The sequence below is a fragment of the Macaca mulatta genome, chromosome 9 (assembly GCF_049350105.2).
Source record: "Macaca mulatta isolate MMU2019108-1 chromosome 9, T2T-MMU8v2.0, whole genome shotgun sequence".
NCBI lineage: Eukaryota > Metazoa > Chordata > Mammalia > Primates > Cercopithecidae > Macaca > Macaca mulatta.
Window position 1 is genome coordinate 25,135,615 of NC_133414.1, and position 1,141,357 is coordinate 26,276,971.

The window sequence follows — 1,141,357 nt, forward strand, 5'->3', positions numbered from 1 at the left end:
GAAAATATGTTTTCCTTGGAGTTGATATTTGCTTCATTTTTATTTATAAGTATTAATGTTTCCATCACAAATTTATCTCAAATGTGTCAACTATAAAACCTGTGTTATTATTTTTGGTACCATTTTCCACATGGTAAAACATAGCAGGTAATCTATTATTTCCAGTTTGATTCCCCATGGAGACATATTTGTTTTATCTTCCTATCTTCCTCTTCCAATCTGGATGCTTTGATATGGCCTATTGCAGAGATGGCATACTGAGAATCCCTTTAGTTTCACTCCTGTGTGAGGAGCTCTATGTCTTAGATTTACTGTTGGTGTTTTTCTTGACTCTTATTTTTCTACATCACTTTATTTAGTAACTTCCTGAGAAACAGTGCATGGAGATTGTCAAGTAATACTTTTGAGACTTTGAATGTCTAAAAATGTCATCTTTAATCACTTTTGTACTTTAGGTAGGTTAGCTGGATATGAATCCATATCCATGAATACATGAAGATATTGCTCCATTGTCTTCTGGCTTGCAATGTCTTAGATAAGAAGTATAATGCCATTCTGATTTTTCATTCTTTAAATACAACCAGGCTTTCCTCTCTGCAGACTTTTTGGATCTTATTTATTTTTAAATTTAACTATTTTTGTATTTTAAAAATTCATTCTGACACACTTCAGTTAGGTCCTTTCTTATTCATTTTGCTGGATTCATAATTTCAGTTACAGAAATTCTTTGTATTTTGTATTGGCTAAATCTTTTCTCCTCTGTTTTCTTCTCTTTTTCTGTTTTACATATTATTTGAATGCAGGATTTTGAATTAATCATGTAACTTTCCAAAATTTTTCTTTCCTGTTTTTTATCTTTTTCTTCAGTTCCACTTTCTAGGAGATATTCTGTAATTTCCTTTCCAGCCTTTCTGATAATTTTTATTTTTTCTACCCTGTGTGTAACAGGATTTCTTAATTGCTATGTCTTTTTTATTGCGAACATATTCTCTTACCTCTTCAATAATATTAAATACAGGTTTTTAAATTTTTTCAACTTTGTTCATCATCTCATTTTCACTGAATGTTATTCCCTTTTGGGTTTGTATTGGTTTTTATTTTTCATGTCAAAAACTTTCCTCAAATGCCTATGACTTATAGGATGCCACGTTACAATAAGACACTATTTGAAATATGTGTGTACAGGCAGGACATATCTACCGGGACTTCATGTGAGTTTCATAGTAGTGGCCCAGCTGTTTCAGGAGAATTTTCTCAAATGTCAGTATATGCAAATCTTGCCCTCATCCTCCACTCAGTCTTTTTATATCTCAAGAGAAGAATTTTCCAGTCTCCAGCCTTGGGGAATATGCCTAGTTGCCTGCATTCTTGGAACTGAGTCATGCAAAAGTGGTGGGTGTTTCAATATTCAGTATATGGATTTTTAAATTCAATTTTTAAATTTATATACAATAGGGTCCCTCTTTTTGGTTTATAGTTTTGTGAGTTTTGGCAAATGTAGAGTCACAAACCATCATCACAGTCAAGAAACAAAATAGTGTCATCATTGCCTCAAATACCCTCATGTTTACAACTTCTTCTCTAAGCCCTAATCACTGTCAACAAATACTTTTTTGTGTCTGGTTACTTTCACTTGGCATAATGCATTTGAGATGCATCCATTCTATTGCATATATCAACAGTTTGTCGTCATTGTTGTCATTGAGTAGTATTCCATTACCTGAAGGTTGTTCATCTGTTTACCTGTTGAAGAACATACGGATTGGTTCCAGGTTTTGGTGATTATGAATACAGCTACCATAAATGTTAGCATATGGATATCAGTATAAAAGTAAGTTTTCATTTTAATCCCATCCCCAAGAATGAAATTGCTAGGTCATACGGTAAATGCATATTTATTTGAATTTGTAAGAAACAGACAAACTGGTTTTCAAAGTGGCTGTATAATTTTGCATTTCACCAGCAGTAAATGAGAGTTCCAGTTGCTTGGCAACCTCACCAGGATTGTCATTGTTAGGGTTTGTTTGTCCAATTTTGTTCTGTTTGTTCAAAGTTCTTATGGTTCTTCTCTTTGCCTTTTGTGTAAATTGTAGAATCACCTTGTTGATATCTACCGAAATTTATTTGGGATTTTGATTAGGACTGCCACATGTGAGACTAGGCCTCTGGTAGAGAAGTACGGATAGTGGTGGAGGACACATGCGAGACATCTTTTAGATATTCCTGGAAATAGTCAAAAGAACTTTGCAAAGGTGTCTTAAGTTAGCATGCACTATCTAATAGACTTCAACTTGAGACTTCTGCTTCCTGTCAAGATGGAATTAGAGGCACTGTATTTTCCTGACAGAACCAACTAAACCATTTGAAATAATATATCAAACAATGGTTTTTAAGACATTGGATATAAGCAGCCAATAAAGAATAGTTTTCCTTGAGAAATGGGAAACAAATGAGGTGAGTGTTATGTTTGCCTCAGTTTATTGCTTATGGTGCATTTTCAAGTTTTAGTCAGGGAAGAAAAACCCAGGGGGAGCCCAGAAGTCTTCCTGAATTGAAGCGATGCAGCTAGGAATCTGGGGATGCAAAGTCTGCTAAAGTTTGAAGAACAGAGGAGAATGCTGCATGAGAGAGAATGCCAGAGATCTCCAGGCAGTACTTTTCAAATGTTCTGAAGAGTACTGATCAACACATTGCATGTGAGAAAACTCCCTGTGTTAGGAGAAAGAACCTCTTGAAAAGATTAGCATAAACAGTAGCTGGTGTTTGCACAGAGTCTGAAAAAGTGCCTGGGGCCACCAGCTGAAATGGTAACTGATAAATTCTGAAGGCATTGGGTTGAATACTCAAAGGATCTTGCCTAAGAAATGGAAAACAGGCTTAAACTTGGCATTACTCTGGACCTGCCTAACAGAAAAGCCAGATCCAAACAAATCAAGTGGTTTCACAATAACTTAATTGCATCCAAGAACAAAGCACAAGAAGACTTAGAGAAATACAATAATATCCAGTACCTAACAAGATAAAATTCTTAATGTCTGGCATCCAATAAAAAATTACCAGGTATGCAAAAAAGCAGGAAAATATGACTCATACGAGGCTAAAAGCTCAGTCAATCAAAATGGACCCAGAACTTAAACAGATGTTAGAATTAGAAGACAAAGTCATAAAGGCAGTTATTTTAACTGCATGCCAGATGTTCCAAAAGCTAGAGGAAAGATCAAGTTAAGTAGCGATATGATATAAACAAGAAATCCAAATCATATTTCTAGAGATGATAGCTATACTTGGAGATTTTTAAAAAATTCACTAAATAGAATTATTGGCAGATTAGACATTGCAGAAGATATAACTAGTAAACTGTGCAATGAAAAACAGAAACAAAAAAATGTAGAAAAGGGAATCACTGAGATATGGAATAATTTCTATTGAAATCTACAAAAGAAATAAAGGATAAGACAAAAATATGTGAAGAAATAATGGCTGAATTTTATCAAATTTTATAAAAACAAAAACTTTACGGATCCAAGACAGTTAATGAGCTCCAAACACAAAAGACGTGAAGACAACTACACCAAAACACATCATGATCAAATTCTCTAAACTGTAATAAAGAGGCTATCTCAACAGGAGCCAGAGAATAAAAGACATGTTACATAGAGAGTAGTACGGAAAGAATTACAGCGTATTTTTCAAGGGAAACAACACAAGTTAGAAGATAGTGAAACAATGTTTCTCAAATACTCAAAAAATGCCATCAAGAAAAACTGAAATCAGCCCGGCGCAGTGTCTCACGCCTGTAATCCTAGCACTTCCGGAGGCCAAGGTGGGTGGATCACAAGGCCAGGAGATTGAGATCATCCTGGCTAACATGATGAAACCCTGTCTCTACTAAAAAAAAATACAAAAAATTAGCCAGTTGTGGTGGCGGGCACCTGTAGTGCCAGCTACTCGGGAGGCTGAGGCAGTAGAATGGCGTGAACCTGGGAGGAAGAGCTTGCAGTGACCCAGTATCGCGCCACTGCACTACAGCCTGGGGGAAAGCGCGAGACTCTGTCTAAAAAAAAAAAGAAAAAACCCTGAAATTAAGAATTTTATACTCAGCGAAAACAATTTTTAAATAGAAACTTGAAATAAATAACATTTTTAGACATACAAAAGCTGAAAGAATTCATCACCACTAGAGACACACTATGAGAAATGCTAAAGGAGACCTTCAGACATAATAAAAATACAAATGGAATGCACATAAAGAATAAAAAGTACTGAAGGCTGGGCACCAGTACGGAAGTGGATCACACCTATAATCCCAGCACTTTGGGAAGCCAAGGCAGGAAGACTGCTTAAGCCCAGAAGTTTGAGACCAGCCTGGGCAATATAGTAAGACCTCATCTCTCTTAAAAAAAAAAAAAATTAAAAGAAAATTAACCAGGCATGATGGCACACACCTATAGTCCTAGCAGCTACTTGGAAGGCTGAAATGAGAGGATCTCCTGAGCCCACGCGGCAGAGGTTGTACTTCTAGGTGACAGAGTGAGACCCTGTCTCCATGGAAAAAAAAAAAAAAAGGTACTGCAAATAGTAATTATGTGTGTAAGGATAAAAGTTCTTTTTCTTTCCTGTTTATTTAAATCTCTGTAAACGATAATTGACTATTTACAGAAAAAACAATAATATATTGTGGAGTTTAAAACAAGCAGAAATAAAATGTATGTCCATGATAGCACAAAAGACAGGAAGGCAGAAATGAAAGTATACTGTTGTAAGTTTCTCTTACAATATGTGTTATGGGATAACGTCACTTGAAGTTTAAGTATACTAAAGATAAGTTAAAAATGTACACTCCAGTAAGTTAAATAAGAATATTAAATATCCCCAAGCAATTGCTAAACCAACAAAAATCATATCTAATAAACCAATAGGGAAGATAAAATGGAGCCATAAAATATTCAATTAATTGAAAGAATGCAGAAAAAAAGGAGAGAAAGGACTGATGAAACAAACAGCAAGAGGTAGATTTAAATCTAACCATGTAATTAATCACATAAAATTAAAGGGTTTTAATATCCGAATTAAAAGACAGCTTTCAGTTTGGCCGAAAATGCAAGACTCACCTATAAGTTGCCTACAAGCAACACATTTCATTCATTTTTTATAATTTCAACTTTTATTTTAGATTCGGGGGTACAAGGACAGGTGTATTGCATGATGCTGAGGTTTGGGATATGAATGATCCCATCACCCAGATAGTAAGCATAGTACCCAATAATTAGTTTTTCAACAGTTGCCCCCGTCCCTTCCTCTCCTCTCTGTCAGTCCTTGGTATCTATTTTTGCTATCTTTATGTCCACGAGTACCCAATATTTAGCTCCCACTTATAAGTGAGAACATACAGCATTTGGATTTTTGTTCCCATGTTAATTTGCTTAGGATAATGGCCTCTAGTTGCATCCATAGTGCTGCAAAGGACATGATTTCATCCTTATTTATAGCTGCAAAGTATTCCATGGTGTCTATGTACCACATTAAGAAACACATTTTAAATATATAGACAAATAGGTTAAAAGTAAAAGGATAAAAAGCTGTGTACCATGCTAGTGCTATTCTAAAGAAAACTGGAGTGAATATGTTAATATTAGACAAAGAAGTCTTTAGAGAAAAGTATATTATGTTGAAAATACAAGATTATTCTATAATATAGAATAATCTTATATAATATTCTATAATTATTCTATAATGATAACACCTCAAATCATCAGAAGGACATAAAAATTCAATTTCTGTGTACTTAATAAAAGGGCTACAAAATACATTAAGGAAAAACTGATAGAACTGCAAAAAGAAATCGAGAAATCCACAAATGTAGTGATAGAATTGAATGTAACTGACAGAACAAGTAGATTATCAGCAAGGATGTATACAATTTGAACAACACCATAAAGTAACTTACCTCATTGATATTTACATGATACTGCATTCAAGAACAGCAGAATATATATTCCTTTCAAATCCTCATGAAACATTCATCAAAATAGATCATGTTTTGGACCACAGTAAAATCTCAAGTTATCTGACCACAATAAAATTAAATTAGAAATTAATAACAGGGGCTGGGCGCAGTGGCTCACGCCTGTAATCCCAGCACTTTGGGAGGCTGAGGTGGGCGGATCAGGAGGTCAGGACATCAAGACCATCTTGGCTAACACGGTGAAACCCCTTCTCTACTAAAAAATACAAAAAAATTAGTCAGACGTGGTGGCGGGCACCTGTAGTTCCAAGCTACTCAGGAGGCTGAGGCAGGAGAATAGCATGAACCTGGGAGGCGGAGCTTGCAGTGAGCTGAGATCCAGCCTGGGCCACAGAGCCAGACTCCGTCTCAAAAAAAAAAAAAAAAAAAAAAAAAACAGGAAGTTTTCTAAAAAATTCCTGAATATTTGGAAAGTATACAACACAGTTGAACTCATGGGTTTTTTATGAGATCAAAAAGAAATTAGAAGATATCTTGTACTAAATTGAAATGAGAACACATAATATAAAAATTTGTGGGATACTATTAAAGCAGTAATTAGAGGAATATTTATAGCACTAAATGTCTATATTATTTGACAAGAAAGATCTTAAATCATAGACCTCAAGTTCCACCTTAAGAAAGTAGAAAAAGAAGAGTAAACTCAAAATAAGCAGAAAATAGGGCAAATATGGGAGTGGGAACAAAATAATAGATAAATTAAACCGAAAGCTGATTCTTTGAAAAGATTGATGAATTTGATAAACATATATCCATACTTATCAGGAATAAAGACACAAATTACCAATATCAAAAATAAGAGTTAACGTAACTACAGATTCTACAGATATTAAATGGATAATGAAACCATATTATAAAGAACTTTATGCCAATAAAGTTGACAACTTCAAGGAAATGAATAAATCCCTTGGAAGACACAAACCACTAAAGCTCTCTAAGAAGAAATAAATGACCTGAATCGCCATATATTTATCAAAGTAATTGAATACATAGTAAAAACTCCAGGCCTTCTTGATTTCATTGGTAAATTTTACCAAACATTTAAGGAAGAAGTAATACCAATTCTGCACAAACTCTTCCAGAAAGCAGAAGCATGGAGCATTCTTCCCAGGTCATTCTATGTAGACAGCATTACTCTTATGCCCAAACCCAACAAATATATTACAAAAATAGAAAACTAGAGAGCAATATCCCTCATGAACATAAATGCAAACTTCTTAACCAAACTTTGGCAAGTCAAATTCAACAATGTATATTTTAGAAACATGTTATGACCAAGACATGTTTATTCTAGGCAGGGTTGGTTTACCATTTAGAAATTCATCAACGCAATTTATAATAACAAACTAAAAAAATCATATAACCCTCAGTATACCCCCAAAAAGTATTTGACCAAATTCAATATTCATTCCTGATTAATTTTTTTCCTCAATTTGATAAATGGCATATAGGAAGTGTCTATGGCTGACTTCACACTTAATCATGAAGGACTAAATGCATTCCCCCTAAGATAAAAAATAAGGCAAGAATGCCTACTCTTATCATGTCTATTCATCATCAAATAGAGTTTCCAGCCAGTGCAACGAGGCAAGGATAAAAAATAAAAGACATTAAGATCAGAAAGGAAGAAGTAAAGGTGATTTTTATTCACAGATAACCTGATTACCTATGGGGAAAATCTGATGGAAGTATACAAAAAAATTACTAGAACTAATAAGTGAGTTTAGAAAATGCACAGAATACAAAAATCAAAAGACAAAAGTCAATGTGTTTCTATTGCCAGCAATGAGCTATGAAAAATTGAAATAAAAATCATATTCACAACAGGACCAAAAATATTTGGGATAAATATGACAAACAATGCACAAGACATGTACTTTGAAAATAATAAACCATGCAGAGATAAATTTTAACAGATTTAAATAGAAGGAGAGATATATTGTATTCTTGAGTTACAACTTGACTTCAACCACTCCTGCTGCCAGCACTGATTTTCCTTGTAAAGACTTTTTCCTTGCCATTACTGCTTGTCCTAAAAGGAAAACCCTTCTAGGTTGGACAAACCTCTACATGTACCCCCTGAATCTAAAATAAAAGTTGAAATTATAACAAATGAAATATGTTTCTTGTAGGCAGCTTATAGTTGAGTCTGGCATTTTCAGCCAATCTGAAAGCTCTTTTAATTAGGATATTTAAACTCGTTAATTTTATATGATTAATTACATGGTTAGATTTAAATATACCATCTTGTTATTTGTTTCATCTGTCCTTTGTTTTCCTTTACTTTTTCCTGCATTCTTTCAATTAATTGAATATTTTTACAGTTCCATTTTATCTTCTCTATTGGCTTATTAAATATGATTTTTTGTTACTTCAGCAATTGCTTGGGGATACCTAATATTCCTATTTAACTTACTACAGTGTACATCTTTAACTTATCTTTAGTATACCTGTTTAACTTTAACTTCAAGTGATGTTATACCATGACACATATTGTAAGAGAACCTTCTATTTCTGCCTTCCTGTCTTCCAGTCGCCTGTGGATGAAGCAGACTACTGGCACCAAGTTACCTGCATATGCTCTACTGAAAAAGAGGTTGAGCAAGTGAGACTTTTAAAAATGTTGACAAGGTAGAACTTATCCAAAATTAAAAGAGTGTTCAAAAATATTGAGTGGCCAGGAACATGATGCACTTCCCATATAGGCCAAATACTAGCACAAAACATAAAATTACAGGACATGATCTGTATTTTAAAATAAACTTTCTATCTTGGAAGTATAGGAATCCTTTTGTTAGTTCTCAAGACTAGGAAAGCCTGTGTTTTAATTCAGAAAGTATGCCCATTTCCATTTCCCTCAGATTCACTGGAAAAAGGTTTCCAAAAACGTGTGCATAGGTCATCGTCAGGAAGACAAAATACAAAAACAGAAAAATAACCAAAGGGATGACTTCATAAAAAGCCTAAGAAGAAATAACCTATTTCTCTTTCCCCAGTCTGCACTGGTTCCCAGGGAGTCATAAAGAAAATGGAGAAAAACAGACTACCTGTGATTATCATATGGGCAGACATGAACCACCTTGTTGGAAGTCTTTCAAGAAGAGTTAGAGCTTGGTTCTCAGGGATTTTCCCTTACCTGGTTTCCTGGGTTAGTTATTGTTTTCCTTTTTAAATATTTCAGAAGTCCCAGGAAAAAATTTCAGACATTACACTCATTGTTAACATTGCTGTTATAATTTAAGGCATTACTGGCAGTTGTGTGGAGCAGATAAGCCAGCAAGCTTTGAAGAAAAAGTACATTTCTTTATAGGTGTCTTGAATTTCTAAAAGAATTCTTTTTAATATAGCTTTATGTGGGTATAGTCTAAAAAATATACAATCTGTTTCTCTAGGCCACCACAAGAACAAGAACAGTGATTGAATAGGAATACACATACACACACACACAAACATACACCATACACATATGTACAGATGCTCCTTGACTTATGATGCAGTTACATTTGGGAAAATCCATCATAAGTTGAAAATCTCATAAGTTGAAAATACATTTAATATACCTAACCTGCCAAAAATTGTAGCTTAGCCCAGCCTACCTTAAGCATGTTCAGAAAACTTAGCCTACAGTTGCATGAAATCATCTAACACAAAGCCTATTTTGTGATAAAGTGTTGAATATCTCATGTAATTGAATACTGAAAGTGAAAAACAGAATGGTTGTATGGGTACTCAAAGTACAGTTTCTACTGAATGTGTATTTTTTTTGCATCATAGCAAAGTCAAAATATCTAAAGTTGAATCGTAAATTGGGGACCATTGGTACACAGTATAGTGTTTATATAATTCTGTGCCACACTCCATTATAGGGCTTTAATCCTTCATCCAAAGAGCATTTATCTTAGTCTGTCCCTGCTGCTGTAGCAAAATACTGTAGTCTGGATAATTTATAAAGAACTGAAATTTACTTCTTACAGTTCTGGAGGCTGGGAAGTCCAAGATCAAGGAGATCTAGGCACCAGCAGGTTCAGCATCTGGTGAAGCCTTGTTCTCTTCTTCAAAGATAGTGCCTTGTTGCTGTCTCCTTTTTTTCTCCTCATGAAAGAGGGCAAAAAAGTGTCAAATAGACTCCTTCAATCTCTTTCATCATGGGCATTAGGTCAGAGCCTCCATGACTTAATGACCTCTTAAAAGCCCTGCTTCTTAACACTATTGTACGGGGGATTACGTTTCAACACGAATTTTGGAGGGACACAAACATTCAAATCATAACAGTACCCTTTGCCTCCCCTTGAGGAGTCCGGCTCCAGGCCAAAATCACCTGCATGATCTTTCAGGTCTGACTGTAGACATTTGCAAAGGTTTTGCCTGGCAGGCCTCAGGGAGGGAAGCTGCCCTTCCCTTCCCAGACCTGGAGCACAGCCAGTGCATTTCAGTTTTCTGAAGGCAGTTGCAGTGAAAGACTCATGGCCCTTGGGTCTACCATGCTCATTTGCATATCTGCAAGTCTAGCCCAGGCACCTCCATTCAGAGACCTCCTTATGGGAGGGGAGGGGTTGACTCAGGCACTTTTCTCCACTCATCCCTTCCTGACCTCCTTCCTTCCCACCCATACTTTTTCATAAAAAGGAGTCTTTTGTTCAGGACTCCTCAGTGAGATGATTTTCCCCAGTATGCACAGATCCTCCTGATGCTTACACAGAGTCCTTCTGCGGGGCATTTTTTGCCTTTTGCCTGCACTGCTGCAGTAGGTGAAAAAAGCCTTGATTGTCACTCTCAGTTTGGCTTGTTGTCCTAATTGGCCACCATCATACCTGGCTGTTCAGCAACCCCCTCCTCAGCTATACCCCAATTACTTGTGAACCTCTGCAGAGGTTCCCTCATGTAAGGTTCTCTCAGCTGCCTTGTGCAGCTCGTGGCTTCCTCTTCTCTGGTTCTGTCTGGCCCTGGGGGCTGAAAACTGGGAAGTTCCCTCCTAAATGGAGTTGCTGCTGGCACTGGTGCCATCTCCTAGGGACTGTGCTCCTCTGCTTAGCTGGTTTGCTCTATCAGATCCACCCTGTGGACAACAGGAGTATTGCTCGTGCTGCCTCTTTTCAATGGTTTCCTAGTATGCTCTGTCTGCTGAGTTTTCTTAGGAGGAAGATTCTCTGCCCCATGAATCTACACACCATTATTGAGACTCACAGCACCGTTGCTTTGTTTGCTTAGTGACTAGGGGTTTTATGCAATAAGTCTCAGTTATACTAGCATAGTATTTTTCTCTCTCAAGGACCCTGACACAAAGCAACTGGAGTAAGAGAATCATCTGAGTGATAGACCTTTATTGTTCTCAGAGCGATTCCTTCCCTGCTACAGCCCGGCATCATTAAACTCCTCCTTTCTGGGAATGGGGTGAATGCTGGCATAAGATCTTTCTTGGCCACTAGTGGTTGCTGCTGTTCATTGACTTCCTTGATCTCCATTCCATTCCCCTAACAGGAGAAGTTGGAATAGCTCAAACTCCATTTCCCAAGGCTCCTTTATCTAAGGTTCTAGATTCCATGCAAGGCTCACCAGCCAGACACATGAATTGGATGGCAGAAGTGAGGCAAGACCCATCTTCCTGCCAGTTTTGGCTGATTGTGCTGGCAAGGAAGACTGCATGAATTATAGTTGCTCTGCACTGGCAATCTCCTGCCTTCTGGAGGTCCAGGAGCACCTGCAGCAGCTCAGCAAAGGTGTAGCACGATCAGAGGTGTAGCATGATCAGAGCTCCAGTGGCAGCCTTGAAAGCTGTGGCTGGCCTACGAGTTGAGCTCTGTATTTTTGGCATGTCATTTCTGGAGACTCAGGTCAGAACATTTTCCTCTAGATCCTGCAATGATTTTGTGAGCACCCAATTCCTGACAGTATATTACTGCTTTCATAAAATACCTAGAGTCATTTTTGTTTGTTGTATGGATTTTGACGGATACATTGCTCTTATCAATAGACCTCTGGGATGCAAGTTTAAACTCAAGCTAGAACATACCTTGTCTCACCTTAACTCACCCATACCACATGTCTAACGATTTCTCCTTTGAAATATATTTTTTTTCCTGTCCAGCCATGAATAGTACATGTCTTCTGATGGTTCTTTAAGAAGAAGATAAATCGTTTAAAAGTTCAGAAATAGTTGCTGGAGAACAGTTGCAGTTACTGTACAATTCTCCTTTCATCATTTTAATGGGAACTTCCTGGAGGGCATTTTGCCTTGCATTTCTCATTTGCTGTGGTCTTTTACACACAAATCTGAGGATTAATTCAAGATGGCTTTTTTTAAAAGCAATTGCAAGTGAAGACATACATACCTAATGATTATGTTGGTGGATTGGATAATGTTTCAAGTGATAACTTCCTCCAAGGTAAACTCCATGTGCTGTAAAAATCGATGGATTTTGTTCTGCCGGAGAGAAGCAGGGGAGTCAGGATTGCCGAGTGCAGACTCAGCGCCTCTGCCAACATTTTGGCTCTGTGGCAGTTCTTTCTGAGAACTCTGCCTTAGGTATTTCTGAAGCAGTGTCAGAGGCATTTTTACTATATGGTGCTATATTCAATTAATTCAGAAGAATAAATATACAGCTTAAGACACCGGCATTTTTTTGACTGCCGAAGTCTCTGGCCAAGGTTTCTATTCTGGCACATTAAAATAACATGACTGCATCAGAAGCAAAACCCCAGGCAAAAAGCAGGGAAGCCAGGGAGCTCCCTCTTTTTAGGTAGTGAAATGGTGTGAGATTTTCAATTTTATGTAGTGTTGCTCTTTCCACACTATATATTTTCAGATGGCTTGGGTGTTTTGGGTATGTAACCTGTCTGCTCAATGATTTCAGCTGCAGTACTAACTTAATTACTTCAACCTGGCACCTTTGTTGCAGGAAGAGATCAGTAGCGCTGCTTAGCACAAACCAGGAGTTTTTGGTTTTTTTTTTTTTCTCTTCTGCATTTTCAGGAATGCCTTTGCTCTTTTCTCAGTTTGAAAGTGAGAGGCAGTTCACTGTTTTTCTAGCAAAGTCAAGGCTACTCTTCTGATTGCTGTTTAATCAGACAATGGAAACTCAGCCAGCTTACAACAGTGGCCATTGGTAGTTACCACTGGTTAAAGTTTACATAAGTGCCCCTAGACCCTGCGTTTCATGTGATGAATCTGTGATCATCCACAAAGTGGTTGGTTATCTAAATGTTGCAGTCTATAATCTGCAAGCTATCCTTTATGTGGGGGCAAATTATACATTCCCATTTTCTTGTTCAAGTTATTCCTCGTGGACAAAGATATCTTAACCATAGTGAATGCTGGCTGGGTTTTTGGATGAAAAAAGCTGCAAAGATTACTTTGAACAGTTTGCAACATGAATACAACTTAAGTATCATCCTGCCATTTCTGTATCTTAGAGGTAGGTGGGGAGAAACTGCAGGTGCATCTCTTTGCCAGAATATATAGTAACGTATTTTGGGAAGATTGTATAATGTAGCGCCCATTTTTACCATTGGTTTCATGAGATAATTATAAAGCACTAAAGCAAATCAGCATACTAGACTGGTTGAATATGCTAACATTCTAATTTTGTATGGAGGGTGATTACTGTTATTATTATTTATAGAGTGCCGTAAGTGTACATAATGCTTTATAAACACATAGGCAGACAAGGTGCCCAGAGGTGCCTAAATTCTAATTGCCTGAATTAGACATTCTAAATGAAAAAAAAAGCTACTCTGCAAAAGTGGAAAGAGACTAGGCATAAAATTGTGTTAAATAAGTGTTTATGAAGGACTGAAGGATAAAAGCAAGTGTTCTTTTAGATTTAGGTTGAAGTTGCTCCATAGAAGTCAAGAAGAACCAAAGTACTGTAACTAAACCCATCTAAAAATTATTTCTGAAACCTTAAGAGAAATTGCAACTGGTTCCCATAAATTAAGTTCTCCCCTACTTGCCTACGTCTAGGTCTGCATTCCAAGTTCCCAGAGCACAACTCATAGGGAGTTCACAAAAAAGGGGGGAAAAGAGGATTGTGGGCTCTTTGAGTGGAGAGACCAAGTCTGACAGGTGTACAGACTTTCTAAATCCATTCTCTTGACTAGGACTTTTCTTGACCCAGTAATGGGAAAAATGAAAACTTTGCAAGTAGCAGCAGTGTTTTTACAGATTAGCAAATCTACATATTAGAGGTACCCCTTATAAAAACACGTAACGATCTACCCTTTAAGGAAGCCCTTCTTAAAACCTGAACTGGAAACAACAATGAATTGTCCTTTTACTATTGTTCATTAGGTTTGATAATGTCACAAAGATGTTCTTTGATGTCGGTGTAGTCCACTTAGGAAGAGTGTTGCATATATCACAATAGATTCAAGGAATGGTCTATTGTAAGCTCCATATGAAAATCTATGATGAAGTACAGTTACCACATATAAACATACGTGTAAGTAAATATTTTTAAATATAGTTGAGTCCAACTTTCATCACAAAATTATTACCTGTCATCCACAAAATAGTTGGTTATCTAAATGCTTCTTCATCAACATTTTCGTATGAAATTTAACTTGGTACTACCTTGGGAGTACTATTTATAAACGTATAAGGTCAACTACTTGTCTTGGTTATGGTATTTTTGAAATTTGAATTTATTGAGCTTATCAGTCTAGGCCTTCTTATCAGTTTAGGACTCCTTAAAAAGAAATTGGCCACTTAGATTTTTGTCTTCAGGGTTAACTCTATCAGATTAGAGGGCACTACACAAGCAGTTCAAACACAAAACTATTAATATATCATGAAGCATAAAATATTAAGAATCAACCCAAGTCCTGAGAGAAGTTATAGGCAAATGCCAGTGTTTTATCCCAAATTTGCTATGCTCTGAAACAAGCATTTAAAATGTTTTGATCATGTTTTCTTTATGATGAACTATTTTAGCCCTCTTCTAAATGTCACTCTAGAAACATATGTACGTAATTGAATAGATTTATTAAAATCATTTTGGCAATATTTTATAAGTGGTGTATATATATGTGTGTATCTCTATATATGCATATATGTATGGCTACTATACAAATACGTATACATAGGTATGCTATAAGTATGTACAAGATCGGTGGTAACTGGTTTTTAGGGGCATATAGGAAGGTAAGTTCTATGAGAAAAAATTAATTTTTATTCTTATTCTTGTCTTTTTAAAATTTGCTTTTGTGTTACAGAAAATGAGAAGCTGCCTTCAGAATAGGGGGAGCTTCTTTTGCTGTGGAGATAGCTTCTAGAAGGACAGAAATTATGATTCTCCATAGTTTTGCCAACATGTATTTACAAGAGGGTTTGGCTTAGAAACTTTAACGGCTATGGAGTATGTGATGAAAATCCACTGCAATATTAAAATAGTTACCTTCCCACTCCAACACCCTACTCTTTGACTCCCAACAGAGCTATTCCTTCCTTGTAAACATGATGTTCTGGCTTCATAGCTATGGATTAACATACGTGTGTGTGTGTGTGTGTGTCTTATTTTCCACCTGATCCCTTTATTGTGCTTGATAATTGAACCACCTGGCCATAGGCGGCCTATGTTTGAGAGCACAGTCACAAACATTGGCCTGTGGCCGGTTGGGCTATAATTGCAGTGGCTGGACTCTGACTCTCTTCTCACTGATTGGGGCACAGTCTGGGGCACGTTGAGCTAACAGTGTTTCTGAACTCATCACCAACGCGTATGCCCAACTTAAATGATGTGTTGCTTCCTAAGCAATGGGAAATATTTGTAATGCACTTTGAACAGTGCTTCTGAGGTCTAAACCCCAAAATTTTAAAACATGTACATGTAGACCAATGTGAAAGAAATCTCACAGGTTAAGGGCAGCAAGTGATGTTTCTATGGACAGTTCATATCCTCACTCAGACTGAGTCACTGTTTAGCCATTGGTAGTTATTGTTTTCAGAGTTTATTTTTTTCCTCTCCTTTTCTTTCCTTTCTTTTTTCTCTTCTCCTTTCCATCTTTTCAATTTCATACATATATACATATGCATGTGTATATATACACATACATGTGTGCGTGTGTATATATGTGCACGTGTATATATATGTGGACATATGTATATGTATATACACATATTTGTTTCACATATATGCTATAGGGTTCAGCTTAAAACAGATTTTAAAATGTTATTTTATACTCTTTAAAAAACAATTCAGTCAACATATATTTATTAATATATGTTGTTATACCTGTTTATACCAGGCATTGCACTGGGTCGTTAGAAAAGAAAAACAAAATTCCTGGCCTGGAGGAGTTTATAAGTGGAGAAGGAAGGCAGACATGCAAACAACCAATCACATCAGAAAGTAAAATAGTTGTTGTAGAGTTGTGAACAGAAGGCAGTGGGAAATAGGGAAGAAGTGCTTAGACTTGCCACATCAAATAAGCATTACTTACTGCGCCGTGTCAGCCAGGCTGCTACCTGCTAATATGGCATCATTTACTTGCTGCATTGAACACTTGGAAGGAAAACTGTGACCCAACAAAGCAGGTTCATGTGTACCAGCATAGCTGCCTCTTGACAATTTTGTTTTCAAATCATGCCTTTAATTTGTCAATGACTTGCCTGTTCCCACACTATTAATCTGAATTAGCATTTTTAAGAACAGTGATTCCTACTGAAAAATTGCTGCTTTTGAAAGACGCAGAACTAGGAACTAGTTATGTAATTCCTTCGTGATGTCAGGGTGCTTTCACATTTGCACGTTAAAAAATAGGACGGTTACAGTTCCAAGAAGCCCTTGGGGCGATGAATCTACACCCTTCTCTAATACTCCTTTGTTCTAATTAGGAACATGCTGGGCTGTACTTTACTTATTTTAATTATTCTATTTATTCGTGAAATCTAATGCATGGTTAAGGATATCCATAATTTTGTCTAATTAGCTAGAATTTGAATTTTCAAATGCGGGAATGTTTAAGATTATTAAACCTAAGACAGTAGACTAGGATCTCAGGCTTGCTTCCATTTTGTTAAGCTTCCATTTGAGAACCAAGAGTGTAATGAAACTTTCTGCTGCTTCATCCAGATCTGACTCTACTTCAGTAACTTTAAAAAGGTTGAAAAACAGTGTATGTGGATGGAGAGTATTTTTGCCTCTTTTACTTTCCACTCTCTACCCTTTCCATTAAAAATATTTTAATAAATAAAAAGTCATCTTGGCGATTAAACAGTGTCTGGATTCAGGAAGCAAGACGTTTGCAGTTAAAAACCGTTGCCACTTGACGGGGGCAAAATTGCTGGCTGCACTGGAGATCACTGCAGAGCGCGCCTGATGCCTCCATGCTGACAGCGAATCTGGCGCGGGCTGGGGCGCATTGCACATTCTGCTCCAGCTGGGAGGCGGCAGGTGGGCAGCTCCGGACTGGGCACTTGGCAGCGGGGAGGGGTGCTCAGAAGGTGCAGGGAACCAGTCACTCAGCCTCAAGGATGTCTGGGTCTCTGCTAAGGGACAAACGCTCCAGGAACAACCTCTAGCCATCCCAGCACCACCTAACGAACCTTCCTTTGGCGCTTTTGCAGAAAATCTCTTCTATTTTTGGCCCCCAGGACAATTTCAGAGAACCAGTAAAGTTGGATGACAACGTGGATCGCTTTCTAGTGTAAGGTCCCGGGGAATGGCAAAAGCTCACTGATGAGCTCAAGGAACTCTGCTTGGAGTTGTCACCCCTACAACTGACCTAAGACCCAGGACCCAAGGGAGGGGTCTTTTGCATCTCAAATCCAGCCTCAGCCTTGACCCCTTTCACTTGCTCGGAGTGCCTTCGCCCAGCTTCTGGCGGACGTTCACGCAGGGAGGGGACTCAGGTGGAAAAGGTTGGCCCATTTGATCTCTTTGCAGGAACTTAGTAGACAGGGGCCCCGGGCTGGAGATGTGCTCCGAGTAGACTAGAGGCGCCTTTGGCGCCCGAAGCTGGCTGTCTTGCGGGAACCTGCTGCGAAGGTTGGAGGTTGAGAGGACTCTGCGCTCTTCTTCCCCAAGCCGAACTCCCTCCTACAGGAGCGTGAAAACCAACTCTTACACACCGTCTACCCCACTCTTCCCTCTAAACCTCTAGCGCAGCTTTTTAAAGGCATCCTGGGCAGCCTCCAACTTTGGGGAAAGAGAATGCCCAACTCCCGCTCTCCCACTACCCGTACCGCCTTCTTCCTTGTCCTGTGGTCGCCTCCAAACTCTGCTTCCCTAGTGTCCCCGCCCCGACCTGGAAGCGAGCGCCCCCGGCTGTTCGCGGCAGCCCCTCGGCGCCCGTTTGCAGGGAGCTCTGTCTGGCTCCTCACAGGATCCAGCTGCGGTTCCCATTCGTCCCCAGCCCTGCAGGGCACACGCGCGCGTGCACACGCACGAGCTTACACTCCAGCTCACACTCGCGCGTCCTCACTCCCTGCACCCCACCCTCCGCGCCGCTCCTCCGCGGGGTGGGGGGTGGTGGGGGTGACGTCAGGACTGCAGTCCAGAGGAGAGCGGCTGGAGAGGGCTGCGCGCTCCTCTCCCAGCAAGCGGGAGGCGCGCTCGGGTCGCCGCCGCTCCCGCGCTCCTCCCTCTCCTCTGCACCCACTGTCACGCTACCCGCCCGCGGGGGAGCCTCGAGAGCCTCCAGGTGAATTGAAAGTCGTTTCCGGGGGAGGACGGAGAGGGTGCTGCAGTCCTGGCATGCCCTGAAACTGCAAGTCGGGCAGAAACGACCCGGTGGAGGAGCAGGGCGCCCAGCGCCCTGCGCAGCATCCCCGGGCTGCTGGAAGAGGCCACCACTGGCTGGTAGTCGGGAGCGGCAGCCGGACCTCGACCCCAGACTCGGGCCCCCGGCACGCTTGCCCGGGAGACACCCCTTCCCCCTCTTGCGCATTTCGCAGTTGCGCTGGTGTGGGGCATGAGAGCGCGGTGGCTCCAGGTCTCCGTGGAGCAGCTGCCAGTGGGAGAGCGAGGAGAGGCGAGGGGGCGGCAGCCTCGGCCCGAAGTAAGTGCAGCAGAAGTTTGCGTCGGTTGCCCCGCCGCTCCCCCAGCGCGAGTGGGAGGCAAATCTTCTCCCCTCCTTGAATAAGGAAACTGAGGGGAGACTTACAAGGGAGCCTTGCGCGGGAGAGCAAGTGAGCGTTTCGAGAGAGGGCAAGGACCCCCCAGGAGGGCCAGGCCAGGAGGGGTCCCCGTGCGGTGATGGCATGCCAAAAGCAGAAGACCCCAACTGGGAGGAGGGACTGAAGAGGAACCGGACCCCGGGGATCTCAGAAAGGGAGGGATGTGGGGAGAGTGAAGGTGGAGGCAGTCACACCTATCCTGGTGACCTTGGCGTGCCCCCCTGGAGTGGCGAGCCAGGGGCTTATATAGGCGTGACTAGGATGTTGCCTCGTTTCTCACTCGGGGCTACGAAGAAGGTATCGTTCTTCCTGAGAGCTGGAAGACAGGGGCAAGAGGAGAGAGAACCGGCCCAGAGACGGGCTGGAGGGTGGGGACACCGGGGAGTTTGGAGCTGGGGGTTCAGGAGTGGAGGTTTGGGTCTTCTAAGATGCTCCAGCTTCTACATAGGCGACAGAGGTCGAGGGAGGAGGCGAATGTGAAGCTTCGGGTCGCTACAGTTGATGTTGGGTTTCTTTGGAACCTGGTCATTAATTCTTGTCATTGGGAGGCTTCGCGTAGGGCGAGAGCACCTGGGAGCAGGGTGACCCCCGCAGCGGCCGGCCTTCCAGCTGGCTGCCCTCCCCGCCAGCCGCTCTCCCCGCACCGCTGCCGGTCCTCCGAGACCCCGGACTGTCCTGAGCTGCTTCGAGGGCAGGCGAGACCCCGTCTGTTCAAAAGAGACCCTCGACATTCTGCTCACTTCTTTTCGGGTCACGTTCAGCTCTTTTGGGCTCTCTCTTTCCTAGTGGGATTCTCACAAGGAGGTTTTCTTCTTTAACTGACCCTACTTCTAATAGGGGAAAAAAGTTCCTGGAATCTGCGCTCATCTTAGGGTCAGAGCCCTGCAGAGGGCAGGCGAGGACGGCGCGGGCCAGCTCGCCTGCCCTGTTCTCACCTGGGGAGGGTTCTCAGAAATTTGACATTAAATTTGATGAAGCGATCCTAGGAAAGTGGCGAAGGCACCTTCTACAAGAGTAGGAGTTTCTGTGCTTAGGAAATGGAAATCCCACTTAGATTCTGATACCAAGGCTATACTTTTGAGAGAGAGGGAGGTAGTTAATTAAAAACTGATGCCATTGAGTTGGAGACAAAAGTCATTTGTAATGCATCTTGGTCACTCAATTTCACTCCGTCCCCACAAAACACTTTATGGGGCCCGACTATGTACGTGCCAGACATTGTGCTAGTTGCTCCTGCAAGAGAGATGATTCATGTGTGGTCTCAGTGCTTTGGGAGCTTACAGTCTGTGCTAGAAGTGGTTTGGAAAGAAGGTGAAGAAAATGCTTGCTCTACAGGGAAGGGCAGGTGCCCATTTTTTTTAACCACATCTGGTTTTAACCACAATGACTCATACTCCCAGCTTATTAAGTGTGTGGACCAATATTTGCAAGACGGTATCCTCCTTGAAGGCGGTATACTGTCATTCATCTTTGATTCCCAGAGACCACCACTGCACATGCACATAGTAAGTCATCAGCAAGTACTGTTTAAATGAATAAATGGATGGATGAATTATGGATAGTTAAAAGTATCCTAACGAAAGCTATCATGCTAGGGGAACATGTAAAGAAGAGATGAAATAAAGGGAATTGGAGAAGGCAAGAGGGAAGAGAAAATAAGGTTCATGAACATTCGAAAGTATATATCCTTAAAGAAATGTTTGTTTGTTTTCCATTTTTATGCATTGGAAATTACCAGCACCCAACTCCATTCTCTATGAAATACATGCATCTCTGAACACGTAGATTGTAAATGCCATTTTTAAAGCAGAGTCTCTGTTAACTTACCATGCAGAGATCACAATGCCCTTCTCATGTGGCTGTATTGACAATATGATGATTGGAATATGTCTAGGTAGTGAGGCAGATGGGTGAAAAATACTTTAGGATTATAAGAATTCCTTCACATATCTAATATTTTGCTACTAATGTATGAATCTGTACCCTTGTGCTTTAAATATACTTAATTTAAACCTGATTGAAATATGCATATATTGACTTTACTAGTGAAGATTAAAAACATATATGAAAGACTTTCCTTCATTTTATTAATTGAGCCCAAGTTACTGTTGCACTAAGGTGGCAGGTGATAAATTCCAAGGTGAGTGATAAGGATTCCCCCCAACTCCCTGCCAAATTTAGTTTCATTATTTCAGAAAACTAAGGCTTCATATTTTTTTAAAAGTGTGCAACAAGGTCGGGCACAGTGGCTTACTGCTGTAATCCTAGCACTGTGGGATGCCGAGGTGGGCAGATCGCTTGCGCTCCAGAGTCTAAGACCAGCTTAGGCAACATGGCGAAATTCGTCTCTACTGAAAATACAGAAAAAAAAAAAAAAAAATGGCTGGCGTGGTAGTGTGCGCCTGTGGTCCCAGCTACTTGGCAGGCTGAGGTGGGAAGATCCCTTGAGTCCAGGAGGTTGAGGCTGCAGTGAGCTGAGATCGTGCCAGTACACTCCAGCCTGGTTGACAAAATCAGACCCTGTCTCAAGAAAAAAAAGTGTACAACAAAACTACTTACTTTTGCACTGCTTTTTCAGTGTTTATCAATGATAATTATAATTCACTAATTTGACTCAAGAGTTTATAGTCAATAATACTGGTTTTAGTTTTTGGAAACTTTTCAGTGCTATGTGATTTGGGGCCATTTGTAGAATATTTGTAAATTTTATTTTATCTACTTACAAAATGAGATTATTGTACTTACATGATTTAATTAGGCACTGAAAATCAAAATATGTTGATGTAGAGCATTGCTTTGTTTGGGGCTTTGTATTCTGTAGTTAATGTCATTAATTTAGTATATCAACACTGAGAAGAAATTTGTAATTAGTGAATAGGAAAAAAAAATAGTGTATTTTCCATTATTGAGTATCTTGCAGATATTTTAAGATGTCAGAGCTCTAGGAAGAGTATTGTGATTGTGGATCATTTATGGTGGTTTAAAATTTATATTGTAGAAGTAAACGTAAAGAAATATTAAAAATGGTAGCTAAACATTGGAATTCTTTAACCAAACATTGAGATGTTTCTTCTGTGGTAGATATTTGATTTGGATTATCTCCAGAACTGCACTGTTAGATCAAATGACTATTTGAGTGAGTCTTACAAATTTGGCAAGAAGCACACTCTAGGAGGCAGAAGTTTATTTTGGAAATTTAGTTAAGGGACAGAAATGCTGAGGTTATAGGAGTGTGGGGTCATAGATTACTGAGTTTAGAAAATATCTGGCCTCATTTTGCAGATGACAAAACTGGAGCCAAAATAGCCAAGGGTCTACATTTCCCAGGACCACAGTCAAATGCATGAGTCCCTTATGTTGCCCACTGTAGGCTTGAGAGAAAATCACACACTCAGGATACCTAAACCCAGGGGCAGTCTAATGGATCTGCTATTCTTTTTTTCTTTTTTTTTTTCTTTTTGAGACAGGGTCTTGCTCTATCATCCAGACTAGAGTGCAGTGGCGTGATCTCTGCTTACTGTAGCCTTGACCTTCTGGGCTCAAGCAGTCCTCCGATCTCAGCCTCCTAGGTAGCTAGGACTGCAAGTGTGCACCACCATGCCTGGCTACTTTTTGTAGACACAGCCTCCTGCCTCAGATTCCCAAAGTGCTGGGCTTACAGGCATGAGCCACTGCACCTCGCCGGATCTGCTATCCTTGAATTTGTCTTTACTTTCATTCTCTCCGGCTCACACCCTCCGGTGGCCCCCATCTCTGAGAGCAGTCTCCCATGCCAACCCCCTACTTTCACTGCTCTGCTGCCTGATCAGGTCCTTCTGAGGACAGGGCAGCAAAGGACATGGTTGGGGTCCCGTGGCTCCCAGCCTCAGACACAGGCCTGGTCCTAGGCAGAGCTGTGAAGTCAGTGATGCTTGGACTGGGTGTTCCCCACATCTTCTTTCCTGCATGTGGATACCAATGTACATCAAAGAATCACAGTTTCAGAGCCAGAAGGGAGGGCAGAGGCCATCTGGTTCATTTTAGAGATGAGGGAACTTGAGCCCAGAATAGGTTCTGTAGTATTCATGTCACAGCCATGGTCAGGATCTCCTGGGTGGTGTTGGTGCTCCTTTTGACTGCCTGTGCTCTCTTCTCCATTGGATGGTGCTCGCATCTGATCACTCCATAAAGTGAGCATGTGGGCTCTGGAAGGAGGCACCTGTGTCAAGTTCCAACCCCATCTCTCCCCACCTGTGCAACTATGGGCAAGTTACTGAAGTTGTCCAATACTTTCCTTTCTTTTTCTTTTTCTTTTTTTTCAGAGACTGGGTTTCCCTTTGTCACCCAGGCTGGAGTGCAGTGGTGCAATCATAGCTCACTGCAGCCTCGAACACTTGGACTCAAGTGATCCTCACACCTTGGCCTCCCAAAGTGCTGGGATTACAGGCATGAGCCGCTGTGCCCAGCCGTCCCTTTCTTTATTAATAATTTTTTATTTGTTTTGTTTTATAGCTTAATATAATTACTTTTCCTCCAAATCATACATTTTAAGAAAGGAAGGAACCAAGTATTTCTTGCTCACTACCTGTCTAAGACCTGTTTGGCACACAATGGACACTTGATGAAAATTTGTTGAATAAAGGAATGAATGAATAAAAGAATGATTGAATGAAGTACACATCACTTAGATAGAACTGGGAATCTTAATCATGAGAGCCACAGCCTTCTAAAGATTCTAACTCTGAAGAGTACTGTTAATGTTTCCTTTGCTAACATTACTTTCTGGATAGATGTGACCCTAATATGCCTGCTCCCTGCTTCTCTCACTTACTCCTTCTCTCAGTAAGTGGCAGCCCCATTTTTGTGATTACTTGGGCCAAAAACCTTGGAGTCATCCTCTGACAGAAAGCATTCAACCCATTAGCCAATCCTGCAGCTAGGCCTTCATTATATAATCCAAATCTGACCAGTTATCATCACATCCCTTCCTGGCAGCCGAGACCAAGCTGCCATCATTTCCCTGAATTATTGCAGTGACTTCCCAACCTCTCTCTGCTTCCATCGTTGTACCACCCCCGAAGTCTAGATTCCATACACAGCCAGAACAATACTACTAGCACATAAGGCAAATAATTTGACTCCTCTGCTTAAATTTTTAATATTTTCCAATGTCTCTCATGGTAAAAAGAAAAAAAAAAAAAAAAAAAAAAAGCCCTTACAATTAACTACAAGATTCTATACTATCTAGCTGCTCTGACCTTCTGATTTCTCTCAAGCTTCCCTCTTTAATCATCATGCTTCCACCACATTGCCATCTTCCTGTTCCAATAACACACCACACTTGCTGTCATCTAAGTAACTTTGAACTTATCTTTGAACTTCTCCAGATAACTTGCTTGACTCCTCCACTTCCTTCAAATGTTTTTCTCAAATTCATCTTTTCAATAAGGTCTCTCTTGGCTACCCTATTTTAAATTACATCCCTCTAACTTTGTATCCTTTTTTGCATAAATTTCCCTTCTAGCTCTTGTGGCTATAAGAAATTCCATACATTTGATTGACTTCCATCTTTTGTTTCTCTCCCCTACTAGAAGGTAAACTCCGTAAAGGAAGAGATATTTTTTCTGTTTTGCTCATTTCTGAATCCCTAGTGGCTAGAACAATTCCTGCCACACAGAAGGTAGTCTGTAAATATTTGTTGAATAAATAAGTGAGAATAAAGTAGTACCTATATCACAGGGTCTTGTTATGATTAAATAAAACCATGCACATTGAGTGTTTAGCACAGTGTCTGGCACTTGGCACATGTTTATTTAGTATAAGACATTATGGTGTCATCTCAGTTCTCCTGGCCTTTTAGTCCCTCTTTTGGCCAGAATTGTGGTCAGAGGCAGAACTCTTCTAGAATCCTTAATACTATTTTTGGAAATGACTTTGAAGAAGTCCCAATGGCTGTTTACATCTGCTGCTGAAGATAAGTAGGAAATAAATGCAGTTATCTCTCTAAGATATGGTGTAATCCTTTCCGTGAAATACTTTCTGTCTTGGGGATGCTGGAAGGTTGCGGTTGTACATTTCATCCTCAGGGTGAGACATCCACATTCTCTCATGATATCCATGCAAGTCCTCCTCGAATGGGTTGCCAGCTGTGTTGGTTTTTCACAACTTTCCTATCTCTCACTTTTGGGTTTGCCTTTTGCTGGTCTTAACATAACTGTTCTCACTGATGGCCTCCTGAACCAACAAAGTTTAGTTGGAGGAATTATGAGGTCATATCAGTTAACCAATGAAGCATTACATGAAAAAATAAAAAATAAAATGACCCCTGTAAAGCCCTCCCTAGGGCTAGGAATAGCCTATCTAAATAGCCTAAATAAATACTTCTTAATTGCTTAATAACAGCCTGTAGCTGTTTAAATGCTCTGTTGGCTGGGTTGATAGGATATTTTCACAGCTTGACCAGGACATTGGGAGCAGATATTGTGTGTATGTGTTAAAGTTTAGTACCTTATTACATTTATGTATAAATTAGCATGCTATACAGATCGTAGTTCTTACTAGCTCAAAGCAGTCAAATTTTAGAAGTCGACTCCACAAATAGTACCTTCAGTCCTGAGTGTTTACAATGGTTTTGCTTTACTAGGTAAAAACGTCATGTTGTACCCATTTTCCACGCTAGAAATAGAAAGAGAGCCTTGGGTTTAGTATTTGTAGGTTACCAGGTCTTTTCTTAGCATGCTCCATGACCTTGTCCAATTTCCATTAGATTACAATGGCTTTTCTGGAGCCAGAAAAAGTTACCACAGCAGCAAAAATGGGGCCAATAACCTTGAAGTGCAGCATATCTATGAGAAATTCATTTTCTTGTAACTGTAAAAGAGATGCAGACAGAACAACTCTTTAGCGAAGAGGGAGAGAAGCAAAGAGAACAGAGAGCTTGGGGTGGGTGGGAGGAATATGGACTCCAGATATAATCATACAATGAAACAATGAAATGAAAGAGGGAGTGACTGTCTAAACAACTGGGGTACACATTTTTTTTCTTTTGCCTAGTTCATAAACACATTTTGTTCTGAACATTCTTCATAAGTAGGTTGTTGGGAAATATTTTCTAATAGAAGCAACATTATATGTGGAATGTAGGTTTCCAGCTGCCTTGGGGGAAACCTATTTAATTTATGGCTGAGCATTCAAAAATAATACCATAGTTTGCTTTTTCATATGGGAAAATGAGTCTTAATTTACAATTAACAAAATCTTAATTGCCATCATGTTACACCATGAAGATTCAGGTTGGCATTTTTGTAAGTAATCTCTTCCTTGACTCCTTGCTAGTTTACTTAACAGGAGAATACACACATACACACAAATATATTGTATTTTGTATGTGTATAGTACATATATAAAACATAGTCTATATAATCACTCTACTGACTAGACAATATTGAATCCACTTTATTTGCCACTTAAAAAAATTAACTTATAAGTAATATTAAGTTAATGTAGCCTCCTGAGTACCTGGGACTACAGGTGCATGCCACCTCGCCCGGTAATTTGTATTTTTAGTAGAGACAGGGTTTCACCGCGTTAGCCAGGATGTTCTGGATCCCCTGACCTCGTATTCCGCCCTCCTCGGCCTCCCAAAGTGCTTCTGGTTGCCTTTCTTTGCCGTCTGCATTCTGGTCCCTCCGACTCCTTGATGCAAAGTGTGACCAGCCCTCCCCCTAGTGGTGATTAGAAAATCTTCCCTCCATGCCCTGGTTAATGCCAGTAACTTGTTTTCACCTGCTACAGTCCTCGCACGTGGGCTGGGCGCTGCTGCTTCTCAGCAGTCTCCAGAGATCAGGAGTGGAGACCCTGCTGGCGGTCACCCATATGTATAGAGCAGATGTCCCAGCAAAGAAGGTACAGTGTGGGAGTGGTGGAGGGAGGATCAGAGAGAGTCACTGTGAGAGTCTGAGGTTTCTTTTCTTCGCAAGACCGAGACATTGCCCTATGTACTTGCTGATCTGCCCCTAGCTTTATACCATGGCGTCCCATCTGCAAATTCCCTGTGGACTAAAAATCTGATTGTAAGTTTCTTTCCAGCTCTCTGATTTCTGAAAAGTACAAAGACGACAAGATTTTCGGGAAGTTTTTATTTAGAGATACGCTGGCTCTCTGCAGGGGGAAAAAAGCCCTAGTTTGAACTGTTTGCCAATTTCTGTATTGCAAATATTTCTGCCGTGGCCAATTACAACATGACAGCAACTGGCTTACAACACTCTTAAAAATTTAAGAATTGACTCTGAATATGTACAAACTGGCGCCCATACTGCACTGTTTCCATCGCTACCAGTGATGTAAAAGAAAGGGTATGTTTTTCTCTTGATCTTTCTTCTCCTCCTCCCTTTTTCTTCTTGGTAAATGTAGAGAAAATAAAAGGTATAGATCAGGGGGTCAGCAGACTTGTTCTACAAAGGCCCAGAGAGCAAACTTATTTTAGACTTTGCATTCCACACTGATTTTTGTCACATATTCTTTTTTATTTTTTAAGAAAGTCCTTTGAAAATGTAAAAACTACATTTTTGTTTTTGTATTGCCACTACATTTTTGTTTTTGTATTGCCAGAGAGCAATACACATACACATAAATGCGTGTGTGTGTGTGTGTATATATATATATATATGGTGAACTCAATGGTGAATAAGGAGAAATATGACCTCAGGGTTTCTTTTTTGTTTCCTTCTTTCTGTTTTATAAAACAGCTTTATTGAGATATAATTCATATGGTATAGAATTCATCCATTTAAAGAGTATAGTTCCATTTTTAAAAACAAATTTATGAAGTCATGCAACTACCACCACTATCTAATTTTGGAACATTTTCATCTCCCCTAAAAGAAACTCCCCTACCCATTAGTTGTGATTCCCTTCTTATCTTCCAGCCTGTCAGCCCCTGAAAACTGCTCATCTACTTTCTGTTTCTATGGATTTGCTGATTTTGGACATTTCATATATATGGAATCATAACAGTATTTATGCATTTGTGATTGGCTTCTTTCACTCCGCATAATGTTTTAACTGTTCATCTGTGTTGTAGCATGTGTCAATAATTCCTTTCTTTTTATTGCCAAATAATAGTTCATTGTATGGATATACCACATTTTGTTGTTCATTTATCAGTTTGTGAACATCTAGGTTGCTTCCAGTTTTTGGCTATTATGAATAATGCTGCTATAAAGACTAAAATACAAGTCTTTGTATGGGTATATGTCTGTATTTCTCCTGGATAGACACCTAGTAGTGGAGTTATTGAGTGATATGATAACTATATTTAGCATTTTAAGGAACTGTCAAACCGGTTTCCAGAGCAGCTGCATCATCTTACATTCTTGTCAGCAATATGAGGGTTCCGTTTTCCTCACATCTTTGCCAATACTTAACTCTTTTTTTTTTGAGTATAGTCATCTTTCTGGATTTGAAGTGGTATCTTGTGGTTTTGATTTGCATTTCCCTAATGACTAATGAGGTTGGGTATCTTTTCATGTGCTTCTTGGACATTTGCATATCTTCTTTGGAGAAATGTCTGTTCAAGTTCATTGTCAACTTTTAAATTGTTTGTCTTTTTATTATTGAGTGAGTTGTAAGTGTTCTTTATTTTAGGTACAAGTTTCCTGCAAATATTTTCTTTCTTCCTGTAGGTGTTCTTTCCAGTTTCCTGATGGCTTATTTTGCAACACAAAAGTTTTAATATTTTCATGAAGTACAATTATCTGTTTTTTTTTCTTTTGTTGCTTGTGCAACAAATGCAGATTCATTAAGATTTATTCCTGTGTTTTGTTCTAAGAGTTTTGTAATTTTAGCTCTCTCTTAATTTGTCTGCATTTTATTTTAAGTAAAGATTTTTGTATATGGTGTGAGGAAGGGATTCAACTTTAGTTTTATGCATGTGGATATTCAATTGTCCCAGCAACATTTATGAAAAGTAATCAGATTTTCTTGATACCCTTGTTGAAATCAATTGACCATAAATGTGAGGGTTTATTTATAGAGTTTTAATGTTATTTTATTGGTCCGTATGTTCATTTTTATGCCAGTACCACATTGTCTTGGATACTGTAGCTTTGAAATAAGTTTATAAATTGGAAATTATGAGTTATTCAGCTTTGTTCTTATTTTTTAAGATTGTTTTGGCTATCTCAGTACTTGAATTTCCACATACATTTTGGGGCATGCTTATCAATTACTGCGAAAAAAAGAAAAAAAAAAAAAAAGAGAGAGAGAGTGCCAGCTGGGGTTTTGGTAGGAATGGTGTTGAGTCTATAGATCAATTTGGGGAGTAATGTCATCTTAACAATATCAATTCACTTGATACATGAGCATGGGATGGCTTTCCATTTATTAAGGTCTTAATTTTTTTCAACATTTTTGCATAGTTTTAAGAGTATACATTTTTACATCTATTTGTTAAATTGATTTTTAAGTATTTTATTTTAAATGCTGTTGTAAATGGAATTGTTTGTTTAATTTGATTTTTGAATTGTTCATTGCTAGTATATGAAAACACAATTGCTCTTTTTTTAATATTGGTCTTGTGCTCTGCAACCTTGCTAAACAAGTTTATTTGTTTTAATAGCTTTTTGGTAGATTTTTAAAGGATTTTCTGTATACATGTTCATCCTTCTGTGAATAGAAAGTTTTATTTATTTCTTTCTAATCTAGATGCGTTTTTCTACCTCCCTCCCTTCTTTACTTCCTTGCCTAATTGTCCTGGCCAGATCCTGTAATACAGTGTTAAACAGAAGTAGCACAGGTGGACATCCTTGTGTTGTTCTGGATCTTAGAAGTAAAAGCACCCAGTCTTTCACCATTAAGTATAATGTTAGCTATAGGTTTTTCACAGATACACTTTATCAGGTTGAAAAAGTTCTCTTTCTCTTCCTACTTTGTTGAGTGTTTTTATCATGAAATGGTATTGGATTTTTTGAAATGTTTTTTCTGTATCCATTAAGATGATCATTTGATTTTTATTCTTTATTCTATTAATATTACATATTAATTTTTGATAGTAAACCAACCTTGCATTCTTGGGATAAATTCCACTTGGTTATGTTGTACAATCCTTTTCATATGTTGCTGGACTGAGTTAGTTGAGAATTTTTGTCTATGTTCATAAAAGATATTGGTCTGTAATTTTCTTGTGATATTTTTGTCTGGTTTGAGTGTCAGGATAAAAGTGACTTCTCTCCTTCTATTTTTCATTTTTAACACTGCTGTTCCAGGCATTCTGGGGACATGTAAGGTGAAGGGAAGAGAAAGCAGTCTGGGGCTGATAGTGAGTTCCAGTCAGCAGTATGGAAGAGGGGAGGAAAACCCTAAATAGATTCTATAGAGGGCCGAAGATTCTTGGCTGCCACATGGACACCAGGTTGGGACCTGTTATTGGGTATATCCTATGTAAAGAATGTGTCCTATTCTGTTCTTTTTATACACATCTTCATTCAGAATATTTATTGATCACCTCCTATCTAATAAGAAGTAAACTTATTACCGATAAGTTTAAATAAACCTGACTCCTGTCCTATGACAACATATAGGTTAAAGCGGTAGGAAGACACAATAGAATAATTACCAACTAAATGTAAAATTACAGCTATGATTCGTATGATGAAGGAAAGATTCTTAGTACTGTGAAAGCATATAATGTAGGGGTTTGGTCTGGTGTTCTGGCGGTGGGAATAACATACCTCAAGGCTCTGCTTTAGGAAGAAGTGATGGAAGGCCAGTGCCGGGGGAGCACAGAGAGCAGGAGGAAGGGAAATAATGGGAAGGAGAAAGTGAAAAGAACCAGGCTACCTGCGGCCTGTAAGTCTGGTGATAGGCCCATGTCATTATCCTCACAGCCGTATGTTTTCACTTTTAAAGTGTCTGCTTCTGAAGAACTGGAGGCCATTGCCTAAACGAAATAACCTAGAAACAAAGTCAAATATTACACTTATGAGTGGGAGCTAAACAATGACCACATACAGCGTGGAATAGTAGACACTGGAAACTCCAAAAGGTGAGAGAGTGGGAGGGCGTGAGGGTTGAAAAATTACCTGTTAGGTACAATGTTCACTACTTGGGGGATGTGTCCACTAAAAGTCCAGACTTTACCACTACACAATATATCCTTGTAAGAAAACTGTACTTGTACCTCCTAAATCTCTAAAATAAATAATTTTTAAAGGCAAAAATTAAAACGCCCTTGTCTGGATTCACCAGTCTTATTTTGGTTTCAGGTTTTCCTTAAGGAAGGAAGTGTCATTCACTATATCTGCTCTTTCCATTCCAGTATTTTATATTTTTGAGACTCAAAGTGGAGGCAAGAGAGAAATGGAATTGAATGAAGGATTAAAAAAATGCTTTCAAGACCATCCTGGCTGACACGGTGAAACCCCGTCTCTACTAAAAAATACAAAAACTTAGCCGGGCGAGGTGGCGGGCGCCTGTAGTCCCAGCTACTCGGGAGGCTGAGGCAGGAGAATGGCGTAAACCCGGGAGGCGGAGCTTGCAGTGAGCTGAGATCTGGCCACTACACTCCAGCCTGGGCGACAGAGCGAGACTCCGTCTCAAAAAAAAAAAAAAAAAAAAAAAAAAAATGCTTTCAAAAGACTGGTCATAGAGGGAAGGAAGGGAGAAAAGCAGGGTGTATTAGTCCGTTTTCATGCTGCTGATGAAGACATACCTGAGACTGGGTAATTTATAAAGAAAAAGAGGTTTAATGCACTCACAGTTCAGTGTGGTTGGGGAGGCCTCACAATCATGGCAGAAGACAAAAGGCACCTCTTACATGGCAGCAGACAAGAGAGAATGAGAGCCAAGCAAAAGGGGCTTCCCCTATAAAACCGTCAGATCTCGTGAGACTTACTTATTCACTACCACAAGAACAGTATGGGGGAAACCATCTCCATGATTCATTTATCTCCTACCAGGTCCCTCCCACAACATGTGGGAATTATGGGAGCTACAATTCAAGATGAGATTTGGGTGGGCTCATAGCCAAAACCCTATTACAGGGTTAGGTTTATTGAACAGCAGCAGAAGAAGGAGGGTACACACATCTGTCTGATTCAATCCCCTAATTTTACAGATGGATGCCCTGAGGCTCAGAAGCACTGGGTGACATCCTGGCTCACAGAGCTTGAGGTGGCAGAGCCAGAGAGGGAGCCCCAGCCTCCTGGCTTCCTTTTGAGTGCTCTTTCCTGTGACCCTCACTCTTCCCCAAGCTGAGCTCTGAAGGACAGGAAGAGCAAGGGGAAGATGCCAAGTAGAGGAGGCCTGATATGTACAGGCCTTGAGGCAGTCCTTGCGGAAGGCCACTCTGGTTGGAGCACCGTGAGTGACCAGAAGACGGTGAGAAATGCAGTGGAAGAGTTAGGCAGGGCCTTAACTCCTCAAAGAGGAGTGCAGATTTATTCTAAGGATGGTATGAGAAGTTTTAAAGGGGGACTAATGCAAAAAACGTTTATGGATTAAGAAGATGACCCTTGCTAATTCGTGGAGAATGGATTAAATGGGGTCAGAGCAGAGGTGGAGAGTTGAGGTAGGAGTCTGTGGAAGGTGAAGTGGTGAGAAGTGGACAGACTAGAGCTTTGTTTTGGAGTGCAAATTGGCAGGTCTTCCATATCTCCTTTAAGGCATTCGTAAGAATTCCAAGAGGAAGGTGGCTATGCCTAGACTAGAGAAAAAGGGCAGTGTGGATCCTCCTCTAGGCAGTTGGGTTATTCTAGAAGCAGATGTGTTGGCTCTTTCTGAAACTCTGGAAAAGTGTAAAGTTTTCTGTTGAGGTGTTCATGGCTTACCCTCCAGATGTTTTGACCGGCTGTTGCCCCACCAGCATGTGGCCACGTGACACTTTGGATATCTCCTCTCAGGTATTCAGCTATAGCAGTAGTGAAGGAAAATTCTCCAAGAAATAAAAACTTTCAGCTGGGTGCAGTGGCTCACAATTGTAATCCCAGTACTTTGGAAGGCCGAGGTGGGCAGACCACTTGAGTTCAGGCATTCAAGACCAGCCTGGGCAACATAGAAAGACCCTGTCTTTACAAAATATTTTTTAAAAAATTAGCCAGGCATGGTGGTGCACACCTGTGGTCCCAAGTACTCAGGAAGCTAAGGTGGGAGGATTCCTTGAGCCCAGGAGGATGAGGCTGCAGTGTGCAGAGAGCATGCCACTGCCCTTCAGTGTGGGTGAAAAAGCAATACCCTGTCTCAAAAAAAAAAAAAAAAAGTAAAGAAGTAGAAACTTCCTTTTATCCAAATGCCCCTCCTTCTTTCCTAATGGAAAAATGGTTACCTATTCTTCAAAGCCTTCCTCAGATATTAAGCTTTACTATGAAACTATAAAGACATGTGTTTATACACGATTATATGGCATTAATTATGCTCATCAAACCCTTTTTACTATGCCTGTATAGTCCTTATTACACCTAAATTGTTATCACTTTTTCTGTTTAACTCAGAGATACAAAGCCTAGAGAGATGAAGTAACTCACCCAAGGTCAGAGGCAGTCGGGACACACAGTCTGAAAGCTTAGCCATTGTGCTGTGTTGTCACTAGCTGGGAGCTCTCTGGGCAGCATTACTGACTTTCTCTTGTTTTCAGCACAACTCTGTTATGTCACACTTTCCCTATTAAGTGAAGAGTTAAGTATTTGATTTTCTTCTCTGGTTGAGAATGAGCAAATTGAAGGTAGGAACTGTGTGTTATTTATTTTCATATTTCAGTGTTGGATGGATAACAGATGTGAAGTGAGTGAATGAATGACTAAAGAACATGAATGAATGAATGACTGGCTGAGAGAATAACTTAGAAAATAGAGTGGCAGGTGTGGGATGGGCCTTGAGGCAGTCCTTGCAGAAGGCCACTCTGGTTGGAGCACCGTGAGTGACCAGAAGACGGTGAGAAATGCAGTGGAAGAGTTATCTTATGCAGACTGCACTTTTTCTAGGACAAGGAGTCCCTGAGCTGCATTACAATTCAGGCCAGTGTAATTTCTAGATTTACCATCACATAATTTAAAATTTTCCATTAATCTTTTGGTGTGTTCTAATCAAATAATGCTGTTCTCAGTTAAACAGTTGAGGAAGCTCCCACTCTGGCAGGTATTATACTCTTTAACACAGTTGCTCTGTTGTCACCAAGGACACTTCTGCGTCTGATATTGACTTAAATCTTCAGTTATGAATGTCTTGAAGATGACTTTGTAGATAATGAAGATTGTATTGGCTCAAGAAACTGTAACAATGGAAAGGATATAGTATGTACTTGTTCATCCAATCCGAGAAACAGAGTAGCCTCATTGATAAGCAATTTACAAAGTATTTTGTTCTATGCTGATACAAAGTTGAAAAATAGTGGGTGTTCTCTTTGGTGTTAAGTGTTGAAAGTATTTTTGGAAAATTCATTATATTTTGCAGACAGTTCAAGTTATGTTGAACTTTTACTCAAATAAAGATTTATATAGCTGTGCCTTGATTTTGAAAAATTTGTTTTACCAAAATCTGAACTGCAGAATAGATACATTAGAAACAAATGCCAGTACAAAGGAATCTCCAGGTAATTCATCAAATACCTATGGAATGGGTACAATGAGTATAGGGAACTGGGTCACCATCTATCCCTCTTATTCTCTAGGATCTGATCAATAAAGCAAACCAATGAAGCAAGATTGCTAGCTGGATAGAAAATGTAAAGAGTGATTTTGCTTTGTCGAATCCTCCATGCACATCCTTGTAAAATCTACATTAAAATATTTGCTTTAAGCTTCATCAAAAGTGAGACCATTGACTCCTACTCTTTATCTAGATGTGAGCACCAGAAGCTCAGGTGTGCTTACAGAGGGAGTGAGCCTCCAGATCTTCTGGGCCAACCCCAATACCATGCACTTGAATATGGATGAGGCTGGCATGTCCAGAAAGAAGACATGGTAGGTGGAATGATGTTCCCTTAACACCAGAAGATGTCCACATCCTAATTCCTAAAAGCTGTGACTATTTTACCTCCCAAAGCAAAAGAGACTTTGCAGATGGGATTATATTAAGAATCTTCAGATGGGGATGATCAATGCCTTTGATTATCTAGGTGAGCCAATATAATCACATGGGTCCTTACAAGAGGGAGGCAAGAGGGTCACAGAAGATGTGATGATGTAAGCAGTGGTCAAAGTGATCCACAGGCCAAGGAATTTGAGCAGCCTCCAGGAGATGGAATAGGCAAGAAACTAGAGTCTCTTGGCAGACAGCGTGGTTTTGGTCCATTGAAATTTCTGACCTATAGAACTCTAACATAGTAATTTTGTGTTGTTTTGAGCTATTAAGTGTGTGATTTCTTACAGCAGCAATAGGAAATTACTGTAGAAGGTCTGGGGACCTGCATAGATGTGCTTATTACAAGGGAACAAGAAACAAAGGAGAACCTTCTGGGTGTCATCACAGAAAGTGAAGGACAAAGTAACCCTGTTCAGTAGGAAAGCATGGTCCAGTTAATGTCAGACTTCAACAGATCAAATCAACCACATTCCTCTCCTGGGGAAGACAAGTGAGAGAAACAGAAGCTAATTAAGGTGTCTCAGTGGAGAGAAGTTTAACTCCGGGAATTAGAGACTCCCACAACCCTTGAAGGTTGGGACACTAAACCTGGTGTGATCGCTTTCAGGAAATCTGAAGTGTGGGAATCGCAGAGAAATGTGCTCCCTAAGTGAGTCACAGGAGGATGCCAAGTCTATACTCCAAACTCCACTTCTGTTGCCTGTCTACAGGCGTTGTCAGATAATGACTTTCACCTTCCAAATCTCATGTGAGACATTCTTAATGGTGGACTCTTCCAGTGACCCCACAGGCAAGGAAGAAATGTAGTTGCTAGGCCTCACCCCTTTTTAAGTCAAGGGCCGAACTGTACAGGGTGTCAAAATACCTGGCACAGAGGTGAAGAGAAAATTAAGGTAGAAGTTTGCTTCTCTGTAGTTTGAGGGTGGAAGGTGGAAAGAGGGACATAGGCATCTCTCCTTACATCCCTGGCTCTATGCTCCCCTCACCTGCATTCCCCTCACCAATAACTTAGAATTTGCCAAGACTGGGAGATGGTCTTAGAAATGGCGAAATAGCTCAGTATGATAGTCAGCAGCAAGCCAAGATGTTCATTGACTTGGCTACCATTATAAGCCAAGTCAATGAACATTTTGGCAGACTCTGAGTTATCGCAGAGCAGTGCAGTCAACTCAGTACAGAAAAGAGGAGACAGATGATGTGAAACTGAATATTTGTGGATACATTTTAGATGATGGTGCTGTGATTTCACTATAACTTACCAGGTATCTATTCTGAACCTACTTTATTTCAAGGGCAATTTTTTTGAAGCTTTTGACAAATAATTTAAGCCAAATTAATATTCATTGCAAATGTCAGGAGCAGTTGAGTTTTCTTTTCATAGAGCCTTTGAACCTCTTTGTTTATGGGAAAGATCAAGTGTTATCATGCCATTAGTTCTAATTTTTAATACAGGATAAAGTTGTACATGTCACTGTTATCTAATTACTAATAACTATAAATACCAGTTAATTAAATAATGCAGGAATAGAATAAATTTACTATGCCATGTTTCTTATTGCTCTCAATCAAGTATTTTTAGAAGATTTTCATATTACCTCTTTTCAGTTTTAATTGCGTCTTAAGAGGACAGAATTGCTTCTGGTATACCCGAAGCAGCCAAGGGGGGTGGAGTTTTGTTTCGTTTTGTTTTGTTTTTATTGTACTTTAAGTTCTAGGGTACATGTGCACAACATGCAGGTTTGTTACATATGTATACATGTGCCGTGTTTGTGTGCTGCACCCATTAACTCATCATTTACATTAGGTATATCTCCTAATGCTATCCCTCCCGCCTCCCCCCTCCCCACAACAGACCCTGGTGTGTGATGTTCCCTTTCCTGTGTCCAAGTGTTCTCATTGTTCAGTTCCCACCCATGAGTGAGAACATGCGGTGTTTGGTTCTCTGTTCTTGTGATAGTTTGCTGAGAATGATGGTTTCCAGCTGCATCCATGTCCCTACAAAGGACATGAACTCATCCTTTTTTATGCTGCATAGTATTCCATGGTGTATATGTGCCACATTTTCTTAATTTGGCTTAATACTAATTTAAGCCAAATTAGTATTCATTGCAAATGTCAGGAGCAGTTGAGTTTTCTTTTCATAGAGCCTTTGAACCTCTTTGTTTATGGGAAAGATCAAGTGTTATCATGCCATTAGTTCTAATTTTTAATACAGGATAAAGTTGTACGTGTCACTGTTATCTAATTACTAATAACTATAAATACCAGTTAATTAAATAATGCAGGAATAGAATAAATTTACTATGCCATGTTTCTTATTGCTCTCAATCAAGTATTTTTAGAAGATTTTCATATTACCTCTTTTCACTTTTAATTGCCTCTTAAGAGGACAGAATTGCTTCTGGTATACCTGAAGCAGCCAAGGGGATGGAGTTGTTAATGTGTAATGCAACTTGCAGGCATTTGGTTCAGTGTGGAGTCTTGGTGGGTGAAGGTATAGAATGCCAGATCAAGGTTTCAAGCCATGAACTAAGTGTTTGGAAAAGAGCTGGGGAGGAGTATGTTGTGGATGAATCGAGGTATTATAAATAGGAGTGCAGGTTGCAGATTACTAGGAAACCACTGAATAGGACTGTTTGAAGCTATCGTACCTACTCAGTAGCCAGGACAGCTTTTTCACGCCCATTCAGAGTAGGTTTCGGGCTGGTAATACTGTTTTCACTTGACTTTTTGATGCTGACTATCATACTGAGTTATTTCTCCATTTCTAAGATCATAAGGCCAATATCAAGAGCTATTGCTTTCAGCTCCTAGTCACTAATCACTTCAGTTTTATCATCAGAGATTTTGTTTCTATACTTCCCATGGATTAGTTCAGTTTCTACCTAGGCAGACTATCATGGACCAAAATGTAGGTCCAAATACTGTTCTTCTCTAAGAATACATGTTAGGAAACATTCTCATGGTCCTTTTGGTGTTCACCAGCTCCTTTGGAATAATAATTTAAATTGTGTTGATCACTCTACACATCATGTTTTCAGTTAATATAGAAGTTATGCTCTAAAATAGTCAGTTTCTAAGGTTTGGTTTAATTTCTTTGTGTCTTAAGAGCCTAGGTTGATTTGAATGGTAATATTATCCTTATTAGCTATCCTTACATAAGACCACCCAATAAAATTTTTGGTATCTATAATAAAGTTTGACTTTAATTTTTGCCAAAATATGTGACATAATTCTGGAGTTGAAGACATCCTAAAAAAGAGTCTCAACTTAGATTACTCTATGCCCCAACAAAATTAATGCTTCATGATCATCTATTTCCACCTCTAGACAATTTCATTTATAACCTTGACTTCAAACCTACTTCAAATCTGTTTAGCTCAGAACTTTCTTCTGAATTCAAACTTGCATATACACTTTTTATTTTAACTACCCCACCCAGCAGTTTAATTAGCACCTCACCTTTAATATGTGCAAATCTGAAATTATTAGTCTTTTTTCACTTCACCAGAACTTCTTTGCCTTCTATATTTCCTGGCAAAGGGATTGATGCCAGCTAGTTGTCCAAGTTCAATATCTGAACATATCCTAGACTTCTACCTCTTCTCCATATCCAATCAGTTGCTAAGACCAACCTCCTAAATACATATTTCCCCTTCTTCGCTATCCTTTTTTTGCTGAAGCATTCATGATGTTTCAGCTGGAACTACTGCAATAACTTGCTTACTAACCATTGTCTTAGGGCAGCTTCCACAGAAATCAAACCCTAAGAGGAATTTTTGTGCACAAGTGATTTATGAAGAAATTGCTCCCAGGAGACACTTCTGGGGAGTGGGAGAAAGTAGGATGGGGGAGGAAGAGAAGTCAAGCAAGGATGAGAACTTGGGTAAATTTCTGCAGAGGGTGGCTTCCGTCTTATCCTGCAGGCAGGGCGACATGATGACTTTGGTAGAGTCCTTCCTCAGTCAGTCAGTTGCAACTTGGAGTTTCCTGAATACGCTATGCTGCCTTAAGACTCCTGCCTTTGCACCTGCTGGTCCCGTGGCCTGAAATCTTCTTCTGTTCTCTCCTCACTTGACCTCTGGACTAAAGATGACTACAAAGTTTTTCTCCTCTCCCTTTGTGACTGTGCCAAGAAGTCTTGAGGTCGTTCTTCTGTTTTGTGAAAACGCCATATATGCAAAGTGAACCCCCAATACAAAAGGAGCTGAGAAACCAAAGAGTAGGGCAAATAAATCCAGTTTGTCAATAGAGGGTGGTTTATTGGGGAACTCCTGGGCAGAAGCATGGTCTTGGGCAGCCATAAAACAGGTAGATCTCCGTACCACTACCCATGTACCCAGAAAAAGGGTGTATGTGCTTTAGCTCTAGAGGGAATGTGCAGGACAATTAATGTTGTCATGAAAAGACAAGAACGCTTTGTGCATCATAGCCTGTAATTTGCCAAAGGGCAGGATTTATGGTAAGTATGTGTTTATGACGATAACATTGAGATTGTCCTGGTTTACAAAAGGAACAGTAAATAAAGCAGAAATATTAGAGGCACTTGTGGGATTGGGGTTAATCTGAAGATGGCAGATTAGCATCCAAGATGGAGTTACTTTAGCCTCCTCTTACCCCATGGTGAGCTTCTCCTGGGCTGCCACAGTTCTGTGTATTGGCTTGGTTATTTTATTTCATTGCAACTGTTATTTGCATGATTACCTTTCCCTCGTGGGGGATGGAAGAGACAAAATCTTTTCATTTTTATCCCTTTAATGTTTAGCCCAACCCTTATTAAGCCAATGAAGGAAGTAAAGAAGTGAAAAAAATTGATGAAAAGACTGTGACTCCAGTTATATGTATTAGATCATAAATAATTTAGTTTCTGAGGAGCTTGAGACTCCATTAGAATATGTGATGTAAATAAAACTTATTTTGGATTATTACCTTTTTACTATTGAGTATGATGAGACCTCATGGTAAAAGTTGTACCAATTTTAGAGTCTTTTTGATGTAGCTATAAGATTTTACATTTCTTTTATGACTCACCATGTAAAGTTTCAAATATGTACTAGAGAGATTTAAAATGAGCATGAAGTGATGACTAACATGTAAATTTGAGCATTTCAGTGTTAAAATGATAGATTTGTTTTCTCACCTACAAATATTATATTCATAAATATTAGGTAGATCTGATTCTAAAGGAAGTAATCACATTAGCCATATTTTAAAAATTAAACTTGCCCATGAAAGAAAAGCAAAGCTTACATGACACTTTAACATTTACAACATTTTATTTAAAAGATAAATGTCATTACTCAGTTCACTAAAATGACCTTTAAAAGCCATGATTTTTAAAAAAGAAATGGTTTTCTTTTAAAGGGAAACACATTGCACCAATTTGCAAGTTAATGGTTGTATTTTTGCTTTAACAGTGAACAGAAAGCAGACATTGAGGCACAAATGATACAAATAGCATGTTTCAATCTTGAAAGGCAATATTATTCTTTTTATTCCTTAAAAAAGCTTTTACAGAAGCATTCTGACTGATGCTGTATGCAAGAGATTTATGTACATACTTCCATTATATGAGGATATGTCATTAAAATATATGAACATAATAGATGTTGTGCACACAGAATGAAACAAAACTATGCTTAGGGCATCTGGAAAATTTCTCCTTATGAAATAAATGAACAATAGCTTTATTTAAATCTATCTAAAACCAAGTTCTGATTTACAATATAGGGCTTAATTTGGATCATTGAATTTCCTTTGCATTGGTTTCTTATGCATGCATTTTGTAGTAATTCTAAATATACACACACAGTTTGTGTGTATGTGTGTGTCTGTATTCTAGGGATCCTTTAGGCTAAATAAATGCAATATGTAAAAGTTTTAGATCACCAATTATTGAATAAGACATAAATTTCCTATATACAGTCATACCTACCTGCATTTACAGTGAACCTGCTTTGTCTTTCCTTGAATAAAATTAAAGTTATTGGATCTTTCCAAGTATCATATTTACAACCAACTTCTCCCTCTGGAGGCTCCCTCCCTTCCCCACCTCCACCTGGATTGAACATACAGAAGACGGGGTGTGGTTTTATGATAGAAATCAATGGAAAGGCTGGTCCACCTCACTGGGAGCAGCTTTTTAGATCAGCCTCTTTTGTGCATATTAAAGTATATTTATGTGCACGTAACAACAAAGAAACGTTTATGTGGCTTTACTTATTAAATATTTATTTCTAGACAAAAAGATTTTGAATTATTGCTTTATAAAGTAGATCCCAATTTACTACATCACGTTTTTTCTTTGTCATCATCTATTGTTCTTTTGGATCCTAATTTTTCATTTTTCTCATGTTTTAAACTTCTCATGTACAAGGCTTATTTATACTTGTCACTCTCCCATGCCTGTCATAGTCTATATTTATATTTCACTTATTTTAAGAAAATGCACAGAAATCCATGTTAAACAACTAACCACACAAAAACTACATTCTCCTTCAAGATTAAACCCCTGCCTTACTTTGCCCCTTCTCTTCCCAGCCTGTCTTTTTGAAAGAGTTACCTGCTTTACTATCTTTACTTCTTCACCTTTTTGTCACTTCTAGGTTTCCGTGAACTTAAAATGCGTCTTGGTGTTAAGAACTACTTGGTTGTCCCCTGTGCTCATGTGTTTTTAAATGAAATAGGTTGAATTCTGCTTTTAGATTTTTTTTTGCTCTGAATGAAGCTCATGGGGGGCTTATTAAAATGCAGTTGCTAATAATTATTGAGCACGTACTATAGTCCAGACAGCATGCTAAACTCTACTGGGATTGTCTAATTTATGCATCACAATCACACTGTGAGGTAGGAGTTTTGCCCACCACCATACTCTGCAGAATAATAATATAGGTCACCCTAAAGTCACCCCAACATTGAATAACTATACATTGCTGAAAATACATCCCCTAAGGTTGGAGTTCTGAAATCAAAAGTCCAGTAGCAGGTGGCGTGGTTCAGGAGATTGATTTCTGAATGTTCTTATATTATTCCTAATAGAATTTAGGTCTAGGCAATAAAGATATATTCAATGACAGTAGAAATGGGGATAAGAAAAACGATAAATCTGAGATGAAATTAGTATATAAAATGTATGCTAGAAATCCTCTACCCTTGGCAACAGGAGCCTAAAACTTGAACTCTGAGTCAAAACGAAGACGAAAACACCATCAGTGACATCATTAACTTTTTCTAAAATCAGAAAACAAACCACTTGTTCAGGAAAAGTTCAGTTCATCTAACAATGAGATTCAGGTCCTCATAGCAATGATCATAAAACATTATACATACATCCCTTTAAAATAGATGTGTCTTTCCAAAATACATTTTTAGATCAATTACATAATTTTCTTGACTCATATTTTAGTGTAAAAATGAGCAGCCTTTTCTATTGGTTCACCTAAATCCTCCTTCCATTTTAGTTTACTTAGCTTATGATTCAGTAGGTGTAGAATCTATTAAGTTGGTGCAAAAGTTATTGCGGTTTTTGCCAATTACAAAACCAATGGCAAAAACTGCAGTTACTTTTGCACCAACCTAATATGTGAATTTCCTCTCTTTTTACCTTGCATGTCATCAATAGAAAGTGGCTCCACAGTAGTTAAAATAAGCGACTGCTTCTGAAGTGGTCCTTCATCTATTAAATATCTCAGTACTTATAAGAACACTTTCATTTCTCCTTGTTTCTTTTTGGAAATATTTAAATGTGGTTTATAGAATAGCAGAAATATCCCAAAGATCCATTTGTTTATTAAGCAAATTTTGTGTCAGAGGGAAATATTGTATAATGAAAGATGTGTCCCAAGTTTGGTTTTTTCCATCTTTAAATCTTTTTGCTTGCTTTGTTATTCCTCACAAGCTTAAAACAGTTTTAAAATTGCGTTATGTTTTAGTTGCTGATAAATCCTTTATTGGGGAGAAGATGATGTGGGTGGATAAAAATTAAGACTATTGTGATATGGAATAAATTTGCAGAGCTGGAAAGCAAGGAAAAACTAAAAAAGAAAACACTTTTACGGAGATCTGTTTAGTGAAAAAACGTAAGTGATAGAACTTCTCTTTGTTAAAAAGGACGATATTCTTTACATTATTTTCTTATACAAATCTCAAGTTTTATTTGGATGAAATAACTATTTAATACATGGCTTTGGAACATCTACAGAAGTGTATTTGGGACCATACAACTTGGAGAGAGGGAGGAAGGCAGGGAGGGAGGGAGGGGGAGAGAGAGAGAGAAAGATAGAGAGAGAGAGAGAGGAGAAAGTGAAAAATGCAGACATAATTAAAGACAAAGACTTTCTTTCAAGAAGTATCATTCAGTTAGATGAAATGTGCACAATAAACCTGTGTTTGTGTTTGACGATTCCTCAGAAAGCATCCTTAAACATGGTATTACCATATGACCCTGCAATTCTACTTCTAGGTATATACCCCAAGTAATTGAAAACAGATATTCAGACAAATACATGTATACACTACATGTTCATAGCAGCTCTATTCACAATGATCAAAAGGTGGAAACAGTCCAAATGTCCATCAGTGGATGAATGGATAAACAAATGTGGTATATGCAAACAATGGAGTATCGTTCAGTCATAGAAATGAAGCACTGATACATGCTACAGTATGATGAAGCCCCAAAACGTCGTAATTGAAAGAAGCCTAGGCCAGGCACTGTGGCTCATGCCTGTAATCCCAACACTTTGAGAGGCCAAGAAGGGGTGGATCACCTGAGGCCAGGCATTCAAGACCAGCCTGGGCAACATAGCGAGACGCTGTCTCTACAAAAAATACAAAAATTAGCTAGGCGTGGTGGCACACACCTATAGTCCCAGCTACTCAGGAGGTTGAGATGGGAGGATCGTTTGAGACCAGGAGGTCAAGGCTGCAGTAAGCCAGGATTATGCCACTGCACTCCAGCCTGGGTGACAAAGTGAAACCCCCTTCTCAAAAATAAATAAAAAAGAAAAAAGAAGAAAAACTCGACGTAAAATACTATATCTATATGTATCATGCCTGTAATCCCAGCACTTTGGGAGGCCAAGGCAGGCAGATCACAAGGTTAAGAGATCGAGACCATCCTGGCCAACATGGTGAAACCCCATCTCCTCTAAAAATACAAAAAAAATTAGCTGGGAGTAGTGTTGCATGCCTGTAGTTCCAGCTACTCAGGAGGCTGAGGAGGATTGCTTGAACCTGGGAGGTGGAGGTTGCAGTGAGCCGAGATCACGCCACTGCACTCCAGCCTGGCGACAGAGTGAGACTCTACCCCAAATAAACAAAAAGGCTATATAGTGTATGATTACATTTATATGAAATGTTCAGAATAGTTTAATCCTAGAGACCAAATGAAGATTGGTGATTGCCAGGGCCTGGGAAGAAGCAGGGGGAATAATTGCTTAATAGGTAGGGGATTTGAATTTAGTATGATGGAAATATTTTGCAACTAGATAGAGATAGTGGTTGCACAACATTGTGAACGTACTAAATGCCACTGAATTGTATAATTAAAAATGGTTAATTTTATGTGATGTGGTTTCCACCGCAATAAATTATTTTTAAATGAAATAGGTTGTTTCATTTAAAATGAAATAGGTTGTAAGTGTTTGCCTCCAGGACTGAAGAATGGGCAGTTGGAGAGAGGGGTGGGGAATTGTCATAATATTTTGGTTTTAAACTTTGCAATAACGTCTAAATTGTAAAACTATGTGTGCCACTTGATAAAATTCATTTAAAATTTTTACTAACTGTTGAGTAAATAACAATGAAATGTCTAAGTTCAGATAGTATTGAGGGTTTTTTTAAAAAATCATTTTGTGGATATTAGTTTTGAGCTGGACTTTTGGGCTAAGCTGAATAGATTGATAGAATGAATGAGGGTTTGGGAGTGAGTGGCAGAAGAGGCGGGATATGAAGGGGACTGGGAGGTACTAAAAGGACTTTCCCAAAGACGAAAGTAGAGGTCATGGGAATCCAACAATTGGTTACTTCCTCTCCATCTTGTTTATTACATGCATCAAACACTTTGCCTCTCTCTGCTTTCAATTTATAATTAAACAAAAAAGACATTGGAATCCCTATATCATGGAACTACTGTTAAGAATAGTCTGTCCTGGTATAGGAAAAAAATTCTCCTAAATTTTATCGATAAAAATTCAATGTAAGTATATTAACTACTTTAAGCCTAGAATTATTCCACTAATGTTCACAAAGAAGTGGCTCTTTTTCCCTAAGGGATGAAAAATCTGAGTCTTGATTTTGCTTAGAAAGTTGACATGAAAAGGTATGAATTCCACTGACACCTTTGTAACTTAACAAAAACCTTAAGGATCTTTTTAAATTCACGGCATTCGTAATAGCTTCTACTTACCCAATCCTGTAGAGGCATTAGTAGTCTTCAAGTCCTGTTTCTTAAAGCCTATTAAAAAACCATTTTCAGAATATGACATGTGAGAACTTCATAAAACATTAGGGAAATTAGCCAGTTTCCCTGAACGTGTGGCCTTGAAAAATCAGATGTAACTTCCAAAGTGACTCTAGGAATTTCAAATTGCCCCTCACAGTGAGAACCCACTCCTTCATCCCATCCTGACATTTCTGCCCAAGAAGAGCAACTGCTGGGCATATTTCGGAAAGTGATTTAGGGCTTCTTGCTCCCAGTATTATTTTAATTTAGTGTATTGGAGCTGTCAACTTTCACCTGACTCTGATGGACCCCATGCATTGCACAATGTTAGGGTAAAATAATAGGTAAGACATAATTTATTGAAGTCAAGGTTAAATACTAATAACTACTAATAAATATTAATAACATTTTTTCCTTTTTTAAAAAAATCATAAACTTCTACAGTTGCTTTCACTGCTGGTGGTATTCCTTTTCAGTGCTTATCAAAGTGTAAGTAAACAAATAACCCATGTTCTTGGTGACATAAACCAACCTAAACTAATAAAGAAAATTAAAGATAGTCTCTGAGTATGGTTACCTTGAATATAAATAAATTGTTAAAAATTTCCAGAAAGTTTTTCTAAGAAAATTTCCCTCATTTAGGAATCATATGTTTTGTCTTCTAAGACAATGAAATAAATTAACATAAGCACACTGGTTCTGAGTTTAAAAGAAATCAACCCAAATGCCTAAAGCACAGAAAGTGAGTACTTCTAATAAAATGTTTGTAATTTCACTGTTCCAGGTACACAGAGTTTTTGTATTTTATCATTTCCTTGTTCCTATCTAGATTTCCTATCTTTCTTGCTTTTACAAATATTTCCTTATTGCAATCCAAGTGTCCCACTGACAGATGCATGGATAAACAAAATGTGATGTAGACATACAATGGAATATTATTCAGCCCTAAAAAGGAAGGATATACTGACACATACTACAACATGAGTGAACCTCATAAAACTTATGCAAAGTAAAATAAGCCAGGCACAGAAAGACAAATACTGTATGAATCCAATTATATGAGTTACTTAGAATAGTCAAAATCAAAAAGAAAGTAGAATGGTGGTTCCCTGAGGCTGGGGGAAGGGGAAACATGGAGTTATTGTTTAATGTGTTTAATATGTATAATAAGTTTCAGTTTTGCAATTCAGTTGTGCAAGATGAAGAGTTCCGTGAATGGGTGGGGGTGATGGGAGCATGACAATAAGAATGTATTTGAAGCAATTGAACTGTACGGTTAAAAATGGTTAAGATGGTGAGTTTTATGTGTATTTACTATAATTTTTAAAATTAAAAACTTAAAAATAGATATGAAAAGAATGGTTTTAGTAGTTTTCCATTAAGTCCATCATCAGCTCTTCGATTATGATAAACACTCAGTGTCTTGTTAAATAAAAAAACCTTGCCTTTATTTTTATTTGTAAACTCAAATGATGTTGGTTACAAATATTTTCCATATATTTTTAGCTTCTTAAATATAGTCTGTTTTCACTCTTGGTTTTGAGGATGTGCCATCCTTTGAAGTAACAGAGAAAATGGGATATAATATACTTTATATCTGTTATTTCATTAAATCCCCACAATTACCATGAGGAAACTCTTACCAATGAGGAAACTGATGCTCAAAGAAGTACTTTGCTCCAGGTCATCTAGTGCTAAGTCAGGATTTGGGCTTAGTCTGTGCAATAAGAAGCTTTGGACTGCATGTAACAGAAATCCCACTTCAGACTGGCTTCAGCGAGGAGATAATACAGTTCTCATATTCCAGTTCCTGAGGAGTAGGCTTCAGGTCTGGAACCCTGGGTCCAGCTGTTCCTCTGTTCCTCCCTTGATTCTGCCGTATCCTGAGTGTTGGCCTCACTCTCAGACTGGTGGCAAAATGTAGCCAAAGCCATTCGTGAGTGTCATCAGACAGCCCTTTAATAAGTTTCATCACGTACCTCATTGGCCAGGCTTGGTCACATCCATTCTTTGACCAGTCACTGGCCAGCAGAAAGTGATGAACTAAAATTAGAATTTGGGGCCACATGGATATTGAGAAGCTCATTGCCGTGACCACTTCAGCCTGCTTGACTCTCCTATAGTATGCCCCTTCCTTATGGGTATTGATGCTTTTCGTCTCTTTCTGCACTGACTGGCCCTATACTCCTGTGCTTTTGGGATGATTGTATCTGGCTTGTTACAGTTTCTCTAACTCTCTTTATCACTATGAGTTGCTTCTTCTGGTTTCTATTAGTGCACTTATTCCCAGCAATATTCCCATTCCTTCTCTGATTGCTTATTGTCTGTTGCTTAGCTGCTGTGCCCTGGGAAAAGGAAAAAAACATCACCTTATTAGAGATTTTTTATAAAAATTTAAAAATAGACTAATAATAATGGCATAGTGGTCTCTTCTAAGAAAAAAACAAGCGAGTCTTAGTGCATGCATCTTGGAGCACCATTTTTTGCTGTTCAGATTCATTTTTGCACATCTACTGCTTCAGCTCTAGTTTCCTAATAGTTAAAACTGGTTCATAAGTCATTTCTAATTGTGAGTATTTCATGTTACATAAAAGACTATATAACTCTTTTATGCTTTTCAAAGCTATTATGAAATTAGCAGAATGAGAATTTTTATCATTTTTAAAGAGATCTTTGCTAAGAAAGCCTTGTAGTTGCATGTACTAGGTTTGCTGTTTGCTGATTTTTAAAAAAATGTTAAAATTCATATGTGACAATAAATGCATTGTGTATTAGGGCTTTGTCACATTGCTATACAAATATCTGAGACTGGTCATTTATAAAGAAAAGAGGTTTAATTGGCTCATGGCTCTGCAGCCTGTACAGGAAGTATAGTGGCTTCTGCTTTTGGGGAAGCCCCAGGAAGTTTCTAATCATGGCGGAAGATAAAAGGGGAGCAGGCATCTTACATGGCAGGAGCAGGGACAAGGGAAAGCAAGCGGGGAGATGCTGCACACTTTAAAATGATCACTTCTCCTGAGAACTCACTCACTATCATGAGAATGGCACCAACGGGATGGTGCTGAACCATTCATGAGAAATTTACCCCCATGATACAATCACCTCCCACCAGGCCCCACCTGCAACACTGAGGGTTATAATTAGACATGAGATTTGGACAGGGACACAGATCCAAACTATATCACCTTGATAAGCCTAAACTTTGCTTCTTATATATATATTTTTAGAAGATTTAATCATTCCTATGTGCTCTCTCTTTCCAAAATGGTAAAAAGTTCTATCATCTAAATGTTTAACTTTGCATGTTATTTCTGTATATATTTTTCATTGTGTTATTAATTTTAATTTTTCCTTCTGTGAATTTTACACTCTAATTAACAATTTTCTATATTTCTTATGCTTAACTTTTAAATCATGCATTGCCTATCTTTTATCTTTTTTAATAGATATTATCCAAGGTGTTTTTTACAATGGTATTAGATTTATCAATAGTGGGAGACAATCTTAAAAGATGGCCAAGATTTTGATGGGCAGACTGGATAACTTAGCAGATTCTCTCAAATTTTATCCCGAAATATCCCTAAAGCCAAAAGAGAATGAAGGCTTAATTCTATAATTTGGGTGGCTAGCCCTAAATGGTTCCAGAAAGTCCACCAAAATCTCTTTGAGCTGTTCTGTTTGAACTGAAAACTTCATGTACATTTTTTATTTCCCTCTATAAACGGCGTGTAATTATTTTAATGTGAGTTATGCTTTGTCATTGAGTCAACTGATATACCAGGAAGACATGCCATGTGTATTTCTGGACTTTGCCTTCATACTGTCCCATTTGCAGGAGGACTTGTATATCTGGTCTGTAACTCTGGCTTTCTCTTAAGCCCTCCCAATCCCAGTCTGTCAGCTGCTTGAAGTCATTGGTTCTATGTCAGTTCTACACAGAGGGAGCCTCCCTATATCCAAAACTTTATGAGTGTTTCATACAAGGTGCCCGCCTTCTGGCCTGCCTATGTCATGGGTTCTTTTTCCGTCTTATGTCTTCAACTACACCACTTCTCTCTTTTTAGCAGTTTTCTTCCCTTCTAAACCACATTTGGACTCTTGCCATCCTGCCTCCAGCACCCTGGTATAGTTGGCTCAGCTCATTCTGTGGAGCAGGACCTGAAAACTGAAGATTTTAATAAAATAGTGTGACTGATTCAGAGTCTTAATGGAAGTTTGCTCCAAGGGTGGTCTGTGAGAAAAGTTTAAGTGGGAACTACAGAGACAAGGCTACCAGTTAGAATGCACATAGAAGGCGGTTTCAGCAGGAAGACTGGCATGATTTGATGTTATTGTTTAAGGAATACACAGAAACCATGACCTAGGTCTTAAATTATACTTCCCCCGCCCTTTACAGGCTGTGATATGGGTGAATGCTGATTCATGTGAAATTTCAGTTATTTTCCTAAGGGTAACATTATGATTGCATTCGTGTATCAGATCTATGAGAATATGACATAATTAAATATAACACAGAAAATGAGCTACTTGCCCCCTTCCTTCCAAGTAGAGTAAAATACAGAACGCTGTAGTTAATGGAATAATTAATGTCCACTGCTGATGAGAGTGAATTCTTTTTTTTTTTTTTTTTTTTTTTTTGAGGCGGAGTCTCGCTCTGCCGCCCAGGCTGGAGTGCAGTGGCCGGATCTCAGCTCGCTGCAAGCTCCACCTCCCGGGTTCACGCCATTCTCCTGCCTCAGCCTCCCGAGTAGTTGGGACTACAGGCCACCTCGCCCAGCTAGTTTTTTGTATTTATTTATTTATTTATTTATTTATTTATTTATTTATTTATTTTGAGACGGAGTCTCGCTCTGTCGCCCAGGCTGGAGTGCAGTGGCCGGATCTCAGCTCACTGCAAGCTCCGCCTCCCGGGTTCACGCCATTCTCCTGCCTCAGCCTCCCGAGTAGCTGGGAGTACAGGCGCCCGCCACCTCGCCCGGCTAGTTTTTTGTATTTTTTAGTAGAGACGGGGTTTCACCGTGTTAGCCAGGAAGGTCTCGATCTCCTGACCTCGTGATCCGCCCGTCTCGGCCTCCCAAAGTGCTGGGATTACAGGCTTGAGCCACCGCGCCCGGCCGAGAGTGAATTCTTTGGCTCAGAAAAACACATGTCATTTTGCTTACGTGCATGGCTTGTTTATTCCTTGAACTTTTGACTTACGGAAACTAGCATTTTACTGTAATAAACACTTGCTTACATCTGTTATAAATTGAGCACAATTGGTTTTTCCAAGAATAGTAGCGTTCCAATTCTAGACCAAAATCATAAGCAGCTGTCTGCTAATAGATATGTATACCACCGTCCACCTTTGTGCCCTCTTGTTTAAAAATGTTGTCTATACCTTAAAAATCAAGTTAAACTTGATGTAATTTCTTAATTTGAAAACTATGCTTTATGATTTTGTGTTTTCCTTTCCTCACTCAAAAAAGGAACCATTCTGTGTGGAAAGAGAATAGTGTTTTATGGTGCTTGCAACTTTTTTCTTCCCATTATCCATTTATATGATTTTAAGGAAGTATTTCTCTTAATTTTTTCTACCATTCGACTTAAATTTAACTTTCAGTCTTTCTAAGTTCTCATGGGCTTTTAAATTCATCTTTTTACAGTTTTCTTAGTGCTTGCTTTTCTGTAGTATTAACCTGTATAAAGTTTCTAGGATTTGGGGGAGAGTAAAACTAATTTGTAAAACGCCTAGTATTTGAGCATGAGTTTTGCATTTTCTGACTAACTCTCTTAAATTACTAAGGAAATGTAATTCACATATGAAAATCTTGGCATATATAGAAAAGTAAAGAATTTATTGTAAGCTTACCAAAATCTCAAAACTACTATGATAATTTTAGGGTATTTAATTCCATGCCACTTGTATAGGCCTGTTTTTGTTTTTGTTTTTGTTTTGAAGCAGAGTCTTGCTCTGTTGCCCAGGCTGGAGTGCAGTGGCGTGATCTTGGCTCACTGCAACCTCTGCCTCCCGGGTTCACGCCATTCTCCTGCCTCAGCCTCCCAAATAGCTGGGACCACAGGTGCCTGCCACCAAGCCTGGCTATTTTTTGTGTGTGTGTTTTTTAGTAGAGACAGCGTTTCACCATGTTAGTCAGGATGATCTCGATCTCCTAACCTTGCAATCCACCCTCCTCAGCCTCCCAGTCCTCTTTTAAAAAATAAAATTGTTAAACCAGGCATGGTGGCTCACACCTGTAATCCCAGCACTTTGGGAGGCCGAGGTGGGTGGATCACCTGAGGTCAGTAGTTCAAGAGCAGCCTGGTCAACATGGTGAAACCCTGCCTCTACCAAAAATACAAAAATTAGCTGCGTGTGGTGGTGCATACCTATAATCCCAGCTCCTTGGGAGGCTGTGACAGGAGAATCACTTGAACCTGGGAGGCGGAGGTTGTAGTGAGCCGAGATCACACCACTGCACTCCAGCCTAGGTGACAGAATGAGACTCGGTCTCAACAAATTAAAAAAAAAATTGTTATGATGCATATACATAGTTATTTTTTTGTTTAATATTTATTAACATTGCTTTTCAAAAATAGACATTTTAAAATTACACTTTAAGTTCTGGAGATACATGTGCAGAACGTGCAGGTTTGCTACATAGGTATACATGTGCCATGGTGGTTTGCTGCACTCATCAACCTGTCATCTATATTAGGTATTTCTCCTAATGCCATCCCTCCTCTAGGCCCCTACCTCCCAATGGGCCCTGGTGTGTGATGTTCCCCTGTCTGTGTCCATGTGTTCTCATTGTTGAACTCCCACTTATGAGTGAGAACATGCAGTGTTTGGTTTTCTGATCCTGTGTTAGTTTGCGGATAATGATGGTTTCCAGCTTCATCCATGTCCCTGCAAAGGATGTGAACTCATCCTTTTTTATGGCTGCATAGCACTCCATGTTGTATATGTACCACATTTTCTTTATCCAGTCTATCATTGATGGGCATTTGGGTTGGTTCCAAGTCTTTGCTATTGTAAATAGTGCTGCAATAAACGTATGTGTGCATGTATCTTTATAGTAGAATGTCTTTATAGCAGATGATATTATAATCCTTTGGGTATATACCCAGTAATGGGATTGCTAGCTCAAATGGCATTTTTAGTTCTAGATCCTTGAGGAATTGCCACACTGTCTTCCAAAATGGTTGAACTAATTTACACTCCCACCAAAAGTGTAAAAGTCTTCCTATTTCTCCACATCCTCTCCAGCATCTGTTGTTTACTGACTTTTTAATGATCGCTATTCTAACTGGCATGAGATGGTATCTCACTATGGTTCTGATTTGCATTTCTCTAATGACCAGTGATGATGAGCTTTTTTCCATATGTTTGTGGGCCACATAAGTGTCTTTTTTTGAGAAATGTCTGTTCATATTGTTCACCCACTTTTTAATGGGGTTGCTTTTTTCTTGTAAATTTGTTTAAGTTCCTTGTAGATTCTGGATATTAGCCCTTTGTCAGATGGATAGATTGCAAAAGTTTTCTCCCATTCTGTAGGTTGCCTGTTCACTCTTGTGATAGTTTCTTTTGCTATGCAGAAGCTCTTTAGTTTAATTTCTCATTTCCCATTTCTCAATACCATTCAGGACATAGGCATGGGCAAAGACTTCATGACTAAAACACCAAAAGCAATGGCAAAATTAGATTTTTTTTAGAGCAGTTTTCAGCTCACAGCAAAACTGAATGGAATTATACAAAGATTTCCCATATCCTCCCTGCCCTAAGACGAGCATAGCCTCCGCGGTTATCAATATCCCACCAAATGTATAATGACATGTATCCACCATTTGTGGTACCACATAGAACAGCTTCGCTGCCCTAAAAAATCCTGTGTGCTACGTTTATTCATCCCTTCCCCAACTCTCAACCCAATTGACCTTTTTACTGTCTCTGTAGTTTTGCTTTCTTTTCAGAATGTCATACAGTTTGAATCCAACAGTACATAGCCTCTTCAGATTGTCTTCTTTTATCTACTCACATGCGGTTAAGGTTTCTCCATGTCTTTTCATGGCTTCATAGCTCATTTGTTTTTAGTGGTGAATAATATTCCATTCTCTGGATGTACCACAGTTTCTTTATTCATCCACCTACTGAAGGACATCTAGTTGTTTCCAAGGCTTGGCAATTACGTATAAAGCTGCTATAAACATCTGGATGGAGGTTTTTGTGTGAATGTAAGTTTTCATTTCCATTTGATAAATACTAAGGGGCATGATTGCTGGATCATATAGTTAGAATATGTTTTGTTTTATATGAAACTGCCAAACTGTCTTCCAAAATGACTATACCACTTTGCATTCCCACCAACAATGAATGAGAATTCCTGTTACTCCACATCCTTGCTAGCATTTGGTGTTGTCAGAGTTCTAGATTTTGGCCATTTTAATAGGTGTATACTAGTATCTCATTTTTGTTTTAATTTGCATTTATCTGAGGACATATGATGTAGAAAATCTTTTCATATATCTATATTACTTGTTTAGTAGGGTGTCTGTTAAGGTCTTTGGTCCATTTTTGAATTGGATTATTTGCTTTCTTATTGTGGAGTTTTACGAGTTTTTGTATATTTTGGATAAGCTGCCTTATCAGATGTGTCTTTTGCAAGTATTTTCTTTTAGTCTGTGGCTTGTCTTTTAAATTTCTTGACAGTGTCTTTCAAAGAAGAGAAAGTTTTAATTTTAATGAAATCCAGTTTATTCTTTCTTTCATGGATCATTCCTTTGGCATTGTATCTAAAAACTAATTGCCAAACCCAAATCCCAAAGTCATCTAGATTTTCTTCTGTTATTTTCTGTGAATTTTTCTTCTGTTATTTTCTGTGAATTTTAAAGTTTTGCTTTTTATGTCTGTGTCTAGATTCTTTTTTTTCTTGCATGTGGATGTTGTTTCAGCACCAGTTGTTTCAGTATCCAGTTGTTTCAGCACCATTTGTTGAAAATACTCTTTTCTTTATTTTATTTCCTTTTCTTATTTGTCAAAGATCAGGTGATACTAGTCTGTTATATTAATCTATTTGTCTACTGTTTGGCCAGTACCATACTGCCTTGATTACTGTAACATTCTAGTAAGTCTTGAAGTTGAGCAATGTCAGTTCTTCAATGTTATTTTCTTTCTGAGTATTTTGCCTTTCCACATAAACTTTAGAATCAGTTTGTTAATGTCCACAAAATAATTTGCTAGGATTTTTATTTTGATGGCATTTAATTTATAGATCTACTTGGGAAGAACCAATGACTTGACAATATTGAGTCTTCCTAGTCATGAACATGGAATATTTTTCCATTTTGTAATGTCTTCTTTTATTTTATTCATCATAATTTTGTAGTTTTTCTTACATAGATCTTGTATATATTTTGTTACATTTATACCTAAGTATTTTATTTTTGAGGAGATGCTAATATAAATGATAATGTGTTTTAATCTCAAATTCTATTTGTTTATTGTTGGTATATAGGAAAGCAATGGACTTTTGTATATTAATCTTGTATTCTGAAACTTTGCTATAATTGCTTATTAGTTTCAGGAGGCTTTTTGTTCAGTTCTTTCAGATTTTCTTCATAGACTAACATATCATCTGCGAACAAAGGCAGTTTTATTTTTTCTTTCCAATCTGTTTACCTTTTAATTCATTTTCTTGTCTGATTGCATTAGCTAGCACTTTCAGTTCAATGTTGAAAGGGGGTGATAAGAGGGAACATGTCTTTTATTTCACTTTATTTTATGCTTTAATTTGGGAAGGAGAGCTTTATTTTTCATAAGGGTTTACAGTCTGCAGGATGGCCATCCTGACAGGCCAGGAATCATAGCCTCTGGCCAGAAGCCAGAAATAGATACTTTGAGGGAGGGGAAGGTAGAACAGAAATTTATGCTGAGTGGGATGGCTAAATATACATATTCAATAAGCCATAGGAAAGTTCATGAATATTTATAAAAGAAATATGCACATGCACAGTTGAGCTTTATGCCCATTCCTGGGCCCCCTGTACAAAAAAATGGTGATGTTAGCATAATCTGAGGGTGGACTTTTCAGTCCTCTGATGTCAGAAGATGGACTAGAAGACACAAATACCTGTACTGCTCATTCTCTGTGTACTGACCAGGAGCATTTCATGGTCAGTGGTCTCTTATCAAGTGAAAAAGGAGGCACAGTGTCAGTTGCTTGGTCCATGTCAGTGCTGGAGTCTTGAAAAGGCTGGTTTCTGTTAAGCCCTTAGGGAAGAAAGCCTAAGCCTGGTTAGCGAGGGAGGGGGTACAACCAGGTGTGTATGAACCCCCATCCCATCATTTTTGAGAACTCAGTTTTCATCCTTGCCTTGTTTTTGATCTTGGTAGGAAAGCTTTGAGTTTCTCACCATTAAGTATAAGGTTAGCTGTAGGGGATTGTTTTTTTAATAAATATTCTTTATCAAGTCAAGGGAGTACTCCTCTATTTCTAGTTTTCTGAGATTTTTATTTTTTAAATCATGAGTGAGTGTTAGATTTTGTCCTGCTTTTTCTGCATCTATTAATATTATGATGCGATTTTTCTTTTTTAGCTTGTAGGTGTAATGGATTTTGTTAATTGATTTTTAAATACCGACCCAGCCTTGCACACCTGGGATAAATCTCACTTGGTTATGGTGTATAACTCTTTTTATACATTGTTGGATTTTATTTTGTTGAGCAGTTTTACATATAGGTTTATGCACAGTATTAGCCTATAGTTTTGTTGTAATATATTTTTCTGGTTTTGGTATTAGGATAATATTGGTCTCATAGCATGAGTTAGAAAGTATTCCTTCTGTTTGTATTTTCTTAAAGATATTGTAAAGAACTCATATAATTTCTTCTTTAAATGTTTGACAGCATTCACCAGTGACCCATTTAGGCCTGATGCTTTTGGTTTTGGAAGATTAATAATTATTGATTCAATCTCCTTAAACTTTAATAGGTATATATTTGGCCCTTCATATCTACAGTTTCCACATCCATGGATTCAACCAACCATTGATCAAAAATGTTCAAAAAAACCCAAAACAACGAAAACAGAAATAAAAAATAGAAATTTAAAAATCAATGCAGTATAACAACTATTTACATAGCATTTACATTGCATTAGGTATAAGTAATCTAGTGATGATTTATAGTATACAGGAGGATGTGTGCTATTAGTAATTTGTGTTCTCTCTCTTTTTTTCTTAGTCTGCCTACAGGCTTATCAATTTTATTGATCTTCACAAGGAATCTGCTTTTGGTTTCATTGATTTTCTCTATTGATCTCCTGTTTCCAATTTCATTGATTTCTCTCCTAAGTTTTATTTTTTTCCTCAACTTTCATTTGATTTAATTTGCTCTTTTTCTAGTTTCCTAAGGTGAATAGCTAATTGGTTTTTAATCTTTCTTTTTTCCTAATATATGTATTCAGTGTTATAAATTTTTCTCTAAGCATTACTTTTGCTGTATCTCACATATGAGATGCAAGTTTTTTACATGCCAGACTGGAAACAAGAACTTTAACATTGCTCTTTTTTTCCTTATATAATCTTTAAAATGACCAGCTTTAAGGCCTTTATGTCATACTTTGGAGAGATACATGATGATTTACCTAATGTATTTTATATTAAACATTTATATTACTTCTCTGTATTCCAAATAAACATACAATATATGTTTTTGTTGTTGTTTTTGAACCAGAGTCTCACTCTGTTGCCCAGGCTGAAGTGTAGTGGCATGATCTCAGTTCACTGCACTATTCACCTCCCAGGTTCAAGTAATTCTCATGCCTCAGCTTCCTGAGTAGCTGGGACTACAGGCACCTGCTGCCACGCCCGGCTAATTTTAGTAGAGACCGGGTTTTACCGTGTTAGCCAGGATGGTCTCGATCTCCTGACCTCGTGATCTGCCCACCTCGGCCTCCCAAAGTGCTGGGATTACAGGCGTGAGCCACCGCGCCTGGCCCCTCCTGTTTATTTTAAATCATCTTTGGATTACTTATAATACCTAATACAATGTAAATGCTATGTAAATAGTTGTTATACTGTGTTGGTTTTAAAACTTGTATTATTTGTATTGTTATGCTGTTTTTTTCTGAGTGTTTTCTGTCTGTGGTTGGTTGAATCTGCGGATGCAGAAACCGTGGATAGAGAACCAGCCAGACACAGAGGGCCACTTGAATTCCAGTATATGGCACCTATAGGATTTTAAGTGCTTGCACTTAACTGTATAATAACTGACACTAGATTATTAAAAATGTGTTAATTTGCAGTAACTTACTGCTTCAATTATCATTTTTTGGTTGTTAGAAAGACTGGATCTTTGTCCTTGTATATTTTCCAGTTGTATTTTGTCTTTTATAAATTGTTCTTTGTTACTTGGCAGTTTACTGCATTTTAAATATTTTTCAGTATATCTATATATTCCTGATTGCTCCATATCACGATAAGGAAAAACACATTTTTTCTTTCATGTATTTTCATCATGTAACATTTAATATAAAACATTGATGTAGACATGTAAATTATAAAAATAATTCTTTATTATTATAACGCCAGCTTCACTGGAACCTCCCAACTTAGTAGGAACCCAACTTAACAAGAACACCAGCACCTAACTTAATAGACTCTTAACTGGACCAGTCGCTGCACTTATGTTTTCTTCCCTCCCCTCCCCTTGTATTCCCTTCATTGGAAAGCACTATTCTTACTGTAGAAGTTATCATTGCCTTTGAGTTTAGATTTAAACTTTTTTTTTTTTTTTTTTTAAATAAGACAGAGTCTTGCTCTGTGGCCCTGGCTGGAGTGCAGTGGCAGTGACGTGATCTTGGCTCGCTGCAACTTCCGCCTCCCAGGTTCAAACAATTCTCCTGCCTCAGCCTCCTAGGTAGCTGGTATTACAGGTGAAAGCCACAATGCCCAGCTAATTTTTTGTACTTTTAGTAGAGACAGGATTTCACCATGTTGGCCAGGCTTGTCTCAAACCCCCGACCTCAGGTGATCCACCTGCCTTGGCCTCTGAGAATGCTGGGATTACAGGCATGAGCCGCTGCGCCTGGCCAAGTTTTAAACTTTTTATCATACACTTAATTTCTAAACAATACTTTGTTTGATTTTATTATTTTTTGGATTTTTAAAAAAATAGTCTTACTCTATGTGATCTCTGCAACTGGCAACTTCTGCAACTTTGTTTCTGTGAGTCATCCATGTTGTTGCATTTAGACATGGCTTATTCATTTTTATCATGACACATTTTCTGTTGAGAGATCATGTCACATTTATTTAGCTTCATTTTAAGTTCAGGGGTATATGTGCAGGCTTGTTATATAGGTAAACTTGTGTCATGGGGGTTTGTTGTACAGATTATTTCATCACCCATGTATTAAGTCTAGTACCTAGTAGTTATTTTCCTGATTCTCTTCCTCCTCCCACCCGCCACCCTTTCCTTCAATAAGCCCCAGTATGTATTTTTCCCCTCTAAAGAACATATCACAATTTATTTATTTATTGTTGATAAGCATTTGAATTTTAAAAAATTATTATTATTTTAAATAATGCTGTTATGAATATTGCTATAGGTGTCTATGTCTACAAATGTACACATCCAAGGATTTCTCTAAAACATGTTCCTGGGAGTAGAATTACTAGGGTAATTATAGAGTATACAGAGCTTCAATTTAAAAGTATAAAGGTGTATTAATTTTTTTTTGAGACAGAATCTCACTCTGTCTCCCAGGATAGAGTGCAGTGGCACGATCTCAGCTCACTGCAACCTCGATCTCCCGGGTTCAAGCCATTCTCTGCCTCAGCCTCCCGAGTAGCTGCGATTACAGAGTAGCATACCATTTTAATTTTCTCAAGCAGTGTATAAGAATTTCTTTGGATCTGCATCCTTGCCTATACTTTATATAGTTAGACTTAAATTTTTATAAATCTATGGAAGTAAAATGGTATAGTATTTTAATTTTAAAATTATATATTTTCTAATTATTAATAAGAGTGTGGCATCTTCTTGTATGTTTATTTGCCAATTTTTGGTCCCTCATCTGTGAAATGCCTGTTTGTGTCTTTTGCTCATTTTTTAATTAGGTTATTTCTTTTATTCTTATTGGGCTCAATGAGATCTTTATATATTATGATTACTATTTCTTTGATGGTTATATGTGTTACAGATATCTTTCAGTTTTTGGCTTATCTTTTTACTTTATTTGTGATATCTTATTTAAACACCTTTATTGAGTTATAATTGACATACAATAAATGACACATATTTAAAATGTATAATTAATCGTATTTTGACATATAGACATATGAAACAATCAACCATCAATATAATCAAGATTGTGAATTTACCCAGCACTTCCAGAAGTTTTCTCATGAACATATGTTTCATTCTCTCTTGATTAAATACCTAGGAGTGGAATGGCTGTGTATATGATAGGCATACATTTACATTTTGTAATAAGAAATTGCCCAACCCTTTTCCAAAGTGGTTGCACTACTTCACATGCCAGCTAGCAGTGTATGAGAGTTTCATCATGATATATTTTTATGAACACGCATTCTTAATTTTAAGGTGGTCAAATGCACTAATCATTTATTTCTTTGCTTCTTTGCACATGTTAAGAAATTCTCCCCTATCTGAGACTATAATGACATTCTTCTGTACGTTTGAGTTTTTTAGGTTTTGACCTTTTGCTCAAATCTTTGATCCTTTGTTGTGGTATGTGTAGTATGGTGAGTGTGGTATGACATGCAGATTTAATTTTATTTTTTGTATATGGACAACCAGCTGTGTCAGCACCACCTGTTGAGTAGTCCCTCTCTTTTCATGTGATCTCCAGTGCCACCTTTGCCAAACATCAAGTTTTCCCACGTGAGAGACTCAGTGTGTACATCTGTATTCTGTTTCAGTTGTCTATCCTAAGCGAATTTCCTGTATGAGAGACTCAGTGTGTACATCTGTGTTCTGTTTCAGTTGTCTATCCTAAGTGAATTTGACACTATGGTAATTAATCACTACACCTTTGTGATAAGTTGTTGTTTTTCAGGGATTTTAGAGATAGGGTCTCGCTTTGTCACCCAGGCTGGGGTGCAGTGATGTGAACATAGCTCACTGCAGCCTCAAACTCCTGGGCACAAATGATTCTCCCACCTCAGCTTCCCAAGTAGCCGGGACCACAGGCACACACCACCATGCCTGGCTAATTTTAAAAAAAAAAATTTGTAGAGATGGGGTCTAGCTGTGTTGCCCGGGCTGGTCTTGAACTCCTGGCCTCAAGCAATCCTTCTGCCTCAGCCTCCCAAAGTGCTGAGATTACAGGCATGGTCCACTGCGCCCAGCCTATAATAAGTTTTAAGAGCTGGTGGTGCAACTGCCCCTAGCTTATTTTTCTTCAGCAGTTTCTGGGCTGTTCTTGGCCTTTGTTCTTCCATATATATTTCAGAATCAGCTTGCCAAGCTCCATAAAAAACACTTCTGAGATTTTGGGTGAATTCTATTTAATTCAAAGATCAATTTGAAAAAAATTAAAATCTTTACAAGATTGAGTGTTCTGACCCATGAACATGGCATTTCTTTCCCTTTATTTGAATCTTTAATGTCCTTCAAAAGACTCCTATAATTTTATTATGCATGTTTTGCGTATCATTTGATATATTTATTACCAGACTTTATGTATGGAAGGCAAATAGTGTGTTTTTAAATTCTACCAGACTTAACATTCACATCTTTCTTTTTTGAGATGGAGTCTCGCTCTATCACTAGGCTGGAGCACAGTGTACGATCTTGGCTCACTGCAACCTCTGTCTCCCGGGTTCAAGCGATTCTCCTGCTGGGACTACAGGTGTGCGCCACCACACCTAGCTAATTTTTGTATTTTTGTTTTTAGTAGAGACGGGGTTTTATCATGTTGGCCAGGATGGTCTCCATCTCTTGACCTAGTGATCCACTCTCCTCAGCCTCCCAAAGTGCTGGGATTACAGGTGTGAGCCACCACGCGCGGCCACATTAACGTTTTAATAGTTTAGTCCTTTGCTTTTCTAAATTTTCTCCCATTGCCCCTCTCTTCATTGCCCCCAAAGATTACCACTTTTCTATCAGTTTAATATGGAACTTTACACAAACAATTATTTTCATTCTAAAACAGAATGAAAAACAGTACATGTATTAAAAAAGATGAAATTTTGCTTTCTTTTTTTCTTTCTGTTACTGTATTGTAATAAATAAAATTATTTAAATTTGTGAGAATACATTATTTTTCTCATAATGATTAATGAATTTATTTAAGTACTTTTAAGTAGCAAACTGATTTCAGTGCCCATTGACAGTTATTGTCTACTAAAATGTCTCCATTTTTTGGATTCACAGTTTTATTAATCTCTTGGTGGTCTGGATGATATTGTTAGCCAATTTTTGTAGAAAACTTACTGTGTGGCAAATTGATAAGACTTTTTCATCTTGTAGCTGATTTTTTAAATAATATTATTCATTGCAGGGATGATCATTAAACATAAGTAATTCTAACACATAAATAGCACATAGATATTTATAAAATCCTTGAATCATAAACTTCTCCCTCCACGCATAATACTCTGCCTTGTTTTTAGTGTTTATTATCGTAGAGGAGATATGGAAAAGAAAAGTATAGTTGATTTTCACCCCAACTTTGGTTAATGTTGGGACTCATTGAAAACATTCTTTAAGTTTAAAATTTTTATGAGACTATATTTTAATATTTATTTCTGCTCATTAAGTTTCTCTGGAAGATGTTAAATCATCAATTTCTAACGTCAAGTTTGCTTTTTAAGGTCTGGAATGTTTTATTCTCTCATATCTCTGATTATTGCCTCTCACTGATTCATTTGTTCTTGCATTGGGCAGTTTTCTTTCTAAGGTTTGGCATTTAAGTATGTCGTTGCCTTATGCATATTTTTCACAATGTCATCTATTTGGCCTTTACTCTGAAAGTGCTTCTCAAGTTTATTCTCTACAATTATGAATTGATTTTCTGCATGCCTGCTGATTTTATTTGTTGCTACAGATTTCATTTTCTTACATCTTTTTCAACCAGTTCTTGTTTAACACATTATTTTTTCATATTGGGTTCAAAAATTAGATATCTTTAGAAATTTTTTTTAATATTTCTTTAAATCCAAGAGGGAAAATGGTGAGGAGTGAGGAGGCAGATGATATTCCTTTAAGCCATTATTCTTTGCTTTTCTTGGGCAGAAAGAAGTGATGGATAGATAATTGAGTAATTAATTCAGCACATGTTTATCAAGCACCTACTGTGTGCCAGGCACTGTTTCAGGCCCTGAGGATATAGTAGTGAACAAAACAGGCAAAAAAAAGTCCCTACTTTCATGGAGGTTATATTTTACTGAGGGGAATAGGAAATACACATACAAATAAATAAAACATTTGTACATCAGATAGAGGGATGTGCCCTAGAAAAAAACAAAGTAGGGAAAGGAGAGAAGAATTGTTGGATCAGGTGCATGGGTTGCTTTTAAAGTAAGAAGGTAAAGAATGTTGGACAAAGAAAATATGATACATATGCACAATGAAATACTAATCAGCTATAAAAAGGAATTAAGTCATGTCTTTTGCAGCAACATGGATGGAACTGGAGGTCATTATTTTAAGTGAAACAATTCGGAAATATAAAGTCAAATGCTGCATGTTCTCACTTATAAGTGGGAGCTAAACAATGCATACACATGGACATAGAGTGTGGAATGACAGACATTGGAGACTCGAAAGGGGCAGGTGATGAGAAATGACTTAATAGGTACAGTGCATGTTATTTGGGTGATCAATACACTAAAAGTCAAGATTTGACCACTATGCAATATGAGCATGTAACAAAATTGCACTTGCACCCTTAAATTTACACAATTTTGTTTTTTAAAAAAGAAGATAAAGATATAGGAAAGAGAGCATTCCAGGTGGAAGAAACTGTGTTGCAAAAAACCTCTGGTGGGTGCATGTCAGTTGTGTATGTGTAATAACGAGGGTGTCAGTGTGGCTTGAGCAGAACAAGTGAGGGAGGGTGAGAAGTGATGTCAGAGAGGGACAAGGGATGAGGTCCAGGGAAAAAGTCCGGCAGGGCTTTCTGGCTTTTGTTTTTTTGTACATGAGATGGGAATGCGTGGAGGAGGTAGGAGCAGAGGCATGGTGTAATCTTACATTTGTTGTTACAAGATTACTCTGGCTGCTGGATTAGGAATTGACTGTAGAGGCCAGAGTAGAGGCAGGGAGACCCGGTAGGAGGTTCCTGAGCGATCCTGCAGATCTCATCTTGTGATTCCAGTGAGACTTGCTGGCAGTTACACCAGTTGGGAGCAGCAGCGGAGAAGTGCTGAGAATTCAGCTCTAGATATATTCTGAAGCAGAGCCAACATGACTGGCTGAAACATTAGATGCCAAGTGAAAGAAAGAAGAGTTATGGATAAGTTCAAGGATATTTGCCTGGGAACCAAAATTGAGTTGCCACCTTCTGAGCAGGAGAAGACTGAGGGGAGATGAGATTTGGTGAAGTTGGGGGCGTACCATTTTATACATCTTAAATTTGAGATGCCTCTTGAGCATGTAAGTGGAGCTGACATGTAGGAAATTGGATACCCAATCTGAAGCTCAGGGGAGAGGTCAGGCTGGAGAAATGATATGAGATTCATCAGTGGATAAATGGCATTTAAAATCATAATTCTAGATGACAACAAAGGAGGAAGTGCTGATAGAGAAATAGATATGTTGACATTTTCATTTGTATAATTCACTTCTGACTTTGATTTGTTCATTCTTACTTATTTTACACAGTAGTCTCATGTGATTGGTTTTAGGGCTCCATTGGTGTAGGTTATGTGCATGCGAGCACATGTTAGATTGTTTTAGTTTTTGAGACAGGGCGTTGTGTTGCCTAGGCTGGAGTGCAGTGATGCAGTCATGGCTCATTGCAGCCTCAACCTCCCAGGCTTAAGTGATCCTCTAGCCTCAGCCTCACAAGTACCTGGGACTACAAGTGTGTACCACCATATCCAGTTAATTTTTAAAAATTTTTGCAAAGATGGGGTCCTGCTGTATTGCCCAGGGTGGTCTCGAACTGCTAGGCTCAAACAATCCTCCCATCTTGGCCCCCCAAATTGCTGGGATTACAGGCATGAGCCATTACACCTGGCCTTTTTTTGATTTTTGAATGTAAAATTTCCACCCAGGTCTGTCTCAGAGGACCCCATCTCATCCTTGTTGCCATCCAAAAGTTTCCTTCTAGACCAAAAGATTGTATGTAGGCTGAGATTAAAAAAAAAAAAAAAAAAAAAAAAAAAAAAAAAAAAAAAATTGGGCACATGCCTGTAATCCCAGCTACTCGGGAGGCTGAAGCAGGAGAATTGCTTGAACCAGGGAGTCGGAGGTTGCAATGAGCCAAAATCGTGCCACTGCACTCCAGCCTGGGGGACAGAGAAAGACTCTATCTCAAAAACAACACCAGCACCAAAAAATCTTATTTTATGCTTGGGATAAAGCAGATATCCATCAAATGTTAGCTTGCTCTTTTAGGTATGGGTTTCCTACCCTTTCTGTAGTTTAGCTGTCCAGTAATTGGTCCAGTAGTACACATAGCCACAATCTGTGTCTTCCTGGGATGAATTTAAAGTTGCTAGGAGAAAGAAGCCTCTTTCTGCTGAATTAACTAATTAATGTAATTCTGGATTGGCAAAAGTTATTCCCTTGCTATATGGAGGAAGCATATCTATAGGAAGAGAGAACACAGTCTTCATAAAGAGGAAAAAGTGAGGTGAGGGGTGAGAGAGAATACACATTCTGACAACGTTCTTTAAAGATCCTGAATCCAGCCATGCCTCAAGTCACTGTAGGATGACTTCTTCCTCCTTCCCTGCCTCTCTTCCTGCTTTTCTTCTCTCTTTTCCTGTTTTTCTTTCTGCTTGTGCCTTTTGGAATTGGCTATTTGCAATTGGAATGATTCTGACTAATTTCATGCCTGTTCAGTCCTTCAGGCCAAGGCAAAGGAAATAAAGAGACTACAAGTAGTTCATTGAACAAAGAAAGCACATTCAGGTGCTTATTTCACTAACCCCCTTTTCAGCATCTCAGAGATAACATCAGTAGGTTGCTTCAGGAGACATTGGTCTGTAAGCACATGGGCTGTACATGCAGAGCCTGCTCTAGGTGGCCTGAGCTGCCAGCCACTCCCAGGATGGGGGTCAGTGGTATACGAGTTGGTGAAAGTTCATGCCTCCCTTTGCTTAAATTTAGTGGAAGAACCAAACATCAAACAAATTCATATATAAACTAGGTGATAAAGCAGAATAGGGGGCCAGGGATGTAGGCACAGGGATTAGAGCTCTGTTGTGGATAGGAAGAGCAACTCTAAGAGGTGACCTTGAAATGGTACAAGAATGAAACAAGTGATGGAATGAAGCCATCTGGGGATACGGAGTCCCGGCACAGGAAATCAGGAGTCTTTGGGTGATTTATGAACAGGTGAGTGATGTAAGTTGATTTATTCTTTAAAACCATCACTAACCCTCTAGAGAACTGACCTTAGGGGCAGGCAGGCCAATTAGCGGCTAATGTGGTGGTGGCGCAAGTAAGAGGCAATGGGACTTGGACTGAGTGATAGTGCCAGGAAGTCATCGTAGAGCTGGAGATCAAGCTGATGGAAATTGCTGGTGGAGTCACTGTGGGGTTTGAGTACATGATAAACATCAAAAAATGCATGCAACATTTTTGCCTGAGTCAGTAAGTCCTTGTGCCATCTATTGATAGGAAGAAGTGTGAGGGGTAGATGTCTGGAGGGGCCTGCCACTGAGCAGGATGCTAGAAGAGTGTGACATCTTGGAAATCATAGGCATGATTGTTTTCAGGAGAGGAGGGTTGTGTTAGGCTGTTCTTGCATTGCTATAAAGAATTACGTGGGACTGGGTAATTTATAAAGAAAAGAGGTTTAATTGACTCACCGTTCTTCAGGCTGTGTAGAAAGCATAGTGCTGGTATCCGCTCAACTTCTGGGGAAGTCTCAGGGAGCTTCCAATCACGGCAGAAGGCAAAGCAGAAGCAGGCACATCACATGGTGAAAGCAGAAGTGAGAGAGAGAGTGGAGGGGGAGGTGCCACACACTTTTTAAGCAATCATATCCTGTGTGAACTCAGAGCAAGAGCTCACTTATCACCAAGGGGATGGCCCAAGTCATTCATGAGGAATCCGCCCTCATGACACAAACACCTCCCACCAAGCCCCACCTCCAACATTACGAATTACAATTCAGCATGAGATGTGGGCGAGGACAAATATCCAAACTATATCAGGGGTTGACTCTATCAAACACTGATCAACAGCCAGGTACAATGAGGACTGAGAACTTCCCATTGGGTTGGCCGTGGTCATCATATAACAAGAAGGTTTGGGAGTGTGGAGGTCCAGGGGGAGATCTGATTCTTGACCATATGTACAAGGGGCTGTCCCTTTGCTGTGCCAACTGCTAGAGGAGAGCAGAATGTGCAGAAGCTGCCCAAACCTGTTCCTGCCTCTGCAGAAGGGTTGAAAGTGATGGGTTGGATTGCCTGGGATCAAAGCCAAAACGAGCACCACTGAAGCAGTATGGGGCAGGGGGAAAGAAACACAGATTGCTGGGAATTTCTGCAAGAAGATTTTGGCATCATCTTTATGGTATGTTTGAATGTGGCCTGCATAGGAAACCAGAAAGTTGAACTTAATACAAAATTGAAACTTGCCTCCTGATGGGCCCCAGGTGACAGATGAACTTTGAAAAAAAAAAAAATCAGTGTTTATGGTAGTTCTTACCACAGTATGATCGGTAATTCCATCCAACACGTATTTCCATGATTAGTCTGGTTTTCTTATTTCTTTTGCAATTCACCTCTAAGCCAAGCATGTGATATATACTACAATCAACCTGAGGAGAAAAAATTCTCTGGCATTTAAATGGATTTCATATGTGCTACTTCTAAAAATTTCCAGCAAGAGGGGACATTTCTATTAAGACATTCCACTGGAATGAATTGATGGCTGCTTGAATTGTACAGTTACATTTGCTCTAAGGGATGAAGGATCTAAAGAATAGAGGAAATGAGGGTAGTTAGAATAAACAATTATAATCATGGAGCTCACACGCTGCTATGTTGAGAGAAATGACCAGCAGCCACTTCACTGATACCGTGCAAGATTTTATGTTTTGGAGTTCTTAAATTTGAGGGTTATTACCCTGAGTTACCCAGTGTTATAAACTTTTATTTGCAAATTGCATTTATAAAGACTGGCTATAGAAGGCAGGATAAAATATAGCCAGTAAAATTTGCACTCTGTCATAGTTTTACTAGTTTTCCAAAACAACTTTCACTGGGCTGACATTTGAATGTTTGGTTAATAGGACCATGTTTTTGCGTGTTGTTTTAATTTACAGGAAAAAAAAAAAAAAAAAGAAAGACATGTCTCTGAGAACCCAGGAGAGGGAGTAGTTAATGTTCCTGACAGGGGTCGGGAAAGACTTCAGAAAAATGCTAACATTTGGCAGGGCTGGAAGGAGAGATAGTTTTCTAGTAGAAAAGTGGAAGAACACATCCCATGCAGAGGGGAAGCATCCGTAAAGATGAGACCACGTAGAACGGCTAGATGTGCCTGGATCAGGGCCAAATCCAACAGGAAGATGGCAACCTTGGAATTATGGGCTTTAAAGATAGGGGACGGCCTTAGTGGTGTCTGTAGCCCCCAGCTAGCAAGCATGTGAGCTACTAGGTAGCCTGTTGTCCCTGGGACAGAACGAAATGCCATTTCCTCTTGGGTACTTTCCTGCTGCTTTTAACATTTGCATGATCCCAGAAGAGGATCCAAATCTGTGTTTTTCAGGTCTAAAGGTCAATTTTTGCTTCTAGAAAGATGTGTAGGTTACCTCTAGAGGCAGCTGAACTGCCTAATTCCTCAGAGAACACACTAGGGGAAAGGAAATTGGGGAGGTGTCAGTGGAAGGTGAAAAAGCTGGGGCTTCCAAAGGGCACACTTTCATTGACCACTGTTAAGCCAGACGGGGTCGCATCCCAAATGTATCATAAAGGGTGTTTTGGGAGAGGTAGGCATAACCAGTCTCTCCAGAGGCAGCCCTGGGAAGTACGTGGAAAAGGCATGATAGAAATGATTATGGAAGGGTACGCTGGGACTGGGTAATTTTCCATCAGTCTCAGTTAATAAAAGCATTTATCCCATGTTAGTCAGGGTTTTGCAGAGAAACAAAACCAATAGGATGTACTTGTATGTCGAGAAATTTATTTTATATAATTGGCTCATATGATTATGGCGGCTCGAAAGTCCATATTCCTGTGATTTTGGACCTGTAAGTTGGAGATAAAGGGAAGAACCAATGTTGTAGTTCAGGTTGAAGGCCAGCTGTCTGCTGGCAGAATTCTTGCTTGAGGGAGGTCAGACTTGGGTCTATTAAGGCCTTTAACTGATTGGATGAGGCCCAGCTACATTATGGAGAGCAATCTGCTGTATTCAAAGGCCACTGATTTAAATATTAGGATCACCCAAAAAAAATCCTTCACAGAAACTTCCAGAATAATGTTTGATGATATATCTGGGGACCATGGGCCAGTCATATTGGCATATAAAAAGTTAACCATCACAGCCTCCAAAGACTGAGGCAGGAGGGGATCCCCCTTTAGTACGCAATGTCTCTTTATTGCCTTTTCTTGCAAACAAAACTTGAATTTTAAAATTATTTTTTCCATGTTGATGTATCTATCCCTAGTGCCTATAATATTAATTGGCACGTGGTAGGTGCTCAATAAATATTTTATGAATAAACAAATGATAGGATAAATGCTTGAGTTCAATTATTTGAAAGCACATTATATGACACTCTAGGTTATTTCCATTCTGGACAGAATGTACTAATGTAATAAGAACACATCGAGTTGCTCAGTTTATCTGGCGTGTGTTCCTATACTTCCTAGGCATAAATTGGGCATCTTTAGAAATTGGTCATAACTTTTTCATATTACTGATTATCATGGAGAAATTGGCAATAGACTTCAATACACGGTGGTTCTGAATGTCCTGCTGAGAAGCTCTCGCCCAAGTGAGAAAGCTAATGAACCGTCTGAGGAGTTTTAGCTGTATATATATTATAGTACATTGAAAGGGAAAGAGAAATGATATATTTTCTTTACCAGCAAAGCTTGTGAAGGCTATTTGTAACTGTACTTGGCCCACTGATAATTTGTAGCCTTGGAAAACGTGACGGACAGGTATGGAAGTACTCATGGAGCCCACGGTAGAGTGAATGATAAATCACAGCCTCGTAGATGGATGGGAGACAGGACTGGCAAGAAGTTCATCAGCAGTGGGTGCAAATACAGTGGGCAATGGATAAAATAATAGGCATCTGATTTTGTCTGCAAGCAAATAAAGAGAAGACTAACCCATACTTACCTTCTTTTCATGGTTTGGACTTTCCTGATATTGTATGCCCTTTACAAACACCACTTTTTGAAGGACTGCACTGAAGGTCTTTCACCATGTTCCCTGCCCTCCAGTAACTTATTGCTGTCATTTGTTTGTCCCCTACAAATCTCATGTTGAAATCTGATCTCCAGTGTTGGAGGTGGAGCCTAGGAGGAGATGTTTGGGTCATGGGGGCAGATTCCTCATGAATGGCTTGGTGCCATCCAAGCAGTAATGAGTGAGTTCTTGCTCTATTAGTTCCAGTGAGAACTGCCTGTTTAAAAGAATCTGGCACCTCCATCCCCTCTCACTTGCATCCTCTTCCACCATGTGATCTTTGCACACACTGGCTCTCCTTATCTTTCAGCCATGAGTGGAAGCAGCTGAAGCCTTCCTCAAAAGCAGATGCTGGTGCCTTGCTTCTTAAACAACCTGAAGAACCATAAGCCATGAGCCAAATTAACCCCTTTTCTTTATAGATTACGCAGCCTCAGATATTTCTTTTCTTTTCTCTTTTTTTTTGAGATGGAGTCTCACTCTATCACCCAGGCTGGAGTGCAGTGGCGCGATCTTGGCTCACTGCAAGCTCCTCCTCCTGGGTTCACGCCATTCTCCTGCCTCAGCCTCTCGAGTAGCTGGGATTACAGGTGCCCACCACTACGCCTGGCTAATTTTTTTGTATTTTTAGTAGAGACAGGGTTTCACTGTGTTAGCCAGGATGGTCTTGATCTCCTGACCTCGTGATCCGCCCACCTCGGCCTCCCAAAGTGCTGGGATTACAGGCTTGAGCCACCACGCCTGGCAGATATTCTTTTCTAGCAACGTGAATGGACTTAGAGACATTCTAGATAGAAGTTTGGGTCAGAGGTGTGTATGTACCTTTCCTATCTGGTGGGACAAAATGATTTGTTTCAGCTACAATTTGAGTAGCTGAAAACTTAACAGAAGACAGGGGCCAAGGTAAGGGGCTAATGGGAATAATTCTCTGCCAGCTGCTGTAGGGAAGGAGAGATACAGATGGCAATGGAAGGATTAAGCAAAGTGTGCCAAGGGAATATCTGTTTGATTATAGTGAAGGAAGTAAAAGACTATAGGAGGTAAAGAAGAAACTAGAAAAACTGGCAGAAATGCTTGAAACCACCAGGAAGGAAGCTAAGACTACGCAGGGCCCAGGGGACCATCTCATTTGAAAAAGCACTTTCTAGTATGCATGGCACTCGTCTCAGAGGAATGTAATCTGATTTGGCAAGGAAAAATACGTCTTTGAATCTCTGGAGAGGAAACTAGCTAGAAACAAGAAGGCTGCTGGGGCAATGACAGTAGCCAGAGGAGTCTTGAGGAATAAAAAATAAATGAAGGTAATGAAGATGTCCTGGGAACTATTGGCATTTATTTATTCCAGACTTTGGATGAAGATGGAGATGCATCTTTTGTTTCCTGGGCTTCGGATCCTGGGGCACTGGGGTCTCTCAGAGGTTTTATGAAGATGTGGGTTTCAGGAGAGAGAGAAAGACTGTGTCTTTGGTGTAAGTCTAGGCAACAGAACAGTTCAAGGAAATATCCTCCCACACGACCACACATGAGCCTTCTGAGTAGGGCCAGGACATGTCAAGAAGGGAATGACTATCTGGACCAAGATAGTTGAGACAATTAAGGAAGGACATTCCTCATTAGCAAGGGATTGAGAATAGATCCCAGAGGATCTAAATACTGGGGGGAATAATGAAAATGAAGATTTAAAGAAAATACAAAGGTTAGAAAGATACAGAGAAGTAAGGTCAGAAGTGGGTTCCTTCAGAAACCCAATCTAGAACTGGCTGGCCTCTTTTCAAAAGGCCCAGCTTCTTGCTGAGCTCCGGGGATTGTTTCTGTGACTGATAGGTGATGAATCCATCTCCATGACTCCTGCTGCTGCCCTACACTTAAATTTCCCCAAGAATATAAGCTAACTAGACCTGGGCTGGTTTTGCAATGAGAGCCAGTTTCTCTCCTCCCTTATCCCCCGGAGTGACTGTTGTGCCCTACACTTGGATTCCCTGGGGGAGCTCGGTGAATTTGAAACTGCAGGTGTGGAATCAATTCCATTGGAAACCCCAAGGCCAGTTGGCCAGTTCCTCCAGGCTGCACACCTCTGACATTCTCAGGTGCTTCTCAAAATGGAAGCCCCTCCAAGATAGGTTGTCTGTTCTCTGCAGCCCAACCTGCTCTGTGTGTCTTCCCTTTGGCCCAGCCTCCCTCACTTCCTCTCTTCAAAACCTATGCACCACACCTTGTGGAGTGCTTGTTTTCTAGTGAACAAAAGTCCTTTCCTTCATCCTCCTCTTCAATAGAAGCTCTTTATCCCTGAGTCTTAACTGATACCTTCCTCCAGCTCAAGAATTTTACTTTTCTATCAGCCTTCCAATTGGAGATTCTATGAGAGCAGGAACCCCGTGTGATTTGTTTACCAAGAATCTTCTTAGCATCTAGCACAGTCCCAGCACTAGCAGACACCCAAGGAATGCTTCTGGAAGGAAAGGAAGGAAGGAAAGAAGGGAGGGAAGGAGGGAGGGAGGGAGAGAGGGAAGGGGAGAGGGGATGGGAAGGAGGAAGGGGAGGGGAGGGAGGATGGGAGGGAGGATTTGCTTATTTGCCTACAACCTGTGTTCTCAGAGTTAGGAGTTGGGGTTGAGACCCCTCTATTTTCCCTGCGCCTTTTACAGATAACGTTTCTTCTTCCTCTTATCCATGTTCCTGTGAGGTTCATGCTGCCTGGTTATAAAACCCACTACCCCATCACTGTCAGCACTGCCTTCCTACTTCTGTTCTTCATATAGTAAAGACTTTGCTCTCTGGCTCCTGTCTCTCCTTTGCCCCAAGTCTAGGGTAATGTCAGTGTCTGAAAAAATGATCCACTTTTTGGTCTCTTGAGTTCCTCAATACTAGTGAACTTTACCATCACTTCTCTGCCACCATCCACCCCTGGCTTCATCCTAGAGCTTGTCATCACCTGCTGTTTACCACATCTAACATTTTTGTTTTTATTGGTGTGTATTTCCAGAAGTGGAAAAATAGTGTTCATAAAAATGTTCTCTACACCTCTGACTCCAATTCCTCACCACGTAGGCACATCCTGATTCAATCCAATCAAGCATTTATGCTACCAAGATCCCCAACTCATTTGCCATCTGCCTCATTTTTATTAAATCCACTGTGGTTTTCTACCTATATTTCAATTGACAACTTGGCAGCATGTACCAATTTTAACCACTGCTGCCTTCTTGAAATGTTTGTCCTTGGCTTCCTTCACACTTACTCTCTTAGATTCCCCTATGTCTCTTTCTCCAAATCCCTTTGTTCTCTGCCACCTTTACTCATTTCTAAATGTTGGTGTCCCTTAATGTTTAGTCTTTTGCTTTTTTTTTTTTTTTGATATGGAGTTTCTATTACCAGGCTGGAGTGTAGTGGCATCATCTTTGCTCACTGCAACCTCTGCCTCCTCGGTTCAAGTGATTCTCCTGCCTCAGCCTCCCAAGTAGCTGGGACCACAGGCATGTGCCACTATGCCCAGCTAATTTTTGTATTTTTAGTAGAGACGACATTTCACCATGTTGGCCAGGATGGTCTTGATATCTTGACCTTGAGATTTGCCCACCTTGGCCTCCCAAAGTGCTGGGATTATAGGCGTGAGACCCCTCGCCCAGCATTTTGCTCTTTTTTCTTTGAATTCTACACTTTCTACCTGTGCTTTCTGTTGCTCCTTTGGTTTAAGTAATAATTTGCATACAGATGTTTTCCAAATTTAGAGACACCTCAGCCTCGCTTGTGAGGTCTGGACAGTTATCTCACTGCTATGTGCTGATTGTACATAAGGGACTAATAATTGACTTCAAACTCAACCTGTTATAAACTAAACACAACATACCAACTATCTCCACAAATTTGCTTTGTCTCCTGTGTTTTCTTTCTTTCCTTTTCCTTTCTCTTCTTCTCTTCTCCTTTCCGTTCCTTTCTTTTCTTGACCTTCCTCACATATCTTGATTCTGTTTTGTTCTCTCCAACTCCATTCCCACAGCTTCTGACCATCATGATCTACTGCCTAGGCCATTGCAATCCTTTCTTAAACTGTTTTCAAGATATCTATTCTTAATTCCATCCAATTTAATATCCAAACTGTCAGCTTTCTAAAATGAAAATCTGATCATGTCATTCTCCTGCTTAATACCCTTCCATTTCTCTGCATTGCCCTTAATAAAAGTCTAAATGTTATGGAATATGCAACCCTTCAAAATGTAACCCAAGCTTACGTCTTCTGCTTCAACTCTTGCTGTCCTTCTCTCTACTAAATCCTAACTAATAGTCCTGCAGTTCTAAGAGTTCAAGAATCTGCCATTCTTTCTGATGCATCTGTTTCAACTGCCTAGAAACAGCCTTTTTCTTATGTCCCTTTAACCTTCTCCTCACAGTTTGGCTTTTGTGATGTCCTCTAGGTTGGGCTTGGTGGCTCTCCTTTGTGTTCTCACATCCACAGTCCTTTCTTTCACTGTATTATTATTGCATGTTGTATTTGCCCCTTTATGCCTCTGTCTCCATCACTAGACGGAATGAATGCCTTTGATGGAAGGCACTCAAATCATATTCTCTGTTAACTCCCCAGGACCCAGGACCCTGGCTCGATATACACTTGTTCGATTAATGAATGACTAATTGAAGAGCTTGAATAAGGGGCTGTGACTGCGTAATGGTGGCACAAATGCAGGAGGCTTCTAATAGCAATATCTTGGCAGAATGAAGTGTTGGTCCTGTTTTACACGATCATTAATATGGTCAAGTACTTTCCAGCTGGGAAAAATATAAATTTTAGTGGTTCATCACCAGGCATGCGCTTTGAATTTTCTACTCATGATGTGCTGACCATGAGAGAATTCCCTTCCCTTCCCTTCCCTCCTTCCCTTCCCTTTTTTTTTTTTTTTTTTTTTTTTTGAGATAGAACCTTGCTCTCTAACCCAGGATGGAAGGCAGTGGCATGATCTGGTTGGCTCACTGCAAGATTCAAGCCACCTTCACCTCCCAGATTCAAGCAATTCTTGTGCTTCAGCCTCCTGAGTAGCTGGGATTACAAGTGCACGCCACCTCGTCGGGTTATTTTTTTTTATTATTATTTTTAGTAGAGATGGGGTTTCTCCATGTTGCCCAGGTTGGTTTTGAACTCCTGAGCTCAAGTTATCTGCCTGCCTCGGCCTTCCAAAGTGCTGGGATCACAGGCGTGAGCCACCGTGCCTGGTGAGAATTTTCTGTAGTACCATGTGAGGTGTCCCATGTGCCAGGACAAATGTGTTGTCTAGAAAGTTTATTCACTCACATATTTTAATAATTTAAATCAGTGAGGAGCATATGTGCTGAAGCATTTTTAAAAGTATGCAGAAAATGAGTCTTCTAGTTTTCACTTCCCTACATTATGTGTCATGAGGTCGTTACAGGAGCTAAAATGTCTTTTTTTTAAGATGCCATTTCTCCAACTCTTCCCTAGTCCCCTTGAACTTACTTTCAGTATTAAAGAAAAGAAATTTCTTCTCATTTTACTGTGATTGACCAAACTTATTTGTGACTGTGGCTAGTGGTCTTGAAAATTAAAATAATTTCCTTCATTTAGCAAATCTGGTTGAAGAAAACTGTGAATAAAAGGTTTTTTCTTCCTGGTTTTCTTTACTATATTTTAAGCCATCTCCAGGGGCTTCTTGTGAGATTATCTGTCTTGGAGATATTTGTGACTAATTACAAGCAGTGTAAGCTGGGAGAGAAGCTGTTCAGGCTGAGGTTTTGAAAACAAGATGAGAGAAAATTAGCAGACATCTTTTATTATGTCTACTGTCTTTAAAAGTCAACTCTCTGGAAAATTATTTTTATAGGCAAAAAGCAGGTGGGTGTGCAGTATGATGATTTGTTTTGCTTTTGAGGGCAGATTCTGTACCTCACACCATGAGCAGTCCACCCTCAGGTTAGAGGGAAGATGGAGTCGTTTCTGGGTATTTGTGAACTCTTGGTAAGCCAATTGAATGTCAGTTTCTATTATTCTGTGGTGCATGATAACCCAAGTAATTTTCATAAAGAAACACGTTGCATTTCACTGTGAACATTTTCACCAATTCCTAGAATCTTGGAATTTTGCTAATTAACGAGTTGGGAGTATTGTATTATGTGAGAGGAGCGATTTAATGAATTAAAACACTATTAACTTTGTCTCTCTTTGTTTTGGTTCCTAAGACATTTACATTTTATTGACTCCTTAGATATGGGCTTAAGCAAGTCTCTTTTTAAGAGTAGAAGTCATCAAACAAATTATTTATGAACTCCAAGAGTAGGCTGATTTTATTTCTTCAAATTGTGTGTGTGGGGAAACGTACTTTGATCCAGACGTTAATTGGATGCTGAAGAATTGTTTCAGAAAATTTGACTATTTTTAAACATCTTGATATGGCCTCCAATTAAAATAACCACATATGACATTCATTTTTATTTTCATTAACTCAGAATTAATAACTGTGTTATAATTTTCCAATTCATGCAATATTGCACTTTCTCCATTTCCCTCAGGTATCATTTTTGACTATGTTTATTTTGAAATGATGCTTTTTACTCTTGTATCAAAAGCATTAGTTGTGACATGTTACTAATGAATGTAAGCATAAATGAATGATATTATCACTAAATCCTACGCATTATGTTTTATTCAGTGTCTTTAGATTGCTGGTTTAAAAAAATTCCATCAGGAACCACAGTGAATAGGTATTACCTAGCACCTTCCACAGGGCAGCCCTGTGCTAAGCTACACATAATACGATTTATCACATTTAAGCTCTGCAAGAACCTTGTGAAGAATTATCACCCCCAGTTTACCCAGAACGAGCTGAGGCACAAAGAAGCTAAATGCCTACCCCAAATTCACACAAATAGCAGTTGGTGGATTTGAGATTACAGGTTTTTTGAATTAGTGATAGATGCTCTGCACACTGGTTCTTCAGTTTCATGCTTCTTATTTTTTATGGGAACTCAAATCATTGTACAGTAAACATTCTGCGCCTAGTTGCCAAAAGATTTCAGATTTGACAAATAGTGGTGCCAAAAATGGAGCTGGTAAACACAAATAGAGGGAAAACTGGCTAAGACCAGTGGCACTGGTTATAAGCAGAATATTCACCATCATCGCTTAAAGCTTTATAAAAAGAAAAGATGACATCCTCAGTACAAGGATTAGGAGACCATTTATATCTCAAGAAGCATGACTATTAAGCTTCTAGCTGTTAATGGAAATAATCTGAGAGCTTTGCACTATACGAAGCTGTATCTGTTTGATTGCTTCATCTGTACATTTGCTTGTGAATATAATCAGTCAAAAATCAAATAGCTACCTACCTGTTTCTTAGTTGAAGTTGTAACTGTAATAGTTTTATAAGATTTAGGATGCAAGCTAGGAAATGAATTTGGAGCTTTACAGACTGTGTGCAATTGGGTTGACTCAACTTTCTATAATACATTTTCAAAACATTTGGGAATAGGAATCTCACTGATTGAAGTAAGAGTTATCTAGACTTCTAGTTTCTAGACGAATGCTGGAGAACAAAATGGGGATCTATTTGATAAAAGGAAATTAATCTGTTTTAATAATTAAAAATAACATATGTCTAAAACCCAAACTAATCTTAACAGTTTATCAATGAAAAGTAACTAAGAACTTTTGAAGAACCAACACATCTTCTATGATTTTTAAACACTTATTTTTACAACTTGAAGAAAATCACAGATGTTAAAACTTTGATTCTCACTTTCAACTTTGCCTTAAGATCTTGATTATTCCAACCCTCCTAGTCCTCCTGAGAAATTCCTACTTTCTTGCAAGACCCAGCTCAAAAATGCCCTCACTTACGGATTCTACCTTAACTACATGCCCAATGTTCCCTCCTCCCTGTTCCCACTGGAGTTAACCCTTCCCTGATTCCCCCTGCATGCTATTTAATGACTGACCTTTCTGGGTATCTGCCAGGCTGAGCTGTGAGCACCTGGGTAGCAGCCAGTTCTTTTGTCTCAGAATATGGTACAGTGCCTGGCATTTAAGAGACAATATTTGTTAAACATTCATACATTATTAAACAAATGTATGAATAACACAGGGAAGGCAATGCATGGGTGCATCAGAGATAATCATGTCAAAAAAGAGAGGAAAGGAAGGGGACATTTCCCAGAACTTTAACGACTGAAGGATCTCATCAATGACTCATCTCTGTCCTCAGATAAATCAGGATGACTGTTCAGTGCCCCTCCTGGCACCATGTGACCCACATAAGGAGTGTCTTTAGACTGAAGCTTTACTAGAACTCCAAGTTTTACAGGCTGTGCCCAAGAGCGTCTCTGGCATTTTCCCACATAGTCTAACAGGCAGAAAATCCCTCCTTTCTTTTTGTGATATTTGACGAATATTGTCGGATCTTCTGATGCTGACAGCCTTTAGCGGTGCTCCATTCAGGTCCAGGGCAGCAGACGTCTAGGCTGCTGCCTCCATAGCTTCTCCCACTCTCTCTATCCCTTTCTTCTTTAATGTCCTGCGTCTTGAGGATAAAGTGTCTGCCTCCTGCTTCTGCTGTCCACCTTTTCTCTGGGGCCCTCGAATCCTGACACTTAGCTGCTTAGATTCCTAAATGCTCCTTTTCTGCCCTACACCGTGCTTCCTTAATCTCTGGGCATCGCCTGAGAGAAGGAGCCGATAGAGCCACTGTACTATTTCCTACAACTTTTTTTTTTTTTTTCTCAATGAGCCTTGCTAGTTTATTTTCCATGTATGAGCTTCAATAAGTGGTATTTAATTGCTACATTAAGAGGAAGAATAAAATCAAAGGAAAAGGAATTTAAAAAATTGGCAACTGATTTAAAACCACCAAATTATCAAAACAATAATTAGATACAAACCGAATTTCATCTTCATTATACAAATACACAGACAAATCACAGACTGTGTAGTTGTCAGGACTGACACTCACGATCCAGGGATCTATAGCTGTGGCACCCCCGGTGGATGCTTCCAAGCCCAGCTGCCTCCAGCTGTGGCCCAGATCTTTCCTGAGCTGGAAAGCAAATGGAACAAAAAAGTTTGGAAGAGAAGATAACTTAGATCTTTGGAGCTTATTAAGAGAAATTGAAATCCTAGAGGAATCCTACGAACATGAATCTGTAGGAAGAGGAAAAATATTTCTAATATATAGGACAGTTCTTAACCATAGATCTTTGGCCATATCCAGGGAATTAAGAGACCTGGTTTAGTGTCAACTCAGTCTCCACGCAGACATAATAATCTTGTCCAAGTCTGTTAACCTCTGTTATCTTCAGTGATCATAAAAGCCCCTAATATTGCTAAAATTCAATATTTCTGTTATATAGTCCTATTGGTAAGAGTATATAGAATGTGCAATGTGGAGATGAATGTAAATGATCTTTTCTCCCCAGTGGCCTCGAGTGAGGAGCAAAATACTTATAACTCTGTGAATGCAAAGCAAAAACAAATGAGGAAAAGAGAAGAGAAACAGAACACAAGCCTAGAGGGAAAAGACTTAATAGGTTATTGTGGAAGTAGAAGGAAAAAATAGAAATGTCAGTAGTCAAAATAAGAAGTTTGACTGTGCTGTGTATCACTGAGAGCCTGCTGAATGGGTTGAAAGCTAATAATAACAAGAATCCAGTTAACCTCAAGTAAGCATCTACGCCTCATGTTCATGATTGTGAACCAGTATTTTATTTCACTGATACTTTATTTTACTTTCTAATTTTTCACATATATTTATGTGCGATATCACATAATAACCAATGACTTTGGTTATTATGTGATTCTGAGCCCTACATTATTTTTTGAGTTTTTAAATTTTATGGAGACAGGGGTTTCACTCTGTCATCCAGGCTGGAATGCAGCAGTGTGATCATGGCTCACTGCAGCCTCAAACTCCCAGGATCAAGGGATCCTCCCACTTCAGCCTCCCAAGTGTCTGGGACCACTGATATGCACCACCACACCCAGCTAATTTTTATTTTTTATTTTAGTAGAGCTGAGGTCTCACTATGTTGCCCAGGCTGGTCTCAAACTCCTTAGCTCCAGTGATCCTCCCACTTCACCCTTCCAAAGTGCTGGGATTACAGGCGTGAGCCACCACACCCAGCCTGAGTCCTATTTTAAAGAAGTAGAAGGTTTATAAAAACAAAAGGAAAACCTGTAAAAACATAGGAATTAATGTAATTAATATTTTAAAAAACAAATTGGGGCTACCAAAGGTGAGTTTCATGCCCAAATGAAATAGCCTTTTCAAAAACAAAATAACCACATGATGTTATTTTTATTTCTATTAACTCAGAATTAAGAATCATGTTATAATTTTCCAATTCATGCAATATTGCACTTTCTCCATTTCTCCAAACATAGGTACAATGTTTGACTATGTTTATTTTGAAATGATGTTCTTTACTCTTGCATCAAAAACTTATGGCATGTTACTAATGAATGTGAGCATAAAGGAATGACAGTTTTATTAAATCTTAGGGTGTTCGAGCCATTAGGATTTAGTAATTTTAAAATACATAACAGTGCTTTCAAAAATAGCTATTTTAAAATTATTAGTGTTTAATTTTTAATCTATTTTTTCCAATGATTGTAAAATATGTATAACGTATTTGCAATATTTGCAAATATTTCAGTCTGTGGGTTGTCTTTTTGCTCATTTGACAGTGCATTTTGATGCATAAAATTTTTAAATTTTGATGGAATCCAATTTGTCTATTTTTTCATGACTGTCCCTTTGAGTTATTATATACAAGAAATTACTGCCAAGCAAATGTTGTGAAGCTTTTGCCTCATGTTTTCTTCCGAGAGTTTTGTAGTTATGGCTGTTACATTTAGGTCTTTGATTCATTTTAAGTCAATTTTTGTATATAGTGTTAGATAATGGTCCAATTTCATTCTTTTGCATGTGAATATCAAAATTTCCCAGCACCATTTGTTTTAAAAAATTTTATTTTCCCCACTGAATAGTCTTGGCACCCTTATTGGAAATCATTTGACCATATATGCAAGGGTTGATTTCTGGACTCTGTTGTATTCCATTGGTGTGTGTGTCTATTCCAGCACCACGCTGTTTCAATTTACTGTACCTTCATAGACAGTTTTGAAATCAGCAAGTGTAAGTCCTCCAGCTTTGTTATTTTTTAGAATTGTTTCAGCTAATTGGGGTTCCTTGAGATTCCACATGAATTTTGGGGCAGATTTTTCTTTCTTCTTTTCTTGAGTTTTCCTTCCTTCTTTCCTTCCTTCCTTCCTTTTTTTTTTTTTTGTTTGTTTTGTTTTTCTTTTTCTTTTAGAGTTTTGCTCTTGTCACCCAGGCTGGAGTGCAATGGCGTGATCTCGGCTCACTGCAACTCAGTCTCCCAGGTTCAAGTGATTCTTCTACCTCAGCCTACCAAGTAGCTGGGATTACAGGTGCCCACCACCATGCCTGGCTAATTTTTGTATTATTAGAGACGGGATTTCACCATGTTGGCCAGGCTGGTCTCAAGCTTCTGACCTCACGTGATCCCACTGGGGTGAGATTTTCTATTTACAAAAAAAAAAAAAAAAAAAAAGTCATTGGGATTTGGGATTGTATAATAGGGATTGCATTAAATCTGTAGATTGCTTTGGGTAGTATTGACATCTTAATAGGTTTTGCAATCCATGAACATGGGAAATCTTTCCACTTATTTATTTATTCTTAGTTTGTTTCAGAAATGTTTTATAGTTTCTATTGTATGTCTTTTACCTCCTTGGTTGTATTAATTCCTAAGTATTTTATTCTTTTTGATGCTATTATAATGGAGTTGTTTTCTTATTTCTTTTACAGATTGCTAATTTTTAGTATATAAAAATGCAAGTGTTTTTTGTGACTTTGTATGCTGCTACTTAGTTGAATTCATTTCTTAGTTCTAACATTTTGTGATGCAATAATTAGGGTTTTTTACATATAAGAACATGTCATAAGTGAACAGAGATAATTCTACTTCTTCCTTTCCAATTTGGATACCTTTGAGTTCTTTTTCTTACCTATCTGCTCTGGCTAGGACTTCCAGTACTATGTTGAATACAACTGGAAAAGTGGGCATCCTTGCCTTGTTCCTAATCTTAGAGGGAAAGCTTGCAGCCTTTCACCATTGAGTATGATGATTACTGCAGGTTTTTCATATATGGCTCTTTTACATTGAGGTACATTAGTATTTAATTTAAATCAGTTTCTCTGAGTGTCTGATTTCAGGGTAAGTAGCTTTATTTTGTAGAAGGCAAAAATAGGAACAACAGAAACACTCTTAATAATTAGATAATGGTGTAGTGAGATGAGACTGATGTCTGACAGACTTTGAGCTGATTCACAAGACTTCTGTTTTCTGGCTATCAGACTTTGAACAAAGTGCTTAACTTCTGTGAGCCTCCAGTCCCCATGTGTGGAATTGCCCTCCAAAAGTTGTACCTATGCATGCTTTAGAAGTTTCAGTTTGCTTCTATATCCACACCTACATCATGAGTATGAAGAATGCATTATTTTATCCTGTTACTTGCAGTAAGGGAGGAAGAATAATTTCCTTTGACTTGACACCATAATCCCAATTAGTTCATTTTTTCTATTTACCTAATGTTGTACATATACCGTAGGTAGAGGACTAGCTAATTTTATTTTATTTTTGGATTTTCCTCCATTCTCAGATTTAGGGAAGTTTTAACTCAATGCCTAGACCCTCACACATAGTTGGTACATGCAGGTTGCTGGGCATACACAAATCAAATCAAAAGTGTAAAGAGCTGAAAGTGCATTGTACTTGCTAGCATGTACTTGCTAAGAGCTCTGTTTGCTCCTCATGGATCAATCTCCCTTTCACACTAGGCATGAAGGGTATGAGGATGAGAGTGCTGGCTGGGATGACTACTACAGTGCATGCATGAGGCAGATGGAAGTTCCTATTTTCACTTCAATGCTTATTGAATCAGGCTTTTCCCTTATGCTTTCACACCATCTTAATGGGACTGATAGTTAAGTTAGTTGAGTTTGTGACAGCCTAAGGCTGCATCAGTGTGCATTGAGATAGAAAGTTTCAGGAATAAACAAAGCAGGAAGGACTGGAGTGGACAGTGTGCAGAAGTTGAATTCTAGCAGTCACAGTAGCACATCTGTTTCAGTGTTCAAAGTGTTATTTTGCCAATAATAGGAAGAATAGCAGTAGGATAAAAAATGGATAACAATATAGGGGAACGATTTTTAAAATGAATCAAAAGGTTAATAGTAAGAACAAGTCAGGTGTGGTGGCTCATGCCTGTAATCTCAGCACTTTGGGAGGCCCAGGTGGGAAGAACGCTTGAGCTCAGGAGTTTGAGACCAGCCTGAGCAACATAGCGAGACCCTGTCTCTGCAAAAAATTTTAAGAGATAAGAAAAGAACAAGTATCAGCATACATTTATGTTGAGATGGTTTACAGTAGGTGAAAAAAAGAAAAGTTCAGACAGTTTAACAAGTATCCACTTTCCAGGGCGATCTAGTCCCAAATTCAGTCATTAAATCTTAAATGGTGATGTTTTAGAAATGTAAATGTAACTGGGCAATAGCTGGGCATGGCAGTGCAGGCCTGTAGTTCCAGCTACAGGAAGGATGAGGTGGGAGGATCACGTGAGGCCAGGAGTTTGAGACTGGGCTGGGCAACATCGTGAGATCTCATCTCTGCCAAAAAAAAAACCATTAAAATGAAAACTAAAAAAGTTAGCTGGGCATGATAGTGCATGCCTGTAGTCCAGTTACTCAGGAGGCTGAAGTGGGAAGATCACTTGAGACCAGGAGTTCAAGTCCAACCTAGAGTGACCTCCATCTCTTAAAAAAACAAACAAACAAACAAACAAACTACAACCCTGATCTGTTATTTCTTGTTGTCTGCTAGCTTTTGGATTAGTTTGCTCTTGCCTCTCTAGCTCTTTTAAGTGTGATGTTAGGATGTCGATTTGAGATCTTTCTAGCTTTTTGATGTGGGCATTTAGTGCTGTAAACTTCCCTCTTAACAGTGCTTTAGCTGTGTCCTAGAAATTCTGGTACATTGTCTCTTTGTTCTCCTTGGTTTCAAAGAACTTCGTGATTTCTACCTTAATTTCATTATTTACCCAGGAGTCATTCAGGAGCAGGTTGTTCAATTTCCATGCAATTGTATGGTTTTGAGTGAGTTTCTTAATCCTGAGTTCTAATTTGATTGCACTGTGATCTTAGAGAGACTGTTATGATTTCATTTCTTTTGCATTTGCTGAGGAGTGTTTTACTTCCAACTATATGGTCGATTTTAGAATAATTGCCATGTGGCACTGAAAAGAATGTATAATCTGTTGATTTGGGGTAGAGAGTTCTGCAGACATCTACTAGGTCCACTTGATCCAGAGCTGAGTTCAAGTCCTGAATATCCTTGTTAATTAGTTGGTTTTTGTTTTTGTTTTTGTTTTTGTTTTTGAAAAAATTAACAAAATAGATAGATTGCTCGCTAGACTAATAATCAAATAGACACAACAAAAAATGATAAAGAGGGTATCACCACTGACCCCACAGAAATACAAACTATCATCAGAGGATACTATAAACACCTCTATGCACATAAACTAGAAAATCTAGAAGAAATGGATAAATTCCTGGACACATACAGCCTCCCAGGACTAAACCAGGAAGAAGTCATATCCCTGAGTAGACCAATAACAAGTTCTGAAATTGAGGTAGTAATTAATAGCCTACCAACAACAACAACAAAAGGCCCAGGACCAGACAGATTTACAGCTGAATTCTACCAGAAATACAAAGGGGAGCTGGTACTGTTCCTTCTGAAATTATTCCAAACAATTGAAAAAGAGGGACTCCTCCCTAACTCATTTTATGAAGCCAACAATATCCTGATACCAAAACCTGGAAGAGACACAACAAAAAAAGAAAACTTCAGGCCAGTATCCCAGATGAACATCAATGCGAAATCCTCAATAAAATCCTCAATAAAACTGAATCCAGCAGCACATCAAAAAACTTATCTACCATGATCAAGTTGGCTTCATCCCTGGGATGCAAAGCTGGTTCAACATACACAAATCAATAAATGTAATCCATCACACAAACAGAACCAAAGACAAAAGACATATGATTACCTCAAAAGATGCAGAAAAGGCCTTTGATAAAATTCAACATCTCTTCATGTTAAAAACTTTCAATAAAATAGGTATAGATGGAATATATCTCAAAATAATAAGAGCTATTTATGACAAACCCACAGCCAACATCATACTGAATGGGCAAAAGCTGGAAGCATTCCCTTTGAAAACTGGCACAAGACAAGAATACTGTCTCTCACCAGTCCTATTCAACATAGTATTGGAAGTTCTGGCCAGGACAATCAGGCAAGAGAAAGAAAGAAGGGCATTCAAATAGGAAGAGAGGAAGCCAAATTATCTCTTTGCAGATGACATGATTTTATCTTTAGAAAACCCCATCATCTCAGCCCAAAAACTCCTTAAACTGATAAGCAACTTCAGCAATGTCTCAGGATATAAAATCAATGTGCAAAAATCACAAGCATTCCTATACACCAACAATAGACAAGCAGAGAACAAAATCATGAATGAACCCCCATTCACAATTGCTACAAAGAGAATAAAATACCTAGGAATACAGCTAACAAGGGATGTGAATGACCTCGTCAAGGAGAACTAGAAACCACTGCTCAAGGAAATAAGAGAGGACACAAGCAAATGGAAAAACACCCCATCCTCATGGATGGGAAGAATCAATATTGTGAAAATAGCCATACTGCCCAAAGTAATTTATAGATTCAATGCTATTCCCATCAAACTACCATTGACATTCTTCACAGAATTAGAAAAAAACTATTTTAAATTTCATTTGGAATCAAAGAAAATCGTGTATAGACAAGACAATCCTAAGCAAAAAGAACAAACCAGGAGGTATCACGCTACCTGACTTCAAACTATACTACAAGGCTACTGTAACCAAAACAGCATGGTACTGGTACCAAGACAGGCATATAGACCAATGGATCAGTATAGAGACCCCAGAAATAACACCACACATTTACAACCATCTGATCTTCGATAAACCTGGCAAAAACAAGCAATGGGGAAAGGATCTCCTATTCAGTAAATGGTACTGAGAAAACTAGCTAGCTATATGCAGAAAACTGAAATTGGTCCCCTTCCTTACAGCTTATAGAAAAATTAACTGAAGATGGATTAAAGACTTAAATGTAAAACCCAAAACCATAAAAACCCTAGAAGAAAATCTGGGCAATACCATTCAGGACACAAGCATGGGCAAAGACTTCATGACAAAAAAGCCAAAAGGTTCATAACAAACCTGCACGCTCTGCACACACACAAAGAAGTCATATAATATCAACATTCTGCTCTGTATTAGTCTGTTTCATGTTGCCATAAAGGAATTCCTGAGACTGGGGAATTGATAAATAGAAGAGTTTTATTTGGCTTCCAAAAAATCCCACTAAAATAAGTAAAGTTTTAAAAATGTAGTTGGGAAAGTCATTTTAAAAAGCCAAAAACAATTGCAGTAAAAGCCAAAATTGACAAATGGGATCTAATTAAATTAAAGAGCTTCTGCACAGCAAAAGAAACTATCATCAGAGTGAACAGGCAACCTATAGAATGAGAGAATTTTTTTAGAATCTACCCATCTGACAAAGGTCTAATATCCAGAATTTACAAGGAATTTAAATATATTTATAAGAAAAAAGACAACCCCATAAAAAAGTGGACAAAGAATATGAACAGACACTTCTCAGAAGATGACATTTCACAGCCAACTAACATATGAAAAAAAGCTGAACATCACTGCTCACCAAAGACATGGAAATAAAAACCACAATGAGATACCCTCTCATGCCAGTCAGAATGGCAATTATTAAAAAGTCAGGAAACAATAGATGCTGGTGAGGCTCTGGAGAAATAGGAACACTTTCACACTGTTGGTGGGAGTGGAAATTAGTTCAACCATTGTGGAAGACAGTGTGGCAATTCCTCAAGTATCTAGAACCAGAAATACCATTTGACCCAGCAATCCCATTACTGGTTATGTACTCAAAGGACTACAAATCATTCTATTATAAAGACACATAGTGCATATGTTTACTACAGCACTATTTACAATGGCAAAGACATGGAACCAACCGAAATGCCCATCAATGATAGACTGGATGAAGAAAATGTGGTACATATATACCACGGAATACTATGCAGCCATAAAAAAGAAAGAGATCATGTCTTTTGCAGGGACGTGGATGAAGCTGGAAGCCATCATCCTCAGCAAACTAAAACAGGAATAGAAAACCAAACACCACATGTACTCACTAAGAAGTGGGAGTTGAACAGTGAGAACACATGGACACAGGGAGGGGAACATCACACACCCACACCAGGGCCTGTTGAGGGGTGGGGGCTGAGGGGTGGGAACTTGGAGGATGGGTCAATAGGTGCAACAAACCACCGTGGCACACATATACCTATGTAGCAAACCTGCACGTTGTGCACACACACAAGTAATATAATATCAACATTCTGGTCTGTAATAGTCTGTTTCATGTAGCTATAAAAGAATACCTGAGACTGGGTAATTGATAAATAAAAGAATTTTATTTGGCTTCCCAAAAAAAGTCACTAAAATAAGTAAAGTTTTAAAAATGTAGTTGGGAAAGTCATTTAAGTTACACTTTCTTGTTAATAAACTATAATATTATAATAGTTATGATAAACACCATGGGACTCTTGACTGTTGGTTAGAAAATTTTTTCTTTTGTTTTCCCTTTTTCATTCTCTTCTTTATCACCCCTTTGCCATCCCAAAAGTATGCATTGACATAGTTTGGCTCTGCGTCCCAACCCAAATCTCATCTTGAATTGTAATCCCCACATGTGGAGGGAGGGATATGGTGGGCTGTGATTCAATCATGGGGGTAGTTTCTGCCATGCTGTTCTCACGACCTTGAGTGAGTTCTCACAAGATCTGATGGTTTAAAAGTGTTTGGCAGATCCCCCGACCCGCTCTCTCCTGCTGTCATATAATACATGCCTTGCTTCCCTTTTGCCTTCTGCCATGATTGTAAGTTTCCTGAGTCTTCCCCAGGCATACAGAACTGTGAGTCTGTTCAATCTCTTTTCTTTACAAATTACCTAGTCTCAGGTAGTTCTTTATAGCAGTGTGAAAATAGACTAATACATCCATTAAACATCAGAATAAAAGTACAGAATATTAACTTGCTGTGCTGCCTAATGTTTGCTACTTTCAAATTTCCGAGTCTTATCAGCGTTACTCAGTAATTTTAAATGTTTTGAATTATCACAGTAAGGCAGAACTTGAAGGTGATTTGCGGGCAAAACTGTGGCTAATACTAATAACAAGGTAGAGAGTAGCTGAATCTCTTAATTAGCAATGATTTCAATATTCTTCTCTAGAAGGTTTGCGTCAGATGACAAATGGAAACTCATATGTTGTAAAAGAAAGCTCAGTACTTCCCCCAGGAGATTTTTATCACTTCTAAGTCAAGTGTGGTTTTATGCCCTGCAGCTGTCACTAGTGGCATGGTAGAGTGGATACAGCAAAAATTGATTTTTGTTTTTGTAATATTTAAAGAATAGCTTTTATTTATGGCAGTCATCTCAATATCAACACATACAGTTAATAGTGTCCTCAAGTTTGTCGTTATATGATTTCACTCTGGGCACCACTTAACAGCAAAGAACAATAATTTATTTTTCAGTCCTAATGTTAACTGGATGTTCATTTAACAAATATTTAGGTTTACAAATGTCATTTGACTCCAGAGCTGTTGGTATCACTATGTGCTCAAGTTAGTTGATTCTCTGGGAACAAGAACATGTCATTCTTTCTTTTTTCTTTGTCTTTTTTTTTTTTTTTTTTTGAGACCGAGTCTCACTCTGCCACTCAGGCTGAAGTGCAATGGCATGATCTCAGCTCACTGCAATCTCTGCCTCCCTGGTTCAAGCGATTCTTGTGCCTCAGCCTCCTGAGTAGCTGGGATTACAGGCGTGTGCCATCATACCCAGCTAATTTTTGTGTTTTTAGTGGAGACGGGGTTTCACCATGTTGGCCAGGCTGGTCATCTCGAACTCATGACCTCAAGTGATCCGCCTGCCTTGGCATCCCAAAATGCCGGGATTATAGTCATGAGCTACCATGCCCGGCTGGAACATGACATTCTTATTCTCACCTCTATTGAGTCATTCGTTTAGCAAACATTCCATCTACCACCTGTCCTGTGCTGAATAAAAGGGATTCAGAGACAGGCACAGAGTCCTACCTCCGAAGGACCTTTTGGATTAGCTGGGTTATGCAGGAGCATTCAGAGTGTTATGGGGACACAGAGAAACAGTGAATTATTAGAATGAATGGTGGGAGAGAGTGGTCAGAAATGATGTTCAAAAAGAAATAGACAAAGAAGGCTGTGAATGCAATGGCCAAGAGCTAAGAATATGTATAAAGCACATCCTGAGAATTATAGCTGATGGTGGGAGGAAGCAAGACCCATGAGGACTAAGCTGGGCTTTGTTCTGAAAGCTCTGGGGTAACAGAAGGATTCCTCAAAGGAGAATGATGTGATCAGCTTTGCATGTAGACATCAATGTGGAGAAAGAATTGGAGGTGGCTGATCTGGAGGAATGGTGCTGAGGCTCTAGCTTGCAATATTCCAGATGAGAAATCCTAGAGCCCCAGCTAAAGACAAAGAAATAAGAAGGACACATTTAGTAGGTCAGGTTCAGTGGCTCATGCCTGTAATCCCAGGGCTATGGGAGGCTGAGGTAGGAGAATTGCTTGAGCCTAGGAGTTTGAGACAAGCCTGGGCAACATAGTGAGAACCCATCTCAGTTTTTAAAAAATAAAAGAAAAAGTAAAAGAACATATTTGAATTCTACTAGGAAAGAATTTGAGGGGCGAGGTAATTGACTGTTGATATGGGAGAAGGAAGAGGCTGTGAACCCTCAAGCTGGGCTATATGGAGGTGATGCATTTGCATGGGGGCAGGATTTTCGTGCCTTTCTCCCCTCCATGATTTCCTAATACAGATGTGTATGCAGAAGGAAAAACTCAAATAAGACATAAAGCTCTACTTTAGGAATAATCAAGTAAGCATCCTATGCCCCCGTGCAAGCCCAGAGCAAAGGGTATAAGCCTGCGAATCCAAGCAGGTATTTCTTCTTTCCCCCTCAGTTTGAAATGACTGAATCTGGGCAGCACATGCTGGGTCTTCTACTTCAAGAGACCAGAAGAAGGGGGCTGGCTGATTGCCCTCAGGGACAGGCCCTGCCCAAGCGTATCTGGAAGAGCAAGACCTGGGAGAAGTTACCTCCCAGTTAGAAAGTGGGTAGAGTCCCATTCTGTCTCCAATGAACAGTAATCCCACCCATTCTTAAAATGTAGCCCAGTGAATGCTGCAAGAGCTGGCCAATACGATTTTCAACTTTTCCCTTGGGGAAGTAACAATGAAGAGGTGGAAAAGTGGAGCAGGAGCATGATCTCTTTTATGGTCGGAGGTGGGATAGGAATGATGACAGTTGCATATTCACCCCCAATGCTGGCTGACACAGTGACTTTGGAAACTCTGAAACAACTGGGAGGAAACATGAGCAGGGATTCTTGCTGCGGAGAGAGAAAATGATTGGAGAACCATCAGAATGTTGGTTGGAATGAGAAGGGGATCCTGTCTGGCTTTGCTCGTTTTTGTGCTCCTGGCCCTTGGCATGGTGCCAGGTATATATTAAATGCTTAATACATATTTGTTAAATCCATCAGTGAAATTTCTTGGAACACTCTTGTCTACTAAGAGATACCTAACTCTTAATTTTGCCATTCAGGAACAAAGGTATATTTGTGAACGCTTCAATGAGGAAAGTAGAAGTTGCCATTTTAAAGACATAGGGGAGAAAATGGGTTTGATGTTTTAAAGGAGCAATTGGGCTTCACTGTGATCAGTATCACAAGAGATGAGGGGTTGAGAAAATACCTGGACTTGTCTCTTTACCATGTAGCACAGCCCAGAGATGGGTTCAGGGATTATTGACTTGCCTGCAGGCACTCGGGCTGAACTTGCCTCATGGGAATGCTTGGAGCCATGAATGATGTAGGTTTGTCTGGGTCTTCTGGAGCTGCCCAGGTTCACAGGGAACAACCTCCCAGAACCAGGCCAGAAAGTGTAATAAGCATTGATTTCTATGCTCTGCTGTCCATACTGCTAAGGACTGGGAGTCCTGCACTGAACAATGGTGTAACTGCCCAACAGGTTCACCTTGCCTGCTGCCTAGACAGAGACAATTTATTAAGACAGGGGAATTTCAATAAAGAGTAATCCACACAGAGCTGGCTGTGTGAGAGACCAGGGTTTTATTGTTACTCAAATCAGGCTCTCTGAGCATTCTGGGTTTAGCATTTTAAGGACAGTTTGATGGGTAGGGGGCAGCCAGTGAGTCAGGAGTGCTGGTTGGTTGGGTGGGAGGTGAAATCATAGAGAGTCGAAGCTGTCTTGCAATGAGGCAGTTCTTGGGTGGGGGCCGTAGGGTCGGATGAGCCAGTTTATCAGTCTGACTGGTGCCAGCTGATCCATTATGTGCAGGGTATGCAAAATATCTCAAGCACTGATCTTAGGCTTTACAGTAGTGATGTTATCCCCAGGAGCAACTGGGGGATGGGGGAACAGTCAGAATCTTGTAGCCTCTGGTTGCATGACTCCTAAACCATAATTTCTAACCTTTTGGCTAATTTGTTAGTCCTGCAGTGGGTTTGTTTTGGGAAAGGGCTGTTATCCTCTTTGTTCTAAATTATAAACTATAAACTAAGTTCCTCCTCAAAGTTAGTTCAGCCTATGTCCAGGAATGAACAAGGACAGCTTACAGGTTAGAAACAAGATGGTGTTGGTTAGGTCAGATCTCTTTCACTGTCTCAGTTATAATTTTGCAGTGGCAGTTTAAATGGAACTGTACATTCAACCTCACAGAATTTCAAGTCTAGTGAGGACTTAGGGTAATGGAGACCAAATAGGTGAGACAGAAAATGTGTTTTATCAAAGGAGTAGGATTGACTGCTACTACATCATTCTTTCATTCCAACTTTCTCATAGATTTTACCTTAATGACCTAAGAGGCCAAGAGGCTCTATTCAGAACCCTAGACCACATTTGGCTTCGACATAGGCAATCAGTGCATGCCATGGGGACTCAGTTCCCTTTTAACTCAGAATTAATTATAGGCATTTACATCTTCAGGGACCAAAGTGGGTAATTAGACCTAATTAACTGGTAATCAATCGATGTTTCACTTTCTGTCCTCCTCCATGTACAATGGGGCAAGTACATAAAGATAGTCTTGATTCTAGGAAGACTAGAAGCCCTTTGGAGGCTGGGAGAACCATTCTAACATCATGCATGAAGAAACTGATGTGTGGCTTCCAGTTTTGTTAATGATGTTTGGGGAACACATGGCCTTCTTTCTCACTGCTCCAAACTTTCCCCTACTCGGTGGTTACCATGTCTTCTACACCAGACACTGTCCTAAAATGTGCAAGCCCCATTCCTCAAGTGGTTGCACATTGGATAAATCTTCATGCTTGCTATCTCTGTTGTTTAGGCTTTAGTGTCGTTTCATTTAGTTCCATTACATGTTGTCTATGATTGTTTAAAATATCCCTTCAGGCTAAGCTCAATTTCTACCTACTACTCACTGATAGGTAAAGTTCAATGAGTTCATTTGTGGTGTTGGAACGGGAAAAGACAAGAGTTGGTGACGCACAACTTCAAAACCAATATCACAACATTGCTACATTGGCCCCTGAGGATAGAGAAAACCCTGGAAGAGTGATCATATTGTAGCATCAGTCTAAAAAGTTAGTGTCCAGTGGTTTTTCTGAGCGAATGATCATCATTTTCCTCTTATTCACCACTGAGTCGATGTAGGTTTTCTGGCATCTCTATGATGCACAGATCTTCCTAATTTCCCCCAAAGCAATGGAACACGGGAGTAGCTTCTGTGCATGGATTGACCTTTGATCTCCAGTGACTCTCCAGGCTTCATCTGTTTTTCCAATGTTATGGAACTCAATGAAGTGGGGGAGTCTGATGGAATTAAGGATTATGTTTATGGCTTCCAGTATTAGTGCTGTACATCCAAGGTACTGCCCTCCAGGTTTGAGGCACTCCCTTAATATGACAACATAAATTAGCATGTTATCAACCCAACATTACTCTTTCTTTCTGTGATCAGCCCTTTTCTCCTTTCATCACCTTGACAGAAGTCCTCAAGAGCTTGGAAGCTGTAAAGAAGTGTACTTTGTAAGAGCTGAAATATTATTGCAATGATGCCACCAAGAATGATCATGACATGGTTCATGTGCCATTGTTAGACCTGCTTCAGGGATGGTTTCCAAAGACGTGGCTTTGCCTCCTACATAGTTCAGATTGAATAAAGCTCTCTTCTAATACAAATTACCCAATTTGTAGAGTCTCTGCGGTGAATGTTAGAACCTGCTTGTTTTTCTTCCTTATATAGGGTGCTTTTAAACCATTTCCTCTTATGTTCATGCCTTTGAGCCAAAAGCCATAGGTTTGGATTTAGGAAAAGCCAGCAAAATTTTAATATTAGCATGAGTAAGATAGACTTGGGAAAACGTATGTTTTTGCTGCTCAAAATATTATTTTGCTCTCTCAAAACATTGTTTCAATCTAAGCCATTCATTTGAATATCAAGCATAGTGGTAAGTCTTGATGCTATTTTGCGATGTTTATATTATATATAGTAACCCTGGCCACTGTACAACAGATAAACTTTTAAATGTTAAGGCACAGTAGAAGTTTATTGGTCAGGTACATAATGTGTTCTTCTGATTAGTGGGCGGTGCCCCTCCAAGCAATGGTTTGGAGATCCAGCTTTCTTTCATCGTGTGGCTTTGCCGTTTTTGATACAACACTTCCACCATTACCTCAGAAGGGGAGAGAACATGAGGGATTGCATGTGTTTAAGGGTCAGGCTTGGAAGTGGCACATATCACTTTTGACTCAGCTAGAAATCGATCATATGCAAAGAAGCCGAGACCAGAGCCCAGTGGTGTACCCAGGGGGACAAGGATACTGCTGTGGTCAACAGCTGGCCCACCTCTGCTGCAGTTGTCTTCTGTATTCCTCTATATCCTCTCCCTTTCTTTGCAATTTGTCTTTTTAACTTCTATAATGTAAAGCTTGGCAGTGCAGCTTAAGTGTTGAACATTTAAGAAAGAATCTAAAAATACACGAGCCCGTCATATTTTATGCATTTTAAATTGTGTGAATTTTTAAAGTGTGATTTAAATGTTAGTAAATATTAGCAGAATCTCATTTGATGTGTGAAATTTAAGAAAAGTAAAATATACCAAACTTAAAAATAATCTAAATTGTGTAATTTCAAAGCTGGCTGGCAAAGCAAATAGTAAGGTGTTTATGCTCTTGACACTTGGAGCCTCTGCCTCAGCGGACAGCAGAAATACGCAACGTCCTCGGTAAGTACAACATGAATTATAAAAATTTTTATGCATTGGACTCTCTGGTTGTAGTTTTCAATGACCTGGTGTGCTATCCTCTTAACATTCATGGTTATTCTACTTTAAATCATGAAGTAGTGGGCAATGTTAAAAATGTACCTGAAAATCAATGCCATTGAAATGGAAAGGTAAAAATAATAATAAAGAAATGGAGAAGGATGAAAAGAAAGAACAATAACAACAAAAAAAGATCAGCTGATACTGAGGAGCACCAGGCATTGTTCTAAGCTTTTGGCTGGTATTGACTTCTGAGTTTGGTAGGAAGGTACTGTAATCACTCACTCCCAGTCTATAAATTCAGAAATGTGATACTCTGCATGGAAGGCCAGACGTCTCTGTATTATGCGATGCCACGCTGTTCATTTAGGAATGAACACTCTGCAAACTATTAGGGATATTGCTGAGACAATTAAAAGGAAAATGCCAGCAATTTTTTCACTCTGCCCCATCCTAGAATTAATCCTATGGGATAATTAAGAAGTATGTGTTGTGACAATATAATTGTTCAGGTACACATCCCTGGCATACAAGCAGCTGCCTCAAACTTTATGCACAAACAGGGATAGCTTCTCAGCCTTTTGGCTACGATCAAGTGTAGTACACACAAACAAGGAGACACATCCTTGTCATTTCCTCATATTTTGAATCAAGGCCCTAATTTTGTTTCTGGTTTCTCTTCCTTCCATGCGCTCCTGTAAACAGCCTGTTGCATTCTTGCATATGGAGTGGGATTTTATTTTATTTTTTCTTTTTGGAACCCCTGATGGATTTAGAAATTCAATAATAAGAATGGACATTGAGGAAGAGGAAAACAGGGATGGGCTGGAGAGAGGGATATGATTGATTCATTAATGATTATCTTCTTTCATCATCAAACTGTTATCAAGAGTATTGTGTACCAAGCATTATTGTACACTCAGGAGATTCAAAGGTGAGGAGAAAACCATCAAAGTCCACTAGGGAAGAAAGATGTGTGATTTGAAAAGGAAATGAACAAAGTAGACAACAAAGATGTGTCTCACTTTCCGTGTGAAAACACTTCATATACAGTTTGTCCAGACAAGAAGAGGAGAAACGACTGGTGAAAGAGGTGAAGGGACCATCAGGTGTTCTGTGTGGCTGTTGTGTGGGCTATGCTGGAGACAGTCCTTGAGAGACAGGTACCCCTGTCCTGGGTCCTGTACTTTAGAGGGTGTCACTGTGGCCAGAGGTCTATGGGGCCAAAGAGACCTGAAAACCTAGAATCCCTTATGATCCAGGGGCTTGGTGCCCTGGAATGCCCTGCAGGATGACCTTCGGCCCACTGTCCAGGTCTGTGCAGACCTCCTCTACTGGCGGTTCTCTTGAGGGTGGAAATGTATGGTAGATATGAGCATCTCCAGGCTTGAATTGGGCCAAGGGGTGGCTGTTCACAGGGAGGTGCAGTTCAGCTCTAACATCAGACAAGGGTGCCCCCAGGCTGTCCACAAGACTATTCATGGAAGCAAACCAGGGGTGGAAGAAAAAGGTGTAGGCTGGGGCCCGGGACCTGCTCTTGTTTGGCTGCTGTTTCCCATGTGGGACTCTGAGGGGTCCAAGAATTCTAAAGTCACCCTTGATCTCTAAGTTCTTTAAGCAGTTATATTTGTTAAGATAGAAAGCTTGAACATTTTTTTAACAATGGTATAAGCTTGCTTTATAAGTTTTGATCATCATTCATAGGCTATTTGGGTTGCCATTTCTATTCTTGCCTACACCCCATGAATGTAAAGGGTGAGCTTCATGGAGAAGATGAAGCTGATGAGATTGGTTGGGTCAAATGATGAAGATCTTGGTGCATCATGCCAAGTAGCAATGGAGAGTTAACAGACATGTTTAAGGATAAGGTACGCACGATCAGATGCATTTTCATAAAGACAGCCTCAGGCAGTGAGTCCATTAAAAGCTGCTACCCTTAGCTCACAGATAACCAGGAACTGGCCTAACCCTGTGGAAGAGACAGTGAGAGTGGAAGGGAGATGAGGAGGTTCAGATTTGAGGGACATTTATGAGTAGTATCAATGGGGTTTCTTGATAGATTAATAGGTTGGCTAATATGCAGAATGATGGAATGAGAAATGGGAGGTCAGAACAGCCGGACTCATAGGAGGAATGGAGATGGGCATATTTTGTTGTTGTCTGGGAAGCTAAGGATAGCGATGCTATTGATTGACATTAGAAGGCCGGTTTTGGGGGAGAGACAGTGCATTCAGTTTCAGGTACCCTAAGTTGGAGGTGTCTCCTAAGTCACCCAGGTGCCAGTGTGCACCTCGCACTGAGAAATGAGGTCAGAGCTGTGCCTGAACCTCTGTCACTCCTTTGTCCCCAAGCCACACATGTCTGTTATAGCATGTGAGAGTTGATTAAAATTTCATACAAAATTATTGGGCAATTATTATCCCTTTGGTTAAATTGATTAAATAATTGAGTTAATTCAAGATATGAAACTTCACTTATGATGGACTATACATTTTAGGTCATACTAATACTTCACATACATGGGGCTTCTGGGTAATTAACTTCATTGTCCAGAGTATGGCATTAAAATGGGACAAGTCTGGATTTTCTTCCTTTGATGTAACTGATTTGTACTGCAAGACATTTCCATCACAGACTTTCTTCCCACTGGTCAGTGCCTTTTTTCTATTTTATACATTCTTAATTTAAGCTATTTTATGTGTAGCTGTGTTAACTTCTATAACTTCTATAACCATAAAATATAATTATCCCATAGACATATCAGATAATGTTATGAAAGTTACATTGAATTAAAATGACTTTCACAGAGTCACATAAAGAACTCTAATAATTTCTTTTAAAATTATAGGGCAGGTCATGTTCAGAAAAAGAATCAAACATTAAGTAGAGGAATTACATTGGATCAGTGCCCAGATTCTTAAGAGAGACCATTGAAGATGATCACCTGGTTTCCTCTGAACTTGAATGTTTCCTTGTTATAGTGGCCCCTGACAGTAAGCCAAAGGATGAGTGTGATCCCTCAAGATTCTTCCCCAAAGGATACTGGTAACAGTGTAGTTTATAACTTAATTCCTTTTAAAGTAATTTAATCAATGTTAAATAGATGAACTTTGGAGAACTATTGGAGATATATATATATATTTACAATTTTTCATCTATGATGATTAAGATAATGATATTCCTATGCCTAATTCATTATTGCTTTATTCAGCCATTTAGCTCATATATTTAATCATAATATTCTCCTATGTCAAGCTATGCTTTCAGGTGACAGTTGTATATACCATAAGGTGTGTATTTGGCTGTAGATATTATCTAAGGCTAGAATCTGAATAAAATAATATAAATATTAGTGAAATCTAAAATTAATAAAATCTATTATTTTTAAACATATAGATAAAATTACTAGAAAAAATACATTGGAATTACTATTATGTGTACTGAGTGTTATTGACTGTGGGTACTTTTTTTTTAAGACAGAGTCTCGCTCTGTCACCCAGACTGGAGTGCAGTCGTGTGATCTCGGCTCACTGCACCCTCTGCCTCTTGGGTTCAACAATTCTTGTGCCTCAACTTCCTGAGTAGCTGGGATTACGGGAGTGCACCACCACACCCGGCTAATTTTTGTATATTCTAATAGAGATGGGGTTTTGTCCTGTTGGCCAGGCTGGTCTTGAACTGCTGGCCTCAAGTGATCTACCTGTCTTGGCCTCCCAAAGTGCTGGGATTACAGGCATGAGCCACAGGGCCTGGCTGACTGTGAGTACTTTTACTTTCTTTAAGCATAGCCTGTATTTTCCAAAATTTCTCTCATGAACATATCATTCTTATTGTCAGGTCAGCCTGAAATAATCAAAAGGATTAGAATCTAGTTTTAAGAGATTATTTCAGTGAAAAGCTGGGACTAGCCATCTGGGAAACACGAACTCCAGAGAGATGAGATCAGTGCTCTGAAGTTAAAAGTTAAGGTCTTGCTTGTATAAGACAGAAAACAAAGAAACTTAGTAGGATTACAACATTTTCCATGCAAGCCTGGTTTATGTGTTACAACAATTTAATTAGTTACCATTTGTTTTCCATACAGCTTTTCTTTTCCTTTCCAATTTAAAAGAGTATATTTAACATTCCATCTTAGATAATGTAATAGTCATGAAGTCTTTGTGTGTTAGAGTTAAGAGGGAAGTTAATCTGTAATGAAGTTCAGCAGTTAAGAGGGAAGGGGTCTTCCCTGGAACCCTTTAGTCATTCACAACATTTTACAAGACAGTGTAAGAAAGGGAAAAGGCTGATCCGTAATCAAAGAAACAAAGGTTAGAGCTGCCTAGGTCACAGTTCTCTGCCTATGTGACTTAGTTTTCCATAATCACGTTCCCTTATAGCTCAATATGTTTTAAAGGTCCAACAGCTTAGAGTTTGAATTACATATTTTCGTATTATATTTAGAAAAAGCCAATCTGTCATTAAAAAAAATAAAGATGCATGAGAGTTGAGGAAGAGTGCTGGTAAGATCACAGGGAGTCATATGTAGGCTCATGTGTTCACACTCACATATTCACTATAAGGAAAGAATAAAGCCAAGAAAGAAAGAAAAAACTCAATTTCGTGTCATCCTTGTGGGGGTGGAAAGGAAGTCAGGTCATGGAAAATGCTTTCTGTTTACCTCTTTAAAAAGTGGTAACTACCAGTCTTAACTACAGAACCTTTTTTTTTTTTTTTTTTGAGATAAGAGTCTCACTCTGTCACCCAGGCTGGAGTGCAGTGTTGTGATCTCGGTTCACTGTAACCTCCGCCTCCTGGGTTCAAGTGATTCTCCTGACTCAGCCTCCCGAGTAGCTGGGATTACAGGTGTGCACCACCAAGCTTGGCTAGTTTTTGTATTTTTAGTAGAGATGAGTTTCACCACGTTGGTCAGGCTGGTCTCAAACTCGTGACCTTGTGATCCACCCACCTCGGCCTCCCAAAGTGCTGGGATTACAGGTGTGAGCCAACATGCTTGGCCAACTACAGATATTTTGGTGGCAGGTAGATGCACCAGTTGCTGGATAAAAACCATTTTTATTTCGTAATTTGAACAGTTACCATTTCTTTTTAGTATCATTAAAGATTTAAGCACGTAGGAAAACATAGAGAAAAATATAATAGCCATATGCCCATGATCCAGCTTTGCCAAAATTTTGCGTTTCTGCTAAATTTACTTCAGATATTGCATTGCTGTTGTCAAGTTAAACATTACAGCTTTATGGTGGATAAGAGGAAAGACATCGGGTAGCCCCTGATTGGAGGCCATTGGTGTGGGAAATCTGGAGTCAGGGTAACTAGAAGTGGGACATCGTATGTGATTGGTTAGGGGTACATATTTGGCTTTCTCCAGTGATAAGTTGGAAGCAGGGACAAAAATTAAAGAAGCTGTTAGTAATCAAGTCCTGGTTATTTTGGGCCAATTGCTATAGAAGTCATTGTTTAGCTTTCTGAATTGTCACTAGAGATAGCAATGTGGCTTCCTGCAAGTCTGACATGAAGTAGGCCGGCTTCTGGATTGTTCATGGCAATAAAGGGATTGATTTCCTGGATAGGTTGCTGCAGGTCATGAGTCAATGTGCCATTTTTTTTTTTTTTTTTTTTTTTTTTTTTTGAGACGGAGTCTTGCTCTGTGCCCCAGGCTGGAGTGCAGTGGCACGATCTCGGCTCACTGCAAGCTCCGCCTCCCGGATTCACGCCATTCTCCTGCCTCAGCCTCCCAAGTAGCAGGGACTACAGGTGCCCGCCGCCACGCCCAGCTAATTTTTTGCATTTGTAGTAGAGACGGGGTTTCACTGTGTTAGCCAGGATGGTCTCGATCTCCTGACCTCGTGATCCGCCCGCCTCGGCCTCCCAAACTGCTGGGATTACAGGCGTGAACCACCGCGCCCGGCCCAATGTGCCATTTTTATATATGGTCTGGCCACAGTCTGTAGATTCGGTTTCCCCTATATGTGAGGCTCAAATTTATTCATTTAGTTGTTGAATGGTATTTCATTATATGACTATACAACTATTTATTCATTCTCCAGTTGATAAGCTTGGATCTCAGCTTTTCAACATTCTGAACAGTGCTGCCATTAATATTCATGTCTGCTTGTAGAAGACATTTTCATTCAATGTTTTTATAAGATAAGTTTCCTGCTATATGGCTGCTTTCTGGTTTTGGACCAGAAAGATATGATGAGTTTCTGTAACTCTTGTCTTTCCCTTTGGTCAGAGCTAATGTACTGTAACCATAATAGTGGACTCAAAGATGGCTAGAATTAGTGAACAGTACCCAGGACTCCTAGAGCTTACAGAGGCAGGTCAGAAAATCACATTCACCTAGTTTGTAAATTCTTATGATAAAATGTCATTATTTCTCTTCCTTCTGCAAAAATGCAAGCTCCTCCTTTTCTTTCTCCATCTCCTCTCTTTGTCTGGAGTTAGGATGGCAACGTCGCCACTCCAGCAGAAAGGAAACCTCTTTAAGCTAGCTATTATAAATAGCCTCCAGTGTTGCTTATTCAGACATTATCACAGAAAGCTCACTCAGTGTGAATGTTTTCGGTCAAGGCCAGGTGACTAATAGATACTTAACTGGAAGTTAAATTGACCACAAGTTCTATGATGAACCCTTGGTATTGAGTAATTGTCAGCACTGTTATTTTATGTTTACCCTGTCCTTTAAATGTTCTACTGTGTATTGAATATTAATACAGTAATACATCCTTTTATACATACATGCTTTCTAGGATTTTCAATAGCTTTTCCCCTTCACTCCAGATATTCACTTAATGTACATTGATGTGAATAGTAACTATTTACTTCAAAGAAATAGTAAACACACACACACACACACAATAATGTTTCAGTCAACCATGAACTGGATATATGACAGTGTTCCCATGAGATTGTAATACTGTATTTTTACTGTATCTTTTCTATGTTTAGATGCACAAATACTCACCATTGTGTTACAGTTGCCCACAATATTTAGTACAGTAACAGGCAGTACAGGTTTGCAGTCTAGGAGCAATAGGCCATGCCATATAGCCTAGGTGTGTAGTAGGCTCTACCATCTAGAATTATGTAAATACACCCTACGATGTTCATAGGACACAGTCACTTAATGACGCATTTCTCACACTGTATCCCCGGCATTAAGGAACATGTCCTAGGAAAACTATAAAGTTGTGATCCTCACTTGTGTAACCAAGTTTTTTGTTTTGTTTGTATTGTATATATTTAAGGTAGACAACATGATGTTTTGATATACTTGTACATAGTGAAATGGTTAGTACAGTCGCACAAGTTAACACATCCATTGTCTCTCATAGTTATACCTTTTTTGTGTGTGTTAAGGCACCTAAAATCTACTCTCTCAGCAAATTTCCAGTATGCATGACAATATTATTAACTATAGGCTTCCTACTGTACATGACAGATCTTTAGACTTGTTTATCCTATATAACTGAAACTTTATACTCTTTGACCCACATATCCCATATCCTGTTTAGTTACTTTTTGTTTGTTTTGTTTTTCTTTGTTTTTAGATTTTGTATATAAGTGAGATCACTTCTCCCTATGTCTGACTTATTTCATTTAGGCTGATATCCTCCACTTGCACATTGTTGCAAATGGCATGTTGCAACATGCATGTTGTTGCTGTTGCAAAAGGCAAGATCTCCTTTCTTAAAGTTGCAATTAGCATGATCTCCTTTCTTAAGGTTAAATAATATTCCGTCCTATAGATATACTAGATTTTCTTTTTTGGGGGATGGGAGGGAATGGAGTTTTGCTCTTGTTGCCCAGGCTGGAGTGCAATAGTGTTATCTTGGCTCACTGCAACCTCCACCTCCCAGGTTCAAGCGATTCTCGTGCCTCAGCCTCCTGAGAGCTGGGATTACAGGTGCCCACCACTATGCCCAGGTGGCTGGTCTTGAACTCCTGACCTCAGGTGAGCCACCTACCTCAGCCTCCCAAAGTGCTGGGATTACAGGCGTGAGCCACCACTCCTGGACACCGGATATTCTTAACCACTCATTTATAGACAGACACTTAGGTTGTTTCCATATCTTGGCTGTTATTGAGTAATGTTGCAATGAACATGGGAGTGCAGATATCTTTACGAGGTGCTGATTTCATTTCCTTTGGGCATATACTCAGAAAAGGGATTGTTGGATCATGTAGTAGTTCCATTTTTAATTTTTTGAGGAACCTCTAAACTGTTTTCCATAATAGCTGCACCAATTTACATTCCTATTCCTACAAACAATGTACAAGGTTTCCCTTTTCTCCACACCCTTGCCAACATTTGTTATCTCTTGTTTTTTTTTTTTTTTTTTGATAATAGCCATCCTAACAAGTGTGGGGTGATATCTCATTGTGGTTTTGATTTGCATTTCTCTGATAGTTAGTGATGTTGAGCACCTTTTCACATCCCTGTTGGCCATTTCTATGTCTTCTTTGGGAAAATATCTATCCAGGTCCTTTGGCTGTTTTAAGATTGTGAGTTCCTTATGTATTTTGGATATTTACCCCTTATTGATACATGGTTCTAAAATATTTTCTACCAATCTGTAGGCGGCCTTTTCAATTTGTTGTTTGTCCCCTTTGCTGTGCAGAAGCTTTTTAGTTTGAAGTAGTCCTACTTGTTTGCTTTTGCTTTTGTTGCCACATCCAAAACAATCATTTCTGAGGCCAATGTTAACGAGCTTTTCCCCTGTGTTTTCTTCTGAGAGTTCTATGGCTTCAGATTGTACAATAGGTCTTTGATTCATTTTGAGTTGATTTTTGTGTATAGTGTAAGATGAGATCCAATGTTATTCTTTTGAATATAGATATTCAGTTTCCCCAGCACCATTTATTGAAGCAAACTGTCTTTTTCCCATTGTGTCTTCTTGATGCTCTTGTCAAAAATTTGTTGACTATTATATATGGATGGGTTTATGTCTAGGATCTGTATTCTGTTCCACTGGTCTATGTCTGTTTTTATGCCAGTACCACACTGTTTCAATTACTATAGCTTTATGATAATTTTAAATCAAGAAGTGCAATACTCCAAACTTTGTTTTCCTTTTTCAAGATCGCTGTTTTGGGTTTTTGTAGTTCTATATGCATTAAAAAAAATTTTTTTTCTATTTTCATGAAGAATGCCTTTGGCATTTTGACAGTGATTGCATTGAGTCTGTATATTGCTAAGGGTAGTATGTACATTTTAATAATATTCTTTCAACAATTCATGAATATGAAATATCTTTCCATTTATGTGTATCTTCATTTTCTTTCATTAGTCATTTAATAGTTTTCATTATATAGATCTTTTATCTCCTTGGTTAAATTTATTCCTAAGTATTTTATTGATTTTGATGCTATTATAAATGGGATAGTTTTCTGTATTTCTTTTTCAGGTGGGTTGTTACTGGTCTAAAAAGTACAACTAATTTTTGTATGTTGATTTTGCATGCTGCAACTTTATTAAGTTAATTAAGTTATTATTATTTATTTATTTTGAGACAGAGTCTAGTTCTATCACGCAGGCTAGAGGTGCAGTGGTGTGATCTCAGCTCACTGCAGCCTCTGCCTCCCAGTCTCAAGTGATTCTCCTGCTTCAGTCTCCCAAGTAGCTGGGACTACATGCGTGAGCTACCACACCTGGCTAATTTTTATAATTTTAGTAGAGACAGGTTTCCCCATGTTGACCAGACTGATCTGGAACTCCTGACCGCATATGAGCTGCCTGCCTGGTCCTCCCAAAGTGCATTATGTTTATTAGACCTAACAATTATTTTTTGTGTGTGGAGCCTTTAGGGTTTTCCACATATAGGATTATGTCATATGCAAGTAAAAATAGTTTTACTTTTTCCTTTCCAGTTTGGGTGCCTTTAATTACTTGTTATTATCTGATTACTTTTGACAGTACTTATACTATTATGTTGAATACAAGTATTAAGAATGGTTATCCATGCCTTGTACTGGATTTTAGAGGAAAAGATTACAGTTTCCCCCCATTAATTATTATGGTAGCTGGGGGCCTTTCGTAAATGGCCTTTATTGTGTTGAAATTCTTTTCTATACCTAAATTGTTTTGAGTTTTTAATCAAGGAAGAATGTGAAATTTTGTCAAATGCCTTTTCTCCTTCTGTTTAGATCAGGGGTTTCTAATCTTTTGGCTTCCCTGGGCCACATTGGAAGAAGGAGAATTGCCTTGGGTCACACATAAAATACATTAACACTAATGATAGTTCATGAGCTTTAAAAAAATTACAAAAAAATCTCATATTGTTTTAAGAAAGTTTACAGTTTTGCATTGGGCCACATTTAAAGCTATCTTGGCCTGCATGTGTCCCATGGGACACAGGTTGGACAAGCTTGATTTAGATGATTATGCTTTTTATTTCTCATCCTGTTAATGTCATATATTACGTTGATTTATTTGTCTATTTAAACCAATCTTGCATCCTAGGGATGAACCCTGCTGACTCATGATGTATAATATTTTTGATGTGTAGTTGATTTCAATTTGCTGGTATCTTATTGAGGATTTTTGCATCAATATTTATAAGAGATATTGACTTAGAGTTTTCTTTTTGTTTTAGGTGTTTTTATCTAGTTTTGGTATCAGAGTAATGCTGGTCTCATAAAATAAGTTTGGAAGTATTCCATCTTTTGTTTTTTGAAGTGGTTTAGATGGATTGGTATTCATTTTTCTTTGAGTGTTTGGTAGAATCCAGCCATGAAGTTCTCTGGTCATGGTTTTGTGGCTGTTTTTGTTGGGAGCTTTTTAATTACTTTAATCTCTTTCTGTGTTATTGATTTGTTCAGACTTTTTGTTTCTTCCTGATTCAATCCTAGTAGGTTGTGTGTTCCTAATAATTTATCTATTTCTTCTAAGTTATCCATTTTCTTGACAGGTAATTGTTTATAACAGTTCCTTAGGATTCTTCTTATTTTAAAAGCATTCATTGTAATGTGTCTCCCCTTCATTTGTGATTTTATTTATTTGAATCATCTCTCTTTTTTCTTAGGCTGACTAAGGGTTTGTCGATTTTATCTATTTATTTTAAAAAACCTCTCTGTTTTATTGTTTTTTTTTTCCTGTATTTTTTATGCTCTAATGAAGTATTGAAGTCTCCTACTATTATTGTATTGCTGTCTATTTCTCCCTTGAGTTCTGATAATATTTAGGTGCTCTGGGGTTGGATTCATGTATGTTTACAGTTGTTAAATCCTTTCTTAATGAATTGAACCCTTTATCATTTAATAGTGACCTTCTTTGTTTCTTGTGACAACTTTTTGACTTAAAGTGTATTTTGTCTATTATAAATACAGCCACCAATATTCTCTTTACATGGAATGTTTTTTGTTTGGAATATTTTTTTAATACCTTCACTTTCAACCGGTGTGTCCTTAAAGCTAACGTGGGTCTCTTATAGTCAGCATATAGTTGGATCATGTTTATTTATCCACTCAGTCACTCTATGTCTTTTGACTGGAGAATCTAAACCATTTCTGCTTAAGGTAATTGCTGATAGGTGAAGACTTACTGCTGCTATTTTGTTCATTGTTTTCTGTGGGATTTTTTGTCGTTGTTTTGTAGATCCTTTGTTCTTTACTTCCTGTCTTGCTGTCTTCCTTTGTGATTGGATGATTTTCTAAGTAGAATGCTTTGATTTCTTTGTTTTTATCTTTTGTGCATTTAGTATATGTTTTGCTTTGTAGTTACCTTTGTAGTTACCATGAAGTTACATAGCTAGTCTTATAGTTATAACTGTCTATTTCAAGTTGATAATGTCTTAATTTTCATAACATATAAAAACTCTACACTTTTATTCTACCCTCACATTTTAATTTTACAATGTCACAATTTTCATTTTTTAATCTTATATATTCCTTTACAAATGAATGCAGCTGTAGTTATTTTTTGTCTAGCACCACACTTTTAAAACCTAGTTTCTTAACTCACAAACATTTTCCCTTATGTGAATCCCACTGCCTCCATTATTTCTTGCCTGAACTATTTTTTTTGAGGAAAACCCAAACATGAAATACACTTTTGAACAATTTTGCTATCTCTGGGCTTACTTCCTTTCAAGCTACTCTTCCAACTGCTACCAAAGTGATATTTCTAACATGAAAATCTAATTAGTTTCCTTCTTAAAATCCACTGGGGCTTCTTATCATCTTTAAAATAAAGTAACAACTGGCTAGTGTGATATGAAAGGCCCTTTGTGACTTGAATGCCACCTCTCCAGGTTCCTCTTCTGTCACTCTCCAGCATAATCACGTGCCAAGCAGCCCTAACCTCCAGCTATACCCAGAAGTCCCCAGATGTGCCATAGGGCCCCAGACCCTTTGCTTGGAGTATTCCTCCTTCCTTTATTTATCTAACTCATCCTTGAGGAGTCAACTCCAGAGTAACCTGCTCTGTGAGGCTGTTCCAGAGCCTGTTCCCTCACCTGCAGAATCAGGTACCCCCTACTCCTGTGCCTCAGCATCTATACATTTCTGTTATGGGACTTGACAAAGAGTTTTATAATTAGGAACATGCTTCAGTCTCCCATTAGACTTTGGGCACTTTGTGGAGAAGGACTGTCTTGAAGTGTTCATCTGTTTTATTTTTTATCACTTTGGATTTAAACTAAAACCATGTAAATATGCACATATATACATGCACACATACATACCTACAACTACCTTGCTTTTAACTCCCCTCTATAACTTGCTTTCTGAACATGGACATGTTATTTAACCATAAGACCTTAGCTTCCTCATGAAAAGGTTGGGCTTTGATAGATTTTAGGAGCTTAGAAGAGTCATTAAAAATTGTAACCAAGGATTCATCAAGAATAAGGTCATTTTTTCTATCCTTAGCACTCACAAATATATGTAGTAATTTGTTGAATAAATCAAAGGAAGTAAGGAAGGGAAAGGGGCTGGAGTAAAAGAGATGAGGAGAAAAGAGTAAAGGAGAAAGAAAAAAAGGAACATGAAACCATATGGGGAACTTATTGAGATATACATGGGTGAGTGGGATACATAAACAACATCAAAATTCTGTTGGAAATAAAGAAAAAGGAGGAAACCAATGCTGGGCAGACAAGTAAAGTATTCACACTAAAAGTAAATCAGACATAAAAGTTGCCCTCAAAAAACTTTCTCTCTGGTAAAAGAGATTAAAACCAGTATCTACATAAAATTACAAGGCAAGTAGTGAGAATTGTCTGGGGCAATTTGGTGTTCTGTAAAAGTCCATTGTATTAACAAATAATTGAGCAACAGAGGTACAGGGGAGGTTCTTACGGGACTTCAGAGGAGAAGAAAATTCCATCTAGCTGGAAGAGTCTAGGAAGGGATAAATAAGACTTGACTTAGGCCTTGAGGACAGGGAGGATTTGGATAATATGGATAAGGCACAGAGTTTGGGGTGATGGGAGGAGGGGAGGAGAACATTCCAGGCAGCATGAGGAAAGGAGAGTGAGTGGGACTTGAGATTAAATCAGTTTGGCCAAATGATTCCATTTTAATGGCTCACAGTCTCTATGACTACAAATTCTGACAGTTTAGACATGCATTATTTTATTGTCCTGACTTTTCCAGCTATCGTGGTAACCCCAAATACCATTTCTACCTCTACTAAAACTTTAAAGTCTCTTCAGGAGTAGCCAGGAAAAACAAAAACAAAAACAAAAAAAAACGTTAGTTACAATAGTGACATGTAACTATTCTAACTCCAACTTTGGTACATGCTGCAAAGATGGAGACTAGGAAGTGAGCTCCTGTAATCATTAAGCGTAGGCCATGGCAGTTTTCATAGCCTTGCTTCTTAATGCAGGATTGAAAATTATTTAGCCAGAGTAAAGCAGAGGCTAAAAGAGGAGCTAAACTCAGCAGGCTCAGGGAACCCAGATGGCACACAGGAATGATACCACACCTGACCACAGAGAATTACACTTTCTGCTTGTGCTGCTCAGAAGTCTGAACTCCTCTAGTAAAAGTGTTTTCCAATCATCAAAGCTTAACCTTTACCGATCGTGACAGCTATCTTTGTGTCCTGCTCACAGGTCTTTTGTAGAGGAGGCTGAGTATGACAATGAGAAATGGAAATCATGTTTTCTGTTTTATGGACATTTTAAAAAATGTTAAAGTTTAATAACACATTTTTCTTCCAAGCAACATTTAAAATTTAAAGTCTATCTTTGAGTCATTTTTTGCATTATAAGGAATTTCACAAGGTAGTAAAAGTGCAAGTTTAATACATTTTTTAAATATTGTGGAATAAAACAGTTTCCTCCTCTTTATAAATTAGCTCATATTTCCAAATGTTCACCAATCACATTGATCCTCTGGGGTGATTTAAATATGGAGTGTGATAATTGCAAAAATCCTCTTGTTAAAAAATAGAATTAGAATATATGAGATTCTAAGAGATTTATGTCATCTGACTTTCAATAAATACTGGTTACCTGCTACGGCTGGTACAAGGCTGGGTACTGGGGATATAACAGTACAGAAGCATTCCTGACAATATCGTCCGTGATCCAGGAGGAGGAACCAGGTTCTTACAATTCTACAGGTACAGATATTGTTAAACCCAGGGTTCTTCAGGAGCTTGCCAAATCCAGGCTCTAGGGACAAGAAGTGATCCTAGAAAACGGACCATTAAGGTACAATAGGTGCTAAATTGGAAGGAGGGGTTAGAGGTAATGTTCAGGATAAAAGTTACAGCCTACTTAGAGACTATGGGATGAAAGGAAGCATGCCACTGGAGGAGTACTGCTGGGAACTGTGAAGAGACAAACAAAACACACATCTGCCACACTGCCCAAATTTCTAAGTCACTGTGCTATATGCATATTGTATGAGAAACAGCCTTTCTTGTGTGATATTTCTTTTCTAAACCAATTGGTGAAACAAATAATTGTAAAAATGTTAACCTACTGCAATTCCTTTTGGAATATTTTTTAGGACAGAAATTTGTGAAAATGTTGTTATCTTGTGTTTAGTGTTTTCTTTATTGGTAAGTCCTCCGTTAAACATAATTAATTATGGGGCTGGGCATGGTGGCTCATGCCTGTAATCCCAGGATTTTAAGAGATTCAGTTGGGAGGATCAGTTGAGGCCAGGAGTTCAGTCCAGCTTGGGCAACAAAGCAACACCCTATCTCTACAAAACAAAAATGAAAAAATTAGCCAGGCACAGTGGCACACACCTGTAGTCCCAATTACTTGGAAGGCCGAGTTGGGAGAATTGCTTGTGCCTGGGAGTTTGAGGCTGCAGTGAACTATGACTACACCAGTGTATTCCATCCTGAGCAACAGGGCAAGACCCTGTTTCTGGAAAGGAAAGAAGAAAAAAACCTGATAATTGGTTATTTGAGAAAAATTAAGATTCTCTTCATTGCAATTTGTTGATAGCCTAATGGGAGAAACATGGAATTTCTGTGCTGGAGAAGCCTAATGGAATTCACAGGACTTTGTTCAGCAAGGACTTCTCAATGGAGGAAGTTGCCCAAGGTCACTCAGCCTCTTGGGGCTTAAGTTAGAGCTAGAGCTCAGGGTTTTAAATTCCCATCCAGTGCCATTCTCCAGATGCCCAGAGTTCAGACATAAGGTTTCCAACAAAGGCTTGGTAGGGATCCCCTAGTTCTGCTGTGAAGTGCCCACTGTGACATTATCCTTTGTTTCCACCTACCTCTGCCCCTATGTGGGGTTTTAATTAATTAATGGAAGGTCAGATGGTAAATGATTTGCTTTCTGATGGGATTTTGATATGCATTGTTGAGAGTGATTACATATGCACATTTTGGAGACAGCAGCTTCCTGACAGTACTCATTTACATGGCTAATTACCATGGGCAGCACTTGTCAGGCAGTTCTATCTGTAGGGGTAGGATAGGCACACGGGGAGAAGCCAACAAGGACGTAACACAAAACACCCACGTTATGCTCTTTCATGATTGAAATGCTCAATGGCACATTTTAGATGAAGCCCATTGACTTGTTATTACTATTATCAAGGTCCTTTTACTTGAGTCTTCGGATGACCATAGAACTCGGTGACCTTAAAGAGATGAGCTCAGGTCAAAAGGGACAATTTTTGATATATTTCTTTTCAGTGCGAGAGGGTCAATGAACTGGCATTTGCTGATAAAAGGTAAAGCTCTTTTTGCATCTCTATAATTCTTAATACAACTTGAGACCAAATGAGAAAACTTTGCCTTTTCTATTTCCCTTTCTCTGATTGTGAAATAAATTAACAAGTGAAAAGAGGAATAGCTTCTATTTTATTAAGGTTTTTTTTTGTAGTTTGATTGCAATAGACGTAGTTAAGGCATCAGTATTAGAGGCTTGTGATTCTTATCAGTGTTGGTGACTTTTATTTTTAATCTTTGGTGATTCAACTCTTGCATTTTGATTTCTGAAAAAGACTACTGTGTGAGTAATCTACGATTGTACAGTACACTGATGATCTGAAAACAAAAAACTGCCATTTGTAAGCATTTCCTTTTTCTCTAGACATCGTGCAGAATCTGCCATGAATGCAGGCTCTAGAATCAAATATTCTTAGGCTCTTATCCTAGTTTAGCCTTATACCACCTGAAAGATGCCGAGTAAATTGACGTAATCTTTTTGAGACTCAGAATTTTCTTCTGCACAATGGGATGATGATGGAACCCATGTCACAGGGTATTAATGAGGATTAAGTGAGGTGAAGTGAGTGAAGCCTTGGCAAGATACATAGCCCATTCCCACAACTCAGTAAATGTTATAAAATATAACATGACTGGTAATGTAGAGCTTTATTCAGCTTTTCAGACTGTACCTAATATTTTAAACCCTCATAATTGCGCTGACCCTGAGTTCATCACTGAGAAATGGCCAACTTCGGTTATAAGTATGGAAGCTGTTATAAGTACTATTTCTCCAACACTTACTAAGCTGTCAGTGCATGGTCATAGGTGGTATTTGTAGTAAATACCATGTAGAAATTTCATTTCATGAAAATAGCTCCATATTTTATATATATATATATATATACACACACACACACACACACACAAACACATATGTGTAAAATCTGAGACAGAGTCTCCCTCTGTCACCCAGCAGGCTGGAGTTCAGTGGCATGATCTTGACTCACTGCAACATCGACCTCCTGGACTCAAGCCATTCTCCTGCCTCGGCACCCCCCAGTAGCTGCGACTACAGGGATGTGCCACCAGGCCCAGCTAATTTATATATATTTTTGTAGAGTCAGGGTTTTGCCATGTTGCCAAGAGTGATCTCAAACTCCTGGCCTCAAGCGAGCCTCCTGCCTTGTCACCCCAAAGTGCTGAGATTATAGGCATAAGCCACCATACCAGGCCAAATAGCTCACTTTTAAAGAATAAGTGGTTTTCCCCGTTGTATTACCAAGTAAAATGAGAGAAAAAAGACTCTTTTGACATCTATAAATAGCTGTCTTTTAAGAATTCTGTTAATTTGGTTTATTGCTATAGACATTCTTAATAATCATATGATTTCTGGTCATAATAATTGCTGAATCTTTGAATACTGTTTTAAAAAACTTTGTGTAATGAAAAATGTCAAACCTATACAAAAATAGAGAGAAGAGTATAATAAGCCTGTATGTACACCTCACCCAACCTCAACAATTAACAATATATGGCCAGTCTTATTTCATCTAACTTCCCACTCACTTCCCTCTTGCCTCATCACAGTGAGTTATTTGAGAAAAATTAAGATTCTCTTCATTGCAATTTGTTGATAGCCTAATGGGAGAAACATGGAATTTCTGTGCTGGAAAAGCCTAATGGAATTCACAGGACTTTGTTCAGCAAGGACTTCTCAATGGAGGAAGTTGCCCAAGGTCACTCAGCCTCTTGGGGCTTAAGTTAGAGCTAGAGCTCAGGGTTTTAAATTCCCATCCAGTGCCATTCTCCAGATGCACTTTTGAAAAACAGAAAGCCAGACATTATGTTATTTTATTCCTAAATACTTAGAAATATATCACTAGAGGATAAGGACCCTCTGATGTTAATAAAACCACAGTACCCATATTATACCTTTAAAATTAAATTCCTTAACATCATCAAATATCCAGTCAGTTCTCTAATTTCTTCAATTATTTTGTGAGCGTTGCTTTATAGTTTAAGTACCACTTTTGTGTAGAAGAAAATGAAAGAAAAATTAAAAAGTAATTTTACTGTGCATTTGTGTTTGTGTGGTGTATACTGTAGTAATTTCTGTCAGTTGTCTCCCAGGAAGTAACATATTGAAAAATATCTTTTTAGTAGTTGCATTTTACAAGGCAACTGCTAGATGTATCTTGATCCCAAAGGTGAGAATTTTACTGGGAGTTAGAAATACCACAGCCTACATCAGTATTACTGTTTTATATTTCCACCAAATAAGAACTGATTTTTTTTCTCTGTTATCTAGACACTGTCAATGAAGACTAATCCAGAACAATTTATACTGCCAATTTTATATTTAGGAAACCCATTACAAGAGTTTCCTTTGATTTGCAATTTGAGCTACATGCATACCATATTCTGTCTTGGAAAAATACTGATATCTATGGAAAGTTTCATGACTTTCTTCTGTAAAAGCTATGCCCTAGAAATCAATTAAATAGAAAGTCTCTCATTAGGTGATCATTTTATGATATGTTTTATCTTTGCAAGCCAGGACACTGGAGGACAAAACAAACATTTAACCCTGCCAGCGGGGTCAGGAAAAGGCCAAGCTTTTTCACTTTCTGCCACAGCTATTCCAGAATGCTCACATGTAAATCATGCTTTCAGAGCCAAGTTATGCTTTAGATGTCTACAGAAGCCTGCTATTTAAGGAAAACTACAGTGAATCCTTTTGCAAAGTGAGGAGTACATTGTTTTGAGCCATGAACAGATATGATTAATTTAGTTCTCTTATAGTAAACTTTCCATATATTAGTCTTTTTGAATGGGACCTAACTTGAATGTCATTACTGTTAAAATATTACCCTCTTCTTACTCTTTTTATTTTAAAGTAAGAATGAATGTGAATTAAAAACTCTAAGTTTCTACAGCCTTATAACTGCTCCATTCTATAGAATTGCATTTCTCTGAGATTTGTTTGCTTTTCTTCTCTGAGCCAGTGTTATGTTTAAATGGAACCAGTGGGCCTTCGTTAGCCATTTTTCACAGTGCCTTACAGTTTGTCACACCAGTGGGTTGAGTGATTGTCCAGGAAATATCATCACCTCCCATATGGGAGAAGGGATGACAAGGGATGTGGGAGAAGGCAAGGTCTTTTCTGCTCCAGACCATGTCACAGAAGAAACAAGTGAAGTTGTGTGCATGGTTCTCCTCTATTGATTAGGAATGTATACACTTCATTCCCATTCCTGTGCACGTTCTTCCATCAGGATGAGACTTCTAACTGCTCAGTTGTCTCACTGTGGTCACAAGGAGAACCTCACAAGTGAGTGGGGAGGACCCAGAGAACCCATTTCCACTCATGGCACAGCAGCCCACAAGATGAGATCCCTATGCCACTCCCAGATAGCACATCCCCAATGCGTTCTGTGCTTTTTGCCTTAGGCATGATTATTCCATGTCACTGATGGCTTCCTGGCTAAAGGTTAAATGTCTGTGTGGACCAATAAGGCACATTCCTGTTCATGCCTGTCTTTACTTTTCCCTCTTTATCTTCCAGTTCCGGTCCTGTTTGCTTCCTGGACAGTTTGCAGTACTTCCAGGGAAAGTCCAGCCATTCAGTGAAAATGTAGTACAATTCAACATACTTCTACTGAGCACATTTTTGGCATGAAAAATAATGCCTTGGCTGTAAGTCCGCTGGCTGAAACACACTGATAGTTGCTAACCATGCACATTTTTGCATATAAAATGTCCACGCAGAAGCTCGCCTGCTGTCTGGACCTGGGTTCTTGCTCCTCTGCTGCTGTAACTGCTGCTACAGCCGCCTCATGACCTATCACACAGGCCAGCCACAGGCAAGCACAAAGCACATCCCTAGCTGTGGGCTCAAAGCTGACAGAGATAATTTGGGCTTCTGTCAGTAAGAGCTCTTAAAAGCAAAGGAGATAATTTCATTTTGACCTTTTCTCCCTACGGTTCAAATGAGGTGAAATTAATTTTAATAGTCATTAATCAAAGGCATTTTGACCATTAATGTAAAATCATTGCTTTTAAAAGCACCCAGATGCTTGTTAAGAAGAAACTATTGCACTTCCAAATAGTCTTCATTTTAAAAAATATCCTTTGACATCGTAAGATCATAGAATTTTGAGACCTGCTTAAACTTTGCTTTCCAACTTGCCTTTAAGCCATTCCTTTCTAGACCAAAGTGGGGTAAGAAATGTGTCATGTCTTCCCACTGGTTGATGAGTTGCTTGTTTAAGTGGGTGCTAGTCCATGTCCAGTTCTGAGATGCTTACCCTTTGCTGATTTCACTGATACCACTAATCATAAAGTCTTTGCATGTTTTGGAGAATATTCTAACACGAAATGGACATCAGGGTGGGGGGTAAAAATCTTGCATGTAATAACTTGGCTTGTGAGATAAGTTGATTCGTAAGGAAATTGACCCATCTTGTTCTTCTCTCTACCTATTTCCAATTGTAGCGGACTAAGCAAAGCTTAAGTTTTCACTAAAGAACGACACATTTTTCCCTAAGGCTTTTGCCTACAAAAGCAGAGAAAGATGTTGTTAATGTTTTCATTTAGCTGACAAAATTGCAGTTATCTGTTTTAGGGAGGTTTTGATATTTGTTAACAACTGTGAATCATTTCATAGATAATTCAAGCCTTGGCTTTCTTTCTGTCAGATTTCAGAACAAAATTTTAGAATTCCTGAAATAAATGTGGAATGCATGCTTTGCTCAAGGTAGAATAAACCTAACCTATATGAAGTCAATTAAATGAATGTGTAATGGATCATCTTAACCTGCGAGTCTGGAATCTCTCAAAGTGTCTGATGATTTTGATGTGTGTATGTGTGTTTCCTTTGATGATAAATATATAAAGATATGTCTTTTATCTGATTGTCAAAAGGCACTTGGCTTTCACTTGATTTTACTACTTGTAACAGACATGTCAGGTGAGCTACTTACTCTTTGAATAGCTTATTATATTTGGCCTGACTCAGTTTCCAGCTTGTGATGCCCCAAAGTCCTTTGTAGGAGAGCTGGGAAGCCCCAGAGTTTTCTTCCTCATGAGACCCTCAGCCTGTGTGTGTGTGTGTGACAGTTTCAGTCTGCCTCAGCCTGGCCACAGAATACCACCTCTTTCTCAACCAGTGCCTGTAAGAACAGCCCCATTAATAACATTTTCTGATTTTAGTAACCTTTACTGACAGTTTAGGAGCTACGGAGAGAGATCACTCAAGAAAGGACTTCCCTTTGATGTCTCCTTATCTCTACTTCATTTTCTCGTGGTCCCCCTTCCTCCCTTACTGAAGAAACAAATTCCCTCTCTTATGCCTCACTAGTTCTCCCAGACGTCTCAGCTTCCACCCCTGGTGCTTATCTTGTTACCAAATTGAACTTGGGTCCACTTGCCCAGTACACAGAAAAAACCACGTGGACATCAGGATTTGCAGCAAGAGAAAATGAGGCATGATTTCAGGGCACAAAGCAAAGAGAATGGGCTGCAAACACTTAAGACCTGAACTTCTCAATGGTTTATAAGCAAGGGCTTTTAAAGGCGGGGTTACGTTTTAGGAAGCAGAAGTTATAGGCTAAATCATAAATCATTGTATGGTGGTTATAAATTTAGCCTATAACGTTATAGGCTAAATCATAAATCATTATATGGTGGTTCCATCCAAAAGGCTGGATATCTTGAAGCAAGGACTTATAGGTCATAGGTAGATTCAGAGATTCTTTGCTAAAAACTTGGGGTCAGCAGAAAGAAGTGTTCAGGTTTGGCCTATAGGCATGACTCTCTTCAGACCCATCAGGAAGAAATTCAGAACAAAGAGTGGTAGTCAGAGTTCAGTCCACAGATCCCCCTTTTCTGAGGTCTATATGACAGCAATTGGCATTTTCCATCTTCTGGGGGTCCAGACTGCTATAAAACAACTCAAGCAAATATGTTAAGATGTTATCTTTTAGTTTCTACAGGGACCCAAAACACCTGGTGACTCTGACTTGCTTGGGAGACTATTATTACTATCTTGTTTGCTTTATCAGATTGTTCATTTACTTTTCAAGGCTAAATGCCTGGAATTTCCCTTGAAAGAACTCAAAATTTTTCCTTTATTTCCATGATTGGGGAGCCCTGGCAGGCTCCTAAGGCAAGTCCCTGCTCCATCTCAATCCTTGTAGTTTCCCAAAGAAATCTGGAGTATAAAATGATCATCTTCTTACATGCCATTCAAAGATTTTAGCTTTGGTTCCCAAGGGACAGAGAGGTGTGTTAGGAAAGAATGCCTAGAAAGCCAGGATGTCTGGGTTCTGAGAGTCCTGCCCTTGCCCCTCTAAATGACCTTGTCTCAGTCACTTCACCTCCCTAAACCTCAGTTTCCGCATTTGTAAAGTGGAGATAATAACATAAGCCTTGCCTTCCTGAGAGGCTGCTTATTTATTTATTTATTTATTTATTTATTTATTTATTTTTAATTGAGAAGAAGTCTCACTCTGCCACCCAGGCTGGAGTGCAATGGCATGATCTCAGCTCACTGCAACCTCTGCCTCCCGGGTTCAAGCAATTCTCCTGCCTCAACCTCCCTAGTAGCTGGGATTACAGGTGTGCACCACCACGCCTGGTTAATTTTTGTGTTTTTAGTAGAGCTGAGGTTTCATCATGTTGGCCAGAATGGTCTTAAATTCGCGACCTCAGGTGATCTGTCCATCTTGGCCTCCCAAAGTGCTGGGATTACAGGCGTGAGTCACTTCGCCCAGCTGCTTTGTTTGTCTCTTATGTTCTTTAATATCCTGGAGGGTAGAGCAGCTCCAGGGTCTGGACCTTCAAATTCTTATGGGAGAACAAAGCAGCTCTGCCCACTAGGACCTTACACAGGAACCCTTCATTGAAGGAACAGTATACTTTAGGTACATGACGTTAGTGCTTTTTAAGATATATGTATGTATATATACATATATACATAAATATTTGGAGACAGGGTCTCACTTTGCCACCCGGGCTGGAGTGCAGTGGTATAATCATAGCTCACTGCAGACTCAATTTCCTGGGCTCGAGTGATCCTATCACCTCAGCCAACCCAAGCAGCTGTAACTAAAGGCTGTACTACCACATCTGGCTAATTATTTCTTAATTTTTTGTAAAGACAGGCTCTTACTATGTTGCTGAAGCTAGTCTCAAACTTCTGGCCTTGAGCAATCCCCCTGCTTTGGCCTCTCAGAGCTCTAAAATGTATATTTTAACACAAATATTGTCCATAGTGTCATGTGGGTCTGGAATATTCCAGCTAGATCACCTTTCCTGATGAAGGGTCTGAGTGGACATGAGAGTGTTTTCAGGCCTGAACGGTGATAGGAATGTGCTTATTGAACACTCATATGCCTCATGACACTGGGGTCAGCAGTAGTTTACTACTCACAACTACCATGAAGATAAGACATCTTTAATCTCTATTTCAGAAAGAAGGAGACTGAATTTGTGAGAGATTAAACAACTTGCTCAAGGCCACACAGTCACTATGTCCAGTTTCAAAGTACACAGTACTCGAAAACTCATGGACTCCAAAACTCATGGTTCTATATATTAGTCTGTTCTCACACGGTTATAAAGAACTACCTGAGACTGGGTAATTTATGAAGCAAAGAAGTTTGACTGACTCACAGTTCCACAGGCTGTACAGGAAACGTGGCTGGGGAGGCCTCAGGAAACTTACCATCATGGCAGAAGGTGAAGAGGGAGCAAGCACGTCTTCACAGCGCAACAGGAGAGAGAGAGCAAAAGGGGAAGTGCCACACACATTTAAACCACCAACTGTTGTGAGAACTCACTCACTATCATGAAACCAACAAGGGGGAAATCTGCCCCCACGATCCAATCACCTTCCACCAGGTCCCTCCCCCAACATTGGGATTTACAATTCTACATGAGATTTGGGTGGGGACACAGAGTCAAACCATATTATTCCATTATACCAATTTATAGTACAGGTTGTCATTCATGCAGAACATCTGAACTTTCTACAGCCACCAGTTCTCATGAATCCTAGAAGGAGATTTAAACTTGGAGGAACAATAGATTGGAAGATCTTTAGGGTCACTGCCACCTATAGCATTCCAAGAGGTTATTAATTCTTTTTTTAGTCACAAGTTCAATGGGGTGCTCATAAAAGAAATTCTTTATTCCTTGTTTTGCCTCTTCCATTCAAACAGTGGTTTCTGGAGTGTGATGTGCAAGACAGTCCATCAGGCTGTAGAGGGAAAATACTAGGCAGGAAGAGGAAGTTGCCAGTCCCTCAGGGCCTGACCTATGAACCAGCATTTTGCATTCTATGGGTGAGATTGTCATAGCATCGATCCAAGCTCAAGAGGAAGACACAGAGCTTACCCTTGAAGGAAGAAATATCACAGAATTTCTGTCCATTTTAAATCTTCTTCAAGCTGCATTATTTTTGTAAAAATGATCCCAGCAAACCTGTCCTCATGGAAGCAGAAAGGACCATGTATAGGTGTCACATTCTGCATCCTCCTCCATCACCACTTCTACCCATCATTTTCAGCATTGGCTTGGGGTTGGACAATTGACCCTCTGAGTTCTTTATGCTACTTCAGGTTAATTTTTAAAGAAGATGTATCCCAAATTGTCGAAGATAAAGATGTAGACTACCTCTTGAGTATAGTAGTGTTTTTGTTTGTTTGTTTTGTTTTGCTATGAATCAATCAGGAAACTTAATGGTGGACTGAGTGCAGGGCTCTATGGAGTTTGTTGTATGTCTCCTAAAACTAGAAAAGAAAGGAAAGATTTTGTCCCCTAAAATATTCTGAAATGTGCAGTGATCCCTAACAGACAAGGCGCTGTACTTCTAGTGCTTAACATCCTAGTAGCATCTAGCAGATTCTTTGCGGACAGTCTCCTGTCTAGCATGTTCAGTTTGGCTCTAGTGTAGAGTCCATTGGAAGGAAGAATGAGAGATGGTGCCAGAGAGAAAAGAGCAGATTGCGAAGAGCCTTTGGGCTGCATGACAAAGTACCACAAACGGAGAGGCTTAAACAACAACAAAACATATATTGTCTCACATTTCTGGAGGCTAGAAATTCAAGATTGAGATGTCAGCAGGGCCGATTCCCTCTGAGGACTGTGAGCGATAATCTGTGCCATGCCTCTTTCCCAGCTTCTGGTGGTCGCTGGCCAATTTTTGGTGTTCCTTGGCTTGTAGACGCCTCACCCTGGTCTCTGCCTTCATCTCCTCATGGTGTTCTCCCTGTGTGTGGCTGTCTCCATGTTTTCTTTCTTGCTTGCTTGCTTTTTTTTTTTTTTTTTTTTTTCCACAAAGGCATCAGTCATACTGTATTGAGGCCTAACGCTAATAACTTCTGTAAAGACCCTCTCTCCAAAGGAGGTCACATTCTGAGGTCCTGGGGATTAGGATTTCAACATATAAATTTTGAAGGGAAAACTATTCAACTCCTAACAACCTTGTAAACCAGTAAAGGATTGTAGACTTAGAAATCAGAGTTTTTATTAGGATAATGTTAGATAATGTTTATGAAAGCACTTCACAAACTGTGAAGCACAACACAGATGTGAGTTGCTGCTACTATAATTGCTAGACATGTTACAATTATTCAGTCTATTTCTTTCCATTTTCCTCTGATTTTTGGACATCGCAGAGCAGGCTGTCACTCTGCAGAAAGTGTGAAGATGGCAAAATGCTTCTACCCACACGGGATTTGGATGTGAGAAAAAACAGCTACCCTTTGCATATTCTTCTAAGGAATTAGGACCTACTAATTAATTTCTGATGTTTTGAGGAAATCCAATAAACTGCCTCTATAATTTGTATTAGACCTACCAAGACTCACTCATGTACACAAGCCCACTGGGCTTATGTATGAAATAGAAATTCTGTTCTGTTCTATTAAGGGAAACCTAGCAGCTGCCATTCTCTTCTGAAATGGAAAACCCCAAGGACCACCATCTTTGGAATGTCAAATTTAAAGTATAAAAAAGAGCTTATGTTCAAAAAGGCAGCAAGGAGGGGATGGTTCTATTGGACTGAGAATTGAGAATATATTAGCCCTTCAAAAATTGCCTTTCTAGGATATAAACAAGATTAATTTTAAAGTGATTTCTTTTTCCTTGCCTGTATAATATTTTTCTGGTTTGCTTTGAAACTGTCACCACTGGGTATCTTAGAAATCTCTTGATTGCCTTTTCATTTGCTCACAGCCCACCAATCTTGCACCCTGGACTCTCATATTTTCACAACAATGGAAGACAAAAATTCAGTTAAACAGGAGTGAGAACTGTCATAAAACAGCAAATAGCATAATAGGAAATAAGAAACTAATCCGTACTGTATGAATTAGTTTCTCTGTGTATGTATATGATGACTTTTTTCCTCAATGAATTTGAGGGGGTTCATAAAACCATGTAAATTACAATAGGATTAAGTAAACAACTGAGGGAACAAAAACCAAGGAGCAAACATGGGTGACAAAATAAGGAAACTAGAGGTGAGCTTAACACCATGAAATATATATCCTGTGGACCTGGGCTTTCTCTGGAGCTGGACCTGAGATGGTGCCCAGCTTCTCAGTAATCACACCATTCATCTCCACATGTCTGGGCTCTTCAAGATAATCATAGTAATGAGCCCTGTGCCTGAGTAGCTGCTCTGTGTCCTTGCAGAGAAATTTCTTCCAGGGGCCCTCATGAAAGGACACTGTGTGATGATGGGCAGAGTCTTCAGCCCCCTTTTGTTGTAGATACAGAAGTGGACATCATGTGATTGGGCTCTTGTATCTTCCCTTGATGAAGGTCAATGGCATAATGGTGTGGCGTAATTAAAAAAACAAACATATGAAAACAACTTATTATTGTTGGTTATTAGATAAATGCAAATCAAAACTACAATGAGATACCATCGCACGGCAGTTAGAATGGCGATCACTAAAAAGTCAGGAAACAACAGATGTTGGGGGGGGATGTGGAGAAACAAGAATGTTTTTACACTGTCGGTGGGAGTGTAAATTAGTTCAACCACTGCAGAAGACAGCATGGCAATTTCTCAAGGATCTGGAACCAGAAATACCATTTGACCCAGCAATCTCATTACTGGGTATATACCCAAAGGATTATAAATCATCCTACTATAAAGACACATGTACATGTATGTTTATTGCAGCACTGTTCACAATAGCAAAGACTTGGAACCAACCCAAATGCCCATCCATGATAGACTGGATAAAGAAAATGTGGCCCATATACACCATGGAATACTAAGCAGCCATAAAAAAGGATGGGTTCATGTCCTTTGCAGGGACCTGGATGAAGCTGGAAACCATCATTCTCAGCAAACTAACACAGGAACAGAAAACCAAACACCACATGTTCTCACTCATAATGGGAGTTGAACAATGAGAACACATGGGCACAGGGAGGGACACATCACACAATGGGGCCTGTCGTGGTGGTGGGAGACTAGGGGAGGGATAGCATTAGGATTAATACCTAATGTAGATGACGGGTTGACGGGTGCAGCAAACCACCATGGCACATGTATACCTATGTAACAAACCTGCACGTTCTGCACATGTATCCCAGAACTTAAAGTATAATAAAACAAACAAAAAACATGGTCCAAATCAAAACTCCCTGATGGTCTGATAGTCTGACTCTATCCAAGAGTTTAATTGAGAATATCCACAGCAGCGTTTCTGAACATTTTTGGAGTAGGGACTCCTTTAATAAGAATAATAATGACGAGTTTCTGCCGAGAGATCTGCTGTTAGTCTGATGGGCTTCCCTTTGTGGGTAACCCGACGTTTCTCTCTGGCTGCCATTGACATTTTTTCCTTCATTTCAACTTTGGTGAATCTGATAATTGTGTATCTTGGAATTGCTCTTCTCAAGGAGTGTCTTTGTGATGTTCTTTGTATTTCCTGAATTTGAATGTTGGCCTGCCTTACTAGGTTGGGGAAGTTCTCCTGGATGATAAACTGAAGAGTGTTTTCCAATGTGGTTCCATTTTCCCCCTCACTTTCAGGCACACCAATCGGACATAGATTTGGTCTTTTCACATAATCCCATATTTCTTGGAGGCTTTGTTCATTTCTTTTTCCTTTTTTTTTCTCTAGACTTCTCTTCTCACTTCATTTCATTCATTTGCTCTTCAATCATTGATACTCTTTCTTCCAGTTGATTGAGTCGATTACTGAAGCTTGTGCATTTGTCATGTATTTCTCGTGTCATGGTTTTTATCTCTGTCGGTTCGTTTATGGCCTTCTCTGCATTGATTATTCTAGTTATCCATTCTTCCATTCTTTTTTCAAGATTTTTAGTTTCTTTGTGCTGGGTACGTAGTTCCTCCTTTAGCTCTGAGAAGTTTGATCGACTGAAGCCTTCTCCTCTCAACTCGTCAAAGTCATTCTCCGTCTAGCTTTGATCCGTTGCTGGCGAAGAGCTGCGTTCCTTTGGAGGGGGAGATGCGCTCCGATTTTTTGAATTTCCAGCTTTTCTGCTCTGCTTTTTCCCTATCTTTGTGGTTTTATCTGCCTTTGGTCTTTGATGCTGGTGACGTACTGATGGGGTTTTGGTGTGGGTGTCCTTTCTGTTTGTTAGTTTTCCTTCTAACAGTCAGGACCCTCAGCTGTAGATCTATTGGCGATTGCTTGAGGTCCACTCCAGACCCTGTTTGCCTGGGTATCAGCAGCAGAGGCTGCAGAAGATAGAATATTGCTGAACAGTGAGTGTTACTGTCTGATTCTTGCTCTGGAAGCTTCGTCTCAGGGTTGTACCCAGCCGTGTGAGGTGTGAGGTGTCGGTCTGCACCTAGTGGGGGATGTCTCCCAGTTAGGCTAATCAGGGGTCAGGGACCCACTTGAGCAGGCAGTCTGTCCATTTTCAGATCTCAACCTCCATGCTGGGAGATCCACTGCTCTCTTCAAAGCTGTCAGACAGGGTCATTAACTTCTGCAGAGGTTTCTGGTGCTTTTTGTTAACTATGTCCCCAGAGTTGGTGGGATTGTAAACTGGTTCAACCATTGTGGAAAACAGTATGGCGATTCCTCAAGGATCTAGAACTAGAAATACCATATGACCCAGCCATCCCATTACTGGGTATATACCCAAAGGATTATAAATCATGCTGCTATAGAGACACGTGCACACGTATGTTTATTGCAGCACTATTCACAATAGCAAAGACTTGGAATCAGCCCAAATGTCCATCAGTGACAGACTGGATTAAGAAAATGTGGCATATATACACCATGGAATACTATGCAGCCATAAAAAAGGATGAGTTTGTGTCCTTTGTAGGGACATGGATGCAGCTGGAAACCATCATTCTCAGCAAACTATTGCAAGAACAGAAAACTAAACACCGCATGTTCTCACTCATAGGTGGGAATTGAACAATGAGATCACTTGGACCCTGGAAGGGGAACATCACACACTGGGGCCTATTATGGGGAGGGGGTTGGGTGGAGGGATGGCACTGGGAGTTATACCTGATGTAAATGACGAGTTGATGGGTGCTGACGAGTTGATGGGTGCAGCACACCAACATGGCACAAGTATACATATGTAACAAACCTGCACATTATGCACATGTACCTAGAACTTAAAGTATAATAAAAAATAAAAAAAGAATAATAATGACAAATGTAATCTGAGAACTGAATATACCCAGATATCTGAGATTGTCTTGTTTACTCTGCCCAGACACCCCAGGTGTAGATACTGTTATCCCCTTATTAAAGATTAGGAACTCAAGACCTCCCAAAGTAAGTAACTTGCCCAAGGTCACACAGATAATAGTGATAGAACCAGATATAAACTCAGGCATGGGTTCAGCCTGGTGTTATCCATCACACAGAACGGGTCAAGACAAAACTTTTTGACATCCTGATTAAAACCATTAAGCTGTCTCTCCAGAAGAATATGCGTATGGACATAAATACAGAAATCTAGATTTCTTCTTTATACCTTTCATATATTCCCTAAACCCCTTCTTCTAAATAGATCAAGAACCCCAAGTTGTAAAGAGCAAATGATCCAATGTCATTCAGGACCTTCTTGGAAATAGTTTTCTTATCAGGACTTGAGAGACTGCAGATTGGAGAGTTGAGGGCCCTAGCTGATGGCAGAATCTGGGGCATAGATGTGCTAGGTTTCAGATGAAGGGCAGATCCATGAGCTTGTACAGTCAGGTAAGATATGGGACAGACTGGGTCCCTTTCATGAAAGCTGAGGGCAATGGTTAAGTGAGTGGTCACTCTCGCCGCACATGCAGAAGTTGGCCAGGGAACACCTACAGTGTCTGTTCCAACACATGAAGAAAGAGTGATTGAGGGCCCAAAATATTTTTACCTACATAATCATTTTAGTTAGGAAATATTGTTCTGGTAGTACATTGCCACATGAACATTCCAATAAAGCAGCCATAGTTTATCTACCTTTACATGGAGCTGTTTCCTGGTAATCTATCTAATCTATTGACCTGTCTGCAAATTGTATACCCAGGTGTCTGATTGACTTGACCTATGGCATAGAATCAATGCATATGAGTGATTAAAGGTTGGAGGACATCTGACACCTATCAGGGTTTTGATTTTAGAATAGTTGACCTAAAGCTATCCTTTCTGCGCTTCTCAATAGAAATGCCAGTTATCTTTTGAAGCCATATCTACTGATCAAGTACAGAGAAGAAACTTTATTTTTTAAATCACTGACATAAAAGTCAATGAAAGGTAGTGTGAAGTCATTGGGTTATCACTTAAAAAGAGGTGGGACATCACTGGAACCTAAAGTGTTGGGAACCTGGGCTGGCTCCTGACTCTACCCCTTGAAGGGTTTTGTGGAGCACATTCTGAATAAGCATAGTAACCATGAAGCCGTATTGAGCTCACAGAGTTTCCCAAAAATAATAATGCTGGTAATAGCTAACTGTGTGACAGGCACTCTTCGAAGACCTTTGCATGGATAATTTAATTTATTCTGCACACCCCATGAGGTAGGTGCTATTATTATCATCCCTGTGTTATAGATAAAGGAACTGGAGCCCACTCTCTTTCCACAAAATGTGCAAACTTTCTATTTCTGTCAGATTACAAGGTGATCAAAGGCACTTTTCCATGTGGAAACCTGGACTACAGTTAACTCACTGTCCTAAGAAGTCAGATAGAAGACTGGATTTATAATTTGGGATAATAAGTAGTAGCCCTTCTCAAAAAAACAAGATGGATTCATGAATCTCTTGTTGTGACACTCTGGTGCCCGGCTCACTCCCCCTTTAGTCCTGAGGACTGTATTTCCCCAGCTGCTGGGAATGCCCCCCTGATGGCTCATGACTGAGTCCATCCCTGAGCATTTCCCTCCCAGAAGGGGTTATGCCCCACACCAGGGGCAGCCCACGTCCTGTGACTGCTAAAGGCAGGGTGCCAGGGCCCAGCCCCCATGCCTCAATCTGGAACATCTCTGAAAGGGCATCTCAGCCCCATCGCTTCTTATGAGGTTGGTTGAGGTTCCTTTTGAAACTAAATCACAGTCAATTTCTCCCTTTGCCCTATCCTGCTGTCCTCATGCCCCATAGGAGTCCTGCTCCCAAGGCACTCCCCAGTGAACATCGTGCAGATGCATTTTGATCTCAGAATCTGTTTCTTGGGGGGACCTTCACTATGACATCTGTCTTTGTTTATGATGTAGTTTTCTCAATTTTAAATCAGTGAAATATTACTTTCTCATTGTATGTAGGATGTATATTAAGTAACCTATTAGTGCCTAGGTCTTTTTTGTTGCATCTCATTGCTGTGTGGAAGAAACACATCTCAAATTGCATCTTGATGAAACAACCATGAGAATGCTTTGATTTTACCTGGTGGGTTTGTGTTTACATGCTCGCACACATACACACACACACAATGACAAAGACATTGATGCAGATTCATATAGATATATATGTATTTATAAAAATCAAAATAATTTTATATAGCTTCATAGATATATGATATAAATGTGGAAAAATATAGACCTAAAATAATATTTTATATACATCATCATATAGATGTAAATACAGACAAAATGTAGGCATATGGACAAACAATGGCCATAGCCATTGACATGGATTTTTGTTGTTGTTGTTCTGTTAGGCCTCCATATGGATCACATTTTCAACCAGCACTTTTTTCCTCGTTGTTGGTTCTTCACCTTTGTTAGGAGGACAGGTAGAGTGAAACTATTCAAATATGACTTAAATAAACTGCCAGGATACCTCAGGAAAGGTTGTAATTATATGCTGCTGATGTGCTACCAAAAGCTGCCAAGTCATGAGTGCATCTTTCTTTCTGAGCCCCTTGTCACTTAGCTTCCTTTGTGTAGAGGTGAGTGTGATAGGAAGCTGGGTGACAGCTTTCAAATGTTTTGAATTTCTCCTCTTTGTATGAGTACGGTCTAGGAGCCGCTCACTCAGATGTTTTGCATTAAGATAACACCTAACAACCAGAGGTTTGGGGACATGTGAATAAATGTTGGACTTTCACTTGGGTAAATTGTTTCATTTTTTAAAACAGAGAATGTGTACACAGCCAATATGAACATAGGTCTTGTCCTTGGTGCTTCTATAGTCTAGACCTTTTGTCTGAATTACTTTTTCAGTGTCATGCTGGAGATATACAGATCTAGATACACACCATTGCCATTGTCTGAAGTATATATGCTTTATACAGCATATGATAGAGAGATCATATTTATGGCATATGTAAATGAGATAGCCAGCTTGAATGAAAGTGTATAGTCTGAGACAATAGATCAACCTATATTGCTCCTATTAGTCTGCTAGTTAACTGGCCCAATCCTCATGTATTTAATGACACCTCAATTCGAGCTCAATACCAGGTCCCTGGGAGAGGACAGTATAAGGCAAATATTTTTAGTTAAGATCTCTGATCTTAGAGAAATGCAAATCAAAACCATAATGAGATCTAACACAAGTCCGAGTGGCTAATATTAGAAAGTGAAAGAATAACAGATGCTGATGAGGCTGTGAAAATAAAGGAATGCTTATACATTGTTGGTGGGAGTATAAATTAGTTAAAGTATTATGGAAGACAGTGTTTAAAAATCACTTAAAAAGAGGTGAAATACTAAAGACAGAAATACCATTCAACCTAGCAATCTCATTAATGGGTATATAGCCAAAGGAATATAAAAATTATTCTATTATAGAGACACATACATGCCTGTGTTCATTGCAGCACTACTCACAGTAGCAAAGACATAGAATTGACCTAAATGCCCATCAGTGATAGGTTGGATAAAGAACATTTGGTACAAATACAACACATGTATTATGGAATACTATATAGCCATAAAAAGAATATGCTCATTTCCTTTGCAGGGACATGGATGGAGCTGGAGGCCATTATCCTTAGCAAACTAACATGGGAATGGAAAACCAAATACCATACTTTCTCACTTATAAGCGGAAGCTAAATGATGAGAAAACATGGACATATAGAGGGGAACAACAGACTAGGGCCTACTAGAAGGTAGAAGGTGGGAGGAGGGAGAGGATCAGGGAAAATAACAAATGGATACTAGGCTTAATACCTGGTGATAACGTAATTTGTACAACAAACCCCCATGACACAAGTTTGCCTATGTAACAAACCTTAATATGTACCCTTGAACTTAAAAGTTAAAAATAAAATTTCTCAGGACATAGAAAGCACTAACTATAAAAGAAAAATAGGGCCAAGTCGGTGGTTCACGCCTGTAATCCCAGCACTTTGGGAGGCCGAGGGGGGTGAATCCCCTGAGGTCAGGAGTTCGAGACCAGCCTGGCCAACATAGTGAAACCCCATCTCTACTAAAAATACAAAAAATTGGCTGGGTGTGCTAGTGGGTGCCTGTAATCCCAGCTACTCAAGAGGCTGAGTGAGAAGGATCACTTGATACTGGGAGGCAGAGGTTGCAGTGACTCGAGCCTGGACAACAAGAGCAAAGCTCCATCTCAGAAAAATAAAAAATAAATAAATAAATAAAAAGAAAGAAAGAAACAGAAAAAAAAGAGAAAAATATGTATGAATTTGATGTCAGCAAATGATAAAATTTCTGTCTATTAAAAAAAAAAAGATATCATCTAATCAGATGATACTCCTATCTTGGGGATTCCTTAGATATTCACTCCAGAGATTGAGGGACATGTGTGTATACACACGCACTTGCACCTGTGTGCACGTGAGAAGGGAAAGATTTATTGAGAAGAATGTTCTGCCGTTGCTAAGTTTATTCCACTATTGTATGATAATATTCTCATAGGTTAAAAGGATGCATATTTAAGACCAAATTAAAAGTGGTGGATTAACAAATCTAAACTGAAAAATAAGAAACAAATGATAAGATGTGAATGATTTTTTTTTTTACATTAAATTGGCTTTGCTTTTAGATAATAGCATAAAACTAGAGATTGAGGAAGTCATTTTTCATTTCTTCAGGTGGTGCCCCAATGACTACACCTCCCTTTACCTTGGTGATGATCTTCCATTTTTACATTCATCTGTCTTGCTAAGGATACCATTTTGCATTCTCATGAATTATGCTGTGAAAAGAAAATTCTCAAAACAAACATCTGGGTGGTTTCTTTTTTTGTATTCACATTTCGTATTCTATTACTTTCCTCTGTCATCTCTTCTAGGAATAATGATTTTTTGCTAGCCTAGTGGAATCTTCTTAGGTTTGAACCAACTGTCTTGACTCTTTTGAATGAGTTTAATTTGCACTCCTACTTTTTCTTTTTGCCGATTCTTTGAAGATTGCAATCAACTCCTTTTTGCCTTCACTGTACATTTTCAAGTTATTGATTCACTTGCTATGTGGTATAAAATGAAGCTTACAAATGCAGTTTTCTTGGTTCCTAAGGTGCTTCCCACCCCCTCTTCAGTTCTTTGTTGTCCCAGCAATCCTAACTCTGCATTCACAATATATTGGCCCATTAGCAGCCAGGATTTGTTTGGGCAGAGCGAACTATATTTCCTTGCTCTAATGAAGCACACAAACTATAACAGCTATCTCCTCAGCAGGCTGCTCCTGCGAAAGAGGGCAGAGCAAATGTTGCCTTAGAGCAGGGAGCTAAGCTCTGAGGATTTAATGAACTTCAAGATACTGTCTACACAGGACTGTGGCATTGATATGAAGCTCAACGAATCTTTTCAGCTTGGTCAGCTGCTTCTGTCTGCACAGGGCCTTTCTGGCCTTTTGAATGGATGTTTTTACTCTCCTATGTGGCTTTTGTTGAGTGGATTAGTGACCTGGATTATGTAGTTGACTGTGCTGCCTTCATTTTGCACTCTCTGAAATGGAAAACTCACAGATCTTAGATGAAGGTCACAGAACATCATTATAAATAGAAATAGGACCTAGAAGCTACCCCTAAATGAAGTTTCTTGAAACAAAGATGTGGGGTTGTGATGTTACACAGAATGTTCAGGAATGAGGCCTGCGCCATTATGGCTGTAGTTAAGGGTGTGGCTACAAGTCAAGTTTAGAAGCCAGAATCCTACCTGGATGTGAAGTTTATAAAATAGCTAGAGAGAGAAATCAACTTTATTCTTCAAGCAAATGGGAACCCATTGAAGGCAATGTGATCCTATTTGTGTTGAGAAGGATAGGATGAATATGGCTGAGTGAGCTGATGTGAAACAACTTCCCAGCCTTTCACTTCAGCATACAGCCATGTCAAAAAAGTATAAAAATGTAAATACCTACTTCAGGTTCAAAATCAAGAAATGGAAGGCCTCAGCTGTCAGAAATGAGGAGGAAACTCAGAGGCAGGGCAGTGAGCAGGAACTGGCATTTAAATGGACCATGAGAGAAAGCAGTAAAGATGCAGGCTCTGACTGCTGGCAATTGGAGTTTTAAGCTCATGGGAAGGCAGTTCAGGCCATACTCTTAGATCTGAGCTACATGCACCAAGCCAGGAGTTAGAAAGGGCTGCCTCATTAATTCAAAAGGAAACAGCAACTGCGCACTGGCTCAGAGGATTGATGACAAACTTGCCATATCTCTGGTGCCATTGGAAAAAGATCACCAAAGAGAAGTTAGAACTCCAGGCTATTGCCACTGCAGATGTAAGATCTGGGTTTACACTATCTATGTGGTAGGGAACCCAGCATTGCGAAATTAACATGAAAAATGTCTTGGAACAGGAGAAATGAGTAGGCCTCTGGCAGAGACATCTGCAATCATCACATTGGTACTCCTCCTAAAAGAACTTGAATAGAAAATAATCCCCACTGAAGGTGAAGTCACACTAAAAAAGTACAAGGCCTGTGAGTAATGAAGTAACGCAGAGAGAATTAGGCCCAACAAATGGTAGAATGTAGGTTCCAAAAATTAGAAATAATAGAATAATCAGAAACATCAATTCAAGGATATTTAGGATGTTCAAAGAACCAAAGAAAGAAGAAAACCCATAGGATTGTTGTATAACATGTTTTTATAAGAGTATTTGTCAAGTGCTCTTATAAAACTGTGTAAGAGCATTTGAAAATAACGAGAGGCTTTCTAAAATTAGAACTGCAGTCATTTAAAGAAAAAAGCAAATGGTTTGAGCAATAGATCAAACAGAAAAAAGGGTGAACTGGAATATTAGTGTGAGAAAATGATGGAGAATTCAGTACAGAAAGGTAGAGATGAAAAATTTAAGAGAAGAAAAAATGGAGGCTACATTAAAACACCTCAACTTATGTCTAATAAAACTGTCAGAAGAGAAAATAAAAGATGAGAAAGAAGCAATATTCAAAGTGAAAATGGTGAGAATATTACAGAACTCAAGTGGTTCCACACTGGTCCCTGAATATGATAAGTAGATAATAAAATAAAAATATAAACTCACCCAAGACCTACAACTGTGAAAATGCATAACATTAACAGCATAAAGAAAATTTTATAAGCTTCCAGAGAGGAAGGCAAATCCCTAACAAGGAAGGGCTGTTAGATAATACACTTGGCATCTGCAACAGGACATGACATAAGACAGTGAAATATCTTCAAGGCACAGAGGAAAATAATTGTCAGTGTAGAATTATACCCAGGATAAAATAAAAGAATAAACAATGGCAAACTTTGACTTAAAAAGAATAACAGTATTTACAACTCTGACTTCACAGTTCAAACGTGTCCTTGAGAAAGAAGGAAATTAAATACAGAAAAGAATGATGAATAAAGAACATCATAAAAACAAATGCAAGTAAAAGTAATATTAAAAACATTTAACAATGGATATTTAAGAAAAAAGATGCAAAACAGTGATAACAAGGGACATAGGTTGGGAGAAGGAGACAGTTGAATCCTTGGGTTACTTGGAAAAATATTAAAGATACTAATTAAATCTAGACTTACTAAAATTAAGATTCCATGTGAAACTTTAAGGGTATTATGAGAAAAGAAGTGGAATGTATAATTTGGGAGAAAAATAAAATATAGCAGAGAAAATAAAAAGGAATAAAGAAAATGATTAATTCAACAAAAGTGAGGTAAGAAGACAGGAAAAGCAAGGTAAATTCAATACACAAAATAAAATGACAGTAATAAATCTAAACAGGTAAGTAATCACAGTAACTAAATGCTTTAAACATACCTTGTAAAAGAAAAAACCTTTCACAAATAATCTATAAATTAGTAAGAATTTAACAATGTTGCTAAATGAAGTTCAATATACAAAAACTAACCGTGTTTATATAATATGTAATGGCAACAATTAAAAATAAATTTTAAAGAACAGTATCATTTAAAATAGTATCAAATAATTTAATACCAAGGAATAACTCTCATTACAATATGCTGGATAGCAACACATATATCTTCATATGCAGATATATCTGACTTAACAATGGTTTGACTTATGACTTTTCAACTTTACAGTGGTGCGAAAGCAGTATACATTCAGTAGAAACCGCACTTCAAGTACCCATACAACCATTCTGTTTTTGACTTTCAGTACAGCATTGAATAAATTACATGAGATATTCAACACTTTATTATAAAATCAGCTTTATGTTAGATGATTTTCCCAACTGTAGGCCAATGTAAGTGTTCTTTTAAGTTAGGCTAGGCTAAGCTATGATGTTCCATAGGTTAGGTGTGTAAAATGCATTTTTGACTTATGATATTTTCAACTTGGGATAGGTTTATCAACATAACTCCATTGTAAGTCAAGCATTTATCCATCCATTCATCTATCTGTCTCTCTATCTACCTACCTACCTATGTACCTACCCTCTCTCTGACTACCTGTCTATCTGTATATATATGAACAGCTATATAGTATATATATGTGGATATTTATAAATACACACACTATATATACTATATATACATAGTATACTATATATACTATATAGTATATATGTAGATATCTATATATACACACTATATACTATATATAGATTATACATAGTATACTATATGTACCATATAGTATATATGTACATATCTATATATACACACACTATATATACACTATATAGTGTATATGTAGATATCTATATACACACACTATATATACTACATATAGATTATACATAGTGTATATTCTAGTCCATATACTATATATACTCTATATAGATTATACACTATATATACTATATATAGATTATACACCTAGTAAGTGTCTGTTTAATTATGTCTATGTATATATAGATTATACATAGTATATATAGTGTGTGTATATATATTATATATAGAGAGAGTATATATATAGTATATGGACTACAATTATGCATCCAAATTTTGGGGGGCAAGAAAGAAGGGAGTGAGACTGGAGAGGGAAAAAAGGGGAACTCAGTTTTGGCCAAAATGCCCCATTTCTAAATAGAAAATAAAATTACGGTAAAAGTTACATTATATTAAGGTATGTTCATTCTTAGTTAGAGGATTTTCTGTAGTCAAGTGTATTTTAGACTGTTTAAAAAATGCAATTTAAAAAAGGGAGGAAAGCTAACCCTTACTGCAATGTGAGGATGAGAAAGGGAAGGGGAAGCTGGAATTAGACGTACAACTTGGGAAATGGATGTACTGTTCCATGCGGGAGATGGTGAAGGCATGAACCAGGGCTATGGCAGTGGGAGACTGGAACATGAATGCTAGAGACACTCAAGAGGTGGAATTATAAGACCCTGCTGATGGCCTGAATCTAGACACAGGGAGGTGAGCAGACTCAGGGGATTCTGAGTTTCTAAACCTGCTTTCTAAGAGGATGCTGTGCCATACGCTTTCTGAGATGTGGAAATAAAAGAAGTGTGGATTTGGTATAGCAATAATGGGGAGGAATGGAGGATGAAAACATTGTTTAACACTTAAGCTTGACGGGGTAGTGCATGCCTACAGTCCCAGCTGCTTGGGGGGCTGAGGTGAGGGGATCGCTTGAACCCAGGAAGTGGAGGCTGCAGTGAGCTCTGTTTGTGCCACTGCACTCCAGCCTGAGTGACAAAGCAAGACCCTGTCTCAAAACAAAAACAAACAAACAAAAAACCCACTTAAATTTGAGATACTATGGGAAACCCAGATGGATGTTTCCATAAGACAATTGGAAATACAGATCTGATTTAGTAGATACTTACATTAAGTGATGAAGTTACACAAGATTGCTTAATAAAAGACAATGAAGTAAGAAATGATAATACACATTCCATGCTTTTGCTAGTGTTATGACAGAATATATGTATAATCTATAACTAGTTGTATATACACAGTCACATTATTACCTCTAGCATGAGTGAGAGTTAATTCATGTGAATGCCTTAAAAACAAAAGATTTACTTTATATGGTATCTTTCATTGTATTTGGCACAGGCCATAGTAGAAGCTTGGAATAGGGTTAATAGATGAAATAATGAAACTAATTATTCTTGTTTCCTTGGTATTTTTTTAAATTTAAAAAAGCTAGCTCTGTTGAAATAGTATAAAATTCACATTACATACAAGTCACTCATTTAAAGTGCACAGTTCAGTAGTTTTTGGTGTATTCCCAGAGTTGTGCAATCATCACCACCATCAATCTTAAAACATTTTCATCACCCCAAAGAGAAACCCTGTGCCCACTGGCTGTGACGCCCAACACTGCCTCCCATCAATCTTCCACTCTAGCACTAGTTAACCATTCACTTATTTTCTTTCACTGTAGATTTGTCTATTCTAGATAATTCTATAGATGAAACCACGCAGTATGTGGTTTCTGTGTGTGTGTGTGTGATTGTTTTTTTTTTCACTTAGCTTAACATTTTCAATGTTTCTTCATGAGTTGTTTCCACTTTTTGGCTATTATGAGTAATGCTGTTATGAACATTCATGTGCAACTTTTTGTGTGGACCTGTGTTTTTCTCTCTTGGGTGTAAACGTAGGAAAGGAATTGCTGGGTCTATGGTAACTCTATGTTTAACCATTGAGGACTGCCTGACTGTTTTCCAAAGAGGCTACACCATGTTACATGTGCACCAGCAGCATAGAAGGTTTCAAAATCTCTGCATTCTCTGTAGTACTTGTTATTGTCTGATTTTTTGATGATAGCATCCTAGTGAGTGTTAAGTGCTATCTCCTTGTGGTTTGGGTTTGTTTTTCCCTGATGGCTCATCATGTTGAACATCTTGAGCCTATTGGCCATTTGTGTGTCTTCTTTGGACAACTCTCAGCTCCTTTGCCCATTTTTAAAAACTGGGTTATTTGTCTTTATATCGTTGTAATAATTCTCTATGTATTATATATACAATTCTCTTATAAGATACCTGATTTGCAAAATAAATAATTCCTTTGCTATTTTTTTTTGTTTCACTATAGCCCTTCTTTTTATGCACATAAACCTTGTCCTGTCCTATCCTTTTCCTCCTCTCTGTAATTATCTATCTTTAAATAAGATCTTTATGTATATAATGGTTTGATCCTGTTTCTCTCACTTAAAATTTTGTGGTGAAATTTTTCCTATATTGTTCAAAATATTTGGAAAATATTTATAAAATGGTTATAAATCCTACTATGTAATTTATGTATCATAATGTATTTAATTATTTTTATATTCTTGCACACTTATAAAGTACTTTCAATATTGTGGTATTATTATTAAGGGCTAATAAACACATGTATAAATACATGTTGGTCCAGATACCTAAGTCTATCCCTAGAATGGGTTCTAGTTAAGAAGTAGAGTAACTGGGTCCAAGACCATAAACATCTTTCTAGACTGCATGCAAATTGTTTTCCAGAAAGTTGTGTCAGTTCACACTCTCCCAGTAAGTGCCTGTTTCATTATGTCCTTATCAGCGCTGTGTTATTTTTAATCAAGTAGTAACTGTGTGAACATTTCTCCTTGATGCCCAGATCCTGCATTTACTTAATGCTGAGCCCGCAGCTGTCAATTCAGAATGATGCAGTTCTCCCAGGAAGCATAAATTCTGACAAAGCTTTCGCAGTTTTTGACTTTTTAGTGATTTCAAAATTCACTTAAAAAGACCTAAAACAATTAGCAGATCATTAGCAGGCACTTTTTAAAAGGAGCCCCCCCAAAAAAAAATTATCTCTGAGAGAGATGGCTTCTGAGCTGATGTTTTATTTTGCATATAGGAATAGTTGACAGAAATGAACAATTTAAAGGCAAGCAGTAGAGTTATGGGAGGAATGAGTGGATCATTCTACTCCCATATCTGGGTAATCTTCTCGAGGGCAGGGACTCCAGCTTACTCCTCCAATGTGGGACCCTTCACAGAACAGACTCCAGATGGGCGGATCAATGTTGGAATCCAGGTGCTCCTGTTTCCTGGCTGAGTGACCTTGGGTCTGTCTTAATTGTACATGAAGCACTTAGCACAGCGAAGAGCATGCTGGCTTCTCAATATATGTTAGCTATTTCCCGTGACTGTTCACTCTGTATCCCTAACCGGACAGCAAGCACTGGGGATGACCCAAACAGGTACTCAATGTAACTACTGCATGAATAAGTTATGGGAAAACTTTTTGAAATTTGCTTGGAAGAAACGTTCCAGTTTTCCATAGGATGAGCCACTCATAAACCTCCATTTCAAAATTAATCCTTCTCATATTTGAAATTGTCCTGTGCTCTTATCCAATTAGGTTTCCTCAGTAAGATTTTACTCTGAAATAAACCATTATGTGTAGCCTGACATTTTTCTGTTCTTGCAGGGATATGCATTGTTCTTTAGTTCTGTTATTTTAAATCATTTAGTAGATAACCAAAAAAAAAAAAAATCACTTAGAGTCTGATTTAATCAAGAAGTAGAGGATGAAGTGTGAAACATCCAGTGTTTTTCTGATCCTCGGTTTTGTTGAAGGCTGCAAAATGGTATCAATTAAGTGACCTTTCCAGGTCAGGATTTTATGGCTCTGATAAATTCCCCAGGCTTAGCACTTGTCAGGGAAAACACGCAAGTGAAAATATGAAGATTCTTTCTCTCTAACTACATCTTTCCAATAAGTAGATGAGATCATGGATTTGAAAGTGCCTCAAGAAAAGCTTTATAAATCTAAAACATTATTATTATTATTATTATTATTATCTTGTTGTGATAACAGCACAAAAAATGAAGAACTTAAAATTGAGGCTAAGTTTTTTTTTTATCATTTCATAACATCTTACAGCTAGAAAGATTGTTAGAGATTTTTGTGGTCCTAAGCTCTTTCTTCTACATAAAAAAGCATAAAATTGCTTAAGATTACATCATTTAAAACTGAAGTCTTGTTACTCTACATAAAGACAGTGGATGGTAAAATTTAATAATTTAAAATATTCTTGGATGACTACATTATTTATCCCCACAATGCAAAGAAAATATAAACTTATATTCATGTATTTCGTGTATAATGAGTTTGAGTGCATTTTAAATGTTATTGTCCCAAGGTAAATTTTAGAAATCTGAAATAAGAAATTTCATTTATGAAGTCTTTGATGGAATTGATCATTTTGGTGTTTGGAAAATGTTTTTGCTGCATAAGCAGGGCAAAGTTGAAATTCTCCAGGCTCACTGCAATTTACCAAATAGCCCTTTCCTTCAGAGAACTGCTTACAGGAAGGTACTGTCTTCCCTGGAAGTTAAGTTACGTTGAAATTAATAAAAGTGAATGAAGTCTTCTAGGAACTCCCCTTCTTTCCTGTGGGGTGCCATATTTAAAGTTAAACTACACCCCTTAAGCAAAACTTTAAGGCAGTTGTTTCCTGGTAAACCAGCATTTGCATTACCTTGAGCTGTAAAGATCCCCTCAGCAAGGTATTGAGTGACATTTTGAATAGACACAAAACAGTACTAGGCTACAGTTTTTTCTTTTTTGCAGATATTACTTTGATCCTTAGGAGAAGCAGTTTCCCATGCTCACATTTCCTGTTGTTGTTGTTTGTCTGTTTGTTTGTTTGTTTGAGATGGAGTCTCCTCTGTTGCCTAGGCTGGAGTGCAGTAGTGCTATCTCGGCTCACTGCAACCTCCACCTCCTGGGTTCAAGCAATTCACCTGCCTCACCCTCCCAAGTAGCTGGGATTACAGGCACCTGCCACCATACCTGGCTAATTTTTGTATTTTTAGTACAGATGGGGTTTTGCCATGTTGGCCAGTCTGATCTCGAACTGGCCGGGTGTGGTGGCTTATACCTATAATCCCAGCACTTTGGGAGGCCTAGGCAGGTGGATCACTTGAGGTCAGGAGTTCACTTGTTGACAATACTGTATTTAAAACACAATTCTTCTTTGTCCAACTCTATGTGGAAGAACTGAGTGATGGTGTGAGAAGTCTAAATCACTATAGGGAGCTCTAGAATACACTATATCTTATCATTATAATTGGAAAGGCAATTGGACAAATGGTTGGAGACTGGCATTTCTGCATTGTTTATCACTAACTGGAGAGGCATAGTCAGAAGGAGAATAGTGGAAATCGGCCATTGGGCACTGTTCTTTATGCAATAGAGCAGGGCACATAGAGATTCTGGGAAACAAGCAAGGAAAAGAGAGGCAAGTGGAAGAAAGGATGAGTCTGCTGTTCTCAGGTTGCAGCATATACTGCTATCCCTGCTGCCAAGAACTTGAAAGAACAATGAGCAGTGAAGAATATGTATTGCAGAAGTACTTCACATCAGATAGTCCTGCATAGTTGGAAAGTAGGATGATTCCTTTCCCCTTGCAAAAAGACAAAGTGCTAGTTCTTCCAAAAGCCATACTCTAAGAGTATTATGTAACAGTCATTTTAAATGATTTGAAATAATTTTAATTGGTACTTACCTGGGAGGCTATATCACTTTTCATTTCACCAACTCTCCCAAAATGGCATAGTGAATTGCCTTTCATCGGCAGCTGCGAAAGTATGATAAGACAGGATGATGTATACAAATGATTTCTTCTTCAGAAGAATCCATCCAGAAGAATTGTCAAATTATTTTTAAATGGCTGTAGTTCTTATTGAAACATTGCAAGAGAAGTTTAAAGTCTTCACTTGCGTTGTGTGACATTGTTATTTGGCAATTCTATCATAAAATCGTGGAATGTTTGAGCTGGGATATACTTGAGGCACTGTCTTTTCAAAACACTCAATTTTCCAGATGAGATAAGACAGATCCAGAGAGGATAGGTAACTTGAGGAATAAAGAGTAAACTCAAGGATAAAAGGAGTTGTCAGAAATCCAAAAGATCACAGTTTTTATAACTGTGAAGAAGACAGAAGGGTATTTAAGATCTCTTCAATATCAACAGATGGGACATTGGAGGTGAGAATAATGGAAAGAAGGAAACAGGTTTTTGAGAGAAGAATCATTTCAATGACTTTGGTTACAGTGTTGAAATAGTACTAGTCTCATTTTGAGGTGGTTGACAAGGGTTTTTGGATGACAGTAATGCAGTTTTTGTATATGAAATATGGGGCCAGATGTGGTGGTTCATACTTGTAATCCCAACATTTTGGCAGGTTGAGGCAGGAGGATTGCTTGAGGCCAGGGGTTCAAGAACAGCCTGGACAACATAGCTAGACTCTGTCCCTACAAAAAATTTAAAAATTATAGCTGGATGTGGTGGCATGATTCTATAATCCCAGCTACTTAGAAGGCCGAGACAGGAGGATCACTTGAGCCCAGGCGCTCAGGCATTCCAGTGTTCAAGTGAACCATATATGTATATACATATATATACACACACAAGTAGATATACATACATACACACACGCACACACACACATAAAGTTTCAAACCATCGAGACAAATTGCCGTGTACAATGGCATCAATAAAGGTATTAGTTAAGACATACTTTTTTTGTGTCTACAGGCAAAACTTTATTTATATGTAATAAATAATATATATTTTATATGTTATATGTTATATAAAATATTGTTATATATTTATATATCATATAAAAATAATATATAGTATAATATATGAATAATATATATTATATAATATATAAATAATATATAAAATATAAATAATGTATATTTATATAATATATATAACCTATTGTAAATATTAAAATATATATATATAGAGAGAGAGAGAGAGAGAGAGAGAGCGCACCAGGCTCCCATTCTGAATAACTAACTGGGAAGGGCTAAAAGGGACTAATTAGACGCAAAGTGAAAAATATTTTGCATTTGTTTAAACCCTAGATTTTGAGTAACTCATATTTTCCAGATTCCCTATTGGTAGTAGCCCCAGCAAGAGGAAGGAATATAAAGGAAGAGTCAGCAATCTTCGCCTCTGTGATTTGGATACGGAAACCAGGACTCCAGGCATTCAGTGACAGAAACCAAAACCCACTTCCATCTGCCCCAGAGCACCCTCTTGCTCCTTAGTGCTTGCTTGATCACAGTACAGGCGACCGTAATCAGCAGGGGAGCATGAAGGGCCTTGGTTGCCTTGGCAATAATTTGTCCTTTGGCAGGGCTTAAGGAAGTGGGAAGGGTCGGGGGAAAGGGCTGGCCACACTCTTGAAGAAATCACAGCTCTGTAAGCTCTCTTGACAAATGTCATGACCTGGTGACTATTTCCTTGCCCTGTGAGGAATTTTCTGATAGCCCTGGGATTATTTTGCAGCTCTCAGTCTCAACCAAAGATGTGAGCTCATAATGATCACGTCTTAATAAAATCTCCCTTATGTACATAATGCGTTTAAAATGATTCTCATTATACTGGTTTGTATTACTTTATTCATAGAAATTATAGTGTTCCATTTTAAAGTGTGGATTATTTGCATGATATTAAAGCAATCTTTAAATTGATTAAGAAAGCAATTGAGGAATTGTTGAGCAGGCTTTCTGTGGAAAAGGATGCTGGCGGCACATCATATCCACTCGCTCCTTCTTTCTTGGGAACAGAATCTCTATTTTAGCAGGGAGCATGGCCACCCTGATAAAAGACTGCATTGTCCAGGCTCCTTGCAGTCAGATAGGGACACATGACTAGGTTCTAGCTAAGGCAATGTAAGCAGAACTTTGGTTTGGGACCTCCAGGAGGTCTTCTTGAAAGAGAGGAGTGTGCCCTTTCTCTACCTCTTCTGAATTCAGGGGAGAAAGATGGAGCTCCAGGATCAACCTTGAACCCGAATGTAATAGGGAAAGATGTGTAGCAGTGAGAGATGACGTGGACCGCTGACACCAGTGAGCTCCACACCAGCCTTGGCCCCCCTGCTGCTGGACGTCTTTAGGTGACAGAAAAATAAGTGTTATGCTCGTTAACTTGGAGATCACTAGATATATTCAGCTGAATGCAATCCTAAATAATACAGATCTTAAAATAGTCTGCAAATACTTAGCTCCTGTAGGAAAATCATCAAGCAAAACGTTTTGCCCATAGACACAAAAAAATATGTCTGTCTTAATACTTTTGTGATGCCATCGTACATGACAATTTGTCTTGGTGATTTGAAACATTTTGTGTCATAACATTGAATTTTTGAAACAGATTGCCCTTTATATGCTATATGGAGCCTTGGGAGAAATACCAGACCAGTAGTTCAGGAGCCTGAATTCAGTGCCACCTGAGTTATTTTTTTTTAGTGCTATGCTCTTGAATAAATCATCCTGATCTCAGTTTCTCTCCATGTAAAATAAAACTTCTGGACTAAAGAATTCTCTAAGCTCTGAAGATCTATAAATTTAGGATAGTGCCTATTTCTTTTTAAAACCACTAAAACTGATTCCGGGCCATAGTCATACATGTAAATATATGTTCACAAGTACTTACAGAGTGTCTGGTACATGTACAGAATTATCCAACTTTTTATTATGTGGGCTATGTGTGTTTTGCGGGGAGAACCACAAAGCTCATCGTCAAAGAGTCTACATTTTAATTATGTAGAAAATGAGGCAAACATTGGAGCATAAAATTCTGAGTAAATCCTGTTTCCTGACTCCAAGTTCAACACTCTCTCTTCTATTTCATATCCCTTATCTCACAGAGCTTCACATATTAAACTGACAGAGGCCTACTGGCTCTGTGGTTTACAGAACTCTTTTAAAATTCCAACAATTTTGTTTAATGCCATGAAAAATACAGTTCTACTCTATGATTACCCATCTAAGACTAATCCACTTGCTATGATAACAGTCATTCAACCTCTCTCTAATTAACATTAACCGTGCTTCATCTCACTTTTAAAGCTATATATCCATGAGGGCAAAATATTCTATTGTTCACTGAATACCCACGTATTAAAACAGTTAATAGAACAATTAAACCAGAAAACGTTTTTGTGGAGGAAGTGAGTTTTGATCCAGAGTTTTAGGGAGGTGATAAATGTGGGTTGTCAGAGAAGTGAGGAGGTTGCCTTAAAGGGCGTGAATGTTGTTTGCAAAAGCATCAAGCTGTTGATGATCAGTAGCACAGGGCAGATGGTACAGGGTGGGGCTAAAGAGAGTGGGATCTCAGAGCTTTCCTGCTGTTCCTTTGCTGCCTTGGCTTTCTTATTAGCATGAAATACTCCCTTTATGCCCAGTGTTTGTTTGGAGTTGGATGGCACTCATGTAGAAGAGAGATGGATAAGAATACGATGCTGGTGGAAGTAATTTTAAAGATGCAGAGCTAAGAACAGCAAAATCATCACTGTGAGAATGTGTCCCCTTTGTACAAGAGATATTCCATTTGCATATTTAGGTTTCATGCTTCACTGTGTGCTTATGTGGTGTGGGTGAGATAAAGTTGCAGAAGGAACTTAGCATTGCCCAACTTGTGAAAATTAAGTCAACCGTGACTTTCAACTAATAATGTATCTTCCTGGGCTTAATTTTCTTGCAGGTGTGTGTGTGTGTGTGTGTGTGTGTGTGTGTGTGTGATATTAAGTGAAGAGAAAGTAAATAGGCAGCCTATTTATTGCAAGCAATGTGTTTACCTGTGTGTATCATCACTGAAATTATCAGTTATTAGAAGTGGAAAGTCATGTGTTTTAAGTGTCAGTTCCAGTCAACTTCTTTTGCAGCACAAACCTGCCCAACAGGGTCATGATGGTTCCTAAGCACTGATTTGGACATGGTCACAGGAATACAGCACAAGAATAAAGCCCCATGTTCATATGGCACAGTCTACAGCAAACTAGACTGGTCAACTCAAAAGAATGCATGCAAACCACAAATCAGAGTGAGCACTGGTTTGTGTTTTCTAAGAGAGGCATGGGAGCAACTCTTCTTCCTGGGCCATCTTCCAAGGGTCAAACACGAATGATGGAGAAAACCTTGAGAAGCAGAAGGAAGCAGGGACTTTTCCATTTGGCCCTCCTTTTAATAACCAGTTTCTTGGATTCCTTTCCTCCATGCTCGTCCATCTACCCATTCACACATACACATATGGTTGGCATGAATTTGCTCCACAACAAATACAAAAACATTGCATTGCTTTACATTTCTATATGTAATAAAAATCTGTTTTCTCCTGTTAGTTAGGTTTTACCTCTGACACCCAACATCAGTCATAATGGGAGGCCTGTTCACCTGAGGGTAGCTTAAGAGTCTCATGGTGTTCTGCAGTTCAAAAAATTAGGAAGGGGCCTCCAACTCTTTAGGCCATCAGGATCACCCCTGAGATGCGTGTTGTCCAAACCCTTGGGGCCTAAGCCACTGAAGGAGGTACTTCTCCCACTGCTTGGAATGTGGCCATCATCTTCCAGGTCTCCTGAAGCCCCTGCTTCTTATGTTCAGGCCACAGCTTCTCAGACCATCCCATCAGATCTTCTAGACAATAAGTAAGAGCAGGTGCAGGCACCACGGCTCCACACATTCACCACTCATCTCCTTATTCAGTCCCCACTTATTTTCACTGCCTAAACTCAAAACCATAGTCTCCATCCCTTTCCTATCAGGGACGACCCACCTTAACTCATCTCTTTAGTTTGTAACAGACTCCAAACCTTGCATAGGGCTTTTTTCAGGTTTCTGGCAATTTCTGGTTTCAACTCATGAACTCAAAACTTCTGGAAGCCCTAAACTCAGAACTCATGGGGCTGCGCTACCTAGAAAAAGAACTAATAATTTTGCCATATATACATATAGATATAATATATATTTATATATAATCTATATATAATCTAATATGTATTAATATATAATTTATATATAATATATAATCTATATATAATCTAATATATATATATTAGATCTGATTGCAGTAGTAGAAACAAGGCATAAACTTTATTTTAATAGATTATCTTGAACACACACATATCAGAGTGTGTAGGAATTTGTGCCAACAGGGAGCAGACAAACAGGAATTGTTTGACTCATGGAAAATTTGCAAAATTTATATTTGTCTTTATTGTTGTTGCTGATGTTGTTTTGTGTTAGAAGGAATGAGATTTTTCTTAAGGTCAATTTGACTGATAAATCAAGTCAATAGCCAGAATCAACAGGTTTTTTCTGCATCACAGACCTATCAACCTTTTGTTGCATTTATCAGGTTGGGGTAATTGTACTTCCATTCTGATGGTGTGGTAGAGAACAATATGCCCCTTGATTGCTTAAAGAAACAAAATACTTAGATTAAGTCTGCCACAAGGATGGAGAGGTATTTAGCAAAAGCCAAATAAAGGCTTTGTTTTTCTCACAGAGTTTTGTGAGAATGAGAGTGAAACAAGTATTTACAATAATGATATATGTCTTGAGAATGAGCCCCTCTAGATTACTAAGTTTATCCTTTGATCTGAAAACAAGGATGATTGAAAAATCAATTAGCACATATACCATATGTCTAAATTTAGCCTAAATTAAAGATGAAGGAAGCACTTTTTTATTAGGAGTTATTAACCTATGAGTCCCCAAGTTAAGCAGAATGTAATATAATTTATACTTGCATCCATTTTCTATTGTTATAGTAACAAATTGCCTGTGAGACAATAGATAAATGTCTTAAGCATGCTTCACCTGGGTCTTCTGTTTAGATTCATGCTTCACCTGGATCCTCTGCTTAGAGTCTTACAAGGCCCAAGTCAAGGTGTTGGCAGGGCTGTGTTCCATTCTGGAGGCTTTGGGGTAGATCCACTTCTAAGCACATTCAGGTTGTTGGGAGAATTCCGTTCCTTACGGTTGTAGGACTGAGGTCCTGCTTCCTTGCCTGCTCTCAGGACAGCTAGGGACCACCCTTAGCTCCCAGAGGCTCCCTCTGGTCCTTGCACATGGGCTGCTCCATCATGTGATTTCCTCCATCTCAGAACCAGCAAAAGTTTGAGTCCTTAGGCTTAGAATCTCTGATTTCCTCTTTTGCTGCATCTCTTCTGCCCCTAGAAGAGATGGCAGAGAAAGGTCTTCACCTGTAAGGGCTCATATGAGTGGAATGGGCTCCGTTAGGCAATCCAGGATAACTCCCTCAAAATCTATAACTTTAATGACATCTGCAAAGTCCCTCTTGCCGTGTAATTAAACATATTCATAGGTTCCAGGGGTTAGGGCATGGGTATGTTTGTCAGGGGGTTCGGCCTACCAAGATACCTTTTGGTAGAAAAATAAATATAAAACATTAAACCCACCTACTTTTAAGTTAGAAAATAAAGAATATAAAAGTATTCAATAAAAGTGACTAAAATATCAAAACTTTGTTTTAGCTCCGGGTAATGGCAACCTGGGATGGGCTTGATAGAATGGAGCAATATGAAATCTAGAAGAAAGATTTTTGTTTTGAAAAGGGGTAGAAGGGAAGGAGAAAGCTGCATAGATGGAGAAGAAAAGAGCCATAGAAAGAGAAAGAGGGAGGAAGAAGAGAGGCGGGGAAAGGAAAGGAAGGAACTGAAAAGAAAGGCAGAGGGCTGATGAAAGAGGAGGGACAGGCCAGGCATGGTGGCTTACACCTGTAATCCCAGCACTTTGGGAGGCCGAGGCAGGTGGATAGCTTGAGCCCAGGAGTTCAACACCAGCCTGGGAAATACAGTGAAACCCCATCTCTACAAAAGATACAAAAAATTAGCCCAGAATGTTGGTGCACATCTGTGGTCCCAGCTACTTGGGAGGCTGAAGTGGGAGGATCACTTGATCTGGGGATGGTAGAGGTTGCACTGAGCTGAGATCATGCCACTGTACTCCAGACTGAGTGACAGGAGTAAGACCCTGTCTCAAAAAATATATGAATAAATAAAAAGAGGAAGGACATTGTATAAAGGTTAAGAAAGATACATAGAGATATGTAGGCTGGGCGCGGTGGCTCACGCCTGTAATCCCAGCACTTTGGGAGGCCGAGGCGGGCTGATGATGAGGTCAGGAGTTCGAGACCAGCCTGACCAACATGGTGAAACCCCGTCTCTGCTAAAAATACAAAAATTAGCTGGGCATGATGGTAAGCACCTGTAATACCAGCTACTCAGGAGACTGAGGCAGGAGAATCACTCGAACATGGGAGAAAGAGGTTGCAGTGAGCTGAGATGGTGCCATTGCACGGGCAACAAGAGTGAAACTCTGCCTCAAAAAAAAAAAATATATATATATTTTATATATATATACATACATATATACATATATATGGAAGATATGTAAAGGAGAAAACAGGTACAAAACAGGTACAAAAAGGCATGTGAAGAAGAAGAAAGTGTAGAGGGCTGTAAAGTGAAGGTTAACTGTGCTGTGTAGGGCATTTATCATCTATTGGGGTGACATATTATCTAATTTTCCTAAGACAGCTCCAGATAATGCTAATTGTCCTGGCATATTTACTAGTGGCATCTTTTTCACTCTCATAAATGTCCTGATTTGGACAAGGTATTACATAGTAATCCTTCCTTAATAGGGCTTCATTTGGAAGGTACATTATCTGTTTACCATTTTTTGCAGTGTTTAAGATGTTATCGGGAACATCTGCTCCACGTGAGTTGGTCTCAGAATTCAGCAAAATGCATGAAATTTATCAGTGACTGACTTAGGTCCTTGAATCAAGTTTCCAATTCCTGCATGCACCTTTTGTTTCTATTTGTCTCTGACATTTACAGTCTGCAAACCCTATTAGTGGTATTAGAAAATGTCTGCATCTTTTCTTTTAAGCTAATTTTCTTTCTCCACTCGTAATATATCCTTACATAACACATAGTTTAAAGTGTAATCGCATGCTTTTTGGTGGGAGAAAAATGAACGCTCACTATCTCTTAGATGTTAACTCAGATCATACTTTCTTGTATTTTAGTTTTTTTACATTAAAATGTCAGCTTTTCCTTATCTTTGCATCCCCTTTAAATGGTTTAAACTCTTAGAAGTTAATTCTTGTTTGCATGCTAGTTAATCTATATTGATGAACACACATGTAAATAATAGTGATAAATAAAAGAACATCTGACCAATAGAAAAGCTAACTGGCTTTAATGAGTCTGTATTTCAGATTGATTTTGGTTATTAAACCACATACAATGCTCTTGCCTTCCACTAATTACACTAAGCAGAACTGGTTATTTGATGATGAGATAGTTTCCATTTTGGTTTAAATAAAATTGATTTCCATGAACTACAGTTTAGTTCTGAATAATATATGCATTTTTCTGGATTGCTAAGCATTTAGGAAATAGTAGATAAGATAAATATTCAATTTGCCACAGATGAAAATAGCAGGGTGGTAAAACGCAGATTTTTGAGTCATGCAGACTGAGATCCAATGCTGACTTCGTTCCTTAGGAACTGGATGACCTCGCACAAGTCACTCATTCTTTCTGACACTCAGTGTTTTTATGGACAAAATGGGGTTAGCGGTATCAACCTGGGGTGGCTAGTATGCTAGTATGTTAACCTCAGCCTCTGCATCTAACTGTAACCTGAACCCTAATTTTGTGATGTAAGAGTGAGTTGAGTCTATCTCGATTTAACGTTCTTCTATATTGCACTAGTTATATTTGAATTTTTTTTTTCAGTTTCACCCTCCAGGTCTACTAAAAAATGTGTAAGTAGTTCATATGATTATTTTCTAAAGCAATAATAAAAATGCTTTTTAAAAAGATTAGAAATTTGAAATTTTATAACAGGTATAGAAAACAATAGCATTCTATTATTTACATTAGATTTGACATGTCAATAGCAAATGAGCCTTTATTGTAGTTCAAAGGTCTTGCCACTGAGAACTTGATAGTTATTCTTCTCAAAAGTAAGCTGGGTGTGGTAGCATGTGCCTGCAGTCGTAGCTACTCGGGAGGCTGAGAGGACAGAATTGCTTGAACCCAGCTAGGAGTTCAATAAAAGAAAACAGCCTTGACTGGTGATTTGAAAGCACGGTCAGAACTCCCTGCCTTTCCTTTTTGTGCCTGGTTTATGACTTCTCCTCCGAGATGCTCTTGTCCATGGTGCTGACCTCCAGATTCAAGCTGTGGATGGAGTTCGAGCAGTGGACGGGCAGGGTGTCCCTTCCATGCTGGGAACATAAGGAGCGTCCTGTGGTGTGTAGTTGCTGTTCTTCTGTGTTCAGTCTGTTGTAACTTTAAAGCTCTTCTTCGACTTCTCAAATGCTCCAAGGACTATCATATTCTCGGTTACTGTTCTATAAAGTTTCCATATACAATGTTCTGTTTCATGCTGTGGGACAGAGCTTTGTGAACTGTTTCTCTGGTCCAACTCACTCATGGTTGTTAAGAGCCAAGTGTCCTATAGTGTCCTTCACTCATTCATTCCATAAAATTTTACTGCCCTTTTATATAGACTCTTGTCATGGGCACTGTGGACAAATAAAAGGTGAATATGACTTAGTCCCTGACTTTGAGATACTTAGAATCTGGTGAGAGGTGAAGAGGGAGATAAGCCCACAAATTCAGGAAAGTGAGACAGAATTAAGTAACTTTATAGGACAGGTGCAGTGTGAACCTACGGTGATTCTCAACCCTGACTACACATCGGAATCACCTGTAGGGCTTTTAAACCTCCTGCCACACATGCTTCATCCCAAGCAAATTCAGAAGTTCTGGGAATGAGAAGTGAAGGCATCAGTGTTTTTAAAGCTGATTCCAGTGATTCAATATGAAGACAAAGTTGAGAACCACTGGCTAGGAAGAGCCTGAAAAACTCTCACTGGCTCTGTGGCAGGTTGATAGTAAAATCTTAAGTACCTTTGTTTCCATTGATTTGTTGCACCTGTCCTCATATTATTATTGGACTTTGATGTCCCTTTCTTTCATGTTGATAGGGAATTTGTGTAATTAGTATATACTCAATAAACATTTGTTTGTGGATAGATGATACCCATTTTTAATGCTTCTTTTTAACAGCAAACATTTATTGAGCATCTACTATGCCTCGGGCACTGTACTGAGTAGTGGGAACAGAGCAGTAAGGATGATTGTGTCTCTGCCTGGATGCCTTGTGTTTCTCACATTGCAGCTTCCCCTCCAGCAGAACCATCTGGGGAGCTTGTTAACAGAGCAGGCTCTTGAATTCCTCCTCAGCCTATTGACTAAGTCTTTGAGGGTCAACTTCAGTAATCTCTGCTCACAAGCTGCCGGGATGATTCCTGTGTGCACGAAAGCCTGAAATTGCTGAGTAATGGCACATGCAAAGCCATGACAACAGGACAAAGACAAGTGAAGAGGGCTGTGGGTGTCACATCAGAAAGGGTAACTTCCCCTGGGGGAAGGTGGCCTCTAGGCGATCTTAAAGGATGACTGTTTGCCCAGGAGAGAATGGGAAGGAAAGTACTTAAGGCCAAAGGAAGATGACCTGTGAAGTCACAAAGACACAATAAATACAGCATGTTGTGGAGAACGGAGCCAGCTTGTGAAGAGCCTTTTGCAATTTTAAGCTAATTAACCTTTATTGATTTTCTGCAATGTTTTAAGCCCTGTGCACAAAGACAGTAATAAGCTGCTCAAGGAACAGGGTGTTCCCGGGTCTGGCTCCGAGCCCTTGTTTAGTTCGGAGCTATGCCAGACTCTGAAAATCTCCCCAAAACACAGAAGCCTTCTTGATTCCTGGTGTTATAAAACTATACCTAAGTGTGTCAGAGTTTTAGCTTAGGTAGCCTAAAGGCACAGAGTTCTAGCTTGGGTAGCCAGGAACACATCCTCTGATACAGCAATAGCAGGTGGAGTAGGGACTCCCTGCTCTCCAAACTTCTGGAGGCTCTAGAAGGAGGCAGAGTCTGGTTTGAGAGGGTGGGCATGGGAGTTGTTTAAGACACTCTAGGAAGTCATGGCTGGTGATCCTGTTAAATTGATAGTTTGGTTTTATAACACTGTGAATGTCGGGCTATCAACATGATGAGTAAAATTGGCTTTGATAGCCTAACCTGGAGTTCTAACCACTTGTAACTTTTTGTCTAAAAGTGGAAGCTGTGTTCCAAAAGCTAAATACTTTTGATTAACAATAGTTATGTATGGGTTGCTTAAAAGCAGCTGTCCTCCAGTGCTCTGAGCTTTACATTTACTTCTTGTTACTACTTATTTGCTTTTCTTACCAACCCTCTAAGATATGCTGTATGATTACATCTGTTTCTACAGATTGTGCGACTTGGGAGTGACAGAGTTGGAATTTCAACCTAGGTGCATGTAATTATTAGAAATGGAGTGAATAGCAACTATGCCAGGCCACTCTTGGAATGAAGCTTTTTCTTAAACTGGTGTATTTTCTCTGCCTTTTTGTTAAATACTTTACATATACATCTCACAGTTTCTATAGGGGTTTAGTTCAGTAATTAAGGTAAGGCAAATTGAAGGTAAATAAAATGCCCCAGATTAAACAGGAAAAAAGACATTACCCTCTTCCTTCTGTCCTGTGACATACATTGATATATGCAAAATCCTTTTTCCTGAGTGCTTTTGCTTAAGGATGCCAGATAAATGGGGTAAGGAAATATAACACTATTCAATTTGGCAGGAATCACAGCTAAGGTTGAATATCACATTACTGTGCTGCAAGGAGCATTTTCAGATACATTGGCTGTAGGGAGATTCTGATTCTGCAAAACAAAATGTGGAAGATTAGGATGAATTTGATTGAGTTATGAAAACAATTATTACATCTATTCACTTATCACCTAATTTCCCATTACCTGAATAATTACTGGAGACTTGAATCACAGTCTACACACCTAACCAATTGATGGCACACAGAACCTAGAGGAAGGCAAACTCTCAGCTCTGTTATTCCTCTTCTCCACAGGAAAAATACTGACACTGCTTTGGTGAAAACTTACAGTTCAAATAAACAAAAGGAGAAAACTGCAGAAACAAAATCCCTTCACAGTGATCTGGAATTTCAGTAAAATACAGACAGGATATATTTGCTCCTTTTTATTAGAAATATTTAGTTATTTGCAAATTTACAATTTTTTGCATGACTTACTATTTAATCCAAGTGTTTTATATTTATTCACTGGGTAGTCTAAACAAACATGTTCTCTCTTTCTAAACTATTATCAGTCATCACATTCATTTGATATGATTCAATTATATCCTTTTACTTAAACAACCCTCTACTGACTGCCTTCTGTGTACTCAGTATTACATATGTAATCTTTTTGTACGTGTGGTAATTTTGGAAAGCAAGGGGTTAACAACGCCTTGCATAGTTGTTAAACATTTCAAAATATTTATGGTGAAGATATGAATGTACGTGACCTCTTAGTAAATAGAAATTAATTGAGCTCATGCTGTGAAAATAAATCAGTGGGAAGAAAAATGGTAGGGTTTACTAGCGGAAGTAATTAGATCAAAGAATTCTCTGTTGTACTAAGTTGCCTCTGTTTGTTTCTGAATGGCTGCTAATGTTTAAATCTCTGGGCTGCCAAATTTGAACTATTTTGCCAACAACATTTTCTCTACTCCAAGTGTTACTGGAAAGCTAATCAGATGCAGTAATTGATTTAATGACAGAATGATTCAATAGTTGCAATCTTCCGTAAAATATCCCCCCTTATTTTTTTGGTAAGGTAAATTATCAATTTATAGATCTTCTCAGAAAAGCAGTTCTTTTTGCTCCCTTAAAAAGAAGAGTTCTTTGCAGTCAAATTTGTTTGGGGATAGAATGTTTCACCTATTTAGTGCTGGAGCATAAAGAGAGTCCTTCATTGACAGTGAAGTCACTCTTGAGTCGGTTGTCCTGCATAATAATTACATGGCTCCTTAAAATGGCATGTAATCAAATGACTCAACCTTGATAAAAGATGACCATGTCCAGGGCTCTCTGGGAAGAATTTATAGTAGAATTTGTGTGTTTGGCCATTGCTGTGATAAATGGTCTAGGGTTTTGCTTTTAAGAGCCTTCTGTCTCTCTCTCACCTGCCTTTCTCAGCTCCTATCTTCAGTCATTGATGAACAACACAGTTTTCTCCCTTGCAGGTATGTGTGGCATGAAAGAAGGAGAGAGAGGAAGGGAGACAGTGATGATAGGGAGATAGATGATGATTGATAGAGAATGAGAAATAGGTAGGTAGGTAGGTAGATAGATAGATAGATAGATAGATAGAGAAATAGATGATTGCTGGAATTGGGAATAATAGACAATAAATAAAAGAGGATAGAGAGGTGATAGAGATAAAGATATATGTGTACACACACACACACAAACACACACGCACACTCTCACTCACATATACATGCTTAATGACCAGAAAAAGTTCAAAACAGATGTGAAACTGCAGATTTCATGTTAAGGCTAGAAGTCTCTCCAAATGCCCACAGGTATTGAGTATGACACAGCATTTGCAGTAAAGGAAAGGATTTGGATGGGCAGGAGGCACCATCCTGCAGAGCCCTGAACTGAGCTGACCCCCACTTCAAGAATTTGTCTTCTCTACTAACTCTGGAATAATTACCAGCTTCCCCACCCCAGCCTTGCCAAGCAGCAGCAATTAGACCCTTATCTCATGCTACATACAAAAATCGACTCAAAATGAGTTAAAGTGTTCAAATAAGACCTGAAGTGCAAAAACCACTGGAAGAAAACATAGGGGAAATTGATATGGACAATGATTTTGTGGATATGAACCCAAAAGTATAGGCAACACAAGAAAACATAGATAAATGGGATTACATCAAACTAAAAAGCTTTTACACAGAAAAAAAAAGGAAAACCATAACACAAACAAACAAACATAGTGAAGAGATAGCCTATGGATTGGGAGAAAATATTGGCAAACAAACCATACATCCGAAAAGGAGTTAGTATCCAAATTACCTAAGGAGTTCAAACAACTCAATAGCCCATTAAAAAAAATGGGCAAATAACTTGAATAGACATTTTTCAAAAGAAGACATGCACATGGGATACAACATACAACAGGGATTTCCTTGGTGGTTGCGTGCCAACAGTGTTGCTCAGTTGTCCCACAGCTTCCAACTTCTACGTTTAAATAATTTTATTAGGAATATAATATGTATATTAATAATAAAATTTGAATAGTACGAAGACGCTACTACATAAAATAGATATCTCCTCCCCTAACCATATCTTGATCTCCCATTTCTGGTTTTAGTTCTTCTGGTTATATTTGTAATAATACCCAGGTGATGTGTATAAATGCCTACCTTTTGAGCTATCAACCTTAAACAGCATACATTGATGCCCTGATATGAAAGATGTGGAATTTAGCATACTTGTATTATTTCTTCCACTTATAAAGAAGGTTTTGTTCTTACTAATGATTGATTTTTCTATTGAGAGATAGGAAAAAGCGAAATGTTTTTTTCTACCTTCATGTACCACTCAACACAGAACACTTCTGTGACCTGATATGCGGAGATTTTTCCCAGTGGACAATTCTCTAGTGGACACCGACTGGGTATCCTACAATTCCATTCAACACTGGTGCTATCTACCTGGAGATAGTGTCAGATCTCGCAGGTCGAGAGACCATTCCCACAAGACTCTCCACCACTTCAGATACCAATAGCAAATAGCAGATTGTCACTTATACTTCTGACTAACAAGCAACAAAGCAGGTTCCCATGACACTTCCTTGGGTTTGATTAATTTCTGGGATGTCTCACAGAACTCAGGGATGCATAATTACTAGTTTATTATAAAGATTATAAAAGATACAGATCAGATGAAGAGGTGCATAGGGCAAGGTATGGGGGAAGGGTACAGAGATCTCATGCCCTCCCTGGGCACACCACACTCCCAGAACTTCTATGTTTTCACCAGTCGGAAAGCTCTCTGAGCCCTGTCCTTTCTGGTTTTTATGGAGACTTCATTGTGTAAGAATGTTTGATTACGTCATTGGCCATTGGTGATCATTCAACACTGTCCTCTCTCCTGAAGCGCAGGAGTAGGGCTGAAAGTTCCAACCCTCTAATAACATGGTTGGTTCCCCTGGCAACCACCTCCCCCTCCTAGGGGCTCCCAGTTATCAGTTGTCTTGTTATTATGCAAAAGAAGACTCATTATTCCACAGATTAAAAGAGTTTTAGGAGCTGTATCCCAGGGACCAGGGGCAGAGATCAAATATATATTTCTTATTTTATCACAATATCACAATTCTAGTAATATACTTGTATTAGTCCATTTTCATGCTGCTGATAAAGACATACTTGAGATTGGGCAATTTACAAAAGAAGGAAGTTTAATGGACTTATAGTTCCATGTGACTGGGAAGGCCTCAGAATCATGGTGGAGGGTGAAAGGCAGATAAAAGAAGAGAGCTTGTGCAGGAAAACTCCCTTTTTGAATAACATCTGATCTCATGAGACTTATTCACTATCATAAGAACAGCAGGGAAAGACCTGCCCCCATGATTCAATTACCTCCCACCAGGTCCCTCCCACAAGACATGGGAATTCAAGATGAGATTTGGGTGGGGACACAGTCAAACCATATCAATACTTAAATCTATTTTTCTTAATACATCAGCCTTAGGCTTTATATCTAGACTCCAGTATATCTGTAAAATGGGGATAGTAACTACGCCTATTTTATAAAGCTGTTATGATAATTAAATGAGAGAATCCATTTAAAGTACCTAGCAAGAGCCTGGCTCACAGTGAGTTCTCAATTAATTTAGCTATTCTTCATTGAGGACAGTTAACTAACTGCCTCTAACTTCATCCCCTCACCACTTTCACGATCAACCACAGCCTCAGTCAGCAGAGTGTTGCTGGGGTCGCCTGTAATCACAGCTACTCAGGAGGCTGAGGCAGCAGAATTGCTTGAACCCAGGACATGGAGGTTGCAGCGAGCCGAGATCATGCCAATGCACTCTAGACTGGATGACAGAGTGAGACTCCGTCAAAAAAAAAAAAAAAAATCTAAGTAAACTGTTATCTTTCTTTACCTTTTTGATATGTTACTCTACTATTTCCTGATTGCTGTAGTTGCTGATGAAAAACTACAGTCTAACATCACACTTCACATCTTAATAGTCTCTCTTTTTTCTTCGTTTTCTTGTTTACAATTTCAATACTGCTGTCTCTAGTTTTGTATTTATTTTTATTGAACTTTTTTGGTACTTAGGGTCTATTTTCCTTCAATATCTTTCTCTAATTCTTGGAATTTCTTACCTACTATTCTTCGAATGTTGCCTTAGTAACCTTTCCCTAGATCCTGGAATTTCTATTAGATAAGTGATATAACCTCTCAGCCTGTGCCTTTTTATTTTTAAATATATATTTTTTATTTCTAATACATCAAAACAGATCTTTAAAAAAATCTGCTTTTCTTGTTTTATTGCCATCAGTTTTGTTTCATAGTTTATTGGTAATGGGTGGTTTATAAACATAGTTTATATGGATTTCATGTCTTCATTTGTCTCTCTTTAAAGTCTGTTTTGACTGTTTCATAAAATAAATTAAATTCCAAGTCTGGAGAATTCATGTTCCTATTGTTGATGTTTTTTGGCTATCTTTGTTAAGATTAGTCTTATATTTGTGTTTTGAAATTCAGATTCGAGGGCTCATTTTGAGTGGGAAAATCTTGCTTTTTATTTTGTTTTATCTTTTCTATCTGCTCACCCCTGGGCTCCTAGTTCAGAACCAGATCTTATCATTATGTTTTGAGCTTTCTGATCTGCAGTAACTTAGGAATGTTGCCATTCCACTTTGGCTCAATTCCTAGACACAAAGCTTTCCCTCTATGTATGCATGCGTGCTTACTTTCTTATCAGCCAACTATTTCAAATAAAGGTGCAGCACCAAACATCAGGTTTATTCATTAATTTTATAATATTTATTGAGCTATCAGTATATTCTAGGCATTATTCCAAGTCCTGGAGGCTTAACTGTAAACAAAACGAAGTCTCTTCCCTCATGAGCTGACATTCTAGTGGAAGAGAGAGATGATAAAAAATAAACATATCATATGTAAGAAGATGGTTCAGTGCTATGGAGAAAAAAGAAAGAAAAATGAGGAATTTGGGGTCAGTGTTATCTCATAAAAGTGATGAGAGAAGTCTTCATTAAAAAGGCAAGGGGGCAGTGTGGCTGGAATGAAGAAAGGAACAGGTAGAAGCAACGGAGATGATGAGAAGGAGTTTGAAGATAAAACTAAATGGATTGCATGTGGGATGTGATAGAAGAATCAAGGACAACTCCAATAATTGTATTCTGCAGGACTGGTTGCCATTTACTAAGATGGTGAGGACTACAGGGGGAGATTTTTTCCATGGAGGGGTGGCAAGTGGGGGGACAGAGCAAGAATTCAGCATTCAGATGTATTCATAAAATAAATTTGAATAAACTTTCAAATCACTATTTTGTAAGTAGTCACTTGAAATGACTACGAAATATCCAAGTGGAGAAGTGGAGTAGGAAGTTGAACATATGCTCTGGCATTCGGGAAAGATGTCTAGGCTGGGAGTTGGGATATGTGGTAATTGGTCCATGGGACTGAATGAAGTCATGGAGGGAGAGAACATCATAGGAGAAGAAAATAAACAGTTCTGAGGGCCAGCTTCTGAGTTATGCCTAGATTTAGAGGTGGGAGATATGAAGAGGATCTAAGAGAGATGGAGAAGTCAGTGAACTAGAGGAGAACTAGGAAGGAGTGTCATTCAGGAAGCCAAGTGAAGAAAGACTTTCCAGAGGAAAAAGAAAGAAACCAGACCAGATGCTCATAGTAGAAAACAGAACATGAAGGCTGAAAAGTACAATGAAACTCATTGGTAAACTTCTCAAAGATGGAGCATTTTTTTTTCTTTTAGCTTTTCTGAGAAGGGGGAACCCTCCTCAATCCTTGGGGCATTTTTGTTCCCAGGAGATAACCCGTGTACAACCTGCTAGCATCTGCATTAGCACCTGGCAGGGCTGTGACCTGAGGTGATGTTTCTGCTCTTTTCCTTAGCCAAGGTGATATTTATTTCTGTGAAAGTCTGGCTATGTTGTTTTTATTTGATCTTTTTCTATTTGGTCACATTGGTATGTGTTTGGAGCAGTGAGAGTATGAAAAAGTATGAATTTACTATACCATTTTGACTGAAATTTCTTTCTGCCACACCTTTAATGTCTTTAGTAAATGTTCCTTTTATTTTCTAACCTCACTAGCCTCACCCAGGTCACCATTAAGAGTATGATTTTTTTTTTCTATCCCATTTCACATATAGCCAAGTTGGAAGTGAAATTGATGTCCCATCACACCACACTGCCATGAGAAGTCATTTCTCTTTCCTTTATGAGTATTTCATTTGCTATATCTTCCTCTCTTCCTCTTAGTTTTTGTTGTTTATTAAGCTCCTCCTGGCAACTCCTCTTATGGGACGGATTGTGTCCACCCAAAATTTATATGGTAAAGTAACGCTCAGTGCCCTACGAATGTGACTGTAGTTGGATATAGGGTCTTTAAAGAAGTTACTAAGTTAAAATGGGGTCATTAGGGTCTACTTTCATTCGATATTATTTCTGTTATTCTTGGAAATTCTTACGTACTGTTCTTCAAACGTTGCTTTAGTAGTCTTTCCCTAAATTCTGGAATTTCTATTAGGTAAGTGATATAACCTATCAGTCTGTGCCTTTTTATTTTTAAATGTATATATTTTTACTTCTAATATGTCAAAGCAGATCTTTTAAAAACCTACTTTTCTTGTTTTATTGCCATGTTTTGTTTCATAGTTTATTGTTGTGGGCAGTTTATAAACATAGTTTATATGGATTTTATGTCTTCATTTATCTCCCTGGGCCCTACTCCAATAAGACTGATATCCTTGTAACAAGAGGAAGTGAGAACACACACACACAGAGGGAGGACCATGTGAAGACACAGGGAGCAGACAGCCATGCAGGAGCCAAGGAGGGAGGCCTCAGAAGAAACCTCCTCTACCAATACCTTGGTATTTGACTTCTAGCCTCCAGAACCGGTGTTTTTTTTTTTTTTTTTTTTTTTTTTTTTTAATTTGTATAAATGTAAGAGGTACAAGTGCAATTTCCTTACATGTATATATTGCATAGCAGTGAGGTCTTGGTTTTTAATGTATCCATCATTAGAATAATGCACATTTTAGACCAGACTCAGTCACTCATGCCTGTAATCCCAGCACTTTGGGAAGCCGAGACAGGAGGATTGCTTGAACACAGAAAGTTCAAGACCAGCCTGGGCAACATAATGAGACCCCCATCTCCACAAAAACAAACAAACAACAACAACAACAACAACAACAAACAACTTAGCCAAGTATGGTAGCACACACGTGTGGTCCCAGCTACTCAGGAGCCCGAGATGAGCAGGATTGCTTGAGCCTGGGAGGTCAATGAGCTGTGACCGTGTTACTGCACTCCAGCCTGGGTGACAGAGTGAGACCCTGTGGAAGGAAGGAAGGAAGGAAGGAAGGAAGGAAGGAAGGAAGGAAGGAAGGAAGGGGAAGGGGAAGGGGAAGGGGAAGGGGAAGGGGAAGGGGAAGGGGAAGGGGAAGGGGAAGGGGAAGGGGAAGGGGAAGGGGAAGGGGAAGGGGAAGGGGAAGGGGAAGGGGAAGGGGAAGGGGAAGGGGAAGGGAGGGGAGGGGAGGGGAGGGGAGGGGAGGGGAGGGGAGGGGAGGGGAGGGAAGGGAAGGGAAGGGAGGAAGGGAAAGGAAAGGAAAGGAAAGGAAGGAAGGAAAGGGAGGGAGGGAGGGAATAATGTACATCGTACCCATGCAGTAATTTCTCTTTCCCCACCTTTCATCTGCCCTGCAACCCCTCCAAATCTCAGGTGTCTATAATTCCACACTGTGTTCATGTGTGTACATTATTTAGCTCCTCCCTATAAGCGAGAGCATGCGGTGTTTGACTTTCTGTTTCTGAGTTGTTTTGCTTAATATAATGGCTTCCAGTTCCTTCCATGTTGCTACAAATGACAAAATTTCATACTTTTTTTTATGGCAGCCTCCAGGACTGTGAGATACATTTCTGTTGTTCAGGCCACCCATTCTGTGGCACTTTGTTGTGGTGAACCTAGCAAAGTAATATACCCGCTTCATTCACAGATTTGGCACCTGGTTCTCAGATTTTCTTTCCACCCAATATCCTGCCTTCTTCCTGGATGACTTCAATGTCCAGAGAAATGGTTCATTCAAGACCTTAGTAATTTAATAATCTCCAAGGTTCTTCTTCACTCTTCCAGAGCCGTGCTCCCCAAGGACATTCTCTAGTTTTCACTCAGAACTGTTTCACCATTGAAATGACACATTCACTTTCTAGCAATCTCGTTCAAATTTTTTTTTTGAGATGGATTCTTGCTCTGTCACCCAGGCTGGAATGCAGTGGCACAATCATGGCTCGCTGCAGCCTCAACCTCCTGGGCTAAATCAGTCCTCCTATCTCAGCCTCTCTAGTAGCTAGAACTATAGGCATGTGCCACCATGCTTGGCTAATTTTTGTTGTTGTTGTTTTTTTTTTTTTTTTTTTTTTTTTTTTTTTTTTAGAGATGGGGTCTCACTATGTTGCCTAGGCTGGTCTTGAACTTCTGGGCTCAAGTGATCCACCTCGGCTTCCCAAAATGTTGGGATTGTAGGCATGAGCCACCACGTATGGCCAATCATTTTTAATGTACTGGTTCTTTAGCCACTTCATCATACAGGCTGTTATCTTCTAGATGTTCTCCCTATATATAGGGCAACTATTTTCGTGAATTTCTCCCACCTTACTTAACCTCCACGACCCATTCCTCCAACTAAACTCTGCAGGCAGGCCTAACTCTCTTGTCCTATTGTCTTTCTGCTGCATCTTCTCAGCAAACCTAAGACCTGGATAAATCCAAATGCCTCTTTTCCATGTCTGCAACTAGGACACGTTATAATTTGTTTAATGATTATTGGGCACGTGGAGATTGTTTCTCTTTTTACTACTAAGACTGTGGCTAATATCATTATACATGTATCTTTTGTGTGTTTCTCTGCCTACTTAAGCTAAATTCCTAGAAGTGTAGTTACAGGATTAAAAGGCTTAAGACTTTAGAAAAATGACATCAGGTTGCCTTTAAGTACGTTTGTAATGATTTCCCATTACTGTTATATGAGAATACAGTATATCTTTTGTTGCAAAATCCCAAAGTAGAGAAAAATGAGTTTAAAATTTTAAATCAACATAAAAGATAAAAAATGACACCCTTGAAGATATTTTCTTCATGGCTAGGGAGATAGCAGATTTATATGTTTATTGACAGCTTGTTTTCCTGGTTTTTTTTTTTTTTTCATTCTAATTCGGTGCTTAAGTTTGTTTTTTTTTTTTAGACAGAGTCTCATTCTGTCACCCAGGCTGGAGTGCAATGGCACAATGTCTGCTCACTGCAACCTCCACCTCCGAGGCTCAAGCAATTCTCCTGCCTCAGCCTCCCAAGTAGCTGGGAATACAGGTGTCCACCACCATGCCCAGCTAATTTTTGCATTTTTAGTGGAGATGAGGTTTCACCAATTTGGTCAGGCTAGTTTCGAACTCCTGACCTCAAATGATCCACCTGCCTCAGCCTCCCAAAGTGCTGAGATTACAGGTGTGAACCACCACACCCAGCCGGTTAAGATTCTTTTTAATGGAGTTTGTAAGAGATCTTTTTTTTTCCTCATACATGATTATCAGATATATTGTTGACTTAGGACTTTCTTAAATTCACAAGTATTCTATCGTATGAGTTTGATTGTTGTTTCAATAATCTATTATCTGCTGGTCTTGCATCTGCAGGGCTACCAATTATACATAAATACAGGATTTTTTCCCTCTCATATTTGTCATGTTCTTTATTTCTGTGTTCAGCTCTATTCTTTTCCTCCATATTCTTGAAAATCATATAAATATTTTCTCAACATTCTATTGATTTTTCTGCATTTTCAATACTTTTTCTTTTAGAATTTTATATGCAGATTTTAAATTCTCCAGTACATGCCTAGTTTTCTTTCCTATCTTCTTATTTAACCAGTTGCCTTTTCTTCTCTTCCTGTGTCTCAGACAGCTTCTGAATAATTTCTTGCTATCTTTCTTTTCTTGTTTCACAGCCTGATTAAATGTTGAGATGAGAAAACTGATACTCCTGACAATCTTCTTGTGAATCTTGTGGTAGAACTTTTTTGAGGCATGTAGTCTTCGTCTTGAACATGACATTTCTCTTTTTTGGGTGGCAGAATTTTTTCTACTGGATTCATTTTTTTCCTATTTCTCTTCTTTAGTGAGAAGGTCATTCTTCAGATCCACTTTTGCTGATATACAGGGCAAGCAAAATCTTAGTGTCTCTAACTCTTCGCCTGGTCACTGTTAAGAATTTTTCTCTCATGCAGCAGCCTGGGTTATTTTATACAGATCCTTTTCTATTTCCTGAGGATGGTGGTCATTTATATAGAGCATGGCTGTGCTGCACTGAGGATCTTCTGCCTCTCCTGTCATCTCTCTGTGTGAAGAGGAATTTATTTTAGATTCTCTGAAGCATCCTACAGATCATCCCTTTCCAGAAGTGGTGCAAGAAAAACTATCGCCTCTCCATCTCTGATGGCTCCCACAACTCTTTCTTCCCTTGCTCATCTGACAATAGATTTTGTATCCCAGGATTGATGTCTCACCACAAATCTGTCTTTGTAGCACAGAAATAATGCTCCATCACAAATCCCCCACCCCAATCAGATAGTTTCATTGAAAATGTATATGTCCAAATGAGTACAGAAAAGAAGGGCATACTTTTAATTGGTGGAAATAGGTGGTAAAGGGGCCCCAGCTGCTGCAGAACACAGCTCCTATATTAGGTTGATGGCTTTTCTCATTTTGACCAGAGAAAGAGTTCTTAAACTTTCCCTGCTCCCTGGGCGGTGGTAGAAATCACCTAATGTCCTCTCCTTGAGTCCTGTCCATGTTTGGTTGGTATATCTGGTGTGCTATGAGCCAGTATTTCTTCTTTCCAGTGCTCTTGTAGTCATGCTTTTTTTTTTTTTTTCTTTGAGAGGAAGTTTTGCTTTTGTTGCCCAGGCTGGAATGCAATGGTACAAACTTGGCTCACTGCAACCTCTACCTCCCAGGTTCAAGCAATTCTTCTGCGTCAGCCTCCTGAGTAGCTGGGATTACAGATGCCTGCCACCAAACCCAGCTAATTTTTGTATTTTAGTAGAGATGGGGTTTCACCATGTTGGCCAGGCTGGTCTCGAACTCCCGACCTCAGGTGATCCACCCACCTTGGCCTCCCAAAGTGTTGGGATTATAGGCGTGAGCCACTGCGCCTGGCCAATTATATCTTTCTTTCAGTGTTATTGTGAGTATATCAATGAGAAGGTAGAAGAGGGTAACTATAACACCACACCATCCTTCAACTTAATATGGAAGTCTATATTTTTCTTATAGAATGTGGTTTAATGAAGAATTAGTGATCCTTTTACATGAGCTTCAAATATGTAAGAAAAAAACATGATTGCATTTCTACGAATGAAAGCTTTCACCTACTTATTACATTTTCAATATGTTTTAATTGATATAGGTGTGTTTATTGTAAGTTACAGTACGTTCTCCCTAATTCCTAAGTCTTTACAGGTCATCTTCACTCTATAAAGAAACGTGTGGAAATGGTCATAATCAGAGTTCGACAGAACTGATAATGATCAACTTTCTTCATATTACCGTGCTTGTACTTGCATTTTTCCCATCTTCTGTTTCAAGAGGAGCCATAGAATAGTGGTCAAGAATATGAATTTTGAAGCCAGACCACCCAAATTCAAATTTCAGGCCAACAACTTCTAGCTACAGGTTCTTGGGCAATTTTGCTTAACCTGCCTAAATTTTCATTTCCTCAGGTATAATGTTGGATTGGCAATGATATGTACTTCATAAAGTTAATATGAAGATTAAATAAGTACATGGTTGTAGAATTTTAAAGCAGTAATCAGCATATGATAAGCACTATATGCGTGACTTTTATTACTGTTAGTGTTTTGCGATAAATTTAGGACTGTTTGGCAAGTTCTACGAAAAAGCGATGTTTTCATAAGGTTGTGTGTAAACCTGAATAGTCACAGAAGCCTGCGATGTAAAAGCTGGAGGGAGGACCATTCCACAAAGAAAAAAACAACAACAAGGCCGGGCGCGGTGGCTCAAGCCTGTAATCCCAGCACTTTGGGAGGCCGAGACGGGCGGATCACGAGGTCAGGAGATCGAGATCATCCTGGCTAACACGGTGAAACCCCGTCTCTACTAAAAAGTACAAAAAACTAGCCGGGCGCGGTGGCGGGTGCCTGTAGTCCCAGCTACTCGGGAGGCTGAGGCAGGAGAATGGCGTAAACCCGGGAGGCGGAGCTTGCAGTGAGCCGAGATAGCGCCACTGCACTCCAGCCTGGGCGACAGAGCGGGACTCCGTCTCAAAAAAAAAAAAAAAAAAAAGAAAGAAAGAAAGAAAATAAAACAACTGTAAAGGCCCTGAGATAGGAATGAATTTGTCCTGTTGAGGAAACAGCAAGACCTGAGTAACTGTCATTGCTGGGTGGCAGTGAAATGGTACACAGTCCTTGATGCACATAAATACTATTTATTTAATGTGTCAACAAAATTAATGCATGCTGTAAAGCACCCAAAATACATTTATGCAAAAGACATTATATATGGGAATGGTCTGACTGATGTTTACCTTTTTATGTATGCTATTCATGGCGAAGACAGATCTAACACTCTATTCCTATTAATTCTTTTTTTTTTTCATTTTCTTCTAGAAATTTTTAAAAGAAAACCCAACATCTCGTTCAAAAATAATAGCTTCTGTTCATTTTGTCCCAATAAGTAGTATAATTCTTGGATGCAAAAAGAGAAAACCAGCTTAAACTGATGAAAACTTAATGGATAATTTATTATTATAATATTGAGGTGTCTCTCAGAATACAAGGATAGAATACAAAGGGTAACTTAGGTACCCTAAGGGGACTCCCACACCATTGGGACTTTTATTTTATTTTGTTTTATTTTATTTTGAGATGGAGTCTCACTCTGTTGCCTAGGCTGGAGTGCAGTGGCACCATCTCAGCTCACTGCAACCGCTGCCTCCCAGGTTCAAGCTATTCTCTGGCCTCAACCTCCCAAGTACCTGGGATCACAGGTATATGCAACCACCCCTGGCTAATTTTTGTATTTTTAGTAGAGATGGGGTTTTACCATGTTGGCCAAGCTGGTCTCAAACTCCTGACTTCAGATGATCTGCCTCCTTTGGCCTCCCAAAGTGCTGGGATTACAGGCGTGAACCACCGTGCCCATTGTAGGGCTTGCTTTCTTTATATCTGCATATGTGCCTTATTCCCTCTTACTGCAGACCAGTTTTCTGTTTTCTACAGGATAGGGGAATAAATGGTTCTGCCAAAAACTCCTAAGTTCAAATATTCTCAGTTCAAGAAGATCACTAGACGGCTCTCCAAATTTCCAGAAACAACAATAATTGGCTGAGCGTGAGTTGGATTTTCACCTTTGGGCCAACCACAGTCATTATACAGATAAGTCAAAAAAAGGCAGTCCTCAAAACAGGTAGTGGTGATATGGAGCGAGTGCTGGGTAGACAAGATAACCATTCTGCTACACGCATATTCTCGGATTAATCCTTCATCACAGACTTCAGAGGCTGAGAAATAATTTGTCCTTCATCACTCATTTTATCAGTAAATAAGGATGAGATTTAAATCCTGAACTGAACTACTTCAAAACTCATGTTCTTAAGTACCACACTATGTAACCAACTTTTAATTATATGGTGGTGAATGAAATGTTAGTGCCTTAACATGATGATATAAGTGGGTTTTGGGCTCAAGAAGGAATTAAACATTAAGTCATCTCTGTTGAGACTGTTTTAGGATAAAATCATCTATTATCCAAGCAGAAGAGTTTCCAAAATGGACTTTAAAAAATACAATGATTAGAATCTTCAGATCTACTGCAGGCAAGCATGCACCTGTCACAACAATTCTAAGTTTGAACACTGATGTGAAAGGAATTAAGCGGTAGGCACTTGGAAAATTTCAAGAAATGTTTATTTCTGACAAAGAACCAGCTAAAAAAAATTATCTTGGTTTTAAGAGTATTTCTAAAAGCAAACATCACTGGGCGGAAGTTGAGGAAGACTTCCAGTATGTGAAACCACTTACGGTTAGTGGTGAAGTGGAATCAACTCTCAAGTATTATCAGTGTGAATGTTTCCACTTTACTGGTCACAGAAACAAAGTTTGAAATTTGAATGATTTTGATTTAGTCTATTTTACTATGCAAACTTTTTTTTTTTTTTTTTTTGAGAGGAAGTCTAGCTCTGTCGCCCAGGCTGGAGTGCCGCGGCACGATCTCGCCTCACTGCAAGCTCCGCCTCCCAGGTTCTTGCCATTCTCCTGCCTCAGCCTCCCAAGTAGCTGGGAGGCTAATTTTTTGTATTTTTAGTAGAGACAGGGTTTCACCATGTTAGCCAGGATGGTCTCGATCTCTGACCTCGTGATTCGCCCGCCTCAGCCTCCCAAAGTGCTGGGATTATAGGCGTGAGCCACCGAGCCCGGCCCGTAAACTTTTTATTATATGTGGTAGAATTATGCTATGACCATTAAGATATTCTTTGTTTTCCATTACTGGGTATATACCCAAAGGATTATAAATCATGCTGCTATAAAGACACATGCACGTGTATGTTCACTGGGGCACTATTCACAATAGCAAAGACTTGGAATCAACCCAAATGTCCATCAGCGACAGACTGGATTAAGAAAATGTGGCACATATACACCATGGAATACTATGCAGCCATAAAAAGGGATGAGTTCGTGCCCTTTGTAGGGACATGGATGCAGCTGGAAACCATCATTCTCAGCAAACTATGGCAAGAACAGAAAACCAAACACCGCATGTTCTCACTCATAGGTGGGAACTGAGCAATGAGATCACTTGGACAGGGGAAGGGGAACATCACACACCGGGGCCTATTATGGGAAGGGGGGAGGGGGGAGGGGGAGGGATTGCATTCTGAGTTTTACCTGATGTAAATGACGAGTTGATGGGTGCTGACGAGTTGATGGGTGCAGCACACCAACATGGCACAAGTATACATATGTAACAAACCTGCACGTTATGCACATGTACCCTAGAACTTAAAGTATAATAATAAAAATAAATAAATAAATAAATACATAAATAAATAAATAAAATAAATAAATAAATAAATAAATAAAATTATAGGCCGGGCGCGGTGGCTCACGCATGTAATCCCAGCACTTTGGAAGGCCTAGGCGGGTGGATCATGAGGTCAGGAGATCGAGACCATCCTGGCTAACACAGTGAAACCCCATCTCTACTAAAAAATACAAAAAAGTAGCCAGGTGAGGTGGCCGGCACCTGTAGTCCCAGCTACTCGGGAGGCTGAGGCAGGAGAATGGCGTAAACCCGGGAGGCGGCGCTTGCAGTGAGCAGAGACTGCGACACTGCACTGCAGCCTGGGCAACAGAGTGAGACTCCATCTCAAAAAAAAAAAAAAAAAAAAAAAGCAAGCAAATCAAGCAAAACAGTAATATCTTAAGTAATTTAGTAGATCAACTCAAAATACTCCTATCCCCAAAGTGGGTTCTACAAACAAGACAGTTATTTCTTTCTAATATCTAAGCCTTTTTCCAACTCCCAGTGCTAACAGATGATTTTTATCCTAAAATAGTCTCAACAGAAATGACTTAAAAATCAATCCCTATTCCTCCCTGCCTTCCTGTCTGAGCCTGTTCTCCCAAGTGTTTTCAGCCAGCTTCCAGAAGTGCACGTCTACTACTTGGCCCTCTTTAAGATCTTACCCTTTGAGGAGGACCTATTCCATTGGTCCCTCCAGATCCACTCTGTCCTTCCTCGTTCTGCTCTCTACCTGGAAAGGCTAATTTCAGCTGGGTTTGGCCAATGGTGATACCCAGCAAGAGATCAGAGAGAAGGAGGCACTGGGATAAGATCTTTGTTGACTGTGTTCTTCTGTGTAGGCAGGGTGATAATGGTTGACCTGTTCCCTTGGCAAAAACCTATGTAAGTTTCTTTGGGTCTTTTTTCTTGGACTGGTCAAATTTCCAAAAGAAAATTCAACCAATCTCTTCCTAACCAGGAAAACTTGGTTAAAATACAATATACATCAAGGAAGAGGGCTTGAGAGTCTTAACATTCCATAAATAATCTTTGATTTAATTCTCCATTATTAAACATGGTACCTTATCTTTAGTGGTGTCTGGGGTCTACCAGTCTAGAGATTCTCTGCTTTAACCTTTCTCAAGAATTAATATACCATTATATGTTGGCATGGGGAAGGGCAGCTATATGGATAAATGAAGATTTTACTGCTTTTTAAATATTTTTAGCCAATCTTTTTATGTTTAGCAACCCCCTCACTTCCACTTATAAAAGAACCCAGTGTTACAATTTCTTGAGCCTTCTGGTGTGTTCTGAGATGTCACTGTGTTGCCACTTTGTTTTTCCTACCAAATTAGAATCCAGCTTTCTACATTTGTCAATGGTTTCTATCTTCCCTTTTATTCTCTTTGTGAGTTTATGCCTTTTAAAACATTCCTTTATTTTCATTTTTGTGGGGTTTGAGAAGTGAGTAGAATAAAAGTCTATTTTCAATCTACTATCTTTAAATCTCCTTAACTCTTACTCTCCTTCAGCCTACTGAAGATATAGCTTCTCTCCCCTACAACACTCAAATACTCCTTGCTGAGTTACTCATGACCTGTGTTGTCATATTCAAAATACAAGCCCAGTTTTCATTTTACTTGACACTTCAGCAGCATTTGATTATGTTCACCACTTATCTTTGTAAGAATTTAGCTTCTGAATTTCAAGATACCGTATTCTCCTGGTTTTTTCTATCTCTTTTGTTCCTTCCTTGTCGATATCCTCTGTAAGTTATGCACATCAGTCTTGGAGTCTCTCAAGCCTTGGTTCTAGGTCCTCTTTTTTTTTTCACTTTGTGGCTAATGTTTAAATTTTATTATTATTATTCTACTTTAAGTTCTGGGGTACATGTGCAGAACATGCAGTTTTGTATACACGTGACATGGTGGTTTGCTGCACCCATCAACCCATCACTTACATTAGTTATTACTCCTCATGCTATCCCTCCCCTAGCCCCCCACCTCTCAACAGGCCCTGGTGTGTGATGTTCCACTCTGTGTGTCCATGTGTTAACCTTGTTCAACTCCCACTTATGAGTGAGAACATGCGGTGTTTGGTTTTCTGTTGTTGTGATAGTTTGCTGAGAATGATAGTTTCCAGCTTCATCCATGTCTCTGCAAAGAACATGAACTCAGGCTTTGTTATGGCTGTGTGGTATTCCATGGTGTATATGTGCCACATTTTCTTTATCCAGTCTATCACTGATGGACATTTGGGTTGGTTCCAAGTCTTTGCTATTGTGAACAGTGCCGCAATAAACATACATGTGCATGGTCTTTATAGTAGAATGATTTATAATCCTTTGGGTATGTGGCCAGTAATGAGATTGCTGGGTCAAATAGTATTTCTGGTTCTAGATCCTTGAGGAATCACCACATGTCTTCCACAATGGTTGAACTAATTTACAGTCCTACCAATGGTGTAAAAGTATTCCTATTTCTCCACATCCTCTCTAGCATCTGTTGTTTTCTGACTTGTTAATGATCTGCATTCTAACTGGCATGAGATGGTATCTCATTGTGGTTTTGATTTGCATTTCTCTAATGACCAGTGATGATGAGCATTTTTTCATAAGTTTGTTGGCTGCATAAGTGTCTTCTTTTGAGATGTGTCTGTTCATATCCTTTGCCCACTTTTTGATGTTTTTCTTTTTCTTGCAAATTTGTTTAAGTTCTTTGTAGATTCTGGATATTAGCCCTTTGTCAGATGGAGAGATTGCAAAAAATTTCTCCCATTCTGTATGTTGCCTGTTCACTCTGGTGATAGTTTCTTTTGCTGTGCAGAAGCAAGCTCTTTAGTTTAATTAGATCTCATTTGTCAATTTTGGCTTTTGTTGCCATTGCTTTTGGTGTTTTGGACATGAAATCTTTGTCCATGCCTATGTCCTGAATTTTATTGCCTAGATTTTCTTCTAGGATTTTTATGATTTTAGGTCTTACTCTTAAGTCTTTAATCCACCTTGAGTTATTTTTTGTATAAAGTGTAAAGAAGGGGTCCAGTTTCAGTTTTCTGCATATGGCTAGCCAGTTTTTCCAATACTGTTTATTGAATAGGGAATCCTTTCCCCATTGCTTGGTTGTGTCAGGTTTGTCAAAGATCAGATGATTGTAGATGTGTGGTGTTTTTTCTGAGGCCCCTGTTCTGTTCCATTGTTCTATATATCTGTTTCAGTACCAGTACCACGATGTTTTTGTTACTGTGGCCTTGTAGGATAGTTTGAAGTCAGGTAGAGTGATGCCTCCAGCTTTGTTCTTTTCGCTCAAGATTGTCTTGTTTATGCGGGCTCTTTTTGAGTTGCATATGAAGTTTAAGGTAGTGTTTTCCAATTCTGTGAAGGAAGTCAATGGTAGCTTGATGGGGGTAGCGTTTAATCTATAAATTACTTTGAGCAGTATGGCCATTTTCACAATATTGATTCTTCCTATCCATGAGCATGGAATGTTTATCCATTTGTTTGTGTCCTCTCTTATTTCTTTGAGCAGTGGTTTGTAGTTCTCCTTGAAGAGGTCCTTCACCTCCCTTGTGAGTTGTATTCCTGGGTATTTTATTCTCTTTGTAGCAATTGTGAATGGGAGTTCTCTCATGATTTGGCTCTCTGTTTGTCTGTTCTTGGTGTATAGGAATGCTTGTGATTTTTGCACATTGATGTTGTATCCTGAGACTTTGCTGAAGTTGCTTATTAGTTTCAGGAGATTTTGGGCTGAGATGATGGGGTTTTCTAAATGTATAATCATGTCATCTGCAAACAGAGACAATTTGACTTCCTCTCTTCATATTTGAATACTATTTATTTCTTTCTCTTTCCTGATTGCCGTGGCCAGAACTTCCAGTGCTGTGCTGAATAGGAGTGGTGAAAGAGGTCTTCCTTGTCTTGTGCCAGTTTTCAAGGGGAATGCTTCCAGTTTTTGCCCATTCAATATGATATTGGCTGTTGGTTTCTCATAAATAGCTCCTATTATTTTGAGATATGTTCCATCGATACCTAGTTTATTGAGAGTTTTTAGCATGAAGGGGTGTTGAATTTTGTCGAAGGCCTTTTCTGCCTCTATTGAGATAATCACATGGTTTTTGTCATTGGTTCTATTTACGTGATGGATTACATTTATTAATTTGCATATGTTGAACCACCCTTGCATCCCAGATATGAAGCCAACTTGATTGTGGTAGATAAGCTTTTTGATGTGCTACTGGATTCAGTTTGCCAGTAGTTTATTGAGGATTTTCACATAGATGTTCATCAGGGATATTGGCCTGAATTTTCTTTTTTTTTTGTTGTGTCTCTGCCAGGTTTTGGTAACAGGATGATGCTGGCCTCATAAAATGAGTTAGGGAGGATTCCCTCTTTTTCTATTGTTTTGAATAGTTTCTGAAGAAATGGTACCAGCTCCTCTTTGTACCTCTGGCAGAATTCAGCTGTGAATCTGTCTGGTCCTAGACTTTTTAGGCTATTAATTACTGCCTCAATTTCAGAACTTGTTATTGGTCTATTCAAGGATTCGATTTCTTCCTGGTTTAAACTTGGGAGGGTGTATGTGTCCAGGAATTCATCCATTTCTTCTAGATTTTCTAGTTTATTTGCATAGAGGTGTTTATAATATTCTCTGATGGTAGTATGTATTTCTGTGGGATCAGTGGTGATATCCCCTTTATCATTTTTTGTTGCATCTGTTTTATTCTTCTCTCTTTTCTTCTTTATTATTCTGGCTATTGGTCTATCAATTTGGTTGATTTTAAAAAAAAACAGCTCCTGCATTCATTGATTTTTTGAAGGGTTGTTCATGTCTCTATCTCCTTCAGTTCTGCTCTGATCTTAGTTATTTCTTGTCTTCTGCCAGCTTTTGAATTTGTTTGCTCTTGCTTCTCTAGTTCTTTTAATTGTGATGTCAATTTTAGATCTTTCCTGCTTTCTCTTGTGGGCATTTAGTGCTAAAAATTTCCCTTTATACACTGCTTTAAATGTGTCCCCGAGATTCTGGTGCATTGTGTCTTTGTTCTCGTTTGTTTCAAAGAACAGCTTTATTTCTGCCTTCATTTCGTTATTTACCCAGTAGTTATTTGGGAGCAAGTTGTTCAGTTTCTATGTAGTTGTGTGGTTTTGAGTGAGTTTCTTAATCCTGAGTTCTAATTTGATTGCACTTGGTCTGAGAGACTGTTTTGATTTCCATTCTTTCGCATTTGCTGAGGAGTGTTTTACTTCCAGTTATGTAGACAGTTTTAGAATAAGTGTGATGAGGTGCTGAGAAGAATGTATATTCTGTTAATTTTTGGTGGACAGTTCTGTAGATGTCTGTTTGGTCCACTTGGTCCAGAGCCGAGTTCAAGTCCTGAATATCCTTATTAATTTTCTGTCTCATTGATTTGTCTAATATTGACAGTGGGGGGTGTTAAAATCCCCACTATTTTTGTGTGGGAGTCTAAGTCTCTTTGTAAGCCTGTAAGAATTGGCTTTATGAATGTTCATAACATTCATGAAGTGTTCACGGAACCCTTTACCATTATAGAATACTCTTCTTTATCTCTTCTCAACCCCAAATGCCCGCTCAGCGTCTCTATTTGCTTGTCAAAACCTTTAAAGGAATCTTGAAATTGGTATGTCTGAAACTGAACTCAGGAATCTCCTGCAACACACGTAAAACACATACTATCTGCCCCAATTCATGGGTCTCTTCTGGCATTTGATATTTTTGTGAATGGCACCATCATCCATGCGGGTAAACCCATCAGGGGTCTTTCTCAACACCTCTCTCTCTCTCTCTCTCTCTTTCATCCCACTTATCCAAACATCTCCAACTTCTCTTACTTTTACCTCTCATGTATCTATTGAATTATCACTTGGAGGACAGTTACTGTCTGCCCTGGAGAGTCACATGTCTCCACAGTGGACTCTTTGTGAACAATAAATATACCTTTGTTGTTACAAGAAATAAAATATTGAGATTGTGGCTGAAGCACTATTTACCTCATCCTCACTAATACAATATATGTCATGGTTTGTAATTACACATTGCTTTGAGTTATTAACTTAATGTATTCCTCTTTCACTAAATTATTAGCTCTAGTAGTGCAGAAATTGTGTCTATTTTCTATATCCCCAGAACCTGGCACAGTCCCAGCACGAAGAAAGTGCTCAGAAAGTATGTTAGATGAGAGAATGGGGAAATAAGACAATATGGAGTTAAATATTGTTGTTGATACAATTCTTCATTATCAGCTTGCCCTAAGTATTGGTAGAACAACTGAATAAATGAAGTCGATTTTGCTATTATTTATAACATCAATGGAAGCCTTAAAATATAAAAATCTCCAATCTAAAAACAGGGACTAATGTTGGAAATGTGCTAGAAGCTTGGGCTTTTTTTTTTTTTTTTTTTTGCGAGGGGAACCAGTTTTTACTTACATACGCAATCATCATCCATCCACATTTGGATGTAGCAGAGCTGCAATAGCTGCCAGTTCTTGTGAAAAGTTCTTTGCTCATTCTCTCCTTGGGGCAAGGACCCTAGATCTGTGTTGAAATAAGGGAATGTGAGGCAGTGGCTCTAAAAAAATCACCCAGAGTGGCACTTGCTTGATAGAGTGTTGCTCCATCAGTCCCTCCTAAGGAATATTCTCAAAGTTGGTATCAGGATAACATCCTCCTAAATGCAGCCGAGCTTTGCATCTCACTCTCTGTGAGTTAATGGGTGCAGCAAACCAACACAGCACATGTATACATATGTAACAAGCCTGTACATTGTGCACATGTACCCTAGTACTTACACTATAATTTTAAAAAAGAAAAATACATTAAAAAATAAAGAAGAGTTGCTCTCAGTGGGTTTCCTGAACCTTTCAGCTCTCTGTCTACTTTCCCTCTCCTTCCCTAGAACTGATCACAAGACTTTCTTTTCTAACTCAGTCTCGGCTTTGATGGCCCACGTTCTCCCAATGTGACCATCTTTAATTGGCCTTCCTCTCTCCTCCTAAGAGTTTTCTGCCAATTTCCAGATACTTATAAACATTCATGCATACAACAGACACATTGCAATCTTGCTTACTTTTTAACCTGAATAGCCTATAAATCCATCCTTCAGAGACTGCCATGGATTTTTTATTGTGTGTTCAAACCAGGAGGCTATTTTTAAACACAATTTACAAATTAGACTTTGGAAAATGAGGTGGACCAAATTCTATCCTTTACAACAAATGCCTGAGAGCCCATCCCATTAAAGAGTTTTTAATTAAAAAGAACAACCCACAGGTGCCTTATTGTTCTAGCATACAGGATCATTCAGCAGCCTCTGAAAGAAACAGAATAGTTCACTCCGTGGTTAACGTCTTCTAGATAAAATTAACCCTAGCTAAGAGCTGGGCTGGCCATTAGAGGCTAAGGTAATTTTGTCTGAAGGGCTACCAGATCCTCACTTTCATTTTTAAGTCTCCCAGAATAGCACAGAGAAGAGTAATCATGGCCTCAGTTCTTTTATTTCCTCCCAACACTATTTTAATGAGAATTTCAGAGAATGCCAGCTGACAATTTCCACTGTAGGGAAAAAACCAGATGCAGAAATGCAAACAGGGAGAGGATGATTCTCCTCTGCACTACTCAACGGTGATCTTCATAAAGAGGCAAAGATTGACACACCTTTGTGGGCCCACTACCAGCTAGAGTATATCAAACATAGTAGCCTTTCAACAAATGTTCATTGAATAAAATTTATATAAGATTTTGTAGTGCTTTCAATTAAGAAATAAACAAATCTCAGAAAGAGAAACTCCCTGTATTAGTCTGTTCTTGCATTGCTATAAAGAACTACCTGAGACTGAGTAATTTATGAATAAAGGAGGTTTCATTGACTCACAGTTCTGCAAGCTGTACAGGAAGCATGGCTGGGGAGGCTTCGGGAAACTCACAATCGTGGTAGAAGGCGAAGGGGAGGCAGGCACATCTTAAATTGACAGAAAAGGAAGAAGATAGTGAAGGGGAATGTGCTACACACTTTTAAACAACGAAGTCTCATGAGAACTCACTATCATGAGAACAGAAAGGGGGAACCCACCCCCATGATCCAGTCACTGCCCACCAGGCCCCTCCTCTAATATTGGGGATTACAATTTTATATGAAATTTGGGTAGGGATGTGAATCCAAACCATATCACTCCCCATGCAATAATAACTTACAATAGACTTCAGAGGTCAGTACATCTTATTCCTCAGCCTGTGAGGGACTTCTTTGTCACTTCTTCTGAGTATCTTTGCAAATAGTGCTGGTAAGTTCACTTTGTTTTTTAGAGAGAAAAAGGACAGGACTACATAGGAGACCATAAATAGGAAGGAATGAGAATAAAATGGTCAATTAAGGAAAGCGTTTTCTGAAAGCAGGCTCTGTCATTAATAATGATGATCTCTAGCTGTAATTAAAACACCTTTGTAAATGTATCCATGCCCTTGTGCCTCAAAGGTGAGGTCTTCAAGCCTGTCTCTATATCACAATCATCTGGGGAAGGACAGGTCCACCTTAAAGGTATTAAATCAGAAGGTGTAGGGCTGGAGCCCAGGAATTTGCATTTTATAATAAACAGTTCGCATGCTTTTGATGCATAGCTAGTTAGGAAACCACATTGCCTCTAAGAATTTCTATGAGTGGAGTGACACCTCTCAACCTTCAGAGGAGTGGGGAATCTTTTCTTGAGAACTTTACAAAGAATCAGCTATAATATATTAGAAGAAAACAGCAACTTAGATTTATTGTATGTATGTATGTTCATATATACGTATGTATTTATAGAGGAAACTATAGATATGGTTAAAATTCCTTCTGATTTAATAGTTAAAAACAGTGAAAATACCATTTTATTAAGTTATATGTCAAAAACATTGAAATATTTAAATCTGGTTAAAAAAATAAAATAAAAAAGGAGGAGTGGGCCAGAGACTTCAAGTAGGAGATGGCAGCTGGGAGACAGGCCAAGAGGATCAGATATGGAAGCGGGGGAAGAATGAAGCTGGGCTGCTTGGTAATTTCTTTAGAATACAGCAGGAAAGAGGACCAGGAAAGGACAACTGTGACCACTCAAGGAACAGGAGCCAAGACCAGATCTTCTTTCCTTGGCTGTTCTCTGGGCTCTGACTTAATCCTGCCAGGTCTCAGTTTCTTCTGAAAAATGAGCTGGATGGGGAAGAGCAATGATTTTCCATTTAGCATGAGAATGTGCTTTGCTGTGTCATCATTTCAGCATCGTCATGAGGAACCCAGCATGATGACGGTTGTAATTTTAGTGTTCATTGATTTAAAAATTGATAATACCTAAAGAACTATAAGCTTACAACTTTTTAAAATTATATTTCCTTTGATTCACCACAACAGCATATATATATGCTATATATATATGTATATACACACACATATATATGGCATATATATAGCATGTATATGTGAGTGTATATACATATATATACATCTTTAGAGTAGTTGTATATACATGCCTATAGTAGATATCAGTATCATGGCTTGAATTCATGCTTTTTGAAAAAAAATACTTGAATCTGACTCTCAATATCATAAAAATGATTCTGTTAGTATAATAAGAAGTCTAATTTCAGTCATTATCGGGGCTTCCCATCAGTCCTAGGATTCCTCCCGTCTTCAGCCCTCACTGATTGCCACTGAAATACTCATTGTCCCCAAACACTTGGTCCTTTAACAGTTGCCTCATCTGTTGGTTCTCTGGGCATGGTACCCTTCCAAGTCTAAAAGACCTGGTTGTAGGTGTCACCTGCCAAGACTTAAAAGACATACTAGAAAACTCTCCATCTTATGATTCTATTGCCCTTCCAGTCTACTGTACAATATCAAAATCATCCTTGCTTAGATATAAAGCTTCTTCTTCTCTTTCCTCCCTCATAACTTAATTTCTCCAAGGGGTTTAGAGTTTCAGAAAATAAAATCCAGGAAGAAATTTAAACTTATTCTATGCCAGTAGAGCACAAAGACCCTGACTACCATCTTGGAAAGGAGAAACACAAATGATTTCAATATATTATAATTTCAATCATAATGTGTATGTGTGAATCCATATATGTATATGTCTTTGTATATGTGTGTGTATACATATGTATATGTATAACATATGAAACTTGTTGCATTTATAGATTGGTGGTTTCTTTGTTATGGATCTAAAGCCTGTGAATTGGGAACCTCTGTACTGCACAATCTCTAAGATCCTTTCCAGCCTTAATGTTAAGAGCTTCTGGAATCTCTTTGCCCTTTGGCATTGACTTTGATTGAGAATTGCTGCAACCTACAACTTCCAACAATAGGCACTAAACTTTCTTTATGTAATGATAATGGTAACGTGGATGGAATTGTCATTGTTGATTGGTTGATTTATTTTCTAATCTAGGGTGAAATAAAAATATATTTAGTGTCATATTTTGCAAAATAATGGCACAACCTTCTACTAATCACATATCTTGAAGCATCCTCGCTCTAGGGGCACCCAAGGGATTACCACTGTCTACAAGAGTCAGACTATGGCTGTAGTGACATACGGGATTCGTCCACATGGAAACAGTTGTTCTTCAGTATTTCACATTTAAATATGAACTTTCTTACTTTTGACCATGGCATGTTGTAAAGGTTTATACAAAGAATAAATCAATGTGTACTTTAGAAAAGGTCACATGCTTTTAGCAAAATTTCTAAGTATACAAACGTACAACATTTCTAGAGATGAGTTTATTAGCCTCATAAAAGTATCACTGTGTTTAGACTCAAGTATCTAAAATGACTTTGCTGTGATTCCTTTTTTTTTTTTCTTGGCAGCCAATACAAAAACAATTACTCAGAGTCACAGACCTATAAGACTTGCCTTTTGATATTAGAATATCATGTAGACTTCCAAAGGCATATGCACTCATTGTCATATGCTCATTTGAGTAATGGCATTTGCAGCACCAGTGCTGACATAGTCACTTGTCTATATATAGGAGGGCTGAGACTGAGCAGGAATATTGATGTGCCAAGCAACCCTGCCCCTCCTATGTGCTGACTTCCATGGCCTCCTCTTCAGAGCAGGGGGCAGCTATAAGATTGGGCCTCACAGCTCTGGGCAGGGCTCTCCTTGCCTTCTTGTGCTGTTCTTTGTGACTTTCTCTTCCTTGATGCAGCTGAGGTAAATGCACATTTTTTTTTATCTTGAAGCTAAACTCTAGCTGACCTTAATGGCAAAATCTTTACAAATTTTATACCTCTGGTTTCCTAGGTGATAATTTAACATCATTACTCCTTGCTTCTAACCTACTTGGAAACTATTCCATTTCACTTTGGTCTTCTGTGTAGTATGATTTCCATTATGTAACTCCCATCAAAGCTGACAAGATTCCCTTGCCACCTGTAAAAGGTGTATCATTTAATGACAATATTACTCATTGTAATGAAATGTTTACATCTCAGAACATAGTTTAAAATAAATAGGTTACAAAACAGATTTTGGAGTTAGGAATTGTTATTCAAACTCATTTCTTTCTTCCTTTATGTGTAAACAATTCAGATATACAGTTTTAAAAAAGCAAATACATTACTACTACATTAATAATAAAGGAAATGTTGTAGAGATAATCATAAAGGTGATGTTAACTATTATTAAGGTTTGCTTTTAACCTGCTATGGGCAACATAAAAGTCATGAAACATTAAATTTTAAAAAATGTTCTTGTGTATTTTATTTTCTGGGAAAGGGCTCTCCATCCCTGTGTTATACAGGGATCCTGACTATTTTTCCTTTTTTTTTTTGCTTTTACTTTCTCATCTTTTTTCCTCTCTTTTTCTTTCTTTTCTTTTTTCTTTCTCTCTCTCTGTCTCTCTCCTTCCTTCCTCCTTCCCTCCCCTCCACTGCACTCCACTTCCCTCCCTCCCTCCCTCCTTTCTTTCTTTTCTTTTCTTTTCTTTCTTTCTTTCTTTCTTTCTTTCTTTCTTTCTTTCTTTCTTTCTTTCTTTCTTTCTTCCTTCCTTCCTTCCTTCCTTCCCTCCCTCCCTCCCTCCCTCCCTCCCTCCCTCCTTCCTTCCTTCCTTCCTTCCTTCCTTCCTTCCTTCCTTCCTTCTTTCCTTCCTTCCTTCCTTCCTTCCTTTCTTTCTTTCTCCTTCCCTCCTTCCTTTTTCTTTTTCTTTATCTTTTTCTTTTTCTTTTCTTTCTAATGGAGTCTTGCTCTGTCACCCAGGCTGGAGTGCAGTGGAGGATCATAATTCACTGCAACCTCCACCTCCCGAGCTCCAGCGATCCTCACACGTCAGCCTCCTGAGTAATTGGAACTACAAGCACACACACCATGACTGGCTAATTTTTGTATTTTTTGTAGAGGGGTTTCACCGTGTTGCCCAGGCTGGTCTCGAACTCCTGGGTTCAAGCAATCTGCCCACCCTGGCCTCCCAAAATGCTGGGATTACAGGTGTGAGCCACTGTGTCTGGCCAGATCCTGACTCTTGAGAGTTCCTGCTAGCTTGTATACTCTTTAGTAACACAGGCAGGAGATCTGCATCAAGAAAGGCAGATTTTGTAAAATTTCAAGTTAACTTGGATTGAGTGATGAAATGCACAGACACAGTGGCTTTATAGTAGTGGTTTTCTGAGTTATAAGCAGTGAGATAGGCAGAATGAACTCCAAAGATGTGCATGCCCTGATTCCTGGGAGCTGTGACTATGTTACATTACATGGTAGAAAGGGCTTTGCAGATGGAATTCAGGTCACATGCTTTAAAATGGAGGAATTATCCTGGATTATCTGTGTGGGCCCAATGTAATCCCATGAATTTTTGAAAGTAGAGAACTTTTTCCAGCTTGGGTTAGAGAGATGTGACAGAAAAGGAAGTCAGAGAAATTCAAAGCTTCAGACATACTTGACTCAATGTTGCTGGCTCCATGATGGAGAGGCCGATAAGACGAGGATGCAGGTGGCTTTAAGAGTCTGAGAGAAGCTCCCAACTGGCCATCAGCAAGGAATTTGGACCTCAGACCTGCAACTACATGAAACAATTTTTTTTTTCAACAGCAGAAATGAACCTGCAAATGGATTCTTCCCCCAGAGCCTCCAGGCCAACTGACACATGGATTTCCTCCTTATGAGCCTCAAAGCAGAGAAATCAACTGAACCACCAGGACTTCTGACCTACAGAACTATGAGATAACCAATTGTGTTTTTTAGAGCTGCTAAATTTGTGGCAATTTATTATGGCAGCAATAGAAAACTAATGTAAGTAGGAAGCTGGGACCAGAGTCATAGACTTTAGTTCTGAACTGGTCAAAATTGTGAAGATGAAACCTCTGCATTGATTATGAATAGGATTAACCTGTTAGACTACAGGTCTGGGTCTGGGTACTGAGATGCATTTAGGTGAGTTCATAGCAGTCTAGTATGTTCAGTGGTTCCCAAAAAGTTGGCTGGCATTTTACACCTAGTTTATCTTTGCCTAGCTGCCTTTAATCCATAATAAGCTGTGCTTTTGCCCAGGTATTAAAGAAAAATATGAATAAACATGAACCTCCATTTCAGTGGAATTTTAATGTGTAGATTATAGATATGCTTATTGTGAATTTCTAAGTTAAATTTTAAAATAAAGAATTGGAGGTCAAAAATTAGGCAGAGAGAGATCAATGAAACTTGTCCATACAGAGATACTTGAATATTCAAGATGATTCACAAATATCCATAACTCATGTTGACCAAACACATGTTGTTCTTGACCAACCAGAGCTTTTATCTCTCTCTTTGGAGCCACATGTCTCTCAGGAGTTATATTTTCAGATTATAGTTTAAGATATAGGGGAATTTTGTAATTACTCATACTTTTATCCAGATAGATTGGAAACAGTAATAGAAATTAGTAGACAAGTAGTTCAGGTTGCGAAGATCCAATGTTAAATTATTGGAGAACAAAACTCCCAATGAGGAGAGTGGCAGACAATGAAATCAAACTGGTAGGTGGGGGCAGATCACAGAGGACCTTGTAGGCCAAGGTAAGGATTTTATTTTGTTCTGAGGGAAGTAATAAAGTTTTGGAGAGGTTCTAGCAGAGGCAAGATATTCTAACTGCTTTTCTGTTTTTCTTCTTGCCTTGAATGCTACATTCCTTGAAAAAAGTTAGTATTTACCATTTTTTCTTCTGTATTCTTTGCTCTTAAAGACATTGAAGTCAGACCTTAACAAGGAGGAGGTTGCCTCCAAATTACCAAATTCAACATCTCTTTTCAGTATTATGTTTCTAGATTCTTAGGGACCCTTAATACCTTTGATATTAGCTTCCATTCTGAAATTTTCTTCATCTGTTTATAATCTACTTCCAGTCATTCTGGCCCTATTAGCGCTGTGACCATGAACATACTGATTCATGTCACTGTTCTTCAGTTTCCTCATCTGTGAAATGGGGAAGTAATTGTAACAACTTCATAGGGTCATTTTGAGAGTAATAAGAGATAAGCACTCCATGCATATTAACGATTGTTACATCCCAAACCAAACTTCCAATCTTAAATCCTCTCCCAGAATTGCTCTTCCTCCATTAGTGGCATCACTACCTGCTATGGTTTGAATGTGTCTCCTCCAAAATTCAGTGTTTCCATTGTATTAGTATTAAGACACGGGACTTTTAAGAGCTGATGAGGCTATGTGGGCTTTTCCGTATTTAATGAGATTAAGACCCTTTCAAGAGAGGCTTCACTCAGCGTTTAGGCTGGCTTGATCTTTTGCTCTTCTGCTATGTGAGGATACAGTTCATCTTCTCTTGCCTTTCCATCCCTTCCTCCATGTGAGGAGGCAGCAAGAAGGCCCTCACCAGACACCAGGTGCTGACACCTTGATTTGGACTTGCCAGCCTCCAGAACTGAGATAAATAAATTTCTGTTCCTAATAAATTACCTAGTCTATGGTATTAGGTTGCAGCATTACAAATGGACTTAGACACTATCTAAACCAGAAACTTCAGAGCCACCCTTGATTTTGAAGTAATCTTGTAGATTTTACCTCTGAGATTTTCCCCTTTATTTATTTCTACTGCCATGGCCTCTTCCTTCTAAGCACATGTACACATACACACACAGCTTTCCTTATATTACACTCTGGCCGTACTGAACTACTATGAAACCTACTTAACTGCTCTGCACATTTTGTTTTGACTCTCAGTAGTCTTTAGTAAGCTCACTGCCTATTGTCTGTAATAATGATGAAATGACAGTAGGAATAAATGCAATCGTTTACCTTGTGCCTGCATACAGTATATTAAGTGCTTTCCATACATGATTATTGAGTACTCACAACAACCTTGTAAAGTAGGTATTATTTTTATTATTCCTACTTTACAGATAAGGCAACTGAAACTTAAAGGAATTATATAAAAGGTCACACTCAAATAAGTGATAGAGCTGGGATTTGAGCCCAGAGACACCTGATGTCAAAGCCCAGGCTTCGAAACACTGTGCTCTTATTGTGCCCTGAAATGAGCTTATCTTGACAAATTCTCTTAAAATTGTTCTTACTTGTGTATCTTATGTGTGTGATAACTGTCCATTTTGCACATGACAAGTTAGTGTTCCTTAGCCTGGTATGAAAGACCCTTCAGTATCTTCTCTCAATTGGTCCCTTTAAAATTTAGTTTATTTATGTCTTTATTTTTATTTAATTTTTAAATACTTGCAGTTTTATTGTACTTTATATTTCTAATTTATTTCTAATTTTCTCTAGATGTTTTTCCATCCTCCTCTTCCTCAATACACACACACACACACACACACACACACACACACACATACACGAACACCTACAGTATTTTCAGCTTGAAACAAATTCTTCCTGCATTTTTCCCATATTTGTACAGACCTCTTCAAATATAAATACATATGAATAGGGCTTTTGTTTGTCTGTAGCACTGGAAATATTACATGCATGTATCAGGGTTCTCCAGAAAAACAGAACCAATAGACTGTACATAGATATATAGAGAGAGAACATGATTTATTTTAAGAAATTGACTGGCATGACTATGGGGGCTGACAAATCCAAACTGTGCAGAGTAGGATGGCAGGCTGGAGGCCAAGGGAAAAGCTGAAGTCATGAATCTGAAGGCAGTCTGGAGGTAGAATTCCTTCTGTTTCTGGGGAATCTCAGCTTTTTTCCCTTAAGAACGTAAACTGATTGGATGAGGCCCACCCACATTATGAAGAATAATTTGCTTTATTAAAAATCTACTTATTTAAAAGTGAATCACATCTAAAAATACTTTCACAGCAACATTGAGACTGATGTTTGAACAAATATCTGGAAACCACAGGCTAGCAAAGTTGACCCGTAAAATTAACCACCACAGTGTATTTCTTTATAACTTGCTTTTTTCTCACCAGCAAGGTAGCATTGACATCCCTTGATATCAATAACTACAATATTCACCTTTCCATCAGCCGTACGTGAGAGAACTTTTTCCTTTGTCCTGGTAAGCACAGGGCATTAGAATTATTCGTAATTAATGCCGATCAAATGAATGAAACATGGCATCTCAGTATACATTTAATATTAATTTCCCAGACTATTTGTGGGAAGTAGAGCATCTTTTTATTTATTGATCATTTAGCCTCTCTTCTGTGAATTGTGTTTTGAGAATTAAATCATATTCCTTGCCCATTTTTCCATTTATTTCTATTGTTTTTTCTTATCAATTTATGTATTCTAGAATTTAATTCTCAATATTTCATGTGGTTTGCAAATTTTTTTCCTGTTTGTCATTTGTCTTTTGACATTATTTGCGAAATCATTTAACATTCTAAATGTTTTCCTTAAACTTCCTTTTATAATCCAAACTGCCTTTTGTTTTTATAGCTTTAGAGGTTCTTAAGTTCTTTTGCTTAAAACTCTGTTTTGTTTTTTAATTTTTAACATTTAAATCGTAATTTAGCTAGAATTTATTTTTGTATTCTATATAGGATGAAGTCCAATTTCCTTCCCTTGAGATGGCTTGTCAATGGTGACAGTACAATTTTTTAAGGTTATTAAATTTTAATTAGATAAATTTCAACAATGGGAGAAGGGACTAAATAAGCCATCCTTTCTCCTATAAATTAAAATATCATTTTTGTCACATGTCAGTTTTTCATAGATACTCATGTCTTTGTTTGGATTCTCTATTGATTTGTTTGCTCCTGCGCTGGTCTGATTAAGGAAATTTTATAATAAAGTTTTATAACTGGCAAAGCAAATCAACAACCTCCTCGGCTTCAAACATACACACGCTGTATTCTTTTTTCTCATAATTTTATATTCTTGGAGATTCATTCTTCCATACAAACATCAAATTATTTTACACACTTCCAAAAATAAAATAAAGTAAGCTCTACTGTAGCAAAACAAAAACACAACTCTACAGGATTCTACTGGTGGCTGCATTGTATGATATGTGATGTTGGGGAGAGATATTGCTGTGCTTGCGATGTTAAAACTTCTCATTTCAATGAAAGTTGCTTATCTGTTGAACTGGTACCATCATAGTCGCTTCAGGTTGACCAAGTCTCAGGGAGAACTCCTCTGTTAGGTCTAGATGATTCTACTCTACTGATTCAAAAGCATTCTAATAAAAGTGGGTGAAAATTTAGTAAAATAAAATTTTATATTTTATCAAATTTCTCTGTTTTCTAAAGACATGATGTTTCCTGTTAGCACACCCACACTTTATTATATGAAAGAGCAAGAAATCCCCTCCCTTATGGCAGCCAAGGTGGTCAAGAGATGTGCTTAATCTTGCTGATTTCTGGAGGGTGGCTACACCCTTTCCCAGGCTTATCTCCCCGTCTGGGAAAGGACCCATCCCACCATGCACCCTACCCCTGCTTGGGAGGAGAAGTGCCATCAGAGCTCCTCTGATGCCTCTCTCTCTTGCCCGCTTATTCACCTGCTACTCTCCCAGCTTGACAGCACTGTTTTCAGACCTTTGCATTCTGTAGACCCAGAAGCCCTCATGCCATGGCAGAGACAACACAAGTTGGCCTGACATTATAGAGCTCTTCTGTTTGGTGCGATCTCAGGACACATTTCTACATGGTTCTTCATTTCCTGATGGTTCGGCCGTGTTTGTTTTTGTGTTGCTTTTTACCCCTTCTCAACCCATAAAGTAACTCCTGAACACATGGTTTTCTTTGCTGCCGGGAAAGCAGCCCAGATGTACGGTTGCTCAGTTAAGCCAGGCCTGGCATGAAGGATTCAAAGGCAGACTAGCAAATAGGCTGAGCAGAGCCGGGGCAAAGATTGTCCTGACCCAAGGGCACAGTGACACTCAATTCACTGCTTGCATTGTGCCTGGGGCTGTGAGAAAGACAGGCAAAGAGATTTGCCAGAATCTGTCCTTGTCTGTAGAGCTTTTTGTGTGGAGATGTTTTTTTTTCGTCCATCTGTTACCAAATCATGACTCTCCTGGCAGTCAGCCTGGGTCAAGATACAGTGGTTAGCTCCTTGTTTTTTCTGAAGGATGACATTTTCCAACATCTGCAGCCTGCATATCGAGCAAATAAATGGCTGTCAGTTCACTCAGGGAGAAGATTCTTCATTTGTCCTGTGACCCACCTCTAGGACACATGGCAGGGCCTGAGAGCCGTCTATCCTTCTTGTTAGCAGAGCCTCCTGGCTCTCAGGCCTGCTGTGTTCTCAGGATGTTTGCAAAATCCCTTTATTGGATATAGTAGCTAATAAAATGTTATCACTTGATATCACAAGTTGAGGCTATACTTTCCGTGCATATTTTTGAATATTTGGAAAAGTATCTTGTCTTTGGAAAAACTAGAATGTCTTTTATAAAAATAGGCCTGTTCTGATGTCAATTTTCTGCCTGAATAAAAGTGAATGAATATTAAACATTGCTGCAGGCAGTCTTGTCATTGGAATTAAAGATTCTCTGCTATAATAAATAATTTTGTAAAAACACAAATTTTGTCTAAGCAATGCTAAGCACGATTTTTTTTTAAATAAATGTGTTTTCGGTCCAGGGTACACACAGTTGTGGTGCAACATGTGATCATGAAATGTAGTTTTTTTGCATAAGTAGCATATATTTTGAAGTAACAGTGTTGCTATCTACCTGTTAAAAAGTGGTCTAGCAGCTGTATGGAAGATAGATGACTCTTCCCAGTGGGAAGATGGTGTACATCTTGGAGGAAGAGCGAGCCACATCCAGCACTACTAGATTGTTATTCACTTGAATAACATATTAGGTCTCTGCTGAAATAAATGTGATGTGTTCTGTAAAAGGAACACTGGATTCAAATCAACAGACTCGTTTCAAGAGGGTGGCAATGCTGCTGCTTGCTAGCTGTGTGACCTCGTATAATTTATTTATGCTGTCTGAGCATCTCTTTTATTGACTACAAGTGGAAAGGATCAGACCAGATGGGACTTCTAAACCGCATCATTTATACATGGGCATGTCTCAATCGGTCGTGAGATAGGTAATTTATTGCTACTAGAAATAAAGTCCTGACGTTTGCAAACAACTTATGGTTGTAACGCAGATAAGTTTAGCCCCATGATGTCACTCTCACCATCTCACCTTCTGAAGTGGTTTCTTGAGCGGGAGAGAAGAAAGAGTGTGCGTTATGGTTGCCACACGGGTAAGACAAGTACCATGGCTGCCAAGAATTCACATGATCGATTTCGTTATTTGTGAGCCTATCAAATGCTTTCATGGACACTATTCCCAGTAAGTTCCTGGGTATTTGTCTTTCTTCTAAACAAATATTTTTAGTCAATATTTAGTCAATATCTTGTTGACATCTGAGTGCACCCTGAGAAAGGAATTCTCCCTTAAATACTGCCAGCATATGTAAACTGTAATAAATAATTTTGTAAAAACACAAATGTTGTTGTAGCAATGCTAAGCCCAGTTTTTCATAAATGTGTTTTTGGTTCAGGGTACATACATTCACAGGGTAATACATGAACATGAAATGTAGCTTTTTGCATAAGTAGAGTATATTTTAAAGTAACAGTGTAGCTATCTACCCGTTAAAGAGTAGGTAAAATCCAGCTGGGCTGGATTGTCCCTAGCATTCCTTCTGATTAACCACTCTCTATGCAGTAACATGTGAGGATTCTCACACATCCAGAGTGAAGCCACTGAGGGAATAGATGCTGACTACATCCAGAGGTAGAAATGTATCTGGAAGCAGACACATCTCTGCTTTTCCTGCGCACTGCTTGGCCATAAAGACTGTGATTTCCTGGGATTTGAAGTACTTTGAGTTTCAAATTCCATATTTTCATATTCTAGATCTTCTTAGCCTCTGGGCATCTTAACAAAGGCCATATTGAGTCAAGCCATAATCAGTCCCCACCCTCTACTTTTACCAAACAAACACACTTCAAAAAGCACCGGGAAATTGATAAGGCAGCAATAAGGAATGGTGACATCAGCCAGGGTCGTGGGGACTTAGCGCATCTCTGGCCAGGGCTCACTTAGCTTATTTACTGTTTATTCTGTGCTAGGCAGGGAGGTAAGTTTTATATACATTAAATCATCTAATTCTCATAACAATGCGGTGAGGTAGGTAATATTAATATCTGCATTTCATAAATGGGAATCCTGAATCACAGATAAATCAAGGAACTTTCCCAACTGGTAGCAATAGGCGGAGATTCATCCTTAGGGGGTCTGGCTACAAAATCAAGGCTCTCCACCAGTCTTCCCTGTCATGTCATCAGCACCCTAGGTCAATTGAGTTTATGCCTGTTACCTTTATATGACTATCCTCTGAAGTAGTTCCTATTATCTCTATGGTATATTTCAGGAAGCCAAGGATAAGTGAAATTAAATATGTGAAATATGTGACTAAGGTCACATGGCTACAAATATTAATAGGCAGTGAAAGAGCTGGAATTCGAAACTAGGTTGTTTTTGTTGTTTTTTTTTTTCTTTTTCTTTTTCTTTTCTTTTTTTCCCACAAAGCTGTGTACTTTCCTCTGTCCTTTCTCATATTGTTTTCTGTATCTTAGAGGAAACTCATGGGAATGAATGTGAAACACTCCCAGCATTGTTTTTCTGGAAAGATTATTTGTCTTAACTGGTTGGAGTTTTCATCTATAGTGCGGCATCCTTTTCTAGTCACTTGATTACTGTCATTGTAGTTTTGCCAAGCTCTAGGCTTTGAATATTTGCTGAAGAGTCATTTGCTGTACAGCTTGGGATTTACATTGCAAATAAAAGAGATGGAGAGCCTCTAGTTTCCTCTACCCCATTTTTAGGTACTGACCACCAACCGGTAGTCTGCAGACAAACCGCATGTGCAGTTTGGGGTCTTGCTTTTCTAAGGCAGCTCCATTAAACTGCGGCATCCTTTCTGGCCCCCACATATGACCCACCACAAGAGGGAAGTGCGGTCCTCATTCTTGATTTTTGTTCATGTTCTTTGATGGAACTGGGATCTTGCTCTTCATCTTTGACCACTACAGAGCCATCAGCACAGTCCAGCTCCCCTCCTCTGAATGCCGACTCTGTCACTTCTCCTAAATCATTGGCTAGGATTGACCCAAACATCTCCCCCTTCTACCCCTGTCACCCCCAAAATTGATCAATTACAATCCACCATGACTTTCTAAGTATGGGGGTTTGAACAAAACATTGATTCCCACTCCTTCAGTACTGACGTCTTTTCAAGAATCTAACCCTAACCTCAGATTGTTACAGATTCAAGAACTGCTATGAAAACTCAGTGGCAATCAAAAACCATTTGTTCATAGCCTCAAGAGTAATAATAACAGCATTACCAATGTGTTATTTCAGATTTCCCATTAAAAACAACATGTATTGAGGGTCACCCACATGCCAGGACCAGGGATTGATGATAATGAGTCCTGAATCATGTATCCAAGCACTTGCAAATTCCTTTCTGCCAGCAGAGGCCCATTCTTCTGCACTTTTATTCAGCTTTTCTGAGATCAAGTGACCTCTGTGTTTATGAATCTTTGTATGATGCATTTGTCCATTTGGGGAAAAAACACTCAGCTCCCCACATTTGATTCAGAAGAGGTATTGCAAATATTTATGGTCAGAAATTGTTAGAGCAGCAGAGTGAGACAAGGGGGTCTGGGAAAGGTAAGACAAGTATAGAAAAGTGAACATCATCACCTTGGCAAAGGCAAAGGTGTCATGGGAAGAGATGAAAGGAAGAAAGCTCTTGTAGAATGAACCTGGGTAAGACCAATAGATTTTAAAAGACTTAGGAGAATAGAATGTGAAAGAAGTTTAACCATTACTGCTGAGTGTCATTCTCAACTTTTAGGAGAACAAGTTCACTCACAGCTTCTAGAAAGCAAAAACAAAACAAAACACAACCGAGGGGCTAACCATGCTGTGTTTGCATCTTGGGGACCCCTGCCTCTGCCTGCTGCAAGACTGCATCACACAAGCCTTGCCAAGACTGCAGACAGCTTCATTAACCACCACAAATGTATCTCCACTAGCTGGCGTTCACATTAAGGAAAACAATTAGCAAGTTACTTAATTGTGTTTTTTTCCTTCTGCGTCTTTATTTGCAAAGCTGCTTTGCCTTGATCGGTAACCTAAGCACTTGTATGAGCTCTCCGAGCTTATTTCTAGGGTTTGGAATGCAAGGTTTGTGAAAATATAACATTTTGGAAAAGCAAGCTAATTAAAGTGAGGGTTTGATTTCTAACGAGAGTAACTCAGTGAACAGTTTCTATACATTTATATACACTTAATTTTTAGAATAGGAATGGAAACAGTTTCAATTGTTTTTCCCAGAGTTTTTCCTTTATTGACATTCAGTATTCACCATGGGAAGCATGTAACACTGGCAGCTCACCCATTTAGAGGTCAGGTTTCCCGTATTTTCTGAATGAAACAAGCCCAGAATAAGCAAACAGCCTGAAATGAAAGAAATGACAAAAGTCTGTTAAAAGGCCCATGCATTTCATTCAATTAGAAATATAGAATCTCTCACTGGCCAGAAGTTATGTAAAAAGCATGAACCAAGTTAGAAGCAGGATATTCCGATACCAGAAATAGCAATCAAATCAACACAGTGTAAGGATAATAATCTGGGAATCATTAAACCTAGGGATAAATAACCTTCCGTACCTTAATATTTTTTCAGAGCATCATAACTCTTAAATAAGCACATTGCTATTCATTCTCTTAATCCTATGTTCTCAAGAACAAAATCAAATTATGTTTGGTATATCCTTTAAAAAGGATATTATCATTAATATTCTTTACCGATAATTTAATTAGAATATTTTTCTGAAAGATGACTCTTAAAGAAATGTGATTTATCTTAAGAATGAATTTATGTGGACTACCTCTTCCATGAAGATGCTAGATGAAGCATTACTGTGTGCCATTGAACATACTGCATCCTGCCTTACTCATAAGTTAGGTAGTTTACTTACAATTTTAAGATGGATAAATAAGTTATCATTAGGTGAATGGATGTAAGCAGTGTTTGAGTTTACCAGGGCCAAGACAAGACATCATCAGCTCTTCTGTTACTGATTTCATCCTCCACAATTTTGGTTGAAGGAGAAACAAGGAGAGGCCCACTGCTGTTGTCTTTCTGACCCTACAAATTGTCTATCTCTCTCCGCCCCCCACCCCCAGAAATGAAGAAAGTACTCTTCACTTTAAGTAAGTGCAGAGTACAAAATTTCAATGTTTCACCATTGTAAGTCTGGAAAATATCAGTACACATGTAGCACGACAGCAAGGCATTGAGATTTATGGACCAGCAAAGCCCAATTCAGATGGATTCTGCCTTGTGGCATCAGTGAAATGAAGTGGCATGTGTCGTGAACTGAGCATTTAGTCTATGCCAAGCACATGATAAGAATGTATCTAACGTATCCTTTGCTTACATAGGAAGCAAATGTATCTAATGTTTCCTTTGCTTACATAGAAAGAATATATGCAATATTTTATGATATCATTTCTATAGTTCACCCAAACCTGGATTCTGTTTGATATTAGCCAAGTCACGTTTTGTTTTTATCCTGACTTTCACCCCTCATGGTTAGCTATCACACCTCCAGCCCACAGCTCCTACTAATCTGCTGTGAGTCACCACGGATTTGTCTAATAATCCCTCCGTGAATGGTGGTATGGTGTTCACCTCTTGAATACCATATGTTTTATATTTTCTGAGCAAAGCTGTCACTTTATTTCATTTCTTTTCTAAATTATTTTCCTCTCTTTCAGATGTCATGGGATAACTCTTTACTATGTAGTTTGTTCACAAGGTCAAGTGACCAGAATGCTGGCTCTGCCACTAGCTAGTGCTGAGACCTTATTGACTTAACATCTCTAGGCGTCAGTTTCTCACTGCTATAGCAAATTATAGCCCCTAAACTCTCAAATTTAACTTCTACCTATAATATGATTATAGCATTGTTCTAGATTAAGGAGATTTTGTAATTCACTTCACACCCTTCATGATTCCATAATCTTTGCTCACATGTCCTTAATCTAGAACAATGCTATAATCATATATATAATCATCTGGAGATCTTTTCTGAACCACCTGATGCTGGGACCCTACCCCAGACCAGTTAATCTAGGAGTGAAGTCCAAATATCATATTTTTGAAAATTCTCCAGTTGATTCTAATGTTCAGCCAGAATTAAGAACAACTAATCTTCACTAAAGCATCCTGATTTTATCTTTGGCATCTCTACCAGTCACTATTACAAACAATCAGACAGAAAGGGTATTTGTCTGATCTGTGTTGCTATAAAGGAATACCTGAGGCTGAGTAGTTTATAAGGAAAAGAGGTTTATTTTGGTCACAGTTTATCAGGCTGTGCAACCATGATGCCAGTATCTGCTCAGCTTCTGGTGAGGTCACAGGAAACTTCCAATCATGATGGAAGGCAAAGGAGGAACTGCCATATCACATGGCAAGAGCAGTAGCAAGAGAAAGATGAAAAATGTGCCACACTCTTTTTAAAGAAGCAGATCTCATGTGAACTCAGAGCAAGAACTCACTCATTACTGCAAGGAGGGCACCAAGCCATTTATGGGAATGAGCTTCCATGACCCAAATACCTCCCACCAGGCTCAAGTTTCAACACTGGAGATCACATTTTAACATGAGATTTGGAGGGGAAAAATATTTAAACCATATCAGAAGGAAAGAGGAAGCTGTTCTAAGATCCCTCTTTATAGAAACAGGGGAGCAAGGGACCAGGAGTCTGATAGGAGGCAGGTAACTAATAACAGAAAAGATAATGCATTGGGAAAATATAATTTTATAGGTACAGAATATAACCCTTGACAAGCTTGGCTGGTTGGGTTCCAGGATACCCAAGAAAAGAGTGGTTGGCTTCTATTTTTAACCACTATTTCAACTTGTTCTCAAAAGTTTTCCCCATGAAAATGCACCTCCAGTTTTATATGATACAGTAGTGGATATAAAGCATGCTTTATGAGGCTTTATAAGGATCTAGAACTAGAAATACCATTTGACCCAGCAATCCCATTACTGGGCATATACCAAAATGATTATAAATCATTCTACTATAAAGACACATGCACACGTACGTTTATTGTGGCACTATTCACAATAGCAAAGACTTGGAACTAACCCAAATGTCAATCAGTGATAGACTGGATTAAAAAAATGTGGCATATATACACCATGGAATACTATGTAGCCATAAAAAAGATGAGTTCATGTCCTCTTCAGGGACATGGATGAAGCTGGAAACCATCATTCTAAGCAAACTATCACAAGGACAGAAAACCAAACACTGCATGTCCTCACTCATAGGTAGGAGTTGAGCAGTGAGAACACATGGACACAGGGAGGGGAACATCACACACTAGGGCCTGTCAGGGAGTGGGGGACTGTGTGAGGGATAGCATTAGGAGAAATACTAATGTAAATGATGAGTTGATGGGTGCAGCAAACCAACATGGCATATGTATAACTATGTAACAAACTTGCACGTTGCGCACATGTACTCCAGAACTTAAAATATAATTTAAAAGAAAATTTGGGACATATACACCATGGAATACCATGCAACCATAAAAAGAGCAAAATCAAGTTCTTTGCAGCAACATGAATGCAGCTGGAGGCCATTATTCTGAGTGAATTAACACAGAAACAGAAATCCAAATGCTGCAAGTTCTCACCTGTAAGTGGGAGCTCCACATTGGGTACTCATGGACATAAAGAGTACTGTTCCCAGTAGACTCTGTAGACTTCATAAGGAGGGTGGAAGGGATGGGAAAAGGGCTGAAAATCTTTCTGCTGGGTATTCGGTTCACTCTCTGGGTGATGGGATCATTTATACGCCACACCTCAGCATCAAGTAATATACCCACGTAACAAAGCAGCACATGTACCCACTGAATTGAAAATAAAAATTGGAAAACAAAAAATAAAAAAAAGAAAATGCACCTCCAGTTTTCCATGGTACAGTAGTGGATATAAAGCATGATTTATGATTATGCTTCAGGGTCAATTTTGCTGGGATGGCGCTCTTCCACAAACATGGGGCATACACACATCTGTTACGATTCTAGCCCAGTGTCCCACGTTGCTTGCCTTTCTTTCTCATAAATTCTTCTTCCTTGAAAAGCCATCTTGCAGCAGGTGAATTGGAATCTATAATTCACTGCTTTTTTTTTTTTTTCTTGACCGTGAAAGTTTTACATTTCTTCCAGTAGAAAAGAAATGGTTAGATTTAAAGCCATATATGCTTAGGGCTGAGACTGTCAAGAAATTGTACAACTATATTTGATGGCAACAATAAGGGGTGAGTTATGAAAGTTAGGTTTAGGGTGAAAGGCATCGTAGTGTAGCAGAGAGGACATTGACTTATGTGTCCCTCAAACTGGAAGTTAGACTTACTCTGCCAGGAAGTGGCTTGATGCCGCCAACTTCTTTTTAACCTTTGAAAGTTCTCCGTTCTAAAAACTGTGGTATTAGTGTGGCAGGATTATCTCTGGGGTCCCTTTCAGCACATAGGTTCTGTGGTTTCAAACTCATGTGTCACCAGCTGCGTTTTCTTTGGCTAACGAATGGATTGCTTGTCCAGTTGTTCTTTTTAAGTGATACTGAGGTTTCTAAGACTTTAATGAGATGTACTCACCTGTCAGGCCAAGAGCCCATTGGCTGTCTTCTCACAGGCATTAGACCGAAGGACCTTAGAAGCACAGCAATGGAATAAAATCCTGTTTGTCCATTTTATTTCATACAGGGTTTCATATCTGCAGGAAAAATTTGATTTTTTTATTTGTCCTAATATGTTAAAGTCCATTTATTATTTTTAACCTTTCTAGGACTGTTTCCTTGGGCCCTCAGTCTAATGCTGTCCACCACCCATGAGCAAAACTCTTTCTACGGCAAGAAACATCGAATATCTGTAGTGGGTGAGTGAGACAACTTTACAATCGGCATGTTTGTATTAACAGTATTTCTGCCTTTGTTAATATATTTTTGCCTTAAGTAATTCCAGTTTCCCTAGGAGAATATTTATAGGTTTCCATGGGTCATATAAATTTTGCCTGTCAGATATGCACAACATGTGTCTTTAAAAATCAGGAAGCCAGTTCTTTTTGATAGCTTCTGAATAAATGTTCACTCTCAAAAGCTTTAACATTAGCTACCAATTGACACTTGAATATAAAATAGGCTTTTAAAATCTCTCTTCTTAGTTGGCTAGCATCTGTTTTGTCATATACCAAATAAACACAGGTACATAAAAGATTCATATTGTGATGCCAATGTTCGTGACGGAGGGTTTCGTGGACACAGCAAAAATGTTAATTTGCACCACATCCAGGCATTGGTTTTCCATTCTTTCTTGTCAAGCTCCCACAGAGGAACCACAGAAGCAGGATTGCCCGGGGCGCACAGTTCAGCTGAACTGACAGCCAGTACGTAGAAGTTACCAGGTAACACAGATGCATATTGTCACAATAAAGAGGCACAAATGCCCTCTGCTTTTTTTTCCTGGCAGGGAGGCTTTAAAACAAGAAGACCAACTTATGAGACAGTTTGGCTCTGAGCAGTGCGAGACATTGAGTCAGATCATGGCAAGAAAAAATCCAGACATGGTTTATATTGAAATAACATGCTTCTCACATAGAGCACATTCTTTGGGGAGGCATACTTATGCACCAGAATGGATTTTTTAAAAAATTTGTGCTGTCAAGCCAGCGGACAGTATCAAAAAGTGGCATTCTGACAGCAATTTGGGTCAGCTGTTCTGTCTTGCTTAAAATGATCATATTATTTCCTCTTGATGCATTTAAATGATTTGTTTCCAGAAGGATTTATTTGCTAGGATATAGAAGATTCAACCATTCATTCAGTAAATATTTACTGAACATCTACACTGCTCACATTTGAGGTTCTATTTTAGATGGGAAGCCCTCTTGAGCCTGTATTTTAAGAGAGAAGCAGAATAAATACAGAAATAAGAGAAAGATGTAGTATGTCAGATTGTGATAAATGCATTGGAATAAAATAAAGCCAGGCATGAGGATAAGGCATGCAGTGATGAGAGGGTGCTATTTTAAATAGCGTAGTCAGAGAAAGCCTCGCTGAGTGGATAATATATGGGTGATGAATTGAAGAAGTAAGGAGCAGGAGGTGCATCTGTCTAGAGAAAAGTGGTGGGGTTTGGAGTAGGATGGCCTTAGCAGAGGTGTTGAGCAGTGACAGGTTCTCAAACTATTTTTGAGGTAGAAATGACAGAATTGTCTTCCAGACTAGATTTGGGGTATGAGAGAAAAATGATCAGGTTGACTTCAACGTTTTTGGCTCGAGCAACTGAAGGGTGGAGTTGTCATTTATTGGCATGGAGGAGACTGCAAAAATAAGTTTAGAACATGTAGAATTGGGATATGTGTTTTAGGATTGTGAAGTTTGAAGTATTTATTGGACATCCACATGTAGAAATCAAGTGGGCAGTTGGATATGCAAGTCTGGGCAAGATCTGTGGTGAAGACATACATTTGAGGCTATCAGTTCTTAGATGGTGTTCAAAGCTACAAGGCTGGATGAGATCATTTAAGGTAGTGATTCTCAACTGAGACCCACCTTCACCCATATAAATTCTTCTGTAATTGGTCTGTGATGGATCTCAGACTTTGGCATTTTTAAAACTTCCCAGATGATTCTTATCTCTGTTTTAACCTGTAACGTAGGTTAAGCACCTCTGACTTAGAGATTGAGTGTTGCTAGAGATGAGAAATACTCTTAAGATAGAGTTTAAGGCATCCTAGCATTTGAAGGTTAAGGATATAAGGAAGAATCAGAAAAGAGAATGAGCTACTGTGAGACAGGAGGAGAATAAGCAGAGTGAGGGATTCTGAAAGCCAAGTGTAGCATATTAAAGAAGAAGGGGTGATTAAATTTATCAAACGTTGCAGACACGTCAAACCAATGAAGACTGAGAATTGACCATTGGATTTACAAGTTGGGCCTTTGGTGGCTTTGACAAAAGCTGTATCAGTAGTCCAACGGGGTGATGACTTGGCTGGAGTGGATTCAAGAGAGAATGGGAGAAGACAGAATGGAACTAGTCCTTCTAAAACCATTCTTTCTATGAATTTCTGTATAAAAGAGAGTAGAGGATCAGGGAGTTAGCTGAAATAGGAGGTGGGGGAAGGAAAGTTTTATTTTTTTCAGATGGAAAAAATAGTTTCATATTCATATGCTCTTGGATATGATCCAATAATAGAGGAAAATCATAATATAGGAGAAGGAAGGAAGAATTGATGGAACAGTCCCCTTAGGCGAGGAAGAAAGGGATGTGTGTGCAGTGGATGCTTTAATTTGGGTGACAGCATGGCCAGTTGCTCCACATAACAGGAAGGAAGGTTTGAGTACATGGGCCATTTCTAGGTAGGCAAACGCTTCTGGTGGTGGGTGCTGGAGGACATTCTCTTCAGACTGCTTCTGTTTTCTCAGGGAAATAAGAAGCAGGGACTTTAGTTGAGAGATGGCATGGGAAGGAGAGGTTAGAGGCCTGAGAAGTGAGCAGAGTATGACATACACATAAGGAAAAATGCATGAGTTTATTGCAGCACTATTCACAATAGCCAAGATTTGGAAGCAACCTATGTGTCCATCAACAGGCAAATGGATAAAGAAAATGTGGTACATATACACAGTGAAGTATAATTTAGTCATAAAAAGAATGAGATGCTGTCATTGGCAACAACGTGGATGGAACTGGAGGTCTTTGTGTTAAGTGAAATGAGCCAGGCACAGAAAGACAAACATCACCTGTTCTCACTTATCTGTGGGAGCTAAAAATTAAAACAATTGAACCCATGGAGATAGAGTAGAAGGATGGTTACCAGAGGCTGGGAAGGTTAGTTAGGAGAGGAAGGGAAGGGGGGCGTGGCTAATGGGTACAAAAATATATTTAGAAAGAATGAGTAAGACCTAGTATTTGCTAGCATAACAGGGTGACTATAGTAAAAAATAATTTAATTGTTCATTGAAAAATAACTAAAAGAGTATAACTGGATTGTTGGAAATGCAAAGGATAAATGCTCAAGGGGATGGCACTCTATTTACCCTGATGTGATTATTATGCATGGCATGCTTGTATCAAAATAGCTCTTGTAATCCATAAATATATGCTCTTACCATGCACCAACGAAATTAAAAATTAAAACAAGAAAACAACAACCACAACAACAAAAATGAATGAGTAAATGGATGGGGAAACAGAATTGATGGACAGTTCAAGGTCACAGGTTTAGTTTGAGACCAGCAGCCATATGTGTGCTTTTCGGCCACATTCGGCTGCTTGCCTGGTGCAGAGAACTCGGAGAGTCGGACTTAACCATGGTGGAGTTCTCAACAGGTGAATACAATGTAGGAAAAGCGAGTCGCAGAGTTGAGGCTATATGCAATGGTGTGATTATAATGATGAACCCTGTGATGTATACTAGCCTGGGGGAAAGTGAGGATATCAGAGGAGTGGAACACTGGAGGTCTGGACTGGATCAAAAAAAAAATTGCTGAAGCCACGGTTCTAGTAGTTCACTATGGTGTGAAAAAAGTGTCCGTTTTGATGAAAGGTAAACACATTTGTTACTGAAGCCACTTTTACTTTGAATCTGCTTAATTAAGTTTTTAACCATTGAAATTAGTTAAGTTATGCACAAAGAGCCATAGCTTTGAACATTAATATGCATTCTTTCACTTACAATTATGAAATGAATATATTAATGGATAATCTAAAAACAACTAGTGGTTGCTAGAGTACATCTCAGTCGTCTGTCTCTTGTAAATTAATAAATTATCAATGACAGAATTAAGCAATCCTGAGCACTTTTTAAATATTTATGCTTCTTTGCAACCTCAGTAGTTTGGGGAAATGATGACAAGCAGCAAAATGTATGTCTCCACCTATTTTGTAAATCACTTTAGTTTTGCTAAATTGCTGAAAAGGGATTCGCTGTAATCAACAAACACTTTTCAAAAACCTAACTGATAAAATTGCATTATATAAGACTAATGCCAGAGCTATGAAATGCTTGACTTTGATAAGATTTTGTCCGTTACATTCAGAATTGCTATAGGTGAGTGGGGGATTATCTACTTTGTAACCTAATCAAATCGTTTGACCCTTTGAATGAAGAGGGCAGCTTGGATGTGTTGCTCCATGCCTACCTCCTGATTGGATGAGGAGTAGCAACTTCCTGTAGCATTAGAACCTGGCATGGTAGGTCCAAGTGCAGCTGCCCCGTCCCCCATACACCCTTAAGACCAGGTCACTTCCCATCAACTCCATCTTGCCTGGTCCTGGCTTATGTTCTGATATCTGATGCCAGAGTCCACCTAGCCATCAAAATCACATCACAGGTGTGAGGACATCATGAACTTGTGCTGCTTACCTCTTTCATTATGGTAAAAATATGGTTCACAATTCTGCAAAATAGAGTGTCTCTTTCTTGTCTTAAAGGAGTCATAGCTATTGACATCATCAAAGTTAAAGTTTTGAATACATTCAAAAAACCATAAAAACACATACAAACCTATCACAATTTTGAGGTTTTATTTCTATAAAATAATCTATACCAAATAACTATCACATTCATATTCTCATATATACCTCACTGCACAGATGTGGGTGGCAATGTCACAAACCTGAGTCAGTGTACAGCAGACATTGCCATTGTGTGAAGACACCCTCAGTATCGAAGTGTGGCAGTTTAGATGATCAATGTTAATCAATAGTTGCATGAAAACAAGACATCACCACGTAGAAGGGAGTGCATAGATGCTTTCTAAAGCAGATCCCATCAACAAGAGAGGGGAAAGAGTCGAAGGGGAACTAGACAGAGAGGCTGATATGTGTACAGAATGGTGGTTGGGAAACGCGGTTTTACACTCCCTCATGTTTGAATTACGTTTGTTTTATTTTGTTTGAAGTAGCACCTGGGAATAATCTGTATCCATTGTATTGATTTATTTGTATCTATTGATTGATGGATTGATTTGCAATTAGGAAGCAAATCACCACAATGCTTAAAAAGAAAGAAAACCTGAACTTCAATCTATGTTCATCACTCAAGGTAGCGAATGGTCCATCTTCTGGGAGTTACTCTCAGCAATGTTTCTCATGCTAAATATTAAGTACAGGAATGTCTCCTGCTTTAGCTAGGGTTCGAGTGTGTTTATAATCCCTGCTTTTTGTGAGGTGTCATGGAGATTGAAAATATTTACGTGATTCCTCATGAAAATGGGTTAAAAATGGAAACTGTGGCTAATGCTACAATTAAATTAATTAGAAAATAGTTCATAAAAACTTGGGGACAGATGAGGGGACCGAGCAACTATTCATTGTGGTGGGAGAGTTTACATCTTTAGGATGGATTTCACTAGAGGGATAAGTTATATCTCTCTTAAGTGATAGCTATTTTAGCTTCATGCACCATTTGTTAAAAACAATACAAAGGATCAAAGGTAGGGATAGATATATTCCTTAAGTTGTTATGGTCATTTCAAGAGTCAGCCAAATGCTTTACTATGCTTTACTGAAATTGCATCTTTGAACCAAGTGAAATTGTGATAATACACTGGCCTGAAACTTAAGAATTGTGTTCTAGATCTAATGTCCTAACTCACTCTTTACCTAGGGGAAATAACATAAAGGAAAGGCATGAGACTAGATAATCTCTCAGATTCTAGCTTTCAACATTTAAATGTGTAGAATAAAAGGTGGGATGCAAGTGAGCTATTTTTTGCCTCTTGCTTTAAAAAAAGAAATGTAAAAAAATCTTCACACCTCAGAGTTGGTTGCTGTGGACAAAAGAAAATGTCAGTACACGTTTTTTAAAAGCAGACTACTTTTTAAAGCAGCTTTAGGTTCACAGCAAAACTGAGTAGAAGGTACAGAGCCTTCACATATACCCCTGTCCTGACACCTGCATAGCCTCTCCCATTAGCAACGTTCTCCACCAAAGCGACACCTTGATTAAAATCAACGAACCTACATTGACACATCATTCTCACCCAGAGTTTATCTTAGGCTTCAACCTCGGTTGTTGTACATTCTGTTGATTGGAATAAATGTATAATGACATGTAGCCACTATTATAGCATCATACAGAATAGCCTCACGGCTGTAAAAATCCTTTTTGCTTCATCTATTCCTCCATCTCTCCCCACTAACTCCTGACAACAACTGATCTTTTTACTGTCTCCATAGTTCTGCCTTTCCCAGAATGTCATATAGTTGGAGTCGTACTGTATAACTCTGGTTGCCTTCTTTCACTTAGCGATGCACATTTAAGTTTCCTCCGTGTATTTTCATGATGTGCTAACTTACTTATTTTGAGTACCGGGTAATATCCTATTGTCTGGATGTACCATACTTGATCCGTTCGCCTACTGAAAGACATCTTGGTTGTTTCCGAGTTTTGGCAATTATAAAGAAAGCTATTATACCCATCTGTGTACAGGTTTTTGTGTGGCCATTAAGTTTTCAACTCCTTTGGGTAAATGCCAAGGAATGTAATCGCGGGATTGTATAGCAAGGGTATGTTTAGTTCGGTAAGAAACCACCCAACTCTCTTCCAAAGTGGCTGATCCATTTTGCATTCCCCCCCAGCAATGAATGAGAGTTCCTATGACTCCACATCCCCACCAGCATTTGTTGTTGTTGTTGATTTGGATTTTGGCCATACTAATAGGAATATGGTGACATCCCATTGTTGTTTTAATTTGCATTTCCCTGATGACAAATGATGTGGGTGGCAACTTTTCTTACCCATTCTTGATTACTCTAAAGCTTGAAAATATGTTGCGGATGTCCAGAGAAATCTAACCACTGAAAATGCCATCAACAGGCAAGGGAAGTATACTGTCAGTCTAACGACTGCTGACATGTCCCTTCTCAGAGCAGCAATCAGGCAAGTCAGAGCCTTATTTCATGTCATCTTCATCTCTTAAGCTAATTTAGCCTGTAATGCACTATGGGTTCAATATTCTCAGGAGTGAAATTATTTTCCAAGGTAGGGAGGCCTCTCTCTCGGCCAGACCATTATCCAGGGAAGAATGAAATTCAGGCACTATAATATGTAATCTCTTGCTTTTCCAGTTGCCTCTCTAATTATCCTACCATGAGCACTGACACGTGGTCAAATTAGAGGAATTATTCCTGCAGATTTGCCCTTCACTGCAGGCTTCAGGTTTGTCTCCAGCAACTTGCTTACTAGTTTCCTTTTCTTGGGAACAGTAGAGGGTCACATACCTGCTAATTCCCAGTTGCCAATAATCAGTGGTCTCTACAGTTACTCATTAACTCCAGCACACCATTCTCAACTCACTAGAAGTTTAACTTAAATATAATTGTTTGGGGTGGATCTGCTACCTTTCCTCTTCTCCCATTTCTCCAGTCTTGCCACACTCTTCTCTCACGATAGTTTAAATTGCTATTTTGGGAGGGAACTATTTCTGGTTCCAGAAGCCAAAGAAACAGAATAAACAGAATGTTCTTTGTGTTTTGTAGTTCACAGTGTACTATTAAAAAATTAATTTGTAAATAAAAATGGTATTTATTTAAGATGAACAATGTGATGTTTTGATATATACATGGTGAAATGATTATCACACTCAATCTAGTTAACACACTCATCTCCTCGTATAGTTACTGTGTGTGTGGTGTGAACACTTCAGATCTACTCTCTTAGCATATTTAAAGTATACAATACAGTATTATTAAGTATCGTCCTCATGCTGTACCTTAGAACACTAGGACTTATATATCCTATAGGACTGAAACTTTGTGCTCTTTGACCAACATCTCCCCACTGAAGCCCTAAAGTTGGAATCTCTAAATGGGGACACTGATAGAGAGTGGATTTGAAGATGAAGGACTTCGCCTGGGAGAGTCTTGGAAGAAATCCACATAGGGAGTAAGTTAGAATGACAAATGTTCTTCTCTCTTTATAGACTTGATCTCCTTAAGTCCATTGATGACCTCCATAAGTCCAGGAAAAGTCTCTCATTCATCTTTATATATTTAGCATGTAGCTCTGTGCTCAGCATTTAGGAAGTGCTTGATAAATATTTGTGGAACTGATCAGAACAGAGCCACACACAGCTGAGCCAGGGACACATGGCAGTCAACTAGCGACCGAGGCCAGTTGGTGACAGAGCAATGGGAAAAGGATGGAAATAAACTTCTCACCCCTGCTTATATTCACAAAGATCTTTGTGCTGCATTTTTGTGTGAAGCTGTGTGCCTAGATAACCCATGAATGCAATCAATTCCAAATTGAGCTGTCTTTCAAATCATTGAAACAGGAACAATTGTTGTAACCTTGTTTAGTGGGTTATTTGTGGTGCCAAAGATGCCCAAGTGAAAGAGTTACTTCCCATCATCACTCCACAGTCTTGAAGTGGTGTTGGCTCTGTGAAATGTACTTACACATATTTCCTGTTCAGCTCTGGGCGTGATTGTGTGGGTGATGCCTTTAGTGCCGAGGGTGGCTGTAGGGTCTGCAGCTGTTAATAGATAAATCATTATTCTGATGTTGGCTCCTGTCCTTCACAAATCATTTTGGGAAAAAAGCTGACCCTGTAGTGACCTTTTCTAATTTCCAGCAGCCAAGTGTTCCTCTTATTGCGAACTCTGTGGATGTTAACATGGGTGTCTTCACATTTGGATCAGAAAACAATAGTATTCTGAAACACTTTCCTTTGCATGTCTGGTGTCTCATGTTCATTCAAAAGGATTGTCTCCAGTGTCCACGTATCGCTGACTCTATTAGTCAGTTGCTTTTTAGTCAAAACACTTTCTGAAAGACAAAAGTTCTGTGTTAAGCATGCTCAGGAAAAGTGATTGCAGAAATAGTCATATCATTCAGAGGCCAGAATGCTCTTTCAGATTAGGGTATCAGACAGAGGAACCTACTGGGCTTTGGTCAGTGTATTTCATTTTTTTTTTTTTTCTTTTTTTTTGAGACGGAGTCTCGCTCTGTCACGCAGGCTGGAGTGCAGTGGCCGGATCTCAGCTCACTACAAGCTCCGCCTCCCGGGTTCACGCCATTCTCCTGCCTCAGCCTCCCGAGTAGCTGGGACTACAGGTGCCCGCCACCTCGCCCGGCTAGTTTTTTGTATTTTTTAGTAGAGACGGGGTTTCACCGTGTTAGCCAGGATGGTCTCGATCTCCTGACCTCGTGATCCGCTCGTCTCAGCCTCCCAAAGTGCTGGGACTACAGGCTTGAGCCACCGCGCCCAGCCAGTGTATTTCATTTTTAACATGCTCGTTAGAGCGCAGCAGAGAGAGACACTGGGCGTGTTCTCTGAGGCTGAGGATTCAACCACCGAAAACCCAGCAACTGACTTAGTGACAGTTGAACAGGAGAAACACAAACTTCAGGTTGAGGTTGATTTTTGCATGTGTATGTTCTCTTAAAAGACACGTCTTCTGTTATTAGCATAGCCTCTTTTAGACTGGGTAGTTATGGCTTTTTTATATTTTAGAAGTATTTATTTTCCCTATAAATATCATTTGATAACAAATTAACAGTCATTAAGGTAGTAGGAGCTACGGCCCTTGTTGACTTTTTTTTTTTTTTTTTTTTTAACTTTTGAAGGAATTTACAGATAAAATGTTAGTCACTTTGAATTTTGGAATCAAATTCTCCAACTGCTGTAACCAGTAGAGAATACATTTTCCTGTACCTTATCTTGTAAGCCTATCAAATAATGTAATTTTGAAGGGATTTAAGACCCCACTTAATTTAATCTTTACCATTAAAATATTTCTGGCTCTACTTAATAGGGAAACAGAGTAAGAGTCAGGAATCCTAGATTTTAGACTTGCCATTACCATCTTCTGGCTTTCTTATCTTTGGAACATCATTTAGTTCCTCTGAACCTCAGTTTCCCAAATTATAAGAAGTAAAAGGTAATAGTAGCTAACAATATTGATGATCATATCCAATAATGTGTGCCACAGTCTTTTTTAAAAATTTAAAGCGTTATATAAGTGTTTTATGTTTAAGACAAGATATGTATGCAAAAAAATAGATTGTGTCAAGGCTAGGGCACAGTGAGTTGTTAGTTTTTAATCTGTAAATCACAGCTTTTGAAATGTTTCCATTGTTAATGTTCTTATAACAAAGAGCTGTGAAGGAAGGAAGGAAGGAAGGGAAAGGAGAGGAGAGGAAAGGAGGAGAGGAGGAGGAGGAAAGAAGGAAAGAAGGAAACAAACAAACACAGCTATAGGCGACCATTAGGCTAAGTTAGAATCTGTCTAATGTGAATGTAAGGCTCTTCACATGTCTGTCCTGAGGTGTCAATACTCACAGTAACATAAGAAAAACAAAATTATATTTGTGAACTCACAGTAGCCTTGAGTTTTTTTATACTGATTACAATAAAGCTATAAAATGCTCATTTTATACCATACATTCTTGGTTTCTTTTAAATAAAAATCTAACTTGTTGGGCTTTCGTGACAATCCAGATGTGATTACCCTTTGAAATAACCTGGAATTTTATTTTTAGTTTTTACTTATTTCTTCATTTATTTTTAAGACAGGTTCTTACTCTGTCACCCAGGCTGGATTGCAGTGGCATGATCTCAGCTCAGTGCAACCTCCACCCCCAGAGAACCTGAAATTTTAAAACAACTGGAAAGTTTTACCCATGACTGAGATTTTGTTTCCTTTTGAAAAACCCCAAATAAATATTATCCAGCTACTGGCCAGTGCTTATCTCTTACAAAATAGTTATCTTTGTGATTTTTTGTAAGTCTCATAAATGTTGGTACTTTATTTAGGATTTATTTCATTGGCAAGATTGTTCTCTGTAAATAGAGAACAATGCACAACCTCTGTAATATTTTTAGCAGGTTTTACATTTGCAAAACAGAATACAGTCAAGTTTGCAATTGTTTTTGTGTAGCTTTCCAAACATTTCCACCTGTCTTGACATAGGATGTCCAAGTCATGTGCAGAGAACAGCTTACTAAACTACGTCTGTGACTCATTTTACCAGGCTTACACCTGTCTGACATTAAACCTCAGGACTAGATTTAAGAACTTGAGCATAACACCAATCTGACCTCACTCAGCAACAATCAAAAAGGATATCAAGACTGACATCGGGATAGACATTGGCTCAAATTGCTTTTTCCTTCTCTCTGTTTAATCAGCATCACTCTATTTTTGTCTCTAGGGAGGAGTGAGATAGACTACTGAATAGATATGCACATCTATAATGCATCTGAAATCAACTATCTTGATTTTGAAATTTAGGGACAATATTTTGTATGTTGTTTCACATTTAACATCCTATCAACCTTTTTCTTAGGATTTGGTTATAGAAAATCCAGGTAATGTGCAAAGGGACAGATGAAATTGAGGGGACTGCTTAGTATTTTTTAAAGTAGAATAAATGGTTTTAAGTGACTTGTGTGTAAAAGTAGGGTTTTCACTTTTGGCACAAAGATAATTCTGCTAATTGTAAATTAGTCTGTTCTTAGAAAATTTTTAATGAACTTTTTAATGTATAATTTGCCTAAATTAAATGTACCCATTTCAAATGTAGAATTTAATGAGTTTCACCAAATATGTAGGCCCATGTGACCAACACCCAAATCAAGACACACTATTTCCTTCATCCAGAAAGTCCTCTCTTGCAAGCTGTCAGCTAATTGCTACCACTTCCCACCCGTAGCAACCAAATGATCTGACATTTAGCACTAGTGATTAGCTTTCCCTGTTTTAGAGCATTATACAATTGGAATCATTCGAGACATATTGGTGTGCCTGCCTTCTTTTGCTCTGCATTATGTTTTTGAGAGCCATCCATTTGTGACAAGTGTCAATCATTTGTTCCTTTTCATTGCTAAGTAGTATTCAAAGAATATAGCATAGTTTTATGAACATCTGAGTAGTTTGTAGGTTGAAGCTATTGTAATTAAAGCTACTCTATTTTCAGCGTATGTTTTAGTGTTCATAGATGTTTTCGTTGCTCTTAGATGAATAGTTTTGGCTCATAGCATGTATAACTTTACCAAAAAATTGCCAAATTGTTTTATAACATGATGGGATCATTTTACACTCCTACCTGAAATGTATGAGAGTTTCAGTTGCTCTTCATCAATGGCTGGGATTGTCATTTATTTTTATTATGGACATTTTAATGCATATTGGCACCTCATTGTGGTTTTAACTTGGATTTCCTGATCAGTAATGATGCTGAGCACCTTTGATAGGTTATTATCCATTTACATACCTTCTTGTGTCTAACGTCCATTCTCATCTTTTCCCCATTTATCAGATTGTCTTTATATTACAGATTTGTAAGAGTTCTTTAACCATTCTAGATGTGAACTCTTTGTCAGTTACGTGTTTTGCTAATATCCCAATTTGCTTAGAGAAATATTTGTATCCTCAAATGATTCAAATCAAAAAATGGTTTGCATTGTATTTTCCCAAAGTTGTATTTGAAGAGCAAAAAAATGCTTTTAATTTTACTGAAGTCTATTTTATCAAGTTTCCTTTTATGGCTAGTGTCATCATTTTGTATTGTTTTTTTCTCCTAGGAATCAATGACCTACCATAGAGTTGAAAAGATTTTTCCATCTATGGTTTGTTCAGAAATACAATTAATTTTTGTGCATTGATTTTTTGCATTATTCAACATTACTAAATTCTATTATTAATTTTTATAAATATTAGTATATTTCTTAGGATTTTCTTAATAGATAGTCTTCTTCTCTGTAAACAGAAAACAATGTCATATCTTTAGCAAGTTTTAGGTTAATGCAGGCCTCAGAAAATGAGTGTAGGAGCATTTTATCCTCTAATTCCTGAGGTTATAGAAGAATGATATTAATTTTTTCTTAAATATTTGATAGAATTCACCAGTGGGATCATCTGGAAAACTTTAATTTTCTTAGTGGGAAGATTTTTGATTATAGATTCAAACTCTTTTCTATTTCCGTAATTAGTCTTAGTAGGAGATTATTGTTTTTAACAATCTTTTAAAAAAATAAATTTCTTATTTGTTAATTCTCTATTTTCATTTATCTCTGCTCTTTGTTATTTTCTTATTTCTGTTCACTTTGGGATTAATTCAGTCTTCCTTTTCTAGATTCTTAAAATAGACACTTGATAACAGATTTTTAATTTTTCTCTTTCTTTAATTTTGTCATTTAAAGTTATAAATTTTCTTCTAAGCAATGCTTTAGCTGCCTTTTGCATATTTTGATATGTAATTATTTTGATATGTAAAATTATTTATTTTGAAAGGCTTTCTCATTTGTCTTTGACTCCTTTTTTAATCTATGAATTATTTAAAAGTGTGTTGGTGAATTTTGAAACATTTGGGATTTTTAAAGATATCTTAGTGTTATCAATTTCGAATTTAACCTTACTATGATAAGCTCACATACTCTGCCAGTTTTCAAGCTTTTGAAATTTTTTGAATGCATTATACACTTTGGCATACAGTGTATATTGATGAGCAGTTGATGTGCCATTGAAACAAATATGTATTATGAGGTTATTGAAAAAAGTAGTCTGTAAATGTCAATTAGGTTAAGTTGGTGAATAGTCTTTCTCAGATCTTCTGTATCCTTACTGATTTTTTTGCCTGCTTGATCTACTAACTACTAACAGAGCAATAATAAAAAACTCCAAATTTGTTATCTGTTTTTTTATTTAATTTTGTCAGTTTTAGCTTACATATTTTGGAGTTCTGTTATTAGTGCATATGCATTTAGAATTGCTATGTCTTTCCGATAAATCTCTTTTTTACCACTATGCAATGTCTTCCTTTAACTCAACTAGTATCTTTTGCCTTGAAGACCATTTTGCTATTTTAATAGCCTCATCAACTTTCTTATCCTGACTGTTCACGTGGAAATCTTCCCAACACTTTTACTTTCAGTACATTTGCAGATTAAATTAAAATGTATCTTTCTAGTTTATACAGTACATTACATAATTGGTCTTACTTTTAAATGCAGTCTGATAATCTCTGCCTTTTAACTAAATTGTTCAATCTGTTTACATTTAATGTGTCAATTGATGTTGTTATGTTTAAGATACATCTTGCTATTTTTTCCCCTTTATACTTTTAATGTTTATTTACTGTCTTCTTATTTTCTTTGTTGAGAGACAGGATCTCACCCTGTTGCCCAGTCTGGAATTCAGTGGTATAATCTCAGCTCACTGCAGCCTTGACCTCCCAGGCTGAAGCAATCCTCCCACCTCAGCTTCCCAAGTAGCTAGGACCACAGGTGTGCACTACCATGCCCAGCTCATTTTTAAAATGTTTTTTGTAGAAATGAAGTCTCACTATGTCCCAGGCTAGTCTCGCACTCTTGGACTCAAGTGATCATCCTGCCTTGGCCTCCCAAAGTGCTAGGATTACAGACATGAGCTACGACACCTGGTCTGCCTGTCTTTTTTAAAGTTAATTGAAAAACTTTTACTTTTCTAGGGTTTTTGTTTTGTTTTGTGTTTGTTTTGTTTTGTTTTGTTTTGTTTTAGATGGAGTCTCGCTCTGTCACCCAGGCTGGAGTGCAATGGCATGATCTTGGTTCACTGCACCCTCCGCCTCCCGGGTTCAAGCAATTCTCTGCCTCAGACTCCTGAGTAGCTGGGCTGACAGGTGGCAGCCACCATGTCTGGCAAATTTTTTTTTTTTTTTTTTGTATATTTAGTAGAGACGAGGTTTCACCATCTTGGCCAGGCTGGTTTTGAACTCCTGACCTCGTGATCCACTCAACTCAGCCTCCCAAAGTGCTGGGATGACAGGCATGAGTCACCACGCCTGGCCCTTTTTTCTTGGTTTTTAGATTATTTGTTGTATTATTTTTAGTGGTTGCTTGAGAACACACAATATTGAGCTTTAATTTATCCTTGTTTCCCTAGTTTCATTATTGTACCACTTCACATTTTCTCCCACTTCCCTCTTTCTACTCACACTTATATTTTCTATTTTCATAATTAGTCTTACTAGAAGTTTATTATTTTTAACAATCTTTTTAAAGAAGAAACTTTGGATTTGTTAATTCTCTATTTTCATTGATCTCTGGTCTTTATTATTTTCTTATTTCTGTTCACTCTTTTCACTTCACAAATTTAATTGTCATTTCAGTGTCTTCACTTCACAAATTTAATTGTCTTACATCAGTACAATTCCATGTAACTACCCCTCTCAGTACTTTGAACTATTGTTTCATTTATTTTACTTCTATATACATTATTAATTTTACCTTACAATTGTATTATTTTACTTTAAACAGGCAGTTTTCTTCTGAAGAAATTATACCATAAAAAAACTTTTACACTTACCAATTTTTTATTTTTATTGTTATGCATTCGTCCAGGATGGAAATGAGTTGCCATCATTTTATACAAGCTCTGAGTTTTTGTCTAGGATGATTTTCCTTTGGCCTAAAGTAATTTCTTCAGTCTGCTGTAAATACATTCTGACAGATTTTACTTATCTTAAAATGTATACATTTTACCCTTGTTTTGAAGTTTGTTTTTAGTATATATAGAACTCTGGGTTGACAAGTTTTTTGGTTTTGTTTGTTTGTTTGTTTTTGCCCACACTCATTGTTCTGTGGCCTCTCTTTTTTCTGTTAAGAAGTCTACCATAATTTGTATGATTATTCTCCTTTATGTCTTTTTCTCTGGTTATTTTCAAGATCTTGTCTTTCTCTTTGATTTTTGCTATTCTGTACCTAAGTGTGGTTTTCTTTGTATTTCTCTTGCTGGGGGTATGCCGAGCTCTTTGGATTTGTTTGTCAGTGTTTTTAAATCATATGTGGAAAATATTGGGCTCTGCTCCTCTCCTCTCCTTTCCTCTCACCTTTTTTCTTTCTTTTTGGGATAGGGGGTCTCACTCTGTCACCCAGGCTGGAGTGCAGTGACTTGATCTCGGCTCACTGCAACCTCCGCCTCCCAGGTTCAAGCTATTGTTGTGCATCAGCCTCCCGAGTAGGTGGGATTACAGGCACCTGCCACTATACTCAGCTAATTTTTGTATTTTTTGGTAGAGATGGGGTTTCATCATGTTGGCCAGGTTGGTCTTGAACTCCTGACCTCAAGTGATCCACCCAACTTGGCCTCCCAAAGTACTGGGATTACAGACATGAGCCACTCACTGCATCTGACCTGTTATTTCTTAAAAAAATTTTTTTTTGCCCTTCCTCATTCTCTTCTCCCTCTGTTATTCTAATTACACCTAGCTTAGACTATATGATATTGTTCCCCAGGTCCCTGAAAGTCAGTTCATGTTTTACTTCAGTCTTTTTGTACTTTGTTCTTCCAACTGAGTAATTTCTACTAGTATCTCTTCAAATTCATTAACCTGTTTTTTTCTTCCATCTTTAATAGGTTGTGAACTTTTCATATAGTAAACTTTTTATTTGGTCAATGAACTATTCAGTTACAGAGCTTTCACACGTATACATACAATTTCCATTTATCTTCTGATAATGCTCCACTATTGACTTATTACGACCACCTTTTCCTTATGTTCTTGAATATATTTATAAAAACTGCTGTAAAGTCTTTGCTCATTCCAACATACATGTGGTTTGACGGTCTGTTTCTATTGACTATTATTTCTCTTGACTATGGTTATGTTTCTTCACACGCACAGTAAATTCTGAATGTTTATTGGAAATTGTAGATGATGTGTTATATATAAACTGTATTTTCTTTTCTTTCTTTAAGGGATATTGATTTTATAGTAAGTTTCCTTTCTCAAGGATCACACTGAACCTGTATTAAGTTTTTTACAATTTGTTATATCAGAATTGTTGGAAGCCCAAGGTATTTCCTCCTAAGCTCTTCAAATTGACAAATCTCCAAACTCTGTCTCTCCTGTGGATCTTGATGAATTGTGCTATTTGAACTTGTAAAGACGGGCATAGTAGAAACCTCCCTTTATGTTATGGTCCTTTCTCCTAAGGCATAGCCTTTCTGGTGTCTCAGCAGTGTCAATATTGTATAATGGGGTATTATCGAGGCCTTTCCAATCTGATTGAGCCAGAACTCCAAAGTCTTCCAGCACTGTTTGATCTCAGTATCTCTGCCTAGCTCTCAATACAGCAGCAGCAGCAGCAGCAGCCTCTTGGGTGGCCTTATGTATCCCTCTGCACATGCACAGATCAACCCTGAGCAACGGACTTGTGGACCACACAGGTTTAAACCTTTGAACCTGTTTTCCCCACACTCTGGCAGCTCTCTTGCCTTCAGAACCCAGCCATTCAGGTTTCAGCAGCTTCAGCAACCTCATACCCTGATCTTTGCCTCCTCAGATCAGCAGAACTGCTGTGTTTTGTTTGTGCTGCAATTGGGAAATTGTCCCCAGGCAGAATTCTAAGGTAATCATGGGCCTTGCCCCATGAGTCTCTCTACTCTCAATTACAGCATTGTACTTTTTGTTGTCCACTGCTTAGAAATTATTGATTTTTTCTCCCTAACCCCCTAGTGTTAATTTTCTCTGATTCATTACTTTTTTAGTGTTCTGGTTTCAGGACTGTTTATTTTTTGTACTTCTTAGTTTAAAAATTTATTTCTCTCTGAATTTCTGTTTGGTTTTAAAAATGAAAAACCATAGAAATAGCCAAAGTAAAATATATGCTTCTGTACTTCATGAAGATAAATAATTTGTGGTGTTTATAAGTCCACTAGGTACATTGAGTATCAACTACTCATATTTTTTTGACTTATAAATCTCTGAAGGTTATTAGTATGAAGTGTTTTCAAAGTTTTATCTAAGTACATGTCAGTTTTTCTCTAAAATTTATAACTAATACTCTTGTACATATATATTCATGAATATATATGAATGGTGATAAAAATAAAAATAACAGACACTATATATTTCATATGTTATAATAGGTATTTTTATGCCTTTCTTATTGAATGTTTGGAAAGTAAATGTCTTACATTTCAACAAACCATTAATCAAAATTTAAAGAAGGGAAAATCATTATTAAATGTCTTAATATCTGTTCAATTTGAAAATTCCCTTTTAAATATTATATGTCAGATAATAATATGTGAAGAGATTCCTTTTATGAGAACAGAGGTAACATTTTAAACAGATTCCTTTTGTGAGGTTTTCCTTTCATCTGGTTTCTTTAAATTTAGGGAAATAAAATTATCAGTACAGTAAACTGGAAGGCTGTTTCTTGTCCCTGATGGCATTCTCTGGAAGCCTTGTTTAGATTTGTGGTACATCTGGTATAGCCAGTGAGTCATCTTTCATAATATGCTCAATGTCTGTTTGCCTCAGGACTAGGACTCTGCTGGCAAACTCTGGCCTCTTAAGTCATAGAAATCAGCCTTTGAATTAAAAGTTATTAATGGCATGCATTAAGTATCAGCTGTCATTTCCTCCAGGGAGGAGAAATCTCATGGAAAATTTGCCCAGTGTAGCTCATTTATTAATTTGCCCAGTGTAGCTCATTTTTGAGCAAACTTCAAAAATTTAAAAATATAACTGATAATGGAAAACATCTCAAGTTTAAAGACGTTTTTGCAAAGAAAGCAAGTGTCATCCAAGTTTGGCTTCTCAAGACTTCTTAAGAGATTAACCCATCCTTTGGGATGCCTCCTTCAAAATAACTGGGTGCAGTGGTGAAATGGGAGGTTTTTTTTTTTTTAATGATTATTCCGTCTATATCATCACATATTAACCAACTGTATGGCAGGCCAAAGATACTAAGAGGTCAAAATCAAATCAGATATGATCTGCCAAAGAGTGAAACAGCACTGCACTGTGGTGATCACCAGAAAGGTCTATATCAATCACCTGAAGCTAAGACATTATAATCAGATGATGACTTCACCGCATTAAATGTCTTTTAATGATAGCTTATTTTTTAATTTTTTTAAGATTCACAAATTTGAGAGGTCATTTGTTTTATACTATAAACAAAAGGAAAGATACTTCAGTTAAGAATTTTGATAGAACTGGGAAAAAAAAAATAAATCCACAACTTAAAATAAGTAATGCCATCATCAACAAACCACGACCTGGTTGTAAAGGAAATGGGGTCCCCATTCTTCCTTTAAAGTGCAGAAACATAACATGGCATCGAAGTCTCTTCGAAAAGTAGAAAAATAATCAAAGGCAAATTGCTCCATAGTTTCTTACTCCATTTTCTAATTTATCTTTTGTCATTTTTGTTAATTGTTTAATCCACACAATTAAATTTATATTGAATGCATCTTTAGGTTTTGTTTCAGCAAGTAAAAAGCACTTCTGCATGAATTTGTTACACATTTATTGGCATTCACCCTCCACACACTGTCAAGAGTTCTTGCTTTATTTGTAGTCTTTTCCTTCTTCCACCCTCCATTCACCCCTATGAGGTCATCACCTGATTATAATGTCTTAGCTTCAGGTGATTGATAGAGATCTTCCGGTGATCACCACAGTGCAGTGCTATTTCACTCTTTGGCAGGTCATATCTGATTTGATTTTGACCTCTTAGTATCTTTGGCCTACAATACAGTTGGGTAATATGTGATGATATAGACTGAATGATCATTTTAAAAAAAAAAACCCTCATGTTTCACCACTGCAGCCAGTTATTTTGAAGGAGGCATCCTAAAGGTTGGGTTAATCTCAAAAGAAGTCTTGAGCAGCCAAACTTGGATGACACTTGCTTTCTTTGCAAAAACATCTTTAAACTTGAGATGTTTTCCATCATCAGTTATATTTTTAAATTTTTGAGGTTTGCTAAGAGCTGGCTTCTTTTTTACAAAGTTGAGGCAAGTGAAAATAGACTTCTTAAAATGAACCTTTGATTAAGGGTGGGTGGTGGTTCACAAGTTCTAGAGGTTAGAAACTCTAAGTGGACACTTAAGGATTTTGCTTCTTTGAGGTGTTGGCTGGCTTCTCTACTTTAATGAAAACACTTGTGGTAAATTTAATACTATAAAGAGACATTCCTGCATTTTGTTAATAACACTTTTTTGGAAGCAAGTGATAAATTTTTGGAAGGCAAATATATGAAGCTCTACAAGCGTTCATATAGTTAAACTTGTTTATCAAGATATATTTTAAGCACTTCTTTGGTAGAAATAAAATTCTGATGTAAGCAATACTGCTGTCTATTCACAGATACCACAGATGGGAAATGCCCTTGTCAGCTCACCAAGTTGGGCTTATGATCTTGGGGTCCTCATCAACTTCCTTCATTCTCATTTTATTTATATATCAAAATAAAATCTATTTGTAGCTTCATCTGCAGCAGCAACCCAAGTTGTCTGGCATCGTTGGAATTGTCTCAATTCCACCTCTTGGTTTGACTTTTCCCTTTGCATGTCCTTTGCCCTGTCTCTCTGCTCTTGGCTTTGGTCTGAACTATTCCCTGCCTTTGTTGGTGCTCACTGGTATCAGAGAAACAATGGATTTTGAGCTTCAGCTGATGAATTTCCCTGATGGTGGCCAGGGCTGAGACTGGGAGCTGCCAACATCCACGGATTTGATCTGCTATGGAGCCAGGGTACGTGGGGGGAATCACAATCCTTTCTGTACTGAATGTGCTCTTATATAGGCCCCTGGGAGCGACATGGAAGCAAGGGGTGTAAAACCAACTGGTGGTTAGGAGCCCTTACCTTCTCTTCAACCTTCATTGAACACTGAATGATATCAGGGGAATCATTTATTTTTCCTGTTTTCTTCACTGTTTCATATGGAACCAAAACATAAAAAAGGATTAAATATAAAAAAAGGTTTTATATATAATATAAATCTTCCTAAATATAAAAAAGGATTTAAATGTCTATAGTACATTATAAAACAATAATAATTTCTTAAAATAATCTGATATGGCATTACATTTTATTTGATAGTAAACAATTTTTAAATTTTTTTTTAAAAAAGCTCTCTCCTGAATCCTCAATTTCCCTTTTCTTACAAGTAGAATTCTATTTTGGTTTAGGCTAATAGTGTTAGGAGAGAAAGTGCCAGAGCATCTGTGATATGGCTGTTTTCCCTGGTGCTGGTGCTTAGCTGTTGCTAAGGGAGTCTAAGAAAACAGTGGCTACTCATATTTTATTGAACGAGCTGCAAATAAATTCTGATTCTAACCAGGATACCGGGTACTTTATTGTGAACAGAGTGACTTTCTAACTTGGAACTCAGTTCTGTATACTCCATCATATTGATCTCGATTCTGATATTTAGACCACAAAATTTTGGCTTTAAGAAAGTTTCTATATTTATAAGACTATATATTTATTTATTTATTTATTTATTTATACACATACACACATATATATGTAATATATTTATATTTTACATGTACAACCATGAAACCATACTAATACCCAATTGAAAGGTTAGAACACAACTATCAACATTGAAGACCTCATGTACCATTTTCCATTTCACAAAATCACCTTACTTTTATTATAACTTCACCATAAATAATTATATCTCTAAAAATTACCTAAATTCGAAGATGTTTGAGACTTTTTAAAAATCTCATTATACTTTATGTATTCTGCAACTTTCTTCTTAAAATTTTTTAAGTGTTTTATTGCATCAAAATGCACTTAAAATTTACCATCTTGACCATTTTTAAGTGTACGGTTCCATATTGTTAAATATATTCACATTGTTGTGCAACCAATCTCTACAACTTTTTTGCTGTACAAAACTGAAACTTAAACAAGTCCCAATTTTCCCCTCCACCCCGACTCCTGACAACCGTCATTCTACTTTCTGTCTCTATGAATTTGACTACTCTATATACATTTAAGTGGAATCGTACAGTATTTGTCTTTTTGTCCCTAACTTACTTCATTTAGGATAATGTCCTCTGGATTCATCTATGTTATATCATGTCAGAATTTCCTTCCTTTTAAAGGCAAAATGTTAAATCGTGAAGTCAGCATTACACCCGTGGGCTAAACCATGTTGATGTGTATAGCTATTGTTGATTACTTTCCACTGCTGTTATTCTATTATACAACTATTTCATACCTTATTTATCCATTCTGTATTTTTTCTGGACTTAGAGCTGTTTCCAGGGTTGGCTGATTGGTTTGCTTCCTCTATGATTTAATGCCCGTGGAGCAGTCTTCTTCATGTCATCGTATTCGTATTGTATGCACCTGTGCAAGAGTTTTTCTAACGCATAGACCTGCTGAACGACAGGGCACATGCTAATTTTACTGGATGATGCCAAATTGATGTCCAACATGTTTATACTGATCTATATTCCTGCATGAGAGTTCTTGTTGTCTCACATGATTGTCAGTACTTGATATTGTCAGAATTTGTAATGTCTGCCAATCTGGTGGGTGTGAAATAGTATCTCATTGTGGTTTTAATTTGCATGTTTCTGATTGCTAATGAAGTTGGAGCATCTTTTTGTGTGTCTGACTTGAATCTTCAAATCTATTTCTGGGTTAGAAGAGAAGAAATATAAGTTGAGGGAGAGAGAGAGAGAGAAAGTATTCTATATCCAGACCTTAACTCTGTGACTGCAACTTTTTAATTGACCGTAACTCTGTCAGCTGTTTTCCCCAGTGGAGCAGTTTAAATATGTAAAATGAGCACTGCCCTTAAATCCTCTGGTCAACAACTTATCTCCTGATGCTGCACAGAGTCTTTGAATGAAAGCTAGCATGTTATAGCCAGAGCACTAGAAAGCTCAGAGGACCACAGTCTCATGTTTCTGACTGAGAGACATATGTGAATGTGTATGTGTGTGTTTGCGTGTGTAAAACAAATGCCACACATGATAAAGTCTCATAAAACAATTCTTACACCCACTAGGTAAAATACAGTTTGATATTTTTACTTTGATTTAGTCCAGTCTTCTTTCTTTGTTTTACTTCTTTCTTTCCCTCTTTCTTTTCTTCCCTCCTTCCCTCCTTTCATATCTCTCATTCTCTCCCCATCTCTCTCTTCCTTCCTCTCTCCCTCCCTCCCTTTCTTCTTTCTTTCTATTTCTTTCTTTCCTTTCTTTTCTGTCTCCCTCCCTCCCTTTCTTCTTTCTTTCTTTTTCTTTCCTTCCTTCCTTCCTTCCTTCCTTCCTTCCTTCCTTCCTCTTTCTTTCTTTCTTTCTTTCTTTCTTTCTTTCTCTCTCTCTCTCTCTCTCTCTCTCTCTCTCTCTCTCTCTCTCTCTCTCTCTTTCTTTCTGTCTTTCTTTCCTTCCTTCCTTCCTTCCTTCTTGACAGAGGAGTCTCACTTTGTTACCCAGACTGGAGTGCAGTGGCATGATCTTGGCTCACTGCAACCTCCCCTAATGAGTTCAAGTGATTCTCCTGCCTCAGCTTCCTGAGTAGCTGGGATTGCAGACCCCCACCACCATGCCTGGCTAATTTTTGTATTTTTAGTAGAGACGGGTTTTCACCATGTTGGCCAGGCTGGTCTTGAACTCCTGACCTAAGATGATCCACCCACCTCAGCCTCTCAAAGTGCTGGGATTACAAGTATGAGCCACCATGCCCGGCCCCTTCCTTTCTTTCTGATTACCACCAACTAAGTTGATTTTACAATCCACAGCTACAGTGGTTCCCAATGGGGACGTTGCTGCTTCCAGGGCATGTTTTGGATATTTTTGAGGGATTTCCTGGCATTTATCAACCAAGGACCATAGATATGATACATGAGACATTCTCAAACAATAAAAATTGTTCCTATATCATAAAACATTCAATATTGACATAGATGATCATTGGATATTTGTTAAAGAACTTCCTTTCGCAAAAAGTATATTATTCATAGTTTTTATATACAATATGCACTCATATTATAGGACTTATATTAGTCTGTGTTGTAAAATTGTGGTCTATTACCCTTGGAAGTGGAAGCTCCTTGAAGACAGGAGAGGTGTCGTATTCATCCAGGTTACCTCTAAGGTACCATCAAAGGACTTTGTATATAGGAGGTAAGAAGGCAGTTTAGTGGAGGGTGAGACATAGGCTCCAGTTAAAGAAAGACTTGATTTAAATTCCAACCATATCATGTCCAGCTGTCATGGACTAGGGTAAGCTATAAAACTTTTCTATCCATCCATTACTCACCTGCAAAATGAATTAATAATAACACATATAGCTTCAGTGGAGATTAGATAAAATAAGTTTGTAAAAGTGCATATAGGAGGTGCTCAAATTATCAAAACTATTATGGCTGTTAATAATTATTTTTATTTAATAAACATTTGTTCACTTGCTTTTGACTCATCTTGTTCTAATGTTTTTATTTAACCATAATAATAAGCACTAACATGTTTGAATGCTTAGTTTATGTCAGACATAAAAACTTTACATGGATTAATTTCCTTAAGTGAATATTTGCTACAAACCTGTAAAGTAATTATAATTATTGTTTGGCTGAGAAAATGTAGGTTAACAGAGGTTAGGTAACTTGCTCAAGATCTCCCTTTTAGTAAAGAAGGAAGCCAGGGTTTGACCAACGAAGTTCAATGTCAGCATCTGTGTCTTAACCATTTTTGTGTTATTTCTTGATATAGAAAATTTTTAAAAATTCCATAGTAACACAGTCTTGTACTTTAACTGGCTTCAAGTTTGACAAGTCTTAGATATTGTTCCTCAGAAAATAAAATATACTGATATAAAGCAAGAAAAAATGCCTGTGGCCAAGAACACAACCATAAAAAAATGTGTAAAATACGGCAAAACTAACTTATGTTGGAAATCAAACATCTAATTCCAAAATTTAATTTGTGACTTAGGACTGAATGTATCATGGAATCTTGTTTTTCTAATTGTACCGTATCATTAATCAGCTAAGAACCGAAATATTTGGCCAGGCATGGCGGCTCATTCTTGTAATTCCAGCACTTTGGGAGGCTGAGGCGGGTGGATCACTTGAGGTCAGGAGTTTGAGACCAACTGGCCAACATGGTGAAACCCGTCTTTACTAAAAATACAAAAGAAAATTAGTTTGGTGTGATGGCACATGCCTGTAGTCCCAGCTACTCAGGAGCCTGAACCAGGAGAATAGTTTTAACCTGGGAGGTGGAGATTGGAGTCAGCTGAGATTGTACCACTACACTCTAGCCTAGGTGACAGAGTGAGACTCTATCTCAAAAAAAAAAAAAAGAAAGAAAGAAAGAGAAAGAAAGGAAGGAAGGAAGGAAGCAAGGAAGGAAGGAGGGAAGGAAGGGAAATATTTAAAACCTAGCATAATTGGATATGAATCCAGATTACAAAATTGTGTATGAAAGTAGAACTTAAGGCAAATAATACAGAGCCTTTACAACAGGCTTGGAGGGAACGTGCAGTATTTGGTTCCCATGCTGATGGGTCTAGCAGTTCTTATCTCACTTCTCTGGGTGATGGTCAACAGCCCTCTGACATGTGATCTTTAAAATAATTGTATTTTTACTATGGAATACTATGCAGTCATAAAAAGGAACAAGATTATGTCCTTTGCAGGATAATGGTGCTAGAGGCCATTATCCTTAGCAAACTAAGGCAGGAACAGAAAACCAAATACCACACGTTCTCACTTATAAGTGGGAGCTAAGTGATAAGAACACATGGGCACATCGAGGGAAACAGCACACTAAACCTCAGCTAAGTAGCAATGCAAGCCTCTAATCTCAGGGACATGGAGCAAGAAGTCTGGTTGGATGGGCCACGAACTCGTCCCCACTCCTGGGAACACCATTCAAAGTATCTCGCCCTCCTGGGGGCTCAGGCAAAGCTTCTTGTTTCGGATGCATTCTTTGTACGTGGTGAATTTTTGCATAAGCAAGGAGTAGATGCCATGCTGAACTCCAGAACCAATTCATAGCAGTACTTTAGTCACAGCATCAGACGGCAGGCAAGGTCGTACATTAAAAGAGCTTATACTAGTCAGTCCAATAATATTGCACAAGTGTCCACACAATTTAATTTTTATGGGAATGACTTGTGATAGGGTGTGTGCAATCAAGTTAAGCCAGGAGAAAAGAAACGTGCAGCAGAGCTGGAGTCAATATGGTGGCTGAACTGCCCCATTGATTTGACAAAAGGATCTGTGAGTGCAGTTCATCTTAAGGTCCACGTGGCCCATAGATGGGAGGATATTGGAAGGAGAATGTTAGCAGAACAGCTGAGGCAAAGACTAAAGTCGTGTCAGAAAGAGAAAGGCTTGAGGGGAGGGAAGGGGGATTCTTAATGATAGGCAGGATCCTAAGGCAGGGTGCAGTGTTGGAAATGGGAGCCAATTTCAGTGAACACCTTTTAGCTCCTTTGCACTCTTTTAAACAAATCTATGTGTGTAGGAAAATTAGGTCCCCCAGTTTCTTACTATAAAGCGACTATTGTCATTAGCCCACACAATACTAGAAAGGAGAATGAAGATAAGGAAATCCCTCCTCCATCCCTTTAGGTTTTTTTGATTTATGTTAATTTATAAAATAAAATCAATTCCATGTTTAGTATTTCTTTAAAACTTACCCACAGTGAACTTAGTAGTTTCTGTCAAATATTGGTGATTCTGTAATAGATATTTTTAAAGCTTCTAAAAAGTCTTTTGTAAGGGACAAAGAGTGTGGGGAAAAGAAAGAGAGATCAGCCTGTTACTGTGTCTATATAGAAAGGAATAGACATTAGAGACTCCATTTTGTTCTGTATTTGAGATGCTGTTAATCTGTGACCCTACCCCCAACCTTGTCCTTGCAAGAGACATGTGCTGTGGTGACTCAAGGTTTAAAGGATTTTGGGCTGTGCAGGGTGTGCTTTGTTAAACAACTGCCTGAAGGCAGCTGCTGGTTAAAAGTCATCACCATTCTCTTAATCTCAAGTACCCAGAGACACATACACTGCCAAAGGTCGCAGGGACCTTTGCCAAAGGTCACAGGGACTTCTGCCTAGAAAAGCTAGGTATTGTCCAAGGTTTCTCCCCATGTGATAGTCTGAAATATGGCCTCGTGGGAAGGGAAAGACCTGATCGTCCCCCAGCCTGACACCCGTGAAGGGTCTGTGCTGAGGAGGACTAGTTCAAGAGGAAAGAAGGCCTCTTGGCGGTTGTTGGCAGTTGAGATAGAGAAAAGCATCTGTCTCCTGCCCACCCCTGGGCAATGGAACATCTTGGTGTAAAACCGGATTGTATGTTCTGTTTACTGAGAAAGGAGAAAACCGCCTTAGGACGAAAGGTGGGACTTGCTAGGGCAATGCTGCTCTTTATGCACTAAAAAGGTTTATGAAGATGTTTACATATGCATATCAAGGCACAGCACTTTTCCTTAAACTTATGTCACAGAGATCTTTATTCATATGTCTTTTCTGCTGACCTTCTCCCTACGATGATCCTATTATCCTGCCACTTCCCTTTTTTCTAAGATGGTAAAGATAATTATCAATATATACTAAGGGAAGTCAGAGACTGGTGCCGGCGTGGGTCCTCGTCCTCTGTATGCTGAGCGCTGGTCCCCTGGGCCCACTTTTTCTTTCTCTATACTTTGTCTCTGTGTCTCATTTCTTTTCTCAAGTCTCTCGTTCCACCTAACGAGAAAAGCCCGCAGGAGTGGAGGGGCAGGCCACCCCTTCAAAAGAGTAATATTTTTTCTCACCTATCTCAAAGTTTATGGCTGAAACCCCTATAACAAAGACACATTAACAACAGAAAGGCATGTCACGCTAATTTAACCAAAGTCTTTCGTGACACAGGAGCCTTCAGAAATGAAGACCCAAAGAATTAGGAAAAACTGTATTGTTATGCCTAGATTTGATGAAGAGTGGACAGTCATGGAGAAGGATGATTGGACAAAAAGGGGTAAGATCTAATAGTCATAAACTGAGGGTGGTTAGCAAGGCCTGTTTGTTCAGAGTTTCCTGAGTGTATCTGTATCCTCATTCCTTTCCTCCAGGTATAGGACAGGGCACCTGTCACAGGAGGATCTTATGACCTATTTTCAGGGGAAGTAGGTCAGAGAATTCTTTCATGGTTGTCTCTCACACAGCAAGGTGGGAGAAGGAGAGTGATTTTCTTGCTTCTTCAGCTTCCTCAATTTCCATGACACCATATTTTGGGGTAGTATTTCCTGCACCTCATCACTTTCTAGCCCTGGCACGTGGGAACTGGGATAGCTTCCCTTATATTAAATGAAGAAGTAATTTTGTACAATGTCAGCCATATATCTTCAGATTATCAAGAACTGGCAAACGAATTTGCTCAAAGTTTGGAATTTCTGTGCTAGCATATACTAATTCATTACCATGTAGTTCTTGAAGTAGAATGTTTCTGGATATTCTGAAATATTTTTGTACAGCTCTTCTCTATCCCTGGCAAACAGTAACCTAGAGTAGTTCTACAAACAGAATGACTTTTTTTTTATATAAGTCTACAGTTTGATCATGAGCCATTATTATGTTTTCAAAGGGCATGCCAGATGTAAAGGCAATTGGCATTTAAGATGTTTTCACATCAAAAAGAAAGTATTGCATATGCATTGCCTGAAATAATATCAGAAATACAGTGAATGCTCCGTACACATTGATGATGGCAATGAAATGACAAGACTGAGCTGCCTTAGCTGTAGTCTTCTGTTATGTATGTGTAACATGATTTTAACAGATACCCACAGAGCAATAATTAACACTTACAGAACATGTTATATCTGACAAAGCTTTGCTAACATATATTTGTCAGGATAGGCTACGTTTTACTATACTTACAAAAATCTCCTAAATATTTTTGGTTTAATACAACAAAGGTTTAGGTTGTATTCATGCAAGGCCAGCTGCAAATTTTAGAACATCAGTTGGGGCCACTTTTGCTTCAGACACTTCCACATCAAGGTGAGCTATCAGTCACAGCAGCAGGGGAAACAGAGCGGGAAAACCATGCATTGTTTCTTGAATATTTCCACCTGGAAGTGACACAAGCCCCTTCTGCTTAAATTTCTCCTCTACCACAGGCTTCCAAGAGCAAATAAAAGGTAGGGAGATGGATTATAGTTTGCACCCATAGCTGGAAAGAGCCCATTCTTTAATGGAAAAAGAGAGGAGTTAAGGACTATCTCATTCACTAAACAGCAGTATCATTACCACCACCACTCCCCGCCCCCCACAATGATTTTAAATCATTGAACAACAAATGTCAACCATTCTCCCAAAAGTCCAAGACTGAGATGGCTTTGGAAGGGAAGTGTGTGCACACAAGCACTGTCTTAGTCCATTTGTGCTGTTATAAGAAAATACCTGAGTAATAGCCTGAAACAAGGTAGTTTATAAAGAACAGAAATGTATTTTCTCACAGTTATGGAGGCTTGGAAGTCCAAGATCAAGGTGTTGGTAGGTTGAGTGACTGGTGAGGGCCCCTGTCTTTGATTCCAAGATGGCCATCTTGTTGCTGGTTCCTCTCATGTTGGAGGATGGAAAAGCAAAAGGGCCCAGCTGATTCTCTCTAGCCCCTTAATAAAGGATTAATCATATCCATGAGGGCAGAGCCTTATGGGCTAATCACCTTTTAAAGGTGATTAAGAGTTGCATCACTTAATATTGTTGCACTGGGGATTCAGTTTTAATGTAAATTTTGGAAATCACGTGAGCATTCAGACCATAGGAAGCACACACACACACATGCACACACACACAAAAATACACATATATGCAAACACACACACACCCCAAACACATACTCAAGGCTTTTCTCATAATCTCATGTTCCTAATCTCTTCATTACTCACTGCTTTCTTGGAATAACCAAATGTGAAATGGAATGTACTTAAAAAGCAAATGAGAAGTAGAGAAAGAATTTTATTTTGTAGATGGTTAGGATTTTTTATTGTTATGTGTGATTTTAGTTTTTTATTTGAGGTAAAACTAAAATTATGATAAATTTTTATTTCTATTTGTGCAAAGTAGTTTAGTTACCAAAAATATTTCACAAACTCCCCAATTTGCAATTTCTTGTAGAACTGTGTCTAGGAAAATAGTTCTGGATAAACTACTTAAGAAAGTTGAATGTCTCCAAGACTAAATCCCCAACGTGCATTTGGTTTTATGATTGGTGTGGGATAAGGAGCCTGAGTGTATGAGAGCAGTTTGTAGGGCAAGACAAGCAAAACTGCAGTTATTACTGCTGGAGCTCTCATAGGTATGTGCACTTAATGGAGAAGGAAAGTCTTCCTGTAGGGCTGATGTAAAATCCCCCCATCCTAGCTAAATTTCTTTGTAATTAATGTTCATACAGACCGGTGCCACCATGACTGGGTTCCCTTACATTCTATACATACCTTTTTTGAGAATGCATGCAATTCAATGGGCTAAATTTTATTATAGAGGGAATATTTATAAGCAGCAAAACTACCTTTCTCAGTGACTGAAATATTTATACACTGAGGGCTTGAGGGCGCCAGTGTATTTGAAGCTGTCTGAGGCAGCATACAGTCATTTATGGATTTCTATATATAAATAATTGACATGAAAACTGCACACCATTCCCCCATGTGAATTAAAGCAAATGGCCCAAAGACCTTTATTGGACTGCTGCTTTGCTTGGGTTATTCAACAAATAAGCTGCATCTTTTCTCCCTCCTTTCTTTTATCTTTACCTCTTTCCTTCTTTTCTTTCTTCAACATATATTTTTTGAGGGCTGTATTAGTCAGAGTTCTACAGAGAAACAGAACCAATATGATTTTTATATGTGTGTGTGTGTGTGTGTGTGTGTGTGTGTGTGTGTGTGTGTGTGTTTGCGATATATGGAGAGAGAGAGAAAGAAGAGGGGAAAAGAGGGTGAGAAACAGCAAGAGAGAGAGATCTAGTATGGGATGTGGTTCATAAAATTATAGAGGTGGAGAAGTCCTATGATATGCCATCTGCATGCTAGAGAACCAAGAAAGCCGGTGGTATAATTCAGTCTAAGTCAGAAGGACTGAGAACCAGGAGAGACAATGGTCCTGGTCTGGGTCCCATAGCCCAAGTTTCCAGAGTGCTGATGTCTGAGGACAAGAGAAGATGGATGTTCCAGCTGACACAGAGAGAGCAATGTGCCATTTCTCGGCCTTTTTGTTCTAGTTGGGCTCTCCATGGGTTGGATGATGTCCACATTGGTGAGGGTGATCTTTGCTCAGCCTACTGACTCGGACATCAGTGTCTTCTGAAACACCTTCATAGACATATTCAGAAATGTTTATTTCTGAATAAACATCAGAACAAGGAAAAACTCTCTTCTCATGGAGTTAACATTCAAGAATAAAGGGAAAGCACAGCAAAACAGATGTGAAGGAGAAGAAAATTCTGTGTTTGAGACAGTGGCTTGGTAGTGAAGCCATATTAGATAATCAGATAATGAATCTCTGAAATTTGCATTTGTAATACAAGCAAATGACCATAAGAAGACCTGGGGAGAGAGAATTCTAGGCAAAGGAAAGAGCCAAGGTGAAGGCAGATGGCAGGGAGGCAAGTTTAATTACAAGAGCCCATGCAGCTAGAGCTAAGGCAGTGGCAATGACACAAGCAACCTGAGGGGAAGGTGATCAGGACTGGGTCACTTGGGGGTGTCTGATGCTAAGGAATTTGGATGGAAGAGTCTATGGATGTATTGTTTTGTTTCAAATATTTTCCATAATTTGGATTTCATCTTCTTAACTATGCATCCTCCAATTTCCAAGCTAATAATTTTCCCTTCAGAACTGGTGCTCTCAACCCCTGGTGGACGATGGCATCACCCTCTCCTCATGTTCTTCCCACCACTTGGACTGCTCTTTCTCTGCTTTTTCACTGGCTCCTCTTCCTTGGCTCACCCCTTAGGTATTCACACGCCCAGATACAACCCTCAACTGTCTTCTTTCTCTTGGTACCCTCTCTGGATGACTGCCTTTGAGTCATGGTTTCTTCTCTAATAGTTCTCCAACCCAGCCCTGAGGTCTCAGCTGAACTCACAGTCCAGCAGGACGTCTCCCTTGAGTGACATCTAGTCTCTTCAGTGTCAACATTTTCAATGTCTCCCTATCCACAATGCAATATCACCTTACTCCTGCAAGAATGGCCATAATCAAATAATCAAAAATAATAGATGTCGGCATGGATGTGGTGAACAGGAAATACTTCTACACTGCTGGTAAAACCACTATGGAAAACAGTGTGCAGAGTCCTTAAAGAACTAGAAGTGGAGTAGAACTACCATTTGAGGAAAATAAGTCATTATGCACATTATAAGTCGTTATACACAAAAGATACTTGCACACACATGTTTATAGCAGCACAATTCGCAATTGCAAAAATGTGGAACCAACCCAAATGCCCATCAAGCAACTAGTGGATACAGAAACTCATATATATATATATATATACACACACACACACACACACACACACACACACACACACAATGGAATGCTACTCAGCCATAAAAAGGAATAAATTAATGGCATTCGCAGCAACCTGGATGACATTGGAGGCTATTATATTATTCTAAACAAAGTAACTCAGGAATGGAAAACCAAACATCATATGTTCTCACTTGTACGTTGAAGCAAAGCTATGAGGATGCAAAGGCATAAGAATTACACAATGGACTTTGGACACTTGCGGAAATGACAGGAAGAGGGTGAGGGATAAAAGACTACAAATTGGGTGCAGTGTATAGTGCTCAGGTAATGGGTACACCAAAATCTCACAAAACACCACTAAATAGCTTACTCATGTAACCAAACACCACCTGTTCCCCAATAACCTATGGAAATAAAAATTTAAAAAATAATAAAAATAAATGAAAAGAAAAATGAACTGTTGGGTACTATGCTCACTATCTGTGTGATGAGATCACTCATATTCCAAGCCTTGGCATCATGCAATATACTCATGTAATAAACCTAAATGCATACCTCCTGAATCTAAAACAAAAGTTGAAATTATAAAAAAAGAAAATGAAAGTCATATAGAAAAGAAAATAAGGGAATGATGGTTTCCAGCTTCATCCACGTCCCTACAAAGGACATGAACTCATCTTTTTTATGGCTGCATAGTATTCCGTGGTGTATATGTGCCACATTTTCTTTATCCAGTCTATCATTGATGGGCATTTGGGCGGGTTCCAAGTCTTTGCTATTGTGAACAGTGTGGCAATAAACATACATGTGCATGTGTCTTTATAGTAGAATGATTTATAATCCTTGGGTATATACCCAGTAATGGGATTGCTGGGTCAAATGTTATTTCTAGTTCTAGATCGTTGAGGAATTGCCACACTGTCGCCCACAATGGTTGAAAACTAATTTACACTCCCACCAACAGTGTAAAAGCGTTCCTATTTCTCCACATCCTCTCCAGCATCTGTTGTTTCCTGACTTTTTAATGATCGCCATTCTAACTGGTGTGAGATGGTATCTCATTGTGGTTTTAATTTGCATTTCTCTAATGACCAGTGACAGAAAACCAAACACTGCATGTTCTCACTCATAGGTGGAAGTTGAACAATGAGAACACATGGATGTGGTGGGGCGGGCGTCACACACTGGGGCCTGTTGGGGGGTGGGGGGGGCTGGAGGAAGGATAGCTTTAGGAGAAATATGTAATATAGATGACAGGTTGATGGGTGCAGCCAACCACCATGGCATGTGTATACTTATGTAACAAACCTGCACATTCTGCACATGTACCCTAGAACTTAAAGTATAATTTTAAGAAGGAAAATAAAATAAAAGAAAACTAAGGGAAAAAGTAGAAAAGTTATTTCAAAATCTCACATAAAATGGCCTTCTGAAGAAGCAGGAAAAGTGGGAATTTCTCAATAGGAAGAGAAGGACAAGAGGACTCCCAGGGAAACCTCTGCATGGCCCTGACTAGATTGTGTACAATGGGTCCAGCTGCATCCCCGGCTGCAGCTGCCACTGTTTGTCAGGCAAAGGCAAGTGATTCTCCCTAACCTAGGAGAGACCTCCCTTAAGAACAGGATTCTCAGTTAAGTGAAAAGAAATAAAATACTCTGCACCAGAAAATTAAATCCTGGATAAGGAAAGTCAAGTTGCGACAAATGTCAAGGAAGATGGAGACAGCCTGGAGCTGTTTTCTTTTAGTAGGACATTAAGTGTAAGCCAGTTCATCCATACCACTGTTGTGAACAGCCGCAGGTCTGAGGACTGATTTCTGATGGGGATGTCTGGCCCTGTAACACATAAACTAGCTGGCCAGGAGGGAAATCAAACCCCAAGTTCCACTCTTAGCAGCAGAATGCTCAAATCTGATGGATCCACTTGATGGGTTTGAAAATGATGGGCTTCAAGGCTCCTCCAAGGATCTACTGATCTGTACCCATTCAGGAGTAGAGTCAGCGATGGCCATACCCTGGAATTGCAGGGATATGTATGACTGGATATCTCCTGTCTCTAACTCAGTTTGGATGCCACCGACATTTAATGTCTACAATGTGCCAGATGTCAAGTCAAGTTCTTGCATGTATTATTTCATTTAATCTGTATAAGTATTCTAGGATGTAGGTATCACTATCCCAATTTTAAAGGCTAAAATATTAAAGTTAGAAGAAGTAACTGGACCCAGACCATGTCTCTGCTAAGTGTAAAGCCAGGATTCAAATCACTGGGCTCCAAATTTGGCAATATATATTTCCAAAGCCATGCCACTGTCTACAAGGCACTAGGACTGGCCTTATTTTCTGTCTGCCTCCAGACTCTTTATCCCTTTGAGATACTAGGATGCCACCGAAAACAACCTGAGTTCTCCACGCATACCCGGTAGGGGCTTCGCATTAGAAATATTTTCATCATTGACACCTTCAAGCCTTCTATCTTTGAAATGCAAGCAATTCACCCTTTTCACTTTACCATCACATATGAGAATAAATGCTATACGAAGGACATGTTTTTTATGTGTGTGTGTGTGTGCACACGTGCATTTGTGTGTTGATAGCATTTTTGTTTCTCTGCCAAACCGTTCTCTTTCCTTACCCAATCCCCAAATTAAAAATACATAAATGAAGTTTGAAGAAGGAAAATGTATTTATTATGCATGTGGCAAAACTGAACTGGCATCACCCAATGGTTTAGCAAAGCATTTGGTACAGCTGGCCTTGCCTTTATTCAAGGTTGAGTGTCTAGGCATGTCATTTATTATTGTTCCATTAAGATGGCTGAGGATGTGTGATGCCTTCAACTCTTCCTTCTGTATGGAGCGGTGCTTTGCAATCAGTAGGCAGGTGAGATGGGAGCTCCTTGTCAAGAATCCCATGGCTCTGTGCTGGTATGAGTTGAGTTGTGATAGCATTGATTATTTCAGGTAATGATGAACAATAGGCAGGATGAGTACAAATCATACCCTCCACTACAGGCCTCTGGCATCAGCATAGGAGACAGAGACTTAGCTTACTAGGAGGTGTAGTTCGTTGACATGCACCCCTTCTCTTCCTCCTCTTCTATTTAGTGGTTCCTGGATGCTGTCATCTAATAACAAAAATAAAGTCTCCTGGCTCCCCAGGTTTGAGGAGAACTTTAAGTGCAATTGCCCTTGAGGGAAGTAACACATTGACCTAAATTGACATTGAGGCGAAGGTTTCCAGTAGATTAGACCTCCAATTCTGAGTCTTCTAGAGCTGTTGTCTACCCAGATTTAAATGAGCATTTAACATTGTCCATTAAAAGTCTGGAAGCAGCAAAGAGAACAGTTGGGAGGCTCAAAGGTAAATGTTGTTATCTTGGGCTCCATTTGTTTATTTTTTTAAAAACATTTATATATATATTTTTGGGGGGGTAGTTTGGGGTTATATGTGCATGTTTGTTATGTAATTGTGTACTGGTAAAGTCTGGGCTTTTGGTGTACCCATCACCTGAATAGTGAACATTGTACCCAAGAGGTACTTTTTCAACCCTCAACCGTCTCCTACTTTTTCCCCTTTATAGTCCCCAGTGTCTGTGTTACTTTTTGTCCGTGTGTACACATTGTTTAGCTCTCCCCTTACAAGTAAGCACACACAGTATTTGATTTTCTGTTTCTCAGTAATTCACTTAAAATAATGGCCTCAAGCTCCATCTACATTGCTGCAAAAGACATGATTTCGCTCTTTTTTATGGCTGCATAGTATTCCATGGTGTTGTGTTTCTGTGTGTGTTTCAAAGGTAAAATTTTAAGACAGTGTGAATTAAAATAATCATTTGCCTTTCAATGAGATTGAAAGAATCAAACACACATTCCTGTAAAAAGAATTTGAGAACCAGAGTAAGAGTGGGAGAAAATGGAGAGCAAGCATTTAGGCACTGGCTGCAGGAGGGGACCACAACGCTAACTATCTTAGCTTCACTTCACTGTCCTTTGTAAGTGCAGTGCCACAGGCTAGGCTTGCTTCGGCTAGTCTGTCACTAAAGTTTTTCTCAGACTGTCAGTTTCTCTTCTGAGTTGTCTGTGTAGCACCCAACACAGCATCTCTAGCAGGAGAAAAACCATGTTATTTTCCTTCATTTATCCTTAAGAACAAAGGTCACCCTGCTGGTAACTGTCCTTTACTAAGACAGCCTGTGAGTTTACAGCGACGCATGACAGCCAGCCAAAAGTCTTAATGGAGACCTTGCTTTGCCTGAGCAGAATTCCCCCAGGGGCTGCATTAGCCTCCCAGACTGCAGGGCACGGGCAGTTCTGGGGATTCTCTGGGTCAGCGATAAAGAAGTTGTCATTACTGAATCAATCCCAGAGCACAGACCGCCGATGAAGTACCTGAGTTTATATTGGCAACAAAGGCTCTCATAGTTCGCCGCGTTTTTTTTCTTTTTGTTTATTTCTGTTTCTGTTTTTTACTAAGTGCTTTTCTGTTCCAAAAAAAAAAAAAAGTAAAAGATGCTCTCCTTTTTCATCTTACCTCCACACCCCACAACTTGCCTTATTAATGTGCATGGGGGCCTGTGGGTTGTTTGGGGATGAAAGCAAGGGGGAGTGACAAGTGTATAATAAGAATGATAGAATTAGAGGACCGGGGCTAGAATGGAGGGGTAAGTGAGGGATTCCCAAAGGCTATAGAATATCCTGGGTTGTTGGGGCACCAGGCAGGCTGCTGGGGAAATGTCTGCTTCTAAAACAGCACTGTCCCTCTTGATTGGCATGTACTCTAAGAGAGAAAAATCATCAGCCCGATTCTCCAAATAGACTAATTAAAAACATGACTGTTCTCTCCCTTTTCTCATTCTGTTTTTACACACTGGGAAGGTGGACAGTCCCACAGGGGAGTCTCTTTGGAGGCTGGGGGAGAGCAGGGCCTGTTGTCCTCACACAGGCAAGGCGTGGCTGGCTGATCTTATTCATTCAGCCCTTCATCTACGTAACCAGCATGTCCCTGGACCCTCCCTGGATCCAGGTGGCTCCTAGGTGCCAGGGGTGTTGCAGAAACACAGAGGCATGCCCTGCCCTTCGGAGAAGGGGACCCAGCCTTACCATGCTGTTCTAAGTGAGAGGAGAGGAAACTCAACCTAGGCTGGCTGCCAAGTAACACTGTCCAAGACAGGGGATACAGAAGCCAAGATTGGAAGGATGAGTGGGCCTTGGTCATTCTTCCAGGCAGAGGAAGACTCTTCCATGTGGAGGAAACTCACCTTTAGAGGGAGAGTGCAGCTTACAGAGAGGGCTACACGGGGGTGCGATAGGCCACATCTGAGGTCAGTCGTCAACATGCATGCTTCCACCTTTTTCCTTGACATTGGTTTAGAATACTTTTTAAAAGATGGGATCTCATTCTGTTTCCCAGACTGGAGTGTAGTAGCACAGTCATAGCTCACTGCAGCCTCCAATTCCTGGGCTCGAGCAATCCTCCCACCTCAGCCTCCTGAGTAGCTGGGATTACAGGTGCACATTGCTACACTGGCTAATTGTTTTAATTTTTGTAGAGATGGGGATCTTGTTGTGTTGTGCAGGCTGGTCTCAAACTCCTGGCCTCAAGTGATCCTCCCACTTTGGCCTCCCAAAGCACTGTGATTACAGCTGTGAGCCACCATGGTGAGCTGGTTCAAAATTTTAACATCAGCTCTAAGGCAGCCCCCATGGCTCTATGCACATAACAGGGTGCTGCAGAGTACTGATCCTCCCTCCCCTCTGTCACCCCAGCCCAGGTTTAAGAGCAGTGTAAATACCAGTGCAACCCCCAGTGCTTAGGTCCATGGTGATTCTCCTTTTCAGTTATGTTCATCCCCCAAAGAAGGAAATCACCGCTGGGCAAGCTGCCAGTCTTGATGTACAACATTCACTTCCAGCTCTCTGTGGAACAGGGCTGTGGGCATTTGTAGATTCTGGGATGCTCAAGGGAGATTTTGGGTGGGTAGATGTAGGTTTGAGAGTAATTTGATTTATTGATTAATTGAAGAAATAAGATCTACCTGCAAGAATGCTTAGAGTGAGAAGAGAAGAAATTATAGAACCAACCTGTGGCTGAAGAAAAAGAACCCCACAAGAAATGAGAAAAGAAAAGGGAAGAAGGAGGCCGGGCGCGGTGGCTCAAGCCTGTAATCCCAGCACTTTGGGAGGCCGAGACGGGCGGATCACGAGGTCAGGAGATCGAGACCATCCTGGCTAACACGGTGAAACCCCGTCTCTACTAAAAAATACAAAAAACTAGCCGGGCGAGGTGGCGGGCGCCTGTAGTCCCAGCTACTCGGGAGGCTGAGGCAGGAGAATGGTGGGAACCCGGGAGGCGGAGCTTGCAGTGAGCTGAGATCCGGCCACAGCACTCCAGCCTGGGCGACAGAGCGAGACTCCGTCTCAAAAAAAAAAAAAAAAAAAAAGAAAAGAAAAGGGAAGAAGGGAGAAAAGAAAGAAAGGAGGAAAGAAAGGAAGGAAGAAAGGGGTGAGGAAGAGAGAAAAAGATCAAGGGGAGGTTGAAAGTGACAAACATGAAATTGCTCAGAAACAGACCAAGCAGTCAATGCTACAGAGAGGTCATGAAGCTAAGAAAAAAGAAGAGGTCCTTGGATTTAGACATAATTGGATCGTTAGCAACCTTGGCAAAGGGAGTTGTAGCAGTTGCCATGAGCTGAGATGTAGAAGGGGAAACAAGAGTTTATCAGTGAGGGAGATGTGGGGGGGTAGAGAAGTCGTGGATGTTTCATACAAGCTTTTTGTTATTGTAATTGTTTTAATATTGTAGAGATTTGGATATGGTAAAATGCTATCAGGAAGAGAAAAAGCAGGGAAAGAATGCCTAGGGCAATGCAGAAGAATGCCTGAATGGCAAGGATGGGCTTTTAGGCACTTTCTTGGCTGCCAGTTATCAATATTCTATCTGTCACTTTAAAATATTCAGCCTCCAGGTGCATATGCCACAGTCTAGGTTAATACTGTCAGATTGTCTACTTGCTCTATTCCAAGGAAAAATTAAACTGAAAACAGCCTTCTAGATTGACTGATGTCCAATGAGGGTGAGCTGAACTTTCAGTTGTCTAGATTTATAGTAACAGACACAGATGCATCTGTAAAATTCTCTAACCTCATTTCAACTATGGCTTTGAGAAGGTAAGTTAAGGCCACATTTGAATTTGTACTCTTTATTGTTCATGCTTTGCCTCTCTCACTCTGGCTCTGAGCAAATCTTCCTCATCCTTCACAGCCAGGCTCAGTTTGTTCCTTTTCTGCAATCCCACCTCGGGCAATGTGTCTCTTCCTTCCTGGTGCATTCACAACACTTTATATCTTCTTCAACTAGAGGTAGTGCGGATCTCACTGAATTGCAGTTGCTTGCTTGTTTATTTAATGATCTGGGAGGGCTAGATTAGAATAAATACATAGTACCTTTCAAGCGCTAAATGTGAAAGCATTTCCTTGTAAAGGTTAGTGGAAGTGGTGATTGGAGAGTTTCTTACTCATGTAGCCTGCATATACTGGCACCCAGATAAATTTTATTAAAAATGTTTGGCTGGCAGGGCACAGTGACTTGTGCCTATAATCCCAGCACTTAGGGAGGCCGAGGCATGTGGATCACAAGGTTAAGAGATCAAGACCACCCTGGCTAATATGGTGAAACCCTGTTTTTACTACAAATACAAAAATTAGCTGGGTATGGTGGCGTGTGCCTATAATCCCAGCTACTCAGGAGGCTGAGGCAGGAGAATCACTTGAAACAGGTAGTTGGAGGTTGCAGTGAGCTGAGATCACACCATTGTACTCCAGCCTGGTGACAGAGTGAGACTCTGTCTCAAAAAAACACAAAAAACAAAAAGGTTTGGCTTAGTTTTCTTTCTTTCTCTCCTTCCTCCCTCCCTCCCTCCCTCCCTCCTTCCCTCCCTCCCTCCCTCCCTCCCTCCTTCCCTTCCTCCTTCACTCCGTCTTCCCTTCCCTTTCCTTTCCCTGCTTTTTTCTTCTTATAGAATATAATATATGTATATCAGTTGGACTACACCAACATTTTAATGTTTTAACATTTTCTTATTATGCTCCCACTTCATTTTGGTGTGCTAATGACACTCTGGTAGCTATTATGAACAAATTCAACAAGAAATGGTAGAGGAAAACTCAGATAAAGACAACATTGCACACAGCCTTTCCCTGAGTCCATATTCAGAATGGAAGTCTTGCTGAATTGCAGTTTCCAAAACCACAGTTCCTCACTCAAAAGTAACCACTCTCATTTCAGTCCAGAGAACTTCTAGGGCAGTAGGGCATCTGAGACAAGGGAATACTTAGGTTCTTATTTCTCACTCTGAAATTCTCAGATTGCTTGTTCTGTGAATACTTGGCAGCAAGCCTTGCGTCTTGTGAAAAGAGGGCAGTGGAAGAAGGAAGTGGAGATTCTGGACTGATGTGGGGGCAGTGGCCACAGAGGAGGAGGTGGTGAGATGCAATAACAGATCGGAGATCTGGAGAAAGAACTCTGACTGTACAAGTGAAAAATGACTAGAGTTTTAGTTTGGAGATGTCATTTCCCAGAGCTAGTGTGCTGCAGGCAATATGAAAGGTCAATGCAAAAGAGCCAGCCGGAGAGTTCCAAGGAGGTAACACGGGGCTCTCCCCAGCTGTCCACACAGCTGTCACTGACAAATGATGTCTGGTTCTCGCTCCCACAGCACATCCTATGTGCTAAGTATGACCAGCGAGGGAAGATGAGGAAGCAATCTCAATGCCTAAAGCTGTGAAGGGCCTGTGACCCTCTGTCTTCCCTTTAGAGAGGTTTGATCACTTGAGTACTTTGCTTAAGGGTTTCTGGGATGTATTATGTATGTTCGTATGGAGAGATGCATGTAATGAACAAGACCAGTTTTAGCTTAGATGCATTTAAATAGAATTCATGCTTATAATTGAAAGATAAGACATTTTTTATCCCATTATTTTATTTTATTTTATTTTTTAAGAGACAGGATCTTTCTCTGTCACCCAGGCTGAAGTGCAGTGGTGCGATTATGGCTCACTGCAACCTCAAAGTCCTGGCTCAATCGATCCTCCCCTGTCAGCATCCAGAGTAGCTAGGACCTTTTTTTTTTTTTTTTTTTTTTTTTTTAAAGAGATAGGGTCTTGCTTCATTCCCCAGGTTGGTCTCAAACTCCTGACCTCAATCAAGTGATCTTCCTGTCTTAGCCTCCCAAAGTGCTGGGATAACAGGCATGAGCCACTGTGCCCTACCCTTATCCCACAATTCTTAGAGAAAACAAAGCAAAACAAACAAAACAAGAGGCTAATGAGAAATTGGCTCATCTCCATGTGAAAAATAAACGTTGAAACCACTAGTCACAAGTGGATCTTGTTCTGAGAATGAGGCATAACTGATGCTTGACCTGCCCTTTCGGGAAGCTGTTTTTAGCCGTGATAACCTTTGCATGCTGTCTGCACCAGTGCTGGGTCACAGCTGAGACCCCTTGGGAATGTCACCGTTCCCACGGTAGCTCCAGTAGGAAGGCTACTGTGAACCTTGCGCTGTCATAGACCTCCTGTCAGCATCAGGCTGTTGCCAGCTCCTGCTAAGACAAATACAGCCAAGTCCAGCATGTACGCAGCACTGGATGGACCATGAATAATTTCATACCCATAGATAGTGGCAATAGTGTGATCTTTAAGAATTAACATATATAGAGAGTAAGTGACAATAACAGCCCCCCTTTTTCCTCCCCAGTAAGTCATTCAGAGAGCGAGTCTGCTGAGAGCAGATGCCAAGACAGTTGTCTTTGCTCCTCCAGGGCTGCCACAGAGTCAGAGCCGAGTCCCTAAGCCTAATTAGATGTCTCCCCATACAAGGCTTAAACAAGCACATGGGGAAGCCAGGTCTCTGATGAGGAAAGAAAGATAACACAGGCTGTATCAGGGTCATGTGGACAGGCATTGGTCGCAGGTACAGATGACTCATTGTTAGTCTGAGATGCTGAAAGAAATGGAAATGATTCCCCCACTTCCCAACCTCCAGTCCTACATTCAGTGTCTGTTGTCATTGGTTTGGGTCTGTCTGATGGCTTATCTCATCAGAGAGGAATCTGAGAGTCTCTAATAAGGAAGGTGGCAAATGTCAAGTGTTAGGCGTGCATGTTTGAAGCTAGGGTCATTGTTTTTTTTAAGTTATTTATTTCTCTTGGCTGCAACCAACCCCCACCCCACTAAATCTCTATTCCTCCTCTAAACCCCTAATCATCGACTGGGTGCGGTGGCTCACACCTGTAATCCCAGCACTTTGGGAGGCCGAGGCGAATGGATCACCTGAGGTCAGGAGTTCAAGACCAGCCTGGGCAACATGGTAAAACCCCATCTCTACTAAACACAAAAATTAGCTAGGTGCAGTGGCGTGTGTCTGTAATCCCAGCTATTCGGGAGGCTGTGGAAGGAGAATTGCTTGAGCCTGTGAGGCAGAGATTGCAGTGAGTCGATATTGTGCCACTGCACTCCAGCCTGGGTGACAAAGCGAGACTCTGCCTCAAAAAAAAAAAAAAAAAAAAAAAAAAAAAAAAAAAAAAAAATTGCTATGCAGATTCATTTACTGATTCATTCATTCATTCAACAATAGTCATTCATACATGCGAAGTGTGCAGGCACTGACTTATGCTCTGGGAGCAGATGACAATGTTCATTAACACAAGGCTTTGGTTCCAAACCCTATTCTTTCGGTGCTACCCAAAGAGAGCTGACCTGAATCTAGAGAATTCTGCCCCATGCCAACTTTCTCCTTGACCACCTAGTTCCTTCCTTCCTGGCCTGCTCCAGGACAGAGCACTTGCTCGAGCTTGTTGACATCTCAGACACAATTTTTACAGGGCACAATCCAGAAAGAGAGGGCTTCCAAGAAACACCAATCCTAGGGTTGGTCCTCCAAGAGAAGATTCCAGAATGGGTGACTTAAAGAGGCTTTGTCATGTGGACTCTGAGGTCATTGATCCAGTGCTCCACACCGAGTTACTCAAGGACAAAAGGTCCTCAGCTTTTACCTGGCTTCAGCAACACAGTGACTCTTAGTTTTTTGCTTTGTTTTGTTTTGTTTTGTTTTTCTGCCCAGCACACCTTAAGGAAGACTTAGGTGAAAGGAGAAGGACTAGATGCCCTTTTGTAGGGTTTCATTTGGGACCATGGAGATCCAGCTTCAGAGGTAGATATTGGACATTTTTGTTTTAGTCTCTGGTCATCCACTTTTAGCTTTATCTGTCCTTTCTTTTGGGAAGGTCCCTGACTGGCTAGATTGATTAAAGTGTATTCTGCTTCTAGAATGATAAAATTTTGTGTTGAAGGCAACCTGAGCATTTTGGGTGGACACAGAATTCGCTGGTCTCCTTGAGGTCTTTCAGGTTAATGTCTTGAGGTGAGTCATCAGATCACATTAGACTTGGCCTTAGAATGATTAAATACCGGCCGGGCGCGGTGGCTCAAGCCTGTAATCCCAGCACTTTGGGAGGCCGAGACGGGCGGATCACGAGGTCAGGAGATCGAGACCATCCTGGCTAACACAATGAAACCCCGTCTCTACTAAAAATACAAAAAAATTAGCCGGGCGAGGTGGCGGGCGCCTGTAGTCCCAGCTACTCGGGAGGCTGAGGCAGGAGAATGGCATAAACCCGGGAGGCGGAGCTTGCAGTGAGCCGAGATAGCGCCACTGCACTCCAGCCTGGGCGACAGAGCGAGACTCCGTCTCAAAAAAAAAAAAAAAAGAATGATTAAATACCAAGCTTATAAGACTCTTTGAAGACGTTAAGGCTAATTCTCTCTTTCATCTCTCTATTTATAACATAAATCCCCTCTGCCACACTCTGAGATGTAGTTGTCTGACCTCCTATTGAAGAGTCAGTGACAGGAACTTTTCTATCTCAAGATGGCCCAGTCAGTCCACTGATAGTTCTAATGGACAGAGTTCTCCTATGACGGGAACTTAGTTTCAGCTGATATGGCCTGCCTCTGTCCCCACCCAAATCTCATCTTGAACTGTAGTTCTCATAATCCTCATGTATTGTGGAAGGGACTTAGTGAGAGGTAACTGAATAATGGGGGAGGGTTTTACATATGCTGTTCTTGTGATAGTGAATAAGTCTCATGGTTTTATAAAAAGCAGTTGCCCTGCGCATGCTCTCTTGCCTGCCACCATGTAAGACATGCCTTTGTTCCTCCTTTGCCTTCTGCCATGATTGTGAGGCCTCCTGAGCCATGTGGAACTGTCAGTCCATTAAACCTCTTTTTCTTTATAAATTACCCGGTCTCAGGTGTTTCTTCATAGCCGTGTGAAAATGGACTAATACACAGCTTATATTAAACTTTTGTCCGTTTTAAAGTCAAAACATCACTCTCTTTATATAGAACCATTTCAACAACCGGAAAATTTGTCACTGGTGGAGTGCATATGTTGAGATTTCTATACCCAATAGAAAAAGAATGATTTATCTTAGGGATTGGGTCAGGGACACAGAACACTTCTTTCCTGCAGCTGGAGCTCAGAACAGACAACTGTGGGCTCCTTGAAGTCCTATTTTCCGATCCAGTGAGCAGATTCCATCAGAGAGAGCACTTGTGTTTTCCTGACTCCATCTGCTTGAATAATTTAGCTTAAGATTCAAGCACATTGTTGTCACTTCCTTCTCTCATGCTGTAGTATTGCCTATCCGCTCTTGTACTGATATTTTAGGGCCAATGCAAGGCCATATTTCTTAAGCTTTATCAAATGTTTCTTAAGCTTTCCCAGGAAAATGAGAATGCAATCAGTAGAAGGCTCAAATAGCCTCTGTTCAAAATGTGTGATACTTTGAGATAGAGGCTGAGCATACTGCTCTTTGTGCAGGCCTGTGAACTTCTTCTGGGAGGGTGTTCAGTGATGAGCACGTGCACCCCCCTGGCTATTTGGTTGCAGGTAGGCGCCCATTGTCTTTTCAGAAGCCCCATGAACTTGGTTCATAGTTAACCACTCCTAACATTATTAGCAAAACAGTGCTGTTTGCCAGGTTGTGACTGTGTGGACTTGTGACATAATAAGAAATATATATTTGTTCTTTATCTCTTGTTCCTGACACAAGAGCTTGTAAGACCCTTGGAATCCTAATAGTGATAAATGTCTCTTTTTGTGTGCTAATGGATGATTGGTGGCTGGGGCTCCTAGATAGCTTCAGGATGGGAGTTGGGGTTGCCAGAGGAACCAGCCATGTGATGAGAGTGTTAGAAATTTCACCCCCCCACCCCCCACCACCAGCCTCCTGGGAGCAGAGAGTGACTGGAGATGGAGTTCTACACCAATGGCCCATAATTTAGTCAATCATGCCTGCATAATGGAACCTCTGTAGAAACCCTAAAAGAAGGGGTTCAGAGAGCTTCCAGGTTGGTGAACAAGTGGAAGTACCAGAAAGGTGGCATCCCCAGAAAGGGCATAAAATCTCTGCACCAGCTCTCATACCTGGACCTCCATACCTCCTCATCTGACCGTTCATTTGTATCCTTTACAATATCTTTTCTAATAAACCAGTAAATGTAAGTAAAGAGTTTCCCTGAGTTCTGAGAGCTGTTATAGCAAATTATCTAACCTGAGAAGAGGGTTATGGGAATTCTCATTTGGTAGTGAAAATGATTAAGTCAGACCTAAGTCTGGGTGACCTAGGGACCCTCTCCTTGGAATTGGCATCTGAAGTGGGAACAGTCTTGGGGGACTGAGCACTTAACCTGTGGGGTCTGCGCTAACTCAGGTAGTTATTGTTAGAATGAAACTAAATTGTAGGTCACCCAGTTGGTGTCTACAGAGAATGGGAGAACTCCTGGGTGTGGAAAATCCACACGTTTGGTGTCAGAAGTGTAGTGAGCATAGAAAAACAATTTTCTTTTCAATGTCCTTGACTCAAGAGTAGAGAACATCAGAATTCAGCAGATCTTGAAGATTATAAGGGGGATGATTTTAATGACAGAAAATGTTGCTAAGGAACATGGCAGCCTGAAATAAGGTAAAGGAAAACCTATCCAGAACTAGGCACACTAGCTAGAAACAAAGGAAAGGGTGACATAATACTTAAACCGAAACAAAACCTAGTTTTGATGCATATTGTAAGGTAAACCAAGAAAGACTTTTATTTTATTTTAATAGTGGGAACAGATGGTGTTTGGTTACGTCGATAAGTTCTTTAGTGGTGATTTCTGAGATTTTGGTGCACCTGTCACCCAAGCGGTGTATGCTGTACCCAATGTGTAGTCTTTTATCCTTCACCCCACTCCCAGCCTTCCCCCCGAGTCCCCAAAGTCCATTGTATCATTCTTATGCCTTTGCATCCTCATAGCTTAGTTCCCACATGTCAGTGAGAACGTGCAATGTTTGGTTTTCCATTCCTGAGTTACTTCACTTAGAATAATGGTCTCCAGTTCCATCCAGGTTGGTGTGAGTGCCATTGTTTCATTCCTTTTTATGACTGAGTAGTATTCCATGAAGTATATATACCACATTTTCTTTATCCACTCATTGATTGATGGGCATTTAGGCTGGTTCCATATTTTTGCAGTTGCAGATTGTGCTGCTATAAACATGTGTGTACAAGTGCCCCAGGAAAGACTTTTAAAAATGAGAACTCTGTGCTCCAAATGGTGAGAGAGTCCCACTGTGGTAGGCTGGATAATGGCCCCCAAAAGACGTCTACATCCTTATATGGCAAAGGGAACTTTGCAGCTGTGTTTAAATGAGGGGTTTTGAGATGGGGAGATGGTCCTGGATTATCTGAGTGGGCCCTAAAGTGATCATAGGCATCTTTGTAAGAGGAGGCAGAAGGAGATTTGACTACATACAGGATAGGGTGATGGAGTGACAGACGCAGAGATGGAGAGATGTGTTGGAAGAAGGAAGAAGGGGTTGCAAGTCACAAAATACAGGTGACCACTAAAAGCTAAAACATGCAAGGAAACGGTTTCTGCCCCTGGAGCTCCCGGGCGTAACCAGCCTTGCTGACACCTTGACTCTAACCCAGTGAAACTGATTTCAGGTGTCGGACCTCCAGAACTGTAAGAGAACAAATCTGTGTGGTTTTAACCCACTGAGTTTGGGGTAATTTGTGGTGGCAGCAATGGGAAACCAAGATACCTGTCTTTACTTTTTAAAGTAATTAGAGGAAAGTTGATGAAAATCTTGGAGACTGAACAAAGGAAACTACAGTTTAACTACCAGAATGACCAAAGAACAAATGAAAAAGTCTGATTATGAAAATGAGGTGTGGAAGTGAGTGTTGAGTCTTCTCTATAAGAAGAAAATGCAGGATTTAAAAATGCCTTTATAGTGTAAGAGGAAGATGTAAAGATGATACTGATTTTGTGACAAAATGAGAGTAGTAGAATCAGACTATTTAGAAGTAGTGACCTTAAGGTCACCTTATTTGTCCTGAGCAAAATCAGACATAGAGAACTCAAGGAAATGTTCAAAGTCAGACAGGAGGACCATAGTGAGCTGGGACCACACCTTGCTTCTTGCCTCCAAATCGCATGTCTCCCGCGCTTTTTCTCCTACTCTAAGATTATAAAAGTTTGCAAATAATCTGTATGGAAAAGAAAAGTGGTGCAGATGATTCAATTGCACCTCAGTAACAGGCCTATGTCCAGTCTCCTTTATGACACTGTTTGTAAGTCGGAACAAGGGAGCATGAAGACATTACTGAAATTTGCAAATGCTATTAAACTAGAATGTGACATTAGCTGTTATGGAAAAAATAAAGAATTTATAAATATTCTTAAATTTTAGAAATTTTTAAAAGTAGATTTACTTAGAGAAAACTAAAAAAATCCAGTAGCCAAAACAGCATTATTTTGAGAGATCTGGAAACGTGGCCTGTTTTTTCCATGGTACAGAACAGAAAATATTTTTGAGGTGAAATATCCCAAATTTGTAGTCCTAAAAGTATTCATATTACTTAGAAATGTGGAAGAAGAAGTGGAGAAGGAGGACAGGAAGCGAGACAGAAGGAAGATGGATAGGGAAAGAAGGAGAAGGAGGAGGAAGAGGAGGAGGAGGAAAAACAGCAGCAATGTCAGTAGAAGAAGAAGGAAACAGATAAGGAAACAACTTAGAAAGGCTGGCAATTTTTTGCTTTCCTTCTTCTCTTTCAGCATACATAGGCATGCACCTGATCAAAACATATTTACTAAGTCAGTGCCAGGCCCTGGGTTAGGCATAGAGAGGCATCTGTAAATAAAACTCCCGGAGCTTCATTCTAATGGAGAGATATGAAAGAAATGATAGATATATTAAGGGCTGATACATACAAAGTTCTGCCTTCCTCCCTCAACCCACCTCCTGTCTGCATTCTGCAAGGATCAGTCTCTTTTGACTGTCTCTGGACTTTTCCAACTTGTTTAATACATTTTCAAGCTTTTGAAAGACTTTCCTGAGTGATTTGCAGCTTAACGAAGTTCACTGTTAGGCTGTGCTCTATGTTCCAAAGGCAGAGGCATCAGTTTCCCCTAAGCTCTTAATCATCCTTCAGAACTTGCCATCTCAGGATGAGGTGCTGCTCTTCTGTAATGATGGAGGGAAGAAGTGGAATACACCGTGAGTGAGTGTAGACAGACTGGATTCGTTTATTGTTCCTGTCTCTTTCCAGCTCTGTGGCCTTAAGCAAGTAAATGAATTTCTACAAGTTTAGGGTCTGGGATCCAAACAGACCCAATAAAATAATACTCCTCTTTTCTGCAGGACATTTGATCAGCTGAGATTTGAGGCAAAGTACTAAAGCAAATGGGTGTCAAAACAGCACCTATATTCTCAGTCAAAGAGAATTTGGCTTCTATATGAAGGCCAATAAACTTTCTCATACTGGGTTTCAGAACGTGTGTACTTACCTACACCCCATCACTGTGGTCCTAGATCTAGGCAGACCTCCCCGTACTGAGGCAGACACTGCACCTGGCAAAGCAGCTGTGAAAATCAGCTCAGGTGCATTGGTCCTCAGGAAAAAGAAGGAAGAAGAGGCATCGACACAGGCTCAGTATCTCCTCTCTGTTCCTCAATTAGATTCAGTCAGTTCTCCCACCCAGGAGCGAGATGGGTGGAGGGGGCTGGGAAAAAAAATACAGGGGCAGAAGGGTAGCCACTTAATTTCTCTGCATACAAAAGGAGGCAACAGAAGTCAAGAAAAGTCTAATACTTGAGTTTCTTGTCTTTGAAACAGGATTAATACACATCTCTTATGAAAATGATGACCATGCTAAGAATGATAGAGAATGCTGTCTATATTTCCATATGAAATGTGCATTAATCCGGTTTCAAAGATAGGCCCGGAGCAGTGGCTCATGCCTGTAATTCCAGCACTTTGGGAGGGCGAGGCGAGTGGATCACCTGAGGTCAGGAGTTCAAGACCAGCCTGACCAATATGGTGAAGCTCCATCTCTACTAAAAATATAAAAATTAGCGGGGCGTGGTAGCAAGCACCTGTACTCCCAGCTACTCAGGAGGCTGAGGCAGGAGAATTGCTTGAACCTGGGAGGTGGAGGTTGCAGTGAGTCAAGATAGCGCCATTGCACTCCAGCCTGGGTGACAGAGCAAGATTCTGTCTCAAAAATAAATAAATAAATAAAGTGTCTGGAAAATTATTACCTGCTTGCCTCCCTTCCTCCCTCTTTTCTTCCTCCCTCTTTTCCTTCCTTCAATCTTTATCTTTCTTCCTCTCTGTTTAGAGAAAGTTATTTGAGACAGCAGTCTATCCTATTTATTTATTTATCTGTTTATTTATTTATCATTTTTTTGAGACAAGGTTTCACTTTGTTGCCCAACCTGGAGTGCAGTCACGTGATCTTGGCTCACTGCAGCCTCGACTTCCCAGGCTCAAGCAATCCTCCCACCTCAGCCTCCTGAGTACCTGGATCCACAGACATGTGCCACCATGCCCGGCTAATTTTTGTATTTTTTGTAGAGAGAGTTTTGCCATGTTGTCCAGGCTGGTCTTGAACTTCTGATCTGAGGTGATCTTCCCACGTCAGCCTCCCAAAGTGTGGGAATCCTATTTATAAATTGCTATGCTGGGATCCCAACGTGCCTGGTCTATCCTATTTATTTTAACTGCCTAAAAATTTTTACTATAAGTTCTGTTTATTCTGTTCTAGTAGTAGTTCCATTTTCTCTCACATGGCTCACCCTAGCAAGTCACAGGATATATGTGTGTGTGTGTGTAGCCAAATGTTTTCTATACATTAAGGTTCTCCTCTTGCATTACCATTGATCGTTATTCTATTTATTTAAACTGTAATGTGAAAATATTATGAAAATTAGTGCCACACAAAGCTAGTAGTAAATCAGAGGCAGATTTTGAAGGATCAAAATCAAATTTTATTTTCCTGTGAGAAAAGAATGACATGCTGTGAGATGCTCATATGTGATTGAAAGTGATTATGTGAGTTCATGAAAGTAGAATCTTAAAGAAGATAAAATGGTGATGCACTAGGCTTTTGGTTATATATTTTCAGGATGAGATTTATAAACCCTCTGTCCTTTCCCAGAATAAATGCTTCTGAATGTTTTCCTGCTTTGAGCTCCCTGAATGTCACCTGGTTTCCGTGTTGGGGGTTCTGCAGCAGATTCACATATAAACAGATGTGCTATTCAGGCCTCCGGAGACAGTAAGATTCTTTTTCAGGCTTACTTCTGAAACTAGTGTGCGATAAACCAAATGTCACATTGAACATAAGACTTGGGAGGAAATACACATATAAAACAGCTAATTAAATGGCAAAAATGGTTAATCATAAGCTTGCCTAATTCAGTCACTGAAGGACTTGTGCTGTTAAACTTTAGGCCAGATGTAGTAACTCGCCCACCCAGCAAACCAGCATCATGGGCTGCTGGCAGGGTATCTTGCTATCTGTTAAAAAGCATAGCTTAAAAGAAACAATGACTAAGCTGTCCACCTCTGTAGGCTTGGCTGGCTTTTGCCTAATCATTAAGCATTTCAGTCCCTCTTTGAGACATTGTGCTTGTGTATTTCACAAGCAAGCCACATCTGGTAGCTCCTTCAAGCAGCACAGGGTCCCCTGAGAGCAGTTTAGGCTTGGCAGGGCCATGTTCCAGATCAACTGGTGGAGGAAACCTTGTTTCTAGCTCTTTCTTTGAAAGCAAATCGCATATTCTAGTGGAAAATATTGCTTTTCAAACAGTTACCTGAGAAAGCAGCTTCCTAGAAGTTGCAGTGAATTTTAGTTTTCAGTGTCATAATAGATCTTTCTCTTTGCTAATTGATGATGAATTGTTCACTGTGCAATTAGAAAATGATGGTTTGTTCATTTATTTATTTATATAAGCGCATGTGGTCATTCATTTAATAAGTAGTTATTGAGCACCTACTGTATGCAAGACATTACTCTAGGACCTGCGGATGGCGTATTGAACAGGGCATGCCAAGATCCTTGTTCTCTTATAACTTAAAGTCTTTGAAGATGGAAAACAGTCAATGAGCAAGGAATTACTCATACACTCACGTACTTACTATGTGTCATGCTCCCAACAACCTCATGAGGTAGATACCATTATTATCTGCATTTTACGGATAAGGAAACTGAGACACTTGTAGCTCAAGGGTTCACATAAGTAGTAAAGACCTTGAACACAGGCAATATGGCTCCAGATTTTGTTTTCTTCCCTTCCACATTGAACATTTAAAAAGGGATTGCTAGGTCAAATGGTAATTCTGTTTTAAGTTCTTTGGGAAATCTCTGAGCTGATTTCCACAGGGGCTGAACTAATTAATATTCCCACTAATAGGGTATAAGCATTCTCCTCTTTCTACAACTTTGCCAGCATCTGTTATTTTTTGACTTTTTGCTAATAGCCATTCTGTCTGGTGTAAGATGATATCTCATTGTGGTTTTAATTTGCATTGTTCTGATGATGACTGATGTTGAACATTTTTTTCATATCTTTCTTGGTCACTAGTTTGTCTTCTTTTGAGAATTGTTTGTTCATATCCTTCGCCCACTTTTAAATGGGGTTATTTGGTGTTTTTCTTATTGAGTTATTTATGTTCCTGATGAGGGATTTAAAAATCACCCCCAGGATCTTTAAATATATATACAGAAAAATGTCAACCTTCTATAACGTCTGTTTCTATGTCATCTTGTATAGTTATTGTCTAAATATGCAAAAGCTAAAAAATTGTCAGCAGTCCTCGTGAAGGGTGGTGGCACTTTGCAAGAGCTGTGTCCACATTTGTTCTACATCCGGCATTATTTGCTCTCAACTCAACAGCAGACATTTTTTCAAGTTCGAATGTTTCTAAAACTGGTTTGCATCTTCCAATCAAGATGCACACAAATATACTAGCAAGATAATTGGCAGGGCCTTTCAGAAATTGCAATTTCTACATCTTGCTTGGAAAGGGCAATATGAGAATTGAGTTATTTACAATTTGCACAGAAATCAGAGCAAGTGAAATAGGTTTTTCCAGTGTATCTGTGATTCATCAGGAAAAAGTTAGACATTGGAGGACATTCTCTTTTCCTTCGTTGCACTCCAGCTCTGTCTGATTCACATAAGTTGACTCAGTGGGAACATGGACTCCTGAGGGTGAGGCCTGGATTTCCTGCCCTCAACAGTCATGTGACCTTGTTGTATGTTTTACTTTCTTAGATGGCCCCTTGGTATTGAGCCTGTCCTTCCTCACATGTGCCTTCCCTTAGTCTCCTGAAGATCCACCTAAATATATAGGAGTTCTAGTTCATTGTCTTTTTTGCAATTAAAGAATACACGCACATCTTAAGTCTGGTGGAAGTATCATCATCATATTGAATGTAGCAACAGAATATTTTATTAAATGCTTTTCTATAATTTTCTGTAGTTCCTACTTCTGGGCTGCAAGCTAACTCACCCCACCTGCTTCTACCATGTCTTACTTATAACAACAACTAGCATGTATTGAGTTCTTCCTAGGGGTCAAACATTATGTTAAATTCATTACATGGATGTTTTTGTGTAATTCCTATAATAATTCTGAGAGATAGGTATCAGCATTAGCATGTCCATTTCATGAATAAACAAACTGAGCCCCAGAGGGAAAGAATGCCTTGTCCTTGGTCACATAACCAGGAAACAGCAAAGCCAAAATTTGAATCTAGAATATAGGGACTTTGGTGTGTCCTCCACTCACCTATGCCCCTGCCCTTCACCCCTGTACCTAAATTGACCTGGAGAAATAAGAGTCACTGTCAAGGCCATCCCATCTGACATTTACCTACACCCTGTCTTGCACTGATTATAGTGTGAGCTTTATCCACCAACTAGACTGGAAACTCCTTGAAACAGGAATTATGTCTAATAATCTTCCTACACCCTCCCAGTGCCTGACACAAAACCTCCACATGATCATGAGAGGGGGATGGATTATCCCTGGTCAGCTATAGGAAACCTCATCAGATTGACCTGAAAGTGTCAGGTCACCTATCACAAACGAGCCCCACTTTCTTTTCTCATGGGTGGGGTTAGTTTCATCTTCTTGTATTTTACTTCAATATATGGCAGATATGCAGTTTCTTAAAACTTTTGTGTACCAGTAAGAGTCCTGGCAGGAAACAGATGGTTTACTCAAGCTGAGAAATTAAGGAGCATTTACTAAAAGGACTGTTTGCAAAGGCTTGGACAGTAAAGGATAATGCAGTTCCCCAGGACTGGAGGATACAAGAGCTGTCACTACCCCTCATTCTAAAGGGACAAAAAAGGGACCAGTTACCAGGCTCCAGAAAAGACCAGCTGGCAAGAGCTGTGGCAGATGGTAAATGAAATAACCACAGCAGCCCAGCAGGGAGAGAGCAGAAAAATGCACACCTGGGCTTCTCCCTCCTCCAACTTCCATCTCTGCTGGTGCCTCCTCTTGGCTGAAGGTAAACAGAAGCTGAGGGGCAAGTGAGTCCTTGGTGGAGTCCTGAAGTTGACCTCCTGGGACAGAGGTGAAGTGGAGAAGGGCAAAGGAGGCATCTGGTGGAGAAAGGGAATGATATTCATCACAGCTTGTGAGAAAAGCCAGGACTGTCGCCTGCAAGGTCCAAAAATGTAATTGATGAAAATAGCTTAGCTCTCGCTTATTTAATACAATTTTCATTCATTCATCAACTATTTGTTGATGGTCCCATATGTGCCCAGCAAAATGTACAAATTGAACCAGAATCTTCTAGTCTTAAAAAAAAAAAAGTACAACTTTAGAGATTTGCGAAAACATTCACTGCTCAAAGCCACTTGAGCGATACAATGTATCATCAGCTCTGGGCCTAATACACAACTTTGAAGAAATGTGTATGTGGGAGTGTTGAATAACTGGTAAAAATTTAACATATAAACTCTCCCAGAGGCTGTTAAATCCTAATCTCATGGAGAATTTTCTTTATGATTTTTAGATAGTCGTATTTTAGCATCATCTTACCCCATACTATTGACATTTAATATTTGTTTTTACATTAAAAAACATGAGTTCTGAAGTCCTGAGGTGTTATCTCTTTTCAAAGTAGCCAAGTAGATTTTATTAATCATTACTTTCTGGTTGGCAGATATAAAAGACCTGGTTGCACAACTATGTGAGTTTCTTTAAAGTGTCCTGGCCTTAAATTCATACTTGGGATAATAATGAAGCAAAATAAATAAGAATAAAGTTGTTTAGAAGAATTGATATATACAAAATGGGAGCCATATGTAAGGACTACCCTTGTTTTTAGGTTGTTGCTATGACAGGTAAATTAAATACCGTAAGAACCTGGTATGAACAATTAGTTGATTAGCTGGAACTATGGGCAGTTTGTGATAGCATAAGAGCTTTAGAGGCTTTGCCTTAGCATTGCAACAGTGCTGCTGATTGCTATTATTTTGGCAGTTTTACTTCTCATATAATAAAATCAACTTATTATCTGCTAGGCATTGTGCAGCGAGGGTCTGTTCACATGCATCCCAGCTTTACGTCTTCTCTACAAGCTGTGTAATCACATTCTGCAGGGAGAGTTGAAGAGAGAAATGAATAGAGTTTCACACTAAACAATATTTTTTGAAAAGCTTCAGAGGACAATGCCATCTTTACCGGAAGGGTGAATTAGTTTCTGAGATGACTGTTCTGCTTTGGAGTAGGGTTCCGGAGACCCAGGACGTGCTCCTGGCTAGGTGACCAGCCACTGTTCCTAGAGCAGGGCTCCTACCTTTCCAAGGCTTTATTTCTTCTATTGTAAAATCATTGCAATTACTTTTAATGGTCACTAAGTTTTTTTCCAGTTCTAAAATTCCGTGATTTCCTGTTAATTGCAACAAAAGCCAAAATTAACAAATGGGATCTAATTAAACTAAGGAGCTTCTGCACAGCAAAAGAAACTATCATCTAAGTGAACAGGCACACTACAGAATGGGAGAAAAGCTTTGCAATCTACCCATCTGACAAAGGGCTAATATCCAGAATTTACAAGGAACTTAAACATACTTAAAAGAAAAAAAAACAAGCAATCCCATCAAAAAGTGGGCAAAGGATATGAACAGACACTTCTCAAAAAAAGACATTTACACAACCAACAAACATATGAAAAAAAGCTCAGCATCACTGATCATCAGAGATATGCAAATCAAAACCACAATGAGATACCATCTGACACCAGTCAGAATGGCGATTATTAAAGAGTCAGGAAACAATAGATGCTGGTGAGGCTGTGGAGATAAAGAAGCACTTTTACACTGTTGGTAGGAATATAAATTAGTTCAACCATTGTTGAAGACAGTATAGCGATTCCTCAAGGATCTAGAACCAGAAATACCATTTGACCCAGCAATCCCATTTCTGGATATGCACTCAAAGGACTACAAATCATTCTACTGTAAAGATGCATGCTGCATATGTTTACTACAGCACCGTTTACAATAGCAAAGGCATGGAACCAACCCAAATGCCCATCAGTGATAGACTGGATAAATAAAATGTGGTACACATACACCATGGAATACTATGCAGCCATCAAAAGGAATGAGATCATGTCCTTTGCAGGGACGTGGATGAAGCTGGAATCCATCATCCTCAGCAAACTAACACAGGAACAGAAAACCAAACACCACATGTTCTCACTCATATGTGGGAATTGAACGTAGAAAACACACGGACACAGAGAGGGGAACATCACACACTAGGGCCTGTTGGGGGGTGAGGGGTGAGGGGAGGGAACTTAGAGAATGGGCCAATGGGTGCAGTAAACCACCATGGCACACATATACCTGTGTAACAAATCTGCACGTTCTGCACATGTATCTCGTTTTTTTTTTTCTTTTCTTTTTTTAGAAAAAGAAAAATATATTAACTGGTCTTTTAAGTATATTTTTTAAAGTTCTGTAGCATAAAACATTAAAAACAAATGCAAATAAATTCATCTAGCCTCCATGTATAAAATCTATCATGGATACTGACCAGAGGGATGGGATTGATGACTCCAAAAACCCATGAGCTGTTCATATTTACCTCCACTACATTGGGTGCATTTCTATTTAAGATAAGTACAGTCTGTGTTCTATAAAGAAATGAGTGAAAAGCATAGGAAAGTGATAGCACCTCCCTTGTGTGGAATTCCTGGCCAGTCTGAAAGCTGAGAAAGCCAAAATATGGATAAGGAAGCACTTACAGACTATGGGCTTATTTGTAATTATTAAACTGACTTCAAGTCAATAAAAATGGGCATGTTTATTCAAATATCAGACTTCTGCCCACCTCAGATCACTGGGAGAAAAACACATCTAAGCATTTAGAAGAGCTTCTAGCAAACATCTTCTTTAAAGAAATGTATTTTGTCTGTACTCACTCAACATTTATCGGCTCTGATTTCACCTGAAATTCTCAATTTAATATGCAGTGTAACCAAAAATCCTGTAAACCAGATGATTGTATCTCTCAGACCAAAGTATATTAGTAATAAACTAGGAGTCAGGTTAAAAACAAAAACAAAAACATAAAACATTTGGAAGTACATATAATAGCAAGGGAAGTAAGATTTCAGAGCCAGTATCTGAAGTATTGATAAAACAAATAAAAGGTAGACAGAAAATAATATAATTAATATGTATAATAAAGTTCCTATATAGTTAATTTTATACTATTTCACCTGCATACATTTAAGAAGCAGTGTATAGTAATATCTATAAAGGTTTTCATTAAAATAATTGCTTTTCCTTTTACACTTGGTGCTATGAGATGAGTTTCAAGCACTTTTTAAAATCACTTTTCTAGAAGAACTGAAGCCCACCTGATGGTGGATAAATATCAGGGCCCCAACAGAAAGCAGATGGCACACACACACATTATGATAATTCTAGATGGTTTACTAATAAAGGTCCTGATAACAAAAAGAGACTGCAAGATAGATTGCAGGACCTAATGGGAGCCATGCTGTATCCCCAATCCTTGTGCAAAGGGCAAGAAGAAGAATTTTCTAGAACCAGGAAACAGAGTAAAAATACAGCAGGCAGCCCGAGGACCTTCTGTTATGGCTCACAGCAACACTAGGAGTCACCTCACAGGAGGGAAGCAGGTCAATAAATTATCTGATTTCAGTCTTCTCAGTTATTCCAGTCAGCTCCTGGGGTCCTCATTCACTAAACACAACTAGAAGCCAGAGGTCATGGGGGCCCATGATGTCACCCATAAAAGTCAGCCTCCAGGGACTGAGAGAATGGTAGAGAAAGGTGGAGTGTAGAATTGAGGGTAAAGGAAAGATATTTGGCATACTACCTGTAGTGGGTTATATTATGTACCCCCCTCCACCAAGAAATATGTCTAGGTTCCAGCCCACTTGTGGATGTGACCTCATCTGGGGTCTTGCAAATGTAATCATGTTGTGATGAAGTCATATTGGATTAGGGTGGGCTCTAGGTTCAATCACTGGTGTTTCTATAAAAGGAAGCAAAGGGAGATTCAGACACAAAGACGCAGGATACACACAGAGAAGAAGACTGTGTGATGCTAGAGGCTGAGACTGGAGTGACACTTGTAAAGCCAAGGAACGCCAGGGATTTCCAGCAACCGCCAGCGCCTGGGAAGAAGCAAGGAAGGATTCTTCCCTGGAGCTTTCAGTGGCAGCGTGGTCCTGCTGACACCCGGATTTCAGACTTCAGGCCTCCAGAACTGTGAGAGAATACATTTCTGTTGTTTCAGGCAACACAGTTTGTGATAATTTGTTATGGCAGCCCTAAAAAACTAATATACACAGAAAGCACTCATGTTGTTTAGTGCCATTATAATACAAATACAGTTGAAGTCTCTTTTCATTCTTTTTTTTTTTTTTTTTTTGAGACAGTGTCTCTGTCACCCAGACTAGAGTGCAGTGGTGTCATCTCAGCTTACTGCAACCTCCACCTCCTGGGTTCAAGCGATTCTCCTTCCTCAGTCACCTGAGTAGCTAGAACCACAGGCACCTGCCACCATGCCTAATTTTTGTATTTTTAGTAGAGACAGGTTTTTGCCATGTTAGCCAGGCTGGTCTCGGATTCCTAATCTCAAGTGATCTGCACGCCTCGGCCTCCCAAAGTGCTGGGATTACAGGCATGAGCCACCGCGCCTAGCCTGATTCTTTCTTTCAAGTGGTCTTATGTGAGCTAGGTTACATATGATGTAATTATAGGGACGGAGTTGTTTAGAAGTGAGGGAGGAGCATACCTACTATGACTAGAAAATAGTGTTCAAAACCCCCTGGGTTGGAGAGTAGAATGCGGACACAAACAAATGCTCGCATAGCTGGCTGCTTGGTGGCACATTGACCACTCAGCCTTCTGGTGTACCTGAAACTCATTCCTAGAACCAAGCCTCCAAATTCCCTGTGGTTGGCCCAGTTTTTACTTGTCTTTCTTCCAGATTCTGTCCTCTGTCATGATATACATCCGGCAGTACTGCCCCAATTCTGTTTACCAGAATCTGTACCTTACCTAGCCCCACTATCCCATGTTTTATATGTTACTTACAAACTAAAAAACGAAAAAGAAGCCAGGTTATGAAAGGTGGCTGAGAAGAGACTCCATAGAACAGCCCATTAGTCTACTTATTTTTTTTCCCATAGCACCTTGCTTAATTTGGCATCATTATAAGTATATGGGAACTTCTGCGTCAGGCCAAATTGGAGTAACAGGGCCCAGGTTTACCTTCCCAATAAAAACAACTGATAACCTGGTGAAAATATAAGAAAGAATGATTTTCAGACATTGGGCAGCAAGCAATGTAGGACAGGGATGCCTGAGAGAGGGGAAACAAGTGAGATGAACTCTGGGATTGTCCCAGTTTATTTCCTGGAATGCGTTTCCTGACTTTAGCACAGGGAGAGGGAACCCAGTCAAAACTGAGAGGTTTATTGCTGAGCTAAGAAGATGAAATTGAGAGTTCAGGGCAGGCCAAGTGTCAAAAGTTCACAGGACATGGTATTAGTAAAGAAAGAGGTGCGTACCAAAAGAGCACTGGAGATCCAGAGAAGGTCCCTCCCATCTTCTGCTTAGTATAACCAGCACCTATATGTTGGGAAGCTTCTTAAGGTTGGAGAATGAACCACTCAAAAGATCAAGCAGAACTTTCCCTCAGAGCTCATGCAAGACTTGGAATAGTCAGTGTTCCCACCAGGCAAAATAGGAATATGTCATAATATACAGGGAATCAGACAGAGTGCTTTGATGGATATCGAGCCAGGAAAAGTCAGAAAAAACAACCAGCTCTAGAATAAAGTCTGCTCCACTCCAGTTAACTAATCTTAAATGCAAGCCTTGATATAATCAAACTGTTTCCAAGTGACTAAATATGTCCCAGAACAAAGCTCGTACATACATAAGTATGTATATACAGTGAGACCTCTATGTCTGTGGGTTCTGTGTCCGTGGTTTCAACCAAGTACAGACCACAAATATTGAAAATTTTAAAATAAAAGCAGTACAACAATAAAACGATATAAATTTTAAAATTTTATTATTTTTATATAATACAGCATACAACTATTTATATACAATGTAGCATAACAACTATTTACACGACATTTACGTTGTATTAGGTTTTATAAGTCATCTAGAGATGATTTAGAGTAAAAAAAAAAAAGAATGTGCATCGATTATGTGCAAATACTACACTATTTTATATAAGAGACTTGAGCATCCTCAGATTTTGGTATCCATGGGAGAGTTCTGGAACCAATCCCCCTTGGATACCAAGAGATGACCGTATATGCATACATATATGCAGTATTCAACAAGGTAAACTTCACAAGGTATGACATTCAATAAAAATTAACAGTTGTGGAAGAAAGCAGGGAAATATGACCTGTAATGAGAAAAAATACATTTAAAACGATCCAAAAATAACACAGAAGATAGAATTAGTATATTAGGACATTAAAACAGCTTTTATAACTATATCCCATATAGTCAAGAAAGTAAAGAAAAGCATACATGTATTAAGAAAGACACGGAAGATAGGTTTTACTAAGTTAAATACTATAAGCCCTAACACCACCACTTAAAAATAAATACAGCTAATAAGCCAACAAATACATATAATGTAATAACAAAATAAAAATCCAAAAGATGTCAGAAAGTAAAAAAGGGGCAAAAAGCAAGTGGAACAAATAGAAAAAAATAGCAAGAGGATAGATTTAAACCCAACAATATATTTTTAAAATCACATTAAGTGCAAACAGTTTAGACATCCCAGTTAAAAAGCAGAGAGTGTTAGAATCAATAATCTCTATATGGGAAGGCATGCATGTGTATGGTGCATACTTTAAATTTAAAGATACAAACATATTACAAGTAAAAATATAGAGAAAGATCTACCATGCTAACACTATTCAGAAGAAAACTGTATAGCTATATTAAATATCAAATGCAGTAGATTTTAGGAGAAAGGATATCACCAAGGATAAGTATAAAAATATATTTTTATATTTTTTATATTAGATTTTATTAATATACATAAAATACAATTTATTTTTAATGATAAATGGATCAGTCATCAGGAGGATATCACAATCCTACATGTTTATATGAACCTAACAACAGAGCTTCAAAATACGCGAGGCAGAAACTTACAATTAGAAATTTCAGCAGTTGTTACTCAATTATTGATAAAACAAGTAGACAGAGAATCATCAAGTATATAGAAGACTTAAACAAGACTTCAACTAAATTGACCTAAGGAACATATATAAAACATTCGTCCCCAAAACAGAATATACATTCTTTGTAAGTGCATACGGAACTGGAACTTTTACTAAGAAAGGCCATATTTTGGACAAGTAGCTATATTAAATATAAACTATTAAATATTAATATTTACTGTTTAGTAAACATGAAATATATTAAATATATATTATATAATATAAACTATATTAAATATAAACTGTATAGCTATTTTAAATATCAGATGCAGTAGATTTTAGGAGAAAGAATATCACTAAGTATAAGAGGTTTATTTTTTAATGATAAATGGATCAATCATCAAGAGGATATTAACAATCTGCATGTTTATATGCACCTAATAACAGAGCTTCAAAATACATGAAGCAGAAATTCATGATTATAATTACAAATTTCAGCAGTTGGCCAGGTGCAGTGGCTCGTGCCTGTAATCCCAGCACTTTGGGAGGCCAAGGCAGGTGGATCACCTGACATCAGGAGTTCGAGACCAGCCTGGCCAAAATGGCGAAACCCCGTCTCTACTAAAAGTACAAAAATAGCCAGGCATGGTGGCAGGTGCCTGTAATCCCAGCTACTCAAGAGGCTGAAGCAGGAGAATCATTTGAACCCGGGAGGCAGAGGTTACAGTGAGCCGAGATTGTGCCACTGAACTCCAGCCTGGGCGACAAGAGCAAGACTGTTACACATAAACACACACACACACACACACACACACACACACACACACACACACACACAAAGAAATTTCAGCAGTTGTTACTTAGTTATTGATAAAACAAATAGAGAATCATCAAGTATGTAAGACTTAAACAAGACTTCAATTAAATTGACCCAAGGAACATATATAAAACATTCTTCCCCAAAACAGAATATGCATTATTTATAAGTGCATATGGAACTGGAACTTTTACTAAGATAGGCCGTATTTTGGACAAGATAGAACAAGTCTCAGCAAATTTAAAAGGATTCCATCATACAATGTATATTCTGTGACAAGGGAATTATTGATTTAACAATCAATTTCAGAAACATCTTTGAAACTTCACTCAACTAGTTGGAAATTAAACAACACAATTCTGAATAACCCATCATCAAAGGAGAAATCATTAATGTGTAAATATCTATTTTATAAACTCTTTCTGACTACTGTCATAACATTTCGATTTCTTATTTCTATTTCTGTTTATGACTGTGTCAAACTAAATGAAACAAATCAAAACCTAATGCTTCTGAACCTTCTTCCAGGTTTCTTGATAGAGCACAGAAAAATGGTTCAGGTGCCTACAGCCTTGCTGGAGGTAAATCATAGGACATTACATCACTTACTTTGGCATGGGCAAAGGTTTGGAGACAGAGACTTCAAATATTTAACTATGGTTATTCAGGTAGTCAAATTATGGGTAATTTTTGTTTTTCATACTATATTTGAAATTTTTAAAATATTATCCTACAGAGTTGATAATATATTTATAAACAGGGGCGAAACATCGTTTTTATTACAAATATGGAAGACTTCTGGGTTCACGAATGGTGAAGTAGATTGGATTGAACAAATCCTGTAATATAATAACAAGTATAACTCTTAGCAGAATATAAACAACAACTATTCAAAGTTACTACAGAACAACCAAAAGCAGACAGAAACTGGAGGAGGTTTGACCCTGGATAATGGGACCACATTGAATCAGACTAACATTTATTCTGCTTTTTCCATAAGGTTACCCCCTTGTCTGGGTAGCACTGGATGACCAGAACTTATAAATATATTTACGTTCATACTGGTTTGACATGTCACAGTGACTGAGCACGAACATCTCGGGGAGGTGACCACAGAATGTAGAGTGCACATATTTACATATAAAAACCCCTGAAAATTTTAGCTGACCCCTGAACATATGTGGAGAACCCAAGGAGCCCAGCAAAAAGTGACAGGTGAATGATTTAAAAAGCTTAGTAGTTCAAGTACTGCATGGCACGTAGAAGAGAGTTTGGAACTTAAATTTAGTCATATTAGAGGTCAATAGAAATAAAAATTTCTATTGAAACTTAAAAAGCCAAACCTTAGGAATCAATTCTATATCCCAAGACTAAACATTCATCCTAAAAATAAATGTAAAAGTGAAAGAGACTTGCCCTAACCAAAGGAAAAAACAATCTTCCACAATGTCAGGACGGTCAACCAAGAATTCAACTGCCTGCTACAGCAAAGATCTCAAGAATCAAGATTAAAAAAACTGAATAGAAACAGTCAGTGAGATGCCATGGATTTGGAGAATAGCAGACAAAGAACTTTAAACAGCTTCTATAAATATATTTAAGAATATAATGGAAAAGGTGGTAATAATGAGTGAACAATGAGAAATACCAGAATAAAAATGAAGACTTTCCAGAAAACCTAATAGGAATTCTAAAAGTGAAAACTATAATAACAGAAATTATAAAATCCTCTGGCTGGGCTTAACAGATTGAAACAGAAGACAAGACCTATCAATCTGATTTCAGATCATCAGAAATTATACATTCTGAAAAGTAGAGATAATAAACAACTTCAGTGGGACAAAAAGTGGAGCAGAAAAAGTATTTGAAGAAATAGTAGCCCCCCAAATCTCTAAATGTATGAAAAACATAAACTTACCCATCAACAAATATTAAGACAACCAATTCTGATAAATACACACTCTCTCTCAAGCACATCATAGTAAGATTGCTAGATGTCAAACACAAAATTCTGAAAGCAGCCAAAGGAAATGATACATTATATACAAGGTAACAAGGATAGGCAAGGGTGCATACTCTCCTGACTTCTATTCAACACAGTATTGAAAATCCTAGCCCATGCAACATGTCAAGAAAAAGAAACAGGCTGGGCACAGTGGCTCATGCCTGTAGTGCCAACATTTTGCAAGGCCAAGGTGAGAACATCACTTGAGGCCAGGAGTTCAAGATCAGCCTGGAAAACATAGCGATATCCTATCTGTACAAAAAAAAAAAATTAAAAAAATTAACTGGGCGTGGTGGTACACACACCTGTAACCCCCAGCTACTCAAGAGGCTGAGGTAGGAGAATTGCTTGAGTCCAGGACTTCAAGGTTGAAGTGAGCTATGATCATGCCACTGCAATTTAGCCTGTTGTCAGACTGAGACACTGTCTCAAAATTTTAAAAAAAGAAAATTTACATTTATTTTATTTATGTGGAAATATAAGGAGCAATAAGAGAAGGGAAAATAAAAAGTAAAAGCTGTTTATATTTGCAGATGAGATGGTTGTTTATTTAGAAAATCCTAAGCAATGTACAAAACAACTACTAGAACAAATAAATTTAGCAAGGTCTCGGGATTCAAGAGCAGCATATAATGATCAATTGTATATTTATTCAGTAGCAGCAAATAATTATAACATGAACTATTTTAAATAAAAAATAGCTGAGAATAAATTTAACAAAATATGTAAATACATGTACACTGAAAACTATAAAATATTTCTGAGAGGATTAATAGATGATCTAATAAATGAAGAGATATACCGTGCTCCTGGATTAGAAAGTCAATATTCTTAAGATGTCATTTCTCCCAAAATTTATCCATAGATTTGGTGCAATTTTGATTGACACTGCAACAGACATTTTTGTCAATAGGCAATAAATTGACAAATTTATTCTAAAGCTTATTTTGAAAATCAAAGGTCCTAAAATAGTTTAAAACATCTTGAAGAACAAAATTGGAAGATCCATACTACCTGATATCAAGACTTCTATGAAGCCAAAATAATCAGGACAGTATGGCAGTATGGTAAGGATAGACAGAGAATGGATACATAAAAGGTCAATTTTTTTTTTACCAAGGTGCCAAGGCAATTCAATAAGGAAAGAAAGTCCTACCTACATGTGATGTGGGAACAACTGGATACACAATGAAAAACTAAACTTTGCCACCTACTTCATCCCTCACATACAAATTACTATTAGGTGGACCTAAAAATAAAAGTAAAACGATAAAACGTCTAGAAGCAAATATAGGTCAGTCTCCTTACTAAACTGGCTAAGCAAAGATTTTCTTTAAGAAAAGATAGCAAAAGCTCTAAATGTAAAAGAAAAAAATTGACAAATTGGACTTTACCAAAATTGAGAACTTCTCATCAAAAGATAATGGGCATTAAGAAAGTAGGCCAGGCACGGTGGCTCATGCCTGCAATCCTGGCACTTAGGGAGTTGGAGGTGGGCAGATTGCTTGAGCTCAGGAGTTGAAGACCTGCCCGGGCAACGTGGGGAAACCCCATATCTACTAAAAATACAAAAATTTCCTGGGTGTAATGGCACACACCTATAATCCCAGCTACTTGGGTGGCTGAGGCAGGAGAATCACTTGAGCCTCAGAGGCAGAGGCTGCAGTGAGCTGAGATGGTACCACTGCACTCCAACCTGGGCAAAAGAGTGAGACCCTGTCTCAAAAAAAGAAATGAATAAGTATATCAGAATATGTAATAAGCTCTAAAAAAAATACACAAAACATCTAATTAAACAGTTGAAAAAATACTTGAGCACATACTTCACCAAAGATACACAAATAACGATAAACATGTATAAAAGTGGTCAATATCATTGGATATTAGGGAAATGCTAAATAAGTCCACAATATGTCATCACTTCACACTAACTAGAATGGCTAAAATTAAAAAGATTAACAACACCAACTATGGATGAGAATATTAAGAAACTAGAACCGTCACACATTGGTGGTAGAGATATACATGGAAAAAGGGCTTGGCAGTTTCTTATAAAGTTAAACAAGCCAGGTGCAGTGGCTCACACCTGTAATCCCAGCACTTTGGAAGGCCAAGGTGGGTGGATCACCTGAGGTCAGGAGTTCAAGATCAGCCTGGTCAATGTGGTGAAACCCTGTCTCTACTAATAATACAAAAATTAGCCGGACATGGTGGCATGTGCCTGTAATCCCAGCTGCTCTGGAGGCTGAGACAGGAGAATTGCTGGAACCTGGGAGGCAGAGGTTGCAGTGAGTGGAGATCACACCATTGCACTCCAGCCTGGGCAACAGAGCAAGACTCCATCTCAAAGAAAAAAAAAAAAAAAGGTTTAACATACATCTCCTCTATCACCCAGTAAATCCACTTCTAAATATTTGACAATACCACACACACATTCACACAGACACACAGACACCCAGACACACAGAAAACACCTTTACAAGAATGCTCGTAGTAGCTTTATTCATAATATCAAAGTGGAAATAATGAAATTTTCATCAGCGGGACAGTGGATAAACAAACCGTGGTATGTTCATAAAATGGAAGACAACACGGCAATAAAAGAGGTAAATACTGATCCCTGCAACCACGTGGATGAATCCAAAATCATTAAGCAAAAGAAGGCAGACACATACTAAATACTGTATTTTTCCATTGATATGAAGTTCGAAAAGAGAGAAAACTAATTTATGGTGATAGAGACCAGAGCAATGGCTGCTTATGGAAGGAGGTGGAAATTGATTGCACAGGGACGTAAGGGAATTTTCAGGAATGCTGGAACTGTTCTGTTTCAATTGTAGCGGTGGTTACAGGAGTGTATACATTTATCAAAACTCAACACATTTTACATTTAAGATCTGTGCAATGTAAATTTTACTTCAAAAAACTCATCTCAGGGAACTTAAAGGGGCTATTAAAATTCTTTTATTATGCAGGGGAGATTTTTAAAATCAAACGTTGTTTAATATAAAATAAGTGGTGCATTTGCTGGAACTTGGAAATGATTCTCCTGTACTTCATTTCTAATAGTAGTAATAGTTATTATTTTAAAGCAAGATTCCATACATACAAAAATATGACAGGGGTGTGACGGGGCTATTCACAGGAAAGAAGTAAAGAGTCTAATCTGGCATATGAAGGCTAATCACAACTGTGTGAGGGCTCTATATATTCTTCTACCTGTTTTCAGCTCTTACGTCACTTTAAAGCCTGGATTTTACATCCTGGGACTATTTGACTGTAGAACTTACTCTAGTGGTTACTAAAGTTCCATGTCAATAGTATTGGTGAAAAAGTTGTTAGGGTTTTTGCCATTAATAGTTATGGCAGAAACCACAATTACTTTTTCAACAACCTAATAGGTATAAACCACAAAGAATGCATTTTTGCCATACGCAGTTTATGAACCGTGGCTCACCCTTCTTCTGGGCAGTTTCCTAGACTTCTCTACAGGCTTCTGCCCAAAGAAAATCCATGCAGGCTGTGTGCCTCCAATGTCTCTTCTGTTTAAACAAAAAAAAAGTAAAGGAAATATTTGGCATATAGGGAAAAAAAAAGATTGTGTAGAAAACAACCTGACTGAGTCTCTTTAGGGCTTCCTGATTTATTTCAGGGGTCCAGATATGTGTAAGTGTTTAATTATATATGTATTCATTTTTAATTCATATTTTACCCATATACACAGCCATTGTAGAGTTTAAATTCCCTTACTCATAACAAGATATTTTCAAGCAAATTTAATTCATGGTTTTACCTTCCAGAGAAATTTAAAAGCAGTATGGCCCTGTGTCAAAATGATCACTGCTAAGTGTTGTTTTTATCTTTTAAAAAATATCATTATGATTATTTTTGTTATGCTTACCTGCAGGACAACATTATCGTCACATAACAGCCTACATAAAGACTCTTCAAGAGCCCATAACAACACATCTTTCTGATAGGTAAAACATTTTGTTAATATTCTAGTTTGAAGAAATGGTGTTAGGAAGAACTTTGGAGAGACCATTTTTATTTTTTTTTAGTAAGAATTCAAATATTCTATGACATGGTTTGGCTGTGTCCCCACCCAAATCTCATCTTGAATTGTAGTTCCTGGAATCCCCATGTGTCATGGAAGGGACCCAGTGAGAGGTAATTGAATCACGGGGGTGGTTACCCCCATGCTGCTATTCTCATGATAGTGAGTGAGTTCTCATAAGATCTGATGGTTTTATAAGGGGCTTTTCCCCATTTTGCTCGACGCTTCTCGTTGCTGCCACCATGTGAAGAAGGATGTGTTTGCTTCCCCTTCTGCCATGATTGTAAGTTTCCTGAGGCTTCCCCAACCATGCTGAACCGTGAGTCAGTTAAACTTTTTTCCTTTATAAATTACCGAGTCTCAAGCATGTCTTTATTAGCAGCATGAGAACAGACTAATGCACTATATAAGGACTGAATGTTTATAACATGAGAATGAATTCATTCATCTCTAATAAAACATATTTATGACTAGAAGAAAAGATGTAGTTAAATAAAAAGCTTCCAAAGAACCTGGCCAAAACCACGATTATGAGTTTCAGCGCTAAGTATTGATCTCATTAGCTATTTTCCCATTTCTATGACTTGCAATTGGAGTAATCACATTATGTGCAATCCATAGATAAATATGCCAGGCTTTTCTTTTAGCCAGTCCTATCCATTTCATCTCATACCAAAGCTTTCAGCTAATTACTCAAAGCAGCAAAAGTACATTTATTTTGTTTGCATTTCACAATCTTTCCTCTCCTCTTTTTTTTTTATTTCACCAAGAGATATTAGTAGGTGGTGACATCATGGGAGCAAACTGCAGTAGTGTTAAAATTACAAAATTGCCATTAAATTATTCCATTCAATAAGTATTGACTGATTGCCTTACTATGTGTCAGGCACTGCTCTTGGCATTGAGAAACAGATGGAAACCCAATGGACAAAAAATTTGCCTGCCTAGAACTTATATTCTAGTACAGGGATGCAGACAGTAAGCAAGATAAGTAAATATAGGACCTCATAAATGGTGACAATTAGAACAATTATAAAGAAACATCTTAATGAAGGGAAATTACTGGCTCCCATCATCTGCCAGCCCTGATGGAGAAGAGGATCCTTTTCCTTAACTGATAAACTCAGGTCCTTCCAATGTTGGTCAGTTACTTAATTGCAACATGGGCTCAGTGTCTTCCACCTAATCTGGTAGGTTATCTGAGTTCTTACACACTTCATATATACAAAATTATATTAGATATTGTCAATTCGTTTGCTTTCAAGAGGTTGTTTGGACTGAGTGTTTATTGCTGGCACCAGTGGGAACCTGGTAAGAGCATAGATTCTGGTTCAAATCCCAGCTCTCGCCAGCTGTGTGACCATAGGCAAAATACTGAACTTCTCTGTGCTTCAGTCTCTTTAGCTACAGAGAGGGGATATTATAGTACCTACCACATAGGGTTGTTGTAATAATGTGTATTCAAAGCAGTTAGAGCAGTACCTGACGAAAAGTTGATTAAATAAAACAATACAAAGAAGATTACTTTGAGCATCTGCTTACCAGGGTTTCAAATTTAGGTTAGGTTGAAGGTCATGTTCAATGCCTCACCCACACCTAAAATATTGCCAGTAACTGCCGCTTTGTTAACTACATACCTTGGAATGATGCTAGATTTAGTGAGGTTTTTTGTCAAACTTTAAAGAGATGATGGATGTGTTTCCTAGTTACAATGTGATTTTGAGGGGGAAAAAAGCGTTTCTGTATCAAAAAGACTTATCTGCTGTATATTCATTATTGCCATTTTCCCTCCACAAGAAGGTAAGCTCCATGAAGGCAAGGTTTTTAGTTTTGTTTGGTTTTGGTTTTTGCTTTGTTTCTGTTGTTTACAAATGTATCCCACATGCCTAAAATAGTATATATGGCACATGGTAGGCATTCAATGCATTTGTTCAATAAATGAATAAAATAATAGATACATAAGTGAATGAATAAATGAAAAAAGCAACATTTAAAACCTGGTTATTAAACCAGGTTTAATTTCAGCTTAGTCACTACCCCCAGTAGGGCTCCATGACTTACCTATCTATAGAATATACTCACTTCTGTCACTTTTTTGAAAGCTAATGTATACAAGGTAATCTGCTAAACTGTGAGCCCTCAAAAAACTCACAATTTGGTAGCACAGATATGAAACGTACCTAAATAAATAATGCAATGTACTGCAAGAAGAGAAAGAAAAGGAAAGCGAGAGAGATAACTGGAGGAATCAGAGAAGATTCCTTACTGACCTTTCACCTTTTAGGGGTATTTGGACTGATTCATATGATCCTCCCATGAAGTCTTCTTAAATACATCTTTTGAAAATTAAGATATTTGTCAATTTCACAGACCGTGTGAAACCCTGACAAAAAATACCTGAGAAATTCTAGCAAAATAAGATACCCTCGTGTACAAAAGCAACTAAGCCATGAAAGAGGACAGCTGTTTTCTGGGAAACTCTGGTGAGATTTTGTAAGCCTGATGATTTTTTAGTTGATTTATATGTATTTACAGTTTCAGTTGTTTGTTACTTCTCAGAGTTATTTATGTTATTTAATTTGTAGAAATACACACGATTGTGTGACATATGCATGGTGAGAATTTGTTTCCCTGACAATGATTACTTATATTTGTACAGAATAACATTACAAATGCATTAAATCCCGATACCCAGAAGAAATTGCAGCCATAAATTTTATTTGCTAGAAAAAAAATAGACAGGAACTTTTTTTTCTTTTTTTACCTTTTTTTAAGATTTAATTTTTATGATATTAAAGAAAAGACTGCCTGGTGTATTTAAAAGCAAGTATACTAAAAGTCATTTATGATCATGATAATGCAAGTACTGTGAATGAAATTTTTTATTTTAAAAAGTTGAACAGTGTTCCATTTTGTACATAAAAAGTGAAAAATATTGAGGTGAGAATATTAGAACTTCTTTGTAATTAAATTCTCTAGTTTGTTTGCTGAACCATCGTCAGATGTATTATGAAGTGAATACAGTGAACTGGCATTAAACTCTGGAATCACAATAATAGCACCTAACACTGAGCATTTCCTTTACGTCAGGAATTCTTCTAAGGCCTTTATATTTACTAACTCATTGCACACTTATAAGACTCCTGTGACGTAGATGATTTCATCATCTCAAGCGTAGATTAATAAATCAAATGAGAAGCATTGGGAAATTGCAATCGTTCAGGGCCAGTAAGTGATAGAGGAGAAATCTGAACCAAGACCCTTCTAATTCCACAACCCTGAATGACCCTACACCACCATGTTGACCCACCATGACAGGAGTGGTGATGTTGTAGTTGTAATCATGGCAGTGATCCAGCCTCTGCCTATAAAGTTTGGGGATTTCTTCCCCATAAGATTACTAGCATTTCTTTGGTAACCATTACACTGAAGTGCTATAGAATTCTGTGAATAATGTATAAAAAGCAGCTTACAAAAAAAGTTCAAATGCTAAATCTTGGCAAATTTCAAACATATTTTCTATGTGTTTTCATGGTGTTAGCTTTCAATCACATCATTTATTTTTAATTTTTTTCCCTTGGAATGTAATCTCATCATTTCTAATCCACTGAGGTTTTAAAAACATAAACAAGACTCAATCACAGACAGGGATACGGGAGGAAAAAAACACAGATTGAGCACTAATTGGGCCAGGCCTGGTCTAGGGCTTTACTGGCTTTATCTCAAATAATAGACAAAATATTTATATTGTTCATGCACACACGCATTCATGCATTGATGAATTTCAAGTTGGAGATGTATAGGTGAAAATGGGATAGGGTTAGAAGCTGGGAGGGGACTGACCCTGGGCTCAAAACTATGGAAAGGGATGGGGTGGGGATAGCTTTGGGATGACATTAGAGACAGTTGATCACCATCTGAAAAACTATATATTTGACTTACTTGTTTATTGTCTGTTTCTCTCTAGTAGAACATAACCTGCATGAGGGCTCAGATTGTTTTTTGTTTTCTTTACTGTTGTATTTTCAGGGTCTACTCTGGAACAAGGCCTAGCATACCGTAGGCATAAATACTTTTTGAGTGAATGAATAAAAGAATGAATCATTTTATAAATATTTATTGTGTGGTGCCAGTCACTCCACTGGTGCTGGGGTGTTCATGATGAGAGACACTGCCCTTCTCTTCATAGAATTGTGGTCTAGTATAAGAGACGAACAAACAATAGGATATTATCGTTTGGTATGAAAGGTAGTACTATGAGAACAGGAATTCCAAAAGCTCTGGTGTGATTCTGCAGACCTAATCCCATTCTGGGGAGGCAGTGGCTTTCTTAGATGAGGCAAGAGCATCTAAGCTGAGACCTAGGCAATGGGGGAGTAGCCAGACAAGTAGGCAAAAGGAAATTAGAGGAACAAGGCTGAAGGGTAGGAGGAACCACTGCTCATCCTAGGAACTCCAAGGTTGCTAGTAATGTTCTCATTTTAGTTTTGAGAAAATTAAAGCTCAGAAAAGTAAAGTGATTGGCCCAAGACCACATGGAATCAAGGTTTCAGCTCAGGGGCTCATGCCTGTAATCCCAGCACTTTAGGAGGCTGAGGTGGGCAGATTGCTTGAGCCCAGGAGTTTGAGACCAGCCTGGGCAACATGACAAAACACTTTCTCTATAAAAAATACAAAAATTATTCCAGCATGGTGGTACACACCTGTAGTTCCAGCTATGTGGGAGGCTGAAGTGGGAGAAACACTTGAGCCTGGAAGGTAGAGGCTACGGTAAGCCATGATTATGCCACTGCACTCCAGCCTGCAAGCAAGCAAGCAAGCAAGAGAACGATTCCAGTTCAGTTCTGTCTGCATCCAAATGTCATGATGTTTTTAGTCCGCCGTGTGCAAGACCCACAGACCAGAGTCTCCTGTGTGTCAAATCCCCTCCATGTGTGGCAATAGCATTCCAAATGGAAAATGGTGACTGTTCTGATTCCTGCCTAGTATCATTCATCTCATCTCTTACTATTTAAAATATTCCTCAGAGAACCACAAAGCTAACTTTTCATTTTTTTCTATGTGATGTAGGCTGGGACCAAGGTAAACATACAAGAAGTTGTGTTCACTTTCTTAGGACTCCAGAGATCCATTATGTGGGCTAAGATGTACATTTAATCAGCGTAGCTTAAAGGATTGGAAGAATTCAGGCGCCTTCCCGAAAGGCTGATGTTTCCCCTGGGGAACGGCTTGCATATGGGGATTATTATTGAGAATCATTACTTAACAATTTGCTCTACCAAATTCTGCAATAACCAGAGACTAACTCTAATGGAAGATTGGGAGTGTTTTAAGATAATACCATCTGCGATTGCAGCCTTTATTCTACATGATGTCTTTGCCTTCTTTGGGGTACTTCATTTGTCCTGGACCACAGAACCACACATTTTCTGAGTTGGAAGTGTTTCTGTCCTTTTATTTTGCATTTCTGTGATAACCATTGCCTCCTGTGCTCTGGATTTTCCTGTCTTCTTCCCTTCACCTATGTGTGTTCAGCGGGTGTCTCACAAAGGTAGGAATCTGTAAAAGGCAGCCGGATTTAATCTGTCTTTGAAACCATGGGGGGCTATAATAAGGTTCACTGCTGAGAGAAATTACTCTGAGTGCTTCAAACAGGCAATTCTAAGTACCTGAACGGTTTTTCTATCACAGCATTATTAACAAGACCCTTCAATACTCTTCTTGGCCATTTTCTCCATTTAGGGACAAGATTGGGAAAATCTGAGTCTCAGCTTTAGCTCTGCCATCTAGAATTATTTCACCTTCTTGAGCCTCAGCGTCCTAACCTGTAAAATGGGAATAGTAACAGTGGACTTGCCTATTTCAGTGTTGTTACAAGGAACTAATAAGATATATGTCAACATACTTGTAAACCATATTCTGTAGATGTAAGCTGTTAATATTGCTATGACTACCCATGGATTGAGATACAAGTAGTTGTTTTCCTTTCAGCTCTCTTCTTATGACAAGTGGTCATTTCAAGCATGAGGACTTGGCTCAGATGGTGTAGAAACATGCTGCTGAATGTCAGTAACACCTCTGGACTTCATTCATTCACAAAAGTGAAGAAGAACAACACCAAATTCAGGAACTTTGCATGAGGAGTTCTATTAATGTCATGTCTTGTCTACTTCCTGAGAGAAGACAGTTGAGAACTTCTAGAATTCTAATCAGTGATATCTTACCTATTTTTAAAGGACTAACTTTAGAACTGAGGACTTTGTAAATAAGAAGTAAATTATCCAAAAGGTAAAACGTAACAGTTAAGAGTTTGGGCTTTGGGCCGGGCGCGGTGGCTCAAGCCTGTAATCCCAGCACTTTGGGAGGCCGAGGCGGGCGGATCACAAGGTCAGGAGATCGAGACCACAGTGAAACCCCGTCTCTACTAAAAATACAAAAAAAAAAAAATTAGCCGGGCGCGGTGGCGGGCGCCTGTAGTCCTAGCTACTCAGGAGGCTGAGGCAGGAGAATGGCGTGAACCCAGGAGGCGGAGCTTGCAGTGAGCCGAGATCGCGCCACTGCACTCCAGCCTGGGCAACAGCGTGAGACTCTGTCTCAAAAAAAAAAAAAAAAAAAAAAAAAAAAAAGAGTTTGGGCTTTGGAGTCAGCCCAGTGTTCTAACAGTGTTTTAGTTGGGATTGTATTGGCTTATGCTTCATGAAAAAATTAATCTTGAAATATCAGTGGTTTAGCATATTGTAACTTGTTCTTTTGTAAAAACTGGTGCAAGTCAATAATGATTCTCCTTCATTCAGTGTCTCAGGAATCCAGGGTCCTTTCAGCTTAAGACATGATCTCAATATATGGCTCTCAACATACCAAGGAAAGGGGAAAATTTCGTATAAAATAGATACATTAGCTGTTGAATGCCTAGAGGTATCAGCTATCATTTCCATCTATGTTTCATTACCAAGAAAAGTTACATGGCTTTGCCCAACTACCAAGATATGGGTAGTATAGTCTTCCCATGTTGCCAGGAAGGAAATATCCATTAAGGGGAAACATTAGGCATTTTTTTCTATACCCGACTCAACTAGCCAAGTGAGTTTTGGCAACTTAGATGTTTTCATACATAAAATAAAAGTAATAGGCTGGGCATGATGGTTCACGCCTGTAATTCCAGCACTTTGGAAGGCCAAGGAGAGTGGGTCATGAGGTCAGGAGATCCAGACCATCTTGGTTAACATGGTGAAAACCCGTCTCTACTAAAAATACAAAAAATTAGCTGGGCATGGCGGCGGGTGCCTGTAGTCCCAGCTACTCGGGAGGTTGAGGCAGGGGAATGGCAGTAACCCGAGAGGCAGAGCTTTCAGTGAGCTGAGATCGTGCCACTGCACTCCAGCCTGGGCGGCAGAGTGAGGCTCTGTCTCAAAAAATAAATAAATTAATTAAATAAAAGTAATAGTAGTTTCTACTTTATGTGGCTATTGTGCACATAACATGAGATAATGTACATCCAACATGTAGCATACCTGGCACAGAATAAGTGCATAATAAATGTTAGACAATATTATTGTTGTACTGATTAATGGATTAATTGACCCATAGTCAGTTATATCAAGTGTTAATAAAGAAACTCCATGGCTGACCTCTGAATCACTTGGAGATTTGTCAGCACCAGAATCAGCTTTATTTTCAGGAGGCTTTCCCTTTTTTCCCCACAATTATTAAAATGTTATACATCTTACAATTTCTAGAGTATCAAGAGTTTCTCAGTGAAACTCTTCTCTTGCTGTGAAACCAACATTCACTTAATTTAAATCTGTTTTATCCAAAGGCCAGATAAAAATACATTTGTGTGATAAGATGTCAACTCTTGAAGGGTTTGTTATTTTCCATATCCATTGAGCAAGATCACGGTGGGCCATTTCCAGGTGGCTGCTTTGTTTGTATTTAAAACCATCTGAGTTTTATTCTTCTAGTAAGTCAACAGATGGAAAGATTAAAGCAGATGCATCCAGCAGGCAGAAAAATTATGAGTTCTGGCCATCGATGCTAGAGCCTCAATGAAAGGGTAAGGGGGCCGGGCATGGTGGCTCATGCCTATAATCTCAGCACTTTGGGAGGCCAACCTGGGTGGACGTCTTGAGCCCAGAAGTTCAAGACCAGCCTGGACAACATAGCAACATACCATCTCTACAAAAAAATACAAAACTTACCAGGTGTGGTAGTACACATCTGTGGTCCCAGCTACTCAGGAGGCTAAGGTGGGAGGATTGTTTGAGCCTAGTAGGCTGACGCTGCAGTGAGCCATGATGATGCCACTGCACTTCAGCCTGGACACCAGAAAGAGATCCTGTCTCACAAAAAGAAAGGAAGGAAAGGAGGAAAGGGAAGGAAGGAAAGCAGTCAGGAAAGAAGGAAGGAGGGAAGGAGGGAGAGAGGAAGGAAAGAAGGAAGAAAAAAAAGGAAAATGAAACTAACATGTGGATTATCTGGTCTATGCTGGGAACTTGACATATCACTTTAATCCTCCGGGCAAACTTACAAGGTCAGTTTTATTCCTCAGTTTGTAGATAAGAAAACTGAGTCTCAGAAGGGCCGAGTAACTGACCCATGGTCTCAAGGTTAGTAAATGGCATGGCTTGGATTTGAACCATGTTTTAAGGGAGAGGAAAAATAATAGAAAGAACATACACAGTGAACCAAGAAAGAGCTGAGTTTGAATCTTGGCTTTGCTACTTATTAACATGGTATCTAGATTAAGTTACTTAGTCCAGTTTATCCATCTGTAAAGGGAAAATAACAATTTTTATGACAATAATAACAAGTTATGTAGGACTTACTGTGCCCAGTTTTTTATGTGCCTTATGTATATTACTCTACTTAATCCACACAACTACCTGATTGAAGTAGGGGACATTATTATCCCTCTTTTACAGAACACAAAAGTTCACAGAGTGGGTAAGCAGCAGAGCGTGAATTCAAACCCAAGTGACCGGCTCCAGAGTCCAAGTCCTTAGCTGATAGCTGCCCTCCATATTCACAAGAATAATAGTATCCAGAACAAATGAGAGAACACATAAAGTGCAGTGCATGCCTATTTTAGGGCTTCAGCAAATACATGTCATTATCACTTTTCTACTCTACAGTACTGGTATGTTATTTCCAAGGGGATAGCTTCCCTCCAGGAAGAAGCAATCTAACTTGGGAACCGTGGAGCACTGGCCGAGCTATGAATGATGCTTCACTCCTTTTATCCATCAAAAAGTTTCCATCTCACCCTTATATTGTCTTGGATTCTATTCTACTATGGAACAGATATTTGCAATTTCTCCCAGTGTTAAGGAAATCGAATACAGGATGGCACTGTGCTGTCTCCGTTAGTCTGTAGCTGGTAGGTCGTCTGCCCAATGGGAAGGCTGTGGGTGATGATGTGGCAGGAGATTAAGGCATTTGAGAGACCATCCATCAAATGGTAAGTTAGCTGGATAGTATAATTGCTTGGAGATTTTATCATATATTTGGCTTTTTTGCTAAAGGAGAGCTTAACTATAATCCTCTTAAATTGATTAGCCGTTATTTCTGTTGTTGAGCCAAGTTGTTAAGAATCCGCATTTCCTTATTCCCTTTTGGTTCATTTTATCACAGAAATCTGAAAGACGAAGGCAAGTTCTACTTTCAGATGCGCAGTTAAACGGACAGAAACAATCAGAGGCCTGCAATCTTTGGATTCAATATGGTATCTAATGAATTGGGAGGAAACTGTGAAAGAGAGCAACCTTTTCTAGCTGAACAGAGAGATGATTAACTACGTTGACTACAAAGAGCAGTCATTGTAAGTTACTGTGGAAATATTTTCCAAACCTCTAGGCAAAAGCATAGGCTCAGTGAAGACAAATAGCTCTCAGAGTCCTTTTTTTAGGTGAGTCCATAAGGGAGCTGCAACTTAGGAGCACTCTAATGGCCTTCTTTTAATCTTCCTTTACGACACTGAATTTAAAAAGTAAAAGTCAGGGTTAAGAGAAAAAGCAGTCTTTTAGGATAGCTTTGTGTTCTTACATCTCACCCCAAATTTAAGACCTGGAAAACAAAGAGTACACACACGTTCACACACACATACACACACACTTACTTTAGCATTGTATATCATAGGAGTTGCTGGCTGTCCTTGGTGACTTATAGGAACATTAGAGTAGTTTAATTCAGCTGACATAATTGAAGACATATCCTGTTCAAGGCAGTGGACTAATTACCTCGCTGCATTTCAAAAAAAAAAGTCTACAGCAGTCACCTTGATACTGCCTTCTAACCCCCTTCTAATCAGTTACCAAATCCTGTTGACTCTACTGCAAAGACATTCCCTGTATTCGTCTGTTTTTGCATTGCTGTGAAGGGAGACCTGAGGCTAGGTAATTTGTAGAGAAAAGAGATGTACTTGTCCATGGTTCTGCAGGCTGTATGAGAAGCACGGTGCCAGCATCGGCTTCTGGTGAGGACCTCAGGAAGATTCCAGCCATGGCAGAAGGCAAAGGGAGCCAGTGCCTCTCGTGACAAGAGTGGGAGCAAGAGAGTGGTTGGGGGAGGTGCATGGCTTTTTAAACAACCAGCTCTCCATGAACTCAGAGAACTTACTCATTACCACAAAGACAGCATCAAAACATTCATGAAGGATCCACCCCCATCCCCAAATACCTCCCACCAGGCTCCACCTCCAACACTGGGGACTACATTTCACCATGAAATTTGGAGGGGACACACATCCAAACTTTATCATCCCCCTTCACTTCCTTCCAGTTGCCACACGTGGCTCAGGCCTGCACCACCCCACTGGCTTCTCACCAGGCTCCCCAGGCCATTCCCCTTCCTTTGAACATCAGTCTGTCCTTTCAAATGCAAATTTAATTCTGCGGCCATCCCATTGAGAACTCTTCAGTGATCCCCAGCTGCTCCAAGCAGAACAATGGAATCCACCTCATGTTTTCCAGAGTCCTTTGCGTGCTGGCCCTCGTGTGCCTGGCCAGTGTCCCCACGTGCCCCCTTCTGGCTGCCCTGCTCTCCGGTGTCACTTGCTGTCAGTCATCTCCTCCAACAAGCCCTGTCCTTCCCTGCCTCATAGTCTTTATGTACCTGTGTCTTCTGCCTGCACAACTTTTCACCCTGACTTCACCTAGCTAACTCCTAGTCATCCTTTAGGTTCTTACCTTAAATGTCATTTTCTCAAAAGAGAAATAAATAAGCCTGGGTATAGTGACTCACACCTGTAATCCCAGGACTTTGGGACGCCAAGGCTGGCAGATCACCTGAGGTCAAGAGTTCGAGACCAGCCCGACCACCATGGTGAAACCCCGTCTCTACTAAAAATGCAAAAATTAGCCGGGGGTGGTGGTATGTGCCTGTAGTCTCAGCTACTTGGAAGACTGAGGCAGGAGAATCACCTGAACCTGGAAGGTGGAGGTTGCTGTGAGTTGAGATCGGGCCACTGCACTCCAGTCTGGGTAACAGACTGAGACTCCATCTCGGAAATAAAGAAATAAATAAATCCCAACCCACTTTTCCTTTCTCCTCCCTCCTCCCCATCCAGGCATACGCCTTTGAACACCTTTTGCTCTTCTCATCTATTTCTCTGTCATCATTGTTTAAGTTACATTCTTAGTTGCATAATTAATTTGCAACCCCCATAAAAAACAAACCAACAAATCTTCAGGAGAAGGTGACTGACTCCTATGTCCTCAGCATCCCACATATGAGAGATGGTAAATATTTCCTGTTCGACAAATAAATGAAATTACATTCCATTCCCTGAGAGAATGAGAATATTTGCAGTTAACCTTACATAAAGAAGCAGAAACAGAAATACTTTGGCAGTATAGGTAAGAGAGCCATTAATTCCCTGTAGTGGGACTGAGGAAATCTCCATAGAATTAAAGTGGACTTTTAAGGACAAGGAGAATTAAGAGATGAAAAATAGAGGGAAGGTCCTGCCTATTCCAAGATAAGCGCTTGACCAAAGCAGGCAAGCACGTGTCACTTTTGAAGAATGGTGAGAAGTGAAATCCAGTTCAAACATAAGGTGCTGTAGTAGGCTGGGGGCAGGTGGCCGGGAGGAAGAGTGGGTTGAAAGATGGCTTTGAATGCCACACCAAAAAACTGGGACAAGCACATAGATAAGAGGCAGGCTTCAATGTCCTTGTGAGGGAGTGCACAGGATTTTAGCAGTGTTTTATAGGTGGGTAAGAATGAGCCATGTGAAAAATAGTGAAAAGCCTGGACTAGGCTCATAGTAAGTCCAGTGAAAGCAGGGAACAAATTTAAGAGACAGTGCAAAAAGCAAGGTTTCTTTGTATACTGAAATCAAATGCACATTTAACATGAGTTTGTTGAGAAAAACGTGACTTTTCCCCTGTGAACAATTCATGCTTTTAAAACAACAGTTTCTAAATTTTCTGAGAAATGAGAGAAAAAGAGAGAGAGGGTGTGAGAGATTGTTTGGTTGATTGTTTCTGTTGCAAGATGAAAAACTTAACCCGAGTGAGTTTAGGCAAAATGGGGAATTGACAGGCTCTCATACCATGGGAAAGCTGATTTGCTGAAGCTCTTTTTATTTCTTGGTGTCTTTCATCTCTGCTGTACTTTGGGCATCAGTTTTACTCTCGCAGACAGGTTCTTCCTGAGCTGTTTCATACACAGGTTGTCACCACACTTCTTTTAGGTGCTGGTAGAATACTAGAGGAAGGTTCTCAGTGACCTAGTAGGGTGTCTCATCCACTACCGGGGCCTGAAGATGCGCTCTTGCCAGCCACTCTCTCGAACCGTGGGCCTGACATGGTCTGCTGGACTGGATCTCTAAATAAAGAGACATTTCATTTTGGAAAGAAGGAAAAGATCTGGTGAGGCAAAGCAGTAGATATTGGCTCCCTAGACTGTGATCTATGTGCTGAATAGGTCATATTTGGCAGCTGTAGATCAACACAGTGTACGGGAGGAAAAGATTCCCTTTCTTAGCCATTCCCTGGTTCATGGCTGAGGCCTCTAAATAAAAGACAGATAGGCCGGGCACAGTGGCTCATGCCTGCAATCCCAGCACTTTGGGAGACTGAGGCAGGAGGATTATTTGAGACTAGGAGTTTGAGACCAGCCTGGGCAACATAGCAAGGAACTATCTCAGTTTAAAAATTAGCCAGGCGCAGTGGTGCATGCCCTTAGTCCCAGCTATGCTGGAGGCTGAGGCAGGAGGATTGTTTGAGCCCAGGAGTTCAAGGTTGCAATGAGTGCTGCTACTTCATTGGGTAGCAGAGTGAGACCCTATCTCTCGAAAAATAAATAAATGCATAAATTTATAAATGACAGATAAACAAGAGAAAACCACACACATTTATTTACTTAATGTAAGTTTTACATGACATAGGAGCCTTCCAAAATGAAGACCCAAAGAAACAGGAAAACTTGTATATTTTTATGCTAAATTTGATGAAGAGTGGACAGTCCATAGGGAGGTATGATCGGACAAAGTGGGTAAGATGTATTGGTAGTCAACTCGGGGGAGCTTAGCAAGCCCTGTTTGTTCAAATTCTTCTTGGCATCTCCATGTCTTTGAGAATAAGGAAGTGTCTTTCCTCTGGGTTATAGGCAGAATATCTCTGGAATGAAGGTCTTTTGACCTACTTCAGAGAGGAAGGTAATAGAATTCTTTTTTTTTTTTTTTTTTTTTTTTTTGAGATGGAGTCTCGCTCTGTCGCCCAGGCTGGAGTGCAGTGGCCCGATCTCAGCTCACTGCAAGCTCCACCTGCAAGCTCCACCTCCCGGGTTCACGCCATTGTCCTGCCTCAACCTCCCAAGTAGCTGGGACTACAGGCGCCCGCCACCACACTTGGCTAATTTTTTGTATTTTTAGTAGGGATGGGGTTTCACCGTGTTAGCCAGGATGGTTTCGATCTCCTGACCTTGTGATCCACCCCCCTCAGCCTCCCAAAGTACTGGGATTACAGGCGTGAGCCACCGCGCCCGGCCAGAATTCTTTTATAGCTTGCTGCAGAGGAGAAGGGTAGGAGGCAAGTCAGAAACACCTTCTTACTTCTGCTGTTTTCTCAAATGTCAAGGTTTTCTTCTTGCTTCTGCTGTTTTCTCAAAATGCCATATTTTGGGGTATGGTGCCCTGGACCCCATCAAACTTACGTGTCTCTTCCTGGTATTCATTCACACCTTATCATAATCTAAAATATCTTCTTTCGCATGCCTTGCTTGCAATTTGAAGAAAATAGAAAGCCTTTCCCCTCCCCACCTCTTATGGAACTTGGGTTTGGTTAACTGAAAGATTTCCTTCCTTCCTCCTTTCCTTTCCTTTCCTTTCCTTTCCTTTCCTTTCCTTTCCTTTCCTTTCCTCTCCTTTCCTCTCCTCTCCTCTCCTCTCCTCTCCTCTCCTCTCCTCTCCTCTCCTCTCCTCTCCTCTCCTCTCCTCTCCTCTCCTCTCCTCTCCTCTCCTTTCCTCTCCTTCCTCCCTCCCTTCCTTCTTTCTGGCAGACTTTCGCTCTTGTTGCCCAGGCTGGAGTGCAATGGTGAGATCTCAGCTTACCACAACCTCCACCTCCTAGGTTCAAGCGATTCTCCTGCCTCAGCCTCCCGAGTAGCTGGGATTACAGGCGTTTGCTACGGTCTTTTTAGTAAAGATGGGGTTTCTCCATGTTGATCAGTCTGGTCTCGAACTCCCAACCTCAGGTGATCCAACTGCTTTGGCCTTCCAAAGTGCTGGGATTACAGGCGTGAGCCACCATACCCAGCTACATTTTCTTTCAACAAAGTTGGAGATCACTCATTTCATTCCAGAAATAGAAGAATATTTGTGTAGTAAAGGAAATAGATGAATGCAATATTTCTGCTTCTTCTGATCCTGCTGTGCTTCATAATTAAACAACGTCCTAGATAGCCAGGGCCAACAAATAAATGTAGTCGATATTTTACTTAACAAAAACAAAAACACGCGAATATGGCTAGCTGTTTAATAGTTCATCTCATATTTCATGTAATCATTCATACATTGTTTATTTTACAGTAACAAAATGGGAGCTGACAGCTGTGGATTTGAACTACTATATCTTAAGGGCAGATAGTTTAAAACATAAATACTTAAAAGAGATATCTTGCTAGCCTTCAGATATCAAAGTCACTAAAATATGAAATTACACTGCATTGGGAATGTTCAAATTGTATTTTTATGGATTATAAATTATAAGATTTTTATAAAGCCTCCAGGGAATTTTAGAATTTGTATTGGAAGCCATTCTGTGGAATTCCATAAAACACTTTAAAGGTAGGAATTTTCATAGGTCACTAAGGACTTCTGTAGGGCACCATAAAAATACAATTTCCATAAAATATCATGTTAATACATTTCCACTTTATTTATCTTCTTGCCTTTCCTCCAGCTGTAACCTAACAATCATCCTGTCTTTTAGTTTTTCCGTTGCTTTCTTGCAGTTGCACCGAGATGTAAATGAGTACACTCATTATATTTCATATGCCCTTTTGAGGACCTTATTATCCAAAAATAATATTTGAAATGGCACCACGAAACATTTTGAAAAGCCGTTGGCCAACAGTGCCATGCGTGGGGAGCAGGTTGAAGCAGAGACCTAAAAACATTTCTAAATAAAATGATTAGAGAGCCATGAATTTAATGACAGCCTCTATAGTTGTCGAAAAATTATTTTGCAAGCCCTGCATTCAGCGTTGTCTCTGGTGCTCTCTGCGTGTGTGCCGTAGGTTGGCTGGCGAAAGCACATTTTCCCACGTGTTCTTATAAACTATCTTTAAAATAATGCTTAAGCTTTTTTGTAATGTGATAAATAAAATTAAATAGATCCAATTAAGCTTAGGAAAACTGTTCTTTTTGGTAGCAACTGAGCTAAGATGGCGTCTGAGTTTCATAACATTGCCGTAACAAACCACTGCAGCGTGAGTGGCTTAAACAGAAATGTATCGTCTCACAGTTCTAGCAGCTGGAGTACAAAATCAGGTGTGGGTTGGGTTGAATCCTTCTGAGGGCTGTGAAGGATCCATTCCAGGACTCTCTCCTTGGTTTGCAGGTGCTTGTCATCTCCCTCTGTCTCTTCACTTTGTCTTCCCTCTTTGTACCTGTTTCTGTGTCTAAATTTCCCCTTCTTATAAAGATACCAGTTGTATTAGATTATAGTTCACCCCAATGATCTCATTTTATCTGGATTACCTCTGTAAAGACCCTTTCTCCAAATACAGTCATATTCTGAGATACTGGAAGTTAGGCCTTAAACGTAAGAATTTTGGGGGCACTCAATTTAACCCATTACCAATGTGTTGCCCTGTCCGTGCAGGCTGACTCTGACCAATGGAATTACTAGGCATTATTCTCATGTAGAGTAGTGAAGAATGTAGGCCCTAGAGTTGAAAAGCCTGGATTAGAATATTACTTTGGCCCTTCTTACCTGTCTGACCAAGGACATAACCTCACATAGCCTTAGTTTCTACATCTATAAAATAGGGGTATACAAAGTACCTACTTCATTGAACATTCTGAGGCTTAAATGAAAGTACGTAATCACTAGAACAGATAACACTCAAACGTGGCACCCTCTCGTTATTTTCATCATCCCCAAGATGTCTGTTGTTATTATTGCCCTTCTTTGTTGGAAATTTTCCATAATAACACATTTTATATGCATGTTAACAACAACAAAAGGGAATTCTCTTGGTCTATTTCAGTATTTATAGCTCTGATGAACTTCAAGAAACTTTGAATGAAAGATACTTATATATTGTGTCTCAAATCTGATTATACTTAGAAAACTAGTGACAGATTGGATGACCCTACCCCCTATCCCACCCAATGAGTACATATAAAATACTCTGATTCCATCTATGCCTTAAAAATGACTTTGCCCACACAGGACTGGATGGGGAGTTAGCTGGATTGGAAATTCTAGTTCAGATTCTACTACTTGAGGTCTGTGTCTGTTTCCTCTTCTGTATAGAAAAAGATAACTGACTTGAAGCTAAAATTTTATATTTTTTGGAATGGAACATGATCAGCTCTCCTTCAACTAGTTCCCTGTCATCAGGCAGAGCATACAGGGAGGTGGAGACCTGGTCAGATCTTGTGTCATTTGTATTGGATATTTTACATGTAGAATGTTATTAGAATAGAAAATCTCTAAAGGAAAAAAGAAAAGATTTTCAGGTACCAGGTTGTGATCTTTTTAATTCAAGTATTAGTTTGAACCATAGTGAAACATACAATATTTGACCTTTTTTTGACCTACAAAATAATGGTTTCATATAGTTCAGCTTAAGAGTTGAATTTTTTCTTTTTTTTAACCTTATGTTTTGGGATACATGTGCAGAACGTGCAGGTTTGTTATATAGGTATACACATCACATGGTGGTTTCCTGCACCCATCAACCCATCATCTACATTAGGTATTTCTTCTAATGCTATCCCTTCCCTAGCCCCCCACCCATTGGGAGGCCCTGGAGTGTGATGTTCCCCTCCCTGTGTCTATGTGTTTTCATTGTTCAACTCCCACTTATGAGTGAGAACATGCAGTGTTTGGTTTTCTGTTCCTGTGTTAGTTTGCTGAGAATGATGGTTTCCAGCTTTATCCATGTCCCTGCAAAGGACATGAACTCATCCTTTTTTATGTCTGCGTAGTATTCCGTGGTATATATGTGCCACATTTTCTTTATGCAGTCTATCATTAATGGACATATGGGTTGCTTCCAAGTCTTTGCTACTGTGAACAGTGCCACAATAAACATACGTGTGCCTGTGTCTTTATAGTAGAATGATTTATAATCCTTTGGGTTTATACCCAGTAATGGGATTGCTTGGTCAAATGGTATTTCTGATTCTAGATCCTTGAGGAATTGCCACACTGTCTTCCACAATGGCTGAACTAATTTATAGTCCCCCCAACAGTGTAAAAGCATTCCTGTTTCTCCACATCCTCCCCAGCATCTGTTGTTTCCTGAATTTTAATCATAGCCATTCTAACTGGCATGAGATGGTATCTCATTGTGGTTTTGATTTGCATTTGCATTTCTCTAATGACCAGTGATGATGAGTTATTTTTTTCTTTTCTTTTCTTTTCTTTTTTTTTTTTTAAGACAGAGTCTCGCTCTCTGTCACCAGGTTGCTGGAGTGCAGTAGTGCGATCTCAGCTCACTGCAACCTCTGTCTCCCAGGTTCAAGCAATCCTCCTGCCTCAACCTCCTGCATAACTGGGACTGCAGGCGTGCGCCACCATGCCCAGCTAATTTTTTTTTTTTTTTTTTTTTTTTGTATCTTTAGTAGAGACGAGGTTTCACCATGTTGACTAGGATGGTCCCAATCTCTTGACCTCATGATCCATCTACCTCAGCCTCCCAAAGTGCTAGGATTACAGGCGTGGGCCACTGCGCCTGGCTGATGAGCTGTTTTTCATATGTTTGTTGGCTGCATAAATGTCTTCTTTTGAGAATGTCTGTTCATATCTTTCACCCACTTTTTGATGGGGTTATTTTTTTCTTGTAAATTTGTTTAAGTTCCTTGTAGATTCTGGATATTAGCCCTTTGTCAGATGGATAGATTGCGAAAATTTTCTCCCATTCTGTAGGTTGCCTTTTCACTCTGCTGATAGTTTCTTTTGCTGCGCAGAAGTTCTTTAGTTTAATTAGATCCCATTTGTAAATTTTGACTTTTATTGCAATTGCTTTTGGTGTTTTAGTCATGAAGTCTTTGCCTCTGCCTATGTCCTGAATGGTATTGCCTAGATTTTCTTCTAGGGATTTTATGGTAGAATACTATGTAACAGTTGAATTTTTTTTTTTTTTTTCTTGAGGCGGAGTCTCGCTCTGTTGCCAGGCTGGAGTACAGTGGCACCATCTCGGCTCACTGCAACCTTCACCTCGCAGGTTCAAGCAATTCTCCTGCCTCAGCCTCCTGTGTAGCTGGGACTACAGGTGCGAGCCACCACGCCCGGCTAATTTTTGTATTTTTTAGTAGAGATGGGGTTTCACCGTTTTGACCAGGATGGTCTCAATCTCTTGACTTCGTGATCTGTCCACCTCAGCCTCCTGAAGTGCTGGGACTACAGGCCTGAGCCACTGCACCTGGCCAACAGTTGAATTCTTAATCCAGTGCCTTAGACCACTTGGCCATGCAACCACCCATAATAGTTGAATTCTAACAGACAGAAAGAATATGATCTTTATCTTGATGTTGGTTACAGTGGGATGACTTCTTTTACAGGTAAAGGAACAGAAAATGACCTTACCCCTTCCCTGGCTGCACATTAAAGGTGAAAATGTAGTCACACAAACTATCACTGTGGTGTTGCAGCGTTTTAAAAGTTATAAAATGCACTTGTGTGATTAGGACCCACTGGAGAACAAGTGCAGCCTGAATTAGCAAAAATAAAAATACACAAACACACACACATGTGTAATTTTAGAATGTCCTTTCCAAAAGAGTTTAAAGCTGTGCCTGGCAGTTTGGACAAACATCATGCTGCCTCCGGAGGGCCTCTGCCTGTGTCCTCTGGGAAAGCGTAACCTGCAGATCCTAAGGGCTCATAACCAACTGTATGTTTCATAACTAACTGAGTGCGGTCTCACTGGCAAACGTCCTATAAGGCCTCTTGTTCCTAGGCAGTCAACAGCAGCAGAATAGAAGCAGTTTAGTCACTGTGGATAGACAGCCTTGTACTTTGGGTGCCTTTTTGTTTCCAGCTAGTTTCCACCTTAGAGCCTGGACCTGGACATCACTCTACAGCTGCGTGTGGAAGAAGCTAGAGATCACATCAGGTGTTTTAAGTAACTGGAATTCTACTACATTTGAAAACATTTGCATCAGAAACAAAACACTGCCATCTCAAGGTGCTTATCTTGAGGTCTACAAGGATGCAAGAAGTGAAGGAAAAGAGCAAAGGCATAGCAGTAAATAGGTTTTTAAAATAACCCACAGTTACATATCTTCAGCACAGAGGGAGTGCGAATGCTGCCTTTCAGGGTGACCTGGAGTTATATAGGGTCCAGTTTCCAGTGCTTGAGGCTAAGGATACTGGGGAAAGAAGCACCGTACTCTGTGCCCACAGGGTCTCTGCCATTCTGTTACCCTAACATCTTTAAAAGATGCCCACTCACTTTCAGCAAGAGTGGCTAAAACAGTGTCCGTATAAGAGACACTCATTTAATGGCTTGACCTTGACAGCCGTGATTCTTTCTAACCATGACACCATGGCATGTCTTAGACCATATTGCCAACATTGCTCCTAGGACACTGGTTGTCAGTGGAGCTGCTGAGCACATCCCTGCTGGCAGACCTGACTTCATGAGTGTGTGAGCTGTGCAGTCTCACTGAGCCCTGTGCTTAGAAGGTCCTTGTGCCTTGTTTAATGATCTGTTGTCTCCATCTGGAGATTCTTATTTTTTGAATAAGAGCCCCACATTATCATTTTCCCCTGAGATCCACACTGACTGACAGACAACAAGCCTCCATGGGCATTACCTTTGGGGAGGATCTGCCAAGAGACTGATCAAAGGCTGTAAGCATTGTTCGTGGAATTGAAATGAACCTAAAAGATGGGCATGTGGGGTAATGGGACTCTGAAGTCTGTAAGAGAGCAGTGTTTGGACAAAGTCTCATAGAAGAGCACATGGGAAAATGAAGGGCTGAGTCTACATACCAACCCACCAGGGTGGGCTGCCGCCAGTATGACCCACGTGTGCTCTCTTAAGCAGTAGCCATCAAACTACCTGATTGCCATCAGTTGACAGCAGGTACGCTTCTGCTGCACTGACCTGCTGTTTGTAGGCTTCATTCTTGCTATGAGGCAGATGCTTGAAGCATGAGAATAAAAACGATGCACTCATCCCCGCTGGAATACAGTAAGTGCTTGTTTTCCCAACCTCCATTCCTCCCTAGACCTTCTTTAGTCTTCCAGAGAAAGAGGAAGAAGACTGGAGATTATGGTTTTATGATCTAGACTGGTGAAGGCCTCTGTAGCCATTCATCCCGAAGAAAGTAATCGTGTAGTAAGAAACTATGAAGTGACTAGGTGGCGATGTAATTAATCATCTTTGGGCAGGGATTCAAATGAATAGTATTAAACCATCACAGGTGGTTTCGTTTTTAATCTCTGCAGTATGTAGGCCATGTGCTGCTTCAAACAGTGTGGAGTCTTTGGTTCGACAGGTGACCCTTTTATTTTAAAAGTAAATACATATTGGAAAAGTGGCTAATCTGGTGTTATCATAAAATTTTGATTTGATGGAATCAGTATTAATAAAGAATTATTACGTTTTAAAAGAAAAACCACTTGGAAATATAGAAGACCTCCCCCTTTTAAACAACTCCTCAAAGAAAAAATGAAAACAAATGGCAAAATTGGTAGAAAATAATAATCATAAAACATGACATATGACTAAACATATCAACTTTAATGCTTTACCCATCAAAATTAAATGAAGGAGAATAAGGGAACTAAGAATACAGTTCAATAAGTAGAAAAGCAACTATAAACAAACCTAAGAAAATAGGAAGAGTGCAGAAATGAATAAGAAGACGGTATAAGATTTTAGAAAATTACATGGCAAGTTATATTATAATAAAAACAAATAACAGAAGGAGACATATTTGCAATACATGTGTCAAGAAAAGCATGAATTTCTTCAGGTTTATTTTTAATAGAAAAATCAGTAGAAGTGCAAGAAGTCCACAGAAAAAGAAATACAAATGGCCAATACATAAATGCAATGATAATTGACTTCATAAAGAAATTGTATTTAAAGCGGAAGTATATTCAATATCACTTATTAGAATTCTAGGTAGTATTGCCACAGACTTGGGGAAATAGGCATCCTTCTACAGTGCTGGTAGACGTGTAAATACAAACAGTTTTGGGGGACAATTTGGCACTATTTTTTTTTTGGAAAGACATAATGCATTTATTTAATTTTTAACTTTTTTCATTAGCAGAAAATTTCTGAATTACAAAAGACAAATTTAAGCTGCTTATTGATACTGCTTAGAGGTGAATGTTTACATTTTATTTGATAATATATAATTCGATCCTCTAATTGCTTAGGCGCTTAGACATTAGGTAAGTTCTAGTGTCTCGAGCAACTCACATGATAATATATTAAATTTGTGTGTGTGTGTGTGTACATGTGTAGAGCATGCCTTTTTTTATTTTACTTTAAGTTTTTGGATACATGTGCGGAACTTGCAGGTTTGTTACATAGGTATACGTGTGCCATGGTGGTTTGCTGCAACTATCAACCCGAATTTGACTCTATTAATTCTCCTGCAAGTAACCTATCCCATGTATGTGCTCACAAAGTGATAATCCCAACAGAATACCAAAGTATGTATATATATATGTGCATGTTTGTGTGTATATTTATAAATTCATATGTATGTGCATATATAAATATAAGTATATTGCATCAAATGCAAGACTTAAAACATTCTAAGTGTACATGTTGAGGAACATGGTTTAATATGATGCATTTATAGAAAAGAATAGCAAGAAACTGTTTAACAATGAATGAAGTTGATGGGTATATGCTTGATAGGGAAGGTTCTGCAAGAGTTATAGCTCATTTCTTTTTATTTCTTGGCTATGTAGACTGGTTTTATGTAAGCTGACTTTTGGAAAGCACCCAGCACTGTCTTCTTTTTTGCTGTTGTTTTTGACAGCTTTATTGAGGCATAATTCACATAGCATACTATTCACCCATTTAAAGTGTGCAATGCGGTGGTATTTAGTCTATTCACAGAGTTGTGCAACCAACACCAGAATTAATTTTTGTCCCCCTCATAAGAAATCCTGCATCCATTAGCAGTTACTTCCCATTACCACCCAACCCCTGGCCCTAGACAATGATTAATCTACTTTTTATCTCTGTATATTTGCCTTTTTTGGATATTTCATACAAAGAGAACTAAACAACAGGTGGTCTTTTATGATTGACTCCTTTAATTTAGCATCATGTTTTCGGATTTATACATCATGTAGCAAGTATCAATACTTAATTCCTTTTTATTGCCAAATAATATTTCATTGGTAAAGATATACTAAATTTTATTTATTCATTGTTTGATGGAGATTTAAATTACTTCTCTTATTTGACCATCATGAATCATAATGTTGTGAATATTTGTATACAAGTTTTTGTGTGGGTCTTTTATCTCTCTTGAGTATATACCTAGAAGTGGAATTTCTGGGACACATAGAAACTCTATGGGTTTTTGTTGTTGTTGTTGTTTTGTTTTGTTTTGTTTTGAGATGGAGTTTTACTCTTGTTGCCCAAGCTGGAGTGCAATGGCGCAATTTCGGCTCACTGCAACCTCCACCTCCCGGGTTCAAGTGATTCTTCTGCCTCAGCCTCCCAAGTAGCTGGGATTACAAGCACGTGCCACTATGCCCAGCTAATTTTTTTGTATTTTTAGTAGAGATGGTGTTTCACCATGTTGGCAAGGCTGGTCTCAAAATCCCATCCTTAGGTCATCCCCCTGCCTGGCCTCCCAAAGTGCTGGGATTACAGGCATGAGCCACCCCAACCAGCCTGAAACTCTGTTTAACATTTTGAGGAGCTGCCAAACTGTTTTCCAAATTGGCTACCATCTTACAGTCCCATCACAATGCATGAGGGTTCTAATTTCTCTACAACCTCACCAAAATTTGTTATTATCTGTATTATATTACAGTCATCCTAGTGTATATGAAGTGATATTGTGATTTTGATTTCCATTTCCATAATGCATTTTGAGCATCTTTTCATGTGCTTATTGGCTATTTTTATATTTTCTTTGGAGAAACATTTATTCAGATCTTATGCTCATTTTTTAATTGGTTATTTATGTCTTTATTATTTGACTATAAGCGTTCTTTATATATTCTGAGTAAAAGTCCCTTTATCAAATATATGGTTTTCAGATATTCACTCTTATTCTAGGGGTTGTCTTTTCATTTTCTTAATAAAATCACTTGCAGCACAAAAGTTGTTAATTTCTGTTGAAATTCAATTGTATTAGCCTATTTTCATGCTTCTGATAAAGACAAACCTGAGACTGGGTGGTTTAATGGACTCACAGTTCCACGTGCCTGGGGAGGCCTCACAATCACGGCAGAAGGCAAAGGGCACATCTTACATGGCAGCAGGCAAGAGAGAGCATGAAAGCCAAGCAAAAGGGGTTTGCCCTTATAAAACCATCAGATCTCATGAGATTTACTCACTACCATGAGAACAGTATGGGGGAAACTGCCCCTGTGATTCAATTATCTCCCATCAGGTCTCTCCCACATCACATGGGAATTATGAGAGGTACAGTTTAAGATGAGATTTGGGTGGGGACACAGCCAAACCATATCACCGATTAATTGATTTTTTTTCTTTTATCATGTGTGCTTTTGGTCTTGTACTAGAGGTCAAATGCAAGATCCCAAAGGTTTACTCCCAAGTTTTCTTCTTAGAGATTTATAGTTTTAGCTCTTATATTTAGTTCTATGTTCTATAATCAAATATGATTCAACTTTTAGAAAGAGGAAAATTTTGTCATTTGCTATCTGGAGGAACCTGGGCAACATTAGGCTGATGGAAGTAAGTCAGGCACAGAAAGACAAATATCACATGATCTCATTTATATGTGGAATCTAAAACGTCAAACTTACAGAAATAGAGAATAGAGCAGTGGTTACCAGGGGCTGGGCGAGGTGTTACTTGGAAGGGGTAAATATTGGTCAAAGGGTATAAAGTTTCAGTTAAACAGAAAGAATATGTTTTTTGAAATCTATTGCACAGCATGATGACTATAGTTAATAGTAATGTATTGTCTACTTGAAAAGTACTAAGAGAGTAAATCTTAAATGTTCTTTCCACACACACAAAAATGATAACTGTGTGAAATGATGAATGTGAATGTAAACTCAAAATAAAATTCTAAGGCCACCAACCAACTGAATAGACCCCTCCTCTCTGGCAAGGGCGTTCTACAGTAAACTTAAAACACTAGTTCGGGCCATGATGGGCATGGGTGGCTGGACATACCTCATGTCGTCAGCAAGGTAAATCTGTACAGGTCTGCAACAACCTCAGTTTTTGCCTTCTTAGAAGAAATAATTTGACTGAGGTGGGGGATAAGGCAGAGTGAGAGACCCAGACAAGTTTTGGAGAAGGAGTGAAAGTGTATTAAAAAGCTTGAAAGCAGGAACAAAAGGAAATAAGGTGCACTTGGAAGAGGGCCAAGCGGGTGACTTCAGAGATCAAGTGAATGATTTGACCTTTGACTTAGAGTCTTACATGTTGGCATATTCCAGGGTTGAATTACTTCTCCCCTGAGTCTTCCCTTGAGGTTGTTTGCCTGTGTGCACAGTGGCCTGCCCGCGCTTGGGAGGGCCACGTGCTCAGTGTGTTTATAGATTTGTACACATGCTCCCTTGAGGCGCTCTTCCCTTACCTGTTGAATATTCCTAGAAAGTCATTTGCCAGTTAAACTCCACCATTTTGCCTCTTAGTGCACATGCTTGAACCCACTCACCCAGTTCCTGAGATCTTATTGGGAAGCTGCCGATCACCAGCTTCAGGTGTTTCTATCTATTGGGAGACAGCCTTTCCCTGGCACCCATGGCAACCAATTATTACTTTAGAGAGACAGCTAAAAAATGCCCGACCATCACCTGATTGGTTGTGGGAGAACCTCTTCTGCCCTGTTCATATCTGCCTCACTACCTACAGTAACAACTATACCTTCTTTCCCTTGGAATTCAGGCATGGCTGACCAGTATTAACATTAAAACAGAGACCTTAAGAATGACAAAACAGGCTCTACAGCAAATGGATACCAACATGACAGATTGCAAACCCTGAAAGAAATCAAAGTATTTTACCCCAAAGTATATTTTTTTTGACACAATTTGAAATGGCCGTGCAAAGCTGTCTCTTGTGGGGAAAATCTGCTTTATGTAGAGAATCCCCTTCCCCTCCCAGGTCTTTTTCTTGATCCAGGAGAAAATTAAGAGGCTGGCACCTTTTTAAGTCTGATAAGAAACATTTACCACCTATTCTCTCTGAAAACTGCTACCTGGAGGTTTCATCTGCATAATGAAAACCTTGGTTTCCACAACCCATTTTCTTAACGCAGACACCTGTTGTATTGATTCCAGGTCTTTAATCAGAAAATTCTTGAATCCACCTGTGACCCGGAAGTCCCCACTTCAAGTTGTCCCACCTTTCTGAACTGAACCAATGTACATCTAACATTTATTGATTGATGTCTTACGTCTCCCCAAATGTATAAAACCAAGCTGTAGCCCAACCACTTTGGATACATGTTCTCAGGATCTCCTGTGGCTGTGTCATGGGCTATTGGTCACTCATATTTAACTCATAATTAATCTCTTCATGCCAACCATTGTGGAAGACAATATGGCAATCAATACCTCAAGGATCTAGAACCAGAAATACCATTTATCCCAGCAATCCCATTACTGGGTATATACCAAAAGGAATATAAATCATTCTACTATAAAGACACATGCACATGTATGTTTATTGTGGCACTATTTACAATAGCAAAGACATGGAATCAACCCAAATGCCCATCAATGATAGACTGGATAAAGAATATGTGGTACATATGTACCATGGAATACTATGCAGCTGTAAAAAGGAATGAGACCATGTCCTTTCCAGGGACATGGATAAAGCTGGAAGCCACCATCCACAGCAAACTAATACAGGAACAGAAAAACAAACACTACATGTTCTCACTCACTATAAATAATAAATAAATAAATAAATAAATAAATTTTGTTATACCTCAATAACCTGGAAAAAAGATTCTGCTTGAATTGAAAAGGTTCCATTTGAACCAACCCAAAGACACATGCACACATATGTTTATTGCAGCACTATTTACAATAGCAAAGACATGGAACCAACCCAAATGCCCATCAATGATAGACTGCATAAAGAAAATGTGGCACATACACACTATGGAATACTTTGTGGCTGTAAAAACGAATGAGATCATATCCTCAGTGGGGACATAGATGAAGCTGGAAGGCATCATCCTCAGCAAACTAACACAGGAACAGAAAACCAAACACCACATGTTCTCACTCATAAGCGGGAGTTGAACAATGAGAACACATGGACACAGGGAGTAGAACAACACACACCGGGGCCTGTTGGGGGATGGGGGCGAGGGGAGGGAATTTAGATGACAGGTCAATAGGTGCAGCAAACCACCATGGCACATGTATACCTATGTAACAAACCTGGAACTTAAAGTAAAATTTTAAAAAATTTAAGAAAAGGTTCCATTTGAAAGGCTGTCTTTGATTTTCTTCTTTTTCACTTCAAAATTGTGATATCACTTTGTCAACTAATACTGATGAATTTAATGTTTTTTTCTGCATCCTTGTTATTTAGATACAGAGAATTAAGTGTAGGAGTGGAAAAAAAGCTCTAAAGAGGGAAGAGAGAATTATTGAAGAATTTTAGCCTGATCGTTATAATCGTAGCTACCATTTGTTGTGCACTTATTCTGCCTTGCATCTATTTTTGTATTTAATTTTAAAAACAGCCTGTTTCACAGATTAGGAAACTGAGACTAGAAAGATTAAGTAGTGTCCCCAAAATCATACTATTTGTAAATGGTAGAGCTGGGATTCACAATCAGATCTACCTGAATCTAAAATACAAAGATAGATTACCACCATTCCTGAAATGGTTCCCAACCTCCTAGAGGGACTGTGCAGAAATTCTATAAAATAGCATCATACATTAGGGAACAAATGCATGGATTTGTGCAGATAAAAGACATTATTCGCCCACATCAAGGAAGACCAGTTAGCAAATTCATATCTCGTTGAATATACTTCAAAAAGCACCGTGTTCACGTCTGCAAAGGTTATTCCTTATCACCGGAAATCAGAGGTAATGATGAGAAACTGTGGTTCATGTTGAATGCCTATTTGCTTCTCTCAAGTCAGATCTCACATGTCTGTCAGCAAATTTTTTTTCCTGTAGGGCCACTTCTGGTCAAGGAAAAAAAAAATATATATATGACTTGAAAAAAACACCCTCTCATTTCACCTCTAGATGGAAATGAAGCAACCTTCCCACCAGTCTTGCGTGTTCAACTCTCTGGGACAATCCTAGAATCAGATGTTAACCAAATAGTCCCCAAATACATGAACAATGTTTAAAATGTTGAAAATGGAAAAGGATGTGACTGCTTTGGAATACAGTTTGGGTTTATTCGTTGACCAAAAGAAAGACGCATTTGTGTTGACTGTGCATCTACCCCAGACTGAAAAACACAGATGTAGAGGACTAGTTCTTAGCTGTAAGGCACCTCATTAGGTATAAGGTACCTCATCAAGCATGCTGCGTGATGGAGATTTTACTATTGGGCAGAGGAGTGAAAGCGTGTGTTGTGAGAAAGTGGGTTTGAAGTCTATGCTCAACAACTCCTAAGATGCTAACCTTGGAGAAAGTACAAAATTCTTTAAATTTCAGTTTGTCTATAGAATGAGGATGCTAAAATACACAGCCTCAAGAGACCAGGGACCTGGGCTTTATATTAGTTCATTTCTGGGTTTAATCCTGGTTTCTTCCTTTATTTCAACTGTGTGATATTGGGCAAATAGCTAGCCCCTCTGAACCTCAGTTGTTTTCTTCTACAAATGCAGTTATTAATTTAAAAGGGTTTATAAGGATGAAGTAAGATAATATGCACATCAAATTAAGGCTGGGCCCAGCACAGTGGCTCACACCTGCAATCCCAGCATTTTGGGAGGCAGAGATGGGAGGATCACTTGTGCCCAGGAACTTGAGACCAGCCTGGGCAATATAGTGACACCTCGCCTCTGCAAAAAATAAAAAAATTAATTGAGCCTGCCCAACTCATATTATATGCTGAAAAATGTGTGCAACATTTGTTGTTTATTGTCATCATTATGACCACTGCTACTGCTGCTACTATTATGTGAAACACCGAGTACAATGCCAGCCATGAAGTAGGAACTCAGTATAAGCTATTTCTTTCTCCCTACTTTATAATTTGAAAGAATGCTCATAAGGATTATCCTTCCCTCCCATAGATAGGCATCTGCTCTTTGACCATAATGCAAACGTGGAATATTTTTGGCTCTTTTTCATGAGCCCTGGGTGTAGCTGTGCTATTTCTTTCTCTTTAGCATTTAATTTCAGAGTTTTGGTTTAATTACTCAATGCACATTGCAGACAGCATGCCTTTCCTGGGTCAGTGATTTATACAGCTGATACACACATAAGGAAAAGAGCTAAGGAGATGGTATGTCAGTGTCCCTACTTTTTACATGGGAAATGTACATTTACAATTTAGAAACACCATGGAAGTCACTGGCCCCAGAGGCAGATACTATTTTTATCAAGAGAAGTTGGCCCCTCAAACTTTGTTTGCTAGCTGATTTTACTGCTCCATGGCTCTCTTGTCTGGCTCCCTGCACTCCTTTCTGACTGGAAGTGAGATCTTGTTTCAGGGAAACACTTGGCTGGGGGCAGGCAGGACACACTGTATAAAAAGCTAGTATCTGAAATTAAGATTTCAACCTGCTGTCCCAGCAGGAGCTTCTTCCAAATTTTACTTCCTAACCTTCAAACTAAATTAGAAACACTAAATTTTCTTTGAAAATAAAAGGTAAATAATGAAACATTTCCTTGGTTCTGATTAAAATGCACGGGCCAATGCTTCCTTAACTTCCTTGTATGAGTGAGTCCAAGGATCTCAAAAAGAGGAGCTCAAATCACTTTCAAAGCACTTACCAGGGTAGAAGGGACTTCCCATGTCACATGCTGTTGATGGGAGAAAATGTGAAGGTCAAGTATTCCATGCTAACTTTGAGATACCATTGATTATACTCAGAGCCTCACGGGTGCCTACTACCACAGAACAACACACCTCCTCCAGATTATATTTGTGTTCCTGGAGTAAGGGATGTCTATTCCTTTTGCTTTCCTTCTACTTGAAAATGTTACAATGGACCCCATGTGACATGAATTATTTATCTAGAAAGAGAGAGAGTTCCACGGCGATTGTTACAATTCCATGCCCAATTCTCTTTTTGATCCATTGCACCCATTTTCTTGATGACTTGTCAGGGCTACCATTCAACTCTAGGAGCTCACTAGTCTATGTAGGGACTGCTCTTGTTAGCACTCCTTGCCTATCTTTCGACCCATCATCCACAGATCCAGAATGAATTCAGAGACTCCCAGCTCAATGTCAAAATGAAATAGGACCCCACAGAGCAACAGATTTCATCCTCTCACTTTTTGATGAAGAATTGCTCAATGTCAGAACTAAATAGGACCCCACAGATCAGTGGATTTTATCCTCTCACTTTTTGATGAAGAATTGAGTTGCATCTTAAGGAGATAAAGCAATTTATCCAGTTACCCAAGCAGCTTGTTGCCAAACTGGGACTAGAAAATCTCTCTTCATCATTCCAGAATGCCCTTCTTCCTATTCCTAAGCTATGGGAATTTACTGAGCAGAAGCTTACTTGGACATATTCTTCCTCTACAAGATTATAAATGGTCTATTCTCAAATAAACTGCAACTGTTAACTTGTTCATAGCAACTTAAGCATATTAAAATATGATAATGTGTACCCACAGGCACATCTTCTATTTATAGGCAGATGACACATACACACCTGTGCCAAAACTCTCCCTCTTGACTCAGGCTCACATAATGTTTTGTATACAGACGATATTCCTCAATACTCAACCAGTACAGATTTAATATGTACCTCCTATGTTCTCTGCAGTCTTCCAGGTACAGCAGAGACTGCAGGGAAAAGAATTATTAGGCCAGATTTAGAAAAATGGAGATGTGGAGGAAATTTGGAAGGAAGAAGTCTAAAGGCTTTGGTCTTCAAAGACATTCTGTATTCTCAAATGCCAGTATCTGCTGATAGGCAGGTGGGAGGAAAGGCACACAGGTTTTGTATAAAGTCCTACTGAAGACAATGCCATCTCACATTGACCAAGTCGAGGGAAAACTCTTGATGCTTTAAGATGAAATATACTTTACTTTGCTTAAATAAGGACTCTGCGTGTGCATTTAACTTGCTCTGAAGGAGCAGAAGAGCAAAGTCATTTGCAGTTGGAGAGCTAATAAAACCCCATACGACACCACTTTCTTTCTCAGCAGAATAATAGCGAAAAGTTAAAGATGATTATGACTTTTAGTCTGTGAGCCTTTCTGCTGACGGAGATCTTTTTCATGTATGTTTTACATTTAAATGGAATGATGAGTATCCTTAAAAAAAAATGTTGTCTCTAGAATTAGATCCTTCTTGGTTCCATAAGGATGATTTCTGACCCAAAATTTGAAAAGAATTTTGATTTGGTTTTAAGAAGGAAAGCATATCTTGAAGTTATTTCAAACTTTATCAAACTTCTTTAATGAATTAAGTGCCATCTTTCATGCTTAGTTTCTTAGAATGTCATAAATTTATAACCTGAAGTTTCTAAAACACTTTCATTTTCCTGTTTAGAGAGGAAGGGAGGGCAAATATCATTACCTTCATGTTATAGATGAAGAAACTAAACTTCAGAGAGGTTAGGTGACTTGCCTGAGGTTATACAGCTAGTGACACAGTTAGATGAGAGTGAAGTCTTTGCTGATTTCATCTGATATTCTTTCTGTCACACTTTCATACTTGAAAGCTAGGAAGAAGAAAGGGGGAAGTAATGAGAAAAAAGAAGGAATGGTACTAATGGATTCTTAGTAGGGTATCCCAGCTTTCCAAAAAGTAAAACAGTTGGAAAGAAAATCTACTCTGTCATTATGTTTTAAAGCCCTCACCAGTGTTATATAAAATGAAAAATTAATGAGCACCGGTAAAAGATTTCATTGCCCAGCTCTCTGAGGCCACAATTTAAAGTTAATGTTATTTTCTATATTAATAGCTGCTCCCAATGATGTTTCCCTTTTAAATTAATGCAGATGCCAGATAATTTGGAAGAGACCAAATAGACCAGGAGGAGCAGCTCAGATTGCTCACTCAGCAGCCCTCTAATTTGAAAAGAGAGCTTCAGGAGCAGTTACTACCTTTGGGACCTTGTCTGGGATTATTAGATGTACACAGGCTACTCCTTAAGAATAACAGCCCCTATTTCTTATCCTTCAGAAAAATTTGCAGCTCCTAGTAATTGTAGAATAGAATTCTGTTATCACAGTACTCCCACTGAGTTTCTCTTCCACTCTCCATTTTTAAAACATTTTCTTGAAAGTAACTGTTTGTTCCAGCACTGATAAGGGAGTCGGTTGACACATTTTGCTCATAAAATGGCGATGATCATCATCGTGGTGATTTCGGATGAGGAATGGTCACTTCCTCAGCCTGAGACCCACACTTAATATTCAGAGACTTCCTCAAGATTCTGCAAGCTCTCCATGTTCTGTCTTTATGCTGGAAGAGCTGAAGCTTCAACCCACCCTTCCTGAATCTTCAACCTGACCTCCTCGAGGAAGGAAGACCCTCCTAAAAGTTCCCAAGTTTATTGGTGATTTTTTCTTTCTTCTGATCAGAGGCATAATTATTTTCTGTGACTAGGAAACAGGGAAAATGCATGGGTGTCTTTTCTGATACTGGCTTGAAGTTGTTCTGATAAATTAGCCTAAATTAGAGTGGAATTCCTCAAGTACAGTGAATATTTTATGTTGAATTCATGCCACACTTTCATTTGACCCTGCCCCTTTCCTGTCAGTTTCTGGGTTTGCTTTCAAAGCACAACATTATGGGAAGTTAATGGACTGGTTGTAGAATTAATAGACTCTGAATGTTACCAATAATATTTAAACCATATATGTGTATATATATAATGCCCTATACACAAACCTTATATATATAATGTACATAAACTACACTACAAATATGTACTAGTATGTGACATGCATTTTAAAACATACAAAGTACAAACTAAAGACAAATTAACTATAAATAGAAGTTGTATTTTCCTTGTACTTCAATAAGTCATTTAATTTTTTCCTTACCAGAAGTTTTAAAGCTCTCCTATGAGGCCACTGGGCTAACCAACGTGTTCCACCTGCCATGCTTTCTCTGGTGGCTCTGTTGGTTATGGAAAAGAGAGTGGCCTTAATGTACTTTCTTTGAATTATTTCTACTTGCATGTCACCTGGGAAGCAAAGTAAGCTGGGTACATGGGTGGTGAATGAGCCTCATGTTCCCAGGTACCTGGATCATCAGGTAAGGAACACTGCAACTGAGACTCACCTGCATCTTCCTCTCAAAGACAAGTCTCAGATGAATGACAAAAGGTCTTGATTAAATTGCTATTATATCAAATCACTTTGAGCCACTGAAAATAGAAGAAGAGGAATTAAAATGCCTTCTTCCCAACATTCCTTAGACTTAAAGACTCAGGATTTAAGTGGAACCATAGAAGTCACATTGCAGGTGCAACCACAGTGTGCCAAAGAGGTGACTTGACCTGCCCAAGTTGACATAGCCAGTCCCATTGAGTGGATGATCTAATGCTCAAATCCTGCTATGCTCCTTCCTGCTCTAGGAGAGTTTATATTTTAAGGTGGAGAAGTGTTGGATTCCCCAAGCACAAACCCCATTTTTCATATCTCCTTCATTTCTTCCTCTTCATGCCTTTCTTAAGGGAAATATATGTTGTAATAAAGTTTTGTTTGTGCCATTCTTTTTTTCTGACTTAGGATACTTTAAAAAAACCATTTTATTATAAAATAAAACATAGATACAGAAAATCACACAAAACAAATTCTGCTGTTGTTGTTTTCCCAAGAGGGACTTGGAGCCCTCTTACCTGTCCCTTCACAGGTGAGGTGTGCTTGTCCCTCTCTGCCCCACCTCTCTCACAGGCTTCTCCTGCCTTCTGCCCATTGATACTGTAGTGTGGAAGCCAAATTGCAAGATTACTGTCTCCCCTCACTCCCTTCTGAATCCATGAATTCACCTATTTGTAGATGCAAAGCTCTCAAACTGGGACCTTCCTTTGTTGATTTCAACTGATTTTCTTTTCGTTTTCTTTTTTTTTTTTTCTAATTTTTGTTCCTTATTTCTCATATATTTTGCTCTGCTTTCTGGAAGATTTTTAAAACTTTATCATCCAGCTTGATGATGGGCTATTTTAATTTTGTTTTTCAAAAAGTATTTATCACTGATTGTTTCTCTTTTACAGCATCCTTTGTTCATTTCATGAATACCATATATTTTCCTCTTCCTCTCTGATGGCAGGAATGTATCTATTTCAAGTGTTCCTTGGTCCTTTGCAGTTTCTCATTTTCCTGTGTGATCCTTTCCTCCTGGGGTTTGTTTTGCTTTGTCCCTTTTAGGCAGGAGACTTTGCTCCGTGTCTAATGACCTTGCCTGTCTGTCCCGAGAATGGGGCACTCTCGAACATGCTTGACTGAGCTCACGGTGGGAGGGGTTGAGTGTGCTGACAGGTTTCAACGTCAGGAGATAGGGTGACTGATCAAACAAATGGCAGATGTCATTATCTGGAGACTGTTTTTCTGAGGTCTCAAGTTTCCTCAGAGCAAAAACGTCCAACTTAACTTGCTGCCAGCATTCCGGAAGCAGGACTAAGGAAGGTGTCTGAGGAGTCCAGCCTTCGACATGTAGGGCTTCGCTCATCCCCTGCATCAGCCCAACTCTAACTGACGATCATGGTGTCTGGTGTCTTGAGACCTTGGATCACCCGGAGAGTGTCCCTCGGGTTGTGTGTGGAAAGGGTATCTTGAGCCGGGTGAATGAGAGAAGGAGGAAGACAGCCATGTTGCAAGGCATCAGAAAAACCAGTTACTCTTTCTGCCAGCCCCCTGCTTTGGCCTCATTTGCCTTGCAAACCCCTCACATTCCTGATACCTGCTGTTTCTGAGAGCTTTGTGTTCATTGATTCTACGGGCGAGTCTGCTGCTCCTTGATGGCACGTTATGACTTGGGTCACAATTCCACTCAGCTCAATCTGTTATCATCTCTACTTCCTTTTCCCATGTCTAATATCTGTTAAAACTTCTCACCTGTAGCTATGTCCTCCAATTCTCCTCTTCCTATGGTTAATACCTTTTGGGTCTTGAAACAGAGAGGTCTGTGGGTGTGGTTACCTTTGCTATTTTTACTCTGAAATCTATGGAGTTCATTTGTCTTCTCAACATTAGGCAATATGTCCATCAAGTAACTTTAGATGTGTGGTCAATTGTTCACCGTTGCTTAAAGTTTAAAAGTAAAACCGTTTTTATGCCAAAGTAGAGATAAACTTTAGTTAAGGTGTCAATGGAGCCTTTACAAAGACAGAACATTTCTGCATACTCAGGTAGCAATGATTTGAAACTGTTGAAGATATTTATCAACAATATCTATATACAATTTATTTTGATACTGTATGAAATTGTAAGGAAATTTTGTTTAATTTAGGTATTCATTTGAAATTATAGTACTTTAGATAAATCTTCATTTTAAAAGATATTTTCCTGAAATAGCTGCTTTGAAATTTTAACAACTTCATCTCTGAGTTACAACCATAGTTTTCCTCTTTAGAAAGCATCCACTAGATTTAGTCAACCAAAATGTTATCTCACAGTCTTTGTTCAACATAGGCAGATTGGGAAGTTTCTGTATTTTTAACATAAAGAAGCTACCGTTGACCTTTAATTCAGAGGTTAATTTTGACTCTGCAAGCCTTTGTCATATCTATAAGCAGGTGAGGGTTATTTTCAGAGCAGGTAATAACTTAATAGGCTAAAAAATGCATTTCTTTTATTTTCTGTAAGGATTACAACATTAATTTTTTATGGTCAGAACAAAGGAGCTTGTTATTCAGCCTGGAGTCAGCTCTATTTTCCCCCTGGAAATATATAACTTCCTTGACACACGTCAAGACCAGCCCTGTTTGTGGACAATCTGTACTCTGATGAGACTTTTATTGGCCTCCTAACACAGAAGAGAACTGTGCTTGGGCCTCCACTTTTCACTATTAGTCATTTCTTGGGTTTGCTCATGAAAGTTCCAGTTAAAATGCAAATATATCAGTAACATTTTCAGCTTCTTCTGTCTCGGGAAAATTAGTACAGCTGAATTCACCAGGGCCTTAGGAGACCAGGACAGATAAAATTTTAATGGGACCAAACCAAAGAAAATGATGGTACATTAAACACTGCCTAGCACTGAAGAGATGAGAGATAGAGAGGAAAAGGAACCTCCCAAAAGCTGAGAATGGAACTGGCTTCTCTCATAGTGGTGAGCCATGTGCCTGGAATAATTCAAGCAGAAGCTGCAGGAAGTCTTGTAGTGACTCTGTAATAATAATAGTGCCCCTAGTGACATAGTGCAGTACTATTTGCAAATTGTTTTCAAATCCATTATTTCATTTCCTTTACTTTCCATAATCCTGTGAATCTTCTGAAGAGAACAAGTTACAACTGATAAAGAAAGCAACTGAGTATCACGGAATCTATGCAGTGGTCTCAAAGTCATACAACTAATGATCAGTAGTGGAACCAGCATTAGCACCCTGTTTGCCTAACTGTAGTCTGGGGCTCTTCACTAAATACTGTGTTTTTTCAGTGAGTCCCTGGACAGCAGTGGAAGTGACTGGTGGCCTCTAAAGTCAGAAGGTATAGTCTCAAGAGACCCAAAGCCAGTGTGAGATTCCCTTAAAGTCTTGTGTTTTATCTTTAAAAATAGTGGAAACTTTGTATTTCACTCTGTATTTCCCTGTTTTCTCTCTCTGTCTCTTTTTTTATTTTTATTTTTTTGAGGCTGGAGTTTGGCTTTTGTTGCCCAGGCTAGAGTGCAATGGCGCAGTCTTGGCTCACTGTAACCTCCACCTCCTGGGTTCAAAGGATTCTCCTGCCTTAGTCTCCCAAGTAGCTGGGATTACAGGCACCTGCCACCACACCCAGCTAATTTTTGTGTTTTTAGTAGAGACAGGGTTTGACCATTTTGGCTAGGCTGGTCTCAAACTCCTGATCTCAGGTGATCTACCCCTGTTGGCTTCCCTAAGTGCTGGGATTACAGATGTGAGCCACCGCACCTAGCCTCTGTTTTTTCTGTGTAGCAAACAACCTCAAAGATCTCAGGGCTTATGATATCCTGTTTATTTTTCTCACTCATGGGTCTGTGGGTTGACCATAGTTGTGTGGACTTGGCTGGGATTGCCTAGCCTTGATCTCGGCTGGGTTTGGTTCAGGTTTGCTACATGAGAATGAAGGTCTTATTCTCCCAAGACCAGCAGTGATCCAGGGCATGTTCTATGCATGGCAGATCAGAGGCGTGCAAGAAGAACAAGCAGAAACAGGCAGTCCTCTTAAGGCAGCTGTCACCTCTACCCTCCTTCTGTTGGCTGAAGTACATCATACAGCTAAACCCAAATTCAGTGGGATGGGATGCATATTCAGCTTGCTTTACTATACTGCAAAGTCTTATAGCAGAGGAAGTGAAAAACTGAGACAAGTAATTCAATTGTATTAGTTCCTTCTCATACTGTTACAAGGGAATACCTTAGACTTGAAACTGGGTAATTTATCAAGAAAAGAGGTTTAATTGGCTCATGATTCTGCAGGCTCTGCAGGAACCGTAGTGGCTTCTGCTTCTGGGGAAGCCTCAAGAAACTTACAACCATGGTAGTAAGCAAAGGAGAAGCAGGCACGTCTTACATGGCTGGAGCAGGAGGAAGAGAGAGAGGGAAGGTGCTACACACTTTTAAATAACCAGATCTCATGAGAACTCACTCATTATACAGTACCAAGGGTGCTAAGCCATTCATGAGAATTCCACCCCCGTGACCCAGTCATCTCCCACCAGGCCCCTCCTCCAACATTGGGGATTACAATTCAGTGAGATTTAGGCAGGGACACAGATCCAAACCAGATCACTAGTGAACAGTGACCTTCCCTTTTGACTGCAATCATTCACCCTATGACCCACATGCAGAATACATTCACCTCTATGCTAAGACTTCAAAAAATTTCATCTTATCCCAAGAACAGGATCCAAGTCCTGAATCTCATGATTGACATCAGGTCCAGATGCTGCTCTTCTTAATATGGAGGCTTTCAAACTAAAAAGACAAGTTACCTGCTTATGCCCAATGCCCACACACCCATCACAGTGTACCTAATACGTAATACTAGAAGAGGCAGAGATTAAATTTTTTAAAAACCCATAACACTCCCATTTGAAAAAGTTAAGACTGGGAGGTACGTAGCAGTCACTAGTCCACTGCAGCTCCAAAATCCATTAGGCAAAAGTTGCCAGGGCATAGGTAAGAGAATATTCCTTGATTACACCTAGTTCTGATCCCTAGAAAGCAGCTCCTGCTACACTGTTCTCCATGGCTCTTCACTCCACCCTGCAGGAGAAGCTTCCTTTTCCATCCTCTTTCATGGCTGCATCTTAAGAGGGCACTGGTGAATATGTCCGTCCTAGTGACTGAGAAGCTATCTCTGTCTATTCCTGCCTTTATACTGTTGGTTTCCTTTAGGTATTTTTACAGCCAGTCAGTCTCTTTCATTTAAAGCTGGCAGTACCTTGCCAATGTAACTATCTCAAAAACTTTGATTTATAATCCTTTTTGTATATACCCATTAATGGGATTGCTGGGTCAAATGGTATCAAGACACATGCATAAGTATGTTTATTGCAGCACTATTTACAATAGCAAAAACTTGGAACCACCCCAAATGCCCATTCATGATAGACTGGATAAAGAAAATGTGGCACATATACACCATGGAATACTATGCAGCCATGAAAAAAAGGATGAGTTCATGTCCTTTGCAGGGACATGATGAAGCTGGAAACCATCAATCTCAGCAAACTAACACAAGAACAGAAAACCAAATGCCACACGTTGTCACTCATAGGTGGGAGCTGAACAATGAGAACACATGGACACAGGGAGGGGAACATCACACACTGGGGCCTGTCAGAGGATGGGGGGCCAGGGGAGGGAGAACATTAGGACAAGTACCTAATGCAAGTGGGGCTTAAAACCTAGATGACAGGTTGATGGGTGCAGCAAACCACCACAGCACATCTGTACCTATGTAAAAAACCTGCACGTTCAGCACATGTCTCCTAGAACTTAAAGTATAATTTAAAAAAAAAAAAAAAGAGCTTTGAATGTTTTCCATGTATTTGATTCCAGTCAGTTCCATGTGCCTAAGCCACAACCACCATTCTTCTGGGAAATGGCTCTCTATAGACTAAAAGAAGTCCTTTGAGCTGAACAGGCTTCTGGGAGACCATACCCTCAATCTGTATAGAGGTACTTTCCAGCTAAAACCTTCTCTTAGAGCCACTTTAATTCTTTCAGCCATCTTAAAAAGGGTATTAATACCAACGTCTTGGTTTCGTGTTTGTCCTGAGGTTGTATGTTAATGATAGTGTCCTTTAGTAGATCTTTTCCTGACACAGTGTCTTTGTGGCTACATCTTTGATTTAATAAGAAATACTTTCATTTGTCAACTCTACATGCTCTAGAATTTCTGGACGCTCATCTATCTGCACACTGGTCTTTTTGGAGTTCATCTGACTCTTGTAGCACTTTGCCAGAGGAACTAACTCATTTTGTCAACCTTTTGCCTCAAAAGCTTCTCACCTGACACAAGTTATTATGAATATTTTTCCATGTTCTGAGTTACCACAGAGGACAGACTTACCAAGTGGCTTGACAATTATGTAACATAGGTCCCTATTTTTTCCATTCTCCTGTAATGGTTTCCTTAGTTCCTGTCAACTGCATAGTAGCTGCATAGTAGAAGCACTACAGAGGCACTCCACTTCTAGGTACTGATTTCTGTATTAGCCAATATTGGATGCATAACGAGCAAAGTCAAAATCTCAATGGCTAAAACAAGTATATGGTTTTCTTGGTGCTTTGGGTTTCCTTGGCTCCAGGTTGAGGTTGGATTCAAGTCTGCTGCATGTTCCCTTATTCTCCTTGGTCCAGTGGCTTCCTTTCTTCTCATAAGGCCTTAGAAGAGAAGGTGGTCACTGTCACTCCTGCCCCGCTTCTATTGTCCAAAGCATATCACATGGCTAAACTCCAAATCAATGGATGCAGAAATTATGCTCTGACTATTCTACTGCCTTGCAAGTCCCATGGCAGAAAGAGGAGAAGAATTGAGACAAATAACACAATTTATAATGCATTTCAGTATGTATCTTTGTTCTAATATAATTGTTTAATGTATTGTTATCCCCAAAGCCTTCAAGTAAAGTTGATATCACAGGATCATTCCATGGCTTTGAATATTCCACACTCTACCAAGAGTCCCTCAGGAGTACATTTTGTCCAGTTTGAAAAAAATGAGGGATTCATAAAACTGTACCTCAAGCATATTAGAGGGACAGGGACCTTTCAGATCCCTCTTAGTAAGAATTATCTGACTCTATGACCGTGAATTGGAGACAATGAACGCAAACTTTACCCAATTTGCAATTTTATGTTAGGCTGGCCTGAATCAAATTACAATTGTCCCTCAGTTGCAGTGGGGGATTGGTTCCAGGACCCCCCAGTGAATACCAAAATCCACAGATGCTCAGGTCTCTGATATAAAATGGTGTAGTATTTGCATATAACCTATGCGTGTCCTCTTGTATACTTTTAATTACCTCTGGATTACTTATAATATTTAATGCAATATAAATGCTATGTAAATAGTTATTAAACTGTAGTGGTTTAGTTGTATTATTTTTTTATGACTGTACTGCTATTTTTTGTTGTTTCTTTTTATGAATATTTTTTGATCCACAGTTGGTTGAGTCCACAGATGTGGAACCTGTGGATACAGAAGGCCAACTCTATGTCACATCACAAATGCGGCTTCCTGTGCTAATCCCTGTCTTTCTGCAACAAAATTATGAGGACTGAGAATGAATGTGAGAGAAAGTCTTCCTTTGAAAATATCTACAGACTGCTGCCTACACGCATTGTGCAGTGTACAATACATGAATGTAGTGTCCTTTTACTCCTTAATTCATTCAACAAATATCTTCTGTGATTCTGTCATGCACCAGATTCAATGCTAGTGACTAGGTATGTATGAATAGAGTCTTTAACAGAGGTGGTCTAGGGACCCTGAGTGCCCCTGAGAAATTTTCAGGATGTCTTTACAGATCAAACTATTTCCACAATAATACTTAAAAGTTCTTTGCATTGCCCATTCTTTCATGATCACAGAGTGAATCCATCATCTGTTATGCCAGATGTTAAAAAGGTTTCCAAAAACGTAAAAAAGGGCCAGGCACAGTGGCTCCCACGTGTAATCCAAGCACTTTGGGAGACCGAGGCGGGTGGATCATGAGGTCAGGAGATTGAGACCGTCCTGGCTAACACGGTGAAACCCCGTCTCTACTAAAATTACAAAAAATTAGCCAGGCGTGCTGGCAGATGCCTGTAATCCCAGCTACTCGGGAGGCTGAGGCAGGAGAATGGTGTGAACCTGGGAGGTGGAGATTGCAGTGATACAAGATTGCGCCATTGCACGTGCTCCAGCCTGGGCGACAGAGCGAGACTCCGTCCCCCGGCCCGCCCCCCAAAAAAAGTCACCCTTCTTACTCGTTTTTGTTTTTTAAAGAAATACCATCGTTTTTATTTAAAAATATGGTACTTATGTTCATATGTAATAATTTTGTTATTTATTCACTTTAATTAACAAAACTTATACATATTTATCATGTACAACTTGTTTTGAAAAAAGTATACATCACGAAATGGCTAAATCAAATTAATGTATGCATTACCTCACATCTTGTTTGTGTGTGTGTGTGTGTGTGTGTGTGTGTGTGTGTGGTAAGAATCCTTAAAATCTACTCTCTTAGCAATTTTTAAGAATTCAATATATTGTTATTAACTACAGTCACTACATTATGCAATAGATCACTTGAATGTATTCCTACCTAGCTGCAAGTCTGTATCCTTTGATCAACATCTTCCCAACTCTTCTCATCTTGTTGTTTTTTAAGTGAATTAATTAGTAAATAAACACTTTTAACTGTTCACAAAACCTCTTATTGTTATCTTGAAAATATTTTAAAGGTGGTTTGCAAACTTTTAAGTCGTAGGAAACTTTACACTCTTAAAATGTTTTGAGGATACCAAGGAGAGCTTTTGTTTATGTGGGTTCGCTCTATCAATATTTACCACAATGGAAATTTAAACTGTGAATATTTAAATATTTAAGTGTTTCTTTTTTTTTTTTTTTTTTTTTAAAGCAGCATGGATCCTTCCCATTCAGAACTTTCAACAAATTATCTGTAGGCTGTCCAGCAGTACCCACTCCTTTGCCATCTGTCGTGGGGGCTAGAAACTTGAGAACTCCATTTTCTAGAATGCTCTGCCAGGAGGGCTCCAGATTCGTTTCTCCCAATAAGAAGCATTCTCACAAAGTTTGGAAGACAGGCAGAAGCCAGATTGTTGTTCCATGGGCAGGCGTCTGGGATTTAGCAGATGTGGAATTTTTTTAGCACTTTAAGGCGTTCCTATAATGACTGGTTTCAGAGATTCATAAAACTATAATTATAACCAATAGTTTCCTGGGGTCTCTGAAATTTCCTGACCCTCTTAAAGCTAGTAGCAAATTTACATTTTTTCTCCTCCCACCCTTTCAACATTTCTTTAATCATTGAATTCTATGATTTATATCTCTTTCTGCTTAGAATAACTAGAGAGTTTATGTATTTCTGAACCATCTTACTTTGTAGTTGGAGCATCAGAGAAAGACCAAACAAACAAATAAATACGCAAAATACATACAAACCATATGATGTACAAGAGAAATAAAAATGAGTGTCATAATATAGGCTTCATTTTAGGTTTTAAGATGTATTAAAACACACCCTAAGTATATGAGAACTATACAGTGTCAGCCCGTTTACTTACATTAATAATTATGTATCTGTTTTTGATATTCTAAGAAAGCATGTGGTTTGTTTTTCAAGATGCAAGACACCATAAAATAAAATCAGAAAATGATATTGGGAAAATGACATTGACTTTTAAGAAATTAACACCAGTGTTCCTTGTCACAATGATTTGTGAATGTGTTATAAAATTTTACAGACTCTTACCATATGGAAATGTTTTACACAGAAATTCTTGGCAACATGATTTAGAATCTCATTACGTAATACTTTGATATAAAACACCGATTTGCTGATGTGATTAATTAAAAAGCACAATTTTCATTAATTTTTATTTTAATTTCTGAACATTTTTCTATTTCATTGACTCTTCTGGAAAAATTAGCATAATCTAAGTTATATGAAGCATAACTTCCAACAGTTGGAACAGAAACTTCAGATTGCAACAACAAAACATATTGTACCTCAGCTTTGCAGAAATAAGCAACATTCACCATTGTGGAGGAGGAGAAATGTCTTCACTCATCCTAGGTACATGGAGGAGGCTTCTATAACAGAAGACAAATGAATAAAAGAAAAAGCACACAAATGTATTTAATGTAAGTTTTATGTGATGCAGGATATTTCATAAAGAAATGGAGACCCCAACATGTGTAAAACTATGTATTTTTTATGCTAGCTTTGGTAAAGAAGTGGATAGTCATGGAGAAGTATGATTGGACAAAGGGGTATGATCTAATGGTGATAAACTGGGGGAACTTAGCAAGGCCTGTGTGTTCAGATTCTTCTTGGCCTCTCTGTAGCATTCCTTCCCTCTGAATATAGAGAGGGTCACCTGTCACATGAGAGTCTTTAAGACGGAAGATCTGAGAGACTTTTCTGCTTCTGTGGTTTTCTTAATGTCCTTCGGATTAAAATACTCAATATTCCAAGGTGTCATGTTTTGGGGTAGCAGTTCCTGTACCCCCATTACTTTTAATTTGGGATTTTAATTTAGAAAGACTATGTGATATCATAGAAAGAAATTTGATGTCAGAACTACCTTCAAATAACTAAGTTATTTAACAAGTAATTTACATCCCCTTTGTTCTATAGACCTAAGAAACCAAGAGTTTATGTTCATGGGAGGCTAATTCTACTGCACACACAAGTAACTGCACATTGTTTCACCTTTTTGAGCCTCTTTTCTAGTCAGAAAAAAAAAAGGAGTGACCATTCTTACCTGCTAAGACTTTAGCAAGGATTAAACCAAGAAATGAATGGCAAGTGCCTTGGTCAGATCTAGCACAAAGTAGACACGTAAAAACAGTAATTTTCTCACGCATCCCACTTGAAGGACATGGGTGCAGGCTGTGGGAGAGAGTTGATCCTGTGTCCCCGTTTTTATGGCATCATATTTGATGAAGCTTATGAAAGCTAAGGAGTTGGGTGTGTTGCAAAAGTATCTTCATTGAGATTAGTTCATTGGTTATAAACAAGGCAGAGAGAGGAAGAGAACTATTTGATTAAATGTATTCTCTTCTAACCTCCAAGGTAAGTCATGCAACATGTATCCTAACCAAGCAAGGGCTAGAAAAAGCCTCACACAAGTTAAGGGATTGGATTTTCAATTTTCATCTTGCTATTTGTCAGTTCTGCTTAAATCTTTCCCTTTTCTATTTCTTTTCATGAAGGCCTTAAAAATCATTTTTATCTCTTTCAGCAAAATAATATCCTTCACCATTAAATTATTAATGTTAATAATCTTTTCAAAATGAGGTGGATTTTTATTCACGTTCAATGAAAAAATTCCACACCCTTCTCCTAATTCAGTTTCTGTGGGTGCTCCTCCACTCTTCTAATGATTAGTCATATCTTTGGGTGCTGGGAGAGAAAAAGAGATTTCCTAAAATATATTTTAGGAAAGCATGCACTTTGTTTTTTTCTGATTTTTTTCAAAGTTGGCATATCTGTTTAAAGTATCGCTAGCTTTGCAAAAATGTTAAATTACCATAGGAAGAGGAGAGTCATGAGCAAATAAAAACTTAAGGAACTGTGCTTTAATATTTTTAAATTGCTGGTCTGTGACATCTTTACAAAGAGTCCTAATTAAAAAATAAATTGACTGACTGTCTTAGGGGTTGACAGCCAGAGAGGGAGGAAAGGGCTATAGAGGAAGAAAGTGGGTTATAAGAGTATAGAATTCTAGAGGTAGAAAGAACCTTGGAGAACAACCTAATATCCCAAATCCTTCATTTTATGAGTGAGGGAATTGCAGGCAAGTGAGATAAAGAGACAGTATAACTTGGAACCTGCCCTTAGAAATTACAGAGTTACAATTGGCTTTGTCTACACATGCAAAGCCAAGTGTGAAATGGTGCCCTTCTGCTTAAATGACATTTAGAGCCAGGATTGTCAACTTCTGCATCCATGTTGATTGGGTTATCAAACTAGTCGGGTATTTTCCTAATCTCTGCTAAAAGTCATGCTTTGCAAACCCAGTCTGTGAGTCTGCAGCAAAATGCAGCTCAGGCCCTGCTCCCATGCAGCCACTTGAACAGTGTTTAGCGTTGTACGCATGATTGTTCAGTTTTGTGCTGAGACACTGTTTTCCTGCCATCCTGTTTCCGTTGGCTTCTCTGTTCTTTTATCATGAAGCCCGTCATCTACTGGCTAAGCACTCAGGTATGCATAGCCCTGAGTTAAGTGGTTAGTGGGAATACAAAAGTACAAGCCAAGGTCCTGAAGGAGCTTGTTCTCTAATTAAGAAATAAATGGATGGATGAAGAAGTGAGATCATGCATCCTGTACTTGCAAGTGTAATATATTCAGTGCTGTGATTCAGAAAAGGGAGTAAACTCTATACACCACCCTGGATTTGAACTGGACTATAAAATGGGATAGGTTGTAGATATATGTTCACATATTCAGATATCTACATAGATTTTATATCTAGATATTCATATATCTAGAACTTATCTATCTGCATTTCACGTATATATCAGTATATCACAACCATGACATATGATATAGTTATATGAAGCAGACAGGGAATGGCATTCTAGAGAAGGTGATAGCATGCACACATACTTTAAGTTGGTAATAAACACCACATATCCCAGTGTCAGATAGGACAATAATCTGTTGGGGGCAGGGGGATTCATGATAGGAAGTAGCTGGTTGGGTATGTTTTAGGAGAACTTGACTTGGCCGAGTAGTTTATCCCATTAAATATATCCCATTAAATATAGCAAGCCTGCTCATTATAAGGCTATGAGTAAGTCAACTTTTCATAGTGGAGAGTAGAGAACATAAATTGTCTTGCAATCCATTAATATTATGACATGATTACCTGGTTGCCCCCCAAAACCCATCATTTTGTGGGCTCTCCTCTGATAAAATTACTTTTCCGACTCTGCGACACCATAAAAGAATACTCCCCAAACCACAAAACTGAAACAACTAGCGTGCTTTGGGTTTTGCTACCCATCTAGATTTACAAGTCTTCTTTTTATTGGTAATTCATTGCGGAAATTACTTTGGCAAATATGTATTCAGAAGTCCATTCAAAAAGGAAAAACTCACTAAGTGAAGAAACTGAAAAGTTAATGCAGCTCACAGAGTAGCCAAGAAATGGAAATGGTGAGGCTTGAACTTCAAGCAAAGGTATGTGTTTCATGTGATGGATCCAGAAGGAGATGCAATCCTTGCCTACCCCATTGCCATCTTTTCAAAGCCAAGAACAAGACCCAAGAGTATCAGGAGAGGGATGGAGTCTGACAAAGGCAAAGCAGCAGAAAGGAACTATTTAGAATATGCTCATGTCCTGATTTGAGGTTGAAGACTCCCCAGGATAAGAAACGTTTTACACGATATATGTTTATCTGGCAACCAAGAAAGGCCAAAACAGGGCCATCTTTTTTATTTTTTTTATTTTTTATTTTTTTTGGAAGCCCTCATGGTGGGATAAGAAGGAACACATCCCAGCCAATGGTCTAAAAGGAACCTTCGAGGTCAGGCCCTGATTTGACACAGGGCCCCTAACACTGTCAAGCTGGTATCCCTGTTGGCCCCTACAAATGTACCAGGAGAGTTTCTGGGTTGTGACAGAGTCACACTATTTATCCTCCTCCACTGAGCTTGCAACTCTAGGAGGGACACAAACGGAGTGTGAGGGTGGCAGGAGGAAGAAGGACCAAACTCCCCCAACCAGCCGGATCAACTGAACCAACACTGTGGGACAATGGAATAAGTGATACCACCGCCAGCTTTACTTCATTCTTCTTTGCTTATATGTCATTTATGAGCCACTTGCAGTCACTTCTCCCCATGAATAAAGGTACTCTGATAGCTTCCTTTTTTTTTTTTTTTTCTTGAGATGGAGTCTTACTCTGTTGCCCAGGCTTGAGTGCAGTGGTGTGATCTCAGCTCATTGCAACCTCTGCCTCCTGGATTCAAGCAATTCTCCTGCCTCAGCCTCCCAAGTACATGGGATTACAGCGTCTGCCACCACGCCCGGCTAATTTTTGTATTTTTAGTAGAGATGGGGTTTCACCATGTTTACCAGGTCTCAAACTCCTGACCTCAAGTGATCCCCCCGACTTGGCCTTCCAAAGTGCTTGGACTACAGGCGTGAGCCACTGCGCCCGGCCTGATAGCTTCCTTTTTATCCCCACTGGTATAAGTTGACTAAATAGCAAATCTCGTGGACTTTCATGGTCTTCTCTCCTCTCTTGTTCTAGGCTATTGCTTAGTCCCCTCATCCTAACCAGGAGCAGTCAATACCTTCAGAAGCTCCAGGGAAGATATCTAGGAGACTAGCCAACTCTTTCAGATTTCCCAGAGTCCAAGAGTTTGGCGCTCTGTAGTCCACACTTTTTGTTTTTGTTTTTGTTTTCGTGTTTTCTGTTTTTGTTGTTGTTGTTGTTGTTTGAAACAGAGTCTCACTCTGTCCCCTAGGCTGGAGTTTAGTGACACAATCTCAGCTCACTGTAACCTTTGCCTCCTGGGTTCAAGGGATTCTCCTACTTCAGCCTCCCAAGTAGCTGGGATTACAAGTGCATGCCACGACGTCCGGCCAATTTTTGTACTTTCATCAAAAATACATTTGTATTTTTAGTGGAGACAGGGTTTCACCATGTTGGCCAGGCTGGTCTTGAACTCCCGACCTCAAGTAATCCACGTGCCTCAGCCTCCCAAAGTGCTGGGATTACAGGCATGAGCAACTACGCCTAGCCTATAGTCCACCTTTTGTAAGAGATGCTGAATTGGTATGAGTCTTCTAAGTGTGTCTAAGTCTCAGTTCAGGCTCCTAAACATTAGGGAGAACAGAGAAACGGTCCTGAGGTTGCAGGCCTTCCCACCTCTCCTGATGCAATGGATGGGAGCGAGTGCCAAGGCCTAGTGGCTACTCTAGCTCATGAGCAGATCTGGGGATCCCTAGAGGGAAAGAGGAGAATCTGAGTTATATAGAGTCATCTTTGGTCTAACCTGGTCATGACTGTGGTGTGTTCCTGACCTGGTTTAGAAACACCCTCACATTGACAAGCCTTTCTTGGTTTCTAAGCCACAAGTTGATGACTATCGAAGCTGAAAATGACCTCAATAATCTTTCAGTTGGCATTTTACACTTGGGTTGGGGTGTGGATGTGTGGGAGTTTGAGGGTTGGGGGTTAGGTAGCTGAGGACCAGGGACATCTGATGTAGAGGAAATCTCCTTGGTGCTGATTTTAGGTCCCAGGACAGTCCCGCAGCCCGACACCACTTTATCCATGGGACTATCGAGGTTGTTGGGTTCTCTGGATGGAATCCTAACATCCCCCTTTTAAGCAGTTTACCTTTCTTTCTACCACCCAGGTCAAGCTTTGGAGAAATGGGACAGAAAGTCAAGGAGAATTTTAACTTTAAACTCAGCAGCCTTTCTTGAAGGTGTCACTGTGGAAGCCAAGATCATGTTTGAGATTGACCCTAAGGTTGATGGAACGTTTCTGAGCATAGTTCAGCATCACCCCACCAGGGGGCAGTAGGAAGCTGTGTGCACAAACCATTTCATCTTGACCAAAGTCAAATCCGAACCGTACAACCTTTTCTGTCCTTGAATCGGAGCTTCATTAAAACCCTTAGGCAACATTTCAAACTTTAAAACTGTAGAAACTTTTAGTGAATCTGGAAGCATTGTTAAGCGTAGGTTGGATTTTCTCTTCATAACCAATACAGGATTCAATTTTGCTGGGAGCATGTCATCATTTATTTTACTGTCTGAAATGGCTGTTTTTCACTGGTTTCAAGATCTGAAATATGAATGCATTATTTACAATTATGTAATACCCTTATCCTGAGCTGTAAAATAAAAGAAAAACTTGCTTTTCCGTGTCTTTTAAAGTGTTGCCTCCAATCCATGTTATTAAAATTTAAAAGAAGCCAAGAGCAGCATGGTAATAGCAGAGAACAGATTCACACTCAGATTCATTTTCATTTAGCGCTTGCCGTGTGCCAAGCATTGCCCTGGGAACTAGGGGTGCAGGGGTGGCTCCGGCCCTCGGGGAGATCATGGTCTCCTGGAAGATCCTACAAAATAACAGAAGAGCAAGTCCCTTATGCTCTGGAGTACTTAGACTGCTGCTCTTAGCTTTTAGGAAAACAGCTAATCAAATTGGTAAATGGGAAAAAGAAACACAATAGAATCTTTTCTGAAAAAATCACTGCTCAGGAAACCTGGCATGTTCATAATTGTAGAATTTGGGGTAAAAACCCCTCAAGCAAATTTCCTACTTTATCAATTCCATTACAGCCGATTATGGTGTGTGTGCATGTGTGTGTGTGTGTGTGTCTGTGTATGTGTGTGTTGTGTCTATATATAACAAAATTAGGTTAAATTAGGGTAAATAGCTTCCTTATTATTAAGAGAGCATTTTTTCCTTCCTAGTGGAGTTTTCATTATTTCCTAAGTAATATTTTCTCAGGTCAATTTTGCAAATGTAAGATACCTGGGAATAGATACAGGTGGAAGTGGCAATCCAAGGACAGTCTCATAAAAGCATTGAGAAGTTTGGAAGCACATTAAGTTTTTAGATTGAAACAGCAATAAAATAATGTCACTGTGTTATGAACCAGGTGCTGCCTGGCTGCCTGATGTGTCTTGATTCTAATTAGTTAAACAGTAAAAATGGAGCCCTTATTTTTTGGCAAGGTTAAGCGTATGTTTGAACATGCTCAGCACAAGACAGGGATTTACAAACTCTGAATCCTGGTCCCCAGTCTATTATTGACTTCGGGAAAGCCAGTTCACCTCTTGTTTCTTATTTCTCTTGAGTAAAATGCAAGCCATGAAACGGTCCCTCTCACTGGGGTACCGTGATGAATGTCACAGATGATGGAAATATGCTTTGCAAATTCAAACTGGGATTGAAATACTGGTGCGAGCCCACAGCAAAGACGTATGTGTCTTGTTTCATAGAGAAGCTACCCCCCGCCTCCCTTTTTTGCCCACTTCTAGCCTCTGCTTATGCCTAGAAGCACCAAGACCATTATTCAGCCATTTTTGCCCTTAAACAAAGCAAATGCAGTCATTTCAAAGATATTCAGAAAGCATCTTGCCTTTATGCTGTTCAGGAAGCAGGAACCATGAAAATCAAGTTATTGTAGTTGTGCTTATGCCCCTTCTTGCCTCGCATTGACAGGGAAGGTATAGCATTTGGGAACCATAAGGGCAAAATGGATTTTTGATATAAAAAGGAGACAATTTCTCCATGCAGAAAGGGAAGCATTGGGCTGATAATTCCTTGTGGTGGGTTTTTCTTCCCTAGACAGCAAACACAACAGCAGACAGCAGGCTGTTGTTTTATTTTTTAATGTGTATCCAACACCTGTCACAGTGCCTGGCTCACCTTAGCCCTACAGTAAATGTTTGCTGAAAGAATGGTGAGAGAAAAAAATCCACTGGTTCACTTGAAACTGCTAACTGCCATACCAAAGTACTTGAAAACTGCATTTTCCATGAAGATCGTAAGTCATAAAACAACCATGAAATATTCGGAACTAATGCTAATCCATTCATATCTGAATTTGTGTACAAAATTATGAAATTTTAATATATGTTTAAAGGCTTTTGTAAATATGAACTTTAACTTTGATCTTTATTGTTTTTAGTAGATTTTTCTATAAGCCTGAGTTCCCACAGTTCGAAAGAATGAAGAGAGATGCTAGTTTACCCTTGTATTGTGGAATTTCCAACAATACTTAACTGGCTCACAGGGGAAAATGTGATTTCAGTCACATGGTTTTTATTCTTATTTACTCCTGAGCATCCCCAGTATTTTAAAATGTAGAGGCATAAAGAGGAGATACAAATACCTTCAAAACTCACTGTTACTTCTTAGAAGCCCAGGATGACTTGAGAATTGAAAAACGGTACAGTTTCCTGATCTAACCTGTTTCAAAGGTGATTCCCAAGTCTCTTCTATGAAGGATTTATACTGGGATTTCAACAGTTTGTGCTTCTTGTGTTCTTTAAGGAAGAAGCAGCCACATTTCATGATTCCTACGGACTTGCAGAAAGTTCTACCGTGAAAGAAGGATAAAAGAACTTAGTATTATTTTCAGGAGAAGAGTTACAACCTCCCACATTATCACATGTCCCCCCCAAAAAAGTATCATTGAAGGGAAAATTGATGCCCACTTAAAAGAAAATAGAGTTTAAGGCCACTATGAAAAGAAATGCTTTAGTTTTTTAATTGCTTGGGTCCATATTCAATAAAGAGCTTTGCTAATCATTTTTCCTAATTACTTTGGCTAACTCATATTTGATGGGAAAAATATGTATTGTGAAAACTGCAGTGAAATGTAAGTTATTCTCCCATGTAATTAGTTTGTTCTGGGAGCTTATTTTTATTACAAAAATAATTTGTTGTAGGTAGCTACAGGAAGAAGCTCAAGCTGGAAGGTTTCAGGATAAAATTTTCTATGTGAAACCTTCTCTACCATGACAAGTCATTTTATTCCTTGGTATTCAAACATATACTTTACATCTAATTCTAGATAGACCTGGGTCTTTGATTGTCTGAAAGCATTTTGGTGGCCTTCTATCCATTGAGGGAATTAAAGGCTTGAGGTGTCAGGGCCCTGTATATTCTTTCAAAGAACCTATTTCTGGGGCCCCGTTTCCCTTTCTTACTTGGGTCTCCCTCTCAGTGCCAATTCAGTTATATGGGAGGTGTAGGGAATGGTGGAGGTTGCAAGAAGGGCAGAGCCATGCCCATACCTGAAGTGATTTCTCCAGGGGACGTTGGTTTTGTTCATGGCTCCCTGAAGCCAGGAGGTGTGGAAAAGGGGGCTTCCTTTTTTTTTTTTTTTTTTTTCCAAAACCAATCTATCTGCCTGTTCTCCGAATCCCATTTATACCAACTCCCCAGGAACATCCTCTCAACTATTTTCAATTTTACCCTCCGTTTGGCTCTTTCTCCTTTGCTTTCAAACATTAGTAAATTCATTTATATTTTTAAAAAGAAGAAGAAGGAAAAAAAAAGGCTTAACCTTAGCAAAGTCTTCAAACAAATATCCTTTCCTTGGTGCGTTTATTTCTTTGTGATCTCCTTCCTGACTCATGTACTTTGCAGTCTGGCCCCATCCTAAAATATCTTTATTGTTAAGATTTTAACTCAATAAAATCAAACCTCAATGCAGAAAAAAACCCCAAGAGATTATCTGGTCTGCATCCAAATCTTCAGTCATCAGTGGCCATGCACTCCCTGCAGAGAACAAATTTCCAGGACCCCGTTTCTCATTCCTGCCTCTCCCTTGCTCTCAATGCTAATTTGAATACATGGGAGGCCAAAGGAGAGCGAGCAGTGCCCGACCTGGGGTGATTCCTCAATTTGCAGACAAGGCACAAGGGCCAACAGCCAGAGGACACTGTGTACCTGGATAAATCTTTTGGTGTTTTCTCATGCTCACCAATCTTTTCACCATGTTTGATACAGTTAAAAAGGCCAGTTCAATTTCCATGACACTATATTCTGAATTTCATTCTGAACAACAGGGGAGAATTAGTTGGGGAAACTGGGCACTTACAAAAGGTCTCGCTGATTCTATGGCTCAATGGAGAATTCTCATAACCAGAAGACCTTGGCATTGCGTTGGAAATACTTTGATTCTGTGAGCAAAAACGCAAGCGTGATTGGTATTGAACACGGTTACTGATTTAAAAACAATTCAAAGCTGAGTGTACATTCCAGATTTAATGTTTGACTATGGTTCTTCATTTAGAAATATTTCAAGAGTGCTGGGCGCGGTGGCTCACGCCTGTAATCCCAGCACTTTGGGAGGCCGAGGCGGGCGGATCACAAGGTCAGGAGATCGAGACCACGGTGAAACCCCGTCTCTACTAAAAATACAAAAAATTAGCCGGGCGCGGTTGTGGGCGCCTGTAGTCCCAGCTACTCGGGAGGCTGAGGCAGGAGAATGGCGTGAACCCGGGAGGCGGAGCTTGCAGTGAGCCAAGATCGCGCCACTGCACTCCAGCCTGGGCGACAGAGCGAGACTCCGTCTCAAAAAAAAAAAAAGAAATATTTCAAGAGAGAAAGAAGGCATTGTAAAAGTTACAGCACAACAGACAGTATATTTAGATACATATTCAAATATTCAGACTAGATCTCTATCATTGGGATAGCTTTATATTAATATTTCTGAAAATAACTATCACTAAAAATAGCCATATATAGTTTTTTTTCTGCTTTTCTTCTGGGCACTGTTACATAATTTATAAGAAAACAACTGCCTTTTAAAACGAGAATACAAATAAAGTGGGTTGCATGGTTGTATGTATATTTGGTGGTGGTTGCTTTATTTAGTCTGTCGGTTGATTTGAATTAGAAAGATTCAAAAGAACAGGGTGAAACCTGTGTGTTTGCCCCAGGGAGGGTGCCTCATTGCAAGAATCAGGACCTGGAATAGGAGACAGAGAACTCACTGACTCTTGAGTAGCTGGAGGCAGTGTTAGACCCTGGCAGCCCCAAGTAGGCACTGGCAATTAAGGAGCAGGAGCAATGTGGCCAGGGCACCACCACTGTCATCTCTTGCCACAAGCCACTCCCACACTGCTGCCATGGCTACTTCTACCCTTCTCATCATCCTGAGTCCTTCCCTCAGGGTTTAGAGTACAGCCCACATTACCCACCTGGACACTGGTGGCCAGGGATGGTGCAGAGACGGGGAAGGCAGAGGGAAACATCTGAGAAGGGTCTTACCCTTTCCACTTAGATTAAGGGATAAGGGGATAGATTCTCTGACATAGCAGAGAATTTCCCAATAATGCAAAGGAGTTTTGAATGGTGGACTCTCCCCGCAATATTCAGTATAGAGGGGGAAATGTATTAGAACACTCTAACTAATAAAAACTTCATGTGCCCTCTATTGATTTATTAAGATTACTGTAGTGATCCCTCCCAAGTGATCCCAGCACTTTGGGAGGCCAAGGCGAGAGGATCACTTGAATCCAGGAATTTGAGACCAGACTAGACAACACAGCAAGGCCCCGTCTCTACTAAAAATTAAAAAAAAAAAAAAAAAACTGGGCATGTTGGCACAAGCCTGTAGTCTCGACCACTCAGGAGGCTGAGTGGGAGGATCACTTGAGCCCAGGAGTTTGAGCTTGCGGTGAGCTGTGGTTGCACCACTGCAGTCCAGCCTGGGTGATAGAGTAAGACCCTATCTAACAAACAAAAAAAGATTACTGTAAATCTCGTAAAACTGTTGGAAGCATGGTTCATATATTATCATACTTTCTGGCATTGTATACTATTAAAATCCAACTCAGTAAAAGTATACCTTTATATAACTAGCGATATGGTTTGGTTGTGTCCCCACCCAAATCTCATCTTGAATTATAGTTCTCATAATCCCCACATGTCGTAGGAGGGAGCAGTGGGAGGTAATTGAATCATGGGGGGGCAGTTACCCTCATGCTGTTCTAGTAATAGTGAGTGATTTTTCACAAGATCTGATGTTTTTTTAAGGAGTTTTTTCCCATTTTGCTCGGCACTTCTTCTTGTTGCCACCATGTGAAGAAGGAAGGGCTTGCTTCCCCTTCTACCATGATTGTAAGTTTCCTGAGGCTTCTCCAGCCCTGCGTAACTGTGAGTCAATTAGATCTCTTTCCTTTATAAATTATCGAGTCTCGAGTATGTCTTTATAGCAGTATGAGAACAGACTAATGCAATTAACATCAAACATTGAGGAACACAATGTGTATCTTGTAGGTCTGATGTCATTTCTGTGCCATGCAGTATCCTGGGGCACAAATGGTGATTTGAACAGTTGTGGAAATCCAACTGGCTTTTTAACTGTACCAAACACGGTGGAAAGATTGATGAGCATGAGAAAGCACCATCAGATTTATTCAAGTACGCAGCTTCCTCTGGCTGTTGGATGCCATTTCTTGTTTACAAATTGGGGATTCACCCCAGCTTGAGCACTGCTCGCCCTCCATGGGCCTCCTGTGTGTTCAAATGGGCACTAAGGGCAAGTGAGAGGCAGCAAAGAGAAACAGCATTCTGGAAATTGGTTGTCTGGGGAAAAATGTGTGGCCTCTGAGGCCTGAACTTTTTAATGAAGACCAGATAATCTCTTGGAGTTCTTCAGTACCTTGAGGTTTGATTTTGTTGAATTAAAACTTTAACAATAAAGATATTGTAGAATGGGGCCAGACTGCAAAGTAAACACACACACACACACACACACACACACACACACACACACACACACACGCAGAGCTGCTTTTATTGCCAATGTGGGTATATTTTAATTGAAATGTTGCTCTACTTATAATTTTAACTAATAAGGCTCATCTTACATAATATAAACACTGTCTTTATGTAATAATTGGAGTTACTTATATACTATTTTCCTGACCCCATTCATTCATACATCTGCCATGCTTTGTATTCTTAATGTCTGTCACAGATCAGCCATTCGGTGAGTTCTTATTAAATAAATGATCAAACTGAACTATGCGACAAATATTATTTCTGGTGTGAGGAACACAAAATGAGTAAGGCACAGGTCTTCCCCAAAAGAGTTCAGATTCTAGTGCAGAAGATAGAAAGTAAACAAGTATTTCAGTGACGTAAGATATGCTATAATAAGAGATACATGAAAATATTCTTAGCATTTATTGAGCCTTTACTGTGTACGAGGGAGGTTACTGTATGGTTCACAGATATTTATTTTATTAAGACAACTAAATGGCATATGTGTATTTTTATTACCATCGTTGTCATTTCCATTTTATACATGAGGAAACAGTCTTTGAGAGGTGAACTGATCTAGAAAGTGGTGATTTGAATAGGAAGGTTAGAAAGAATAGGATGGAGGCTCTGTTTGCACCAAAGTGCTTGATTGTAAGAAACAGAAGTTCGCCTGAGCGAGGGGAATGTCTAAACTCAAACCCTGACCCTCTCATCTGGAGTGCACACTCTTGGCCACTACCTCATGCCATACTTTAGCAAGGAGGAGTTTGCTATGGTTTTTACAGAAGAAACAGTGCTGCCCTGGCATCTTGCAGGCAGTGTAGGTGATTTTTCAGGCAGATACTGGACATTTCAGACAGAGGGTGTCACAAACCACACAACTGGAGTCATGAGAGAACATAGTTGAATAAGCAACTGCCAGTAGTTCAGCCATGAGTTGGGCATTGGATCCCCATGGGGGCTGTGATAGGAGATGAGGCTGGGAAAAGAAACCAAGAGGCAAGCAGCTGATGCAGACTGTGGTGAACAGTCTCGTGGGGCTCTCAGGGCTGTGGATATTATTCTCAGGAAAGTAAAGAGCCACAGAAGGAGGTGAGATGAGCAGATTTGTGGCGATTGCCCTCAATGCTCTTACCGCCTAGTTCTCCTTACTGCTGATAACTAGCAACTTCTAGTCAGGGCCACAGTCACTTGTGGTTCTTTCCAATTCATTCTCAGTCTCCTCTCTACACAGGCATAGGTTGTCCAGGGCTGGGCCTGGGTCAGTTCCAAGTCTCAGGTCACACGTTTTACTCAGATTGCCCCCTCCTCTAACCGCAGAGGCACTTTTAGAATAATCCAGAGACCTTGCCTCTCTCCTTCCTTGCCAGAATTGCTCCTGCTGTTCCAGGTCTCCTCAGACTCCCGGTGGGCCCACCAGAGGCTCTGACAGGGACCTCTGCTCCATCCAACTTCAGATGTTACCCTTGCTTCACGTTAAACCAGCAATAACTAGAAATTAAATGCATTATTTAATAAGGACAAAATTAACCCAAACCCCTCTCTTTTATACCCTTCAAATAGTATTTTATTTTATTTTATTTTATTTTGGTAGTTTTGAGGGTACCGGTGGTTTTTGGTTACATGGATAAGTTTGTTAGTGGTGATTTCTGAGATTTTGGTGCACCTGTCACTCAAGCAGTGAACACTGTACCCAGTGTGTAGTCTTTCATCCCTCACCCCCGTCACACCCTTCCTCTTGAGTCCCCAAAGTTCATTATATCATTCTTATGCCTTTGCATCCTCATTGCTTAGCTCCCAAGTTGTAAGTGAGAACATATGCTATTTGGTTTTCCATTCCTGAGTTACTTCACTTGGAATAATGGTCTCCAACTCCAACCAGGTTGCTGCAAATGCCATTATTTTGTTCTTATTTATGGCTGATTAGTATTCCATGGTGTATATATTCCACATTTTCTTAATCCACTCACTAGTTGATGGGCACTTCTGGTGGTTCCATATCTCTGCAATTGTGAATTGTGCTGCTATAAACATGTGCATGCAAGTTTTTTTGTTTTTGTTTTTGTTTTTTTGTTTTGTTTTGTTTTTCATTTTGGGTAGATGCCTAGTAGTAGGATTGCTGGATTGATTGGTAGATCTACTTTTAGTTCTTTAGGGAATCTACACGCTGTTTTCCATAGTAGTTGTACTAGTTTACTTTCCCACTAGCAGCATAAAAGTGTTTCCTTTTTACCACATTCACGCCAACATCTATTATTTGTTGATTTTTTAATTATAGCCTAGCCATTCTTGCAGGAGTAAGGTGGTATCTCATTGTGGTTTTAGTTTGCATTTCCCTGATAATTAGTGATGTTGAGCATTTCTTTTACATTTTTTTGGCCTTTTGTCTCTCTTCTTTTGGGAATTATCTGTTCATATCCTTCAAATAGTATTTATTAGACTCTGAATATCATCAACTGTTTCACAGTTGATGAAATTGCACGTTACTTTCTTGCATTTCTATCTATTGTATGCAGCCAGGTTGAATTTCTCAAATGAGAAAATCTGACTGGTTGCCAGGGGACCAGTAGGAGAAAGTCTGTTGCAAAAAGGGGTGGGTTTCATAATCGCTTTACTCACAAATACTGTGCTGTCACAGGATAACTCTGATGATTTAATGTGTCACTTTGAATCACAGAACTTTTTCTATAATTCTGCTACTGTAGTAATTTGCAGTAGTCAAACAGGAAAATTGTGTTCATTCAGACTCAGTGGTTTTCATATTCCTATTATTTCCAAAGTATTTTAATCTTTAAATAATTTGGAATTCAACTGATTTGAAGTTCATGTTTACGAAGTAAGCCCTCTCTTCCAAAATCTTACAAACTGGGTAGCAACATCCAAACTATTTCAGAGACCTTTTTATTTTTTATTTTAATTTTTATTTATTTATTTTTTGAATAGGAGTCTCACTCTATTGCCCAGGCTGGAGTGCAATGGCACGATCTCAGCTCACTGCAAACTCGGCCTGCCGGGTTCAAGCAATTCTCCTGCCTCAGCCTCCTAAGTAGCTGTGATAACAGGCACACACCACCATGTCCGGCTAATTTTTGTATTTTAATAGAGACGGGGTTTCACTATATTGGTCAGGCTGGTCTCGAAATCCTGATCTCATGATCCGCCCACCTCAGTCTCCCAAAGTGCTGGGATTACAGGCGTGAACCACAGCACCCGGCTGAGGGCTTTTTATTTTATTCAAAGACAAGATTTTTCAGGTTAAGCCAAGTGGTCTTGATATACTCATCTTTTTTTTTTTTTTTTTTTTTTTTTTTAACAACCACAGACTGATTGCAAATATTCTTATTCATTCATTATAACAAAATTCATTAAGAATTACTCTATTTGTGTAAAAATAATAAAACTATATTTAGAACTATATTCTAATATACTTTTCAGTTACCTCCCCCAATTAGTCTGAATTCTCCAGATTTTAAAGAATTTTGCTTACTACAAAGAGATCCAAGCAATGAATTATTATTGCTAATTACTTCTTAACAAGATCCAGTGACCGGCAAATAACTCAAGATGTATTTTCATGTCCTGTTGCATGGTGCAACAGACAACTGTGCATGCACAAATTGTCTGCCTTCTCATATATAACTTTCTCAGAGTGCTCTTTTCTTCTCTCTCACATGCAAAAAGGGGAAAGGAGAGCAAAACTATAGCGATTGAGGCAAAGATTTGGGGGAAGAAGAGCAGAAAAGATGAATACAAACGTTTGGAACAGGGATAGAATTGGGCCAATCTAGTAGGAAGGAAGGGCTGTGAACTGTGGAACCAGGGGTGACCAGAAGCCTTGTTTGGTGTCCTGGAGGACCAAAGTGGGAAGGTTGGACAACGGGACTCAAGGAAAAGAGAGGGATGGTGGGAGCAGCTTAGAACTTTTTGTCCCAAACAGTAAACTTATTCACATAGAATTGCAAACTATTACATGTACAGAAAGAGAGTAGCCGTGGAGAGAATGGGCTACAGAGTTAGGCTGACTGGGATTTGGGATCAGGCTTCTGCCACTTACAAAGTGATTTTGGAGGCCGGGCGCGGTGGCTCAAGCCTGTAATCCCAGCACTTTGGGAGGCCGAGACGGGCGGATCACGAGGTCAGGAAATCGAGACCATCCTGGCTAACACGGTGAAACCCCGTCTCTACTAAAAAATACAAAAACCTAGCCGGGCGAGGTGGCGGGCGCCTGTAGTCCCAGCTACTCGGGAGGCTGAGGCAGGAGAATGGCGTGAACCCGGAAGGCGGAGCGTGCAGTGAGCTGCGATCCGGCCACTGCACTCCAGTCTGGGCGACAAAGCAAGACTCTGTCTCAACAACAACAACAACAAAAAACAAAAAAACAAAGTGATTTTGGACAATGTATGTAACCTTTAAAAGCATTGGCTTATTCATTTGCAAGATTGGGCTAACAATGCCTAGCTGGTAGGACTGTCCTGAGGATAACATGAGATAATGTATGGGGAACAATGCTTGGCACTCAATGTAAGCTAGTTATTGTCTGTATTATTTATACACATTTTTCAATTACCTCCCCTAATTAGTTCAAATTCGCCAGATTTGACCCTAGAAGTTTTCACTACAGAGACAGTCAGACAATTGATTACTATTACAATTTTTCTAATAATAATTTGAAGCAATCAAAGCTATGTTTATGTCATTGGGCAAAATAATCACTCCTTGACCTGGTTACTGGTTTATGTAAATGGAAGGATCCCAGACTTCGAAGTCAGACTGACTTGGGTTCAAGTCCTGAGACTGCTACTCACCAGGAAAATCATCTCAAATCTGGAAACTGGCTTTCCTTTATAGTAATGTGTGAGATCACTTCTACCTTTCTAGAGAATTGTTATTATTAAAAGTAGTCACAATGGATTTAGTGTGGTGCCTTGTTAAAGTGCCAGGTAGTTGGCATATTATAGTGATATTCAATTTTCAATATTTCACAGTGTTGATGTCATTCAGTGGCCACTTAGCGTGGTGAGTGAAGAAAATGTTGTCCTAAGTATTAAACAAAAGAAGAATTCAGAATAGGTAAGAATGTGTGCAAAGTTTTACGATGAAGTGGTCACAGAATCAACACTAGCACCTCGAATATAGATTAGCAGAGCTGGGACACTATTCTCTACTCATCAAGAACTCATACCTTCATTTTGTTGGTAAAGAAACAGCCCAGAGATCGAATGGTTTCCCCAGGAACCTAGACTTCACCTGACATCAAGGCCACTCACCTCTCCTGGGTTATACGGTTTCAGTGGACCACTTTGATGCCCAAAAGAGCTTGAAAATAAAACTTTAAGTATGATAATATTCATAACTAATTGAACTCAGCACAAGAAATAATTTAAATTGTATGGACATAGCGAATATTTTAAAAGTAAAATAGCATGAGTATTTCAGGGTGAAAACAAAATGTTTGCGATATATTTCAATTGAGGCATAGTTCACATTTTAATAGCCTGCCTAGTAAATGATGGTCAAAACTCAATAGTGTGTTTGTGACATATTTTAAGTGTGTTCAATTACCTTTTTCCATACTTTTATCCATCATTTTCCTTCTCCTTAAAATATGTTTCTCAGGATCCTAAGAGGAGTTTATAGAAATAAATTTCTGTTGGGAAAAACACTGTTCAAACCAGTTGCCTTATTCTGTGAGCACCCAGTTGTCTGGCATCAAGTAAATCACTGCAGTTCCCACAGCATAGAAATCTACCAAGCGCAAGGGAAGGTTTCCACGTCAAGTTCATTTTTCTGGGTCTCCTCAACAATCCCAAAACCCTCCTCCACAGAAGAGGTGCCTCGCAGACTCGTCCATAATTTTGAAATCTTTAGGCTTCAGAAATTCCATTTAGACAGAAACCTTTATGTTGGGCTATTCATATTCACCAGTGGTCCAGCCTCTCCTACCTTTCCTTACTCCCATGACCATGACCATGTCTTGTTTGGCATGGCTGGGGGAACTGGGCATCTCTGAGCAGCAGGCTCTCGGAGTGACATAGCCATGGCCGCGGCACGTCACTCCCTAGCAAAGGGGTAAGAGAGGCGAGTCCGCGATGGTTCAGCTTTTCATTCACCCTCTCTGATTCTCAACTGGCCTCTCTTCATTTCCTTCCGCCCCCAACTACCTACACCAACTCTTATTTTCATGATTGACTTAGTCGAATGTGTTTACTTTCCTTTATAGCATCCGACTAATGTATTGGGGAAAATACTGGAAAACTGAAGTTAATTTGAACTCTAACTTTGGATAACTGTAAAGCCCTGTGTGTAATTACAAAGCATCCTGAACCGGGCTGTATATCATAGAGGTATTTTATTCTTCGCTTTTGCCTGCGCTTTTTTATTTTTATTTTTTAATCCATTTGAGTTTTTAATTACTCAGTTAGCAGTTCTGCAGTGGGAACAATTCCATTTTGACTTGTATTTTACAGATGGAGATCCTGGGGTCCTAAATTTGTGGCCGATTGCACTGTGTCCTGGAGACAGAGCGGAACCACAGCCCGGAGCCCCTGGGAATTGCCCCTGAAAGGCTGCATTACTTCTCTGTGCAGTCTTCCTCCTCCTGATTATTTTCTTTTTAGGTAAGGTCTATCTTTTTATTAAATCATAAAATGAGCATCCATCATCTTGACAGTGAATGAATTATGAGCTAAAGGCCTATCTATAAAACTTGGCTTCTGTTCATTCCCTCTCTGAGCTCAGTGGAACAAAATGTCCAAATTGAACCTTGCGATCTTCCCACAGGTATTTGTTCTGATATGCAGCTGCTTTATTTTTTTAGTCATTCTTCCTTTGGTCTTGCGCACAGGATTAGTGGCATATGTGTTATTTTTCAGACCACGTATTAGATCCATTTATATGCCTGTCTTTGTGTTCAGACTCTGGCTCAAAGCCATGATAATGACTAAAGATATGGAAAATGCTCAGAGAACATGAACTTTTTGGCAAAGGATATAGAGAACCGTGTAGATACCTGATGACTGCCTATGTCTATGGAGGGAATAGAATGAATCAGAAATAAGAGTCCCTTTTGGGTCTGTCCAATTATATGATCTTGATCAAAGTTAGGATCCCACAAAAGGAGCACAATTAATTTTCCAGTTTCATTGAGATCCCTTTGCTTTCCCCAAATCAGCCTACATGAGTGGCCTTGAGTGTCTGGAAGGGTGAGATGACCCAATTCATCCCCAACTTTAGCGTATTCATTCAGCCTAAATTCTGTTCATAAATCCACCAGTTCAATATTTTATGCTAATAAAAGCTATTAGCATTTTGCATTTTCTCCCATTACAAAAGTTTTCATGCAGCCCTCATCATTCTGACGGCAAGATGTAAAATTTTGATATTTAATCCAAAGGAAGTTAGGAAATTAGATAGATAGATAGATAGATAGATAGATAGATAGATAGATAGATAGATAGATTTATCTTGTCTCAATACCATCTTCATTCAGTTTGGTGTTTGGTTCAGTGAGCTGTATAAATCAGCATTCAACCACATCACAGAGGGATAGAAGGGCCTTAGACATCATGGTCAGAGAATCATTGTCAGGAAGCATTAAACTTAGCTTCCTCAATGTCAGAATGTTTGCACCAACTCTGACACAGAAAGTTCGCTGAGTGATGGCAAAAGTTCCCTGAGTGATGGTAGAAAGCTTGCAAAATAGTTTCTGAATTCAAGCAACCAAAGAGGCTGTATCCCCTCCTTCTGTAAAGTGACACTGTTGGTAGAAAACCATCACATGAAGGAGGGCATGCGGGTGCTGGATTTTGTGCAGCTAGAAAGCTGGTAGGTAGGTCCTGTTTAGTCTGTGCCAGAAGTCAAATAGGCTTCAGAAAAGGAGTTCAGGAGTCCTCTGAGCTCCCGGTGATTTACCCTGACTTCCCTTTGTAAGCATATGGATTCTATTTTCTGCTGTCTCTATAAATACTGTTGTGACTGTCTCTGCCAAACCAGCTACCTTTCTCACCCCAGGGAGAAGCCAGGGATCAGACATTCCTACGCTACCGCCCCATTAGACACTGCCGTAACACGAGGGAGCAGACCTGGCAGTCAATATGATGTGTGTATTTGGATCTTTAAAGAGCTAGGCTAAACTTAGAGTCAGCGGACTACCATAAATAACCTGTGTTCCTCTCTCTTTGTGTGGTTTGCCCTGGAATGCCTTGTGCTTTAGTGTTGTACAAGCAGCAAGAGATCAAAGAGTCAACATTTTATGGATGCATAGTTCATTACAAAGTCATCCGTGGGAGGAGACCCTGGCAAAAGCACTAATCGTTCTCTCTTGTGACTGTTTTGTTGCCTGCATTGGGATTGGAGGGCACTAAAAGAACTTGCAACCACTTTAAATAATTTTAAAGAATAAAATAAAGATGGAAATTCACTTTTAAAGGAGGGCTAAAACTTAACTGGCATCTTTTTCGGGTATAGAATGTGGTAGGAGGAAAGAGGAAATAAAGGAATTGGCCCATTACCACATGGAATGTGGTTGGAGAAGAATAAAAGAAGGCAGAACGGAATCCTGTGTAATTTACTTACCCTTGGGTAAGCATTAGAGAGAGCCTTTGATAAGCAGAGCATAACATCGACAGGGATTTTTTTTTTTAAAGCCCAAACTAGATAATGTATCTGAAAAACAGGCTTTGAACTAGTTTGCTAGAATATAAAGAATAAATGTGTTTCAAATTATAGCATTAATGATGTTGCAAACCCAGGATTGTAGATAATCACAATGACACAAAACAATAGCTACTATTTATTTGATATCTGATATCTGCTGCATGCCACATGCTGTGCGGCATATGTGATATCTTTTTATCTCACAACCACGCATGGGGATGACCTGTTGGTATCCCCACTTACACGCAGGGAAACAGGACTCTGCAAAGTTGAAATGCTTAGCTCAAGGTCACACAGTCACTAAGTGGTAAGCCCAGGATTTGAACCAAGCTCTGGAAGGAAGTGGAAGTGACTACCTCTTAGCCTGTAGTTAATATTTCTGGCTCTTGACACTTTTTCTAGTCTCTGTGGCAGGAGTTGTTGGAACTCTTGCTTTCTGAGTTTGGGAGATTTGCTCTCAAAGACTTCTTCTTATTAAGACTTACTCTGTCTGAGCTGAATGTGTGTAGCTCTTTCTGGGGGCTCTGTCCTTGTGGTTGTCCATAGGCAGTCAGAATTAATCACTCATAAAACATATTGCATAGATAAGATTTTTGATCCAGCATTTTGGAAGTTAGGGGCTGGATATCTTACAAAAGAATGTCTGTTGCATACTTGATCAATTACAGTGATAGCTAAAGAAACATTTTCTCAAATGTATTATTTTAACAGGAATCATGTTCTAGTTTCCCATCCTTTAGCTTACTTTAAGTTTAAGAAAATCTGAGCTGTATGAACTTAAAAAAAAAAAAAAAATGACAGGATAGGCCAGAAGCGGTGGCTCACGCCTGTAATCCCAGCACTTTGGGAGGCCCAGGTGGGCAGATCGCAAGGTCAGGAGATCGAGACCATCCTGGCTAACACGGTGAAACTCCATCTCTACTAAAAAATAGAAAAAATTAGCCAGGTGTGGTGGCGGGCGCCTGTAGTCCCAGCTACTTGGGAGGCTGAGGCAGGAGAATGGCATGAGCCCGGGAGGCGGAGCTTGCAGTGAACTGAGATCACGCCAGGGCACTCCAGCCTGGGCAGCAGAGCGAGACTCTGTCTCAAAAAAAAAAAAAAAAAAAAAAAGTAGAGAATAAAATGACACGGTAAAATGCACACACACACACAAAAAGTCAATTATTACAGTCAATAAAGTCTCAATGGTCTGTATCCATGAGATCTTTTGTTCTTGTCACAGATAAAACCTGCATCACAGCAATGCCACAGGATCAAATGATTAAGATGGAAAACTACAATGCTCTACAAATGTTACCTTCTTTCTGTTCTTCTCGGTGATAGTACCTTTTGTTCAACCCGTCTCTTCCTGCTCTTTTAAAATAAAAAGTTTTTTAAAAGTCAGAAATAGAAGCAAATAACTGATCGATCCTTTTTTTTTTTTTTTACCAATTTCATAGCAATTGAAAACATCATCCAAGATACTGTAGATCTTCCCCCCCTTCAAGTTTTCTTGAAAGATTTCACACGTGCAGTGTAAGAAATTGTGAGTCAGCCTTCTCCAATCCTGACTTTAAGAGTTGCAAAAATCATCTGCCAGGGATCACATATGTTCTCGGTTCCATGAGAGGAAGAAAACACATTTGCTGAAAAAAAAAAAAAAAAAAGGAAACTTTAAAACCAGTGGAGTTAGAATAAATACACTTGCATTCTGCTAACTTCTTTTCCTTTCCAGGGCCTGAAGGCTTTTCTGGCCCTGGACAGGAAGCAAGGCATCTGTCACCCCAAATACTCCCTCTCTGGGATGGGGGTTCCAGCTGGTCATGGAAGGGAAGTAAAGGAAGTGCAGAATGACCAAAAGATGGGATTAGGATGCAGAAATAATAAATCTACAGCAACTACTTTTTGAAGTCAAGACATCCAACGGCTATAAGTCCAATCTGTCTTTAAGACCTTGCAACACTCCAATATGATTGGTAATAAACTTCAGTCTGCAGTTGAGACATGACCTTTATCAGACTAGGGCACTTGGCTAAAGTCACACAGCTAGTGAGCCAGGTAGAGAATACCAGAGCCTGTGAGTGTAGTATTTCATGCGTAGCATTACCTATGGAACCTCCAGAACATTGGATAGGTATTTCCATCTAAGAAATTGTCTTCAGCCTGGTGCAGTAGCTCACACCTATAATCCTAACATTTTGGGAGGCCTAGGCAGGAGGATCTCTTAAGGCCAGGAGTTTGAGACCTGCCTGGACAATATAGCAAGACCCCATCTGTACAAAAAAATTAAAAAATTTACCAGACATTGTGATGCCTGCCTGTAGTCCCAGCTATTCAGGAGGCTGAGGTAGGAGGATCACTTGAGCCCAGGAATTCGAGGCTGCAGTGAGCTGTGATCATGCCACTGCATTCCAGCCTGGGTGACAGAGTGAAATCTTGCCTTAAAATTAAATAAATAAAATTATCTTTAACAAAGCAAAGAAGGAGTCTCCTAACATCCTAAAGCGGCAGATTACTGGCAAGTACTAGTGCCTCCATGTTAACATTGCAGAAACCAGATTCAAACAAGTTGTGAGTTTCTCTAGAAACAAAAGAAATCAATTACAAGGAAAATGAAACTCTCAACTTAGCGCTCGACTTAAGAAATTTAAAACTTGTTTCATGATGCTTTGCCCTTCTTCACCTCTCACTGAAGCAGTTCTGTTCTTCAGTAATTGATGTTGGGTTGTTCTCGTGGGTTGACAGTCAGCATGTTTTTATTTATTAAATGGTGTAAGTAAAAATTGATGTGATGGAACAACCATGGCCGCCCCTGCCACAGAACAAAGGCTTTTCTAAACCAGCATTTCTCCCACAACATCTGGGTAGATGTTTCATGTGGATTTTCCTTCCCCAATATCCAATGGCATGATTTCATGTTCAGACGGAAATGACAGTGACATTTCATTTGACCAAGGAAAAATAAAAAGAAAGAAAGAGACATTTCTACATTTAACAGAACCCAAAGGCAACTTGAAAAACACTTTGAAAGCTTATTTCCATTTTACGATCTAAAGCAGACCTAAGGTATATCTGTAGACAGGTGGTGCTGGTTGCAGTTCTGCTGTGAGCCTTTATGAAAAGGATTATGTTGACTTTCTGAGAATATTTCAGGATTCAGCACCTCAAAGGACTCCAAAAGCGGTGGTTTTAAACTCCCATTGAAATGGGTCACTATATAAATCCTAAAGAGAAAACCAAGCCAGGTAAACCTAGGATCTTGGCTCCACATCAAACCTCACAATTTGAAGCCCAGGTTATTCTTACAACTCTCTAAGACCTCTAAGCCCATCCTCACTAGCCACAGCCTGGGGCTTCCTTGATCCTGCTAAAACTGAGCCAAGAAGCAAAAGTTCAGTGAGTGTCATTTTGCATAGAACTACTAAGCAGGATAAAGAGAGGCCGTAGGAAAGAAATTCCCCAGTCACAGAAAACCGGGGTGTCTGATTATAAGATAGTAGTCTCTTCCTTCAAGGCTAGTGGGTAAAATTCTCCCTTGTGCCTTTGAATGAGGGATTTCCCCTAAACACAATAGTGAAGTCTGTATTTAGTTGCTGGAGCTCTGGAGACTGGGGACTTTTTTAACAGGCAGAACTTTCAGAGGAAGCTGGAATATAATGCCTATTATAGTGAACTGTAACTTAGAAGTACCCTGTATTGACAAGAGAAGTCAAGGTTGTTTCTTAACACAGCTTTAACAAAAATTTAAACTTTGGTTGGATTAAGCTATTCCTGATCTCATGCTTCTGTTGGTAGAAAATACACCTTTATACAAATTGAACTATTTTGGGGGGAATCATAAATCACATCCTAACTTATAACATTTTTTGTGATTTAAATATAGTTGGTCCTTATTACATGTGGATTCTGTATCTGCAAATTCTAAACTCACTAAAATGTATTTGTAATCTTCAAATCAGTACTCATGGTGCTTTTTCAGATAAGCACAGAGTGACAATAAATTTGAGTCACTCAAAGTACATTGTAAACAAGTGTCCCTTTCACGGTCTATTTGGTGCCATATTTTTTGCATTTTTATGCCTTTTGCATGTTCAGTGGTGATTTCACTGCTTAAAAATGGCCCCCCTAAGCAATGTACTGAAGTACCATCCAGTGTATCTAAGCACAAGAAGGCTGAGATGTGCCTTACAGAGAAAAAAATATACTTGTTAGATAAGCTTTGTTTGGGCATGAGTTAAGCGTTTTTGGTCGTGATACAATGTTAATAACTCAAAATATATATATTGAATATTTATGTTATTTCAATATACATCTACATATCAATTATGTATTAAATAAGGTACCTTTAAGCAGAAACACACATAAAACAAAGTTATGTATTAATCAGTGGACAAAAGTCAAAGGCTTATAGGAACCAAGCCCTGTATTTCCTCTAGGAGCAATGATTCAGTATTTGCTAATTCAACGTCCATGTCTATGTTATAGATCATAATTAGTGTGAATAACAGAATCAACTGCATTTGATTGAATGCTCTGTGCCATCTGGTTACTTGAGTGGCTCTATTGTGTGCAGACACAGTCTCCAACTATCTTTAATGTGACTCAGAAATGTCCTGCTATGTTCGGGATCAGGTTTCAGATAAGTTAGGAGTTACATAGACTGGATGAGAATCCAAATAAAATATCACACCTGAGTCAAAGAATGGGAAGCTGATTCTGGAGTGTAGTGAGAGAAGGGAAACTTGGCCATGGGCTACGGGGAGTGCCGCCATGAGGGGAGGGAAGTAGAGGTATGGAAGAAACTGAAGAGAGGAAACCAAAAGTAGAGGGAAAGATGTGTGTGCTCACAGTGACGCCAAGAGCCAGCACCTTAGACAATGTTCTTATTCGTGGGATGTGTCACTGTCTGGGAATATTCAACATTTCTCCTTCCACCAAAGTATGGAAAATTAATGTGTATACAATGTCATTTGTTATACTTTCTTGACAGGCAGTAGGTGAGATACCAACACATCCTGCAGAGCTTAATGACATCATTTTAATGTGAATTGAGTCTGTTTATTCGTTTTTCCTGTTTCATATAAGGTTATTACTCTGTCTCCTAGCTACCCAGAAAAGACCATTTTGATTTTGGATAAATAGTATCTGTAGAAATGTGTTTTTAAATAAAGGGTGCTTGCATGCACTTAAGTGAATGGACTTTAATAATCTATTTAATATGCTTTGGCAAGAAAGATGTTTTTACTAGCTACCATGGAGAAACTATGTGTTCTCATATTCAGGCATAAGGTAATTTGTTTTATAGGCAGAAAATAGAGTTTACAATTTGAAATAAACAAATCACTGCTCTAAACAGTGTAGGAGAGAGTACACTACTTCAAAAATAATTGCTTGTTTACATGCATTTGCTTGTTGGAAACAAAAGACTGAAATGAGAGCTCCTCTATCATTAGTCTGTTATATGAAAAAACGAGAAAGTGCATACAAGGACCCAAAGCAGTAGAGAGAATTTCCCATAATGCCATGTGGACGTGATAAATTGTACCATTTTGCCAGTTAATGATATATTAGATCAATACAGCATCTAACTCATGAGCTTCGGCTAGAAATCTCAAGTCTGGTGGAAAACTATTTTTTAGTATCTTAAGAAAGATTCTCAAAACTTTGGAAAAAATTAGTGTTTTTGAAATATGGCCAAGTTATATCTTCACACATGAAAAATGTACTATATTTTTCTAGGAGTTTGAAAATCATTTTGAGAACTGTGAGTTTTTCTAAGCTGTGTTAAACCACATTGAATTGCTGTTAAAGGGTAATAGTCATACCTTTTCATATTGTTTTGAGGATTAAACAGAATAAAGCACATGGAACAAAAATTAATACAATATCTTCGATCAAAAATATTATAATAATATTCTTGGTACAGTAAATATTGGCCCTAAAAAAGCATGTAGTTCTCAAAATTGTCCCAAATAAAATATCATTTTCTGTTGGCTGTCATTGCTACGACCATGCCACTCTTGGAAACTGATAGAACTAACAAAGTAAACGGCAAAAAGAAATGTTGAGGACTACAATAATGCTTTCCTGATTCCTCCAAATCATTTCCTATAAAGGGCTGTACAATAAGATTGCTTAGTCTACATGCCTATCTGTTCCATTCATTGATAATTAAAATTAACTGCTATAACAAGGAGCGTCAAAATATCAGTAGCTTAAAACAATAAAGATTTACTGTTGATGTGATCCTTCCATAAGAATCAGGCGGCTCTTCTTGGGGTCCCTCTTAAATCATTTCTTCTATGTTGCAGCCTCCACAGTCTTAGTAGAAGAGAAAGACTTTATCTGATTGTGAGGGAGGTTTATGGCCAGGTCTAGAAATAGCAACATAAGGCCAGGCATGGTGGCTTGCACCCATAATCCCAGCACTTTGGGAGGCCAAGGCAGGTGGATCACCTGAGGTCAGGAGTTCAAGACCAGCCTGGCCAACATGGTAAAACCCCGTCTCTACTGTAAATACAAAACTTAGCAAGGCATGGTGGCAGGTGCCTGCAGTCCCAGCTACTCGGGAGGCTGAGCCAGGAGAATGTTTGAACCTGGGAGGCAGAGGTTGCAGTGAGCCGAGATTGTGCCACTGCACTCCGGCCTGGGCCACAGAGTGAGACTCTTACTCAAAAAGAAAGAGAGAGAGAGAGAGAGAGAGAGAGAGAGAGAGAGAGAGGAAGGAAGGAAGGAAGGAAGGAAGGAAGGAAGGAAGGAAGGAAGGAAGGGAAGAAAGAAAGAAAGAAAGAAAGAAAGAAAGAAAGAAAGAAAGAAAGAAAGAAAGAAAGAAAGAAGGAAGGAAGGAAGGAAGGAAGGAAGGAAGGAAGGAAGGAAGGAAGGAAGGAAGGAAGGAAGGAAGGGAAGAAAGAAAGAAAGAAAGAAAGAAAGAAAGAAAGAAAGAAAGAAAGAAAGAAAGAAAGAAAGAAAGAAGGAAGGAAGGAAGGAAGGAAGGAAGGAAGGAAGGAAGGAAGGAAGGAAGGAAGGAAGGAAAAGAAAGAAAGAAAGAAAGAAAGAAAGAAAGAAAGAAAGAAAGAAAGAGACAGAAAGAAAGAAAGAAAGAAAGAAAGAAAAAGAAAGAAAGAAAGAAAGAAAGAAAGAGAGAGAGAAAGAAAGAAAGAGAAACATAAAATGCACTTGCATTTTTAAGACCAGAACCTAGTCCTAAGGCCGCAAAGTAACTTCAAAGTGTAATGGGAAGTGCCTCTTCCTGTTTGCGTGGGGTAAAAAAATAAAACAGGATATGCTTTCTTGATTCTTAAAGCAAATAAAGGTTTAAACTTCCCAGTATGTTCAGTGTAGTTCTTAGCATGCCATTAAATGAGCTAAACAACGTACTGGAAGAGGAAAGTAAGGTACCATTTGACACCTTAATTTATGTATCTCAGTATGCATAGTTGAGGTTGGTGTTAAGCACAAAGTTCCAAGTCTCCTCTGAAGCTTCCCTGGTGATCCAACCGGACCTTCTGGTGATGTTCTCCTTTAGGCTGCTGTAGTAACATTGATCAAATACGTCTCTGTAGTCTTTCTTTCTATGTATTGTGTCTGTTATCCTCCTGTTTAAAGAATTCAGTTCTCCTCTGCTTTGTGTAGCTACTTATTTCTTTGTTCAGTTCTTGTATTCTTATATTTATATTTTCAGCCTGGTTTCCTAGGGGTCATCCCTGTGTTTTCTCAACTCGGTGGTCAACCAATGATTGGGCAGAGATTATATTCAAACACCTTTCCTACAAAGTATACAAAGAAGCAGGAAAGTCTACCCTGCAGCCTATACTCAGAAAAAAATAGTGTTCAATGAAACTGACTTACAGAGTCAGCCAGGATGTTAGATTTAGCAAAGACGTCAACACAACTATTAAAATTATGTTTAAAGAATTCAAGCTAAGCTTCTTGTGTTTAATAATATTATACAGTGTAGTATATTGTAGTATAGTATAATATTGTAACTATAGTAAGTAAGGACATGTGTTCTGAAGTCAGACTGCAAGAGTTTGGATCTTGGGTTCATTACTTACTTGCTGTTTACCTTACCTAGTTATTTAACCTCTTTCTGCCTCAGTTTCCTCATGTAAAAATTAGCATAGTAACTAAAGTACCTACCTCATACATTTATTTATTTTAAGGATTGAACATGATAAAATATATACAGCACTAAAATTGGCAAGTATTTTTAAAAAACGTGCAGTGAGCCCTCAAGAGATGCTAAATATAATTATTAATACAATATAGAACTATGACTTTATTTGCTTGAATCTTCTTTTTTTTTTTTTTTTTTTTTTTTTTTTTTTGAGACGGAGTCTAGCTCTGTCACCCAGACTGGAGTGCAGTGGCGCGATCTCGGCTCACTGCAAGCTCCGCCTCCCGGGTTCACGCCATTCTCCTGCCTCAGCCTCCGGAGTAGCTGGGACTACAGGCGCCCGCCACCATGCCCGGCTAATTTCTTTTTGTATTTTTAGTAGAGACGGGGTTTCACCGTGTTAGTCAGGATGGTCTCGATCTCCTGACCTCGTGATCCGCCCGCCTCGGCCTCCCAAAGTGCTGGGATTACAGGCTTGAGCCACCGCACCCGGCCCTGCTTGAATCTTCTATTGCAGGTAGCATTATAGGCCTACTCATAGTAGGTCTCAATAAATGTTTGCTGAATGAAATCGTGAATTTTGTTTTGGTTGGTTAGTTTTTGTTTTGGTTTGGTTTGGTTTTGGTTTTTTGTTTTGAAACAAGGTCTCACTCTATCACCCAGGCTGGAGTGCAGTGGCACAGCCACAGGTCACTACAACCTTGAACTCTGGGGCTCAAGTGATCCTCCCACCTTAGCCTCTCAAGTAGCTGGGACTACAGGCATGTGCCACCACACCTGGCTAACTTTAACATTTTATATTTTTTGTAGAGACAGGATCTTGTTATGTTTCCCAGGCTGGTCTGGAACTCCTGACCTCTAGCAATCCTCCTGCCTTGGCTTCCCAAAGTGCTGGGATTGCAGGCATGAGCCACTGTGCCCAGCAAGAAATCATATTTTTAAAGCATGAAGTAGAGAGACTTTCACTTCAATGTAAGCAGACTATAAAAAAATCCTTCCCCAATGTATTTCGTCTAGTTCCACACAGATGCCAACCTTAATTAAGATGTAATATTTTTATTCAGAATTAGGAATCAATGTTAAATGCAAATAAACCTGAAAAAGTAACATACTGGCTTAAATTCACACTATAATTTTCCATTTAAACAATACAGTACACTCAACTTTAAGTGAAACACCTCCTGATACAAGATACTAAAAAGCTGGATAAAATTTAAAATTTTAATTTTATATGTATAACTGCACTGTTGTAAAAGTAGAACTCCTGCAAAGGTCAGAAATTATATGAAAATGCAGTTCCACAGATGCACAGCCACTTACCCTGGGGAGTTTACCTTTTGCCTGTGACCCAGACCTGGGTTCCAAAGGTCTCACCCGTGGGATAAAAAACCAAGCCTAAAGACATAGCAAGGTGGAACAACATACATTAAAAGCAAAAAAAAAAAAAATTAGTGTAAGGACAAGTGCACATCTCATTGAGAGTTCATGGAGATAATTGCTTGCCTCACTGTTTAGGAAGAGCACAAAAAAGAAAATGTATTCCTTCAAAATGTCCAACCCCAGCACTACCAGGTTACCTTTGAACCCCCCCAAAAAGTAAGATCTGAGTTTAAAGTGGCCTCAGGTTGGTAGTATCCCAGCTTCTTTCTGCTTTACAGAAGAAATACAAATTCTTTCCAAAAGAATGTACCTTAAACCCAAGCTTCATATTAAAAAAAATTATAAAGAATATGTGCTCCCAAACAAAAAGTCACCAAACACAAAAAAGTGAGAACCGATTAGCAAAAGCCAAGAGAAACCACAAAGTGGAGAATTTTAGACATTGGAGTTACCAGACCTAGATTATGTAAGTTTGATCTGTAATATGCTCAAGGAGGTAAAAGCATATAGCAAGTATAGTAGAGTTACATAACATTAAACAATGAAATAATAATTGAAAGTAGGAACTGCATTAATCATTGGATTAGACTTAGCTGAAGAGAGGATTTGTGAACTGAAAGGGCTTTTAATAATTTAAAATGCCACTTAAAAAGACAAAGCGGAGGTAATTGTGAAAGAAGCATTTGAGGAAAAAGAAAATACAGTGGGGAAGACAACACATTTCAGATTGAAGATTTGGGGTAGGGGAGGGCGGACTTCTTCTGTGAAAGATCAGATGGCAAATGTTTTAGGCTTAGGGGCCACAGAGTCTTGGAAATACTCAACTATGACATTGCAGTGCAAAAGCAGCCATAAGTAATAATGTAAACAAATGAGCCCGGCTACATGCTAAGAAGACTTTATTTCTACAATGGTTGCACACTAAATTTGGCCCTTGGATGACAGTTCGTTAACTCCTAGACTAGAAAATCATAGAAAATCAGAGCAGAATAAAATTTGAGAAGAGAATGGATTATACCTATATCAAGATAATCTAAAAAATAAAACAACTCTAAAAAGAAAAAAAGAAGAAGTACAATAATGGCTGAGACTTTTCCAGGAATAAGAAAACAAAACAATTCTCAGATTCAAGGACCCCCAAAATCCAAAGTGAGATAAAACAAAAATGAATCCACATCAAGATGCATTACTGTGAAAATGCATAAAAAGAATGACAAAGAGAAGATCTTAAAAGTAGCCACAAAAGTCAGTAAATTCTTACCCCCAAAATTATGTAGACACCAGACAAAATTGTCAAAAATAACCATATATGGTTCCAGAAATCAACCAAAGGCAAACAAAAATTATGAAGCATTTATTTATGAAAAACTTCTAGAGCATTGGGTGAGAACAGTAGTCCATGACTTTCATTCCTGGGGCTTATCCCCATCACCTAGCCACCAGCAGATGCATGGTTGATGCTGTAGTTTTACAAGAGGGAAGTTGGCTGTGAAAATCAGCAATGTAATTGTCAGAGGGGACCGATTTGATTTGGAATGAAAGGTAAAAACCACACTAGCATTGTCATTAAAAGTAGTAAACTTAATAAGAAATGAATGAGTAAAATCTGCTGCCCTGAAGCTTGAGGTTGTGGTCTCATTTGGGTGAGCGATGGACAAGCAAGAAACTTAACAAGGAGATCTTGGAAGAAAGGGCTATATAAGCTTCCCACAGCCATGGCTGGTTGGGAAGCACGGATGCCCTCAAGAGAGACCAGAAGTAGACCAGAGAAAAGTAGAAGTCAAAGCAGAGGTGAAAATGCTCAAAGTTTGAACATGTTCCCCAAAACGCATATACACACACACAGAAAGTGGAAGCCTTATCGCTTGAGGTGTTTGAGTACTAGCTCTGCCCAATCATTGGTTGATCACCGAGCTGAGAAGACACAGGGATGACCCCTAGGAAGCCAGCCTGAAAAATATAAAATATAAGAATATAAGGACTGAGCAAAGAAATAAGTAGCTACACAAAGCAGACTCCATAGATGTAATTCCTAGCAAGTTTCTAAAAAAGAAAAAAAAAAAAAAAAAAAAAGAACCCTTGGAAGAAGTAGAAATGCTGTATTTTATGATCTAGCATGTTATTTTTCCACAAAATGGTACAAAGTATACAAAGAAACAGGCAGGAAAGTCTACCTGCAACCTATACTCAGAAAAAATAGTAGTCAATGAAGCTAACTTATAGAGTCAGCTGGGATGTTAAATTTAGCAAAGATGTCAACACAACTACTGAAATTATGTTTAAAGAATTCAAGGGAAAAAAATGTATAAAGAATTAAAGGAACATATGACTAGTAATGGCACAAGAGATACAACATCTCAATAGAGAAATAGAAATTATTTTTAAATAATCAATTATGTATGTAGAAAATCCCAAATAAACAACAATGACAAAAAATACTGGAATTAATAAGCAACTATAGCAAGATTGTAGGATACGAGGTTAATATACAAAAGCCAATTGTTTTTCTATATACCAGCAATCAACAATTGAAACTTGTAAGTAAAAACACAATACCATTTACATTAGCACCAACAAAATCAATGCTTTAGGTATAAATCTAACTAAATATACACATGATCTTTATATGAAAAACTATAAACTCAAAAAGAAATCAAAGAAGATATAAATAAATGAAGAGAGATACATACTCATGGATGGGAAGACTCCATATTGTCCAGATGTCAGTTATTCCCAATTTGATCTACAGATTCAATGTAATCCCAATGCAAATCCCTGCAAATTATTTTGTGGATATTGACAAACTGATCTAAAGTTTACATGAAAGGCAAAAGACACAAATAGTCAACACAATATGGAAGGAGAAGAATAAAGCTAGAGGACTGATACTATCCAACTTCAGGACTTACTATACTTACTATAAAGCTATAGTAATCAAGACAGGGTGGTATTTGTAAAAGAATAGATAAATAGACAGTGGAACAGAATGAACAGCCCAGAAATTGGCTGATACAAATATAGTCAACTGATCTTTGACAAAAGAACAAGACAATTCAATGAAGAAAGATTAGCCTTTTCAACATCTGGACATCAATATACAAAAAAAAAAAAAAAAAGAATCTAGACACAGATTCTGACAAAATTAACAGATCCTACACCTAAGTGTAAAACTCAAAACTATAAAATTTCTGAAAGGTAACATAGGAGAAGATCTTTTAATCATTTAAGATTTAATCTTAAAAGATTAAAATTATAAAATATACAACATAAAAGCAAGAACTCTGAAAGAAAAAAACTGACAAACTGGACTTTATTAAGATTAAAACTCCTGCTCTGTGAAAGACACTGTCAATAGAATGAAAAGACAAGCCATACACTGGAAGAAATATTTGCAAAACACATATCTGATTAAAAAAAAAAAAAACTTGCATGCAAAACATACAAAGAACACTTAAAACTCAACAATTTAAAAAACCACACAACTCAATTTAAAAGTAAACAAAAGACCTGAACAGATGCCTCTCCAAAGAAGATATACATATGGGAAATGTGCATATGAAATGATTCACAATATTATATGTCATTAGGAAATTACTATAGAGAATTTTTACTTACAAGTTTCAATTGTTGATTGCTGGTATGTAGAAAAACAATTGGCTTTTGTGTATTAACCTCATATCCTACAGTCGTGCTATAGTTGCTTATTAATTCCACTATTTTTTGTTATTGTTGCTTCTTTGGGATTTTCTACATACATAATTGATTATTTAAAAATAATTTCTACTTCTCTATTGAGATTTTCTACTTCTCTATTGAGATAGTAAAACAAGAAGATACTATTACCCACCTATTAGAATACCTAAAATCAAAAAAGAAAAAAGAAAAAAAAAAGCTGACAAAACAGATGCTAACAAGGATGTGGAGTAAGAGGAACTCTCATTGGTTGCTGGAGATAACACAAAATGGTCCAGCCACATTTGAAGGCAGTTTGACAATTCCTTACCAAGTTAAACATCGACTTACTATATGATCCAGCAATCCCATTCCCAGGTATTTATCCAAGTAAGTTAAAAACTTATATCTACACAAACACGCACAAATAAATGTTTACGGCAGGTTTTTTTTTTTTTTTTTTCACGATTGTCAAAATTTGGAAGGAGCCAAGATGTCTTTCAATAAATGAATAAATAAACTGTAGTGCCTTCCTAAATGGGAATATTATTTAGTGATAAAAATCAAGCTATCAAGCCATGGAAAGACATGTAGGAAATTATGACTATCCCAAAAGATTCAAAAATAAAACAAAAGTATATGATAAAAGTCAACGATTATTCATGGTCAAAACTTTTAACAGTCAGGAACTTAAGGAAAAAAATCTGAAAAAAAAGATATCTATAAAAATTTACAGCAAATACTATAGCCAGTGGTGAAATATTGAAGGAATTCTGTTTATAGTCAAGAACAAGACCCAACTGCTAACACCATTTCCTTTCAGCATTCTACTAGTGAGCCTAGCCATCACAGTGAGACAAGAAAGAGAAGCATAAAGATTGGAAAGAAACAAAACTGCCATTATATAGTACTTTTCTCTGAAAAATTCAAATGAGTCCATATATTATTAGAATTGGCAATTTAGTAAAATTTTTTCATGTAAGATCAAGCTGCTGAAAGTTCACTTTTAATACCAAACGTGAAGAAACTGGAATTCTCACACTTTGATGAGGGAAGAGTAAAATTTTATAACCATTCTGGCAAACTGTTTGCCAGTATCTATTGAGCTAAATCTATAATATATATAACCTATAACCAGCCGTTTTCCATCTATGTATACACAGTTGACTTTTGAACAATACAGGTTTGAATTGCACAGGTCCACTTGTAAGTGGGCTTTTTTCAACCAAACATGGGTAGAAAATACAGTATTCACTGGGTACAAAAGCTGTGTACTGGAAAGACCAATTGGAGGACCAACTTTCCATATATATACAATTTCTGTAGGGCTAACAGTGGGACTTAAGTATGTGCGGATTTTGGTATGTGTGGAAGTCCTGGAACCAATTTCCTGCATATACTGAGAGACAACTGTAATCAATGAAAATAAGTTTTTATGTCCATCAAAAGATATGAAATAACGTTCATAGTAACTTTAGTCATAATACAAAAAAAGAAAACAAAATCAAATCAAATCATGTTGTTACATAAATAGATACCACAAAGCAATGAAAAAACACAAATGTGTATAACAACATGGATGAGTCCTGCAGACTCAATATTGAACAAAGAAGGCAGAAATCAAAAAGTTCATACCATGTGATCCTATTTATATGAAGTAGAAAAAAGGAAAAATTAATCTCTGTTGATAGAGATCAGATGAGAGGTTCCAAGGTGAAGGGAAGCAGTATCGACTCAGAAGGTAAATGCTAGAGCCTTCTGAGAGGCTGGACATAATCTATATTTTGGTCTGGGTGACGGTTACACAGCTGTATACATGCGTAAAAATCAACCGCATTTTTTTGTTTTTAAAAATTTAGATAGTTAAAATCTCCTAAGTTTCATTTTAATCAGCTTTATTGAACTACAATTTATAAATATTAATAATTCACAAATATTTAATATACAATTTTGTAGGTTTCAATAAATACACGCAGTTTCGTAACCACCAACATAATGATGATATAAAGCATCCCTAACACACCAAAACTTTCCATTGTGCTCTTCTGCAGTCACTCTCCTTCATCCATCCTGGTCCTAAATAAATGGAATCATAAAGTGGGTAGTCTTTTGTGTTTGATTTGTTTCACTTGTAACAATACTTCATCCAAGTTGTTTTGTTGATCAGAGTTTTATTTATTTTTATTTCTGAATAGTATTATATGGGCATTATTTTTATCCACACAGTAGTTGATAGATATTTGGGTTGCTTTCGTTTTAAGGCTTTATAGATATACGTATGATGAGTAGTTGAGTAATTCTACATGTGGACATAAGTTTTAATTTTTCTTGAATAAAAACCTAGGAGTGGAATTGCTGGGTCATAAATAAATACATATCAAATTGTATAAGAAACTGCTAACCTGTTTAAAAGGTGGTTGTATCATTTTGCATTTCTACCAGCAATGTATGAGAATTTCATTTGTTCCACATTCTCACCCTAATTTGGTATTTTTAATTTCAGTCATTCTAATAATGTTTTAATTTGCATATCCTTCATAAGCAATGATGTTGAGCATCTTTTCATGTGCTTATTTGAAATGTGTAAATCTTCTTTGGTGAATTGACTTTTCAAATATTTTACTCATTTCTAATCAATTTGTCTTCTTATGATTGAGTTTTAAGAATTCTTTATATATTGTAGATGCAAGTCTGTTATCAGAATATATTTTGGAAAATATGTCTCAATCTATTTCTTACCTATGCATTTCCTTACCTTTAACTTTTTAATTGTGTAATATAATACTTTCTTATTTTATGGTTCACACTTTTTGTGTTCTAAGAAATCTCAGTGTAACCTAAAGTCACAAAATATTCTCGTATGTTTTTTTCTAAAAGTTTGAATCTTTTTAGGGCTTACATTTAGGTCTATAATCAATTTGAATTAGATGCTTGTGTTTGGTCTGAGATAAGCATTGAGGCTCATGTTTTGCCTATGAATATGCAACTATTCTAGTGTGATTTATTTTAAAGTTTATTTTCCTCATAAAATTCCTTGGTACCTTCTTCAAAAATCAATTGACCACATATGTGTGGGTCTATATCTGGAATTTCTATTGTGAACCATTGATCTTATTCTAAACATACTTTCTTGCCAGTTGTAGCTGTATAAGATTTGAAATTATGAAGAATTAGATCTTCCACTTTTGTTCTTTCTTTTCAGAATTCTTTTGGCTATTTGAAGTCTTTACATGTTTATATAAATTTTAACATCAGTTGCTATTTTCTACATAAAATCTAGCTAAAATCTTAATTGGGATTACAATGAATCTACAGATCAATTGGGGGACAATTAAAAGCAAAACAATAAGTAGTTTTCCAATTCATGAACATGGTATGTCTCTCCATTTATCTGTGTCTTTCTTAATTTCCCTCAGCAAAGTTTTGACGTTTCTAGTGTACAACTCTTGCACATATCTTGTTAAACTTATCTCTAAGTATTTCACTTTTTTGTTACTATTCTAAATGTTAATTTTGAATTTTAATTCCCAATTATTCTTTACTAAAATATAGAAATACAATTAGTCTTATATATTTACCTCATCTTCTGTGACCTTACTAAACTTACTTACTGGTCCTAGTAGCTTTATGGTAGATTATTTTGGATTTTTCTACATAGACAATCACGTTATTTATAAGTGACAATAGTTGTATCTTTCTCTTTCTAATTGGAATGCATTTTATTTCATTTTCTTGTGTTATCATACCAGCTAAAGCTATCAGTAAAATGCTGAATAGAAATGGTAAGGGGAAATATAGTATCTTTTTTCAAATGTTAGAGCAACTTTACATTTCTAGGATATATTCTACTTGGTCTACTTGTATTATCCTTTTTATATAGTGCCAGTTTCAAGTTGCTAATATTTTCTTAGAGACTTTTACATGTATGTTCATGATAACTTTTAATCTGTAGTTTTATTTTCTTATAATGTCATTTTCTGGTCTTGGTATCATGATAATTCTTGCCTTAGATTGAGTTAGAAAGTATTCCCTCTGCTTTTATTTTCTGAGACAGTATAAATAAAATTTGTGTTATATTATTCTTAAATGTTTGGTAGAATTTACCAATAAAGACATCTCAGCCTGGAGCTTTCATCTTGGTTAGATTTTTAATCACCTATTCAATTTCTTTTGTAGATATACGACTATTACTTATATCTTCTTGAATGAATTCTGGTAGCTTCTATCTTTAAAACAACTTGTAAATTTCATCTATGTTGTCAAATTTATTGGTATAAAGCTATTCATAATCATTTATTTATATGATTATATACTCTCTTTCATTCCTGATATTCATAATCTGTGTGATTCTTCTTTTTTTCTCAGTTAGGCTGGCTTGAGTCTTATACATTTTATTGATTCTTTCCTGGAACTAGATTTTGGTTACATTCATTTTTTTTTCCATTGCTTTCTATTATTTATTTCATATATATATATATATATATATGTATATTTGCTCTCTATTACTTTTGTCCTTCTGCTTATTTTAGATTTTTTTTTCAAGATGGATGCTTAGATCATTAACTTGAGACTTTTCTTATTTTCTAGCATAAATACTTACAGTAAAAGCTATATAATATCATATAATGCTATAAACTTACCTTGAAAGCATGCTTTAGTAACATCACTCACATTTTTATGTCATTCGAATTTTCATTCAGTTCAAAATATTTTATAATTTTTCTTTTATCATCTTTAACCCATAGGTTTTTTATATGTTTCTTGTTTAACTTCCAAATATTTGGGGCTTTAAAAAATATCTTTCTGTTACTTATTTTTAATTTAATTCTGTTGTTATCAGAGAAAATATTCTACATATCTTCATAGCTCTGTGCAGCACCTCCTCTGACTGAAAATTATGCCTTTGCCTCTCTGAACTAGGAACTCTTGTTTCCTCAACTCAGGGAAACTGCTGAGCTCTGTTTGGGTGTCCCCTCCCTGCACTATGACCTGGAAACTCTTCAGACGATGACCTGGGGCATTCACTGGGCTTACCACATTTGTTTTTATTCTCTTAGCAATCACTGTCCTGTGCTATATATTGCGCAATATTTGAAAACTATTGTTTCATATATTTTGTCTGTTTTCCTGGCAGTTTAAAGAGGAGGGGTAAATTTGGGTTCCTTTTGCTCTAGCATTGCCAGAAACAAGTCAAAAACTATTTAAAGTCATATTATGTTTCATCATATACCAACAAATAGAAAATGCAACTTTAAAATGATGCCATTTACAGTTGCTGAAACAATATATCTAGGAATGTATTTAACAAAAGATATACAATTTGTAGAATATTATAAAACATGATAAAAACACATTATTTAATACCTAAACAAATGGAAGAAAAATACCATGTTAATAGATAGAAAAACTCAATAGTGTAAATTTATTTACAGACAATAAAATATCAATGAAAATTTTAATAGGTTTTGTTTCACAGATGTTTATAACATTTGTATATAAGAGCAAAGGACTAAGAATTCCCAGGAAACTCCTAAATAAAATAAGACCTATCCGCCCAATCAGAAATCATGATTTATAATGAGTCAGATTTGCACACTGTCTAATAGCACAATCTAGGTGAATAGATTGCCTGAGTTTCAAATCTTGCTTAGGTACCCACAATCCATTTCTTTGAGCTCAATTTCTTCATCCATATAATAACAGTGCCCACTTTGCAAGGTAATGATGAGGATTAAATTAGTTAACATGTGAAAACTGCTTGGGACAGTGGCTGGCATATCATAAATATAAACATATATTCACTATTTTTTATTATTATTATCTAGCTCCAAATCATTAAGACAGCGAAGCATAGAGATAGATAAGTAGACAAACAAAACATATTAGGAAAACCAGAAAAAGAGTCCTACAAAAATGGAATTTTGGCAAAGCTGAGATTTCAGATCTGTGGGAAAAGGTGGGTTATGGTGTGGGATGACTGATCAATTGATTATCCATGAAGAAAAAAATGAACACTGAAAACAAATGAAATGTTCATCAGCTGTAGAATGTAATATATTCATTCATTATAATATATTCGTGCCATGCACCACCACAAAAAGTGAAAATGAATGAATTACAGCATGTCAGATACATACATACATAAATCTCAAAAAAAGTAATGTCGAGCCTAAAAAAAGTCACAGAAGAATAAATACAACTTACTTAGTGACATTTATGTCCACTTTTTCAAAAACAAAACTTAACAATATATTAATTAGCGGTATCTGCACATTTGTAAAACTATGAAAGAAAATAAGAGAATCATTAAAATTAAATCCAGGAAAAGCTGTCACATCAGGGTCCAAGGAGCATATGACCAATTGGAGGCACTTAGAAGATTTCAGCAACTTCAAAGGGAAATGTATTATTGGTAAAGCTTGGCAATGGGTACTTGTATATTCTTTGTATTGTTTTTATGTTTACATTTTAGCACATACAGTTTTTATGTCTGCTGTATTTTAAATGTTTTATTTCAAAATCATCTGAGGAGTGCTGAAAAAATCTAAACGACTATTATTTGTGCTATACCAATAGTTTCATGCTTCTGTAAATAAGTGTTATGTTGAATATTTTAAAATGTATCACTGTGAAATGAACCTAAAACAATTCTGAGTTATAAATATCCCTGGACAATTCTTTCCAGAAAGCAGGCTTTCAATGGGTTAGAATTAGGGGTCTCCTGAGGACATAAAAGAGATGTCCAGTAAGTGGGAAGAAATACAGGGAGCCCAGGGCTGTGCGATAACATTAGAACATAATAAAACAAACTTATACTTCACAGTTTTCCTAGCTGCGTGGACAATTTTTTTTGTCTATGATTTTTTTAGGGAGAAAAATAATGTAATCATCCAAATAATCCTACCTTAGATTATAGAGGCACGATATCTCAAAAACAGACCTTAAGGACCTCATCTGGTTTTGTAAATTAAAACTGTCTAAAAGGAGGAGGAACATCAAACCTTTCTTTACAATAGACACTGCTCTATTTTTCTACGTAAATATCTGCATTGCCTTGTTTTGTGAACATGAGCCTGCAGAGATATAAGAGGTGTAGACTGTTCTCACACATCGTGCCATAAATTCTTCCTTTCATCTACCCCAAGGAGTATTCAGGGACTGGTGTGAGCTGCTTTTTGCTTATAAAAACAAGTGCAAGGTGCTCAGTGGATCTTTATTTACTCATTTAGAACATATAGAACACTCTAGTTCAGGACCCTCTGTAATATAATTCTGGGCAAATTTTGGAAAGGCCAGAGGATTTACTAGCAAGGATTCTGAAGCCAACTGGGGGAAATTTCTCCCCCTTTATAAGAAGGATTTACTGCACCTCTCAAGAAAGAAGTAATCTCCAAGAAAAATACAAAGCCAGGGCCAGAGAACCAAGGAGCCAGAAGACAAGTTCTGAAAAGATCTTCTTCGAATCTTTATGAGACCATTTGATCTCTAGCCTTGCCCATGATGCGTAGAGTGGCCATTTGCATTTGTCTTCGTTAAAGTGTGGAGACAGAGAAGTTTTAAGTTCTCTTACGTGGGCATGTAGTATCATCTCTGTGTTGCAATGTGGCTGTGTGACAATGCAAGGGAACACGGTGGATCTGCTGGGCAGTCATGGTTAGGCCTCAGAGAGAAAGCCACATCCTTCCTCTGGTCACAGAGTAACTCTGGCCATCTTAAACCTACCTTGTGAAAACACAGCTTGCATCTAGGCATTGCTCAGGCTACAGAATGCTAGAGAGAGAGTGGACCATTATCTAACCCTCATTTTATAAGAAGTTCAAGCATCAACTACATGAAAATATGAATTCAAAGAATTTATCATTGTGATCAAATAGGCATAACATAAAATTCACCATTTTAAGCAGTTGTAAGTGTGCGGTTCTGTGGCATTATGTGTATTCACGTTGTCGTTGACATGGTTTCGCTCTGTGTCCTCACCCAAATCTCATCTCGAATTTTAATCCCTAAGTGTCGAGGGAGGGTCCTGATGGGAGGCGACTGGATCGTAGGAGTGGTTTCCCGCTTGCTGTTCTCATGAGAATGAGGGAGTTCTCATGACATCTAATGGTTTAAAAGCGGCGCTTCCCCCTTCGCTCCCTCTCTTCTGCCACCGCCTAAGAAGGGCCTGGCTTCCTCTTTGCCTTCCACCATGATTGCAAGTTTCCCAAGGCCTCTTCAGCCATGTGCAACTGTGAGTCAATTAAACCTCTTTCCTTTATAAATTACTCAGTTTTGGTCAGTTCTTTGTAGTGGTGTGAAAACTAACTAATACAGTTGTGCAACTATAATCACCATCTGTCTCCGGAACTTTTTCATCTTCCTCAACCTAAACTCTGTACCCATTAAGCATGAACTCCCCATTTTCCCTTCCCCAGTGCCAGACAGCCACCATCCTACTTTCTGTCTGTATGAATTTGACAACTCTAGGAACCTCACATAAGTAGGATCATACAGTATTTGTCCGTTGGTGACTGGCTTTTTTCACATAGTGTAATGTCCTCAAGGTTCATCCATATTGTAGCACATGTCTGAAGTTCCTGCCTTTTCAAGGCGAAAGAATATTCCATTGTATGTATGTACCACACTTTGTTTATCCATCTATCATTGTGTCTTCATTTAGCCATAGACATTAAGGCTGTTTCTACCTTTTGGATCTTGTTAATAATACCATTATGAACATGGCTGTACAAATATCTGATTGAATCTTTGCTTTCATATCTTGGGGGATATATCCCGACAAATAGAATTACTGGATTTTATGGTAATTCTAAGTTTAATTATTTGAGGAACTACCATTCCATTTTCCACAGCGACTATCCCATTTTATATTCCCACCCACAGTACACAAGGGTTCTAACTTTTTCACATCCCCACCAACACTTCCTTTTATTGTTTCTGTTTTTTGTTTTTTCATGATATCCACTCTCATGAATGTGGAGCCTCATTGTGCTTTTGAATTGCATTTATCTAATGATTAGTGATGCTGAGCATTCATTCATTCATTTACTTAGAGACAGGGTCTTACTCTGTCTCCCAGGCTGGAGTGCAGTGGCACGATTACTGCTCACCTCAGCCTTGACCTCCCAGGCTAACTAAAGTGATCTTTCCACCTCAGCCTCCCAAGTAGCTGGAACCGCAGCACACGCCACCACTTCCAGCTAATTTTGATATTTTTCCTAGAGACAGGGTTTCACCATGTTGCCCAGGCTGATCTCAAACTCCTGGACTCAAATGATCCACCCACCTTGGCCTCCCAAAGTGCTGGAATTACAGGCTCACACCACTATGCCCAGCCACTGAGCATCTTTTTATGAGCTTATTGGCCTTCAATAATTTTTAAAGCTGTGCAATTTCACATTCAAAAAGCCATTTCCTAATTTCACTATTTGTGTATGTGTCATTTCTTTATCATTTATGTGTAAAATGTATGCGGTTTGAGTAAAGAGGGAAAATGGAAATGGAATCTTTAAATACATTTAAAAACATTTGTGTTTACTTTGTTGATGGACACGTGATTTTCAAAATGTTTAATGGACTCACTTTCTCCTTACTCAACCTTCATCAAAAGTTAATTAAATACGTAGAATTTTCCTAGAAGCTAAGCACATTCTTAGGTTTATTCAGTTTTGCTCATGATTTTGCATACTTCCCACTGCCATTAAATCAGAGCATTGGAAACTACAAAGGATTTCTATAGGTAGCTCAGAAAAACAGCAAATGTGCATTGAACTACATGTCATACTATGTTTTCACAAGTGCCTATGATTTATGAAATAACCTCTTCTTTTTATGATATTTGGCTTTCAGTAACCAGAAAAATCCAATATGTTGGATGCTTTATAATAACCAAGAAGTTGAGGAAGAAAACTTGAAATTATACAAATGAAACCCCATCACCCTTGTAAGTTACAGTCAAAGACTTAATAAGCTCATCTGATTGCCTAAGTATTCATAGTTTTGTTTTGTTTTGTTTTTGAGATGGAGTCTCGTTCTGTCATCCAGACTGGAGTGCAGTGGTGCAGTCATGGCCCACTGCAACCTCGGCCTCCTAGATTCAAGCATTCTTCCCACCTCAGCCTCCCAAGTAGCCTGGACTACTGCTCAGGAGTAAGTTTTGTATTTCTTGTAGAGATGGGATCTCACTGTGTTCCTCAGGCTGTTCTCCAACTCCTATGCCCAAGTGATCCTCCTCTTAAAGTGCTGGCATTACAGGCATGAGCCACTGTGCCTGGCCTCTTCATGAGTTTTAACTTTTCGTTTTCCTCCTCAGAATGATGTAAGTCTCATTAGAGTCCTTTAAAGAGAGAGAGGGGACTCCATCATTGGCTCACTTGCATTTTAAAGTAAGAGATCATGCCCACTAGAGTCACAAGTATTTAAAACCTCAGGGATAAATCTGAATACATATTCCTATTATTACTGATAAGTCATAAGAATAACTTTTAAGTCACCCCATGTTTTGGGGTTGTTGTGCTTTCATGCTTGAAATTATACTTTCAATAATGTCATGGGAGACCACCCTAATAAGAAATAGCTTATTTTTACTTCAGGATTCTACTCTCAAATATAAAATTTTAACTTGCACTGAGAGCCAAGATAATTCTTAAAATGGCACATGGAAAAACTGTGACTACAAAACTCCAGCCTCCATCACAACCTGGCTGTCTAACACATTTTTGTACAACTTTTCGAACTGCTTCTAAATCCACTGTTGGTTCAGATAAGTCGTTCAGCCTTCTATGTAAGGGAGTGTTTTGCAATAAAAAACCAAAAAAGTTCCTCTTGGCACTGAATTTTATAACATAATGAAGCATGTCCTAAATAATTTTAAGATTCTTTTACAATATAGAAGCACAGATGGGTGACATCATGGTATAAAGCAACTTTTACTGAAATCATAAAAAAAAAAATGCTTTTTAAAGGGTTCTTAGAAATTAGAGTTGTTAAATCAAGAAATCTTTCTGTAGCATTCAACTAGAAAATTGAGGAATCTAAACTTACAAGCCTTTGTCCTGAATCTAGGAAGCATGAAAATTTTACAGGATAAATGCAGACCACAAATTCAGTTATTCAAGCACTCAAACCATGCCTCTCTACATATGGCCACCTATATAAAGTAACTATCAGTGTAAAGTGGCAAAGCATGACATAATCCAAATAGCTAAAGAGGTGGACCTTGCTCCTGTTCCCACTATGTTTTATAATTAAGTTAGAATCAATATTGGCTGTTCTTGGAGACCATCATGACACTTACCACAAGTCCCTCAATGTGATATAATGTCCAAATAGTAGAGTGAGACAAATTTAAGAAATTGTTCACATATAGGTTTGGAGCCAGAACGGAGTTCACCCATCTAGACACAAAGGGAGGCAAAATATCCATATAGCAGGTATTGATCAAGGAGACAGGAATCAGAATATTATTCATACATGGTTGTAATTGGCTGCTACTGAACAGGTGTCAACAAAGTACTACCAAATCTGTCCAGCCACCTGTTTTTACAAATGAAGTTTTATGGGAACACAGCCTTACCCATGCATTGGCATTTTGTCTATGGCTATTTTTACTCTCCAGTGGTGAAGATGGATAGTTGATCACAGGCCATACAGTTCAAAAAGCTGAAAATATTTACTGTTTGGCCCGTTACAGGAAAAAGTTTGCTAAGGAACATTCTGCTAAGATATCAAGCCAATCATAAGGCAGGACCAAGTAAAAAAACTGGATTAAGCCAGGATTAAGTAGGACATTGGTATTTTATAACCATTAAAATTATTACCTTTAATTCATATGCATTCTTACGATTGTCAAAGTGCTTTCTTATTCATTATCCCACTTGACTGTTGGAAGAACCCTGTAATATAACAGGGTAGTTGCCACAACACCTTTTCCAAGGTGATTTGGCCCTGAGAGGTGAAGTGTTTTCTCCTGGATTACATAACAAGTGGGGGGTCTTCTAGCACAGTGAGCTTAGGAGTCAAACAAAGCTGGCCAGGTGTGGTGGCTTACACCTGTAATCCCAGAACTTTTGGAGGCCAAGGTGGCGCGGATCGCTTGAGCCCAGGAGTTCAACACCAGCCTGGGCAACATGGCAAAACCCCTACTGTACAAAAAGTACAAAAAAAAAAAATTAGCTAGGGATGGTGGCACATGCCTATGGTCCCAGCTATTCAAGAGGCTGAGGTGGGAGGATCACCTGAGCATGGGAGGTTGAGGCTGCGGTGAGCCACGAGCACACCACTGCACTCCAGCCTGGGCAATAAAGTGAGACCCTGTCTCAAAATAAATAAATAAATAAATAAATAAATAAATAAATAAATAAATAAGACAAGTAGAAGTCAGAAAGTCAGACAAAGCTTACCAAGTTACCAAGTTGTTTGTCTTGACATCTGGTCAGAAAGCAAGATCAGGAGGCAGGGCAAAGGTGAAAGTTCAAGAAGCCCAGCAGACACTGTGCTGAGGCACCTTACACCTCAGGAGAAGATGCAGACATCCTGGAGCACGCTTCCCCACTGACCTTTGCAGAGACTTGCTGACTGCACACAGGAAGCTGCTCTGCTCACATCCTCCAGGCTGCTGCCTTCCCATCTGCTCTTCCACACAGGATGTTGTTCTCCCAGATCAGAGCTGCTGTATTCCCATGACACGAAGCTCATGCACGCATCCTATCTGGGGATGCTTGTAGCCACCCAAGTGCAGTGCATTTTGGGGTCTGGCACACAGCATCCAAGATGACAGAGGCACTCTTCCCAGGTCACCGCTGTGACTGAACAGTCAGTCTATGTTCACACTCAGTGTGTGTGTGGATTGCAGCCAGACTTTTTGCTTTGTCGAGAAGAGGGCAGATTCCAGGGCCAGACTGACTGAGTTCATTTCCCACTCCTGTACTTAGTATCTGTGAGATCTTGGGCACATTTCTGGGCCTCTGAGAGTTTCAATTTGCTCATCTGTGAACTGGAGCTAATAATGGTATCTACCTTGTCGGGTCACCATGAAGGATAAATGACTTAGGATAGTGTTGGGCACACAGTAAGTGTACAATAAATGCTAGCAATTGTTCTTAATGATCATTACTGTCTCAAGGAGAGCCAGGGCCCTACCACAGCCTGTAGTATTTTCTTCTTGGGAGGCAATTTTTCTCTTGGGGTACCTGATGCCTTTACACCCTTAGTTAGATGTAAATTGTCACCAAGATGTTTGCTCACATCTTGCAGATGGGAAAGCAGATAGAACTTTGGAAAAAACAGTCCATATCTAAAACACCAACGTGCTGATATACCGGGAAGAGACTAATCACTCTAGCTTCTGAGGCAGAGTGTAGCTTCAGGGCCAATTAGTATCACCAGCTCATGATGCAAACCCCAGTTAGATGCTGCACAGAACTCTTGTCACATGAGGTTCTTCTTAGGGACTATCAAGAAATGAAGGAGGGTATTCCCTTATAGATGATCTCTATTTCCATGTTCAAAACTGCAAGAAAAAGTTTGTTTAAAGCCCATAGGAGGAATGTAGGTTAGCTACAAGAAAGAACTAGTAAGCATGGAGATTTCCTGTGCTGCCAACAAAGCAAAGTTGGCTATGCCTTTGGGATTTGGAAAGCAGAATAGAGTCAGAGAGGTGTGAGGCAGCTCAAAGCTAGGTGTTGTTGAACCAGGAGAGCACAAGAGATCCTCAAAGCCAGCCTCTAGCTATGGATGGAAGAAGGAGTCATGCATGAGCAACCATTGGTGTCAAATCCTACCAGAAAACAGAAGTGCACATCACCATGTAGAGCTGCTCATCAGAGCCAAGGTGAAGTCCAGCCGAGCACAGGGTTACTGCAGGCGGTGGCCTCGAACCAGCCCCAGGGAGGAGAGCCCCCAGCAACCACCTCCTTCACTGGGGTAGCCAAAGATCATCCCTAAACCAGGACAGCTCAGGCAGTTACAAAAGCAGAATCAGGGAGCTTTAGCAAAGGCTGAGAAACCAGGAAGAGAGTTCATGGGAAGGGCTAGCCCCATATTTGGAATACTGTAATGTTCTTTCTCTTTGGTGAGGATTTATGTCAACAGAAAGGGCTTCCAGACAGGTGTGGAGGCATCCAGTCACGAAACTAAATAGAGATCTATGTGGGGATGGGGTCAGGGAGGCCCAAAAGTACAATGAATAATTCAATAGTGATATCACTGAAGATGGTTCAGGAAGATGTTCTCATGCTAAAAAAAGTGATGGCAACTGGATTTGGAATAGACAGGTTTATTTGTCCATTTGCATTGCTATAAAGGAATACTTGAAACTGGGTAATTTATAAAGAAAAGACGTTTATTTGACTCATGGTTCTGCAGGCTGTACATGAAGCATAGTGCTGGCATCTGCTCCTGGTGAGGCCTGCAATCATGGCAGAAGGTGAAGGGGAACCAGCAAGTGTCATGGCAAGAGAGAGAGCAGGAGAGAGAGGGGAGGGCACCGACTCTTTTTAAACAACCAGATCTCACGTAGACTAATAAAGTGAACTAATAGAGTGAGAACGCACTCATTACCACGAGGATCGCAACAAGCCATTTAGGAAGGATCCACCCCCATGACCCAAACACCTCCGCTAGGCCCACCATCAACACTGGAGGCTGAGACTTGGACGGGACACACATCCAAACCAAGTCAACAGGGTGAGCACTTGGAATTTTTAAGTAGGAAGAAAACTTCCAGTCCCATCCTTTCTGAACAGGCCAAAGGATGATCAGCCCAATTCCAGAGGTGCTGACAGTGAAATCATGAGACTCAGGGAGAAGATCCGTAAGGCCCTGGAGAGCAGAGGCCATCACCAGCACATGCAGGAGGCTTGTTACAAAGTCTTAAGGAAAAAAGAAATGTCAAGGTTCAGTGTGTTGAATCCTGCCTGGATTAGGTCATTGTGGGGAGATACTAGACCAGAAGGGACCACACATAGGAGTAAAACCCAGTCCAGGCACAGTGGCTCATGCCTATAATCCTAGCACTTTGGGAGGTTGAGGCAGGAGGATCACCTGAGGTCAGAGTTCAAGACTAGCCTGGCCAACTTGGTGAAACCACATCTCTCCAAAAAAAAAAAAAAAACTAGCCAGGCATGGTGGCAGGTGCCTGTAATCCCAGCTACTCAGGAGGATGAGGCATGAGAATTACTTGAACCCAGGAAGCAGAGGTTACAGTGAGTCAAGATCGTGCCACTGCACTGTCTCCAAAAAAAAAAAAAAAAAAAAAAAAAAGTAATATAACCTATGAATTCAAAGTAAAACTCAGAGCAAACCTGATCAACTGGTGAATGATCTCAGTCTGGAAGTCTTAGGCTCTGGAGTAGATGGGCAAGCTGCCTGTTGATCACAGGAGACAGATTGTCTATTTCAGATTAAAGCAGTATTCTTGGTATAAGCTGTATAGGTGTGTACTGTTCCCAGAGTGAGACAGGGTTTGTTCTCTAGAAACTGGTCTTTTACCCTGAGATCACTCACAGTTCAAACAATGTCTTAGTGATATAATGGCTACTTTCTTATTTTTGGACTCAAACTAACGATAAAAATAACATAGATTCTACAAACTCTTCTCTTTCCTTTTTTGCTTTGGTGCTAGGAAGCTCACAGCCAAATTTCTTTTCCTCCAGACTCTATGATTATTCATTTCTTATTTTAATGTCACACAAATTTTATCTTAGTAGTGTATGTATTTTGCAAGCCAACTCACATCCTTTGTTAGGAATGAGGTAAGGATAGAAACAAATTAACAAAACCTCTCTTCTTTATTTCTGCCTTTATTTTTTAAAGGGTTTTTTTGTTGGGCAGGCTTGAAACTGCATGACCAAGCAAATGTTTCTGTGTCATCTTTCTATTCTTTCCTCGGTTTAAAATAAAAATATACCATGCATTGTTGACCATGGCCCTTGTGTTCAGCCTTTAGATTGGCCTGATGGTTTGATATACACTAAAATGACAAAGCATTTCAGGAAACCTCCATTGAGTGGAGAAGAAAAATAATAAATCACGTGGTACTCTTCAATGCACTTTAAAGTATTGACCTTGTGGATGAACCAGCTTTATTTAAACAGATGCATGAGTTTTGGTACAGACATGTGAAGTCTGTTTCTTGAGTGACAGGGGATACCTTTACCCCAAGTGTTACAGCTCAAACCAAGCATGGTCACTGAAACTCTGATTAGGTGACAAGTGAAATGAGCTTGAAGTTCTCAGGCAGGTTCCCCAGTGTTCCCATAAAGGGACATAACCTGTTTATGGCTGGTAGTCCCTACAAAATGGAAGTAGCAAAAATGAGCAAGCAGCTCTGCAAGTGACCTATCCCCCTAAGGTGCAGTAGCACCTCGGAGGGCAGCCGAGGAAGGTTGGATCCAGTAGTTGCTAGCACGGCCACAGTGAAATGAGACAGCCTTCAGTGACCCAGACAAGCAGCTGATTCCAAAGCCCATTAGGCATGACAATCACCTGAGAATTGCTTTTTTTTTTTTGACAGGGTCTCACTCTGTCACACAGGCTGCAGTACAGTAGCATGATCTCAGCTCACTGCAACCTCTGCCTCCCGGGCTCAGGTGATCCTCCTGCCTCAGCCTCCTAGGACTATAGGTGTGTGCCACAATGCCTGGCTATGTTTTGTATTTTTCATAGAAACAAGATTTCACCAAGTTGGCCAGGCTGGTCTCCAACTCCTAACCTCAAGTGATTCACCCACCTCGCCCTTCCGAAGTGCTGGGATGGCAGATGTGAACCACCACGCCCAGCTGAAAATTGCTTTTGTAAATTTCTGGGACCCTATCTTGGGCTCTTTCCAGAAATTCTAATTCACTGGGCCTGAGATGGAACCCAGAAATGTTGATTTATTTTTTAGAGGTTCTCCAGCTGATTCTCTAGTCTCTCAGGTCTGGAAAAACCACCATGGTCTAAAGACAGCTGCCCTAGCCACCCTCCAGTCCACCCCACCCCCACCCCAGCAGTGCAGACATCTATGTTGTACATATGTATATATTCTGTTGATGTACACACAGTCCCCGACATATGATAGTTCAACTTAGGATTTTTTGACTTTACAATGGGGGGAACAATATGCATTCAGTGGAAACCATACTTTGAATTTTGAATTGTGGTCTATTCCCAGGCTTGTGACATACAATGCAATACTCCCTCGATATGCTGGGCAGCAGCAGCGAACCACACCCCCTGGTCAGCCACAAAATTGAGAGTGTAAATGACAGACACTCTACAGTGTTTTGTGTGGCCAGACGGTTGGCCCAACTGTAGGCTGCTGTAAGTGTTCTGGACAGGTTTAAGGCAGGCTTGGCCAAGCTATGATGGTTGTCGGTAAGCTATCAACTTACCCTATTTTTTTTTTTACTTATCCTATTTTCAACTTTCAGTGGGTTTATCAGGACCTACTCCCGCTGTATGTCAAGGGACATTTGTATATACATATGTATGCATATGAATGAATATATATATCTTCTTGACCCTATATATAATATGTATTATATATTATATATAGTATATTATATATAATAAAACATATATAATAAAATAATATAATATAATATATAAATAAAATAAAATATATTTTATATATATAATAAAATAAAATATATATTATATATTATATTATTTTATTAAAATAAAATATATATTATATATTATATTTTGTGTGTGTGTGTGTGTATATATATGTGTGTGTGTATATATATATATATACACACACACCCCATTGGCTCTGTTTTTTTGGAGAACCCTGACTAATACAATTCCCAACTCTACAAGTGGCCTATAGCATAACCATCTTGATTTTTTCCCCTCCCCTTTGTAAAATTAGTCTCATTACACTGGCTCTCCCAGAGAAGGAAAGTGTGCTATAATGAGACGTCATTCTATTCCTCTGAAATGCTTCTATCCACACTGCATGGGATAAAACCACCTGTTTTAAATGGTGTCAAGATGCAGTCACACTTCTTTCCTGGCACTGATCCTTCCAGCCAGCTTCCCAGGCCAAAGTCCTTTGCCAGGTGCCGCAGTCCTGGAAGTCATGTGATTTGTGTCCGCCAGGGTCCAAGCTATGTCGCTGTCCGTCATTATTCTGAGGCATGAGTCTAAAATGTGAGCCTGGTCTCTGGAGTAGCCTCTTGGCTAGTGGGTGGAGAATCCTGACTGGTTCCTCTCTCCTCCATCCCTGCACAACTGGAATGCTGTTCATTTGACAGCCTATAAAGTAGCCGAGGTTAGTTTCTTTGTGAAATCTATTCCTGAAAAGAAAGGTGACCGCTAATATGATGAGGGAACTGAGGAAACCTGAAGAAGCCTGAGAAAGCAATGGTACTTGGGCAGAAATAAAAGATAATTTGGAGAAATGAAAGCATGGAGTTTCTTATTTGGACAGAATTATTAAGAGTAAAGGGCTTGCTTAAATTTTGTAGTTATGCTTTACTAAATTTAATGGAGTGGATTTTATGATACAACAGTATTTGCAAATGTGGTGGTTCATTACATTTGCAGGACACTTCTCATAATATTAAGGGTTTACTCTCACATTTTTTCCTCCCAGTTTATAGGGCTGAGGTTATGAGTGTGATCCTACTACAGACTCTGTGGTCTGAGTGAAGATTTGATCTTGTAACTGACATTTTTTATAAGGCTGTGCTAGACCTGTTAGGAATCATTAAAACTGAAGTTTTGAAAAGACGGGCTAAGGAAAGTATTTATTGAGTGCGACCATGTGCCTGACCAGGTGCAGAGTTGTCATTTCAGTTGATCTATGTAGTAATTCTCTGTGGCAAAAATTACTAACCCAATTTTAATAACGAAAAGCCGGGGAAGGTAACTTGCCCGGGGCTGGGCCCACATTTAGAAGTTAGAGGTAACTCCTGTTCCCATTGATTCCAAAATTTATACTCTCTCCAGCACATAACTACGTCTGATAAAGTGCTAAGTAGCTTCACATTTATCAACTGTAAATGGGGAATAGCACGGTATTTACACTTGGAGTGGAGTTATATGACCACATCTTCCGAGAACCTTTTTATAGTTCATAGAGAGTTTGTGTAGACTCTCCCCAAGGGAATACAGAATAATCGAGGTTGGAAACAGCTTAACCTCAAGTCATAAAAATCACTGACATGGGAAACTAAGAGGGAAAATGGTTATCCTTAGTGGAGAGGTTGTATGCCTCCGGTATGGGCTACATGTTCAATTGGTGGAAGCAATGTTTTCAGCCCTGAAAAATGTGACCCCTTGAACACATTTGATTTTTACATCATGACTATTGTTTTTTGTAAAGCACGCTAAGTACAAATATTTGTTAGAATAAACTCCAAGCTCTTTAAAAGGTAAAATAATTTCTATCTCTTTCCCCAGCTATCTCTCTCTGACACACACACATATGCACGTACACACATACACACACATCCCACAACACATCACACAGACACACAATTGCCCTTTTTATAGATTAGTTGGTACCCTGTGGCAGCCCGAAGAGGTTGGAAATTACATTCTTCTGTTTTCTTACTTTGTCATGGTTCTGTGCCTGTTCTGTAAACAGCAGGAGAAGTAATTATGTAAGGTGGGTATTCGTTTCACGGTCACCTCTTGGAATATACTATAGGAAGGTGCTAAAGCAAGGAAATATTTGCTTGAACTAATGCCTGGAAACTGAACGTGGTATGCACTTCATAATAATATAAACCACACATCTGGCTCATTTTTATGTATTGTACCTGAGTGGGTGGGGTAATATTTATATTATTTTTCCACTTCTAGGCTGTCTGGTGTGTAGTCTGTGCATGCAAGGGAGTATCGTGTGTGTGTGTGTGTGTGTGTGTGTGTGTGTGTGCGCGCGTGTTTCGTATTCCCTATTGCAGCATCTGCCGTTTGCTCTGAATTGGAGCATTTACCATTGCAAAACTGTCACCGGCATCTTAGAAACACAGATTTACATTCCACAGGTCCCGTAAATGGGCTACGGGGCTGTATGATGCCTTGTGTTTAAAAGAGATCCAAGTGGCAGCCCAGCACTTTCCGTCCCGCTGCACTTCATACTGTAACTGTGTCCGTTGAAAAGTGAAGCTCAAAGGATTTTTTAGAATCTGCTGCCCCAGCAGGTAACACTCTGGAGTTTTTTTTTTTTTCTTGTTGTTTTTTCTGCCATTTAAAATGTCCAAACCCTCTCGCTTGGCTAGACCTTTCTTCTCTAACGCAGCTTCTAAGCTGCCATCAGCTAGGCGAGATGATTTGAACAGCAAACAGAAAAAAAACAGCTTAGGTGAGAAGATTTTGAGAACTGGGAGTGAAGGAAATTTGGTCAAACAGCAGCAGGTGCAAACGGCGGCAACTTCTGCCCAGCGGAAGGCTACAACACACAAAGGTAATGTTTGAAATCCACTGCTTTTGTGAGCGTTTGCTTAGAAACCTCCTGCTTAACAATACTGACCAGTAACTTCAATGAATGAGACTTTTCATGGCTTCAAAACTTATCCATTTGATTGAATGTGAAATTTTCTAAAATCCTGGAGTGTGTTGCTAAAAATAACCAATAATTATTAGGAAGATGGAGGTGACAGAACTTTCTGTCATTAATTAATGAATAAGAAATGCTGATTGTTTTCACTTGTCTTCCAGAATAACAGATTTTATTATTGGTCGTGTTTTGTAGTCTTTTATAATCCAATCATATCCAAAGTTTCTTACCATTTACCTATAAGAATAGAAACTAAAAAAAGAAAGAAATTGTTCTAAAACCTTATCATTAACCAGCAATGGAATTGTTGCATGCTGAATTGTTTACACTCTCTTTTAAAAATGAATTGTATCTGAAATACTAGTCTAATGTATGGTTCCTTGAAAAGCATGATAAAAATTTCTGCTAGTGTTCTTACCTGGTGCATTTAAATTAGCCTTCTCGGGTGAATGTTGGACTGTTTCACCTAGCAAGAGTATTGGTGGATATTTGCCCAGGAATTGAGAAATGTGATAACTAAAGCTATCTGTTACTTCAGCGTATATAATCACAGAAGGCAATGAAATCATAGCTAAAAATATAATAGTAATTTCCCCCATTGTACAAAGAACTACATATTAAATCACTAAGCAGCATTTATAATACTTATTTTAATAGAGTTTGAGTTATCTACTACAAACATAATATTTGGCCCTGTGATTTTATAGTAAGACAAAAAATTGTTTTAATATTCTTATTCTTATAACTGGGAGTTTTTATTTTCTAAAAAGTCTATTTTATAATTTTAAACCTGACCTCTTCTCCATTAAAAACTATGACAAACAAATATGCAATGATACACTTTTGTGCCCTGTACTATTTCGAAGAGGTAAGTATCTATCTGGAAAATTTTAATTTTTCCCTTAGTTGTATTATTATTGTTTCATCCACTGTGATCAATGACATGCTTGTATAAAAAACTGAGACCAAAATGCTTCATAAAAGGCACATGCAATCAACACTAGAAGACATTAGAAGTGTTGACAGAAGTGGCTGAATAGAATGAATTTTGGCTGCATAAAAGGAAAACTTTCTTTTCTGTTAGACTATGTATAAAAATCTGAAAAATTCTTAGAAAAAGGAATGTCAACTACCTCAACCTAAAGAGTGTCCAAACATTTATACAGAATATATCCTTTTTTAAACAAACAATCTGAGGCTCGGTGCTTATTCCAAAGATTTATTCAAAATGCTGACCTTTTCATGGCAAACTATGAACAGTTTTGAATAGACTTAGTGGGTGAAAATAATTTTCTTTGATAACAGGTTTGGGTTGGGATTAGTTCAAAGTCATTTAAAACCAAGAGTGAGTATTAAAGTCCAAGATCAATATAAATACGACACACTTTTGTAAAAAATAAACTGGGGGTAAATTATAAAATAATAAGGTGGGTTTTTTTGTGTGTGTTTCTCTGAGAGGAAAAGGAAGTATTCTACCGCAAGACGTTTTGATACTGACAGAAGGACTGGATTATTTTTGAAAGACATCATCATCACGTATATTTGTTTTTCTTCTTTAATCAGTATTTTTTTAATCCAACACACTGTACCATATAGTACCAATAGAAACCTTTAATAGTTGGCAAGTCGGACTATGAGTCTCTTTCTAAGATAGCTCTCTTGCATTAGGCTTTCACAGGACATGGTTGTCGTAAGATCAAGAAATCCAATAATAGCCACACCATCTGAGATTTATGTTGAATTGATGTGGTGTTTTCTTGCCCTCCTCACTAAGATTTTAGTGTCAGTTCTTTAGAATGTTTATTTCATTTGGTGCAAAAGGTTTAGCTTAATCTTGACGCAGCTTATCGTGTGTCAGATTTATTTCTCCCTTGTGTAATTTGTCAAATGAGGGTACCCTGGTACGTTTCTGACTTTTTTTTTAAGTGTGTCTCCCATTTAACTGTATTTCTTAGATTAGTGTAGTGACCCTTCCTTTCACCTCTTTTCCATGCTCCCCTCTCCACTTCTTAAATTTTCTCTTCTGTACTTTTATTTGGGTATTAAAATATTGATAATAGTTATGTTTGGTTATCATAATTAGTTTTTCATCATTCATCTATAGGCTAATTCTAAAAGTTGAAAATCAGTAAAGTGTGTAACTAATATGACCTCATAAATCTTTTTATTACTAAGCTGAAAAGTGTGCTAAATCATTTTCTCTTACAGTTTTAAAGTCTTTAGTCCTCTGTCCTCAGCATCTCTATTCTCCAAAGGACTGTATGGTCACGGTTATACTCATAGAACGTCCCGTTTTTTCTAGATGCTTTTCTCTGCATCCCTCAGTTCTTCTGCCCTGCTATTTCCTGCCTGATTTCTAGAACTCCTAAATAGGTATCTCTTACTTTCCTTTATTATTTTGCGAAAGTACATTCCCAAGAAGCTTAAGGAAAACTAAATGACAGGTAAACTTTCTAAATGTTTGCATGTCCAAAAAACATCTTTATTTTGTTTTCACATTTCAATGATACTTTGGACAGGCATAGATTTTTAGACCAAAAATCACTTTTTCCTCGTAATGTTAAAGGCCTTTCTCCATTGTCTTTTGAGATCTAGAAGTGTTGATGAGAAGTCCTGTGTTGTTCAAAGAGTCACAGTTTCCTTTGTAGATGATTTCTTTTCTCTCTCTCTTGAAGCTTTAAGGATCTCCTTTATCCTTGATGTTCTGCAATTTCACTGAAGTATTTAAAAGTATAGGGGTTTTATTCATTCATTTGGCTTGATGAGCTCTTTCAATTTGAAGAATAATGGCCTTCAGTTCTGGGTGTTCTTTCCTATCAATTCTTTGATAATTTCTTTCTCTGTATTTGCTCTAGTTCTCTCTTTATGGGCCTCCTAGGAGTTGGCTCTTGAATCTACTACATCAATTTTTCTGATCTCATCTTTCCGTTATGTTTTTAAGCTTTCATTTCTTGAGTTTTTCTAGGAGATTTGCTTAATCTTATATTCCAACTCTTCTGCTGTCTAGTTTTGATCATCATCATATTTTTAATTTCCAAGAAGCTTTATAAATTCTGATCATTTGGGGACCAACACACATGGTGTTATTTTCTGTATATAAGCAATATACTCATGTGCTTCATTTACCTAATGTACTTATCATTACCTGTTCCAATCTGATGGTACCATATACCCATGTTTCATGATGAAGGTAACCATATCAGTGTGATACTAGTATGTTTTTATTCCGAACCAATGGTCTGAATTGACTCCTAGAACAGAAGAGCCTGGCAATCAATAATCCTTAGGACAACAGCCTTGAAACTCATGTTCACCAATGGAGAATTTTTTCATGATACAAACCCACCAAATAGAAAATGAATGTTGAAGTGTATGTGTTGATATATGTCAACAGTTTTATTCAGGATGAGGATATGAGCCAATATCTGAGAATGTGGCATTTCTTCCTGGGTTTTCTGGTTCTTCTGACCCTAAACTGTATTGTCCGGATCTTATTTACTTATTTATTTATGTTTACCTTTTAATTGTTTTAAAGAACAACATTCTTTAGAAAAGGACATAAATACTGACTTCAAACTTGGTTTGAAAAAATAGCTTCTATCTCTTATATATTTGTGATGATGATGATGATGTTGATGACGTTGATGATTATACCTAACCTCTACTGGGCTCTTCCTATGTGGCCAGCACACTTCTAAGCACATTATAAATACATTGACTTATATAGTCCTCACAACAATTCTGTGACGTAGTCCTATTGCTATTCCTATTTTGCTGATGAGGAAACAGACAGAGAGTGTATTAGTCCATTCTTGCACTGCTATAAAGAACTACCTGAGACTGGGTAATTTATAAAGAAAAGAGATTTGATTGACTCAGTTCTGCAGGACTGAGGAGGCCTCAGGAAACTTACAATCATGCCAGAAGATGAAGGCGAAGCAAGCACATCTTACCATGGTGAAGCAGGAGAAAAAAGAGAGTGAAGGAGGAAGTGCCACACTTTTAAACCATCAAATCTCATGAGAATTCACTCACTATCAGGAGAAAAACAAGGGGGAAATCCACCCCCATGATTCAGTCACCTCCCACCAGGCACTTCCCCTAACACATGGGGATTACAATCTGACAAAAAATTTGGTTGAGAACATAGAGCCAAACCATATCACAGAGTTTTGAGTTATTTTCCCAAGATCATGCAGACAATAAGAAGTGGAGCCAGAATTCTGATTCCAGCGGTTTTTGAGCCTTGTACTTGCACATTTCACCATGATGCTAGAGCACCTTTCTACACAGAAAAGAAAAAGAAATTCACTCATCAAAGAAGTTAATAAAATGAGTTAACACTTTGTGACTGGTTAGCTAGTTCCTGAAAACTTTTTTCTGGTGACACTCTGTAATTCAGAATAAGCTCTTCTGTTTTCAGCATTTTTATTTGTTGCTCAGGATTACCGTATCTTAAACAAAACAAGCAAATGGAAAAGGATGAGAACAAATTTCAGAGTTAATAAATGTATCACAAAACTGTAAATGTTATACTAATATTGAAATTAAAGGATACATTGTCTATAGGGCCTTGATGTCCTAATATGTATACTTATCCCTGCAGACATGAGTGTATACACACACACAAACACACACTCACACACACACTGCATACAATCCAAGAAAGGCTCTTCCATCACACATGACCTGGTGGTCCTAGTACAAGCCTGCAGGCCAAAAATCACTCAAGTCTAATTCTCTTCTGACACAGGCTCCCTCTGTGGCCTTGAGCAAGGCAATTATCCTTCTGGATTGAATTTCGTCAACCATTAAAGAATAAAAATATGTGGTTTATGGGGAGAAGTAGTGGTGAGGATTAATGACTTAGTTAATGTATGTCCAGTGTTCTCAAGAGCTCATATCCTGCATGAATACTCTTAAGTCAAGCACAATGGGGTCTCTATTTACATACCTACAATTGCTGTACAGAATAAAATCTTACTCTGTTGCAAATACTATCCATGTACTCATACCAGAAAAACTCCATTATCAGCCCCTGATTGATTGCATACCTTGCCTTATTCTTTATGTTTAAGGAGTAAACTTACATACATCTTCTTTTCTGTAGCACATGTTGATTGAGATCGCCTTTAGATACCTGGAGCTCAATATTGTCCACCTCTATATTAATAACTGGAGAACAAAAAGTGTGTCCCCTTGCTAGTGGCACTCAAATTTATTCTGGACCCTGCAGATGACTGCAGTGATCTTAGACCAGTGCACAGTGAAGTAGCCTGAAGGCAGTCATGGCTGTGGATAGGCAATGTCCTGAAAAGGTACACTTAGTGCATGGCTTTTTCCTAATAATAAGGAGCAAGCTGATAATACCAGTCAATGGGTATCGTCCATTGATAGGACTTATACTTTTTCTAGTATTTTCCAGAAGCAGCAATGGATTTATATTGATTATGTGCCTTTCTTTATCTGACTGCATTTAGGACCAATTCCACTCATTTGTTGAGAAGCTCAGAGGTTAAGGGTACAGTATGTATTCAACAGAGCACTGGCAACTTATGCTCACAGTTATTAAATTCATAGTTTTGGCTCATTACTGAGATGTGTTAGTCTAGATCCATGCATTACATATCTATATGGGTCATTACGTTTCTCCCCATCCTTTTGCTACAATTTGCATAGCTTACTCTGAACAGACACTGTACAAATGAAAAGTAAACATATTTAATTTGCTTAAGAGTATTTAATGGCAATTTTCCTCCAATTAAATATAGTATGAGCTATAACTGTGTGGATATGAAAACTTACACTTACTTCTAGAGTTTTCCATTTTTTTGACTATTCTTATTTAAAATTTTCTCCCAGGCTGGGCATGGTGGCTCACACATGTAATCTCAGCACTTTGGGAGGCCAAGCCGGGCAGATCACTTGAGGTCAGGAGTTTGAGATCAGCTTGACCAAAATGGTAAACACTGCCTCTACTAAAAATACAAAAATTAGCTGGGTATGGTGACAGACACCTGTAATCCCAGCTACCTGGGAGGCTATGGCAGGAAAATTGTTTGAACCTGGGAGGCAGAGGTTGCAGTGAGCTGAGATCACACCCCTGCACCCCAGCCTGGGTGACAGAGCAAGACTCTCTCAAAAAATAAAAAATTATCCTATCTAGTAATGAATGAGAAAATAAATATAAGTAATTCTTCCTACCACACTTTATTTTCTTCCTAGATTCTGTTGAAATTCAGTATGTTGGGAAAGTAGTATAGAGTCACCTCTTAAAGTTAATCTGGGGTTTTCTCTGAGCTGATCTGTAGTTTTGGTTACCCTGGCATAGCCCACTTAGGGTAGAGAGATCAATAACTCAAAAGTATGATCAAAAACTAAATGCACTTGCATTACAGAAGCATGAATCACTGTGGAAAAAAGAATTAACAGTCTCTGAATTTGATAGTGGCATAGAAACCTAAAGATAATCTAAATTATCTCTTTTTTTAACTTTATTTATTTATTTATTTTTATTGTTATACTTTAAGTTCTGGGGTACATGTGCAGAACATGCAGTTTTGTTACATAGGCATAGACATGCCGTGGTGGTTTGCTGCACCCATTAACCCGTCACCTACATTAAGTATTTCTACATTAGGATAACATGTGGTGTTTGGTTTTCTGTTCTTGTGATAGTCTGCTGAGAATGATGGTTTCCAGCTTGATTCATGTCCCTGCAAAGGACATGAACTCATCCTTTTTTATGGCTTCATAGTATTCCATGGTGGATATGTGCCACATTTTCTTTATCCAGTCTGTCACTGACAGACAGTTGGGTTGGTTCCAAGTCTTTGCTATTGTAAACAGTGCCGCAATAAACATACGTGTGCATGTACCTTTATAGTAGAATGATTTACAATCGTTTGGGTTTATACCCGGTAATGGGATTGCTGGGTCAAATGGTATTTTTAGTTCTAGAACCTTGAGAAATTGCCACACTGTCTTCCAAAGTGGTTGAACTAATTTACACACCCACCAACAGTGTAAAAGCATTCCTATTTCTCCACATCCTCTGTAGCATGTGTTGTTTCCTGACTTTATTATTATTATTTTTTTAATTTATTTATTATTATTATACTTTAAGTTGTAGGGTACATGTGCATAACGTGCAGGTTTGTTACATATGTATACTTGTGCCATGTTGCTGTGCTGCACCCATCAACTCGTCATTTACATCAGGTATAACTACCAATGCAATCCTTCCCCCCTCCCCCCTCCCCATGATAGGCCCCGGTGTGTGATGTTCCCCTTCCTGAGTCCAAGTGATCTCATTGTTCAGTTCCCACCTATGAGTGAGAACATGCGGTGTTTGGTTTTCTGTTCTTGTGATAGTTTGCTAAGAATGATGGTTTCCAGCTGCATCCATGTCCCTACAAAGGACGCAAACTCATCCTTTTTTATGGCTGCATAGTATTCCATGGTGTATATGTGCCACATTTTCTTAATCCAATCTGTCACTGATGGACATTTGGGTTGATTCCAAGTCTTTGCTATTGTGAATAGTGCTGCAATAAACATAATAGTGTGCATGTGTCTTTATAGCAGCATGATTTATAATCCTTTGGGTATATACCCAGTAATGGGATGGCTGGGTCATATGGTACATCTAGTTCTAGATCCTTGAGGAATCGCCATACTGTTTTCCATAATGGTTGAACTAGTTTACAATCCCACCAACAGTGTAAAAGTGTTCCTATTTCTCCACATCCTCTCCAGCACCTGTTGTTTCCTGACTTTTTAATGATCGCCATTCTAACTGGTGTGAGATGGTATCTCATTGTGGTTTTGATTTGCATTTCTCTGATGGCCAGTGATGATGAGCATTTTTTCATGTGTCTGTTGGCTGTATGAATGTCTTCTTTTGCACCTGTTGTTTCCTGACTTTATAATGATCGCCATTCTAACTGGCATGAGATGGTATCTCATTGTGGTTTTGATTTGCATTTCTCTAATGACCAGTGATGATGAGCATTTTTTCATATGTTTGTTGGCTGCATAAATGTCTTCTTTTGAGAAGTGTCTGTTGATACCCTTCACCCACTTTTTGATGGGGTTGTTTGTTTTTTTCTTGTAAATTTGTTTAAGTTCTTTGTAGATGCTGGATATTAGCCCTTTGTCAGATGGATAGATTGCAAAAATTTTCTCCCATTCTGTAGGTTACCTGTTCACTCTGATGATAGTTTCTTTTGCTGTGCAGAAGCTCTTTAGTTTAATTTGATCCCATTTGTCAATTTTGGCTTTTGTTGCCATTGCTTTTGGTGTTTTAGATGTGAAGTCTTTGTCCATGCCTATGTCCTGAATGGTATTGCCTAGATTTTCTTCTAGGATTTTTATGGTTTTAGGTCTTAAATTTAAGCCTTTAATCCATCTTGAGTTGACTTTTTATAAAGTGTAAGGAAGGGGTCCAGTTTCAGTTTTCTGCTTATGACTAGCCAGTTTTCCCAACATCATTTATTAAATAGGAAATATTTTTCCCATTGCTTGTTTGTGTCAGGTCTGTCAAAGATCAGATGGTTGTAGCTGTGTGGTGTTATTTCTTAGGCCTCTGTTCTGTTCCATTGGTGTATATATCTGTTTTGGTACCAGTACTATGCTGTTTTGGTTACTGTAGCCTTGTAGTATAGTTTGAAGTAAATTATCTCTCCTGAAATATATAAGGAAAAAGCCAGAGTTACTTGTTTTGATCAAGACTAGAGGTACACTAGTTTGAATCAATGTCTTCTAACTCAATGCTTTTTTTGCTTCTATATATCCTAAGCAGAAAAAGCAAAAACTGCTAGAACACCTCCAGGTTCCCTTCAAACATCCGCTTCTTAACATAGCTTCTTTTTTTTCATTTCACTAAATTTGGGGAAACAGTTAGTGTTTGGTTGCTGGAAAAGTTCTTTAGTGGTGATTTCTGAGATTTTGGTACACCGATCACTTGAGCAATGTACACTGTACCCAATCCATAGTCTTTTATTCCCCACCCAACTCATACCCTTCCCCCTGAGTTCCCAAAGTCCATTATATCATTCTTATGCCTTTGCATCCTCATAGCTTATCTCCTGCTTATAAGTGAGAGCATATGATGTTTCATTTTCCATTTCTGAGTTACTTCACTTAAAATAATGGTCTCCAACTCCATCCAGCTTGCTGCGAATGACATTATTTCGTTCCTTTTTATGATTGAGTAGTATTCCACATTTTCTTTATCCACTCATTGGTTGATGGGCATTTAGGCTGGTTCCATATTTTTGCAATTGTGAATTGTGCTGCTATAAACATCCATGTGCAAGTGTCTTTTTCATATAATGACTTATTTTGCTCTGTGTAGATACCCAGTAATAGGATTGCTAGATCAAACGGTAGTTCTTCTTTTAGTTACTTAAGGAATTTCCATGTTTTGCATAGAGATTCCACTATAAACATATTTCCTTATTTAAGGAATCTCTGTGTTTTCCACAGTGGTTGTGCTAGTTTACATTCCCACTAGCAGTGTCAAAGTTTTCCCTTTTAACCACATCAACGCCAACATCTGTTATTTCTTTATTTTTAAATTATGATCATTCTTACAGGAGTAAGGTGGTATCTCATTGTGGTTTCGATTTGCATTTCCCTGATAGTGATGTTGAACATTTTTCGTATGTTTGTTGGCTATTTGTATATCTTCTTTTGAGAACTGTCTATTCATGTCCTTTGCCCACTTTTTGATGGGATTATTTGTTTTGTTATTGCTGATTTGTTTGAGTTCCTTGTAGATTCTGGATATGAGTCCTTTTTCAAATGCATAGTTTGCACAAATTTTCTCCTACTCTGTGTGTTGTCTGTTCGCTCTGCTGATTATTTCTTTTGCTGTGCATAAGCTTTTTAGTTTAATTAGGTCCCATTTATTTATCTTTGTTTTTGTTGCACTTGCTGTTGGATTCTTGGTCATGAACTCTTTACCTAAGCCAATTGGCATGGCTTCTTATTAACCTCTGATATATTGTGTCTCTCGTGCTCTGTTACCTGCAGTCCTATTTTCTGTTGCTACTTGCGTATCCAAGTTTAAGAAGAGTGTGCATTGAGCAGGCAATGGTTGTGCCGATTCTTTATTGGATTTTATCTGTGTAACTAAGCTATAATCAGGGCTCCTTTAATGCTGATAACATGTAAGCAGTGTCTCTTATTATGTTTATAAGACACAGGTTTGTTTTTGGTGGCTTATCTCTAATGGATCTGATAAAGAAACTTTCCTTATCTCAGTAACATTAAAAAATCACAAAATGATTTTCTGTTTCTGCTTTAACTAGAGTAGAAACTAAAGTAACAAGCTCTATTTTTATAAATGTTTTCCTAAAATCTGTACTAGTCAGTACCTTCCAAACTTTAGATCAATGTCCCAGTGAAATATTTTCTTTGTAAAGAAATTAAGAGATTGTATAGCATCACAAATTATAGTTTTAGCCAACTCCAGTAGAATATTTTGCTATCTAAACTACTTTTCCATTTAATTTCCTTGTACTCAGTTCTTGGTGCATATATTGCTTCCAACTTTCAGTTGTCAAGTCTAAGGAGTCCCTTTACATTTAAAATACTTATATTATATTACATTCATTTAAGCAATCAGAACTTGGCCATTTGAAAAATAACCAGAATTAGTATAGATGAAAGAGTATGTGATTACCTTGTTATTTGGGGCTATATCTCCCAAGCAAATAAATCATTTTCTTATATTATTATATGCTATATATGTTGTTAAGAGTAGTTTTATCAATTTTGGCTGTTTAGGAGCAAACTGTCATGAGCCTCTCTACCTATCTATCTGCCTTTCAGAGTACCCATCTCTTCTATAATCACGTAATACCAACCTTCCTAGCTCATGGCCCCATATGGGTAGGTGAGGCATCTGAGAATTTGAAAATTTAGACAAAAGAAGAACCTTCTTCCTAATGACAGTGCTATAGCAGGTTAACTATTATGGTTTCTTAAGTTAATAATCTTTAGAGTTTTAAGGCAGATCACAAAGTCAGCCTGCATGGTTTTCTCCCCTTGTTTTCTAACAGGAAAAAATTCAATTAAATTCAGTGTAATTTTGTTCTCTATGTTTCCAAAATATACCATTCCATTACTAAAATAACCTAGAGAAACCATAACTAAGTAAAGAATACCTTCTTATATACCATAAACATTGGTTAAATATATCTCTCAGGAACACAGATAACTTTGGTTGTATTTTGTATTTCTTGGTAATTCATATTTATAAACATGATACACAAGTTAGACTTTAACAGATGTTCATGGTTTAAACAGAATTATTTAGACTATAGAATTTTATGGTTGTATCTGACAGTTTATCGTATGCATTATAAATATAAATATATATATATATATGACATTATGCTGGTATATTACATTTTTAACATACTCCTTAGTTTGGAATTAATAAAACTTAAGTAGTTCCATTTTCAATATATGTAGGATATACATTAGTTAGAGTTCTTGAGCCAGTGTTTTAATATTTTACCCTGGCGATCAGATTGTTTTCTGAAAATATAATTCCTACGATGCATTTTCCCACTCCAAAAAAAGAAGAAAGAAACCTATTTAACCATCTACTATGTGTCTGGCATTGTGCTAAATACTGGAAAGTTAAAAATAAGTAAAACATTGTTCTTGCCCTGAGGAGTATTATACAATGATAGAAATAACCAGGTTATCTGGATATCTAAATGGATTTTTCTGAATAGATTTATATACAAAATGGCATGAATGCCCAGAACAGGCCATTTCCCCCAGGTAATATGAGTTCACCAGGCAGAATGAGAAAGGAAGCATCATAATAGACCATGCTGGTTGCATTTAGGAAATAGCAATGTAGACCTGTGTGGCTGGTGAGGGAAACATGGAGAGAGGAAGAGACTGAAATAATTTCAAGAGAAAAAAAAAGTTTGTTCATTTTTTTCTTCCATCAGTGAACATTTACTAGGCTAAGTGTCAGGCATTATTCTAGGATCTAACCAAGATGAATCCATGAGAGATGAAGGTTGTGCTTCCACAGGGTTTCACTGTGGGCTCTATGACAAAAATTAAGGCAAAGTGATGGAGAGTAATGAGAAGCAGGGAAGGAGCAGGTTTTGGGAATTGAGAAAATCAAGTTTTCTTTGTGATGTTGATGTGGTACAGCTATAAGCATTCAAGAGGAGATGCCAGATAGGAAGTTGAATACGTGGATCTAGAGATCAGGGCAGGACAGAAGCTACAGATAGAAATAAATGAAACACCAGTATATGAGTGCTATTTAAAGCCATGGGATTGGTTGAACACCTAGGGAGATGGAGGGGGATAGAAAAGAGAATGTGGCCCATCTCTGAGGAGAGAAAGTAGCCCAGGACCCTGGGATATTCCAAGATTCAAGCTTCAAAGCAGGAGCAAAGATAGGACGAAAGTATTAAGGCTTATGTGCACTAACTCGAGAACTTTCTTTTAAAACTCCAGGCCAGGGTATTCTAAATATTTCCTCCCAAAAGAAACAAATTCATGCCTGCCCCTTCTGCAGTTGCAAACAAATACAGTCATACATTACTCAATTACAAGGATATGTTATGAGAAACATGTCATTAGGCAATTTCATCATTGTGCAAACATCATAGAGTGTACTTACATAAACCTAGGTGGCATAGCCTACTACACACGTAGGCTATATGGTATATCCTACTGCTCATGGGCTATACACCTGTACAGTAGATTACTGTACTGAATACTACAGACAGTTGTAACACAATGGTAAGTATCTGTGCATCTAAACATAGAAAAGGTACAGGAAAAAAATATAGTATTATAATCTAATGGGACTCCTGTTGTATCTGTGAATTGTCCTTAACCAAAATTTTGTTACATGGCATATGACTATACTCCAAATAAGAATTTTCTTAAAGTCTGGGCACAGTGACTCATGCCTGTAATCCTAGCATTTTGGGAAGCCGCGGCATGCAGATTCCTTAAGCTCAGGGGTTGGAGACCATCCACGGAACATGGCAAAACTCTGTCTCTACAAAAAAGAAAAACAAAATGCCAGGCGTGGTGGCATGCACCTGTACTCTCAACTACTCCAAAAGCTGAGGTGGGAGGATCGCTTGATCCCAGGAAGTCGAGGCTGCAGTGAGCTGAGAGGGTACCACTGCACTTCAGCCTGGGCAACAGAGTGAGACCCTGTCTCGAAAAATAAAAAGAAAAAGAATTTTCTTAGAAATGTTTTCTATTTAAAATGATGGAAGTCTTATCATCTAGCCTATAACATCTTGTTTAATTTAATATTAGTCTATGTTTAACTAAATTACCACCAGAATTAAAATGTTTCCTACCATGTTTAATTTATAGCTTCAAGTATCCACAAATATCTCTCACACATTGCTAAGGGGACCCCTACTCCACCTTAAGAAGAAAGACTCAGCCATGGGTAGCCATTTAGAGGCATTCAGCATCCTTCTATTCTTACTTGTAATTTCAGATTTGCATCACATAATTATTTTATATAGTTTGTTAGTATTTGTATGGCTGTCCTTCCTCTCTCCTTGAGAATGGAGTTTTCTGGTTTTGATGATGAGCTTCTTTCTAACAAGGTGAGGGCTTATTTGCTACTTCAATTTCTGGCACAATGTAAAGCCATTTTTTTTCTGATAAAACTTCTATTTACATTCTTAGAGATTTGTGAAGAAGCATCTTCAATATTTAAATACACCACACTAGGAAAATCTCAAATCTATTCTATTTGTGCCCTACTTATTAAAGTTATTTCACAACATTTTTGGAATAGCTATAAATAGAAGAATCATCAACAAATAATAACAGGAGCTGTATGTAATAGATGTTCAGAGAATGCCAGTGCAGAAGGCTAAAGCTAAAAACACGAAATTTAAAAAAAAATACCCCAAATGTCTTTTATAATGCCTAGTTGCTCTGGCAGAAAGTAAAGAAATTCCTCTGAGGCAAAAGCAAACAAAAAAGCCTCAATGCAAAGGACTAAGTGAAAGCTGGAGCCATCATTTGCTTTAGTGGCCTCTCTCAATCTCTTGTTGCCTAGAGGAGTTTAAGAAACACATTCACTGACAATAAGGAAATCCTGAGTCTGAAGAATAGTGGTAACACAGTTATTTGTGTGCTGTGGCACGTGCATGTAGTCCCAGCTACTTGGGAGTCTGAGATGGGAGGATCGCTTGAGCTGGGGAGATGGAGGTTACAGTGAGCCAAGATCACACCACTCCACTTCAGCCTGGGTGACAGAGGGAGGCCCCATCTCAAAAAGACAAACAAAGAAACAAACAAAACCAACAGTGACACCATCAGGAGATGAAGAAAAAGTGTTCCTGCCTTGCAGAGGGAGACCTTGGAGAAAACTCTTGGCTCACCCTCTGGTCTGGGTGGAGAAGAAAAAAAGAAAGGACTATACTGAGAATGTCTAACCTCAGGTCTAACGTTCTATTATCATACGACAGGAAAAAAAAAATCCAAAAGCCAAAGATGCTATTTAATGGTTCCAGGTTGACCATGTAGCCAGCCACCTGGAGGCAGAAAATGAAAATCCTATTGGAAAGAAGGCACTTTATATTCAGGCATCTAAGAATTCCAACAGATGAAGATCCACAAACATGAGTTCCCAATAAAAATTTCACTGAACACATAAGGAAACAAATGACCATGAGGAAGAGGCAGGAAGGGGAAAGAACCCCACTGAATCTGATCTACATAAACTCCCAATATTATAACTATCAGATACAGAATATAAAATAAATGTATTATATTTTGAAATAACAGATTCTAGAAACATTGAACTGTGGTTATTTAAAAAACAGATCTTCTAGAAATGAAAAATGTAATAATCAAAGGTAGAACTCAATGGATTTTTAAAAAGTCAGAGTAAATACAATGAAGAGAAAACTGATAAAATAGAAGGCATACTTTAAAAAACAATTTTGGCTGGGCATAGTGGCTCACACCTGTAATCCTAACAGAATACCAGCCTGGGCAACATAGGAAGACCCCATCTCTATGAAAAAAAAAAAAATTAAAAATTAGGTAAGCATCATGGCACACACCTGTAGTCCCAGCTACTTAGGAGCCTGAAGTGAGAGGATTGCTTGAGTCCAGGATATGAAGGCGGCACTGAGCTGTGATCTTGCTACTGCACTCCAGCCTGGGTGACAGAGCAAGATCCTGTGTCAAAAAAATAAATAAATAAAATTTATTATGGCAATATAACATGTGATCTAGCTTCTTAACACATTTTTAAGTGTACAATACAATATTATTAACTATAGATACAACATGTACAGCAGATCTCTAAAATTAATTCATCTTGCATAACTGAAATGTTATACTCATTAGATAGTAACTTGCCATTTGTCTCTCTCCTCAATCCCAAGCAACCAGAATTCTACTCTGTGTTTTTATGAGTTTGACTATTTTAGATATCTCATGCAAGTGGAATCATATGGTATTCTTCCTTCTGTGACTGCCTTATTTCACTTAGCATAATGTCCTCAAGGTTCATCCATGTCGTGGCACATGACAGGTGATATCTCATTGTGGTTTTCATTGGAATGTCCCTGATGATTAGTGATGCTGACCATCTTTTAATATTTTAATATACCTACTGAGTATTTGTATGTCTCCTCTGGAGTAATGTCTATTCAAATTCTTGGCCCATTTTTAATCAGATGATTAGGTTTTTTTGCTATTAAACTGTAGGAGTTCCTTACATGTTTTGGAAATTATTCCCTTCCTAGCTATATGGGGTTCACACATATTTTCTCCCATTCCACAGGTTGCCTTTTCACTCCATTAATAGCCTCCTTTTCTGTGCAGAAGCCTTTTAGTTTGATGTGGTCCCACTTGTCTATTTTTGTTTTCGTTACCTGTATTTTTGTTGTCATTTCCATGAAATCATTGCTGAAGCCAATGTCATGAATCTTTCCCCCTGTTTTCTTCTAGGAAATTTATAGTTTCAGGTCTTATGTTTAAATTCTTAATTCATTTTGAGTTGATATTTTTGTACAGTTAAGTTAAGGGTCCAATTTCATTCTTTTGCATGTGGCTTTCTAATTTTGCCAACACCGTTTGTTAAAGAGATGGTCACTTCCCCATTGTTTATCTTAGTACTTTTGTTGAAGATCAGCTGATTGTGTATGCATGGGTTCATTTTTGGGCTCTCAGTTCTGTACCATTGGTCTATATGTCTGTCTTTATGCCAGTGCCATTCTGTTTTAATTACTGTAGATTTATAATATATTTTGAAATCAGGAAGTATGATGCCTCCAGCTTTGTTCTTTTTTTCTGAAAATATTTTGGTGATTTAGGATCCTTTATGATTCCATGTGAATTATAGAGTTGTATCTTCTACTTCTGTAAAAAATTTCATTGGAATTTTGATGAGGATTGCATTGAATCTGTAGATTACTCAGTAGTATGAATATTTTAACAAAATTAAGTCTTCCTATTCGTTAACATGGAATATATTTTCCATTCATTTGTGTCTTCTTTAATTTCTTTCATTAATGTTTCACAATTTTCAATGTGCAAGTCCTTCACCTCTTAAGTTTATTCCTAGGTAATTTATTCTTTTGGATGCTATTGTAAATGGGATAAATTTTCTAATTTCCTGTTGCAGTAGTTTGTTCGTGTATCGAAACACAACTTCTTTTTTTATGTTGATTTTATATCCTGCAGGTTTACTAAATTCACTTATCAGTTTACCTTTTTTTCTTAGAATTTTTAGGATTTTCTAAGGGTGTATAAGGTAATGTCATCTGCAGATGAGGATAACTTTACTTTTTCCTTTATGATTTAGATGTCTTTTTTCTTGCCTAATTACTCTGACTAGAACTTCCATTACTTTATTGAATATAAATAAAAAGAGTGATCATTATTATCTTCTTCCTGATCTTAGAAGAAAAGTTTTCATGTTTTCACCATTGAGTGTGATGTTAGCCATGAGCTTGTCATATATGGCCTTTATTATGTTGAGGTAATTTTCCTCTATTTCTAGTTTGCTGAGAGTTTTTATCATAAAGGTTTGAATTTTATGATTACATTTTCTGCATCTATTGAGATGAGCATGTGATTTTTAGCCTTCATTCTGCTGATGTGGTGTATCACATTAATTTATATTTATATGCTCCATATAAAAATATGTGTGTGATCTTTATATGTGTGATCCTTTTAGTGTCATGTTGAATTCAGTTTGCTAGTATTTTGTTGGGGGTTGTTTTATCTATGTTCATCAGTAACATGGGCCCGCAATTTTCTTTCCCTGTAATGTTCTTGTCTGGCTTTGGTATGAAGATAATACTGATCTCATAAAAAGAGTTTGGAAATGTTCTCACTTCTTCAGTTTTTTGGAAGGGTTTGAGGGGGTTAGAATTAATTCTTTTTTAAATGTTTGGTTGAATTCACCAGTGAACCATCTGGTCCTGAGCTTTTGTTAAGAGATTTTTGATTACTAACTCAATTTCCTTACTAGTTATGTCTATGCCAGTTTTCTATTTCTTCATGACCCAGTCTTGGTAAGCTGTATGTTTCTAGGAATGTATCCATTTCATCTAGGTTATCCAATTTGTTGGCATACAGTAGTCTCTTACAATCTGTTCATAGTAGTCTCTTATGATCCTTTTTTCCTGTGGCAGCAGGTGTAAGTAATGTCTCCTTTTTTATTTCTTATTGTCTTTATTTGAGTCTTCTCTCTTTTTTTCCTAGTCTAGCTAAAGGTGTGTCAATTTTGGTTTTTGCTTTGAAAAGCTAACTCTTAATCTCACTGATTTTTTTCCTATTGTTTTGCTATTCTCTATTCTATTTATTTCTGTTCTAATCTTTATTTCCTTCTTTCTGCTAACTTTAGACTTAGTTTCTTCTTTCTTATTGTAGGCATTTATCCCTATAAACTTCTCTCTTAGCATTGTTTTTGCTCATTCCATAGTTTTGGTGTATTGTACTTTCATTTTTGTTGGTTGCAAGATATTTTCTGATTTCCCTTCTGGTTTTTTCTTTTACTCACTGGTTGTTCAAAAACATGTAGTTTAATTTCTACATATTTATGAATTTTCAATTTTTTCTTCTGCTATTGATTTCTAGTTTCATTTCATTATGGTTGGAAAAGACACTTGACATTATTTCAGTCTTCCTAATTTCATTAAGCCTTGGCCAAACACAGTGGATCATACCTGCAATCCTACTACTTTGGGAGGCCAAGGTGGAAGGATAACTTGAGGCCAGTAGTTTAATACTAGCCTAGGCAACATAACAAGACCCTGTTTCTACAAAAAAAAAATTTTAATGAGATGTGCATGGTGACACAAGCCTGTAGTCCTAGCTACTTGGAAGGCTGAGGCAGGAGGTATTTGAGCCCTGGAGTTCAAGTTTATAGTGAGCTATGATGGCACTCCACATCTTTGGTGTCACAAGGATGTCACAGCCTTGCCACAGCTTTGGTTACAGAGTGAAATCCTGTTTAAAAAAACAAATATACTGACCTTTGTTTTGTGACCTAACATGTGATCTCTCCTGAAGAATATTTTATTTGTACTGGAGAAGAATGTGTATTCTGCTGCTATTGTTCTGTGTAAGTGTTTGGTTCATTTGTTGTATAATGTTGCTCAAATTCACTGTATCTTTGTAGATTTTCTGTCTGGTTGTTCTATTACTATTGCCATTTTGATGATCATTTTCTGTATGTCTTATGGTTCCTTTGTCCCGCTTTTCCTCTCTTACTGTCTTTCTTGTGTTTTGTTGATTTTTTAAAAATTAATATATTTTGATTCCTTTCTATTTTTCTCGTATTTTTTTCTGTAGGCATTTTCTTTGTGGTTACCATGAGGTTTGCATAAAATACTTAAAATTGTAACAGTCTGTTTTAAGCTGATAGCAACCTTACTTCAATCACACATAAGACCTCTACACTTCTACTTCTTCTCCCCTCACAATTTATGTTATTGATGTCACAATTTATATCTATTTATATTGTATATCCATTAACATATTTTTAGTTGTAAAATTTTAATACTTTTGTATTTTAACTTTTATACTTCAAATACAATGATTTAACCACCAATGTTACAGTAATACAGTATTGTGTATTTGACTATATATTTACCTTTACCAGTCATTTTTATACTTTCTTATGATAATGTGTTGCTGTTTAGTGTCCTTTGTTATAAGTTGAAGAACTCTTTAGTATTTCTTATAAGGCAGGTAAGCGGTGATAAACTCTCTCAGCTCTGCATGTCCTGAAAAGTCTTTATCTCTTCTACATTTTCAAAGAACAGTTTTGCCTAGCATAATCTTCTTAGTTGGCAGCATTTTTTCTTTCAGCACTTTGAATATATCATCCCACTCCCTTCTGAATTGCAAGTATTCTGCTGAAAAACCCATTGAAAATCTTCTCAAAGCTCCCTTGTATGTGACAAGTTTCTTTTTTCTTCCTGCTTTCAAAATTCTTTTTCTCTGACTTTTGACCATTTGATTATAATGTGCCTTTGGGTATATTTATTTGGGTTTATCTTATTGAGAGTCCTTTGGATTTCCTGGATCTGGATGTCATTTACTTCCTCACATTCGAGAAGCTTTCAACCATTATTCATTTGAATAAGCTTTCTGGTTCTTTCTCCTTCATCTTTATCTGGAACCTCTATAATGCACATAGTGTGTACTTGACTGGATAATTTCAGATGACTTGGCTTTTAGTTTACTGATTCTTCTGCTTGGTCTTATCTGCTGTGAAACACCAACCTAATTAATTTTTTAGTTCAGTTATTGTATTCTTCAGCTCCAAGATTTGTTTGGTTTCTTTCCTTAATTTTTTATATTTTTATTGAAATTCTCACTTTCTTCACGCACTGTTCTACTGAGCTCACTGAGCATTTTGGTGACAGTTATTTTGAATTCCCTGTCAGGTAATTCATATATCTCTGTTTTGTTAGGATTGGTTTCTGGAATGTTTGTTTCTTAGTTTGGATCATGTTTCTGTTTCTTCATTTTCCTTGACTCTGTTGATATCTATAAAGTAAAAAAAACTACCACTTTTCCCAGTCTTCATGGACAAGATTGTTACCGGAAAAGACTCTAGCATGACATCAACCCAGCTAAAACTTCTGTTGGCCTCTCAAACCTTTGTGCTACTCCAAGCTGCCGTCTTTGTTCTTAGTGGCCCACAGGTGTCCAGAGTATATCAGATCTCATTAGTGCTTTGAGACAGGTGACAGATAAGACAGTCCCTCAGCACCCAGAGAGGTCAGAAGTTGACTATGCACCCCAACTCTTTTCCTCCTCAGGGAGGTGGGAGCTAGGATTTTTTCTGCAGATTCTGTGCTGGGCTAAGAGAAGAAGCTGTGGGAAGTTTGTGCATACTAGTTTCAACCATCTCCTTTGTTCTCAGTAGCCCTCAGGCATATAGAATATACCTGGGTCCCATCAGCATTCTGAGACAAATAAGAGAGAAGCCAGTTCCTTAGGCAACCCTTAGAAAAGTGGAACATTTGACACACAATCCAATTGTTTCCCACCACAGGGAAAACCTGGGAGCTGGTTTTCTGCCCACCTGCTCTGCATTGAGCCGGGGAAGGAGCTACGGCAGGTGTTCATGGGCTAGTTCAAACCACTGCCTTTTTTCTCTGGAGTCCCCCAAGGCTGAGCATTTGCTGGACCCCAACAGCACTGCAATACAGGTGAGACAAAAGCCAGTCCTTTAGGTAGCACTGTAGAGGTTGTAATGTTCAATATATGGTTCAACTCTTTTCTCTCCAGGGAAAAGCCGAAAGTGGGTTTTTGTTTTTGTTTTATCTGCTTACTCTATGCTGGACCAGGCAGAGGAGTTTTAATGAGTGCCTGCTTGCTGGTTCAAACTGCCACCTTTGTTCTCTGTAGCTCCAGGTGTCTGGCATAAGGCAGGTCCCATCAGCACTCTGAGACAAGCAAAATAGAAGCCTTTCCTTTGGCCAGCACCCAGAAAAGTTGAAATATTCAATGTGTGGTTCAAATCTTCCCCTCCTCCTGAAGAAGCTGGGAGCTAGAAAACACCTCTCAATCAGATAGTGCCGTGCTGGGGGTAGGGGTTATAGAAGAGTGGTGCCTCCAATTTTCCCACCAGTTTTAATTTGGCTGGTTTTACACTTCCAAAGGGTGCAGGAGCCTCTAAACTAGTTCCTGGAATTTTACAAAGGGAATTAATTCATTTATTGCTGTTGAATCAGTGTATCCATGAAGCTAAGAAAAGTCCATCGCTTCCTATACTGTCATCTTACTGATATCACTCCAAGATAAACTTTTAAATTTTTCTTTCTTTCTCTTTTTTTTTCTTTTCTCTTTTTGTAAGACAGAGTCTCAGTCTCTTTCCCAGGTTGGAGTGCAGTGGTGCAATCATAGCTCACTGCAGCTTTCAACTCCTGAGCTCAAGAAATCCTGCTTCAGCCTCCTGAGTAGCTAGGACTACAGGCACGTGCCACCACAAATGGCTAAGTTTTAAATTTTTTGTAGAGATAGTGTCTCACTATGTTGCCCAGACTTGTCTCAAACTCCTGGCCTCAAGCCATCCTTCCACCTTGGCCTCCCATTTAAAATTTCTTATAATGTAGCATTTGGAGACAAAGTAATCAGAAGTATAAAAGAGGGGTTAAAGGAAATAAGCAATAGAGTGAGAGATCCAACAGAGGTCTAACTAGATGGCCGGAAGGAGACCATACAGAAACTAAGAAAGAGGCATTATGTGAAAGATAATGGCTGAGACTATATCAGAATTGATATAAAAAAAGATATTAATATCCAAAACCAAGAACTCCATCAATTCCCAAACAAAATACATTGAAAAAAAAATGAATAAAACAATAAAACCCTACTTAGACATAAAATAGGAAAAACTAATGATTTAATTTTATATCTATATGGAGGTTTATGATCAAACAGCAGGTAATAGATTGGTATACAATAGTAATACAAATAATCAATTTTAATCTTTGGATAATTCATTAATATATAATCAGTTTCCAACTCTATTATAATTAAGCCAAATACACTTGAGAGAAGTGTGTTTTGTAACCACATCTTGCTTCTTGAAGAAACCCAAAAGTTAAAAGTCTCAAGGTCAAATCTGATAGTGATAACCTATTTTCCTACTGTGAGGGGGAGAAGGAAGAAATATTAGTGCTAATTTGTTCAGTTTTTGCTAAAAGTGTTTTCAACTCAGTTTCATTTGCACATTATCAGTCAAAGGAAAGGTTGCAAAAAGGGTAAAAACTATTTAGAGAACACTATGCAAATGGAGAGTAGAAAATAGAATTCTAGATGATAATTGTTTTATATTCAGAACATGTATATGGATCACTGAAAGCTTGTCTCTGTGGGATGCAATGAGTATTCAGGTTGGTTGGGTGACTTTGTAGCCTTGTTAATATTTTTAAGGATATTTCTACAATTATCATTTTTTGAATATTCACAAAAGTGGATAGTATATCTACTAAACAAATCACTCTATCTGTTAGCATACCTAATGAGACCAATTAAAAGGAACATTGTGGCATCATCAGGGGAATCAGAACTTCCCTTGATAGATAATTCCCAATTACTGAAGATAATATGAAGCTTGCTTCTTTTTGAATTATCCAGCTAAACAGCTAGAAATTCTAAAAACTGTGCAGATAATTACGTAATCCTCTTCTCTGTGAGTACTTTAGAAGTAAACAAAACATTGCAAGTTTTGTTTGTTTGTGAAACCTTCATTGGGAAAAAATATGGTTGGAAAGTACCATTGTACTTAGTGGGTCATTTATACATTTACAGCTTTATTCAGCTGAAGTTAATGCACTTAACATTGGATATCCTAATGTTAGCTTTCCTCTTTCTCTTTGTTCTTAAGTAATCTCAGCATTTCTCCAGATATCAGCCTTAATTGCTTATTGAAATCAAAAAAGAGGAGAATAGGATTAATTTAAAAAAAACTCTTTCTTTACAACTTAATATCTGATTAAATAGACACTATGCTTAATGACTTCTCATTTTGAAGTACATCATTTGGGAAGTCACATTTCTGCTTCAGTGGTCTGTGATGCCAAATGGTGAGTGAAAGGTTAAGTCCAGCCCAGTATGGATTCACTCAGATGAAGAGTATATTTGCACCATGTTGAATGCTTAACTAAATGCCATCAGTTACAAGATGACAGAGAAACATGAACTGTGACTGCAGCAATGACCCTGAAGAGGAATTATTGCCCATCATTAGAAAGTAGAAGAAAAATAAAGTGAGTGTTGAAGATAAAATGGGGAACTATAACACAGAGGGACAGATAGTAGAGAGATGAAAAATATATATTTGGAAAATGACAAAAATAATAGAATTTTTTTTTGTATTATTTTACCATCTTTTAACTTAGCATACAGAATCCCTGGTTAGGAAGTACTTCCCCAGATTTTTTTTAATCACAGTTAGAGAAAAACAAAATAGGAAAGTGTTACTCTATTTCACTTATTTTTTTTTAGAGATGAGGTTCTACTCCATTGCCCAGGCTGGAGTACAGTGGTGTGACCATAGCTTACTGCAGTCTTGAACTCCTGGGCTCAAGCAATTCTCCTACATCAGCCTCCCAAGGAGCTAAGACTAAAGGCATATACCGCTACATCTGGCTAATTATTTTTATTTTTTGTAGAGATGGAGGTCTCCCTATGTTGCCCAGGCTAGCGCCAAACTCCTAGCCTCAAGCAATGCTCCCACATCAGCCTCCTACAAGTGCTAGAATTACAGGCATGAACCACCACACCCAGTTATCCTATTTTAATAATAAAAGCCAAGTTCCAGAGGACAGATAACTAGAGAAGCACTAATTTAATGTGGATATTCTAAATTTAAGATTGGTCAAATAATTAGAGAAGAAGGAATAAATAAGTTCTTATTGCATGTATTAAGTAAACATAAATAATAATAAACATGATTATTTTCAGGCTGTTGTTTAGATGTTTACACTAAGGTTCTCAATAATTTGTTACCTTTGTGGGATCCATGGAAGGGCAGTGTGTGTTGCGTAACAAATGTTGTTGAGTAGCTTCAAGGATAATTAAGTCCTTCAAAGCTCAAATGATAAGGGCCATTCTTGGGCAGCCACCTGCACAGATGCCTAGGCTATGCTTAGAACACTGATACTCTAGCAAACCTTTGAAGAATGTTGAGAAAAGGGAATGACATGATGAAATTTACACTATCAAGGTAACTCTGGGAGCAGTTTGAAAGATTGGGGGTGGAGATGAAGAATACAAGCAGAGAGGAGGTATCCCTAATAAAGCCTGTCAGAAAGAAGGACTGTAGCCTGGGCAATCTGGTGAAACCCCATCTCTACAGAAATACAAAAATTAACTGGGCATTGTGGTGCATGCCTGTCATCCCAGCTACTCAGGAGGCTGTGGTGGGAGGATCACTTGAGCCTGGGATGTCAAGGCTGTAGTGAGCCCAAGACTGTAGTGAGTGTAGTGAGTACTCCAGCCTGGAAAACAGAATGAGACCTTGTCTCGAAAAAAAAAAGAAGCACTAGCTTTTCAAACATATTAGCAGCCATTGAGAAAGCAGAACCAAATATACTCACTTTATAAACTCAGCTCAGGCCTGAATCGGGGAGCAAGCTGTGGGGCTAAAGAAGAGAAACAAGAAGGAAACAGAGCTGACGTCTTTAGAGAACAGTGGGTTGTGGGAGGTGAACAAGGAGAAGGGGTCTAGATTTCCTGGGCGACTGCGGCAGGCATGTGAGTAGCGAGTCGTTCACAGAGCTATGGAAGAGGAGGTGCCTGTTTGGAGGAAGGCACTAGAAATAGTCAAGGGCATATTGAGCTTGAGGAATCTGAAGAACACTCACATAGATGTCCCGGAACCAGCTAGATATAGATGGAGCTGAAGTGCAAGGGTTCTTGGCTGCATATATAAATTTGGAAGTTATCAGCTTATTTGAGTTTTGCATAAGGATAAAATCATCCAAAAAAACATGTCAAGGGCTTAGGTCTCGCACTTGGCATTTGAGATGGTCTTACTCTAGCTGCTACATGTTGGAAGAGGCAGCGATGCACTGAAGCAACTTATGATACAGGAATTGGCTAGAAGGAGGGAACAGAGAGATGAAATCTATTCCAATAGGAGTGTGCTGTGTGGAGGCTTTGACTCCTCTGAACTTCCAGAGCAGAGCTGAGATCAACTAGGGTAAGTTCATGGAGAACTTCGAGCTTAGTATACAGGAGACCAAATGAATGACTAGAATGCCACGGCACACAGACATTGCCCTAGGAAGTAGATAGTTTCCCGGCAGGAGGCCACAGGGAAGTGGAGATTAAAACAGGGTTTCTGTAGTAGGTGGGGAGCATAATTGGGTGGATTTCACTGCTTCTTTCAACTCTCAGATCTGAGGATACATTGTGTACTGCAGTAGAACAAAATGCAGCAAAATTCCAGGATAACAGAAAATAATTGGACTGTTTCTATAAAGATGTTTAAAAAAAAAAAAAAAAAAAACTCTTTAGGCCAGGCATGGTGGCTTACATCTGTAAGGCCAAGGCAGGTGGATCACTGGAGGTCAGGAGTTCGACACCAGCTTGACTTGATCAACATGGTGAAACACCATCTCTACTAAAAATACAAATATTAGCCAGGTGTTGTGACACATGCTTGTAATCCCAGTTACTCAGGAGGCTGAGGCAGGAGAATCGCTTGAACCCAGGAGGTGAATGTTGCAGTGAGCCAAGATCCCGCCACTGCACTCCAGCCTGGGCAACAGAGTGAGTGAGACGCCATCTCAAAAAACAAAAACTAACAAAAACAAACCTAACTTTAGGCCAGGTGCGGTGGCTCACGCCTGTAATCCCAGCACTTTGGGAGGCCGAGACGGGCGGATCACGAAGTCAGGAGATGGAGACCATCCTGGCTAACACAGTGAAACCCCGTCTCTACTAAAAATACAAAACTTAGCCGGGCGTAGTGGCAGGAGCCTGTAGTCCCAGCTACTCGGGAGGCTGAGGCAGGAGAATGGCGGGAACCCGGTGGGACGGAGCTTGCAGTGAGCCGAGACCGCGCCACTGCACTCCAGCCTGGGCGACAGAGCGAGACTCTATCTCAAAAAAAAAAAAAAAAAAAAAAAAAACCCTAACTTTAAAACATGTTTTTGGTGTTGCAGACATTTTCATTTTCTGTCCATATTAACCTCTATTACCCCCTTCCTCTCTGATTCTTTCCCTTCTCTTCATATGGTTCTCCTTAAGAATGTGTCAGTAACAAACTGTTTTTTGTCACATAAAAAATGTCAAAGAAACCAAACATAAAAGAGCAGAGAAAGGAGAGGCAGGGCCTATGACATTTCCTTGAGGTTTGATGTGTTCTTGTTTCTTTTTTTGCTTTCTGTTTGTATTTCCTGAAATAATAATAATAATAATAATAATAATAATAATTCTTCTTCTTCTTCTTCTTCTTCTTCTTCTTTTCTTCTTCTTCTTCCCTTCTCCTCCTCCTCCTCCTCCTCCTCCTCCTTCTTCTTCTTTCTTTCTTTTTTTTTTTCTTGAGATAGAGTCTTGCTTTGTCACCCAGGTTCGAGTGCAGTGGCCAGCACACTCAGTGTAGCCTTTACCTCCCGGGCTCAAGTGATTCCCCACCTCAGCCCACTAAGTAGCTGACACTACAGGTTGCATCAACATGCCTGGCTAATTTTTGTATTTCTTGTAAAGATGGGTTTTGCCATGTTGTCCAGATTGGTCTTGAACTCCTGAGCTCAGGCGATCCTCCTGCCTTGGTCTCCAAAAGTGCTGAGATTATAGACATGAGTCACCATGCCCCAACTGGAATTCTTATTTCATCACCTCTAATACCTAGCACCCTCCATACCTTCCTCTGTGCTCTACGTGATAGAACCTCCTGCAGGATCAAGAAAGCTGAGAAAGTCCTTCTGCTCCTCCTAAATACACACACACACACACACACACACACACACACACACACACACACACACCCTTTCCCCACATGCTCAGTACAGCCTCAAGTTCCAAAATGGGCAATTCATTCCCTAAATGAAGGCAGTCCTCCCTGCAAAAACACAAACCATCCTGAAAGACGTATCATTCCAAATTATTATTGGTTTTCTATACCTTGTATGAATGAATTTTACAACTCTTTAAGGGCTATTTTTGGGTTTTCTGTCTCCCAGGCTGGAGTGCAGTGGCACCATCATAACTATTTTTACTACATATTTTGAGTTTATTCTTTCCAGTTTTCTTTTTCCTTTCCTTAATTGCCACAGCAGTGATGCATTTCAGTGAGTGATATGTTATCGATGTTTACTGAGCAATGTAGATCCCCAGTCTGATCATTTTATGTTTATATTGTCCCTTCCATGGCTTCCCAAGTAACCTGAAAATGCTAGTTCTGTCCCCAAATCTAAAAGCATTTTATCTTTTTTTTATTTGGAGATGGAGTCTTGCTCTGTTGGCCAGGCTGGAGTGCAGTGGTGGGATCTCAGCTCACTGCAACCTCTGCCTCCTGGCTTCAAGTGATTCTCCTGCCTCAGCCTCCCAAGTAGCTGGGATTACAGGTGCCTGTCACCATGCCCGGCTAATTTTTGTATTTTTAGTAGAGACAGGGTTTCACCATGTTGGTCAGGCTGGTCTTGAACTCCTGACCTCAAGCAATCAGCCTACCTCGACCTCCCAAAGTGCTAGGATTACAGGCGTGAATCACCACACCCAGCCTTAATCTATTTTTATTGTGCTTATCAATGAACCTTAATTTTTTTTTTTTTTCCAAATTCTGAGAGGTCATTACTGAAGATAGTCTAACCTGTAACAGAAGCCTGGGAATTTTTCTGTTATTCCAGGCATCTGGAGCCATTTTGCAAGAGGAATCACTTGTGGGGAGTAGGGCCTCTGAGGGCCTAATGAACAACCGATGGGACCTCATCCGTGTATTGGTTTCATTGAGACCCAAGGCAGATACTGGGCTGCCTTTGGTCACTTCCAAACTGGCATGGCCAAGCCATGAGTCACACCAGGCCATGGGGTTATTTTCCTGCTGGCTAATCTAAAGATTGATACAGAGCCTTTATGCCATGTTTAATACTGAATGCTCAGTGTCCACTGCTTGGAGAACTTACTGATATCATACAGAGTGGAGAGAGGCACAGGGCCCCATAGCCTGGCAGTGTGGCTTTTTTGGGACATAAACAGACATCTTTGCATTGTGGCCATGAAGAAAAGACATTTATCCTTGCCATTTGTGGTCTGTGCCACTCTCTGGAGCACAGCTATCTAATCCTTTTGTTTCTGGCATGTAGAGTCTGAGAATCTCAGGATGGTGGTAAGTGAATCCTCTCTTTTGCTCTCATGAGGAACAGGAAGACGCCCTGCTCCTGCATCTCTATGACACTAGGAATCACATTCACTTCCATGCACACAGATTCTCTCTTTCAATTGCACAACAACCCCATTTACGATGAGGAAGCCACAGCTTGGAAAAGATGAGTGCCTTACTTCAGGCTCTCAAAAATGCCAGAGTTGCAACCCATAGTCAGGATTCTCTGTCTCCAAAGTCCATGATCTGCTCTGTCCTAACCGATAAAATAAAGATAAAAAGGCTGTTCTCTTTTTTATGCTAAGAGAATTCTAGAAAAAGAGGTACAGAGGCATACATTCTTATGAGTTCAGAGATTTTTTAAAAGAAAGAGGTGCTGTTATACTTTCAGATCTAAGAGTTAAAACTACTAATTTTTTATTTCCAATTTTTCTTTTTTTTTTTTTTTTTTTTTTTTTTTTTGAGATGGAGCCTCACTCTATTGCCCAGACTAGAGTGCAATGGTACAATCTTGGCTCACTGCAACTTCCACCTCCCAGGTTCAAGCAATTCTCCTGCCTCGGCCTCCCAAGTAGTAGGGATTACAGGCACGTACCACCGTGACTGGCTAATTTTTGTATTTTTAGTAGAGATAGGGTTTTACCATGTTGGTCAGGCTGGTCTTAAACCCCTAACTTCAGGTGATCCATTCACCTCAGCCTCCCAGATTGCTGGGATTAAAGATGTGAGCCACTGTGCCCAGCCTATTTCCAACTTTTATTTTAAGTTCAGGGTTACATGTGCAGAATGTGCAGATTTGTTACCTAGGTAAAGGTGTGCCGTGGTGATTAGCCGCACAGATCATCCCATCACCCAGGTACTAAGCCCTGCATACATTAGCTATTCTTACTGATGCTCTTCCTCCTCCCACTCCCCACTCTCTAACAGGTCCCAGTGTGTGTTGTTACTACCATGTATTCTCATCATTCAGCTCCCACTTATAAATGAGAACATGTGGTAGTTTACTTTTTGTTCCTGTGTTAGTTTGCTGAGGATGGTGGCTTCCAGCTGCATCTATGTCCCTGCAAAGGACATGATCTCATTCCCTTTTGAGATCAGCATGGTGTTCCATGGTGTATACATACCACATTTTCTTTATCCAGTCTATCATTGGTGGGCATTTGGGTTGATTCCATGTCTTTGCTATTATGAATAGTGCTGCAGTGAACACACAAGTGCATGTATCTTTGTGATAGAATGATTCATATTCCTCTGGATATATAACTAGTAATAGGATTGCTGGATCAAATAGTATTTCTGCCTCTTATTGCTTTGAGGAATTGCCATACCATCTTCCAAAATGGTTGAGCTAATTTATATTCCCATCAACAGTAGTAAAAGTGTTCCTTTTTCTCCACAACCTCACCAGCATCTCTTGTTTTTTTTTTTACTTCTTTATAGTAGCCATTCTGATTGGTGTGGGATGGACTCTCACTGTGGTTTTGATTTGCATTTCTCTAATGACCAGTGATGTTGAGCTTTTTTTTTCATATCTTTGTTGGCTGCATCAGTGTCTTCTTTTGAGAAATGTCTGTTCCTGTCCTTTGCCCACATTTTAATGGGGTTGTTTGTTTTTTCTTGTAAATTTATTTAAGTTCCTTATAGATGCTGGATATTAGACCTCCGTCAGATGGGTAGATTGCAAACATTTTCTCTCATTCTGTAGGTTGTCTGTAAAACTACTCTTTTAAAACTAGTAACAAAAACATTTTAAAGGAGATTCAGGTGTAAAGTACCATAGAAGTTAAGAGAAGAATCATTGTTCAGGGAAGGATTTCACCCAACGATTTGAACTGGGCCTTGGGGTTTGGAGGACTGGCCACAAGTGCAGAGGGCAAAGCCTCAGTGGAGCAGAGCCCTGGGAACCCTGAGAAGTCAGGTACCTGGAGAAGGAACGTGCAGCTGAGAGGGGAGTTGTTTCCCCTTCGTGTCCCTAATATAGATGGGCAGCTTTCCAGGATTTCCTCCCAGCAAAAACCAAATCCATTAGCTTTCTATAGCACTCCTTTCTCTTGAGTGAGAATTATTATCCCATTGTGCATTCACCAGCAATGCTGATGTGTGGGCAAATACTTGGGCTTAATCTTGGCATTCCCTCCAAGCAGCTGTGTGACCATTCATCTTTCTGAACTTATGTCTTCTCTTATACAATGAAGGGGCACTGATGTCTAAATTTCTTTTGGCAGCATTCTTATGCCATGCGATAGTGATCAGTGCTGAGGCATTTCAGGTTCTTCTTGCATATGGAGATATGCAAGAGTAAAATACTAAAATAGAGACACACAGAGAGCGACAGATCAGAGAGACAGAGACGAATGAAAAGGCTGAATCCAGGCCTTCTGTGGCCCTTCTGTTCTTCCTACCTGTGTCCTATGCTCAATGCCTCCACATCCGTTCTTACAACCAAAGGATCCCTTGTTAAAACACCCTGATTTCCAAGACCTTTTTTTCCTTTCTCATTTCTGTTTAAGGTTTCTCGTGGGTGTGTTGGATCTGGTAACATCTTAACATGGCGAGGGATGAAATCAGGTCCCTTCCGTGGAAGATGGCTGCTGACTGAGCAGGACCTTTCAAACCTGATGATACAGGAGACTTGTGTTAACGCACTTCACCCCTCCATTACTGGATTGATTCACAAAAGGATTCATCAAGTATCCACAATGTGCAGGGATTATGGGAAAATACAACTATGAAAGATGAATGAGCAAAGAAAACAAATACTGGAATAGAGACAAGCAGAGATATTCTGTGATGTGTAACTGAGGTTTACAGTAGAGCCTCAGTATCAGGGCAATAGGAGAACAGTGGTCACCTTTGCGCCCATGGAGGGCCATTTGAAGCTACTATAGGGCCATGAGGCAATTCTGAGCACCAGAGTTAGGGTTAGGTACTTTCTGTCCACGCTCTCCTGGTACACTGTCTCTCTATAGCCAGAATGAAAGTCTCCATTTCCCTTAGAAAATAAATGGGATAATGCCATCTACCCATTAGTGGTTTTGTATTGCCATAAAAAGGAAATATGATCAGCCAGTTTAAATACAAGTAAGGTATCTGATTAGTCCCATTCCTTTAAAATTCTGAAACATGCTTCCTGTGAAAGCTCTATGGTCGATCTTGCATAAGACATTACCCATTCCATAATGCAACATTTTCTGTACCCAGAAAATGGCTCATTTGCAAAGGGGGGAGGGCGACCCCTGATGATGGTTGTGATAACTTTTGGGATGATGGCAAAGCACACGTCTGCATCCCCGTCACTCACAGTCATGGCACTGTAGCAAAATTTGCATCCCCAAGGTCACGCACAACTGAATTGAAACACTGGTGTAACAGTTTCCTCTGAAAATTTGGAATTGGATCTGAGAGACACTGGGAGTTGTGGTTGGTCATTAAACCACAACATCCTGGCACATCCAAGACTGGCCCAGTGCACAGTCAGAGAAGGATGGCTTACAGGGAAAAATAAAATAAAGAGACACACAGAGAGAGACAGATGAGATGGATGGAGACAAATGAAAAGGCTGAATCCAGGCCTTCTGTGGCCCTTCTGTTCTTCCTACAGGTGTCCTATGCTCAATGCCCCCACATCCGTTCTTACAACCAAAGGATCCCTTGTTAAAACACCCTGATTTCCAAGACCTTCTTTTCCTTTCTCATTTCTGTTTAAGGTTTCTCGTATGTGTATTGGATCTGGTGATATCTTAGCATGGTGAGGGATGAAATCAGGTCCCTTCTGTTGGAGATGACTGCTGGCTGAGCAGGACCTTTCAGAGCTTGACGATACCGGCTGTAAGCTGTTTGGTTGTTTCTACGGCATTCCTGGGTCAGTGTTTGTCCTTGGTTTTATTTAAGAGGATGGAGCAAGAAGAAGGGACACTCTGTCCTTGGCGTGCCTAGTATTGTTCAATGGCACATCTGTTTTCCTAAGTCATTAATGGATCCTTCCGGAAACAGCCAATCTTTCCTCAAGCATTAGGTCAGCAATCCTGATTAGAATCGGCATCAACCACTCATGAAACTAGAAACTTCCCTTGTGATTTATTATTACAATAAAACCTCACTAATTAACCATAATTAGGAAGAAAAGCCTGTCTCCATTTTAAGATTCTAAAAGAAGCAACATTTTAATTTCTTCCAACTTTGCACAGTGATTTAAATTATGCTAATAAGTATATTTGACTTAATGTGTAAATAAAAATTATTTCTAAATAGCACATCAACTTAATATATGTATTCTGGCGTGTAAAGTGTCTTTAAAAAACAGCTTGTTCTTTCAAACGTTCTACTTATACTCTTACAATATTAATAGTTTAGTGTTTTTTTGGACTGAAAACACAATGAGTAACTGAATCTTAACATTTGTCAGAATTATTTTTAAACAAGTAGGGCCAGAATTACTGAGATTATTGTATTTTTGAATCAATATGACAATGTTTAGGGAAATGAATCATATGAGTTAATGTGTCACGCAAACCTGTTCTGAAGCTTTCTACATCTTTCTGAGGGTTTTACGTTGCACTGAAAATGAAGCTGATTTATTTAAGAGTCAGATGGAATGATTGTGTTGTAGATGAACTGAAAATCTTTTCTCCTGCATGTTTGATAATGCTGTGATTTTTACACCATGGTTCCAATTTACAAAGAGACAAAGGTAAAAACAAATAAGCCTGCAATAAAATGTTTGGTGCCCCAAATCATTTCCTCTGATGTTTACTTGCTGTTTATAAAGCCTGAAGAAAATGTGCCAGGAAGCCGAGATTGGTTTTATGAATAGAGATGTCTTAAATGGATACGCTAATGTCAAGCCTACAGGAATGTCTCATCAGGACACTCGATGTGAGCTGCATTGGGCTACCAAGGCAGAGTTTCTGTCTGTGTTCTGTAGGGGAAATGGATGCATGCTGGGATGAGAGGGGTGGGCACAGCATTTGACCTGACCCTCGGATGGCACCTGCTGAGGATCCCAAGAGAGCCTGACTCATGCTGGCCATTCATCTGCTGATGAAGCGTCTTCCTCCTGGTTCCTTCCTCTTCCTGTTAAGTTGGCTGCTTTCAGCTTCTTGCCTTGCTTTTCACCTGGGCCCCTAAAATGGTCTGCACAGTCTAAAGCAGAGGTGTCTGATCTTTTGGCTTCCCTGGGCCACATTGGAAAAAGAAGAATTGTCTTGGGCCACATATAAAATACATTAACACTAGTGATAGCTGATGGGGGAAGAAAAAAAAGAGAATCTCATCATGTGTGAAGAAAATTTATGAATTAGTGTTGAGCTGCATTCATAGCCGTCCTGGGCCACATGCAGCCTGCGGACCGGGGGTTAGACAAGCTTGGTCTAAAAGGACAGAGCAAGAAAACTAAGGCAGGTTTTCAGAATGAGTTGGAAGCTACTTACATTCTAGTGTCCCTTGTTGTAGAAGCTGCTCCCTTGCCCACCTGGGCCCAGAAGTGCTTCTTTGACCTCACAGGTTCAAGTCTACTAGAAGCACAATATTGACAAATCTGCTAGCCAGTTAAGATGGGACTCAATCTGGCATCCAGGTCGTTGGAAATTATAAAGGAAGATGAAAATATGCTTTCTGTTGCTGAAGGCAATAGTGCTTAGTCCCCTCTTGTAATTCAGCCTCTGGTTAGGAATGACTGATGGCTGCAGGCAGCTTCACCCCAGAGGAATTCACTGTGCCTCTTCCCCAGGATGCCAGCGGGGCCTTTGTTCTCATTGTTTTTGGACATCATTTTTTTTTCTGTATTCTTATTTTTACTTTTTTTATATTCTGGAGTACATGTGCAGGATGTGCAGGTTTGTTACATAGGTAAATGTGTGCCATGGTGGTTTGCTGCACCTATCAACCCATCACCTAGGTATTAAGCCCAGCATGCATTAGCTATTTTCCCTAATGCTCTCCCCCAACCCACCACACCTGACAGGCCCTGGTGTATGTTGTTCCCCTCCCTGTATTCATGTGTTCTCATGTTCAGCTCCCACTTATAAGTGAGAATATGCAGTGTTTGGTTTTCTGTTTCTGTGTGGGTTTCCTGAGGATAATGGCTTCCAGCTTCATCCATGTCCATGCAAAGGGCATGCTCTTGTTCCTTTTTTAGCTGCATAGTATTCCATGGTGTATATGTACCACAGTTTCTTTATCTAGTCTATCATTGATTAGCATTTGGGTTGATTCCACATCTTTGCTCTTGTGAATAGTGCTGCAATGAGCATACATGTGTATGTATCTTTATAATAAGATGATTTATATTTCTTTGGGTATATACCCAGTAATGGGATTGCTGGGTCAAATGATATTTCCAGTTCTAAATCTTGGGGGAATTGCCACACTGTCTTCCACAATGGTTGAACTAATTTACATTCCTACCAACAGTGTAAAAGCGTTCCTATCTATGCAACCTCACCAGCATCTGTTGTTTCTTGACTTTTTAATAATGGCTATTCTGACTGGCATGAGATGGTATCTCATTGTGGTTTTGATTTGCATTTCTATAATGATCAGTGATGTTGAACATTTTTTCATATGTTTGTTGGCACATGTATGTCTTTTTTTTGATAAGTGGCTGTTCATATCCTTTGGGTATCAACATTTTTAATGTGTTTGCTATTTGACATCTTTGCTGCCTTTTTGTAATTTTTCATCTTTTATGAAATTAAAGCACATGTGAGATACTGAAATCAAGTTTTTTTAGAGGAGAAGGATGAGAAACAGGAGCTAAGGGGTCTTCTCAGGGACACTCTGCTGCTGCTGTCTTTTGTGCTACAGATGACTATTATGGTGCCTCATTCCAATCGTGGGCTCTTGGTCAATGTGGGCACCATGGCCCAGAGGACATTGCTGGTGCATGGGTGTCACCAAGTTCAAATCCAGACCCTACTGTTCACTATTTGCATAGCCTGCAGCAATTTATTTCATCTCTTGGTGAAGGTATTGGTGTTATGAAAAAGTACAATTAAACAAAATAAGAGGAAGTGCTCAGTAATTACCTTACCAGTAGCCTTAGCCTTACGGCTTAGCCTTGTGGCTTAAGGCTTAGGGTAATCTGTGGGTCTTCATATATACACATATATGTGGGTGGGTCAGATTAGGGTAATCTGTGGGTCTTCATATATATACATACATATGTGCTGGCAAAGAATTAATCTCTACATTCTTATCTAGCACTTCTTTGCAATGGAGAAATAGCACTTTACATTTTGGAGTACTTTGATACACATCTCTAAATATGTTTTCCGTTGAATGTTAATTAGATTATGGTGACCTAATAGGTGAAGGGATTGAGTGAAATTGAAAGTAAAATAAAATTATAAAATTATTACGTTAAAAACATGCAGTTAACTAGATAGAGGGGAGAGAGATTGGGAGAATTGAGGCTGCCTACTGGATTTCTGCCTTGTATAATGGGTGCATGATGATGCAATTGACCAAGCCAAGGACCGCCAGGGAATAGCAGGTCAAGCAGGTGAATGATCAGTTCCTTTGAAGGCTTGTTGCATTTCAGGCATCCTTGGAACATCTGAAGATGTCTCATGAGGAGCTAGACTTCAGTAGAGAAATCTGAAGAGCTAATAAAATATTATAGAGAGTTGTTGAGGTCTTTGCACTTGCTCTCCCTCTGGTCTGGAACACTGTTTCTCCAGGTATCTGCACATTTCACTCTCCATATCCTTCAAGGTCTTTGCTCAAAACGTCATCTTTGCAGTAAGACTCTCGTGGTTACCCAATTATAAATGGAAAATGCTTCCTACTCAAGCTCTTCCTCTCTACCTTCTCTGTGCTATATTTTGACATAGTAAACATAGCATTATCTAACCTACTATATATTTTACTTACTTTAACTTATTTTGTTCACGATGTTCCACCTATTAGAATGTAAGCCCCACGTGGGCAAGGATTTTTGTGTATTTCGTTTACATCTCTAACCTCAGTAGCCAGAATGGTACATATAAACACTCAAGAAATACACATTGAATTAGAGAATGTGCCCTTCCTATGTGCCTGACACAAAGTGCTTTGTGTGTGTCATCTCATTTAATCCAAATAAGCAATGGGTTTATAGATAGTAAAGAGAGCCATGAAAATGAATGAGATTTGCCAGGAGAGTATTTAACGAAAAAGAGAAGAAGACTGAGAGCAGAGACCGAAAGAATACTATTATTTTAGAGACTGACGAGGGAAATGGACCATGCATAGGAAGCCACAAAAACCCATGTAGAGAGAAGGAGGAAAACCGGGCTACTGTGGTGCTATGGCAATGAACTGAGGGAACATTTCCAAAGGGAGGAAGTGATCCAAGGTGTCAGACTAGGTAAAGAGCAAAAAGTAATTGAGAGAGAAGTACAAGCAAAGCTCCTCTGCCTTCTCTGCTGTTTCTGACTCAGATTCACTGCTGACAAGCCTCTCACCAAAATAGGTAGGACTATTTTTATTACTATCTCCTCTGACAGAGTATATTGCAAAGCTATAAATGGCAGAGTTTAGTTTTAAGCAAGACATAGATGATGATAGATAGTTCAGTGGTTCGCAAACTTTGGAATTTCATGAACTGATAACATTTGAGGGGACAAAAGGGGGTCACTGAAACAACAGACCAACTCGCCAGTCCTCTGAATCATTCCACTCAATTCATTAAGGACGACCTGACCAGAGGAAACAAATGAACTGAGAATTGTTCGGGAGATGTGAAACCCAGTCAAGACCATTTGTCTTGCCTTCTGGTCTTCAGTGCAAGTCAAAAGTCCTATTGGAAAGGGTAAGACTTCTAGCCCACGGCCACCAACAATGGGCCCCATTGTGGGCACTGTGTCTGCCCTACTGCTCTGTTCATCATGGTGCCCAGAAGTACCCTGGAAAGTCTTTAGCACCCTTGACCATGAATCTTCATCAGCCTCTTCACCCCAAACCACTGATAAATATATACAATTTCAGTTAAAAAAAAAAAAAAGTGTTGCAGATGGGAGGCATGGTAGCTTACGCCTATAGTCCCAGCACTTTGGGAGGCCGAGGCAGGCAGATCACTTGAGTCCAGGAGTTTGAGACCAGCCTAGGCAATATGGCAAAATCACGTCTCTACCAAAAACAGAAAAATTAAGTGGGCATAATTGCATGTGCCTGTTGTCTCAGCTACTTGGGAAGCTGAGGTGGGAGGATCACTTAAGTCCAGGAGGTTGAGGCTGTGGTGGGCCAAGATTATGCCACTGCACTCCAGCCTGAGCAACAGAGTGAGACCCTATCTCAAAAACAAAAAAGAAGTGTTTATTGAGTCACTTTAAGGCAAATTCCCTGACTGATTCTCCCTGGCCCACTACACACCCCTGCCACACAGACACACCCCTGGTTGATGCCCCTCAGCCTCCTATTTAGAAATTGGAGCACCACACCTGAGCAGGTGAGATTCTACATGACATGGTGCCTAGTCTTGATTGTTAATAGAGGAAGGCTTTAAAAGGAGATTACTAAAAACAGGGTGGAAGTGACTCTGAAAAGGAGCCTCAACAAAAGGACTTTTATCTAGGGTCAGCTCTGCCTTCGGCAGTTGAGCAAATGAAACATTCCTTTTGCTTTTGACAGTATTTCAAACTGGAGTAGCCGCCCTCACGTTTTGAGAGTACAGACACTCATTCATTATCAGGTTGACATTAGCCAGAATATTTTAATGTCAACAAAGACATGAGAATGATTGTTGTCCTAATTATTGCTTATATCCCCTTTGGAAGTTTCCATGAGTATCAGATTTTAAATAAGGAATACTTCCAGGTTGATTTTGTTGTTGTTGTTACTGTAAGAATTCTGAATCTTATCAAGGATGCAGTCTAAATGAACTTGGAAGAAAGCTTTCATTTCATATTTTCTGGCTAATGTTCCATAAATGTCATAACTTGGCTGTTTAATGGAGAGTATGTTTTTTTAATGTGATAGATTTGCCAAACATTAATGAAGGGAAGAAGAGAGAAAAATGGAGAAATGCCATCTCCATTCATTTGAAAACATCAAAATTAGCAATAAAAATAGAAGTTTCTTATCATCAGAAGTGGGAGGAAGATCATTATAGGCATTTAAATAGACGGAGTCTGCTCTTTGCTCCTGGTTTCCTATGAGGGACTCAGTGGGTAACCTTGACCTAACAGTTCCACTGCTTCATGCCTGTTTCCTCCATTTGTTCCATGGGAACTGTGATATTCATTTGATTAAGTAATATTTAGATTTCCAGCTGGTACAGGGAAGTTGTAACAGTCCTGCGGATGACATGGCCTTAGGTCATCTCCATGCCCCCATTGTCCAGCAAGGCTCTGGGCAGAAGACTCATGTGTGATATTTATAGTATCCAAATTCAGTAAGTCTACTAATCCTTAAATGGAAGCTGCTTTGTAGGAAAATCTCTAACACCAACTATGACTTAGAATGGGAGAAAAAAAATCAGTATGATTTAGTTGGACTCAGAAAAAAATTTAATACAGCAGTTTTATTACTTGGAAAGATTCATGTTAACTAGGATCAAGTTAAATCCTGGTCTAATGGCAATTTTTTTTTCAGAAACTATTTCGACACATCTTTAAGAATGGTCTGTTTTTAATGTATTGTCTTTGTGTTCTTCTGAAGGTGTTTCTAAAGTAAGAGTTCATGAAAACTGCCTTACATAATTTAAGCTTTCTTCTGCAACTATATGTATGGTGTCACTGGCTTACTAAGAAATGATTTTAATGTTAAATTTTATGTACTTTTTAAAATTCTTAACTGGAGGGGCCCAAATACATGAGGTTTTATTATTGTGTTTCTTTTATCTTTTGTCCCAGGTTTTCTCTGCTCACATAGTGCTTGGCAAACATAATAAATGCTTGAGTTAATGAATGGCAAAAGGCCATAGATTCAACCCTCATAGTTAGCCTTACTTTATTCTATGTGTGGAGACAGAATCCCTGATCCTGAACATCCATTCAATGCCATTTGTGAAGGCCATTTGCACAGTCTAGGCCATGAAGAAAAGCATATGACTGCAATGTGATGTGGGCTTTATTCCATCATGGCAGTCTTCTTGCTCACGGTGACAGACTTCAGGACTCTTTTCACATTTACACATTCCAATCAAAGAGTTAGGGAATGTGTATACTTCCTGCCTGCAGCGGTGTTAGAAAGAGTGTCTCATGGATTTTCTCTTTATGCCAGATCAGAGCTGTGTTGGCCTCCCAGGGCTTCCCACGATGAAAAGTAAATACAGCAGGGCATCTACCAGCTTCCCAAACCAAGTTAGTGGGCATCCATTGCAGATAAGGTAGCCCAAATGAAGTAGTCCTTTCTCTCAGCTTGCTGCGCCATTCCCATTCCACATCTCATACTGGTCCTACAACTATATTGCATACAGTAAACTCTAAGGGTTACGTAGATAATGATTTTTTTTTCATGCAGAAGAAGCTAATGACTTTGAGAAGTCAGAGAGGCCTGGAGGTACATGGATCTCCTTTGCCCAGGTTCAAGGAACTTCCCAAACGGGTGTCCTCCCAGGCTCTGTGTTTTAATGCATCTTGACCACTCTGATTGTCTTGCTCTCCTCTGCTGTCTAAAGTGGGGGGATCTTGCTCAATTGCTGGGATTTAGTAGTCACAGAAGCTTTCTTTCTTTTTTTTCTTTTTTTTTTTTTTTTTTGAGACAGGGTCTTGCTCTGTTGCCCAGGCTGGAGTGCAGTGGCATGATCATGGCTCACTGCAGCCTTGAACTCCTAGTTTCACACAATCCTTCCTCCTTAGCCTCCCAAGTAGCTTGGACTATAGGCAAGCACCCCCATATCCTGCTCATTTTTTATTTTTTGTTTTGTTGAAGAGACAGGGTCTTGCTGTGTTACTCAGGCTGGTCTCAAACTCCTGGCCTCAAGCCCACCTCAAGTCCTCCCACCTCAGACTCCCAAAGTCCTAGGATTACAGGCATGAGCCACTGCACCCAGTCAAAGCTTTCTTAAACACATCTTCTCTAAACTTTCCAAACAGAGCCAATCTTTCCTTTCTGTGCTCCCAAGGGCACAAATCACAGTGGATTATAGTCTCTGCTTTCCAGTTTTTCTCAAAGAGCATTTGTGGGGAGCGACTGTGAGCATTTTGAAGAGGAGAAATGATATTTAATCCACAGTGGATCCCCATTCCCCAGCATAGACCAACTTCTCTCTAAAAGTCTGCAAATGAGTCAAAATCAAGCAACAGCTTCACAATCACAGAACTACTTCCTAGCATTCTTAACTCTGGTATCAATGGTGCTAAGTATTCTAGAAGAAATTTCTCAAAAGGACAGCAATCTTATTTATAATGTGGCAGCCTTCTAATAAATAACATGGCACTGAGAAAAGGAAAACAATAGCCAAATGTCATTGAAACACTAGTTACCTATGTAGATTATGTCTGGATTCACAGCCCAACTCACCATCTGCAAAACTCTTCCCTGAATTTATTACACTTATGATGGTCTCAAAGCCTTTTCCAAAAAGGAGAAAGTATATTTTCTGACTTAAAACTTGTAGCATTTTCAGATCTATTAAGATGAGATTACCACAGTAAGTACTTTTGTATAGAACCATTCCACAAAACATTTATTGGTTCTTACGAGTTTTTAAGGTGTTAAATCTGATACCCAACAACTGACTGTGTTATCATCAGTCCTGCATCACAAATTGCTCTGCTACATAACAACATGAGGTTTTCCAGATCAGAATGTTCAGCTGGGGTCGTTTCAGGTATTTCCCTGAAGGTCTTAAAAATGGCAACTTCTTTTTTTTTTAAATTATTATTATACTTTAAGTTCTAGGGTACAAGTGCACAATGTGCAGGTTTGTTACATATGTATACATGTGCCGTGTTGGTGTGCTGCACCCATCAACTCGTCAGCACCCATCAACTTGTCATTTACATCAGGTATAACTCCCAATGCCATCCCTCCCCCCTCCCTGCTCCCCATAATAGGCCCTGGTGTGTGATGTTCCCCTTCCCGTGTCCAAGCGATCTCATTGTTCAATTCCCACCTATGAGTGAGAACATGCGGCGTTTGGTTCTGTTCTTGCGATAGTTTGCTGAGAATGATGGTTTCCAGCTGCATCCATGTCCCTACAAAGGACACGAACTCATCCCTTTTTATGGCTGCATAGAATTCCATGGTGTATATGTGCCACATTTTCTTAATCCAGTCTGTCACTGATGGACATTTGGGTTGATTCCAAGTCTTTGCTATTGTGAATAGTGCCGCAATAAACATACGTGTGCATGTGTCTTTATAGCAGCATGATTTATAATCCTCTGGGTATATACCCAGTAATGGGATGGCTGGGTCATATGGTATTTCTAGTTCTAGATCCTTGAGGAATCGCCATACTGTTTTCCACAATGGTTGAACTAGTTTACAATCCCACCAACAGTGTAAAAGTGTTTCTATTTCTCCACATCCTCTCCAGCACCTGTTGTTTCCTGACTTTTTGATGATTGCCATTCTAACTGGTGTGAGATGGTATCTCATTGTGGTTTTGATTTGCAAAAATGGCAACTTCTTAAACAATGCACCCAGCAACTGGCATCCTCATCATTTTGGCTAATGCAACTGTTATTTTTCTTATTCTGCCATTATGGTAGATACCATTTTCTTTTTAAGAGAAGGAATATAGGGAGAAAAATTCTAGCCTGTTTTACTCATTAATGAGTCAGAGGAAAAGTCCCCACTGCTTCTAATTATCAGGGGTCAATGTCAAGATCTCTAGCAAGAAAATGTGTTTATGTTATCAAGAAAGTTAACAAATTGCCAAACTGTACACAGTGAGGGAACTTTCATGAACGTGCTGCTTGTCCCCAAGTCTTGCACCTACCCAGGTCCTGGTGATCTGAGTGGTAACTGTGATACTGGGATCCCATTGTGAACATCATAAGAGTTTTTTGGAGAAACTAGGGTAAAACATACCTCTAAGGATAAATAGTAACAATCTGCTGAACTTGCAACTTTGCTTCTTTTCCTTAGCAAATTCTTCACCACTGCCAGGCAAGCAAAGGTGCTCTACTGACACCCCCAAAACCCCAAATATCCACTGGCTTTTAAACAACAGCGTGAACGTGGTGTCATCATGAGACAGTCTGGTTGGGGCCAAGAGTTTTTGCAGGCGTGTAGTTTGAAAGGGCTGTACTTGTCTTTTGCCATCCCCTAAGAGATCACGTGAAGGTCAGACTAGGGCTTGGAAAGGCTCACTGCATTTATGCCTTCTCATTAACATGTAAGAGCTACCTTTTTATCAAAAGCCAGTCCCTCCCATCCTACCAGAAACCTCACTATCTCCTTCCTCCCTGACATCCTTCTCTTTCTCTTATCTTCATCCTGTCTGTCTGCTTCCTCCTTCCCATCATCATTAAACATGCTCAAGTATCTTTTATCTCTGACAACCCTTCCCTCCCTAAACCTCATGCCACCTCCAACCACATCCCTGCTTCCCTGTGTCAGCTGAAATTCTCCATGTCCGCTGAAATTAAAGCATTGCTTTCACTCACTATATCCACCTCCTCACTTCCCTCTTTCTTGTTAACCCTCTCCACTCCTGTTTTGACCCTACCACCTCACCAAACTACTATCATTATCAAGATACTAAGGTTTATAAAGCTAAACATAGCCGTGCCATATAACCCAGCAATCCCACTCCCAAGAGAAATAACCTAATGTTCAGACAAAACCTGTATGCAAATGTTTTTAATAGCTCTATTTTTAATCAACGAAAACTGAAAATAACTAACCTGTCCCTCAACCTATGAATGGGTACACAAATTGCAGTCTGTTTACACCATGGAACACTACTCAACAATAGAAAGGACTGAACTTTTGACTCATGCAATAGCTTGAATGATTCTTAAATATATTTCACTAAGTGAAAGAAACCTGGCTAAAAACATTATATTCCATGTGATTTCATTGATAATGTTGTGAAACAAAAAAAAAACCTAGGAATGGAAAGCAAATAGTTGGTTTCCAGGAGTGAGGACAGAAGACTGAAGTACTATGGGATAGCATGGTAAAATGTGGGGGTGATGGAACTGTTTTGTATCATGACTGTGATGGTAGACAGCCAACTCTTTGTATTTGTCAGAATCCATAGAACTGTATAGGACAAAGTGAATTTTACTGTGTGTATGTATATTTGTGTGTGTGTGTGTGTGTGTGTGTGTGTGTATGAAAGACAGAGAGAGAGAGAGAAAATTAATCAGGATGTAGAGGCACCCCAAAATGAAATATGAACTGAGACTTTTTTTTTAGACAATGTCTCACTCTGTTGCCCAGGCTGCAATGCAGTAGCATGATCTCGACTCACTGCAGCCTCGACTTCTCAGGCTCAAGTAATCCTCCCACCTCAGCCTCCCAAGTAGCTGGAACCACAAGCACGTGTCACCATGCCCAGTTATTTATTTTTATTTATTTATTTTTTGAGACAGAATTTCGCTCTTGTTGCCTAAGCTGGAGTGCAATGGTGCCATCTCGGCTCACTGCAGCCTCCACCTCCCAGGTTCCAGTGATTCTCCTGCCTCAGCCTCCCTTGTAGCTGGGATTACAGGTGCCTGCCTCCATGCCAAGCTAATTTTTTATATTTTTAGTAGAGACAGGGTTTCATTATGTTGGCCAGGTTAGTCTCAAACTCCTGATCTCAGGTGATCCACCCGCCTCAGCCTCTCAAAGTGCTGGGATTACAGGTGTGAGCCACCACACTTGGCTCTGTCCTTTTTTTAATAGAGATAAGGTCTCACTATGTTGCCCAGGCTGGTCTCAAACTCCTAGACTGCTACCATCCTCTCACCTCGGCCTCCCAAAGTGCTGGGATTACAGGTGTGAGCCACTGCACTTGGCACTGAACTAAGAATGTTTTAATGTTATTAATGGCCTCTATACCTTCATGAGGACTTAATAGTCCATAGCTTACTGCATTCAGTACTGTGACACCCCACCCACTGAACACACCTTCTTCTCCTAATTTCCAGAAACCATCCTCTTCAGCCTTCCTCCCACTGCATTGGCTTCATTTTCTCAGACTCAAGTTCTTTCTTCTCTACTCAACCTTTCCGTGATTCTGTTCTTTGATTCTCAGGCCCAGGCCACTCTCTCTTCGCTCTATACAAGTTCTCCCTAGACAAACTCTAAGGCTCCTATGGTCTCAACTACCAAATATGCCATTTCTCTCAATTTACCTCTCACACTGGCCCCACTTCTGAACTCCAGACTGACCTATGTTTCTATTATACCTTTTAGATACCTCTTAGAGGTATCCAATTTGGACTAGATTATCCAAAACTAATCCTGCACCTGGCCTGGTGGTTCATGCGAATAATCCCAGCACTTTGGGAGGCCAAGACGGTAGGATTGCTTGAGGTCAGGAGTTTGAGGCCAGCCTGAAAAACATAATGAGACCCTGTCTCTAAAAAAAAAAAAAAAAGTTTTCATTAGCTAGGCATGGTGGTGTGCACCTGTAGTCCCAGCTACTTGAGAGGCTGAGGTAGAAAGATCACTTGAGACCAGTAGTTCAAGGCTTCAGTGAGCTGTGATTGCACCACTGTACTCCAGCCTGGGTGACAGAGTGAGATCCTGTCTTGAAAACAAAAATGAAACTAAGCTATTCTAAACTCAGCATCAACCTCCACACCCATGCCTGCTTCTTTTTCTGGGTTCCTAACTCCTTAAAGAGGACCGTGGTCGTCTGTTGTTTGTGCTAAAAGCTTAGACATTATCCTTAATCTCCCTCTTCATCACTTCCCTCCAGTGCTGATCCCCACGGCTGATCGCTCACGTTCTCTCTTGAATCCATATATTTTCTCCTTTTCTGCTAGCTTCAGTGGCTCTACCCTGGTCCAGGGTGCCACCACCTCTTATCTGCACGCCGCCTCCTATTTAGTCACCCAGGAGGCTCTTGTGCACACCTCCTTCACACTGCAGCTGGGGTAATCTTTTTGAAACACCATAAATTGTTGCATTCCTCTGCTTTAGACCTGCTGTGATTTCCCATTGCTTTTATAATAAAGTCAAATTCCTGAGTACATCCTACCAGGCTCTGCAGGGTCCGGCCCCTGGTGACCTCCCCACCTTTATCCCCTGTGTACTTCCCCATCTCCCTCTGTCTCCTTCCAGACCTGCAGCAAACTTTTTTATTTTTACCACAGGCCCTTTGCATGTGCTGTGTCCCTCACCTGCCCTTCAGTAATTCATCATTATTCACCCTCAGGCCTCCGCTGAAGTGTCACTTCTGCCTGCTGTGACTCCAGAGCCTAGACTGGCTTCCCTCATTACATGCTTTCATAGTTTCTGTTTCTGAGCATTTATTTTTCCTATCAACCCCTCTTCTCTAAAAGGCAAGAAAGAAATGGGTCAGGCTTATTCATTGCTTTCTAGAGCCAAGGATGATGTATGTACTCAATAAATGTCTGCAGGTGTTCAATAAATATCTATTGCACAGAAATAAAAATTAAGGTAATCAGCTGATTAACACGCAGTACAATACATTTTATATAGGTAACGGTGGGCCATTGAAGGCATTTGTGCATGGAAAGATAGTGGGGATTGTGTTAAAAGCATTAACATGGCAATCATGTGCAAGAAAGATTGGGGAAACAAACAACACTATTAAAATGTAATAGGCCAGGCATGGAGTAATATAGCCTAGATTAGAATGGTGACAATAGGAGGAGGAAAAATTTATAGGATCTGATGACTAGTTGTATTTCAAAAGGATAAGGGAAAAAGTAGATTCAGAGATTAGCATCTGGCTGGACTCAGTGGTTCATGCCTATAATCCCAGTTACTCAGCAGGCTGAGGCAGGAAGATCCCTTGAGGTTGGGAGTTTAAGACGAGCCTGAACAACATAGCAAGATCCTGTCTCTGAAAACACAAAAACCATTAGCCAATTGTGATGGCTTATGCCTGTACTCCAAACTACTCAGGAGGCTGAGGAGGGAGGATCGCTTGAGCCTAGGAGGTCGAGGCTGTAGTCACACCACTGCACTCCAGCCTGGGCAACAGGATGAGACCCCATCTCTAGAAAGAAAAAGAGAGAGAGAGAGGAGGGGGAAAAGAAAAGAAGAGTCTGGAAATTTTTTAAATAGTAAGAAATTAAGAAGAAAAGAACTGGGTTTCAGAGGCAGCTAATGATTCCAGGCCAATAAATTGTCACGGTGATGGAGAGACTGGTGAAGAATTCCAAGTGGCCTAAAAAATAGAAGTCATATTTCAAAGACTGTCTGCATACCTCTTCCAAATCAGGACCATCTGCAAGGAGAGCTGAAGTGAAATCGTTATTTATGCAGATAATTTTCTCGGCAGGTGGTCCCCTTTTCTTCAGGCAGAATCCTGCCAAGGCCAGGCCACATTTCATAGGCGGGAACAGCCACAGCACCACTGGGGAGGTACCTGCATTCCTCTGGGGAAACTGCCTGGAACTACAGGCCGCCGATCTCTGTATTCCAGGGGCAACATGCCTCCTCTTCTGCTTGCATGCTCTGGAGCTGCCACTGATCTTTGGCAGAGGTGACCCAGAAAGAAGACCAGTTAACCCACAGAACATAAAGCAGTGCTTGTGAGCATGTGGGTTATGGACCTGGTGACCTTTGGTTTTCTGAGGCAAAGGAGGAAGAGCAGCTGTCAGTAAAGCGTGTGGGATCTTATGGAAACAGAGAAGCTGCAAGGGCCCTGGGAGGTGTGGGACACGAGGAGAAATTCCGGAGACCTGCTGCTACTTACACAGTTAGGTGTGAGCTGAGATTTGCACCTGACTGTGGAGGGGACACAACTGTTTTGCCCATCCTACACTTAGAGGAAAAATAAAGAGTGGCTTTAGACTACAAAGTATAGAGAAAGCAGAGTGTCTGAAATATGGAACTGAAGTTTGCAAAACCCCAAATAGAAAAGAAACCAGGACTTTGGGGACACTAAAAGCCTGCTGAGGCTCTAGATGGATTGCTCTGTTCTGTGAGTGGAGAAGGGTCTACCCAGCTAGGTCTAGTGACCAGAGGCCAAAAGCTATGGCCTCGATACACTCTGTGGGGCAGGGTCCATGCAAGCCACTTTCTGGCAGCTCAGGGACTAGAAGAATTTCTCTGAGCTCTGCGGGGAGATGGGGAATGGATTTAAGGTAAATTTCATAGGCGCTTCATCTGCTCAGACCCCAGACTGACTGTCTCAAAGAAAGCAGCCTGTAACCCTCCCCTCTGAGCGTGCGTGCGCGTGTGTGTGTGTGTTAGAGAGGGAGAGACAGACACACAGAGAAAGAATGCCTCTTGGAAGACTTAAATTTGCCTGTGTCCATCTTCGAAGGGTTCAAGTTCAAGACCAGACTGCACCCACTTCAGTCCACTCAGCCAACCTCTGTAGAAAAAACAACAACAGCAAGAAAAGCCATCAAGCTCCCTCTCTAATCTTGCCCAGGAGTCCCACCCTTGTTTGGGCAAACCCATTTCCCGGCTCCCGGGAGAAAGATGGGAAGGCCCTTTTCATATACACCACAGGGGTAGATAGGTTTCTAGTTCTGCCATTGCAGAGATGATTCCCACCTCCAATGCTGCCTCATTTCACCTGCCTTGAAAGGGAGACTTGATTTGATTTCCTCGTCTTTTATTTGCCTGCCAATAATATTCCACCTGATAAGAAGTGGCTGCAGTTGCATTACTGGGACAGCCCTTTTCTTTATTTGTCCTCCTCCTCCCCTCCCTCTCCTGTCTTCACTATAGTAAAATAAGTCTTTGTGTCTCATTTCGTTGGTCTTCAATCTCTTTAGGGTTTTTTTGTTTTTGTTTTTGTTTTTTTAATCACTCCACCAAGAAACAAGAGTCTGAGGCTGCAGTTATGTTAGTTAGGTTGGTAACAAGCTTGAAGTTGTTACTCTGCTTGGTCAATAAAGTCTGAGCCCAGCAGGTTGCACATCTGTTTCATTAAGAATAAAAGGTTTCTGTGCAGAGAGCGACCCGTTGGGTGTACGCAGCTCCCAGAGAGGACACTCTGTGACTCGGTGTGAAGCCCAGGAGACAGCAATAGTGCACTTGTAATACACATTCAAATACATTCATTACTTTGGACATGAAAATTATCACAGAAGAGTGACAGTAAAATCAACATAACTAACCATCACCCTTTCACAACATGCCCTTTTGCAAGTCTGTCTGTCGATCCGCAAGGCTGACTGTAAATAGGGTGCTTTCTCACTCTGTGTCTTATGTAAGACAAGCACTTAATACATAAAGTGAATATTGCTTTTAGCAAGGCTGTCATTTACTTTGTGTCCTGGCCCAGTTTAGACAGTTGCCTTCAAGGCAAGAAATATTATTAACTTTTCCCTTTTCAAACTATTTTGCAAGGAAATCAATTCTCATACTATAGAATAAATTTCTAGTATGACTGCGGTTTTTATTATTCAGATCTTAATTATCTCAGGTATTTTGCTTCTCTGTTTTCTTTTCATGTCAGCTTTAGAGAAATTGGATTTTGTTTGTTTGTTTTATATTTTCCTCACAAAATGAACTAGGAAAATAAAAGTTCAGCAATATACCCCTATTATTAAATGCCCTAAAAATATATAGAAAAAATATGCCCAAGGGACCTGGGATAAATATTTTGTATCAGAAATTTTGTGGCCACTTCGTGGCCCTGCTAACAAACATCCTTTAAGCTGCTTTTTATGGTGTTTCTTTTTCTCAAACAAACCAACAAACAAAAAACGGAATTCCACATGTTACTATTGCTAAAAAGAACTAAAAAAAACAAACTACAATTTTTGCAGTCAAATCACAAAAAGAGTCAAGGTCAAAATATAGCCACAGCTTGATGAAAAAAGCACCACCGTGTTAACAGCATATATTATTGCAGAAACCCAGCTGATGGGACATCTGAGAAGATCATTAGCAGTGGGCACACGGTATTGGCACAAGTTCCGTTTTTATCTCTAATGCTTATTAGTGGAGTTTTATGATTCTAAATTATTCATAAAATTATCTAAGACATTTAAATAATGTAAAAAAAGTTTTAAAATTTTGTTTTTAAGTATTTAGATTCCCTTTCTGTGCATGCTTAGGAACCAGCAAGGACATCCATTCCTGTGAAGGTATGACAGCTCTGGTGGACGCTTAAATCGAGGATTTGAAAATGATTTTTTAATGTTTGCAATTTTCATTTATTCATATTTTGTTTGCACATTATTATTGCTATACTTGGGAGTCAATAATGAATTACATTGAAAGCTATACTCATCAAGGTATTCTGAAGAAATTCAATGATTTCAATATACTGATACAAATATTAAATTGGACTATATGAAATTGACATCATTGAGTCATTTTTGCCTGTAAAAATGATAATTTCATAATGTTTAGCCTAGTATTTTTCATTTGGAAATGAGTCATCTTATGCTTTTCATTATGTTTTGGGTCTGGTTTTGCTTTTCTTTTTGTACTTTTAAATTGTATAACAGTAGTTTATTTATCTTGGATGTTGGATTTTTGGTGTAAAATGTGACATATCCAGTGAGTGGGGGGAGGGGGGTGAAAAATAATTACTGGGTATGGGATTTCTTTGGGAGATTATGAAAATAGTCCAGAATTAGATAGTAGTGATAGTTGTACAATCTTGTGACTATACTAAAAGCCACTAAATTGTACAGTTTTAGAGGCTCAGCTTTATGGTACATGAATTATATCTCAATTTTTAAAAATCCAAAGGTGTAAAAATTGGGAAGGAAGAAATAAAACTGTCTTTGGTCACAGATGACATGATTATCTATGGAGAAAATCTGAAAGAACCAAAAAAAAAAATCCTGAAATGAAGAAGCAATTATAGCAAGGTTGTAGGATAAAATGTTAATATACAAAAGTCAGTTGCTTTCCTATATACCAGCAATAGACAATTGAGACTTGAAATTAAAAACACAATGCCATTTACATTAGCACCAAAAATTGAAATGTTTAAGTATAAAACTAACAAAATATGTATAAGATCTATATGAAGAAAACTCAAAACTCTGATCAAAGAAATCAAAGAACTACTAAATAAATGGAAATATATTACATGTTTGTGGATAGAAAGATTGAAAATTGTTAAGATGTCAGTTTTTCCCAACTTGATCTATAGATTCAATGAAATCCTAATCAAAATCCCTGAAAGTTATTTCATGAATATCAATAAACTGATTCTAACATTTATATGAAGAGGCAAATGACCCAGAATGCCAACACCATTTTGAAGGAGAAGAACAAAGTCGGAGGACTGACATTCCCCAACTTCAAGACTTACTTTAAGGCAACAGTAATCAAGATAATGTGGTATTAGTAAATGAATAGATAAATAGTTCAGCCAAAAAAATAAATTCCCTTCGCCCCCAAAAAATAGACCAACACAAACATATTCAACTGATCTTTGAGGAAGGAGCAAAAGCAATACAATGGGTGATATGTTTGGCTGTGTCCCTATACAAGTCTCATCTTGAATTGTAGCTCCCATAATCCCCATGTGTTTTGGGACGGTCCTGGTGGGAGGTAATTGAATCATGAGAACAGGTTTTTCCCATACTGTGCTCGGGGCAGTGATTAAGTCTCATAAGATCCAATGGTTTTATAAATGGGAGATCCCCTGCACAAGCTCTCTTGCCTGCTGCCATGTGACATGTGACTTTAGTCCTCATTCACCTTCCACCATGATTGTGAGGTCTCCCTAGTCATGTGGAACTGTGAATGAATTAAGCCTCTTTCCTTTTTAAATTACCCAGTCTTGAGTATGTCTTTATTAGCAGTATGAAAATAGACTCATACAATGCAGAAGATAGTCTTTTCAAAATAGGGTACTGGAACAACTAGACAACACATACAATTTAAAAAAAGAAAATAATCCAGACACAGACTCACACCCTTCACAAAAACTAATTCAAAATGGATATAAATGCAAAACAATAAAGCTCCCAAAAGATGACACAGACGAAAACCTAGATGACCTTAGATATGGTAATGACTTATTAGATACAATGAAAAAGCCACAATCCATGAAAGAAATAATTGATAAGCCAGCCTACATCAAAACTTTCTGCTCTCTGAAAGACAATGTCAAGAGAATGAGAAGGCAAGCCAATAAGTGGGAGAAAATATTTGTAAAAGACACATCTGTAAAAGAACTATTATACAAAATATGCAAAGAACTCTTAAAACTCAATAATAATAAGACAACCCAGTTTAAAAGTGGGCCAAAGAACTTAGCAGATATGTCCCCAAAGAATATATACAGATAGCAAAAAAGCGTATGAAAAGATGTTCTACATTTCATTAGAGAAATGCAAATTAAAATGATGAGATACCACTACACACCTATTAGAATGAACAAAATCCAGAACAGTGATGACACCAAATGCTGACAAGGATATGGAATAGCCAACACCATATTGAAGAAGAACAAAGTCAAAGGACTGACATTCACCAACTTCAAGACTTACTTTAAAGCAACAGTAATCAGGATAACATGGTATTGGTGAATGAACAGATAAATAGATCAGCCAAAAGAATAAATTCTCTGCCCCCCAAAAATAGACCAACACAAACATATTCAACTGATCTTTGAAGAAGAAGCAAAGCCAGTACAATGGGTGATATGTTCGGCTGTGTCCCCACCCACATCTCTTCTTGAATTGTAGTTCCCATAATCCCCACATATTGTGGGGATTCATTCATTGCTGGTGAGAATGCAAAATGGTATAGCCACTTTGGAAGGCAGCTTGGCAGCTTCTTACAAAACTAAGCATACTTTCACCATGTGATCCAACAATCATGCTCCTTGGTATTTAACCAAAGAAGGTGAAAACTTCTGTCCACATAAAACCTGTACCCAGTTGTTTCTAGAAGTTTTATTCATGATTGTCAAAACTTGGGAGCAACAATGCTGTCCTCCAGTAAATGAATGGATAAATAAACCATGGTATATCCAGACAATGAACCATCACTCAGCACTAAAAAGAAATGAGCTATCAAGCCTTGAAAAGATAGGAAAGAATCTTAAATGCATACTACTAAGAGAAAGAAGCCACCAGTTTGATTCCAAATATATGACATATGTCTCTATATGACATTCTTGAAAAGGCAACTAGGGAGATAGTAAAAAAAAAAAAAAAAAAAAAAAGATCAGTGGTTGTCAGGTGCTGGGAGGAAGGAGGGATGAATAGGTGGAGCACAGAGAATTTTCAGGGCAGTGAAAATACTTTGCATGATACTATAATGGTGAGTACAGGTAATCATACATTTGTCAAAACCTACAGCATGTACAATGCCAAGAGAGCACCCTATGGACTTTGGGTGAAATTGATGTGCCAATGTGGACTCGTTGATTGTAATAAATGCACCACTATGATTCAGATATTGAGAGTAGAGGAGGCTGTGCACATGTAGGGACCAAAAGTAGATGGTGACTTTCTGGATTTTCTGCTCAATTTTGCTCTGAACCTTAAACTACTCTGAAAAAGTAAAGTGTGATTTAAAAATTCTGTCTATACTTAGAAAAACGATGAGGGATGTTTTCTAAAGTTGGCAAAGCCGCATTTTATTGAGGAGGCTCTTCATCTGGTTTTACCTGGAATAAGCAAGGTGGTTTCCCTCAAACACATTCCTGTCTGTTTAGATTCTGTGTAATTTTCTACTTGGAATTTGGTGAAGATACCAAAGAAAATGTTCAAAATGATGAAACTTTCTACTGCAAGATGATGATGATGATGATGATGATGCATATTTAATAGTTATATAACTGTAGAGATGCATGCCAACTAACTAGAATATAATTATGAAGTCCTAGGTTTGGGTCCAGGTTGAAATTCTGGTGACTCATAGAGGCAAAAACGTAAGGAGCAAGAGAAAACTCAAGCGTCCCAGAAAAACTGACTCAGGAAACACCTGAATAGCACAAAGCATCAAGTTGCAAAAATCTCAAGTCTGGTAGACAGCAAAAATATAAAGACTCAGCCATCAGGTTCAGCCAGACGGAGTGGGTACAGGAGAGGAAAGGGCAGGTGGAGGCCAGGATGTACTGGGAGATATTCACGTACCAAAGGTAGCAGATTTTTAAAGTCCCGCATTCAGCCCATCTCATAGGCGAGGTTGAAATGCCCCTAACAGCAGTGAGCTGGGCCAGGCATAAATAAGCTTCTAGTTCTTCTTGCCCAAGAAACCAGTGGTATCTGTTCTCATCTAGAACTGAGATTCTTTTTATTCCTGGTTCACTGATCGTCATGGCCTACAGGGGCTACACTTCTGCTGTCTCCCTTGGAGCTTAGTGGGTTCTCTGTGAGGTTGCATTGCTTCTGAGCAGAATAGTTGCATTCATTTCTCAGCAAATCTTGTTCCAGGCAAGATTTGTTCCAGGCATTCTTCTAAGATGTAATAGTGAAGAAACAAATGAAAAGACCAGGTTCCTGCCTTCAGGGGGCTTTCAGTCTAGAATGGAAGCCATGGCGACCATCAATCCACGAGGCATGCATGTATGTGGAAACTTCCCCTGAGTGGAGCCTTTGGGGAGAAAAGGTACTTGGGCTATGCATTGTGGAAAGAGGGCCTTGATTGAAGCAGGGAAGGCCTTCCCAGAGAGTGGGGAGGCAGTGAGGCCTAAAAGAAGAGTGGAAGTTAATAGGAAGTTGGAGACCAATTCTAAACATCGGGAACCTTGTGATGGAATGGGACCTTGTGCTGCTGTTTTGACAATATCCCACCACATATCAGATGGTGGCAGTGTATGTGGTATGCTCTGTGTGACCACTTCCAGGACACAAGGGTGGCAGAGGCAGTTAGTTGTCTACCATTGCCAGTGCTCATCACTGCGCCCGGCTAATTTTTTGTTTTTTTAGTAGAGATGGGGTTTCACTGTGTTAGCCAGGGTGGTCTCGATCTCCTGACCTCGTGATCTGTCTGCCTTGGCCTCCCAAAGTGCTGGGATTACAGGCGTGAGTCACCGCGCCCGGCCTGTACTGCGTTTCTTTATCCAGTTCACTGTTGATGGGCATCTAGATTGATTCCACGTCTTCGCTGTTGTGAATAGTGCTGTGATGAACATAGGTGTGCATGTGTCTTTATGGTAGAATGATTTATACTCCTTTGAGTATATACCCAGTAATGGGGTTGCTGGGTCAAATGGTAGATCTGTTTTGAATTCTTTGAGAAATCTGAAAACTGCTTTCCTCAGCGGCTTAACTCATTTACACTCCCACCAGCAGTGTTTAAGCATTTCCTTTTCTCTGCAATCTCACCAGCATCTGTTGCTTTTTGACTTTCTAATCACAGCCATTCTGACTGGTGTGAGATGGTATCTCATTGTGGTTTTGATTCGCATTTCTCTAATGATTAGTGATTTTGAGCATTTTTTCATATGCTTGTTGGCCACACATATGTCTTCTTTTGAGAACATCACCAAGTCTTAAATTATCCATCTTGGAAGTGAATGTCTGGCTAAATCAAATCTTCTAACAATTTTTAACAACACTATCAGAATCTTTTAACAGACCCTTGTACTCACACAAGGGATGAAAGTGTTGCTTAGTGCTACAAAGGGGAAGAACAGTACTAACAAAATACTGTTTGGGTTATCACCTTTAAGTCACTTTTGTAGTTATAGAACTAGGAAGTGAAGCAGAAAAAAAATGAAATATTAATGGTTTGATTACATTACTCTGTGACATAGTAGGTGGTAGGATGGGGTTGCCCAGGTAAAGGTAAGTCTAGTGGTTCATCTGGAAGAGTCTACAAGCACACAACAGGCATCAGAGGTCAAAGTAAGGAAGAGGGAAGAAGTAGCCAAGAAGGTTCCAGAAGGCTGCACTTGTTAGATTTGACTTCTCATCCTAAGGAAGGCTATTTTATTTTATATGCTAGGTGTGAGCAACTGTGTAACCATAGGAATTATTTATAATGGAAGGATATCACACATCTTCAGAAAAATGCTAACTTCCACTGAGGCAGAGACAGAAACTAGGATTACTTCACAGCCAAAAATGTATCGGTAGCAAAAACAGACAAGAATGCCTGGTGATCATATTATTAACTAGAATTCAATGACTGGGGGTTTCTTAAGATTGAAAAGATATATGAGGTTGGATAGTAAATAAGAGCTGGAGGGAAAATTTTTAAATGTGGTACTTGCAGTTTTAAAACATATTCACAAAATACATCTTGGAATTTACTGCCCGGAAAGTGTGGCTTGAGTCCTTTGTAAAAGTTAAATGGATAGCAATGGAAAAGAAACCTTGAAGTCAACTAAAGATTAGAAAAATGAGGATCAGGAGTCATCTTTTACTAACTCAATGGCTTTTTTATGGAATGGTAAAATTAATGAATGAGGAGAATGCAATCGATGTAATATATCTGAACTTTCAAGAAGCAGCTATTATTGTCATGTCACCGAATGATACTTGATAAGTCTGTTCAAACATGCCAAGATCTAAATATGTCCCCTCAGTTGGAAAGTAGATGGGAATCTAGGCAACATAATAAATAATGAATGATGGGGGAGACAAGAGGAATCAACATGTTCTCAAAACTGTGCTTTATTTTGTTTTGTTTTGTTTTGAGGCTATGTCTCACTCTGTTGCCCAGGCTGGAGTGCAATGGCTCAATATCAGCTCACTGCAACCTCCGCCTCCCAGGATCGAGTGATTCCCCTGTGTCAGCCTTCCAAGTAGCTGGGATTACAGGCATGTGGCACCACACCCAGCTATTTTTTGTATTTTCAGTAGAGACAGGGTTTCCCCACGTTGGCCAGGCTGGTCTGGAACTCCTGACCTCAAGTGATCCAATGCCTCAGCCTCCCAAAGTGTTGGGATTACAGGCGTGAGCTACCGTGCCCAGCCAAAACTGGGTATATTTGAATTTCACTTTATTTGCCACTCCTTTCCCTAATGATCAGAGAGATGGATCAACACCATGAGTAACAACAAAACAAACAAACGATGGCAGCATTACGGGTGCTTACGTTATTTAATGTCGCAGATGGAAAGACACTAACTCTTTTGTCTGTGTTCCCAGTTGCCTTTTTTCAAATTGGGATAACTATCTTGTTTTATATAGTTAATTGAGTTTATTAACTTTTCGGTTGAACTGTGGTCTCTTTTTTTTGATTAACATGTTTGCGAGATAGATTACTGAGCAGTGTTTACATTGAGCTACAGCTTTATGATCTTTGTATGGCTCCTACCTTCTGTCAATAATTCTCTATGTGGATTAACTGCACTGGAGAAAACCAGGGGGAAAATGAACAGATGGAAACTGGAGGGTGGGGTAGGAAGTAAGTTCATGGGGATCTGAAATCAACAGAAATCCAGATGGACATTCAAGGGAAATTGAAGAGTGTTGAAAAAGAGGAAAAGAAAATGCTTGAAAGTGAAAGGAAGAATGGTGAAAGGAAAGATAAGTCCAGGAATAAATGTAAAAAGGACCAGGAATAAGAAGTCAATGTTTGGGGGATATAAAAAATATAGGAAGAATTCACTAGCTGTCAACATGACAGTCATAAAGGATTTGATTTGAGATGGGTTTGGAATCGATCAAAATGGAAATAAAAATTCTATTAGATTGTTGTTGATGTCATGGTTTGTTTGTTGTTGTTTGAGACAACGTCTCACTCTGTTGCCCAGGCAGGAGTGTAGTGGCATGATCACTGCCCACTGCAGCCTTGACCTCCTGGGTGCAAGGGATTCTCCCCCCTCAGCCTCCCGAGTAGTTGGGACTATAGCCACACCACTACGCCTAGCTGATGTTGTTTTTGGTTAATAATTGTTTACGAATCTGTCGAGTTATACCAGTGGCTCTGGTATAACTATAGATGAGAATGGACTTTGAAACAGTCTTAATTACTTGAGTTTGTGTAAGAAAATTGTGGTTCCTAGTTCACTTCCCATGTTGGTAAATTAGTTCATCTCTGTCTTCATCTGAAGACAAACTAGTTGTATATTTGTATCAATTATAGCAAAGTAAAGTAGCAACACAGATCTTCAGAGTTCTGTCATCCATATGAGAGAAGTATTATTAAAATTAGTCTATTCTGTCACTTTATTCAGTGCTCGTGGGGAAGCAAAAATGGTTTTAAAAAATGCAGATTCATTTTTCAAAGGAGCCTGTGTGCACTATTATGTGCTCTGTTAATGATTGTTATGATTAAACAATAAAAACATACAAATTTAAAGTATTTGGCATCCCTTGAGTGGTGAAATGAAATGTTGCAGTTATGTGGCTACAGAAGAAAAATATATTTAGATTAAGGCACATTTATGCAAAATCCTGCCCAATAATTTCTTTCCTGTCTTACTGGCTTTGATTCCTTCTGTGGGCCTTAAAAAAAAAAAAAAAAAAAACTCAAAATATATTTGTCTTAACTTCTCTACCTAAATCAAATGGATTAGAAACCTTTGTTGAACAGCCCTATGAGAAATAACTCATTAATAAATGTGAAATATTGCCCAATGGCAAAACGGCGTAAGGTTTAAGTGCTCATTATGCCAATAAATGTTTCTGCATTGTAAATTTGGATTTTAAGTTATATGGAGAAAAAATACTCAGGTTAGAGCAGAGCAGGTTTTGGTTTCCTCAAAGTGCATATTAAAACTGAGATAATTTGATAGCCAACCACCAAAATCTATTTTTAAGTTATTTTTTTTCAGATATGACATATTTTTAGTAATTTTTTTCTTTATGCATTCTTATAACTTAAATATTCAGATTTTAGCTACAGTGGACATTGTATTAATATTTTCAGTGACACATTAATATATGCCAAGAATGATCGCATTGTGTGGTTTGTTTATACCAGTAGTTATATTTGATGTTAGCTATTTGGTGCAAAATACAATTCTTACACGTTATGGGAACATAAACTTTATTGCTGTCTCATTACCATGCAGAAGCCAAATATGAGCAAAAGAATAATATCCTGTATTAATCTTCCAAAGGTTGGCTGTGGGTAACCCAACTGATTGTGTTATAGTTTAATTAATGGAATAAAAAAAATAAATAGCTTCAATGCTGCCTAATAAAGGTAATTCTCCCATGGCAAGATATGTACACTGAAACATGATAAAAGAATTCTGATGGAATGGTTTTTTGTCTAGTTGAATAATGCAATATTCTCTTCTGTGCCCATAAAAAAAGATAGCTCTTTTTTCTTTTAGGATGCTAAGGCTATATTTTGTAGTGTCATTTTAGGTATTCATTTTGGGGGAAAAAAATCCTTGCTTATTCTGCTTTAAGGAATTAGATCTCATTGAACTAGAAAAAAACCTATCTAAAATAGCTCAAGTTGTTTTTTGATTTGTGAAATATAAAAAGTCCTCACTGTGGATAAGTGAAGCCACATTCACTCGAACAACTTCACCGACCTTTTTCTCCTCTGCATAAACGCTTGTCCTTTGCTGATGGTTCTATGGAAATGTCTGCAGGCAGAAAAAAAAACCAGAGGGGTGTATTTTTGCAGCAAACATTTCAAATGAAGGGGTTTGTATTTTTAGATGGCTTCGTTTTTTTGAGTTTTGTTGTTTTGCGACAGGGTCTTGCCTGTCGTTCAGGCTGGAATGCAATGGTGTGAACACAGTTCACTGCAGCCTCGACCTCCTGGACTTAAGAGATCATCCTTCTTCAGCCTCTCATATAGCTGGCACCACAGGCACACACCACCATACTCAGTTAATGTGTTGTTGTTGTTTGTTTTGGTTTTTGGTTTTGGATTTTTGTAGAGACAAGGTCTCACTATGTTGCCCGGGCCTGTTTCAAACTCCTGGGTTCACGCGATCCTCCTGCCTTGGACTCCCAAAGTACTGAGATTACAGATGTGAGCCACTGCACCCCATCAAGATACTTGATTTAATTACAGACATCTTCCTGTAATTTTAAGATTTCCTGCAAACAAAAGCATTGGAAGAAAGTAAAACATCACTACATATGTTGAGGTATCCTGAATAGTAGGGCATGTTTAAAGATAAAAGAAAATGCAACTAGCTTTACTTTCTTTCACAAAATTAAGGTTATCTCTAAGTCTTTCTAACTTCACACATCTGTAGCCGGTTGGTTCAACCAGCCAGGAACAGACAGTCATGAGGCCAAGATGTTTTATTTCTATGTGAACCGGATGGGTTTGTTTTATTCAATAGGCTCCAGTGTATAGCCTGATGTCATGGATTGAATAGTGTTCTGAAAAATTTATGTCCACCCAGGACTTCAGAATGTGACCTTATTTGGAAATTGAGCCTTGCAGATGTAATTTGGTTAAAAAGAGATCATATTAAATTAGGGTTGGCCCTGACTTCAATGACTGGTGTTCTTTTTTTTTTTTTTTTTTTTTTTTTTTTTGGAGACGGCGTCTCGCTCTGTCACCCAGGCTGGAGTGCAGTGGCATGATCTTGGTTCACTGCAAGCTCCATCTCCTGGGTCATGCCATTCTCCTGCCTCAGCCTCCTGAGTAGCTGGGACTACAGGCACTTGCCACCACACCCGGCCAATTTTTTTGTATTTTTTTAGTAGAGACAGGGTTTCACCGTGTTAGCCAGGATGGTCTCGATCTCCTGACCTCGTGATCCACCCACCTTGGCCTCCCAAAGTGCTGGGATTACAGGTGTGAGCCACCGCGCCTGGCCATGACTGGTATTCTTATAAGAAGAGGGATCACACAGAGACTCAGGAGAATGCCATGTGAAAACAGAGGAGGCAGGAATTGAGTGAGAAAAACCAAGGCCTGCTGGTAACCACCAGAAGCAAGAGAGGAGCGCACAACAGATTCTCTCTCCAGCCTCCAGGAGGAACCCACCCGGATTCCAGGGTGAGAGACACACCCGGATTCCAGGGTGAGAGAGTTAATTCTTACTGTTTGAAGCTACTCAGTTTGTGACAACCTGTTACAGTAGCCAGGGATAACCCCTAGACCTGGACAGACAGCTTGATCATATTCTACCTCTCACACAGGCATTCAACGGAGACTGCAGACATCTAGGTCCACCAGTGGGAAATAATAGCCATTTTCTAAAAAAATGCCTATTTTTAGAAAAGCATCTTCACAATTTAAGGTTGTAGCTAACATGCCCAAGTCCATCCCTGGTAAGCAACAGCTCAGGCTCTTTACTTAACGAGGAGCATGTCTAGAATATGGAATCTCAAAAGTGCTACTAAATTCTACCATCTCAACACCAAATCTGATGACAAAGCAGTGGAAAAGCTTTTTAAGGAAGCCAGTTTGTTCCTGCAAGAGTGTCTTTAATTAGGGATGAGTATTGTAGAAGATGACAGCATCCACTCTATTTTAAACAGAAAAGGAATTTTGCTCACAAAATCACTGGAAAGGCTAGAAGATCAGGATCTAGGCTGAGATTCCAAAAGTGGCTTCCTAAAATGACACCACTGAGCAGAGCTGGCTGCTGGGGAACTATGCCCTCTGTCGTGACCAGGAAGACAAGGACCAGGAAGCTGCTGTCCCAGCTGTCGACTCTTGTATCTCACCATCTGATGCATTATCTAGGGAACCGGAAGCTACTGCCATGCCTCCTAGCTTTTGGGAACACATTACTTCACTGTCTCCGGAATGAAAAAGCTGGTACAAGAACTGTTAGCAGGACCAGCTACATATTCATGTGGCCAGTGCAAAATGAAAATGCAGACCCCCATGTTCACAATTATTAAGACCCAAGACAGCAGCAACAGAGCATTAAGCCAAGCTTGGGGCCCTTCTAATCATGGAGTCCTGTGTGACTGCTCTGGTCACCTCCCATAAAGCTGGCCCCAGCTGTTGGCTTCAGAGCCATGGCGGCCTGATAATCTACACCCGCAAAAGGGATCAACATGGGTGCATCCTGTCCTATCACTCTTCCTCACTTGAGTCAGCAGAAAGTTTTAAGTCTGTGAGATTCTTGAAGACTGGAAGGTAGGTCCCTGGCTGCAAGGGAGTCTGAGGAATGTCCTTGTTAGTTGTCCAGGCTCTATGGTGAAGGAAGCACTCCAGAAGGAGCTGCAAAAAATGCTGACTAAGTCTATCTACTGTATCCACCCAAGTGATAACTTTTTGCAGAGCAATTGGTTCTCTTCTCCCTTACAGACCCACCCTGCTGCAGCCTACTGAGTGCTTTCTGTACACAGCACTCAACAGACAGCTGGCAGAATCATGTGTGTGTCTTCTCAGCACCAGGTGTGTGCTAGAAGATCAGAATACAGTGCTGACCCAGGAAGACAGGGTCCCTGCCCTCTGATTTCCCTCAAGTGAACACACACAAGAAATTAACAAGTGAACATTCTCACTCATTCCCACTCTTTCTTTCCTCCAATCCATTCTCAACAGCACATCTGGAGAAATCCTTTGAAAAACACAAATCAGTTCACACGCATTCCCCTGCTTAGATTATTTCCATAGTTTTGCCTTGCCCTTGGAAAAATTCCAGACTTCCTCATCAATCCTGACAAGAGCCTCACACCATCTGGTGTCTGGCCTAGCTCTCATGCTTCCCTACTTGCTCACTACGCCACACCAGTGTCCTCTCTGCTTTTTGGAACATACCAAGTTCCATCCTGTCTCTATCTTTGATTTTGAGCTTTCCTAGCTCACTGCTCAACTGGTTCCTTCTCAGCTTCCAGCATGTGGCTAACATGCTACCTTTTCAGGAAGGTTCTGTCTAATCCTAAGATAGAATCCTCACCTCAGCCCAGTTTTTCTACAACATATCGCTTTGCTTATTAATCCCCACTTATCACAGTCTAAAGTTAGCCTGTGCATACATTTGTGTGTTTCTCTTTCCTGTCCATGAGACCAGAAGCCTTGCCTCCCTGGCTCAGTGCTTTACCCCAAGCTCAGCACAGCACCTGCGTATAGCAGGAGCTCAAGAAATATTTCTTGATGAGCTGTTACTGACAGATTGGTGCATTTTTAAAAAAAATAGCTACATTCATGGAAAGTCAGGTTTGCATTCATTATTTAGATGAAAGAAATTGAACCTAAAAATGAAGCATTATTTGGGATGGCTATGGAGTTTGGGAAAATTAAAGCAGAGAGTTCAAGGCAACTGGCAGTCATCAAATCACACAGGTCAGCTATTCTGGAAAAAAATGTGGACTGGCGTTGGGGTAAAAAGGCCAGGCCAAAAACTCTCCAGTAATACACATGATCTCACACTTGTTTACAGGTTATTTTGAGGCTGTTCTCTTCCTGTTCCCAGCGAATGATCTTCCTGCTCACAGTGAGATGACTTACTCACCGAGAGCAGAGACCTCTGTCTTTCTGCAGTGGCCCCCAGTGCCCCAGTAGCTCTAAGAGCAGCTTCCTGCTCCTTGTTTAAGTTCTCTAGGGATGGAAGATGCTAAGCACTGGGAAAGCTTGACTTTCATGCTTCTTGCATGGCGCCACCAGGTAGGATGGCCAACCATCTGGATTCCTTGGACCTGGGGAGGTTCCTGGATACAGGGCCTTCAGTTTTAAAACTGGAACAGTCCAGGGAACACAGCAGGGTACAGTCAGCTTTCCACGGGGCCACTAGAAAGAAGGTGGCCTCATTCTTATTTTTGCTCACGGTCTTAGTCCTACCAGCTTGCTTCAGCCCATGTCATACTCCATTTACTCACTTGTAACTAATCTCTATTATTTTGCCCTCCCCTTATGGCTTCATTGTGCTTCCCAGTCCTCACTCTCAGACCTGCTTTCTCTGACTTCCCTGGTTGACAGTGTCTGGATTCTTTCTCTGATTGTGTCATCCTACAACACTGTTACATCATCTGATCCATCTTGCCCCCCTGGGATCTTGGGGGTTCTACCCATACCCCAGGCCTCCAGGAAGCCCCCTTGTCACACTTGCCCCAGGAGTAGTGGGAGGGCATTGAGTGATAGGAATTATCTATGAATATAATTATGGTGATACATCTCTGACTGCACAGCTCAGAAAGAAAAGGCCAAAAATTTCGGCAGTTATCTGGTGACCCTCTCCCATACACAGGAGGAGTCTGAAAACTTTCTCTGTAAAGGGACAGATGGCAAATATTTTGGGCTCTGCAGACCAAGCGGTCTGTGTCATAAGTGTGCAGCTCTGCTGTTGTGGCAGGAAAGCAGCTATAGACAATATGGCAACTGAGACTACATGGTCTGCAAAGCCTAAAATATTCGCTGTCTGTTCCTTTACAGAGGAATTTCTCAATTTTTTTGTGTTCCAGTAAAACTTTATTTACAAATATAGGCAATGGGCCTAATTTGGCCTATGGGCCATAGTTTGTGGATCCCTGATGTAGAACATCCTTCTAGATGACTTTTAAATTTTTTATTGAGTCTATAGAAGTTTTTTTGTCCTCACCACTCATATGGATCAGCCATAGCTCTGCACACACAATTTACACTCTTCTTCCTAATAAACCTCTTTACCTCTCTTAATTTTTCACTGTCACTCACCTGCGCTTGTGGAAACTTTTACTCCACAAAAATTAATTCTTGCTCCAAGACACATGGAAAGAAAGATTGTGTGGTACTTATTTCTAGAAGGATGTTTAACACAAGTTTGTAATATGAAAGATAGTTATGGAGTTAAGAATGAACTGTTAGGATAACTGAAATTAATACATGGTTACTGCTTTGTTAGATTAATCGGGCTCTGATGGGCAGGAGTATTCTTACTCTTGGTGATAAGAAAGGAAATAACTCCAAATAGTGCTTTTCTTTTTTTTTTTTTTTTTGAGATGGAGTTTTGTTCTTGTCGCCCAGGCTGGAGTGCAGTGACGCGATCTCGGCTCACCGCAACCTCCACCTCCCGGGTTCAAGCAGTTCTCCTGCCTCAGCCTCCCTAGTAGCTGGGATTACAGGCATGCGCCACCACGCCTGGCTAATTTTGTAGTTTTAGTGGAGACAGGGTTTCTACATGTTGGTCAGTTTGATCTCGAACTTCTGACCTCAGGTGATCCGCCTGTGTTGGCTTCCCAAAGTGCTGGGATTACAGCACCGCACCCGGCCCCAATAGTGCTTTTAAAGGTGAGTTTTGGGGCTGAGCATGGTGGCTCATGCCTGTAATCCCAGCACTTTGGAGAGCCAGTGTGGGAGGATTGCTTGAGCCCAGGAGGTCGAGACCAGCCTCGGCAACATGGTGATGCATCATCTCTACAAAAATTAGCTGGGTTTGGTGGAGTGTGTCTGTGGTCCCAGCTACTCGGGAGTTTGAGGTGAGGTGGGAAGATCACTTGAGCCCAGGAGGTTGAGGCTGCAGTGAGCTGAGATCATGCCACTGCACTCCAGGCTGGGCAAGAGAGTGAGACCTTGTCTCAAAAATAAAAATTAAAAAGAGAGCTTTGGGCTATTCACTATTTCTGGTTTTGTTTTTGTTTTTAAACTAAAGGTGGCAGGAGAAAGAAAATGCTGATAACATTTTAAATTAATCTTTAGGAATGCACTCACAAAATGCGTGGAGCTGGAAACTGCTTATATCAGATAAGAAACCTGGAAAATGAATGGGAAAAGCCAAGAAAGGGGAGGAGGGTGGGAGAAACAAGAGGAAGGAAAAATGACCCTCAGGTACTTTGCTTAGTACCTGGGGTGACAAAATAATCTGTGTACCAAACACTGACATGAATTTACCTCTATAACAAATCTGCACATGTACCCCCGAGCCTCAAATAACAGTTAAAAAAAAAAAAAAAAAGAATGAAAGTCATGGAAAAGAAGACTGCATCTAGCAAAACGTCCTTACGTGCATTTTTCTGGTCCTGAGGTAAGATGTGGTTGAAATAGGGATAATGACAAACAGGGCCCTAAAACGTTCAGCCGCCTCCTCCACTTGCTGTTGGTGGAGTTACCGCAGGATGACAGAGTTCTCTGTAGCGCAGAGGCAGCACGTGTGGGTTCATTGCTGAGCTGATTCTGCTGAGCCTAGAAAACTGAGCGCCTTAACAAGTCAATTCCACACCCCCTCGAATTTGTGCCTCGGTAGGGAGTCCTCAGCAGGAAATCCTCCATCTGTTTTCCTTTACTACAAGGGACTTCAGAGAATGAGTTCATTTCTCTTCAAACATCCTCACGTTGCTGTAAAACAGCACTGGGCTGAGTGATGAGAAATGTCACCAGGAATACAAGAGGACGCCTTCAAACGGAGATAGCAGAGACGGTTACACTCTGAATTCGAGTGTAGACTTGGAGAGGATTTCTTTTTCTTTTGTTACTTACATCCTAGATTTGCTTTTTTTTTTTTTTTTAAGGGCAGCTTTGTTTTTTACTACTTCTAGTAAAGCATGGATATTTGAAGAAATAAATATAAAAGGAAGATTTCTCAAAGATTTGTCCTGTTGAGTAATGAAGCATACCCTGAGGACCCAGGGATTAGAAGTAGATGAGTCTTTCTTTTTGAGCAAAAAAGCCTAATTTGAAATTCAGGATTACTTTTAAAATATCACTGAAAGTAAGTACTTTGTCTTTGTTTTTTTTTTTCTCTTTTCTTTCTTCCTAATCCCCTACTCAGCCTTTCTCGCATATTATAATGTCAATGAAGTTATCAGTTATACTATAAATGTGAGTAAAATGATTTGCCAACTCCTAAATTACTTACAAGATGAGATACTGAGTTTTCTGCTCTGAACACTGTTCGGTACTAGCAGGTAGCAGGCAATATTTATAGTAATGTTTATGTTTTGATGTCGAGACTCATTTGATTTCATTAACATTTCACGTGAATATCTTTTGCCTCATTTCCTCCAGTAATATAAACGATATTTTAAATAGGAAAATGAGCAAGCAAAAGTCTCTTCTGAAAAGAGCATTGTTGCCCTAGCAAGCAAACCAATAGATTTCAACTTTCGTCGAATTCTCTGGAATATTTAGGTACATTTGCAGAAGGATCTGTAAATCTAGAGAGGAAACTTAGCTAAAACAATAACTCTTGTGAACTCCTTTTGAAATTGCCATGAAATCATATTGCAAATGTGTAAAAAAATTTTAAAACAAACAACTCTTTAGCAAAAGGGCATTGAAACATAAAAATATGTCAAACTGCTAATATCTTGGGTCGCACTAGTAAGCTGAGCTACGGCTGTGTGTGTCTTGAAGCCTCCTCAGAACTCCGGGATTCCAGAGCTGTGAGGCTGATCTAGCTATATGTGGTTGAAGGGTACACAGGAAATCAGAGAGATTATTTAGAAGGGCCCAGAGTGTCCTGTTCCCTTAGGGGCTCCTAACATCTACCACCCATCCCTTTACCCTCTCATCCTTATGTAGTAGCTGTAAATCCTTAAAGTTTGCTATTGGAGGGGTCATGCTACCTCTCCCAGCAGTCATTTTGGGAAAGAGATGACTGCTTCAATGTGCTATCTGGCCAATGGCTGTGCAAGAATTAACATAAAAATGATCTGTTCTTCCTACACGTCCCAGGTCCCCTAAGTCACAAAAGTCATCACCTGTGCGAAGGCTCTCTACAGGCCAGCATGTCTGTAGGAGAAAGACAATGGGTGAAACCCACTTCCGTGGAAGTACGGTGCTGCATTCTTCTTCCAGCTTCCCCTATTCTATAGATGCTGTCTGCCTTGACCTCCAAGAAACATGATTCCTATGCATCATCCGTTGCCATAGCCAAGTGCTCCCAGAACCGGCCTTGTTACTGTTTAGCCCTTCAGTTAAAGATCATTATCTGCCAGGCCATCTGTCATTTTCACTTAGGAGAGTGTGTTATTTCAGATCTATAGATGCCCTTTAAATTTCCCCTACATGTTGGTGTAGTAACTAGATGTAGTCCAAGGGTAAAGTCCCACTGTGAACAATGGGAATCAGAGTTCCACTTTTGAGAGCATTTGTGGCAATAGTATAATCTTGGATGGCCACAAACCCACCCTTGGGAGAGGGGGATGGGAATCTAAGAACAGTGAAAAATTAAATAAAATGAGAGTCTCGTTCTTGCCATACAGAACAGTGGTTGCTTTCAGAGGGATTGCTTGCTTTCTGGGGTAGCTATGTTTAAGAAGTCGCGCTTCTTGCTATGGGACATAATGTTGCCCCTATAGCCTCTTTTATGATTGCTGGCTAGCTACCCATCAGCTATGGTGATCTTGGCACGCCACCTTTACAAAAGGGAGCCATGAAGACTAGGAGTTGTCCTACCTGGCACATTCCTCCTTAACCAGTTAAGAAAATGCTCAGTAGACTTTGCTTTCTTTAACTGGCCTGTTTTCTGCCTGCTAAATGAGAATGTGCCGTATGACCTCTTTTCCTCCAATAGAAATTATACTGCTAAATTTCAAAAGGCATCAGCTCATCTCTGGAACCCTGGGGCAGCTGTCATTTGTAAAGAGAATGGTTTGCATTGAGTGGCTTGTTTATAAACCGATATTCCAGTCATATCTGAACTGCCACATCCTGTGGTACAAGGAGATGATCATGAGGAAGATGATGATGACATCTAACAAGTATTGACTGCCATCCTTTGCTAGGTGTGATACTAAATATTCTGTGACACTTATCACATTAAATCCTCCTTACTTTACCTGTGTAATGCAGGTAATAGAGGCAGCTCATTCACATATTTCAATGGATAGGGGACAAAAAAGATCCAAGAATGATCCTATCCACTGGCATCCTGTATTCTTTTTGTTTGTTGTTGTTGTTTCTTTCATTCAACTGTCTAGCTCCCAAGGCTGTGGGTTGTCCAGGCTCCCTTCTCTATTACCTTCACTCATGGGTAGTATTTCTAGGAGAAAACAGGTAGCCTAGCATAGGTAGCAGCCTAGGGTGGGGGTAAAGTGGAAACAGACATTGGGACTTCAGCAGTGAGTTTGTGCTACAGGTGTTGGAAATTGATTTCAGTTGTCTCTCCTCTGTGTTAACCTCTATGTAAAGTATAACTTCACCCATACCATGCTTTTCTGGGCTTCAGTTTCTGCAGGGTTATGGGAATAATTAAGCCCTTTTACTTTAAAGCATTGACATTCTTGGGAGAAAATAGCATGTTAGTGAACAAATGTGTTTTAGCTGTTTGTGTTGAACTAGATTTTCACTGGGAGCAAATAAGACACTTAGAAGATAGAATGAAGTCTTTCAAATTGCCAGAAAGGAGGGAGATGTCAAATTTTTTGCTGTCATAAAACAAGTTTTAAGTAAAATTTACTGTAACATCTACTGTCATGAAAATTGTATTAGTATACGACAAATAGAGGTTGGCTGATTTGTAGATGATTTTTCAGCACAAAAGGCATATTAAATAATCAGTGAACATGTGAATGAAGAAATAAGTTTGTAAATATGGGAAGGGAAGTCACTGGGGGTTAGTAATACTTTCCTTTGTTTTTCTATTGTTTCTAACCTTGGTTATTGGGTGCATTTTTAGGTTAACTTGCCACCTTTATTACATATTCAATGATTATTTACTGAATATCTCTTGGGGCATCACTAAGGGGTATGGGGGTGGGTGTGTTAGATACAGACATACATGTAACTACATAATGTGTGGCTATCTTGATGTTTTGTGTTCAATTTTTAAAATTATTTTTTAATTTCAATTTTTATTTTAGATTGAGAGGGTACATGTGCAGGTTTGTTACATAGGTATATTATGTAATACTGAGGTTTAGGCTTCTACTGATCCCATCACCCAGGTGTGAACATAGTACCTAATAGGAAGTTTTCAGCCCTTCCCCCCGCCCTTTAGGAGTCCTTAGTGTCTCTTATTCCTGTTTTTATGTCCATGTGTACCCAAGATTCAGCTCCCGCTTACAAGTGAGAACATGTGATATTTGGTTTTCTGTTTCTGCATTAATTCACTTAGGGTAATGGCCTCCAGCTGCATCCAGGTTGCTGCAAAGGACATGCTTTCATTCTTTTTTATGGCTGCATAGTATTCCAGGGTGTATACGTACCACATTTTCCTTATCCAATCCACCATTAATGGGCACCTAGGTTGATTCCATGTCCTTGCTACTGTGAATAGTGCTGTGATATGATCAAATATTAAACATATCAGAATAGTCCATGATTACATTGGAGAACAAATGTACTGCGACCAGGTGATTATATGATTTGAAGATGGTATCTAACGAGACAGAAAAACCAAATTCAGAAATACTATGCTCTCACAATTTTAGATTCACACACGTTGAAACTAGAATGGATTTGGGATCATCTTATCTGACTCCTCTTTACGAATAAGAAAACCAAAGCCAGCATAACAAAATGGTTTATGAAACTTCACTAATTAGCCGCAGAGCTAGAATGAGAATTCTAGCCTCTGGCCTCCAAATCTAATGCTTTTTTTTGTTTGTTTACTTTTTAGTTTTTATGTTTTAAAAATATTATATTTTTACAATAATTAAACAATAATGAAGCATTCCCCCCATGGTCATGCCAATTGCATTGTTCTTTTAAATATTTTAATATAAAAATAATACAAAACATAATACAAAAATAATATAATAGTCATCTGCAAACCCGCCACCAAAAATGTATGTTATTTTGTATATATTAGTTCAGAAAACTTGTAAAATAAAATGAATCCCATTATAAATACAGCAAAAGTACTATTCTTTTCTCTTCCCCCTCCTTTCCAAGGTAATTATTGTCCTAAAATTGCTGCATAACTTTTCCATGTGTATTTTAGTATCTTGGCATTTTTACTGTGTGTGTGTGTGTGTGTGGGTGTGGGTGTGTGGTGTGTGTGTGTTATAACAGGCATATTCATGTCTGTTTGTTGTATCTATTTGTGGTTATACTACAGTTTGTTTTTAAATTTTAAAATACATAAAGTATCGTCCACATTCTTTTGTTATTTTGTTTACATTCAACATTATTTTGGGCATGTATTTATATTGCTACCTATATATAGGTCCATTTATTGTAATTGCAGGATAGTATCATGTTGCATAAATAATCCAAGGTTGATTTATCCATTTTTCTACTGAGGGAAGTGTGGGTTGTCCCTGCAGTTCGGCCATTACAACCATGCTGCAGTGTTCCTTGTACATGTCTTTCATGCTATGTGCTAGAATTTCTTGAGGGAAATTTCCTAGAAGTTGTTTACAGGGGGACACATATCTTTGCTTTACTAGATGTTGTTAAATGGCTCTACAAACTGTACTGGTTTATTTGATTATTGAGCAGAAGTTCTGAACTCTAGCCGCCAATGACAGTCACCTAAGGAGCTTTTAAAAATTACTAGTGTTTAAGTCCCACCCCAGACCAATTAAGTCAGAATCTCTGGAGACTCGAAGATGGTATTTGTGTAAAGCTCCCCAGGTGACTGTAACATACAATTAGGGTTAAGATCCACTGGTTATGTATTTGTTTCTCCATATCTTCTCCAACACTTGGAATTATCAGACATTCTTCTTTGCTAATCTCTTAGGTGTAAGGACTTTCTGATTACTGGTGAAGTTGAGTATATTTATATAATGTTACTGAGCCTTCCCTTGAGAACTATGTTATATATTAGTATTCTGGGCAGTAATTTTGAAGGGGGTAATATATGAATTGCAAATGTCCACCCCCAGTTAATGACTTTTTCCTCACTTTATTTAGGCTTTTATCATATAGAAGTTAGAAGTTTTAATACAATTAAATGTCAATATTTTATTTTATGGATAAAAAATACTTTGTGCTTTGGAGAATCTTAAGAAACATTTCTCCACATAGTTTAATAAAGTTCTTTTTCTATGCTTTCTTTTAAGTGTTTTGCTTTTTCTAAATGAGATCTTTATCTAGGATTTGTATTTCTATATGATGGCATGTATTATCCTGATTTTTATCTCTTTTGGTATGAATAAGCAATTGCCCCAGTACAATTTATTAGTTTATTGTGTTTCCAACCATGTTGGACAGCTTACTTGTTTTAGAAGTTTGTAAATTATTTTCTATTTTTAAATTAATCATTATATATGCAAATAATGGCAATTCTGTTCATTCTTTAGTAATATTTATATATTTTTATTATTTCTTTTTCTCTTGTTGATATCATGATTAGAAACTCTTGTCCAATGTTGAATAGAAATGTTGATAACAGGCATCCTATCTTTTTCTAGATTTAATATGAGATGCCTCTGACTTTAACCATTAAGGATGGTATTCCCTTGGAATTTTAGCACACAATGTATTTTATCGGGTTAATAAAAAGCTTACCTCTATTCCTTGCTTGCTCAACGTTCTTATTAAGAAACTGTTTTTCATGTTATCAAATATTTTCTGTATTTATTGAGATGAACTTGTTTTTTCTCTTTTAATGCATTAATTGGTAAATTATACTAATAAATTTTCTAAAATTAAATAATTCTACTATTCTGGGAAAAACTCTACTTGATCCCAGTTTTTTAAAATATCCATTCTAAATTTAGTTTTCTAACATTTCTTAGAATTTTTATATTCATAAATGAGACTTACTCATTTTATGTTAACTTTATCCTGCCTCATAAAATGAGTCAGGAAAGATTATCTGGTTTATTCTATTCTGTGGGACTGTTTTTACAACGTTAGATTTACCTCTCCTTAGAAAGTTGGTAAAGATTTGTTGGCTGGGTATGGTGGCTCATGTTTGTAACCCCAGCACTTTGGGAGGCTGAGGTGGGCGGATCACCTGAGGTCAGGAATTTGAGACAAGCCTGGCCAATATGGTGAAACCCCATCTCCACTAAAAATACAAAAAGTAGCCGATGTGGTGGCACACACCTGTAGTCCCAGTTACTTGGGAGGCTAAGGAAGGAGAATTGCTTGAACCCAGGAGACAGAGGTTGCAGTGAGCTGAGATCGTGCCACTGCACTCCAGCCTGGGCGACAGAGCGAGACTGTGTCAAGAAAGAAAGAGAGAGAGAGAGAGAGAGAGAGAGAGAGAGAGAGAGAGAGAGAGAGAGAGAGAGAGAGAGAGAGAGAGGAAAAAAAAAAAAGAAAGAGAAAGAAAGAAAGAAAGAGAAAGAAAGAAAGAAAAAGAAAGAAAGAAAAGAAAGAAAGAAAGAAAAGAAAGAAAGAAAGAAAGAAAGAAAGAAAGAAAGAAAGAAAGAAAGAAAGAAAGAAAGAAAGGAGAAGAAAAAAAGGAAAAGAAAAGGAAAGAAAGTTGGTAAAGATTCGTCTGAAAGAATCCTATGCCTTGTGGGTGTGTGTGTGTGTGTGTGTGTGTGTGTATGTGTGTGTGTGTGAATAGACTTTAACTATCAATTCACCTCCTCTATTATTGCTTAATTAAGAATTTGTATTGCTTCTCATGTAATTGTAAGCTACATTTATAATGAATTGACTATTTTGGTTAGATCTTCAAATGTACTGATATAAAGTTGTTTTTGATATTTTCTTTTAAAAACTCTACTTTTTCTGTGGTCATGTCACTTTTTCATACTAATACAAATAGTCATTTCTGATTTCCCGTTCTCTCTATTTTCAAATTAGTCTAGTGAGAATTTAGTCCTTTAGGCTTATTTTTTCCAAAGAAACAGTTTTCAGTTTTGAAGGATATGAATTTAAAAATACCCCCCCATAGTCAGACATTAATTTAGTTGGATATATTCTTCTAGATTGGCAGTTATTTTCCTTCATCCTTTTGGAAACATTTTGCTGATTACTGTCGTTTATTTTTGCTTTTGCAGAGTCTACTATTGCCTACTTGTTACCTCTTGGTAGCTAACTTGTGTTTTCTCTCTGCCTGCTTTTAAGGTCTCTTTTGTCTTTGTTGTTCTGCAGTTTCTGCCACAATGTAGCTCATTGTGGATCTGTACTAATCTTCATTTCTCCTTATCTCAAAGTAATCACATATTTAATGAATTCTGGGAAATGTATAGGCATATGTCATTGAATATTGCCAATTTATAATTCTATTCTCTTTCAGAAATTTATATTAAACATGTTGAATTTTTTGTTTTATGCTGTTTCTTAACTTTATAGTTATCCTCTTATAAAATTGCATTCTAAATTGTTTCCTTAAACCTGTCTTTCAGATCATTGATTATGTCTTTAACTTTGTCTGAACAGCTGTTTCACCTATCCATTGAGTTTTTCATTCAGTTGCTATAGTTTTTATTTCTAGATTATGTATTGTTTTAATACCATTTATTTTTGTTTTCATATAGTATAAATGCCTTTAGTCTTAGTCACTTAAAACACGTTAGATAATCTGTTCTTTTGTTCATTTATCCAAACTTCTTAGGATCCAAAGTCCCATATTTATTGTTTCTGGTGATGCAGTTCTTCTCATGGCAGATTGTTTCTTCATGTAATTTGTAATTTGGGATTATGAGCTCATCTTCAGTAGGGAATACTGTATACAGATATGTAGCCAGAGTAGATATAGCTAGCCCTTCAGAGACATTTTGCATTTGTTTTTAATTCATGTCCTAAGTGAATCCTTAGGCTAATTTCTTAATTCAGTTATTCCTGAACTATCCACATAGCCCTGGTTATAAATTCTGAGTGATACTGTCTCTTCCCTTCTCTTGGCATCTATATAGAAACAGATAGGCATCATTATGGTGCCCATTTATTTGGACACTTTCACTATTCTCTTATGTCGACTACATAAGAATCTAAATCTAAGCTTCTAGGTCACTGAGACCCATTAAGTCCCCTTAATGCAGATCAGTATCAGTTTGTATTGTATTGCTCTTAGATCTCTGTGCCTTACACCTGGGTCTCTCTTTTTGTTTGCTCTCTCTCTCTCTCTCCTTTTGCAAGTCCAATAAAACACTTGAAAAAATATCTTTTTGTTCAGTTATTTCTAAGTGTTTATAGTAGGAAAGTTCTCAGGTTTTTTAAGAAAAAGAAAAAGCAGAACAAAAAGTTCTACTTTGACCTTTTGACCTAAAACAAATCATATTCGCCATACAAAAAAACTTTCCTGCTAGCTTCTGTCCAAATGTAGACTGTCCAAAAACCAGCTTGAAAAGTATTAAACTAATGTAACCCTAAGTGCCTTACTATATAACCTTTGGAGAGTTGTGTTCCTTTGAAGTTTTAAAATAAATGCAGCCACAGTCTGGTGTGTTGAGAAAAGATAGGGTGGGGTTGGGGAGGGTTTATATCCTACCTTGAAAAAATTTTCAGGGAGTCTATTCCAGAGAAACACAGAATATTTTCTGAAATCATGCAAACGTCTTTTGCTTTTCCTTATTGAGAGACTAGAGACTTTTTAAAAGTTATAATAAAAATCCAAAGCCCTTTCTATCCCTGGAATCCTATGATTTTTCTACTGCCTTGAGACATGTTCCTGACAAATCTTTTTACAGCCTGAGTACAGCTTTGTAATCAAATCCTGGGTATCAAAGTAGTCCAAGATTTTCACAGTGCACTCCAGTTCTTTCTTTCTGCTACTCACCATAGGACCCCAGCAGCTTTACAGATATGAGGGGGACTCTGTTCTCTGCTGTAAATATTTCTCAGATCTCATTGTCCACATAATTGTTATGACGTGTCAAAGAGTACATTCGCAAACGAAATAATTAGTTGATTAAAAATAACGTAAGTTGTCGAATATTGTATAACATGACATATTTAACAATACCCACTGTTGGAAACTTTTATTACTTCCTTTGAACATCCTGTAATTTTGAAATATTTTGCCCTAAAATTCTCTTTGGAAGCAACAAGTTAGTAATAAGTCAGCAATAAGACACAGTTGGAATAAAAACAAAGAATTCACACACGTACAAAAAGAACAATATTGCAAATATTCTTTTCACACTCAGTACCCAAAGTTATTTCTGAAGCCTCACCAAATTATTTTAGATTAAGTATCTAAAACAAATTATTTTTTTAAATCCATCCTTTGCTGAATTTTATTCTGTGTTTGGATTGAGGTGGAGTCTGTCGTTAGCTGCATGATGAGAACGGAAATGCTGAATCTTTTTATTTTCTTAATTAAGAATTACCATCTCAGGTCCTGGTCAGTGGTTTACAATGGCAATAATCTCTTCCAAAACAGTTGTTAGTCTGGATCCTAAGGGGTTTGCCAGAACATTAACCTCAACTTGACCCCTCATGGTTGCAGGAGGAGGATGCAAGGGTCAATAATCATTTTTACAAAATTATCAAGCCTGGGTTGCACCCTAGATTATGTAACTTGCTTTAAAAATAATGATAATGTGTTTGTCATTTTAAATGACTGGGATCAGCAAAGCTAATGAAAATGTTTAAATCCTTATCAGTTGGAATGAATAGGGCTGGCTCCAGAAAGTGCTGACTTCAACATTTTTGCTCTGCTTTTGTTGATCCTGTCTGCTGATGCACACAACCTATTGATGTGCAGCTTCGCATGCCATGGGGACTCATTCATCCATGTTAGAAGTGAAAGGGGCTTCCGGGCCTCTACATGTGCTGCGGCACATTCCTCTGGTTCTCTAACAAAGCTTTTAATTGGCGTCTGTGACTAATGAGCATGAAGTCCCAGGAGAAATGGAGCACAGTCTTCTACCACCCATTAAGACGAGCTGCAAGTTCAGAGTTTATCAAGCTTGAACTGGGAGCAGGCAGGGCCAAAGACTTGCGATAAATAAGAATGAATAGTTTCATTTTCTACTTTCATAAACTGGCATTAATAATTCTTAACTAAAGTACATTGCACTTTTAGTGTTATTACCTAAGCTCTCATAGCCAAGGCCCTCAGTGGCCCTGTTAAAGGCCGCATACCTCTTTTCAAGAGAATCGGAATTAACCCTGCTTCAGCTAAAGTTTAGTCGGAATGCATTCTCTAACAAAGAAATATTTTCCCTCTTTGTATAGGGTAGTAATCCTTTCTCACCTGAAGTCATATGAGATGAAGTAAACGCTGGAGGTGGGCCATATCGAGCTAGGGAGAAAGGTACTAACCACCTTCTATGTACAGAAAATGCTGATGCAGATAGTTCCACCCGAAGGTTTTTGTTATCTTTGTCTTTTAATTTATACTTTCAATTATGTGCCTTAGTGCAGTGTAACAGAGTCATTATGTGGATTAGAGGAGAGCCAGGATGAAAAACTTACAGTCATTACCTGTTATTTATTGTATCTACTCAAGGGCATCAAATAAATAACATCATTAGAATTAGTACATTGCTGAAATCAGGGGTAGGAGTTATACTTACTCCCTGAGATCTTAACATTAATGTTTGAAAGGACACTTGTAGGTCTCATTTGGTCATTGGTATATTATAGACTTCATACTTCTAAGTGGCATAAGTGAGTATAAATACATATTCAATAAATACTTCAAATATCTTTAAAGTATATAATCATTAATTTTTTAACTCTAAAACGGTTATACTTCATAACCAATAGGACTCCTGCCACTCTCATGGTTAATCTTGATTTTAAACAGCCTATCGTATGACTCTGCTACTGTATGACACCTCCCTACCATGTGACAATGTTATCTCTTGTCCTATATCTCTGTATCTGATCATTTCAACTAATCTATTTCAGTTACTTTATAATTTCCTCTTACCCATCCCTAGAACTTGATTTGAATTTCCTTTCCTCCTGTCCAGATGGACCATCCAGTTCTCAGTTTTTCACAGAGCTCTTTTTTCTTTACTCTTTTTATACTGTTCCACTGGCTTATTATTATTTTGATTAAGATTCATGATCTTAGGCCTCATGTGTCTCTCATGATCAAGGGCCAGATTCATGATCATAGGCTGCATGTGTCTCTGCCCACATCCCCCATCCCACATTACCTTTGACTTCCTGTGTCCCCTTCCTCCTTTCCTAATAAGACCTTTATCCTTAGTATCTGCAGATTCTTCAGAAACTTGTTGATCATGCGCTTCTGCCATCTCTCACAGGGGAAACCTTTTTACTCACATCCCTTCCTCCTTCAGTGTACAAGTTATAACTCAACCTTTCAATGAAAACTTCCTAGATTGGGCTATTGGGTTATTACTATTATTATTAACTTAGAGACAGAGTCTCATTCTGTCTTCCAGGCTGGAGTGCAGTGGTACAATCATAGTTCACTGCAACCTTAAGCTCCTGGGCTATGGGGTTATTTGAAGTGCTACTAACTTCAAAGGTATTATAATAACTTGAGCATCACTGATTTCCTACATAAAAACATGTGTGATTGGCATGCGTTGAGCATGCCATGTTTTATTATTTTCCCGGAACCAGATTATAGGCTATTTTAAGGCAGTTATGAAGTTTCATGTCCTGTAGCATCTTGTTGCATCAATGAATCCCTACTTTGCAAAATCCATATCAAAGCAGTTAATGATGATGGTAGTATCCAATTCCATGTGTAAAATGAACTTCTAGCAAATGTATGCCTGGAATACAGAGTTGATAGGGTACTATGGAGTTCCTGCATTCTTCTTTAAGAATTGAAAAATGTCAAGAAATAAATATCCAGGAATTATCCCAAACAGATGTATTATTCAGCTGCTCATAAAAATCAGAATAATGCCAACTGGAATTACCTTTTCATGCACCTCATGACTCCCATATACTAAGTTCTCAGTAACTATTAAATTTACTGCGATTGGAATTGTGTTCAGTACCATATAATTCATCACCATCGTTAACTTTTCCAGCAACTTCTCTATAAAATCTCTGGCTACCTTATGGTTACCTCTAGATTTCAAAGGCCAATTGGTAGACATGACTTTAAACTGATGCCTTTTAATCTATGGGCCCAAGCCTCTATCTTTCCTTGGTATACTTAAAAGATAAAAATTTAAAGTTTGTCAAGTTTGGTGAGATAGTGACTACAGTTCTTCCTCAAGGAAGAATAAAAATACGTATCTTTAGATTATTGCATAAATGATTTAGTTAAAACAAAGAATTATTACAGCTCAGTGTTATTGAATATTGAAACATACTTGTTGAAGATATGAAATCGCTTTCCTTATATTTTATTAAAAATAGCATTAACATACTGAGATCCAAGGTGGATTTTAAGATTATTTTAAACTCTTCAGACCTAGAATTTTACATTCATCCATAATAGCTCTGCTGTTCTTCGATTACGTAGTGTTTCTTTCAGGGTATTTTTAACCTGGGAACACTGAAGCAAAGATGTTCAAATTCAACCTTGGAGCTTCATCTCTTTCACCAACAACATTTACCCATCCTGTGTTATTTAAAGGCCAAATGGAACCGTTATGGTGAAAATCTGAAAAGAATGTCGGAATGAACACAATATGGAGAATACATTTTCACAAAAATAGTGATTCCAAGTCTTGTAATTTAATATGCATGGTTGAATGAACTTATCTTTCTCCTACTCCAAAAATACAGCCTACCACATCCTGAACTGAAGCCCTTTGGAAAAGAGACAAGTCTGTAAGTTAGCGTCCCATAATTATGCCCACTGTACATCTTTATACCCCATAACAATTTTCTAATTAAAAATGAATTATTTGCCTACAGGCCCGAGAAAATGATAAAAAGAAGGAAATAATTGTTCTATGTTTCTTTGAACTAAAAATGAAATCATTTAATTCAAAAAGAATGATGAAATGCATGTTAGCGGGGGCATGGAAACTATCATAGAAAGGAATAGATTGTGTACCTGGAAGTTGAGGAAATATACTTTTAGCATGTTCTCTGGGAGTTAATAAAAAGTTCCTCGAAGAATTTCCTTAGCTTGATTTCAGAAGTATATTATTAGAATCTAGCCCTCTGTGTTAGTAGACATAACCACAATAAACAATCTCCACATTTCAGTGGCTTCTCACTATAAAAGTGTAGTTATTACTCACAGCATAGTTCAATGATGGGCAGATGAATACAGCATGAGGCTCTGCTCCATGCACTCATTCAGGGACCCAAGCTACTTATAACATGTGGCTTTGCTATTTTGAGGGCCCCCATCTTCTCTGCCTGCAGTCCACCCATGATAGAAAATCACAAAGGACTGCCTAGGAGATCTTCTGGGTCCAGACCTGACAGTGATGTAACTCACTTCTGCCTTCATCCCATTGGCTAGAACTCAGTCAGACAGTCCCACCTAACTGCAAGGGAGGCTGGAAAATGTAACCCAGCTGGCTGAAAGACAAAAAGAAAATAGGATTTGATGAACACAGAGCAGTCTGTCACATCGTCAGTAATTTTGACTTGGAGTTAATAAGGTGTATGAAAAAATAGCCCTGTGGTTGGTCCTGAATGCTAGTTGCTATAAGAAAATACAAGACCAAGTGTTTCCATTTCAGAGAGCTATAGCTACATATTGCCTATGAGGGAACATGCTCAATTTTAGATGAATTGGACATTGACTCTGCCCTCAGGCAGTACCCAGTCTTCTAAAGGACCAGGTTCTCTGTAAACTGTTTTCTAGCTGTGCACCGAGATGTTAAACTGGAAATTTCTGCTGAGGCCTCCAGTTCTTTCCAAAGTGAGGTATCAGATCAAGGTGCCAATTTCCAACAGAATATCAAGAATGGGTTCTACACGTGAAACATTTCTCAGCATAAAGAGATGTGTGGCCCCCAAGAGTGAAGGTTAAGAGAGGATTTCATGAGGATAATTTCTATTTTTAAAAAGACACCGGATGAGGCTGGGGGGCTGTCTGCCGCCTCACCTAAATGCTAGGAAGACTGACTTCAACAGTACCATTTTGAGAACTTGACACATACCTCCTGGAGCTGGAAGAGGGTAGATGTGGATTGATGACTCAAACCTGAGAAATCTGGAGGAAGTTACACCCTAACTGGCTAGTAATTCAGATGGCAAGAGCAAAGGAAAGTTGTTGCTGGGTTGAAATCAGCCAGCAGGAGCTTGTTTCTTAGAAGAACGAGAATGCATCTAATACGGCCACTGAGAGAAAAAAAAAAAAAATGGAACCTCAGGAGAGAAAACCTTCAAGTGGAGCCTGGATCCCTACGGGCTAAGAAAGAAGCAACCAGCTGAATTCAGACTACTTGCTTAACAAGAATGAAAAGAATAGGAGAATCTCTGAGGAACCCACAAAAAGTAGTCTTAGAGAAAGGATCAATGTTAAATATTGGTTAAGCCGTCATGATTCTATTAGTCAAAAAAGGTCTTGGCCAGGCACGGTGGCTCACGCTATAATCCCAGCATCTTTGGAGGCTGAGATGGGTGAATTACTTGAGGTCAAGAGTTCAAGACCAACCTGGACAACATGGTGAAACCCTGTCTCTATTAAAAATACAAAAATTAGTCAAGCATGGTTGAGTGCACCTGCAATCCCAGCTACTAAGGAGGGTGAGGCAGGAGAATCATTTGAGCCCAGGAGGCAGAGGTTGCAGTGAACCAAGATTGCACTACTACACTCCAGCCTGGTCAACAGAGCGAGACGCTGTCTCAAAAAAAAAAAAAAAAAAAAAAAAAAAAAAAAAAAAAAAAAGTCTTGCCTCTTCCTCTTATCTCTCTTTTTTACTTCAACCCTGGGGATGGAGGCTGATCAGAACAGCAGCTAGTGAGTGAAGGAGAATGGACATGAGACAGATAAAGGCAGCCAAACATATTCTTCGTATTGAAGACACCCATTTGCTTGTGAGCAGCCATGGCTGTAAAATGATGAAATGTTAGCTTTCAGTGATGATTCAGGTACTAATGAATATTGGGCTGGACATCCATCCTAATTTCTGAATTCAGACTGCATTTTGTAACCTACTGTGGAAATAGCACTTTTTCTTAACTACGAGTGGTCAGAAAATAGTGGTTTTCATCAGGGGCAGGAGAAAGAGCTAACCAACCCCTTGGATCAGGTTTAGAGGAACAATGACAGGCAAAAACAACATTCTTTTATGACTCTTGCTGACACAGCCGATTTGTACAATATGGTGTTTGCCTTTGAATTCTAGGGAAGTGCCCCAGGAGAAGTACAAATAAAGTACTCTGGGAGGTGAAATAGACATCACTTGCTTCTAGCTGGAGTACGAGTGTGTTTAAGGAAGGGCTTCATGGAGATGAAGGTATATGCAACAGACCTTAAAGATAAAGGGAGTTAGATGTGCAGAGATTTGGGATGGGATGGGTGAGGAGAGGTGGCTGATGGTGCCTTGTTAAGGGCACTTTAGCAGAGCAAACCTAAAAAGGCAAGGAGACAGAAAAACATAGCAGATGCAGGTAGAAGAGCAATTAGTTCCATTTGGCTGAAACCAAGCATGGGGCAATAATTAAAATTAAGGTAGAATGTGTTGGCTTCCAGCTTGAGCAAAAGCATAAGATACGCTTGAAACCTCAACAGGTTGTCTGCACAAAAGGCAAGGTATCTGGGACTAGGTAAGGAGGGCAAAAGGAGAACCTTGTAGTTGGGCTGACCTTCACAGTAGGTAGTCAGATGTCTAGTTTACAGTATCCATGGTGTCCGTGGAGGTATTGGGCATTAATTAATTTATTTTTAGAGGCAAAATCTCACTCTGTTGTCCAAGCTGGAATGCAGTAGCATGATCAGAGTTCACTGCAGCCTCGAACCCCTGGGCTCAAGTAATCCTCCTATCTTAGCCTCCCAAGTAGCTGGGATTATAGGCACAAACCACCACACCTAGCTAATCTTTTTATATATATTTAGTAGAGACAGGGTCTCACTGTGTTGCCCAAGCTGATCTTGAACTCCTAACCCCAAGCAATCCTCTGGCTTCAGCCTCCCAAAGCACTAGGATTACAGGTGTGAGCCACCATGCCCAGCTGAGGCATTAATTTTTACCTAGACCAAGTCGATATCCAAGCGGACTAATGTGATAGGTTAGGTGTGAAAACAAGGAAGTGTAAGCAGTGGGATGATAAATTCAGTAGGTTGTGCTTGAAGGTTGTACCCTCAGCTTGGAGTAAGTTTGGGAGTCAAATTTCTATAGATAGGAGAAGTTTCCTTTCTGACAGGCAGCTCCTATGTTCTGTGACCTCCAACATGTAATTTGACTTCTCTAAACCCCTGTCTCGTCATCTGTAAAGTGGTAATCATAACATATAATAAAACAATCCACACACTCCTTTCTCTTTCCTCCAAGAGGAGAAGGAGGATGGAGATTCCAAGCAGCAGGTTGCCACACAAGTGATGATCCCCGTCTCAGCAAGGGATCTGGAGGAAAAATCAGGAAGATGAGACAGATGTTCTGTTTCATGAACAGAATGAGTGGAAGTTGGAGGAAGACTTTAAGTCAGTGAGTTTTAGCTCCTGTAAATACCAAGCTTACAGCCAGAAGCACCCACCCTCTGCCAGTTCCATCTCTGCTTGCCTTGGCTGGGATCGGCGTGGGGACTGGGCGGGGCTGAGTTTGCAGGTTCCAAGTCCTCTGTGTCTAAAGTGCTCAGGGAGGCAGAAATAAAATGAATAATGGGGAGGAGACATGCCAGCCAAAAGGGTCTGAATGTTATTCCAGTGTGACCACAGGATTTTAAGGAGGACAGAGCTAGAGGAGGGGAGAGAGCTGACACCTGACATATCGGTCCATGCAGCATGGAGAGGAGATGGCAAGGTGAGCAAGGGGCGGGACATTCAAGATAGAGGAAACAGAGCAGACCTAGGCCTGAAGGCAGAGAGGATTGGCAAGATGCAGGAGACAGAGACTGTAGTCCCAGCTCTGCTGCAAAGCTTTCTGAGCTGTGGTTTCTCCGTGTATCAAATAGGTTCTAAGTGATACCTCACGTACTTAGAGGGTACAGTTTGAAATCTCATCTATCCAAAATGCAGACAGACGTGAAAGTAAGTAAAAACTGTCTCTGGGCATTCTATGTAAGTATTATTACAACTTTCACGCTGAAAACAGAAGACAAAACTTCTCTCCAGCTTCTTCTTCAATAACTACATACCTAGTTTGGAGACAATTTTAACATATTTGACATTCTAATTACTCTTCCCAGAGAAGTGAAGATTTTGCAAATAAAGAGGGGTATGAGAGTATGAGATTCAGGCATGTGAGCAGGAACAAGCCAGACTGAAGGGCCCACTCTAAGGAGGAGATAAAAGGAAGCACACAAATTATTTTCAAAATAGCAGTATGGATCCATTCAGCATAGGGACAAAGAAGATCCACATCTCTGTATGCTATGGAGGTCTATGCATATTTATGCTATAGTTTCTGGAATCTTCAAACATAATGAGTAATTGATGCTTGCAAAGATACTTCTGAGGCATCAAAAAATGGATAAATTTTATCCAGAAGTCTAGATTTCTAAAGAGGAAGGGGAGGGGAGTGGAATTTTTTAAGTTCTAGCTGAGATTATAAAAGTTTTAAAACTAGGGATTTTTGAGAGGATAAATTTTCATTAAGTGAACATTTATTTATTCAATGCTTATCTTTCATAAGTAATGTTATTCTTACTATGATAATGGGACTATAAAATATGAAGACTGCTTTTTTTTTAAAAAAAAAAAAAGAGAGAGAGAGATATCAGAACACGGTCAAATGACTAGTCATCTTCGAGGGTAGAAACTTACACTGTTGATCCCACCTTTGCTGAAAATATTTTTATGATTTGTATTCATTGTCTATGTAATCTTTTTCATGAGTTTATAGTCATGCAAAGCAACAGCCTCCTTACTTCAGAATCTCACCTGGATATTTACAAGGAAAACCTCCATCTCCAATAACAACATGTTTTGAGTCTGGTTCTTTGAGGAAACACTGACTGAGCATTTAACTAGCCCTTTGCAGTAAGAGGGAGGTTCTGCACGGTCCTTGAAATTCACTCAGAGTGTAGCTGAATTGTCCACGTTATTCACAAGGCTTGTTCTTTTTAGCTGTTTGCAAAAGCATTAAGCCTGCCCTAAAGGTCAAGATGTTGCTAACATTGAGAAGATTTTTGTTTAATATACGATATACTCTGTCATCAGGGTCCAAAGTAGAGAATCAAAGGTGGCTTGAAAGATGACAGTGTCATTAAAATAAGGTAACTCCTTTGAAGGGGCAGTACTCATTTAATATGTAAATTCTGACATATTCATGTAAAAACATGCATCATGTGGAATCACATGTGAGAGGACATTGGCAACTATTAATCCCCGTACGAAAGTAAAAGAATTGTTGACATCATCATCATACTGGAGGCTACCTACATGTCAGAAGGCTGCAGAAAGGCAGGTTTGCCTTCACTGCTGTTGGCAAGATCCGTAGTTCTCCCCGCCTCAGGCAGCCACGTGTGGTGATGACTGAATCCTGAAGAAATCCAGTGACTGCAAGTAGGCGTGCTCTCACCTGCTTCGAGCCAAATGCCAGGTTTGCAGCAGGGCATCCCTAGGCCCCCCGGAGAGTGCTCTCTTTGTGGTGATCAGAGCAGAGATTGACACTTTGCAGGCATTTTCTGTTGCTGCAGCAGCACTCTTTGGAAGTTCTCACATTTGAGCAAAACTGCTATTCTTGAGATGTCTAGCACCACTAATGTGGGCCAAGAATCAAAACGTTTGCCCAGACTTTGTTTTAAATTGTTGACCTGAGTTCAATTTTTAAGCATGGAGTTTTAAAAAGAGTCGAATCATATTATTACATAAAATATGACATGCCATTTATAACTCTACCAGGGTATACCAAGCCTGAACTTGAAAACAATAAAGACGCTGTGTTTTATTTGGAAGGTTTTATTATCAAAAATATCCTATTCCTTTGAAAAAGTATGACATGCTAATGCTTAGGTTCTGTTTATTCCCTTATTAAGCTGATGTCATGACATCTTAGTAAAAACACTTCTTTTCTATGCATGCTCTTAAAAAACAAGGGTTTAGGTGGACATGTCAGTTCGTATTTAGTTCTTCCAAATGCACAAAAGAATCTTGTTGGGATATTTTCTGTTGCAAAGGATGATTGTTTTTCTTTAAATAACTTATTTTAAAACATAAGAATAATGTATTTTTAATGTAAATTTGAAAAATGTAGAAAAATAGAAATTAAGAAAAATGAAAGATAAACATTATGAACGTATAGTAGCATAAGGTTCTTTCCAACCTTAGTATTATGTGTAGTTTTCTTCCGGACTTTTGGTTTACGGTATTTGGTTGAATTTGGGAGGTTTTTGCTTCTTGGTTTTGTTTTAGAGACAGAGTCTTTCGCTGTCACCCAGGCTGGAGTGGTATAATCATGGCTCACTGCAACCTCAAACTGCCAGGCTCAAGAGATCCCCCTTAGCTCAGCCTCCCAAGTAACTGGGACTAGGTGCACACCACTATACCTGGGTAACTTTTTATTTATTTATTTTTTAGAGATGGAGTCTGACTATGTTTCCCAGTCTGGTCTTGAACTCTTGGACTCAGCAATCCTCCTGTTTCAGCCTCCCACAGTGCTGTGATTACAGGCATGAGCCACTGGACTGGCCTATATATATTTTTTCACATACTTGCAATTATTATGCAAGTACTTTTAGACTTTTTTCATTAGATTATATGTTTTTATGTTATTATAAGCTATTTGTAGACACAGTTTTATTGATGATACAGTTTTCTATAAAACGGATATTACATAATCGACTTAGCTAATTTCCTGTGGTTTTAAATTTAGATTTCTTCCATTTATTAACCAAAAAAAAAAAAAACAAAAAACTCTCCAATGAACATTTATATATCACCACTTCCCCATATCTGGAATTAATTTTTTGACATACAGTCTTAGAAATGTTACTGATCAAAATTGTAATTACATTTTTAAGAATCGTCACACACATCCTGAACCCAGTGTCTAAAACATTTTTTTAATTTGTAAGCATTTTACAGTTTTATATCAAAGACTTCAGTGTCATGAGATTTTATCACTTTTTAAAGCTCATGTGACATCATGGTGTAGATTCAATGTGCTTTTTATTTTTTTATTTTTTTAATTTAATTTTATTTTATTTTATTTTTGTTGAGACAGAGTCTCGCTTTGTCACCCAGACTGGAGTGCAGTGGCCGGATCTCAGCTCACTGCAAGCTCCGCCTCCCGGGTTCACGCCATTCTCCTGCCTCAGCCTCCCGAGTAGCTGGGACTACAGGCGCCCGCCACCTCGCCCAGCTAGGTTTTTGTATTTTTTAGTAGAGACGGGGTTTCACCGTGTTAGCCAGGATGGTCTCGATCTCCTGACCTTGTGATCCGCCCGTCTCGGCCTCCCAAAGTGCTAGGATTACAGGCTTGAGCCACCGCGCCCGGCCTCAATGTGCTTTTTAAAATGTTGAAGTTTTGTGTCTAATTTTTTAATAAGGAAAGAAGTATATGTATGTCCTTTACGTAGGGTCTGAATATTTTCTTAAAATTAATGTGATCACTGTATTAATAATAGTAAACTTTGTCATATTTGTGTGAACATTTTTCCCAAAAGATTTTGGCTTTTTCATTTTATTTTAGTTGTCTGTATAATTATTTGTATTTTTTAAACAACAAAATATATTGATTGCTGTTACCACTTTTAAGCTTAGGAAATCCTTTATTTAATATTTACTTCTACTTGTCTAGTTTATTGAATGTTCCCATTTTTAATATATATATTTAGAATATAGTTTAGGTATATGCTATAACATATAATTATACCTACTCTAACTAGCTAAATAATTATTCCAAAACAATTTACTTTTGTCCATATTGGTGTGTGGTACTTTTTTGAGTATATATTGATTTCTCATGTATTATAGATTCTGTTTTGAAATTATCTGTGTTGTCTCGATCATCTATATGTCTTTCTGTATCAGTGCCAAAATATTCTAATTATTATACCTTTCTATTATATCTCAATATTTGTTAGGGTTTGCCTGCTTCATTCTTATTCTTTTCAATCATGTTTTCAATTGATCCTCTTTGAGTAAGGGCACAAGTTTGACAGTCTACCCAGTCTAATATACTAGGTCTTCCACAAATCGACTATGTGATATTGAACAACTTACATAATTTATTTTGGCCTTAATTTTCCTATCTGTAAAATGGAGATGGTCATAATAATATCCATTTTATAGGTTTATTATGAAGATCATCTGATTTAATGTATTCAGTAGTCCCCACTTATCCATGGGGAATACATTCCGAGACCCCCAGTGAATGCCTGAAACCACAGATAGTACCAAGCCCTATATATACTATATTTTTTCCTATGTTATGTTTTTATGCCTATGATAAAGTTTAAGTTTTAAATTTGGCACAGTAAGTGATTAATAACAATAACTAGTAGTAAAATCAAGCAAATATAACAATATACTGTTCACAATTTTATGAATAGATTTGTTCTTCTCATAGATCTTGGCAACCTCAGCATACTTTTTTTTTCGTTATCAAATTGAGAACTTTCACCTTTTCACCTAAAGAAATCACTTTATGGCTTCTTTTTGGCATATCCAAATTGTCGGCAACATTTTTCTTGCCCTTTGGGGCTAGTATGAAGTAAAATAAGCTGGAACCCAAGCACTATGATACCTATACCATGACAGTCGATCTGATAACCCAGACAGCTCCTAAGTGACTGTGGGTGGGTAGCATAGACAGGGTAGATCCTCTGGACAAAGGGATGATTCTTGTCTTGTGTGGAGTGAAACAGGACTGCATGAGATTTCATCACACACTCAGAATGGCATGTACTTTAAAACTTAGGAATTGTTTATTTCTGGAATTTTCCATTTAATATTTTTGAACTGAGGTTAATTGAAGTGTCAGAAAGCAAAATTGCAGATAAGGAGGGGCTGCTGTATGTAAATTACCCAAAGGCCGTGCTTAACATACCTTTAGTAGTTGCTGAACGCTACCTCTTACCAGAATTTGCAAATAGTGATCCTGTTGTCTCCTTTCCAATCATTATATCTCATTTCTGTGTCATGTCTTACTGCATTGTCAACAATGTCTAAAACAATATTAAATAATAATTATGGTACAAGTCCTGTTCTGGATAAGAGTAAAGTCACCATGTCTCTCCCATTGAATGCAACTGAAAAACCTGGATAGAATGTATGAAACAACTTTTCGAAGACTGAAAAGTCTTTTGGGGTAGAAGACTAGAACTCAAACTACCATCAAAATGGCAAAGAGTTTACTTTCTTTCCTCCAGCATTTCCCAGACTCAGCTCAAAAGGACATTGGTGCCAACAGAGACATCCTAAGGAGAATCCCCTTATTTCTGACTCAAAGAGCAAAAAGGAGTCTCTTAATGCTCAGAGAAAGAATAAAACCCACCATTTCTCTCTTTTTTCCTTTTCTCTGTTCTTTGAAGAAGGAGAACGTTCCCCTCCAATCCTTCAATCAAAGGAACTGTGCTTCTAAGAACCTGGGGCAAGTACCTGATGGTTTCATTTTCTTTCTCTCTCTCCATTTTCCTACCACTTGGACACAGACACAGTGTAATCACAAGAAATATGCCATAGCAGCAGAATAAATAAGGTCTCCGATTATTTGAAAGCCTCAGGGAACGAAAAAGGACTATGTTGCAGAGATATTGCAGAAAAGGAGGAGCATAGGAAGGCAATCACTTAAAGTTGTGTATGAACTCCTGGGCCCACCCCCAAATTGTGTGTGCATAGTTCTGACCCTAAGCATCATTCATGCATCAGTCCTTGAGAACTGAACTATGAGAACGGCCACTGGATGAAGATCACACTGGACACAGGAAGGTGCAAACACAAGACAGATGTAAACAGCACTCCAAAAGCTTTGAAATCGTAAACAATTAAATTCATATTGGAATCACAACCCATAGATAAGGCTGGTCAGAACCAGCAGCCTAAACCCAACCAGGTCATATGTAAACACCTGCGGGCACCTTGATCTTGGACTTCCCAGCCTCCAGAACTGTGAGACATAAATTTCATTGTTTTTTTTTTTAGTGTTTTTAATTTGTTTTGTGTTTTAAATTTATTTTTCAGTCTCAATATATTACCACATTGTAAATTTTTGTTGTTTATAAGCTACCCAGTCTATGGAATTTGGTTATAGCAGCCCAAACAGGGAAAGACACCAATATATCCAAAATATTAGTTCAGCATATAATCAATATTTTTAAATGTTAATGAGATTTTTTTGTTTTTTTTTTTCTTTCTATTAAGTCTTCAAAATCCAGTGTGCATTTTATACTTACAGCACAGTTCAATTCAGGCATTAGATTTTCATCACAAATACCTGATATATATTTAGATTTCATAAAATTTACAATTGAAAAAAGTGGTTTCACATACTCAAGTTGTTCCAAACATACCTACAAGTTTTCCAGTCAGTGAATCAAGTATCAATTTAAGTTCATAAATTGAGGGGCCTAGGTGATGTGTTCCTGGTCTAATCGTTTGTGGCTCTACTTTTTGTTAAATTATATGATTCATTGTTCTTAAGCATTATCTTCCTATAGGTAAGATAGTGTGAAGGCAGTGTCTTGGTGTAGATAAGATGGTTTCCTTGTGTCTACAAAGATGAGAAGAGAACCCAATGGGATGCAGAATAGCTGGAGAAAGAAGGAAGATGGACCTATTGGGTCCAATCCACACTATTCGAGTGATGAGTGCACTAAAATCCAAGACCTCACCACTATGCAATACATCCACGTAACAAAGCTGTACTTATACCCCTTGAATCTATTAAAAAAAAAAACTTTTAATTTAAAAAAGGATAAAGATAGAAGATGCTAAGAACTGTTTTTAGAAAGACAGATAAGAGGAAAGAGAGTTGCTGTCAACCTTGAACACTGTCGAGAATTTGAGAAGGATAAACCAGCCTGGCCTCCCTCGGTGTCATGTGACCAAGAACTGTTACTGAGAAACATCACTGTTGTCCCTGTAGGTTTAATATAAAAAGTGACTGAAAGACCAGATAGTACAGTTCTTGATACTGAAAGACAGGCAGATATATCAGGAAGAGGAAAGGAATTTATTACCAGTGTCAAAGACCAAGACTGCAATAATCCACAGCAGGGGGAAAAACATTAATCCATACCATGCTGAAATTGTTTTCTTATACCCTTAAAAAGCAGAAGGGCAGAGCGGACAAATAGCAGTGAGCAATTTACTGGTTGTCTCAGGTAGATTCTTTAAGGTTACAAGGAGCAGAGAGATGTGTGGTTTACCTTCGTTGAAGAAAGTTTAAAGTTAAATAGAGAAAAGAGGAGGGACATGTCCCCATTTCTGCATAGAAATCTCATGGAACAGGAAAGCCATTGAGGATGCAGCTGTAATTCCAGAGGCCCTCTGGACACACAGGTGCAGTCATCCACTCAAGTCGTTATCCACTCATCAAGCTGTATACATTTCTTATTCTATTTTTTTTTTTTTTGATACAGAGTCTTGCTCCATTGTCCAGGCTAGAGTGGCAAGATCTCGGCTCACTGTAACCTCTGCCTCCCAGGTTCAAGCGATTCTTCTGCCTCAGCCTCCTGAGTAGCTAGGATTACAGGCATGTGCCACCACTCCCCGCTAATTTTTGTGTTTTTAGTAAAGACGGGGTTTCACCATGTTGGCCAGGCTGGTCTTGAACTCCTGACCTCAGGTGATCTGCCCACCTCGGCTTCCCAAAGTGCTGAGATTACAGGCATGAGCCACAAGGCCTGGCCTAGTATCCATTTTTTCTAAACCTGTGCCCCACCATTTTGGGGCTAAGCTACATTCTGCTTCTGCTTCTACTTATTTGTGCTACTATAACTTACTATCTAGCTAATCTGCCCAGTGTATCCCATATTCAGTCTCACTAAAAACCAGGGTGTGATTGGTTTTACTGGTCACCACTGAGACAGGGCAGCCTTACTGACATATCTGGCCTCCCCCTCTGTTAGCAGCAAACCTTTTGATTGGGAGCTCATTCCTGATAAAAAAATGAAACAAAACGAAACAACAGTTCTGACCAGGACAGCAGGATCATATGGTGCCAGGCATCTGACCTAGAGATTCATCAGTTTTATCAGAAGGGAGTTGTGGGCATGGCAGACACTCAATGAATCATGGACTTCTCAGCTGATTTAGGGTCAAGTCTGTAACTCAATTCTGTAAAAATGAATGTGCATATTTATTATCTACAGTATTAGACTGGACTTAAATCTACCTAATCTAGATAGAAAAGTGAGAGGAAAAAAAACCCAGTAATAAATAGGATAAATAGAATTAAGTTGATCAAAAAGTTTTCTTACAAGAAGGATTTTGTGTTTATTCATACATTCATTCCAATCTTAAAAGCATTTTTCAATATTCAATGAGGGGCTACCTTTTCAATGTTTGATTCTCATTTTAAATTATCTAAAACACATTAGCAATTGAGAAGCTTTTCATTGATTAACATTTGGAAACTGAGCAAAAGAATATTTAGATATTATCTTGTAGAGCAAAGGGCAGAGGGAAATAGAAGAGCAGATACTGAGCAAAAATTAATGTAGAGTGAACTCTGCTAAGGGAAGAAGGGATGCACGTTTTAAAATGTGTTTATAAGGCACACACATCTGCTTTGCCCTCATGCTTTCATGGTTGATTGCAAAGACAAGAGGGGTAACTATTATTGACTTAATTTCGTGATTCCTGCAAATTCCCAAAGGGAAAGCAATCTAACATAACTAATTTGTTAAAGAAATTAGAGAATCCTGCTATAAGGACCACCGACTTGAAGCAGGATACGCAATCAGTACCTTTGCTGAACAGATAGGAAGGAGATGATACATTTTTAAAACATGCCTTTTTATAGATCTAAACTTGAAATGGCAGGATCTGGAGTACAATGGCAGATCAAATATCTTTGGGACAATTTCCTACGCTCCTGCTATTTTTAGGCGTTTTACCCTGGCTTCTTCCTTAAGTCCCCCTAGCCTGCCTTTTATTGTTCTCCAAGTTACTCAGTATCTCTGCTTTTCTCCTGTTAGCCCCGCCTCTCTCCCTCCCCTCACATTCTTGATAAGTTGTATATCCTGCTTCTCTGTCCAGTTTTCCAATCCTAGACAAAGAGTTATTTACAACTGCCAAATGGTCACAATGGTTTTGTAAACAGGGCATTTATTTGAGTTAATGATTATCATCTTATTTGGGTTTTCATTATAGATCAAAGAACACTTTGGAATTTGATTTATGATGAGATTGAAATTCTTAGAGGTCCTGTTTTGGGGTTGCATAGAGAGGAGAATGCAAACAAAATCTTCCTCGACAGGGGCCGGCTCTTATAAGACACCTCCTCTGTGGTTCATACTTGTTATACCTCTGACCTGTTTCCCGCGGTCACACAAATAGGTCTTGAATTGCTCGAAAATCGGGATAACAATTTTAAGCAATCTGGTCAAGGACAAGTTGTTCTTTTCCTTCTTGTCTGTTTCGCTCTGACTTGGAGACGCTGCTCACAAACACATCCAGGTGTTGATTATTGGAGATTAGTCAGAAGCTTAAATTATAACTAAGCATTGTATGCACCTGTGCATTTGGACCTCTTACAAGAGCTAGTCTGGTAGTTAATTGTTATCAAAGAATCATATAAATCAAACTTCAAGAAAGTCAAAGCCAGAAAATGAGTGTTTACTGAGCGTATCAGTCAGGGTTCTCTAAAGGGACAGAACTAATAGGATAGATGTATATCTGAAGGGAAGTTTGTTACGGAGTATTGATGCACAGGATCACAAGGTGAAGTCCCACAACAGGCCATCTCCAAGCTGAGGAGCAGAGAAGCCAGTCTGAGTCCCAAAACCTGAAAAGTAGAGAAGCTGACAGTGCAGCTTTCAGTCTGTGGCTGAAGGCCCAAGAGCCCCTGGGAAACCACTGGTGTTAAGTCCAAGAGTCCAAAAGCTGAAAAATTTGGAGTCTGATGTTTGAGGGCAGGAAGCATCGAGCACGGAAGAAAGACGAAGGCCAGAAGACTCAACAGTTCTATGCTCTTCTGCCTGCTTTATTCTAGCCATGCTGCTAGCTGATTAGATGGTGCCCATCCAGGTTGAGGGTGGGTCTGCCTCTCCCAAGTCCACTGACTCAAATGTTAATCTCCTTTGGCAACACCCTCACAGACACACCCAGGAACAATACTTTGCATCCTTCAATCCAGTCAAGTTGACACTCAATATTAACCGTCACACTGAGCAACCAGCCAACTAATTTCATTTTGGCTTTGTAAGAAACTTCACATGTACCTGATAAAAGGGAAAAAAGAAGCTACTTGTAGTAAGGATCAACTGCTTCATATTGAATTAATCACATTTGCTCAGAAAGATACAAAAGGGTTACATAAATAATCTCCTTGCATGCTTTTCTTTGTATTTTTTTAGTTTCCCTCAAAGCATTTGGTCACCTGAAGAACCTTCAGAAGTTGCCCATTCTAAGTTTTTAAGTCATATGAAGAAATATTCTCTTGATAAAGTTATTTTTATTATTTAATATCTGGAAGAGAATCCAGGCACCAGAGCCATCAAGTTGATCTGTAGAGAAACTGAGTCCTTAATTGGACACAATTTAATTATCATCAAGCATTCGTTAAGACCCTGATTGAAATGTCCAACAAGCCAGCCTGGGCAACATTGGTGAAACCCTAGCTCTACAAAAAATACCAAAGTTAGCCAGGTATAGTGGAACGCACCTGTAGTCCCAGCTCAGGAGAGGGAGGTGGGAGGTTCACTTGAGCCCAGAAGGTCAAGGCTGCAGTGAGCAGTGATCACACCACTGCACACGAGCCGAAACGACAGAGAGAGACCTTGTCTTGAAAAGAAAAAAGAAATGTCCAAGGAGAATGCAATAGGCTCACCCGTTGTCTGCTGTACTGATGGAAGGAGACAGGCTAGGACAATCCAGCTTTCCACCTCCCAAATGTCCCTCTACCCCATCTCCCAAAAATGGAGAGACAAAGCAGTCACAAAACCAAAGAGAAAAGGAAAGTCAAACAGAAAGTCAAAGAGAAAGTGTCTGGGAAAATATTTGGTGCTTCCAGAGGGATTTGAGCGTTGCTCCTATCTTCAACATCATGCTCTGTTACTCGCACATTTCAGTGTTCCTAAGAATCACTTAGGGAACATGTTTTTGTTTTTGTTTTTGTTAAAAAAGAAAAAAAAAAAAGTGGCCGGGCGCGGTGGCTCACGCCTGTAATCCCAGTGCTTTGGGAGGCCAAGGCAGGCGGATCACGAGGTCAGGAGATCGAGACCATCCTGGGGAACACGGTGAAACCCCGTCTCTACTGAAAATATAAAAAAATTAGCCGGGCGTGGTGACCGGCACCTGTAGTCCCAGCTTCTAGGGAGGCTGAGGCAGGAGAATAGCGTTAACCCGGGAGGCGGCGGAGCTTGCAGTGGGCGGAGCTTGCAGTGAGTGGAGATTGTGCCACTGCACTCCAGCCTGGGCGACAGAGACTCCGTCTCAAAAAAAAAAAAAAAAAAAAAGTTCCCAGAGATTCTGATTCCAATTCAAAATTCAAATGATTTGGTGAGGCCCCAGGATTTGCAGTTTTAATTACCCTTTCTCTGTGAATCTGGAATGCTGTGGGTAATAGCGTCTGCTGGTTGATAAATACAGAACACGTTGCTCTTTTCTACCATGTTTTCATTGCAGACATCAAAGAAGTCCTCTTATTTTCTTTTGACAGTTTGAAAATGTAATATTTTTATTTTTGCAGTTCAGTGGGGACAAGGGAGAGTGAAGAGTAGATTCTCTTTATTTCCCTAAACACATTTTGTTTCATAGGAAAAGAAAAACTCTTTAACGTGATCTATATTGTCAATGCTTAGAGAGCCTCTCCTAACCTTGAAAGCACCACTTTGAGAATTCTTTGAAGAAGCCAGTTAATATATCTGAGTTTTAGAGAGTAGATTGTCCAACAGATGTGCTATGTCTAAATTGTGTTAAAATAGCCACAATGTCAGAAATGTGTGCTGAGTAAAATCATTTAGTAATTTGAAAAATAAACTTTTGGCCAGGCACGGTGGCTCATGCCTGTAATCCCAACACTTTGGGAGGCTGAGGCGGGCGAATCATCTGAGGTCAGGAGTTTGAGACCAGCCTGGTCAACATGACGAAACCCCATCTCCACTAAATATACAAAATTTAGCCAGGCATGATGGCATGTGCTTGTAATCCCAGCTACTCAGGAGGCTGAGGCAGGAGAATCCCTTGAACCTGGGAGGCAGATGTTGCAGTGAGCCAAGATCATTCCACTGCACTCCAGCCTGGACAACAAAGTGATATTCTATCTCAAAAAAAAAGAAAAGAAAAGAAAAAGAAAAGAAAAGAAAAATGAACTTTCTACTCTGTACCTAGATTCACATTTTCAATTATGTACTTTAGAAAATTCAAAATAAAAGCTATTATACTTAGTGCATGTATTACCAGACCACTGCTTTTTAAAATATAAGGTTAGAATTTTGTTTTAAGTATGGTCACTTTTGAGCATCCAAGTCCAAAAGAGGCAAAAGGCTTTTTTCTCCTGTTTTCTAAAAATAAGTTGCCTTTGAATAAAAGCCATATATGGATATTTATCCCTAAAGGAGACTTTTTTTTTCTTGGTTTTAAATTACTGAAACTATTTTGCATTCTTAAGTACTGCATTCATTACTATGAATAGATTTAAAATTTTTCTTGCACAAATTGAACTGAGTTTTATAGAACACTTATGTAGTATTATGTAGAAGAATTGCTACTTCTGATGCTCATCTTTTACATGTAAATAGAAAGATACAGTTTTGTAAAGCTAAAAAAAAAAAAAAAAACAAAAAACCAAAAAAAAAAAAACCTAAAGTTAAGCTTAGTGGTTTTTTTCCATTTACTTATTATTGATATGGTTTGAATGTTTGTTCCCTCCAAATCTCATATTGAAATGTAGCCCCCAGTGTTGGAGGTGGGGCCTGGTGTTTGGGTCATGAGGGTGGATCCCTCATGAATGGTTTGGCGCTATTTCCGTGGTAATGATTGATTGAGTTCTCACTGTAAGTTCCTGCAAGAGTTGGTTGTTCAAGGGAGCTTGACACTGCCCCCTCCCTCTCTTCTTGCTCCCTCTGTCGTCATGTGATATGCCGGCTTCCCCTGTGCCTTCCACCTTGATTGTAAGCTTCCTGAGGCCTCACAAGAAGCTGGACAGATACTGGTGCCATGCTTGTACAGCTTGCAGAACCATGACCCAAATAAGCCCTCTGTTTTTTTTACAAATTACCCAGTCTCAAGTATTCCTTTATAGCAATGCAAAATGGACTAACACACATCTTTAATTGTTTCGGGGAAAGATAGATGTATATTATTTTTTAATCTGAATATATGTTTCTGTTTCTATACAGTATTCGTTCCTGACCCTCAGATCTTAATCCATGTTACATATCTTAAAATGATATGGAAACTTCTGTAAGTTTTTTACTCTTTGTTGACAACAGATAAGCTCATTCTGTGTTGAGATGAGAATCTTGGTGTTGGCCTGGCCTCTGCTTACTTCCCGATATCCCACTCCCTATGAAATCATAGTTAAAGTTTCCTGAATTTTACGGAAATATGATATGAATTATTTGATAGAACTGACAATTTATAAAAGAGTATAATATTACCAATTTTTTTTCCTCCTCAAGAACAGTATTTGTTTTTTTTAAGGCAGAATCTCACTCTGTCATCCAGGCCGGAATGCAGTGGCACGATCTCTGCTCACTGTAACCTCTGCCTCCTGGGTTTAAGCAATTCTCCTGCCTCAGCCTCCCAAGTAGCTGGGATTACAGGTGTTTGCCACCATGCCTGGCTAATTTTTTTTGTACTTTCAGTAGAGACGGGTTTCACCCACGTTGACCAGGCTGGTCTTGAACTCCTGACCTCAAGGGATTCACCCACCTCAGCCTCCCAAAGTGTTGGGATTACAGGCTTGAGTTTCCATGACTGGCCCTATTTTATTTTTTAATGTAAGAAAATAGAGGCAGCTTGTTCATAAACAAACACTGAATGTTGTTTGTATGCATCTGAAGTGTCTAGAAATAAGAAAAAAAATTTAGACATATTTTTATTTTTAATAAAACTAAAAATGGGAGAAGGATGATGAGAAGTTAAGGGGTGCACAAATACAGTTAGCTAGAAGGAATAAGATCTAGTAATAGTACAGAAGAGAAGTTATAGTAAATAATTTATGTATATTTTAAAATAGCTAGAAGAAATATTTGTGATGTTCCCAACACAAAAGAGATAAATACTTGAGGTGATGCATATCCCAGTTACCCTGATTTAGTCCTTACACATTGTATACATATATCAAAACATCACAATACCCCAAAATAAGTGCAACTATTATATAGCAAGGTTTTTTCTTTTAAAAAAGAAGCAGTAAGAACCAGAAGATAATAAAATGATATAAAATTGTGCCAGATGTGAAAGGAAAAACAATAAAGCTTAAAACAGAACTAAAAGATGTTCTGTATTTTTCTTTTTTCTTTTTCTTTTTTTGAGACGGAGTTAAACTTTTGTTGCCCAGGCTGGAGTGCAATGGTGTGATCTCAGCTTACTGCAACCTCTGCCTCCTGGGTTCAAGTGATTCTCCTGCCTCAGCCTCCCGAGTAGCTGGAAATACAGGCGCACGCCACCATGCCTGCATAATTTTGTATTTTTAGTAGAGATGGGTTTTCACCATGTTGGCCAGGCTGGTCTTGAACTCCTGACCTCATGATCCGCTCACCTCCACCTCCTAAAGTGCTGGGATTACAGGTGTGAGGCACTCTACCTGGCTTGTTAGAAGGCAGTAAGACCTTGTCACCAGTGCGTCCATATTTAAAAAGAGGCCCATCATTGAGAATCCGTTTAAGAGAATGATCATCTTACCTTCATACCTCCAGAGACTGGTCTGATTCTGTCTCACTGTGGAGTGTTGGCCGTACCAGAGAAGGTCTGCAGGAGCAGAAGGGTTTGTTTTGAAGCCATCCTGGAGGAGTCCTGATTTCCAAGCCTACCATTCCCTCCCTCCCTTCTATTATTTCAATTGTCCCGATAGAGTTTAAGTATTAGAGCTCTCACTTGTCAGGCCAGAAATCAAAATAAATTGGCTTGGTGAAGCAGGTTATAGATAATCAATTGGATATGCAGTAAAATAGCCAAGGACACATCAGCATCAGGCATGGCTGTTTCCGGGATCCCTGAAGTCCTCATTAGGAATCTCCACTCCTCCCGCCATCTCTAGCTTCTGTGTGGCTTCATTCTCAGTAGCTGAATTATCTGACAGAGCTGAAGTTCATTGAAGAGCATAATTTTCCCATGACAGTCTCGATCACTGGAACTGAAGAGGGTTAGTTATCCTTCTCCAGGGGGTACTGAGGCAACATGCTCCTGGATGTCATCCTTGAAAATTCCAGTTCACACCTGAAATGGAAGGGCATGTTATCCAAAGTGGCCAGGAGTAGGATACGCCTGAGAGTGAGACTTAGGGGCCTAGAGAAGCTGAAATCTGACTCGCGTTCTGGGAGACAAAGCTGGAGGAACAGAGGCCAGGTGTGCTAGGAGCTGAGCAGGGAAGGATGGTAGAGTCAGGGGCGGGAGGCGCATCTGAGCCAATTGCTGCGAATTAAGTATAGGAATGTATGCTTCTCCTATTGTTCATTTACTTTTTGGTTGTGGAAGGTTGGGGAAGAACTTATTAAAGCCAGATATCACATGCTTCATTTCATAGTAGTTGGGCTGCTTGGACTGAATTTCACATATTTTATCTTATTGAATCTTTATTTTAAAGATTTAGAGTTAGCCACTGTCGTGATTAAGGATAAGGAGACTGAGGCATTAAGAGACTAAGAAACTAACCCACGGACTCTTATGCTGGGCAGGCAAAGAATCTGACCAGAGGAGAGATTTTCCTGGAGTTCATTCATTGAATATCTATCATGCATCGGGCTTGGTTCAAGGTTCTATGATAGGTGCTGGAAGAAGGATGTTCCAGCCACACCATACACGGTGTGTGCTTCAGAGTTGATTTGTAAGAATTCAGAAGGACTTGAGGTCTCTCTGGAGAAAGAATGCTCTCTTAGCTCAAGAAAGAGTTGGCCATCTTCCTCACTGCTGAAATCCCTCCCCGAATTGTGCTGAGTGTTAACATGGAAGTCCCCTTGCTAGATGCACCACTGGTTCTTCGTGTTACTTTATTAGAGAATTGTAGCCTTTCACAGCTACATAGACTTAGGGGGAGGATTTAACCAATGCCCTCATTTTATAGTTTAGAGAACTGAGGGCCAGATGGGATGAGTGGTTTACCCAAAATCACACAGCTAGTTAGGATAGAGCTATGATATTAATCTCATCTGATTCCAAATCCTATCTATGCTCTATCCACACTCTTCCCAACCATTTAGGTTTCATGTTTGAATATCCAAAGGTAAGTTTCTTGCTGTTAACCAGAGTAGTTAAGTTTTGTGACCATAGGTCAGACCTAACTAACATTCTAGTTTTCCTTCCTCCCTTCCCTCCTCCCTCCCTCCCTGCATGGCTCTCTCCTTGTTTTTAGCCTCCACTATCTTAAGAATGCTTTGGTTCTTAGATATGGGCAATAACCTCTCTCTTTTTCTGTAGCTCAGCATTTAGTATTCATGCAGCGAGCGTATGATTTTTTCCTGATGTGGTTTTATGTATTTTAAACTCTGGTTTGACTAGTCTACATTTGCTGTAAATGCCCAGATTGCAAATGGTAGCAACGTGCTATAAAAATAAAATGTTCTTATTGTAGTAAATACCCACAGATACAGAATGAGCGCCTGTTTCATCTCCATTCCCTTTCCTTCTCATTTACTGGCTAAGTACTTAGCCTTTTAAAAACCTTTCCGTGCGAATCAGTATGTAAAATATTTGTTATGTGTCCAAACTGAAAGTTAATGAATTACAAAATATTCTTACTTTGTGAAATAGCATTTTATCTCTTTATGCATGAGGTACACAGAAACAGGCAGTGGCTTTAAGTGTGATGATGGTCTTGACAAAGCAGAGATTATGCTACTTCTGTGAGATTTCTAAATCTCCCTCTATATCCAGTAATTCTCTCTTTGGACTAAATAGGGCAGAACATATTACATCTTTTCTATCCATTGTCTAACACTTAAATAAACTTTACTATCTTGTACTTTCTGTTCCCTTAAAAAAAATAAAACTCTTTGTAAAGAAAGATTGTGCTGATTTATTTTAAAAGCAACACTAAATCTTTCACTATAAAGGGAAAACTCGAAGGTTGAATTTTTTTTCTTACTAAAAACAATCTGCTCCTAGATATGGTGGAATGCTTGCTTTAATAAGGAATACATAAGTCTCAAATGACTAATATAGAAGAGCAACAAAATCCACTCATTCTGAAGTTAAGAATAAATGTAATAACAGTCTTGTATGCAACAAAATCCTAGAAAGTCTACAAGAAGAACCTATTCAGAACAGTGCCTGCTGGGTACAAATCCTCTGTTCTCCAGCTTTACAGCCTACTGTTAAATTCATGAACTACTAGCCTTAGGTCAGTTTGCCCATCACAGGACTTCTATCCTTTTTACCATGAAGTCTGACTGTGGGGTTGTCTGTTTCGCTCCTGGGTTGATTGGCTACAGCTGGTCTTGGAAGCAAACATCCCTTCCTATAACATTAAGGGTTGCAAATTCCTACACCCTAGGATTCACCAACAGCTGAGACAGCAGCCGGGAAGGGTTAGTTTATACTTTTGAGGGTAAGAACACCACTTGTGGTTATGTCTGTCTGGAATCTTATTCTGTGTTTTCGAGAGACATTTAACTCTAAATATTGGAAGTAATAAAAACATGTTCTGTGGTTACATGGTACCATATGTCTTTCAGAAGGCACTTGGAGCTTTACATATTTGATCTAACTCATTTTTATTTCACCTTGGTTTTAAGAAGGTACCTTGTGTAACTTCGTTCTTAATAACGTACACATACACATAATTTATAGAGAGCTGGAGACTGAGCCACTAAGGTTTTAAGTAGCCTATTATAATCCAGTCAAGGCTGAGAGTTGAATGAATTCCACTGACCTGTATATTGTTCTGAAACTTCTGTTATCTCTTTGCTAGATCACTGCCTTCTCATTAAATGCATTGTTATTGAATTACAGTAATAGAAGTTTCAGGACTTTGAAAGCAGTTAGCCTATGTGTAACTGCTGGGCCAGTGACTTCTTAGTTTATGATATATGGCTTCCCATCAAAGCCTTAGTTTGTTCATCTTTTTGGTATTTTTTAAAAAGATAATTCCCCCGGGTTTATGCCTGTAATCTCAGCACTTTGAGAGGGTGAGGCAGGAGGATCACTTGAGCCCAGGAGTTCAAGACCAATCTGGTCAACAAAGTAAGACTCTGTCTCTACAAAAAATAATTTAAAAAAAAAAAATTAGCCAGACATGGTGACACATGCCTGTGTCCCAGCAGGCTGAGGTATGAGGATGGCTTGAGCCTAGGATTTCAAGGCTGCAGTGAGCTGTGATCATGCTGCTTCACTCCAACCTAGCTGACAGAGTAAGACTCTGTCTAAAAGAAAATAAAAATAATAGGCCGGGCGTGGTGGCTCATGCCTGTAATCCCAGCACTTTGGGAGGCTGAGACAGGTGGATCACGAGGTCAAGAAATCGAGACCATCCTGGCTAACATGGTGAAACCCCGTCTCTACTAAAAATACAAAAAATTAGCTGAGTGTGTTGGTGGGCACCTGTAGTCCCAGCTACTCAGGAGGCTGAGGCACGGAATGGCGTGAACCCAGGAGGCAGAGCTTGCAGTGAGCCGAGATTGTGCCACTGCACTCCAGCTTGGGGGACAGAGTGAGACTCCTTTTAAAAATAAAAAATAAATAAACAAAAATAATAATAATAATGAAAAGGATAATTTCTACTTCCTGACTTATTGGAAGGATTAAATATGATAATATAAAAGCACTTAGCGTATTGTGTGATGCTGCGTACATGAAGTACCTGGAGTAGCCAAATTCATACAGATAGAAAGTAGAGGGGAGAGGCCGGGCATGATGACTCACACCTGTAATCCCAGCACTTTGGGAGGCCGAGGCAAGTGGATCACCTGAGGTCAGGAGTTTGAGACCATCCTGGTCAACATGGTGAAATCCCATTTCTACTAAAAAAATACAAAAATTAGCTGGGCATGGTTATGTGTGCCTGTAGTCCCAGCTACTTGGGAGGCTGAGGCAGGAGAATTCCTTTAACCTGGGAGGCAGAGGTTGCAGTGAGCTGAGATTGTGCCACTGCACTCCAGCCTGGGCAACAGAGTGAGACTCCACGTCAAAAAAAAGGAAAGTAGAGGGGTGGTAGCCAGGTGTCTGGGGAAAAGGGAATGGGGAGTTAGTATTTAATGCGTACAGAGTTCCAGTATTGCAAGATAAAAAGAGTTCTGGAGATGGGTGATGGTGATGGTTGCAGATCAGGGTGAAAGTACTTAATGCCACTGCACTGTACGCTTAAAAATGATTATGATGATAAATGTTATGGTACATGTATTTTACCACAATAATTTTTTAAAAACACTTAGTGCACTCCCAAACAATTCCTGTTAACCTGCTCCTGCCTCCTTTCCTAATCTTCCTTTTTGCCCTTGACAAATGGCTGTCAGTAATTGGAGATAGGATCAGGGGTTATCTGAAACTCTCTGAGCTGGGCAACTTGGATAGATCCACAGAACCCTAGTTAATGGTGCTGGATCCACAGTTTCGAAATGACGAGTACTTAGAGAACATCTAAGTTCCACATATTCGTATTATACACAAGAAAACTGAGGTCTGGAGGAATTGAATGATTTGCCTAAAATGACACAGCAAATCAATGGCAGAGCTGGAACCAAGACCCAAGATTACTAATTTTGAGTCCAATTTGCTTCTCAAAAAATGTTGGGGGCTGGGCGCAGTGGCTCACGCCTATAATCCCAGCACTTTGGGAGGCCGAGGTGGGCAGATCACCTGAGGTCAGGAGTTCAAGACCAGCCTGGCTAACATGATGAAACCCTGTCTCTACTAAAAAATACAAAAATTAGCTGGGCTCGGTTTTGGGCACCTGTAATCCCAGCTACTCGGGAGGCTGAGGCAGGGAGAATTGCTTGAACATGGGAGGTGGAAGTTGCAGTGAGCCAAGATCAAGCCACTGCATGCTAACCTGGGCGAAACAGTGAGACTCTGTCTTGGAGGAAAAAAAAAAAAAACAATTTGGGTTTGCAACTATCTCTGGGCAACATTTGGGCCACTCTGTGACCTGAAGTTGAGCTAAGAGTTTTCTTTATTCTGATTAGATAACTTTAGAGACTGGGAAATAAAATATTCCCTTGACAAGCAGTTGTTTGAAATAGCTTATTTGAAGTATAAATGCACACATTTATACCTTTAGTAACTGCACACATTTAAATTTTCCCATTTGATAAACCTCAACATATGTATACACCATGAAACTATCACCACAGTCAAAATGATGACAAATCCATCACCAATTTTTAATGTTTTTCTCCCTCATACCTCATCACCAGGCCATTAGCCGATCTGTGTTCTGTCACTAGAAATTAGCTTGCATTTTCTAGAGTAAATGGTATCATACATACTCCATTTTTGTCTCCCTTTTTCAACCAGCATAATTATTTTGAGATTCATCTATATTTTTGCATGTATTAATAATTCATTTCTTATTTACTGTTGAGTGGTAGCCTATTATTTGGATATGCCATGATCTGTTTATCTATTTAACTGTTGACGTATATTTGGTTTGCTTCCAGTTTGGGGCTATTGCAAATAAAGCCAACATGAACATTCACATAAAGTTTCTGTATGGAGATAGAATTCTATATTAACCATGTGTTTCTGATATTTTGACATTTGAAACCTTACTGATCTTAGAGACACTGCCTCTCCCAGGGTAAACTAGTTCCTAAAGGTAACAAGACTTACCTGCCAACATCACTTTTATTTGTAAACTAACCAATCCAGAGCCCGGAATCCCCCACTGCTCTTTGATCAGACTCTTACACTCTGGGCCACTATCCACCTGCCCTATCATCCCAGGGCTGAGTACCAGAAAACTAGAGGCAATCTGTACACCCTGGAGCTGGTTGAAACTATTCAAACTAGCCAGTCCTAAGCTCATTTATTCTTCTTATCCTGCCTCACACGTTCCTTCCTGCAGAAACCACATAAAGGCTCATGTTTTGCCCTGGCTGTCTTTACTCGGGACTGACCTGGTGCTTGCTCATATGGCCTCTTTGTGTGCCATGCCTCCCATTTCTAGGGAACTGTGAGTAAAATGACTTCCTTCACAGGTATCTCTTAATGTGCCTGATTAAAGCACATCTCAAATACAGTTTTAAGTACTCATTTTTCTTGAATAAATCCTAGGAGTGGAATTGCTGGATCATATAGTATGTGTTTCAGTTTTGAAGAAACTACCAAACTGTTGTCCAAAGTGCTTGTCCATTTCACATTCTTAGCAATAGCATATGAAAGTACCAGTTGTTCCACTTCCTTACCACCCTTTGATATGACTGGTCTTTTTAATTTTAGCCATTCTAAGAGCTACAGTCTCATTAATTTGCATGCCCTTGATGAACAATTTTGTTGAATATATTTTGTGTGCTAATTTGCCATCCTTTTATCTTTCAGATGTATCCATAGAAACCCCTTGTATACTTCTTTATTGGGTTGTTTGTTTTCTTATTGTTGAAATTTGAAAGTTCTTTCCATATTCTAGATACAAGTCCTTTATCAGATGTGTGTTTTGCAAAGAATTTCCCCCAGTCTCTGGCTTGTCTTCTTGTTCTCTTAACAGTGTCTTTTGGAGAGCAGAAGTTTTACATTTTGATGAAGCCAATTTGTTCTTTTATGGATTTTGGTTTTGGCATCATATCTAGGAAATCTTTCCTTGACCCAAGGTCACAAAGATTTTCTCCCCTGTTTTCTTCTAGTATACCTGGGATTTGTACAGATACATCTGAAAGAAGATACAAGGATGGCAAATTAGCACACGAAAAAATGTTCAACATAATTGTTTTTTAAGGGAATGCAAATTAATGAGATTATAACTCTTAGTATGGCTAAAATTAAAAAGACTGACTGTACCAAGTATTGGTGAGGAAGTGGAGCCACTGGTACTCTCATATGCTATTTCTAAGAATATAAAATAGAAGTTGCTGACACAATGGCAGCCTTTGCCATGGAACTCCAGGTGCCCATGTTAGGATCTGAACCAATGATGCTGGCTTCATCTCCAAAGCCAGGCGTTAATGCCCCGTTCTTACCTGGATTTTGAATGTGGGATTTGCCAGCTCTGGTGACTCCGCAACCTCAATGAATTAGTGGCCCTTTGGTAGGAGTAGTGTAATTGAGATCACCTTTACTTGCATGTGGGTGACCACCACAACCAGTTGTACCAGCTCATAACGATCAAAGTGGTGCTCCATCAGTTAGAAGTATGTATGATGACATTTCTAGCCCGGGACTTGGATCAACACCTTTAACTTCAATAAGACAGCCAAACATTTCATAATGCAGAGTCCTCTTGCTGGAGTTACATCTACTCCTGGAACAGGGCAAAGTATGTTTAGTCCAGCAAATATCGGTAAGCCATGAAAGATGACATTATCTCCTGCCCAGTTGGATCTTTTTTATACTCAAGGAGATCTTTGACTTCAGAAGATCACCTTGATGACACTTGGGTGACTGTGTTTGGGTTTCCTCAAGCCTCTGCTTCCTACATATTATTATCATTTGCACAGTATGGGAATATCTGAAAAAGTGTGATGTCTAACACAGGAAATTGAATGTATATTCGTTATCAGTCTAAACTGCAGGCTTGGAAAGCCTTAACCAAAGATGGGAGGATTTTTGGAGAATCCATCATGATTGGTGTAAAACCATGTATTGACCAAAGTGTAATGGGAAGCAGTGACAGACGTGCTTTATCATCTCCATCTTTAGCCTTTACACCACCAATCAAAACTCTAGGTACACCAACACAACCTGGAAGTAGTCCTAGATTTCTGCCATGAGACCTCTTGCTACAGCATACAAAGCTACTAGTGATTATCAGGTTATTTCTGACAGATGAAAATCTTGTATCCAAAGCAATGGAGTACATGTTTGGCTGGTAGTAGAAGACCAAGAGGGAGGTTACTACACTAAAACAGAGTTAGCAGAGTGCTGCTGGTTCCTTCGGTTAGTTATGTAACCATTTCTGCAGTATTGGATAGTTATCTCATACTTCTTTTAGATAAAAGCCTTTTTCATTAAGGATACAGCCTATTTGTAGCTCGCACTTTGAAAGATGCTTCAGATACATTTTGAAGAAAACTAAAAATCCCTGTAAATAGGATTTTGTGCTTTCTGTAACAGTGCATGCTTCAACACAGAAAACTCAGCATTGATTATTGTAAATTAAGTAACTGACATTGTGCTGAGACTTCACAGTCTTCATGAGAAGGTGGGGATGAATTTCATGAATTTCATGAGAAGGGGGACTATAGTTATTTCTACCAAGACACAAAGATTAGAATTAGCAATTTGAATTATGGTGTTCTAATTTGGATAGTATTTAATATTTTCATTATCCTTGTTTGTGTATGTCCTGTCACAGAGTGTCCTCTTGGTGTATTCTAAAACCAACATTCTTTAAAAAAAAACCTACTACTAAAGTTTTTTGATAATAAACATTGTCAAGGATTTAAAAAACAATATAAAATAAGACACTTTGCACAACAGTTTGGTAGTTTCTTAAAAATTTAAAGACATATGATCCAGCAATTCCACTCCTAGGATTCACTTAAGAAAAATGAGTATATAAAAATATACCTGGGATTTGTTTTAATAGCTTTGAAGTTTTAGGTTTTACATTTAGGTCTATGATATATATATAGTATTAGGGTTTTTAATCTGGTACAAGATACCCATTGAAGTTTGTTTCCTTCTTTGATATCTAACTGTTCTAGAACTACTTGTTGAAATGCTTATTTTTTCCCCATAGAATTACCTTTGTATCTTTGTCAAAAATCAGTTGTCTATATAATATTAGTGTGGGTATGTTTCTGGATTCTCTAGTCTGTCCCATTGATCTATTTGCCCATCTTTTCTCTGTTAATTCCATACGGTCTAGATTACTATAAAAGCATAAGGCATGATATCAGATAGTGTTAGTTCTCTAACTTTGCTCTTCTTTTTCAAAATTGTTGTGGCTATTCTAGGTTCTCTCCAATTAATGAGCATTTTAATATCATTTAACAAGCATTTAGTAATATCTTATCAATTTCTACCAGAAAACCTTCTGGAATGTTTATAGGAATATATCAATTTAGGCAAAAATGATATTTTAGCAATATTAACTTTTCCAACCTAAGAATGTGGCATATATCTCTCCATTTATTTAGGACTTCTTTAACTTTTTCAGCCATGTTTTATACCGTCGGTGTACCCATAGTACACATTTTTTGTGAAATTTATCCCTAAGTATTTCAAGTTTTGGATGCTATATGAATGGTATTTTTTTCTTAATTTCAATTTTCAATTGGAAAAAAACCTTGTTACTTCAAACTTGAGTGCTGTGTTTCCATAGAGAACAGGAAAACAATAGTTTCCCTGTTCTGTTTTGGCTCCTATCTCTCTAAAAAAGTTCTACAAATGGATTTTCCTCTCAGCCTTTCAAACTAAATGCCAGGAGTCCTGTAATGAGGATGAAAGTGTGACCATATCACCCAGAAGGAGCTCACTGTATTGTCCTCTTTTGCAAAAGCAGCTGAATAAATTGAGTATATTAGAGACACAAATTTCTAGGACTTGTAAGGATTCTGTCAAAAATGTGTAACAGGGATGAATTACTCTTGCCCTGAGAACTTCAACTTTTGCACTTCCTGACTTTGCTATGGCTAAAATTGAAATACCAAAGTGGTATTCCCCCAAGTGTTTGAATTTAATAGCATTAATGACTAGGCTCCTACAAGTCTAAAAATTCTTGTTTGAAAATTCAGCTATTCTATTTGTACTTTCTGGGAGTGCTTAACTTTTAGTTTCCTACCTGTAAACTTTTCAAAAAGCAAATAACCTCACCTCAGACATCAAGTCCTTGTAAGGAGTGAGTGAGCAGCCCTACCTCCCTAAAGAAATAGCTATACTCAGGAGAGGTCTTGTGGTTTAAATTTAGCTGGATCTTATCTCCTTCTATTCCATTTAACTATTATGCTCTCAGAGCCTTGAGGAAACATGTTCTGGTAAACTCCTTCACCACAAAATGTTAAGAACAGAGGGCAAGTTAACACTTCTAAGACCATCCACATTTCAAAAGACGGTAATTCTAATGTACAGGCATTCATGTTAATGGTGGGTTTCAGGCATTGTGGGAAGGAGAGACAGAACAGCAAGAGAGCCTTTCGGCATCCCCTATAATCTCATTGTTAGTCATGCCTTTTGGATAATCTGGCCCAACCTTCACCCCTGACTTTGTGAACACTGGGCTCTACTTCCTGAAATATACCATTAATGCACATAAGACTTTTCTGTCCCTGTGTCTCCAACTGTATGACAATGGATTTTGTTTTGTTTTGTTTTACTTTCCACACAGGAAAGTTGAGAAGATACAACACAGTACTCAAAGTCACAATAAAGAAAGTTCAAGTCAGGCCGGGCGCGGTGGCTCACGCCTGTAATCCCAGCACTTTGGGAGGCCGAGGCGGGCGGATCACAAGGTCAGGAGATCGAGACCACGGTGAAACCCCGTCTCTACTAAAAATACAAAAAATTAGCCGGGCGCGGTTGTGGGCGCCTGTAGTCCCAGCTACTCGGGAGGCTGAGGCAGGAGAATGGCGTGAACCCGGGAGGCGGAGCTTGCAGTGAGCCGAGATTGCGCCACTGCACTCCAGCCTGGGCGACAGAGCGAGACTCCGTCTCCAAAAAAAAAAAAAAAAAAGAAAGTTCAAGTCTAGGCTGAGCTGACGTCGTTACCATTATTCAACTCCTTCCTTACCACCCCAGCCTCTCAGGCACTGGCATTATTTGGTGACATTGATTAAGCCTCCACTGTTAAAGCTTTGAATGTCCCTTACCTTTGAGACTCAATGTTGGGAACCAGGAAGGATACCCAGAGAGACAAAAGGAATGTAGAACCAAGCTCAGCTCTTCTCCTGAATGAGGCATAATGGTTCAAAGTAGATGGATAAGAAATGATACGAGCTAGACAGAATCACTTTAGAAAAACTTTATAAATCTGATGAGCTCAAACCTAACAATGAAGAAGGAAACAGATGCAGTCTACCAGGAAAACAAAGGAGGTATATCTGAGGTGCTCGGTGATGCTTTCTAGACCCAAAGCACACCAGCACAAGTAAATCCCACTCCCTAAACTGCAAGTATTTTGAAGTGTCCACAGCCCTGGAACTGGTAAAGAAAATACCAAATTTAGGTTCAAAAGTACCTTTAAAAATCCTTTCTACAGAATCCAGTATAAACTTGTAACAGGGCAGGGAAAGAACAGCCTCTGGAAATTTCCAGTCCTCCGAACGGGTAAGAGAGCAGCAGGAGACTGTGCATGTTTAAAGGAAGTCTGCCTAAAGCCATGCTTTGTGTTCACTCTTCTCTGTGAACATCAAACTGCTGCCATGCCTTTGTTGCAGTTTTGCCAAGGGAAGTTGAGCACAGGCTAACACCCTTCATGAATTGTCCTTGAGGAGGCGTTGTTGGCATTTGGCACAAACATTCTCCAACTTCTTCATCCCTGTGGCAGAGCCTGAGTTCAGGCGGGCCCTGGAGCAAGCAGGTGCCTGTCTCTCCCCTGTGCAAGGAATGAGAAGGTGAGATTGTCATTAAGTAATGTAGCCCATCACATGGTACCTAGGATGATTTCAATGAATTAAAGCACAATGCCTATATTAGTTATCTGTTCTGCACAAAAAATTGCCCACCAGAATAGCAACATGAATCATAAACCTTTATTATCTCACAGTTTCTGGGTGTTAGGAATCTGGGAGCAGACTAGCTGGGTGGTTCAAGCTCAGGATCTCTTGTGAGACTGCAGTCAAGCTCTTGGCTAGGGCTATAGGTGTGTGAGGCTAAAAGATCTATTTCCAAGTTCTCTTGTGTGATTGTGGGCAAGACTCAGTTTCTTGCTGGCTGTTGGCTGAGTGTCTCACTTCCTTGCTATGTGGGCCTTTCCAAAGGCTGCCTGAGCAATCTCATGACATAGCAGCTGGCTTTCCCCTGAGGACATGATCCAAGAGAAAAAGACCAATATGGCAGCCACAGTCTTTTACAACCCATCTTGGAAACGACACAGAAACAATCACTTCTGTTATATTCTATTGGTCATACAGACCAACTCTAGAACAATGTAGAAGGGGAGTGTCAGGAAGCAGGCATCACTGGGCACCCTCTTGGAGGCTGCCTACCATACCTCTCATCTAATTGTGCTGAGAACACAGTTGGCCCTGGCCTTTGATATAATGTATACCAGGTAACACTTTTTAGAGGTATTGCAATACAGTGGCAAGACTAGTAGACTGCTAGTAAAGAGATTCGGATTCAAGTTCAGTTCTGACAATTACAAATGTTCTGTGTCTTTGGAATGCTGCTTAACCTTTTTGCACATCTGTTATCTCATCTGTAAAATGAGAGTATTGTCATTAATGGCCTCAAGGATGTCTCTCAACTCTCAAATTCCATCTCTTCATTCATATTTCTTAATTGCCGTTAAGAACTATGCCATTTCAGGCATGAAAGTTATGAAGGTGATTTTGTTTTACAAAATGGGCAATTTTCCAATGAGTTTCCCTTATTTTAAAGAAATAAACCAGCTGGAGAAATGGCACCCTAGCGTTTTCTTGGAACTTATTTCTTTTCCATTCATCACTCATATTTTAGTAAGTAAGCCTCACAATAACATACTGTTGTTTGTATAATGCTTTAAAGTGTAGTACACATATTTTATATATGCAAGTGAATTCATCTGTAAACCACATTAGGAAGGTATTAGGCTTGGAAAGCCTTCCAGCTTCGTTCTCCCATTACCTAGTGGCTGATGTTTACATGGGTGGCAATTTGGCCAGAACTACAATAGCCTTCTAATAAAGACACTTCCAGGCACATGGCCCAAATAGATGGGTGAAAAAGGCTCCATCCTGTCTAAAAGCTCTAAGTCTAAGCAAGGCACAGTGACACGTACCTGTAGTCCCAGCTACTTGGGAGCCTGAGGTAGAAGGATCACTCACTATGTTGCCCAGAAGTTTGAGTCCAGCCGGGGCAACATAGTGAGACCTTGTCTCTAAAATTAATTAGTTTAATTACATGAAATATAAATGTCTAAGTCTAAAGAGACAGCTGCAGTGGCCTACCATATGTAGAGTGGACTAGCAGTGGAATGAACAGTGAACTCTTCATCTCCTGTACTAGCCTAGAGTGAGCTAAGGACAGGGGACAACCTCTTGGGAGATTGAACTTCTAATATGAGAATAGGAAAGCCATCTAGTTGCTTATCATTTAAGTCCTTGAACAAGACGAACAGGCTCCTGCCCCAGGGCCTTTGTACTTGCCCTGCCTGGGAATCACTTAGGTTCAGTTCAAGGATCACCTTTTCAGATTAGCTTTCTCTAGCCACCAATCTTAAGTGACATCCTCTCCCGTACAGGCATTCTCTACCACACCCTATTTTACTATCTTGGTAGCCCTATCTAAAATCATTTTACTAGTATACTTGTTTCAAGAGTTCACCACCAATAGAGTGTAAGCTGTCTGAGAGAGGTAACCCACTCTATCCTGGTTACTGCCACATCTCCAGTGCCCAGAATAGTTCTTGGTGTAGAGTGGGCACTCAATAAATATTTGTTAAATGGATGAATGAATTCAGTCTGAAAAAGTTTGTGGTTTGATGGATGTGTTTTAGGAGACACTTAGATAGTAGTAGAAATGAATATTAAATGGACCTATTTCTGTTCCATTGGAATGGACAAGTGTGGGTGAAATCTGAGAATAAAGAGGCTTGTGCATCCCACATAATTAAGATAACCCCCAACAATTGGGAGCAGACACCTCCCTCAGGGATTCTAGGAGGAAAGGTCCTGCTGTCAGAACCAGTTGTGCCCCAGGAAGAAAAGAAGAAGAGAGAATAATATTTCTGGACTATCTGAGATCACTCAATGGATGTCATGCTCATTGTGACAGGAGATACTCTCCCCTGAAGACAGGAAGCGTGCCTACCCCTTCTTGAAGCCAATGGAAGATTGCATTGAAGGGAAGAGTGCTGGCAAGAGTGGAAGACTGGTACCTCTTTGGCTGGGCGGATGTCTGCTTAGGGAGCAAACCAACAGTTCAGTTCCTGAGCTTTGTTAACCTGGGAAAAAGAGAGTAAGAGAAAAATGGCAGAGTAAAGCAGAGAGAAGTAGCCAGGAAGCCAACTGTACTTACACTGCATGGAATGCAAGGATGGCGGTGATTCCCACATAGACCATAGACAGGCTGGTGCCATCTTGAGAGTTCTCCACCAGCTAACAAGGCTCCCAAGTTTCTCAGAGGATGCACTTGTATGTGTAAGGTTGGAAGAGTACTGCTGGAAATGGAAGAAGTTGAATAGGAGCCTAAGCTCTCACCTCTAGGAACTGTCTGCACCCTGGTCTGGCACCCAAGATCTACATTTGGATGTCCGTCACAGAAGAGATGCTAAGAATGTATCAGCGTTAGTGCAAGATGCAAAAAACAGAAAATGAAAACCACCCAGAAAGGATTCACCTAATCCCTCTCCACTGACCCAGACCCACCAAGGAGCAAGATTTTGAATGGAGGTAGAGGTGGAGGTACCCAGAAGCAGAACGTTTTCTGTACCCGTGGGATATACCCTGAGCCATCGCTTAGCCTGCACCAGAGAAAATAAAGAGATTAGATTTAAGTTGGATACAAAATTTGAGTTTTAAACTGGCCCAGACTTTTTGTAACTCCAAGGGACCAGAAGTTTATAGGATCTTGCTCAGGTATCATCAAAGAATGGGAAAATGGTATTTGACAGGACATGATTGAAGGCCATAACTGGAAACATTGAACAAATGAAACCATTTCATGTTTTCGACACTGAGTTCAAACTATCCAATCTCCTAGCTAGAGCAGAAAAAAGGCAGTTTACTGAACTTTTAGCAAGACAGTTCTTCAGGCATTTGATTTATCTTTGGGTGAACTTTGCTGGCTTTTGTCAGAGGCCGAGGTGACAAGACAGTTTATAAAAAGCAAGACTCAAGATGCACCCTTGGTACTGTAGACTCAGTTGCCTTTCTTCTGCCATGCTCCATCCTCCTCACCACCTCTGATTTTGTAAGAGTCCAGAGAGAAAAGCATTAAAAACTTATTTTTTGAAAGCCATTTTTCTGCAGCTTCAAAGGAATGTTGAGACCTTTGGACAAATCGTTTTTAAAATTTCAAGGATATTTTTTAATAAAACTGAGTGATTAGAAAGAAAAACACCACCCTCATGTCCTCCTTCCTTGATAAACAAATCACTTTAATAAAGAAATCACCTATGAGATTGTTTCTGAGTGGGTGCACAACCTAGATGTATTTCCTGTGGCTGCTGAAAACTAGATTAAAAGAAAATGCATTGAAATTCATGTTAAGAATAACCTCGGTTATTGATTAACGGGTACAAATATACACTTAGATTAAAAAAATAAGATCTGGCTTTCAATAGATCAGTAGGGTGACTATAGTCAACATCATCAACTGTATATTTCAAAATAGGGGCCAGGCATGGTGGCTTACTCCTGTAATCCTAGCACTTTGGCAGGCCAATGTGGGCAGATCACTTGAGGTCAGGAGTTGAGACAAGCCTGGGCAAGAAGGTGAAACCCCATCTCTACTAAAAATACAAAAATTAGCTGGGCGTGATGGTGCATACCTGTAATCCCAGCTACTTGGGAGACTGAGGCACAAGAATCACTTGAGCCTGGGAAGTGGAGATTGCAGTGAACTGAGATCATGCCACTTCACTTCCAACCTGACTCAATCTCAAATAAAAAAATAAAAAAATTTTTAAAAGCTAGAAGGGCATAATTCAGATGTTCCTAGCATATAGAAAACATAAGTATTTAAGGTAATGGACATCCCAATTACCCTGATTTGATTATATGGATGTATCAGATTATCACATGTACTACAAAACTATGTACAGCTATTATGTATCAACAAAAAATAAATTAATTCATTTTTTTAAAAAAAAGAATAATTTTGATCAGAATAAACACATTTCAGGTGCTGAGAGCTGGAGAAGAAAGCTATTTTGGAAAGGGATGACAGTGAATAAGTTAAAAGTTAAGCATATAGCTTTGGGTTTCACATCATCTCTTTTTAAAAGGAAAATGCATTTCCTGAATGATTAAAAACAGGAAACACACTTACTTTTTTAAAAAAGATATTGAATGACAGTCAACTGGTAAGATTTCTTTCTGCTTGGACTTCTCTAGTCTTTGTTTTAGGTTGTCTCTCCTTTTACAAATTCCTTTCATCTTTCTGATAAAAAGCACTGAATAACAAAATAACAGTTACTTAGAAATATTAGAAAGGTTTGGTGTGTTTGTGTGTGTCTGTGTGTGTTACTTTAGATGTTACAAAAATATGAAGCAAACCAATGCCCTATATTTGTCCTCTCAGAATATTGTAGGATTCAAAAATGTTATGGCATTGGTGAAGTCATTTGTTGGTAACAGCGCAAACTCAGGATGTCTTTATCTTTCCTGTAGTTCTCTACAACACGTGCAAAGTAGAGCCCAAGATGTAAAGACCTCCTTTCCCTCTCTAACAGTCAAGGCGTGATTATCTTGTGAGGGACAGACCCAAGCCCTCTCACTTCTGAGAACTAAGTGTTTTTCCACCTTTGCCCAACTTGGACAACTGTGAAGAGCTCAGTGGCCTTCCATTATTATGTTTATATTCATCAACAAAACTCTTTCCTCACTGACACTACTCCCCTGCCTCACACAAACCCAGTGTTTTCTAGTGATCATTTAGAAAAATATAGGCATGTCTTAGTCTGTTTTGTGCTGCCGTAATGGTATGCCACAGAGAAATGTATCGGCTCATGATTCTAGAGACTGGGAAGTCCAAGATCAAGGGTTCGGCATCTGGCAAGAGCCTTCATGTTCTGTCATCCAGTGGTGGAAGGAGCAAGTGAGTGCAAGAAAGTCCAAGATGGGGGCCAAACTCACTTTCATAACAAACCCAATCCTGAGATAACATTACCCATTCATGAGAGCAGAGCCCTCATGAAAACATCTCTCACTAGGCCCCACCACCCAACACTATTGCACTGGAGGTTAGGTTTCCAACATAGGAACCATGACCTCTGTTAATGGATAGAACATAAGGATTCTAACCCTGGCAGATTCTTCCCTCTCCAGATATTACTGAACTTGAATCCTGGGGATTGCTAGGGGTATGTGACACAAGGACCTAAAAATTATAAGATTTGAATTATTCATCACAATGACAAAAATTATGACCATCAATTAAGTTCCTACTAGATGTCAGGTCATAGAGGTATAGGCATATAATTTTTAATCCTAAAGCTTACTTATAAGGAGGGATTTTTTTTTTTCACACAAGAAAAACTGAGGCTCCATGAAAGTAGTAACTTGTCTAAGCATGCACAACTAGAAAATAGATGAACTGGGATTCAGTCCTGAGTTTGACTACAGCATGGCCTCTTTCCAAAGGAAACTCTTAAGCAGAAGCTGAAATGTGGCAGGACATTTCCTCTGTGCTATGGAGACCTTTTGTGAAACAGTGGGGGTGTGGATCTTTCTCTCCCTACATGGGACACCTACATTTTTCTTAAAAGAAACGTGACCAGCTGAATGGCTGATTATTTAAAAATTGGATCCTTTTCTATATGATAAAGTGAGGTGGGAGGAAAAAGCAGACTGGCCAATATATCAGAGGATTTCCTGACACTCCCCAGAAGCAGAAGACAGGCTGTCCCTGTTTCCTCTGTTCACTGAAGCCAGCCTCGGTTCTCTCCAGCCACTGTCTGACATTATCAGTGTTCACACATATTAGCCTCAAAGGCTGTCCTACATAACAGAGCACCTTACCTCTCACTTCCTGGAGAAATTATTTTTCTTTTCTTAAGCAAAGGAAACTCCATAATCTAAAGAGGCCATTTTTCATCTGGATCATCAAGCAGTGGCTCTGAAGGTGTGTTTAAGTTCACTCTCAGGTGTGCTTGCCAAGCACACGATCTAGGTGCTGGCAGAGCACAGGGTCATTCAAGTATGTAATTCACAAGACTCCAGCTGCCAGCCAGTGGAGAACCAGACAGGAAGCTCAATTGATATAATGAGCGTAGTTAACCCTTGAGAAACATGAGATGCAACAACATTTTCAAAAGTCTTCGACATGTCAAATTTTTGTGTTATGCCCAATGTTGATCTTCATTTATTATTTATCTACTATCTTTAAATTGCCCGGAGCATTAAAGCTCAGAACTTTAAGGATGTCAGTAAATGTACCATTGCTTCTCATCACACTTGGCATAAAAGTTTATGAGACCTCAATGGTTTGGCCCATGCCTGTTCTTCCTGACCCATGCTCCATCCCTCAATTCTCATTCTCTCCATTCTAGTCCCAATGGCTTTCTTACCCCCAATCACCTTCCCTGCCCACCCTCTGAATAACACCACCATCAGTCTGTAGCATATATTCTGCTTTATCTTTCCTCACTGCATTGACCACTCATTGTTTACCATTGTCTGCACCACCAGAAGGCTATCTCTGCGAGGACAGGGAATTCGTTTTGTTCCCTGCCATAACTGAATACCTAATAATTATCCAATAAATCAAAAATTCAGATGAATGAATGAATGAAGTGTAGATCTAGAAAAGATGGTTATATTCAATCAGCAAGTCCATCAAATTCTACAGAGTATTTAACTTGTTCCATGTTTGCTGTGCCAGGGTCTGCACAGCCCTCAGGCATCCTAGGTTGCCAGGACCCTTCCAAGGAAAAGGGTGCTTCTCTTAGACAAAGATGAGCTCCTCTCCCAGTCTGGGTCATCGTCTGGTTTCCATGGCAACCAATATAAAGTGCCTCTGACCCTGAGCAATTTATAGGACATAAAGTATTCCACACTCATAAAACAGTAAACAAACAAACAACAACAACAAAAAACAGAACAGACACCTAAGCTCCCTAAATTGCTATTTTGGAAGATAATTTATTAGTACTCAGAAAGCTTTAAGGGATATTTTTTCATAAACAGGCTATATCTGATAGCAGTAGTTGATTGTGTTATGTAAGTGCAGCTCTCTGCTAGCCATGGAAAATGTAGATTTTATGCTAGTAAAGAGACTATTGGTTGTGATTATCTACATACATCCATGCTTTATACAAAAACCCAAATTAAATTAAGAGTAACATTTTCCAATGATAGTTTGTTTCTGTCCTAAATCCAGCAGCGTTGAAAAGACTTTATTCTACATTCAGTATTTCGCAGCACTGGTTGCTCTTTGCCGAGTGGTAAGTTGGGGCTTCGGAACAGGGAGATAAACAGACTCGCTCCTGAAAGGAGGAGAGGAAGGTGGGACTCCCAGGGGAAGCTGGCCTTTGTGTTTGATGAATGAGTCTTTTTCAAGTATCTCTGTTGTTTGGTTTTTTAAAGAAAAGAGGGACACTCTCCAGTCTGTTCCCAAGCTCATTGTGTGAAATTTGCCTCTTTTGGGAACTTCATTATTTTCCTGGCTGTGAAATATTGAGTCAGTGGGTTTTGCAGGAATGCACTGTCTGGAGACATTCCGAGGGGAGCCTCTTTGACAACATCCCCCGTATGAAGGCTGAGGATGGTTGCAGAGTAAATAAGTCCAAAGTCAGTGATAAAGAGAGGACAAAGGCAGTAGTGAACCAACATGATGGTCAAAAAACCCTCACTGCTTCTGACTCTATATAAATAATCTCCATTACCTCTGCAGCTTATAGAGCAAAAGATTTAAGTTGCTGCCATTCATTTCTATACTGAATTGACTAGAAGTTTCCAATCCAAATAAGTGCCCTATAAACTTGAAGAAAAGTCTGCATGGATTGAACGTTACAAACCTACAAAATAGTACTGTGTATAGTAGTGAGCTATCCTCCCTGGAACTGTCTTATGAGTGAAGGGGCACCACATCCTGTGGGTTCTCTGGCTGTGACATCCCCTTGAATGCATGCCCAGTTGGGCCTGTTCTGTTCAGAGATGTGTTCTGCCCAATAATGCCGAGTAGAAAAGCAAATTCCAATGTTGTTTTCTAAACACTCTCTTTTCTCTAAATGGCGTCAGCAAAACTAAGCTTACCAGCCCATTGGGGACAGCTAAAAGCTTAGATTGGTAGGATCAATCTGTCAAGGGCAAAGAAGGCATTAAGCACTTCATTCACTCAAAGACGTAATCAGAATTATCTTCAGTCAAATTAGGTACTCCCGGAATGTGAGTGCTCAAAGCGGATGGGTTTGTGATGACATTGTCATCATGATCATCATCTTCTTCGTCATCAGCTTACAATGAATTTATAACACCAACATACATGGCTCTGATAAGACAAGCAACAGGAAACATTTTTATTGAAAAGCTCTCATAAATAGGGAATATAGCATGGCTAGAAGGGACTCCATTAGTCTAGATATTTACAAAGCCTTCATGAAACTTTTAAAAATAAATGATCCTAATAAAAAGCATTGGAAACACCTAAAATTTTAAAAATTGAAAATGTTCAATTTCCAAATTATAATAAATGTTTTTGAAAGTTAATATTGTTTTTCCTTCAATAATAATGATGATCATCTGGGCACGGTGGCTCACGCCTATAATCCCAGCACTTTGGGAGGCCGAGGCGGGCAGATCGCCTGAGGTTGGGAGTTCAAGACCAGCCTGACTGACATGGAGAAACCCCGTCTCTACTAAAAACACAAAATTAGCCGGGCGTGGTGGTGCATGTCTGTAATTCCAGCTACTCAGGAGGATGAGGCAGGAGAATCACTTGAACCCGGGAGGCAGAGGTTGCAGTGAGCTGAGATTGCACCATTGCACTCCAGCCTGGACAACAAGAGCAAAACTCCATCTCAAATAAATAAATAAATAAATAAATAAATAAATAAATATAATGATGATTGACACCATAATCAAAAATCATAGCAAAAAGCTAGAAGTTATTGAAACCTTCCTGCAAGCTAGGAACTGTAGGAAGGAGTTTACATGCATGGTCTTAATGTCATCCTCACAACATCCTCTGAGGTTGGGGCTATTATTATCCCCATTTAAACAAAGAGGAAACTGAGGCTTAGACATGGCAAACAGCTTGACAGAGCTCATACAGTTGGTATGTGATGAAACCAAAAATTCAGCCCAAAACCTTGGCTATTATAGTGAGAGTATAATTCACACAGGGTGGTACAGAAAAGAAGATAATAAATTTGAATTTCCTGGTTTCTCTTAAGACAGCAACCATTTAAATGGGAACTATGGGCTTGTTCTGTCTTGCCCCATAATGGTGGAAAAGGAGAAGAGATTTACATGAAACACCATCAAATAATTTGTCACTCCTGGAGGAACCGTTTTCCTATGACCACTATGCCAAGAGGATATTCTTTCATGTCCAAATTCATAGAGACAAGATAGACTGCTCTGGGATTCTGAAGGGAGAAAGCACCTCAGTAACAATTTTGTGAAGCAGTTTGTGTAGTCCCTTAGAGCACAAAAACTAGAGCCAAATTCTCTGGGTTCAGATCTTGACCCTAGTGCATCCTAGCTGAGTTACCTTAGAAAAGTTGCTTAGCCTCTCTGTGACTCCATTTTCTAATCTGCAGAACTGAGACAATACTAGTACCTATTTTACTGAGTCATTGTGAGATTAAATAAGTTAACATTTGTCCAATGGTTAAACATGCTTAGCACATAGTAAGACTATATAGGTGTTGGCCATCACTAGTACCAACACTGAAATAACCTGTTGAAGACCTGAAGGACACAGCTGACCAGAGACGTCAGCATTGTTCATAATTCCCTGCCTGTGCACAAGTTCAAACTCAGGCACTCCGTGTATTTTGTTTTTACAGGTGTTTGGAATCTGCTTTTCACTTCTGTTTTCTCTCTTTGATATGATACTTCAGATCTGCTCTTGACTGTCTGGCTCATTCTTAAGTGAACTGTGGACTGTTCCTTTGTTTTGTACCCAGAATTATAAGTTTCAATGAAGTTATTAACAAGACAATTCCTGGAAGCATAATACTCTAAAGCAGGGGTCTCCAACCCCCAGGCCATGGACTGGTACTGGTTTGTGGCCTGTTAGGAACCAGGCTGCACAGCAGGGGTGAGTAGCAGGCCAGCGAGGGAAGCTTCATCTGTATTTGCAGCCACTCCCTATCACCCGCATTTCCTCTGGAGCTCCACCTCCTGTCAGATCAATGGTGGTATTAGATTCTCATAGGATCGTGAACCCTATTGTAAACTGAGCAAGCCAGGGATGTAGGCTGCATGCTCCCTATGAGAATCTAATGCCTGATGATCTGTCGCTGTCTCCCATCATCCCCAGATAGGACCATCTAGTTTCAGGAAAACAAGCTCAGGACTCCCTCTGATTCTACATGATGGTGAGTTATGTAATTTTTCATTATATATTACAATGTAATAATAATAGAAATAAATTGCACAATCAACATAATACACTTGAATCATCCCCAGAACCACTCCCTGACCTTCATCCATGTAAAAATTGTCTCCCACAAAACTGGTCTCTGGTGCCAAAAAGTTTGGGGACCTCTGCTCTAAAGTTACCAAGACTACTTACATGGCATCATAATAGTCACAGAATCTAAGACTTCCACTTCTAAAGAGATCATCTGGTTCAGTCCTCTACCTAAAAGATGGTTCAACTTTATACATTAAAATATTACATAGACACTCAAAGTAGAAACTGATTCTAAAATTGGAATTGTGCATAGATAATTCTAGAACTTCAAAAGCTTAAAATACTGCCTGCTTCATAGGAAATGCTTAACAATTATCAACTACCTTTTTAATAAGAGTGTTAGTATTAGTTTGAGTAACCCGAATCTTTTTCCTCTGAAGACTATGACTTCAAAAAAGTCACATTGCCTTTTAAATGTCCAAATTGCAAAGTCCAAGCTGCATCTCTTTGCCATAAGTTTATCAATTTCCATGTGCCCCTCAGGCATTTCTGAATGTTCCACAGGGCTGTCTTGTACTCTCAAGAACAAGTGTCTTCTGACACCTGTCATGTTCTCCTCCATCATGGAAATGCGCCATCTCTAATTCCAACTGATCTCTGTGATGACACTGTCAAGTCTACCTCCTCCTGACTTCTGGAGAAGGGGCTCAAGTCTCACCAGGGGTAAGACCAGGGCTTCACTGTGCATGGAGACAAGCTTTTCTGGAAGTTTTATGGAATGGCAATAGAGCATGGAATATGAGTTATTGTTACTACTCCTGCCCAGTACGACTCAGAGGCCACAAATGCAGGCCCTTCGATGTCTGTCTAGTTCTTGGCTTGCTGCCTTGCCACCTGGGCAGCTTATCCTTCACCAAAAGGTGTGTCCCAGGTATCTCTGCACATGTCAGCATCCACACCAGAGAGGGGGACATTTCTCCCATCCAAACTATATGCACATATGTGCATGCTTGTGGACACACACACACACATACACACAAATGAGTCTAAAGCTATACCTTGAAACCCTATTTCCTATCACAGAAGAGGATTAACCAAGAAAGTTTTCGTACCTTGAAATCCTATTTCCTATCACAGAAGAGGATTAGCCAAGAAAGGTTTCAGGCTACCAAAAACTGGAAGTGGTAAGGAAGGATCCCCACCTACAGGCTTTGCAGGGAGCATGACCCTCCCAACAACTCACTTTCAGACTTCTAGCCTCCAGAACTATGAGAAAATAAATGTCTCTTGTTTTAAGCAACTCAGCTTACAGTACTTTGTTATGACAGTCCTTAGGTAACTAATAGGTAACTGTAGAAGAACTACAGACTTTTTAAACATTTTATTTATTTGTTTGTTTCAATAGGTTTTGGGGGAACAGGTGGTGTTTGGTTACATGAATAAGTTCTTTAGAGGTGATCTGTGATAGTTTGGTGTACCCATCACTGGAACAGTGTGTAGTGTACCCAATGTGTAGTGTTTTGTTGTTGTTTTTGGAGATGGAGTCTCACTCTATCGCCCAGGCTGGAGTGCAGTGGCGTGATCTCACCTCACTGCAACCTCTGCCTCCTGGGTTCAACTGATTCTCTTGCCTCAGCCTTCCAAGCAGCTGGATTACAGGTGTGCACCACCATGCCTGGCTAATTTTTTTTTTCTGTATTTTTAGTAAAGACAGGGTCTCACTATGTTGGCCAGCCTGGTCTCAAACTCCTGACCTCAGGTGATCTGCCCACTTTGACCTCCCAAAGTACTGGGATTACAGGCATGAGCCACCGCACCCGGCCCAGTATGTAGTCTTTTATTCTTCACCCCACTTCTGTCCTTTTGCTGAGTCTCCAAAGTCCATTGTATCATGCCTTTGCATCCCTATAACTTAGCTCCTTATAGCTTAGCATTCTTATAGCTTAGCTCCAACTTATCAGTGAGAACATACAATGTTTGGTTTTCCATTCCTGAGTTACTTCACTTGGAATAATGATCTCCAATACCATCCAGGTAGCTATGAATGCCATTATTTCACTCCTTTTTATGGCTGAATAGTATTCCATGGTGTATATGTGTGTGTGTGTGCGTGTGTGTGTGTGTATGTGTGTGTATGATTTTTCATTCCTGAGTTACTTCAATTAGAATTATAGTCTCCAATATTATCCAGGTTGCTGCAAATGTCATTAATTCATTTCTTTTGAGTAGTATTCCTATTTATATATATACACACACACACATCACAATTTCTTTATCATATATATCACATATATCTTTATATCATATATATCTTTATCTACATATCATATATATATCTTTATCATATATATATTATATATATATCTCTCTCTCACAATTTCTTTATGCACTCATTGATCAGTGGGCATTTGGGCTGGTTCCATATTTTTGCAATTGTGAATTGTGTTACTATAAACATGCATGTGCAAGTATCTTTTTCATATAATGACTTCTTTTCCTCTGGATACCCAGTAATGGGATTGCTGGATCAAATGGTAGAACTACAGACATTTTTTGACCTGTGATATATGTAAATCTGTATCATAAAGATTTTCTACTACTTTTACAAATGTCTACAAAGGTGACAGTTAAAAAATCTCAACTCAGAAAAAAAGTACACAAAATTCCAGTCAATGCTTATATTTATTTTTCCCCAAGTAATTAGACAAATTGAAGGTGGTGGGGGAGGCTAGCTTCACTTGATTTCCAGTGAATAGTGCTGATGAGTCAGGACCATTACATCTCTCAGAAAATGCCCTGTAAAAAGCAAAATCTGAGTGTTGTGTTTACTAAAGTGATACCATATGTTGGTTGATTAACAAGTTGTCAGAATATTAGAAGTTCTTGGCTGATTGCAAGAAGGAGCATCTGTTTGCTGGATCCTTTATCTAATGTGTGTGCAGATAGAACCAGGTCTGGTGCTTTTCCTAAATATCAGATACAAATTCCTGTAGTATTTAGCTTTCAGAGAGTAACACCAATGTATAGCTAGAGTTGAAGATGTTTATTCTGAGGAGAGCAAATTAAGTAAGGCCAGACAAAAAGGTAAATGTGCATAAAAGAGTATGTCATTTAGCATTGTTTTACCATTATCCCTGACATTATGTACCACAATTAATATTTACTTTAATGTCACTTGCATAGGGATTTAGGAAAAACAAAAATCTCCTTTAGAACTGTTTATTGTTTTATCTGTTGATGGAATTTAATAATGCTTTATTTGTATAAAGTGACTTAAAGTTTATAAATACTTTCACATTGAATTCTCACAACATTGTAAACATGGCAAGGAATCCTATCCCCATTTCACGGATGAAGAATCTGCAGTTGAGTTGGGGCACATCCATCTGGCTTAAACATGGTGAAACCAGGACATAAAGCCAGGTCTTCTGAGGTGCTATGATGGGATTTACTCAGGGTGAAATTCTGGACTTTTCCTTTGTAACTTCTTGCACCTGTTCTCCACCACCTTTGATAACAGCCAGCCACCATATATTAGATTGTACCATTTTAATTTCAGCCAGTAGATTCCTTTTCACTACCCATCAAAGCAGACATGAAATAAGTAAAGCGGGAAAAGGGACTCTTCTTATGTTAACTGAGTTCAAAGTTAGAATTACATTTAAGTTGTTCCATTTCCTTTGAAGTTTCTCAGCACCCATGGTCTTGGAACTAAGTGGCTCCGTGATATGATGTACATTTCACCTTTCTCTTTAGCCTGAGGTTTTTTTGTTCTATATTTTTATGACATACAGGAAGACTATGTTACAGAGATTTTTTTTAATGTTTCAGGGAAATGGGACATATTAGGAAAAACAGTATTTTAAGTATCCCAAATTTTAGTTATTTATTTAAATCATAAGTCAGATGTCACTTTTGAGCATTTCTTCCTATCATTCATTTGCCTAATGTAAGGGAGGAAAAAAATAACTTTTTCTTTAACCTCTTAGATTCAGTGACTGGGGTCTGTGAATTAAACTGACAAAAGACAATTAACACGAGAAAGTGTCTATCTCCCATGTACACAGAGGACCTCACAGAAAAGAAGTAAAAACCTTCAAAAAGTACTTAGGCATTGATGCTTATATACCATTTTAACAAAGAGCAATAAATTGTGGATAAGTGACAAGACAAAGTAAAAGGCTTTGTTGGATCTGTGTCCCCACCCAAATCTTCTCTTCAATTTTCATCCCTAATATTGGAGGTAGGGCCTGGTGGGAGGTGATTGGATCATGGGCATAGTTTCTAATGATTTAGCACCATCCCCCAAGTGCTGTCTCATGCTAGACTTCTCGTGGGATCTGGTTATTTTAAAGTGTGTGGTACCTGCCCCCTCTCTTCCTCCTGCTCTGGCTATGTGAAGATGTGCCTGCTTCCCCTCCACCTTCTGCTACGATTGTAAGTCTCCTGAGGCCTCCCCAGTCATGCTTCCTGTATAGCCTGCAAAACCATGAGCCAATTAAACCTCTTTTCCCTTTAAATTGCCCAGTCTCAGGAATTAATTTCTTTGTTTGTTTGTTTGTTTCTTTCTTTCTTTCCTTCTTTCTTTCTTTTTTTTTTTTTCTTTTGAGATGGATTCTTACTCTGTCGCCCAGGCTGGAGTGCAGTGGTACCATCTCGACTCACTGCAACCTCTGCCTCCCGGGTTCAAGCAATTCTCATGCCTCAGCCACCCAAGTAGCTGTAACTACAGGTGTGTGCCACTACATCCAGCTAATTTTTTGTATTTTTCTTAGAGATGGGGTTTCACCATGTTGGCCAGGCTGGTCTTGGACTCCTGACCTCAAGTGATCCACCTGCCTCAGCCTCCCAAAGTGCTGGGATTACAGGCAAGAGCCACCATGCTAGGTCCAGGAATTTCTTTATAATAGTGCAAGAACAGACTAATACAGCTTCTAAGTGCAACAAATTTTAGGAAAGTAAGTATATGGAGAAAACTAGTGGAAGATATGGATTATTTAATTAGTTTTATTATGTAGACTCAAGTTATTACAATCTTCAGTGATAAGAGTTATCTCCTTTTCCTAGTATGAAATTTATCCCCTGCTTTAAGGCAAAAATAGGGGTGGCAGAGAGTTCCTTCTACATCTCCTCTTTCTCAATTTCCTTTGACTCAGAAAAATCCTTATGCCAAAGTGGCTTCTTTTAAGGTGGCTTATTCTGCTCACCTTCATTAACTTTGAGGACCTCTACAGTCAGGTCCTTCCCTATCTTTCCAGCTATATCCTCAACTCCTCAACCTCTGAACCTTTTTTTTTTTTTTTGGAGACAGGGTCTCACTCTGTCACCCAGGCTGGAGTGCAGTGGTGCAATCTCGGCTCACTGCAACCTCCGCCTCCTGAGTTCAAGCAATTCTCCTGCCTCAGCCTCCTGAGTAGCTGGGATTAAAGGTGCATGCCACCATACCTGGCTAATTTTTATATTTTTAGTAGAAACATGGTTTTTACCGTGTTGGCAAAATGCTGCCTGTCTTGCTCTACACTTTTCCTCCTCTGAACTCATATACTCACCTCTCTGTAATACCATTCCCTTTCCTCTTCTCCTTCCCAACCTTACCCATCCTTCAACTCAAGTTCAAATTTATTTTCCTGTTTCAATGTCTCCCCAGACCTCCAGCTATATCAAGTGGCTTTTCCTTCCAAATGTTTTGAAGATACATATCATTGAGGAATTAATTTGATAATCTTTCATTTAGTCCTTCAGATTTTCTGTGGTTGTGTTGCTTTAACAGTTATGTGAGTCTTCTATTGTTATTTAACTTCTCACATTTTGCTCCCTTTTGTCTCTTTTACCTCAGTCGTGCTTCTCTCCCTTGCTCATGCCTGTAATTCTGGAGTATTGCTTTCCAAAGTGTGAGTCAAGAACAGTCTGAGTCAAAATTCATCCCCTATTGTTGTTGAAAAGGTAGGGTCCTGATACTGATAATGGATCAGCTAAATTGGCTTCCCAAATGATTCCTCTGCATAGTGAAATTTATGAATCATTGATGTAGACAGCACATGTTACTCATTCATTTATCCATGCAACAACTATTTGAGCACACGTTAGGTGCTAGCTACCTGGGATACAGTAGTGAGTCAGGCAGACATGGACCCTGTTATCTTGGAATTTCTCATTTAGTTTAGAAGACAGACAGTGAACAAGGACTTAAGATATGATGTGGGTTACAAACGAGAGATGTAAAGAGCTGTGGAGATATCTGAGAGGGTAACCTAATCTGGCAAGTGCAGGTATCGGGGAATATTTCCCAGAGGATATGGAGTTGAGACCTAGAGAGAAGTAGGACCTGGCTAGATGAAGCGAGAGGGGGGAGGATGAAAGGCCAAAGCAATCGCCTGTAGAAAGACTCTGAGGTGAGAAAGAGCATGCCCTCTTCTTTGGAGGGACAGGGGACAAGATCAACCTAACTTGAGTCTCCGGGTCAAAGGAGAAAAGTGATAGGAAGTAGAGCTAGCAAGGTAATGCATGGCTGGATTATGGGGGGTTTTGAGGCCATGATAAGGAGTTTGGAATTTCCTAAGGGTAGTAGGAAACAACTGAAGGAGAACAGCCTGATCAGTTTTGTCATTCAGATTATTCCAGCTCTAGAAGGTAACAAGAATGTACCTGAAAAAATAATGAAGGGACGTAATGTAATATTCCAGGAGAAAGGAGATGATAGTTTTGTCCAGGTTGGTGGCAGTAGGATGGATTCAAATGGTACTTAGGAGATAGTTTAGATGGAATTTAGTCATTAATTCCTTTTTGGGTGAGAGAAAGGGAAATGTCAAGGATGGCTCTGATTTTTGTTTTAATAACATTTTGTAGAACCATATAACAATGAGGGCCAGGTTTTAAGGACAAAAGTTTGGTTCTGGGTACATAGGTTTTGGAGTACCTACAGAGCATTCAGGTGGAACGTGAATGTTCTTTTTCATATTTCCCATGGGAAGGGGGAATTTTAAGTGGGTTTTGAGAGAATTGTGGAATTTAGATGAGCACGAGTGGGATCCAGTTAAAGGATCACAAATGTGCTTATCTACCAAAGGGGTCTCTTTGTGTCTTTTTTCTTACTTGATGATTAGTGAGATTAGTGATGCACTGAATTCATAGTTCTGTATTTTTTAATCCATCTTCAAAAATGACTGTGTTGGCCGGAAGCAGTGGCTTAAGCCTGTAATCCCAGCACTTTGGGAGGCTGAGGCAGGCAGATCACTTGAGGTCAGGAGTTTGACACCAGCCTGGCCAACGTAGTGAAACTCCATGTCTACTAAAAATACAAAAATTTCCTGGGCATGGTGGTGTGCACCTGTAGTCCCAGCTACTCCAGAGGCTGAGGCAGGAGTATCACTTGAACTCGGGGTGGTGGGAGGAGGGCTACAGTGAGCTGAGATCACGCCACTGCACTCCAGCCTAGACAACAGAGCAAAACTCCATCACACACACACATGCACACACACACAGAAACACTGTGTTCTCCAAGGAGATTGTGATGGCTTTGTTTGTTTGTTTGTTTGTCTGTCTTCATTTTGTTTTGTTACGAAGTGATTTGAGTCAATGAGGCTCTTTGCATGGATTGTATTTATGTTTGGTCCTTTGGTTGGAGGTGAGCTAAGGGTAGGGGTATATGTTCTTTAAAGTTAATCTGCAAACACAACTTGTATTTTTCTTAATGTAGTATATTAATCAGTTATGGGTGAGTTCGAACATACTTGAGGATTGAGAGAACTCCCATGAAGAGAATAAGTGAAAGCAGAACTATAACATTTTATAACATTTTATACTAAAATTGTAGTGCTCCTGGTAAACATGTTTGGAGAGGGATTTTAGGAGATTATTTGCAAGGATGAGTTGGTCTTTGATAAAAATACACTCTAGTTATGCAAGGGCCCATGGTTTGAACATGATTTGTTTGTCCCCACCAAAATGCATGTTAAAACTTGATCCCCAATGTGGTGGTGTTAGGAGATGGGGCATAGTGGAGCTGTTTAGGTCATAGATGCGGATCCCTCATGAAAGGCTTAGTGCCATTCTTGTGGTAGTGAATGAATTCTTGTTCTGAAGGGACTGAATTAGTGCCCACAAGAGTGGGTTGCTAAAAGCTGGGATACCGCTCAGCTTTTCTCTTTTCACACATGTCTGCTTCTCTACCATGTATAATGCAGCACAAAAACCCTAACTAGAAGTCAAGGTGATACCCTTGAACTTCCCAGCCTGCAGAATGATGAGCTAAATAAACCTCTTTTCTCTATAAATTACCCAGTTTCAGGTACTCTTTTATAGCAACACAAGATGGATTAAGACACATTTCATAGAACTATTCAGATATAGCCAAATTTCCAAAAAAGAGGAAATAATGGAAAGCTACAGATTCTCCTTCTACCTCTTCTTCTGATTGTCCTTCCCCTCTTTCTGTTAGTCATCTGCTTCTCATTCATCTTCAGAAAAGAGAATAATGAAAAAAAGAAAGTGGGGCTAAATTACTCTGTGTCCTAAAAATAATTCCCCCAAATCATTATTTGCTACGTGTTGAAAATTATACAAAAGGCTTTATAACTAAGCATGAATGATAGAATGTAAAAGCGGGTCCTTTGGTTGTCCTCATGCATTCCAGTGTGAGAAATCCTTCCACACAATTCCTGAGCAATCCTCTACTAGCCTCTTCTTAGTTATTCTCAGCAGTGAGGAACTCCCTCTCTATTTTAGGAATCAACCATTTTTTTTCCACTAAATTTGGTTAGACTGAATATCTTTCCTAAAAATGAATCAAAATTAGTCTACCTCATTGAATGGTTCTGCACCTCACAGCAACACAGAAGGAATCTATTCTATATTCTATATGACAGCCTTTCAAATATATTAAGACAACTGCCATGTCTCTTCAAGTCTTCTCCTCTGCAAACTAAATATCCCCAATTCCCTCAAATACAATCCTTATAGAACACAGTGTCTGCATTCTTCACCGTCTTTACAAAAACATATCACCCCTGGGCCCTCCCAAAGGACAATCACCCCTTTCTGAGTGACGCTCACACTTTGAACAGCACCATCTATAGTAGGACAGCTGCCTCTTGGTTATTCTTGTGTTTACTTTTAATGACAAACACTTTAGCTTTCAATAGAACCAGTGAGTGAAGACTTAGGGATGTGTGCTGTTTTTAAAGCTCAGGCTTTCCAGGTCGGGAGGAATGTGTAGGTATGGTTTAAAACAGAAGTGGTTTTTCATTTGTGGGACTTGAAATGGGCTGAATCCCAGTGGAATCACTGGGTAATAAACGGGAGGGGTTTTAAATTTCATCAGAGTAAAATGGGAAGATATTTCCCCTTTTTCACTTTTTATGTGGCAGTTGTACCTTAATCTGCTTTTATGAACAGCTGTTGTAACAGATGTTCGTTTTAGATGGTATCTTTTTTTGAAAGTATACCCAGCAAATCCTTTTCATAAAGAGATGTTTATGAAAGCCCAAAACTTTTTTCTAATGCAAATAAGCTGTCATTTGTGCAGCACCTTCAGACTATCACCCACACAGACTAAGCACGTTCAAAGCGCACAGTCCTCAAGTGTATGTTATGGAGGATTTCCCATGAAGCCAAAGCCCCATTTTGGCATCAAGGAACTGATTGCTGTCCAGCAGCAGGATTGCAGCCCACGGGGAGGTCACTGGTCAACAGAGCAGGGCTAGGAGAAGCAGAAAAGCTGACTGCAAAACTGGCCATATTCAATTCAAAACCAGGAGCACATGATTATCCCTTTTCCTAGTTTTCCTCTCTGCCAGATTTTTGGCTCTGGCCCCAAAGGTGGTCATTCAAACCATATGAGGTCTTTATCCTTGGAAATCACAGACACGCTGGAGAATTCTGCTTCTGGTTGGTACAGGGACAGAAAACGATATTATCTCAGACAAAAATATGTATTTATCTCATTACATATAGAATCTAATATAGGTATGTGTGACATTTATAAAATATATGTCTCTGTATGTAAAAAGAGAAAGACGCATGGGCTGAAATTTTTTAATCAATAAAAGTTCTATCTGAAATGAAAGAAGATGCTCTTAAGAAGAGACTCCTCTTTCTAGTCTGTGTTCTCTACCAATCTCTCATCTAGAAGGGGAAATTCTTTCTAAAGAATAAGGAATTCCAGCTGGGGGAAGTTACAATTACATACAAGGACACTACTCAGTTCCACAGTCCGTTTGGTTAAGGCTTACTGAGAATCTCCTCCAAGACATTTCCTTCAGCATCTCCTTGCAAGTCCTCGAACTCTTCCTTTGTTGTAACTATCTGTTATTTTGTTACTTTTAATTTCTTTGAATTAATCCATACCCATGATTTTAAAAATCAAAGACTACTAAATCATACTCCCATTATCTAATTTACCAGCTTTAAAGAATCAACTCTTGGCCAGGTATGGTGGCTCATGCCTGTCATCCCAGCGCTTTGGGAGGCCGAGGTGGACAGATCACTTGAGGTAAGGAGTGTGACACCAGCCTGGCCAACATGGTGAAGACCCATCTCTACTAAAATTACAAAAATTAGCCAAGCGTGGTGGTGTGCACCCCTAATTGCAGCTACTCGGGAGGCTGAGGCAGGAGAATTGCTTGAACCCTGGAGGCGGAGGTTGCAGTGAGCTGAGATCACGCCACTGCACTCTAGCCTGGGCATCAAGAACAAAACTCAGTCTCCAAAAAAAATATATATATATCAAAACTTAGCCAAGTGTGGTGGCAGGTGCCTGTAATCACAGCTACTCAGAGGTTGAGACAGGAGAATCACTGGAACCTGGGAGGCAGAAGTTGCAGTGAGCTGAGATCCCACCACTGCACTCCAGCCATGGTGACAGAGCAAGGCTCTGTATTAAAAAAAAAGAAGAAAAAAAGAATCTCCGTTTGAAAAATGAGGAAAATGAACATATTTACTCTAATTTCTGTCTGTCTTCCCTTCTCTTCCCCTTCCCAACACATGTTAGCAATATTATTTTTAAATGGTCTTTGCTCATAAAATTTAAGTTCTGAAATCATCATTCTAGATTTGTCTTATTTTTAGTTTTAGTACTAAGTGGGCTCAGTCCTAAAAGCAGCCCTTTTACCCTGACTTTTTCAATTTTCTGTTGGATGAATGGGGTTTGGACTTCCAATATTTCCTCGAAAGGACTCATGGGAACTATTTTCCTGAGCATTTAAATTTGAAAATTCTCTGGCTTTATACATGGATGACAGTATTGAGCATAAAATTCTTGAGTCATACTTTACATCTCTGAAGACTCTGTATCTATTATCCACTGCCTTCCAGAGTTGACTTTTGTCTCACTATTTGATCTGTAGTCATTTTTTCTTAGCCTATATTTCCATGTGTCAATTCATGTCTTTTATTTCAGTAAAGCTTCTTGAATTATCTTCAGATATAATCATACCTTTTCCTCTTCCAATTACTTGGTTTTCTCCAGTGATACCTATTACTGAGAAGGGGGATATTTGTTGTATCTCCCATCTATACATTTTTAATCTGGCTGGGCACAGTGGCTCACCCCTGTAATCCCACCACTTTGGGAGGCTGAGGCGGGCAGATCACCTGAGGTCAGGAGTTCGAGACCAGCCTGGCCAACATGGTGAAATACCTTCTTTATTAAAAATGCAAAAATTAGCCAGGCATAGTGGTGGGTGCCTGTAATCCCAGCTATCACACAGGCTGAGGCATAAGAATCACTTGAACCTGGGAGGCAGAGGCTGCAGTGAGCCGAGATGGTGCCACTGCACTCCAGCCTGGGTGATAGAGTGAGACACTGTCTAAAAAACAAAACAAAACAAAAAAAATTTAATCTAGTATTTTTCATTCCCTTTTCTCTTCCCCAGTTCATTTCACTCAGTTTCCTCAAATGTGCTCTCTGTGACTCAGGCTATGCTTTTTGGCATCGTCTCCTCTGCTCTACTCCTCTTCCAACGGTGCTTCATTTTTACGATGGTTTTGTTGATCTGCCTTTGAGACTGTCCGTACAGCCCTGGTCTGCCAGTCTGACCATTGTCCGTTGGATCTGTTCATAAACAATTGCAGAAAACCCTGATTATAGACTCCATCTATGACTCAATTTTTCCTAACATGAGCTTCCTGTCTTGTCGCTTGTCACAACATCCTGGGTCCACTGCCTCCCTTTCTCTCATTCTTTTCTCTTTTGTATTTGCTCACGTAACCTTTGTGGCTGACTGAGCTAATGGTGATTAATCTGCTCAGAGTTTCTCCCTCTTCGCTGCCTCCCAGGTCATTTATTTCCTTTCTCAGTCCAGAGGGTCTGGCTTCCAAAAAATGTCACTGCTCTGTACTTCTCCATCTCCCTTCACTCATTAATATGTTCTGCACTTTTAATTCATTTCCACTTGGTTATAAAGCATCATAACTACCAGCAGAGAAAGAGAACCAGTACTCTTGGAGATTCAGCATGCAGTACTGACTGGGTGGGCCTCCTGCATGCAATTTCTTTGAAGTCCAGCATTTTATCTCAGAAAATAAGGCAATGGCCAGGTGCAGTGTCTCACACCTGTAATCCCAGCACTTTGGGAGGCCAAGGTGAGTGGATCACCTGAGGTCAGGAGTTCGAGACCAGCCTGACCAACATTGAGAAACCCCATCTCTACTAAAAAAACAAAATTAGCCAGGTATGGTAGCACATGCCTGTAATCCCAGCTACTCAGGAGACTGAGGCAGGAGAATCGCTTGAACCCAGGAAGTGGAAGCTGCAGTGAACCGAGATCACACCATTGCACTCCAGCCTGGGCAACAAGAGTGAAACTCCATCTCAAAAAAAAAAAAAGAAAAGAAGGCAATAGGCCGGGCGTGGTGGCTGATGCCTGTAATCCCAGCACTTTGGAAGGCCAAGGAGGGCAGATCACTTGAGGTCAGGAGTTCGAGACCAGCCTGGCCAACATGGCAAAACCTCATCTCTACAAAAAATACAAAAATTAGCCAGGCATGGTGGCAGTGCCTGTAATCCCAGCTACTTGGGAGGCTGAGTCAGGAGAATCGCTTAAGCCTGGGAGGCGGAGGTTGCAGTGATCCTACCACTGCACTCCAGCCCTGGTGACAAAGAAAAAAAAAAAAAGGAAGAAAGAAAGAAAGAGAGAGAGAGAGAGAGAAAAGAAGGCAGTAATTTTATCCAACACCGTAATATCTGTGTTTATTTTTAAAATGTTTATCTGTAGTATTTTAAGTGGCTTAGCTCTTCAATTAATTAACTCCTTTATCCCATCTCCAAACCTCAAATAAAAGTGAAGCCTCAAAAATATAAGCCATAATACTAATGAGCTTTCCAATACTTTCTGTCATGCCCTGGGAATTCTCAGGGACAGGGGATCACAGCCAGGGATAAATCACATGTAAAAAAGGGTCCCTCATTTCCATCTTTGAATCTCTAGCCTGTGGCACAGTACGAGGCACACACCTGATTTGGTGATTTTTGTGTGTGGAATTGACCAAAATTGAAATTGCAAGCATTCTCTGCAGCGTTCAACAGGCTGCTGCCTATTTCAGTTTATTCTTGGTGTTGTTCTAACTAAAATGGAATCACTCTTCTGTAGAGAAAGAAAGATGGAGGTGGGCCTTAAAGAATCAAGTGTAATGTGTTTGTCCTTTTTCAGGAGTCAGGTATTGAAATCATCTTGGTTAGTTCATTGCTCCCAACATGGAGGAGACCGGACACTTTCCTCAAGCCTCACGTCTGTGGGCTTGATGACTGGCCAGTCAAAGCTTCATATTCCTCACCTGGAATATGGGGATGATGGCAATACCAGCCTCATCAGGTCGTTGGGAGGAATAAATGATGCCACCAATGAAAGTGCTTGCTGACATAAAGTGTATACTCATTCATGATAGCTGTTGCTACTATTAAGTGGTTGGCCGAAGGGGCAGAGAGATCACAGGGTGACCGCAAATCATTTTGGCTAAAAATACTTTGAAAATATGCCCCTGAAACTGGGGAGCAATTCTAGACAATAATTGATTGCCTTGGTATAGAACTCTACAATTCCCAAAATTAATATAATAATTTTAAATATTTTTATATCCCTTATCTTCCCCCCAAACACACATGTGCACACACTTTTACCCAAGCAGAGGAGAAAGAGTAATACCTTTTTCTTACCCATCACAAGGATCATGGCTGCCACCCTATAACAAAAGACAGATTACCAAGAGAAAAGCATACAAACTGATTCAATATCAGTTTTATATGACACAGGAGCCTTCGGAAATGGGAATCCAAAGACCTAGGGAAGACTGTGTGTTTTTATGGTAGGTTTGATGAAGAATGGACAGTCTTGTACAAGTATGATTGGAGGCTGGATGCAGTGGTTCACTCCTGTAATCCCAACACTTTGGGAGGCCAAGGTGAGAGGATTGCTTGAGGCCAGGAGTTTGAGACCAGCCTGGGCAGCCAAGTGAGACCCCATCTATACAACATGAAAAATTTAAAAATTAGCTGGTTATAGTGGTGCATGACTATAGTCCCAGATACTCGGGAGGCTGTGGCAGGAAGATTGATTGAGCAAAGGTGTTCAAGGCCGCAGTGAGCTAAGATCATACCACTGCACTCCAGCCTGGGTGACAGAGTCAGACTGTCTCTATTTAAAAAAAAAAAAAAAAGTATGATTGGACATACAAAGGGTATGATCTAACGGTAATAAACTGGGGGGAAGCCTGTTTGTTCAGATTCTTCTTGACCTCTCTTTGTGGCATTCCTTTCCTCTGGGTATAAGGCAAGATACCTGTCACTTGGGAATCTTATGGCCTGTTTTCAGGAGAGGTCGGTCAGAGAATTCGTTTATGGCTGGTTCTTAAACAGAAAGACTGGGGAAAGTCAAAGCTAGTGACCTGCAAGGTACCATATTTTGGGGTGACATGTTTTGCACCCCAATGCCCAGAAATAGTAAAACAGCAAGCAGGAGGAGGTTTTACCTACAGGTCCCATGTGGTAGCCATTTCCCCTCCTTACTTTGAAAGACTGAACTTCCCCAAACAGCTTATTGTATATGAGGGCTGAACCCGAACCTCCCTTGACTCAGAGCTCACCGTATGGTAGAATGGTCAGCAGCCGTAAATTCCTGTGGGCTTTAGAAGTTAGGGCTTTCCCATAGCAGGATTGCCCCGGTTGACAAACACAAGGAATCCAGAAGTTTCTCCTACCCACAGATTCCCCCAAATTTCCTGGGAGAACCCAGTGCTATCTAGGAGTTCCAGGATTAGAATGAGCCACAGAGGATATCCTGTTTAAGGGAAAGCAGGCTGCTGACCAGTTATTTTCTTAACACCTTTCCATCCTTTGGCACCTACTCCAGGAAATGCCAGCCAGAGCTCTCCAATTAGCTACCATATGGATAGAGTCTATAAGAAGAAAATGTGTAATCCATATCAGTTAAGTGCTCTGAAGAGCAGATGATTCCATGGAGAGAAAGGGATAACCAGGACATGGGTTTGTCATGCTTTAAAAAAAATGATCAGAGGCGGGGCTCAGTGGCTCATACTTGTAATCTCAGCACTTTGGGAGGCCAAGGCGGGCGAATCGTTTGAGCCCAGGAGTTCAAGACCAGCCTGGTCAACATGATGCAACCCCATCTCTATACAAAATACAGAAATTAGCTGGGCAAGGTGGTACACACCTATGGTACCGAGTACTTGGGAGGCTATGGTAGGAGGATGGCTTGAGCCCAGAATGTTGAGGCTGCAGTGAACCGAGACTGCGGCACTGCACTCCATCCTGGGTGATAGAGTAAGACTCTGTCTCAAAAAATAATAAAAACCAAAAGATCAGTCATCTTGTACCACAAAGTCTAATTTTTTTATAACGTAATTTTACTCTATTTAATGTGATTTAAAGACCTGCATTCCTGACTTTTAATCTGGTCAGGAATAAGAAACAGTTAACAGGCACAATAGGAAAGTTCTCCATTCAGGAGAGTTATGTAAGGTTTGGAAATACCTGCAAAAATCAGACATACTATTTGATAGTACAATAGGGTGACTATAGACAACAATAACTTAATTGTACATTTGTGTAACTGCATTGTTTGTAACACAAAGGATAAATAGTGCCCCCTTCTCCGTGATGTGATTATTTCACACTGCATGCCTATATCAAAATATCTCACGTACCCCACAAATATATATACCTATTCTGTACCCACAAAAGTTAAACATTTTTAAATTAAAAAAATATATATATTGCAAAAGCAACCAGAAGAGGATCAAGACTGGAGGCATTGAAACTGTAGTGGGGAAAAGATTTCATTGCCAGCTTCATGGTTGAAACACGTGTAACAAAAGACTTACTAGCAAGAGAAAAGTATACAAATTTACTTTTTATATTTTGAGACAGAGTCTCCCTATGTTGCCCAGGCTGGAGTGCAATGGCGCAAGCTCAACTCACTGCAACCTCCACCTCCCCAATTCAAGCAATTCTCATGCCTCAGCCTCCCTAGTAGCTGGGACTACAGGTGTGTGCCACCACACCCGGCTAATTCTTGTATTTTTAGTAGAGACAGAGTTTTGCCATGTTGGTCGGGAACCCCTGACCTCCAGTGATCCCCCTCCTTGGCCTCCTCAAGTGTTGGGATTACAGGCATGAGCTCCTGCTCCCAACCACAAATTTACTTAATGTAAATTTGGGTTGACACAAGAGCCTTTGGAAAGGAAGACCCGAAGAAAGAGGTGACTGTATGTATGTTTATGCATAAGTCTGATGAAGAGCGGAACAGTCATGCAGAAGTATGACTGGAAGATGAAAGAAGTGATCTAATGGTAATGAACTTGGGGGCTCAGCCAGGACTCTTTGTTTAGATTCTTCTCTATGTCCCTGTGCCTTCAGAGACAAGGATGCTCCTTTCTTCCAGGTACAGGGAGGGCATCTCTCACATGAGAGTCTTTGCCACCTGCTTCAGTGGGGAAGGATAAGGGGAAGGTGAAAGAGACCTTCCTGCTTCTGCTATTTTCTCAATGCCAAGGTATCATATTTAGGGGGTAGTGTGCTCTGGACCCCATCAAAGCAATCACTGCAACCTTATTTTCCAGTGTCAACCCCATAAGGTTAAGTTCATCACATCCCATTTGTTCATGGCCCAGGCTTCTAAGAGAAGCACATTTGGGGCCCACAGATGGCCCTCCAACCTCAGTTAGAGGTCACGCCCCGACCAGGACTCTTGAGGTCCCTCAGGGGCTGCAGAAATGCGCAGGACCCAATTAATTTACTCTACGTATGTGACCAGAGGTGATGTTTACAATGTCTGGGGTGGTGCTTACAGCAAGACCTTGGGAAGCTTCTGTTATTTGGTGTTTCTTTATTTCATTTTTTGAGACAGAATCTCACTCTGTTACCCAGGCTGAAATGCCTGGTAGTGCAATCATAGCTCACTGTGGCCTCAAACTCCTGGGCTCAAGCGATCTTCCTGCCTTAGCCTCCTGAGTAACTGGGACTACAGGCATGTGCCACCACACCCAGTTAATTTTAATTTTAATTTTAATTTTTTTTTGGAGAGATGGAGCCTTGGTATGTTGTGCAGGCTGGTCTTAAACTCCTGGGCTCAAGAGATCATCCCATCTCAGCTTCCTGAGTAACTGGGACTACGAGCATGTACCGCCATGCCCAGTTAATTTTTAAATTTTTGGGGGAGGAGACGGGGTCTTACTACATTGCCTAAGATAGTGTTAAATTCCTGGGCTTGAGCGATCTTCCCACCTCGGCCTCCCACTCCTGAAGTGATGGGATAACAGGCATGAGCCACCACACCTAACCTAAGCTTACATTATTAACGGCTAAAAAACTCTAGCTTCTTAAAGTTCCCTCAGTAAAGATACAAATCTTGTAACTCTGATTTTATAGGAGTCCTGCGGAGTTATCTGGAGAGAAAATTTGCTATGAAGCGACAGTCTGATACAAGATATTATACCAGTGTTCAATTTCAATAGCTGCTCCGGAAAGCGTTCCTCTCTGATCCAAATGTAGCCCCGTGTAGACAATGGGGTCTTTGCTGTCCTATCTCTGGCGATCTGTCCTGCTCAGTTATAAACACAGAGTTAGATGTTTCTTCATCTTCCCCACGGTCAGGTCAGATAATACTCGTCTTCCTTTATCTGCAGGCGACAGCGCTCTAAATTTTTGCTATCTAACCCGAACATGAACGACGGCTTCAATTGTTTCTTCTGGAGGAAATAAATGACTGCCCCATGCAGCACTGTGCTAATCCAGATAACTCCACCTGTGTCAACAGTAAATGAGGAAAGTGCTCAGTTCTTAACATTTGACAGTTAGAGCAGATCACAGTACTCAAGGATTTTTTTTTTTTTTTTTTGGTGTGATCTCTATCTTCAGCGTTTTCTTCACACACACACACACAAAAGCAGTCATGTGCATGTTCATGTACTTTGATTTCTTCATTTGGAGATAATTTAAAATAGGCCAGGTGCGGTAGCTCACACCTGGAATCCCAGCACTTTGGAAGGCCTAGGTGGATGGATCACCTGTGGTCAGGAGTTTGAGACCAGCCTGGCCAACATGGTGAAACCCCATCTCTATTAAAAATATAAAACTTAGCCAGATGTGGTGACACACACCTGTAATGCCAGCTACTCAGGAGGCTGAGGCATGAGAATCACTTGAACCTGGGAGGCAGAGGTTGCAGTGAGCTGATATCACACCACTGCACTCCAGCCTGAGTAACAGAGTGAGACTCTGTCTAAAAAGAAAAAAAAAAATTATCTCCAAGGAGCATATAAATAAGTTGCCAAACCTTCTATGAAACCTTTCCCACCAATCTTGGCCTTCATATCCCTCCCCTCCTCTACCTTTCCCCTCCCCTTGTCCCCCCTCACCTCCACTCCCCTTCCTTCATCCGTTCCTTCCTTCCCCTTGCTATGTTACCCAGGCAGGCCTATGACTCCTGGCCTCAAGGGATCCTCCTGCCTTAGCCTCCCAAGTCACTGGGACTACAGACACTTGCCACTACACCTGACCTCTGGCCTTTATTTTCACTCTGCTGAACTCCCAAACCAGTTGTGTCTACAGCTCACTTTGTCCTTAGCACAGGCAGCCTCTTTTCTTTGTTTTGGGGGTTGTTTTTGGAGACAGAGTCTTGCTCTGTCAACCAGACAAGTTGAATGACATGATCACAGCTCATTGCAGCCATGATCTTCCCATCTCAGCCAGGCTCAAGTGATCCTCCTGCCTCAGCCTCCACAGTAGCATGCACTACCACACACACCCAGCTAATTTCTTTCTTTTTTTTTTTTTTTTTTAAGAGAGAGAGGAGGGTCTCAGTGTGCTCAGTGCGTTAGTCAGGCTGGTCTCTCAAACTCCTGACCTCCAGTGATCCTCCAGCCTTGGCCTCCCAAAGTGCTGGAATTATAGGCATGAGCCACAGTCCAGCCTGTCTTTATTTCTATTCTATATGACTGTTCTTTCTCTGTACGAGGATAACAAGTCCCCAGTCTTACCCTCCATGTTCCTTCCAAGTGCTGGAGGCCAACAGAAGAATGAGGCTGTCTTCCTCCTCTCCTGGTCCCCTCCCTGCCAGGCCACTCTGGGTGGGCTGTATTCCTCTAGGGAAGGCAGACTCCTCCAGGCAGCCCTCCCCTTGACTCTCTCTCCAGGCTGGGGAAGGTGCTTTCTCCTCTTGCTCCTTCAGGCCTAGAAGAGATGAAAGTCCCTGTCCCTGGACTGCAGCATCCCTGGAAGTATTTTCAAAACCCTGTCCAGTCCCATGGAAACACTGCAGTGCCTTTTATTAAGCTTCCTGTATTTCCAGCTTTAAGATGCCGTGTCTTCTTACTCCAGATCCTGCCCGAGCAAACCATTAGGAATGGCTCAGGAGTATTTCACCTTGTTCCAGCTGAAGCCCAAATCACCCTTCAATGATGGCTCTCACTCTGCAGGTTGCCCAAGACAAGGAACCCAGAAAACAGGGCTTTTGCGGACAAGGCAGCCATGAGCCTGCCCTGTCTCGAAAGTTCTTTGGGGATTAATTGTTTGGATTGGGATAAGCGTTTCTGTTTTAGGACTTCTACCTCCAGAAAAGAACAGAGCGAGGTTGGAATCAGAGGGCAACAGAGCCACTAAGATAATGTGTGAAAATGTTCCCAGGAAAGTCCGAATATGGGAAAATCTGATGACAGGAAGATACTGAATGAGAATTGTTCTCAGCCAGGAAAGGAAGTGGCTCCGGGGAGAGCCACTGAGAAGCAAATCTTTTAGGTGACATGTGCTAAGAAAGGTAACTTAGGAAAGGTTTTGCTTTGGTTTTTGTTAGTTTTCACAAAGAACTAGGGCTTTGCTGATTATATCATTTAAAAAATATGTATTGGCTGGGTGCGGTGGCTCACGCCTGTAATCCCAGCACTGTGGGAGGCCGAGGTGGGCGGATTGCCTGAGGTCAGGCATTCGAGACCAGCTTGGCCAACATGGCAAAACACCCTCTCTACTGAAAACACAAAAATTAGTGAAACATGGTGGTACATGCCTCTAATCCTAGCTACTCAGAAGGCTGAGGCAGGAGAATTGCTTGAACCCGGGAGGTGGAGTGAGCTGAGATCCTACCATTGCACGGCAGTCTGGGTGACAGAGCAAGACTCCGTCTCAAAAAAAAAAAAAAGAAAAAAAAGAAAAAAAAAAGATATGTTTTGGCCAGGCAAGGTGGCTCACCTCTGTATTCCCAGCACGTTGGGAGGCTGAAGCAGGAGGATCACTAGAGGCCAGCAGTTTGAGACTATTCTGGACAGTGCAGCAAGATTCCATGTCTGCAGAATTTTTCTTTTAATAATTAGCCAGGTGTGGTGGTGTGCACCTGTAGTTCCAGCTACTGGGAGGCTGAGGCGGGAGGACTGCTTGAACCCAGAAGTTCAAGGCTGCAGCAAGGTATGATTGCACCACTGCACTCCAGCCGGGGTGACAGAGTGAGACCCTGTCTCAAAACACGCACACACACACACACACACACACACACACACACACACACACACACACACAGCTCTCGCAAGTTGGAGCATACTTACGTTAAAGACTTTACCTGAGATTTGAATTAATTAGGCATCCTGTATTTTCCCTGGCAACCCCACCCACCGCGCAGAGTCTCTGGTCACAGTGCCTGGAAGGAGCACACTGGGGCCTCACAGCTTCCAGGCAATTGCATAGGAAGCAGCTCAAAGCAGTAATCAATCCTGGGAAATTTTCCTGAGTTCTGTTTTCATGTTTAAATTTTTATTAGAAAACAAACAGCATTGACAAAGGTGGATGTTTCCAGTTGCTTGGGGATAAAATATTATTATGATTCCTCATTCTTGCTGTACCAAGTATCGGGGATGATTAGGGAGAAGAAATCTGAGAATGCTTTCATTGGAAATTCAGGAAAAACTTTACACCTTGTAGAGGGCAAGGCGGACGTTCCGATGCAGCCTTTTGACTCTCTCGCCCCCTAGTGGCGATATGCCTAAACAGGGGTTTGCGTTCCTGCTGGTGACAGTTGCATCCCCTGGAACTTCTCCATTGCACTAACTGTGTAGTAAGTGAAATAACAACAAAACACATAGGAAGATGAAGATCCAGGCATATCTAAGCCCCAAAACCAGTCTGTGCGTAAAGACAGGGCCGAGGTGCAGATGCTGTGCTGCTCCCTTGTAGCCTCCAGCTATTTTATGGGGATCCTGGGCTAATAGGGGAAAATCTGGCTTCACGCCCCGGGGGTTGGATCTGCCCAGAGTTGGTTGCCTTTATTTACATTCATTTACCCAATAAATTTTCCTGGAGTGCCTACTATATGCCAGGCACCGTGCCAGGTGCTAAGCATTACACCTCACATTCTTCACTACGATTTGGAGTTAAACCAAAGAGTTTGCACAGAGTTCTAGAAATTGCACCCAAAGCAAACTGAACACACAGCTAGGCACAGGCAGAAATTTTAGAACTGGGAGGGAATCTATATAACCAATGCCCTTTTAGTTAAACTAATATCCCTGTCACATTCTTTCTTTATAACTCATATATACAGGGTTTCAGCATCTTTTTTGATAAATGGTCATTAGACTTCTTGACAACTATTTATAATTCGGCACCCAGTAATCAATCAGAATTGCATATAGTACAAAATTAATGCCATGTGATATGCCTGGAGCCATTTCTGACTTATGAAAGAAAGATGGTGTTGGCAGAATGTTGAATTTTCGTCCCTGTTTCTAGAACGTGCGATGCTGACTTGCTGACATTGAAAGAATGTAGCGACAGAAACCTATTAGAGCAGTGAACTTGTTTTGGAAATAGTTGGGTTGGGCCTATTTGTGGTAGCACTGACCAAAGTCAATCAGTGGAAAGAATTGAGACAGAATGTTGAAACATAACCTGAGTTTGTTCAGCAGTCTGGAGTATCTCCCAGCTTCCACTACCCTAAGTTCCATTTAATTTATACATCCTGCCAATTTTACTTCCTGAGTATTTCTCAAACCTTTGCCTTCTTTTTATCTTTATAATTCCCATAGTTTCAAATCTCACATCTTTTTTCCTAAATTACTATAACAGAAACTGTATTGTAATCTCTTTTCCTGCTTCTCTCAAATCCATTCTCCACACAGATTTATCTCAAACACAAATCTGATCATGTCCTTAGACTGCTTTTATCTTGTTCATGACTCCGAGGTGCTGGCAGGACACAGTTCAAGCTTTTTGTGCATGAAATGCATGGACCTGACACCTGTCCTGGGGCACAGAATGCGTGGGACGGATACTTGTCCTGCCATGTCCACCATCATTCCATCGTCTTTCCTATCACATCCCTCCTGAGGTCTTCCAGGTGCTCTGAATCGGTCTGTGAGCCTGTTGAGTGAATATCCAAACATATGCATCCACCTCTGTGCTGTGTTGCTTATGAGTTTTCTCCTTGGTAAACCAGGTAACCCTGACGTGACTGAATCCCCTTATTCAAAACATGTTACGAGTTTGTGTTGTTTCAAAGAGTCCCATTATCAGTGGGTAATATTTCTGTCAGATTCCAAAGGCTTACTGCCCTTCTCTTTCCCACTGTTCAGCTGCAGAGAATTCTTCAGCTGATTCTCTTTGGTGTTCAGTGTTTCATTAATCGGATTCTGACCTCTACATAGAATGGAACTGTTTGGGATACTGGCTGGGCGTAGTGGCTCACGCCTGCAATCCCAGCATTCTGAGAGGCTGAGGCAGGTGGATCACCTGAGGTCAGGAGTTTGAGGCCAGCCTGGCCAACATGGCAAAACCTCATCTGTACTAAAAATACAAAAATTAGCCAGGCGTGGTGGTGCAGGCCTGTAATCCCAGCTACTTGGAAGGCTGAGGCAGAAGAATCGCTTGAACACACGAGGCGGAGTTTGCAGTGAGCCAAGATCATGCCACTGCACTCCAGCATGGGTGACAGAGCAAGATTCCATCTCAAAAAAGAAAAAAAAAAGGCATTTATTCAGCATCCATGTGTGCCTAGGGCTGTGGTAGGAACTGGGGATTCAGAGATAATAAAGCTGGTCTTATTCCTTGGCAACCTCATAAATCTCATGAGAGAGGCTCACATATAAGCAAAGAAAGTGCGACAAGTGTTCACAAATCTATGGCTTCTCTCATCAATTTCAACATCCTTGGCCTCCTCCACTGGCAAACTAGGGCCTAATCGTTTTTTGAAAAAATGAAAGTGTGAGTGAATGACGAGATGGATGAATTGATCATCTTTAGCCTAAAGCAGTATTCTCCAAACTACTAGGTCTTAGGAGGCAATGTTCAGTATCACATGAAGAAGCCAGGTGTGGTGGCTCACACCTGTAATCCCAGCACTGTGGGAGGCTGAGGTGGAAAGATCACGTGAGACCAGGAATTCAAGACCAGTTTGGGCAAGTGAGACACCATTTCTATAAAAAATTTGTAGAAAATTAGCCAGACATGGTGGTGTGCACCTATAGTCTCAAATACTCAGGAGGCTGAGCTGGATGACCTGAGCCCAGGAGTTTGGAGGAGTTTGGAGCTGCAGTGAGCTGTGATTGCACCACTGCACCCCAGCCTGGGTGACAGAGCGAGACCCTTTCTCAAAATAGAAAAGAATTCAGTAAACAAAATATTTTACATTGTTAATAGTTATATATTTACTATACAGGATGTAAGAAAATATATAACTGTTTTATCAAACCCGTAATTTAACAATAATATAGATGAGAAAAAGCTTAATATTTTAGGCAAGTCAGTATAAAGTTAATACTAATATAAATGGTAAGAATTTGACCCAGTCACCTCTTAAAGACCCCAGCTTTCCACACTGCCACACATTAGTGATTAAATTTCAACGTGAGTTGTGGAGGGGACAGACATTCAAACTATAGCCGAAGAGAAATTGTTGATGTTTGGGAAACAAAATAATTTTCACTGTTTCCTTTTCTTCAGGTTTTATTCTTTCCCCAAATTCAGCCTACAGTTGACTGTTTTATGTGCAACCCACGGCAATTTTTAACTACGGCATTGAAACCTTTGAAAAGATAAGACAAGGCTGTGTGTGTGTGTGTCTGTTTTTAAAGATGAGCCAAACCATGTTTATTATTTATTTTATTTTATAAGTGATTCTGTCAACTGACCATGTGAATGTCCTGATTTTCATAGATTATGACCTGTTCAGGTGACAAGAAAAGACGTACTAATAACCTAGTAATCTTGGATTATTATTTATATTTGGAAGTAAGGAAAAACAGGAAATGGCTTTCCCAAGCCTCTTGAGCAACATTTAGGAGACATTTTATATATGTATGTGTGCGCGCGCGCGCGTGTGTGTGTGTGTGTGTGTGTGTGTGTGTGTGTGTGTGTATACATATGGATAACATTTAGAATACAGCAGTAGCGGCATCAGGCTGACAGCAACTCTGGGAAACCCACAGGACACTGTCCTTCCCCCCATGCACCCCTGCCCAACCTTCAGTGTCTCCATTCCTGCTTCCTTCTCTGCTTCCTGCTGCTACACAGCCTGCTCTGCTGATCTCTCTCTTTCTCCTTTTCTCTCTTTCTTTGGTTTGTGTCACCTCAAGGCTTTTGCTTGCTGTCACTTTTTAAATTTTTTTTTAATTAATTTTTTTTTTTTAAGAGATGGGGCCTCACTCTGTTTCCTAGGCTGGAGTGCAGTGAAGCTACCAGCTCACTGCACTCTCGAACTCCTGGGCTTCCGGCTAATTTTCTGAAAATTTTTTGTAAAGACGAGGTCTCACTATGTTGCCTGGGCTGGTCTCAAACTTCTGGGCTGAAGTGATCCTCCCGCCTCAGCCTCCCAAGTAGTTAAGTTTTAAGACTATAGACGCGAGCCACCGTGCCACCAAGCCACCATGCCACTGCGCCACTGTGCCACTGCGCCACCTGGCTATGCTTGCTGTCTTTGTGCATCTCAGCTTTCACCTGCCATACTGCCTGCATCTGGGGTGACCAACTCAATCCAGTTTCTTTGGGACTTTTCCAGTTTTAGCACCAAAATTTCCACAACCAGGCAACACCTAAAGTCCTAGGTAAGCCGGGATGTTTAGTCATGCCACCTGTACCCCTTTGCTATACATTTCACATTCGAATTCTGTAAAGGAGAAGAGGGGAAATCTGACTGGATCTCTTTGTCCCTTGTCCAGCCCAGGGAGCCTCTGAGCTCTTCCAGCTGAGCCTACTGATTATACCAGTGAGGCTTGGCGGTGACAAAAGGAAGCATTCCTAGCTGATTGTCTCAGAAGGGGCCTGTGAGCAGAGTGAACCTGAGAATATCATCAGGTCCTGCAGTCCACTTTCCACACCAGTTTGTATCAGTGCTGGTGCTGAACGTGTTGGGTGAAGGTATATGCAGACGAGAGGTGTCAGTGGGGGGCAGGCAGAAACAATTTTAAAAATCATTGCACCAGCTGAGTGCCATGGCTCATGCCTGTAATTCTGGCACTTTAGGAGGCTGAGGTGGGTAGATCACTTGAGGTCAGGAGTTCGAGACCAGTCTGGCCAATGTGGCGAAACCCTGTCTCTACAAAAAATACAAAAATTAGCCGGACGTGGTGGCACGCGCCTGTAATCCCAGCTACTCGGGGGATGAGGCAGGAGAATTGCTTGAACCCGGGAGGCAGAGATTGCACTGAGCCAAGACCCCACGACTGCACTCCAGCCTGGGTGACAGAGCAAAACTCCATCTCAAAAAAAAAAAAAAAAAAAAAAAAAATCATTGTACCCTTTTTACCTTTATGAACTCAAGCATTACACAAATTAGGCTCCTAATATAGTGTTATAGAAACCCTGGCCCAACCAGTCATTAAGTATTTTATCCCAGTCAATATTGTCCAGTTCAGAGATTGTAAAGTTTGCAAAAGTGGGTGTTTACAAAGCAAAACAATGTCATCTGGGAAATGAAGAATGTTAATCTCTAGGAGCCTTGGGGACAAACACAAAATGCACTACGGCTTAGGGCGGAGAAGCTGAGCCATCAATACTTTCTAAATCCTGGAGGGCTTCCTCTACCTCCCGCATTCCAGCACCCCCTCTACCCACTTGGCTCCAGAAATTAGTCCTTCTCTATTAAAACTGTTTTTCCATCTGCAAGGAACAGAGGTCCCCACCCGGCCCTACCCCACCTCCGCTTCCGCCCCGCCTTCAGTTCTGTGGGCTGAGGTGGGGAGAGAAAAATAAAATCACTGTAAAAATACTTGACTTCTGAAGCACGTGACTGGCTTTCAAGAATTCTATAAACTCGAGGGTGAGGCACTTGAAGAAGTGGGAGGCATGGCTCAGGGCAGACGGGCTACTTTGAGCCCTCTGAGTCTCTGGATGCCCCTCCCGAGCACCCCCAACCTCCTGATCACCCCTGATCCTCCTCTCCAGCACCCCATTCCCAACTCTTCCTGGTGTTCTGAGACCCCCGAGGGAGGCAGGCTGCGCGCAGGCAGGCAGCCCAGCCCCCGGTGCTGGGTGACCCCCTCAGCTCCAGGTGTGGCTGCAGGACTGTCAGCCTCCCGGGGGTGACATGGAAGGGTGAATGCATTTGCACTGCGCCTTTCATTCTGTGGCATCTGTGTCTCTGTTTCTCTTAAAGCCTATGGCCATCACTCACCCGGAGGCTGAGAACTGATGAAAAAGTGGAACAGAAACAAAACAAAACTAGCTGCATTGTTGAAACAAAGTCAATTTCAGTGTTTATTTGGCAGAGAAGCTAGTAGAGGTGATCAAAGTGATCAAGGCAATTCACTTGTTTCGCTGGCCCTGGGAGGGAAGGTGAGGAGCTCTGAATTCCAAAGGTGGGGGGAGAGGAGAGCAAAGCTCAGGGGAGAGAGCGGTCAGGAATCTCCCTGGGCACAGCCAATCCCTGCTGAGACTCCAAGACACCAGTCACAGCTTTCTCCTTCTCCTGCATCAGGGTGACCTCCAGGCCCTGTTCTCTGAGCCTCCACCCTCCACCCTGGGCTGCACCACTGCCCCCAAGCCTTTATGGGCACCCCTGCCCAAAGGCTATGCTCTGGGTGCACCCTTGCACCCAAGCTCCCCTCAGGCGCTTTCCCCTATCCTAGCAGCTCCACACCTCCTCCGCACCAGCTCTGAGGGTAGTTTCCAGCTTTGGCCTCCTCCTCCAGGAAGCCCTGCGCCCCAGGGAGGTCCCTGGCATCACAGTCTTAGCTTACAGACTAGAGGTCTCAGTGACTAGAGCAGGCGCCCAGCTCCCAGCAGAAATTGATAAATATCTATGACGAAACTTCATGCCGCCTTAGGGCTCCTACAGCAATGCCCCCCAGATAATACCAGACCCAATTCTACTGTTGAAAGAAGAGGAATTTTAGAAAATAGGTATACCAGGCCAGGTGCAGTGGCTCATGACAGAAATCTCAACATTTCGTGAGGTCAGGGCCGGAGGACTGTTTGAGCCCAGGAGTTCAAGACCAGCTTGGGCAACATAATGAGCCCTAATGTCACAAAAAATATAAAATTAGCCAGGCATGGTGGAGTGTGGCTGTTGTCCCAGCTACTTGGGAGGCTGAGGCTAGAGGATTTATTGAGCCCAAGAGGTTGAAGCAGTGAGCCATGATCATACCCCTGAATCCAGCCTGGGTGGTGGAGTGAGAACTTATCAAAAAAAAAAAAAAAAAAAAAGGAAGAAGAGAGATACCTCCTTTTTTATTCTTCATTTCCATCTAGCAAAATAATAATAATAATGATTGAGGGGTCACCTAGGACAATGGCCTTGGACTTCAGTAGTGAAAAAAGAGGATAAAAGATCCTAAGGTATTCACCAAGTAAAGACTGAACAGGACGCTGGAGATGAGAAAGATGGGCGAGATGAGAGCCAGACATTCGAGAATGCTCCAGGAGTCAGTTTGTTCAGCAACAAAGTGGGGAGATGTTGGTGGGGGTAACAGGGAGAAGTGTACTCCATGATCCCAGTTTTGGCAATTTGATTGGTTTCCCTTCCTTCTTGCTCCCCCTATTCCCCAACCCCCACCTCCACAGGTCACTGTAGCTTTGAGAGACGGCCGGGGAGAAGCTCAACGACAGAAAATAAGCCAGGAGAGTCTCTTTCCAACAAATACTCTATTGAAAGGGTTGATAATGAGGCACTGTGGGTAAAGCGAGGTAGCAACCCAGGTGCTTGTATCTATAGAAGTTCTCATATTCTCGTGGACTCCACCCTGGCCCTTCAGGAACTCTGTGAAATATGCCATGGTTTCGCTCCCTCTGGGATAAAAGGGGTGAGCAGATATATGTTACAATTTGCGCTTAGAAGTTGCCACCTGGAATCCAGACTTTGTCTGCAGTGACCAGAGGGCAGAGCTAAGCAAGACTCTCAAGACGATGTGCTGTGCAGATGCCAGCTGTGACCACAGTGCTGTGCATACGGGGTCTCTGCTGCCCAGCATCTATCTTCCAACTTAAGATAGATAAAAGAACCCATAATAAAAGCCAACATCAATGGGTTCTCTTAAAAAGAAAGCAAACATGCTTAAAGTATTAACACATTGGATCTATGTGTAGTTTCACATGATATGATCACATGAGGAATTTGTGTAGAGGGGCAAGAGGAGAGTTCCAAGACATCTGATAGGGAGACTTGAGTGTTGCTGGGTAGGGAGGGGCTCTTGGGCACCTCACTTAGTGTCTGGCAGAATCTCCTTGGAGCCACTGGAATTTTAAGGACTTTAAGTAAGGGAAGATTGGTTACCCTCTGCTCTGGAGGGAATGCTGGAGATATAAATGGTTACCTGGTGAAATTGTTGCTCTTAACACAGAAGGGAAAATTCTGTTTTGATCTATGAGTCATATAGAAATGTATCATACTATGGAATTTGTGAAATTGTTAGTGGGGCTTTGTAATACAGTTCGTGTGAGGCTCACACCTTCGCTCTAATTATTGTTTAAGATCAATTATTTTTTAATTATTGTTTAAGATTCTTTTATAGGGTCTTTGTTGGGAAACTCAAACAGTATCATTATGTTCCCCTCACATTTGGAAACCTAAGGCGCCCGGAGGGCTTATCTTGGGATCACACATAGGTGGCCATCTGTACTGGTTTGCCAGGGACAGCCGTGGTTTCTTGTCCAGTTGTAATTATTAATAGTGTCTCCTTTCCCTCTCACAACTGCGGGTTTATGCTAAGTATAAGGTCACCCTAACCACCTGACACATTGCTGTCAAAACTAGGATTGGAGATCCCACATTTCACATGTGCCAGATCATCCATTTAAGCAAATGTTATCCCAGTTGTTAAAAATCCTTTGTTTTTGACTTACAGGGCCTCATACCATAGTAGTCTGTCTTTTAGAAATAGTTAATGTGGAACACATCAAACATGAGGCCTCTGGTTGAAACACTTTTGTTGACTTCTTTGTTTTTCACTTTGTTTTGATTAACTCCCACAGTTATGGCTGCCTTTGAAAAGTACATTTTAAGGACTTCAGCAAGCATTAGTTATTTCTTTTGTGTCATGATGTCAAGTCATTTTCAATTATCTGGTTCTTAATAGAATTTAAAGTGAAAAAATATTAAATATGTATCAGGGCAATTCCACTTACTCTTGGTTCTTGCAATGATTTCTCTCTTGAAAAACTTACATAGGCCAGGCACAATGGCTCACGCCTATAAACCCAGAATGATTACTTTGGGAGGCCGAGGTGGGCGAATTACCTGAGGTCAGGAGTTCGAGACCAGCCTGGCCAACGTGGTGAAACCCCGTCTCTACTAAAAATACAAAAAAACAAAAAAACAAAAAAACAGAGCCAGGCATAGTGGCGGGTGCCTGTAATCCCAGCTACTCAGGATGCTGAAGGAGGACAATTGCTTGAACCCAGGAGGCAGAGGTTGCAGTGAGCCGAGATCACACCATTGCACTACAGCCTGGGCCACAAGAGCAAAACTCCACCTCCAAAAAAAAAAGGGGGGGGAAAGGCCGGGTGCGGTGACTCACACTTGTAATCCCAGCACTTTGGGAGGCCGAGGCGGGCAGATCACGAGGTCAGGAGATCAAGAACATTCTGGCTAACATGGCGAAACTCCATCTCTATGAAAAATACAAAGAGTTAGCCAGGCATGGTGGCATGTGCCTGTAGTCCCAGCTACTCAGGAGGCTGAGGCAGGAGAATCGCTTGAACCCAGGAGGCAGAGGTTGCAGTGAGCCGAGATCGCACCACTGGGTAACTGAGCAAGGTGCCATCTCAAAAAAAACAGAGCAAGACACCATCTCAAAAAAAAAAAAAAAGAAAGAAAGAAAAGAAAAACTTACATAAAGGAAATTGACATGCTTTCCACAACCCTGTAACTGGCCTGCTGAGAAATCGCATGCAATTGTTTACGATTTTTGTGATTAATTCTCTTCATGGTGGTTGCCACTTATGTTGCGTTATCAGCACCAATAATGGTCCAGTTCTGTAACAGGTTAGCTATGACTACAAAATCACCATTTGTCTTTACAGCACTCTATTATCTCATCACTTGTCTTTCCTTTTAAATGACATTTGTTTTATGTGGTAGCTCATTTTGAGTCATGAATTGCAACATATGGAACCACTAACCAAGAAATAGTCTTGCACCTTTCCCTGTTAACAGAAATGGAGTTGAAAACTTAGCCTCCTGGTATTATTATTATTCTAGTTCTCTATATGATTGGAGGGAAATCAGATTTCAAGTTCTTGCCGCTTTCCTTATGCCTTTCACAGCAAATTTCAAAGTATAGCAGTAGGCAGATTGCAATGTAATAGCAATTTTTAAGCCCAGAAATTAAATTAAACCAGAAAGAAATACACCTACTTCTAGTTCAAATAGTGTTTCTTCCGGAAAGAAGAACATCTCCACAGTAACAGCGGTGACAATAAGAGTATTTTCATGAAGATCGGAGTTAGCAGGTTTATATAGATTGCAGAATACAGCTACTGTTTTCCAGAGAAACTGACAATCAGTGTTAAATGGTTAGGAAGGTCTCTGTGCTTTGGAGAAAGATATGGAATAGTCGGTGCAAGGGCTAATAGAGTGCCTTCTCAAATTGTTTTCAGTTCCTCCTCTTAAGGAGGAACGAAAGGCTGGTAAGTAATCCAATAGAAGCTTTTCCCTATAGAATGGTCAGAAAGTTTGATCATTCAAAAGAACATTATTTTACTGTAAATACATGTCTAGATTTCATGGTCCTTAATGATTTATGTTACATGTCTTCCCCCCTAACGCCTTTTTCTGTCGTGCATATCACAGAGTTTTGCTTCCTGGAATATCAGTGGAGAGGGTAGTCAGCTTGGCCCATATGAGGGAGGGGAGGGTTCTAGCAGCTGGAACGCAAGGTGGACTGACCAAGGGGGTTCCTTGGCCTGCCTGGAAAACGGTAGTTCAGACCTGGTGGGAAACATTCCCCTATTTTTGTCCATCTAGGGATCAACAGAGGCCTTGAAAGACTGCTGTGACACCTTCCAAACAGCCCCCAGGAAATCATAATCAGCATCTGCCAATGGATCTCTTCTGCCTGGGTTGAGCTAGCCAGGAGGGCCCCAGGGCAGGGTATGGTTTGTGGCTGCCAGCTGCCATGGCAGCTCTCTGCTGCCTCCTTCATCCTGGGGTTTTTGCCTCTGTGCTACCAAATGACAGGTAGGAGCTGCTAAGGATGGGCTCTCTGGACACCAAAGCAAGGGGCTTGGGGTCACAACTAAAGGCTGAGGGACATCTGATTTGGGCTGCTGCAACTGCAGTGTTTCTCTCTCTCTCTCTCTCTCTCACTTTTCTCCCGCCCTCCTCTCCACTCTTCCTGGCATTAATGCCTTAAAGACTAATACCACAACAGTGTACAAGAATCAGGATGATCTGGACCTGAAAGGCTGAACATAGGAGGGGCCTCCTTCATGAACATTTTACACCTAAGGAAATAGTACGTTTAAAACTAGATTCATCTGGCTTTGCCCAGGGGCCACCGGGACAGAAACTGTGTACGATTCATTCCTCCTTAAAGCAAGATTGCCAGGTAATTCTGTTGCAAAGTCATAGAGACCTTAAGTTATCTGCTCTGCAAACCCCACTGCCTCTATTCAGGCTGCCAAGGCACTGGTTTATTTTTCTGAAAGATTCACTGCGTCTTCTTGGATTTCAAGAAAAATCCCGTTAGGAATTGAGGGGCTCTCTTCTTCCCCTCCCGACATGAGTATAACTCACTTCCTGGCATGTCTCCTTTCCTTTTGGCCTACATCCTTTGTCTGTTAGGTGCTTCCACATCCTTATGTCTTAAATGACCAAAATACGTCACCCCCACTGCCAAAACACACAGGTCACTCGAGGTCACAATCTGGAACATAGGCCGGCCATTGTTCTGTACACATTCTTGATTTAAATCAATCTCAAACCTTGCTGGAATGCCCTGTAAACTGGGGCAAGGTATGGTCACCAGACTAAGCATTGTCCTTTTTTAACCTTCCAGTGATGGGGCTGCTACAGGCTACAATATTGCACTCTTCCTCCTAGCTACTGTTACCCTGAGATATCTGAGGTTGCAGAGCTAATGTTGCCTAGATTATTTTGCCATCCTTTTTTTTTTTTCCCTCCGGACATCATGCCCCCTATTTTCACTCTCTGGGAACTCTGCCAGTTTTTCAAGGACTGGGTAAAGAACAAAATAAATATTTGTAGGTGGTTTAAAAGGAGAAGAAGTATGTTGGCTGTAACTCTGCCCATCCAAAGAAATGCATTTTCACTGTCTTTCAGATGTTTTGAAGTTGTTAACTGGGAGAGCTTCAGAAGGTTGACTTTACTAGTTTACCTTTTGGATTTGTGATCAAGGGCTGAGTGTGTGTGTGAGTGTGTGTGTGTTTGTAAGTGTGTTGGGGAAGGGAGGAGTCTGAGAAAGTGAGGCAAGTAAGTAGAAACTTTTTTTAAAAAGTCCAGATTGAGTGATTGAAATCGACTGTGTGCAAATGACGCTAGACCTCTTCATAGATGTTAATCGGGCCCTAAAAAATTAGTGCCGGAAAGTGCTTACTTGCAGCACTCAGCATAGACCCTTTCTTTCAAATTGTTTGGGATTTTTTTTTTTTAAGGGAGTTCACTGAAATTTGGGAGGTTCGACAGGTTGCTGTTTCTTAATATGTGGATCACCCGATTTGGGAGGCTCACTCTCCCTCTGAGATTAAAGAGATGAGGGCACTGGCTCCCAGCGAAGGCTCCTGGCCTTAATCATGTGTGAAATGTTTTCCTTCCTGGGCTGCAGAGCCTCGGTGGTTTGCAGCGGTGGAACCAGGCAGGCCGAGCTGTGGGTAGGAGAGGCCGTCACCTGTTGGGGCCTCCCCCCTCGCGCCCAACCCCCGGCATCGCCCTGCCCTGGCAGAGCCCAGCCCCCAGTCCCCGGGGAGCGCGCCTGCGGACGGACGGACAGACGGACGGTCGGACAGACCTAGGGACGGAGGGCCAGGGGTAGGGGAGATCCAAGAGGCCCGGCGCTGGAATGCAGTTTTCTCCGGCGAGGGAGACTTTGCACCGGAGTGGAAAATAGTTTGGGGTGGGGTTTCGCACCGTCCCCTCCTCCCCAGCCCCGGGCCCCCTCCCAGGCGCTTTCTGGGAGCTTTTAGAACTGCGCTCTGAAGTTTCCAGAGAGCAAGGAGCTTTTGCGGCAGGCAGAGACAATGGAAGAAAATGAAAGCCAGAAATGTGAGCCGTGCCTTCCTTACTCAGCAGACAGAAGACAGATGCAGGGTAAGTAACAGACCCATTCAAAGATGGAGTTACAGGGACGCGTGCCCCTTGCCGCTTGCTGCTTTTTATAAACTGCAGCCCTGGGACCTGGCAAAGAAAAAAAAAAAAAAAAGGCAAATTCTTGAGATGGTACATTTTCCAAACTGGATAGAGAATAGAGAACTGTGATTTCTTAGGCTTGACTTTATCTCTGGCACGATTTTCTTAAGCAGCAAAAGAGGTGGTGGGGTGATGTCACATTTGTAGCACAGTGAGCCATCAGCATGCGCTGGATCTCTAAGCAATGACAAATAAATCACTAAGCAGCTCCTAATCATTTCCTCCCGGGGCTCCAGCCATGGGAGAAAGGAGCTGTTTTTGTGAAACTGTCTCTAGGACGGCAGCTTCCATTCATTGGTTGGGGGATTCCATGTGGCAGATGCATGCTGGCTGCAAAGTTTGTGCAGTATTTTAGAGTTAAATCACAGAAACCAGGCGTGTTTTATTTTACAGATCCCAGCAGCAGGGGAGGGCTTGAGCATCTGGGTGATAGATAGAACTCTGGATCTTCTTTTATGTTTTAATTCAAAACTTGGGAGTTGTTGGACAATTTTGGTAAATATTCTCCAGGCAGTTTCCCTTTAATTGTGTTTATAATAGACTTGTCTTTTCCGTAGGGAATTTCCAGAAGCTTATGTTGTTCCAAAGAAATTTCGCAGCGGGATTGGGTAGCCAGAGGAGGTCCCTGCTCTCTGGCATCTGATGCCTGTGATGCCAAGAACTGATTCTATGGAATCCTATAGGCAGCATGTTCATAAACCGCACAGCCCTGGACCGCCCGACCCACCCTCCCTCAGGTTCATGCAGGGGCCAGTACACAACAAAAAGAAGTGCGGGAGTGCAGTGCTGTGCGTGGGAGTAGGGATTATGCACAGGGGAAAAGGTGTGTGTTTTATGAACATGTAAAAGGGAAGTAGCACATGACTCATCCACGCTGAAAATGCAAAGCTAAGCCAGACAAGAGAACTTACAATGACAAGAGATAGAAATCCCCCAGTGAAATGTAGAAAACTCGAAGTTTTGTAATGGCTGGAGATTCCCTGAGTCTGAACAGTCATCTGTCGAGGTGTCTGCGTTCGTGCCGCCAAAGCACAGGACCCTCCTTGAGGCCACCGGGGTCAGTGGCATCCAGTGGAAGATAAGGCTACCTCCTCCTCCTGACTCCCGCAACCCCTCCATTTTCTGGGACAGGATCTTACTTCAGGAATTCAACCTCTGGGCCTGTCCTGAAAGAAATGACCCAGATTCTAGAGGGGCTGTTAGAAAGGGATCCATTTAAGAAATGACTTTCCAACAATCACGGCAATTCAGAGGCTTCAGAGTCTAGGATGGTCAGGCTGAGAGAGTGTACTCCTTTGCTCACTCATTCATTCATTCAGTGAATATTGAGCATCTGTTATGTCGTCGTCACTGTTTTAGCTGCCAGACATCCAGTGGTGAACAAAGCAGACTAAAAATACTTGCCTTCATTGAACTTACAGTGTAAGGACCAAGTTTCAGGGGGTGGGGAGCTGGTGGAGACAGACAATGAACAAATAAATAAAATATATAGCATGTTAGATGGCAGAGTTGCTAAATTTTGCAAATAAAAATACAGAAGGCCCAGCTAAATTTGAATTTCAGGTAATCAGTGAATTTTTTTTTTTAGTATAAGTATATCCTGTGTCATATTTGGGATATACTTATGCTAAAAATACTAATCCATTATTTATGTGAGGTGCACATTTAACTGAGCAGTCCTGTATTTTATCTAGCAACCCTATTTGATGGAAATAAGATTATGGAGAAAATAAAGCAGGAAACGGAACAGGGAGTGAAACTGTAAATAGGATTAGAAAAGCTTCACTAAAGTGATATTTGAGCAAAGATGAGAGAGGTAATAGCAGGAATCTAATGTATTCAAAGAACAACAAGAACATGGGAGAAGGATGGGAGGTAAACAGGTTGAGAGGTCATCCCAGGCCAAATCACCTAGGGCCCATGAAACCATCATAAGGACTAGAGCTTTTATTTTGAAAGAGGTGGGAATCTCCTGGCAGGTGGGACTGCTCTTTTTTTTTTTTTTTTTTTTTTTTTTAGAGATAGGGTCTCGTTTGTCACCCAGACTGGAGTATAGTGGTATGATTATAGCTCACTGCAGCCTTGAACTCTTGGGCTCAAGCAATCCTCTGGCCTTAGCCTCCAAATAGCTGGGACTACCGGGACATGCCACCATGCGTGGTTTATTTTATTTTATCTTATTTTATTTTATTTTATTTTAGAGAAGGGGTCTTGCTATGTTGCCTAGGTGAGTTACAAAGGGATTTGTCTTTTTAAATGGGGGTAATACTGGGTGCTGTATTGAGCACAACCCAAGTAGGGTTGAGGGAAGAACAGGGAGGCCTTTAGGAAGCTTCTGTAGTCAAGGAGGCAAGAACCAGGGCTAGCTTGGACCAGGTGGTGATTAGCAGGTGGCGATAAGCAAGCAAATTCTAGGTGTGTATTGAGGGTAATGCCCAAAGCATTTCCTCTAGCCTGGGCAGCATAGTGAGACCCCATCTCTAGGAAAAAAAATTAGCTAGGCATAGTGGCACATGCCTGTAGTCCCAGCTACTTGGGAGGCTGAGGCAGGAGGATCACTTGAGCCAGGAGGTTGGAACTGCAGTTAGCCATGATAGCACCACTGCACTCCAGCCTGGGTAACAGTGTAAGACTCTGAAAGAAAGAAAGAGAGAAAGAGAGAGAGAAGGAGAAGGATGGGGAAAGAACAGAAAAGAAGAGAGGGGAGTAGAGGAGCGGAGAAAAGAAAAGACAAAACAAAAGCAATTGCTAAAGGATTCAACGTGGGATGTAAGAGAAAAAGAAGAGTCAGAGACAACTTCCAAAATTTTGGTGTAAGCAGCTGAGAGAATGGAGTTGCCATTTGCCTAAGTGGGGGAGCATTTACGAAGAACAGATGAGAGGGTGTTTATGGTTTGAAGGTCTGAAAAGCAGAAAATCTTTTGATAGATTAGGATTGAGAAGTTTATCAGGGATCCAAGTGGAGATGTTGATTGCAATTTGGATATTAATGACTAGAGCTGCAGGAAGACTGAGAAATGAGAGATCCTGTAGGATGGAATCTGTGTGCAGAAGAAAAAGTCCAAAGGGATGCCTCCTGAGGCACTCCAGCATCTAGAGGTCAGGGAGGTTGGAAGGAAGAGCTGGAAAAAATGGCAAAAGAGGAATAAAAATCCAAGTTCGATTTTTTAAATCCTGTTCAGTTCTGGGTGAATAGGATGCTGTAGAGAAGCATGGCTTCATTTTTAGTTCTCCCAGTGAGCACGAGACTGCGAGGGAGAGCAATATCTCTGATGCTAACATCACCCATGACGTCCATTTCTATCATTGCACTCTCTCTTGTGTCTGCCTGTGTTATCTGTTTTACCCAATGACAATGTGATATTCCACAGCAGGGACCATGTCTTATTTATTCACATTTGCATTTCCAGCACCTAACAGAGCACCGGGCAACCTAATAGAGCACCAGGCACCTCAGAAGGCACTCAGTAAACATTTATTGAATGAACGGCTAATTATACCACTTTGGGACTTTGAGTTTATTATCCTGCTATAGATAAGGATCCCTGGGGTGATCGTGTAACTTATTGTCCAAATGAGATCCTTTTGAGAGTGAAAGGGAACACTACAAATAATTTTACTGAGACAACAGTTGTAACCCAGAGCTGTTTTGGCAAACTGGGGTATGTGATCACCCTAAGAATAGCTCTAATCGATGAAGCTTCCACGGCTGAATAGCCCGGCTACCAGGTAAATAACAATGGGGAAGTGTAGCGCATAGTGTGCTTGGCAGAGTAGGCACTCAACAATTATTGGTGGAACCTGAATCTAACTCTATCATTTTCCCTTTGAAGGCCATGGGCTCTTCAGTGTGACCCTGGGGGATAGTCATTCCTTGGGATGACTCTGTCCACAACGTGTGTGCTTTTGCTCTGGTCCCTAAGGTCTTGAAACTATGCACGTGAAGTGCTATCAGCCCACCTGCTTACCTTCCCCACACTCTGATTGGCAGCCTCCCATCGAGTGCAAGCCTGGGGAATCAGATATGCAGAAACCTCCTCTAAAACAGCCCCCTCGGTCTCTGTACCCTTATCCCATTTCATTCTTCAAAGCATTTATCGTTAGGTGACATTTGGAATCTATATGATTTGTTTGTGGTTGGCCTCTCTATTTCAAACGTGGACTCCTCTATGGGGGAATTAAGTCTGACTTGATCTACTTCACACTCTCTCTCCTAACTCCTTTCGGTGTAGGAGCAGGCAGTCAATACATATTTGTATGAATGAATGAATGAATCAATCAGTGCTTGACACAGAATGCTGTTCTGGGAAGAGAAGGTCCTGTCTCTACTTTGTCTAAGATCTGTACCAGAAATCCTCTTCATCATTGACAAAATTTTATGCTGTAGAGGAATATAATGACCCGGTTTCAGCTGTAATTTCTGTGTTGCTTTGTGTATATGTTATGATAGTAACAAGGGAGCTAACCCCATCACTTTGAGATGCTGAGGCAGGAGGATCACTTGAGGCCAGGAGTTCTAGACCAGCCTGGGCAACATAGTGAGATCCCATCTCTACAAAAAAAAATTTTTTTAAGTAGCCATGCATGGTAGTATGCACTTGTAGTCCCCGTCACTCGATTCTGAGGCAGGAGGATCACTTGAGCGCAGGAGTTCGAGGCTGCATTGAGCCATGATTGCATGACTGCATTCCAGCCTGGGTGACAGAGCAAGACCCTGTTTCTAAAAACAAACAAACAAACAAACAAACAAACAAAAACACAAGGGAGCTTGAAAACTGAGGGAGGCTGTAGGATCCTGCGGCCTGCTAACCGATTATGTGTATTAATCAGATAGGCTAATTGTTTTAACCACCCTCTAATCTTGGTGGCTTTGGATGATGAAGGTGAATTGCTCACTCACACACAGCACAGTGTGATTTCTGTGGCCAGGTGGATTTCCTGGGTGGCTGCCGAGGCTCCTCCTGCCTTGTCACCCTGCCATCCCCCACGGCCTTGGAGGGTTCTGCTCTATGGATCCTTTGTATTCCACTGGCCAAAGAGTAAAGAGAGAGAGAACATGAAAAGTTATTCAGGACGTCCAGGGGCCCTGACCAAAGGTGGCTCACGTGGCTTCTGCCGACAATGCATTGACTGGAATTAATACAAGGCCCCAATGAGATGGAGGAAGGTGGCTGGAAAATGCGGTCTGCCTGTGTGTGCAGCAGAAGAGCATTCTGGTTGAACACATAGGGCTGTCTCCAGACCAAACAGCAACTCCCCATGATGCTCCCTGTGACAAGAGAGCTTCTCAGCACACTTGAGAAGGAGACAGCTAACCAGAAGCCACCAGAAAGAAGGGGGGATGCCTTCCCTCAGAGTCTGCGGCCTACCTAATCTTGACCCAGGAAGAGGATCTCAGGGAAGCCGTCAGCACTGTTGCTGGCTCTGGAGCTGGTGTGGAATGCCTGAGTGATGCAAGGCCCCAAATCCCTTGCTGCAGGTCAGCTGACCCAGCCAGAGTAACCTGAGTTGTGGCGAAGAAGCTGGCCTTGGCAGCTCCTGCAGTTGCCTGCCTGCGGGACTTGCAGTGCGGCTTTCTCCTTGAGGATGCCTCATCTTCCAAGAGCCTCTGCGTGTTTGGTGTCTACCTCAGCCCCTGCTTTCCATGCTTTCTTTCCAGAATGCCAAATCCTAGTCTGGGAGCCCCTTGGATTCCTGAAGTGTCCCTCTAGCATTTCTGTCTGCCTTGTCCTCACTTCTCCAGGGAATGTTTCAGGGATTTTGCTCGGCTTTAAGCTCATATGTTGCTCTTTGCCCTGCTTGAAGTGAGCTCCCAGGAGGAGTTGCCCTGGGCTCTGCAGAGGCTGGGAGGGGCAGGAAAGGGAAACAGGACTGCCTTTCAGCAAGCCTTGCCTTCATGCTACAGCTTCATTATTTTGTTCGACAAGGATTCCCGGAATAGCAAACAGCTAGACACACCCATATTTAAATGTTAACACCAAAGCGCATTCCAAACAAGAAATCGAATTGTATTTCTGTTTTGATGGCTTGGATAATCCACACTTGAGCTTTTCTCTATTCATGTGGATAATGAGGAGTTGGCCAGGCTCAGATCTCTGACAACATGGCTATGGAATTGTGACTAACGTCCTCTGCCTGCTCCCTCTCTTGTTTTAATCGTTCTTAGTTTTTCTCTGCTGAAAAGACCACATTCTCCTGAAATGGCTGGAATGGCAGAGTTGTTGCTTCTCCCTCAGGTGTGGGACTTGACGCTTCCAAGAGCTTAGCCTTGTTGAGGAAAAGGCCAGATGACGGGTGTGGGTAAAGTGGCTTTGTGTGGAAAGTGGCGTTAGGTGGCTGTGAGTGCTGGTGACAGTAGAGCAGGTGCCTCGAGGTAGGAGGGGAGGCAGACAGGATGCTAGAGCATTGGGCATTGGGTGGAAGGCACAAGGCAGGACATTGAGACAAAAAGAAGAAGTGAGCTCCGAAGGCAATCTGATGTTTGCCAAGTGGCTGCATTGACCCTTCCAGCCTTGCTAATGGTTGATGCTGTTTGTACCTTTCCTCCAAATCACATCAATCCTTGTTAAGCAACTGGAGATATTTTAGAAAAATCCACAAGAAAGAAAAAACAGAAAAGCAACATGAGGTGAAAAGTGCTAGGAAAAAACAGAAGTTTGATGAGTCTAGTCAAGTAAATCAGAGCTACTCAAAGATTAATGTGGACAGAAGATTGGCTCTGACCCCCAAAACTCTCCCCTTCCAGCTCCCTTCCCAACTCATTTCAAACAAGAAGGAGGGTTTATTGTCCTGGCTGTCTAGACCTCTTCTGATGCTCTTTGGATGAAACAGAATAGATCATATGAGCCTGTGTGGCATAGTAAGGCAGGATGCGACTTTCTGCCCTGTTGTTGCCATTGGACATGCATGGACGCTTAGCCGTATGACTGTACATGTGCATGTGGACAGATGTGTGTTATACTTGCATAAGAAATCCCCCTTCCAGAGGCTCAATCCTGTTAATTCATCTAGCTGTCCTGGATAACTTAAAACATATTTTCTTAATAATGTCAAAACTAATCTTCAAACTCCACTTAAAAGTCAGTAGTGTTGCTAGGTGTGATGGCTCATGCTTGTAATCCTGGCACTTTGGGAGGCTGAGGCAGGCAGATCACTTGAGGTCAGGGGTTCGAGACCAGCCTGGCCAACATGGTGAAACCCCGTTTCTATTAAAAATACAAAACTTAGCCGGGCATGGTTGCGCACGGCTGTAATCCCAGCCACTCGGGAGGCTGAGGCACAAGAATCGCTCGAACTCGGTAGGTAGAGGTTGCAGTGAGCTGAGATCGCACCACTGCACTCCAGCCTCAGTGATGGAGTGAGACTCTGTGTCAAAAAAAAAAGAAAAAAGGTAAAAAAAAAATAAAATACATAAAAATAAAAAAATAGCCAGGTGTGGTGGCACACATCTGTGGTCCCAGCTAGTCAGGAGGCTGAGGCAAGAGGATTGCTTGCACCCAGGAGGTCAAGGCTGCAGTGAGCCATGATCATGCTACTGCATTCCAGCCTGACAGAGCAAGACCCTGTCTCAAAACCAAACCAAAACAAAACAAAACAAAAGGCAAGAGTGTTATATCAAGTATACAACAATTTTGGCTGATATGAAACACATGCACAACACTCAAAAGATAAAGCTAAACCTCTTCAGATTGCACAGGTGTTTATCAACCTGAGAGACAGCATTTTCTGCATCGAGCTTTGTTCAATAGATCCTGTTATTTTTATATTGTTAAGGAAGAGATCATTTAAAAGGTAGCCATGATGTGAGTCTAAGTGTTAGAAGGGTAAGCTAAGTAAATGAAATGACAGTTTAGCCCTATCTTTTAGCCCAATAGTTCCATCTTCTTCTCCTTGTAAACTTACTGCTGAAACTAATGAAAAGTAGAAGAATTGACTAACTTGCCTGTGCTTTTCCTCCCGTTCCCCATCAGTGTCTGATGGAGATGCTATAATTAGCAATGTAATGAGAATTGAAGGGTAAACAAGAAGAATTATTCCCAGAACACACATCAAGGGTTAGAAGACTGGAACAGGAAAACCAGCCTGAGATTAAAATGTTTTCCCTGCCCAACCAAAGGGCATCTATACCTAGAGTTCTATATACAGATCTTTCCAGGCAAAGACAAGGGAAAGAGTGTTGGTGGCATTGCTTTCTGGAAACTGATTTATGCCTAAACTCTCAACACCTGTTGCTTTGCAAAACTAGCATGAAGGATTGGTTTCTGTTTATCTGGCATTCAACTCAGCAGAACTCCCAAATATTGAATCTGTATTTTTCTGCGCTTAACTTGTAAAGATAAATAATTGGCAAATATGCTTCTATTGGAAACTTATTTTAAAAAAAAACAATTAGAATAGTTTTAAAAGATTTAGAGGTAGAAGGCTCTTTGCATATCTAATGTTAGTTCAATCATCTTCATTTTATTTATGAAGAGAATGAGACTGAGAGAGGTCACATCATTTGTTCTAAATGTCGGATTAAAGCCAAGATTCCTGAGATCCAGCCTAGTACTTTTTCCAGGGAATTCAATGGACAGGGAAACATTATTCTGCCTGTATCAGCAATACTTTATGATAAGAACTGTTCTTCGTGAAGAGCCTGACTTCATGAAGAGAGCCTGTCTAACTCCTGAAGTGCTTCTGAATGTTTTACTTTTTCTCCCTAATTGTTTTTTTTTTTTTAATGTAACTCTCTTTTCTCAGCTCACTGGAATATTCAAACCTGACACCCCATCTCCCAACCATCGAGGATGAATGGAGATTCCCTTTACCTGCTCCCCACTCTCAGCGTTGACATCACATGGCTTAGTTGATCTGTTCTTAGCAGAAACCAACTTGTCCCTTCAAAGCCAGCTCAGAAGGCAGGATGTCTTAGGTCCAGGCTATCAGGACATACCATTGCTCTTCTTTTTCATTTGTCTAAGCCTTTACTTTATAACCCCTCGATTGTTACTTCTGATGATATTCTTATGCTTGCTTCGTTTATGCCAATAAGAGAAAATAAAATTGTCAAATGGTTCATGTGTGTCAATAATTACTTATGTACAGGGTGATAGCTATTTTTTTTCTTGGTGATGAAGCAAATGTTTCAGAAATCTGATTGAGCTTATATAACAATCCTGTTACCAGAATGAAACTGTTATTTAAAATACAGAAATAATCAGAATCACTGGAGTTAATTCTTTCTTTATTTTCTTTCTTTCTTTATTTCGAGATGGAGTCTCGCTCTGTCGCCCAGGCTGGAGTGCAGTGGTGCGATCCCGGCTCACTGCAAGCTCCGCCTCCTGGGTTCATGCCATTCTCCTGCCTTAGCCTCCCAAGTAGCTGGGACTACAGGCACCCGCCACCACGCCCAGCTATTTTGTTTTCTTTTTGTTTGTGTTTTTAGTAGAGACGGGGTTTCACTGTGTTAGCCAGGATGGTCTCGATCTCCTGACCTCGTGATCCGCCCGCCTCAGCCTCCCAAAGTGCTGGGATTACAGGCGTGAGCCACCGCGCACAGCCGGAGTTAATTCTTTCTATAATTACAGGCAAGGATAAGGAATAACCCAACTGCCTGCACAGAAGTAACCTAACCAAGTGTTCTTGTGGGTTTTCTTGTTTTTATGTTTTGAGACAGGGTCTCACAACTGTCACCTACCCAGGCTGGAATGCAGTGGCACGATCATAGCTCACTGCAGCCTCAACCTCTTGGACTCAAGCGGTTGTCTTGCCTCAGCCTCCCGATAAGCTGGGACCTACAGGCGTGCACCACTACTCCTGGCTAATTTTAATTTTTTCGTAGAGATAGGGGTCCACCATGTTACCCAGGCTGGTCTTGAACTCTTGGGCTCAAGTGATTCTCCTGCCTTAGCCTCCCAAAGGGCTGGGGTTACAGGCAGGAGCCACCATGCCCAGTGAACATCTTTATTTCTAAAGTATGATTTTTCGTATTTCTTTGATTGTGGATTTTTTTCCCCTGACTGCTGCAAAGCAGAAAAAGAAACAAAAAGAAAGAAGATTTGCAAAGTTAACATTCATACATTAACAACTGCCACAAACTCTCTTGGTGTTCTGCAAATGAGACTTCTAGTGGGAAATCATTAATTGTGAACTGAATTTTTTTGTCTTTCAGAACAAGGGAAAGGCAATCTGCATGTAACATCACTAGAAGATGCAGAATGCCGCAGAACCAAGGAACGCCTTTCTAATGGAAACAGTCGTGGTTCAGTTTCCAAGTCTTCCCGCAATATCCCAAGGAGACACACCCTAGGGGGACCCCGAAGTTCCAAGGAAATACTGGGAATGCAAACATCTGAGATGGATCGGAAGAGAGAAGCGTTCCTAGAACATCTGAAGCAGAAGTATCCCCACCACGCCTCTGCAATCATGGGTCACCAAGAGAGGCTGAGAGACCAGGTACGAATATGCTCTCATTTCTCCTTGGGTAGCTCGCTCTTTAATGAACATCAAGGAAAGTAAACTTACCTTCACTGTGAAAGGTAAAGGATAGCTTAGTGGACTGTGCATACTACTGAGTTGTTCCGGATCTCTTTGGGGGCTTGGGAGGAGGAAGCCGGGTGTAGGAAACTTCTGCCTGCAAGTTCAGTCTTCTTTGCCAACATAGCAAGAGAACAGGAGGCCAGGCCAGAGAGGAAGGGCCTAGAGAGTATGCAGTTCCCCAAAACAGTGTTCCCATGTTCAACCACAAACACATCTAAACGCATCTAAAATGCAGGTAATGAAGGGGTATTACCTCACTGAGGAAAGCATGGTACCAACTGCTGTGTACCCTGAAAACACGGTGTGCTTAGCACTGTGAATGAATGAAGTAGAAAATGAATGAATGAATACACAAATACATAAATTTATTTTCAGGGTAAAATAGATCTTACAGATACAGACTTGTGGTAACTCCTTTTCCTTAAAAAACTGACATTAGGGTTTTGTTTCTGCTCTTCTTTTTTTTCTTTTTTTTTTTTGGATGCCCTATTGCCCAGGCTGAAGTGCAGTAGTGTGATCGTAGCTCATTGCAGCCTAGAATTCCTGCGCTCGAGATCCTGTCACCTCAGCCTCCTGACTAGCTGGGACTACAGACATGCAGCACCATGCCCAGGCTAGTTTTTTATTTTTGGTAGTGGAGACGGGGGTCTTGCTCTATTGACCAGGCTGGTCTTGAACTCCTGGCCTCAAGCGATCCTCCTGCCTCTGCCTGCCAAAGGACTAGAATTACAGGCATGAACCACTGTGCCTAACATTTTTTTTTTCTTTTGAATCACAGATGTGCTCCTTCTGCAGGCCTTGCTTTGTGCTAGCTTTCTGTCTTCACCTGTTTCCTCTGGTTATTTTGACAGCCACATAGACATTACCCAACTGTGGCTAGGGATGTTTTTGTTTCTTGGCTGTGTGCAATGACTTTTAGCAGATAGAGCAGGTTTGGGGTCACAGGAGATATGAGGCCTCCTCTACTGACCTCACTGGTGTGTTATCAGATTGACCTTTGAGTATGGAGAACGTAGGGAAGGAAGCAGAAAGCACTTAACCATAAGTGTGATGGGTGGGGGTGGGAAGAAGGGCAGGATGATACTGATTTCCACACGAGGGAGACAAGCTCAGTGTTTTAACTCTGCTGTCTTCCCAGTTAGGTACAAAAATTATGTCTAACCCACTCAGCCTTTGATTATCCATGGAAATGGGGATTGGCATCAGCCCGAATAATTGAAATCTATGCTTTATTCTCAATCTCATATTCTTCCTTAAATTCAACCTTCTCTTCTAGGGAATCATTATCTGAGTGGCTAAAAATGTGAACCGTGCTTTATGGACTTCATGTTTGCTTTTTCTTCACACTTCCAACAGTCAGTAAACCCAGACGAAGAGAAAAGAACAAGAATCCTGCTGTAATTCTTTGATAATTTTAAAAAGGGACTGGGCACGGTGGCTCGTGCCTATAATCCCAGCACTCTGGGAGGCCAAGGCGAGGGGATCACTTGAGGCCAGCAGCTTGAGACCAGCCTGGGTAACACAGCGAGACCCCATCTCAACAAAAAATGTTTAAAAAATTAGCCACGTGTGGTGGCACACACCTGTAGTCCCTGCTTCTCAGGGGGCTGAGGTGGGAAGATCACTGAAGCCCAAAAATCAGATCCTGTCTCTAAAAAGAAAGTATCAGTTTTGCTGAGAAATATAGAAATTGGCCCGTCAAAAATGGTGTATCTTTCCATGTCAAAAATAATGATTATTGTTACTCTTCTTATTTGTGGTGTCCTAATTATTGCTATTGCTGCAATAATGGTGGCTTTGATTAAAACAATTACAAGGGGAGCCTAGTTGTAATTAAGGTTGAAAGGAGTAATGAATATCTTTTGGTGTTCTCCAGCTCTGATCTGCTGTTACGTACATTGCCAGTTCTGCCATGGCTGGCCAGCTGTCCCTTCTCTGGATAATGCGGGATGAACCAGTCACATTCTGTCTTTCTGCCACTTTTGTACTCCACGCTGACCCTCCAAAAGGGAAGAGATTTTAATGCATGAATCTATGTACACATTTTTATTCTCTTGTTAACAGGAAGGGGGTCCTGACCCCAAGAGAGGGTTTTGAATCTCTTACAAGAAAGAATTCAGGGCGAGTCTGTAGAGTAAAGTGAAAGCAAGTTTTTTGTTTGTTTTTGTTTTTGAGATGGAGTCTCGCTCTGTTGCCCAGGCTGGAGTACAGTAGCGCGATCTCGGCTCACTGCAACCTCCACCTCTCAGGTTCAAGCAGTTCTCTTGCCTTAGCCCCTGAGTAATTGGGATTACAAATATGCACCACTACACCCAGTTAATTTTTGTATTTTTAGTAGAGATGGGGTTTTACCATGTTGGCCAGGCTGGTCTTGAATTCCTGACCTCAGGTGATCTACCTGCCTTGGCCTCCCAAAGTGCTGGGATTACAGGTGTGAGCCACCGTGCCCGACAAAAGCAAGTTTATTAGGAAAGTAAAGAAATAAAAGAATGGCTACTCCATAGAGCAGCCCTGAGGACTGCTGGTTGCCCTTTTTTGTGGTTATTTCTTGATGGTATGCTAAACAAGGGGTGGATTTTCATGCCTCCCCTTTTTAGACCATATAGGATAATTTCCTGATGTTGCCAGGACAGCCAGAGGTCACTCTTGTGGCAATGTTGGTTTTCATAGGTTTTGGCTGGCCTCTTTACTGTGACCTGTTTTATCAGCAGGGGCTTTATGATCTGTATCTTGTGATGACCTCCTATCTCACCCTGTGACGTAAAATGTCTTAACCATCTGGGAATGCAGCCCAGTAGGTCTCAGCCTCATTTTACGTAGCTCCTATTTAAGATGGAGTTGCTCTGGTTCAAACGCCCCTAACACTATCACTGCACTTCTGCAAGCAAACTCCAGCCAGCATTGTAAACACCAGAGATCAGTGTAGACATGGCCTATGAAATTGCTGCAGACGTGATCTCATCTTCTGTCTTTTCCATTCTTTTTCTCCTACCACCCATTTCCCCTTTCCTCTCTTCCTCTCTGCAATGCCATTTGTTCCTCCTGGACCTTCTCAGTATGGACTATCCCAGGCTTCCTTTGCGGGAAGATTACACAGCCAGCTGTAAGAAGGAAGTCAGATAACACACATCTGATGCTCTCTTCCAGATACTGAGCCTCTTAATACCAGATGCTCTTCTGGCGGCTGTTTTTCTGGCTTCCTCTCAGAGAAGTATCTTTGATAAGAAGAGAGCCAATCAGCAAGATAGAGAATAAGATGTTGAAAATGATGTATCTGGCGTCTAACATGAAATCTCTTAAAATCTAGGTTCTTTTTTTTTTTTTCTTTTTTGGAAGACAGGGTCTTGCTCTGTTGCCCAGGCTAGAGTGCAGTGGCATGATCTTGGCTCACTGCAGCCTCAACCTCCCCGGCTCAAGGAATCCTCCTGCCCCAGCACCCACCCCCCGCCCACCCCCAGATAACTGGGACTACAGGAGTGCGTCACCATACCCGACTGAAAATCTAGGTTCTAATTTCCTGCTATTAAACATAAGAAGAATGAGAACATGCCTTATGTTTCAAAATCTGACATCAAACACTGGAAGATTCACGGTTGCAAAACTTCTGTTTGTCTTTAAAAAATATGTTGGTCAAGGGTTTTCCTTAGTCAAAATTATTGAAAGGCTAAGAGGTCACCTTAACTCCCTTTACAGTCTTCAAAAAATGTGGGTGGCCCTTATTGCAACATAATGCTGGTCTGCATAATAGTAGCTGTGATCGTTAAGGACTCTTGTCAGCATAACCTTAATTGTGCAGGGCGATCAGGCTGTACAGCCCTATTGACTGGCAGCTAAAGGCCTGGTTCTGGAGGCAGGCAGGACTGATCAGGATCCAGCCTTCACAATATGCTAATTATATTATTTGGGCTGATAGCTTAATCTTTCTTTCTTTTATTTTTCATTTTATTTTATTTTATTTTTGGAGACAGAGTCTCACTCTGTCAGTCACCCAGGCTGGAGTACAGTGGTGCAATCTTGGCTCCCTGCAACCTCCACCTCCTGGGTTCAAGCCATTCTTGTGCCTCAAGCCTCCTGAGTAGCTGGGATTACAGGTGTGCACCACCATGCCCAGCTAATTTTTGTATTTTTAGTAGAAATGGGGTTTTGCCAGGTTGATCAGGCTGGTCTGGAACTCAAGTGATCTGCCCGCCTCAGCCTCCCAAAGTGTTGGGATTATAGGTGTGAGCCACTGTACCCAACCTTAATGGCTTAATCTTTCTCTGTCTCAGTTTCCTCATTTGTCAAAGGACAATAGTGTCTACATCGTGGAGCACTGAGAAATACAATGATGGAATCTTTTACTGTTTCACTGGCAGCTTTTAGCGTGATAATATTCTGGTTTATAGTGTCCCAAAAAAGAGTCTCAGAGGCTATTTTAAAATTAGTAGTTAAAATCATTTGAGTTTTTAATTTTTTCGAGACAAGATCTTGCTCTTGTTTAGAGTTCAGTGGTGTGATCACAGCTCACTGCAGCCTTGAACTCCTGGGCTCAAGCGATCCTCTCACCTCAGCCTCCTGAGTAGCAACTATAGGCACATGACACCACTTCTGGCCAATTTTAAAAATTATTTGTAGGCACAGGGTCTTGCTGTGTTGCCCAGGTTGGTCTTCAATGCCTGGCCTCAAGCAATTCTCTCGCCTTGACCTCCAAAAGTGGTGGGATTACAGGCATGAGCCACTGCGCGTGGCCTCACTTGACTTTATTATCAACAAATATTTGAGTGCCTGAAGAGGTTAATTTTTTCCATTGTTAAAGAATAACTTTATTACATTTCTGAAACTGGTATTTTTCTTTCATTCAGTGCTTGGTATTCATATTTATTTTATTTATTCATCCCATATATATTCGTTTGGCACGTACCACGGTAAAGGTATTGGTGAAGAATGGAAGCCACTAGACCTAACCCTGTCTTCAATTCAGTAAAAGAAATAGGCATTCACATATAAAGAATAGTCTTTCAAGATCTAGCCCAGATGTCAGGCCTTCTGAGATGGTCATAACATTGCAGTACTGCAGTACTTACACTGTAGCATCTAATCAGGTTGCATTACGCTTTTTTTTTTTTTTTTTTTTTTTACATTTCTTTTTCTCACCTAGAATAATCTTCTGGAGGTAGAAACCTTGTCTTACCACCCATTTCTTCTCTCACCTCTGTAAACTCAGCATTTAAGGGAATACACAACCTAGATTAGGCTAGATCCAAAATATCTGTTGCATGAAGGAACAAGCCACTATTTCTAATACAGTTAGAATGTGATCGATGGTACAGATAGAAAGGGGTACAGAGCCACAGAATTGAATGATTAATTGCAGTTTGAGCAGTGAGAAAGAAGAGATTTCTTAACTAAGAAGTTAAGAATGGCTAAGTAATTTTCCCCCAACTTAAAAAGTCAACATTTGAACCAGGGCCAGAATTTCCTCCTGTCCTCAGAGGTCTCCGGGAAAAAAAAAAAAAAAAAAAAATCCAGTTTATGGTCTTCTCATTCGTTACGGGCCTATGGACCTTGATTTTTTTCAAGGTTTTCTTCCACCTCTAATTTTTCCAAAATTTGTTGACATCATGTACATCACATTGGGTCAAGCAATAGAGCCGTAGACATGACTTCTATTGCCATTTCTTTAATAAGGCAAATCTGGCCGGGTGTGGTGACTCACACCTGTAATCCCAACACTTTGGGAGGCTGAGGTGGGCAGATCACGAGGTCAGGAGATCAAGACTATCCTGGCTAACACGGTGAAACCCTGTCTCTAGTGAAAAAAAAAAAATACAAAAAATTAGCTGGGCATGGTGGCACACGCCTGTAGTCCCAACTACTCTGGAGGCTGAGGCAGGAGAATTGCTTGAACCCAGGAAGCAGAGGTTGCAGTGAGTCAAGATCGCACCACTGCACTCCAGCCTGGGTGACAGAGCGAGACTCCATCTCAAAAATAATAATAATAATAATAATAATAATAATAATAATAAAAATTTTTAAAAAAGCAAATCTTACTCCATTCCAGAGCATATTAAATAACCAGTAACCATAGAAAATAGATTCCTATCTGTACTTTATATAAAAAGAAAGTTGCTTCTTTTAAAAACTCTGAGTTCAGAAAGCTCTTTAGTCCAGCAATCCCTCACAGTTGTGGTCGCTGTGTAACCAAATAGCATTTGGAAATGCTATTTTTTATGTCTTCACTAATGAATAGATGTCTGATGGCTTCTCACCTGCAGAAACCAACTTTCTACTCCTAGTCTCAGAAACCATTCTGAAATTAATTTTTCAGTCTTTACTCCCAGCTACTCACAGAATTTCTACCTAACTTACTTGGTATATAGAATCTACTTTGTGGTTTCAGTTAGTCTATGTGGATTCTTTTATGTGATGTGGTCAGACCATAAGAGAAATTAATAATACATTTTAACCTAAAATTCTGACGTGTCCAACAAAGAGCAAGAGGGATATGTGATTATTTTTATTATTATTATTTTGAGACAGAGTCTCACTCTGTCACCCAGGCTGGAGTGCAATGGCACAATCTTTTCTCACTGCAACCTCTGCCTCCTGGGTTCAAGCGATTCTCCTGCCTCAGCCTCCCAAGTAGCTGAGATTACAGGCACCCACCGCCATGCATGACTAATTTTTTGTATTTTTAGTAGAGACGGGGTTTCACTATGTTGGCCAGGCTGGTCTCGAACTCCTGACCTCAGATGATCCACCTGCCTCGGCCTCCCAAAGTGCTGGGATTACAGGCATGGTTCACTGCACCCGGCTGGGATTATTCTTTAACATGAACATTACAGGGGGCAAAAATAAGGAGACAAGAAAATGAACAACAATATGATCATTTGAAACAGGGTCAGTGAGGCCAGGAGGTCATTTTTCTGGCTTCTCCCATCAGACCACGGCTTTGCTGCTGTCTGAGTGCCCCTCAGGCCTCCTTAGGGTCCCCTCCTCAACCGTCCCCTCCTTTGAATGTGTTCGTATAGAAACTGCTCTGGAGACCAGAAGAGCTGGCTCACACCTGTAATCTCCATACCTAGGGAGGCTGAGGTGGATCACTTGAGTACAGGAGTTTGAGACCAGCCTGGGCAACATGGGAAAGCCCCTACTCTACAAAAAATACAAAAATTAGATGGGCATGATGACACGTGCCTGTTAGGGGGATAAGGTGGGAGGATCATTTGAGCCCGGGGAGGTTGAGGTTGCAGTGAGCTGTGATTGTACCACTGCATTTCACCCTGGGCAGCAGAACGAGACCTCTTCTTAAAACAACAACAACAACACATCAAATATGAGTTATCATAAGAAAGCTGCAAAGACAAGTATGTCTTAAAGCTGATGTATTAATCAGGATTGTCTATTAGGTTGGTGCAAAAGTAACTGCGGTTTTTTCCATTACTTTTGCACCAACCGAATAGATTATGCTACTTAACAAATTAACCCTGTGATTTGCTAATATTTGTGGTATTTTCTGGTATGACACAGAAACATTTGATTTCTTATGCACGCAAATCTTATTCTCACGGCGACTTAGGAATTCTGGCTACTTCCCTCTTGCGATCATGCCATCTAAACACATGGATTCCAGATCACCATGACAGAGAGACAGAGCTGATGGATTATACACATGCTCTTAAATATATTGGCCTGGAAGTAGCATATGTCACTTCGCTTCATAGTAGCTTCTTGGCTCTAGTACCCACTGGGATGTTTGTTGTATTCAGGTTTTGGCTGTGGAATCTAGCTTAAGACCAAAATCTTCCCGCTCTAGTTTCTTTCATCAGCTCTCCCAATGTAATTGATTATTTTATCAATTTTGTTATGCCTAGCACTTTATCTGTACAATGACGTCATTGGCATTTATACAGAATATACACATATTAACAGATATTTCTATCTATAAGCAATGGCATCTATGTCTCTGTGATGATTAAATTTTTGTGACAATTAAATTTTTGATGAATTTAATGGTATCAAATCAAATTGCAGAACTCTAGCATGGATTATGCTGTATGCTGTAGATCTCAGGGAGTCAGTGTATACCTTGGGGAATACATGTATTACCCTCTGTTACGAGTGAAAAACTCCAAATTCATTAGATATGCATCTGTCATATTTGTCTTGGCTCTGATCTATATCTGTCTATTCAAAATTTACATATATGCATCTATATTTATGAAGGTACCTGCCGGCGAAGGCTGAAAAGTGAGGCTCATTGGAACTAAAGATACATGTATACTATATACTGTTCAGTAAGTCGCAGCCTTCGGCCACGGTGAAGATCTGGATAAAAGGCTAATGTTGTAGAAAGTGTAGGTTTTGAAAAACTAGGCATGTTTTGTAAATAAATAAATAAGTAAAAAGTTTAGAAACGGAACTAGACTCAGCTAAGAATTTCCTCTTCAGAGCTATTAATTTATTCTAATCCAATGGCGAAATGATAGGAGAATAGCCATGTTTAGTAGAAGCAGCTACTTAGTTGTGTGAACTAATGACTGGATATGAGTTTACAGAGCAGTTTCTTTTTTTATTTTTTATTTTTATTTTATTTATTTATTCTTTTGAGATAGAGTCTCTCACGGTCACCCGGGCTGGAGTGCAATGGCACAATCTTAGCTCACTGCAACCTCTGCCTCCTGGGTTCAGGCAAGTCTCCTGCCCCAGCCCCCCAAGTAACTGGAGATTACAGGTGCCCACCACCATGCCTGGCTAATATTTTGTATTTTTAGTAGAGATGAGGTTTCACTATATTAGGCAGGCTGGTTTCAAACTCCTGACCTCATGATACATCTGCCTCGGCCTCCCAAAGTGCTGGGATTACAGTTGTGAGCCACTGCGCCCAGCCTCAGAACAGTTTCTTACCTAAACTTTTGGAGGAAAATGACATATTTTTTTTAAGCAATTAAGAAATCTAGTATACTGTGTGCAGAGCGAATAGTAATAGCACCAAAATCTCACAAATCACCACTGAAGAACTTACTCATTTAACCAAATACTGCCTATTCCCCAAAGACCTATAGAAATAAAAAATAAAGAAATAATTCATAAGCCACAATAGGAAGAGGGAAGAAATATCCTTATATGAATTATGAAGAACACAGAGAAAGCCAGTAACATGCTCAGTATTTTTTAGCACTGTTTTCTCAACAAGTATTTATAATGGGGGAAAAGACTGTAAGGAGAACATATTACTGCCATTAGCTAAAATTGCCGTGCTGTTTCTCTTTACATGTATTACAGGTTGAGTATCCTTTATCTGAAATACTTGGGACCAGAAATATTTCAGATTTCAATTTTTTCAGGGGGATTTTGAAATATCTGCATTATATACTTACTGGTTGAGCATCTCTAATTTGAAAATCTGAAATACTAAATGCTCCAACATGGCCTTTGAGTGTTATGTTGATACTCAAAAATCTCGGATTTTGGAGCTTTTCAGATTTTGAATTTTCAGGTTAGAGATCTCGAACCTGTAGTATAGTCCATCCTCTCTACAACTCTGTTGGGTAGGCACTACTACTTGTTTCGTTTTTCGTTTTTTTTGAGATGGAGTCTCACACTTTCATCCAGGCTGGAGTGCATCTTGGCAGGTGCAATCTTGGCTCACGGCAATCTCTGCCTCCTGGGTTCAAGCAATTCTCCTGCCTCAGCCTCCCAAGTACCTGGGATTACAGGTGCCTGCAATCACTCCTGGCTAACTTTTGCATTTTTGGCTAACTTTTGCATTTTTAGTAGAGATGAGGTTTCACCATGTTGCCCAGGCTGGTCTTGAACTCCTGGCTTCACGTGATCCACCCACCTTGGCCTCCCAAAGTGCTGGGATTACAGGTGTGGGGTAGGCACTACTATTAACTATAGTTAACAGAACGAGAAACTGAGGCACAAAGCAGTTCAGGCTTGTCTGAGGGGACACAGCCAGTAAGTGGCAGCACCAGTATTTAAATCCAATTATCTTCCTGTGTGTGGGAGCCTTGCTCTTAACTTCTAGATCACACCACCTCTCTGATGGGGGATGAAACAGAAAGATGTTCTGAAATGCTAAGGAAAAGAAGGACTGAACTGGGGACCAGTCTGCCTCTTGTCAGTAAGTGTGAATGAGATTTAATGCTCATCCTGGAATGGATGAAGTACTAGTGTCCTGGTTGGATCTGCCTTTAATCATTTGAAGAAGAAAAGGAGTTTGGCACTAAAGAAGCAGTGGTGTGCATGCCTGTAGTCCCAGCTTCTCGGGAGGCTGAGTTGGGATCATCCAAGCCCAGAGGTCAAGGCTGCTGTGAACTGAGCAGTGATCGCACCACTGCACTCCAGCCTGGGTAATGGAGTGAGACTGTCTCAAAAATAAATAAATAATAAAGAAGCAGTTGCATACATAGTGGTGAGTCTACAGAAAGTGAAAACCAAGAAAATGTTAACCAATTTCAGAGCAACCACTGCACATGAAAGGAGTATAGTATCATAACAGAATCACAAGTCATAGCTGGAGAATTTATAATATTGCATGTGTGAGGCCCGTGAGCAAAGAATATGATAGGATCCAATCAGTAGAAAAACATCTCTTGTCCTCAGAGAAATTCCAGATAATCTTAGATATGTCTAAAGACAATCAGGATGTGGTCAGTGATCAGAAACAATAGTCATTTACATTTGGGTACGATGAAAAACAAAAGTAAAAAAAAAAAAAAAAGAACAGAAAGAAGAAGCTGATATCTAAGAGAGATGATGTTCCTCAAGGGATGAGATGAAGGAGTTAGCCTGGATATGATTCCAGCCTGGAAGACTGATTTATTTTTTCCTTTTTTTTTTTTTCTTTTTTTGAGATGGACTCTGGCTCTCTCACCCAGGCTGGAATGCAGTGGCACAATCTCAGTTTACTGCAACCTCCACATCCAGGGTTCAGCCTCCTGCCTCAGCCTCCCATGCAGTTGGGACTACAGGCACATGCCACCATGCCTGGATAATTTTTGTGTTTTTAGTAGAGATGGGGTTTCACCACGTTGGCCAGGATGGTCTCAAACTCCTGACCTCAAGTGAATTTACCTGCCCTGGCCTCCCAAAGTGCCAGAATTATAGGAGTGAGCCACTGCACCCGGCTGAGGACTGACACTTTGACTTGTGACTCAAAGGTCATCTCAGAAGATTTGGACTATTACATAATAGGACATCTTGCAGCAGAAACTGACCAATTAAAAAGACTAAATTCAGGGGTTGTAGTTTTACTTGCAAAATTGACTTACAGTTGACGTTAATCACCCAGAATGCAGAAAAAGAGCAAAGGAATCCTAAATGGGGATCATTCATAACACATCGCTTTTGATCCATGTTTAATTGGGTGCCACCAACCTCAGCATTAGCTTTCATTTTAATTAGCGATATGGAAGAGCAAAAGAACATTATCTTGAGAACAGTGCTATATTAAGGAAAGCTCTGCAAGAAATCAAGATGAGATTATACTAGAAAACCTGCTAAGGAGTGCCAGGGGGTAGGTGAGGAAGTATGGAAAGGCAAGAACCAAAGTCTAGCTAGGCAGTGTCAGGAGACACCTGGAAAGTGGTAATCAGCTAGAGGAAATTGCCACAAAATTAGATGGAAATTTTCAGTATTGAGGGATCTAAAAAAGACCAGTGTGATTCAGTTCAGTGCATAGATGCAGAACTCATATTGCAAATGTCCAGATCGTCCTTCCTGTCTTTTCTTATGAAGCTTGAGCCTTTGCCATTTATTCATTCTTCCTGCAGGTATGTTCTTGGATTAATTCATTCAAATGCTTATTTATTTACTAGGGATCTACCTTTTGAGGTTGGCATTGAACATTATGTAAAAAGTACAAGGCCAGGCACAGTGGCTCATCCCTGTAATCCCAGCACTTTGGGAGGCTGAGGCAGGTGAATTGCCTGAGCTCAGGAGTTCGAGACCAGCCTGAGCAACATGGTCTTAGGAGGCTGAGATGGGAGGATTATTTGAGCCTGGGAAGTCAAGGCTGCAGTGAGTCACGATCATTCCACCATACTCCAACCTGGGTGACAGAGCAAGACCCCGTCTCAATAAAATAAATAAATAAAAATAAAAAGTACAAAACCTAACATCTGGCCTCTTTTAGTCCATTTGTGTTACTGTAAAAAATACCAGAGGTTGGGTGATTTATAAAGAATAAAGGTTTATTTGGCTCTTGATTCTGATGGTTGGAAAGTTCAAGATTGGGCCTCTGCATCTGGTGAGGGCCTTAGGATGCTTCCACTCATGACCAAAAGGGGTGCCTCTATTTGCAGAGATCACATTGTATGAGAGGATGCAAGAGTGCTGAGGAGGTGCCAGGCTCTTTTTAACAACCAGTTCTCATAGGAACTAAGAAAGTGAGAACTCACTCACCCCTTAGGGAGAGCATTCATCCCGTTCATGAGGGATCCACCAGCCACCATAACTCAAACACCTCCCATTAGGCCCCTTCAACTTTGGGGATGAAATTTCAACATGAGATTTGGAGGGGACAAATATCCAAACCATAGCAGGCACTGCCAAAGAGGTATCTCTTTACTGAAAACAGTACAAACCTTTGGGTCTGATTTGAGTGTGGAATGATCCAGGAATATTTAGTTTAATATTTAATTTCCAAGAAGTTGAAGCTATCATTATTCATTTATAATTTTGTTAGATGTGATCAGAGAATGCAATCTGTAAAACTCTTACTTTTAAATTTCGCTTAAAGATTAGTTTACAAAGTTTTTCTTAGAATAAAATATACAATCGGTGTTTATAAGTATTGCATAGATAGTCATGGACAATTATCTATTCTGTATGCTCTACACACACACACACACACACACATATGTGTTGGGTTTGTTGCTTGTATTATTCATTTCTTCTCAGTCTTTATTTTTTAAGGTTGTTCACTTCTGAGCAAAGTATAATGAAGTCTCCCATATAATTGTATTTTTATCTTTTTCTCCCTTCATTCCTAAGAATTTCTGATTCACAGGTTTTTAGTTGCTATCACACCTTCTTGATAAGTTATGTCTTTAACATTACCAGATGACCTCTTCATTCTGTTTAGTGTCTGTCAGCTTTTTTTTAATATTATCACTCTTGATTTACATTTGTTTGCATCTGTCAGGTATGTCTTATCATTTATTTTCAATGTCTCTGTATTAATTCAGGTTGAGTATCCCTAATCTGAAAATCCAAAATGAAATGTTCCCAAATCTGAAACTTTTTGAGCACCAACGTGATGCTCAAAGGTCATGCTCATGGAAGCATTTCAGATTTTGGATTTTTGAATTAGGGATGCTCAACTAGTAGCTATATACTGCAAATATTCTAAAATCCAAAAAAAAAAGTCTGAAACCTGAAACACCTCTGGTCCCAAGCATTTTGGATAACAGTTACTCAACCTGTAATGAGCATGTTTATTAGAAACTACATACATATTGGCCGAGTGCGGTGGCTCAAGCCTGTAATCCCAACACTTTGGGAGGCCAAGGCAGGCGGATCGCCTGAGGTCAGGAGTTCAAGACCAGCCTGGCCAATATGGTGAAACCCTGTCTCTAGTAAAAATGCAAAAGTTCGCTGGGTGTGGTGGCACATGCCTATAATCCCAGCTACTCAGAGCCTAAGGCAGGAAAATTGCTTGAACCCAGGAGGCAGTGGTTGCAGTGAGCCAAGATCATGCCACTGTACTCCAGCCTGGGTGACAGAGCAAGACTCTGTTTCAAAAAAAAAAGAAACTACATACAAATAAAACTTGGTTTTGCTTTTTCAGCCTAATTCGGTAGTCTGTTTTTAATGGGAAATTCCGTCCACTACCATTTAGTGTAACAACTGATGGACTTAATTGTATTCCTCCATCTTAATTTGACAGCAAGTACTGTATGTCTATTCTTCTTCTCTCTTAAATGTGGCTCATGCTATTTAAATGCTAAACAATGGCTTGAGTTTAGGTCTTGACAAGCTGTGTCTGAAATGACAGTGGTTGTTCCAAGTGAAAATGACTGTTAGACATTTGGAGATAAAATAGGACTGGACCCTATGCCAGAAAACAAGACTAGACAGATACATGTTGGAGGTATCAGCTGTATTAGTTACAGTTCTTCACAATATCAGAAGCAATAGCAGAATTCCTTTTTCTTTGGGGGATCTCAGTCTTTGCTCTGAAGGTCTTCAACTGATTAAATGAGGTCTACTCACATTATGGTAGGCAATCTGCCTTATTCAAAGTCTAATGATTTAAATGCTAATCACACCTAAAAAATACCTTTACAGCAACATCTACACCGGTGTTTGACCCAACGACTGGGCACCATAACCTGGCCAGGTTGAAACATGAAATTAACCATCCCCCTCTGCACCACAGCAACAGCCGACAAAATGTGAACGGATAATTTCTAAAAACAAGCAACAACTACAATCAAACACAGAGCCAAAGATCAAGGGTTTAGCATTAGAGAATCACCACAGTTGGGATCCATTGTTTCATTAAAGAATCCAAGTATTCTTATCTTTTGGTAATACTTGTAGTGTGGTCTTATGAAATGTATATGGTTTTTTTCTATGTTTGTCATGTTTGACAGTTTTTCTCTAGACCAGAACTTCAGACTGGAGATATTTCTTAAGAGTTGCTATTTCATTAGCCTTATCTACATCCTAGAGATCTGTTTGCCCTGGGGTTTTGAGAGCTAAGCCCTGAGTTGCAATGCATTAACTCTGTTCCGTGCAGTCTTTCTAGGACTAAATACAGCCTGCAGCTAAATACATGCTGCTTCTCCAAGTCTGCTGCTGTGCTGATGTTTCTGTCTGAACTACCCCAGACTCCAGTACCACCTGTTAACTCCGTATCTCGGAGGATCTGCAGAAGGTCTGCGTTGACCCTTTGCAATCCAGTATGCACTTTCAGGCTCATCTACTACATAAATCCTTTCAGCATGGCTTTGTTTAGTTAGAATCTTAGTATCCCAATTAGGAGCAATTTTATTAAACTAGGAGTATCAGTGCCTGGTAGCTAAGTGCAGGTGTTTTGGGTTTAAATCTTGGGTCAGCCTGATTTTAAATCTCAGCTCCAACACTTAATAGCCATGTAAACTTACTGAAATTACCTAACCTCTCTAAGGCTCAGTTTCTCCATTTGTAAAATGGGAATAATGATTATTCTTACATCATACTATTGCTGTGGGACTTAAATGAGATAAAGGTTGGTTATTTGAATGATAAAATATTGATATTTCACTTGAAAGAAAGTATTCCTTTTCTACCTGACAACTTCCAATTCATATTTCTTTTCTCTTTATTTTCCTTTCTTTTTCCTTTTTCTTTTTCTTTTTTTCGATGGGGTTTTGGTCTTGTTGCCCAGGCTGGAGTACGATGGACAATCTCAGCTCACTGGAATCTCTGCCTCCCAGGTTCAAGCAATTCTCCTGCCTCAGCCTTCCAAGTAGTTGGGAATAAAAGGCATGTATCACCACGCAGCTAATATTTTTGTATTTAGTAGGTTTCACCATGTTGGTCAGGCTGGTCTCAAACTCCTGGCCTCAGAGATCCACCCAACTCAGCCTCCCAAAGATTATAAGCGTGAGCCACTGCACTAGGCTCATGTTTCTTAAGAAACAAGAATTCAGACCATAAATAGTTAAGTCTAAGGTCTTTCACCAGTTGTTTGTATTCTTTTATCTTTGTGAGCTTTTTCAGTGAGGAGTTTTCCTTTTTTTTTTTTTTTTTTTGAGGCATGTTCTTACTCAGTTGCCCAGACTGGAATGCAGTGGTGCAAACATAGCTCACTGCAGCCTCAATCTTCCAGGCTCAGGCATTCCTCTCACCTCAGCCTCCCTGGTTGCTGGGACTAGAGGCACACACCAGCACACCGGGCTAATTTTTGCACTGTTTGTAGAGACAGGGTATTGCTATGTTGCCCAAGCTGGTCTCAAACTCCTGGGCTCAAACCATCCTGCAACCTCAGCCTCCCAAAGTGCTAGGATTACAGGCACGAGCCATTGCTCCTGGCCTGTTTTCTACCTCTGCTATAAAACAGGTTTGTTGAAGTGAATTCAAGACAGAGAATCTTATTTGCTCTCCAAGTCAATCATAGGTACCTATGATGTAGTTAAATTTAGAAGAAAAAAAAAAGCTCATCTACATGCATTTATTGAGCTCTGATTTGATTAGTATGATGCTAAGGTTGCCATCAGGCAAATCACAATGTCATTAAGGCTTAGCGAGATGGTTTCCTCATTTAGGGATGGTAGGAAAAATCGTCACTGGACTGGTCACCTCTAATCAACTCTTGGCATTTCTGCCCAGCCCTCATGTGTTGTGCTTATTGCTGGGATCCTTGTTGCCAAACACTTTCCCTGCTCTAAGTTGTTCAAGATCTCTGTGTCTTGATCATAATAATGTCATTGCTGGTTACAAATTCTTCTCTTGGGTTTACCTCTGCTTGCTCACTGAGGAAACGGTTAATGGAGTTGCTTTCCCATCTGAATTATTTCTGGACTCTCTCCATTTGCCTTTACATTCTGACTCTTGTCGCTCTCTTTTCCAAGCCTGAATTCAATAAGCCAAAGCTGAGATACTGTAATTTCCTAAATAACCCAAAGGGAAGATCTGGCATAATGTATAACCACTCTGACTGCTGAATCAACTTGCACTTGCTCTTCTCTCTAATGGAACTTTGAAGAATAACTGTAATTGAATAGTGCCTCCACCCCATGTTCAGATTTGACTGAATCAAGCCTAGATCTGGTTATATCTGGTTTTGTTTGTTTCACGTTGTGTTTGTGCCCCACTGGGTATAAAGCCCAAGTGTGGGTTTCATCTGGATGTATTTTCATCTCACAGAGGCATTAATTGAATCTCTGACAATAGTCTTGCCTCCGAGGAGTGCTCCAACTCTGGCTGCGGTATTAAACCAGGGTAGTTCTTGGTTCCCTTCAAAGGTAACCTCCCATCTGTTGACTGTGAACTATAGCAATGCCAAGCTTGCAGAATCATTGGAGAAGAGGATCCAAAGCATTTACAATTCCCTGCTATGCAAAGAGTCATTCTGAGTTTTTTTTTAACCTATGATTGCTCTCTTTAAATACCTGGGTGCACCCAGCAAGGTGTAGAGGTTAATGTTTGCTCTCTGACCTTTGAGGACAGATGCACTGAATCTGTTGCAGTTTGCAAGGGGATCTGTGGCAAGTTACAGCAGACAGCTTGTTCAGCTACTGCTGTTGCCAAAACTCTGCAGTGTCACATCTTGCTCGCGGCTGCCTTAAAGTGCTTCTCAGCTCATTCTGCGTGTGTAACTTCATTCAGCTTCCTGCTGAGTCCCACTGAAGAACTTTGTACTGTGGCATATGACAGCAACTTGATAACATTATGATAAACTCCTATGGGTTTGAACTCAGTCCTATTCAAATTTTCTGGTGCCTAGTGGTCAGCAGTCTTAGACCTGGGGAGTAAGAGCTGTGGCTGCAGTGGATTTAGAGGTAAGAAGAAAGATGACTGGACTCAGATATTGAGTATCTTAGAGCCTACGGACGATTTTCCAAAGCCTAGAATAGATTTCAGTGTAATTCTGGTAATTTACATAAACTAGGATAGACATGCAAAATATCTGGATATGTTAGGAAGGAGTTAAAAAATTCTCCACACCTTTTCCTACCACCTCTGCAGCCATAGAAGCCAAGGGGAAATGCACACACACACACACATACACACTCTGGCAGGGAACCTGTTTTGCAAGTTTTGCTGGTAAAAAGTTCTAGGAAGGGGGCTGGTGGAGAACAGAGTGGAAAAGAAGTATCAGTTGAAGGTTTTTCAAGACCTGAGTTTTCAAGGTAACTTTATCCTGCAGAGGGAGACACGCATGGCCGCTGTAGGTTTTTCTTCCACCAATTAAGTGCATTGTTAGACAGGGAGGGGCAGATTAACGAACGCCTATAATTTTGATCACTGTTTTCTGCAAAACAGCTCAGGCTTTGAAAATGAAGCCATCGTTCCCGGCTCAGTTTCTGCCAACAGCACAAATTATACTGTGCAGAGATCCAAAGCCCCTAAAAAGGTTTCATTAATGAACAATTTCAGATGACTGTTTAAGTCTTTGCCTGACAGGTAATGTTGGCATGTCGGCAGGTGGGGTTACGGTTTCCATGGAGATTTATGATGTCATGCTTGAAAGAGCATGTCAAGACAGCCGATTTAACAAGTAGCTACTCAAAAAGTCCTATAGGCTACAAGTAGATTTTATGCAAATGACGAGAGTTTCACTGGGAAAAACTGCAAAAGAAAACAGCCCAGACATGGAGGGGGGTTTTACCTGACAGCTCAGAAGGAAGACCCTGGAATCCATTCCAGACAAAAACTTCCAGAAGAATTAGATTTTCTGCTTTAACTGCCGCCTCACCTGAGGAACTCTGCGTACAGGTAAATACACGGGGTTTTTTTCTTCCAAGTTTTTGCCAAAAATCATTTGGAAACATTTCGCGCTGTTTCTCGGCATTGTTCTCTTGGCAGGAAGAACTGAATCAATAAGCCCAGCTTTCCCATAGCAATGTTCGTGCTTAGGGGCTGTTTTTAAGGGCTTTTTTTTTTTTTAATTGAATGAACTGAGATTTTTGAATAGAGCTGAAAACAAGTGATGCATTGTGCATTCTGCTGACTGTGCTCTGTGAATACTGCTATAAAAATGCCACAGATAAGGGTTAGATGGACAATATGAAAATTGAGATGCTCTATGTATTTGTTATTTATTCCTAGATGTTGTGTCTATGTGTGTGTGTGTGTTCTTAAACAGACCTGAAATGGAGACTCTGTGTAGTTTTGTATTTTCACATTGTAAAAATGCCAAAAATAAAATCCATGGAATGTTGCAGAAATAGTCTTTGAATCAGGTTTATGAACATTACACTTTTTTTAAAGTACGTATCTGTATGCTTTTCTTACCGAGGCATTTTTCCCAGACTAGAAAAAAATACAATCCTGTTAGAGACATCCAGTTTTTGAGCTTTTAGGGAAGCAGGACTTCTAAATTCCAAGAAGACAGATAAAAACTTTTGGAGGAAGGTGGGGTGTGGGTGATAAAGGTAGTTTTTAAAGCATGGTTTAAAAGAAAATACTGGTCACTTGGGAGTATGAGTTTTTTTGTTTGTTTGTTTGTTTGCCTCGGCTGCCAGTGAGGATAAGTAAACAGTCTTGCCAGCCATTCGGATGTGATAGCAATCACTGGATGTGGCCGTGGATCTCTGAGTTCGCTGAAAGGGGTTAGTTCAGAGGCGTCGGTTGCCCTGTGAGTAGTTAGTTCCACCAAGCTTAAAAAGAACACAAAGCCTATTGTTTCTTCCACACAGTGCATGGCAATGTGTGAGGTGAAAGCACAGAGCTTAGAATCATTGAAAGATACCTGTAAAATGGGAATCTGAACTTTTGAAACTAAAACTACTTAGGAGCAAGTGGACCGTCTTTCAAAATGTTGTAAGAACTGTCTCATGTGTGAGAATGAGACCTCCTGAAATTTTGCAGTTAGATAATGTGGATTAATGCCAGAACTCACATTCATATTAAATTGTTACCACAGTTATTGCGAAACACCGAGTGACAAAGAACTGTGCCTCCAACATCGGAAGGCCTGGGCGTTGAGTTCTAGCTTCACCACTTAGTGGTTGTATAACTTGAGGAAAGTAAATTCATGTCCTTAGGCCTCAGTCATCATGTCCATAAAATGGGATGCCAGTAGCTGTGTTGTGAGGATTAAATAACAAAACAGACGTAGCACAGTTCTAAGCATTCAGGTTCCAAATGTTAACGATTCTTTGTTTACTGTTGAAATGACATTGGATGTTTAGAAAGTGTTTTTATATTTACTTCCTCTTATCATTACAAGTAATGACTAGCAGTCAAATAAGTCTAGCACCTTTTTTTTTTTTTTTAAAGACAGGGTCTCACTCTGTCACCTAGGCTGAAGTGCAGTGGCACGATCTTGTCTCACTGCAACCTCCGCCTCTCCGGCTAAAGCAATCCTCCCACCTCAGCCTCCTGACTACTGGCACATGCCACTGTGCCAGGCTAATTTTTTGTATTTTTGGTAGAGATGGGGTTTCAACATGATGCCCAGGCTGGTCTCAAACTCCTGGGCTCAAGTGATTCACCCACGTTGGCCTCCCAAAATGCTGGAATTATAGGCTTGAGCCATTGCACCCGGCCTTGGCTAGCAGTCTTTATTTCCACGTTACAGATGAAGAAACTGTGGCTCAGAGAGATACTGGGAAATACAACATAATAAACTATCCTAAACTGCCTGCACTTTTTCTCATTTTAGGAGGCATAGAAAAAAATGAATGTGTTATTGAAATAACTCCCAGCAGCAGCAATTATTCTGTAAAGTAATTAAAATACAAAATGTTAAATATGTCGAAGGAGCCAGGGTATTTATATTTTTACACTAATTATGCTTTTGCCACTTTTTTCTAGACAGGCTAAAGAAGTGATATTAATTTACTCTTTACTGGTACCTACTGATAGGAACGCAAGTACTGCACAGACTGAACATTTTAAATTTTACCTGCCTGAAATTTTTCTTGGCCATACAAGTGGAGTCAGATTTTGATGTTACAGGTATTTTCGGAGTGAGAACCCAAGTCACCAAGGCGCTGTGTTTGCTACAGGGTGCAGAAGGAGCCCAGGCGTGGAATATACAGTCCTTTATTCCTTCTGCGTTCTAGACATTGGCACCTCCTCCCTTGCCTCTATCCCAGACAGAAACACAGCCCATAATTATATTCTACATCCATTGTATGTAAGAGACAAATATGTTTTTCATTGTGCTAATTTTAGCCACAGTCTCTCTAGCTGAGGAAAACACTCGCTTCGTTCCAAGGTTTTCCTAACAATTTTTCCAGCTTTTCCATGTCAGACTATTCAGAATTACTCAGTTTCCACACTCCTGGGAGAAGGCTCTTCATGGAGCATTGAGTAGGCTCATGGACGGGGATTCTGGAGGGTTGTGGCATCTGAGCTGCTGAGGCTGAACTCATTCTGTGACAGATGATGTCTGTGTTCCCATGAGTTAGGCTGCATTGAGGACTCTCATTCCCAGCACGGTTTGGGGGCACTGGGAAAAGGTTGGGTTATCTTATCCCAAGGGTAGATCTATAAGGAGAAAAGCAAGTATCTATTTATTTATTTATTTGAAATTTCTGCTTTTATTTTTAGATATAGGAGGTACACGTACAGGATTGTTGCATGAGTATACTGGACCCAGATAATGAGCATGGTACCCAATAGGTAGTTTTTTTAACACACGTCCCACCTCCATCCCCACTCTAGTAGTCCCCAGCATATTTTGTTCCCATGTTTACATCCATGTGTGCTCCATGTTTAGCCCCCACTTATAAGTGGGAACATGTGGTATTTGGTTTCGTATTTCTGCATTAATTTGCCTAGGAAAATGGTCTTCAGTTCCATCCGTGTTGCTGCCAAGGAAATGATTTCATCCTTTTTTATGGCTTTATAGGATTCCATGGTGTCTATGTACCACATTTTCTTTATCCAGTCCACCACTGATGGGTACCTAGGTTGATTCCATGTCTTTGTGGATAACGCGGTGATGAACATATAAGTGCATGTGTCTTTTCGGTATAATGATCTATATTCCCTTGGGTATATACCCAATAATGGCATTACTGAGTCGAATGGTAGCTCTGTTTTAAGTTCTTTGAGAAATCTCCACACTGCTTTCCACAGTGGCTGAACTCATTTCACTCCCACCAGCGATGTATGAGCACTCCCCTTCCTCTGCAGCCTCACCAGCATGCTATTTTTTTGGCTTTTTAATAATAACCATCCTGACCGGTGTGAGATGGTATCTCATTGTGGTTTTGATTTGCATATCTCTGATGATTAGTGACGTGGAGCATTTTTTCATGTTTGTTGGCTTCTTGTAGGTCTTCTTTTCAGAAGTGTCTGTTTATGTCTTTTGTCCACTTTTTGATGGGGTGGTTTTTTGCTCGTGGATTTAAGTTCCTTACATATTTTGGATATTAGACCTTTGTTGGATGCATTCTTTGTGAACATTTTCTCCCATTCTGTAGGTTGTTTGCTCTGTGGATGGTTTCTGTTGGTGTATAGAAGCTCTTCAGTTTAATTAGGTCCCACTTGAAAATTTGTTTACTGTTGCAATTGAAAGCAATAAAGGAAATGCTTATTTCATTCAAAGTTTTAGTTTCAAACATGAATCACAAAGCTGCAATTTTTAGGGTAGAAAAGAGTTGTGAACTCAAACATGGTGCCAAAACTCCATATAGGTTTTGAGTCACTGATGAAAGTTTTCCTAAATTTTCTTTTATTTTATTTTAGATTCGGGGGGACACGTGCATGTTTGTTACATGTTACATGGGTATATTGCCTACTGGTGGGGATTGGGCTTCTAGTATATCCGTTATTCAAACAGTGAACATCATACCCCAGAGGTAACTTTTCAACCCTCACCCCTTTCCTACCCTCCCTCCTTTTGGAGTCCCCAGGGTCCATTATTTCCATCTTTATGTCCATATATACCAATTGTTTAACTCCCGCTTACTAAGTGAGAATATGCAGCATTTGGTTTTTTCTTTGCTTCTGAGCTAATTCACTTAGGATAATGGCCTCCAGTTCCAACCATGTTGATACAAAAGACATGTTTCATTCTTTTTTATGACTGTGTAGAATATTCACATATATAGAGGAATATATATATATATATATACACACACACACATCTATGAATGTGTAGAATATTCATATGTGAATATACATGAATGAATATATATGTGTGTTTGTGTGTGTGTGTATATATATATAGATATAGATCCTGTTTTAGAATTCCAATGAAGCTTTTTATTACACCTAATTGTTGTAGTGTTCAGAGATTGTCGTTGATCAATAAGTAGTGACTGCATTGAGCGCAGCACTTTGCACCTAGTGGGTTTTAGCAAAGGCTTGTTAAATCAGAGAGGCTGTGTTCAGTGACTAAAGAAGTCCACTGCCTGGATTCGGATCCTGCCTTCATTACTTGCTCGTAGCACAGGCTTTCCATTGAAGAACGTATGAAGTTCTCTTCATATTCCAAATAAAATAGAGCATCTGAATTTCCAACGCCTCTTGATAAAGGAACTAGTGATCTTTAAGTATTATATTATTCTCTTTTAAAGACATTTTTGGAATTTTCACAGAAATGATTTCTTCAGAAAGAAAGGCACTGGAATCTCCCAGTACAGAAAATGTAACTAGAAGTTCCTCTCGGCTGGCTACTGGGGAGGTAGAGAGCAGACAGTTAGTTCTCCTGGGTGGGAGGGATTTCTAGAAGCTCTTTACAGCTGAGGCCCTTTTCATCACTATTTATTAATTTGACTTGATCAGAAGCAATCCAGTTTTGAAGATGTAGTTTCTAAAATCTCTTTATTTCAAAGAAAGTCATCCTGAAAAATGGTGTCATCCCAGATGACCTTGCTTTTTCTCTTCAGATGTCTGGCCACAGAAAGGATCAACAGGTAGAATGGGAAAGGTATTTTCATCCTTGGGCACTAATTGGGCTTCCCTCTTTTCTTTCCTTTTTTCTTTCTTTTTTTTTGAGATGGAGTCTCACTCTGTCACCCAGGCGGGAGTGCAGTGGCGAGATGTCCAGTCATTGCGACCTCCGCCTCCCAGAGTCAAGTGATTCTCCTGCCTCAGCCTCCCGAGTAGCTGGGATTATAGGCATGTGCTACCATGCCCGGCTAATTTTTGTATTTTTAGTAGAGACAGGGTTTTGCCATGTTACCCAGGCTGGTCTCGAACTCCTGGCCTCAAGTGATCCATCTGCCTCATCCTCCCAAAGTGCTGGGATGACAGGCATGAGCCAGTGCTTCTGGCCAGCTTATCCTAATGGCAGGAAGCTTTGATGCTTTTACTTCCTGACCACAGACTTAGTAGGTAGCAGGAAGAGTTTTCAACTCCCTGGCTGTATAATTACGGAGTCAACGTGAAATATTATGCATTTGGAGAAACCCTTCTCTAGAGCTCTTAAAGAAAGGAAGGTACAGCCAAGTTTATGGGAAACATGAGGACGGTCAGTCCAAAGTCAAGGTAGGTGATAGCACTGGTGGCCCCTTGCAGCGCTTGGAGTCTATATGGTGGTCTAACTTCACACCCCCTATTTGTCACTGCATAGCAGTCTTCACTTTCACCCCTTTTCACTTGCTCGTGATTAAGCAACAAACGTGGTAATAATGGTGTTTCCTACTCTGAATTTCACTAGATTTAGTAAACGCACATGATCACGCTGGTCCCATCGAAGTGATGATAGGAGTCCTCGGAGCTGTGGGCTCCGCCCTGGCTGGTTGCACCTGCTCAGTGTTCTGCTCAGATCATACAAGATGGAGAGAGCAGAGACCCCGTCAGAGAGAGGCTTCTATTGGCTGCAGTGTGACACTGTAGACTTGCCAGAAAGGGCTCTCTTTGGACACACTACTTGCCACTCAGAAGCAAATGGGCTGCTGCCTCATATGTTTTTGGAGTGACTGAGAGAACTAAGATTCTGATGGACCCTTGGTCATTTTCTCTCTTCGATATTATGAATGTTCATGAATGCCCCTCAGAAGGTCACAGGGATGTCAGATCTCATTTCCTCCCCTCCCCTCCCCTCCCCTCCCCTCGCCTCCCCTCTCCTCCCCTCTCCTTTCCTTTCTTTTCATCATGGCTGGTGTGCAGTGGTACAATCATATCACATTGCAGCCTCAACCTCCTGGGCTCAAGCTATCCTCCTGCCTCTGCCTCCTAAGTAGGTGGGACTACAGGCATGTACCACCACGCCAACTAATTTTTTTTTTTTTTTAAGTGAGCCAAGGTCTCACTTTGTTGCTCAGGCTGGTCTCAAACTCCTGGGCTCAAGCAATCCTCCCACTTTAGCCTCCCCAAAAGCTTAGATCAAAAGTGTCAGCCTCTTCACCCAGCCAGGCCAGGTCTCATTTTCATAGTAGTCACTGGTAATTAGGTAAATGTGCTGCAGATAATCCTCTGGCCTGTGTTTTGGAGGGACCTTTTTGTTTTTTAATTGTTTCTTTGAATTTTGCACAAAGAAGGGCTGCATGGGATCCCTTCATCTTTAACTTGTCATCTGCATCCTTTTTTATGGTAAGTTTTAAGACTACTGAAGAAAGCAGCTCCAGCAAAGAGCCTCACAAAGGCCGATTTTCAGTTTCTCCCTTGTGGACTGTGTGTGTTTACGATGGTCAGAAAAAGACAGACTCTCATTTAAAACTATTCTCTCTTCAGAGCGATTATAAAGTGACCCCGTCATAGATGACCTTGACCCCTTTTAATTGCTGGTTAGATTGCTTCTTTTTTCTCTCCCTGTTGTGAACAAGACTGCAGTGACCATCGTTGTATCTGTGCATGTGGGAATGAATCTGAAGGACAAATTTCTAGGACGTCAAATTGGATTGCTAGTTTTGGAAGGTATTGCCCACATTTTTTCTCAAAAACACTCAGTTTATTCTATTGATATGAATGTTGCAGGGGATATTACGGTACATTCAGATAATACAGTTTACTACAGTGATGCCAATGTGTGAAATACACTCGACGTGTGGGTAGGGTCACATAACGAACTTATATTTAGTAAACAAGCTACAGAGCAGTATAGTTGGTATGAACCCATTTATTTTCTTTTATTTTCTAACAATTACTAGTGATACTTTATTTTGGTTCTTGCTTTTCTAAACTATTAACCGTGAACATATAACTATTTAAAACTTATGCTGGGTTTGGTGGGGCACGTCTGTAATCCCAGATTACACATGTGTAATCCCACCTTGGAAGCCAAGGCAGGAGGATCACTTGAGGCCAGGACAAAAACAAAATTAGCCGGGAGTAGTGGCGGGCGCCTGTAGTCCCAGCTATTCAGGAGGCTGAGGCAGGAGAATGGCGTGAACCTGGGAGGCGGAGCTTGCAGTGAGCTGAGATTGCGCCACTGCACTCCAGCCCGGGGGACAGAGTGAGGCTCCATCTTAAAGAAAGAAAATTTCTAGAATGATGTCCAATAAATCAGAGAGAGGGACTAGAAGACTAATGAGGATAGAAGCTTTTATTCTTAACGCCTATATTTTCTACCATTTATATTTTCATCATATGCATATAATATTTTAACATTTCAAAACAAGTTTAAAACAGAAATGGTTGCCCTGGAATGTGGCCCATGTTCTTTCAAGGGAGACCAGCGGTTTCTACACGGACTGAGATGGTACCTTCATCTCACACACCCACGCAGGAGTGCATTTGTGCTTTAATGTGGTTGTCCCCTGAAGAAGGAAGCAGCTCTCTTTAGTTTCCCCCTTTTCCTTTATAGGATCAGTCACTTCTTGGGGCATTAGTAGTTTCATTTCTAGCGGCATCTTCCCTTGGCAAGAGGAATCCCAGATAGGACCTCACCTGTCTAAACAAACGCTGTTTGGGGTCCTAACCATCAGATGTTTGGTTCAAATATGTTTAAGTTGCCTGGAATTATCAACAAAAGAAGTAAATGTATTGTAGGTCAGGGCATCTTTTGACTCATTGTATAAAACATTCACTTTAAATTTATACCGAAATGTCCTTTAGGCCGGGCACAGAGGCTCACGCCTGTAATACCAGCAGTTTGGGAGGCCAAGGCGGGTGGATCACCTAAGGTCAGGAGTTCAGGAGTTCAAGACCAGCCTGGCCAACATGGTGAAATCCCGTCTCTACTAAAAATACAAAAATTAGCCGGACATGGTGGCGAGTGCCTATAATCCCAGCTACTAGGGGGGCTGAGACAGGAGAATCACTTGAACTCGGGAGGTGGAGGTTGCAGTGAGCCGAGATTGCGCCACTGCTCTCCAGCCTGGGCAACAGAGCGAGACTCCATCTCAAAAAAAAAAAAAAAAAAAAAAGTTCTCTATACCTAAACCTTACCTCTTCCTAATTTGCTGAGGGTTCATTTTAGATAAAAGGTATTTAGGTTTTCATATTAAGTTTGTAGCTATATAGCTATGATTCAGTCTCCTAAATGAAAAAAAAATACTGTTTTAATGTACAGACTATTTAGATTTGAAAAGACTATGAGAGATTTTTCTTTTATAGCAAGGCAAGTCAAGAACAGAAGGCACACTGCCAGAGGGGTGTCTTTTGAAAGAAAAGAAACACCACTTTTTATACTCTCAAATCACTGGAGAGCTTTAGACATAATTTCAAACTTTAACTCCTGTTTAATTCAGATGCAACAGAATGCATTAAAACCACAAATGTAGTGGATGTGATTTATACTTTCTCTTAGCACAAATCAGTACCTATCTTCACTGTAATTAGACTTTTCTTCCTTTCTCCTTCTCAAAAGCTACTTTTAAAACCTTATGTTTTCCCTGGACATATTTTCTTTACTTCATAAAATAGCTCAGTTCTGCAACTAACTGCAAATATTTGCAAAAGGGAACAAATGTAAAATAAATGTCCCCTAATGCAATGTTTGGTGAAGAAACATATGTCTGACATTAGTTGGTTAACCTGAAAAATAATGAGAAACAACTCTACTTAGAGGAAAGAGGGTAGAATTGAGGCTGTACTGTGCAAATCAAGAGAAAGCTATAATTTACGCAATTTTTATTAAAGAGAATACAATTGCTGTAGGCTTGGGGTGGTGCTAGGCCGTGTTTAAGCCTAATTGAGCTTTTTCTATATCATTAGAAAAATGAGCCAACTTTCCTGTATTACAGGGTAAATACAACATTTTCTTCCTGCAAATATTAAATACCACTGGCCTTTTAAGACATATACATCCACATCTCAAATGCCTTTATGCATGCCAATGCAATACAATAAAAATATTCCCTATACACTCAAATCACTGCAAGTAAGCCTTAGAATCCCCACAAGTATTATTACTTACTATATCTCAGAAACTTTCACACACATTGTTTCAAATATAGTTCTCCCAAAAAAGACCCTACGGAGAGATACTTATAAACCAAGGCTGAGACTAACCTAGACAGTTGATTCTTTAGGCAACAGGAGTGGAGATTTGAACCCAGCTATTGTGACTCAAGCAAGCTTAGGGCATGTTTCTGAGATCCCTAAGGTGTGCGCTGTGAAACCGGTGGCTCATTTTACGGGTTGGATTTCCAAACATGACGATCACCATTGTGCCAGGAATCAGTGATTGACTTCTTGCCTCCACAACCTGAAGTTCTCTGCACCTCCTACCTTTTTGCCGTTTCAGTGATGCACCAAAGGGTGGAGGTGAAGAACGTCAGTTTTGCTGCTTGTTGGCAATACTCTCAAAAAGGCGTGGGGAGGGAAAGGTGTAACTCACCCCTAAAGTCAAGCCTGGAGATTACTTGTCAGGAATGTCAAAAGCATTTGTTAAGCAACCTTCTTCCTGGCATTATAAGAAGAAAGCCACATACATAGATCAAATCCCTTCCTTCAGAAACTTGTACTCTGTGAACAGACCCTTGGAATTCAGCCCAGAAAAAGAATACTTGGTGGTTCATAGAACTTGGTTCACAAAAGGGGGCTGCCCACGCATTTTGCACAATGACTCCCAAACACACACAATGCGCATTGGCAACAATTTTATGTGTGTTTGCGAAAGTGCTTACGGGAATTGAAGAGACACATTTGGCAACTTTTTTTTCTCTCTTTTTTTGAGATGGGGTCTCTGTCTGTTGCCCAGGCCGGAGTGCAGTGGCGCAATCTCGGCTCACTGCAACCTCTGCCTCCCAGGTTCAAGCGATTCTCCTGCCTCGGCCTCTGGAGTAACTGGGACTACAGGCACCTGCCGCCACACCTGGCTAATTTTTTGTTTTGTTTTTTGTTTTTGTATTTTTAGTAGAGACGGGGTTTCATCATATTGGTCAGGCTGGTCTTGAACTCCTGACCTTGTGATTTGACCCCCTCAGCCTCCGAAAGTTCTGAGATTACAGGCGTGAGCCACTGTGCCTGGCCACATTTGGCAACTTTCATTGGTCAATGATTGATGCAGGCCAGAATAAGAATAGCTCAGGCTGGGTGCAGTGGCTCACACCTGTAATCCCAGTACTTAAGGAGGCGGAAGAGAGCAGATTGCTTGAGACCAGGAATCTGAGACCAGCCTGAGCAACACAGGAAGACCCTGTCTTCACAAAAAAAATATAAAACATTAGGCCAGGTCCTATGGCTCACACGTGTAAATCGCAGAACTTTGGGATGCTGAGGCGGGTGGATCACATGAGGTCAGGGGTTCGAGACCAGCCTGGGCAACATGATGAAACCCGTGTCTACTAAAAATATGAAAAACAGTTGGGCATGGTGGTGCAGCTCTGTAATCCCACCTACTCGGGAGGCTGAGGCATGAGAATCACTTGAACCCAGGAGGTGGAGGTTGCAGTGAGCCAAGATCGTACCACTGCACTCCAGCCTGGGTGACAGAGTGAGACTCTGTCGCAAAAAAATAAAATAAAAATAAAAATTTAGCCTGATGTGGTGGCACGTGCGTGTAGTGCCAGCTATGTGGGAAGCTAAGATGGGAGGATCCCTTGAGCTTGGGAGGTCAAGGCTGCAGTGAGCTGTGACTGTGCTGCTGCTTTCTAGCCTAAGAAACAGAAAGACCCTGTCTCAAAAAAACAAGAGAAAAAAAAAAACAAAAACAGATCAGAGGCCCTGGCCTAGGGTCAGGTTCTCCAGAAAGGCCTGCACAATGGAGTTTTCATGTCAAAATTTTCTTACATCCTAATTTAAAAAATCAGATGATCAGGAAACATTGAGTTCTGATTCCTTTGTTACAACCTCCACTAAAGCTAAGTAACAGCTGCTGTATTAAGATGCGGCTCCCCTTCTCCATGCCACACCTGCCTCCCTTACATGTCTAACTCCTGTTGTAAATAGGGACCCTAATCTGATGTTTTTGTAGTCCCTTTCCTAGGGGCACTGTGGGGAGGTAGGAGGAATTTCACCTTTGTTGTTGGACAGACTTAGATTTGAGAACTGGTTCTACCACTTACTGTTTGTGTGGTCGGGGGCAAGTCACTTGGTCCAAGTAAGCTCCTGCATCTGTTAAAAAAATTTTAAAAAACTGGCAAGGAGCTAAGAATTCCTGCCTAGCAAAGTGGTTTGCAGATCAGAGACAGTGTGTGAGAAGTAACTAACCCAGCACCTGGCATGTAGTAAATATTCAGGACATGGTAGCAACAGTAAGGGAGACATCTCACAAAACATTTTGTGAGAAAGGATCAGTTTCCCTCTAGTCAAAGTCTTAAATATTCATAGGTTGTTCATGGTGGGAGCTGCTCCAGGAATCATCCTAGTTTTATGGAGAGGGAATCTGAAGCTGGAGGAATTGTCTGGTTCAAGATTACTTAGTTGAAGGCAAACAGGTTCATAACCAGTGGCTCTTCACCAACCCACAAAAAGTCCTCAGATTATAATTTTGAAGATTAAGTACATGAAAGTGCTATTTGAGTGATTAAGTGTAAGCATCAGATCATTTTGAGCTGGCGAGATGGCTCACACCTGGAATTCCAGCACTTCGGGAGGCCAATGAGGGAGAATCGCTTGAGCCCAGGAGTTCAAGACCAACCTGGGCAACATTGTGAGAGCCTGTCTCTACAAAACACACACACAAAAATAGCCAGGCATGCTGGCACACAGCTGTGGTCCTAGCTACTCTGGAGGCCGAGGCCAAAGGATTGCTTGAGGCCGGGAGGTTGAGCCTGCAATGAACTCTGATTGCGCCACTGTGCCGCAGGCTGGGCGACAGCAAGACACAGTGTCCAAAAAAAAAAAGAGATAATGTTGATTAGCACAAAGATGGGACAGCTACATGTGATCAGATTTGGGAAAAGAAAATAACCATGCATTCATTCATTTACTCGGCACTGATTGAGTCTAGTTTGGACAGATTTTGCCCTAGTCTCTGGGATGACAGCAAGAGGCAAAACTGACAGACACTCGCTGCCTGCATAGAGCTCAGAATGTAATGGTGGGAAGGCAGAGGAGAAAACAGATATACAGATTTTTTTAGATGGAGATACCTGCCATGAAGGAAGTAGAGGAAGGCCAGGTGCAGTGGCTCATGCTTGTAATCCCAGCATTTTGGGAGGCTGAGCAGAAAGATCGATTGAGCCCACAAGTTTGAGACCAGCCTGGGTAATATAGCAAGACCCTGCCTCTTCAAATAATTTAAAAGAAAGAAAGAAAGAAAGAAAGAGAGAGAGAGAGAGAGAGAGAAAGAGAGAGAGAAAGAAAGAAAGAAAGAAAGAAAGAAAGAAAGAAAGAAAGAAAGAAAGAAAGAAAGAAAGAAAGAAAGAAAGAAAGAAAGAAAGAAAGAAAGGAGGATTACGTGAAAAGGAGCCAATCTTGCAAACAGCTAGGCAAAGAGTGAGCGAGAGTTTCTTGGGAAGAGGTGCACACAGCAAGTGCTGAGACCTAGAGGAAGGAAGGGGCTTGTCTGCTGAAGGACCTAGGTGTCCTGGGAGAGGTGGCCAGAGGCTTAATAAGCTGCAATCAGGATTTTAATCTTAATGTAGTGCTGAGGGTTTTAAGCAGAAGAGTGACAGAAGAGAGTTACCTTTGTGCAAGCACTATTTTTCATGGAAGCCCCCTTTCAATGGGGTAGTGGGGACTCCTAATTAAGCTGTCCTTCTATCTCTGTGACTGTCTCAAAGCAGCACTGTGGAACTCCAGGGTGCTACATAGCTCACCACGGTGACCCCCAATCCAGGCCACTTACAGAAGCTTAAAGATCTGTGATTTGCTCATCCAGGCTCCCATGCCAAGTGTTCTTGTCACTAACTCAAAAGTCAAATGCTGGTATTTCTGTTCTTGCTTCCTTGATTGTTTGTTTACCAGTTCTCAACGTCTTCAGTGTCCACTTGGTTACTAAAATGTTTCCTCCTTAGCCCGGTGTGTAGACACGTGCCTGTAATCCCAGCTACTCAGGAGGCTGAGGCAGAAGAATCTCTTGAACCTGTGAGGTAGAGATTGAAGTGAGCCAAGATTTCGCCACTGCAATACAGCCTGGGCAACAGAGCGGGACTCTCAAAAAAAGAAAGAAAGAAAGAAAGAAAACAGAAAGAAAAAGTATCCCGGCATGGTGGTACTCACCTGTAGTCCCAGCTGCTCAGGAGGTTGAAGCGGGAGGATCACTTGAGCCCAGGAGGTTGAGGCTGCAGTGAGCCATGATCACACCACTGCACTCCAGCCTGGGTGACAGAGTGAGACTCTGTCTCAAAAAGAATATAAAAATAAAATAAAATGTTTCCTCTTGATCACAAAAGAAAAAGGATATAGGTCGATGCAATCATGTCTGAAACAGGATACGTGTATCCTGCATCCCTGAGTTTGGGTTACCTCAATGACATGATCATTTACCTGATCTTTTTCATCTGCTCTCAATTGCAAAGAAAGAAACCATTGATTATATTGAAAGATGCTGACTTGTAAGCTTCTCCCCTCTCCCGGCTCAGGTCAGTCGCTCAGAATGCACCCAGCAAAGACTGGCTGAGCAAAGTTGGGGAGATGTTGTGAGTCCCACTGATGCCCTTAACACTGGGCATTGTTCAACTTGGGGTCATTTGTGAAAATGATGGGAATGCAACTTCCTCACTTTACAGGTGAGAAAACAGCCTCAGAGAAGTGCTGGGATGTGGGATATGAGTTGGTCTCATAGCCTGTGAGTGCCAGAGCCAGCTGGAATCCAAGTTTCTGACTTGCAGTGAATCTTATCTAGCAGGATGCATTCTTCAGAGGCCATGTGTTGAGAGCAGCCAGTTGGGGTGGGGGCTGCAGGCCATACCTTCAGGAAATGGGGGGCATGTTCCCTGGGTGGTTCCTAAGCATTTGGATGTTACAGCCCTGCCTCTCTTTATTCTGTTCTTCTAGAAGTTCCAACTTGCCATGCTTTTAAGGCAGATGTGGCCACAAATGAAGCATATTCACGTGACTGCGTTGCCTTTCTGGATGAAACAATTTGACCACACACTGGTGTGGAGACAGTCGGCAATGTGGGCTTTGCCACGTGGTGGGAATGACACGATAAATAGATTTTGATATGAATTAAGTAAAGATCTGTCGCTAATCTTAGGCTGTATGTGAACATTAACTGTCCAGTGGATACTGGGGAACTATAAATGTCTCCGTCCAACTCTGTTCAACTCTAATTTTTTTTTTTTTTTGAGACGGAGTCTCTCTCTGTCATCCAGGCTGGAGTGCAATGATGTGCTCTCGGCTCACAGCAGCCTCTGCCTCCTGGATTCAAGTGATTCTCCTGCCTCAGCCTCCCAAGTAGCTGGGATTACAGGAGCCCGCCACCATGCCCAGCTAATTTTTGTATTTTTAGTAGAGGCGGGGTTTCACCATGTTGACCAGGCTGGTCTCGAACTCCTGACCTCAAGCCATCCAGCTCCCTCGGCCTCCCGAAGTGCTGGGATTACAGGCATGAGCCACAACACTACGCCTCTAATGTTTTTTTAAAGACTGCCACTGGGTGGAACCCATTTGGCCCAGTGAGATCCACGGAAAAGAGACCCGTTCTTGCCCTCATTTTTGGTGTCCACATCCGGATTTACCTAAACCCCACCCAGGCTGCATTTGCATAGTAATGAAAAACCGGTATTTTCTAGCTGTGAATCACACTCTAAATCCTGAGCGGCTGGCTGTCGGGGGTGCGTCAGGCCTGCTTGCTGGGAGAATGGGTCAGCTGGTCCTGGAGCGGGCGGGTCCTGCCACCCGTGAGCTCAGCACTCGACTGCTCCCAGAACATTAAAGGTCTGGCTGATGTCTCATGCCACATCTGGACATGAAGACCCATGTCTGCCCTTCTGTAGAAGGGCCAAGGAAGAAAGGAGGCGTCACCTGTTTCTGCTGTGGGGGGCCCTTCCGAGCAGCAGACAGGAGCAAGGTACAGGAGTGGCCTGATTTGGGGGGTTCCCTGCCCTCCTTGGGGTCCCTAAACTGCTGTGTGATATGTTTCTAACTACCTGGACAGCTCACCCAAGAGTGAGTTGTTCCCAGTCACTTCTTGCTGAGTATAAGCCAAAGAGGGCCGGGGGCCAACTTGGTTTCTTCTAAGTGAAATTATGCTTCTCAAGCAGAGAATGATTGCCCGCAGCAGTTAAACCTTGTTTCATGATAATTAAATTGCTTTTCTTCACTTTGAAAAATCTCTTAATTTTCTGTACAAAGGCAGGAAGCATTTTTCTTTGATTCTACAGGATGTTTCTAGGTATGGTGTAATCAGTTCATCTTACCTTGCCGGACTCTGAAAGAATGAGTGTGTGGGATCAGATTTGGAAATGCCTCAAAGGTTAGAAAGCCGAATGCTGCTGATTAACTCAAGCTCAGGCGACCAAAAAAAAAAAACAAAAAACAAACTAAAAAAACAAAACCTGCTTTTCTCCTCACTTCTGCCTCTGGTTCTGCCTCAACACTTTGCTTAGGAGTTTCTTAAAGTAGGCACAGTTGCCTGCGGGTCTGGCGTATATCACCTTTGCAAAGTGCAGATGAGGTCTGGCATGTCCCATCTTGTTCCTGCCTGACTACAACTCTGCACACAGACATTGTTAATCTGGCTTGGAGCCCACAGTGGCGGTCCTTGGAGTGGAGACAGTAGAGACCTCAGTTCTTCCTAGTGCTTGAGAAGTTAACCAACTGCCTTTCCCGTGAGGAAAATGGTTTGGGACTGTAGAAGCGGAGAAGAGACTTTGCCGAAGCCCATAGAAAATAAAAAGCAGGCCGGGCGCGGTGGCTCAAGCCTGTAATCCCAGCACTTTGGGAGGCCGAGATGGGCGGATCACGAGGTCAGGAGATCGAGACCATCCTGGCTAACACAGTGAAACCCCGTCTCTACTAAAAAATACAAAAAAAATAGCCGGGCGAGGTGGCGGGCGCCTGTAGTCCCAGCTACTCGGGAGGCTGAGGCAGGAGAATGGCGTGAACCCGGGAGGCGGAGCTCCGGCCACTGCGCTCCAGCCCGGGCGGCAGAGCGAGACTCCGTCTCAAAAAAAAAAAAAAAGAAAGAAAGAAAGAAAAGAAAAAGCAAACCCTCAAGAATGAAAATCCTGGCCCTGGAATGAGTGCAGGTGATAAGCCTTGGTATCTGATGCCTCATTCCCTGTCTCTACCTTCCCACTGCCTGAGCTAAGATGTCCTGGAAAAAAACCTTGGGAAAAAAGAGCACAGTCTCCACATTTGAAGTAGAAATAGAATGAAGGAGAAAATGTGATTTTCCTGAAGGAACAGAACCAACTCTGGTTTTCAAAAGCCTTAGTTTTACATTTTAGTAGAAACTGTTTGCAGTAGGAGGATTTGCTGTGTGTGTGTGTGTGTCTGTGTGTCTGTCTGCTTTGCCTTATTTTGGTTCTGACCATACCACTGCTATCTCAGTCTTAGAGATTTTGTGGCCCAGAGTATTTTGTTCAGACGTCTTTGTGTTGAGGTGATATTGAGCCAGCAGCCAAAGAAATGCATGGCCAAGATATGGAATATTTTGTCAACAGAGAATAACAACAGAGTGGGACGCATCATAAGGTCACAGGTCAGTGAAAACAGCTGCTAGCTATTTATATGGAGGAGAGAAGGAAGGCCCAGGGAGTTGGAAAGACTGAAGGTATTTTGGACTGAGCAGAGCAAAGGGATTTGGGGACATTGAAATGTATGGAACAAGATGGTCAGGAAAACAATTTTTTGCAAAGGTAGCATGAATAGAGTGAGGTAAGGAAATCCATGGCCGTGGTACTGGTGGCCTAATGGGAAAAGGCAGTGCAATGACTTCTACATGGAGACTTCAGTTCTGCCCTTCATACTGTTGAAGAGTATTCTGTTCAGAGAGGCTCTTCCGTTTCTACCTGGTTTTCTAATGGCTTTAAAAAACTTTGCTGTATTGAGGGAATGGAAAGAAGGATATTTACTAGAGAAGTGGTTGGCGAGAAGTGCCAAGCTTATTCCTGAGAAAGGATGGAACGGCGTGGGGGGTGGAGGGAGGGTTGGAACCATACTCCGAATTCCCCTGAGGCCCACACGTGTTCACCAGACGTCTGCAGGGAGCCCAGATCAGATGTGGGGCCCTTCCCCTTTCTCATTTTCTTTCTTTTTTTCTCTTAGATCCTGGATCAAAATGGGTCCCTGATTCCCTCATCCCATCCCAAGACCCTTTTCTAGTTGCGTTACCACCTAGTGAAGTCTTCTGAGTCTTGATTTGAGAATCAAAACAAACTCAGATCAAAGTCAACGTAGGGAATCAGAGAACACAGAAGCTGAGAGATGTATCCAGCCTTCCCTAAATGGCAGACGAGGACGCTGAGGCTGGGAAGCTCACAGTGGATAAGGTGACTCACCAGGAGTGTGCCAGTACTTAGCCAAAGATCTGGAACTGGGACTGAGGCTTCCTGAAAACAGATTCCTGCCCAGAGTGCATGACCCCGCTTGAGAAAGCGCAGAGGGACAGTGACAAGGCGGGATAACGTAGCAGTCCCAGCGACTTGGGCATCGATCCTGATGCTTCCCCTAGGCCCCAATATTCTATTTTCTGATAAACCCAGACCTGAGTCAGGTCCTGTCACCTAACTCCTTTCTCTTCCTTCAGTGGGCCACAAAGCTGGCCATAGAAGCAGCGAGGGGTTCCTCCCAGGTACATATTTACCAGTGCTTGTACCTTGCTCTTTTAAGAACTCTTTAGCCAGGCATGGTGGTGCATAACTATAATCTCAGCTACTTGGGAGGCTCAGGTGGGAGGTTCAGTTGAGCCCAAGAGGTCAAGGCTGCTGTGAGCCGTGATTATACCATTGCACTCCAGCCTGGGTGACAGAAGGAGACCTTGTCCCCTCAAAAACCCTAACTCTGATGAGGACTATATTACAAGTGTTATATGCCAGGTTCTGGATGGAGAAAGGAAAGTGATTATAGGCAAGAGAATATTACAGTTGATTACTGTGTTCTCCAAACCCCAAATGCCTAGATACACACAAACCCACAGACACACACACACTCACACACGAGTGGGACAGGATATTTTAAATCCTCACTGGCTTTGAAAATTTGAGGCTAATAGTTGGAGGAACTGAGGGGTGAATGTGAGAGAGCAAATGTGTAACAAATATACCCTGAGAATCAGGGCTTATAAGTAAGGAGCAGAGTATAGTGTACCTAAATCTTACTACTAGCCTAAGCCTTCATACTAGAGCAAAACCGTGTGCAGACAGCACACAGAAGCAGTCCCTGTCACTCAGGGGCTTACCTCTTAACGAGCCCACAGCTGCCTGTTGACCTGGTGTCATCACGAAGGTGATCGCTTTTTCCAGCAAGCTCTATGTCCCTCAAAGCCCAGGGCTCAGGGGCAGCTCTTGGAAGATAAGCCACTGTCTGGTTCCAGCGAGGCACATGGAGAGAGGTGAAGCTGCTTCTACCCTGTTCAGCTGTGATGAGATTCCAGCGAAAATCAGCATCGAGGGGCTCCGTGTTTGCAGGGGGCTCTGGTACGTTAGAAAAACTAGAGGGAGGGGTCTGCCTCTGTGTCTGTTTGTGAGCGTGTGTACTCAAGTAGGAAAGGGGAATACAGATTTTTACAAAATAGACTTGGGTGGTTTCTTGTAGTCTTTCCTAACTGAAACCACGTTTGCCAGAGGTTACTTGGAATTACCCTAATAGGCGCTTTGTCAAAATACTTGGTGCTGGCCAGATGTGGTTCACGTCTGTAACTTCAGTGCTTTGGGAGGCCAAGTTGGGAGGATTGCTTGTGGCTAGGAGTACAAAACCAGCCTAGGCAACATAGCGAGACCCTGTCTTTACAAAAACAACAAAATTAACCGGCTGGGGTGGTATGTGCCTGTGGTCCCCACTACTCCGGAGGCTAAGGTGGGAGGATTGCTTAAGCCCTAGTGGTTGCGGATGCAGTGAGCTATGATTGCATAACTGCAGTCCAGCCAGGGCAACAGAGCAAAATCTTGTGTCTAAAAAAAACAATACTTGACGGTGAAAGCGAGTCCTACTCAGGGGTCCCTTCTGGCAAGACCTGGAGCCTGGAACTGAACTCCATGATTCCCCTGAACCTTCCCCCTGGGAGCCTGAGCACCCTTGAAGGTGACAGACACGGGGGAACCTGTGTCCTGTGGAATCACTCCTCTCAGTCCTTCTCTACCACATAGAGAAAGGAATGGATGGGAGAGAAAAGCCAACAAACCTCCACTTCCTTCCTCCTCCCCACTGCCAGAGTTGAGATTCTTCTTTATCCTGTGAAACTGGATTCTGAAAGGCCAAACCATTCCATCTGTTGTGTTTTGGCCCAATTGCTCAAAAGAGCTCAGGTGTCTCCCTTTGCAATTTCCCCATGGCTTAAAATTCAGTCCTGCGGATCTGTCTCTTGTAGGAAATGGAGGGGCTTTCCTTGTGCTTGTTTTTCTCACTCTGTAAAGAAAACATAAAGGTTTAAGTTTTCATTGTGAGGGCCTAAATTAGGAAGGAAAGGTTATTTAAATCAAAGCGCTCTTCATTGTAGAGTCTTAAGCTTGGATTTTGTGTGCATGCCGTGCTAGCTCAAAAAACAAAGCTGAGAGTCAGAGCTCTTTGAAGGATGAGGAAGGGGACCCGGGAATAGGCGGCTCTGCTTCTGGAAGCATGTTTTAATGTGTGTTCCTAAAAAAGGCTCTGGAAAAGTGGTTTAGGAAGCTTCTGGGCTAGGAGGGACACGGTGAAAAACAAGACACATAGTATGTGAGTCAGTTATGATCAATCGTGCCATAATCAACATTTGAACTGTATAGTAGTTAACACTATGAAAAGCACAAACGTATTTAAAAAGACAATTTTGAGGCCAGGCATGGTGGCTCATGTCTGTAATCCTAGCACTTTGGGAGGCTGAGTCAGAAGGATCAGTTGAGTCCAGAAGCTCGAGACCAGCCTTGGGCAACTTAATGAGACCTCATGTCTACAAAAAAAAAAAAAAAACAAACAAAAAAAAAAAACAAGTGTGCTGGCACATCCCAGCTACTTGGAAGGCTGAGGCGGGAGGATCACTTGAGCCCAGGAGCCCTTTGAGGCTGCAGTGAGCTATGATTGTGCCACTGCACTCCAGCCTGGGCAACAGAGTGAGATAATCTCTTAAAAAAAAATGGAGAAAGATAATTTTGAGATACAACATAGCCCACTAACAGCTTCATTTAGACAGCATACCTTTTGTCTAGACTTGACAGAATTTGTTAAATACTGGAAAGTTATATTTTTTATCTTGTTTCCCCTGTTCTGTCTGTGAATAGAGATGTTTGTTCTTTACCTAGTTTATAGGACTGTCATGAGGAAAGGTGACATAATAATGGGTTCATAGTATTGGAAGCGGGGACAAAATGTCTGTTTACAAAAGAGATCCAGTTACAGAGCTATGTGAAGTAAATACTGAATGTCAATTCTAGGTAACAGTTCTCAATGTCACAGGTACCTCATGTATTAATACCTCTTTGCCATTATACATATGTCCTTCTCCAAATGATGGCTCATTGCTGTAAAAGTGTGTCTTCTAAGCTGCTTATGTGGAATTTGACCCCTGCCTTCCAAACTGTCTTATAGAAGTACATTGAGGCCAGATGTGGTGACTCATGCCTATAATCACAGCACTCTGGGAGGCCGAGGCGGGTGGATTGCTTGAGGTCAGGAGTTCGAGAACAGCCTGGCCAACATGGTGAAACCCGCTTTCTACAAAGATACAAAAATTAGCTGGGCCTGGTGGTGGGCTCCTGTAATCCCAGCTACTTGGGAGGCTGAGGCAGTAGGATCGCTTGAACCTGGTGGTTCAAGGTGGAGGCTGCAGTGAGTCGAGATTGTGCCACTGCACTCCAGCCTGGGTGATAGAGCAAGACTCCGTCTAAGAAGAAAAAAAAAAAAAAAGCATTTAAGCTGGTACTGAGCTGACCTCTTGTACTCTGATTTTTTCATTGTTTAGATTGGAAATAGGTCCTGAGTTTTAATTCTGTATTTGGGACTTGGTGACTGCTTCTCTTCCAGGCTTTGATGGTTTACACAGAAGAACCCTCTGAGGGGGGAATCTGGGTGATTCTCTTGTGGGGGAAGAAAGAGGGTGAGTGATTGGGGGGTGGGCTGCCATACCCAGGACTCTGATGATAGGCACAGGATCGCTGATGACTGGGAAGAGTTGGAGGTCCTGCCATCGTCTACTTTGCATGGGAAGGACATTTGCCGGTGCTAAGCCATGGGAAAAATCTCAGTTTAGATACCTGAGCTCTTCACAGCAACTGAGCCAAGAAACAATAGACAGAATGATTTGACCTTTTGGAATCCAGTATTTTACATACAATGACTCAATTTCACAGAAAACCCTTTTCAACTCTTATGTGTATATGAAAAGAAAGTTTGACCTGCAGGAATCATTGTAATGTATCAGATCCATATCACAGCTCAGTTATCCCCAAGGATTCAGGGAGGAAAAGCCAACAAAAATGAGAAAAGGAATAAAGCAATTGGGTTGTTATGGAAGAGAAAGCTAAAGGGGATTTATTTTAGGTCTGGAAGGCTACGACGGGTTGCATTCAGATATCATCCACATGTCCACAGAGAACCACACAAGGACTTCAAGGTGAAATAGTGACTGATCAAGTCCTAGGAGTCTAGGCGATCAAACATTGGCATGTGTTACCAATTAAGTCGAGAGGTTATTTCTGTTTTAGAGCAATGATTGTCTGTCTTGATGATTGTCTTTAAAAGTCAAGATTTACTGGGCGCGGTGGCTCACGCCTATAATCCCAGCACTTTGGGAGCCCAAGGCGGGTGGGTCACAAGGTCAAGAGATCGAGACCATCCTGGCTAACATGGTGAAACCCGTCTCTACTAAAAATACAAAAAAATTAGCCGGGCATGGTGGCGGATGCCTGTAGTCCTAGCTACTTGGGAGGCTGAGGCAGGAGAATGGTGTGAACCCAGGAGGCGGAGCTTACAGTGAGCCAAGATCACACCACTGCACTCCAGCCTGGGCAATAGAGCAAGACTCTGTCTCAAAAAAAAAAAAAAAGCGTCAATATTTGTGTGAGTCTCAATTTAAGGGACTAGGTAAATTGGAAGTTCCATCTGAGGTTTCTTTCAAGATAAAATGCCTTATAAAAGTATTGTAAGTCAGCCTGGCCAACATGGTGAAACCTCATCTCTACTAAAAATACAAACAAGTTAGCTGGGCATGGTGGTGGCTCATACCTGTAATGCCAGCTACTTGGGAGGCTGTGGTGGAAGGACTGTGTGGACCTGGGAGGTGGAGGCTGCAGTGAGCCATGATCACACCACTACACTCCAGTCTGGGTGACAGAGCAAGACCCTGTCTCAATAAAAAAAAAAAGAAAAGTATTGTAAGTCACTTTAGTATTAGGGATGAGGGCCAAAGTCCACTCATGTATACAAATACCCCTCAGAGGAAGACTTCTGTGTGTGTCTCATGCACCACTTTATGCTGTCTCTGAGGTTGTTCATTCCAGTTTTCCTGCTTTTCTGTTCCAGACTTGGTCTGATACCAGAGAGTATGGATTGCCTGCAGGGCTTCATCCCCTTTTCTCTTTGTATTTAAATACACATGGAAGATTAGCAACTGTGCATGAACTTTCCAGTTGTACTACCTTAATAATGATTACTGTTACTCTTTGTTGGTAGCTGAGGGAAGTGTGTATATGGAGGTGGCTTAGAATTGAAAATGTGCAAAATTCTGGGCTGTTTCATGGGGGCTGGGGGGGGAGGCTTGGAAATAAAGGCTTGGGTCATTCCCTTGTGCTTAGTTCTTGCAGGACACTCTTGCAACACCATGTTGTTGTGTTATCATCTGCCTGGGTTTCATCCCCAGGACAGAACGGCATGAATGGTGTCTTTAGTGTCTCACAGAAGGAACACTGGGTTCTTGAGTGTCTGCCATCTCTGTCTCATCTTGACTCCCCAAAGGACATTTCAACCTCTCAATGCCTTGTTTTGCAGTCAAAGATGTATTATCTATTTGTCTCCCCTATGTGTTCTGGGAGATTAACCACTAAGCATTTTGCTTTTTAGGTGTGAGGGACTGTTTCCTTCTAAGACTGGCAGTGTTTCTGACTAACTTTATCCAGTTGAATCGGGTTGTGTCTCTATTTCATGTTATGAGATGCCGCTAACATTTTTATTATGAAAATAATTTTTGTGTCCATTGAAAAGGTTTGGGGGAGTATTTAAGTTTTATAGGGAAATTATAGATACTCTATCAATCATATATTCTATCTTTTAAATTTTTTTCATGAGACAGAGTCTCGCTCTGTCACCTAGGCTGGAGTGCAGTGGTGTGATCTTGGCTCACTGCAACCTCTACCTCCCGGGTTGAAGTGCTTCTCCTGCCTTAGCCTCCCGAGTAGCTGGGACTACAGGCACATGCCACCACACCAAGCTATTTTTTGTATTTTTAGTAGAGATGGAGTTTCACCATGTTGGCCAGGCTGGTATCGAATTCCGGTCCTCAGGTGATCTGCTTCCTTTCCTCTAAAGGCCTCCCAAAGTGCTGGGATTACAGGTGTGAGCCACTTCTCCCGGCCCATCACACACTCTAAATCCATACAACGAGTACAGCAAGACTTTTCTTTCTGTGTTTTGTGGCAAGTAAGTTGGTAGAACACATTATCAAATAAAGGTCAAAACTGTGTTCAGAGAGCTGGACGTTCATTCTTTTCCTGTTTTTGTTGTATGTCTGAGACATGCAGAGGGACAGACAAAAAGATGCAATTAAAAAAGAACTGCCAGAGAACACATACCAAAATGGAAATTTGGGAAGGGGATGGACAAGATGAGACAAAGCAGGCAGGCTCAGATTTTGTCATGTCGACACAGTTGTGTAAGCAGATGAAAGGGGAAGTCTGTGATAATGTGTCGGACTAGTAAGACCAGCTTTAGAGTTTAAAAAAAGAGGAAAAAGAAAAAGCACACACACAAACAGAGGTGCACAGAACATTCCAGGAAACCATTGAACTGTGAGTGATAACATGTTTCCTTCTTTTCCTTCAAAGATTTGTTTTAGAGGATAGCCAGGATAAGAACTTGTGCTGAAAAAACAATGCAAAGGATTTGTAAAGAACCAAGGAAATGAATGATCTGACAGGCAATTTGTTACCACCATTTTTTTAAGTTAATTTAACCTAAACTTACTTATTTTTGTGGTGGTCTCTTTCTTTCTTTCTTTCTTTCTTTCTTTTCTTTCTTTCTTTCTTTCTTTCTTTCTTTCCTTTCTTTCTTTCTTTCTTTTTTCTTTCTCTCTCTCTCTCTCTTTTTCTCCTCTCTCTCTTTCTCTCTCTCTGTCTCTTTCTCTCTCTGTCTCCCTTTCTCCCTTTTTCTTTTCTCCTCTCTCTCTCTGTCTCCCTTTCTCACTTTCTCTCTCTCTTTCTCTTTCTCTCTCTCTCTCTTTCTCTCTCTCTGTCTGTCTTTCTTTCTCTTTCTCCCTTTCTTGTCTCACTCTGTTGCCCTGGCTGGAGTACAATGGCACAATCACAGTTCACTGCAGCCTCGACTTCCTGGGCTCAGATGATCCTCCCACTTTAACCTCTTGAGTAGCTGGGACTACAAGTGTGTGCCACTACCCACCACACCTGGCCAAATTTTTGTTGTTATTTTGAGGAGACCAGGTTTTACCATGTTACCCAGGCTGGTCTCAAACTCCTGGGCTCAAGCAATCCACGCACCTTGACCACCCAAAGTGATTAGTGCTTAAGATTACAGGTATAAGCCTCTGTGCCCAGCTTGGATATTTCAAAGACATTAGCCATGGCCTTCATGTTTATCTGGACTTGAAGGCTTCATACCTTCGACCATAGATGATGCTTAAATTGGTCTTTCACGTGGTTTCAGATCCACCAACACTTTAATTAGGTCAAATAACAATCGTCTTCATAATGCCACCATGTATGTATGTAGTCCTTTGGAGACTATTTTAACATCCTTTATAACTGACAACACTGTGACTTTCATCCTCCTCTTAGCTCTTGTGCCTTAATCCCACAACATGTACTGCCCTATAGAGAAATATTCCTCCTTCCTCTTGGCTTGCTTTCTTAGCTTTGTCTGTATCCCAAGACAATATCTGAACAAAGGCTCTTCATTCTTGGTGCAACTCAGAGTTGGAAGAGTCAAGGGTGAAGGGGCGTTGGGCAGCCGGCCATAGCTGTCTTCTTCCTCTCTTAATGTCTTTGTCTCTCCCATCTTCATGTGGGCATTTTCACTCTCCTTATTCTCTTTTTCCTCCCTTCCCTGAAAAAATAGAATAACTGTTTTGAACCGGGCATTATGCTAGATGATAGATGTACACAGTTCAGCAAGATGGGCAAGGTTTCCATCTTCATGTGTATTAAAATTTGGAGGGAATAAAACTTTAAAATAAATAGTTACGAGGGTGGCGAGTAACAAGAAAAGAAAAGGAATGTTTAGCAAGGGGGACTGACATAGTGTAGAGGGGGGCTGAGGAGTCGGCAAAGTCTGAGTAAGTAAATTCAGAGATAAATGAAAGAACTACGCTCTAGATTTCCCTTTAGAGGAAAGGAAGGGGAAAGAAATAAAATTCCAAAGAGAAAAGGGCAGAAAGATACTTTGTTTTATACAGAACACTACAGGCCACAGTGTAATCAACGTCAAGTTTGTGCATCTGCAAAGACTGATTTTTTTTTTTTTTTTTTTTGAGACGGAGTTTCACTCTGTCGCCCAGGTTGGAGTGCAATGGCACAATCTTAGCTTACTGCAACCTCCACCTCCCAGGTTCAAGCAATTCTCCTCCCTCAGCCTCCTGAGTAGCTAGGATTACAGACATGCACCACTACGCCTGGCTAATTTTTGTATTTTTAGTGGAGACAAGAGTTTCACCATGTTGACCAGGCTGGTCTCAAACTCCTGACCTCAGGTGATCCACCCGCCTCAGCCTCCCAAAGTGCTGGGATTACAGGCATGAGCCACCACGCCCGGCCTAAAAGCTGATCATATTTTATCGGTTGTCCAAATACTTCATCTTTTCTCCTTCCCTGATACCATTGCATTCAACCGTGGTGCTGAGAGGTTAAGTCAGCTGGACTTCCTGAGTCGAATGGGGACTTGGATAACTTTTCTGTCTTACAAGAGGATTGTAAAATGCACCAATCAGCACTCTGTAGTTAGGACTGTACCAATCAGCACTCTGTAGCTAGCAAGAGGATTGTAAAATGCACCAATTACTGCTCTATAAAATGCACCAATCAGCGCTCTGTAAGAGGCACCAATCAGCACTCTGTAAAACACACCAGTCAGCAGGAGTCTAAAAGTAGCCAGTTGCAGGAAGGATTGAAAAAAGCGCATTCTGATAGGACAGAAATGGAATATGGGAGGGGACAAATAAGAGAATAAAAGCTGGCCACCCCAGCCAGCAGTGGCAACCTGCTGGGTCCCCTTCCACTATGTGGAAGCTTTGTCCTTTGCTTTTCGCAATAAATCCTTGCTACTGCTCACTCTTTGGGTCTGTGCCATCTTTAAAAGCTGTAACACTCACTGCGAAGGTCCGCAGCTTCATTCTTGAAGTCAGCGAGACCATGGACCCACCAGAAGGAACCAACTCCGGACACAGTGCCACCTACCCACGTCTTCCCCTATGGTTAGATGGCAGGAATCCACAAACACCTGCCAGGATAGTATTGTGATCCTGTTACCAGCTATAATTGGAGGTGAGGAGTTTGGAGTAGAAATTTGTCTGTTTTTATAATAACGAGGTTGAATTATTTATAGGTTTGTGACTTTCCTCTTCTCCATAAATATGATTAATTTTATTAGGCATCTATTCCTAAGAGCCAGGAATTCACATAGCTGCTGGGAAGATGAAGATTAATAAAGACCACTTGTGGTCTCTCAAGGAGTCTGTTGGCAGAGACTCGCATACATAAAACAAATGGAATAAATATTCTGTCAGGAATATGGGTAAGGTCTTAAAGGAATACAGAAGAAGAAAGAGTTCTCCTAAGGTAAGGGAACCTAGAAAAAGTTACAAAACAGAAAGAGCTATCATCTATCTATATCTGAATCTGTATCTATATATCTATACCTATATCTATAGAGATGGGATCTTGCCATGTTGCCCGGGCTGGTCTTGAACTCCTGGCCTCAAGTGATCTTCCCTTCTCAGGCTCCCAAAGAGCTGGGATTACAGGCATGAGCCACCATGCCTGGCCCCAAGAAGAGATCTTTGAGTTGATCCTAAGAGAATGACAGACTGCTAATTTAGGTAAAGCTAAATGGACTTCTTTAGAGAGTCCCATTATTTTTGTATTTTGTAGTTAATGCTTCATATGAGTAATCATGCTTTAGAAAGAGAAAGCACCAATTAAAACAAGCCTGTTTTCTTTTCACCTAGGCATGGTACTTGGTATGAGTTGGCCTAGAAACAACTTCATATTCTACTCACACGGCTGTATGGTTTGCCTTAGAGTACTCAATAGATGGAATATTGAAATTTGGGTGTGGGTTAAATTTTCATAAATCAAATTTCATTTCCCGTTTTCTTACACGTAATTAAAGAGATGGTGTGCCTTCTAATTACCCTGTAATTGGCAGTGGTAACTGGCCCTTTAACTCTGTTTCCCTGCCCTGCAGCTCCTGTCTCCAGCAGTTAGTTCGTCATCTGCACGCTAACAGTAAGCTACGTGGGCAGGCGCTATTTTAAAAAACACACACAAGGTTATCGGTGAATGGCAAAGGAATCGGAGCAAGTCATTACTCTCTGGTTCATTTGGCTAGAAAGGTGAGATCACTTATATTGACTTTTCGTGAAAACTAGGCAAACTAGTAGTTTTCATGCACAATATGTCAGCAACCTGTTATATTTTGAATTCTTTTCAAATTAGGGGAGTGAATGGTATAAAACTTCATGATGTTTTCTTCCTGTCAATTAATTGACTTGCTAAGATCCTGCCAGTATTTGTCCATTTTGAAAAGGATTGTGGCCGGGTGCGGTGGTTCACACCTGTAATCTCAACAGTTTGGGAGACGGAGGTGAGAAGATCACTGGAGGCCAGGAATTTGAGACCACCCTGGGCAACAGAGCAAGATCCCTTCTCTACAAAAAAGTAAAAAATATGAGGTGGGCTGTTGGCACACATTTGTAGTCCTAGCTACTCGGGAGGCTGAGGTGGAAGGATGGCTTGAGCCCTGGAGTTTGAGGCTGCCGTGAACCATGACCGTGCCACTGTGCTCCAGCCTGGGCAACAGAGTGATTCCCTGACTTAAAAAACAAAAAGATTGCTTTAAACATTCATCAAAAAACATAGAGCAGATTACACTTTGGCAGAAACATGAAGGCTAATATTTGAATCCAAGCACCCACTCCCTCTGGGCTTACCACACTGAAGGCAAAATGAGTGGGGTTGGTTTTTCTCCTCAAGAAATGTTGTTCTGGGACAGTGAGTCATTGGTTTTTGTTCTTGCAGCCCTTCATCATAAAACAGGTTTGGTTAACTCAAGAAGTTCTAGGAAATGTTCAAACAATGCAGATATTTATCAAGGGGCATTTTTAGGAGTAGCAGGGTGTCATGAAATCAAATTGACATCTAGTGGCAACCCCTCTAAAGACTGGGGCCCCGTACTATATAACAATGCTAAATTTCCAATTCTGTGATTGGAAAAGACCATAAGAAGGCCTCTAGTCTCTTCCCACTACCATCATCTGCAGCACGCCCATACCCAAATCCACACAGGTACGGAAGAGTCGCCCCCTGCCACAGGAGTGGGCAGTAAGTGTTAGAACTCAGATTGCTGAGTCCCATTGTCAGTCCACCCAAGTCTGATCTGTTTCCCTAACTGTAGAAGGAAGGTGTTAGAAATGGAAAATCCTTAATACATTCTTTGATTTTTTTCAAAAGGGAAGAATTGAATTTTATCATCTTTCTTTGTAACCCTTTCACGTTCTGCACAATTATTCTGGACTCAAACTGCAGATTGTGGTTGATGCCAAGAGTCAGTTTGGTCACCGAACACTGTCTTATCCAGCTCTGGGACACTCATATGAACTTGGTCATAGGTGACTCATCTTCCCCCACTTACTGGGTTTCCATAATGCCTTTCTTATGAGCTGTTAGATAAAATATTTACAACCCATCCCTGCATCATCATCAAAGCAATTTATGTGCACAAATTCCACTGTCACTAAATCACATGAATACATCCATCTTTCTTATTTTCATCTTCTTGAAAATTAGCAAGCATGAAAAATAAAGGCAATCAATTAAGCTATTGCATGGTGAAGAGTAGCTTAGATTTCTTTCTTTCTTTTTTTCACCCTGCTGCCCAGGCTGGAGTGCACTGGTATGATTTCAGCTCACTGCAACCTCTGCCTCCCAGGTTCAATTCTCCTGCCTCAGTCTCCCAAGTAACCGGGATTACAGGCACCTGCCACCACACCCAGCTAAGTTTTTTATATTTTTTAGTAGAGACGAGGTTTCACCATGTTACTCAGGGTGGTCTCGAACTCCTGACCTCAAGTGATCCACCTGCCTTGGCCTCCCAAAGTGCTAGGATCATAGGCATGAGCCACTGCGCCCAGCCAAATTTCTTTCTTTTGATGATATTTGGGAGTAACTTTGGAATGCATCCCCCCACCTCCATCATAAAGCGATTTTTTTTTTAACAACAAAGCACACCATATTCTTCACTATTTATTCTGCTGAGGGGAAATGGGTGAGACTGCCAGATTTCTATGAGAATTACAGGGTTTTCAAGTCATTACGGAGAAAATGACTGAGGTTCAGTGTCACTGGAAAAAGCACATTCTTAATTTGTCTATAATTTTTCCTTTAATTGGTAGTTTGGCTCCATTTCCAAAGTACTTTTGAAGCTTTCTTTTCCAATTTGGCATCAAAGTTATTTTTCTAAGTGCCATTCAATTTGGGACTTATTTTCTGTTTTGATTGACATAAAATATGTCATTCTGAAAGGAAAAATATCAACACAGTTTTTCAATAAGAAACTCAGTAATATTGAACTTAGTAATCACCTCCCTAGGAGTGAAATTTCATGATCATAGATATTGAAAAAACCTCACCATATGACCAACATGCTATCTGAATCTTGACTGAGATTCTATATCATAAGTGCTAATTTCAGTTCTGACTATAACCAATTCATTAGTTTACACTTACACTTTACTAAAGGAATAAAGAGTAGGAATAGGATGGGTGCAGTGGCTCACACCTGTAATTCTGGCACTTTGTGAGGCCGAGGTGGGTAGACTGCATGAGCCCAGGAGTTCAAGACCAGCCTGGGCAACATGGTAAAACCCCATCTCTACAAAAAATATAATAATCAGCCAGGCATGGTGGCATGTACTTGTAGTCCCAGGTACTGGAGAGGCTGAGGTGGAAGGATCACCTGAGCCTGTGGAGGTTGAGGCTGCAGTGTGTTGAGATCGTGCCACTGCACTCCAGCCTGAGTGACAGAGTGAGACCCTCTCTTAAAAAAAAAAAAAGAGTGAGAATAATGAAACTGTACACATGCAGGCCTTTTAACAAACTTTCCTCCTGTATACAGCCCATTCTAACTATAGATATTTCTTGGTCCCAGCCTCTTCAAATAAAAATTGTTTTATGCAAAAGTATGACCTAGCGTTATACAAGATAATATACCCCTCATTGCCACGTTTATGCATCTCCATTGTAGGTTGGTTACAAGAGGCACAGACAGACCAAAGCCCATGGGGCTACTCATGAGAGTGGGAAATTGAGTGGGAAAGGTTCAAAGGTTCCTCATGCCTTCTTTTCCCTTCTCTCTACATGATTAGGATCCCATTCCTGTAACAGATGGCAATGTGTTTACGCAGTAAAATTAGATAAGGGAGATTACTAGGGAAGTCACTACTCCATTAGGGATGTCAGTGATGCTCACTGCAGATCCAGCTTAGCAATAAGAACTCCAGCCCAGTAGCCAGGAGGGCTTGGATCTAGATTAGTTCTACTTTCTAACTCTATGTGTGACTTTTTCTCCACTTAATTTGTTTGGCCTTGCTCATCTTACTGGAAAAAAATATTCAAGTTGCACAGATAACTAAATGATGCCTGAGTTTTCATTCAATTCTAAAATTTCTCAACTGAGCCATCTGTTGTTGAAAGGAGAGTACGAGTTCCAAAAGCTACTCTAGGGAGCTCTGCAGTCATCACGCCATTCCATCACCGTTGGGAATAAAATACTAAGGTTGACTCATTGTCAAAACCACATTCTACTCAAACTGAATGTACATAACTCGAATTCTAGCCACATTCCAGCCAAATTGAGATAGCTGTTCAAATAGCCGTGGATTTATTTAATAACTGACTTCAAAATTCTTTACTTCTTTCAAGGTGGCATTAACAAGTATCTCGGAATTTCAACAGAGATCGGTTTTCACGCGCTCTTCAATGATCCCTGTGAAATAAATCATATTGAAGGGTTTTTTTTCCCCTTATGAATTATTCGCCTGAAGGAAGAATTCTTCATTTCTTTTTCTTCTAAATGCATGTTAGAATAAAGTCTTCTTTGAAAAGTCTTAATGAAAAGAGCCAACGTGGAATATCATCCGCCCCAGTTCTTTCTCTGGTCCCCGTACTCTGAGAATGAAGTCTTAGATAGCAGAATGTCCGGAGACTCTCATTGTGTAAAAGTCTATGCCCTTCTGCCCCTTGGACAGTTATGGACAGAAGCCTTTAAGAAGAAGAAAATTAACACTAGTTAATTTTCTATGAGTTATTTTAGCAACACTACATGTATGAGAGAGAAAAGATGGCATTTTCTGAATGAATGAGATGGCTCTTCATTTTGCCTAACTCATTGGAGACTCAGGATAGAGAAAAGGGAAAAATTATGTTTAGAGGCTGATAAATTTCCCTGTGGTTACTATCAAGAGATCAGACTCTTATTAACATTTGCAAAGTGTGAACAGAGAAGAACTTTTGAACAATAAACATAGATTAAGTACTCCTCTTTCCTTCATTCCCTTTTCTCTAGTCATATTATCAAAGAGTCCAGGCTAAGTATTAACGATTTTCTTTGAGGTGAAATATACCCTTGCTGCTTTCATTACATTATTATTTTTATGTTCTTCCTTTTGGAGTACTCAAGGTAAATGACATGGCAGAATCTGTCCCAGTCCAGTGAGGGTGTCACACGAGGTCCTTGGCTCCCCTCTATGCATAACTGGCCCACATCACATCTTTAATTAGAAGTCCAAGGTATTGGCTGGGCACCGTGGCTCATGCCTATAATCTAAGCACTTTGGGAGGCCAAGGCGGGTGGATCACCTGAGGTCGGGAGTTCGAGACCAGCCTGGCCAACGCAGTGAAACCCTGTCTCTACTAAAAATGCAAATATCAGCTGGGTGTGGTGGCGCGTGCCTCTAATCACAGCTACTCAGAGGCTTGAGGCTGGAGAATCGACTGAGCCCACGAGGTGGAGGTTGCAGTGAGCCGAGATCATGCCACTGCGTGCCAGCCTGGGCAACAGAGCAAGACACCGTCTCAAAAAAAAAAAAAAAAAAAAGTAGGGTCTTAGTCCAACCAGAGCAGATATTTGGTGTAGGGAATTTTCTGATGTAGTATCAATGAATTAGACACATATCTCAAGCCAAAAAACAACTTGTATCCAGTAAGTAATAAGGCAATGATTTACATTTCACATATTACCAGAGTAATGACTAATAGCACACATGTATGAACTGAAAAGTGACTGATGCTTATTTTCAGATGGGTCCAAATTTATTGGATAATTATGGAGAATAATGAATGCTTTCTGAGAGTTGGTAGTAAGAAAATATTGCCATTTCGTCCGGACGCGGTGGCTCATGCCTGTAATCCCAGCACTTTGGGAGGTCGAGACAGGTGGATCATAAGGTCAGGAGATCGAGACCATCCTGGCTAACACGGTGAAACCCCGTCTCTATTAAAAACACAAAAACATTAGCCGGGCGTGGTGGCAGGCACCTGTAGTCCCAGCTATTCAGGAGGCTGAGGTAGGAGAATGGCGTGAACCTGGGAGGCGGAGCTTGCAGTTAGCGGAGATAGCACCACTACACTACAGCCTGGGCGACAGAGCGAGACTCCGTCTCAAAAAAAAAAAAGAAAAAGAAAATATTGCCATTGCTGGCCAGGCACAATAGCAATCCCAGTACTTTGGGAAACTTGAGGTCAGGAGTTCATGACCAGCCACCTCAGCCTCCCAAGTAACTAGAACTACTGGTACATGCCACCAAGTCCAGCTAATTTTTTTTTTGAGACAGAATCTTGCTCTGTTGCCCATATTGGCTATATTCTCCATTCTAAGTCCACTGGTTAGAAATTGTCAAGTTCTCACATCTGCAATAAAAGTAAAAAAGATGAACCTGCTATGTCTAAATATACTTTGTTGTTTTCCTACAAGTCCTATTTTACATACTTATAGCATTTTTACTGCAGTTGAAAATACAGTCAATTCTTGTTATTCACAGTATTGGTAAATTTGCCCTACATACTGCGTTAGTGAGTCCTGAATTTATTAGTTAATACTGAATTTCCTAGGGGAAATACAGGGTTAGGTTCCCATGAGACTTTGGTTACATTTTTAACCAATCAACAAAAATCCTTGTTTTATGTGTGTTTTTGTTTGAAGACACCTTTTAAAATATATATTATTCATTAGCATTGAATTAAGCTTATCTAATGCATTTATTTTTTGCGTAAGGCATATCACAGCCTTCTTGAGCCTGGGAATGCCAGACAGTACTTCCACACCATACTTAAGGGCCATTTCATTTTATTTCTTATTTTTAAAATTTATTTTATTTTCTTATTAAAAAAAAAAATTATAGATGCAGAGTCTTGCTCTCTTGCCCAGGCTGGAGTGCAGTGACACAATGACAACTCACTGGAGCCTCAAACTCCTGGGCTCAAGTGATCTTCCCATCTCAGCCTCCCAAGTATCTGGGACTACAGGCACACACCACCATGCCCAGCTAATTTTTTAATTTTATTTTTTTTGTAGAGGCAGGATCTCGCTGTGTTTTTGAGGTCTTAATTCCCCAATGAACATGACTAGTATATTCCAGATTGGTCTTGAACTCCCGGCCCAAAGCAATTCTGTTGCCTTGGCCTCCCATAGTGCTAGGATTTCAGGCATGAGCCACTGCATCTGGCTTGGGCCATTTTAAATAGTTATATCACTCACACACACATACACGCACGCAGGTGCGCACGCACACACACACGAAGACACAAAAATGCGAAACTTGTGGCACTAAAAAGACTGTGGAAAGGGCACTTCTTTACAGTATGAAAACTAAAACAAAAAGGCAGAGTGTTGTTTAGTTAGATGCCATCGGGGAACTTGCTTGTTGGGCAACTCCAGTTGTCTACTGTCCTGCTATGTCCATGATGACTGCAAACATTCGGGAGTATTAATTTGAGGGTCACAAACAGATTTTAGGTGATGGGCATATTTACAAATGCAGAATCTGCTAGTAATGAGGATTGACTGTATAATAATTTAGTAGTCTCAAGTATGTTTTTTTCTCATTAAGCCTTTGCTTAAGATGCAGGCAAGATTGATGCTGTTGGTTTGGTCCAAAAGTAATTGTGGTGCTTGCCGTTTATAAGTAATGGCACACACTGCAATTACTTTTTCTCTAACTTAATAGTTGGCTTTATTGACTTTTAGCATCAGTGCAGTTTGGTTAATGATAAAATTTTCCAAAGCAATGTCTCATCTGCAGGAGCAAACTATAGCAAGAGCCTGGCCATCAGCTCCCCCTCTGGGCTTGATAGTCCTTTCGAAACTGTCTTTCCATACCCCTTCCTCCAGTGGGCTTGGCGATGTTGCAGTAAATAGCAGAGGGAAGGAAACTCCTCCCCAGTCCTCACTGACCATTTCTCTTTCTACTCAGTCCTGCTCAGAATGTAGAAAAGTTGAATTTAATTCATAAATTCGAGAGCGTGAGGACTGTCGGTTTTGTCGTGATTTAGTGAAATGGTAATTGAATTGGGCTACAAGGTCATTGGAATCGGTGCTGTTTCATTTCATATCATTTTACATGTTATTATTCTAATAAGAGTCAAATGGAGTTTGATGCCATTTGCTGATCATCCATCGTATTGATGACATTGAACGAACACAGAAACACAAAGGGATTTATAAGGCATTTCAACTTTGATGTCCTTTGAAAAATGAAAGTCTTTTCGGAAATGCAAAAGACAAAATGACTTATAATTCCATCTTGTTCTGCCTGGTTTGAGAGCATCCCTTGCTATTCCTTAGATAGCTGCTAATAAGAATCCTGAGGAAATCTGGGTTTGAATATAAAAACAAAAAATTGTTAAGAGACAGGGTCTCGCTCTGTCACCCAGGCTAGAGTGCAGTGGCACAATCATAGCCCCTGTAACCTTGAAGTCCTGGACTCAAGTGATGCTCCCACCTCAGCCTCCCTGGTAGCTGGAACTACTGGCACATGCCATCAAGTCCAGCTTTTTTTTTTTTTTTTTTGAGACGGAATCTCGCTTTGTCACCGAGGCTGTAGTGCAGTGGCGTGATCTCAGCTCATAGCAACCTCTGTCTCCCAGGTTCAGGTGATTCTCCTGCCTCAGCCTCCTGAGTAGCTGGGACTACAAGCATGTGCTACTGCACCCAACTAATTTTTGTATTTTTAGTAGAGACAGGGGTTCCCCATATTGGCCAGGCTGGTCTCAAACTCCTGACCTTGTGATCCATCTGCCTTGGCCTCTCAAAGTGCTGGGATTATAGGCATGAGCCACCACATCCAGCAAAGTCCAGCTAATTTTTTTAAAACAAATTTTATAGAGATGAGGTCTCCCTGTGTTGCCCAAGCTGGTGTCAAATTCCTGACCTCAAGTGATCCTCCCACCTCAGCCTCCCAAAGCTCTATGATTATAGATATGAGCTGCCATGCCTGGCCTTAAATTTTTCAAAAGCTTTTAAACCAATCTTAAAATGTTTTATCCTCTTAGAATCATGTCCCTAGTTTTAATAGCTTGGAAATTCTTGCTCTTTTCAAATTGTGCTTTAACTCTGGACTGATTGGAAGGTGGCAGCTTTTCAAATACAGGTCATGGCAGCGCTCAACCTGGATTCCTCAGTTGCAGAAGACTGCTTTTGCTAGATTGCTGAATTTACTTCCAACTTTTCAGATGTTTCTGAGGTTGACCCTGGTGTGGTTCCCACTCGAAGTGGAGCAAGCAGGTGGGTGGCAGGTCTCCTTCTTAGAGGCTTCCTAGAGGGAAGCCTTGTGAGTGGGGTGGGGGACAGGCTGCGCTGGGGGAGCCCAGGAATGGGGAGACAGAAGGCCACCTGCTAGGCAGGTGATATGGTTTGGCTGTGTCCCCACCCACATCTCATCTTGAATTGTAGTTTGCTTAATCCCCACGTGTCGTGGGAGGGACCTGGTGGGAGGTAATTGAATCGTAGGGGCGGTTTTCCCCATGCTATTTTCATAATAGTGAGTGAGTTCTCATAAGAGCTGATGGTTTTATAAGGGGCTTCCCCTTTCTCTGGGCGCTCATTCTTCTCCTTGCTGCTGCCATGTGAAGAAGGACGTGTTTGCTTCCCCTTCAACCATGATTGTAAGTTTCCTGAGGCCTCCCCAGCCTTGTGGAACTGTGAGTCAATTAAACCTCTTTCCTTTATAAATTACCCAGTCTCAGGTATGTCCTTATCACAGTGTGAGAATGGCCTAATACAGTAGGTTTTCCTGAGCCCTCTCTCTGACTCACCCTCTGACAGGCAAAAGACAGTAGCAACACTGCCAGCAATCAACTGGGGAACTTCTCCCCTGTGATGGAAAGCGGTGCTTGCTGGCTTCTCTTTGTGATGGTTTTGGACAGCAGGTCTATGGACATATGCCTTTTGTCCTTTGAGGATGGATACACAGTCAAGGACGCCGTCATGGGTGAGATGCTGTGGAGCGTAATGACGCCACCTCTTAGGCTGTGTGTGAAAGTAGCGAGGAGAGGCAGGGTCTGCATGATCCGCTTTAGAGCAGGCCAAAACACTGTGGAGAAGAACATTACAGGCACAGTGAGGGTGTAAAGGGTCAGACTGACCACTGGCTTCTGGAAAGTCTTCATTTCTGAAAGACTGTCAGGTAGAAGATGGATGAGAGTTACTCTGTGAGGCCGGAAACTTAGAACTCGGACCATTGTGTGCAGACCAGGGAGAGGCACTGTTTGGAGTGAGATAAGCAGGAATTTTGAAGTTACACAGACCCGGTTTTGAATTTACTCATGAGCTGTGTGACTTAGAGAAAGCTATTTAATCCCACTGACCTTCATCTATGAAGTGTCCAAAAATAATACAGGGCTTGCAGAGTTGTGTGGATAAGGGATAATCTATCCAAAGCATCTGGCAAGTGGCAGGCACAATGTGTGCACTAGGCAAGTGGCAAGTCCCTTGTATTGAGTCTTGTTTGTCTATTCAGTGAATATTTGGATGCCAACTCTGCTGTTCTGGGCATGATGTTAGTCACTGGGGAGACAGAAGGAATGAAAGAGACAGGTAACCTGATGTGTGCTGTCTAGTGGGGACTGCCAATAAAGAGATGGTTCAATAAAATAGCCTGTGATAAGTTCTGTGATAAAAGAAGATGCTGGTGACAGGCAAATACATAGAAATGCCTCTTAACCCACACTTGTGGGGTCAGAAAACTTTTCCATGAGGAAGAAATATCTACATGGATCCTTGAAAGATGAGTTAGACAGACAAGAAAGTAAGCAAGGACTGGGTTTCCAGGCACACAGAGGAACACATGCAAAGGCCTCAGGGGAGAAAACAGCATGGGGATCTTTAGTGGAAATCAACAAAGTTCATGGCACCTGAGCACAGGTGTAACAGGATGTGTCAGACTCCAGGGCATGGTTAGAAGGGAGTGGAGACAGGATGAGCAGAATCAGGTGGCCATATCAGAGCCTAGAGTTTATGTTAAGGGAGACAGGTGTTAGACGTAGAGAGACATAACCAGACTTGCTTTTAGAAAAGCTGCTGTCTACAGGGTGGAGATGGGATGGAAATAGGGGTTGGGGAGGTAGTGGTAAGAGAGCCAGCAGGGAAAATTGGTAGAGGATTAATCTGTAGAGATTAAGAGAGCCTGATTTAAGGTAAAGGGAGGGACAAGGAGGATAGAGAGAAGCAGATTGGGTCAAGGTGTGTTCAGGATTCCCAGTCCTGGAACCAAACGGGACTTGGTGAATGGAGGAGGGGAAAGAAAGAGAAAGGGAAAGCGATTCTTCAGTTTCTAGCAAAGATATCAGGGTAGATGATATCTTTCACAAAATGAGGGAGCAGCTTAAGAGGTGGAGATAGATAAAGAGTTTGGAGTTGGCTGCTGTGCTTGGGGTTATATAGGACACTCGACTGTCATTAGGCAGTTGAACAACATAGGTTAAGGTCTAGGAGAGAGAAGTAAGCTTAGAGGGAGTGATCTGAGACTCACATGCATGTGGATTATTTGAAACCAAAGAGTAGATGAGATGACCAACAGGAGTAGGCAGAACAAGAAGTTGGGGGCATAGGACAACCTTGTACACAGTGGTGCAGGACTGGAACATTGAGTTCATTCTTAGAGACCTCTTTGCATTTTACCAGGTTTGATTAGTTATATCCATCAGCAACTAGAGTAAACAGAAAGGTTACAGATAATTGTCTACATTTTTCCACTGGGTAATAGCAAAACAAAACTATTTTAACACAGCACATTCTAACAAGTTTAGGAAAGAGGCGAGAAGGACTTTAGAGAGACAAAGTATTCTGAGAAAGTGAGGCATTCATGAGATAAGTTATTGACACAGATCAAGACCCAACAAGACCCTTACAATTTGACCCAACAAGACCCTTACAATTAAATGATGTTCTTTAAAGGATTAAAAAATTTCTTGACTGGGCATGGTGGCTCATGCCTGTAATCCCAGCACTTGGGAAGGCTGAGACGGGCAGATCACCTGAGGTCAGGAGTTTGAGATCAGCCTGGGCAACACCGTGAAACCCCGTCTCTACTAAAAATACAAAATTAGCTGGGCATGATGGCACGTGCCTATAATCCCAGCTACTTGGGAGGCTGATGCAGGAGAATCGCTTGAACCTGGGAGGCGGAGGATGCAGTGAGCCAAGATCGTGCCACTTCACTCCAGCCTGGGCAACGAGTAAATCTCTGTCTCACCAAAAAAAAAAAAAAAAGAAAAAGAAATTTCTCTCTCAGGATGTCCAATTTGAGCCCTTCTAGACATATATCACTTGTACCTTTTACTTTGCAAGTAAAATTAAATAGAGTTCTATTCCACAGGTAAATGTAGTTGTTTTTAAGTGTGTAACTCAGGGGTGTCCAATATTTTGGCTTCCTTGGGCCACATTGGAAGAAGAATTGTCTTGGTCCACACATAAAATACACCGACACTAAGGATAGTTAATGAGCTAAAAAAAATAAAAAATAAATCACAAAACAACTCTTTTTTTTTTTTTTTCTTGACATGGATTCTCACTCTGTTGCCCAAGCTAGAGTGCAGTGGTGCTATCTCGGCTCCTGTAACCTCCGCCTCCCAGGTTCAAGTGATTCTCCTGCCTCAGCCTCCCAAGTAGCTGGGATTACAGATGCACGCCACCATGCCCGGCTAGTTTTTGTATTTTTTTAGCAGAGAATGGATTTCGCCATGTTGTCCAGACTGGTCTTGAACTCTTGACCTCGGGTAGTCCACCCACCTCGGCCTCCCAAAGTGCTGGGATTATAGGTGTGAGCCACTGCGCCTGGCCAAAAATCTCATAATGTTTTAAGAAAACTTACAAATTTGTGTTGGGCTACATTCAAAGCTTTCCTGGGCCACATGTTGCCTGTGGGCTGCAGGTTGGACAAACTTGGAACTGTTCTCTGGAATCTCTTCCATTCTCTTGAATGGAAGAGATTGTAATTTAAACCTCTGAAATTCTGTAAGTTAGCAGAAAGCATGTAGCAATCAAAATTCACATTTGGGATGCTTGGTATTTGTGTTCAACTGTCGGTCTTGTTAGGATTTCCTGTATGGTAGCAGTGGGGATAGATTCTCTGCATTAGAAAGAGGACTTCTCTTTTTCTTATTGATGTATGGGAGTTCTTCACTTATGCAATCTCACCGGGCGCGGTGGCTCACGCCTGTAATCCCAACACTTTGGGAGGTCGAGGCAGGTGGATCACCCGAGTTTAGGAATTCAAGACCAGCCTGGCCAACATGGTGCAACCCCATCTCTATTAAAAATACAAAAATTAGCCAGGCGTGGTGGCAGGCACCCGTAATCCCAGCTACCTTAGGAGACTGAGGCAGGAGAAAAAAAAAAAAAAGAGAAAGAAAGAAGAAAGAAAGAAAAGAAAGAAGGAAAGAAGGGAGGGAGGGAGGAAGGGAGGAAGGAAGGAAGGAAGGAAGGAAGGAAGGAAGGAAGGAAGGAAGGAAGGAAGGAAGGAAGGAAGGAAGGAAGGAAGGAAGGAAGGAAGGAAGACTTCTTAGCATTCATTGGTGTCTAGTTGAACCAAATTTTTAAAAGTCTGTGCCACAGTCCCTGGATCAAGAACAGCCACACAAAATGATCTAAAATGCACATTGGGAAACCTTACTCTCATCTTATTTTGAAAGACTTGCTCTCATCTTATTATCTCTAAATTGCATTTCTATTTGAGACACTTTATTTAAACTAGTATCTGCAGAGGAAATTGGCACAGAGTTAATGATCTAGATCTCACAGAAAGCTAAGAATATAAAATGAGTGCTGTATCCCGCACACATTTTAATTTGTTAGCAAGGTGACTCAGGCTAGAAGGGCCTGCCAGTATCCTGAGCCAAAGTCCCCAACTGTGCCTCAAGTTACAAGTTAATGGCATCATAGCATAAAGGGATTTCAAATCTTGCTAATTTATAGTGAGTGCTTTGATTATGCAATTAGAGATTAATAAGCAGGTTCAAGATGAAGTAGTGCTACGTACCTCATTTGTGCTTGAGTTTCTGTTCATTAAAAGGAACATGCAAACTCTTTCTTGAGCTGTGGACATCTTCAGCCTTCCTCCCACGGAAACACAAGTTGTTTCAGCAGCTGCTTGGCCTTCTCCAAGAAATCTATGCTGACTTGGTCATTTTATACCATAGATGAAAGCAATTCCTACATTATGTCTGTTTGGGCAGAATACTGAAATTTCAAGGGTAATTGTTCTAAATCCCAAGATTCATTTTTGTTAGGGTACACATCATTGGGCTTTGGGAAGTGGCATCAACGCAAGTTTTTAACATTTTATTTATTCTGCATTAAAAAGTTGGAAAAGTATGAAAAATAGCCCTTCATTGTTCCTTCCCAAGAAGCAATCCCTGTTACCATTTTTGTTTATAATGTTCAGTATTTTATGCATAGATATTTTTAGACAAAAATAGGATCTTTTGGAACACTCTGATCTTTTAAATTTGTCAACATTTCCTGAGCTTGTTCTCAAGTCATCGAGTAATATAAATTTTTAATTTCTTTCACATCCTCTAAAAACTGAAAATTCATCCCACTTCAACTGTCCAATCCCTGTGCAGCTGTTCGGCAAACTCCAAATTGAGAGGCTGTCTTCAAGCAGTAAATGGATTGTTACCTTGCCATAACACCTTTGGGAGTAACTGTAATTCTTCTGTCTATCTCACTTATACCAGAGATATCAATTTAAATATGAGATGGACAAGCAGAATCTATTATTTGTCTCATTAGGTTATAGGAAGTCCCGGTTGGATATTCAGCACGTCATAACTGACACCATCTCCATGAGGAAGCATTAACTAAGCATATAATTTACAAAGGATCCCATGATCAACAGAAAAACTACACTCTCCCTACCTTCAAGAATTTACCACTGCAGGTGAATGAAGTGGTTTTTTACCCTCTCAAATACACAGTCTGGCACATCAGGAGTCAAAATTGCTCTTCGCTCCATCACGCATAGATGGTGGTCAGCTAATGTAAAATCACAGACCCTAGCTCAAGCCATGAGGTATGTTCTAGAAAACCAGGGTTGAACCAAAGCACAGTGGTTTTTGAGTCCACTAATTCCAACAGCCAGATGCCCCTTGCAGAATGAGTTGGGTGTTACCACTAGCATCCTCTACAGTGTTATGCTAGAGAGAAATTTACTTCCTTTGGCCACCCACTTCCTTGTTTTTAAATAAAAAATGAAATAAAGTTGCTAACTGTGAAGACTGAGTAATTTGAATCTGCTGTTGGTGTACTCAGATTACTTTTTTTTTTTTTTTTTTTTTTTTTGAGACAGAGTCTTGCTCTGTTGCCCAGGCTGGAGTGCAGTGGCGAGATCTTGGCTCACTGCAAGCTCCGCCTCCCAGGTTCATGCCATTCTCCTGTCTCAGCCTCCCGAGTAGCTGGGACTACAGGCACCCGCCACCATGCCCAGCTAATTTTTTGTATTTTTAGTAGAGACGGGGTTTCACCGTGTTAGCCAGGATGGTCTGGATTTCCTGACCTCATGTTTTTTTGTTTGTTTGTTTGTTTGTTTGTTTTTTGAGACAGAGTCTCACTCTGTTGCTCAGGCTGGAGTGCAGTGGCCCAATCTCAGCTCATTGCAACCTCCGCCTCCCAGGCTCAAGCGATTCTCATGCCTCAGCCTCCCCAGTAGCTGGGATTACAGTCACAGGCCTACGCCCAGCTAATTTTTGTACATATAGTAGAGACAGGGTTTGCCAGGCTGGTCTCGAACTCCCGCCTCAGGTGATCCGCACACCTTGGCCTCCCAAAGTGCTGGGATTATAGGCATGAGCCACCACACCTGGCTCAGATTACTTTTTACTCAGATTAATGGGGATGATTGAGGATGAAACAGTGCAGGGATTCTCCATTCTTTGGCTTTCTTCTTTGCGTTTCTAGTATCTGTTTTTTGTTGTTGGTGGTGGTGGTTTTTTGTTTTTTGTTTTTTGTTTTTTTAAAAAAAGATTTACAGAGTCTGTTGTGTTCTTTGCATAACCCAAGAGTCCAGTAGCATCCTTGACTTCGAAGTCTGTTAGCATTGATGGCATCTGACTCAGTCATAACTGTCTGTAATACATCATTATAAAATCTATAATATTGCTCAAGTGAAGATATTATCATATAACTGGGAGATATTACTAATTAATGAGTATGTGGAAAACTTTTCCTAGAAAATGAAGTGTTTGTGAAAGGAACTGTGGAATTTTCACAGAAGAGTCTATGAGAAAGTTATTATAAACCAAAGGGTTATGAATTCTGCATATGAAATATAAATAGCTATTAAATATTTATTTTATTTCTATTAAAAAGTGTAATGAAATTAGAGCTTCTCATTAGGAATCTGGGATTTATATGGAAACTTATAAAACTAAAAGGTAATAAATTCAAAATGGAAAAACAGATTTACCAATTAACTCGAGTTCAAACTTTTTACTTCTTTTTGCAGTAACGGGAGAAAAATACATCCTAAATATGTTAATACAGTAAAAAAAAAAAAAAAACATTGCTAGTGAACAGAAAAAATAAAGTCATTAAGAGGGTACAAGTTCATCTGATAGTTGCAACTAAGACGTTCTAAGGGGGTTCTCTAAGTTTAATGTTTGATTTTCTTAAAAACTGATTTGCAAATTCATGTTGCGTGGGCCTCAGTGAAGGCTCCTCTTGTTGAAGAAATAACTCTCTGAAATAAAACTAACATATAGGCCCTCTGTCTTTTTTAATGGGATGGCGTGCTTGGGCCCATGAGGATAGGTTTGGTAGAGGTTGATGTTCTTCCTTTATCCTTAATCATTGATGCCTCTCTAGAAAAGAAATGCTGATGTCTTTTAGGTGGAACCATAGGATATTGGTGATTACATATGTCAAAAACAGTCAAGTATCTGCAGTTTCATGTCACTCATGCTAATGAATTCTAAATAGGATGAAGACCTTGACTCACCAGATTTGCTAAGAAATAGGGATCCATATTTTAAGGACAAAAGGCTAGAAGCCTGTTTGCAAAACTGTAGCAAACATTTTTGCTTCTCTAAGATTTCTGAAATAATCTGGAGTACACACAGGTGAATAATGTAAGTGAAGGAAAGTGAAAGGGTGCTATAAGGTAAAATGAAAAGATGCTGAATTTCAGCACTAATTTGAATATGCCTAGATGCTAGATTGAAAATGACCTTTTCCTCACAGGTAAATAAAATGTTTCCGTAAAAGAATAAACCTAATTATACTTCTTCAACTTAAGATGGACATTTCCCTACCTAAGAATATAAAATTATCAAATACTCTAGAGAAAGTTGGGTTTATATTCAAATAGCACAATATCAACACATGTGAAGGTCAGTATTCCACAGATGGGGATGTTAATAGCTAATTTCAAATCGGTGTGTTTTGTTTATTAAAGCTAGACTGCTGATAGGCAATATTTGGTAGAAAAAATGTAATTTTTTAAAACTTTGATATGTATTTAAAATTAATTTTTTATTTTAGAACAATTTGAGATTTACAGAAAAACCATGAAGATAGCACAGAGCTCCCACATACAATGTATGTAGTTTATCCTAGTATTAGCATCTTACATCAGTATGGTACATTTGTTATGATTAATGAATTAATATCAACACATTGTTATTATCTAAAGTTCATATTCATTTTTTTTTTGCCGTAGTTTTTACCTATCTGTAATGTAAGTAATCATTCCATTTCAGTATACATGAATAACAAGATCAGAATTGTTAACCCATGACCTGTGGGAAAGAACTTTATCAATTAGGGTACAGTGTATTTGGGCAATTTCTTTCGTCTTTTGTCTAATAGACATCGTTTGTTTCCACCATTAATTAGGTCAGCATCTTCTCCCCACCTCCTTTCCACATACGTTCACCCTCAGTGAGGCTGTGTCATACATTTGTGATACAGTTAGATTGCTTGGTGAGATCTGTTCCTTAGGCTCTTGGCTATGACAGCTTCTCAGACTCTCCTTGTTTTTAATGACTTTGACAATTTAGGGGAGTACTGGTGAGGTCTTTTGTAGAATCTCCCTCAATGGAGACTTGTCTGATGATTTTATTATCAGTAGACTAGGGTTAATATGTTTTTGGGAGGAAGATCGCAGAAATAAAAAGCCATTCTCATTATATCATTATATCATATCAAGAGTACCAATAATCTGGCCAGGCATGGTGGCTCATGCCTATAATGCCAGTACTTTGGGAGGCTGAGGCAGGAGGATTTCTTGAGGCCAAGGGTTCAAGACCAGCCTGGGCAACATAGTGAGACTTCACCTCTACAAAATTTTTTTTTTCAAAAAAAAATACTAATAATCAACACGATTTATTGCTATAAATATTAACTTTGATCACCAGGCTGAGGAGTCTTTGTCAGGTTTCTCCACTGTAAGTCACATACTCGCCCACCTCTTTTCTATGTTGTCCTCTTTGGAAGGAAGTCAGTACATGCTATTCACACTTGAGTGTGCTTTGTTCCCCCTCCTTCGGGGTGGAGAATCTACATAAATTATTTGGAATTGCCTGCATGAGAAATTTGTGTTTATTTATCCCCCTGTGTTTATTTATTCAATCATTTGTTTAGAAAAGTATAGACTCATGGATATTTATTTTCACTTTGGGTTTGAATCCAGTATTACTCGATTCATTTTGTTGCTGACATTGGTCCAACTTTGGCCACTGGGAGCTCTTTCAGTTGACCCCTGTGTTCCCTTGATATACCCTCTTCCCCTCTTCTTTGTGGTTTGTGGGTGCTTTGTTTTTGTTGTTTTGTAGCTCTTCTTTATGGCACTAAAAGATACTCCAGGCTCATCTTCTGCATTTCCTGCCACAATCCTAGAATCAGACATCTCTCTAAGGAGTTCTAAACTAAGATGGGTTCTTTGCTACTAAAGTGTTGCTGCTGCTGCTGCTTCTTTTTTTTTTTTTTTTTTTTTTGAGATGGAGTTTTGCTCTTATTGCCCAGGCTGGAGTACAATGGCTCGATCATGGCTCACTGCAACCTACGCCTTCTGGGTTCAAGCGATTCTCCTGCCTCAGCCTCCCAGGTAACTGGGATTACAGACATGTGCCACCATGCCTGGATAATTTTGTATTTTTAGTAGAGATGGGGTTTCTCCATGTTGGTCCGGCTGGCCTCGAACTCCCAACCTCAGGTGATCCACCCACCTTGGCCTCCCAAAGTGCTGGGATTACAGGCATGAGCCACCGTGACCAGTGTGAGGTGTTGCTTCTTTGAGGGCCTTTCACTGACAAGAGCAAAGAAATATATGTGTGGATACTAAACCGTGCATAGACGCATATCTATATTTCCTTCTTTCTTTTGCCTTTCCCAGAATGTCATATAATTAGAATTGTACAATATTTAGCCTTTTCAGACTGGCTTCTTCCACTTGGCAATATGCATTTAAGATTCATCCATGTCTTTTTGTTGCTTAAGGGCTTTTCATTGCTTCATAAGAAACTGACAAACTGGCTGGGATGGTGGCTTACGCCTGTAAAGTAATCCCAGCACTTTGGGAGGCCAAGGCGAGCAGATCACTTGAGGTCAGGAGTTGAGGACCAGCTTGGTCAACATGGCAAAATCCCATGTCTACTAAAAATTTAAAAATGAGCCAGGAGTAGAGGTGTATGCCTGTAGTCCCAGCTACTCAGGAGGCCAAGCATGAGAATCGTTTGATTCAGGAGGTGGAGGTTGCAGTGAGCCAATATCATGCCACTGCACTTCAGCCTGAGCAACAGAGACTCCATCTCAAAAAAATAATTTAAACAAAGAAAAGAAACTGATGAACTGTCCTCTAAATTTGCTGTACCATTTTTGTATTTCCATCATCAATGAATGAGAATTTCTGTTGCTGTGCATCCTGGTCAGCATTTGATATTATCATTTTTTGGATTTTAGTCATTATAATAGTATGTAGTAGTATCACATTGTTGTTTTAATTTGCAGTTCCCCAATAACAAATGATATTGAGCATCTTTTCTTTTCTTTTTTCTTTTCCTTTTTTTTTTTTTTTTTTTTTTTGAGACAGAGTCTCACTCTGTCACTCAGGCTGGAGTGCAGTGGCACGATCTCAGCTCACTGCAGCCTCCACCTCCCGGATTCAAGCAATTCTCCTGCCTCGGCCTCCCGAGTAGCAGGAACTACAGGCACATACAACCACACCTGGCTAACTTTTGTATTTTCAATAGAGACAGGGTTTCAGCATGTTGGCCAGGCTGGTCTCAATCTCCTGACTTCAAGATCCACCCACCTTGGCCTCCCAAAGTGCTGGGATTATAGGTGTGAGCTACCGTACCCAGCTGAGCATCTTTTCTTTTTTAAAAGACATTTTAATTTTAGATTCAGGGGGTACATGTGCAGATTTGCTGCAAGGGTATATTGTGTGATGCTGAGGTTTGGGCTTCTATGAAACCTGTCACCCAGATAGTGAACACAGCACTCAATAGGAAGTTTTTCAGTCTTTGTTCCTCTCCCTCCCACTCTTCCCGTTTTGGAGTCCCCAGTGTCTGTTGTTTCCATAGTTATGTCCATGTGTTTATTAGCTCCTACTTATAAGTAAGAACATATGGTATTTGGTTTTATTTCTGTGTTAATTCACTTAGGATAATGGCCTCTAGCTGCATCCATGTTGCTGCAAAGGACACGATTTTGGTTTTATAAAAATGACTGCATAGTATTCCATGGTGTGTATGTACCACATTTTCTCTATCCAGTGTACCACCGATCGGCCCCTGGGTTGATTCCATGTCTTTGCTGAGTTCTGTGTCTTTGTGAATAGTGTTGCAATAAACATACAAGTGCAGGCATCTTTTTGGTAGAATGATTTATTTTCCTCTGGGTATATACCCAATAATGAGATTGCTGGGTCAAATGGTAATCCCGTTTTTAGTTCTTTGTGAAATCTCCAAACTGCTTTCCACAGGGACTGAACTAATTTACAAACCCACCAACAGTTTATGAGCTGTTCCCTTTTTTCTACAACTTCGCCAACTTGTTACCTTTTGGCTTTTTAGTAATAACCACTCTGACTGGTGTGAGATGGTTTCTCGTTGTGGTTTTGATTTGCATTTAATGATCAGTGATGATTAGCTTTTTTTCATATGCTTGTCGGCCCTATGTATGTCTTCTTTTGAGAAGTGTCTGTTCATGTCTTTTGCTTACTTTTTAATGGGGTGGTTTTATTCTTGTTGAATTGTTTAAGTTTCTTATAGATACTGGATATTAGTTCTTGTCAGAGGCATAGTTTGTAAGTATTTTCTCTTGTTCTGTAGGTTGTTTAGCCTGTTGATAGTTTTTTTTGCTGTGCAGAAGCTCTTCAGTTAATTAGGTTCTACTTGTCAATTTTTGTCTTTGTTGCAGTTGCTTTTGAAGACTTAATCATAAACTCTTTGCCTAGGCCAATGTCCAGAGGGGTATTTCCTTGGTTTTCTGCTAGGATTTTTATAGTGTGAGGTCTTACATTTAAGTCTTTAATCCATCCTGAGGTAAGTTTTGTATATGGTGATAGGTAGAGGTCCAGTTTCATTCCTCTGCATATGGTTAGCCAGTTTCCCCAGCAGGGAGTCCTTTCCCCATGGCTTATTCTTGTAGACTTCGTTGAAGATCAGTTGGTTGTAGCCGTGCAGCTTTATTTGTAGGTTTATTTCTTATTCTGTTGGTCTAGGTGTCTATTTTTGTACCAGCACCATGCTATTTTGGTTACTGTAGCCTTGTACAGTTTGAAATCAGGTTAATATGTTTGTTCTTTTTGTTTAAGGTTACTTTGGCTATTCATGCTCTTTTGTGGTTCCAGAATTTTAGAATAGTTTTTTTCTAATTCTATGAAAACATGACATTCACAATTTGATAGGAATAGCGTTGAATCTGTAGATTGCTTTGGGCAGTATGGACATTTTAATAATATTGATTCTTCCAATCCATTAGCATGGAATGTTTTTCCATTTGCTTGTGTTGTCTATGATTTCTTTCAGCAGTGTTTTATAGTTCTCTTTACAGAGATCTTTCGCCTCCTTGGTTGGATATATTAATATTTCTGGGTATTTTATTATTGTGTGTGTGTGGCTATTGAAATGAAATTGCATTCTTCATTTGGCTCTCAGCTTGAATGCTATTGGTAGATAGAAATGCTACTGATTTTTGTATGTTGATTTCATATCCTGAAACCTTACTGAAGTTGTTTATCAGGTCTAGGAGCCTTTTGGCAAAGTTTAGGTTTTTCTAGGTATAGAATTGCGTATCTTTTCATATGCTTATATGCATCTGTTTGTGTTCTTTGGTGAGATGGTTGTTCAGATCTTTTGGCCATTTTTTTAATTGTTTTGTTTTTTCAAATTGAATTTTAAGAGTTCTTTGTATAACTTTACTTGTTTTTCACAACCAAAATATTCTAAGTATTGTGAGAGACCTTAAATGTGATCATCAACGTCTTAACTTCATAGATTTTAAAAGTTAATTCAGAATAAAATTTACCCTTCCTCATTAACACACTTAATAATGCTTAGTTTCAACAAATTATATATATACATACACATACACCCATATATATATATATACACACACACACACACACACGCACACGTACATACACACAATCACTCCTTAAATGTGCAAGAGCAGGACTTCATTTTGAGAAATTTCAATGCAGGAAGGAAAATTCAGTGGGAGGTACTATTATAGATTTAATTTGAGGGGAAATGAGGCAGAAAGTTTCAAGGACATTATGCCCTTAATATTCTCTTCATCCTTTGCTGATTCTGGCTTTAAAAGACTTCAGAAGTCTTCCAAAGACATTTATGTGTTTTCTGAAGGAATGGTAAAAATCCTAATTCTGGATAACTTTGTTTTACTCCAAAATCTTGGTGCTAAGATTCTGTCTGTAGTTTCTCACCATAGCATTCTGTCCCCTTCAGGTAGTCAAATATTTGACAAAGAAAGATACCCACACCCTCTCACCTTTCCTACCTGGTGCTAATTGTAAAGGCTACCTGATCAGCCCATTTATTTCACTTTCAGTCATGGGGGATTCTAATTATGTTTGATTTAACCAAATAATACAAAATTCCTCAGTTCTTGCTTATGGATTTGGACTTCAAAGCATCTTGTCTTTACCTCTCGGGAGCTGTTCTCACTTGTTTTTTGTTTTGTTTTGAGATGGAGTCTCACTCTGTTGCCCAGGATGGAGTGCAGTTGGTGTGATCTCGGCTCACTGCAACCTCCACCTCCTGGGTTGAAGCAATTCTCCTGCCTCAGCCTCCCAAGTAACTGGGATTACAGGCATGTGCCACACGTCCAGCTAATTTTTTGTATTTCTAGTAGAGGCAGGGTTTCACCATGTTGGTCAGGCTGGTCTTGAACTCCTGACCTCAAGTGATCCACCTGCCTCGACCTACCAAAGTGCTGGGGTTACAGGCGTGAGCCACTGTGCTTGGCCATCTCACTTGTTTTGAATCAGGATGCCTAGGTCAGTGAGAGCCTGTGTGAGTCAAAAACAGCCATGTTCATCTTTGAAAAAACTTAGACCGACAAATCAAGTTTTTAATTACAGGAAATAATCACAAACTACTGGAGATGCAATTAAAGGCATTTTTCTCTGAGAGTAGCTTGTTTGTCTTTTATATTTTTCCCCAAAGCTCATTATAAAAAAATACCGTGTTCTTTCATAGTTATAGTCTCAACTCTGTCACTTCCTGCTGTGAGTATGGAAATGAATTTTGTTGAAATCAAAGAAATTAGTTAATAAGATTTGTTTTAGCCTGTTAGTAGAAGTCGCTTAACGTTTGTAAGGAATATTTGCTTTGCTTATAATTTAACTGAACAAGACATCTGACCTCTGCTATCTATCAAATTCATTACCTCTTTTTGGCACCCATGAACTGTCTTAAATTGTACTAGTGGAGAACTGATGAAATAAAACCATAATTCAATTTATCATACTGTTTAGAATTCAAATGTATGAGACATATCTCACTTAATAACATGAGAGTATTTTGTTTTTCTTTTTAAATTGTTCACTCTGGCCTTTAGTAGCCACCAGGGAGACACATGAGTTTGGAAGGGCATCTCAGGTCAATCCTAAAAGCCTGCAGAAGAACTGAGCTGGCAGAATATAATCCTGCCAGTTGAAACTTAGCCAGCCTTTGAAATTATTTTCATCAGGAAAGTACTACAGGATTTTTTTTTTAATGACATAGTAGGCGCTCTACTTAGAAGCCTACTCCCTAATTTTTTTTTCTAGTTACTCATTTGCCAAGATGACTTGTTTATTTGAAAGTTATCATGATGGAAGTTGGATTATATGTATTATGATTGCTTTTCTTCCTGTGTGTTATTTTCATTTGAAAATGTCAAAGTATCTCACCAAGTATTTTCCTATTTTATAGACGAGTAAACTGAGTTATATGGTTTTGGTGAGTTTAAGCTTCCAGGGCTAGCTCTCCATTTAGCTTTCTCTTCTACTGTTTAGTGTAGTCCATACAAAGTTAGTTGCACCATAGAACATTTTATCTGAATCCTATTCTTGTTCACTGTGCTTTCAGCAAATACATATTAGAGAGCACCCACATGCCAGGCAATAGAATTGCAAGTGTGGGCAGTTCCATTAACTTGCTCTCAAGCCTTAGTGGGAGAGATGGCACAGAATTGCTGTATAGGATGTGAATGCCCGCTCAAGGGACAAAGCATGCAGGGAGACCGGAGAAACAGAGTATGGGAACACTGGAGGGAACAAAAGGATAAGAGGCAATTGGGATCAGGGAAGGCTGAGGCTTAGTTTGCCAGACACAGAAGAGTCCCTTGGAAGCAAAGAGATCATGGTATGTCCTGTGCAGAGTTTAATGAGCACAGTGTGTGTAGGGGACCTGCTTGGACATGAGATAGCTGGGGCTGAATCAATGAAGTACCTGGTTAAGAAGTTTGGACTTAATCCTGTAGACACTGGGAAGCAACTAAAAGGTAATTAGGGAAGTGACATATCCAATTTGCACTTTCGACAAGTCCAATGAGAAGAGTTTGAGTTTCATCTTATGCAAAGCTGCTTCTAGATGCCCTGCAATTTACACAGCTGCCATATATTAATCCCCTACTGTGTACCTGAGCATGCCCATACATGTTTTCCTATACTTTTTACCCTTTTTTTCTCTACTGGCTCTTACCTGCCTCATACTATGCCAAGTTTATAAACATGTTTCAGTTTAGTATTATAAATAAAATAATAATATAAAACCATTAAGATGAATATATTGCCATTGCTGTTGCATTCAGCAACTAGGAGACCCTGCAAATTTGGGAAGAGCTGGTTCAGTGGAGAGCACAGGCACTGGGGTGGTGACTGATTGAGGGGTCAGAAAGGGGACATGGGAATATAGATGCTCCTGGAAGCTGGACAGTGAAAGGAAGGAGTTAACTAGTGAAGGTTGTGAGATGTGTGGGCCCTCCAGAGGCCTGAGAGGAGAGACTCTGAAGGCATGGAAACAGTTGGTGGGTGGATTTGCTTTTAAGAGGGGAAAGAGGAGGAAAAGGTGGAGGAGGAGGGTTGAAAATATTTTTTCCACTGCAAATGATGGAAGATTGGAGTTGGGGCTGAATTGTCTTCATGGAGGAGGAGGAGAAGGAGGAGGAGGAGGAAGTTGGAGAAGGTTTACTGCTTGCCTTCGAATTTTCCAACAAAGATCTTCCACTGATAATGGGAGAAGAGGTGGATGAGAAAGGAGACTGGAAGAGAAGGAACAGGCTTGAGGGAGTTTCCATGCGGGAAGGAGAGGAGAATGTTGAGGAGGATTGTCACTAGGGCCCTGGCAAGGGTAGGGACCACTGGTAGGTAGTCTCAGTAATGACCAGCGACCCAGTGTGGGAACAGGAAAGGATGCTGGGACCCCCTGGGATTGAGATTGGGCTGTGTGGGGGTGGTAGGAGGGAAGGTAAGTGGTCAGAGGAGGTGAAGGCTTTGAGAAAAGTATGGGCAAGTGCTAGATCATGGCACCCAGCCTCTTTGGGAGTAGGCTGAAAGAAGATACAGATGGTCAAAGATTCGGGGATTGTGGGAATCAACAGGTTGTGATCAAAAGCGAAGAGAATAGAATTGAAGATTTCAGACGTAGAGTAACAGCTCTGAGCAATACTAAGCTCCAAGGGATGGCGGTTCATGTGCAGATGCCAGGCAAGAGTCCTAGGAGATAAGGAGGCCAAAAAACCTGGAGGCCAAAGAACCTGGAGGTGACAAGCCTGTCCTAAGGGCCCTGAAACCCTCAGGGTGGTGGCAGAAATTGGAGGGAAGAGAGAGTGGGAGTAGAACTCCCAAATCATCAATGAACAGTGAGCTCATTATCTGCATAAGAGTGAGGATTAATGGGAAATGTGCTCCCCAGAAGAAAGCTTCTTACTTGCATTAAAAATATTAAGAGTAACTCTTAAAACATGATTTTAATCACAGTTTCTCTCAATGGATTTTAGAGTTTTGGAAAATCACAAGTGCCCCAAAGTAGAAATCGATTGGAATTGTGAAAGTATACTGAAAATTGTACCTGCAAATATTACTTGTCATTCATCTCTCAGGTGAGGTTGTATGAGTTTAAAAAAAAAAAAAGTTCTTTTTTGCTAACTTTCACCTTATCACAATAATGCAACAGGAAGAGAGTTTCAACAAAGCATAATATAAACAGGTGTCTCTTTTTTTTTTTTTTTCAGACGGAGTCTTGCTCTGTCACCCAGGCTGGAGTGCAGTGACGTGATCTCAGCTCACTGCAACCTCCACCCCCAGATTCAAGTGATTCTCCTGCCTCAGCCTCCCAAGTAGCTGGGGTTACAGGCACCCACCACCAAGCCTGGCTGATTTTTGTATTTTTAGTAGAGGCAGGATTTCACCATGTTGGCTAGGCTGGTCTCGAGCTCCTGACAGGTGTTCCACCTGCCTTGGCCTCCCAAAGTGCTGGGATTACAGGTGTGAGCCACCGTGCCCAGCCATGATGGCTCTCTTAAGACCTTTTACTGTGTGTGGCGGGGAGTTGTTTAAAATAAATCCAGTGGGAATAGCAAATTTTGCCCTCTTTTCAAAGTTTGTTTTTCCTCCATCATCTATATTTGAATTGTTCTGTGTGAACAAGTTTTGGAATGCTTCCTCCTTGTTGACCACAATGGTTGTTGAGATAGACAAAGGTTGTTGGGATAGGAAGAGATCCCTGAGGTTGTCTTGTGGACAAGAAGACCCAAGGAAACTTTTCTTCCCATGTACGCATGGGCTATCCTAGAGCCCAGTCCCCTGTGGGATATGACCGACAGTTGTCTTAGAAAATTTCACTCAATTGGCTGGGCGTGGTGGCTCATGCCTGTAATCCCAGCACTTTGAGAGGCTGAGGTGGGCGGATCACCTGAGGTCAGGAATTCGAGACCAGCCTGGTCAATGTGGTGAAACCCTGTCTCCACTAAAAATACAAAAAAGTAGCCAGGAGTGGTGATGGGTGCCTGTAATCCCAGCTACTCGGGAGGCTGAAGCAGAAGAATCGCTTAAACCCGGGAGGTAGAGGTTGTAGTGAGTCAAGATCGCACCATTGCACTCCAGCCTGGGCAACAAGAGTCACACTCCATCTCAGAAAAAGAAAACTTCACTCAATCATTTCACTTCTACCTCCCACTCCTCTTTGGAGTGTGAGGACACTTGTAAGGCAGTCTGTGGGGACAGTAACTTTTAGGTTGTGTCCTGTCCAGTAGTGGGCTTTCATCAGAAGTATGCTTTTGGTCACACTACACCATTTTTTTATAGCCCCATAGAATTGACAAACAGCATTCACCCATTTCATTTTGCTTTACTACTCCGATTTGGAGAAAAAAAAAAAATCTAAGGATTACATTTCTCTTGCAGATTTTTAAGATCAACAGCTATTATTTAAATACAGGAAATCCTGAAAGTCTAAGACTAAAAAATTCGGGTTCCTTTTATATATGTTAAATTCTCCCATATACACATGGGTCTATAAATAAAGCATAATAAGTAGGTGGCCCCTACCCTTGCAGTTGCATGCAGAAACTAGACTCTGAAATAAAATGAAACAACATTGGAGGATTTTTGTTTAGTGGATTAAAAATTCAATAATACTTGAAAACTTTGTCCAGATCTTCAACAGAGATACTTGGATGAGTTTTCTGGCTTTTCTAATCAGGGAAGGCTTGTTGAAGAATTAAAGGAGATATGATTGTGGAAATAAAACACAATACAAATTTTTTCTGGATTATTATGAATAGAAAGGGACCCCCAAGGATTAAGTGGATGTAGTTTGCAGTTAAGGTTAAATGGTCATGGCAGTTTACTGTGGACATTGTTTAACTGATGGAAAACTCCAAAACATCGACCCAGGAACTGAAGTAGACCAATGTGGACCAATCACTTAGAGCTCAGAATTAACCACTGTATTTCTCTAGTCCAAATACCCATTCCTCTTCCCTGGAACCTCAGGCTGGCCACACAAACTTTCTTGAACATTCTTATGACTCTGCCTCTACAGGAAAGCCATTTGCCTCACTCATCAAAAGTATTAGGGGTTTATTCTGCATGACCATGAACAGGTTAAAGAGAAGGATGGGGGAGGTCATGAGGGTTCTTACATTCCATGTTGAGTCAAACATCTCCTGTTACCCTCTGAAAGGCGGCACAATTTGCTCCAGACTTTTTTTGTTGTTGCATATCTACTATGGAATTACATTTATAGCTAATGTATTAACTCCAAAAATGGAGAAACCCATTGCTCTGCTGTTTTCACGGTAAGGAAAAACTGCTGAGTCATGACTGACGTGGGCTGTTTCAAGAGTTCCCAGCGAATGAAGATAAATGCTTAGGATATTGCAGCCTGAGTGGGAGGCACTGCAAAGTGTAGCCGCTACTTGAAGTTCTTCAGTGTGAGTGGAGAGGGAATACTGAGCGTGTCCTGGATTAGGAAAAAAAAGAAGAAAGGTGGCCTGAAATATGATCTAAGTATATGTGGAAATATGCAGGCATCTAATACTTGAGTTGCAGCACTCCGTGAACCAGAAGCTCAACTTCTACATGCTGCAAGCTGCACTTCAAAATGCACCCAAAATGCATGCTCAGAAAGTTGTTTTTTGTTTTTGTTTTGTTTCTGAGACAGAGTCTCCCTCTGTCACCCAGGCTGGAGCGCGGTGGCATGATCTTGGCTCGCTGCATCCCCTGCCTCCCGAGTTCAAGCAGTTCTCTTGCCTCAGCCTCCCGAGTATCTGGGATTATAGGCATGCGCCAACACGCCTGGCTAATTTTTTGTTGTTGTTGTTTGGTTTTGTTTTTAGTAGAGACAGGATTTCACCACATTGGCCAGCCCGTTCTTGAACTCCTGACCTCAAGTGATCCGCCATCGTCGACCTCCCAAAGTGCTGGGATTACAGGCGTGAGCCACCATGCCTGGCTGGGAAGTCTTTTTTAATGGCAATAACCAAATGAACTCTCTTGACCTTGCTGCCTCTGCAGGCACTGCCCCACCCCTGTCCCTTCCACTCTAGAGGAAAGCACCTGGCATTTAGCATCTTTACACCCAGGAAACAACAGATATGCTCAGGGACTTTTCTTCTAGCGTGTAACCAGGGATGGCTGTTGGGCTTGGCAGCCATCAGGCTGAGAGTGGCTCAGCTTAAAAGCTTTCATTGTTGATCTCTGCCCTGAGCATTCCCCTTTGGACTTGGAGTTCCAGGATGTCTTGTGTCTGTGCTTCAGCATCTGAAGCCCCTTGTTGTCTGTTCTTAAGGTAGACTTCATTATCAATGGTGTCTTAAATTAATAGCTTCTCTCTATTGGCTATTCACCTGCCACAGCTGACAGGAAGGTTCTCAGTCCTGAGTGCCTGTTAATGAAGCTCACAGACGGAGTGCAGAAACCCTTTGCAAGATGTTTTGCCAGCTTGCTGGTGTCCTGGCATGAAGGTCTCCTACCGATGTCTTTGAAATGGTTCCTTTCCACATGGGGTGGACTGGCTACTTTGGGGTTCCACCTTTGCCTGCTTGGTTCAGGCAGTTCGGTACCATTTCATGTACATTTCACTCTTTTCCCCTACTAGCTTCTCACAGTTTAAATTATTGATGTGATTGCCTACCCAGACATCTAATTCTTTTAACAGGCAGTGGTTTACAGTCTCCAGTTTCTTTATGATCATCAAGACAGGGATTGAACAACTGACACCTTCCCTGTCTGTCCATCGAGGGGCATGTGTTTGATGTGTGTGGATGCTACTTTCATTAGGCAAGTTAATGGCAGTTACCTAAGTTCACACTGAGTTGGAAATAGATCACTGTGTATGCATTTAGTAAACACAAATGTCGTCAGTGGATCTGTTTCCTTAACAGAACATGGTTCTGCTGCACTGTGTACACTTCAACCAACTACTTCAGAGCAAGCTTTTTCCTTAGAAGAGTTTTCATTTAATTAGGATTTAGAAAGGAACATGGAAACTTTAAGATCTCCTTTTAGTTTTCTGCATACTTCAGAGACTTCTAATGTGTCCTACAGGGACAGGAAAGGAGTCAGGGGTCTGAAACTCTAAGACCTGAAAGGCAAGTGCAATTCGGACACTGTCCACGTTGCCAGGGTGTCAAATCACACATACTCTGCCTGAAAATCTGGAAATTGGAGAATTTAAAATGACAATATTTTCTACTGTGGAACACCTTGCATTCTCCCACTCTGTAAACTACTATTTTGGAGGCAGCCCCTCTCACTGCATTTCAAAACCAGATGCTTTCCTCTGGAAATACTAGAAATATATCTCTTCTGGGCTGACCTAAAACCGACATAGTATTGGGCATTGAAGTAAGGGGACATATGGTCAGTGAAACTAAGACCTCCTCTTCTGAGAATGAAAGATGACTGAGTACTTTGTGTTAGGTGGGACACTATTTGTTAACAGAGAACTTATATCTTAAGTCTCTTAAACTAATTATAGCATCTCTTACTTATTTCCAGCATAATCCAGGAGTGAGCATTCTAAGAACATCATCTTACAACTTTTAATTAATAGATCTGTCTTGCTCTAACCCTTAAAGAAATGCTGGTAACTGCTTGTCAGATGAGGAAAAGATGGGTCATTATTCAAGTAAGATCCAATATGGGAAACTCAGATATAAATAGTTCAGCATTTTCGTTTCTTATCAAAGATTTATGACTGTGTCTATTTGAGGATTTATTTCTTCTGGACTATTTCAGGAGCCTCTTCACTGGTCTTTCAGCCTCTATTTCCTTTCCTCCGCCCCTTTGTTTCTCCCACTGCTCTGAGGACAGTTGTAATAAAGCTCAGTTCTAGACTTCTTGACTCGTGTCCTGGGTGCTTCCCCAGCTGTTCTCAGGCCAATTTCTCAGGCCCCTGTTTCACCATTTTATCCACACCTCCAACAGGCATTCCCTCCCGGAGGAACTTCTCCCTCTTCACCTGAGGGTTAAGGGTCTTTTTGTTGACACTGGCCCCTCTACCAGGCATCCTGTCCCTTCTATACCTCCGTATTGCTACCAATCCTTCCTTCGCTAGGAACTCAACCTAAATGCCACCTTCTTCATCCCAGACGTGCTACCACTCCTGATCCAGGAGTAATTAATTCTTTGACCTGTTGTATCACTCTTATGGCACATGGCTCTTCGGTTTGGTTTGGAAAAAAATGTATCTCCTTATGCAAATTGTAAGTTCTTTGAAGGCAGATGCCATGTTTAATTATTTTATTCCCTAATGTGCCTTAGTACTCAAAATGTCCTCTGCTGGCCAGCAGTAACGGCGTCACCTGGGAGCTTGCTCAGAAACAGGCTGTCAGCCCCCAACTGATATGTGCGATCAGAATTCACTTTTTTTTTTCTTTTTTCTTTTTGGAGACAGGGTCTTGCTCTGCTGCCCAGGCTGGAGTGCAGCGGCACAGTCATTGCTCACTGCAGCGATCCTCTCTCCTCAGCCTCCTGAGTAGTTGACTTTACAGATGCACATTATCAAACCCAGTTAATTTTTAAGTTTTTTTGTAGAGAGGTCTCTCTATGTTCCCCAGGTTGGTTGGTCTCAAACTCCTGGCCTCTCAAGCCGTCCTCCTGCCTAGGCCTCCCAAAGTGCTGGAATTACAGGAGTGAATCACTAGGCCCGGCCAGGTTCCACATTTTAACAAGGGGGCCTCCAGGTGATTCCAATGCACCTGAGTTGGGAGTTCTGGCTTTGTACATTGCACAGAACCTTGTATAAAGCAGAGACTCCCTGGATAGCTATTGAACAACTAATGGATACATCACATTAAAAATTGAGTCTCTTCTCATTGACTTCGAGGTAGGTTACCTCATAATTACTCAAACGTAGAAAACGTAACCCAACGTGTATCATTTTCCTCTGACCATTTTGAGTCTTAAAAACATGGAGGCTCTTTTCTTCATTTAAAATCTTGGATTTATTACTTCGGGCCACCTTTGGTAGTTTTTCTTTCTTTCATTTTTTGTATACCCTCACTGGGTAGTGTTTGGTCTTCGCAAAGAAGGATAGAGAGAAAGCTTGCTAATTGGGTCTAAATACAGATTATGTGCAAAAGAAGAAATTGCTAGCATCTAAAAATAAGCACTCTACACGTGTATAGTTTTATAATCTTATCAGCTGTGATCTTCAGGACCAAGTAAGTGGCAGCTACAGGAGGATGGTCTCTGTCGCTGTCAACACCTGAGTATTCCAACTCTCACTTACTTGATACCAACCACAGAAGGACATGAGACTGTAATACACTGGGATTTTCAAAATGCGAAAGAATTTGATATTCAAGTCTTATTAGCTGTCTAGGAATAAAACAAGAGTGGGGAGAAACATATAAAGTAAGGAGGAATACATGTCTACAGCTAAAACCAGGCAACAGGACCACCCACTATGGTGTATTGTGAAAATTTATGGGGCTACTTTTGTTTGTCACAATAATTGGAGCAGTTGGTTGAAGGATACAGTGCAGCAGAGCCATATTCTGTTAAGGAAACAGATCCGCTGACTAAATTTATGTTTACTAAATGCATACTCAGTGGTCTGTTTCCTCCTCAGTGTGACGTAAGTAACTACCATGAATTTACCTAATGGAAGTAGCATCCACACACATCCAGCACATGCCCCTTGATGGACAGACAGGGAAGGTGCCAGTTGCTCAGTCCCCATCCCAGTGATCATAAAGAAACTGGAGTCTTTAGGCTGGGGGCAGTGTCTCATGCCTGTAATCCCAGCACTTTGGGAGGCCAAGGCAGGTGGATCACCTAAGGTCAGGTCAGGAGTTCGAGATCATACTGGCCTAGATGGTAAAACCCTGTCTCTACTAAAAATACAAAAATTACCTGGGCGTAGTGGCGCATGCCTGTAATCCCAGCTACTCAGGAGGCTGAGGCAGGAGAATCGCTTGAAGCTGGGAAGTGGAGGTTGCAGTGAGCTGAGATCTTGCCACTGCATTCCAGCCTGGTCAACAGAACAGGACTGTCTCAAAAAATGAAAAATTTAGAAATTTAAAAAAAGAGAGAAACTGGAGTCTTTAAATTACTCCCGTTTAAAAGAGGCAGATGTCTGAGTGGACAATCACATCAAGAACTTTAACTGAAAGAAGCTAGTATGGGAAAAAAGTGAAATGTACATGAAATAGGACAAAGGCCAGGGATACTAGATACCTTGCAAGGTGTAGGATAGTCTCATACTGTGAAGAATTGTCACTTGTGGCTGTGACTTTAGAACATCTGGCCTGACATTTTGGGGGTGAAAAAGTGTTTATATTACTGGACTCTAAAAATATATATATTTTTTTTCTGTCTGTAAGTTTATTGCCTATATCTGAAAAATCATGATAGAAAATTGTTTGGTTTAGCTCTCAGCACCCCGCTCCTGAGCTCTGAGGAAGCTTGCCTTCTTTTGAGCTACCCGATCCTTCTTCTGAGCAAGGGACATTTTGGGACGGTTCCACCTCTTCTTTTTAACTTCTTTCTTGGGCTTCTTTTCATAGACTGGATTCTCTCGTATAGCAGCATGAGCTTTCTTATACATCTCCATCATGTCTGGAGTTACGCTGTTCTTTATGTATTGAGAGAACTGTTTCTTGTAAGCATCTTCATCTTCTTCCATTAAGTAGCGCATGTAATCTGCAACATTCGGGCCCATGATGTGCTTCCGGTGTACTTCTGCATTATATTCCTTGCTTTCAGAATCGTAACCAGGGAATCGTTCGGTACTGTGAGGGATAGACAAGCCTCCATCCACAGCTCCCTTCAGGGCGCCAAAAACTTTATTGCCAGTGTTAGTTCTGGCAAGGCCTGCATCCAAATAGCAGGTAAAGGCACCTGGCTGACCATCAATGCTTTCCACCTTGTATTCATCGCCAGTCACCTCCACTTGGCCTTCACAGATCTTGTCCATGCCAAACCTATTGAGAAGGCTGCGGGCCAGCAGCAGGCCAGAACAATATGCTGCAGCATCATTTGTCAGGCCAACCTTCACACCATATTTTGGCAGTTCGTGTGCATATGCTGCGCAGACTATCATATCCCCCTCTATACGGGCTTAAGCAATCTGACAAATGATATCTCTGCTTGTTACACGAACTGTCATCCTGTAGTTGGGTATGTTGTATTTGTTTTTATCCTATATCACCAAGCGTTTCCAAGCATAGTAATCAGTTTTACCCTCTCGTCGTCTTCTAAATTTCACTTGGTATCTCTTAAAGTAGGCCTTATTCTTAACAACTTTAACAAACCCTATCCTGCGGAACAGAGACCGGCGTCCGTGGCTCGACGGAGACCTGCAGGCCCAGCGGCGCTAGCTGGGGGAAAAGGGCTAAAAATATTTTTTATCTAAACAGAAATTAAATATATGCTAAATTTTTCAGGAATGCAGTTACCTTTTCAATTGAGAGGATATTGTTCTTTGTTTTGTTTAGAACTTTACTATACAGTAATGTCTCTGCTCATATCAGTGTGCATGTATAACTACTGAATTCACACTGATACTACTTAGAGGTAGCTCCTGATGTCACTGTACCTGAGCATTTGTATATTGAAATGTTCCTTATTTGTTCATAAATTTTTCTTTCTTTTTTTTTTCTCCTTTATATAATAGGATATTGTATTGATTTTTTTTAAATGTATGTGACTAAGCAAGTTTTTAAATAATTATATCTCAGGATATAAAAAGAGGCCTTGGGTCTGATGGGTTTGAGAATTGCTGGCATGGACAGCCTCATTAGTTCTTGTCTTAAGACAGAGGATAATAAAAGTTAAAGGTTCAGACTTAATCAGAGTGTTAGAAAAAAGAACAGCGAGCCGGGTGCAGTGGCTCACATCTGTCATCCCAGCACTTTGGGAGGCCGAGGTGGGCAGATCACCTGAGGTCAGGAGTTTGAGACCAGCCTGGTCAACATGGCGAAACCCTGTCTCTATTAAATATACAAAAATTAGCTTGGCATGGTGGTGCCTGTCTCTAGTCTCAGCTACTCAGGAGGCTGAGACAGGAGAATAGCTTGAATCCGGAAGGCAGAAGCCGCGGTGAGCCGAGATCGCACCACTGCACTCCAGCCTGGGCGACCGAGGAAGACTCCATCTCAAAAAAAAAGAAAAGAAAAGAAATAGCAAGAACATGTCCCACAGGAAAAGAAGCTGGGAGAAAATCATGAAGGGAATTCATGTATTGGGCAACTTGTCAGAATGGACAGAGCTTGGGCTCAGGAATTAATGCATGAGTTTGGCACTCTTCTCTCAACTTCCAGAATTCAACTGTCCTGAATTCTGGCTTCTAGGGGTCCCCGCAGGCTCAGAATGAATATTAGAGATAATGACCTTAAAACACCTAGCACAGAGTTGCAAAAATGTTACAAATTGTAAATAGTATACATAATAACACTAATGCCATCTGACTCTTAAAAATGGAAAATGATGAAGCTATCTTACTGGCTTTTAGAGAGGTTGACCGAGTTTTCTACAATTGCTCATGGCTGGATTTCGGGGCCAGGCTCTAAAATCCAGGTTCTTTAGATTATTTTGAGCCTAATAACCAACTGTAGGTTTGACCTGACTTGAATCACTCTCTCCCTCTAAAATTCCCTGGACTCTTGCTTTGTCCATACAGAACCCGTCCATCAAATTACACCAAATATCACAGAATCCTGTGGCTTTCTCATAACAACATAAGTGCCTTTGGCATGTGAGCTCTTTCCTTTTTTTCTGGGAACAGGGTCTTGCTCCGTTGCCCAGGCTGTGATCGCAGCTCACTGCAGCCTTGACCTCCCTGGCTCAAACACTCCTCCCACCTCAGCCTCCCAAGTAGCTGAGACCATAGGGCATGCACCACCACACCTGGCTAATTTTTAAATTTTTTTGTAGAGACAGAATCTCCCTATGTTGCTCAGGCTGGTTTCAAACTCCTGAGTTAATGCGATCTTCTCACCTTGGCCTCCCAAAGTACTGGGATTACAGGCGTGAGCCACTGCACTCAGTCTAGATTTTTCCTTTTCAATAGTCACTTTTACGCTTATGAATAAACTACAATTTTATGAAGGCGGTGGGTACTGGAGTGATACTTCCAGCCCTGGTGCTTCCTCTGTGGGTTCAGCCTGCCCTGTGAACTAATGAAATTTAACCAGTGTGGTGCTCCCTCCCACTTAGACTTCTCTCTCTGACCAAACTGCCTCTGTTTTCCTTCCCTTTGGTCCCCCAGAACCTGTGCAAGCTCCAAGTCCAGCAACAACTTTTCTCCTAGATTCTTTACTGCTTGTTTGATTCCAGATGCAAGAGCTATAGCTTCACTGGTGCTTCCGGTCTTCTTATGGTTTCTCGTTGCCGCAGAGGGTAGTCACCAAGCTTTTGCTCAAACACTGAAACACTCAAACTACGTACAGAGAGATGCTTTACCAGTTACTCATCTTCCTCGTTGGGCATCTGCAGAGACTCCTAGAGAAATGTTTGTGAGACAACATGAGTTATGAATTTTGCATTCAAAATCTTTTAAATTGATAACAAAATGAATCTGTCCCACAGTGCAAAGAGATGACTGCTTGGTCAGTTTCTTTTTGGGAGAATTATTTCTGATTTTTTTTTTTTAGTTAAATGCTAGTTATTAGAAAAGTAGCCACATGGCCCCCTGAGTCTGTTCAGATCTTTTGGTCCATTTTCCTTCTCCTCTCCCACACCCCTCGATTTGCTTGTCACATGTGTTCCAGAGATTCCTTCTGTTCTTGTCTTTGGCAGGATCATCTTGAATTAAGAGTAGTGTAAATACATCCTGCCTCTGTTTCTACTGTGAAGGCCCCTCTCTCTGCGTTTCCTGCGTAGTTTCCTTAGGCTGTTCTGTGCATTTTGGGTGGCGTCTGCCTTCTTTTATTTTTTTGAGATGGAGTCTCACTCTGTCAACCAGGCTGGAGTGCAGTGGCACGATCTTGACTCACTACAGCCTCCACCTCCCAAGTTCAAGCAATTCTCCTGCCTCAGCCTCCCAAGTAGCTGGGACTAGAGGCAGGCACCACCACACCCGGCTAATTTTGTATTTTTAGTAGAGACGGGGTTTCACCATGTTGGCCAGACTGGTCTTGAACCCCTCACCTCAAGTGAATTCGTCTGTTTGTTTGTTTATTGAGACAGAGTCTCACTCTGTTGCCCAGGCTGGAGTGTGGTGGTATGATCTCAGCTCACTGCAACCTCTGCCTCCCGGGTTCAAGCAATTCTCGTGCCTCAGCCTCCCGAATAGCTGGGATGACAGGCACCAGCCACCATGCCCGGCTAATTTTTGTATTTTTAGTAGAGGCGAGGTTTCACCATGTTGGGCAAGCCTGTCTTGAACTCTTGACCTCAAGTGATCCGCCCACCTCAGCCTTCCAAAGTGCTGGGATTACAGGCGTGAGCCCCCACGCCTGGCCAGGTCTGCATTCCTAATGCTACTTTTGAACCTGGCAATCTCAGACAATAAAATTCAGTGCAGCTGGGGCAGATAAGTGCCCCCTGCTCTCACATTCCTCTTTAGTCTCGGCATCTTCAAGTTAGACCCAGGTCATTATTTTTGTATCAATGACATTTCATCATGCATTAAATACTGAGGTGTTAAAAACACCAAAAAAGCCCTAAAAATGCCTAGAAAATTATCTAAAGCATTTAATATTAAGGAAGATAAATTTTCACATCTCTTTTCAAATATAAATTGATTATAAAGCATATTGAGTGACTTTAAGCCTAAGGTTTTCTGTATCTGGAAAACTGAAATTTAATTGCAGCCTTCTCCATGTCACCATAGTGCCACGCACAGCATAGTGCTCAGTGCCCCAGGCACCTTCCAACTTCCATTCCCAAAGAGATCTTCCCTCCTCACCATTCCTAAAACCCCAGCCATCTCCACCTGCTGACACTGTAGCTTCATCCCCAGATCACTTCAGCTTAAAGTGATTTTCCCTTTTCTGGATTCCAAGAAGGACTTTGCTTGCAAAAATGTTTATTTAAAAAAAAAAAAAAAGGCAACAGAAGTTCTACAATTAATCTTTTCTCATAAGTAGACTTTATTTTTTAGAACAGGTTGGCCAGGCACAGTACCTCACGCCTATAATCCCAGCACTTTGGGAGGCCAAGGCAGGCAGATCACCTGAGGTCAGGAGTTTGAGACCAGCCTGGCCAACATGGTGAAACCCCGTCTCAGCTAAAAATACAAAAATTAGCTGAACGTGGTGGCTCTCGCCTGTAATCCCAGTTACTTGGGAGGCTGAGGCAGGAGAATCGCTTGAACTGGGGAGGTGGAGGCTGCAGTGAGCCAAGATCACACCACTGTAGTCCAGCCTAGGTAACAGATCAAGACTCCATCTTGAAAAAAGAGGAGAGGGGAGGGGAGGGGACTGAAACAGATTAAGACTCCATCTCAAAGAAAGAAAAGAAAAGAAAAGACCGAGAGACAGCAAACGAGATATAGGGTTTATTGGGAGAACTTAAATACAGGGACAGTCCAGTGGTGGCAGGTTGGACAGGAGAACCACTACCATTTGTAAAAAGCTTACAGTTTATATAGCATTTTCACTTAGCACCCTCCACCTAGCAACCTCCATTTAACCCAAAACAAAGGTCCTTGATCCCTTGTATGACCTGCGTTTCAAGAGACAGGCCAGGGGTTCGGATATCCATCATGGATAAGGAGTGAATCCCTGGGTTGGCCACTCCTGGATTCCTTAGCTCAGAACTCTGAATGTACATTCTTCTTGATCGTGGAATCATTCTCAGGGCATGCCTAGGTTAAGTTACTGCTGTCAGGTGCATCTGTATACACTCCCTAATGTGTTGCTCTTTTGTGAGTGAATTACCTTTAATTTGGCATTATGTTTTCTATGTCCATGCTGTGCTTCTCTTTTACTCTTATTTATTCAGTGTATATTTCTTAAGGGCCTATTAGGCACTGCTGTGTAGGTCTGGAAAAACAGGGAACACACAAAGTACTTGCCTTCTTAGTGCCAGCATTTCAGAGAAAAGAGGCAGGTGACAGACAAATAAATAGATGGCATGGGGTATAAGTGCTCTGAAAAAAAATAAGACAGTGTAAGGGAAATTGACACAGGACACTTTAAAGAGAAGGCCTTCTGGATGAAAGGACAATTTGAGCAGTCACCAGGGAGCAGTGAGGGAGGAGGTGGCCATGTGGATATCTGTCTAGTGGAAGAGCCCAGAAGGCAGAGGAAATAAGACAAGTTAGACAGTTAAGACCAAGGCCTTAGGTGGGGTGGCAGGATGGGTACATGGGACTGAGGGACCATATGGGGGTGGGCTGGGGGTGGGACATAGTCAAGATCAAGGTCATGTAGGGTCTTATAGGCTGTGGTAAAGACTTGAATTTTTACTCCGAGTAAGAGGGGAAATCATTGGCTTTTTATTTTTCTAGAAATGGGGTGTTGCTCTGTCACCCAGGCTGGAGTGCAGTGGCTCAATCATAGCTTGCTACAGCCTCAAACTCCTGGGCTCCAGCAATCCTCCTATCTCAGCCTTCCTAGTAGCTGGGACTACAGGTGCACACCACTAAGCCCAGTTAATGTTGAAATATTGTTTAGAGACAGGATCTTGCTGTGATGCCCAGGCTGGTCTCAAATTCCTGGCCTCAAGCGATCCTCCTACCTCGACCTCCCTAAGTGCTGGGATTCCAGGCATGAGCCACCACACCTGGCCTCCACTGGAGGATTTTAAAGACTTGTATGCTTAGTTAAAGCAGTCTGTAGGGGGATGGGGCAAGCCTGGAAGTGGAGAGACCCGTGAGGAGGCTCCTGGACAACTTAGTGACAACAGGCCAGGGTTAGGGTGGAGGCCATGAGAGGTGAGAATCAGATCCCAGTTCACAGAGTTGATGGGATTTGCTAATGGTCTAACTGGGAAGGACTATAAAGAAAAGCAGGGAGTCAAGAATGATTAGAAACAAGGTTTGTGCCTTGGCAGTTGGAGGATTCCTGATGTCATTTACAGAGAATGGGGAGGGGGTCTGAGGTGGGCTTAAGCTTGAAGAACAAACTCAAGTTGGGTTTTGGACAGACTACATTCGAAGTTCCTGTTGGACATTGAAGGCTGTTGGCTGTGAGTCTGCCTTCCAAATCCCTGAGTCCTTGAATTCAAGGTCATGTGTTGGCCGTCTTTGTATTAGGACATCTAACACTTGTGTTTGACTTAATGGGATTCAAATTTGCACGTGTGTGGTTTTCTGAATGTGGCCTACAGTTTCACTTGGATCTTCATATTCTTTTTCATCATAATCTGAAAAAGCAAAAAAAAGACCATTGGAAAGAAATGCTGTACGAAACTTTCTGAAAATGGATGGAACCAGAAATGATGCTGACAGGAGTTTTAGAAATGAAAAATAGAGAGTATTCAGACCAAATATAAGTAAATTAGCATAAATCAGCATTCTCTGATTTCCACGCCTACTTACCCAAGTTGGTTGACTCAACAGCTGCTAAGACTACAGCTGTGTGATTCCTCCACATTTTTTTTTTTTTTTGCATGGAAAAGTGTTTCAGATTGTCATTGCTTCATCATTTCCAATTCCATATTAGCTTATCTTTTTTTTTTTTTTTTTTTTTTGCCTGACCATAGTAGTTAAGCAAAGTCTTGCAACTGTCCTTCATTCTGCTGAACCAACTGTATCATATGTTTTCACTTGACATTTTGTTTTAGATCTACTTGGGACTTTATTTAAATTTTTTTTACATTTTTTACTTAAAAATTTTTTTAGGTAGAGATAGTGTCTCATTATTATGAATGCATGGGGCATTTGTACCTCCTGGGCTCAAGCAATCTTCCTGTCTCAGCCTCCCAAGTAACTGGGGCTAACAGCACTGTACCACCACATCCAACTAGTTTTTAAAATTTTTTTGTAGAGACGGGGTCTCGTTATGTTGCCCAGGCTGGTCTTGAACTCCTGGCCTCAAGTGGTCCTCCCACCTTTAAGTGCCGAGATTACAGGCATGAGCCACCACACCTGACCTTGGGGTTTTATTTTTGCCTTCGAGGCCGTCCAGACAGTTCTTCTTGGAGGTTTGGAGAAGTCTTCCGTAAAGAAAACTTCCTTATACCCAGCTGATGATGGTAAAAGTTCCAGGTGGAGAAAGACTTCCTAGGCAGAAGGAAAAGCAAGTGCAAAGCTATGTCGCCTCTACAAGAGCGGATGCGTAGTTTAGGGTGACTGCATAGGACCTGGGAAGAGAGCTGAGTCACAAAGGGCAGATGACTGGCAGGTAATGAAGGTCCTTACGGGCTCTACTAAGTAGTATGGAAAATGAGGAGTATTCAAAATTTAGAGCCCAGGGTACTGTGATGGGATTGCGTTTTTTGACAAAGCTACTTTGACTGCCATGTAAAGAACAGATGGGAGGTGAGGGAGCCTGATTAGAAGGTCTTTGATGATGCAGGCAAAAGATGATGAAGGTCTCAAAGTTCTTTCAGCCTCTACTGGAACACATTTAGTGGGACATGTGTTTATAACATAAAGTTAAATATGAAAGCAGAAACATTGGTGATGGAAAGGAGAGCACAAAATTGGGGAGATACTGTAGCCAGGTTGAAAGCCTATACTGCTCACTGCATAACAGCCAGTAAGTCAAGAGACAAGGAGTTGGGGTAAGGAAAATGACTATATGGAGAGCCAGCAAACCAAGAAGATGGTGGACTGGTCTCCTAAAATACCATCTTAAAAGACATGAATCTCGAGCTTCTTTTTATATTTGGGAAAGGGGAACAAGGAGAGGGTTGAGGTGACAGGTGACCACAGACATCTGAGCAGTAGCAGGAGTCTGAGGGTGTTACATTGAATATTGCATTGTTACTTGTGTCTGTGCCCTTTTTACTTCCTCAGTGGTGAGTTTTGGGAAGGGACTATTATCATCCTTGCTTTAAACTGTAAACTAAATTCCCCCCATGGTTATCTTGGCTTATGTGTGGGAATGAGCAAAGGCAGTCAGCTTGAGAGGTTAGAAGCAAGATGGAGTTAGTTAGCTATGTTAGGTTTCTGTAACTGCTACATCTTACATGTAGGATTACAGCATCTACTTGGATGAATGGCGATGTCACTCTAGCATGAGAAGCAGATGGGGTTAGGTGGAGGTTGAATGGTACCATACTTGTGTCAGGACATGACATCTTTGTGGAGCCCAGGGGTCATCCATTAAGCAGCTGGGAATACAGTTCTGGGGCTCAGCAGAGACCTCAGCCTGGAATAACATGTTTAGAAGTCATCAACATCTCATTAGGAAAGAGAAAGAGACCGCCTAGGAGAGGAAATAGAGCAATGAGAGAAAATGGTCAACGAGGGAAAGCATGCTGGGATTGAGTGTCTGTGGTACCAGTGATCTTACTATTGATGACAGAGTTGAAAAAGAAAAGAGAGAGTTGTATTCAAATTCTGGTTGATTTAGTCTTTTATTAACATTTCCTGACTCACCAACTGGTAAATGTCCAAGAAAAATACATTTTTTTGTTTTATCAAAAAATATCCATGCTATTTGATCACTCTTCAGGCATTAACAAATGGTGTCAATGAGAACATTTTAACAAAATGTCCTTTCTACTATTAATACCCACAGCAACCAACTTGGAAATCAGTCATCATAGAAGATGACTGCAGGTTCTGGCTCTCCCAAATCACCAATAATTCACACCTTTGTACATGGTTGTGTACATGTTCTGTTCCTACTATTATGCAACACTCAGTGGCACTGGACACTTGGGGAATCTTTAGGACTTTAAGTAGTTCATCGTTTTGCCCCAAACCTAGACACTACTATAAGAAACCCAACAGGCTACTCTTACCAGCAATAGGGGTTCCTGAACAATATCACAGAACAATGAGAAACCCTGTACTTGTGAATCTCTTTACAACCCCAGGTGCTTAAGCGTGGTTTTTAAAGGTGACTGCCTGGTTGCCTGGTAAGTCTGAGTGACTTGCAGGCAGCTATCTGTCTGGAGCAGGAGTTATTCTCTGAAGCCATGGAAAGTGTCAGGGAAGGCCGGATACACATCACGTAAGTGCATGAGAAGTAATACTTTCAACGGCAGCAGCATCTTCCAAATGACAAAAATAACTCAGCTTTAGTCAGTAGCCCTGAAGCCAAGTGTCCCCTTTCGCTGCCTGTCCTCTGTTGGTATTCTTCAAAGGGACATCGTGTCTTTCACAGTTTGGAATGTAATGTTTCTCTTCTCTCTGATGTAAGTGTCTTAGTATCTGTCTGCTCCTCCTCGTGTCATGTATTTGGAAGCTCCTCACCTCTTGCTCACTTGCATTTTACATTCTTCTTGTCTATTGTTCATTCATACGGCAAGAAATTGACGGCCACCTGCCAGGCACTAGTTAGCAAAGTTGCTTCTACTCCGATTTCTATTGTTCTCTCAGTTTTTTAGACTGGAGCTGTTTAATTACAATGCAGCAACTTTCATGTCAGTATTTCTCCTAAAGGTCTTAGTTTATTTTATTCCGCCATCACGCAAGGTTCCTTGCAGTCCTCTATTCTGAAAATAGATGCATTTCTTCCAAAATACTGGATCAGCTTTTAGGTTTTTCAGAGTCCTTGGCAAGTCTCCTTTTGGGAACCTTGACTGACTCGCCTTGATTCTCCTTTTCTCTTAGCTCCGGACTGAGCTCCTTCTCAAGAGCTCTTATGTTATAAAGCTTGTGTTCGTGAGCAGAGATGGACTGATAGTGGGTGTTATTAATCATTTAAAGATGTGGCTGTCCCTGCTCTTATTTCCTGTGTTAAGCTTCCCACCAGCAAACCTGGCCAAGTGCTTTGGCTGGCGCTGTGGAAACAGCCTTCGTGTACACACTGCTTGGCCCTTCACTCCCTTCACGCCCTTCTTCCCATCAAGACGTAATGATTGGCTGGGCGTGGTGGCTCATGCTTGTAATCCTAGCTCTTTGGGAGGCCAAAGTGGGAGGATCACTTGAATCCAGGAGTTTGAGACCAGCCTGGACAACATAATGAGACCTCATCTCTTAAAAAAAAAAAAAAATTAGGCATAGTGGCACATGCCTGTAGTCTGAGCTACATGGGAGGTTGAGGCTAGAGGATTGCTTGAGCATAAGAGGTCGGGGCTGCATTGAGCCATAATTGTGCTACTGCACTTAGCCTTGGTGACAGAGTGAGACCTTGTCTCAAAAAAAAAAAAAAAAAAAAAAAAGAATGGAGTTCATCTCCACCCAGCATGCTAGAGCAGGCATACCATTCATTGTGGAGGCAAAACTCCTGTGTAGCTGCCAAAATAACTCCTGAGTGCTTTGCAATGGAGAGAAACAAAGGAATGTTGGGTCACTGCCCGAGTCATGGGGTCTCTGCCGGAGCCATAGAAAGCTTTGGATTTCTGGAGCCACATTGAATGGACTGATTATGCTTAAAATTATAAAAGAAACATATAGCCTAAGATAATTGAGTGCAATAAACCAATGTATCTTCTTTGTTCTTACATGTAAAAATTGCTGAGTAGGTACCATGGTACCCACTCGATTGCTAAGCCGTGGAAGGAGCCTTGCTTTGGAATTCTCTCAGCTCCTCTTTCCCATCGTTTGCTTAGCTTTGTCCCTTTTCAGCCTCCTGTGCTAACTGATAGCACATGTGTTTCAGAATGGAACCTGGAAAAGGAATGTGTGCAGCCCTCGTAAGGATATACCATTCCACATTCCATATGCTGTTAGATAATATGCTGGCTAGACCGTCAACAGTTACCCCAGGAAGGGGGAATTTGGATTGGAAAGGAATCAAAGGAATTGGAGGTAACATAATGGACTGCAGTTAAACTGTAATAGGGTGGTCTGGACAACTGGACGAAGGCCAGGTTCAAAATTGCAGGCAATCCCCTCTGCCCTTTTAGAATAAGGCAAGGTCCACTGAATGGAGAACAAGGCAGGCCATCAGCCTTCTTAGGGTTTAATTCAAACATGGGCTCTGAGCTTTGTCTTTTGTTCTCTTTAAAGGAACAAAGCCATTGAATCCAGCCAGAAAAACCTGTGCGTATCCATCATAAACATCCACAAAATCTTCTTTAATCTCCCTTGTTATTCTCCCTAAGAAGTAGGGCTCTAAAATACGTTCTTGGTTGCATCCAATAAGTGTCAGCTGATGTTCATGACCCCTTCATTTCCTGTGTCCCTTGTACTTGATGCAATGACTGGCATAACCTATTTGTTGGAATGAATGAATGAATGGCATTGGTGGCTGGGCACAGTGGTTCATGCCCAGCACTTTGGGAGTCTGAGGTGGCTAGATCAGTTGAGGTCAGCAGTTTGAGACCAGCCTAGACAACATGGTGAAATTCTGTCTCTACTCAAAATTCAAAAATTAGCTAGGCATGGTGGCTCATGCCTGTAATCCCAGTTACTTGGGAGGCTGAGGCCAGAGGATCGCTTGAACCCAGGAGGTGGAGGTTGCAGTGAGCTAAGATCACACCACTGCACTGCAGCCTGGGTGACACAGCAAGACTGTGTCTCAAAAAAAAAAAAAAAAAAAAAAAAAAAGCGAAAAACAGGGAAAGCGTGAGTGAGTGGAGGAAAACAATGAAATCCAGTTCTGAGGGTAAGGAGCATGCCATCAGTATGATGAGGGATGTGATATGGTATGAGGATGGGGCTTTTCAAACTGTATTCTGCAGACCAGTAGACCATGACAAATAGGCACGCGTGCGCGCGCGCGCACACACACACACACACACACACACACACACACACACAAGGGCTTCCGTGTTCTGACAGATGTTGCACACTATATCTCACTGTGGGATCACAGTGTATGTTTGTATACTGAAGTCTCTGAAAAGACCTGCAATGAAGAGAACCTGGTTAACCTTTCTTTTACTCAGCCTTCCCCTATTGTATTTGACTGTGGAATCCTCTGCGTTATACCCTTTTACATCCTGGAACCCACTGAACACAGTTTTCTCAACATTGGTAGAAATTTACAAAATCATCCTAGTCTTGAGTCCAGCTGACCTGAGTGTGAATCAAGGTTTACCACATAGTGTGTGATCCTGAGTCAAATTAAGTAACCTCCGGTAATGTCCATCTCCTAAAAGGAGAGAATGAAGGCAGATAATGCAGGTAATCCATCTTGCGTGCACCCAGCATACGGTGGCTCTTCCCTGGTTAATTTCTGCCCTGATGCGCGCAATTTCCCTGCACCACTCTGCTACCCATAAAGAGGGGCTTCTTAGGATATAACCTATTGTCCTTAAACTTTATGAGCAGTGCAGTAATTGTTATTTGCACCTGTAAAATGTGAATAACTGGTCTTTCTTTTTAAAATACTTTCCCAAAGGACAATTATGGCAAAGAGATCATGTCCTAAGTAGTTTCTCACGTGTTGGTGCTATCACCTCCTAAGTTTTGGCAATGTTATTTCTCTGCTTTTTTCTTGACTCCCCCCTAGTTCTTCTAAATTGGATATTAAACAGGAGAAGTCTTTTTAATATCCTGGAAATGTGTTTTATTAATCTACCAAACAAATGGCTGTCCAACAACTCCATGAAACAAGAAGAACAGCCACTAACATTCGTTTTGCTTTTCCCAGGCGCCAGGTAGCGCTGTAAACTCTTTATGTGTGTAATTCATTTCATCTTCACAACAACCCGATGAGGTAAGTGCTATTATCTGCAGTTTGCAGAGAAGGAAACTGAAGCTGGTGGAGTAACATGCCTAAGGCCACCCTGCTAGGACAAGATGAATGACCATGACACCGAGTGACTAAAGCCTTAGGAAAAAAGATGAGTTGAAAATGGGAGAGCTACCTAGGGTAGAACCGCAGAGTTTTTATTTTCTTGCCAAGTTTTAGTAAAAATTTCTCAGTTTTCAGGAAACAAAAGTTATGTATTTTAAAGTTTGAAATCACAAATTAGGCACCACTCCCCCATCTCTAGCCTCTACATTTTTAAGCAAGATCAACAGAACCCAGTGGACTTCCACGGAGTTCAGGTACCTTGTTCCAGGTGTGCCTCCAAAACTCAGTCCCTTTTCTAAGGCAGGGCACATATAATTGACTATAGGCTGGGCACGGTGGCTCATGCCTGTAATCCCAGCACTTTAGGTGGCAGAGGCAGGAGGATCACTTGAGCCCAGGAGTTGGAGACCAGCCTGGACAACTTCGTGAAAACCCGTCTCTACAAAAAAATGCAAAAATTAGCCAAGTGTGGTGGTGCACACCTGTAGTCCTAGCTATTTGGGAGGCTGAGCTTGGAGGATCACATGAGCCTGAAGAGGTTGAGGTTGCAGTGAGCCAAGATTGCACCACTGCTCTCCAGCCTGGGCAAGAGAGTGAGACCCTGTCTCAAATAAAACAAAACAAAAAAAAGAAGAAGACTGCCAAATATTTAAATGTCAGTTACTATTAATTTAAATGTCCACCAGAGGTGTCCTTGAAGTCAAAAGCTGCTATTTTCCCCAATGCCAGAACTCCTAACAGTGGACCCCAGGCCCTAGGAGGTGGTCTAGAGTCGCCCCTAAAATAAAGGCTTTGTCTTCTGCACACATGAGGCAACCTCAGGATCGGACACTTGGTAGGTCCCAGCCTGTGTCCCGTGACACCTTGGAGAACAATTGAGACTGGTTGATATTTGGAGGGTTAAGCAAAGGACCTTTCTTTTGCCAGCGACTCTGCTGTGGTTGAAGTGTCTTGAGGGTGGTGAACGGGTCCTCACTGGGCTCGTCTCTGAGCTGCACACCTTGACTTGACACAGGAGTCAAGTAGTAAGTGTTGGTTGAAGGAATCAGCGATGTTTGGCTACCCATTGTGTGCTCTCAAATATTTGCTAGGGATATGGTGATAAGGGAAGAAAAAGACCCAAAGAGTAATGACCGAGCAGCTATGTGAGTGAATCAATGATGTGACCACATTGCTTTTTCTTAGCCGATAGTTGCAGCTCTATGCGACTTTTTCTACTTATTGCTGGAGGTCATCACATTCCAACCCTGAGGACTGGTCCCATGCTGGGCGGTACTGCAGTGACCTCTACATTTGAACTGGGGTTTCTTGTATCTCAGGAGGGTCAGGGGCTTATGGGAACTTTTTGTCATCTGGGGGGAAAAAGGCTTTCTTAGGGGAAAAGGAAAAGTCTCCTTTTTATCCTCTAGGGGTGAAAAGGAAGTGCCGTTAGAATAGGAAGGGGCTTCTTGTAGGCTTGAAAAGAGAAGGACTTGGCAGGTGGCACCTGGGCTTTGTTCAGTAGGACTGAGAGGGCAGGAGCATAGCTGGCTTTTTGTAAGATTCACAAACCCTGTGGCCCATTGATGACATGCTCTCTGCTCTACAAAGTGGACTTTCCTTGCACTGGAATTTTATTTTCCTCCCTGTGCTGGTGTGAGATTCTCTGGATACATAAGGTGACCTGAGAAGAAGCAGACTGTGTCATCACAATTTATTTGTAGGATCTGGGTTTTCTCCTTCAGAGGAGGTGCCACTCATGCCCAAGATGCCTGCTCTGTCCCTGAGCCTTTCAGAACAAGAGCAGGACGGAGAGGAGCCCAGCTAAGAGGGGCCAGCTCAAAGTCATTCAGGAAAAACAGATATATACAGACATGGCCGGAAGCCTCAATGTGTTTTTCTAATGTAGGAAGGTTAAAGTGGAACTTTATATCATAGTTTAAAAAAAAAAAAAAAGTGAAGGCTGGGGCCGGGCGCAGTGGCTCATGCCTATAATCCCAGCACTTTGGGAGGCCGAGGCAGGCTAATCACCTGAGGTCAGGAGTTCAAGATCAGCCTGGCCAAGATGGTGAAACTTCATCTCTACTCAAAAAATACAAAAATTAGCTGCGCATGTTGGTGCATGCCTCTAATCCCAGCTGCTTGGGAGGCTGAGGCAGGAGAATTCCTTGAACCTGGGAAGCGGAGGTTGCAGTGAGCCAGGATTGTGTCACTGCACTCCAGCCTGGTGACAGAGCAAGACTCAACAAAAAATAAAAATAAATAAAAAAAAATAAAAAGCTGGGCATGGCGGCTCATGTCTGTAATCCCAACATTTTGGAAGGATGAGAGGGAGGATTGCTTGAGTCTAGGAGTTCGAGACCAGCCTGGGCAATATAGTGGTACCCCATCTCTACAAAATAAAAATAAAAATTAGCTGGGTGTGGTGGTGCAGACCTGTGGTCCCAGCTACTCAGGAGGCTGAGGTGGGAGGATCACTTGAGCCTGAGGAGGTGTGGGCTGCAGGGAGCCTTGATTATGCCACTACACTCCAGCCTAGGTGACAGAGCACATCCTTGTCTCAAACAAACAAAACCCTACATATCTTGAGAGGTACTGAAGAGGCCTTAATACATGCCACGCACATAGAACTCAATGAGCAATTCTCTGTCTCAAAAATAAATAAACAATAGACATTTAAGAATATACTACCATTAAGCAACTCAGGTATGGAAGTTCATGAAAGATCCTTTGGTTTAATAAGACATGAAGGGAAATTTAGTATCACTGATGGCATCTTTCTCTCTCCTCACCGCGATCTCTTCCAGTTAACTGCTGAAGGCAAATCAACAGTACAGCGAGATGTATTTTGCAGTTCAGTTATTGATTTTTAGGGAGCCTGGGAGGGTACCCTTATCTGTGTCTCTTTGAGGACAATGACAGGAGCCCTCATTGTCAACAGAGATAACAGTGAGGTTGTATTTTTATTTGTTCACAAACACTGACGTGACGAAGGGCTCTTACTGGTAGGCTTGAGGAGAGTAGCCTGGCGATTAAATGTTCTTATTTCGAGTGAGCAGCCGGGCTGTGTTCAGAAGAGCCCATTAGCAGAGCACAAGACCCACCTACAGTCCAATTAAGAGCAAAGGGATGTGACTGCGGAAATATTAATGGGCTGTGTTGGTAAAGCTGCCCGGGATTAGCGCCAGATGGAGCTTTTCTGTAGACAGTTTGTAGGAAACTCTTGTGTATTTTCACGCGGGATGTCCTCCTGCAGAGGGGGGTCGGTTTCAGATAATGACTATTGTGCTTTTTGGGGATACCACCTGCAGAAATGTGTCTATTTTGACTGTTTATAGATTGCAGAAAGCTGGTGGAACCACCTTCAGAGAGGTGATCCTTTGATTGAATGTTTTTTCCATCCAACACCAAAAAATTACAGGCCATGATTGGATCTTAGAGCTGATTCTTGCTTTGTAAGACTACATGGTTTTGGTGAACATCCATCTTTTTTACTTTTTTATTTTTTTATTTTTTGAGACAGAGTCTCACTCTGTCACACAGGCTAGGGTACAGTGGTACAATCTCAGCTCACTGCAGCCTCCGCCTCCCGGGCTCAAGTGATTCTCCTGCCTCAGCCTCCTGAGCAGCTGGGATTACCAGTGCCCACCACTGCGCCTGGCTAATTTTTGTATTTTTAGTGGAGACAGGGTTTCTCCATGTTGGCCAGGCTGGTTTCGAACTCCTGACTGAATATCCTTCTTGAATGATGAAGTCAACCTTATTTACCCTTGAAAGATGACTTAATCCTTATCGAGAGAGCTTCAAAAATACCTGTTATTCTGTACCTTCATTTAAAAAAATAAGTCCTGTTGCCTTGTTAACTCCTATCCAATGCCTACTATAGCTCTGTTTACATATTACAAAATAAATAGAACCATGTCTTTGAAGTACCAGCCCTGTTAGTCCATGGTAAGATTTCTGCCTAAAATTTAAGCATCTTGACAACATGCGGAAGACTTAGATGGGGACAGGGAAGGACCATTTCTCAGAAGAATAACTCCTCAGCTCAGCAAAGTTGTGTCATCTGTCCAAGGTAGCACTTTGGCAGTTTCCTAAATGAGGGAGGGTATTCATGGGTGTATGCATGTATGGTGTCTGTGTGTGTGTGCACACATGCACATGTGCTCACACATGTTATAACTGCAGAAAACAGGCAGGGGAGCCTGTGATTTGCCCTGTGTTTCTGTAAAGCCCCCTACAGCTTTAACTAATTTCCATTGTTGTTGATGGAGGTTCAGATGTGAAATCCAATGGTGTCTGTGATCTGCAAAATAAACCCATTGGTCGGGTGCGGTGGCTCATACCTTTAATTCCAGCACTTAGGAAGGCCAAGGCAGGCAGATCATGAGGTCAGGAGATTGAGACCATCTTGGCTAACATGGTGAAACCCCATCTCTACTAAAAATACAAAAATAAATAAATAAATAAACCGGATGTGGTGGTGGGTGCCTGTAGTCCCAGCTACTCGGGAGGCTGAGGCAGGAAAATGGTGTGAACCTGGGAGGCAGAGCTTGCAGTGAGCTGAGATGGTGCCACTGCACTCCAGCCTGAGAGACAGAGCGAGACTCTGTCTCTAAAATAATAAAATAAAATAAAATAATAAAATAAAATAAAATAAAATAAAATAATCCTTCCTTCATCCAAGAACCTACCCATGTCTTTCGGGTGGCTTTCCATCTTGTCTTGGTGCAGACAGTCTTCCATGGGACCCACTGATTGATACCCAGGACCGTCTCTGGAAGGTTGAAGCGGAGGACAGAGAGGCATGGAAAAGGTGTGGAGTAATACATAGGAAGCTTCCAAAGAGAAACGGGTACAAGACGGCACAGAAACACGTTCAGTTGCCTCAGCTGCTGATGTTCAAAATAACTGCAGAAAATAAATGCTGCTACACCCAAAAGAAAAGGAAGGTGGAACTGGGGGCCTAGAGTGAATTTTTTCAAAGGTAAAAAGGAGCCCAAATTTCACAGAATGATCTCCCGCTTCAGAAAGGGAAACCCTGTGAGTACACTCTACACTTCCCTGCCTGTTTTCTGGAGAGTGGTACTGAGTGTTTGGCACTGTCTGCAAGGAAGGAAGCAGGGCTCTGAGTAATTGCACAAACAGCAATTTTGTGTTTTCGAAGAGCAAGGACTCAGTCCTGTGTCCACGAAGCCTCCTTCAGGACGTTACTTCTTGACATAGCCCATCAACCGGAGCTCCTGCTTCTAGGTGCTGAGCCTTAGGGTGCTTTCAAATGCAATATCTAGGCAAGGAGCAGTGGCCCACACCTGTAATCCCAGCACTTTGGGAGGCTGAGGCAAGAGGATGGCTTGAGGCAGGAGGATCGAAGTCAAGGCTGCCGTGAGCTGTGATCGTGCCACTGCATGCTAGCCTAGGCAACAGAGCAAGACCTTGTTTCAAAACAAAACAAGAAAAAAAAAAAAAAATACGTGCAATATCCACTGATGGAAGTCATCATAAATTTGTTGCCAGAATGGGAATGTATCAGTTTGTACTTCCTACATTTTGTTTTTTGTGATGACTGTAACTTTGGATCATTTTATCAGTGACTGGATGAAAGTTTATCTTTATTTTATCTAATGGGGGTTGGGGAATCCAAGGAGCTTTTCAAAGATAGCCAGTATCATTGATTATAAAGGGTAGTTCCCTGCTAAGCTTAAAATGCTGTCTTCAAACACTTTAGGCATCGTTTCTACCTAAGAGATGCGTTGTGGAGGCCAGTCTAGAGCACCTGCCACTGGTCTTCAATGTGTTCAATAGGTATCCTGACGATACACGAAACACCAGGATCCTCTCACCTGCTTCACGTGCTGTGTGTACTCCAACAGGTATTCTGCAATCCGAGCTGTTCGTCATTTTTTAAACTACCGTGATTTGAGTCCCTTCAAAGTGAGATCCATTGGCAGCAAGAACTGTTTCATAGTATTATGTGTGTGTTTAAGGGCAGAGGGATGGTGTTATCTAACTGGCCTGTCCCAGTTTGCAGGCATGGGAGGAGTTCCTAGGATGTGTGACTTTCAATTTTAAAAGCGAGGAAGTCCTGGACACACCAGGATGAGTTGTCGACCTGCTTGGGGGGCAGTGGATTTGGCCGTAAACTTCACCATTTCAAAATATTAAGTTGTTGGCATTCTGAATGCCCCTGGACCTATTTTGCATCAGAGTGGACTCGTTCCCCAGCAAGCCATGTCCACCCCAGTGGACTCGATCAGCTCCTGACACGCCCCTACTAGGCACGCCAGAATGGTTGTAGAATGTGTTTCATTGTCCTCGTCCACAGATACAGACACTTTGGTGACTCTGTGTTCTATCTGAGTGGGGGCCGAGACTACGGGATACCCCACCCCACTTCTGTCTCCTGTCCTTCATCCAAGGTGTCACCATTTATATCTATCAGGGAGGAGGCTTTGCAGCTAAAATTTAAAATAATAATAATATATTTCCGAGCCAGAGATTAGATGCCTCCATATCTCTTCTGGTCTCAGCATTCTGTGGTCTTCTATGGAGAAAGGTTAATTTTCTGAAGGCTTTGAATGGAATGAAAACTGCCTGTTCAAATGGTTCTGAGGATACTGAGAGACGCTCAGTGTGTGGTCTTTTTATTTTTAGTAATAGCGTTGGAAAAAATCAGGTTATGTTTATGCTGAGTGTGTGTGGGGGGGGGCGCTGGTGAAATTGTATAGTCTAGAAAAGGCTAGAATTATAAATTATTATAAACGTTGGCCAGGTGGGGAAATTCATATACCAAAAAACACTGCAGTGTATGTCAGCCTACAGATTTTCACGTAGTTTCTTGTCCAAAACCGTATCTGAGAGCAGAAATGATTGATTATATTATGTTCAATATATACCCAATATCTAGCACTGATAGATAAACCCATCATTTGTGACAAGGGTCTTCTGTCCACATTTAATTTTATTTTGTTACTTTTAATTAATTAATTTATTTATTTTTCAGCCAGGGTTCTGCTGTGTTGCCCAGGCTGGTCTCAAATTCCTGGACTCAAGTGATCCCCCCACCTCAGCCTCCTGAGTAGCTGGGACTGCGGGTGTGCACCACCACACCCAGCTTAATTTTATTTTTATGGTCAAATATGACACAGGTGAAATCCATTACCCAGACCTTCAAGAGAGTGTCACGATGCGGTTGGCAATGAGGACAAGGGGTGGTGAGGAAAATACATTGCTGGAAATCAAGTTGATAATAGGTTTGGTGGAAGACGTAAGAAATTTAGTTTGGAACCTCTGAGGTAGGGAAACTGAGAATGCTCCTCTTTAGAATATACATGTATATTGGCATGCACGTAGAATATGCATGTCTGGACCTCCAGACTACAATCTGGGCTGCAGCCATCAGTGTACAGTCAAAGGTTCTTAGGCTTTCTCTGTTCATGACATTCCTGTAGACCAAAAGAAACAGCTAACAGCTCCATTTATTAAATAGTAAACCCCAAACAACTTAGTATTTATGACCTAACAATTTAGTGGCCAATTGAAAATAGAACACATCAATTGAAAAGAAAAGATGTATTTTTTTCATTTTTAGGTGATGGCTGGTTTTATTCATCAACTTGGGTAGGGCATGGGGCCTAGATATTTGGTCAAACCCCAGACTGGGTATTGCTGTGAAGGTTTGTCTTTTAGATGAGATTAACATTTAAATAGGTAAATTTTAGCTGGGTGCAGTGGCTCATGCCTGCAATCCCAGCACTTTGGGAGGCGGAGGCAGAAGGATCACTTGAAGTCAGGAGTTTGAGACCACCCTGGGCAATATAGCAGACTCTGTCTCTAAATAATTAGATAGATAATTAGATAGAGAGGTAGATTAGCTTAGAGAGGTAGGTAGGTAGGTAGATAGGTAGATGATAGATGGATGGATGGATGGATGGATGGATGGATGGATGGATGGATGGATAGATAGATAGACAGACAGACAGACAGACAGACAGACTGACTGACTGATTGACTTTGAGTGATGCAGATTATCTTCCATACTGTGGCAAGGACTCATTCAATGAGTTGAAGACCACAAGAAAAAACAGACTGAAACAGGCTGAGGTTTCCATGAGGAGGAGGGAATTCTGCCTCTAGACTGTCCTTGAACTTGAGCTGCAGCATCAACTCTGCCTTGGGTCTCCATCCTACTGACCTTCCTAGCAGATTGTGGATTTGCCAGCCCCCACAATCATGTCAGCCAATTCCTTAAAATCAGTCTCTCTCTCTCTGGTTTTCTCTCGAATACACACATATACACACACCTCCCCCTCTCTTCTCTGGAGAACTCCACCTTCTACACTTACCAGTGGGACGTGTGCACCTGTTGGGCATCGCACAACTCCCCAGGCCTTGGAATCAGATTGGACACCATTTCCTGTTCCTCTTTGATTTTTCTGCAGTACTTGCATTTTGATCCCAGCAACCTCTGAAAACCTCATGTTGCAAAAATGACATCATCAAGAAGAATGCAGATGATGTAATATTGAAACTGTGAACTACCTGAAGCGAGTAGTTTGCACAGTGTGTAACAAGTATTGCTGTGTTTCCCTCGAAAAGTTAAAATATCCACCAGTGCCTCTGTGAGTTTGCCGCGGTATCCCACCCAGGACACCTGGGTGCACAGTTTGGGAGCTGCAGGTAGAGTGGCAGCAGCAGTCATGGGAGTAGATGAGCTCAGGCGGAGGGCACAGGAGGTGGAGACAGCAGAGAAGAGCTTCACAGAGGACATCTAGGAGGAACAGCAGAAGAAGAGCTTCCGGGCCGGGCGCGGTGGCTCATACCTGTAATCCCAACACTTTGGGAGGCCAAGTAGGCGGATCACCTGAGGTCAGGAGTTCGAGACCAGCGTGGCCAACATGGCGAAACACCATCTCTAAAAATACAAAAATTAGCTGGGTGTGGTAGTTCATGTCTAATCCCAGCTACTCGGGAGGCTGAGGCATGAGAATCCCTTAAATCCAGGAGGCGGAGGTTGCAGTGAACTGAAATCATGCCACTGCACTCCAGTCTGGGTGACAGACCGAGACGCCGTCTCAAAAAAAATAAAAAAAATAAAAAAATAAAAAGGCAGGGGGTGGTTTTAGAAAGGGAGCCTAGAGACACAGGAAAAAATTGATGTACTGTCTATGAACAGCAAGGAAAATATGATTACACCTAACAAGTGATTTTGGCATAGGCGAGAAGGCAGAAAAATAATCTATACAGCTTGCATGGTTGGGGGAGTTAGGAGAGGTCAAGGCCACGTGCAAGTAGAGCAAGAGGTAGAAGAGGTCTGGGGACTAGAGCGCACCCTGGTGGATAGTATGAGAATTGCACACTGGCTCAAGCAATGCATTTATGCAAGACCCCAGTAACTGGCCCTTGACAGGAGCTTTCACTGGTGGTGTGTGGCGCTGCTTGAATTCAGAGCCATAGTTTTAACAAGCCAGCATTAAATCCACAAATCTTTGCCAAAGCACTTTAAGCCTCTTGACATTTACTGGAATTAATTTACCTGCAAGAAAGTTCATATATCTAGCTTTGTTAACCCTACATTCAGGAAAATGTTTCCGTGAGATAACTAAAACCCACATGGATGATACAGTACTGTCACAAAACCCAAAAGTGACATAATTAAGCATATAAAACTCCGGAGTTTTTTGCAATTACCATCATCTCGTAACTGGTTGTTTCATTAGGAAAAAGTGGATGGAATCAGTGGAATTATATGTATGATATGAAATGCTACTTGGCATCTATTAAATTTTTATTTTGTAAAAAAATAAAGGATAAGGAAAGCATCCTATTTGAAGACTCCAAGAAGGTCATGTTTTTAATTCCACACCACAAAAAATGCAAACAAATTTCTAATTACACTTCACGCATGGAGATCTGTAGAGGAAAAATAAATTGGTATACATCCACCCAAAAGCCACAAATCAGACCTAGAATGGCTAATCACAAATATAGCTTGTGTGCTTGGTGCTGATTACTTTCTCCACAGTCTATTGTGAACAATTAAGAATTTAGATCTTGAGCTGGGAGTGGTGTTTTTAAAGTGTGCCTTAAAAGCATAAAGTTCATTTAAATTTCTCCTAATCCTGGTTTGTACTTTCTCTTCCTTTTTGGTTAGAGTATTCCTTATCTTCAGGAGGCTCCTATTAAACTATAAATATTGCCTTGGGGCAGTGTTCATAGCACCACAGCACCCATCTATTTATCAGAATAATCAGCCCTTCCTGCTGGCTGAGAAAACACTGTCATTTTTACTCGTTAAAAACAGAACAGCTTTCAGTAGCAGTTGCCATTAATTGATTTCATGGCAGGAAGATGGAAAATTCTCCATTTTTTCATTCTCATCAGTCACCTAAGAACATCTTAAAAGCTACAGAGAGGCCGGGTGCGGTGGCTCACGCCTGTAATCCCAGCACTTTGGGAGGCCGAGGCGGGCGGATCATGAGGTCAGGGATCGAGACCATCCTGGCTAACACAGTGAAACCTCGTCTCTACTAAAAATACAAAAACAAAATTAGCTGGACGTGGTGGCGGGCGCCTGTAGTCCCAGCTATTCCAGAGGCTGAGGCAGGAGAAAGGCGTGAACCCGGGAGGCAGAGCTTGCAGTGAGCCGAGATCGCACCACTGCACTTCAGCCTGGGCGACAGAGCGAGACTCCGTCTCAAAAAAAAGAAAAAAAGAAAGAAAAATGCTACAAAGAAAGGGGCAGCTGCCATGGAAAACAGTGGGGCAGTTCCTCAGAAAAAAATAAAAATAAAATGATCATATGACCCTGCAATCCTGCTTCTCTGTACCCAAAAGAATTGAAAGCAGGAACTCAAAATATTTGTACATCCACGTTCATAGCAGCATTATTCATAATAGCTAAGGGGTAGGCTCGGTACAGTGGCTCACTCCTGTAATCCCAGCACTATGGGAGGCCAAGGTGGGCGGAATGGATCACTTGAGGTCAGGAGATCAAGACCAGCCTGACCAACATACCGAGACCCCATGGCATCAGGACGGGAGAACTGGACACTGGGAAAGAGAGAGACTAGTATTGGGAGGAGCAGGGAAGCACCCACAAGGAAAAGGACCCTGTACATGAACTTGACTAAGGAATTGTTCCAGTGAGGGAAATACCAGACACTGTAAATGGTTGTGCACATGGGCCAGAGAGGTCTGTAAATTACATTTGAAACATAGACACCTACTATGTACCCATAAAAATTAAAAACTATTTTAAAAGATAAATTTCATTTGAGCCAGTCCTTCGAACCACCCAGAGTGGGTGGATGTCTCTCATGCCTGGGAGAAGCCCCAGCTCTGTTCTGCGTCTCACCTTGCAGGCTGCTTATCCGAATCCTGAAGGTGGTGGACACCCATCCGCTAAGACTGAAGTGAAATAGGACAGAGGTGCAGAGTGAATGGACCATACTCCCTGTCATCTTGGCAACGTGTGATTGAATAAAACAACTTCTTTAGAAGTTTGATAGAGTGATTTGATCATGTAATTTACAAGTGATCATTTCTTTTTATTTTCATTTTCATTTTTTTTTTTGAGAGACAAAGTCTCACTGTACTGGCCAGGCTAGAGTGCAGTAGCACACTCATAGCTCACTGCAGCCTCAAGTTCCTGGGCTCAGTGATCTTCCCACCTCAGCCTTCTGAGTAGCCAGGACTATAGGCATGAACCACCATGCCCAGTTAATTAAAAAAAAAAAGTTTTTGTAGAGATAAGTCTTGCTATGTTGCCCAGGATGGTCTTGAACTCCTGGCCTCAAGTGATTCTCTCACCTCAACCTCTCAGTCTTCTTTTTGTTTATGTACCTGGCTTCAGCCCTTTTGTTTCTTCAAGGGTCTGGACTTGTCCTGGCCCAGGAATATGTTGTTAAACAGTGGATTAATGGCATGACTTATGCATCTATTTAATTTATACGTATGCCCGGAGAGATTTTTGCATACATCAGTGGCTAACCAAATCAGGCAAACCACAGTTCATTTGAATAAGTCCTCCCATGCCATGAGACATCCCTGACAGGGATCCATTCTCCTTTTCCAGAGAATTTTCTAGGATCAGTAGCAAGGCCTGTTGTTCCTACTCATGCTCTTTATTGAATACAATTCATTTTGAGTGACCTTTACTTCTCAGTAATAGTTCTTTATTTGCGAAGTGCAGTTTGCAAACAGTGTAATCGGCCCTCTGGCTTCTGGTTACTAGTATTCCATCTGCTTTGTAATGTCATTGTAAAAACCAGCTGGGTAGGAAGGGAAAAGATATTGATTGAATCTTTTTCACTGGAAGAAAAATTTGTGTAGCAATGAGATTGCCCTAGATTCAAATGGAATTTGAAGACAATACCAATGTTTTCTTTGTGTGTGTGTGTGTGTGTGTGTGTGTGTGTGTGTGTATTTGACTAACTTAGGGTGTTTTTCTTCGTATTTCTTCTTAGTACCTGAGAGTTAATATACCCTAGTTAATTAATGATGGTACATTTCTAAAAATCAAAGGAAGAATAATAATTATAATAAAATGTTATAAAGTTAAGCATAAGATCTTAGGCTAAGGAACCACTGTAAATACACCTGTAATCCCAGCACTTTGGGAGCCCAAGGTGGGAGGATTGCTTGAGGCCATGAGTTTGAGATCAGCCTGGACAGCATAGCAAGACCTCATCTCTACAAAAAAAAAAAAAAAAAAAGATTTAAATTAGCTAAACATGGTAGCATGTGCCTGTAGTCCCAGCTACAGGGAGGCTGAGACAGGAGGATTGCTTGAGCCCAGGAGGTCAAGACTGCACTAAGCCATGATCACACCACTGCACTCCAGCCTGGACAACAGAGTAAGACCCTGTCTCAAAAAACAACCGCAACAGGCCGGGCACCGTGGCTCACGCCTGTAATCCCCGCACTTTGGGAGGCCAAGGTAGGTGGATCACTTGAGGTCAAGAGTTCAAGACCAACCTGGCCAACATGGTGAAACCCTAAGTAGCCGGGCATGGTAGTATGCCCCTGTAATCCTAGCTACTGGGGAGGCAAAGGCAGGAGAATTGCTTGAACCCAGGAGGTGGAGGTTGCACTGAGCCAAGATCCTGTCACTGCACACCAGCCTGGGCAACAGAGCAAGACTTCATCTCAAAACAAACAAACAAACAAACAAACCCCACAGTAACAAAGAAACTCTGGATAAATTGACCCAGGTTGAGGGTATTAGTAAGGACTCTTGGATTTGTCCCCCTAGACTATGGCTCATTTGTTATTTTGTAGTCCTACCTTTTCAGGAACCTTTGTATTATCTCTTAGACCCTGTTTTGTTTTGCTTAAAAAAGGTGATGTTAATACTTGTCTGTAGGCTGGTCTTGTCAAGTCTTGCAAACTTGTACTGCTGTTGTGCTGATTTCTTGGATAGGAGCCTGAGGTTATCATATTTCCCTAACAATGCTCAAACTTGCCCCTATTCAGCAACTGACTGTTTAGACAAGCCTGGCCTTCTTGGGTTGCCCATGAACTTGACCCCTTAGATACTGGCAGTGAAGAGCCTGAGTTAAAAAAAAGGAGTTGAAAAAAAAATGTAAGCAGGTGACTCTCAAAGTGCCGGTCAGTCGCCACCTTCTCTACTTGTAATAATCCTAGAAACTCTCACTTCTACTTCTCGAAGAACAATCCGTAGCCACCTAGAAACAAGCACTATATTTACAGAAAAACTCAGGTTTCTGACTTGTCTTCATTCCTTCAACATGTCCTTGTTACAAAAGTGCGGGACAGTGATTTGCAAGTTCTTTGACGGTAGTGGTCTTATATTGGGGGTTTTCTTCTCCCTTTCAGATATGAAACTCAGCTCTTTGATTTCAAGGAGGGAAACTCAAGCAGGCTGCAGCAGTTCAGTGCTCTGCAGGCGTCAGTTCCTGGCATTATGGAGAAATTCAGAATTATTAGGGGGAATTGTGGAAGCAAGATGAAATGAGAAAGAAGGGTGTGTATGGCCCCTGAGCGGGCATCTAAGAATGAGAGTGAGAAGGTCATCTTGGTTCCAGCCCTTCAACTCACAGATGAGGTCCAGAGAGAGCACAGAGATTGCAAGCAAGCAAGGTCTCAGATAGTTAAGGCAGCTCTGCCACCAGCACCTTTTCAACTGCCGTTTGCACCACCTTCTGAATAGATTGTCTTAAACCTCTCAGACAAGACTAATTACAAGTGGCCGGTTGATCCTATAATTCACTGATTTGTCTGGTCTGGCTATAAGATTAGAGAAAATTATGCTCTTAATGCAGAGTGTGCAAAAACAGAATGGCAGGTAATGGGGTGGAAGTTTGGCTTTGCATGTGGGTCTGTATAGACATGTATGAAATGTACATACATTTCAGAGGGGCAACAAGAAGAAGAAAATAAAGAAATAATTTGCCATTTTCTCTCCTAAGTTCAATTTCAGAATTCAGTGGGAAGCTTCTCTCTCTAAATGAACACTTCAATGACTTTGTAAGGAAAATTAGATAATTCAGAGAGTTATAGTATTTTCACATTTATAATTCTGTGAATAACGCTGAAGTGAGCCCAAGCAACAGTCTTAAGTTTTAGGTAGACCATCCTGGCTAACATGGTGAAACCCCGTCTCTACTAAAAATATAAAAAATTAGCCGGGTGTGGTGGTGGGCACCTGTAGTCCCAGCTGTTGGGGAGGCTGAGGCAGGAGAATGGTGTGAACCCAGGAGGCGGAGCTTGCAGTGAGCTGAGATCACACCACTGCACTCCAGCCTGGGCGAAAGAGTGAGACTCCGTCTCAAAAAAAAAAAAAAAAAAAAAAAAGGATCTTTTTTTTAGACCTGCCCTGCTAAGGCTTAGTTGGAATGATGTTTCCGTCACTCCAGGACTGTCTAGAAGAAAGCAACACTATAAAGGCCTTGCATATTTGGGAAAGTAAAAGAACTTTACTTCATTTCCAGTTTCTACTTTGTTGTGTTTTTCATCAAGTTCTTTCATTATTACTACAATACCCCTATTGATACTGTTAGATAAAGTGTAAAAGTTCCCATAGGCTACCATTTTGATCATCATCTCTCGTAGGATCGTTAATTTCACCCAAGATGTTGATATTAACACCTTATAGAAAAAAGGACTTAAATCATAAAACTTCAATTTGCTTCTTTGTCCCCCTCACCCTGGAAGAATGAAAAAAAATTGCTATTTTTTTTTTTAAAGTCTATGGCAAAATACTTTGGTTTAGCTCATGACACATAAATATTTTTGGTAGCCTAGCTGGAGAAAAAATGACAAAAGCACTTCTATAAAATAGCTGTTGTGGTTATATAATTCATTTTTTCCAGTATGCTTTAACATTTCTTGAATCTAAAGGTGTGAAAAGCATGGTTAGCCAAAACAAATAGATAGGAATAGTGTTGTTATTAAATGTCATGCTTTTCAACTTGTCAGTCATGTATTATCTGAAAAATGAAATGGATTTTTCTATTCTTATATATTGTTTTAATTTTCTCAACTGGGCTGTCCACAAAAGGTTTGTGGCATTCTTGTTTTTCTAGTGAAAAATGGAAACTTCAATTGCTTTTGGGTACTTTCATAATTATATAAATTAATACTGACCCTCAAAACCCTTACATATAGGAAAGGTACAACTGGAAATAGGATGGCATTTTAATGATAATTAGGGAAGAGAATGATATGAAATTACTTATGATGTGTAAATGATGCTTAATAATTTAAGCAGAGAGAGGTGGTAAATTATTGTCTACATTGAGAGTGTTTTATGCACACCTTTTGGTTATGCATAACTTTTGGTTTTCCTTTTGTTTAATTGTTGCTTCTTAGTGTTTTCAAAACACAGCATAAAATATTTGAGTTTGATTTGTTTTCTGAAAGATAAAATGTAAAGTGTAAACTCATTAGATTTATATTAGAATGGATGCAAGCTAGCTGCAGTCTTCTAAATTGGTATTGCTTATCCTTTGTTGAGAACTAGTTTGGGTATCATCAGTGTTTTGGAAAGTCATTTCATGAGCACTGCCTTCACAAATAAGGTAAGATGCCAAATACAGGCCGGGCGCGGTGGCTCATGCCTGTAATCCCAGCACTTTGGGAGGCCGAGACAGGTGGATCACGAGATCAGGAGATCAAGAGCATCCTGGCTAACACAGTGAAACCCGGTCTCTACTAAAAATACAAAAAATTAGCTGGGCGTGGTGGCGGGCGCCTGTAGTCCCAGCTGCTGGGGAGGCTGAGGCAGGAGAATGGCATGAACCCAGGAGGCGGAGATTGCAGTGAGCCGAGATCACGTCACCGCACTCCAGCCTGGGCAACAGAGTGAGACTCTGTCTCAAAAAAAAAAAAAAAAAAAAGATACCAAATACAGATGTTTCAGAAACACAAGTTCAGTGGGCTGCCATCACTATGATACCCAGACCAATTATGTTATCTAAGTGAAATGTTTAAGAATATCTCCTAAAATATGGCTACCTATTTGACTTTAATGTGTTTTTGCTGTTTTATTAGTTGATATAAAGTCCCCTGTAAGTGTAAGTTTAAGGGAATTTCTCAAGAGTCCTGTGTGCCTGACTTTGTATTAATGTCTCTTCAATACCTTTTGAGATATATAGTTTCTTTTTTTTGTTTTTGAGACAGATCTTGTTCTGTTGCCCAGGCTAGAGTACGTTGGAACAATCATAGCTCACTATAGCCTCAAACTCCTGGGTTGAAGCGATCCTCCCACCTCAGCCTCCCAAGTAGGTGAGACTACAGGTGCAAACCACCATGCCTGGCTAATTTTTGTATTTTTGTATAGATGGAGTCTCCCTATATTGCCCCAGCTGGTCTCAAACTTCTGGACTCGAGGGATCCTCTCACCTTGGCCTCCAAAAGTGCTGGGATTAGAGGTGTGAGCCACTAGTTTTATTTTTATTTCCATTTTACTGACAAGAAAATGGAGGCACAGAGGATTTAAGTAGCCTGCTTACTTGCTGCTTACCTGCACTCATTGCACAGCTAACAAAGGGCAGAGCCAAGATTCAAACTCTAGTTCTAGAGACCATTATCATTAACCCATTTTCTCCAGGCCCAGGATTCTGGGTCTGATGTTCTTCACCTCCTACATGCAGTCATGCGGCACCCTATCCCAGAGGCTAAATGTTCATGTCATCTCTATGTCTGAACTTGTAACTCTCTGATTGGGACCCAGACTGAACTACTCAGCAGTGAAAGTTATGAAACACCAGGGGCTTGCTCTAGGTCCTGCTGCTCACCTGACAGCCAATCACTGAGACAAGTATTGCCAGGGAAGAAGGCTGTATTCAGGTGCTGCAGCCAAGGAGATGGGAGATCAATCTCAAATCCATCTCCCTGTCTGACTAAAATTAGGGGGTTATGTAGCAGGGAAGAAATGTAACTATGTGTGAGAAAACAGGAATTAGGGAGAGGTAAGTGAGGGGAGTTGGTCAACAGGAAGCAGGGGGTCAATGAGGCATCATCATGAGTGAGGGGTCTGACGTCTCATTGTTTAGGCACAGTGATCTGGTGAGTTTCAGCTTCTTGATGCTATCTGGGAGGCCTGATGGTTTCCTAAGAAAAAAACTCAGATAAGACAAATATAACCATCTCAAGTTTTAAGACTGGGAAGATCAGTTTTTATGTTTTTTTCAAAAGAAACCATAAACATCAGCTCTATGGGACAAGTGAGTCAGTTTAAAAACAACTTTATTAACAGAGATGATGATGTATTTATTTTTTATTTACTAGGAATAAATGACTAATTGATATATTGTTTTCAAATTTTCAGGACTGGGTTCTTTCCTCCTCTCCTTTTTATAACCACAACATATCCTCACAAACAACATAATTAATATAAATTTTATCTTATACTTTTTGAGATACATTTAGTTTTCTGTTTGTAGCTTGTCTTAGCTTGATTCTATGCACTGAGCTGAACACCATACATACTACCATTATGCTGGCATCCCAGTTTTATTAAGTGAATTTGCAACACACGATATGGAATCACTGTCTTCAGCATGTGTCTTCCCAGTTTTCATAACTGATGACATAACTTTATAGGGTTCACTAGTAGCATTTTTATGATTTATACCAATTTACATTTATAGTATATTTGCATAGTATAAACATATACTGTTTATATACATAGTATATAAGTAGTACATAGTATATAAATAGTATAAATACAGTATAAATTAGTATATAATTATACTAGAGTATGTATACTATAAATATATACGTAGTTTATATTTATACATAGTATATAAATGGTATATATACATGGTATATAAATAGTGTACCTAGTATAGAAATAGTATAAATATATGCTGTTTATATACATAGTATATAAATAGTACAAATATAAATGTTTATAAATATATTTTTAAACAGAAGTATAAATATGTATACTATATTGTACATAGTGTAAATATATACAGTATACTTGCTGCTCTGTGGAAAATAAGAATTATTTGCTTACACTTAAGTAATACAAAGTCTTTTCTAAGGTAAAACCATTATAAATTCCCCTTTCTTCAGCGCCAAAGGAGAAAAATAAATTGTCTTCAAATATAAGTGCATCACTCATAGCATGATTCACCCTTTACAGACCTAATTGGGCGGTGTACCCTCTGATGGAGTATGTCAATGGGAAGTAGAGTGTGAATAGCCCTGCATTTAGTAAATCAAAAGTTATTTAACTACTCTGAACCTAGATGTTCCTGTGTGTTAGATAGGAATAAAAATATTCATCTTACCAGGTTTACTCACATTTAAATATGATCGTGTAATGTACTTAGCACTGTGCCTGCCTGCCTCCTAATGTCGGCACTCAATAAGGAGTAGTTATCGTTGGTTTTTAGTAGACTGCCACTGGGAACTTGGGCAGGTTTGGAGAAGTGGCCATTAGCAAAGAAATCATAATGGAAAGAGGCTAGGAATATACACAAAGCCAGCACTGTCTTATGGGGTTGCCTAAAATAAAGGAAATAAGGGAAAATGGAGGAAAGAAAATCTCTATTATTGACTTAGAACTTGTTTAACTTGTCTAATGCATAATTTACCTAAGGATTCAAAAGTGTAGACTGCTTAAGAACAAGCAGAAACGGCTGGCCGTGGTGGCTCACACCTATAATCCCAGCACTTTGGGGAGGCCAAGGTGAGTTGATCACCTGAGATCAGGAGTTTGAGACCAGCCTGGCCAACATGGTGAAATCCTGTCTCTACTAAAAATACAAAAATTAGCCGGGCGTGGTGGCGTGCACCCAGCTATTTGGGAAGTTGAGGCAGGAGAATCACTTGAACCCAAGAGGCAGAGGTTGCAGTGAGCCAAGATCGCACCACTGCACTCCAGCCTGGGTGACTGGAGTGAAACTCCGTCTCAAAAACACAAACCAAAAAAAAGGACATAAAAGGAGATCGTCAGGCAGAAAGTTTGTTGAGTTTTGGAAGTAAAATTTTAGAAAGAGCAAAAGGAACCTTTGCAAGGACTTTTGATATAGATCTGTCATTACAGAGAATCCATACATAGGCTTCCAGAACATCTAACTAAGCCATAGACCTTGGAGGTATCAGGGTTCTTGTTGCCCTCTTCTGCCTTATAGAATCAAATAAATTCATAGGGAAACAATAGGGACAGTTTTTATTTTTGAGACAGGGTGTGGCTCTGTCACCCAGGCTACAGCACAGTCGTGTGATCATGGCTCCCTGTAACCTCCTCTTACCAAGCTCAAGCAATTCTCCCACCTCAGCCCCCTGAGTAGCTGGGACTACGGTTGCATGCCACCACACGTGGCTCATTTTTAAATTTTTTTGTAGAGATGGGTTTTTCCATGTTGCTCAGGCTGTTCTTAAACTCTTGGGCTCAAGCAATCTGCCCGTTTGGCCTCCTAAAGTGCTGGGATTATATGTGTGAGCCACCGCGTCCAGCCAGGACATTTAATTTTTATTTTATATATAATTTTTATTTTTTGAGACAGGGCCTCACTCTGTTGCCCAGGCTGGAGTGCATTGGCATGATCACAGCTCACTGCTGCCTTGAACTCCTGGACTCAAGTAATCCTCCCACCTTGGCCTCCCAGGTAGCTGGGACCACAGGCAAGAGCCGTTACTCCTGGCTAATTTTTTATTTTTTTGTAGAGACAGGGTCTCCCTGTGTAGCCTAGGCTGGTCTTGAACTCCTGGCCTCCAGCAGTGCTCCCACGTCAGCCTCCCTAAGTACTAAGATTACAGGCATGAGCCACCATGCCCGACCAGTGGGGACATTTTAAAGAAGGAAGCAGAAGAATCAACTAGGTTGGCTGCCCTCTCCAAAATTAAATATTGCAGACGCAGGAGTTGGATAAGCATTTGGTCATGAAAGATGTCAGGATGACATAGAATCTTTGAAGGCTAAAAAGCAGCAGCATTAATGAAGTTGAATGTGTGAAAGCAGATTTTAGGTGTTGAAGAGGAAGCAGTTATCAACGCAGAGATTAAATAGATGAAGTCACAAGAATCTAGCAGTAGTAATTATGCCTTAATGAAATTCCAGTTAACAAAACAATGAGATAGGGAAGGTAGGAGAAACCCCATCAGGATGAACAAAGAGTGGCTTGAATAGCTGGGTGGCCAATAAGAATGCTGCAGTGAAGCGAAGAGCATGGCAGAGGGCCAAGGAGGAGGAGAAAGGACAAGCAGCAGCTTCAAGCCAGGAAAAGCTCAGGCAGGAAATGAGAAGCAACTTTCAAAATATATCAAGGGAAACATTCTTTAAATACATCTGAAAGAACAGGACAGGGAAATGTCCTTTCTGTTAGGTAGAGGAGGGAGTTGGTTTTATTTATTTATTTGGAGAGGGAGTTTTGCTCTTGTTGCCCAGGCCAGAGTGCAGTGGTGCAATCTCAGCTCACTGCAGCCTCTGCTTCCCGGGTTCAAGTAATTCTCCTGCCTCAGCCTCCCGAGTAGCTGGGATTACAGGCGCGTGCCACCATGCCCAGCTGATGTTTTGTATTTTTAGTAGAGACGGGGTTTCACAATGTTGGCCAGGCTGGTCTTGCACTCCTAACCTCAGGTGATCCACCCGCCTCGGCCTCCCAAAGTGCTAGGATTACAGATGTGAGCCACTGTGCACGATATCAGTAGGTCAAGTTTCTGTTTTCTTTTCTGTGCAAAGCAAAACTTGTTTCAAGAGTCTGGTAGTATTTACTGGAAGTTGGGAGAGTAAGAAAAATGATGAGAAGAGCTGACAAAACTCATTATAGCAGACTTTATATTAAAATCTGTAGACACCCATATCCTGTCTATCAGGGATACTGAAATGTTTCTTTAGAATGATCGCCTCGTGGAACATCCAGCATAGAGAGAATATAGAAATAGAAAAGGAGCAAGATGTCATTTGTATGTAACGGGGGGTGAAGAATGGCCTTGAAATGACAAATCTGAAAGCTTTTATGACCTGGAAGGAAATTTGGGATGGGTTGGGGTAGCAGGTGCCATGACAACATCAATTTGGAAATGGCTTGCAAGCTCGAAGGTAGCAGGTATTAGCAATGTGGCTTTAAAAAGAGCAACTCCTGTCAGCCTAATGCATCCTCTCTTGATGACAGAGTAGATGCAGGAAACGTGAAAGATGTAACCTAGATTGATTTTAGGAGAGTTGCTAATGCGTATCCATAAATCACACCTGTGGGACCAGGAAGAAATGATTACTTTTTGCTATACAGCTCTTGGAGGGGCTACCTCATTGAAGCACATGTAAAGTGTGTTTAATTAGGAATTAAATGGTCATAGTGGACTGGGTAAAGAGGGTCATATTAAGAAATGTTCTAAAGTGATCTGTAATAGATTCAGTGCTCATTCAAAATGTTCCATAACCTGCCAGATGGCAGGAAACATAGAAAATGGCCAGGTTTGTGGCAGGGGTAGGAGGGAAGGAGGAATTTAGGATCAGAGGTCAAAATGATCATGATTATCTAGAGGCACAGTCAGAAATAATGTAGTAGAAGTTCACGTGAAAAGCAGAAGGGCAGGGCAGAGAGTATGTACTGTCTTCTGTGTGTGTGGTTTTTTTTGAGACTAAGTCTTACTCTGTCGCCCAGGCTGGAGTGCGGTGGTGTGATCTCGGCTCACTGCAACCTCCGCCTCCCAGGTTTGAGCAATTCTCCTGCCTCAGCCTCCTCCCTAGTAGCTGGGATTTCAAATGCCCAACACCACACCTAGCTAATTTTTGTATTTTTAGTAAACACGGGGTTCACCATATTGGACAGGCTGGTCTTGAACTCCTGACCTCAAGTAATCTGCCCACCTCAGCCTCTCAAAGGGCTGGGATTACAGGCGTGAGCCACCACAGGGTACTTACTGTTTTATGGGTAAGGATTGTGATAATGAATGAATGCCTAGAAGGCCTACATGCTGAGTTTATCTGGGAGTGGCATTTATTCCCCAAAGCATATCTTTTTCATAATTTCAATTTTTATTTGGGATTCAGGGGGTACATGTGCAGGTTTGTTACCTGGGTGTATTGTATGATGCCAAGGTTTGGATATGAGATCCCATCACTCAGGTAGTGAGCTAAAAGCAGTATCAAATGGGTTTCTTCCTGAGCCCTGTAAGTGGTTCTTTCTTGACCAACTACCCTCTAAGGAGAGTTCAGAGAAGATCTTGTAGGTATAAAGCTAAAAATCAATAGGCCAGCCTACAAGGTCAAGTAACAAAGCATGTTGTTTTAAGCTTAGGGTCTTAGGCTTAGTGGAGCAGGGATCTGGTCTGAGCCCTACAAGTAAAAGAATGATTAGAGACATTGAAAAAGCCATAAAGACGGTTAAAAGGTTGGGGAAAATAAGGCTTCCAGGCCAAACAAAACTTGAATTCAGTGTGGAAAAATGTTGAGAGATAAGTTATTCATGTTAAGTATGCAAAGAACTCCTAAAAGCACATGGATGTCAGCTGTTCTGTATTTCTTTTGCTAACAAACTAAGAGGGCAAAGTCTTAACTGAATGAAGGATTTGCCCTACATCAATTTGGAATAGACTTAAAAGAAGATAGTGTGACTATGACTAAACATGGAGATAAGTTAGTGAGGGAGGGTGTGTGTCTCCTTCTAAGAGATCTTTAAAATTATGAGCAATCGTGGCTGGAGGATAAATACATGTTATACATGTATAAAATATTTGAGTTTGGACTCAAAGTAGAATATGAAGATGAGCCCTTTTGTCTCTTTCAACTGTGCATCAAGATTTGTATTTGTTTTGGACGACTTAGTCTATTGCAAGAAAGTTTTTACTGGGAGTTGGGCATGGTGGAACATTCCTATAGTCCCAGCTACTTGGGAGGCCAAGGCAGGAGGATCGCTTAAACCCAGGAGTTCAGATCTAACCTGGGCAACACAGTGAGACCTTGTGTCTTAAAAAAGAAAAAAAAGATAAAGGAAGGAAGGAAAGATGGAGGGATGGAGCGATGGAGGGAGGGAAGAAAGGAAGGAAGGAAGGAAAGAAGGAAGGAAGGAAGGAAGGAAGGAAGGAAGGAAGGAAGGAAGGAAGGAAGAAAGGAAGGAAGGAAGGAACTTTAATTGGCATTTTCCTTTTCCTATTACAACTATGCCTTCAGCTCTTTTCTAATTACCATCTAAGTCCTTATAATAAGGACTTACAAATCCTTACATCTAAGTCCGTTACAGTAGTGTTTATAAATTCTTACTGCATTTGCTCACCTAACAGTCTTCTTGGTGCCTCTCAGCTCTGTGAATGGACCATGTCTGCCTGCTCACTCACCATTGTAACTCTGCTTCCAACAGTGTTTGGCACATAGTCATAATATCTGTAAAACGAATGATGGATGTTGGAAGAAGTACAGCACAGAAGGTTGCAGGCTTAGAAGGCTGTCGTGTATACAATGATTTGTGGAGGCTGAACTATCACTAAGATGTATTTCCTAATCTTTTTCATATTGTCAAAGTTGCACTGTTGGAAATATGTGTCATTTGAATCGAAGAACTTCCTCTGTAAGCATCTTCTTTTTAAATGCAAATGGAATCCACACAAAAACTCACACATGAATGTTTACAGCATCACTTATTAATAGTTGCCAAAAAGCAGAAACAACCCAAATGTCCATCAACTGATGAGCTAATACACACAATGTGATCTGTCCGAGGAATGATACTAATACATGCTACAACATGGAGTTATGCTATGGGAAAACATTATGCTATGGGAATGAAGCCAGCCTGAGGACCACCAGTTACATGATTCCATGTATATGAAATGTCCCAAATAGGCAAACCCATAAAGGTAGAGAAACTAGACTAGTGGTTGTCTAGAGCTGGGGAGGTTAGGAGGAGATGGGGAATAACTGCTAATGGGCATGGAGGGTTTTTTTGTTTGTTTTTTGTTTTGAGACAGAGTCTCACTCTGTCACCCAGACTGGGAGTGCAGTGGCACGATCTCAGCTCACTGCAACCTCTGCCTCTCTGGCTCAAGCAGTTCTCCTGCCTTAGCCTCCCTAGTAGCTGAGATTACAGGCAGGTGCCACCACGCCCGGCTAATGGGTATGGGGTTTTATTGTTCTAAAATGATCTGCCATAATAGTACAAGCCTGTGGATATACTAAAAACCACTAGATTGTGTACTTTATTTTATTTTTTAGAGACAGGGTCTTGCTCTGTCACCCAGACTGGAGTGCAGTGTCAAGATTATAGCTCACTGCAACCTCTAACTCCTGGGCTCAAGCAATCCTCCTGCTTCAGCCTCACAAGTAGCCAGGACTACAGGCGTGCGCCACCACACCCAGCTACTTTTTAAATTTTTTTGTAGACATAAGAGGTCTCCTAATGTTGCCCAGGCTGGTCTCAAACTCCTGGGCTCAAGCAATCCTCCCACCTGGACCTTCCAAGGTACTGGGATTACAGGTGTGAGCCACTGCACTCAGTTAAATTGTGTACTTTAAATGGGTACATTTGGCTGGGCACAGTGGCTCAGGCCAGGCGCAGTGGCTCACGCCTGTAATCCCAGCACTTTGGGATTTGCCAAGGTAGGCAAATCACCTGAGGTCAGGAGTTTGAGACCAGCCTGGCCAACATGGTGAAACCCCATCTCTACTAAAACTACAGAAAATTAGCTGGGCATAGTAGCAGGTGCCTGTAATCCCAGCTACTCAGGAGGGTGAGGCAGGAGAATCTCTTGAACCTGGGAGGCAGAGGTTGCACAACCCGAGACCGGGCCATTGCACTCCAGCCTGGGTGACAAGAGCAAAACTCTATCTCATTAAATAAATAAATAAATAAATAAATAAATAATAAATGCATTTATGGGGGCACCTGGCATCAAGATTTCTCTAGCAAGAAAAAGAGTACAAAGAACATATATGGTAGACAACACAAAATTTCAAAATTTTTCCTACTTTTTAGTTTTGCCTTTTGCTAAGTGTGCTTAACAGTTACACTTGAGAAATACCTTTTCTACAACACAAGCACTGTAGAGTGTTGCTGTTTGCCCTTAGAATGTGTGCAAACTCCTCATCTTGCACTCAGTATGTCAGGTCTGAAGTACGGATGTCTGCGTGTGCCTTGCCCTTCACGATGTGAACCTGAGCACTAAGATCCCATTCTGTTCAGCATTGTGTCTGTGTTTATTATCCCATAACCCGTGGTAGGAGGACCACAGGTATTTGCTGAACTATCTATACTGTGATATAAAGGATATAAAGGCCTGGGAAGATTTTCTTTCAAGAAAGAGTGCAGACTCTGTTATCAGCTTAACAGAGTTGCCTGCTTAGAATATGGTTTTTTAAAAAGTTAATACTCAAATTATTTTCATCAACAGTGCCAAGATCACTCCATTGCGAAAGGAAAATCTTTCAACAAATGCTGTTAGGAAAACCAGATATCCACATGCAAAAAAATAAATCTGAATGCTTACCTTATGCCATATACAAAAATTAATTCAAAATGGATCAAACATCTAAATAGAAGAGTTAAAACTATAAAATGCATGGAAGAAAATGCAGGGTAAAAGTTTCATGACATTGAATTTGGTAATGATTTTATAGATAGGACAACAAAACACAGGGGACAAAAGAAAAAATAGATGAATTGGACCTCATCAAAATTTAAAACATTTATGCATCAAAGAACACTATCAACAGTGCAAAAAGGCGACTCTCAGTGTGAGATTAAATGTTTGCAAATCATACACCTGATAAGGGATTTATATTCAGAAGATATTTTTAAAACTCCTTTAATTCAACTATAACAAGGTTTTAAAACCCAATTTAAAAATAGGTCTAGGACTTGAATAGACATTTCTCCAAAGATGTACAAATGTCCATTAAGCCTATGAAAAGATGGTCGACATCACTGGCCATTAGGGAAATGCAAATCCAAACTACAGTTGGATATATATCACACCACATCCTAATGAGTATGAAGGAGTATCTCATTGTAGCCCTGAAAAGGGTCTGGGAAGTTGATGCTGTGCCCACATTGTGTCTTCTGTGAGCTATGGCTTATCATATTGAGTTGGTCACACACATCACACTTCATGAGAACATGACAAATTGCGTTTTCTTAATCTGCAGAATTAAATGTTTTTTTGTTTACTTTATTTTGTTTTTGTTTTGTTGTTGTTGTTTTTTGAGACAGTCTCGTACTGTCGCCCAGGCTGGAGTGCAGTGGCACAATCTCCGGTCACTGCAACCTCCGCCTCCTGGGTTCAAGTGATTCTCCTGCCTCAGCCTCCTGAGTAGCTGGGATTACAGGCGCCTGCCACTAAGCCCAGCTAATTTTTTGTACTTTTAGTAGAGATGGGGTTTCACTATGTTGGCCAGGCAGGTCTTGAACTCCTGACCTGGTGATCTACCCGCCTTGGCCTCCCAAAGTGCTGGGATTGCAGGCATGAGCCACCGCGCCCGGCCCTTAAACATTTTTATGTTTGCCTTTCTCCTAGTCATTTTGCCAGTTTCAGCAGTACATGGGACACTGTAATCTCCCAAAATGTTTTCTAAATTTAACTTTAATCTATAATCTAGAAAGTGACCAACAAATGGCAAATGCAGCATGAGTCTCAGTGTCCCCCAGCCTCACTCGATTCCCCTTGAATCTTTTTGTCACCAGAAGTTCTGAGTAATTTATGTCCCAGTGTGGATGATTTTCTAGGTTCTGCCAATGCAGAGGTTTATTCTAGTTTATTCAGGTTATTCTAAAGAGACCAGAGACAGCTATCCTTTTCTGAGTCCTAAGGTTGAACCCATACATATATCTATGCGTATGTGTTCTCTGGTGTCTGAAGTGCAGCTTCTTAACATCCCATTATGGAGGATCAGAATCTTTTTTTTTTTTTTTTTTGACTGAGTCTCGCTCTGTCGTAGCCCAGGCTGGAGTGTAGTGGCTTGATCTCGGCTCAGTGCAAGCTCCGCCTCCTGGGTTCACACCATTCTCCTGCCTCAGCCTACCGAGCCACTGGGACTACAGGCGCCTGCCACCACACCCGGCTAATTTTTTGTATTTTTAGTAGAGACAGGGTTTCACCGTGTTAGCCAGGATGGTCTCTATCTCCTGACCTCGTGATCCACCCACCTTGGCCTGTCAAAGTGCTAGGATTGCAGGCGTGAGCCACCGCGCGCAGCCGAGGATCAGAATCTTAAGCAACCCTCTTAGCCCTAGACCCCCAGTCCTGGAGGTTGATATATGAGTGGCCTGAAAACAAATGACATTGGCTGCTCCTTGCTTCTGAAGGACTTACAGATACTCTAAGTCCTATAGCATGTGCACAAGTCAGAAAGCACCTCATGAAATTATTCATGCATTCAAGCTGGACTGAATTTAATCCTTCAAAGATAGACAGCTGTCAACTTTTTAAGAAGCTAAGCATATTTCACAATTTTGACCTTGATGCTCAAGAAATTTCTGTGTCAGACCTAAAACTTGTTTGAAATTGGTTTTCTTTTCACATAATGTAAACTTATTTGCTTTTTCCTCATTCTAGAAGCAATACGTGTTCCTTTTCAAATATTGTCAATTTGAGGCATTTTAAGATTATTTCCTTTATTTTTTTTTTTTTTTTTTTTTTTTTTGTGGGCTAGGAAATCTAGACAGAATTGATTCTCATATGGGTAACTCTTAAGAAATAATAATTGCATCTTAACAGAATCATGTTGAAACTATCTTACAGAAGGATATATAGAAAAATATTAACTAAGATTCATTTCAGAAATAAATTCCATTTACATGGAGAAGGAAAATTTCGAGTCAAAGTGACTTACATTGAAATCCTGGTTTATGCATGAACCAGCTTTTTAAAGCAAGGTTTTGAAGTTTGGTTTCCTGATCTGTATAACTGAAGATTCCATATTTTTCTCAGTGTTAATATGTGGATTGAATAAACTACTACTAGGTATCTGGTATACATAGTAGCTCCCCCAAAATGATCTCTCCAATTCTAACACTATTTTCCTTGTCTCTAATTAACCTCTTTTTTTTTTTTTTTAACCTATCCCTTTTTAGATGTCTATTTAGTAGTACGGAAAATATGTTTCTTTGGGTTGTAATCATTAATATTCAGTCATTGAATATATACATGTATTTCCCTTTTGGGCCTTGTCACCCAATTTTAGGCCATTGAAATAGATCTTCATTAATAGTTCATTAGTTATTACTTAATTTCAATATAAAGAAAATCATACTTCTGAGTGGAAAGAAATCCCATGTCACCTCTTGTAAAGGATTTACTTTCTTAGTATCGAAGTAACATGTTTAAAGCTCAGCCTGAATATTACCCGGACCTATTGAATTACTAGGTTCAGAAGCCAGTAACCTCAAAGGTAAGGTGATAGTCAGGAATTTTGGTGTTTGTCGAATATTCACTGTGAGCCAGGAACTAGAGCAGGTACTGTACGTATGTTTCTACACTTAATTTCACAACTCTCTATTAGGTATCATTATCACTATTTTACAAGAGAGGAAATAAGGGCAGCAGAGGTTGGTTAACTCAATGAGGATAGCACATTAAGAAAGTTCTGGGCCAGTGTTGCACCCAGGCCTCTCTGAGACTTTTTTTATTATCCACCATTTAATTGCACTTAGGGACCATGATTATGGGGAGACATCTTTTACAATGAAGAATTTTAGTGTCCCCCCAAAACCAATGTTAGTCTGCCTCCCAAAGCAGATTCTCCCCTTTTCTTTGACTCTGCCTTCTCTCCTACTCTTCCTTGCTTGTCAGAATAACAGGTTCATTGTTGAGAGTGGGTTAGTAAATACAGTGAATTCCAAAGATTTAGAGTGTTGTGACGTCAGGAAAGAAGACCTGCTGCAGGCTGTGTGGTTCTGTGGGGAAGGAAAAGGGTGTCTAACCATTGAACTGGGACTTGATCTCTTGGCTGTTTGGGATTGGGTAGGAGAATGGCTGGACTGACAGCTCTGTGATTGGGCCCTTTTCCTTTGGAGGGGTGTGAATCTGATGCTGTTACAATTTCTGCCTTCTGTTGGTGATATGACTTGGCTATGTCCCCACTCAAATCTCATCTTGAATTGCAGCTCCCACAATTCCCATGTGTTGTGGGAAGAACCTGGTGTGAGATAATTGAATCATGGGGGCAGCTTCTCCCATACAGTTCTCCTGGTAGTGAATAGGTTTCACGAGCTCTGATGGTTTGATAAAGGGTTAACCCTTTCACTTGCCTCTCATTTTCTCTTATCCACCGCCATGTAAGACATGCCTTTCACCTTCCACCATGATTGTGAGGCCTCCTCAACCACGTGGAACTATAAGTCCATTAAACCTTTCTTTTTAAATTACCCAGTCTTGGGTATGTCTTTATAAGCAGCATGAAAACAGACTAATCTAGCCGGTTAATATCCCTACAGTTTCCTCCACCCGCATCTGTTCCCTCCACCTGCATCTCTTCCCTCCACCTGCATCTCTTCCCTCCCTCCTCTGTAGCATCCATCACAGGACTAAAGCCAGACAAGGCTCCCCTGGCCCAAGCAGATCAATTCATTGTGAAGTTTACTCCTGAGAGTTTTCTTCTACTTTAAACTGCCACAAAAAGAACTGTCTAGACAGCTACCTTATGTAATTGACTGTCCCACGTTTAATAGAATGATCTTTTCTTCTGAGATGTCAGCCTCATAAGGAATCAGAAAGTTTACTTGGAAATTATTTTCAAGTGAGCAGAAATGCCTCAGCATTTGATCCAGCTTTCTAGTGGGTGGGAATATTCTTTGAATGTGTGTGAGCACGTGCACGCTTGTAAATGTGTCTGACACATGTTATGTGCAGATAGTTCTCTGTCATGTAATCCTAAGACATGCGAATTTTTTCTCTCTGATTGCTTTGCTCTCCTTCCCTATAGATACTGTGTTGTGCTCAGTAGGCTGCCGAGTCCATATGCATTAGATCTGCTTGTTATCCTTTTACTTCTGTCAAAATAACCAACACAGTGCAAAAGAAAAACCAAGAAATGCATTCTCCCCGGGCTGAAGTTGGACTCAGTGCCCAGCTTGCAAATGAACTCTCCTTATTTTCATTCTTTCTAGAGGCATTACACAGTGGTATATAATGGGATTCCCTTTTCCATGTCTTCTATGTATAGGCAAAGTCTTGATTAAATCCTTAATCGGGATAGAAATCAGGAGGTCAGTTGGAAGATTGTCGAGCCAAGATGATTCTTTCTCTTCCAGTCCTAAAAGAAAAGACCTCATACATCGTTTTTATTTCAATTGGATGTTTTGTTCATCTCTCTCTGGAGTTGAATTCTCCTTTTGCCTTTCTTTTCAGTGGAGACTTGATGTTCATTTCATCACTTCCACTTGTAGATAAGTATAGCATCTCCTCTATCTGAGCCCAACATTCCTTGGAAAATTTTATGAAGTTGAATCAGGGAAACAAAGTATATTTCCTGCCGGGCACGGTGGCTCACACCTGTAATCCCAGCACTTTGGGAGGCCGAGGCAGGCAGATCACGAGGTCAGGAGATCGAGACCATCCTGGCTAACACAGTGAAACCCCGTCTCTACTAAAAGTACAAAAAATTAGCCGGGCGTGGTGGTGGGCGCCTGTAGTCCCAGCTACTTGGGAGACTGAGGCAGGAGAATGGCGAGAACCTAGGAGGCGGAGCTTGCAGTGAGCCAAGATCGCACCGCTGCACTCCAGCTTGGGCAACAAAGCGAGACTCCGTCTCAAAAAAAAAAAAAAACACAAAAAAAACCAAAGTGTATTTCCTTTTATACTCTGTGTCATAGCCAAAGAAACCTTAAATATTTACTTTAATGAACTGAGGTTACAATTTAGATTTCTTCAATATATAGCTTTTAGAGCAAAGAACATGAAACTGGTATTCAAGAGATGTAGAATTTCCCACTGACTTTCCAATTGCTAACTGATAGCCTTAGACAAGCCATTGAACTCTTATTAGTTCCAGTCTCTTAAATGTAGGAGTTGAACTGAGTGGTTTCAAAGATTCCTTTCAGCTTCCAAATTCTGGAACTCTGAAAAAAAAAAAAAAAAAAAAAAAGCCGCATAGACTTGGAATATCGTCATGTGTTCCTAAAGTATCATCCTTTATAATAGTTGATGTTGTTTGAAAAGAGAGTTGATATACAGATCTTGGACAAATAATTAAAATTTAAGGAAGTCTACCAGACTGTCCTTGCTAGCATGAAATTATGCTTGAAGGCATAGCACTGTGGCCTTTGCAGCCAGAGAGCTTGTTTTAGAAGCACAGTCCACTGTGCACATCCTAGTAACTGGGGAGCTCTGTGTACAATTACACGCAAGCCCACGGTCACAGAGAGCCACAGCCACTAACGTAAATCCAGATGTGGGAACCAGACAATTAAGAAACAAATTGTTGTCGTTTAAGCCTAAGTTTTTAAGTCAGAGAGGGCCACCTCACATACTTGTCCAATTTAGAAGAAGACTCTGACAACAGAGAAAATGGCAGCTGACAGCAGAAAGAGGACTGCTTTTTAAATTACAATTTTAACATTAAATGTAATATATGTACATGGAAAAATCTTCAAATCATACATTAAGCTGTGCATACAATCACAAAGTTAAAAGCTTCTACCCTGGCTCATGCCTGTAATCCCAGCACTTTGGGAGGCCGAGGTGGGCGGATCACGAGGTCAGGAGATCGAGACTATCCTGGCTAACACAGTGAAACCCCGTCTCTACTGAAAATACAAAAAATTAGCCAGGCGTGGTGGTGGGCGCCTGTAGTCCCAGCTACTTGGGAGGCTGAGGTAGGAGGATGCCATGAACCTGGGAGGCAGAGCTTGCAGTGAGCTGAGATCGTGCCACTGCACTCCAGCCTGGGTGACAGAGCAAGACTCCGTCTCAGAAAAAAAAACAAAAAAAAAACAAAAAAAACAACTTCTACCTTCAATTCTCAATCTTCCTTTCTGAACTTAACCATTGTTATTCACTTTTTGTTAGATCCTTTCCTAAAATGACATATGCATAGCCCAGTAGATAGATGCATGGCTTATGTGAACATTTATATAAATTGTAATAATCTGCAGTTATTCTGTACATTGTTTCTCCACTTAGTGATGCATCTTCAAGGTACTCCACATTAGCTCATGCAGATACAACTCAATTTTTTTTTTTTTTTTTTTTTTTTTTTGAGACAGAGACTCACTCTGTCGCCCAGGCTGGAGTGCAGTGGCGCGAACTTAGCTCACTGCAACCTCCGCCTCCCAGGTTCAAGTGATTCTCCTGCCTCAGCTTCCAGAGTAACTGGGACTACAGGTGCATGCCACCACATCCGGCTGATTTTTTATTTTTAGTAGAGACAGGGTTTCACCATCTTGGCCAGGCTGGTCTCAAACTCCTGACCTCAGGTGATCCACTGGCCTCGGCCTCTGAAAGTGCTGGGATTACAGGTGTGGGCCACCATACCTGGCCCACTCAGTTTTTAATGATTATATTGTTTACCATCATATGAATTATCATTTATTAAATCAGTCCCCTATGCTAATTTAAATGATAATTTTTCTAGTTTCCGTCTTTCTCTATCTGCAACTCCTGCATTTCCATCTTTATCGAATTTCTTAGGAAGGCAAAGCTGCACTGGATGGTCTGTTCATATATCTGGGTATTTTTTTCCACAGGGTAACTTTCTAAAGGTAGAATTGATTGTCCAAAATGTTTACAAGCCTTACCAGAACTCTTAGACCCGTTTGGATATATATAATATTCTGCAACATATGAGAATGCTGGTTGATAGTTGCTATCCTGTATATTAAGTTTTTATAAGTTTTGCTAACCCAAGGAGTTAAAAAAACTCATTGTTTTGATTTACATTTTTATAGTCATTGATGTTAGAGTATATTTTCCTATATTAGTTAGTCAATTTTGTGTTTGTGCGAAGCTCCAGTTTGTCTTTTTACCCATTTTTAATTGGATGATGAGATTTTTGGGGGTATTGATTTGTAAGATCGCTTCATAAATTAGGGAATTAACTTTCACGCTTTATGCAAATATTTCTCCAGTTTTTAAAGTGTGCATATATTTTTCCCGTAGAAATTTAAAATGTTCATGCCATCAGCCTCAGAAATCTTTCCTCTCATATTTCTGCCTTTGGAGTTGTCTTTTTAGAAAGACCTTCCCTGTCCTAATATTACATATTAAACATTGTTTGTGTTTTATACTCATGCTGTTGGAGTTTAGCTTCCTTAGGTTGTAATATTTGATCCTTCTAAAGTTTATTTTGAGGCAAGGAGTTTGATAGAGATCTAGCTTTCTTTCTTTTTCCAAGTGGCTAGTCAACAGTACCACTATCACGAACGGAATAATTAATCTTTTCCCTTGTTGATTTGAAATGCCACTCTGTGAGATCCAAATTTCTGCTTGTGTTTGGGTCTGTTTCTGAACTCTATGCTTCATTCCATTGAGCTGTTTTTCCGTCTCCAATTCTACGATGTTTGAGTGACTATATTTTTAGTTATGGGCCGTGCAGGGGGAAGGTTTGCAAAATTGGTTGCTCAGTCCACTGTTTTGAGACTGCTTAATGAAGGGGCCTCTTTGTTTCCATTTTCCCTGTTAACACCAGAATTAGTGTTCACAAGGACATTGTATCATCCAAAAAGAATTAATTTGGCCATTATAATAAGCTTAAGAAGATTGAATGTAAACAACATTTAAAATAAATAAAATAATGTTAAAAACAGCATCTAGAAGGATATTTTTAAATGTCTTATCTGGAAATCTCACCTCTGGGACAGCATTCAATAAATCTACCGTACCTACTCACACACACATTTGTAGACAATCAGACAGAAAACTGTTTGTATTTCTTGTGCTTTGTCTTTTTAGAATGTGGCACATCAAATAAAGTTACGAGTTGCCCTGATCTGACTGATTTCATATAAATGTCTTTGCTTTGGCAACAGTTGAGACCTATTCCTTCTCCGAGGTAAATCTTCTTGCAGAGCAGGAAGTTGAGGTTTTGGGGTAGAGTCCAAGAGTCAGTTCTGACCTTATTATTGGGGAATGTGGAAACCTAAAGCCTTCCATGAGTTAATAATGTGCACAGTAAAGGATTTTTTTTTCCCTCCTGAACTGATTGGGTATTTTCTAAAAGAGGATGAGCTTTTAATAACAGCAATAGAACTTTTAATTTTAAACAGATCTGTGCTTACACATGGTCAGGGAATAGTCCCTGCTCACAAATCTCCTTATTTGTACATGTTATCGTTCAAGGGAGAGACCTTCCTATTTATATGGCGAGAAAATAAATGAGATTTCTTTCTATCTGTCTTCCATATGTTTAATGGTAGGAATGTGTCTTGGATCTTGAGTTAAAACAGACTGTGGATTCAGTTAGTTGATACGATTAAGAACTGTTCTTATCTCAGAATCAACTCTGCAGCCTATCTCAGAGAATCCAGTATCAGCCATCCAGGTGGCTAATCCATCATCAACTGAATGGGCAATTTGGTTGTTTCTGTTCAACTGAACAAACAGGCATAGGTACTTGTCAGTTCCACGCCCCAGTCGGAGAAGCAATATGGGTGTGTGACAAAAGGGATATATCGTCTGTTGTTTGGCTTCAAATATGAAAAAGCTTTTTTCAATCTAACTAATTCAAGGCACCAAGCATAGTGATTTCTTCACCGACAGCACTGAAAATGAACTTCGTTTTCCTCCTAACACACAAAAAGGGGCTGGTAGGAGCCACGGCAGATCATGACAGATGGCACTTAGGGACAGCTGTGGTGCTTGCCTTGAGTTCCCCTCCGCATGGAGCACAGAGCTGCCCACTATACAGGAATACAGCAATATTTATCTACGCATAGGAGTCATTCCAAATAAAAAGGCTAACAGAAAGAAACTGCAGACTGCTGCTGTGAGCCTATCCAAAGGGTATCCATACATAGCCCAACATTTGAGGTAAGAGCGTGGTTTAAGATCTCAAGGAATCAAAACATTATGGAAACACTAAACCATTAGAATAAATGAATGAACCTAAGATCTTCAGTCTGACTTGATTGAGTGCAGATCCAGTCCCCTTTGGAGAGAGTTGTTAAGATAAGACTTAACTGTGACTAAATATACAATCAAGGAATTGCCTCTGCAACACAAATAAGAGGCTAAGAATAATTTGCCATTTGAGCTTTCCTTACATACTTAGATACTTTGTAGAGAAACCTAGGCTAGGAGTTGGTGATTTTTTTTAGGGGAGGGTCACTTTTTTCCCCCTCTCTCATTTTATTCATTTGACTGTCAGCAATTTTACGATTTTTTAAAATTGTCGTAAAATACACATAATGTAAAATTACCATCTTAACCATTTTAAAGCATATAGTTCCGTGGTGTTAAGTATATTCACATTGTTATGCAACCAATCTTCAGACTTTTTCATCTTGTAAAACTGAAACTCTATCCATTCAACAACAGCTCTCCATCCCTGCCATCCTGCCAGCCCCTGGCAACCATCATTCTACTTTCTGTCTCTGGGAGTTTGACTATTCTAGACAACTCATGTAGGTAAAATCATAAACCGACTGAAAGTGTCTGGATTTTCCTATGTGACTGGTTTATTTCACTTAGCACAATGTCCTCAAGGTTCACGTATGTGGTAGCATGTGTCAGAATTTCCTTTTTAAGGTTTAATAATATTCTGACCAGGTGCAGTGGCTCACACCTGTAATCCCAGCACTTTGGGAGGCCGAGGTGGATGGAGCACCAGGTCAGGAGATCCAGACCATCCTGACTAACATGGTACAACCCCGGCTCTACTAAAAAAAAAAAAAAAAAAATACAAAAAAATTTGCTGGGCATGGTGGCGGGCGCCTGCAGTCCCAGCTACTCGGGAGGCTGAGGCAGGAGAATGGCGTGAATCTGGGAGGCAGAGCTTGCAGTGAGCCGAGATCGCACCATTGCACTCCATCCTTGGGGACAGAACAAGACTCCGTCTCAAATAATAATAATAATAATAATAATAATAATATTCCATTGTATGTCTATACGTTTTGTTTATTCATTCATCTGTCAATGGACGTTTAGGTTTTGTTGGCTTTTTTTTTTTTTTTTGAGACAGAGTCTTGCTCTGTCACCAGGCTGAAGTGCAGTAGTGTGATCTCAGCTCACTACAACCTCCGCCTCTCACATTCAAGTGATTCTTGTGCCTCAACCTCCCAAGTAGCTGGGACCACCAGGTGTGCGCCACCACACCTGGCTAATTTTTGTATTTTAGTGGAGTTGGGGTTTTGCCTTGTTGGCTAGGCTGGTCTCGAACTCCTGGCCTCAAGTGATCCTCCCACCTCGGCCTCCCAAAGTGCTGAGACAACAGGCATGAGCCACTGCAACCAGCCAGGTTTTGTTGGCTTTTAATCAAGATAATATGCAAACACGACTTTTGTGCATCTGATGATGTCTCAACAAAGCCGTTTTAGAATCTGAAGATACTTCATGGTTAAATTGTTACTATTGTTAGTAACCGAGTGTTGACTTAGGGAGTGTTAAGGTATATAAGAGTAGTCCAAATAAATGACAGAGAAATAAATGGCAGTGATTAATCACTCACTAGTCTTGATACCTCATAGCTTCCTCACTTCAAGTTTAGGCAGGTGCAAGGGTCATGAAAAAAAGCCAAAAGATAAAGGTCACAAACCACTTGGTGAGGGATGTTTGCTTTCTTGAAATGATAGCCCTCTACCCAGCACCATGAAAAGTGTGTTTTTTGTGGTCATTTTCAGGCCTCTAAGCTTGAGGTGTAGGTTTATGTTCTGAAGGATGCAGTGCGTGATCTTTCTCACCAAACTCTCTCAAATACTCCACTGGATAAACACTCAGAGGTCTGGAAAGTGGGACTGGAGGGAGCTGTTGAGATTTTTTTTACATCATCTTGTCCTGGGGTACTTTCCTTCCTCCACACTTTCCTCACATTTCTCAGAGAAAAGAAGAAAAACTTGGTCATTTGTGTATTGCATACGTGCCAGCTTTGACTACCTTTGGCACTAGGTGAGTGGGAGATTAATTGTTCGGATTATACCCATGGAAAAAGCCATAAAGCTTACGTCACAATTTTTATTTTTTTTTAATATTTTGTTTTCATAGCTGGGGATTACTCTGTTGGCATTCAGGGAGAGAGAATGAAAAAAAAAATACTAGGATAAAAGAGGGAGTACTAATTAAAACCACAAAAGCAGTGCAAACATTAAAAGATACAACAAATTCCATGCCAGTTTCATGAAGAAATGCTTTGAAGTTTTTTTTTCCCCCTCAGCCTTATTGAGTATAATTGACAAAAACTGCATATATTTAAGGTGTATGACATGACAATTTCATATACAAATACATTGTGAAACGGTTACCACAATCAAATTAATGAATATATCTATCACCACACATGGTTACCATCCTTGGAGTTTTAAGGTGAATTAATAGAATGTATGTCATTCATATGTATGTAATTTGCATACCATTCCTTGACTTAAGACAGTTGCTATATAAGTGAAAGGTAATTACTGACTGTATGAACTTAAGATATAATTATTCTCATCTGGCCAGGTACAGAGACTCATGCCTGTAATCCCAGCACTTTGGGAGGCAGAAGTGGGTGGATTACTTGAGGTCGGGAGTTTGAGACCAGCCTGGCCAACTTGGTGAAACCTCGTTACTAAAAATCCAAAATTAGTCAGGTATGGTGGCACATGCCTGTAATCCCAGTTACTCGGGAGGCTGAGGCAGGAGAATCACTTGAACCTGGGGAGGCAGAAGTTGCAGTGAGCCAAGATCACACCACTGCACTCTAGCCTGGGTGACGGAGTGAGATCCTGTCACAAAAATAAAATAAAATAAAAATAAAATTTTTATATTACAAGAATTACCAGTAAGTGTACTTCTAAAATAGATGTTACTCTAGTTCATTCTAATACTCACATAATAGACTACTTATTTTACAACTATACATTAAATGGTGAAAATATCATTGCAGATAAATTATAAATGAAAATAAATCCTAATATGTAATCCATTAGGAAATAAAATTCTAAATTTAATTCTACAGATTACTTTGCGATTTTGGTAAACTTTACCGAAAGATAAAGGGAAGATTTTAAATTTGTTTAAAAATGGGAAGTTAGTAAAATCTTGAGGAAAAAGAAGAAATGTATACATATCAGGCAAGCCCACCGCTGCATGCTCCACAGAATCTTATAGATAATGGATCCCAAGAACAAGCAGGTGAAATTTTCACACCCATCCCCCAAGTAGGTGAATCATTACGGATTTTCGTTTGGAGAAATTTAGGGCCCCAGCAAAGAGTGGATAGTGTTCTGAGCAAGTTACTACTCCCAAGGATTGGTCCAAGCATTCAAAAACAGCTGGGGGCTGGGCACAGTGGCTCCTGACTATAATCTCAGAGCTCTGGGAGGCCAAGGTAGGAAGATCATTTGAGACCAGGAGTTCAAGATTAGCCTGGGCAATGTAGTGAGATTCCCATTTTTCTACAAAGAAATTTAAAAATTTGCCTATAGTTTTAGCTAGTTGGGAGGCTAAAGTGGGATCACTTGAGCCCAGGAGGTCAAGGCTGCAATGAGCCACGATCATGTCATGCCAACTGCACCCCAGCTGGGGCAACAGAATAAGACCCTGTCTCAAAAAAAAAAAAAAAGAGAGAGAGAGAGAGATCTGAGATCTCATGTTTTTGTGGAAGGTTACACTGAGTGTTAATGGATGCATGTTAACTTACTGATTTTGTTTGTGAAGAACATGTAACCTGGTCATTTGAAAGAAAAAACAATGACTACCAGAATGAGCCAATGTGTAATATAGAAACAATCCCTCTGGCTTTGATCCCCTAACATCTGTGTGTCCTCTAGCAAGATTTTTGAATACAGGTTGGAGAATGAGCAAAGCAAAGGTATTTGTTGGGCACCAACTAGGCAACAGATACCTAAGTTATTTCAGTGGTTCCTGACCACAACTCTGCATAAGCTACAGGGTGGTTTTTCCATTTTACAGGCAAGAAGACTGAGCCTCAATCAGGCTACGTTATTTGGCAGACAGTGCATCTAGGACAACCTGTTTCCACTGCTGTGCCCTTTGCAAAACACCTTCTTTTGCCCGGCCAGCTTGATGGAGCCTCTTCTAACCTGAGGCTATGTTTTGCTGGTGGGATTGTAAACATTAGAAAGTACATGCCAAGAACCGAAAGCCATTAAGGAAAATGAGTCACTTTTTGGATGCATTGAACGTCTTTAGATTATGAGAGCTCTCTTTAGATTATGAGAGCTTCGTGAAGAAATAAAGTACAGATATGATTTTTCTTCTTAAAAAGAAAGGAACATTTCTCTGGAGTAGAGATTGTTGGCAAGTTCATGTATAATCATGGTCAGCAGAAAAGAAATTTAAGCAGTAATGAAAAGCTTGTGTACTCAGAATGCCTTTAACCCAGTGAGCTGAAGAGCAGGCTTTTGGGGAATGACGTTGGATGGAGGTGGAGTTGGGGCAGGAATAGAATCCTGGTCCTGGAGGGAAAGACAGGTAAAAGAAAATGAGACCATTAAAAGCAGGCATGATGCATGATTACTCTTTACCCCTAGCTAAGGTGGTATAAATTGCTTTTGTTTTACCCACTGTCCCCCAAATCATTTTTTTAAAGAAAGAGAAGAAAATATTTTTAAGGGAACTCATTACCTTTTGGCTTTAGGCATAGAAGCCTCAGAAGCTGAAAGCAATGTTGTATTTTTATACGGTGCAGATGCTTCCTGGTTTTAAAACAGTGACCTGGCTCCCAAACAATTACAACGTCGACATTGAAGGAGAACATTCTGTGTATCGTGTAATTCCAGGAGCAGATGTAGGGTAGCCTTTACGAAATTAGGAGGAGGGGAGGCAGTCTGGTTTAGATCGTGAACTACCCAAAGGAAAGTTACTTGGCATGACTTTGATTGTGTGTTAAGATAATTTTTATTGTGTTCTACTTCTGAGACAATATCATAGATAACCTCTTTTGCCTGGGTGCATTTTGAAAGGTCTTTGTGTTGATTACCTGCTTTTGATGTGTTCTCATGATCAGTTCAGACTACCCGAGCCATAAAACATCAGTAATTAAGAAAAACTCTCCCTCTGGAGAAGAATCAAGAAGATTCTGCTTCTTTTATTTAATTTTTGACATCTCTAAAGGGACACAGTAAACTCTTTTTACCCATTAGTAATTGACTTTGAAATAGGATAAGCCATTCCTCTGGAGTCTACAAGTAAGTCTCAAGAGACACTTCATGAAACAGATTGATCCTAAACTTCCCTCCTGCATTCATGGGAATTAACTGACAGGAAATACACAGTGTGAGGAAGTGGTGAGTGAGGAAAACAAAAACAAAAACAGCTAACTGATAAGATCTTAATTGCAAGGGTCATTTTCATGGCGGATCATACCTAATAGGTCATGTATTTGAACGGTTTTTTTGGAAAAGTGATTGTGCATCTTTTTTTTTTTCCTGAGACAGAGTCTCATTCTGTCACCGAGGCTGGAGTGCAGTGGCATGATCTCCACTCACTGCAACCTCCGCCTCCTGGGTTCCAGCAATTCTCATGCCACTGCCACCCAAGTAGCTGGAATTACAGGCGTGCGACCATACGCCGAGCTAATTTTTTTTTTTATGTAGAGTTGGGATTTCCCCATGTTGGCCAGGCTGGTCTCAAACTCCTGACCTCAAGTGATCCGCCCACCTCAGCCTCCCAAAGTGCTGGGATTACAGGTGCGAACCACCATGCCTGGCCAGTGATTATGCATCTTGTAAATCAATTTTTGGGATCTAACTTTTCCAAAATTTCTATCTGGTTTCCTCTCTTCCCCTCTAAGAATCTGTATCTTCTTCCTTTCCCTGGGCTTTATTCTTATCTAGAGATCCTGGCAGTCATTACGACCATGCCCTTTATGGCACGTCCAAGGTCAGTGTTCATGCATGCCCTTCTTCCAGTGTGGGTGGATACAGCTGTGTTACATGGTGAATCCTGCTACCCACTGTGCAATGGAGGGGTCGGAGTCTTGTGGAAGAAGGAGAGTTGGAGAGCCAGGGAGAATACAGGACTTTTCTTCACCTTGGGTTGAGGCAGAACTCATGAAAAACAATGAAGCAAGGAATAATTTCCTTTTGCACCCATTTTTTTCATTTATGGACCCCGTTTCCTGAATCTCAGCAAAATCTCTCCTCCAGTTCTAGATTAGTAGTGGTAAATTTACCTATCTGATGGGGCTGAGCTCTCCGAGCCGTGTCTGAACTTTTAATAATGAAGTCCACAGTCCCTGCATAGCTTACCAAGCAACTGTGGATTTGCAGGGTGCGGCCAGCAGGTTCCTGGAGCGAGATGGGCTCCTGGTTCTCCTAACGTCACTCTCCACCCTCCACAGTCTATCCACAAGCCACCACCCCGCCTGCTCACACGTCTGACCCTGCCCTGTGGTTGATGGGCAGGACAGGATTCTACATATGCCGGTGTCTGTTAACACAACGGGGAACCCATCAGAGACACCTCACACAGGATCACTTTTCCTCATCTTTCAACAGTGAGTGTTGGCGGTCAGCGTGGCACTCTTCACATCCAAGTGAAGCCGGCCTTCCCCTCTGCCACATTGCAGGCTCCGCTGGGGTGGAAAAGAGGTCAGCAAATGAACTCACAATAGCGCTAAGCATTGGATTCAGCTTTCACCATTAGTCTTTTCAGCTGACCCAAGAACTGCATTGCGAAAGGGGAGGTGGGGTGACTCACTGAGATAATCCTTTAAAGAGTCCATTGGAAGCCAGTCTTCTTTCACATTCACATGGAATAGTCATGAATATTTTTGCATTGATGTGCAATTAATTGCAAGACATGTATGTATACTTTAGGTGGAAACTTAAAAACTTTGTTTTGCCCTTCTCATAAATGGGCTTGCTGATCTGCCTTAGTATAGATTATGGTGGCCAAAGCACCACCCTTCCATTGAAAAGTATAATCTCTTTTTTTTTTTTTTTTTTGTTAACCAATCAAATGTTCCATCTGTTTAGACTCCGCTCTCTGGTCTGGATTTTAGAACAATGCAGTCAAGGTTATTCTTGCTCAGCAATCTTGCCTTGAAAGAGTGAGTTACTGTTCCCGGAGGCAAAGCCACTGCTTCTTGATGATAGGCAAGTGGGATTTATTAGCTTTGTGAAGGAGGTGGGAGGGCATCTTGATACTTGGTAAATTACGAGAGGGGCTGGGGCGGTGAGAGGGGCTGGGGAGACCGTGTCAAAAAGAAAGGGATTCCTTGCCAGATGTTCCTAAGAGTTGAGTTAGCCTGGAGAAAATAATCTGAAAATATGAGTGACCTTCTCAACTTTGTCCTAAACCCCCATGCCTGAAAGTTCAAGCGAAAGGAGGGAATGTGGCTTTATAGGGGTCTGCAGGTAGATGGGGAGTGGGTGGGGGCAGTGTCAGGTCAGTTCCTTGTGGGCTTCCCTAAGGCAGTGCTGGAGAGCAAAAAGAGTGTAGAGGCCTCCCAAGAACCCTAGAATGACCCCACTTCCCTCTACATCAGCTTCAGACCCACAGCAGCCTCCTGGGTCTTCCAGGTGGAGGCTGAGAGATATTCTATCCGGAACACGTTCACAGAAGCCAGGGGCACTCTTATAGGTGGTGTGGTTTCCTCTTTTGCAAAGGACAGGAGATAGAGCCACTCAAGCAGATGTCCCAGATGAAAATGGCTGTGAAACAACAATGTCACCCTAATATTCATTTCGGCTTTATTTATGGCAAAAGCCACCTCTCCCACACCACTGCATTTTGTTTGTTACCATCTCTGTTTTTCCTTCTGTTTCAAACATATTTCTTATTAGATTTATTCCATCCCATATTTTCAGCTTGTTTCTGTGAAGTTCTGACAGGAGGGGTGTTCCAGGAAGCTCTGCAGTGCATTTTATTTTATTTTATTTTATTATTTTATTTTATTTTATTTTTGCCCTTCTCCTGGAAGAGCATTTGGTAATCTTCTTAAATATCTTTTGAAAGCCTTTTAATGACACCACTCAGTGCCCTGCTGATCATTCGTGAACTACAGTTGTACACCAGCTCCAAAAGTTCCATATTTATGATGATAAACAAGAGCTGTAAGATTTTTAATTTTGCTGAGGGGCTATTTTCTCTCTGTCTCGATGTGACTCAGTTTTTCAGCGTAAGGCCAGAGGCTGTTTGCGTACTCAGAGACGATGTTTTCAACTTTTTGCTCTTGATTTTTCCAGGCAATTAGCGAAGTCTGTTTAGAGTAGAATTGTTATGAGCATACATTCTATTTTAATTCATTGTAATTAGAGGGATGAGCATTACACTTCTTCAAGAACTCCTAGAAGTCAATGTTCTGATTTCCAAAGATCAAAATCTTATTTTATGAACAAAAAATGTGACTGGATATGAAAACTGACAACCAGTAATATTCCCCCAGCTGGCAGAGTGTATGAACTCCACTCCAGTGACTTCAAAATCATGCCGCAGAGCTGTAGCTGGGTTTTCTGACTGTTTCTCCACAGATTATCTTCCTCAAATACAATGTTAAAAATAATTATTTGTCACTGTAGCCCTCAGTTTGGTTGTGTTTATTATAATGAAGATTGAACATATGAACTGCCAATTGATGATGACCCATGTTCCTGGTCTGTTTAAGTAACATCAACACATCTTTGAATTTAAGAAATGGTAGCACTCTCTTATTTGGTTGCTATTAGCCCTGAAATGGAACTGTCCAGAATAGTATTGAAACGGCAGAGTTCCCTGACCCCGTTCATAGGATGTGAGACAGGGGTGTGGCTCGTCTGTCTGGCCACCAAGTGAGCACTCAAACCCCTTACTGGAGGCGGAGCATGGAGATGGGCAGGTGCGGGAGCCCAGGCAAGTGCTTTTGGACTCTAGCCCTGCTAGCATCTAGCGGTGGGTGCCTGCAACTCCTGAAGCTGCAGTGGGTGTGTTACCATGCTCTTTTAGCTCTGCCATCTGCAGACAACTTAAGTGTTAACCAGCTCAGTGCCCTCTTGGTATCCAGGTCCTTATCCTGCATCCAGGAAGAATCAGGTCACACAGACAAATTGAAGGATGGTAAATGGGGTGGGGGAAGGGGGGAGGTTTATTGCCTCATCAAGGTGGCTCTCAGCAGGAGGGATGGGGAGCTGGAGAGGGGATGGAGTGGGAAGATATTCTTCCCCTGGAGTTCAGCCATCCTGAAGCCAATCTCCTCTCTCACCATTCCTAGCCAAACTCCTCTCAATGTTCACATGTTCCTTCTCTTCTCTCCTTCTCTGCTGTACTGCTCTTCTGTTCCTCTGCTCTTCTGCTCATGGAGCCTGGGGTTCAGGGTTTACATGGGTACAGGATAGGGAGGTATGGCAGACCAAAAGGCAACATTTGGGCACAAAAACAGGAATGCCCATTCCCATTTAGGGCCACAGGTTTCCAGACTTGAGGGTCGGGCTTTTGCCAGGGAACCACCCTCTTCTATCCAGTATTTCCCTGCCTCCTGTCTGTATCATTTGTACAAGAAAACATTTTTCTTCCAATAAAGCTCATCAGTTTTCACAGAATAATTGTCAGCCCCTAAAGTATTTTTGGCTGTCTCCAGAGGTTAATAGGTAAGAAGCTTGAAGATGAGGCCAGAGTTCAGCATTGAGCTGTCCCAGTTGACACAGACTGGTGAGGGCAGGCAGGTTGGCTGAGCTTAGTCCCTGGAGCTTAGGATCAGAGGAGATTGCAGCTCTGTAGGCAGGTGGAATTCAGCCCCTCAGGAGAGCAAGTCTCACAGCCAGGTCCCCAGCTAGGGATGCAGATGCTAACATCTGTCACATTGTCTTCAATGGTTTATTATGTTAGTTTCAGCTGCTGCAACCAATACCATTGACTTGGGGGCTTAAATGACAGAGATTTATTTCTCATAGTTCTGGAGACTAGAAGTCCAAGAGCAGGGTGCCAGCATGGTCAGGTTCTGATGACAACCCTCTTTCTAGTTTGTAGACCACTGTCTTCTTGCTGTGTCCTCACATGGCAGAAAGAAAGCATCTGTCTCATGTCTTTTTTTAAAAGGACACTAATCCCATCACAAGGGCTCCACTCTTGTGACCACATCACACCACAAAGGCCTCACTTCCAAATATCATCACATTGGAGATTAGGGCTTCAACATGTAAATTTGGGGTTGGGGGGCACTCACATTCAGTCCATGGCACTTGTGAACTGAAGCCAAGTGTTGTTGGTCTTCTGTCCCCGCAGCTGAGCAGGCTGAGATGGGCATAGCAAGTCCTCATTCTTTAGCAGCAAAACATTTTAGGGTCTCTTCTCTTTCTTTTGTGCACAACTTAAGTTTCTTCTCCTTAATAATGCTTTATTATTTGTAGACCTTTATAGTTAACAGTGCTTTCAACTAGTTTACTTCATTTGTGCTTCCTGGCGACCATGGTGAAGTAGGTAGGATGATTATTGGCAATCTGCAGATGCATAAATTGAGGGTCCATGGTTTAGTTGCCCCAGTACAAAGCCTGATGCTGGGTTAAGTAATATATTCAAAGTAAAACAGCAACGAATGCTGAACCTACATCTTGAACCCACGTCCTTCTGACTGCAGGTCCTTCCCATGGGCATTTAGAGATTTGCAAAAAGCACTTAGAGCTCCTTCCCATTAGTCTAGGCCTTTCTTGATAAATAACATTGTGGGGGAGACCTCTAGTGTAGAGGATGTTAGGAGGTTGCTGTGGTTTCAATGTGTCCCCCAAAGTTCATGTTTTGGAAACTTAATCCCAAATGCAACAGTGTTGAGAGGTGGGATCTATAGGAGGTGACTAGGTCATGAGGCATGTCCCACAGGAATGAATTAATTCTGTTATCTTGGAAGTGGGTTCCTAAGAAAATAATGAGTTTGGCCCCCTCCTCTGTCACTCACACACATGCTCCCTTGCCCTTCCGCCCTTCCACCCTTCCCCCATGGGATGACACAGCAAGAAGGCCCTCGCCAGATGCTGGCATCTTGATATTGGACTTCCAGCATCCAGCACCATGAGGAATGAATTTGTTTTATTTATAAATTACCTAGGCTTGGTATTCTGTTATAGCAACACAATATGGACTAAAACAGAGGCCATCTGTATCTAAAGCAACTTAAAGTTAAAATTTGCCAAAAAGGTTTAATCCAAGTCTTCATTTTAATGCATAAGGAAATTGAGGGCCAGATAAATGCCTAAGTTACATTGTGTTTGAGGCAGGGCCTTGGCTAGAACTTGGTCTCAGATTCTCAGCCCAGTGCTCTCCAGATCATTGAGCCTTACCTCTCCCTTACAGAGTGGCAAGATAAGATGCCCTATTGGTACCACAGCCAGCTGTTATGGAAACTTTCAGGGTAGACATTGTATGAAGGCCAGCCCCTGCCCACTGTAGGCAGAGGAAGACAAGACACTCAGAAGCATCCCTTAGCTGGCTGTCTGGGCCTGGAGTAGTATGAATCACCTGCTTTGGATGCAAGTTGGTCAGAATCTGTGAGTTTCTACACTCTGGGCCTGTTTTCTTTCTTTCTTTCTTTATTTTTCTTTTTTTTTTTTTTTTTTTTTTTTAAGACAGAGTCTTGCTCTGTCACCCAGACTGGAGTGCAGTGGTGCGCTCTAGGCCTCTAGGCTCACTGCAAGCTCCGCCTCCCGGGTTCATGCCATTCTCTTGCCTCAGCCTCCCGAGTAGCTGGGACTACAGACACCCGCCACCATGCCCAGCTAATTTTTTTTGTATTTTTAGTAGAGACGGGGTTTCACTGCGTTAGCCAGGGTGGTCTGGATCTCCTGACCGTGATCCACCCGCTTCGGCCTCCCAAAGTGCTGGGATTACAAGCGTGAGCCACTGCGCCTGGCCTCTGGGCCTGTTTTCTATGGAAGAAAAGGGAGAATCAGAAGTGCATTCTGGACCAGCTTCAATAAATCATCCTATGTCTTATCCCATCTCTTTTCCCTATTAAAATTCTTACCTTTGGCCAGGCCCAGGCTTGAGAAGGCCACTCCTAAAGCAAGGCCCCTTCGGACTAGGGCCTGGGCAAGCGTTAACTGGCACCTGCTGTGCCAGCACAAAACTTAATTCCCCTGCAGCAGCACACCCACAGGCAACTATTGAAGCAAGGATGGAATGTCTTACAATACAAAGCCTTTATAATAATGAGAGGGAAATAGAAACCAGAGGTTTGCAAGCTCTCTTTTTCTTCGGGGGTTCTGAGTATTTTTAACTTCAGTTTCGTGTTCCAAGGAAGGGGTGTTTTAGTGAAAATTGTGAAGGGAAACCCTGCCAAACAGAAATTCCTTATAGGATGAGTATTTTCCTCCTTTCAAGGTGTGAGAGCGGCCAAGAAGCAATAACGCATAGGGGAGTTGGGGTGATAGATTGGAATTTTCTTGGCTGGAGTGTGATTGGTGTCTGGAAGTGAGTCCCAGCAGGTTGGCTGGTGAGGCCATGTGAGCATTGGGCCTGATCCAGGCCTGTGGAGTGTGCAGGCTTGCTTGAGGCTGTAGGCATCATTGCCTGGGCCATGTACCGAAACTCCCCAGACCGTAAGAGGTAGTTTAATGTCAGGGAGTAAGTCCCCAAATCAAGCAAGCTACACAAAGCCAAGACTCCCAGGAACCAATGCCTTCTTCCAGCCTTTCATTCATTCATCCTGTAAGTGAAAACTCAGCGTGGATGTGGATGAAAATATTCATGCCTTTGTGATCATTACATTTCAGTGTGTGGGTGCAAGGGGACAGAGACAGATAAGAAGTGAGCAAACTAGTATCTAGTGTGTCTAGGGGTTTTAAATGTTATGGAGGCAAAAATAAGCAGAGTTCTCAAGGAACTGGTCATCCCGATGTCCGTGGGCTGCACTTGGTTGGGGCAGTTCTAAGAGTATCTGTCACATTTGCAGAGACGACCTGGGTTAACTCTTCCCAGGAACCTTGTAGAACACCAGGCAGGGACACTTCAATTTCACTCTTTGTTTACTGGGAATGTGGAGGCTTAGGAAAGAACTCTGAGATTTTGAATACCATACCAGTCCTCCTGTAGTTAACCAATGTGTTTATTCATCCTCATACAGTCTTGCATTTGTATGAGAATATTAACTATTTCAAAGCTTTCATAAATCTGTTGCATCATTTTAGTCATGTATCAAAGTAGGAAGAGTGGATATTGAGACACAAAATTGAACATCAATGACTGTGCTGTGGCATGGGTTGTCCAGTCAGGACAGTGGCTATACACGGTGGCCATAGTGAAAACTGGCTGAATATTCACCCTGTATATGACAGGTTTGCTTTGCAATTTTTTTTTGTTTTTTGTTTGTTTTTTGCATGCAATGGCAAGGTCATAGAAATAATCTTGTCACCCTTCAAACTCACTACTTTGAAAGCCAGCACTCCATTGCATGCGTATATATACACATACACACACAAAGTGTACTTGTTTGGTTTTTTAAAAAATCAGTCTCCTTACTTTGACCCATGAGAACAGGAGCACACAGGAGTTCAGACATATCCGTTGGCCACATAGTACCTGAGATCTGTGAATGAGATCACAGTCATCCTGTAAATAGTTAGCCAATGTGTTTGTTCATTCTAATACTATCTTTCTTTCTGTTTTCTTTTTCTTTCTTTTTTTTTTTTTTTTTTTTTTTTTTTGAGATAGAGTCTCACTCTATCTGTCACCCAGGCTGGAGTGCAGTGGCGCTATCTTGGCTCACTGCAACCTCTACCTCCTGAGCTCTAGTGATTCTCATGCTTCAGCCTCCCGAGTAGCTGGGACTACAGGCGTGTGCCACAATACCCAATTAATTTTTTGTGTGTTTTTTGTAAAGACGGAGTCTCACCATGTTGGCCAGGCTGGTCTCCAACTTCTGGCCTCAAGTGATCTGCCTGCCTCGGCCTCCCAACGTGTTGGGATTATAGGCATGAGCCACTGTGCCTGGCTTACCTTTCATTTCATGAGAATATTAATTATTTCAAATTGCTCATAAATCTGCAATACTGTATGTCAGATACTGGCTTTAGTGTTTTTCTCAAGTTATTTCCTACAACAAAGTGTAATATAAACATCATTATTACTATGTCATGAATGAGGCAACTGTACCTGCAACATGCCGAAGGTAATATGCCCAAAGTCTCACAGGTAGTGAGTGTTGAAAATGAGGCTTAAGCCCAGATCTTTCTCTTTCCAGAAATTCTACTCTCAACCACTCTCCTATACTCATTGTAGGATTACTTAAGATTCTAGATTTCTTAGGAAATTAGAAATTTTTAGAATTAGAAGTTCTTGGGATATCTGCCCTGAACTCTTTTTCATTAAATGTTGCTGCTTTTTAGTTTATTTACCCTTTAAGGTCTCTGAGACTTTGTATTTTATTATTGTTATATCAACTATAAATCTTAGTGTGACTTATAAATCTCACAGGGCTACGTAGTTTTATTCCATATGTAAGTATTTTAAACAGTTAGAAAAGGAAATATGTTACAATTAAATTTCTCAATTTAGTAACTCTTTTTTAACCCCAAATAACAGAAATGATGTTGCTCCCCCGGTTACTGATAGACTGTGTATCTTTAGGATATAATTTTTTTTTTTTTTTTTTTTGAGACAGAGTCTCACTCTGTCACCCAGGCTGGAGTGCAGTGGCATGATCTGGGCTCACTGCAACCTCCACCTCCCGGGTTCAAGCAATTCTCCTGCCTCAGCTTCCCGAGCTGCTGGCATTATAGGCACACGCCACCACACCTGGCTAATTCTTTGTATTTTTAGTAGAGACGGGATTTCACCATGTTGGCCAGGCTGGTCTTGAACTCCTGACTTCAAGTGATTCACCCACCTTGGCCCCCCAAAGTGTTGGGATTACGGGCGTGAGCCACCGAGCCTGGCCAGGATAGAATTACTTTTAAGACTATTTCCCCCACATTTGGTCTTGTTGTATTCTTTAGTTTTGTGTCACGGGGCTACTAATTTTTTATTCCTCAGAGGTAACTTTATGAAATCTCTTAGACTTGCAGCAATCAAGTCTCTCTGTTCTATCATGGGTTTTAACTATGCAAGCAGTCAGCCCATTACAGTTTTTTCACAGACTGGTTACATTCAGCCCGAGTGAGTTTGAACCGGGGCCATTTGGGGGCCTTTGGAGAGGATGAAGATTGACCAAAAGCAATCGGTTGACCTGTGTCTTGTTTCCTCCTGAATTTGGGATTTTAGCTGCCTCCTTTGATTATGCCAGAGACTGTATCATACTTGCTAGGTTCAGGGCACCCCCTTGTGGTGCAGCTTGATATGTAATTAACGTGAGGAAACAAAATGATGGAATGAAGAGGACACACGTGTGATATGATTTTATTGTTTTTCCCATTTTTAAAACTCTCAAATCAAATCAGTTTTTCTCCTGTTGTTTCAAATTTATCAGTAGCTACAATACTAAGTTTTTTTTTTTTTTGGAGGTAGAAACAAATCAGAAAAGCAAGCACAAATAATGTATTGCTAAATCTCAGGTGAGTTTTTTTAAAAATTTTTATTACAAAAGTAATCATGGATATTCTAGGACTGTTAGAAGTAATAGACTGAGAGTAGGAGAATTATTTACAATCCCATGACCTACATAGAATACCTATGTTAATATTTTGGTGTGTATTCTTCTCCTATTTTTTTTCTAGGCATATAGACTCAAAGGAAAGAAACCACATGCCATCAAGCACATGCCATTCTTTTCTTATTTATGTTATTTTATTTTTTGAGACAGGGTCTAATACTGTCACCCCGGGCTGGAGTGTAGTGGCACAGTCACAGGTCACTGAAGCCTCAACCTACCCAGGCTCAGGTAATCCTCCCACCTCAGCCTCCCAAGTAATTGATACTACAGGCAGACGCCACCATGCCTGGCTAATTTTTGTATTATTTGTAGAGATGAGGTTGCACCATGTTGTGCAGGCTGGTCTTGAGCTCCTGGGCTCAAGCGATCCTCCCACCTTGGCCTCCCAAAGTGCTGAGTTTACAGGCGTGAGCCACAGCGCCCGGCCCATTTTTCCTAATATGATTTTATCCACTTAATTATATGTGTGAACTTCTTTCCCTCCTGTTACAAGATAGCTACTTCATCATTACGTGTGGTTGCTTGATTTTATTGGTTCCACTGTGTGTGGGCAAATACCGTATCACGCAGGGCCTCCTTGTAGATGACTGTAGATTATTTCCTTACGGTCCATTATTAGAAATACAATGGCCGAATCAAAAAGATATGCAAAATCGTAATGTTGTTCATTTGTTAAAATAGAGCATCTTTTTGAGAATGCAATTTTTTTTAAATCTGCAAGTCGCTAACATTTGCATCCTTAGTCTGTGTTAGGAATTGTGTACAGTGTTTTACATGGCTGGATCTCACTTCATCCTCCCAGCAACCTATTATGATCTATTGCTACACCAACTTACTGATGAGGAAAGAGGCTTAAGGAAATTAAAGAGCCGTTATGGGACTTCCAAAGCAGGAGACAGCAGGCTTTCAGAAATTTGAAAAAAAAAAGCACTTTGCATTTCTTGAATCTTGAACTAACTGGAAATTAATACTAAACATTCACCACTGGTAAAATAGAGAATAAGAATATTAACAGTAAAAGAAAAGAAGAAGAAAAGGAAATGTGCTTCCATAGATTTAGAAACATAAGTAACAATCTGAGTTAAGGCTTTGGTGATTAGATCTTCATGTTGGAAGATATACTGGATGGCTCAGTGATTGCTGTGTAATTACAAACTCGAGACAGCTTGTAATACAGAGATCTCTTCATGAGATCTTACATTTTTTACGAATATATTTTCGTTTACCATGATTAGTCTCCTAACTGGTTAAATTGCTTCCAGAGAGTCGAAAGTTGACTCTATGTCAAGTGACATCAGAAAGTCTTTAATTTCCGGGTTGGGCGCAGTGGCTCACACCTGTAATCCCAGCACTTTGAGAGGCCAAGGTAGGCAGATCACTTGAGGCCAGGAGTTCCACACCAGCCTGGCCAACATGGCAAAACCCTGTCTCTACTAAAAATACATAAATTAGCCGGGCAGAGGTTGCAGTGCGCTGAGATCACGCCACTGCACTCCAGCCTGGGTGACACACTGAAACTTGATCTCAAATTTAAAAAAGGAAAAGAAACGAAAATCTTTAATTTGTGAACTTTGGGTGAGTGCTTACATTTTAGCAGCCTCCAGAGGTTCATGACATCTACCTTTGTTGCTCCCTAGAGATCATCATTTTGCTTTTCCCACCTTTACTGATACTTTTCTTTTTGCTTTGTTATAGAATTATATTTATGATAGAAAACCCTGAGATAGACATAGCAAAAGAAAGACAATAAATATCGCTTGTCATTCAGACCATTTTAAGTAGTGTCTGTGTGTTGTTCATTTCTGGTTCTCTCCACTACATCTGCATATTGTGTATTTACTCAACATATATTATTCTTGAGCAACTCTTCTCAGACTCATCAGCATTAGGAAAGAAACTCTGAACTCCTTTCCTTTCCTGCCACATTCAGCCTTTCAGAGAGATCTCAAGTTTCATTTTGGATAACAACAATGTCTGAAATTTCTTTTTGCCATTTTCTTACGATAGCTGATGAATTTATTAGGAGTCTTTAAATAATAAACACTCTTCTGTTTAATTTTTATAATATTATTATTTTTGCCATTCCTTGAGGTAGTTGAGTCTTCCTGTTTTCTCAGTAATGTTCCTTTAGCTTTTTTTGTTTTGTTTTTGAAACAGGGTCTCACTCTATTGACCACGCTGGAGTGCAGTGACACAATCTCAGTTCACTGCAACCTCCACCTTCTGGGCTCAAGCAGTCCTCCCACCTTAGCCCTCCCAAGTAGCTGAGACTTCAGGCATGTGCCACTATGCCCAGCTAATTTTTGTATTTTTTGTAGAGATGGGGTCTCACTGTGTTGCCCAGGCTGGTCTTGCACTCCTGACCTCAAGCAGTCGACCCACCTTAGCCTCCCAAAGTGCTAGGATTACAGGCATGGGCCACTGCACCTGGCCCATTCTTTTAATCTTGATCTAACCTCTTTATATGTGATAAACTACTGATTATCATTAGCCTAGATAATCCAGACGTTCACTGAAAAACCTCAGCTCCAGTCTCCCCCACTCTTTTTTTGTTTGTTTGTTTGTTTGTTTTTGAGACAGAGTTTTGCTCTTGTTGCCCAGGCTAGAGTGCAATGGCGTGGTCTTGGCTCACCGCAACCTCCACCTGCCACGTTCAAGTCATTCTCCTGCCTCAGCCTCTTGAGTAGCTGGAATTACAGGCGCCCGCCACCATGCCAGTTAATTTTTGTATTTTTAGTAGAGATGGGGTTTTACCATGTTGGCCAGGCTGGTCTTGAACTCCTGAGCTCAGGTGATCCACCCACCTCAGCCTCCCAAAGCGCTGGGATTACAGGCATGAGCCACCGTGCCCAGCCACCCACTCTTATTTTTTAAGAACAATTTTCTATTATATAGTCAAAGCCATAAATCAAGCTTCTCAATTCTCCACGTTGATTTATCAGGTATATGTGAGAGGCCTAATAAAATCCAGTTTGCATTTTTATCGCTCTTATTGCTGGGCTCAAAACTTGTAGGGCACAAAACTTTTCCCACACAGATAGAACCTACTGAGAAGCGAAGAAAGGTTCTCGGTGAGGTTCATTTTGTAATCCCGAGAAAACTTATCTGTGATTATAGGATCCTGAGGCCTAAAGTTCGTGAGCTTATTCCATTGCATCTTCTGAGAAGGGTTTCCTGCCTCGCCAGCATCCCGGGGCCTTCCCTGCTCTGATGCTGGGAGAGTCTTCCAGCTTCTAGGTTTCCATGACCTCAGTTAGCAAAGGCAGGAAAAGATGTAACAGGTAGAATTGGGGTTTGCTCCAACTTTTGGAGGCTTTGAGTAATTGTGTGTTTCTCTTGCCTCTTTTCTTTCTTTCCCTTTCTTTCTCTTTCTTTCTTTCCCTTTCTTTCCTTTTCTTTTTTGTTTTGTTTTGTTTCGTTGTTTTGTTTGGACAGTGTTTCTCTCTGTTGCCCAGGCTGGAATGCATTGGTATGATCATAGCTCACTGTACTCACTGTAGGCTCAACCTCTGGAGGTCAAGCTATCCTCCCACCTCAGCCTCCTGAGTAGCTAGGACTACAGGTGCTTGCCACCACACCCAGCTAAATTTTTTCCTTCATTTTTTGTGATAATGGGAGTCCCCCTATGTTGGCCAGGCTGATCTCGAACTCCTGGCCTCAAGCGATCCTCCCGTCTCAGCCTCCCAAAGTGCTGGGATTACAGGAGTGAGCCACCTCACCCAGCCTCCCCTACTTTCTTGACTTTCAGATGATATTTGTCTAAAGCAATGGCAGTAGCAACTTTCCTTGCCCCCGTTTCTCCAGGTATTTCATTTTCTTTGTTGTAAGTTCGTCTAATGAGGGTCACCTAGCAGATAGTGGTTGAAGTCTTTTTGTCCCTCTTGGCAGTCTCACTGGGTCTCTGGTCTCTTCCAATACCCCCTTCCCTTGCTGGTCCTCTCCGAAGGGCTGTGGTTGTCCTGGTTCTCTGCCCCCAGCCGGTGTTACTAATCATCTTATAATGAAAACGCTCTGTGATTTTCTTTCTTTCTTTCTTTCTTTTTTTTTTCCTTTTCCCTGTCCATAGCAGCTCTTCAAATCTATCATCCTGTTTTTATCTTACACTTTTATTTACCATGCACCTGCAGGGCTTTATTATTTGTGGTCTGCTTCAGGATATTTCTTTCACAGTTGATGAAGCCTGTAAACTACAGAGCAAAGAATCAGAGGGCCCTAAGCAACCGTCACCTTTCTGGTGAGAATATATTCACCTAGAAAAGGGCTTTTATGAGGTCGCTTTAGCTAATCGTTTTTCTAATGGTGTCTCTCCCTTTCTCTCTTAAAGGTCTCTTCAAGTTCTTTTACTTTTTTTTTAACCCCCATGTGCATCTTGGGTAGAATATTTTAGTACAGTTTTTGTCTGGAGACCTGTTGTTTGGGTTTTTGGCTTTTGAGTATAGCCATTTGTGTTCAAATGTTCTTTTATTTGTAGTGGATATTGGTGTCTGATATGTGTGGGACTAAGTTCTAAGTAATATACACACACATATATATATATATAAAATCTACACACCGTGGTGATATGGGTCATGGATATTGTATAATTCAATCATGATGGTACTCAGAGGCTCCTATATGTTAATAGTCCTTATGGATATATGTATATGCATGTGCAGTAAGATATGCAGCTATGACACCCCATTGGCTGATACTGGGCACAAGAGGAAGTCGCTCTTCTTGCATGAGGATTATAGAAATTTTCATTTTTTAAGGCACAAAAAATATTTCACTGCCATGGTTTTTTTTTAAAAAAAGTTACTCAAAAATGAGTTGGATACAGTGGCTCACAAATGTAATTCCAGCACTTTGGGAGGTGGAAACAGGCAGATCACTTGAGATTAGGAGTTTGAGACCAGCTTGACCAACATGGTTAAACCCTGTCTGTACTAAAAATACAAAAATTAGCCAGGTGTGGTGGTGGGCGCCTGTAATCCTAGCTACTCTGGAGGCTAAGGCAGGAGAATTGCTTTAACTCGGGAAGCACAGGGTGCAGTGAGCTGAGATCGCACCACTGCACTACAGCCTGGGTGACAAAGTGAGACTCTGTTTCAAAAAAAAAGTCAGTGGGATCAGTGAGAATTAAAATATTAAATACTGGCACCATAAGCATGGTAAAGCAAAGGCACACTCCGGGGTCCACCAGGTTCAAATATTAGAATTAGTGCCCTGAATTACAGTGTGGATCTTCTGTTCCTGTATGTATTCACCTGCGGTGTGCCCTCCTGCATGACAAAGCATGGGCAGACAGCACTGTACCCACAGGCCTGCTTTTGTGGAGTAACCCAGTGGCCAGTGACCCCGGGGTCAGTGACAATCAAGATGGCAGCCTCGGGCATCACCACTAGACTGCATTCTGGCTAAGAAAGCTATTTCATTTGGGTTGGGTAGGCTCTAGGAAGTCCCCTGGAGCTCTGGGAGAACCTCAGGGACAGTGGGTCAATATGACACACACTCCAATGATACAAGGTTCATTCATAAGCGCCTATGGCAGGTTATTTTGAGGCAAACCCATTGCTAGCTAAGGCTTCAACATGTCTTTCTGAAATATAAGGATGGAACTGTCATCACTTTTCTTTCTTTTGGGGGAAGAGAAGTTAACTGTGCTACATTTTCATCATGAATGAATAGGTGGTCCATTTGGTCAACCTATTCTTTTTCTCTTCATGTTTTCACCCCTTTTCTTTCGTATTTTTTTCTTGTTTTCTCCTGGTCCACAGGCTTTGGAGGGCATGCTGATCTCTCTTCAGGCAGAACTTGACATTCAAAGGTACTTGATGAAAATTGAATCGTCTCAGCGAGTTAGTACTCTACCTGTTCTTTTTCTGCATCGAGTTGCACCCTCATCCTGCACCTTTCCCTCACCTGCGAGTGGCGTTCTAATCAGTGTCAGCGACTAAACCAGATGCCTGCACTTTTTGCTGTTTACCCCAATCCCTGATTCAAAACTATCAGAGCCAAGTGCTTGCAGCATTCTGAAATATGTGCATTTCTAAAAATTATGAGAGTCAGTATTAAAATGAACACTAATTGCATGCTTGCTTCGAACTATTTAATTTGCTTTCCACAGATTGGATTGTGGAATCAGCAGTAATGCAACAGCAAGCTGGAGATCTTTGAATACTTGTTTGAAAAGTGGGCATCTCTAAGCAGAGATCCCATCCTTGCCAGCTTGCTCAGGCAGAATACTCATGGCAGTAAAACAGAAGCCTGAATCATTCTGACAACCCCAAAGCTATGTCATTCTGCTTTGCTCAGTTCCGATGTGTCCAATGTTGGGTCCAGATCATTTGACTTATATACATTTTAATAATGATCGTGATGGAAATAAACATATTTCTTTAGAACTTGTATGTACCAGGCACTGTTCTAAGTGCCTTACAAGTATTAACTTCTCACAGCAACCCTGTGGGGTAGGTATACTATGATCCTCATTTTACAAATGAGGTGATTGAGGCACAGAGAAGTTAAGTAACTTACCTAAGGTCACACAGCTAGGTGATGGCTGTGCTTATCACAGCACACTTAGGAAATGTTCGGCCATCTGGCTTTTGTACAAAAGTGACCTCCTTCCCATTGGTCAGTCTTCAGTGACCATTCTTATCTCTTTACCTTCCCCTTCTTAGTAATTAATCTCATTGATCTCTTTTCAGGGTAACAAGCTCAATTTAGAAAGTTCCTGCCCAGACAAATAAACATAAAGGTTCAAGTTTAGACACTAAAGAGAACTGTCATGTCACACATCATCCCGGTTCTGATGGGTGTTTATCCTTAATTTTATTCTTAATCATTTTCACATTCCTAAAAATTCATGCAAAATAGAGGCATCTTGATTATTTCCATGCACATGTATTGTGCACTAAGTTAAAATGCAGAAAGGGCATAGCGAGCTCTTCCTTACAACTTCACACCCTGCCATTAACCTTTCTTCCTACTTTCAGAATAGAGATTTGACATTGCCTGGTGGGGTTTTCCCATGGGAAGTAATACAGAGTTTGGGATTCCCTCCCGCTATTCTTTTTTTCTTCTGCTTGAAACAGATAAATCTTCAGTACTGACTTTCTTTTTTTTTTTTTTTTCCCATATCAGCAAATAATTGGATATCTGAGATTTTTCTTGAAGCATTTTTTTTTTTTGGCATTTTCAAGCATTTTAAATTATAATGCTGGTTTTTTGGAGATGGAATTGGATGAAGGTTAAGTTTGGAAATCGAAGGTGATCTTCTTCCCCCTTTAGTGAATGAGTAACTCTCAGATCCTCTCCAGATGTCACATTCTGTTTTGAAATTGGCCGTAACTAGTTACCCATCTCACAAGACCAAGACGAAGGCATGGTGGAACCATTAAAGGATTGTTTGTACCCTTCTCCTCTCACATAGGATCCCAGAAGCTACAGGAGTTCCCAAGTACAGTAGGAAGCTGAGCCATCTAGAATCACCCTACTGAGAGTAATACCAGCTTACTACCGAAGGAAAGCTAGATGCTTGGCCTCTTTTATAACCTACCAGTTGCTGTCCCATGCAACTTTTTTCCAATTACTTCTTACTTTATCAAGTAGATATTCTGATTATTTTATAAAAGTGAGAACTGAGGTTCAGAAAGGTTTCATATGGAATTGCACTGTGAGTTCATGGCAAAATTGGAGTCTGCTTTTCATAAAATAACCTGATAAAAACAGTAAGTCCTCTCATTATAAATTTTGTCTTCTGTCCATCTCTTCGAACACTGGTATACTTTCCTAGAGCAGGACTAGAGGAGAATCAGAATGTTTGGTGCAGAAAGCTAGTTAGAACTTTCACGAGGTGTTTTGTTTTGTTTTCATTTGAAAATCATTCCAGTGAAATTGCACAGGTGGTGGTGGTAGTGGTTTTGGGCTGGCGGGAGGGGGCGTGTGTTTGAAATTGATAGTGAAATTGATTTCCAGGATGTATGGGGAGAGTCTGGCCAAAAGCTCTGAGCCTTGGTGACCCCAGGAACCCACAAGAGTCCCTCTTGCCCAGTTCCCTGTGGCCTTCATCACTGTGGGGTGGTGAGGACATCGTAAGCTTTCCCATGGCACAGCTCATACCCTCACTGAGGGTGAGGGCCTTTGCTAGCAAGGAAAGCCTCTTTGGTTTGGCAACAATGCAGTTAAGGTTTAGGGGTACCATTCCGTGGCTTGGGATCCCACATCCTCTCCATAAAGCACTGAAGCCAAGGCTGCAGAGATGAGCTTAAGAAAGACTTTTGTTAAGGAGGTCTTCTAAGATATGTACTTAGCACCATGTTATGCTGGTTGTATTTTACTTGAGATTTCAAAGGCTACAAGCAGGTTTCTTTCCTTTTATCAGTATAATAACAGCAATCCTCACACAGACACCTTTTATCCTATAGCCTTTTAAAGTGCATTCCTGACTCTCTGAATTACAAAAGCATCTGCAGCCTTGCTCAGACCTCAATCAATGAGGATTTTGGGAGTCAAAGCCTATTCAACTTCTTGCTTGTTTATAAGGCATTACTTTTCTTGTTTCAGAAAGAAAGGGGAGAAAGAATAAATTAATTGTTGTATTCAAGGCAACTTGCAATAAAAAGACATCTACCCTAAGGTAGATACACTGAAAATCAAAAGGCAAAATCTCATAAGAAGAGGCAGCAAATTTTCAAATGTAGGTTCTATGATTAGCTTGGACACTAAATTTAGTTTCAAGCTTCCCAACATACATGATACTTTACATAATTCTCACTATATGACAAGGTAATACTTAATCCTTCAGGAAGCAAAATCATATCCTTTGTTTTAAATTCTAAAAGAAACATTGTTCATGCCTTTATAAAAGGTACACAGATCAGCATAGTAGGCAGGACCAACAGCAGTATTCTTCATGTGGTTTTTGTTTTTTTAGAGACAGGATCATGCTGTGTGACCCAGGCTGGAGTACAGTGGCGTGATCATGGCTCACTGCAGCCTCGAACTGCCAGGTTCCAGGGATCCTCCCACCTCAGCCTCCTGAGTAGGGTGCACCACCACTCCTGGCTAAAAAAACATGTCTGTTTTTTGTAGAGATGGGGTCTCACTGTGTTGCCAACGTTGGTCTCAAACTCCTAGCTTCATTTATCCTCCTGTCTCAGCCTCTCAAAGTGCTGCAATTATAGGTGTGAGCCACCGCATCTAGCCCAATTTTGTAATTTTGTATTGGCAAATTTGTATTAATTTTGTATTGGCAAGATGAAAAGAAGAAAACACATCACTGAATACAAGTTGCATGAACGTGTTTCCGAAGGGGAAGAACGTCTGAGTTAATGAGATCCAGACTTGGAACTTACTGATGATCTCATTTTCTAACTTGGTAGAAGGATGCTAAATGGAGATCATGGTCGAGCTAGGCTTTATTTTCTTTAAATAGCTTTTATCTCATTCTGGCTTTGGGGAGGAGTCAGAGAGCAGACAATTCGAGGTGGTATTTCAGTAGAGTTTATGTCATGTTACAGGTAAACCACAAGGCAGGCAGGTGGCAGATTGATGTCTAATCCTGGAGTTAAAAAGGCCACCCTGACTTCTGATCTGATAAGAACCCCTGTCTCCTCTGCAAGGCAACAGATTTAGCAGCTCCTCTAGGTGGAACCAAACCTCTTCAAGGGAAAAAAAAAGGAATACTGTATCATCTACAAACTATTAAGAGGTTGAAAGGTAGAAAATATCTAGGAGATCATAGAAAATTGCTAAAATTCCAAATTTACCTAGAATCAAATTTTAAGAGCCTTTAAATTAAGTTACTGTAATGGTATCAGAACTACAGATGCGGAAGTCTTGTCTCTTTACAAGTTGGAGTGCAATTCGCATGTCTGAAATTGATTTGATGGCCTTGGCGCTTCTTTTTTAACTGTATCGCTTTATAGAATTGGAAGTTCTTATAATTCTGGATTCTTGCCAAATATTGCATGACATGAAAATGAAAACGTGTTTCCCTTCCCGTGTTTTCCCCATGCATTTGTGTTGTCATTTCAGCGACCATCTCTAACCACAAGTTCTTAAACCTAGAATCCAATCATACAGAATACACGAGAGAAGACAGGAATGGGCATGAATGCATTCAGGTCACCATAGACAGGAATCCTTCTGGATTCTAAATGTTTTATGGAAAAGTCTTCCCTTCCCTTCCTCTGATCTATTCTTTAAAAATATCATGACCTATTTAGCAATTCTCTGATTTGTAAAAACAACATATTCTTATTTTGGAGACATAAAGAAAGTATGTCACTCTTATCCTAAGCAGACTAATGCAGAACAGAAAACCCAACATGGCATATTCTCACTTGTAAGTGAGAGCTAAACATTGGCTACACATGGACATAAAGATGGCAACAATACACACTGGGGACTACTGGAGCGGGGAGGCAGGAGGAGAGCAAAGGTTGAAAACCCATTGAATACTATGCTTGTTACCAAAACACCAGGGGTTTGGTCTATGTTCTACTGCTCACCAAACAGAAAGCCAATCACTGAGACAAGTACTGCCAAGGAAGAAGGCTTTAACCAGGTGCTGCAGCCAAGGAGACGGAAGCTCAGTCTCAACTCCATCTCCTTGACTGACTAAAACTAGGGGTTTATGTAGCAGGAGAGAAACATAAGAACATGTAAGAAAACAAGAACTGAGGAGGGGCAAAGAAACAATCATGATGAATGAGGGGTGTGGCATCTGGTCTGGTGATCTGGTGAGTTTCAGTTCTTGGATACTTTTTTGAGAGGCCTAAAGGTGTTGCCTGAGGAAGGAACTCAGATTAAACAAATACTAGTTTCCAGCTTTGAGACCAGAAGAGTCAATTTCTTGTTCCGTTTATCAAAAAGAATAATCTGTGGGACTACTGGGTCAGTTTCATGCTCACTACCTGGATGACAGGATCAATTGTACCCCAAACCTCAGCATTTTGCAATATACCCATGTAACAAACCTGCACACTAAAATAAATCTAAATCTAAAATAAAAGGTGAAATTATTAAAAAAGAAAGTACGTTACCCATTATGCCACCATCAAAAGAAAACTCATGCTTGTTTTTGGCTATATTGTGTCCAATTACTAAATTATACCCCAAAATTCCATTAAAACACCTTTATTATGATTGTGTAGTACTCTGGAGTACACATACATTGTAATTTGTTAACCAGCCTTCCAAATTGTTTCAAGATTTATTTATTCTATTAAAGATGTAATATGTACAGATTTGCTTCCTGACACTCCAATACGAGAGCTACCACTTTCCCCAAATCAAACTAATCTATCCTGGCTTCAGCAATTATTGAGAAATTCATTCTCATCCTATTAAGGGGAGGCATTATCCCCTCACTTGGAGTCATAAGGAAATCTTGGGGAGCTTGTCCAATCCAATAAAACCAGGCCAGGGCCTCTGAGTCTCCTGGGACTCATAGTGAATTGCCTTCCATGCAGCCTGTTTGCAGCCAGGTTTATGGGGACCTTTGCCAAGTATCCTAAGTGTGAGCACCTGGTTTCAGCCACTCTAAGCATGTCACACATCCACCCTCCCAGTTGTGGGTCACTTCTTGCAAATGGAATACAGGTCTTTCGAATTTGAAGAGCACCATCACCAGCCCTGACAACTGCCACCCTCTTCTTGGGTCTGAGAAGTCGTCCACTCCCCTCTTCCTGCCTAATTAGGAACTTCCTCCTTTCCTCTTCTGGAGGCAAGTCCAGATTTCTTTTCCAAATACCTTTACCTTCTCATCCCAGTTTAGGGAGAGAGTCTTCAGAGTGGCCTCTGTAGCATGGAGACACCATTAACAACCCTTCCCTGTGGGAAGACCTTAGAACTTAAAGGCTTGGCAGTTTCCCAGGAGGCGATGGCTAGGAATAGAAGTTCCATAACTTTTTTGTTTGTTTCTGATAACCACAAGGACAAGGCAAATTAACAATACCTCAGAAGATGAATCTGACACACAGATAATACTCTATGGAGAGTATTTGCATAGTGTGGTGCTTCTTTAAACAATGAGGAACTACCCTTTTCTGCACAGAGGTGTCCTTGTCATTTATTTGTTTGCAGCTGTAGGAGGGCAGGGGGCTTTGCATGGTGACACTGGGTTAGCAGAGGGGTCCTGCCTGGCTCACTTCACTCCACACAGTGGATGCCTCAGTGCAGGGATGACTGTGGCTGGCTCTATATGAGCCACCCATGAGCACGGGGTACTAGGCATCACTGCCCTTTCATCTTTCCAATCTGATAATGAAATAATACACACAGAGAAGGAAAATGTGGAAACAAAAGATGCACTTGTACTTTGCCCAACTGCTGAATCATCTGATTTCCATCCAGAACAAATGCCATTCTGTTTTCACAGGTGAAAATCGTGAATAATGTCTGGGTACTCTGTGGATGGAAAAGGGAGAAAAGTGTTGAAATATTAGCCTTGAAGAAACAGGATATAAACTGAGTGTATCAAGGATATTTCATCAAAATAAATCCTAGAGAAAATGCTTCTCCTTTGTCCAAGTCAGGGAAGAGAAATACTAATTTTCAGACCTCAACTTAAGCTAGGAGAGACATGAGAATCTCAGATATGCACAGTTGGAAGCTGGCATTAAAACGGGGTTAGTGAATATAGATCTATCTTATTCTAAGGTCCAGAAGTTCCTGGTCACTAGTAAGTCTGGCACGTATCCACAAACTGCTCACATGCAGCATCCAGATGTCCACTAAATACTTGATTTTGTGTGTGTGTATATTGTACTGTAGATTAACAGCAGGACCCTCTAGTGCGTGCACCCAAGGTTTCTATTAAAAACAAAAGCTGCTGATTTGTTCTCTTCCACCACCATTTCTCTGAGTCTTTAATGCCAGACCCCCCCCAAAATTACAAGATCATAATAAAACTAACTACAGTTCTCTTCTCCACTTGTGTTGCAGTTCTCACACCCACCTGTTGTATTTTAGAATCATGGGGGTCTCAGTCTATTCCCCAGAGTGAGCATAATTGCAAGAATGGCACTGGGGAGATATTGACTCAGATTTTGCTTTTCTGTCCATAAGCCACAGAAGCTGTGGGAAGTTGCCAAGAAGCCATGCATAGCCAAGCCCTTCTGCTCTTTTTTAAATTTTGTATTCTTCTATTATTTTTTAGAGATGGGAGTCTTGTTCTTTCTCCCAGGCTGATGTGCAGTGGTGTCACCATAGCTCCCTGCAGCTTCGACCTCCTGGGCTCAAGCCATCCTCCTGCCTCAGCCTCCCTAGTAGCTGGAACTACACGTGTGCACCACCACACTGCTAATTTTTTAATTTTTTTGTAGAGACAGAGTCTCACTACGTTGCCCTTGCTGGTCTCGAACTCCTGGGCTCAAGCAATCCGCCTGCCTAGGCCTCTCAAAGTGCTGGGATTACAGGTGTGAGCCACTGTTCTAAACATACACCTGCTGTTGGTCACAGGACTCACCAGAGAATGGCAAGTGGACACTTGAAGGAAGAAAACCTCCGCTGATGCTGTCACCAGGGAAGGGTTTATGTAAGGATGGGAGGGAAGATGGAAGCCAGGTGTGCCCGATGGAGCTCCCTATCTTCCTTCCCACCCTTAGTCCTCAACCCAGCATGGACATTAAAGACTGGAAACCAGAAGGAGGGCAGAAAATGGGGGAAAAGGCAACTGCACTGTGGCTTGTAGAAAGGACTCTGTAAGCAAATTTAGAAGCGTAGAGCTTCTGTAGTGCCAGTTTGTTCATTTTCCTTTGGAGTACCACGAAGCAGGAATGGTAGAGAAAACCTAAAGTCTGTGGATGATTTATTTGTTAATTTAATATTTTGTTCCTGGAATTTTTAATAAGAGTACCTAGCAACTAGGATGTTCTCTTCAACTGAAATCAGAATTTTGACTAGGTTTAAGTTGAAAGATACACAAGTGAAAGAAAAGTGTCTGAATGTCATGATTAAATTAACCACATCATTTAATGAGTGCTAGGAATGAGTCATTCCAAATATATTTGCATGTGGAAAACTTCATTGTATTTTCAAATGCCCTGCGGCAAATTGGGCATTAATTAGGATGAAGTAAAACTTCATCACGGCGATGTTGATTTTTCTTTTCACAATAGAATGTAATCTGAAGCAAAGTGAATACCTTGGCTAGCCAGACACCCCACTGTTCCTGGCAATTAACATATTATGTAAAGCTACATTTGCAGGTTCCTTTTCAGGACCTCGGCATTTCAATTTAGAGTTTAAGGATCTGAAAACGGGAATGAAAAATACATCATCAATGCCTCTAGCTCTAACTTTCTTTTATCTTTGTTGTTATCTCCAAATCCAATAGCATTGCAAAGAATATAAATAAATTCAATCCCCCTCGCAAAACAGTGCACTTGGTGAACATTTCAGCAAATATTTGTTTATGATGTTAAAATGAAATCATGGCCATCTTTTAAAAATTAATGCTGTTCAACTATGTTGCATGCACTTGAGGACATAAATGCGGAAAGCCAGATCTTAGCACTACCTAGCTACGTATTTCTGTGGAGCAGGTGCTATAGGATAAATAATTCGAAGGCAATCTCAGTAAACTTTTTTTTCTGGGTGACATGATCTTTTCTTCTTGTGTGATGTGTACTTAGAGTTAGAAAGTTTTGGTCCTGCAAGGGATCTGAGACACCAACTAGCTCAACCTCTGGCCTTACAAATGAGATAGCTGTGACTCAGTGAGGTTATACGTGGATCAGTTTTTGGCAGAAGCTGAACTAGAACTAGCATTCCCAGACTCCCGGTTAAATAAAAATTTGAGGCAGGGTGCAGTGGCTCACACCTGTAATCCTAGCACTTTGGCAGAACGAGATGAAAGGGTCGCTTAAGCTTAGGAGTTTGAGACCAGCCTGGGCAACAAAGTGAGACCTCGTCTACTGAAAATTTAAAAAATGAACTGTGCATGATGGTACAGACCTGTAGTCCCAGCTACTCAGGAGGCTGAGGTGGGAGGATTGCTTGAGCCTGGGAGATCGAGGCTGCGGTGAGCCATAATCTCACCACTGCACTCCAGCCTGGGCAACAGAGACCCTGTCTGACTGACTGAATAAATTAATGACCAACCAACCAATCTTACCACTGGTGTCAACTCTGGAGTACACCACACGTGATCTTTGCTCTTTTCATTTGGTAGAATTTCAGAGCAAGCTGCTTTTTCTATTTTCTTTCTTTCTTTTTTCTTTTTTTTTTTTCTTTTTTTTTGAGACAGTCTTGCTCTGTCGCCCAGGCTGGAGTGCAGTGGCACGATCTTCGCTCACTGCAATCTCCACCTCCCGGGTTCACACCATTCTCCTGCCTCAGCCTCCCAGGTAGCTGGGACTACAGGTGCCCACCACCATGCCTGGCTAATTTTTTGTATTTTTAGTAGAGATGAGGTTTCACCGTGTTAGCCAGGATGGTCTTGATCTCCTGAACTCGTGATCCACCCACCTCGTCCTCCCAAAGTGCTGGGATTACAGGCGTGAGCCACCGCGCCCATCCCGCTTTTTCTATTTTCTCAGTGATAACCCATAGTATGAGGTTACAGGGAAGGTTAAAGAAGATTACCACATGACAGTTACTTGGTACAGAGCAGCGGGCACCTAATATGTTGAGTCCTTTATTTCTTCCCTCATCCTTTCATTAGGAAGAGAATATTTCTAGAGGGTGAATCACAGATGCAGAAGAGGAGAGAGCTGCATTGAGTCAATTACACCAGCATGTCTTGGTGACAGAGAGTCTCCTTTGAAGAAGAGAAGACTAGAAAGGACCAGTGGGGTTCAGGTGGCCTGACTATACAGACCACCCCCTTCCTGCATGACCCCAAAGGGCTTACTGTTTGGGTTCCCAGGTTTGGGGTTGCCTAATGATTGGGGAAGTCTTTACAAGGTTGTGATGGAAACAGGGATCTCCATGGAGCAAGGAGGAAAATCCAGTCTTATGGACCCTTGAGTCCTGCTCACGTGGCTCAGAGAATATTCCCATCATCCTCTGCTTCCCCCTCAGTTAGGAGGCGCTCTCCACTCAGTAGCTTAGGGTAGCAGCTTCAAACACCAAGCTGTAGGCCATGCATGACTGAGAAAAGTTTTCACTGAAGGCAAAACGAGAATGCTAACTCCAACATAAAGAATTTTTCACTAGATCAAACCTGAAATTGTGGTTGTTTCCCCTTTTTTTGGTATTAAAGTATCTTTTCTTTCTTATGGTAAAAAAATCATACCACAGAGAGTAAGATTTCTTTAATGCCTCTTATTTTGCTAAATAAAATCAACATTCCTGTATGTAACCCCTCATAAATTTGGGGGGAATTTTTTTTTTTAGAAATTTTCATCTATGAAATATAAAGTGATGGGAAGTATTATTATGGAAACAAGCTCCAGAGAGTTTAGCTTTCTCCATGGTTCTTACTAATATGAATATGTGAACATCGTAGCAGCTTAGCCAGGAGGAACCATTAGAATTGGTGTTGGTCAGTGGTGGCTTGCTTGCAAGGCAAAGAGCTATCCCAAACTAGTGCAAGAACAAAAACTGAATTAATTGAATAAATTAATTGGAAGGACCCCACAATGTACTGGAAATGGAAAGTGAGACCCCACATGACTGCTGTCTTATCCTTTGCGCTCTCTGAAGATCATGGGGGTCTTACATCTCTATTTTTTAATACAGATTTGCTTTATTTTTTTCTCTGCCCTTTTTCTCTGTTTCACTTTCCCTGCCCATTTTAACCACAGCTTCAAGTTGAAAACTAAGTTGTTTCAAGTTCTCCCTAGACATTGACTAATAGATCCTCTGTCCCAGATCTAAATTTACAGGGGAGAGAATTTAATTGGACCAACTAAGTTCAGGTGGCTACTTCTTGACCCAATCAGGAAAGACATTTCCAGGGGTGAGAATTTGATTGATCCAACTAAGATCAGGTGACTACTGTTTAGTCCAATCAGGAAAGACCAGGCTGGAGTGGGTGGCCCTGCGCTTTATTGCTCAGTTCAGAGCAACCCTTGCACCTCCCTCTTCTCTCCCGATGCCCCTTTAAATTCAGCAGTTACTGCCCCAAACTCCTTCTGCACTCAGGGTGATGCACCTCTTCATTCTTCTTGTCCATCTATTGCATATACATTATCTTTTGCCCCCATATAGACCTTATTATATGCTTGACGAGCTCAAGAACTTTTATCTCTGGTGCACTTTTACCCATGGTGCCTAGCACTGTTCCAAAATGCTATTTTGACTTTTTTTTTTTTTCCAGCATATCAGATCACAGGGTATTTGGCACAAGTGTCAGCAATTTCCATTGTCTTTTCTCTGAACTAAATGATGTCTCAGCAGCAAGCTGGCATCAGAGGGGAGGGTACTGCGTGTGAGGAGACTGCTAATATGTAGTGATCGTTTTCAGTGAGAACGTGAATAAGAACAGCAACGAAAAGAGGAGTTTACATTTGGAGCTAAATAGTTATGTATAGGAAGTGAGGGAGGAAAATATATAGCCCTACATCTTTGATTTTTCTACTTACCTACCACTACGATGACCCTGAACAAGAAACAGATTTGATTTTGATTTTCTTCAAGGATTATTACCTTCTGCAATGGAAAATGACAACTCATTAAATGTATTGTTTCTGCCGTGAGCTACAAAGATGACCATACAGCAGAGGTTATAAATGTAGCCATGTTGCTTAAAGTAATATTATTTCTTGGCTATTTTGCTAAACTGAATCTATCTTCTTTTTTAAAAAAAAAAATGTCAGGGATGAGGACGTCATACCTTGATATTCTGCTGAGCATGGTAAAGAGGAAGCTACTTCACTGAGGACCACATGAATTTGTCTAAATCTTGGTGAACTGGGCAGTGATTTAGGGATAATTTTCCTGGCCAAATACTTGTAATGTGTGTCAAAGTCAGATCCCCATAACAGAAGCGGACTTTGTAAAAAATAAATCTAGGAATACACCACTCTGGGGATTTGCACAGAAAAATTAACCAAAGGAGACAATCTGACTGTTAATGCATGTTCCTTCTGGTCATGATATTGGCATGTAATCTGAGCTGAGTTTCCTGTGGAACACCCAGTCATCTTGAAGCCTCATCCCTTAAGAAACACAGGGTGGAAGGTACTGACCTTATCACTGCTTTCCTCTATGGGAAGGTCCTGAGAGGCGCATAGGAAGGTGTGATTGTCTGGATAATACAACTGATGCTGTTGAGAGGGGTCTTCTTGTACTTTTAGCAAGAAGCTGCTTATCCGATTCTCAAAGGGTACTGCCAGAGTATCGGGCACACCTTGGGCATCCATGAAAGAAATCTGTAGCCCAAACCTCGAGGCCAGACTGGCTAAATAATTGTCAGCGTACCTTGTTCAAAAATCATTAATAAGGCCGGGCATGGTGGCTCGCACCTTGGAATCCCAGCACTTTGGGAGGCTAAGGCAGGTGGATCACCTGAGGTCAAGAATTCGAGACCAGCCTGGCCAATGTGGCAAAACCCCATCTCTACTAAAAATACAAAAATTAGCTGAACATGGTGGCACATGCCTGTAATCCCAGCTACTTGGGAGGTTGAGGCAGGAGAACTGCTTGAACCCAGGAGGTGGAGGTTGCGGTGAGCCAAGATGGCGCCATTGCACTCTAGCCTGGGCAACAAGAGTGAAACTCCATCTCAGAAAAATGAAATGAAATGAAATGAAATAAAATAAAATAAATATCTCCCTCGCAATGTGAGTTTACTGATTGTGGAAACAGTCTTGGTATGAGACTCTTAAGGGCCAGTTGTGTACCATTTACTCTGATATGAGTACCTCATCCATCTTGGGTGCATAGAAGAGTATACGGTCCCCTCTGTTGTGAAAGCACTGTTAGAATTTGTCTGGCAAATTGTTTGCTGTCGCTTTCCTATAATGTGACTTCTCCTAAACCCCCTGTTCAAAATGGACCACATAAGTCAAATAATAAAAATCTTAATGGAGACTAGGTGCGGCAGGTCACGCCTGTAATCCTAGCACTTTGGGAGGCCAAGGCAGGTGGATCACATGAGGTCAGGAGTTCAAGAGTACTCAAAGTACTCAAAGCCTGGCCAACATGGTGAAACCCCATCTCTGCTAAAAATACAAAAATTAGCCAGGCATGTTGGAGCGCACCTGTAGTCCCAGCTATTCAGGAGGCTGAGGCACGAGAATTGCTTGAACCCAGGAGGCGGAGGTTGTAGTGAGTTGAGATCATGCCACTGCACTCTGGCAATCAATCAATCAATCAATACAATGGAACACTTAAGGGCAATGTTATTTTCCGGTAATTTTCACAACTGATACTTTGACCCACTAGGTCTTTAGTTTTCTCTATCTAACCCTTCTGATGAACTTTTCCCCCTTGCCATATTATTTTTCCAGATTAATAGAGATGGCATTGGACATATTTTCAACATGATTAATAATAGTCTATTTTCCCACTTTCTTTAAAATGTCTTTTGCAGACAAGGAGCCCCAAACTGTCTCACAGTCCTCAACCACCCAGTCTGGGTGACCCGGTCGAGCATTTATCAGAGACGTCCGCTGATTCTTTGGAAGCCATGTCTGAGGGGGATGCTCCAACCCCTTTTTCCAGAGGCAGCCGGACTCGCGCGAGCCTTCCCGTGGTGAGGTCAACCAACCAGACGAAAGAAAGATCTCTGGGTAAGCTTTAGAAGGCAGTTTCTGATGCCCTTTTCTTACTGAATGCGTGTCTTGTTATACTTCTGAACCTATACCCTTTCATTCAACATTCATTTGATATTGATTTGCAAATACTCCAGTACTGGGAAACTTCATTGGTTTAATATCAAGCATTGAGGATTTGCCTGATGGGTAATCAGATCAAGTGCAAGCTGGCTTTGAGTCTGGGCACATTCAGAAGTGGTTGGGATTAGTAATTCAAGCCAAGGGGCTAGTAGTATTTTACCTATGTTCCTGCTACTATACAGCAGGAGTCCCCAGTCCCCAGGCCATGGACCACTACCAGTCCTGTGGCCCGTTAGGAACCAGACCACACAGCAAGAGGTGAGCAGAGGATGAGCGAGGGTTACTGCCTGAGCTCCGCCTCCTGTCAGATCAACTGTGGCATCAGCTTCTCATAGGAGCTGAACCCTATTGTGAACTGCACGAGTGAGGGATCTAGGTTGCATGTTCTTATGAGAATCTAACTAATGCCTGATGATCCGAGATGGAACAGTTTCATCCCGAAACCAGTCCCTGGTGCCAAAAAAATTGTCTTTCACGAAACCAGTCCCTGGTGCCAAAAAAATTGGGGACCACTGGTCTACAGTAAATTGTGAGGAACTGGCCACAGAATGATCCTCTTGTCACTTTGCAAACCTCTTCTCCAGTCCCAGAAGCCAGGACAGTTGGCATTTTTACCCAGTGCTGTGGGTTTCCACCAGCCCTGCTGCACCTATCTGGTAATTCAGTGGAGGAGATGAGTGGCTCCACGACAAAAAGGGACAACATGGCCAGCATCTCCATGACTATTCATAAGAACCTTGAACACGAGGCTGTTTCCACTACCGCGTGAAAGGATAGAGGGGCTTGGTGTGTGTAGTACACAGCTTTTCTGAAAGGTAGAAGGATTCTTTTTATGCTTTTACCACATATCATTTCCTTTTTTTGTGTTGGAAGTTCACTTCCTATCTTGCTTGGCTTTTTAAATTTCTTTTTCTTTTTTTTTTTTTTTTTTTTTTGGCCCTTTAACAAAATAGACAAGTCGTGAGGATTTGGACCTCTCTGTCAACTGGGCAGATGTTTCTTATGCTTCACTGCCATGTTGAGGTTCTGATTCGGGTACCTGTGTTTACAAACAGATGGGCTTGGGGCTAAGAGGGGACAGGAAAAGGGTCAAAATGCAAAAGCCTTCAGAGTCTGGCGCATGCAAAAGACAGCTGAACTCCGCCATGTAAAACTGAGCAAATGCCTTGCTGGGAGGAGAAGAAAGAAGAAGATAGATATGAGAGAAGGTGTCCTGATTTTGTTTCCTTAGCTGCAGATAATGACCCAAGCAGACTGGATTCAGACATTGTCCTAGCTGTCCTAAAAGAAACCTGACCGGGCGCGGTGGCTCACGCCTGTAATCCCAGCACTTTGGGAGGCCAAGGTGGGTGGATCACGAGGTCAGGAGATTGAGACCATCCTGGCTAACACGGTGAAACCCCATCTCCAGTAAAAATACAAAAAATTAGCCAGGCGTGGTGGCAGGCGCCTGTAGTCCCAGCCACTCAGGAGGCTGAGACCGGAGAATGGCGTGAACCTGGGAAACAGAGCTTGCGGTAAGCCAAGATCGTGCCACTGCACTCTGGCCTGGGCAACAGAGCAAGACTCCATCAAAAAAAAACACACCCACAACTTTGTTATTATTTGTATTATCAATGTGAATATTTAACATTAAATTTTGTGTACTTGATCTTAGTAATCTAAGGTCCTCGTTGTGTAAATGAGAGAAGACCACAGAAAATGTGCTTTTTGTTGATGTGTGTGTTTGCTTGTTTGAGCTCACACAGTTAATTAAATGGCAGCAGTGGGAAGTGCAGGGCTTCAGTTCCCATTAACATCATCTTACAAATGAAGGGACAAGGACACACACAGGAGGGACACACCCAAGGAGCATCATGGGCCAAGACAGTGTCAAGATGACACAGGCTTCCACACCATCACCAGGCTGGGGTTTTCTTTCTGGATTCAAGAAATTTGTGGCTTCTTTTTTTTTTTTTTTTTTTCTTGAGACAGAGTTTTGCTCTGTCACCCAGGCTGGAGTGCAGTGGCATGATCATGACTCACTACAGCCTCGACGTCCCAGGTTCAAGGGATCCTCCCATCTCAGCCTTCTGAGTAGATGGGACGACAGGCACGCACCCAGACACCTGACTAATTTTTTATTTTTTGTAGAGGCAGGGTCTCACTATGTTGCCCAGGCTGGTCTGGAACTCCTGGACTCAAGTAATCCTCCCACCTCGACCTCACAAAATGCTGGGATTATAGGCATAAGCCAGCACGCCTGGCCTGAAACTTGTGCTTTCTTAACTCCACTCACGCTTAGGAGCCAGGCAAGGAACGGGATTTCTCCTTTGTGCTTGAAGGAAATGAGTGAAGCTCAGGTCTCTGTAAAGATAACCTCGGCTTTGCAAACCAAAATGAAGATAAGAATAAATGCCTCTCCGCCTCCCCCCGTACCTGGGGAACTTTGACTCTGTCGGATAATGGATCTTTTGTCTTAAAGGAAGGAATTTCCTCTGCAGCCAAGAACGGTTGGCAGTGCAGGTTGAGACTTGCTGGGTTCAGGAACCAAGCCTTGGGGCAGAGAGACTGCAGGAGCTAAGGCCGGCTTGCCCAAGGAATGGCTGAGGGTGGCGGGTGTTTTTGCACAGGGGTGGCCACGCTTCTGCAAATTGCTCCGTTTTACTCAGCATCCTTTGCTGTAGAGTGCCGGTGTGCTGTCACAGCAGGCTGAAAAATGCATCTGACCTGTTTATTCTGCCCTCCCTGTGAGGGGCTTTTTGACCTGTCATTTTTCACTGCTCCTGGATAGAAACAAAGGAACACAGTAAGAGGAGAGGAGACAAATGAGCAGTTTCTTGCCAGCGCGAAGGGAAGCTCTGGTTCCAGAAAATGAGGCTGGCACTGGGCCAGCTGGGTTGATGTTGCCCTTGACCGCCTCTTTGTGGCCGATTGAGGAATGTCCCCCAAGCCGCACCTGGCCCTTATGGCGTAATCCAGTTGAACCTGGACGGGAAATAGAAAGGAAAATGTGAGTCACAGCAAGTGCAAATGCAGTCTCCCTCCCAGAGGCCTTGCTCAGCTTAGTCTTTGGGAAACTCCCCGCCTCCTGGCCTTATTTAACACACAGACGCACGGGTTCCTGGGATAAACAGTGCTCCCCAGAGAGCCCCGGCCATGAGCAGGGGTGTCTCCCAGCACCTGGGTGGCCCAGAAGCACAGCTGCAACTCTATGGGGCCTCAGATATGCAGACTGGATACTTTGAACTGTAACCCCCTGGAAACCCACTGTTGATGCCATCTGGAAGCCCTGGGTGTCTTTTGGGATCTGTACCTTGTCACTTTATCTCAATCCACACAGAGTTTTAAGTTCTCCCATGAAGCCCTGTTGATCTTGCCTTTGTTTAAAATGTTGATGGTTTGTTCATCATGGATTTTTTTTATCATTTTATTTTTTGAGAGCAACTTTTTAGGTTTGTAACAAGATCAAGGAGAAAATACAGACAGTTCCCATACACCCTTGGCCTCCACGCATGCACAGCCCCCACCTTGATCAGCATCCCCTACTAAAGTGGTACATTTGTTACGGTCAATGAAATGAGACCAACACATTGATATCACCCAGAGTCCATAGTTTACTTTGGGGTTCACTCTTGGTGTTGTGCATTCTGTGGATTTGAACAAAGGTCATGACGTGTATCCACCATTATAGTATTATACAGAATGGTTTCACTTGCCCTAAAAATCCTCTGTGCTCTGCCTATTCATCCCTTCCTCCTGGCTAACCACTCACCAACTGCTCATCTTTTCATTGTCTCCATAGTTTTGCCTTTTACAGAATGTCTTGTAGTTGGAATCCCATGGCATGTAGCCTTTTCATATTGGCTTCTTCCACTTAATAATATGCATTTATGTTTTCTCCATATATTTTTATGGTTGGATAGCTCATTTCTTTTTCACATCTGAATAATCTGTTTTTATGTTGTGTTGTGTTGTGTTGTGTTGTGTTGTGTTATGTTGTGTTTTGAGACAAGGTCTCATTCTGTCACCCAGGCTGGAGTGCAGTGGTGCAATCACAACTCACTGCAGCCTCAACCTGAGGCATAGATGAGTCTCCCACCTCAGCTTCCTGAATAGCTGGGACTACAGACATGTGCCACCATGCCTGGCTAAGTTTTTTGTACATACAGGGTTTCATCTTATTACCCAGGGTGGTCTCGAACTCCTGGGCTCAAGCAGTCTGCCCACCTCTGCCTCCCAAAGTGCTGGGATTACAGGTGTGAGCTACCACGCCCAGCCTGAATAATATTCTATAGTCTGGATATACTACAGTTTATTTGTCTATTCACCTTCCAAAGGATATTGTGGTTGCTTCCAAGTCTTGCCAATTATAAATAATGCTCTATAAACATTCACGTGCAGGTATTTGTGTGAACATACATTGCAGTTCCTCTGGGTAGATACCAAGGAACATGATTGCTGGATTACCTGGGAGGCTGCTATTTAGTTTTGTTTTGTCATGGGTTATTGCATTAATTTTGCTTTTTAAAAATATTGCACAAAGACATTCTTTATCATGGTAACTGAGCTTTTGGGAGATCCTTAAATTTTGCACTGGAAGTATGTGCCTTGCTGACCTCACCCCAGTTCCGGCCCCTCATGTCACCCCAGGCGCATCAGATACTGTTACTGCCAGTCCCCAGCCACAGGGCCTGGAGGAAGGAGAGTGAGGAAAGCCCAGCTCCCGGCCTGTACTCTGGCGCATGGTGCCACAGTTTGTCACTGGAGTCCTTCCCCAGCTCAGGCAGCACAGAAAGGCACCTTGAGGGTGGAGCCAGGACAAGATGAAATCCTCACACCACTCCAGCTCCTGAGAAGGGAGGAAACCTTCCCTCACTTCAGTCTGCCTGTGCCTGGAGATAAACCTGCCTGACTCTTAGTTTCTCCACTTGAATAATTTCTCATTTCTATTGCTTCAGTGTATTTGGGGGCTGAGAGAAATGCAGGAAGGCTGAGCATGGTGCATTTCGCAGATGCTGTTAGAAGACATGCAAGAGAGAGAATGGGGAACAGTGGCCATGTTTTGGACCCGTCATATACATCACTGGTGTCTGTGTAATGGTCTCTCTTGGGTGCTGTCCTGGGATGCAAGGTGTCTACTTCTCATTTGAGAGAAGCATTTTACCATTCAGACAGAGCCAAGTGACAGCAACACAGAAGTCCTTTCTGAGGCTGAGAGCCTAGAAATTTACAAAGAAGAAAGGTAAAGAAAGAAATTGATGGGTTCAGCAGCACGGACTCACCCCATCGCCAGGTTCCAACAACCTATCGTGTCTAAATCTCTACTTCCACAGTGGTTGGTTCCCTGCCCTTTCCTCTCATCCAGAGCAAATTCTTTTCAATGGAATTTATGCCACTTCTCCTTTACTCTCTCTTCAGTGAAAACAGAGAAGACCAGGAGAAAGGAAGACTAAAAAGTAAAATGAAAACCGCCTTCCAATAGAATTTGGTTGCAGAAATAATTTCCGTGAAAAATGGTCCTGCTGATATTAGGTCTGGAGTCTTAATGATGGAGTAGTTTCCTTTTAATCATGGTGCTGTCTTAGAAATGCCTGTCTGGAATGTGACCATGGGCGGGGGCTGGTGTCTGGCCGCTGCGTAGTCGGCCTTCGGGGAAAGGGTAGCCACAAGATGTTCCCACTCTTCTGTGAGCCCTCAGGAATTTGAAAATAAAACTCATGTGAAAACAGGAACAACAGCAGCAACTTCTTGATGCAGACAGATTCCTTTATTGACCATATTCTGAATGCATGACTTTAGAAAAGAGACCTCACTGACCAGCCCAGCAGCCAAAGGTGTTCCCATTTCCATAACAAACTGCCTCTGAAACACTCAGACTGAAAAATCAAAAATGATCTTAAATGGCATAGGAGGATTTTAGACTGGTTAGAGGGGGAAGTCCCCCGGCGGGGTGCATTATTGAACATCTATGTGGCTGTTCTTTCATTCCAACATGATTAACTTTGAGGCTTATCATTCCCTATGGGAATTTAAGGAAAAGAAGTCTCATAATTGCCAGAATCTTCCATCCTGTGTACATGCAAGGCTGAGTAGGAAATCAGGGCAAAGGAATTGAGGAATTGTCTATCTCTAAAGATGAAAACAAAGGAGGAAACAACTGTAAGACTAATGTGAGACTGTCTGAATGTGAACAGTTATTTCTTGAATATTCAAAGATTTATTTATTTATTTATTTTAGAGACAGGGTCTTGCTCTGTTGCCCAGGCTGGAGTACAGTGCCACAAACAAAACTCACTGCAGCCTTGAACTCCTTGACTCAAGCAATCCTCCCACCTCATCCTCTGAGTAGCTGGGACTACAAGTGTACACCACCATGCCCAGCTAATTTTTCTGTTTTTAATTTTTTTTAGAAACGGAGTCTCGCTGTGTTTTCTTCTGGTCTCAAACTCCTAACCTCAAGTGATCTTCCCACATTGGCCTCCTAAAATGCTGGGATTACAGGCATGGGCCATGGCACCTGGCCCAAAAGATAAATGAATTTTAAAGAAATAAAAAGAACTATTGCTCTGTAGAGTAAGTGAGGCCAGGCGCAGTGGCTCATGCCTGTAATCCCAGCACTTTGGGAGGCTGAGACCGGTGGATCACAAGGTCAGGAGATCAAGACCATCCTGGTTAACGCAGTGAAACCCCGTCTCTACTAAAAATACAAAAAAATTAGCCGGGTGTGGTGGCAGGCACCTGTGTTCCCAGCTACTCGGGAGGCTGAGGCAGCAGAATGGCATGAACCCAGGAGGTGGAGCTTGCAGTGAGCCAAGATCGCGCCACTGCACTCCAGCCTGGGTAACAGAAAGAGACTCTGTCTCAAAAAAAAAAAAAAAAAAAAAGAGTAAGTGAAGCATTTATTAAATTTGTTTTTCTAAGGGCTTGTAGTGATTGAAAGGTAACACTGTAAAAACAAAAACTTGCAGTAGAGAATTTCATAGCAGGTCAGTAAGTTCATGGTCAGGCTCTTAGGCTGCTAGCATAGAAAATGTCAGAGCAGGCAGAGATACAACAAAAAAAGAGAATTTTAGACCAATATCCCTGATGAACATCGATGCAAAAATCCTCAATAAAATACTGGCAAACCGAATCCAGCAGCACATCAAAAAGCTTATCCACACGATCAAGTTGGCTTCATCCCTGGGATGCAAGGCTGGTTCAACATATGCAAATCAATAAACGTAATCCATCAAATAAACAGAACCAAAGAGAAAAACCACATGATTATCTCAATAGACGCAGAAAAGGCCTTTGGCAAAATGCAATAGCCCTTCATGCTAAAAACTCTCAAAAACGAGATATTGATGGGACATATCTCAAAATAATAAGAGCTATTTATGACAAACTCACAGCCAATATCATACTGAATGGGCAAAAAACAGAAGCATTCCCTTTGAAAACTGGCACAATGCAGGGATGCCTTCTCTCACCACTCCTATTCAACATAGTGTTGGAAGTTCTGGCCAGGGCAATCAGGCAAGAGAAAGAAATCAAGGATGTTTGGTTAGGAAAGAAGAAATCAAATTGTCCCTGTTTGCAGATGACATGATTGTATATTTAGAAAACCCCATCATCTCAGCCCCAAATCTCCTTAAGCTGATAAGCACCTTCAGCAAAGTCTCAGGATACAAAACCAATGTGCAAAAATCACAAGCATTCTTATATACCAATAACGGCAAACAGAGAGCCAAACTATGAGTGAACTCTCACTCACAATTGCTTCAAAGAGAATAAAATACCTAGGAATCCAACTTACAAAGGATGTGAAGGACTTCTTCAAGGAGAACTATAAATGACTGCTCAATGAAACAAAAGAGGACACAAACAAATGGAACAACATTCCATTTTCATGGATAGGAAGAATCAATATTGTGAAAGTGGCCATCCTGCCCAAGGTAATTTTTAGATTCAATGCCATCCCCATCAAGCTACCAATGACTTTCTTCACAGAATTGGAAAAAACTACTTTAAAGTTCATATGAAACCAAAAAAGAGCCCGCATTGCCAAGACAATCCTAAGCCAAAAGAACAAAGCTGGAGGCATCATGCTACCTGACTTCAAACTACACTACAAGGCTACAGTAACCAAAGCAGCATGGTACTGGTACCAAAACAGAGATATAGACCAATGGAACAGAACAGAGCCCTCAGAAATAATACCACACATCTACAACCATCTCATCTTTGACAAACCTGACAAAAACAAGCAATGGGGAAAGGATTCCCTATTTAATAAATGGTGCTGGGAAAACTGGCTAGCCATATGTAGAAAGCTGAAACTGTATCCCTTCCTTACACCTTTTACAAAAATTAATTCAAGATGGATTAAAGACTTAAATGTTAGACCTAAAACCATAAAAACCCTAGAAGAAAACCTAGGCAATCCCATTCAGGACGTAGGCATGGGCGAGGACTTCATGTCTAAAATACCAAAAGCAGTGGCAACAAAAGCCAAAATAGACAAATGGGATCTAGTTAAACTAAAGAGCTTCTGCACAGCAAAAGAAACTACCATCAGAGTGAACAGGCAACCTACAGAATGGGAAAAATTTTTTTACAATCTACCCATCTGACAAAGGGCTAATATCCAGAATCTACAAAGAACTTAAACAAATTTACAAGAAAAAAATCAACCCCATCAAAAAGTGGGCAAAGGATATGAACAGACACTTCTCAAAAGAAGACATTTATGCAGCCAACAGACACATGAAAAAATGCTCATCATCACTGGCCATCAGAGAAATGCAAATCAAAACCACAATGAGATACCATCTCACACCAGTTAGAATGGTGATCATTAAAAAGTTAGGAAACAACAAGTGCTGGAGAGGATGTGGAGAAATAGGAACACTTTTACACTGTTGAGGGGAGTGTAAACTAGTTCAACCATTGTGGAAGACAGTGTGGCGATTCCTCAAGGATCTAGAACTAGAAATACCATTTGACTCAGCCATCCCATTACTGGGTATATACCCAAAGGATTATAAATCATGCTGCTATAAAGACACATGCACACGTATGTTTACTGCAGCACTATTCACAATACCAAAGACTTGGAACCAACCCAAATGTCCATCAATGACAGACTGGACTAAGAAAATGTGGCACATATATACCATGGAATACTATGCAGCCATAAAAAAGGATGGGTTCATGTCCTTTGTAGGGACATGGCTGAAGCTGGAAACCATCATTCTGAGCAAACTATCACAAGGACAGAAAACCAAACGTCGCATGTTCTCACTCATAGGTGGGAATTGAACAGTGAGATCACTTGGACACAGGGTGGGGAACATCACCCAATGGGGTCTGTTGTGGGGTGGGAGGATGGGGTAGGGATAGCATTAGGAGATATACCTAATGTAAATGACAAGTTAATGGGTGCAGCACACCAACATGGCACATGTATACATATGTAACAAACCTGCACCTTGTGCACATGTGCCCTAGAACGTAAAGTATAATTTAAAAAAAGAAAAGAAAAGAAAATGCAACAACAACAACAAAACTGTCAGATCATTCTCTCTAGCATCAGAACCAGCTCCCTGGCCTAAGTAGCTGGGAGTGAGTGGATAGGGTGCCTGGCTGGAATCACCCATACCACTCTCTTCCTAGTGCACCTGCTGCTACCACTGAGGCTGGAAAGCAGAATCATTCTGGGATATCCAATGGGCTGGGGTCTGGAAGGTGAGAAGCAAGGCAGTTGTGAAGGCTTGGGCGTTTTTTTTTTTTTTTTCCAGCATCATTTGCCAAGGTCCCAGGGCACGGCCAACAGCTCGATCGGGTTGAGACTGCTGGGGCAGGCATCCATCTCTCTAGCCCTGAAGTGTAGGTGAGGCCCAACTCTGCATCAGTGCTGGCAGCTTCCAATCAAGGCAGCATGGCTTTGCAATCACACCTGACCAGAGTTTAAGGAAGCCTCCTCTTTACCAAACCAGGTCTATAGTCACCCAGTTTTACTGTGAAGATTCAGTCCAGTGATTCTGCAAGCCATTTAATAAATCCATTTTTTTAACTGGCTGAACCAGTTCAGTTCTCTGCAACTGATCTCTGACTGCACAGGGCCCTAACTTATTATATTTGTAGATATTGTAGTGCTGCCTGTTCTGTGTGTTTCAGGAAATAGGACAAGTGCTGGCAGGTATAGGTTGATGACTTTTGGAGGCTTGGCAGTGAGCTGGAAGTGTGGTTTTCAAACTATGTTCTAGAGAACATGGAAGTTCTATATTATAAATACTGCAATTTCATGTAAGATCTCATTTGAAAAATGAGCTGATGCTAAACTAGTAAAAAAAAAATACAGTAAAGTAAAACCGATACACAATAAAAATTAAATAGGCCAGTAGTATGGGAAAAAAATGGAGGGAGGGAGGGAAGGAAGGAAGAACGGATGGACGGACGGATGGAAGGAAGGAAGGAAGGGAAGGAAGGGTTATGAGGAAATTTCAGAAGAGAGGGAGAAAGGGAGGGAGGGAGGCAGGGAGGGAAGGAAATGAATAAATGTCCTTTATACTCAGCAGGAGTACTTAAATACTTTAATTTGCTAAAATATTATCTCTTAGTTTTCTCGCACTTGATGTAATGAATGTCCTGAGAGGTAGTTTTGTAAAAACTGAATCAATCTTTAAATAAAATGTGGATTTGGGGCTGAGAATTAACCATAGTAAGGAATATGTCAAAAATGTCTTCAGTATAGTGAAATATGCTTTTGTGATATAAGCATCTCTCCACTTTGTTCTTTATCAACTAGGATTTTCATATATAAGGTTTGCTGAAAACAAGGCAGCATTTGTCCAGGTTTGCTAACTTGGCTCCCAATTCACCCATAAGAAAGAATATTCTTGTAAAAGATCGTGTGGATTCATGATGCATTTGTGCTTACTTTAAAAAACAAAGTTGGGCCGGGTGCCGTGGCTCACGCCTCTAATCCCAGCACTTTGGGAGGCCAAGGCGGGCGGATCACGAGGTCAGGAGATTGACACCATCCTGGCTAACATGGTGAAACCCCGCCTCTACTAAAAATACAAAAATAATGAGCCAGGCGTGGTGGCAGGCGCCTGTAGTGCCAGCCGCTTGGGAGGCTGAGGCAGGAGAATGTCGTGAATCCGGGAGGCGGAGCTTGCAGTGAGCCCAGATCGCGCCACTGCACCCAGCCTGCAGCCTGGGCTAGAGTGCGAGACTCCGTCCCAAAAAAAATAAAAATAAAAAATAATGAAAAAAAAAAAAAAGTTGGTCAGATATCCTTAGGAATCTCTTGCGATTAAAATTCCTGGATTGAAACTCTAGAAGAGATTTCTTAAACTTTGAAGCAATTGTTTAGTTAATAGGGACCTGAGAGATTCTATGCCCTTTACCAAATATATATATATATATCCTAGAAGATAAATATATATATATATATCTTCTAGGATTACTTTGCAGATGGGACATGGGTAAAAAAGCATGGACTGAAGTGAGGAGAACATATGATGAATGACAAGGGTGTGAACCCTCAGGCACCATTATTTTAGAGGGTCTTTCAGTGGTCAGGGACTATGATGAGGAAACCGTCTTAGCAGTGAGAGAGGTCTTAGAGAAGATTTAGATTCTCCTGTTTCGTGTGTGTGTGTGTGTGTGTGTGTGTGTGTGTGTGTGTGTGTGTGATGGAGTTTTGCTCCTGTCACCCAGGCTGGAGTGCAGTGGCGTGATCTCGACTCACTGCAACCTCCACCTCTGGGGTTCAGCGATTCTTGTGCCTCAGCCTCCTAAGTAGCTGGGATTACAGGCACCCGCCACCACGCCTGGCTAATTCTTATATTTTTAATAGAGACAAGGTTTCACCATGTTGGCCAAGCTGGTCTCCAACTCCTGACCTCAGGTGATCCACCCGCCTCGGCCTCCTAAAGTGCTGGGATTACAGGTGTGAGCCACCACGGTTGGCCTAGGTTCTCCTGTTTCTCTTTCTTCCTTTATGGCCAGGCTGTTGTTAAACCTGGAGTATAAGTCACCTTTTTATAAAGTTAACCTAAGACTTTTCAATGCTGAAGAGGGAGCTATAGTGTTGGAAAGGTAGCATATTTCCAAAGCCATTTCAGAAAATCAATCTTGGCATAGTTAGAGTGAACTATTCCATTGTATCTCTGCGTAAGTTAGAGTGAACTATTCCGTTGTCTCTCTGCTATACCCATGATACCCCATCCTAACCCAGACACCTAGCTAATTTTGTTTTCCTGATGTGAAAAATACTCTAATTCAAAAAATAACCCTCCATCAACTTTCAAAGACAACAGAGAAGAAAGTAGGCAGGTTTTATCTATTATTTATACCTTTCTAAATCCAAATTAGATTTGATCTGGCTTCATCAAAACCAATAAAAATATAAAAGAACCATTAAAATAAGAATTAATACAAGTAACAGTTGGGTAAAATATGTGTTCCAGAAAAATTAAGGTAAAGATGATTGCTGCAATTGCAGTTAATATTAGAAAATAAGACAAAAGAAGAAATGTAAGGAGTTACGTGGATTGTATTACTTAAGACAAGGTTTATACTAGCTTGTTAGAAAAAAAAAGTTTTAAGGTATTGTCTTCCAACAATTCTTATATCGTAATGTTCTTGACATCCGATTATCTAGTAAGCAGTTATATGTCACAGTTGTTCTATGCAATGTTTTCCATATGGCTATATCTTTACCATTAAACTTCAAAATCCAACAACAGAGTATTAAGTCATGCAGTGAGAAGGCCATAACTTGGGATCTGTAGCTTTCCAGGGATCTAATTTAATACATAGAGCAAGTTGATATAGTCTTGATAATTACTTTAGCCCTCAGGTGATTGGTCCTTGGCTAATTAGTTGTCTTAGAAGGTTGGGTAACTTCAGCCGGAGAGGAATATTTGAGAGGCAGGTCATTGTTGAAGACCTGAATGGCAAAAGAGAGTTGGAAAAGTCATTTCTCCCACAGTGACAAAATCCCAAAATTTTTAATATGTTCCACTAATACCAGCTACTACTCTACACTTTCCCCAGGAATGAGATTGGAAATTTATGGATTCAGATGCTGTACTTTTAGATGTTCTGCAGTGGTTTGGTTGGAACAAGAGATGAGACAGTAGAAAATGTTACCTGAACTATGTATTAGGGAAAAGATTTTGTTTATCCCATCTCTTTTGTTTCCCTTTGCCGTGAAAACTCTATCTAAATAAAACGTGTTCACCACGCCTTGCTGTTTTCATAAATGCAGAATATATTACACACTTTTTTTAATTAAAAGTTTCTAGCTGAGTTAATTTTTTTTGAAAGTTAATTTTCAAATATGATCCTTTAGGTTTATTTAACAAGTTCCTCCACATTTTTAGCACGGGCTTTTAAAGAACAGTCTATGAAATGTTAGAAATAAAATTAAGATGCAAGCCAGTTTTATGGCATACATCCAAGTAGAACTTCATCCTTGGTATTCTCATCCTAGCAGTGGCCTCCAGAAGGCTGCCTGCTGATGTCCAGAAACTGAGATTTAGGGCAGTTTCTCATATTTCCGGCTCAGCAGAGGAACATCGGAAGCTACACGTTCTGCATTGCTGGAGGGTAGATTATGTCTTCTTAGGCAAAGGAGTTACTGAAAGGTCCTGGTCTGCTGCCATCCAGATTTCACAAGTTAGCTCTGTGGTATGGATTTGAAAGTAAGCAGGCCCCTGTCTGGAGATGAGGTTCTGTCTGGAGCAGGGAGGAGCCGGACTTTCCATCCAGGAAAGCTGCTTTCATGCACGGCAGCAGGCGAGAGCCCCAAGGCACCACCATGATGGTCTTTGGTTTCTTGTGAGTCTGAGCCACCCTCTTAGGGGCTGTTATGGGAGGAATTGTGCCTACCCTCTCCCAAATTCATATGTTGAAGTCCTAACTCCTAATACTTCAGCATGTGGCTGTATTTGGAGGTAGGAACTTTAGAGAGGTGATTACATTAAAATGAGGCCATAAGTGTAGGTCTTAACAGATTTGGATATAGACATGTACAGAGAAAAGACCACGTGAAGACATAAGAAAAAGACAGCTATCTACAAGCCAGGGAGAGAGGCTTCAGAAGGAACCCACACAGCTGACACCTTGATAAAAATAACTCTGTTGTTTAAGTCCCTTAGCACAGCCCCATGTACTTAATTGTGGCAGCCTGAACAAATGAGTACAGGGACTCCTGTCTTCTTCTTACTTCCTGTCTCCTTTGAGGGGAATGTCAGGCTTATGACAGTTGTCACAAACATATTGTGTGTCTTTCTTCAAGACATTAAAATTATGTTTATCAAGCTTTCCATTCACTTTAATTTGTTTTTATTTCAGCACATCAACTTGGTTTATTAGCATTGCAAGGGGAAAGTTTAAAACCTTTGTGTGTATAGACTCCATTTGCATGGCTACTTTTCTTTTCGGTGACTCTCAAGCCCCATCTTCAAATTCAGCAAATGGAAGTTGTTTGACATCTAACTGATTTAACTGCATCCTATCAAGCGAAGCTCCTATGTTCAGCCTGCTGAGTTTGGCTTCTCAAAAGTTGGTTAATGTCATTAAAAATGATATTCCCACCAACTTTTCATTTGCAGAATTTGCTAAGGTGTTAATTGGCTTTCAGACATCCCTGGCTAAACATCTCCCTGTAATATAAAGCTTAACATGATAAAAATAAATTATTTGTTTTCCCCTCTCTTTCTTCCCCAAATTTTGACCACTCTCAGGTTTTTGGTTTTTTTTTTTAACTCTCCATTCATGTATTTATTAAGAATCAATTTGGTTTCTGGCACCACTAAAGGTGCCGTGATGAGTTATTTTAAAAATATATAAAATCTGGTTCTTGTATTTAAGGAATTTTCAGTATAACTAAAGACACATGGTAACTATGTAAGGACTGACTTTAAAATATCCATAAATCAAAGACTTCCTGGATGAAACTCTGATTACACCCAGCCACCCTGGACTCCTGGCTGTTCCAGCAGTCTCTCCCCAGCACCTACGTCCCTGCTGCTCTCTGCCTGGATTCACCCCACAAATGCCAGTTTCCCATACCCACATCTAGACTTCTGCCCATCAGAGAGCCCTCTGGCTGGGTAAAATATTAATAGCACCCCTGCTGCCAGTCTCTGTCTCCTTACCTGCTGCATTCTAGCTTCATGACACTTCTTTAATAGAACAGTGAGTCTCAGACTTTAGCAGGAGACTTGTTAAAGCACAGGTTTCTAGCCCTACCTCCTGAGTTTCTGATTCAGTAGATCTAGGGTGGAACCTCAGAATCTGCATTTCTTACAAGTTCCCAGGTGACATGGATGCTGCAGGTCAGGGAACCACTGATTGAGGGTGAGACATACCCTCAGAAAGAATGAAATTGTTATTTCAGTGATCACCATCACCACATAAGGGCATGTGAATCAGTCCCCAGTGGAGAATAGAAAGTTGTCATTTTACATTGGCAGGAAAATTTAGAGGCCCTTGCAGGGAGGAAAGTCAGAGGTCTGGCCTGGATCGTGTCCCGAAACTAGAGGATTGAATCCCAGCACAGGCGACTAGCCTGGACCTCACTGAAGTACTCTGGAGCCTTCCTCCTGACCCAGGTCTCTCTCTCCCCCTATTCTTTGCCATTCTTATTTTTGATCCCTATTTGATCTCTGAATGACCTCATCTGCCACCTCATCCCCCAGCTGGACACCCTTAGAAATGCACATAGACTCAACATCTGACCTCTGCCCTGGTGCTCGGATCTTGGAGGGTGATCTTTTCTTATGCCTTCGTGCCACTCTGCACATACATCCCAGGTCACTTCATTCAAGGATTTCCCACACCAGTGTCCTGTCCTTCTCCTGCCCCAGGGGACACTCTGGCTCCAACCATGGTCAGTTTAGCAACCAGATGTTGATATAATTCATGGTGTGGCCGAGGCAGAGGACCAGTGCTTAAGGTCAGTGCACCTGAGGATGTCCCTGGAAAAGAAAGTTCCCTTGGAACAAGATGCTCTATGCTTTGATTCAGTAATTGGCCTTTCTTGATTCTAGGGCTAGGCACGTTCTTGTGCTTTCATTTGGTTCATAAAAGGAACCACATAATGTAGGAGTCTTTTTTTTTTTAAGAGACAGGGTCCTGCTCTGTCACCCAGGCTGGAGTGCAGTGGTATAGTCATAGTTCTACAGCCTCAATCTCCTGTGCTTAAGCGATCCTCCCACCTCAGCCTCTCAAGGAGCTGAGACCACAGGTGTGTACTATCAATTTACACTTGGATTTTGTTGTTGTTGTTGTTAATTTTGTAGGGGCGGGGGTCACTATGTAGCCCAGGCTGGTCTCAAGTTTCAGGTGGTCATCTACCTCAGCCTCCAAAACTGCTGGAATTACAGGCATGAACCACCAAGCCCAACCTATAGGAGCCTTCTTAAAAGTAAAAGCTCAATTAAAACTACATACCAATGCCAGCAATGTACAAGGTGCTTTATTAGGTGGAAAGAAAGAAAGAAAATCATTCTTTTAAGAAATGCTCACCAGCCAGGCGTGGTGGTTCACACCTGTAATCCCAGCACTTTGGGAGGCCGAGGTGGGTGGATCACCTGAGGTCAGGGGTTCGAGACCAGCCTGGCCAACATGGTGAAACCCTGTCTCCATTAAAAATACAAAAATTAGCCGGGTGTGGTGGCAGGCACCTGTAATCTCAACTACTTGGGAGACTGTGGCAGGAGAATCACTTGAGCCCAGGAGGTGGAGGTTGCAGTGAGCAGAGATGGTGCCACTGTACTCCAGCCTATATGACAGGGAGACTCCATCTCAAAAAAAAAAAAAAAATCCAGGCATAGTGGCTCATGCCTGTAATCCCAGCACTTTGGGGGTCGAGGCGGGTGGATCACGAGGTCAGGAGATTGAGACCATCCTGGCTAACACGATGAAACCCCATCTCTACTAAAAATACAAAAAAATTAGCTGGGCGTGGTGGTGGGCGCCTATAGTCTCAGCTACTCGGGAAGCTGAGGCAGGAGTATGGTGTGAACCCAGGAGCAGGAGGCGGAGCTTGCAGTGAGCCGAGATGGCACCACTGCACTCCAGCCTGGGCGACAGAGCGAGACTCCATCTCAAAAAAAAAAAAAAAAAAAAAAAGATGCTCACCAAGTATGTACCAGGCACTCTTAGGTTAATAAAAGAGCCACAAACCTCTGAGCTTCTGGAGCTTCCATTCTGTTGGAGGAGGCAGCTGATAAAGAAATAAAATATATACTAGATGGTATAAGTGCTGTGGAGAAAAATAAAGCAGGAGAAGGGATACAGAGAGTGCTGAAGACATGAAGATGGGAGAGTTGTAATTTTATGAAGGATGGACGGGGGAGCCTCACTGAGAAGGCAGCCTTCGAGCCATGACCTGGAGCATGCGAAGATGTAAGCCGTGCAGATATCTGGGGGAAGACAGTTCCAGGCAGAGGAACAGTCAGTGCAAAAGCCAGAGAAAGAGCATGCCTGGAGCATTCAAGGAACAGCAAAAAGGTCATTGCAATTGGAATGATGTCAGAAAGGTAACAGGCCAAATATTATATGGCTTTTCCAAAACAAAGACTCTGGCTTCACTGGCCACATTGGAAAGAGAATGCTACTACATTGCAGAGTTAGGATCAGTGGCGCCACTTCAGATTTAAAGACTATTCTGGCTACTAGGTTTGGAACAGAATAAAGGCAGCATGGACAGGAGCTGGGAGACCAGTTAGGAGTCTTGCAGTAATCCAGGAAGATGGGAGTGTTAGCAGAGTGAGTAGAGAAAAAAATCTGGGTTCTGTAGATGCTTTGAAATGAGACAAAGGTTGGCTTCTGCCATCCAGGGGTTTGTGTTCTAATGGAGAAGGCATAGATGTAAGAAACTCTTTTTTTTGTTGTTTGTTTGTTTTTGAGACAGAGTCTCACTCTGTTACCTAGGCTGGAGTGCAATGGTGCCATCTTGGCTCACTGCAACCTCATGCCTCCTAGGTTCAAGCAATTCTCCTGCCTCAGCCTCCTGAGTAGCTCAGACTACAGGCATGCACCGCCACACCCGGCTAATTTTTGTATTTTTAGTAGAGATGGGATTTCATTATGTTGACCAGGCTGGTCTCAAATTCCTGACCTCGTGATCCACCCGGCTTGGCCTCCCAAAGTGCTGGGATTACAAGCGTGAGCCACTGTGCCTAGTTGATGTAAGAAACTCTTAACCCAGGATATGATGCAAACATCACCATAGTAGCTAACATTTGCTAAGCACTTACTCTGTGCTAGGCAGTATCTAACACACCAACCAGCAAAGCCAAGATTGGAACCCAAGCAGCCTATCTGTAGAACCTACATACTTAACCACTACAATGTACGAAACAGTAAAAAAGACAAAGATCTTATTTGGATAGCTTGGAGAATTTTTAATGAAAAGTAGCATTTGATTTGAGTTTTGAGGGATGACTAGAAATTGACAGTTTGAAAAGGGGGAAGGTCTCTCATGAGAGCAGTAACTATAATAATAAGATTCCACTAATAACCACGTAGTGGTCACTTGAACATTCCAGCAATGAAGCTGGAGCCACAGGGGCGTATTTATCTCTACAGAAGTTATTCCACCCTATCCCATGCCATTCATACCTGTAGCTACAGCTGCTCCCACAACCCCACCCCCAATAAAGAGGGCACTAAGTGTACCCAGAAGCAGCCAGTAGAGTAATCCGGGTCACCTCATCTGGGTTCCATTAGTTACCTTGTTTGTGACATTGGGCAAGTTAATCAATCTCTGAGCCCTTTCTGTAAATACCTACCTCATAGAGTAGAGTTGATCCTTGAGCAATACAGGGATTAGGGGCGCTGACTCCCTATGCACTTGGAAATTCACATATAGCTTTTGACTCCCCCAAAACTTAACTACTAATAGCCTACTATTGAGCAGAAGTCTTGCCAATAACAGAAGTCCTCAATTAACACATTTTGTATGTTCGATGTATTCTATACTGTATTTTTACAATAAAGTAAGCTACAGAAAAGAAAATCTTATTAAGACAGTCATAAAAGAAACTATATTTACTATTTATTTAGTGGAAGTGGGTCATCATTAAACTCTTCATCCCCATCATCTTCACATTGAACAAAGCTGAAGAAGAGGAGGAGGGGTTGGTCTTGCTGTCTGAGGGGTAGCAGAAGCAAAAGGAAATCTACCTACTGTTAAGAATGGCAAATATCTGACTTATTGGTGGCAAATATGTGCGGGTCTGCAGCAATCTCAATTCTTGCCTCCTTAGAAGAAACCATTCGACTGAGAGGCCTAAGGCAGAAAGAGAAACCAAGGCAAGTTTCAGGGCAGGAGTGGAACTTTGTTTAAAAAAAAATTTTAGAACAGGAAAGAAAGGAAAGTACACTTGGAAGAGACACAAGCAGGCACCTTGGAGGTCAAGTGCGGCATTTTTATATATTGGCATGTTTCCGGGGTCTTGTGTCCCTTTTCCCATGATTCTTTCCTCTGGGTGGGCCGCCCGCATCCACAGTGACCTGCTAACACTTAAGAGTTGAGCATGAGCAGTGTGTTTACTGCAGTTGTACGCATGCTCACCTGAGGCATTCTTCCGTTTTCCAGTGGCATGCCCCCAGAAGGTCACGCTTCGCCATTTTGTCTCTAACTGTGCATACCAAAGTCTAGTGGCCCAATTTCTAAACTGCCAATTACCAATTTCAAGTGTTTTTATTTATAGGGAAACTGCCTTTCCCTGGCACTGGCTGCAACCAATTATTATTTTAGAGAGACCATTAACCACCACCTGGCCATCACCTGATGGTTGCCGGACGTTCCTGGTGGGGTTGGAGGGAGCCCTCTCCTGCCCCGCTCATGCCTGGCTAGCTGCCTACTGTAACAATAGAAGTGGACTCACACAGCTCGAACTGTATTGTTCAAGGGTCAACTGTAGTTGTACATAGGCAGTGAGATCATATAGGTCATGTTCTTAATACACTGCCTGATATGTAGTAAGTACTCTGTAAATTAGCTGATGGTCGTAGTGATGAGGTTTTTTTTTTTTTTTAATGTCTGTTCCATTCTAAGATAGGACATTACAAATTTCATTTAGAAATATTTACATCATAATGGTTAAAATTAAGACATTTCTCATTTGTGATGTACTCACTTTTAACTAATTTTTTTTTTACCGATGATGTTAACTCAAACCTCATCTCTTTCCCAGTTCAAAAAAATGCTCTGTCATTGTCCTTTTACATCATGTTTCATTTGCTAAGTTCACAAGTTATTTTATAATAATTAACATTTTAGATTGGTCGGCTGAATTCTGACAGTCTTCATTCTCATTGGTAACATGTCATTGAATTATATTTTAGGTTATCTTGGATATCATCTCTAAATTCTAATGGCCACTCTATATTGCATTGTTCTTTTCAGTTCTGTCTTTCAGTTCCTGGGTCCATCAGATCTAAGAATGTGACTGAGGTATTCCAGCATGGAGAGAGTTAATGTGAGGTTGAATGTGGATAATGCTTCAGAAAGAGTCCAAAAAATATAGAAATTATGCTAATAGGAAAGAATGAGTATCAGAAGATTTCTAGCAATATAGCAGCACGAGGGATCTTAGATGCTAACTATACCCCTTGTCACCACAAACACATAGAGACCCAGGATAAAATATAATAATAACAAAAAATAATAATAATACATGGCAAGTTTGAAAGAAAGGAAAGGAAATCTCCAGATTCCAAAAGTAAAGAAGAATATCAAAGTGGAAATAACAATGGACATGGATATTTCAGAGTTGGGTACCAAGTCTTTGAACTAGGACTTTGCTACTTACGTAGCAATGGGCAAATGAACAGATAGATGGACTAGTCGCCCCTGTGTAAATAGCCTAGAGGTTCAAATAGCTGATCATTTATTTTTTTTAAATGGGTAGATAAAACTCTAATCACAGCCCAGGAAAGCGGCAAAGAGGTTTGCCTCTGACCCGAGAATTGGGGCAGAAAAAGGAAAATTGTCTGGGAGAAACAAAAACCCCAGACGAGAAACATGCACAGGGATGAAACCTGGACTTATACCACCTGCATTTTGGGGACTCCCCACAGTATATTAGTCAGGATAGGCTAGTTAATGCTGCAATAACAATTCCCAAATCTCAATGGCACTTATCACAACCACTGTTTATTTCTTGCTTAAGTTACTTGCCCAGTGCAGCTTGGCAAGAGCTCCTGCTTGTCATAGCCACCCAGGGTGCCCATGCTGATGGAGGCCCCATCTCAACATGTCACAGAAGCAGGACAAAGGGAGCATAAGAAATCTTGGCTCATGAAGCTTCTGCAAGAAATGATGCTTTGGTTAAAAGAAGTCAGCCATGATTACCTCCAAACGGGACAAGAAAATGCAATCCAACAGTGGACCTGGAATATTTGTGAACAATACACAATCACACCAAGTCTATACGTTAACATAAAAGTAATCAGGATCATTGGAATCCCTAGTCCAGAGTATTTAGCCGAAGAGAGAAACAGTCAACCAGAATATAAATATGAGGAAATCTCACAATCTGAGGAGAGAAAACATGAAAGGGCAATTTAGAGACAAGATAAAGCAACCAGGGCCACCTTTGTCTAAGAGGAATTCTGGAAGATAAGGCTAGAAAAAAATTGGGGAAAGACAGTAGTGGATGAGAGCATAGATGAGAATTTTTCTAGAATTGAAGACAAACCTGAGGCTTAAGATTGAAAAATAACACAAAATTCCAAGCAAGAAACATACACACATACACAGAGAGAGAGAGAGAGAGAGAGAGAGAGAGACCCACTTAGGAGAAATTGCAAAACATCAAAGATCAAAAGAAAATTTTAAAAGCAGCTGGAGAGAAATGGCAGGTTACTTACAAAGAAAAGAAAACTTTATACCAGCATGCTTTTATAAGTCAGGAAGTCAGAAAGCAAGAGTAATAGCTTCAAAATCCAAGGGGAAAAAGTTACTATCAACCTATATATATATATAGATAGATAGATATAGATATATAGATATATAGATATATTTTTTAAATCCAGCAAAGTTCTTTATTTGCGAGTGAGGGCAAAAAGAGCCCATTTTAAGAAAAACAAGATCAGGAGTATTTACAATTCACAGACTCACTGAAAGTACTATTACTATATGTATTTCACACAAAAATCCTTAATACAATACAAGCAAATCAGATTCATCAAGGTGTAAAAGCAATAATACATTACAACCAAGTGAGATTTATTACAGGTATGCACGGCTGGTTCAATATTTGAAAATTTATAAAGTAATCCACCATATGAACAGGCTGAAGAAGGAAAATCATATGATCGTGTCAACTGACAGTTAAAAAATATTTGATAAAATCCAACAACAATTCATGATTAAAAAAACACAAAAGGCCGGGCGCGGTGGTTCACACCTGTAATCTCAGCACTTTGAGAGACCGAGGTGGGCAGATCATGAGGTCAGGAGATTGAGACCATCGTGGTTAACACAGTGAAACCCCGTCTCTACTGAAAATACAAAAAATTAGCCAGGCATGGTGGCAGGCGCCTGTAGTCCCAACTTCTCGGGAGGCTGAGGCAGGAGAATGGCGTGAACCCGGGAGGCGGAGCTGGCAGTGAGCCGAGATCACACCACTGCACTCTAGCCTAGGCACCAGAGCAAGACTCCATCACACACACACACACACACACACACACACACACACACACACACCCCTCCTAGCAAACTAGGAATAGAGGTGAACTTTCTCACTTCATAAAGAGCATCTACCAGAAACCTACAGCAAACATCGTACTTTCCCTCTCAGATTGGGAACAACCAGGAGTGTCAGATCTTACCACTCTTAACATAATTCTGGACATGCTAGCCACTGCAATAGGCAGGAAAAAGAAATAAAAGGCATGTAGTTTGTAAAGTAAGAAATAAAACTGTCTCTGTTTGTAAGTGACATTATCTACATAGGAAATCCAATGAATGTACCAAAACAAAACTCTCCTAGAAGTAATGAGTGAGTTCAAGATCAACATACAAAATCCATTGCATTTCTATATACTAAGAATGAGCAAATGGGAGCCAAAATAAAAAACACAGTACCATTTACAGTTGCTCCAGAGAACATGAAATACTTAGGTATAAATAAAACAAAACATGTATATGATTTGTATGTTGAAAATTACAGTATGCTGATGAAAGAAGTCAAAGACCTAACAACTGAAGAGACATACTATTTTCGTAGATAGGAAGATTCAGCCACATAAAGATGTCACCCCTCCCCCAAAAGATCTATAGGTTTAAAAATATTCCTATAAAAACCACAGCAAGGATTTTTTTCCTAAACATAAACAAGCTTGTTCTAAAATTTATATAAAAAGGCAAAGGAGGTTGAATAGCTAAAACTATTTTGACAAAGAAAAATGAAGTGGGAGGAATTAGTCCACTAGATTTTTAGGCTTCTTATAGAGCTACAATAATCAGGACTGTGTAGTATTGGCAGACACACAGGTCAATGAAACAGAACAAAGAACCCAGAAATAGACCCACCCCAATACACCCACTTGATTTTTACAAAATCGTAGAAGCAATTCAATGGAGGAAGGATAGTTTTTTTGGCATATGGTACTAAAGCAATGGGATAGCCATTGGCTCCCCCCAAAAACTTAAACCTGAGTCTCACACTTAATACAAAAAGAAAAAAAAAAACTCAAAATAGATCATGAACTTAAATGTAAAATGGAAAACCATAAAACTTTCATATAAAAAACAGAAGATATTATTCAGGAACTGGAGCATTGTGAAGATTTCTTAGATGTGACAGCAGAAACATGATTCATAAAAGGAAAAACTGATAATTGGATCTTATTCTATTTATGTATTTATTTATTATTTTTTGGCACGGAGTTTCGTTTTCATTGCCCAGGCTGGAGTTCAATGGCGCAATCTCAGCTCACCGCAACCTCCACCTTCCTGGTTCGTGCGATTCTCTTGCCTCAGCCTCCCTAGTAACTGGGATTACAGGCATGCACCACCGTGCCTAGCTAATTTTGTATTTGTTTTAGTAGAGACGGGATTTCTCCATGTTGGTCAGGTTGGTCTCAAACTCCTGACCTCAGCCTCCCAAAGTACTGGGATTACAGGCGTGAAACCACCGCTTTTTTTTTTTTTTTTTTTTTTTTGAGATAGGGTCTCACTCTGTCACCCAGGCTGTAGTGTAGTGGCACAATCTCAGCTTACTGCACCCTCTGCCTCCCAGGTTCAAGCAATTCTCCTGCCTCAGCCTCCCAAGTAGCTGGGATTACAGACATGCGCTACCACGCCTTGCTAATTTTTGTATTTTTAGTAGAGACGGGATTTCACTGTGTTGGCCAGGCTAGTCTCAAACTCCTGACCTCAAGTGAGTCACCCACCTTGGCCTCCCAAAGTGCTGGGATTACAGGCATGAGCCACAGAGCCTGGCCTGGATCTCCTTAAGAGGATGAAAAGACAAGCTACAGACTGAGAGGAAATATTTGTAAACCACATCTGATGAAGGACCAGTATCTAGTACAGTAAAGAACTCTTAAAACTCAATAGTAAAAAATCAAACAATCCAGTTAGAAATTGGACGAACTACAGAAAGAGACATTTCACTAAAGAGAATGTACAGATGATAAATAAGCACATGAAAATATGTTCAACATCATTAGCCTTTAGAAAAATGCAGATTAAAACCACAACGAGGTAGCACTACACATGTATCAGTATAGTTCAAATAAAAAAAAATAGAGATAACACCCAATGCGGGCAGAGATTCAGAGAAAGTGGATCACTTATACATGGCTGGTGGGAATGTAAAATGGAATAGCCACTCTAGAAAGTAGTTTTGCAGATCCTTTTATTACTTTTTTATTTTTTGAGACAGGGTCTCCCTCTGTTGCCCAGGTTGGAGTGCAGTGGCATAATCACAGTTCCACCACAGCCTTGATCTCCCAGGCTCAGGTGATCCTCCCACCTCAGCTTCCTGACTAGCTGGAACTAAAGGTACATGCCACCATGCCCATCTAATTTTTTGTATTTATTTTAGACACAGGGTTTCACCATGCTCCCCAGGCTGGTCTCGAACTCTGGGGTCAAGCAAGAAGCCTCCCGCTTCAGCCTCCCAAAGTGCTGAGATTACAGGCATGAGCCACTGAGCCCACCCCTACAGTTCCTTTTAAAACTAAAAATGGGCCAGACTCGGTGGCTCACACCTGTAATCTCAGCACTTTGGGAGGCCAAGGTGGGAACATCACAAGGTCAGGAGATGGAGACCATCCTAGCCAACATGTTGAAACCCTGTCTCTACTAAAAATACAAAAATTAACTGGGCATGGTGGTGTGTGCCTATAATCCCAGCTACTCAGGAGGCTGAGACAGGAGAATCTCTTGAACCCGGGAGGTGGAGGTTGCAGTGAGCTGAGATCACACCACTGCACTCCAGGATGGGCAACAGAATGAGACTGTGTCTCAAAAACAAAACAAACAACAAAAAAAACTAAAAATGGACTTGCCATAGGACCCAGCAAATGCAGTCCTTTGCATTTATCTCAGACAAATGAAAACTGTATTCACCCAGAAACTTGTACATGAATATTACTAGCAGCTTTGTTTGTAAGAGCCAAAAGCTAGAAACTCCCCAAATGTCTGTCCTTCAGTGGGTGAATAGTTAAGCTATGATACATCCATACCATGGAATACTACTCTGCAACAAGGGACAAACTGTCGATACACAATGACTTGGATGTACCTCAAGGGATTTATGCTCAGCGAAGAAAAAAAAAAAAGCCAGTCTCTAAAGGTTACATACTGTACCATTCCATTGATACAAAACACTGTTGAGATAAAATTGTAGAGATGGGGAACAGATTAGTAGATGCCAGGGACTGGGGATATAGGTGGGAGAGAGGAGTTTGAATACAAAGGGGTAGCATTTGGGGGTCTAGTTATGATGATACAATTATCTGAATTGTGGTAGTAGTTACACACAGCTGTACATGTGATAAAATTGGATAGAGCAACATAAAATTAATAACAAATGCACACACACATACAAATACACATGTATGTGTATCAACCTGAATAAGCTCTGTGGGTTGCAGCAATGCCAGTGACCCGGTTTTGTTATTGCCCTATAGTTATGTAACTGAGGGAGGGAGGGCAAAGAGTGCCTGCAACCTCCCTCTACATTTCTTTGCAACTTTCTTATTATAACTTTTTTCAAAATAAAAATACATATACTTCACTAAGAAAGATAATAAACCTAGAAGGAAAAAGTGAAATGTGAGAAGTAATGGTGAGAAAATAAATTGGTAAACATGTTGTTGGAAAATCTAAATACGCATAAATCATAATAAATCATGTAAGGAAGTTAAAAGTAAGATAAAATAAAAATACCTGATAGAAACAATAAAAGACCAGAGAGAGTGATCAGAATGAAAGCCTCCTAAAAGTCCTCCTGTTTTCTAGAAGGAGACTGATATCCATGTACTTGAAATGTTTTTATGATTGAAAGGCAGAATGGTATCTAAACCTACGATGCTATTTTGATATGAGGTGTCTTTTACCAAGCGTCTGCCCTATATCTGGAAATCTGCTAACATCACAATCTCCATTATAATTCTGAAAGGAAGTAGCTTTCTTCTCTTTTTATTGATGAGAAACAAATGCCAAACAGGGGTGAATAATGTATAGGTTAGCGCAGTAAGCGACAAAGTCAGTATTTGAACTCAGGGTTCTCTAACTCCTAAGCCTATGTTCTTTTAACCTCCCTGTCCCCTCCTGGGCATAATGAATATGGAAATAAATGCATTTTCTAAAAGGTATGCTGCAGTGTTTTGAAGGTGAAGTAGTTTTACCTTTTATAGAATGAAATATGAAATCATCTCCAAACTGTGGGCACAAGAGAAAGCGTTCCTATCTTCCCTTTTCATTTGATTTCATTGACCAAAACTGATTACAAAATAGAAAGCTTTCACATCCTCCCTTTCCTTTCATATCAGCTCCAAACAGTCATTGTGAAGCTGTTTGTCCCAGGAACCCATCATTCAGTGAGCTGTACTACTTGGAAGAATGACGATCAACAATTCACATTCAGATTTAGTGTTTTCTTCATTAAACTATGAGCATAGAAATGAAATGTTTGACATTGTCCCATATGGATGAGAAAAGAAAAAGTGGTATTTTGAAGATCAAAGATAACCACAAATCTATGGATGTCCTATATGATATGTAAATCTTGTTTCTGTTTCTCCTGATGCTAAAATGATCTTGAATTCTAAACATGGAAAGGTGCATTCACACACACACACACACACACACACACACACACACACACACCCCTATACAGGATGAACACACACATTGCTAATGGGTCCTAGAAGAAGGCACTGGGGCTTAGTTGCACATGTTTGTTGACAGGTTTAAATAAAAGAAACCTGAATATTCCCCTCTGGTCTATCAGTCTTTTTCTCCTTTTAGCTAAAGCTCTCCAGTTTATACAATTGAAAAGAGGGAGTACTTTTATCTTACCTGAAACATTTTGCGGCAAAAGCTTCTATTTACTGACTCATAAAAGATTTTATGCCTCATCTGTTGTACTTAAGATGACGATAGAGAATATACCAGAAAAAAACATTTGAAATGTGTTGCCTTCTGAAGTTAGAATTATAACCAGGTGTATTACTGAACAATCCTACTTTCCTTAATGTGTACAGATTTCAGCATTGGCAGGAAGTATTGAAGTAAACGCAAATAGAGTATTAAGCAAAATATAGCCTCAAACTCTAAAAACATGTACGATTGCCACGCCTTTGTGTGAAGACTTCAGAATGATTTTGCCCAACTCTTTCATAATAGTTTCATCTGATGAAACAACAAAAGCACCTGTCACTGGGTGAGCTCACAGCCTTCTATAAAAACATCAGGAACATTCTGATCCCAGAACTACCATCGCAGCTCTGTCACGGCATAAGCCAGAGAGACCCTGGGCAAATCTCTTATCCTTTCTAGACCTTAATTTTCTCATCTATAAAATCCTGACACATTTCCCAAGAAGTTTGAGAGGAAGACTGGCTTTATAGAAATGCTTCTGTACAGCAGAATGTAGCAATATTTTATCATTAGTGATGATAACACAGGAGACTATTTATTTTGTGCCCTTGATGAAGATAGCTATTGTTTTGTTTTGGGGTGTGTGTGTGTGTGTGTGTGTGTGTGTGTGTGTGTGATGAGGTCTCACTCTGTTGCCCAGGCTGGAGTGCAATAGCTCACTGAAGCTACAATCATAGCTCACTGAAGCTTCATACTCCTGGGCTCAAACAATCTTCGTGCCTCAGTCTCCCAAGTAGCTGGGACCACAGATTCACACCATCAAGCCCGACTAATTTTTTTATTTCAATTTTTATTTTTTGTAGAGAAGCGTTCTGATTTTGTTGCCCAGGCTGGTTTCAAACTCCTGGCCTCAGGTGATCCCCCCACCTCAGCCTTCTAAAATCTTAGAATCACAGGGCGAGAGCCACCATGCCCGGCCAATAGCTATTCTTTCACCGAGATAAAACCAAAAGGAAAGTATCAGAAAGAAGGAACTCATCAAAACGAAGGCAGACATGGCCATAATATTCTAAAGCGTCCATGTCCAATTCCATTTTAGAGTCGGTGTTTTCCAAAGCGTGACCTTGATGGCAGTCCTTAACAGCAGTCACCATTCCTATGGCCATAGTCATGAAGAGTGACCCGGTAGCCCCACCTTATCCAGGTGAACCCATGAAAAATGTCCACTTGTATACGGTTTATCGTGTTCTTAACAAAAAAAATAGGGGTTACTGAATTTTTTTTGTTTACGATCCTAAGTTTTAAATGAATGGCCATTATATTTCTCAATGTTTTTATTGGTCTAGGTTTACCTTGAGCAAAATATTATTTACATATTAATTTTGAGAGGTCATATAGCATGTGGTTAACAGGATAGACTCTGAAGCCAGACTGCCTGGGATCAAGTGCTAGCTCCATCATCTACCATTGTGTGATGCTGGTCAAATCATCCAACTACTCTTTGCCCCAGTTTCCTCATCAGTAAATGGACATAAAAATAGGACCTACTTCATAGTATTGCTGTGAGGATTAAATTAGTTAACTGTTCAGTATAGTGCCTGAACCATAGTAAACACTTCATAAGTTGGGGGTATTGTTGTTAAGCATTTCATAAAACCAATGTGGGAAAATAAATCATGACCTATCAGCCCACCCTCCGAATGTATATAGAACCTGACCACTTCTTACATCCTCTACTCCTAATCCACCATCACCTCTTGCTGGGACTTGTGCAGTAGCCGCCTAATTGGTTCCTGTTTTGCCACCAGCAGTCTCAAGAGGGCAATCCAAGTAGTTGTTCCAACTCCTAAGTCACATCACACCTTTCCTCTGTTCAATATACCGCATGGCCCATCATTTCATTCAGAATAAAAGAGTACAAGCCTCTATTCATCCCCTTCCACCCTCCCCTCACCTCTCTGCTCCAATTCCTGGCATCTTGGCAGCTCCTTTAATAGCCTAGTTTATTGTGAACAACCTCAAGGCCTTTGGACTTTCTGTTCTTTTTTGCCTGATATGTTTTTCTCCTAGACGTCTGTGGGAGAGTGGCTTCTCCTTCATTCAATGTTTATTCAAACTCCATCTCATCAGAAGAAGGTCTCTCTGGCCACAATCTCTGAACTGTCCTTTCCTTCCCTGTTAAATTTATCTCTAACCTGCCTTATTTCCCTATAGAGGACTAATAGCCACCTAACATAGTATATACTCATTTTTAAACTGACATATGGCCTGTTTCTTGCTAACCAGCATCGGAGGTCCATGAGACCAGCTATCTTGTTTTGTTCACTGCTGTTTGACAAGCTCCTAGTATGGTGCCTGCACATAGTAGATGCTCAATAAATATGTGTTGTATTAGTTAATGAACTGACATGGATGATACTGTAGTTTATATTGTACTTTCGAAGCACTTTTACATATACAGTCTTATTTAATCCTTGGAAATAAGAATCAAAGGGGACAAATTTTTTTCTTTCCCCTATACCTATAAAGATTGGTTCAGATCCCAAAGGGGCTTCCACTTTTTCCAAAACCAAGAACCCTGACACCACTTTATTTTTGTACTTATGTCAAGTATTACTATTTTATTTGATTGAGTTTACGTTGCATCATTTAATGTACTCGAGATAAGCAACAGCATGGATGTATCTCAAGATAGTGATGCAGAATGAAAGAAGCCAGACTAAAAGAGTGTATACTGTATGATTTCACTTCTTCAAAGTTCTAGGAAATGCAAATGAATTTATAGTGACAGAAAGCAGATCAGTAATTGCTCAGTGGCTGGAGGATGGGATTACAAATGGCCCAAAGGAACCTTTTAGGGTGATGCAGATATTCATTATCTTCATTTTAGTGATCGTTTCATAAGTATATCCATATATCAAAACTTACCAAATTTTACACTTTAGATGTATGCAATTTTTAAAATTTTTTATTTTCATAGGTTTTTTGGGGAACAGGTAGTATTTGGTTACACGAGTAAGTTCTTTAATGGTGACTTGTGAGGTTCTGGTGCACTCATCACCCGAGCCATTTCACTGAACCCAATTTGTAGTCTTTTATTCCCTCACCCCTTTCCCACCCTTTCCCCCGAGTTCCCAAAGTCCATTGTAGCGTTCTTATGCCTTTAAGTCCTCATAGCTCAGCTCCCATTTATGAGTGAGAGCATACGATGTTTGGTTTTCCATTCCTGAGATACTTCACTTAGAATAATAGTATCCAATGCTATCCAGGTTGCTGTAAATGTCATTTATTTGTTCCTTTTTATATGATATTCTGTTTTATATATATACACACACACACACTCACAATTTCTTTTCTTTTTTTATTTTTTTAATTAATTACTTAATTTTTTTTTTGAGACAGGGTCACATTCTGTCACCCAGGCTAGAGTACAGTGTTGTGATCTTGGCCCACTGCAACCTCTGCCTCCCAGGATGGAAGTGATTCTCCTGCCTCAGCCTCCCGAGTAGCTGGGATTACAGGCACCCACCACCACGCCCAGCTAATTTTGTATTTTTAGTAGAGACAGGGTTTCACTGTGTTGGCCAGGCTGGTCTCGAACTCTCAACCTCAGGCAGTCCGCCTGCCTGGGCCTCCCAAAGTGCTGGGATTACAGGCGTGAGTCACCATGACCAGCCTATACCACAATTTCTTTATCCACTCATTGATTTATGGGCATTTATGCAATTTGTCGTACATTATTTTGCTTAATAAAAGTGTTTTGAAAACAGAGATACCTTGCCCAAGGTCACACACATTCTTCTGCAAATCTTGACTGCAGTCCATGTCTGTGGATTCCTGGTGTGTCCTTCCACTTCCGGTGTTGCTTACCAGGCGGGTAATGAGGCTCAGGCTTTTAACAGTCATGATACCCATTTAGAATAACGGGTATTTATGTATTGCTCTGTGCTGAAAGGAGAACTTTGATTTTACAGTTTGAAGGTGTTCTCTATCAGTTTTATAAGGCTCTATCCCTTAAATTTAGTGAAAATCAAGTAGCCAACATTGATTGGATAGTATTTGAGGAACTGCGGGTTAATAGCACTTTTATATGAACAAATTGAGAGAATTGAATGATTTGACCGAGGTCGTCAAGAACAGCAGCTTTGGCACAGGAATTAGAAACTGGATTTGCCCTTGCATTTTGTTTTTCAGCATAAAAGCTACATTTCTGTTCTCTCCATTCTTTATGGGCAAATTGTAACTTTTCCCCCCCAAGGCCTAAAATAATCTGTTTCTCACAGTCTTTCGTGTGTGCCTTCTTTTTCTCGCTTGTGGATAAGGCATACTAAATGCCTCCTGGCACACACAACAGTGTTATGTTCTTTCTTTTCTCCCAGTTCACCACGTAAGAGAGACACCACCTATTAAAAACAATATCCACAGACCTGAAGTCAGCAAAGATATCAGAATGTACTGTGCATGTCAGATTAAGGCTGAAATTCCAACGATAGTGTTTAAATGGGGACTCACTTTAATTAATAAATTTGGTTCTGACACTGCAGTTGCTCTTCACTTGATCAGTATTTTGCCATTCAGATGGACAGGTTTTTTTTAAATTTACTGCTGTGTGTGACTGAGTGCCTACTTAATACTCATTGACACAAGAGTATTCAAAGAGAAGTCAGCCTAACTCTCAAGTAGACAGAATAGAACAGATACACATGTGTTTTGCAATTGCAAGGAAGGTATACTAATTTTGAGATACTTGAGATTTGGGGTTTTAAAAATAATTAATGGATCTTTATATTTCAGCTTTACATTTATTGATTTATCCCTTTTATTGTACTTACATTCCCAAGACCCTTGGCTGATTAATTTACAATTGTGGTTTTAAATACATTTTGATACTAACTGCTACTTACAGGATATACTTGGTGAATTCTTTCATATATTAACATTACTCTCTGGTATATCTATTATGAGAAATTGTGTGTTTGTGTATGCGTGTGTGTGTGTGTGTGTACATATACACACATATACACACAGATACATAAATTTTCTTAAATTGAGACATCCTTTTCTATTATATTTGCAAGTATCACTAAAGAATCTGAGTCACGCCTTTTCTGGCAGAGAGAGAGAACAATGGAAAATTAAAACTCCAACATGACTTTTTTCTTAATTTGTGTCATGCCTCTCATCTAAATGAACACTAGTACGTTTCCTTGGGTCTTGCTGTACATTGAAAACTTTTAGTTTTTCTTTGGATTTTGGAGACTAGATACGATCAGTAGGAAATCGCTAATGGGAATTGATCCTTTTGATTCCAGCCAAGCATACCACAGAGGTCACAGAGGTAACATCCAACTTGTACAGAAAACATGACTTATAAAACTAGAGCAGTCATCGCTGAGGGTGGGTTAGTAATGTCTGCAGAGGAACAGCCCTACCTGTGCTGCCAGACTCATCAGTGTAACCAAAAGTTGTGTTTGCAGAATTCTAAAAGAAAGATCCTGAGTGATTTTTGTTTGTTATAATTTTCCGTTAAGATTGTAAGAATACCACAAAAATGTTTGGTCCAAAAAAAAAAAGAAAAGAAATCTGAATCTTCTAAAAATATTTCTATTATTACTGGTGGCATTGGAGCTGTGTCTTATCTGACATGCTTGTCAGTCTTCAGCAGTCACTTGGGACTATTTCGAGATTGGATGACCTGATGTTTCAGCTTTAATGCCACATACTTTACTCAATCCCCCTCAAGCTACTGGCCTACGTTGACAAAATGACTAGAAAGGGATTATCTAAAAATACTGTTTCCAGTTATTCTCCTTTGATTTCTCTTGGACCCATCCATTGATGCCTTCAATCCCTCCACTCCACAGAACTCAGGTCCAGGTCACAGATGACTCCATGGATTAACCAGTCTTCTTTCCCTTGACTGTCAACACATCACATGGTAGACCATGTACCATCCTTAAGACACACCCTTCTCTTAGCTTCCTGGACATCTCTTCCTCTCAGCATTCATATGACCTCACTGGCTGGTCCTCCTGGGTCTCTTTTGTTGGTTACATCTCATTTTCTCATCCACAGATATTGCCTTCTGCCCTAGACCTCATTGCTTCTCTATATTCATGCCATCAGTGTGATCGGATCCTGCCCCATGGTGCCAAATGTCAGCTATAGGATGATGACCCCTGTAGCCTGGATGTGTCCTCTGAAATCCAGATTAGTAGTTCAGATCATCTACTTGACATCTCAACCTCAACAAGTCAAAAAATGAACTTCTTATTTCCTCCAATAAAAAGATACCCTCCCACAGTTTTCCCCATCTCAATAAATTGCAACCCTGTTATGCTAGTTGCTCACAACAAAACCCTTTGCATCTTTACTCATCTTTTCATCTCATTTCATATCTAATCTGATGAGAAATCTCATTCATTCTTCTTCCAAAATATATGCACAAATCCAGCCACTTCTCACCATTTCTATCTAACCTATCAAGTCCAACTCACCATAATCACTTTCCTGGATTATTGCCTTAACTCCTGGTGGTCTCTTGATTTTAGTCCTTGTCCCTTGTAGTTAATTCTTTTTGAGATGGAGTCTCGCTCTGTCATCCAGGCTGGAGTACAGTGGCATGATCTCGGCTCACTGCAACCTCCACCTCCTGGGTTCAAGCGATTCTCCCGTCTCAGCCTCCCAAGTAACTGGGACTACAGGCCTGGTTAATTTTTGTAGTCTTAGTAGAGACAGAGTTTCACCATTTTGGTCAGGCTGGTCTCATACTCCTGACCTCAGGTGATCGACCCTGGCTTTTCAAAGTGCTGGGATTACAGGCGTGAGCCACCACACCCAGCCCTGTAGATAATTTTTAACAGAGCAGCCCTAGCCATTGATCTCATCTTGTCACACCTCTGCTCATAATCCTCTGTTGCCTTGCAGCTCAATCAAGAGTACAAGGGCCTCCACCATCTGACCACTTGCCACCTTTCTAACCTCATCTCTTTCCATTTGTCATCTCACTCATTTCCCTCCAAACACAGTAGTTCTCTGCTGTTTCTGGAACACATCCAGCAGGCTTCCATCTCAAGAAAACTTGCTTTTCCCTTTGCCTCCTTCCCCCAGATATCTACAAGGCTTGCTTCCACACTTCTTCCAAATATCTTCACATCAGCAGGATGTGCAACTACTATGAATAAAATAGCAATCCACCCACTTCCACACCACTGCTCTCTAGTCCCCACACCCTGTTTTGTCTTTTTCCCTGTGCCTTGGCACACTCTACGCTTACTTGTTTATGAGTTTATTGTCTATCGACATCAATAGAAGCTATGATCTCTGAGCTTACCATCGTATCCCCTCCTTTTAGAAGACTGGGGTACATGGTGGTACTCAATAAATATTTCTAGAGTAAATGAAATGCATCTTTTACCATACCCATTTTGTTTAAGTGTTAAGTTTAATGCAATACTGCTGCTCTGTAAATCTAAAACAGTCCAACAGTTCTCTATTCCTGAAGAATTTATTTAAGGATCAAGATAATAGTTCAGTCTGCTTTGCTTTAGTTGTTTCTCCTTGCATAAGCACACCACGTAGGTTGAATTATCTTGTCCTGTGGAAAAGGGACACCGACTATTATTCTCCCTTTTGTTATTCTTGTTATATAAGCATAATGTTTATATATGAGCTGAATTGCTATTATAGAAGGTAAAGCTGACAGAATGCACAGATGCCGGTAAGGGAAGCAGATTCCTTCTACCCGGGGTAGGTGCTCAACTTGTTTAATGCGTGTTATGATTGGGGGTAGCTCAGTATGATGACTTTGCTTGGTAAGTTCTTAGGTAACAAAGCAGATGAGAGTGGGGACCTATAGGATTGATTGCTGTTTTTGCAGTGCTTTGAGTTGGAAAGCCAACAATTGTCGTTTTGATCATGAGGTATTTAGGGGGACTTCTACCTCTGTACGTAATGAGGAGAGAAAGGTGATTTATGGTGAATCTTGAAGCAGGAGTTGTATTTTACAGTTGGTGATGGGAAGATCTGGGGACATGGATCTGTCGGAGGACGGGCACCTTGTCCTTGCGGACTCGCTCCACCCACCACTCTCAGAGCTGTTCAAATGGGGCCCTGCATGCTTTTGCCACCCTCAGACATTTGTTCTTTATTGTGTGATCTTGTGGTTGAGAACAGAAGCGACTCTTAAAAGGCAGCGCCAGAACTTCAAAAGGAAATGGTGAGGAGGAAGTAGCCACGTGTGATGTCTCTTAAATGCCTCTTTAGAAGGTATCAGAGGAGAACAAAAGGTAAAGGTACAACCAAAAAGTCCTGTGGAGTTTTTTAAGCACGGATTGGAAAGTTAGGTTTGTGAAGCCTAGCCTTGGAGATTTAAGTCATGGGAATGAGTGCCCCCAAGATGGCTGCTCTTAAACTCCCTGCATGGTTGGAGGCCAGGCAGTTCGGGGCAGCATGGTAGCCTGATCTCTTTTTTATTATTATTATTATTTTTATTTTTGAGACAGAGTCTCGCTGTTGTTGCCTGGGCTGGAGCACAGTAGCATGATCTCAGCTCACTACAACCTCCAACCTCCAGGTTCAAGCGATTCTCTTGCCTCAGCCTCCCGAATAGCTGGGATGATAGGCACCTGCCACCATGCCCAGCTAATTTTTATAGTTTTAGTAGAGATGGGATTTCACCTTGTTGGTCAGGCTGGTCTCAAACTCCTGACCTCAGGTGATCCACCCACCTTGGTCTCCCAAAGTACTGATTACAGGCACGAGCCACCACACCCAGCCACCTGATCTCTTGTTACCCTCCTTGCATCTGCACTTCCAGTAGCAGTGACTCTTCTTTCCCACTTGCTCTTGGGGCAAAAAAAAAAAAAATAAAATAATAATAATAATAATAATAATAATAATAATAATGGTAAATAAAGATACACTTTACAAACATTAGATAAGCCTTACAAACACATTGTAAAAACCCCTTTCATTACCAGAACACATGCCACCAAATGACCTAGATCTGAACATGAGGCCAACAGATCGGTCTCAACCCCCTTCCGCCTTTGCTTGAGACTCACACACTCTTGCACACTCGCACACAAGACCGTGATCTGAGCACCCATCCGCAGCCTTAGAGAATTAGGCCCTTTTCACTGCCATCTCTCTGGACCCTCACAAGCAGGAGCTCCCTCAGGAAGCCCTTTATTGCTCTGGCCAGGGCTGAGAGAAGGACATTCCAGTTCTCCCACAGGGGTAGGGTGTGTTAAAGGCAGAAGACACAGACAAGACTGCCAGCAGATCCACACCCTCTGGTGTGGGCCTGAGGACATGGGAGGAGCTGTGCTGGGAACAGCAGGGAGACCCAGGGAGGGGAGTGGGCAGAGAGCCAGGGACTAGCCTAGGAAGGGATGATCCGGCTGGCTGCTGGCTTCAGGCTGCAGTCAGGGCTGGATTTGCCTGAGAGTGTCCCCAGGGCAGCTGTACCCTGTCACAGGGGAGAGAACTTTCCCAGCAACCCTAGGAAAGCCTATTGAAAGCTTTCAGTAGTGAACCAGACAGTGAACAAATAACAACATAATTATTACCTAACAGAATTGGAAAACTTTAGAGCTTAAATGGTAACAAAAGTTGTTCACCAATATATAAACCTTGGATACCCTAAAAGCTCAGCATGATTCAGTTTTTGCTACTAGCATAAAACCAAAAATAAAGTAATCAAATCCCTGCAGAAGTAGAGGGTACTCAGGTATCCACCTCCGTAGCACTACTTAAGAAATAAAAATAAAACAACCTGTTCATAGAGTGGACAGCACAGCAACTTGAATGCCGAAAGGCGGAGAAGGTCCTGTTCCTGGCTTTGATGTTGATGCTTGGGAAACACCCCTTATCTTTCTGCATCACACATAAGCCTGCCTGGGGCAAGAATCCAGCGGCTTCTATACACCCATGTCTAAATATTTTTAAAGGTATAAATCAAGCTAACAAACTGTTAGATAAAATATGTTCTATCCTCATACTTTGACAAATTTACCTTTGTGATGACCAAGGATGCCAGATTTGATTTTAGACTTCTCTGAGCCCTCACAGTTGTGGGCTGGATCATGTGATCAGGAAGGGTCCCCCCCATATCCCAGCCTGCGGCAAGCCGCCTTCCCTCCTCCTCATCCTCCCTCCGGCTCCCTTCTGCTTTGCAAGGAGGCTGAGGCACACGCGAGTGATTTTCCTGAACTACATGGGCAGGTTCCCTCCATGTGCCCTGCAAACAGCGTTCTTTAGTCACCCCTCAGTATGAGGGGTGTATACGCCAATGTCAGGCAAGGACTGGGGGATAAGGACTCCCTTCCCAGACTCCTCCTCCATTCCACAGTTTGACCCTTATTCCTTTAGGATTTACACCCCTAATCCCTGTACCTCCATCAAGTCAATCACAAGGATTTAGGGAAGCTGATCATTTCTGTGAGAGCTGACAATGGATGGATTAGGTTCCTGTATGTTTTCAGGTCACGTAAGAGATACAGCAAGTCTTTTGTTTTTTTTTTTTTAAGAGCTCCAAAATGAAGGCCAGCGTGATATGAATTTCCTCAAACTGCCCACACAGTCTTTCTCCCCACCCTCTGGGGAAAAAAATCTGAGCCTCCCCCTCAGATACCTAAGAAGAAGCTGAGAAAAAACTGCCCAGAAGAAGAACAGCTGCTGAGAGCCTGCCTCACCCTCCCTAGCTGGCTGTATTTCCAACTTTGTTGCCTTCTTCAGTAGATCTGGGGAACGAAAAAGCAAGGAGTGAAATTTGAGTGTTTCCCGAATCTCTCTCCATAGCTGCCCGTGACCAGTGTTACCTTTTGATTGAGGCAGTCACACTTGATGGCCACATGAGTAAATGTGCCCCTAAGTATGAGGGGGGCAAAGAGCAATCATTCACAGACTGATGGGGATTGTTTCCCTAAAATATTCCCCTGAGATGGCCGGGCGCGGTGGCTCACACCTGTAATCCCAGCACTTTGGGAGGCCGAGGCGGGCGGATCATGAAGTCAGGAGATCGAGACTATCCAGGGCTAACACGGTGAAAGCCCGTCTCTACTAAACAAAAAAATACAAAATTTAGCTGGGCATGGTGGCGGGCGCCTGTAGTCCCATCTACTCGGGAGGCTGAGGCAGGAGAATGGTGTGAACCCGGGAGGTGGAGCTTACAGTGAGTTGAGATCGTGCCACTGCACTCCAGCCTGGGCGACAGGGCGAGACTCCGTCTCAAAAAAATAAATAAATGAATAAAATAAATTCCCCTGAGCTGCTAGAGAGGAGGTGATTTCCACCAGAGCATAGACTGATGAGGATTATAATTGCTGGAATAGGGAACCTCCGTGGAGGCCTGGGCATTGAGACACAGTGGAGAGGAAGGAGACCATGGTGTGGTGTCTACGAATGAGAGTGAGGAAAAGGAAGAGGTGAGAAGAAGTGGTACCCAAGGATCAGGCTTTGTGGAATCTAAGCATCCCACATTTACTGTTTTTAAAAATGAACTTGAAAAAGTAGGGTGTCCATCCTATGAAGTGGAATCCCACAGCCACAGGTCTGCTAACATTTGTTTATATTTGTTGTCAAAGAATAGCTTGATTTTTTTTTTTTGGTCATTAACATAACTTAAATGGAATAAAAGTATAAAGGAACACCATGGTCTCCCCTCCCCTCCCCTCCCCTCCCCTCCCCTCCCCTTCCCTTCCCTTGTCTTCTCTTCTTTTTTCTTTTCTGAGACAGTGTTGCTCTGTCACCCAGGCTGGAGTGCAGTGGTAAGATCATAGCTTACTGCAGCCTTGATCTCCTGGGCTCCAGGGTCCTCCTGCCTCAGCCTCCGTAGTAGCTGGGACTACAGGCATCTGCCACCACATGCGGCTATTTTTTTTATTTTTTGTAGAGATGATCTCACCATATTATTCAGGCCAGTCTTAAACTCCTAGCTTCAAACGATCCTCCTCCGTCCTCGGCCTCCCAAAGTGCTGGGAATACTGGAGTGAGCCACTGCACCCAGCCAACGCTGTTCCTTTTCACTTGAAAGTAATTTCCCCTGGAAATTCCTGGGATCCCGACTTCTGTTTACCAGAGTGGAAAAGCTAATCAAATTGATACTTCCCCAGTATCTTTCTCCCCCAACTTGAGGACCAAACAGGTTGTACCTTCTCAAAAAGAATATTTTTTCCCAATAGTAGAAAATAAATCTTGAGCAATAAAATTTATATACTTCACATGGATGATTTTTAAATCTACATGCAAATTATATAAAAATTAGCATTTCATGCTGAAAACTTTCTAAAGATATATTCACTCCTCTGTAATAACTACTGGTTATCACTATGTAAAATACCAATACTTTAGCACACAAGAAAAATCTTAGATTAACTCAGGCAGTTTCTCACTAAAGTCCATAATCTCTGTGCCTAAATCTGCTAATCACTGTGACTGAAGAAAATGCAGGAAGTATAAATCTCCCAGGGGGCAGTGTTTGTACCATTTTTTGAAAAGAAATTACACCCAGAATTTTTTTGATAATTTGAAAACATGCACTGGAAACTGTTTCATATCCCTAAAAGGCCACCTTTTATTTTTTCCTGGGGCCATGATTATAGAACTTTTACATTTTTGTTCTTATCTTTAAGAAAATCTCTGCTGGACGCGGTGGCTCATGCCTATAATCCCAGCACTCACTTCGGGAGGCTGAGGCAGGCAGATTACCTAAGGTCAAGAGTTTGAGACCATCCTGGCCAACATGGTGAAACCCCATCTCTACTAAAAATACAAAAATTAGCTGAGTGTGGTGGCGTGTGCCTGTAATCTCAGTTACTCGGGAGGCTGAGGTAAGAGAATCACTTGAACCCAGGAGGCAGAGGTTGCAGTGAGCCGAGGTCACACCACCACGCTCCAGCCTAGACGGCAACAGAGCAAAACGAAGGAAGGAAGGAAGGAAGGAAGGAAGGAAGGAAGGAAGGAAGGAAGGAAGGAAGGAAGGAAGGAAGGAAGGAGGGAGGGAGGGAGGGAGGGAGGGAGGGAGGGAGGGAGGGAGGGAAGGAGGGAGGGGGGAGGGAGGGAGGGAGGGAGGGAGGGAAGGAGGGAAGGAAGGAAACAAAAAAGAAAAAAAAGAAAGAAAAATCTCATTCTTTATGACCTTTGCTCTTTGCTTTCTATAACCACTCATCACAAGCTAAGGGAAACTTACAAAATCCCATAACTACATCCAGATTTGGCCTCCTGAGTCAGATGTGTGGGAGGGGAACTATTAAGACAGCTCTCTTTTGTCACTTTTAAAATGATTTTTCTTTAATTTTTTGAATGGAAAAAATACAGAAAACATAATATAATAATACCATAAAGAGATGTTAGTGTCTGTTTAATGTCTGAGAGGCAGAATGTTACAGTGGTGAAGATGATTAGCTAGGCAAGTCACACAACTTACTTCTGTCTGCCTCAGTGTTCCTCATCTGTGAGATGGGGATAATAGTAGTGACCTCATAGAAAAGATTAAATGAATTATATGTGGAAGAGTTTGGATCAGTGCCTGGCACATAGCAAGTGCTATATAGGTTTTTGTCCGATTTTAAAGAGAAAAACATGTTTCCATAGTTGCTTGAACCCTCTTACACTTTTAAAGTAAAATATTATAAAAGCCCTGTACTTTCTTTCCCCGTCCTTTCCCAGAGCTAACCACATGCTGGAGTTGGAGGGTGTAACTGCCATGCGAATTTTGGCCTTCCACTATACTCACAATGTATATTATTGGTTTGTATGTTATAAAGCTTTGCTTCAATAGGATCATACTGCACGTATCCTTTTATAAGTTTCGGTGTTCACTCCGCATTATGTTTTTGAGATTTGTCCATGTTGATAGAGATGGTTCTGGTTCATACTTTGTTACTACTGTTAACTGTTCCATTGTATGAATAAACCACTGAGAACAAGCAGATGACAGACGGTGCTACAATGAGCTCCATGGAACAAGTGCCCACCTGTGGGATTTTCTCTGTGACGGTCAGCTTAAAAGACTTAGGTAGGTATGGGAGGCACCTCTTCAGCTTCCTCAGGTGTTCGAGAGTGATTATGCAAATGTACACTCTCACCAGCAGTGAATTCACAGGCTGTATTTTCCCACGTCCTCACCAGTACTTGAGGCTGTTAGATTTTCTGACTTTTGCCTACGTGATGGGGATAAAATAGTATGTGACAGTTTTCATTTTTATGTCCATAAGTATTAATTTATTGGCCACTGGAGTTTCCTTCTCATGGAATTGCCTATTTATATTCATTATTGAATATCCATTATTGTCCATGTTCTTATTGGTTTATAAAGGTTCTTTAATTATTCTGAATGCTAATCTTTGGTAGAGGATGTGAGTTGTAAATATCTTCTTTCTGACTGTGGTCTGTCTTCATTACTTTGTTTACAATGCCCCCTGTAGTTCAAAATCCTCATTTCAATGTAGTCTAATTAGGCAGTATTTTCCAGTGCAGTTTCTGATCTTTGTTTCTTTTTAAAGTCCTTCCCTGTACCAATACACCGGGAGACACCACCATGTGGCATTTTTATTTTTTGTTTATTTGAAGTTTTAGAGTTGAGCTTCTCACATGGATGTCTTTGGTCCATCAGGAATTCATTTTACTTATGGTGTAAGAAAGGGATGTATTTTTTACTTTTTCCATATGGAAAACCAATGTTCCTGACACTATTTATTGAACAGTCATTTCTCTATGGGTTTGTATGACCACTTCTGGCATATATCAGGCTCTCACAAATCCTGTGTCTTTGTCTAGGCTTTCTAGACAAAGCCTAGATGTTTCGTTGCGTAAACATGTTTCGTTGCGTACTCCTGTTTGTCCTATCCGTGTGCCAAGTCACACTGTTTTAATAGCGCTGATATCTGGCGGAACAAGTACCCCTTCCTATTATTATTCCTCAAAATTGCCAGATTGATGTTATAAGTGTTTTTTATTTGTTTGTTTTTTGTTTTTGTTTGTTTGTTTTTGAGGTGGAGTCTTGCTCTGTCACCCAGACTGGAGTGAAATGATGTGATCTTGACTCATTGCAACCTCATGCCTCCCGGGTTTAAGCAATTCTCCTGCCTCAGCCTCCCCAGTAGCTGGGACTACAGGCATGTACCACCACACGCAGCTAATTTTTGTGTTTTTAGTAGAGACAGGGTTTTACCATGTTGGTCAGGCTGGTGTCAAACTCCTAACCTCAGGTGATCCACCCGCCTGGGCCTTCCAAAGTGCTGGGATTACAGATGTGAGCCACCACGCCTGGCTGTAAGTGGTATATTTTTATTAAACTGTATTCTCTATTTTTTCTAGTATTTCAGGTTGCTGTCGATCCTATATATTGATCTTGTATCATGCAGTCATATTGAATAGTTGTAATAGTGTATCTGCAGGTTTCCTTACATTATTATATCATCTATGAACAAGTGCTATTTTGGTTATCTCTTTTTAATCCATATTCCTTTTATTTCTTTTACTTATATTAACCATGCTAGTGAGTGCTTCAGATGCAGTGACAGCAAAAATTCAAATTTTAAAACAATGCTTCTAACATTTCATCATTAAGCCTGATACTTGTTTGAGGTTTTTGCTGAACATAAGAACATTCTTTTTAATTTTTAAATTACTGGTTTTTAAGAAAGTTATGAATGTGTGTTGGATTTTTCTTAACATTTAGCTGACTCTGTTAAGATGAGTGTATGGTTCTTTTATTTATATTGCAGAAAATTTTAGGGCTACACTGTCTAATGTTAAACCAGCCTTACATTCCTGAGATAAATTATTTTGGATCATGATGCGTTTGTTCATATATTGCTATATTTGCTTTACTATTATTTTATTTAGGGCTTTGCATTTGAATGTAAAATCCCTTCTTATTATATGTATTCGTCTGTTCTCACACTGCTAATAAAGACATACCTGAGACTGGGTAATTGATAAAGAAAAGAGGTTTAATGGACTCACAGTTCCACATGGCTGGGGAGGCTTTACAATCATGGCAGAAGGCAAATGAGGAGTAAAGTCACATTTTACATGGTGGCAGGCAAAGAGAGAGCGGTGTAGGGGAACTCCCTTTTATAAAACCATCATCTTGTGAGACTTATTCACTATCACAAGAACAGCATGGGAAAGACCCACCGCATGATTCAGTTACCTCCCATCAGGTCCCTCCCATGATATGTGGGAACTATGGGAGCTGCAATTCAAGATGAGATTTGGGTGGGGTCACAGCAAAACCATATCATTCTCTTTTTCTAATACCAAGGTTTGTACTAGCCTTATAATATGAATTGATATTATAATATTTGATTTAAACCACAACTCACATTAAGTGTTAGAGAGAATTCAGTTACAGTTGTAGCATATTCATAATTAGAATAGTATTCCTCACAGCATTTTCTTATAATATTTTCTCCCTTAATTGTTGAGTAACCTTTGAGATGAAAACAAGGACTCGATTGATGTTGCTACAAGTTCTGTTGTGACTTTGCATTATAGCTTCTTCATGGACAAGTTTCTAAATATCCATGCAAAGGGACAAGAAGACCTATTTGGAATGACCAGGACCACAGCACTGGAAATCAGCATCTTTCACACAGTCTGAATTACAGAAGTCATCAATCTTTCTTTCAGCCATTTTTTAGAGAAATGCCTTGGGATGCTCATTTCAATGATATTAACATTTCACTTGAATCCCAATTGCACCAATTTGTCTGAAACAAAGCAAAGTTAAAGGGGTAAGCCCCAGGGCTTTCTGTGGAGAATGAGTGCCTCCTGCAGAACTCTGCCCAGTGACTGCCATCTGTCAGGTGGTTATGGGGAGCAAGACTCTGTCACATATTACTTACTATTGATTTAACTTTTTTTTTTTTTTTTTTTTGAGACAGAGTCTCACCATGCCGCCCAGGCTGGAGTGCAGTGGCAGGATCTGGGCTCACTGCAAGCTCTGTCTCCCGGGTTTCACGCCATTCTCCCACCTCAGCCTCCCAAGTAGCTGGGACTACAGGTGCCCGCCACCACGCCTGGCTAATTTTGTTTTTGTATTTTTAGTAGAGATGGGGTTTCACCATGTTAGCCAAGATGGTGTCGATCTCCTGACCTTGTGATCCGCCCACCTTGGTCTCCCAAAGTGCTGGGATTACAGGCGTTAGCCACTGCACCCGGCCTAGATTTAACTTTTAACATGTTTTTTCAGGGTGCTAACATAGGTTTCCCCATACTTATGAGTCTTTAAAACACTTTTTTTTTTGAGTCAGAGTCTCAGTTTGTCACCCAGGCTGGAGGGCAGTGGCACAATCTCGGCTCATTGCAGCCACTGCCTCCTGAGTTCAAGTGATTCTCCTGCCTCAACTTCCCAAGTAGCTGGGATTAAAGGCACACACAACCACGCCCAGATAAGTTTTGTTTTTTTGTTTTGTTTTGTTTTTTTGAGAGGGAGTCTTGCTCTGTCACCCAGGCTGGAGTGCAGTGGCACGATCTCAGCTCACTGCAACCCCCACCTCCTGGGTTCAAACGATTCTCCTGCCTCGGCCTCCTGAGTAGCTGGGGCTACAGGCATGTGCCACCATGCCCAGCTAATTTTTCTATTTTTAGTAGAGACAAGGTTTCACCATGTTGGCCAGGATGGTCTCGATCTCTTGACCTAGTGATCTGCCCGCCTCGGTTTTAGTAGAGACGGGGTTTCACCGTGTTGCCCAGCTGGTCTCAAATTCCCAACCTCAAGTGATCCACCTACCTTGGCCTCGGAAAGTTCTGGGATTACAGGCATGAGCCACAGCACCCGGCCTAAAGCACATTCAAAATTGGAATTTAGCTTAAAATTACTATTGCCTGGAATTTCTCAGTCCTTCATAAAGATTCGTCTAGAGACTCTCAAAGTCTTACATTGTCCTCAAGTATCAGGTCACTAAGTGAAATAAAAAATAACTGATAGATCCTTCTTGAATGCAACAAAAAATTTGGTGTTTACCCAATTCAAGATAAAAACAGTGAAATCCAAGAGTAAAGTTATTCCTTTTTTTTTTTTTAAATTCAGACTTTCTGCAGAGAATGAATTTTCTATTATCTTTTTCCTCCTTGCAAGGCAACTGTCATTATTCTGCTTTGTCACCTACTTTAAAAGCTATCCCATAGGAAGGGACTTAGCAGCGGGAGAGTTCTCTCTGGGGTTTGAGAAGTTACTGACATCAGAAGGTATCCTAGAGCCACTTGAGGAACACACACACCCTTGTTCAAATCACTGCTGTGTTTGAAACAAAATGTCAGCTGGTGTTAGGTATGAATTGCTAGCTTCTAAAGAATAGTGTCATTTACAGAACCACTGCGGGGGTTAGAACACAGAGGGAGACCAAAAAACACCTCCAAGAAGAAAGAGATTGAGACTTTTTTTTTACTGCTTTTGTACTCCCCAGTTCCTGGCACAGGCCTGGCACAAGATGGGAACTTGTCTAGTGAATGAATGAAGCCATTTCTACCGGTGCCTCTAGGGTACCTCTAAGTACATTATATTCTTTCAGGGTGTTGTTTTTTTGTTTTGTTTGTTGTCTTTGTTTTGAGACAGAGTCTCACTCTGTCGCCAGGCTGGAGTGCAGTGGCATGATCTTGGCTCACTGCAACCTCTGCCTCCCAGGTTCAAGCAATTCTCATGCCTCAACCTCCAGTGGCTGGAATTACAGGCACCTGCCACCATGCCCAGCTAGTTTTTGTATTTTTAGTAGAGACAGGGTTTCACCATGTTGCCCAGGATGATCTCGATCTTCTGACCTCGTGATCTGCCCGCCTCGGCCTCCCACAGTGCTGGGATTATAGGTGTGAGCCACTGTGCCCGGCCTCTTTTTAGTTTTAAATCATGAGACTCTTGAATATAGTCTCTTAAGGATACACTATTGTGCTAACTGTACTGGAATCTTTTGCTTACCTTAAATGTCAATGTCTTTCCCATTTCAGATGCTAGTGTACATTCTACCAACTCCACTGAAAGTTTTTATTTGAGCAGCCCTTGGCTTATCTCCTCTGGCTTCAAAAACTACCCAGTTAACTGAGTAGGATTCCTAACTGGCCAGTCTGTTTAGCCATTTTTTAGATGAAAGTTTTAGATTTTAGTGTGGAAGTTGTCTTTGAAGATTATCAAATCAAAACATTCTTATTTTAGAAAGAATATATAGAAAATCATAAAGAAATCTGAGTGAACTTGCCACTCTTAACATTTTGGTGTATAGTCATCAGATAGGTCAGTAGACTTACCTTGGACTTAATGAAACCAAGGTTCAGGCCCCTCTCAATATAAATGTTCACTTTCATACCTAAGTTTATGTTTCAAATGTTGTATTCTCATTCTTAAAGAGGCCCCTCAAAATTGTGTAAGCTTCAGGGCTCACAAAATGTGGGGTCACTCACCGTCATCAAGGTGATTAATGGATTTTTATAAATCTAGTTCCTTTCTGTTTTATAATATGCTTTGTCACTTAATAAAATATAGTTTTTTTTCTCATTGCCATATTCTCTTACAATTGCTTTTAGTAACTGTTTAGTGTTCCAGTGAATAGATTTATTAAATGAACTACTTATTAAATCAATGTCCTATTGTTGGAGATTCTCCCTCACCCTATATTATTCCTACAAATGATACTTCATTGAGCATCTTGGTAAGGATGCCATTGTGCCTAAATGTGTAAAAGTTGAATTACTGCTTCAAACCACGTGTGTATTTGGGGGCTTTTGATATATTGACAAATAACCCTTCAGAGAAATAGTATCAACTTACTTTCCCAACAGTAATATGTGGGAGTACCCTTGTCGGCACTATTTATTGTATCAACTTTTGCCAATGTCATAGGTGTAAAAAGTTACCTTGTTATTTTAATTTTAATATTTTTCTTAAGTTGAAAACTTATTTCCCATCAGAAAATGCTATAAGAATCCTTTATATATTTAAGGCATTAGCCATTTGCCATTGGTATTGCAGATGGTGATCTGCATAATCCTAAAATAGATTTGGAGAAACTGAGGCATTTAGTTTATTTAGAATTGTCACCATCAGCTGCCTGCAGAAGACGCCCTTCAGGGAAAATGGTATTGCTATTCCAAAAGGCATGCATACATCATACTAACTTGGCCACATTACAGGGATAATTTAACGTGTTTCAACTAAAGGTATCTGAGCATCTACTAGGTACCTAACTCTGTATCTTACCATCTGGTGAGGGAAACTGTATACAACGAACCATAATGCAGAATTAAAAGCCATGCTTGCAGCCTGGTGTGGTGGCTCACGCTTGTAATCCTAGCACTGTGGGAGGCCAAGGTGGGCGAATCACCTGAGGTCAGGAGTTTGAGACCAGCCTGGCCAACATACCAAAACCCCATCTCCACTAAAAAACTACAAAAATTAGCCAGGCATGGGAGCACATACCTGTAGTCCCAGCTACTCAGGAGGCTGAAGCAGGAGAATCACTTGAACCCAGGAGATGTGAGGTTGCAGTGAGCCCAGATTGCACCATTGCACTCCAGCTTGGGCAACAGAGTGAGACTCCATCTAAAAAAAAAAAAAAAAAAAAAAAAAAAGCCATGCTTGCAATCTCAACAAAACACAATATGAGCACATCGGTGAGGTAAATTAATGCCTTCATTCCTGATGAGGAAATGATGGAGTAGCAATGGGGGAAGATTGTTCAGAGGACTTGATACGCATGTGAAGCAAAGAGGTGGTGAGAAGCGGGTGGCGCAGCGTGTGGGATGAATGTGCACCGTAAGAGGTCCAGTCTCACTGCGGTGCCCTAGCAAAGTGGGACGCTTTGGAAAAATAAGGCAGGAAGAGGAGTTGAGGTCACATGCTGAATATCCTTGGATACCATGTTAAGATAAAGATATTTTAGAAGATGTCCCACATTCTGGAGCTGATTCTGAGATGCAAAAGATAATGAAGATGTGTGGGCACAAGTGTGACCTGCCAACTGCACCCTGCTTTTTGTAAAATGTGAGTAAGAGATCTTGGTTAAAATCCATGTTGCCTCTGCAAAGCCATGGAGGTGAAAGCCATGGAGGTGTTCAGGCTTCTCAGGAGGACACTGAGCATTGCAAGGTTCATATCAGCACTCACTCTGGCACAGTTTTCAAAGCTCAGCACCTCCCCCTCCCACCCTACACTCCCCATCCAGCATGTGGATGGATTCTAACCCTGTGATGGCATTCTCTTCGGTTGAGGTAAAGACAGGAATCTTTTTTCTGAGCTGCACCCGGCATGCTTCAATATCTTCAAGCAGATGGTCAGCCTAAAAGTGTGAGGACAGCTCAGGTCCTCCTGAGGGGATGCTTGCAGGAGATGGACAGAGCTAACTGAAGGATTTCAGGAGAAATATGCTTCAAGAAAGAGAGCATGTCATCTGTGGATTTGGCAGAAGTGGACATATCGCTTAGTGATGAGTTGCAACTTTTAGGCAAATTGCTTGGATCTTCTGAGCTTTTATTTCCTTATCTGAGAAACGGGGTCATAGTATCCATTGACAACAGATACTGTGCTGATGAGATGAAATACATACACACGGTTTCTGACATAAAGCAGGCATCCTATAAATGCATTTCTCTCGTCCTCATCCCTTCTTCATAAAAAGGGAGTTTGGGAGGCAGAGTCCCTCGGACAACCTCTGGGAATCTGGGGCAGCCAGCACTAACTCGGAGCGAGGGAGCCTGTGCCAAAGCATGCGGAATCTCTAGAAACCATGTGAGTTTCTGTTCATCACCGTGCCAATAAAATGCCATCGGATATTAAGAGAATTCCTTCTGAGTCTAAGCATTTCTAAATACCTTTCCTGGATTGAGAAAGCAAACCGTGTAAAAGCCAAGCGTGAAAAGACTATTCTGTTTGCAAAGGCATTTTTCCCATCCTCCCTGGCTTGTCACGTTCTGTGACTGGACTCATGCACCCAGCTGGCAGCTGCACCAGCCAGACCCTGAGGTAACTATAGTTTAGGCCTTTTTTTTTTTTTTCCTACTCCAGAGCCTACAAATTCTATTTCAAGCATATGCATGTACAGAATGCAGATGTGGGGATGAAAATCAGACCATCTTGGGGAGCGAGGCTGCGATACTTAACTGTAGGGAGGCCATTAGTGGCCTTTCTGCAGTGGCCTCGCCCAGACATGGCTGGGGCATGGACCTCAAGAGTGGTTTTGGCCTTTTGATGTAGCATAGCAATCACATGGGACAATCACCACACTTCCCACTTGGGGCCAAGGCATTGCGTGATCTGTGATCAGACAGGCTTGAAAGGTGTTTTCTGCATTCTGAGGAATGTGTAACAGCATGGAGTTTCTGGAAAACTAGTTCCCTGAAAAAAGCTGAGGTTCAACACAGGGATGAATGGAGAGGGGACATGGAGCTCTTATGCCTGACATGAAAGGACTGCTCTAGTCAAGGAAACAGCCACTTCAGAATGTGTTTCTACTGTGGATACAAACCAAGGGCGAGGTCACTAGGCTGGTTACATCATCTAGCAAAAGCTCTTGTAGCTGGGATAGACCGGCAAATGAGACATTCCTTTTCAGTGACTGATACATCATTCATTTATTCATTCAGCAAATATTTATTGAGAAACTACTATGTAACAGGTAGTCTCATAGGTACTAAGGATACAGTAGCAAACAACAAAAACTTAAAAAAAAAATCCCTTAGCCCTAGCTACTCTTGAAGCCTGGAGTTTGAGGCTGCGGTGAGCTATGCTCATACCACTGCACTCCAGCCTGGGTGACAGAGCAAGACTCCATCTCTTTAGAGATAATTAAAATATGAATTATAACATAGAGTAGAAAATGCTAAGAAAACAGACATAAAGCAAGTATAAAAGTATGAAATAGTACGGAGAATGGGTACTAAAATTCTAGCCGAGGGAGCCAGGTAAGAGAAAACAGCTTTAATAGAGACCTGACTGATGGTTTGGATAGAGATAGACCTAGATCAAAAATATTTCCCTCCAGGTTTTCAAAGGCATTGCTCCATTATCTTTTGGTTTCTGAAGTTCCTGCTGAGAAAGCTATTGCCTTTCTGATACCTGCTCCTTCCTATGTGACTTTTTACCTGTACTGGGGGCTTTTAGAGTTTCTGTTTTCCTCCTGTCTTCTGGAATGTCTCAGTGACAAACCTGTGTGTTGAGTATTTCATGAACTTTTACAATCTGCGATCTCATGTCCTTCAATTTACAGGGAAAAAAGAACATTCTTTTTTCCAACACTGTTTTGGAAAACTCTGTTTTTTCTGATTTCTTTAACCTAAATCTCTATTACTGGGGATCTGGGTGCTCTGACATAATCCTATGTTTCATATTGCTTTTCTCTCTTTTCCCATCTCTGCTTCTTTTTTGGGGGGTGGGGGGGCTCCACTTTCTGAGATTGCATCAACTTTTCTTCTTCACTGAATTTTTAAATTCTGCTCTCATGGTTCCCAGAGACTGGTCTTATCCTCCAAATGCTCCCCCTTTTTCTGGACTATCTGATCTCTTCTGAGTTTCTTTTTCCTGTTTCTTTGGGTGTTTTCATTTGTGTTAGAAGCTTTTATAAAAAATGTTTGTGAAATCTCGGGAGTCTGTTAATGTAAGAGGGAGGCACAGTTGTCATTTCGGGAAGTTTTATACGTGGCTTTGGCTGCTTCACTATGGGGTGACCAGATAGAACCTGAATATGACCCTCAAAAATCTGTTTGTCAGGCTAGGTGTGGTGGCTCATGCCTGTCATCCCAGCACTTTGGGAGTCTGAGGTGGTCAGGTCACTTGAGCCCAGGAGTTCAAGACCAGCCTAGGCAACATGGCAAAACCCCATCACTGAAAAAAAAAAATACAAAAAATTAGCTGGATGTAGTGGTGCCCTCCTATGGTCCCACGTACTCAGGGGGCTGAGGAGGGAGGATAGCTTGAATTCATAAGGTTGGGGCTGCAGCGAGCCCTGATCGTGTCACTGCACTCCAGCCGAGGCGACACAGCAAGGCAAGACCCAGTCTCTCACACACAAAAGTTTGTCTCTTCTCATGGGTCATTCAGCATTCCTAGAGGGGGACCCTCCAGTGTCCTGACTAAGGTGCTGGCCCCTTTGCCAGCATTCAGTCGAGGACACATCAGCTCCTTCCCCTATGCCCGGTCAGCCAGAATCCAGTGTGTTTGGTGTGGGCTCTTCCATCTTCTGTGGATGCGATGGTGGCTACTTGGCTGAGTAGGGTAGGAAGAGAGATGGACATCTGCTACATCAGTGGTCCCTGGCCTTTTTGGCACCAGGAACCGGTTTTGTGGAAGAATTTTTCCATGGACAGAGTTAGGGGGAGATGGTTTCAGGATGATTCAAATGCATTACATTTAGCATGCACTTTATTTTTATTATTATTGCATTGTAATATATAATGAAATAATTATACAACTCACCATAATGTAGAATCAGTGGAAGCCCTGAGCTTGTTTTCCTGCACCTAGTCAGTCCCATCTGGAGGTGATGAGTGACAGTGACAGATCATCAGGCATGGGATTCTCTTAAGGAGCATGCAACCTAGATCCCTCACCACGCGCAGTTCACAATAGGGTTCACACTCTTATGAGAATCTTATGCTGATGCTGATCTGACAGGAGGCGGAGCTCAGGCAGTAATTCGAGCAATGGGGAGCGGCTGTAAATACAGATGAAGATTCCCTCGCTCAACCATGGCTCACTTCCTGCTATGTGGCCCGGTTCCTAACAAGCCAAGGACTGGTACTGGTTTCTGGCCTGAAGGCCAGGGACCTTTGTGCTATACCATTTTAAAATCAAGTTCAGTCAGGCATCATGCATTCAACTCACTCTGCATTTCTACCTTCAGAAGGGTCGGGAGCCTCATTTCCTGAGTTTCCCTGGCTCTGCGTGTTTTATGTTGAGTTATTCCCTTGAAGGTTTGGGTGTCAGCTTGCTCTTGTCTACTGTTACTTCCTCTCTCATTCCCTTACTTCTTTGATGTATGCTTTTGTATCCCTTATTGTCACTTTAATGGAATTTCTGGAGGAAGCAGAGACAAATGTATTACATGGGCTGCCATATTGAACCGGAAGTCATTCTTTTCTCTTTTGAGTTTCTCTTGCCAAAGCTTACCCCAGTGGTAGTAGTTCACCCCTAGTAGATTCTCACAAAAAGCAAGACTCAAATTCAGTGTCAGGATTGTAGATACCCTGTTTCAGTTATCTGTTTCTGAATAACAAGTCACCCTAAGCATAGTGACTTTACATGACAGTCATTTATTTGCTTATGATTCTGCAATTTGGACAGTGCTTGGAGGGGCCATCTCATTTATGCTGGCATCAGCTGGGGTAGCTCACCTGGGACTGGGGAGTCCACTCCCAAGATGACTTATCCACATAACCTCAGTGGTTCCAGCTGTAAAATGCAGGCTTAGATGGGGTGGTTCTTCAGCATGTGACTTCCCTGTGTGGCTTGGTTGGACTCCTTAGAGCTGAGTTCTGAAAGGAAACATCCCCAAAGCAAGCTCACCAAGAGGACATACTCCAGGGTGCAAACACATATCAAGCTTTCCTTTTGCTTCACACTTGCTAATATCCCATTAGCCAAAGCAAGTCACACAGCCAAGCCCAGAATCAACGTGAAACAGAACTGCTCTCCACAGCGGGGTGAATGCTGGGAGGCAGGGTGCGCTGGGGGTCACATACCCCCTGGGAACTCTGGGATCCTGAGCTTTTTCCATTGTATTTCTGAAACATTGAGGTGCTGGATTCTTTTCTTATAGATAGTTTAGCACGATATAAACATTCAATAGGTATGTATTAGAACCACAGAAATCTTGTTGCATTTCCACTGAAAATGTTTCTGAATGGACTAGAAAGATTTCAGCTATGTAGCTTACCCATGGCTATAATGATTGTGTTCCTAGTTAATGAAAGACATGAAAAAAAAAATCACTCTATGAGGTCAGATTTCTAAATATACCTTTCCAGGGAATTAAGTACTGTCTTTTTTTTTTTTTTTTTTGGCTGGAGTGCAGTGGCGTGATCTCAGCTCACTGCAGCCTCCCAGGTTCAAACAATTCTCTTGCCTCAGCCTCCTGAGTAGCTGGGATTACAGGTGTGTGCCGTCACACCCGGCTAATTTTTGTATTTTTAGTAGAGGTGGGGTTTCACCATGTTGGCCAGGCTGGTCTCAAACTCTTGACCTTAAGTGATTCGCCTGCCTCAGCCTCCCAAAGTGCTGGGATTACAGGCGTGAGTCACCACACCTGGCCAAGTATTGTCTTTTGCTTTAGGCTATCAGAGGTTTGCTTCTTGCATGTTTGTTTGTTTTTGAGTCAGAGTCTCACTCTATTACTTAGGCTGGAATGCAGTGGTGCAATCACAGCTCACTGGAGCTTCCAGCTCCTAGGCTCAAGTTATCTTCCCACCACAGCCTCCTGAGTAGCTGGGACTACAGGCATGTGCTACCACACCCAGCTATTTTTTTTTTCCCCAAAGAGATGGGATCCCACTATATTGCCCAGGTGAGTCTCGAACTCCTGGCCTCAAGTGATCCTCTTGCCATGGCCTCCCAAAACACTGGGATTACAGACATAAGCCATTGCACCCAGCCCTTGAATTTAAAATAGTTGAAAATTAGGCTCTTTAACACCTGCTTGGACTTCAAAGAATGAAGGTGGGTACTTATGCAATAACCAAACAGTGCATTCCTTGGAAATTCCAAACTAGATCTCTTGTTACATGCTTGCCAAGCTGGTCCTGAATGTTCCCAGGTGCAGCAGGAAAGAAGTGGCGCAGCTTGTGCTGTATCCCCTCAGTCTTGACCTGTGACTAGTAACTGTTTCGTCTGTGTGCAGGGGTTCTCTATCTCCAGTATGGAGACGAAACCAAGCAGCTCAGGATGCCGAACGAGATCACAAGTGCAGACACAATCCGTGCTCTCTTCGTAAGTGCCTTCCCACAGCAGCTCACCATGAAAATGCTGGAATCGCCCAGTGTCGCCATTTACATCAAAGATGAAAGCAGAAATGTTTATTATGAATTAAATGATGTAAGGTAAGTTGTGACATCATTTTTTGCCCGCAATATTGCATTAGAGTTTTTCTGTTTGTTTTTGAGTTTGTTTGTTTTTACCCACTATGTTGCACCTAGAGTGCGTGTGTGTGTGTGTGTTTTTTGGTCCATCATATTGCTTTCATAGAGTTTATACCAAATTCTGACTCCTCTATATCCTAGTGAAGAAAGCAGATTCATTATCCTGATTGGTAGGCTTATTTCACTATCTGGTTTTCTACAATTCATTTGCAAGGTATAGCTTATAAAAATGAGGAGAAACTTCTCCCCCACAGATTGTTGGATGCTACATCTGAAAAGAACATTAGAAATGATTGAGTTCACCATGTTATCTAAGAGTTAGGGAAACTAAGGCCCAGAAAGGTGGTGGAGAGACCTGATCAAGGGCGTAAGAATTGAAGGCAGTACTTGATATTGGCACTTTCCCAATTCCCTCTCAAGTGTTCTTTCCTCCATAGACAGCCCCTGTGGACATTTTAGGTAATGATCCCACTGGGTCATTATTTACACATAACACGTTAGAATAAAAGCAGTGGACTCTGTATTATTTCCCACAAGAAAAGAAACTGAGGAGCATCCTCACTTTCCATTCATTTCTTAAATAGTTGTCCTTTCCCCAAAGATCTTACTGTCCAGGTAACCTTTCTCCAGGGCGCCCAGTTGAATATCCTCCAAAATTAAGCTCAATGGACTCCTGCTATTGATGGGACTGAAAGTCAGTTAGAAACAAAAGCATCTCTGTCTCTCTCTCTTTTTTTTTTTTTTTTTTTTTTTGAGACAGAGTCTTGCTCTGTCGCCCAGGCTGGAGTGCAATGGCACGATCTCGGTTCACTGCAACCTCCGCCTCCTGGGTTCAAGCGATTCTCCTGCCTCAGCCTCCCAAGTAACTGGGATTACAGGCACCTGCCACCAGGCCCAGCTAATTTTTTTGTACTTTTAGCAGATATGGGGTTTTACCATGTGGGTCAGGCTGGTCTCAAACTCCTGACCTCAGGTGATCTACCCGCCTCGGCCTCCCAGAGTGCTGGGATTACAGGTGTGACCACCGTGCCCAGCCTCATCTCTCCTTTTTTGAAGACAGGATCTTGCTCTGTCACCCAGGCTGGACCTCAGTGGCATGATCATGGCTCAGTGCAGCCTCGACATTCTGGGCTCAAATGATCCTTCCACCTCTGCCTTCCAAGTAGCTGGGCCTACTGGCACATGCCACCACATCTGGCTAATTTTTAAATCTTTTGTAGAGACAGAATCTCCATACGTTGCCCAGGCTGGTCTGGAACTCCTGAGGCAAGCCATCCTCTAGTCTTGGTCTCCCAAATGGTTGTGATTATAGGCGTGAGCCACCACACCCGGCTCAAAAGCATCTTTATTGTCATTTTGGTGTCATGTATATAGCAGGAAGAACTCATTTGATCTGTTCCAACCAGACAACCTGGAAAACAGGACTTAGATCAACACAAGCAATCAGTTGCTAGTATGGCCTCTGAACATTTTAGAACTCCACAGATTATTGAGTGACTGATCCAGCCATTTCATTTTATGGAACCAGAAACTCAGACTCATAAAATTTGAAGGACTTATTCAAAAGCACACAGCCAACTAAGTACCAAGCTCTGCCCCAAACATGGCTGTCCACATTTCTTTTTTTCTTTTTTTTTGAGACGGAGTCTCGCTCTGTTGCCCAGGCTGGAGGGCGGTGGCACAAGGTCTCTGCTCACTGCAAGCTCCGCCTCCCGGGTTCACGCCATTCTCCTATCTCGGCCTCTGAGTAGCTGGGACTACAGGCACCTGCCACCATGCCCGGCTCATTTCCTTTATTTTTTAGTAGAGACGGGGTTTCATCGTGTTAGCCAGGATGGTCTCGATCTCCTGACCTCGTGATCCACCCGCCTCGGCCTCCCAAAGTGCTGGGATTACAGGCATGAGTCACCGCACCCGGCTGCTGTCCACATTTCTTGGTCAAGAACTTTTTGATCCCTTGGAATGTTCCCTCACCAAATCATTGGGGGCAGGACTTGGGGTTTCTGAGTCCACACCCTGGGGGGATAGCAAGTTGCCCTGTTTCTTCATCAGGGAATTAATGGGTACCACTTTTTAAAAATATGCCTTTAGTGCATAATAAATGTAAAGTGATCTGTATCTACCAATGATCACGAATGACATATTTAGGCATGTTCCCAGGTGTATGAGTAATTTAGAACTTTCAAAGTTTGACACATGCCTCCAGGTATAGATGCTACATCTGTTGCACAACCTTACAGCTTTTTAAAAATGTGTTTAAATATTCATGAGTACCCGAAAATTCGTGTTTAGTTTTGAACTAAATTATTAATCAAGCTGTCACCGAAAGAAATTTTTTGCATTCACAAAGTGTAAACTTGAAACATCAAATAATCACATTATATTTAAAGACTATGTTTGTAGTAATATAATCCCATGTAGTGTTTTTACATGGAGCTGCCAGTTACAACAATCCTCTTATATTTCTGCATTTGCAATTAGAGGAATTGAAGGACACAGTAATAGCAAGTAAACATGCAACTTAGGGAAGCCACACTTGATTATGGAGCTCAAGGCTGACGAGGTTATTATGAGTAATTGGGCCTCACTGTCTTGCAGCCTGTGCAAGGATTTTTATATTACAATGAGTCACCATTTTCTAGAGCCTTTCCCAAGCTTCAAAGTATGGCTACTTTGACTTCGTTTTTACACTGTTTGGGAAACTCGAGAAGTAGTCACAAAATAAAAGAAATGAGAGGGAGGAAAAAGAAGAAAAGGTCATGATTCTCCTTAATGGAAATCCAATTGATAAAATGAATGAAATCATCAGTCAATATGCTGATGTTTGTGAAAATGATGATCTTGTTGATCTAAAAGTTGTAGTACTAATAACCTGACTTCTTGTTGTTGTTGTTGGTGGTGGTGGTGGTGGTGGTGTTGTTGAGACAGAGTCTCACTCTGTCACCCAGGCTGGAGTGCAGTGGCGCGATCTCGGCTCACTGCGAGCTCCACCTCCCAGGTTCACGCCATTCTCCTGCCTCAGCCTCAGGAGTAGCTGGGACTACAGGCGCCCGCCACCATGCCAGGCTAATTTTTTGTATTTTTTAGTAGAGACGGGGTTTCATCGTGTTAGCCAGGATAGTCTCGATCTCCTGACCTCATGATCCGCCCGCCTCAGCCTCCCAAAATGCTGGTGAGCCACTGTGCCTGGCTTTTTTTTTTTTTTTTTTTTTTTTTTTGAGACAGAATCTCACTCTGTTGCCCAAGTTGGAGTGCAGTGGCATGATCTCAGTTCACTGCAGCTACCACCTCCTGGGTTCAGGCAATTCTCATTCCTCAGCCTCCCGGGTAGCTGAGACTATAGGTGTGCACCACCATGCCAGGCTAATTTTTGTATATTTAGTAGAGATGGGGTTTCACCATGTTAGCCAGGTTGTTCTCAAACTCCTGACCTCAAGTGATCTGCCCACCTCGGCCTCCCAAAGTGCTGGGATTATGGGCATGACCCCACTGCTCCTGGCCTGATAGCCTAATGTTTTTAAAAAAACTCTCATTTAAAATATTTAAGTGGAAAGATCATCAGTTTATAAATTTGTCTGTAATTTTACTTTTCAGTTACTTTGATTTAAATATAAAAAATGAACCTAAAAATGTTCAAATGAAGACTATGTTTTATTTGGTGATGACAATAATGTTTATGCTATGTGAGCACATGCATGTCGCTTCCAAAGAATTATTCTCTCTTTGATTTTATGCATAAAATGCCTTGATTATATTTTACTTGAATTGTAGAAGAAATTTTCGCCACCAGCATTATATAAGACGAAAAAAAAAAAGGCTGGGCGCAGTGGCTCACGCCTGTAATCCCAGCACTTTGGGAGGCCGAGGCGGGCAGATCAAGAGGTCAGGAGATCGAGACCATCCTGGCTAACACCGTGAAACCCCATCTCTACTAAAAATACAAAAAATTTGCTAAGCGTGGTGGCGGGCACCTGTAGTCCCAGCTGCTGGGGAAGCTGAGGCAGAAGAATGGCGTGAACCTGGGAGGCGGAGCTTGCAGTGAGCCAAGATTGCACCACTGCCCTCCAGCTTGGGCGACAGAGCGAGACTCCGTCTCAAAAAAAAAAAAAAAAAGACAAAAAAAAGTATCATGTAGATTTCAACTGAAGACAGTGACTTTCATCATCTAAATTCAGAGACAAATTTCATTGCACATCCTTCAGTGTTTCTGAAGTGCGAGCATATTTGTTAAACAGTTGCCTATTTCATCATCGTTGTTAGGCTCCTCATATTTTCCTTAGGGAAATGCTACGGAGAGTTCAGGTCAGAATATTGTGTTGTAAATATTGCCACAGTAAGTGCAACCCTGGCCTTTACTGTTGGTTCAGCTCAGATGAATATGTTTCTAAAGTCATGATAAACCAACCTCATGCATTTTAAATACCTCCAGAATCACAGTCTTTTTCATGGCTCCCGTGAGGTTTTCTATTTTTTCATGTCCTCGCCTGTGACTCCTTCCTCTGGCCCAGTGGTGAGCCCCTTAGTGGATCCCCACATCCTACCTCTGTGAGTCTCCCCTTCATAGTCACTCAGCCCCCTTTAATAACAAGGGCTGCTGGTTCCCCCTCAAGCCGACTTCTAACAAGCTACTGGAGAAACCGTGCAAGCTTGGGCTAGTCGTTGCTTCAAAGCAATTACTGGCGGATATTTAAAGAAGAGAAACAAGACTAGTCCAGGAATCCTCCACTTCAGTTGAAACAGAAACACAAGCCAGTAATCCCAGTGGTTGGGTCAGCCTACTAAATGAGGCTGCACCTGGAGGAGAGGAATTCGTCCTCCTGCACACATTTCTCTGAGCTAGCCGAGCCGGCATTGGAAGGGATCGCAGTGTAGACAGAGCCAAAAGGGCCCTGGGTGGCCCTTTTGCTGATGAAAGCCGAACATGGAGGGAGAGGGACTTCGTAGATATTCAGGTGCTCTTCAGTAATTTTAAGGTAGGCTCTGACCCTGTCTTTTGCTACGTTATGACACCTTGGCTCTAAGAGCTGGGTTCGGAGAAAAAAGAAGCACTTATCTGCTGCTATTTCTTCACATCCAGCAATTCGATTTGTACATAGAAAAACTATTTTTCTAACCCACTATGGAAAGGAAAAAGGCATAGTAAAAATATTAGATGTTTGTGATACTGTTTCTTTTTTTTTTTTTCTGGACTCCAGATACCTTTTCTTTCAGTTGCCGAAAGTGTTTGAAGGCAAAAAAAAAAAAAAAAAAAGAAAAGAAAAGAAAATCTTCTTTCATGTTCATTCATTAGATAAGCAGCAAACCAGGTGTTTGGGAAAAGTAAATAATTAAATATTTAAATATTAACCAAATCTCTTTGAATGTATTGTAAATATTGGAACTTTATTGTCTTTTTTTTAAAGTCTTAACTTTCCATACTCGGCATCTTGAAAGAAAGTTCGTGCTACCCAATGTTTATGGGTGGGGAGCTATACTGGAGAAATGATACTTTCCTGAGGAACAAGAAAAGGAGAGAAAAGCTGAAGTCATTTTTCTTCTTTTCCTTATTTATAATTGCCTGTTTTATGGTCACATAGCTTTTGACCGGCGTATTGTAGATAGCCTTTGCATTGTGTGTTCATGTTTTTTACCTGATCTTTAAGGGCAGGCTAAGGAAATGGCCAAAGTCAGGCTTCTTTCATCTGCCATAGTAATTGATGTTTTTGATTCCAGGAACATTCAAGACAGATCACTCCTCAAAGTGTACAACAAGGATCCTGCACATGCATTTAATCACACACCAAAAACTATGAATGGAGACCTGAGGGTAAGTGTTTCTGTCCTATTTTTAATTTTATTCAGTGGGTCAAAGCATCCTTCCTCTTGCTTTTACTCCTGATGTAATCATACTCTACAGCTGAGTTTTGGGGGGTTCTCCATACTCATCTCACCTAGTGGATCATTATTTGTTTTTGGTAGAAAAGTAAGATTTCCTGGTTATTTAGGGCAAAGGGATTAAAATAAGGCCGGGCACGTCCTAATTTATCTTTAAGCAAGGAGTTATGTCCTTACTTTAAATAAATTCTGAAAATCTTCCTATCAAAGGGTCCCTGGTCCATAATACATTAACCGGCTCAGAAGATCTCTTGCATTTTTTTCCTCCAATTAAAGGAAACCTAACATACAAACAGGCAGACAGCAAGGTGCACAATTGCATGGAAAATCTATTCATATTCTTACATGAGCTCTTCCAAGTCCTAACATTCTAATACAATTTCTCACCTTCTAATTCAGGAGCTACCCTGGAAGAATTTTGTTGTTGTGCTGTCTTAAATATTATGAAATCCTCTCTGAACCATGTTGAGGGCATAATACAAAAATCTGCATGATTTGGGAACTAAAATTCTCTAGATTTAGATTGTCTCAGGAGAATATCCGAGCATTCAAAGCACACAGGGATGTTTTGAAGAAAAAAAAAAAAAAGGAGAAACTGAAAAAGCAGATTTTAAGATCACATTAATGCAGGTCCACTAGAAAGGAATTGAGTTTCTAAAAATAATGCTACATTCCTCTGTAGCAAAACTGGGAGGTAAAAAGATTAGCTTCTCAGCCGCGCACCCCCTACACACACACACACACACACACACACATTTGGAAGACACTGTGCCATTTTTTCTCATCTTTTCTACAGATTAGCACTTGGCTGGATGCTCGTTTAACTAGAAAAAAAAATAAATGATTACCTTTTATTGCCGAAGAAACCCAGACACTGTTCTGTCTTGGAGTTGCAGTGTTGTTCCTGAGTGAGGCTGTCTCTGCTTCCGGATAGCACATATTAGTTTCCTGTTGCTGCTGTAATAAATTAGGACAAATTCAGTGGCTTAAAACAACACAGATTTACTGTCTTACAGTTCTAGAGTCTGTAGACTGGAAATCTCTCTGGTCTGACATAAGGGGTCACCAACAGTTATGCATTCTTTTCCGGAAGCCCTAGGGAGAATCTTTTCTTTTTTTTCCCAACTTCTAGAGGTCACTGACATTTCTTGGTTTGCTGTCCTCTTCCTCCATCTTCAAACCCAGCATGATAGCTTCCCTTTGATCCTGCTTCCGTGGTCCGTAGGTGGGTACCAGAGCTGCTGGTACCTACCTACGTCCACTTTTAAGGACACTTTAAGGACACTGAGCCTACCCAATCCTCCAGAAAAAGCTCCCTATTTCAAGGTCAGCTGACTGGCAACCTTGACTCTCCCTTTTCCATATAACCTGATGTAGTCACAGGTTGAGCGGACTAGAATGCAGACATCTTTCAGGGACCACCATTCTGCTTTCCATATGGGGTAAGTTTAGAACCAGAAAAGAAGCCAGGAGATCTAGCTGAAAGTGCTGGGAGAAGGTCTGTGTCCTTCTGGACTGGAATACGAATGACGACATTGTGGGATCAGAGCCTACACTTCTGGAGGGAAAGGCCTCTCACGCACTCAGCTGCTGTTATTTTTGTGTCAGAAATGATGTGTGACTTGAATTGAAAGCTGTGTTGCTACTTCAGAAATTCTAGGATTTTGAGGTTTATTTCTCCGGTTATACTTTATGTGTAAACCAGAGCCACATGGAGACAGATTGAGTCATGCCAGTCGTGAAGCATGGACTAAATATTACAGCACCATTTGCCTTTTCTTACTCTGTTATTCTCTTTCTCGGAGACATTCATCAATGTCTTTGCTCTTTGAATATCTTTATTTTTTGATATGTCTAGCCTTCACACTGGAATTCCATGGTGCTGAGTTCTGTTCCTGTCGCATAGAGCCATTTCCACACAGGTGCCCCAGAATCGCCTCTGATAATCTTGTTTGGGGCTGGAAGGACACCTGTTTTAACCCTCCAGAAGCTCTGGTACCTACCTAAGGAGCATCAGTGAGGACTGAGAGAATCAAATATTGACCGTATGAACAAAGCTGATCAGAATGCAGAGCATGTGCTACGGGTTTCTGCAGAGTGGTTCTGTTCTTCCTTGAAGATGAAACCCTACTGATCACTTTTTCTAGGTTACCCAGAGCCTACTTTAAGCTCTCATTGTGTGTGTGTGGGAAACTCAATCGTTGTCCCCAAATGAAGGGACAGTAAATGTTCACCATCTAACCAACAGACAAGCTTTTGTGTTTCAATGTGGATTACTTAGAAATGAGAAATAGAAAGCGGTTTCAAAGCCAGCTAGGTGTGATCATGCCTGCAGTTTGCAACTTGGTTCCTGTTCACAGTTTGCAGACACTAAAAGGCATGGAATTCAGCTGCCCTCACCTTTTGGCTCTGCAGGTTGGAATCTTTTTTCCTTTTTTGATGAGTGTGGCTGCATTGCCATTAAAGGGTAGGAAGCTTTGTTGAGCCCTGCCTCTGGAGCCCAGCTGCACAAGCAGCTGCCCATGGTGGAGAAGAGAAGCAGGGAACAGAGCAAGGATCAATTGTTGTAGACTAAACCACGCTGCAGGGTGGGGTTAGGGAACTCCATCCTCCCTTATGTTTGCAATGTGAGTATGGCCATGAAGGAATTCAACGCTAACTGCTCACACGAGTCAGTCACTGCAGTCCTGCCCCTGATGTCATTAGACCTCATTCCCCAGCCTCCAGAGACAGCCTGGCACAGAACTCCCAGCTGCCTGCTTATGACCAATAAACATGCATGTCATGAAAAACATCGGTTGGAATAAGCAGAGGGGCAACAGCAGTCACACCAGAACTCCTCAGGGGTTTCGGAGACTTTCCTTAAACAATGAATGTGATATCTTGCCTTTGAAAGAAAAGAAAATGTAAAACTCTCCATCTAAAACAGTCTTCCCAGAGCGGTCTTATGATTGGAAATGTGTTACTCAGGAAGCGTGCTAGACTAGGCCTTAGAGTGTGCGTGAAATGCATGCTTCGTGGGGAAAACGTGTATCTAGATTTTCATCTAGCATCTAGCTGAGCGTTTCTGAGGCTAGTCTGTCTAAGGAGACCTGTGGTTCTCGGCTGGAAGTCAGCACACCTGGCTCCTGTTTCTCTGCGCACCACCCTGATCTCATTTAATTGCATGGCTTTTGTTTCCTTACATCAGATAGGAGCTTTGATAATTCAGTTCCCAAGGGACTGAGCTCACCATATGGAACAGGCCCTTTTGCAAAATTTATATATGTCCTCACAGGGTTTTAAATTCACAAATGTACAACTCGAAGATGGAACCATTCCATTTCATGATTCTCAAAAAGTACACGTTTCTCCATACCACCTGTTTGTTGAAGGAACTGGACAGTTCTCCTGCTTTGAGGGTGACTTGCTAGTCACCAAACCTGGTGGCTTTTCATAGTGTGGGGGCTTCTCCACCTTCTTGTGTGCTTTAAGACAACTTTCCAAGACCCTCTGCTCTCATCATTTTATACTCTCCCTCTTCTCTGCTTCCTTTAATTTCTCTTGCATGTCTTCGATTTTTACTTGCATATAGACAATTGCTAGATTGGCCCTACTTGTGAAATCATTCCCTAATACCCAAGGTAATTGCTGCCTCCCACTCCTCTTCTACTGACCTTTGTGTTTGACACCAGTGAGTGATCTCCTTAGAAATCATTGGTCTCCATGGCACTGCTGTGTCTAAATTCCTCGTCTGCATTCACAGACACCTCAGCCTCCTTCATTCCCTAACTCTTCTTCCTCTTGCGTGTGTTCAAGCGGCTTCTCTAGTTTGGGGTTTATTTGTTTTGTTTTTATAAATTTGCTTTTTTATCTGAACCTTTGCACTTGTGATTCTTATCTTACCACTTGTTTGACTATTACATCGATGTGGATGACCCACGAAGCCATATCCCTAGCTCTGCCATCTCTAGAATTCAAGACCCAAATGTTCAGCTTCTAAGTGTCTTCACATGGAGATTATTTCCACAGTTTCCAATCCTTTCTGTTGAAGAAAAAATTCCTAATATTTCTCCCACTCAAGTCTTTATCCTTCTTGATTACCTTTTGAAGAATGGAGGGTTTATGATGGGGTGTGTGTATGTGTGTGCACATGCATGTGTGCCTGTATGTGTATGCATGCATATTTTGGGGAATGTGGACGAAGGGATGTAAAACATTGAATTGTCAATGATTCTTCTCTTGCCTGACCTTTGTTCTTCCAACGCATTCACCTGGTCACCAGAGCTCATCCACTCCCCTCTGCAAGGTCTCTAACAGATGAACCTTCTGCCACTGCCTGTACCAGTATTCTTACAATAGCTAACCTATTTGAGCATTTATTAAGCACTTTTGTGGGAATTTTTTTTTATTTTTTATTTTTTTTATTTTTTGAGAGGGAGTCTCGCTGTGCCGTCCAGGCTGGAGTGCGGTGGTGTGATCTTTGCTCATTGCAACCTCTGCCTCCTGGGTTCAAGCAATTCTCCCACCTCAGCCTACTGAGTAGCTGGGATTACAGGCATGTGCCACCACGCCCAGCTAAAATTTTGTATTTGTTTGAGTAGAGACGGGGTTTCTCCATGTTGGTCAGGCTGGTCTCAAACTCCTGACTTCAGGTGATCCGTCTGCCTTGGCCTCCCAAAGTGCTGGGATTACAGGCATGGGCCACCACTCCTGGTCAGTAATTTTAATTATTTAATCCTCAAGATAAACTTTTGAGACAGGTCTTGGTATAAGTCCCCCTATTTACAGATGAGGAGACAGCTCCTTGTGTTAAGAGATTTTCCCAAGGCCACACAGCCAGAGAGTAGCAGAGATTTAAACCCAGGCACTGTGGCTGCTGAAATTACAACCTTCATTGTTTATCTACTGAATCACCTAACAGTTCTTACTTCCCACATCTCATTCTCCTGTTTTCTTTTTCCAAGTGTCTCAAATTCACTCTCCCTCTCTACATATCTGTCTTTCAAAATTCTACTCATCTAACATATTCCAGGACAGTTGTCTAATTCCTTCAGCAAATTGCTGGCATGAAAAAAAAAAGTGTGGGAGGGAGCGCAGTTAAGTTTCTCAGGGGCCTTCTGTACCATCATAACAAAATGTGGCCTATGCACCATCTTCAGATTTTGAGAAGAACAAAGCAACTGTAAAACACATCTTTAAAACTATTTGGGAAATTTGAACATGTGTTAGGAATCAGGAGATATTAAGGGATAGCTGGTAATTCTATTAGGCATAATAATAGGTTAGTGGTTATGTTTTAAAAGATGGAACATACTAAAGTATTTACAGGTTAAATGACATGACAAATGGGACTTGCTTTAAAATACTGCAGCAAACCAAGAAACGAAAACGTGGAAGTAGATGAAACAAGATTGGTAAAATGTTGAAAAATGTCAAAGCTGGATGATGTGGGTACCTTTTGTTGTTTCCTCTACTTTTTGTGTTTGAAAATTTTCGTAATAAAATCTGTTTGTTTTTGTTTTGTTTTGTTTTGTTTTGTTTTTGAGACAGAGTCTTGCTCTGTCACCAGGCTGGAGTGCAGTGGTGAGATCTCAGCTCACCGCAACCTCCACCTCCCGGGTTCAAGCAATTCTCCTCTCTTAGCCGCCTGAGTATCTGGGATTACAGGTGCACACCACCACTCCTGGCAAAGTTTGTAGTTTTTACTAGAGACGGGGTTTCACCATGTTGGCCAGGCTGGTCTCGAACTCCTGACCTCAGGTGATCCACCTGCCTCGGCCTCCTAAAGTGATGGGATTACAGGCGTGAGTCACCATGCCCAGCCCATAATAAAATCTTTTACAAAATAATAAACACTTGTTTTTAGAGCCCCAATGAAAGACTACCTACTCCAGGAAGCTTTCGCTAATGCCCTGTCAGAATTCATCGTTCCCTTTTGGGGGCCTGTTGCACATTTGTGTTGTGTTATAATCATTTAAATGTGTGTTCATCCAAAAGACTGTACACTCTTCAAAGGCACAAGCCATATTATGAGACGGGTCATCTTCACATCCCTCCGAAAACCGGTCATGGCATCTTAACCCCTGGTGAGTGCAGAGTAAACACACTTGTTAAACAGGATGCGCTGAGTGTCCTACGGATGGTCCTACAAATGCCGTATTTTTCATTTTCTGTCATTAATGAGGACCCACTGTAAAAATATCTCTCTGTTCTCATCACCAGAAATAGTTGTGCTTCTCCTGGTTTATTTTTATCATATGGACACTTTGAATCTTGTAAGTGATCATTTTCCCTCTTTGTGTTGCTACTCTAAAGCTTAGAATTAAATTTGTGGCCCACCCACAGCAAGGGTACAGGCATTTGTGGCGTGTGTTTTGTGTGTTGGCTTCATTCCTGGACTCTCTTTTTAATTTTCCTACTTTCATCTTCCTTTTGTTGCACACTCCACTTTGACTTCTTTTTTCTGTAAAACTGTAAAAATGTATAGGAACTCTATTAATTTCTTGGTGCAATCTATCAGGATATAACTAGTGTTCATTCTCTACCATCGTTGTTCTAGATAGAAGATAGCAAACCTTTTTGTGTCTGCTGAGTAGGCAATGTGTTAAGTACTTTACATATTATTTAAATGAGTCAGTAACTCTGCGAAGTGGGTATACAGACTTCATTTTCACAGGTGATAAGACTGAAGCCAAACAGGTCTTTCCCAAGCTCACACATCTGATCAGTATTAGTCCCTGGATTTGAACTTCTTTCTGCTCATTTATACAGAGCCCACAGACTCCCTTCCTTGATATTTCCATTTAAGTTTTGCAATTTTGAAATGATGTTCCTACTAAGACTTCAGAACACACAAACTATCCTTTATTAACATTTGTTTCATTTCTTAATTTCATTGTGCATCTATTTCATGGTATCTTTTTATATTTAATTTTGCTTCATTCTCTCCTCTTTTGAGCATACTATAAAAGATATCCATAAAAATTAAAAAAAAAAAGGAAAGAAAAGGAGTGGTTTGCCCATTTAGTATGTGTGTCTGCAGTGGCCACCAAACTCAGAGCACTTTTTCTCACAGGGCAGTGTTCTGGTTGAGAAGAAGGGTTTGGGATTCAGGGATTATCAAGTCATCCCATGGTAACAAAAGAATCCCACAGAAATGGAAGTTTCAGAAAACATGCCTAGCTGATTATCTATTTAGAGATCATTCTTGACCCAGCCGTAATACCCCCTTCACTCATGCAATGACAGTGGTATCACTAACTAACATTCCTGATGTGCTTACTCTGTGCCAGTCACCATACTGAGCAATTTGCTTGTATTTGCTGCCATTTGATTTTCACAGCTATACAATGTGAGAGGCGTTCTTATTCTCCTCCTGTTTCAGAAGTGGAAGCTGAGACTTAGAGAGGTCAGCGTACTTGCTCAAAGCTACCCAGCTAAAGAGAAGTGGAGCTGAATTTAGAGCCAGGCAGGCCAACTCTAGAATTGGCCTTTGTAATCACGCCTGTGGTCACTACCGTCCTTTCTTTTCCACCACTGTCTTCATCAGCATGTCCATGAGTCATCGCCACATGTCCATGGGCCACGCATTTCTGAAGACTTAACCCAGAAGCCACTCTCTTCATCAAGCCTCTCTCACTCTTCTCTTTCCAAACCTCACCACTCACTGTCCCTTCTCGAAACTTCCATAGAACTTCACCTCCCTGCCCTGCTGTCTTTGTGCACTCTCCTTTTCCTGCCTGCACTGAGTTATTGATGCATGTTTCTTTTTCTTCCTTTCACCATTTTATTCTTTTTCTTATGAATGATGTATTTATTTATTATTTATTTATTTATTTATTTATTTATTTATTTTTATTATACTTTAAGTTCTAGGGTACATGTGCACAATGTGCAGGTTTGTTACATATGTATACATGTGCCACGTTGGTGTGCTGCACCCATTAACTCATCATTTACCTTAGGTATATCTCCTAATGCTATCCCTCCCGCCTCTCCCACCACCCCATGACAGGCCCCGGTGTGTGATGTTCCCCACCCTGTGTCCATTATTCAATTCCCACCTATGAGTGAGAACATGTAGTGTTGGTTTTCCGTCCACGCATCTTAAGTGTCTTTCAGCTCTAAGCTTCTCGGGAACGGGGTCTCCATTTCATTCATCTTCATACTCCCTGTGGCTCTCTCAGACAGTGCCCTGCCCTGAGTAGATTCTTATTAAATACCTGGATAGAAAAAGATACTTACTTCAGCCCTTTTCTATCACCAACTTTCAGTTAGTTAGTGCCTTATCTACTCAGGGCAATCCAATGATTTGTAAAGGTACATGTTTGAGGCTTATAGCATATTACCTAATTTATCCCAGTATTGGCCACTGACCCAAAGGAGAAATAAGAATGTCTGCCTTTCCTCAGTCCATCGGTGTAATTTGATAGAAGTTAATAACCCTGGGCTGAGCGTGGTGGCTCACACCTGTAATCCCAGCACTTTGGAAGGCTGAGGCAGGCAGATCACAAGGTCAAGAGATCGAGACCATCCTGGTCAACATGGTGAAACCCTGTCTCTACTAAAAATACAAAAATTAACTGGGCTTGGTGATGCGTGCCTGTAGTCCCAGCTACTCGGGAGGCTGAGGCAGGAGAATCGCTTGAACCCAGGAGGCAGAGATTGCAGTGAGCCGAGATCACACCACTGTTCTCCAGCCTGGTGACAGAGTGAGACTCCATCTCAAAAAAACAAACAAAAAAAAGTTAGTAACCTGAAGTTTAAGAATAACAATAAAGAAAAAAATCTTCTTTGTCAGATTAAAATAAGTATTCATCAGAAATACACACTTATCTAACCTTTTTTGTGGGGGGAGGGGCTGGATTTTTCAGGAGTTAAATTCACCTGTGGTAGAAAGTAAGCTAAATCCCTAGATAACAAATCTAAATAAGATAGATCTGATTTTGCTGTGTTTATAATTCACTAGGGTAAATCTTGCTTTTATTTTGCTTTATTTTTATTTTATTTTGAAGACAGGGTCTTGCTCTGTCACCCAGGTTGGAGTGCAGTGGCACAATCATGGCTCACTGCACCCTCAGCCTCCCTGGCTCAAGTGATCCTCCCTGCTCAGCCTCCTGATTAGCTGGAACTACAGGCCCACACCACCACACTTGGCTAATTTTCTAAATTCTTTGTAGAGACAGAGTCTCCCTATGTTGCCCAGGCTGGCTTTGAACTCCTGGGCTCCAGGGATCCTCCCTCCATGGCCTTCCAAAGTGCTGGGATTATAGGCATGAGCCACTGTGCCTGGCCCCTTGCTTTTAGATTGAGTTGATAGTCAGTATTTCAAATATCTCTAAATTTATAACGTAAGGGTGATGACTTTAGAGCAGTTAACCTAACTTCATTACTGTAAGCGTTTACTGATTCACTCAATCAGCCATAGTGAGTCAGATCCTTCCTCTGGTCTCAGCTCTCATGCAAGATCCTGAAGATATATTGGCAAAAAGCAATAATGATACGGACAATAATCAATTAACTCAATAATCAATAATGATACGGACGTCTATAATTTTTCACATCAGTTCAAGCTAGATGAAATCCTTGTCTGTGTTCTATAATTCGCTGGAGTTAACACTGTGGAACTCATTTATGAGTGATATACGTAATGAAATCTTTTTTATACTGTGCTTTTCTGGGAGGCAAAAAAAGATGTTTCTGTTATGATTGATAAGGAAGGACTCTTACGGAAATGATTAGCTAGGCAAACACATTTGAATACAGTGGCTATCCAGAACGTGGGAGATATTTTCTGGCTCCTTCTCTGCTTCCAGTTACAAAGTCTTATTTTTCAAGAAGCAAGAAAAGGTAATATATGCACATCTGATATGCAATTTCCAAGTGATACAAATCTCATCTTTCCTGCTGCGTAGCTGCTTGCTTTTCCTTGTACTATTTTTTTTTATTTTTTGTCATTGAGAGGTTATGACAACATGAGCCATATTGTATTTATAAACATCACGTGTTTCCTTGATATGGCTTGCAGTTTCTGCCAGACAGAACACATGGAAGAAACATTTCTCGTTAGCTCAGCATTGGTTTTAGTTATGCTGATTTCCGGGAGAGGAAAAATGCCTTCCTACTCAGAATTAACTTTCATAGAGTAGAAACAAAACCTCTGAATGTCCGTGAAATAGTTTTAACAAGAGTGGATACTGCTCCTTTAAACCACATATTTTGACTAAAAGCTTCCTTCTGTAAAAAACCCAAGGCTTGCATTTAGTCACCATGAAGACAGGCAAAGCTGAAAGCATTGGAGAGAGGGGTGGTTTCGAGGTCTCTGTGAGTCTAGAAAGTTTCTTCTAGAAAAGAAAGGCTCACGGAAAATGTAAGGTAAGAACTGTGCCTTTATGATAAGATATTATCTTTAGAATTTTTTTTCATGCTCTGGCACGTTTATCTTTCATTAACTTGTCTTCTGTATTCAAGTTCAATGCAATAGGACATTGGAATTTTAGGTTTTATTTTAACTTCTTGCACACTGCTTAGAAGAAAATCTCTCTTTGTTATTGACATTATTCTGTGTTTTTGAAATCCACTTAAATTAAACTGGGCTGTCTTCAATCTATAAATCTTGTGGTCTTGTTTCTGGCTAACCTTATAATTTGGAAAAGGATTTAAAGTGCCAACATAGTTTGCTTTTACAGGTCTTGTTGATTTATGTGCTCTGTGACAATTTTCAGTGTTTTTATGAAGATGTTGACTTACATACAGTGTCTGAGGCAAAGTCGGTAATTTGAAGGCATGGTACAAACGAGGAGGGAAATTCATATGTGTCCTTTAACATTCCAGGGAAAAACTCTTTGGTATTTTGTTCTTATGAAAATCACTTTAAATTGTAAAATAAAAATAGCCTTTATTCTGGTCTCGAAAAAAATTTAAAGAAATAGCAATTTAATCTGTATAAAATCACATTTAAAACTTCTACAGTTTTTAAATAGCAAGCTTGATATAACAAGTCTGTTATATCAGGTTTAGTGATTGCCTGAAAAGGTCTTTGACAGAAATCATGTTTACTTGAGATAACTATTCTGTCAACTCTTGCAATAATTCAGTCACAATATTTTTGCATTGATTTCCTTTAAAGGAATTTAGTAGGAGCAATGTCCTTTTAAATTAGTCTGTTTCCTTTCAAAAGTACATGTGTTCATGAATTTGCTTATTCATATTTCTGTGGGTATCTTTATCCCAGTTTATAGATGAGTTAATATACATGAGAAGTTGTTATCCAATGTGGTTTACATCATATCTATTATTTTATTTAGTCATCATCATAACCCTACGGAATAGGTACTATTACACCCATTTTAAGTTTGGAAAACCAAGGCTCAGAGAGGAACAAGATCAAGATCACACACTTGTAAGTAGCAGAGCTGGGGTTTAAATCCAGGCTGTCTTCCTTGTTTTTAAGTCCTGGACGGCACAGCCTCAATAGTAGCTGAGAGCTTCAGGTCTAATGTTTATGTGGCTTCAGGATAAACTATTTTGTATTTTTCTGGAATTTTATTTTATTTTAGATCTGTAGCATCCAAAACCTAGTATCACACTGGTTTTTTATCCAGGGACCTGGTTACAACTTACTCAGAGCATAATGAAAACAGTGAACATCAGATAGTGTAGAGATAGAGAAAAGCACTTTGGATAAACGGCTCTTTCCTCTTTACTACACAGACCTTTCCTGTTTTCTTCTTTGCTTCATGTGCTGTGTTGCTCATAAAAACGGTTTCCATAGGACAGAGCAGGGAGCTTGTCTGGGAGCTTGATTTGGGAGCTAGAAAGTATCTTTGAATGGAGACTGGCTAACTGTGCCTGCCCACTGCCCTTCAGTCTGCTCGCAGAGCTCTCAGGAGGGGGCCGGGAAGAATGTTAAGGCTGAAGGTGGAGGATTCTGAAGTTAGGGCAGCTGGCTCAGCTGCCTGAGAGCCCAAACTTCACCTTCAACATTGCTCTTCCCACCTCCTCCTGAAGAGTGAGACATCAACACAGCAGCAAAAATATCCTGGTGACTTGTTATGCAACGTAATTACTGCTAACAGCATCAACAGGGGATGCAGCTGCTCCCAACACAGGCTTCAGGATCAAGGCTTCCAGCCCCAGTTCAGCCTAAAATCCAGGATTGGCTACACAACCAACACAACTCCAAGTTGATTGGAGCAGAACCTTCCTTCTCCCCAGCAGGTACTAGGGTTGGCTCCCGAAGAGTTCTGAGTCGCTGCTGGCTGGAGTGCACATGAGAGGTTTTTGCCACATCCCTCTGCCCTTTGATATCCAAACCACATCCCTTTTCTTTGCTCTTATAAGTATAGGTGTTGGCGGAAATTGCCTTTGACTGGGGACATATGTCCTTGCATTTTCAAGTTGCATCCCTTTTACCTACGTATTTTTCACTTGCTGGGGTTTGTTTTTCTGTGTTCTTTGTGGGTGCTCAGCAAGGCATCCCAGACCATACTGGGCTGTTCTCTACCACATCAGCCTAGGCTCCCTGGGTCCCAGACCCAACCCCTTAGAGGGCTTCCAGGGGACCGTGTTTCTCTTGATGCTTTTTCCAACATTTCTCAAATGAGCATGTGTTACTTTTATATAAATTTAGGGGAAGGGAGAAGAACACGCTAATCTTTTAAAAAGAAAAAAGTTCTTTTAAGATACATTTTGCCTACTGGTAACACATTTTCTTCTGTCCTACTTTTTCTTGTGGAGCAGGTGATCTCTGCTTACATGTGATTTGCAGAAGTCACGGATACTCTGTCCGCTTTTGAGGAACTAGAGCTGGCTACCGCAGGTTTGTAATTGAGAAGACAAACCCGACCTGCATCACCAGTGCTCCCTCAAGAAACAGCCCTGAAACTAATAATAATTTTTTAAAAGACACTTAATGGGTACAGAAAAATCATTTAGAAAGAATGAATGAGACCTAGTATTTGCTAGCACAACATAATGCCTATAGTCAAAAATAATTTAATTGTACATTTTAAAATAACTAAAAGAGTATAACTGCCAGGCGATGTGGCTCACACCTGTAATCCCAGCACTTTGGGAGGCCGAGGCGGGCAGATCACAAGGTCAGAAGATCTAGACCATCTTGGCTAATGCGGTGAAACCCCATCCCTATTAAAACTCCAAAAAAAAAAAAAATTAGCCAGGCAAGGTAGTGGGCGCCTGTAGTCCCAGCTACTCGGGAGGGTGAGGCAGGAGAATAGCGTGAACCCGGGAGGCGGAGCTTGCAGTGAGCCGAGATTGTGCCACTGCACTCCAGCCTGGGCAACAGATCAAGACTCTGTCTCAAAAAAAAAAAAAAAAGAAAAGTATAACCGAAATGTTTGTAACACAAAGGATGAATGCTTGAGGTGACAGACACCCCATTTACCCTGATGTGATTATGCACATTGCATACTGTATCAAAATATCTCATGTGGCCCACAGATACATACACCTACTATGTTGGCACAAAAATTAAAAATGAAAACAAGAAAGAAAGAGGCCTGACGTATTTGGAGTCTTAGGGCTTTAGAAATAGAAAGAAGGTCTTAGGCATCATCTTTTGTAACCCATTGCCCTGTAACTTGAGACCCAGGAGGCCCAGAGTGGTTGGAGTGACATGGTCAAGATCACAAAGAAGAGGCAAAAATAGGGATGGATCTCAAGTCACTGTTCCCAAGACCAGACCCTTGTCTCTATGCAGTGCCATTTCAGCCTGTTCCCTGCTTTTGTTCTCACCCCTCTGGAGCTTACGAGGTTTGTCTTCTTGATTGATTTAGAAAAACACTATCTATTTGACTTCTCTTAGCCATCTTTTGTGGTCACTGAGTCTAGCCAGCTTTCACTTATCCTCTAGAAAGCAGGAAAACTCTCTCTCTCTCTCTTCTGGATTATCTTACTAAAAGAGAACCAGAAATCCTGTAGTTAGGCCAGAGCTGATTAATTGGAAATGCGTGAGCCTGGACTAAAAATAAATGGATTTTAAACTAACCAGATTTAGATTATCCAGTATTTTTTATGGAAGGAGAATAGGCCATCATGTCAACTGAAAAATAGCAGCTGTTTCAAATTATGAGCTACTTTGAATAAAACAATATTGGCTGAACAAGGTTGTACAGTATTATGGCATTGTTTTAAAAAACAGCCCCTTTGCTGTGGCAAATAGCTCCTGCAGTTATGCTGTTTGAAACGTTAATGCATGACTCGTCACATTACTTTCAAAGTTGTCCATTGCTTGGAACCAGTGATTTTAGGTGGCAACTAGAAAAACAGTTCGTAAATGGTAATAATTACACGATGTTGTTTTGAATGAATGTTGGAAAGACTGGTAGCACAAAGAACTTGAGAGTTAATATCCATTAATTCCTTAAGTCACAACTATAATTCTTAGTCACAACTAAGGAGAAAAAAGTCAATTTAAAACTGACTTAAAGAAAATTATTAAATGAGTACTAGTACAGCTGATATAAAGATAGAGCCAAAGTGGTGATGGTATCTTGTTAATGTGTGAAGTATAAAAACCAAGGCTTTAAGATGAAGCCTAAATTGAGGGTTCAAGGAAGGGACGGGGTAAAACTTGATTTAAAAGCATACAATTGGCCAAAAAAAAAAAAATTGGATGTCCAAATGAATTCTAATTCTTCTCTAAGAGTTCTCAGGACCATCAGCATGTTACTATTTGGGAGAAAAGAAGAGCTACTCATTAAATAGTTTTTTGAGCAGATTTATTTATTTAAGGTCTCTCCAGATAAAAGGTGTTACTACCTAGCTTTTCATTGAAGCTAGAGGACCTCTTTCCATTACGCAGGCAGCACTAACTCACTCCATATTCCTGCAACAGAAAATATGTTTGACTTAGTTGATCGACACATGTATTTGATTTCTTTCGTTTTCTTCTTTTCTTGTGACATCAAAGGTCATGCTTTGCCTTGTTCTGGTTTCATTCTTTGAACCTGTTCCTTTTCATGCACCCTTGACAGAGTAGGAAGAGTTCCAAAGAAAAACACAAACAACAAAAAGGAATCATAGCAATGCCAATAATGGGGCAACTCAGAAATAGCAGGGGCCTGATCTATAGGGTGCTTCAACTTCGATGCGTGTCAGCGCCTCTAAAGCATAGGATTGGTGGTCAGGGTCTGATAGCTTCATCTAGAATGAGCATTTAGTACCAGTCCTTGCAGTCACTTGCAAGGAAAGAGGACACGGAATAGAACATTTTGTAGATGGTTGACCCCTTGCAGTAGGGACTGAGGGATCATGATGGATACATCATGGATGGAAATCCACAAAGTGGAAACCGTTTTTGCTTGCCTTTAAAAGCAAATCTAAAAATATATTTTCTAGCAGCTGTGTAACTGCAAAAAAAAAAAAAAAAAAAGTCTGCTCCACTGCAGCGCAACTTACTCACCAGATATCTGCAGGGTTCAGATCTTAATGCTTCAGAAATTTGTTGCAGATTTTACTGTATATATTTAGACCGAGGAGCCTATTAGCTTGCAATCTGAGAGAACCTCTGCATTTTCATGAAAATGAGAAATGTGGCACTGTTGGCAACCTCGGGCTATAATTATGTTAATCTGACCATTTTAAGACTGAAATATGTTGTTTTAAAATGTTTCTGTATTTTTATTATTCGTAACAATGATCTGAAGAAATTCACTGAAATGCTAATAAGTTTCTATTCAGTTTCACTTTGAGACTAGAGCATAAAAATGAGTCAGATGTGGAATTTTGATATTTTTAATTTTGGCACAGAATTTTTATCGACAGATATGTACTCATATACATAGAGTATCTTAATATAAAAACTACTCAAATATAATTTTATATTTTAAATATAGATACAGTGAGTATATGTGCAAAGCCGTCTCGACAGATATGTGCAATAACAAAGCATCTCTACATTTGCATTAAATTCCCAATTTTTGCTATGCCAAAAATTAATTTTGAGCATTATTACAAGATAAATGTTTTTCTATCAAGAACCATGCTAAAGCACCCAGCTCCCTGTTTTTAATATAAATATGGGACAGGACTAGAATGGATCATGTAGTTGAAATTCCGAGAGCCTCTAAACACATATCTTGAGCTAATTAGTTCAGTTTCCTCTTCACCAGTCAAAGCTTGCATTCTGGCCACAGACAAGTAATGACACGGATGCTCTTTTCATTCACAAAAGAGATGTTCTCCCAGGTGGTAAGATGGGAAGGAAAAGAGAATGATCCAATGCCAAGATGTGGGTAATCACCCATCTCACAGTGATTATAGATAATTGCAATTTGAGTCTATTTGTTGTTGTAACACTATGAAATGGATTGGGAGTCTTTTATATAGCCTGATCTGGGTTCAGAATGATCAATTAATTTGGGAATAGGAATGAGGAAAAGTACTTTTTTTTTTTTTTTTTGAGACAAGAGTCTCCCTCTGTCGCCCAGACTGAAGTGCAGTGGTGCAGTGGTTCACTGCAACCTCCGCCTCCCGAGCTCAAATGATCCTCCCCCCCTTAGTCTCCCAAGTTGCTGGGACTAGAGGTGCATGCCACCCCACCAGGCTAATTTTTCTGTTTTTTGTAGAGATAGGGTTTCACCATGTTGCCCAGGCTTGTTGCGAACTCCCGAGCTCAAGCAATCCACCAGCTTCAGCCTCCCAAAGTGCAGGGACTACAGGCGTAAGCCACCATGTCCAGCCTGGACCGTTTTCTCAAATATGATGTCTTTGAAATGTAATACAGTGTGATGTTCTTACATTGGCTGCATCCAGAGTCCTCATTCTTTTGCCAGTTCTTGTACCTCAAAAACGAAATGTGTCATTCATTTCTTCCATCTGTGAATATATGTAAGTGAGCATTTTCCGTTTTATTCATTTTCTTCTGCCTCACAGCTCACTGAGTACACCCCTGAATGTTTGCTGGTGATATTAATAATCATGTGTGCACAGTGACACAACAGTGATGGAACTCATTAGGTATTCACAGCACCAGAAGAGAAAGTGCAAGAAGGTTTTACTGAACCAACTAAGGAGCTGAATCAGGGGCTCAGAGAAGTTCAGTGTCAGGACTACAGTCACAGTTATGAGACCATAGCCAAGAAGAGATTCCCAGCAGGGAGAAACCAAGCCTTTTGAGTCATAATCTGGTGCTCGCTCCACCACACCCCACTGCCTTCCTCAAGATGATGGTGTGGAGGAGTACTGATTGACGAGGAGGATTAAACCTTTTTTTTTTTTTTTTTTGAGACAGAGTCTCATTCTGTCGCCCAGGCTGGAGTGCAATGGCGTGATCTCAGCTCACTACAACCCAGGCTGGAGTGCAATGGCGTGATCTCAGCTCACTACAACCTCTGCCTCCGAGGTTCAAGTGATTCGCCTGCCTCAGCCTCCGTAGTAGCTGGGATTACAGACACCCGCCACTAAACCCAGCTAATTTTTGTGATTTTGGTAGAGTCGGGGTTTTACCATGTTGGCCAGGCTGGTCTGGAATTCCTAACCTCAAATGATCCTCCTGCCTAGGCCTCCTGAAGTGCTGGGATTACAGGCGTGAGTCACTGTTCCCAGCCAATTAAACCCTTTTTAATTAAAAAAAAAAAAAATTGGAAACTAATTTGTATACTTCAGTGCATTGGAGGAAAGGTCATCAAAATGGCCCCAGTGTCTTGCTGCCCTAATTTAAAGAAACCCCTCTATTTATTGTCGCTTATCTTCCTGTCCTCTGTGGAAGAAATATTGCTCTAATGTTGCTTTTCAGAACAGTAAAGATAATGCAAAAAAAAAACAAAGGGCTGAGGAGGTTGGTTTGGGCATTGGTGGAAGATAAGCTACCTTTGTTTCAGCCTGGAGCTTGATTCTTTTTGAAGTGAGTTGAAAGCTCTTGGTGCTAATCAAGAACTTTTTGGGGGGGTGGGGATGGGGGAACAGGATTGTATTCTGTCACCCAGGCTGCAGTGCGGTGGTATAATCATAGCTCACTGCAGCCTTGAACTTCTGGGCTCAAGCCATCCTCCCACCTCGGCCTTCGAGTAGCCGGGGTACAGGCATGCACCACCATGCCTGGCTAATTTTTTAAATTTAAATTGTGCAGAGACAGGGTCTTGCTATGTTGCCCAGGCTGGTCTCAAATTCCTGGCTTCAAGCCCGCCTTGGACTCCCAAAGTGCTAGGGTTATAGGTGTGAGCCACCGTGCTCGGCCCTAATCATGAACTTTGAAAAGTGCTCCGTAGATTACAAAGCATTTTCTTCACTTGCCTTACATCCTGTGTGGGAGGGAGGTCTTTCCTTCCTGGAGGCAATGGGTAAGAAGAGCAACTAGACAGTGTGTAGCTCCTTACTCTCTGCGGGCATTTCATCATACGGAGCATGACTTACTGACTTGCTGTCCGTTCTGTCCATGAGCTACTCAGTGTCAGGAGTACAGGCCTTGACTTAAACGTAGGGATACTCAAAGGCCCACCTGGCAGTTTGTTATTGGGACACACGGAAGCAGATCGTGTCGCTGAAGAGGAGGCTCCTGTCGGTATCAGTACCTGGTGGGGAAGAAGGGATTGGTCAATATTTGGCTACACTCCTTCAGCTGTTGGTGCAGCAAAAGGCATAGCAGGGTGTGGGCAGAGATGCCTGCCAAGCCCAGCCTCAGGGCATGTACAACTCCCAAGCTGGTTGTCTTTAAGGCTGTTATTTATCCAAATAAGGAGAAGCAGTGGTTTTGCTGACCATCTCAGATTTCCAAGCCATGTTCCCTGGCTGGCTGACTGACTTGCTATTTGAACTGAAAACACAAAGGTATTCCTTTGAAATGGAGCAGTCTTGTGGGGCTCGTGGGTACCCTGGAGTCATTACTTGGAAGAAGTTTTTTTTGTTCCCCACATTTGTAGATAACATGAACATGGGTTGGTCTATTTGACCCGTCTCTTGTGACTCTTGCAACACTCGATACAGATGGACCTGATTTGGGACAGAAATAATACTCATTTTTAGAGGTTCTTGAACCACTGCCCTCCTTTGAAGAGGATTCAAAGGTCAGATCTCCACACTGATTTCTTAACACTAGAATGCAAGATTATTCTAGCACTTCATAGATCCTGGCCGTTATCTGACTTCACGCGAGATATTTGAAGTCTCTGAGCCCAGTTTGTTCATCTGTGAAATGGGAATTATAATGTATCTGATGGAAATGAGATGAGAATTAAATGAGGTAATTTTGGAAAGCATTGGTAAATAGGAAGTTACCCAAAATATTCATTTTCTTCCCTGTTTCCATCTTCTCTTGGCAGATTTAGTTGACAATATTTATAATAGAGAAATTCTAGACAATTGTGATTGCTATCCAAAGGATTTAACCAAGCTCACGGTAGAATGGAGATTGTGATGTGAACGTTCAGTGACCCTGTATTACCATGTCCCTCTACTCACTAAAGCAGTGGTTCTCAAAGAGCACTCCCTGGACGAGCAGGTCATTATCACCTGGGGACTTGTTAGAAATACAGATTCCTCGGCACCACCTGAGACCTACTGAATCAGACACAGTGGATGTTAGACCCAGTAATCTGATTTAGCAAACTCTCCAGGTGATTCTGATGCCCACCGTCTGACAGCTGGAAAACCACTGTCTGAGAGTAACTCACTTGTTGGGTCAGTAGTCTAGCCATTCCCCCAAGGCACCTAGGCTTTCCTATCTCTTGTCCTTGACCATGCCTTTGTTCCTGCCTACAATACCTAAGAAAGGGACCTCTTTCTTACCTACTGAAATTCTACTCAGCATCCATGAACCCACTCTCACCTCCTCAGAAAGGTGTTCCTTAGCCACCCCAACCATAAGAATCTCATTCTTCAATGAACTACCAGAGTGTTTGTCTGCTGCACTCGTCTGACACTTGGCAAAGTTATTCTTGCTTTGTCATATTTTAATGTTCATGCACATGTCTTATTTTTCCTACTAGAACATAAGTTCTTCAAAGGCAGAAATCATGTCTTACAGATCCCTTTTCCTTCATCAGTCTTAACGCTGGGCTTTGTATATAGGTAGCTACTCAGTAAATATATGGATCCACAGAATCTCATCATTGGAATGGGCCTTAGAGAAAATCTACATGAGATTTCTTATTTACAGATAAAGAAAGGGATGTTGGCCAGGCGTGATGGTTGATGCCTGTAATCCTAGCATTCTGGGATGCCTAGGCAGGAAGATTTCTTGAGACTAGGAGTTTGAGGCCAGCCTGGGCAATGTAGTGAGATCTCAGCTCTACAAAAAAAAATTTTTTTAATTAGCCAGGTGTGGTAGTGCACACCTGTAATCCTACCTATTCAGCAGGCTGAGTTGGGAGGATCACTTGAATCAAGGAGTTCGAGGCTTCATTGAGCTATGATCACACCATTGCACTACAACCTGAGTAACAGAATGAGACCCTGTCTCTTTAAAACTAAAAAAAGTGAAAAGAAAGAAAACAATATTAACACCTGGACCAGAATGCTGGTTCTGGGATTCCCCGTCTGGTGTTCTTCCCCCATCACCCTGCTGAGCCCACTGCGGGGAAACGCACCTGGGGGCTTTCAGAGCCGCTGGCCTGGCCCCCAAACTAGCAGGTGCTCTCGTGTTCTCTGCCACAGACTCCAACTAAACCCAAGGAAAGCAGATGGGTTTTCAAAGCTATTGTCATCTAATTTATAAACCTAGAACCTCTTAGATTTTTTCATAACTAATGAAAACTGGGAAAGTACACATTTTTCATTCATAAGCCTATAAAATTGTGTAACAAATGGCATCAACTCCTAGCCTTACACGCGAGAATTTCCCCAGCTCGCACACTCAGTACACCTAGGATACCCATGGAACTTCTTTTATTTTTGAATAAAAGTTCACAGTGGGGCATTCACAGTGGAGGAGGTGGCTCCTCTGAACCCAGGAAGAATTGGCACGAGGGCTGTTTTAATCTGGGTCCCCATCATTGTTTTTTTCATGTTTATTTTTGAGGAAAAATTGAATCTGGCAGATCTATGAATTATTGTCTTGTAGTGTTACCCTCTGGGACCGTTCCCTCAGACAATCCTTTCTTCTCTTGACACATGGGCTGATGTTGTTCGGCTGAGGATCAGAATACTGGCACAACTAAAACACCTTTCATCAGAAGTCATCCGTAACACACCTTTTAAAATTTGCTCCACAGACACAGCTCACCTTGTGCTGTTTTTTCTTTTGCTTGGTAATAGAACCTACACAAATCCTACTGAGATCAATATGAACACAGCAGAATGCAGGCAATGGAATGTGGTTCCTGTAGAAGGGCTAAGACGGTAACCTAGGTCCACAGAGTTGGTTTCAGAAAAGCTGTGATCTAAGAAGGAGGAGCAGTGAAGGGAGACATGAGACAGGCCTGAAGGGGTTAAACCTACTAGGGAGCAATTGGTAGTGAGAAGCTGAGACCACATGAGGCCAGGAGAAAGGAGTTATTACAGAAACAGACATCCTGGGATTTGAGTAGCTCCGTTGTGAGAAGACATTGACAGACCACGAATAAATGGCCATATGGTTTCCAACTTGACATCTGCCATTCCCCAATGTGTTTACCACCATTTACTCTCATGGGCTCTGAAAACCATCTATCTTTTAAACTGCAATTGTATAGCATGAAATTCTACATAGATCAACATCGATTCATTGTTTAAGTTTAGGTATATCATATCATCAAACTAAAATATATATACATTTTAATTCTCATGTTCTAACCATCCTAAAGCTATACAACACTCTACCTAGCTGTTTTCATATCTATCCTTTAAACTGCAGTTGTAGAGCATAACATTCTGAGTTTTTTTGGTGGGGTGGGGTGGGGGGAGACAGAGTCTTGCTCTGTTGCCCAGGCTGGAGTACAGCAGCGTAATCTTGGCTCACTGCAGCCTCCACCTCCCAGGTTCAAGCAATTCTCCTGCCTCAGCCTTCCGAATAGCTAGGATTACTGGTGTGTGCTACCATGCCTTGCTAATTATTGTATTTTTAGTGGAGATGTGGTTTTACCATGTTGGCCAGGCTGGTCTCGAACTCCTGGCCTCAGGTGATCTGCCCACCTCGGCCTCCCAAAGTGCTGGGATTACAGATGTGAGCCACTGCACCCGGCTGTATAGCATAAAATTCTACACAGATCAACATCACCTCATTGTGTAAATTTAGGTATGTTAATATCATCAAGCTAAAATATGTATACATTTTAATTCTCACGTTGTTGCAATCATCCTAAAGTTATATAATGCTCTAGCTAGCTATTTTTGTTCACAATATGATCAATTTGGTCAGTCCCTCCAGTGAAAAGAAAGAAGGGCATAGAGGGCAGCGATGGAGACCCTGTGCCTCTATGGGCGGTGCATGCATCTCTGAGGGGCGTGGTCCTGGGAATGTCACCCCGTGACAGAATTAGGGTTATAATGGTAAGGGATTTTAATCAGCTAAGGCTCAGATATTTTATTTTATAAATAATCTGGTGCCTGTGACTGATGATGACCTTGTGCATGTGTCTGTGTGTATATACACATATGTGTATACATATGTATAACTTATATGTACATATGTGTACATACACGTATGTGTATACGTATATATAGCTTATGTGATATGGGGATATCTATATAGTACTGAGTGATGTATAATATAGATAGGTATATATAAGTATAATATATACAAGCATACATACTGATATGTCTTAGTTAAATATAACTAATATATAACTAATTGTGTAACTTACTCATTTTGAGGCAAGTAGATAAAACCTAATTGTAAGTCAAGAGAGGCTCTAAATCATTAGAGCTGAAGCCCATTGAGATGCCCCAGTGATTCTTTTCCTTTGCTGTGAAAATCTGGACCGGTGAATGGAGTGAGGCACTTCTCAGACAGACTTGTTCGTGTTTCACACCAAGGCCAGAAATCGAATAAGGAATCCGTCAGTGATCATGCGTGGGTAGGCATGAGGAGCATCGTTCTTTGCAGAATAGCTCACAGTGTGCTGAAGTGCACAGCAGGTCACACGCAAACAACCGAGGAAGCTGGGGTTCTTGCTGCTTCACTGCTTAGCAGCTATGGGAAGCTGGGTGAGGTTCTTAACTCCCTGCACTTCTGTTTCCCAACCATTCAAAAAGACATAGGATACCTGTCCTCTGTCTCTCTGAGTTCTGGAGCCCATGAAATGTCACAATTGAGAGCCCTTTGTAAACTGCAAACTGCTGTGTGACTATTGGAGTGTTTGTGGGTGGGGTATGGTGAGCACGGGGATTTAAAATCCCTTGTTAGAATATGAAGTGTCACAAGCAAATAAAGCAATATATCCTATATGGCAACATGTGGTTGACAAGTTAAATAGGAGTTTCAAGAACTGTCATAAAGAGAAAAATAAAGTCTAAGGCACTAAAAAATTGTAGTTGGGTGCTGTAGATAACTTAGTAGTATCCAATCTAGAAAACACTGAAAGGGAGTTGTGCGTAAAAGAACAAGGTCCGTCCAGGAAATGGGTGGATGTGCAGAGATGGAGATAAGAGAAGGAGTTATTTGTACCATCTGTTGCAAGTGGTATAAAGAAGATATCATTTTACAAACTGTAACTATTTTCGGTACAAAAGAAGGTTGTCCTTGGCCTGGAGAACACAGGAGTAGCCCAGCAGAAGATTGAGTATCAGTGAGAAGGACATTTTTCTTTTATCCATCCTACAGCACTGCACAGTTATTGATTGTGGCTTGGAAGCGAAATGATTTATTTAACATTACTTCTTTATTCTGTTCCAGATTGAGATCTTTAATCACTGTTGGGCCCAGGACTGGTCAGCCAGGTCTGGCCACTGGAGGGCTCAGTAGAGTTCCTGTGTCAAAAGATTTATAGAAATAACGCTCATCTTAAATATAGCCATAAGCTAACCGCTGACTGGACCATCTCTTTCCTGGGAATTAAATAATTTTGGCAGCAGTCTGTCTGTCTGCCTCATGTCTGGGAGACATTCCATTTACAATCAAATGAAACAATAGGCTAACTAAAACCTTACAAATGGCAATCTTCCCAATTTTACCAATGCAAACAAGATGAATTTGAAATTTTTTCAACGTAATAATCCCTTCCCTTCCTAATATCATCTTCATATCTATAGGTACAGTTTAGATTTTCTTTGAGCAAATGTAATTTTTTAAAAGCCAATGAAGAAATGAATATGAAAGGGAAAATAGGAAGGAATATGTGTCACAATACTATTGGCTTTACCGGAGCATAAGAATTATTTCCTGTTGAGGTCATCCTGAATATTTCCTAGCACGTCCATTCTTAACACTGACTCAGAAAGAATACATTGCTTCCACTTTGCTTTTAGGCCTAGTCAATGAAAGGAAGAGGGAAAATGAAGAGTAGGACACTTTATACGCTGCTGGGAAGAGTAATGTAGCAATGGCTGTAATGTCCCAAGGTAGAGCAGGCAGAGAAGGGTCTGGTGAAGTCATCAAACCGAAGCGTGGGGGTGTTAATGGTTGCACACACTCATACTGAACCAAACTTTGTGGTGAGTTAGCCTGAACTAGCCCTTCTCTGGAGAATGTGCCTTCCACTGAGATTAAGCCACTGGGTCCTAGATGGCACCAGGACACCAGAATATTGTTTAGGAAATTGGCTTGTCTGGTGCATTAGTGGGTACTCTGGGGCCTTTGGAGATTGAGCTCCACCTCTCTCTTGGGTGAACTCCGTGCTTGCTAAAGAGCATTTAACTCATCCTGATTCACCGCAGGATTGGGCTGGCTTTCAAACTCCTGACAGTGAATTACTGCTCTGGTAATGACGAATCCATGCGTGCATGCTACAGACAGTGCCCTGGGGCATTTTGAAAGTGAAAGGAAATTGCTGTGAACCTGGCAGGAAGGAAGGGAAGGCAGAGGTAAACCAGACTTCTCGCATTGAACCCACCGACTCTCATTGTAACAGGGTCAACAGAAGCCACCTCTCTCTAGCGTAATCAACAAGGTTTCTTGTGGTTTTTTGTTTTGTTGCCCTTTTTTTTTTTTTTTTTTTTTGAGACAGGATCTCACTCTGTCACCCAGGCTGGAGTGCAGTGGTGTTATCTTGGCTCACTGTAGCCTCTCAACCTCCCAGGCTTAAGTGATCCTCCCCCCTCAGACTCCCAAGTAGCTAGGAACACAGGCATGCACCAGTATGCCCAGCTAAGTTTTTACTTTTTGTACAGACTTGGCCTCCCTATGTTGCCCAAGCTGGTCTCAAACTCCTGGGCTCGGGGAATCCTCCTGCTTCCACATCCCAAAGTGCTAGGATTACAGGTGTGAGCCACATAGCACCTAGCCCATAGCAGATGTGGGATAACGTGTTGAACATGGCATGACTTTCTTAGCCAAGCAGCAGAGAGACAGAGAGAGTTACTGCTCTGTTTCCTGGGGGACAGCCTGACCCCAGACCCTTCACAAACAGTCACTGGAACAAGCAACCCTGCCCGTAATAAGCAGGTAAAGAAGAATTATAAGAGCCATGTCTGTTAGCATACCTCACGCCATAAAACAGGGTCTTTGGGGGATGTGATAGGGGCAGCATCGCGGCGTAATCAGACAAGGGGGACCACCCCTCCATCCCCCTTCCTGGAACGTATGTGCTTGACCGAAGACACAAAACCTGCCTAATGTGTACCAGATTCATCAGAAACTGATAGTGTGTGCCTCCCATACTCTGGTGAGAAATAACAAACCCTTGCTGATTAGATTAAAAATCAAAACAAGAGCTTCCACATTCCTTCTACTGTTTTCCGACCTCTTAGGTGGCATCTGTTACAACCACTTCACCCAAATATCGTTCCTAGTGAGACATCTTAGGAGGGTGGCAATGTTACGTGCTCCATTTGCCCCCTTCTTTAATAACCACAAAGCGATTTGATGGCAGTAAACAGTTTTTTTAGAAAGCCTGCAAAGGACTGGATTTGAACTTGAAAGACGTCATGGAATTCTTTTGGTCAGCAAGAACAACCTCTAAAAGCCTTAAAATGTTTTTAAAATGCACAGGCTGCCCAGAGTGTGGTAGTCGGGTGTGGCGTGAAGCCAGTGGGGCTTCCAGCCCAGTGTGTGGAGTTCCTTGTCACCGTATTCCCACTTGGATAGCTTTCGGTTCCACCCAGTCCCCAAGGGCCCAGAAAACATGATGGTGATCAGAGCCAGCCTGTGAGCGCAGGAGGTGCTTCCTTTCTCCCCGACCTTTTGCTAGCAGTGCATTAATTCCCGTCCTCCGCTGAGCGCTGCACAAGTCACTTCGTGTTGTGGACACGCACCTTCTTGTACCTGTTCCCCTGGAAGAGACCGGCTGTGCTGACAGCGGTTGTACCCAGAAGTCTCTGGGGATCGCCTGCCTCTCGTCCTTCATCTTGTTTAGGGTGGGGCAGAAGGGCTCTGGTTTCCTTTCCAGAATCCCTTCTGCACAGCCATGGTTTGCCCTCTCTGTCTTTCCTTCTCATTTCAGATGTATTTTCCAGGGTGACTGCAGTTCCTTGCCCGGCTCTATGTAGGACTGATTAATGGCTGCTACCCAAAGTTCAGCTTGGTAAAACAGGGCTGGTTAATTAATAGACAGCTTCCTTATCTCCCTCATGTTTTCCCTCTAGTATTAAACCAGGGGAAGAGGCTTATGTTTCCTTCAGCTGTCAATTCCCAGACTTCAAGTCTGGTAGCAAACTGGGTGTTGGGTGCTGGTCTAGGTTTAAGTAGCACCTTTAAGTCAACAGAAAACTGATCTGAAAGTTGGTTCCTCTGGATTGAATATGTTGGGTTTTCTGATAGTTTCATTTCTCGGTGGCTGGTTGTTTGCCCTTTTTAATGATCCTGTTTGCCTTCGGTGAAATATATTTTGTAATATTTCCTTTGCTGTTAACCCATTTACCTAGGCCGTTTAAAGTTCCTTCACTGGTGTTTTCCCTGTAAGCAATTGTTGAAGGACTGAGTCACCCGTGAGGTAGCCTGTGGTTGGATGTGGGCTGAGGTTATTCAGTGACTAATTTCCAAGGGGAGGAGAAATTGACTTATCACGGGGAGGGTTACTTTTTATCCATGCCACTGTCAGCTTCTGTCTGAAAACTGGGTATTACAAAATGGTCTTTATTGGTTGTGAACACTCCAGCTGAGAAACATTTTAGGATCTCTGTGTCTTTTGTGATGATTTTGTCTCTGAAGAGGAAGCTGTCTAAAATATTCAAGTGTGGAACCAAGGATTTAGATGAAGCCAGCAAACAAAGGAATCATGTAATCAGGACCTGAGCGAATGTGCTTACTCACGGCATTAGGTACACAGGTGATTTCCTTAAGAAAAAGTAAGTGGCTTTAATTCTTTGAGGGTGAAAGAATGTCATAAGATTCCTTTTCAGTTTTCTCTGCTTACTTCACTGTGTGGTCTGATTGAGTGATATGTTTACAAATTCCAGACTTGGAAGGGTGGGGTTTGAAATACAACAAACTGTACATAATATTCCTTTTCCACGAGCTATATATATACACACACACACACACACACACACACACACACGCATATATATATTTTAATACTCCACAGACATTATTACATGAGGCAGTTTCCCAAGATGATTTTAAACAAATATCTTTTATACTAGGTTTTTTGTGTTTTCTGGAAACAATTTTAATATGTTGTTTCTTATCTTACCTTCAAGAAACTTCTGAATGAGTGATATTCGATTTGACTTATGGTACTTTTGGGAAATAAAATATAGCTACATGTAAGAATTTCTAACTCAGACTTCAGATCTTAATAGGAAATGGCCCCAGATACTTTCTGGTGTTTCGGAAGTATGGTGTAAACAGCATTTTGATCCGTGTGCAGTCTGTGGGCAGCGACACCAGCCTCTCAGCCTGCTATTATGACGAGGCTCTTGAAGAAACTACCCTCTTTCTAAGAACTGGAAGGACTCAAATAACAAAGAGACAATAGAGGTTTGGGCAGTGATGGAAAGAAGAAATGACAGTGCCTCACCGAGCAGATGAATGCGGTGGAACAGTCTTGTTCATACATTATATCTAGGGCAGGTGAATGAACATTTTCTGTGTCGGGGCTTAGGTGCACACGGCAAATAGGTATCTGTGTTGTATTCAGAAAAGGGGCTGAAAGAATCTTTATTTCTCTGTGTCGGTCATCTCTTTCTTGCTGTAAAATGAAATTGTTTAAAGCTTACATTATGACATTAGTGTTGAAATTCTGTGGGGAAAAAGTGTCAATGATAGAACATAGCTAGTTACTTTAAACTCACTAAGGGAAAAGAGATGATAAGATTAGTAGCATCAGAAAGATCAGTGGTAGAATAAGGGACTAAGATATATTAATGTGAATGGCAACTCTGTGTGTGTGTGTGTGTGTGTGTGTGTGTTGCTTATTTATTTTACTTGTCAGTTTAGTATAATTTTCTCCCACAAGGTCTGACTTTGAGTACCAGTGCAGGAAAAATCCAGTATGTATTTAATGCCATGTCTTTACTCATTAGCAAAGTAACAGTTAAAAACCAAAACAAAATAAATCTGTGTTGGTGATAGATTCTAGGAAGATCTCTCCTTAGTAAGAACACCCGCATCAAAGGCTGGGTTTGTTTTAAATTGTGAATTATACAATCTTAACCATCATGCTGCTTTAGTCTATCAGATTCTGGAGTCTCCAAATGCTACTTTTTATTGTAAGTGTGACCTTGGAAATCACACTGAAGACTTGAAAACATCCCTCCAGTGATGTCCCCTTACCTTCCCCCACATCCTAAGAGCGGGTCGCCCTAGGCTGCTCCCCGTCTTTTATAGTAGGATTCCCAAGTTGTCTGATCATAAGGGTTCATTCTAGTTGTGGTTTTAAAACAAATTTTCCCACTCTATAAAATGATCATTGTGTCATTTTTCTTCTTGGGCTCTATTTAGAGCCGAGGATGAAATACATGATCCTGGTTCTTTTTAAATCTCCGTTTTGGAAAGTCAGTCATAGCTTGGCAAACCAACATAAGAATTCTGCCAAGACTTCCAACATCTAAGTCACCTGTGTTGATAGAGACATTCAACCTCAGATTACCAATTCTGTCATAACCGAATGTTTGTATTCAGTGCCACTGTGGACAACTCAGGTTGACGGTGACTCTTTTGATGACCCTTTTGGATGATGGCAAGATTATTTTGAAGTGGACAGGGCAGGGAAGACACACAGGATTAGCTCCAGATCCAGGATGCTGACTGTTCATGGCAAGCATCCATCCTCATTGGCTGAAGTCCCATTCTGGTTGGTTGGTGTCCCTGCCATACTGGATATTAGCTGTCAAATATTTCGACTATCACCGACATTTCCCACATGAATGCCCAATATAATGTATTAGAATTACTTTAAGTTAATTGTTATATTTCTTTCTAATCTCATCTACACATACCACTAGAAAATCTAATGAGATATTCTTTCTAATTAGATCTTTAAGTGTTTCATTTTAAAGGTTATTTATATATCTTCTAACCACTTTTTGCACGTCACCAAGCGTGTTTTTAAAATACCTATGTAAATACCTTTGCTGTTTTCAAAGACATGTACTCAACTTTTTATGAATTTAAATAAATTTTACATTTTCTTTTTACTAATATTCTTTATCCTTCTGGACAGTTCTATACTCCCTGGAATATTTTATTTTATTTTATTTTATTTTACTTTATTTTATTTGAGACAGAGAGTCTTGCTGTGTTGCCCAGGTTGGAGTACTGTGGTGCATTCTTGGCTCACTGCAACCCCTGCCTCCTAGGCTCAAGCAATTCTTGTGCCTCAGTCTCCTGAGAAGCTGGATTGCAGGCACATGCACCACGCCTGGCTAATTTTTGTATTTTTTGTAGAGATGGGGTTTCGCCATGTTGCCCAAGCTGGTCTCAAACTCCTGGCCTCAAGTGATCTGCCCACCTCAGCCTCCCAAAATGTTGGGATTATAGGCATGAGCCACTGCACCCAGCCCCTAGAATCTTAATGTCCCTTTTTATATTCCTGCCAAAAAGAGGAAAGTTTCTGCTGATTAATTAAGGTCATAGTCCCCCAGATCAAGATGTATTCTGAAGGTGGCTAAGGAAGGAAAAGAGAACAGGGAATAGTGATTGACCTAGTTAGGACTGTTGTTCATACAAAGTGGCTTCTAGATATTTTATTGATTGATTGAGACGGAGTCTCACTTTGTCACCCAGGCTGGAGTGCAGTGGTGTTATCTCAGCTCACTGCAACCTCCGCCTCCTGGGTTCAAGCAATTCTCCTGCCTCAGCCTCCCGAGTAGCTGGGACTACAGGCGCACGCCACCATGCCCAGCTAATTTTTATATTTTTAGTAGAGAGGGGGTTTTGCCATGTTAGCCAGGCTGGTCTTGAATTCCTGACCTCAGATGATCCACCTGCCTCGGCCTCCCAAAATGCTGGGATTACAGGCCTGAGCCACTGTGCCCAGACAGTTCTACATATTTTAAATATTTTTCTGGAATTAATAACAATAATGACAACAGTACCTACCATTTGTTGTATGTGATTTGCCTTGGACACCATGTAATGCTTTATAAACAGTGGCATGTTTGAGTCAATGTGATGAATTTATCTCGATGTTGGTTTTGGTTGGTTATTGCATTGTGTAATCTGATTATGTGGGGAATTTGCCCAGATATCCGCTGCTCACTGAGCCAGTCCCTCCTGTATTTTATGACCTGTGAAGCCCTGTGCTGCTTCCTGCTGAGCCATACATTGCTTTTTATTGGGCTCTGAATTGTGAAGGCAGAGTGAGAGAGGTATTTACAGAGGATCCGTGTTGCTCTCCTGCAAAACCTGTGTCACGGGGTTGCTCAGCCTCCCTGGAATGAGCATCAATCAGGTGTATTATCACACAGTGACCTTGGGACTGTCCCTTCTGGTCTAAAGCACTGAGCATCTGAGTCATGAGGGTGTCCAGTGAGCAGGGAGGACCTCATGGGCTGGAGCATCAGGGCAGGGGCCATGCAGAGCAGACGCACCTGGAGCCTGACCACAAACCTAGGTATGGATCCACAAGAACTAGGACATGAGGAGAGAGACCTTGGACAGCATCAGCATATCACAAGTTAGGTTTAGGGAAGGGAGAACAGATCAGCCTATCATAGTGGGAGCTCTGTGTGTGCGTCTTGGGAGGGGAATAAGGGGGAAGTGGAGATAAAATTGTGATTGTGAGGGAGGAGTCTGCAAACTCCAGGGGGCCCAGAAATAGCCCCTACAGGAGCCAAGAGGTCAATTCTGCAGTGCCCAGGTCCTGTATTCAAAAAGGGCTCCATTTTGTTGCTACATATTCACACCTTATTTGCACTTCTCATTGGTCACTTTCATTATGAAATCCACTTCTCTATGTACAACTCACAGGGCAGGGATTCTACACTGCTGGATCATTCCAGGAACAAGATTAGGAAGCCATGGGAGTCCCACTGGTTGTTCCTGCATTAGCATCTACGAAGTTTAAGAAAGAAGGTGCCCTCTCCATGGCGCTTGGGAGTTTCCGTGGAGCTTGGGGCTTGTTTAGAACTACATCCTAGAATAATGCCAGGCATTTACCAAGTGCTTGGTAAATACCCTTTACTACATGCAATGAGTTTTTATGATAAAGAAGCAGTTAGTTTGTATCCTGTGCATTAGGCTCTGTTTCATTTTCAACCTTCTCCTGGTGCCTCTACTATCCCTACTCTCATCTGCGTCACCCACATCATGGGGTCTCTTGGCTGCTAATCTTGGTTCTTGCCATTTGAGCCCCCACCTCGCTCCTCAGGTCCCTACCTCATCCACCCTCCATCCATTTATACCCTTCTTGTCTGTCACATCTCCTGGAAGTCAGGATAGGGACTGTGGGCTCCTGTGACCTCACCAATAGAACTTGAAGAATGGGTGGAGCTTGTCTCTCCTTCCCTCAGTTATTTGGAGAATCTCAGTGGGCATTTCCCCGTGGCACCTTGACCAAAGCAAAAATATATGAAATCATCATATCCTGAATTAGTTTGTATTTTTCATTCTACTCCGTTGCTAAACACAGTAGCATAGTTGCAAATTACAGTTGACCATTGAACAAGGTGGGAGTTAGGGATGCTAACTGCCCACACACAGTAAAACAATAAAATAAAAAATCTGTGTAGAGGCCAGGCACAGTGGCTCATGCCTATAATCCCAGCACTGTGGGAGGCCGAGGCAGGCAGATCACCTGAGGTCAGGAGTTCGAGACCGGCCGGGCCAACATGATGAAACCCAGTCTCTACTAAAAATATAAAAATTAGCTGGGCATGGTGGCCCACACCTGTAATCCCAGCTATTTGAGAAGCTGAGGTAGGAGAATCACTTGAACCCAGGAGGCAGAGATTACAGTGAGTGAGCTGAGATCACGCCACTGCATTCCACGCTGGGAGACAGAGCAAGACTCCATCTAAAAAAAAAAAAATTCGCGCAGAACTTTTACCTCCCCACAAACTTAACTACTTACAGCCTACTGCTGACCAGAATACTTACAGATGACATGAATAGTCGATTAACACATAGTTTGTATGTTATATATATTATATACTGTATTCACACAATAAAGCAAGCTGGATAAAAGCAAATGTTCTTAAGTAAACCATAAGGAAGAAAAAAAATCTGTTTCCTGTTTATTAAGTGGAAGTGGATCATCATAAAAGTCTTCATCCTCGTCAACTTCATGTTGAATAGGTGAGAAGGAGGAAGAGAAGGGCCTGGCCTTGCTCTCTCAGGAGTAGCAGGGGAAGAAGGATATCTGTGAATAAGTCGACCCGCACAGTTCAAAATTGTATTCTTCAAGGGTCCACTGCCATGGTACTCTTATTGCTTCATTATTTCCTTCCAGCCTTTCGGTGCTGATTTATCATAGGCTCAAGTGAAGAGTTGGTGAATGAATGAAACTTACCTTCCAGGTTTTCCTCCATGTATCTCCTTTCCCCCTGCTCATCTCCCTAGATTGTATCCACTTGGAAAGATGGGAAACATGGCTACTATTTCCCAGGGCTAAAGGTAGAAAAATGTGCTCAGGACAAGTTTTAGAAGAGGCAACATTAGCACTATTGATACACTAGACCTGCATTTATTAAGCAGCGTCTCTAAGAAGCTGTGACATTAAAATTTAAGCCACCACACTATTTTTTCCTGAAACCCCACAAAATTGCACTCTTCATCAGGTGTATTCATTTCTTGTGGTTGCTGTAACAAGTTACCATAAATTTAGTGGCTCAAAACGCCATAATTTTTTAAAACACCATAGATGTATCATTTTACTTTTATGGAGATCAGAAGTCCCAAGTGGATTTTGCACATCAATATCAATGTGTCAGCAGGATCACTCTCCCTCTGGAGGCTCCAGAGCGGGATCCATTTCCTCACCTTTTCCAGCTTCTGGGAGCTGCCCACATTCCTTGGCTCATGGCCCCTTCTCATAGCACCTTCCAAACTCTTCTAACTCGACTTTTATCATCATAGATCTCCCCTGGAGCTGATTTCTCTGCCTCCCTCCTACACGTATAAAGACCCTTGTGATTGCCTCGAGTCCACCAGGATAAAGATCTCCCATCTCACCATCCTTAGCTCCACCCCATCTGCAAAGCCTCTTCTGCCATGTAGGGAAACATATTTACAGATTCCAGGATGAGGGTGTGTACATCTTGCAGTGGAAGCCACACAATTACACACTGAGACTTCTCTTGAAACATGAGTATCAAAGTCAACTTTCTAATCCTTTGTTTTCTTTTCAGATGCAGAGAGAACTTGTTTATGCAAGAGGAGATGGCCCTGGGGCCTCTCGCCCCGGATCTACTGCTCATCCACCCCATGCAATTCCAAATTCCCCACCGTCTACTCCGGTGCCCCATTCCATGCCCCCCTCCCCATCCAGAATTCCTTATGGGGGCACCCGCTCCATGGTTGTTCCTGGCAATGCCACCATCCCCAGGGACAGAATCTCCAGCCTGCCAGTCTCCAGGCCCATCTCTCCAAGCCCAAGCGCCATTTTAGAAAGAAGAGATGTCAAGCCGGATGAAGACATGAGTGGCAAAAACATCGCAATGTACAGAAATGAGGGTTTCTATGCTGATCCTTACCTTTATCACGAGGGACGGATGAGCATAGCCTCATCCCATGGTGGACACCCACTGGATGTCCCTGACCACATCATTGCATATCACCGCACCGCCATCCGGTCAGCGAGTGCTTATTGTAACCCTTCAATGCAAGCAGAAATGCATATGGAACAATCACTGTACAGACAGAAATCAAGGAAATATCCAGATAGCCATTTGCCTACACTGGGCTCCAAAACGCCGCCTGCCTCTCCTCACAGAGTCAGTGACCTGAGGATGATAGACATGCATGCTCACTATAATGCCCACGGGCCGCCTCACACCATGCAGCCAGACCGGGCCTCACCGAGCCGCCAGGCCTTTAAAAAGGAGCCAGGCACCTTGGTGTATATAGAAAAGCCCCGGAGCACTGCAGGATTATCCAGCCTTGTGGACCTTGGCCCTCCTCTAGTGGAGAAGCAAGTTTTTGCTTACAGCACGGCAACGATACCCAAAGACAGAGAGACCAGGTAAGGTGCAGTGAGGGTGACCGAGGGTGGTACCTGGGCCCATGTGTCACTATGGGCTGCTCTACAGGGGTCAAACCGACAGAATAAATGTCTGAGCACCCATCTCTGCAACATGCCCTGTGGATGCTGTAGGGGTTACAGAGTGGTGTCAAAGCCACCGTTGTCTGCAAAGAGTTTCTAAACTGGCAGAGGTTACAGCCATGAAGCCATGTTCAAGAAGACAGGTGCACTAACAATAGTAATCAGTTCCTTTGTGCCTCTGGAGCATGCATCTAACAGCATTATCGTTTGTATAAATCTGAATAATTTGGAAGAAAATTGTCATTAGCAGAAGCCCGATGAAAAGATCAAAAGGTCATAATAATTGATCTGCTACTGCTGAAAATAAGGAGTGGTTTTCAGTTTTAACTGTTGGAAATAGCAGTTTTTGTTTTTCCTTGTGGAATACAATTTTGTGTTCTCATCTGGTTGTGGGAAGTGGAAAGAATGTGTCTATTTTTTAAGAAGATAAAAATCTGAATTTGCATGAAAATGGAATGGCTTAGATTTAATACTTATCTAGGAGTGGTGCTGAAATCAGCAAAATTTTTCTAGTGAAAGACTCTCTGGGGATTTGAATTTCTTTTTAAATAGATATATTTTATAATTTACCAGTTCAGATGCTTCCTACTCTATCTTGAAAACCTTCCAAAGTTCATATAGTAATAGAAAAGCTAATTTTGATAAAGGAAATTTCTCTAGCCTGAATTGGTTGAAAGAAGTCAACAAAATAATCATAAAAATCTAGCCAAAGAAATTGAGTCCAAAAGATGTGTAAGCATGCTGCTACCTATTGTTATATATGAATTAAAGGGTATGAAAAATAAGATGTCCAGGCCGGGTGCGGTGGGTCATGCCTGTAATCCCTGCATTTTGGGAGGCCAAGGCGGGTGGATCACCTGAAGTCAGGGGTTCTAGACCAGCCTGGCCAACATGGTGAAACCCCGTCTCTACTAAAAATACAAAAATTAGCCAGGCATGGTGGCAGGCACTTGTAATCCCAGCTACTCGGGAGGCTGAGGCAGGAGAATCACTTGAACCTGGGAGGCGGAGGTTGCAGTGAGCTGAGATCACACCATTGCATTCCAGCCTGGGCAACAAGAGTGAGACTTCGTGTCAAAAAGAAAAAAGACAAATAAGATGTCCAGATACTCAGTTATTCAATACCTTATTAGAACCACTGCTTCTCACTAAACAATGTCAATATCACTTACTGTTACATACCATATAAAAAGAAGGCCAAAATTGTGAATGGAATGTGACCTGTCTACCTTACTATTTTCACACACAAGTCAGAAAGTCCTGAAGTCCTCTTTAGCACAGTTTTATTATGAAAGGGCAATCCCTTATTATTTATTCAATTACTGGGAATATCATAGCAGAAAGATTTCAGGAGATGGAAAGAGAATGAACATGAAAGTTTTGGGATCATTAATGAAACAAAAAGTTCTACCTCTCTCATGTAGTTAGAATAACAACAACAGTGACTGGCTTGATGATGCAGGACTAAGAAAATATAAGAATTAGAAAATAGTATTCATTCTCTCCTTTTCGAAGTCTTCATGAAGTGAAATTCTAAGCATCAAAGAAAGGGACTCTTCCCATCACTACAGACAGCTAAAGGGTATAGGATAAATATTTGTAGCGGTTCATTGGAGCAAACCATTGTGACATCTGGAGAGGAATCTACCAAGATGTGCCATAAGTCTTGGAAGCCTGTGCTGCATACTTTACAGAAAGGATAACACACCTGTCCCCTTTGGTGGACCGTGAGGTGCTGGTTGGAAAATGGTATGTCACTGAGGGGATGGAACTGACAGGAGCAAGAATTTAGTCCAGGAAACCGTAAAAACAATCTGTCTCCTGCATATAATGTTGAGAGCCAGAATCCATCCTCCCCATCATCCCCCTGCCTCCCACACTGACCTGTTGTAGATGGAAGAGCATCAGGAGTTGATTTTGCCATGATCATAGTGAACTGTTTCCACCCTGGTTCTTGGATGGTAAAAACCTGAATTTGCATGAAGGTAGATTAGTTTAGATGTAATATTCTTTTGGGAGTAGTGCTGAAATTATCAAAATTTTTGGCCAACCAAAGATGGTGTGCGCCTTCTTTCTAGAACCTAGCTCAGTGTCACCCATGTAATTACCACACATACACAACTTAATGTACATCCTTGAGCCTCACTTTTTTTTTTTTTTTTTTTTTTTTTTTTTTGAGACGGAGTCTCACGCTGTGGCCCAGGCTGGAGTGCAGTGGCGCGATCTCGGCTCACTGCAAGCTCCGCCTCCCGGGTTCCCGCCATTCTCCTGCCTCAGCCTCCTGAGTAGCTGGGACTACAGGCGCCCGCCACCGCGCCCGGCTAATTTTTTTGTATTTTTAGTAGAGACGGGGTTTCACTGTGGTCTCGATCTCCTGACCTTGTGATCCGCCCGCCTCGGCCTCCCAAAGTGCTGGGATTACAGGCTTGAGCCACCGCGCCCGGCCTGAGCCTCACTTTTCAAGAGATTTAGTTACGGAGAGAAAAAAACAAACCCTCTGCTGACCTGTGGAGTCATCTCTGTATGGGATCAAAATCTTGAAGGATTTTAGCTTTTGGTGCTGTGGGTATTCTTTTAGAGCCTCCACTCCCTTTTTTTAAAAAAGATCTGCCAACCTCAGACACTTCCATTTTGTAAAATTTCAGAAAATTCTATGGACTTGAGTTTTACATGTTAGAGAACCTTTTTAGAAAATCTAAATTATTCTCTTACCAGTTTAACAAATATAAGAAAAACTGACTAAACAGATGAATATTCACCTAAAATACACTGTCATTATCACCACTGTGTTCTGACGTATGATTGTAGTTATGAATGTAATGTTACATGTTCACATTTTTCGTTCCCCATAATGTGAAATAGCAGAGGAAGAATTTTATCTCATACATCTTGCCAAGGTGACTCCCCACCTGTAATCAGCTTATCTTCAGAGGGTGGAATTGGAGTGCTTGGTTATATGTGGGCTAGTTAGATTCTCTTTTCCTAGAAACCTGCACATAGACACACAGACACGCAGAGACACACACATACCACATGGACACACAAAGACACAGACACATGACACACACGAAACAGACACACGTACACATACCCCCACACAGACACATACACACACACACTCTCTCTCTGTCTGTCTACATTTAGAGTCACTATTGCTGAAAGACCTAAACACTCCCTGCTCACTCCACTCAGACACATGTCAAAGGTGAAGAATAATTCTCTGGTCAAAAGAACTTGAGTCTGGAACTTTTGTCCTCAGCACTCCTATGTGCTTCCCCCATTGTTTCTTACATGGACAAAGTAACAAGGGTGGAGCTCATGCCATACTTCTTCCTCCAAGGACAGCTCAGAATCTGGCCCTGAACTCTTTTAGATATCTTGGTAACTAGGCTGACATGTAGCATTCCTGGGGGATGTGTAGGAAGGAGGTGAATGGCACCTATCGTTTGTTGAGAGCCTTTTATGAGCCAAGCACTATGCGAAGTGGTTTCTGTACATTATATGATGTAATCATCATGACAACCCAGTGAGGTATGTACTATCGTCATCTGCATTTCACAGATGCAGAAACTGAGGCTCAGAGAGGTTAAGTAACTTGCCCGAGGCCGCAAAGCCAGTAAGTGGCATAAAATGTCCAGGACTATTAAAGAATTCTACATATTCCATACTGTTTACCACTGTGCACTATTCTGCCTTGCAAATGTGAACTGTAAGGCCCACCTTCACACAACAGAGAAGTTAATTCAGGAGTGAATTCTAAACATTTTAACCAGAATTCTTCAAAAATTGTTTCAGGACTACATGCTAAGTAACTGCTCCTAAAGGATATTTACAATCATAAACACAGAATTTGCATAATTATGCTGCTAAATATATACATGCCATTTTAAATATAACTGCCCTAGCTAGTATATTAGCACAATTATGCAGAAATAGGGGAAGAAAGAGGACAACGTTCTTGGTATACTTCATTTATTCAATGCATCTGAGTACTATGTCAAAGAAAAATGTTAAAAACAGGAACATCAGAAACAATTACTGAAGCACAAAATTATAGTCCATTGTCTCATCTATGCCATGATGTTATTTAGAAATACTTAATCTGTGTAAGTATTGTTAAAGTTTTCAACCCCTTAAAGCTTAACTTCATGAGCACAGGGTCCTATAAAGAACCAATCCAATTTCTGTTGCAATTTCATAGTATTATAAAGCAAATACATCTGAGAGTGTTTTTCATATGAGACTCTCAAGTAACATTTTACATCAAAGATGTGAAGCTGCAAAAACACAGGAGGGAGGCTGAGAAATCGGTGGCTGTGCTTTCTGTTGGCACCGCTGGGTTCCTATGCTGTTCTGAAGAACACTTCAATATAATAGTCCAAATAACTGCGGGACATTAGAAATCAGAGGGAAAAATTCTTCCTTCCACATTCATACTTTGAAGACATCCAGTGGTAGCTTTTTGAAGGAACATGATTTGGTAACAGCTCTGTTGACTTGAAAATAGCTCGCTCAAGACTAAGTAATTGAGTCTTGAGTCGTATATTTAGTCACATACCTTGTGCTAATGAATTTGGCATCTCTTTCTTTCTAAAGATGCTTCAGTGAGCACCTAGTAATAATAAATTGCATCTAGAATATCTGGAGAACACAGTGTCTATGGAATAACATTCACATGATGGTAGGGTTCTGCTCCCAGGAATACCAGGGACTTTGGGGTATAGTGACAGATCATAGCTGCCTTTGACTTTCAGAACAGCCATTCTAGTGTCTGAGCTTCTATAAAAGAAAGCAATCTCGAGTGATGAAGTGATTGTACCCAAGTGACTTCCATTCAGCTAGGACTCCAAGTAGAGAATAGTCCTAGTGACTAGGAGAGACTGCCCAAGGAGACCATGTGTGACAAATGGCTTAGTGCCCGAGGCTCTGTCTTCTCTAGGTTGTAAAATTACTTCATTAAACAACATCATTATTTCTATTCATGGCACATAAAACAGCCCTTAAGAATTGTAAAATTCTAGGACATTTATGTTTTGCTATTTTCTATTTGTAGTTTGGATCATATACTGTAATGTAAAATACCTTTAGTGAAATGACACTCAAAATCCAGGAGTGCTCATTGCAAAGTGACTACCTTGCCTTCGAAATGTATAATGGATTCCTCCAAATTGATTTTTCAGGACACAGTAAACTTGAACTGAGATTGTATTTTTACACTATTCTATACCTAGAGCAGCTACATTCAACAAATTAGTATAGAGTTACACTAGGAAGAAAAATTTTGCCCATTCTGAGCACCTATAGCTACAGAAAAGCAAGCAACTTGAGTTTCTGTTATGATTTTTGAGACATGCTAGACTTAGCAGAACCTTCAATGTACAGAAGGAAGCCCACATGGCAACTGGCAGCTTGTGTCTACTTTTAATCATTTCACATCACTTTCTCGTTTTATGAGAGTTCAGTGTTACTGTGTTGATAACTTTTAGGGGTGAGATGGATCCTTGGTTAAACAGTTAATCAAATGCAAGTCTAAATTTGGATTTATGTCATTGAAAAATGTTCACTATGACTGGAAGACCTTTGAATATTTCCTAAACCATGCTTTATTCTCCTAGAGGACAGTCAGATTGAATGATGGGAAAAGAAGGATTAATTGTTTTCCTTTCTTGCTGGTATAGTAAAAAGTGAGCCACATCAGAGATATCCTAAGTAGTTAGACTTAGCATCTCGGTAAAGCAGAGTTTCTTAACCTCTGCACTGTTGACAATTAGGGCCTGATAATTTGCTATAGGGGGCTGTCCTGTGCATTGTAGGATGTTGTCTTAGTCCATTCTGTGTTGCTATAAAAATACCTGAGACTGGGTACTTTGTAAAGAGAAGACGCTTATTTAGCTCATGGTTCTAGAGGCCGAGAAGTTCTAGGACATGGCCCTGGCTTCTGGCAAGGCCTTTTGTGCTGCATCATAGCATGGCAGTGGAGGTCAAGGGAGAAGTGGACTCAGGCAAAGAGGGAGAAACCTGAGGGGGATCTGGTTTCATAACAACTCACTCTCAGGGGAACAAATTCATTACTGAGAGAATGAATCCAATCTCTCAAGAGTGAGAGCGAGAAATCACTCACTACCTTGAGAACAGCGAGAGGCCCTTCGTGAGGGATCCGCCACTATAACCCAAACACCTTCCACTAGGCCCAACCTCCCAGCACTGCCACACAGGGGATCACATTTCAACATGAGTTTTAGTTGGGACAAACCATATCCAAACCAAACCATAGCAGATGTTTAGCAGTATCTCTGGCCTCTACCCACTGGAAGCCAGTAGCAAATACCAACCACCAATCCTGCCCTAGCCAGGATAATCAAAGACATCTCTAGATGTTGTAATGCCCTGCCCAGGGGGTGCAAAATGCCCCAGCTCAGAAACGTTGCTCTAAAGGAAATTTGAACTTTTTCTACTTTTAATAAAATAGAGAAATGAAAGAATACCCCATGTTCAAGCAATGTAAATGGTGACATTCGTAAGGCAAGGACCAGGACAGTTATTACCTCCACTCTGCCCTCTTCCTTTTGATAAAGCAACTCATTATTGATAGAACTTGCTATGACTACCTTCGGGTCAATCAATATGCTCATCAACCAAACTTGTAATGGACTTCCAAGCCAGAGTGCCTGGGTTCAAATCCCAGTTCTAACACTTGCTAGCAGCTGGGACCTTTGACAGAATACCACATCTTGCACTGCCTCCATTTGCTCCTCTGTGACATAGAGATTATAATAGTATCTACCCCATAGGATGCAACAACTCATTGCAGTTCAGTGTGTTATGCCAGCCTGGGATATACTAAGTGGTCAAGAGTTTCTAGTCTGAGCAAAGTACTCTAGTAAGTACTACTAAACAGGAATGTAAATACACAGAGTTGGCTAGGATGAGGAACTGCCCGAAGAGGCAGGGAGAGACATTTTTTAATATAATATCAGAAAACACATAAAGGGAGCAAGGGTAAGAGAATTAAACTAAATGTGAACACAGAATAGAATGCGCTGGGCTTACAGATCCAAATTAGAATGTTTAGAGTATCAGAGCTGCTTTTAAGTTCATTTCAGGAAAGCAGTCAGGGTTGCACATCTGCTTAGGTCCAGGGGCAAAAATTCAAGCTAGGTTCAGGGCATCCTTTTAAAACTGCATCTGAGCTATAAGACTGAAGGTAAAGACAGCTAAACCAGGTATGCATGAAATCATTAGGTTATCTGTTTTGATGCCTAATAGTGCCTGACTGATTCAGCTCTTGTCTGAATTGCTTTTTCATGTAGCTGTAATTGTGAATCAATAAATGTTTATCGAGCTGCTCTTATATGCTTAGCTGTGGACTGGATGATTTGCTGCATACAAGGAAACTGAGATATGGTTCCTGTACACCAGGAACATAAACCATGAAGACAGTCATAAAATATTAAAAGCTTAATATAAACATATAAGCTTTGTCACAGTTAAGTACAGGAAGCTTCTGAGTTACAAACGCCTACTGAATACCTGTTTTTGAGAAACAACCACAATCACAGAATTTCACACTTGATATTTCTTTTGGCTTTGGTGATGCCCAGGGATGCTCTTCTTGTCACATCCAGAGTGACAATATCTCCTGGTGAGTCAGGGAGGAGAGAAGGGGACATGCCAAGTCACATGCCACCCCCAGAGGCTTGAACTCCAGAGAAAGATCTCTTCCCAGCTTCCGAAAGTCCAGCTTGGAAGTCAGGACACGTTTTCCTTGAAAACAATGAGGAACAACGACAGGGCTAATAATACATTGTAGGTTAAAGAGGCTTCCGTGGGCCAGCTGGAAATCCAACCACCATTTATTCCAAGTTCTAAACAATGAAAGTACAAGTAAACTTTTCAATGACAAGCCTGCCATAATTTGGGGTCTGCTTGTACATAATTAATTCCAAAGAAGTGATACAGACAGTAATTGCTATGAATTCAGAAAAGGGAACATTTTCCCAAAGTTATGTGGGTCTGAGAGCCTTCATGAGAACATTGAGATGGTCTAGAATTTAAGGCATGTATGTAATGAAAGGAAAAGATGTCATTTGGGCAAGACCAACTAGTCTGTATCCAAAATTTGCTATACCATCAAGGTACCTATAAAAATGACATCTCGATATGATGTTTTGCCAGTCTCAGAAATCAAGGCTGACCAACTGTTGTTATTTCATTCACAGGAATGGAATTGCATGGTTAAGTCATATTGAATTCGTTAGACTCCTGAGTTCAGGCAACAGATATTTGATAAACATACCAGACCAACTAACAAATTTATGAAGCTAGCTCTATTCTTACACCAGGGATACTCTGTCAAAAATGCCAATGGAATGGCAGCCACGAGGTCTGTGTGCTACTTTAAACAAACCAATCTCTCAAAAGGAAAAGGCATCGTCTGTCACTAATTAGATCAATTAAAATGTGCCTCTCTATCTTCTTTGAATATTCACGAGGTGCTGTCAATCAGAAGTCCTAAGTCTGAAACCAGAAACTTAAGCCAGAAAAAACTAAATACTGTGAGGTTCAGATAACTCCTTCCTTTGTCAACTAGAACTTCTTCAAAGAGAAGAGGAATAGCTTAAGTACAGAGTCAGCCTCCTGAAGAGATGGCAAAATCAACTTAATGCAGAATCGTGGGGTTCCCACCCAACCTAAAGATGGATCATCAAAAGAGCCCAGGAGCTGATAATCCTAGACTCTGTTGACGCACAGGACACACAGTTTAGCCTCTCTTGTGATTTACTTGTCCTTCTGTCTGGCGGAAACCATGGAGATTACACTTGTCCTTATTTGAATTCTAGACTTCATTTTTCATGAATGAAGTGATTCAAAAAATATATCTGAGTCTAAGCATGAATTCTAACTTTCAAAAATCGCAGATCTTAAAAAGTGTGTATTGAACTGGGTGCAGTAGCTCATGCCTGTAATTCCAGCACGTTAGGAGGCTGAGGCAGGAGGGACACTTAAGCCCAGGAGTTCGAGACCAGCCTGGGCAACATAGTGAGATCCCATCTCTACAAAAAATTTTTTTAAAAAATTAGGTGTGGTGTCACATGCCTGTAGTCCCAGGTGCTCGGGAGGCTGAGGTGGAAGGATCACTTGAGCCCAGGAGTTGGAGGCTGCAGTGAGCTGTGATTGCATGACTGCACTCCAGCCTGGGCGACAGAGCAAGATCCTGTCTCAAAAAAAAAAGTCTATTGTGACAGAGCAAGATCCTGTCTCAAAAAAAAAAAAAGTCCATATATACTCATACAGGGCCAACTTCTATCACCAGTAAATACTTCCTCTGTCTCCTTGTCCATCCTCAAAGCTAAAGAGACCTTAGAGAATACCATGTCCTAATACCTGACTTTACAGCAGGAGAAACAGCAAGGAGACTTCCTAAAGGTCCAAGGACAGGAGCTACTCTAGTTAAATGACATTTCGCTATCATGCTGCCTTGAGGGTGGCTCCAGCCATTGCTCTCGACCTCGCAGCCACCTGCTGGGCCAAACCACCTCCCTCTGTCATCTGACTTGCTGCAGTGGTCTCCCAAAAGGTCTCCTCACTCAGTCCCTGCCCACCTGCTGCCTGTTCTCAGTGGAGGGGCCAGAATAACCCTGTTAAAACATGAACCCTTTCATGTCCAACCTCAGCTCTGAACTCGCCATGGCTCCCCTCACATTTTGTCTTTGCAAGCACAAATAACTAAGAAGACAAAACAAAAGGGAAATGCACTAGAGAGACCAAATATAGCAATTTTTTTTCTCTTCCCCAAGAGTCCTTATTTTGTTTCTTTTGAGTCCACCCTAAGATTTACAGCTCTAAAGCAGGCAGGAGTGGGGAGTTCATTTCCACAGTCACCATGAGGTCCACTCAAGAGACCATCTCTCCTGACGCTGTCTCTCGTTTGAAGGTAAATTAGCTGACCGTGTTCAGGTGGTCCATAATATGAAGCAACTGCTATTCCTACCTGTTTGTACCTGTGCAAAAAATGAGATGTCACTTCCAGAACATGAATGTTCCAGATTAGCCTCAGGGAAGAGAAAGAAAATGCAAAATAGGTGATTTCATAAAGCAGGGTGTAGGCTCGCCCTGGGGAGCAGCGGCTCTAGTCACCCAGCAGAGAGCCAGCAGGAAGTGAAGTGCCTCACCCCAGATGTGAGTCACTAAGGGAGGCAGCTCAGTGCCACAGAGAGCGCTGGATCCGAGACAGCCTGCAGGCTAATTGCTCTGTTTCCCTAAGAAAATCCCTGCCTGGCTGAGCCTCAGTGTCTTTTATACTAATAAGGGGATGATAATCTACTCAAGAGTTCTGTGCAATTTTTTTAATTTTTATTTTATGTGTGTGTGTATATATATTTGTATTATATTTTTATTATTTTTTATTTATATTTTATTTTATATATTATATTATATATATAATTTTTTTTCTTTTTTTTTGAGACAGTCTCTCTCTGTTGCCCAGGCTGGAGTGTAGTGGTGTAGTCTTGGACCACTGCAACCTTTGCCTCCCAAGTTCAAGCAATTCTCCTATCTCAGCCTCCTAAGTAGCTGGGATTACAGAAGCCTGTCACCACACCCAGCTAATTTTTTTTCTGGAGACGGAGTTTTGTCTTCTTGCCCAGGCTGGAGTGCAATGGTGCCATCTCGGCTCACAGCAACCTCCGCCTCCTGGGTTCATGCCATTCTCCTGCCTCAGCCTCCAGAGTAGCTGGGATTACAGGCATGCACCACCACACCCGGCTAATTTTGTATTTTTAGTAGAGACGGGGTTTCTCCATGTTGGTCAGGCTGGTCTCGAACTCTGGACCTCAAGTGATCCACCCGCCTCGGCCTCCCAAAGTGCTGGGATTATAGGCGTGAGCCATGGCGCCTGGCCATTTTTTTGTATTTTTTTTTTTTTTTTTTTTTGAGACGGAGTCTCGCGCTGTGTCACCCAGGCTGGAGTGCAGTGGCCCGATCTCGGCTCACTGCAAGCTCCGCCTCCCAGGTTCACGCCATTCTCCTGCCTCAGCCTCCGAGTAGCTGGGACTACAGGCGCCTGCCACCACGCCCGGCTAGTTTTTTGTATTTTTAGTAGAGACGGGGTTTCACCATGTTAGCCAGGATGGTCTCGATCTCCTGACCTCGTGATCCACCCGCCTCGGCCTCCCAAAGTGCTGGGATTACAGGCTTGAGCCACCGCGCCCGGCTGTATTTTTAATAGAGATAAGTTTTCACCATGTTGGCCAGGCTAGTTTCAAACTCCTGACTTCAAGTGATTTGCCCACCTTGGCCTCCCAAAGTACTGGGGTTACAGGTGTGAGCCACCACACACGGCCTATTTTTATTTTTTAATGTATTATTATTTTAGAGATGGGGTTGTGCTATGTCTCCCAGGCTGGAGCACAGTGGCACAATCATAGCTCACTGCAGCCTCGAAGTCCTGGGCTTAAGCAAGCCTCCAATCTCTCAGCCTCCCAAAATTTGGAGATTACAAGTGTGAGCCACTGTGCCTGGCAGAGGGCCAAGTTCTGTGCAATTTAAATGAAAATAGCTATTAGATCACTTTGTGTACTGGAAAGTTTTCTATGAACAAATGTTTCATTGACATAAAACCATGAAGCCATATAGTTGTGCCAGTCCTTCAGATCTGAGGGGGATTGTGTCCTTATCCCTGACTTGGGACTCTTTCCTGGTACCAGCCAGAACAGCCTACACAGAAATAGAATTGTGAAATAGATTAAAGGCTGCCTGGAGCCTTCCCCAAGCGCATTTGCTGTGCTGGGCAGAGCACTGCTAGAACCTCGGAAGCCAATTGTGCATGCGGGGAACACCAGGCCTGGTGGGGACTGAGCTTGGCCCTCCTGGTTGGACCTGCCTGTCTTTTTTTTTTTTTTTTTAATTGCTTCAGTCAAGATCACAGACCCAGAATGGGAAGACCTATGGGATTTATGTAAATCCCTTCCAACCAGAAACTTATGTAATTCCAGGATTCTAAGTGAGGCTGGATTTCTGTGGGTAGTGGGTGTGAAAGAATGGGTACCCCTGTTTAACAAGGGGTTGGGGCCTTCTGTGATGGCTTATCCTCTACAGAATAAGGGTTTGTTCTGCCTTTTCCATGGCCTGACAAGAACTCAACTCCATATTCTCTCACTTCCTGTAATTGACCATGTCCAGGACTTTCTGACCTTGGAGAATTCACCTTTGCTCTTTCTTCTGCCTGGTGCATTCTTCCACCAAATGTCTAACTGACTGGCTCCTCTCCAAACTCAAGGCTTTGCCAAATGCCACCAACTCAGGGAGGCCTTTCCTGGCCATGACACTTGAAGTTGCAACATTCCCCCACAGTCTCCCGTGTCCCAAATGTAAGTTCCATGAGGGCAAGCCCTGTGCTTTTACCACCATACCCCCAGCATCTTGAACTGTGCCTGGTCCAAGAAATATTTGTTGAATGAATGAATTTAAAGGGATATCATGAAGGCTTATACATCTTCAGTGGTTTACAGGTTATAATGTGCTTCCCTGCACGTTTTTCTCATTTGCCCTCATTTCGATGACTCTGTAGGGTGACAGCCTTTGGGACAGGTAAGGCAGTTGTTTTCCCAGTTTGATGGTTAAGGAAGCAGAGACTCAGAGATGTTAAATGAATTCTGAGTGGAGATTTGTATCTCCCCATGGATGTCTGCTAATGAACTTGAATGCAGCATGCCCAAAAATAAAGTCCTATTGTCCCCATATCAGGTCCCTCAGGCCAAAAACCTTGGTGTCATCTTGATTGCTGTCTCCTCAACCCTGCATTTGGACATCTAGACCCAGAGAACAGTGAGATCGGTACTCAGAGGTTTCCTGGCTCCAGCCATTGCTTTCGACTTCACAGCTACCCATTGGGCCAAGCCACCTCCATCTCTCACCTGACTTGCTACAGTAGTCTCCCAAGAGGTCTCCCCACTCAGTCCCGGCCCACTTTCAGCCTGTTCTCAGTGGAGGGGCCAGAGTGACCCTGTTAAAACATGAGCCCTGTCATGTCCAGCCTCAGCTCAGATTTCCCATGGTTCCCATCACACTCAGTGTCAAAACGAGAGTCCCTAAGATGACATACAAGTAGGGAGAATGCCCTTCTCAGCTGGACTGGGACAGCTCCCAGGCATCCCTGTTGTCCTTGTACAATACTTGCAATGACCAATGGCTCCCCTGCCCTCTTTCTGAAGTGTCCTGGTGTGGAGAATAAATGATGTGATTCCCCTTCCCACAAACTCTGGCCAGGTCAACCCTCTGCCCCTCTGACATCATTTCAATCACCCTCCCCTTCCTTCCCTCACTGCAGGCACACTGGCCTTCCCAGCTCTCCTCAGACCTGCCAGGCATGCTCCTGCCTTGGGCGGAGTGTATATGTGAGAGTGCACCTGCTCTTCCCACAGCCTGGAATGTTCCTCCTCCAGACAGCACACATGGCCTGCTCTCTCACTTCCTTCAGGTCTTTATTCAAAAGTGACTTTCTCAGTGAATCCCTGTGTGCTCACCCTGTGTAAAATTTCAGCTCTTCTTCCTATCTCTCTTCCCAGATTTTTTTTACTCCTTCATGTTCATTGGTGTCTAAGGTTTAGCATTTATTTTGCTAATGGTCAGTAGAATGTAACCTCCATGTAAGCAAAGAGTTTTGTCTGTTTTGTTCATGTCTATGTCCTTAGTGCCTGGAGCATTCCCTAGTATGCAGTAGGTGCTCAATAAATGTCGGTTGGATTAATGGATGAAAGAAAGGTCACACCGCTGTAAGGATGGAATCAGAGCACAAATCCGGGTTAATTCCTGGTCCACTGTTTTTGCTTCCACTAAATTGTATTTGGTCTAGGGCTTACTGCGCTTGCCCTGGAACCCTGCTCAGAACACTGCTCCCTTCCCCTTCTTCTTCTCCCTCTGGATAAATTCTACTATTCTTTTCAGCATCATTCACATCTCACCTCTTATAAGAACTTGTTCTTCCCCAGGCTATTGCTCTGTCTCCATCATCCAGGAGCACCTTATTGATAGCACTGAGCACAGAGAAACCCCACAGAATCCTGACTGGGCTGTAGCCACCATGCCCAACTAAGCCAAGTCATCCAAAGCCTAGGATCAGGAAGAAAGGCATCAGCATCACTGACCCTCAGCGCCCATCATGGTGCTCATGCGCAAAGCGATGGTGGAAGTGAACTGAAATTGACATGATATCAATTGTCTCCCAAGGCCTTGAAGAAAATAAACAGCATCCCTAGGAGTATGTAAAGAACTATGTATTAGCGAGAGTACCATCATCTCCACAGCATTCCCTCTCCACATCTCATTGCCAGTTTTCATTCTCTCAACACCTCAGTGAATTTATGAAGAAAGCTTAGAAATAGCTTTTTCCTCCAGATACTTGTAAATGGAGCTTTATTTTTGCCTGTTTTTTACAGGTGTCCTTAAATGTGTCCACCTTCATGCATTGTAAGTTAAATGCAGAGCATTTTAGATGAGCCCCTTTGGCGAATAAGGAGTTGTCCCCCAACTCTGTCTCCTTGAAGATTACCAGAAGGAGAGGGCATAGGAAGAAATAGAAGGGGCACAGGGGGCCTTTTCTTCTCATTTATTACCTGCTCTGTCATTCAGAAAGCAATGTCGGTATAGCATGGGAACAGTAAGGCTGAAAAATAGCCCAGATGCAATGGAGTTCAGTTGGGATAATGTTGAAAGTATTCAGCGTCCAACCTGGGTAAGAGCCAGGAGAAATGACCAGAGACTGTTCAGACAGTATCGAAGGTGGAGAAAGTAAGGTCAGGCTGCAGATAAAGAAATAGTTTGTATGAATAAGAGAAATGAAGACAACAAAACATTGCCATACTTAGAAGGGGTTTTGCAGTTTCAGATCTAGACAGTAACACCATTCTGAGTTAGAATTCAAGGTCGGAGGATGGCTGTAAAGATTTTGAGGCTCTATAGTGCCACATTTCTGTAGGGGTTGTAAGTATGGATGTTGAATCTACAAAGGATGGCAGCTGGGGTGTGGTGGATGGGAGCACAGTTCCATGCTGATCACCCAGGGATGGGAGGGATTTCCTGGATAACGGTAGGGAACTTAGGGATGAGATAGTCAAGAATTCCAAAGCAGGGGAGATGCTGAGACATCAGACGAGACAAAAGATTGAAGTGCTTTTTAGGGGAGACAGAACATACCCAGTCTTCTTGCTCATGCCATGAACACAGGGCCTAGGGAGAAGAAATGTCAGCCCTGACCGCCAACTACACCAATGTCTCCCAAATAGATCTAAATGTGTCAATGAGAAGTTAAATGTATTGGGAGTTTGGGGAACAATGTCTTTAGTTACACAGCTTTTCCACCAATAGGTTAACTTCAGGCAGAAATAGAGAGTTCATTGCTTAGAGTCACATTTGAAGCTTTACCACAAATTCAGACGATTTGAATTCCTTTGTTTTGTTGAACTCATCTGAAAACAGTCTTTAATTACTTTAGGTTTTGTTTTTTTTTTTTCCCTCATACCAGAGTCAGGGCATGAACAAACAAGGGCATAGCCTCGCTTTAAACCTGTTCACTATTGCATTCTGGAAAATGCCTTCGGCACTGCCAAGACTAAAGAGTTTTAGTTCAGATAGATTTCTCCCAGAAAAAAAGAAACTGACATTGTGAAAGAAAGGCACTGCCTGGGAAAGCGGGTGTTTTGCCTCTGCTGTATCCACGGCAGCTAGCACATTACCTAGCACATATTAAGGGCTCAAAAATATTTGTTGATTGACTCATTGACCATATAACACTTTCTGGTGAAGAGAGATGAGGGGGAATGAGCAGGAATACAAAGAAAAAATTGCAAAATTTACAACTAGAAGCAAATGGAGGAACCACCTAGTAGGGACTCTCAGAAGAGCAGAATAATGCAGTTGTTACTGACTACAGTGGGTTGAGGCTGCAGTGAACTATGATCATGTTCATTGTACCCCAGCCTAGGAACAGAGTGAGACCCTGTCCCAAAAAAAAAAAGTTATATAAATGGAGTCACTGGCTAAAAATAATCCCCTAACTGGTTAAGAAGGTTAATGTTTCAGACTAGGGGCTAATCACATCAGCTCGGCTAGCTGGTTTCAGCCATCTCCTGTAATACGTCTTCTGGATATTTAAGAACAAATCCTTTGGGATTCTTAATAGGGGACTCGCCAGCCTCATATGTGTTACGCTATTACTTAGATATATAATAAGGACTTAATTCAGGCTTAGTGATGCCTTGATCAGTACAAAGTCCCTAGTCCAAAAAAAAAAAAAAATCAAGGTGAAACTTGAATCAAAAAGTTATATAAGTGGGCCAGGCATGGTGGCTTATGCCTGTAATTCCAACACTTTGGGAGGCCGATCTCGCTTGAGTCCAAGAGATCAAGACCAGCCTGGGCAACACGGTGAAACCCCATCTCTACTAAAAATACAAAAGAATTAGCCAGGTGAGGCAGTGCGTGCCTGTGATCCCAGCTACTTGGGGGGGCTGAGGCGAAAGGATCTCTTGACCTTGGTGAGTTGAGGCTGCAGTGAGCTATGATCATGCCACTGTACTCCAGCCTGGGAATAGAGTGAGACCGTGTCAAAAAAAAAAAAAAAAAAAAAGTTCTGTAAATGGAGTCACTGGTTAAAAATCATCCCCTAAACACAGATTTTTTTTTTCTTTTCTGTGTTGCAAAGACAGAACAGACCACCAACAGTATGAATTTTGCTTCCTCTTCACAGACAGACATGGAGCTTGCAGGAAAGTTGTTTGGAGTAATCGTTTTAACACTGGAAATAGCACTTCCCTGAATGTGACTTGAGTTTTTTATTAATATTATGTTTGGATCATGAGAAGACTCATTCAGCCAAGCTGACTTAAGACATTGAATGACTAGTTAACCATATACACTAATCACATAAATATGGTTTGTGGAATGATATAAAATGGTTTATGAAATCATTTTTAAGCCATCTTTTCAACAGTAATTATATCAGTCCTGTCATATTTTAAACCAAGTGATATTGGCAAGAATGAGCCTAAATGTCTTTAATATTCTGATGATGAGCATGCAAAATTGCCCCTGCAATAAAATGACAGGGTTGTGTTCATTTCTCTTCTTCCGTGGCACTTTGCTTTCTTCCCTTTCAACTTTAAAACACACTTCCTACGATTTCATCCTGGGAGAAGGCTGCATAAGTTTCCATTGCTGTCATTTACTTAAACCATAAAATTGTTTCCAGATTACCAACCATAAAATGGAAAGACAATCTTATTTATGAATGTATAAATCAGATAATGTCCCCAGAATGAATCCTGAAAGCAGACACAATTTGATGATTAAATAGGAGGGAAAATGTTTTCTCATTACCGTGTGTCAAAAGAATTGTATTTTTGTGAAGTGGCTTTGGCCAAGACAGTAGAGCATACACATGTATTCGGTGCTGTGTGTACTGCCTGCTCCCACCAGGGAGAGAATGACTTCCCCTCTACTGTCAAGCATCTGAACTCTCCAGGGGGGATGTCAGATGAGAAGCCACCTGACTCAGACTCAGTATCTCTGATGCAGCATGTCTCTTTCCTGGTGACCTTGCAGGTGACATATCCTGAAAGAGGCCACCCAGGGAGCCTTCACTCCCTTCCTCACAGATACAAAAAGGCAAGCCAAGCATGTGGGTACCTGGAGTGGGTATAGCCCTTTTGTTCTAAAAACACCCCAACTCTTATGCCAGGCAGTTCTGCAACTCTGTCAATATTAGCCCTAAAGAAGAATAGGATGTTGTTTGGGAGTTGTCTCTCTCTGCACCCTAAAACTATTATCTGGTGGAAGCCCAGGGTAGAAACTGAGTACTCACTGAGCCAAGGAGCATGCCGAAGGTGTGTCTGCAGCCCCACGGACTTCCATGTGCAGATGACGTGGTCTGTGTTGTGACATTCTACAGTTCTCAACTCAAGGATCAATCAGTAGAAGACCAATGTTCTTTATCCAGAATGATTCAAGTGCTTTCTTTCTTTCCTTCTTTCCTTCCTTCCTTCCTTCCTTCCTTCCTTCCTTCCTTCCTTCCTTCCTTCCTTTCTTTTCTGACACAGTCTCGCTCTGTTGCCCAAGCTGGAGTGCAGTGGTGCAATCTGCTCACTGCAACTTCTGCTTCCTGGGGTCAAGTGATTCTCCTGCCTCAGCCTCCCGAGTAGCTGGGATTACAAGCATGCGCCACCACACCCAGCTAATTTTTGTATTTTTAGTAGAGACGGGATTTCACCATGTTGGCCAGGCTGGTCTTGAACTTCTGACCTCAAGTGATCCACCCGCCTTGACCTCCCAAAGTACTGGGATTACAGACATGAGCCACTGCACCCAGCCTGTTTCAATTTTTAATGCTGATGCTCTCCTTTGTTGGACAATGTAATGAAACCTGTTGACCAGACTGGAAGCAGAAAGAAGGCTGGTCTAGCGCTAACCAGCATTGTTCTCGTGGCCAGCAATGGAATCCCAGGACTCCCCTCTGCCATTTCCCTCTTAGCAGAGTCTTATTTAGTCTCTACATAAATAAGACCTACCTATTTCTTGCATTTCTTAATATTACTGTCTTCTGCATGTACTAAGGTTGCCATCATGCCTTTCTATCCCACACTCCAGCTGTACAGAACCCTTTAAGCCACTTCCTTACCAAAGCTCTCTAGACTCTAAAAATGCCATGTTACCTTTTTTTTCTTAAAGAAATATCCTTTGCATTTGCCTAGGATTGAAGAAGAGCAGTAAACTAGTACATCTCAAGGTAGCCCTGAGTGCACCTCTGCTCTTAGTGTCATTCATTGTACTCCAGCACCACTGTGGATAGAGTCCCTGTGGGACGAATGAGGACTCTGGGCAACTTTCACCTGGGACTGAGCATTCTCCAGAGGAAGTCATTCATTTCCCAAGAGTTTGTGCAAGTCTGTGTCTCCCATGTGGCAGGAAGAGTGACCAACCACCACTCCCATTTTTTCTGAGATGCCACTGTGACTTGGGTCAATAAGCTTGACCTTGCCGATGGATATTCACTAACTGGCTTTCCTTATTTGAATTTCTTACCATTTTTTCCCTTTGATAATGTGGACTATTTTATGGCAAAGAGGGCGCCAAGGTATGACTGAAATCCTGTATGGCTGGGAGGTTTAGCAACAACTGGTGTACCTGGAAACATTTGCAAATCACTCCGGGGAGATACATTTCCGCGCTCACCATTTGAGATTTCTTCTTTCCACTCTATTACAGCAGAGAGATCATACTATTAATACTTAAAATTACTTGGTTTTTTTTTTCCCTCCTTGGTGGATTTGCAACCTTTAGCTATCCAGACTGCATGACTTACATATAAGAAACTCAGTATTGTGACAGACCATCAATTTTAAACTAAAGAAAATGTGTGGAGTTCTGATATCAGAGGTTTACAGTTACAAAATTAAGATCAGTGTTACACATGGCACTGAGAGTTACATTCCAAAGGCAAAACTCAAGGCTGCAATGCTTGAGTTGGACAAAATTACCCTTGAATATCATCTTGATTGTCATAAAGTTCAGGATGCAGATGCACCATCTCTCAAAAAGAGCCCAACTTAATCAGCTGGCTTTTTCTGTGAAGGAACAGGCCATCATTACTTTTTTTTTTTTTTTTTTTGAGACAGAGTCTTGCACTGTCGCCCAGGATGGAGTACAGTGGCGCAATCTTGGCTCACTGTAGCCTCCACCTCCCAGGTTCCGGTGATTCTCCTGCCTCAGCCTCCTGAGTAGCTGGGATTACAGGCACACACAACCACACCCAGCTAATTTTTCTATTTTTAGTAGAGATGGGGTTTCACCATGTTGGTCAGGCTGGTCTCGAAGTTCTGACCTCAGGTGATCCACCCACCTGGGCCTCCCAAAGTCCTGGGATTACAGGCATGAACCATCATGCCTGGCCAGACCACCGTTACTTTTTCCACTGAGAATCAGATAAATTAACCAGCTTGTATTTAATAGTGTAAGAATATACTGTTTGCAGAACAGGAATCCCATCACTCACAAACCCAGGAGATCCGCAGTGAGGAGTGAGGTCCCTTCTCTTATCTCAGGCTCGTGCAAGGACAGTCACTCATGAGAGATAACAGCACAGGCAATGCCATGCCATATACATTGTTCTTCTCTCTCCTTTTCCTGTTTTGGACTACGAAGTATGCATAACTGAATTCACATGAGGTGACATGTGAAGCCTCTATTCACTTACTTGTATTGTTGTTTTTAACGATGTGTTGAAAACAATGGCAATAGTTCTGCAAAACGTCCGTTGTCTGAGGTCTAGAAATGTGAGCCTATTTCAAATGCCAGTTAAACTGTAATGAAGCATCAAAGAGCCCTGGAGAGAAGGGAGCAGTATCTGTGTATGGAAATCATTGGGAAATTTTTCATTAACGTCTTGAGATGGCCAAGCTGTTAGGGATACTCGTTTTCCTGCACGATTCTGTAAAAGCCTCCAGGCTAAAGTTCCGATGACATTAGATCTAACATCAAATCCTACTTTCAAATACTTGGGTTTTTTGTTGTTGTTGTTTGTTTTTTGTTTTTGAGACAGTCTTGCTCTTTTGCCCTGTCTGTAGTTCAGTAGTGCGATCTTGGTAGTAGAGATAGGGTTTCACAATGTTGGCCAAGCTGGTCTCAAACTCCTGACCTCAGGTGATCCGCCCACCTCAGCCTCCCAAAGTGCTGGGATTACAGGCCTAAGCCACCGTGCCCGGACAGGTTTCAGTCATATTTCTCCACTATCTAAAGAAGAGACATGGCAGGGCACAGTGGCTCACACCTGTAATCCCAGCACCTTGGGAGGCCAAGGCAGGCAGATCACAAGGTCAGGAGATCGAGACCATCCTAGCTAAAAAGGTGAAACCCCGTCTCTACTAAAAATACAAAAAATTAGCCAAGAGTGGTGGCGAGCACCTATAGTCCCAGCTACTTGGGAGGCTGAGGCAGGAGAATGGCATGAACCCGGGAGGCGGAGCTTGCAGTGAGCAGATTTGGCACCACTGCACTCCAGCCTGGGCAACAGAGCAAGACTCCATCTCAAAAAAAAAAAAAAAAGAGAGACATGTTTGTGTTGCCCTTAAGCTGTGACACAAGTGTTACTACCCACACAGCAAACATCTCCATCATTTATACCAAAACCATTCAGCAGCCTCCCAGCTGAGGTGTACGGCATAGAAATGTGTGCAGCTCAGTGAGATCTGGCCTGGGACACTGCCATGCTAGGAAACAGCCCTTTTGTGCAAGGTGAAAGAAAGAAAGCAGGGCAGAAAGACTCAAAAAACACAGGATGTGCAAACAGGATTGTTTCCAAGGGAGAAATTTTTCACTTTTCCAGGAGGCCGCTGTTGGTCCATGCTGTGTCTTTTTTTTAGCCAGTCAGGTCACTGACTTGATACTGAACACTGATCACGAATCTTGGCCTCAGCTGGGGATGTGCGGCTCTTCACGTTCCTGAGCCAGGTTGGGTGAACTTCCACAGCCTTCTAGGTGGTACCTTTTATAACCATTGGGTGGTGCATCCACCTGGACAAACCGGTCTGAAAGTCAATAGAGCTTTAACAAACAATTCTCTTGTTTTACAGAGAGAGGATGCAAGCCATGGAGAAACAGATTGCCAGTTTAACTGGCCTCGTTCAGTCTGCACTTTTTAAAGGGCCTATTACAAGTTATAGCAAAGATGCATCTAGGTAAAAAAGAAGACAGCCAATGAAAAACAATAATTCAATCTGTTTCTCTTTTAATCATTAAGATAATTCATTCATTCAAATCTGTTTCCTTGTAATCATTTCAAGGCTGAAAATATTCACATCTCTATGGATCATGGGCATTTTTGTTTGTTTGTTTTTTGGGGTTTGGTTTTTTTTTTTTCCTCCTTCTGGTAATTCTTGGTCGAAGGTAACACTTTGGCCCAAGAAGGTAAATGGGCTTCCCAGTGCATGTGGCTTCATGGACCACTCACCATGCAGTGCCTGCAACCACCCCCCTTGCGTGTCCACGTCGCCATCATCTGAAAGTCACAAGTGAGCCTGGCTGCATTCCACCCCCAGTGTCAGGTGCACACCCGGGAAGCCTTTTCCATCCTGGCCAATTGTGATGCTGATGCTAAAATACCTTCATTGCTTAATCCCATCACTGCCAATTGCTTCAAATAGTGAATGGAATGGGCTAAAAGAAAAAATAAAAGGCATTTTGGAAACTGCATAGCTGACTCTTTTTTCCTTTTATTCAGCGAGAAAATGATGAAAACCACAGCCAACAGGAACCACACAGATAGTGCAGGTAAGTGAGTGTTTTTGGAGTTGTAGGAGGCCTGTGGGCTGCCTGGGATGAGTCCTGACTTGTCTCAGAAATGTTTGACATTTCCCTAAGTCACTTATTTGGTACGATGTCAGAGGATTCCTAGATATTCCTGCTAATACTGAAATTCCAGATTTATTCATTAATTCAGGGGGCAAAGCACCATCTTTTCCCTTTGGTTTTCATTCATTCACTCATTTGTTCATTGATAGGGCCATACGGTGGGCATCTCGCAGACATGGGGCTGCCTGCCTAGAACTTAGAATTCAATGGGGAAGATGGAAATGGGACAAGTAATTTTATGTGTGTCGAGTGTTTAAAAGTGCAGGATAAATGCTTCACCAATCGGACTAGCCTATACCAAGGGCAGTCCCCGGAGGAAGTGACACAAACTAAGCCTGGAAGGATGAAGTGACACAAACTAAACCCGGAAGGATGAAGACGACTTAGGGGGAAGAAGGGTTGTCCAGTAAAGGGAATTTAAAATTGTTCTAAGTGTAACGTGAAGCCATCGGAAGGTTGTACACCGGGGAAGGACATCAGCCCAGCTGCAATATGGGGATGGATGAGAAGGGACAGTAGCCAATAAGGAATGACCAGTGTCCAGATGGGAGAAAAAGGAGTATTTGGCCTAGGGCCTGCTTTTTATCTTTTTAATCTCATGACAGATGACAGGGCCTGCTTTTTAAATGCCAGCATTCCCCAGAAAGAGAGCCCAGTTCTGTTAGTAGTGGCATTCACTAGTATCCAGGTCTTTGCAATGAATGTCTCATCCAGCAATCTCAAGCCAGGCCTCTGCAAGAAGATGAGGTCTTTCCTCTCATCGGGTTAGAAATAGAAATCCTTAGCAGGAACACATTCAGATACTAAATTACACAGAAAGCATATGGCAAGTTGGGTGAAACCCCAAATTTAGGGAAGCCACGTGTACTAGTTTTGTGCAGCACGGTAGAGTAGACAGATTTGAGAACTTCAGTTTAGGACTCTGTTGGTCGTGGTTCTCCTCTGGCTGAGCATAATTTAGCTACAAGGCCAACAGGTTCACTCTGCCAGCGTTCCTGATCCTGATGGGATTTGTTGTGTTGCTTAGAAATCAATCCGTGGCCTTGGCCGAAGCCAGAGAATTATTTCACGGAAATTGCTACACTTGTCTTCAGAGCAATTGCCAGTTTGTTTCGGAGATACTTAATTTATTCATTTTTTAAAATGTATTGTAAACTTAGGGAGAAGAAAGGAAACTACTAAATATTAAAAGCTCCCATCCTTCTGTAGTCCATTCTAGAAATGACTCATATCTGAAAGCACTGCTCTAATCAGAATCTACGTGCTGTTTTGTATGATCCTTTTATTTCTTTTTGCTTTTTAGAGAATAATAATAATCATAAATACGTAGTGAGTGCTTCCTATGTGCTTTTCATGCATTCACTCATGAACTCCTTACCACAGCACCCAGGGAGAGATACAATTTTTATTCTCATGTTCCAGAGAAGAAAACTGAACACATATCCACACACGTGACACACATCATCATATGCCTGTCATTTTAACTCCTTTTATGTTTAGATTCCTCAGTCCCTTTAAAGATCTATAGGTGGTTTCATTTCTTTGTTCTAAAACCTCTTGTCAATTTCTTTTCAAATGTGGGGAAAGGAGCCAGTGCCATTTCCTCAGATATATTTCCCAAAGTGGAATCAGTGAATCCAAAGGGACAGTTCAGTGGCAATGGTGACATGCTGCTAGTTTTCTCTTCTGAATGGCCGAGCTGATTTGCAATGCCACTGGCGATGTGCACGTGGGCTCACTCCCCACGTCTCTGCTAGTTTGGACTTTCTCACTCTAACGTATCAGGGCAAGATATCGTCCACAGGGGCTTCGTTGCCATAGCAGCCTTGTATAGTGCACAAAATAGAATAATTCTTCCAGAATCCTAGGAAGTAAGCTACAAGACAAGTATTATCCCTGTTCTGTAGACAAGTAAACGGAATTATATAGAAGTCAAGGAACTCATCTGGCCAAGAGTAAAGGAAAACCTAGACTTCCTGGCTACTTAAGGAATGTGTAGTTTACTGTGGAGAGAGAACAGATGGAACCTCCCATCTCAAAGATTTTTATACTGCGCATTCAATCATTTAACACACAAAACCCTATAAGGAAGATGTCATTACCCATATTTTACATGAAAGGAGACAGAAGCTCAGGGAGGTTAGGTTAGTTATCCAAAGCCACACAGTTAGTAAGAATGATAGCCAGGTCAGGCATGGTGCCTCATGCCTGTAATCTCAGGACCTTGGAAGGCTAAAGTGGGAGGATTGCTTGAGACCAGGAGTTTGAGACCAGCCTGGGCAACATTGCAAGACCCTGTCTCTACAAAAAATTAGCATGGTGGTACACGTTTATAGTCCCACATACTTGGGAGGCTGAGGTGGGAGGATTGCTTGAGCCTGAATAGGTCAAGGCTGCAGTGAGCCGAGATCAAGCCACTGCACTCCAGCCTGAGTGACAGAGCAAGACCTTGTCTCCAAAAAAAAAAAAAAAAAAAAAAAGTGACAGCCTGCCTGGCTGATAATTGAGTAGATAGTGGTACCACTGGCTAAAGTTAGGCCCTTATTATAATGGACATTGAAGACTCAGAAGCAGGCAGGATGGGAGGGGGTGAGGGATAAAAAACTATAAATTGGATAAAAGATACACTACTCGGGTGATGGGTGCACTAAAATCTCAGATTTCACCACTATACAATTCATCCATGTATCCAAAAACTACTTGTTCCTCAAAAGCTATTGAAATTATATATATAATAAAATTAGGCCCATAGAGACAGAAAGAGGTTTGGGGAAGACGAGTGGAAATAATGAATTTGACTTACTTATGGAAAAGTTCAGTAGTGGCGTGAAGGCATTGGTATGTGGATCTGAAGATAATTGTGTGCTGCAGACGAGGGTGCGGGAGACCTTGGCAGGTGGTAGCAGAAGTGACCTCCCTAGAAAGCATGTCCATCCAGAAGAGAAGTGGACCCAGCAACACAACATGTCAGGACTTAAAAGGTTGGCAGAGGAAGGAGTTAGAAAAGAGATTGACCAAGACAGAGCAGCAGAAAGGGAAGAAGATGATGGAAAGTTTCAAAGTGACTGAAAAGAAGTGGCTGACAAAGCTCAGTGTCACATTGAAGCAAAGTCATGTCAGCCTAGGAGAGAGTCCACAGGGTGACAACTAGAAGATCGCTGAAATGAACATAAAGAGCCATTTCAGGGAATGATGGAGCTATTACATGAACCAAATATAGTGGATTAAGAGGTTATAGATGAAGATACTTTAAAAATGAGTGTAGATTCCATAAAGGAATTTGGTTGTTGGCTGGGCATGGTGGCTCACGCCTGTAATCCCTATACTTTGGGAGACTGAGGCAGACGGATCACCTGAGGTCAGGAGTTCGAGACTAGCCTGGATAACATTGTGAAATCCCATCTCTACTAAAAATACAAAATTAGCCAGCTGTCTTGGTTCGCACCTGTAGTCCCGGCTACTCGGGAGGCTGAGACAGGAGAATTGCTTGAACCCAGGAGGCAGAGGCTGCAGTGAGCTGAGACCACACCACTGCACTCCATTGCAGCCACTGCACTCCAACCTAGTCAAGACAGAGTGAGACTCTGTGTCAAAAAAGAAAAAAGATAACGAAAAGCTTGCTTTCAGGTCTCCTGGAGCTCCATTGTCAGTCCTTTAAAATGCCTTCTGGCCTGCTCCCCTGCTGCCTCCCCAAGAGGGCCATTGGAGGGGCTGGGAGATTGGCCCTATTTGGATGGTCATTCAAGGATAAAGAGAATGGGGCTCCGGCAGCATCGGTGTCGCCAAGGCCAAGCAAGAAAGAGGATAGTTGCAGGGAGCTTCCTGGCTCATGAGCCACTCTGAGCTCCACTGAGGCCTGGTTGAGTTGTGTGTGCTGGAGAGGGAAAGGTTCCCGAAATGGCTGAGCCATGATGGGAAGACAGGCTACCACCACACTAGAGCCACTCCAGGGTCTGCAAGTGGCCGCAGTGCTCTGTCCTGCAAGGCCAGCTGGCCTGCGACAAAGCTTGCACTTGACCCTTTACAGGAAAAGGAACTGAGCCGAAGTGTGTGTGTGTGTGTGTGTGTGTGTGTGTGTGTGTGTGTGTGTGTGTGTGTTTGTGTGTGTGTGGTATGTGTGTGTTTATTAGTAACATGGACCCAGCCTCTTCTCCGGGTACCTGTTCCATAGAATCACATTGTCGCTGTTAGAGCCCTCTCCTGAAGGGTTTTTGCATCTTGCCTTATTTTCTTACTAAAGGAGTTGTGTGCAGACGCCCTCCTTCTTTTGATTTTGGAAATCTGAAGGGATTCGGGACGGTACCCAGTTCTTACTAGTCTCCGCTTGGCGATTGGCCGAATCTCTGCCCAGAAATAAGTTGCATGTCCTTAGGTTACATTTGCCATCCAGGAAATAGTCACATAAGCACTCTATATTAGGTCTCGGAATTTTAAAATCAGTTTTTTTCTATTATAAAATTACAGATATTCAGTATGCAGATTTTAAAAATACAAAAAAGTGGCTGAGTGCAGTGGCTCATGCCTGTAATCCTAGCTCTTAGGGAGGCAGAGGCAGGAGGATAGTGTGAGCCCAGGAGTTTGAGACCTGCCTGGGCGATACAGTGAGACTGTGTTCTCAAAAATAAAAAATAGTAAAAACAACAACAACAGCAACAACAACAAAAAACTTATATTGGAATACCATGGCTGGAGATACAATTAACACTTTTATATACTTCTAAGCTTTTCTCTATGCAAACCTGTGTGTTTAAACAGGCTCTTCTTCCAGAGGTTAAGAAAAGAAAAAAAATTAAATTGAAAAAAAAAACCGTAAACAAGATTGATCAATTGATAGATCAATCAGTCAATAGATAGATGGGAGCATAGACAGCTCTGTGGCCTGCCTTCCTATGGCACTTTCTTACTAAACTTCTAGAATGTGATTATTGCACACTGCATACTATAACACTGCATGATTCATATATATGCATTTTTTTTTTTTTTGTAATGAGAGAAATGGGCCTTTTTAGAACTACCAGTCATCTGCATTGGGATGGGATGCATAGCTTAGACTTTCCTTTGTGGCCTTCTGAGTTCTCTGATGCACTTTTCTCATAGGAACTCCCCATGTGTCTGGTGGGAAGACGCTCAGTGCTCTGGAGTCCACAGTGCCTCCCAGCCAGCCTCCACCTGCAGGCACCTCGGCCATCCACATGAGCCTGCTGGAGATGAGGCGGAGCGTGGCGGAACTCAGGCTCCAGCTCCAGCAGATGCGGCAGCTCCAGGTATTCCTCATGCACGGCAGCCTCTGTCTCGGTTGCCCTGAGCTCTTCCTACCTTCCTTTTCCTAGGGGCTCCATGAGACCTAGAAAATATAGAACCGTAACAGCGTGGCTTCCTCTCTCACACACGCTATCCAGGTCTAGAGCCTTCCATTGCAACTACAGTCAATCTATAGCCACTTCTTTAAGCTATGTGTGCTTTTACGCAGGAACAGACTCTGGGGCGTTTGCTTTTGGAGAAGAGCTGAAAGGAGAGGGGCCCCAGGGAGCATGCCGACAGCCAGTGAAGGCTGCCTTCTGACAGCCTGGAGGCTCCATCCTCCTCCACACTGAACAGGCACAAAGGTGGATAGTCAGCCAAGCCTTTTTTTTTTTTTCATTTTTTTGCAAGGATCTGTGATGTATTTAGAACTATGAGTTTAGAATAGAAGATGAATTCATAAGGAAAAAAAACCACCATGGTGATTTGTTAAGAAAAACATCTGCATTTCATTCAGATACTGTGATCCATCCTTTCCTTGCTCTTTTCTATTGTTAAGAAATGTATGAACTCTACGGGAATCAGGGTAAGTGACCCTTCAGGTCACGAATCTTGGTCAACAAATCCCATAAATCTGCCAAAGCAGAATAAGCTGTCTCCTGGCCCTGGGTAATAAGGAGGTAGAGATGTACGTCTCTGCATGAGACCACATATTTGCTCTGTGCACCTTTTCCCACCTCCCTGGCCTGGCTGGTAGGTTAGGTGTTGAGGATACAGTGCTCGCCTAGGCTGTATACAGACATCCTCCCTGACTTCCGGATGCTCATAATCCAAATGTTGCGAGAAGATACGGCCAGGTGTCGTGGCTCACGCCTGTAATCTCAGCACTTTGGAAGGCCGAGGCGGGTGGATCACTTGAGGTCAGGACTTCGAGACCAGCCTGGCCAACATGGTGAAACCCCATTTCTACTAAAAATACAAAAATTAGCAGGGCCTGGTGGTGTGTTCCTATAATCCCAGCTACTGGGGAGGTTGAGGCACGAGAATCACTTGAACATGGGAGGCGGAGGTTGCAGTGAGCCAGGATAGCAACCACTGCACTCCAGCCTGGGCAGTAGACTGAGACTATGTCTCAAAAAAAAAAAAAAAAAAAAAAAAAGATAAATGTATCCAGGATCCTGGAGCAGCCATGGGGATGCAACCTCCTGAGCCCTTTCCTCTAATAGGAAAAAGGCTTCCAATCACAGTTCTTGTTCAACACAGCGATGGCACGAGCCCTATGTCGTTTAACCACCTAATGAAGGCTAAGAAAACAATTTCCCCTTGCCCTCTGCCTACCAGAAAACACACTGAAAGGCATCTGGTTTGAGACACCTGCCCCTAGGTCCCTGCATAGATCATGAGGGTTGCTAGAAGAGCGAATGCTCAGATCTCCAAAGGCTACTCTGTCTCTTAGGCAACATCCCAGATACCTCGGACATCCGATGCAAATTCATTTACATACCCTATTGAATCGCATCATCTGTGATGGTTCCATCCTTTGCATTAGCTTCTCCTTGCTTTGCAATTTTAAAGACACATTGCAATGAAATGAAGTGTACAGGTTGGGCTGGGTTGTGTCAGGGGTGACAAAGTTACATGTCTTCAGTGTCCAGGCAGCAATTGTAAGTGAAACGGAGGAGAGACCACAGTAAATTGGCCCCTTTAAAGGCTGGTAGCCACTCAGTTCCAACTGGCTCTTAACCTTTAGAATTAGTATCCAGTGTTTCTAGATATTTCAATATTTCAAGCGAATCTGGAGACATAGGTTTTACATGAATTACCACCATTTAAAAATGTTGGAAAGTAATTAAAAACCGATTACTAAGTACTCTGCAGGCCAAAGGACACAATTGCAGTTCAGAGGGGGCCCGTCAGCTCCCAAGTTCTTTCTTACCTGGGGCTCCTGGAGGTTAAGCCCCTCCTTTCGCTGCTCCTGCCTTTTGGCACCATCTGCTGGCCGTTTGGAAATTGTTACTTCCTCATTGCACCCCATGAGAAAAACATATCTATCATTTGTATGGAAAGACCTAACTGCTCTCAAAAGTGAGCATTTGTCGGTTTGGGGACAGGGATGGAATTGCTTTAGCATAAATGCCACACTTCCCCTGGGAATTTCACAGGCGTTAGAGGTGAATTTGATACCAAGGCTATCTTGATGTCTGTAGCTACAGCATCACCCCATCAGCGGCGGGTGTAGTTTGGGGCTGTGGCCGGCTGGGACGGATCTCCCACACTTGTCTCTCCTCGCAACCCTTGAACTGTGCAGCTGTGTGAAAAAGAGCAGTTTTCTTAAACAAAGAAGGTCTTTGGTCAAGGTCTGGGAATGCTGTGTTAACCACACAAGTTTCTTTGTTGTTCCAGAACTACTCAACTTTTCTGGCTTTCTGGGAATAAAGAACAGTGAGCAAATGTGCTTTTGAGCCTGGGAGGTTGGGCAGTTCTAAAGTGCAGACTCACGGGGAAAAATAAGTATGGTGTTTCCTAACCTGGCTGTTACCGTTTCTACCTCTGTCTCTGTATTCCCCGGGTCTCATTCAGCTTTCCTCCCCATCAAACTTCTGTCTTTTCAATCATGGGAGTCTACGTGAGACAAAAACAGTTTAGAATAATTAAGCTATCTTGGAACCAATTCTCCTTCAACATGTGCAGTATTATATACCACAAATGAACAGCAGTCCCACAGTGGTTATAAGTCCAATAATGGAGCTATCATTAGAGATATACGAAACACTAGACTAGTCTCAAAAGAACAAAAATTGAATTAGAAATTCAAATGTTCTTTGAACTGTGTTATAAAATAGTGAAACGGAATAAAACCATTTGTGCTTGGCAGCCAGCTCCAGTAATTAGATAATTAAATCACTGGAAAATCCTAGACTGTAGAGCATATCCTATTTGAGCATTTCATTTTCAAAATTGATGGATTATTCTCAGGAACAGAAATTTGTTGCAGACACATTGGGTTGGGTAGATTTCAAAGGGACAAAGGGAACCTAAGCAGAAGATCAAGGGAACCACTAAAAGCTTGTCCATGTTATCTTCTGCTCTCCAGTTTCACAGGAGTTATCAGTCCAAGAGAGGTTCTCAATCCTGGCTACTCATTAGAATTACCTGAAACTATTAACAGAAATGCCAGCGCTCAGGCACCACGGCCAGAGTCTGACTTCACTGGCATGGACTGGAGGCTAGGCACTGGTGACTCTAGAACATTCCAGGGTAAAAACTCCTGCTCTCAGGTAATATGAATGCTTAATCCATCAAGACACCTCCTGGAAATGTTGAGATAGTCAACTATTACCAAGGACTTAAAGCCTTGACTTCAAACAATGCACCTCATTCCCAGTGGCAAATCTAATATGTTCTCTGCTAGCTACAATTGATATGAGAGCTCTACGGAACCTTTATAGCATGTTATTCCCATTCCCAAGTAACAGTTGGGTCTGTAATTAGCTAGCAACAACGAGAAAGGATTTTCTCAAGGTTTTGTACCTAACAGATGTTCTCCTCCAATGATGATTATATTTGCCTGTTACCTTTCCTGACGTCATTTTGAAAAAAGTCCACTTTTTCTAAATAATGAACATCTTTTTCCCAGAATGCCACACTACTTGGATTTTACTAAAGTCATCCCATATCCACAGAAGTGACTGCACTTCTGCCCCTCCTTGTGGGCGCTTGAGGAGAGAGAGAAGCTTCTGGAAGAGATAGTACAGGTTCTGTGGAGGCCAGATAAGACTTGGCCTAAAGAGAGAATGGAGACCTCCAACTTCTTGCATCCCCACAATTTTTTCCTTGCACCCAATCTCTTTGTTCTGCTTCCTGATAAATAAAAAACTGGGTTGTTCTGAACTTAGCATTACATTTGTAGGACTCCTGAGAATTTACTATCTCTTTCCAAGAGAAGGAGAAGGTAAAATATCAACATAAAAAATAAACATAGTAGTGCATAGAGCCCTTGTATTTGAAATGATAAAATTCAACACAGTTTCCTTAATGTGTCTTTTTATAAGATAGCACCTCGTGGAAATATGCCAGGGTCTCATTTATCTTCTGAGGTATATAACAATGGTCATGGGAATGCAGATCCCCGAGAAAAGCATGTTGGAGTTTCCCATGTGCAACAGACCTGCTTCCCCTGCCAAGAAGAATAAACAGAACGAGTACAGGGCTTGACGATTAGGCTGCTTACAATGTACCAAGCTCTAGTCAGATCTTCAGACAACAAGAGGCTTTCTAAGATGGGGAGACAGTACCCCAATAACACGGGTTATATAGCTGTGACCAGGCATCCCTTGTCTTGTTCCCTGAAGCCTGAGAGAGTGGATCCAGGTGGGATCGGGAGTCATTCTGAGGTCTGGCTTTCCTCCTGAAACTTTCTGATTCGTGGTATAACCACTGTTTCATGTCACTGCTAGACAGCAAAATCAGTCCAATTACATTATCCATTGTTGGCAAGACTGATAGTCTTAGATTTTACCTAAGAAATCAAAACTGAGTATGTGAGATATAGGCCCATTTTCAGGTGGGTGGAATTAGGTTTAGGCAGTTTTCTAGTTTTTCCATGAAGTGATTTGGATAACTTATTTGGTCCAATTAAAATTTTAATGGACAAGAGCATTGTTTCTGTCTAAGAGTGCTTATAAAAATGTCAAGGCATTTTCAATAAATTAGATTTCCTGCTATGAGGAATAACTGCAACTCTACTTGCCCCCCGCCACCCACTGTTGACAACTAGAAAACTGAAAAATAAACAAATGTATGAAACAAATGTTTTCAGAAATTAGACAGGACTGTAATCCTTAGGAGAATGGGGAAAAAACCTACAACTGACGCAGCTTTCTGCCTGGAGGCACTTTTCAAATCTTGGTGCAGGAAGGAAAAACCCAAGTGTGGCACTGACAGTGAGTTGAGGAGATAAGACCAAAGTTTAGAGAGCTGAAACAGCTAGAATTGGTGGACTGGAGTACCACACACAAGAAAGCTCTGCAGAGAAAGAACTACATCAATAAATGGGTCTGTTATTGAATGCTAAGCCAAGCATGTACAGTATGAAAGCAGCCGATCAGCCAGGCAAAGACTAAGTGGGGGGCTGTAAGTCAAAAAGTTCCGGAAGTTCACACAGGCCTGGGAGATGTTCATGTTTTGAAAAGCAAAAAGTGAAGCGGCCTTGTTGAGCACCCGGGCATTTTGTAGAGCTCGGAGAAGGACTATGCTTCAGTCTTAGCACTTAACTAGCCCCAGAGGAAAGACTACCCTAGATTTAACCTAACAGCTTTAAAAATGCCTTCAAAGGACAAAGCTGATCCACAAGTAACTGGACTGTCGACCAGAGAAAATCCAAAATCTGTAAAGGAAAACAACAAAATTGAAAGCTCCATGCCCAGTATCCACTCAAAAATTACTAGACATGTGATGATGCTGAAAAATGTGACCTATAACCTTAAGAAAAGTTGTCAAGAGAAATCGACCAGACGTGGCAGGGATAATGAAATCAGCAACAGGGACTTCAAAACAGCTATTATAATTATTCTCAGGGATTTAAAGGAAGACATGAATATAATGAGGAAAGAAATGGAAGATATAAAAAATATCCAAGTGGTGCTTTCAAGAGTTGAAAAACAATATCCAAATGTGCTTAACAGAAGACTAACCACTGTCCAAAATGTCAGTCATTCTGAAAACAGCAATGGAAACTGTTCAAACTGAAGTATAGAGACACAAAAGACTAAAGAAAATGAATTAAAATGTAGTGACCAGTGAGATAATATTAATAAAAGCTTGAGTGGAAAGAGAAAAATATTCAAAAAGGTAATGACTGATTTTTTTCCAAATTTGATGAAAGCTGTAAATCCACAGACCAAAAAAGCTCAATGAACCCCTAGAATGGTAAGCACAATGGAAATTACACCAAAGCACGTGGTAATCAAATTGCTAAACACCAGGGATAAATGGAAAAATCTTCAAAGCAGCTGGGGGTGGAGAGAAAACCCATTACATACAGGGAATCATAATTAAGAATTAATGCCAACTTCTCATCAGAAACAAAAGGCAAGTCACAACAGTGGAATGACGTCTTTAAAGTATTGAAAGAAAGAAATTCTTTTAGAAAACAGAGAATACTTCCTAACTCATTTATGAAGCCTGCATTACCCTAAGAGCAAAACCAGACAAAGATATTATAAGACAAGAAAACCACAAACCAATATCCCTCATGAAAATATATGTAACAAATCCTTAAGAAAACATTAGTAACTGAATCCAGCAATATATAAAAAGGATAATACATTATCCTGGGGTTTTATTCCAGGAATGCAAGACTGTTTTAATATGAAAAAAAATCAATGTATTTGACCTTATTAACAGAAAAATCATATTTCAATAAATGCAGAAAAAAGCACGTAACAAAATTTAGCATCAATGATAAAAACAGCACTCTGGAAGTAGAAGGAAGCTTCCTTACCTTGATAAACAACATTTGTGAATGACATACAGAAAACATAGTTAATGGTGAAACACTAAACACATTCCCCAAAAAATCAGGAACAAGGCCAAGAAACCTACACTCACATCTGTTTAACACTGTACTGAAGATTGTAGCAAGTTTAGTATGGCTAGAGAAAGAAAGAGAGGCACGCAAATGGAAAAGTAAAATGTCTAATTCGCTTTACTCACAAATGACATGATTGTATACATGTAGCATTAAATGGAATCTACAAAACATGCTACTAGAAATAAGTGACTTGCCAGGCACAGTGGCTCACGCCTGTAATCTCAGCACTTTGGGAGACCAAGGCGGGCAGATCACAAGGTCAGGAGATCGAGACCACCCTGGCAACATGGTGAAACCCCGTCTCTACTAAAAATACAAAAAAAAATTAGCTGGGTGTGGTGGCAGGTGCCTGGAGTCCCAGCTACTCAGGAGGCTGAGGCAGGAGAATGGTGTGAACCCGGGAGGCGGAGCTTGTAGTGAGCCGAGATCGTGCCACTGCACTACAGCCTGGGCGACAGAGTGAGACTCCATCTCAAAAAAAAAAAGAAAAGAAAAGAAATAAGTGACTTGAGCAAGATCACAAGAATCAAGTCAATGTACACAAATATTAAAATTTTGTTATATCTATTTGTACAATGAAATGCCACTCAGCAATAAAATAATGAATCACTGAAAACCTCAGCAACAGGGCTGGATCTCAGAAAAAAATATTCTGAACAACAGAAGCTGGACACAAAGGAGCACATGTTATATAATTACATTTTTATAACGTTCTAGAACACAAAGAACTCATCTATGATGACAGAAAGCAGACTGGTGGTTTTTTGGGCTGGGGTTTGGGGATTGATTGCAAAAGGTCCCAAAGGAATTTTTTAGGGTGATAAAATATTTAGCTGTCTTTTCAGCAGTGGTTACATCAGTGTATACATTTGTCAAAATTCATTGAACTGTGCACTTAAGATGGATATGTTTTATTGTTTGTAAACTTTGTGCCTCAAGACAATTGATTTTAACTATTAAAATGCAGGTATCACCTCTTAAGCAAAAACCAACTTAACAATTTGAGTTTCCATTAACTAATTGACTTGAAGCATTTAGAGAAAGATGGTGATCCACATCCTATATGTAGCACTTTTTTACACTGTGCTCAGATAAGCAGGAACTGTCCTGCAGCCTGGAGACAGTGGCAAGAACACCAGGCAGGGAGGGTGGGGGGACTGGGAAAGCAGACAGAGAACCTGTGTAGACTCTGTTCATTCACAACTCACTCCTCATTGCCCACATGCCAGCCAGTGAGCTATGACAGCTTCCCCCTTTAGTACCTGTAAGGCCCCGCTTTCTAGACAGGAGGATAACAAAGCCTAGAATTGAAACAGAGCCTTTCCCTCTCCTCCTCTTCTAGTGGAGTAAGTCTAGTTGTGTTTAAACATTATGCCCAGTTGTATTCTTCCAGTATGTTCTTATCCTTCTCAGAAACATTATGTTGCGATTCATTCATAAAGCAAATACAGTTGTGCCTTGAACAACAGGGGGATTAGGGGTGCTGACCCCTCACGCAGTAAGAAATCCATAGCTTTTGGCTCCCCAAAACTTAACTACTAATAGCCTACTGCTGAGTGGAAGCCTTACCAATAATAGTTGATTAACACGTCTTGTGTGTTGTAGGTATTGTATACTGTGTTTGTTTTTTTCACGTGTCTGCTGTCTCAAATACATACTGTATTCTGACAATAAAGTAAGTTGAAGAAAAGAAAATCTTATTAAGAAAATCATAAGGAAGGGAAAATATATTTACTATTCATTAGGTGGAAGTAGATCATCATAAAGGTCTTCATCCTCATCGTCTTCTCATTGAATAGATTGAGGAAGAGAAGGGGTTGGTCTTGCTGTCTCAGGGGTGGCAGAAGAGGAAGGAAATCTACATATAAGTGGACCCACGCATACAGTTCTAACCTGTGTTGTTCAAGTGTCAACCGTATGTATTGGGTACCTACCATGTGCCACACACGGCTTGTAGCTGTGAACAGAATGGCACGCTCCCTGCCTTGCTAGAAGAACAACTTGGGGTGCTGGGGAAATTGATGAGTTGAATTCAGAAGACCTGGTTCTATTCCTAACTGTGCTCTATAATTGCCAAGCAGACCCTGAACATGTCCTTTAACTTCTCAGGGCCTCACTTTTCCCACCTTTCAATTTTATGAATTTCAAATATTTCACCAATGATGTCTAGCGTGATATCCAGTGTTAATATCCACTATCTAACCAGACCCCAGATTTACGTAAGCTCGTTTTAAAATTTGGGCAGGAGGGTTAGGTGCCCTGCTGTGCCCCATAGCCCATGGCACAGTGACATCATCTGTCTATTCAAAAGCCCTTTTCTTAGGCCATGAAATCATCCTTGGTGGCAAATCAAATCATCTGAGGAGTTTTAGAAATTCCCAGCAACCAGACAGTACCTCAGACTGGTAAAATGAGAATCTCTCAGTTGGGATCCGGGCATTGGTCACTCTTAGACCCCTTTAGTTATCTACTCATTTTCCCCTCACATCCCTGTCATCACTCATTCCCCCTCCCCTTCAAAGGCAGGAGCTCTGTGGGATTAGACACAGGGACTGAAGTTGAGCGAATCATCTTGATAGTACGTGGTGTTGCTGCGTGTGGCTAATTGACCGATATGAACAGTGCTGACCTGTAGCCCTGCCACATCCCTGCAGTGAGAGCAAGACAAGGCATGGAAGAGCTGATCCCAACACCTATCTGAGCCCATGGGTCACAGCAGGTTTCAACCATTTAGAGAAGAATTTTGGATTCTTCATTGTTGCCTGTTCTTATCAATGTTACTGATTCATTCAGTTCATTCATTCAACAGATGTATTTTGAGTTTTCTGCTAATATGCCAGACACAGTGTACCAGAGACTCTGTGGAGGGCAGAAATTAACCAGGTGGGGGGAACAGAATTCTGGGAGATGGGAATAGCAGGTGCAAAGGCCTGGCAAAAAGGAGTCTGGCGGAGGTTGCAGTGAGCTGCGATGACACCACTGCGCTCCACCTGGGTGACAGAGTGAGACTCTGTCTCAGAAAAACAAAAAACAAAAAAGGAGACTGGCCCCTATGAAGAACTGAAATGATATATGATTGGAGCAGAGTGCTAGGTGCATGCAGGGAGGGAGATTAGCCACAAGGCAAGGGACCAGTCTGCCCAGTGCCTGGAGAATGGGCTGTAGCCAGAGAGAGCATAGGAGGATGTTGTTCTCTGCACAAAGTCTCTAAAAATGGCGCTTTTTGGCCTTGCATGGTGGCTCCTGCCTGTAATCCCAGCACTTTGGGAGGCCAAGGCGGGCGGATCACCTGAGGTTGGGAGTTCGAGACCAGCCTGACCAACATGGAGAAACCCCGTCTCTACTAAAAATACAAAATTAGCCGGGTGTGGTGGTGCATGCCTGTAATCCCAGCTTCTCAGGAGGCCAAGGCAGGAGAATCGCTTGAACCCAGGAGACAGAGGTTGCAGTGAACCGAGATCATGCCATTGCACTCCAGCCTGGGCAACAAGAATGAAACTCCATCTCAAAAAAAAACAAACGAAAAAAAAAAAGGTGCCTTTTAGCAAAATAGTGACTGACTAGTTTTTAAGACCGCGATAAAAAGACATTAGCAAAAGTGGTATGAGAGCATGATCATGAGTCCTGTAGAGAAAGTAACCAAAAGTGGTATATTTCTATGTGGTTCCCTCCCAGACAAAACGCCAGGCTCCACCCACTAGTTCATGCTCCCTGATAGCAATGGCTGGTATGTGCTCAGGTCTAGATTGGAGCCAGACACTTTATTTTATTGTCTCACCGAGTCTCCATGACCAACCTACGGGCTATGAGATATTACTACCCCTTTTTAGGATAGACACAGAGGTTAATAGCTTGCCCATGGTCACACATCTACTAAGTGGTAAAACTGGAAGTTGAACCCAGGCATTCTTCCCCCGGAGGCCAGTTCGTCACCATGCAGCGCTGACGTTGGGACCTAATGGTGGTTCTGCTTGTGGCCTGTGTTGAAATGTTTTGTCTTTATTCAGAGAAAACAGAAGGCATGATGTGGTTTTAAGCAGGTGGTGGCATGGTCAGATTGCATTTCCCCTCAATTTACACAGATAATGGACGGTTGACAAAGACATCATCACCCCCATGAGACAATAAACCAGTTCATGAAACCGGAAAACAAAGGAAACCATTGAAATTTGTTAAATGATATTTCAGTGGAACTTTAGGGATGATATACTAGGCATAATATCATTATTGTTATGGAGGCTGATTGAGTGAATTCACTTGATGGATCTGCTGTTAGAAAATTGTCCTGCTCCAGGGACTCAAGTGTTCAACTAGACTCTTGTGAAGCCTGAATAAAGCTCCCACCTCCTATATTCTCTGGGATGAGAAACAAGAATGTTCTGGGAACTGTTTGGAAATTGTGAGCTTCTGTATACAGGTAGCCTACCTCCAATCTAGAGAAATTCATAAATTGCCAAGAACCCTGGACTCATCTAGAATCATTATCATTGCCAACATTAAAGTCCTATGTTTTAAGGGTCTGTGATTTTGTGGTACGTGGTACGTGGAATCATATGAATGAGAAGGACACGGACCCTCTTTGAACTGATACTGATATATTTCATAGCCAAATCACCACGTGTTGAGTTCCCGTTCTATACCATGTGGTATTTCATGTAGCCCTCAAGAATGGCCAAGGAAAGTGGATTCCCCATCCTTAGAGGTAAGGAAACGAAGACCAAGGGAGTCTAAGTAATGGGCCCAAAGTCTCACAGTGGGCTAGGGAGAGAGTATGCAATTTGACCCAAAGTCTTCTTGGCTCCAAAGCAGGTGCCCTGTGCTGCTCCCTGTAAAGATACGTCAATGAGAGTTTATGCCTGTTGTCCGTGATGCATTGACCAGAGTAGAAAAAGGATCCTTTGTCTTGCAGGCAGTCTGGTTGTCAGTTGGCTGCCAAAATTCAGATGTTGGTGGAAGAAGCTGTATGTACAGTCTTTGCTCCCTTTCCTTTCTCACTGAAATAAGTAAAGATTCAGCCACAGGGCTGTCTACCCAAAGTGCTCTGAAGACTTCAAGGCATTCACTCACCTCCATTTCAGGCAGGCAGCGCCCACTGAAGTTGATTTTTTGTGTTCACAGCTGCAGAACCAGGAACTGCTGAGGGCGATGATGAAGAAGGCCGAGCTGGAAATCAGTGGCAAAGTGATAGAAACAATGAAGAGACTGGAGGATCCTGTGCAGCGACAGCGCGTCCTGGTGGAGCAAGAGAGACAAAAATATCTTCATGAGGAAGAGAGGATCATCAAGAAGTTGTGGTGAGTGCCAGTCACTTGCATGTTGAGCTGTTTCACCGGCAAAGGAAAATTATTGTTGCTAAGGAGGTCCTTCCCAGTTGCCCTCTCTTTATTGAGCACCTACTGTGTATAAGTTGGAGTTCTGCTGATGGTGGTATATGTGGACACTTCAGCACCTTTCCATGGAGGCCCAGGAAATTCAGTGGTCCTCAGGTGACTGCATTTCTTTAAAAGTTGCAGCATTGCTGGGCATGGTAGTTCACACCTGTAGTCCCAGTTACTCGCGAGGCTGAGGCGGGAGGATTGCTTGAGTCCAGGAGTTCGAGACCAGCCTGGATAACATAGGGAGATCCTATCTTAAAAAAAAAAAAGAACAGAGAGAGAGAGTTGTAGCTTCATACTCTCTCCTCCAGGGCTCAGCAATACACAAAATTAAAAGGAGTAAATGGCAAAACCCAGTGACAAATAGGAAGGCTATATTTCATCTCAATAAATTAAAACTAATGGCCAAAATAACACAGCACTAAAATTATCTTCCTATTATTCAACTGTAGTTAAAATCGCAAAAGAAGAATTTAAATGTAAAGGGTATCTGATCCCGAATGAAAGATGCTTCCTTAGCTGTTATGAATGTTATTTAAGGTTCTTATTGAAAGCATCTATCAATTCCTACTATTGAAATGAACAGAATTTTATTACTCCCCCATCAGCAGGCAGGCACATCTTTTATGGTAATTGTATATTTTGGTATGCAATGAAGATTTATCATAGAACTATCTCACCTTTTAGTATAATGAATAGTAATTTTGAGGGGTTTCTCCAGTGTTGATAATTCTCTTGTTTCTTGGAAAACTTAAATCTCTCAAATTGGGATTGCAAGGGAACAATTTGCAAACTCTTCTCATGGCCATAATGAGAAGAGGTTTCCATGATGGAAAGCATTGTGTTCAATCACCTATCTCCTGTTGGAGCTGTGGCTCATATCACCCTGGATACCAACCTAATGTGTTTGATTAAAATTAGAGTGTCCCTCTCAGCAGTCTAGAGAGGGGGAAAAAAAAAAAAACTTCAATTTGAGTTATTCTTTTCCTAATAAATTAAATCAGGCCGCTGTTCATCCACATCTCAAAATAGCTTCCAAAATTCTACTTAGTTCACACATTTATAGGCAGAGTTAATCACCCACCATGAGTTGGTAAGGCTGTTATTTGTCTGAAATGTTTTTGTGACAGCCCAATTATCTAAAACTAGGTCTCCAGATTCTTCTTTAAAACTTCTTTTAAAATGCATATCCTGGCTGGGCACAGTGGCTCATACCTGTAATCCCAGCACTTTGGGAGGCCGAGGCAGCCGGATCACCTGAGGTCAGGAGTTCGAGACCAGCCTGGCCAACATTGAGAAACCCTGACTCTACTAAAAATACAAAGAAACATAGCTGGCCATGGTGGTGTATGCCTATAGTCCAGCTACTCAGGAGGCTGAGGCAAGAGAATTGCTTGAACCCAGGAGGGGGAGGTTGCAGTGAGCCGAGATTGTGCCACTGCACTCCAGCCTGGGTGACAGAGCAGAACTCCGTCTCAAAAAATAATAGTAAAAATAAAAATAAAAACATTTATCCTTTTAATAACGTTTATATAAATTTTCCAACAAAATTATGAAAAAAATTTTTTTGAGATGGAGTCTTGCTCTGTTGCCCAGGCTGGAGTGCAGTGGCATGATCTCGGCTCACTGCAACCTCCGCCTCCTGGGTTCAAGCAATTCTCCTATGTCAGACTCCTGAGTAGCTGGGATTACAGGTGCACGCCATAACACCTGGCTAATTTTTGTATTTTTAATAAAGTCAGGGTTTTACCATATTGGTCAGGCTGGTCTCAAATTCCTGACCTCAGGTGATCCACCTGCCTCAGCCTCCCAGAGTGTTGGGATTACAGGCGTGAGTTACCATGCCCGGTCAGTAAATTTCTTTTTAAAAAAAATTGTGTTTATTGGTTAGCTGAAATAATTCTCACTTCTGGCCTAGAAAAGTCATCTTTAATCTCAATAATACTCTGAGATTACAGCCTAGCATAGGAATGAGATAGAAAAAGTAATGGAATGAACGTATCATAAGAGGGCTTTATCTGGTTGGATTTGTGGGAAGGCCACAGATGAGTAAGATATGCAAAGAGCCCTTAAGAATCTTCAGTCTAGCAAAGCCAACCTGATAAATAGGAGTGTAGCTCCAAACACGGGATTTACAGGTACCAGTTGTACCCACACAAAAGAGAGACTAACCCAGGGATCAGGAAGACTTAACCTGAATGAAGTCATTCTTTGTATGACCTACAGGCCACACACAGTATCTAGCACATAGTAGTTTCAGAAATGGTTTGTTAGGCTGGGCACAATGGTTCACACGTATAGTCCCAGCAGTTTGGGAGGCTGAGGTGGGAGGATCACTTGGGACCAGGAATTCAAGAACAGCCTGGGCAACATAGCAGAACCCTGTCTCTACTAAAAATAAAAAATCAGCCAGGTGTGGTGTCATGCACCTGTAATCTCAGCTACTCAGGAGGCTGAAGCAGGAAGATCGCTTGAGCCCAGGAGTTCAAGGCTGCATTGAGCTATGACTGCGCCACTGCATTCCAGCATGGATATTGGAGCAAGACCCAATCTCTAAAAAAAGAAAGAAATGGTTAAACTCAACTGAGATGGCCTCGAAGATGGGGAGATGGCATCAGCAGAGGCTAGACAGGGAAGGACTTCCGGGCAGTAGAACCCTGCAAACCAACAAGTTTCTGGCCTGGAAAATGCAAGATATCTTTGGAGAACTGGGTAGCAGTCCAGTTAGGCAGGAGAGTTGGGTGCAAGATACACATCCCATATTTGGGGAGTGCCATTCCATTTGCACACTGACTTCCTGTATCTTAGACCATACTCAAGGCCTCATGTACCTGCTTGATGCCTGTCTGGGCTGTGCCTACAGAGATTGGAAGATTCTTTAAGAGAAATCTGGATTTCTGGCTTTTCTTGAAAGTTCTGGGGTTCAACCCCGGATTCACAATTTCTGTGGATGGAGCTTAGGAATCTGCAGTTTACAAACAAAGCTGGTGGTTCTGAAGCACCTTCACATTTGAGAGTTACTGCCTAGAACGATGAGGAAGACACTGAGTGTTTGGGTTTTTTTGGTTTTTGTTTTTGGTCAAGGAAGTAGCAAAGCTAGAGTTGTATTGGAGTGAGGTCCCTCTGGTGATCATGTGCGGGACTGATTGAGGGGAAAATAGATCAGTGACTCGGAGACCATATGGGAAGCTACTGTCTCCGTCAGGCAAAAGGCAATGAGGCCTGAACCAAGCAGTGAAAGTAAGAATGAAGTCAAATGCAAAACGTCCTATGGTATTCACCACCTACGACTAGCTCTCAAAATTCTTCTTTAAAACACCTTTTGAAATATATATCCTTTTGGCTGGGCACAGTGGCTCTTGCCTGCAACCCCAGCACTTTCGGAGGCTGAAGTGGAAAGATCGCTTGAGCCCAGGAATTCAAGACCAGCCTGGGCAACATAGGAACATAGGGAGACCCCATGTCTACAAAATAAAAATTAAAAATAAAAACTAAACCCTAGCCGGGCATGGTGGCACACACCTGTGGTCCCAGCTACTCAGGAGGCTGAGGTAGGAGGATGGCTTGAGCCTGGCAGGTCAAAGCTGCATGATCACACCACTGCATCCCAGCCTGGGTAACAGAGCAAAACCCTGTTTAAAAAAAAAAAAAAGCAATTAAAAATAACTATATACATATATATCCTTTTAATAATGATAGTGGAAATTTTCCGTCTATAAGGTGTAAAGCAGATTAACTGATTGGATGGCTAGATCTGAATGACAAGAGAGCAGGTTATAAAAGACAGCTGGAAATAGCTAGAAGAGAAGAACTAGAATGTTTCTAGCATGAAAAAAAGACAAATATTTAAGGTGACGGATATCCCAAGTACACTGATTTGATCTGTACAAATTATATGTACTAAATTATCACATGTACCTCAAAACTCACAACTAGTATGCGTCGATTTTTAAAAAGAGCTTATTTTTTAAAAGCCAGGAATTTCAACTCTGGAATACCAGAACAGCAATATCCCTCTTTCCTTCCCCTCTCCCTCCTCGTTCTCCTTTTCCTCCTTGTCCTTCTTATTCCAAGCACTAGAATATAAGCCTCCTTGTGGAGGCTTATATTCAACTCATGTTAGGTTGAATTACTGGTGAGCCATTCAGAAGGCAGAGAGATTAAATTTGGGTCTAAAACTATGACGAGATGGGCCGGGCACAGTGGTTCACACCTATAATCCCAGCACTTTGGGAGGCCGAGGTGGATGGATCACTTCAGGTCAGGAGTTAGAGACCAGTCTGGCCAACATGGCGAATCCCCATCTGTATTGAAAATACAAAAATCAGCTGGGCATAGTGGCAGGCACCTGTAATCCCAGCTACTTAGGAGGCTGAGGCAAGAGAATCACTTGAACCCGGGAGACGGAGGTTGCAGTGAGCTAAGATCGGGCCACTGCACTCCAGGCTGGGTGACAGAGAGAGACTTTGTCTAAAAATAAAAATAAAAAATAAAACTATGAAAAGAAATTGGGTCTAGATAATTCCTACATGAAAATAATAATTAGTCTTCTAATAATAGGTGAAATATATTCCAACAAACTGGATGCTTCTTTTTAACAACACTAGGATGAAAAGCAACTTAAACAAATAGAATGCTATAAACTGTAACATCTATGAATATCTGACATTCTGTGGAGCGAAGCTGGTATTTCAAAAGTCATATTGATTACCATGTCAAAAATGTATTTCCAGCATTCATTTTAGCCCCATGTCTCTCTTACATTTTTGAATTAATAAATTTGAATTTTAATGTTTTATCTAAAGTAGGTATCATAAACATTTGCATAGAAGTGACATTGTTGTGTACCATCGTATCAATATACATTTCTGTATATTCCACAAAGCTGTGAAGTTTAAGAGCCTCTGTATGCAAGGTTGTGAAATCCAAGAGGTATATTGTATAGAAGAGATGAAAACAGAATTCTAGGCAGGCTGACTTTGAGTCAGCTGATAGTCCCTTGCAGTATTAATTACACACTGACAGACATGTTGGTTGTTAACGGAACCAGGATAATATTTGTGTCTTAGCTCTTCCAGCAAAGCTTTGCAGGACTGGACACTGTGTCCAGTCAATGCAGGGAAGTCATTCTGTTTGGTTATGCAATGGAAAAGAACTTTTCCACACGAAGTTACCATATTTAGAGCCCTTCAGTGGGGTGGCACAATCTCTTCCTGTCAAGAATGCAATAGCTGTAGGAAGTTTCCCGCGGGTATGTTCACAGAACACTGAGCCCCTTTCCATAGTTCACAGACGTGGACAATGAGCAGATGAGGCTTTCCCCCTCTGGTCCTGAAGTAGCATCATTTCATCTGAAATGACCACAAGCAATTTTGGTTTATTTTTCATAACAGAATGAAAGACATGACCAAAAACTCCATCCCACCTCTTGCAGTGGAGGAATTTGTCATTTTCCCTGGGATCCTGTTGAATGCATGTGGCATCCTGCCTGAACCCCTCCCGCAGCTGCCATGTGACCCAGAGCTCTATCCACTTGCCCACCTAAGTGGAAAGGGCCTTCGAGGGCCATCTGTTTGCAGATGACGCAGTGCATTCCTTTTTCTCTTTCGGATGCTGGCTCCACACTCCGGGCTCCAGGAGGTGGGATCGCTGTTCACTTACCGCCCCCTAGTGGTCGCCATTTCCGAAACGGTTTGCGTTTCCGAAAGTTCTTTTTCCCTGCGTCCTCGAGAGAGATTTTTCTCTTTTAGATGTGTAGGTGTTTAGGATGGGGTTAGTAATGTGCCCAAGGAGGTTACTGTTTTCTCAAGGGTGAGACCTCGATCTCCCTCTCTTGGAGCTAGCATCCCCCTCCATCGACAGACACCACATCTGTCGTCATTTTTGTTTTCTGCAGTCATTTCTTCTTTTGGTAGCCTGGAGAAGAAAGCGCTCATCCTTGTTGATGGGACAATCAGTATAAACCAGAGGTTCTCATTTAGGGGCAATTTTGCTCGCCCTTCCCCAGGGACATTGGACAGTGTCTGGGTCTGGAGACATTCTAGTTTGTCACAAGTTGGGGTAGGCAAGGTTGCTACTGGCATTGAGTAGATGAAGGCCAGGGGGCTGCTGAACATCCTACCGTGCAGTTTCCTCACACCACAACGAAGAATTACGCGGGCCCAAAATGTCAAATGCTAAAGTTGAGAAGCCTGATATTAATCAATGTGGGCTTCTCGTTTTACTGCACCACAGGTCGGTCTCCCTCTCTTTCTCTCTCTCTCTCTCTCTCTCTCTCTGTCTTTCTCTCTCTCTCTCTCTGTCTGTCTTTCTCTCTCTCTCTCTCTCTGTCTGTCTTTCTCTCTCTCTCTCTCTCTCTCTCTCCCCCCCCCACCCTCCCCCTCCTTCCACCTATCCCTCCCTCCGTCCCTCTGCTAGCATCAGCACCATTGAATATAAAGACTGGGTCCTCTGTTAGCCAGGCACAATCGTCCCTTGGGCCAATGTGGAACATTACCTGGAAAAACCTCCTTGTACCTGCCTCACATCATTGCGAAATGTTCCCAGCCACTGTTAAAGATGAGCGTCCCCTCTCCACCACCACCACATGACAGGCAGGGGAGAGGCATGGGGGGGCAGGGGAGGGGCAGGGGAGGGACAGGGGAGGGACAGGGGAGGGGCTGGGGCTCTATACAAAACCAGAGGCTCAGACCGGCACTCGGCCCCGCACTTCCTCTGTGAGGCCCGGTGTTCAGCTCTCTGTGCTGCTGTCCTTGCTCCCGCAGCGAGCTGGAAGACTTTGTTGAAGACTTGAAGGACTCCACGGCAGCCAGCCGATTGGTTACTCTGAAAGACGTGGAAGATGGGGCTTTCCTCCTGCGTCAAGTGGGAGAGGCTGTAGCTACCCTGAAAGGTAAGCTTTGTGCTGCGCCAGGGGAGGAGTCTGAACTATCTTTCCTGGGGTGTTTAAAAATCTGCCACGTAGAGAAGGATTCATTCATATATGCAAGTATTTATTAAACACCTACATGTGCCGGGCATTGTTCTGGGCACTTGGGATATCCCAGAGCACAAACATCCCCCTCTTCCTGGTGCTGATATTATAGTGGGTGCTGTAAGATTTCACACTAAATTATTCCAGTAACACTTTCTATTTGCTAGGCTCTTACAGTGCACCAGGATGCATGTGCCAAACTCATTAAAAACACAAGGTGGGAGGATCACTTGAACCCAGGAGTTCAAGACCAGCCTGGGCAACATAGAGAGACCCCCATTTCTACAAACAAAATAGCCACGTGTGGTGGTGCATGCCTGTGGTACCAGCTACTCAGGAGGCTGAGGTGGTAGGATCTCTTGAGCCTGCAAGATCAAGGCTATGGTGAGCCATCATTGCACCACTGCACTCCAGCCTGGCAGCCTGGGTGCCAGAGTGAGACCTTGTCTCAAAAAAAAAAAAAAAAAAACCCAAAAAATAAAATAAAATAAAAATCCTGTAACCAGGCATGGTGGCTCATGCCTGCAATCCTGGCACTTTGGGAGGCCAACACAAGAGAATTGCTTGAGGCCAGGAGTTCAAGACCAGCCTAGGAAACATAACAAAACCTCATCTCTTAAAAAAAAAAAAGTTTTTTTCTGGCCAGGTGTAGTGGCTTATGCCACTTTGGGAGGCCGAGGCGGGCAGATCACCTGAGGTCAGGAATTCGAAACCAGCCTAGCTAACATAGTGAAACCCCATCTCTACTAAAAATACAAAAATTAGTTGGGTATGGTGGCGCAAACCTGTAGTCCCAGCTACTCAGGAGGCTGAGGCAAGAGAATTACTTGAACCCAAGAGGCAGAGGTTACAGTAAGCCAAGATCATGCTGCTGCACTCCAGCCTGGGTGACAGAGCGAGACTCCATCTCAAAAAAAGAAAAAAAAAATTAATTAGCTGGGCATGGTGGTGTGCAGCACCTAAATTGTCCCAGCTCTACAGGAGGCTGAGGCAGGAGGATCGCTTGAGCCCAGGCGTTTGAGGCTCCAGTGAGCTCTGATCATGCCACTGCACTCCAGCCTGGGTGACAGAGAGAGACCCCATCAATCAGTCAAATTACAAAGTAATAATAATAACCCTAATGGTCTATTGGCTTTATCCCAAATACACAGACAGGAAACAGGCCTAGAGGAGCTTTACCCTTGCCCAAGGTGACTTTCTCCAATGCTCCTCTGTGCTCTTAACCCACTGCCACCTGAAGATGTGTGAGCCGCCCTGTGGCTTGTGAACTCTGCAATTCTCTGTCCAGTATCGGAGTGCGGGATGAGGGTTGTCGTTCCGGCTTTTTCTCCTCCAATTCACCTGCTGGTTTGGCCTGCAGGAGAATTTCCAACCTTACAAAACAAGATGCGAGCCATCCTGCGCATAGAAGTGGAGGCCGTGCGGTTTCTGAAGGAGGAGCCACACAAGCTGGACAGTCTCCTGAAGCGTGTGCGCAGCATGACAGACATCCTGACCCTGCTGCGGAGGTGACCGGGCCCTTACCGTGCTGGGGGTGGCCTGCGGAGGGGTGTGCTGGGAAAGCGAGAGTGGAGGTTTGGGACTTCAGGCTTCCACCATGCTCCCAGGACATATCCAGTGTCCTGAGGAAAAGCCCCAAGTCCTTCTCACGCTTGAACTTTTATTGCAACATGGCTTGAGCTTCTAATTCTTCAACACAGGATTGTTAGGTGGAGCCCATCCTAGGGTTTAAAATTAATAGACACAATAAACATTGCTTTAAAATCATCTGAAAGGCCAGCTGTGGTGGCCACTCAGGAAGTAGAGGCGGAAGGAGCCCTTGAGCCCAGGAGTAGGAGGTTACAGCGAGCTATGACTGAGCCACTGCACTCCAGTCTAGGCAACAGAGAAAGACGCCATTTCTTAAAAAAAAAAAAAAAATCATTTGAAGGTGGGTTTTTTAAAATAATATTTTGAAGTTGAAAAATTGAAATAGTTTATTCGCCTCCTTCACTTCAGGGGCATAGATAAATTCAGTTCAAAGAAATGTAATAGAAGTAAACAAAGTCTTTCTTAAGTGACCTCCTGAAGGAGTATCTGTGAGATTGTTGGTCCTGCCTAGAAAAGAGAAACAAAGCCTTTTGAGTGGCTTGGGCCAGGCTCCCTTACTAAAGGTAAACCTGCTCATCAAAGAGGTCACAGTGGAGTAAAGACCAAAAGAAATTCAGGACTTTCACTGAAAAGAAAATTTCAGGCCGGGCACGGTGGCTCAAGCCTGTAATCCCAGCACTTTGGGAGGCCGAGACGGACGGAACTTGAGGTCAGGAGATCGAGACCATCCTGGCTAACATGGCGAAACCCAGTCTCTACTAAAAAAATACAAAAAAAAAAAAACTAGCTGGGTGAGGTGGCGGGCGCCTGTAGTCCCAGCTACTCGGGAGGCTAAGGCAGGAGAATGGTGTAAACCTGGGAGGCGGAGCTTGCAGTCAGTGAGCTAAGATCTGGCCACTGCACTCCAGCCTGGGCAACAGAGCGAGACTCCATCTCAAAAAAAAAAAAAGAAAGAAAATTCCAATACTCCACACTCACTGAAAACACATATGCATGCAAAATTTGTGTTGCCAAAAGCACCTTCACTGGCCAGGCACAGTGGCTCACGCCTGTAATCCCCGCACTTTGGGAGCCTAGGTGGGTGGATCACTTGAGGTCAGGAGTTCGAGACCAGCCTGGCCAACATAGTGAATTCCCGTAGGAATTATAGGCAGTGGCGTGCCTGTAATCCCACCTACTTGGGAGGCTGAGGGAGGAGAATTACTTGAACTCAGGAGGTGGAGGCTACAGTGAGCCGAGGTTGTACCACCGCACTCCAGCTTGGGAGACAGAGCATGAAGTCACCTTCATGGAGATGATTATTGAAAATGGGAACGATCACTGGTTGCAGTGGTGCGTGCTTGTAATCCCAGCTACTCAGGAGGCTGAGGCGGGAGATCCCTTGAGCCCAGGAGCTCAAGGCTGCAGTGAGCTATGATCACACCACTGCACTCCAGCCTGGGTGACAGAGCAAGACCCCATCTCTACAAAAAATTATTTTAAAAATGAGCCAGGAAGGATGGTGTGCACCTGTAGTCCCAGCTACTTAGGAGGCTGAGGCCGGAGGATCTCTTGAGCCTAAGAGTTTGACGCTGCAGTGGGCTATGATTGAGTCACTGCACTCCAGCCTGGGCAACAGAGAGAGGCCCTGTCTCTTAAAAGAAAAGAAAAGAAAATGGAAGAGATGGTTAAGGCAGAATGATAGGGAAAGGAGAGAACAAATCCTTGGGGATCTTTAAGAATCTAAGGGATTGGGGTAAAAAAAAAGTAAACAGCAAAAGAAAGAGCAGTGAGTAGCAGAAGAGTTATAGAATGCAATGGTTTTGTTCAAATGAAAAAAAGTAATATAATACAAAGGGGATGAGGGCCTAATTAAAAATTAGAGGTCAAGTACCATGTTTGACATTGTCTCACACATAACTTTACAATCTTAATGTTAGTCCTAACAACAGGCCCTGAGGAAGTCATTAGCATCACCATCGTCATCTCCATCTTCATCATTACATTTTATGCAAAAGTACCTGAGGCTTAAAGAGGCGAAGTTCTCAACGTTATATACAACATGAAATAACTGATATTCAAACACAGATCTGACACCAGACACCCTTTTCCACTATATCATGTGTGAGGTGGGGAGGGATATATAGCTTCAAATGACTCCAAACACCAGAGGAAGTTGAGGAGTAAACACGACTGTTAGATTTGGAGTCACTTTGTACCTTGTGGCAAGACTTGGCTGAATCCAGGTAGGGAAGCCAGTGAGCAACAGGCTGAGATACAGAAGAGCAAACAGAAGGAATTAGAGTGAGGGCTGCCCTCCCAAGATGCTTGGCAGTGAAAGCAGGAGGGAATAAGCAAACTTTTGGCTTAGAACTAAGCGTATTTGAGGGCTGCATAGGCCAGAATCAGGTGGTGGAGGAGTTAAGAGAGGCTGATGTTAGACTCATGGCTCATTTTCTTCTACCCACCCCCAAACAATGATGGAGTGGCAAGGGTCTGAGTACAACAGCACCAGCAGAAAGAGATATTTCCATACAGGTCCCTAAGCAGCTACTCTGAGCTTTGGGATGTGTGACTCTCACCTGGCTTTGGGATGACATAGCTTGCAAGTATGCCACCATGAGAAAGTGGCATGAGGGTTAATGCTGCTGTGCATGGTTTCTCCTAGACATGTCACTGACGGGCTCCTGAAAGGCACGGACGCAGCCCAAGCCGCACAGTACATGGCTATGGAAAAGGCCACGGCCGCAGAAGTCCTGAAGAGCCACGAGGAGGCAGCCCACACCTCCAGCCAGCCCTTCCACAGCACAGGTGCCCCTGGCGATGCGAAGTCAGAAGTGGTGCCTTTGTCCGGCATGACGGTTCACCACGCACAGAGCTCCCCTGTGGCCATCCAGCCCTCGCAGCACTCCGTGGCCCTGCTGAACCCTGCTCAGAACTTGCCTCACGTGGCCAGCTCCCCCGCCGTCCCCCAGGAAGTAAGCCCCACCCTGCAGACATTGCAGGCTCCGCAGTCCCCACAGACACCCATGAATGGGTCTGCCATGCAGAGCTTGTTCATTGAAGAAATCCACAGTGTGAGTGCCAAGAACAGGGCAGTGTCTATCGAGGTAGAGTCCTATTTCCATTTCTCATAACCCCATAAAGGAGTCTGATACATGGGCCTTTCCCTCAAAGCATTTATAGGCCGGATGATGACATAATTGTGTATGGATCAGAAACAGAGTTTTGGAAGTGGAAGTGGGATTCAGTGGCCAGGTGAAGAGATAGGTCATCTGGTTTCAGAGAAGGATGAGACATCTAGCCTGTAGGAAGGTGAGGCAGTGGTGTGCTGGTAAATGTTTAACAACCAGCTCTCTGGTACTGGCTGTGGTGGGGGGTAGGCGGGGGGGCTACTCTATGTGTGGCATTTGCCAATTTCCATGGTGTAAATATCGCAACCATGGCTGATTTCAAGTTACGACATGACACCACTGCTGCTGAAGTTGGGAAGAGATGTGACAATCAGCTATCTGGGCCAGGACAGCTTCAAGCACTCCATTGCGGTAAAGGCAGCCTGAGGAGGGTCTGCAACTCATGTAGACGATAAGTGGAACCTGGTTAGCAGGGGAGGGTGGTGAGGACATTCTAGGATACTAACATGCTGGATCAAAGTCTGGGACCATGACTAAGCCTGTCTAAGTGGAACAAGAACGAGGACTAAGACTGGGGAAATGGGCTGGAAACTGACTTGAGAGCTTGAAAACCAGTCCATGATGTTTGGAGTTTATTTGGAAGGTGTCAGAGAAATGCTGCAGCTTGAATCCATGATTTTTTTTAAATGGCATCTTCTGGAAATTAATCTAGAAACAACATACAGAATTGATTGAGGTGGTGGGTCTAGAATTAAGAGAGCTGGATGAGAAGTTACTGTAGTCATCTAAGAATGAACGGTAGAGCAGTCAGAATGAAAAGAGAAAACTAGGTCTTAAGATCAAATGACATGAGGCCATGTGTGGTGGCTCATGCCTGTAATACCAGCACTTTGGGAGGCTGAGGCGGGTGGATCACTGGAACATGAGTTCAAGACTAGCCTGGGCAACATGGCAAAATCCCAACTCTACCAAAAAAAAATATACAAAAATTAGCTGGGCGTGGTGGCACGTGCCTGTAGCCCCAGCTACTCAGGGGGTTGAGGTGGGTGGATCACCTAGGTCCAGGGAGGTCAAGGCTTCAGCGAGCCAAGATCCCATCACTGCACTATAGCCTGGGTGACACAGCGAGACCCTGTTTTAAAAACCATGAGATCAAATGACATATTACATTTTGAAATATTCTTTTTATCAAGGGCTGGTATCAATGCTCCAATAACACATTTGGCTTTTCTACTTACCTTTTTCTTCTTGCCACGTAACTTTTCCTCCACTCATTTGCTTTATCCCCAGCAACCTTGTCCTAACCCTCCTGCCTCTACTGAAAATCACCAGTGGAGAGCTCAGGTTGGGTGTATCAAGACGACCTGGCAAAACTGCCACAGCCGCAGTCACAGCCTCCAGGCCTCTGAACACTAGGTGGTTTCTGTCTGTCCCAAGGGCCCTGGCTTGCCCCTAATCAGAGCCAGCTATTTAAAAAATGCATATCACAAGGGTACGGAAATGTGATTGACGGAGTGTGATTCTATTCCCAGTACCTAGTAGGGCAGGGGAGGAAGAGACATTGGCAGACCTGTCACTTAAGATGTCTTGCCACTTTAAACATCTCAACATTTAAAGGATGTCAGTATGATGGCACTCTTATTTAACAAATCTCTATTGAGGACCCAGTGGGCATAGTGATCATTGTGATGTGTGTGTTTTACACTTTGACGGGAGATATGAGTCATCTCTGAAAATGCCCTGATCCACAGGTATGGAGGCCTGGGTTTTTCTGCCAGATCTGCCACTGACAAATGGGGTGAGCATTATTCATTCAACAGAGATTACCGAGCCCGCTATGTGCCAGGCCCTCGTAGGCTCGGGGGAAAGCCAGTGAACAGAAGAGACAAACTCTCTGCCCTCAAGAAACTTACCTACTTGTAGCAGGAGACAGAAAAAACGTATATGCCAGGTGGTAATCAATGCTAGGAAGAAAAAATAAAAGAGGGTTAGAATGGTGGAGGTGGTGGTTATTATTTATATGTAATAAAACTTGGGCAAATTCTTCATCTCACTGGACCTCAAAGTTCCCATATGTTGATTCAATGATCTTTGCCAATTCTTAGGTTATGGGGTTCCACTAATCTTGGTGTGAATTTCCACCTGGGCCTCTTGGAATTATTAATGTGCTAGTTCAAAAATCGCAGGAAAATGTTCTTTTAAAAAGTGTACAGATGTTTTAAAATGCATTTTATGTGTAACTCTCTGTTGTAGAACTTAAAGGAGCTTATGGGTCATCTAAATAATACCTCCTCCCTCATTTTATAAGACAACGCGACCCAGAGGGCATATAGCAATTCCTTGATAGAAGTGGTTCTAAGACACAGGATTTTTGTTCTTAGTGTTGTGGGTTTTGATCGTTTGCTTGGACATCTCTTCTATAATGAAAACTCAATTTAAAAAAAATTTTAGGCTGGGCATGGCGGCTCATGCCTGTAATCCCAGCACTTGGGATTATAGACTCATGTCTCACTCAAGGCAGAAGGATTCCTTGAGGCAAATTGTTTAAGACTAGCCTGGGCAACATAACAGACCCCATCACTATTTTAAAAAAAAGAAAAAAAATTAGCCAGGTGTGGTGGCTCACATGTGTAATCCTAGTTACTCAGGAGGCTGAGGCAAGAGGATTGCTTAAGCCCGGATGTTGGAGGCTGCAGTGAGCTATAATGACGCCACTGCACCGCAGGTTGGATGACAGATTGAGACCCTGCCTCTAAAAAAATAAATCTTGGTAGTAGAAGAAATACTTTTAAAAGCATGTTATTTTAAGTTCAGGGGTAGAAGTGCAGGTTTGTTACATAAGTAAACATGTCATGCGGGTTCGTTGTGCAGATTATTTCATCACCCAGGTCTTAAGCCCAGTACCCATTAGTTATTTTTCCTGATCCTCTCCCTCCTCCCACCCTCCACCCTCTGAAAGGCCCCAGTGTGTGTTGTTCTCCTCTATGTGTCCATGTAACTTTCTTTACCTGCTATATTCCTCCAGAAAGCAGAAAAGAAATGGGAGGAAAAAAGGCAAAATCTGGACCACTATAACGGGAAAGAGTTTGAGAAGCTCCTAGAAGAAGCTCAAGCCAATATCATGAAGTCAATACCAAATCTGGAGATGCCGCCAGCTGCAGGCCCACTGCCAAGGGGAGATGCCCCAGTGGACAAGCTGGAACTTTCAGGTAAGGTCCGGTCCCACAGCAGGAACATATGGAGGTACATGGCCTTGGGTAAATATGGTGCCATCCACAACAGGACATACTCATCAACAGAACCAATGTCTCAGTTCTTACAAATCTTATAAAATGTAAAACCTGGAAGAGCAAATCCTCTGGTGTTCCTTAGATCTTTAATAGTATCTCTTTTTTTCCTTTCTTTTTTTTTTTTTTTTTTTTGAAATGGGGTCTTGTTCTGCCACCCAGGCTGGAGTGTAGTGGTATGATCATAGCTCACTATAACGTCCAACTACTGGGCTCAAGCAATCTTCCCACCTCAGCCTCCCAAGAAGTAGCTAGGGCTATAGATGTGCACACCACTGCATGTGTCTAATTTTTTTTTTATTTTTTGAGAGACAGGTTTCTCACTGTGTTGCCTTGGCTGGTCTCGAACTTCTGGCCCCAAGTGATCCTCCTGCCTCAGCTTCCAGAGTAGCTAGAATTACAGGCTTGAGCCACACTTGATTTCACTACTACTGTTTTACCCTAGCCATAGAGAAGCTGAGTTCTGTGTTAGGATTCTAGAATAATGGCCAATAAAGGAAAATTTAAATTCCTAGTATTTGCGTTTTCTATGCATTTGTGATACTGCACCGCACGAGCTGGGAAAATATTAGGCCTGTATTTAAGACCAGAGCTTTTTGTATGCTTACAGAAAGAAAATGGTAGCTTTTATGAGCTACCAGGGGATATTAGATCATAAGGCAAAATTGCATTTTTTAATCAAAATTATTAGAATATATATTTAACCAACTCAACTATGGAAGTTAAATGCCAACCTGTCAATAATAATGTAACTTCTGGGAATCTCAACCTATTAAATATTCCATCATTTACAAACCATGCGTCTTATTCTGATCTTAAAATTATGGACCCAGATGTTATTTTACTTGCAGCCTAATGTCTCCTCAGTGTCACATTCCACAGTGCCTTATCCAGCAACTAAAATTAATTTGGAAAGGAATCCCCATCTTGACTTGCATGTCAAGAAACATTAAAGTGGATTCCATTTATAACCACTATAGAGTCATCCCTTGGTATCCACGGGAGATTGGTTCCAGGACTCCCATCGGATACCAAAATCTGAGGATGTTCCAGTTCCTGGTATAAAATGGCATGGTATTTGCATGTAACCTACTCACATCCTCCCATATACTTTGTGGGGCCAGCACACCTCAGCTGTGTGACTCCACTGCCTGCCTCCACGTACTTTCAGTCATCCCTACGTTACTTATGATACCCAATACAATGTCTACACGTTACTTCATTTGTGTGGATTCAACATAGTACTTGGCGCAAGGCAAATTCAAGTTTTATTTTTTGGGATGTGGAGGGAATTTTTTTAATACATATTTTCCATCTGCAGCTGGTTGAATCCACAGATGTGGAACCCATGGATGCAAAGGACCACCTGCACCTGTCTCCTCCCCAGTTTTCATCCAGTTCATCCCCTAAAGCTCCACTCACTGCAGCCCTCCCCCTCCGTCTGTGCTAAGAGGCTTTTCTTATGCCTTTCCCCACCTGCCAGTTGTGTCAGGTCTGTCTAGGGTCCTGGGCGGGGCAGCTCTTCTCACACAAAGGTGACTTTCCTCCCACAGTTCCCATGGAGAATTTCTGATGGAGAAAATGCCCTAGCTCATCACACTTTTTTTTTTCCTTTTTCTTTTGAGACTGAGTCTCACTCTGTCACCCAGGCTGGAGTTCAGTGGCATGATCTTGGCTCCCTGCAACCTCTGCCTTCTAGGTTCAAGCAATTCTCCTCCCTCAGCCTCCCAAATAGCTAGCAGGACAGGCACCCACCACCACACCTAGCTAATTTTTGTATTTTTAGTAGAGACGGGTTTCACCATGTTGGCCAGGCTGGTCTCGAACTCCTGACCTCAGGTGATCCACCCACCTCGGTCTCCCAAAGTGCTGGGATTACAGGCCTGAGCCACCGGCCAGCTCATCACGTTTTTATCTTGCCTAATTCTGCTCTCTCTGCTGCATTATTAATTTTGTCATAGAATCCTCTGATGTTTCATACAGGTCTCATAACTGTTCCTTCTCATGACTGAACAACAAAAACATATTACATTTTGTTCACTTACCTCATTTTGGCTCTTGATTCTATCCAATTTTTTTAATTTGCATAAATCACTTTTAAAATTACTCCCCAAGGTATTTTGACTTAGTTCAAATGTTCTTGTTAATTCTTTTTCAATGCATCTCTGACTTGGTCTCAGAAACAGTCCAGTGATGGACAGGCTACCAGAAATGTGTGAAGGTAGCATCCGTGACCTGTAAACATTAGTTTCTGCCATTTTAATTTATTTGTCATGGAATTATCATTTTTAATGTATTTTTATTTATTAATGAGGCAAACTTCTAAGTGTAGAGTTTTAAATACCATTTGTATTTCCCCTTGTGTGAATTTTCTGACTATTTGGATAATGGAGGAATATGGATAATGATCGAAAATTGATAAAGGCCGGCATGGTGGCTCATGTCTGTAATCCCAGTGCTTTTGGAGGCCAACGCGGGAGGAATCACTTGAAGTCAGGACTTTAAGAGCAGCCTGGGCAACATAGTGAGACCCTATCTCTACAAAAATTTAAAAAGCAGCTGGGCGTGGTGGCGCACACCTGCAGTTCCAGCTACTCTGGGCTGACGCAGGAAGATTGCTGGAGCCCAGGAGTTTGAGGCTGAGGTGAGCCGTGATGGCACCACTACACTTCTGCCTAAGTGAAAGAACAATACCCCATCTCAAAAATAAAACAAAAAAGGCTGGGTGCAGTGGCTCACACCTGTAATCCCAACACTTTGGGAGGCTGAGGCACACAGATTGCTTAATCCCAGGAGTTCAAGACTAGCCTATGCAACATGCAAAACCCTATCTCTACAAAAAAATAAATAAAGAAAAAAATAAAGAAAATTAGCCAGGTGTTGTGGTGCACACCTGTAATGCCAGCTACTAGGGAGGCTGAGGTGGGAGGATCACCTGAGCCCAGAAGGTCAAGGCCTCAGTGAGCCTTGATCACACCACTGCATTCCAGAGTGGGTGACAGTGAGACCTTATCTAAAACATAAAAAAATTTAAAAAATTGTGTTTAATTAAAAAAATCAAATCTACTTCCTCTCCAACTTTGTTCTCATTTGCATCCCATTTTTTCTCTGGCCCTCCCTAGGCCAGATTCTACTGTGACATTGACCTTCAGCAGAAAACCCTCTTGCTGATGCTATTTTTTCAGACTGAGGGATGAAGGCTTTGGAGGCCAAGCAGGGGGCTATGGATTTGCCTTTGGGCTCCAATTTTTTTTTAATCTATCCAAGTACTACTCAGCTTTTTTACATAACAAGAATATTATTTAATAATATTAATAATAGGTAGTACTTTACATAGCATTTACATTAAGCCAAGCTCAGTATGTAAGTCATTCAATCCTAATGACACCCCAAAGGAAAGTTTATTATAATACCCATTTAACAGATGAGAAAACTGAGACTGAGAGAGGTTTAGTAACTTGTGCAGGGTCTTTTTGGGATTTAAATCCAGTTGCTCTTTAGGGTCTATACACTTAATCCTTGCTCTATGGAGAGAACAGAAAATTTTTAAATCAGATTGCATTGAGTTTGTAGCAATATACCAGACTTTCTGGATGTTTTCTTGCAAAAAGATTATTCTTGCAATGGTGCACTGTTTTCCAGAAGATTCTCCAAATTCAGAACAGGACTTGGAAAAGCTGGGGGGAAAGTCGCCCCCTCCTCCTCCCCCACCTCCTCGTCGAAGCTACCTGCCAGGATCGGGACTCACCACCACGAGGTCAGGCGATGTGGTCTACACCGGCAGAAAGGAGAACATCACCGCTAAGGTCTGATAGGCTAAGCCCTGGTAAACTGGCCTCTGGGTTCAGATGATACCCTTAGACAAGGTTCTGTCTGTTAGAACATAAAAAGTAGTGAGGCAGAGAATTAGTGACTCGACCACACAAGATCCCCAGGAAGCACCACAGGTGGGACAGTGGCAGCCAGTATGATTGGACTAGACCCAGACCATGAGTTTCATCCTTATTTGACTTTTAGCTGCAACAATATGAAACGCAACTCACAAGCTATTTCGTATGTGGGCATCATAAAATTGAAAATGAGGGTAGGAGGGGGAAACAAAGATTATCTTCCAAAGGTAACTGAGGTGAGCTGACACTGTTGTGGGAGTCTATACAGAAAGATGTTCAATGAGCTTTAGATTCCACTTAACTAGCGAAGTGTTAGCTTTTATGTTAAATGTAAAACACAATTTCCAAAGAGATGGAGTATGGGGGGGTCCTTTCATGAGGACTGTATTAGTCTGTTCTCAGGGTGCTGAAAAACACATGCCTGAGGCTGGGTAATTTACAAAGGAAAGAGGTTTAATAGACTCACAGTTCCATGTGGCTGGGGAGGCCTCACGATTATGGCAGAAGATGAAGGAAGAGCAAAGGGACTTCTTACATGGCGGCAGGCAAGAAAGAGATTGTGCAGGGGAACTCCCATTTATAAAACCATCAGATCTCGTGAGACTCACTCACCACCACGAGAACAGCATGGGAAAGACCTGCCCCCATGATTCAATTACCTCCCACCTGATCCCTCCAGTGGCACATGGGAATTATGGGAGCTATGATTCAAGATGAGATTTGGGTGGGGTCACAGCCAAACCATATCAAAGACACTGAATGTTGAGGAGTTCCAATTATATTATCATTATTTAATCCATTCATCAAAATGACAACTTATGCAAACACAAACCCAAACTAAATGCAATGGGATAAAATAACCTTTCAGCTATTTTCTCAGCTAAGATCTAGGAAGCCAGTGTTATAGGCAGTGAGGGACCATCTGTCCCTTTTTCGCTAGCACTTAGGAGATGTTAAGCCACTATCCATGGTTTCAATCTCCCACAGGCAAGCAGTGAAGATGCTGGACCGAGTCCACAGACCAGAGCCACAAAATGTCCAGCAGAGGAGCCTGCTTCAGCCTGGACCCCATCCCCACCCCCCGTCACTACCTCCTCCTCAAAGGATGAGGAGGAAGAAGAAGAAGAAGGAGAAAAAATAATGGCAGAACTCCAGGTATGTGGGTGCGGTGAATGACATTGGCTCCTTGCCTCCTGCCTGGGTCTCTCCAGCCATGGTACTTACAGATTCGTTAGCGAGAGGGCCAGGAAAGCGCATGGACCGGGACCATAGAAGCTGTGTCTTCTGGCCTTGGCCTTTGCTTTCCCAAGACGGTGCTGAACAAGGCTCTCAGGGTGCCTATGTGATGTGCAAGGAATGACTGTTTCACAAAACAACTCACGCTTTCCTAACTCTGGCTGGTAGGATTGACTCTCCTTTCTTTCCATCTTAAGAGACTGCTTCATTTCAAAAGCAAGTAAGATAAGGATTAGAAATACCAGCCATTGTCCTGTCTTGATAAGGACAGACTGAAGCACACGTTAGGTGGGTTCCCGTTCCTTGGCTTTACCACTTAGAACCACTGACCTTGGATTGTGGACTCAAGGCCAATGACTGGCTTCCTGTGGTCCATACCAAGTCCCTGTTCAATATCAATGTCATCTTTTCAGATATTATGAAAAGCTGAATTATTTTGTTTTCCATTTTCCTTGGTCTATTTGAGAAATGATACTGTATTAGTTTTAGATATTTATTTTTTAACTATGACATAGTCCACTCATAGGATGAAGGATGGGGTGCCAAGGCTGTGCCCAAAACTGATCCCACATTCCCATCATGGACGTGATTCTACCTCAGGTCTATATCCTGAGAACTTGTCTCATCAGAGACATGTACACAATTCCTAGAACAAACTTTGTGTAGAATATTTCATTTGCCTCATGCTTCTTATAGGATTTTTCTGTCAATCAGATAGTTGGAACACCAGCACCTTGAGGCTCAAAACCATGTTAGCTTCTTACCAGTGTACCAATGGCTTTGTGCCAACCCATAAATTTTCATTTTTTCTTTGGAGTAGGAAGAACTTTCAATCCACATTATTTTCACTGCACTTGTTCTACTCTGGTTTCCATGGTAATAACTGCCAAAATTGAGCTGCCTGGATTTTGCAGGGAAAACAGAACTGCTGGTTGAATTGTCACATTCGTGAGCCCTTTCACGCTTCACTAAAACTCACAGACTAGCCTGGGACATCCCCACAACCAATCAGGCTATTTGCAGGTTTTTAGAAGGCTTGGATAATTGTTTTCATAGGAACCACAGATTTATAAAGCTGGTATCTTTCAGGCTTGTGGGTAATTTTTTACACCTCTGTAAGAGAAATACTAAATATGTTGCAGCCACTTATAGCCCGCCACTGAGGGACACTTTTCTCCATTGAAGTCTAAATATTTGATGCCCTTTTTGACTACTTTACAGACATTGGCATATCTGGCTTCATGCCATATTCTTGGTGGTTAGATAATAAGAGTGGTGGCCAGGCGTGGTGGCTCACACCTGTAGTCCCAGCACTTTGGGAGGCCGAGGTGGGCAGATCACCTGAGGTCAGGAGTTCGAAACCAACCTGGCCAACATGACGAAACCCCATCTCTACTAAAAAATACAAAAATTAGCTGGGCATCGTGGCAGGTGCCTGTAATCCCAGCTACTCAGGAGGCTGAGACAGGAGAATCACTTGAATCCGGGAGGTGGAGGTTGCAGTGAGCCAAGATCATACCACTGCACTCCAGCCTGGGTGACAAGAGTGAAACTCTGTCTCAAAAAAAAAAAAAAAAAAAAAAGTGGTGAATGAAGTACTCTAACCTTAACTCAACCAAACCCTGTTAGCCCTCTGGCTGGGATAGAAACCCAGCCTGCTAAATCAGCAACTCGGTCAATGGCCTGTGGCCATAATGCTTCTCTTATTTCTGCACCTTCTCAAGGCAGGACAAGGAGCAGCTGTGGCCCCTTCTAAGGACAATTGTGCAACCACTTTCTGTGCTCCACATCTCCAGGCATCAGAAGAAAAACAGGCTCTGAAATCGAGGGCCAATAGCTCAAAAGGAGATGGCAGTTGGCATTTGTAAGCAGCACTCTGAGTAAGCGGATAAACCAAACACATCCAGGGCATGCTAGGACTGGTGTGACTAAGGAACAGCAAGGAGGCCAGGTGCAGCAGAGACAGGGGAGCAAACAGTCTGGAAAAAAAGGCCAGAGAAAGTCCCTCATCAGCCACCTTGAGATTTTAGGAGCAGTGATGGAATGTTGACTGAAGGAGGACGTGTATTCTTCTTTCTGCCGGCAGAGATATCTCCAAATGACCACATTTGACATAAAGAAAACACTAGGCAATTATTTAGGCTGATTCATTTAAATACGTGGTCTTTCGCCAGGCACAGTGGCTCACACTTGCAATCCCAGCATTTTGGGAGGCTGAGATGGGCAGATCGCTTGAGGTCAGCAGTTTGAGACCAGCCTGGCCAACATGGTGAAACCCCGTCTCTACTAACAAAACTACAAAAAATCAGCCAGGCATGGTGGCGGGTGCCTGTCATCCCAGCTACCTGGGAGGCTGAGGCAGGAGAATTGCTTGAACCCAGGAAGCAGAGGTTGCAGTGAGCTGAGATCTCACCACTGCACTCCAGCCTGGGCGACGGGGCGAGACTCTGCCTCAAATAAATAAACAAACAAATAAATAAAAATAGTTTTTAATCCTAGCTGCACATTAGAATTATTTTGGGAGTTTAAAAAACAAAATTCCTACAGCTCAGAGATTCTGATTTGTGTGTTCTCTGAGTGGGGTCTCAAGAGTATTTGAGAACAACAGTATTTTTTTTTTAACCTGGGTGGTATATAGCCTGGTTGAGAACCACTGATGTCCATAAGTTTGGGTCCCTGAGTTAACAGTCTCTCCTCTCATGATCAGGACATTGCCCACATGTCGGCTTCGTTTTTAGCCCTGTAGACACCATCTATGTCTGTACTTTCTCCCTTTGTCTGAGAACTGGCCTCCCTGACTTAAATTCACAAGAGCCAACTGTTGGCTCTTACAGTTTTCAGACACAAATCTCCAGGGTGCAGGCAGCTCCTAGGCCACTCGGAATGACATCATTGCTTAAAAGCATCACTTTATTCTCAATGAGCCTCAGAACGCCCTGGAGCGCGGTAGTACGTATTTCAGAGAAGGATTGCTTAGAGTACTTTTATTCTAAGACTTCAAGGTTTAAAATGTCTTCTGAGCTTTTGCTGTATAATTTCAATAAAGCTCATTAAAAAACGAGGAGGAAGAAAAAAGAAAGATAGTTTTTTGTTTTAATTTATTTACATATTGAGCATTTTTTAAAGGTGAAAGCAAGAAGCCCTCTTAAGTACCAATTTAGGTTCACCCCAGATAGGCAGAAAAGGGAGTAGTGTCTATTTTATCTTGGCATTCCCCAAGAAAGGAAGGCAGCCTTTGCCCCAGGCTCAGCCTCCAAGCCAGCTTTGTCAACATGAGAGAACGTGGGGAGCAGGATTTCAGGGTGCTGCCTCCCTGGCCTAAACCTGCCTGCAGGAGCCGGGCTGGGGTCCCCAAGCGTCCGGTTGTTCCTGCCTGTTTCCGTCCGTTCTCCTCAGTACCCTTGGATCCCTGTTAACCTCAGTATTTTAATTCCTTAGGCATTCCAGAAGTGTTCCTTTATGGACGTAAATTCAAACAGTCATGCCGAGCCATCCCGGGCTGACAGTCACGTTAAAGACACTAGGTCGGGCGCCACGGTGCCACCCAAGGAGAAGAAGGTAACGTGGCAACTGCACATTTGCCACACGGTTGGGAGTCCTTCCTTCCTTGCTCTGACACTAACACGGCTCTTGTACTCGACCTTTGTCCCCTCTGTCTTTTTTCTCTCTCTTTTTTTTTTTTTTTTAACTAATGGAGACACAGGTATAGGTTAAAATCAGAGATATCTTGCTCAGGTTTTCAGAGCAAACACTGTGTTCCAGCCCACAGCACACAATAGTCTATGCAGAATTTAGACACTATCTTCCCAAACTAAAGAGTATACACCTGTCAGTACTTTCTAGAACAACTCTAGAAAGAAATATATAGAGACAGCAACCAAGTATTTAGTAGTTTTTCTAATTTGTAACATCCTTTGGGCAAAAAAGAAAAACAACTATCTATGTTTAAAAAAAAAATTAGGTAAAAACCAGCCGGGTGCAGTGGCTCACACCTGTAATCCCAGCACTTTGGGAGGCCGAGGCGGGTGGATCACCTGAGGTCAGGAGTTCGAGACCAACCTGGCCAACATGGTGAAACCCCATCTCTACTTAAAATACAAAAAATTAGCTGAGTGTAGAGGTGGTCACCTCTACACTCAGCTACTCGGGAGGCTGAGGCAGGAGAATCGCTTGAACCCTGGAGGCGGAGGTTGTAGTGAGCTGAGATCACACCACTGCACTCTAGCCTTGGCAACAAGAGCAAAACTCTATCTCAAAAAAAAAAAAAAGTAAAAACCTTTGATTTGGGGAAGAAAATGCATGGTAGAAAGTATCTACCACCACACACAGGTGTAACTTCATGGAAACATACAAATGTGTATTTGCACAAACGTCCAAGGAGCCAAATAGAATTTTTGCTAAGTATTATCCATTTATAAAGTATACCTTCCCAGATAGTAAGTTCAGTATAGTTTTAGCGTTAAAATATATGTGTGACGCCAAAAAAAAGAATCCAGGCTCTGAAACAAAGTCTGCTGTCATTGTATAAGTACTCTAGGGAAACGACCATGGCCTGAATGTTTGAAATGCAACTTTAAGTTGCACCTAGAGCATCTATGATTTTTAGATATAGAGACATCCTACTTGAATTAAGCCTGCATCTAAACTTCAGGATAAAAAGCTTGCAATGACCAATTCAAGGCCTAACATTTTTCTCCAGGGACTTATCTTTCAGAATTCAAAGATTCTAGCTTTCCTTAAACAAAGTCAAACTAATCAGATGCAAGATAGCCCGATAGCTACTACAGATAGGTACCTCGGTCCATGTATGACAGCTCAAGGAGGTAGATGTTGTATCACAAAACTGAAAGGCTATTCTAACACAACAGTTCAAGAGACACAGTTTTGGGCTCCCAGCTCCCAGCCCACCTTGCCAAGGAGGCCAACCCACTTCTCCTTGCCTCATAGCCACGATGGCGCCCTTGTGTAAACTCTCTGCCACATAAACTGATATGTGACACTGTTAATAGGGGGAAGAGAATCTCACTATATACCAAGGGGGGTTACTGTTGATAAATGTTTCTCATGAAGAAAACCTAGCCTGGCCTGGTGGCTCACACCTGTAATCCCAGCACTTTGGGAGACCAAGACGGGAGAATCACTTGAGGCCAGGAATTATCCAGGGTGCTTACTCTGGATAATTAATCTTAGCAGATTAACCTACTTCAGAATGACCATGAGTATCAGACTTCTCTTATCCCCAATTTTGGGTCCTTATTAACCTCTTCCAGGGCTGAGTGTTTATCCTTCCATAAATCAGATGTTTTCTTAAGCATTTTTTTATCCTGTCATCACTGAAACTCCAGCCTAGTTCTTCACTTGTATGCAATTTTCCTGTAACCCTGTCTCTCATTTTGGTTTATTGTCCATATGCCTATTGAATGCTTTTCCAATTGTCTTCATAATCCAAATCTCAGGGCCTATAAATACATATTAAAGAGGCATAATTACCTTTCACGCAGAGTCTTGACTAAGACTAAGAAATCATCGTGAGTTTACGTGACAATTACGACCAAGCTCATGCACTTGCTTTGATACATTAATTCATTTTTTTGTGGCCCAGTGATAAAAAATATAGGTCGTGTGAAAACCAAACTTCACATTTCTATCCTAGTGACTTTCCATTGGAGCATTTGTGCTACTACTCAATTTTAAAATACATATATTATGGGGGGGGTGTGTGGTTGAAATTTATTTATTTATTTTTGAGACCGAGTCTCGCTCTGTCACCCAGGCTGGAGCGCAATGGTGCAATCTCAGCTCACTGCAACCTCCGCCTCCCGAGTTCAAGCGATTCTCCTGCCTCAGCCTCCTGAGTAGCTGGAATTACAGGGGCGTGCCACCATGCCTGGCTAATTTTTGTATTTTTAGTAGAGACAGGGTTTCACCATGTTGATCAGGCTGATCTCAAACTCCTGACCTCATGATCCACCCACCTCCACCTCCCAAAGTGCTGAGATTACAGGCGTGAGCCACCACACCTGGCCTGAAATGTTTAATGATGGGAATGGCACGGGCCATGACCAACCAGAACAGACGCCAGCCCTAACCCCCAGTAAATAGACCCCGAGAACATCTGCCACATATGTGTCTTTAGATCACATTCCAACTCCATCTGCGATTCAGGGTCAAGTTCTCATTCGGGTCCTGGCATGATACGCTGACTCCATATCTGGAGTTGTAACCTTAGGCTGAAACCTTATTTTTTTTTTTATTTACACGTATATATTTTTTGAGATGGAGACTTGCTCTGTCGCCCTGAAGGCTGGAGGGCAGTGGCATGATCTCAGCTCATTGCAACTTCTGCCTCCCAGGTTCCAGCGATTCTCCTGCCTCAGCCTCCCGAGTAGCTGATATTACAGGTGCCCGCCACCATGCCCAGCTAATTTTTGTATTTTCAGTAGCGATGCAGTTTCACCATGATGACCAGGTTGGTCTCGAATTTCTGACCTCAAGCGATCCACCCACCTGGGCCTCCCAAAGTGCTGGGATTACAGGCGTGAGCCACTGCACACAGCCTATTTTTACTTTTTATTTTTGTGTGTATGTGATGGAGTCTTTGCTGTGTTGCCCAGGCTGTTCTCGAACTCCTGGACTCAAGCAATCCTCCTGCCTCAGCCTCCCGAGTAGCTGGCATTACAGGAAGCTCAATTATTTTTCTTCTTTAAAACCTTTTACTTGACATAGTCATTGTTTCATATTTTAAATTTAAAAGCCCACAAAAGAAGCCCTGTGGTTCCACTGCAGCAGCCGAATCACTGCACTCATTTGGGGGCTTCCTGGGGAGCAAGCAGAAGTAAAACAGGAGGTATTTGGTGGCTCGTGTACCCTGTACTTCGCGCAATATTTCCGTGTGATTAATTCTGACTGCGTTGTTTGTGTGTCATTCCTTGGGTGTGTATGAACAGTCTTTCCATTCTTAACCAAGGTCATAGGGTTGCTCTGGGTTGACTTTGGCTGGGCCCGGGTGTTCGTGCTTTGTGTTGTCATTGCTTTAACCGTAGCCTTCATGGGAATTGTGCTCCATCCTGCTGTAATGAACCACCTCAGCAAGAAGAAAGGGCAGCAGTGCCTCGGAACCGACAAGGCATCACTAGTGTTAGTGTTATGTCAGGGCCTGAGGCTACTGATACACCCTGGGAAAGGCCAGGCCTCCAGGTGAAGCGCTTTGAATACCTGGGTCCTCACCACTGGATCCTTCAATCCTGAATCTTGGTGGGACCCTAAGACATGTATCTTCACTCTACACTGGGAAATACAGAGAATGAAAGCTGAGTCGTGATGTCACCATCACCAATTTAACCTCAAATATCTGCTTTGTGAATGTTTAGGTTATATTGTGACAGCATGATGGCTATGAATTGAGGTTATATTGTACCAGCATGATCACTCTGAATTTGGATTTGATCATCTTGGCTATGAGGCATGTGAAGGTGATTCTGACACTTTGACACCTACAGTATAAACCGCATTTCCATTTGTCATTTGATCAGGAGAAAATAATGTTTTTTCATCCCAAAATGCCAAACCCAACCAAGGCAGATGTCTTTATAGGACAATCTCCATAATAGAAGCAGAGAGAGGACTGAAATAACAAGCTGTAAGGGAAACTAAAATTCCCCTGGGCTGGCTCCTAAGTTTATAGGCAAGAAAACTGAGGCCAAAGAAGTAAAGTGATTTATCTAAAGTAACACAGTTTAGTGGCAGATCTGGATTAGAATCAAAACTTTTCTGTCAGCCCACACATTGTGCTTTTCACAATTCTTCAGGTTTTCGATTCTGCTAGGCTCACAATCTGATGTTGAAAAGAGGACATGTTAGTAATGACTCTGTCCCTTTATTCTCTTCACTACTCCCCCACAAAATTTTAAATTCTTGAAATCTTTTGCTAATTGAGATTTTCATCTTGTGCAAACACAGGGCATTTTTGGCAGTTGGAGAACAAAGCAATCCAAGGTAAACAGCTCTAGGCTTTGGATTGGTGTGTAACAATTATGCGTGGCCCGCATGTCTTAGAAATGTAATTAAAGGAACGGTTTAGTTATAGTCCACTTTTGGGGGCAATGTGGTTTTGTGGAGTAACATGTCCTACACTGTTCTACCAGAATTTGGAATTTTTCCATGAAGATGTACGGAAATCTGATGTTGAATATGAAAATGGCCCCCAAATGGAATTCCGAAAGGTGAGTTCACCAGATCTGTTTTCCAACCGATACCATGCACATTAATTGCCTGGCTCTGCGGATCCATTGCTGATTAACGTGTGTGGTTTCCCTCCTCCGTTCTCCCTCTCAGGTTACCACAGGGGCTCTAAGACCTAGTGACCCTCCTAAGTGGGAAAGAGGAATGGAGAATAGTATTTCTGATGCATCAAGAACATCAGAATATAAAACTGAGATCGTAATGAAGGAAAATTCCATATCCAATATGAGTTTACTCAAAGACAGTAGAAACTATTCCCAAAAAACTGTGCCTAAGGTCAATTTCAGCTTCTCTGGCGTTAGTTCATTAGAAGATGAAATAAGCAAAGGGTCTAAAGTCTCAGGCCCCCAATACTCTATAGCTGACACCGAGAACCAGAAGCTGAATTATGGAAAGACAAAGGAGATGGAAAAGCAAAATACGGATAAGTGTCACATTTCCTCTCCTAGTAGAGTAACAGAATCAAGTGTGCATGATTTGAAAACAGAAGATCAAGAGGTTATCATGACAGATTTTGGCCAAGTTGTTCTAAGACCCAAGGGGGCAAGGCATGCTAACGTGAACCCTAATGAAGACGGAGAATCCAGTCCAAGTTCTCCCACTGAAGAAAATGCAACCACTGACAACATTGCCTTCATGATTACCAAAACCACTGTCCAGGTTCTTTCCAGTGGGGAGGTGCATGATATTGTTAGCCAAAAGGGAGAAGACATACAGACGGTTAATATCGATGCCAGAAAAGAGATGGCCCCCCGACAAGAAGGGACTGACAGTGAGGAGCCAGTTGTGTGCCTGGACAAGAAACCAGTGATCATCATTTTCGACGAGCCCATGGACATCCGGTCTGCATATAAGAGACTTTCAACTATCTTTGAGGAGTGTGATGAGGAATTAGAGAGAATGATGATGGAAGAAAAGATAGAGGAGGAGGAAGAGGAGGAAAGTGGAGATTCTGTAGTCCAGAATAATACCACTTCCCAGATGTCTCATAAGAAGGTGGCCCCGGGCAATCTTAGAACAGGACAACAGGTGGAAACAAAGTCACAGCCACACTCTCTGGCAACAGAGACCAGAATCCCAGGGGGACAGGAAATGAACAGAATGGAGCTGGACAAGTTCAGCCACGTGGATTCTCCACATTCGGAATGCAAGGGTGGCGACCTGACCGATGACCAGTTTGAAAGCCCCAAGAAAAAGTTTAAATTCAAATTCCCTAAGAAGCAACTCGCCGCTCTCACTCAAGCCATTCGCACGGGAACTAAAACAGGGAAGAAGACTTTGCAAGTGGTAGTCTACGAAGAAGAGGAGGAGGACGGCACCCTGAAACAACACAAAGAAGCCAAGCGCTTTGAAATCACTAGGTCTCAACCTGAAGACAGCCCTGGAAACATGCTGAGGAGGGAAGAGCAGTCCAGCATCGAGAGCACGTCTCCGATTTCAAGAACTGATGAAATTAGAAAAAACACCTACAGAACGTTGGATAGCCTAGAGCAGACCATCAAACAGCTTGAAAATACAATCAGTGAAATGAGTCCCAAAGCCCTAGTTGATACCTCAGGTTCTTCCAACAGAGATTCTGTTGCAAGTTCATCCCACATAGCCCAGGAGGCCTCTCCCCGGCCCTTGCTAGTTCCGGATGAAGGCCCCACTGCCCTAGAGCCCCCTACGTCGATACCTTCAACTTCACGTAAGGTATCTTGGTCTGCTGGAAAATGAAAAGACCCGGCTGCTTTCCTAAATCTGCCATAATCACCATTAGCAAAAGGTGTCTTGTGACTTAATTGCTTTCTTTCAGGTGGCTTTATTTTATTTTATTTTATTTTTTGTCTGTTCGCCATGAAACCCTTCTTTCATACTTTCTCCCTCACCTTCAAAACAACAACAACTAGGTGTCTAACAGCTAATCAATTCTGTTTTTGCCTCTGTTGCTGACTGGTGTTGGGTAAACACGAGGCTGCCGGGTCAGCCATGTGCTGTTGAAATCATTGCTCTGATACTCACATTAAAATCCGTTTGATCAGTAGTGAGCAGTTGATTCTGTTTGATTTTTCTGATTAACCCCAGTTGGTGTCTCCTAGATCTGTCCTGCATGTAGGGCTGTGGCTTCTCACCTTGAGCTTCTCTGAACATAGCGGAGCAGCCTCACGGATGACCTACTCACGTGCTTCTCCTTCTCTTCCCCCTCTCACTGGTCCTTCCCACAGGGCTCCAGCGGGGCCCCACAGACGAGCAGGATGCCTGTCCCCATGAGTGCCAAGAACAGACCCGGAACCCTGGACAAACCTGGCAAGCAGTCCAAACTGCAGGATCCCCGCCAATATCGTCAGGTAGTTTTACCTTAAACCCAATTTTGGATGGACGCTATTTCAGTTAAGAAGCAAGTCACTGACTTAGTTTATACCAAATATTGTGCTTTCTTTGTAAGATAACGGTTTACATAGACATCCTGGATCTGGGGGCATGAAGAAAGTCTAAAAACCATTTGTTAAACTTTTTCACCACGCTTTTGCATGCTTACAATAAAACATCTTTTACTTTGTGACTCCAAGCTCCAAATTTTAACTGTTAACACACGGTGCCAGACCAGGTGGCTTTTCTTTGGTGAATGTAGTGTTTCATCTGAACACCTCGGGAAGCAGAGACAAACCAACCTGTGGTGGAACTGCCCTTAACGTCACCACTACTAACGTCTATGTTGACTGTATTGCGTTAGAAGCACATTAACGCTCCGTCAAAATGCCCGACCCCCACCCCAGTAATTATCCAGACGCATGGCCCACCTGGCACACGGGAAATGGTAGAGCTGGAATCATGGGACTCCTCTCACAAATGCGTTCTTCCTTTCCTCCTTTCCTGTCCATCCTTTGCTGTGTACGTGGGGGGTTTCTACCAGGTCCAGTAAAGCACAACAAGACTTAGCTCAGGCCTTGAACTGTGTGTGGTTGGTTTTCTTTGATTGAATTATTCTCAGAAGGGCTGTGTTGCCAGGCCCTGTGGGTTGATCATGTGTCCACCTTTCTGACAAAATGTCTCCCACCATCTTTATTTGCAGGCTAATGGAAGTGCTAAGAAATCTGGTGGGGACTTTAAGCCTACTTCCCCCTCCTTACCTGCTTCTAAGATTCCAGCCCTTTCTCCCAGCTCTGGGAAAAGCAGTTCTCTGCCCTCTTCTAGTGGTGACAGCTCTAACCTCCCTAATCCACCTGCTACTAAACCATCGATTGCTTCTAACCCTCTCAGCCCCCAAACAGGACCACCTGCTCACTCTGCCTCCCTCATCCCTTCTGTCTCTAATGGCTCTTTGAAGTTTCAGAGCCTTACTCATACAGGTAAAGGTCACCATCTTTCATTCTCACCGCAGAGTCAAAATGGCCGAGCACCCCCTCCTTTGTCATTCTCCTCCTCCCCTCCTTCCCCCGCCTCCTCCGTCTCACTGAATCAAGGTGCCAAGGGCACCAGGACCATCCATACTCCCAGCCTCACCAGCTACAAGGCACAGAACGGAAGTTCAAGCAAAGCCACTCCATCCACAGCAAAAGAAACCTCTTAAAGGTCAAATCCTATCAGGCACAAGTCGGAGTTATGTTAAAAAAAAAATTAACAGTCTACAACAACTGTTTTCACAAGAGAATGTAACATATTGCTGTATCGTTTGAGGCTTAATGCTAAGTATGTGCTAAATACTGGATTAATAGATTTCAGTAAAGCTCGTTTTTTGTTTTTTGTTGTTTTTTTTTTTGGTTTTGTTTTTACCCAGTTGCTATAGTGTCTACCGTCTATACTCAATACCTATAAAATGCAGTAAGCGTGTGTCACAAAACGAGGTTCTGGTGGGAGAGAAAGGTGCGTGTGAGATGGGAAAATTGTCTTAAGCATATAAAACATGTATGATTCCAGAATTTTAGTATGTTTTGTATAAAACTATTTTTCATTACGGAGACTAGAAGTGAACAGAGAATTACACAAGTGTGACTATACAAATTGTAAAAGATACTATAATATTTCCTTTTATTTTAGTGTTATTTAGCTTTATTACAGATTTCTATTTTTGTCAAAACTTCATGATTCCTTTCAAGATCTTTTTTGCCAAAACATTTTGATACTATAGCATTGTACATTTGAAAGTAGTGTGCTAGACTATAAAACCAATGAACTTCTACCTGAGCCCTACAGACAGGCATATGTAGAAGGCAATTTATCAAACCTATTGCACTGCCATGAAAAGTATGTATCATAATTTGCTAGCCCAAGCAAGCTAGTTTTCTTTGCTTGCTTCTTTTCTTTCTTTTTTCCTTCCTTTTTTTTTTTTCTTTTTTCTTTTTTAACATGTTGAGGTTCTCTAGTTGTTTTCTTTGGAGTATCTAACCCCTTCTTTTGTTTTCTGAGACCTGGTAACCCACGCTCTTGCATTGTGGATTTTAAAATGTACACTCTGTACGGTTCTGTAAACCGAAAAACTTTTGTAAATATATAAATATACATAGACATTAAAATACTGTATGTGTCAGCACATAGAGTAGTTTTCCCACACCAAAGTTAATTTTTATGCATGCTTTAAAAGTATATATCGGGATGGGCAGAAATGGAAGTATCCATACATTTTTAAAAAGCAACAAGTTTGCACAGCTAGAATGTTTGTAAATAAATGTATTTGTATAACACAGTCATGTAATATACAGAACTATAAGCAGAGACCTTGCCAAACTAAATAAAGGGCTGCATGCTTATTATTTTTTGTACCTTGTCACTATAACTACTTCCTAGTCAAAGAACGAAATGTAACTGTTACCAAGTTTAATGTTTTTCTGCTTTGAGGCTTTGAGGGATATAAGCACATCCACTCAAGAGGACACTACTTTTCTGAAAGCTCTGGGGTGACTAATGATGAGTTCCTAATAAATTAATTGCAAGTGTGGTGCCTTGGATGTGACCTGTTGGCTCTCTCTCTTCTCTGTGGCTTATCAAGGTGTGGATGACAGAAAGCAAACCTGGACACAGAGTTTCCACCCTCCGTTCCTGGAGGGGCTCTTATTATTTTCTCTCTTTTGCAAAAACTTCCAGCAGGAGTAAAGTGGAAATAAAACGACTTTATCACTTGGCTTTTTTTCTTTTGAGTCCTCAACTTAAAAAAATATTGTTGGCCTAGAGGGAAATACGCTAACATTACACCATGTGTTTTCATTTTTTAAAATGGGAAGAAGCCAGGCACAGTGGCTCATGCTTGTAATCTCAGCATTTTGGGAGGCTGAGGCAGGAGGATCACTTGAGGCCAGGAGTTCCAGACCAGCCTGTGCAACATAGTGAGACCCCATCTCTACCAAAAAAAAAAAAAGAAAAAAAAAAAAGAAAATTAAAGTTAGGTGGGCATGGTGGTGTTTGCCTGTAGTTGCAGCTACTCAGGAGGCTGAGGCAGGAGGATGGCTTGAGCCTGGGAGGTGGAGGCTGCAGTGAGCTATGATCACACCACTGCACTCCAGTCTGGGTGACAGAGCAAGATACTGTCTCAAAAAAAAAAGGAAGAAAGTTAGTGAAAACAATACCAGGATTATGAATTAACCACAGGAAGAATCTCAGGAAACTACTTAGATTTTTCACCTCCAGAATGTTTCATTTGGTGATTTGACGTAAAAAGCAAATATTCTTGGAACTCGGTTGTTCAGTGTTACTGAGTTTCAGGCTTACTTACTTCAGGATGCCTTTGCCAGAAATATTCATATCTCTGCTCATTATGTTAATGGCAGTCCCGTGTTTCAGGTGGCACTTAGGAAAGTATTTAGGATCCAACATTTCAATCATGTCCCATAATCACCTTAATGACATTATAGTCGTTTATATATAAATATATCTCATAGCTAATTCATGCCAATTTATTTGCTTCTGTTTATGGACAAGCTGAAAATTCTTTATAAGCAGTAGGACAGCAGATGGTGGGCTCACTTTTGCAGTTTAACTTCAGACTTCCCGGAGCGCTGGCAAGGTCACAGAGATGATGGCAATTTCAGTTAATGTCATGAAGGATGGGACCTGTTCACCAGGTAAGGGAAAACCCCGCACGGTCCCATCCACTGCCCTGAGATCCGGCCCCATGCTGCCTGCCTCTTCAGGAAACTAGAGGAGGAACTACCATGATTTGCATCAGGTGTTGCAAAGACTTCCTATCACAGCACAGACCCAGGAGGTGCCTGTCTAAATTAGTGCAATAGAGCTCCTGCCTCGGTACCCATTCTTAGGCCCAACCTAAGTGTTTTGAAACCTTGTTGTACCCCTGCCCTCTCTGGCCTCATTAAAACTTTCCCTCCCTGTGTGGTTGTTTGAAAAATAGAGCCCAGGCCCCTTCCTCATCCCACCAACCAAAAACCCAACACCTCCCACACCTGTGGGCTGGTGGTAACACCTGATGATTAACACCAGAGTCGTGTCAGTAAGTTTCCCCTGTGCACCTGTTTTCTTGAAACTAACGAATCCACGACCCCCATGGGAAAGCCTAAGGGGTAATGCCCCTGGATCCTGATAAAAGCATAGCCCCACAGGCTCACTCACTCTCACTCGCTCCCCACCTCCTGGATGAGCTCTGCTGCCGCTGCCTCCAGACCTCCCATGGAGGCCCCCCCCCCCCGCCCCACCATCTCTGGAATCTGTAAGTAAGACATTTCCTCTGTTTGATGCATTTTGGTTTCACCTCATTGGGCCTTAGCTGACCAACACACCCAAACCTAACTACACCCCATTCCATCAGGGCTTCCCTGAAGAGGCGCTATCTCGGCTTACGGCCACTCTTGACAGGGAAACCTCAAGACCACGTTAGAAACTGTAACAATAAAAACTCACAACAGCACCTCGGTTCTTTGAATATCTCCAGTGAATGACATTGGGTAGGATGAGCTGAGCTCCTGGGTTTTCAGATTTTGCTAAACTACATTTAACAGACACTTAGTTAAGACAGTCTCTTTTCTTTTTTTTTTTTTTTTTTTTCTTTTAAGAGACAAGGCCTTGCTCTGTTCCCCAGGCTGGAGTGCAGTGGTACACTCACACCTCACTGCAGCCTCAGACTCCGGGGCTCAAGCGATTCTCTTGCCTCGGCCTCTGGAACACCTGGGATTATAAGCATGCACCAGCACACCTGCTTATCTTTTAAGTTCACCATTCCATTATTCAGTTAAACTAAAAAGACTCTTAGAAATAAACCATGTGGCTTCTCAGGTACATTTAACAAAATCGGTCCATTCATCCAGCCCTCACTGAGCATCTTCTGCACGTAGGGTGGGGTGGGGAGGGCATCTGGCCATGGCATCAGTGCTGCTTTCTGGTTGACCACCTTGGGCATGTTTTGGCTTCTTCACCTGTTCATGGAGAATAATAGCACCTACTAAATAGGATCATTGGGAGGATTAAATACAATGTATACGAAATTCTGAAGACAAAGTAGAACATACTGAGCACTCAAAAGTTAATGAGGGCCGGGTGCAGTGGCTCACGCCTATAATCCCAGCACTTTGGGAGGCCAAGGCAGGTGGATCACCTGAGGTCAGGAGTTCAAGACCAGCCTGGCCAACATGGTGAAACCCCGTCTCTATTAAAAATACAAACAAATTAGCCGAATGTGGTGGTACACATCCGTATTTCCAGCTATTCAGGAGGCTGAGGCAGGAGAATCGCTTGAACCCGGGAGGCTGAGGTTGCCGTTAGCTGAGATCGTGCCACTGCACTCCAGCCTGGGTGACAAGTAAGACTTTGTCTCATAAACAAAAAACAGTTAATGAGAATGATGATTATTACTGCTGTGGTGACAACCGGGACACTGTTCTGACCTTAAGAGGCATCGGTCTAGTTGGGGAAAGCGTGGCACACATACCGACACAGATCAAGTCACAGTTGATGCAGATGGGGGAGTGTGAGCCGTCCTGGCAGTCAGCGGCAGCAGGTGCACAGCAGCGGGCTTGTCTGGTGCTTCACGGAGGTGGTGGCACCTGGCGCTGACAGGTATAATACAGAACTTAAAATAGTGTTAAAGCATTTTTAAGGAAGCTGGTTTTCTTTTAATGCTACTTGTGACTGGATTTTTTTCCAAAGTAAAATAGGCATTCAATCGGATACAGAAGAGCCCAGGCCCTGGGAATTGTGGCTCAGAATTGTGGTTCTTTTGTGAAGTTATATTTGCAGGCTTGGGAGAAGGTGCTCCCAGGTCACCCCAACCCATATTCCCCAGATGATGCTCATTCCTGGGCTTGAGTGACAGGGGCCAGGCCCATGGGGTAAGAGGGGCCCATCCACTGGGTGCTGAGAGCAGGCCTAGCCACTCCCCTCCCTGCAGGCCAGATTTGAAACATAAACCTGGGCCTCTTCCTGAATGCCCCACCTTGTAACTCTAGCTAAGGTCCTTCCCACCTCCAAGGCTCAGTAAATGCAAAGGTATTTCAGAGCCACCGGGAGATGTTTTGGAGGAAGTAGAGGAATGACAGCTGCTTCAGCTGAAAATTCAAAAGGTAATTTTGCAAAGAGGCCAGGTGAAATTGTCCAGGAAAACCTACCCCCGGCACTGGGCAACCACTCATTCCTTGATCTATGCTCCTAAGAAGGAATGTCCGAAAGAATAACCCCAAAAGCACCTCTGAGAAGAGAGCCCCAGGCCCTCCCAAGGTGCATGTCCATCTAGCTCCAAGTCAGGCGCCCACCTTAGAAGCAAATGTTCGCCCTGATGGAAGCAGGAAGGTTAAGTTATGCTCACCACTCTGCCAAGAATGCAGGAGAGTCTACAGTGCATGCCCTCGATTTGCACAAAATGCTTAATATTTTAATTGCCCAACATACGGGGTGGTCCTTAATCCTTGTGTCTGTGAACACATCAGCAATAACTGCCATCTGTTGCCTATTATGGGCCACGTAGAATGCTACGGTGTTTTGCATCTATTGCCTTTTAATCCTCACAAACACTGAAAAAGTTCCCGTCATTTATCCCTCCCCACTTCACTGTAGGACACTGAGAACAGGGAAGAGGTGACAAGTGCAGTATGCATCTCTGGGCACTCGGCCATCCTGCTGGAGGTGGGGGCTGCTCAGGTTCCTCCTTTGAAAGAAGGTGGCTTTAAGGGGAGATTTTTCATTCCTGGAGCACACAAATGAGCACAATGCAGAAAATTATCCATTTATGGGATTATTAGATTGCAAATTTTGGTTGCCTCACCTTCAAAAGATGCATAGGTAGAGACGCCCTCCACTTAAAGGACTAACGTTCTCATCTAGTATTGTTGGAAATGCTGTGAATCTGGATTGGAACCTGGGATAGGGACTCCTCTTCCCCTAAGCCCCAGTTGGTCAACTACAACTCTAGGGCCCTGGGCTGGGACTGCAGGGAAGGCTTCACCTGCCAGACAGACCATACCCCAGACAAGTCAAGCCCAGCCTAGGTCCTATCCATACCAGGCCCCGTCCTCCTGGCCTTGCCACGCCCCTCCAGGTAATCCCTCATCCTGCCCCAGCTAAGACACACCACACCTTTCTGGTCACACCCCTCGAGCCTCAGCATGCCCCTCCTGCTGGTGCCTTCGGGAACTTCAGCTGCTGGAGACCAGGGTAAGTGGTCCCCAGGTGCCTCCTAAAAGGGTTTACTTGAAGTATGGTTCCTCGGCAGGGACTTGTAAGTAGGTACCTCAGACTCTCAGAGTGATCCTTTGAAATTCAAGGATAAGTCTCAATTCCAATGGATCCAAGCTCCCTTTTGTTACAAATGTTTTGTACGAGATGAAATTCCTTATGACATCTCCTACCTACTCACCTAGTTTGAAAAATAAAATACAATGCCCTAGTGACACTATAACAAAGTTCTCGTTATATCCATGCCATACACACACCCATCAGCAGAGTGCGTGTTGTACCAGGGACTCGAACGCTGTGAACTGGGCTGGTAATGTGACTTTTCCCAAATAGCGAATGACTCTGTTTAAAGCTTTGAACAAAGTAGAATATGACTCTCCCTCACTTTACATGTTCCTGAAAATTTTCATTGCACATTTTAGGCTGCAAAAGGATTTAAATGTAAAATAAAATTGGCCTCTACCCTCGGATAATTATAAGCAGGGTTTTCCCTTATGCAGATGTCCAGGAGGATGTGACCAGGTCGTGCTGGGGGTGGGGGGGGGGGCAGTTTTTCCCAGGCAGCTGACTGTAGGACATCCCGAATCAGCATCCCTGACCCCTACACACTAAAATGCCAGTTTTGCCTCCAACATTGGGACAACTAGAAAACTCTCCACAAATACCCAAAACTGCCTCTCAAGGGCAGCACTGCTGTGACTCAACCACTGGCACAGAATAATGAACAGGGGCCTCACTGTTGAGTCGGGACAAACCCTGAGGGCATAAGGACCCAACAGGGAGCCTCCAAAGTACCCAGCCCAGTGACCCCTCCCTGTGTAAGAGCAGCCCTTAGGGATACATGGAGAGCTGGGGGTGCCTCAGTGACCTGCCACTCCTGGGGGATTTTCGGGAAGCCCATACTGGTATTAGCCTTTATGTTCTTTTCTTTCATGCCCAGAAGACCAAATGATTAACCAGGAAAGGGCCAGGTGAGGTGGCTCAAGCCTGTAATCCCAGCACTTTGGGCGGTTGAGGCAGGTGGATCACCTGAGGTCAGGAGTTCAAGACCAGCCTGCCCAACATGGCAAAATCCCATCTCTACTGAAAATATAAAAATTATCCGGGTGCGGTGCTGTGTCCTGTAGTCCCAACTACTTGGAAGGCTGAGGCAGGAGACTTGCTTGAACCAGAGAGGTGGGGGTTGCAGTGAGCCAAGATAGTGCCATTGTACTATAGCCTGGGTGATAGTGAGACTCCGTCTCAATTGAAAACAAAACAACATGAAAGGAACCCAATCTCTAAGCAATTGACAGGAGGGAAAGAAGAGAGCATCTTGGAACAATGTGTGGGAATAGATGTCTCGGGGTAGAGTGCCGAAGCCTGGGCTTAGCAAGATGGAACTGGGTGCCTGGGACTTAGAACCAGGGCCCTAGCCTGACACAAACACCATCTCCTTTCTGACTTAAACATGAAAACATTGGGAACAGGTGGTGACCAGTGGGGTACACCGCTGCAGGCGAGGAACCCAAGAAAGCCGGACCCTGTACTGGGAATAGGCTCGGCTGGTGTTCCAGCTTCTCAAACCCATCTGCACACTGCAGTCCCCAAAAAAGCTTTCAAAATTCTGCCGCCTGGGCCCTTCCCACAGATTCTCATTCAGGTGCTCAGAGGTGCTGCCTCAACAAGGGAAGGCTTTTAAAATACCCCCAGGTGATTCTAATGGGAAGCCAAAGCTGAGAACCACAGTGTCGAGCCAGAAAGGTGGAGGCCCAGGTGCAGTGAGAAGATGCTGTTCCTTAAAAATAAAGGTGACTGTTACCAACTACAGGAGAGCCGCACTTGAAAAAGTACGGCTCAGCCACCACTTCTGCATTTAAAAAAAAAAGAAAAAAAAAATCCAACTGTTTTTGAAAGAAACAGTTGAAATGTATGGACTTAATTTTTGTCCTCTATGTAGTGTCACTTGGGGCATTTTAGAGTTTGGCTTTGCGTTTTGATACTTCCAGACTGCAGGGGCCTTCCAGTGTTGGCTAAGTTTGGAGCTTGTTTTATTTGCCAGAAGCTAATGTGTATATAAGTGCCCTTGAACTTGTAGTAATTTAGGGATTAGAGTTCAAGAAAGTACAGACGAAGCCCTTTTCTTAGCCTCTGGAAATTCTAGTAGTCCAAAAAATGGTTCCTCATACTTGGCTGAATGAGACATTTCACACGTATTTGTTACAGAAGTCCTATTAATAATGCCTGTCATTTTAGTGATGTATTTCAAATGTTCCTCCAGGCTTCTAGTGGACACAGTGTCAATAGGTAAAGCTAAAAATCAGAAGTGCAGAGCCACTCCTTGAAGGAGAGAGATTCTGGGAGGGTGGCTCATGCAGCTATGATTTGGGATCTGAGGATAGGGCAGGAGAGTGAGGATACGGATACTCATGGTTCCAGTAGAGGAACCCTGGGCAGGAGAGAGCCCATCCCAGTCTTCAGCCTTGCGAGGCAAGACCCGGAGGGTGGCATAGAGGTCCCTGCCCATCAGGTTAAAAACATAAGCAGCACCAGGCCAAAACTAACAGGCCCCCTCTCCTCTCCGATTGCCCTCAGTCTGTCCCTCACTGCTCAGAGATTTTGCACTTTCAGGGAGCCCCTCCCCAACACCACCACCATCTACCCCGCACGTGATCCTGCCCATCAGCATGTAGACAGGTTGCTTTTGCTGCTTCACCACCCTCAGCCCTTCCTCAGTTTCCCTATTTTGTATGCATGCCCGGTCTTCATCCCCTGCTTCACCCACTTCTGGTTCTTGAATCACCATGAAATGATTACCTCTAGTGTCACCTACATCTCTGTATCTCCATACCTGGGACACATTTTTATTCTTTGCCTTTGGGTTTATTTAAAGCCTTTACCTACAAGTGTTCCATATGAAACAAATGAGATGAAAGCCCCTTTCTATGGATGAAGGACAGTAGGGACCAACCTTGCATCCTTACCGATCAACACACCTCTGCCGGGCAACAGGAACCCAGATGATCCCCAACGTTGGGAAGCAACAGTTGAGCCATCCTGTCTGCAGCATGTTGATTGGATCACACTTTGATCCAGCATTAAAAGTGGTGTTCGGGACCACTCCTTAAAGAGATTGAATCTAAGTACATTAGACAGATTTAGGATTGCAGATGGATTAGACGCTGTATTAGTCCATTCTGGAATTGATTTAAAAAAAAAAAAAAAAAACTACCTGAGACTGTGTAGTTTACAAAGAAAAGAGGTTTCACTAACTCACAGTTCCACAGGCTGTACAGGAGGCAGGGCTGGGGGGGCCTCAGGAAACTTACAATCATGGCAGAAGGCGATGGGGGAAGCAGGCACATCATATGTGGTGGGAGCAGGGCGAAGAGAGTGAAGGGGGAAGCGCTACACGCTTTTAAACAACCAAGTCTCATGAGAATTCTATCATAAGACAGCACTGGGGGATGGTGCTAAACCATTAGAAACCACCCCCATGATCCAGTCACCTCCCACCAGGCCCACCTCCGACACTGGAGATTACAATTCAACATGAGATGTGGGTGGGGACACAGAGCCAAACCGTATCAGAGACCTAAGACTTCTTAGATCTGTAAGGAAGCCAGAGTGTGTCTTTGACCTGTTTGGTCTCCTCCCTTGAGTGTTGTCCCTTTGTGGTTTTGCACTCATCTGACCACACACACCACGGTCTGAGTCTGGGGCCTCAGCCGCCTCCTTCCTCATATCTCTGGTGTCCTCTGGGCTGGAAAAGGAGGTCTCTAGTCCTTTCTGAGAAGTGCTTTTTTGATTCTCAAACAGTTGGCTAACTTACTTGCAAATGGAGTCAGGGAAGAAAATGTTCAGAAATAACTAGACCATTGTACAGTGATTGTAGTTGCACATTCTTCAGTCTCACAAATGAATAGAATCTATCGCACAGCAGACGTTGCCCTGCCAGGCCTGTCACACCTTCCCCATCCTGCAAAAAGAATGCCCTCTCGCTGAGTAACTCCAGAGAAAGGGGCCCTGACCACCTCCTGCCCCTTCTGTCTGAAATCCCTCAAAGGAGACACTCCCAAGGTCAAGCGCGGCATCCCTGCCCCACGGAATCTGGCGTCTCCCTATCTTTCAGTGGGCGCCTCACCCACCTGCCCCGCGGCTCCCTCTGGCCCAGCTACCCTGTTCTCTATTCTGTTCCTGAAGCCCCAGCCACAAGCTGCTTTCTGTGCCTGGAATGTTCACCCCACCTCTTCTTCATCCTTCTGATCTCAGCTCACGCTGCTCACTCCTGGAAACCTAGATCTCGCCCTCTATGAGTTTGCCCTCTTTTACAGCACTTAGTGGAGACTAAAGCAGACAGTGGGGGCGAGTGGTGGTCGGTAAGTTAAGAGCAGGAATCAATGTCTGTATTATACACAGAGGACCCCAAGGCAGGACCTGCCAAAAATCAGGAAGGTTCACATTCTTCTGTGGGGTGCAGGCGGGGGGACGAGGCATGGGAGGCACGTAGTTCCTTCTGTTCACGCCATCCACATTTAACACTCTTTAAGACTTGAGATTGAAGGCTCCTTTAAGAGGCTACAGCATCTCAGGAAAATATTGTTCACCTGCTGCCATCTGGTGGTCACCTAGAACTTCTGCACCTCGTTGAATTTCTCAACTTCCTTTATCTCAGTTTTTCCGGCAGCTATGTTACATAGTTTCAAATAGCTAGAAGGAGGATTTTTTTTTTCTCTCTCCCTCTCTCTCGAGATGGAGTCTTGCTCTGTCCCCCAGCCTGGAGTGCAATGGCGTGATCTCAGCTCACTGGAAGCTACGCCATCTGGATTCAAGTGATTCTCCTGCCTCGGCCTCCTGAGTAGCTGGGATTACAGGCTCCCACCACCACGCCCGGCTAATTTTTGTATTTTTAGTAGAGAGGGTGTTTCACCATGTTGGCCAGGCTGGTCTGGAACTTCTGACCTCGTGATCCGCCCACCTCGGCCTCCCAAAGTGCTGGGATTACAGCCGTGAGCCACCGCGCCCGGCCAGAAGGAGGATATTGAATGTTCCTAACACAAATGAGAAATGTTGAAGATGATGGATATGTTAATCACCCGGATCTGATCACTATTCCATATATATATATAACCATCACTATGTACCCCATAAGTATATATAATTATTTGCCAATTAAAATTTTTTGTTAATGTACGATGTACCCGCCATACGCAGCTGTAGCCCCAGTTGAAAATGTGAGGCGGTTGGCATTTGTCCTTGGCTTGGGGCTTCTTTTGAGAACTCCTTTGTGCCTTCCACCATTTCTATCTTTGGGGGAAGCGACAAACTGAGATACCAGAAAGCTGATGTTCCTTTCCAAGCATGTTAGGGCAATAGGAAGAAGGCAACAATGTAATCAAAGGGTCAGGTGTCCAGTGGTGGAATGCCAAGCGTCAGAGGGCAGATCCAAAGTAGAATCTTTTGGGAATTCAGACTCCATGGGGCAGGAATGGGAGTCCCCAGGGTGCTGCCCTTTCCCTTTCCCCTGCCTACTGTATGTTTCACTCCACTGACGGTGAGTTTGCTGTGCTTTCATTTCCACATGTGGAACTTCTGGAGGAAGTCTTGCTGTCCACCGCAGGGCTGAAGGAGCTAGAAGCTGTAAGTGTGTGGATTAAAAAGAATGTGGATTAAAAAGCACTATGGGAGGCCAAGGCAGGAGGATCACTTGAGCACAGGAGTTCCAGACCAGCCTGAACAACGCAGTGAGACATTGTCGCTATTTAAAAAAAAAAAAAAAAAAAAAAAATTAATGGTGGTGTGTGCCTGTAGTCTCAGTACTCAGGAGGCTGAGGCTGGAGGATCACTTGAGCCCAGAAAGTGGAGGCTGTGGTGAGCCCTGATCACACCACTGCACTCCAGCCTGGGCAACAGAGTGAGACCCTGTCTCTAAAGGAGAAACAAAGTATGAACTGGGGAAGGTCCTTACTCAGGTAAGCTAACCAAAGCAATGGTTCAATTCAGAAAAGGTAGGTAGGAGCAGATGATGGTGTATTTTATCAAAATCTGAACAAACATCAGCAGGCAGAGCCTACTGGGCATGTTCCATCTCTTAGCTCGCACATTGTGTTTCTAGTTGAGCACCTATGACTGCATTAAATTCTGAGCAGCAGCAGCCCATGGTTAACTTAATAAAGGCCGTCACCAAAAGCCCCTGAGTCTCTTCCACCTGTGCAAAAGCTAAGCCATGTAGCAACTGTTCTATACTTGTGCAATTGCTATTGTGGACTCAAAGACATTTTTATATATTTATATTTTTATATTTATATATGTGTATATATATACTTGTATATTTATATATATTTGTATATTTATATATATTTGTATATTTATATATACATATACATATATATATATATCTCCCTGTCCCTGTCACATTTCCACCTGTTGGATTCAACAGACCATTCAGGTGCATTTAAATAAAATCCAAAACTTTTTCTAGGGCCTGCAGGCTCTGTCAACATCTCCAACTTCACCTCCTGCTATTCCACAGTAACGTTTTGCCTGATGAATAAGCGAAGACATTATCTGTGGATCAGTAATTCTCAGCTTGTGGGTAACCCTTATTCTCCCCCAACGCCATAGGATGGTCAGGGGAGCTATGTAGAATTTTCTTTCCTCTTTTTTTTTTTTTTTTTTTTTTTTTTTAAGAGACAGGGTCTGGCCGGGCGCAGTGGCTCAAGCCTGTAATCCCAGCACTTTGGGAGGCCGAGACCGGCGGATCACGAGGTCAGGAGATCGAGACCATCCTGGCTAACCCAGTGAAACCCCGTCTCTACTAAAAAATACAAAAAACTAGCCGGGCGCGGTGGCGGGCGCCTGTAGTCCCAGCTACTCGGGAGGCTGAGGCAGGAGAATGGCGTGAACCCGGGCGGAGCTTGCAGTGAGCTGAGATCCGGCCACTGCACTCCAGCCTGGGCGACAGACCGAGACTCCGTCTCAAAAAAAAAAAAAAAAAAAAAAAAAGAGACAGGGTCTTGTTCTATCAGCCAGGATGGAGTGCAGTAGAATGACCATAGTTTACTGCAGCCTCAAACTCCTGGACTCAAGTGATCTTCCTGCCTCAGCCTCCCAAGCAGCTGGGACTATACAGGCACACTAAGATTTATTATTATTATTATTATTATTATTATTATTATTTGTAGAGACAGGGTCTCACTGTGTTTCCCAGGCTGGTCTCCGATTCCTGGGGTCGAGCAGTCTTCCCTCTTCAGCCTCACAAAGTGCTGGATTACAGACATGAGCCACCACACACAACCCTGGAATTTTCATCTCTAACAAAGGGTTACATGCTACCAAAGAAGGGAGCACTGCTTGGGCATCTGTTTGAACTTCTGCTGTCAGTCCTTCCCAAGTCCAGGCTCTCAGACACTGGCACTATGTGAAGGCCCAGGCCTGGGGTGGTGTTATTTCAGGTGTGCTCTGAGTTCTCTGCAGCCTCTGTTGACTTCCCCCAGCAGAACTGATGCCTCCAACTTCTGGAGACCACAGCTCTACCTTGGAGGTTCTTAACCTGATGTGATTTCGCGCCCCCCCTCCCCCCGCAAGGGGACATTTTGACAGTGTCTGAGATGGTTTTGGTTCTCACAGCTAGGGTGATGGTGTGCTACCAACATCTAGTCTGTAGAGCCAGGGATGCTGCAGGGCAGCCCCCACCCCAACAACAGGGAATGATCTGGCTCAATGCATCAGGTGTGCCCAGGCTGAGCAGCTCTGCCTTAATTCCACACCTTATTTGTTGGGTGTTTATGTCTCTTTCACTCAGGTCCCTGTGAGGACAGGGATGAGGTTTGACCACTTCTGTTCTTGGCCCATGGAAGATGCCAGTGAGTGAGTAGGTGGTGTCATGTTCTGTACTCAAAAGCCATTCTCTTTGAAGGAAATCCTACACTGGCAGCTGACTCTGACATAGGGTGGCCTCAGTAGGGGAAAAGATAAATGGAGCATCCCATTTCTCATTTGCAAGGGGCCATCTTTCTCTCTCTTTAAACCCCTCTCCCTCTTTTCCTCTCGCACAGTTTCGCCTCTGCAAACTTTTGCCCTTTCATGTTTGCTTTAACATAAGTTGCCCTGTTACAAATAGGGTCAAAATTTCAGCCATCACAGGGTGCAGAGTCCTGTCCTCATATCCCAGTACTCAGAATGGGAACAGGAGGCAAACCCATGGCTCTTCACTGTAGCCACTGTGAGAATTAACTGTGGGCTTTAAAAGCTCATCAGCACAAGGTGAGAAGTTGCCCAGGATTCTGAAGCTCAGCTGGGATGGGGAGCTGTTGGGGTGACAAGGGGCTGCTCTGCACACCTCTGTCTGGCTTTGCAGTGGGACAACAGCATCAGGCTGGAGCAAGTGGCCCAAGGAAAGAGGTCTCAAACCTGCCAGGGTCATGGCCCCTTGGAGAATCAACTGAAAGCAGTGGGCCCTCTCCTGAGGCCTGTCCACAGTTTTGACCATATTCTAGCTCCCTGAGCTAAGAATCTCTGATTTTTGTTTCTAAGTGGCCCCCCAAAAGTTGGGAGTAGATGGCATTAGGGGAGGCAGTGGAGAGCCAGTAGCTTGCCTCCTCCTGCATCCCCAGAAGGGCTCCTGCCTGCTATGTGCTCATGTCTCTTCCTTCCCACCACCTATTAGTGTGCACTGACCTTGGAAGAAAATCAGGGCAGCCCTCAGCCTCCCTACTGGTTGCTCTATCTTAACAGGATCAGGATTACTAGTTCCAAGATGACCCAGATGATGAGTTACTGTGAAGACAGACTTCCATATGAATGACTCAGTTGTATTTTTTTTTTTAAATATTCAGTGGTTAGTTTGATTAGAAGGAATATCTTGTGTGTATCCTAGATCCCAAACATGCGTAAACCAGTTTTCTCGTGCAAATACACCTTTCAGGTTGTTTACCTGTTTTTAAAGAATGACAGTTGCTGTGGACAAAATGTTTGTGTCTCCCTCAACTTCTTAGGTTGAAATCCAAACTCTCAATGTGATGGTATTAGCAGATGGGGCCTTTAGGGGTAATTAGGACATGAGGGAGGAGCCCTCAGGTGTGGGATTAGCCTTTATGAAAATGATACTGAGCATTCCCTTGCCCCCTCCACCATGTGAGGACACAGTGAGAAGACAGACATGTATGAACCAGGAAGTGGGCACTCACCAGACTAGAAATCTACCAGTGCAAGCCTCAGTGTGTTGATTTTGGATTTTTAGTTTCCAGAACGGTGATAAATAAATCTCCGTTGCTTATGAGCCCCCCCAGGTATTGTGTTACAGCAGCCCCAACAGAGTAAGACAGCAGTTCATGGATGCCAAGTGCTTTGTAAATTCCAAAATCCCACAAGGTACATTGTTGTTTGTAATTAACATGAATCAGTTTTTCAGTCCAGTTTCTATAAAGTATAACATACATAAAAGTACACAAACTAGAAGTTTACAACTCCGTTTTTATAAAGTATACATAGCTGGTGTACCTCCCACGCTACATCAAGAAATAAAGTTAGCAAAACCTTCAGGCCTCCTCTGAGATGCTTCACAAAGTAACTGTGATTTCCTTATTACTGAGTCTATAACCATATATTAGTTTGACTTGTTTTCTACCTTAATTAAGTACATTTTTGTGTCTTGCTTGTTTTGCTTATTTCACCCAATTACGATTCTGAGATCAACATCCAAGGTGTTGGTTGTATGGATAGTTTATTATATCTCATTGTTGTACAGCATTTCATTGTATGAAGATACCATCATTAATCTATTTTATTGCTAATAAGACCTTGACTTGCTTCTAGTTTGGCTCTATTACTAACTTCTTTGAACAGTATTGTACATATTTTTAGTGCACATATGGTTGCATTTTTGCTGGGTCTATCATTAGGAAAGGAATTGCCAGACCATAGAATTTCCCAAAAAAGCAGCAGCAATTTATACTCCAGTGTATAAGGGTTCAAATTACTCCACTTCCAAGCATTCAGTATCATCAGCATTTAATTTTAGCTCCTTGGGTAGCTGTGTGAGTACTACTCATTGTAGGTTTTTGGTTTGTTTACTTGCTTGTTTACTTTGTTAAAAAAAAATTACATTGGTTATCTGTTGCTGTGAAACAAATTACTGCAAACTTAGTGGCTTAAAACAACACAGGTTATGTGGGTTAGGAATCCAGATAAGTTTAACAGGGTTATCTGCTTTAAAAATCTGCCCAAAAAAAGGTCTTAGTTCGGACTGGGTCTCTCCTGGAATCTAGACTGGGGTAGGATCTGCTTCCAAGCTCAAGTGGTTGATGGCAGAGGTTCTGTTCCTTGTAGGCTGTTGGCCAGAGACCATCTTCAGTTCCTTTCCCCGTGGGCCCCCCCAGTATAGCAACTGGCATCATCAGAGCCAGCAGGGCATAGAGTGAGCTAGCAAGAGGGAAGTTAAAAACTTGGAAATGAGATCACCTTAACATCAAGGTAGGTAGTGTGTTGATTAAAAACAAGTTTCTCAAGGAGAGAGGGTTGCTCGAGGCTGCCACTGCCAGTAGGTGGGATCACTGCAGGGGCATCTTAAACTTTGCTCACTGCATTGAATAAAATCGATGATACACAATAAACTGCACACATTTATAGGGTATGATTTCCTAAGTTTCGATACCCAGAAAAGCAACATGACAATAAAGGTAGCAAACGTACTCCTCACTCCCAAAATTTCTCTCATGTTCCTTTCTAATCCCTCCTCCCCACCGTTCCCCATCCCCATCCCCCCTTTCCCAAACACTGATCTCCTTTTTGTGACTATGGGCGAGTTTGAGTGCTCCAGAATTTTAAATAAATGGAATATTAGACCCTGTATTTATTTTTTGGCTTCTTTCTCTTTAATTATTTTGAAATTCATCCATGTTATTCTATCAATAGTTCATTTCTTTTTATGACTAAGTAGTAGTTCATTGCAGAGACATACCATAATTTGTTCATCCATTTACCTGTTGATAAACGTGGATTATTTCAGGGTTTTGGCTATGACAAAAGTACTATGAACATTCATGGAGAAGTCTTGGCATTGACAAATGCTTTCATTCTCTTGAGCAAATACTTAGGAACGACATGCCTGGATCGTAAGGGAACTCTGTTTAGTGTCTTGAGAAGCTACCAGCTTACTTTCCAAAGTTGTTGTATTAAATACATGTACATTCCCATCACCAGTCTGGGAGTTCCTATTCCTCTGCAACCTCATTAACACTTGATGTGGTCAGTCTTTTCGAATGTTAGCCATTCTAGAGTCAGTGATTAGTGATTCAATCTCACTTTGATTTTCATATTTCCTAAATTACTAATGATTAGAGCCTCTCTCTGGTGCTTATTTGCCACCCGTATATTTTCTTTTGTAATAAAATCACTGTTCTTTTATTGAGTTTTTCATTTTATTCTTGTTTTAAATTTTATATATGTTCATTTATTTGTATCAGATATAAGCTTTGAAAATATTTTTTCCCAGTTTTCCAGCCTTTATTATTATTATTATTTATTATTATTATTTAGACACAGTCTCACTCTGTTGCCCAGTCTGGAGTGCAGTGGCACAATCTCAAATCACTGCAACCTCCATTTCCTGGGTTCAAGCAATTCTTGTGCCTCAGCCTCCTGAGTAGCTGGAACTACAGGCAGGCACCACCACGCCCAGGTAATTTTTATATTTTTAGTACAGATGGGGTTTCACCATGTTGGCCAGGCTAGTCTTGAACTCCTGGCCTCAAATGACCCTCCTGCCTCAACCTCCCAAAGTGCTGGGATTACAGGCATGAGTCACCACACCCAACACTCCTTTCTTTTAATACTGTCTTTTGGAGGATAGAAGTTCTAAATTTTTTTTTGACCAAAAATCTGCCTTATTATTTTATTTGAAAACACAAGATGGCATATATTTTAGAAATATAACTTATAATGAAGTGGTTCTCAACTTGGAGTAATCCCCTTCCCAATTCGCAGGACATTTAACAATGCCTGGAGAAATTCTGGGTATCACAACTATTGGCATCTACTGGATAGAGGCCAGGGAGGCTGATAAACATTTTCCAATGCACACAGAAGTCCCCACACTCCACACAAAAAATAATTGCCTGCACCAAAATGTCAAAAGGGCCTAGAAGGAGAAACACTTCTGTAGTGGAAGATCCCCCTCCACCAACAAATTTCTGGAAGTTTGTATTTCTCACCTGACCTGAAATTCATCAGTGTACGTCAGTTTTAGTTGGCAAGGTACTCCAAGCCTAAGGCAGCTCAATTCAAATAGAGAATCAATTATGGACCAAGTTAGAGAGCTGTTATTCATAGGTACAGTTGATAAGGGCTTCCTGACTGTCTCCTTCAGGAAATACAAAGTGATCTCATTAGCTCTTTCCATTAGATCCTGGGACCTGTTTTGGCTAACACTTCTCATGCCCACACAGTAATAACATGGCCTGTTCTGGGGTGGGGGAGGTGGGAGGGACAGCACTAGGAGACATACCCAATGCAAATGATGAACCAATGGGTGCAGCACACCAACATGGCACATGCACACACATGCGTCAACCCCACACGCCGTGCACATGCACCCCAGAACCCAAATAATTTAAAAAAATAACATGAAAGATGAAGCTGGCTTTACTCATTCACTACCAATAAACAAATGTAAACTTATATTCTTTTTCCATTCTAACAATCGCAATTACACTGTTGAATAAAAATCAAGTTTATTAAAGTAAACAAGCTTAAGAAGGTTCCTTATAACATTACTCTTTCCAACATCCTTAGGGATTCAAAATAACAGGTCATAGGGCATGAAAGGCAGGAGTGGAATCAATCTAGATAATGAAATAATCCACTGTCACAATCAGGCTCCACTTTCCTCCTTTGATATTAACTCCCTACTGATTATTACATTTCTTGAAATACTAGAAGTTGAGCTTTTAAAACGAAAAAAGGTACATCATTGTAAAGAAATAATAACTAATTCCAATGTCATTTCCTTAAAATTCTAACCAAAGGAGTAACCCATTTTAACCCACTCCAGTATTTGCTTCTAAAATGTTCTAAACAATGCTATTACCAATTCTTCTACTCCAAAAAAATTCTACTAAGGAACTATTTGCTATTTAAGTTTTTTTTTTCTTTTTTCCTCATTTTGTTGTTGTTTGATTTTGTTCCGATTTTTCCTCAAAAAGAGCCAAGACAAGCCCGAATTTAAATCTGTGTTTGGAAGAATTCCAGGACCTCAAAAGCAAATATTAGAAACCATGGAAAAGCCTGTCAGAATTTTTGCCGATAGAAAGGTTTAGGGAATAGGAAGTCGTAAGAGCTTTTAAATTCATTTTCTTTAGTCAGAAGACTAGAAGTACAAGGGTCAAGAGAGGCTGCCCTACCTGACATTCTTGCACTTGCTGTAAATAATAGTGACCTACCTGTAAATAATTTCCCCCATAATCCAGACATCTATACACTAAGTTCAGTCATTGCTTTCTTTAGATGGGTTCCCTAAGAGTTAAGTGTGATCTGTGAATGGTAGTTGAGATAAAAACTAGAAACAAGGAAAAGAAACTGTCTTTTTTTTTTTTTTTTTTTTAATGCTTTAAGTTCTAGGGTACATGTGCATAACATGCAGGTTTGTTACACATGTATACATGTGCTATGTTGGTGCGCTGCACCCATCAACTCATCACCCACACTAGGTATATCTCGAAATGCCATCCCTCCCCCCTCCCACCTCCCTACAACAGGACCCGGTGTGTGATGTTCCCCTTTCTGTGTCCAAGTGATCTCATTGTTCAATTCCCACCTATGAGCGAGAACATGCGGTGTTTGGTTTTCTGTTCTTGCGATAGTTTGCTGAGAATGGTGGTTTCCAGCTGCATCCATGTCCCTACAAAGGATACCAACTCATCCTTTTTTATGACTGCATAGTATTCCATGGTGTATACGTGTCACATTTTCTTAATCCAGTCTGTCACTGATGGACATTTGGGTTGATTCTAAGTCTTTGCTATTGTGAATAGTGCCGCAATAAACATATGTGTGCATGTGTCTTTATAGCAGCATGACTTATAATCCTTTGGGTATATACCCAGTAATGGGATGGCTGGGTCAAATGGTATTTCTAGTTCTAGATCCTTGAGGAATCGCCACACTGTTTTCCACAATGGTTGAACTAGTTTACAGTCCCACCAACAGTGTAAAATTGTTTCTATTTCTCCACATCCTCTCCAGCACCTGTTGTTTCCTGATTTTTTAATGATTGCCATTCTAACTGGTGTGAGATGGTATCTCATTGTGGTTTTGATTTGCATTTCTCTGATGGCGAGTGATGATGAGCATTTTTTCATGTGTCTGTTGGCTGTATGAATGTCTTCTTTTGAGAAGTGTCTGTTCATATCCTTTGCCCACTTTTTGATGGGGTTGTTTGTTTTTTTCTTGTAAATTTGATTGAGTTCTTTGTAGGTTCTAGATATTAGGCCTTTGTCAGATGAGTAGATAGCAAAAATTTTTTCCCATTTTGTAGGTTGCCTGTTCACTCTGATGGTAGTTTCTTTTGCTGTGCAGAAGCTGTTTAGTTTAATTAGATCCCATTTGTCAATTTTGGCTTTTGTTGCCATTGCTTTTGGTGTTTTAGACATGAAGTCCTTGCCCATGCCTATGTCCTGAATGGTACTACCTAGGTTTTCTTCTAGGGTTTTTATGGTATTAGGTCTAACATTTAAGTCTCTAATCCATCTTGAATTAATTTTCATATAAGGAGTAAGGAAAGGATCCAGTTTCAGCTCTCTACTTATGGCTAGCCAATTTTCCCAGCACCATTTATTAAATAGGGAATCCTTTCCCCAATGCTTGTTTTTGTCAGGTTTGTCAAAGATGAGATGGTTGTAGATGTGTGGTATTATTTCTGAGGGCTCTGTTCTGTTCCATTGGTCTATATCTCTGTTTTGGTACCAGTACCATGCTGTTTTGGTTACTGTAACCTTGTAGTATAGTTTGAAGTCAGGTAGCGTGATGCCTCCAGCTTTGTTCTTTTGGCTTAGGATTGTCTTGGCAATGTGGGCTCTTTTTTGGTTCCATATGAACTTTAAAGCAGTTTTTTCCAATTCTGTGAAGAAACTCATTGGCAGCTTAATGGGGATGGCATTGAATCTGTAAATTACCTTGGGCAGTATGGTCATTTTCACAATACTGATTCTTCCTATCCATGAGCATAGTATGTTCTTCCATTTGTTTGTGTCCTCTTTTATTTCACTGAGCAGTGGTTTGTAGTTCTCCTTGAAGAGGTCATTTACATCCCTTGTAAGTTGGATTCCTAGGTATTTTATTCTCTTTGAAGCCGTTATGAATGGGAGTTCATTCATGATTTGGATGATTTGGCTCTCTGTTTGTCTGTTACTGGTGTATAAGAATGCTTGTGATTTTTCCACATTGATTTTGTATCCTGAGACTTTGCTGAAGTTGCTTATCAGCTTAACGAGATTTTGGGCTGAGATGATGGAGTTTTCTAAATATATAATCATGTCATCTGCAAAGAGGGACAATTTGACTTCTTCTTTTCCTAATTGAATACCCTTTATTTCTTTCTCTTGCCTGATTGCCCTAGCCAGAACTTCCAACACTATGTTGAATAGGAGTGGTGAGAGAGGGCATCCCTGTCTTGTGCCAGTTTTCAAAGGGAATGCTTCCAGTTTTTGCCCATTCAGCATGATTTTGGCTGTGGGTTTGTCATAAATAGCTCTTATTATTTTGAGATTCCATCAATACCAAATTTATTGAGAGTTTTTAGCATGAAGGGCTGTTCAATTTTGTCAAAGGCCTTTTCTGCATCTATTGAGATAATCATGTGGTTTTTGTCTTTGGTTCTGTTTATATGCTGGATTACATTTATTGATTTGTGTACGTTGAACCAGCCTTGCATCCCAGGGATGAAGCCCACTTGATCATGGTGGATAAGCTTTTTGATGTGCTTCTGGATTCGGCTTGCCAGTATTTTATTGAGGATTTTTGCATCAATGTTCATCAGGGATATTGGTCTAAAATTCTCTTTTTTTGTTGTGTCTCTGCCAGGCTTTGGTATTAGGATGATGTTGGCCTCATAAAATGAGTTAGGGAGGATTCCCTCTTTTTCTATTGATTGGAATAGTTTCAGAAGGAATGGTACCACCTCCTCCTTGTACCTCTGGTGGAATTGGGCTGTGAATCCATCTGGTCCTGGACTTTTTTTGGTTAGTAGGCTATTAATTATTGCCTCAATTTCAGAGCCTGCTATTGGTCTATTCAGGGATTCAACTTCTTCCTGGTTTAGTCTTGGGAGAGTGTAAGTGTCCAGGAAATTATCCATTTCTTCTAGGTTTTCTAGTTTATTTGCGTAGTGGAGTTTATAGTATTCTCTGATGGTAGTTTGTATTTCTGTGGGGTCAGTGGTGGTGTCCTCTTTATCATTTTTTATTGCATCTATTTGATTCTTCTCTCTTTTCTCTTTATTAAGTCTTCCTAGCAGTCTATCAATTTTGTTGATCTTTTCAAAAAACCAGCTCCTGGATTCAAGGATTTTTTGGAGGGCTTTTTGTGTCTCTATCTCCTTCAGTTCTGCTCTGATCTTAGTTATTTCTTGCCTTCTGCTAGCTTTTGAATGTGTTTGCTCTTGCTTCTCTAGTTCTTTTAGTTGTGATGTTAGGGTGTCAATTTTAGATCTTTCCTGCTTTCTCTTGTGGGCATTTAGTGCTATAAATTTCCCTCTACACACTGCTTTAAATGTGTCCCAGAGATTCTGGTATGTTGTATCTTTGTTCTCATTGGTTTCAAAGAACATCTTTATTTCTGCCTTCCTTTTGTTATGTACCCAGTAGTCATTCAGGAGCAGGTTGTTCAGTTTCCATGTAGTTGAGCGGTTTTGATTGAGTTTCTCAGTTCTGAGTCCTAGTTTGATTGCACTGTGCTCTGAGAGACAGTTTGTTATAATTTCTGTTCTTTTACATTTGCTGAGGAGTGCTTTACTTCCAACTATGTGGCCAATTTTGGAATAAGTGCAATGTGGTGCTGAAAAGAATGTATATTCTGTTGATTTGGCGTGGAGAGTTCTGTAGATGTCTATTAAGTCTGCTCGGTGCAGAGTTGAGTTCAATTCCTGGATATCCTTGCTGACTTTCTGTCTCGTTGATCTGTCTAATGTGGACAGTGGGGTGTTAAAGTCTCCCATTATTATTGTATGGGAGTCTAAGTCTCTTTGTAATTCTCTAAGGACATGCTTTATGAATCTGGGTGCTCCTGTATTGGATGCATATATATTTAGGTTAGCTCTTCCTGATGAATTGATCCCTTTACCATTATGTAATGGCCCTCTTTGTCTCTTTTGATCTTTGATGGTTTAAAGTCTGTTTTATCAGAGACTAGGATTGCAACCCCTGCTTTTTTTTGTTTTCCATTTGCTTGGTAGATCTTCCTCCATCCCTTTATTTTGAGCCTATGTGTGTCTCTGCATGTGAGATGGGTCTCCTGAATACAGCAAACTGATGGGTCTTGACTCTATCCAATTTGCCAGTCTGTGTCTTTTAATTGGACCATTTAGTCTATTTACATTTAAGGTTAATATTGTTATGTGTGAACTTGATCCTGTCATTAGGATATTAGCTAGTTATTTTGCTTGTTAGTTGATGCAGTTTCTTCCTAGCATCGATGGACTTTACATTTTGGCATGTTTTTGCAATGGCTGTTGTTCCTTTCCATGTTTAGTGCTTCCTTCAGGATCTCTTGTAGGACAGGCCTGGTGGTGACAAAATCTCTAAGCATTTGCTTATCTGTAAAGGATTTTCTTTCTCCTTCACTTATGAAACTTAGTTTGGCTGGATATGAAATTCTGGGTTGAAAATTCTTTTCTTTAAGAATGTTAAGTATTGGCCCCCACTCTCTTCTGGCTTGTAGAGTTTCTGCTGAGAGATCTGCTGTTAGTCTGATGGGCTTCCCTTTGTGGGTAACCCAACCTTTCTCTCTGACTGCCCTTAACATTTTTTCCTTCATTTTAACTTTGGTAAATCTGACAATTATGTGTCTTAGAGTTGCTCTTCTTGAGGAATATCTTTGTGGCATTCTCTGTATTTCCTGAATTTGAATGTTGGCCTGCCTTACTGGGTTGGGGAAGTTCTCCTGGATGATATCCTGCAGAGTGTTTTCCAACTTGGTTCCATTTTCCCCATCACTTTCAGGCACACCAATCAGAGGTAGATTTGGTCTTTTCACATAATCCCATATTTCTTGGAGGCTTTGTTCATTTCTTTTTACTCTTTTTTCTCTACACTTCTCGCTTCATTTCATTCATTTGATCTTCAACTGCTGGTACTCTTTCTTCCAGTTGATTGAGTCGGTTACTGAAGCTTGTGCATTTGTCACGTAGTTCTCGTGTTATGGTTTTCATCTCTATCAGTTCTTTTAAGGACTTCTCTACATTGGTTATTCTAGTTAGCCATTCGTCACATGTTTTTTCAAGGTTTTTAGTGTCTTTGTGCTGGTTATGTAGTTCCTTCTTTAGTTCTGAGAAGTTTGATTGACTGAAGCCTTTTTCTCTCAACTCGTCAAAGTCATTCTCCATTCAGCTTTGTTCCATTGTTGGCAATGAGCTGCATTCCTTTGGAAGGGGAGATGCACTCTGATTTTTTGAATTTCCAGCTTTCCTGCACTGCTTTTTCCCCGTCGTTGTGGTTTTCTCTGCCTTTGGTCTTTGATGATGGTGATGTACTGATGGGGTTTTGGTGTGGTTGTCCTTTCTGTTTGTTAGTTTTCCTTCTAACAGTCAAGACCCTCAGCCGCAGGTCTGTTGGAATTTGCTTGAGGTCGACTCCAGACCGTGTTTGCCTAGGTGTCAGCAGTGGAGGCTGCAGAAGATAGAATATTGCTGAACAGCGAGTGTTGCTGTCTGATTCTTGCTCTGGAAGCTTCATCTCAGGGGTGTACCCAGCCATGTGAGGTGTGAGGTGTCGGTCTGCACCTAGCAGGGGATGTCTCCCAGTTAGGCTACTCAGGGGTCAGGGACCCACTTGAGCAGGCAGTCTGTCTGTTCTCGGATCTCAGCCTCCATGCTGGGAGAACCACTGCTCTCTTCAAAGCTGTCAGACAGGGACTTTTACATCTGCAGAGGTTTCTCCTACTTTTTGTTTAGCTATGCCGTCCCTGGAGGTGGAGTCTACAGAGGGAGGCAGGCCTCCTTGAACTGTGGTGGGCTCCACCCAATTAGAGCTTTCTGGTGGCTTTGTTTACCTACTTAAGCCTCAGCAATGGTGGGCGCCACTCCCCTAGCCTCACTGCCGCCTTCCAGTTAGATCTCAGACTGCTGTGCTAACAATGAGGGAGGCTCTGTGGGTGTGGGACCCTCTGGGCCAGGTGTGGTATATAATCTGGTGTGGCATTTGCTAAGACGCTTGGTAAAGCACAGTGTTAGAGTGGGAGTTACCCGATTCTCCAGGTATCTCAATTTCCTTTGGCTAGGAAAAGGAATTCCCTTCCCCCTTGTACTTCCCAGGTGAGGTGACACCTCACCCTGCTTCAGCTCTGGCTGGTCGGGCTGCATCCGCGGACCAGCACCAACTGTCCGACATGCCCCAGTGAGATGAACCCAGTACCTCAGTTGAAAATGCAGAAATCACCCATCTTCTGTGTCACTCAAGCTGGGAGCTGGAGGCTGGAGCTGTTCCTATTTGGCCATCTTGGGTGTGCCCCCCAGAAGTTCTAAATTTTAATCAAGTTCAATTTATCAACTCTTATATATTGTGTTTTCGATGTCATAAGAAATGATTAATTCCTGATCAAAATTAATTATGCCTATATTTTCTTCTGTGAGATTTGTAGTTTTAGGTTTTACATGTAGGTCTATGATCAATTCTGCATTTTGTTAAATACGGTGTGAGGTATGAATGAAAGTCCTTTTTTTGCATGTGGATATCCAGTTGTTCCAGGATTGTTTGTTGAAAAGGCTGCCTTCTCTCCATAGAATTGCCTTTGGTCTTTGTCAAATCAATTGAAGACAGATCTGTGGTTCTATCCTGGATTTCTTTCTGTCCCATTGCTCTATTTGTCTGTCTTTACATCAATGCCACACTCTTGTTTCCTGTAGCTTTGTAATAAAAGTTGTTTTGGCAATTCTAGGTCTTTTGAATCTCAATATGAATTTTTAGAATGTGTCAATTTATCTGATAAAGTCTGCTGGAATTTTTATCGGGATTATGTTGAATCTATAGATGAGTTTGGGTTGAGTTGACATCTTAACCTCTTAGGTCTCTTGACTCATAAACAAGAGGTGTATCTCCATTTATTTAGATGCTCTTTAATTTCTCTTAGCAACGTTTTCATAGTTTTTAGTGTATAGGACTTTCATAGTTTTCATCAGATTTATCCCTAAGTATTTCATATGTACTGATGCTATTATAAATGGTATTTCTAAAAGTTCAGCTAATTTCTAATTGTATTTAGAAATACAATCTATGGCTGGGCACAGTGGCTCATGCCTGCAATCCCAGCACTTTGGGAGGCCGAGGCAGGCAGAGCATTTGAGGTCAGGAGCTCGAGACCAGCCAGCAAACATGATGAAACCCTGTCTCTACTAAAAATAGAAAAATTAGCCAGGCATGGTGGTGCATGCCTGTAATCCTAGCTACTTGGGAGGCTAAGGCAGGAGAATCATTTGAACCTGGGAGGCGGAGATTCCAGTGAGCTGAGATCACACCACTGCACTCCAGCCTGGCGACAGAGCAAGACTCCATCTCAAAATAAATAAATAAAATAAAATAAATACAATCTATGTTTGTATATCAACTTTTTATCCTGCAACCATGCTAATTACATTTATTAGTTCTAACAATATTTTGTAGATCTGTTACATTTTCTACATAGTCAAGTATGTTTTCAAATAAAGGCTCTTTTTACGTCTTCCTTTCCAATCTAGATGGTGTTTTTCCTCTTATCTCATTGCAATGATTAGAGCCCTCAACACATGGGAAAGTAGAAGTGGTACAAGTGAGCATTCCTCTCTTGTTCCTGATTTAAGGGAGAAGGTATGCAGTGTTTCATCATTAAATATGATGTTGACTAAGTTTTTTCATAATGTTCTTTATCAGATTGAAGATATTCCCTTATATTTCTAGTTTGCTGAGATATTTTACAGGAATGGATGTTGAATTCTTCCAAATAACTTTTTAATATCTCTTAAAATAATCATACGGTTTTTCTTTAATTTGTTAATACAGTAAATTATATTTTTTTAATGTTAAACCAACCTTGTATTTTTGGGATAAACCTCACTTGAACAGGGCATATAATTCTTTATATACATATTGCTTGATTCAATTAGCTATTATTTTGTTGGACACTTGGGGGTATAAGTTCACGAGGAATGGTCTGTAGTTTTCTTATTATATTTTTTTCCGGGTTTGGTATCATTTCAGGGTAATAGTGGCCTATAGAATGCACTGGGAAGTATCCCTACTTTTTCCTGTTCTGGAAAGAATTTGGATCAAATGGTTTCATTATTTTCTTAAATGTTTGGTAGAATTCATCAGTGAAACTATCTGAACCTAGACTTCTCTTTGTGTAATGGTTTTAAACTACAGCTTCAATTTCTGTGTAGATCCAGGGCTATTCAGGTTGTCCATTTCTTGAGTAATCTTTCTTTCTTTCTTTCTTTTTTTTTTTTTTTTTTTGAGATGGAGTCTTGCTCAGTCGCCCAGGCTGGAGTGCAGTTGTGCGATCTCGGCTCACTGCAAGCTCTGCCCCCCGGGGTTCACGCCATTCTCCTGCCTCAGCCTCCCGAGTAGCTGGGACTACAGGCGTCCGCCACCTCGCCCGGCTAATTTTCTTGTATTTTTAGTAGAGACGGGGTTTCACCGGGTTAGCCAGGATGGTCTCGATCTCCTGACCTCGTGATCCGCCCGTCTCGGCCTCCCAAAGTGCTGGGATTACAGGCTTGAGCCACCGTGCCCGGCTCTCTCTCTCTCTCTCTCTTTCTCTCTTTCTCTCTTTCTCTCTTTCTCTCTTTCCTTCTCTCCTTCTCTCCTTCTCTCCTTCCTTCCTTCCTTCCTTCCTTCCTTCCTTCCTTCCTTCCTTCCTTCCTTCCTTCCTTCCTTCCTTCCTTCTTTCCTTCTTTCCTTCTTTCCTTCTTTCCTTCTTTCCTTCTTTCCTTCTTTCCTTCTTTCCTTCTTTCCTTCTTTCCTTCTTTCTTTCTTTCTTTCTTTCTTTCTTTCTTTCTTTCTTTCTTTCTTTCTTTCTTTCTTTCTCAGAGTCTCGCTCTCTCGCCTAGGCTGGAGTGCAGTGGCACCATCTCAGTTCACTGCAAGCTCCATCTCCCGGGTTCATACCATTCTTCTGCCTCAGCCTCCTGAGTAGCTGGGACTACAGGCTCCCACCACCACACCTGGCTAATTTTTTGTATTTTTAGTAGAGACAGGGTTTTACCATGTTAGCCAGGATGGTCTCAATCTCCTGACCTCATGATCTGCCCGCCTTGGCGCCTCCCAAAGTGCTGGGATTACAGGCATGAACCACCATGCCCAGCCTATTTTATGTTACTTTATTTATTTATTTTTGAGACTGAGTCGCACTCTGTCTCCTAGGTTGGAGTACAGTGGCGCGATCTCAGCTCACTGCAATCTCTGCCTCCCGGGTTCAAGAAATCCTCAGCCTCCCGAGTAGCTGTGATTACAGGTGCCCACCACCACGCCTGGCTACATTTTGTATTTTTAGTAGAGATGGGATTTCACCATGTTGGCCAGGCTGGTCTCAAACTCCTGACCTCAAATGATCTACCCACCTTGGGCTCCAAAGTGCTGGGATTATAGGCGTAAGCCACCATGCCTGGCCTCTTGAGTGATCTTCAGTTGATTGTTTTTAAAGGAATTTTTTCACTTCCCTTAATTTGTCAAATTTATTGACATAAAGTTTCTCATAATATTCCCTTATTTCCTTTTAATACCTGTGGAATATGTAGCAATATCAACTCTCTCATTCCTGATGCTGATAATTTGTCTCTTCTCTCTCTTTTTTGCTAGGTAGAATTGGCATTAGCAGTTACCCCCCTTTTGTTCCTGCTCTGAGGGGTTTACAGCTTTCAGTAGCTTTCAAGAATTTAGATTCTTCCAAATAACTTTTCAATAGATGTCTCTTGAAATGATCTTATGGTTTTTCTCTTTTTAATTTGTTAATACAGTAAATAATATTGATTTTTTAAAAATTCTCAACCCACCTTGCATTTTTGGGATAAACCTCACTAGATCATGGCATATAATTTCTTTTTTAATATATTGCTTGATTTAATTTGTATTATTTTGTTAGAAACTTGGGAGTATAAGTTCATGAGGAATGGTCTGTAGTTTTCTTGTATCTTTTTCTGGTTTTGGTATCATTTCAGGTAATGGTGGTATTACCATTATCTTTATACTTTATAGCATTAAGTATGAAGTTTGCTGTAGGTTCTATGGTAGAATAATCTTCATAAGATTATATTTTATCAGATTATATTCTATTCCCAGTTTGCTCAGTTTTTTCTTCCACCTTATGAAGGAATATGAAATTATATTAAATGCTTTTTCCACATCTATTGAGATGACCACCTGATATTTTCCCCTTTATTCTGTTAATGTGATTAACGACATTGATTAGGCATAGTTATTAATATGGTACACTGACAAAGCAGTATATATTATAGTGGTTAGGAACAGAGCTCCAGTGACAGGCTGCCTGGATATTAACATAGTTACACTACCTACCAGCTTCGAAGACTTGGGTACTTTCTTAAACTCTCTGTTCCTAAGTTTCCCCCCTCTCTAGAAGGAATATAAATCATAGTCCATCTCATGAAATTGTTGTGAGAATAAATCGGGTCACATGTGCAAAGAGCTTAAAACATCTGTGACTTAGTGCTCAATAATGTTCGCTATTTTTATTATTAGATCCTGGCCTAGATTATTAAAACCTGACAGCAAAAAGAACTGCCCTGAGATCTGAGCCAGAAGGACCCAGGCCTCTACTTCAGAGGGCTCTATGGTGGCCCTGCTCAGGTGACACTGATCCTGCAGAGGAGGCATCTTCAGGGCCTGATGCCTACAAGGGGGTCTCCCCGCACTTGGAACATGGCCAGTGTAAGCAGACATGCTCCAAGTGTGAGGACAGACACCTGATCCAGACACATGTCCACTTACGCTGGCCATGCTCCAAGTGCAGGGACCCTGGAACTCTGCCCAAATGCCCCAAGCCTGCCCTCTGGGACTCAAGACGTTCTACCCTAGGTCCAACGTCCAGATGGTAGAAAGCTTTGGGGTACAGACTTCAAGGCCAGAGAGGTCTCCAAGGGATGGCTGTTTACAGTAGGATGTTGATGGAATTTATGAAAATAGGCTTATCCAGTCAGAAGCATAAAACAGATTTATTTAGCGGTTCATCAGCTTGATGTATTACTTTTCTACATGTACACATATGGTATGTACACATCTACTTGTACCATTGTCCTGAGCCCTGCCCAATGGTCGGTTCTCAGCCACACTGGCATACCAGGTCATCTTAATTTGCAGAGGCCAACCTGCAGCCTTCTCTTAGCCTGGGAGTGTGAAGCACACGTGCTTATCTCCAGGTCAAAGCCCTGATGTCCCCAGATATGTTGATTCATTGTTCGGGAAGCAGGAGGAAAGGGCTGAGAGCAGTTCTGGGAAGGGGGTCTTCCTGGAGACAGCCGTGAGGGCCCGTTGAAGAGCAGGGCTGCCAGGGAGGCTTTGATTGGCTCTGCAACAGAGAAGAAGCCACTCTCCTGGCCAGAACTCCCCACGTCTGCCAGCCTGCAGCCTTCTTGCAGGCATGGGGGTCAGGCCATCGGCAGGATGTAGACCGCACCCTCCAAGGATGAACATAGGCCAGATTAAGGAAAAGGAGCGTTGGTGGGGTACGGTGGCCTGTAATCCCAGCATGTTGGGAAGCTGAGGCAGATGAATCACTCGAGGTCAGGAGTTCAAGACCAGCTGGTTAACATGGCAAAACCCCATCTCTACTAAAAACACAAAAATTAGCCAGGCGTGGCAGTGGGCGCCTGTAATCCAAGCTACTCGGAAGGCTGAGGCAGGAGAATCGCTTGAACCTGGGAGGCAGAGTTTGCAGTGGGCCAAGATTTGTCTCAAAAAAAAAAAAAAAAATTAAAGGATTGTCTTTAAGGAGTGCAAGGCCCAAAGGGATTGGGGTAACAGCATCATGCAGACCCTCCACAGCCACCTTCACCAACTTGGGGCCCTGTGACCCACTCTTCTGAGTTCTATATGGCTGAGGATTGAGGGGCAGCTGACCTAAGAATCCTCCCTCAGGCCGGACGCGGTGCTCACGCCTGTAATCCCAGCACTTTGGGAGGCCGAGGTGGACGGATCACGAGGTCAGGAGATTGAGACCTTCCTGGCTAACACAATGAAACCCCGTCTCTACTAAAAATACAAAAAAATTAACCGGGCATGGTGGCGGGTACCTGTAGTCCCACCTACTCGGGAGGCTGAGGCATGGGAATGGCGTGAACCCGGGAGGCGGAGCTAGCAGTGAGCCGAGATCGCGCCACTGTACTCCAGCCTGGGCGACAGAGCGAGACTCTGTCTCAAAAAAAACTCTTAGCAGCAGGGCAGAAGCTGAAGGCAGCATTGAGAAATGGGAGTACAGGGAGTGCTTCTAATTTTATGTGGCCTCAGCATCCAGTTTTTAATATAAGTTTACCTTTCACATACCAGGAGCAGGGCTTAGTTCCCTTGATGGGGTTTCCAGTAAGTACTCCACCCCACCCAAATGGCTCCAGCTGGTGGCCAGAGATAAGAACTTGGAGGCGCCTCTCCCACCTAGCAGGGGGCGTGCCCTGCTTGTGAGGTCACAATGTGGCCTCCTGGGACTCTTGCTTGCTTGCCTGAAACCCACCAAGAAATGGTCCCTGTGGGAAACCTGTTTGGGTAACACCCTGGACCCAATAAAGGCCCTGCTCAAACAAGGGGATCCCTTCTCATTCCCTGTTTGCACCCCCCAACTTCCATGTGTATGCATGTGCTTGTGTGTGTGTGTGTGTGTGTGTGTGTGTGTGAGTGCACGCAACCTCCAGGTGTGCCAAGTACCCCCACCAGGGTCTGTAAGTACTAAAAACTCTTAAATTTTTGCATTGTGGTTGTGCCATTGTAGCCCTGCCAACAATCCAGTCCCTGATAGTGAGGCTGCCCCAAGGGGACCCACACAGGTGGATCTCCAGCTGTGCTCTTCTAGCCTCTGTTGGCTCCTGGGGACAGGGGCTGCCAGCTAAGTTGATAAACTCAGTTTCATTCAAAACTGGCAGTTAGGCTCCTAGTTGGCCTGGAGCCAGCTGCAGTTAGGAAGGGACCAGAAGGAAAGGAGAGGAAGAAGGCAGGTATGCCCAGAGAAGCTAAAGAACCCGGGGGGTTAGGGGTTGGGGGGCAGGAGAGAGGCAGAGACAGATACACCTGGTGCTGCTCCATCTCCCGTAGCTTTGAGGCCCAGGGCCAGGTCTGAGGCACCCTCAGCTTTGTTCTCGAGAGAACCCAGGGCTCTTCCTTCTGAAAAGAACACACCACATCCCAATGTTCTAAGAACCCCATCAGAGATCTTGTCTGATGTGCTCATGACTTCTCAGAGATCCTGTTCCTGGAAAAGCTAGACTGTGACCTAGAAGGAGTGACCTGGGGTCTTGAAATCTCTCCTCTTCCAAGCAGAAAGGGCATGAGAAACGTTGGCACCTCGAGGTAGAGAAGCTGTGCTCTGGGCAGAAAGGAAAGCTTCCCGGAAGAGCGGTCACTGAGCAGAAGCTTGATGGGCAGGGAGAAGAGGAAAGGAGTGGGCAGGCAGAGGCGGGATGCAGGAGAAGGATGCTGAGCCATCTGGTCACCAGGACTCAGGAGCGGCAGCCAGTGGCGTGCAGGAGGAGGAGCAGGCGCCCACCGTGTGGTGGAGGAGCTTTGCTGAAGATTTGCTCCACCTCAACCAGGCCCTGGTCACTCTGGCCCTCTTCCCTGGAGAGGCGCTGGCCCTGCATGCCTTAGAGAGTGTGGTCTCCCCCACTGCTCATCTGCCTAAGGGCACAAAACCTGCAATGCCACCAGGTCTCCTGTGTGCCTCCTTAGTCAGCAATGTGGGTAACACTCCACCCCTGTCCTCAAGGATCTCAAAATCCGGCAGGAAAGGCAGAAAATGGACACAGAGTCATGGTGCCGCCAGTGTGAAGGTTCCGGGTAGGTGCAAGTGCAGAGAAGAGAGGGCCCACTTGACCGCAAGCTGAGGACACAAGTCATTAGGCCGGAGGGCAGAGTGTGTTGGCGTAGGAGTAGTTAGACCTAAAATAAGGGCTTCCTATGCTAGGCAACCAAGTTTTAGTCACTTGCTTTATAGGCAAAAGCAACGTATTCGTGGATTTTCAGCAGAAAACTGTTTTGAAAAGCATTTTGAAAGCAGTGAGGGGAATGACAAAAGGGAGCTGGAAGCTCAGAAAGAGCTGAGGGGGGCTGGGTACCTGTGATCTCAGCACTTTGGGAGGCCCAGGCAGGAGGACTGCTGGAACCCAGGAGCTTGAGACCAGAGTGGGCAACATAGTGAGACCTTGTCTTTAAAAAAAAAAAATATTAATGGCCAGGTGTGGTGGTTTGTACCTGTAGTTCCAGTTACTGGGAGGCTGAGGTGGGAGGATCGCTTGAGACTGGGAGGTCGAGGTTGTAGTGATCCATGATCATGCCACTGCACTCCAGCCTGGGAGACAGAGCAAGACCCTGTCTCTAAATAAATGAAGGAAAGAAAATAGAAAAAGAAAAGAAGGCAGAGGGGGCTCCTGAGTCTGATCTGTGGCTGTGCAGAAGCTCAGGGGATGGGAGGCAGAGCCTGACAAAGTGGGTGACCCTACCCGATGCCTGTCGAGCCGAGTGGGGCGACTTGCTCCCAACTGGTCCGAGGCCTCACTTCCCCACCCCTTCCTTCCACCTCCACCTTCTGCAGCATTAAAACACACTGCTTGCCCACGGGCAACACTGAGGGGACATCTCTGGATTCCATCATGTCAGTCACTGTCCAGGCAGTTGGGCACATTTCCCGTATTCTTTAGCTACGGCAATGTCAGGTGCTTCTGTCTAGGTGGAGGCATCGAGAAAAATGAACAAGATCTTTACATTTTTTTTTTTTAACTGGAGACCAAGGTTTTGAAAAATTAGCTCAATTGCTGTCTCAAGGTCAGTCACACCATAGTCTAAAGGGCCGACCTCCCAAAAAATGCTTCCCCAAAACACCCCCATCCTGTGTGCAGCCATACCATCTACCACCTCTGGGCTTTAACGGCCCCCTTTGCTGCCAGAGAAAATGCCACTCCCCTTCTGGTACCCCCTGAGGTGGTGACAGCAGCTTGATCTGGGAAGAGCGCAGTCCCGCAGATGGACCTGAGTGGCACGTGGCCTAGCTGAGAGAGTTCCACACCCGGGCGTCAGCTCCAGGCCTGCCTGAGGTTCTGGCTACCTTCCACACCTCAGTGCCAGCCTCTGGTGCCCCAGGAAAGAAAAATGGCTTTCTGCTAGGTTGTCTTCCTGCCGCAGAACTAGAAAAGACTCGAGCATGGCTTTGAGGAAGTGAAGTGACCCAATCAGTTTCTTTCTCCCAAGACCTCTGCTCAGGGCTTCCCCAGTGGGAAACAGGGCTGGAAAATGGCACCTGATTGGAGGTAGCAATTGTTGTTGCCTGGAACAAAGGAAAGAAGGAGGGAGAGAAGATCATTAGGGATAGGAGAAGGTGGCTGAGGAGACAGTGACATTGTGAGTGATGTGATGGTGACAAGTGCGGCTCTGAAGTCAGGGAGAGTGGCCACGATGTGTGAGCAGCTTCCAGAAGCCAAGAACCTCCAAAAAGGCAACAGAGGTTGAGTCAGGGAAGAATCCAGGCAACGTCTGCAAAGCCAGTGTTGTCAGTGGAAAAGCTCTGGGGAACAAAATGAGGGCAATCATCCTAGAATGTGGCAACGGAATCTTTGCAGACCTGACATATTTTGTTTTGCTTTTAAGAAAAGAATTTGTGTGCACAAAGCTGTTATTTGAATTTCAAGTAGGAATTGAGCTGTGTAGTATTGTTCAGCTTGACTCATTGCAAATAAGTATTTTACCTCTCTCCGAAATGACTTTTGGTAGCAGAAAATGAAATAACTTTAAAGCAATCAAAGCATCTTTCCTTGAGGGAGTTTCATTTCTCATAGCTCTTACTCTGCGCTTCATTCTCCTGTGAAAAACTGAGATTGCTTATGAAAATGACTGAGTTAGCAATTAAAAGCATGTTTAAATTATGTATGTAAGAGAAGTTAAATGCATTTAAACAAACTTCTGTGTTCTATGTGTTCTGTTTTATTTTTTTATATACTTCACCCAGTAAATTCTATTGTTTCAGAAAAGCCTTAAGTCTTGTAATGTTGGGGCATGGAAAAAAAAAAAAAAAAGAAAAACTTCATTTCTAAGTGGCATAAATAATACGCCATCATCTAAAAATCCTCAAGTGGGCCAGGTGGGGTGGCTTATGCCTGTAATCCCAGCACTTTGGGAGGCTGAGGTGGGTGGATCACTTGAGGCCAGAAGTTTGAGACCAGCCTGGTCAACACAGTGAAACCCCATCTCTACTAAGAGTAGAAAAAATTAGCCGGGCATGGTGGCACACACCTATAATCCCAGTTACTTGGGAGGCTGAAGCATGAGAATCACTTGAACCCAGGAGGCGGAGGTCGCAGTGAGCCGAGATCTCGCCACTGTACTCCAGTCTGGATGACAGAGTGAGACTGTCTCAAAAACAAAATCCTCAGGTGGGCTAGATTTTATTCAAATACACAATACTAACCTGAGGTTTCCATTTACTTTTGTGTTCTTAGTATATTACAAAAGGGTAGAAATCTCTCAAATTTTTATAAGTTCTGGAATTCTATGTTATCAAAACGAAAACTGGAACCACTGAAGTCAATCTGACAGATTCTAACACCATCACTAACCATTAGAACATGCGGGGGGTCGGGGGATCTGATCCTAACACCATCGCTAACCATTAGAACATGCGGGGGGTCGGGGGATCTGATCCTAACACCATGGCTAACCATTAGAACATGCTGGGGATAAGGAGGGATCTGATCCTAACACCATCAGTAACCATTAGAACATGCCAGGGGTGGGGGGATCTGATCCTAACACCATCACTAACCATTAGAACATGCTGGGGATAAGGGGGTGGATCTGATCCTAACCCTGTCACTAACCATTAGAACATGCTGGGGGCGGGGTGGGATTTGATCTAGGTGGAGATCTCAGATTTTCCATTCTTAAGACTGTCCCGAGCTAACCTTGGACAAACGGCTGAATCTCTCTGTGCCTGAGTTTCTTCATCATAAGACAGGGATATTATACTCCTGCATCATCTGGGGCTAGGTTCAGCTGCACATGACAGAAAACCCAAAGTAATAATGGCTGAAACGAGAGAAGTTGATTTCTCATGTCCAAGCAGCCCAGAGGCAGGCGACCCACAGTGTCATCTACTTGGGATCCACTGTGCAAGGCTCTCGTTTTGAGATTCCCACGTGTTTCAAGGGGATGTGGAAGCTGGGCTGTGTCCAGTCTGTGGTAAGAGGAAAGCATGTAGAAGCCCGTGCCCGCTGCGTGTGCAGGCAGTGGCTGGAGTTTGCGTTAAACCACTTCTTCTAGGCAATGGGCACGAACTCAGTCCCGTGGCCACACCTAGCTGCGAAAGAGGCTGAGAAGTGTGGTTTCCAAGAAGCAGTACTGGGAAATAACCAGGACTCTGCATCACAATCTGTTTCACTGGGCAGTTGTGAGACCTGTGTATTGATGCATATCAAGTACTTGGGACAGGGCCTGGCACACAGTATGTGTCAGTGAATGCTGGCTGTTATACAGGAAGTGGTGGAGGCAAGCAGTTTGGCGTTATGGAAATGCATATGTCCAAAGGAGAACTGCTTCTCAATTGTCCTTTCCTATTCTTATCCTAGATGAATTGCTGGGATCGGGTAGAGACGAAGTCAGTTTGGTAGAATGTATTGGCGCTGGGTAGAGGCCAAAGGGTTGTTGTATTTGTAATTCAAGGACATCTCATTCATGTCAGGAGTGAGGGTAGTCATTTGGAGTTTAAAGCAGTGATTGCCAACTGTTGTGCAGCAGGTGCAGGCAAGTGGGGAAGCAGCCTGGTGGGGTTGAGAAAACTGGGGAGCACACGTACTCTCTGAGGGGCGAATGCAACCTGCCACTACCCTGTAGTAGGACTGGCGCTACTAGACCTTCTAGTTTTTAAAAAGTCTGGATTTTTATGTGACATCTTTTTGTTCGCCTTGAACATTGTCTTATGGCCACAGGCAAGCAATCAGTTCAGTAAGACCACATGAGATGAAAATAATTAGATGAGGGACAGGCTGGAAAAAGCTATCAGGAGCTGCAGCTGGAGGGCATGATCGTGACAAACTCCCGGACAAGGTTACGCAAGAAAGGACATCATGGGTGGATCTTCAGTTTTCAGCCCCTTCTCAGCTGGGTAAGAAACCCAAGGAAGGAAGAAATGCTAAAGCTACAGTTTTATGACTTTTGTTTGCATGATTTCTACTAAAATAGGCTGGAGGAATGGGATGATGACTATTTTCTAACATTTAAAATGCTGTCAATACTAGAACTGTAATACAGCACTCTTTCAAACAAGAAAAATCCACATTTCTGTTTTTGTGGTCGACTACATGATTTAAGTTCTTGTTCTGTTTTCTCCAACCCCTCCATGAGAAATCTCCAAGCGTAAGATTATTTTGCTCATCTCTTCTTTGAGGATAAATCCCTGTTTGAATGATGTTTTCTCAGGGCAGGGATGGGAAGTGTCTGCTAATCGATAATGACCCGCCAAGAACCACAAGGGTCTGTAAACAAAGCTCTGGTTCCCCTCATTATCCTACAGCCCAAGCATCCTGTGGGACCATATGTAGGTTTGCAGAAGAGGTCACTCATGGAAAATGGAAAGGGAATAATTGGGTATTTCTCCTTGTAGGAATTCATGAGAAGGAAAAATATGTAATGTTATAAGAAAGTCAACATGGCCTAAGGGAAACTTTACCAGGCTTTTCGAGTCAGTCACTTGGGCCAAAACGAAGAGAATGATAAAGATGCAAGGCTCTCTGGCTGCTTGAAACATGAAATAAAGGAGACTTTCTTTTTTTGGTCAACAGTATAGTCTAAAAATGTCAAGGCTTATTGCCCAGGTTAATGGTTTTTGATTTCTTGGTATCTGAGGTTAGCCACAGGGGAGCGTATTATTATAAAGTCACCTGGCTTCACGGTTGCTCTCATTGGTTTTACTTACCGATAGACTTTTATTCTCAGATTCTTAAGATAAGAAATCCTCTAGGAAAACCTTCCTGAGACTCCTGTTTGAGTCTGAGCTACTAGGAATCTTCTGCTGTCTTCCAAAGTCACTGTGTAAATGTGCATTTATCAATATGATTGTATTTCTCCTCCCCCTTAGTCTTTAAAAAGCACTCTTTGGGTATTCTCAAAGATTAAAACAAGATAAAATTCATTTGGGTATATTGAACTATGTACACCATGACAAATATTTGCTTTTCTGGCTCAAAGATAATGATAAAATAAGTCTATTATCCTGATTTCTATAAACTGTGAACGCATGCTTTACTATATGAGAAAGCAGATCACCATAGGCACGAGTCAGTAGAAATATCACAGAATCAAACCTGCTAAAACTGAAGGTATGATAGCTATTGGATCCAGATATAAAATAACAGAAAACACAATAACTGAGAGAAGGAGTATTATTTCTCTCATTTTACATATCACAAAAACTAACATGTAAGTTGGGTAGCTTGTCCAAACTCATCCACTTTGTAAATGGCAAGGTCTAGATTTGAAGTCAGGCAGTTTGGTCTTATAAGTCTTATAAAATGTTTTATATTTTACAGAAATAAAAGGGGATAAAATGTGATGCAAGCAAAAGAGATCTGAAAACTAGGCTGTTTTAAAAAACAGCTAAAGAGAACTTTCTAGAAGTAAGATAAGTGAAATTTAAAACTCACTGAACAGATTAATAAGACATGGCTGAAAGTAAAATAATAAATTGGAATATAGTTCTGGAGAGCTTACCCAGAACGCAGCACAGAGAGAAAATGAGAAGTAAAATATAAATAATAAGGTAAAAAATACCTTATTGTAAGTTCATTCAACGTACGTTTAACAGGAGGAGCTCCAAAAGGAGATAACAAACGAAAGGGGGAAAAGCCAATATTAAAAGTGACTGAGACATTTTACAGAATCGACAAAAGATACCAATCCTCAGTTTCAGCAAGCCAAACAAATCCTAAGCAGAAAAGAAACTCACATCTAGACACATTGCAGCAAAGCCTCAGAACACCCAAGACAAAGAAACGATCTTACAGCAGTGTGAGAATAAAAATACACAGACCTCGACTGAAAACTGATTCATAACTGCAACACCAGAAGCCAAGAAAAAGGGACTAGTATCTCCAAAATGTTGAGGGAAAAAGATTGCTGTGTACCTATTTGTGTACCCAGCAAAATGGTCTTTCAAGTGTGAAAGCAAAATAATTACATGTAAAGATAAACCAAAGCTGAAAATGTTTATCCCTAACGACTCTCACTAAAACTTCTGAAATACACAATTTAGGTAGAAGGAAAATTATCCTACAAGGTAGGTCTGCAGTTCAGGAAGGAACAGTGATTATTGAAAATGGTAAAAATATAAGTAAATCTAACCATTAGCATTGATTGTATAAAACAACAATGGTAGTATATAAATTGGGAGAGGATGACTGGACTTAACGTAGGCTTAGATCTTTGTGTTGCTTGTGAGAAAGGTATAGCTATTGATTAAATTTGTTTCCTATGCATATTAAATTTCCTAGGGTATGCACTAAAAGGATAGAAATTAGGGAGGAAACGAAAAGTGAAGGAAAAAATCCATCTAAATTAAAGAATGAAAAACATGTCACTAAAAAGGGGTCACAGGAAAAAAACAAAACAAAACTCAAAATGCAATTCAACCAGGTGATGAAAACAGATCAGTTAAGTACTATCAATGGAAAATGACTAACTGGGGAAATTAAATGATACGGTTTGTAAGACTAATTTAAAAAGGGAAAGGAAAGGAAATGCAGCTCTGTGGCATTTAATATATAGACAAAAGATATTAAAGATTGTATTTCCTCAATGGTGTGTGCCTTTCAACTGGAGAGTACATATCTTTTTCAAACACACCTACAACATTAGTTAGAACTGACTGAAATGGAATGGAAAAAATACAAGAATGAAAAACATACAAACCAAAACAAAGCTAGTGTAACTAAATTAATACATGGTAAAATACAAAATAGACTTTAAGTAAAAGTAGAAATGAAAAGAATCACTAGAAAATAATAATTTAATTATTATGTAATCACAAGTGTCCTAGAAGAAACAGGAAGTTATAGCCATTCTAAATGTGCAAAAAAAAAAAAAATAAAAAGAAAAACCAATAAGGACAAAGTGACAAATTCATCATCCACCCCAAGAGGCAGCCATGCTCAGCAACTGATAGACCCCCCAAAATCAGATGAATTTTGATGCATCAGATCAAGTATGAATTTGAAATCACAACAGACATACACTCAATGATGTGTGCCTTTCAACTGCAAAGTACAGATCTTTCTCAAACGCAGATACATTAGTTAGGACTCATTGTATACTTCCCTCAACAAATTTCAAAGAGCTAGGATCACATAGACCACATACTCTGCCACAATGCAGTTTAGAAAACTACAAAAAGAAAAACTAGAAAAGTCCCATCTCTTTGGAAAATTTAAAACATACTTCCAACAACCCATGTGTCAAGACAAAATCATGACAGGAAATACAAAAATGCTTAGCATTAAATCTTGTTTGACACAGTTTATACTATTTACAAGGAAATGTATAATCTTAAATAACTGATACTTGGCCTAAGCATTCAACTTGAGAAATTAAAGAGAACAGAAGAATCTTCTCAATAAAAGTAAAGACAACGTCATATTGAGTTATAAAAGAAATTCATGTGGAAGCTCATAGGATCCAGAATGGCCTGGATAAGAGGAAACAGGCAGGGAAGCTTTCCTATCAAGATTTATAAGGCGTGTATTAGGACCAGTGGACTAGAACTGGCCAATGGAACAGTGAGCCCCACACAGTCCAACACATATATGGGAAGTGACATGGCAGAGCTGGCATTGCACCCCGGAGGGGAAGCGGGGTACTTTCAGTACATGGTATTGGGACTACAGGATAAAAAATATAGATCCCCACTTCCTATCACACACAACAATCAATGCAATATAGATCAAGGTCCTTTATTTTCAGGTGTCCAGTGTTAGATAAATTATACAATGGCCCTGCTCCTAACCATGTAATTCTTTTTCTCAGTCTAGGCTTTGAACAAAATCCCTCTTCATCCAACAAATATTTTCTGTGTGCCAACTATGTTCCTGCCAATTGTTCCAGGCATGGAATACACCAGTAAACCAAAGACCTCTACCTTGGTGGGATTTACAGTCTTGTGGATAATTGATATATATGGCAGTTATTATGTATCGGGCACTTTATTAGCCCTGACATATTCATTAAATACTTGATAGATACTACTATCTGTAAGTGCCAGAGCTAGGATCTGAAGTTAGCCTGCCAACTCTCAGAATCCCAGCTAACTACTGTATTACATCTAGTGCCTTCCTTATTGCCTTGGTGAAGAATATGCCATGAAATGCTTTACTTAAACATGTATGTGATGATCCAAACACATTGTTATGTGTAATGAATTGACTTTTCTTCTGCAAATCTAATGTACTGGATAGGTACCATCCATCCTTGGAAGAATTTTGAGATTAGCTACTCAATCATTTTCTGTGTTGTGTGGTTCAGATGAAAAAGCCTGAGTGGTGCAGAGATGGCACCACTGTGCTCTAGCCTGGGTGAGGGAGGGAGGCCCTGTCTCAAAAAACAAAAAAATAGGCCGGGCGCGGTGGCTCACACCTGTAATCCCAGCACTTTGGGAGGCCGAGGCGGGCGGATCATGAGGTCAGGAGATGGAGACCATCCTGGCCAACACGGTGAAACTCCGTCTCTACAAAAATACCAAAGAAAACTAGCCGGGCATGGTAGTGGGTGCCTGTAGTCCCAGCTACTCGGGAGGCTGAGGCAGGAGAATGGCATGAACCCGGGAGGCGAAGCTTGCAGTGACCTGAGATCGCGCCACTGCACTGGGCGACAGAGCGAGACTTTGTCTCAAAACAAAACAAAACAAAACAAAAAACCAAAAAACTGAGGTACAGTGATTCCACCTTCTGGGGAAGCTTATCCATACCTTAAAATCTAATGCTGAGTAGGTGAAATTCGAACGATGTCATACATGAGCACCTAGTTTTTTGCTTTGTTCTGTTGGTAGATTTTTACAACGGCCATCTTCATTCTACTCTCAGAAAGTAAAGGTTTCAAGACATCTGTTTTGTGTCTGTAAGATAGCATCTTCAGGACCCTATGGTCAACAAATGTGACAATCAATAAATCTTTATCTCTAATTCCCAGTATTTTCCTTTTGTAACTGCTTCATTGGAAGGTTTGAGCATATCTTATAATGTCTCAACCTTCTCCTTGGCTGGACAAAAACTAAGTTTCCTTTGCTGTGTATTTCCTTCTACTCTCCTAAGATGCTGTTCCAGCTCTGGTGGTATTTAGCTTTCATAGCAGGGATGCTGGGAGGTCTGTGTAACAGATGCTTTTCCCCTAGTACAGCTCCCCTCCTTCCTTCCTGGGCAGCCAGCTGAGATGTGTTACTGTGTTACAACTGGCTCCTACTGTTCTCTGTTGCACAAATCAGTCAGCTAAAGCAGCCCTGCTGGTGTCCTACAGTGTTTAACCTTGCTACAGTGAAATGGCAAGTGGGACATTTGGTAGTCTTGCATATGAATCCAGGAATCTGACATTTTATAGCAAAAAGCTCATCAAAAACGACCACAGGAAAAGATAATCCTGCCATTCCACCTAATATCAGTCACAAAATAAATTCCAGCACATGAAAACCAACTTTAAGCCAAGCAAATATATACCATATGTCTGTGGATAGGGGAGTATGTCTTAGTGGTTCTCAAAATACACATATAAAAGCCGATAAATCAGGATAAATAAAACTTAAAACTATGCAAAGAAACACCTGAAACCAAGTTTAAAAACTATAGACTGAAAGAGGGGATCTGAAATTAAGATTAGTGTCCAGATCTTGTAAAGATCTGTGAGAAAAAGATAACAGAAATATGGTCAAAGGTTCACATAGCTGGATGCAGTGGCTCATGCCTGTAATCCCAGCACTTTGGGAGGCTGAGGCGGGAGGACTGTCTGAGCTCAGGAGTTCAAGACCAGCCTGTCCAACATGGTGAAACCCTGTCTCTACTGAAAATACAAAAAATTAGCCAGGTGTGATGGCACGCAGCTGTCATCTCAGCTACGCGGAAGACTGAGGCAGGAGAATTGCTTGAATCCAGGAGATGGAGGTTGCAGTGAGCTGAGATCATGCCACTTCACTCCACCCTGGGGACAGAGCGAGACTGTCTCCAAAAAAATTAAAATTAAAAAGTTAATTCAGTTGGAAACCAGAATAGCCAATGAACATCTGAAACATGGTCTCTTCCCTAGTAATGCAGGAAAGGAAATGTAAACCAGTGAGAGACCTCACACCCATTGACTTTGTTTTAAAAACAAAATTTTTAAACACTGACAGTACCTAGTGTCCTTGAAGAGATGAGAATCCTCATACATGGTTGGTGAACTCTGGAGATGAATTTGACAAAACCTAGTAAAGCTGAAAATGTGCCATGTCAGTGCAGTGGCTCACACCTGTCATCCCAGCACTTTGGGAGGCCAAGGCAGGCAAATCGCTTGAGCCCAGGCGTTTGAGACCAGCCTAGGCAACATGGCGAAACCCGGTCTCTACAAAAAAAATACACAAAGAAGTAGAATCCAACTTAAATTATATTTGGTTAAGTCAAGGATGTCACTAAAAGAACATATAAATATGCTAATAGAAGGGTGAAATGCTATAATAAAAATATTAACCCAAAAGAGGCAAGAAACAAGAGAAAAGAGTATGTAAAATGCCCTGGTCATGGAGAAAACAAATGGTTCAGATGCAGATGTGAATCCAAACACATAAATAATTATATTAGATGTAACTGGGCTACGTATTCCAACTTAGACTATGTTTAAAGAAAATCTATATGCTGTTATGAGAAAAATACAAAAGGATTAAAACAGATAAAAACGATGTATTATGCAAATACTAAACAAAAGTAATACAGCTACATTAATATATAAAATACTTTAAGGCAATAAAGCTTTGGTTGAGACTGATTTGAAGGACATTTCATAATAGAAGAGTCAATCTACCACAAAGACAACAATTCTAAATTTATGTTCACTTAGTAAACTAACTTCCAAATAAAAGATTGACACAAAAGATACGCAAATCTACATTCACATCATAATATTCTATCACTTCTCAGGAACTGGTAAGAGCCAGGTAATAAATCTGTAATAATCTAGATCTGTAAAACATGATTCAATTTGACCTAATAAACCAAACAGAAACCATCCAGTAAGGATAGAATACATACTCTTTTCAAGCAATCATGTAATATTTCTCAAAATTGACCATATACTGGGTCAAAATGGATGTCTCAATTTCGAATATATGTTTAATGATAATGTAACATTATACTGGAGTCAACATGACTAGAAAGGTTTCAAACGTTTGGAAATTAAGCAGTACATTGCTAAGTAATTCACAGGTTAAAGAAAAAAATCAGAATGGAAACTAGAAAACATTTTGAAATGAATAATAAAAATACAGCGTATAGCCTTAAAATGCAGATATTAGAAAACAACTAAAAATCAATTTTCTAGGCAATCGTCTCAAGTTAAAAAGTCCAGCAAATTAAAGCCAAAGAAAGGCTGAGCGTGGTGGCTCATGCCGGTAATCCCAGTACTTTGGGAGGACAGGGCAAGCGGATCGCTTCAGCCTGGGAGTTTGAGATGAGCCTGGGCAACATGGAGAAAGCCCATCTCTACAAATAATACAAAAAACCCCAAAAGTTAGCTGGGCGTGGTGGCACGTGCCTATAGTCGCAGCTCTGCAGTGAACTGTGATGGTCATACCACTGCACTCCAGCCTGGGCAACAGACTTGAGACTGAGACTCTGTCTTAAAAGAAAAAAAAATAGAAAAAATAAACTTAGGAGCAAGAATGAATAATAAAAAACTATTTCAGCCTTGAAAGTAACTTTTAAAACATGTAAGTAAAAAGTGTTTTTGACAGTTTTAGTAATACTCTGACTTTTCCAAGAACTCCCCTTCATGTAAACTAAGGGAAGTGTGTGCTTTATTTTGTTCAAAACTTCAAAAGCAGGGCATGACTCTTGGTAAAATCTTATCACCAGCAGCAAACTATTCATGGTACCATCTCCATGTGTAGTTACCATTGTGATTCTATATACTGGAGCAAACATCTGACTATTGCATTATGTTATTTTTGTGCTGTAGTTGTACCTGAGCATTTGCATATTGAAAAATGTATTATAAATCACTTTTCTTTTCTACTGTAATAGGGAATTATAGTCTATATCGTAACATACTGAATATAAAGTTATGTTTAGATATATTATGAATTTCATTTCATGATGGTAAAGGGGAAATTTCAAAATACTTTTAAGAAAGTATCGGGTTTGACAGTTGAAAATCTCTGGATTTGATGATTAAGGTCCTTCTCAGCCTTAACAGTCTGAGATTTTTTTGTAACCATTACTACCAACAACAGCTTTGTTCTATTTTGAAACTAGTGTGTGGCAGGCACTGTAAGTGGAACAGTATCTCATTTAAATCTAATCACCCTTATAATAGGTAGTAATACTGTCACTGTTTATAAGAGAAAACAAATTCAGAGGAGTTAAATAATGTGTTCAAGTTCACATATCTAGGAAGTATAGAGTTGGAGTGACTCCAAACTCATGTTCGTTTCACTCACGAAAAGGTCATTAACATACATTACTTTCCCTAGAAGAATTAAATACTATCTGTCAACAAGTGAGGTTAGGCTCATGTAAGCATCTGTAAGAGTCTCTGCCCACCACAGCAAGAAAGAGGAGAAGATGGAATGTATAAATATAGTAGGTGTCTTTTGAAAGTCAGGTACCTTTTTAATCACGTAAGGTAGTTATAAATGGATGACATCTAAAAATATATCAGAATAAGTTTCAAGCCATGCAAAGTTCACCAAAACAATGTTTATTTCCAGTGTTTAATTGGGTATGCACACAGGCATGACACAGGTTTGGATTCATTAAGTCCTCATGCAGAATTATATTCTTCTCGATAAAGAAGCCAGTTCCATCCAGGATCCACTATCTACACACCTATGTTACAACATTTATATCAAATCTGGTATCTGAAGAAAAGATACACATTTAATATGTTCATTTAAGTTACGTATTTTACAGAAAGATTAAAAATTCAAGTCACACAAAACTCAAAAACTGTATTAAAAGTTTGAATATAAAACTCAGATCCACCTGGAATGACTAAAGAATGGAAGTTCTGTATCCACCTGTGTTAAAACTGGTAAATGTAATGAAATTTGTTACCGATAAAACGCATTCATTTATTCAATGTAAGTTATCTAATTTTAACAATATGGCACCCTAAAAACCAACTGTATTTTTATGATGAGGCACTTTTGTTAGTGATGAAACCAAAAGAACAAATTTGCTGCACACTGATGCCAGTGATTTTCTTCAGTGATTTTGGGTATATGCTATGTAGTAAGTTGCAACAAATACCTTGCTCATTTGTGTGCAACTATCCGATATATTTTTAAATATATATATATATGTTCTTCTGGCTGTAGTAATGCACTGTAAAGCTATTTCACAGTGCAAAATGATGAAACCAGCCCAAATGAAGGCTGCATAATAACAATTCTGATACAAGAAAATATTGACAGAGTTACTGGAACGTGTAACAGTAGTTTTTTTACTTGCTAGAGTGGACATATCCCCAGTTTAAAGACAGGGATGAAACTCTGCTTTATTGCCTGGGGTTTCAGACAGTTTACGAGGCTGGGCATTCGCTGCAGAACTAGCATTTTTGCTCATGTTCTGGAAGCTTTCTCCGTTTATTTGGTCAGATGACTGCGGTGGTATGGAAAGAAGGGGCCTGTTGGTTGAAGCCAAGGTGCTGGAAGAACTGCCTGTGTCGCACTGAAAAGACAAAGGTGTGTCGGTCGTGGCTGTTTCTCGTGTGCTTGGGTTCTCTGTCTGGGGATCTCCGATTTCTCCTCTGCTAAGGTCAGAGGTACTGGTGCGTAGGCGTTCCCTGGCCAGCCAGTCTGAGATGGAAAGGTCCTGGGCTGAGCATTTTGGTTTTAACCGGTTCACAGCTGAAAGTTCTGATTCTCTCTCCCCGCTCTGCTCATGCACTTTCCAAAAATTCAAAACACTGATTTCAGTAGCATCTCTGTGCCCTCCTAGCGTATGTCTGCGCCGGATGCTTTTCCTTTTAGCAGTCTCAGCATTCGCTTTGTGATTCCCTACTCCAAACATGTCATCCGCAGGGGCTCTGGGTCTCAGTTTTAACCGATCTGCTATTTTCGTTTTCCATGTGGGTTCCTGTTTTTCGGATTCGCCTCTGGTGGGGGTCAGTAAACTCCCAGTTGACTTTCCTTTTTTCATAACATCAAACACTTTAGTTAATGAAGGTGCTTCTTTCTCATTCTTGGCATCTCCTAGACTTCCACTATCTGACTTGAACCTAGCTGATTTTTTCCTGGAGAGAGTATCACATTCTATGAGTTTATGGGAACTGAAGAGCTGTCTCCGGCTATCTAAACTTGATGTTAAACTTCCCTCGGTGCAACTCACTTCGCTTCCTTCAGAATTTCTCCGGCTGTTCTTAGTCACTTCTTGCAGTTTTCCTCGGAAAAGCCTCTCTGAAGTCAAGGCTGTGGGGAAAACGGGAAACTCGCTCTCGCTGTCGGTTTCCACAGGCCGCCCCTCGCTGATGAGTTCGCTTCTCTCGTCGTCTGCCTCGTCCCCCTTGCTCTCTGCCACGGATTGCACCTCAGGGCTCAGTCGACTGGAGTCCAGGCTAGTCAAGTATGTAGCAGATGATGTGGTGGAATAATCTGAGGTGATGGTGCTGATGTTGGCCAAAAACTCGCTATGTTTCGTTTCTGGACTGGTTGATTTCTTCATGGAAAACCTTGCCAGGGAGGCCTGGGAAGACGTGCTAAGCAAAGTGCCAGAGTCAGAGCCTGTCTCTTCAAGGTGGGAGGACTTCTGTGCCAGAAGTGACCTGGGGCTCTCTTTCAGGATGGCAAAGCGACAGCTGAGAGTTGGGGACTTGTTATGTTTTGAGTTGTGTGGCGGTGAGGGTTCTTCGGAAGGCGTGCTCTCTTTTCCTAGTGATATCTTTTCATCTTTTGTCGTGCTGGGGTCTTTCCTAGTGCTGTTGTCTTTGGCAATGATGATCTTCTGTTTTCTGCCCAGTGTCTCACTTTCCTTTTTGGACTCTTCTTTAGTATCATTGTGACATTGTTCCACATTTTCTTTCTTAAAAAATACATTGTCCAGTTCATCTTCTGAGCTGCTAGGCTGTGCTTTTTCTTTTGGCTTCTTCCTCTTGCGACTAGCGGCTGCAAAGATGGAGGACACAAGCAGCTCCCTGCTATACTGATCCTTGCCAGATCCCCAAGAACCCTGGGAGGCGAGAGAGAAGACAGACTCTGAGCATGAGAATGCAGCTGAGTTCATGTTCCGACAAGCTTGTCTCCCAAATATTTCTTATCAAATTATTATCTACTAAAGCTCTGGAAGCATCAACAGTGCAATTAGCTTTTTTTTTTTTTTTTTTTTTTTTTTTTTTTTTTTTTTTTAAACACCTCTTTTTACCTTGCACCAAAGCCAAATTTTTATTTAATGAGTCCAACTTCTTGCCTGGTGGTATTTAACTGCCAAACCACAGCTCATACACATCTGCCTTTCCGGCAAACAGTCTCTGCTTAGTGCCAGTTCCTATCAATATCCCCCAAACACCTGACTTTCCCTCCTTCCACAGTGCCCAGGCCTGCTTCACTTCCTTCATTTGGAACACAGGCATGAGATAGGTTAACCAATATTGTGACATGGTCAAACATCATAGTCTGATATAGGTTATTAAATGTTTATGACTGACTTTAATTTTCTAATTACAGGTATCACATGATATAGATACTGTATCAGATAAGCTCATTGAGATAAGGAAACTCTGGTCTTCCATTAGTTCATCCAGGAGGGATCTTCAAGGATCTGCCTTAAGTAAATCAGGTTGGTACTGTCTTCATTTATCTCAAGGTAACAACGGAATTAGAATATTCAAAAAACAGGTCAGGTGTGGTGGCTCATGCCTGTAATCCCAGCACTTTGGGAGGCCGAGGCGGGTAGACTGTTAGAGCCCAGAAGTTCGAGACCAGCCTAGGGAACATGGTGAAGCCCTGTCTCTACAAAAAATTAACTGGGCATGGTGGCACGCACCTGTGGTCCTGGCTACTTGGGAGGTCGAGGTCAGAGGATCACCTGAGCCTGGGGAAGTCGAGGCTGCAGTGAGGCATGAGGGTACAATTGCACTCCAGCCTGGGTGACAGAGTGAGAACCCATCTCAGGAAGGCAGGAAGGAAAGATCAATTAACATAAGTAAAAATAAATCCTTACCACAGAAACACTTTAGTGCACTGTTATTGGGAAAGTTATTTGCTATGTATAATGGGTTCTTTAAAACATTTTTTTTCTAAGATGGAGTTTCACCATATTGCCCAGGCTGGTCTAGAAGCCTTAGTCTCAAGCTATCCTCCCACCTCAGCCTCCCAAAGTGCCAGGATTACAGGCATGAGCCACTGCATCTAGATATAATAGGTTTTCGATTGCAACTATTAATTCGTTCCTAAATATCTGCTGGTTTAACCACACACTTTTTGAGACAAGCAGGTAGGCAGGAGGTACGCTGAGTAACAGAAGCCGACAGTATATTTCTCTATTGCCTAAAAATCTTAGACAAGTTAAAACTGCTCTATTTAAAGTAAAAATTCAGGCTGTTCTATCAAAGAATTCACCAAGATGAAATCACAGATGAATATAACTTTGTTTTTATATTATAAAGACTTTCGTAATTATCCAGCACATTTTCCCCACATTTTGCTAAAGACTAATAGTTGTGACTGGGCTCTGAACTGGGAGACCTTGATGTCCATCCTCTCTAGCTTGCTAGGTACGAGCAAGTGATTCACTTTTAAACATCTCAATTCCATGGCAAGAAGCAATTAGATTATACTGTCTTTAAGATTTCCTTAAGGGTCTCTTTACAATTCTATGATCATATGCGTGTTGGGGCAAATTACTCTACTTTTCTACAGAGACTGTTAGAAGTAGTTACTCATATCATTGGGATATCCACTATATTACAGGCATGATATAACACCACTATAGATAAGATGAAAAGGCTATTGTAATAACAGGTTAAGAAAAATGCACCTAGAGAAAGGAAAAGCAGGGATTTCAACAGAGTTAACAAAACTGTTCTAGATTAAAGAAGTCTAAAGAGATTTGACAATGAAATGCAAGGAATGATCCTTGACTGCATTCTGTATAAGGAAGTAAAGAATATTACTGGGACAATCTGTATAAACACTGCACATTAGATAATAATGTATTGTACCTACATTAGTTTCCTGAGTATGAAAATTACTCTGTAATTATATAGGAGAATGCCTCAATTCTCTTATATGCTGAAGTATTTAGGTGTAGTGTTATCTCTACAAGTAACTATCAAATGATTCAGAAAAATCTCTACAAGTTAACTATCAAATGATTCAGAAAAAAAGTGTGAATTTACAACTGATAAATCTAGGGTAAAGGATTTGGGTGCTATCATTTTAGCAGCTTTTCTGTAGGTTTAACATTTTTCAAGATAAAAAGCTGGGCGAAAAGATGAACATCACAAGTAACAGAGACATGATAAAATATTTTTGTTTTAATCATATGGAGTCCTATTATGATATTTAAACATGATACATAAAATTCATGTCTCATTACAAAATATAACAATGTTTTAAGAAGTCTGACAATTCTAGTTGCTACTGCCTCAACAGAGCAAAATTTAGATCCACTGACTTGACAACAAACTATTCAAAAAGTTGTATAATTGAGGGAACACAGATTGTGTAAAAATATTATTAAAAAATTAGTGATTTCACTGAAAAGGCAAGACTATAGTGTAAAAATGCATAACAAAAAAATTGATAGTACTTCTGAAATATTTACAGATGATACGATGTTTGGGATTTGTGTAAAGATGGTCCTAGAGGGAGGGAAGCAGGTGGCATGCAGAGGAAACAGAGCTGGCCGAGTGCTGATAATTATTGGAGCTGGAGATGGGTACAGGGAGGCTTCTCGTTTTATTATTCACTTCTGTATATGTTAGGACCTAATTTTCACATTAAAGAATGGCCTAGATCTTTGTATTATGCCAAAACTGCACAATGAGAAGAATATGAACTTTTGAGTTTGTATTCCAAGTCAAAATCCAGTATTCTTCTATCATATATTGTTTTAGGAATTCATTTTTTATTATACTTTGTTGCTCTGTCATTAGACACAGAGAGGAATGCATTTGAATATCAACCATAACAATCAACAATTCCCCCCTAAAATATTTCAAATTGTATGAAACAATTTACCTTAGATTTTGTTGAGTCACTAGTAGCTGAATCTGTGAAAAGTTAAATAAAACATGGTCAGTATTAGCCAATCTTTACTGCTTTCCACAAACAATGCAAAACTTATGGAAAGACAGGCACAGAACAAAATGTGAAAGCAAAACTCAAAACAATAGAACACAGTGGATAGTCAGAGCTCACAAAGATGCAAGCTGCACCACAGAAAGCCACCGCCATGAAAGGATGCTGTGAATTGTAGGCAGAACCAGCTCAATGATAGAAATGGCAAAGGAGCCCTGTACTAAACAAAAACAGAAATACTCGTGTTTATTAGATTTTCTAAATATTAAATCTAGCAATAAAGAAGCTTGAGGACAGTGTAACAACAATGTTTTTTGTTTGTTTTTTTATGTACCACATCCTGTATCTGAGACTGATACACAATGTAGAACTTTTAAGAGTGTTGGCCGCCCTAGCTACAATTGAGACACTCATACTGGTGTGTTTGATTTTTGTCAGACTTAAATTTTCTAAGCATTATGCTGTACACGTATGGATGCAAAAGAGGCATTAAGATAATCTTGCTTCCAGGTCACTTTGGTTTTATAATAAATAATGTTTATCTTTGTGCTTCAGACCCCAGTTCCATAGCAGAGCAGTGAGGGATCCTTTTGACTAACTTGCTACCAGTTTTGCAATTATCTATTAACAAATGCTATTATGGAAATGGAAAAATGGAGACCATAATTTTACTGTCTGGCAAAAACTCAGATTATACAATTACAAAGAGGGTAGGAAGGGGCTAGCAATATTCAGGATAATACCAATTTTGCAGTTTCATCTTTCAACATTAGGGAAATTGGTTTTCAGAATAATGAGCTGAGCCCCATGCCACGCCCCTTTTAACACATGGCTAAATGCTTTATGACTTTAAGAACTGGTAGACCATACCATGCTATTTCTCCTCAGGGTCTGCTTCAGAAATAACAAGAAACAGCAGAAAAACTTTTAAGAAAGTAGTAGTGATCTGTTTACAATAATCTTAAGAGAAACTTTACACCACAGATCAACTATGTTTGCATTTACAAGAATCGGGGGTTTCTGCAGACAAGGCAGCTACAGTGTGGACAACAGTCCTCCTTCTTCCTACAGTTCCAGCTGTCCATCAGGGACATCACAGAATCCACTAGTGACATTACCGTGTGATAGACTCCTCCCACTTCGCCTGTTCAACATCAGTATAGATTTGCCTGTGTCAGTAAGAGCTGAAAAAACCCTTTAGGACTAAAACAAGAACTAGAGACAAAGGGAGAACATTGTGTAAAACAACATGCTAGATTAGTGCAACAGTTTGGCAGGAGAAAGTTTTCATTCAAAAGAGCCTAGAAGAACTAATACTTAACCAAGCATTAGGGTGGCAACAGGAAACGGAAGAAAATAAATCTCAAATAGGCTGGCTTTTACTGTGACAAATAAAACACTGTTATTTATGAAAATGGAGCCCATTACCAGTTCAACAGATTTAACTTGCTGCTTTTAAACAGAACTCCTGGCTCAAGAATAAGAACTACTTATACAGCCCAGATCATACTTTCTGCCATCACAGCAACCACATACTCAGTAGCATATATCTGTTTTACCTTGTGATGACTATTACATGGAAACTGTGAATTAAAAAAAAAAAAAAAAAAAAAGAACAAAACAGTGGTTTGCATGCTCATTTCCCTCATAGTTCCATTCTGACAAACATTACATTACAACTGCATGCACTGCCAATGGCATTAGAGTCACTGGAAGATAATTCAGATCAATCGGAAAAGGAAGATTAAGGTTTTTTATTAGTAGAAAGGAAGAGAAAAAGAAAAAAATCATAAGTAACAATTCACTATGATTGATTTGCTCTTTCATATTGTAAGAATGTAGCTTTCAGCCTAGAGGTCAAGACTGCCCAGGCAAGAGTTACCTGATACATCTCCTGGGGAGACTCCTGTCCTTCCAATGTTGGTGAGTAAATGATCTATGTTTGGCACTGGCTGGGAGTCTACTGTGCTTTCCTCCTGCACTGTTGTCTATGGTTAATAAACAAAGATCTCTTCATCATCTCTTCAAAGATACTTTCTTTAAAATTTAAACAACATTTAGTAAAAGACACATTCCTAAGTAAAGCACCTGTGCTTAATGTTTTTACACTGTTTACGCATAATTATCTGCAAAATAAGCACTGTACTGGTATATTCATTAGATCAGAAACTGAGCTAGAGACCTGCTTCCGGGGCGCAAAGCGGACAATAGCATACAAAGCAGGAAGTTGACATTGTTGGCGCGCCAGGATCTTGTGTCCCAAATGAAACTAACTGAGTACAAATGCTGACGGACAATACTTACAAGAGGCTCATCAGCACCTTCTTCTGTGAAAAACCAGTCATGCTAAAATTTAAAAAAGGTAAGAAGAGAAATTAAACAAGCCTTTAAATATATTGAGATCTTGGAGGATAGTATAGAAAAAGGGTAATTTTCTTAGGGAAAAATATTACAACCAACCTCTCTGACCACATAGTGGCTGCCCGTGAAAATGAATTTTCTTGTAGGGATGAAGCATGAACTTACGTGCTGGATGAGCGTTTCTACGATCTTGTACTGGTCAGGCATGTGGGTGACCATGTGGGTCATGTTGTCTTCTGATGTTCGAACAAGGGTTGGACCAAACACTATTGCTAGGTTTCTTGGTTCCATCTGAATGGGAAATACCAGAATTTTTCTTAAAGAAGTAGGCTGAAATTCCCATTGTAGGATTTTTGGTAAAGAAGAATATAAACAGAAAAATGGCTTTGATGTAGATTTAAAAAATGCTTTCTAGCAAGGTATTTTTTTTTTTTTTTTTTTTTTTTTGAGACAGGGTCTCACTGTCACCCAGGCTGCAGTGCAGCGGCATGATCATAGCTGACTGCACTCTCGACCTCTTGGGCTCAAGTGATCCTCTTGCCTCAGCCTCCTGAGTAGCTAGGACTATAGGTATGTACCACCATGCCTGGCTAAGTTTTTTAAATTTTTTTTTGTAAAGATAGAATCTTATAATGTTGCCAAGGTCACATTACAAGACCAAGATTTCAAGGTCTTGAAATCCTGGCCTTAGCTTCCCAAAGTGCTATGATTCCATGTGTCAGCCACCACAAGTGGCCTAGTTAGGATTTTCAAAGCAAATGTGTACAAAATGTTTCTTCTGCATTAATGATAATGTGCATTGCATAATTAGCATTCATTTTTTTTCCAAGAAGTCTTTGATTGAAAAAACTGATTTGGTTCAAAACGAGGGTTACCAAAGCTGGATTAACTGATAAAAATGTTAAAATCAAAGGAAAAAAAGCTTGCAGAAGATTACAGGCACACCTGTAGTCCCAGCACTTTGGGGGACCGAGTCAGGTGGATTGCTTGAGCCCAGGAGTTCAAGACCTCATCTCTACTAAAAATAGCCAGGCGTGATGGTGTGTGCCTGTAGTCCCAGCTACTCTGAGGCTAAGGTGGAAGGAGGTAGAGGTTGCAGCTTGGGCGACAAAGTGTGACCCTGTCTGAAGAAAAAAGGAAAAAAAAACAAAACAAAATTCCCTCCCCTTGAGAAATGAAAGTGGAAGAAATATGAAAGGTTACAGATTTTCCCTCTAGTACATCAAAATCACTAATGTGTAAACACCCAATGGTTGGAAATACTACTTCTGACCCATTTTTACCTGAAACCAATCTTCTGAAGCTCTTTGGTTGGGATTGCTTTGCTCTGAATGCCTCACTCTTTTGTATACTTCTCTGTTTATGCATTAATTTCTATAGACGGTATTCCTTGTTTAATTATCAGACTGTCAGAGGTATGGATCTTTTGCTTTCCTTCATTAAATCTTACAATGTCTGATATATTTTGAATTCAGTATTTGATTAAAATAACTTTAATCAACCCTAATAACATATCAGGGGGCTAAAAATCACCACCGAACTCAAAAAGCCAAACTGGAAAAAAGGGAAAAGCAATTGCTGCACACCTAACATGTTAACTAGTGTAGCACATACCTAACGACACCATCACTGCAGAGGAATAAGAGGAAATTGTGTTGAAATCAGGATTTTTCTAGAGAGTTGGCTTGGTAGAAAGAAACTATGTGTGGGAAAGGTGTACTTAAAACTGGGCACGCAGAAATGTTTCTGGTCTCCCTCTTAGAATATGTACTCATCCTACTCTTCTATCTGTGCTGGTGTTGGTGGCTCAAAAAACACAAGTCTACCACCTCAAATGCCTTATGTAAAATTTTTACTAGATTCTTGACTATGATTTATGTTTTTAGACTAATGATAACATGCATTAATATTTATATGTATACACAGTAATATTTTATCTGGGTAAACAGTTTCAGCTGGTTCCTACATAAAACTGATAAAATAGTGTACAGTTTATTCATAAATTTAAAAATTCTATTTTTCTTTAATATTCCATAAAATACCATACCCTTCTTCAAGATTCAGTGTAATTATATTAAAGACACAAAAAATTCTGCAGTAAAAACCTATGCTAAAGATTAATTCAGTACTTTCTAAACTAACTAGACCAACACTCTTTTCTCTGTACTGATGAATGATATAATAGATTTCAGGAAACACTGACATTAATTGGAGACTACTTCAGCTACAATTATATTGAAAACTCTTTGGCTCCTACAGTATGAATTTCTGGAAACAGTCTAGGCTTTCATTTCCTTTTTTTTTTTCTCCCTAACCATTTTGTAGCCCTATCACTACAGAGGAAATTGAGCATCTAAAGGAAGTAAGCTTCTTGATTTGCAGGTAATAGAGGTTGACACTCTTCTCATATCAATCCTTACTACAACTTCCAGAACATGCACAACGACTAAACTGATCTATCTAAATCACTCAGAAAAGAGTGTCAGCAATATTCCTGAGCTTGTGGTATTCTTTCATTTTCTTCTCCAGAAATTAAAATGACTGTTTCAGTACTTTAAGAAGTAATGCCCTTGAGTTAGAAAATCATCATTTTACAATCTCTGATGATATAATGGATTTAGGCAATAATCATCAAAAAACTAAGTTAAGACTACAACCTGTCAACCAAAATACCATGTGTAGACCTTGTGTGGATATTGACTTAAGCAAATAACCCTACAAAGACAGTTTTACAATCAAGAAAAACTGAATGGGGTTGGGCATAGTGGCTCATGCCTATAATCCCAGCACTTTGGGAGGCAGGTGGATTGCTTGAACCCAGAAGTTTGAGACCAGCCTGGGCAACATGGTGAGACCTTGTCTCTAACATAACTTTTAAAAAAAGAAAAACTGAATGTGAACTGAGTATTAGACAATATAAAGAATATATTTTGTGGTGTTAAAAGGGATGAAAATGACTTATCTGTTTATGTCTGTTTTCACTGTATTCTATTTGGCCTTTTGACTGTTGTAGCGTATGCATATCTTACCTCTTCAAAATACTGATATACAGCTGAAAAATCAGAGCAGTAAAATTTCTGACTTTTTCATTTTTCTTACTGAATAACCATACAAGAAATCTTTTAAAATATCCTTTTAAAATGGTGACAACTGGTATTTTGGGATCTTTTGCTTTTAAAAACAATTTTAAGAAGAACTTACCCAGTTTGATGTTGAATTTATAAACCTTTTATTGACTATTTGGCATGAAGGAATGAAGCATATCTTTTAAACTAAAGCCACTAAAAGTACATTTCTCAAATAAGCCTTTAACATACCTTATTTTTTTCTGAATTTTCTGCCACTGTCTTCAGATGAGCTGAAAGGAACTTAAGTGTTTCATAATGATGTTCAGGCAAATCGTGAATCTGAAACACATTATTTTCACGATGGATTTAGAGGCTGAATTTTAGTTGTATCCCCCAAAATATAAAATAATACCTACTAGTCTTTTTAATGTTTTCAGACGATCTAGAGGATCTTCTTTACGATTGGCTTCAATAAAATCAGCATATTTATCTGATGACAAGAACAATAAAACAAATTTATTTTAAATTGCTTAGGTGAATTGTAATCTAGTTTCCCTTTAAGGATTAATTTTAAACCACAACATAAGAAAGATTTCTACATAGTCTTTGAAATGTAAATCTCTAAAATGTAAGTTCCCTGCAGGAACCATCCTATATTTACACAGCCTGTCCATTCTTCCCCCACCCTCCAACAACATCTAGTAAAGTGTCTTACATGGCATTTAAATACTTGGCTTGACTGAAAAAACATTTTTCTACTCATTGTACCTTATTACGTCAGAAGCCATTTGAATGGTAACAATAATATTAATTTGGCTGCAAATATGTATGAACAAGATAATACATATGTTAATCAACCTAAACAACTTTTATGTTTTTAATATATGAGGGAGAACTCAACAAAGCCTCCTGTTTCCTTTGACCAAGACATTTTGTCCTGGTTCAATGGAATACTCTATGGTTTTCCAACTGTAACTTGAACCATTTCATCTGATTATCTATCTTTCATGGGAGTTAACTCACCATTTGTGAAGAGAGGCTCAGGGAGTTTTCTGAAGAAGGATTTTAGTAAACTGCTTATCACATTCAAATCTCGCCATTTCTAGGTGTACAAAATAGAAATACAGTATTTTCATATCCAATACCACCAAAGGGAAAGAAAAGGATCAGTTATTCAAATAAGCAAACTTACATCATCTTGTATATCAATATCAGCCATTCCCTTGTTGAGTTCTTCTTGCATACTTGAGATGGCTGCATTATTTCCAGGAACTCTATAAATACCTGTATATTCAAGACCTCTTTCTTCAACTAATTTGCAACATATGTCAACTATTAATGGAATATACTGAAAAACAAGAAATAAACATTTTATTTAATGCAGCACAAATGTTTAGTAGTTGTATATCACAGCTAAAATGCCCCTTTCGTCCAAAAGGAAACATACATTGCTGTTATGTAATATAAAGAATAGAGACATTACAGATCTGGGAATAGAAAAAACCTGCAAGAGATATTTGAGACAGTAAGAAGAGAAATAGACTGAGAGAAAGAGGGACCCCCAGAGAGATAACATTCTAAAAAGTAAGAACAGGTAAGGAGAATGTGGAAACCGTTCAGCTGAATAAAGAGACAGTCAAGAAAAGAAGGAGGTGAGAGTAACATCAATTCATGATGAATCCTAGCATAAATATATACACACACATTTGCATGTATTATATTTTCTTAATTAGGTCCTTGTTCTCATCCTTGTTTTAAGATGCTAAAAGCAGAAACAGACATGATTTGAAGATGAATTGTTACCGACCATTTCAGACACATTATTTCAGACACATTCCTAATGGTTGAATATTCAATTTCAGAGTCAATACATTAAAAAAAAAGCATTACAGGTCAGAAATACTTAGGGAAACTAAAGTCTGCTACGAAGAGGAAAATAGATTGACAGTCTCTGTTGTCTGAAAGGCTGTATACTCAGATCCCATTATAATCACAACCGAATTAATGACTTTAGGAAATCCGGTGGGCTGGTGTCTCCTACCCGATTAGTATGAGCTGGTGGGCAGTCATCTAGTCGGACGCCGAACGTTCCTGTAGCAGTTGGCTTTTTCTCAAATGTCTTTCTCATGATACTTGGAATGCCTTTTCTCCATGTGCCTTTGTCTTTTGGGGGACTGGTATCATCTTTTGATTGCCAGTCAAAATAAAACAACATAATAAAACGGAAATGAGTGTTTAAATCATGACTTTAAAAACATTTTATCAATGTTTACATAAATCCAAGTCCTGTAATATAAATAATACATCCTATATTTAACAAAAATATGTTCTCTTCCATATAACTTATACTTCTTCATTCTTTTATAATGTGTGCTATAATTTTCTTTAAAACAGCAAAAAAATAAATAAAATCAGTGTGTCATCTTTATAGTGAGACTTCAACAAAGGGAAAAATAATAGTTTTATTTCATAAATGATAGGACCTGAATCCTCCAAGTCATTTAAATTTGTAATGTCTCTGATTTAAGTATTGTTTGTATTTTCCTTCACTTTCTCTTTATAATGAAGCTGGTGTCTTGGGCCTCACAAAGGGAAAGGCCCAATGAGCCCAGACCAGGCCTACTGTGAATTTTGAGCTAGTTGACATGGGGCCTGGTCAGTAGAAATGGTACAGAAAACATAAACGTACCTCTCCGATGCCAATTTTAAATCATCTTATTTACTTGTTAGAAAGCTAACATCAATACCTTTACTGAGAAGTTTCCTTTCCGACTCTTCCTTCGGAGAGTGTGGGCTTTGAGTCTTTGGCTCTGATTTAGCACCAAGCAAAGTTTGCCTGATGCTGAGACTCTGGCGAGGTGTTTTTGGCAACTGCTCTGCTTTGCTGTTGAAGGAAATGACATTTGTTAACTATTACAGTCATCCTCCTCTATCTGTGGTTTCAGTTACCTGTGGTGAGCCATGGTCTGAAAATATTAACTGGAAACTTCTTGGAATAAACAATTCATAAGCTTTCAATTTTGTACAGTCCTGCCCAGAATAAGAATCATCCCTTCATCCAGAGTAGCCACACTGTATACGCTACCCGCCCGTTACTATATGGGAAAAAATATAGTGTAGAGAGGATTTGGTACTATCTGCAGTTTCAAGCATCCACTTGGGGTCTTGGAATGTATCCTTGCAAATAAGGGGGATGACTGTACTGATTTTATATCCAAATTAACTGCAGGCAAGGTGGGATTCTCACCTCATCAGACTGTTATATTCTTTTATTCTTCGACTAATTAGATCCCTGTTAGTGACTCCAGTGTCCTACAGAATAAATAAAGTAAAATTAGAAAATCAATTCTAAATATCAATAAGTGATGATCCCTACTCTTTTGAGGCTTTGTATTGTACTGCTTTGCTTGTTTAACAAAAACATTACTATCATCTGTTCTCAGTGGAGCTGTTTCAAAGCTTCTATTCAACATCACCATGTGACAAATGTTTCAAGTGCCTCCCAACATTGCCAAAGGGTTTTGTTTCTTTTCTGTATCCATGCAATACCTAGGATAGTACCAGCAAGTAACAAGTTTTCAATACTTATTGAACTGATCTGTCCATTTAAAAATAAATGACTACGAAGCAGTGTTTTCTCTAATACCAGAAAGAATGATCAGTGTTTAAAAAATATACGTGTAAGTGATTTTTCTTCAAAAAGAAAAAGAAATAATATAGGTGGATAAAAGATGGAAACAGACTGCCAGAATGTGTTAGTGACTAATTTGTAAGGACAGTGAAACCAAGGATCAACTAGTATCAAAAGTGGCAGTTACATTACCAGAAAAGAAAAAAAGAGAAAAGCTTAAAATTTGCTTGATTTTTTTTTTAACCTCTGTGAGTTAACTTGTATAAAATGCTATATGGTAAACCCAGAGTTGACCATAACGTGATCCTTTTATTCCTATTCATTCCAATTATACATTGATATTGAGTGGGGTTGTCAATTTTTTTTAACTTGCCTCGTTTTGATTGATACAGTTTACAAAGAATACAGTCTTTAAATACAGGAGTAAGTTATCTTGAATTTAAATAGACCATTCCAACTTATCAGCTAAGAGATCATATGATTAAGATCTAGAATAAGACTGCCTGGATTTAAATCCTACCCCGATGCTTAAGTCGCTGTGTGACCTTAGGGAAATGATTTAGCCTCTCTTTGCCGCAGTTTCCTTATTTGTAGAATGGTGGTGATGATAATAGGACACAATCATATGGTTGCTGAGATTAATGCATGTAAAATGTTTAAAATAGTATGTGCCATATGCTATGTGCTCAGTGAATTACTGTTTTCTCATCTATGAAACTGGGGAAAATACTTGTGTACCTGTGTCTTAAGATTAGATGGTGATGATAATAGCTCACACCGAGTAAATGTTTATTACCTGGCAGGCATTCTTCATATGCATTACCTCATTCAATCATCCAAACGGCTACTATGTGTCACAGAACAAGTCATCTGAAGGAGTTTCAACAATGACAGTCTACTGCCCGAGAGAGTGCCTGACACATAGTAGATGCCTGTTACACAGAACTCCTCTGAACTATTACTTAAAGCTGAAATCCACATCTAAGTTCTTATTCTCCCTATTTTGCAAAAATTCAGGTCTGATGCTCTCTGTATAGCGGGTAGTTGTACAACATAGGTTGCACTGATAAAGATCTGGTGTTACTTTTTAACCACAAACAAGGCAGAGTGTAAACTACCAAAGGAAAAAAGCACACTTTTCCTATGATACACGTTTTAGTACTTTGAATTGGATATAATGGAAATGACTAAATTAGAACATAATCTGCATAAGTTTACATTTAATGTAGGCATTCCTGAGTACTATAAGAGAACTCTGTGCCCCTTTTTTGGTTATAATAAATGGGCATGAAAAGTGAAAACACAGTGAAGAAAAAACTGTTAATGATAAGAAAATACTTCAGCAAATGCTGACTTAATCATTGCTAAATTTGCTTGATAAAGTTTATAGTTATATGTACTTTAAAAACCATCTTTCCTGTTGAAATTCCTACTGTAAAAATATCTTGATGATCATAATTCTCAAATCCCTAAACACTTCTGCATGAAAAAGAAAAGCTGGGCTAGGCGCAGTGGCTCACACTTGTAATCCCAGCACATTGGGAGGCCGAGGTGGGCAGATCACGAGGTCAGGAGATAGAGACCATCTTGGCTAACATGGTGAAACCCCATCCCTACTAAAAACACAAAAAATTAGCCGGGCGTGGTGGCGGGCACCTGTCGTCCAAGCTACTCGGGAAGCTGAGGCAGGTGAATGGCCTGAACCCGGGACAGGGGGCTTGCAGTGAGCTGAGATCACGCCACCGCACTCCAGCCTGGGCAACAGAGGAAGACTCCGTCTCAAAAAAAAAAAAAAAAAGCTGACTTATTATTTTTGAAAATGCAAGTTTTCTTAGAAACTAATTATTGTATGACAGTAGGCTATATCATATTCTTGACTGTATAATTCTATTAACAAAAATCATCAGTATCACTCTGCATTTATATGGTTATTTATACTGGTAAGTATGTTTACTGTAACTTAAGCACTACAACGATCCTGTCTTTGAAAGATGGAAATGGATCTGGAACAACTTGGTCACAAACGACCAGGACTAGGAATGTAGTTCACTGCTTCTCGGTATGCAGAATATATAAATAACCTATGTTTCTAGTTCAGTGATGGTGATTTTCCAATATGTGAAAATAATATAAAATAGGTATGTCTGAGTTTTCCATCAACTGTTTTACATGAAAATAGCACATTATAATTTTTTATAAAAATGATGTATCATATTCCTTAGATCTTTGTAAGAAAGTGTTGTGAAAGGGTCACATTTCTCCAGCATTCCTTTGAACACCCACCTCTTCGTTTAGGTTGCTGCTGTCCTGGATCGTCTTGATCCAAGCTAACATATCGTCTCTGTCTTCCGCCTGAAACAGGCATTCGCAGTCGGATGTGGTGAGTCGAAACACATTTTTCCTCTTGGTCTCACTGTAAGAGATGTCTATCAAGCAAGCATTAACACTGATGGGCTGCTCTTCCTCAGACGGAGTCGTCTGCTCTCTTTTATCTTTGTACAGGTAAAGTGAATGACCCCGAAGTACAACGTACATCTGTTTCCACGGCCGAATACTTCCACCAACTCGCTAGAAAACATGCGACATTGCATGAATAGTCAGTATTTGGCTAAATCTTTGTGACAGGATAAGCACATTAAGCAACACCCTTCCTCTGCGCTTATACATAACTAGTGTAGCAGGTGGCAGATTTAGCTCAGTACCTATTTGTGAGGAGAGGAAGATAAAAATTGTGGACCGTAAACCGAGTTAGGCAGTGTATGCATATCAAAGTCAAGGACAGTGAAATCCCAACTTTAGTTGGGAAGGCAAAATGAACAAAGCAAATCAAAGAAAACAAATGTAGCAAAATACATCAAAAACAGTAACGGAACAGAAAATTTAAAAATCAGTCCAAAAAACCTTTTGAGTGAAAGACTTACGACTTAGAGCACACAAATGACAGAAACTGCAGAAGTTCTCAAACAATTGTATACTTAACTAATTAACAGAGTTCATCAACTTAATATGGCTTAGTAACTCTATCCACATCCAAAGTGAGTTTTCTGACAGCATTAAAATATTCTTATATATAAGCGGTCCAAATATTATAGAACATTTTTGCGGCAAAGTTTTTTTCTATTGAAATCTACTGGATGCATATATTGATATTTTTATGCTTGTTTAATTCTTAAAATACAATGAAACAAACTTATAAAGGTAACTTAAACTGAGAAAAGAGATATAAAAATTTAAAACTGAACTGCCACTTCCTAAAGGACAATGGGAATAACCCATTGCTAATAAACTAATAAGAAGGGCAGAGTTCCTTCTTAAATACTTTGGTTTCTTTTTTACATTGCCAAAACGTAAGACAATATGCATGTTGACTACATGCAGCTAACACACAGGACAAAAAGTACTAAATTAAAGCAATAATTAGAATTTTTTTAAGGAATACTTTTTTAATGTAGAAAAATATAAATTTTTTTTTCACTCTTTAATCTGGGTACCATGCCATTTTATGTATACAGGTTTTATGGTTTATTTGTCAGGGTCTGCATTTCTGACAGTCAGGGTGGCTTAGAAAACACACTACCTTGCCCTTATCGGTGACAAGAGGCCGGAAATGGAGCCACCCTTCCTTGGCAGCATCACTGAAGACCTCTGAGGAAGAATCTTTTCTGGACCCAGAGTCTTCCGATGACTTTTGGCTGTCTGTGATCTATAGAAAGGACCAAGAAAACAAGGGAAAACAGCATTTTCCTTTATAAATATTTGCACATTGAAACTGCTTTGTGGAAAACTCTTATTTAATGTTTCAAGTGAAGGGCTATTTTTGAAAAATCCTAACTTTGTACTTTTAAAAATTTCTAGTCTCATTTAAAAAATGTGAATTGACTATCATTTTTTAACCATTAAAAATAACAAATGGTACAATTTTCCTGTTCTCATCAGTTCACATTTTAGTGAAAAATGAGAAAATGATCGTTTTGTGATTTATGTCATTTGAAGAATGAAAACAGCAAGATGCAATAACGAATGGCTGAGAAACAGCTAGAAACTGGTGATGCTGTGGCAGGGCTTCTCTGAAGAAATAATATTTTGTTGAAATCTGAAGGAAAAATAAGGAGCCAGCCATAAAAGGTCAGAGGGAAGAGAAGTTTGGTGAGAATGTATAGCTAATGACTGTATATCATCATTATCACTTAAAATGTTCACTGATTAATGTGATCAACAAACAGCTAATTCTAGATCATTAAGGGTCTTTTAGGCCATGGTAGGAAGTGTGAAAGAAGCATTAAGTGACAAATCAGGGGAGTAACTGAACACCCAGTTCAAAGCTCACTCTGAGTACTCTGTTGAGAGTGGATTCTAAAGGGACAAGCATGAAAAGAGCTGCGACTACAGGAATCCAGGTGAGAGATGATGTCAGCTTGCATTTAAGTAGCATAGGTGAAGACAGGAAGATTCAGGGTAGTCTGGAATTGATATGGGGGAGAGTGAAAAAGAAGAAACATGGCTAGTTCTGAGATATTTGGCTTCATCAAGAAGATGAATGGAAGTGAACTTGCTGAGATGGGGAAAACTTAAGGGATAATGAGGTCTGGGGGTAACGGGTCTAATCATCACGTAAACCTTGAGTTGCTGATTAAACATCCAAGTGACGGCAGCTGACATGAGCTGCAGTTCAGGAAGGAGGTCAAGGATAGCCACGTAAACTTTGGGAAACCTCTGCATAAGATCACTGAGGAAATCAGGGTAGATAAAGAAGGGTCAGAACAACTCTGGGCATTCCAATATTTAGATATTAGGTGGAGCAGAGGGGATGGAGAAGTAGCCTTTCAGTTAGAAAGAAGAACAGGAAAGTGTGGCAAGATGGAAGCCAGCAGAAGAAAGTGTTTCAGGAAGGGAGCTGGAAATTGCATTGAATACCAGCAAGGGTTCAAGTTAAAAACCGACGTTAACCATTAGTTTCGGAACCTGAATGTCAGTGTTGTTCTGATGTGTGTGAGCTGAGAAGAAGTAGAAACTATAGTTTTTTTCAAGGGGTTCTGCTGTGAAAAGGAGTAACGAATAAAGCGGGATGTGGATTCCAGGAAGGTTTCTATTTTAATGTAGGAAATAGAACATGGGTGCATACAACAGTGAACAAGTCACTGGAAAAATGATGACTGTGCAGAAGGGGACTGAGAAACTTAGAGGCAAGAGAATCCAAAGAAGTGTGGGGGTGCACAGTAATATTTATGGTAAGAATAAGGAAGGCAGCAAGTGTGGGTATAAAGGCAGGGGACTGGCTGGGGATGGTGGCTCACGCCCGTAATCCCAGCACTTTGGGAGGCCAAGGCGGGCGGATCACCTGAGGTCAGGAGTTTGAGCCTATCAACATGGCAAAGCCCCATCTCTACTAAAAATGCAAAAATTAGCCAGGCGTGGCAGGCGCCTGTAATCTCAGCTACTTGGGAAGCTGAGGCAGGAGAATCGCTTGAACCCGGGAAGTGGAGGTTGAGAAAGGCAGGAAACTGATATTTTTGGAGATGGTAAATAAGGAAATTCCTGTCTAATAGTTTCTATGTTTTCAGGGAGGTACGAGGGGAGGGAGAAGAGAGAGAACAGGGGTGGAGTGAGGGGTGTTAGGGGAAGCCACGAAATAATTTCCAGGATAGAAAAACATACAACAAAATACAAAAAGGACTGCTGGGCAGTTAGATTTCTGGCCTTGAACTGATAAAGTCAGAAAAATCAGCACAACGTGCATCAAGTATTACGTACTTGAATATGTATAGAAATTAGAAGAGAACATTTTATACATGATATTTTCCAAATGTACTCAATACTTACAGAATAAAAGATTACAATATTTAAATATTAAATGTCTACTGGGTAAAAGAAGTACTTCTCTATGAAGAGAGAAACTAAGGTAAGGAGAAACTCTAATACTAACCTTGATTCCCTTCAGACTAGATACGTGCTTAAAGGACCTGTTGGGAAAAAAATACATAAATATTTTCAATAAGTGCAAAAAAAACTTAAAGATATAAGAATAATTTTATTACCATTAATCTTTCAATAATAATCTGACATTTCATCATTAATACGTTAAATGTCCCCTATTCAATGGAAGTGAAAAAAAAAAGCTAATTTTATAAAAAACTTTCCACTCAGTAATTAAAACTTTCTTAATTGATCTGGTAAGTTAAAATTGTTTCTGCTTAAAGTGTGGGATTTTCAATTTTTTTTTTAATCAAAGACAAAGCTACACAGGCTGAACACTGGGTTTTATGTTATTAGTTAACCATAGCTGCAATGCTATATTAAGAATTTCCATGATGTTAATTATGATCAGTAAGCAGTTGCCAGCAGCAGCCATCTTCAGAGAGATGCTTCCTGTCATCTCCACTCATCCTGCTGGTGGATACCCTGAACTGGAAATGTGGCAGGGAGGGCGCAGTTAGGGACAGTCCCGGCCCTTTACTCTTCTACTCCAACCACATTCTGACTGCTTTCAAAAAGGAGGACAACTGTTGCCACTGAAAAGGCTCAGTGCTTCAGGAGACAGGTTCATGTTAAAGTAATCGAAAATAATTTAACTTTTATTAAGGGACAATAAAACTTTTTAAAACTCAAAATTCATTTAAGAAACTTAGAGTTTCTTGAAGATGTTACTAGAGGTGTCACTGTTCTCTCCTCTCAGAAACGCCCCCACCACGCCACAAACAACAATGTAATAAGAAACAGATATGCAAACTCAATCTTCAACCATATCAGAAGACACTGTAACTCTGAACTACCCTATACAAACAAAAAAAGGTGGCTAACTGCAGTGAAGTAAACAATGGATACAGGAAGAAAGAAGAGGGCACTGTTACTTGCAGATCTCAAAACTGCAGTACATTGATTTCTGAAAGACTGAAACCAACCATCCATTGTTTGGAACAATGGAAAATAGCGTGCTGAAGCTGGCGACAGGAGCCTCGTTTGTTACCACGGAGTATCAGAGGAGAATGAGGAAACATACAGTCCTGCCATCACTGCAGGAAACAGTGTGTAGCTGGTGTAGGCTGCGGTAGACTCTGAAATAACGGCAGTTTTTGATATCTTATAATGAGGAAGAAATAAAAGCTAAAATAGCTCACAAATCCAACCCTGTATCTTTAGGAAAATTCCTGCTAGCCTGGAAGCAAGCCCTGCTAGCCACACACAAACCTCCCTGAAATAGCTGGTCCAGAAAGAACTAATTTTATTGGAATATAAAGAATAACCAAATGGAACCCTCAGAGGACTGTATGCAAAAATAAAAAAGACAAATAGCTCTTTAACACAAGGTTCAATATCATAGATGTCAGTATTCCCCAAGTTAATTTATAAATTAATCATTGTATCAATGAAAATGTACATAAGAATTCAAGAACTACAAAATCTGAATTTAAGGTTCAAATACTAAAATAAAAATAGCCAGGAGAATTCTGAAAAAACATAAAATAATGATGGATAATAGTCTTACCAGATAAGAAAGACACCATAAAACTACCATAATTAATAGAACCTGTTATACATTAATATACAGATAAATCAACTGAATAGAGCCCCAAAATAAAATTAAATACATATGACTTAGTATATAATAAAGATAATGTACTGGTGGGAAAAGGATGACATTCAACAGGTGCTTTTGGGACAACAGAGATATTAGAAAATGTAAAGTCTCTTTATCTCACTAATTAGAATAAATTAATTCCAGGTGAGTCAAAGTTGTGAGTTTACAAAAAAAAAATAAGTAAACATAACTTTTGTTATAATTCTGGAGTAGAGACAGAATTTTTCGATACGACTCAAAATTCAAAGGCCACAAAAATATTTCCTAAATTTAGCCACAGAAAAAATTTCAAATATTTTTGCATGGTTTAAAAAAAATGAAAAATATTGAATTAGGAAAGACTTGCAACACATCACAGAAAAATGTTAGCTTCCTTTATATAAAAAGGATGCAGAAGTCAGAAGAATCCATAGAAAATAGTCAAAAAATATAAAAAATCAGTTCACAGAAAAATATATCTTAAATATATGAAATGGTGTTCAACTGGTAAGAAAGCGTCAAATTAAAACTGCAAAATGCTATTATGATAATTAAAAAGATATGTATCAAAGTCTAAACAATACACTGTTAGAATATAACAGCAGAGGCTTTTGTATATTGCTGGTGGGAATGTGGTTCGGTATAATTTTTATGGAGAGCTATTAACAATATATATTAAAATTAAAAATATGGCCAGGCATGGTGGCTCATGCCTGTAATCCCAGCACTGTGGGAGGCCGAGGTGGGTCGATCACCTGAGGTCAGGAGTTCCAGACCAGCCTGACCAACATGGTGAAACCCTGTCTCTACTAAAAATACAAACTTAGCCGGGCGTGGTGGTGCATGTCTATAATCCCAGCTACTTAGGAAGCTGACGCAGGAGAATCGCTTGAACCCGGGAGGTGGAGGCTGCAGTGAGTCGAGATCGTGCCATGGCACTCCAGCCTGGGCAACAAGAGCAAAACTGTCTCAAAAATAAATAAATTTTTAAAATAAATAAAAATATACCTTTGATGTAAGAATCCTATTTTCAATTGTATTTATTCACACATGTGCTAACTGCACTATGTACAAATATAGTCAATAAAGTATTTGTGATAGCATAAGATTTGATCACTATAAATGTCTATTAATACAGAGTATTGGTTAAGTATATCATGGTATAAACTACTCAATGGAAAATTAAAAAATCATGAAACAGCATGAGCCAGGACTATATGCATTTAATGATCTCTAAGATCAGTGTCTATATCATGTGTCATTTGTTTGTAAAAATAATTAGAATACAATACACATATATGCATATTTAGGTAGTGTACATATGATTTTATGTACAGAATAGCTCTAGAATTACACAAAACAGTAACATATTATGTCTGAATAGTACTGAATGGCTGCAGTTTTTAGGGTGAGAGTATTTAACATTTTTCTACCATGTTTGTGTGTTATTGATTTTTAAAATTCAATTTAATGTTACCATTAACAACTTTATTTGCATTTCTAATGTCAAAGTTAGAAAACATAAGACTATCATTCAATTCTGAACTTATATGTCCAGGTCATGCTGAATACCCATCCACATGCAAATATTTAAAATAATACACCTGAGACTTACAATTTTGCATCTTCTCTGTAATCATCCAGACCCTCATCATATGATTTTGATCTTTCTGTCTTTGAGTTGGGCTGAGCATCCAGGCTAGGAGGGCCAACAGATTCTGTAATTAATTAAAATTCAGTATTTAGACATTCACAAGTGGTTCCCAGATTCTTTTAATGGTGGAAAGATCAGTTTATCATACTGTTCTAAGCGGAAAACAGAGCATGAGATATCGTTTACAAAACCACCCTTTAGACATACCGTGGTCATGTGAGAGCTGACGGCGAATTATGGGAGCTGAAGTTGTGAGGCTGGGAGGAACTGTTGCTATGGAGGGGACCTGAGAGGTAGAGGCTGATATAACAGCAGAAGCAGGGATATGTGCAATATCATGATCAATGCTAGGGCTAGTTGGTTCATCTGTAAGAAAAAAGGAAAATCAGAATGTTCAATGACCTAATTGTTATTAATAAAACTCATAGTCAGTAACATTATTAAGGGGGTCAGATAAAGATTTTAACACTTCACCACCAAAGCACATCATTAAATGACCTATTCAGTCTGCTAAAAATTGATTTACAGTTATTACTCTAGTAATTCTAAATAATTCTGAGAATACGGTATAAGAAATTAAATGAGCTGCTCTGCCAACCAATTAATGCCTTCACTAACTAATTGTCAAGGTACTAAAGTTTATAGGTACCTCGAACCTAAACCTATCAAACCAGAGCAATAATCATATACCACCCAAAAGAATTACTTTTCAAATTTTAAATGTATCACAGATTATCACTTCAGGAAATTAAGCAAGGTGATTGGTTGAGGCTCAGTTTTCAAAGCATTAATTCCTAAAACCGTATCTCCTCCCTCATCCCCACACAAGTGTATCTCAATTTCTGTAGAAAGACAAAGTCCAGTCTCTAGCTTACAAAATAAGTTTCCAGAGACATTTGTACAAAATTCTTACTCTTATAAAAACATCAATGATTTAAATTCTAATTGAGGCCAAGAAATGTAATTCAATAGGATGCTGGAACTATAATCCTTAAAATTAAATGCCCCAGAATAAAACCTGTTAAAGAATGTACTACAATGATAAACCAGGGTTTTGATGCCTTGATTTAAAAGGTCCAGCTATGTTAATTTTGACTAAATTCTAAGAATGCTGTACCATATTATCAGGATTTTACTCAAAAAGACCGATAATGTTACAAAAATATAACATTTCCATCTTATGGCCAAAATCAGTAAATTCTAACTAAGTTTAGCTTATTTTCTATTTTTACAACTTTCTTTAAAAGCAGCTCTTTACATTTTAGCAAGAGAAGACATTTTGGAAATTTCTCTATGCACCACTTTTTACTAAGTAAATGACAGTTTACTATCATGTCAGTAAGAATACAGTAATTCTTTTTCCAAAATCAAGAAGATAACTGAAGTTTTAAAAATTCAATGAGGATAACAATTTAATTTCACTAAAACTTGTATTTAAAACTGATTTTGATATTTAAATTAGCACATGTAATAAAGTTTCTTTAAACAATACATGATATAAAGCAGGCTGTTTTTATAGAGTCTGCTGATCCATAACTCTGTTATAGATTAATGAATACTGATGTGAATAGGAATATACTGTATTCTTCAAAAAGTATCTGACTCATTCAGAATTAATAAATCTTTATACTGGGATAAATATTTGAGGAGAATGATTCTATGCCTTGCAAAAGTAATGAACATGAAATTCAAATTGTACATGGATTAAGCATTATTGCAAAGCATTAAATACAATTTTCAAATTTTGTGTCCCTGGATTTCCTGATGGTATTCATTCAATCCCTTCCGACTTACTATATTTTGGAGAAAATTTCTGAAACACACTGGATTAAAATAATCAGTTTTAGATATGTCTGCAAAAATAGGTGGGAGGATAGATACTCACCTGTTCTAAAGTTGGACTGAATGGAGAAGGCGTGGGAGAAGAGACTAACATTGGGCTTACTCATTTCAGTATTGTTGCATTCTTTATAATAAATGCCTTTTACTGGTATGTTAAAAGGAGAAAAGGAAAAGCTAAACATACTTTTAAAGTAAACACAATTATATTACCTCACATTTACAGACTATACTAATCCCATTCTTTATTCCCTTTGAAAATATAAAAACTTTTCTACCGGTTTAAAAATACTGTGTTAGGAATAATCCAAATTCAAAAACTCTATAATTTTCACATACAGTTTAATTATTACCAATATGCAGATTACATAAAAACAATTTCAATTTATCTTATTTTCCAATGTAGAAAAATAGACATTAGTTGACCAAAGGGAAAACAAAAATTTATCATCTCATATACAAACATATTCAAAAGCATCATGATGTCACACTCTCAAACGACTTCTAAATTTTTAAATAAAATATTCTGTTAGATGAAAACCAATCATCTTTATCCTAGGCATACCACATACTACATTGAGACATTAATGCATTCAAAACGTCTTTATGAACTACTGGGGTTACAGATTTGTTATTAAGTGGCATAAACATTCGTGTTAAACTAAATTACATAATCAAAGAACTGACTTAAGAAATGAAGTCTTGGCCGGGTGCGGTGGCTCACACCTGTAATCTCAGCCCTTTGGGAGGCCAAGACGGGTGGATCACCTGAGGTCAGGAGTTCCAGACCAGCCTGGCCGACATGGCAAAACCCTGTCTCTACTAAAAATACAAAAATTAGCCGGGCATGGTGGTGCATGCCTGTAGTCCCAGCTACTTGGGAAGCTGAGGCAGGAGAATCACTTGAACCTGGGAGGCGGAGTTGCAGTGAGCTGAGATTATGCTACTGAACTCCAGCCTGGACGACAGAGCAGGACTCTGTCTCAAAAACAAAAAAAAAACAACAAAAAAACCTGAGGTCTTCATTTACTTTCTTCACTAAAAGACCCAGAGCTCTTTTTAATAAAAAGAATGGTAAAGAATACGTAAGTTGCTACACATCAAAATTCAATATGGTTACTGTTTCTTAACATGTAAAAAAATACAGGCCTATATATCCCAAAATTTTGCTTTGGAAAACAATGTTTTCCAAAAGTAAATAATCCTCACAGATAATATCTACTCCATTATTCATTTAGATTTTTTCCAAATGGAAAATATTTCAAATTATGTTTCTATTGATAATATTCATATCTGAATAGGAAACTTTCACTGTTTATTGCTTATCAATATTTTAGAAAAAACATCTTAAAGATTTCATATTGTGAAACTTCATGCATAACTGTTACATAATCATTTTTCAGATATCAAAGCATGAAAGAAGAGAAGTCCTTCTATATGAAGAGCTCTTATAAGTAAGAACCACCAAAATCACAGCGGAAAGAACAAAACACATGAAAACACAACTCATGGAAGAAATACAAAAGCCTCATAAAAATGTAAAAAATACTTGTAAAAACCTATTACTGAACTGATCAAATAAAAGCAAGATGAAACAGTGATTTATAACTGTCTTTTCATCTCATAAACTGACAAGTATTTTCACTTTAAGATGTTCTCATCCTACTTGATCCTCTTCGTATTCTTCAAGATAACTACAGAGAATGTATCTATGCCTGTCTATCCCAGAGATTCAACAGGATTTCACAGGAGTGGCTGGCCCTCCTGTGGGTGGGCATGATCTAGGCCTATCCCTCTCAATCCACAGAGATTGGCCAACGGGTGAGAACCACGCAGTCAGGGCCCCTGATATTAATAGTATCTCCAGGATTCAATACATGGGCAGTGAGAAAACTATGGGCTTTCTCTTCTTTTCCTTGAATAGCAACTGTAGAAATCAGTAAACTGTTGAGTTGTCACCAATGGCCACCTTTTCTACTATGTGGAGAAAAATTATCTGAGAATGAAGAAAGCAAAACAAAAAAAGACTCACAGTGGTGGCTCATGCCTGTAATCCCAGCACTTTGGGAGGCCAAGACGGGAGGATCACTTGAGGTCAGGAGTTCGAGACCAGCGTGGCCAACATGGTGAAGCTCCATCTCTACTAAAAATACAAAAATTAGCCAGGCATGGTGGCACACGCTGGTAATTCCAGCTGCTCAGGAGGCTGAGGCAAGAGAAACGCTTGAACCTGGGAGGTGGAGGCTTAATGAACTGAGATTGTGCCACTGCACTCCAACCTGGGCAACAGAGTGAGACTCCATGTCAAAAAAGAAAAGGGAAAAAAAAACCTCACTCTTGATGTCATCACTTGGGTATTTAGATCCAGCCATGCATGGAACCGGGTCTACCACAGAAGTTCTTCTCTGTGAGCTAACATTACTTCTTGGCATGAGCTAATTTGAAATAATTGCCCTGTCCCTGTAACCAAGAGAATTATGATGAACATAAATGTGGAGGGCAATGCGTTTCTACCACCCTAACAAATGTGCATGTCTTCTCAGAACACCCAGTGTCCACTGGTACAGGTTAGGGCACAGAGCAAAAAAAAAGTACCTTCTAAGATGAGCTGAGTTATGAGGAATGTTTCTCACAGCTTATCATAATTACAAAGAAGCATATAATTAATGTACTTTATATTTTATAATTATAGTTGACAAGAGTTTTATGTAACTCGGTGAAATTATCAGAATTTTCAGCATAGACCATGGCAGAATAATCAGTTCCCTGACATAATTCTGCTATTTTATTTCACCTCTGCTACGAAGTAGTATTCCTACCCTCTCCCCAAATTACAGCATAATAATTTAAGGAATATTAACACTATTACTTATTTTAATGACAGAGTAAACTGTATATTGCAAAGACAGGGATAAATTTGTATAAGTTGAAAGATATGGCAACTAACCTGAAATTATATATGCGGTTCCAAAATAGCAACAGCATGTATATATCTTTTTTACTAAAATATGGAAATTGAATAAACTGTTTCTGTTCCAACTCCTACCAGAAGGGACATACCTCAAGCAAAATACACTTAAAACCTTGATTTTTCCTCATCCTTAGGGAAAAGGAGAGGAAATACAGCTAATGGATCCTGTGTCTTAAAAATAAATTCAGGCCGGGTGCAGTGGCTCACGCCTGTAATCCCAGCACTTTGGGAGGCCCAGGCGGGTGGATCACAAGGTCAGGAGATCGGGACCACCCTGGCTAACACAGTGAAACCCCGTCTCTACTAAAAATACAAAAAATTAGCCAGGCGTGGTGGCGGGCGCCTGTAGTCCCAGCTACTTGGGAGGCTGAGGTAGGAGAATGGCGTGAAGCCGGGAGGTAGAGCTTGCAGTGAGCCGAGATCACACCGCTGCACTCCAGCCTGGGCAACAGAACGAGACTCTGTTTCAAAAATAAATAAATTAATTAATTAATTAATTAATTCAGATGTGACAAATATCCTTTCTTTTTACTTGCCTTCTGAGATATACACTCAATTTAAATCAAAGGAGGTGAAAGGCTAAAGTTAAATGATCTTATTAACAGTCAAGCATAAGCTCCTTCTTTCAAGTAACAATGTATTAATCTTTGGTAATGCCACTTTTTTGGTATTTTTTTTTAAATCAGAGTTAAGCCCAATGAAATAAAGACATCCTAAAAAATTGAACTCCTTAGGCAAGTTTAAATTAGCCCCATTAATACCAATTACTGAACATCAGGTAAAAGAGCTGATAAAAATGGCATGCTGGAGCTGGAACTCCATTTACATTACATTTAAAAGGCCTGGAGAAAGAATGTTTAAAAATGATGCTAATATATTCACATGGCCTTCTCATCTTTGACCCAGCAACAGACCTTGAGTAGGCTCACTAAACATTTTTCACTAATTATAAATAAAATTTTTGAAGCAATAAGTCTTGTTTTATATGAACTGGTAAGGGGTACCCATCACCTAGTTCAAATAGTACCAATTTTTACAATAATTAAGCTCATTATCATAACTGGAATTCAGTTTTCTAATTAAGACCAAGTTTCTTTAATGGTCAGTTCTGTGAACATGGATTTAAATTAACATTTGGCTTTTTGAAAGTCATTTGGAGATCTGGCTATCTTAATAACCAAAAGGTCAATGCTATATCTCCCTATTAGATAGAAATGATTTTACAGTGGTTAGGAAGGGGAGTATTTTGAATAAATTCCCTATTCATGTTTGCCATAGCAAGATGGCAGTCAGTGCTGACGATGAGGGAGTGGAGTTATAAATCCAAGAGGAACTACTGTGAAGTAGGTATTTGAAAGGGAGGTGACAAAATCAGAGCAAAAGCAGGGATATGTGTGATATGGGCAGCTCGTCTACAAGAAAGCAGGCACCAGTGAGCAGAGCAATGGCTCTAAATCTACAAAGGGCAAGTGCAAGGATCACATCTAGATTTGCCACGGTTAACAGGTTACAATTACTTGGCTGAGGTTTTGCAGTCCCATAGATCAAAGATAACTAAACCTTTAAGATCTGGGGGTGAGGGTGTGTGTCCATGGGCCCATGCACAAGCATGTGTGTATGAAAAATGATCCAGCTTGCCAGCTGACATGCTGCAACAATTTCAACAAATTCAACATTTACTTAGAAATTTAATAAATATCAGGTCACCAATTTCACTAATCTATCTTTTATTCTCAATTCTAGTACACAGAAATGCAGTGAGAGAGTAGAAATGTGGATGACTGAGTAGGGAAGTCAAGAGACCTGGTGTGTTTCACTTTGCAAAAGCCACTTAACTTTTTTGGATATTACATTCACCACCTATAAAACAAAGAAGTTGGACTTGGATGGTGAGAAGGGCCAATTCTAGTTCAAATGGCCAACAGTTACAAATCCACTAAAGGGGCAGAATTACCTATTTAATTTATGTAAACATATAAAATATTTTTAGGTTTTTATAAACCAGGCATTTGTTAGAGGGCTTCTGAGATTTGGGTCTATTTTCAACATTAAAGGAACTAGGTGAAAAGGCTCCAAAGTCTATTTTAGTGAAACAATTTCAGTTTGTAAGAGCTAGGTTTTGGGAGGGCACAGTGGCTCATGCCTGTAATCCCAGCACTTTGGGAGGCTGAGGCAGGTGGATCACCTGAGATCAGGAGTTCGACACCAGCTTGGTCAACATGGTGAAACCCCGTTTCTACTAAAAATACAAAAATTAGCTGGGTGTGGTGGCACACGCCTGTAATCCCAGCTACTTGGGAGACTGAGGTGGGGGAATCGCTTCAACGTGGAAGGCAGAGGTTGCAGTGAGCCAAGATCATGCCACTGTACTCCAGGTTGGGTGACAGAGTGAGACTCCATCTCAAAAAAAAAAAAAGAGCTAGGTTTAAAAAAACATATTTCCCTAAACAAATAAGCATAGCAATCTATAAAGTGTGCTACAAAGAAATTTAAAGTGTTTCAGAATAAAAGCTAATGTGGCCGAGTGTGGTAGCTCATGCCTGTAATCCCAGCACTTTGGGAGGCTGAGGCGGGCGGACCACCTGAGGTCAGGAGTTTGAGACCAACCTGGCTAACATGGTGAAACCCCGTTTCTACTAAAAATAAAAAAAATTAGCTGGGCATAGTGGCGCGTGCCTGTAATCCCAGCTACTTGGGAGGCTGAGGCAGGAGAATCACTTGAACCCGGGAGGCGGAGCTTGCAGTGAGCCGAGAGCATGTCATTGTACTCCAGTTCAGGCAATGAAAGTGAAATTCCATCTCAAAAACAAACAAACAAAAAACTAATGGTACTACCAAAGAAAAGATAAAAGAGCATATAAAATTATTTACTGGTGGAACATTTTTGTTAACCAACTTAACACTTCTAAATCATCTTGATATGGCAGTGCCAATAAGGCAGTGACCATCAAATTCAATTTAACCTAGGCTAACCCTCACTGAGCACACACACAGCCAACGTTGGGGTAAGACGGAGTAGTCTTAGAGATATGACAAAAGCACGGAGAAAGAAAGTGAAGATGAAACCCTGGGTGTGGGTAACAGTCACAGTGTTTTTGTATTACTAGTAATGAGGAGTATAAATCAGAGAAGTGTAGGAAGTCAGGATTTTAGAACACACTGCAGTATCTGCTACTCACCATAGGATTACTCATGAACAGCTCACATTGTTATGGTTTGTGTTTACTTATAAAAGAAGTTGAAATTTATTTTCAGGACTTACTATGTAGCTTTATAAAGTGGGGGGGGAGTGGGAACAGTAAACAAAATACTGTTAATGAGTAATATTTCAAATTTAAAAACAAAATGTATTCATTTTGTATGCCTGTATGCCTCCTAGAACCTTAGTATATAGGAGGGGTCCCCAACTCCTGCACTGCAGACTGGTACTGGTCCATGGCCCATTAGTAACTGGGCCGTACAGCAGGAGGTGAGCAGTTGCGGGAGGGAGACAAAAGTCAAATAAGATAGGAACTACAGAGTACTTTTATTCTTAGTAAATAAAATGATTTCTTTTCATCAATCTATATGTATACAGAATTATACAGATCTTTATTTTCTATTTTAGCCAAAGTCCCCTCTTTAATAACATAATTCTTTATTTCTATACTTCATAACTAGGAAGAAATATTAACAGATATATCCGGCACTTTTTTTTTAATACTCCAGTGTAATCTAATTATATTGTTGTTATTACGTAGGAAGAAAATATGATGCCACTGTTCTGATAAGATCGCACAGGCCAGTGAAACACAGCTACAGGTTGTAGGACTTTTTACATTTTAAAACCTCATAAAACAATCATTCGCCTCAGTTGCTTTCTATAAAATATCTATTCTAGATGATGTATAAGATTTCATCTATGACAGGAGTCTACTATTTGCTGAGTTTGGCCTTAGGGGTATACATATGAATATGGGTACAATTTAGGTTGGGATTCCCTACAACATTGACAACTTGAATATATCCTATTTATAAAAACACATAAGCTGTGTGGAACTTTTTTAAAAAGCTTTTAGTGTCACCTATCCAATTAAGTGTTTTCTTAAGAAATATTTTTAAAGCTATCAATAGCTTTACAATTGATAGCTTTAAAAATGTTTCTATAGAAAAGAAACAACAGTCCTCAACAGCTTTAAAAATGTTCCCACAGAAAAGAAAAACTCAACTGGTACTCAAAGAGAAGCATATTATACTGTAAAATGATGGAGAACTCTTTTCATAAACCCACTGGGCACCAGGGGAATAGAAGTATGGGCCTTGGCTGGTGGCAAAAAGAGAAGGAAAAAAGCCCCTGCATCGTGCGCCTCCAGGGGGCGCTCTTCACGGGCATTCTACATACACAGCACCCTCCCTGGAGCTGTGCTCTGCGATGAGGCTGAATGAGGCAAACCTAGACACCCTGTCTCTATCACTTACTGTGCGATTTTAAAGAAGTTATTTAGTCTCTCTATTCCTTAAATTTCTCACTTATAAAATGAAGATAATATTAAGGACATAAGTCATCACCCGTTAGCAGATGATTTAGAGCTGCACAGTCATTATGATGAGAACTGTCTTGTTTTGCTATACATTTAACCAGCATTTCAAAATTCTTTCAGCCATTATCTCAACAAATACTTACTGAGTGCATTCTTTATGCCACACAGTGTTCTAGGCATTAGGGACACAAAAGTGAACCAAAGATTTAAAATTTCTGCTCTCATGTAGTTTATGTTTTAGTTCTACTGAGAAACATGTAACAACAACAACAAAAAAACCATGTCAAGTGGAAACAGTAATACGAAGATAAATAAAAAAGCTTAAGAAGAGAGTGTCAATTTCTGTGTCTGTGTGTGGGATACCTGTTTTAAATAGGTGAGTCACAAAGGCTGCTTGGATAAGATCTTTGAGCAGAGACCCAAATGTTATGAGGAAGTCAGAGGCTTGTGACTATCTGTGGAATGTGTTCCAGGGTTGGAAACCAGCTGTACCTGTCCCTGTAGCAAGGCACGCCTGACAGCAAGGAGGCTGTCGAGGCTGTAGATGGGATGCACATGGAAGACTGTGATAAGAGACCACGAGGCAGGACCTCTCTGACCCCATCAGAGACGGAGCTGTGAGGCAGACCATGGAGGGCCTTTCAGACCACAGGATTTTGCATGCTATTTTGGGTGAGATGGATGGGAAGAAAACAGAGGGTTCTGCACAGAGGAGTGGTGTGATCTAATTGACATTTATAAAAACATCACACTGGCTGCTGTATGGAGAACAGATCTGGGGTGGGAGGGAGCAGACAGAAGACTCAACAGGACGGGTGCCAGCAACTGTGGCACACGCTTATAATTTAAGTAACTTCTCTAAATCTATTCTAGGATTTACAGTATGGCAAACTAACTTGACAATGAAGAGGTCTTTTCTCTCAGTACACGTTAAATTTACAAAGAAATATGCTTTAGAGAGTAAAAGCACCATTTACATGAAAGGTTGGTAACTAATTATCAAAACTGTTCCACTTGGTTTTTGATTCACATGAATCAACAATTAGGTACAATTTGCTTTGCTGATTTCCTTAATCTCAGGAATTTGTCTCATCAAAATAAAAACTTGAAATGGGTACTAGGTACATGAAATTTTTTTTTTTTTTAAAAAGGAAAATTGGTACTAGAAATAACCTTTAAAGAGGATAAAAGCTCTGGTTGAAGCACAGCTTATGAGATTCCCTACAAACACTTTGAAATCACACTGTTAAGATTTCTGTGCCTATTGAACTAGAAATAATACTTTTCTTCTACATTTGGCATATTAGCCAATGACTCTAAATAAGCTCACCTATAAATGGGATGGAAGCCAAGGAATCGCCAGGCGGACTGGTACTCGAGGCTTTTCTTTCCTCCATTCTTTTTATGTGGACCTCTCGACGTGCATCATTGGGCAGCCAGCAGGTAGTGTCTGACCCAGTCTCCTGGTCATTTACTGCCAAGATGTAAGACTGATGCCTTAAAGGCTGTGGTGTCTGGCGTCCAGATGGAGGTTTTTCCCTTAGGATGACAGCTTCTTTATTATCTAAAGTATCTGATTGCTCAATTTCAGCCTCTTGTAAACTTAAATCTTGATTCCTTTGACTGATGGGTAGTTCTAAATCTGAAGTACCGGCGTTTTCACTTGATTGAGGGGCAGGCTTGGCAGAGGCTCCAGATAAAGAGGGGGATTTCCCAGTCTCCACTTGCTGATCGGGGGTGCTGTCAGTCCTTACCCATGTCTGCTGATTCAACAGACTATTCTGATGCAAGTGATTTACTGGTCTTTGGTCTTTGATAGAAACAAATGATTTCTGGCTAAATGATGGTTTTGTGACATGCGTCGAAGGAGCTTTCAGAGAATTACTTCGGACTTTCACAAGAGGTGACCTGTCTGGTGAAATACCCCGAGGCAGTGACATTCCACAAGTAGTCTGAAAATTTCTGTTTGACTGCAGTGCTTTTAGATCTGGTGGAATTTTTTTAAACTGTGACACAGATCCCACTCCTCTACCACTCAATCGCCTGTTATCAGAATTAACAACGCTTGGGGCCACAGTAAAATTGGAACCTCGAAAAGATTTATGAATTTCTTGCTGCCTAGGTCTTTCATAAATACCTCGTCTATCATCCTGTTCAGTAAACCCACTCCACTTGTAAGTCTTTTTTTTCTCTCCATTGGAATCAGGTATTGGAGTTCCAGAACTGACATTTTCTAAGGTTTCATCCTGTCCCTCAATATAATCCCATGAACGAGTTCTATGATTACTAAAACTAACAGATGGAGACGTCAGTGCTCCTTGAGATGCACTTCTTGGACAATACTTCATTAGCACTGAGTCTTCCAGTCTTTCTTGGGACACACTGCGTTGCCGTATCTGGACAGACTGGGGCACTCGATCATGAGAGGTGCTTCGACGTCGTCCCTGCAAAGTAGTGCGGTTGGGGACGACCTGGTTATAATCTGTCGTGCTTTGAGATGCTGCTCTTAAACTATCTAATCTTTCTTGTATTGTCCGACAACCTATGTGCAATCGTCTGTTATCAATATACTCTTTGTAAGTTTTATAGTTTTTCCAGTCTATGTGCTGATGGGAATTCGGCGAATAGTGATTAACAGATACAGAGGGAGCCTCCACAGTTTGAGATCTGCTGCTTGAGATTCCATCAGAATGTCCACTGTAATTTCCAGATTTAAGTAAAATTCCAGAAGGTTCCAATGATCTGGAGCCTGCAGTCTGATGAATTAGATGAGTGGTGGGAATTGATAATGGTGGTGATGTGGTTCTTGACACTGTTTTTAAAGAGGTCTGCTCATTCACGCCATACCTCACTTCTTCAGTTCTATGTGAAGGACCTGCATGGTTGTTTCTATTGGATAACAAATCTACAACCTTCTCAGAAGGCACAATGACAGTCCTTACACTTTCATTGCAAACACACACTGCTGTGTTTGATTTTGCAACATCTGTTGGTGATGGAGGCACTTGTATTTCCATTCTATAGGCCCTGCCAGGTTGTGTCAGTACTGGTGTACTGGTTTGCTGTTTGCTCAATGATGAGTCAGGAGGAGATATTTCAACTGGCTGTGCCATGGCTGACGGGGCAGATGGCAGCCAGGGATAGCAGATTGGTGGAGGTTCAGGTATATTGCGGGCATTGCCACTATAAGCTTCGTTGCCTTTCAGGTAGGCATCTTGAGAATATGCCTGTATAGAAATGAGAGAAAGGTGTCACTGGAAATTCACAAAAATAATAATAATTTCCATTTTTACAGTTTACTATTTTATCTGACTATGCCCTACCTCGTTCCTGAGTGACATTCACTATAGCATGCATGCAAACACAACATGAGGGTACTCTACAAATCTAGAAAGAGCTAGTCTCTCAGAAATCAAATACATTGTAGAATCTGCAACACATACAAATTACAATCACCTCTTTGCTCAAAACATGTGAAACTCATAAATTTCTACCCAATCAATTAGATGTACCCATATTGCTTCTAAAATTCTCCCCATTCAAGCCTTCTGATTTTTCAGCAGTCGACAGGTTAAATGGCTGCCAAATAAATCCCAGTAAAGGAAGATTCATGTATTTTGCCAGAGAAAAGGTGAAAATATTAAAAATCTTAAATGCATTTTAAGTACTACTACTATCATAAATTAAATCTAATTTATTTGAAGCATCTTGTCAATTAACCATTATAGAGTCCCTGAGAATAATCCATTTTGACAAACTAAGCCCATCAGCAGCCATGCTACCAATTTTAATATTTAAAGTAAGAGAATATGCAAGTTTAAGAAATAAAGCACACACAATAAAGGCACAAAAATATGAAAAAAGGTAACTCATCATTCTGTATATAATTTATACTTTTATTTTAAGCTAATGCAAAAGTATATCATACAAATTTATTTGGTCTCTTTTACTTATTATGAGGAGACATTTCTCTATTACCAACAGGCAGGCATGCAGGTCAAATTGTTTTTTATCAACTATTTGTAAAATTATTCAGCAATATTTTTAAAGCCTTAAGAATAACAGAAATTAACTATAGAGACTTTACAAAACAGAGCTCATCAGTGCAACACAGGGGCTATGTTCAGCATCTGAGACAGGTGTGGTAACACATCTTCCCCTAATCAAAACAAGCTTAACTCAAGACTATCAGCATATCTTGTCTTTGCATTCGACAGCTTGCAAAGCTCAAGTGCAGCCACAAACATAACAGCAAAGTAGCAGGGACAGGAAGAGGGTGAGATACTTAAAAAAAAAAAAGAAATATATATATATATTTTTTTCACACACACATACACTGATGCAGGTAAATATTACGTTGTAGCATCAGTTATGTACAGGATACAAAAAAAAAAACCAAACATAAAAATAAAAAATAAGGATGGAAAACCATCTATCACAAACACATTCTGCAAATTAGTAAGATTAACATGATAGAGGGACTTCTCTAAGCAAACTGAACAGTTTTTAATAGATTGGCTTATTACAAATCTCTACAAAACATGACTTAAAAAGCAAGGAAATGGCTACTGTGCATTTCTTACCAGTGCTGTGACATCCTTTGTAAATTGTAGCTAGCAGAAAATAGGAAAACATAGTAGAAGCTGCTTACTGATATAAAGACAAAATCATGTTGTCATATTGATGCTGGAAACGGCAAGCTAAAAATACATCTATACTTGTTTCTCTGGAAGGTACCAAGAGAGGTAAAGGGCAGTGAAGCATAAAGAATAACTCCAGTATTCTTCTGAACATCTTTTTCTCAAGCTTTTATCTGATTCTTGTTTGATGTGTCTACCATTCTTGAAAGCAAAATACATCTGGTGACATGCATTCCTAACAAATATTTTCTTCAATATGCACTGCTGTCTGATAACATGCTACAAAGCTTCCCTCCACAAGAGCAACAGTGATGTCTCTCATTTCCCCCGAGCTTCTTCCATCTCTGCTTCCAGATGACGAAACGAATGCTCTATTATGCATTTAAAATAGTACAACCTCCTCCTTCCCCAGTAAATCAGAGCATAACCACAAGCTGTCAGCAGACTGCAGCTGCCTTTACACTAAGATTCGGGGGGAAAATGACTTTTATTAAGTAAGTTTCACTCAAAAATTAAGATCTTTCAACACTGTGCCTTTTGTACTAATGTATTAGTTTGCAAAAATAACTACTGGATACACATAAAAATATTACTTCCAGAATAATTCTTGTTAACCTATAATAAACATTATAGAACACAGACTAGAATGCAGTGAGAAATTAAAGCTAGGCATATAAAAGAAAACATGTCTACATAATATTTTTATGGCATGAATACTGTTAATCCAACCATGCAGTTTGGGTATGTGCATTGACACACCAAGTCTATCTTTTCCATGCTGATTAGAATCCATACCAATACTTTTCTGCAATAGGAAAATTGTGTCTGGATGAGAAAATACTGTGCTATCTGGTAACAGCATTTCCCACAGTGTCCTTGTGTAATTTTATTATATACCACCTGAAAAGGAGGATGGGGGAGAGGAGGTCCCCACGGTCAATGATGTAGAGTCACTTGGCAAGCTTTTGATTTCTCAAAACCACTATGACATTAACGTACATTGTGAAAATCGAAGGGAAAATATAAACTTATTCACTATGGAGGCCATTTTTTCCCAGAGGTTTTAACAAAACTAGAATATCTACTTGTGTAATGCTATTCTAGAACTAGTATTTTAAAAATAACTCCTTTAATCAAATTTGGGAAGAAATATTGTTTAGTAATAGAAGTATATGGCTGGAACTATTAAAACTTGGGAATATTTTACATACTTCAGACATCTCTACTATTTCTGTATGGCAATTCTAAATGCTAAATAGCGTGCAATACAGTCACAGGTCCCCACTTCTGAGTTATCACAAGGGGTCCTGAAATCCATACACACGCATGCATGAACAGTGAACATCTCACACATGCAGTACTATTATCTAATGTAAGCAATATGGTTGAGATAATAAAATATGGATTCATTCAAGAACATTTTTCACAAAATGTACATTGTGAAACTTCAAAGTACAAACTTATTCACTAGGGAACCTATTTTTTTCCGCAGAGGAAAAATAATTAGAATATCTGCTTGAGAAATGCTGTTCTAAAACTTTTTTTTTTTTGAGACTGAGTCTCACTCTGTTGTCCAGGCTGGAGTGCAGTGGTGCAATCTTGGCTCACTGCAACCTGTGCCTCCCGGGTTCAAGCGATTCTCCTGCCTCAGCCTCCCAAGTAGCTGGGATTACAGGCATGAGCCACCAAGCCCAGCTAATTTTTGTATTTTTAGTGGAGGTGGGGTTTCACCATGTTGGCCAGGTTGGTCTCGAACTCCTGACCTCAAGTGATCCACCTGCCTCGGACTCCCAAAGTGCCAGGATTACAGGTGTGAGCCACCATGCCCGGGTAGAACTAACGTTTTAAAGATATGTCCTTTATTCAAATTTGAGGAGGAATATTATTTTTGAAACCAATGTCATAAGAATTACATATTCAGTATTAACAATTCTGAGTTTTAGTTAGGTTTTAAGCCCAAATGGATACTTTACAATATATGTAGGTGTTTTGATAGAAATAGACATTTAATTTTTTCCCAATTGACTAGCTCTTGTGAATTCAACAGAATATGACAAAACATTTTTAGCCATTTTTTCCATTCAGCTTTTTTGTATATCACTTCACATTCCTTCTTGAGCTTTCTTTACCCTTGTACTTAAGTATTACGCCTTATAGGAGTTTAAATAGCTTGTATTTTAAAACTGAAGCCTTCTCTAATGAAAACAGAATAGTGGCAGCCCTGTTTTGCCTACTAGATACAAAAAGCTCTAAAAAAGCGGGGGAAGAGGAAGAGGAAGGAAATAAGACAGATGACCCAAAGAATTCTTTCTTTGGAATTAGAACTCTAAAGGGTATGTTAAATACAACTTAATACTAACAGCCTGGATCTTGATTATATGTACAGTGCCTAATAGTAACTAAATAATCCTAAAATAATCTTCTAGTTCATTTTTTACAGTCACATCAAAATCACCATGACCATACCTATGATACTGTGTATTAAATGGTAAACAAAACAGAGGAAACAAAAAAAAAAAAAAAAAAAAAACCCTGAAGAATAAAAAAGGTGGTAAGATTAAAATTCCTGCCTTTCAATTCATCTTTAACAGGTCATTAATTTAATGCCATTACCTATGATAAAAGCAAGAATAACTTCATGTTTGTTGGTAGATGCCAACCATGCCAGCGTAGGGAATGGGAGAAAGGGATGGTATAGATGAAGAAGGACTTTCTTTTTATTATACCTTTCTGCGTTATTTCAAATATCTTCAACCAGCACATGCTATTCTTGTAATTATTTAAAAACAGATTTAAAAAAAATTACAAAGTAAACTGCTGCTAACTTGCAAAATATGAAAGAACCCTCCAGAATCATACTCTTGCTTCCCTTACTCTACGCCGGACCACCTAGATATACACTTGACAAATGGCTAATCTTAAATAGGATATTATACTGATTATAAAACACATGAAATGCTTATTTTAAAAGTAATTCTAATAAACCTCAAGAAATACTTAGTTTAAATTACATTTTTCAACTTATGTCACATATCCATAGAGCAGCAAAAAAGAAAACTGGACTCAGAACCCCAAGGTTCACGTTAGAATAACAGTTCCGATACCAACTGGCAGGGTGACTTATGGTAAAGCCACCTAAACAATTCATCTCCACTCAACAGCAGTATAGGACTGTGATTTAGAGTACAGGCTTTCATCTCAGACCTGCCCGAGTTCAAATCCTTATACCATTTGCTTTCTTCCTTATTATACCAGACACGCTGTTTAACTTTGCTGTGTTTAACACAGAACAGCGTAAAGTAGGTTTAAAATGTCATGGCCAAATATTAGACATACCCAAGAATCTCCAGAGTTACAAAAACCGATTAACTTAAAATTTAATTTTTGAGTCAATGGAGTCAAATGCTTAACAAAATATCTTGGGTGATGAACCAAGAGGAATGCCCCGATCTAGTTCTCCTACCACTATTTCACTCAGGGAAGTATTCTCTTTGGTCAGTGCTGTGGTCTGAATGTTTGTGTGTTCCCCTCCCGCAATTTGTACGTTGACACCTAATCACCAATGTGAATGAGTTAGGAGATGCGGCCTCTGGGAGATGATTGGGTCATGCGGGTAGACCTCATGTATGAAATTAGTCACCTTATAAAAGAGACCACAGAGAGCTGTGTCAGCCCTTCCACCAAGTGAAGACACAGTGAAAAGGTACTATCTGTGAGAAAATGGGCCCTCATCAGACACCAAGGCTACCTGAGCCTTGACCTTGGGCTTCCGAGCCTTCAGAATGTGAGAAATAAATTTGTTTATAGTCCATCCAGTCTAAAGTATTTTGTTACAGCAGCAGCCCAAATAGACTGAGAGTCACGATCACTGTTTAGGTGACTGGATTGGTGTGGCTATTTCATTCATGCATAGGTAACATTTAATGGGGAAACAAAACCATTTTGGTTTTTGAAAATAAAATAAAAAACTTTTTTATTTTGCAATAAATACGAACCTGCCTAAGATACTGGAGTCTAAAATATTACAACAAAATACTGTCAAAATGATTAAAATGAATGTAATACTATTCATATTGTTAAGCTAGAAAATATATGCTGGTTTAGAAAATGAGGCTGCCAAGCACAGGATGACTATTACTAGCAGTAGTTTAAAAACAGAAATGAATTATTCTTAATTTTACTTCATGGTTTTCAACATTCTGTCATTGTCATCCACGAATTATGAAACCTATAATCATATACCTGTCCTTACATGAGTCAAGTTTTAAGCCAAATTAAATTTTCTAGGCCACCTCTCAAAGGCAAGCAGAATGCTTCTAAAATAATTTGGTCTGTATATCACTTCAGGAAAAGAGAAAAAACCTCCATGCACTACCCAATCCTGTGGCCCAGGCAAACATATACAACCTACAAGTGTTTCCATGGGCAAATGATTTTTACGGTGGCTGTAAAAATGTTCACATTACCCATTGCTTTTCTTTACGATAAATTTTCAACCTCATGGGAACAAATACATCTTTAAAAGCACATAGTTTGAATAACAAATTTAAGGTCTGCATAAGTACTTCTGAAGACCGCTTAAAGAACATTTTAACTCTGGAATATATGTCAGAGACAGAGAATTATATACTCCTTTGATTTCTTAATGAATTACACTACATTCAAATGTGAATTAAGGATAGGTTTAAAAGTAGGGTTTTCTTTTATGATTAAAGGCATGTGCTTTTATTTCTTAATGATTACGGTAATTCAAATACCATGTTTTAAAAATACATTTTATGTTACAGTATACCAGAACTCTTTACTGCTGAGCCTTGAAGATCTGTATGCTCATGTTATTTACTAAACTGGTTTTTCTCTGTTTCTGGGATACTTTATATTTTACTTTTACTTTAGATTTACTTAAATAAAATATAACAAGACAGACTATTCTAGAACATGAATGAGTAACAGAAAAAAACGAATTTTTCTTTAAGTAACCTATTTTTCGATTAATCATATCATTACAAAATTATTCCTTCCATTGCATGAAGTGGTTTGCTGCTCTTCATCAATCACACTGCAGGATATCATGGCGATTCTGCATTTAATTGCTTCCTTGCCAGCCATTCTGTGAAATGAGCACTGTTCCAAGAGCCATCCAACCAGTGCCTTCACCTTGGCAAGGAAAGGGTCTACTGAAGATCAGAGAACAGTTCAGTTTCGGAAGCTGATCCTGTCTTCAAGCCTTCAGATTGCAAGGAGGAAGCCAGGTAAATCCTTCGCTACCATTATACATCATCTTCTTTATAAGAAGAGCACTAGAGAAGAATTCCCTATTTATTTCTAGTCTAGTGATTTTCACAGCCATTCGTGTCTGTGGTTATGTCTGCTACATGATCACTATGCTGAATTGTCAGGGTAGGAACTCTACAACCACTTTTGCATGCCCAGGAAAATTACTGCAGCTAACTGTACCTGCCTTCCTGAGCCTCCCAACTCCAACTGAACTGTGTACTTCAGAAGAGTAATTGTTTTCAGTACTAAGCCATTCCTACATAAAATCTACATGCCTTGAAAACATGGGGTTAATCCCCATGAGTTTCACTTCATTATAGTTTACATGTCAGTGAATGACTCTTTAGGATCAGCTTTAGTGATTTTTTTTGTAAAACATGTTTACAGATTATTTAGGCCTTTGAGGAGCTAAGTTCAAACTACTGCCTTACAAATGAAGAACATTACTATACCATTTCTATTACCATGACAAAGAGTGGATAAATCTCCCTGCTTTTCTTGAATTTAGCTATAGATAATAAGAAAAAAATCCAATTATTCACCAAAAAGAATTAAAAATAAATACTTCAGTGGCCACTGCCATTTCTTAGATCTGTTAGTTGTCAGTATGTTACTTAAAGAGTTTTTCTATTTTATTCTACTGAACTGCAAAATCAATGGAAGGAAAGTATTATTTTATTGAATGAAATATATATGTGCATATATTTATATATGTATGTGTGTATATATATGTGTATATATACACATATATACATATATAAAGTAAAATATATAAAGTATTTTATTGAATGAAATATATGTGTATATATTTATATATGTATGTGTATATATGTGTATATACACACATATATATACATATATATAGATAGATAGATTTTTTTTTTTTTTGAGATGAAGTTTCACTCTTTAGTCCATGCTGGAGTGCAGTGGCACGATTTCGGCTCACTGCAACCTCTGCCTTCCGGTTTCAAGCAATTCTCCTGCCTCAGCCTCCCAAGTAGCTGGGATTACAGGTGCCCACCACAAAGCCCAGCTAATTTTTGTATTTTTAGTAGAGATGGGGTTGCACCATGTTGGCCAGGCTAACCTTGAACTCCTGACCTCATGATCCACCCGCCTCGGCCTCCCAAAGTGCTGGGATTACAGGCGTGAGCCACCGCGCCCAGCCGAAATTTATATTTTTATCATCTTCTTTCAGCAATATTTAAGCTTAATAAATAAGTATTCCATTTATTTCTTTATAAACATCAGAAAACAATTTTAGACTAAATACTAAAGTTTTCAACTTTCATTTCAAGACTGTAACATATTTTCCCCTTAAGGTACAGACTCTGTTCATTGTGAACATTTTAGGAATGAATTGATACTACTTACAATACTGCTTGGTGAATTTACAAACAGTAATATCTATTGGAAAATTAGGAAATGGCAATCATAAAATTTGTCCTCATATAAAAAAAGAAGATTCTATTTTTTTTTTTTTTCTCTGTACATAGTGAGAAGGGGAAAAAAAAAAAAGATTCTAATTCCTGGGGATATGCACTTGCACTCTGAACTCTACCTTTGGTCCAAGGATGAACTAGAAGGCAACACTAGGACAAACGCTTTAGGAGTCTCATTCTAAATGACAGCAGTAAGAGTTCACTGTAGAATCAACATAACATTTCCATGTCACTTAATTGCAAAAACTTGACAATGGTATTTTTGGTCTGATTTTTGTAAAATGTAGAGAATTCCAGATTCTGTAAAAGGAACTAGAGGGTTTTTAAATTCTAGAATTTTTTTAATTCAATCTTTAATACTTCCATCCCAAAAATATTTTCCTAACATTCATGACTGTAAAACAACTCATATATGAATAAATAAAACTTACCACTTGGAGAATGTCTTCATCTTTTGGCATAACACTAAGTTCCAATGTTGTATCACTGAAATTGAATATATATACTATTTTAGGAGAGGTAGAAGTGTATCAAAAGACTTAATGGAAAAACAGTTAACTCAGAAGTATTTTTTAAATTGTTTAAGATTTTGGTATTCTTTTTTTTTTTTTTTTTTTGAGACGGAGTCTCGCTGTGTTGCCCAGGCTGGAGTGCAGTGGCACGATCTCGGCTCACTGCAAACTCCGCCTCCCGGGTTCACGCCATTCTCCCGCCTCAGCCTCCGAGTAGCTGGGACTACAGGCGCCCGCCACCACGCCCGGCTGTTTTTTGTATTTTTAGTAGAGACGGGGTTTCACCATATTGGCCAGGCTGGTCTCAAACTCCTGACCCTGTGATTCGCCTGCCTCGGCCTCCCAAAGTGCTGGGATTACAGGCCTGAGCCACCGCGCCCGGCCTATTTTTGGTATTCTTACATCTTTATTTTTAAAATCAAATCATTAGAATGAGAAGAAGTCACCTTTGTATACATAAGTTAACTACACACAAAAGAGGGACGGACCCCTGGCATGTTTGTGCTATTCATTATCAGTAAAGTCTTCTTCATAACATGTTTCTAATTTAGAAATATAAAGTATGTTGCTTATATTAAATAGTCCCAAGAGAAAACTCCTAACAATATCAGTATACAATTATTTGTTTTACTCAAGTCACAAAACAAATTATAGATTGTCATATATTCTGTTCATCAAGTTAAAATTCATTAACATCAAAGAACCCTCAAATTTAATATTTTAAATAATTTTTTTTTTTTTTTTTTTTGAGACTGAGTCTCACTCTGTCACCCAGGCAGGAGTGCAGTGGTGCAATCTTGGCTCACTGCAACCTCTGCCTCCTGGGTTCAAGCAATTCTCATGCCTCAGCTTCCCGAGTAGCTGGGACTACAGGCACGCGCCACCACACCCAGCTAATTTTTCTATTTTTTAGTAGAGAGAAGGGCTCACAACGTTGGCCAGGCTGGTCTCGAATTCCTGACCTCAAGGGACCTGCCCACTCTGGCCTCCCAAAGTGCTGGCATTACAGGCGTGAGCCACTGCGCCCAGCCAACTAATATTAAACATCTTAATTGTGCAATATTCCCTCCTGGCCTCGGAAGTGAAGGAAATCGCTTTACCATCACAACGACTGAGATGACTCATTTTTAATAACTATATAACATTTCAACTATTTGCTTTCTTGCCTATGATTTACTTTTAGTGCCTTTGCAGGGATAGCTCAAAGTCTAATTTTATTTTGGTTCTGTAAATTTCCTGTTGAAAATGATAGAGAAATTTCCTTAGGTTTTGAAAGTTCAAAGGGGTAAACACAACTGAATCCTGTGATCTGGAGTTACGTACAGATATGGCAAAGGCACCGGGCGAAGTGGCTCACACCTGTAATCCCAGGCTGAGGTAGGCAGATCACTTGAGGTCAGGAGTTCAAGACCAGCCTGGCCAACATGGTGAAACCTGGTCTCTACTAAAACTACAAAAATTAGCTGGGCATGGTGGCAGGTGCCTGTAATCCCTGCTACTCAGGAGGCTGAGGCAGGAGAACTGCTTGAACCTGGGAGGCGGACACTGCAGTGAGCTGAGATCGCGCCATTGCATTCCAGCCTGGGCAACAAGAATGAAATTCCCTCTCAAAAAAATAAAAAAATAAAATAAAGTAAAAAGTTATGGCAAAGGCAGTGCTACTATCTCCACCAAATGCTAACAGTATCAGATAGATTTTCCCCCAATACAGTCAAGAGATTAAGAAACAATCAAATAACAACAAAAAAAACAAAATAACCTACTGGTGTCTCTTCTTAACAGATTTGAATCATTATGTTTCGTTTCATAAATGCTCAGATTATGCTAAACCCATGAGAACCACAGGTTCAAATAAATTTAACTAGTAAAATATGTAGGTACTTTTATTTCAATATTTAGCATTGGTAGAAACTGATGTTTCGATAAACTCCCGCACAAGGACACATCTGTTTGTTTTTGTTCTGAGACAGGGTCTCACTCTGTCACCCAGGCTAGAATGCAGTGGCTCTATCAAGGCTCACTTGATTGACCTCCTGGACTCAGGTGATCCTCCCACCTCAGCCTCCCAAGTAGCTGGGACAACAGACACACACCACCACGCCCAGCTAATTTTTTGTATTTTTTATAGAGACAGCGTTTCACCATGTTGCCCAGGCTGGTATCAAATTCCTGGGCTCCAGTGATCTGCCCACCTCAGATTCCCAAAGTTCTGGGATTACAGGCATAAGCCACTGCACCTAGCCTGCAGGGACACATGTTACATTAATACACTGCAGAATCTCTAGGGCTTTGTGCTGCATTACCCATTTGCTACCAACTGCAGAGAGAAGAAACACAACTTTTTAAATGGAAATAAAATTATGAAAAAATATTTCTGTAATATTCAAATTGATTTTAGTGGTTGAAGTGTTATTACTCTGAAAGATGAACTGCACCAGGAACAGAAGAATTAAAGTAGATTTTGAAGAAAACAATGATTAAGTTGGTTTTTAAAGAAGAGATATTAACAAATACACTAAAAATCTTTTAAGTTATGGGCTGACAAAACATATCATTGTACTTGTGATGATCTAAATTATTTTGAGGAAAAAAATTTGGACAAAATCTGTTATCCCTTGGAGAGGCTTTAAATTCATTATCAACATTAGAGGCAATATTCGAGTTGTTTTCTGTTAAAATCCCATTAAATATTAAAACATTAAAGAAAATACTCTGAGATCAATTAATCATGACCATGTCATTTAATTGTGAGAAATGGCAATGTATTAGGGCATTGGTGTAAATAATTTAGATTGCAGCATGAGCCACTCTAGATATGGTTAGGAGAGCTTGATAAAAATCTTCAGAAAATGAAGAATTGCACTTCAATTACAGACAGGTGAGTTTGGCCAACAGAAAGCATTAGATAATCCAAAAGTTCCTACATTTGAATCTGAGAAGAACCTCTTACAACAGAGTGACGATCTGACTGGGCTCAGATCCATGGCCTAACCTTGACAGAAATTCAATATGGTAATAAATGGTTATTTGTAATTTGGAAAAATTTTCTGGTTGTGTGGGTGAAAGACAGTAGGACTAAATGATCTCCAAGGTCTCATAGACAGTCACTCTATAAATACGTATCTAACTTCAGAGCTCAAAATCCTATTATTCTGTAAAATGCAGGCAGACAAATGGATTAAAAGGGAATGTCTTATTGTCTTGGTTACAACAAATGAATTAATTTAGGAAGATTATTCAAAAGGATACTTAAAAGTAACATACCCCAGTAAGAGGTTTTAAAATAAATTATGTATGCATTTATTTATATATTATAAACAAATTATACATTTGTCACTTCAAATAAAAGGGGTAAACACAGTAAATCTAAAATGTGTGCCTCTCAGCCTCTATGGGATTTTAATCATAGATCTGATACATCTGTCAAGCCAAAGCCACCAACTAAGCTATCCTCAGATAGCTGGTCCTTGGCAACTCTCAAATGCATTTATCTGAGGGAAAGTTCCACATCTCCTTGTTACCACAGTTCCTTATAAGAATAGAAGATTGTAGTAAATCTATGTGCTCTATTGATTTGTAAAACCCATCTTTGGCCAAAATTAATGTTTTAAGAGTCTTACCTGTTTTGAATTAAAGCAATTACTTGGGAATAGGTTTTGCCAATAACACTTTCTCCATTGACTTTTATGATTCGGTCACCTTCAAAGAGAAGTTAAAAAACACATGAGAAATCCTGCAGAAAGTCACTTTTGAACACTTTTGAAATATTTCTTGAATAATGTCCTTATTTTTAATGTGGTATATATTAAAATAAAAAAATACAGAATTGTGAGAAAATTATTAGTATAATTATATTACAAAATAATTATATGAATATCCTAGCTGATTACTTTTAAAGTATCTTATTACTTTTAAAGTATCTTTTAAATACATTTAATATATCCAGCTTTTTGTGCAACTAGCCATGTTCTAAGTAAGAGTTCCAGTCATTACTGAATTGAGAAATTTCGAAAGGTCTAGTCACCAGGGGACCAGTGCTATACTACTTATGCTCCTATCAGTTATTTCCTGAGTTGCAGAACTAATTATCTCTCCACTTACCCTGTCTTTTTTTTTTTTTTTTTTTGAGACAGAGTCTCACTCTTGTCGCCCAGGCTGGAGTGCAGTGGTGCAACCTCTGCCTCCCGGGTTCTTTCTACTCTGAGTAGAGTAGAAAAGAAAAGACAGAAACAAAGAACAGAGGACAGAAAGAACAGAGGAAAGAAGCAAATAGACAAAAATGCACTTTCTGTGTGCTTATCACAGCATATCTCCACTTCATCTTCCCAATCATGTGGGGCTTAAAATATAACAGATAATACATTCTAAAGAAATCCCATATGCACACTAATATTCATATTATACATATTAATGATATTTAAATCAGGCTTACTTTAAGTGTAATAAAAAAAATAACTCAGGTGAGTAATACATTAACAGTACATCCTTACAAATCTTAGCAATGATGTCCACTACTTTCTAATATTTGTAGGTGAAAATATAGCATTTTATTTAAAAGGCAGTGAAATATAGTTTTTCAATAATTCCCATTTTAAATTGTTTGATGTTTAAAAAACGAAAGAAAGTAACTATTTTAGAGTGTGCACTAACATAAATGAAATCTCTACTTAGGTTTTATTAAAATCACAAATCACAAAACATTTTAGAACAAACAGCTACTACATCCAGCCAATTAGGCCACATATACTGACACCTTCAGATGAAGCCAGGCTTACATTGCATTGGAGACTTAAGCCACTCTTTGTGCTGCAAATTAATTAACTCAACTCTGGCAGATCAGGCACTTCCAGAACTTAAAAATCCAAGATCATTTCACATATATCATATAAATACCTTCATCATTTTGCTACTTTGTAATCCTTTGTCAAAATTCAATGCATGAAAAATATGTTCCTTAAAAGAGCCTCTAAGAGTCTATTATCTGTGTGGTAATTAAAAGTGCTCACAGTGTATCAATTTATATTGTTATTTCTGTTCAAACCCATCCATATGGGCATCAAGAAACATAATTAGTTCTCAAAATTAGTAACAACAGATGTGAAGGAAAAGGAAAAAGCATACAGAAAGATGCAAAAGGAAAAAATATCGAACCTGAAATATGGAAGACATAAAGTGAAAAAGAAATTAAAAGGTATTGTTTAAAGAAGAGTATCAGCACCTGTACATAATCCAGCTTCAAAAGCAGGTCCTCCTTGTTTAACTTGTTTAACAAATATGGTATCCATTGGTTCCAAGCGGTTTCTTTGTTTTCCTGTTGCAGAGAAGCCCAAAGCATGATTTTACTTCACAATACCTTACTAAAATATCAAAATATAAAATAGTATTTGAGACAATTAAGCAAATATTTTTAATGAAGTATTAAATACATATCCTGAATTTGGATGCTAAAATTATAATGCAAGAGTTTTCATTAATTCAAACATTTATTTTGCTTCTTCCATAACATAATGACAACCACAACACTGTAATGCTTTCCATTTACTTGCTACATTCCGTATGTCAGTTGCCACACTAAATACTGTACATACCTCAGAGCTAATTTCCATAGCAAGTAAGTGCTACTACTACCATTCATAAAAGAGGAAACTGAAGCTTAGAGGGATTAAATAAAGTCTCCAAGGTCACATAGCTAACAAGTGCCAAAGCTGATTACACAGGCAGTACTCACTCTACTGCTTTTGTTTTTTGTTTTGTTTGGTTTTTTTTGAGATGGAGTCTCACTCTGTTGCCCAGGCTGGAGTGCAGTGGCGCAATCTTGGCTCATTGCAACCTCCACATCCCGGGTTCAAGTGATTCTCCTGCCTCAGCCTCCTGAGTAGCTGGGACTACAGGTGCATGCCACCATGCCCGGCTAATTTTTGTATGTTTTAGTAGAGATGGGGTTTCACCATATTGGCCAGGCTGGTCTCAAACTCCTGACCCTGTGATTCGCCTGCCTCGGCCTCCCAAAGTGCTGGGATTACAGGCCTGAGCCACTGCGCCTGGCCTCTACTGCTTTGTAATACTGCATTGTGCTAATAAGCTTTAAAATGCAACAATGAATAAGACATATTCCTTTCCCTTCAGGGAGTCTGGTAGGAGGAGAAAGACATACAAACAAATAAGTGTAATACAAAAAACAATCAGAGACAAATACAAAATACAGTCATGGCAATGAAGAGAGCATGATCAACCCCGTAAGTTGGAATTTCACAAGCTGTTTTCCATGGATCATTGGCATTAACATCTAAGGTGCTTGCTAAAAATGGATGTTTTGGAGTCTGACCAGAAATCTGCTTTGTCAACAAGTTTCCCAGGTGATCCTAATACACATTAAATTTTGAGAACAACTAGTTGTTTCAGTGAAATAGAAGTCAATGACAAATTCGCAGATGAGAGGACATTTAAGCTAAGTGATAAATAGCATAAGTATTGTGGGGGAAGAAGGAGGTACACGGTAGTTCTCAAAGTGTGGTCCCAGGACCAGCAGCATCAGTATCACCTGGGAATATGTTAGAAACGCAAATTTGTGGACCCCGCCCTAGATCTCCTGAATCAGAAACTCTGAGGTGATTGCAATGCACACTTAAGTTTGAGAATCACTGAAGTAGAAGACACAGTCCTGACCCTTAAAGAAGAATGTAATAGAGAAAATAAGGCATATACATGTGTTGAGTAACATACTACCTGTTAAACAGCAATACTGAGCAAAAAATGATTGAGTGTCAAATATAAAGAGTTCATAATTATTGCCATATAAAACTGAATTGTTACCATAGTGTATGCACCAAGATGGCTCAAAAGAAGTTACTTAATAAAGGAATATCTATCACTAGCTCCCCTTAAATACTTAGCCATTTATTCTGAAAGATGCCCTCTAAAGCAATGAATGGCGAGATTTCAAAGGCAATGGGGCATAGCAGAAATTGCTTGTTTTAGAAGCCAGCAGACATCAGTCCAAATCCCTTCCTTTGCCACTTGAAATTTTGTGTGTGTGCTGCACTTCTTCTTCATAAAACTTACAACTCACTACCTAAAATTACATTTTTATTTGCTTACATGTTTGTTGTATATCTCTCTAACATAAAGAGCAGGAATTTTTGCAATGCTCACTAATATCCATAGCACAGAGCAGGCATTCAATAAATAATTATTCAACGAATTAATACATTTATTAATTATTTTAAATTCACACAAGCCCTCAAGATGGGCATTATGATCCTAAAATTGCCATTTGAGTGAAGAGGAAAAAGAGACTCAGTAAGTTGCTAAGAGGCAGCGTAGGGATTTGAACCCAGGTCTGAATTCAAGTGTGGCAATTCCATGCTGCCTCAAAAGTAACTGAAAGTGATTCATTTCTCAAGCTCTACTGTATTCAAGTAGACAGTCCATCTGCAATTAATTTAAAAGGAAAAAAATACTTTCTTATCAATTCAAGTCACTTAAAATGCAAACGCTGAATTCCGATCAAGTTGGTGATCGGGTTAGGTCACTCTGTGGTCAATCTAAAATTTACAATAGTTGGCATTAAAGAAAAAACATCTATATTCTTGGCTAGAGATCTAAAGGCTTAGTAAGTTTTGTTGCATCAAGTCACTGCTTTCATGGAAAGATTTATATAATAAAAGAGAAGAGACATTTTTCCTATTAACGTCTTCTAGTCCACTGTGTCTCAAAGGTGATTATATCATACTTAAAAATACAAAATGTAAATGACCATTAATGAATTCTACAAAATAATAAAAAGTTGGTTGGGTAGCAATGCGGTGACTTCAGAAAATTCTGATAGAAAATTTCACTTACACAGAATAGAGGTGTTCCAAAATAATGTGGTGTTAATTCTATAAAAGAAATACTAATTTTGAAATAACTGCCATTGTAAAGTCAGACACACTTTGTCACTGACAAATCTTTCAATACACTATGCCTGAAAACATATGAAGATGGAACAGATTAAAATAGAGTCCAATCCTATAGCAAGCACTGTTACATCTGCTGAGAGTTGCACTTTTAATTCTTGCTCACTTTTTTTTGTTTTTGAGACAGAGTCTCACACTGTTGCCCAGGCTGGAGTGCGGTGGCATGATCTCGGCTCACTGTAACCTCTGCCTCCCAGGTTCAAGCGATTCTCCTGCCTCAGTCTCCCGAGTAGCTAGGATTACAGGTGCCCGCCACCATGCCTGGCTAATTTTTTTGTATTTTTAGTAGAGACGGGGTTTCACTATGTTGGCCAGGCTGGTCTCGATCTCCTGACCCTGTGATCTGCCCTCCTCGGCTTCCCAAAGTGCTGGGATTACAGGTGTGAGCCACCGTGCCCGGCCTCTTGCTCACTTTCCTTTCTGAACTTTCTCCAAAAATCTGACTTGTTACCTAGGTATCATCCAATTCCTCCTAGAGAGAGAAAAACATTTCCCGTAAGTATCCCTTAAAGATAAGCAGATTTCACTAAGAAATATACTTTTCTTCAATTTCTATACACCTTGACTCTATGTCTTGAGTTAAACACTTGACTCATGAATTTTAAGAGTGTCTTCTTTTTAAGGTACGTGCTCCGCAATTTTGCCAGAACTGGAAATCAAAAGTATCACATTTAACACGTGTGTCATTCACAAGCTCTCTCAGGTCTATAGCTTTTATAAGTAAATTTCTAGATATGCAGAACTGAAAGCCTGATCCCGAACCGTGGTAATTCACCAGGAAAAATGACTCCTTACTTCGCTGTATGATTACTTAGCAGACCCAGATGGCTTCCCTGGCGATTCTTAGTAAAAGCATCTTTCAATTCCACATCTGTATTTTATAACTTCTTGATTTTTTGAGAACACATGGGACATGTTTCAAAGAACTGTTAAATACCTTATTCAAATATCATTTCCTAACCTTATCAAAAGAGAGTGTCTTTTTGGCACATACATGCAGTGAAATCTTCCTATATTTGCAGAAAAGAAGGTAAAAAGTCAATTATCTTACATGGATGAGAATGGCTAAAGTAACCAGGTTCAGAAAAAGTACCATTTTATGTTATAATATATAATTAGTACTGACTTAAAAAGACATAAAAAGCACAGGTAAATTTACCTGAACTTGAACAGTACATTTGAAATCAGAAAGAATACACATATGTCTACAATGAAGTAAATGTGATCAGTTGGGGGAAAAATAACTTGAGTAAAAATATTAATTATACATAGGTAGTAGCTGCCATCTAAATACTGAATGTTCAGGTGGATGTGATTCCTATTCTCTCTATTCATTAGAGTGCAACAGTTAAGACCATGGGCCCTATAACCATATTACATGGTTTAATATCCCACCTCTGTCATTCATTTTCCAAGTGGGGTCATCAGATTGTGCAATATTTGATATATATTTAAACTAAAAAATAGTAGTAGTCTATCTGAAATTCAAGTTTAATTAGGCATTCTGTATTTCATATGGACAACCCCATATCCAAGTGATTTTAGATGATTTGTATGTGCCCCCAGTTTACTGATCTGAAAAGTGGGGATGATGATAATAATTATTCCTATCTCGCAAGGCTGTTGTGAGGATTAAAAAAGATAATCCAGTAAAGCATTTATATAATATTTAGTGCACATAGGTATTTAAATTACTATTATGACAGTCCTGATTATAAACTTTTCAGGTTTACAAACAGATCAGAGACGATCTTGGGTACACAGAGCCTGTCACATCACAAGTGAGCAATAAATACTGGTTGAAAGGACACCCATAAAACTCAACTGTCATATTATAGGGAAGTCAAGGAATATTGCCGGGGGAGGGGATGGGACGGGAAACATGAAAGAAAAGAAAGTGAAAAGGTAAGAAGAGATTATACTAAAAAAATTTCCAATAACTCTGACACAAACTATAGACTTGTCTTCAAAGAGATTGTGTCTAAAACCGAAGTGCTACATTTATAGGTCTGGGAGCTTGTCAGTCAAAAAGGATGAGTTAAATTGCTAGTGACCTCCTTCTCTGGAGAATGCCTAAGACAAAAATCACTTGCAACATTTAAATTATTTGAAATTTTTAAATATTAAGTATACAAAAAAAAAAACAACAACAACAGACTAAAGTTAATAGATTACTTTTAAGAAGCAACAAAATTTGAACTATGCCAGTTACAAAAAGGACTCTATAATGAAGATCACAGAGAAACAGATCATGATAGTAAGAAAATCCTACAGTTCTGAGGACAAGACAAACATATTTCTTAACAGACTGGAAAAATACATAGTTTATACAAAGAAAAACTATCCTACATTTTAATCAAGAGCAAAGCAACAGAAAATAATGGCTCTTGTCTATGGCCAGACCACCTTAAATGTGCCCAATCTTGTCTGATGTCAGAAGTTTAGCAGGACTGAGGCTGGTTAATACTTGGATGGGAGACTGCCTGGGAATACCAGGTGCCATAGGCTTTAAAAAATAATAAAATATAAAAGAAAGAAAGAAAATAATGGTTATCACTGAGATTGAGCTTTTGTTTCTTCTCTCTCAAAGTTCTCACACTTGGAGAATTTTTTTAGTCAAACCAAATCTCTGATTTTATGAGACATATTTCAAAAAATGGTATTTTTTCCATTGGCTTCTTTATTGCCAAAGGAAAATTTCTATCTCTATACAACAAAAGGCCGTTGAAATAAGACTGTGCTCCAATCCGAAAGTTAGATAAGCTTGGGAAGAAGTATACCCTCCAGAAAGGTGGAAAGCTAAAGAGGTTTATCACATAATGGAATATGAAGGCACCAAGCATCAGTTATTTAAGGGAAATAAATAGCATACTGAAATTAATATCTATTTTTCAGATAAAAAAATAACTGAAACCCCAACACAGACTGAAATACATAGCAAAGTTATGTCTGAGTGACGAAAAGGGATCCTTATTTCTCTTTGATGGAGAACAGACTGCCACAGAAAAAAACAGGATGTAGAAGAATTTATTGAGCAATAGAAACTGTGGATCTATTAAGGAAAAAAACAAAAATAAGGAGTAATATACACCAAATTCAGGCTAGTAATTACCTCTGGAGGAAGGGAATAGGAAAGGAGTGGCATAAAAGGGCCTTATATTTGCAGTCATTTATGTCTTCGGGAGAGAAAGGAGGGAAAGGAAAGGTTGTGAGGGGTGGAGGTGAAGCTGAAAGGTTAAGAGGACAAAGATGGGTGGCAAGCATTTAGAAGTAACATTTTTTCCTATATTTTGTTTGCCTAAAATATTTTATAACTATTATTTCTTAACGTTGACAACAGGCTTCTAACTTTTATTATGGGGATACGGTTTACTGGTATCACACAGTTATCTTAAGAGTCTAACAGAGACCACAATGTCCAATATTAAAAATCCGTATGTATCATATGATAAATACATCCTACATAAGTCATTAAGCAGAATCCAATTTAAGAAGAAGACTGCTATGGCAGATTATTAGTCCTTTCTTAGTATATTTGTTTGTTTTTTGGTAAGGAGAGAAGTACTAAGAAAGATGTGCCAACTTATTAAATCTAGGTGTTCCCCAAATTCTCACTCAAAATGCTCTCACTTGCAGAGTGATAGCTAGCACTTTGAACTTGTATCTCCAAGTTTCCAATCTATAGATCCAGCAATTACCATGAGCTCCCAAGCCCAAATTCCAATAATCTCTGGATACTGTCAGTAGAATGTCACCTGTCAGGTCTCAATCACATTATATCTATTATTAGTAAAAACATACTATCTTTCTACTTAACCCGATCTTCAAGTAATAACAAACAGAACAAAATAAGAAAATCTGTTCAATATAAAAAAGCAAACCATGTTTTAACTGAATCATGCTAACCTTTCTTTCAACCCACACCTCTCTAGTTTTTAAAAGGTTTTGCTGGCCAGGCACGGTGGCTCACGCCTGTAATCCTAGCACTTTGGGAGGCAGAGGCGGGTGGATCACGAGGTCAGGAGTTCACGACCAGCCTGGCCAAGATGGTGAAACCCTGTATCTACTAAAAATACAAAAAAATTAGCCGGGCATTATGGCACATGCCTGTAATCCCAGCTACCTGGGAGGCTGAGGCAGATAATTGCTTAAACACGGGAGGCGGAGGTTGCAGTGAGCCAAGACTGTGCCACCGCACTCCTGTCTCAAAAAAAAAAAAAGTTTTACTGTGGAAATGTCCGGCATACACAAAAGTAGAGAGGACAACAAAGCCCCATGAATGCAGCTTAAATAATTATTTAAAAATCTGTCAATCTTGTCTTGCTTCATTGAAACCTACCCACTTTAAAACATTTTAATGCAAATCCCAGATATCATGTCATTCATAGATACTTTAAATATATCCATATACACCACTAACAGATAAGAACTTTACATTTTCTTAAAGGCAAGACAACAAAATCCTTCAATAGTTCTTCACAGTATGTAGCTTCCTGCACTATGTGATTTCTACTGTAAGCTGACAAACAAACCCACTCTATATTCATCTTCCTAAATACCTACTTAACATTAATAAAAAGCAGTATGTCATGGCAGAAATGATAGCCCCAAAGGCTATGAAATCAATTTAGAAAGGTTTCACATGTAAAAATCATAATAGAATCCTAAGTTAAGTGTCTTAACAAGTAGCCCATTCCCAATGCAACTGCTCTACCAATGTATTCAAGTTCATTGAGTTCATATATGCACGAGAATATACAGTACATGAAAATCTCCAGCACACAGAACAATGCCTGGCACATAGTAGATGCTCAATAAATGTTTGCTGACTAATTAAAATTAGAGCCCTGGAAAATGCCAATAGTAAAAATTCCCAAAACCAACCTGGAGAGTTGTTTCAGGAACAAAGCAATTGTGCTACAACTAATCTGTACTATTTCCCTCAAATAGTGTAAGGAAAATGCTGCCACTCAATAGCAGTTTAAGTACAATACCACTAGATGTCAGGCGTGAATCAAAATTTTCTGGCATTATGAAGTATCTAGGCAAGAAAGCCTGTAGATGGCTGTTATTCATTCAACAAATATTTACCAAGCTCTTACAAATGTGCCAGGCATTGATTATCCTACAATGAACAAAGAATCCTGGCATCTGCCTTCTGAAGTATTTGAAGTTCAAGTAGCATTGGGTTTTTTCCCCCTAACATTTCACACATTTCACTAACGATATTATATCTAGATTCATAACCCTATTATTTCTGTTATGCTAGAATTTAATTTCTTTGCAAACTCAGAAAAACTCGTTATGGTGCTCTAACCAATTACCTTTCTATCTGACTTTATCCTCTCAATCCTTCAACCAATTAAACTTGCTTGACTTTATCAAGACCTTCCATTCCCTTTAGTCTTCTCCATTCTTCTAAGCTATCAGTCTCCCTCCAGAAATTACTTCCATGCTCACTTTGGCAACACATATACTAACACTGGAACAGAAGTAACTTTCTTTCTTACTAAGATTACCCATGGATCAGTATTTCAACAAAATTCACCAGCACCCTCAACTTCCTTTCCCCTTAACCTTTCAAAGCATTTGATTTGCCAACTCTGACTATGGAGAATTCCAAAATACGCCTGCTCTGTTCTTCTTGGCCTGCTACTACAGCTGAATAAGACTACATAACAACCACTGATTTACAATTTCCCAGTTCAGCTAAGTTCTTGACACTGCTCAGAAAAGTCTCTTGCTTGCATTTTAATTCCTGCCCGCTCAAAGTTGCTGTTTCAAACTTCTAGTAACCTTCTTTTTTAAAATTTATTTTTATAGAGACAAGGTCTTGCTACGTTGACCAGGGTGATCTTGAACTGACTTCAAGTGATCCTCCTGCCTCGGCCTCCCACCCAAAGTGCTGGGATTACAGGCACGAGTCACCACAGCCGGCCATAATAACCCTCTTTAACTTGCTGTTCCATGCTGATTTCCTCACGCTAGTTCGATAACCTTGTTTCCCAGTTCACTCAGTTGCTATATCCTCAACTTTTTTTTCTTTGCCTGTCCTCATGTTCTTTGTCTTATTTCAGGTGGGATTTAGTCATCAGCCCTCTTCAGGACCTTGCCTCCATAATTATCTCTTCTCACATGTAAAACGTCATGTAAGAAAATCCCTGGTCTTCTCTCCAAATCTCATGGATATACAAAAGCTTCCCAAACTTAAAACAACAAAAGTTCTCTCCACCTTTCCATATAGCTATGTTCTCTATCCCACTGTTTTTCACACTTCTTAAAAATGTAGTGTATATATCACTTACCTTCACTTACCTGTCAAATCTATTTTCAACCCCTAACCTCTCTCTTGAGAACTCCAGAAACAAATTTTCAGCTAGATACTGAACTCTCTACAGGCATCAGAAATGCAACTTATCCCAAACTAAACTCATTTCTCCAGAGGAAGGAGAGATATATTTCACTTCAATATCCTTCAATCCTTAATTTAATGACACCCCCATCGATCCAGTCACTCAAGTCAGAAAAGCATAATGCTCCAAAAGTCATCTTTAACTGGAGACGTACACTCCATCCTCAAATCCTTCCACCAAATCTGTGCAAATGTAACTTCTAAATGTCTCTAAATCTGTTCTAGAATGCCATTTTTCCTTCCTCCTGATAAACTCCTATTCATCTGTTAACAACCCAATGGACACCCCACCTGAGATCCCCTCGCCTGGTGGTTAAAACTCTGGCTTCAAGAAGTTCCGGCCAGGTGTGGTGGCTCACACCCGTAATCCCAGCACTTTGGGAGGCTGAGGTGGGTGGATCACCCGCAGTCAGAAGATAAAGACCAGCCTGGCCAACATGGTGAAACCCCATCTCTACTTAAAAAATACAAAAATTAGCAAGGTGTGGTGGTGAGTGCCTGTAGTCCCAGCTACTAGGGAAGCTAAGGCAGGATAATCGCTTGAACCCAGAAGGTGTAGGCTCCAGTGAGCCAAGATCGTGCTGCTACACTCCAACTGAGCCATAGAGCGAGGCTCTGTCTCAGGGAATAAAAAGAAAAAAGTAGTTTCTAGTTTGGTGGAGGATATAAAATAATTACATAAGTGCAAAAATAAAGGTATATGCAGTTGTTGCAGGATCATGGCCCAAGGAATCAGAGTCTGTATTCTATATATATTCATTAGATATATACATGCCAGGAACTGTTCTGGGCTTTAAGAAATAAAGTAAGAAAATGAAGTCTCTGCTCTACATTCCAACTGAGAGAGAAAAATGCTCAGGAAGAAATAAGTAATATGAGAAATGGTAATAACTGCTGTGAAGAACAATAAGCAGAGTGAGAAGGAAAGGAAGAGGGAAAGGCAGGGCTGTTTCTCTGAAGTGGTCAGAGAAGGCCTCTCTAACAGGTGACATGTGCACAGCTATCTGAAGGAAGTGAGGTTAGAGGCCATATCACTTCCTTCCCAGTAATTAGTTTAGTGAGTGGCTCACAGGACTGACTCAACAGATGTTTGCTAAGGGAATAAACAAACAAAAATTATATTTCTTGATTTAATGTATTTGGCATTTACATGTAAATATTTCTGTTCTGTTTTTATAGCAAAGATGAAAACCTATCTGTTAAACATCAAAACAGGAACTATAACTCTTATAATTAAATCTTTACTAAATGGATTTATGAATCAAGTACTTTCAATGCAGGCTAACTAGCTGGACAACAATCAGGAAGGAAAATGGGACTACCCAACAAGGGGGTGTCTATGATTAAGGTCTTAAGTTACAGAGCAGTTGAAAAAAAAGACAGCTCAACTTCTATGAAATCAACTTGGCCAGGTGTGGTGGCTCATACCTGTAATCCTAGCACTTTGGGAGGCAGAGCCCGGAGCCTAGGAATTCAAGACCAGCCTAGGCAACATGGCAAAACCCTGTCACTACAAAAAATAGAAAAATTAGTCAAGCACGGTGGTGCAAGCCTGTGGTCCCAGCTATTCCAGAGGCTGAGGTGGAGGTTGCAGTGAGCTGAGATTGTGCCACTGCACTCCAGCCTGGGAGACAGAATGAGACCCTGAATTTAAGGGGGAAAAAAAAATGGCTCGGCACGGTAGCTTAGTCCTGTAATCCTAGCACTTTGGGAGGCCAAGGTGGGAGGATCACTTGAGTTCAGGAGTTCAAGACCAGCCTGAGCAACATAGTGAGAACTTGTCTCTAAAAAACTTTAATAATAAAAAGAAACCATTATACAATGATTTGATCATTATACAATGTATACATGCATTAAAATATCACACTGTATCTCATAAATATGTACAATTATTTGTCAATTACAAATTTAAAAAATAATTTAAAAAAAAAAGCTCAAAATTACCTAATTAGAGTTACCTCTAAAATAACATTTCTATAAAGAAGTTATTTCCAGAGGAGAAATTAACATCTTGGAGAACATTAATACTCTGCCATGTACTTTCTTCTTTTTTACCTGTATCGCCCTATCTGTTCAGGGTCTCCAATTAGTTCTCTGAAATCCTAAATTCCATGTGAAATGTTTTAGAACCCTTAAAGAGATTTTTAAAATTTCATTTATTTTCTTGGCTGCCAAATTAACTTCATGCACTTTTTTCCAAACTCTTAAAATCTACTCCTAGAAATGTAATTTTCTGACAATGCTACTTTAATCCAACTGAATTTCTTGCATTTTAGATCACTATAAACAAGGTTTCCTGGGACTTGAAGTAAAAGATTTTTTTTTTAACCCTTCATCTAACTTGACCACCTTACTTTACCAGTTTATTTTACAAAGAGGAAGTCCAAATTGTTATGTAAATCCAGGATTGCCATATTTTTGTTATCACTGTTCTAGCTTACACACATAGCAGCTATGTGAAACTGATTTCTAAATCAAAAGAGTGTCACTGGCACTCTGTGTTAGAGAGGTTGATGGGAAAAGATAAAAGAAAAGTAGGAGGGCAGTTGGAAATCTGCTTTTCTTCTTCAACAGCAGAGGTTAGACACTAACATACTAAATTTTGCAGCTTTGGGAACAGTCATTTTAGAAGCTTGGGCCAATTCAAGATGGTAGTCATCATTCGAAACACCCCAGTGCACCTCCCTTTATTCAACACATTTACTCAGCAAAACATCTGAGCTCCTACTATATATAGGTGCCAGGTACTTGCTAGGCACTGAAAACTCAGCAATAACAGACAATTTCTATTCTTAATGATCTTTGCTCTGAAAGTAATACATAAAAAAAATTCTTGTCCATAAAAATACTGAAAAGTCAAAGTATGTAAGAAAAGTTTACTTTGCTTTTATTTTTTCCAGAGGCTCACTCTGTTCCCCAGGCTGGAGGGCAGTGACATGATCTTGGCTCACTGCAACCTCTGCCTCTTGCGTTCAAGCGATTCTCCTGCCTCAGCCTCCCAAGTAGCTGGGATTACAGGCATGTGCCACCACACCCGGCTAATTTTTCTATTTTTAGTAGAGACGAGGGTTTCACAGTGTTGGCCAGACTGGTCTCAACTCCTGACCTCAGGTGATCCACCCACCTCGGCCTCCCAAAGTGCTAGGTTTACAGGCATGAGCCACCATGCCCAGCCTGCATATTCTAATACCCAGCCTTTGCCTCTCATTTCTCTATTTGCCTTCATAGGTTTGTGCTGCTGCCGCCACCTCCCTAGAAGAGGTACATCAGGAGGAAGAAATTCCCTACTCGTTTACCACATAGCATGAACAATCACTCAGATTGTCTCCAAAATATGAGCAGGAATTTTCCGGTAGAGAATTAGGGGAAAGGTCCATCTATAGCTTTTAAAAATTGTGAAACATCAATCTACTCCATTTATCCCTTCAAACATCTGAAAGCAGCTATCACTTTCTCTCTAAGCAATTCTCTTTCAAGCAAAGTTTCAAGTTTTCTCCATCTTCTTTTTAAAAATACATATCCTAGGTCAGCCGGGTGCAGTGGCTCACGCCTGTAATCCCAGCACTTTGGGAGTCCGAGGTAGGTGGATCACCTTGAGGTCAGGAGTTCGAGACAGCTCGGCCAACATGGTGAAACCCTGTCTCTACTAAAAATACAAAAATTAGCCGGGTGTGGTGGCAGGTGCCTGTAATCCCAGCTACCTGGGAAGCTGAGACAGGAGAATTGCTTGAACCCAGAGGCGGAGAGTGCAGTGAGCCGAGATTGCACCATTGCACTACAGCCTGCGCAACAAGAGCGAAACTCTGTCTCAAAAAAAAAAAAAAAAAAAAAAAAAAAAAAAAAAAAAAAAAAAAAAATTTCATCATAGGGTCAAAATGTATATATATTCTTACCATCACAGCCCCTTTATATCTGAGGCTCCCAAGTGTTTTAATCATGTCCTAGTTAGTCAGAAGACAACCCTGGAGACCTCCTTTCCCATATATTCCCACCTGTCCACTAGAGAAGAACAAATAAATATTTTGAAATTAACTTGTTACTAGCAACATATAGAATCACTTATTACCTTTGTGTGTGTTTATGTATGCATATGTGTATGTGTAAGTGAGTTTATACATTTTACATTAGGAAATATTACACATAATAGCAAACTACAAATAACTTGGTAATTTTATTATAACTACTTCTTAATAGGACAAATATATGGGCAGCAAATTATCTAATGACTTATCAATGTACTAGCTAATTGGGCTAATATAGAGAGATGGGTAATTTATATCTGAACCATAGTATATATACATGTAAAGCCTAGCTGTTAGAAAATTATATTCCAAAATACTATTGATAACAGTGAAACAATACATGCCCAGGACACTGAACATGAGCATCCATTTTAAGGACTTTTCTACCCAGCAAATAGAAGAAAAAGCCCCAAGTCCAGTTAGGAATCTATCTGGAGACTCACCCACACTTAAGAGGAAGGGTAACTACAAATAATTCCCCACCAACCCAGAGGCTACTTTGGGGCTACAAAGTAGGAAAAAGAAAAAAAAGGAAGGGAAAAGATAGCTCTAAGAAGTGGCCATGGGCTAAACTGCACATGGACATGGATTTGTAGGCTAACTCAGGTAACAGCCTGTTCCTTGTCAAAAGCAAACACCAATCAACTTGGAGAAGAGATTTTTCATCTTAGATCTCAAAGAATCCCCAAGTAATAGTTTTTGAAGGTCAAGAAACACAAAGCAGTTTAAAAAAAAAAAAAAAAAAAAAAAAAAACACCATGGAAAACAACAATATTCTAAGCTAAAGCTACCAGAGAAAACAAACAAGAGAAACAGACTCACAAAGACTTCTGATAAAGGAATCACCAGGCACAGATTATAAAAAAATTCCGCTTACCATGTCTGAAGAAATAAAAAGATAAACCTAAAAGTGATCCAGGTGAAGAAACTATAAGAAGTGATCAAGCATATTTGCTGTAATACCCTAAAAAACTTCTCATAATCAAACTTTAAAACTTAACTAAAAAGAAATTTACTGAACATATATTGGAAGAAATTATCCAGAATGCAGACCAGAAAGACAAAAAAGAAGAAAAAGAGAAACTAGAGAATTTAGTAGCCATGGGAGATGGAGTACGAATGAAATAATATCTTCAATATTACTGAATAATTGTGTACCCAGCAAAAATACCTTCCAAAAATGAGGGGAGAACACAGATATTTCAGGGAAAAAAGAAGAGAGAATTACATCACATATAAGTAACATGTTGGAGCCAGGCGCAGTGGCTCATGCCTATAATCCCAACTACTCAGGAGGCTGAGGCTCTGAGTAGTGCCTAAGTGGGGACTGCCTGAGGCCAGGAGTTCAAGATCAGCATGGGAAACACAGCGAGACCACATCTCTTTAAAAAAAACAAAAACAAAAAACGCAACATGTAGATAGGAAGGAGATAGTGGAGTTAAAATGTTCTAGGGTCCTTATATTGTATAAGAGTAGAACAGAATTAAGTAGCATTAGACTTTGATGAGTTTGCATATTGTTTCTAGGGTAACCACTAAAAGAAGGGTAATAATGTTATTTAGCCTTTCAAGTAGAAAGTATAAAAGAGAAATTATTTTTTAATTTCAGAAAGAGAAAAATGTAAGAATGAACCAAGAGGAGTTCAAAATAAAGGTGAAGATTAAACAATAAATACATAATTAATTACATTAAATACGTAGGTGAAAATTTCTAAATCTACCTACTGTGAACTAGCTGGTTACAGAATCAACTCTTGCACCCATGAACAACAGCCAGAAAAGCTAGATGATGTATAATCACTATTGTGTGAAGGCACCAGAAAGCTACCAAGGCAAAGATGGCCTAATGGAACAAGCTTCCAAATACATGGAAATCCAGAGAGGTGAGTCCAGTGCTTTGTACAACTGTTCACCTTGAGGCATTTCCTGTTTCCAAAGTAATGGCTGAGAGACTGACCAGCTACACAGAGCTTCCATCAATCTCAAAAGGCTGAGGAGACAAAAAAAAAAAAAAAAAAGGAACTTCAGGGCCAGCCAAGGAAAAGAGCTCTAGAAAACACCATGTTTTCGGTTGGGGTCCCCAAAAGAACACAACTTGTGAGCAGGGGTGAAAAGAAAAAGCCCAACCATGTCAAGCATGGAGGTGTGCTGTTCCGCCTTCCTTCTGAAGAACCTGCCGCAGGGAAGACTGTGACTGACAGCCCCAGCTGCCGCCCTTTGGATCCATCACCATGTTCATGCAGAGGCCACATTTCCCCATTTCTGCCCAAAGCAGGATTCTTCTAAAAGACAAGCGTTTGCCTGGGGATTCTTCACTGGCCTAGCAGAGGAGTTCTTAGATCTGTGCTGCAGTCTGGGGCCCTTCCTTCCAATTCGTTCCTTTCCTCTCTTCTTTCACAGAGGTCAGGCCTGTCTCATGGTCTGAAGTTTTCTCCTGTACTCTCTTGCTTTCTTCTTTATCCTTTATAGGCATGGCCCCCAATAAGTCTTCTGCATATCTCATCCTGGTTTAGTATCTGCTTCCATCTTGATGTCTGCTACTAAATATCAATTATCAGACCAAGGCCCGCCTTTAGGTGAAGGCAATCCTTGAGCAGAGATGCAAAAATTCTAAATGAAACAGAAAACCAAATCTGGTGATACATAAAAAGCGTCACACATTGTGAACAAGTTTGGTTTAGTCCAGTAATGCAGGGCTGGTTTCACATTTGAAAACTGTATCAACATGATCTACTACATTAAGTGATTAAGGAAGAAAAATCAAAGGATTCATGAGAGAGATATACCACATTCATGGATCAAAACATTCAATATTTCAAATATTCCAGTATTATAAACAATATAAAATCAATCAAAATTCCAACAGAATTTTTTCTTGTGGGTATAGAAACTGAAAATTCAATTCTAAGAAGACTTATTCTACCCAACAGCAACACTTATTATAAAGCCATATTAATTAAGATAGTGTCGTCTTGGTGCAAAGAAAGTGATCAATGGAATAGAACAAAGTTTGGCAAACTTTTTCTGTAAAGAGCCAGACAGTAAGTATTTTAGGCTTTCTGGGACACATACAATCTCCGTCGCATATTCTTCTTTTTTTAACAACCCTATAAAAATACAGATCTATTCTTAGCTTGGAAGCTGCACAAAAATGAGCCATGGGTCAATCCCTGGAATAGAAGCAAGTCTAGAAACAGACCTACACACATACACTTTATGATCAAGGTGGTATTACAGAGCTCGAGAGAAAGTATGGACTTTCCACAAAATAGTGTGGGATCAAATCAATATCTACATAGGAAAAAAATTCACCTTGACCTCACACCATATGCAAAAATAATCAATTTTAGGTGAATTGTAGGCTTAATTGTGAATAACACATCTTGAAGATAACACAGGAGGATATCTTCATGACCATGGAGTAGAAAAAAATTCTTAATTAGAACTCATGAACTATTAACCACAAAAGACTGATAATTCACATGACATTAAAATTAGAAACTTCCCTTTATAAAAATTACTAATAAGAAACTGAAAGGCAAGTCACAGGTTGAATTACCTGCCAATTGTATATCACTAACAAAGTCCTCATCCACAATATTTAAAGAATGCCTACAAGTTAATAATAAAAAAGAACTGACAGGTAAAATCCAAATAAAAGGTAATCAACCTCATTAGTCTTCAGGAAATCTAAATTAAAGCCATAGTCCACACCACTGTACATCCACTACAATGACTAAAATTACAAAGACTGACAATAGCAAGTGTCAGTGAGGATCCAGAGCAAGTGGAACTCTCATACACTGTTGCTGAGTGTGTAAATGGGTACAGTCCCCTCAGAAAACTGTTTAGCAGCATCTACTAAATGTAACCATATGCATACCCACGACCCAGCAATGCCTACATATACATACCCTCTAGAAATGAGTACATGTGTGTACAAAAGTACACATACGAGAATACTCATAGCTGCATTGTTTGAAGTAGCTAAACACTGAAAAAAATTCAATGTCAATTAACAGTAGATTGGATAAGTTGTACATATTTTTTAAAAAATCAGCTTTATTGAAGTATAACATACACAAGATAAAAAATACCCATTTTAAGTGCAGGGTTCAATAAGTTTAGACAACTGCAAACACCCATGTAACCACTACCATAACCATAATATGGAACATTTCTATTATGCTAACAAGTTCCCTGGTACCCTTTACCAGTCAATTCAGGTGACCACAGAACTGTTTAGAAGAGGATTTTGTTTTGTTTTGTTTAAGAGACAAGGTGTTGGCCGGGTGTGGTGGCTCACGCCTGTAATCTCAGCACTCTGGGGGACCAAGGCAGGCAGATCACGAGGTCAGGAGATCAAGGCCATCCTGGCTAACACAGTGAAACCCCGTCTCTACTAAAAATACAAAACAATTAGCCGGGCATGGTGGGGAGCGCCTGTAGTCCTAGCTACTTGGGAGGCTGAGGCAGGAGAATGGTGTGAACCCGGGAGGCGGAGCTTGCACTGAGCCAAGATCATGCCACTGTACTCCAGCCTGGGCGACAAAGCTAGACTGTCTCAAAAAACAAAATTTTTAAAAAAGAGACAAGGTCTCGCTATTTGCTATGCTGCCCAAGGTGGCCTTGAATTCCTGGGTTCAAGCAATCTCTCCATCCTCAGCCTTCCCAGTAACTAGGTCTACAGGTGCAAAACCACCATGCCAACTCACAAACCTGTTTAGATTAGTCTTTCCTAGGATTTTATATAAATGGAACCAGGTACTACTCTTTTGTGCTTGGTTTCTTCCACTCATCAAAATGTTTTTAACAACAAGAACATGAGCAAAATAATAAAAAGTAGATAAATTATATTTTATCAAAATTAAAAACTTTTGTGCAGCAAAGTACATTAAGAAAGTGAAAAAAAAGGTGAAAAGATGACCTACATAATGGAGGAAAATACATGCGAATCATATATCTGATAAGGACCTGGTAACCAGAATATATAAAGAATACTTATAGCTCAACAACAAAAAGACAACCCCATTTAAAAATGGGCAATGGATTTGAACAGACATTTCTCCGCATAAGATACACAAATGGTGACAAGCACACAAAAAGATGCTCAAAATCATTAGGCATTAAGGAAATACGAATCAAAACCACAATGAGATACCACTTCACACCCACTGGGTTGGCTATAATACAAAAAATGGAAAACAACACATGTTGGTGAGGATGTACAGAAATTAGGACCCTCATTCATGGCTGGTGGAGACAGAGAAATGGTGTAGCCACTATGGAAAATGGTTTGGCAGTTCCTCAAAATATGAAACATAGGATTACCATGTGACCCAGCAACTCTACTCCTAGGTATAATCCCCAAAAATTGAAAACAAGAATTCAGACAAACACTTGTACATGCATGTTCACATCAGCACTATTGTCCAAAGAAGATATACAAACGGATCTTTTATTATTATCTACCTTTCAAGGGAACAGAATCCTTTATTTTTTTTTTTGAGATGGAATTTCACTCTTGCTGCCCAGGCTGGAGTACGATGGCGTGCTTGGCTCACTGCAACCTCCACCTCCCGGGTTCAAGCAATTCTCCTGCCTCAGCCTCCTGAGTAGCTGGGATTATAGGCATGTGCCATCACACCCGGCTAATTTTGTATTTTCAGTAGAGATGGGGTTTCTCCACGTTAGTCAGGCTGGTCTCAAACTCCCAACCTCAGGTGATCTGCCCACCTCGGCCTCCCAAAGTGCTGGGATTACAGGCATGAGCCACCGTGCCCGGCCCAGAATACTCGTTCTTACACATTTTCAAGAATGAATTATGCGAGAGTAAAGAACTTTCTTTTTTTGTGTTGTAGATACAGAGATCTTGCTATGTTGCCCAGGCTGTTCTCAACCTCCTGGCCTTGGACTCCCAAAGTGCTGGGATTACAGGCCTGAGCCACTATACCCAGCCAAGAGTAAAGAACTTTATTGAGAAGCTGTGGTAGAAACTTAGAGACTTCCTGAGTTGTAGTCCAGCTCTGCCACCTGCTAGTAACTTAAACACTCTGCATTTTAGTTTCATCATCTGAAATATGGTGGTGATAATAATATCCACCTTAGAAAGCTGTTGAGAGGGTTAAATGAGTTAATCCATGCAAAGTCTTGGATTGCAGCAAGTACGCTGTTAAATTAGCCTCCACCACCACTACCATCATCATTATTGTTATCATCATCATCATTATTCTTCCTACTTCCTAAAATATCCTCAAGAATATTTAAGACACCTGTGATTGTTCTAATGACTAGTATTAAAAGTTCATAAAAAACATACCTAATTAGTATGTTTACCTAACTGCCAGAGAAACTTAGTTTAAATGGCCAATATAGTTAAAAATGACTCTGGGAGGCAGTGGGGCACACCTATAGTCCCAGCTACTTAGGAAGCTGAGGCAGGAAGACGGCTTGAGCTCATAAATTGGAGGCTGCTGTGAGCTATCATCATGCCACTACACTCCAGCCTGGGCACAGAGCAACACCCTCTTACTCGTTTAAAAAAAAAAAAAAAAAAAAAAAAAAAAAGAGATGCTAAAGGGTTCAGTGAATGCTCCTTCCCAAAGCCTTCAGAAGAGATCCATGTAATGCTGCTACCCATTTTGAAAGCAATTCTAAACATGCTTCTGATATCCCACCCAAAGCCTTAGATCATGGACCATGCTTGAAAAGTCTCCCATCAGTACAGGATACCTTTACCAAATGAGGTTTTGCCAAGGTTATTGCTGAATATCAATCCAACACTGGTGGAAACTCAGTTTCTAATAGTGTTTTATAATATCCAGATCTCTTTGATATTATATCAGATTTTTTGCACCAAGGAATGAAATGCTTACAATCCTCCATTCCCAATATAATATCATATACTTTCTGCATTAAATAGCCTAAAATCCTCCTCTCTGAATATTTTCTTTTGTTTATCAATGGTGCAGCGATTTTGAAGAAAGTTACTGCACATATCTCCTTAATCAAAATTGACGTATGTAGCGGAAGAGCTCTGCTCATCAGTATACCACAGTAAGCTAAATATCTGATGTTCTGCTCAGGCCCCTATGCTGGAGCCAGGGCTCCGACCACTGTCATCAACTTTGGATGGCATCCCGAGACCACCCTTCTCTCAAGGCCATCTGACCAGTTCGAGCTACCGAAAGACTCACAGAAGCTGGTTGCCACCATCCCACTACTCTTAATATTCATAAATTCTGTAAAATATTATTTATATTATAATTATATTATATTAGAACATAGTGTTATACTATATTGTTATATTATAAATTATTATTTATATTCTCCAGAGATTTAAGGGAATACAGGATGTCAGCAAGATATTAATTATTCACAAGCAACTATTACCACCAAAAAAATATTCTTTTACTTAACCTTTTTCTTATAAAACATCTGCATCATAGTACAGAAAACTAACCAACAAGAAGAAAAAATACCTTTAAAATATGAGTGCACACATAAAGGATACGAGAAACATAACAAAATGCAAACACTGGGTAAGTAAAATAATCAGAAAATTAAATGGCTCAGTATTTCTTGGTTGATAAGAAAGAAACAAGAAAATTAAGTGGCAAAAGAGATTTCACTAAATTGCCAAAAGGGAAGAAGACCAAAACAAAATCGTTCAACTGTTTAACAGAATTTTGGCATTATAACAGCATCTCTTAGGAGTTTGAATAAAATCCTGGCAATTATTTTCTCTCCAGTGATTCTAGGCTTTGACTGTGATCATTACACTGGAGGCTCCGATTCAACTAAACTAACACAAAATTCTACATAAAAGGATTTCGTGATCTCAATATGCTTGAAAATAAGTTTTCAAAAGAAATGAGACAGTAAGATAAAAATCATAACATTCTGTTGAATTAAAATACTAAATTATATATAGTTTGTCTCTGAATAGATTGCATTCTAAAAACTGACTTGTAAATAATTGTCTATAAGTTAGAAGAAATTTTTTTCACATACAATATGGTATAACTGTTGATCAGGTTATTTGCAATGATATCATGACTATTACACTTAGGGCTAAACAGGCCTTTGTGAAATAGCCTGTGACCCCAACTATCAATTGGGATGCCAAGATCAAACTCACACTTGGAAAGCAAAGGTGCAATCAAGGTAGGTGGAGCACTAGGACTCCATAACCTCATTAAGCTTTGCAGGTCCACGGCTAGCCAAGTACTGAAACTGAGTAACAAGTGATGGTTGCTCCTGCAAAGTGTTCACAGCCTCTAAACTTGGGATCTCCTTGACCTTTCTCCATGCAGGATGCACAGAATTAATTTCATAACATACTAAATATACCCTATATTTATCTTCTAATTCTTAACACTACATAAGTCACACCCTTTTTTAAGACTAGAATTATTTTTAAAATAAAAGTAAAGAAATGAGGAAGGGGACTTAAAAAGATGTTAACAGAAGTAAGATGGCAGAATTATAAGATGGACCTAAGAGTTAGACCCAACTGATTTGGAAATCCAGTTACTATCCCTTACTAGCTATGTGATTGTAGGCAAGTTATTTCTCAGCCTCAGTTCCCTCATCTACAAAATAGGAATATTATTTTGTAGGAATATAGGAAATCTCACACCTTACAGGGTTAGAGTGAAGGAAATAGGAATATCTCACATCTTACAGGGTTAGACTGAGGATTAAAGACGATTAAAATATATATTATGATGCCTGGAACAGATTAAGTTCTCAGTCATGTGCTAATTTCCACCACTCTCCCAATCCACTCCCCAAAATCAAGCAGTTCTTCCAAATATATTACAATTATATTATAAAACGCTTTCTCCAAATACTCTCATACCTTTTCACATTCTTCTTCGCTTAGGAAGAAGACTACAGATCTGGACTTAATAAATATCCAACTTTGGTGAACTTTGCTTCAGAAGAGGTAAGGTACTTGAATTTCTATTTCTCCCATTTTAAAGCCTTAGTTTTGTGATTTTTGAAATTATCTTATTAGTCTTTTAACTAGCTAATTGATTTACCTTTTTGTTAACCTCACTTATCATTATTTTCTCCCTTAATCTGTTAGACCTCTGATGGTAAACTTTTACTACATTTCAATTACAGTTGTCCCGTGAACAATGGGTTTGAACTCTGTAGATCTGCGGATTTTTTTTTTTTTTTAGTAAAAATATGGTATTCACAGTAACACACGGATGCAAAAGCTGTGTTTCCAATACATGGGTTCCACAGGGTCTATTACAGGACATGAGTGTGTGCAGATCAGTACATATGTGGGTGGTCCTGGAAGCAATCCCCTGGGTACATCAAGGGATGACTGTATTTACATCCTTCATGGACTTTTTCTTTCAGCCATTTTATCTTCTAGTTATTATATTAACTCTATATTTTCTTATGATGTAACTTTTCTTACTTAGGATTATCCCTTAATCAACATCATAAAATATCAGTAGAGCAACCAGATAATTTAACCTCACACTATAGCAGTAACTCAGTTCAGAACTCAAGTTCAGCTGTAAGGGATAATAATCATAAAAGATCACTGGATATGCAGCCTTGAATATCCATTCTTCTAAACGCTTTGAATGTTGTCACTGGATCAAGCCAGACTCATGGGTATACACTTGGACCACAATGCTTTGGTGCCCATCACTTTAAACCAGGGTTTCTTGCCCTTGCATTATTAATATTTGGGACCAGGTAATAGTAATAACTATTATTATTATTTTGAGACAGACTCTCTTGCTCTGTCATCCACATTAGAGTGCAGTGGTGCGATCTTGGCTCACTGCAACCTCTGCCTCCCAGGATCAAGCGATTCTCCTGCCTCAGCCTCGTGAGTAGCTGGGATTAGAAGCATGCACCCCCACCCCTGGATAATTTTTTGTATTTTTAGCAGAGAAGAGGTTTCACCATGTTGGCCAGGCTGGTCTCAAACTTCCGACCTCAAGTGATCCACCCACCTCAGCCTTCAAAAGTGCTGGGGTTACAGGCGTGAGCCACTGGGCCTGACCCAGATAATTCTTTGTTGTGGGGGGCTGCCCTGTGCACTGTTTCAGCAGCACCTCTGGCCTCTATCCACCAGATGCCAATACACACTCCCCCTCTCCCAATTGTGATCAAGATGCGTGTAAAGAGGGTACATTACCATATACCCTCCAGGGAGCAATATCATTCCCAGCTGAGAAGTGCTTTAAGCTGAATGAGACCTTGGGGTTTGCAGTCAGCTTACACTGAGGAACCACTTTAAAAACAGCCGTAAGAAGAAATGGTGTTGAAAATATCATCTACTGTATCACTGTTTGTTTTCCAAGGCAGAAACCTGTCTCAGACCTTAGTGCAAACAGAATGTTTTTTCTTAGGAATAATGTGTATCCTTAACTGATCATATTCTCATCTTTTCTATGGCCACTGGCAAGCTCAAAAGCAAACTTACAGCCCAGCTTTAATAACAGTATAGGACCAGCTGGGTGCAGTGGCTCACGCCTGTAACCCCAGCACTTTGGGAGGCCAAGGCTGGCAGATCACCAGGTCAAGAGATAGAGACCACCCAGGCCAACATGGTGAAACCCCGTTTCTACTAAAAATATAAAGTGGGTGTGGTGGCGCACACTTTTAGTCCCAGCTTCTCGGGGTGGGGGGCGGGGGGGCGGGGGGGCGGTGAGGCAGGAGAATCCTTTGAACACAGGAGGAGGAGGTTGCATTGAGCTGAGATCATGCCACTGCACTCCAGACAGAGTGAGACTCCGTCTCAAAAAATAATAATAACAACAACAATAACAGTCTAGGACCTAAAGCATGCGTTTACATGTACTAAATCTTCTGAATGTGAATTCATTTTTTACCATAAACTCTTGACCTTATATTTTATCTTGCTATAAATAAGGTATTTCTTTATGTGGTCATAAACCCTTTTTCTGAGTGAAATTAAGCATATATTAATAATTAAAATAGGCAAACTGTTATCTTCTCCAGCAGATCATACCCTTCAGGCTCACTCTATTATTCCTCTTCAAATCACCTTCTGCTGAATCTACAATAGATCTTCTAGTTTTCCCTTATAAATATTCAAGTTTATTCTCCCTAGCCAAAGCACAAACTAAATCCATTCACTTCAGTGAGCTATGTCAGACACATGATGATCTGCATGAAGTTTTATAACAATGTCTTTCTACATTTATTAGAAGTATATTACCCTCATAAGAGGCATGAATTCTAGACGCTGTGTGTCCAGTAGGTTGTCCAGGCATCAGCACATCAGCCTTTAGGATGATGGGAAGATGGAGTACTTATATCCTCTTTTCTCTTGCTGATGCCAGCTTTGTGAGTTTTCCCTTTCCCCACTAAGGCTTACTTCTAACCCATGCCAAGTAGCATTTGGAATTCATCCTAAACCCTGGTACATGACAGATGGTGATGCAGGAGTGGCTCATCTTGTACCAGTGACAACTATGAAGAGTCCTGCCTGGCCCTACACCCTCGGATTACTTTTGATAGTGCAAAAAAAAAAAAAAAGCCATTTCTTTCTCATTTTAACCCATAACCTTCTCAAGACCTCAAACGGTTGTTACAAAGGTCCATCAACAGGTTGAGTGGTTAAACAATCTGTGGTATATTCATGCAAATGAAAAAAAAAGTAGTACTATACACATAATAGTACCCATACACATAATACAGTAAGGGTCAAAAATATTGTGCCTGACAAAAAAGTACATGCTGTATTATTTCATTTATAAAAAAAAAATCTAGAAGAGGCAAAAATTAACCTATATAGTGATAAAAATCAGATCAGTGATTGTCTGAAGACAGCAGAATAAAAAGGAGCACAAGGGAACTTTATGGAATGATGGAAAGGTTGTTTTTGATATCACATCTTAATCGGGATAGTGATTTCACGGTTATATATTCATCAAAACTTACCAAACTGTACACTTACAATAGATGCAAATGTGGTATTCTTGCTAAACATGTATGACCTTGAACTAATGAGAAAACATCAGATAAACTGAAAATGAAGGACATTCTATAAAATAACTGATCAGTACTAGTAATAAAATACAAGGAAAGACTATAGGGACACGACAAGTGAATACAACGAGGGATTCTGGAAGAGAACAAGGATACTAGCAGAAAAATTGATGACATCCAAATAAAGTCTGTAGTTTATACAGTAGTCCTGTATCAATGCTAATTGTTTAGTTTTGTTGATTGTACCATGGTATTGCAAATTTGTTTTGTTTTGTTTTGTTTTGTTTTGAGACGGAATCTCGCTCTGTCGCCCAGGCTGGAGTGCAGTGGTGTGATCTTGGTTCACTGCAAGCTCCGCCTCCCGAGTTCACGCCATTCTCCTGCCTCAGCCTCCCGAGTAGCTGGGACTACAGGCACCAGCCACCACACCCAGCTAGTTTTCAGTATTTTTAGTAGAGATAGGGTTTCACCATGTTAGCCAGGATGGTCTCGATCTCCTGACCTCGTGATCCGCCCGCCTCAGCCTCCCAAAGTGCTGGGATTACAGGCGTGAGCCACCACGCCCGGCCCCCCATGGTATTGTAAGGTTTTAACACTAGAGAATAAGTAAAATAAAGGATACATGAAAATTCTCTGTACTATTTTTGCAACTTTGTTGTTGAAAATTATCTAGAAATAAAAGTTTTTAATGGGTGCATTTTGTTGAGTGTGAATTTTAACTCGTTCAAGTTGATTTAAAATCAGTTATTAAGAAATAATTTTATCTCCAGCCTGACTGTCCTTTCACGATCATTGATGTTTAAATCAACAGTAACATTAACTACAAGAATAACCCAAACCCTCTTCTTTTCAATATTTGACTCAATAAACCTAATTGATAAAACACATAGCATTCCTTACCTAAAATAATCATCTCATTTAGAAAGATTACTAATTGAAATAAAAATCTTAAGTACTCTCCTTGGAATTATGATATATTCCTCCACAAAAACACATACAATTAACAATAAAATCTTTACATGTTCAAATTAAGATGAGACAATGGAATTCATAAAACTTTGAAGTCCACAGTAAAAAACATTTAATTCTATGGCTCTCACACCTAAGAATTATTATACATTTGAACACTAAAAATTATATCATCTCATTTAGTATCACTTAAAGAACAGAAAGAAATGGGTAGAAAAACATTGAGACAAATTAAAAGGTTTATAGCATACCTCCTCTGTTTCCATTTTCTTCATCCTACAAATAAAAATATATATATACATACATGAGTATACATTTATAAACTCTTGTTAATCACAGCAAGGCTCATTTTAATTCAAATTGACCTCCCTAAATTGTGCCAATTACGATCTCACCTACAATATTCTTAATTGATCATATTCTCTTCTATAGCCACTACAAGCTCAAAAGCAAATGAATAGCCCATCTTCAATAACAGTATAGGAAGTACCTTTTACTGGAAAAATAAGAGTTTTCACAGAGATAACAAGGCTGTGGGTGAAGCCAACTTAGGGGTAGGACATCAGTTCAGTTTTTGGCATTTGAGGGTAAGCTTTCTAATGGAGTCAACTTGTCAAGTAGGCAGTTGGAGAGAAGGAAAGGCCAGGTCATCGCTTACTGTACCACACTTAAATGTGCCTTTAGGGGATATTACAGGACCCAGAGCTGTCTATATAAATGGACTGGTCCAAAATTGCTACATATTTAAGTTCTTGTATTCAATTTTCAAGTTTACCTACTTGGTCTCTTTCATTGTTACCGAGCTGTCTTGCTGCCATGTTATCTACCTCTAGCTGGAAAACTAGAAAAGGAACCTTTAAAAACTAGTCTAAAAATACATTTTTTCAAATATTTGCTGAGCCTCTACCATACTGGAGCTACCATGTACCTCAGAAAGAAAAACAGACATTGGGTGAAGGGCTGATAATTTATGACATAATTTTTTGACCTTTATTTAGGCGGCCCAGTGTTTTTTTTTTTTTCTTCTTCTGATTATAAGATCTGGTCTGAGACTGAAGTTGCCAGCTAAGTGACAAAATAAGGACACTGTTATATTAATTACACATTTTCTAAAAGCTATACAATATTAAAATTTTTAATTCTTTTGAAGTGAATTGATAAAATTTCTTAATTAAAATGGAAAATATTCCAATATATATTTTCCATGTAAAATTTACAAGACAGAGCCCTATTTGCAAGAACATCTGTATTTAATAATAGCATTAATAGCTAAAATTTATTGAGCAATTACAGTGTCAATTTCTATGTTAAGTGTGTTACAATTACTGTATCATTTAATCATTACACAGCCTGTAAAGAAGGTACTACTATTGTCTGTTAGTTAGCTTATCCAAGGTCACAGATCTAACAGGAGGCAGAAATGGAATTCAAATCCAGGCTCTTTTGACGCCAATGACCATGCTGTTAACAAGTGTAAGCATGTCCTGGAATACCATCATTTCATGCAAAGTTGTTTTGTTGTAACGTTCACGAGAAAAATTAATTCCCCACTGGGGTTCTGTATGTGTGAAGTTTCCACATTCTCCCCACTGTGTGGGTTTTCTCTAGGTACTGTAGTTCCCTCCCACATGCCAAAACTGTGCCTGTTCGATTCACAGGTGTGCCCACATTGTCCCGGTCTGAATGAGTGCAGCTGTGTGTGTGCTCTGCAATGGGACGGACAGCGTCCTGTCCAGGGTTAGGTCCCACCTCGTGCTCTGAGCTGCATGAACTGCTGGGATAGGCTCCAGCCACCCTCAAATCTGGACTTGTTTTTATAACTCTTTCTTAAGTGTATGAACACCTCACATTTACTTCAATGTTTAATACTGGAAATGTTTTGGTCTTTATTTACAAGTTTAGTGATTTTTTTTTTGACCAGAAATATGCCAAGTAAACTCTAGCCAACATAAGATCAGTTATCAATTAAATACGTTTCACTTAAAGTTGTAGTTTCCAAAAATCAACTGACAATGTTAAGTGAGGATTTATTGTAGTATGCTACTAAAATTTCTAGAAATATTTTCCAATAATAATAATACATGTTTATATAAGTTTGGTAAAATTATCTTATAAAACATTGTACTACCTATATGTTCATCATGACCCAAAGTTCTTATTCAAAACAAAACCAAAACAAAGACAAAAAAAATACACAATCCTAATGTAATTATCAAGTGCTCTCATATATGACCTAATGCATAAGTAACACTGAGACTTTTTAATATCAACTAGATTCTTAAGAGATGAAAACCCAAACAGATAAATTTCACTCCAAAGGTAGCAATTATATACAATCCTTAAGAGATATTCAGTTGTTTCCTGTTATCTCAGTGTTAAAGTAACCAAATATTAAAAAATTAATTGAAAAAAAGAAAAGAAAAAATAAGCTATTCCGTATTTCAAAAAAAGCATATCCTGTAGGACATTACTAGAAAGACATATTTAACCAAAAAATAATTTAAAACTGTGGTCTCTAGATACAAATACAGACACTACTTTTTAAAAGACAGTTTAGCAGTCATAGATATTTAGAATTAGAAAAGACTTTCTCATACCCTAGTTCAATTCCTACAGATGAAAATGGAAATCTAGAGGTCAAAAGAAGTGGCCTGGCCAGGGTCTCATAACTCTTCTGAATATCATTATTTCCATTATGCTATTGTGTAACAGTTCAGCATCAAGCATGCATATTGGTCAAATTCAAATCCCAGATCAACTACTTATCTGTTTTATGACCCAGATCAGTTTCCACATCTGTTATATGGGGCCAATAATACCACCTGCTCCACAGGATTCTGGTGTGGATAAAGTAAGATAACGCTTATAACAAATGGTAAGGAACACAGAGCAAGTACTCAGTGTGTCAACTGCACTTATAATTATCTCAGGCTGTCCTTTTCAGGCTGTGTTACTGTGCACTGAAGCCTGTCAATGTAATTCATTCTGATGAGAAGCTGTGTTTCTAAATTCTAACATGCCATCATATTACATATCTGAAAGTTAAGTATTGTTCTAATTCTACTAATTTTCTATAACTGCTGGAATATTTTAGTGAACCATTTCCTCTGCAGAGTCTGCCCAGAAAACTCACTACCTTTTTAGATAACAGTTACATATTAGAAAAAGTAGAATGAAGTCTGGAATTAGAAGTCCTTAAAAAATATAGATTTGGAGTTTAGAATCAATATGATCTTTCAGAGAAGACTAAAGTTTTGTTTTGTTCTTCAAGGTGGGAAAATACCTAAAAGGAGAAAAATAATATAATAAAAATTCAAATGTAATGCTTAATTCTTTTAAGACAGAAAAAAGGCCAGAGGGAAGGAAGAGGAAGACTAGAAGGGGATAGGAATGGCCTTGTGGTTTTTTTCAAGTTGTTGTAACTATTTCTCTTACCTTGTATGAAAATTGAATTGCAGACTCTGGGGGATAAACAATAAAATGTCTTAATGTAAACCCAAAGCCTTGAGATGTTCTTTTCAACATAACTGTTTTGGGACCTGGCCAGGAGAATGTTTCATCTTCGGACAGTGATACAGTTTCACTTTGTTCTTTTCCATCTTTATTTTTTGAGACCTAAAGTGAAAAGATATGTAAAAGTTAATTACATAACACAATAAACTTCCTCACCTAAAAAAAATTCTATGTAAACATGTTAATACCTAAGCGCCGATATGAACTATTTTCGGATGCATAAATTATACAAAGCATGCAATTATCAAAAACAAAAATTTATTATATTATTATAACAAAGCATGCAATTATCAAAACCTAGAGCTTTTTTCTAGAAAATCATGCTATACAAAATTAGTCAGAAGAAATAACACTCAGAAAATAGAAATATAATTGCTAAAATTAGAAATGCAATAGAAAGAATGAAAGATAATACCAAAGAAATTTTAAAGAACACTATGGATTAAGAAACAGAAAGCATGAAAGAAGAGATACAAAACTGACCAAGAAAGAAACCTAAACCTTATCAGATAGTCCAACAGCAAGAAAGGACGTTAGAAAATAATAGAAAAGGTCTTCAGGTTCTGAGCACGAATTCAATATCCACATAGATAATCCTTCTGATACCCTGGCCTTCTTGTTCTTTGACCTCCTCTCCTCCACTCTGCTTTCACTTGGGCATGACTGAAACCCCCTTACAAGCCCAAATCAAGAATCCCTGCTAGAACCACCACCTATTATTAGTTCACTATTTAGTTCATTCCCTCTCATTCCCCAGCCCTTACAATTCTTCAATCTGGAGCTGACCCTACCACCCTTTCCCTGTCCCTCATCACCCCATGTTCTCACTTTCCTCTTAAGCTAGCTTCAACTCACTCCTTTACCCTCTCCCACTTCCTCCAAGTTGCCTGACAAAACCTAACCCTGGATAAATCAACACAGCCTACTCCGGGCCTGCTGCACTTATGCAGGCAAACATGGGTGGAGAAAAACAAAAAACTAAGTTATTTCACTCTAAGTTCATGACTATCAACCTCAAGAGAGCCTTTAGTGTTGTCTGTCAATAGTGACACATTTCTCTCTGGTCATTCATCCTAGATGACTATTTCATCCCTTTTCCCCACCCTCACCTGCAGCAGATGGTCCTGCTTTCTATTACACTCAGAAAACAGAAGCAATAAAATGAGAACGGAATCGCCTGCCATGATCACCCCACCAACCTGCAACCGTGCCCATGTTCCCCTGCCTTCCCTTCTGCTATGATGGATGAGCCGTCCACTCTCCCAAGGCGCCAGCAGTTGAGACGAGATCCTCCCCTCTTACTATTCAAAGATACAAGTCCAACAATTCTCCCCTCTCTCTTTTGCATCACTTATTCTCTCTTTACTATATACAGCATTCCCATTTGCATACACGTATTTCGTAATTTCTTTAATCTTAACAAAACCTTTTTTTTTTTTTTTTTTTGGGACAGGGTCTTGCTCTGTGGCCTGGGCTGGAATGCAGTGGCATGATCGTGGCTCATTGCAGACTGGATCACGGGGACTCAGGAGATACTCCCGCCTCACCCTCCTAGGTAGGTGGGACTACAGGTGAATGTCACCACGCTAATTTTTTCTTTCTTTCTTTCTTTTTTTTTTTTGTAGAGACAAGGTCTCACTATGTTGCTCAGGCCCGTCTTGAGCTCCTGTGCTCAAGCGATCCTCCCGCCTCAGCCTCCCAAAGTGGTGGGATTACAGGTGTGAGCCACCACACCTGGCCAAAATCCTCTCTTGATAACACACACCCCTCTCCAGCTACCACCTCGTTTGTCTGCTTCTCTTTGGAGCAAAACTCCTTAAAGTTATCTGTACTTGCTGTTTCCAATTCTTTTCCTTCCATTTCTCTGAAATCCCTTTAAAGCAGGCTTTTATCCGCCTAACTCCCAGAAACTGCTCTTGTCAGGCTCACCCACGACTTCCACATTTTAAACTGAATGATCAATTCTCAGTTCTCATCTTATGTGCACCTTATTGGCACAGGGGTCACTTCTTCCTTCTTGAAGAATTCTCTCCACTTGACTTCTCACACTGATTTTTCTTCCAACTCACAGGCGACTTTGTCTCAGGATCCTTTGTTTTCATCTGCTAAGTTTCTGAACCTGGAGGCACCCAAGGCTCAGTCTATGGACTTCTCTAGCTATACTCTGTCTTTTGGTGATTTCATTCCATTTACTACATTAAACACGGACTATATGCAAATGACTCCCAAATTTGTATTTCTAGCCCAAGCCTCTCTCCAACCTGATAGGTATCTTACACTTAACATGTCTGCATAGCTACTCAGATTTTGTTTTAAATTACAACTCCAAGTTAGTCCCAGCATTTTGAAAAGGTCACCTTTATTGAATTGCAAATACTTGAATAGTCTTGCTTCTTTTATATTGTTTATTATCTTCCACCAGTGAGTCTATCTACTCTGCCACAATAATTTGCCTCATATAAAGGTGAAAAGGTAACTAGGTGGTCACATTGCCCAGCCAAACTCGAAACTTGCAGTAGGGGTGGCCATATGATTGAGTTCTAGTAAATGGAATGTTAATGAAAGTAGTAATACAGTACACCCCCCCCCCCAAAAAAAAAGCAATTCCATATACTAGCAATAAGCAACTGGAAATTTAAAGCTTTTTAAAATACCATTTATAATTACATTAAAAATATGAAATATTTAGGGATAAATCTGACAAAAGGTTTGTAAGATCTACAGACTGAAACTCTAAAACATTAAGAGATATTAAAGCATAAATAAAGAGAGATGTACCATGTCCATGACTTAGAAGACTCAGCATTGTTACAATGTTAACTCTCCCTAAACTGATCTATAAATCCAGTGCAATCCCAATCACAATCTCAGGAGATTTTTGTGTGGAAACTGCTATGGTATTTCTAAAATCCACTTTATAATGCAAAGAACCTAAAATAGTCAAAACAACTTCAAAAAAGAACAAAGTTGGAACACTCAGACTACGAATCTTCAAGACTTACAAAGCTACAGTAATCAACAGTACAGTATTGGCATCAAGATACACAGATTCACAGAACAGAATATGGAGTCCTGCTCTAGACCCATAACCACATGATGCTGTCATTCTACTCCTAGGTATTTATCCAAAAGAAACATGAACCCATGTCAATATTGTACAAGTATAATAAAAATACTTGAAACACAAATCGCCCTGGAACAACTGTGTGGAGGCTGTGTGCAAGAAAAGAAAAGAACTTTGATCCATAACTCGTATCACAAACAAAAATTAACTCAAATGATCATACACCTAGGCAGGCCACAGTGGCTCAAACCTGTAATCCCAGCACTTTGGGAGGCCGAGGCAGGTGGATCACTGGAGGCCAGGAGTTCAAGACCAGCCTGGCCAACATGGTGAAATCCTGTCTCTACTAAAAACACAAAAATTAGCTGGGTGTGGTGGCACAAACCTATAATTCTCACTACTTGAGAGGCTGAGGCAGGAGAATTGCTTGAACTCAGAAGGCGGAGGTTGTAGTGAGCCGAGATTGTACCACTGCACTCCAGCCTGGATGGGGAGTGAGACTCTGTCTCAAAAAAGTCAAATAAAATAAATGATCATAAACCTAAATAACACTTAAAACTATGAAACTTCTGGAAGAAAACAGGGGGACATCTTTACGAACTCAGGTTAAGATTTCTTAGCTATAACCCCAAGGAACATAATCCATTAACAGAAACAACAAAAAAATATTCATTGGAAGAATATACAATGAATTTTTTAAAAAAGATAAATGAAACTTCATCAAAATTAAGACCCTCTGCCCTTTGAAAGACACTTCTTGGCCAGCCATGGTGACTCACACCTGTAATCCCAGCACTTTGGGAGTCTGAGGCAGAAGGATCTCAGCCAGGAGTTTGAGACCTGCCTGAGCAACACAGGGAGACCCTGTCTCTACACAAAATTTAAAAATTAGCCAGGCAGCCGGGCACGGTGTCTCACACCTGTAATCCCAGCACTTTGGGAGGCTAAAGTGGGTGGATCATCTGAGGTCAGGAGTACAAGACCAGTCTGGCCAACATGGTGAAACCCCATCTCTACTAAAAATACAAAAATTAGACAGGTGTGGTGGCATGTGCCTGTAATCCCAGCTACTCAGGAGGCTGAGGCAGAAGAATCGCTTGAACCAGGGAGGTGGAGGTTGCACCAAGCCGAGATCATGCTACTGCACTCTAGCCTGGGCAACAGAGCCAGACTGTCTCAAAACAAACAAACAAACAAACAAATTAGCCAGGTGTGGTGGTGCATGCCTGTTGTCCCAGCTACCAGGAGGCTAAGGCACAAGAATCACCTGAGCCCAGGAGGATGAAGCTACAGTGAGCTGTGATCACACCACTCCAGCCTGGGTTACAGAATGAAACCCTGTCTCAAAATATATATATATTTTATGAAAAGTATATACACACACACACATATACATACATATATATACACACTTACACTTTTATGAAAACGAAAGGGCAAGCCATAGAATGGGAGAATATATTTGCAAATAATGTATCTGATAAAGGACTTGTATCTAGAATACATAAGGAACTCTCAAAATTCAATAATGGAAATGCAAACTAAAAACCATAATGAAATGCCACTGCACATATAATAGATGTGCTATATAAAAATTAACCATACCGAGTGTTGGTCAGGATATGAAGCAACTAGAGCTCTCAGACACTACTAGTGGGAATGTAAAATGGTGGAAAACCATCTGACAGTTTCTTAAACATACACCTAACATATGACACAGCCATTCTACTTATAGAGAAACTGAAAGCATATGTCAACACAAAGACTTGTACATAAATGTGCATAGCAACTTTGTTATAGCCACCAACAGGAAAACAACTGAAATATTTCAACAACAGATAAATGGATGAACTGTGACACAGCCAAAAAACAGAATGCTACTTAGCAATAAAATGAAATCAACTACTGATATATGTAGCAATATGTTAATTAGGCTTAGTTAAAGAACCCAGACAAAAGAGGGGGAGGAGGAGAAGGAGTACACACTGTATGCTCCATTTATATAAATCCTAGAAAAATTCTAAATACTAGTCTATACTGACTGAAAGATTAGCAGTTGCTCTGGGTGGGTATAAGGATGGAGATTACAAAGGGGCATGAGGAAATGTGGAGGGTGGTGAATAATCTTGACTGTGGTGATGTTTTCACTGATGCATACCTATGTACAAACTTACTGAACTGTACAGTTTACACATGTACAGTTGACTATATATCAAACATATCTCAATAAAGACATTTAAACAAAAGAAGCAGCAATAGGATGCTAATCATGAAACTCAAGAAAGTGGTTATCCTGGGGGGATAAGAATGTGTGAATGAGGAAGCATGGGGCTGAGATCTGGGGAAAACACACACATTACTCCAACAGCATGGGTAATTTATAAGTTAAGATCTGTGGGGAGTTCCTAAGGGGTCATTTTATTATACCATATTAAGTCAATATGATATACAAAATGATATATATGTATGCTTCTTTTTGTATATAGCAAATATAAACATAAAAAGTAGACTGCGTTCAGTGGCTCACACCTGTAATCACAGCACTTTGGGAGGCTGAGGCAGGCGGATCACCTGTGGTCAGGAGTTTGAGACTAGCCTGGCCAACACGGTGAAACCCCGTCTTTACTAAAAATACAAAAATTAGCTGAGTGCAACGGCACGTGCCTGTAATCCCAGATACTTGGGAGGATGAGGCAAGAGAATCACTGGAACCCGGGAGGCGGAGGCTGCAGTGAGCCAAGATGGCGCCACTGCACTCCAGCCTGGACGACACAGCGAGAGACTCTGTGTCAAAAAAATAAAATAAAATAAAAATAAAGAGTAAAAATTATTCTAGAATTTAACATTGGAAAAAATAATCACTCATTGTTTCCTATCTCCCATCATTCTTTAAGAACACAAGATTCTATTTTGATTCTATCTCTTTTTTTCCAACTTTTATTGTAGGTTCCGAGTGTATATGTGCAGTTTTCTTACAAAGGTATATTGCATTGCTGCATGCTGCTGAGGACTGGCATAGGAATGTAATTCTCTCTTTTTATCTGACCCAGAATTTTAATTTTCAGTTTAGCATTATGGTTCAGAACATAGGCTCACATTCTCACTCATAAGTGGGAGTTAAACAATGGGTACACATGGACATACAGAGGGGAAAAATAGATACTGGAGACTCCAAAAGCGGGGAAGGTGGAAGGGGATGAGGGGGAAAATTATCTGTACAATGTTCGCTATTCAGGTGATGGTTATGCTAAATGCCCAGACTTCACCACTATGCAATATACCCATGTAACAAAACTGCACTTGTACCCCCTAAATCTATAAACCTAATTTGAAAAAAACAACATAGGATTTGGAGATTTTGAGTCAGCTCAATCGGGCACTAACTCTGGCTCTGCCATTTGCAGTTTGCTAGTTGAAATTATTTAACCTCTCTAAGCCTGTTTTCTCATCATTAAAATAAGAATAAAAGCACTTCTCCCAAAGAATGAATGTGGATTAAATGCGAAATGCATATGAAGAGCTGAGTATATAAACATTTAATAAATATTAACTCCAGGCCAGGCATGGTGGCTCACACCTGTAATCCCAGCACTTTGGGAGGCTGAGGTAGAAGAGACCAGTCTGAACAACATGGTGAAGACCCGTCTCTACTAAAAATACAAAAATTAGCTGGGCGTGGTGGTGGGCATCTGTAATCCCAGCTACTTGGGCGGCTGAGGCAGGAGAATTGCTTGAACCCAGGAGGCGGAGGTTGCAGTGAGCCAAGATCGCGCCATTGCACTCCAGCCTAAGGGACAGAGTGAGACTCCGACTCTAAATAAATAAATATTAACTCCTCATTCTTTCTCTGCAAGCTCCATTGTCTTTTCAAATCTGTTTTTCCTGATGGCTCTTTAAATCACAATCTCTCACAACACTTTAACATACTTGTGTGTAAAATGCAACTGGAAAGATGCATCAAAGCAAATAATGGAGCACTGGAAAAAACTGGGTTAGCAATCAATAGTGTAAGTAAGAAATAAGAAAATAAGTAACTGAATCTTGGATAAACTGCTAACTTTTTCCTCCTTATTTTTAGCTATTTGTGTGAATGAAGTCTCTGAAGTCATCTACGAGGCTATGTATATTTGAAACTATTTATCATATTTATCATAAATCCATTGTAGTTTATCCCCCACTTCTAGGATTTAGCAGGGTATAACATGAGAGACTCAAGCTAAGTCCCAAGCAACTGCAAAAGCAAGCATATGATTAGGTAGGGTTTGTAGGGCAAGAGTTATTCTAGGCTTAGTTTCCCAAATAGTCTAGTTAAGCTGTAAGTAATGACTGGATCCTCCTTTTGATATCCAAATGAGAATTCACTGTATACATGCAGATCACGGTCTCACTCACTGACACACTCTCTCTTCACTCATTCAGTAAATAAATATTTATTGGGGACCTACTATTACCCAACCTTGTTCCACAGAGTTGATACACGGATGAATAAAATAGTCATTAAAATTTTAGTTCTTTTTTTAATTAAGCCTCTCATTTTGAGACAACTACAGATTCACAGGCAGTTTTAAGAAATAATACACAGTCAGGCATGGTGGCTCATGCCTGTAATGCTAGCACGTAGGGAGGCAGAGGTGGGGCACAGTTTGAGATCAGGAGTTTGAGACCAGCCTGGGCAACAGTGAGACCTCACTCTCCACAAAAAGGAAAAAGAAAAAAAAAAAAAAGAAAGAGGGAAAGAAAGATACAGAGAGATCCTATGTAATCTTTATGTAATTTCCTTCAACAATTAACTTCTTAGAAAACTACAGTACAATATCACAACCAGGTTACTGACCCAGATACAATCCACTCGTGCTATTCTTATTTCTCCAGTTTTATTTGTACTCATTGTGTGTTTAGTACTATGCAGTGTTATCACTTTATGTAAGTGTATATACCCACCACACCAATCAAGATACGGAAGTGTTGCATCCCCACAAGGATCTCTCTTGTTGCCCTTTCATAACTATACCTATACCTGCTCTCTCCCTCCACCTCCTACCTGGCCCCTGACCCTTGGCAACCACTAATCTGTTTTTCTTTTTGTTTGTTTCTGTTTTATTGCTGTTGTTGTTTTGTTTGAGACAGAGTCTTGCTCTGTGGCCCAAACTGGAATGCAGCGGTGCAATCTGGCTCACTGCAGCCTCAACCTCCAATGATCAAGCAATCCTCCCACCTCAGCCTCCCAAGTAGCTGGGTCTACAGACATGCACCACTATCATGCCCGGTTGCCCGGTTTGAGGGTGTTTTTTTGTTTTTTGGGGTTTTTTTGTTTTTTTTGGGGGGGGGGACAGGGTCTCACTATGTTGCCCAGGCTGGCCTCAAACTCCTGGGCTGATGTTATCCTCCTGCCTTAGCCTCCCAAATTAATCTGTTCTATATTTCCATCATTTTGTCATTTCAAGAATGTTATCCAAATAGAATCATACAGTCAGTAACCTTTTGGGACTGGCTTTTTTTCACTCTGAATAATTCTCTAGAGATTCACCCAGGTTGCTGCATGTATCCATAGTTCATTCCTTTTCATTGCTGAGTTGTATTCCATGGCATGGATATGCCACATTTTGTTTAACCATTTATCTGTTAAAAGACATCTCAGCTGTTTCAAGTTTTGGGTTACTATGAATAAATACGCTATGAACACTCATGTACAGGTTTTTGTATGAACACAGTTTACATTTCCCTGGAAATGTCCAAGAATGCTACTGTTAGGTCATATGTCATCTTAGTACATCTGGGCTGTTATAACAGAATACCATGGGCTAGGTTGCTTATAAACAACTGAAATTTATTTCTCATGGTTCTAGAGGCTCAGGAAGCCCAGGATCAAGGCACTGGCAGATTCAGTGTTTGGTGAGGGCCTACTTCCTAAATAGGCCGCACATTCTTGCTTACCTAGTGGAAGGGCAAGGTTCTTTCCCGGGGCTTCTTTTTTAGGGGCATGAATCCCATTCACGGGGCTCCACCCTCAGAACCTAAATAATCTCCCAAAGGCCTAATTGGGTGTCAATACATGAACTTTGGGAGGACATTCAGACCATAGCATATGATAATTACATGTCTACTCTTGTAAGAAACAGCCAAACTGTTTTTCAGACTGGTTGTACCATTTTACATGCCCACCAGCAGTGTGTAAGTGATCCATTTCTCCACATCCTTGACAGGACTTGGTATTGCCACTATTGTTTATTTTAGCCATTGTGACAAGTGTATAGTGATATCTCATTGTGATCTTAATTTGTACTTCCCTTATGGCCAATGATGATGAGTATCTTTTCATGTGCTTAGCTGCCATCCCATTATATAATTTTAGAGCACAAAAGAATCTTTTAAGATTTAATCTAAATAAGTGAACCCTTTACACATGAGGTCCAGATTTGCAAAGTGATTTATCCAAGATTGTAGCTGGTTTACATCACAGTAAGAATTAAAATAACGGTCTCCTGAATTCGATGCTAGAATATTTTCTCTATGTTAAATTGCTTTTCGTCATCTCTTTTATTTCATAATCTACATAGATTCTTCCCTGTAACAGCTTTTTGATCTAAGTTATTATCTTTTACAATTTCCCTTTCCTGTGGGACTCATATTTGAACACTTTAAAAACTATACAGTATTAAATTTATTTCTAATGTACTATTATGACTTGGCCTCACAGCTCCCAAATATATCCAAGTTTTCTCTTTTAAAAAATCATATAGGTAACTCTTGGATCACGGTTACATGCTTCACATTTCTGAATTGAGCCTGCTATGTCTTGTTTTACTGGGCTCTTTACACAAACAGAGAAGATGGGATGCAGAGTAGGCAATTTCTTTCTTGCTCTCTGCAAACTAACTAAGATTTCTGAATGTGACATAGCTCAGGTGTCTCAGTCATTCCACCCACACAGAACGTAACATTGAAGTTCCCCTAGTCTCCTAAAGGGTTACATATCTATGGGCCTTCACAGAAGGAGAAGATGAAAAGAAATACATACATGTGCCCTCTTCACTCTTACCCACATTGCCGCTGATCTTTTAGATCTTATAACAAGGGCAAGCTATAGGCACACACAGTGAAGGAGCCAGCAGTCACGGGTTTCTCCACCTAAGAAATATCCCTCTACACACATCTTATTTCCCTAATGTGAGTGCCAATTCATGTAACATCAGAGTGCAAGAAGCCAAGAAGTGACTGGAATAATAGCAGTAAATTCCTGTGGACTAAGAACTGTCATTTGACTCCCTTAAAAGACTTCATAACAAGGTCATTTGATTGAATAATAACTCAAGGTTAAAAGAAACCAAAATAAAGATTAAAAACTAATTCCATAAAAATTAGATATAACAAGTAGACAAAGCAACTCAAAGAGGGTGAGAGAGAGTGTAAGGGGAAATCACTAATCATAAAGCAAATAAAGGTGATAAAAACCTCACATAAGGGAATGCGAACCAGCATTCCAAACTGGAACAATGGAAATGTTCCAAAAGACTGCAATGAAAGTTTCACAACTGCATAAAGTTGCTAAAAATAATTGCAACGTATGCTTACAATGGATGGATCTTATAGTTAGTAAGTTGTATTTAAATAAAAATGTTATTTAGGTAGATGTGTTATATCTGGTTTCCACAGATAAAAAAGTACAAAGTCTAAATGTTCACCAGAGGTGAAACAGATAGGGCTGTCACAAAAGTAAATGCAAGAGAATTATAAAAGAATGCCTGTATAAACAATATATAAGTCCTAATCTATCTTTTGTAACTATTTGTATTTTAAGTAGAACAGGGTCCTAGCATATTCCAGGAATCATTCATAGTAAGACCGAAGAAAGCATTTTATACTGTGTTCCTCTTAAAAGATACTGATATTAATTCCATCATGTATCTAAGATTATAAGCCTAACTCCTATGGACTTTTGGAAGGCATTTTGTCTTTTTTTTCCCCATCTTACCATCAATATTAATAATACCAGTTACCTAAAGTAAAACTTCGTTCCTTACTTTAGGGCCCGTTTCATGGTGACACAACACCTTTTTATGATGTCATTAGTTGAGAAAATACAAGACAGGATTTGAATGTGTGCAGCCACATGGCTTTTTATTCTTGTATATAAACTGTTGGAACTAGTATGGTATGACCGTCCCCTGGCTCGCTTTTTCTTTTGTACCACTGGAAGATGGCATGCTTGGGGGGAAGGACATGGACTCTGGAGCTAGAATGCCTGGGTCTGGATTCTTGATTTGTTAAGTTGTGGCTCGTGGGCAAGTTCCTTAACACAACTGTGCCTCAGTTCCTTGTCTTTAACATGGGGATGATAATGACAGTGCACTTCATATTCTTGTTAAGAAGATTAAATGAGTTTGTAAAGGGATGAAAACAGAACCAGGCACATAGTACACGCACTATTTAACTACCTAAAAAAAAAACATAGAGGTCACTGATACATAAAGGCTTATTTCAAAAACGTATTGTGATATCACTTTTGAGATACTTGGGAAACCAGTACGCAAAATATTGTTTTGTAGGAAGGGAAAAACAAAATCTTGAACATCCATAAAACTTTTAGCATATTATTGCAGATATCACAAATGTGATGGAAAAACAGGCTTGCTGTGATGAATTTGTCCAAAATACACAGCTAATAGTAGGTGATGGAGCTAGCCCATGTTTTTCTTTATATGCCATGAATAGGAAGTGAATAAAATGTTTTTCAACATTTAAATATTGCTTATTTTTAAACTACTCTATCCATAGTCCTAATGCCACAGAAATCAATCATATTGTAAATTATTCCTCACATACTAGGATTCCTTGACAGGGCATTTCTCTGCAAAATTTTTCAACATGTGGAAATCTGATGTTGGGAACTAAAGGGTTATTTAAATTCCAACTGAGACAGAAGACTCTTGAATACAATTTTTTACATGATAAGTATATTTGATAACTTCACAAGCAGCTTGTTTATGCAGTTTCTTTCTAATTTTAAAGATTTCTCTCTCTTTTTTTGGTCAATAAAGGTTGACAACAATGGGAAATGCTTTGATAATAAATATCTAGATTGTATCTAGATGCTTTTTCTCAAAAAGTAACTGTTTTTCAGTGGGTATTGAACATGCTTTGATAATAAATATCTAGATTGTATCTAGATGCTTTTTCTCAAAAAGTAACTCTGTTTTTCAGTGGGTATTGAACATTTAAGGGATAAAAGATGATGACTGCTCAGGAGACCAAGACCATCCTGGCTAACACAGTAAAACCCCACCTCCACTAAAAATACAAAAAATTAGCCCAGTGTGGTGGGGAGCGCCTGTAGTCCCAGCTACTCGGGAGGGTGAGGCAGGAGAATGGCGTGAACCCGGGAGGCGGAGCTTGCAGTGAGTGGAGATCCTGCCACTGCACTCCAGCCTGGGCGACAGAGAGAGAGAGAGAGAGTCCACCTCAAAAAAAAAAAAAAAAAAAAAAAAAAGATGACTAATGAGACTGTAATACTCTCACAACATGAAGATGAATCTAAGTGCCTTTAGTCCATAATACTTCCAATTAAACATTTGGGCTTAATTTTTCTCAATGTTCAAGTTCATTATTTACTTGGACATTCATTTATAACAACACTTTTCATATAGCTGGCTTTAATAAACTGACTGTTGACATGAGTCCTTTCTGCTGGTTCTGTATGGCTTCATGTGTGGATTATTTTTGAATCACTGATATTTCACTATATTTATTTCTCTATTCAGGGTTCTGTTTTTTTTAACTTAATAGCACTTTTCTCTGTCTTTCTCTGATTTACTTTATTTTCAAAGGCAAGTTTTTCTGTTTTTTTTTTTTTCTTTTTGAGAGAGTCTCGCCCTGTTGCCCAGGCTGAAGTGCAGTGGCGTGATCTTGGTTCACTGCAACCTCCACCTCCCACGCTCAAGCAATCCTCCCACCTCAGCCTAAGGTATGTCTTTATAGTATAATGCCAAAAGATGGTTTGTTAATATAAATTGTAAAGGAATAACTCAGAAACCTGGGCTATGTCCATAAGCAGCTGCTATCATACTCTATCCCCGTCAGCCTCTCAACCTAGAAGGGCACATGGTTAGGAAACCACCTTCCCTTTGGACATGCACAGATCTCAGTCAACATTTTATCTTCAAAGTTTCAATTGTACTCCTCAGTGCTATCCTCAGGAAAATTAAAAACCATCTACTTCTCATTTTTCAGAAACAGTTATGGCTTCAGTTTTAGAGAAAAACCAATAAAAATAAAAATACTTTATAAAGTAATTTGCAGATGCTACATACATTGCAGGATTGTTTCTTAAAAAAAAAAAAAGAGAAAGCCTAGGCCAGGAATGGTGGCTCACACCTGTAATCCCAGCACATTGGGAGGCCAAGGTGGGCAGATCGCTTCAGGTCAGGAGTTCAAGACCAGCCTGGCCAACGTATCGAAATACCGTCTCTACTGAAAATACAAAAATTAGCCGGACGTGGTGGTACATGCCTGTAATCCCAGGAACTCAGGAGGCTGAGGTACAAGAATCACTTGAACAAGGGAAGCAGAGGTTGCAGTAAGCCAAGATCGCGCCACTGCACTCCAGCCTGGCTTACAGAATGAGAAAAAACAAAACAAAACAAAACAAAAAACTTGAACATACAACACTATAAAACACTCTTCAAATACTAACCATAATTAAATGATAATACATGATCCCCAAAATTTAACTAACAACTGCCACAACTCACTATTACTACAACTTTGAGAGGCCTATACAGTATTTACATTTGTAAAATGAGGCTCAGAGAAATGCATACTTCAAGCATTTTCTTTTTAAATGAAATCTTAAAAAATTTAGATCTTGCTGAAACAAAAACTCCTGTCAAAAACAAAACTTCCCATGAGTTTATCAGTTTGACTACTGAACAACTCTGAACAAACTAGGAATGGGTTTTTTATTTATGTTTTAATTTTTGTTTTAAGAGACAAGGTCTTACTCTCTCACCCACGCTGGAGTGCAGTGGCATGATCTCAGCTCGCTGTAACCTTCGCCTCCCGGGTTCAAGCAATTCTCCTGCCTTAGCCTCCTAAGTGGCTGGGATTACAGGCGCCCGCCACCTTGCCCGGCTAATTTTTGTATTTTTAGTAGAGACGGGGTTTCACCATGTTAGCCAGGCTGGTCCCAAACTCCTGATCTCAGGTGATCCCCACCCCCATCCTCAGCCTCCCAAAGTGCTGGGATTATAGGTGTGAACCACCGCGCCTGGCCTAGGAATGGGTTTTTAACAAATAATGACTGATATTCAGATTGTTATAATCATTTAAATCTGCTTTATATACATTTTCGTTTACTTTTTTTTTTTTTTTGGTAAAGAAACACAGACGGATAAATCAATATATTTAAAATTGGGAGGCTGTGGTCTAAAAATGTAATTTTGGCCATTCATGTATTTCTTCCTCAACAAACCATGTAGCAGTACTACAGTAGTAAGTACTCAAATTTCTGCTTAATTGTTTTTTCCATTCCTTATTTTAGAAAACATGCAACTTCCTAAAGGCAGAAAGACAGCCAAATGATGGAAAGAAATAATTTGCTGAATATATATTCAAAAGAGTTTAGTGGCAGTCAATCACATTTAGTATAGGCCCAAAACAACAAGACAGCATCCAATCAATATACATATTAGCAGTTTATAGTGGCACAAGCATTTGGCCCCTACTCTCAAAGCCTAACTAGCTCTATTAAGCATTTATAATCAGTTACCTTTTAAGCATGTCTACCAAAATCAAAGATCACGATTTTATTTACATTCCTGATTTGCTGTTAACTTCCCAAAGAGTATCTACCAAGCATAAAGATACAATGAGATTATCATTTAGTGCAACAAATCTCTTTCTTTTCTAAGTATAATACTTTATTGATAGAACTGTCTTCTCGGTTGGTTGCGGTGGCTCACACCTGTAATCCTAGTACTTTGGGAGGCTGAGGAGGGAGGATCACTTAAGGTCAGGAGTTTAAGACCAGCCTGGCCAACATGATAAACCCCGTTTCTACTAGAAATAAAAAAGATTTGTTAGGCATGGCGGCAGACGCCTGAAATCCTAGCTACTCAGGCGGCTGAGGCAGGAGAATCGCTTGAACCTGGGAAGTGGAGGTTGCAGTGAGCCAAGATCACACCACTGCACTCCAGTTTAGTTAACCCACTCACTAACATTATTTTCAATAAGCAGAGGACACTGAAGAAAAGATACGACGCTAAAACAAATTAAGAAAAACATGGTACCACAGCGTTAAGATGAAATCAAATGGGAATTCACATATACTTCACTGGAAGTACAATGTTCCTGTAAACCTACTTGGCAATATCTACTAAGAAACTTCAATTTTATACTTGTTAAGCTAGTAAATAATGAAATAAGAAATAAGGGCAAAAAGTCATATTACAAGCTATTCATTCCAAGGTATAATAACTCAAATTGGAAACTACTTAGGCCGGACATGGTGAGTCACGCCTGTAATCCCAGCACTTTGGGAAGCCAAGGCAAGAGGACCGCTTGAGCCCAGGAGTTGAAACCAGCCTGTGTAACATCATGAGGCCCTGTCTCTACAAAAAAATTAAAAAATCAGCCAGGCATAGTAGCATGCATCTATCTGTGGTCCAAGCTACGTGGGAGGCTAAGGCAGGTGGATCCCTTGAGCCCAGGAGGTCAAGGCTGAAGTGAGCCGAGATAGTGCCACACACTCCAGCCTGGGCGACAGTGAGACCCTATCTCAAAAAGATAAATAAATAAAAATAAAGATAAATAAACTTAAACTGGAAACTATGTTAATGTCTAACAGCAACAAAAAAGAATAGTAAGTAAATTACGATATAGCTCCTAAAGTCATGACTGTGAACATTTTTCAATGGCATGAGAAAATGCCCAAAATATAATGTTAAGCAAAAATATAACATATAAAACTCCCCAATATGATCAAAATTATTCTAATCACATACACACTTTCTGGAATTAGGAGCTGTTTAAATTTTTTTCCTAAACGATTCATGGATTTTCTATAATGAACATGCACGCAAGCAGTTGTTACCTTTCACATCCAGTTGCAATATTGGGTGTCACATCCCTGCAGATGAGTTATGACTGTTTTCACATGTTTCCTGTGTACTAACTGAATATTTCTCAGCACCAAAGTGCCTTACAGCAGAACTTCCCCATCAGTGTACTTTACTGCTTAAAAGCAGTTTCTAAGCCAGGTGAGGTGACTCACATCCATAATCCCAGCACTTTGGGAGACTGAGGCAGGCAATGGTTTGAGCCCAGAAGTTCACCTGCAATTTCCAGGAGAGCAAGGGCAACCTGATACCAACCTGGGCAACATGGTGAAATCCCATTTTCTACAAAAAACACAAAATTTAGCCAGGCATGGTAGTGCCTGGCTGTAGTACAAACTACTCAGGAGGCTGAGGTGGGAGGATCACTTGAGCCTGTGAGGTCTGGGTGACAGAGAGATCCTGTCTCAAAAAAAAAAAAAAAAAAAAAAAGGCAGTTCCCCAGGCCCTCCACTGTAGAGAGTGCCTTTACTGTAGGACTTACTGACCATATTATAATTGCTTGTTCATGCATCTATCTTTTTAATCACAGAGCAGCTTCCTGACAAGATGCCCAAGTTTTACTCTACTGCCCAACACAAAACCTGACAGAAAGTAGGACCTCAAAAATGAATGAAATTTATATGAAATAAGTAAAGTTTACATAAAACAAGGATAAGAGAAAATGAAGACTTTAAAACATTGCTGGGGAATTGTTCTTATTTCCTTATTTCTCCATTTTCCTCATTTGAGGCAGTAAGTGCATACAGCACATTTCACAACAACTAGACAAAACCAGAGAAACAGACATAAACTCAAATACAGATATGTCTATTTTTTACACATATTTTCTTGTAAAGAAGTTTTACCAACTATAATAGAGATATTTTCAAAAGCTACTTACTTTATGCTATGAATAAAATCTTGTTTTCTATGAATCAAGAAACAGATTGCATTTTTATGGTTAAAAACAATTACTTCCCCTCCCTTTGGGTAGACAAACTTCAATTTGAGTTCATCCTAGCTACCAATGAAATAATGCAGTCCCCTCTGAGCAGATATAAGCAATACCAAGCATGTATATAGGCTACTGAAGATATAGGTACAGACGGTCAGACATATATCATGGGGTTTCACTATTTTGTTTGAAGAGCTATGATTATCAGATTATTATCAGATTATCTTATCAAATGAATGTATAAATAAGTTTTTATAATATAAGTTAATTTTGAGCTATCAGTAATACTGTATCAGCAACCAATGTTAATGGTGGACTCATTTTCATTGGCAACACTTGAGAGACTACACAGTTTCAAAGAATTTTACAGCTAGAAGGAAACTTAGAGATAATAGAATTCAATTTGGTGGCCAGGTGCAGTGGCTCACGCCTGTAATCCCAGCACTTTGGGAGGCCTAGGCAGGTAGATCACCTGAGGTGAGAAGTTTGAGGCCAGCCTGGCCAACATGGCGAAACCCCGTCTCTACTAAAAATACAAAAATTAGCTGAGTGTGGTAGTGTGCTGTCTGTAATCCCAGCTACTCTGGAGGCTGAGGCAGGAGAATCCCTTGAACCAAGGGAGGTGGAGGTTGAAATGAGCCAAGATAGCGCCACTGCACTCTAGCCTGGGTAACACAGAAAGACTCCGTCTCAAAAAAAAAAAAAAAATTCAGTGTGGTTATTCACCATTTTATAGAACAGAACACTGACACTCCAACAGATTAAACGATTTGACAAACGTTACACAAATATTGGTGACCCAAGCTATTCATTAGGGTCCAAATTAAGGCAGGACAGACCAGTAAGAGTGTACTACTCCAATGGGCCAAGACTAGACGGGGAAACAACTCATAGAAGATGCTGAAATGGTTTTTCACGTGTGTAAAAATATACGGTCTCTATGTATCGGCTAGGGTGAAGGCACTCTCCTATCAGACATTTACTCATTAGTTCTCAATGAAGGTAGACTGTCATAGTCTGCTACTTCCAGGAGACCAAGGGCAGCCTGACACAGGAGCTAAGCTCTGTCCTAAAAGAACTCATGCCCCATGAATAGGAAGAAAGACAGAAGCTTAAAGGGAGTAGCATCAAACATACCTAGAATTACTGAATCTCAGAGATGGGGTTTCCTTTTTCTTTCCCTTCCTCCCATTTCAAATCTCTGAGACCTTTCGCTTAGAACAGAAACTCAATATACAAATACTGAATACTGTATACAGAGCTGCTCTGCTGGGAGAGAGAGGCAAGGGCGTTTTTACAGAAACCTACTCTACTAATTCCTTGGAAACACTAACGGTCTGATAGGGACTTTTAAAATCATAGATCTAGTTCAGCCGATTCATTTTACAAATACAGACACCAAGGCCCTGAAAGACTCACTGGTGGCCTCATAGCTAATTAGTGACACGGCTTGGACTAGAACCTAAGTTTCCAATCTTCTGATCTTGGAACTTTTCCACCACACCACTAACAAATTGTTTTAACAATCTGAAGATAATAGCTATTGGCTAATATACCATTCCTTTTTTTCCAATTTATATTTATGAAAACATAATGTATGTTCACTTAGGATAAACCAGAAAATAAATCTAAGCAAAAAGGAAATAATTTAACTTACCTGTCATTCCCTGTCTAGAGAAAATTATGTCAATACTTTGAGACATACACATATTCTTCCAGACTTTTTCATACATAAATATACAGTGGCTGGAAGCAGTGGCTCACACCTATAATTCCAGTACTTTGGGAGGCCAAGGTGGGTGGATCACCTGAGCCCAGGAGTTCAAGACCAGCCTGGGCAATACGGCAAAACCCCATCTCTACAAAAAATACAAAAAATTAGCCCAGCATGGTGGCACATACCTGTAGTCTCAGCTACCCAGGAGGCTGAGGTGGAAGATCATCTGAACCCAGAAGGTTGAGGCTGCAGTGAGCCATGATCATGCCACTGCACTCTAGCCTGGACATCAGAGTCAAGGTCTCTAGTCTCAAAAATAAATATATGTATATGTATTATATATATACACACACACACACACAAATACATACTTTAGGAAAATCTGCTTCTAACCTATTTCTTTTTATTCAATATTTTATAAATGTCTTTCCATGTCAACGACATATGCCTACATCATTATTTTTAAAGACTACATTATTTTTAAAGACTACATGGTATTTCATTACATAAATCACATTTTATTTGTTCACTCTTATCTGTGTTCATTATTTTTTACACTACATTACTACTACTATTATTATAACTACAACTGCCTTGTAGACCAGTGTCTACGAAAAACCATTGAGAATTACATTAGGATAAATTCCTAAGAATGGAGCTGCTGGCTCAAATGTTTACTTTTTGTTTGTTACTAGTTTTAGATACAGTATTTTAAAGTGCCATCCAGAAAAACAGGGAACCAAATCCACTGACAGCAAGAGATTGCTATCTCCGTATTCCAGCCAACACTGGGTATTTTTTTCATCTTTGCAAATATGTTAAAGATGAAAATGGTTCTTAATATTTTAATTTTTTTATTCTTTCATTACTAGTGAGGCTAGACATCTTGGCATATAACATGCTATTCTAAGTGCCCCATAATATAAATAACATAGAAACGCAGGATGGGCTCACTCCTGTAATCCCAGCGCTTTGAGAGGCCAAGACAGGCGGATCACCTGAGATCACGAGTTTGAGACCAGCCTGTTCAATGTGGTGAAACCCTGTCTCTACTAAAAACACCAAAATTAGCCGGCGTGGTAGCATGAACCTGTAGTTCCAGCTACTCAGGAGGCTGAGGCAAGAGAATTGCTTGAACCCGGGAGGCAGAGGTTGCAGTGAGCTGAGACGGCGCCACCGCACTCCAGCCTGGGCAACAGAGGGAGACTCTGTCTCAAAAAAAAAATATATATATATATATAAAAATATATATATATATATATGTATATATGTATACAAACACACAAACAAAAAAAACAGAAAGACAGATACAATATAGTCTCCAGCTTCTTTAAGATTAAATTAGAAAAGTACATGGTGTCATTGGTGTTCAGAACACAGCCGCCATATAAAATTATAAATTGGGGTTAACAAGATTGTCTTAAAGTGTAGTAGAAACCAAAGCAAAATCCCTGGGGGCTGGAAAGGAAGCTTAAAATACACAGAAACTGAGAGGTCATCAGCTGGGGTAGCAGACCCCTTAGAGACGAGATAACAAGCCTTTCAGGGTAAGAGGATCAAGCTGTCTTACATTCTGATTAGTGTGAGCACTGGTATGTACCCTAACTTTAGGTGGAAACATCAGAGTTGGTCCAGCTTTGAGTTCTTGGGTCCAGCAAGGCAAATGGCATGAAGCTGAGCTAACAGCATCCACAGTTCCCTGGGGAAAGACAGGGCTTAGATATGGAGCAATGAGGCTATCATCCAACTTCTAATGTGGTAATAACACACAGTACACTCGTGTTCTTTCAAATACATTGCTGAGGTCACACTGAATTGTGTCTTATTTATTTCAAAAACCCAACTAAGTAAAAAATTCTAAATGTAGAAGGTATTTGTTTTATATCTTGTTCATGAAAAGTTATGATTAAATATCAAAAAGTATTTTAGATGCATTTTAGAGGCATTGGTGGAACTTACTATTTAAAACCCTGGAGGAAGGCCTTTTAGAAAGCAATAAATTATTTTAATCACTTCATAATTTATGTCCTATAAATACAACTGCCTTTCAACACAATGTATTTCTGGAAACATTATGAAATGGATTATTTTAATAGGCAATATTTCTACACAGAATAAATGCTTTAACTGGCTAAAATACAGAAACGACCCAATAATACCAGAGAAGCCCAACCAGAGACGGCTGAACAATCAGAAACCTCTAAAACCTTTTACAAGGCCAACTGTTATGATTTTTAAGTAAGCATAAATACATAAGATGTATATTTTACAAAGAGAATCTTCAAGTATTATGAAGTGCACACAATACTCACAAAAAATAGAAATCCAAAATACCATAAATTTTACTAAAAATGTATAAGCTAGAAATAAGAAACATGAATCACTCAGATCAGCCTGAAGAGACAAAATGGAATTCTCTGTTACAAGAAGGGCAGTAACACTGCTTTACTAATAGTGCAGGTGTTCACGGCTCCATTCGATGCCCCAGGGCATGTCTTTAAGCACTAGCTGGCTAGATCATTTCTAAAATCAATTCTCGGATTTTTGCTGATGATGTTGATATTGCTGTTATTACTGAAGTCTAGTAGATGGAGAGGAATGGTGTTAGGAGGGAAGGACATAAGTTTACTCTGTAATATGGGTTTAAAACACCTGTAAGGTGCCAGTGGAGATACTTACTAGTTAAACAAATGAATCTAAGCTCAAGAAAGTGATCTGAGATTTGGAAATCATCAGTCTATCATATGATATCTATAGGCATGGAGTCGATGAAAACATCCATGAAATTATAGGCTATGGGGGAAAAACTGGTACAATTGTTCTCACCAAATTATATAAAATATTTAATACAAATTTTAAGTAATTTTAATTTTCACAAGAAGAAACCATTTCTAAGAGTTTGTCTTCTTATAAAGCTCTATATTTTGGAAACTGTAACAGCCAAAAGCTAGAAACAACCCAAACGTCCATTAAGAGTAGAATGGATAGGCCAGGCGCCATGGCTCACGCATATAATCCCAGCACTTTGGAAGGCTGAGGCGGGCGGATCACTTGAGGTCAGGAGTTCGAGACCAGCCTGGCCAACATGGCGAAACCCCATCTCTACTAAAAATACAAAAATTAGCTGGGCGTGGTGGCAGGTGCCTATAATCCCAGCTACTCGGAAGGCTGAGGCAGGAGAATCGCTTGTACCCGAAAGGTGGAGGTTGCAGTGAGCAGAGATTGCACCATTGCACTCCAGCCTGGGCAACAAGAACGAAACTCTGTCTCAAAAAGAAAAAAAAAAGGAGTAGGATAAACTGTGGTGTATTCATACAATGAACTACCATCAATACATTTTTAGACAATTTACAGCTAATGCAACAACGCGGATACATTTCAAAGATAATGCTGAGTGGAAAAAGTCTAACACAACAGGCGCATACAGGGTGATAATATTCACACAAAAGTTCAAACAGGCAAAACCACTATATGGTGATGAAGTCTGGAGAGGGATGATCTTTGGAGAAGAAAACAATGACTGCCAAGGGCATAACAGAGGCTTCTGAGGCGCTGTTCATGTTCTATATCTGGGTGGCCAATGACGACACAGGCATGTTCACTTTGCAAAATTCACCAAGCTATGTATTTATGATTTATGCATTTTACTGCTATATTTCTATTTAAAACATTTACAAAAACAAACATGAATCTGATTGTCATTGTCATGCTAAAAAGCCAACAACAGAATTCCCATCACACTGGGAAGGAAATATAAAACCTTCTGTTTTTTTTTTTGAGATGGAGTTTTGCTCTTCTTGCCCAGGCTGGAGTGCAATGGCACTATCTTGGCTCACTGCAACATCTGCCTCCCAGGTACAAGCGATTCTCCTGCCTCAGCCTCCCGAGTAGCTGGGATTACAGGCGCTCGCCACCACACCCGGTTAATTTTTTTGCATTTTTAGTAGAGACGGGGTTTCACCATGTTGGCCAGGTTGGTCTTGAACTCCTCAGGTGATCAGCCTGCCTCGGCCTCCCAAAGTGCTGAGATTACAGGTGTGAGCCACCGCACCTGGCCCCTAAAACCTTCTCTTGCAGAGGGATTGACTCTAACCTAATACTCTCATCCCTCTCCCCCATTCACTGGCTCCTACCACACAAATCTCCTGGCTGCATCAAAGCTCACTACGCAAGCGCTGTCTCATCTTAGGGGCTTTACCACCATAAACCAGGTATGTAAAGAAACTGTACTGAGTAGAAAATGAATGTTTTCTTTTCCTGTAAAAGAGTTTTATTTTTGTAATTATATTTTTATTTCTGTGTTTATTAATTTAATATCTGTCTCCTCCACTAGGCTATAATCTTCAGGAACACAGACATACATGTTCACCATTTTACAGCCTATACCCAGCACAGTGGTCAGGACAAAATCAGGTGCAAAAGATACACACCAATGGCCCACTGAAACTTCATTTTTTTCTCAATTCACAAGTATATATTGTAACACCAAGCTGAGATCTAAATGTTAGGATGATTGCCTGAATTACATTCCTTTGATCTCTACGCCCCAGAAAGTACCATTCAACTCACCCATACCCCCTTATGCCTAGGCCCACAATCATCAAATTTAATAAAATATTTTGACTGGTCACTATTGTTTGTGGTACACTGAACATAAATTCCCATTCCCTATTGTACAAGAAAGAATTAACACAGGAGGCCTGACTGCTATCCTTAGAAAGGCCAGCTTGCGAGGCGGCCCTCCGCTGGTGTTTGGCAACTTGGATTTCAAGAGGGTTCCCATCATTCCTTAATGATAGTGGCTCCCCAGCGCCTAGACTGTGCAAACAATGTGGTTTATGCTGAATACTTCCTTTCCTTCTGGGAGTCCAGAATGTTAGTATATACTAGGCTGAAGGTACCTACGTAACCTGTCCCCAATAAACATCTTGTCTTGAATGAGCTTCCCTGGTAGGCAACATTTCACACATATTTTAACAATCTGTTGCTGGAAAATTAAGTACATCCTGTGTGGGTCCACTGGCAGGGGACTCTTAGAAGCTTGTGGGTGGTGTCCTCTGAACTTTGCCCCACACACTTTTTCACTTTGCTTTTGTATTCTTTCACAATAATACATCATAGCTGCCCGCGTACTACTTTATGCTGAATCCTGTAAGTCCTCCCAGAAAAGAAATGAACCACGGCCAGGCATGGTGGCTCATGCCTATAATCCCAGCACTTTGGGAGGCTGAGGCAAACATATCACCTGAGCTTAGGAGTTCGAGACCAGCCTGACCAAATGGTGAAACCCTGTCTCTACTAAAAATACAAAAATTAGCTGGGCGTGCTGGCACGCGCCTGTAATCTCAGCTACTCGGGAGGCTGGGGCAGGAGAATCGCTTGAACCTGGGAGGCGGAGGTTGCAGTGAGCCGAGATGGTGCCACTGTACTCAAGCCTGGCTGACAGAGCAAAACTCCATCTCAAATTAAAAGAAGAAAACAAAAACAGCCTGTAATCCCAGCACTTTGGGAGGCTGAGACGGGCGGATCACTAGGTCAGGAGATCGAGACCATCCTGGCTAACACGGTGAAACCCCGTCTCTACTAAAAAATACAAAAAACTAGCCGGGCAAGGTGGCGGGCGCCTGTAGTCCCAGCTACTCAGGAGGCTGAGACAGGAGAATGGCCCGAACCCGGGAGGCAGAGCTTGCAGTGAGCTGAGATCCGGCCACTGCACTCCAGCCTGGGCGACAGAGCGAGACTCCGTCTCAAAAAAAAAAAAAAGAAAGAAAAAAAAAAGAAAGAAAAGAAACTCCCTGAACATTATCTCCCAATTCCTAAATGGATTATCATCAATCACAGTGATAGAAAAAAAACCGTGATCCCTACCTTGTAATATTCATGCTGTGTGTCATCCCCTACCCTTGAGTGTGGGCTAGACCTAGGGATTTGCTTCTAATAAATAGAATCTAGGGTGGGTACGGTGGCTCACGCCTGTAATCCCAGCATTTTGGGAGGCTGAGGCAGGTGGATCACTTGAAATCATGAGTTCAAGACCAGCCTGGCCAACGTGGCAAAACCCCACCTCTACTAAAATTACAAAAATTAGCTGAGTGTGGTGGTGGGCGCCTGTAATTCCAGCGACTCCGGAGGCTGAGGCATGAGAATCACTTGAACCCTGGAGGCAGAAGTTGCAGTGAGCTGAGATTGCCCAACTGCATTCCAGCCTGGGTAATGGAATCAGACTCTGTGTCAAAAAAAAAGAAAAGAAAAGAAAAAGAATAGAATTTAGCAAATGTGATGGGATATCACTTCCAAGATTAGGTTACGAAGGACTGTGACCTGTCTCGCCTGTACTGTCTCTGGCTCTCTTCCATCATCTCTTCTCATGAAGCCAGCTGCCCTATTGTTAACTGCCCTCTGAAGAGACCCTTGTGTCGAGAAACCTCTGAGGGCAGCCTCAGCCAACAGCCAGCTTAAGAACTGAGGCCCTCAGCCCAAGCACCTGAGGGGAGCTAAATCCCACCAGCAACCCATGAGTGAGCCTGAAAGCAGACCCTTCCCCAGACAAGCCTCAAGATGACTGCAGTTCTGGCTGACGCCGTGATGACAGTCTCGAAAGACGCCCTGAGCTGGAGGACCCAGGTAAGCCACACCTGGATTCCTGACCCTCAGAGAAACAGAGATGATAAATGTTCTTTTAGTCACTACATTTTAAGGGTAATCTATTACTCAGCAATAGATAACTGAACTGACACACTCTACTACCAAAAACAACTAAAAATCCAGACAATATATGTGAAATAATGGTTTCCGGGCATTGGACACTAGGCCACAAGGGACAGTGATCCCTCAAAAAGATGACACAAACAGCGGGCCCTATGGGCACCCTAGCTTACTGCACAGAAAGTTTCAGGGCCTTGGCACAGGGCAGGGGAACCAGGCAGGGTGGCTCAAGTTCACAGCACAGAGTCCTGGAGAAGAAAGCGGCCCAGAGAGACAGAAAGCGCTGAGAATCTGCAGGGGGTCCTCCCCGACCCCAGTCTTCAGCTGAGCAATGACGAGGGAAAAGAATCTCCTGAAGAAATTACAGGCACCAATCCTCGAAACTCACACAGGACGAAGGACAGAGCCCGTTTTCGCCAATGAGTGGGAAAATCCTCAGCATCCAGGGGCAGTGGGTAAAGGATCACAAGCGTACTGTGCCTCTGTCGCGGGGCAGAGTGGTTCCGAGAATGTTAACTCAAGGGGGTAAAATGTGACGCTGGATGAAGGCTGAAATGAGGCACTATGACCCAACACAGGATTAATACCGAGGCGCAGACTCAGTGGAGCCTCAAATATACTACTGGGATGGCTCTAGGAAGTTTGGAAAAAATGATGGCCCACATTAAATGAAGTAGAGATGCCAGAACTGCTCTGACAGACCACGGCAGAAGGGATCTGAAGGCTCAGAGAATCGGGCCTGCTAAACAGGTCTATGTGCTATGTGTTACATCAGAAAACCAACCAGCTAACAGCGACCCTGGGGAGGGCCCACAGGACACTCCGCGTACCATGGCAATACTGAATGTGCTGATGGAGGCGGTGCCAGTTCGCTGTCCCCTTCCGGTCAGCACTGACAGGAGAAGATACTGCTATAGGTCTGGGCTTGTTAAGGACCAGCGAGGATTTTAGGATCACAGAACGGCAGAGGCCAGGTAGCAGCATTTCACATTCAAAGCCAGTGACATGTAGAAATGAGGATCAAAATCAAGATGACATCCAGAGGCCCGACCCAGAATCTCTAGAGGTGGGGAATAAAACATGTTCCTAGGGGTGGCCCTTCACTGGCTCTCATCCCTCCCTGGGAAAGGTGAAAGTGATGTCCCAGATGGGGCAAAACTCATTATGCCAAGGGAAACCATCCAGAGGAAAAGGGCAGCTGGAGGTATTCGCTGCTGAGAAATGGGTGAAATGGCCTTATAAAGGGGTCTGGGTGAAGGGGTGAGGGGTATGAGGACAATATGACAAATAAAGGGATGAATTTCAGCAACAGAAAAAGAAAGACAAAGAGAAAGCAAAAAAGAAAAGAGACACCTTTTGGTCCAGTATGTTCCCTCTCCCATTTTCCTATCCCATCTTTTCTTCTTCTCCAGGTTCCCCTTGTTCCCTTTCACTTCACATTTTCTCCACTACTCCCTAAATGAGCCATCAATTTAAAGGATGCTTCTTTCTTATATTTTGTACAGAGCTTTATAATTTCTCATTTAAAACCTGATGAGCTGGCCGGGCACAGTGGCTCATACCTCTAATCCCAGAACTTTGGGAGGCCGAAGTGGGTGGATCACTTGAGGTCAGGAGTTCGAGACCAGCCTGGCCAACACGGTGAAACCCCGTCTCTACTGAAAAAATGCAAAAAATTAGCTGTGCATGGTGGTGTGCAGCTGTAATCCCAGCTACTAGGGAGGCTAAGGCAGGAGAATCGCTTGAACCTGAGAGGCAGAGGTTGCAGTGAGCCCAGATCGCACCACTGCACTCCAGCTTGGGTGACAAGAGCAAAACTCCGTCTCAAAAAACAACAAAGCAAAACAACCCAATGAGCTGAACGCTATCTTCAACTAAGAGGCAGTAGTGTCACAGTCATATGTACCACATTTGGGGGGGAAATTCTAAGTCATTTTGTTGATAAAGCTAGTAAATTCAGCAGCTCCCACATTTGCTTATTATCTATGACCACCCTTAGAAAAATTAAGTGCTACATTCTTTAATGGACCTATTATACAGTTTGTATTAAATGAAGGATTGTCCCATTCATCCTCTAAATTGAAAGACTATGAACGGGACCCTACACAAGAAACTTTCCCCATCAATCGTGAATTAAACGTGGTACAACACGGGAGTCAAAATTGCATTTCTTAAATATATAGTACTATGTAAAAACTTATCCTGCTTTTCTAAGAATCACTTTTTGTTAGAACTGGAATTAAGAAGCCCAGGAAATCATCTAATCAGTTTATAACATAGGAAAACTAAAATCCAGAGCATTAACACACTTGCTCAGTCACACAACAAAGCAGCAGCAAAGTGACTAGTGAGTTCATGCCTCTACTCTCAAGCAAACTGTTTCCCCCAAAGCTGGGGAGAAGGTAGTATTTTTAAGTGCTTTTCTCTTTGCAATCAAGTCTAACTATCATCAAGAAGCCAAGACAGATGGGTCTGCCATCCATTCATCCACACACCATTTAGACTGTTCCTTTAAATTCTTCCTTTTCCTTCAGAGATTTCCATTTTCTCTTTCTTATTCATTTAAATCTGATTTCACCCATCAACCAGAGCTCCCAGGCAGAATACCCTACTAAGGTATTTTGGCCAAGTACCTACTAGGGTCCTCTAAGTTATAGATCTAGAAGCACCTGGCTTGCTACTGACCATCATGTGAACCAGAATTAAAGCAAATTGCTTACAGTCCAAACATAACCACTTTCCAACTAAAAGCAATTATGCATATTGTTAAATGACAGTAATGACGCCACTTTTTAGAATTTTAACATTGAATTCTGCTCACATAGGCTCAATGTTTATAATTATATTGCTTATATATAACACGTACACCAACTCACAATATATTTGTACACATATATCAGCAATGCTAAAGGTTTCAGTAACAGAGCAGAGGAAGAACATCAACTAATCAACACTACAAAAGGCGCCTCACAGTCACTAATAGTTACTGCAACACCTGATTTGCCCTTCCAAAGTGTTTTCCTACCTTAGCTTTGCTCTGTTGTAGAGCAGAGCTTTAGCTCTTCAGTACTGTGTATCTATCATTCCAGACATTCCTTTCATCTTTTCTTCCCCTTTCTGGTTCCTGTTATCTCTTTTTCAGTCTACTTCTCGCCACTACTCCCTAAATTGGTCAGCAACTGGGAACGGGACGGAGATATATAATTTATGCATATATTTGCATTATTATATCCATGTAATTTTATTATTTACTCTAGATGTCTGATACAGCTTTAGAATTACTTTTTTTTTTTTTTTTTGAGATGGAGTCTCACTCTTGTCCCCCAGGCTGGCGTGCAATGGCGCGACCTCGACTCACTGCAACCTCTGTCTCCCGGATTCAAGCGATTCTCCTGCCTCAGCCTCCCGAGTAGCTGGGATTGCAGGTGCCTGCCACCATGCCTGGCTAATTTTTGTATTTTTAGTAGAGATGGGGTTTCACCATGTTGGCCAGGCTGGTCTCGAAATCCTGACCTCAGGTGATCCGCTCACCTTGGCCTCCCAAAGTGCTGGGATTACAGGCGTGAGCCACCACGCCCGGCCTAGAATTACTAGTTTTAAAAGCTGATGACTAGAACACTACATTATATTCTTCGGTAAAGAGAAGGCATCACGCACCCAGACTTTGGAGTCTCACTCCCTGGGCTTGCGTCCTGCTTTGCAGCTTCTTAGCTATGTGGCCCTGACAAGAGACTTAAGCCCTTATCAGTTTCTTCGTCTGTAAAACGGTAATGTGATATTCACAGCATCTCTGTAGAGTTGGTTAAATAGTCTGACACATAGTTAAGTACTCACTAAATATTACCTATTCTTCATCACTCACAAAATATTGAACTGAAGTTCCTGTGGCATTTTTCACCATTTTAGAGGTTTGCTGTGAGGGGCAGAGAGAGGTGTTTTTTTCCTCCCCTGTTTAAGGCCAACAGCTGTGATAGCTACAATTCTGAAGATCAGGTCAATGGTTCTCCAATACTGCTGGTGAAATACAGAAGCGGTCTGGCTGGATTTCTCCTAACAATGGTTAATAGGCCTCTGTCCTTTAATCCCCGTCCCCTTGCTCTCACCTGCAAGCTCCACCTGTGGAAAACCAGCCACCTGGGCATTCTGGCAATGCCAGCTGTGTCCCCGCACATATTAGTTCCTCTGCTCATCCTGTAGGCACCCTGCCCACCAGCAAGGTTTCCCTGTGCCACTTGCAGCTGATGTCTCCTGCACAAGGTGATGAGTGCGGAAGTGCGCCGCGAGCATGTTCAGAGAGAACACTCACACAGCACACCCACAACGCTAAAGAGGCTGGCCTCGAGGTCAAGCCAGGAAAAAAGCCAGTTTAAAGTATTACACCTAGGCAAGGCAAAACCCTCGGAGTTCTCAGCCTGAAGTCCAATTTTCAGGCTCCCTAATTGATTAAAATAATAAGAATTAAACATGGTTTCAATTTTTCCCATTTATGTTAACAATGAAATATAAAACATGAAAAATTGAGATTTTTATTTCTGATTAGGTATTCTGGATTAATTTAGGATCTTATCCAGTGGTTGCAAAAAAGAGGTACCATTTAGCCACTTAGAAATTTTCTACATAATTATTTAAATAATATGGCAAGTGGTAACACCGTAACACTTTGCATTTGTCCTAATTTTTAAAAGGCTGATGCAATGTAAAGTAATATTTAAAGAAAAACAAATTAAGTACCTCTCAAAAACAACCTTTAACTGTCTTTTGGCCATTGAAGGCAGAGCTTTAATGTGTGGAAGAATCACCTGACCATCTTGTTAAAATGCAAATTCTGATTCCCTAGAGTCTAGAGTGAGCCCTGAACGTCTGCATTTCTTACAAGCTTCCAGGAGTGTAGATACTGCTGGTTAGTTCATAGACCACACTTAAAGTAGCAAGAATTTAAGGTACCTTAAATGTCAAAAGGCCTATTTCCAATTTCCTAGCTTATCAGCGTAAAGCCTCCTTCTACTGGTGTTAGAAGCAGCTGCTGATTTTAACAGCTCTGAGGAACAGAGACCTAGGATACCATTTCTTAACAAAAAAGGAGGAGCGGGGGAGGGAGAGAAGAGGAAGGAGTTTCAGGGAGAAAGCAATTAAAAAAAAATGCTCTATGCAGCCTCTTTCCCTCTTCCATTTGGTTTCCCCAGGGAGAGAGGAAACTTCACTACGCGTGGGGCCTCTTTGATGTGGCTATCTCCTTGTTGTTTCCAGTCCGAAGGATCCAATCCAGGATTCCTCCGGCTCTTCTTTACTGAAATGGACTTATACAAGAGTGAGATTTCCATTAAATAATAAAAATTTCCAATCATTTTACAACCTTCTTTCAAATAAAAAAAAAGTGCCTTCTTTAATGGCATGATTGTTTTTCCCTTTGTAACATCTAAATTGGCACAGAACATTTCTCTGAGAAGGGAACATGTGAACAGAACCCTAAAGAAAGCAAAGCAGCAGCCTATGCAGAGATCTGAAATGAAAGCATTTCAGGCAGTGGGAATGGTGAGTGCAAAGGAGGCCCGTGTGGTTAGAGAAGAATGACTAGGGTTTGAAAAGTAAGTGGAAACAGGGCACTGGAGATAATGAAAGGAGGGAACAAAACTTCTGAAGGCCCTTGGCTTTTATGCTAATATGGGCAGTCTCTGGTGGGCTCTGGTAGAATACCATGTTCATGTTCATGTTTAAAACGATCATACTCGATGCTGAGCTGAAAAGAGACCACAGGCTGTATACAAATATCTACAGAAATGATAATGCCAGGATCTCCCATGCTTGATGCTCCCCAGTATTCCTTCTGAGTTCCCTATGTATGTGGCTGTGTAAAAACAGCTGTCACTGGACTTGAAGGAAACCAAGAACTGGGATTATGGGATATGCCATATATATAAAACCTTAATGCACAACTTCTTCTATTATCTGGCTCCAGTATCACCAAACATTCAACCCCTATTTCTAAACACTGATTAGAACATTTGAAATTTATCACACACCTTGGTGGGGGGAAGAAAATACCTCCGGTTCTTTTTTTTCTTTTTTTTTTTTGAGACTGAGTCTCGCTCTGTGGCCCAGGCTGGGTGCAGTGGTGCGATCTCAGCTCACTGCAAGCTCCGCCTCCCGGGCTCACGCCATTCTCCTGCCTCAGCCTCCTGAGTAGCTGGGACTACAGGTGCCCCCCACCACACTCAGCTAATTTTTTTTTTTGTATTTTTAGTAGAGACGGGGTTTCACCGTGTTAGCCAGGATGGTCTCGATCTCCTGACCTAGTGATCCACCCGCCTCGGCCTCCCAAAGCACTGTGATTACAAGCATGAGCCACCGCGCCCAGCCAATACCTCCATTCTTAATGGTGGTGTGGGAATAACCAGTATTGTAATCTATAACTTTTTTTAGTTCACTCGTCTGTCAAGAAGCCCAAGAACAATCACCTCTCTAAGAGCTTTAGAATATAAAAATGTTTTTTTTGTTGTGGTTGTTTTTTTTTCTGAGACAAGGTCTTGCTCTGTTGCCCAGGCTGGAGCGCAGTGACACAATCTCGGTTCACTGCAACCTCCACTTCCCCAGCTCAAGCAATCGCCCCACCTCAGTCTCCCAAATATCTGGGACTACAGGTGTGTGCTACTATGCTCAGCTAATTTTCTTGTAAAGATGAGGTCTCACTAAAGATAGTATCACTGTGACCCAGTAATTTCAGTTCTAAGAGTATCCTATGAAAATAATCTTGAACAGGGAACAGTTTAGAATACAAAGATATTCACCATACATTATAACAGCAAAACACTAGAAGCAATTTAAATGTTCAACAGATAAATGGCTTCAATACATATACATACACATAATATATAGTGTATAGTACAGTGTATAATATATATTACAGTATATTATACACTGTACTATGTACTATATATTATATAGGCACTGAATTATATACACTGTACTATACACTATATATTATATAGGCATTGAAAATAATGTCCTAAAATGGAAAAATGTACATAATATGATTCCAGCTTGTAAAACACACACACACCAACTAGATGCACTGGGTGAAAAAAACAGCAGTATCAACATATTAACAGGAGTTGAATTTGAAAGATTTAATTACGTAGACCAATTTTAATTTATGTATTTTCCAGTTTTTACAAGTAACCATGTATTTTATTTGTAATTTTTAAAAGTAATGGCTCTTTTTACTACCATCTCTTTAGTTTTAATGTAAATCTCGTATAGCATCACCTATAACAACCTAGAATACATTAATAATAATTGTAAGCATGTATTAAGCACTCAACATGCCAGCACTATGTTAAATGCTATATCCAGGTTACCTCATTTTAATCTTCACAACAATCCCTGATGGAGGTACTGTTAGAGGGGAGAAGGCAAGTAACACTCAAGCCATACCACTGCCACAGAGCCAGGAACAACTCCAGGCCTTGAATTCAGTTCTTGGGCACTAAACTCTGCACTTTCAACTATAACACTATACTGCCTCCATACAACAGTGGTAATATTTAATAAGTAATGTTACCTTGCAGAATTCTCAGTATGCCACCTGAGAAACATGATGGCCACTCTCCCACTTCCCATGATATCATTTCTTTTCTCTGTCTCCTTCAGTTGTTCTTCTTCCTTCCCATCCTGCCTTTTCTGTGACTTGTTTCCTCTCACCCATAGTTCTTCCCGACCTATACCGTAAGCTTCCCAAGGCTATCCAGCAGCATCCTTGATAACTGCTTAGCTTCAACGGTGAAACTCAAAGAAACCAAGTGCTGCCCTAAGTATTCCTACAAACAAGAAGTTATACACTAAAAGCCTAGCACCACATCTGGCCAGCAGATGTATTTTGCTTAGATCTCACTATTTTGAAAACCTTGAATTAGTCATCAACATTTAAAAATCAGGACAAGTTGGCCAGGCACGGTGGCTCACGCCTGTAATCTCAGTACTTTGGGAGGCCGAGGCGGGTGGATCACGAGGTCAGGACATTGAGACCATCCTGGCTAACACGGTGAAACCCCGACTCTACTAAAAACACAAAAATAAAATTAGCCGGGTGTGGTGGCGGGCGCCTGTAGTCCCAGCTACTCGGGAGGCTGAGGCGGGAGAATGGCAAGAACCCGGGAGGCAGAGCTTGCAGTGAGCCAAGAACGTGCCAGTGCACCCTAGCCTGGGCGACAGAGCAAGACTCCATCTCAAAAAAAAAAAAAAAAATTAGGACAAGTTCACATGAAAATTCAAATGTTCAGCTTCTCTTGAAATCTAAATGATCTGACAACAGTGGGTACACACCCAGCTACTCGGGAGGCTGAGGCGGGAGAATGGCAAGAACCCGGGAGGCAGAGCTTGCAGTGAGCCAAGAACGTGCCAGTGCACCCTAGCCTGGGCGACAGAGCAAGACTCCATCTCAAAAAAAAAAAAAAAATTAGGACAAGTTCACATGAAAATTCAAATGTTCAGCTTCTCTTGAAATCTAAATGATCTGACAACAGTGGGTACAACATGACAACAATCTCCTAAAGCCAAATCTCTAGTAATCCAGTCTCCACCCGCCTCTATTGTCTAATTCCTGACTGTCATCCACTCACTTTCTTTACTCTTCAAGTGCCTGGCTCCCAAAGCACTGATTGTGTGACCTCCACCAAATACTTTAAGTGGTGGCATAGAAGCCACATGAGATGTTGTCATATGCCATTTTTACTTTATGCTAAGTTCTACGTTTTTTTTCTTTTTCTTTTTTTTTTTTTTTTTTTTTTTTTTTTGAGACAGGGTCTCACTCTGTGGCCCATTCTCATCTCACTGCAACCTCCACATCCCAGGCTGAGGCGATCCTCCCACCTCAGCCTCCTGAGTAGCTGGGACTATAGGTGTGCACCACCATGCCTAACTTATTCTTCTATTTTTTTTTTTCTTTTTTGAGACAGTCTTGCTCCATTGCCAGGCCAGAGTGCAGTGGCACAATGTCGGCTCACTGCAACCTCTGCCTCCCGGATTCAAGCGATTTTCGTGCCTCAGCCTCCCAAATAGCTGGGATTATTAGGCATGCGCCACCACACCTGGATAATTTTTTTTGCATTTTTAGTAGAGACAGGGTTTTGCCATGTTGCCCAGGCTGGTCTCGAACTCCTGAGATCGGGCAACCCTCCCACCTTGGCCTCCCAAAGTGCTAAGACCACAAATGTGAGCCACCGCTCCTGGTGGTATTTTTTCTATTTTTGGTAGAGATGGGGTTTCTCCATGTTGGCCAGGCTGGTCTCGAACTCCTGGGCTCAAGTGATCCTCCCAAGGTGCTGCTATTACAGGTATGAGCCATTGTGCCCGGCCTACAAATTCTTCTTCTCAGAGACTTTGGCAACTAAATGGCCAACGATCAGACCTAAACCACAAGGATGGTAGCAACAACAATCCTAGCAAAAAACCCCAGGCCAAGGCACATCCAAAAGCACTTGGTATCACTGGCTTACTGAATCAATGCATCCCTAGATTCTATTGCAACTCAAATAAAATTCCTTTGGGATTACCCAGAATGAAGAAGTCTTAAAAAGGTCTCAGACCTCAAACTAGAAAGTTTTCTGATGATGAGACTAATGAGTTTAGTAATAGCTGTAAACGAGTCACTAAACACTAAAATATGTTAAGTTTCAGCTTTGTTAGGCTCCTGATACTATGAATTTTACACGTTAAGATAATTGCAGCCTCTATCTTCTTTTATCCTCTTAGCAGCCATCCAAAATCCATATTTTTTACAGTAATGTAAATCCATTAGGGACAGAACTAGAAAGTGCATTGAGGGATCAATCTTACGCTGAAATAAACAGAGACTAAATGACCTTCTCCACCTCTGATTTCTCTGATACATTAGTCTATTATGCCCAGCCTAAACTATGAAAATATTTCTTCACCATTCCAGAATAGAGAAAACAGGACATAAAGTATTGGAGACCCCGAAGTCCCACTGGGAACTAATTCCATATCATAAACGAAGAAGCTCACATCACAGCTATGGAAGAACTGAGAAATGGTTGGGGCTGGGGCAACCATGGTCAGCGTGCTTTATTTATTATTCATTGCTTTCAATAACATTTTCAACTGTTTTCCTTTCAAATTTCAAGCAATATTAAATAAGTTGTATTTAGTAAGGAAGACAAATACCCACAAAGTGATGAATAACCTACTAGGTAAATAATTCATAGTTTTAAAAGATTCACTGATAACTGGAATAAAAGCTATCATCCAGGTTACTTTCTATTCTGTAAAAGAAGCCATTATGCTGAATATGTACAATATTATCTATGATTAACAACAACAGTCTGATAATAACAGTGTTGATCAAGGGATAAAAGGAAAAACAAGAGCTTTTGCTTCTTAGGGAAGAACACTCAAAAGCAGATGATAGCTATCGTAGTAGATTTTCTCTATTGCAAAATAACCATTTTCTAAACAGACTAGTAATCGAAAAAGTTTTAAAAAGTACTTCCATTTAATCCCACTGTGAAAGAACTCAAGAACCATATTTCACTAAAACTGAAAAACTAGCTAAAAAGCAACTCATTCCAAAATCTTTCCTACTTTCTAATAAATACAATGTCAGATGCCTTCAAAAATATGTAACATTTACTTATGTTACAACTATATTGCTTTAATTTTTTTGCCAGTTTTAAGTAATTCATTCTAACTTCCCCTCCTCCACCACTTAAATCTCTGCAAATAGTCTCATCTATGCTACTTACGAATTAACTTAATTCTTTTAAATTCAGATCATTAGATTTGTCACATTAAAAAAGTATTTTGACAAAAAATATATTCTAAAAGATTACTTTCCTACTCTTACAGGAAGACAGTGTTTTCATATCCTGATTTACTTTTGCTTTATACATCATAGCAGTTTTGAATTAAAAAGCAAATACATACATACACACTTATGAAACAAACCTGACCACTCCATGCACAATACAGATTGCACAACAAACTCCAATTGTGGTTGATCATGCAGTCTAAAATCCTGAACTGGGCCATGACTGCCTATAGCGCAGTCTGCATCTCTTCTCTGACTCAGCTTCTGTCAGCACAGCAGCGGGTTACGAGAGCTCTGCAGTGATGTGGTCCACAAATAAGATCTTCCCCTCCCTTTCCTGTCTAAGCAGCAATAGCTAACTGCCAGAACGACATCATCTTCCCAAATGCAATTCCCACCAGTACATTTAAATTATTAGATCATGAAGGAAAGTTTTCATAAAATTCTTATTATTTAACATTATTTGATTTTTAAAAGGTTATTGCTTTTCCTCCTTTTCTGGGCATGTTTAGTCATTCAATGAAAACACAACTTGGGGAGGTAATATATAAATCAATCAACTATGCTGGCTCCGGTCCACAGCAAACAAATTCCAACACAAGGCTGTGCCATCATTAATGACGCTCACAATGACTTGATCCCAAGGGTACCAAAGGGTACTCCATCCTTTCTTAACCTCTCAGTAGCGCCACACAGAGCTAACAACTCCTTCAATGACTCTCATCATGGGTACCACAATTCCACTCTCTTTGTTCTCTTACAACTTCTTTAACTATTACTTCTTTGCAAAAGGCAATGTAGCAATGTGAGAAAAGCCTAGATCTTAATAAGACAGATGTGTGACCAAGGAGGCTAAAGACTTATCCTTTAAGCTTCAAATCATTCATTTGTAAAATGGAGACAGTGACACATACATGAGGTTTAACCTGAAATAACATCTGTAACATGCTTAAAACAGTGTCCAACAGATATCTAATAAATGATTAACAGTTTCAAGATTATCACCCCTTTCTGTCTAAATCAGAATTCTATCCTTGACCTCCCTCTAATTTCTTACACTTCCATAGGTGTTGTCACCTCAACCTGTGATTTTAACTATGAATTACTTCTAAAGCCCTCTTCAACACCAACCTTTCTCCCAAGCTCCAAATCTGCATGACTAAACACTTGCTAAGCACAAACACCTACATACTACATGTCCAAAACTGAATTCATCACCTTCCCTCCAAACTTGCACTACCTCCTCTATTCCCTAATCTGCATAGTGACTGTACAACTCATCCCCCTAGTCACCCAAACAGAAACCAGAGTCATCTTAGACTCCTTCCTTACCTCTCATATCCAGCTACCAAATCCTGTCACTTCTCCTAAAACATATACTAAACTGTCCTTTTTCCATTCCACCGGCACTGCCTAAATTCAGACTCCCATCAACTTTCTCCTAGATTATCACAGGGCATCTAGTTGGTCTCCCAAACATCCTGTCACTCCTCTCTGGAATCTTGTCTGTGGAAGACTAACAAAAGCATCTTTTAAACCAAAAGCTAATCATATGACTACCCTGTAAATTCCTTCTGTTGCTCCTTTCTGCCTGTATACAGCAGTGGTTCCCAAAGTATGTTACTACTTGTTTTATAGGATGCAGAATATAAACTACAGTTAAGTAAAAAAAGTCTTCAATAGCAAAAGAAGTTTGAGAGAAGCTAGGTTAAACAATGCTGCTGCTGGAAGCTTGCCAAAGGCTAAATATAAAGCTCAAATTCAAAGTCCTCAAAATCTGAAAACTGAGGCTACTGAAAAGCTTGTTTCTAACTAGTTCGTCTTGGTGGCTGGTTTGTCTGCCTCTGTCCGTCCCTTAACTGGTGGTATTCCCTCAGGTTCTGGACTTTGACCCCCTTCTCTCCCTCAATGACCTCATCAACTCCCAAAACTATAATTACCATAGATGCTGGCTTAATTGAACTCTGCCTGACTTGCTAGACCAACCAAAATTCTTCATTTCCTGGCTAATTCTTCAATACTGGCTGATCCCATGGCAAGCTCAACTCTATTATAATTATTTGTATAAATTTATGGGGTATCATATGCAATTTTGTTATTTGCATAGATAGATTGTGTAGTGGTCAGGTCAGCTTTTAGTATATTTATCACCCAAACACCACACACTGTACGCATTAACTAATTTCTCGTCATTCACCTGCTCCCACCCTGTCACCCTTCTGAGTCTCCACTGTCTATCCTTCCACTCTCTACATCCATGTATACACATGTTTAGCACCCACTTATGAGTGTGAACATGCAATATTCAACTTTCTGTGCTTAGTTTGTTTCACTTAAGATAATGTCCTCCAGTTACATCCATATTGCTGCAAAAGACATGATTTCATTCTTTTTTATGGCCGAATAGTATTCCATGAATAACCTTCCATTCCAAATATACCACACATTGTCTTTGTCTTTGTCTATTCCTCCACTGATGGACACTTAGGTTGATTCCATATATTTGCTACTGTGAACAGTGCTGCAACAAACATACAACAGCAGGTAACTTTTTGATAAATAGATTTCTTTTCCTTTGAGTAGATTCTTAGGTCAAATGGTAGTTCTATTTTTACTTCTTTAAGAAATCTCCACACAGTTTTCCATAGAGGTTGTAACAAAGAAAAGAAAGAAGACCCAAATAAACAAAATCAGATATGAAAAAGGAGACATTACAACTGATACCACAGAAATACAAACGATCATCAAAAACTATTATAAATAGCAATTATGCTCACAAACTAGAAAACCTAGAGGAAATGGATAAATTCCTAGAAACATACAGCCACTCAAGGTTGAACCAAGAAGAAACAGAAAACCTGAACACATCAATAACAAGTAGCAAGGCTCAATCAGTAATTTTAAAAAATCTCCCAACAAAGAAAGCTCAGGACCAGATGGATTCACAGCCAAATTATATCAAACATACAAAGAACTAAAAAGAACTAGTTCTCCTGAAACTGTTGTAAGAAATCAAGGAATAAGGAATTCTCCCTAACTCCTTCTATGAGGCCAGTATTGCCCTGATACCAAAACTGGAAAAGGGCCCAGGCACAGTGTTTCATGCCAGTAATCCCCACACTTTGGGAGGCCGAGACGACAGGATTGCTTGAGCTCAGGAGTTCAAGACCAGCTCGGGCAAAACAGACCTCATCTCTCCAAAAAAAAATTAAAAATTAGCCAGGTGTGATGGTGCATGCATGTAGTCCCAGCTACTCAGGAGACTGAGAAGAAAGATTGCTTGAGGCCAGCAGGTCGAGGCTACAGTAAGCCATGTTCATGTCACTGCACTGCAGTCTGGGCGACAGAGCAAAACCTTATCTCTTTAAAAAAAAAAAAAAAAACAAACCAATCCAGACAAGGACACAACAAAAACAATAACAACAACAAAACCCGACGGACCAATATCCCTGACGCACAGACACAAAAATCCTCAACAAAATACCTGCAAACTGAATCCAACAGTACTGCAAGCTCAACCCTTATGTCTGGGAAGATAATCTAGACACTCAATTCTGCTCCCAACAAGTGACATTCAAGCTTAACATAAGTCAGTTGTATTTTTGCACAAATCTCTATGTCTGTTTTTTTCTTGTTTTTTGTTTTTTTTTTTTTTGAGATGGAGTCTCGCTGTGTCACCCAGGCTGGAGTGCACTGGCTCACTGCAACCTCCGCCTCCCGGGTTTATGCCATTCTCCTGCCTCAGCCTCCCAAGTAGCTGGGACTACAGGCGCCCGCCACCTCGCCCAGCTAGTTTTTTGTATTTTTTTTTTTTTTAGTAGAGACGGGGTTTCACCGGGGTGGCCAGGATGGTCTCGACCTCCTGACCTCGTGATCCGCCCGTCTCGGCCTCCCAAAGTGCTGGGATTACAGGCGTGAGCCACCGTGCCCGGCCTCTATGTCTGTTTTATTTGTGTTATGGTAATAATGTAATGTAGATGGTATGGAAACTGATGAAATATGGGTAAAAACAAGAGTTGCTCTTTCTATGAAAATTAACTTGAGGTACACTGAAAGGATATGCTACAGCTAGGGAAAATATCCAGTATCTTCAGATATAGATATTCTAGATATACTACATGTAGAATTTCTAAATAGAGAGTATCTGGTGAGACACTAGATATTCTCCCTAGTATTCTAGAGATAACAGATATTCTACCTAGCTGCAGCATATTCAGAAACTAAAGCTGTTCCCTCTGCCACAACATTCTTCTCTTCTACCTAGTTAACTCCTTCCCGAGTTAGCTTAGACACAATCTTCCCAGGAAGATTTTCCCTGATCTCTACAATAGGTGAGGTCGGCCTGCTATGTGTTTTCATAGCTCCTTACTCTTCTCCTAAAATCCTATTCATTGTAACTCCACTATAAGTACTTGTTCAATTGTCTGCACTTCCCATTGCCCATGTATATCCATGAAGGTAGGAGCCAGACTATGTCTGTATTTTTATGCTGCTGCACCCTCAGTGTCTGGCACTTAGAAGGTGCTCAATGTTTGTTGAATTTATTAATAAATGTGGAAGGACACTTCTAAATATAACAGGAAAGTCTGGTACTAGATCAAATTTGAATCATTTTTGATTAACTTTTATCTTAGGAACAAAAGGGTCATTATCACCAGTTGTAGGCAAAACACAAGTTGCTTCCTTCCTCAGTCTCACTAAGAAAGTAGTTGGTGCAGTAACTCCCGCCTTTAATCCCAGCACTTTGGGAGGCTGAGGCAGGTGTATCATCCAAGGTCAGGAGTTCAAGAACACCATGGCCAACATGGCGAAACGCCATCTCTACTAAAAATACAAAAACTGGCTGGGCATGGTGGCAGGTGCCTATAGTCCCAGCTACTTGGGAGGCTGAGGCAGGTCCATCATTTAAACCCGAGAGGCAGAGGTTGCCATGAGCTGAGATTGCACCACTGCACTCCAGCCTGGGCGACAGAGTGAGACTCCATCTCAAAAAAAAAAAAAAAAAAAAAAAGGAAGGAAGGAAGGAAGAAGGGAAAAAGAGAAAGAGAGACAGAGAGAGAGAGACAGAGAGAAAGAGAGAGAGAAAGAGAGAAAGAGAAAGAAAGAAAGAAAGAAAGAAAGAAAGAAAGAAAGAAAGAAAGAAAGAAAGAAAGAAAAGCAAGCAAGCAAAGCAAAGCAAAGCAAGAGGAAAGAGAGAGAGAGAGAAAGAAAGTAGTTGGAGCACTTTGGCTTCTAGCAAAATCGCTGCATATCTAACAACTGATACTATTCCATCCTCTAAGATGCTGAAAAATTCTGGGAGAAGGAAACGAAGGGCTTCAGGCATCTGATTTTCAAGAGTTCCCAGGGGAACCACTAAACAAAAGTTCATACCAAAAAAGAAAAAAAAAGAAAAAAAAGAAAAACTCACAGACTAAAGGCCCAACTATAATCAAGCTTTTATAAATCATTACTAAACATAGTCTACTTTTCCTGTCTTCAGTCCCCATGTCAGAATATCTTCATCTGTAAAATCCTTTAGAAAACTCCACCAGTTTCCCATGAAGGATAATATTCATGGAACTATCTTTTCCTTATTTAAGAATCAACAAGGAAATCTCCCTGAATTCCCTTCTCCCCTCAAACAAAGATAGTGCAGCCAGACAGCAAGCCAACAGCAACAACAAAAACACATGGGCAATATTTACGACAAAACTAGGTGTCAAGGCATCCCTATGAACCCCAAAACAGACACGAGAAGAGGCAAATCACTAACAACACTTTTAAGTTGTACACAGCATCAGCATCTGGAAAGAAAGGGGCAAAGAGAGACATCTGAGCATGTGACCAAACAGAAGAAACCCCAGTGTAGGGGTGTGAACAGTAACCCCCCTGAAAGGATATGTCCTTATGTCTTTGCAGATGTAATTAAGTTAAGAACTTTTTTTTTTTTGAGACAGAGTTTCACTCAGTCACCCAGGCTGGAGTGCAGTGGCTCCGTCTGGGCTCACTGCAACCTCTGCCACTTGGATTCATGCGATTCTCATGCCATATTAGCCAAAGTGGTCTCAAACTGACCTCAAGTGATCTGCCTGCCTCGGCTTCCCAAAGTACTGGGATTACAGGTGCGAGTCACTGCACCTGGCCAAGTTAAGGATCTTTAGAATTACCTAAATCCAATGACATATGACCTTACAAAAGAAAGGCAGACGGAGACTTGGGCATGCAGTAGAGAAGGCCATGTACGGACAGGCAGAGACTGGACCTATGTTGCCACAAAATAGATATGATCTATGCAGTGGTCCTTCAATATTCGCGGGAGATTGGTTCCAAGACCTCCTGCGGATACCAAAATCCATGCATGCTCAAGTTCCTAATATCAAATGAAGCAATATTTGCATACAACCTAACACGCCTCCTGCAGTAAATCATCTCTAAATTACTTACAATACCTAATACAATGTGAATACCACATAAATGGTTGTTATTCTGTGGTTTAGGGAATGATGACAAGAACAAAAAGTCTGTACTTGTTCAGTACAGACACAATTTTTTTCCCAAATATTTTTGATCCACAGTTAGCTGAATCCACGGATGTGCAACCCCATGGATACAGAGGGCTGACTGTTTATACAATCTATGGACAGAGAAGGGCATCTATATGATTAAATGAAAACAAAAGTAAAAACAATTTCCTAAAAGGATAAGAATAACAATCTGATGTGAATGGGGCGCCCAGAGCCTTTCCTTTCCCTCACATCCACTAGCACATAATGTTTCCAGAAGCCAATATCCAGAACCCAGAGAAGAAAGTAGGTCTCACTGATCTGGCTTACACAAATTCTTTTAAATATACAATCTGTATTTACTAGGAAAATACTGGGTATTACAGACGTATTACCTCAAGGTAAAAAAAAAAATGGTGCTGATGAATCCCCAAGATCACACTAGCTATGCCACATCCAGAAGAATGTCTAAATATAATCATAAATGCAGCTTTGTATCTACTGATATTTAAGGACACTCTCTACATTGTGAGTAATGAGAAAATCAGGACATATACTTAAGAATATAAGTCTTCTCAATATATTAATTAGTGCAATGAACAAAAAATAGAACTCAAGAGAGTATCTTCCTTAGGTTGTACGAAGGGCAAAGAAGTTGGGGGATTATAAACAGTGCTGCATACATAGCACTACTCCTGACTATGCCAGAGCCCTCTTCAGAACAGAGATAAGCAACAGGGGGAAAGGCAATAAGTAACCAATTCTGAATCAAAAACACACCCAATATCAAATAGAAAACTCAACAGCAGCTAGTCACCAGGGAAAAGTAAATAAAGTCTTTAACTTCCCTGTTGCTTTATTTTTTTTTATGATAATAAACAGTTTCTTCTGATCTGTCTACTTTCCCCAAAACAGATGAATAGTCAGAAATATCAAATTTGGGTTTATCGATCTATTCTTTTATTCACAAATCTACACAGTGGAAATTCTTGCATATTAAATAGATAACTAGAAGTAAGAGGACTTATAAAACATTTCCATCACATCAAGTTTCTTTTTTTCTTTTCTAGAGATGGGGGCCTCCCTATTTTGTCCAGGCTGGTCTCGAACTCCTGGGCTCAAGCAATCCTCCTGCCTCAACCTCCCAAAGTGCTGGGATGACGGGCTTGAGCCACCATGCCCAGCCCGCATCAAGTTTCTTAAACCTATAGTATAGTATATCCATTTGTCTTTTGGATTATTTGAGAAGCACGAAATGTCATCATCCAGATTATATTGTGAAATAAACTATTTGTACAATACCCAATTTTATAAGAATATGGCAACTTAAACCATAAAACTATTTCAGTGAAAGCAATCCAAAATTGAGTTTTTTGCATTTAGATATCTTTCTACTTCAAACCAGGGAAGATATGGAAGGCTTATAATATTTTAACACATTTAATTACTTATCGTCAATTAAAATTAGATAAAATAGTAGGACATCTTTAAGTCCAATAACCTTTCGTTTTAGTAATCTAATCACATCAACCAGACAGAAAAACAAGTGCCTACCATATGGTCGTTCTGTAACAGAAAATAGCTGCATTGAATAACAGCATCTGTGCATCTTATCAACACTAGCATTGCCCATACTTAAATCAGCATATTGTTAACTATAATAAGATGACAGGACCCTTCCCAAAGCAAAGAACAAAAGAAACTGAATATTACTTTTGTGCTAGATTACTTGACCTGGTAGTAACTAAAGAAATGAAGAACATCAAGGCACAATGAACTTCATAAAATGCTTAACCTGGAAGAAATGAATGGGAAGGAACACTAACAATTTATGGAGAAATTATTTAGATCTGGGTACTCACTTTGCTGATGGCTCTTATCTAGTGATAGGCCCCACTCAATACGTTCAAATCCAGGCTTCTGCCGAAATGCCACTTAATGATCCCTGCTGCTGCTACTGCCATCATTCTCAATTCTAACAGGTTTTAGCTTTAACCCAACCTTGCAGCATAAAACTTTTGGCACGGAACAGTATTCTGACACTTACATTCAGGTATGTGAAGAAACACACAATTACAATTAAATAATAGAGTTATACGGTACTATAATTAGCCTAGAATGAAGATCCTATGCCTCCAATGAAGAAACATGCTTTTTAAAAATTGTTTTTTGGCCAGGTGTGGTGGCTCATGCCTGTAATCCTAGCACTTTGGGAGGCTGAGGTGGGCAGATCACAAGGTCAGGATATCGAGACCATCCTAACACGGTGAAACCCCGTCTCTACTAAAAATACAAAAAATTAGCCAGGCGTGGTGGCGGGCACCTGTAGTCCCACCTACTCGGGAGGCTGAGGGAGGAGAATGACGTGAGCCCGCAAGGTAGAGCTTGCAGTGAGCTGAGATCACGCCACTGCACTCCAGCCTGGGCGACACAGAGTGAGAGTCTGTCTCAAAAAACAAAACAAAAGAAAAAAATTGTTTTTAAGTATTGTTTTGAGCAGTGTGTATGCTTTTTAAGTATTGTTTTAAGCGGTGTAGTTTGCTACAAACCGAATTTTCACAAGACTGATTACATATTACCTATTTTAAAAGTCTATACATAGTGTTCTTTTATTGTCGTTTCGGTAATAAAAAAGAGAAAACATAAAAATAAAATAATCCTGATATTCTCATCATTCAGAATAAACTGTTAATCTTTCGTCACAATGTTTGTGATTTTTTTTTAACTGGTTATGAAATATTTGTGATATGAAAAAATAAAAATATGTAATAAGGAACATTCATATGCTAGCCATTCGTTTTAAGAAATAAAACGTCATCCATACACAGATTATCTTTTTACAGTTTCTTTTATCGACCAGATTGCTCTTTCACTTGTCTGTTAATTATCATGATCTCATCTCTTAGTGGAAATTGTTTCATACATTTGTACTACACTCTGTTACTTGGTTACCAGCTTCCCAGAGGTAAAAAAGGTGCAAAGAAAAAAGGCACCAAAAATTTTGACAGCAGTTCTAACGGAAATAGAATGGAATTCAAGGTAGGCACGAGGTCTAAGGGAGAACATACTTCATACTGTACATATTTTGTATAAACTAAAATAAGTGTTCAGCCAGGCATAGTGGCTCACACCTGTAATTCCAGCACTCTGGGAGGCTAAGGTGGGCGGATCACTTTGAGATCAGGAGTTCGAGACTAGCCTGGGTAACATGGCGAAACCCCATCTCTACTAAACATACAAAAATTAACCAGGCGTGCTGGCACACGGCTGTAATCCCAGCTACTCAGGAGGCTGAGGCAGGAGAATCACTTGAGCCTGGGAGGCAGCGGTTGCTGTAAGCGGAGATTGTGCCATTGCACTCCAGCCTGGGTGACAATGCAAGGCTCTGCCTCAAAAATAAATAAAATAAGAATTCACATACTACACGTCCAAATGCAAACTCAGTAACATTTTGGAGTTTTTCTAAGTCTTTATTCATTCAAAAAAAAAATTTATTGAGAACCTATTATGTGCTAGGCACTCTTCTAGGCACAAGAAATACAATGCGAACAAAACAGACAAACTGCACTCTTAATGCCTGCATTCTAGATATATTACCTGTCTCAAATACACAAGCAAAATCAAATGCATAAGCATGCTGGGTGGAGACTAAGTGATACAGAGACAAAGCAAAGAAGGAAGGCAGAGCATGGCACAGGGAGCAGGGGAGGGGCATTCAATAAAGGGAGTGGTTGGCAAAGCTTCACTCAGAAGGTGACCTCTAAGCAAGAGCCCGAAGGAGCCAAGGAAGCAAGCCGTGCAGAGACTGAGTGAAGAGTGTTCTAAGAGGAGAGTTCAGTGAGCGGGAAGGCTCTGGGGACTCCCATGTTTGTGTACATGCAGAAAAGCAAGAGACCAGAATGGCTAACACAGAGTGAGGAGGGAAGAGGCACAGGAGTTACGCTCAGGGAGGGGGAGGACCAATTATACAGGGCTTTGCAGGTCACTGCAAGAACTCTGGCCTTCAATCTTCAGAGAAATGAGAAGCCATTTGAGGAATCTGAGCAAAGGAATGACACAATTTGATTTATAAATTGTCTGTCCTGATTGCTGTGTGGAGAACAGACTTCAGGCTGGCAAGGACTGAAGTGGAGAAATAAGTCAACCGGATCCACATGTCATGTATGAGAAAAAAGAGAGACATCAAAGATCACTCCAAGATTCCTGGCCTGGAAGGGTGGGATTGCTATTGCTTGAGATGAGGAAGACTGGAAGGAGCAGACTTGGGAAGGTGAGCTAGGGGAATGGAGGTAGAGCCAGGATTGTGGTTTTAGATACGCCTATTTACTATCCTAATGGAGATTCTAGGCAGGCAGGTCAGTTGGATACAGGAATCTGAATCTGAGAGACAGAGCAGCAGGTCAGCAATAGAGATACACACACGTACACGTAAAGAAATATAAGTGAGTGTGTGTATGTCAATTATCTGCATATACTTGATATTTAAAACCATGAAACAGTATTGGGAGAAGAAAAGAGGATTAACTGAGGCTTGAGGTGTAGGAAGGTTTAGCAGACCAGGATGTTGAGGAAACTTCAAAGAGACAGAAGGAGGTGACAACGAGGAAGGAAGATAATTAAGAGAGTATAATGTCCCGGAATCTACATGAACACTGAATAAAATGTAGAGCCTTTCCTGCATATTCATTTATTCATTCAAAAAATATCACCTGACACTTACTGTGTGTCAGTCACTGTGGAAACAAACATGGTCCCTGCTCTTATGGGGACTGCAATCCAAGGGGGATATAGATAAACAAACTTGCAACTGGTATTCCTGAAAATGAGGATGTTTTGAGAGAATACACCAGGGGCAGCTACAACAGTCCTGCGGGTCAGGGAAGGCTTTCCTGAGGAAGCAGTATTGAAGACAAGACAGTAAAACTCAGCCATGGAGCAGAGGGAGGAGGAGCAGGGGAGAGTAAAGGGAAGGGTGGAAGAAAGGACCTGACTGGAGTTCAATCTAGGAAGAACAAAAAGAAGTAACAGGTGAGACAGAAGGGCAGACCAAATTACCGAAGTCCTTTCAGACTTCCCAGAAGTCTGAATTTTATTTCAAAGGAAATGGGAAGACAGAAAATTGTCTTATAGGAGGTAATGTAATGATCAGCTGGAGTACAATGGCGCGATTTTGGTTCACTGCAACCTCTGCTTCCTGGGTTCAAGGATTCTCATACCTCAGTCTCCAAATAGCTGGGACTACAGGTGTGTACCACTACGCCCAGCTAATTTCTGTATTTTTAGTAGGGACGGGGTTTCACAATGTTGCTCAGGCTGGCGTGGAACTCCTGACCTCAGGTGATGTGCCCATCAGGAGGATCATTCTGATTATGGTAGGGGCAGAGCTGTGGAAGGGGACAAGGCTAAGTTATTGGGATACTCCATAGGGAGTCTGTTTCTGTGGTTCATCAGGGAGATGCAGCTGACCTGAACTCGGGTGGGGGTAGTGGGTATTGGGAATGTGGACTCCACAGGACTTTGCATATGAGGAATGACGAGACAGAAGAGTGAGGATGCTGACCTAGTTTTTGACTTGGACCAATAATAAAGAGATGGTAGTGCTACTCAGCGAAAGAAGGCGCACAGGAAGAGGAAGGGTCAGTGGTAGCGGTGAAATTTGATGAGTTTGCAATGCCTGGGGAATATCCCCCAAAAGTGTTCATTCGGTAAATAGGCAACTGGCTGAAAAGGTCTAGAGGTCAACCATAAAGCCTGAGATACAGGTGTAGCTATGGAGTCACCAGCACACAGGAGAGTGTAAAATAAAACCCAGGGAGTGAGAAAGAGAATAAAGGAATGGGATGGCCTTGGCTCTGGATGAAACCAACAATGAGGCAAGAGGAGGAAGAAAAACCCTACAAAAGAGGCAGATAGGGAAACAGAAAGGAGGAGGGGAAAAGGAGAGTGACTGAGAAGGAATCAGGGAGTCTGGGATGAAAGCAAAAGCAACTGTCCAGCATTCCAGAAGGAAGAGTCAATACATGGATTCATACAAACTCGTACCCAGAACAATGTCTTATTGTATTGTTTACAGTATTTCAAAATCAACCAACAAGTGTATTTCATCAGCCATAATACATTTCAATCATAGAATAATCTTAGCCTAGGTCAAGAAGCAAAACAAAAATAAGTTCATTTGCATTAGTAAAAAGTTTAATAATAAAGTGTCAAAAATTCTATTACTGGACAAGAGTATGGACTACAGATAAAAAGTGAAATAAATGTTAGAAATGGAAAAAAAATTATGTGGTTTAGAAAGCTGAGGGAAAGTTTTCTCTTCTTTGGCTTAAAAAAAAAAAAAAGTTGAACCTTGAAAGATGAAGCTATATGGATATGAAAAGGGGTGATAATATCACAGAAGAATCTATATAAAGTGATTTTGTGAGCAAAGTTACTCAAGGATTGGTGTCAGAAGACTTGACAGACTACACACACACACACACATACACACACACCAAAAAATCACTTAAGAGGTTCAGAGTGAGTGATTTCAAGTTTTAAAAATACACCTTGAGATGTATAAAGTAAATAAATTCATGTGAGTACCATCTGGACCATCCTTACTGTATAATGCCAAGACATATTCTATTGAACTGTCCTAATTTTTTATTTGAAGAGGGCTGTTGATTTGTTTTGAGCCTTCCAACATATCCTGGGGGTGGGGAGGCCTAAATGTATTCATATATCAACACAATAACATTGTAATGCTTAAGATGAACAGTATTTTGCTGTTTTTCAACAAAGTGCAAGACCTTATTCAGAGAAGGTGGAGTTGGCTAATTAAAGCATGAAAGAGAGACTCCTATTAATTCATTACATTGATTTCTGCTGCCCTACAAAGTTAGGTTTTCTTGGCTGACTGACAGCATTACTATTGAGACACACATACTCATCTCTTTGTTAATTAAAAACACAATAATAAATGTAGTACCCAAACACATTATGGATTTTTAACATTTTTTAAAGAATGATAGTACCACTGTGGAATGTAGTGCTTCTAATAAAAGTGAGGACAAAAATTAAGAGCAGTGTTCAAAAACCTAAATATTAGCCCGAAGTATTTCATTGGCAACTCCCTATTGCTAAAAAATATTCACAAGATTTAATGTGTATCAGAAGCATCAATCACAGATAAAAACACAACACAACTAAATACAGGTAATAATCACACAAGTTCTCTTCACTCCCAACCCTGAGGTTTTAAAATGTTTTCTGACAGCATATATGCCTTTATTTCCACTTCCACATAGAATCTAGGCAAAATATCTATTCTTTAGAAAGTCAAATAATATTGTAGTTTAATACCAAACCTAAATACTGTATATATATTTCACATGAGCAAAATACAGGTGATATTGTTTTCTTCATTCCCAAACTAGAAACAAGATAGCCATGCCGCCAGCAGCAAGGTCCAAATGAAAACGAATTTCACAGCCGTTAAAAAATACATAACCGTCATTGTTAATAAAAGCCAAGTGTGCAACAAACTGGAAATACTGCTTGCTAGCCAAGGACAAGATGTGTCTAAATTCTTGGTTTCAGGACATCTCTTAAATGACCAAAAAATAATAATCATCAAATAACATTAGTTCTCGCAAATAGAATGCAAATATAATGCTAATTAAAGTATTCACAAGACAATGACAAATAAGGCTTCAGGACCACAATACATATTATTATGTAACTGCAATACACATTAAGCAATCACCAGGTTGCAGGTAGGCCTTCCAAAAGGAGTTATTATGGTTTACCGTGATCAGAGGATTGTGGTGTTCTATTTAATCATGCTTTTGCCTGCAAGCAGGTGTTTACAGATGTCAAAAAGTAAAACACTGATTCTAAATGTAAACCTATAGTTCTAATAAATTGTACAGTAATAGCACGCTGTACCTCACAGCGTTTTCTGCATAAACCTTCTAATCCGACATGAAGTAAGCTGCATGAAGCAAGTTTCTCTGCATGCTTTATGAGCCAAAATTTAACTTCTGATTCATTTTTATTAAAATGCCAAAACTCACACACTGACAACCAGACCTTGTTTCAAGGACTATGAAGTTAAAATTTAACATCCGGTGCAAAAGAACGTGAGACGGTGAATGAGGGTTCACTTGGGTATGTTATTGTCTAAAGTAATCCTCAACGCTTCAACGAAAACATAGGCATCTCAAAAGTAAAATTTAAAGGATAACAATATTCAGTCTATTTAATGAACAAATTACAGAAATCGCCAATAATAAACATAGTGTATTCATAATGGAAGTAAATTCCGAATACTTCAATCTCCAAACGCGAGGAGGAAAAAAAAAAAAGGTGAGAGGCAACAGGGTATATGGGTGTCATAAATCAATGTATTGTCTATGATTTCTGTCCTGCCTACTCAAAAATTTTTAGGAAGTCTGGAGTAAAATCTCTGGGTCTTGGGAAGATGCTAGATGCTACCCTAAGCAGCAACGCAACCCACCTGACACCCCAGAGCGGCTCACAGAACTCCAGAGGTGTGAAAGGGAGGGTATAAATAAGAGAACAGCAAAGGCACGAGATTTTTTTCCGGGAGCTGGAATTACGACTCTGTAAGGTCGTTTTCCAGAGCTGTGCTTGAATTGTTCACGGAAAAACACGTCTTTTTCTACCTAAAGCAGAGATCTGCAGCAACAGCAGCCAGGCGCCCACCGTCAGTGCCAAAGAAAGACTAAGTCCCAGGTGCAACAAGCATACTAGCTGCCGTCTCTGCACCCGGGAGGGCAAATCCTGGACACAGACACACAAAACGCTCAAAACCACCCCCAACCAGCTCAATTCCAAATATCTTGGAAGAGGACTGAAGGAAAACGGATACTCAGGTGCCCATTCTCAGGCTTGCAGTACCCACAGCCACAGAGATGGGACAATTCCTGGCTCTGAGGAGTGACCAAGATGAGGACATTCCAAAATGCGGGACGTGTTCTTGCAAAAGAAACACGGGAGTCTCTGGAAACAGACGTGGGCCAGGCTTCACCTCGCTACTGGTTAACCTGGGGCGCTCCCACCAACCAGCTCAAAGCCCCGGGAAGCCCCTAGTGAGGCCCGGTGGCCGGTCACCCCCAACTTGTAGGACACTCAAGACACAGGCCACCGCCCTGCTGGCCAGGAACGCTGGCTCCGCGCTTACCTCGCAGGCCTTGAGCTTGTCACCATCTCCCTCAGGCAGACCAGTCCGACGCGTGGCCATCATTTCATTTCAAATGACAAAGAAGGGACAAATCCTTTGGAATCCACATTGGAGGTGGGGGGGGGGATGCCACCACACACCCGAAGGGGAAGAATTCCGCAAGCAAGCTCCGAGGGGCAGGGCTGGTGAAACAGACAACGTGCCAGGGAATGAAGGTTTTCAGGAAGCGCCTTCAAATGCCTTGCTGATTTCTCGCGACTTCAACTGACTTCGCCTTCTTCTTCCATTTCTGGAGACTTAAAAACAAAGGCGACAGGTCTTCTTGGAAGCCAGTGTCGAGGCCAATTGCAGAAAGCGGTCCCCTTCTTCCCAGTGCCACTCCTGAGTCCTGGAAAAATCCGAACGGGTCGTGAAGGCTCGAGTGTCAGCTCCCAGAGAGATCCTAGGAAAAGGAGAAATTAAAGGGCGTGAACTTTCTCCAGGCGCCTATCACTGTCTTGCCCACAAGTCCACACCAAGTTCGCGTTTCCTCCCTAACAAAACAAAACAAAAAAAAAATTTTTTAACGTAAACAAACAAAAAGCCTATAAATTCGAGGGGGTGTTTAAAAAAGAAAAATCTCAAAACTGCCCAGCGGTTGCGTCAAACACATCAAACACACCTGGCTGTTATGCAGCCTTCAAGAAAATCGTTCCCCATTCAAGTGCATTTTAATTCATGTCTTTCCTGGGCAGAGCAGAGGGCTGTGCACGTTCTTTTCTGCATCACCCAGACAGGGACACTTCGGGGAAGTTTTCTCCCCCACGAGGTTGAAATGGGATCACACTTTTCAAGCCCCCTCCTCGTTCCCCTCCGCCCCCCAAAAACTCAAGCACAAAGCCAGCCTGGCTGGGGCCGGCGTGGGCTCGGCGGCGTCTCCGGGTGACTCGGGCGCCGCCCCTCCGCCCCTCCGCCCCGGCCGGCGTCCCCGAGGAGGCGGCTGTTTTCCTTGGCCCGCGGCGGGGCTGGGTGGGGACGGCCGGGGACGGCCGGGGAGGCGTGCGCGGCCGCGGGTGGGACGCGGGCGCCAATCCCGCTCCGGGGCATGATTCCGAAGCCACACTCGAGCAACTCTGAAGTCACGGCTTTTCCCCCAACTACAACTCGACACGGCTTTCCTTCCCCTGTGGCCACCTAGGGGGGAAAAAAACTAGGAAAAAGCAAACCACCACCCACCTCCCCCACGATTCCCCCGCCCCTTCCTGAGGCGGGTCGGAGACCTCCAGCTCCCAAAGAGAGCGGCCCCAATATGGGCTTTCTCAAAGGTGCTAGGAGCCCCTGGGCGAGACAAAACCGGGGGCCTTACCCTTCCCGCCCGCTCGGGCCAGGCGGCCAAAGCGCGGCGGCGAGCTGGAGCGGGGACGCGGGCCGGGCGCCGGGCCCGGCCGGGACGCGCTAGGCCGCAGGCTCGGTTAATATTCATGAGCGGCCCCGGGCGCCCCTCCTCCAAGGCCGGCCGGCCGGACCCCGGCGCCCGCCGCCGGCCTTTGTGCCCTTCCCTCCGCCCCGCCGCCCGCCCTCGCTCTGCACACGCGGGCGCGGCCCCTCCGCCCCCGCCGGGCGCCCGCCGCGGGCTCCCTCCCGCCCCAAGCCAGCGCCAGGCCGGGTGGCCTGAGGTGGCGGGAAGGGAGAGAGCCTGCGGCGAGCCGGGCTCACCCCGGCCCGCGAGCGCGGCGCCCTCCCGGCTGAGACGGAAAAGAAACCAGACACGCACCAGAGGAAGCGGGACGAGTGGATCCGCACCGGGCTGGCCGGCTCCGGGACAGCGCGCCCCGCCCGGCGTGAGCCGGACCCCGCAGCAGGACGATCCCGCGCTGCCCGCCGCCGCCGCCGCCGCCGCGCTCCGAGGCCGCCGCCCCCGGCCGGCCGCTCCCAGGCACCGCCGCGACCTGCCCCGGCCGGCCCCGGGCTCTCGGCCGCCGCGGGAGGGCGTGGGGCGGGGCGGCGGCCGCCGGACTCTCCCCTCGCCTCGCCGGGCCGGGCCGGGGCCCCGCTCCGGCGCCCGCGAACGCCAAGTGACAGAAGCGCCTCGCTCCGCGGCCGCGCGGAGCTGTTTCCCGGGGGCGGATTTCTCGCTTCTTCCTCCCTGGATCCACCTCCTCCCACTCCACCTCCTTCCCCTCCCCTCCCCAGGGGAGGCTCTGGGGCTGAATATTTTCTGTCTTGAATAACACGGGCCCGGGGAACCGACGCTGGAGAAGGGGGATTACCCGGAGGCCGGAGGGGGGTGCTCGCCTGCCCCCTCCCCGTGGGTCGCGGGACCTACAAGCCCTCGCCCCCCAGCACCCCAAAACCAGGCACACACAACCCTCCCCGCCCCTGCAGTCTCCCAAGCGCTGAGTGGCAGCGTCCAGGGATGGGCTTGCTCCCGGGGAAGGAGACCTGGTGGTAGGCGTCTGGGGTGGAGAGGGGGACAAGCCTATAACAGCGACATCTGCAGACTCGAGGGATCAAAGGTCCTAGACCGGGGGACGGGGACTGGCAAATTGTGCCCCCCCTTTTTTGCAGCGGGCAGGCAATGAAGCTGCGACCAGACGTGGGACTTGCAGATAAGGGAGTGTCCCTTCACGCCTCACAGCAAAATCTCTTCCTGTGGTGGGAAGGGGGAAGTTAGCCAAGCGTTGCTCATTCAGTTCTTTCCCTTTTATAAATTCTGCAGAGCGACTGAGCGAATTTGGCGCGGCTAGCGGAACTGTGAAGAGGCTGCTGCGCTTCTCTGTCCGCCACACTTCAGGTCACAGCCGCTCCGGAGCCGCGGCACAACCGCCTCCCTCCCCACCCAGCTCCCGGGCCTTGTCACAGACCCCGGCAGCTTGCTCCGCCCCACCGCGCCTCACAACATCTCCCGCTGCAAATTGTCCAATCGGGAGACACGATGGGAGAACGCGAGCCAATCAGGGACTGGTTAGTCAGGCTTCCCTCCGCCCTCTTCCCCGCCCCCAGGTGAAGGCCACCGCCCCCTCGGCCTCCCCTTCCCACCCCGCCCGGCTCCTGGGAGGTGGCTCCCCGGCTCCGAACCTCGCGGGTCTGGAGGGGAGTTGCTCGCAGTCGGAGGCAGCGTTTGTCACCTTGTCACCCTCATCCTCGGCCCCTTCCCATACACACTCCTCTCTCCTTTTCAGTGCTCCTGCTGGTGCTGTTGAGGGTCATTTTTATCCTCACTGCGGCGGGGGACTGCCAGCAATTGTGTCTGATCAGCTGCCACCGCCGTCCAGAGGGAAAAAAAAGAGGAACAAAACCTAGAAGCTATGGAGTCCGCTTACCTTTTCCTTCTTTCTTGCTACTCTCCCCTGTAGACTTAGAGTCTTCCCCCGCCCGCCCACCACCTGAGGTCCTGTTTCTTTGTGGGGGACAGGGGAGCGGGGACATAAAGCACGCCCTGCAGCTGGGGCACCTGCGCCTTCGTTTTTACATCTTCCTTAAAGTGGATGGTGCCAAACCAAATCGACAGCTAAATCCTCCGCTTCAATTCGAGGAAAGACGTTGACGAGATCATTTTTAGATGGCCACGAAATTTGCATGTTCTTGACAGCCCGTCACCAAACAAGTCAGCTAACAATCAAGAAAAGAAAAATAGAATAAAATACAAGGAGGGATTGCCAGTCAGATGGTAATTTACTAAATAGCCCACTGGCTGTAGCAGTATCCAGTGCTAGATACTATTGAGTAAATTAACAAGAAGTGAATAGAAATTCAGGGTTCAAGTAGCTCACCGCTTGTGGGTTTATAGAATATGTCCAGAAAGGAAAAACAATTTACAGCACAAAACAACTCCTTACACATGCAAATGTGCATGCACGGCATAAACGGAATACCTAACAGCTAAGGACATTTGGGTTAAAATTTTTGCACTAGAAATTTTTGTAAATGTCGATTGTGAAATTTGCAGTTTGATAAAGGAGAGTAAAATGTGGGCCATGAAAGGAGAAGGAAAAGGAAGGAAAACACATTCTAAAAATTATGGAAAAATAACATAACCTAGAGAGGCAATATTTCTATAAGAGGTAATAAGATGTAAGGACCAAGATTACAATCCAACTCCATTTACCACATAACTTAGCGCGAATTATTACTTATGTGTCTAAGTACTAGAGCTATCAAATTCAACGCCTCCTGCTAGGTATTCCTCTAAAAGCTTTACACAACAAGATAGGTGGGTGGTGAAGGAAGGTTTCAAGCCCAGGGGATCTGGCTCCAGAGTCCATTCTTTTATTCACAATACTATACTAGGCTGGGCTCAGTGGCTCACGCCTGTAATCCCAACACTTCGGGAGGCTGAGATGGGAGGATTGCTTGAGTCCAGGAGTTTGAGACCAGCGTGAGCAACATAGGGAGACCCGTTTGTACAAGCAAAATGTTAGCTGGGCGTGGTGGCATGCGCCTGTAGTCCCAGCTGATTAGGAGGCTGTGAGGCAGGAGGATCGCTTGAGCCCAGGAGTTCAAGGCTGCAGTGAGCTATGTCCAAGAGTGGCACTCCAGCCAGGGCAACAGAGCCAGACTGTGTCTCAAAAAAAAAAAAAAAAAAAAAAAGATAAAACAACAGTATACTACCTCTTAATATGGGTTTTTAATAATAACAGCTAACACTTAACTTACTATGTGTTAATTATTGTGGTCTTTCAGTGCCAATGTACCTCTACTCCTGGGACAAATATAATCGTGATGTTCCAAAATTTGGGAATGTTTTTAAGAACTGTTACGATAAGTTACTCTCTTAGGTGTCTCACGCGTATTAGGCTATCTGGATGGAGAGTGCAAAAGGCACATAGTTAAAATTTGAAAAATTTATCTGGGCTTCCACTGGGCCTCTGAGTTGTAACAGCACCCTCCCTATCTTGCTGGACTGTTGAAGAGAATCAAATGAGATATAGATGTGAAGAAACTTTTAAGGCCAGGTGCAGTGGCTTATGCCTGTAATCTCAGCACTTTGGCAGGCCCAGGCAGGAGGACCGCTTGAGCCCATGAGTTCGACAAGCCTGGGCAACATAACGGGGTCCTATCTCTATTTAAAAAATTTTGTTAAGTTAGCCAGGTGTGGTGGTCAATGCCTGCGGTCCCAGCTACTTGGAAGGCTCAGGTGTGAGGATCGCTTGAGCCCGAGAGATCAAAGCTGCAGTGAGTCTTGATCACGCCAGCGCACTCCAGCCAGGGCAACAGAAGACACTTTTAAAATGTAAAAAAAAAATTATTTCAATTAAAATATTACAGACTGAGCATGGTGGCTTATGTCTGTAATCCCAGCTCTTTGGGAGGCCAAGGCGTGCGGATCACTTAAGGCCGGGAGTTCGAGACCAACCTGGGCAACATGGTGAAACCCTGTCTCTACTGAAAATACAAAAATTAGCCTGGCGTGGTAGCACGAGCCTGGAATCCCAGCTGCATGAGAGGCTGAGGCATGAGAATCTCTTGAGCCCGGGAGGCAGAGGTTGGAATGAGCTGAGATTGCACCACTGCACTCCAGCCGGGATGACAGAGCGAGGACTCTATCTCAAAAAATAAAATAAAATATGATTATGAAGCAGAAGTTTGTACTATTTCCCCAACAGCAACCCTACTGTTTATAACATTTTATTGTTACTGTTTAGGAATATATGAACCCAGTTAAAAATTAGGTCTATTCCTTTCTGAAGCCATGAACAAGAATATTTTAATATCAGCTCTCATTTGGACGCTTTTGCTTGTTTGTTTTGTTTGTTTTTGTTGTTTTTGAGACGGCGTCTCACTCTGTCACCAGGCTGGAGTGCAGTGGCACAGTCTCGGCTCACTGCAACCTGTGCCTCCTGGGCTCAAGAGATTCTGGTGCCTCAGCTTCCTGAATAGCTGGAACTACAGGCACACGCCACCACACCAGGGTAATTTTTCTTTCTTTTTCTTTTACCCCCCCCCGCACCCCGCTGCACCCCCACCCCCCCCACCCCCGTAGAGACAGGGTTTCGCCACATTACCCAGACCGATCTCGAACAACTGACACCTCAACCTCCCAAAGTGCTGGGTTTACAGGCGTGAGCCACCGCGCTTGGTCATTTGGATGCTCTCTGACCAGACCAAAGAGTGAGTGTGGCACCCCTATGCATCTGGAAAGAGGAAGCCTACAGCTGGTTTTCCTCCATTCCAAAGGCTAATCGGCTTAATTGCTGGAGGGTGCAAGCCTTTGGAATTCTCTTTAGCTGCCCATGGTGGACATCTCACTTGTGAACACCTCCACCAGAGGGAGGGCAAGGGAAAGGAAAGGGGGCCAAACTTCAGTCATGTGGCTATGAGTTAGTTTCAGTAAGAGATTTGGTGAAACAATAGGTTTTGGGGCCATTGTAACTGAAAGGAGATTGAAACTAACTGGTTGCTATCTTGATAGTTTTCTTTATCCTCAAATATCATGGATAAGCAAGAGCTAACAGTAATTCTAGCGTTGTTTGCTTTGAAAGGCTATTGTCCTCCTTAGAGTATAGCTAATAAATGTGTGGGTTTCCTATAATCAAACTTCTTGGAGTATCCTTTGAAATAGCCTCTGAAATTACCATAGCTATATTAATAAAAACAAGGAAGTTTTATACACTAAAAACTAAGCAAGACATTTTTGAAGATGGGAACTGTATCCTTGAAAGGTAAGTGTTGGCTTTGCTAACCACATAATATCGTTTTGGTGAATGATTATCAAGGGAAAAAATGTCAAAGCCAGAAATAGAGTCAAAGTATCCCAGTCCCTGATGTGGAAGGTCATTCTATGATAATCTATGAATGATTTCTACTCTGAATATGTTAACAGAAGCTGGCAATTCTGAGAAGCACAAGTGTTTCCTAGTGAATCCACAAATGAAATTTGCAATTTGGGTGAAGCATTTGCAAAACTATGTTAAGACCAGTGGCCCTCAGAGGAGTAAGGGGTTTTCTTTTGCTGGTTTTAGGAAAATGCTTTTGGATTTTATTTCTTATTCACACATTACCAAAAGACACATTACCTACTAATATTACTATGAAAAAGCAAAAGACTTTTTTTTTTTTTTTTTTGAGACAGAGTCTCACTTTGTCATCCAGGCTGGAGTACAATGGTGTGATCTTGGCTCACTGCAACCTCTGCCTCTTGGGTTCAAGCGATTCTCGTGCCTCAGCCTCCCCAGTAGCTGAGACTACAGGCATGCACCACCACACCCAGCTAATTTTTGTATTTTTTAGTAGAGACAGAATTTTACCATGTTGGCCAGGCTGGTCTTGAACTCCTGACCTCAGGTGATCCACCCACTCAGGCCTCCCAAAGTGCTGGGATTACAGGCGTGAGCCACCATGCCTGGACAAAAAAGTGAAAGATTTTCATATTGAACTGAATAGCTACAGAAATCCCACCACACTTGCAAGGCATTTAACTATTGTAATTGAGAGAAGGGAATGATTCTCCATCGTCAACAATTTCTAGGATTCTTCCTTCATCTCTTTTAAACAAATAATGTAAATGATTTACTAATTTATTGTTCTGCATTTGCTAAATTTATATCTTATTATTTCTCTTCACATGATTACTATCTTTGATGATTAATTTCTAGAAGGCAATGACATTATTTAATTCATTATATACGATGCCTAGTAAAGTGCCACACACAATAAATATTCTTAAATAATTTCTGTGCCCTCAGTGTATTGTCATCTTTTCCTTCTCTGGACTAGAGTATTAGTGTTTATTTTGGGTTTTTTGTTTGTTTCTTTCTTTCTTTGTTGCCGTTACTTGATTATAAATAGTCTTCTTTTGTTACATGGATATATTGTGGGAAAAAAATAAATCTTATTTAGCTAAATATTATCTCCTTTTTTATCTAGATTATAAACTTCTCTAGAGGAGATTCCTGGAGCTTTTACTACTTTCACATCCCCATAATATCTACCACATCTTTTACACATAGAAATTACTACAGAATTATTCAAGAAATAAAAGATGGTTGTGTCACTATTATTGATAAATATTTATACCTCAAGAAATTCCTGGCTGACCAATAACAGTACAGGTCACAGGAAAATATATATATAGGCCTGTGTGAATATGCCTAAAACAAAGAGTGTAAATTATAAGAGGTGTCCAGAAAGAGAATACTTGGTATGGGCCTCAACTTTCAGAAATGCCACATTTTACCTCCCTATAGAAACTTCTCTGGCTGGGTGCAGTGGCTCAAGCCTGTACTCCCAGTACTTTGGGAGGCCCAAGTGGGCAGATCACTTGAGGTCAGACGTTTAAGACCAGCCTGGACAACATGGTGAAACCCCATCTCTACTAAAACTACAAAAATTAGCTGGGCATGGTGGCACGCGCCTGCAATCCCAGCTTACTCGAAAGGCTGAGACAGGAGAATTGCTTGAACCCGGGAGGCAGGGCCCAGCCTGGTTGACAGAGTGAGACTCCATCTCAAATAAATAAACAAATAAATAAACTTTACCGCCGGCGATTTAGCTGTTTTTCAGCCATAAGACCATCCTAAAAATTAATATCACTTGCATTTTGGCAGAAACTATAAAATTTCACCCCAAAGCTTATCCATAATCATATATCAAAAGTTTTCTTTAGATCCAAATTATTATTCAGCATTAGAATTTCCATAATTAAAATTTAGTGGTATGCTAGTCATAATCATCAACATTCTTAAGTTTATTTATGTTTTAAGAAAAAATATGAATAAAAAAATCCATGTGCAAGTTTTTATTTCATCCTAAGAATCGTGACTTTCATTTATAAGTATTCCAACTTTGCTTAAAAATATGAGACCAGTTTTTAAAATGTTTCCACCCACCCAACTAAATATGAGTTGGAACATTGTGAAAATACCGTGCAATCTGGAGAAACCCATATTACAACTGGAGAATTGAAGTATGTTTTTATCATTTTGGAATGGAATGCTAAATTCCAACCATTTTAACTAGGAAACTGTGCTAGCAGTGGATTTTTAATATCATAGGCCTAATCCAAAGTAACCAAATCTTTTCATCAAAAAAAATAAAAAGTTCCAGCCTTCCCTTTCATCATCATTGAGCAGAATTAGGAAAGACACCTAAAGACTTCTCTATTCCTTGATTCAAGAACCTCTGAGTATCTTTCAATATTGTCCAGCACTGTAGATTCCATTCCTCTATTCCTATAATTGCCTGCATTCCTTATTAATCCAAAAGTCAACTAACCAAGGCTTCTTCCCCCAGATAGGAGAAGATTGCAGGACGATATGTGGTAATTCACATCTGGGCTTAAGTAGGATAGATGGCAGGCTTACATAACCTTTCTCCTCAAAGATTTTTTCAATTATATTTTAATTTTTAAAAATTGCAATGTAAAAAAGAAAAAAAAAAACACAAACTATGAAGGGGCCCAATCTCATACCATTTTGTATGAACCCATTCTCATGCCTCCTTCCAGCTTTCTTCTGTGGCTCCTCATTGCTTGAATCCAACAAGAAACATGGGGTCCTCAAAGATAATTCATCCACCCTGTTTATTTCAATATAAATAGAAATTTTAAATAGTAAATATTCATCAAAGATGAATGAAAAGGAAATAAGACTGATATAAACATTTTAAATTGTGATATTGGGGAAGAGATGAAATAAAGAAATATATTCTTGTGTCTGTTGGCTGTATGAATGTCTTCTTTTGAGAAATGTCTGTTGAAAAAATGCTCATCATCACTGGCCATCAGAGAAATGCAAATCAAAACCACAATGAGATACCATCTCACACCAGTTAGAATGGCGATCATTAAAAAGTCAGGAAACAACAGGTGCTGGAGAGGATGTGGAGAAATAGGAACACTTTTACACTGTTGGTGGGATTGTAAACTAGTTCAACCATTATGGAAAACAGTATGGCGATTCCTCAAGGATCTAGATCTAGAAGTACCATATGACCCAGCCATCCCATTACTGGGTATATGCCCAAAGGATTATAAATTATGCTGCTATAAAGACACATGCACACGTATGTTTATTGCGGCACTATTCACGATAGCAAAGACTTGGAATCAACCCAAATGTCCATTAGTGACAGATTGGATTAAGAAAATGTGGCACATATACACCATGGAATACTATGCAGCCATAAAAAAGGATGAGTTTGTGTCCTTTGTAGGGACATGGATGCAGCTGGAAACCATCATTCTTAGCAAACTATCACAAGAACAGAAAACCAAACACCGCATGTTCTCACTCATAGGTGGGAACTGAACAATGAGATCACTTGGACTCAGGAAGGGGAACATCACACACCAGGGCCTATCATAGGGAGGGGGGAGGGGGGAGGGATTGCATTGGGAGTTATACCTGATGTAAATGACGAGTTGATGGGTGCTGACGAGTTGATGGGTGCAGCACACCAACATGGCACAAGTATACATATGTAACAAACCTGCACGTTATGCACATGTACCCTAGAACTTAAAGTATAATAATAATAAATAAATTTAAAAAATAAATAAAGAAAGAAAGAAAAAAGAAAAAATTGATTTCTTACAGTTATAGAGGGTGAGATGTTCAAGGCAGAGGGGCTGCCTCTGGTGAGGCCCTTCCTGCTGATGAGAATCAAAAAAAAAAAAAAAAGAAATATATTCTAAAAAGAAACGATACATTATGGAGGAAGATTAACCCCAGTAAACAGAAGAAATATAGAGACAAATGTTTCATACCCTGAAGAAAATAAAATATATCAAAAGAGAAATCACAAGAGAATGAATGAAACATAAAAGATGTTAGAAGGGCTAAGAGAAGGTATTGAGAGGGAAAAGTCATACCGTTGCAGAAACAGCACATGAATTAGAAATAAGAAGAAATAAGAAATGTCTGGCTGGGCACAGTGGCTCATGCCTGTAATCTCAGCACTTTGGGAGGCCAGCTTGGGCAACACAGTGAGATCTCATCTCTAGTTTTAAAAAATAAAAATAAGAAATATCTAGCAGAAAATTGCGGGATGGATGACGGATTTTTTTTTAAAAGCACATCAAATAAAAAGGAAAAGGATAAAGATTAAAGTGATTAGACAGGAGATGAAAACATAGAAGACAACAGAAATCTGATTTAGAGAAATTGATGTCTCTGAAAGAACTTACAACTAATGAAACTAAAAAAATTTTTTTTCAAAGATATATATACGATGGTAGCCTGCTAAATGTTCCCCCAAATCTGTTCTCTCCTTCTCCTGTAATAGTAGCATTTTAGGCACCTGGTTAACAAGCTAGACTTTCGATCTAGGTGTGTCTGGGTGTGGCCATGACTAAATTCTAGGCAATGAAATGTGGGCAGGAATGATTGTGTGTCACTCTGGAAGCCTTCCCTTGAAAGGCCTAGATCTGTGCCTTCCTAGACCCTTCCCCGATTCACAGTGACTGGAGACAGGGTTGCCAAGTTTAGCAAATAAAAACAATGAGCACACAGTTCAATTTGAACGTCAGATAAACAACAGATAACTTTTTAGCATAAAAAAGCCTGGTTCAAATTGGTGTTTGAAACAAAAAAAAGAAAAGAAAAGAAAAAAGAAAAATGTTGCAGGCAATAAACAAATCAGATTTTAGTGTGTGTCTCATTAAAAAAAAATACTGTTGGGCACAGTGACTGACACCTATAATCCCAACGCTTTGGGAGGCTGAGGCATGAGGATTCCTTGAGCCTGGGAATTCAAGACCAGCCTGGTCAACATAATTAGACCCATCTCTACAAAAACATTTAAAAATTACCTGGGTGTGGTAGCTAATTTTTAGCCCAGGCTATTCTTGAACTCCCAGCCTCAAGCAAGCCTCACACCTTAGTCTCCCAAAGTTCTGGGATTACAGGCATGAGCCTCTGCACCCAGTCTTTCAGCTGCTTTTAAATGTGAATGACCACATGATTCAATCTTTAAGTCACATTATTTGTTTTCTTCAAAATTTTTCATATCAATTAATGCTCAGAAAAATTTTTAGGTGAATAATGGTTTTGCTTTGGGTCAGTGATCAGCAAACTTTTTCTGTAAAGGGCCGGATAGAAAACATTTTAGGCTTTGCAGTGCCACACGAACCTCTGTTGCAACTACTCAACTCTGCTATTACAGTGCTAAAGCAGGGATGGACAACATATAAATGAATGAATGTGGCTGTTTTCTATAAAACTTTATAACAGAAGACTGGATTTGGTAGATGTGCCACAGTCGGCCAACCCCTGCATTAGGTAATTCACTTTGATTTGCTTGCAGGATTTCTTTTCTCTTTTGAGACAGAGTCTCACTCTGTCACTCAGACGGGAGTGCAGTTGCTTGATCTCGGCTCACTGCAACCTCCACCTCCCAGGTTCAAGCAGTACTCCCGCCTCAGCCTCCTGAGTAGCTGAGACTACAGGTGCCCACCACCACGGCTGGCTAATTTTGGTATTTTTAGTAGAGGCAGGGTTTCACCATATTGGTCAGGCTGGTTTCAAACTCCTGACCTCAAGTCATCCATCTGCCTCGGCCTCCCAGAGTGCTGGGATTACAGGTGTCAGTCACTGTGTTACAGGCTGGAGTTACAGGCTGGAGCCACCTTGCCTGGCCAGATTTCTTTTCTTATACCAAAGTTTAGTAACTTCCTCCAAGTCACTATTCCGTTTTCATAATCCCTGAAACATGGTAAATTTTTTTTTAATTAAAAAGAAGTTTTTTAATAGAGACAGTGTCTCACTATATTGACCAGGCTGGTATTGAACTCTTGGGTTCAAGTGATCTCCCTGCCTGGGTTTCCCAAAGTGCTAGGGTTACAGGCATGAGCCACTGCACCTGGTCAATCCTTTCAATCCTTGGAATTGCAAGAAAGTTTTCACATATTGGTTAGGACAAAGGCTAAGCTCTTGCACCAAAAATATTTTTTAAATACCACAGTACTTGTGTATAGAAGTGACTACAAACAAAGTTATGTCTTTTTCAGGTAATGATCCCAAAGTGTGCTCTTCAGGCCTGCCACAATAGCTCCATTGTCTTCCATAGGTGGTTTCATCTCTGGGTCAAAGGCAGATGCTCCAGTTCTATCTCCTGTAGGGTTCTCAAATAAAATATAGGATACCCAGTTCCACTTGAATTTTATTTATTTATTTATTTGATATGGAGTCTCCCTCTATTGCCCAGGCTGAAGTGCAGTGGCACAATCTCGGCTTACTGCAATCTCCGCCTCCCAGGTTCAAGCGACTCTCCTCCCTCAACGTCCTGAGTACCTGGGATTACAGGTGCACGCCACCACGCCCAGCTAATTTTTTTTTTTTCTGTGGTTTTAGTAAAGACAGAGTTTCACCATGTTGGTCAGGCTGGTCTCGAACTCCTGACCTCGTGATCCGCTCACCTCGGCCTCCCAAAGTGCTGGGATTATAGGTGTGAGCCACCATGGCCAGCCCCTCAACTCTAATTTTAGATAAATGACAAATACGTTTTTAGGATAAATTTTGTTGTTGTTGTTTTTGAGACAGGGTCTTGCTCTGTTGCCTAGGCTGGAATACAGTGGTGCCATCACAGCTCACTGCAGTCTTGACCTTTTGGACTCAATCAATCCTCCTACCTGAGCCTCCCAAGTAGCTCAGGGACCACAGACATGCACTACCATGCCTGGCTAATATCTTTTTAATTTTTTTGTAGAGACAGGGTCTTGCTATGTTGCCCAAGCTGGTTGTATGTTATTTAATCTGCCTTAAATAATGGTTTGAGTGACCAAATAATTAGTAAAAAAATGAAAAAACAAGCTACAGTCTATCAGAAGATATATGCAACTGATATGACCCACCAAGGATTTATTTATTTATTTGCAATGGAGTCTCGCTCTGTCGCCCAGGCTGGAGTGCAGTGGTGTGATCTCGGCTCACTGCAACCTCTGCCTCTCCAGGTTTAGGTAGTTCTCTGCCTCAGCTTCCAGAGTAGCTGGGATTACAGGCGCATGCCACGATGCCCAGCTAATCTTTTGTGTTTTCAGTAGAGACGGGGGTTTCACCGTCTTGGCCAGGCTAGTCTTGAACTCCTGACCTCCTGATCCACCCACCTCGACCTCCCAAAGTACTGGGATCACAGGCATGAGCCACCGCGTCCGGCCTCCCATCAAGGATTTGTAACCTGAGCCTCCATAAACCAGTAACTAAAATAGAAAAGATGAATAGGCAATTTATGAAAGAGAAAATACATGTTTTCACCAAACATAATAAAAGATGCTCAGTATCACTGAAATCAGGATAATGCAAATTAAAATGATAATGAGACCAATTTCAAACCCATCAGACTGGCAAAAATCAGTCTGAAAACAGCAAAAGCTGAACTGTTGACGAAAACAGAAACTCTTCAGGTGGAAAATACAAAACCAGTAAATAGGTGGAGTATAGTGGCTCTGGCCTGTAATCCCAGCACTTTGGGAGGCTAAGGCAGGCAGATCACCTGAGATCAGGAGTTCAAGACCAGCCTGGCCAACGTAGTGAAACCTCATCTCTACTAAAAATACAAAAATTAGCTGGGCATGGTGGTGGGCGCCTGTAATCCCAGCTACTCTCAGGAGACTGAGGCAGGAGAATCACTTGAACCTGGGAGGCGGAGGTGGCAGTGAGTTGAGATCATGCCATTGCACTCCAGCCTGGGTAACAGAGTGAGACTCTGTCTCAAAACAAAACAAAACCAGTAAATGGCAACTCAAGTTGCTCAGGTCCCAAACCCTGAATAATTGGAAATGACTAGCTCCACTTAGAAATTCAAGAGGTCTCAAATTAAAGACACCCTAATCTGCCCTTGCCACATTAAGTGTCAATTCTGTTTGTACTGTTGCTCCAGACCAAGAACTTCAAAACAGCCTTGACCCCGCTTTCTCTCCCACCCTACAGCCCCACATCAGTAAACTCTGTCAGCAACACCATCATATTATATCTAGAATCTGATCACCTCCACAGCGATCACCCGAATCCAAGCAAAGTCATCGGTCACCTGGATGAGATGACAGCCTTCAGCTAGTCTTCTGCCCTGTCTTTATTAGTGTCGACTCTCAACACAGGAGCCAGTGCAACCCTTTTAGAGCCTAAATCAGGTCTTGTCTCTTCTTTGCTTCAAACTCTCTGATGGCTTCCCATTTCACTCAGATAAAAAGCCAAAATCTTTACAGTAGTTTACTTCATCCTGCTGATCCACCTCCGGGCTATACCAATCTGCTTAAAGTTCATCAGGCACCCAGACTTTCCCCCACACCTGTCACTCACCTACTGTTTGCACCTGTTATTCCCCAAGGCTAGACTATGCTTCTCCCTGCCAGATATCCACTCTCCTCATTTGATTCAGGCTTTTGCTCAAACAGGTCTTCCCTAACCCTCCTACTTAAAATAGCACCATAGTCACCTACCTGACTCCACCCCACCCCAATTACCCTTTCTCTCCACCTCCACCCCTTATACATACCTTATTTAATTTTTCAAAAAGCACTTATTGCCACATATTGTTTTATATTTTATTTATTGCCTATCCTCTCAGCCTAGAATGTAAATCTCCGAAGAACAGGAAGCAAGTCTATTTTATTTATTGCTATATCCCTAGTGCCTAGAACAAATCCTGGCATATACTAGACATCCCATAGAATATGAATTGAAGAGTTTGGGCACAGCAGCTCATGCCTGTAATCTGAGCGCTTTGGGAGACCCAGGTGGGAGGATTGCTAGAGCCCAGGAGTTTCAGGTTGCTGTGAGCTATGATTGCACGGATGCACTCCAACCGTGGTGGTAAGAGTAAGACCTGTCTCTGAAGAAAGAGAAGAGAAAAGAAGAGGAAAAGAAAAGAAAAAAGGAAAGAAAGAGAAGAAAAGAAAAAAGAAAAGAAGGAAAAGAGAGAAGAATGTGCCATAAACCCAGAGGCTTCCTGGGAGATGGCAATTTTTTTTCTAGATCTTTAACTCTTATGCAATTTAAATGTTTCTGGGGCATAAATAAATTATCTAAAATCCTTTATCTAAAGCATGAATGATAAATATACGATAGAAATGACCAGGTGTGGTAGCTCATGCCTGTAATCTCAGCTCATGCCTGTAATCCCAGCACTTTGGGGGGCTAAGAAGGGAGTATTGCTTGAGGCCAGGAGTTCAAGATAAACACATAACAGAAAAAAAAAAAAATACCAGAAGACAGAAGACAATTTCACATGAGAATGATTTTTTAAATCCCAATTAAAATATTACTATTAACCTTAAATAATATATTAAATGTACTCTGGATGGAAGTTCATTACATAAATGGAACTATTGTTTGAAATTAGGACATTGCTCCATTAAAAAAAAAAAAGTCGGTTTTATTATTGATGAAGCTGATAGGAAAACCCAGCTTTCAATGTGAGCCAATTAGGTTTAGTAATCCTCCCCCTAAATTACAAAGACTCCAGCTGTCTTGGGCCCAACTGAACCACAGGAGGTAGTACCCCTGCGTCTGAAACTGTCCCAGTTGTCCCACAGAACTGATATTTACAAGTTTTTTTTTAAATAAACATAAAAGTTGACCCTCCCAGTCTTGAAATTTGAAACCCATTTGTCTTATCCGAGTTCTTTTCTTAGGAAATCAACCCTCAGGCAAGGAATTGAAACTCTTCAGATCACTGCATCCAGACTTAGAAGACCCCTCATCCAACATGATTGCTTCCTTACCCCTCCCTAATTCTTGCTTTCCCATCTTCCCTGCTATATAAGCTCTCCAATTTTAGTAGATTAGGGAGATGGATTTGAGACTTTCTCCCATTCTCCTGTAGCACCCAATTAAAGCCTTCTTCTCTAGCATTAAAAGTAAGGGGAAGGCTGGGCATGGTGGCTCACACCTGTAATACCAGCCTTTGTGTAAAAAGTGTTTTCACGGGCCAGGCGTGGTGGCTCATACCTGTAATCTCAGCACTTTGGGAGGCCGAGATGAGCAGATCACGAGGTCAAGAGATTGAGGTCATCCTGGCCAACATGGTGAAACCCTGTCTCTACTAAGAATACAAAAATTAGCTGGGCTTGGAGGCACAGGCCTGTAGTCCCAGCTACTTAGGAGGCTGAGGCAGGAGAATTGCTTGAATCCGGGAGGCGAAGGTTGCAGTGAGCCAAGATAGGGCCACTGGACTCCAGCCTGGCAACAGAGTGAGACTCTCTCTCACACACACACACACACACAAAAGGAATGGGAAAAGGCTGGGCACAGTGGCTAACACCTGTAATCCCAGCACTTTGGGAGGTTGAGGTGGGCAGATCACTTGAGGTCAGGAGTTCCAGACCAGCCTGGCCAACATGGTGAAACCCCGTCTCTACTAAAAATATAAAAACTTACCTGGGCATTGTGGTAGGTACTTATAAACCCAGCTACTCTGGAGGCTGAAGCAGGAGAATTGCTTGAACCTGGGAGGCAGAGGTTGCCGTGAGCCGAGATCATACCACTGCACTCCAGCCTGGGCAACAGAGCGAGACTCTGTCTCAAAAAAAAAAAAAGGGGGGATGGGAGTCTCAGTGACCAGTTGACCATTTCCACTTGAAGGCTGTGTGACATGGGGGATGGAGTGACCAGAGAGAAGACATTGAAAAGGCAGAATAGTGGTGAAGAGATGTATGGCTGAGAGAGGGGCTGTATTTTCAGCATGTTTCTATAAAGGCAAAACACTAGGGGTGGGACTGTCTCAAGAAGATTGGGGTGTTCTTTCTGTATGATGCTTGAAGAAAACCTTCTACAAAGAGTTGTAAACACTTTTTGGGGGGGGCACGGTGGCTCACGCCTGTAATCCCAGTCAGTACTTCCAAAGAGAAAAATCTTATGTAATCAACATTACCCTTGAAAATCCTTTAGGAAGTGAAGATGGATACAATGTTACCCAATAGGCCCCTACTAGTGTTTCTCCCAGCAAGAGAGTCATTGTTTCTTCAATTGCATGCGGAATAAAATGGATATCTAATAGCAGGATTAACCTTAGGACAGGCAGATGAGATGCTTCCCAGACTGCTACCAAGGAAGGATATGTAGACTCATGTCTCTCATCTCATTTTCACTTTCAGTTGAAAGCTTTTGAAGAAAACAGACAGTGTCACCTGCACTACACAAATTGTTATTATTCTCTATTATTTAAAGAGGGGTGTATTGCAGTTGAATTTGAGTAAATTAAGGGAATGCATGCTGCAACTCCATTTTGGGAAATGTACTCTGAGACTTTTCAGTGCTACGTATTACCTTGATTAGGCAAGGAAGCTATTTCAGAGGGAGGGAGGAGTTTTTCCAGTAGTATAAAGAATTGGACCTATAATCCTAGCACTTTGGGATGCTGAGGCAGGCAGATCACCTGAGATCAGGAGTTGGAGACCAGCCTGGTCAACATGGTGAAACCCTGTCTCTACTAAAAATACAAAAATTAGGCGTGGTGGCAGGTGTCTGTAATCCCAGCCACTCAGGAGGCTGAGGCAGAAGAATTGCTTGAACCCAGGAAGCAGAGGTTGCAATAAGCCAAGATCATGCCACTACACTCCAGCCTGGGCAACAGAGTGAGACTCTGTTTCAAAAAACTAAAACAATAATTGAAGAAAGGCCTTTCTGCAGAAATATATAGAAAGGTAGATCTTGAGACAGAAAAGACAGTCCAGGAACTGGACTGTGCCAGAGAGGGCCTTGTGAGGAGTGTTTGATTTCTTCTTCTTTTGCCTTAGGTTCTGAAAATAGCTATATTTTGCCTCCTGTTTAAAAGTTCCTCTGCCTACATTGTAATTCTCTCTCTCTCTCTCTCTTTTTTTTTTTTTTTTTTTTTTGAGATGGAGTTTTGCTGTTGTTGCCCAGGCTGGAGTGCAATGGTGTGATCTCAGCTTACTGCAACCTCTGCATCCTGGGTTCAAGCGATTTTCCTGCCTCAGCCTCCCAAGTGGCTGGGATTACAGGCATGCACCATCACACCCCACTGATTTTTGTATTTTTCATAGAGACGAGGTTTCACCATGTTGGTCAGGCTGGTCTTGAACTCCTGACCTCAAATGATCCACCTGTCTTGGCCTCCCAAAGTGCTGAGATTACAGGCATGAGCCACTGTGCCTGGCCTGTAATTCTCTTTTTATGGGACAAGGTCTTGCTCTGTCACCCAGGCTGGAGTACAGTGGCATGATCATAGCTCATGGCAGTCTTCAATGCCTGGGCTCAAGGGATCCTCCCACCTTAGCCTCCTGAGATGCTGTGACTACAGGTGAATGCCATCACACCTGGCTGATTTTTTTTTTTTTTTTTTTTGAGACAGGGTCTCACTCTATCACTCAGGCTGGAGTGCAGTGCCATAATCTCGGCTCACTGCAACCTCCACTTCCCAGGCTCAAGTGATCCTCCCACCTCAGCCTCCTGAGTAGTGGGAACTGTAGGCATGCGCCACCACAGTCAGCTAATTTTTGTACTTTTTGTAAAGATGGGTTTCACCATGTCACCCAGGCTGGTCTCAAACTCCTGAGCTCAAACAATCTGCCTGCCTTGGCCTCCCAAAGTGCTGGGATTACAGGCGTCAGCCACCACACCCGGACTAATTTTTTAATTTTTCATGAATTGGCGGGGTGGGGGGTCTTGTTGTGTTGCCCAGGCTAGTCTTGAACTCCTGGCCTCAAGCAATTCTCCCACCTTAGCCTCACAAAGTTCTGACATTATAGGTATGAGCCACGGAGCCTGGCTGTAGTTCTCTTTAGTTAGTTGCATAACTTCAGCAAACCTCATGTACTCAGGTGGAGTGTTGTCAAAAACCAAAGGATTGGGCAGTAAATGGAAATTTGGCCTTCCCTAAATCATCCCTCCACTCAGCATGGCCGTAGAACCTTGTGTCAAGAAAGGTGAGTAGGACAAGGTATTTTGGGCCGGGCACAATGACTCACACCTGTAAAACCAGTGCTTCGGAGGCCGAGGCGTGTGGATCACTTGAGATTAGGAGTTTAAGACCAACATGGCCAACATGGTGAAACCCCGTCTCTACTAAAAATACAAAAACTAGCTGGGCATGGTGGTGGGCACCTGTAATCCTAGCTACTCAGGAGGCTGAGGCATGAGAATTGCTTGAACCTAGGAGGTGGAGGTTGCAGTGAGTCAAGATCACGCCATTGCACCAAGCCTGGGCGACATGTGAAACTCCATCTCAAAAGAAAGAAAAGAAAGGAGGAAGGAAGGAAGGAAGGAAGGAAGGAAGGAAGGAAGGAAGGAAGGAAGGAAGGAAGAAGGGAGGGAGGGAGGGAGGGAAGGAGGGAGTACAAGGTTTTCAGCATCAACTAGCTACAGATTGAACAGAGGCCTAACACAAAAGCTGGCAGTCATGAGAGGGAACAGGGGATAACGGACATACAACTATGCAACTGCATAAGCCAGGAACAGATATGAAATTAGTTTGCTATTTCTTTCTCCCTACATGTGCTATAGAAAGGTGGCTGACTTTTTTTTTCTAGTTTATGGCATTTTGTTAAGTGACTGATTCTTGAAAGAGGTGAAGAATATAAGCATTCCTGAGAAGGATGGAAAACACATGAGCTATATAAGCATGGAAATGCTTTACAATTGAATGTTTTTCTTTTTCTTTTCTTTTTTTTTTTGTGAGACAGAGTCTGCTTTGTCACTCGGGCTGGAGTGCAGTGGTACCATCTCGGCTCACTGCAACTTCTGCCTCCCAAGTTCAAGTGATTCTCAAGCCTCAGCCTCCCGAGCAGCTGGGACTACAGGCGTGTGCCACCACACCCAGCTGATTTTTGGATTTTTAGTAGAGACAGGTGTTTCACCATGTTGGCCAGACTGGTCTGAAACTCCTGACCTCAAGTCATCCACACATTTCGGCCTCCCAAAGTGCTGAGATTACCAGCGTGAGCCACTGCTCCCAGCCTACAGTTGAATGTTTTTGAGTGTTTTTTATGTATATCTTTATAAAGCAAGGTAACTGTTATTCTTATTTTATTTTATTTTTTTGAGACAGGATCTTGCTCTGTCACTCAGGATGGAGGGCAGTGGCATGATCTCCGCTGTCTGCAACATCTGCCTCACAAGCTCAAGCCATTCTCCCACCTCAGCCTCCATAGTAGCTGGGACTACAGCATGTGCTATCATGCTTGACTCATTTTTGTATTTTTTTTTGTAGCAAGACAGTCTTGCCATGTTGCTAATGCTGGTCTTAAACTCCTGGGCTAAATCCATCCTCCTACCTCAGCCTCCCAAAGTGCTGGGATTACAGGTATGAGCCGCCACGCCCAGTGTGCTCTTTTCATTTTCGCCAACATTTGGTTTCTCACTTGGACGTCATTTTTAACCAGAAGACAAAGGTGTTATGCAGTAAGCCCACCTACAGGAAGTAGTTACTGCAACACTGAATAGAGACGTGGATGCTCCTGTCACTCAAATTTGTGCTTCTGCCCAATTACAGACTGACTACACGTCAGAGAACTCCAGTTTGTCCGTGGGAGCCCAGGCAGTAAAATCTAGCTCACTCATTTTAAATTGTGCTCTCTCATAGCTGAAGGTGGGGAACTTAGAACCCTGATGCAAAGTCTGATTTAGAAATCGGGGTTACACGTCTGAAAATGCAGGGCTCAGGTATGGTGGCTCACGCCTGTAATCCCACCACTTTGGAGGCCGAGGCGGATGGTTCATTTGAGGTCAGGGGTTTGAGATCAACCTGGCCAACATGGTGAAACCCCGTCTCTACTAAAAATACAAAAATCAGCGGGGTGTGGTGGCACATCCCTGTAACCCCAGCTACTCAGGAGGCTGAGGCAGGAGAATCGCTTGAACCCAGGAGGTGGAGGTTGCAGTGAACTTTAATCACACCACTGTATTCCAGCCTGGGTGAAAGAGCAGACTCTGTCTCAAAAAAAAAAAAAAAAAAAAAAAAAAAAAGGAGGGGGTGGGGAATAATCAGGCTAGGAATTGAGTTGATAAAAGCGGTAAATTAAGTAGCACCTGGATTCTCAACCTGGGCTACACACTCGAATTCTTCTGAGAGTTTAAAAACTCCTGTTGGGTGCAGTGGTTCACACCTGTCCTCCCAACATTTTGGGAGTTCAAGACCAGCCTGGGCAACATAGTGAGACCCCCATCTCTACTATATATATACACACCTACACACACTATGCTTTATATATATATACACACATACACACACTATATTTTATTTTGTGTGTGTGGCGATATATATATCTACACACACACATATATATCCGCATATATATATATATATATCTCTCTCTCTCTCTCTCTCTCCACATACACACACACATACACACACACAGTTAAAACTCCTGAGATTCAGGCCACCATGGAGATAGATGAATTCAAGCTCTCTGGAGGTGGGACCCGCACATTGGGATTTTAATACTCCCCTCAGGTGATCCCAATCTGCCACCAGGGATGGGAACCACCTGCTAAAGAGGCAATTAGTGGAAAAGGAAATGCTTACTTCACAGAAGCCATCAGAAGCCTGACACTTCAGAACATGTGCAAGAATTTGTATGTTGCTTTCTCTTATTCTGGAGCAGAAGGCATTTTAGGAGTTCTTAGTCCAGAAATGTAAACTATTCTGTTTGGACTTCATTAAAGCACGTGTGGGCGATGTCCCCGTGAAATCACTTCAACCATCTTGCCAGATGGTTGCAACAGGAAGCTATTCTGGTTTTGTATAAAACGGAACAAGTAGGGTGAGGCAGCAATGAAAACTTACCCATTATAGCACTGATTTTCTGAGGGGTATAGAAGGACCTTCATTTCTCCCAGGGGATTCTTTTCCTTCTCTTTTATTTCTATAGAAAACATTCCTAAAGCAAATATTTAATTTGATTGAATTATGACTTTTATATTAATAAATACACATACTTCAAAGGCTTTAGTAAAAACACGAAGCTCAACTTTTTTTTTTTTTTTTTTTTTTGAGACAGATTTTTGCTCTGTGACCCAGGCTGGAGTGCAGTGGTATGCTCTCAGCTCACTGCAACCTCTGCCTCCTGGGTTCAAGCAATTCTCCTGCCTCAGCCTACTTAGTAGTTGGGGTTACAGGCATGTGCCACCACGCCCAGCCGATTTTTGTATTTTTAGTAGAAATGGGGTTCACCATGTTGGCCAGGCTGGTCTTGAACTCCTGACCTCATGTGATCCACCCACCTCAGCCTCCCAAAGTGCTGGAATTATAGGCGTGAGCCACTGCACCTGGCCTAACTTCTTATTTTCATGGAGAAGAATGTATACCTCCAAGTAATGGGCATTTCAAATGAATATTTTTTTCCACTCCTCCTCCTCTTCCTCTAAAATGAATATTGAAGCGCTATTAAAACTGAAACAGGGGCTGAGCATGGTCACTCACGCCTGTAATCCCAGCACTTTGGGAGGCTAAGCTGGGTGATTACCTGAACCCAGGGGTTCAAGACCAGCCTGGGCAACAGAGCAAGACATCTGCCTCTAAAAAGAAAGAAAAAAACCCTGAAAATTAAAAAATGTATGTAGGAAGTGGCTGGCATAGGAGAAAGTTGGGAGCATTAGGCAGATGAAGTGAGGGGGGGAATAGCCTGTATAACATGCTGTTACCATCACTTAGTAGGTATGGGATTTTGAGGTAACCCCGCAAAGGCTAATTCCTCCTAAAATCCATGTCTGCAGCCTTACTAACAGCATGAGACAAACAGCACTGAGCATAGCCAGCTGTAGATGATACATCTCAGAGTCTTTTGCAAACAGATATTCTTTTTCAGTATAAATATAATTCTTGATTATAGCAATGTATAAAAATATACTATCACAATCTGTAAACAAAACAAAGCAACAACAAAAATTCACAGCATTTGGATGGTTACTAGCAAAAAAATAAAACCCAGAAAATAACACGTGTTGCCTGGAACATGGAGAAACTGGGAACCTTGTGCATTGTTGGTGGGAAGGTAAAGTGGTACAGTCACTAAGGAATACAGTATGGCGGCTCCTCAGAAAATTAAAAATAGAAAAATAGAATCACCGTATGATCCAGCAATCCTGCTTCTGGGTATATAGCCAAAATATTTTAAAACAGAGATTAGAACATAATTGTATACCCGTATTCATACCAGCATTATTTACAATAGCCAAAAGATAGAAGCAACTCAAGTGTCCAGCCGTGAATGAATGGATAAAACTTGTGGTTGATACACAAACACACTGAAATGTGTTTTTTATATATATATATATATACACACACACACACACACACACATATATATATATATATATATATATATATATATATATAGAGAGAGAGAGAGAGAGAGAGAGAGAGACAAGGTCTTACTCTGTCACCCAGGCTGGAGTGCAGTGGCACCATCACAGCTCACTGGAGCCTCAACCTCCCAAGCTCAGGTGCTCCTCCCACCTCAGCCTCATGAGTAGCTGGTACTACAGGCGCACACCACCACACCCTGCTAATTTTTGAATTCTTTTGTAGAGACAGGGTTTCGCCATGTTGCCCAGGCTGATCTCGAACTCCTGGGCTAAAGTGATCCATCCACTTTGGCCTCTCAAAGTGCTCGATTACAGTCATGCACATAATATTATTCATTATTTTGTTTTCTTTTTAAAGAAGGAAACTCTGAGGGAGGAAGGGAAAGAGGAAAGATATATTATGAATTCTTTTTTTTTTTTTTTTTTTTTGAGATGGAGTCTCACTCCGTCGCCCAAGCTGGAGTGCAGTGGTGTGATCTCAGCTCACTGCAACCTCTGCTTCCCATGTTCAAGCGATTCTCCTGCCTCAGCCTCCCAAGTATCTGGGATTACAGCCCCCAGCCACCACACCCAACTAATTTTTGTATTTGTAGTAGAATTGGGGTTTCACCATATTGGCCAGGCTGGTCTCGAACTCCTGACCACAGGTGATCTGCCCACCTCGGCCTCCCACAGTGCTGGGATTATAGGCGTGAGCCACCGCGCCTAGCCTATCAATTCTTTAAAAAAAAGGAAATTTTGACCAGATGCAGTGGCTCCTGCCTGTAATCCCAGCACTTTGGGGGACCAAGGTGAGAGGACTGTGTGAGGCCAGGAGTGTGAGACCAGCCTGGGCCACATAGTGAGACTCTGTTTCAAAAAAAAAAAAAAAATTAGCCAGGCATGGTGGCATGCACCTGCTGTCCCAGCTAGAATCACTTGAGCCAGGGAAACAAAGAGCCATGATCTGTCACTGAACTCCAGCCAGGGCAACAGAGAGAGACCCTCTTTCAAAAAAAGAGAGGAAATTTTGACACATGCTACAACATGGACAAACTAGAAGGCATTATGTTAAATGAAATACGCCAGACACAGAAGGACAAATACTCTATAATTCCACTTATGAGGTGCATAGAGCGAGACTCTATCTCAAAAAAAAAAAGTTAAAAATGGTAAATTTTGGTATATGTGTATTTTTCCACAACTGAAAAAACCACAAATAACAGTTTTGAAGGAAAATTACTCTATTAGATCCAAGTTGATCCTCTTTACCTGCTAACCTCCAACTGTAATTAGTTCTCCCTTACAGAATCACTGTCTATAGACTAAATCTCTCACCAGTAGTGTTTTAGGAAGATAACAGTTTGACGTGAAAACTCACCACTTCAGTGTGGTTCTCTCTCCCTATGCTCTTCATGTGCTCAAGTTCTACTATTTTTCTTTTCTTTTTTTTTTTTTTTTGTTTTTTTGTTTTTGTTCCTTTAGATGGAGTCTCACTCTGTTGCCCAGGCTGGAGGGCAGTAGTGTGATCTCGGCTCATGGCAACCTTCGTCTCCCGGGCTCAAGTAATTATTCTCTGGCCTTAGCTCTGGAGTAGCTGGGACTACAGGTGTTCACCACCATGCCTAGCTAATTTTTGTATTCTTAGTGGAGACAAGGTTTCACCATGTTGGCCAGGCTGGTTTTGAACTCCTGACTTCAAGTGATCTGCCCACCTTGACCTTCTAAAGTGCTAGGATTCCAGGAGTGAGCCACCACGCCCGGCCTTTCAACCTCTCATTTTGAAGAACTTCTTTGAGCACCAACGCCACTCTCTTTTTCTCCCCCATCCCTAAAGGGTAATAGTTTGAATAGTGTGGTATATCTTAGCATCTTATTGTTTTTTTTTTTTTTTTTTTTTTTGAGACCGAGTCTCACTCTGTCTCAAAGGCTGGAGTGCAGTGGTGCTATCTCGACTCACTGCAACCTCCACCTCCCGGATTCAAGCGATTCTCCTGCCTCAGCCTCCCGAGTAGTTGGGATTACAGGCGTGCACCACCACCGCTGGCTAATTTTTCTATTTTTTTTTTTTTCTTTTGAGATGGAGTTCCACTCTTGTTGCCCAGGCTGGAGTGCAATGGCACGATCTCAGCTTACCACAACCTCCACCTACCAGGTTCAAGCGATTCTCCTGCCTCAGCCTCCCTAGTAGCTGGGATTGCAGGCATGCACCACCACACCTGGCTAATTTTGTATTTTTAGTAGAGATGGGGTTTCTCCATGTTGGTCAGGCTGGTCTTGAACTCTCGACCTCGGCCTCCCAAAGGGCTGGGATTACAGGCATGAGCCACTATGCCCGGCCATAACTTTTGTATTTTCAGCACAGACGGGGTTTTGCCATGTTGACCAGGCTGGTCTCAAACTGTGGACCTCAGGTGATTCGCCCGCCTTGGCCTCTCAAAATGCTGGGATTACAGGCATGAGCCACCATGCCTGGCCATATTTTTCTTTTTATTTCCTGCTTTTTTTTTTTTTTTTTTTTTTTTTTGAGACAGAGTCTCACTCTGTCACCCAGACTGGAGTGCAGTGGCCTGATCTTGGCTCACTGCAACCTCCGCCCTCCGGTTTCAAGTGATTCTCCTGCCTCAGCCTCCCCAGTAGCTGGGATTACAGGCGCCCACCACCACGCCTGGCTCATTTTTGTATTTTTAGTAGAGATAGGGTTTCGCCATGTTGGCCAGGCTGGTCTCCAACTCCTGACATCAGGTGATCCACCTGCCTCAGCCTCCCAAAGAGCTGGGATTATAGGCTTGAGCCACTGCGCCTGGCCTATATTTTTATTTTTTAATTAGACTTCTTATTTTGGGAAAATTGTAGATTCACGTGCAGTTATAAGAAATACCCGGTTTCCCCCAATGGTAAAATCTTGCAAGACTATAAAATAGCCAGGATATGGATATTGGCATAGTCAAGATACACAACACTTCCGTCACTTCAGTAATCCCTCAGGTTGGCCGGGCGCGGTGGCTCACGCCTGTAATCTCAGCAATTTGGGGAGCCGAGGCGGGCAGATTGCCTGGGGTCAGGCATTCAAGACCAGTCTGCCTAACATGGTGAAACCCCGTCTCTACTAAAAATACAAAAATACAAAAATTAACCGGGCGTGCGGGCAGGCACCTGCAATCCCAGCTACTCCGGAGGCTAAGGCAGGAGAATCATTTGAACATGGGAAGTGGAGGTTGCAGTGAGCTGAGATTGTGCCACTGCATTCCAGCCTGGGCAACAAGAGTGAAACTCCGTCTCAAAACAAAACAATAACAAAAAATCCTTCAGGTTGCCCTATCTTTTTTTAGCCACTCCCACGTCTCTCCCAGCCCCTCCCCCAATCACCCCTTAACTTGACAACCATTAACTTGTTTTTTTTCCTATACCTTTGTCATTTCCAGAATGTTTTACAAATGGAATCATACAGTCTATAACTTTTGGGGATTGTCTTTTTTCACTCAGCATAATTATCTGGAGAGTCATCGATAATATTGCATGTATCAATAATTTATTCCTTTTTATTGCTGAACAGTATTCCATGGTATGGATGTATCACAGTTTGCTTAACCATTCACCCATTGAAGGTCATCTAGGTTGTTCCCAGCTTTTGGTTGTTATAAATAAAGCTGCTGTAAGAACATGTGTGTACAAATTTATATTCCATGAATATAAATTGTCATTTCTCTGGGATAAATACCCAGAAGTACAATTGCTGGGTCATAGAGTAGTGACATGTTTTTAAAGAAACTGACAAAGTGTTTTCCCGAGTGATTGCATCATTTTATACTCCCCCAACAGTGTATTGTGATCCACTTTCTCTGCATCCTTGCCAGTATTTGGTGTTTACAATTTTTTCTTGTAGTCATTCTGATAGGTATATGGCGATATCTCATTGTGATCTTAATTTGCATTTCCCTAATGGCTATTCATGTAGCACATCTTTTCATGTGCTCTTCTTATGTTTGTTTTATATATAACGTCTGGGGGTTTTATTATTTATTTATTTATTTATTTATTTATTTATTTATGAGATGGAGTCTCGCTCTGTCACCCAGGCTGGAGTGCAGTGGCGCAATCTCAACTCACAGCAACCTCCATCTCCCGGGTTCAAGCGATTTGCCTCAGACTCCTGAGTAGCTGGGATTACAGGCGCCTGCCACCATGCCCAGCTAATTTTTATATTTTTAGTAGGCTAGGTTTCATCACGTTGGCCGGGCTGGTCTCAAACTCCTGACATTAGATGATCTGGCCGCCTCGGCCTCCCGAAGTATTGGGATTACAGGCATGAGCCATTGCACTTGGCCTAATGTTTTAGGTTTTTAACTATATTTTGAAGCAGCAGGTCGGGGAAAGTACCACATTGTCTCCTATGATGGGTCAAAATAGAGTCGTGGTTAAGAGATCAAGTTCTGTTCTCACATGGCCAAGGTCCAAATGCTGGCTTACCCATGTCTAGCTTTGCATGGGTAAACTTGCAAACCTTGGGCAACCTCTCTTTCTTCAGTTTTCCAAGCTGCAACATGGGGGTAACACCTACCTTGTTTTGAGGATTTAATGAGCTAATCCATGCAAAACACTTCAAACAATATGTCCAATTATTTTTAGTTATTATACAGAATTCATAGGCATTTGGTAAAATTGATAATAGTTTCACAACATTTTAAAATTTGCTTCACTCCCTTCTGATATTTAATATTATGGCAAACAATTTTGATGCCAACTTATTTTTGCCTTTTTAAAGTAACCTTTTCTGGGTGTGTCAGTATAGCTTGCGGGATTTTTGTTTTTCTTTGCAATTCCTAGCTGTCATCAGCCTATGTATGAGGAAGTGTCTCTTCATGCCTGATAAATACTTGATAAGCTCTTTCAATCTCAAATTGCAAGTGCTTCTGCAACTCACAGAATCATGAATAGATATGGTTCAGATTCCCTGAATCTCTAAGCACGATGAAGCCACATTTCTTTACCCAATGTTCAGTTCTTTTAATCTTTTCTGAAATTGGGAGGAGATGGGTATACAGAAAGGAAGAGCATTTGAAACCTGATTATTCTATTCAAAACCAAAGATTCATAAGCAAGGCTTACCAGCATTTACTCTATGGTTCATAGTGAAATAATACATTGAACATTTAAAAATTTACATATTATTATTATTTGAGACAGTCTGGCTCTGTCACCCATGCTGGAGTGCAGTGGCCATGATCTCAGCTCACTGCAACCTCCACCTCCTGGGTTCAAGCTATTCTCCTGCCTTAGCCTCCCACGTAGCTGGGATTATAGGCATGTGCCGCCAAGCCCAGCTAATTTTTGTATTTTTAGTAGAGACAGAGTTTCACTGTGTTGGCCAGGTTGATCTTGAACTCATGACCTCAGGCAACCCACCCACCTTGGCTTCCCAAAATGCTGGGATTACAGGCATAAGCAACCATGCCTGGCCAAAAATGTCTATATATTTTAAAGTATAATATACACCTTTGAAGTATAAGGCTGAAAAAACTTCTTTTCCCAGTGTCAAGGAAGAGACAGTCAAGTCACTGGTAAAATAATAATTTCAAATCACTTTCCAACCATGTTCTAATCCTTAAAAGATATCTACAAATTATGTGAGAAGCATCTTCATGGTTTTTCATATTTATTGTACAACAAATAGAATGCAGAATTCTAAAATGAGTTTGATTACATGCAGAAAGCTGTCCCCGTAGGTCATGAGCATTTGGCTCAATGGCTGTAAATATGGATTGGTAAATAAATTATGGTACGTATCTGAAATTAAATATGTGGTTGCTAAAATAAGTTAGATATGTGCACTGGTATGCAAGGTAGTAGTAGATACAGAATTGTATGAAAACATAGATTATACATGTATATGTATAATGTATATATTCAAAAATATTTATGGAAAGGTATGTATTTGCCAGAAATGATAAACAAACTCTGAAGATTGTAGGACTAAGTACTGTGTGATAGACCAAAGACTTATTTTAAAACTTTCCCTATTATTTGAAAAATTTTAACATTGCGCAGTATAAAAACAATAGTTGTTGTTGTTTTGAGGCAGGGTCTTATTCTGTCACCCAGGCTGAAATGCAGTGATGCGATCTCGGCTCATTGCAACCTCTGCCTCCCAGGCTCAAGCGATTCTCCTGCCTCAGTCTCCCATGTAGCTGGGATTACAGGCATGCGCCACCATGCCCAGCTAATTTTTTTTTTTTTTTTTTTTTTTTTTTGAGATGGAGTCTGGCTCTGTCGCCCAGGCTGGAGTGCAGTGGCCGGATCTCAGCTCACTGCAAGCTCCGCCTCCCGGGTTCACGCCATTCTCCTGCCTCAGCCTCCCGAGTAGCTGGGACTACAGGCACCCGCCACCGCGCCCGGCTAGTTTTTTGTATTTTTTTAGTAGAGACGGGGTTTCACCGTGTTAGCCAGGATGGTCTCGATCTCCTGACCTCGTGATCCGCCCGTCTCGGCCTCCCAAAGTGCTGGGATTACAGGCTTGAGCCACCGCGCCCGGCCTATTTTTTGTATTTTTAGTAGAGACTGCGTTTCACCATGTTGGCCAGGCTGGTCTCAAACTCCTGACCTCAAGTGATCCACCTGCCTTGGCCTCCCAAAGTGCTGGGATTACAGGTGTGAGCCACTATGCCCGGCCTATTCCTGTTACGTCCGGCCTATTCCTGTCAAAAAAAGAGAAAATATTGATATATGGATGTTAGGATCTACCTCAATATAGAAATAAGTGTTAGTTGGCTGGGTGTAGTGACTCCCTCCTATAATCCCAGCACTTTGGGAGGCTGAGGTGGGCAGATTGCTTGAGCTCAAGAGTTCGAGATCAGCCTAGGCAACATGGCAAGACCCTGTCTCTACAAAAAATACAAAAAATTAGCTGGATGTGGTGGAATGCACCTGTAGTTCCAGCTACCTGGGAGGCTGAGGTGGGAAGATCACTTGAGCCGGGGGGGTGGAGGTTGTAATGAGCTGAGATTGCGCCACTACACTGCAGCTTGGGTGAGAGTGAGACCCTGTCTCAATTTAAAAGCAAATTTTGTATTAAAAAAAGAAATAAATGATGGTGCCAGATTTTGTATTTATCTACGATGCTGTGTTTTCTTTGTATCTCTTAACAACAAGCTATTAGACCAAATTAATAATAGGGAAAACAAAAATCTTGGCTGTTATTGCAGAACACTGAACCTACTTTTTTAAAATTTTACTTTTTGAGACAAAGTCTTGCTCTGTCGCCCAGGCTGGCGTGCAGTGGTGTGATCTCAGCTCACTGCAACCTCTGCCTCCTGAGCTCAAGTGATTCTCAAGCCTCAGCCTCCCAAGAAGCTGGGATTACAGGCACATACCATCACACCCAGCTAATTTTTGCACTTTTAATAGAGATGGGGTTTCACCATGTTGGCCACGTAGTGTCTAACTCCTGTTCTCAAGCAATCCACCCACCTTGGCCTCCCAAAGTGTTGGGATTACAGGCATGAGCCACCGCGCCTGATCAAAAGCCTGTGTTTTGGTTGTTATCTTTATTGTTTTCTGCCTTGTATGCGAATCTACATACATCTTTTTTTTTTTTTTTTTTTTTTTTTAAAGACTCCAACCACATATTTCACTCTGTCACTGCCAGAAGCAACAGTACAGTATTATACTCTCCAATTTCTCTACCAGATTCAAGGGTTATGGCCTCTTTGGCAGGGAGAGAGTTACTGTCAGGATCTTACTGTTGGATCCAGGACAAACCATTAAACAGTTGCATAAGTCTTTGTCAGCTTGGAGTTGTTGTTCTGCAGGTGTTTTGCTATGTTGACACAGCTCATGTTTGCCGTGTTTTACTTATTGCTCTTTCTTTTGGAGGAAATCATAGAGAAAACAGGACTCAAACCACAAACGGAAACAGTTTATCTGTTTAGCTGTTGAACTCCCCGGGAAAGAAGAAAGAAATCAGTTAAGAAATACATGAGTGAATCTTTTTAAAAATCCATCTTCAAAACACACCAAAGAGAGTAATGAAAGTGATTGATTAGAGGCATTTGCACCAGAGAGACACAAATGCCTCTAAGTGAGGCATTAAGGTTAATAATTATGAAAGTCCTGTCATGCTGAAGGCTCTGCAGAAGAGACACAGGTAAGTAAAACAAGCCTCTACTCTCATGGAGCTTCTTGCTCAACAGAGAAAAAGAGCAGGCAAGTGACTCTAACATACAGCAAACCATAAAAATGTGGCCATCATCCTCGTGACATCCCCCATTTTAGCAGATCTTAATAATTATTCATAATCAATTACATTTACAGATCTTGTTTCTAAACACATGTGAAAATCTTGTATATTTTATTCTAAACATATGTGAAAATCTTGTTCTCAAATACAACATTTAATGAGGCCAATGAACAAGCTTTCAGGGAATAATATATTGTTGTCTAAGAAGAAGGGAAGGTTTTGGAAAATAGAAGTGACCTGTCCCTGTGCCTTGCTGATGGCCACTGAAAAGGCTGAGCATATAGGAAATAGTCTTCATTCTAATGTGAAAGGCATATTTGTGTCCCGTGGAATGAGAGGTATGCATGGTATGAGAACAGGACCCAGGGTCATTGCAGGGCTCACAGTTGTAAGGCATATTTCGTGAGTTATATTCCTCCACATGGATCATTGCTTGTTAGTGATCACATTCGTTACTTCTATTAGATCAGTCCTAGGGTGTTTAATTATTCCTGTAATTTTCATTTGTTCTTCCCTTTCTTCATCATTCTCTGTCTTTGGTATTGTGGAATTTCATTTCAGTCTCGAAGTCCATTTGATCTCATCCAAATGCTAGTTCAGGAGCATTTGTTTTCTGTTTTCTCAGAGTCTTTATACATAGCTCAGCAATTCTTATATTTCTTAAAACTTTTATCTGTTGGATGAAATAAAGGCTCAGAACTATATATGATTTTTACAAACACCTACATTTTAAGTCTAAATAGATTATGTGTAGTTGATATTTTACAGAGTGAAAATTTGAAGATTACTTTTACAAAATTAAATACCTGTTTATAGCTTATAAACAAGCTGTATAAACTATTAATCATGATCTATCACCTGACAAGGCTAATATTTATCTAACTTTCTTTTCTTCTTTTTCTTTTTTCTTTCTTTTCCTTTTTTTTTTTTTTTTTCAGACAAGGTTTTGCTCTGTTGCCCAGGCTGGAGTGCAGTGCCATGATCTTGGTTGACTGCAACCTCCACCTCCTGGGCTCGACTGATCCTCCCACCTCAGCCTCCTGAGTACCTGGGAATACAGGCATGCACCATCACACCTGGCTAAGTTTTGTATTTTTTGCAGAGAGGGGTGTATTAGTCTGTTTTCATACTGCTGATAAAGTCATACCCCAGACTGGGAAGAAAAAGAGGTTTAATTGGACTTACACTTCCACACGGCTGGTGAGGCCCCAGAATCATGGCAGGAGGTGAAAGGCACTTCTTACATGGTGGTGGCAGGAGAAAATGAGGAAGAAGCAAAAGCAGAAGCCCTTGATAAACCCATCAGATCTTGTGAGACTTATTTGCTATCATGAGAATAGCATGGGAAAGACCGGCCCCACGATTCAATTACCTTTCCCTGGGTCCCTCCCATAACACAGGGGAACTCTGGGGGATAAATTCAAGTTGAGATTTGGGTAGGTCACAGCCAAACCATCTCATTCCACCCTGGCCCCTCCAAATCTCATGTCCTCACATTTCAAAACCAGTCATGGCTTCCCAACAGTCCCCAAAGTCTTAACTCATTTCAGCATTAACCCAAAGTCCACAGTTCAAAGTCTCATCTGAGACAAGGCAAGTCCCTTCTGCCTATGAGTCTGTAAAATCAAAAGCAAGCTAGTTACTTTCTAGATACGATGGGGGTACAGGTATTGGGTAAATACAGCTGTTCCAAGTGGGAGAAATTGGCCAAAACAAAAGGGTTACAGGCCTCACGCAAGTCCAAAATCCAGTGGGGGAGTCAAATTTTAAAGCTCCAAAAATCATCTCCTTTGACTCCAGGTCTCACATCCAGGTCACGCTGATGTAAGAGGTGGGTTCCCATGGCCTTGGGCAGCCCCACCCCTGTGGCTTTGCAGGGTACAGCCTCCCTCCTGGGTGCTTTCATGGGCTGGCATTGAGCATCTGTGGCTTTTCAATGTGCATGATGCAAACTGTCAGTGAACAATGGTAAATGGTACCAATTTACCATTCTGGAGTCTGGAGGACAGTGGCCCTCTTCTCACAGCTCCACTAGGCAATGCCCCATTAGGGAGTCTGTGTGGGGGCTCTGACCTTCTATACTTCCCTAGCAGAAGTTCTTCATGAAGTCCCCACCCCTGCAGCAAACTTCTGCCTAGGCATCCAGGGGTTTCCATATATCTTCTGAAGTCTAGGCGGAGGTTCCAAAACCTCAATTCTTGACTTCTATGCATGCACTGGCTCTACACCACATGGAAGCTGCCAAGGCTTGGGACTTCCATTCTCTGAAGCCACAGCCAGAGCTGTACATTGGCCCCTTTCAGCCATGGCTGGAGTAGCTGGGACACAGGGCCCCAAGTCCCTAGGCTGCACACAGCATGGGGACCCTGGGCCTGGCCCACAAAACCATTTTTTCCTCCTGGGCCTCCAGGCCTGTGATGGGAGGGGCTGCCATGAAGGTCTCTGACGTGACCTGAAGACACTTTCCACATGGTCTTGGGGATTAACATTAGGCTCCTTACTACTTATGCAAATTTCTGCAGCTGGCTTGAATTTCTCCTCAGAAAATGGGTTTTTCTTTTCTACTGCATCATCAGGCTGAAAATTTTCTGAACTTTTATGCTGTGTTTCTCCTTTAAAACAGAATGGTTTTAACACCACCCAAGTCACCTTTTGAATGCTTTGCTGCTTAGACATTTCTTCTGCCAGATACCCTAAATTATCTCTCTCAAGTTCAAAGTTCCACAAATCTCTAGGACAGAAGCAAAATGCTGCAGTCTCTTTGCCAAAACATAATGAGAATCAGCTTTGCTCCAGTTCCCAACTAGTTCTTTATCTCCATCTGAGACCACCTCAGCCTGCTATCAGCATTTTTGTCAAAGCCATTCAACAAGTCTCTAGGAGGTTCCAAACTTTCCCACATTTTCCTCTCTTCTTCTGAGCCCTCTAAGCTTCCAACTTCTGCCTGACACTGAGTTCCAAAGTTGCTTCCACATTTTCAGGTTTCTTTTCAGCAACACCCCACTCTACTGGTACCAATTTACTGTATTAGTCTGTTTTCATGCTGCTGATACAGACATATCCCAGACTGGGAAGAAAAAGAGGTTTAGTTGGACTTACACTTCCACATGGCCAGGGAGGCCTCAGAATCTGGCGGGAGGTGAAAGGCACTTCTTACATGGTGGTGGCAAGAGAAAACGAGGAAGAAGCAAAAGTGGAAAGCCCTGATAAACCCATCAGATCTTGTGAGACTTATTCACTATCATGAGAATAGCATGGGAAAGACAGGTCCCCATGATTCAATTACCTCCTCCTGGGTCCCTCCCATAACACACATGAATTCTGGGAGATACAATTCAAGTTGAGATTTGGGTGGGGATAAAGCCAAACCATATCATAGGGTTCCACCATGTTGGCCAGGCTAATTTTAGAGGGAAATTATTCTGTGTTTCAAAATTATGTATAATGTTATCTGCAGAATTTTTGTTGAGAATTTTCATCAGGAGTGGATGTTGTGTTTTGCCAAATGCATCTGCTGTGTCCATTGAGATGATCACATAATTTTTCTTTTTTTGGTTTATTAATATGGTGAATTACATTTATTGATTTTTGAATGATAAACCAACCTTGCATTTCTAGAATAAACCTCACTTGGCCATGATGCTTTTAATGTGTTGTTGGATTTAATTTTGATAAAATTTTATTTAGAATTTATGTTCATGGGGAATACTTTTCTATAATGTTCTCTGGCTATATTTTCTCATTTTTTTACTCCTCCTTGCAAATCTATTAGTTTTTTGCCTCATGTAATTAAAAGATCTGTAATTTGGTGCACAAACTTATGTTTTGTGCTTGAAGGTTCACTTAGCTTGGTGGATCTGTGAGTTAATAGTTTCTGTCATATGTGGAAAATTGAAGGCCATTAAATATTTTTCTGCTCTCTCTCATCTCCTTTGCAGATTCCAGTTACACATACATTAGGTCATTTGAAGTTATCCCATAATTCACTGATGCTCTTTTCATTAAAAAATTCTTTTTTCTCTTGTCTTTCACTAAAGTAGTTTCTATTGGTCTATCTTCAAGTTTATTAATATTTACTTCTTCAATGTTTAATCTGCCATTAACCCCATCTAGAGATTTTTCATCTCATACATTCTCCATTTTATGTCCGAAAGTTCAATTTGGGTCTTCTAAAAACATCTTCCATGTCTCTATGTAAATTTCTGAACATATGGAATGCAGTTATAATAACATCTTTTAAAGTTCTTATCTATTAATTCTAATATCTATGTCAGTTTGAACTGCCTCAAATATTTCTCCTCATTAGGGGTCCTATTTTCTGCTTGTTTTATGTCTGATAACTTTTGCCTGGATGCCAGACATAGTAAACTTTACTTTGTTAGGTGCTGGATATTTTATATTCCTGTAAATATTCTTGAGCTTTGTTCTGGGGTGCAGTTACCTTACTTGGTAGCAGTATGGTTTGTTTGGGTCTTGCTTTGAGTTTTCTTAGGTAGGACCAGCAGAGTGCTCAGCCTAAGGCTAATTGTCCACAATACTGAGGCAAGAGCCTTCTGCATACTCAACCCAGTGCCCAGGGAATTACAGTATTTATCCAGTCTGTCCAGTGGAAGCAGGCACTATTCCTGCGTCTCTGTGTGGAATGGGTGCTGTTTCTTTAATCCTTTTGAATGGTGCTTTTCCCAGTATCAAGTAGTTTCCTCTTGCATCCACTTTCAATGTTCTGCCGCATACTTAAGGGGGACCTTCTGCAAATATCTGGGTCCTCCCTTCCTTCCTTCCTTCCTTCCTTCCTTCCTTCCTTCCTTCCTTCCTTCCTTCCTTCCCTCCCTCCCTTCCTTCCTTCCTTCATTCCTTCCCTCCTTCTCTCCCTCCTTCCTTTTCTTCTTTCTTTTCTTCTTTCTTTCTTTTTCTTTCTTTCTTCTTTCTTTCCTTCTTTCTTTCTCTCTTTCCTTCTCTCTCTCTCCCTTCTTTCTTTTTCTTTTCTTTCTTTCCCTGTCTTTCTTTCTCTCTTTCTCTTTCCTTCTTTCTCTCTCTCTCTCTCTTTCTCTCTCTCCCTTCCTTCTTTTCTTTTCTTTTCCCCTTTTTTATTTTATCTTCCAGTTTTATTAAGGTATAACTGACAAATAAAAATTATATATATTTAAAGTGTACATGTGATGATTTAATATATTCTGTAATAGTTTAGAGAGGAGACAAGGTGAAACTGAACCATGGCAGTGACCTAAAAATGGGATGGAAATGGATACAAAAGATTCTGTAGAGGGAAAACCAGTAAAACAGAAATCGGAGATGAAAAGAAATAGAGAAATTAATGACATACCTGATTGACATTTTGGGATTAGAGAATTAGGAGAAAAATGATGCCATTCATAGAAATAGGAATCTAACAGGAAGAGTTGCTTTGAGGAGGTAGTTATCAATCTTGAGTGCCATTTACCTGTGCATTTTGTAGGTGAATCTATTGATCAGGCAATTGGAAACATAGTTCGGGATCTCAGAACTGAATTGTGGTTTAGAGACATTGATGTGAGAATCATGCCCCTAAAGGGGATATTTAGTCCTAGGATACTGATGAGGTTAGTGAGAGAGAAAGAGAGAGAGAGAGAGATGTAGACACAAGTGGAGAATCCCAAATAGACAGTTTGGGGGCATAAGCTTTAGGAGGCAGAAGGATATCAACAAAGGATATGGATTAGTCAAGTTTTCCAGAGTCGGGAGCAGACTCTAGAGAGTGTAAAGGAAAGGAAAGGACAGCATTCTGAAAGTAAAAAGGTCGGCGTCTGGAGTGCCAGAACTAGGTCTCCACTCCAATGACATCCCTGACAATGTCCCCTAACACCACACTACATCCCTTTCTTTCTAACATTCTTCAGAAAAGTAGATTTATTCTCAGGCCTATATTCTGTTTTCATTCATGTCATTCTTGTCTGTCTTGCTAGGAAACCCATGGAAATACTCATCTTGGATGCTGCCGGCTCTTGTCAGTGACTTAGAAAGGGTAAAGACTCTGAATCTGTTCATCATTATAGGGTGGTGGTGGTTAAAATAATATAGGTTAATAAATATTTTTAGGAGCTTTCTCTTTCTATTAGAGCAGCAGACACAACTAACAAGTACATCAACTTTTCCTCACCAATTCTTTAAGTAAATTAAACATGCTTTGTATTTGTTTAGGTTTAAACTTGATTAAGACTCACATATGTATTTTCTTTCTTCATCTAATTAGTGATTTACTGTTATTATCTGAAAGTCACACAAGACTAATTGAAGGTGAGTAACATTTTATAAGTACACTATACAGTACCATAAGACCTGGAACAGCATGTCTTTTGTTCCAAGACTGTCAAATATGCATCCTGAAAGGCAAAAGTGTGCAATGAGGGGTGCAGAGAATTCTGACTTTCTGATTTCCGTTTTTTTTTTTTTTAACCTTAAGAAAGAAGAAAGACATTGGAGATAGTTAAGCTGATGGACTTGGTTTCTGCCTTAAATAAGGAGCTAATATGGGACAATCATGTGTGCTATTGTCATTTTCAAAAACTAGAACAAATAAACAGACAAACAAACAAGAAGATAATTGTTCTACCCGCGGAATCCATTGTTAGAATCTGTGAGAAGAACATTGAGTCTGCTTATTTCTATAATGGGCATTTCTACATGGGAAGAACTGACCCCATCATAATCAAGGGTCATTGAAATGCTTTCTATTAGTCTAGAGAAGCTCGCGAGTTCATTTAGTTCAGAGAAGAGTTGTAATTATTGTCCTGAAAGAGCTAGTGTGTGGAGCTTGAAAAGAGGGTAGCCACTTTAAGGGCAAGAGATCTCTTTATAATGCAGTCAATAAAGGTGAAGACATGTTCTAAAATGTAAGCTTAGTTGTCTCACTATTGCCCCTAGCATAATTCTAATGCCAAAGTTTTTTTAAAAAACATATTTTGGCCGGGCGCGGTGGCTCACGCCTGTAATTCCAGCACTTTGGGAGGCCGAGACGGGCAGATTACGAGGTCAGGAGATCGAGACCATCCTGGCTAACACAGTGAAACCCCATCTCTACTAAACAATACAAAAAATTAGCCGGGCGTAGCGGCGAGCGCCTATAGTCCCAGCTACTCGGGAGGCTGAGGCAGGAGAATGGTGTGAACCCAGGAGGCGGAAGTTGCAGTGAGCCGAGATTGCGCCACTGCACTCCGGCCTGGGAGACAGAGGGAGACTCTGTCTCAAAAAAAAAAAAAAAAAAAAAAAAAATTTATATATATATATATATATATTTAAATCTTTAAAAAAATACAGCTCGGTCTCACTATGTTGTCCAGGCTGGTCTTGCACTCCTGGGCTCAAGCTGTCCTCCTCCCACCTTGGCCTCCCAAAGTGCTGGGATTATAGGCATAAGCCACCACATCCAGCAAACACCGAAGTTTTGAGTAGGTTGATTCTTCTTTGAGAGCCTCTGTTCTGTGCGTATGTTAACACCCTTTTCTATGTTTAAAATGTATTGTTATATGGGCCAGGCATGGTGGCTCACACCTGTAATTGCAGTGCTTTGGAGGGTCAAGGCAGGAGGATTTGCTTGACGCCAGGAGTTTGAGATCAGTTTGGGCAACATAGCAAGACCCTGTCCCTACAAAAAATAAAAAATAATTTAGCCAGGCATGGGGATTTGCTCCTATAGGCCTAGCTACTCAGGAGGCTGGGGTGAAAAGATTGTTTGAGCCCAGAAGTTCAAGGCTGCAGTGAGCTATGATTGCATCACTGCATTCCAGTCTAGGTGACAGACGGAGACTCTGTCTCTAAAAAGTAATAATAATAATTAATAAAAATAAAAAATTATTTTATAATTGATGCTTTTTTTTTTTCTTCAGAAGAAAACAAGGACAATTTTAAGAGCATTTCCATGGATATTCCCTTTTCCCTTGCCAAAAAGTAATGAGACAAGCCTACAGGCTCAGTTCCATTTTGGTCAAATTGCAAATATGTGACATTTTAGGAATCTTGGGCTGTTTTACTCTTCACACCCATTTAATCACAGTTTGCTGACTGGGGTTTGATGGAATAAAGTAGTTCTGTAGATTCACTGCAGTTCTGTTCCTGGGATTTTGTAGCAACTATGGTTTCAAAGGAGAATGGAGAAAATAAACACACTTAGCAACTCAAAGGCCAGCTGACTTAAAACTGGCTTGGACATTCTGGACTCATCACCATGACTTTTTCAATTTTTTTTTTCTTGTTCTACATTGTAAACAGACTAGTGTGGATTCTTTTTCTGTATATTTATATTTAAGGAAGGACCAGGTTGGAAAATTCCTCTCGGGGTATACATTTATATAACTTTTAAAAACAAAATAAGGCCAGGCACGGTGGCTCACGCCTGTAATCCCAGCACTTTGGGAGGCTGAGCCAGGCGGATCACTTGAGGTCAGGAGTTTGAGACCAGCCTGGTGGTGAAACCTCGTCTCTGCTAATCATATAAAAAAATTAGCTGGACATGGTGGAGTGCACCTGTAGTTCCAGCTACTCGGGAGGCTGAGGCATGAAAATCGCTTGAACCCAGTAAGCAGAGGTTGCAGTGAGCTGAGATCTTGCCACTGCACTCTAGCCTGGGCAACAGAGAGAGACTCTGTTTCGGGAAAAAAAAAAAAAAAAAAAAGAAGTCCCAGGTTTCATATGTATTAAAACTGAAAGCAAAGACTTGAAAGAAATGTATTTACTGACTAATGACACCATTACCTTCCCATTTAGGGGAAAATGGATAACAATATCCTTCACCTTAAGAAACATTCTCTAGTCTAGAGTGCCAACGAGCTTTAGAAAACATTAATTTAGACCCAGAGACCTGGGGTATCTATGGTGGCTATTGTATTGACTTACATTGTAGGTATCAGAGGGAGAAATGTGGCACAAAACCCTATCTAGTGGAGGTTAATTTAGTTACCCCAGTTTATGCACAAGCAAAGCTGGGAGGTTGCCCATTTACTGTGTCTCTCTTCCTTGGGTCTGGGGAAAACTCTTAAACTTGAACATCCATTATTATGGTGCATTCAATAATTCTTACGATACTTACCCAAAGATACATATCTTTTCTTTTCTTCTTCTTTCTTTCTTTCTTTTTTTTTTTTTTGAGAGAGAGTCTTACTCTTTTGACCAGGCTGGAGTGCAGTGGTGTGACCTCAGCTCACCGCAACCTCTACCTCCTGGCTTCAAGGGACAGTCCTGCCTCAGCCTACTGAGTAGCTGGGATCACAGGCACCCACCACCATGCCCAGCTAATTTTTAGATACACATCTTTTAATATAGCCTACATTCAAAACGATTTTAAGGACTTTGGCCATATTGAAACAGAACAGTTAGTTTGGAGGGCCATTGTATAGAGTGGAAAATGTGCTGTTGGGACTATGGAAACAATTCAGGCTATATTATTATTGCCTGAGTCCTGAGACATTCAGCCCAGCATTTTAATATATCCTTAGACCTTGATTTAGAGAAACAGCAAACATGAAAGGTATGGTGGATATTTTTATGGTGCTTACCAAAATGTATCTTCCATTCTTTGCTTTAAAGTACTCCAACTTGTTTTGGAGGAATCTCTTTGCCAACTCATTGGATAGCAGCCGTGAAATTGTAGTCATTACAGTGAAATTGCCCCGGGCTTGAACCTGATTGGCTTAAACCAATCAGAACATCCTATCTCTCTAGCCATAAGGATTACTCAGAGATGGATATGATCACATTTGGAACAATAAGGCATAACAATATTATAGTGAAACTTCTGGGAAAAAAGTTCCCTCATACTTCCAGCAACCCCAAAAGAAAATTCTTCCTCTAGATGGAATGGGAAGGTTTTTACTTCTATAGCCATTGTTGCTACTGTGAGTGGAGCCGACTTTAAGACAAAACTGAGGCATTGGGAAGAGCAGGGAAGAGAGAATTAGAATGTAGTCACTAGAGACACACTGTCCAGTAGAAATTTCTGTGTTGCTGGAAATTTTCTATGTCTGCACTGCCCAATATGGTAACCACTAGCCACATGTGGCTACTGAGCATTGAGTTGTGGCTAGTGACAGAGGAATTAAGTTTTTAAGTTAGCTAATGAAAATTTAAATTTAAATAGCCACATATGGCTGGTGGCTACTATATCGAACGGTGAATCACGAGATGGTGCACATAATACTTATGAATAGATCCATATGTCACCTAAACAAAAATCTGTTGCCAACACATACAAGACATCTGATTTTCAGACAGAATGGCTGTATTAGATTTATGTTTTCATCCAAAGCTGTTATGACAGCTAACTTTTAAGCAAGTAACTAGAAGATCAATATCCACTACTCTTTTTTTTTTTTTTTCCAGACAGAGTCTCACTCTTGTCGTCCAGGCTGGAGAGCAATGGTGTGAACTCAGCTCACTGCAACCTCCACCTCCCGGGTTCAAGCAATTCTTCTGCCTCAGTCTCCCAAGTAGCTGGGATTACAGGTGCCCAGCACTGTGTCCAGCTAATTTTTGTATTTTTAGTAGAGATGGGGTTTCACCATGTTGACCAGGATGGTCTCCATCTCTTGACCTTGTGATCCACCCACCTTGGCCTTCCAAAGTGCTGGGGTAACAGGCGTGAGCCACCGTGCCCAGCCTACTCTTTTTACATCTGGTATTTTATAGCTGGGAGGACTTGGGCAAATTATATCAAATCTCTGATGATATTTCAAAGATTAAATGAGATGATCCATATAAAGGACTCAGCATGAAATCTTATCTGTAGTAAATATTCAATGAACGGTAGCCTGCTGCTACCACTGCTACTTACCACTGACATAATATAAATGACTGTCCACCTTTTAGTACCTAGACATGCCTATATCTTATAGTAATAAGTCACTGAGACATGAACATATCAAAGTTGAAAGAGAGTTAGAAAGCAAGTAATCCAAGAAGATATCAATGCAGAAGGTAAATTAACTCTCAGTTGTCAAAATGACCAGGCAATTAGTAGAGCACAGAAGAGACATTATAGCCAAGACAAAATTACAACCAAGATCTCCTACTTTTTATTTTTGCTTCAACTTCTCCCAGATTTTTCAAAAGGCCTGGCATTCTCTATTCAACTTAGCAAACAGGTTAATACTAGTGACTTAGAGAAAATTCCATTCATCTTCTAGGCAGTTTTACAATAATAAGATAATCTTCTCAAGACCATTTAACCTCATGGTTGACTCTAGTTTCACTCTTCAAGACGTGGTGGGAAGGATTTTGCTGTCAGTGTTATTGAATGCCTGAATCACAGCTGTGCCTAAAAGATTTCAAAAGTTCAAGCACTGTTTTGATCTCATTCTCTATTTCCTTTGAAAAAATTTTCTTAGCAGGGGAAAAGAAACCCTTTTTCTTGAGTTTATAGCACTGTATCATAATGGTCAAAGGCAGAACTGGGTAAGTTCCTCAATGAGTTATGTATTTTCCTCTTTAGTTTCTTCTCTTGTCCACAGGCCACCATTTTACAGCTTTCAAACTGGAGCCAACAATACCTAAAAACTAAGTTCTTACTGATTCAATACTGAACGACTTCATCTTTGAGTTAAGATGGCAGGATACCAGGGCACCTATAATTTATGACTACATAAGCAGATACTGTTTGTTTTACATCAACAAATTTTGGAGTTTCAAAGTCATTTCAATCCTTCTTCACGTAGCACTGTAGGGATAAACTGGTTGGAATGTGGGTTTTATAGCTGCATCATCTCATTAAAAATTATTGTTAGACTGCAGTCCTATTAGATTATGATCAATACTTTACAACTAGGAAGTCAGAGTGAGAAGGTGAGACCCCATTTGAGTTAATTTTGTATTATGTTTCTTCTACATGGATCTGTTTCAAGTATCATTTATGCAACTGTGTGAAATTGAGTTTGAAATGAGAAATCTCTGATTTACAAAGATCTTTTTATCTTACCATCCATCCTAAGCCATACCAGATGTTCTAAGATACTCACCTCAATTGCCACAAAAAGGAAAAAGTTCCCATACTTCCACATTCTTTCTAAAAACACATGCCAGCGGTTCGTTGTTTCCATGGCCGTAAGAGAGATAAGAAGTGTGTTCCTGGCACTTTGGGAGGCTGAGGTGGGAGGATTGCTTAAGTCCAAGAGTTCGAAACCAGCCCGGACAATATAGTGAGACTTCATCTCTAAAAAAATAAATAAATACAATGTGTTCCTAGGGCTTTACATTTCTTCCCTTCTCCTAAGATAAAGGATACAAACATTTTCTCCAAATCAATGCATACCTTTTGTTAATGCCAACAGATTGTTTTTCTCATACATTGCTGTAAATGGTGATTAGACTTCTAAGATGACCACACAAAAGAAGTATGTCAATTACTTTAGGGGTTAACTCAGCTGTGGATGACTGGGATGCGAACTAACGATGAATCTCAGAATTTTTATTTCTGGGAAATGTCACCCATGCCCTAAAATGCAGACTATAAATCTTCAGAACATAACCCATATGGAAGTTGGGGACTTCTTATACTTCAATCAGGTTTCAAATCTGGATGGCATTTACTCAACCATTTTCTTAACAATATAATTTGATGTATGGGCAACAGTGCAAACTCAAATAACAGATTCTAAAAATATAATAATGAATACGTTATATGAAAAACTTCAAAATGTAAAGCATTAATGCAAATGAAAGACTACCAGACATATTAAGGAAGGCATTCTGATGCTGGTAGCCAAAAATATGTCTTCTTGGAGAAATAAATGTTATGGTTGATATATACGTACAAAAGACGCATGGATCAATGTTAATCATATTGCCCATTGTACTTTTATACTTTGAAAGCACTAAAAGATCCAGTAGTGAGTCATAACTGTGACTTCCAAACTAGATCAATTTCGAAGGAAACTGATTCCTGAGACTAGCTGATAAATGTCATTTGTAATGGGAAACATTTGCTTTCTGGCTAGTTTAGTGCATTTAGGTAGACAGTAATGAGTTGCAGCTGAAGGGTGGAGATCCTCTAAAAAGAAGTATATTTTTTCTTTGCCAAATATCATGAAAAAAGTATTTCTTCCAACTCTCCCACTATTGATAGTCATTCAAGAAAGATTCTTGCAATGTGACTCTTTCACAGAAAAAAAAAAAAAAAAAACCCACTGGAAAATCAGAAAAGTATTATAGCTCAATAACTAGTATGGAGCTGTAAGAATAATAATCAACATTTATCACTATAGAAACAAAGACACAAAGTACAACAAAGAAATACAGCTTAATGTACAGGAAAAGAAATGTATGATAAACCACATATTAGCGTGGACTAGTTTATGTTTTAAATACAAAGAAATCCCAAATCTCAGGTGCTTAAGACAGCAAAGGCTTATTTTTCATTATGCTACATGTTGAGCACGGGTGTGCAAGCATGCTTTGCTCTGTTATTTTCTTTTTTTTTTTTTTTTCTTTTTTTTTTTTTTTTTTGAGACGGAGTCTCGCTTAGTCGCCCAGGCTGGAGTGCAGTGGCGCGATCTCGGCTCACTGCAAGCTCCGCCTCCCGGGTTCACGCCATTCTCCTGCCTCAGCCTCCCGAGTAGCTGGGACTACAGGCGCCCGCCGCCTCGCCCGGCTAATTTTTTGCATTTTTAGTAGAGACGGGGTTTCACAGTGTTAGCCATGATGGTCTCGATCTCCTGACCTTGTGATCCGCCCGCCTCGGCCTCCCAAAGTGCTGGGATTACAGGCGTGAGCCACCGCGCCCGGCCGCTCTGTTATTTTCTTAATCATCATGGGACATGGAAGCGAGCAGTAAGGTACCTGCCACTGGCAATGAAATGCCTCCCCCAAGAAGAGTCCACAGATCACCTTCAGTTTCATTTCATTGGCCAAAGCAAATCACATGGCCATGAGCAATTTCAGTAGGACAAAGTTCAGTTCTACTATATGCCTAGAAGAAAGCAAATTAGAATATCTGAGAGCAGCTGTTTGACACACTTACAAAAGAAAAACTAGTTATAGGCCAAGGACCACTACATGCAAAGAGAGTCTACAGGAACTATTAATATCAATCACTACAAGGTACTTGTTGACTGCAAAAAAAAAAAAAACCCAAAAACTGTCAAATTTACTACTAATCAATACATGAACATGAGGATCTAGAAAATGTATTGCTTAGGTTGAAAAGAAGGACACAAGTCATCATGAGAAATGGTCCTAACATAAATTTCAGGCAAAACTTTATTGGTCTGGTGAGGCGAGATGTCTCATACCTGTAATCCCAGCACTTCGGGAGGCGGAGGCAGGTGGATCACCCGAGGTCAGGAGGTCAAGACAAGCCTGACCAACATGGTGAAACTCCGTCTTTATAAAAATACAAAATTAGCCGGCTGTGCTGGTGGGCACCTGTAATCCTAGATACTTGGGAGGCTGAGGCAGGAGAATTGCTTGAACCTGGGAGGTGAAGGTTGCAGCGAGTTGAGATCGCGCCATTGCACTGCAGTCTACAACAAGAGTGAAACTCTGTCTCAAAAAAAACCAACCAAACAACAAAAAAACTTTATCGATGACAATATATTTGCTGAATTCAGCAAGTCAAGCATGTTTTCTAACTAGTTTTATTAGGAAGTCTGGTCTTTGTTAGTAGCCTTCAATCTTCTATTTATTTATTTTTTGAGACAGGGTGTCACTCTGTCACCCAGGCTGGAGTGTAGCGGCACAATCAGAGCTCCCTGCAGCCTCAGCTTCCCTGGTTCAAGTGATCTTCCCATCTCAGACTCCCAGGTAGCTGGGACTACAGGTGTGCACCACCATGCCCAACCAAATTTTGTATTTTTTGTAGAGAGATGGGGTCTCACCATGGTGCCCAGGCTGACCTTGAACTCCTGGGTTCAAGCAATTCACCCTCCTTGGCCTCCCAAAGTGCTAGGATTACGGGTGTGAACCACTGAACCCGGCCTTTTATTTTTTTCAAGCCAGGAGAAACTCCTCCCCCACCCCCACCTGAATTGCACTCCCAAATAAAATCTTATGTAGCACCATAGATACAAAAACAGAGTAGGAGTAGAGCTACTTAAACTGGGATTGGAGGCCCAGAGGCCCCAGAGTGGTTCTGAGACACTGGAATACCCTGGAATATTCTAGAATATAGTTTTACAAAACATTTGTCAATAGAAGAGTGTTCTCTGTTAACATGCATCTGCAGTCCCCACTACTCAGGAGACTGAGGTGGGAGATCTCTTGAGCCCAGGAGCTCAAGGCTGAGGTGAGCTATGATTGCACCACTGCGCTCCAGCCTGAGTTACAGAGTGAAACTCTGTCTCAAAAAAAAAAAAAAAAAGGAAAAGAAAAGAAGAGAAAAAAAATCAAGAAGTAGAAGTGTAATAACAAGGCTCTTTGTTCATTTATATGTTAACCTATTTGTCTTTTATATTTTAAAAAAATGTACTATGTTTTAAAGAAGTAGTACAATATTTATTCTCCAAATTAATTATGTGATTCATGTGATGATATTATTTGTATCTGTCTGTGGTTGTGTTACATAGACCTTAGTAATGTGTGTGTGTGTGTGTGTGTGTGTGTGTGTGTGTGTGGTGTATGAGTGAAAGAAAAGTTTCACAAAATAAAACCTGCACTTACTATCTGCAATAAATTCTGACATACTCTCTTCTATTCTATGCTATTTTAAAAAAATGCTATTTTTAGTCAACAAAATTATTTCACTACCCAATGAAGGATCACCACCACAGTTTGAAAAAGCCCAGCCTGAGAGAAGTTTCTAGTTGCTAAACCACAGGGATCTAGCCTGCTAAACATTTCTACTGGTGGTTTGAATTAGGACTTTGATTGCACATTGCTCATGTTTGCAGATGACATGAAGCTGGAAGATGTAGCTAATATGACCTTAATAGACTGCAATAATGTGCCCAAGAAAGCGACTTGAGGTTAAAAAGAACTAAATGTAGAACTCTACACTTGTGTCTAAAAGATGTAAACCATATATACCAAATAGGGGACATATTTAAATTTTATTTACTTATTTATTTATTTTTGAGACAGGGTCATTCATGCCCTGTCACCCAAGCTGAGTGCAATGTCACAATCTTAGCTCATTACAACCTCAAACTCTTGGGTACAAATGATCCTTCCATCTCAGCCTCCTGAGGAGCTGGGTCTACAGGTGCATGCCACCACACCTGGCTAATTTTTAATTTTTCTGTAGAGACAAGATTTCGCTTTGTTGCCCAGGCTGGTCTTGAACTCCTGGCCTCAGTCAATCCTCCTGCCTCAGTATTGGGACTGTAGGTGTGAGCCACCACACCCAGCTAAAATTTTAGTTTAGTTTTGTGGAAGGAGATATGGCATAAAAGTCAAATATATGGAAAATATTTCATGATTTTAATTTACTATAGGCACAATATAAGTCACCAGTGTTAAGTGTTTGTCAGATAAAACTGAGATGAAAAGCAATCAGATAGAGTCCTGAGAGCCTTCTCTGAGGCCAGAGCTCACCTGGACCCTTTTTAAAATTAATTAATTAATTTTTTTGAGAAAGAATCTTAACTCTGTTGCCCAGGCTGGAGTGCAATGGTGTGACCTCGGCTCATTGCAACCGCTGCCTCCCGGGCGCAGGTGATTCTGCTGCCTCAGTCTCCTGAGTAGCTGAGATTATAGGTGCCCACCACCACACCTGGCTAATTATTTGTATTTTTAGTAGAGACAGAGTTTCACCATGTTAGTCAAGCTGGTCTTGAACTCCTGGGCTGAAGTGATCTGCCCACCTTGGCCTCCCGAAGTGCTGGGATTACAAGCGTGAGCCATCGCATGCCCAGCCACACCTGGAGCCTTTTGTCTCTCTCTTTTTCTTTTTATCCCTGGAGCCTTTTGTTTCCTTTTTTTAAAAACATGGTCTTGTTCTGTCACCAGGCTGGAGTGCAGTGGTGTGATCACAGCTCACTGCAGCCTTAACTTCCTGGGCTCCAGTGATACTCCTGCCTCAGCCTCCTGAGTAGCTGACACTACTGGTGCTCACCACCACGCTGGGCTGATTTTTGTATTTTGTTTTGTTTTGTTTTGCAGAGACAGGGTTTTACTATGTTGCCCTGGCTGGTCTGGAACTCCTGAGCTCAAGCAATCTCCCTGCCTCAGCCTCCCAAAGTGCCGGGATTATAGGCATGAACCACCACGCTCAGCCTTCGTTTTTTTCTTGGGACCACATTTTAATCAGGGGGAAAATGGCAGATGATAACGAATTCAATAAGGATGGTAGGGAAAATGACATCACATAGGAATAGTTGAAAGAGCTAAGGATGCAGAACCTGAAAATATCAGACTAAAGAAATAGCAGTTGGCCAGGTGCGGTGGCTCATGCCTGTAATCCCAGCACTTTGGGAGGCTAAGGCGGGCAGATCATGAGGTCAGGAGATCGGGACCATGCTGGCTAACACAGTGAAACCCCATCTCTCCTAAAAATACAAAAAATTAGCCTGATGTGGTGGCGGGCGCCTGTAGTCCCAGCTACTTGGGAGGCTGAGGCAGGAGAATGGTGTGAACCTGGGAGGTGGAGCTTGCAGTGAGCTGAGATCGCACCACTGCACTCCAGCCTTGGTGACAGAGTGAGACTCCATCTCAAAAAAAAAAAAAAGAAAAAAGAAAAGAAAAAAAAAGAGAGAAATAACAGTCTTAGGCAGGGTGCAGTGGTTCATGGCTATAATCCCAGGGCTTTGGGGGCCGAGGCAAGGAGGGTCACTTGAGGCCAGGCATTCAAGACCAGCCTTGGCAACATGGCCAGACCCTGTCTCCACACACACACACACAAATAAATAAATAAATAAATAAATAAATAAATAAATAAAAGAAATAATGATCTTCAAGTATCAGAAAGTCGAATGTGAAATCCCATCAAAGAGGGATTATACCTGTTCCCTTTTCTCCCAGAGGGCAGAACCACACATTTATTCCTTCCTTCTTTCCTTCCTTTATTTATTCATCCAACAAACATCTGTTGAGCACTTACCACATATCTCTTAGACCAGATATCTCTTCGTAGTACAGAGTACAAAAGCAACTCTCCCTGCCCCTAAGAGTGCAATTCAGTAGGAATGAAGGACAGTATCCAGTTTTCTGAAACTTGTGTTGGTGTCTTTTGTGGCAATGCTGTTTCTTTGGGCCAACATGAGCCACTGAGGATGTGTGGCCTTCCGTGTGTGATTGTTTTGCTGTCCTGATATATAATCTGTCTGCTTTGTCCGATCATGTCACCATCCAGTGAAAGAAAATCTTTCAGAAGCCCGCAGATACCTTCAGGATACAATCTAAAATCCAACCAGGCATGGTGGCTCATGCCTATAATCCCAATGCTTTGGGATGCCAAGACAGGAGGATGGTTTGAGCCCAGGAGTTTGAGACAAGCCTGGGCAACATATCAAGATTCTGACTCTACAAAAAATTTAAAAATTAGCTGGGCACGGTGGTGCACACCTATAGTCCCAGTTACTTGGGAGGCTGAAGCCAGATCTCTTGGCCAGGAGGTTGAGGCTGCAGTGAGCTATGATTGCACCATTGCACTCCACACTGGGTGACAGGGCAAGACCCCATCTTTAAAAATATATCTATATTTTTTGAGATGGAGACTTGCCCTGTGGCCCAGGCTGGAGTGCAGTGGCACCATCTTGGCTCACTGCAACCTCTATCTCCCAAGTTCAAGTGATTCTTCTGCCTCAGTCTCTCAAGTGGCTAGGACTATAGGCGTGTGCCACCATGCCCAGATAATTTTTGTATTTTTTGGTAAAGACAGGATTTCACCATGTTGGCCAGGCTGGTCTCAAACTTCTGACCTCAGGTAATCTGCCCGCTTTGGCCTCCCAAAGTGCTGGGATTACAGGCATGAGTCACCTTGCCCAGCATAAAAAATTTAAAAAAAAAAAAATCAAATGGCATTCAAGGCTTGTTTTCAAAATATCTCTTTACTTTCATCAATATCTCCTGCCATTCTCCTAATATACACCCCACATTCCAGCCATTAAGAATTAATCTCCATGCTCTGTGTGTGCCTAGTTTCCTTTCTACCTGCACAATCCTGCACGCCCCTTCCCCACTCAGCCCCTGGCTGACTCCTCTTTGTTCACATGACAGCTCCATTACCACCTACACTGAGAGGCCTTCCATGATTCCCACTGGCCATGTTTCAGGAGCTTTTCCTCTGGGTTTTCAAGACACTTCATGAATAGTTACTGTCTGATCCTTATCCTCATTACCAGGCACAGCAGGGGCACAGAGCTGGTCCTCACCAAATGTTTAACTATATTAATGAATGAGGTTGAGAGTGGTAGCTGACATTTGTAATCCCAGTGCTTTGGGAGGCAGAGGCGAGAAGATCTCTTGAGGCCAGAAGTTTCAGACCAGCCTGGGCAGCATAGCAAGACCCCATGTCTACAAAAAGAAAAAAGAATGAATGATACAAAATCACTCCATTCTCACATTGCTATAAAGAGACTGGGTAATTTACCTGAGACTGGGTAATTTATGAAGAAAACAGGTTTAATTGACTTACAGTTCAGGAGCTGTTTAGGAGACATGGCTGGGGAGGCCTCAGGAAACTTACAGTCATGGCAGAAGGCCAAGACCATAAGAGGAGGAAGAGAGAGAAGCGGGAGGTGCTACACACTTTCAAACAACCAGCTCTCGTGAGAACTCACTCACTATCATGAGAACAGCAACGGGTAAGTCCGCCCCCATGATCCAGTCACCTCCCACCAGGCCTCTCCTCCCATACTGGGGATTACAATTTGACATGAGATTTGGGTGGGAACACAAATCCAAATCATATCACTCTGCAAGTTCAGGTTGCACCAAACAGACAGCTATTTATAAAGATTAAGGTGTCATTGACTTTCAACTTTGGATAATGAATCTAAATAGAGGAAATAATGAGAGAGATTCTTAGAAACTCCACTTCTTCTAAGCTCAAGACCACTGTTGGCTGCAAATGCTAGTGCTGTTAGTGCTCTCCTAAACCTGCATCATGGAGACATAAAAAGAGAGGATGATGAATTATTGACCGTCATGATCAGATGGTTATCCCATTTGCTGCTTTGGAAGTTACCCTTGCAACACAGGAGACAACCATCCTTTCTGTCCTGCGAGAAGGCTGGTACCACACAGTCTGTGTGTCCGGGCATGAAAACCATCAGGCATGAAGGGCAGCACGTTGCCGGTGGGCTGTGCCAACCCAAGGAAACAGTGCCTCCTTTGAGAGACACAAAGAGCCACTGTCTTCGCCTCTTTTTTTCTTCTCCAAAAACTGTTAGAGTCCAAAACTCACTGTGGAGATAACAAAGGCTCCTCGAAGACGGAGCAGAGGGCTCCAGTCATTTCACCTGGAGAATTTCAGCCAAAACCAGCCCACAGAACACAGCTCACAAGATTAGGGTAGTCAAGCTTCCTTTTCACCTGGCCTGCAATCTGGAAGAAAAATAAACTCCCCTGAAAACAGAATGTCCCTTTTTTTCCCAGCATCATTCTGGACTGCTCTGTCCTCATCAACAGAGTGATGATTCCTCTTTCTACCAAGATGTTTTCTTGCTAATGTTTACCCCACATGCTAGTGTTTTCTATGACAAGCTCATGTCCACTTGATGTAAGAGCATTAAGAATGATTTAAGCAGAGATGGAGTGACTCTTCATAAGGTGAGTTCTGTGCTAAATGGGAGGTTGGACTGGCTGACCACTAAGATCCCTGTAATTAGGAGGTTAGTAGAGATAACATGTAATTCATTCATTCAAACCTGTGGTCCCCTGGTGGTCACATTAATAGTGAAATGGCTCAAATGTGGACAGCGCTGCCATCAATTCAAGCACAGAGGGCAAGGGTGATTAGGAGAGAAGGCTAAGGGGTAGGGATGCTGTTAGGAAAATTGCCTTAACAAGCCTAAACTGAGCACTTGCTGTATGCCAGGCAGCGGCTGGAGAAAGAAAGATGAAGCTCAGATTGCGTTTAGATAAGTAGTGAAAATAGACATGCACCCAGGCCATTACAATAAAATGGAATGGGTGCCACGGTGCTTATGTGCTATGCAAGTAGCATGGAGGAGGAGCCAATGTAGAACCTGTAGACGGCACGAAAGATGACTCATTGCAGGAGGTGACAAGTCAGCTTTCACTTAGGAATGAATAACAACTGACATATGTTGGGAGGAGGGCGTGGAAAGATATTCCAGGTAGAGGGGCCAGGAATGCCACGCAAGAAGGCATGAGGGATCATGGCAGATTGGCGAGCTGCAGGTGGCTTCTTGGTATAGCAGCCATGGAGGATGTCTGTGAAAGCGGGACAGAGGTGGGCTGAGAAGTAGGCGGCAACCAGACTGGGAGGAACTTTCCTGCCATGGGGAATAAGAGCTACCTCCAGGGAGTGGCCTAGGAAGAGGCAGAGGCAAGAATTCAGAGAAGGAAAAAGACCACGCACACTGGACTTCCCAGCCTAATAGAAGATTCCTTTATTCCGAGTGTGGTGAGGGCGTGACTGAAGGGCCCATGTGGACTGGGGGCCCGTGGCCCGTGTAGACATCTCAAAGATGAACTTGAATCCCCCACCTTCTATCCCCAACAACGCCCCAGTGCTGTGTAAGGCTCTGGAACTGTGTCCCGGGATGTGGGTGAGAAAACCCTAAGAAGATCTAAAGTTAGATACCCTAGCATCCCAGAGGGTTAGGGCTCAGAGAATATGTGATTTTAAAAACTACTTATATATGTGTATATATAATTTTTTCTCCAGGCAAAATGACATATGTATGTATACATATATATGTATATACATACATATATATAATTTTAAAAATCACATATTCTCTGAGCCCTAATCCTCTGGGATGCTAGGATATTTACTTAACCTCTCAGATGCTAGAATTTATATATATATATATGCCTGTAATCCAAGCCTGGCCTCAACTTGTATTTTTACACTTTAATGCTATCATTATTGCTTCCCACCTTATAAGGTAGATACTTTTTTGTGTGTGTGTGACAGTCTCACTCTTGCTCAAGCTGGAGTGCAATGGCATGATCTCAGCTCACTGCAACCTCTGCCTGCTGGGTTCAAGTGATTCTCCCATCTCAGCCTCCCAAGTAGCTGGGATTTCAGGCACCCACCACCAGGCATGGCTGATTTTTTATTTAAGTAGAGACAGGGTTTCACTATGTTGGTCAGGCTGGTCTTGAACTCCTGACCTTAAGTGATCTGCCCGCCTCAGTCTCCCAAAGTATTGGGATTACAGGCATGAGCCACCACAACGGGCCAAACAAGCACTTAAAATTTTTTTTTAAATTATTATTGTTGTTGTTATTATTATTATTATTATTATTATTTTGAGATGGAGTCTTGCTCTGTAGACCAGGCTGGAGTGCAGTGGCACGATCTCAGATCACTACAAGCTCTGCCTCCTGGGTTCACACCATTCTCCTGCCTCAGCCTCCTGAGTAGCTGGGACTACAGGCGCCTGCCACCACGCCTGGCTAATTTTTTTTTTTTGTAGAGACGCGGTTTCACCGTGTTAGCCAGGATGGTCTCAATCTCCTGACCTTGTGATCCGCCCACCTCGGCCTCCCAAAGTGCTGGGATTACAGGCGTGAGCCACCATGCCCAGCCTTAAATTATTATTATTTTTTGAGGATGGTGTCTCACTCTGTCACCCAGGCTGTAGTGCAGTGGTGTGATCTAGGCTCACTGCACCCTTTGCCTCCCAGATTCAAGCAATTCTCTTGTTTCCGCCTCCTAAGTAGCTGGGATTACAGACACCCACAACCACAGCTGGCTAATTTTTGTATTTTTAGCAGAGACAGGGTTTCGCCACGTTGGCCAGGCTGGTCTTGAACTTCTGACCTCAAGTGATCCACCCATCTCGGCCTCCCAGAGTGCTGGGATGACAGGTCTGAGCCACGATGCCTGGCCAAGGCAGGCGTATTTGAAAGGCAAATTTCCTGCAGATATTCCACTTTTGGAATCTTAATTGTAGCCTAAGACTATAGGAGCATGCAGGGCACAAAAGGCCCTGGGTCTAACAGGGTTAATCTCTTCCTGAAATTTCTCCAGTCCTGGGCTTCCATACGAGGGTCAGCAAATAAAAGGAAAGAGAGAAATTTCTGGAAGGTCTGCTGCTGCTGCTGCTGCTGGGACAAAAAGGGGACCCAAGAGCATCTAGTTTAAGAATGATGCCAGCAACCCAGTGAGATGTGAGAATCAGCCGAGCTAGCCAGTGGGCCAGGGGCATCCTGGCTAGAGGCAGAAGTTCCAGCTCTACTGCAAACCTTCTCCTGGCTTAAGGAGGAATCTACTACTGTCATGCACCGCATAATGATGCTTCTGTCAGGACAGACCACACATACAGGGGCGGCCCCATAAGATTACAATGCAGTTGTCCGTGTGCAAGTGGCTCCGGCCTGTAATCCCAGCACTTTGGGAGGCTGAGGTGGGCAGATCACTTGAGGTCAGGCGTTCGAGACCAGCCTGGCCAACATGGCGAAACGTCATCTCTACTAAAAATATAAAAATTAGCCTGATGTGGCAGTGGGTGCCTGTAATCCCAGCTACTCGGGAGGCTGAGGCAGGAGAATCATTTGAACCTGGGAGGTGGAGGCTGCAGTGAGCCAAGATGGTGGCACTGCACTTTAGCCTGGGCGACAGGGCAAGACTCTGTCTCAAAACCAAACCAAACCAAACCAAAACAAAAACAAGGTTACAATGCAGTTGAAAAACTCCTACCCCTAGTGGCATCGTCACTGTCCTAACGTTGTAGCACACTACATTACTCATGTGTTTGTGGTGATGCTGGTGTCAACAAACCTGTTGTACTGCCCGTCATATGAAAGTTCAGTGCATGTAATTATGTACAGTACATAATACTTGCTAATAGATAATTATGTTACTGGGTTATGTACTTACTATACTATGCTTTTTATTGTTATTTGAGCTTGTACTCCTACTTATTTTTAAAAAGTTAACCGTACAACAGCCTCGGGAAGGGCCTTCAGGAAGTATTCCAGGAGACCTTGTCATCACAGGGCATGAGAGCTCTGTGTATGTTACTGCCCCTGAAGACCTACCAGTGGGACAAAATATGGAGGTGGAAGACAGTGATGTTGGTAATCCTGACCCCGTGTAGGCCTAGGCTAACGTCTGTTTGTGTCTTAGTTTTTAACAAAAATATTTAAAAAGTAAAACAATAAAAATTTAAAAATGTAAAAATAGAGAAAAGCTCATAGAATAAGGATATAAAGAAAGAAAATAGGCCAGGCACGGTGGCTCATGCCTATAATCCCAGCAGCTTGGGAGGCCGAGGTGGGCAGATCACTTGAGGCCAGGAGTTTGAGACTGGCCTGGCCAACGGGGTGAAACCCTGTCTCTATGAACAATACAAAAATTAGCCGATCGTGGTGGTGGGCGCCTGTAGTCTCAGTTACTTGGGAGGCTGATGCACAAGAATCGCTTGAACCTGGGAGGAAGTGGTTGCAGTGAGCTGAGATGGTACCACTGCACTCCAGCCTGGGCAACAGAGCACGAGTCTGTCTCAACAACAAAAAAAAGAAAGGTACTTTTGTACAGCTGTACAATGTATTTGTTTTAAGCAGCATTATTGCAAAAGAGTCTGAAAGTTTTAAAAAGTCTGGTTTATAAAATAAAAAAGTTATAGTGAGCTAAGAGTAATTTATTATTGAAGAACAAAAAAATTTTAAATAAATGTAGTGTTGCCTAAGTGTACAATGTTTACAAAGTAAGTCTACAGTAATGCATAGTAATGTCCTAGGCCTTCACATTCACCCACAACTCACTGACTCACCTAGAGCAACTTGCAGTCTTGCAAGCTCCATTCCTGCTTGCTGCCCTATACAGGTACACCACTTTATTTATTTACTTATTTATTTTTTTGAGAATGAGTCTTGCTCTGTCGCCTAGACTGGAGTGGCAGTGGCACCATCTCGGTTCACTGCAACCTTAGCCTCCTGGGTTCAAGTGATTCTCCCACCTCAGCCTCCTGGAATTAGCTGGGATTACAGGATTGCTGGGGGTAGCTGGGATTACAGGCACCCACCATCAAGCCCAGCTAATTTTTGTATTTTTGTAGAGATGGGGTTTCACCATGTTGGTCAGGCTGATCTTGAGCTCCTGACCTCAGGTGATCCTCCTACGTGAGCCTCCCAAAGGGCTGGGATTACAGGTGTGAGCCACCATGCCGGGTAGGTATATCACTTTTATCCTTTATACCATATTTTACTGTACATTTACTATATTTAGATACACAAATACTTACCATTGTGTTAAAGCTGCCTACAATATTCAGTGCAGTCACAGGCAGTGCAGATTTGTAGCAGTAGGCTATACTAGATAGCCTAGCTGTGTAATAGGCTATGCCATTTAGGCTTGTGTAAGTACACTCTACAAGATACAATGAAATCATCTAACAATGCATGTCTCAAAAGGTATCCCTGTTGTTAAGCAACACACGACTGTATTTCCAAGTATTTCTAGTATGTGCCAGGAGCCCTCACCTATGTAATCTGACTTAATTGCAGTGAGACTACTGTGAGATAGGTATTATTTCCACTTCATAGGAGATGAAACTGATGATCAAAGAATTAAAGCATCTAGCCTGGCATGGTGGCTCACGCCTGTAATCCCATCACTTTGGGAGGCCGAGGCGGGCAGATCACTTGAGGTCAGGAGTTCGAGACAAGTCTGGCCAACATGGCGAAATCCTGTCTCTACTAAAAATACAAAAATTAGCCGGGCATGATGGCAGGCGCCTGTAATTCCAGTTACTTGGGAGGCTGAGGCAGGAGAATCACTTGAACCGGAGAGGCAGAGGTTGCAGGGAGATCGTGCCATTGCACTCCAGCCTCGGGGACACAGTGAGACTCTGTCTCAAAAAAAACAAACAAACAAACAAAAAAACACCCAAAGAGCTTAAGCATCTTGCCAAAGTCAGAGAGATAGAAATTGGAGGGCCGAGATTCAACACTGGGCTTTTCCTGTCTCCAAACCCCATTTGCTTTTGTTTTTGTTCTTCCACCCCACCACTGATTAATTTTTATGCCAGATTCCTTCATTGTTTTTTCATGTATGAAAAGGGGGCTACAAAGAGTTAGTAAAACAATTTTTACCTTCCTTAAGGTGGAATGAACAAATATGAAAATGTGTTGGAGGAAAAGGGTATAGGATAAATATAAAGGGTTCTTGGGATAGAGAGAAAGATGGGATTAGATTTTGCATCACTGAGATACATAAACTCAAGTTCCCCTACTTAGCATCAACATATAATACAAATCCATTTTGATTCTATTACTAGCACAGGAGAGGCGGGGAGAAAAAAAACACTACTCTCCAGTGACTGTTTTGGGGAGAAAAAACTCCTTGGTGAGCTAACTGTTCCTTTATTGTCCAGCTGCTGCCTTTGAATCCTGTGTTTGCATTACCAACAATTGCAACGGAAGTGTTTAATTTCAATTATTTATTATTCGTATTCCTCCAGCTTCCAAAGAGAAATGCAAGGCATGGAAATGAAGCTTTTTGAGTTTTCGTACACCAGATTCATATCTCAACTACTTGGTTTCACTGGTTTTGCTGATACATCCATTTAAAACTCACAGAGCTGATACACACCCCGGTTGAGAGGGTTAAGCTATGGCAATTTACTCTAAAATTCAAATATTTGGATTTGATGCAGAGGCCGAATGCCAAGGCCATGCTGATCTGCGACCGAAGAGCTAAAACATGAAAGTCCCCATCTTATTCTCTCCTGACCATGCTGCAGAGATGCTCTGTCGGCTTAATCTCTTTAATCTGCCTTGCTGCCTCCAAAGCCTCAATTATTTTGAAACCACGCAAGGGCCTGGTAGCGAGGCAGAGCTGGCTCCTGAGAGCAGTTCGTGGCTGGGACCAGATCCCTGCGGACTCTTTGTTCGGTCAGCAGAGGATTCTCTCGGTGGCCAGCTGAAGGCCTTTTCTTTGTGTCGTGATTGACAGGCATGAATTAAATATCACCCCACTGGGCTCTCTGATTGGTGAATGATGACGTATTACAAGAATGTCTTGGGAAAATGGTGTTTCATGATAACGGGACAAGACCAGAAAGGCTGGGCTTTTTCAGCTAATCCTAAACTTGACAACAGCAGAGACCTTGATTCTGGGCTCTGTATTTTATTTTTGTCTGGGTATGCCTTGTTCAGGCCCTTTAAAGGATGATCCTTAAATGGCTAAGAGAGGAGCAGAGGATGAAGCCCAACGAAGTGCAAATTTAGGAGCGAGAAAAGGATTGTTTCTTTAAATGACTGATGTTTCTGTAGATGTGCTTGAAGGGTTCTCTTCTAAAATGAGCCTGGCATTGTCTTTGAGGCTTTTCTTCCTTCTCAATTTATCAGCAAGGCAATTAGTATTCCTTAGGGCAATAATAGGCTCTGCAGGGTCCTGGCTATTCCCAACATATACTGGCCTGGCGTTGCCTCGGGCATAAACAGCTCTGCGCACACAATGCTCTGGTTTTGAACAAGCAGAAATAGTGTGATAAGAAAGTGCAGAGAGAAGAAATGGAAGAGCATGGAAATGCACCCCGGAATCCGAGGTGACACAGCATGTCTGTGGCTAAGTGGAGGACGAAGGAAATGGGGTGCAAGATAGAAACTAATCTGTCATCTAGCCTAACAGTCGGTGAGGGATTGGGAGAAGGTTCATTTCAGGGTAAGGTCATTGAGCTGACTCAGTGGATGACACCCCAAAACTGAAAGGGCGATTGTAATGAGAGCTCTCGCAGAGGTTGGGGGCAGCATTATCAATCTTAGTTTACATTTCGTGAAGTTTTTTTTTTTAATTTTAGATTCAGGGGGTACACGTGTAGGTTTGTTGCAAGGATGTATTGCATAACGGTGAGGTTTGGGCTTCCAGTGTATCCATCATCTAAATAGTGAACATTGTATTCAATGGGTAGTTTTTCAATCCTCATCCCTTTGCCAACACCCCACCTTTTGGAGTCCCCATTGTCTATTGTTTCCATCTTTATGCCCACGTGTACCCATTGTTTCACTCCCACTTATAAGTGAGAACATGTGGAATAAGTTATCTTAATTAAACATAACTTCTGCTTCTCACTTATAGAGAATTACAGCTCCCACTGATAAGTGAGAAGCAAAAGTGGATCTTGACATGGCCAAGCTGGGGATGTGGTGTGATGTTTTTGCATTAATTTGCTTAGGATAAAGGCCTTCAGCTCCGGCCATGTTGCCGCAAGGATATGATCTCATTCTTTTTTTATGGCTGCATAGTATACCATGGTATTATATGCGCCACATTTTTAAAATACAGCCCACCATTGATGGGCATCTGAGTTGATTCTGTGTCTTTCCTATTGTGACTAGTGCTGCAATAAACATACGAGTGCAAGTGTCTTTTTTATATAAGGATTTCTTTTCTTTTGGGTAGATACACAGCAGTGGGATTGCTGGGTCGAATGGTAGTTCTATTTTGAGTTCTCTGTGAAATCCTCATACTGTTTTCCATAGAGGTTGTAATAAATTATCCTCCCACCAATAGTATACAAGGGTTCTGTATTCATTCGTTCTCATGCTGCTAATAAAGACATACACGAGTATGGGTAATGTATAAAGAAAAGAGGTTTAATTGATTCACAGTTTTGCATAGCTGGGGATGCCTCAGGAAACTTACAATCGAGGCAGAAGGCGAAGCAAACACCTTCTTTACACGGCAGCAGGAGAGAGAATGAGAGCCAAATGAAGGGAGAAGCCCCTTATAAAACCATCAGATATTGTGAAAACTTACTATCACGAGAATAGCATGGGGGAAACTGCCCCGAGGATTCAGTTGCCTCCCATGAGGTCCCTCCCACCACATGTGGGGATTATGGATTACAATTCAAGATGTGATTTGGGTGGGGACACAGCCAAACCAAATCAGGTTCCCTTTTCTCTGAATCCACACCAACATCTGTTGCTTTTTTGACTTATTAACAGTGGACATTATGACTGATGTAAGATAATCCCTCATTGTGGTTTCAATTTGCATTTCTCTGATGATTAGTGATGTTGAGCATTTTGTGAATGATATTTTCTGGTGCATCTAACATAAATTCCAATGTGAAAGGAAACTGGGTCCTTAGGTTTGCCAAGTAGGCTTGCTACCAGTAATATTGATAGAAGAGAGCATCAGGGAAGAATCTTGTGCCCAGCTTTCAGTAAATATGGAAGTTGTTTTGCCATTGAGTTGGGCACAAAGATTCTTTCTACAAGATTCGAAGAAGGGAGAAATATGTAGATGTTGGCCATACTTTAGGCAGTAATAAGGTGATTTGTGCAAAAAGCTTGCTTTGCCTAGGGACTTCTTACTAGGTCTGGAAAGATAGTGTATTAGGTCAGGAGAACACCGGCAGGACCATAACCATCAACTAGGAGAACTAATGGGCCTGGTTCAGGTGAGCAGGTCAGATTCGGATGACGCTCTCCAGAGGAATAACTGAATCTACAAGTCAGGCAGCTCAGTCATGGTCTCATTGGGAATGGAGGGGTTGTTATAAGAAGCACACAGGGGCCAGGTGTTGTAGCTCACGCTTGTAGTCCTAGCACTCTGGGAGGTGGAGGAGAGTGGTAATCTGGTAAAACTCTGTCTTTACAAAAAAAAAAAAAAAATTTAGCTGAGCATGGTTGTAAGTGCCTGTAGTCCCAGCTACTGGGGAGGCTGAAGTGGGAGGATTGCTTGACCCTGGGAGGTTGAGGCTGCAGTGAGCTGTGATTCTGCCACTGCACTCCAGCCTGGGTGAGTGGATGAGACCGTGTCTTGAAAAAAAAAAAGAAAAAGAAAAAGAAGCATAGTGGGCACAAGGCTCATGAGATTAGGGGGAAAGCTGGGAAAATAGTTCAAAATGCTGGCAAGAAATTAGGGCAACAGGAGGAGACCATAGCCAGAAATGTTCCCTGGAGAAGCAAAAGTGGATCTTGACATGGCCAAGCTGGGAATGTGGTGTGAACCCATGGCTCTAGTGGAGTGTGTGGGGCATGGCAGGGAGAGGGTTCAAAGGGAGGGGAAGTACAAGGCAGACATTTAGGAGCACAAAGCTAAGGCGCTGATCACCTATATTCGCTGACTGCTGGAAATGGCTTCCTTCTTTGGAGATTAAAGTTGGAGAGTTTTCGTATTCATATAAATTATAATCTGGGTCCTTGTTAAAAGACTGCACAATTTGACTGAACTGCTGGTGACTGTGGTAAACATGTTCCTGGGTGTTGAGCATTGATGCAGCAATGCCAGCTCCAGGGAGCCTTCCTACACTGGAAGGAAATGTGAGTAATAACAAATATGCTTTTTTAGCAGATCGACAGCTTGCTGAGCTGGGACATGGTACATTCCAACCCCCTCCCCACCATATTTTTTTCTTTTCCTAAAGCACACTGTGTTGCTAGGAATACTTATTAGCTGTGTATTTCTTCAATTCTTTCATGAATCAAAACGGTTCTGTCCTAATGCTTTGGATATGATTTCTGTCTCAAAATGTCCCTGAAGGGACTGGGATTATTAAATTGCAAGAGAAGTAGCCTGGGCAATGATAGAGTGTGTTCGTTTGCTAGAACTGTCATAACGAAGTACCACATGCTAGGGGGCTTAAACAACAGAAATTGATTGTCTCACAATTCTGGAGGCTAGAAACCCAAGATCAATGTATCAGCAGGGTTGGTTTCTCCTTCTCCTTTTTTTTTTTTTTTTGAGATGGAGTCTTGCTCTGTTGCCCAGGCTGGAGTGCAGTGGCACACTCTTGGCTAACTGTGACCTCCGCCTCCCAGGTTCAAGCAATTCTCCTGCCTCAGCCTCCAGAGTAGCTGAGATTACAGGTGTGTGCCACCACACCTGGCTAATTTTTGTGTTTCTAGTAGAGACAGGATTTCTCCATGTTGGCCAGGCTGGTCTCGAACTCCTGACCTCAAGTGATCCACCCTCCCAAAGTGCTGGGATTACAGGCGTGAGCCACGGCCCCTGGCTAGGGTAGATTTCTTCTGATGCATCTCTTCTTGGCTTGTAGACGATCATCTTCTCCCTGTGTCTTCCTTCACATACTCTTCTTTCTCTCTGTGTCTGTGTTCTAATCTTTTCTTCTTATAAGGACACCATTCATGTTGGATCAGGGCCCACCCTAATGACCTCATTTAAGCTTAATGCTAGAGACTGAATGTTTGTGTGCAACCCATCCCCAGAATGTATATGTTGGCATCCTAGTCTCCAGTGTGATGCTATAGGGAGTGGAGACTTTAGGAGGTAATTAGGCCATAAGGGTGGAGCCTTCATGATTGGGATTAGTGCCCTTAGGAAAGAAAGCCCAGAGAGCACCCTTGCTCCTTCCACTGTGTGAGAACACAGTGGTCCTCATGAACCAGGAAGCAGATGTCTTGCCAGATACCAAATCTGCCAGCACCTTGACTTCCCAGCCTCCAGAACCATGAGAAATAGCGTTCTGTTGTTTATAAGCCACCTGGTCTATAGTATTTGGTTATTGCTGTCCAAACAGAGTAGGACACTTTCTTATCTCTTTGAAGACTCTATCTCCAAAAATACTGTCACATTCTGAGGTACTGAGGACTTCAACAAATGAATTTGGGAGGGACCAGGACATAATTCAACCAATTACACATGTGCCACTACTGGCCCCCATGAATACCCAGAGATACAGCTGTTTTGGATTCTACAAGACTGTGGCGAAAGAGTCTTCACATAAAAAAAGAATACTTATGGACCTGTAAGGAGTGAATTTTCATTTAATCAATCACAGACCCATTTATTGTCATAAACCTGTTATCAGACACATATAATTATCATGTCAATATCAATAAATGTTTATGAATGAACAAATAACTCTTCTTTCTCAAAAAGACTCTTTTTCCTTTGTAAGAGGGATTTGATGCTGGGTGCCATGGCTCACATCTGTAATCCCAGCATTTTGGGAGGCCAAGGTGGGAAGAGTGCTTGAGGCCAGGGGTTCAAGACCAGCCTGGACAACATAGCAAGACCCCATCTTTACAAAATAATTTAAAAGTTAGCAGGATATGGTGGCACAGGGCTGAAGTCCCAGCTACTCAGGAGGCTGAAGTGGGAGGATCCTTTGAGTCCAGGAATTTGAGGCTGCAGTGAACTATAACTGTGCCACTGCACTGCAGCTTGGGGGACAGAATGAGACCCTGTCTCTACAAAGGAAAAAAAAAAGGATTTGACAGTTGAGAGGCAGACCAAGTTCTCTGGTTACTCTTCTGGATTGCTTCCTATTGAAGGACTTGTGGGCAGTCTCTAGTGGACTATAAAGCATCATGAATAATTAAAATTAAACAACGCTTGTCAAAATCAATGAATAGAGCACTCTTTATGACACAATACTTCAGTCTATTGGCTTGGTCACCAATTTGGAAACTCTAGCACCAGGTCCTGAGGCTGCCTACCCTAAGTATGAGGTCCTGTCCTGGCAATGGAGGAAGAAATACCCAGGAAAGAGCCTCCTTCTAAATGAGCTTCCAGGTTGGGGCACAGTGGTTCACACCTGTAATCCCAACACTTTGGGAGGCCCAGGCAGGAGGATCGCCTGAGTTCTTGGGGTTCGAGATTGGCCTGGGCAACATAGTAAGACCCTGTCTCTATAAACAATAAGAAATGAGCTGGGCATGGTGATGTGTGCCTATAGTTCCATATACTCAGGAGGCAGAGGTGAAGGATGGCTTCAGCCCAGGAGTTAGTGGCTACAGTGAGGTATGATCACACCACTGCACTCCAGCCTGGGTGACAGAGTGAGACCTTGTCTCTATAGTTAAAAAAAAATAAATAAAAAATAAGAAGTGCTTCCGGCCAGGTGCAATGGCTCACTCCTATAATCCCAGCACTTTGGGAGGCCGAGGCAGGAGGATCCCTTGAGCCCAGAAGTTCAAGACCAGCCTGGGCAACATAGTGGGACCCCGTCTAAAAAAAAAAGTGCTTTTGTGACAGTGGCGAGATTGGCAGGGATGGGGATGAGGATTTTCCATGTCAGCCCCAGTCTAGACTAGAACCAAACAAACCTTCTGGTTAATTAATGAGCCTGCTACATACAAGTTTATGGGAAGATGAGCCCTGACTAGAATGTGAGCCTCGCCCTGGAGGGTTCTAGCTTTAGTCTGTTGACTGTGTCTGCTAAAGACAAGTTCCTGCTCTGGGAACATAGTTTTCTCTTAGCTAATCTTTCATCATCATCACTGCAGCCATGAGGCAGGCCCACGTCAGGAGTAGCTCCAATGCAACCCAGTCCTTAGAAGGAGGGGTGAAGCTGTGGGTCAAAGCCAGGAAAAGAGGTGAGAAATTGAATTCTGTAATATCTAAGGGCCAAGGATGGGCTGATTCTTTTTTTTTTTAATTGAGGTGAAATATACATAATATAAAATTTACCATTTAACCTTTTATTTATTTATTTAATTTTAAACAGGATCTTGCTATGTTGTCCAGGCTGGACTCAAACTTCTGAGCTGAAGCAATCTTCCTACCCTAGCCTCCAAAGCAGCTAGGACTATAAGGAAGCACCACTCACCCAGGTACTTTTGTAAAACTTTCTGTAGAGATGGGGTCTTGCTATGTTACCCAGGCTGATCTTGAACTCCTGGGTCCAAGAGATCTTCCTGCCTCGGTACTGGGATTACAGGCATAAGCGATTGTGCTCAGCCCTAGGCTGATTCTTCCAGCTAGGCATCTCAGCCCATCTTTAAGCCCAGAAGGGAACAATAAGACCAAACAGAGACACACACAGAGCTCTGGAACTGAGGAGAAGATGGGAAGAGAAAGCTGGGCAAAGAGATAACCCAAGTCCAAGCAAGGAGTCTGGGCAGCAGGAATGCCATCCCCAGCTTTCCTTTTTTTTGAGAGCCGGTCTTGCTCTGTCACCTAGGCTGGAGTGCAGTGGCACGATCTTAGCTCGCTGCAACCTCCATGTCCCGGGTTCAAGCGATCCAACCACCTCAGCCTCCCAAGTAGCTGGGACTACAGGTGTGCACCACCACACCTTGTTAATTTTTGTATTTTTAGTAGAGACGGGGTTTCACCATGTTGGCCACGCTGGTCTTAAACTCCTGATCTCAAGCGATCTGCCTGCCTCAGCCTCCCAAAGTGCTGGGATTGCAGGCATGAGCCACCGTGCCCAGCCTGTCTCCAGCCTTCTGAGATATTGTTTATCAGGAAACATTTCTGCTTTTAGATGATGCATCTCCTTTGGATCCCATAGCTCTATATCTGTACTCTTCTACCATCTGTACTACTTTCTACATTGGAGGTTTATTTATATGTGTCTGTTAAGTTTCCTGCTAAACTATAAACTTCCTCAGGGCAGCAACTATACCTCATTCATTTTGGAAGCTCCAATAGCACCCAGCACCATCTCTGGATTGTAGCTCGTGGTTAATAACTATTTACTAAATAGATGAACCTAACATTAAACATTGAAGAAACAGTCTACTCATTCCCTGCGTTTCTTCAAGGAAAGCACCATCACTCATGTCTGCTTAGATGTTATTATTAATAGTGGTTCAGTAATAATAATATAATAATAATTATAATTATATAATAATAATAATACCACTGTGGAAAATTTAGGCCACATCCAAAATATGTGCACTTCCAGATCTGCCACAGGTTGTTTCTATCCCAGGTACTGGAGATAATCTAAAAAGAGCTCAGGGGAAAGGTTGTCAGAAGAACAAAGCAGCCAGGTGCGGTGGCTCAAGCCTGTAATCCCAGCACTTTGGGAGGCCGAGACGGGCGGATCACGAGGTCGGGAGATCGAGACCATCCTGGCTAACACGGTGAAACCTCGTCTCTACCAAAAAAGTACAAAAAACTAGCTGAGCTTGGAGGCGGGCGCCTGTAGTCCCAGCTACTGGGGAGGCTGAGGCAGGAGAATGGCGTAAACCCGGGAGACGGAGCTTGCAGTGAGCTGAGATCCGGCCACTGCACTCCAGCCTGGGCGACAGAGCGAGACTCCGTCTCAAAAAAAAAAATAAAAAATTAAAAAAAAAAAAATTAAAAAAAAAAAAGAAAAAAAAAAAAGAAGAACAAAGCATTCGGAAGCTGTCAGGTGAAAAACAGTTCAATGAATTGACTATTTGGGTCAGAGACAAGAAGACTAAGGAGACAGACATCAAAAGTGTTTGCAAATATCTGAAAAGCTTTCCTGTAGAAGAGGAAGCAGACTTAGTTTTGCTGTAGAGGTAGAGCCAGGACCAGTGGGTTTAAGAGCAAGGAGACAAAATTCAAAATACAAGAGAACTGTTAAACTTTTAAATTAGAGCTCTCCAACAATAGAGTAGACTGATAAGATTGTGAGCTCCCTGTCAACACAGAGATGGTCAATAATGCAGTAGGAAGGAAAATACAAATGAGATCTGAAAGATTATCGTTCTGACCATTGTTGCCCAGGCTGGAGTGCAGTTGGCACAATCTTAGCTCACTGCTGCATCCCGGGTTCAAGCGATGCTCCTGCCTCAGTCTCCAGAGTAGCTGGGACTGCAGGCATGCGCCACCACACCTGGCTAATTTTTATATTTTTAGCAGAAAGAGGATTTCACCATGTTGGCCAGGCTGGTCTTGAACTCCTGACCTCAAGTGATCCACCCACTCGGCCTCCCAAAGTGCTGGGATTACAGGCATCAATCGTTGCGCCTGGCCGTGGTTTTGATTTCTATGTCTCTAATCACTTAGGGAAAAAAAAAAAAATGGCCAAGGCATGGTGGCTTATGCCTGTAATCCCAGTACTTTGGGAGGCCAAGGTGAGAGGATCACTGGAGACCAGAAGTTCGAGACCAGCCTGGGTAAAATAGTAAGATCCTCTCACTACAAAATAAAAAATAAAAAAAAATTAGCCGGGCATAGTAGCACTTGTCTTTAGCTCTTCCAGCTACTTGAGAGGCTGAGGTGGGAGGACTGCTTGAGTCCAAGAGTTCAAGGCTATAGTGAGCAATGATCATGCTATTGCACTCCAGCCTGGATGATGGAGTGAGACTCTATTAAAAAAAAAAAAAAATCCTGTTCAGTTTCAGGGATGTAATATCCTCTTGTATCTCTCTGCGGATATTAATTCTGTGTCCTCAGAAAAAATGAGCTTCTGCTTATTGAGTTTGATATCACTCTTCAGGATATTGGTTTTTTAAAAAATGATGCCCATTCTTAGGTGTGAACTCATGTGATGGCTGGCATGTCCTTAGAGCCTGTCTAGAGTGCTTTCTCTGCTTCCCAGCATTCTCAAGAAGGGGTGAGTTATACCTACTGTCAAGTGGGCTATACCCGTAGTCAGTCTCCTGGATATGGGGACTCCCCATTATTTCTGAGTGTTTGCAAGGCTTCTTCCAAAGCTCACATTCATTGCTTCTACCCAAGGGCAGACACCTCCACTTGGCAAGGAGAGGTCGGAGCTTATCTCATCCGGCTGCTCCTAATGCATGTCCCAAGCCAGTTAACTCCAGGTTTGCCTCCAGGCTCCCCTCTTACTCCTCACAATCTGTACCTCCAGCTTGGGGTTGGAGGCTTGGAGCATTCCAGAATGACTTTCTCCTTCTACAACAGTCGTTTGCTTTCAGAAAAACAGCCTCCTCTATGAACCGACCCTGCTTGCCTTCCCTTATTTAGATATTCCTTCTTATTTCTGGTCCTCCAAGAATACCCCTTCCTGTTCTCCAGCCCTATTATGGGTTTATTATTTTAAACTTGTAATCTCTTTTCTGTCATTTTTAAGCATCTGTGCTCAGTTAACCATCTTAATTCAATCTCCTGTCTCTTCCAATTCTAAATGTTATAATTTTATAAATGCGAAGGGGAAAGTAAACAAAAAATACAGTCATTACAAAAATAGCTCATTTTAAAGCTGTGGTTTTTTTTTTTCCTAAGTACATCAACAATTAGATAGGTAGTGATCTACTACCCATTACTACGGATAGTGACCTCTACAAGTCTTAGCAAACACAAAAACATGTCATCTGCCACCCTAGACACCTGGAAAGTCTAGCTATGATAGCTATGATTTAAAGTGAATTAATTTAAATTTGTTTCAAAGTAACTCATCAATGTAGTTTAGAGCTTTAAGCCCCTTGGCCAGGCGTGGTGGCTCACGCCTGTAAGCCAATCACTTTGGGAAGTTGAGGAGGGCGGATCACTTGAGATCAGGAGTTTGAGACCAGCCTGGCCAACACAACAAAGCCCTGTCTCTACTAAAAATACAAAAATTAGCCGAGCGTGGTGGCACACACTTGTAATCCCAGCTACTTGAGAGGCTGAGGCAGGAGAATTGCTTGAACCCAGGAGGTTGAGGTTGCAGTGAACCGAGATTGCACCATTGCATTTCAGCCTGGGCCTCAGAGTGAGGCTTCATCTCAAAGAAAAAGAAACAAACATATTAAAAAAAAAAAAAAAAAACCTTTAAGACCCGTCTCCCAGGCCTTCCCAGCTGGAATCCTGCTTTCTAATGATATCTACTTCAAAACTGTCCCCTATGGCATTTTTCTCCGTCATTCTTAGTAATGTGTTTATAGCACCATGTTTCACTGAATCCATTTTGAAATGTAATCATCTGTTATCCTAGATGAGGATTTGGCTTTCTTACCCCATTGCTGTCCCGACTTCTCATTCTTCCTAACTTATATCATAAGTTTTGGGTAAATCAATATTTGGAATTCACATTATTATGACTATGTAAATGTTTTTTATTTTTTGGCTGAGGTAAGTAGAAGAGCATATGTTCCTTTTCTTATTTAAAATTTTAAAATGTTCCTGGAATTTTATTTTTTTTTAACTTGGCTTTTTGTATTACAAGATATCATCATGCAAAGTCCCTAAATGTTCCTGGAGTTATTGACTCAATATTTTTTTAATATTTGTGCAATCATTAATTCTAAATACTCCAATAGCTCTGTAATATGCCTCTTGATTCTATTTTTCATACAAGTACATCGATTTTGTTTTGTTTTGTTTTATCCAGGAGATCTTCTTCTTGGAGACTTCTCTCCTCATAGTCTAACCTGAATTGGTTGTTCACTATGGCTCCCATATAGCCGTCATCCTGTGTTGCGTTCTCTGGTTTCTATAATTTCTGTTTCTTGCTTTCTCTCTTATTTTTCCAAAGAACATCATTCTGTATGTCATACACACTTGTGTATGAAAGGTAAAATACTTGTGGATTTAAATATGTGAAAATATCTTTTTTTTTTGAGACAGAGTCTTACTCTGTCACCCAGGCTGGCATGCAGTGGTGCAATCTCGACTCACTGCAACCTCCGTCATCTCCTGGGTTCAAGTGATCCTCCTGCCTCAGCCTCCGGAGTAGTTGGGACTATAGGCACGTGCCACCACACCCGGCTAATTTTTGTACTTTTGGTAGAGACAGGGTTTCACCATGTTGGCCAGACTGGTCTCAAACTCCTGACCTCAAGTGATCCACCCGTCTCAGCCTCCCAAACTGCTGGGATTACAAGTGTGAGCCACCACGCCCAGCACACGAAAAGACCTTTTTTTTTTTTTTTCCCCCTATCTTTATACTTTGTTCATAATTTGGCTGGATATAGAATTTGAAGTCAAAAAACAAAGTTCCCTTGGGTTTTTTGAAGATCAAAAACTAATCCGTTGATCTATAGCTTCTGCTATTGTTATGAAGAGATTCAAAGCCATTTTGATTCTTGATACTTTTTATGTAAACTGTTGTGTATTTTTTTCCTCTCTAGAAAATTTTAGGATCTTCTCTTTATCTTTTTAGGTTCTGGAATTTCCCAGTAATGTTTGTGGTTTGGGTCCTCTGTGGTAGGTATACCACAGGCCCCTTTAAATCTAGAGACTCAGATTGACAATAATATCTTGTTTCCTATGTGTGTGGGATGGAGTTAGGGTGGGTGGGTGGGTAGGTATCATGTCTGGATATATAAGGAAAAGGAGACAACCTATATTGTGTATGCAGTCTTTTTGTTTTTTGAGACAGGATCTTGATCTGTTGCCCAGGCTGGAGTGTAGTGATGTGATCATCACTCACTGCAGTGGGGACCTCCCAGTCTCATGTAATCCTCCCACTTTAGCTTCCCAAATAGCTGGGACTACAAGTGTGTGCCACCAGGCCTGGCTAATGTTTAAAATTTTTTTTGTAAAGATAGGGTCTTGTAATATTGCCCAGGCTGGTCTTGAACTCCTGGACTTAAATGATTTTCCTACCTCGCCCTCTCAAAGTGCTGGGATTACAGGCATGAGTCACCATGCCTGGCCTGTGTATGTAGTCTTTTCATCTAATATCCATCTTTTCAGTTCTGTGCCTAATACAATCTTCCATATTAGTTGGTGATTCCAAAACATGATGCTCTCTGGGGCTCTGGTGGGGGTAAGTGGGAAAAATAATTCTTTTTTCTCTGCAGACATTTAGATGGTTGAGTTCTCAATTCTGCGTAATATCTCATCCATCCATTTTTTTATTCATCTAAAGAGACATTAACATATCATTCATTGGTCTTTCCAACATTTTACCTTTCTATCCCTGACACTTTATTATTAACATTTTGTTAGATTTATTAGGTGTTTGTTAAACCCGCCGTATTTAATCAAAAGTCTAAGGAGTTGTTAGTGTGAGTCTTTGAAGCCGGAAATGACCATAGTTTGCTGTCCATGGAATGACTGGGGACATGTTTCTGAACAGGACAAAGAATAGGGATGGCCGGACGCAGTGGCTTACGCCTATAATTCCAGCACTTTGGGAGGCCAAGGCAGGTGGATCATGAGGTCAAGAGATTGAGACCATCCTGGCCAACATGGTAAAACCCCACCTCCACTAAAATACGAAATTTAACTGGGCACTGTGGCACACAACTGTAGTCCCAGCTACTCAGGAGGCTGAGGCAGGAAAATCGCTTGAACCCAGGAGGTAGAGGTTGCAGCGAGCTGAGATCGCGCCACTGCACTCCAACCTGGTGACAGAGTGAGACTCTGTCTCTAAATAAATAAATAAATGGGGATATACTGTGCCTCGGTGTCTTGTTTTGTTTTGTTCTTGTTTTTTTTTTTTTGAAACGGAGTCTCACTCTGTCACCCAGGCTGGAGTGCAGTGGCCTGATTTTGGCTCACTGCAAGCTCCGCCTCCTGGGTTCAAGCGATCCTCCTGCCTCAGCCTCCCAAGTAGCTGGGATTACAGGTGCGCACCACCACACCCAGCTAGTTTTTGTATTTTCAGTAGAGACAGGGTTTCACCATATTGACCAGGCTGGTCTCGAACTCCTGACCTCACATGATCTGCCCACGTCGGCCTGCCAAAGTGCTGGCATTACAGGCGTGAGCCACCATGCCCAGTCTTCTGTTTTATTTGGCAAACCTAACTTCTTGCTTCCTGGTAGCAAATGATACAAATGGCATCAGTTGACTCTAGCCTTTCCCTCTTGCCAGGTAGCCTCCTTTGTTGCTAACAATTCAAGGATCTATTGTTTCTCTTTCCTGGGCTGACCAATGAATATGGAGCTAGGAGTCATTTTGAGTGACAGTCTGCAAATCTGATGTAAATACAGAGATTGTAAGAGGAAACTGTGGGGGCTGGGTGCAATGGCTCACACCTGTAATCCTAGCACTTTGAGAGGTCGAGGCGGGTGGATCACTTGAGGTCATGGGTTCGAAACCAGCCTGGCCAACATGGTGAAACCCCATCCCTACTAAAAATACAAAAATTAACTGAGCATGGTGATGGGTACCTGTAATCCCAGCTACTCGGGAGGCTGAGGCAGGAGCATCGCTTGAACCCGGGAGGTGGAGGTTGCAGTGAGTGGAGATCACACCACTGTACTCTAGCCTGGGTGACAGAGCAAGACTCTGTCTCAAAAAAAAAAAAAAAAAAAAAAAAAAGAGAGAAAAAAAGAGAAAATAATAATAATAATAATGCCTCACACCTTATAAGTATTATATATGTGTTTGCTATGATTATTGCTGTTATTTCAAATGACAGGTGTTGCTTTGTTTTTTTTTTAGAAAACCATTAGAAGAAAACCGAAAACAGAATAGTCTGCAGCTGTTGATTAAATACAAGATGTGGAGCTCATTCTGTAGGAACTAAGCCTCAAATGACATGCAAAGGACTCTTTAGGAAGACCCACTGGATTCCTTTGCTGTATGAGTTGTCGGTATTTCCAAGGTGAATGTTAAAGTTTGCCTAATAAAGCCACATGTGCCCAGAGTGGGTCGGGGATACTCCGTGTGGGCTCACGTGGCATCCCTGGATGTCTTCTTCCCTTCTCTTCAGGAAAGCCCCTTTATTTATTATTTTTATTTTTATTTTTTGAGATGAAGTCTTGCCCTTGTCACCCAGGCTGGAGTGCAGTGGCACGATCGCAGATCACTGCACCCTCTGCCTCCTGGGTTCAAGCAATTTTCCTGTCTCAGCCTCCTGAGTACCTGGAATTACAGACACCTACCACCATGCCTGACTAAGTTTTGTATTTTTGGTAGAGACAGGGTTTCACCATGTTGGCAGGCTGGTCTCGAACTCCTACCTCAAGTGATCCGCCCACCTTGGCCTGCCAAAGTGCTGGGATTACAGGCGTGAGCCACCACGCCCGGCTTGGGAAAGCCCCTTTCTTATTTGATTCCTTTCAGTAAATAGCTGCCATGTGCCTGGAAGGGTACGATGAACTCAGGATTTGGAATGGAAGTTTTTGTGGGAAGTGGGACACTTTGCTCTGGTGGGTCTGTGACTTTAAACCCTTGCGTGTTGTGGGAAAAGAAAGGGGCTGGCAGGGGCTGAGACCCACACAGGAGCCGGAGGTCGGCAAGCTCAAGCAGACATGCGGATGCCCTAACCCTGACTTCTTCCATCCCAAAGGAGGACCTCTGGTGTGCCGGAAAGAGCCCGAATTCAGAGTCTGTTTGATCTGAGTTCTAGTTTTATCCCTGATTCAATTTCTCACAGCTTTATGAACTTTGCTTTTTTCATCTGTAAAATGAATACTTCTCAGTGTTGTCATGTAAATGGATGAGTTTGCATATGTAAAAATTGTCTGGCGTATCCTAGAAGTCCCTTTGCTCCCATTTTTTGCTCCTTTTCCCACTGTACATAATTATCAGTCCAAAATACAACTCCCAGATTCCCACAGCAAGACAGGATCTGGCCCAGGCAACAGCGGAATGCAATTACACCGCTCCACTGCAATTATATTACTATAGGACATTCACTTTTAAAGGATCTGCAGAGGCTAAATTTTTCGGGACTATCTGAAATTCTCTCTGATAATGACTTGTTTTGCTCAGCAATTGAATAATGTTGTATTTAATCACTTAAACAGTATTTATTAAGCCCGGTCCAATGTCCTGGGTAATATGGAGGACATAGAGGAAGAAGAAAAGAGCTTACAATTTTGTGGAAGAAACCAAACAACTAGATAAGTCATCTAGAACTAAATCAAGTAGTGGACTATGGACAAAAGCCTGGAGACTTGTTGCATTTCAAAGTGGGAGAGACCTTGATGGCTTTCTTCACCCAGCTGTGCAATAGAGCCTAGCGTCCATCTTCACCTGTGCAGAGCTAACTGGGACTTAGGGAGTTTCATGCTAATGTGGGGTGGGGTCTGGGGGATTCTGGGAATGTGTGCACATGCTGACTTGTCTTCAGGAGCCAAAATGCTTTCCCTGCTCAGAGCTGTTTTAGTACAGGGTTATTTTCTCATCTTTCTGGGAAAAGGAAAAAACCCAAAGGGAGAATGCTAGTGGATACAGCGAGTTCTTTTCAGAACATGTTCTGTGCCAGGCTCAGCTGCCTACCAATTTTTAATTTTTTGGCGATTTGCTAGATGTAGGGCCTCATTTTTAAAAATTGCTGTCTTCTCTAGCGTACAGATTCTTTTCCTGCCTGCATCCTCCATTTTTTTCGTAGAGAATAGACTTCTGTTTCAGGCATCCACGATATACTTGGCATATATCTACATTACTTCTCATTTATAGCTCTTCAAGCCCTCTGAAAAGACAACTAAAAATGGGCCAGGAGTGGTGGCTCACACCTGTAATCCCAGCACTTTGGGAGGCCAAGGCTGGCGGATCACTTGAGGTTGGGAGATCAAGACCAGCCTGGTCAACGGGGTGAAACCCTGTCTCTACAAAAAATAGAAAAATTAGGCAGGTGTGGTGGTGAGCGCCTGGAATCCCAGCTACTCAGAGGCTGAGGCAGGAGAATGGCTTGAACCCAGGAGGCGGAGGTTGCAGTGAGCCGAGATTGCGCCACTGCACTCCAACCTGGGCGACAGAATGAGACTCCGTCTCAAAAAAACAAAACAAAACAAAAACCACAACTAAAATCAGCCACTTAGTGACCTTCTGTTAAGGTTCTATTTATTGGAACTGGATATTGATTATCGGCAAATGCCTCTGTTTTTTCCTCTCTCTCCTCTTGTAGAAGAATTGGAAGGTCGGTCTTGCCATGCCAGCTTCTGCTTTTCTTCTTTTCTTTGCTACTTCTACCTTTCATTCTGATTTGATCCACAGTAATACTCTTTTCTCTTAATTCAACTGTGTGCTCTGCATGACTGGAAAATTCCTAGTTTTTGCCCTGCAAATAAGTAAAGGCAGATCCATGCAGAAGAGCAATGCTTTCTCGGTTCTGGCTTTCCTCTGCTACTGTAGTATCTCTGGGACCCACCCAAGTCCATACCAATCTTTTTGAGGGGTCCTAGTTAATGTTTCACGTGGGTTTGCAAATGTGTCTTTTGAGTGTTGGCCATTTTCTTTGGCTCCTGTAGGAAATGCCATCCCTGAAGTTGCTGCTCAGCCCCTCATCTGAACAACAGTACTGATACTTTGCTCTCATCAGCTGCGGCTGATGTCACCTGCAACCACCGAAGACATGTTGCTCTAGGGATGCTGGGGCTGATGTTGGGGTGTCTCTGCCAACACTGTGCTGAGACTGCTGGTGCCATTAGGATGGACTTGCCCACAGATACAGCCCTAGTTCTTGTTCTGGGCTGGGGTCTGCAACCCCTTGTAGGGCAGGCACCACCAGAGCAGGTGCTGGCCTGGGGGCTGCAAATAGTGATACTGTGTGCTGCTTCCCAGGGCTGCAGCCTTAGGGCATCCATGGCTCCCTATGCAGAGGTGGCCCTACAGAAGTAGAGATAAACCTTCCCCATTACTTTTTGGGCATGTTCGTCTACCTCAGACCAAAGCAGTCCTGTTTTATGCTCCCAAATTTCTCACAGAGTTTTGCATGAGAAAGCACTTTTTGACCGGGCACGGTGGCTCATGCCTGTAATCCCAGCACTTCAGGAGGCCGAGGCGGGCGGATTATGAGGTTAGGAGATCGAGGCCGTCCTGGCTAACACAGGGAAACCCCATCTCTACTAAAGAATACGAAAATATTAGCCGGGCGTAGTGGCGAGCGCCTATAGTCCCAGCTACTCAGGAGGCTGAGGCAGGAGAATGGCGTGAACCCAGGAGGCGGAGGTTGCAGTGAGCCGAGATTGTGCCATCGCACTCCAGCCTGGGTGACAGAGCAAGACTCTGTCTCAAAAAAAAAAAAAAAAAAAAAAAAGAGAAAGCACTTTTTTTTTTTTTTTTGAGATGAAGTCTCCATCACCTAGGTTGGAGAGCAGTGGCGTGATCTTGGCTCATTGCAACCTCCACCTCCTGGTTTCAAGTGATTCTCCTGCTTCAACCTCCCAAGTAGCTAGAATTGTAGGCACACACCACCATGCCCGGCTTCTATTTTTAGCAGGGATAGGGTTTCACCATGTTGGCCAGGCTGGCCTCGAACTCCTGACCTCAAGTGATCTTGGCCTCCCAAAGTGATGGTATTACAGGTATGAGCCACCATGCCCAGCTGAGAAAGTACTTTCATATTTGCCTCCCTCTTTCTCGCATCAAGATTCTGATGCTTGTTTGCTGGGAGAAACTGGTGGAAACATCTACGTTCCAGACGCCATGCTGTTTGCTCCTAGCACACTGAGCATGATGTTGAAGCAAACTGTTGAGTGTTTCCCAGGCTTGCTCCAGTCCCTCAAATCATAAATCTACCTCAAACTCTCCTTCCAAATTCCAGTCATAGATTCAGTTTTTAAATCTATTTTGTGACAGAGAAGTATGACAGTATGATTAATAAAACAATTTTTTTCTGGGTGCAGTAGCTCACACCTGTAATCCCAGCATTTTGGGAGGCTGAGGTGGGGGGATCACTTAGGCCCAGGAGTTTAAGACCATTCTGGGTGACCCCAGCCATAGCAAAACCCCATGTCTACAAAACATTTTTAAAAATTTAAAAATTAGCTGAGTGTGACGGTATGAACCTGAAGTCCTAGCTACTTGGGAGGCTGAGATAGGAGGATCCCTTGAGCCCAGAGTTCAAGGCTACGGTGAGCTGTGATCTCCCTACTGCAGTCCAGCCTGGACAACAAAGTGAGACCCTATCTCAAAAACAAAACAAAACAATTCCTGGTGCTGTGACTTATGCCTGCAATCACAGCGCTTTGAGAAGCCAAGGTGGGAGGATTGCTTGAAGCCATGAGTTTGAGACAGCCCAGGCAACATAGCAAGACTCCATGTCTACAAAAAAAAAATAAAAGTCTCTGGGCATAGTAGTGGGTGCCTGTGGTCCCCCCTACTAGGGAGGCTGAGGCAGGAGGATCCCTTGAGCCCAGAAGATTGAGGTTGCAGTGAGCCATGATCATGCCACTATACTCCAGCTTGGGTGGCAGGGTAAGACCTTGTCTAAAAAAAAACAAAACAAAATCAGAGATAAGAGATAAGAATCAATTTCATTAGGATAAAATTATATGGGGGTATAGAATGGATATAAAAAGAAAAAAAGACGTTTTATTTTCAAATATTAAACTACGACTTTCATATTCTTTCTTTTTTTTCAGACAGAGTCTCGCTCTTTTGAGCCCAGACTGGAGTGCAGTGACACAATCTCATCTCACTGCAACTTTCGCCTCCCAGGTTCAAGAGTTTCTCTTGCCTCAGCCTCCTGAGTAGCTGGGATTTCGGCGTGTGCCACCACACCCAGTGATTTTTTTGTAGTTTTAGTAGAGATGGGGTTTCACCATATTGGCCAGGCTGGTCTCAAACTCCCAACCTCAGGTGATCCACCCACCTCAGCCTCCCAAAGTGCTGGGATTATAGGCATGAGCCACCGTGTCTGGCCTCATATACTGTTTAGTGAATGAAAATGAGTATTAAATTGCCCAGATATTTAGATTCCATCAGACACATTTAAAAGTGATCTGTGGGCTTAGTTTACAATGTTAACATTTACAATCCACTGGAAATTGCATCCCTGGCAACTATTTAAACTTATGTTGAAAAATTTTAGATGTTATCCTTCAAACAGGTGAGAAAGTGCTGCATAGTTTTTCAAATTTCTTTCTTTTTTTTGAGTGGAGGTGGGGAGTTGTGAGTAAAATGTTTAAGGATCTCCAATTTAGAGTGTTTTACAAATATGCTCTGAACAACTGACCAATTTCTATGAATTTGTTTTTTTCACATGTTGTTTATTCACGTAAGTATTTTATAAGTTAGTTTAAATTTATTTTGCACTGGAAACCATGAAAAACAATAGTTATGCCAGAGAAGTAAGTTAATTCAGCTTAATGCTCTATCCCTTAATTGCTGCTCAATCTACTGCTATCCAGACGCTTATGAAAGCAAGTGGATCTGAAATTACCAATTGCTAGATCAGAACAGAGCCTGCGGGGAACCACTTTGACACTTCTATTTTAAAGCCTAATCTGTTCCCATTCTCTGCTGCCTCCCTTGCCTTCTGCTGTTTTTCAATGTTCAAAAAACAATAAAACAAGGTGCCAAAACCCAGGAAGGATGGGTGGGAAGGGGAACATAATTAGCTTTCAATGTGATATTATTTTTATGGCCATTCCAAGCTTCAAATATCGGTTGGGAGGGGAGAGTTTAGAATAAATTGGTAACTTGATTATTAAAAGAACCCTTCTCTGTTTGGAAAAAGAGTAACTGTCCCAGGAAAAGGGGGCTCCCAGGGATGCTCTTTCCGTAAACACCTTTACACCCTTCTTTGTTGGTTGTAAGAAAAACAGCATTCAGGGGCTAGAAATGGAGAGAAGACAGGGATTTCCTTTAGCAAAGGAATTGCAGGGAATTTGGGTTCTCAGGATCAGTGGTCAAAGATAATATTCTTTTACTAGGGCAATTAGAGCTAGCAGAAGATTCATTTATTCCAGCAGCGGAGAAAACTGTGCAATGGCTTTAAGATGTTTTTATTTTTATTTTTTTTGAGACAGGGTCACCCAGGTTTGGGTGCAGTGGCATATTCACAGCTCACTGCAGCCTCGACCTCCTGGGCTCAAGCGATGCTCCTGCGTCAGCCTCCCCAGTAGCTGGGATTACAGGCGTGCACCACCACACCCAGCCAGTTTCTAAAATTTTCTGTAGAGACAGGATCTCGTCATGTTGCCCACACTGGTCTCAAACTCTTGGGCTCAGGGCAATCCTCCTTCTTTGGCCTCCAAAGTGCAGGGATTATAGGCAGCCTGTGCAAAGACTTTTAATGCTAAAGTCGTTGTGTAAAAGTTGAGCATAAGCCCCAGACTTTTAGACTCTGAAGAACAAGTTGAGTGAGTTAACTTTGTTTCCTCCTTTGCCCTGTTTATGAACATCAGAGTCACACTTGATAGTGAAAACTGGAAATTTGGCCAGTCAGGAAAAGTTACATCTATGTATTTATTTGGACTTAGTGAAGTCATGTTCTTCTAAATTCTACTTAATCTAAACTTTATTGGCAACTATTGATATATTGTGTTTGTTAGAGATTTATTCTTTTTTTTTCTTTTGAGACAGTGTCTTGCTCTGTCACCCAAGCAATGGCATGCTCATGGCTTACTGCAGCCTTGACCTCCCAGACTCAAGCAATCCTCCTACCTCAGCCTCCCTATTAACTGGGACTACAGGCATGCACCACCACACCCAGATAATTTGTGTATTTTTTTGTAGAGACAGGGTTTCACTGTGTTGCTTGAACTCCTGGGCTTAAGTGATCCACCTGTCTTGACCTCCCAAAGTGTTGGGATTACAGGCGTCGGCCACCACACCCATCATTAGAGATTTATTCTGATAAGTGTATATACATGGTTTTATAATTACACGTACATAGACATATAGATACACATATATGTTTTAGAGCAAATGTTTAGCTTATGGCTCCTCATGCAAAATGTTCTGTTGAGCACCACTGCAGTCCAAGGAAAAAAACAGATGGTTGGTTCACTTTACACAACCAAGCCTAAAACCCCATCATTCAACAACCAAAATTGTAGGCACTGTGCTTAAGAAAGAATGATCAAAGTTTCTAAGTCAACCCAAGCCTCAACTGTCCCACCTAAACAGTTGCCAAGACTTGATATGAATGTTCACCTATGAACTCTGCCTCAGTCTTCCTTGACTCCCATTTCTAGCCTGGGAGCGGATATTTCTTGTTTTTTTTTTTCATTATTATTATTTTTTAAGACAGAGTCTCACTCTGTTTCCCAGGCTGCAGTGCAGTCTGACTCGAGTGCACGATCTCAGCTCACTGCAACCTTCGCCTCCGGGGTTCAAGCGATCCTCCTGCCTCAGCCTCCCAAGTAGCTGGGACTACAGGTGCCCAGCACCATGCCCGGCTAATTTTTGCATTTTTAGTAGAGACAGTGTTTTGCCATGTTGGCCAGGTTGGTCTCGAACTCTTGACCCCAGGTCATCCACTCGCCTTGGCCTCCCAAAGTGTTGGGATTACAGGCATGGGCCATCATGCCTGGCCTCCTGTTTTTTATTTTTCATTCTTTTTTTAAATAAAGATAGGGTCTTTCTATATTGCCTAGGCTAGTCTCGAACTCTTGGCCTCAAGCGATGCTCTCATCTCGGCCTCCAAAAGTGTAGAATTACAGGGGTGAGCCACTGTGCCCCGCCAAGTGTTTCATGTTCTGATGGATTAAATATGTGTCCTATGGGAGGTGGGCCATATGAAACCCGAAAGGACCACACAGTGTTCATAGAGTCACCCTGCAAATTAGCCTCACAGCTGTCATGGTGTGAAATGACGGGGTAGGACACCCCCTCGACTTCATTTACCATAGGGGACACCATTTGGCCCCAGAGATCGGTGGCAGGAATAGCCTTTGTAGTTATTAGATTCTGTTACCTTGGGTCTCTGGGTCCAGAAAGTTGTGAATGGAGATTCCCTGTAGAAATTGGAAATTATTACCCAAAAAGTCCCACCTCTGAATAGCCCAGAGGTGCGTACATCAAAGGAGGCCACTGTTTGTTTGTTTTTCTTGGCCAAGTGGGAGGAGGAATGCCGGAGAGCTCAGAACATTCCCAGAGAAAACGAGGGCTCTGACTTGATATGTTTTTCCCAATTCCTTTCTGAGTGAATTCCACGGCCGATAAACTGGCTCAGGCACAACTGTTCACAGCTGCATGTAGGATGTTGCAGGGGACACAATAGCTGCTGTGTGTGCAGGAGGACAAACAGTCCCACACAGGCCTGAGCCTGAGGAACAATGAGCGACAAACGGCCTTCAATACAATGCATTCATTTCCTGTAATAACACTGGGCTAAATGCGGCCTGGGAGGCCAGTTCCACCTGACCGAGAGACACTCCGCTTCATGCCATCATTTTTAGAGGCCCGCTGTTCATGAAGAAAGACACATATAAAAAGGAGAGAGATGGCAAGCGGTCAAAGGTTTTTTTCTCCCCCTCCTGCAAAGCAAGATATAATTAAAACCATATATATTTTTAATGCCCAGATAAAACAGTGTGGTAAAAATACTGTCGAAGTGTTAGAAGCTATTTCAATTTTAAGTCTTTCTGACACTAACTGCTCGTGATTCACCATCGCTGCTAAAAATACTGGCAGGCGGCACCCTGGGCTTCTCTGCTTGCCAGCAGGTAGACTGGCTCTAATGTGAGCTTACCTCCCTGTCCTGCCAGAGCTTCCATCCTCATGTGGGTAAAAGTCCTACTGGGAATTGGCTTGAGAGTCTATAATAGTAATAATAATTGGCCGGGTGCGGTGGCTCATGCCTGTAATCCCAGCACTTTGGGAGGCCAAGGTGGGCAGATCATCTGAGGTCAGGTGTTCGAGACCAGCCTGGCCAACATGGTGAAACCCTGTCTCTACTAAAAATACAAAAAAATTCGCCAGGCATTGTGGTGGGCGCTTGTAATCCCAGCTACTTGGGACGCTAAGCCAGGAGAATTAACTGAACCTGGGAGGCGGAGGTTGCAGTGAGCCAAGATTGCACCATTGCACTCCAGCCTGGGCAACAGAGCAAGACTCTCTCATAAAAAATAATAATAATTAATAAAGCCCTAATAATAATCAAGATGATGATGATAGCTAACATCTACTGAGTGCTTACTAAGTAGCCAGTCTGGGTCTAATTGCCTGAATCCTCACAAGAACCGTATGAGGTGTGGATCCTTATTCATCTCAGGTGAGAAACCGAGGCACTGAGAGATTAAGCAACTTGCCCAAGCTCACAGCTATTCATCCTTTTCAATATATACCCAGGGGCCGGGCGTAATGACTCACACATGTAGTCTCAGCACTTTGCGGGGCCAAGGTGGGTGGATTGCCTGAGGTCAAGAGTTTGAGACCAGCCTGGGCAATGTGGCAAAAATCATGTTGGTTTAAGAGCCAATAGTAATAATAATTAATAAAGGCCTAATAATAGTAAATACGATGATGATAACTAACATCTACTTAGCATTCTACTGGACCACAATTGTGTACCACCATGCCCAGCTAATTTTTAATTTTTTTGTAGAGATGTGGGTCTTGCTACGTTGCTCAGGCTGGTCTTGAACTCCTTACTCAAGTGATCTTCTTGTCTTGGCCTCCCGAAGTGCTGGGATTATAGGCATAAGTCTCTGTGCTTGGTCTTTCTCCTCATTTTAGAATTGAGAGGCACGTGGGCAGGAATGAAGTGTCCCAGCTAATACCACTCAGGTAGTTCAAGAGAGAGCCAGGGCTAAAATGAAAGTCTGCTCTTTCTACCTGTATCAAAGAACAAACTCAGAGCCATGTATTACATACTTACTGAAAACTGAATTAATTAATATCTGTACTAATAAGTGTCCTGGCAGGGATTTGATAGGAAAGAAATAGAAGATATGATTTTATGATTTCTACCATCCCAAGACTTGTGATTTTTCTGAGGACACACAGGATGCATAAATACAAGACTTGATGGACATAATCTTACCTCGGCAATCCAGCACGTATGCAAGAACAGAGGGAATGTGACTTCCGGAATCACCTGGTTAGGATGGTGATAACTCAGGAGGAGATAAATGGGAGGGGTATGAATTGGTGCAGAGAAAGTAAAAAGCATTTGTGAGATGAAGTAGCAAACGGAAGCTATATCTGCTCATTTCTGCTTGCCAGCATAATTTCACCAAGCACCTGGCTCTGTGGTGACATGCAGATCTCTGGAGGGATGCTTTGAAGACAAAACAGGACAGAGCATGTGGCCCTCTGTGTCTCTTACTTGAGTCACCATATTCCTTAAAAGATAAACGACCCTTGTTCTTGTCTTTCCTTAAACATAAGATAACTTTTTTTTTTTTCATCTTGAGACAGAGTCTTGCTCTGTCGCCCAGGCTGGAGTACAGTAGTGTGATCTCGGCTCACTGCAACCTCTGCCTCCTGGGTTCAAGCGATTCTCCTGCCTCAGCCTCCCGAGTACCTGGGATTATAGGCACATGTCACCACACCCAGCTAATTTTTTTGGTATTTTAATAGAGATGGGGGTTTCACCATGTTGGCCAGCTGGTCTTGAACTCCTGACCTCAAGTGATCCACCCACCTTGGCCTCCCAAAGTGCTGGGATTACAGGCCACTGTGACCAGCCAACATAAGATAACTTCTGATGAGGTTAGTGACTATGCTTTTGTAATCTATAACTAGATGGACTCATGCTGCAACCTTGATGTGATTCTGCTTCAAAGTAACTACCTCTATTAGCAAAAACCGCAATGATTTTTGCACCAATATAATAACTTTCGAGTATGTTGGATACGATCTGTCATCGTAAACCTCCCCCACCTGTATATAAAAACACTGGCTGGGAGATTTCTGACAAAACCTCCTCTCTGAAAGACTCCTCCTGAGCTATAGGCCTCAGACCATAGTCCTCAGTAAGACTTCTGAATAAAACTAACCTTAATTCATTAAAAACTTGTTTATTTGTTTTTTTCTTTCGTTCACACATTCAATGTGGAAATACCATTTGTGCAGAAGGACAAAGAAGCCATGAGTGAAAGCCAGGAGCACGGTAGCAAACAGGTTTGTTTGGCTGGCACAGAGACGACGTATCAAGTCATGAGAAAGGACTTCATGAACAGCAACCAACTTTAAAAATATTCCTGTCATACCTTGAGGTAGCTAGCTGTTTGACATTTGAGACACAGAGGTAGAGCGCGATGGCTCACGCCTGGAATCTCAGCTTTTTGGGAGGCTGAGGTGGGAGCGTCCTGAGTCCAGGAGTTTGCAAACAGCCTGAACAACATAGTGAGACCCCATCTTTACTAAAAATAAACCAAATTAGCCAGGCGTGGTGGCATACACCTGTAGTCCCAGCTACTCGGGAGGCTGAGGTGGGAGGATTGCCTGAACCAGGGAAGTCAAGGCTGTAATGAGCTATGATTATGCCACTGCACTCCAGCTTGGGTGGCAGAGTGAGACCGTGTCTCAGAAAAACAAAAAGGTGGGCGTGGTGGCTCACACCTGTAATCTCAGCACTTTGGGAGGCAGAGACAGGTGGATCACTTGAGGTCAGGAGTTCAAGATCAGCCTGGTCAACATGGTGAAACCCCGTCGCTACTAGAAATACAAAAATTAGCTGGGTGTGGTGGTACACACCTGTAGTTCCAGCTACTTGGGAGGCTGAGGCAGGAGAATCACTTGAACCTGGGAGGCGGAGATTGCAGTGAGCAGAGATTGCGCCATTGCACTCCAGCCTGGGTGATGGAGTGAGACGCTCTCAAAACAACAACAAAAACCACAGACATCTGAGACACTGAAGACTGCCATAGTTTGATAGCTAAAGGACAAACCCAGTTATAGGCAAAACAGTGAAATTACCTGCGTGGTTTCCCAGCAGGCCACATTAGCAACCATTAGTGACCTCAATGGTGTTAACGGAGCTACATAAATCAGTCAAGAACAGTGATGGAGCTTTGTACTATAGTCCAGATACGGTGCTGGGCTCTGGTATAGGATGAAAAAGATGGACCCAGTCCTGCCATGAGTGTGTGTTCTTTATAGGTGCATTTTGTCCTAACAGTTCCAGCAAGAAATCAGCTCTCTTTATGAAAAGTAGGGAAGTGTAGCAGTTCTCAGGAGCAGTAAATAATCAATATGTGTTTCATGGCTGTTTAAATGAGTGAATAAAATTGCTGCGCTCGTTCTGTTCTGTCACTGACTCATGCAGCGAAATGGGCATCTTAACCACAGCTTAGAGGGAGCTGAAGACAGCAGGGAGGACTCAGGCCATCCAGCCTGGGATACCCTGCCTCCACATTTCTGTACCAAGAGCTGGTCAACTTGAGAATCAGTCTGTGAGAGACCTAGTCATTACAACACACAAGATTTCCTTCCTTCTCTCCCTCCCTCCCTCCCTCCGTGTCTCTTTCTTTCTTTCCTTCCTTCTTTCTCTTTCTTTCTTTCTTTCTTTCTTTCTTTCTTTCTTTCTTTCTTTCTTTCTTTCTTTCTTTCTTTCTTTCTTTCTTTCTTTCCTTTCTTTCTTTCTTTTCTTTCTTTCTTTCTTTCTTTCTTTCTTTCTTTCTTTCTTTCTTTCTTTCTTTCTTTCTTTCTTTCTTTCTTTCTCTTTCCTTCTTTCTTTCTTTCTTTCTTTCTTTCTTTCTTTCTTTCTTTCTTTCTTTCTTTCTTTCTTTCTTTCTTTCTTTCCTTCTTTCCTTCTTTCCTTCCTTCCTTCCTTCCTTCTTTGTTTCTTTTTCCTTTTTTTGAGACAGGGTCTTGTTTTATAGCCCAGGCTGGAGTGCAGTGGTGCAATCATGGTTCATTGTGGCCACAAACTCCTGAGCTCATGTGACCCTCCTGCCTCAGCCTCCCAAGTAGCTGAGACTACAGATGCATGCCACCATACCAGGTTTTTTGCTGTTGTTGTTGTTGTTTAGATATGGGGCCTTGGTACATTGTACAGGTTGAACACAAGGTTTTCCGAACAAGCTTCAGACTAGAATCAGAGGGCTCTGGGCAAGTGGAGAGGGCGTACAGGGAGAGTCAGGAGAAAGTCGGTTTGGTGCTGGTCAGTGGATGATTAATCAATTTTGGTTTTGCAGAGTTATTTAACCTTTCTGAGCCTCAGTTTACTCACCTGGAATATGGAGAAAATACAGAGCAGGCTCTGGAGGCAGAGAAACTAAAATTTTCATCACCTTTAGCAATTTGACCCTGAGAAACTACTTTCAGCTTCTCTTCGCCTGTTTCCACTTGTGTAAAATGAGAGTAATTATGATCTATCTCAGAGCTACAAGAATGAAATACGATAATACATGTTAAGTGTTTAAGACTGTCTGGTTCACAGTGTTTAATAAATGTCAGCAATGTGTATACTAGGATGGGTCTGAGGATTGGAGAAATGGATGCAAAGCACTTAACATCCTGCCTGACACACAATGGGTGGCTGATAAGCGTTAGCTATCATGCGACTTTGAGCAACCTGATAAATATATATTAAACAAATGCCCACAGGATGAACGTGTCTTTTCATCTTTGACTCTCTGCCACTTAGAAGTATTAGTTTCTTATTGTTTCTTATTGCCAGTCACACATTTAGTGACTGAAAACAACACAAATTTATTATGATAGCTCTGGAAGTCAGAAATCCAAAACAGACTTCATTAGGCTAAAGTCGAAGTGTCAGCAGAACTGCTTTCCTTTTAGAGGTTGCAGGGGAGACCCTTTCCCTGCTTTTTCCAGGTTCCAGAGGCTTCTTGCACTTGTTGGCTCGTGTCCTCTTCCTCCGTCTTCACAGCCAGCAGTGAAGCATCTTCAAATTTCTGTCTGTGACTCTGACCTCACCTCTGCCATCCCATCTCCTTCTCTGAGTCTAACTCTCCTCCTTCTCTCTATTTATTTATTTATTTTTTGAGACTTTCACTCTTGTTGCCCAGGCTGGAGTGCAATGGCATGATCTCGGCTCACTGCAACCTCTGCCTTCCCGGATTCAAGCAATTCTCCTGCCTCAGCCTCCCATGTAGCTGGGATTACGGGAATGTGCCTCCACACCCAGCTTCCTCCTTCTCTTATAAGAAGGTTACACTGGACTCACCCAGCTAATCAAGGATAATCTCTCCATCTCAAGATCCTTAACTTAATCGCACATCTGGAAAGTTCATTTTGCCAGGTTAGGCAACATAGTCACAGATTCTACGGATGAGGATGTGGAAGTCTTTGGGGAGCCACAATATCACCACAGAAGGAGTGAACGAACGATGTGCTGCACACAAGCGCGGCCTTCAGGAGCCTCTGTTCAGCACCTGACCTTGTCCAGTTTGTCTCATGCTGAACAAGTCTGCCCTGGACCTTATGTAAATTCCAAGGACATCTGACTTGGCAATAGGCCTTTCTAAATGCTAGCGTTTTCACAGCCTTGCCTCAGAGAAAAAGGCAGCTTGTGATGAAAATAACCATCTCAGGCTATTTTTTTTTTTTAAGAGACAGAGTCTGCTCTGTCACCCAGGCTGGAGTGCAGTGGCGTGATCATAGCTCACTGTAGCCTTGAACTCCTGGGCTCAAGTGATCCTCCCATCTCAGCTTCCTGAGTAGCTAGGACTACAGGTGTATGCAACCATGCCCAGCTAATTTTTTAAATTTATTTTTTAAATTTTCTGTAGAGACAGATTCTCACTATGTTGCCCAGGCTGGTCTCGAACCCCTGGCTTCAAGCAATCCTCCTGTCTCGGTCTCTAAAAGCACTGAGATTATAGGCATGAGCCACCATGCCCAGATTCAGGCTATTTCTTGATTTCTACTTTTTTATCCCAAGTTAATGATAAGGATCTCATTTGCTATTGATGATACATTTATCTTTGTATTATTAGCTAATTAATTATTCATCATAGCTATGCTGAGGAGGAGGCCTGTTTGTCTCTCTTAGTTTCTTAGATGAACAGAGCCAGGCCTGGAAAGGATCCACTGAGCCTGGAATTATAGCTCAATGTTGTAGCCATCTGAATTACTTGAGTTCTGAGTATTGGCTTCAATCTTTTACTTCTTTGCCTTTAATTGGAAAAGAAGGGTGGAACATGGTAGGTCTTAATTGTTGACATCACCGAATAGAGTTATGATGAGATTAAGACTCTCTCTGTTTCCCTGTCTGTGGGCACCCTTTCTTTACTGGTGCCTGACTTGAAAGATACTATATAAAGTGTTCATGAACTTGGGACACTAAACGAATACGTCTTTGATGGTTTCTTCCCTCAGTGTAGAAATGATTTACCAAGTTATTCTGGGTTCCAGATTAAAAACTGGAACTTCTGACTGGGTGTCGTGGCTCACACCCATAATCTTGTCCTCTTTGGGAGGTCCAGGTGGGAGGATCACTTGAGCTCAGGAGTTTGAGACCAGCCTGGGCAACACAGTGAGATCCCATCTCTACTAAAAAACAATGAGCTGGGGACTGTGGCGCATGCCTGTTTTCCCAGCTACTTGAGAGGCTGAGGTGGGAGAATTGCTTGAACCCTGGAGGTGGAGATTACAATGAGTCATGATTATGCCACTATATTCCAGTGACAGAGTAAGACCCTATCTCAGAAAAAAATCCCCAAAAACAAAAAACAAAAACCCAAAAGCAAAAACCAAAACTTTTTTTTCTTTTGTTTTTTTAAAGTAGAAATGGGGTTTTGCCACAGCTGGCCTCCAACTTCCGCTCAGGCAGTCCTCCTACCTTGGCCTCCCAAAGTGCTGGGATTACAGGTGTGAGCCACTGTGCCTGGCCATAAAACTGGAACTTCTTTTAAACATTTTTATTGTAATCAGATCAGAAAATGGTTGCCAAAATAATTTGTACTTAAACAAAAAAAGTCATCTGTTCAAATTAGAGCAGCTCCACAATTATTTTAACCATAGATTTGATAAAGGTAACTTTAAAAACTAAAATTTTGTACCCTGATAAAGAAAAAAACCAGGTTCTGACAAATATTACCTGGCCACAGAAACATATAGTTATTTCTTAAAGTATGCTGTGATGTAGCAAGGACTGAGATGAAAGAGAAGGTATCCAGAGATGAATGATTAAAAAAATGTAAGCCCTAAGTATTTACATGTAACTATATATTTTATATGTGTGTTGATTAATACTATTTGGTAAGAACTGCACATATAGTGTCTCATTTAATTCTCAAAACAACACTATGAGGTAGGTATTATCTCTGTTTGGTGGAAGTTTAGAGAGGTTAAACCACTAGTCCATGGTTGAAAGTTAGTCATTTTCCGGGCTGGGCAACACGGTGAGACCCCGTCTCTACCAAAAATAAAAAAAATTAGCTGGGCATAAGTGGCATGCGCCTGTGTCTCCAGCTACTCAGGAGGCTGAGGTGGGTGGATTGCTGGAGCCCTGGAGGCTGAGATGGGTGGATTACTGGAGCCCTGGAGGCAGAGGTTGCAGTGAGTCAAGATCACACCACTGCACTCCAGTCTGATCACATCGCTGCACTTCCCTATCAAAGAAAGAAAGAAGAAAATAAAGAAAGAAAGAGAGAGAGAGAGGGAAGGAAGGAAGGAAGGAAGGAAGGAAGGAAGGAAGGAAGGAAGGAAGGAAGGAAGGAAGGAAGGAAGGAAGGAAAGAAAGAAGGAAGGAAGGAAAGAAGGAAGGAAAAGAGAGAAAAAGAGAAAGAAAATTGGAAATCTCAAACACAGACCTCACTATCTGCAAAACCTATGCTTTTAACCTCCTCTTTCCAGTATTATACCGGGAGAGCTAGCAGAAGTGGGTTAGCTTAGGGCCTGCATTTTAAGTTTGAGTTCTGCAGAGGTAAAATGATGTGTTGATAACATAGACAGTAAGAGGCTGGATGAAACTGCAAGGTGATCTCTAGTAAATTTGCTCCCATTTGTTTCTAGGGAACATGAAGGAAACTTCTTTCTCTGTTAGCTTTTATAGTTTAGGAAGTAAATGTGCAGTCGGAGTCGCTCTAAGGTTGCTGGGGGTTAGAAGAAAATGCCTTTGTTTGAGTCAGACAGGCTAGAGGGAGGTAGATGGGATATCACCTTGGAGCTGAAAGGGTGACCTGCCCCCATTAGTCACGACTGTCAAGCTTGGGCTTGAGCAGCAGTGGATCATGGAGACAGGGCACAAAGCCAGAGGCAGATTGGAAATGCCAAGGGCCCGTGGCTGTAGGATCAGCACAGGTCCCGAAGTCAGGTGAGCAGGCAGGAGTGTCCATGGGCCAAGGCAAAAGGCAAGGAAACCAGCCAGCCAGTCAGGCTGCCCTGAGGCACCAGCCCCTGCTCCCAGCAGGCCCAGGCTGGAGGCCTTGTATATTTCGGCTGCTCCAACAGTAGCCTGTCCTGCGGTCTGTATAGGGGAGCCTTAGACCAGAGCTGGGTCACAGGAGTGAGTGTTCAAGGCCAGGGTAGATTCCTTGTGAGCAAGCTCGTGCCAGCACCTCCATGGGTACTTTGGGAAATACCACACTTGAAAGATGGCTGGTTTGTTTATTTCCATAAATGGTGCAAGAATCTGTGGTGTAAATTTTAAAAACATGCCTCGTTATATATCTAGTATTTAGTTGGTGGTCAGGATCATCATTTTAGTTGGGTTCTTATAGTCCCAGCTACTCAAGAGACTGAGGCAGGAGGATTGCTTGAGACCAGGAGTTCGAGGCTGTGATTGTGCTTGTGAATAGCTATTGCCCTCAAGCCTGGGCAACATAGCAAGACCCATCTGTTAAAAAAATCATCATTCAATTTAAGTCGAGTCATTTTTGAGATACTTCATGATTTTTAAAGGGCTAATATCTAGGATACTAGAGGGTCATACTAAATAGACATGCACTGGACTGTAAAGGGCCACTGCCTAGTGTATCTTAAATAATAAATATTTGTCAAATGAATGAATGAACCTGAACTGACACAAACAGAAAGTCTAGGCCAGGTAAGATACCTCATGACTATAGTCCCAGCACTTTGGGAGGTCGAGGTGGGAGGATCACTTGAGGCCAGGAGTTTGAGACTATCCTGGGCAACATAGTGAGACCACGTCTCTACAAAAAATTAAAAAATTCGCCAGTGTGGTGGCTTGGGCCTATAGTCCCAGCTACTCGGCTACTCGAGAGGCTGAAGTGAGAAGATGGCTTGAGTCCATGAGTTTGAGGCTCCAGTAAGCCATGATTGCACCACTGCACTCCAACCTGCTAGGTGACAGAGCAAGACCCCATCCCTTAACAAAAAGAACAAAAGGGTCTATGCAGTAGTCCACCTTAGCTGTAAAGGATGCATTTCAAGACTATCTCAGTGGGTGCCTGAAACCTCGGATAGTACCGAATCCTGTATATATTATGCTTTTCCCTATACATAGATAATTATGATAAAGTTTATAAATTAGGCACATATGAGATGAACAGTAATAACTAAACATAGGGCAATTATAACACTATTCCAGCATCACTACTTTTGCACTTTGAGGCAATTAGTCAGTACAATGAGAGTTACTTGAACACAAGCACTGTGATTTCTTCATAGTTGATCTGATAACTGAGATGACATGGCTACTGAGTAAGTCAGGGACAGGTGACATCTGTAACTCAGGATATGCTAGACAAAGGGGTGATTCACCTCTCAGAAGGGATGGAGCAGGGTAGTGCAAGATCTCACCACACTACTCAAAACAGCATGCAATTAAAAACTTATCAATTGTTGATTTCTAAAATTTTCTGTTTAATATTTTTGGATCACAGTTGACTGCGGGTAAGGAAAGCTGCAGAAAGCAAAACCACGGATCAGAGGGGACAATGCTGCTTTCTGGAACTCTGTAAGGAGACCGACATAAACCCAAGAAACTAGGAACTAATACATCATGACATACTTTTTCTATTTGGGAAGTGGAGAAACCACGCCCTTCTCCACAAAAATGACACTTAGGAAAGAGACCCCAGGAAGGGTGGGCAGCAAGTGGAGTGAGGGCCGAAAATAACTGATGAAGGTCAGTTTCAGCCTTCCTGCCTCCAACCTTCTCACAGACTCCGGTGCAGAAGAGAATGTATTTAGCTTCCTAAATCTGTGTGTACCACTAACAGGTTAAGAAATGAGTTAAATGCCAGATTCTTAAGTGTTGCACGTGGGAGCATCTGAAACAGAGACTTTAGTCACTTTGCCTCTGCCTTAAACACCCACACAACAGAAATGGATCATGGCATTGGCTGAGCAAGTGGGAAGAGCAGAGAAGCAAGAATACTAGAAGTTACTCTGTGTTTTATACAGGTCGTGCCTTCCCGATCTGAAAGCCTGAAATGCTCCAAAATTCAGAACTATTTGAGCTCTGACATGACTCCACAAGTGGAAAATTCCACACATAAATACTTAATACAAACTTTGTTTCGTGCACAAAAAAAGTATGCAAAATATTGTATAAAATTACCTTCAGATTATGTGTGTAAGGTGCACATAAAATATAAATGGATTTTGTGTTTTGCCTTGGGTCCCATCTCATTGTGTATATGCAGATCTCATTACACACACGAAATTGCAAACACTTCTGCTTCCAAGCATTTCACATAAAGAATATTCAGCCTGTACCACATATGTATCCCCTTCTTTCCAAGTGCTTTCCTCTTAATCCAAAACGAATCTTCCACCTCATTTGATGAGAATTAGTAGTTCCCTAGGTGAGCGTGGGTATGAGCTAATTGCAATTTTCAATACCCTTTTAAAAAATATAGTGCTTAATTCCTTTCGAATTTCAATTTAAAAATTCTTCTGCCTGAAAACTGGAAACTTCTAAAACCCAATCAATGGCCAGGCACGGTGGTTCACGCCTGTAATCCCAGCACTTTGGGAGGTTGAGGCAGGCGGATCACTTGAGTCCAGGAGTTCGAGACCAGCCTGGCCATCATGGTGAAACCCTGCCTCTACTAAAAATACAACAATTAGCTGGGCGTGGTGGCGGGTGCCTGTAATCCCAGCTACTCGGGAGGCTGACATGGGAGAATCGCTTGAACCCAGGAGGCAGAGGCCGCAGTGAGCCAAGATCACGGCACTGCACTCCAGCCTATGTGACAGAGCTAGTCTCTGTCTCAAAACAAAACAAAACAAAGAACCCAATCAAGTTTGACAGGGTAAATTATTTAATACCTATGGAGCTTAGTAAAGAAAAAAATGGATGAGTGTGCTATTTTTAAGATACTATGAGACAACAGGTTTCCATTCCTTTCTCACCACAGTGGGAAATGTTTAAGTCAAATAAACTTTGGGAATGAGAAGCCTCTCTGAGCAAATAGTAATTTCTTATATATTTATATACTTATAATTGTGGTAAAAAACACAGAACATAAAGCATATCATCTTAACTACCTTTAAGTGTACCATTCAGTAGTGTTAAGTATTTGACATTGCTGTGCGACAGATCTCTAGAACTTTTTCATCTTGCAAAACTGAAACTCTATACCAGGGGTATCCAATCTTTGGGCTTCCCTGGGCTACATTGGAAGAAGAAAACTTATCCTGGGCCACACGTAAAATACACTAACACAAACTACAGCTGATGAGCTAAAGAAAAAATTATATATAAAAAAAACTCATCGTATTTTAAGAAGGTTTGCAAATCTGTGTTGGGCCGCATGTGGCTCATAGGGCCACGGGTTGTACAAGCTTGCTCTGTACTCATGGAAAAACTGATTTCCTCCTCCCCTCCTGCCAGCCCCTGGCAACTGCCATTCTGTTTTCTGGTTTCTATGAGTTTACCTACTACTTACAAGAGTGGAATCGCATAGTATTTGTCTTTTTGTGACTGTCTTATTTCACTTAGCATAACGTCCTCAAGGTTCATCCACGTTGTACTATGTGACAAGATTTCCTTCCTGTTTGAGGCTGAATAATACTCCACTGTATGTATATACCACATTTTGCTTATCCAATCATCTGTGGATAGACAACTGGATTGCACCCGCCTCTTGGCTATTGTGGATAGTGCTGCTATGAACATAGATGTGCGAGGAAATAGTGATTTCTTATACTGAGACAGTACTGTGTTAACTAGAGAAGAATGAGTGTATTTAAGCTCTTAGTGAGGGGTAAAAATGGGGGAGGAAAGATACTGGTGACCCTTTGAAACATTAGCAACTTTTGAAACTATGCCAAGACCTCAAAGAATTTTGCTGGAAACTTTTCAAGTGTATATGATTTCTCTTCAAAAGATATTGTTTTAAACCAAATTGTTTTTCTTGGGCTTAATGACAGGATTTAGTCTTTAATGAAATGTTCTGGAATGAAGGTTGAAAGAGGAAGTAGAAATATTACACTTATTAAAACCCTCCAAACTATCAAATATTCAAGTGAACCCCTTCCATTTATTAGAAAGCTAAAATAGTTTCATGCAAAGATAAGTATAAATAGCTTTTGTTGAACACCTTATTTAGAATCATTATTAATTATTATCAATTGTTAATCTTCCTATATGAGATGTCAACATCTTTTTTCTAAAATTCCATTTTGATGTTTTTAAGTATTTGGAGCCAATTATTATCTTGTCAGTTTGATTGCAGTGTATTTCTTTTAACTCTTGGGGTATTTTTTTCTCAGCAAAATAGGAATGCAAACACCTGAGGAATAAGTGGCTCGAATGAACATTATTCTTTTTTTTTTTTTTTAATTTACTTGAAATTCTGGGATATATGTGCAGAACATACAAGTTTGTTACATAGGTATACGTGTGTCATGATGGTTTGCTGCACCTGTCAACCCATCACCTAGGTTTCAAGCCCCACATGCATTATGCATTTGTCCTAATGCTCTCCCTCCCCTTGCCCCCGACCCGTGACAGGCCCTGGTATGTGATGTTCCCCTCCCTGTGTCCATGTGTTCTCATGAACATTTTTCTTTCTCTGTCTGGAGAAGCAACAGTAGAAAAATTTTAAAGGACTCTAAGTGTGTATAATTCCTTTGCAGACAACAGGTTTATTTTTCCCCACTTCCATTTTAAAGATAAATAAAAGACTAAACTAAAGTAAGAATATCAAGAAAATGCAGGGACATGTTTCAGGAATCTTTAGTAGTGTGAATATTATGCATAGTTTATCTCTGTCTGAAGGACTGTGAGTCAGAAAGGATGTGAAAAACATCTGGGTAGAAAAAAGTAGTGTATCTAGAGATACATTTTGCAATCTCGGATCCTTATCTTCTTTTTAGTGGTTATCAAAGACTACAAAGATTTCATAATATCAAACACCCTAAAAGAAAGAACAGCCTGCATGTGAAGTGCCTAAGATTGATATCTTGTTTCTTATTTGTTCACATTTATTTTTAGTTTCCTTTTTTCGAGGTTGGACAAACTCAAAACAAATTAATAAAAGAGACTTAGGAACTAATCATTGTAAAAGTTTATGGTGCAATATTAGACCAAATTCCTGCACATGTTTGTCTCTAGGAAAAAGATTAAGATGCCAATGTTAGACTACATGAAGAGAGCAATAACTCAGGGAAAAGATGGAAGAGTGCCCATCGTAGAAACATGCTGTCCAGAAAAATCACCGATTGTAAAGAACATCCTCTCTTCTTATATAAGCTACCAGATGTTGTTGAATTGAATTGAGAAAAGAAAAAAAGAAAAAGCTTATGAGTCATCGGGTGCAACCACAGTTGAGCAAAGTTTAGCAGCCCTTTTGATTAAAGCATGTCGTGGTATGTGTAATAAACAATGTTACAAAATGAGAAAACATTGATTCTCTACCAAACAGAACTTAGGTATTCAAAACATGATTTGAGCCATAGATTAGAATGGTATTGAAAATAGATGACATTTAAGTGAACAGTGGTCACACACATAGTGTATGATAAAAAACAAAACTATCTTAGGGCCAATAAATATGACATGCCTTGGGAGACATTTTACTTTTGATAATCCTAAAGATCACTTTGTTTATCAAGTGTGTATGAACATGGAGAAGGTCATCAGTATGTGTATTTTAAACACTAGAGAAAAATACTTTCAACTCTTGCCCATTTAGAAATTTTTATTTTTATTTTTTGAGATGGTGTCTCGCTTTGTCACCCAGGCTGGAGTGCAGTGGCGCGATCTCAGCTCACTGCAAGCTCCGCCTCCCGGGTTCACGCCATTCTCCTGACTCAGCCTCCCGAGTAGCTGGGACTACAGGCGCCCGTCACCATGCCCGGCTGATTTTTTTTGGTATTTTTAGTAGAGACGGGGTTTCATGGTGTTAGCCAGGATGGTCTCAATCTCCTGACCTCGTGATCCACCCGCCTGGGCCTCCCAAAGTGCTGAGATTACAGGCATGAGCCACCGTACTCAGCAGAAACTCTTGATAGCTTAATATAGCTGAAATGACTTTGGAAAGTCTAGATCATCACTTCTATCATCCCTCCTACTTCCCCTCTGGACCCCAAGACACATTTCAGAGAGATCTATTTTTTTTTTTTTTTTTTTTTGAGACAGAGTCTCACTCTGTCGCCCAGGCTGGAGTGCAGTGGTGCAGTCTCCGCTCACTGCAAGCTCCGCCTCCCAGGTTCACGCCATTCTCCTGCCTCAGCCTCCCGAGTTTAGCTGGGATTACAGGCGCCCGCCACCACACCTGGCTGATTTTTTTGTATTTTTAGTAGAGACGGGGTTTCACGGTGTTAGCCAGGATGGTCTCGATCTCCTGACCTCGTGATCCGCCCGCCTCGGCCTTCCAAAGTGCTGGAATTACAGGCGTGAGTCACTGAAATCTATTATTTTTAAGAAGTTGAAGTGTAGACCAGACAGAGAATTGACAAAAATGTTCTTTTTTTTTAGACGGAGTTTGGTTCTTGTTGCCCAGGCTGGAGTACAATGGTGTGGTCTCGGCTCACTGCAACCTGAACGTCCAGGGTTCAAGTGATTCTCCTGCCTCAGCCTCCCAAGTAGCTAGGATTACAGGAGTGTGCCACCACACCAGGCTAAATTTTTTGTATTTTTATTACAGACAGGGTTTCACCATGTTGGCCAGGCTGGTCTTGAACTCCTGACTTCAAGTGATCCACCTGTCTCCGCCTCGCAAAGTGCTGGGATTACAGGCATGAGCCACCGCACCCGGCCGAGAAAAACATTCTTACATCAGAATAAATCCAGGTTGTGGCTTCTGTTTCTTTCTAATGGGGAGCAGGAACTCTTGGACTTGATTTTCAAGAATGGGGTTCAGCCTTTCACCTCCTAACATTGCAGTTCAACTCTAACACCTCAACTCTACCCCATCCCTAGATTTTTCTCTAAGTTCTTTTATTCTTTCTTTTGAATTTTACTTCTTTACAATTTTTTGCTTTCTCCTTATCCACTACTTTTTTTTTTTTTTAATGTGTTATTCCCAGAACTAATGCTGGTACTCTAGAAAGTCAAAGTAGTCCTTCGATCAATGGGACCAAATAACTTTTTTTTTTTTTTTTTTTTTTTTTTGACAGAGTTTCACTCTTGTTGCCCAGGTTGGTGTGCTGGAGTGCAATGGTGCAATCTCTGCTCAGTGCAATCTCCGCCTTCCGGGTTTAAGCGATTCTCCTGCCTCAGCTTCCCGAGTGGCTGGGATTACAGGCCCCGCCACCATGCCCAGCTAATTTTGGATTTTTAGTAGAGACCGGATTTCACCATGTTGGTCAGGCTGGTCTTGAACTCTTGACCTTAGGTGATCCAAACACCTCGGCCTCCCAAAGTGCTGTCACCACGCCCGGCCGACAAAATAGCTTTGTTAGCTCTGCTTCATTCAATCGACATTTAGCAAATGCCTATTGTGTCCTACCCTTGTGCACACACCGGAGACAAAGAGGAAACAAGATAGTTCCCACTCTTTCTATCATTTTTGCAGTTGTCTCCAAAGGCGGATGTTCGTATCTCCAGATGGGTTCAAGTGATTCATGAGAGTGAGCAGAAAGTACGAAAACTTCTTTTTATGTTTTTTCTTTTAAATTTAAAAACAAGAAAGTAAGCCTTATTAACATTTAACATGTGGACTGCAGTGAAGCCCTCCCTTGGCCCATATGTCAGATGTCACATGTCAGGTACAGTAATTAAAATAGCCTAAGGGAAGAGAAGAGATCCTATAATGTCAAAGGGGTGACCGTCCAATAGGCGTAATATACGTTATACGTAATATATTTCTACATAATAATATAATACGTAATAATAATACGTAATAGTATTTCCAATGTTATACGTAATATATTTCTTTATTCTCTTTTGTTTTTTGAGAGAGAATCTCTCTCTGTTGACCGGGCTGGATTGCAGTGGCGCCATCTCGGCTCACTGCAGACTCTGCCTCCTGGGTTCAAGCGATTCTGCCTCAGCTTCCCAAGTAGCTGGGATTATGGGTGCTGGCCACCATGCCCAGCTAATTTTTATTTTTATTTTTATTTTTGGTACTTTTAGTAGAGACTGGCTTTCTCCATGTTGGCCAGGCTGGTCTCAAACTCCTGACCTCAAGTGATCCACCCGTCTTGGCCTCCCAAAGTGCTGGGATTACAGGCTTGAGTCAGCGCACCTGGACTTTCTGATAAATGATATGGGATTGTATATCTAGTTTTATTTCCTCAAATAGGCTTATTGAGGTATAATGAATATGCAATAAACTGCCTATATTTAAAGTATACGACTTGATCAGTTATAACATATGTAACATACTCATGAAACCATCGCTGAAATAAAGATAATTAACACTGACAATAGTTTCCTGGTGCCCCTTGGCCACCACCTCCTTTCATCTCTCCCTGTCCTTGTCCTTCCATCCCCTATCCACAAGTACCACTGGTTACTTTCTGTCACTATACGTTAATTTGCATTTGTTAAATTTTATGTAAATAGAATCACACAGTATGCTCCCTTTTTCAGTTGGCTTCTTTCACCCCATATAATCATTTCTGAGATCCATCCATGTTTTAACACGTATCAGTAGTTTTCTGTTTAGTGTATTCAGTTGTATGGAGATACGCCAATTCCTTTGTCTATTCACATATTGGTAAACATTTGAAATGTTTCCAGCTTTGCTATCGCAAATAAAGCTTCTATGAACATTGCACATGAATTTCTTTCTTTCTTTTTTTTTTTTGAAACAGAGTCTTGCTCTGTGCCCAGGCTGGAGTGCAGTGGCGAGATCTCGGCTCACTGCAAGCTCCGCCTCCCTGGTTCACGCCATTCTCCTGCCTCAGCCTCCCGAGTAGCTGGGACTACAGGCGCCTGCCACCGGGCCTGGCTAATTTCGTTTTGTATTTTTAGTAGAGATGGGGTTTCACCGTGTTAGCCAGGACGGTCTGGATCTCCTGCCTAACCTCGTGATCCGCCGGCCTCGGCCTCCCAAAATGCTGGAATTACAGGCGTGAGCCACCATGCCCAGACCATTCACATGAATTTCTCTTTCTTTTCTCTTTTCCTTTCTTTTCTTTTCTTTTTTCTTTTATTTTCTTTCTTTCTTTCCTTTTCTCTCTTTCTTTCTCTTTCCTTCCTTTCTTCCTTTCTTTTCTTTCTTTCTCTTTCTTTCTTTTCTTCTTTCTTTCTTTCTCCTTTTCTTTTTCTTTTCTTCTTTTTTCTTTCTTTTCTTCTTTCTCCTTTTCTTTCCCTCCCTCCCTCCCTCCCTCCCTCCCTCCCTCCCTCCCTCCCTCCCTCCCTCCCTCCCTCCCTCCCTCCCTCCCTTCCTTCCTTCCTTCCTTCCTTCCTTCCTTCCTTCCTTCCTTCCTTCCTTCCTTCCTTCCTTCAACAGTCTTGCTGTCACCCAGGCTGGAGTGCAGTGGTACAATCTCAGCTCACTACAACCTCCACCTCCTGGGTTCCAGCTATTCTCCTACCTCAGCCTGCGGAATAGCTGGGATTACAGGTGCCCACACCATGCCCAGCTAACATGATCAATTTTGAGTTAATTTATGTATATGCTTTGCAGTATGGATCAAAATCCATGTTTTAGCATATGCATATCCAATTATTTCAGTATGATTAATTTGGGGAGTATTAACATTTTAGCAATATTGCCTCTTTTGACTCTAGAACACAGCTTATCTACTCATTTGTTTAGCTTTTTAAAAATTTCTGTTAGCACTTTTAGTAGTTTTTAGTGTGCAAGCCTCTCACACCATTCCTCAGATTTCTTAAATGTATACTTCCAGTATTTCATATTTGTGGATGCTATTATAAGTTTTGTATTTTAACTTTCAAATTTCTGATTGTTTCTACTGCATACATTTGTTTGTATATATTGAGCTTGTGTTCTACAGCCTTCTTAAACTCACTTAGTTCTACTAGCTTTTTGATAGATCTCATTAGATTTTCTACATCAGTGATCATTTCATCTGTGAATAAAGACAGTTTGACTTTTTCCTTTCCAATCCGGATGCCTTTTATTTCTTTTTATTACCGGGTTACACTGAATAGATCTTCTACCACAATGTTGAATAAAAATGATGAGAGCAGAATCCTTGCTTTTCCTGATCTCAAGGGAAAAGTATTTAATCTTTCACCATTGTGTATGACATTAATCATAGGTTTTTTGTTTTTCATAGATGCCATTTATCAGGCTGAGGAAATTCCCTTCTTCTTCTAGCTTACCAAGAGATTTAATCAAGAATGGATGTTAGATTTAGGCAAAGACTTTTAAAAATATGCATTAAGGTGATCCTATGGTGTCTATTTTTTGTTGTTGTTGTTGTTTGTTTGTTTGTTAATATGATGAATTATATTGGTTTTTGAATGTTAAACCAGCCTTGTAATCTTGAGATAAACCCCACTTGGTCATGACATATTATACTTTTATATATGTTGAATTCAGTTGACTGAAGCTTTGTTTAGAAATTTTTGCATCTGTGTTCGTGAAGAATGTTGGTCTGTAGTTTCTTTTTCTTATAATATTTTTGTCTGATTGTGGTAGCAGGGTAATGTTGGTTTCATAGGATGAGTTTAAAAGTATTCCCTCCTTTTCAGTTTTCCGAAAGAATTTATGTGTAATTGCTATGATTTTGTCCTTAGATGTTTGGTAGAATTTACTAGGAAGATCCTGCAGACACGTTTTCTTCATGGGAAACGTTTTGTTTGTTTGTTTTTTGTTTTTGGAGACAGAGTCCCACTCTGTCACCCAGGCTGGAGTGCAGGGGTGTGATCTCGGCTCACTGCAACCTCTGCTTCCTGGGCTCAGCTTCACCAATGCCTGGCTAAGTTTTGTATATTTTGTAGAGACGGAGTTTTGCCATGTTTCCCAGGCTGGTCTCGAACTCCTGAGTTCAAAGTGATCCAGCCGCCTCAGCCTCCCAAAGTGCTGAGATTATAGGCACATACGTGAGAATACAATAAAAATATTCTTGGGCATACAAAGTCTTAGAAGATTCATCACAGGAAGACAATATTGGAAATATGCTTGAAGGAAGTATTCACATATGCAGTCATGCACCATGAAATGAAAATTCAGTCAACAATAAACCACATATGTAATAAAGTCCCATAAGATTATATTATCATTGGCAGGGCGTGGTGGCTCAAGCCTGTAATCCCAGCACTTTGGGAGGCTGAGACGGGCAAATCACGAGGTCAGGAGATCGAGACCATCCTGGCTAACCCAGTAAAACCCCATCTCTACTAACAAAATACAAAAAACTAGCTGGGCAAGGTGGTGGGCACCTGTAGTCCCAGCTACTCGGGAGGCTGAGGCAGGAGAATGGCGTGAACCCAGGAGGCGGAGCTTGCAGTGAGCTGAGATCCGGCCACTGCACTCCAGCCTGGGCGACAGAGCGAGACTCCGTCTCAAAAAAAAAAAAAAAAATAGTAAATGGTTTTATGTTTGTCCTTAATGAACTTCATCCCTTTTTTCCTTCCTGATTCTACTCTTGTAAGGGTCATTTAGAATTCTGATCCTGTTCCCTTAGATTGCTGAATGACTAGAGGATTAGCTGTATTAAAATCATTTGGAGAAGATTAAGGAACTGTTAAAAATGTAGGTTTTCACCTAAGTCTACTGAATCTACACCTCTAGGGATAGGTTCAAGTAATTTATATTTATTTGTCTCCTAGGTGATTGGTAAACATTAGAAGCTTGAGAATTCTGTCTCTAAGTGCAATATTTCTGGAATGTTTTCTCTTTCCATCGACCAGTTCTCCAGTTCTCTGGATACCAAGTGGATGTCCAACAATTTAATTCAGTTCTAACACTAACTACCTGGAGTTAGCATCAGCCTCCAGAGGTTTAAAAGCTGGATTCCCTAAGACTGCCTTCACTCCAGAGACCAGCCACAAGTATCAGGTCCCCAGGTAACCCACACTTCTGTTCAACTTGGCTACAAATCTGTGGGTTCCCACCCGTCCTAAGTTTCCATAATTTGCTAGAACATCTCACAGAACTCAGGAAAAAGTTTTTTTTTATTAAAGAAAAAGAAAGATAGGTTGTTAAAGATACGAATCAAGGCATGCCGCCTTCCCTTCGTGGCACTGTGTTCACTGACCTGGAAGCTCTCTGAATATTTTTGTCTGAGAGTTTTTATAAAGGTCAATCTCTTGCCCCCAGCCTCCTCTCTGGAGCTCAGTGGGAGGGTCTGAAACTTCCAACCCTCTAATCACTTGGTCTTTCTGGTGACCAACTCCATCCTAAGTCACTTCATTAGCATAAACTCATAAGGGGTTTCTTACGAGTCACAATAGATGCTCCTGTCACTCAGGACATTTCAAGTGTTTCAGTACCTGTGCCAGGGACTTGGGACAAAGACCAAATATGTTTCCTATTATACCATACCATTCTTTCTTACCCTCATCTGAATGTCATCTATACGTCTGTCTATACACTTTCTATGGTTTCATTAGTCTGTTTTCACACTGCTATAAAGAACTACCTGAGACTGGGTAATTTTTAAAGAAAAGAGGTTTAATTGACTGACAGCTCCACATGGTGTACAGGAGGCATGGCTGGGAGGTCTCAGGAAACTTACATTCATGGCAGAAGGCAAAGGAGAAACAAGCATGTCTTCACATGGCCGAAGAGAGAGAAGGAGAGGGGAGAGGCGCTATGTACTTTCAAGCAACCGGATCTCGTGAGAACGCTATAACGAGACAGTACTAGGGGGATGGTGCTAACCCATTAGAAATCACCCCCATGATCCAATCACCTCCCACTGAGCCCCACCTCCAACATTAGGAATTACAATTCAACATGAGATTTGGGTGGGGACACAGAGTCAAACCAGCTATACATGACGCTTAGTCCTGTATGGTGAAGTGAGTACTAACTCAGCAGTCCAACAGTATTAGTTCAGTTTCTGTCTTTGAACAAAGCTGTGTGACCCTGAGGAAGTGATTCAATCTCTCTGACACTTACTTATCTCTAAAATGGAGATGCCAATTCCTGTCTCAACATTTTGTGCTAAGTATTCAATTAAGAGTTATTTTCAGGCTGGGCATGGTGGCTCACGCCTGTAATTCCAGCACTTTTGGAGGCTGAGGTGGGAGGATTTCCTGAGCTCAGGGATTTGAGACTTGCCTAGGCCAAATAGGGAGACCTCATCTCCACTAATTTTCTCTAAAAAGTAGCCGGGGTGGTGGTGGACACTTGTGGTTCTGGCTACTCGAGAGGCCACGGTGGGAGGATGGCTTGAGGATGGCTAGGAGGTTGAGAATGCAGTGAGCTATGATCACGCCACTGCACTCCAGCCTGGATGACAGAGTGAGACTCTGTCTCAAAAGAAAAAAAAAGGGTATTGTCAAGTTTTTGTACAGTGCATGATCCATGGAAGTTGCAACCAAATTGCTCATGAAATGTCAACAAGCTTGAGGGCCTAGGCTCGAATCTTTCACAATATGCTTTGCTATGCTTAGGCCAGATCTCTTCTGAGTACAACTGTAAAGATCGGTGCAGTCACCCAGTAGCTATGTAGTGTCAGTTATTTTCTCAGGCAACGATGAATATTCTTCACAGGGCACAACCTTGTTAAAATAAAGATAAGACAGATTACATCCATTTCTTTTTTCACTCAACCAACTCTACCACTCAATATTAGAAGATTAGATAAATCAGATAGAGCAATTTTCATTGTAAAACCATGTTGTTAGTTGTCAATCTGGTGTTTTAAAAAATGTTTATTAATTGATTTGAGGATTACTGGATTACTGTTTCCAGGTATAACATTTTATATATATATATTATATATATATAAAATACACAATTATTATATAGAGTTCAGTATATATATTATTATGTAGAGTTCAGTTCACCCAGTTATATTTATTGTATTTAAGGAAACTCCACTGTGGATTAGTTTCTTGGCCAAATTATTATGCAATTTCTTTCTATAAAAATAGAACTGCTACTAAAATTTCAGTATGAGTTCACACTTGTAGAATACTTAACGAGCAAAATCTATTTTCCTAAACTTTTTTGTACTGCAAACTTAAGCCATTTAGAAATAAATCTGCTCTTTCTTTTTTTTTATGATACAAAGTTTTACTCTCTTACCCAGGCTGGAGTGCAGTGGCACGATATCGGCTCACTGCAACCTCCATCTCCTAGGTTCAAACGATTCTCCTGCCTCAGCCTCCTGAGTAGCTGAGATTACAGGCATGTGCCACTTCACATGGCTAATTTTTAGTAGAGATGGAGTTTCGACATGTTGGTCAGGCTGGTCTTGAACTCCTGACCTCAGGTGATCTGCCCTTTTTGGCCTCCCAAAGTGCTGGGATTACAGGCATGAGCCATTGCCCCTGGCCTAAATCTGCTCTTTCAATGTCTTCATAATCTATTCCAAACACTATCAGTAGGCAAATATGTACGTGTGCACACTGTCTGGTGTTCTTTTTGTCATCTTCTAGATAGTATTCTGTAATTCTTTAAAATCTATAAAAGTAGGCTTGTTTTCATAATTATACATCATGATCAATGAATAATCAAATCATTTAGTGATCTTATTAATAGAAAGTGTGCAGGGCTTTGGGAGGCCATGATGGGAGGATCACTTCAGGCCAAGAGTTGGAGACCAGCCTTGGCAACTTAGTGAGACCCCATCTCTATATAAAATAAAAAAAAATAATTTTTTTAAAAAGAAAATGTGCAGGGCACATAACTTTTCAGTGGCAAGTTATATTTTCTGTAGATCACCACCAATATACATGTTATCCCACTTGATGTTCTTACAATATGATGCTGCTGTTTTTCCATCAAATGACGACAGTCTGTGTTCTCTCCCTTTGAACCCAGGCAAATCTGTGTAACTGCTTTGACTAACAGAATATGGCAGAAGTGAGCCTGCTATATAAAAGGCAATATGGCTTCCATCTCCTTCTTCTCTTTGTCTCCCTCCACTTTGGAACCCAACCACCATGTTGTGGGGAAGCCCAGACCACACGGAGAGGCCACATATTAAGGTTCCAACTCACAGCCTCAGCTAAGGTTCCAGCTAACAGCTAACATTAACCACTAGACAAAAATAAGCCTTCAGACTAGAGCTTTCCATAAAACATTCTACGATAATGGAAATGTTCTATGTCTTCACTGTCCAATATGGTTGGTAACTTACTACCACATGAGGCCATTGAGCAGTTCTAACATAGCTAGTGTGAACGAGGAAGTAAATTTTAAATTTTATTTGACTTTAGTTAATTTAAATAACCACATAATTGCGGCCACATTGTGCAGTTCAGTTTCTCTTGGTTGCAGCCATCAGCCTTGGAGTCTTCCATCTGAAGCACCGGACATCACTGAGCAGAAACAAACTACCTCCAGTATGTCTTCTCTGTATTCCTCTTTTTTTTTTTTTTTTTTTGAGACAGAGGCTTGCTCTGTCACCCACGCTGGAGTGCAGTGGCGAAATCTCAGCTCACCACAGCCTCTGCCTCCTGGTTCAAGTGATTCTCCTGCCTCTGCTTCCTGAGTAGCTGGGACTACAGGCATGCATCACCATGCCCAGCTAATTCTTGTATTTTTAGTAGAGACGGAGTTTCACCATGTTGGCCAGGATGGTCTCGATCTTCTGACCTCATGATCCACCCGCCTTGGCCTCCCAAAGTGTTGGGATTACAGGCATGAGCCACCTCACCTAGCCTCCTAACTCTTGTCAACCATTAAAGAGAATAACTAATTATT

The 1,141,357-nt window shown here is 40.7% G+C and overlaps 2 protein-coding genes, 1 long non-coding RNA gene, 1 other non-coding gene and 2 pseudogenes across 60 annotated transcripts; 3 read left to right on the top strand and 3 right to left on the bottom strand.

The window, feature by feature from the left end:
- The first annotated feature begins 18,514 nt into the window (after positions 1-18,514).
- On the top strand, positions 18,515-857,806 carry KIAA1217. Of its 50 annotated transcripts, XM_077945978.1 has the most exons (23): positions 18,515-19,021; positions 194,137-194,226; positions 324,652-324,801; positions 525,508-525,791; positions 689,480-689,678; positions 744,171-744,369; positions 750,121-750,214; positions 784,027-784,859; positions 806,561-806,665; positions 807,208-807,257; positions 812,436-812,602; positions 824,290-824,465; positions 831,311-831,438; positions 832,880-833,027; positions 835,757-836,198; positions 839,248-839,431; positions 843,152-843,315; positions 844,387-844,554; positions 848,074-848,193; positions 852,780-852,857; positions 852,970-854,568; positions 855,081-855,203; positions 855,929-857,806. In XM_077945978.1, exons 4-23 carry the CDS (start codon positions 525,678-525,680, stop codon positions 856,424-856,426), a joined length of 5,589 nt encoding a protein of 1,862 aa, XP_077802104.1. In that variant the 5' UTR covers positions 18,515-19,021; positions 194,137-194,226; positions 324,652-324,801; positions 525,508-525,677; the 3' UTR covers positions 856,427-857,806. The 50 variants fall into 50 exon arrangements, with proteins under 50 accessions (XP_077802104.1, XP_077802106.1, XP_077802091.1 ...); XM_077945980.1 differs by lacking the exon at positions 806,561-806,665; XM_077945965.1 differs by lacking the exons at positions 18,515-19,021; positions 194,137-194,226; positions 324,652-324,801 and adding exons at positions 512,834-515,255; positions 852,595-852,630.
- Positions 465,812-466,555, top strand: LOC144331088 (nucleoporin NUP35 pseudogene; annotated as a pseudogene).
- MIR603 (microRNA mir-603) lies at positions 579,398-579,491 on the top strand. The gene has a single exon (NR_032721.1). It is a non-coding gene; the product is annotated as a microRNA mir-603 (primary transcript).
- On the bottom strand, positions 605,186-606,597 carry LOC705979 (large ribosomal subunit protein uL18 pseudogene; annotated as a pseudogene). The gene has a single exon (XR_001447013.3). The product of XR_001447013.3 is annotated as a large ribosomal subunit protein uL18 pseudogene (transcript).
- Positions 739,911-751,192, bottom strand: LOC114669906 (uncharacterized). The gene is made up of 2 exons (XR_013397970.1): positions 751,131-751,192; positions 739,911-742,809 (listed from the first exon to the last, which is right to left on the bottom strand). It is a non-coding gene; the product is annotated as an uncharacterized LOC114669906 (long non-coding RNA).
- A 44,991-nt stretch (positions 857,807-902,797) lies between the features above and the next one.
- ARHGAP21 (Rho GTPase activating protein 21) lies at positions 902,798-1,036,568 on the bottom strand. Of its 7 annotated transcripts, none has more exons than XM_077945223.1 (26): positions 1,034,717-1,035,158; positions 982,613-982,792; positions 979,429-979,453; positions 953,041-953,133; positions 951,443-951,521; positions 947,742-947,796; positions 940,535-940,564; positions 937,282-939,178; positions 926,829-926,987; positions 926,583-926,685; positions 923,336-923,372; positions 920,990-921,115; positions 919,696-919,980; positions 917,029-917,093; positions 916,529-916,665; positions 915,823-915,965; positions 914,974-915,129; positions 914,805-914,883; positions 914,198-914,271; positions 914,031-914,120; positions 910,879-911,004; positions 910,657-910,698; positions 910,235-910,340; positions 908,293-908,324; positions 906,095-906,193; positions 902,798-905,281 (listed from the first exon to the last, which is right to left on the bottom strand). In XM_077945223.1, exons 1-25 carry the CDS (start codon positions 1,034,777-1,034,779, stop codon positions 906,125-906,127), a joined length of 4,251 nt encoding a protein of 1,416 aa, XP_077801349.1. In that variant the 5' UTR covers positions 1,034,780-1,035,158; the 3' UTR covers positions 902,798-905,281; positions 906,095-906,124.
- Positions 1,036,569-1,141,357: the final 104,789 nt, after the last annotated feature.

What these genes read in the sequence shown, in the direction of transcription:
- ARHGAP21 (XM_028853421.2), bottom strand. Translation starts at nt 1,034,779, where the DNA reads ATGATGGCCACGCGTCGGACTGGTCTGCCTGAGGGAGATGGTGACAAG. An exon ending in ATATTGATATACAAGATGAT is followed by an intron (nt 914,884 to 914,973) that starts GTAAGTTTGCTT and finishes TTGTACACCTAG; the next exon opens with AAATGGCGAGATTTGAATGT. An exon ending in AAGGTGCTGATGAGCCTCTT is followed by an intron (nt 910,341 to 910,656) that starts GTAAGTATTGTC and finishes TATTAACCATAG; the next exon opens with ACAACAGTGCAGGAGGAAAG.
- KIAA1217 (XM_077945965.1), top strand. Translation starts at nt 515,186, where the DNA reads ATGGAAGAAAATGAAAGCCAGAAATGTGAGCCGTGCCTTCCTTACTCA. An exon ending in GAACCACACAGATAGTGCAG is followed by an intron (nt 807,258 to 812,435) that starts GTAAGTGAGTGT and finishes CTTTTCTCATAG; the next exon opens with GAACTCCCCATGTGTCTGGT. An exon ending in GGCTGTAGCTACCCTGAAAG is followed by an intron (nt 831,439 to 832,879) that starts GTAAGCTTTGTG and finishes TTTGGCCTGCAG; the next exon opens with GAGAATTTCCAACCTTACAA.